Genomic DNA, 1,153,433 nt, shown 5'->3' with positions numbered 1-1,153,433 from the left:
ATAGCTGGGAAGGAAATTTGGCCCACTCTGTGGCCCTGAGGTTTGCAGAGTGGGTCTATAAACTACCAAGGAAGAGAATAGCAACGAGGGTGGGCTCCCCTCCCTCCTCCTCCACCTCCCCTCCTCCTCCACCCCCCTCCCCTTCTTCAACGGCTTGTGTTCCATGTGGTGGGGACACGAGAGGCAAGACTCGGGCCCCAGCCTGGAGTCCTCGCTCTGCAGAGGGCAGCGGTGATCGCGTGCCGTTGAGGGGGTGGGGCGGAGGATGGCTCGGCGGGCTCACCCGTTAGGGAGGGTGACAGGGAGCCCCTGGGACGGTCTCTGGATCCATGATGCTTTCAGGAGGTAAGGAGTTGATGGGAGAGAAATGACATTCTAGGAAGCACGCAGAGCAGGTGCTGGGCGTGGAGATTCAGAGGGAGAGCCGCGGGGGCCGGAGCCCCAGGGCACCCCACCAGCTGTGGAGGACTGTGAGCGGGGGACAATACGGTCAGCGTTGGGGAGCTCCGCACAGACGTCCGTGTGGCCGATGGGCTGGAGCAGCACAGGGGGCCGGAGACCAGCTGAGAGGTTCTCGTGTGGTCTGGGTGAGGAGTGACGGAAGCCGGACCCGGGAGACACGGACAGTGATGGCGGCCACGGGGTGGCAAGGGGCCACGTGGGGGCCTGGTGGCCTGCTTGATACGGGGGAGTGAGGGTTGAGTCTGGGACAACTGACCCCTGGCCCGAGCCACCAGGAGCACGGCGGTGCCATCCAGCAGCATGAGAAATGTCAGCACGGAGCAAGGCTGGAGGGGAAGACAGGAGTTTAGGGTTTTTTTTAATTGTGGCAAAATACGTATAATATAAAATTTACCAACTTACCCACTTCTTTTTTTTTTTTAAGATTTTATTTATTTATTCATGAGAGACAGAGAGAGAGAGAGAGAGAGAGAGAGAGAAAGAGGCAGAGGGAGAAGCAGACTCCCCACTGAGCAGGGAGCCCGATGTGGGACTCAATCCCAGGACTCTGGGATCATGACCTGAGCCGAAGGCAGACGCTTAACCCTCTGAGCCACCCAGGCGCCCTCAACTTAGCCACTTCTAAGTGCACAATTCAGCGGCAGCAAGGACGTTCACACCGTGTGCAGCCATCACCACCACCCTCTCCAGAACTTTCTTCATCTTCCCAAACTGAAACTCCCTAAGTTCCCCAGGAGACACTGACTTCCCTTCTCCCTCCCTCGGCCCCCGTTGCCCACCCTCTTCTCTCCGGCTCTGTGAACGGGACAGCTTCGTATAAGTGGGCTCACGGAGCATTTGCCTCTCGGTGCCTGGATTCTCTCACTTAGTATAACGCTCTCAAGGCTTTCATGTTGTAGGAGGAGGCGGGACGACATCCACTCATCCAGCGATGGGCGCTCAGCTTGCTTCCCCCTCTTGGCTGCCATCAGTGATGCCGTGTGAACACGGGTGACCGCGTGACCCCTCGCCGCCGCGCCTTCCATTCTCTTGGCCGTGCACCTGGAGGTGGGGCTGCTGGGTCAAATGGCAGTTCCATTTTTAATATTTTGAGGAACTGCCACACCGTTGAGTGAGCGTGGGGAGGGGGCCGCCGGGAGCCTGTCATCAGAGAGGCCGTTCTGACAAAGGTGGAGTCAGAGTTGCAATTCAGGGCTGGGGTCGTCTGAGGGGATGACACGCCTGGCGGGACCACGGCAGCCACCGCATGGTGGACACGGCCGTCAGCAGGCATCGCTGGAGACGGGGGAGAGAGAGATGCCAGAGATTGTCTGTCTCCTTCAAACAGGGGCGTCTCGTGTGCTCCAGGGTGGATGGGAGGCTGCCGAGCGTGCGGACCCCAGCGAGGCTGGACGAGTCGCGTCTCTGGTCTGTGTGTCCTTCCCCATCTGCACGTAATGGTGACTGCCCTGCACCCCTCACAAAGCCGTTAAGAAACGAGCGAGGTATATTTGGAAAAGCTTTGCAGTTGTCGAGTACTTCTGTATCTAGTTACCATTCTTGCATAAAAGACGCCAAATAATGATAAAGGATGGAAGCCTCTAACCGAAAGGAAATACATGAGGACATCCTAACGCAGGACACCCTCCCCTGATCTCCTCCCCTGACCACTATGATTTTCTGTCCTTTTCCCCAACATTGGCTGAGAGAGGAGGGGGGAGGCAAACTTTTAAGTCTGTTAGAATTAACTTCCCTAAGCTCTTTCCTGGCTTAATCCTTAATCATGTTCCTTCACTCCCCAAATCGTCCTGGTGTGCACGATGACCACCTGCCTCTGAGGCATCTGGGAGTCTCTGAAAAGGTACATTTCTGGGCTGCATCTCAGCGAGTCATCAGAACCTCTGTGCCGGGTCCGGGATGTTGCATTTTATTTGTTTACCTATTTTAAGATTTTATTTATTTCTTTGAGAGAGAGCACGCATGAACGGGGGCCGGGGGAGAGGCAGAAGGAGAGAGAGAACCTCAAGCAGACTCCAATCTGAGCGCAGAACCCGACGTGGGGCTTGATCCCACGACCCCGAGACCATGACCTGAGCCGAGACCAAGAGCCGGCCGCTTCATAGACTGAGCCATCCAGGCACCCCTGGGACGTCGCATTTTAAACAAACCGGCAATAACCTTTGAGAAGCAGTGTTCCACGGCCACGTCTCGAAGGGACAGACATAACTAGAGATCATACGAGTATTTTATGAAGAGAAGTGAAGTCCAGTGGTTAAGGGAGAGAACTGCTCTTTCCTGCCACTTACCCTAGTGTTTTCTCTGTACAGCGGCGTTGCCAGAAAGATCTAGGCTCGCGTCCAGGAGCATTGCCACCCGGACCTGAAGACGCCCCTTGGCGGAGCATTCTTGGCATGAGACGGGATGTGAACCGCAAAAGGACTCGCTAAGGTCAGGGTCATCCCAGGTGAGGGCTCACTCCCGTGATTCCCACTTTGGTGTGTGTGTGAGCGCCCGCCGTGTGTTCGCCGTGTGAAGTTCCCTTTCATGGGCGTCCTGGTGGGTGTGTCGGGCTCTGCTGTTTGGTTTCATGTGCATTTCTCTGGTGAGTAAGAGGTTGAGCACCTGGTGCAGGTGGGAGCCTATTACTCCAGGCGAAATAACAGGCCAAGAGGTCGGGGCAGCTGGGAAACCAGCCGGACGACACCCGCTTCTCCTGGCCTCGTGACTGGGTTGGACATTCCCTCTAATTATCCCGGCCTGACCCCACCCCGACTCTTCGCGGGAGCCCGTCTCGACGCCCAGGCCCACATCCCAGAGGCCCAGGCAGGGCTGTTGTTCTGTGAACTTGGCTTGCAGCCTGCCCGCTTGCCGGCCGCAGCGGAGTCCCTGCTAACCCCTCCTCGTTCCTTGGTCGCGGAGAGAGCGTAACTGTTACTAGCAACGCAGTCACCGAATGTGAATACCAGTGACATTCCTGATCCGGTTTTAACGGCAGAAGCCAAGGAACTTGGATCTGCCTGGCGTAAAGTTGAAAGCTACTTGGAGAAAGCTTTTTTGTTTTCCATTTGGTAAAATGTCAGGAAAACGTTTGGTTGACAAGCTAAAAAACTCTAGTAGTGAATAATGTGTCCAAGAGCAGCCAAGTCCTTCTTACCAGAATCTCCTAGACACGGCTTCTGGATTACCCATCTGGAAAGATTCTTACTCGGCCAATCTCGATGCTGGACTAATTTCAGAATTTGTGATAATTCAGACACCAGTCGATCTGAAGTTAACTTTATTACTTTTGAAGATGTCAAATTTGCCAGGCGACGACCTAAATTATCTGGCAGATGATGTGTTTTCCAGTTCTTTTTTTTTTTTAAAGATTTTATTTATTTATTTGACACACAGAGAGAGAGAGAGAGAGAGAGCACAAGCAGGGGGAGTGGCAGGCAGAGGCAGAGGGAGAAGCAGGCTCCCCACAGAGAAGGGGGAGCCCGATGTGGGACTCGATCCCAGGACTCCGGGATCGTGACCTGAGCCGAAGGCAGTCACTTAACCAACTGAGCCACCCAGGCACCCCTGTTTTCCAGTTCTTGAAAGGCGATTGCTAAGTGTCCGCAGTGAGGTGTTAATTGTTCAAGGTGACAAAGCCTGAGAGCCGTGGGCCTCTCGAGGCTGCCTGGGGCTGTTTACGCACCTGGGGGGGGGGCAGGGCGGCAGCCACTTCAAATGCTTTCAGGACTGAACTGCACAAAGGTGCCCCAATAAACCACAGATGCCACCTGGGTGCCAACTCCACCCCCCCAGAATTATTTGTCCACTCTGGGGGTGGGGGCGGTGCATGGAAGGACATTCCTAATTTCTGCCATCAGTGAGATTACTGTGTTTATTGTGCTCAGTTGATATAAACCTGGCAAGAAATGAGTAGTTTGCCAGGGATAGGAATAAAGAGGAAACACCCAATGTTCGGCATTACAGCACAGGAAACCCGCCGCGGGCAGCCCCCGCCCTTCACGGACACTTCTCTCTGCTCGGTCACTTGTCCTGAAGCCAGCGAGCCACGGCAGGGGGGCCGTCTGGGTTCTCCCACACATTTAATGCCCTGACCATGGATACACGGTCATGTCCTCTCCTCCCGCCACAGCGTGGACTGGGTATGAGGGGGGCGCCTCCCAGTTCCTGAGCCTTGGGCTGAAGCTCATGAGGAACCAGTCTGGGAAACAATGCTGTGTGGTAAACAATGGGCCCTCCGTGTGGTGTTTATACTGAGGGTTTGGGGTGGAATTAGATGTTCTTGGAGCGCTCAGGGGATTGACCACACTCAAGGAGTCCCTCCTCTCACCCCAATAGCCTTACAGAGTCCACATGTGTTCTTTTGTTTGTAGACGGGGTTTTTTCTAACCTTTCCACTGAAGGGAAAGTGACCTGGGCATTTCCCATGTCAATAAAAACCTGTCCTCGCCATAATTCATAACCCCGTGTGGTGTGCCATCATATAAACGTGCCATACTTGACTGGAACACCTCCCTCTGGTAGGGTCTTGGGGGAGAACGCCATATTCTTCTTGAGCAAGGCTGTTTGGTGGCCGCACGTGGACATGATGGTCTCGAGTAGGCTGTGTTGATTTATCTAACGTGTAGTACCTTCCACGTTGTCCATGAGGAAACATTCTAGGCTGACGCTGCTTACGATGCAGGTCAGGGGAGTATTGCCGGGATAACCAGAATTTAACTATTTTTATGAAGATCCACGATGCTGACCTTGACAAAGGATTCCTCCAAGAGTAAGTGATAAGACAGACACCATGTGGGTGGCTGGCGAGACACACGGCTTGGTTGTTGGACGACATTCCCGTGTCCAATCACCGCCAGACTTACTCAGGGGAGGAGGACAATGGATGGGGCGTCTGGACAGCCTGACTCCTGGGGAGGTGGCTCTGAGGACCGAGAGCCGTGGTTAGATGGTTTGGGGTGGGGGTGGGCTCTTTTGATTTCTTATCAGGACCGGATCAGAGCCTCGGGGCCGCCTGGGCCCTGGTGGTTCAGCCCAGCTTTGCTCCCCGGGGGAAGGGGGAGGTCAGTGGTCCACCGGGGTCGATTCTCACTGTTCTCCAGGAGTAGTAGTGCTTTATTTTTAAAGGTTTAAATGGAGATCTAATTGACACATAGCACTGTGTTAGTTTTAGAAGTACAACATAATGATGTGATCATGTATCTTTTGGAAAATGATCACCACAATGGGTTAATATCCATCACCACACATAGTCAGATCTCTCCTAGCCACTTTCAAGGATGCAATACAGTCTTGTTAACTAGAGTCCCCGTGCTGTACGTGGCATCCCCAGGACTTAGTTATCTTCTAGCCGGGAACTTTATCTTCTAACCTTTTGAGCCCCTGCACCACCCCCCCACCCCCGGGTGTCCGCTCTGGGCTCAGTGGCTGGCTGGGAACAGCGCGGGACACGTGGACTGGTCTGGGGGGTGTCGGACAGCTCCGGAGTGCGGCCCGGGGCCCTGTGATTAGATTCCTGTAGTTGGAGGTGTGTGAACCCCCATATTTGCTCTTCAGAACAAACCCCACGTCCTCCCGCAGAGTGCCCAGGCTTCCCCCAACACGGGAGTGCCCCAGTGACCCCCGCCCTGACTCCGTGTCACTGGTCAGTTTCCTCAGTTCTAATTTAGGGTTTAATCGAGGTGCCTTTGGTTAAAGAAGAACCGACACTCTCCCTGGGTGGAGTAAGCAGGCAGTCGGGCATAAGGCAGGGAATTCCTTAGGAACCTAGGGCATGAAGCTGTCTCTGTCTCTCTGTGTCTCTTTCTCTGTCTCCTCTTCCTGTGTCTCTCTGTCTCTGCTCTCCTCTGTGTCTCTGTCTGACTCCCCTCGAGCTCTGCAGACTTGCTCCCTCTGCTTGGCTGCGACCTGCTACATGGTGCTGCCCGGGATGGGGTCCTCGGAGCCTGAGCCCCCCACCCCCTCCCACGATCTTCCAGGCAGTACCCGGCACGCGGCAGGTGTCTACGCTGGGCCAGAGCGGCATCGAGCACCTACTCAGCAGATGTGGCCTTTCTTTGTCATTCTGGAGGACAGTCTGAGCTGCTCCCCACGATGTGGTCAGTGAGAGAGCACCCCTGCTTCTGAACCCCCAGCACCTTCTTCTCCTTCTGTCTTAGCTGTGGGCAGGGCCCTCAGCAGCCCGTGTGCTAAAAGGCATGGGGCTAGGGTTCTGGCCTAGGCCTCCCTCCCTGGCCACTGGCCATCGGGCCCAGCGACTTTCCTGGGCCCTGTGGCGATGCCCAAGGCCAGGATGCGCCCTTTCCCTCCTCCCCCCGAGGGGCCTGCTGAGGGAAGCAGTGGTCAACTCTGAAACCCTTTACCCGCCCCGCCGCAGATTACTTCAGACTGATTTGCTTTGCAGCCTGTGAATATTGGCTGGTCCTTCTGTTTCAGAAACTTAAATAAATAAGGAAACACATAACACTTTTTTATTTAAAAAAAGGCCACGACAAAATATGGGGGGGGGCCGGGGCCCTCTGCCTGCGCCTAGTTTCCGGAACATTCTTCCTGAGGTGGAATGAGGTCGTCCTAACATTTTCAGGTGATGTTTACTCATGGCCACGCTTGATTCCTTCTAGGCTCATTTCTGAAAACCCTGGAAGGGTTGTTAAAGAGTGTGTGAGAGGCGGCTGGCCCTGAGCTTTGATCTGACTGCTTAATTGCCTTTACTAATCACGCTGAGATCAAGCGGATAAAAATAGCCTCCAGGGTCGGAGGGTGAGCGAGTCCCCCCATGCCGGGTCGCAGGGCAGCAGGGCTGAGGTCTCCTGGACTCCGGCTGGCAGGCTGAAATCGTCGCTCTAATTAAATAAACCAACCTGAACCGCTGAAACTATGCAGACCTCACGACAGGAGGTTTTAGACCATTTACTTAGGGAGAAGTGGAAAGAAATTCGGAAGGCACACTTCCTGAAGAGATTCAAAATTGTTTTCCTGAGTGCTTGGTTCCCAAGCAAAATGAGAAGGCTCTCTCCGTCTCTGCTGTCTCTGTCTCCCTGTCTCCCTCCTTCCCTCTCCCTCTCCCTCTCCTCTCTCAGGGTTTTCTCTCAAAACTTCTGAATAAAAGGCTTCTGTTTCTGAGTATTGGCTAGAGCTTCTCCTCATTTTGGAATGTTCTGATCACCAGCCCATGGCCTGTGAAACCGGACTTGAGACTCCTCCTCTCCTACAGGAAGGCCTCCAGGATTACTCTCTTCACCTTCAGGTGAGCTCATCATTTCTGTCAGTGCTTATACAGTTAGCCTGGATGTCATTTTACACTTATAAGGATTTTTTTTTTTTTAATGGACAGAGAGAGACACAGCGAGAGAGGGAACACAAGCAGGGGGAGTGGGAGAGGGAGAAGCAGGCTTCCCGCGGAGCAGGGAGCCTGATGCAGAGCTTGATCCCAGGACCCCGGGATCATGACCTGAGGCGAAGGCAGACACCCAACAACTGAGCCACCCAGGCACCCCTTATTTTGCGCTTATAGGTAAATCCCTTTAGAACGCATTTTAGAGGCTTCATTTGGGTATATTTCAGCTTTGCAAGCAGATTGTGTTATATCAGGTCTGAAATGATTGTTTTTGTTTCTTTCCTATTTCTCCATGCTGAGCTCCTGTCACCTGTCACGCCTTCTCCAGTAACCTCGGGATCCAGGTAAATGGTATCATCATCTTCCAGACTCCCAGGCTTTGAACCCGGAAGCCCTGGAAAGCATCCTGGCCCTTGGGCATGCTGACATTTAATGCCACAGACGACTTCGGGCCAGCCGCGTAACAGGATTTCACACCCCCAAAGTCTGCACGGAAGCATCTGTGCTTAGCAGTTTCAGAGAAAGGACGGAGGCTGTAGAGTCTGACTCTGGGGCGGAGGACAGGGCTGGGGAGCGGCTGGTCTGAAAGTGGCCTTTGGTCTCCCAGGACTAGGTGTCGGGGACTCGAGCCCGCTCTGCCACCGGCCGCCTGTGAGCCCCTGGGCAAGGCACCTGACCCGGCCACCCTGGGCCCCCGGGGCTCCTCGGCTGTCAGAGGGGTTAAAGGCACCAGCTCCCCGACCTTAGGCGGGAGCAGGTCATGGCGGGGAGGGGCTTTCTTATAGACCCTCAGGGTATCTTCTGGGCTTAAGATTCATAGCTCTGAGTGAAATACAGGTACACTGGGAAAAGAAAGCCGATGTAATTCAGTTATTCTGGTTCAGCCCTCCAGGACCATCCTGAAGCCCAGCCCAGCCAACCACACCCTCACGTGGGACAGTGGGCCCTGGGCCCAGGCGTCTCCTGACAGGCGTCGGTCAGCCGCGGGTGGGTGGCCCCCGGTACCCCCGCCACCCCCCCCAGGCAAATAGCACCTGGCAAAGCTGGGTCACCAAGGAGCAGAGCTGGAGGGGCGAGGGTGGTGGGCATCCTCAGGGCCCTCGCGCGTTCTCCCCCAGAACCAGGGCTCTGAGAGTTTCAGCCACGCGGGCAGAGCTGGCCCGTCCCGCGGGATGAGCTCAACAAATAGAAGAAGCCACCGCGGGCTTCTGTGGTGGGCGCGCTGACTCCGTTCCACAGTGGTGTTCAGGGCCCGGCTCTTCGGTGCTCCTCAAGTTACCAGCAGGAGACCCACCGGGTGGCTCAAAGCATCAGAAATCTCCTCCTGCAGGCTGGGCAGGACTCGAGAAGTTCCGGCCTCGCTGCTGGCTCCCGGCTACGCTTCGGTCCGTGGCGCTCCGTGGCGCTCCGTGGCGCTCCGTGGCGTGGGGCTGCGCGGCCCCCTCTGTCTTCTTCACGGGGCCGGCTCCTCTCTGTGGCCCAAATCTCTCTCCTCTCTCTGGTGAGGACACCAGCTGTTGGGTGGGGGTGGTGGGGGCCCACCCTTCAACCACACCCTTCACTTGATCACGTCGGCAAAGAACCCATTTTCAAATAAGGTCACATTCATGGGTATTGGCGACTTGGACGTAGCTTCTGGGGGGGCACGATTCCATCCACCAGCCTGGTCCTTGGGCTCACAATCTTGAACATCAAGATTTGGTAGAGACAGGTGGGGCTGAATCCACTCTTTGATTCATGCTGTTTGGGACTCAGAGATGAAAAGACACAGTCCTGCCCTCAAAGGGGTCATGGTCTTTCTGCCCCATGACCTCAGGAACCCAAGTGTCAGGGGAGGGGATGTTCAGTGTGCACAGAGAGAGGAAGGAGCACGTCCAGGTGGGCTGCATCTCTGTTGATTCCTCAAAATTAGAAACAAATGTCAAGTTGGTTCCAGGTTGACTAACACTTATCATTAAGGACCTACTATGTGCAGGGAGTTAAGGCTTCACTGGTCTCAGTGACTATGTCTTGTTGAGGAACAGAATTCACACAGAGAAGGGCCACAAGATGCCTTGTGCTGTGCTCAGGGGGGCCCAGACTTGTAGAGTATGTTGTGCACTGAACAAGTAGACTAAAGATAACTCTGGAATGGAATAGCTAGACAAGGCTCTGATAGGTCAAAATTTTGCAAAGTAAAGTGCATTTTACTATTTCAACTACGGTAGAAATCCTCTTCACAGAGGTTTTTCGGCTGGTTGGTTAGTCCTGAAAGCAAGGAATGCTTTTTTTTTTTTTTTTTTTTAAGATTTTATTTATTTATTTGAGAGAGAGAGAATGAGAGAGAGCACATGAGAGGGGTTAGGGTCAGAGGGAGAAGCAGACTCCCTGCTGAGCAGGGAGCCCGATGTGGGACTCGATCCAGGGACTCCAGGATCACGACCTGAGCCGAAGGCAGTCGCTTAACCAACTGAGCCACCCAGGCGCCCAGGAATGCTTTTTTTAAAAGCTTTTTTTAAAAAGAAATATCTTGTTTGGATTTTGGACATACCAATGCACACTTGCACTTTTCTCTTTTTAGCGTGGGGCCATGGCCTTTTCCTGGAGTATGGGTCGCTGCCAGGAACTGTCGGTCCTTTCTAGTGCAAACCACACCTGTGGTGACAGTCTGGGATTTCCAGGTTGGGTGTCCCTAAAGCAGGATGCATAGGAATAATAACTCAATGGGACATACTCACTGGTAAAGGTACTGGGGAACTTGCTAGGGTTCTGGAATGTTCTCTACTGTAAATCACATGGTAGTTACACAAGCTGTACAAATAAGATTAGTTTTATGGATTTTTTACCTCGATAAGAAAATTTTAAAAATAAAATGGATTGAGAACTAAAGATAGAATGTAATCTTAGCATAGAGTTCTACATTTTTATGATTTCTACATTTTATGATTTTTTTAAAAGATTTTATTTATTTGGGAGAGAGAGAGCACAAGCAGGGGGAGCAGCAGAGGGAGAGGGAGAAGCAGGCTCCTCACTGAGCAGGGAGCCCGATGCGGGACTCGATCCCAGGACCCTGGGGTCATGACCTGAGCCGAAGACATGCTTAACTGACTGAGCCACCCAGGCGTCCCTTTTTTTTTTAAAAGGTTTTTTTTCTAAGATTTTACTTACGATTTTCCCTATTTTTTACAAGTGTCCTGTCCACAGCTAATACAATGGCAATTTTTTTTAAGGCAAACTCGTTATGGAATCTTTCTAAAGTCGTTCGACTCAGTTTTCATAGAAACAGAACTCCAATGGCCACAGTCGGTGTATTGTGTAATTAAATTGCACATTGTGATAAGTTTTAGGAACAAACATGACTGGGAGGCGTGTCAGAGCAGAGGAAGGGCATGCCGGCCCGGCCCCTGGCACTCAGCACCCCGCGGCGCCTTCCAGCTGAACACGAACCTCTCGGGGAGGCCTTCTGAGTAGCCGATAATCAACCCCTAGCCTCTCACTTCTGTAAATCTGCACGTTATTTTATCTTACTTTTACAAAACAGCTTTTGTGGAAGGCGCCAGGCTCCCCTGGTGACCCCGCTCTGTGTGGGCCAAGAACACAGAAGCTGTCTTCCCAGGAAACTGTGATATGGCCTCTGCTGAGTCACTGCATGGTGCCTCAGTTTACCCCCGTAAGTGGGATATGAGCACTGCCCTACCACAAAGAACTCTAGGGAGTACTTGGTCAGAGACAGACCTCTCCCAGCGGCGCCTGGCCTCTACGGGGTTGCCTGGAGAAACTGTGTTGGCGCCGGGGAGGTCACTGCCCCTGTGTCCAGGTGGGCAGGACGAGGGCTCACTGCAGAAACAGAGTCTTCACGTCCCCTCCCTGCCGCCAGCCGGGTTGGAGAAGAGTGAGAAGAGAGAGAAACACAGAGCAAACCCGGGACTAACTCAATCCGGCCCCTGCATGGGCTTATACCCCTTCCGAAGACTTGTCTGCAGGCCGGCCCTAGGGGGACACCTTCCCCACACCCTCAGTGGTATCAGGAGCACAACTGTGGTGTGCGATACTGTCAGGGACCAGATTATGCACCCCCTTCCCCATGCACATGTGGACGTCCTAGCCCCCAGTACCTCCGAATGTGACCTTATTTGGACACGGGATCTTTGCAGGCAAGTAGTTAAGATGAGGCACAGTGGGTTAGGGTGGCCCTAACGAAGGTCTGGTGTGCTGATGCGCAGGGGCGGTTTGGACACAGCCGTTGGCGAAGAGAGAGGTGTCAGGGGGAGCCTACCCTGCCCGCACCCCGATCTCGGACTTCTAGACTCCAGACCGGGAGGAAGTAAGATTCTGCTGTTCACCCCCCAGGCTGTGTATTTGTTAGGTTTCAGCCCCGGGAGGCCGTACCCCCTGTGACTGCGAACCACGGAGCCAGGACATCAAAGACTGGTATTAAAGCACAAATGTAGTTTGAGACGACGCGGACCAGTGAGCATCGGTAACTGATAATTTGGCGTGGAGACAGCACAGCCCAGCGACTAAGAGCCTGGAGCTTGGCTGCTTGTGGATCCTGGCTCTGCCCCTTCCCAGCTCTGTGACCAACGGCAAGTGCCTTAACCTCTCTGTGCTTCCCCTGTCAATGGGAGGTAATAAATAGTGCTCACCTCCTGGCATCACATGAGGATCAAGTGAGTTAATATTTGCAAAGGGCTTAGGACAGAGCCTGGGAAATGGAAAGCCCGATGTGTTTGCTGTTCTTTCCCTCACCTGGGAGGCCCACGTGACAGGTGCTGAGGAACAGAAGGTGGTGGTTTGTTGTGGGTGAGGGGCGCAGAGCCGCGATCTGGAGCATGCCTCTCAGGAGTTGGGGGGACCCAAAGAGCATTTTTTCCTGTTAATTATACCTATTGATATTTGCCACATTAGAAATTACCAATTAGAAATTTTCTGTATTAGGGGTGCCTGGGCAGCTCAGTTGTTAAGCGTCTGCCTTCGGCTCAGGTCATGATCCCAGGGTCCTGGGATCGAGCCCCGCATCAGGCTCCCTGCTCCGTGGGGAGTCTGCTTCTCCCTCTCCCACTCCCCCTGCTTGTGTTCTCTCTCTCGCTGTCTCTCTCTGTGTCAAATAAATAAAATAAAAATCTTAAAAAAAGAAAAAAGAAATTTTCTGTATTGGAAAATAAAAACCGAGAACATCTAATCATATTTATTAATTCGTTTATTAATTCGTTTAAAAATAACGTTGATAAATCCTTTATATTCTAACGTGCATATTTCATGGCAAACAGCTGTAGGACATAGAGACACACACACGCGTGCACATGAAGGGTGGGCTCCCATGACTTCGGAGGCCGGCAGGTCCCACGAACTGCCACGTGCAAGCTGGAGAGCCGGGAGGGCCAGTGGGTCACACCGTCGACTGCAGCCAAAGACCGATGTCCCGGTGGGAAAACTCCGCCAGCCCCTCTGTCCTATCCAGGCCTCCCACCCTGGGGAAAGCAATCTGCTTTTCTCAGCATGCACATTCAAATGCCAATCTCATCCAGAAATACCCTCACCGAGGACACCCAGAGTGCTGTCAGACCCAACGTCTGGGCACCCGGACCTCAGCCATGCTGACATGTGAACTTGACCGCCCTGCCTGGTGAAGGTTGTGCAGGTCTGTCCCTTGAGCGTGCAGAGCCTCGGCTGGCTGGTTAAGCACAGCACTGAGGAAGGGCTGTCGCCCTGGGAAGCGGGAGAGCCCGTCCCAGCTCTGTCCTCTGTAGGTGGAGAAGCTTAGCCCCGCTAACCTCCCAGCTCTGTCCTCTATACGTGGAGAAGCTTAGCCCAGCTGACCTCCCGGCTCTCCCCTCCCATGATGCGACCCTGGAACACCTCCCAGGGTCCGGTGGCAGCTGGGGGCGTTGGTGCTGGCCCCCCAGGGCGGGGTGTATGCCGGTTGGGGCTTGAGAGACCCACGGGCTCCTTCAGGCTGCGAGGCCCTGCAGGGGCCCTCCTGTTCCCTCCGCAGGGCCCCACCTGTGGAAACCAGAGCCCTCAACTCCTTGGTCCCAGTTTTAAGGCCATCTGATTGTTTTCATAACTCTCCCCAGAAATTTGCTTCTGAGCAGTGCCAGCCAAAATCAGTGCAAATATTTTTTGTCTGTCCAAATGGAGAAGCCATGTTTCGTCTTCCCGATGTTGCCATTCACCCACCTGAGGCAACAGACCTGCGCCGCCCTCCTATCCATGTGAAGACAGAGCCATCCCACTTCGGGGCGCAGGACCTGGAAACCATGCAGGGCACCATGGCCCAAGGAGGGGTCAGTGGACCCCGGAGTCCTTCCTGCCCACGAAACCCATTCTCTTCCCTAGACTGCTTGATTGCAGGCTGGAAGTGGAAGGAAGTCTAAGCAGATACCATGTCAGTGGAGATAGACATCAAGCTTTATTGACTTAAGAGGTAAATATTGATGGAACTTAAATACCAAATCAATATTTACCTCAAGGGACAATACAGCCTGAAATTGAAGTTGGGATACGTGTGCTCTTCTAGCCCTTTATCTGCAGATTCCCGATGTCTTCATCAGAAGTGGTGCATCAACCGCCAAGTCGTGGCGATAGATTTCTAGCGGCGCCAGGACTGATGCCGGCGACAAGTTGCAAATCTCCGAGGGAAACCACCAGCATAACGCCTGGGTCGGAGTTTGAGAACCGCATGACCAGCACAGAGCAAACAAGGACACTAACCACTTACGCTTTCAGCCGAGAGCTCCCCTGAGAGAAGATAGAATCGCAGCCAGAAATGCACCAAGGACGTAGCTGCCCGCCTGGTCTTGTCCGCCACAGCTGGTTGCATGTGTTGGGCACTGTGCGGCGTGCAAAGCGCTGCTCCCGACCTCTGCACGCGTACCTCTCACGGTGGCCCAGCGCACTGGGGGGCCCGAGAGTCTGCCGCATGTCACCCCGCCCTCCCCAGGCTGCTCGGCGGCAGGGAAGCGGTGTCAGCGGGGACCAAAGCGATGCTGATGTCTGCTCAGAAAGACAAGCTGCGGAAGGAGCAGGGCTTAAGAAAGGACGCTCAGGGAAAAGAAACGTAAAGTGAAAGTCGCAGTCCCACCCATGATCTCCCCCACCGCGACTGGGGAAGAGGTGGACGTCTGCGGGGCTGGGCCCCTCGCCCGTCTACCAGTGCCCCTGGGAGTGTATCTGCCAGCCCGCCCCACCCCCACCAGCTCGGGACAGCTAGGGAGCCTGAGCCCCGGCAAGCTGCTCTCAAGGTCACGGACGGTTTCCGGCTGTAAGTGCAGGACATTCACCACCAGAGTCGTGCATTACTCAGCTGGGGACGGCCAAAAAATACTGATGGCGCCACCCCCCCGGGACCGAGCTTCCACGAGCCTCCACGAGCCGTGACAGAGTCCCTGAGCTGACGTGTTCGACGCCCCGATACAGGCCTGTTCAGACAGGGCGCTCTGCGAACCGAGGCTCTCCTACCGTCCTGGAGGAAGTGGGCTTTCCCCGGGGGCTGTCCCGGGCTCATTTCTGGTTCCTCCGCCAGCTGCCAGATACAGCTCCAGGGCCCGAGACCTACTGAATCCGTGTCTCCAGCACGCAGCCTGGCTTCGGTCCCACTCAGCACCCTCGTGTGTCCGCGAGGCCTTCCAAAGCCCCGGGACGCCCGCCTCCTGGCCTTGGACTCCTGTCTGCTGTGTGGGGCCTCCGTCTCCCTGAGAGCCTCCCCCACCAATTAGCCCGGTCTCCTCCGGCTTTCACTTCCCCTCCATTCTTTAAAAAAAGCGTCTGGGGGCGCCTGGGTGGTTCCGTTGGTTGAGCGTCTGACTCTCGATCTCAGCTCAGGCCTTGATCTCAGGGTTGTGAGTTCAAGCCCCGAGCTGGGCTCTGTGCGGGCTGTGGAGCCTACGTAAATAAATAAAAATAAAAATAATAAAAGAGTCTGTGTAATAAAGGAATAAAGCCCATTGTACAAAAATGTACACAGTACAGGTACACATAGGAAGAAGTAAGTCCTTCCCCACCTTCTGTCCGCCCCCCTCCCGGAAGTACCCCCATAAACCATGGCCAATTTGCTGAGGACACCTGCACATGCAGAATTACAGCTAAACAAATGATTATCATAGTGTCTTTGACTTCACCTGGATTCTCATGTCTGCTTCTGCTGTCTCTGCAGCAGAACCCTAGAGCCCCTGGAAATGAGGCAGAAAAGGACAAATACCGTGCTCCTGTTATGAAAATAGCTTTCAGCTCACGGGGCCTCGAAGCCCCCCAGGGCCCTGGACCTCACTGTGATGGCTGCTTTCTACAGAAGGATGTGTGTTGAGTAAAAGTTTCTGTTTGTAGTATTTGCCTCTCTCGATGAGCGTTCCTGACTCCTATTTCTGAGCTCCCACTATGTCCCGGGCACCACGGCGCAGGGGGCATTGCGAGTGAGGTCAGGGCCTGTCCCCCGAGCTTCCCTCTGGTGGGGGCCACGCATGAAACAGGCCAATGAAGGGAACGGAGAGCTAATTTTAGGCGGTGATAAATCCTGTGGGGAGAAATACAAGCAGATAGGTAGAAATTGAGGGCTGTGTGCCCTTATTTTAAACTCAGTGTTCAAGGAAGCCCTGCCTGCTGATGTGGGGTCAGTGGGGAGGAGCCTGGGGCGGAAGGTAGAGCCCAGAGCGGGTGCCTGGGGCAGGAACAAGCCTGGCCCACATGGGGACTGGGGCTGCGTGGGGACCGGACCACACAGCCGGGAGGCGACCAGGACAAAGCCTCCGGGTGTGATTCCACGGGAGACAGAGCTGTTTTGGTCAGCTCAGACTTCACGACCAAATACCACAGACTGGGGGCCCCAACCACAGAAATTCTCACGTCTTAGGCTAGTTCTGGAGGCAGGCAGTCCCAGGTCAAGATGCCGGCTGGTTAGGGTCTATGGGGACTCCTGCTGGCCAGGTGGCTGCCTTCCCACCAGGTGCTCACATGGCCTGTCCTCGGTGTGTGTGCATGGAGGGAGAGAGAGTGGGCTCTCTGCTGTGTCTTCCACGAGAACATTAATCCCATCGGATCAGCCCCACCTGCGGGCCTCCTGTAACCTTAACTACTTCCTTGCTCCAAATACAGTCACACCGGGGATTAGGGCATCAACGTAGGAATGTTAGGGCGGGACACGTATGTTCGGTCCATAACAGAAGTCAAAGAAGGGTTTCAGGCTGGGACTGAGGTCATCTGATTCGCAGGAAGAAACACACCCATCTGTTTGTGGGAACCTTCAGGAAGCGGGAGGCCAGCGAGGAAGCTTTAGCTGTAGATTGTGCCAGAGGTGTTGGAGAGCGGCCTGGGAGGTGACAGCGGAGGGAGGGAAGTTGGTCGGTGAGAGGACTTAGGACGTGGAGCTCGGAAGAGAGGGGAGACCACAGGGCTCCTGGGTGTGGCGCTGGGCGCCGGTCCACGGTGGTGCTCTCACACGTGGGCTGCAGGGTACCTGCTCCTACAGTCTTGGACACGTAGCCCAGTGTGTTTGTAGGACACAGACCTATTTATAGGAAGGTTGTAGGACCAGAGCAGGCACATTTAAAATGGAAAGGTGTTGCCAGGTTGCTATACTGGGCTCACCAGCGTCCCCTCAAAATTCACATCCACCTACGGCCTCTGAACGTGACCTCATTTGGAAATGGGGTTTTTGCAGATGTAACCAAGTTAAAATGAAGTCACACTGGATTAGGGTGGGCCTGGATGAGGGTGGGCCCTAAATCCAATGACTAGCGTTCTTCTAAGGGGAGAGAGACACACAGCGACACAGAGACATGCAGGGAGAACACCAGTGCCAGCCACCAGAAGCTGGGACAGGGAGGGAGGACTCCTTTCCAGAACCTTCAGTAGAGCTTGGACTTCTGGCCTCCAGAATGTGAGACGTTGAGGCGCTCGGTCACAGCAGCCCTAGGAGGCTGACACGGCTGCCCTCCCCAAAGCCAGCGCACTGACCCCCCCGGGCTTCCCTCCCAGCGCTAACTGGCAGCACTGGGAAACCTCTCCTGAGATACTGGCACTCACCAGTCCTTTGCAGGGTTGAGCAGGGTTTTCCTGAATTTATTGGACAAAGATTTCATTACCTTCTTTTGGAAATTGCCTGTTCAGATCTTTTGTCCATTTTTCTTTCAGGTCATTTATTAATTTGTAAACACTTGTTACATATTTATCCTCACTCCAAGATTCTAGTATATTTTCCTCTATAGGATTTTAACCCTTGTAGTTTGTATTTGGGGTTTAGCTTAAATCAATCTGGAACTGACCTGGAGGCGTGGTGTGAAGTAGCTCACTATTTTACTTCCCAAATGGAGAGCCATTGTCTCCAATTCTGCTTACTGAATGGCCTATCATCATCTCGCCCGGTGACCGGCAACACAAGTCAAAGGGCATTCATGTATTTCATTTTTTGTAGACCACAGTTTCCTCTTCTCTATCTTGATCAACTACGTGAAAAACTACGTGATCAACCAAGACTAGGATATATCATGTCCTCCTTTCCAGCCTCCTTGTTGCAAGCCTGTTGTTGCCTGAGCTAGAAACAGGGCTGCGTCCTTGGCCTGGCGAAGGGGGAGGAGTCGTCTTCCACCGGGTGCTTGTGCACAGGTTCAGACCGAGGCGGGCCTGGTTCCAGGGAGCGGGAAATGCCGAGCTGACCTCACTAAGAGACAGGGCCAACCCCAGGTGGAAAGGGTCTGGGGGCTCCTCCAGACGATGCACCGTGCTCCCCGGGACGGGACAGAGCAGCCTCACTGCCTCTCGGCTTTGGGCTGTGCTCCGGGTCCACCTGTCGCGGGAGCAGGGAGACCCACAGGAGTCATAGGACCTCTTGGGGCTTCATTGTCTCACGTGTAAACTGGGAACAAAAATAATAACAACACTAGTCACAGCTACTCGTCTGGGAGTTCTGTAAGAGCCAATGTGTTGGTGCACGTGGGAAACACTTAGCCCAGGGCCTGGGGGGCATGTCACCTGCCATTCCTGGTTTTGTGTTTTACACTTTTCTCACTTTTTCTTTGATTAGAAATTAACCAGCCTTTTGATTTATTCATAAGTTCAGCTGTTATTCTACTTCAGAACATTTTTTCTATTATCTTTACTGAGTCTTCTTTTCTGCTTTGCTTGAGTGTATTATAGCATACTTTCCCCGATTTTTTGAGCAAGATGGTGAATTAATTTATTTTCTTTTTTTTTACTGATATAGATATTCACGTCTGTGAGTATGCTTTGTTTGTATTCCACAAATTATATCTAGTATTTGTTATTATGGTTTCCCCGAAATTCTGTAATTCTGCTTTAAATCTCCCTCTGACTCAAAAATTGATAAATAGGGAATTGTAAAATTTCTAGGCCCGTTTTTGGTTTTGCAATTGAGGCAGCCTCTAGTTTTGCCACACTATGGTTAGAAAATCTTTTCTACGTTATTCCTCCTTTTTGAAATGAATTGAAGTTATTTTGTGATTTATAACTTGGCCAATTTCCGTGAATGACGTTCGAGCAACAGAAACGGGAGATACCCAGGTAAATGTGATACACTCCTTTGCTTCTTGGTAATTCTGTGAAATACATACGACTGTTGAGAGCAAATATTCTAGCATTTTCGGGGTATATTGATTATGTGGATTTAGTAAACGTGACCACTATAACATGAGCAGTGGAGGTAAGGGGCCCGTGTCGGGGAAAGCCTTCTCCAGTGCTCTGGAAATGGTCAAGTATTCACTCTAAATAAACTGCAAGATGTTAGGTAAGTTTATCAGAATCCCCAGGAAACTGTAAACAGAATAACACAAAAAGATATAGCCAAAAAGCCGAGAGATCATTTAAAATGGAATACTAAAAATATATTCAAGGGGATCAGGGTAACACAACCAGATCGAACAAACAAAATCTCCTATAAATCATGTCTGTCTGCCTATTTTCCTGCATTTTCTGTAGTTTCTGCTTTTTGAAAATTTCTTTTATAATATTTAGTGTATTAATATTTATAACTATGACATCTTTATCATAAAGTATAATGCTAAAGAATTTAAAGTGTCTTTGTTTTATCTCATTTAATGTTTTTTGGTTGAAAAATATACCAGTCTCATGTTAAGACTGAGACCTCTGCCTTTTTTTTTTAATGCCTTTGCTTACACTTTGATTTTTAACTTTTTAAAATAACTGTCTTGGGTGAATCTCTTGAATACAACCGCGGAGTTGGGGTAGAATCCAGGCTCCAAGATGGCACCCGGAGATTCTCACCTCTCGGTCGTCTGCCCCTTGGGTGGGCTCCTGTCCCATCAGCCGGAGCTGGTCTGTGTGCCCCACAGAAGATTGCAGGGATGATGGTGTGGGACTCCCAAGTCTAGGCTAAAAAAGTCAGTGCAGCTTCTGCCCTGGGCTCTGGATCGCTCGTTCTGGGAAAAGTGAGATGCCATGTTGGTGAGGATACTCAGGTCAAGCTGTGGAGAGGCTCACGTGGAGAGAACCCACCTGGCTGGCCATGTGGAGGAGCCATCTTGGACGTGGATTCTCCTGGCCCAGCTGAGCCTTCAGATGAGCCCACGGCCCCAGCCGGTACCCTGAGCAGACCAGCGTCCATCATTCCTCCCCTGAACAGCTGACCCACCGAAACTTTGAGACACAATACATAGTTACTGTTGTTTTCAGCCACTAAATTTGGGGGGTGACTTGTTACATAGCAGTAGATATTTAATGCAATAATCCAATTTGAAAATCTTTTTTATTTTAATAGATGAGTTAACTTCTTTTACATTCATTGGTATGATGAATGCATTTGACCCTAATCTGTTATTTTGTGCTGTGATATCTAGATGTATCTATCCATATATATAGAAACAGATTATATGATTATGTCTATATCTACCTATCTCTCTCTCTCGAGGAGATTCCTAATACATATATATTGTATATGTGTGTTTATATATATATCTGTATACATATATGTGTGTGTATATATATCTGTGTGTGTATATATATATATATATATATATGAAGCAGTTTCCTCAGACATACACATGTACTTAAACCATCCTTTACTACGTGGTCTATTCCCATAAACTTCTTGAATGCTAATTATTTTGAGATTTAAGAAGGTTGTACTTGCATTCCAGCCGTGTCCTTTATAACCATGCCTTCATATAATGCTGTACTTCCTTAGGCAGGGTCCGTGGGTTCCCTACCATGAGTGACAACAAAGTGGCTTCTCTCCTCCCCCTCCTCCTCCTTCAGCTCTTTCTTTCCTTCCTTCCTCCACACCCCAGCATTAATCAAAAGTTACTTTTCTTAATGCCTACTACTTTTGAGTTATTAGCCGCTTACATGCTTCCTTAATTGATCTGTCAGCCCAAATGTTATCTCTTGTGTCCCAGCAATTCTGATGAAGAATCAAAGTTATTTTGTGTCCATATTCGTTGATTTTCCTTCCTCCCTTTGACGGTTGGTGGCATTGTTGAAGCAGGAGATATTTACATTCTATTCTTTCACTAACACCCCTTCTACTTCTGGTCAATTTGCTCAAACATACTTGTCGCTGATTCTTTGCCCAAATTTTCCTAGTTATCTCATGGTCAATTATAGCTCATCCTCTAGCAGATTCCCCAAGAAAGAGTCATGTGAAAAATATTCCCTGAAGCTCTTCATATTCAAACGATCTGTCTGTTTCCTTTATACATAAATGGGGTGTGCTGGGTGGAAAACCCTTCGCCCCACTGTACCCTGCTAGTGAGGTGATAAAGTCTGATTCCTTTTCTCTATCTTGTCCGGATGCCTAAGGGATCTTCCCCCATATCTGAGCTCCACGGGGCTTGTAGTCCACACCAGTGGGACTGGGGCCTGGGAGAGCTCCCTCGATTGTCCTACACTGACTCCCTGGGGCTCTGGCAGAGCGAGGAGAATGTGGGATTTGGAATGAAACACCTGGGTTCCAACCCAGCTCTTTGTAATCCTAAAAGTCATGTGGCTTCTCTGAGCCCCATCTATAAAATGGGTTTAATAATATCCCTGGCACCCCTATTCACAGGTCAGAGAAGCTACCACACGCGAAAACGTGCTACAAAGCACCGGGCCGGAGTCAGAAGGTTCTGCTGTGTGCGCTCGGCCACGTCTGCGATTCTCACCCGTCTTCCCACCAACTGGAGCGTTTTCTGAGTGAGAAGGAGGCAGGGAAGTCTGCCCTGCAAGCTTTTTTTTTAAGATTGTATTTATTTGACAGAGAGAGACACAGCGAGAGAGGGAACACAAGCAGGGGGAGTGGGAGAGGGAGAAGCAGGCTTCCCGCCGAGCAGGGAGCCCAATGTGGGGCTCGATCCCAGGACCCTGGGACCATGACCTGAGCTGAGGCAGACGCCCAACGACTGAGCCACCCAGGCGCCCCTGCCCTGTGAGCTTTGTCGAGGCAGGCCTCGGGTGCTCTGCCCCCAAAGGCAGAACTTCACAGTTGTCCCTCTAAATTCCCACCTTGTTGGTCTTAGTGTGATTTTAGGATCTCTTCAGGATTTGTTCAGCTTGAAGATTTCATTAGCTTTGCTACCAAGTCCCCGTCCAGGTTATTGATGGCTTCTGGCCCCTCCCGGGCCCAGGGCAGCGTTCCCTCTGGGCTGACTGCGGATTTTCCCCATTGGGTTGCGATTATTCGGCCCATGACAAGCCAGCCTTGTTGATTCCAGGGCCTTCCGCCCTCACCTGCCGGCCTGTCTGGCCAGGTCCCTCCCATAACTGTGACGCTAAGTGTGTGGCCGGAGGTTATCTAAGGTGTGATGACAGTGTCAGCTCCCACGGGGGTGTGTGAAGAAACGCGCCAGTAACAGGTAAGCTGCCACCGCCCGCTTTCTCAGCCTCAGCCCCCCAGACACTGGGGCCCGGCCCGTGCACTGGCACATTCACTGGCTCCCTGGTCCCTCCCTCAGCGCTGACAACCCAAAATGTCTCCTGACGTGGCCACGTGTCCCAGAGTGGCACAATCGCCCTGGTCTGGAACCGTGAACCCAACGACACTGGCTCAGCCCGCACGCCCCTCTTTCTGCTGGGAAACCGCCGCGTGGTGATGAACCGTCTCGGCCTCCACCCCGCGGATCGTTGATGTTATTACGAAGCCCTGTGTTTCCACGCTCCCCACCCTGGGGACCAGCCTTGGTGACTTGTCAAACATCTTGCTACGTTCAAGTTGCCGCCTCAGCAGGGCAGCCTGACCTCGCCAGGGCTGACCCGTTAGAGGAAAAATGAGGGCAGCGGGCTGCAAGGGAGACACTGGGCATGAACTTGGCCCAACGCGAGGGACGCGCCAGCGCTGTCCTCGGCCCCGGGACGGTGCAGAATGGACTCGGAAGCAAAGAAAATCGCCTGGCTCTTGCATCTCCACCTCTGAGCCATGTTTGTTTCTCCAGAAAGAGTGGAGACGGCCCTCCAAATCGTTTCCGGCTGAGAATAACCCAGGCAAACCAGTCAACCTCTCTGAAGCTGGGCTCCCGCGCCGCTCCGCCCCAGCCTCCTCCCAGGTGCTGGGGAGCAAACCAGGCCCGCGGCAGCTCACTGGACTTGCAACACGAGTTCACAGGCAGAGGGGGACGCTCAACTCTGGGGCTCTGGGGCCAGTCCTCCAAGAGGATCTGCAGGCGATCTGACCACGAATAGTGTTGCTCCAGGGAGAACTTCCTCCTCGGATGAGTGAGTTGGAGGAAGTGCATTAAAATGATGTCTGGTGGCTCTCTGGTCACACCCTACGATGTGTGGCATGCCCAAACTGGTTTTCCCATGACCAAATTCTTTACGAGCCGAGGATGGTGTGGTTAAGGCGGGGGGCCACGGTGAACTCTGTGTTCCGCTGTGGAGGGGCCAGGCCCTCAGGGCCACGCAGGTGGCAGGAGCCCGGGGAGTGAGCAGGGGTGAGGCGGCGGGCTCCCACAGCCCGTACCCCGCCACTCGGGCTCCCCGCAGGGCGTTGGGGCTCCAAACCTCACCTTAATTAGTCTGTTCTTGTTCAGCTGGGAGCTTTCCTATGGGCACAGTATCATCACAGCATCTTCTTCCATTTCCTTCTCCGGAAATTAATAAAATTTATATATTAAAAGAAAAGATTCCCCAAAAGCATGTGATTTTGTCTTTGTTAATCTGTCCTCTAGGCTTACAGCTTGTTCCTTGCACCCGTGTGCTTGAGGGTCCGGGACACTTAGAACACGGCCCACAGTCTAGAGTTGAGAGTGGGGTCTGTGGCCAGAGGACGTGGTGTCATTGCTCACTTCTGGAGCATTCTCTGCCCTCTTCCATGGAGAGCTAGGTTCCCTTCTTGCATGTGGGTGGCCCTGTAACCTGCTCCGGGGTGGAAGGACGCTGATCAACTTCATCCATCTGAGCACCTGCAAATGCCATGCTGGGAGGGAGCCCAAGTTAGCTGCAGGATGAGGGGGTGTCCAGCCGGCCCCGTGGTTCCCAGCCACCCGCTGAGTCCCTGGGCACGCGAGTGAGCATGTTAGTATCCTGTGGCCTCCTGAACAAACTGCCCCACACAAGGTTCCAGTGGATGCTGGAGGATGTGCCGTCCTTGTTTGCCTTACCACCAAGCCCAGCCCCTCAGTCTTGCTTAATTATCCGGGGGAATGCACCAGAATCTGACCTGCTATTTACTATTGATTAGGGCCTAGGCTTTGTGAAGTTATATGCTAATGTGTGGATTTTTTGTTGGGAGAGATGCAAATGATTCCTGTCTGGTGGAGGTGACCCCAAGGCTACGGATCTATTTCCCTACAGGGCAGTGATCATTTGCCCATCATTCAGAAAATGCTCGAATGTGCCTGCCTGGCCTCACGACGGAGCACTCTGCCCTCCACTGCTCCTGGAAGCTGCCTTGCCATTTTGCTGGTTCCCAGGCTAATCCGTTCAACAAATGTGTGATGTGTTCATTCCATATTTGTACAGGAGTCTTCCTTTTAAGATTGTGTGTGGCCCTATAGATGGGCTCGGGGAGTTCAGTGAATCCACAGAGAAAGCTGATCCCTGAGATGAGCTTGAAGTTAACCTCTGGGAAATTCTGACTCAGTATCACAGGGAAAGGGTAACCTGCTCGACAAGAACATGCTGATAAGGAAGGAGGAAAGCCAGCTCGTTTTCATCCAGAGAGATGACAGCTGTAAGGAGAGGCGGGTAACGTCCAGAGAAGCACACAAAGCATCAGAGAGAGGAACCTAAGCGTGTCCTCAAATTCGAGAAGTATAAACCTCTTGCGGGTGAGAAGAGTCTGCTGGAGGGGAGAAAAGGGAAGTCTTCAAACAGCAAGAGTCAGGAACATTGGGTGGATCCTCTTGAGGAGCGCTGTGTGCGGTGTGCTCAGCAGTCTCTATACACACCTGTGTGCATACGCATGAGTCTGTGTGCAGACACGTGTGTATACATGTGTGTATGTGTATGGACGTGTAAATGTGTGTACATGTGTATATGTGTATGTTTGCACACGTGTGTGTCGGGTATGTGCGTGCATACGTGTGTACACGTGTATATATGTATATGTTTGTATACGCGTGTGTCGGGTACATGTATGTGTACATACATGTTTGTATACGTGTGTCGGGTACATGTATGTGTGCACAGGTGTATATATCGTATATGTTTGTATACGTGTGTCAGGTACATGTATGTGTGCACAGGTGTATATGTATATGTATAAATGCGTGTCGGGTACATGTATGTGCGCATACATGTTTGTATACATGTGTCAGGTACATGTGTGTGTACATATGTGTGCACAGGTGTATATGTATATGTTTGTATACACGTGTCGGGTACATGTATGTGTGCACAGGTGTATGTGTCCATGTTTGTATACATGCGTGTCGGGTACATGTATGTATACATACACGTTTGTATACGTGTGTGTCGGGTACATGTATGTGTGCATGTGTGTGCACAGGTGTATATATGTATATGTTTGTGTACGTGTGTCAGGTACATGTATGTGTGCACAGGTGTATATGTACATGTTTGTATACATGCGTGTCGGGTACATGTATGTGTGCACACGTTTGTATACGTGTGTCGGGTACATGTATGTGTGCATACATGTTTGTATACATGTGTCGGGTACATGTATGTGTGCACAGGTGTATATGTCCATGTTTGTGTACGTGTGTCGGGTACATGTATGTGTACATACATGTTTGTATACGTGTGTGTCGGGTACATGTATGTGTACACACGTGTGTATATGTATACGTGTATATACACACACAGCCGGACAAGGCTCCCTCCCACAGCCATAGGACCAGACGCCTTCTGACTCTGTGGGCCTGCTTCCAGGTTCACCTGTCACCCCAAGTTTTAAATCCCTCCTGGGGATCAGGTCTCAGCTGCTGTCCGCAGCCTGCTCCCCCCCGCGCCCGCTCCCTCTCCTCGGGGTCTCCTGCCCCGGGCAGGGCCTTTCATCCCTGGCACTGGCTCCCACACAGGGCCCAGCACATTGCTGCTCAGTAAATGCTGTTTGAACTGAAGGACCCAACCTGTAGCAAGACGCCCAAGAAGAAGCTTTGGCAAGTGGAGTCTTACACGACTGGCAGGACCCTGACCCTGACCCGTGCCCTGAGCCCGCCCACACAGCCCCTCTGGACCTGTTTTCTCCTGCAGCACCCAGTGCAGCCCCGACTCCTGGTGCCCCCCCCACCGCCGCCGCAGCCTGGCCGCGCCCTCCCCGCGTCCACAGGAAGGAGGAAGGCAGTGCCCAGGGTCCCACAGAAATGCAGTTTGAGCTCATACGTAATTTAAATATGCTGGAGCCGAAATAGAGGAGTAACCGGAAACAGGGGAAATTGATACTATAATGTCTTATTTCATCCAATGTCACCAGATATCATTTCAATGTCTACTCGATATAAAAATGTATTAATGACCAGTTTACATTTTTGGGTACGAAGTCTTCAAAATTGGGTGTGTATTTTATAATTAACAGCACATCTCAATTGTAATGCTAAATTTTCAACCATTAACGGGAAATATAGTTGTATCAGAACAACGAAGCTGTGTACAAAGCAGAAATAACTTACACAGCCCCCCTCTTTCAAGCTGGATTGATTAAAATGAAGGACTGGGTGCAGCCTTGCTGGCCAGGGTCCCAGCGCCGGTCCCGCAAACCCAGGGCCTGAACCGCATGTGGGTATGCCACCCAGTGGCCGCGCCTGGTAGTGCAGGGTCTTGCCGGGATCTGGGGCCTTCCAGGAGCCAGGGTGTGATGCTGGCCTGACATTCCATGAACATTCCTGGGGGGGAAGGAGGAGAAGGGATGCATAGAGGAGAGTGGGGAAGAAGGGGTATCGCGTGTGTTCCCTTCAGCTCCGGGTCTGGGGATCACTGCTCTGGATCTCGGGATCACTGCGGGGGCGGGCAGTCTCTGCCAGGCTGTCCTGTGCCCTCAGCCACCTGCCCGTAGAAACCGGCCTCCCGAACCCCGAGGAGGCGAGGGGCCTTTCCACGCTGTTCCCGAGCCTGACAGCAGGACGGCCCGTCTCAGTCAGCTTGGGCGGCCACAGCGAGAGCCCACACCCTGGGCTTCCACAACAGGAGCGTCCTTCTCACAGTTCTGGGGGCCCGAAGTCCCAGATCAGGGCGCCGTCAGGGCTGGTCCCCGTGGGACCTCTCTTCCTGGCTTGTGGATGACCCTTCTGGCTGTGTGCTCCCAGGGCTCCTCTGAGCTTTCAGAAAGCCAGCCCTGGTGTCTCTTCCTCTTCCTATAAGGACACCAGTCTATGGGATTAGGCAACCCCCGCCCCCTGGGCCCTCATTTAACCTTGACCACCTCCTTAAAGACCCCAAATGCAGCCGCACTGGGGGTTAAGGCTTCAGTAGATGAGGTTTTGGAGATAACAGTTCCGTCCACAACAGTGGTAGTTACCCCATGTTGCAGCTAAGTGACAGAGGTTATGACTTGCTCAAGATCACACAGAGCCAGGAATTGGGCCAGGCTGAGTCCCGTTGTCAGGGTGGGGGTGGGGTCCTCAGCCTCTCTCCTCTAGACCCCACCCCCAACACCCTCAAGAGCCTCCACCTGCATTTCTGACCTTTGCAAACTGCACTCTGGAGATCAAACCCATTCCCCAGCCAAAGTGACTGCGAGGTCTTGACCTTTGGGGGCCTCTCTGGGTGGTGGCTAGACAAGCAGGTGAGGAATGCTCTGGGGCAGTCTGTGTGGCCTCCTGTCTCAGGCCGCAGTGCTGCCGGGTCTGGACAGCAGAGCCCACGTGGGGCCTCCTGGCGAGCCCTGGACTCCTTGGGAGACTGTCCAGTCAGGTCGGACCTGGGGCCTTGCGTGCCCAGAAACGTGGTTACGTCGGCGCCAGCGAGGTGCCATCTCTCCAGAAACAGATACAGGAGCCAAGCCCACCAGACGGATAGGCGAGACCAGGTGCCAGGGAACGCAGTACTCAAAACCTGGAACACGAAATACTCCAGCTCCTGCAAGCCCGAGTGGAGACAGGTGCAGCCTATCGTTTCAAAGCTGTTGAGGGCGGTTGGAGTCAGGGTGTAGTGGCGTCAGGTGTGTGGGCTCAGGGTCGGGGGAGCCAGAGGACAGGAGGGCTGGGGACTTGAGGACGAGGGTTGATTCTATGTTTGTTTGACCATTTTCTTCTTTTCAGAGACTTAAATTATAAGATGGAGTCACATTTCTCTTGGTTCTAGAAAATACTGTAACTGATTTTCCGTGAAGAAAGTAAATGAACACCTCAGTGGACTCTGTCATTTGTGGTACCCTGCTCCGTGGATGTCACTCCTGGACGGATGCCAGGACTCAGCATGGACCCTCCTTAAATAAATCCAGTCCTCTTGAGGCTTCGGAACGAGGTCAGGGGGCCAGGACGCCTGGCAGAGGAGGACCCCATGCTCCAATGGGTGAGAGAGAGACAGAAAGAGGTGAGCTCCTGGGGCTCCCCAGACGGACACCCAGTGTGGGAGGCACATCTGAACAAGGGTCCCCCAGACTCTCTGGATGCTGAATGAAGGCCACACTGTGTGGAGGCTGGTCTGGGAAGGTGCTAGGTGCCCCTCTTCCAGGCCCCACTCTGCATCAGCCCTGCATCGTGGAACGCCGAGAGAGAGAGAGAGGCAGAGGGCGCGGTGTGGCCGACCAGTGTGACACATTCCCCGTGCCACACCCAGACTCCCAGAGATGCTGGGGAGTCTGAGGCTCCCTCGGGTCTACAGTGCCTGGGCCAGCCCAGTGGGCCCTCCCCAGCCCACAACCCCATTAGGCAAGGTTGGCCCAATGGGTCTCAAATTCTTTGGGTCCAATTAGCCCAGGCCCCAGACCCCTTGGATGCGGCTTGCATGAGCACGTCTCTGCAGCCTCCCATTTTTCTGCTCCCAGACCGGACACCTTCCCCTTTCTTCCTGAGCGCTGCCCCCTGCCTGAGGTGCCACCGCGGCCGGATGAGGGGCCTGTGCTGGGGCAGTGGTGGGCAGGGTGGCCGGCGTGCACCTGCAGGCTCCTTCCCGGCAGCTGAGGGTGGGGAGCTGAGGTGCGCCCACGGAGGAGTGTGGGCATCTGTGGGGGTTCTCAGAGCATGGGGGAAGGGCCTCTCCTCAGGAGGACCCCACTTGCAGCTGGTAAAGGGGGCAGGGGCTTGGGCTGCTTTAATCAGCAGCCAGAGAAATGCAGTTGCATCTCCTCATTCCAGTTGGGCCTGTGGGCCACGCACCCAGGTGAGCAGTGGTGGGCACAGGGCCAGGCGTCCAGGTGTGGACACGGGAGGCTCCCGAGTCCCAGCTGTTAACTATCTTAACGAGAATTGCACAAATGAAAACAATCCCTATAGAAAATGTAGAAAAGCAGAAAGAAAATAAAAATCCTGTATCTTTATAATTCTCCAATGGGGAGATGGAGGCCGTGTGGCGTAGAATTCGCCTCACCTGAGGAGAGGTCTGCCCTGTGCCCTGGGCAGTTGGAAGGTGGCATCCGGATCCTGGAATGTTCTGACAGAAGCGTCCTTGCTGGCCTGAGGCTAAGCCTGTGCTCTGGGTCGCGGCTCTCAGCGGCTCTGTGGCAAACCTCTCTGTTTAATCCCATGCTCAGAGTTCTTCGGTGACCTCCCCTCCTCCCCAGGACAGGAAGTGCTCACCTCCCAGCGGGTGACATCCATGCCTCCCCGTGTCAGCCCCGAACCCCTCAGGAGCATCACGGCCACGATAGCTAACACGCGTTAGGCGTTAGCATAGGTGGGAGCAGAGCGAGGAGCTTCGCTCCGGTACCATCCCTTTGTCTTGCGCAGAACACAGGTCTGCTCCGTACCCACATCACAGACCGGCAAGCTGAGGCTCAGAGGGCTTGAGACAAGGCCTGACCCTGCTGTCTGACCCAGAACCTGAGGGTCAACCACCGTGCCACACCCTACCCGTTCCATGCCCTACGCTCCAGTCATACGGGACTGTTGGGGCACGCCTCTGTGTTTTCTTTTCTTTTTTTTTTTTAATTATCTTAGTCACCATACAGTACAGCGTTAGTTTTTGATGTAGTGGTCCATGCTTCATTGTTTGCATATAACACCCAGTGCTCTATGCAGAACGTGCCCTCTTTAATACCCATCACCAGGCTAACCCATCCCCCCACCCCCTCCCCTCTAGAACCCTCAGTTTGTTTCTCAGAGTCCATAGTCTCTCATGGTTTGTCTCCGCCTCTGATTTCTCCCCCTTCATTTTTCCCTTCCTTCTCCTAATGTCCTCCATGTTATGTTATTCCTTATGTTCCACAAATAAGTGAAACCATATAATTGTCTTTCTCTGCTTGACTTATTTCACTTAGCATAATCTCCTCCAGTCCCATCCATGTTGATATAAAAGTTGGGTATTCATCCTTTCTGATGGCTGAGTAATATTCCATTGTATATATGGACCACATCTTCCTTATCCATTCATCTATTGAAGGGCATCTCGGCTCCTTCCACAGTTTGGCTATTGTGGACATTGCTGCTATGAACATTGGGGTGCATATGGCCCTTCTTTTCATTACATCTGCGTCTTTGGGGTAAATACCCATGAGTGCAATTGCTGGGTCATAGGGTAGCTCTATTTTTAATTTTTTGAGGCACCTCCACCCTGTTTTCCAAAGTGGCTGTACCAACTTGCATTCCCACCAACAGTGTAAGAGGGTTCCCCTTTCTCCACAACCTCTCCAACATTTGTTGTTTCCTGCCTTGTCAGTTTTTTCCATTCTAACTGGTGTAAGGTAGTATCTCAATGTGGTTTTGATTTGAAGTTCCCTGATGGCTAATGATGACGAACATTTTTTCATGTGTCTGTTAGCCATTTGTATGTCTTCTTTGGAGAAGTGTCTGTTCATGTCTTCTGCCCAGTTTTTGACTTGATTATTTGTTTTTTGGGTGTTGAGTTTGAGAAGTTCTTTGTAGATCTTGGGTACCAGCCCTTTATCTGTAGTGTCATTTGCAAATATCTTCTCCCATTCTGTGGGTTGCCTCTTAGTTTTGTTGACTGTTTCCTTTGCTGTGCAGAAGCTTTTTATCTTGATGAAGTCCCAAAAGTTCATTTTCGCTTTTGTTTCCCTTGCCTTTGGAGACGTGTCTTGAAAGAAGTTGCTGTGGCCGATGTTGAAGAGGTTACTGCCTATGTTCTCCTCTAGGGTTTTGATGGATTCCTGTCTCACATTGAGGTCTTTCATCCGTCTAGAGTTTATCTTTGTGTGTGGTGTAAGAGAATGGTCGAGTTTCATTCTTCTGCATGTGGCTGTCCAATTTTGTCAGCACCATTTATTGAAGAGACTGTCTTTTTTCCACTGGATATTTTTTCCTGCTTTGTCGAAAATTAGTTGACCATAGAGTTGAGGGTCCATTTCTGGGCTCTCTATTCTGTTCCATTGATCTATGTGTCTGTTTCTGTGCCAGTACCATGCTGTCTTGGTGATCACAGCTTTGTAATATAGCTTGAAGTCCGGAATTGTGATGCCACCAGCTTTGGTTTTCTTTTTCAACATTCCTCTGGCTATTCGTGGTCTTTGCTGATTCCATACAAATTTTAGGATTGTTTGTTCCACCATCTATGAAAAGCCCACAGCGAATATCATTCTCAATGGGGAAAAGCTCAGAGCATTTCCCTTAAGATCGGGAATACGGCAAGGATGCCCACTCTTCCACTATTGTTCAACATAGTATTAGAAGTCCTAGCAATAGCGATCAGACAACAAAAAAATAAAATGTATTCAAATTAGCAAAGAAGAAGTCAAACTCTCTCTCTTTGCAGATGACATGATACTTTGTGGAAAACCCAAAATACTCCACCCCCAAATTACTAGAACTCATACAGCAATTCAGTAATGTGACAGGATACAAAATCAATGCACAGAAATCAGTTGCCTTCTTATACGCTAACAATGTAACTGTAGAAAGAGAAATTAGGGAATCGATTCCATTCCATTCCAAAACAATAAGATACCTAGGAATAAACCTAACCAAAGAGGTCAAGGATCTATACTCTAGAAACTACAGAACACTTACGAAAGAAATTCAAGAAGACACAAAAAGATGGAAAAACATTCCATGCTCATGGATCGGAAGAATACACATTGTTAAAATGTGTTTCCATTTTGCTCCCTGTATGTTTTTGCAAGTCCGCTTCCCTGTCCTGATGACCTGGAGAGCTCAGGTCCGCCCCCTGGTGACTCTTTCCCGCCTCCAAGCCCCCCCCCCCCCAGGTCCCCATAGAAACTGCGGCTGGGGTGGCAGCTCTTGTTCCCACGTCTCTCCCCAGAGCTCCCCGAAAGCAGGGGGGCCCTTCCGCACCCTGGTACAGCCCACGCCCTACCACGGGGCCCAGTGCCACGGAGGGAGGAGGGAAAAGTCATCCCAGACTCCGGAGAAATCAATTGCTTAATTGTTTCATTGTTTCATTCCCATCACCTGTGTGAATAAACCCAGGACCTTGCTGCTCCTCAGTGGGTGCTCATCCCACAGCCCTGGAGAGTGTAACTCTGTGACCGCAGTGTTAAGGTATACACCCACAGCAGTGCCCCGAGCTGACAGCCCCCCAGGGCCGGTTAGCTGGGAGAGCTGGGCAGCCCCGTAGAAAAGGCCTCAGACGAGGAGGGGCTTTGCCCTTCGCATCCCACTGCCCAGGCTTCGCGGGACGCCCGTGCTGGTGAATCTCTAGGCCTTAAATACCGCTTGCCTTTCTCTTTTTAAATCTTCCGGCGAGTCCTCTCTTCACAGAGTTAAACTTTTCTTTGACCCACGCTGTCAAGCGTATTTGAGAATTTTGAATTAATAGCAACTTTTAATTCGTATGTGTTAAATGTAGGACCACGACATGAATGGCTGGCTGTGTTATTTCTGGCTGGCTTGGTGATCATCAGCCTCCAGGGTTGAGGAAGTCCTAAAATAGTGACAAGACCTTCCGCATGTGGGACAAAGCCAGGATGAGTCAGCCTCAGTGTCAGTGTGGAGCTCTCTGCTGCTTCAGAAAACCATGCAGGGTGTTTCGGTTCCAGATCACCTGACAAGATGTGGCCGTAGACCACCCGCTTCCCGCCTCAGGTGGCCTTGCCCGGGGTCCCGACGCGACTGCTGGGACGCTCCCCAGAGCCCCCGGACACCCACCCCTCACTGATGCGCTTCGAGTGAGGGGTCGTCTGTGGGTATCACGGGACGGAGACCTGGGACCAGAAGAGAGCATGGCTGTGAGCTCACCTCCTCCAAGGAGCCCTCCTGGATCCCAGGCGCCCTCAGCTCTGGCCCTTCGCCATGTTGTGGGGGGCGGGGGTTGATCTACGTGACAGATGGTTGCTTGGAGCAGGCCTTCCCTCCCTGGGCTCAGGTACCGACTCATCCCATCTTCAGAGGGGCCCCTTTGCCAGATGTTTGGCGGTCAGGCTCTGCCTTCGCCGGGGAGGTTAGTCTTGCCTTAGGGCCCAGCATCTGTGATCCCCAATCCACTTCTGCACCCCAGCTCCACACTGATCTTTTTTTTTTAGTACTACAGCTTCCTGCCAGGCGCCCCCTCCTCTAGGCTCCTAGGGGGTCGTGGATTGAATGAACACACACCTCCCAAGTACTAGGAAGTTTCAGGGACAATGCACTATAAATATATATTTTTTTAACTGAACATTTTTCTGCAGGAAATGAGCATCTTTCCTAAAGGAAACAGTCCCGCAAACATGAGACTAGCCCACAGCACAAACTTGACTAACTATGCACAGCTATTTGCCAATTCCTCCATAGATCTTTGTTTCTGGAGGAAAAAAAAAAAGCCCACTAAAGTGATTTTCCCAAAGGAGAGGCCTGGCCTCAAAGACCAATGGGGCTGCACCTGTGGAGGGCAAACGCCCGTTGCAGCTGCAACACGCCCCCTCCGAGCCGGTCTCGCGCCCGCGCTCAGCTGTCAGGGGCTCCCACGCTGCCTGCGCCCCGCGGCCCCCGCCCCCCCCCCCCCCGCCCCGCGGCCCACGCCCTTCCGTGAACTTCCAAAGCCGCGGGCGTGTTCCCAGCTCCGTTCTCTGCTCCGGGCCCAGGATGGCGGGCTGTAAAAAGACACGGCCCCTTCCGTGACCGAGCGCGTACAGAACCCCGTAATTAAAGTAGGGGTGAGCCGGCCTCCCACGGGAGGGCCAGCCCGCGCGGAAGCTGGGTCCGCCCGGCAGTAGGTGAGGCCGGCACCCCGAGTCTGTGCGCACACTGCAGGTGCGGCTGCTCCGGGGTGGGGTGGGGGGCTGCGGGCTGCGGGCGGGGCTCCGCGCGGCCCCACACCACCCCTCCTGTCCCTCGGACCCACGTCCACCCGGGGCATGTTCTTCTGGCCGACGGCTGGTGCACGAGAGGAAAAGACAAACTGCTTTTCTTCCGTCCTTCACGCCGCACAGGCGGGGGCGAGTCCCGGAGGAGCCCCCCTGGATGGGGTGCGGAGGTGCGCCCCGCCCAGCCCACGGGGGACGAGCAGCAGGTGTGGACGTGCGAGTCCGGGTTAGCGGAGGGTCCACTGGGACGCTCCCGAGTGCCACAGCCAGGCCGCGGGGTCCCTGCAGACCCTGCCCGGCTCAGGGGTGCCCTCCAACGCCCCCCCCCAGGTACCCTGCCCCCGGCCCACCAGCGCCTGCAGATCCAACGAGTGTAAAGGGAAGTCACAGTGTTTCCATTCGTGTTTCCGGGATGCCTGTGGCTTGAACGTTGATTTATTTGCCTGATGCCTCTTTGGATCCGTTTACTGTAAACTGCCGGTTCCGCCTGGTCCTCTGTTGTGGTGTCACCTTCTTGTGGCGCAAAAATTCTCCTGAATTGCAAGCCCTGGACGTGCGACACCTTCCTCGGTCTCCCCTGTGCTGGTGTCCGTGGTGCCCAGTGCAGAGAAACCCGTATCCTCCAGGTCATCAAGCGCACACTGTGCGTGAGTGTGCCTTGTGGTTTTTGATTCAGACGTTTTGATTAAGAAATCCTTCCCTACGTTTGCGGTCACAGGGATGTTCTCCTGAGTTCTCTACCGGGAACTTTACAGCCCCACCCTCTGTTGGCCGAGGGACACCTGCGCACCCGGGGTAGACGGGGACCCGGTTTCAGTGTTTCCCTGGGAGAGCCCATTTTAATCCATAATGTGACTCACACCTTAATTTCTCAATTTCTTCCTAGGGACGGATTTTTTTCCTTCTAATGATGCAGTCGTTTTTCTCTGGAAGAAGACTGGTACTATTTGTACAGGAAACCGAGCTCTCAGCTCTGGTAGCTGCGATTTCTTGTGAAAATACGGTGTCTATTGGTGACCGAGCGGTGGCACGATAAATTAGGTAAGAAATGGATTTCTAGCTTAGTGGTGGGAGGAATCATTAAACTTGATATTTTGTGCTGTTTGAAGTTAGAGCCTCTATAAGAACTAGAAATAATTCCAATTTACTTCCTCTCTGATGTCTTGGAGGGGAGGTTCCATGTCCTATACATAAAACATAATGAGAACGAGACATCCCCAATTCTAAGGGCAAAAACTTAATTTTATCACCGTAACAATTGGGGATGTTGAATCGCCTTCTTTGTGTGTCTTCGGTCGCTTTACCATGCTCAGTAAAAACACTGATTTCTATTTTTTTCTCTTTCTCTTTTTTTTTCTGTTGGACTCACACACTAACCTCCCTACTTTTCTGTCTCCAAATTTGTAGTTAATTATGAAAAATGGAGAAATTTGAGTAAGCAAATATCTAAGTCGACTTTTCCCTTTTATTTTACTGCATTTAATTAAAGTATGACATGCAGACAGAAAAATATGCAAACCATGAGTGTACAGCTCAGTGAATTTCACAAAGTCAATGGATCATATAACCAGCTCCCAGGTCAAGAAAAAGATGCCCCTGACATCTCAGAAGCTGTCCAACCCCTTCCAGGAGTTACCCCTGCCCAAGGGGAGCACTGTCCTTCCTGTTGGCAGCAAAGATTAGTGTTGCCTGGGTTCTTGAACTTTTTCTCAGAAGAGTCACGGAATGTGTATGTGCTTCATACGTTTGTGGGACTCACCTGCATCGTGCTGTGGGCCATCTGCGTGGCTGGGTGGCAGTCCTTCGCGTGGGTGTACCGCGGTTTATCACCTGTTCCCTCGTTACCAGTGTGGGTTTGTTTCCTGTTCGGGGCAATCGGGCTTGGGGCTGCTGTGAAGTTGTTGTCTGTGTGTTTGGGGAACACACGGGTGTTCTCTGCTGGGCTCGGGCAGCAGAGAAGTTGCTGGAAGAGGGTGCATGCACGTCAGCCAGCCAGAGCTCCCGCGTGAACACACCATTCACCCCACCAGCAGCGTGTGCACTGAATTCTCCACATCTTTGCACACGTTTGTTGTATCTTCAGTTTGTCACTCCGCCGGGGATCTCATTGTGCTTGGATTTGCGTTTCACCAATGACTAATGAAGTTGAGCACTTTTTCATCTGTTTTTGGCCTTTTGGATAAACTTTATTTTGAAGTTCCTGTTTTTCCAGTTTTATTGGTTAGTCTGTCATTTTCTTATTGACTTTGGTCAGATCGTGTGTGTGTGTATATATATATTCAATATCACTCCTTTATGTATTGCAAATATGTCCCTTCAGTCTGTGGCTTTTTTTTTTTCTTAAAGGTATCTCTTTATGAGTAGACATAGCTAATTTCAACGTAGTTCACTTTACTGTCTTTTTTCTTTAAGGTTAGGACTTTTTGTGCATCCCGTTTAAGAAACATTTGCCTATTCCAGCAACATGAAGCTGTTCTCCTAGGTCTTCTTCCAAAAACCCATTATCTTACCTTTCATTTTTAGATCTACGATCCTCCTAGAATTGCCTTTCTGAGTGGGTATTGCAGGAAGTAGGCGTGGAGTTTCATCTCGGTGTTTCATTTGGTGGCTGTTTGACCCAGCAGCCTTTACTGAAGACCGTCCTTTCTTTGCCGTGGTGTCACCTTTGCAACAGACAGGTGACCGTGTGTGTGTTGGTGGCAGGTGGTCTTCCAAGATGGTCACCCCGCATGTCACTATCCTCCACCCATCGAGAGGGTGGGGGTAGCTCGCAGTCCCTCCGCCAGTCCGAGCAGGCCTCCTGACCCATCTCAGCAGCGGAGGATGGTGGGGCGTGGCCATGCCAGTTTGGGCCCCACCCTAAGACACCTGGCCGCCCTGCTCTCGTGTGGGGGCAATCGGGTGCTGTGTCAGAAGCTGGGACACAGAGGCCTGAAGCAGAACCGTCTCCATGGCCTGTCGCCGTGTGACGGCCTCTTGTTACAAGTGGAGTCCACTCCAAGGGTGGGATCCCCCGGGGCAGCACACCCACAGGGACCACGGTGCTTACTGTGTACTTGCTCACGTACCCTCCCCACCACCTTCTGGAGGAAGAACTGCTGTGGCTGATATTTTACACATGAAGAACCGGGTCTCAGAGGGGGTAAATAACATGCTCAAAGTCACCCAGAGAGTGAGGGGAAGTCCAGGGTTGGGACCAGGCTGTCTCTGACCCGCCAGTGAACAGTTTGAAGGCCCCAGGCCCCAGGAGGGTCACGCCATCCCTGGAGTCCCTGGAGTCTTGTTCTATTTTTCATTTTTCCATCTGTTGGCTCCAGCAGCTTTGGCCATATGGTGACGTCAACTCCCGTGCAGGTTCATTTTCTTCTCAGGAAGGGGTGCCCATACACCGGTTGTTGCAAATCACGGAGGCAAAGGAGAGGGGGACCCCTGGGGCAATGGGGGCTGGGGCACAGAAACTCTGAGGAATGGCATGCGGGGGGGCTCTAAAGATACACGGTGTGCTACCAAGAAGGGAGTGTCGTCCCTGTTGGCTCGGAGACTTCTAGGACCATGTGGTTGAGTAGGGTTGTGACAGTGTTAGGGTGGAGACCCCAGCTCACGAATCTTTAGTCTGGGGCTCTTTGCAGCACACACGGACACCCAGACACAGAGAATCCCAAATGCCAGTCTAGAAAGAGCTTGGCCTGGCCTGCAAAGGAAGCAGCACTGCCCACCGGCCCCCCAATAACACTCTCCATAAGGAAAGCAATCCGGGGATCCTTCTAGCTGCTCAGCACTGGCCGCCACCAGGGGCTGATGGATCATCCCACATGCACAAGTCATGCCTTTAAAATCTGTCTTCCAGGACTCTCAAGCTGGGAATCCAACGGTCTGGGATGTACTGACCTGGAAAATTGCCATGTTTGTATTCTTTTTGTGAAGCTTATGAAATCGCCACTTTGCAGGTCAAATGGTTGAATGTCAGAAATTGCATTTGGTCGAAATGAATAAGAAGGGCATTGCGGGCAGTTAGGATGGCTGTGAGACCGGAGATGGTGGGCAGAAAGTGGGCGGCCAGGCGGCGGGGGGAGAGGTGTTCCCGCTGGAACTGAAGGTCCGCTGGTGGGTGCTCAGGCAGGTGGGCAGGAAGGCAGGTGTGGGCAGTGGTCAGAGCCGGGAAGCTGGGGGCCGGACTTCAGGGAGGTGGGGGGACAGAGGACAGGAAGGCATCCATTCCCAAGCGTAGTTTCCCAGACCTGCTGTCCCTTCCTCGCCCCCGCCCCCCGGAGTTGCGGAATGCTGGGGGTCGGCCCCCGCGGGCCCTCACTGCCGCCACCAGGAGTCCTCGCCATGACTCCGCTCTGCTCCGCTCGGCCTCTCGGCAGACAGCTGCTGCTTCTCTCAAAACTTGGTTTTTTAATTTTTAATCTACTTTATAGAATAATGGATCTGGACCTCATTCTACCTTTTTATAATCTAAAGTATCATGTTTGCTATGCCATGAGGATAAATGTGATGTTTATTCAATAGTAACCGAGTTAGTTTGAAAAGATGTATACACATACGCCGCGTGGCCGTGAAAGAGGCCGCTCCGTTTTAAATATCAGGCTTTCGTTGCTCATCAACTACTCATTATGTTTTGTGAAGAGAACATTTTGAGAGTCATTAATAGTACTTTGTTACTTTTCTTTCTTAAAATATCCACACATTTCCCACAGTTTTGAAGCTAAAAATGTACCAGAACATAGGAGTCACTCTGATTGACTTATTTTCCTAGGTGGGATTTCCTCTCCACTCTCCCTGGTGGGGGCTCGTCCTCTGGTTTTTGTTAATAAAGTTTTATTGGAACTCAGGCGACTTCTTCACCCTTGTCCTGGCATCCCTGGAACACCGACCTGAGCCACCAGCCTGCTGGCTGACTTCCTGACTATACTACTTGCACTGATCTTTTAAAGTCTCTTTCTTTCATATTTGTTTTATTTTATTTTTTGAGACTTGGTGTTTTTCTCAAGGATTTTTTAAAATTTTTCCTTTTTTCTCTTTCTTTCTTCTGTGGTGGTTGGGGTTACTTGACCACTGACCTGTGTTCTACTATATTAGCATCTAGAGAAAAACTTATTTATCCTGCTCTTGGGCTAACTGACATGTGGAGTCACCGATGGAAGCTTCTCTGACCCGGTCCCTTTATGTGGCCCCCAGTGCTGATCTGTTTTTCTCTCCTGACTTGTAGTGTTTACCTTTTCCGGGAGTGACTCTCAGTTTCCCGTGTTTAGTCTTGGTTCGCCAGATGGAGACAAATAGATGCCTGTGCACTGTAAGCTGATGTGTCACAGAAGAAGCAAAGCACTCCCATCCATAAACATGCTCCGCTCGTGAAGACCAATACAGGCTTCTCACGCGCAGTGCAGAGCAGTGCCCGGTCCCCTCACTGGGCACCACTTTGAGGTGTGGTGCGTCTTTGAGTCGCTGCGAGTAACTGACGTTTCTATTTGTTTGTTGTCTTATTTATTCTCTTTGCCCTGGACCAGATGCAGCCCCGTGAGTGTAGCCAGAGGGCCAGAAAAGGTGACTGGCACAATATTGGGTTTGGCAAGTATTTCTTAAATAAGTACATGAAAAGGAAAGTCTGAGTCAGGACACAGAGGAGTCTAGATGTTCTAGGGTGCTTGTGGGTAGGGGTGGGCAATGACGTGGGGGTGCAGGGGGGTGAATGTGGGAGGCCAGGGGGCATGGGTCCACACGGGGGGCTCCTGTTGCCTGCTCAGCTTGGGGGCCTGTGTGCCTTGGGACCTCAGGGAGGCTCTTGCCCAAGCTAGACCCCAAACACAGAGCAAGTGGGGCTGCATAGGGAGGGTAGGCGGGACCAGGGAAGGCAAATGCTGGGGGGATTTAGCTTCAGGACGGGGAGGTGGCTGCCCTGCCCTTGTGGAAATTCTCCGGGCCTGAGAATCCAGGAAATATGCATGGGGTCACTCCCCACACCACCACCTCCAAGGGCATGCAGGTTAAGGTATGTAGCAGCTCTAGGAAGCCAGTCTGGCTCTTTCCTGACCCTTGCTCTCACTGCTTTTGGGTGGGAGCGGCCCAAGCCCCGATAGATTCCCAGGGCACGCCACTGTCCTCCCTCCATGCTGTCTGTTACGCCAGGCCCTGCCCGGAACTTTGGGGTTGGCGCCTAGGAACCAGACCTCTGCTGTCTCCTCCGTGACATGCCTCTGGGGGTTCAGCGGGCACCTCGGTTTATAATCATCTGCCTTAATTACCGAGGGCCTCTCCCCAAGCCAGTGGCTATGGCTTGCATCACGTACAGCGTTGAAAGGACGGGAAAGAAGAGGCTTTACAGGCGGGAGGGCTGGTCCAGACAGGGCTGGAAGCATCTGTCACCTGTTCCTCATTCACTCTTCACGGCCCCCTGGAAGTCGGTGCAATTATTGTGCATTAGATTATAACCTGCAGGGATGTGTGGGCAGTTCAGAGAGATGCACTCCGAATGACACCTGGTCTAATCAATTCTTTTAGTGTATGTTATTTCAAATTGGGCTCTGGTTCCAAATGTTGATATGACCCACGGGCAGGAATTACAAGTCCTCTCTCCATCACAGTTGCACAGCCCGGTGTCAGCACATAATTGTCTGCCTTTTGCCCATTATTTCCAACAATAAATTGTGGGCCTGTGGCTCTCCAGCCAGGACATTTCTGATGATGTCAGGGGTGCCCAGGAGCTGATGACTTAATTTTCTCGGAAACTGCAGCATCATCTGTCACTGCCCAGGACAATGGGAGCCACAGCCGCCGGGCCGTCACTTTTGATTTGGGGAAGGCGAGGCAAGGGTGGACGTGTCCGGGTTAGTCCAGATCAGTGTGAGGCAGGGAGAGACAAGACAGCCCCCAAGACCCAGGAGCTGCTTGACGTCCTGGGTGACGTTCTTCTTGTGGGAACACGTGCCAACCCCAGCGGGGCCACCTCAGGACAAAGAGCGCTGTTGGGCCCCTTTGTGCTTTCGGAAGGAGATGTTGATCGCTCCATGTCGATTTTCCTCACCGGAATAAATACTCCAAGAGGGCAGGGGCCACAGAAGCTTGGCCCCAGGAAGGCAGCAGAAGCGTCTGCGGCCCGAAAGAGAAATCCCAGCGGAGGGCGAGGCCCGGGAGGGCTGCGAGCCTGGACAGGGCGGCCAGACCCGGGGGGCCTGCGGCCTGGATGTTGGGGGCCGCCGCTGGTCAGCCCCCCCGGGTGCTGCCGGGAGTCACCTCACCTTGGACACTGCGGACCAGGGAGTAGAGCCGAGCATGCCCACGAGACATCGCGGGCACTTGTCACGTCCTGGTCCTGGTCCCTCTGCGTGTTCTCCTGGCTCCTGGGCCGACCCGCTCCACACGTGGGGAGGCTGATCCCTGGAAGTCTGTCTTCCAAAGGAGGAAAACACATTTGTGTGATAGTATCCTAGAATTTTAGAGCTGAAGGAACTTTATGGGGTTTTTATAAAATATACAATAAACAGGGGACTGTACTATTTCAATGAGAAGGACCAGCAGGCTAGTGGTTCTGCGTGAGAAGGGCTGGAAGGTAGGCCCGTCTGACCGCACAGTGCAAACCCTGGGTCGGGGGGCAGGGAGGCATCCGCAGATGGGCCCGGAGGTCATACTGCCCGCAGGACATGGGCAGGAATTCGGCCAGTGTCTGCGGTCTCCTGCAGAAGAAATAGTAGAAGGGAAACTGATATGGAATACTAGGTCCTCCCTTCGGAGATGTGCAATCAAGTTATGCAGTCAGTTCCGCAAAGGAAATCCTATCTGGGTATTCAGATCTGTGGTAAACACCACTGTAAGCTGTGTCAACTGTAATGAGCTCCTTCCTTCCATTACTTCTCCCTTAAACTCGTGAGGCTGGAGGGGATTGCTACCTTTGCAAACTCATCATCTCAGCCTCAGGCAAGCTGGTACTTCCTCCAGTCCTCAAAGTCTGAAAGCCAAAGTTATTTGCATAATCAGGAAGAAGAGGGTCAGATGGGAACGCCTTTAGCTGAGCGTTTAGTGTCCAGCCGGCAGAGAGGACCCGAATAGGTAGACTGTAGATCTCATTTACATCTGAGGCTGCTACCTTCAGCTACCCCAGAGCTTGTCCTCACGGGTTCTCTGCCTATTTCTGAGTCCTTCGACTTAGTCATTAGTACCATGAGCAAAGTAGAGAAACCTCAACTCTATCAAGTCTGACTTCTTGAGCAAAAGGGTGTGTGTGCGTAAAGTCCTAAGAAGTCAATATAGGTAAAGAGACTGAGTGCTTTTCTCATAGAAAATCTCTGGAATTCTTTCTGATCCTTCTGCTCTGAAGCTAGAAGCATCTCCATGGAACAGGTGCCTTTTAGGTATTCAAAGACGTTACAAGACCCTGTGCCGATCCAGACACCTTACATGCAGGATACTCCTCTGCTTGAGACAAGGTGCAAGCCTCCACCGAGATGTCTTCCTTCTTGGCTCTGCAACACAACTCCTTTCTCGTCGTGTGCTCGAGAGCAGGCCTCACCCTGTTTGTGCGAGGGGCGTCTTCAGCGCAGGATTCCCGGACAGCTGTTCTCAGCGGCCAGAAACATGAGACAAGGGGTGAGTCATGCAGGGCGTGTGGAAAATCTGCAGCCTGTGGGAGCTGTCCTGCCCAGGTCCGCTTCCCCTACATTCCTGGCACTGTCTGGACACCTGGGATGCATTCCGATCATGGCGAGAGAGCCCGTGTGTGCTCACCTCATTCAGCCCTGGTCTGTAGAGCCGTGACGTCCCACAGAATCCTCCATCTTGTGTTGTTTTCTAGAAGCGCGGGTGTCTGTTTCAGCACCTTATAGGATGGAAACTTTTTCCCCCATGTAAAAGAGGTTTTCTCAGAACTCTAGATCAATGGTGCCAGAATGCACAAATCAGCCTGAGGGGCCCCGACCAGGTCACTGTGTCCCAGAGCTGGGTCTCAGGAGTGTATGGATTGCTGCATTAGCCATTCATTCTTGTGGTGGAAACTTGTTTCTAGCCAACTGCTCATGCTATCATATTTTCTTTTATTCAGCTTTATTGAGGTATAATTGACAAATAGAATTATAATATACCTAACATGTATAACATGATGATTTGATATGCATATGCAGTATGCAGAGATGTTCACAATCAAGTTAATTAACACACCCATCACGTCACACATTTACCTTCCTCTTTTTTGGCATTAACACTTAAGTTGTACTCTCTTGGCAAATTTTAATCGTACAATATAATGTTATCAACTATAGTCTCTGTGTTATACATTAGCTCCTCAGACCTTATTCATCTGATAACTGAAAGTTTGTACCTTTTACCAACCTCTCTTCACATTCCCTATCCCCGGCCCCTGGCCTCCACTACTCTACTCTCTCTTTCTATGAGTTTGACTTTTTTAGATCCAAATATAAATGAGACCATGCAGTATCTGTGTCCGTACTACCCCAAGAAATCTAATTCAAAGCAATCCCTGTCAAAATTCCAATGGCATTTTTCACACAAATAGAAAAAACAATCTGAAAATGTGTATGAAACCACAAACGACCCCAAAGAGCCAAAACAATCTTGAAAAAGAACAAGGCTGGAGGCATCACGCTTCCTGATTTCAAGCTATAGTACAAAGCTTTAGTAACCAAAATAGTATGGTATTGACAGAAAAACAGACACAAAGATCGATGGAACAGAATAGGAGGCCCAGAAATAAACTCATGCATATATGGCCCATTAATTTATGAACATGCAAGAATACGCAACGGGAAAGGAACATTCTCTTCAATGAGTGGTACTGGGAAAACTGGACCATTATACCATACACAAAAATCAACTCAAAATGGATTCAATTGTCTTAATAATTACTAATCTAGAGGGTTAGGTTATGAAAGTTGTTTGAGGTTGTAACATCCTAGGAAAAATCACAGAAGTGTATCTGATGAGGGTGTTCTAAAGTCCACGGAAGGATGGGGTGCCTGGGTGGTTCAGTCGGTTAAGCATCTGACTCTTGATTTCTGCTCAGGTCATGATCTCAGGGTGGTGAGATCGAGCCCCACGATGGGCTCAGTGCAGCTGAGCCTGGAGCCTGCTTAAGATTTCCTCTGTCCCTACCCCCACTAAAAAAATAAAAATAAATAAACTATAGTCTGTGGAAGGAGGCAGGGAGGAGCGGGGAGCACATTTAGGAGATTGATGAGGCTTCTAGGAAAACTATGGGAGACTCCTTACCAGACAGTCATTGGATGGGAACAGACATGTCTCTGGTGTGCCCAGTCTTTGATTCCCGCTTCCTTCCAGGAGCCAGAGCCGGGAGGTGGACTAGACCCTATTGACTGTTGTTTGAATCCCCTACTGGCACTGGGACAAATAGCAGGGCTCCTTGGGGAGCAGCTGGCGAAACAGTAGGTGATCAATGAACACCTTGCCCTTGGGCGTGGCGCTGCGCTGGGCGCGGGGGACAGGGTCTCTAGCGTGGTGCCCCGGCTGCAGGGTGGACTGCACATGCCGCCCTCTGGCGGCGTGGCCCCGCACCCCTGCAGGAGCAGGGCGGGGGGCCTTCGTGGCCTCAAGCCTGGGGCTGCCGAAGGATGACTGCCAAGCTTGGCTTCCTGTTGGTAGTGCTTCGGACCCGGAGAGTCCAAGCTGGTCCTTCTCACTCGGGACAAGGAATGGATACACGATGATTCCCTGTGTTAGAGGACATTCCCCATGCTTGCTTGCCCGGCCTCTGCACCCCTTCCCCGCAGCTGGGGGCTCCTGCGTTCTTACCAGGCATCACCTGCCACCCTCCACATCTTCCGTTTTGCTTCACGCGGAATACGTGACCGGCCAACGTTGGCCTGTTGGTGGTGGGGCCGGGCCGGGAACCTCATCTTCAGACTCCCTGCAGCTCCTGTGTTGTGTTGTTCAAGGACAGTCCCTGGTGCAGGGAACCAGAATTGCCCCTGAATGTCATGCTTTTAAAATCTTTCATGGGCATCTTTGAGAAGGTTTAGGGTAAAGCTGGGAAAGCAACAAAGCGGAGGTCTGGATTCATTTTTTTTAAGCCATCAAGGACATTTCTTTAATGTGACAGAATGTGTCTAAACCCCCAAACCAGCACCATGCTTAATGGTAAAATGCCCCAAGGATTCTCATTAAGGAGGCACAAGAGAAAGAAACCCACTGTGGCTGCTATTGAATACTATTGTGCTGGTGGTGTTCGTTGACAGAATCATGAAAGAAAATTAGGAATACATAATTTATTATTGTTTGTAGGTTATATGATTGTATAACTAGATAATCCAAGACAAAACCCAAATCCACGACCAAGCAATTAAAAGAATTCAGCAAGGTGTCAGGGTACAAAATTATCATGCAGCAATCAATAGCTTTCACGTACCAAACACAAAAAATAACTAGTTGGAAGAAATCCATTGCCAACACGAAACTAAAAATAATCAGAAATAAACTTAACAAGACATTTATGATATCTGTACAAGGGATGCTTTCAAATACTCCGCAGGGATACAAAAGACACTTTGACAAATAAAAAGCCATCCTGTGTTCTTGGTTGGGAAGACAGCAGGGGGGTCACACCTGCCCGGATCTCCCTGACACCGATCTCCCGAGCAGCTGGTGGACGTCTCTGCGGCTCACCCGCCCCTCTGCTGGTCCCGCTGCGTTCCACAGATCTGATTCTTCAGTGGATGGTTTGTTCACGATGTTTCATGTGGGAGTTACTACTTGCCGTGTGAGAACTCACCCCAGAAGTTAGTGTCTTAAAACCACCACAAACATGTATGGTCTCACGGTTTCTGTGGGTCAGGAATTCAGCAGTGACTGTGCTGAGTGGTTCTGGGGCCTCCTGTGGAGGGTCTATCCAGCTCTGGGGACGGGGCTGAGGTCCTGCTGGTGCGGTGCCCCAGTGGGCAGAGTGGGCAGAAGCCTCCGTTCCCCAGTGGGGACACTGTGTCCTCGCAGCATGGCACTGGCCCCCGCTGGGGCACCCGCCCGCACGGGGCGGCTGGGCAGATGCTGCGGTGTCCTGTGACCATCACTTCTGTACCTCTCTGTTAGAGCAGAGTCACGGAGTCTGGCCCACAGTCGCGGGGAGAGGATCTAGCCGCCCCTTTCAAGGGAGGAGTGTCATTTCAAAATATGGAGATATTTTAAAGCAACCACAGTGAGAAAGTGGGCAGACATCCGTATAACAGTGAAGTTGGGTTTGCATCTCACACCTGACTCCAGGATAAATTCCAGAGGGATTAAAAACTTAAATGCAGAAATAAAACCTGCAAGTACAAGGGAAATCGGTGGCAGATGTCTTCCAGCCTGGAGCCGAAAAGGCCAAAATGCACAAAGCCCAGAAACCATAAAATCAAAGATTAATAAATCTGACTGCTTATGGTGCTTTTGCCATGCAGAAATTTCTTTCTTTCTATTTGGTCCAGAGAGACATAAAATGGGGGGGGGGGAATGCTTTCTGGTAACATCCCGGACAAAGGGTTAATTTTCCTAATAGGTAGAATGTCTACAGGTGGATACAAATAAAGACCCGTGACTCACAGGAGAAGGAGTAAAGCATAAGGAAAATTCACAGCAAAGGAAATAAAAAGGGCACTTAACTTACAACAAGAAGTGCAAATAGAAGTATTTGGAGATGACCATTTTTTTACCTTCCAAATTGGCCCCACTGGTGACAGCAGGGAAAGAGGCTCCCACCCCCCGTGCTCTGCAGAACGGTACCGTGGTGTGACTGTAGAGCTCAAGCCAGTGATACTGAAATTCTAAACATACTCTTTAGCCTAAGAATGCAGATTATTTATTGTAATGTAAATATCCACCAATAGAATAAATAGTATAGTCTAGAATACCATGCGCTGCACACGCAGGTGGAATTCTTCATATGCTCGTGGGGAGAGGGCACCACAATTTATTAAGAGAAAGAAAAAAGGTGTGCATCAGTATAAACTGACCGTTTTTTGCGGGGGGTAGGTAAGGGATATAGCTGGCTGTGACAGACGTGTGAGTGTGACCCTCAGGTGGGAGCTCATTTGCAAAATCAGCCTGATTTTATTAAGAATGAGAAGGGTCCCTGTCCACTTCAATGTCTACAAAACAGCACTCATGTTCTATGTCCCTTTTATTTCTAGACAAGTAGATTGTGATAAAAATTATTTCTCTTTACGAGGTATTCCATCCTCTGCCTTGAGGCCACCCATCTCACCCCAGAAGGAAGGGTTGGTTAAGGAATGTGTTTAGATCTGCGTCCCTGGTGTTCAGACGTTGCTGCTGTGCCAAACGTCATGGGCGCATCAGGAACCAGTTAGGTCATGTTTGTGTGCAGGCAGGAAGGGCAAGGCCAGAAAAGGAAGGAACCGTGACCCAGAGAAGCAGGTGGCTCCTGAATTGTGCTTGGGGAGGTTGCAAACCCCCCCCCCCCCCGAGCAAGCATGCTGGCTGCCCAGGCCTGGGCTCATGGGTCCCCGGCAGATGTGGGCACAGCGCGCAGATGCTGGACCGCGGGCTTTGGGGGCGGGAGCCACATTTCTGGGCCTGCTGACGCTCAGCCTCACACCGTCACTGGACCCCGATGAGACGGCTGCCCGCTGAGCCCCGCGAATGTGGGCTCAAGTTCTGAACTCTCATTCAGGACGGCAACGGGCACGTCTTCCTGGGGTCTGCGGTCCGAGTGCGGCGTTGGCTGCCATCTGAGAGGCTGGCGTGGGGATGCGCTTTCCTTCCTTGTGCGCTGTGCTGGGGCACAAGTCTGCGCCTAGACCCGTGACTCCTTAGAAAATGGGCGAAGGACAAGAAAAACCCAAGACAAGCAAATAAAAACAGGCCCGATACCGATACCTGTCTTCAGGTTGTGCCCGGAGCCTGCTGCCTGCCTCTCAGCCGGGCCTGCATCCTTCCCTACGAGCCCCACGGTAGAAGGTGGGGGCCTCTGAGCAGTTCCCTCTTAAAGCGAGCACGATGTAGTCTCTCTCAGTAGAAGGTGCTGGAGGCGCATTGTGTGCGGAAGAAGCTCTGGGGCGATCCTGGCATGGTGGGGGCAGCGTAATAGGTGTGAGCACCTCCAGGGAGTCACCCCTGCTGTGGCCTCGACCGTGGTTCTCCTGCCGTCTGGCAGCCTCAGCCTGGTGACAGCCTTCCTGCGGCCCTCTCCCCACGGACGCAGAGCCCCCGTGTGCCCCCCGCCTCCCTGCACCCCTGCACCTCAGTCCCTGCTGCCTGTTCCCCACCCGCACTCTGGCAGGTGGCCTTCTGCGAGCCAGCTCAGACCAGACTGGAGGCAGGGAGGCCTCGGGCCCCAGGACAGCTCCCAGGGGTGGTCTGGGGGGTGCACAGGGGGCTGGGCCCCGGGCACAGGGCTCACCGAAGAAGCCACAGCCCAGAGACATGCAGAAGCAGAGGGAGCCAGTCCGGGGACGGGAGACTCTTCGCGGGCAGATGTACGGACCGATGGCAGAGCGGCCTCCCTGCAGCTTTGGAACCGTGTAAGAAGCCGGGACTAACAAACACTTAGTAAGAATAATAGGAACACGAGCATCCTTGTTTTCATGTAGGGGTTTTAGCCACCCACATATAATAAATGTTAGTATTATATCATCTCTGCTTCAGATATGTTTAATCAATATGTATGTTCTGCTAACATAGGGTCTGGGTTTGTGCTTTAATGACTCATATAAATCGTACAATGACTTTCTGCCTCCCTCTCAACAGTACGTGTCAGGTTTACTCATCACCCAAACAGAACGAGCTCACGCGTCTAATTACTAGGAAGGGTTCTCGTCATGACTGTCCCGCAAGTTATTTACCCATTCCGCTACCGACAGTCAGATTTTTCGAGTTTTTCACTGCTACCAAGTGAAGTGGCATTCTTGTGGGCAAGGAAGAGTCTTGTCTGGTTTCTCACACACAAGGGGAGGACTTTCTCCATAAAGGCATGCGACGGGTGCCCTGTGGCGCTCTCTGGAAGGAGACTCTGGGATGGGGATGCGGGCGCGGGGTGTCGCTGGGCTTTCCCTCCGAATCACACCTTGTAGGGGAGCGAGGGAAGCAGGGCTTCCCCCCCGGGGGACAGGGGACTGCAAGGCAATGTGCACAAAAGTTCAGCTGAAGTGGCCAAGCCCCACAGCTGCTAGCGTCTTTACAAAGGAACCACACTTCCCGGGTAGAGAGTTTTCGACAGAGGCTACTGCACTGAGCCTGTGTGGGGCCTCTGGGCGGGATCCCGGGCTCATGCTCCCCCCTCACCCTCTCCCTGATGGAGGGCTGCGCCTTCTAAGAGAATGGGGGCCAGTCTGTTTTAGTTTTCTGGCACCAGGTAGATGCTGCTCCAGAATTTTAATTGCTCCCTCAGGATGGAGCAGCAGCTCCCAGAAATGTCACTGAGTCCTGAGCGGCCAACGGGGTAACTGATACTGCCAATTTACCTTCCAGCAGTGAGGGAAGCCCTTTATTCTTCCGCAAAAATAGACTGGTTTCCTAGGGTAAGTGACCCCACAGAGAAGGCAGACAGACGATGGGATCATTACAAACACAGCCCCTCCCTAAACATGGCACTGGGTTAAGAATTCGGGACATGAGCGTAGAACTCTCTAGTTACCGCGCAAGCACAATGCCGGGGCAGACTGGCCTGGGCACTGCTCAGGTTCAGTTGTCTGAGCAGCAGGTGACGTGTCATTAGAGAACAAGGTGGCCAGTGACGGAACCTCATAGCTGCTAAACAGGTGGAGCTTTTCAGACTAGAGTGTCTGTCTGCACGTGGGAGTAAAGTCACTGCTCTGTACACAGAGGTAACCAGAGATACCCAGTGCTGCTTTTGCAGGATGCAAAGCCTCCTCAGTGTACTTCCATCAGCAGGCAGGAGGAGCGCAAGGCTGGAGCCCAGATCTAACTAGCTGTCAGAATCCCACTTCTTTTCGGCAAAACAGATCCAACACCTGTTGTACCTATCTCACAAGTTCTGCTGAAATGAGAGCATGGAAAAGAACTATAAACACCATGTTAGCACCAAAAATGTTCTCGCAGATCAATTCCTTGCTGATCCAGAACACCAAAAATCTCCTTATAGAACAGTTCTTTGCTGATTGGAGCGTGGACCCCAAGGGGAACTCATTTGTAGGTAATCGGAGGGAGCCCATCTGGATGGTCAAGCCCACGTGCTGTGCCCGGAGAACATAGAAACTGATGCCACAAGGTGGCCCAGGTAAGGAGCCATGCTTCGGGTCCAGCAAAGAAGGTGTCCAGCAAATAATAGCCTCATAGTCAGCAGGATCTTGAGCCAAACCCACGCCTATTGCTTCAAGGGGAAAATGTGTTTAGGCTGGAAGTGGAGAGAGCCCCTAAGTCTTCCTAGTGAGTTTCCAAAAGCCTACATTCCAGAGAAATTGAGTTTGAACAGGTGGTCTTGAACAGAAGTTGAGCCCAGAACTTTCCCACCTGCAGACGAGAGAAAGTCTTCCATGATGGCGGGGAGAGACTGCAAGAAGTGGGCTCGGCATGGGTGGAGTGCACCTGTCACACCCCTGGAGCGGGCCGGGCATGGACTTGGCTTGTGGTTCGGCGGGCCCATGATGCTTTCATCTGACTGCATTGTAGGACCATCTGGGAGGAGCTATATAAAAACCAACATCCGAGCTGCTGGGGCAACGTGACGTCCACGTGCAAAAATAAGCTGGACCCCTACCTCACATCATGTGAATTAACTAGATGTAGGTCAGTAACCTAAATGTAAGACCTAAAACTGTGGAACCCTCAGAAGGAAACACAGGGTGACTCTTCATTACCTTGGGTGTGGTGATGGATTCTTAGATGTGATACCAAAAGCGCGAACGATGAAAGAAAAATAGATCAAATTTCATCAAAACTGAAAACTTTTGTGTATCAAAGGACGTTATCAAGAAAGTAAAAAGAACTTACAGAATGGGAGAAGCTATTTGCAAATATGCAGAACATATAACGGACTCCTACAACTCAACAACAAAAAAGACAAACAATCCAATTCAAAAACAGGCAAAGGACATACGAGAGGATGTAGAGATGGCCAATATGCACACAAAAGGATGCTGCACATCCTGAGTCAGTGGGGAAATGCAAATCAAACTGCAAGATGCCGCCTGTCACCCACTCGGGTCTATAGGAGGGCTGGAATAATAATAACTAAAAAGAAGGCAAAACAGAAAATAAATATTGGCAAAATGTGGAGAAATAGGAACCTCTGTCCAGTACTGGAGGGCAGGTAAAATGGTTCATCCTTGTGGAAACAGTGTGGCAGCTCCTCAGAAAGTTGAACATAAGATTACAGTCTGACCCAGCAATTCCACTCCTGGGAATATGCCTTCAAGCTTTGAAACTCACACAAATACTTGTAACCGACTGTCCACAGCAACACTCTTCATAGTGGCCCAAAGAGGGAGACAACCCAGACGCCCATCAACAGACAAATGGATGAACAACCAGTGGTGGACCCGTACATTGTAGTATTCAACCCTAAAAAGGAATGAAGTAGGGACATGCTACCCCATGGGTAAGCCTGGAAAACACTATGCTAAGTGAGAAAAACTAGGCACAAAGCTCCCACATTGCATAAGCCCATTTATATGAGATGTGCAGAATAGGCAAATCCGTACAAGCAGAAAGTAGAATGACAGCCAGGGGTGGGGGGAGGGAAAATGGGATTAACCACTTAATGGGAACAGAGTTTTATTCGGGGGACATAAGATGTTTTGGAGCCAGATGAGGGCGATGCTTGCAGTAGGTGTTGCTGGTTGTTCACCGTCAATGGTTATTTTATGTATCGTGAATTTTGCCTTGATAAAAGGAAATCACACCCGAGAGCAGTTGAACTCAGACAGAGGAAAGGCCAGGAATCAGTATTTTTTTTAAAAAAAATGAGATTCTAGAATCACAGGTTTAGCTGGGCAGGCTCATCCCCAGCCTATGGCGCTGGGTGAGATTCTAGAATCACGGATGTAGCGGGGCAGTTGAAAGAAGATTTGAAATGCAATTAAAGTGATATTTGAGTACATCTGAGTTTATGACTGGAGCCTAAAGGCTATGTGTTCTCATACATTTTAATTCTCCACATGCTGGGTCATACCATAAAATTCCTGCAGGGTGCTGCAGAGTGGAATAGGAGTCTGGCTCCCGTTTATTCATTCAACAAATATTGACTGAGTCTCTACCAGGTGCCTGGCACTGTTCCAAGCACTGGAGTCACCGCAGTGAACCAGCAGGCTTAGCCTTGTTCACACTGCGGGGGGAACACTGCTCTGGCCTTTGTCCTGAGAGCCCCCAGCCCAGGTGACCCCAGTATCTGTGTGTAGTGTCAGGAACCCCTGTTGCTGTCTTTGGTAGATGGTTGCTCGGGCAGATGAGACCACCTGAACCTTATGTTCTCTTTGCTCCTGAGGCCGGGAGCTGGTTTTTAGGGGTCCCGTGTTTGCATTCCTGTTGTCACGTGCAATCCCACTTCCTCAAACCCTTTCCGACCAGCTTCCTTGGCTCTCTGCGGGTCCACTCAATAAAGAGTCAAATAAAAATTTAACAGGTGCTTATTTAATGTGTTATTTATTGCAACATTTAAGGATTGTGCTTTTATAGTCTGGTCACCTTAAACTATGAAATCGTACCAATTAGCATCGGCGAGAAGCTTCTCTTCAGTATACGAGGCAGTCTTTCCTAATCTCAACCATTATTCTCAACACGAGATGGGGCCAAATTGTAACAATTCCATACAAAAGAGGTTTTAAAAATTAGTTCTCGGGGCACCTGGGTGGCTCAGTTGGTGAAGCGTCTGCCTTCAGCTCAGGTCATGATCCCAGGGTCCTGGGATCGAGTCCCGCATCGGGCTCCCTGCTCAGCGGGGAGCCTGCTTCTCCCTTTCCCTCTGCACCCCCTGCTTGTGCTCTCTCTCTCTCTCTGACAAACAAATAAATAAAATCTTTTAAAAAATAAAAAATAAAATAAAAATTAGTTCTTATTGCCAAAGGGACAGCCACTGTGACCCTCAGCTTCTGTCCTGTCTCCCAGAGCCTTTTCGTCCTGTTCAGTGACCATTCGAGTCACCTGAGGAATAAAGTAGCTTACTTCAGAGCAGGTACAGTCCACGGCCCAGCCCCGCCAGGCCTTGCTTCCTCTCTCCCAGCTGCTCCCGCTTGGTCATGACCCAGCTTCTGCCTCAGTTTCTACCTGGGGGCAGCAGATGAGTCTCAGGGCGGGCCTCCCCCAGGCTAGCGGCTGTCATGGATATTGCAGTGTTTAAACAAGTCTTCACCAAACATAATTTGTAACCAACTGAAGCTAAATAATTGTTATCCAATGTCCTTTCCCCTGGTTTACCCCCTAAGCCTCTTCCAGAAAGTGTACCATTCCCACCCAGGGGCTGGCTCGTGGGCGTCCGCCTCCAGATTCACCCCGAGTGTCCCTCCCCGTCCTCGCTCTGGGGATCTGGCGTCAATCCCACTTCATCCTCTCTAGCGTCTTCAGAGACAGAAATCCGTCCCTCCTCGATTGCTGTCACTCACCTCCAGGGTGGGTTTGGGGCTTTTCTGAGGGTGTGGGGCACTGATTTAGAAGCTCTGTGTTCCACAAGCAATAAAACTGCTTAAACGTTTATTAGGGTAAAGAGGAATTCAGTGCTAGGCCTTTTCTAAATCCTTCAAGACCTGTCCTCATTCAAATATTTGGAGATGAGCTATGACTGGATGTGAGATGCCGGGCGCTGAGGCCGCCTCTTTAGAAAGCTCTTGCCCCGGGCGATCAGTGTCCCGACAGAGGCTTGCCCACCTGTGGGAGCGTGGAGGCAGATCCAGGCAGGGGGTGCCATGCCCCAGGTGGTCTGCGGGGACACGGACCATTTTCGGGGCCTGACACGCAGCCTAGCGCGCTCCTGTCACCTTAGGGTAGGCGTGCCCGCACCCCTCCCTTGCGAGCGCGTCCAGCCAGCTGGCTGCTGCACGGAGAGCAGGGAGGGCGAGGGGAACGCAGGGCCGGGGAGGGGACGTCATGCGTCTAGCCCAGCACCACTGACCTGTTGGGCTTGATAATCCCTTGTTTCCGGGTTGGTCCTCTGCACACATGGGATGTTGGCAGCGTCCTGGACCCTCACCAGCGATCTTTACAGGAACGGTCTCCAGACATTCGGATGTCCTCTGGGGGACGTTCCCCTAGGGAGTCCTAGAGATTCTCCGTAAGCGCATAGGTTTCCATACTTCTCCTCAGAGACCTTGAAAGGCCGTTTTACTCTGTCTCCTAAACTGATTTGGACGCAGAAGAACGCTTATGTTCACGTAATATCTATTAACGTTCCTTGGGATTGAGGTTTTATGAAACACACCCTAAAAAAGTCTGGTTCAAGAAATACTGCATGCGTAAGGGTCCTGGTGGAGGGTCAGACGCTGACGACTGGTGCTGCCCAGCGTCCCAGGGAGAGGACTCGGCTGACGCGAAGGTGACCAGGAGCATGTCTGCCCCACTGCACTGCTGTTCCTTCTGACTACCCTGCTTCTGCAGGTGCCCCTTCAAGCAGACACGTGCCCATTATCTTTCTGGGGCGGAAAGTGGGGAAGAAGTACCTTGTCGAAGCCAGAGTGGGACCCCCGAGCCTCCCCCAACACCCGTGCCCAGACGTTCCCTAACGGCTCCCCCTTCCTTCCCTCTCTCCTCTTCAGAGGCTTCAACTGGTGACTTAAAGGCCACTTTCCGGCTGAATAGAAGTGTCTTGGGGAGATTCCCTCCCCACCCCAACCTGTGAACAGCCTCTGATCAACTAAGGGAGCCCCGTGGGAACTGTTCACTAACCTGGGCTTATCCACGCAGAACCGTGCACAGGTACTCACACACCCACGTGTCTCAGCTGGACTCTGTGTGAAGTGTCAGAAGATGCTTTTTTCCCCTTGTAGAGCCTGGGCCCGGGCAAGAAGAGATTTGGGGTTGACAAGGTGTTCTAGTCAGTAAAAACATACTTCTCCTGCCCTACATAAAGCATCAGGGAAACCAGATGTGTCCCCTTGAATATTTATGGTCTCGCAGCTTCTTCCATTAATAATTCATCCTCTACACATCAACAGGGCTGCGCAGGGAGGAGACGCAGCAGAAAACCCTCCTCCTCCCACCAACCCTGGAAGTTCCTGAACCCGAAGCAGACAGATGGGGAGCCACATGCTTTGTGCAGATCACCCCCCATGAAAGATAATAAGACACACTTTGTTGGAAGTTTCTACAGCAAGCCTTTATTACTGTGATAAATCATGGGGGGAAATCATCAGGAAAAAAGAGCATTGCTTTTCCAAACAAACTTCTAAGAGGAAAGTTTGGCTTCTTTTGTCATTATGGGACCAAATATGGCTGCTAAGTTGGTCTATTCTAAATACACAGGGAAGCTTTCTGCCCCAAGCAAGCTAGCTGTCTCCAGCTCAATGCCATCAAAATTACAAACACCTTTGTTTCTGGTTATAAATTATATTCATTGCAAGAGTGTCGGAAAGTATTTCAAAAGTTAAAAGGAAAGTCACCTGTAATCCCAACACATGGAGATAGGCACTATTTATGTCTTGCTTTGTAATCTTCGAAGGTATACAAACCTATATAAATAAATATGTGCTTAAAAATAATATCGTGCGATAAGTTCTTATAAATGTCATTCCATAGAAAGGTACTGTCTTCCTCATTTCCTATAATTTACACACACACACATGCAATATAATGTCTTCACGGCCTTTATTAGTACAGATTATTCTGTGACGTTTTATCAAATTCCCTGATTAATATTAATGTTGCTCCTGCTCTTTTCTATTATTACAATAATGCCGTAGGAGCGCCCTTGCATTGCCGCATCCCGAGACTGACTTTCCTCCCTCCCTCTGTCCGCCCTGGGAGGAGTGTGTGTCCGAGGTGACGAGGTCTGTGATCACCGACCTAAGGTTTATGGCTCTTCTCCACTGTTAGGGCACCGGGCAGAGGTGGTGCCAGTGGACCACAGGACGACCGTGCCCAGAGCAGCCCCCGCAGCTCCCCTGCTCAAAGGAACAAGGGATCAGCCCCAGGATTGCCCGGCAGGGAACGCAGAGCCTCTATGATGACATTTCTTTAGTGACGAGCTGAGAGCTTTGGAGCCTAGCCCGTGGACTCTGGGTTTTGATGTTCTGGTAGAACAAGCGCGGGCCTTTCCTAAAGTTGATGGACCTCCAGATTGCTCTCTTGAGGACTTACAATAAGGAGAGTCAGAGCATCCAGCAAGAGGGTCGCACGCGCCCAAGCAAAGCCTGAGAACGCAAGCAGTGCTGGCACCCCGGCCATCCTGCTCCCCTTCTCCCTGCAGGCGGCCTGTCTGTCCATCCGCAGACGGCCTGTCTGTCCATCCGCTGGCGGCCTGTCCATCCGCAGGTGGCCTGTCTGTCCATTGGCCGGCGACCTGTCTGTCCATCCGCAGGCAGCCTGTCTGTCCATCGGCCGGCGATCTGTCTGTCCATCCGTAGGCGGCCTGTCTGTCCATCAGCTGGTGACTTGTCTGTCCATCCGCAAACGGCCTGTCTGTCCACCTGCAGGTGACCTGTCTATCAGCTGGCGGCCTGTCTGTCCATCCGTGGGCAGCCTGTCTGTCCATCCACGGGTGGCCTGTCTGTCCATCGGCTGGCGACCTGTCTGTCCATCTGCGGGCGGCCTGTCTGCCCATCCGCGGGTGGCCTGTCTGTTCATCCATGGGCGGTCTGTCTGTCCATCCACGGGCGGCCTGTCTGTCCATCCGCAGGTGGCCTCTCCATCCGCAGGTGGCCTGTCCATCCGCGGGCGGCCTGTCTGTCCATCGGCTGGTGACCTGTCTGTCCATCCGCGGGCGACCTGTCTGTCCATCCGTAGGCGACCTGTCCATTGGCTGGCGGCCTGTCTGTCCATCTGTGGGCAGCCTATCTGTCCATCCACGGGCGGCCTGTCTGTCCATCCGTGGGCGGCCTGTCTGTCCATCTGCGGGTGGCCTGTCTGTCCATCCGCGGGCGGCCTGTCTGTCCATCCGCGGGCAGCCTCTCCATCCGCAGGCGGCCTGTCCATCCGCAGGCGGCCTGTCTGTCCATCGGCTGGCGACTTGTCTGTCCATCCGCAGGCGGCCTGTGACTCCTCCAGCCACACCAACTCCAGGCTGAGCTCACCAGTGTTTTCTTGAAGGTTCACTTTCCTCTAAAGTAATTCGCTTAAAAACTAGATCATATCACTGCTTCATAGTCTGCTGGCCTTGACCTTCAGACTCAGGACTCCAGATAGAGACAAATCTGGCAAATCCTGGCTTGTTTTAGTATTTCAGGGGTTTGATCTGATCTTCATAACACCAGAGCTGCCCACAGTGCGTCTCCTCCACCCCCTTCCTCCCTCTCCCCAGCCCTCAACCCGAGAAGCTAACGTAGCACAGTGAGAGTCTTAATCTCTGCATCTTCGAAATGATCCTCATTATGTTGTGGAGTAGTTTACACTCCTAGGCATTACCCTCACTTGAGGACAGCATTTTCATTGCACAGCCAAAGACTCTTTCCAAAGAAAAGATTCCCTTCCCCCCCGAGTGAAATCCATTCTCCACCCACAGCAATATTAAAAACAAACAAACAAGGATCCCAAAAAGTAACTTCAATAATTCCAGGCCAGCTAAGATCAAAGTATGTAATGATGTGAAAATGTTGGGGTTCAGGAATGAACAGCCAAGAAAGAATTCTTGAACCATCTTCAGTGCAAAAAAGGTGGTTTTATTAAAGCAGGGGGACAGGACCCATGGGCAGAAAGACCTGCCCTGGGGTTGTGAAGAGTGGCCCATTATATACTTTCAAGTCAGGAGGGAGTTAGGGACAGCGTAAGTCTCTATGGAATTTGGAAGCAAGGTTTCGAGGACCTCGAGGGGCTAGCTGCTGTTAAGAAAAGTCATTTACTACTGTCTAGTAAAACTGTAGTCATGAGACCCTTCAGATGTGTATGGGTGGGCCATATGCTTAGAGGATGATTGCTAACGTGTATCTTGGCGGGGGGCAGAGATAAAGGAGGTTTCCAAGAGGATTTTTACAGGATCCTGGAGGTTGGGCTAATGTCAAGCTAAGGTTGTCTTTTGCCTCTAGCAAAGTATCAACTTTGAGGCTAATGAGTTCCTGGAGGACAGTCACTCTGTATGTCCCAAGTACTCGTCAGTGGGCTGCAAGTTGAAAGGAGATATCATTTTTTCTTTTGCCTTTGTTCTCCACATCACATAACACAACTGTCACCTTCTCAAAAATGATTTTCTGAATGGAAAGCTTCTTTTCTGAGCTCCTGGGGACCCATCCCTAATGTGCGGCAGGAAGAGCAAGTGAAGCTTTTCTGTTATGCACATAGTCAGAGTTTCTGTTAAATAGAGCAAAATGAACTTCAAAAATATTGGGCAATTTTCAATCCCACCAGCTGGGAATGAGGGTGCTCATAATCATTCCAGCACTGGCCATTTTGGCCATTGTGTTATACACAATTTTGGCCATTGTGTTATAATTTCTTACACTTGCTGATTCTTTTCTTAATTAAAAGATTGACTGTTGTTTTAATAATATATTTATTATAATTATTAGTGATATGTAACTTTTTTTGAGCCGCCTTCTTGCATTCAGATTTCAGTTTTCTATTCAGATATTTCTCTCGTGTAAGACATTTAACAAAGGCAGATGAAAACTATGACCATCTAATGTAAATTATATATAATTAAACAAGAAAAGAAGATTGCCATGAATCAAAACTGAAATTCAGAAGAGAATCAGAGAACTGTGAAGGGCATGCAGTGGGGACTCCTCAAACTCAGGAAAGAACCAGAAGAAAAAGACAAAGTCAGCTCAGAAATGACAAGTAGATCATGAACATGAACAGTGGATGAGAGGTATAACCAGAAGCACAAGGAGGAACATAAAGGAGGCAAGAAGTGCCAAGGGGAAAGAGAAAAACGATCAGAGAGATTTGTGAAACTAACAAAGAAGGTTCAACATGCAAACAAATGGAGCCAGTAGAAAAATAAAACAATGGAACAAACTATTTAGAATTTAATTCGGGGACGTCTTCCTGAAATAAAAGACGGACCGAATCCACACATTGAAAGGTCCCACTCTGTACCTGGGAAAAAGGGGTGTGTCCACCCGGAGATGGAAGCCAGTAACCCCCACCGTTCTCCTGGTGGGAAGGTCGGGTCACTCACAGAGTGAAGGATGTGAGGTTTGCATCAGGCTTCAACAGCGATGCACATAGGAAGGAATAATTGAGTAACATTTCAAGAAAGTTAAAGGAAGAATGCAAGCCTTGATTAAAAGTTTGCCAGAAAGAACAGTTCAAGATGACGGTTCTTCCGGAAGCAAGCAGTTTAAAGATTTTAAAAATTAGATCAGGGCTCAGATAATTTGTCTCTGTGCCCAATCTGCCACTTATTTTTGTGTGACACACTAGTGAAGGGTGGTTTTTACATTTTTTAGAGAATGGGGGAAAAAATCAAAAGAATAATACTTCACAATACAATACTTTCATGCTCCATGTGTAAATGGTGTGAAATCCAAACTCAGTGTCACTAAATAAAGTTTTATCAGAACACAGCCGCATAGACTGACTTTTGTTGTCTGTGGCAGCTCCCATGTCACCGTGGCCGAGTTAATAGTTATGACAGCAACTGTATGATGCACAAAGCCTAAATAAAATACTTACTCTCTGACTTTTTACTGAAGAAATTTGCAAACACATGATTTTTGTTGAGACAGATCAGTCAAAACTCAGTTTTGTTCTGAGGCCATTCACTCAAGAGGTCCGGGGAAATGGAGGTTTGCTGGCAGGAAGCCCAGGGTCCGGGGTTAATCCCATTATTTGGAGCACTTGTTTAGAAAGCGAACCCGGGAGGAATGAGGTGTGGCGAGCCTTGGAGGAAGGTGACAAGTCCTCCAGCATCTTTTCTAGCACTTAGTCCACTAATGTCTGTCTCTACCACGGCTACATTCAGTCGTCTTTTCGATGAGGAGGGCTCCTTAGGTGAGTGCCCATGTCTCCCCCTTTTCCTCCTGGAGAAGGCATTCCCAGGGGATGCCAGGCTCCTGACCCAGGAGGTGTCCCCTGGGCCCACCACATCTGTGTGCCGTGGAATGACCAGTCTGGCTTTCTTCCTAAACCCCTGACTCTGAGTTGGGACTGGCCCCTCTTTCCTCTCCAGACCGTGTACTGGGGCCTGCCCCTGAGTCATTTATGTCTCAGTTTCTGGTCCCTACCTGTGGCCCTTTTCATTACCCGTGTGTCCCCTCGAAACAGCACAGCAGGAGGTCCCCTGGGCGCCCACCCAGGTCGTGCTCTGTCACTCTGAGCCAGTCCGTAAGGCTGCAGAGCAAAGACACCACACCACCACTGCTCAGTCTCCCCCACATTAGCCAAATACTTCTAGAGCATCCCACGGGGCTGGAAGACAGGGACCATGGTGCCTGACCTCATTGGTCCACCCCTGGGTCCATTCCCTCAATTCCCCAGGAGGAAAGCAGGGCTTAGCCTTCCTATTTTCATTCAGAAGATATATGAGCGCTTACTGTGTTCCATGCACTGCCTGCAGCGCTGAGGCCCTTGTGGAAAAGAAATCAGGAATATACACCTTCTCTGCTGGGGCCACCAAGTGTCCTAGCTTAGCTGCCAAGGCAGGAGAGTTCACCTCCACAGTAGGGAGTTTTATGTGTCAACTGGGCCATGATACCTAGATACTGAGTCAAATATTACTGTAGATGTGAAGGTATTTTAAAAATGCGGTTGAGGGGCGCCTGGGTGGCTCAGTCGTTAAGCGTCTGCCTTCGGCTCAGGTCATGATCCCAGGGTCCTGGGATCGAGCCCCGCATCGGGCTCCCTGCTCCGCGGGAAGCCTGCTTCTCCCTCTCACACTCCCCTTGCTTGTGTTCCCTCTCTCGCTGTCTCTCTCTCTGTCAAATAAATAAATAAAATCTTTAAAAAAAAAAATGCGGTTGATATGTGTATTAGTAGACTTTGAGCAAAGCAGACCAACCTCCATGATGCAGGTGGGCCTCATGCAATCAGTGGGTGACCTTCATAAAAGACTGACGTCCCCCAAGGAACCAGGACTCCCGCCAGCAGATGTCCTTGAGCTCCAGCTGCAACATCCACTCCTCCCTGGATTTCCAGCCTGCAGGCCTGCTCTACGGATTTTGAATTTGTCAGCCTCCATCATCACATGAACCAATTCCTTCAAATCTCTCTCTTCTTCCATATGCGCATGCGCGCATGCACACACACGCGTGCGCACGCGCGCGCACACACACACACACACACACACACCCTCCCTATCGGTTCTGTTTCTAATTCTAATACTCAAAAAGGGGAGTTAGAGGAATGTAGAAAATCCTTCCTTCTCATTGTCTTTTCAAAGCTGAGTGGATCAATCCATCCCCTCCCCTGACAGTCTTAACCTCCAATCTGGATAACTTTGATGACTAGGGAGCAGTCTGTTTGCCTGGAAATGCATGAGAATAAGGCACATGAGCATATTCTTCAAAAAAGTATATCAATTACACCAGCATTTTAATTTTGAGTAAGTAACACTGGGTGTATGAGTGGGCTCGGGCTGCAATAACAAATAGCACAGACTTGGAGCTTATACAACAGATACTACTTTTCTCACTGTCCTGGAGGCTGCAAGTCCAAGATCAAGGTTCTAGCTGCTTCGGCTGCGGGTGTAGATGGTTGCCCTCCCACTGAGTGCTCATATGGCCTCCCAGTGTGTGCATGGAGAGAGAGCGAACAAGTCCTCAGGTGTCTCTTCTCAGGGGGACATTAGCTGCACTATGGGGGCCCCACCCTCATCACCTCACCTAATACTAATCACCTCCCAGAGGCCCTGTCTCCAAATGCTTCCCATGGGGGACAGAGCTTCAACATATGAATTTGGGTGGTGGGTGGGTGGGACACAAAATTCACATCGACTAGAGGATATGGATACAGATAGGATGGACAAAGGGGCGCACTTGGGTGAAATTGGAGTTTGTCCTTCCTTGAAATCAGCTCCAAGGATCACTACAAAAAGTAGCTTTCAATTTGTTGTTGAACTATCGGAGATTAAGTGTTTTGTTTTGTTTTGTTTTTTTACTTTTTTTATAAGTCAGTTTATCTTGTTTTAAAAAATCCATGTACAGGTGTGACTAGTTCAAAAAGAATGAACCCATGATTGTTAAAACAAAGATTCCATGGTTTAGATCCCATTAGTTCTGCAACCTCTGCAAAGGACCACTGGTTCACACAACAGATCTGTAAGCCATGTCGTAATCTCTCATTGGGACCTCAGCCAGCAAGGATGCCTTCCATTTTTGGAGAAAATGATCTAAGGTCCAGTGCTCTGGGGATAAACATGACTTGTCATCGTACTGATTGTTGCCCTAGGATCTGCAAGAGGGCTGGAGAGAAACTAGAGAAGCTTGGCTCCAACAGCACCCAAGGAGCAGGAGATGAGCTCATTCCTCCCGACTGGGGAGCCCTGGGAATATGTTACAGGGCTCGTCCCTTGCAGCCAGTGTGAGTCCCTTGGAGCCCTTCACAGAGGTGCGGGCACGGTCTGAGAGCCAGGGCCTCTGTGCATCAACAACGGCAAAGCCGTGCTCTCCACGGCCGTGCGGTCCGACGGACTGGGGCTGCTCACGGGGTCCACTGTCATGCCTCCAGCTTGATCCCCTCCGTACTTTGCGGCACGGGGCTCAGTTACCATGCTCCCCAGAATTTGTAAAGGGAAAGCGCTGTGATGGTAAGCACCATTTACACTTGTAGAAAAGCGATCATTCCTCCTAGATGTTCTGACAAGGCTTCCCAAGCGTCTACAACTTTTATTACAATGACATTGTTGTCTGGTTTTCTTATAAGCTGCCTCAGAGTCTTCTGAGGACCAAGGAAGGAAATAATGATTTCATTGCAAGTTTAACACTGCAGCGAAAGCGCAGAGGCATCGCGAGGTTGGGAGGTGGGGAATGAAATCCGTTCATTATTTCCTGAAGTAGTCGGTTCACACCAGGGAGAAATACCAGCTCAGGCTAGCTGTTCCCTTCCAAAGCATTTATGTTGGAAAGCGACTTCATTTTGGGTGTGGAGAGAGGAGACACGCAACTTTCAGAATGTTACCGTCTCGACAAGTCCCTGTGGGGATTTTGGCCACAGGGAGCTGAGAACAAATCGGTGTCTGCGAGGTAATAACTAAACCAGCAGGTTTCCCAGTGTCATGCTCTTCGGGAAGGGGAGGAGGCGGAGGACCACCTGCCCCCAGCGGTCTCCAGTTTCTTCCAGGAAGAGTCCTCTGAGGAGTGTGCGCGCTTGAGCAAGGGTCCCGTTGCTCAGTCGGCAAGCCGCGTGCCTGGGCTGTCGGTCTTCTGTGCAGAAGGGCCACACCAAGCCCATCCCGGGGGTAAGCGCTGCCCAGAGGGGAGGGCACTTGCTTGAGCATCCTCCACGGTGCGCCTGCCTGGACTTCGAGAGAAAGCTGGCTGCAGACCGTGGGTCAGGTACAACTTTCACTTAAATATATTCTTCCCTTCAGCTCCCCTCGAAGGACGGACCGTTGACTTCGAGGTGACACAGCATGACCTCCGTCTTTCTGTTTGTATAAACAAGTCAAGCCCTGGCTCCCGTTCCCAGTCCAACCTCTCTGGAAGTTGTCCCTGAGCACCGAGGCTTCTTTCATCTTCCTCAAGAGGCCAGAGTCAAGATTCTCATGACCAGCCCCAAAGAGTGAAGTCCCTACATTCCTTGGCTCTGTGCTCCCTGATGGGAAACCGCGGGCCCAGCATCCCGGGCCCAATCGAGGCAGAGAGGTCATGACCCAGGGGAAGGCTGATTTGCGCAGTCGCTGACACAATGGCCCATTTGGGGTGATTTGGGCACTGAGCCCTTCCAGGCTGGGAGATGGGCAGCCAGCATCTTCTCGTCAGGAAGCACCCTGTTGACTTCCCAGTGAGTTCAGGCCGGCCCATCTGCACATGAAGCCCCGTGTTAGATCCCACATTCCAACTGCTTGGACAATTGACTGTGACGGCTTTGGAACTTTAAAGTGTTTCTTGGAAGTGGCCCCGGGAGTCAAACACCCATCCTGGGCAGGTTTGCTGGACCCGAGGCAGAACCACCCTTGGTAAATGTGTCCAAAATCTGAGCATGGTCAAAGGTCCGGAATTTGAGGGGGCTTGTGTCTTGTCCACGGCCGCACTGACCTGAGCCCCCCTCGAGCTACAGTGCATAAGCCACATGTGCACCCGCAGCCTCCCCGTGGACGTCTGAACCCCTCGGCTGCTTTGCTGAGAGGTTGCTAAACGGCAGATAGGAAGATCCTCCTGGATTATCTGTTTGGGCCCAATGTAATCAAGGGACCCTTAACAGTGGAGGAGGGAGGCAGAAGTGAGTCAGAGGGACGTGTGGGCAATGGAAGAAGGTCAGAGGGATGAACGTTGCTGGCTTTGCAGCCGAAGGAGAGGCGACAAGCCCAGAAAAGCAGGTGCCTCCAGGGGGAAACAGCCCCCTCACAGATGGTGTGAGGGCCCCGACTCTGCAGAGTGTAAGACAAGGCAGGCTGGTGAAGGAGTGGGAAGGAGTGAATGTGTGAACCTCGAATGAGGACGTCCCTTGCTCTCGGACAGGATGACTCAGCATCAGAAAGATGACAGTCTTCCGTAAGTCAGTTTAGGCACAGAGGCATTTATTTCATGCACCGTTAATAAAAAATACCAGCTACGTTTTATCAGGAGCTCGACATGTGGATAGTAGGGCTTCAACTGGAAAATAGTATTTAACAAAATTGGGAAAACCATGACCGTGAAGGTCAGCAAGAACAAGATGGGGAACCTACCTACCTACCAGATAGCTCAACGAACTCCAGGTCTCAGTGGGTAGAGTGTGGTGCTGGTGCCACGTGGGAGAATCCAAACCACCAGACAGAGAGAGAGGGCTGCGTATTAGTGGCCGGAGTCAGCGCCCTGGGCTGCGGGGCCGAGGCTCCCCTGCTGGACGTCGGGCTACCGGGCGAGCCCCCGCGGGCTGGTTGAAGCTGTGGAGTGTACGACCCCATAGCAGGCTGTTAGTTTTGCAGCCTTGTGCGTTCCTTGTAAATCACACGCGTGTGCGAGCATGCACACACACGCACGCACGCGCACAGAGGCACCCCAAACTCTTGTTTTCTACTGTGTTTTTGGTGACGCCAAGAACCATTGTCCCACTTGTGTCTCGTATTCACCTGTCGGCCTCACTTAAAGCCCCGGCTGAACGGACAGAAGAGCCGGGCAGCCGGTTCTGTTCCCGAGGCGGCTCTGAGCTCCCGTCAGCCCGCTCTCCGTGGCTGCACATGCGAAACAGCACACGGCACCGCGAGAGTCAGGACCCTGGATCCTTCCCCTCTTCGACCTCATTTGAACATTAGATGTGTTCTAAAGTGCAGAAAAAAATTAAGCTCATCAGACGAACCATATGTGGTCAGAAAGATTCTAAAACACTGTCGGGTGACCTGGAAAGGCAGCCCCTCTGTGGTGAAATAATGAAGAACGTACTGACTAGTGGTGTGGGTTCCTGCTGATGCTAGAGCAGCTGGGGTCAGCGGTCTGACTGCCGGCATCCTGCCTTCCCCGGAACCCCGCTGCACGTGCAGCTCGGTGCCCGCGGGGACCCCAAGCACCTCGAGGGGCAGGAAGATGCAGAAGGCCAATGAGAGGCGGCCCTCCTGCCCCCTCTGGACCCATGCTCTCCAGCCCACCTTTTCCAATCCAGGCCGGGGCTCTGTCCCCCTTAGGGTGCCTGGTCAGGGTAGCGGGGACGGGTAGCCTGTCTGATGCCAAACAGGAGGCTCTGGGTCATCTGCCTTTGTGAACCTTCTCCTTCAGCTGACATGGAAACCCTGACCTGTTGCAGGCTGGGAAGGTCACTTGTAAGGCTCTGCCTGAAATCCCGGCCCATCAGGATAACCCTGACCCTGACCCTATCCTGTGTTAGTGTGTCTGGGCTGCCTTAACAAAGTACCACAGACTGGGCAGTTTAAACAAACGACATTCATTTTCCCCGTTTTAGAGGCTGGGCGTCCAGGATCATGGTGCCGGCAGATTGGTCCCTCCTGAGGCCGCTCCCCGGCGTGTGGAAGGCCATCCTCCCCCCATGTCCTCACGTGGCTGTCCCTCCGTGTGCCTGTGTCCTCATCTCCTCTTCTTATAGGGACACCAGTCACACTGGATCGGGCCCCACCCTCCCGACCTCGCTTTACCTTAATCGCCTCCACGTCCAGTCACACCCTGTGGGCAGGGGGTTAGGACTTCACATACGAATCCTGGGGGGACACGACTCAGCCCGTGACACCCCCGGAGAAGTTGGACAGTGGAGCCTGGAGAGACTGTTGTGTGGAATGCCACCACCCGCGGAGTGTGCCTGTCTGGGTGGGGGGACTGGACCCTCTTCATTCCTGTTAACAGAGACACCGGGGTGGCCAGAGATGGTCTGAGTCAGGAAGGGCGTGCAGCCGTGCGTGCAAAGGGCGGGGGCAGAACAGAGCGCTGGGGTGTGGCTGGGCGACCCATGAAGGAGGTGGCCCTCCGGGGCTGTGGCACCCTCGGCAGAGAGCTGACCTGGCCCCCATCACTCAGGGGCTGCTCGGGAAGGCGAGCACCCCAGCCTGGCAAACAGACGGAACTGAGCGTGCGGACTGCTGGTCGGCACCGGACGGCCGACTGGGGGCCGGGGCAGGGTCGCAGGTGACGAAACGCACCCCAGATACCCTAGCTTGACCACCATGTGCATTTTGTAATATTTCCTACCTAGTCATAGGCAACTTTTAGTATTGAAATGGAAGCAAAATGATGCATTTGTTGCCACTTCGTCCTCCTTGTGGACAGTGTTTCTTGCTCTGGGTGGTATATGTAGAGTGTTTCATACCATGAATAGTTTAAGTGACGTCTGGGAGGTGTTAAATATGTATTGAATACTAATAGGAATGGGACTTGTGCATCTCACAAAAATATTAATAACCTCAGTAGGAGATTGAAATGAATATAACAACATATTTCTCCAACAAGGAGTATAGAATCCTGGGGGAGTCCAGGAGTTATTGAAGCCACCAGACAAATGTGGCACGTCTTCCTAAAGCCTCACTTTACTGAAAAGTTTGAAGGAAAAAAATTTTTTTTAAAAAACAGGAAGACAAACATTGAAATTATGGAGTATAATAAAGAATTTCACGTGGATTTTCAGAGAGAATAGACTTGAACAATTTTACCCTTGGTTCTGATGGCCCATCTCCAGGTTCTCCATGTCTGAGTGTAGCTTCCTCCACTATGGGATACTAATGAAATTTTGGAAACACTTCCTTTATTATAACACTAGAATCTAATAAGATTTGGTGGCCTCTCTGGTTCCAAGTAATCGCGGGAAAGGTAACTCAAGCAAGTGAACAATCTGTATTTTAAAATATTTGTGGGTTTGGCACCTCAAGTGATATATGCAGAAGGAAGAAAAAATCTAAGAATGTTTCCAAGTAAATTCTTCCATGAATTTGCTTCAATGCAGACATGAGGTCTGCATTTAGCATTGTCAGTCATGACCTCACAAAAGTTGTGCAACATTTTCTCATTCACTCACATTCTTGGAGTAAAGATTCTTCGCAGTAAATGCGAGACTAAGCTTCCAACCAAGACAACAAATTAACATAAATTTCCTATTTTTTAAATCTTAATTGATATAATTTATTATAAACAAAAGAATATATATATATTTATTATAATAATTCAAAGACTGTTATAATACATAATTTTAAAATTCATGCATTCAAAGAATCAGGGACGTAGCGGACCACAGCCAGTTTTATTGTCTGAGACCTTTTTAAAGTTTTGTCTAATGTCCTGGGTTTTCTATGATCATATAAATGCTGCACCACCACCTAATTGCCTTGACTCATTTATATAAAGATGTCACTTTGTGAGGGACTGAGGCCACATTTTACCGTATTTCTGCCTTTCTCACTAGTTGCTAGTGTTGGCCTCCTAGCAGGGATTCACACACCAATAAGAAGACAGCAAATTGGGCGCCTGGGTGGCTCAGTTGGTTAAGCGACTGCCTTCGGCTCAGGTCATGATCCTGGAGTCCCGGGATCGAGTCCCGCATCGGGCTCCCTGCTCAGCAGGGAGTCTGCTTCTCCCTCTGACCCTCCCCCCTCTCATGCTCTCTCTATCTCATTCTCTCTCTCAAATAAATAAATAAAAAATCTTAAAAAAAAAAAAAAAAAAGAAGACAGCAAATTAACCAACGGTCCCTTTAAAGTGTACGTGTTTGGGGAGTGCGCCTTCACAGTCCTCTGTTGTGAAACTATACTGAGGTAAGCCACCCATCATGACAACTGTTTTCCTTGAATCCTATGATCCAAGGTTAGAGGTCTTAGTCCTGCAACATCTGAATAAATTCCATACAAATAAAATCCATAGAAAATAAGCAAGTTTGAGAGATTCTACAAAACCAGTGGATTGTAACATTTTTTTGTGCACAGTTGCTTCAGAATGGATGGAGGTATTTGATTTTTAGTTCTTTTCCAAGTTGATGGGTTGAATTTTAGAATAAACTAGCCAAGTGGAACCTTCACCTCCTCCATAGTTGTGTGTGTGTGTGTGTGTGCACATGCTCAGAGCACACGTTCGTGGTTGCCACAAACAAAGCCTTAAAGCCAATATTCACTGGTCTTGCAGCTGTGGCTATGTACTTTAATAGGTTTAGAGACAATATTTTGTAGCCAAACACTGGGACATACACAACAAGTACTAGGGTATACTTACCAGGACTACAGAATGGAATTTCAAACTAGGCACTATTCCAGAAAACTGGGAATTATGATTTCCTACCCCTCAGATGTCCCCATTCCGACTTCTTCATTATTTTCTATCCATTCCCAACCTGCCCATGTTGCTTGATTCCCTCCCTCTCGTCTGCCTTGTTTGACCTCTCTGGGGCAAGGACGATGACCACGCTGGAGTGGATTTTGGGGGGGGAAGGGCACTTTGTGGGCAAACTCTGTGGCTGTTAGGTGCAGAGTGAGCAATAACAGGTAAGTTAGATCAAGAAGGTCACCCAAACTGCCTGTGAAGACCCACATTCCTACCTAGGAGTTTGGAAGTGAGGGCTAGTTCTGAAGACAACCCTGGAGAGCCTCGAGGGCTTGTGTCTTCAATGTGGTGCTGGGTAGGGATGGGGAAGTAGATGGCGTTGGAAATTTCACTGAGTTAGGTGATAGCTCCTTCTTATCCCCAGGCCTCATGCTCAGTGTTGCCTAGAAAAGAAATTCTTGAAGGCGCTATTGTAGTTCTTGTTGAAAGCTGTGTAGATGAGGGGGTTAAAGAAGGAGTTGGAGTAGCCCAGCCAAAGGAAGATGCTCTTCCAGATGGGGGGGATGTCGCAGGAGCAGAGGGGGCTGATGAGCTCTGTGGTGAAGAAGGGGATCCAGCAGAGTGCAAATACCCCAATGAGGATGCCCACCATCAGGGCAGCTTTCTGCTCTTTCTGTTCCCTCCACGTGTCCCCTTCTGTCTGGAAGGTGACGGTGGTGTGGCGGACAGTGAACACCATCTGGGGCTGCTGAGCAGAGGTCTTCGCCTGGAAAAGATCAGCAGAAGCTTCATGAAGAGCCAGCTTCTCATGCCTGTCAGGCAAGGGTAAGGTGAATCCAGACACGGATGCCTGGCTCCTGCACACCCACTTGAAGAGAAAGTCCTCGATTGTCGGGTGTGGGAAACTGGCAGCCTGTGGAGCCCACCCTCAGCTGTGAAAACATGGCGACAGAGCTGGGGGGCTTGCTTACATCTTAGAAATGGAAGGAACGGAGCATCCATAATAAATGTGATGAAGATGAATTCCCTGTTGCTGCCTATTCAACAAGGAAAACAGAAATAACCTGGTCATGCAGTACAAATCATTTACTGACAAAGGTACATGAGTAATCGAAAGGGTGCTAAATCCTTACCAAACCCTTGGACAACTAAAGCCTGATTTTCCGAAATTTTAATAACTTTCTGTGTTCGTGTGAATCCTCCCTAAAGGAATTTTCTAGAATTTCTTCTGGTGTCAGTTTCCTATGACTGTTTGGGACAGTTCACTCACCAGGACACTTATCTCCTCTGGGGCCTATTCTGTGTCCTTCCCCTCCCCCAACTTTCATGGAAAACAGACTCCAAACACTTAGATTCTCCCCAGTTGGGTGCTCCCAGGTCTCCTTTGGGCAGATTTCCACAGAATCAGGCCCTCGACATAGTCCCTTCTCCAGAGAAGTGGGATTTCTGGGAAAGGGGCTCTGCCTTCCATTCCAGTCCTTTTACTTCCATCTTTGGGGAATTGAAATAAGGACTATCTGACGAAAGGACAGCCTAAATATGGAGAAATTACAATGGGTAGGTTTACTAAACTAGCAAGTTAACTGGTTCAGTTAGAATTTGGGACAATTTCTGGGCTGATCAATCATTCACTGGTAGGTGAGACTACATGGACATTAGATATCATTCTTCCAAACCCCAGCATTCTGTAACCCCAGTACATTTGAAAAGGAGAATTACACAGCTCTCTCTCAGGCAGCAAACAACCTTTCAGACAAAGGACCAAATCAGAAGGTCATTCTCTTTAACCTAAACCACCTAACCGGTTCATGGCTACATCTATAAATTGGAGTCAAAAGACATCGACCTATCTGTCATATAGAATAATGAAGTGTAAATAGGAACACTATGGTTAAAATAATATTAGTTGATATATGAATTATTAAATTTGTATGATAGCCTTCCTGTCATTTACTTGAAGAACAATGAAACACCAAGTATTGTACAATCAAAAAGAAGATCATCAATATTGGAACAAATAGTCCACAATACTGCAACCCTTAAAAACATACATAAAATGAGAAGTGAAAATCTCCCTTTCTATACCCCAATCTCACCCCGAGATGGAACAATAGTAAACTTTCTTATATTATTAGTGCATATCTGGTAGTACTTTGCAGGGAATTCATTTACAGAAATACAAACACAATATTTAGTTTCATTTTTCAGCATAAAACAGGGAAACCCACCAATTTCTTAATAAAACTCAATCCTAAAATGGCATCAGAGAAGTCATTTCCCCCCATTTTCCAAAGATGGCAATTGAAGGAGAATTCTGGTCCTGACTGTTAAACCATCCCCCAACCCCCCCCCCCGAAATTCTCTCCCTCTCAGCACTTTTTTGGTGGTAACACTGGCCACTCAGGGTTGTGACTCCCTTGTGCCCACCCCTTAATTCTCTATAGCACAGCTGATATAAAGGTGGAACTCTTAAACTAGACTTTTGTCGAAGTGGAAATAAATACAGCAACACACAACCAGATATTCTGGCTTTTGAGATACGGCACACTCTTGGGAACCAGCCAGCCCCTCCCATCCTGACTGCATGTCTGCCTTCCCTGTGGTCATTAGCCTTTGCAGACTGACTCCAGAAGCCCATGTTTAGTCCTTTATATACTCAACTTTCAGTTGCAAGACACAGTGAGCCTCACAATGAAACTATCAATGTAAACCCAACCTTCTTTAAGGCTGAGATATAACCCCCAAAGTTGCACATTCTATTTGCAGGAGTTTTCTGTTGCATAATGGAAAAAGTTGCAAGATTTCCATTCTGGGGAGCCATCTTCTTTCCTAATGATCGGCATTCAGGGTATCTCCCTCTCTTGAGATTTTGCCCTTCCGTACACTCAGATCCAGTCCTATATCCGAAGGGGCTGCCATATCAGGATGTAGCTCATCATTCATCTGAGAGATGAGACCACAGTGGTTGTTTATCCAGGTGTATGATCTACATGCAAGTGTAGGACTTGAATATTTCTATAAAAATTAGTCTTAGGAAAGGGGGGGGTCTAAGGATTATAAGACAGTTTCATGGAAGCCCATCACTTCAGTCATGGTCCCTGTAATTGAATGTAAAGTGCCCTCCGTGCAGGCCTGCTTGTATGGGTACTTGGCAGCGCACTCTAAAACCTTGTGTTCTTCCAGTGCAGTCTACCTAGGTTCTTACAGAGGATGAGCTATTCCCAAATAAAACTTACACTCATTGGATCTGCAAGGATTTGCCACGGCGTCATGGTTCTAATGTTGAGTGAAGTGTGTTCTTAAAGATGTTCCAGGTATTTTATTTCTAAGTTTGTATTCAGGATGATTTCTCTCATGTCAGTAGGGTGTTTCAGCTAAATGTTTCCTCACAGGTGTTAGATTCATGCTCCTTTCTCACTGAGTTGTTAGTAGAACAGGGTGGGAGCCCACATCCACAGGCCCTTCCAACAAAGATTCAAGTGTCATGTTTTAACAATTCTTGTCATGTTCCATGAGAACCCCTTAGGGTTCTACTTTAAATTCAAGTTAAATATTTTTTCTAAATACTTTCTTTTTATGGTTTGCTTGGAGTTAGGAATTGTTTGTAGGTGAGTCCTAGAACTCCATATGTCTCAGAAAAGCACATTTTCTAGGACCTCAATGCGAAATGTTGATCAGCATTGACATTTCTCTTGGTGCAGCATTCAACACCAACTCACTTGACAGAAGAAAGAGGGTCACTGATTTAAAATGGTTCTTTTGGGACAGCAGAGGCTTCTCCGGGAGGAGGATCTTTGTTGTTTGGGAGGTTTTAGGTTTCTGGTTGTCTAATGTCTTTTGGTTGCTCACCCTGTGACTTTCTGACTCAGGGACTCCTTAGATCTTTGCTTTCTGCTAATCAATGATTGCAATAAAGCACCTGAGTCTGGAGAATTGAAATCTATTAATTACTCTATCAATTACTCAACATGCTCATTAGATTTATAGAAAAAGAAGTAGTAGGGTAAAAGAAAGTGAGCTTTCAAGCCAAATTAGACTTTTTGTAATTATCCTCATAACACTGTATCATTTATTTTTTAATTTATTTTTTTTTAGTGTTCAACAATTCATCAGTTGCGTATAGCACTCAGTGCTCATCACAGCACATGTCCCCCCTCAATGCCCATCACTTCACATATAAAATTTTTCTAAGTGAACAATTAGCCTCATCTCTCCAAATAAATGCATTCTTTGGGGGACATGTACTTATGTGTTAGACTTCTCATTTTTCCAAAATGCTTATGTGATAAATAACAATTCACTGGTTAATCATAAATCTAATATATTGCTTTAATTTCCTTTAATTTGGCTTCACTTTCCTATTAATATCACAGATAATCAATAGATGACCATCAATAGTGGGTACTGAAGCTTAGGGATGAAGACTCTTACCTCAGAAGTGTGATTTTGGGTGATTTGCAGGTTAGACCACACCACTGTCAGAATAGAAGATGGACAGATGAACCAGAATGCTCAAGCTAGAAATGGTCTTACACGTTAAGGGAGGGTTCCACAAGGGGGAAGAGTGAAAACATTCCTCAAACTTCCCAACTAACTTAGGAAAAGACTGATTGTTCTATAGCTATGGTAAGAAGGAAACTTGCTACGTGTTTAAATATCTTCAGTTGATCAGGGACAATACAGTTTTGTAAATACACATTTGCAAACCAACCAATCCTTGGCTGCCCTCACTTCTGAAAGTCAGCCAATTAGGGTAGGACTCACCCCAATAAACGTTCCTCTGAGTGCCAATCAATCGACAGCAGTCTCACTGAGTAACCCCACTTTAAGGTGATATCCATTCACTGCCCTCCAGTTCCTGAACTCCATGCTGTCCCAGTCCCCAGAGATTGTTGGCATTCTGCTCTGCTCTAGAGACAGTACCTGACAAATATAACTTTTTCTTATTGTAGTAAGCAGTAGGTTTGGCTTGTATTTCTATTTCAGATACTATGTGGTGCTTGTATCATCCTTAGACAGTTCTAGAGCGTCCACTGAGATCATTTTGAAGACCCTCTACAGGATGCTTGGACCACAGTATATTCACTGGGCCCCAAAGTCCAGTTGCATCAGGATCTGCCCCCAGGGGTGCCAGTCTCAGCATCTCCAACCAGCCCCACTGGGCTCTTCTTGCTCTGTGCATTTTGTTATCCTAGGACTTGTAACAAAAAGTGTCTTCATTTAAGGTCTTTAGGCTTAGGTCTTTGTATCAATTACCTAGATCTTTGATTGAGATATATACCATTTGGTAATTGACTTAGATCTTTGGGTAAGCCCATTAGATCTCTTGTCCTGGAGGTGTACCATTTAGCAAATATTTTTTTATGCCCTTAATGTACTTAATTTACTGCTACTTGCTTTGCTTTTGCTGTTATTTGTCTATATGTGCAAAGTCTTGGTTTCATTGGGTAATTAAAAAAAATTTTTTTTCCTGGAGAGCCTTTCTTTCAGTTGAATGTAAAAAGGATTGTTCTGTAAGGCATTGGCTTGATAAGCTACTAATCCATTCCAAGCCAGACCCAAGGGCTAATGTTTTGAGGACTGTTAGACCTAAGACCAATTTGTGGAAAAGCAATTAAAAAAAAAAAACAAAACATTGCTGTGTATTTATTTAATAAAAGGGCATATTTATGTTTACAAACAAGTTTGAAAAACAAAAGTAAAACATGTATGCTTCTACCTGTTAACCTTTTTCTTTTTTTTTTTTTTTTTTTTTAAGATTTTATTTATTTATTTGAGAGAGAGAATGAGACACAGAGAGCATGAGAGGGAAGAGGGTCAGAGGGAGAAGCAGACCCCCCGCTGAGCAGGGAGCCCGATGCGGGACTCGATCCCGGGACTCCAGGATCATGACCTGAGCCGAAGGCAGTCGCTTAACCAACTGAGCCACCCAGGCGCCCCTGTTAACCTTTTTCAAAATGTCAACAGCCCTCATGCTGTGTGAAGGTTTCTAAGGATTTATTAGAAAAATCAATACAGTTCACTCACAGTTCACCAAGACATCACTGAGCTAACATGTTGAGACAAAAACAAAAAGGACTAAGGTTCTCTTGTAGTTTGATAGTTTGATTTAATTTGATTTGCCTGAAATAACAAAAGCATCTCAAGCATCTTTCATTATGTAGTTGATGTCTGTGGAAAAGCAATTAATCAAACTTTGCTTTGGGTCCTTTACAAAATTTGAGGGCACTCCCTGTCTTCTTAATTTGTGAAAGAATGTCACTTTGTTTAGCTGGTATTCTAGTTCAGTGAGTGTTGGGTTGGTGATTGTACGGCCCCTTGCTAGCCTCTGGTTAGGGATCCTGAGACACTATTCATTGGCACAGACTGTTGGCCAACCATGGAGGCTCTTTCTTGTGTATCATGGTTTGTCTAAGCCAAGATCTTGAACTTCTCCTTTAGGGACTTTGACTTTCTATTTTAAATTGCCATATAATCCTAACTCTTGTGCTTTTCTTGACAAATGCCTTTTTATTAATCTTTTTTTAAATTTTATTTTGTTATGTCACCATACAATACATCATTAGTTTTTGATGTAGTGATCCACGCTTCATTGTTTTCATATAACACCCAGTGCTCCATGCAGTACATGCCCTCCTTAATACCCATCACCAGGCTAACCCATCCCCCCACACCCCTCCCCTCTAACACCCTCAGTTTGTTTCTCAGAGTCCATAGTCTCTCATGGTTCGTCTCTCCCTCCAATATCCCCCCTTCATTTTTCCCTTCCTTCTCCTAATATCCTCCATGTTATTCCTTATGTTCCACAAATAAGTGAAACCATATGATAATTGACTTTCTCTGCTTGACTTATTTCACTTAGCATAATCTCCTCCAGTCCCATCCACGTTGATGTAAAAGTTGTGTATTCATCCTTTCTGATGGCTGAGTAATATTCCATTGTATATATGGACCACATCTTCCTTATCCATTCATCTGTTGAAGGGCCTCTCAGCTCTTTCCACAGTTTGGCTATTGTGGACACTGCTGCTCTGAACATTGGGGTGCATATGGCCCTTCTTTTCACTACATCTGTGTCTTTGGGGTAAATACCCAGTAGTGTCATAGGGTAGCTCTATTTTTAATTTTCTGAGGCACCTCCACCCTGTTTTCCAAAGTGGCTGTACCAACTTGCATTTCCACCAACAGTGTAAGAGGATTCCCCTTTCTCCACAACCTCTCCAACATTTGTTGTTTCTTGCCTTGTTAATTTTTGCCATTCTAACTGGTATAAGGTGGTATCTCAATGTGGTTTTGATTTGAATTTCCCTGATGGCTAATGATGATGAACATTTTTTCATGTGTCTGTTAGCCATTTGTATGTCTTCTTTGGAGAAGTGTCTGTTCATGTCTTTTGCCCATTTTTTGACTTATTTGTTTTTTGGGTGTTGAGTATGAGAAGTTCTTTATAGATCTTGGGTACCAGCCCTTTATCTGTAGTGTCATTTGCAAATATCTTCTCCCATTTCGTGGGTTTCCTCTTTGTTTTGTTGACTGTTTCCTTTGCTGTGCAGAAGCTTTTTATCCTGATGAAGTCCCAAAAGTTCATTTTTGCTTAATTTCACTAGCCTTTGGAGATGAATCTTGAAAGAAGTTGCTGAATCAATGTCAGAGAGGTTACTGCCTATGTTCTCCTCTGGGATTTTGATGGATTCCTGTCTCACATTGAGGTTTTTCATCCATTTTGAGTTTATCCTTGTGTATGGTATTAGAGAATGGTTGAGTTTCATTCTTCTGCATGTGGCTGTCCAATTTTCCCAGCACCATTTATTGAAGAGACTGTCTTTTTTCCATTGCATATTTTTTCCTGCTTTGTCGAAGATTATTTGGCCATAGAGTTGAGGGTCCATATCTGGGCTCTCTATTCTCTTCCATTGGTCTATATGTTTGTTTTTGTGCCAGTGCCATGCTGTCTTAGTGATCACTGCTTTGTAATATAGCTTGAAATCGGGCAACGTGATGCCCCCAGCTTTGTTTTTCTTTTTCAACATTTCCTTGGCAATTTGGGGTGTTTTCTGATTCCATACAAATTTTAGGATTGTTTGTTCCAGCACTTTGAAAAATGTCATTGGAATTTTGATCGGGATGGCATTGAAGGTATAGATTGCTCTGGGTAGCATAGACATTTTAACAATGTTTATTCTTCTGATCCATGAGCATGGAATGTTTTTCCATCTTTTTGTGTCTTCTTCAATTTCTTTCATGAGTGTTCTGTAGTTCCTAGAGTATAGATCTTTTACCTCTTTGGTTAGGTTTATTCCAAGGTATCTTATGGTTTTTGATGCTATTGTAAATGGAATCATTTCTCTAATTTCTCTTTCTACAGTTGCACTGTTAGTGTATAAGAAAGCAACTGATTTCTGTGCATTGATTTTGTATCTTGCCACATTACTGAATTGCTGTATAAGTTCTAGTAATTTGGGGGTGGAGTCTTTTGGATTTTCCACATAAAGTATCATGTCATCTGTGAAGAGAGTTTGACTTCTTCTTTGCCAATTTGAATACTTTTTATTTCTTTTTGTTGTCTGATTGCTGTGCTAGGGCTTCTAGTACTATGTTGAACAATAGTGGCCAGAGTGGGCATCCTTGTCGTGTTCCTGATCTTAAGGGAAAGGCTCTCAACTTTTCCCCATTGAGGATGATATTGGCTGTGGGTTTTTCATAGATGGATTTTATGAACTTGAGGAATGTTCCCTCTATCCCTGTACTCTGAAGAGTTTTAATCAGGAAAGGATGCTGTATTTTGTCAAATCCTTTTCTGCCTCAATTGAGAGGACCATATGGTTCTTCTCTCTCTTATTAATGTGTTCTATCACATTGATTGATTTGCGAATGTTGAACCACCCTTGCATCCCGGGGATAAATCCCACTTGGTCGTGGGATGATCCTTTTAATGTATGGTTGGATCCTATTAGCTAGGATTTTGTTGAGTATTTTGGAATCCATATTTATCAGGGATATCGGTCTGAAATTCTCCTTTTTGATGGGGTCTTTGCCTGGTTTGGGGATTAAAGTAATGCTGGCCTCATAGAATGTGTCTGGAAGCTTTCCTTCTGTTTCTATTTTTTGAAACAGCTTCAGGAGAATAGGTATTATTTCTTCTTTGAATGTTTGGTAAAATTCCCCAAGGAATCCAACAGGCCCTGGACTCCTGTTTTTTGGGACGTTTTTGATCACTGCTTCTATTTCCTATTGGTTGTTGGCCTATTCAGGTTGTCAATTTCTTCCTGTTTCAGTCTTGGGAGTTTATAGGTTTCCAGGAAGGCATCCATTTCATCCAGGTTGCTCAATTTATTGGCATATAGTTGTTGATAATAATTTCTAATAATTGTTTCTATTTCCTTTCCTGATTAAAACTCATCAATTGTCATGATCTCTCCCTTTCATTCATAATTTCATTAATTTGGGTCCTTTCTCTTTTCTTTTGGATAAGTCTGGCCAGTGGTTTATCAAAAATTCATGGAAACCAATGAGAACAAAAACATATCGGTCCAAAACCTATAGGATACTGCAAAGGCAGTCCTAAGGGGGAAATACATAGCCATCCAAGCCTCACTAAGCCACACATTAGAAGAGAAATAATTAAGATTAGAGCAGAGATCAATGAATTAGAAACCAGAAACACAGTAGATGAGATCAATGAAACTAGAAGCTGGTTCTTTGAAAGGATTAATTAGATTGATAAGCCTTTTTATTAATCTTAATAAGGAATTTCTGACCAAGTCAAAAATCAATAAATTAAGCCATTTAAGAGCAGTAGAAAAATTAGGAGAAAAATACCAAACAGTTAACAGCTTCTCTAATTGGTATGTTAAGGTCTTAAACAAAATTCTAACTCTAAAATAGTCTCAGAGATTTTGTAACACTCCCAAACCCACCTGCCTTGCATAACTAGGTCTTGCGTATTTCTATTCAGCTTCACCCAACCTCCTAAATGCACTGTCCTTTCTTTAGGGTTTTCTCAGAAAAACCAAAGTCACACAGTAAGATTGCCAGATAAGAAGACAAACGTATATATTTTTAATTAAAACTCTGGCCTAGAGTTAACAGTGATAATTTAGAACTTTTCTAAACTTCATAGAGAAAGTAATAATAAAAATTGTTATAGAATTTAAAACTTCATGAGAGTATTGAAAAAATTTTTATTGTCCTGGACTATAAATCTGTACTAGTGAGTGAAGTTAATTGACATCTCCTCAGATGGGGATAAAGTAGAAGGGTAGAAAAGAGAGGAGCTATATAATCCAGCTGTGAAAATTTAAAATATAAAAATATAAAATACATTATATAAAGCAATTTCAGAAGCCCTTATTCTTTTAAATTTTATTTATTTATCTGAGAGAGAGCATGAGCACGGAGGGGCAGAAAGGGAGGGAGAAAGAATCTGAAGCAGACTCTGCACGAGCGCAGAACACAACATGGGGCTCAATCCCACAACCAGGAGATCATGACCTGAGCTGAACTGAAGAGTCTGATGCTTAACCGACTGAGACACCCAGCCCCCCTCAGAAGCCCTTTTTTTAACCCCTAGTCAGACTTATGTAAAAAGAAAAGAGAAAGGACCCAAATAAGTAAAATCATGAATTAAAGAGGAGAAATCACAACCAACATTGAAGGAATGCAAACAATTATAAGAGAATATTATGAGCAATTATATGCCAACAAATTAGGCAAGCTGGAAGAAATGGATAAATTCCCAGAAACATATAAACTACCAAAACTGAAACAGGAAGAAATAGAAAACCTGAACAGACCCATAACCAGCAAAGAAATTGAATTAGTAATCAAAAATCTCCCAACAAACAAGAGTCCAGGGCTAGATGGCTTCCCAGGGGCAATTCTACTAGACATTTAAAGAAGAATTAATACCGATTCTTCTGAAACTGTTCCAAAAAATAGAAGTGGAACAAAAACTTCCAAACTTATTCTGTGAGGCCAGCATTACCTTGATCCCCAAACCAAAGACCCCACCAAAAAGGAGAATTAAAGACCAATATCCCTCATGAACATAGATGCAAAAATTCTCACCAAGATACTAGCTAATAAGATCAAACAGTACATTAAAAGTATTATTCACCATGACCAAGTGGGATTTATTCCTGGAATGCAGGGGTGGTTCAACATCTGCAAATCAATAAACGTGATACACCACATTAATAAAAGAAAGGATAAGAACCATATGATCCTCTCAATAGATGCAGAAAAAGCATTTGACAAAATACAGCATCCTTTCTTGATTAAAACTCTCTGCAGTGTAGGGATAGAGGGAACATACCTCAATATCATAAAAGCCATATACAAAAAACCCACAGAGAATATCATTCTCAATGGTGAAAAACTGAGAGCTTTTCCCCTGAGGTCTGGAACACGAAGGGATGTCCACTCTCACCACTGCTGTTCAACACAGTATTGGAAGTCCTAGCCTCAGACAACAAAAAGAAATAAAAGGCATCCAAATCGGCAAAGAAGAACTCAAACTTTCACTCTTCACAGATGACATAATACTCCATGTGGAAAACCTAAAAGACTCCACCCCAAAATTGCTAGAACTCATATAGGAATTCAGCAAAGTGGCAGGATATAAAATCAATGCACAGAAACCAGTTGCATTTCTATACACTGAGATAGAAGAAAGAGAAATTAAGGAATTGATCCCATTTAAAATTGCACCAAAAACCATAAGATACCTAGGAATAAACCTAACCAAAGAGGCAAAGGATCTGTACTCTGAAAACTAGAAAACACTGATGAAAGAAATCAAAGATGACATGAAGAAATGGAAAAACATTCCATGCTCATGGATTAAAAAAACAAATATTGTTAAAATGTCTATGCTACCCAGAGCAATCTATACATTCATTGCAATCCCTATCAAAATTCACAAAGCTGGAACAAATAATCCTAAAATTTGTATGAAACCAGAAGACCCTGAATAGAAAAAGGAATGTTGTAAAAGAAAACCAAAACGGGAGGCATCACAATTCTGGACTTCAAGCTCTATTACAAAGCTGTCATCATCAAGACAGTATGGTACTGGCACAAAAACAGACACATAGATCAGTGGAACAGAATAGAGAACCCAGAAATGGATCCTCAGCTCTATGTTCAACAAATCTTCAACAAAGCAGGAAAGAATATCCAATGGAAAAAAGACAGTCTCTTCGACAAATGATGTTAGGAATTTTGGATGGACACATACAGAAGGATGAAAACTGGACCATTTTCTTACACCATACACGGAAATGAACTCAAAATGGATGAAGGACCCAAATGTGAGACAGGAATCCATCAAAATCCTAGAGGAGAACAGAGGCAGCAACCTCTTCGACCTCAGCCACAGCAACGTCTTGCTAGACACGTCTCCAAAGGCAAGAGAAACAAAAGCAAAAATGAACTATTGGGACTTCATCAAGATAAAAAGCTTTGCACAACAAAGGAAACAAGTTGACAAAACTAAAAGACAACCTATAGAATGGGAGAAAATATTTGCAAATGTCTTATCAGATAAAAGGCTAGTATCCAAAATCTATAAAGAACTCAACATCCCAAAAACAAAAAATCCAGCCAAGAAATGGGCAGAAGACATGAATAGACATCTCTCCGAAGAAGACATACAAATGACCAACAGACACATGAAAAAATGCTCAACATCATTCAGCATCAGGGAAATACAAATCAAAACTACCATGAGATACCACCTTATACCAGTCAGAATGCCTAAAATTAACAAGTCAGGAAATGACAGATGTTGGTGGGATGCGGAGAAAGGGGAACCCTCTTAACATTATTGGTGGAAATGCAAACTGGTACAGCCACTCTGGAAAACAGCATAGAGGTTCCTCAGAAAGTTAAAAATAGAGCTACCCTACAATGCAGCAATTGCACTATTAGGTATTTACCCAAAGGATACAAACGTAGTAATTCAAAGGGGCACCTGCACTCTGATGTTTATAGCAGCAATGTCCATAGTAGTCGAACTATGGAAAGAGCCCAGATGTCCATCAACAGATGAATGGATAAAGAAGAATGGTATATATAAACAATGCAATATTACTCAGCCATCAAAAAATGAAGTCTTAACATTTGCAATGATGTGGATGGAACTAGAGGGTATTATGCTAAGCAAAATAAGTCAATCAGAGAAAGACAATTATCATATGATTTCACTCATCTGTGGAATTTAAGAAATAAAACAGAGGATCATAGGGGAAGGGAGGGAAAGATAAAATAAGATGAAATCAGAGAGGGAGACAAACCATAAGAGACTCTTAACTCTAGGGAACAAACTGAGGGTTGCTGGAGGGGAGGTGGGTGGGACAGGATGGGGTAACTGGGGGATGGACATTAAGGAGGTCGCGTGATGTGATGAGCACTGGGTGATATATGTAACTGATGAATCACTAAATTCTATCTCTGAAACTAATAATACAGTGTATGTTAATTAATTGAATTTAAATAAAATAAAAAATAAAGACAAAAAAAGACTCATACATATATCAACCCACCTCCCCCTCTCAGAGTCCCTGGTGTCTGATCTCCATGCTTCCCAAAAATGCCATTTAAGATTAGCATTGTTCTCTGCTCGGAGCGATTGTGCCTGGCCAGCACAGCTCTGCTGCAGACTAGTAAGCAATAAATTCAGCATTATCTTTTTATGCCAGATCTTTAGTAGTGGTTTCATCATCCTTTGCCAAGGGCAAGGCCCATCTCTTGTGTTGCCAGCTCCCATCTCAGTGTCTGACAGAGGTTAAGCTCTCAGTATGTATTTGAAGAAAACGCAGCAGACAAAGAAGCAAGGAAGAAGTGTTGTGTTTCCCTAGGTAACACAGCTAGGTGGTGGGAGAACTGTATTTAGAAACTTCGGCACCTGCTACCAGGGAAAAATCAGGAGACCTGGTTTGTAATTCACCCTTCACAGTAACAGTGGAGCCCTGGATCATTTGGACATCTTGCAAAGCCAAGGGACCCATTTTCTTAAGTTATGTGGCAGAGAGAGAGAGAGAAAGAGAAAATTAAACAGTGCAAAAAAATGTATAAAAGCAGAACAATGTCAAAATGCTTGCTAATGCTGTCTCCAGAGCAGAGCAGTGAAAGGCTACATCACTTTGCAGTAAGTTCCACAAGACAAAACTGTGACTGCTTTTCCTTTTCAAGCTGTATCTGGTATTGATTGTAAACCATTTAACTGGATAAGCATCCTGGCAGAAGAGGGTCCACATAAGGAGGGCCATTGAAGGTGGCGGGTGCTCTTGTTCCTGGCCCAGAGTTGGGGTGGACTCTCACACATGTGGAAGCTCCAGGCAGTTTGGTGCTGCGAGTGCTCTTAGCCATCAGCACTCCTTGTTCAGTTCAGAAATCTAATAGATCAGGTTTTCCCAAATCTGGCACTATTGTCATTTTGCTCTGAATAATTTTTTTGTTGTGGGGGCTGTCCCGTGCACTACACAATGTTTAGCAGCATCCCTGGCCTCTACATGCTACATGTCATTAGTACTCTCCCCCAAATTTTACTAATAATGTCCCCAGACATTCCAAATGGTCCCTGGAGGGGACAAATCACCCCTGGTTGAGGCCACTGTTCTAGATAAAAGGACAGGTAGCCTCTGACCCCCTTTTCCTTCTTCTAGAATGATGCACTCTCTCCTCCCTTACCTACACCTCTGGTCCCTCTGAGCTTGATTGACTGGTTATTGTTGGAATTAGCTATTGATCTGGAAAACACAACCATATTACAGCACTCACAGTAAGTGTCTATCTCCCTCACTAGAGGGAGCTCTTCATGGGAAAGATGATGTCTTTATCATTCTTTACTCCTTGCACCAAGCCCATACATAGTGTGTGTTTAATATGCTTAATGGAATTTATGTTGTCCCAGAGCCAATAACAGAAAATGGGGCTGCGTAGATTTCTGACCTAACTTAAATGTATGAATTAGGCTCAAGGGATCACCTTGGCAATGAGAGTTGTTCAGGGGGGAGCAATCTCCATATCCATTGGATTCAGTTGTCATATATTTCCTGAATCTGCAGTCATAGGGTTGGATTATTAAGAGTTAACAAGACAGGAAAGCATGGTGGAGAGAGGGCAAGAAAAGAGCCCTACAGAAAATGCCACTTGTAAAGAGCTGGGGAATTGTCTGCCTTAGATTTTTAATTTCCTCCTGTAGCTTGTTTGGGAAGGCAAACAAATGATCCTCTCCTGCATACAAAAGGCCTGATGGGGCTGGGGATAGACCCAGAGAGCAGCACCACAGGCCGTGGAAGTGGATAACAAAAGCAGGCTCTGAAATAGGTAAACATCTTGATAATCTTGCATCAGGGGAGGAGGATGCTGCAGAACAGCAGGTAGTAATCCAGGAGATACTATGTTTTTGCAAAATTAGTTGCTTTAATTTGCAAAGAAAAAAATAGACTGGGCTAAAACATTACTCTGCTTTGCCTGATGTTGAGCAATCTTTCTGCCAAGTCACGTTACCATCTGTCCCTTCCCTCCTCCTTGATCACCCCACTCTAGGTGCAGCAAGCAGCAAGTTTATCCAGTAGCCCCAGACACTGACTTCTTCAGACCTTCTAAAGGGTGTTATAGAGTCACAGAATTTTAGAGCCAAATGGGACCCTGTGGAAGTATGTAGTCCAAACCCCTCATTTTATATATGGAAATAATCCATCAGAGATGGTAAGGGCCATTATTAGCTCTGTGAAGCTGAGCATGTTGACACAAAGTCAGTCTCTTGTGCTTTCCCCCAGTCTATCCCTTCTCCTTTCTCCCCTCCCCTCCCCCCAAAAGAAAACTAAATTCACTTTCTACAAACTTTGGAGTCAGCGTGCGGGAGATAAAGCCTGAAGGAATGCGAGTGAAGTATTTACAAGGATCTCCAGAACACCCACCTCCACGGCCTCCGATAAGGGTGAGACGCTGTTGGTCTTCCTGGAGCCCACACGGAACTTGGCGGCCTTGTAGATCTTCCAGTACACGAAGAGCACCACGCAGAGCGGCAGGTAGAAGGCGCCCACTGTGGAGAACACGGTGTAGGAGGGCTCGCGGCTCACCTGGCACTCCTCGCTGCCCTCAGAGTAGGTCTCCCCCCAGCCGAAGAGCAGCGGTGCCAGGGAGATCACCGCGGAGAGCGCCCAGGTGAGCACTATCATAACGTTGGAGACGCGCTTGCGGGCGCGGAGCGTGTATTCCAGATGGCGGGTGATGGACCAGTAGCGGTCCAGCGCGATGGCCGTCACGTTCCAGATGCTGGCCGTGCAGCAGAGCACGTCGCACGCGATCCACAGCTGGCAGAGCCGTCGGCCCAGCTGCCAACGGCGGCCGGACAGCTCATGCACCAGGCTCAGTGGCATGACCAGAGCGGCCACGAGCACATCCGAGATGGCCATGGACGCCACTAAGTTGTGCGGAACTCGATGGAAGGTGCGCACGCGGAGAATGGTCGCCAGCACCAGGAGGTTCCAGGAGAAGGTCGCAGCCACCAGAAAGCCCAGCAAGGTCAGAACAAGCACACCGAAGACAGAGAGGAGGGGCGGGCTGGGGCGCGGGTCGTCGGCGTCAAGGCTGCTGCGGTTGGTCTCCAAAGGGGCGGGGGTGGAGAGGGAAAAGTAGGTTAGGTTCAGAGACGAATCCATCGTTGGGTCAGGAGACCGGCCCAGAGTGAGTGCAGAAGGGGCGTTCAGGAAGATGGACGGTGGCCACTGCGCGCAGAGCCACTCTGGATGTTTGCAACCTCTGGCTGGCGGCGGGGTTTCTGGGGATTGTCTATGAAACTGGCCCCAACCTCCTGCCAGTGAGCATACGTGGGAGATGGTGTGGCAGAGAGGAGGGTGCTGGGCTGCGTCTCGCAGCCAGGGCCCTCCTAAGCTGTCACATGCCCAGGCTTTTCACCTCGGCAGAGACAGCTGTCTGGTCGCCCAGAGCTGAGCATCTCCCAAGTCGGGGGGCAGCTGGGCGACCCTGGAGCGTGTGGGTGCGGGAGGGGGTGCTGGTGCGTCAGAGCAGTACTCTCGCTGCACGCGTCGCCTCGCTACCCGCCCTTCTCTCCAAGCAGCAGGCTGCAGCCTTAACTCCGTGCCAGGGAAGCCCAGCGGGGACCTGTTTTCTGGGATCTGCCTTCTGCTATCCCCCCAGGCCCAGCCCCACCCCGTCTGGGGCCACGGCTTTGGAGCGCAAACGCCAGCGCGCCCATCCAGACCTGCCTTCTCAAAGTGGGGATCCAGCCTACGTAAGGCATCAGCTGATGAGGTCGCCTCTCCCCGCCTCTCCGCCCCGGGCGCTCGCGTTGGTGCTGTCCATGGTGCTGCTGCCTCTCCCCACCTGGGCGCGGGTCTTGGTGCTGTCCCTGGTACTGGCCCTGCTTCCTGAAATGCGCTTCCGGAGTGGATCAAGTTTACCAATGAACTCTCCTGGAAACATTCCTCGAGCCACCCCCTACCCACGTCCTTCCAGGGGGTGGTCTGGATACCTTGAGTGGGTTCTCAGCTTTCCGCAGGGGCTTAGTTTAGCACGCGTGTTCCGAGTTAAGTGTCTAAGATGGTATCGCTGGCTTTTCTTCTCCTGAAGATGTCAGTACATGATTGCGTCCTTCCTACACAACACCTGGTGCTTCCCCTAAGGGGTAGTTGTCCTTTAAGGAGAAAAGGCAAGAGAGCATTTACTGATGTTCCTAGAAATGGCTGAGGCATTGGAACCACCACGTTTCAACTATGTCCTCAGAATCACAGAGAGGCTGCAGTCTTTTCAGTGGTCCCCATTGGATTTGCTTCCTTTGAAGGGCAATACTGGATATAAATTGTTATAAAAACTCCATCTCACTAGAAAAAAAGAGGGAGCATTTAACTCTTTCCCTGCACATACACACATGACCATATACACATCCATCGTAATCGGGAAAAGATCAAAATTCCTACCCAGAAGTTATGATGAAAAGCACTTTGCAAAGGGAGACATGATATAGCAAGATAAAATAAACTAAAATAAGAAAAACGATATGACAGAAAGGAGTATAAGATGGCATTAAGCATTTTTAAAGTGCATACAATTGGTATTATGAAGTCCTTTACATACACGAGTGGTTCACCACAAGTCTGGTCAAAAGCTTTTCAGCTATTTGAAGATAAGAAATATATATATATATATATTTTACAAGATTCAGTTTCTAACAGAGTACAATAAGCATCAGGAGAATGCCCTGGAAAGAAAGAAACTCCTCCAATGGGACCCAGAGGAGAGAATGCTGTTAGGAAATATTGATGAGAATATTCTTCATTAAATACAAGCTTATTCACAGAGCCGCTTCACCAAACATCCCTTAAACACAGCTGATGGTGGCTGCCTGTGCGCGGCGCTACCATGTGCAGCTGTAGTCAAGGGGAGAACTTGAGCTCATTCAGAGCACATTACCTTCTTGAAGCCATAGATCCAAATGGCATGAGATGTAAACCATGGATCTTTGTCTTTGAAACAAATGTTCTGAACAATTCTGAATTCAGTTTCAGGGGCCCACGACCTGGAATAATGGATGAGCTGCATATCCAGGAGGCAGCAGGCCTTGGGGATGGGCTCTCCTGACACAGATCTTAAAAGGCATCATGGGTTGCAAGTATATGCCCCACTGGCACTGTGTGTGCAGCTAGCAGTCTGCATTGAGAGTTAGGTGAGAAGCTGTCAAATAAGGGGCCAAGCCAGGGATAACTGAGGACATTTTGTAAAAATTAGAGTGTCACCTAGGTAAGAATGCAGTCAAATGCTCTTGCAAACAAGAAATCCAAAGGAGTATTTCCAGGAGAACCAAAGTTTTTGAGAAATTCTGGTTTATCTCTTACAGAAACACAAAGAGGAATCAGAACATTTCAGTTTCTTTGTCTTAGAGCATGGCCATAATCTTAGCTTGAAAAAAATGTAAACAGGTATAGAACTCCCACCTGCCATAAAGCACCTCCGAAATCCCAGTTTTGAGGAGTAGAATTTCCTGGTTTACCACATGCAGGCTGAATTGTGTCCCCTTCTCCCTCAAAATTCTTGTGTTGAAGTGTTAACCCCCACTACCTCAAATGTGACTATGTTTGGAAATAGGATCTTCAAAAAGATGAACTTAAACTGAAGTTCTTAGGGTTAGTCAGACTGGTGTCCTCATAGCAAAAGGGAATTTGGACCCACAAAGGGACACCAGAAATGTGTGCACACAGAAGGAAAACATGTGGGAACACAGCAAAAAGGTGGCCATCTGTGAATCAAAGAGAGAAGCCTCAGGAGAAGCCAAACTTGATGACACCTTGATCTTGGACTTCTGGCCTTCAGAACTGTGAAAAAAAAAAAAAAAAGGAAAGGAAATTGCTGTTGCTTACACCACTCAGTGGGTGGTATTTTGTTATGGCAGCTCCCACAAATAAATACACCATCCAACAAAAGACATGTACAAATGCAACCAAGATGATATACTATGTAGGGGTTTTATAGACGTGATGACAAATTACAGGACATCTACTGAAACACATCTTTATAAAATGTAGTTTGTGCCCATTTAGCAATAACTAGATGCAAGTTCTGTTGTCTTTTGAAGTTACCTACAACTTGTGATTAAGCCGTATGATTGGCATATAGAAAAATGCTGATTATACATTTTTTTATAATGGGAGGACGTGCATTTATTTGATTCAAGTAGGAGCTTAACTACAACCGAAGATTCTTAATTGCAAGTTTAAAAGCAAGAAAAAATGGGGAAATGCTGAATATAACCTTATTCTGCCCCACTTGCAAAGATCGGAGGGAAAAGATTTTTCCTACCTACCTAAACCATCACAATTTTATGAGATCAATAAATCATTAAAGCATCATTGTTATTATATAAGGTCTATATTATAAGCCAGGTACCAAATAAGTATCCCTGTATGATCAAACCTCAAACAAATTTTAAGGAATTGTTATCCCTATTTTATTTTTATTTTTATTTTATGTTTTGAGAGAGAGAAAGAGCATGGGAAGGGGAGGAGGGGCAGAAGGAGAGAGAGAATCTTGGGCAGGTTCCACACCCAGCATGGAGCCTGACGTGAGGCTTGATCCCTTGACCCTGAGATCTTGACCTGAATGGAAATCAAGAGTCAGACGCCTAACTGACTGAGCCACCCAGGTGCCCCTATTATCCCTACTTTGTGATTGAGGAAATGGAGTCCTGGAGATGAAGGAACTTGCCCCAAATCACATGAGATTTGAACCTGAGTGTAGCCCAGTCTGTGCTCTTGATCATTCTGTTTTACTGCACTAATAATCAGGATTTCACAACAGTTAACTACAAAGGATAAGCCTTTGTCTTAATTAGCTTGGGCAAATATAACAAAATCCCACAGACTGTGGCTTACACAACAGAAATTGACCTGCTCACAGTTCTAGAGTCTGGAAGTCTGAGGTCAGAGTGTCAGCAGGGACAGGTTCTGATGAAGACTCTCTTCCTGGCTTTCAGACAGTCGAAGAGAGAGAGAGGGAGAGGGAGAGATCTTTCTCTTCTAAGGCCACAGTCCTGTTGGATAAGGGCCCTACCCTCATGACCTGATTTAACCTTCTAAAAACTATCTCCAGATACAGTCACATTGGGAATTAGGGTTTCAACATGAGTGGGGGGGGTACAATTCAGTCCATAGCAGCCCTAAGAGACCACTTAATGGTAAGGGAAAGACCAAAACAATTTCTAGAACTCAGTGTTATTCCCAACCAATTGTTCCAAAGGTGATAGAGGATAAAAATAACCAGAGGAGCCATTCTGCATGGCCTAAAGGCTTACCTCATCCACATGCTTAATAATGGCCACAAAGATCCAGGCTTGCTGTTTTGTCAAGAAGAAAATGGAAATGGATCATGGATGGAATGACTAGCATGCATCTAGGCTGGAGCTTAAGAGACAGTGGTCCCCACACTTTTAACACAATTGCTTACCCTTGTTTATACATAAAAAGTCTATTTTTTTTCTTTATCTAATCTACTTAAGAGTGGAAAACAACCACAAGTCACAATATACTGACAGCTGAAGAATGAGGTGGGGTGGAGATCCTATGTTTCATTCAGGGTGTCTCAAGGTCCATACATATCCTATGACCAGAAGAAGAAATGTGCTAGTCATAATCTAGATTATATATGATAGAGTGTGTTTTTTTCCTTTTTCAAAGGATAAAGAGGTAGAAGTTATTTTTAGCCTAAGCCCCCATTGACTGCCTTACACACCCCTGTGTGCATGTACCTCATTTGGAGACCACTAACTCTGGGTCATTCTCTGGGTCCATCAGCATAGGACAACACACATAGACTTGGTCAGGGAGAATGTGTAGCAAGGATGACAGGTTATCATTCAGAGCAGCCCCAGGGTAATAAACCACCTGCTACACCCTTTCAACTTGAGCACAAACTACTGGCCCCTAATTCCATGTCTTCCTGAATGAACTACATTAACTGGTTGACCATTCCAGTCATAGGCAATTCATTAGGCTGAATAATTAATTCCTCGAGTCAGACAACGTTTCTTTATTGTTGTTTTCCTATCACACCCAACAGAGCCTAGAATATATTAGGCTCCATAAATATTTGCTGAAAGAACAAAATCAGAAAAAAAAATGATCTCCCAAGTAAACTACTGTTTTTTGTGTTTAATGTAGGCACAATTAAGGCTCTCAGAGTGGAAACACTGTAACATAAAAATTAAGATAACTTTTTTTAAAAGCATAATTATTCCGAAGAAGGTGAAGTCAGGAATAAATAGATGCTAAATTGTTATTGAAATCTTATAAAATAAGATGGACATGGTTATGGAAGTTGCACCTCTCAGATAACATTGTGCTCCTCCCATAATTACTGCAACAAATGACAAGTTCAGAGTGGCTGACAGGAGGGGTCCATTCACAGTGAGCAATGGAGATTGTGAACACAACACAGTGACCATTGAGCCTAGATAGATGACTAGTTGGCAAGACTACTGGTTAAGGTATGCACTGAAAACAAACCAAGCATAGATGATGAGGAGGCTGATGGTAGATAGAGCTAAGACAAGAGCCACAATATCCTGCTCAGTGATCACACCTGAACCACTTCTCAGGCCCAGAACCCATGGGCTGAAGGAGAAGATAGGTGCCTATGATGAAATGACCCTACAACACAGAACTAGGTGTACTCAGGAGAAATAGCCTCAGTCCTTCCCCCAAAGAACTGGCAGCTATATTCACAGGTAACTTTTTCATGGAGGATAGGAAATAACTGGACCTTCTGAGGACTGTTGGACACAGTCTGAATTGACACTGATATTTAGGAATCTGAAGTGCTACTATGGTCTTGTCAGAGCAGGAGCGATTGGAGGCCAGCCAATAAATGGAGTCCTGGTCAAGGTCCAGATCAGGGTGGATGCCCTGGGTCAATGGAACCTTCCCCAGTGGTTATTTCTCCAGTTCCCAAATATAGGATTAGAATGTATTTATGGTAGTTGAACCCCACATTGTTTGGTGACCTGTGGGGTAAAAGCTGTTCTAATAGGGAAGGCCAAGAGGGAGTCTCCAGAACTCCTCCCCCAACCCGCAGCCAAGATAGCAAATAACAACACAGCTGAAGGGAAATGGCAGAGATGATCACATCCCTGTCTTATCCATATGCAATTCACTACTTAATCCCTACAACATCAGTTGGATCCTGGCCGATGACAGTGATCTACCAAACTTAATCAAGTATTATTAGCACAGTTACACAGCCTGTGCAGATCCAGCTAAACCAGCATATCTGCTGGAGTGGATTAACACGGCTTCCAGGACTGGTATGCAGACGCTGATCTGGCCACTGCGCTATTTTCCGTTCCCATCAGACAGGAGAATCAAAGCAGTTGGAACTCACTTGAAACAGCCAATGGCCTACATTGACGTTCTTGGTCCGAGGCTATCTTAACTCCCCCCCGCCCCCGGCATAAAACAGTCTGAAGGACCCTAGATCATCTAGATTAGTGGTTTTCTAAAGCGTGGTCCGTAAACCCCTGGGAGCCCCTCAGCCCCTTTCAGCAGGTCTTCAAGGTCAAAACTATTTTCGCAATAACATTAAGATACTGTTTGCTTTTTTTCACTGGGTTGACATTTTCACTGAGGGTGGGAGAGTGATGGTGAGTTAACCTGTGGGCAGCTGAGCACAGATCAGAACAATGGAGTGAGATTGTAGCGTCATCGATGGGGTTCTTCAGTCTGTACACTCGTAGGGAGAAAACAAAAGACAAAATGACCAGTTTCACTTAAGAATGTCCTGAGGAAGCATTAATTATATTAAATTACATTAATTATAGTAATATAACTCTATTATATCAATATATTAAATTATATATTAATTATATTAAACCTTGACCTTTGAATACATATCTTTTTAAAAGTCAGTGTATCAAATCGAAGGTATGCGTACAGCATTTCCCATATGCACTGAAAGAAGATGGTTGTCTTAAGGAAAAGCATGCATGTGATTGAGTTGAACGAATAGCTTTTTTTTTAATGAAACACCATTTTTACTTGAAAGAACTATTGACAGATAATAAACTATCATTATGGAGTCTTGGGTATTTGGCAGGTATTTTCTCAAAATGAATGAAGAGAGCCTTCACTTCAGGCAAAACAGCTGATAGTGTTTGTTACCCATAATAAAAGGTGAACTTTCAAGTGAAAATTAGAATTTTGGAAAACTCATATACATCACTGTGAACTTGACAGCTTCCCAATATTTAAAGACCTTTCTGATGAGATCGGTGGTGATATTGACAAATGTGAGTTTTTGACGTTACATAATGAAATGTGTCAACCTCTGGAAGATCTGCATAGTTCAGTGAGCCAGTGACCAGTGCATGATGTTACAAAAATCACAAAGGGATAAAAGATCCATTTCAAAAGGCAAAATGGGCCAATGGACTTTAATCTATCAGAGTACAAAAATTACATGATAAGCTTTCAGATTCCACATCACTACAAGAAACTAAGAAACTAAGAAACTAAGTTTAAGATTTCAGATTCCACATCACAACAAGAAACTAAGAAACTAAGTTTAAGAAACTACCACATATTGAGTTTTGATATACCATCACAGAAAAATACCCATAATTATCTAAAAATGCTATTAAAATACTCCTCCACTTTTTAGCTATATATGTTGGGGAGACTAGGTTTTCTTCATAAACTTAAACCAGAATAATGTATCACAACAGCCGGAATGCAGATACGAAATTCCAGCTGTCTTGAAAAGATTTGCAAAAATGTTAAACAATGCCACTCAAAAATTTTTTTGAAAAAATATAGTCATTTTTTCTTAAAGACATGTCATTTATGTAAACATGTAATGGGTTTATTGTTTTATTGCTAACAGGTTAATACGCAAATAGGTCTTAAATTTGTCCATTTAAATTTATATTCCAGTAGGTATACATAGATATAACTCATGTAAACAAAATCTCTTTGGGAGACTCAGTCATTCTGAAGAATTGAAACGGAGCCCTGAGACCAACATTGAGAAGTGCTGTTGTTGGCCTTCATCAGAACGTCACACAGGTCCACTGTGTTAACACAGAATATTGAAAGAGCTGGATGGCAGTTGCTAGTCCTCAGTAACATATGTGTGCTGCAAAGGGAAGGGAATAAACCCTCGAGGATCCAGGCAGCTGCTCTATCAGTGAAGATGTTAGGGGTCCAGTTGTCTGGGACATGGCAGGACATTCCTTCCAAAGTAAAAGAAAAAGTACTGCATCTGGGACTGGCCACCACTATAAGGGAAGCATAATGCGTGGTAGGCGTTTTGGATGCCATAGGCAGCATGTCCACACTTGAGAACACCGCTCTGATTCATATACCTGGTGGCATGAAAGGCTGCCAGTTCTGGTTGGGGCTAAGGGCAGGAGAGGGATCTACCAGAGGTCCTGGGAGCAGGGAAAGTCGCCCTCCTGCTTGGATCTTGAGACTTGGCAAACTTTATGGTCCTAGATGGACCTCGAATGGGAAAAGACTCCATGTAGACTCTGTAGTGAGCACCAATAAAAGAGTCACAGTATAAACTCCTAGGGTTCTGATACGAAGTCAGGCCATCTGCACAAAGCCTTACACCATTGGAAAAGCAGCTTCGTGGTGTGCCAGGGCTTCAGCGGATACAGAGCATCTGAGCATGAGACATTAAGTGGCGCTAGAACAAGATAGAACCACCATGACCTGATTCTTGCAGACCCACCCGCAAGATTGGGTGGGTCCAGCAGCAAAACAGCATAAAATGGAAATGCTCCGGAGCAGAGCTAGAGACACAAGTAAGCTCCACAAACAGGTACCCTAGACCACCCTGTCCTCTGTCATTGCTCTGTGAGCACCTGCCCCTCAGTTCAAAGCTGTGGCTACATGACTAGCTGATGGGCTGTGAGAACGGCTGAGAGCAGGTCACACAGATGGGTCAGCTTGGTGTTGGCCCACACCTGAGGAAAGACCACTGCTGCTCATGGCCTCACTCTGGGGTGGCCTTGGAAGACAGTACCTCCCACTAGACAGAGCTCTGGGTGGTGCACCCGACATCCATTTTGTGTGGAAAGAGAAATGGCCCGAAGTAAGAATATGTGAAGACTCTAGAGCAGGGTCTAAAGACCTAGAAGGTGGAAGATTGGGAAGAAGGTTGTCTGTGAAAGCAGCATGTGGAGGAACCAAAGGGAATACATGCAAAATTGGAACATCTCTCTCCCTTTTTCAGTTCCTTTCAGAGGGTAACCACACAGGATGAAATCCTGATGGCAGAATGGCCCAGCCAGCTGGGGACAGTCAGCCTGTCACCGGCCAACCTTGTGCAGGCCAACAGCTGCGTGGAGAAGCCATGGTAGAACAATACAGACTCCCTCCCATCAAGCCTCATTCAGTTACTGTCACTGCCAGTATCCAACCTGCCAATAGCAGAGACCAATGCGGAGCCCCCACATCGGTACCATCTATTGAGGGGATCAACCATTCACTGGCATAGTGTCCCAAACCGACCCACATTGGAACCGGCCACCTGTGGAGGGCAGCCGTTGCGCCTCCACGTATGTGGATGTGTCCTTCCTGCCCGCAGGGTCCCAGCCAGCACTACTCTCCGAGGACTCACGTAAGTTTTGAGGCTCTGGTGCAGAGTCCCTCATAACATCCTATTGAACCAATGTCCCCACTTCATCACTTTATCTGTGGGTCGTTCCATGAGTAAACTGGCCCCTTCACCATGGAATACTACACAACACCAAAGACGAGCCGACTGCATCACACATACCACAACTAGGATGGATCTCTCAGAATTTCGAGCAAAGGATGACAGATGCAGAATTCTGCTTACTATGGAATTCCATTTATACAATTCCACCCACAGGAAAAGGACTCCATGGCATCAGAAGTCAGGATAGTTAGCTATGGTTGGGGGGGCAGTGACGAGAAGGGGGTCGTGTTCCGGTTCTTGTTGGTTAGACGGTGCACCCACCTTGTGACATTCTTCCAGCTGTACATGGAGGACTTGTGCGTGTTACTGTACATTATGCTTCGTATAGGCATTATGCTTTAATAAAAAATTCAACAGTGAGAGCAGCTCAGTACCTTCCAGTTTAAAACGGTCTCTTGCAGATTAATTACCTCCTCCACAACAACTACCTTAAGCAGAACGGAGAACTCATGATTATTATGAAACCATTCATTTAAAAATATTGAAAATGTCACAGATTTCACTCTTCTTAGCAATATTAAATTTTGCCCTACTTTGGTAGATCATAATAAAATTTTAAAATCATAATGCCGTATGCCGATGTCAACCATCTGCTGCTCTAGGTTTTATTTTGTAGTCGTTTTAAAATGATTGTAGGGAACCAAGAATGTGGTTAGCTACAGGTAACTGAATGCCTCATGAGCGGCGGTTCCAACCGGGATGACCACATGGCAGCCTAGGGTTAGAGCAGTGACAGCAATATCACCGAGGACCAAGCTCTGTCTTTGCACCCCACTGTCCCCTGCAGGCTGGCTTACCACCTCCTGCTTTCACATTGCCTGCTACACATCCAAGCACCTCGTCCTTTTCCCAGAAGAAAGAGGTTAGCGAAGGAGTGCAACGTTCTGCTCAGCTCTGCCGGCGCCCTCCGCTCCTGAACGGTGAGCCAGGAATGTAGATTTTCCCCAGAACACCTCCACAGGAGACTTCTACTCATATTGGGTTGACAAGCATTGCATTACATGGCCAATGCTTGCTACAAAAGAAGCTAGGAAATTTCATATTTAGCCTTCTGGTCTGTATAGCAGAGAAAGCAGAGGACAAAGTAGGTTGGGGAATGACACTTAAGTTGGGAAACTTACAACGATTGCAGCTCTGTTACGTGATTTTCCCTGCTATTAAATAATTTAACGCTGTATCACAAATCTTGCTCTTTTACTCTGTAGCCCTCCTCAGTTCTAGAGCTCTCAGAATCTTGACCCCTAAGGTCCACAAAGTGGTGCTGGCAGAACGGGGTCTGCATTTCGGGGGTCGGTAGCGCAACCTCACTTCTCAGGGAGCATTACCGTTCGGTGTTCAGGGGCAGGGCATCCATCCTGCAGATCAGCCAAATGGCGCCTTCCCCGGGAGCTGAAGGCAGAATGTGCTTCTCACCGCCGTCTGTGCTCAGCTGATAATTAGGGTGTCGTGTTTAAGAACCAAGGACCCCTGTCATGTTGGAACTCTGAGTAGTGCAGTTGCTCAGTGTCATCATCGTCTTGGGGCCCCCAGGCTCTCTGTGCTGATTAAGCTTTATGTGGTGCAGGAGTTTTTAAGCCAATCAATAAATTAGACCAGAGCCTGCTGTGGTTCCCGGCATTCGTTCCTGCTACCCACAGCTGTTGGTCGGACTTTAAATCTACCCCAGCCAGTGTTCATCTCCAGGTAGCCGCTACAAGGACAGCTTCCAAAGAATAGCTACGGAGCCTTTCTGAGGTAAAAGAAAAGCAGATCTTTCTGTAAGCAGCATTTTTTGAGGCCGATAGTATCTGAGTCTTGGAAAACCCAGAGACACAAGGTATACCACACTCACAACTGGAGAGGCCGCCTTTCTCCCACAGTTGATTTTGAAAAATGTTCAAGCTTCCAGAAAAGTTGAAAGAATAAAATGAGAACGCATATATCGTAACCTAGGCTCACCAATGTAAACATCTTGCTACATGTCTTCCATACACATACATGTGTGTATATGTCTGTATTTGTATGAATTTGTATATGTATATGTATTTCATCCTCTTATACACACAAACACACGCTTGCCACCAATCACATCTTATGAGGGTTGAATTTGCAAAGCGTTCCTGATGTAGAACAGGAATTAAAAATGAGCATAACTGCTGTGCCAAAAGCAAATGAAGAATGAAAAGGTGCTCAATCTTACTTGCAGATAGGGAAATGCTGTCGTTTACTTTTAAAAACCTTTTTCATTTTTCTAATTTGATGGGAGAAAAATAGCATAACATCCAAAGTTGGTGAGAGTGTAGGGAAATGAGCTATCCTACACATTGCTGATAGTAATGAAAATTGCTGGTGGAAATACATTTTGGGAGGAAATAATCCCCAAAAGAAAAGGAGGATCTATTAAAATTAACAACGTGTATATTCTGTGATCCAGCAATGCTCCTTGAAGAATCGAAAGTCAATTTTATGGAAATGAAAGCACCAGTTCTTAATTGTAGTCCAAAGCTATTTATTGCTGTGTTCTTTGTGATGGCAAAAAAGTAGAGATATCTCTTTAAGTGGGCATTCAGGTTATGGTTCAGTTAATTACGGTAGAACCATGATATGAACTATATAACTTTTTTTAAGTTAGAAGCATGCATATTAACTTGGAGGCATGCCATGACATATTAAGTGGAAACTAGTTGTAAAATTATATTTTTTAAATAAAAGGGGACAGAAAGATTCACAAATATGTTTTGCTTATCTGTATAAGTAGAGAAAGTAGAAAAGATACACTAATCTGTTTGCTGTTATTGCTTCCACAGATCGTTTTCCTTTTCCTAAGACAAAACCTCAGTTACAGAGGGTAATTGCCATCCACCACCGTAGACAATTGTTAGAGGAACAAGAGGTCGAGACACCTGCCTACATTAGAGGTACTGAGAGACTCCAAACCTCCGTTGCCGCCAGGGTGTAAAGAGAGGAGAGGCGTCAACGCAGGTTTGACACACGTGTTGCTCCCTCCTTTGACTCTGAATCTTGAGAGAAGGGTACAAGGATGGAAGAAATGGTTGTCTTTTATTTATCCCGGTGCTTGGGGACTGCTTGTATGCTAGCAGGACCAGCCCCACTACTTTCCCTCGCCTGCTAAGAGCCGACTTCATGCCTGTCCATTTTCATGCTTGTACCTCTGGTCTTGCATTTTATGGCTAGATTCTCCTGCAGCAGCGTTTGAAATCTCCATGGCCTACAACATTTTCTAACTCACATGCCAATTCCACTATGAGCTGCTCCTGAGGTTGCTCAGGGATCCGGGGTAAGAGAGAGGTTGGATTTTATAAAGTGGTAATATTTAAAAGCACAAGATTATTTTTTTATTTTTTATTTTTTAGATTTTATTTATTTATTTGACAGAGAGAGAAAGAGCACAAGCAAGGGGAGTGGCAGGCAGAGGGAGAGAGAAAAGCTGAGCAGGGAACCCGATGTGGGGCTCGATCCCAGGACCCTGGGATCATACCTGAACCGAAGGCAGATGCTTAACTGACTGAGTCACCCAGGTGCCCCAGCACGAGCTTATTTAAAAGCTTTTTGGGGGCACCTGGGTGGCTCAGTTGGTTAAGCGGCTGACTCTTGATTTCAGCTCAGGTCATGATCTCAGGGTCATGGGATCAAGCCCCGCATTGGGCTCTGAGCTCAGCATGGAGTCTGCTTGAAGAGTATCTCCCTCTCCCTCTGCCCTTTCCCTGACTTTTCCACTCTCTCTCTCTCAAATAAATAAATAAATCTTTTTTTAAAAAATAAAAGCCTTTTGGAAGACTCAATAAAGAGAGGTTGAGAGGGAGAGAAAGAATAATTGTTAGACGACTCAGGATGTAAACAGGTGGGGTAAGATCTAAAGCTTTAGAGTCAGAAGGGCAGTTTCTCTGTTCGAACCCCAGAAGAGGGCAGGAAGTTGTCTATGCACATGAATTTCTATATCACATACCCTGAATCTAGGCTTACTCAGAGAAGTGAAGCAACCACGAGATATACAAGGAATTTATTATAGTGACTGGACCTTACACAGTGGTGGAGCTGATCGAACAGTCTGGGTGAGGCTGGTGTTTTGCACCTGGGTCATGTGGCCACAGCTGGAATTTACTGCTACCTTCTCCCGCTATCCATTCTGTGATTCCTTTGTCCTTCGCAAGCACCTGGGCTAGTTTTGGCTTCTCACAGCTCCCCACTGGCTCTAATCACAGGGCACAGGAGAACTAAGAGTCCCCTGCACTCCAGGTAGATGTGGAGTCATAAGGTGTAAGAACAGGGATAGACAAGTCAGCTGGAAGGCAGCAGTAGGTGGCCCTAAATTATTATGGGATGGAATAAGAGGAAAACAGGTCTAGGAACTTGATGCAAGGTACCAGAAGCCCATCAAGGACATGAAGAGGCAGTATGAATAAGCAAGCTTTTTCTTTTTTCTTTTTTGCCAATAAGAATGAACATCTGAACAAATATTTAATTACTATGAACAAAATTATTATTGCAAGATACAAGGTGAAAGCAGTCCTGTTTCTCCTGATTTGAACCTTCCTCTGGCATGTTTTATCTTACCAACCCCAACTTTTCCAAGCCTCCCATCTGAGCACTAAAGAAATGCAGAGGAGGCATGACACTGAGTCAAGCAAGACAGAAGAGAGGATCAGCGAGCACCAGGGAAGAAAACCAAGAAGAGAGTACAGAGGAGGAAGGAAAGGGAGACCTTGATGTGGCCCCTCTCAAGTCCCAGCAGAGCCTCTCATTTTTATTTGCGTTTTTTATCTTCATTCAGCATCAAAAAGACTGGAATTAATACTTTTATATCTGAAAATATCTGATTCACGGTATAAGCAACCATTCCTAGGATGGGTTCCAAGAAGGGACCGCCAGGAAGAATGCCCTGTGGTAAACATCAGTGGATTGAGTTTCAAGTGTGCTAATCTCTGATGAATCTTTCTGTAAATACCACTGCTAACGAAGGTATAAATGAAGGTTCTTTCTCTGATTCTAGTGAGCATGTAGATAAATAGAATGAAATACATAAATCGCAAAGCTTAAAATATAAAAATTCAGTGTTTATGATGTTATGATGCCTATCCTCCAATACACTGAAAATTCTCTATATCAATGGAACATGGAACTCATTTTTTATACTTCTGTGAACGTTCTCAGAGCTCCTACACAGAGGCAAATAGATTAAATAAATTCTCCCACTTAGAATTATCCAGAACTGTTAAATTATCCAGAACTCTGTTCAATCAATCAATCAGTGAGCTGGTTGCCTGGGCAAAGCGTTCATCAAGGTTGCTCTCTGCTTGTCATGGGTTTGCTTTCTTTTCTCTCAATGGGTATGGAGCAGACTCTTCTGAGTATGTGAGCAACACAGGAACAAGCTGAATACCGACACCCTCAGCACTGACCCCAGTGAGTTTTCTTATGTTGCAGAGGAAATAGCAGAAAGTCCGTGCCACCCAATCAAAGCACCCCAGCTGTTTCTTTCCTGTGACTTCCCTTCTGATTCGTTCTATAGCCTCCATACTCCCAGCTGGTAAGATAATTCCTGCGGTCTCTGCCTTTGAAGGAGTAGCGTGTGCTTAAGGGAAGGAGATGAACTGATTTTTTTTTTTTAGAGTTATTTATTTTAGATAGAGACACAGAGAGAGAGAGGGAGAGAGAGAGAGAGAATGAGTGGGGTGGGGCAGAGGGAGAGAGAGAAGCAGACTCCCCGCTGAGTGCAGAGCCCAATGCGGGGCTCGATCTCACAACACTGAGATCATGACCTGAGCTGAAATCAGGAGTTGGACGCTTAACCAACTGAGCCACCCAGGAGCCTCAGAAGATGAATTGGTTTAAACTGAGTTAAGAGTTACTTGTAGGGGCGCCTGGGTGGCTCAGTCGTTAAGCGTCTGCCTTCGACTCAGGTCATGATCCCAGGGTCCTGGGATCGAGCCCCGCATTGGGTTCCCTGCTCAGCGGGAAGCCTGCTTCTCCCTCTCCCACTCCCCCTGCTTGTGTTCCCTCTCTCGCTATGTCTCTCTCTGTCAAATAAATAAAATCTTTAAAAAAAAAAAAAGGGTTACTTGTAAATCCTACTCAGGAAACAGAGGACAGTAATAGAACAATAGAACTTTGATGTAATTGGGTTTTTAATTTCTTAGAAAATGTGTCTTTAGAATTGACTAGGAATAGAATGTCCGTAAACAAAGAGTGATACTTTTTTAGATTCACAGTCCCTAGATTGGCTCTAAGCTTAAGGTCCAAAATACTTGTTCCTGTTAGGAAATGAAAAAAAAAAAGGTACTTTAACTCATTTAGAGAGCCACATACCTAATTTTGCCACCATTTTCTCTTTGTGAACATGTTATTCATAAAAATAATTATCACATGTTGAAATGTCTGGCTTTTTTCTGGTAATAAAAATGGTTATTATTATCATCTTGTGAAAGGGTCCCTAAAATCCCTATGTTTATCTTGATAGACCCTGAATTATTTTAACTTCTTTTAGATTTTAGTGCTTTTCTTCTTTTCCATGAGCATCACTACACAATAGACATTTATATTCAATGTACTATGAACGAATTTCACTAAGACTACTCATTTTCACCTGTGCCGTGCTAATAAGTCTCAAACAGCTCGGTCAGGTCTCAGTAGCAGGCATTGTGCCCCACTGAGTATCACAAACTGAAAAACGATTATTTGGGGAGGCTTCATAATTACGCTAAGATGAAAATGTTGGCAGCCAGGAGATACATATTTTTCAAGATTTGAGAGAAAATTTAATGAAAGTGCCACAAATATATTACTTAGGATGATGATTTGCACTTCATATGAGGCCCTTTTCTCTCTGGATTTCAAAGTCTGGACTAATTAATTAGGCCTAATCCCCCTGTTTTCCTAATGGTCAAGCATTCAGACAGACCTCCCGAGAGCGCAGAGTTATCAGAGTGAAGCAGAAAGCATGCCAACCGGGGCCATGAGGCCGGTGGCTTAGTTCCTACCTGTTGGGTGTCTGTCTTTGTTTCTTCCACTTTCAAGTCTGTAACCCTGGACCCCCCCACCCCCCCACCCCAAGTCGGCAAACCTAGGCCCAAAGGCTAAATCTGGTCCACAGCCTGTTTTTGCAAATAAAGTTCTGTTGCAACATAGCCTTGCTCATGGGTAAGCACATCGCCTAGGGCTTCTTTCACTGCAACAGCTGAGGTAAGAAATCAAAACAGTCTATGGACCATGAGGCCTGAAATCTTTTCTACCTGGCCTTTCACACAAAAACTCTGCTGACCCAAGACCTAACCTCTCTGAACGTTTCCCTATCTGTAAAATAAAACCCAATAGCCAATAGCGTAGCAACTTCGTGAGGAGTTAAGTTTTTAAATTTGCACAATGATGACTGTCTTTCATGGTGCCTCAAAACCAGGGTGAAGAATCCTTAGCAATATATTAATTCATTCAAAATGCATCCATCTACTCTTTAAATATGTGTCCACTGTCCACTTGACATCAGGCACCACTTTAAACAGGGGGGGGAAACACATGTTAAGGGAAGTAAGACTTGTTTTAGTTAGTAGTGGAGGGATTATGTAGGGGTGGGTGGGGACGGGGTTGAGATGAAGAAGCATTTAAAGATAGTCTTTTTGGTATTTTAAATATTAAGTATTGGGATGAAGGCAAGCTCTCACATTTTAGGTTTCCTACCTTGTTCTATCACTTGCCCTGAAAATGGTTCACAGACGCATCACACCAGCCATTATGCTGGGTTGAAATAAACTCTCTCATATTTGATTGGCTTAGCCATCCTTGATCCATGCCAAAGAGCCTCCGCTTACATAATTTATTTGTAATCATAAATAGAAGGCACCAGAAAAATTCTATCTCCAGGCATGAGAGATGTTTTGAGAAATGGGCGTTTGATCTTGGCCATAGGAAGAAGAGGTAAGATCTGCATAGGTGTGTTCAGTGGAGAGGGTCATTCCAGATGGAGAGATCGACAGTTTGTAAAAAGCCATGGAGTTCTGGCTGTGCTTCAAGAAAGTCAAATAGTCCAGTTTGGTGGGAAGAGAGCATGGATGAAGGGGAGTGGCAGAGATAAGCCTGGGGTGCTCAGTTCTGGAGAAGGACGGGGTGTGTGTCAGAGTAACAGGAGGTCATGGAGCTCACTGGCGGCAGGCTAATGGGATTGAACTTTGCTCCACAGGCAGTGAGAAGCTCCGGGAAGTGTGGGGCCAGAGCAGGGAGCACTGTGCACCTAGCACTTCTCAAGTACTGTGGAACTCCTGGTAGTACCATGCCTGCTCTACACTGAACAGGACAGATATTTTCCAGATGGGATGCAATGAAAGACCAGCTTCTACTGTCTCAATTTGAGCCCTGATCTATGACAATTCTGATCTATGAGAACGGTGGGCTATCCTTGTTACTTCCCACACAGCTCTTCCCTGAAGGTCTGTGATCCACTTCTCGGTACGGGTCTTCCAGAGCCCCGCCCACAGCCTCGTCCCCAGGTCAGGAGTTGCCGGCTCGCAATGCTGGCTCTTGGTGCTCCCAACAGGAATGGGTGTCTTCCTCTTCTTCCTATTACCCTGCAGAGTCCCTAATCATCCCAGTCCCCATGGCATCTCCCAACTTTGAATCCCAGGACCCTATGCTACTCATGTTGGCATTTAACATGCTGCTTAGAGAACAGCTCAGTCAGGGGCACCTGGGTGGCTCAGTTGGTTGGGCATCCAACTCTTGATTTCAGCTCAGGTCGTGATCTCAGGGTCGTGAGATTGAGCCTGCGTCGGGCTCTGCGCTCAGCAATCTGCTTGTCCCTCTCCCTCTGTTCCCGCCCCCCTTTCAAATAAATAAAATCTTAAAAAAAAAACAAAAAAACGGCTCTCAGTCATTCTGAGGGTGCGTCTTGACGGCTAAGCAAGGCCTATTTGCTGTGCTCCTGCATGCTCAACAAATGCTTGTTTAACGGAAGTGCATTTCCTATAATCAGACACTTCATTTTACTAAATAGGTTTGCGTTTAAAACTGTACCACCACCCAAGCTTCCCTTACGTAACCTGTGGCGGACCTGGGCTTCTGCCAGGTTGTGTGGGGTCATGGACAGGTGGCGATGAAGAGGCCTGGGTAAGCGAGCAGCTGTGGGCTGTCTCTGTTAGTCTCTGCACAGCAGAGGACTGATCTCTCCAATCTACATTAGAATGTATTGGAAAGTGGGGAAAAGAAACATACAGCCTCATTTTTGCTCTTTAAGAAGTAACTATTGAAATCTTCTTTGTATATCACTTCTTTAAAACATAGTTATCCACAAATTGCTTGTATCTATACACACATAAACACAAAAGAACGGGCCTATTTGGTTTCCACAAGCTATATGGATATTAGGCCATGGTTTTACTGTGTCGTCCCAATTGCCATTGGTGTAGTCCATTAACAAGTCTGAGGAAAATCTGAATATTTTAGTATGTCATTTATACGGGTGATAATTTCAGTCTTTCCATTATAATTAGCATTATTCAAAGCTTCATGATTATTGTATTGTCTTTAACTAAGATCATGTGGTAGGGTTATTTCTTATAAAATCCTATGTCCTAGGATATCTTTTAACCTTAAAGGATATATCCACTGAGTTCTAATTTGATAGAAATTATGGCATCCCAACCTGTTTTTACATGTATCATGTTTCAAAAAAAGGGGGAAAGGGCCTTTGCATGTACCTGATATCTCACCAAAATTCCCCTTCAGCTTGTCCTGTTCCTGCCGCTGATCATCAAGCAGTAAGTGTAAAACTTGGCAATATTCCCTCTTGTCATAAGCTTTCCAATTATTGAAAATTAAGTAACTCCCAATAGAGGAGAAATCATTAAATATATAGTAAATAATGAGGTTAATTAATTTAACCCCTTCTAATTAGGAAACTAATTAAATCAGAAAATTAAAACTGACACAAGACATTAAAATCGGGAAGTTTTGAACTTAGATGTAACGATCATCTCTTCCGTCTTCAGCCAATTCCAAAGGAGGAAGAGACATTAGCTGCAAAAATATTTATCAGTGGACTATTTTTAACTGATACAAAGCTAAATTTTCCATACCATAAATATTATTTTTAGAGATTACCTTTTTTCTATTTATGTGATATTAAACTTGTTCCTTTTAATTCTTCTGAAGACTGAATTAGAGTAAGTCCAAAAAGATGGACCAAATTCTAGTGACTGTGATAAGTTGCTTAACATCTCTGGGCCTCAGGTTTCTCATCCTCAGAGTGTCCTATTAAAGAAGTGAGATTGATTCACAGTATCTTGGAGATGGAAATAGATCTAAAGAGAAGGGAAGGGAAGGGCTCAGGAAGTTAGAGTCGGGGTGTTAAAATCTTGGTCAGTGTGACAGAGAACAGAACCACTGTGAATTTTATGATGACTGCTTCATTGCTGCATTGTAATTGTTACATTGCAAACAAATGTGCAAGAGTTGATTAAATTCAGGTACATTAAAAAACTATGGTATATGCATTAAATAATGCACATCTATCTACTGACAAGGAAGGACAATTCTTTAAGTGGCAACAGAAGAGTATGTGTGGTATAATTTTTTTAAGGAGAAATTATATGGGACATCTAGGAGTTCAAGTGTTGCTTCTGGGGATGGGATTTGGGGTAATTTACTCTTTTTCTTGCGTTTTCTAATTTTTTGTTTTTGTTTTTTTCTTAAGATTTTATTTATTTATTGGAAAGAGAGAGCACGAGAGGAGGGAGGGTCAGAGGGAGAAGCAGACTCCCCGCTGAGCAGAGAGCCCGAAGTGGAACACCATCCTGGAACTCCAGGATCATGACCTGAGCCGAAGGCAGATGCTTACACGACTGAGCCACCCAGGCGCCCGTTTTCTAGTTTTTATACATTGAATAGCTAGATGATTATTGGCGGCAACTGTGCTGTCAGTTGAATGAACCTTTCCCATAAACATCCTTTGGGTTCCCAGGTTCTCCTGCGATAAAACTCTGGCTTGTTTGTTGCGTTTAACTTAAGTATCCCCTTTCATGAGAAAAGTTAAATGTCTATAAACCCAAATGAAAGGTTTACTAAACATTTCTGATATCTAACTTTAAGGGGTGTGTGACCAGCTGAATAGAACAAAATGAGAACAAGACTGAGAGTGTTGTATTCAATATACAGAGATGGATTTTAAAAAGACACTTGGAGATACTTTTCTAAATAATGCCTCAAGTTCCCACCAGTAGGTACAATTTAAGTATTCCCAGCTCTACTTTTGCTTTTTCAATTTCACACTTCACTTTTTTGAAGCCCCAGGTTATCTAACTTGCAAAACAGAAAATGTGAAATGTATGACCTTATTTACCAAATTAGCATCAAGCAGTCTGTTTATTCTCTGAAAGTTATCAACAAACTGACCATGCTTTGAGCTTAGTTGGGAGAAGTGAAAAATATTAATGCTCAGTGTCCTGAGGGTAGTACGTGCATCAGTTAAATACAAAGCTTCTGTTCAATGAGCAGATGCTGTTATTACCCCTAAACTGGGACATCTTCTAAGTGCTACAAAAATCAATGAGAAATATCTATTTATGAAAAAATACAGCGGTCTCAACGTGGTATTTTTCTTCCATAACTTTGCATATGGACATCTTATAGAAATGAACCTTTTCTGAAAATCATTTTTATGAGTCTTAGCGCTAGTTTTAAAAAACGGAACTGCCCACTCTAGTCCTTTGGCAGATGGGTATTCATGACTCCAGGATGTCAGTCTTGTGACTTCCTCAGAGCAGCCACCACCCACATGAAATCAGATCTCGTCTAAAGGTTTTTATTTTTCGTCCCTGGCAAGGCGGCCGTGTTCAGTGCACTCTCCGGCTTCCTCGCGTGCCGACACCCGCCTTCCGGGGGCTGGTGCCGCGCACGGGTGCGCCATCGCGGGCCCGCGCAGTTCCCGGGCATGAAGGCTGGTCCTTTACACAGCGCCGAGTTAAAGCACACACCCCAGTCCCCTAGTCCGCCTCACTGAGTCATGTAAGTCCCAGCAGGTAAGTCTGTCCTGCTAAACGCTACGAGTTCTTTTCTAACCTAGAACAGAATACCTATGCGGTATGCTTTTCGTCTTTTAAAGTTATGTGCTTAGTTTGTGTTTAATCAGAGAAGAAATGAGCTAAACAAGTTCTGTCACGCAATAAAGGGCGAGCTAATTTTGGTTCGGTCTTTACAAGGGATTTATTACACCGACACTTTCGTAACATCGAACATAAAATGTGGTAGTGATCAACATCAGATACATTGTCCGGTATTCAGAGGAGGAGAGCGATTCTTACTCAAACAAGCACTCGTGTTCTTATTTTTCATCTCAGGAATGTGCTGGCTGCCAAGCACACAGGGAAGCGACGAGCCCGCACGCACACTACGCCCGCGAGCCGGCCGCCGCTTCCCGCCTCCCCGTCCCGCCACCCGTCCTACCTCGTCCTCCTCCGTCCCCGCTCCTGCCCCATCCTCCCCGGCCACTCAGTCCCACCATCCCGTCCTGCACCATCCTTCCTGACCGCCCCTCCTGCCCCGTCTTCCCTGGCCGCCCAGGCCTCTCCGCCCCCCCGGCCCGAGCGCCTGTCACCGCAGACCGACCTGGGGACAGAGGCCAGCTCAGGCAGGCCTCCGAAGGGAACTCCGGAAGTTCCCGGGTCTTTAAAGGACCAACTGCACTAACACTGAATTGAGAACGCTTATCACTCAGCAGCTGACAGCAGCGGCGGGCGGCCACCTCGGTCTCGGCGTCCTCCGTCTCCAGTTCCCGGCCGCACTCCCCGGCCCACGGCGCCGGCGTCCACTGGCTCCCGGGGATCCGCGGCGCCGCCAGGTGACGTCAGGGCGAGGATACGTTAGGGCGGCGTCGCCAAGGTGACGTCAGGGAGCGCACGTCACGGCGGACCGCCGCCTGGGGCTATAGGGGGAGGGGAGCAAGGCCTCCCTCAGCAGGAGTGCGGTGCGGGTGCGACTGGGAGAAGCCCACCGGCGAGGCCTGGGGCCCTCGGCCAGCCCGTGGCGCTCTCGGTCTGGGACGCTGTCCAGCGCCCGCCCCTCAGCTGGGACCCGGCGCCCGTGACCCGGCCTCTATCGGCCGCGGGCGCTGAGGCGTTACCTCAGGTCCCTTCGGGCAGCCACCGGCGACGTGGGCTCCTTCGGAGCCCGAGGCCAGCTCGCGCCCCCCGCCTCGGCCGGCCGGCCGCAAACCCCGCCCCCTCCGCCGCGCGCCTGCGCCGCTCGAGCGGCCGCGCGTGTTGATGGGAGGGGCCTCCGCGTTCCCTTCTTTCCCGGGGCCGGCCCACTCGGGCCGCACCAAGGGGGGGGCGCGTTTCTCCGCGTCCCTGGGGCCCCCCTCGCGAGGAAGCGGCGGCCACGGGCTCCGGGTCTGCGGAGTGGGCTGCGCGGTGCCCTTGCCCTCGCGGCCGCGGGCCGCGGCGCAAGCGCGGGGCGGCGCCGGCTGGCAGCCAGCTCCTCGGCGCTCCCCCTCGGCGGCCGGCGGGATGGTGCGTCCCGCAGGGCGCGCGCGGCTCCCGCGCTTGGGCCACTCGGCGCGGGCGGGGGCGCAGAGGGAGGGGGAGCGGGCCCGACTCGCAGGACCGGGCCCCGGCCGCGCCGTTGGGGAGCGGGCCCCGCGGGGCGGGGCGGGAGCCGCCGCGGAGCTCTGGCCGCCGCGACCATGTCGGACCCGGTGCTCAAAGTTCCCGAGGAGATGTTCCGAGAGGTCAAGTACTACGCGGTGGGCGACATCGACCCGCAGGTACCGCGCCGCCCCCGCTCGCCGCCCTCCGCCCTCCGCCCTCCGCGTTCCCGGCCCGTCCCCGCTCCCGCCGCGGGCGCGCGCCTGGGCGCAAAACGTAGGGACCCCGCCGCCCGGGCCCCGCCGGCCCTGCCGGCCTGCCTGTGCGGAGGCTGGGCCACCCGGCGCAGAGCAGGCCTGGGGACGGGGGGGCGGGGGATGCGGGACCCGTGGCACCAGAGGCAGGGGACCTGGGAGAGGGGACCTGGAGCGGGGACCTGGGGGGTGGTCTGCGGGACCTTCTGGAGGGAGAGGCAGGGGACTTGGGGGCGGGGGTTCTGCGGGATCTGCTACCGGCGGGAAGCAGAGGAGAGGGAGGGGACGTGGGGGTGGTCTTTGAGACCCGCGGCCCGGAGGCTGGAGGGCAGGGGTCTTCGGGAACCACGATTAGGGGGAGCATGAGGGGAGGGACGGAGATCTGGGTCGTGCTCTACTGGGACCATCAGCGGGCAGCGCACCTGGAAGGTGAGCTCAGGGAGGGGATGACGTGGAGAGGAGGCTACTTTCTGACCAGAGAGGAGGGGAGGGCATGGGGGGGGCGTACCTCGGGCCTAGCACGGATTGTCACCGGCCTCCGCCTGGTGGGGGACCGGCGTCCTGTCGCATGTGGTAAGTCCCCCAAGCCTGCCACCTCAGCCAACTGCTACTTTGCCCCTTTCTGGGGCAAATTCGGACTGGGAGCATCCTTCTTGCTGCCCACCCCGTGTGCCGGGTTCCGAGAGCAGACAGGGTGAAGCGGATGGAGCTCAACGAGGAGCCCCAGGTCCAGGCTGCTGGGGGCTTAAGTGAACCGCCCCTGGTGTGGCCGGCCACCGGAGCTCACACGTCTGGGCTGTGCAGCCTCAGTCGTGTGCAAAGCGGTCAGTTTGCCACCCGCGAATTCCCATTCTTTGATTTTCCTAATTGGGGGGATTAAACAGTAAATGTGGAAAATACCCAGGTAGCACCATCACTGTAAACATTTAACAGGCTCACGCCAAAGGATATTGTGTTTTTTTGTAAGTTTAAATAATACTTCTGTTTAAACATCGGAGTGTTACTCTTTTGCCATGGAAGCAAATCTTAGTTGAATATCTTTTTCAGGTCAATCCTCATAGTATTCCCTTTATTAAAGTTTGTGCAGTTAAAGTTACCTGGGGTGTCTCCTTTGCTGTGAGTGCTAAGCGTGGAGGCGAGGGAAAGCAAAGCCAGGTGATCAGACCTTAGTCCTCAGGAGTGGAGACAGGTGTTTAACCAATAATCTTGGTTGGCATGGAAGGAATTATGGAAGGCTGATTGTCTTGGCCTTCTGAGGCTGGTCTGTTAGTATCTTAGTAAACTAAACTAACTCCCTTGCATGACCCCCAAGGTGGATCCTTTTTCTACCGTAACTATAGGGTAAAGAGATTGAGCCTTGAATCTAAAGATACACAGGTGTTGAACCCAGAGTGATCACGATGAGTGCCTGTAACAGTGGCAGCTTTTTCCAGTATTGATAATTTTCCTGTCTTTCACTATCCATCCTTCTCCCCCACCTCCTTCCTACACTCTTTATTTCGTTTTAGGACTTTGGCTCTTATGAGGGACTTGAACCAAATGTTACTTAAAACCTGGAACAAGTTGAATTGAAACCATATTTGCTCAACTATGAGTCAAATTTAAGTGCTTAAAAATGTCCTTGGCAAACCACTTTGATGTGAAACAGTATATTTTCTAAACGATTTAGAGCCAGAAAATTGATTCCCTGAATCTTGTAAAAATGGATTCAGAAAGTTCACGTATATTGAACATCTTGTACCTGTTAAGGCGTTGGCCTAGATGGCGGATGTAATCTGAAGATAAATGGAACCTGATACCTCTCCTTGAGGTTCCCTCCTTGCTGAGGGTTGGGGAGCACACCTGAAGACATTATGGTATAGGGTGGTAAGTGCGGCAAGGACAGACTTTTCTGCTGGGGTGCCTAAGAAGAGGCACCACTGAACTTTTTGAAAGTAGGTGTCTTCTCAGTGGGGTGTTGAGCTATACACAGAAGTTAAGAAGAGGGTGAGGTGATGTCCTTTTTGTGGAATGTATGTGCTGAGGAACGGAGGCGTTGATATATTTGGGATACACCAGGATGACCAGTACACCTGGTGCAGAGTGATGTGAGTTAAATCTAGTCAGATTCAGTAGTGTGGAGACTGGAAAGATGCCTGTGGTTTGGGGATCTTTCAGTCCATGAGAAATCAGTATTTCAGTAGAGTTGTAGAAAAGGCAGGCGACAGTGGGTGAAGAGTGAGCAGGAAGTGAGGAAGTGAAGACAGGTCGGTCTGTTGTTCCAAGCGATTTGTCAGCAAGAGGAAGCAGAGTAGGGGCCTGGATGTGTGTGAGTTCGTGTGAGGACCAGTGGGAACTTCATTCTTCGTGCGTGGAAGGGGAGAGATTGAAATCTCAAGACTCCTAAAAAAGGCAATATGGTTGGAAATGCAGACTGGAGGATAGATAAAAGGAGGGTGCCATATTCTGTGGGTCAAGTTGAGTGAATGTGGAAACTAAAGATGCTTGGAGGTGAAGGGAGGAAAGTGGAGGTGACCTGTGGCTACAAACCACTGTTTCTTTTTATTTAGAACAAATACTTAGCATTGGCTCCAGTTGCCATCTCTGGGTGGTCAGTAAAATACTCTGAAAAAATTTACCCAACTTGTGGGAAAATTGAGCTATGTAGGCATCAGGTCACCTTCATATGTGGTGCACACCTGGGCTCTTCAGGCTCTACCCTCACCTCCACCTGTCTCTGAAGTCTCTGGCAGGTGAGTAGCCTCCGGTTCACTTACCTCTCTGCACCTGGGGACCCCACTCTCAGAACTTTGGCCACCATTGACTCCCCATCTGGTGGGGGCCCACATCTTCCAGGTACCAGTGAAGTCTTTTCCTAGGCTTTCCACATGGCATCAGAAGGATGTGCCCTAAACTGAAGTACTTTTCTTGCTTCCCCACCGCTGCACTCATAACCTGTTTCTCCGTGAATGCTACTGTTGTGTCCCCAGCACTTTGTCTCTTGCACTCCTACCCCTTCCAGGCACCGAGCCTTGTGCATTCTCACTTCTTTCAAGTCCTTGGTTCAGTTACCTGCTGCTTTCCCCTGGACTACTGCCGTTGTCTCAAACTCAGTCCATTCTTTTTGCACTGACCATAATCTTTCGATAAAATCTGGTCATGCCATTTCCCTGCTTAAAACACTTGCGTCGTTCAGAAGACACTTCTGTATGAGAATAAATTGCAAACAGTTTTGCATAGCACGTGACAGTCTGACCCTGTCACCTGTCCAGTGTGTGAATGCTGCTCTCTCCCCCCGTATGTATTTTTGCCTCGCTAACTCCTTAAGTTCATCAAGATTCTGCTCATGTAGCTCCTCTTCTAGAAACTTTACCATTTGTGGTGAAACTACCTGTCCCTAAGCCTTGAAGTTTGAGCCTGGGCACCCAGTCTCAGCCCTGAAATGTTGTCTGTCAGACCTTCTGTTTTCAAGACAGAGACACTACCTAGTACCTGGCTCGCAGCCTCCATGCTTGCTGGGTCAGTGGGTCAGGATCTGCTGCTTTCTACTGTCCTCAAATGTTTGATGGCATATGATTCAGAGTGAAAGGTTATTAATTCTGTGTGGTGAACATGGTGTGTTTTTATTAGAATTTTCATTGTTTACAACAATTTGTGTAAAACGAGAATGAAATGCAGTGTTTTTCATTTTAATTTGTGTGGTTTTTTGAAGGTTATCCAGCTTCTCAAAGCTGGGAAAGCTAAGGAAGTGTCCTACAACGCACTAGCCTCACACATAATTTCGGAAGACGGGGACAATCCTGAGGTTGGAGAAGCTCGGGAAGTCTTTGATTTACCTGTAGTTAAGGTTAGTAGTAAGTCTCATTAATTTTATACACTTCATCATGTGTCTTGAGATCAATACAAAGTCTTACCGTAACTCAGAGTGTTTGCCGAAATACTGCTTTGTATAGGAAGTAGCGTGAAGCCCGTTGTGTTAAATCATGCTGTGGCCAGGTTTCTGTGCATTACAGGTAACTCTTGATGGGTCCGCTCATGCACCTGCGGTGGTGTGGCCCGGGTTCCTCTCTGCCCAGAGCTCTCTACGCCAGGGACGTGTCCTGCAAATGGGTGTGTCAGCCTACAGCGATGGGCACTGGGGATTCATGAGAAAGTGTGCTCTCTCCCAGGCCGGCAGAGTCCTGTCAGGATATGGCCCCTGGAGGGACCACTTTCTATCCCCACTGTGGCAAGTGGTCTTAATTTCCAGCTAGACACATTGGAGGGAGTCCTGCCTCCCATTTGCTGTGCTGTTTAACTGCTCTCCAACAGTGGTCACCGTGACTGTTTCTCCCACTGTCCACCCGGTGGCCATTATTGGTACTGTCTAGCTGACTCGGGGTGGTTGGTTCTAGAAAGCGGGGGGCCTCACCTCATGGGTGACTTGTTCAGAGTTTGTTGATCTACACACTGTGCTGTTCTCTTGCTGCTTGTAGTTGAGTTGACTGATGTTAAATGCATGTTTTGAAATGTAATTTTGTAGTTTTGGTCCTTCAGTTTTTTTTTTTAATCGTAGCTGTTATATGTTTGTTTTAAAATAGTTCAGTTCCACTACCACTCTTTTCTTTATGCTATCAAATACTTTGCCTAAAAATCAGTATGAAAATCATTATGGTTTAATAACAAGAGAGGCTAGGAGTTAGGAAAGATTGCCAGTCAGTTAGACTGGGGTGCCGAGAAGCTGGCTGGCCACTGGGAGGTCTGCACCTCAGTACCCAGGTCTGAAGCTGCCTTGCAGGCTTAGGAACCTGATTTTTGAAAATAAACCTGAAAGCAGATCTGTCTCATGAGAAGGTTCTCAGAAACCAGACTCTCCAGAGATGGCATGTCAGTCAGAGTGACTATTAATTTACAGCAGTGACATGCGGTGGTCACGATCCTGCCCTAGACTCCTTGTTTCGGCATGGCCGGCTCCCTCGTGAAGCCGGAACATCGGCAGGTTTCCTGCTCGATTAACCTGACCCCACGTGGTGAGAGAGACAGGCTTGTGACCGGCGCACTTGCCTCCCTGGGACCCTGCTTTTGTCTCTGGTTTGCTTCCATTCTTCCTTAGCTGTGGGGACGGTATCTCCGCTCCCTCAGCAGCCTGGAGCCCCTTGTCTCATGACAGTGACTTCCCCTAGATTGTGCGGGTTGCTGCGTGAACCTGAAAAGGGCAGCCTTAGTAACCAGTGTTGGGGACTAAGGTCATTGTTGCCAGACCATTTAGAGCAGTGGTGCTTAGATCTCATGACGCTCCAGTCCCTTTTCGCAGCAAGCGCTTTGTAATACCCCCTCTACTATCCCTTTGTTTATATGTAAGAGGATATTATGTAATTTAAAACCTATGTGTACGCATTATGTATAAATTGCCCAACCTGAAATGTAAAGGAGAAAAAAAGGAAAATAAATGTGTGTTTCAGTGTATAAATCCTTGGGCACAAGTCCGTGGAGGATGGGGTAAGGAGGTGAGCTGCTGGGACTGGTCCGATGGGAAGGGACTGCCACAGATGTGGGCTGGTCCCCCGAGCTCGAGGGTGAGGGAACCGGCTGGGAGGTAGCATTTCAGAGTGGTGACCCGTCCTTGCTAGAAGGCCAAGCTCAAAAGGCAGTCTTCTTCATTTTACGTGTTGTGTTTCTGGAAAAGTCAGGCTGTAGTAAGGCTGTGTAAAATACCTATTACCCAGCTTCTGTAATTACCACCATTTCGCCAGTCTGGCTTGATAGACCCCCATCCTGCTCTTCCCCTTTGGCTGTGCTAGCATGAAAGGAGGCCCCAGGCACCCTCATCTTTCGTCCGCTCCACAGCTCCAGGCTGCTTGTGGTTTGTGGCAGCGCCTGTTCTGTCCAGGGACTGCAGTGCCCCAGGACAGGATGATGGAACCTGTCAGAGCTGACCCAGCGGTTGGTGTGCACCCCACGATGGTGCTGCTAGACCCTCAAGTTCTTAGTCTGCGTTCAGCTGGTGGAGGCAGAGGCCCGGTTCCATAAGCACAGATCCTTGGCCTTTGACTTATTAAATTTGTCAAGTGGATTTTATTATTACTATTTTTTTAATTTTTTTTAAAGATTTTATTTATTTATTTGACAGAGAGAGACATAGCGAGAGGGGGACCATAAGCAGGGGGAGTGGGAGGGGGAGAAGCAGGGGCCCGGGGCGGGGCTTGATCCCTGGAGCCTGGGACCATGACCTTAGCCAAAGGCAGCCGCTCAACAACTGAGCCACCCAGGTGCCCCCAGAATAATTTTTTTAATGGAAATCTTTTTCTCAGTGGCCTTAGGGCATCATTGGAAATGCTAATTATGCTGACTTAGAGTGGGCTTATTTTTATATATTGTCATTGGCCTTTGGGATAAATAACTCCTTGTTACTATGCTTTTCTAGTTCTCCATTTCTGCTTTATTATTATTGGTGTGTCCTACTGACTTGGCATTATTTTATCTAGACTCCTGTAAGTGAGGGTCTGAGGATGGGTCTGCTCTGCATGGACATTATGACTAGCCCTAAATCCTTGAATGAAGATACCTATACTTGCCTCCTCCCCCAAGTTCTCAAAGGGATACTTCCCAGGGTGTGTGCTGCATGAGAGTTGGAAGGGGTACCTTTCCAGAGTGTCTGCTTCCGTGGTCACACTCCTCTGCTCAAAGGCACCTCTCCCAGTGTCCTCAAGAAAAGTTGCACCTTCACCTGCCCAAATCCTATCACAGTGCATCACCCCTAGGCTCTGAAAATCCTCCTGCACTCTAGACGAAGGGATTAGTAAAGCAGCCTGGTGCTAAGCCATGCAGCCAAGGATCTCCACGGGGCTCTGGGTGTTCCTGTGGAGAATAAAGCTCGCCCACGGGATGATGTTGACCGTAGACGAGTCAGAGCCAGTAATGGTTCCTCACGCTGGCCAGCCCCCTTGGATTAACTGAGGTTTGCCCAGGATTATCAAAAAACGTGAAGACACATTGCTGGAATGCATGAATAGAAACATGAAGTGCTGTCTGTCATTGTGGTGCGCTTAATCCAGTTAAGTTAGTGTGCTCGGCAGAATCACCAAATCATCGTGAAATAATGATCCCAAGTACGACCAGTCTTTATTTAATTTTTTTATATATCCAGTATTCTACACCCTGTTCACAGAAGACACTCTGTTATAAACTGAGGCTAAAACATTGTTGAAGTCACCTGAAAAACGAGGGGATTTGGTTTTCTAAAGTCCTTTTAAGGTCTGCATGACTAGACTGGAAGGTCAGTGAAGATCAGGGGCCTGGACTACGAGGTGCAGGAGAGCAGAGAGCACATTTCCCTCTTTGGTGGTTCCATTCGCAGTGCCTTGCGCCGTCTCTGGTACAAAATAAATTCTTGATAAATACTTGATGAATAAATTGATGCATAAACAGTAAGCACGTATGTACATTTCAGTGGGTTGAAGTTTCTGGACTTTTCAGCTGGCTAAATGGGATATTATGTAGTTGAATGTAACTTTAAAAATTAAATGTAGAAATGTAAGATAATTTTTTAAAAATATAAATTACCCCAAAAGGTGGTAATTAAGCTAAGGTTTTATAATTAATCTGAATTTCGGAATTTGAGGTACTTTTCATGGTTTGCAAATGTTCTGTCTATTGGGGTTTACTGAAAACACTCATGAATTTACACTTGGTTGGATTCAGGATTGAAGACAGGATGTTCCTGGGATGGGGAGGGGGTGGGGATGACTGTCGGGTCCCTGTCCTTACAGTTGTGAGGACAGTGTTTCCAGCTGGCCTAGACGCTCACGCTGTAGTAAGTGTGTACACCTAGAATTTAAATTTTTATAGGTAATAATTTTTAAAATATCTGGTGGTGCTTCATTCTATAATTGAGCTTTTCACCTTGGGCATTAATAACTAATCTGATATTTTTTACTATTTGAATACTCATGATCTGGGTGCTTTGTAATCTATTATAACAGAGCTTTTAATTTCTACAAGCAATGCTGATAAAAAAATGTCATTTTGATTATAAATTGAAAATATTTTTTGATTTGAGTTCATATTTTCTTTTTCAGCCATCTTGGGTGATTTTGTCCGTACAGTGTGGAGCTCTTCTGCCGTATCCTTTTTGGGGAAGGGAGGAGGGAATCTGGGTTTAAGACTGACACGGTAACCAAGTGGATTCATTAGTTAGGACAGTTTGTGTGTGTGCATTCTCTGTCCCTCCTGTTTTCCATTCTGTATCAGATTTGATATACTTGATCCTTGTCACCCCTGGAAGGAGGGGCACCAGCTGTGGGGGGCATCTCTGGGCTGGAGCTTGGGGCACGAGCCCTAGTTCTGGGACTGGGCTTTATGATCTCAGGCAGTTCGCTTCTCTGGACCTCAGTTTTCTTGTCTCTGGAATAGACCATTTTTTTGATGTCCAGTTAGATGGAATATTTCTAAAATTGTAAGTCTACCTGAACCAAATCATGAGTTACTTGAAGAATAGATAGGGGAAGAGAACAGCAGAACATTTTTAGTTTCATGTATTGTTACTTACGATTACGTTGGATTAAAGGTTTGTTTAACAGGTGTTGACACCTGCTGTGGGCTGAGTACTAAAACCAGAGGGGTCACAGAGATTTCATTGCTGCCCTCAAGGAGCGCCCTTGCTCCCTCCCATGCCCGTGTCCCTTGCCTCATTTCTTGAGTGTGGCTCTGGTGCACAGTCCTCCCCGCCTTGTGTGAGCTGTCAGGCTGCGGTTAGTGCCCTGAGCCTCACGACTTCTGTCTCCCTCTGCCAGCGTGGAGCTGCGCTGGAGAGTCCTCCACGCGTAACCTGCTTGTGGAAGTCACTTCTCGTAAGGGGACCTGGTGCCACACCATGGTGTTAAAATTGCAGCCTCCGGCAGAGATGATGTCCTTCCTCTGTTTTGTTTTGCCCCTGTGCCAGGCAGTTCCTGTGAATGCATTTTTACTTATTGAACTGATGGAGATGGAGGGAATCTTTTTATATTAAATATTTATAGGTGGCCTCAAATAAACAGAAAACATCCCTTTGTAAGCAGTTCTTGGAGGATGTGCAGAACTTAGCATCTCCAACTCAAAAGTTCTAAGATTCCTCATAATTTGAAGAGTTAAAGGAAATCCGTTCCTGTTTTGTTTTAGTTTTTGTTCTTTTGGTTTCTTGGGAGTTGTAGTCTTTATAAGCCCAGGGTGGAAAAAGCCTGGGAGAGAGAGGGGTAGTTTTGAAGATGAGAGGTTAGTTCTTCCTGCTCTGGATCATTTATTCTCCGTACAAGATGCCTTAAGAAGCTGTCACTCCCCTGGCGTTCATACTCGCCTGTTCCAGAGCAGCTTGAAGGGACATAAAGGGAAGCCTGCAGACTGTTGGACAACACTAGATTTGCCTTTGTTCATGTTTCCCCAAGTCTTTGGAAGTAGAAAGTCCTTGAGGTAAAGGTAGGAGGATGGAAACTGATCATGGATAGCGGGCCTGAGGGCATGATGATGGGTCTGCAGAGCGTATTGCAGTCAGACAGGCTCCGGTCTTTCTAAGGTTTCTCAGCAGGGCTGTGTAAGACACTTCCAGATGGCAGTGGAATTTTCAGTCTGATCTGTTTTTCTTAATTCACTTATCTCAGTGGGTATACTCTTCTCCTGTAGGGAGAACAAAGTCATACTTTAACCCATTTTGAATTGTAGACACTCCAAATTCTTCAAAAAGTCATTGTGTTTGAGTAGAGTGCAGGCACCTAGAGGTCATTTCTGCTTGCGTAGACACATGTGCCCGGTGTCTGGCCCACAGTAAGCTCTCTCGAGGGAATTTTATCTTGAATGAATTTTAAAAATCAGAAAACTGAAGCTCAGAGTTGGTCTTGCCCACATTCATAAAGTTAGTGGTAATAAGACTAGAACTCAGGTTCTTTTATGAAAGATTTTCTGCCAAACCACGTAAGTTCCATTAATGTTTCCTTCTAAAATAAACCCGAGACTTTTCATCTGCTTTTAAAATAATGGCTGTGCCGTATGTGTGTGTAAATATGTATCCGTGTGTGTGTGTGTGTGTGTGTGTGTGTAGTGAGCTAGCTCTCAGAGGTCAGAGGTTTTCCCCATGAGTGTGCTGTGCCCGGGTTATTGAAACGACGTCCTTGGAGATGCTGGATCAGAAAGTGTGCTTCACACACCTCCCCGTTCTTTCTGTGCTGCCCACTGCCCCTTCCTCCTCCAGTCTGCCCCGTCTCACTCTGGTCAGCCTGCCTCTTTCCTGTGTGGTTCCAGTGGGAGGGAGAGGGTGGGTCACGTCCACATGGGCAAAGAGGATGTCTTAGTGAAATGCAGGTTGCACTAATCTCATTTAATTGGAATCTTAATAACTTTCAAACAGAGTAAATGGTTTTTCTCCAGAGTCATGTCAGATTTTTTTTGGAATCACTGCCTGCCTCTCCCAGGTAAGCATGGTTATAAGCTGTCTGGTGGTGTTCACACGTAACAGTTCTGCACTTTTAGAACATTGGGTTTATGACCTGTTGGTAAACCAGTTTTAAAGAAGCTCTTTACTAAACTGCATATTTGGTGTGACCCTATGACACATTTATGATTATTTAAATATTCATGCTTAGTCTTAAGATACAAAGTTTTAACGGGTGAAAATGGTCTTTCTAATCTAAAGGGTTACAAAGATACAGAATTTGAATATGAAAAACTAGTAAAAATGAAATTAAGATGACAAGAAAAATTCAGTCATAAAGGCAAAGAATTATTTTAATAAAGGGCTCATTTAGATCAATAAGAAAAATAAAACCTCAGTAGATAAGGCAGAGAAATGAACTCACAACTTTCTATAAAGAGGAATTACAAAACAAGTGTGACAGAACATTTGACACACTTTATTATCCAAGATGTGAACGTTTTCACAGCGCTGAGATGAGCCTTTCCACTCGAGCTGGTGACCGAGCGTCCAGCACCGGCGCCCCACGCAGACGTGCTCCCCTCCCTGCCGGCGCGAGCGCAGGTCCGTGCGGCTGTTGTCTACAAAAGTTGCTGAATCAAGGGCCCTAAGATACTCCTTTTCTTTTCCGCTGCAGTTCTCTTATGTTTAGAAATTTATCCCGAACTGGTAGAAATAAGGGTAGATTGATGGATACCGGTGTTTAGCAGAGCATTATGTAGACTAGGGTAAAATTGGAAAAAAAAAATCAGATCCTCCTGTGTTTGGAAACGGTTCAGAAACCTCTTCTGTGCACTTACATGATAGCCTAACTACGGAGCCAGGTTTGAATTCTGCTCTTTGAAAATATGGAAAGAGATGGGAAAGGCTTTCAGTGGGGAAAGAGGCAGGTCATTAACAGCGTGTGCAGTGTTAGGAGTAACCAAGTAAAATATAGGAGAAAGAGCCGAAAGGGGGGACCAAAATGTCAGCAGTGGGGAATTCTAAGTAGTGGGAAAGTGAACAGTCAGTATTTTTAAATTGTATTTGTCCCCTGCACCGCCAGCTGGTAAACCCTCAGACTATAAAAAACCATTATAACAAATCCAGCGGGTGTTGCTGGAACTCAGGTGGAAGTTGCACAGGGCGGTGTGCTGAGCGTGAGGACGGGGAGGGGCGTTGCCGGTGCTGCTTGGCGGACCCGCTCCCACGGCGACCCTGGACCCTGGCGGGGAGCAGCGTGGCCCCTCCCTGTGGCAGCCTTGAGGAGAGGGCGTGGGGGGGCGTTGGGTGAGCTGGGAGTCCTGTCCCTGTGACGGGGGGTCATGGAGCCAGGTGACGCGCTCTCCCAGTGGCCGCCTCGTCTCCCCTCCACCCCTCCACCCTTCCCTGACCACACAGCAGGCAGGCTCAGAGAGGGCTACTTTGTTTGTATCTCTTGTGGATTCCTGAAGTTCTTTAAAATTATAAAATTCTTTTTGTTTTTGTTTCATTCATTTAATAGGGACCCTTGAAATCTTAGCTTTTTTTTGTCTTTTAAGAACAGGAATTCTGTTGATACTTGTATTTTTCACTGTTTTTCACATCTGTGCTGTAAATGTATATAATGATAATGATCTTTGAAGTGGGCCAAAATGGAAACCTTTTAATGACGGGTTCTGTGGCTCTGTATGACTTTTATTCCCTTATACTTCTCTGTATGTTCCAAACGTACAATAAATATCAGAAAAGTCTTAAAAATGAAGACATTATTATTATTCCTTAATGTATAAACACATGTTGGCTAAAATGTGAGTTTTGCATTTAATTATATTTTCATTTATTGGATTTGTGGGTTCAGAGATATGGAGCCCACTATCCAGAGGGTTCAGGTTGAATGAGAGAGGAAGAAGCTGGGGTAGGGAGTCCCGAGGTATTTTCAGGGACTGAGGTGACAGTGACACGGTATTTGCAGACCTGACTTAGGGAAATAAGAAAATCAAAAATATGTGAGTATAAGATGATTTCAGGGTTTTAAATTTGGTAATCAGACGTCCTTAAATATTAACTGAATTTAGCATTAGAGAACATTTTTAGTCTTAGAAAAAACCAATAGTTACATTTAACAAAGGTTGTAATGTACCAGATTATTATTTGTAAATGCTCGAGTCTCTGCCATCATTATTATAATGTCAGGCTTATGGTACACACACCACCTGCTGTGTGCTGTGCTAAATCCCGTGGCCCCGATGTCAGTGTGTGAGTTCACAAGAACAGGCCCGAGTGTGGACGGCAGAGTCAGGGAAGCCTGTGGGGAGGGGAGAGGTCAGACCTGAGGGGCCTGAAAGAGTGGGCAGAATTAGAGCAAAAATGGGGAAGGCGGGGTGTGTTTGTGGTAGAGCCACATGGAAGGAGAGAGGAGGAGGGCGCCGGGGAACAAAGCATGTTCTCGAGATGCAGGGGGGTGGATGGTGGGGAACACGGGACCTGAAACCAGGTGTTGGAGTTTGAGCTCCCTAAAGTAGCCGGTAGGATGCTTCTTTCCTTTTTTCTTATATATTTAATTTTGCATTACACAATTTACATTAGGACATTTAGAAAACACAGGAAAGCAAACAAATTTAAAATCCTTGCAGTCCCATAGGTGCAACCCGTCTGGGAGCAGTAGCAGGACACAGGGGCGGGGCAGGGATGGGAGTTAGGGCCGGAGGGAAAGGCGTGGTTTGGACTCGAGGCAGAGGTTTGGATTTGGGATGGCGCTGTGCACACAAGGCCCAGACAGGAAGCAGCAGGACTTGGTGACTTGGGCACACTTGGGACGAAGGAGGAGAAGGCAGCGCCCACGGTACTTCTCTGCACCAAGTCCTGCAGGAGCTGCCTCCACGGTAGTGAATCATGAGTCCTGGGCGATGTCCTCCATCAGACCAGGAGCCTGGGGGCAATGCTATCTAGCATCACTCCTGGAGATGGGAAACGGGAGCCTGGCTTCTCAGGGAAGATGGTGAAGTCGGTTTGAAACACGTTGAGTTTGGGGTGTTGATCAGCTACCCAGATGGGGGGCCGTGGAGATGCGGCATGAAGGGCAGAGAATTAGCTTCTTGCAGAAGAAGGTAGAAAGGCACATAACCAGGAAGAGAGTCTTGGGTTGCGTGCAGTGAAGATTTGGGAAGAAGAGAGACTTGAGCATAAATAGAGGTGGTGCTGGAGGAGTAGGGTATTGTTTTTAGAAACCAAGGATGAAATCAGATGCAACTAGTTTTTATTGCTGGAAAGGAGCAGCACCCCAGGTAAAGGTCTGGAGCACTACTTTGTGGCAGGTAGTTGTGCATAGCTTCGTGTGTCCCCTCAGTCCTGCCTGTGACCCGGGAGAGGAGGAGGGCAAGGGTGCTGGACAGGGACACAGGACTGCCGACTGGCCTGGGGGCCATCATGCCGCCTTAGGGGTCCATGTGGATCTCAGGTTCTGGGCTGAGCAGACGCAGATGTAGTCAGCAGAGGGGTGGGGAGGGGGAGAATGGAGAGCCTGTGGAAAAGGTACCAACTAGGTGGTAGAGAGCACAGGCAGAGGTGAGCAGGCGTCCCTTGGTCGTGTGGTCTGGGAAGTGGCCCAGCCTGTAGTTTTATCTGGGTGCGAAACTCACTGTGGGCAATGGCTGGGTCCATGGGGGACAGAAAAGTTAATTTAGAAGGACCTTTGACAGTGTCTTTATATCCTTTTAGCAAATTCATTAGGTAATAAAAACTGGAATCCAGAATCAGAATGGTCTTTATGGATCACTTAGTACACCGTTCATCACTGAGGATGATGAACTGGAATCCCGAATGTGTCATGGGATCACATAATAAAAAGCTGTGCTTTTGAGTTCATGAAGATTGATCAGATAAGGATGGACAAGATTTTACTTGATAGTTTTTCATGTGCCCAAACCCTGGTTAAGAAAAGTGCACTGGGGACACTAATATTTTGTGGTTGCTAAAAAGTATTAATGTCAGTTTTAAGATGTGTTAACAGACAACATGCACAGTGTGCGTGCAGCTAAGGGACTTTGGTGTGACAGATACCTAATGAGCACTTCTTTCGTGACAGGAGCAATGCCCAGGGGTACAAATCAATTTAGATAGGCTGTCTTCCCCTCAGTAAACGTACATTCTAGAAGGGGAGACAGACCCATGAATAAAGTGCACGTTGTAGTGCACACAGAGGTAAAGGAGGGTGTGAGCAGGGAGCCATCGGATGGTTGATCTGCACCAGGTGGAGGCTCTTTGGGTGTCTGCACCTCTTCCTGAACACTGGAGCACTTGCATGTGCACACATGCGCACGCCAGGCAGGACCCCGCCCTGACGAGAGGACTGTTTGCTCGGTGGCTCTCAGTGACCTTCTGTCTTTTCCCCGTCAGGGTGTTGATACAAGCTGGAGCTCTTTGTTGGAGTCTTCCAGAGCTCTCCCAGGGAGAGGTAGGGAAGGGAGCTTGTGCCGGCGGGAGCTGAGCAGCACAGACACCATCTGCCTTCCCCTGACCCGGTATCGATGCAGGCGGGGGCCCCGTGGTAACACGCTGGGTGGGTTTCTGGGGATAGGTCAGGAGTCTGATGGAGAGCCTGGTCAGGTCGTAATTTAAATCTTGAAGACTAAAAGGAAAAGCCCTTTCCATTCTGTATCTCAATCGACAAGTATTTCTTGACTGCCTACCCATGTGCCTTGCACTGTGCTAGGTACTGTGAGCGAGACCCCCATCTTTAATCAGGACGGCTGTAGTTTCTAATCAGGGTGGGACAAGGACATACTCGGGGGGGGGGGGCTAGAACCAAGGAGTGTCCTACTTGTGTGAGACCTCCCGAGAAGGGCGGCTGTTCCTGATCACTGTGAAGGAAGCTCTTAGTCAGTGCGGGCCGTGGCTGAGATGACCGTCCTCTGCTCCATGTTCTTTGAGGAGAGCGGAGTGGGGACAGTCAGCCTGCAGGTCACTGGAGCGTGACCGGCCCGTAGATGCCTGTGTAGCTTGCTGCGGGAGTCCAGGGGCAATGGTCGGGGAGTGGGAGTCGAGGGTGGGTAAGGCGTGGAGCCAGAGCGCCCCGCACACATGGTGTGGTTGAGACACAGACGTGGGCGCGGCACCGGGGGGTCGGCAGCCACACGGTCAGGATGGTCTGACCCGCCACTGAAGCAGTTGGGTTGGGTCTTCAGGTCTCGAGGTCACATCCAGGCTTTGTTAGCCAAGATGACGAGATGGGTAGTTTATGAAGATTTTCTTTAAAAGAAAAAAAAAAAGGAAGACACTTTTCCCCAGTTATAAAATTAACGCTCTTGAAAATTTGGAAAATACAGAAAAGTATAAAAATGAAAACAGAAATGTCCCCATAATTCCATCACCACTACGTAACTATTAACATTTTGGTGTGGAAAGAGCATTCTTAGTTATTAATTATGCTGACACAGATTCATTAAATGAGCTGGTGTGGATGTTTGAAGCCATTTAACCCAGACGCGCATCGAGGAAGAATCTGGTTCATGGAAGTTCTCTGAGTTGCCAGGAGCTGCTTCTGGAGACCGTGTATCCATTCTGGGTCTCCCTCTCTCCCAACCGATGTTCTTTCCGCAGCAATACACTTCTCCCTGTTGAGCCCCAGGCCTGTGACGCAGGCCGAGGAGGGCCGCGGACTAGGCTCGCTGCGGTCAGTTCACCTGGGGCTGCCCGTAACTGGCGAGTAGCCCCGGCGCTCCAAAGAAGGCACATCGCGGTTATGTTTCTTTAATTTCGTTTTTAATAAAGATGATGTAATGATTCATTGGAGTAGTCTGTATTATCATGTAATTAAATCTCACCTCTCCAAACGCTGCAGGAGATAAATGTTTTTGTGAAAGCCTCTAGTAAAAATAACAATTTTCTGATCCAGTCTCTGAAATGTGACAGTGACTAACTAAAAGAGATATAAAATAGTGATTTTTGAAGGTGATTTTATAAAATTAATGTGTTCTTACTAGTAGTCACAGTAGTGTGGAATGCAAAATAATTTCTAGAAACATTTGTAAACTGGATGAAAGTGGATGTAAAACGTTAAGAGTTCTGGTGAGCTGAATAATGGCAGGTTTTAAAACATGCTGTTTATAATACTTTACAGAATTAACATGAGACAGTGTTCAGAATTCTTAACAACCATAACCCTCAATTTATAATAAATTATCCAGGAAAAAAATTTACTTCGTTAAATGATTACCTTAGAATTAATTAACACACCTTTACCTTTCTTGTTTCTTTTGTCTTTTAGATCTAAAACTTTATTTTTTAGAAATTATTTTTGGTAGTAACTGCCCTTAGAGAAGGATAGAACAGTGGGAAAATGCAGGTAGGCCTGGGTTTAGACAGACCTGGGTTTTAAAAGCCAGCTTTTCTGATGATTAGCTGTAATTTTTGTAAGTTTGTTTCCTGGTCTATACAATGGGTCTAATGATTCCGACTTCACATGGTGGTCATCAGGATTAGGAATGTTTACAAAGCCCTTGGCACAGTTCCTGGCACATAGTAGACAGGCAGTAAATGGGAGCTGTTTCTGTTCCCGTGAAAGCCTCTTTTCCAACATGAGCCAGTTGATCTGGAGTCGACTTCATCACTTACGCAAGCATAACAATTATTCCTTTTATGCTTGCCTTATTTCTTTTTATGTGTTAAGTAATTACGTTTTTCCCTGAGCTTACAAAGAACTATTTTTATCTTTTTATTTTATTCATTTCGTAATTAGTATTTATCTATTAATGACTAAGGAGTTCCTTAATGATTTTGATACTGCTATTTAAACATTTTAAAACATGACAGTTGTAAGATGGAATGATGTACTAGTTCCTTCTTTTTTTCCCTATCCGTTGTTGAAATAATCCTCCATTTTTTTGGAGTGTGGATGTAAGTTTTTTTATTCATTTGGTGACGAAGCAAAAAAAAAAAAAGATGTCTATAAAACTATCATGATAGGAATGAAAGTTTTTGTTATGCTAAGCAAATAGCGAAAAGCTCATCTATTTTCCCCACTAATACCCTTAAGTTTATTTCATTTAAGTAGATCGAGCAGAATCGTTACGATGTTAGAGTGTATTTTAATGATAGCCCTGCGTGGATTGAAATGTGTGTGTACCCCTCTGTCAGGTGTCGTCTGACGACAGGAGTACCCTGTGGGCTCTGCTCACCTTCTATGGGGGCGCGTGTCGGCTACAGCTGGACGGGACGTGCACGCATCTGGTCGTTCCAGAGCCGAAGGGGGTAAGCGCTTCACGTTCTCTTCCTTGTCCGTATTTCCAGCAGTCACGTGTTGTTGCGTTTCTCTTAAATTAATGATTAGATTCCATGTACAAAAGCTGGTTCTCTCAGTTTGTATTCTTTAGACCCGGCTTCGTTCCACAGAGGATGTGCGAGGGTTATCAATCCAATGCTGAGCCAGATGTCACCTCTAAATACAGAGAAACGTGGGTTTATTTCATGGAGAAAATGGGAAAGTTTTTTGAATCCCTTGAGTTTCCTTTCAAATCCAGTCAACCTTCAGTTCATTTTTATTTGTGAAAATATGTAATTTTAGTCTTCGTGCTTCACAGTGTTTAAAAAGGCCTCGCACTGAGGATAACTTTGTAAATGTGTATTTGGTGACGTTTTCAAGTCTGTTTCCTTTTTAATAATCTAGAATATATAAAAACACATTTATCTTGATAATACAGGGTTCCTGTGTCTCACCCCTGGTGAGGTCACAGACTTTTGGTTCTCCAAGTGGGCCCCGGGTCAGCCTCATCAGCCCGTCCTGTGGATTTGTTAGAAATGCAGACTGCGCGCCTGCCCGAGGGCGCGTGGGGAGCCCAGTCACCTGTGTCAGGCTCTCCCGGTGATTCTGATGCACACGAGAGTTTGAGAACCACCGCTCTCTGGAAGCCAAACTCTGGTCCTCCCATGAACAGTTATTTATAACTTTGAGAGGCAAGCCCAGTGTATTTATGCCGAGTCAACCTTCCACATATTGGTATCCCCTCCATTTTTCCTTATTTCAATCTAAATCAGCGCTGTCCTCCTGTTTTCCACGCGGGTGAGCTGCCGTGGGAGGAGCGAGGTGTGTGCAGTACGAGGCCAGGGCGCCGCCACCCGGTGCACGGCTCGGGGCTGATACACTCCTGCCCTGCCGGGCAGACCCCTTTCACGGGCTTTGAGGCTGAGCAGGGCCGATCCACAGGCGTGTGCCATGCACCACCCTGGTTTCCTGACAGTAAATTTTGAGCCAGTGGGTGTGGTTAACGTAGTAAGCCACACAAACCAAGAAGACTTGTCTTCTGTGAAAATTTAAGATTTGAATCTTAAAATCTATTTGAGTAAAAAATTAGATTTTGCATAACAGTTTAAGAAATATAGTATGCTTTGGTTATACTATTTTATATTAAATTTTATAATTTATGGCTAAAAGTAAATCATTTGATTTTAGGTGGTAGTTTGAAAGGAAACAAAGTCTTTATAGCTTTTGTAGGCATGAGCAATACTTCTGAAGAGCCAGATGATAATTTAAGAGGCAGTATATGAGTGGGGTGGGTTTATCAAACAGACCAGCGGATCGCACACAAAAATCAATGGCATCTCTTCAAATCTTTTCTTTTTTTTAATGAACAAAGAAATGTTTAAATGTCATAGTGAAACTACCTTTCATACTCTTGAATTTTTAAAAATGCTCAGTTAAGTGGAGAAGAACGGAGGGATTTAGTAAAATCCACAGGACAAAGTATGCTCATTCGATCCTGGCCGCTGCAGGCTTCTGCGTGTAAGCGCACCCGCCGGGGTGGCACCGCGCCGGCCCCCGCCCCCACCGACCCCAGCAGCCTCACTGCTGGCGCCTGGGTCCGCGACATTGAATAACTTGTAACCTTGAGGATTCAAGAATTAGAATGACGTAGCTGGTAAATTGGCCCTGGCAAAGGCATTCGACATTGCTTTACTCTTGGGTCGCCTTGGTTTAAGCAGTAACTGTCCTTCGCTGACAAAAACTACTCATTGGTGAGAAGGGAGAGAAAAACCCAAGTGAAATATACCGTGTTTGACTTGAGTGTTGTGCGTGGGTTTGTATAGGAAGCAGGAAGGTCATTCCTGACGTGCTCAGGGCCCACACTCTGTGCAGACGAAGAACCCAGGGCTACCGACGTGGATCCCAGCGCTAAGCCAGACGTTTCTCGCTGATGTCCAGTATGCTCAGCAACTGCACTTCATGGCAGTGGTTTTATTTTTGCTACTTGTTAACAGAATTTAAAAAATTTATTTCCTATTACTTCAACAAACATCTTTCTACCTTGGAAAATGGAATATATAAACTGTTATTAGGTCATCTTGTATATTTGTATTACTTATGTAGTTTATAAATGCTTTGGTATATATCCGGACTTGATGTTCTCCTGAGACAGCTCTGGCTCTTTTGGGACAGGTAGTCAAGAAATTAAGTGTCTAGTCTGCTATAAAGACTTAGTCATCTCTATTTATTGTGGGAGGGTTGATTTAACATTTCATACTTAAATATTTCAGAATGATTTTTAGAATAAAGAATACCAAGTTTTTTTATTTTTGTTAATGTTTATGTTAATTCCCATTGGCACACAGTGCTGTGTTAGTTTCAGGTACACGGTACCCGTGATCACTTGCCCACGTTGCCCGGCGCAGGTGAGCACGTGGCCGTCTTCATGGGCATCTGCACACGAGTGTACAAACGCTTCTATCTTAATGCAAGATGTTACGGTTGATACATGCCGTAGTTTTATTGAGTTAAGCATTTAGCTGTCCCCACATGCTTCAACACATATGTTTAAAATAAGTTTAAGATACACTTGTATCTTTTTTTTTTAAAAGATTTTATTTGTCAGAGAGAGAGAGACAGAGAGCAAGCACAAGCAGGGGGAGCGGCAGGCAGAGGGAGAAGCAGGCTCCCCACTGAGCAAGGAGCCCGATGCGGGGCTCGATCCCAGGACCCTGGGATCATGACCTGAGCTGAAGGCAGACGCTTCACCGACTGAGCCACCCAGGTGTCCCAAGATACACTTGTATCTTAATAAGAAAACCTGTCACTTCAGTCATGGTGTAAACACAGTGCAGTTTCAAGGAGTTAAACGTGCGGGGTGGGGGGTGGGGGCGAATCGACACAGTCCTATGGAGTTGGTGGCCTGGCCCTTTTGGAGGGGGATGTAGTTACAGATAATGAAGCCTTAAAGTACTTTGCATCCTTTCATTCGAGAACCTGGGAATTCACCTTACACAAACAGTTGAGATTTAACTGCAGTTTTTCATAGCAGCAAAACACTATGAAGAGTAGAAACAGCTGGAGTAACTAGATGGCGCTGGAGGTGACCGAGCAGTAGCCCGCGACACCGGGGGCTGCCTGAGCACACAGCTGGGCAGCACAGCGGCGGGCTCGGGGTGACACGTGCAAGCCGTGGTGTGAGATGGCCTGATAGCGAGCGTGGAGGCCCTGAGGGTGGAGGTTTACCAGTTAGAGGTGCGTGAACAGTGTCATGGAGGAGCCAGGCCAAGCAGGAGTGCAGAAGGTTACTGGAGCTGAGCGACGGGTGCAGGGATTTATCATGGCTGTCTCCACTCTCAGCTTTGTTCGAAAACGTACATTAAGAAGTTAAAAACCAAGTGCCAATGTGGAAGTGCACATATGGACGTGGGAGGTTGTTCGTAAGACATTCAGTGAAAACACATCATAAAGTATCTGTGCGCTGCGACAGAAGGGTGCCTCTCTCAGTGTGTATATATACGTATATATTCATAACAAAAATAATCACAGTGGTGATCGCTCATCGTAGGGTCGTGATTATATGTTTTCTTTTTGCTTCACTTGTTATTTGTGTGCTCTCCCATGACCAAGTGTTCCTTGTGTTTTAAAAAGGTTTAAAGTAGAATATCCTCAGCAGTAACAGTGAAATCCCGTAGATGTGGGTGGTCTCCTTCCTTCCTGGGAGGCCGATCCCAGCCGCGCGGTGCTGCTGTCGGCCTCGCCACACTGAGAGCGGCCGTCTGTCTGGCACCTGCACCTCCGGGGCAGCCCTGTGACCGTCACCCTTGCCCCGACTGTAAGCAGCAAGTGCCACCTTCGGTCCCCTCGACAGGAAACGGATTTTAGTGTAGGGCCCTAATGACGTGTTTGCCAGAGAACTGCTGTTATCCTGGGCTGTGGAAGCAGGGCCGTGAGATTCTGTTAGTAAAGCGAGCCACGGTTACCAACTCATGGATTTTAGAGCTCCTGCATCCTATTACCCTTGCTTCCTATTTCCCATTTATTTCTTTCTTCCTTTGGGATTTGTTCCGTTCTACACCCTTACCTGCAGGAGAGAGAGCCCCTGCCTGTGACCCGCTTTTCCCGGGGCTGGACGCTTTGCTCAGCGACACCCCCACCAGGCCTCACTGTGCAGTGCGGCTTTCCCCGAGCCATGCGGCTCACCTAGTGGAGCCCTTCTCTAGTCTTATTCCCACATCACTCAGCCGTGGCTTCACATCATACTCTCGCTGGCCTTTGCTTTCTCTCCAAAGCTAAGTCGTAAACCTCATTAGGTCAGAGACGTGTTGTGTCCTTTGTGTCTGTGTGGAGTGAGCTCAATAAACTCTAGACGCCTCAGTAGGAAAGCCTCCCCATGAAAAGTCGTCCGCCCTCCCGTGACTGTGTCTGATGTCCTGAAGGAGCTCTGCCCTGCAGGTACAGCTTTGTAAAGTTGTCAAATAAAAACTAGACGAGGTGGCAACTATTTTCATTGTAAGAGAATTTTCCATGGGATTGCTAGCTCTACTTTTTCCTAAAATACCGTATTTTACAAAAGTTCATTTTAAACAAAATCTTCTACGACTACTGTTGCAGGGATGAGGCCGGCCTGAGATCATAGATCTGTGGTTCATTTTGGCTCTAGTCCTGCATCTGAAAGGAGTTTAAGCTTTTCTGTGAATGAAATGACAGTTATAGGTGCTGAACATTCCAGCCGTGTGCCTGTCCTAAAGTTCTGTTTTTAAATTCACACTTCTAGGGAATTTGATAAAACTTACAGCTTTGTTTGTGTGTGTTTGTGCTTTGCTTGTAGGAGAAATATGAATGTGCGTTAAAGAGAGCAAGCATTAAAATCGTGACCCCTGACTGGGTCCTGGATTGCGTATCTGAAAAAACCAAAAAGGATGAAGCATTTTATCATCCTCGACTTATTATTTATGAAGAGGAAGAGGAGGAAGAAGAAGAGGAGGAGGAGGAGGTAGAAAATGAGGAACAGGAGTCCCCAAATGAGGGTAGTTCAGATGGAAAATCAAGCCCTGGCAGTTCTCAAGAAGGATCTCCTTCAGGGGACCAGCAGTTCTCACCCAAATCCAACACTGAAAAATCTAAAGGGGAGTTGATGTTTGACGACTCTTCAGATTCATCACCCGAAAAACAAGAGAGAAATTTAAACTGGACCCCCGCTGAAGTCCCACAGTTAGCTTCGGCGAAACGCAGACTGCCCACGGGAAAGGAGCCTGGCTTAATTAACTTGTGCGCCAATGTGCCACCCGTCCCAGGCAACATCTTACCTCCTGAGGTCCGGGGCAACCTCATGGCTTCGGGACAGAATCTCCAAAGTTCTGACAGATCAGAAATGATCGCTACTTGGAGTCCAGCTGTGCGGACACTGAGAAACATTACTAATAATGCTGATATTCAGCAGATTAGCCGACCGTCAAATGTAGCACACGTAAGTCACTCTTTAAAGAACGGAAATTTAAATAACGGATTTTAGAGTTGGGTTTTATAGTCTGTTTCGGTATAGTTTAGTATTTTCTGCTTCTTCAGAACAGTTAACTTACAAGCAGTATTTGTGTGAGAACTTGTTTTACAGTTGTGTGTGTGTATAGATCAGTGTCTCTCAAATTCCAGCAGGATGCCGGTGACGAGAGTGCTTGCCCCTGAAGAAGGGTTTCCACTCTTCCTTAACTTAGAGTTAGCAGTGGCAGCAGAGAGAGGCATGATGTTGACCAGGTGGTCCTTATTTGCTTACAGTTAACTTCCGGGTAGGGAAATGACATAACATGAATTACTCGTTCATTACGGAAGCCTTAATCTTAGTTGATAGTTTTATGATTGGAGCTTGTTGATACGGAATGGATTTTAAAAGTTTTAGTAGATAATGTCTTTCAATTTAAAACTAAAAGAAAGTAGTTGAGGTGGTATATCGGCCACTGGGTACATTTCTATAGGTCAAGGAGACAAGGTGGCAAATAGGAAAGACAAGTTTCAGGTGGAGAAGACAGACAAATATGAACAAAAGGGCTTCTGTAGGTCTGGGTGTTTTGAAGACTGTAGTAGGGGGTCATATAATAGCCGTTGGGGGAAGGAGGCTATTTAGACGAGGTGGTCCGGGAGGGCCTTATGACGGGGGGGGGCGTGAATGACAAAGGGGCCATGGGAAGAGCTGGGGGCAGAGAGTTCCAGGCGAAAGGAACAGCAACTGTGAAGACCCAGAAGCAGGCGTGAATTTGCTGTGTTGTAAGGGAAGAAAGAAAAGTGAGACTTGTTGTAGTGGGAAGAGCTGGAGCGCTTGTGGGGGCCTGTGCCCCCAGCACTCGCACTGTTCTCCCAAAGGGGCGAGGCCGCCTTCTGAACAAGTTGTTGGGGCTCTAGGAAGGGTGACCAAACAGGTATTTCTTACCGTAGATGACAGTGTCACTGTTGAGTATGATTGTGGTGGTGGTTTTAAAAAGTCTTTTATTGGAGATGGCGTGTTAAAAATACTCTTTTCTTCCTGTCCTCCCTCCCTTGACTTGGCAGTGAGTAACTGATAGTATGTGGTTCTTGAGACTCTGGAAGGTGGTGTCATCCAGAATAAGGTCGAAGAAAAGAAAACACGTTCTTGAGATATCAGAAGGAAGAAAATTAAGATGGCATGAAGCAACGTGTGTAGGGGAAGAGGGGTAATCGGGTTTGAGGAGGATGGAAAATTCTGGAATAGTTGATACAGAGATCCTGGGAAAACAGTATTGTTGGACCTGGTTGGGACCCAGTTTCAGGTTGGCGACCTAGCTTGGGATATTAGGAAGAGTGAGTAAGATGGTAACCAAGTCAGGAGGGGGTGGAGGGGCAGGGATGATGACGAAGGAAGAGGCAGAGCAGCGGCGGTCAGAGCCTGGCGTAGTTGACTTAGCGATTTGGGATGTCTGCTGGCTTTGCAGAGGAAAGAGGGAGAGCAGGGTTGCACGCCAGGAACTGACGTCACCTTTTGCCTGACACCTTTGGTTTGGTCCAAATAATTTTTTGAATTTTTTTGCCAAAATCATGAGATTCTTCATAAAAGTGAGATTTTTGGCATTTCTCAAGAAGTGGATGAGCCCGTATTTTGCAGTCTGAATGGTGACAGTGCTTGGTGGCTGAACCGCATTTTCCCCTTTTGCAGTGAGGCGCCTTTGGCCTCCACGCCCAAACTTACTACCCCTGTCCCCTCGCACTCTCTCTGACTTCCCGGGGCCCAGGAGGTGACTGAGTTTGCATAGAGGACAGTCTGGAGGGTGACTGGGAGTGAGGGCTGAGGAGAAGGTCCCTGAGGTGAGGTGGTCAGAGCACGGCACGGCCAGGCTTGTCCAGGTGCTGCCCGTGCTCCCATGGGGTCCCCGGAGGGGAGGGGAGAAGACGGAACGCAGAGAGAGCGCGGTCGGGGGGTCTGTGGGCAGCAGCACCCCTGCTGAGGAGTGGGTGGCAAAGCCATGAGGGGTGGTCCCAGCACCAGGGGGCTGTCGGGGGAGCAGAGGTGCTGGTCAGAAAGCTCTGGAAGGCCAGGGGCTTGGGGCGGGTGGGAGAAGGCAGCAGGGAGACAGCCTGGAGGCAGTCCGAAACCAGGGAATGGTGGTGTCCCTGAGGTGGGAGAGGCTGGGGCGTGCAGGCAGACCTGTCCTGTGCAGATGGAAAGAGGAGACGTGAGGATTCAGTGAGCCGGCATGCTCAGCTCTCAGCCTGCAGCCCGCAGCCAGCCCGGGGAGTGCTCGCGTACCCCTCCTGGAGTTGAGGGATCAGGAACAGGGTCAGCCATTCAAACAGGACAGATGTGCTCCCTGCTCTTCATTTGCTGGCTCTGCAGAGAGTGGTGGGGATCGCTGCTGGGCCTTTGCTGCTGTATTTTGTAGTGTCGCCTTGAATCCCTCGCTCCCTAAATTAGTACTTGGATATGGAATAATCTCATGTGAGGTGGAGATGAGTGAGCACACCAGGGAGTTGGGGCGCACCCTGCAGGAGAGGTGTCAGAAGCCGGCTTGGCGCTCGCCATGTGCTGTGAGGCGGGAAGCGGGGAGGGCCCGGCCCAGCTCCAGGGAGAGCGGCTGTGAAGAGGTTTTCTGAGTTTTCAGCTGTGTAAGAACCTAGGACATTTTGCTGCCACCAGATGTGAAGAAAATGAATTTTTCAAATGTTACAAATGGAAGACAGATTTAGCTTAAAATTAGATCGGGGCTTGGAAGGATATAGCTGACCATCAAAATGTGTTTAAATTGCAGATTTTTAGTGGTTAGGAGCCATGTTGTTTGTATTGTAATTCTTTATGTATTGGGGCACTCAATAAGTAAGTAATTTAAAGACTATGAAGGAAAAATTCAGACTTGACATGCATTAAAAACTGTTTGCAGTATGGCAAATTATGTGATCACGCAGCTAAGAATCTTCTTTCTTTGATTCCTCGGGACTAACATACGTGTTCAGCCAGAGGCAGATCAGAGGGTTGAGATGCCGTCTGATGAGGACAGGAGGTGTCCTGAGAGTCCTCTCACTGGCTGGCCTGCCGGGTGCCCGGCTTTCCAGGCCAGTGTCCGTCTCACTGTGGCCGGTGCTCTTGTCCTGACCTCCATCTGCTCCCAGCTGCCCTGTGCTCACAACCTGGCTTCCCCCAGCTTCTCAGCTCATGGTCACCACACAGAAGGTGCCCCGGCCCTCCTGGCCTCCTGCAGAGTCCTCCTGGCTGCTCTGAAACATGAGAGCTGAGAGGGGCAGCCTCGGGCTCCTGGCTGTGGAGAGTACATGAAGGGTCTTTGGACCCTCCAGAGCTCCCCTTTCATCTGGGGGTGGGGGCACAGGGGCAGCAGCACGAGGCAAACGACCGGCTCGACCCTGCTCATTGTGGCAGACAGGCCTTTATTCCTTACTACCAATCAAATTTACATGGGTTGTTACTTCTGAGAGTAAAAAAAAAAATACATGTACAAAATTTTAAAAATTCAAATGGCATCCAAGGCTATAAAGTGAAAAACTCCCTCCCACCCCTTACTCCTGTTTCCCCTCCAGAAGCAGCCACTGTTCCTGACTCTGCTCTGTGCTTACAGACTCGTGGTTGATTCACGTAAATACAAGCAGGTGTTTGCCGTCCTGCCCCACGTGGTTTTCTCTGGAGGTGTGAGCCTCGCAGTTGCTGTTCTGCCGTCTGGGTGTGGTGCATGCTGAGGTCGATTTCCCTCCACAGGGTATTTTTTAATACTTTAAAGCATAGGAAGAAATTGTTACCCTGTTATTTTGAATTTGTTAAAAATTTTTTTTCTGTTTAGAGCTCCACTGAGGAGTTTTTAAAGTACGCAGAGAACTCCTTACAGAGCTAGAGGTCTTACCGGTGAGGTGGTTGCACGGACAGCTGTACTGAGTGCTCGTGTTTGACCTGCTTCAGTTTTAAGCCCCGATGTTTCATCACTAAATCCAGAGTCTCTGTTACTTTGCAAATTATATGACCTTTATGTTTTGGAGTCTATTTAAGTGGAAGGTAATATTTTAAGATCCTATTTGAGATTTCCTTATAGCTGTGGCTTACGTTAAGATTGAATGTCTAGAGTTTTATTTAAGTGGCAAGTGTGCTTTTGGTAGGGTTAAGTTGTATTTCTTGAGTTTTAGTGAAATCTATTTGATTGTTAGAGTTCTTTTTTTTTTAATACTTATTTATTTGACAGAGATAGTGAGAGCAGGAACACAAGCAGGGGGAGTGGGAGAGGGAGAAGCAGGCTTCCTGCTGAGCAGGGAGCCCGATGCGGGGCTCGATCCCAGGACCCTGGAATCATGACCTGAGCTGAAGGCAGACGCTTAACGGCTGAGCCACCCAGGCGCCCCTGTTATAGTTCTCTTGACCATCAGAAGATGGTTTCCAATTTTTGCTATTTGAGCATATTGGAGTAAAAGATTCATTGTAGAACATTTCTTTGGTTTTATTCAGCACTGTGCAGGATAATAAAGTAACCCGCCATCTGGTAGTCTGGCATCTCCTGACTCCCTGTCCTGCCCACTCCCACCCCTCAGCTTGTACAGAGCTCTCCGCTTACTCCTGTCATTGTGAAGCAGAATGAAGTAGAACAGAAACAGTCTGGCTAGTTGGGTTTTTCTCTAGCTCAGAACACTTTTGCTCCATCTAAAGAGCCCCAAGTCCTTTTTGAGGAAGGCTAATTTACCAGCTGTACTGATGATTTCTCAATTGGGGGAACGTTTACCATTTAAACAAACCTCCTGTTGGTGTTTTTTCTCTCCCCTGTTGACAGAGCGTGGCAGCGCACAGGGCAGGGTAACCACAGATGAGGAGGTGCTGGTGGCTTTGGTGGGGTTGTCTGCTGTCCGTGTCGGGTGCTGTCACTTGGGGTGGTCTTTATGTTGCCTCTCACTGGGCCGCTTTTGTTGTTGGAAAGGAGCTCGGGTCAGGCTGAGGGCTGCTGGGTCCGCTGACGTTCCCTGGAGCATCCCTGGGTTAGGAGAAGTCTGTGGAGCGTTGTGGAGGGAGAAGGGGTCCAGGTGGGGCGCTGTGCACCGCAGCACATTGCATGGTGGCACCCAGACGCACGCTCAGGCCCCGGGAGTAAGTAGGACACCTTTGTTTTATTTTCCTTTTTTTTTTGCAGCCCTGTCACTGTGGTCTATAGAACACATCAGCCTTGTGAGTTGGTATGTTTGTCAGCTCTAAGTCATTAGCTTATTCCATTTTACTTATTTTCGAGTTTTGGTGGTCTCAGAATAGGAATTCACTTACCTTATTGAAGTTGGTGATGCTTTCATAAATATAAAAGAAAAACGCCCTATTATTTTTGAAGTTGTTTGGTGCCTTCTGTTTCGTTCAACATTAAGGAAATGTAGGAGATGCTCGTATTCTCTCCATGAAGGGAACAGGAGTACATTTCAGTAACGATTGCTAATGACTCTGCCTAATTTTTGTTTTCTAGATCTTACAGTCCCTTTCCGCACCTACAAAAAACTTAGAGCAGCAGGTGAATCACAGCCAGCAGGGCCACGCAAATGCCAACGCAGTGCTGTTCGGCCAGGTGAAGGTGGCTCCCGAGCCACACGTGCCGCAGCAGCCGCCACAGCCCCCGCCGCCGCCCCCGCCGCCGCCCCCGGTGCTGCACCTCCCCGCCCAGCAGCTCCTGCAGCTCCAGCCGCAGCCACAGATCTCCCAGCAGCCTTATCCCCAGCCGCCACCGCACGCCTTCCCCCCGCAGCCGCTGCCCTTCCCCCAGCCGCCGCTGCACCGGCCCCAGCAGCCCCTGCAGCCCCTGCAGCAGCAGCACGCCCTGCAGCAGCTGCACCAGCTCCAGCAGCAGCAGCTCCAGCAGCACCAGCTGGCCCAGCTCCAGCAGCAGCAGCTCCAGCGCCTGCACCAGCAGCAGCACGCGCAGAGCCAGCCCCCGGCGCAGCCCCCGCACCAGCCCCCGCACCAGCCCCCGCAGCCGCACCAGCAGCCCCCGCACCAGCAGCCCCCGCACCAGCAGCCCCAGCACCAGCTCTTTGGACACGACCCAGCAGTGGAAAGTGAGTCCTGTGGGGTTTGTCTGTCTTTCCCCCAAATGCTGAGAGAGGGGGGCTGAGGGCAGGCCGAGGATTCATCTCAGAGCCTCGCACCCGGCGGAGGACCGGGTTCTAACAGTAGAGCAGGTGTACGGTCTGCCGCTGGGGACGGCGTCCCTCTCGAAGCGGACGCAGAGTAGTCTGCACCAGGCCTTGGCTCGTCGGTTCTGGTTTTTGGTTTTTTTTAAGATTGTATTTATTTATTTGACAGAGACAGACACAGCGAGAGAGGGAACACAAGCAGGGGGAGTGGGAGAGGGAGAAGCAGGCTTCCCGCTGAGCAGGGAGCCCGATGCGGGGCTCGATCCCAGGATGCTGGGATCATGACCTGAGCCGAAGGCAGACGCTTAACGACTGAGCCACCCAGGCGCCCCAGACTCGTCGGTTCTGTTTTCTAATCATGAATACAGGCATCTGGCTAGTGTATTCCTCGCAGTATTTCCAGTGTGGCACTCCCGCTCTGGCTGGACGTGTCCTGGTCGGGAGTGATTCACTTTGTAAATTCAGATTGAGCTCAGCAAAATGAACGCTTTATTAGTTTTTGTGCACACATGCTCATATTCATGGGGTTTTACTTTTCTTGTATAATTCTCTGCCAGTTCCGGAAGAAAGCTTCTTACTGGGCTGTGTGTTTGCAATTGCCGATTATCCGGAGCAGATGTCTGATAAGCAGCTGTTAGCCACCTGGAAAAGGGTAAGTTTTGCTTGAGGAAGAAAAACTTTGTCCTGAATGCTCCTCCAAATGTGGACTGGACTTGATTCATCTGGCTGCCCTCCCTGACGTACGCATATTATGTTGTGAATGTATATTACGGGCATTTTTATTCACGTTCTCTGTGACCTTGGGCAAACCACTTTTCTGGGCTCTGGTGTTTAGCTGTAAGGGGAAAATGTTGGACTGTGTCATTCTTCAGTTTCTTTCAGCTCTTAAATTCTACGGGGCACGAATTATTTGTATGTATGTGGGGCTGTGAGAGTAAGATGAGGGTTTTGGTGCCCTGCACCAGGGACCATCAACTTAGTCGTTTCTGTCTCCAGAGGCAAGTGCTGGGGAATCGGAGCCTCTCCAGCTGCGAAGGGACCTCACAGTCGCTAGTCTAGTGGTGGGGCTGTAGTCCCAGTGTTCATTATTCTGTACGGTGGCCTTTAAAGAAAAGGAGAAGTAAATATTTTCCCCTTCAGTGCCACAAATCCAAAGTGATTGAAATTGAAAAGAAAAAAAAAACAAGTCTAGTAAGTGTGCTTCAAGTACACCTTGAATGGGCTTCCCTCTGGACATTCCTGTTGTGTAAACCCTGTTCTGTGCCGAGCATGCTGGAAGATGTAGGGAATATTGATGAGTGTACAAGATGGAGAAAACTGTGTCTCGCCTGGAGAAATAGCCGTCTGTGCAGGGGATGATGAGGCAGGACGGCAGGTGCGGGGCGAGCCATGACACAGAACGTCCCCCTTTGGGTGGGAGGTCTGTGCCTTGGAGAGTGGTCTGTGGGAACAGGTGGTTCCTGAACTCGGTCTTAAAGGACAAGTAGGAGTGGGTGCTGGAGGGTGTCCCAGCTAGAGCGGCACAGGTAGACCGGTGGTGCGTTTGGGGGTGGGGCCACGGGAAGGCACATACTCCGAGCTGGGCCATCCCTTGTGGACGCTGGCTTTTCTCCCTGTAGCTATTAAAGCACAGAGAGAGAGGAGAGATGCACGTGTAAATCATGAAATGTTGAATTAAGGGAGAAGAGGGAAGCGATGCTGGGGCAGTGGTCAGAGGGAGGAGGGGGAGAGGCCTGTTTGAGAATTACAGCTGCAGAAAATTCTTCAAAAATCATGGAAGTGTTAGGAGGTCATGTGTAGAAACTGTCCTAAAAAGCAGTAGAATAACTCGAAGATAGAAAAGGTAGAGAAAAGTTTGCTTTCGTTTTGTTAGGTTAAAGCATTAGTCCGGGAGGGCTGGCGTTAAGTAACAGGAGTGGGAGAGCAGGGGTGAGGAGGGCGCCGCGGTCAGCGGGTCAGCGGCCTCACTGCGGCCTAGGACGGCGTGTGCGGTCCGTCCGTCCCGTGCCCCGGGGAGGACGGCCTCCTCACACCTCCACGGTCAGCTGTCCCTCCCGCGGTCCCCAGAGTGGCGCTGACGCAGAGATGGGAGAGGGCTTGTCGGGCTGAGGCCGCACAGATGGGACGGTGAGCGGAGCGGGGAGCCGGCCTCCGCTGGGGCAGCAAGAGCGGTCCCCGAGGGGTGGGGGTGGGGGGCCGCTGCTGCCAGGCCGCTCGGCGGGCTTTACCGGTGAGGGACACGCCGTGCCATCTGCTGCGGGGGGACAGGTGCCCCCACAGCGTAGTGACTCGCAGCAGCGACGCCTGGCAGCCCAGCGTCTCCTCACGGGTGGGACAGCCAGCCGCGGGGTCGTGGGCTCGGGCTCTCTGCCGCGGCGCGGTCGGCGGGATGACGGGGGCCACTGGCGTGCTGCGTGGCTGTCGGCGGGAGGCCTCCGGGCCTGGCCGCACGGGCCCCTCCATAGGGCTGGCGTGGCCCTGGCTCCCCCCAGGGCGCGTGAGCTGAGGCAGAGCAGGGGGGAAGCCTCCGCGTGTCTCCCGACTGTGTCTTAGAAGCCACACGCGGTCGCTCTGTATCCTGTGGGACCAGCCCATACCCAAGCGAGGGGATCAGGCTGACGTCCAAAGGGAGGCACATCCGGGGATGTGTGGGCAGCTTTAACCACCGTGGTGTTCTCTGAAGGGTTTGGGAGTGACCTAGGGAAGGGTACGCAGAAAAGGAAGAGAAAGGCGGGAGGGCGGGAGTCCGGCTCTGGACCAGCCTGCGGTGGTAGATGCGGTGGGAGCCCCGGCCGCAGCCCCGGAGGCCGAGCTCCGGTGGATTAAATTACACGCGAATGGTGATGTAGCCACCTGAGGAAGGCTGGGGGCAGGGGTGTAGATGCGGGCCAGGTCGGGTACGTTAGTCATCACCGGAAGACACGGCAAGAGCGCGGAGTTTGGCTGCTTCAGGGGACTGAGAACCAGTGGCGTGGGAAATGCCGTGTTCATCGTGCCTTGCTAAACTATGTGCGCGAGCTGCTAGGATAACGAAATTTCAAAAGTAAACGAAGCAGAATTGTTTTGCGGGGCACCTCTCTTTTAACAGCCAGTGGAAGTCTGTCTGGTGCACAGTTGTTTGGACTGTGACGCTCGCTGGCCTGCCGCGTTGAACGCCCGCAGTCCGACACAGAGCAGCTGCTCACCCCCAACTCGGAGTCTGCTGTTAACAGTTTCTGGTATTCACTAACGTCAGCCTTCTTTTTCTTTTTTCCCTTTAGAGAAATGGTTTTTAACCAGGGTGGCTCTGCCCCCCAGGGGCTAAGAATCTGGTCTTGTCTGAAGACAGTTGTCATTGTCACACCTGGGGGGTACTGTTGGCTTCCAAGGATGCGGGTCCGGGTGTGACCCGCGTCCCACCAAGCGCGGGGCTGCTCTCCACGGTGCGGCATGAGCTGACCTAAAACAGCCGCAGCGCCAGGTGGGGAAAACCCTGTTTCAGAAAGAGGACGTTCCATTTCTCTGTCTTTCCTTCTGGAAATTCAGATTCAGTGAGCTCTGGAGTTCATTTCCGTTTTATGGGGCTGGGTGGGAAATCCCGTAAATACAGCCGATACACATCGTACATCGTTTGGTGAAATAATGATGGATTTTTTTGATAGCAGTCTAGTTTGAAATTATAATTCTACTCTGTTTTCCTGAGTACTTGAAGCTGGTTACGACTTGGGGTCTTGTGTGTGTCTAGATAATCCAGACGCACGGCGGTGCCGTGGACCCTACGTTCTCCAGCCGGTGCACACATCTCCTGTGTGAGAGTCAGGTCAGCAGTATGTATGCACAGGTGAGTGGGGTCGCCTCAGCTGTGACCGCAACAGGTCTGTCCCTTTTCATGGACCGTCCGAGGCTTCTAGAGACTAGTGTGTTTGGAAAGGACTCTTTGTGCCTCTGAAAGTAGGGACGTACCTTCTTAGTAATTGTCATCGATCTTCAGTGGGTTAGGTAAGTTGGTGGAATCCTGGCCTGTCTTTGAGCACGGAGGAAGTGAAGGCGATCCCAGGTAGTGTTAAGGAAAGGACACAGTCCTGTTACTCGATTCAGAGCAGCACGACGGAGTGGGGGCGGAAGCAGGATTTCCTGCTGCTGCGGGGCTGTGTACGCAGGGCTGGATGGAGACGCTATAACACCCTGCAGGGCACCGGCGCTCTCGGGGCGTCACCTCCTCCGTCCCCTGCAGTCCCTTCTCTCCTAACGATGATGTTATTGGGAGACAGGCCGCTGTCAATAGCTATGTGATGAATTGCCTCCCAGAAACTCCTCTTAAACACTGGAACCATGTACTGGATCCACTTTCCAACTGAAAACATAGAAATGCTTGTGAGGGTTTTTTTTTTCTCCTCTGTGGTTAATTTTAGGTGGGCAATTACTCTTTTTCGAACTTGTTCTCTTTGGGACCCTCTGTGTTCTTAAGGGAAATTTTAATTTTGATCATAAACTTTAATCATTCCATGATCAAAGTTATTTTTAAGGTTGTTATAAAATTTGTTGCTTTCGTCCCCTGTTGCAGGCTGTTGGTGTGTAGGTAGTCCCATTCTTGTGTGAAGATCAGCCTGCTTCTGTTGTCATTTGTCACTTTGGTAAATCGAGTGCTTGGTGTCATGCAGTCCCTACGGGGCTTCTGACGACGGTGTCACTGTAGTTTCACGACCTGACCGTTTGGTATTGGATCCTGCAGCTACATGCACCCCAGCCCAGCAAACCTGTAATCTTATGTTTGGCAGGCGATCAGGGAAAGGAAGAGGTGTGTCACCGCGCACTGGCTGAACATGGTCCTGAAGAAGAAGAAACTAGTGCCGCCTCACCGTGCCCTCCACTTCCCGGTGGCGTTCCCCCCAGGAGGAAAGCCCTGTTCTCAGCACGTAAGGGACATCCCTTTGCTTCGCGATCCTGCAGCGGCTTCCTGTCTCCTGCGTGGGCCTCTGAGTCCCTGTCCCCGCATGCTCCCTCCGGCCTAGCTCGACAGGGCCCGGTGGTGCCAGTCCCTCATTTCCCTCATTTCCTGGGTCCCTTAAAACCGTCACGGTTCCCTGCGTGGAGCAGAACTTAACCGAGGCTCTCAAATCTCTGACACTACTTAAAATCCTAAAGTAAACCAGGCATCTTGCACTGGGAGTGGCCCCTGCTGGTGGGACTGTGACCGTAGTTGTAGGTTCTCTCGCTCCAGTAACCTCCAAATTGGGATCAGTGAGGAGAATGATGAACTGGCCGATTAATTTTTACATGCTTAATAAAAGAGCTTTGTTAAAATGATCTGAACAGTGTCCTGTTAACACAAGAAAGGTTTTCCCATATATGGCGTCATGGTTGTTGCTCCCCGTCTGATGGCGACACATGTAACCTGTCGACCATGAACAGGAGGCTGGTTTTGACTTTCGTAGGAGGGGCGTTACCGCCTCTATGCAGAACGCAGGTAAAGAGTGGAAACACGGGTGTGTAAAACAGCAAGGCACGGAGAAGCAAGCGTTCACGGGTTAAATGCTGCTGCGTCTGGGCCTTATTTGCTCTCTTTGTGCTTAGATTATTTCTGTGACTGGATTTGTCGACAGTGACAGAGACGACCTGAAGCTAATGGCTTACCTGGCGGGCGCCAAGTACACGGGCTACCTGTGCCGCAGCAACACGGTGCTCATCTGCAAAGAGTAAGCGCGGCTCCGTGGCGAACCGCGGGGACTGGCTCCGCAGGCTGCCTCGTTCCTGGGAGTGTGGGAACCTGGGTCTGTTAGAAGAATGGCAGTGCTGGGTTTGATACGAGCAGAAGTACCTGTAAAACACGGGGACGAAATTGGATGCGTTAATGAGATCAGAATTAAGTGAGGTACTGGGAATAAGATAAACTTACTGAACTAGTGGACAACCTGCTGACCCAGCATGAGGGGGGCGTGTCCTGGAATTACCAGCCAGGGGTTATTGTCAACTCTGCCGAGCTGTCCCTGCTAGTTCTGTGGTACCATACTGAAAAGAAATGTTACGTTCAACAGCGTCGACAAGCCTAACATTTAGTAAAATGTGTTTTTTCCCCCCAAAAAAGACCAACTGGTTTAAAGTATGAAAAAGCCAAGGAGTGGAGGATCCCCTGTGTGAACGCGCAGTGGCTCGGCGACATTCTCCTGGGGAACTTCGAGGCGCTGAGGCAGATCCACTATGGTCGCTACACGGCGTTCAATCTGCAGGAGCCATTTGCCCCGACTCAGCACTTGGTTTTCAGTCTTCTGGGTGAGTGGAGTTTCTTGTGCTGCCCGATTTATCGGTGTGAGGCTTCCACGTGCTCCCGCCACCTTTATTTACCCGAGGCGCAGCCGTGGCGTTAGCTGTCCCGTCGTTTTTAATTCCTGTCGTTTCCTGTCTCCTTCCCACACTCCCTTCCTTCTGCCCACCCTGCGCAGGAGGTCTGTTGGTTCCATGGTCTTGGTCGCCGTCTTAACAGACGCTCACAGATGGAAGGAGCACTCCAAGCGTTGGCGTCTTGTCTCTCCAGCCGATGACTGCTTCTCTAAAACGCCCCCACCCCGTGCCCCGTGCCCGGCTTTCTCTGCTTCAGTTGTAGGCGAGCTCCCCGTCTCCTGCCTTTGCCCTTGTCGGGCCCGGCTGCACAGACCCCAGCCCCGGGGTCCGTTACAATACTCAGCTGTGCTGTGTGTGCTCGAGGACGTCCGCTCAGGAAAACGGTCGTTCAGACTTTGCTTTAGTGTGCTCGCTTTTCAGAAGGCTCATTCAGTTTGATTTCCAGACGGTTTTAATCACGGGAAAGCTCTTCAGTTTAAGCCATAATCTCCGTCCCGGGAACAAATGTGCCCGTCTGCCTTCCATTCTGAAATGAAAGGGTTGTAACGACTCCTCGTCCTTCCTTGAAGAGTTCAGCCCAGCCGGCATGTGGGGGATGTGCTGCGGTCCTTCACGCTGGCCTCCCGTCGCCACGGGTGGTGGTGGTTCCCAGACGTGGCTGACGGCGGCCACAGTGGGCTGCACTGCTCTTTGTCCTAGAGCTCCTCACCTAGAGAAGGCTCGAGCACAGGCCCGGCAGCTGCTCGCTGCTCTCCCCTGCCCTTGTCCTGGAAGGGTTTTTTAGCACAAGCATAGTTCTTTGATGTATCCTTGATAAATGTCCACAAAGCCACCCGCGTGTCTAAGGTTACCAGCCCCAGAAAAGGGTTTCCCAAGCAGGCTTTTCCGCTTACGCAGTGTATTGTTGTAAAAATAACTTCTTTCTCTCTCTAGATGCTTGGAGAGTCCCGCTGAAAGTGTCGGCGGAGCTGCTGATGGTACGTCCGTGGCCTAGTCGCCTAGGCCGTCACTGTTCTGTAAAATCGCCGTAGGCATAGATCTGTATCTGTCAGTTACAAACTCTTCAAGTAACTTGTCCACACAGCAAATGAAGGTTGGATCTTCTCACCTGTCATAGATGTTCAGCATGCCCTGGGTCCTTTCCCCCCTTAATTGGCGGTATCGTCAGTCGTGGGCGCTTCTACGTGGAGGAGCCCCATTGGCTTCCGAGAGCTGTGTAGCTGCTAGGTGGGGTGGGGAAGGGAGTAGGACGCGCGCCTGTGAGCGGGGCGGGAGCCCTGAGCTGCCCCAGCAGCTCCGACTCGCCCTGAGCTGCAGAGGACACGGGGAGGGGGTAGGTTGGAATGCCAGTGACGGTCAGTTAGGAAACAAGGCTGGGCTGCCCTCTGGGTGGGGCCATCGGTCAGGTGTGACGGTAGGACACGAATGGCGTTTCGGGCTGTGTTTCCAGGACACATCTCAGTGACGTCACACTGTAGAACTCGCCTCCTGGTCACTGTCACCGCTGACGTGCCCGCCGCTGTGAGGACAGCCGCGGTTTCCGTGGTGGTGGCAGTTCAAGGCTGGGGGTGATGTGCGTGTTACCATATATACTCTCCTGGGGGTTTTAACTGCTGGACTTCATGTGCACGGACACTCAGCACGTCCCTGGGAGCTGCGGAGGTGAGGGAGGCTCTGTGTCCCCTGAACAGCTAACTGAGGAGCGTGCTCTTGTCAGGGTTATAAGGAACAGCTCAGCCTGTGTTCTGATTCGTGAGGATCCGCCGTGCTGTTTCCAGATCTAACCTGGAAGCCGAGGATGAGCGTCCAGAGTCTGTTCCCTTCATGCTGATGATAACGTGGTCACATGGGGTTTTTTCCCTTTACTTAAACTAGTAGTGATGATTTTAAGAAAACATGAGCAGCTCTGACATATCAGCAAAAGCAGATATTCTTCTAATTCATGTGGATGAAAGCAGCGTTATGGGGGCCTTCGGGATGAAGCTGGGAACGTGGTCCTCAGGGAGGAGCCCTCCCAGGTCCCCGGGGCCCAGACGGCTCCATGTCAGAGTCGCAGAGCAGCCCCGTTACCCTTGTTTGTGTCCCGCTGCGTGTTTCCTGCTGCTGCTGTGTGTGGTGCTGGGGACGCTTGAAGTGCTCGCGGCTGCGAGGGCCGAGGCCGTGTCCTTGTCCGGGTGCGCTGAGAGGAGGGGGCTGGCCCCGGGTCTGGCGGGGCGAGCGGGTCTCAGGCGTTTGCCGTGTACACGCGGACTTCTGGGGCTTGTCTGCATACGGCAGCAGTATTTAGAAGATGGAAAGGGGAGGCTTCGGACAGTGAAACAGACAGTGTGTCTTTGGAAACAGCTCTGGAAAAGCTGCCCCGCTCCCAGGAGAGCTGCTCATCTGTCCAGTGAGATCTGTGAACCGTCCTAGCCGGAATTCCTACTTGAGGAAGTGTCAGTTTTTAGGGGATGTAACTGCACTGAGAACGTTTTCCAAATTCCAAATTGGGACACAGGACAACACATTTGAAGTGAAAACTGCCATGCGGTGTTGAGGGTGGAGGACTGCATGTGCAGCGGGGGGACGGAGACGCCCTGAGGACCGGAAGGGTTTGGGGAACCTGGAAGGCAGGCCGAGGGTCACACACAGGTTCTCTGGAAAGCCTTCCTGCTCCTGGGTGGTGACCTCCTTGTCACTGTCCTGGGCAAATGCTAGTTCTGATGCGGTGGAGAGCACGAATGTTGTAGGAGAGGGTTTGGTTACTTGACGCATAAATCTCTTAGGAGCTCCTGTATTACTTGTGAGATTGATGAAAGCGAGTGATATTTTAATTACAGGGTGTGAGACTACCTCCCAAACTGAAACAGAATGAAGTGACCAACATCCAGCCTTCTTCCAAAAGAGCCAGGTATGAAGGATCCCCTACATCTGCTGTGGTTGGTTATCGTTTACAGGTCCGTTTTAGAAACTGGTCACAAGTGGGGAAATTTCTGAACATTTTCATAGTAAATAGGATTTGCTTATTACTTCACAACTTTGTTGTGATCTGTCTCATTACTGGACATAAAGGTGGATAGACAAGTATTTTTTTTTATTTAAAAAAAATTGAATCTTTTTTTTGTTTTTGGGTTTTTTGTTTTGTTTTGTTTTTTGTTTTTTTAAGCCAAACCTTATCAGAACCTCAGGAACGCGCAGCTGCTGTGGCGGACCAGGTGGGAGGCCTGGCGGGGCTGGCCGCGGCGCACCAGCGTGCGCAGGACGGTGCCCTCTGGCTGCGCCCCATGGCCCAGGTGGGCAGGGGCCGAGAGCCCTTTGGAAGCACGTGTGGGGTGGCACTGGTCTCACCTGCTGAAGACCTGGCTGGCCAGTGTGGGTCAGTAATGAAGTCCTGGCTTTCGTTTGATTAGTAAGGTACCCCAGATACAGGATGAACTAGGGAGCTTTCTTGAAAAGCCATTATTTCCAAGCTGCCTGTGGTGAACCACAGTTGATTTGCTTGGGCTGCCCTCTGCAGTCAGCCACCAGTTTCCCCTCGTCTCTCCCCTGCTCTGCATCCTACGTGTTCCACCCCCACATCACAGTCTGAGTTATGGAAGTATTCACTAACATCCTAATTATGTGATTATATATATATAAAATTTTTAGTATGGCAAGAGCATGAGCAGTGGGGGTGGGGGGCAGAGGGAGAGAGAATCCCAAGCAGACTCCGTGCCCGGTGCAGAGCTTGACGCTGGGCTTGGTCTCACGGCCCTGAGATCAGACCTGAGCTGAAATCAAGAATTGGACGCTTAACCGACTGAGGCACTCAGGTGCCCCTGTGATTACATAGTTTTAAGATGGTCATCAAAATCCACAAATAAACCCTAAAAAATTATTTTATCTAGACGGTCTCAAATGTAAGCTAAAAATGGAATTTGAAAATTCTAAGGATATGTAAAATACTGATTTAATTTAAAAGGTTTGCTTAAGTCCGATAGCTTGTTTTGAGCCTCTTGTGTAAGACAGGGCTGGGGGGACAGAGGGCCTGTGAGAGGCTGCAGCTGCCGGGACACCCCCTCAGTGACTGACGACCCAGAACAGGCCTGTTAGGAATGGTTATCCTGGCAGAACCAGCGAGACGGGGAGTCCACCCAAAGGGTGCCACCTTTTTTTCTTTTTTTTTTTAAGCTTCCATTTTTATTTATTTATTTACTTATTTTTATGATGTTAATCACCATACATTACATCATTAGTTTTTGATGTAGTGATCCATGATTCATTGTTTGCGTATAACACCCAGTGCTCCATGAGAACGTGCCCTCTTTAATACCCATCACCAGGCTAACCCATCCTCCCACCCCCCTCCCCTCTAGTTTCCCGGAGTCCATAGTCTCTCATGGTTCGTCTCCCCCTCCGATTTCGCCCCCTTTATTCTTGCCCTCCTGCTAGCTTCTTTTTTTTTTTTTTAACATATAATGTATTATTTGTTTCAGAGGTACAGGTCTGTGATTCAACAGTCTTACACAATTCACAGCGCTCACCATAGCACATACCCTCCCCAGTGTCTATCACTCAGCCACCCCATCCCTCCCACCCCCCACCACTCCAGCAACCCTCAGTTTCTCTCCTGAGATTAAGAATTCCTCATGTCAGTGAGGTGAGGTCATATGATACATGTCTTTCTCTGGTTGACTTATTTCGCTCAGCATAATACCCTCCAGTTCCATTCACGTCGTTATTCACGTCGTTGCAAATGGCAAGATTTCATTCTTTTGCCGCCTTTTTAAAGCCGTTGAAAACATTTGTAATTGGGAGGGGGAGGGGATCAATGGGTTACTTTCCTTGGAGGTGCCATGCACAGTCTTTTAGGGGAGACCGTGTAAGAGGAAAGAAAGGACAGGTGCCTCGCATTCTCCTTGATGGAAAAATCCCCACACACTTAAAGCTCCCGAACAGTTATTAAAACAATCCTTTGTTTGCTAAAGAACATTTTTATTTTAAGTAAACAGGGTGCCTGGGTGGCTCAGTTGGTTGGGCGTCTGCCTTCGGCTCAGGTCATGATCCCGGAGTCCTGGGATCGAGTCCCGCATCGGGCTCCTGGCTCAGCGGGGAGCCTGCTTCTCCCTCTGACCCTCTCCCCTCTCGTGCTGTTTCTCTGTCTCTTTCTCTCAAATAAATAAATAAAATCGTTAAAAAAAAAAAAGTTTATATTTTAAGTAAACGAAGTCACCTTTGTGTTTTGTGTATTTATTTTATAGAATTGAAGATATACCACCTCCCACTAAAAAGTTAACACCAGAATTGACCCCTTTTGTGCTTTTCACTGGGTTTGAGCCTGTCCAAGTTCAACAGTATATTAAGGTAAAATTATATTCTACTTTCTATAAGGATATTTAGCACTGTGCCTTTCTGTATATATTTGCTTTGGGTAGCAGTTAATTAAAATAACATTTAATCAGGAATATCCTAATAATCTTAACAGCATATACTTACAAAGGAGTTGTAGTAGTTTTTATGGCAATAAGTAGTCATTAAATTGTTAATTTTTCACCTTGTTCTGTGCTTTTTATATTTAGTTTTATACTTAGACACCTGCTTTCTTAGTAGGACTCTGGCGATTAGACCACGACCCATTCTTATAGCCATGTGAACATGAGCAAGCCTGCTCGAAGGCCATCGTCCTAGAAAGCCCCAGCTTAGGGGGTGCGCCGGCCACTCTGCATCCCCCAGTGAAACCGCAGGCCACCTGGGGGGGCCAGGGGGAGTTGGGCATGTGTGTACTTGGACAGGAAGTGGGACACGACCTTAGATCCACGTTCTGGAGTAGTAGCTTCCTGCTGTTGGGCGGCGGGGGTGGGGTGGGGTGAAAAGTTCACCTGTGTCGTGTTGGATTCCTACATTGTGCTTTTCACTGTTCTTAAGGAAGAGAAATCGTAACAAATGCCATTCTAAAATTAGTACAATTTAATTTTTTTACGTTTACAATTGAGTGTAGTCACTGAGGTCTTTTCCATGTGTTTGCGTCTTCTCAGTCACGTCCTCTGCTGGGATTCCTTGACACCGGGGACTGGGTTGCTGTGCTTCACTAACCCCCGTTTCAGCTGCAGGTCTGAGATGTGCCGCCTGGTTCTCAGGGACTTGATGTGGAGGGCTGTGGCGTCTGTGGCCCTGATGACAGCGTGCGCACCGGGCCCCCGTCAGTGCCGCGCTCATCTCTGCTCTGTGCTCCTCCCTTCAGAAGCTCTACATCCTTGGCGGTGAGGTCGCCGAGTCTGCGCAGAAGTGCACACACCTCATCGCCAGCAAAGTGACACGCACGGTGAAGTTCCTGACGGCCATCTCTGTGGTGAGGCACATCGTGACCCCGGAGTGGCTGGAGGAGTGTTTCAAGTGTCAGAAGTTCATTGGTAGGTGCTAGCGTCACTGCCTTAGTGTTTCGTGCTGAAAACACACCTTTTTTTCCCTTGAGTTTGTCCGTTTTCATCCCAACAAACATCTAGTTTGCTATTTCACTCCTGACAACTCACCATTAAATTTATAAATTTCTTCCATGTCCCAGCGAGTCAGTGGATAGTTTTGCACTGTACTATGAAAGAGAAAGGTTTCGGTCATTTGGGCAATGTTAGGGGAAAATAAGCTCTCTGCCACTGCTTTGTTTGCTGATATTTTGTTTGGACATTGGCTGTTTCCAGTCGAAAGGCGATTCTCCTGTGCAGTGGTGTCCGTGACGGTCCTGGCCCGGGTTTGATGGCAGGTTCCGTCGGAGGGATGGGTGTCTGCCTCCCCTTGCCCGCCTCCCGTCGTTCAGAGCCCCAGGAGTGGATTCCTTCTGGGCAGTGGGGAGAGGCTTTCTCTTAGTCAGTGCACCCTACTACACATAGAGTGAATATAAATTCCACACAGTTTCTCCACGAAGCTCTATGGCCAAAATTGATTTGAGCCTTCGTTAGCGTAAGGAGCTGTGGTGTTGTCTTCCCTGTGTGGGCCTTCCCAGCCCATCGTGACCCCTGCACGTGCATCCTCAGCCCTCACCTGGCCACTGGTCTGGGTGGAGCAGGAGAAAGGAGCTCGGCCCCGTGACAAGCGTCACCGCAGTCTGTTTGGTTTCTTGTTTTAGGTTTTTAAGCCCCAACCGCAGTGGTGCTAAGACTGAACTCCCTCCCTTGTGTCCCCCCCCCACCCGCCCTCACGTGGCAGTGATAGCGGTTACCGACCTCTGGTTAGGGCGCGCGCACAGACGCGCACACTTGTGCTTCTCTGCCCTGGATGCTGCCCCCCCCCCGTCCCCGCCCCTGGAGCTGTAGGATGATATGGGTCCACCAGACCCCCAGAGACCCTCCTGGTCCCCACTGGCCTCACACTGTTCTGACCCGTGAAACTAACCATATTTGTCCCTAACAGGGGCAAGTGGTTGTTAATGTTAAATTGAAGCATTTCAGATCCATGTTATTTTCTTGGACACTGGTGTTTAAACCTAATTCAGTCTTTAATGTAAAACAATTAATAAAAAGTATATATATTTTAAAGTTCATGTAGTCTAATATACAGATGAGAAATTACGATCCAGAAAAATAAGTTATCTTCTTACTTATAGCAAAGCTAGAACCAAACTTAAAATTCCATGATTGTATATTCACGTCAATCATAGGAAAGAATCCTTTATATGAAAATCAATAATAAATTCTCAATTACAATAATACAGCCGATTCTTGTTATTCATGGTAATTACATGCTCTACAGAGTAGCCACAGACCCCAGATTCGTGCACACTGAGCTGTTGCTCCCAGAGGAGACTCGGGGCTGGGTTCCCCAAGCCCTGGTCACATTTTCATCAGCTAATCGATAACTACCGTCGTAGGCTCCGTAAAGCCCTGTTGGCTATGTGCCTCTGTTTAAGGACACTATTTTTTTTTTTTTTAAGATTTTATTTATTTATTTGACACAGAAAGAGACACAGCGAGAGAGGGAACACAAGCAGGGGGAGTGGGAGAGGCAGAAGCAGGCTTCCCGCTGAGCAGGGAGCCTGATGTGGGGCTCGATCCCAGGACGCTGGGATCATGACCTGAGCCGGAGGCAGACGCTTAACGGCTGAGCCACCCAGGCCCCCCTAAGGACACTATTAATACCTCTCCTTGCTCCTTCCCACTGACGACCCGGCCGGCTGTAGCCGGCATAGCTGAGCCTGAGTGGAGCCGTCGTGACTCGTGCTTTGTCCCCACGGCACGGCATGGCCTCTTCCCTGGGGGGCACCGCGGCACCACGCTCCATGCTGGGGCATTTGAAACTAGAGTCACCAACAAAAAGCATGAAAATGTGAACAAATTAACACTAAGTAGACCACAAAAACGAAAACTTTATGGTATACAGCTTCGCCTTCTGGGAACAGGTGCATCTGGCAGCTCAGGTTTGGCCCCGTTATGAGCGTCTCTGCAAAAATGCCACCAATACTGATCTGTGGTTACAAATACATTGTACCAAGTAGGCCAATTCACAAATACAAAATCCACAAATAGGATAACTGTTAATACTTAGAAAATTTTTCAATTGAAATTAATTTTTTGTTCTTAAAAGATATTAATGAAATACAAAACCTAACGATGTAGGCAAAAAAAAAGTTGTAGAAACAATTCCCATAAATTTATGTATTAGCTCCCAATTTTGTAGACGAGCTATAAAATTTAGAATATGACAGTCTGTTCCTTCATTGAAATTTGAGTTGCTTTTATCAACTTTACCAATTTGTGAAACATGATTCTTTTATCTGTTTATGAAGTTTACAGCAATTCTTATTTCACGAAGTTTTGGTTGACTGACTTTCATTTGTATGGTGTAACTGTTGATCTCTGAGGGTTAGAAGGTGGTTTAGTCACACTGTAAACATTTCGTGTTTAATAGTAAATATTCAAACATTTCATATTTGATCCCCCAAATATCAGGATTTAAGAGAATTTTTCCAGGTTACAGTAATTGCCTTTTCTAGGTGCCATGTAGTTAGTACATACCCTTTTCAGAGTGGCTTCTTTCACTTAGACGCATCTCCGTTTCCTCCCTGTCTTTTCATGGCTTCGTAGCTCGTTTCTTTGTGGCGCTGAGCGATACTCCATTGTCTGCCTGGACCACAGTTTATCTGTTCACCGACTGAAGGGCATCTTGGCTGCTTCTAAGTTTTGACAGTTATGAATACAGCCGCCGTCATCGTTCTTGTATAGCTTTTGTGTGGATGTAAGTTTTCAACTCCTTTGAGTCCATACCAAGAGGTGTGATTGCTCGATCATGTGGTAAAAGTATGTGTTTAGTTTGGTAAGAAGCCACCATTCTTCCAAGTTAGCTGCACCATTTTGCATTCCTGCCAGCGGGGAGGGAGAGTTCCCATTGCTCCACATCCTTGCTTGCATTTGATGTTATCAGTGTTTTGAGTTTCTACCATTTTAATGGTTGTGTAGTGGTCATCTCATTTTTGTTTTAATTTGCAGTTCGATGATGACCTAGATCATGGAACATCTTCTCAGGTGCATATTTGCCATCTCTCTGTCTTCTCTGGTGACGTGCTCGCTTCAGCAGCGCATACACTGCATCTTCTCTGGTGACGTGTCTGTCCAGACTTTTTGCCCATTTTTTAAATTGGGTGGTTTTCTTATGTTGAATCTTACGAGTTCTTTGTATATTTTGGACAGCAGTCCTTAATCAGTTGTGTCTTTTCCAACTATTTTCTCCCAATCTATGGCTTGTCTTCTCATTCTGTTGACATTGTTTTCCTAGAACACAAATTTTTAATTTTAATGAAGTCCAGCTTATCAATGATTTCTTCCATAGGTCGTGCCTTTGGTGTGTATCTGAAGTCATTGCCATACTCAGGGTCATCTAGATTTTCTCCTGTGTTCTAGGAGTTTCATAGTTTTATACTTAGGTCTGTGATCCATTTTAATTTTTGTGAAGGATGTAGAGTCTGTCTAGGTTCCTTTTCTTGCATGTGGACATCCAGTGGTTGAAAATATGATCTTTGCTCAGTCGTGTTGCCTTTGTTCCTTTGTTAAAGGCCAATTTATGTTGTTTATGTGGGTCTGTTTCTGGGCTCTCCACCAATCAGTTCTTTTGCGGGTGCCACACAGTCTTGATTCCTCAAGCGTCGAGGTGGGCTTGGAAGTCGGACAGGGGCAGTCTTCCAGCTTTGTTCTTGTCCTTCAGTGTTGAGTCAGCTGCTCTGGGTCTTTTGCCCTCCATATCAGCTTTAGGATCAGTTTCTTGCTATATGTAAATCTTTTTTTTTTTCTTTTGATTTTTTTTTTTTTAACATTTTGAGAGAGAGTGCGCGCATGTGAGAGAGTGCACGTGAGCGCGCACACATAAGCAGGAGGAGGGGCAGAGGCAGAGGGAGGAGCAGACTCCCCGCTGAGCAGAGAGCCTGATGATGGATGATGCATGGCTTGATCCCAGGACCCTGAGATCGTGACCTGAGCTGAAGGCAGACGTTTAACCGACTGAGCCACCCAGGTGCCCCAGATCGTTTATTTTTAATACATATATAAAGATACTTTGTTTTGGGGGCACCTGGGTGGCTCAGTCGGTTAAACGTCTGCCTTCAGCTCAGGTCACGATCCTAGGGTCCTGGGATTGGGCCCCGCATCAGGCTCCCTGCTCAGCGGAAATTCTGCTTCTCCTTCTCCCATTCCCCCTGCTTGTGTTCCCTCTCTTGCTGTCTCTCTCTCTCTGTCAAATAAATAAAATCTTTAAAAAAAAATTTTTTTTTGTTTTTGCCAAAAGTTGACACTTTTGGATTATTTTCTAAATTTTTCAAAAAGAATATTGACCTTACTTGGGTGATTTGTAGTAATGTCTGAATTTTTGCTTTCACAGTCATTTCTTTTACCCATCTTTTAACATTTTAGTGATTTTTAAACATATTTGGCTTTTGAATTTAAAAAATCTCACTTTTTTATTTGAAACAATCACCAAGTTACCAAGCAGTTGCAAGTGTAGTACAAATTGCTGTTTTTTCCTGAACCATAAAAGGGTACGTTGCCAAAGTTACGCGCCATCATCCTCGAACACCTTGATGTGTGTTACCTACGGAAAAGGCCATTCTGCCCCATGGCCACAGTACAGCCCTCAGAGTCCGGTCCACGGCCACAGCCTCGTCCTCAGATGGCTCTGCGTCCCAGGGATGTCCCTCAAAGCCAGAGGGTCCGGGTCAGAACTGTGCACGGGGTCACCACGTCTCCTCAGTGTTCCCTTGTTGCTTCGGTTGATTATTTGCTAGAACGTCCCTCTGTCTGGGTGTACCTGCTGCTTCCCCCCGATTGAGTGCAGGACCGCCCCGCTCAGTGCCGGGTCCTCGCCGCGCTCCTGCCAGGGCTTGTGCTGTTCTGTTGTGTGGCTCATGGGTCCCTGGGAGCAGGTGACGTCTGCTGGCCTTCTCTGTGCAATATGTCATTTATGGGGAAGTAGTTGAAACTGTGCCAGTATTACTGTTCCTTTATTATTTCCTTGTATGGACTCCTTTTTGAATTTTATTCCATGGGTTGTTATCATGCTGTCCTTGATGTCCAGTGAGAGAGAGCCACTCAGGCTGGCTTCAGGGTCCCGCAGTCTGTCCCCTTGGTCTTCGAGCACTTCCTGGCTTTTGGCACAAGAAAGTTCTAGGCTCATGTTACGCTCTTCTGCCCTGCGTTTTGTTTTGAGATTGAGCGCGAGCGCGCGGAGCCTAGTGTGGTATCCCCTGGGCAGGGGGGCGTCGGCTGCGGCTGTCCCGAGTCGCTTCTCCGTCAGCAGCACTGGCCGCTGCTCGGTGACCCTCCGGGTCCTGAAAAGGCGCGTCTGCCTCCGCGGTTGCCCTGGAAGTTGCCATTTCAGATATTTCATGTGTGACTGTACTTCCTGTTCATTTTTTACTTCTCCAATTTTCGGACATTATCTTTTTCCACCTAAAACAGTATAGCAGCTTTATCTGATTGGCTAACGGATCTTGTATTTCTAGCACTTGTTCATAATTGCAGTGTCTCTTTACTGATTGGATTGCTCTTGCCCAGAGTCAGCAAACTGGCTCATGAGCTAAGAATGGTGTTTTACATATTTAAAGCCTCATTGCTTCATGAAAAGGATATTTGGCAGAAACAGTGTGTGGCCTCCAAGTCCTAATGTGTGTCCCACCTGGCCAGCCCCCACTCCACACTTCCCTGTGCCGCACTTTTGGGGACCGTGTCATCAGGTTAGACCTGTGTTACGCTACCTGGTTGTTATTATGAAATGAGGAAGAAATGCTTTTCTGAGCATGAGACGTTTATAAGAAGCTTAAAACATTTTGTGATCTTTGACTTTTGGTAAATTGGACGTTTCTTAAAATGTTAACCATGAAAACTCTGAAAAACAATTAAAATTCTCCTGTGTCCTCAAGATTTGGTGAAACTATTCTTCATAAGTTGCTACCCACTTTCCTATATTTAAAAGGAATCTGTTAGATCTATACAATGGATTATCAGTTCCTTGAGTCTAATGAGACTTGTGGTCATCACATATACGTTGGATGTGATGCTGGTTCTCAGCTGGTCGCTCTGGGACTGGGGTTCTCCACGCAGGATCTGTGAACTCCCTGAAACCATGTGGAATGGTGGCGGGGTGCAGAGGGGAGGTGCGGCAGTAGAAGAGGGTCCCCAGCTCTCAGTCCATTTGTTTTCGAAAGCATATGACCTCAGAAGTTTAAGCTACGCTGTGGAGAAGGGAGTCTGTCTTTCATCTTGTCTGGCTGTTTTCAGGGGAGAATAGCTGAGATTTCATATTCAGTGGTTTCCCAGGGAAGTTAAGTGTGAGCCGCGAGTGACATGCCCCTGACCTGCGGTGGGGAGACCTTCGGGGTGGATCCCGTGCCCGGTACTCCGCAAGTCTGCACTTTTCTGAGAGGGCGGCTCTGTTTTCCAGATGAGCAGAACTACCTCCTTCGAGACGCTGAGGCCGAGGTGCTGTTCTCTTTCAGTCTGGAAGAGTCCCTGAAAAGGGCGCACGCCTCCCCACTCTTCAAGGTAAAGGGTAGTCAGCAGTGTCCCCGCAGGTGCCCCACATGGCACAGTCGAAGGGACAGTAACTGAGTGGGTGGCGCACACTCCTGGCCTCTGGAGGCTGCTGGGACGTGTTCCTGGGGGCCTGTGCTGGGGAGGCCCGGTGGGCCTCCGGAGCACTGCTCTTCACGAGTCTGCTAGAGACACGCTCGACAAAGCACCTGGGTGTTTAGAGTGTATTTATGAATAATCCAATTGGCAAGAGACATTTAGGTTGATTTTTCTGCTTCTCACAAATCTTTGCTACTTCATGTTCTTCTCATTAAATGCATACTCAGCTGGAGAATGAAGATTCTTGGGAAAATATTAATTGAATGTGTGCCTAAATAATTTAAGACAGGATTTTTAAATATTTGTTTGATTACTTAGAACAACTTTTTTTTGTATTGATCTGTTTTTTACCCTTCTCAGGGAACCAGCTTAGGAATGAGAATGGGAATGTTAAGATGTATCTTACCTAAAATAGTCTGAATTTTCTAAATGTTCTTTTTCTGTGAGCGGTTTAAAAAAAAATAGTATCTTGTGGTGCACTTCAGAGAACAGGCGTTAGAAAGTTACATCTTAGCCATCAGGATCCTCTCCTGGTCCGAGCCCAGGGAACACACAGATCTGAACGAGGGGTCTCTTGCTTGACACAGCGAGGCGGACGGAGTAGTGTTCTCACTGACCCCACAGAATCCTTCATGTCTCTTAGGGACAGGAGTTCCAGTTACTTTGACTCATCCCGGGTCTTACCTGACGTGGGACAATGCTTCAGTTAGCTCAGATCGGCATCCTGGCTTCCTCCAGGCCCACTTCAGGCTGGGGACCTGCAAGGGCTGGGACTTCTGTAATTTCACAGAATTATACATTTGGTCAAAAATCATGGTAGAATTCATGAAAAATTACCCTAAAAATTCAGTTAAAAATGTGCACGTATTTTTATTTTTAGGCAAAATATTTTTACATCACACCTGGAATCTGCCCAAGTCTCTCAACCATGAAGGCGATTGTGGAGTGTGCGGGAGGACGAGTGTTGTCTAAACAGCCGTCTTTCCGGAAGCTCGTGGAGCACAAGCAAAATAAGGTGGATAGAAGGAAAACAGGCTGCTGATTCATCACTGTGCCAGATGAGATTCCTTGTTCAGTAACCGATAAACTCATTTTCTTTTCCTTAGAGTTTGTCAGAAATAATTTTAATATCCTGTGAAAATGACCTGCACTTATGTCGAGAATATTTTGCCAGAGGAATAGGTAAGTCAAGTCCCACTGCTCTTGCCCTTCATCGGAGCGCGTGCAGACACGGCACCCTTTGAGCTTGTTTCGTTCCTTTCAGATGTGCACAACGCGGAGTTTGTTCTAACTGGAGTGCTCACACAGACACTGGACTATGAATCATATCCTTTTGGAGAGCAGCCCCCACTGGTGTCAGAACCGTATGTATTCTGCATGTGTGCCCGAGTTAGTGATAAAGGCCTGGTGAGTAGTTGTGGACACCGTGCTGTAGCATTTTCTTTATATAATTTGTACTTTCTTTTCCAGATTAAAAAAAAAAAACCCGTAAACGCCTGTTATGTACTCCTTTTACCTTCAGAAAGAACTGCTTTAAAAGTTATGTGGGTGTCCTCTCAGGGGCCTTTTTTCCATCTAGAGACAGAAGGGAGACGGATTGATTTTTGCCCTGGGAGGATGGGTCGGAGCTGCAGGGCTTGGCAGGTTCAAGGAAGGAGGACTTACTTACCTGGGTGTGGGGGTCGGGGGGGTAGGGATGGGCTCCCAGGCTGTCAGCCTGTGCTTCATCAGCCACGACCGCGGCTCTGACCGCAGGGCACGCTCGCCAGGTCCTGCCAGTGCAGGGCGTCTGGTGCACTCGGGCTGTGTGAGTTGTGTGCATGGGCATTTTTAAAGCTCCCTGGGATTGAAATGTGCAGCAGGACTGACGGCTTTATGCCGGCAGGGTACTTCCGTAACTAGATTTGGGACCCTGTGTGCGGTGTTTGTTTGAAATGGTTTTTCCTCAACAAGCCTACATATAAATTTAACTGATGGCGTCGACACTGCGACTGGAGCCCTGGGACGACGTCCGGCCGTGCCCGCTGTCGGGCGGAGCAGGCCGCGCTCCCCTTCAGGTGCCCGTGTTTTCCAGCTGCTTCAGCAGGCAGGCATTTTAAAGCAGGAGAACACAGATAATAAATATACTGCATCTTATTAAGATGTGTAATTTTATTCTGAGGAAACATAAATTATGTTTTGTATTATATGAATTTACGAGCCCACATTAGGTTTTATGATTCATTTGCCAGGTTTTTAAATGTTTTCACAACACTGTTAACAACTTCGGCTACAAATAAAATGGTGTAAATAAAGACCTTGTTATCTCTAAATTATGAATGTTAAAGATTTGAAATGTTTTGTACTTATTTTTATTTCTTATACTCTTTTCTTTTATATTGATATCTTGCCCACATTTTAAATAAATGTACTTTTGAACTTTGATCCTTTGTTTTTTGCATAATTTATACGATTTACAATAAACTGGATCACATTTTAAGTAATTTCAAGGCAAAATAGAGTATCTGGAAGGCAGCCATCCTCTGCCGGCGTGATAAACTCTCAAGCAGAGGGACAGCCGCGTCCCTGCACCCACCAGTCACATCCTGCTCCGTTCCACGTCCGGTGCTTCAACACTTCCTGTGGGACCGCGTCAGAGGCCACCGTCCCAGACGTTCAGAGTTGCTCTCACTGCTCATCACTGTGCTCATCGGGTGTGTTCCTGAAACACTGAATTTGCTTCCATTACAATTTCTGCAATGTCTTCCCTAGGAACAGTTGTGACCCGTGTGACAATTCCTTAACTGCACATTCAGTTTAATTCCGGAATACAGTGTAGGTAGTGCAATGCACTAAAGACATGAACACGGAATAAACTGAATTCCGTGTCGGGAGAGTTCTCAGTGTCCCTACACTCAGGACAACCCTTCCTAAGGTGTTCCTCCCAGCTCCGCTGGCGTACAGCTCTTTCTCCACGTGGAAGGGAAATCACCACACACTTCACAGCTTTAAGTAACAGCCAGTGTCTTCAGGCGCTTCTGCCCTAACCCTCGACCTTCTGTGGGGTTTCCCGGGGAGCCCACCCCATTACCGGGGGGCACACCTTCAGGCTCGCTCAGCCTGAAGTGACTGACATTTTACTGGCTGCCGGAAGTATTTATCTTGACCTCTATAAAGTATGCCTTAAGAGCACTTCTTAGAGGTACTATATTCTGGCATTTACTTGTATTTTTAACAAATTGTACCTCAAGATGTGTCTGCTTTGAAGCTAATCGTTTTGTACCTAAGCAAACTTAGAAGTACTAACCTGTAGAACTGACCATTTCCTGTCACGTACAACAGATGGAATTAGTGTTGATATGAAATATCTTAGGTTCTGCAAAATCCTGGAAGGGAAGAAGAGTTTCATATTTGAGAACACAGTTTTGATTGCAAAGTATTCAGAATGCTGCCCTACGGCTCACACCCTTGAAGGAAAGTGAAGGCGCGGATGGAGAAAACGGGCCTTCTGTGCAGAGTCTCATGCATCTGTTCAGTCTTCAGTGGAGACAGGGTGTTTGTTTAACCAACATGCAAGTATGACTGATTCAACCTTTCAATTAGTGTTTTTTTTTTTTTTTTCAAAAGCTGCCAAGAAATAATTCTTAAACACTCCAGGAGCTGTCTGCAGCCAACTGGCTTGCCCAGCTGCTGAGCACGGATTTGGTGGCTCGGGAGTTTCATATGAACGTAGAAGAATAGAGATTTCAAGTAAATGCTTCTTAAAGAATTTGATTTAAGAAGTTATTTTCTCCTAAGAAAAGGAAGTCTTTCACTCAATCCTGTTGTTTTGTCTGGCTCAAGGTTGTTTAATGGAAATATGACCTACATAAGCAATGTAAAAATTCCTAATAGCCACAGTAAAAAACATGTAAAAATTTTTTAATTTTTATAATATAACACCATGTATCTAAAATATTGTTCCAGCTACAGGTCATCAGTATTTTACAAAATTATTGTGATAGTGGGTTTTTTGTTTTTTGTTTTTTTGGTGTGGTCTTTAAATCTACTGTATTTTATTTACACTTAGCGCACATCTCAATTCTGACACTGAATTTTCATTAGGAGTATTTTATCTGTATTTAGGTTTCAGACCACTTACAATTTAAAAAGATTTCTATGCCCAGGTTATTCAAAGCATGAGTGTTCTAGTAACAAAATTAGTGTCAGTTAAAATTAATGTTAAATAAGATTAAAAATCCAGCCCACCTGCACGAGGTGCATCTCTGTGCCTGGTGACCAGGTGTAGCCGTCATGTCAGTGGCCATCTGCACGGGCTCTCTGGAAACGCGAGTGCCAGTGAGGAGGTATACAGTCCGTCCAAGTAGCTCCAAGATCACTGCTCTGTGCAGAGTCACCGGAATTCCACTCCCCGCCACAGACAGGTCGCAGGAGGTCTGCTTCCATCTGGGTAGGTGCAAGGTGTCGAGAGGAAAGTGGAAGAAATACTGCGTGTCCTTGCTCTCGTTAGGAAAGGCTGGACATGTTTTAATCCTGCCGGTATCTGGTGACTGAAGAAAGAACGGCTGCGTGGTACCGGCCGCACACCACTGGCCTGCGAGCAAACAAGGCTGCTGGAGACGTCCTGCAGGCAGGAGGCAAAAGCCCCTTTAACCCAAGTGCTCGCACTCCCGGGAAGCCCTCCCACATCCCTGATGTTTGCTGAATCAAAAAGTAAACGTGAAATTAAGGTCTGCATTCGTGGGAAGCTGGGTACCTCCACATACCCACCAGTGACCGTCAGCATCCCGCACACACGTCTGTCCCGTCGGCCGCCGCGCATCCTACAGGGCCCCATCCCGGTTCTCGACGCGCCCCACAGCAAAGGGCTGCCCCCCAAGGTGCCCCTCTGCCTCACTGCCCATCTGCAGCTCACCTCGCTCGGCCGACTCAGCTGCACGAGTGGTCATGTCTGTGCATCCCCGTTACCATCGGGCTCATCTCCTTCCCTCACAAATCTCCGCGAGGTCTCCAAGATGCCTCCTTGCCTCCAGTCTCTTCCCCTCCCCGCTGCCCTCTGTACTGCTGTTGCATTCCTGCTAAGAGAAGAAAGTCCCCGAGTTGTCATGTTTGAAGTCTTTCTTAAAGCCGTGTGACATGCCCACCCAGCTCCTCATTCCCAGCAGGCACACAGAAGGACTTCCTGTTCCTCATGTCAGACTACCCTCCCACTCCTGTCCGGCAACCTTCCCCACTCACTAAGACCTGTAAAGCCTTTCCTGGTTCTTGCAGGTTTTTCTGTTGCCTTAGCTTCTGATCCAGTCTACACAAGCAACAAAGAGAAAAACAGGTAAACTGGATCACACCAAAATTAAAAACCGTTTGTGTATCAAAAGGTGCAACCAACGGTGAAAAGGCAGCCCACTGAATAAGAAAAAATATTTGTAAATCCTATACCTGATAAGGAGCTAATATCCAAAGTAGATAAAGAACTCCTACAACTCTTCACAACAAACAACCTGATTTTAAAATGAGCAAAGGACTTGAATAGATGTTTCTCCAAAGAAGATATGTGAATGGCCAGTAAGCACGTGAAAAGATGCTCCACATCACTCATCATCAGGGAAATGCAAATCAAAACCACAGTGAACTACCACCTCACACCCATCCGGATGGCTACTATCCCACAAAGAAAAACAAAAAGATGTGAAGAAATTGGAACCCTCGTGCACTGTTGGTGGGAATGCCGACTGGTGCAGCCACTCTGGAAAACAGTATGGAGGTTCCTCGAAGTTTAAAAACAGAACTACTTATGATCCAACAATTCCACTTCTAGGTATATCCCCAAAAGAATCAAAAGCAGGGTTTTCGTGAGACATTTATACACCCACGTTCACAGGCGGTATTATTCATAGTAACCAAAAGTTGGAGGCAACCCAAGTGCCCATCGACTGATGAGTAGATAAGCAAAACGGAGCATATGCACGCAAAATACTATTCAAAATCCTGACGCCCGCTATCACAGAGGATCCCGGGGACATCATGCTGAGTGAGAGAAGACAGTCAAAAAGGAACTTCATACTGTCTGATTCCACTTGTGTGAGGTGGTGGGCATGGGGGGCAGAAGAAGGGGAGTGGGAGTGAGTGTGTAATGGGGACAGTCTCAGTTGGGGGCGATGGAAAGTTCTGGTGGTGGTCACACAACACTGCACATGTGCTCAGTAACACTTCACTCTACACTGCAAAATACCTAACATGGCAAATTTTATGGGTTTTACCACGATTTTAGAAAATGAAGGCGGAAATGAAGAGCGCTAGTGAGGAGTGAAGGCAGAGGCCCTGTCGTGGGCTCACCCTCTGGTCTTCCACAGGCTTTCACTGAACACACAGCGCGTGGTCAGAACCCCTGACCCACACGCAGAGCTCATCCCAGGCGAACGGATCAGTGCGTGTGGGTATGTGTGGACGTATGTCTGCACAGTTTTCTGTGGCTCCCGTCACATCTGAAAAAGACTTTGGCTCAGGAAAGATTAAAGATTTACTGTGTTAAAAATAAGACAAAAACCAGTGGATGGCGAAGCACTTCCAGAATCACAGAATCAGGGTCTGTGCGGACTGCCTCTCCAGAAGAGCGATGAGGACAGACGTAAATGGCCCAAACAGCCTTTTCAGACCATGGAAGGCCGGACCCTTCTGCCCACTGAGCCATGGTGGGTTTTGGTGTGAGGCTTCAAAGCTCCAGGGCTTCTAAGTTAGGCCGTCCGCACCGTTTCGGCCAGGATGACCTCCGAGGTCTTCACTGCCGGGCAGGCCGGAGGACGAGCCTTCTCTGTCACTCATCCCAGTTTGCCAGACGATGAAAGGAAGCCCCACCTGGGATGGAACAGGTGCAGGGACCCGGGAGTGAAGAAGGTCAGGATGCCCAAGACTGGAAAAGCTGTCACCTAAGTACAGGGAGGTAGGAGTGTGGCCTGGGGACCGCCAAGCCCCCGGGGGTTGCTAGTCTGTTGGCGCGGTCACTGTCGCGGGTTTTGTTCTCCGGACCTCCGAGTGAGTGGCGGTGGTCTGCAGCTGCGCCCGCCCCCCCACCCGCACTGCAGGAAGGGAGGAAACGGGTTCTGAAGTCCAGGATGGTATTTTCTCCGCTGAGTGAGAAGCAAAAGAAATCCTCCCCCGTGGGAAGGTCACCTTGAAGCAAGCCGCCCGAGGCTGCAGCCTCAGTGGGAGAGGAGCGCAAGGGGACGCGCAGTCAGGAGCGCGGCCGCCGCGGCCCCTGCGAGGTCACTACCGCCCCCCAGCCGGGCGGGGAGCCGCGGGCAGCACGACACGCACACCGCACCCCGCGGCTCGGGTGAGGCCTTCTACGACCACCGGCTCCGTGTTGATGAGAACAGCGCTCCGTTAGTGCCAGCTGCGCAGAAGCCCGCCGACCGTGAGGCCGCTGAGGCAGAGCCCGCCGCTCGGCGCCCGGCTCTCTCGGGGGAGGGAGGCAGAGAAAGGCACCCCCTCGGCGGCCGCTCCTCTCGGGGACCCGGCGGCTGCTGCGCGCGGGCTGGGCTGCTGCCTTGAGCGTCAGCCCCGAGGGTGCCCGCGGCTCGGTCCCGCTCCCGGGCAGGCGGACACCGGCGGAGCGGAGACGAGGGCCGGCGCTGGCCAAGGCAGCAGGGAGAATTCCGGGGAGACGCGAGCCGCCGCCCAGCCGCGGGAGAGTTCTAGAGGGCCTGGATGGAAGTTCCTTGGACGGTTCAAAACCTCTTCAATGAAGACTCCCAGATCCGCCTTGAGAACAACCAACGGGTGCCTTGGCTGTGGCTAGACACGGTGCCCTCAGGAGACAGCAGGTGCACCACTGCGTGACATCTTGAGCATGACCTTCCTGATTTTGGACCTAAACTGCAGTCATGAGCTGCACCTCACCCCAACCCAAGGTGAAGGCGGCCACCTGCCCCGAGATGCAGCGCGCGCTGCCCGGCCTGGGTCCCCGGAGGGGCAGCATGGCAGCTTCCCGCCAGGTGTGCCAGGACACCGGGGTGCTGGAGTATTGAGGGGTGCCGTCTAGGTTGGTACGGATTAACAACTGTTAACATTTTATTCTAGAACTGTCTGTACCCTTCCTTCTGCACACTGGCCCAAGGAATAGTTTTTATTTTTTCAGATGGGAGTCCATTGCAGCACCTGACACGAGAGAGCCGAGGCCATAGAACGGAGCATGTGGTACCTGCCCAGAGCCGGTCTTTCTAACAATCCCAGTCGTCCTGATTCTTCTGCAGTCAGGATTTATCATTTGGAAACTTCATTTTGCAAGTGCACGTACAATACTCGGTTTGTATTTCTACTGATTCCTATTTTCAGATTTGCTCTAATATAGAAATTATGTATGATGGTTGCTCATCATCACTGTCATCCGGCATCGTTAGGCAACAGAAAGATGATGGTCCCAGTTTTGGATTATGTGTGATACTTTGATAAAATAAAGTAAATTTTCAACTTCTAACGTTTGTGGGCCCTGCTCCTGGACTCCTGCTCCTGGAAGATATACTTTAACATTTACCGGGATCAAAATGACTTGGCGAAACCTCAGATCACGGGTTCTATTTCTCTCCTGGGCTCACACTGTACATCTGCTTTGTTAAAAACACAATAAATAAAAAGAAGCATTCCAAACATAAAGAAAAAAACCCTCCCCGGTTCCCAGAAGATTAAGGTCATTCAGCCTTACACATATAGAAACATAAGTCTGACTTTCTGGCATGTCCTTCCTCAGGATGATTTGTAACTCTAGGTTTAAAAACAACAACAACAACATATAACCCTGCACCATGTTCCTTCCCCAGGGCACCCTTCTTTGTGAAGATTGTGTGTGTCCCCGGCAGTTGTCCTAACTTGGACTCGAATAAGACTCTTTCTCTTTAAAAATTTAAAAAAGGTTTGTTCTCTCCGCCTCAACATTTCTTAGTGCAGTTGGCAGGATACCTGAGCAACTCACCTGACAATGCCTGGGGGCCGTCTGGAACTCAGCTCAGTACCAGCACAGGCCCTTGGTGCCCCTCCGACTTCTCACGGGTGTATTGGTGAAGTCTCCTGATATCCAGCCTCCTCACTTTGAATCAACAGTCCTTTTATTCAAGCTGTTGAGGGTTACCAATAATGTTCTCTAGGTGAGAATCACCAATAGGATTTAGTTCTTCTAATAATAATTAAATTGATAATTATAACTGATGTTATAAGGCTGGAGTAAATTTTCTACCTAAAAATATGAGAGCCTGAATCATTCAGCTTCAAAGAGAAGGAACACTTGCTCCTTCCAGCCAAATGGTGCTTTCAGGTGACCGAAAGCCTAAAGGAAGTGTCTGATGATACTCCTCGGGATGTGTAGTGGTCCCATAGGAATTTCCCATCTTGTAAGGTAATTAGCGATTGGTTCGTCCCCGGGTGCACAAGTAAGGATTGATCATCCAGTGCTCCAAGTCCCCTCGATGGTCTTAGACCTCGCGGGGAGAAACCGACACACATAAGAGAGTGTATCACAGCCCTTTGGAAGTGACACAAGCAGCACCCTCTGGATCCACCACACTTAACATCCTTAGATCTTATTCAAGATAAGGCTGAAACTAGAAGGAATGGGGAACCACGCTTCCCAAGCTGAAGAGCTCCCAGAAAACCAGCAACCACCTACAGGAATTCCGGCAGGCTCTATGCACAGCCCCTACGGAGTCTCTGCTTGCAAGCGCTTACCGAAATGGGAAAACCTGCCTAAGGATGGATAACCTCAGTCTCAGATGGCCCGAATGGGGTTCTTTCAACATGTCGGAGTTATTTTTCTCGTGTACACAATTAGAAAGCCAGCTGTAAGACCACGTAACCAGAAACTACAAAGCCATTTTGGTCCAATGAAGCCCCCGGCTTTTGGGAAGGAACCAGCAGCGTTCAAAGAGGCACTCTGGGCTTCATTTGGTTTGTTGCTGCAGCTTTTGGTCTCTTTGGACAAAACCAGCTGTGTTCTGACCAGAAAATGGAAAATAATTAACGGATCCATAAATTATAATGCTATCCTGTGATTGGATTTGCTTTAATAAAAGGGAAATATTTGGAAATTGGGTCTTTAATGTCCTCTCCACAAATTTTAGTGAAACAATGGCTAAATTTTGTTTGCATCTTGTGTGCGTGTGTCCATGTGTAGTAACTGAAAGATATTTTCTCCACCTTGGGAATGACATTGCTCAAATTAATTTGTAAAGGAGCTCTATTTAATTGGTTTAAAGGCAGGCACTCGTAAAAACTCTCTAAGACTCAGAAAGATTAAAACTAACTCAAATGTTTTTCAAGTTTTTATGATCTGGGATGAAATTCCCTACATTCAGGCTTTTATGTTACTCTGTAATAAAGATGCCTCATGTGAAAGAACCCAACGATGGTCCAGAGAGATAGAGATGGGCAAAAATCTAAGACACCCAACCCCCTCCTCAGTAGTCAGAAAAATGAGGAAAACAGGCAGACATTGGAAATCCTAAATCCACCTCCCCACGCACAAGCACTAGAATTGACAGCCAATCTGTCTGCCCCTCTGCCTCCCCCTCCAGAGGGCTGAAAAGCACCCAGAGAGAAGGCCTGTTTTGCAGGAGGGAGACACGGGACACGGAAACGGAGAGATGTTAGTCCCCGCTTGAATCTGCCTCAGCCTCCCCTTCCCCCAGTTCCCGCACAGCCACCATCAGGGCCGCTCACACAGCTCGCCCCATACCATCCTCGGTGCCTCCAGCACCGTCTGCTGCTCTTCCGCCCTCACTGCCTAGGAGCAAAAGCACCCAGAGCCGCCAGGCAGGCCACCTCCTTATGAGGTTCAAACTGGAGCACCTCCCAGATCAGCCTGAAGGGGCCCGAGGACTCGCCTGGACTCAAACCACCCACTGAAGATTTCCCCACAGAAGCCCCAGGTAAAACTGACGGGCGGGGCGGGGGGGAGACACAAACTGAATGATGTCTCAACGGACGCAGGTGCAGCATATTCGGTATTAAAACTAATTCAAGGTTGTTGGTTTAATTAAGAGACACATGTTTTTGGCGCTATCGACATCAAATATAATACAGCGAATCAGCTTTTATCCTACCTGAGTTTATTAAATTCATCTGGTCACTGTTGTAATCTGTCAGCAAAAAATGACTTAAAACGGTGGTGGATTTTGTTTCATCAAGTTTTCATGGGTAATTGTTAAGAGCAAGTAAATTAAATTTTAAGGAAAAGGTTCAGAAACTTTTAAATAGCTTCCAAAATCTTTGGTAACCTAAAACTTTGAAATTTTGTTAGGTTAAATAACAAACTGGGTTGAATTCATTGAATAAGTTTTTTCCAAAAAAAGATAAAATACTGAAATATCAATTACTAAACATGGGTTTATCTGCTTTTGGCTTATTACAGAGAATCTAAAGATACTTGGGTCTCCTGGTAAACATGTTTTATGCTTTACTGGAAGTTGTACTATGAAAAAATATGTTTCTAGAACACATAAAGTATATTCATAAACTTCCCAATCTAAAGATTTCTGGTGTAGTAGTTCATAATTGGTTACTACATTTTCACAGGAGACTATGGTTTCCAAGAGTGAAAATTCTAAATGTAATTGAGACTGCTGGAAATAAGGAAACCAACTCTGTATGTAGCGAAAGTAGAAGATATGTAAGGAAGGTATAAAGAATGAGAATAAATTTTTGTTGAGAGCAAAGAAAGTAATTTTGTCCTAACACAAGACTGGTTATTTAGAGAGAAAAAACTTATGACGAAGTCTAAATGCAAAAGGAAGTTGTTGGTTTGTGAAGGGGACTCTTTGGAAAAGAATTTTATATGTGGTCAGGATGACTAAGATTGGAATAAATGAATTTTAAAAATACACTTGTATAGGATATGAGGGGGAAGATGGCAGAGTAGGTGATCCTAGGCTCACTTTGTCCCATGGATACAACTAGAAACACCCACATCACCTGGTTGTGTACACAACCCAGAATATGACCCGAAGACTGGCAGAACAGACTCTCTATGGCTAAATGTAGAAAAGAGATCACGTGGAAGAGAGTAGGAAGGGAAGCCCATAGGAGGGAGGGATGCTGCAGGCATGGAAGGGAGAAGAGCAGACCCCACCCCAGGCACCAGGAACCCATATCCCCGTAACATTTGGCTTTGAAAACCAGAGGGGCCTAACTTCAGGAGTTCTTAATCAATGGGCTTAACACCTGTGACTTTAAAAATCAGTGGATGGGGCCCTGGGAGAGCGAGGAGAGTTATGAGGAAACTGAGTTCCTGCCCTTAAAGAGACAGCACAACAAACAGCCCTACTGAGATAGAGCATACAAGTAGCAGTTTGAAAAAACACCTGGTGTATACGAGGAGATTTATTTACTAATCTCAGAGCATGTGCTGGAGGGGCAGCAGGGATCTTTGGGAGAATTCTCCAAGAACAAAAGAACTGGTGGGTGCCACCTCCCTCCCCTGCCCCAGCCTAGATACACAGACACCGGCGGGAACCAGCACAGCACAACCACTCTCCACCTAGCTGGCTAACAGTGTGCCCTGTCACCACGCACTTCTGTGGAGCTGCCCCTCCATCCCCGCCTCAGTGAGTTTTCCTGGGCTGATGCAGGTCTACCCCTAAGGACCAGCAACTCTGCTGGGACCACCAGTACCCCATCATCACATTCTCCTGTGGACCTGCCCCCTCCACTACCCCTTCGCCAGAACCCATCCAAAGCCAGTACCACAAGCCTGGCAGTGTGCAAGGAGCTCCAACAGGGGCCAGCACTGCTCCAAAGTGACTCCCACTCCAGAGAATGGGAAAGATAACATACACCCCAGTTCCACTGCTGGGGGCAGACAGCTGGTCTGACTACAGGCCCTGCTCACCAAGAAAAGCTTCTCAGGGAAAGTGCCCTGCAGTCTGGTGCTACTGCATCTCACAAATGCTTGGTCTGACTCCACTGAAGCCTAAGGTGGCCCCAGACTGGCCACCTAACAACCCAGGGACCAAATCTGCCCACAACAGGCAAAGAGAGCCACTACAGACAAATGGACTAAGGGAAAAAGCAGCAAAGCCACAATAGCAGGGCACATGCAACATACACAGGAGACACCCCTGAAGGGTTCTGTTGATCAGGGGACACAGCACTGTAGGGTACCATGGGATTCTTCCAAAGGCCACTATTTTCCAAAGCAAGAGACGTAGCTGACTTTCCTAACACACAGAAACAGACACAGGGAGTTAGATAAAATGAGGAGACAGAGGAGTTTGTCCGAAATGAAAGAACAAGACAAAATCACGGCAAGAGATCTAAGCAAAACAGAGAAAAATAATATGCCTGGCAGAGAGTTTAAAGTAATGGTTATAAAGACACTCACTGGACTTGAGAAAAGAATGGAGGACCTCAGCGATACCATCAACAAAGAGAAAACATAAAGAAACAATCAGAGATGAAGAACTCAATAACTGAAATTTAAAATACACCAGATGGAATAAATAGTGGACTAGAAGAAGCAGAAGAATACATCAGTGACCTGGAGGACAGAGCAATGGAAAGCAATCAAGTTGAACAGGAGAGAGAAAAAATAACAGAAAATGAAAATAGACTAAAGGAATACAGACACCATCAAGCATAATAACATTTGCATTATAGGGGTCCAAGGAGGAGAAGAGAGAAAAGGAGGCAGAAAATTTATTTGAAGAAACAATAGCTGAAAACTCCCCAAATCTGGGGAAGGAAACAGAAATATAGATCCAGGAGGCACAGAGAGCCCACAGAAAAAAATCAATCCAAGGAGGTCCACACCAAGACACATAGTAATTAAAATGGCAAAAAAAAGTAGTGATAAAGAGACTTTTAAAAGCAGCAAGAAAAAAACAATGACAACAACAACAGCACATGGAACATTCTCCAGAATGATTTACAAATTAGGCTGCAAAACAAGTCTCGACAAATTCAAAAGATCAAAGTCATACCATGCATCTTTTCTGATCACAACACTATGAAAACAGAAATCAACCACAAGAAAAAAAAATCTGGGAAAACCACAAATAAATGGAGGTTAAATAACTTTTTAGTAATCAATGAATGGGTCAACCAAGAAATCAAGAAATACAAGGGAAACCCCATAAGGCTCTCAGCTGATTTTTCAGCAGAAACTTTGTAGGCCAGAAGAGAGTGGCATGATATATTCAAAGTGCTGAAAGAAAGTCTGCAACCAAGAATATTCTATCAGCAAGACTATCATTCAGAATAGAAGGAGAGATAAAGAGTTTCCCACAAACAAAAGTTAAAGGATTTCATGACCACTAAACCAACCTTAAAAGAAATGTTAGAGAGGACTCTTTTAAGTGGAAAGACCATCGCAGGAGTAAGAAAAGTAGGAGGCACAAAAGCAGCAAAATTAAGTGTATCTACAAAAATTCAATGAAGGGACTCACAAAATAGAAGAATGTAAAGTATGACACCATATACCTAAAATGTGTGGCAGGAGAGAGGAGTAAAAATTTCGTGCTTCTAGAATGTGTTCAAACTTAAGCACCCATCAAATTAATATGGAATTCTATATGCATAAATGTTATATATAAATCTAATGGTAACCACAAATCAAAAACCAGTAAAAGATATGCAAAAATTAAGAGAAAGGAATCCAAGGATATCACTAAAGACCAACAAACTATGAAAGAAGAGAGCAAGAAAGAAACAGAGAAGAACTACAAAACAACCATAAAGCAAGTAACAAAATGGCAATAAGTATATACCTCTCAATGATTACTTTGAGTGTAAATGGACTAAACAATCAAAAGACACAAGGTGATGGAATGGATAAAAAAGCAAGACCCATCTATCATCTATATGCTACCCATCATTTAAGATCTAAAGACCCATGCAGACTGAAAGTGAAAGGATGGAAAAGTATCATGAAAATAGAAGTGAAAAGAAACCTGGGGTAGCAGTACTTTATATTGGACAAAACAGACTTTAAAAGAAGACTGCAACAAGAGACAGACAAGGACACTACATAATCATAAAGAGAACAATCCAACAAGATATAATTATAAATATTTATGCACCCAACATGGAAGCCCCCAAATACATAAAGTAGCTAATAACAAATATAAAGGAAATAATCAATAGTAATAATAGTAGGGGATTTTAACAACCCACTTACATCAATAGATGGATGATCCAAACAGAAAATCAACAAGGAAACATTGGCCTTGAATAAAATAATGGACCAGATGGATCTAACAGATATATTTAGAACATTCCATTCTAAAACATCAGAATACATATTCTTTTCAAGTGCACATGGAACATTCTCCAGAATGATTTACAAATTAGGCTGCAAAACAAGTCTCGACAAATTCAAAAGACCAAAGTCATACTATGCATCTTTTCTGATCACAACACTATGAAAACAGAAATCAACCACAAGAAAAAAAATCTGGAAAAACCACAAATAAATGGAGGTTAAATAACTTTTTAGTAATCAATGAATGGGTCAACCAAGAAATCAAAGAGGAAATAAAAAAATCTATGGAGACAAATGAAAACACAATGGTCCAAAATCTTTGGGATCCAGCAAAAGCTGTTCTAAGAGGGAACTTTATAGCAGTACGGGCCTACCCCAGAAAGCAAGAAAAATCTCAAATAAACAACCTAAGCATATGCCTAAAGAAACCAGAAGAAAAAAGAACAACCAAAATCCTAAACCAGTAGAAGGAAGGAAATAATAAAGATTAGAGCAGAAATGAATGTAATAGAACCTAAAAAAAACAATAGAACAGATCAATAAAACCAGGAGCTGTTACTTTGAAAAGATACAAATTTGATAAATTTTCAGCCAGACTCATCAAGAGAGAAAGAGAAAGAGACAACTCAAACAAAATCAGAAATGAAAGAGCAGTACAACCAACACCACAGAAATAAATACATCAAAAAACTCCCAACAAACGAAAGTCCAGGACCAGATGGCTTCACAGGTGAATTCTACCAAACATTTAAAGAAGAGTTAATATCTACTCTTCTCAAATTATTCCAAAAGATAGAAGAGGAAGGAAAGCTTCCAAATTCATTCTATGAGGCCAGCATTACCCTGATACCAAAACCAGATAAAGACACCACAAAAATAATAAATAAATAAAGAGAACTACAGGCCAATATCTCTGATGAACATAGACACAAAAATCATCAACAAAATACTAGCAAAACAAATCCAACAATACATTAAAAAAATCATTCACCACAAACAAGTGGGATTTAGTCCTAGGATGCAAGGGGTTCAATCAACGTGATACATCACATCAATAAGAGAAAGGATAAAAACCATATGATAATTTAAATAGATCCAGAAAAACCATTTGACAAAGGACAATATCCATTCATAATGGAAACCCTCAATAAAGTAGGTCTATAGAGGGACCATACCTCAACATAATAAAGGCCTTAAATGAAAACCCACAGCCAACATCATCCTCAATGGGAAAAACTGAGAGCCTTTCTCCTAAGGTCAGGAACAAGACAAGGATGTCCACTCTCACCACTTTTATTCAACATTAGTACTAGAAGTACTCGCTACAGCAATCAGACAAACAAAAGAAAGAGAAGGCATCCAAATTGGTAAGGAAGAAGTAAAACTTCCACTATTTGCAGATGACATGATACTATATATATAGAAAACCCTAAAGACTCCACCAAAAAACTACTAGAACTGATAAATGAATTCAGTAAGGTCACAGACACAAAATCAATACACAGGAATCTTGCATTTCTATACACTAATAATGAAGTAACAGAAAGGGAATTAAGAAAAACAGTCCCATTTACAATTGCACCAAAAAGAATTAAATACCTAGGAATAAACTTAACCAAGGAGATGAAAAACCTATACTCTAATACTATAAAACACTGATGAAAGAAATTGAAAATGACCCAAACAAATGGAAAGATATCCCATACTCATGGATTGGCAGGTGTGGGAACCTCAGGGCCACAACAGCTCATGTATAAACAGTCAGTGCCTATTGCTTTATGGGCCACTCAAAAGGATCACCAGAGGCGTTTGAACTATATAAACCAGAAAAATCCATCGATTGCTGCTCCCTGCCCCCACTCCATCTGAGGATACTTCGAGCCTGACATGTAGAAATCTCCCCACTGGCAGCACTCAGGACTCAGACACTGGGTTTATAATTTGCTCCAACCATCAACCTGTGTTTTTGTTTCCATAGAAATGCATCTCCTTAATTACCTGACTGCTTGCTGAACAAGGCAGAGTCTATACCATGGCTAACACCACTAGCTGCACCTATATTAACTCCTCCTAGGAAGTAAAAATTCATCTAAATAAAATCAGGAATTAAGTCTCACAGGCACAAGAGGCCCCTGACCACCACACACACACCTTTTTTAAGGTGGATAGGACTGGTTTACTGATCTATTCTCTTGGATACTCACTGGGATCAGATCAACTTTAGAGGCTATCTACACTGTTACTACTCCTTGGAATACTCGGGGATGAAATTAACGACGTCATGTAGTGCCAAACTATGTGGGAAAATGTCTAAGTTCTCAAATAGGGAACTACCTCTGATACCCCCTCAATTAACACAAGGGGCCAAAAGTTACATCCTGCAATGTCAAATCCTTCCCTTCCAAGGTCCTGACTGCACCCTAAGTCAGTTGAAGTAGTTACAGAAGAAAGACCTCTGTCCATGCTCCATAGAAAGGAATGAAGGATTGACAATGGGAATTTATAACAGGAAAAATCTCAGCACGTCTGACTCCATGTTGCTTCTTTTTCCCTTGCTGCTATGACCTGAAGGTTAGAAACTTCTGCTTAGCCCTGCACGTACGTATGTTACAGCTAAGGTTTACAAAACCTGCTCTTTACCCAAAACCCATCTCACCCAAGGAGATAAGAAAAGTAGCCCAAGTGGTCATCATCCCAATTCTTCAATTGAGGAATAGTTATAACTCAGGGAGGAACTGAAACCATGCTCCACAGGGTTAATGAGGTTGAAACTAGCAGAAGATTTAAAGCCTGTTTTAGTCAGCTATTGTGTCTTTCAGTCCCCGCTAACAAATCCACTAGCTGTCTCCGCAGCAGCCTGGGCTCAGGGTCAACTGATACGGTTCCTGCCTGGAACAGCTTTGCCCTGCATTCCTTACCAGAGACAACAAGCCCAAGACCCTGTCCAGGTCATACCAGCTCTCAGAGCGCACCTACAGCCGCTTCTCCCTGTCCTGAGATACCCTCCTGACATCAGGGCCTGAACTTGGTCTCCTCCTGATGTTACGTCTCTGCCCAGAGTAACCATGGAATGTACGTTAGGAGTCTGTCTACTCCGTGCGCATGCTCCATCTTCTCTCAGGAGTAATCGTACATTCCCCACCTTCTATCAAAATGCATGTAAAGGACTCTGGATTTTTCTCCTGCTTATGTCTATCGCAACATCACATTGGTTCCTTCACCTTGTACTTATTAGAATTCTTTTACTCTCCATGCATCATTGAAGCAAATGCTTTACCAAATGCAAAACCAGACAATCTAAGCCAAGAACATGTACTGATTGCTCGTCAGTTGGACTTCATATAGAACATGTATCACTCCTTAGCTTCCCACCATTTACATTACAATGAGTTTCCCCCACCAAGGAACTCTGGGTGAAAAAATATGTATGTTCATTCCTAGCACCAGAGCAGATAAGCCAGGCATGCTGGCACCAAGGGACATGAAAACATAAGATTGATTGTCCGTGATCAGACTGACTGTCCATGCTTTCTGAGGAAAGATTATTGATCAAACGGAGGAAGTGATAAAGGACAATTTAACTTTTAACATTTGTGGGCCCTGCTCCTGGGCTCCCAGGGAAGCTATACTTCAACATTTACCAGGGTCAAAATGACTCAGCAAAACCTCAGAGCATGGGCTCTATTTCTGTCCTGTGCACACACCATACATCTGCTTTGTTTAAAAAAAATTGACCAAAAAGGAGCATTCCAAACATAAAAAAAAAAAATCTCTCTGGGTCCCATAAGATTAAAGTCATTCAGCTTTGCACATACTAAAACATAAAATAAAGAGAAAAAAATAAAGTCTGTAACTTTCTGGGAAGTCCTTTGTCACAATGATTTGTAACTCTTTATGAAAAAAACCACAAACACAGGCTATCAGATTGGATAAATAAACAAGACCCATCAATATGCTGTCTGCAAGAGACTCATTTTAGAACCAAAGACACCCCCAGATTTAAAGTGAGGGGGTGGAAAACCATTTACCATGCTAATGGACACCAAAAGAAAGCTGGGGTGGCAATCCTTATATCAGACAAATTAGGTTTTAAACCAAAGACTGTAATAAGAGATGAGGAAAGACACTATATCCTACGAAAGGGTCTATCCAACAAGAAGATCTAACAATTGTAAATATCTATGTCCCTAACATGGGAGCAGCCAATTATATAAGCCAATTAATAACAAAAGCAAAGAAACACATTGACAACATTACAATAATAGTAGGGGACTTTAACACCCCCCTCACTGAAATGGACAGATCATCTAAGCAAAAGATCAACAAGGAATAAAGACTTTAAATGACACACTGGACCAAATGGACTTCATAGATATATTCAGAACATTCCATTCCAAAGGAACAGAATACACATTCTTCTCCAGTGCCCATGGAACATTCTCCAGAATAGATCACATCCTAGGTCACAAATCAGGTCTCAACCGCTACCAATGCGGGATTGGGATCATTCCCTGCGTATTTTCAGACCACAATGCTTTGAAACTAGAACTCAATCACAAGAGGAAAGTTGGAAAGAACTCAAATACATGGAGGCTAAAGAGCATCCTACTAAAGAATGAATGGGTCAACCAGGAAATTAAAGAAGAATTTTAAAAATTCATGGAAACAAATGAAAAATACAACTGTTCAAAATCTTTGGGATGAAGCAAAGGCAGTCCTAAGAGGAAAGTATATAGCAATACAAGCCTTTCTCAAGAAACAAGAAAGGTCTCAAATACACAACCTAACCCTACACCTAAAGGAGCTGGAGAAAGAACAGTAAATAAAGCCTAAACCCAGCAAGAGAAGAGAAATAATAAAGATCAGAGCAGAAATCAATGAAATAGAAACCAAAAGAACAGTAGAACAGATCAACGAAACTAGGAGCTGGTTCTTTGAAAGAATTAACAAGATTGATAAACCCCTGGCCAGACTTATCAAAAAGAAAAATGACCCAAATCAACAAACTCATGAATGAAAGAGGAGAGATCACAACCAACACCAAAGAAATACAAACAATTATAACAACATATTATGAGCAACTCTATGCCAGCAAATTAGATAATCTGGAAGAAATGGATGCATTCCTAGAGATGTATCAACTACCAAAACTGAACCAGGAAGACAGAAAACCTGAACAGACCTATAACCACTAAGGAAATTGAAGCAGTCATCAAAAATCTCCCAACAAGAGCCCAGGGCCAGATGGCTTCCCAGGGGAATTCTACCAAACATTTAAGGAAGAATTAACACCTATTCTTCTGAAATTGTTCCAAAAAAAAAAAAAAAAAAAAAGGAAGGAAAACTTCCAAACTCATTTTATGAGGCCACCATTACCTTGATCCCCAAACCAGACAAAGACCCCATCAAAAAGGAGAATTATAGACCAATATCCTTGATGAACATGGATGCAAAAATTCTCACCAAAATACTAAGCAATAGGATCCAACAGTACATTAAAAGGATTATTCACCATGACCAAGTGGGATTTATCCCTGGGCTGCAAGGTTGGTTCAACATCTGCAAATCAATGTGATACAATACATTGATAAAAGAAAGAACAAGAACCATATGATCCTCTTAATAGATGCAGAAAAAGCATTTGACAAAGTACAGTATCCTTTCTTGATCAAAACTCTTCGGAGTATAGGGATAGAGGATACATACCTCAATATCATAAAAGCCATCTATGAAAACCCCACAGCGAGTATCATTCTCAATGGGGAAAAACTGAGAGCTTTACCCCTAAGGTAATGCGGCAGGGATGTCCACTATCACCACGGCTATTCAACATAGTACTAGAAGTCCTAGCCACAGCAATCAGACAACAAAAAGAAATAAAAGGCATCCGAATCGGCAAAGAAGAAGTCAAACTCTCACTCTTTGCAGATGATATGATACTTTATGTGGAAAACCCAAAAGACTCCACCCCAAAACTGCTAGAACTCATACAGGAATTCAGTAAAGTGGCAGGATATAAAATCAATGCACAGAAATCAGTGGCATTCCTATACACCAACAACAAGACAGAAGAAAGAGAAATTAAGGAGTCGATCCCATTTACAATTGCACCCAAAACCATAAGATACCTAGGAATCAATCTAACCAAAGAGACAAAGAATCTGTACTCAGAAAACTATAAAATACTCATGAAAGAAATTGAGGAAGACAGAAAGAAATGGAAAAACGTTCCATGCTCATGGATTGGAAGAACAAATATTGTGAAGATGTCAATGCTACCTAGAGCAATCTACACATTCAATGCAATCTCCATCAAAATACCATCCACTTTTTTCAAAGAAATGGAACAAATCATCCTAAAATTTGTATGGAACCAGAAAAGACCCCGAATAGCCAGAGGAATGTTGAAAAAGAAAAGCAAAGCTGGTGGCATCACAATTCCGGACTTCCAGCTCTATTACAAAGCTGTCATCATCAAGACAGTATGGTACTGACACAAAAACAGACATATAGATCAATGGAACAGAATAGAGAGCCCAGAAATGGACCCTCAACTCTATGGTCAACTAATCTTCGACAAAGGAGGAAAGAATGTCCAATGGAAAAAAGACAACAAATGGTGATGGGAAAATTGGACAGCCACATGCAGAAGAATGAAACTGGACCATTTCGTTACACCACACACAAAAATAGACTCAAAATGGTTGAAAGACCTAAATGTGAGACAGGAATCCATCAAAATCCTAAAGGAGAACACAGGCAGCAACCTCTTTGACCTCAGCCGCAGCAACTTCTTCCTAGAAACATCGCCAAAGGCAAGGGAAGCAAGGGCAAAAATGAACTACTGGGACTTCATCAAGATAAAAAAGCTTTTGCACAGCAAAAGAAACAGTCAACAAAACCAAAAGACAACCGACAGAATGGGAGAAGATATTTGCAAATGACATATCAGATAAAGGGCTACTATCCAAAATCTATAAAGAACTTATCAAACTCTACACCCAAAGAACAAATGATCCAATCAAGAAATGGGCAGATGACATGAACAGACATTTTTCCAAAGAAGACATCCAAATGGCCAACAGACACATGAAAAAGTGCTCAACATCACTCAGCATCAGGGAAATCCAAATCAAAACCTCAATGAGACACCACCTCACACCAGTCAGAATGGCTAAAATTAACAAGTCAGGAAACGACAGATGTTGGCGGGGATGCGGAGAAAGGGGAACCCTCCTACACTGTTGGTGGGAATGCAAGCTGGTGCAGCCACTCTGGAAAACAGTATGGAGGTTCCTCAAAAAGTTGAAAATAGAGCTACCATACGATCCAGCAATTGCACTACTGGGTATTTACCCCAAAGATACAAATGTAAGGATCTGAAGGGGTACATGCACCCCGATGTTTATAGCAGCAATGTCCACAATAGCCAAACTAGGGAAAGAGCCAAGATCTCCACTGACAGATGAATGGATAAAGAAGATGTGGTATATATATATACAATGGAATATTATGCAGCCATCAAAAAAACATGAAATCTTGCCATTTGCAATGATGTGGATGGAACTGGAGGGTATTATGCTGAGCAAAATAAGTCAATCAGAGAAAGATAATGTATCATATGACCTCACTGATATGAGGAATTCTTTTTTTTTTTTTTTAAAGATTTTATTTATTTGACAGAGAGAAAGCAAGCCAGAGAGGGAACACAAGCAGGGGGAGTGGGAGAGGGAGAAGCAGGCTTCCTGCGGAGCAGGGTGCCTGATGCGGGGCTCGATCCCAGGACCCTGGGATCATGACCTGAGCTGAAGGCAGACGCTTAACGACTGAGCCACCCAGGCGCCCCGATATGAGGAATTCTTAATCTCAGGAAATAAACTGAGGGTTGCTGGAGTGGTGGGGGGTGGGAGGGATGGGGTGGCTGGGTGATGGGCATTGGGGAGGGTATGTGCTATGGTGAGCGCTGTGAATTGTGTAAGACTACTGAATCACAGACCTGTACCTCTGAAACATATAATACATTATATGTTAAAAAAAAAAAAAGAAGAAGAAGATAGCAGGAGGGGAAGAATGAAGGGGGGGATATTAGAGGGGGAGATGAACCATGAGAGACGATGGACTCTGAGAAACAAACTGAGGGTTCTAGAGGGGAGGGGGGTGGGGGGATGGGTTAGCCTGGTGATGGGTATTAAGGAGGGCATGTATTGGATGGAGCACTGGGTGTTATACGCAAACAATGAATCATGGAACACTACATCAAAAACTAACATCACCATAGTAATAAAAAAAGAAATACAAAATAAAAAAAATTTAAAAACCCATAAGCATATATAATCCTGCACCACATGGTCCTTCCCCAGAGCCCTCTCTTCTTTGCGAAGACTGTGTGTCCTGGGGCAGTGGTCTTAACTTGGGTTCCAGTAAGAGTCTTCCTTTCTCTTTAAAAATTTTAAAAAAGGTTTGTTCATTTTGCATTGATAACTTCTCTTCCTTAGAATGATGCCTTTTTGCATGGAAAGTTATCTAGAGAAGGAATGATGGCATGTTAATTATGCTGGTACCTTTACACACACACACACACACACACACCCCACAGGCACACAATCTATTTTCCCCAGAAAAACATTTGAACTTTTGAAAGTCTCTGCCTATATTAATAAGAAGCAAAGTTACTTTCTAGGTTTGGATATAACAGTATCAGAACTTAAGAACTGGTTACAAATCCCGCAGTTCATAACTAAACTGCAAATACCTCCTGCAGATGCAAACTACTCATTTTAACAGCTCCTGAAAACGAGCAACACTTGCTTTTGTGTTCAGTGAAGCCCAGGAAACAAAAACAGCCTCTTTAAAATAGTACCTTAACATGATGCACGGAAGAGATGGAGGACGGCACACATGCTAATCCCAAAGATAATTACATCACAGAGTTTCAGCACAGATGGACGAATTTACAGATGCTAGTTAAATGCTCAATTAGCCCGAAGAGAAGCACCTGTAAGAACACCGTTCTGGAATGCAGCACCCAAAGCATGGAATGATAGACTCAAACTCGCAGTGCTGCTCTGGAGCCGGAGGCCCGGCGTGAGGGCAGCCACGGTCCTTTCTGAATGTTCAAGCAGGGCATGGTTTCTACCCAGAGAAGCCGCTTCAAAGGAGGCAAGGCTGCCTGGAGTCCACATGACCTGGTGTTTCCCAAATCGCTGGCCGGTGGAGGCCGTGCGGTGGGCAGGTGTCCCGGGCTCTGCCTCTGGAAGCCCCGAGGGCTCTGGGCCCTCGGACGCTCGCCAGTTCACCAGCCGGGTCTAGGAGTGGATCAAGGCCGGTCTGAAAGCGAAGGACACACAGCCCTGGGTTAGAAGAGTGGATCTGCCCTTCCGTGATCTTGAGCATTTTCTTTAACGCTTCACGGCAGTTTCCTTACCCCACGCAGGCCCACGGCGAGGACGCGGCCGTGGTCACCGCGGTGCCGCCGCGGCCGCAGGGTCTCCGCCCACCGTCCCCGAGCAGGTCCTCGGCGAGGCGTCCCCCCGCCCGGCCTGGCACCTGCCGCGCCACCGTGCCTCCCAGGCCGCGCGGGCCCCCGCCCCGTCTCCGGCCGCCGCTCGCCCCCGCTTCGGCTCCCGACGCGCGACGAGGCTGCCGCGGGAGTGCCCGGCGCCGCCTTCAGGCCCTCGCGCCCCTGCGCTCCCCCGCCCGCAGCCCTGCGCGCAGCCCCGGGGTGTCCGACCTTGGGTCCCTCCTCCGCGCTGCGGCGCCCCTGCTCGCGAGAGCCCGCCCTTCCGCGCCCTGCCTGTGCCGCCGGGGCGGAGCTGGGCGCGGGCTGGGGCACCTCCCCTCCCCGGGCTCCCCGCCGCCCGCCAGGCCCCGGCACCCGCGTGCCCCCAGCGCTGCGCCTCTGCTGCCCTCTGCGGGCGGCGTCCACGCGCGGCCCCGGACGCGGGGAGGGGCCTTGCCGGGCACCTGGGGGTGGGGGCGGGGCGGGGGGGGCTGCCGCTGCGGGGCGGGGCGGGGCGGGGGGCGCTGTCCTCCGCGGCTGGGAGGGAGGCCTGGTCCTGCCCCGGGGGCACCTGCGGGGGACAGGCTCCCCAGGGCCTTCTCAGGCGTGTGGGCTGCACGGGGCCCAGCGCCTGCCTGCCTGGCGGGAGGCAGGACTAGCGCGATGAGGGGCTCGCACACGGTGACGGAGGGCGCGTTTCACGTGATCCGAGCCGCTTAGGGACCCTCGGTCGGCCAGCACATCGCCCATTGACTGGAGCCCCAAAGTTCCAGTGGCCCGTCCATGGCCACCGAGCTGTTTCCGGAACCTCCGACTGGGAAGAGAGGCCCCACTTCCAGCGCCTGGAAACCTGTTTCCCAAAGACTTTTCAGGATGTAGTTTAAGAAACTGTTGAAATGCAAATTGTCAGGCCTTTTTCAGCTCTTTTGGTTAAAGATTAAAAAAAACAAATCCTAGACGTCCTGAACAACATTAGTTCCACTTTATGGACTGGTTACTGCGGGCTAAGCATGACTTTAGGAATTTCCACCCGTTGCTCACATCGTTGTCCTTTGAGTGACTATGTTCCACCAAGGAGAGGCGTTAGGCTCTGAGAGCTTAGGACACTTGCCCCAGGATCGAGGGCAGCAGAGGCCTGGAGAGTAGGCGGCTCATGGGACTCCACGCTCTGCCCACCGGCCCCACCTCCCGGTCCTCTCCTCATTGGGGAGCAGGTGCCGGGCCCTCGGGTCCAGGCCCAGCGGCCACCCCAGCTCCCACGTGGAGCCGCTCCCAGCACGCCCGGCCCAAGCAGCAGTCCCGCTCCCTGACGTCAGAACTGCGCCTGTCCAGCGGTCCTGGGAGGTGGCAGAGGGCCTGTGGGTGAGTGTGGCCACGACCTCCTGGGGGGCATGGGCCCCTGATGGTGCGCCGCCAAGAGCCCGCAGCCCTCCGAGAATCTTACTGGGGATTTTACTTTCCATGAGCGGCAGGATATCTTGTTAAACCCCGTTGTTGGGGTTAAAGATGGCTTTCTTGTGACAAACCAGGACTTCTTCAGGTGTTGATGAAGAAAGTGACTTCACAGATGGAGAAGCCCGTTAGGAGACATTTGCTGTGTGTTCTTTCAGGGAACCCCGTGAGAAATACCCCTTCACTATGGCCAGCACGCTGTCCTCCCCGGAATACTGTGAAGACCCTGGGGTGGGCGCTGACCGTCCTCCTCACCACCAGAAGCTCACCCTCTGAGCCTCTGGGCAGAGCCGTGGCTGTGTCACCGAAACTGGCCCATCTTTGGGAGATTTGGGAGGTGGCTGTGCTGGGGGCAGGAGGGTGTCTGGGTAGGTTGGGGAGGAGTAAATCAAGCGAGTGCAGGTTGATTTAACCCTATGTTCCCACATCACTAGCAGTGACTCACCCCTCATGTGTGTCTCCGGCATCCAGGCCCCGAGCTAGCCAGATGGAGGTCCCCTGGAGAGGCACCCCAGTTCCCACTGGCCCTTGGCCGGGCCTCGTGCTGGCCTCCAGCCCCTGCTGGCTCCAGCTGTCTGGCACCAGTCGTCTTGGAGCTGACGACCACGTGGGACTTCACTTACAGAGATCTGAACCCCCCAGCGCAGAGGACGGATGCTGTCTTCCTCCATCTCCTCTCCTCCAAATAAAGCAGCCCCGTGCTTTGTGGGGGAAGAATCAGCTCACCGAAAGAAACAAGTTCAACAGAGGGGATCTGCACCACCAATGACAGAAGTCACGTTACAGGCACGTCCTGGGTCAGGAGGCCATCTGGCTGCTCCAGCATCGCCTTGGCCTCAGGTGACTGGAGTGAGGACCCGAGGTCATGCAGGCCATCCTGAGTGTTAGAAACGTTTTTCATTATTGGCTACCAGACAGGCCATGGACGCAGGTCTTTTAGAAACAGCTGCTTTGTCATGGGGCTCAGTGCTGTGGAAAGGTCTGGCCTGGGCAGCCAGAGTATGGCCTTCCAGAATTCCCCGTGAGCCGGCCTGCCCCGCCTGACCTGGAATCCCGGGGGGACCTAGGCCCTGGGTCCAGATGCCTACGAACATCCTGTCCTGTCTGGAAGCCAGGAACGGCAGCCCTGCAGGGGCGTCGGCCCAGCCCAGAGAGCTGGAGGGGAGTGGGACCGGTGAGACCTCGGGGCTCAGGCTCCTGTGTGTCCACCTCTGTGTCCTGTGTCTGCACGTGGGAATCCCCGGGGCCCACGGAGGGCTCGGGTGGGGAGGACAGGCAGCAGGTGCGGCCCAGAGCCTTGGCCTTTCCTGATTCCAAGGGCAGCGTCTCTGGAATTTCTCCTGCTCCCTGCGCTTTTCCACGGCCCCTTGTGCGTCATGTACATTTTGCTAAATTTTCACAGCTGCCTGGTGCAGCCACAAAGACCGTTGCTGTTACCCTATTTTACTGTGAAAAATGGGACCCAGAGACGTCGAGAGGCTTGGCAGGGGCGCAAGGACGGGGTTGGATGGGGCAGTGGTGCAGAAGGCCCGGCTTCCCCGCCTCCCCCCCGCCCCATGCCACGCTGCTGAGCCCTCGGAAGGCCGACCTTGCTGGCGTGAAGCACGGAGGGGGTGACCTGCGGGCCAGGAAGGAAGCGGCCGGAGAGATGAACGGTGCTTCCTGACTCACCCCAAACTTGCAGAGCGCTCCGTCCCCAGCTCGGTGCTCAGACACAGTGGCGACGGCTGTTGGAGTTTGTCCGGTTTTGGTTTTTGCTTTAGGGAAGGAAAGTGCCAAAAAAAGGGATTTGTACCAGGTGACAGATTTGCAAGCAGGTGCCTTCAATCGTCCTCAGTGCTAGAGAGCGTGCGGGACTCAGGCCCCCTGCCTGGCAGAACTGAGCAGGCGTTGGACGCATCTCTGGATTTGTTGTTGGCCCAGAACCTGGACATCGACACCCACTTCCACCAAGTCTGGCTCCGTGTTGGCCAGAGGCTTGGGACCCCTAAGCTGGGAGGCGGAGAGCCCCAGAGGCACCTGCGAGGCCTGGAGGCCTGGCCTACGGAGCTGATACCCCGAAAAAACCCAGCGAGGGCAAGAGGCCCACGGCGCTGCTGCTGACTTCCCCTGGGTTTGGGGGCAGCACCCATGACCCCCCGGGCTTTAGATCCCCTCTCTGATGAGAGGCAGATGGTGAGTGGCAGTTTGCAGCTTGTGGTTTGCAGAAGAGCCCATCCAGACCCTCTGGGAAGCCCTACTTGGAGGCAGTCCCCCTGGGGTGGGGACCCCTGCCTCAATCCTCCCACCTCCTCCCTCTGTCCTCCCTCTTCCCCGTCCCTCTCCCCTCCTGACCCCAGGGCCCCCACCCGCCCCTGGACAACTCTTCTCCAACACCTACTCTCTGACAGGGGGAAAATAAACACAGACCCCCTGCCAGGAACTGACCACGTCCTCCCCAAATTCATATATTGAAATCTTACCCCCGGTGTGGTGGTGTTAGGAGGTGGGGCGGTGGGGAGGTCATGAAGGTGGGACCCCCATGAAGCAGTTAGTGCCCTTAGAAGAAGAGAGAGTGCCCTCCCCGCCCCGTCCCCTTCTCTCTCTGCCCATGAGGTCTAGGAACCAGGAGGAGAGCTCTCACCAGGAACCGATCGGCCAGCACCTCCATCTTGGACTCCCAGCCTCCAGAACTGGGAGAAATACATTCCCGTTGGTTAAGCCGCCAGCCTGTTGTATATTGTTCTAGAAGCCTGAGCAGACACCACCCAGGGGAGAGAAGCAGAGGCTGCTGGCTCAGAGCCGACTGGAGCGCAGGCTCTGCGGCCGTCGTGCGTGCTCGGTGGGGACGCAGAGACAGGCACGGGGTGGGACAGCCTCACGGTGGAAAAGGGGGTCAGGGGCGCCCCGCCGGGGGCCGTGGGCGCGGGGACGCCGGGACAGCTAACTGGAAGCAGGATCCTACAGGACTGGCCGGGGGAGTGGATCTGGCTTTCCCATTGGCCCTCAGCTGGAGGTGGGGGGGGGGCGCAGCTGGCTCCTATCGATCAAGTCTGGCCATTTGGGGCTGATGGCTGCGTGTTGTGGGTCGGAGTTCTGCGTTTATGTATGATCTGGACATTCCTGTCTGCATATCCAGTCTCTCACCAGGCTTCCCGGGCTCTCCTGTGATTATCTTAAGAGCTCACACAGTGTGCTAATGGAGGGGGGGCCAAGGGAGTCTCTCAAATGCCCCTCTAGTCTCTCTCTGACACTGGGGTTTCAACAGGGGCTTCCAGAAGGCAATCAGCCCATCACGAAATCATTCTGGGACTGCTAGGTCAGGCAGGAGAGGGAGGGGTGTGTTTTCAGGCCAGTGGGGAGAGAGCCCCCCACATGCACACCTCTGAGAATGTGGGAGCCCATGTCCTAGGAGATGCCAAAGAGGAATCCCCAACACATGGAGGTTTTTCTAGAGTTTTCTAGCGGGCCATGTTACAGTCTCAACTGAAAACCAATTTTGTTCTTTGTGTTAGGGAGTATCTCTGTCTTCAGCCTAAAACCCGAAAGACACAACTCAAATTCATTTTCCCTGGTTGACTTGGGACTTGGATCTATTTGATCGGTCCTATCCTTCTTGCTATCGATACCCTGCCGCCACGGATCTGGTTCTCACTTGCTGCACACCAGGAGGCTCTTGGGGATGTGCGTCTGTCTTGGGTAGGGCTCAACAAGCACTTTAAAAGACGTCAAGCTTTGCACACTTTCTAAGGAGGGGTGGTGGAGGATAAGCAAGAAAAGAGCTATCCGAGTGGTAAAATAATGTTTTATTCCATGGATGAACAAACGCTACCATGCCACGTTCTCACGTCCCCCCTGCCAGATCTCGCGGCCAAAGCTGGCTTCCCGTCAGGCCTCGCTGGCTCTGCAGCGGGTCAAGCCCACCGACAGAGCGAAGACACGGTCACGTGGCATTCAGAGTGGGTCCCGCCGCTCACGTGCTGGTCCTTTTCACACGCAGTGACGTCTCGCCTGAACAAATCCGTGATGGAGACCTTCCAGCTGCGCTAACCGCAGCTGACATCCAGAACTCACGTGGATGAAACCCAAACCCCCAAATGCCAAAAAGCTACACGGACAAATCTTCTCTGCTGATGGGACGTCGAGGACCCCCCCCCCCCCCGCCCCGGCAGGACCGGAAGCCGGAGACGTCAGTACTGACATTCAGGTTGTCGACAAGCTCCAAAGGAAACAGCAGTGATGGACAGGTTTCTAACTCGCACTTGTGGGGAGTGCAGGTCAGCCACCGAGTGTCGGCATGCAGGCGACACGGTGAGAGCCGGTGCGGGGGCAGTGCCGATCCGGTCCCTATGCACAACAAGACGGAATATACACGGGGTCGCCGGCTGCACATCCGGTCAGGGGACCTCCCACACGTTGACAGGCTGTCTGCACGCGGTGCTGAGGGCACTGAGCCGTCCCCAGGGCGGGAGGCGGCCGCACACACCCACGCGTCCCCGCAGGACGCCTGTCCCCTGCACACGCGACAGACTCGGGGGCGGAGTCAACCCTTTGTCTTTTCTCGTTTTTTTTAACCAAATGCCATCTGAAAAGCCTCAACAACTCATCAAGGGGGAAAAGGATGGGCTTCAAGACATACGGAGATCGTGTGAATCTAAGCCAATCCTAATGCAGCTTTGGGGGAAAGAAGTTTTATTGATGACTTTTTTTTTAGTGAATGGTACTGGATGTCTTCTCCCCCCCAGTTTTTTGAAATTTCTCCACGAAGTCTCAAGACAATCTTGAGGAGAGAGCAGTTAGTTATTTCTGATCTGTTTCTTTATCCAAACGAGTGCAAAGCCTACACATTGACGGAAGAACACAAAGCAAAACAAAGCCAAAAAAAAAAAAAAAAAAAAAAAAAGAAAGAAAGAAAGGAGAGAGAAAGCAAGAAAGCAAGAAAGCAAGCAAGCACAGCAAAACAACCCCATGACCGGAGACAGCGTCAGGTAAAAACCATAGGAAAATACGAATTAATTCCATAAGGTGAACCATTAGCATCAGCTACAGTAATACTCCGCACAGCCCCTAAAATGCCGAGTCTCCTAGTTACAGGGGGAGCAAGCCAATCTACGGACGAGTCCTGTTACAACAATTGTGCTATAGTGGTCTCCAGGGCGCGGTCACGGCGGACGGACGGACGGACGGACGGACGCTGCTGCGGGCGCGGTGCGCTAGCCAGGGTGCGCCTGAGCGCCGCTGCGGGCGGCGGGGGACGAGGGCCGGGCTCTTCACTGCGGCCTCTGCGCTGTTCCTCGGGGAGGGGCCGGGAGGAGGCGAGGCCGCGGCGGCTCCAGGTGCCTGGGAGCCCCGGGGAGCGATGACGCGCCTCGGCCTGGGAAGGAGCCGGTTTCCGCAGCGAACCCGCCTTCGGGACGCAAGACACACATGCTATGGGAAGTCCCGCTTCGCGCCCCGCGCCCGCCTCTGCGGGAGGGAGGAGGGTCCCGGCTGCACACTGTTCTAGGAGGCCCCCCGGCGCTCAGGGCTGGCTCCGGCTCAGTCCTCCTCCTCCCCGGGCGCTCAGGGCTGGCTCCGGCTCAGTCCTCCTCCTCCTCCCTCGCGGTGGCCGTGGGCAGCTTGTCCTGAATGCGGAAGCAGTCCGCGAAGAAGCCGATGACGGATCGGTAGAGGTGCTGGCGGAGGGAGGCGCTGTGCAAGTAATGGCCTTCGTCCGGGTAGATCTGCAGGGAGGGCAGGGAGACGTTACTCGCCAGCAGCGGACCCTCGTGAGACTCGGACCCAGCACAGCCCGGACACCACGCACCCACGGCTCCATTTCAGCCTGCAAAACGGACTTCCGAATCCGCTCCAGGGCAGGCGTCAGCCCCGCCTTTGCTGGGAGGCCCTGCCGGGCACGGTGGGCTCGCGGGGCATCGGCTGGCTGAACGAGATCACGTTCTGTCCCACGGACTCTGTACAGAGGCTCCGGCCCAGGTCTCCCGGGACCAGGACCCAAAGACATGGGGAGAATTCTGTGCTGTCCCCACAACCCTCGCCGGCGTTTGCCTCACCCCGGGACCGTGGGCAGGTAACTCTCCCGAGCCTCAGTTTCCAGTTGTGCCATGTGGACATGATCATCGTAACAGAACCCAGCTCACAAAGCTCTGTGAGGACTCAGTGATAGACTCCCTGTGAAGTGGTTCGAGTTAGCCCAGGACACAGGGACTGAGTGCAGTGACGGCGCCCGTCCCCTAGGGGCGCTGCACCATTTTCACACAACAGTACCTGTTTGGGCAGGGACTCAAAGCCAAGGCTAAAGGACCTGGAAGCCCACGTTGTTTCCATGATGCCAGGCTGCCCCCAGCATCTGGAATCCTGTCTTCCTCTATGTCTTTGGAGGATGGTGTTCACCTTTATTTTAGAGTATTTATTAATGACGGAATGGAGCTGTCATATAGACATTAAAATGTCTATAGTCCAAAAGGACACGAGGTAGGATGCACGCCTCTCCCTCTCTAGGTCCCCAGTCCCTATGCCCTTCCCTGGAGTTGATCACTGTCACAAATTCACTGAGTATCTGTGCGGACATTTGCTGTGCCTGTAGGCATGGCACTGGGCTGGGGTCCCTTTATTGTCTCGAGTGTGGTCTACAATGCATCTTGCTCAAAATCTTGCTGGTTTAGCTTGGTCTACACCTTGGGGAGTGATCCACATTAGCACGTGGAGATTTACCTTTTAACCTGCCACGGCTGCATTATGGGTCTAGAATGTATTTAACAATACCATGGCAACTATCAGCTTTACTATGATCTGAACACTTTCAGAAGCAAGCTCAAAGGTAACATTAACCAAGTTCTTCCTTCCCCATTCATCAACACTCAGGCCAGATCCCCTCCCTGCAGGAAGCTCCCCCTGACTGGCCCAGCCCACATGTGACCCTCCAAGATGGCGACGCGGGAAGGCCAGGAGCTCAGGACAGAAGGCAGGCAGCAGTCCGTGCCAGGGCTGGCGCTGAGGGGCAGGTGCCTAGTGGAGGAAATCTCCCATTTATCTCTAGACCTGAAAAGACCATCGGGGTCATGCGTGTTTTGCCAAAGGAACCCATGGTCAGGAAGGAAACGGAAGATGTTTCTAGAAGCGAAATTGTGCATTGCCGGAAGGAGCCCAGACTTGAGCTGCTGGGTTAGTACTTGACGCCAGTGAAAACAAGGCTGTGAGTTTGTTTCGTGGGAAGGGTAGTCCTCTAACTGATGCTCAGCCACAGATGATTCTGGAACATTCTGCCAGAATTTAGTGAATGTGAGGTGCTGTCCAGAGGGAGGCTAGTGGAGAAGGCTCGGGACCTGCACACGTAAAGCCCCCCAACTCCCCCAGAATGCTGCTGTCATCAACACTGGGACAACGGCCCCATCCTCACCCGCAGGGATGCCACCAGCCTCACTGTGGAGGAGCGGTGCCTGTCTTGGCCTTGCTCGCCGCCCGGAGGCAGGGGGCGGGGAGAGCTACGGGGGTTTGCGCACGGCTCGAGTGCAGAACCGAGCGATCATCATCAATTACTAGAGAAAATAAGCATGTGCCGATTCGTCTGGCCCGATGCGCCCTGCCCGCCTCTGACAGCCATGACACAGGGGTGTCTGCAGAAACGGGACGAACTGAATACCAGCCAGTTCTTCTTCCACGGAAAGGACGTCTCTCTCCGTGTGGAGCAGAGATGCGCAAATACTGTACCTGTAAACTGTAATTAGCCTTCCCCTTAATTAGTTGTGTAATGAGTTCTGCCGTGTGCTGGAAATGGATTTTTTCTGTTAAAAAAAAAAGAGGAAAGGACCGGTTAAACCCCTAACACCATCAGGGCGATGCTGCGAAGTGACATCCTTGGTCCTTACCGTCCGCGGTTGCGTGAATGATCAGAAACTGCTGTTCTTCCAGCGCCGACACGCGGTGTGCCACCTTGGTCATCTGTGCATGCAGGGGCAAGGGGACAGAGTTAGTGGGCCTCTAGCCGCTAGCGAGGGGTTCGTACTGGACCCCTGACTGAGAAGGTAGTGGGGGTCCTGGCCAGTCTCGGGAGGATGGGGTGGTGGTGGGCTTTCCGTGTGAGGGAAACACACAGCGCATCTCTGCTGCCCTGCAGGGGTGCCCCCGAGGAGGAGGAAGATCTCAGCTGCCCTGCAGGGGTGCCCCCGAGGAGGAGGATCTCAGCTGCCCTGCAGGGGTGCCCCCGAGGAGGAGGAAGGGGTGGAAGAGAAGGGAGCACAGGAGCGCTTTGACCCGCGGCCAGTGGCCTCAGAGGGTTCTCATTCCAGCCGGTGCCACTGGGAAAGGACACCTGGCCCCACGGTCCCGCGGTCCGAGCACGGATTCCGGCTCCGAAGCCAGCCCCCCGCCCCCCGCAGCAGACGTGTGGCCTCGCTCTGCGGCCGGCCAAGAAACACCCCATGTGACACCCACACTGAGTCAGTTCAGTGGCTATGACGGAGCAGGTGACATCAGAGGACTTTCTGTCGCCCAATCAATGGCTTATTTTCCCAAAGTGGAACTAGCCTTGGGGAAGGGGACCGGCAGTCATCAGTGCCCAACGACTGTGGATTCTGGGACAGACCCTCCATCCATCCAAAGACTTCCCTAACTCCCCTCCACGCCCCTCGAGTGCCAGAGAGGGAAACCGGACGGGCCCGGGAGAGGCCCTGGTCCCCTCGGTTCACAGCCTGGAGGAGGGTCTTCTCAGAGTGAGTTTGGTGGGGGAGGCGGAGAGCACAGTGGGCCCAGGGAGGGAGTGTGGGTCCCAGAGTTGGGCCAAGGCCAGAGGGGCGGGACCCATCTCACCCAATTCCCCATTCCGCCAGGAGGCGGGGTGCCCACCCCTACCTCATATGCTCTGTTGTCAAGTCCGTGGAGGCCCAAGTACCTCTCGGAAAACGCGGACGCTGGACACAAGGAGAGGAAGGCAGGGTTACCTGAGGCGAGTGGGTGCAGAGCCCCCAGACGTGGGGGGCGCCCTTGGCATGGGGCTGGGGGTGGGGCTGTGCAGTCATCTGCAGGGCAAACGTTTGTTTCTAAAACACCCCTCAACCTGCAGGTCTTTGCCCAGGTAATCAGCACCGTAGTGACATTCAAATATGCTCGAGCAGGTGGCTGGGTTTTAAGCAATATAGCGAACCTTAATCAAGTGAAACAGTGCATCTCAATCCTCAGTAAACAGGATGACAACCCCCCCCCCCCCAACTCCGTTCCAACATATAGGAAGGGCAACAAATCCCAAAGAGCAGATTTTCATCAGGATTTGCTTTTTTTTTCTTTTTTAAAGGCTAGGCATGTCCCGTTCCAGCCGAAACCCTGGCTCCGGGTCCAGGTTCTGGGTGAGGAGCTGGTGTCTACCCTGTCAGGAAAGTCAGGATGGAAGGAGCTCCAAAGGCTTCTGCAAGTTGCAGGGACATCCTTAATTAAGGGGAAGAGACAGTGGAGGATTTCCCTGTCTGGGGCACTGTGACCAGCCAAGGTGTAGGATGGTACATTTATGTGCATTCAAATCAGGCAAATTTGAAATAGCATGATTAAAAAAATTAAAGAAGTCTCACTGAATTTAAAAAAGATGAAATATGCTACATGTCTTCCCATGGGAAAATTAATTTTAAATCATTAAAATGTTGAATGAGGAGCGTTCTTATAGGACTGTAAGGGGAAGTTTGCATTAGAGCACTTCGGAAGCCTCAGTGCATCTTTTGTGAGCACTCTGGCTGCAGGACCCAGGGGCTCAGGGCTGCTGGACCCTGTGAGGCCCGGGCTGCTGAGCTGGGGCACCGGGGCGGGTGCGGCCAGGTACTCGTAGGCTTGGCCGACCATGGACAAGAAGCCCTCTCCACTTCTGATCCCATTAGCCAGTGCTGCTTTGTGCAGCGTAGCTGGGGTTAATAGCCTGGCCTCCCAGGGCCTCCCAGCCTCGGCCCAAAAGCGAGTTCTCAAAGTCCACAAGGAATACCTCGCCACACATTAAAAAAAAAAAAAGCACGAATGTCACAAAACCATTCACGTTGAGAGAAAAGGGGCCAGCTGACCGGGACAATGTAGGGAGCTTGGAATCCCAAAACTGTGACCAAAGAGCCCGGGCGGTGCCTGACAAGGGTCCGGTTCCCACACCTGGGAGGCCTGCCCCCCGACTGGTGCCCACGGCCAGCCATCCTGATGCCCCGTCCCAGGCCTGAGTCCTGCCCGTTAGACGGGCAAGGTGCTGGCCAGGTGCTCCCCGCCCCACCAGGAGGAGGGCGGGTGGAGGCAGAGCGGAGCTCAGCTGCCCGGTCCGCACCTGAACGCCACCAAGCAGCAGCCCCCTCAGCCCCTAAGCCCTCATCACGGAATCCCCGCCCAAACACCCCCAGGCCCCGGATCCAGAGCCCGGGCAGCGCCCCTGCCCAGATCCTGGGGGCAGGGGGCACGCGGCCCCAGCGGGACCGCAGCCGGCCCCTTCCTGTCCGCATGCACGCGAGGCTCCTCTGTGGCCGCTACGGCAGGGGGCCCCGGGGCTTCTCTCCAGGTCCCTCGTGAGCCGCACGGCCCTGTGGCTTCCCCTCCACGGGGGGTGTGCGGAGCGGGGGCGGCAGGCGGGAGCGTGCTGAGAAGGGAGGCACGGGGCCGGGGCAGCGGCGTCAAGACCGTTACCGTAGAGCTTGAAGTCCGTGATTGGAGAGAGAGCAGAGCCACAGGTGAAAACCTGAGCCTGATTTTCCCCCTTCGCCGGGAGGATGTAAGTGCTCAGGTACCCGCCATAATCCTGGGAGAGAGAGAAAGGGGGTGAGTAGGCGGAGTGTCAGTGAGGCCCTCAGGAAAACAGCCTCAGGGGTAAGATCAGTGACTCCGCAACCATCTTCACAAAGTTTCTGTTAAAAAGTAAACAAGGTGAAAGGCAAATCACCGTCCCAACTACCTACATGGGACGCACGCCTCCTCTCTTGGGGCCTAGTGTCGGGCGATGCAGAGGATGCGTGAGGGCAGCCGTGGCCGTGGGCTGGGATGTGCTGGGTGCATGTCGGGGTGTCATCAAGCCCCTTCCAAGTCAGCCTTTCCCTGCAGCGCGTTTGCTGCCTTCCCGTCTCCAGCCAAGCCGAGCCACTTAAGGTGGTCTTAAGGGAGGGCCACCAAGGGACCCGTGTCAGAGGGCTCAGGTACCGGTCTGCCTGGATGCCTGACCCAGGGCCTGCGGAGACAGGTGTCCATGTGGGCGCTGGACGTGGGCAGTTCCTGCAAGTCCTATAGTGCCCTTACCTTGGGGCTGACACGCAAGACCCCTACTTCAAGCAGGGCCTTCCAGAGCACACGTGCACATTACCTACCACGGGCACCTTCGAAGCTGCTTGGCTCCGATGTGCTCGGTCTCCCGAAAGCACCGAAGGGGACAGGACACAGATGGGAAACTGCGATGAGCAAATGTGGGAAGGGGCAGGAGCGAAGCCTCAAAGGAACCAGGTATGTTCTCCTGGGGGCTTGGGGGCTGTTAAAGATGTTGTGTGTGTGCTGGGTGTGTGTGTGTGCATGTGTGTATGGGAGAGTGTGTGTGCATGTGTGTGTGAATGGGAGTGTGTGTGCGTGTGCTGGGGTGTGTGTGTGCATGTGTGTATGGGAGTGTGTGTGTGCATGTGTGTGTGAATGGGAGTGTGTGTGCGTGTGTGTATGGGAGTGTGTGTGTGCATATGTGTATGGGAGTGTGTGTGTGCATGTGCGTGTGTATGGGAGTGTGTGTGCGTGTGCTGGGGTGTGTGTGTGCATGTGTGTATGGGAGTGTGTGTGTGCATGTGTGTATGGGAGTGTGTGTGTGCATGTGTGTGTGAATGGGAGTGTGTGTGTGCGTGTGCTGGGGTGTGTGTGTGCATGTGTGTATGGGAGTGTGTGTGTGCATGTGTGTGTGAATGGGAGTGTGTGTGCGTGTGTGTATGGGAGTGTGTGTGCGTGTGCTGGGGTGTGTGTGTGCATGTGTGTATGGGAGTGTGTGTGTGCATGTGTGTATGGGAGTGTGTGTGTGCATGTGTGTGTGAATGGGAGTGTGTGTGTGCATATGTGTATGGGAGTGTGTGCATGTGCGTGTGAATGGGAGTGTGTGTGCATGTGCTGGGGTGTGTGTGTGCATGTGTGTATGGGAGTGTGTGTGTGCATGTGCGTGTGTATGGGAGTGTGTGTGTGCATGTGTGTGTGAATGGGAGTGTGTGTGCGTGTGCTGGGGTGTGTGTGTGCATGTGCGTGTGTATGGGAGTGTGCGTGTATGTACTGGGGTGTGTGTGCGTGCATGTGTGTATGGGAGTGTGTGTGTGCATGTGCGTGTGTATGGGAGTGTGTGTGTGCATATGTGTATGGGAGTGTGTGCATGTGCGTGTGTATGGGAGTGTGTGTGTGCATGTGTGTGAATGGGAGTGTGTGTGCGTGTGCTGGGGTGTGTGTGTGCATGTGCGTGTGTATGGGAGTGTGCGTGTATGTACTGGGGTGTGTGTGCGTGCATGTGTGTATGGGAGTGTGTGTGTGCATGTGTGTGTGAATGGGAGTGTGTGTGTGCATATGTGTATGGGAGTGTGTGTGTGCATGTGCGTGTGAATGGGAGTGTGTGTGTGCATGTGCGTGTGAATGGGAGTGTGTGTGCATGTGCTGGGGTGTGTGTGTGCATGTGTGTATGGGAGTGTGTGTGTGCATGTGCGTGTGTATGGGAGTGTGTGTGCGTGTGCTGGGGTGTGTGTGCATGTGTGTGTGAATGGAGGTGTGTGTGCTGGGGTGTGTGTATGGGAGTGTGTGTGCATGTGCGTGTGTATGGGAGTGTGTGTGTGCATGTGCGTGTGTATGGGAGTGTGCGTGTATGTACTGGGGTGTGTGTGCGTGCATGTGTGTGCTGGGGTGGGAGGGTCGAGTGTGGAAAGCCATACACCTGATGGAGCCTGTGTGTGCAGCCCAGGCCACACCCACCTCACTGTGGAATGAACCGTTTAGGACCTACATGTTAGTTACATGATCATTTAATACTGTTCCTTCCACAGAACATGGATAGCTTGTCTTAATGACAATAAAAGCGTCATTTTGGTTTCTAGTTGATAACTGTCATTGTCAACGGAATCGGTAAGTCCTCACACGTCATCCGCCACTTGTTTCCAAAAAAGCGTGGACTGACAACACCAAACGGTGGTGAGGATGGGGAGCAACAGGCCCCGTCACTCACTGCTGGTGGGGATGCCAAATGGGGCAGCCACTTTAGAAGACGGTGTGGCGATTTCTTACAAAATGAAACATACTCTTTACCATATGATCCAGCAATCACCCTCCTTGGTATTTACTCAAAGGAGGTGAAAACTTATATGCACACAAAAACCTGTACATGGAGGACCATATGAGCTGTATTTGTAAATGTCCAAACTTGGAAGCAGGTGAGTGTACACGTAAGCGGTGTCCTTGGCATATTATTCAGTGCTGAGCAGTAATGAGCTCTCGAGCCATGAAAAGAACCCTGAATGCATATTACTTGGTGAAAGCAGCCGGTCTGAAAAGGCTACGTGTGTGTTTGAGGAGGAGTGAGCCCTGACCAGAGACGGGCCCAGGCCAAGGGTCCCTGCCTTGGCCCGGCAGTCCACCCTTCCCATGTGGGTACAGATGGGTGATAAACACTGACACCCAAAGTTACACTTACGAATGATCACATTGGCTCTGAGCCCCTCACAGGCAGCGAGTGGGTTTCCACCACCATGGACTGGAGCCTCTAGGATTCTGCGCCCACTCTCTGGTCTGTCCCTCAGCCTCGGAAAGAAGCCCTCCCCTCCACCGCCTCAAGTCGGGAGGTGCCAAGGGGACTGTGGGAGGGCTCCAGGAGGCTTTCTGGGATCACTACGTCTCAAATGTACACTGCCCTCCGAGAACACTGCGCGTGGAGGTTCCAGAGGCGATGACGTAAGAGATAGTCTTAGGATTACCTGTTCAAGCCTCCACCTGCCGTGAGGTCCCTGCGAGGTGCCTCTGGACGGCCTGTGCTCTGACCGTTCTCTTGGGAGGGAGACGGATCTGTGTCCATCCATCTGTGCCTCACTCCCTTGAGATCAAGAGGCCATGGATCCAGGCTGTCTAAGAATGGGGGTGGGGGGTAGGTGGCCCCACGGACCTGACCCACAGCCCTGGGCCTCCACCACATGAGCTACAGCCCATGGACATGGGGACGCCTTTGGAGAGGGAACAGCCTCCTCCCCTCCTTCCATGTCGGCAAACCTGGTAAATTGACGTGGCCACTGCACGTGGAGATACACAGGAATCCAGACCCCTGCCCACCTTGTTTCCTGGGGTACCACGCCAGGCACTCTGACTTCCGTAAGAGAAGGAACTAGGGACCTAATAAAGTCTTCTCACAGGCTCTGGCTTCTCCGTCTTTCCTTCCACATAATGTAGGAAGAAACTTTGATACATGAGCTGGTCAAATGAGGGCCCCCCTCGCTGGAATCACTCGGCGTCCACCCTCTCGTTTTTAACAAAGTCATTGCTCTCACAGCGTCGGACCAGAGACATTCTGAACAAATCCGGTCGGGGCTGGGGGGTGGGCCGGGCAGTGCCCTCGGACAGGGGCACGGCTGCTCCGACAGAGCTCGGCGCAAGCTCACCTTCCCAAACACGGCCACACGCGCCTGGTCAATGTACTGCTCCTTCAGCATCATCCTGCGAGGCCAGAGAAGAGAGGGGCGAGTGAGTGAACAGCACAGCTGCACTGTGGCCCAGAGCCGAGCTTTGGCCATTCCAAGCACGAAAACCTCCACTTGAAGGAAATGCTGGAATTCGAATGTCATTGTTTATTGCTTTTCTTTATTTAGTGCATGGGCAGTATGTCCATGTTGAAAGCCTCAAAGTGCCCTTGCAAGAACTGTCCGGTCTGTCAAACTTGCCGACTGAAAGCCAGGAATGCAAAGTAGCCGAGGCCGTCTGGAGACCAGGCACCGCGGGGTCCCTGTCCTCTGCTACAATCTGCCCCTCACTTGGACCGTGTGACCCCCAACCACCGCAGACTCTGGGAGGGTCCTCCGGGACCAGCCCGGAGAATAGACCCTGCTCTGTGCTAAGGGGCTTGGAGTCAGGCGCTGGGCACTCACACCTGCCAGTGTCCTTTGTCCCCAGCTCCTGGCTGGGGGCCCCTGCCTTGTGCTTCCTGCCTTGGACGCGAGCAGCTTGATGCCCCTCCTGGCGCTGCCCGGGTCCCGCCTTGCCCTTGCCAGCCTCTTACCGCTTGCCCCTAGCATCCCGTTTACCCACAACATGACAGGAATCTTTCTGGTTTCTGGACCCTAATTCAGCAGCGGGAGTCCTGCCACCTGCTGGCAGATGACCGGCTGCTTCCTGGGTCTCAGTGAGTTGCTTCCTTCCACGTGTACGTACACGCCCCCCGCCGCCCCCACCAGAGCCCCTCCCTGCACAGCCCTGTTCCTCCTGTTTCTGTCTACTTCTTGGTGATTATTCCCTTGCTTCTGTTTTCTGGGTTGTGCTCGCTGGCTGGAGCCACCCCATCACTGATAACTGCCCTTCTCAGCCGGAACAGAGCGTAACACTCTGGGTACCAAGCCCTCAGAGCCAGCTCTTTGAGGACCAGCCCTCCTCCCCAGGCTGGAGCAACACTGTCCCCAACTTTCCCAATGGAGGAAAGTCATGAAGGAACATCCGAAGTTGGGCCTAGAGACCACCAGCCCCACAGAAGCAGGAAAGAGAAGGTTGGAATCGACAGATTACGAGAATGTTTCAGCATTTGAACAGGACTACTAATAGGAGTGTGAGCAGGACTCGGGAACAAGTGGGAGATACTATGAATAGGTCCAGAGAAAGATTCTCAAGTGAAAGACAAGGCAACACTTCCAGAACTAAAAGATGCAGATGAAGGTGGGGCACGAAGTGGGCGACGTGCCCCGTAGTGAGCAGTGTCTATCATGGTCCTGCACCCCCAAATACTGATCTAACGAGACATGATGGGGGGGTGCAGAACTGCTAAATCCTCACCTGCCACCACATCACGAGATGGGAGCTCCTGCAGTAATGATAACTGTGTTTAGGAACACGGACGGTCGGGAGTGCTTGCCTCTGCCAAACAGGCCTGGGGGAGGGGGCAGGTAGGGCAAGGGAATCTGTTGTTGATTTAGACAGTGGTTATGGGTTAGCCTCCGAAAATTACGGTCAGATCCTAACCCCTAAAACCTCAGAGTGTGACCGTATTTGGAAATAAGGTCATCAGATGTAGGTAGTTAAGACGAGGTTAGGCTTAATGCTGTTAATCCCGTATGACTGGTGTCCCTAGAAGAGGAGAGACACAGAGACCCAGGAGGAGCGCCATGTTAAGAAGGAAGATTGCAGTCCCGTGTCTGCAAAGCCAAGGGACACAAGGGCTGTCGGCACCACCAGTACCTAGAAGAGGCGGGGACGGTACATCCCCGACAGGTTTCGGAGGGAGCGAGGCCCTGCCCGCGCCTCGCCTTTGCTGTGCTAGCTCTAGGAAACTCACGGAGCACTTCCATACATTTGCTTTTTAAAAACGTTGTGCAGGTGTCGTAGGATAACCTGGCTGACTTGGGATCACGTCTGCCAGGCTTGGGATATGGAGGGGTACTCACATGTACACACACACACTGTCCTGGGCTACGAACAGAGCTTCGTGGGCATGTCCACGTATCTGGAAGGAGTGCAGACCTTTCTCCAAGTTCCTCCACTTTCTCCTCGTGACCCAAATCCCTGATACGCAGAAGCGCTTTTGGGAACATCTGTTGAAATGGTCCGGCTCAGCCAGCTATTTTCACAACTGGTCCACCTGGTCCTACGAGGATTCTGCCCCGGGGCCAGACATCTGGATTACATTTGCTGGGATCCACGTAGCAGTCTGTGGGGACCACGGAGCGTGGAGTGAGCCATGTGCAGCGTTAAGGGCTCCATTCAAACCTGTAAAATACCTTGAATTTCCATTCTCAGCCCTCCTTCCAAGTCCGCAGGCAGCCTTGGGTCTTTGGCAACCCCTTCATCTAATTACCTAGTGATTCACTTCCTTATCTAAATGCCAGAAATCTTGATAATGACCCTCATTTACAAAGTACTCTGAATCTTCCAAGGGTGGTTATTTTTTCTAACATCAAATATTTTTGTTATCTTGTACCTGTATTTTCACCAACAAACCCTGCAATTCCCATGTGATGATTTTTCTTCTGGTGAACAGTGGAATCCCAAGATCAAGGAGAGCCCAATTTCATATGCAGGGAGCACTTTTTATTACTGGGGTGGTCTGAGGCCTCGCAAGAGCAGAAGCAGAATCCATCAGGTGTCTTTCTTTACGGAGCATGTCCTGAGTTCGTTTCCACGCTGGTCTGCAGAGGCCCCGGAGGGACGGGGCTCCAGCCCTCTAGAAGCACGGTCTACTGAGGGAGGCGGGCTGACACGGTGACACGGGGCAGCACTGATGATGTGGCATGATGGGATGCGTGCCCGCTGACTGGTGCGGTCCCTGTTGAAGCAGCCTTGGAGAAGCTGGGAGCTGGTCAGAGTGGGTGAGACAGGAGGTCAAGAGAACACCTCGCAGGTGGCGGCCCAGGGTCCTGGGTGAGCAGGGCTGTTTGTGGGGCTGCGTGGAACTTCAGGCGGGGGGACACAGTGTGAGTCTGCACACTGTGTGCCCTCCCGTCTCCCTTCAGACAACCTGCCCTGAGGGGGCTGATGACCCCCAGTGGGCACATCCTCTGACCCTCCACAGTGTCCATGCCGTCCAAGCGGTGCTGCCAGCCACTGAGCACGGCAGGGCCCTACAGCGAGGCCTCGGCTGCCTGGCACGGGGTCCTCCAGTGGCTCTCTCAGCAGTGGGCTCCCCGTCAGCCTGGCTGCCGTTAGGAGACCCCCTTCCCACCCGGTCCTCCATTCATGCCCTGGGATCAGGCTCCACTGCAGCCTGGTGGCACTCCTGCCCTGGCACCCTTCACAGACAGCCCCTGCCGAAATCTCCCGCTAAGTCCACCCAGGCACCTTTCTCGGGGACCCTAGCTTCCACAGGTGCCACGGCACCCTCAGAACGGAGGAAGCCCACAGCCAGAGGCTTGATTTGGCAAGAAAGAGGAGCCAACGAGGGTGGGGGAAGAAATACGGCCAGTGCCTCTGTCCCACTCTGTGCCATGGGGCTACACACCGCCGTGAGGGCCTGAGCTTTGCCCAGCTTGCCCCTCGGCCAGCTCCGGCTCCACGTTCATCCCCTTACCCAGTCTGGGGGACTCTGCCCCCAAAATGCCTCCCAGGCGCCCTCCACCTCCCCGCATGCTCCCACTCCTGGAGGCCGTGCTCCTGCCCAGTTGGTCGGGACTGTGCCCCTCTTCTGGCAGGTCCAGCCTGGACCCTCTCTGGACTGCAGCTTCCCCACCTATGGCCTGAGGCAGTCGTCCCACCTGCTGGACGGTTTCTGGTAGTCATGAGGCCACAGCCACATAGCCCCCGGGGCCAGGACCATTTTCCTCCATGTCCCCATCCTCTTCCTTCTTGGTCCTCGTGTGGGCTGCCTCCTCCTGCTTCCCCTCCAGTCACTGTCCACGGGGCTCCCCTGTGCTCAGTGGCTCCGAGGATGAGCAGTATGAACAGTGACAGTGGCTCCCACGTCCTTGGCTTCTGGTGGGTTCGGCCAGTGGGGAGTCCCGGCGGGAGGGAGGAGCTGTCGGGGCACTGGCCCTGGCTCCCTCCCTGCACAGCCCGTCAGGTGCTCCCTCTCCCTGGCCCAGGTCCTCTCCTGGGTCCGTGGTGGCTCCTGCTTTTGTGTGGCCAGCCCTAGGGCACGGCACCGTTCCCTGGTCTCCCTTACCCTGCCCACGCCTCTGCAGACGTGCACTTCTATTCATCTCACCTCAAACCACTCAGTTTGAGGGCCAGGACGCTGACCCACAGAATTTGCTACATCGCTACCAGAATTACAGTTCTGAAAAATAAAGTTCGCCTTGCCACCTCCTTGCTTAAAAACCTCTTGCAGAACTCTGCTGTTTACAGGGCACGTAGCAACTCCTTAGGATGCGTGGGTGGGGTCTCACAATCTAGCCCTGTCCTACCTCCCCATGCATCCTGTCCCCTCCACTGCCCACCCTACCTCCCCATGCCCCTGCCCCTCCACTGCTCACCCTACCTCCCCATGCAGCTGCCCTCTCCATGGGCCACTCACACTGTGGTCCTCTGGTGCTCAGTGTGCCCTGAACAGTGGTGACTTTGCATGACCTCGAGCCTTTGCTCACGGTATGTTCTCTGCTTGGAATGTGCATCTCCTGTTTTCTGCCTGACAGATCCCTATTTATGCTCTGAGGTGTTGCCCAAAAGCCACCTCCTCCCAGAAGCACTTCAGGCAGGGTTGTTTGCTTCTGTAGCTTATGCTCCAAGTGAGTGTGGCTCCACCCTCTGCCCAAACCATCGGTTCACATGGCTGTCCTCTTCCCTTACACGGTCGCTGGGCCTGGGAGGGGATTTGCTCCCATCAGCTGCTGACCCAGTGGGCTCCAGGACAAATGCACGAAGTGGAAGAAGACGGAAAAATCACAAAAGGTGCCAGGGAGTTTTAGGGCATTAGCAGGGTGGGCTAGCCTCATGGTTTCTTAAACTTCTGATAAAACAGGGCTATTTCTTTCTGAAATGAAAATACAGACCCAGACCCTAAATAAAGCTTGGTAGAGTTCTCTGTGGCTTGAAACATTTGGGCCTCAGCTTCCTGCATGTCTTAAGATGGCTGTAAGGTTTTCGAGGGTTTATGCATTCTTGTGTTTATAAGCCTCAGTGGCCTAACAGTTGACACTATTTACTGTCTTTCCGGAACAGGTTCTGCCTTGTTTTTTGAACAGATGGCCGGATCAATTCCTTATTTTTAGAAAACACCATGAGTGTGGAAAAGCCTTTTGCTCTCTTGTTCCCATGCTCGCAGGGGAGCGGCTAGACGCAGCCAAGCGCCTGCAGGAGTGCGGGCTGCGGGTGTGCCTGAAGGACACTGTGTCCTTCTGCCCGGGGCCTCTGGGGCGAGACGCTCTGTGCCCCATGCTCCACAGGCACAGTCAGACCGGGACGGGCGAGGAAGGGCACCGAGGGAGGAAGGCTTTGCTGCCATCTCGCAGGGCAAGTTGACGAAGTCCCACCCCCACGTCCAAGTACAGGCGGGACCCTTCTTTAGCGAACACTGCTGGCTGCTGACCTGGCTCCCACCTGGTCCTCCCCCTTCCCCACAGAACCCCACCTTTGCTCCCCTGTTCCCTGGTACAGGGGGGACCTCCTGGATCTCAGGGTGACAGCCCACACCTCTCTGGCCAGTCATGGGTTCTGGGTTTTGGACTGGTCAGGGGTATGTAAGGCGAGGGTTGGTGGGTGCTTGTGGGGAGGTTCCTCCCTTCCTTTCTGGAAGTTTCTGGAAGTGGCTCCCTCCTCAACCTGCCGGAGGTGAATGAAGAAGCATGGACTGAGGTGCTCCTGGCAGCCTTCCTGTGAGCAGGAGGAGAATCAGCTCTGGATGAGTCCATTAAGGCTGGCTGAGCAGAGCGATGGAGAGAGCCTGGCTTTTGGGTGGCACTGCTGGGTCTCTGGATCAATGAACCCTGAGGCCTCCCATCGCTCTGGACTTCCAGAGCCAACATAGTTCCTTATTTTAAAACATGTGTGACTTTGTCTATGTGTTAACTTCCAGGCAAAAGCATCCTAACAGATGTAGCTTCTCAGACCGTCAGTCCGCAGAAGCTTCCCCTCCGCTGTATTTTCTGTCTAACACTTACAGGGCCCTGGGCACATCGCCTTGTCTCTCCTCAACCAGCTCACAACGCCCTTGAGCAGAGAGGGCCATTCAGTCACTCACTCACCATTTCATCCACTTCAAATTATTTAACTAAGCACATACAGGTGCCACCGATCTTTTCAAAAACAAGGGAGAAACGTCCCAAGTCAGGAAAGGGCACTGTTTCAAACCTGCAAAGCAGCGAGCCATGGTAAGAGGAGGGATGGGACACCACGCTTCCTCGCAGCCCTTCAGGCAACAGGTATTTGTCATCTGCACGCTGTGTTCCACCTTCTCGACCTGCCCAGGGGCCAGCGTCCCGCACCCCTCTTCCCAGTGAAGATAACTGTCGTTACTAGAGTCCCCGTTCCGCGTGTTTCCCCAGCCTTTCCCGTCATTCCCCGGACACGAGTCTGCTGCTTCGGTTGAGCTGTTCCGCAGCAGCTCTGAGCGGCTGAGGCATGTCTGCGCCGCAGTCCACCGCGCCGGCGGACCGTGAAGACTCGCCCTCCCCGCTGAGCGCGAAGGCCAGCTCAGCCTGGAACAGGCTCTTGATGTCTTTTTTTCCAGGGCGACAATAAAACTCCAATAATTTTGAGCACCTGTCCCTTGGTGCGCAGCTCTTTCTGTTGTCCGTGGGTCTCTGACTCCGCGACAAATATGTGAAACAATCCTGAGACAAAAATGGGCCACTCTTTGGGGCAGAGCAGGGTTTTCTGGCTGACCCCCTGGATGTCAGGGACCCTTTCCTCAGAAACGTGGTGTCCCGTCACATGGCTCTGTCCCACTCATATTGTCCCCCCGCCCCATGTCCTGTCTCCCCTCCCTCCCCGCTCTCCCTTGTGACGAGTGGGCAAGACGTGTGTGTGTGTGTGTGTGTGTGTGTGTGTGTGTGTGTGGACGCGGGCCCAGGTCTGTGACCACAGCCCTGGGGAGCCAAGCAGCCCATGAGTTGGCGCCTTGTTTTTATCAACTAAACAGACAAGTTACCTGGCTCTGCGAAAACTAGCCTAAGAGTCTTCGGGAGAATGTTACTAGAAGCTTCCCTCGAAGCCCGCGCGGAACTGGCCACGGACTTTTGTCAGCGTGAGCAGACGGCACGTGAAGCGCGCGCACCGACAGGAAAGCCGCCCGGCGGGTCCCCTCCCCGCCGCTCCCGCCGCTGCCCCGGGGCGGGGGTCCTCACCGCACAGCCTCCATCTGGTCCTTCTCCTCCAGGGAGCCCAGCCTCCGCCCCACTTCGTGCAGGAGCTTGGTTCCTTGGAAGCCACTGCCGCGGCCGTCGCACTTCACCACCACGGCTCCGTGGCTGCTCACCAGCACCGTCTCCCAGGTCACCTCGAACTTCTCGGCCACGCTCTGGCTCCCTGGGGTGCCATCCCTGCAAAAGAGCCCCTGGCCTCGGCACGCTGCGCTGCATGCGGCCGGTCTGACCGACGCCGGGTCCCGACGACGCCCAGGCTGCCGGCCGAGCCTCGCCCAGGCGCAGCACTCAGGCCGTGGAACCGGGCCGTCCGAGACGCAGACGGGCTGGGTGAGGCTCCCAAAGCCCCTCTCCCTCTGGCGGGGCCAGGGTGAGCAGGGGAGGCCAGCCTCTCTCCAGCAACAGCAACAGACGGCCAGGCCCCATTCCGAGAGCCAGCCAGCTGAAGATGCACGGGTCCTTCCTCCAAGGAGGTGACAGTTACCACTGCCACCGCCATCTTGGCTTTCTGCCAGGGACCGAGGGCATGTGGGCAAGGAGTGTGTGTGTACGTGAGATGTGTGTGAGGTGGGTGTGTGAGGAGTGTGTATGCAGGGGTGTGAGGGGTGTTTGTGTGAGGCGTGGGAGGCATGCGTGTGTAAGAGAAGTGTGTGAGAAGTGCGTATGCAGGGGTGTGTGTGAGGTATGTGTAAGCAGTGTGTGTGTGAGGGGTGTGTGTGAGGGGTATGTAAGGTGTGTGTGTGAGGGGTGTTGAGGGGTGTTGAGGGGTGTGTGAGAGAGGCATGTGAGTGATGGGTATGTGAAGTGTGTGTGGAGGGGGTGTGTGGAGGGGTGTCTGTGAGGGTGTGTGAGGGGTGTGTGTGAAGGATGTGTGTGTCGGGTGTGTGAGTGATGGGTATGTGAAGTGTGTGTCAGGAGTATGTGTGTGTAGGTGTATGTGAGGTGTGTGTGAGGAGTGTATGTGTGTGTGAGGTGTGGGTGAGGGATGTATTTGTGAGGGGTGTGTGTGAGGGGTATGTGAGGTATGTGTGCAAGGGGTGTGTGTGCAAGGGGTGTCTTGTGTGAGGGGTGTGTGAGGTATGTGAGGGAGTGTGTATGAGTGTGAGGGTGTGTGAGGGGTGTGTATGAGTGTGTGAGGGGTGTGTGTGAGGGTGTGTATGAGTGTGTGAGGATGTGTGTGAGGGGAGTGTGAGAGTGTGTGAGGGGGTGTGTATGAGTGTGTGAGGGTGTATGTGAGGGGGGTGTGTGTGAGGGAGTGTGTATGAGTGTGTGAGGAGAGTGTGAGGGGGTGTGTATGAGTGTGAGGGTGTATGTGAGGGGTGTGTGTGAGGGGGTGTGTATGAGTGAGGGTGTGTGTGACGGGTGTGTATGAGTGTGTGAGGGTGTGTGTGAGGGGTGTGTATGAGTGTGTGAGGGTGTGAGGGGTGTGTGAGAGGGGGTGTGTATGAGTGTGTGAGGGTGTGTGTGAGGGGTGTGTATGAGTGAGGGTGTATGTGAGGGGGTGTGTATGAGTGTGAGGGTGTGTGTGAGGGGTGTGTATGAGTGTGTGAGGGTGCGTGTGAGGGGTGTGTATGAGTGTGTGAGGGTGCGTGTGAGGGGTGTGTATGAGTGTGTGAGGGTGCGTGTGAGGGGTGTGTATGAGTGTGTGAGGGTGTGTGTGAGGGGTGTGTATGTGTGTGTGAGGCACGTGTATGGTTGTTGGCAAAGTGCTAAGCCTGTCCAGATAGCCAGGAAAGTGGGTTAATTGCCAACGGAATCCGCTGCTGGGACCTAAGCCGGGGCAGCTCTGTAAGGAAGCCCTTCCACGGCTGGGGACTCAGCGCCCAGGACGGGAGCCAGGCGACAGGAGCAGGGCTGATCAGGTCATCCGATACTGACTCAGGCGGGTGGTTTCACTGGCGTCCCTAAAACAACTCGGCACAGGCCGCTGCTCTCTCCGGACCTCTTCCAAGTAAACATGAGGGGTGGCTCCCTGAGAGGCAGTGAGAGCTCAGAATTTTCCTCATGTTCCACGGCCTTGAAAGAACACACGTGGAGGTGAAGGGAATATGTGTTAAATCTCTGGGCGGTGTCTACCTTTAAAAACACTTCCGTGTGCCCGGTGTGCCCGCGTTAACCCTCCACGCCGGCCTCCGCCTCTTGAGGGACCTGTGCTCTGGGGGGGCCGCCTGCCTTCCCAGATCAGCTCTCCTGTCCGCCGCCGAGCCTGTTCACCAGCCACGGCAGCGCCACCCACCCAGCGGGACCTGCCTCGGGTCTCGAGGCTCAAGTAGACCGGGGCGGCGAATGGCCATTCCTTCCCCGGCAGCCGCACCGACTGTTCGGAGCAGAGCCTGCCACCTGCTGGCAGCCTAACCTGTCTTCGGTTCTAGTTTGCAACCTCCTTTCTCACGCTTGTCTTTTTCTTGAGTTCAGTGCTTTCCACGGTGTCACCGAGTCCCCAGGCAAGCACCCGAGAAAGAAAGCGGCGACAATACTCACACCACCAGGAGCAGGGGGTAGTGGGCCGTGTCGGTGAAGGTTGCCGGCTTGAGGATCTGAACGGGCAAGTCTAGGCAGAAGCAGACACAGGGCGGCACGTTAGGGGGCAACCTGGACCAGGAAGGCCACGGAGTCCCAGCGGTCCGGAGCGCTCCTGGGGGCACGGGAGACGGACACTCCGGAGGGGGCTCCGTGGGTCCCCCCACACCCCCGGGGCTGGCCCTGATTTTTGTCTTAGTGACTCTGGCCAGCTGTGTGACCTTAGGGAAATCACCCAACCATCTCAAGGCTGAGTTTCTCCATCCGAAGCTTAAATTCAATCTTGCAAACAGTGTGTTGAAAACCAGAGAAGCCTGGAAGGCCATAAACACTTGTTAACAGCCGAATTCCAGGCTGGGAGAAACGAGACCCCAAGGGGGGCATGTGTCTCTGCCAACAGCGCTGCTGCAACACACAGTTAGGTGGGGACAGACCGCGGGGAGCCGCGGGGATGGGATGAGACCGGGCGCGGCGGCAGCCCAGAGGGAGAGGCTGAGAGCCGGGAGCCTCGGGCACAGCCGGGGGCTCTGCCGGCCTCGGGTGTGCAGGCTGGTGCCGGCCAATGGGACAGCGGGAGGGGCGGGGGCTGGGCACCAGCTCCTTCTGATCTCGTCCTGGGCAGCAGGGACCCGGTGTGGGAGGCAGGGGGCTCCCATACCAGCTTCTTCTGTCCCCCTCCCCCCAAACAAACCTTCCTGCCCAAGTTAGAAATTGTTTATTGACGGTAACTACAACCCAGATTAGCAATTAAATTGGGATTAGTAGCTTTTTCAGTACAATTACTACAGATACATCCCAGGCTGGGGTGGTTGGCTCAGTAGCCAGCTCTGACCAGGCTCTCATTACTGATTCTGGTTGAATGTTAATGGCTTGCAAATTGGATCAATGGCCCAGGGACTGGCAGAAAGGAAGGCGTCAGACTTTATCATTGCAATATCCATAAAACATGGTCTGGGCTGCTCTGTGCTGCTGCTAAGCCCACGGGCAGATCTCGGCCACGACTGGCTGCATACAGGGCCGGGAGCCCTTCCCGAAGACGGATTGCTTCCTGAAGGAAAGCCTGAGCCTCTGGGGACATTAAATGAAAAAAGCAAAACATAACAAGACAGGTGGGTAGGCACACATCTTGCAGATTTTTTGTGGCCCCAAAGGGGTGACATTCGGCTGCTAGTCCTCACACACACCTGCTTTCCTAGCACCTGCATTCCCACCCACCCACCAAGGAAACCTCACACGGGAGGAAACCTCATGCGGCAAGGGTGGGAGAGTTATTATTTGTTTCTAAAGGTCTTTGCACTTTTGGAGGAGGGGATGGTGTTAGGATTTGGGAAACTATTGTGACAGAGTGTGGACTGGCTTGAAGGAGGAGGGCACTGGGCCCAGGAGATGAGAAAGAATCTTGTAAAGAATATGATCTGGCCTCATTGGCTGTGGTGGGAAGCAACGGACGTGGGAAAATGTGAGGGAGCTTTCCGGAAAACATGCTGCCAGGAATGGGGGTGGGTAGGAAGTTGAAGTCTGACCACGGAGGGCCACCAGCCTGATGCACACCTGTGACCTGTGCAAGGGCCCTATGCTGGGCGGTCGTAATGAGCCATGAACGAAGAGCCCCAAGTGTTCATGTTGCACTGGGCCCTGCAAATTTCGGAACCTGTCTTGAGGTCTGTAGCTAGAGCTGGAAGGTAGAGGGGGTCGGGAAAATGTGTGGAAATTGCTTGCTTGTTTATTCAGCCGTCCTACCATCCTTCTATCCTTCCCTCCTTCCATCCATCATCTGTCCACTATCAATTTAAAATCATTTTGCTTTCTTGCCTTTTGGTTCTTCCTTAAAGAAGAAAATGGCACAAATATGCAGTTCCTTTAAGGGTTCTCATGAATTTGAGTCTGTTCTGAGTAACTGGACGCCAGGGTCTGTGTGGAGGACTGTACCTAGTCCATCAGGCTATCTGTGTGGGCCGGCCAGATTTTCCTCTGACCTAGTTCTCTGACCTGCTCTCTATATGGGGGTACCCCGAACTGCCCAGCGTGGCTCTCTTCATGGAGCAACAGGGATGGGGGTGGGATTTAAGACAAACAAGTGGTGACTCGGGTGAATCCATCAGGAGCTGTCGTCACCCTCCAGTAAGAGTTAGCTCAAGAGGGGAAACCTATTTGACAACCTCAGAGGTGACAGGGGGAAGGACCTGAAGGTTGGAGCCTGCATTATTTAAGAGAAGGGTGCCATCCCCCAAAGTACGGAAGTCTGGACGGGTAACAGAGCTCTGGGGGAAAGACAGTGAGACGTATTTGGGGCTTTTGCACATGGAGTTTCCAAGGGTAAACATCTGGCGGGCCGTGAGGACACCAGGTGGGCTGGGTTGACTGGGGAGCTATCTGCAGAGGGGGGGGCTGAGGCTAGGAGGACTCTGCTTCCCTCCTGGAGGTGGGAGTCCACTTGTAGCCCTGGGATCCAGCACAGCATCAGCGCTCATGAAAGCTCACTGGACGAGAGAATGGACAGCTCAAGACAAAGAGGGGCACAAGGACAGGCAGAGTGCTGGGTGCGTCTCAGGTCACGTCAGCACGCAATCCTTCACTGTATTCTCTCTCTAGTTTCAAGGATGCCTCCTCAGCCCATAATCAGCACCGAGAGCTTAGACGATGAAGGAGGAAAATATCAGATGGAACAGAACAGAAATTTCCAGAGGTGGGATGTTTCCTCTGGATGCTGTCATGACATGTTCCCCCCAAAGGAGAGAATTTTGGTCTGGGACCTTATTTAACTGCCAGCCTCTTGAGGAGAGGAATCCATGCTCCACCTTTTTTTTGGTCTATTGCCAGAAGAGTATCTTGGTTCTGAGCACAACAGGCTCAGTGCAGGATGCTTTCCGCCATGAGCCCCGCCCGAATCTCCCCCTCGCAGGCTGGATGCATTTCCAGCCATGAGGCTGGGGAGTGGGGTGCTGGTGGGGAGCCTCGGGGCACAGCAATCCCTGCTGGCGGCCGCGCTGTCTGTTCCAGGGGGACAATGCAGCACTTACCGTAATCGTCAACCTCGATCTTCCTGTATTCTACTTTAGGCATCTGTCGGTCATGTACGGCCTTCTGCACGTGCTCGTTTGTTTCTAGATCAAACATTTCTAAGAGAGAGAAAGAAAAATGACACATTCAGCCTCAGCGATCACTTACTGAAGCCGCTGGCTTTCATGTGGGTCAGACTGCTAATTCCTACGTCAGGCCCAGAGGTGATGATTGTTATTTCTTTTGCACAGACCAGGAAACTGAGACACGGTGGAATGCCCCGTCTCAAGTCAGGAGCTTGGGCAATGGAGGGTTCTTTCCATTGTATTAGGTAACTCCTCTACCCATAGGTTGTCCTTCCCCATGGCATTTCTCACCCACACGTATAGGCCTGGGTATTTTTTTTTTTTAAAGATTTTATTTATTTATTTGAGAGAGAGAGAGCACAAGCAGGGGGAGGGGCAGAGGGGGAGGGAGAAGGAAAAGCAGGCTCCCCGCTGAGAATGGAGCCTGACGTGGTGCTTGATCCTAGGAACCCAGGATCATGACCTGAGCCGAAGGCAGACAGTTAACTGACTGAGCCACCCAGGTGTCCCGGTCCGGGTTTGTTTTATCCACAAACTGCTGGTTTCAGAAAACCAACATGACCTATCTGTTAGGACAGATGATTTTCCAAATATAGTGGCCACAATAACCAAAGAAGAAAAGGAGAGTAGAGCCTAGAGTGCGCTCTTTATTAAAATTTTACAGGAAAAATGGATTCGGATCTTTTACCCTACTCATAATGTGATCTGGCTTAGGACACCTTAATTAGGATGATCATACTAGCTGGCCCTAAAGCCACGTGGGCCACAGGATACAGCGCAGTGGGACTGGCCCTTTTCCCTCCAAAAGGCGGGTCAATCTTGCACTGGCCCCTCACTTGCACATGCGCCCAGTGGGTGTTTCCCCAGGTGCACGGATGCCCCTCATCAGCCCACTTCACTGATTTCCTGTGGCAAAGGCTGTTCCTCCGCCTTCACCATCTGCTCTATAATAAAAACCACCCGACTTCCTTCTTCCTTTCTCACTTTGAGCCCACACGTGGGGACACCTTGTGGCCCATTACAAAAGGAAATTTTGTCTTCAAGGAGTTCCACTTTTCGCTCCTCAAATAGCTTTGAAACATTCATGAATATTTCACCCAGTAAACTCACACTGCAAGCAGAGCTACAAGGAACGGGGAACCATCCCCATAACAACTCCCTTTAAGAAAACAGACCCCAATTGACTCCACAACAGCACCTGGAGGCCAAATATGGCCCAGAACCAGGAGTCTCCGGCACTGAGTGGTTTTATCTGTGGAGGGCACGCGGCCACCAGTGGTGCTCAGGGATCCGAGGGACTGTCTACGAGCAGGGCTGGCAAACTCCCACGGCCGCCCATGGACAGGGACAGTTCCAGAACTGTGATGAGCAAACAGACAAAACCAAAAATGTTTTACAAGTTGCTGGACACATTTGAAAATTGAGCTTTGATGAAAAGGTCGGGGGGGGGGGGCATGGTAACGCTCATTTTCAATAGGGAGAGTTAAAAACAAAAAAACCTTAAGCTGGACCAACACCATGGAAGATTCTGACCACCATGTGGCAGGCAAGAAATGGTGTCCTTTGTAGACAGTGGGACAGGACACTGCATCTGCAAGGGATGCACACAGAGGTCCAGGTAGATGACCTCAACTCTGAGACCCGGAGATGTGGCCGAGAGATGGCACACTCTACCTCGTGGTCACGCACACAAGTTGGGGCAGGGGCACTGCCCCAGGGTGGCAGGTGTGCCCCATGGGCTGTCCCACACCCCCACCTGGACTCCTCAGAGAGCCCACACAGCACTCATTTTTGCTGAGTCTAAATATCCTCATCCCAGGCTGCCCAGGTGGCTGTCGGTTGAGCATCCAACTCTTGACTTTGGCTCAGGTCATGATCTCATGGTCATGAGATTGATCCCCACATCCAGCTCTGTGCTAGGTGTGGAGTCTGCTTAAGATTCTCTCTCTCCCTCTCCCTGAGCCTCCCACCCTGCTCTCTCTTTCTCTAAAATAATAAATAAATCTTAAAAAAAAAATAAGTGTACTCAGCCCTTTAACAGTGTTGTGGGCATGCGCGGTCAGGAGTTGGTTTGTGAGATAGGAATTATTTCTTATTTGTGTTCTTGTCACAATGGTATGGCAGGAAGTCTAGAAGGCAGCTCTGCAGAATAAGGAGGAAAATAGCATTTTTCTAATTCTTTACTGCCACAGGACCTTGACACTCACTGTTCCCCATGACTGGAACTTTCTTAGCTGGCGCCTTCTCCAACAGGCCAAACACCACATCTGCAAGTAGAAGCCCATCTGGGATACCCCTCTTAACACCTGTAAGAGTTGTGGTCATTTGCCTGCCTGCCTTTCCCTGCCCTCCAGCTCCAGGCATCAGCACTCGGTCCCATCCCAGAGACAAACCGTATGAGTTTCCAGTCACCTGAGTACAGTGGAAATCCCATCCATACTCCAGAAATGACGCATCTACACTGGAGCTGAGCCTGGGTTTCCACCCCAGTCTTTCTCCCAGTTCCCACATGGCCCCTTTTCCATAGCCCCAAGATGGTCTCCACTGCACAGGAAGCTGGGAGGGACTGGGGGTCCTCCCGGGTGCTTCAGAAGCCTGGGGGCTCTCAGGGGTTCCCAGTGTTTCAGGCCTCGAGTAGTAAGAGTGATGCAATCAAAGCCTCCCAATCACTGCTCCCCACATAAAACCATTCACAACAGGACCAAACCACACTTCCATTACACTGATTGGGAAGCTTACAGTACTTGAAGGACTCGTGACAAATGCAAGTTAATACTGAGTTAATGCCCAGATCAGGATGCAATTCACGGACTCTGCCCAGACGTGTGCTCACTGTGGGACCCAGAGCTCAGATCTTCTGGGGTCATCAGGGAGCCCGCCATCCTCCCCTCCCTGTGTGCCCACGCAGTGAGCCCAGGTGGAGACCGGTAAGGGACCAGGCAGTGTGCACATGTGGGTCATGCTGGATGAGGGGAATTAGCAGGCACTAAGGGGAACAAAGGTCTCCCATTGCTACCAAAACGCAGCACCACGCTCCTGGGGTGCAGGCGACAGTCTACCCTGGGGAAGTCTGCTGGTGGCAAGGCCAGCCTGGACCACCAGCTTTCAGAATGAAAGAGAGCCAACAGAGCCTCTCACAGGTTATTACCCTACGCTCCTCTCTCCGTGGGTATGCGTTTGGATCTGGTACTTCTGACATCACTCAGCAATCTCTAACGCTGATCCTGAAGGAGAAATTTCCCACGTAGGTTGCAGTGTTGCTTTGCTGCCCACCGAGTTCAGCTTGCCTGGAGTCACTGAGAACACACGCTCGCCCCCCCGGAACAGCCCTCCCACTCCCGGACCCCGGAGCGCCGGCTTCGAGAGGGAACACACAATATCCTAACAGACCCTGCAGACCGCGTTTGAATAGCTCGCCTCTGTACCAAAATCCCACCCTTCACAGAGGCACCAAAGCAACAGACTATTAAATTTAGTTAAATATTAGATTTCCCATTTAATGATTGCCCACACAACTGGTTTTATCAGCAGAGAGCTGGCTGGCCCACAGGGGAGTTGAGTTAAGCCATTTTATTTGTTCCCATAATTGCATTCAAAGGAGGCAGGAGCTCAGCAGAGGAAGTAAGAGAAGATTGGCACTTTCCCGAAGGACTCTTCTTTTGACTTCATGGCCACGGGGACCTCCAGTCTGGAGCATATAAATGGCCACTCCTTAATTAAATGTGAGCCCGCTCTAATGTTTGGTGGAATTAGCTATTATCAGATCTGGACACAGTGAGACTGCAGGAAGCATTTGCTCGGGGGGCTGCCCCCCTGGCTGTGCCCCAGCGGGCCCCACTTGGTTTGCTGGAAGCCCCACTTGGCTGCACTCGGGGAAATGAGACCGGAATCTAACAGAAGCCGACAGGCCACTGACCTAAAGAGGACAAGAGTCGCCGGCCGCCCTTCTTAGGTTTTTCCGCGGGAAGCAGAGTGCAGGAGTGCATGTGCACAGAGATCACGTCCTGTTGTGTGGTCTCCTCGCCCCGCCTGCGCGTCCGCGCCTCTCATGGTCCAGGCCCCTCCTGGCACACTGCCCATTGCTTCCTCCTGGGCACCTGTCCCCGAGGTGTGGGACCCCCACCCGCCGCCCCAGGGCTGTGTGGGATGCCCCACCGCACCTGCAGAGCTCCTTCCTCTGAACACCGAACGTCTGGTTGTTAGAATCAGTGTCACACAGTTGGGCAGTCATTGTCCTTGTTGCTAGATCTACTTTTGTCTTCGGCAGGATTTTAAGAAACTTGAAGGCAGAGTCCCTGTAAGTAAATGGCCCTTTGGCCCCTCACAGCCACGGGCTTCTTGCCAGGCAGGTGAAGGGGTTTGATCAGGAGGGGCCGTGTGTCGACTGGGCTGATGTGGCCCTCTCCCCACAACTAACTACACTGTCATTAGTCTGGGCTGCGCGGTGGCGGGGTGGCGGCGAGCTTCGAGTGAGAGAGGCGGGATGCCAAGGCAGGTACCCTGCCAGCTGGAAGGTGCACGGCGCTTTGCTCTCTCTGGGAGCCACATGCACGCGCACGGTCTACCAGGATCTGCAGACTGGATCACTCCATCCCTCCACAGAGGCCGCCTGTGTGTGGAGCCCTGGGGATCCAGAAGACTTTCCAGATACACAAACAACTGAGGGTTTGATGGAACGGGTCACTCCATGCTTGGGGACGTCTCCTGGACTCTCTGACTACCGTCTCCCCTCTGACCCGCATGCACGGCCGATGGAAGAGGCGGGGGTCCATGGGCGGGGGCGGCTCCAGGCAGCAGGACCCTGTGAGCAAAGGCCCGGGCGCCAAGCAGCTCACGTCTCAAGAAAGGATTGCCTTGATGTCAACTGCTGTGAGTTGGTTTTGCACCTTTATAAAAGCCCATGTGAGGACGACGGAACCCTGTCCTCGAGTGTTGGTAAGAGAGCGGGCCCGGGCAGCCGGGGAGCTTGGGGCTCCCGAGTACGCAGTCAGGATTATGCTGTGGGGTGCCGCCTGCCTCCACCAGCCCATGCGCGTCCTCCCGCCGGCCGTGGAGCTGATGGTCAGGACGCCGTGGCCCCTGATGGTGCGTCCGCAGAGCTGAGCTGCACTTCCTCTCTTCCTTACGTTAACACCAGCCACGTATTAATCGTGGTTTTGTTGGTTTTTCTATCCCAGCACCTAAGTTGTTTGAATACCCAGGCACCAAATAAATGAGTATACTTTGGTCCCAGCCATAATTACGTTCTTAAGGAAAGAGCTTTTAAATAATTCAGAGTCACATCTGTGAACACCCCGCGGGCTCTGCTTGTAGATAAGCTTTTCCAAAGGGAAAGAAGTCAAATATCCCCAGGGTGGCTCTGGGGTCAGCGGGGAGGAGGAGAAAGGACAAAGAATTCTCAAACAGTGATTTCACATTTCAGAGCAGGGCTGGGGTGGCTGTGACGACCGGCCCTGACCCTGCAGGGGCCTCTCTCCAGTGTTCCCGCAGCTTCTGTCCCCTGGGCCTGGAGCTGCCAAGAGCGCAGGCCGCACACCAGCTGGCAGTCCAGGCTTCCCACAGCTTGCCCAAAAGCCTCCTTCCCGAGAGCCGGTGGGCCCTCCGTCCCCGCCGCACGCAAGTGGCCCGCACGTCCCGTCTCTGTCCACACGGCTAGTCAGCACGGCTGTCCTGACGCACGAGGTAGCTCTGCTCGCCCTGTGCAAACCAGCACGAGGTTCAAACACCGCTAGGGACTCGGTGCTGAGTCAGACTAAACTGGGGTTGATTTTGGGAACTGTGACCAGAGAATCTGCGGTTGTCAGCACGTTACTTAGACGATGATGACATTACAGCGGTCTCCAGCTCCTGCATGCCGGGGTCTGGGAGAGAGGCCCCCTGGTCAGGACTATGTACCTGGGGCCAGTGAGCCAGGGCTCTGGTCCTGCACGAGGCAATGCCGTCTGGGACGCTGCCGTAATGAGACACGAGCCAGATTCTGGATGCGAAGCCGCTGGGCAGGCTGGCCGCGCTATTAAGTGGCTGCTCCCTCATGTCCAAAGTGATGGAGGCCCAGCAGTGACGTCACCAGCAGGTGAAATGGCAGGGCTCAGTCCTTCCAGACCACAGCAGAAGCATCTTCTCTTCCTCTGAGCGGGGAAGGGGCATGGCATTCGCCCCGCGCTGGCTCGGGTGGCCGGGTGTGCGGGGTGAGAGGGCGTCGGGGGCAAGCGGTGGGGGCACGGCCGTCCGCCTCCCGGCTGTCTCAGGGCAGGCACATGATGGGGAACCCTGGATCTGCAGAAGCCCCTCGGGCCGTGCTGACAGCAAGGCCAATGGATGGTGGCCAGAGACAAAGGCCAGGCTGGAAACAGGTCCCACTGCTTTCTAGCTGTGTGTGTGTGGCCTCAGTTTTCTTAACTGGAAAATGGGGGTGATAGCAGACCGTGTCAGGGGGCGCTGAAGTGGGCCCACAGCAAGTGATTCATAAATGCTGGCCTGGTCACTGTGGATGTTACGGTTACTCTCTGGGCCCCTGGCCAGCTCAGATTTCCCGAAGAGAATCAGGTGCAGCGTCAAGCAGGACGAGCACGCACGGTGCGGGGCTTGGCAGCATCGCGGGGGCAGGACCGTGGGCAGGGGCTGCACCGGCAGATGAGAGGGGCCTGCTCCCCTTCGCCTTTGTGCTGCTCCTGGAAAGAAAGAGCACAGCTCAGCTGGAACGCACTGAGCAGGAAGGCGGTCTGCAAGGCGCTTTGGTGCCTCGCACACGTGGGCCTGCCGCTTTGATAACCGCCACTCCGGTCCCCCCGCACGGACTCCTCAGTGGAGAGGGACCCACCCCGTGTGACAGACAGACAAAAAGCTGAGGGCACGCTGTTCTGTGCCGACGACGCAGCTGGGGACGAGATGGGGTGCGAAGCTCGGTCAGACATCATGTCAAAAATTAAATACGCAGAAAAGAGCCCCCACACGCCTCCCGCCAACAGAACCAGAGGCTGGGACTCCAGGCGCGGGGTCTGCCGTGCGCCCCAACCTGCAGCTTCCAGTTCTCACTTTCCAGGAGGACCCACGCTGTCCGCGCTGTCCCCCTCCGGGATGGAGCAGCAGCTGGGGGCTGCCAGGGTTTGGGTCTCCTGCTCTGGATTCATTTGCAAGTCCATCATCTGCGTGGGCTCCGCACCACCGGCTTCCATCCATGTTCACTGACCGGCTGTGTGACCTGAAAAACCCAAACATTTTACCCAATCTTTAAAAAATCTGAGCTCACTAGAGGATTCACGGTTTCTCTGCCTTCCTTTCTTCTGTCTTTTCTCTCTTTTGAGAGAATTCAGATGATTTGCTCTTGAAGCGTCAGAATTCCAGAAGAAACAACGTGGTAGCCGTCGATATTTCCGCAGCCCGCTCTCAGTGTGGTCTTCTGTGCGGTATGGCCAGGCCGCCCTGCTCACGGGTCATCGGCGAGGAGCGAGGAGCTTCATCGTGCGCTGTTCGGCCGTACCCACGACTGCCATAGCCCTTGGGAGTGACGTGTCACATCAGACCACTGGGGCTGAGGGTCTGGCGTCTGCTGAGGACACGGGGGATGGAGATGACCGCAGCCATCCGAGATAGAGGCCCTGAGGGACGGCAGGCACCGTGCACCATCTCTACAGACCACTGTACCCCGGGCGTGAGGAAGACTCCTCCAGCGAGCACAGTGCTTGGACCGAGACCCGCACCTTCCAGCCTTGAAAATGAAGACGTTCCATCCGTTGTTGTCTAATATCCTTTTTCATTCCTAAATCTCGGATTCCCAGAACAAAACGGGTTTCCTTTCTTTTCTGCGATGAGCCCCGTATGCACAGCAACCTGACACCCAGTGAGTTACATAAACCACCACTCGGCCCTCGTCCTTCTCAACCCTCTAACCCGAGGTCGCTTGTTATCTAGGAATTCCTACAGCAGAGTTGGGAAAATGAGGACAATTCCCCCCCAAAAAATTGACAAAAATAACCCAAATCTCAAATCCCTACCAAATTTGAAAGACGGCAACCAATTTTCTCGGAGTCTCAGATGAAGGCTCAGGACTCCCTTCAGGTCTTGCAGGCCTTGACTCTGGGTCTGAATAACACCTAGAACTCCCATCACCGTTCCCACCGGGCACTAAGTACGGGCCTCCATGGCTTCTCCCGTATGTCTAAGTCTGTTAGGACCTTTCTGGCTTGTGTGCCCTCTGCAGACCCCGCAGATTCTGGGCTCGCGAGCATAGGCAGGGATGGGTCCCCAGCCTTTGCCCCCACAACCACCCATCTCTCCCCTTGCTCCCCTCTGCTGGGTCTGCACCGTGACACCTCTCCTCCTACATTCCTGCACCCCTAGGCTGGGGGCCGGTGCTCCCTGCCACAGTCAGAGAACCCTCCCCGGCGCGGTGGGGTCCACCCCCTCGTAGGGACCCCTCTGGTGCTGAGCACATCTTTCTGCAGGCTGGGGCCTCTGGAGAGCACCTCCATGGGCCAGAACAGGGAAGTATCTGACGAGCGCGCTCAGGCCGAGTGATCTATACAGAAGCGGCCGATGATTATGTACTCGGTCACCTCTCTCAGGGACCGGCAAAGCTAGCCAGTGCGTCCTAGACCCACAGTCCTTCCTCCCGTGACACTGACCACTAGCACCCGTCGGCCTGTCTCCCTCCTTCCGGGGCCTCTCTTGCATCTAGGGGGGTCCCCGTGAGGGAATTCTGGCTGGTGGAAATAACGCCTACCACTGCTAGACTCCAACAAATCCCACAAAATCTTTTCTTTCTTCCCGCCCGCACGGCCAGAAGCCGGGGTGATGGTGATGGGCCACAGTCTAGAAGGAACTTGCAACCCCAGTTTCCTCCTAGGAGAGCAACAAGGATCACACGACCTGGATTTCGTGGGAATGAATTACAAACCCTTGTCTTGCTGTGTTGTGTGTTGAACTGTGTCCCCCAAAGATGCTGATGTCCTCACCCCCAGTGCCGGTGAAGGTGACCGTATTTGGAATTAGGGTCTTTGTGGAAGAAACAAGTTGGGTTGAGGCCATGAGGGGCCCTAATCCAATATGACCGGTGTTCTTATAAGAAGGGGAGATTTGGATACAGGGATGCACACGGAGAGGCCGTGTGAAGAGGAACGGTGATGCTCCTACCAGCCAAGGAATGCTAGAAGTGGCCAGCAGCCACCAGAAGCTGGGGGACAGCCTCCCCCTCAGAGCCTCCGAACAGTCACCCTGCCGACACCCCGATCCTGAGCTTGCAGCCTCCGGAGCTGCAACAGAATGCATTTCTGGGGAGTGCTGTTCTGGGGGACGTGCACTCAGATCCTGGTGGTGGCGTCCCCAGCGGCTGTCCCCACTTGGCAATGGACCCCTGATTCTACCCGAGGGGCACGGAGCCAGGATGAAAGCTGCTTCCTGGCATTCTGTGCAGCCAGTGGGATGCGGGGCGAAGCCGGGACCAGCAAGAGGAACGCGCGAGTCAGAGGATGCGTTGCGGGTGCTCACAGGAAGCCGGTCACCGGGACCCCCTCGTACTTCACCTGAGCCCTGCCTTCCGGGCCCAGAGCGGCTGGAGGCTGGCAGTGAGGACATGCATGCGGGCCGGCAGGAGGGCATGCTGCAGCAGGCGGGGACGCACGCCGAGAGCCGCGTGGGCCACCACACTGTTGGGCCCTTCCGTGACACAGCCGGGTCCTAGCGACACACGAGGCTCTCCCACGTGAAGAGCCGCGGTGCAGGCCCGACGCCCTGACCCACAGGGATTCCACCACCCCGGGCACCGTGTCGGGGGCAGTGGGCGGCCGGGAGCCTCCCCGCCTCGCCTCCGGCCGCCATGCCTGAGTGTGGATCAGACCCTGGCCCACGCCTCTTCTGCTCTGGGGCGGTGGAGCCCACCAGCAGCTCAACCACGGAATCGTTCTGTGTCCAGCCTGGGGGCTGGCGTCCATATTCTGGAAACCGCGGAGCCACAGTGACAGCTAGAGATGCAGCGACGGGCCAGGTCGGGAGGAAACCTCCCCAGAGTGTGAATCCGGCTGCGGGAAAGCCGGGGTCCGACATGGTACCCGGGCTCGTGACGGACGCCACACATCACCGCGCGGCACAGATGCTGTCTGGGTCCCCGTGAATCAGCGCTTTGCTGAGAGAAAGCACAGCGGTGTCACCTTCACAGGGAGAAGACCCAGACCCGAGCGCCCCCACGCAGAGCTGATGGCAGGCGGCGGACGGATGCTTCCATTTCCCGTTCCGTGCGCCACGCTCTTTCCTCTGGGAATCAGCTGCGACCGTGGCCCCTGAGCCCCAAACAGTGAAAGCTTCTCTAAACACCTCTTTCTAGGGGGCCCCCAACAGAACATGGACGACTACAACCTCCAGAGCCTGGGGCTGATTGGGCAGAGCGGTTCATGCAGCCAACCAGCCAACCGGGCGACAAGAAGGGGCTCGTCTGGTTTCCCAGAAGAATTAGGGAGCCATCCCAGACCGAGAGCTTCCCCCGCTGCCCGTGCTGGAGGGCACATGGCGAATTCCTACCCGGACGCTGAGTGCGGTGTGCCGCACATACATGGCCCCATTTTATGAACAGAATAGGCAACCTGTTTCATTACTGTTGTGAAGCATGTAAGATGTAGGCCGGCTTCATCCCCACATAAGCCCGACGGGGAAAAGCGGGGACTGGCACTCGGCACCCGGGCTCGCACTCCCGGCCCCCACAGCCCTGGAGCTGTGGTCACGGCCAAGCCTGAGTGCGGCTACCGGGCACGAGGCCTCCTCAGACGCAGGGGCCGCATCACCCCTGACCAGGACGGATTCCCAACAGCGTCCTCCAGAGACCAAGTCAGAGTGTGGAAGTGAATGGCTTTCTTAAGAAGAGCCACACCTAGTTTTCTTTAAAAAGGGGGAAAAAAAGCACCTAGAAATAGTTTTGTGTTTTTACTATAGATTAAAAAAAAAGGCGGGGGGGCGCCTGGGTGGCTCAGTCGTTAAGCATCTGCCTTCAGCTCAGGTCGTGATCCCGGGGTCCTGGGATCAAGCCCCGCATCGGGCTCCCTGCTCAGTGGGAAGCCTGCTTCTCCCTCTCCCACTCCCCCTGCTTGTGTTCCCTCTCTCGCTGTCTCTGTCAAATAAATAAAATCTTTAAAAAAAAACAAACAAACCTTTTTTATTTTGAAATAAATTCACAAGAAGTTTCAAAAATAGGGCCTAGTGTCCCATACACCCCACACCCAGCTTCCCCCCAGAGTGACACCCCCTGCGACATGGTGCAGCGTCCAGCGAGGACACTCACCGCACACCCTGTTCAGTGTGCATCATCCCACAGATTTTAAAGAAGGGAAAAACTTCATAAAATGTCAGGAAATTATCTCTGTACCTTTTTTTTTTTAGTTTCAGGGGTAGAATTCAATAATTCATCAGTTGCATGTAACACCGAGTGTTCATCACATCACGTGCCCTCCTTAATGCCCATCCCCCAGTTACCCCATCCCCCCACCTGCCCTCCAGCAACCCTCAGTTTGTTCCCTAGAGTTGAGAGTCTTTTATGGTTTGTCTCCCTCTCTGATTTCATCTTATTGTATTTTTCCCTCCCTTTCCCCTATGATCCTCTGTTTTGTTTCTTAAATTCCACATATAACTGAAATCATATGATAATTGTCTTTCTCTGACAGTTATTTTGTTTAGCATAGTACCCTCTAGCTTCATCCATGTTGCTGCAAATGGCAAGATTTCATCCTTTCTGATGGCTAATATTCTATTATACACACACCACTATCTATGTACTCTTACATTTAAACAAGTCCTCTAAGTGAAGAGTACAAGTTTTCTTCAGAAAAAAAGATATTCCAGTTGAGGCTTTTTGAAATATCTCCATGCTTCAAAGTGAGAATCATTGAAAGAGATTCTAGCATGAACACTTTTTAAAAGAGGGCTGTCATGCCAGGCTGTGTCTGTCAGCCCCACAGATGCCTGCCTCGGGGTGAGCGTCGGCCTGACCCCTCAGGCAGCCTCCCCTGGACTCTCCAAGCCCTTGTACCCACAAGAGTGGGCAGCCTGTGGCTGGGTGGGATGCAGCCTAGACCATCGCACATCATACCCCGTCCCTACTGGACACGTGGCCAGACCCCCAAACCTCATGGGCTCCTAGAAGGCTCCCCAGTTGTGTTGGAGATGAGGCCTGGGGCTGGGCACCCCTGTGCCCAGAACACCGTCACCCCCCAGGGGGACAACAGGAAGGTCAACGTAGCCTTCTCCCCGTATTCTCCCCCCATTGATGGCCACGCAAGTGTTTTGAGTGGGTTTCGTATCCATCTGACAGCCCTTTTTTGGATTTCTTTTGCATTTTAAGTGATTTTAAAAATCTATTCCTGATGTTATCTTTTACTTTGGAATCTCTAGTAATTATTGGATAAGTTTTGTGAAATACCATCATCATTGGGGATTATTCCCTAAATGATGTTTCTTAAAATCAATCTATTTTATCTACCTTTGAACGCTCTGGCCACTTTCTAACCAGTGTCTAAATAGAACGCTGGAGACCCCCTCTTCCACACTCCACCCGCCCTGTGCCAGCTGGGCTCCAAGTCCGACCACCAGGCCAGGAATCAGAGTCACTGACACCCGGATGCCTTGATATTCAAGGGAAATGCAGAGTGACGCCTGCCATCGGGGCCTGAGGTCTGACTTTCCTTTAGAAGGCGGGACACAGAGCAGGGTCCTGCCAGGGCAGGTGGTACCACAGTGGGAAAGAGTGGGGGGTCGGGAGGAGGGAAGCAGTGGGGTTCCTCGGGGACAGGGCAGAGGAAGGCCAAGGAAGGGAGGGGCTGAGGGCACGTTCTCTTCATTCTCAGCTTTACCGAGGGTCTGCCTGGGATGGGAAGCATCATTTCCGATCCTCTGCATAAATACACGAGTATGCATTCAACTTGCATGGGGTCCCTCCAAGCAAAAATGTGCTGGGAGGGCCTCAAGTGAAAGCCCCTCATGCCATGAAGGCGTCCCCTACCCACAAGGGCAGATGAGCCTCAAAGTGCCCATGGAGCCCCCAGTGGAGGGCCAGGCTGCAGAGCTCCGGGCCTTGGGCTCCGTTCAGGGCTGCGGACGGGCCCTGCAATGGCCGCAGTGGCCTCCGGGCCTCAGCTCCTCTTCCGGCTGCGTGGCCCTGAGCGTCCACCACATTGATCAATGCTGGCCATTGTGGGGGTCACTCTGAACCGCTAGGACAGCACCATCTCTGTGTCTCCAAATCAGAACACGTGGGCTGGATTCTCTCACAGAACTTCGGCTTCCTTTCTCCCATGGCAGGGGAAGATTCCAGAAAAGAGCAAAAGGCACTTACTTTTCTTATCTGTGGTGTTGTGCACTGTCACCGTGGGGACTCCAGGACCTGAGTGGGGAGAGAGGAGAAGCCAGAGAAGAAACAGAAAGAAGGCTGTTTAGTTTATCTGAACAAGAGAATCTAGCCCTCCTTACAGCTCGCACACAGCGGGCTGTTGCGGGCTACCTGTCGAACGTCGTGCCCTCGGTAATCACAAGGAACCCGGCTCCAACTCCCAATATGCACGTTGCCGGAAAACCACAAACAGCCTTTCACGGAGCCGCCCTTGGTGCACTCCCTCCTCGCTCCACGGTCCCTGTGCTGACGCAAATCACACACAGGGCATCAAGTTCCGGTGAATGGTTCCAGCGGCGGTCCTGGGCGGGCTCGTCCCGGAGACGTCGTCCCCTCTGCTGGCCTCTTGTGACCCTTCGCAAACACTTACTAACCTAGCAGGGCTATTGTGCGGATGTCCGCCTGTGTGTCTGTCTCCCCTCGCGTGACGTCAGCTTGCAGCTTTCCAGCTCCGAGGCTGTCAGGAAGCCCAGAGCCCGGAGGTATGAGGGAAGGTCCGGCTCCGGGCAGAGGGGCCCTCCTTGGCTTCAGTCTTGGTCAATGTCCTTGTTCTCTTGAGGGAGAAGAGAGTCCAGAAAGCAAAAGGGGCTTTCCACATTATTTTTGGTATCATTTTGAAAGTATACTATGAGGCAGGCGATCGTTCTGGCCTCTGCCCTGCCCCCTTTGTGAATTCACTCTGTTCCAGCCAGCTGGACTTCTGCAGGCTGGAAGGGCGCCCACCGTTCCCTCTGCCCCAGACACTGGCAAGCTTGCTAGTTTTCCTCATTCCAGTCTCTGCTGAAATGCCTTCTCCACCCACCCAGCGGGAGCCTCCTTGACTATGCCACCAGCCCCTACCCGTCCGCACTCCCTCCCCGTTTAGAGAGCTTCCCTGCCACGTTCTGTGAAGTTGGGACCTTAGGACGGGGATTTTCAGTATTTGCTCACTGTGTTTGTCTTCAACTGCACAAGAGTGTAAGCTCTAGAAGAGCTGTCTTACTCACTGCCATTATTTCTAGCATCTAGATGGTGTTCGGAATATAGCTGGTGCTTGATTTCATATTCATGGAGTAAGTGCTGAGTGGGGGTCACAGAGCATCCAAGAAGGAGCAGGGGAGGGCTGCCCCTTGGCCCTGGGGGACTGGGCACAACGAAGGCAGAGAGAGGAGGTGGGAGGCAGGCGGAAGGCAGGGGGGCAGAGGGAGAGAGGGCCATGGCGGGGACACCGTGGCCAGGGTGCCGCCTGCTCTCTGCTTCAGGCTGGGGATGCGGGGACGCTCTGAGCTCAGGGGTGGCCACATCTGAGCCAGAGGACAGGTACTGTTTGGGGAGAGGGATGGTGTTGAGCTTCCCTGGGATCATCATAACTTCTTGCATGTTTCTCTGGGACCACATGACTAGCGGCTCCACTGAGAGCCTGGAAACCTGCCATAGATCCCGCTATTCTGAGGACTTAGAGACCCCACTGTGGTGGCTATCGAGTGGAGGTCCTAGTCCAGGCCCAAAGAGGACGTGCCACTGAGGAGCAAGATGGGGCTGGTTCAGCCAGGCCCTGGCTAAGCTGAGAGACAGACTGTGGGTTGCACCAGCCATGGCCCTCAGAGCCTGTCCACGGCCCAGGGGCTGGACCCAGACACTGCCCAGTGCACATCCAAAGTCCGGGAGGCCCAGGGGTCTTATTGCCCCCCACCCCTTCCCTCCTCCACCATTCACCCATTAGATAGGATTGCCCAAAAAGAATGCAGGATATCTGGTTACATTTTAATTTCAGATAAACAATACAGTGCTTTGTTTTGGTTTGGTTTAGTATAAATATGTCCCATGCAGTATTTGGGACTTACCACTAAAAAAATTGTTTACCTGGAATTAAATATAATTGGGTGTCCTGCATTTTTATTTTATTTTATTTTATTTTAAAGATTTTTATTTATTTATTTGACAGAGAGAGACACAGCGAGAGAGGGAACACAAGCAGGGGGAGTGGGAGAGGGAGAAGCAGGCCCCCCGCAGAGCGGGGAGCCCGATATGGGGCTCGATCCCAGGACCCTGGGATCACGACCTGAGCCGAAGGCAGACGCTTAACAACTGAGCCACCCAGGCGCCCCTGTCCTGCATTTTTATTTGATAAATCTGACACCATCTCCCCAGCGGGGGTGGGCAGCAGTGATCTGAGAGTCTAGGTGTTTAAATCTAAAGAGACAGCATTTACTGAAAGGGATTTAAACATTGGCTGTGGGTTTAAATTATTGAATCAAACTAAGTTTCCTGGCTCCAAGATCCATTTTCCCCCGTGGGGAGCTCATGTGGAAGAACAGATCACTTATTGAGAAATAAAGAAATTACATCTATTTTCTCTGCACATTTCAGGGTGAGTAAATTTGCAAACAGAGCGTATCCTACATTTTTATTAATAATGTAAACAATTATTATTTATTTAGTGCCTACTATGTAAAGGTGCTCTGCAAGATCTATAATATGAATAATTCATAATCCTCACAGCAGCCCTACAAAGTAGATGCTTCTAACCCATATTTTACAGATGAGAAAACACAGGTTCTGAGAGTTTGAAGTCTTTCATCTCATCCATACAATCAGAAACTCACCCCTCCTCAATTTTTAATTCATGAACTTGATAATAGGTTTCTAAAAAAAATGCAAACACTAAAGAAAGGAGTAGAGTGACAAGTGCAACACCCTTCTGACCCCCGCTTCCCAGAAGGGACCTAAGCGCTTCTGAAAAGTCCTAAGATGCTTCTCTGTGGTCATATTTACACATAAGCAGATATTTTAAACAAACAGATTCAAATAACATAAAAACACTTGCATGTAAGTTGGCAGCTTTATCAAATCTTAAGGTTGCACCCTATTGCCTTAGTTGTTTTTTTTTTTTTTTAATAAAACATAGAACACAGACTTGAGGGCACCTGTCCACCCTTTCCTGATCTCCGCCTGCTCCCTTCCCAGAGGCAATTGCTACTTGGTACCTCCCTGCACACTCAGAAAGTCTCTCTGCCGCATGGTATGTACCCACAATCCTGGCTAGGGCACACGCCGGGTAATAGAGCGGCCGGGGGGCGAGGCCACACAAGCGGCGTTCGAGGAAGCTCGTGCGTGCAGCGCAAGTCAGCATGGACCTGGGGTCTGACAGCGCTGGTGGGGCACGGCCGGGCCGCTCCAGGGCTGCAACGTCCTGCAGATACCCTGCACACGCACACGCACACGCACACACACACGCACACGAGGAGGCTCGCGGCAGACCGTTCTGGGCGGCAACTGTGCCTGAGCAACAGTGGCCCGGCTAGCCGTGAGCAGAGGGGGCAGCCGAGATGCGGTGCATTCACACAGAGAAGATGAGCAGGCGCACGAGTGAGCAACTGCACACCCAAGGACATGGGCAAAATGGAAAATACACTGCTGCATGAAAACACAAACTTGCAGGACGGTAAATGCTGTAATACACAATTATACAAATATTTTTAAAGGCTGCGAAACTCTTTTAACAGATGTACAGTATTCCGTTATATGGCCAAATGATCGTTTATTCGGTGCCTTCCCCACTGACGGAAGTTTAGGCTGGTTCCTTCTGTTTCTTGTTACCATAAACGGTGTCGCAGAAAACCCTCGTGCGCATATCTTCGCACACAGGTAAGACTGTCTGCCAGGTAAGGGAGTTACCAGCAAGGCAGTTACCGGGTTAGAAGGTTTTATGGTCAGCTTTCACTAGATGAGCTCGAGGTTTCAAACACAATCCCCTACATTCAGTGCTTACAAACAATGGAAGTTTATCTCTTGCTAACGTTACATCCTGGTAGACACGTCAGCTAAGTCCCGCTGGGTTCTCTGCTGGGCGGCGTCTTCATTCTGGGGCCTGGGATGGAGCTCCAGCCCTCGTCTGGAACACGCTGGCTCACCCCAAAAGTGAGCCGGGGAGACACCCAGGGGCTCCTAATACGTCTGGGCCCAACCGTCATTCACACTGGCTCTCATGCCTTTGGCCAAGGGTGGGAGAGCTCTCCTGAGGGGGAGCTGGGGGTCCCGTGGGGGTGGGGAGGGTCTCCGGGGATGGGGGTCTGTGTGAGACCCTGGGGACAGTGGTCTACCACCCCCGGCAGAGGCAACACAGATTCTGTCTCAGTGCTTCCTAACTTACAGTGTATGGGGGGGTCTACGTTATAACTTTAAACAATGTTTGTTTTTTCCACTCTGATGGGAAGATAATGTATCTTGGTATTTCTCCAATTAAATTTTTCAAATTTTGAGTGACGTGGGGTATCTATTCATGCTTATTTGACATTTGTATTGTGTGCATGTGGGTGTGATTGTGTGGGTGTGGGTGTGACTGTGTGCATGTGTGTGTGTATGTGTGTGATTGTGTGGGTGTGGATGTGACTGTGTGTGTGTGCATGTGTGATTGTGCGTGTGTGGGTGTGACTGTGTGCATGTGTGTGATTGTGTGTGTGTGAGTGTGACTCTGCATGTGTGTGTGTGCATGTGGGACTGTGTGCGTGTGTGTGTGAGGGTGTGACTGTGTGTGTGTGCGCGCATGTGTGTGATTGTGTGTGAGTGTGACTGTGTGCATGTGTGTGTGCATGTGTGATTGTGTGGGTGTGGGTGTGACTGTGTGCATGTGTGATTGTGTGTGTGTGAGTGTGACTGCACGTGTGTGACTGAGTGTGACTGTGTGCATGTGTGTGTGCATGTGTGATTGTGTGTGTGTGTGACTGTGTGCACATGTGTGATTGTGTGAGTGTGACTGTGTGCATGTGTGTGCATCTGTGATTGTGTGGGTGTGAGTGTGTGTGCACATGTGTGATTGTGTGAGTGTGACTGTGTGCATGTGTGTGCATGTGTGATTGTGTGTGCGTGAGTGTGACTGTGTGCATGTGTGTGCATGTGTGTGATTGTGTGTGGATGTGACTGTGTACTGCGAACCACCCTTCATCTGCCGCAATTGCACTGTTGCTTGTCCCCACGCTATTTAAGAATTTAGCCCTTTACCGTGCCGCCGCAGATGCTTCTCCTTTGTTCTTTCTAATTATCACTCAAAAAAGTGCCCTTAGCACCAATGGTAGCAATTGTCACACTGAATTGCAATTTTAAAAAAATGCAACTGCTCTGGGGCGCCTGGGTGGCTCAGTCGTTAAGCGTCTGCCTTCGGCGCAGGTCCTGGTCCCAGGGTCCTGAGATCGAGCCCCGCATCGGGCTCCCTGCTCAGCGGGGGGTCTGCTTCTCCCTCTGCTGCTCCCCCTGCTCCTTCTCACTCTTTCTCAAATAAATAAGTAAAATAAAATTAAAATGCAACTGCTCCTACCAGGCTCCCACCACACCCCCGGCGAACAGCAGAGGGACAGACAGACACACACACTCTCTCTGACATCCTTGGGCTGGCAGGCTGTGTACCCCCAGTGCCGACTCAAAATCTGGGAGCCAGCGCTGCCTACAAAATGTTTGCGGAATGGATTAACGGCTAACGAACAAAGACCTTTCAAGCACATACTTGGCTGTGACATATCGAGGCAGCAAACTGGAACCAGGCTAAGGAAGGATCGTGTAAGACCATCCTGTGTCCCTGTGTCTTATGATTCAGGTTCTCGTCCCTCTGTGGATACTTAGCCATCGCCCACCCCACCTTTTCTCTAAGTGCCAACAGTAGCTGTCTCCATACTGGGTCTGAATTGTGTTCTTTTCCTTGAGAGCCTCATCACAACCATGCCATATTCCCACTATTCTAACACAGAATATTCTTTAGAATAGCCAAACAGACATAAAACAGACAAAAATTACATTTAAAGAGGACACAAAAGTTAAAAAGCAGCCCTTATGTATAATTTAAACCTATTGATTCTAACCTAATCCCATCCAACCTTCCAGATCCCGTCCGAAGGTCAGCCCCTCCCCTGGGAGCGGGTGCCCCTGGGCTGGCGGCCATCTGTGACCCAGGAACCGGGTTCTCTTCCTCCAACTGCCTGCCTGCTGGCTCCCTGGGCCCGGTGGTCTAGAAACACTGCTCTATGTGGGTTTTAAGATTACCCAGTTTTCAGTTTTCTATGATGGCGAGGCTCCTGAAAATTGGCAGATGACTTAGGAAAGCACCTAAATTACAAAAAATTTTCTCATAAGAAATAAAGAAAAAGTAGGAGAGCCTCAATCTGCAATAGATATTTAGACTTCATGATACTTTGATCAGGCCTGGGTTAGTGTTCACCTAAGAGTTCTCTAAGAAAAGAAAAGAAGGGACATGCCAAACACACGAACAGCATACACAGGCTTTTGGGAGAGCCTGTAAGTAAAAGGAAGATCCCTAAGCCCATTTTAAACAAGAATGCTTTTACTAATGAGCCTTAGGAGGGGTTTCACTGACATTTTAAACTGGTCTTCTTTCCTCTTCTTCCGAAAAATCTAATGCACAGCCAGCCAACAACTCACAGGTTACATGAGTTGCTTTGTACAGTATGAAGCTCTTGCTATTTTGTCCCTGCTGTCTGCAAGGCACTGCCTCTCTGTTATCCGTGCACAGATTACTGTGATGGAAATCTGGAAAATCTGGCTTTTTGCTTTATAGGCAGCCAGACCCTCACAGGACGCTGCTCATCTGCTATTCTTCTGACAACTCCTGCTCATGGTTTCTTTTTCCTTTGCCTATAACTCAATTCAACACACATATATAAAGATTCCCCCATGTGCAAGGCATACCGCCAAGTCCAGGGGAAACAGCCAGAAACAGATAAAGTATTTGCTGTCAGGGACTCAGAGTCTGGTAGGGAAGACAGACAGGCACAAACTAGGCCTTGATGCCAGACAGTAAGCACGATCGCCAGAAGCTGCGTGGTGGAGAGGTCAGCAAGGTGACTCCCACAAGCAGGGACATGGTAGGGAGGTCTGCTCTGGTTGCAGCTCTGCCCCCAGTTACTTTCTGGTTCCAGCTCTGCAACTTTCCCTCTCTGGGTCTCCCGTGCAGAACATGGGGCTGTCAAGGTCTGCTCTTAGCAAGAGTCACAGAGGCGGCTGCCTGCACTTTGGGGTTCCTCCTATATGTCCGGCACCGTGCTGGGTGTTGGAGAGACCCTGCCTCAGCTTCCCAGCCCGCCGTGAGACTGGCACACACCACTGGAGCCTCCCTCTAAAATGCAGATGTGGACAAGTAGCGGGGGGCAGCGAGACCTGTACTGAGAAGGAGAGTCTGTTTTCCGCCCTTCCGGTATCTGGTCTCGTCTTAGGACACAGGACATGCTTTTGAAACCATACTGTTATATTTCACCATAAGCTCCTCTCTGCATCGAGGTGCCATATTAAGTATCCAATTAATTCTGTGCGTGCACGTCTGTTGCCCTATCCTTACGCACGCACTCCCGCATTCACGTGGTGCATGCCTGTGTGTGAACACGTGTGTGCAGGCATAAAAACACTTAATAGGATTCTCTTACTCCTGTCCTGATGTGTCTGAAGCCCTTGGTAGGTAAGCCTGTCTCCTAGCTGGTGGACCCTGGGAAGACGCACTGAGAGCATGAATGCTCAAAGCCAGGTGCAGAACCGTGTGCTCACGGACAGAGAAAACTAGTTCTATCTGCTCAACCTTTGCTTCCAAAGACATAACTGCAGCAAAATCAACATTTGGCTTCTTAAAAACTTTCGTTAGTGACAGAGACCATTTTGACTCAAGTTAGATATCTGACTTCCACATGTATATTGTCGAATAAATAAATTGCTTCAAATAAATCGAAGCAAGGAATTCACGACCAACACGTATGGCAGTCTTGATCCATATAATCCCCGCAGTCAGGGGTGGAGCATTCAAACCACAAAAGGAAAGGATCTGAATTACACAACAGACTCACAAAACAGAAAACCTTCATTTTTGCATTTCTGGTTTTTGGTGCCCTTCATGTCAGAACATTGATTTACACCTGCTTGACCGGATGGGGAAAAAGGACACTTACAGATGGAAATGAAGTAATGCAGAAAGACACAAAACTGGAAAAGAAAAAAGTCATCAGAATAAATTAAAAAATAAAATTCACAGCAACCGTGCTCACCTTCATCCCTCTCCTCCTCCTCCTCGGGGAATGTTTATGTGACAGACAATTTGCAAGCAGGGCTAAGCCCACAGCGTGCAAGCAAGGGCGCCACCTCCCCGCACCTCTCATGAGCACTGAGCAAGGGTCTCTGCCGGCGGGGTGAGCTAGAGATGGGCTCCTCTGCCCGGAATCCAGATCTCTTTATCTGCCAGCTCATGCAGTATGCATCCCCATACACGAAGTTTATGCACCAAGGTGATAGGATCATACCAACAAACAGCGAGCCAGCCCAACTCCTGGCGCTTTCACAGAGGATAAAGGTATCTGTCCTAAAGAAGTATTTCCTAGTCCACGCTGCCAATGGATTTCGTTGCTGTTTGATTTTGAAACCTTGTGATCGCTCCCATGGAACCTGGCACATGAGGGTCTGCCTGCCATGCCCCACAGCACTGGGTTTTGCTTCAGCCGAATTCCGTGTGTTCGGGGACCTTGGATGAGGACACACTTCCATGTGGCAGCCTAAATGTGGTGCATAGAAATCAGTGGGCTGTTTTACACACTCACCAAGGATGGTGAGAAATGTCATGGTAACTTGGTATGGTCACGTGTAACCCCTTGCTCTAGAAACTGAGTGACGCTTAGGGCTGGTGACAAGGGCTTGAAATTCAGCTCGTGTCTTGGGGCTGTTGATTCGTAAAGCCTTAGGTTTCATGAATTATCTGCGCTGAAGACACAGCATTATTTTTATGCCCTTTGGGCATCCACCTGGGTGGAGGTTTGGCATAATTCAGAGTCCAACGTATGAAAGATGGAGCTCAGCTTTGCCCGTTTTGCCAGATTAGGCAAACTACAGGAAAAACGATGCAATGTACAGCGGCTGTCGCATTTGTGCTGAGCAGGGCTGAGCCTGGATCCCCACCGTGGCTCGGGTGCCGCCATGTCCCTCAGACTGATGACAATACTCATCATCTGTGATTCCAGAAGCCCTCTGATGAATTTCAGCTAAAGTTCAGATTACAATTTTTTTTTTAAGATTTTTATTTATTTATTTGAGCAAGAGAGTGCGTGTGTGCATGAGCGGGGAGGAGGGGCAGAGGGAGAGGGAGAAGCAGGCTCCCCGCTGAGTAGGGAGCCCGATGCGGGGCTCGATCCCAGGACCCTGGGGTCATGATCTCAGCCAAAGGCAGACGCTTAACCGACTGAGCCACCCAGGCGCCCTCAGATTGCGTTCTAATCTGAGCGCCGATGGTATCCTTATGTCTAATCTCTTCTTCTACACCTGGCATTTAGGAAACTCTTACAACTTTGTATCCCACACAGGGACATGTACAGTGTCTTATTCAGTCAGTGACCAGTTGGTATTTGCTGATTAAATGACGGATACAGAATTTCCTGATGGGATGCACCCCTTGGGAACCTGCGAGGTTGGGTGGAGTCAGTTCAGAGGCTGTAGCACGTTCTTCTGAATAACCTCACAGCTGTCAGTTACCTGTTTTAAAGACCAGCTTTGGGCAAGAGATAACCTAGAGCTAACTTCTGTAACGAAGGTATTGCGAGTTTGCTGAGTGCATCAACGGTCAGCAGCCACGCCTCCTAGCAAGGAAAGGGTTAAAGGGTCGTAGCTTTCTTAGGCGTCTGCTACAGAAAGACCGTATTCTAAGGGGCATTTGAGAGTCTTCCAAGCACTGTCCTCTCATCAGAATAAGTTTACGATTATTCAGTATCTGAGGCAGGCCAGCGTTGCAAGCGTCTTGCATAGAAATACCTCCAAAATATCCACTTAAGTAAGCCAAACACACTTCCCACGCTGTTACACATGGGCTCTCCCTACAGCTGATCTTCATTTCCGTCAAGCGGACTCTTCTTAGGACTTAACCTTTTTGCCCCCACATTTATTTAATCTGCAAAATGAGGCAACAGAACTAGATCAGAGGTTTTCAAGGGAAGCACTTGGGAGCCTCGTGAGGGCTGCTATTACAATGCTGAGCATCCCAGTGAGTTTCCTTTTGAAGAAAGGGCTCTGTGGCTTAAAACACATTATAAAATGCTGGGATTAGAGGATCTTTAAGCTTCCTTCTGCCCTACCATTCTATGCATCTAAAAATATTCCCGACACCCTCCAGCTAGAAGTCCTTAGTTCTCTGAATTATTTAATAATTGTTTTACTGCTTGTGTTACACTGCTTTCTCCCTGAATTACTGTCTTCATGAACATGTACCATCTCGGCAAACTAAAGCCCCAGCCCTGGAGAGCAGCGACTGCAGGAGCTCGGCACATTGGGCTCCCAGCAAACGGAGCACCCTAACTAAACATTTTTTAAAATAAATGAACAAATTTATAAAAAGTATAAGGTCTCTTGGGGGATCTTGTGGGAATGTGGATATAAAAGTCTTCCTTTGCTTTGGGATGGAAATGGTGGGAAAAGAAGTGAGAAAAATAAACCAACACAGATGTTGAAACTTGGGTAATCATTGTTCTACAAAACATCACCAACACTGGGGAGAAGGGAAAAGGCAGTGACACTTTTACAGAAAGAGAGTAAATTTTGTGCATGGGGCACGTGAGCATGTGTGCATGCATGTGTGAGAGTGTGCAGCTGTCTGTATGCAAGTGCATGTGTGTGAGCATGTGTGTGTGCCTGTGTGTGCACCTGCACGTACACACATGTATCTGTGCGTGTGAGGGTGTGCGCACCTGTATGTATGCACGTGTGAGCGTGTGTGCACCTGCATGTATGCACATGTGTGAGCATGTGTGTGTGCCTGTGTGTGCACCTGCATGTATGCACATGTATCTGTGTGTGAGCATGTATGCACCTGTACGTATGCACATGTGTGTGAGCATGTGTGTGTGCCTGTGTGTGCGCACCTGCATGTACGCACATGTATCTGTGCGTGTGAGCGTGTGTGTACCTGCATGTATGCACGAGTGTGAGCGTGTGCGTGCCTGTGTGTGCACCTGCATGTATGCACATGCATCTGTGAGTGTGAGCATGTGTACCTGTATGTATGCACATGTGTGTGAGCATGTGTGCCTGTGTGTGTGCACCTGCATGTACACACATGTATCTGTGCATGTGTGTGTACCTGTATGTATGCACATGTGTGAGCATGTGTGCCTGTGTGTGCACCTGCATGTATGCACATGTCTGTGCGTGTGAGCATGCGTGTGCACCTGTATGTATGCACATGTGTGTGTGCATGCCTGTGTGCGTGCACCTGCATGTATGCACATGTATCTCTGTGTGAGCATGTGTGCACCTGTATGTATGCACATGTGTGTGAGCCTGTGTGCACCTGCATGTATGCACATATGTCTGTGCATGTGAGCATGTGTGTACCTGTATGTACGCACATGTGTGTGAGCATGTGTGTGCCTGTGTGCACCTGCATGTATGCACATGTATCTGTGTGTGTGTACCTGTATGTATGCACGTGTGTGAGCGTGTGCGTGCCTGTGTGTGGCACCTGCATGTACGCACATGTATCTGTGCATGTGAGTACTTGTATGTATGCACATGTGTGTGAGCATGTGTGCACCTGTGTGCACCTGCATGTACGCACATGTATCTGTGTGTGAGCGTGTGTGCACCTGTATGTATGCACATGTGTGTGAGCATGTGTGTGTGCACCTGCATGTATGCACATGTCTGTGCGTGTGAGCGTGTGCGTACCTGTATGTATGCACATGTGTGTGTGCGTGCTTGTGTGCGTGCACCTGCATGTATGCAAGTGCATCTGTGTGTGTGTGAGCATGTGTGTGTGTGCACCTGTATGCATGCACATATATCTGTGTGTGAGCATGTGTGCACCTGCATGTATGCACATATATCTGTGTGTGTGAGCATGTGTGTGCATATGCGTGCACCTGTATGTATGCACCAGTATCTGTGCGTGAGAGCGTGTGCGCGTGCATGTATGCACACCTGCGTGTATGCACATGTATCTGTGCGTGTGAGCGTGTGCACGTGCATGTATGCACACATGCGTGTATGCACGTGTATCTGCGTGTGCGTGTGTGCGTGCATGTATGCACACCTGCGTGTGTGCACATGTATCTGTGCGTGTGAGCATGTGCGTGTGCATGTATGCACACTTGTGTGTATGCACATGTATCTGTGCATGTGTGCGTGCATGTTCTTACATGTGTGTATGAGTGTGTTGTCCACACCAACCTACAGCGTGTTACTAAAACTCATGCTTGAAAAACTCTATGAAAATAAAATCTCTTCCCCCCAATTTCCTCATTTTTGTTACGTCAGTGGACAATTTAGAGTAATTTAAACAGAATTAATGATGTAGAACACCACAGCAAAATACCTTATAACACATAAGTGAATGCTCTGTGGAGAAGAAGTAGAAATGTAATTTGAACAGCCACATGAGTGACACTTTTAATTAATTTTCTCCTGCTTTAGTAGCCGTGTTTTTAAAGTGTGACAGAACAGATGTTCTCTCTTAAATACCAGCCCCCTAACCGCACACTATTTTTATCTGAAGTCTCAGTTTCCCGAGTGGGCTGGGACTGGGGGCGATGGAGTCGGCATGCTTCATAGGGAAATACTTCCAGAAGAGAGAGAAGAAAACAAGTCAACCAATGCAGTCCTTCCCTCGGTCGGGGGGCCTGTCTCTAAGCGAGGGGTGCATCTTAGAAGCAAAGGCTCAAGAGCTCCCAAAAGGCCAGCAGAAGTGGCAGAAATGAAGCTCACAGTAATTAAATAGGAGCGGGACCCAGAGGGTGAGCCTCAGGCTGACTTTGGCGCATCAGAGATGAACGGGGGGCTTTAAACCCCTCCTGGGAAGCATTTCTGAAGGTCACGATGTGTCTCAAGGTGCTCATTACCCACCCCCGCTGCCCAGGACACAGACTTCTTTAAAATCCTGCCCAGGAATCACTTCTACCTCAACTGTTGCTTCTTAAACAAGACAGCACTAATAGGCGCAGTGGATGGATGTTGTGTTTACTATTTTTCGTGGATTCTGAGACGCCAGTGACTGCGAGATGAACCACTGGTTTAAATAAGATTTTACTGGGGCGCCTGGGTGGCTCAGTCATTAAGCATCTGCCTTCAGCTCAGGTCATGACCCCAGGGTCCTGAGATCCAGTCCCACATTGGGCTCCCTGCTCAGCAGGAAGCCTGCTTCTCCCTCTCCCACTCCCCCTGCTTGTGTTCCCTCTCTCGCTGTGTTTCTCTCTGTCAAATAAATAAATAAAATCTTTAAAAAAATAAATAAGATTTTACAGAGATGGCAAGATGCATGTTGATTTCAGAAAAACCAAGAATGTGAGAAGTCTATCTCGGAAGCAGGAGACGGTGTTTCGCACACCCTCCATCCAACTCCAGCTGGACCAAGATCACCGGGAGGGCCTTTAGAAAGGTGGAGGCTGGAGGGGGCCACTCCAGTCTCCAATTCCATAGTTTGTGATGGAGCCTGTGAATTTGCACGTCCAGCCGAGCCTGTGTGCTACTCTTTGAGAAGCACTGCTCTAAGGTAATAAGTCAGAGTGGGATTTTTGGTGGTTGAGGAAGGGTCTGGAGGAGCCCCTACTTGGGGACTGTATCAGTTTCCCAGGGCTGCCATAACGAAGTTCCAACATCTGGCGGGCTTAGGACAACAGAATTTACTGCCTCACGGTGTGGAGGCTGGGAGTCTGAGACACGCAGGTGTCAGCATGGCCAGGGGCCCCCTCTGTGAAACCTCCCTGGGAGGGTCCTTCCACTTCTGGTGGTGGCCAGCAGTCCCTGGTGCTCCTTGGTCTACCTGCCTCTGTTGTCACGCGGCTTTCTGTCCTGTGTGTCTGTCTCTTTCCCTCTTCTTATAAGACACCAGTCATTGGATTAAGGTCCCACCTTATTCCAAAATGATTTCTTCTCCATTAATTACGTATGCAGCAATCCTATTTCCAAATAAAGTCACATTCTGAAGTACTGGGGTTAGGACTTCAATATATTATTTGGAGGGGAGGGGTGGGGGGGGACGCAATTCAACCCACAAAGGGACCTAGAGGCAGGTCTTACTTTGTGGTCAGAAAAGCCACATATGGTACACACTGACCCTGTTTGCAAGACACTCCCTCCTTCCCCACCCCCAGAGAAACTTTCCATATACATGTTACTCAGCTAAACTGTGCGACTGCCCTAGGCCAATGACATACAGCACAGACGCAGGTCACCATCGGAGCAAAGTCCCCCTGGGCACTTGTGCCCTTGGCAATTATCCTGAGCATGCACCCATTAGAATCTTGCGGTGACTGTAGACAGTGGCTCCAAATCACAAAAAAGAAAAAAGGGGCTCTTTTATGCCCAGGCCTACAAATGATGATCATTCTGACAATAAATAAATTAAACTTTACTTCTTAGGTAAGAGCATAACGTTCATCTTGTCTGAGCTCGCCCACGTAAAACCATGTGACCCTGGTTTCTGAGCCGTGGTCTCCTCACATGTAAAATGTGGACAGCTATGCCGTTTGTAAGGACTAAATGAAGTCGACGTTCTTTGCAGTTCTTGGCATTGCAAGAGTGAGATAGATGGAAGCTGTTATTAATAATTATTAATAATGTAAACATCCCTCAGTAGCAGCTGGGAATTCAAAGGAGACGGAAGTTTGATGCTATGCTTAAGATCTGGAGGATGTGGGGGTCTGCCTGCCCAGGCAAAGTAAAATTCATCATCTGTGTGTTTCTTCATTTTGTTTCAATTTGGAAACAGTTGAGGTGATCTATCTGGTCTGAGTGCTCTGGGGACAGACTCTCTCTTGCCCTCTGCATGAAGATGTGCACACCTTCCACACTATCTAGAAAGGTCCAGATCCTGGCCTGGATCTTCAATATCCACTTCAGCTAACCATGAAGGCCACACCAACTACTTCTTATACCCAGAAAGTAAATAAAAATCCTTTGTCTACAGATACATTCCATCATAGTTTGGTCATTTTGGCCTAATTTTTGCACAAAATAGAAACATAACAGCTATTAATAACTGACCTCTATGTAAATTCACATCATCAAAACAAGAGGTGAAACTACTTCCCACTACAGGGAAAAGGTGACAATAGTTGAAGGCCCCACCTCTCAGGTATGAGTCAGAGCTAGGGCGACAACAGCAACAACAGTAACGTCACCATCGTCACCATCATCACCATCAACACCGTCATCATCATCATCATAATCATCATCATCAACACCATCATCATCACCATCATCATCATCAACACCATCATCAACACAATCATCATCAACACCATCATCATCATCATCACAATCATCAATAACATTGTCACATCAACAATAACATCATCAACAATGAATAACAGAACCATTGTCATCAACCCCATCATAATCACATCAGTATCATCGATGTCATCATAATCATCAATAACACTGTCATCATTATCAACAATAACATCATCAATGATGGACAACAGCAATAACATGGTCATCATGATCATCAACAATAACATCATTAGCAATGAATAACAGAACCATTCTCATCAATAGCACCATCATCAACAACGTCATCATCATAATCACATCACCACCATCGCCATCATCATAGTCATCAATAACACTGTTGTCATCATCATCAACAATAACATCATCAATGATGAAGAACAGCAACATCCTCACCACCACCGCTACTAGGTTCTGCTAGGAGTGCTTTATGAATAATAATAATTTAAAGCTTATGACAACCCTACCAGGCAGGTACTATAATTATCTCAATTTTATAGACGAGGCAGCCAAGACACAAGGAAGTCACTTCCGTTTCTTCCTCCTTGGTAAGGACCATTTGCTATTTTTCCTCCCCATTTTTACCAGTTACCAAATGCTTTCTTTCCTGGCTACCTATGGCTTTTATAGTTTTTCCCAAAGAATTTGCTATATTCTGCCCTTTATTGTTCTCCAGTGGGTGGTGTCTGTCTCCTCGACAGTAAGCTCCTGGAGCACAGGGAACAGTTCACACCCATGACGTGGGTGAGGTAGCCCATCCCAGCTGAAGCTCTTGCCAGCTCCCTTCCCATGCTAGTCCCCTTGATGGATTTCACAACATGTTTAAGGTCCCTAGACTCTGGGCTACTTGAGGGCAGGGCCTCTCTGTCTTGCTCATCCTTGCATGCCTAGCCTGCAGTCAATATCTGGCAGATAGTGAGCATCAGAGAGAGACTTCTCGGTTTGGACGGCTCTGTCTCTGTGGCCCCACTGGGTGGTGGACAGAGTCAGTGCAGGTGGTGTGATTTAGACACTGGAGCGGGCAGCAGACATTGGCAAATGCCCCGTATCGCACCGACCCCATACAGGCCTGGGAAGGCAGGAACTAACATGCAGGGCTGCAGTGCCCTCTTGTGTCTGGAACTTCACTAGGGCTCAGTATACATGTCTGTGGAAGAAGCATTGGAGGAAAACCATCAGCAAAAATGGCAGTTTGTCCCCGTGCACAGGAGATAGCGAGAGTGGTGTTCACGGGCACCTGGAGAATTCAGGTGTGGAAAAAATAATACTGATTCTAGCCCCGCCCGTGCCCCTGATTAACTGTGTGCTTTGGGCAAGATGTATAAAGTGTCTTAACATTCTCATCTGTAGAATGGGTGGTGGCTCTGTGGCTCGGCTAGTGGGAAAGGAAACAGTGAACTACTGGACTTTCAGAGCAGCCTCTAAGGCCTAAATCTATGGACTTCTGTTAGGTAGAGTCTTACCACGCGTCTGTGACTTCCCTAAGGTCAAGGACGATGCCTTATTCAAATGCATACAGTCGGCTCCAGCAAAGTTGCTAGCACATAGAGGATTCCTCGGTTCTCCCACCCCCGTGCACACATCTCAGTAAAAGCACCGATCACATGAGATGACATTTCTGGTAAGGGTGCTCCCCCCTCAACACGAGTCCCTCAAGGCAGGACCTCTGTCTAATTCTTTGACTCCTTAGCATCTAGAGGCATACAGCAGCTGCTCAATAATTTAACTGGATGAAAGAGCGAGGTGAAAGTCAGAACCTGTCTTAGGGAAATGAGGCAGGGGGCGAAGGGGCTTCTCCCTGACATTTTAATGATTCTGCTGAGATAGAAACCAGGCAGAAGGGACGTTACTGTGTTTAGGGATTCCCTATATTCATGTCCATGTATGGACTGACAGCCACAAAGCATAAAACAGGTGGCTTTTAAAAATATGTTTGGAGTGCTGTATTATCATCCAATAGCTGTCTAACATGATCTAATACCTTCTTCTGGGAAAAAAATTAATGGAAGTGAAAACAGATGTAACATTTAGCCAGATGTCTCTGCTCATTTTTCTTTGAATGTGACTATTTTAAGATCATGGATGACCCTACTTTATCTCCTTGGAGAGAAAAAATTTGCCGATTTGGCACCACATTTCCTGAAGAAAGCGCTTTGTAAGAAGTTTTGCTCCTTTTTCGAATTCATTTTTCAATCCTCTCTGCCCCTGCTGCACCTTCGGTTGCCATTTTGGCTTTTTTGTTGTTGGACAACACTGAAGAAGACAACCGCTGTTTCATGTTTGTGTATTAAGCTCTCCACTGTGCTGAGTGCGGAATGTACAGGATTGGGATCACCCACAATTTACATGATTATCTGTAGCTCCCATTCTTATAATGAGTGTGCATTTACATGTTGGATATGGGCTAAACTCCTAACTGTAGGTCTCTTGTTGACTCTTTTCCTTAACAGCGATTCATTATTAGCATGCAAATCTCCTCGTGGTAGTAGGACGAGGGGCTCACACCACATCTTCTGTATTCTCACTCAAATGTGAGCCACCCCGTTTTTGAAGCTACGTAACTGGTGTGCATGACACGGACAGAACTTACGAGAAAACGTGACTTCTGAGCTTTGTTTTTCGCCTTTTTCCTTAGTAAATCTTCCAGGTTTACCTCTTTTGTTCTTTCTCTGGGTACAATGTGCCAAGCACACAAAACCTTCGATGGCCAGCCATTATGTTAAGCAGGACACACGTGAGAAGAACAGTGTTCACAGAAACACCAGCATGGCGGCCGGAGGGCGTGGGGTCTGGTGCCGCTACTGACTGGCTGCGTGGTTTGCCTAAGTCACTAACAGCGCTGTGCCTCGGTTTCCTCAACAACGAAGCAAGGAAAGCGGAATTAACAATCACCGCAGTTTATTTTGTGAGAACTTTCTTCCTCATGTGGACCAGTGGTTCGAGTCAATGATGGCAGACACGGACAGTGCCAAAGAGCTCCCCGGAGCAGCAAAGATCGATTCACAGCTAGCAGGACAAGGGATAAATAGCCTTACGTCTCTGAAGACAATTTATGTACGGTATAATGGGAAGAATCTATTAATATGAAAACTGCCTTATTCAACCATGCTGGACAGTATGGATTAAGTACAAACACCTTCGAAAGATTCCTACAGATCAGTTTTAAAAGGTATCATGGATTCATGAGTGTCCAGCATTGGATCCTTGAGACTTAAATAGATCTACTTCTCTTATGGCTCCTTTTGGCTATTTAAGCTTTGGTTACTCAGTGATAACCAAGAGGGAAGCTCATAATTGGGACCAAAAACCAATAAGGAACTCCCCCTGGCAATCCATTGTGTTGCTTCGAGCAGACGTCACAGACCGGTCACCTGTGGTTCGGATGTAGCCTGCTAATGCTCTGCTTAGCCAAAAGGAACATGTTTCAAATTGTAGTTGGTTTCCAACATTTAGAAATACGGTTTTTATATAAAAATATGGGTTTTGAAGCTCTGTTGGAATAATGTAAGAGCCAGAAATCAGCACACCCCTTTTAATCCGCCAAGTGGGGTTCACTCACGGACTTTCCCTCCCTGCGCCACCAAGCATCTACATATGCAAGTGTTCTCTTCGACAGTGAGAAAGGGGAGGAGCAGAAACTCATGGCTAGACAAGCATCTGTTATCCATTATTCCTTTTCCTTTCCATTAGCATCAATAATTAAGTTTGTGATCGATTCTTTTTATGTCTTATCTAAAATATTTTATTTATTTGACAGAGAGAGAGACAGCGAGAGAGGGAACACAAGCAGGGGGAGTGGGAGAGGGAGAAGCAGGCTTCCCGCCGAGCAGGGAGCCCGATGCGGGGCTCCATCCCAGGACCCTGGGATCATGACCTGAGCCGAAGGCAGACACTTAACCAAATGAGCCACCCAGGTGCCCCTTTATGTCTTATCTAAAATGGAAACTTTTGTTGAGGGCCAGCTATACGTTTCCAATCGAATACTTCTAATTCATCTCTGCTAGGCAATTAATGTTCCCTGGTTTAAAACAAGAACATCACCTACTATAGGAACTTGGGTGGGAGAGATGGATGGATATTTTGCTGGTGGTCAAAATATGCCAGCAGTGTGGTTTAAGGTGAGGATTCCTTTCGTCCAGTGCCAATGCCTCCTTATCTCCATCTATAAAACAAACTTTTCACAAATAACCACTAAGTGGAAAAATAAGATTGACTTTCTCTGGGTATCTTCTTTAAAAAAAAAAAATCCAGATTATGAAGCGAGGCTCTGACATGATCAGAGAGCTGAAGTCACGTCCTGTCCAAGGCAGGTAGGTTAGGCAGAGACAGCAAAATACAGCCTGGACAGCTAAGGCACAACCTCCTGAGATTCTCTGGCAGCTGGTGAGCCTCGGTGATGCCATACCCCATGAGTGGACAATCATCACGTTTTCAAAAGACAACTCAATAAAGTTGGCTTAATACTAAACTTTGACTTCACAGATACAATGGGTTTTGGTGATGGGATTAGAATGCACTTCAGATCGCTCAAGTGTGCAGTTTTTTAGTGTTAAGTGCCACTGTATGTGGCCAGAGATACCCAATGTTTGGAGAAGGTGCCTAATGTGCCTGGATGCTGGCCTGTTCCCTACAGGTGATCTACTGCATCAGTAATGGAAAAGAACAACCCCGGACTCCTATGTTGGCGAGAATATGAGGTCACAGAGTCCCCAAGAGCCCAAAGGGATCTTCCTAAGACCTCTCCGTCACTGGCCACCTAGTTTCTGCCTGGAGAACTCCGGGTAGGAGCTTCCACCATCACAGTGCGGACCTACAGGGCACATCCAGCTAGAACCTTAGAACGATGCTTACAACACTTCACGGCTTTTCCTGTGTTACATGCAGACAAAACTCCCTGAAACTTCATCCACAGGCCCCAGGGCTTCTCTCTGAAGAAACATGTCAAGTCTGCCCAAAAGGTCTATATTCACTTGGAAAATTCATTCAGACCCATCTACTGCATGTTAATGATATGATTTAAAATTGCATGTTGCATTATTTTTCTTGCTTGGAGCCCTCTTTCCTTGTTTACATTTCTGCCTAAAAAAGTAAATCAGTGCTTATACTTTCATATCCTGTAAGTGTACTTTTATGAGTGATGGCAGGAAATAATGTCTTAAAGAATATTTAGGCTTTCCACATTATGAGAGGTAGCTTTCATAACACCTTAAAAAGGGCACAGGAGTTCTTTTCTGGGAAGTTCTAGAGTATAATTATGACTTTGAATTCGGTCTATGTCGGCCTCCAAGTGTAGCATTTTGGTGGAGCTTTTATTCATTCCCTCAAAAACTATTTCTTTATTGAGAACCCGCTATGCACCATGCATTGTTCTAGGTGCTGGACTCCAAGCAGGGGTGACACAAACCTCCTGCACTCACTGAGCTGACATTCTGCAGGCAAGACGGGCATTGGAACACATACACAAAAATATCCGTGGCAGCCGTGAGATGTGCTAAGGGGAAACTGAGGCAGGGTGCGGGGACAGAGAGCGCCTAGGGGGTTGCTACAGAGGAAGGAGACATGGCAGAGATGTGTTGGGAGGGAAGGAGGGAGGGAAGGAGGGAGGGGAGGAGGGGCGCGTCTATGGGCTCCGGCCCCTGACGGTTTGCACCCATCTCCAAGACTCCTATACACATGGCACCCATCACCACCCTGAAGCACTGCTGGGCTCATGAGCGCACCTGTATCACCCCACAAATACCCAGTCTATGGTAGAGTTGCTGTGTAGACGCCAACGAAACAGGTCCTGCTTTTGGGGAGCTTTGTGCCCAGGAGGGAGAGGTACAAGACACAACAGCATAAAAGAGGCAAAGAATACTCTCAGAGGAAGGAGAAAGAGAGGGTGGATCAGAGAAAGTTCACGGGCTTGGACACCGGAGGCTGGAAATCTGAGAAGGGGTGGGTAAATAGTTTGACAGGTTTTGAACGAACATTAGGAACATCTCAGCCATTTATTCCAGCAGGGGCTTGAAAACAGAAGGGCCGCGGTGGCTCTGTGAGAGTGTGACTGGAATTTCAGGACTCGGATGCCCGTGGGTGCAAGTCTATGACTTTGACCTGCATTCTCGAATTTATCATTTCCAAATTTACTAATTCACCAAAAACAGTCTCAGTGTCTTCCCTGATTGATCTGGAAAGCCCATGCTATACTTCTGAGCTAATAAAATATTATAATGCCAATGAGACATCATTTTGATCTGCTTTGTATATCGACGTCCCTTTAACGTTGCCCTTGACAACGGGCGGGCGGGGCTGCTACCCGGGTCCGAGGCGCTCTGGCCTGACCACCGGCCACCCCAGAGCTGGCGGAGCAGTGTGAGGTTTCTGTCTGCCGGTCAGTTGGCCAGCCGTCCCCCCCTCATAGATCACGTTTGTCTGCCCTGGGTCTGTGGCAAACAGGATTTAAGGCAGATAAGAAAGATACAAATGCAGAGATAAAATAAAACTGGCTTAAAATGGATAGGTGGGAAAAGCAGAACAATGTAAAAATAAGGATTACAAAAAAAAGAGAGAAATCCAGGAAACAGGACACAATGTCAAGTGTGTGCTCTGGAGAACCTACCCATGGGGGTCATCCGCCTCCCTCGGAACTCTCCAGCGGCCGTGCAAGGGGTGGGCGCGTGGCTCACAGCCCACACTCACTTTGGACATGAACGCCTGGTCAGATGTGTGGTCTGCAAGTATTTTCTCCCCCCGTGTGCGCTGCCTCGTCTCTCTGTGGATGGCGTCCTTGGCTGTGCACCAGCCTTTGTGTGTCATGCAGTCTCACTCGCTTCTTTTTGGTTTTGTTTCCTGAGCTTTTGGTGTCATGTCCATGAAATCACCGTCAAGACCCATGTCACGAGAATTTCCCCCGTGTGTTCTAGGGGTTTTACAGGGTCAGGTCTTATGCTTAAGTCTTTAATCCATCTTGAGTTGTGCGTGTGTGTGGTGTAAGATAAGGGTCCAGTTAATTCTTCAGTACGCAGGCACCTGGTTCTCCTGGCCCCCTCCCCACCCACAACGAACCTGCATGCACCTCACTCTTCTCCAGTGTGGGGGGCTCACTTTCCCCCCTGCCCCTCTCACTGCAACTCCTCCAGCACAGCTGTCTTTTCAGAGCTGGCTGGAATCATCTAGAAGTTTCTTCTAGTTTTAAAAGCACTTTTGTTTTAGGAATCTTTACTAACAACTGCATAAAATTTTATCCAATAATGATTTATAATTTTGTTAAAGTTTATTAGTTTCTTTGCTCATCATTTGCCTCTTATTTCTCTTTGAGCAGCCCCCTTCTTTTGTTCAAGTGCATCTGTGTATAGTTTTTTCCGGGGCAGATGCACGAATGGTAAATTTTACATATTTGAACATCCCCAAGTTCCTTTTCCTGCCCATTTTATGAACAAGAGCTTAGTGGGGACAGGACAAAATACTGCTTTCTATCAGCAGTATCTTATAGATCATGTTCCACTATTTCCTGAACTGTTGTTTTGAAGGTGAGAAGTCTGATACTACTCTGAGTATTTACAATAAAAAAAGAAAAGGAAAGAAAAATGAAAAGAAAAAACCCTCCATAGTGCCCCTCCCTGTAACCTTATGTAATTTCTAAACTCTGAATTGCCAAGTTTCATTTGGGGGAATTAAATTCAGCTCTTTCCCCAAATTCTTGTAAGACATTCCATACTTCTTTCCTCTCTAATAACTCAATGCTCAGTAGGATTTTCTTCTAGTATATCTTGGTTTATTTTCCCCCCTTTATTCTTCCCAGTCTCCCCTAGAACCTCCACATGACAGAATGCATTTCTTGGATCTATTATTCATATCTCTCAAGATTTCTTTGAGTTTTCATCTCTGTCCAATAGTGGTCTTCTGGGCAACCCTGCTGGATCTTCCAGATTACGATTTGGTGGGGTTCTGTTCATAATGTTGCCCAAACAAGGACACTTTTGAGAATGAAGAGAAAGGCAGCAAAAATAATTATGAGGCCTCCATTGATCTTTGTCAGGCATTATCTGGCTTTCTTGGAAAACCGGGGTGTGCAATGACCCCTCTCTTCAGTTTTTCTTTTGAACTAAAAAAAATTTAGGGGAGGGCATATATTTTGTTGAGTGAGTTTACTCTTTTTTTCTTTTCAATTAAGCTTTTAATTTTAATTCTAGTAGAGTTAACATGCAGTGCTGTATTAGCTTCAGGTGTACAACATGGTGATTCAGCAATTCTCTACATGATTCAGTGCTCATCAAGAGAAGTGCACTCTTGGGGCGCCTGGGTGGCTCAGTGGTTAAGCGTCTGCCTTCAGCTCAGGTCATGATCCCAGCGTCCTGGGATCGAGCCCCGCATCCGGCTCCCTGCTCGGCGGGAAGCCTGCTTCTCCCTCTCCCATTCCCCCTGCTTGTGTTCCCTCTTTCGCTGTGTCTCTGTCAAATAAATAAATAAAATCTTAAAAAAAAAAGAGAGAGAGAGAAGTGCACTCTTAATTCCCTTCACCTATTTCCCCCATCCCCCCACCACCTCCTCTCTGGTGACTCTCAGTGTGTTCTCTGTAGTTAGGAGTTTGTTTCTTGGTTTGTCTCTTATTTTCATTTTGTCTCTTTCATTTGTCTTGTTTCTTATATTCCACATATGAGTGAAATCATATGATATTTGTCTTTCTTTGACTGACTTATTTCACTTAGCATAGTACTCTCTAGATCCATCCATGTTGTGGCAAATGGCAAGATTTCATTCTTTTTCATTCTTTAATATTCCACTGTATATCCACCACATCTTCTTTATCCATTCATCTGTCCTTGGACACTCGGACTGCTTCTATAATTCAGTAAGTAATGCTGCAATAAACATAGGGGTGCATGTATCCTTTCAATTTAGTGTTTTCATATTCTTTGGGTAAATACCAAGAAGTGGAATTACTGGATCATATGGTAATTCTATTTTTAATTTTTGGAGGAACCTCCATACTGTTTTCCACAGTGGCTGCATCACTTTGCATTCCCACCAAGAGTGCATGAGCGTTCCTTTTTCTCCTCATCCTTGCCAACACTTGTTGTTTCTTATGTTTTTGATTTTAGCCATTCTGACAGGTGTGAGGTGATGCCTCATCGTAATTTTGATTTGCATTTCCCTGATGAAGAGTGATGTTGAGCATCTTTCCATGTGTCTGTTGGCCATCTGGATGTCTTCTTTGGAGAAATGTCTGCTCATGTCTTCTGCCTATTTTTTAACTGGGTTGTTTTTTGGGTGTTTAGTTGTATCAGTTCTTTACATATTTTGGATACTAGCCCTTTATTGGACAGGTCATTTGCAAACATCTTCCATTCCCGTAGGTTGTCTTTTAGTTTTGTTGATTGTTTTTACTTTTTTTTTTTTTTTTTGTAGTCACATTCTTCATCAATCACACTACATATCCCAGGCTTTGGCTTTCACTCTCAATGTGATCTATTTCTATTTACTTTCTAAAAATTCTTCATTGTTCTGTCTGCTGGTGGCCCCCTACTTGGTGATCCAGTGGTGCCACTGATTTTTTAATTTTGTGTTTCTTTTACCATTTAGTGTAGAAAAGAGAGAAACGTATGTGGTCCGGAAGCCATTCTGAAGAAAAATACACTTTAGGGAATGTGATGTGGTGATCCTAAGCAAAGTGGCTGGTTGGAGGGAGAGCCTGAAGGAAACCTGATGGGTACAGGCTCTTAACTCGCTGGAGTTGGGGCAGTGGGCATGAAAGGAGTGTGTGGATCATAGAGCTGTTATAATTGCACTGAATGGTATTGTTTATTGTCAATCGACATTTCAAAGAGCACATTTTCAGGAAAGACTTTTCATTTTGCAGAAAGTACCCTCTCACCTGGTACTCGCACAGGTCAGACACCTGCCTGGTGATGCAGAAGGGGTCAGGTGGGAAAGTGAGAAGTTTCTTTCCCAAGGGAGATACTTGTTTGGCTATTACTGAGGAGCAACAGGGCTCCACCTGAGTGATTTGCTTGGAGTCTGGCAGCATTTACTGATGAGTTTAACATCTTCCAAAGTATTCATGTATATTATACTAATGATATAACCGGCCCTGAGAATCTCTTCCCTTGTTCTTGGTACCACAGCCTCAAAGGGAGTAGCTCCAAATGTTTGAGAGATTGAACAGATGTTCTTCCTCACAAACACACTAGCAATGCTCCAAGGAGTCTGAAACTTGGTTCCAAACATTCACTTGGACAAACTCAAAATTAAAAAGGGCAGCCCAGGTTAATGCCTTGGAAACTTGGTCTAAGAGATGTCTAGAGGATTAGGTAGCTTGTAGAAGCAAACCATGTGCTTTTCCCTTTCAAAATCTTGTTGTAGGGGACTGATATCACCCTGTATGTTTGAACCTAATAATATAGTTTTGTCAATGAGGATGCAGATGATTATTTTTCTAGCTCTGGCCCCATTATATATAATTATTTGAAATAATTTCAGTGGAAGACAATATTTAATGCTTACATTGGGCCAGGCTGTAAGAGGGTGCACCTGCTTAGATATGCACTGGAGGACTGGGTGTGAACCAGCATTAGCTCTGGGCCACTTTGGAGGGGTCTGGAGCTATCGTCTCCTCATTCCAAAAGATGTATGACTGACAGCTGTCCTTCAGTCAGAAACCTTGGGCAACAACGTTCCCTCAGGAAAATTTCTCTAGTGGTGTCAAGATCAGTAACCATTTCTATTCCTTCCAGTAACAGATATGTGGTGCGTGGGCACCACCTCCTCCCTCACTGCTAAGTGTGGCAGACATGACCAACCAATCGCTCATGACGTTCTTCCTCACTGAGCCTGGACTTGGCCAAAGCATCCTTCTTATCTATAGCACTGTAGTCAGTGACTTTCAGTGAAGTGAGGCTGGTCTGCAAGGCCAACACCTCTTTCTCATCCCTGCCATTCATGGCTTCGTTCTGACTAAAACTCAGGGGGAACTAACATAACGTAACACCTCAGTGTGCATTTCTCCCTCAGTTACATCCCCCGAGGTCAGGATGTGGCCAGGGTGGCTGGGAATACTGGGCATCTGAGGGAGTAAAGGCAGAGAGAAGAAATGGCACACAGAGAGAAATTACCCAGTGCTGAAGAAAGAAAGAACGTCTGGTTCCTTCCTAAGTTCTGCCAAGAACCGGCCGTGGAGGGCCCCTTTGGCATATGTACTCTGGAAGCCACCAGGTTCTTCAGCTCCATGCTTACAGGGGTGACTTAAGGTTCTGTGGCTCTGGCAACCACAGTCACTTTTGGAAGCTTCTACCCTGCGGGCATAAGGGCAGAACCAGGGCTTCCAGCACCACCTGATGCGGTATCAGACGGCCACTCACATTTGGAAACACTGAATAAGGGACTTGCTTTGCTAATTTCACAGAAGTTAACCATCCGTAGCGTCAGCCCCACCTTCCAGATGCTGAGTCAGGAACTGGCGGACATCTAGGACACTCTTCACTGATTACTAGGGTGATGATGATGATGATGGTGATGGTGACCGTGATCACAACAGTATTAGCTGTCATTTACTACACGTTTACTGTGTATTAGACACCATGCTAAGTCCTCCATGTGCGCTGGTATCTCCATCAACCCTGACAACAACCTTGTGGGTACTGTTGTTGCCCCAGTTTTCAGGACGAGTAAATGGAGGGTCTAGCAAGGCTAGCCAACGTGCCCAAGTCACAAAGCTAGTGAGTGGAGGAGCCCAACTTCTAGCCAGCTCTCTCCAATTCCATCCTTCATTGCTCTCCATTTCTGTGATTTCTCTCTCTCCATGGCAGCGACAGAGATGATAGAGCCCCGAGCATTTAATTGTAAGAACAGTCATCTGGATAGAGTCACTCGCTTTATTTTAAGCTTACGTCATTGTATTTTGTTTCAATTTGACTTCAAGATGGAGAAGTTTGTCTTGATAAATTGAGTTGCTGAATCTATGACCAAACATCTCAACCACTGGCAAGTGGCTCCTAAATCACAACTTGACACGGAAGAGAGGTGAAGGCCAGGACCGCAGCAGGATTCACAACACAGGTTGTTCTGTTCTCCACTCGCAACAGGAAGAAAAGCTAGAGTTCCATCTTGGGTTCCATGAAAAAGAAATTTATTAATTTTTAAAAACATGAAACTGTTTTGGTATGAAATAGCAAACACTGTTTAATGCACAGGTCCCATTTTCCTGGTGGAATTCAGTCGTTTCTTAGAAATAGGACTGACTGAGTCCTTCTGACAAACTTGAAGGAAAATGAATCATGCTCTTGGGATTCAGTTTGAAGAGAAAAATCCAATTCTTTAAACAGAGCTATGATTGCAAAACTCAAATTATGTAAACGGGGTGCTCTGATTCAGTGGCTCATGGTTGACTTCAGCTGGGGAGGAGAAAACCCTAACTACTTTTCAAAGCACCGTGTGACGTGAGCATTCATTTTGCTTTCTGACATGGAAGAAGAATTTCTGGAAAAAATGTACGCTTCTGCTAACATGCCAGCATTATCTTCTGAATCTTCTAACATGGGTTAGATCCCATTGCTTTCCTCAGCGGCTCCTCTCATTCATTCTAGAAAGTGGCACAGCCATTAGGAACAGTCTCTATCACCAAGTCTAATGTGGCTGCCCTTAAATGTGTGTCCCCGAGAAAAACAGCAACAGGGTTTCTTTCCTCTCTTATACAAGAAGGTGATTTGAGTCACACAAGGGAGGTGTCGTGGGTTAACTGTGTCCCCCTAAAAGAGATGTTGTAGTCCTAACCCCAGTACCTGTGAATGTGACCTTATCTGGAAATAGGGCCTTTGTAAATGTAATCAGGTTTAAGATGAAGTTGACTGGAGTGGGGTGGGTCCTTACCCATGGTTGGTGTCCTTACAAGGAGAGGGAAATTGGGGTCCAGGGACACAGGAAGAAGACCACATGCCTCTGGAGGCAGAGATTCGGGTGGTGCATCTACAAGCCAGGATCACCAAGGATTTCTGGCAGCACGAGAAGCTAGGGAGAGGCACAGAACAGGTCCCTTCTTGGAGCCTGAAGCAGGGTTAACCACGCAAACAACTTGCTTTCAGACTTCTGGTCCCCAGAACTGTGAGAGAGTACATTTCTGTTGCTCTAAGCCCACCCAGCTGGTAGTAATGCTACGGCAGCTCCAGGAAACGAATACAGAAAGTGAGTACTTTTTCCCTCAAACATAACACTGGGGTCATCTAAGATGGGAAGGTCATATCCCAGCTCTGTGGGGGACGCAGCCAGGCTTCTGAGCTGCTGGCCCAGGACAGATGAGGAATCAGTGATAGTTCCGTCACACATACTGGTCTGAGCATGAATCCACAGCCATGTCCACACTGCTTGGGTTAGCTCATCCAAAGGGCTGATAAAAACCAACCCTTACCCAGAGGAAGCTCTGGGGAAGGGATAGGCATTCGCTGAGCCATCAAAGACAAAGCACAGAAGTGTGAGACAGTATGTTCAGTGCAGGGAGCTCTAAGATCTCTTTGTGTTAGAGTAGAAATTGCAAGGAATCAGAAATGGGAATAGAAACACCAAATATAAGGAATGTGCTTTTCAAATTGTGAAGAGCTGAGCAAATATTAGGTATTTCCATCATCACCCTTAGTGGGTCAGTGAGAAGACAAGTAAGTGTGCAAATCAAAAGCTTATTGATATTTCCTGGAAAATCATTATAAAGTGTTACATCATAACACAGTATTTTGGATGCATCTAGCTTCAATGCCAGACCCTAGAGATCTGGAAAGAAATCTAAACATCTATACATTAAATATATGGGTGAATTTCCACAAGGTTCTACAGCATCTGGTTTACAGGTGTTCCTCACACAAGCATTCAGTGACCATCTGAAACCCATGTCTTATAGACAGAAATACTGGCATATGTAGGGGGGGCCTCGCTCGGTAAGGAGTGGGTGTAAGCATTGCAAACATGAGTCTTTCCTCACCTACGCTATTTTAACCTATTGTGTGCAAAAGTATAAAAATAACGTATGCCTTTTAAAATTTTTACATCATAAAAATTAAGAATTTAAGAATTACAGGGGTGCCTGGGTGGCTCGGTTGGTTAAGCATCTGCCTTTGGCTCAGGTCATGATCTCGGGGTCCTGGGATGGAGCCAGAGTTCGGGGGGAGGGGTCCCTGCTCAGCGGGGAGCCTGCTTCTCCCTCCACCCCCTCCACTTGTGTGCATGCGTGCTCTCTCTCTAATAAATAAAATCTTAAAAAATTATACGGAAATACAGAAATGACAAGCCTTGAGAAAGCACAGACTATAAACGTTAAGAAGTGTTGGAGAAGACAGCACAGGATGATGAGACTAAGTTAGTGTGATGATGAGGGAGGAGATCACCGCATGCCAGGGGAAGGACCACACGCCAAAGGGCGAGTTACACAGCCGCACTCCCTGCAGACAGCTGACGGCGCCAGTCAGCTGGGATCCAGTTACCACGCCAAGCACCCTCCTGTAAGTTAAGGGGACAGGGCCACAGCAGATGAACTCACCAAAACCCCTCATAATGGAAGGTGCATAGACAGGCAGAGGCGTTTATATGGGGGTGTTGCAATTTTGCGACCCTGCAGCTGCTCGCATGATCCCCAACCCCACCGACCCCCCCGCGTGACGGCCCGAGGCTGCGCTGAGTGGGCATCTGTCTTGGCTGGTTGCTGTCCACCCTGTCCTGGTTCTAAGTAAGTCCTTGGGCTACCACTTCCTCCGCTGTCCATACTGAACTGTTCACAGCTCCCTGTGGACGGGCCGAGCAGCTGTGAACGTGAAGCATTCCCCGATCTCCCCTCCCCTAATTCACAGAGAATCCACTAATGTCATCATGTTTTTCTTCAGCCCAAATGGGGAGGATTCTTTGTTGGTGGTGCTGTTCTGGCTGTGTCTCAGAGGCCACGTTAATCTACCCAGTGCTGCAGGAGCAGAGAAGGAAAGCCTCTCGAGCCGGGGGTGGGGACATTATTTTGGTCAGAGGCTTATAGGAGTCTCCAGAGTAGCTTTCGGGTGTGAAAGAAATACACAGGGGATGAAGTTTAATGAATGCTACTGTGGGCTACACATATGGGCCTACTTTAATCTCTGCTGAGAAACATGGGGGTAAATAGAATTATTGAGACTTAATTTTGGTTGTTAAATGGGACTTCTTAAATGCAAGCCTCTGCTGGACAGGTGGGGGCTCCCAGGCTGAGTGGGGGGATCCTCCATACAAGTCAGCACTCTGCTGGATGGATGGGGGCTCCCAGGCTGTGGGGGACCTGCCGTGTGATCTCAGCACTTCTAGACGGATGGGGGCCCCCAGGCCTAGTGGGGACCCTCCACATGATCTCTAAGCCCTTATGGCTGGATCTAGGCTCACAGGCTGGGGGTGGGGTGGGCACCCTCCATGCGATCTCAGTGCTCAGCTGGACAGATGGGGCCTCCCAGGCTGTGAGGGGACCCTCCACGCGATCTCAGTGCACCCCCATGCCCCTCTCATGCTGCACCCTCCCCACTACAGTGCACTTCACGCTCTGAATCCCACCCTCGCCTTCATTTGAGGTGCCACCTCATCCGTGAGCCTACCCTTGCTTCTTCGTCCCCAACACAACCCCCAAGCAATCAGACTCTTGGACAGCGTAATCACTCTCTTCGGGAGCTTCACCCCGTGGCAATTACCAGCAATGCTGGTGGGGGACACCGGAGGCAGGACCCGGATTAGCTCTCACGGCCGCTAAGTCCCCCTCACCCTGCCTGAGGCCCAAGGGTTCGCTGCTGTAGGCTTTGTACACTTAAGTCTTTTTAGAAAATCCCTTTTTAAAAATGAGGTTTTGATTAGGTTTTGGGGGCAAGGTTAATTTGGGAATTCGAGTTACTTTAGCCAGAAAATAGGTTAATATAAAAAAAATATTTACAGAGAAATTTTGTAGACAAGGGGCTAGTTTATGCTGATGTTAACATAAGGCAACACGCTAAATATTTAAATGGATTTTAAATGACGGATCCTTGTCTGGGACGTTCTTTTTTAAGTTCACTTCGATCTCTCCCTTCTGCATTTTGTTAGGACGCTTCTCCTCCTGGAGACGAGACTAGGGATGTCTGATTTCGTGGCTCCAGTCAGGCTGCTGTCTCAGGTCCTGGCGGGCCGGCTTGCCACTTTCCCATCTCTGCCACATAAACCTCCACATTTCCCCAAGTTGTAAGCTCCTAAAGATCCTGCCATGGGGCGGCAGGAGTCGCTGGCCTGGCAACCAGGAGACCTTGATACACCCGACTTCCTGTGGAGTTTGGTAATAACCTTCGAGGGGCCAAGGCAGGGCTAAAGTTGTATTTCAGAGGCCCCCCCCCACACCGTTTGTCTCCCCATTATCTTGGGAGAATGTCTGGGGCTGAGCCTGTGGGGGTCAGGGGGCTGAGTCGTCCTGTTGTATGGCTTCTCAAGACTTTGGAAGACACTCATAAAAAGAGGGTGAGGTCGTGCCCTGGTGAGCACCTGGCAGAGGCTAACGAGACCGCGCTCCAGCAAAAATTCTCCATTCTCCACCACAACTCGCAGGACTGAATTGCTCCCGGCCTGGTCAGTCCCATCTGCGGCACGGTCTCATCCTCTGAGGCGATCTCAGTGGCTCTTCTTTGACATATACTTTGTAACAACCATGCTGATTAGCACTTACGTCTTCATGGGTTCATACCTTATCTTTCTAGCACAGGAGAACAAGATGCAAAGATACCGGTTTGTCCACTGTGGGACATGGCTACCATTCTGTGTATGCTGACCGGTGTGACTGGGAACTTTCTGGGATAAATCATCCGTGAATTAGGTCACAGGAGAATAATTTTTTTCCTGTCTGAGGCTGTTTTCTATCACCTCCATCCTTAAATATGCTTGAGAAGTTGATCTTTGAAATTCCTTTATTGCCTTTCTACGTGGCCTGCGTTCATCAAGGTGTGAGATACTCACTCACCCACTTCCCAGGACTGTGTGTGGAAAATGCTGATGAACTTTGGTTAACAGCGCGCAAACACTGGGATGGGCCGTGGACCATGAGGGAAGGCGTAAGACCCACCGAGAGGTGGTGCCGAGACCTGCTGGTGGGAGCCCGGCGCGGCGTCCGGGCAGAGCCCCCGTTCTGGGACACGCTTCCACCGCTGGCCAGCACTGCACCTGCTGGCGGCCCCCATGCCCGCGACCGGGCAGGACTCCCCCTGCCCGTTCTGGGACCCGCTCCCGCCGCCGCCGCCTCCCCTGCGCACCGTCGCTGTGCGGGCCTGCCGCGCCCCGCTTACCTTCACACTTGAGCAGGAAGAAGTCTGCGCTGTGGCTGAAGGACGCGCTGAAGTACGTGCAGTTCTCCACCAGGTCACAGGACAGGCACTGCCTGTTGAAGGTGCCCACCGTGCTGGCGCTGGAGGGGCAGAGACGGGGGGCCGTGAGCCCAGGCGGCGGGGACCAGGCGCCGCGGACAAGGTGCAGACCCCAGCCCGGCTGCAGGGCTCCCCACGCGCGGCGGAGTCCCTGACGCTGCGCCTGCGCCTGCGCCTGCGCGCTGGGCCTCTGCAGCGTCTCCCTGGGAACGCGCCGGAACGCTCGGCTCTGCGTCCAGCTTCCTGCCCGGCGGGCGCCCCAGCTCCGAGGAGCTCAGCTCGCAGCACTTCTGCTCCCCAGGGGCGCGCTCTCCGGTGCGCACTGGGTCACCCGCGCGTTCATCAGGCCCGGGCGCCCCCACTGGGGGGGGGCACAGTGCTCGGCCCCAGGCCCTTGGGAGAGGAGGAGATGGCTTTCCGGATCTCTGGATTGTCTCCGAGGGCCTAGCGCTGGCGCACGGCACGTCAGGAACCCCCGGGAACCCCCGAGACGCGGGCTGAATTGAACTCTGGCCGTTCCGAGCGGGACCTCCCGCAGAGTCGCACCGAGAGCTGGTGCTCCTCACTCGGTGGGGCCGGGGGAGCAGGAACCCCGGGACCACGCTCAGCAAGCACAATTTCACGTCAAGAAGGCCTGAAATGTGTTTCCAAAAATGAAGATACCGAGGAGTCTTTGCACACACCTGGAGGGAGTTCCTGCCTGAGCATCTTGCAGGGGAAGGGTCAACTCTGACCCCAGGCCCCACCGGCAACCTGTCTACAGGGGCTGATCCTTCGTGCCAGACAGAAGAGGGCCTTCTAGCCTATGTATAAGGTAGAGGAGAAGGTAGGCGGTCTGCCTTGATCGCCTTCCGTCCTGTGGGGGGCAGGACCGATCTAAGTTATCCTGGCAGACCCGCACGGCTACACGGAGAAGCCAGCCTGTGACCCATGGGTTTGCCAGTTTTCCTCCCTCCAAAAGGATTCCCCTGAGCCCGGCTTTTACACTCTCAGCATATGCACCGGCGGGTGGGAGGGGCTGCTGGTCCACCTGATGGGCTTCTCCAGTGTCCCCGCCACGGGGAGGGAAGCCAGGCTTTGGCTCCATCCAGACCGTGAGTCACCCTCTCTGGCCCTCAGGTCCACAAGGGGCGGCTGGTGTGCATGTAGGCCACCACCCGCTGCTACCTCCTTCTAGTCTGGAAAACATCGAGCAAGTAAAAGTTGCCCTATTTCCACCTCTGGTGACCCCGTCTCAGAGCCCGACACCTGCTCTGGGGAGAACAGTCACTGGGGCGACACTGAGGAGGGACCGACCCTGGGAGAAGTCTCCTTTCCAGGATTCGGATGTCACCCCCTCTGCCTTCTCTGAGGTTACGGAACTGACCGGGGTCACAGCGGGTCGGCCACGATGCGGGGTCGGTAGAGCTGGCCTCCGGCAAACACCCTACCAGACCTGCCTCCGACCAAACCCACTGAGAACGAGCGCCCCAAATCATTCTTGGACAACAGTGAGAAGGAAAGACCGTCGGTTATCAACACGAGAAAGTGAGTCGGGGGAGCTCGTTTGACAGAAGCAGAAAAAGAAAAGCTTCACATGCGGTGGTCTCCGCAATTCTTGCTCACGGTCTCTGGACGTTACAGGGTTGCCCTGTGGGGGGTTTGCCCGGCGCCTCCCCTGGTGCCCTGTGGCCAAGCCGAGGACCTCCTGGGTCGGTGCCCACGTACCTGTAGAGCTGTCTCCTCCTCGGCAGGTCTTCTGTGCTCAGGAAGTAGCTGCAAAGACCAGCAGGTGCACAGGGATCAGTGGGCTCCAGGGCAGGCTTGCCTTCCACCGCCAGGCTCTGCCTGCGCTTCCCGGGGACTTCTGTCGGTGCATGGGGACAGGCCCGACTCTCCTGCTCAGGCCCAGCCCCACGTGTGCGGGCGGGGAAAGCCACGAGCCACACACCCGGGGGCGGGGGCAGGGGGGCGGGCTGTGCCGGGGGTGAGGATGGTGACGCGTGTCCCTGGACTCAGATGCGGGAATTTCTCTACAAGATTGGTAGCCTCCTGGAGGGCCAGGACCCAGCCAGGTAATCTCATAAAGCCTGAGGCAACGATGCCGGAGGAGTGGTGTTCACCTGCCACGCGGAGTGCGGGCGGGAGCCTGGACTCTGGTCACAGGATCAGGGAGGAGGAGCGGCATCCCGGCCTGGCCTCCGCCATCTGAGCTGAGCCCTAGCTCCCCCGTTACCGTCTGAATCATCGGAATCACCTGGGGTCAGTGACTTAACTTCTCATTGTTTCTGCTTGCTGGTTTTTGGACAGGGGACCCTGTAACGGAGCCCGTGGGACTGCTGTGCGGAACGAGAGGATGCTCCCGGGGCACCTTGCACACCGCCTGGAACGCGCAAACCGCACACCGCAGGCCTGCTGCGACCACCACCCGTTTCTCCCCGCAGGTCTGGCCGCTCAGCTCCCCCTGCTCAGTGTCTTGCAACTTTGGAAGTGGGGCCCTCGAGACACTGGACCTAGGGAGTCCCGTGTGACTGAGAGGAAGGGCCCGTCTTGCAGCGCTGGCCCGGGCCCTGGGGCTGGAGGCCTGCCCACCGCCGCGGCCGGCCCTACTCACATCTTATTCCGCTTCTCGTCGTAGGCCAGGATCTTGGTCACGTCCCAGTCCCCGGAGGTGATGGACTGTATGTTGTCATTACTGCTGTTAGGCTGGAGCACCAGACGGTACATGGGGGAGCTGGCGAGCCCCACCCACGCCTCGTTCCTAACCCAGGAGCCCCGCACCATGGGGGGTGCCGTGGGGGTGCCGTCTGCCCCCCGCCTGGGGCCAGCCCGTCCACCGAGCCTCCGCTCACCACCCCGGGCCCCAGCCCTCTCCCCTTCTCTGAACGTCAGCAACACAGGGACTGGCAGAGTCCGTGTCCGTGGAACCCGCCACCCGCTCCCCCGACGGCCAGTGCCTCCAGCCGCAGCACACGTGTCTCCCGAGACACGAATGCTGCGTAGGCGGCCGATGCCGTTCTTTACAGTGTGCGATCCCGCTACTGGAGTCTCTGCCATAGGGAGACTGGGAGGGAGGAGAGAGAGAAATGTGGGGAAGGGAATGAAACGGGGCAAGGAAACGGAGGAGAAAGGAAGTGGGGAGGGAGGGAGGGAGGACACATGTCTGCCATTCTCTGCCATCGTGTACAAGGATGGCTTGAAGCCGTTTTACGGAGTGTTGCACTCTCTCGCCCTGAGTGCCTCACAGAGTAGAATAATTATGACAATAAACTGTAAGGGAGGGATGCATGACCCTCTCGGCAGGAACAGTGTGATCTGGAATGGGGTGTGGAGGGGCCGGTGTGAGGCACAGAGGATGGCAGGTGCTGGGGAGGCAGGTGGGAATCGGATGCTGAGTAAGTCAGGTGGGGCCCGTGGGGGTCTTGGGAGCAGGGAGAGCCTGCGGGGAGCAGGGGAGTCTGGATGGCAGTGGGGGCCCTGCGACAGAGGGTAAGGGGACAGCCCAGCGGGTGGGGAGGAAGGGTGGAGGGCACAGAATCGTCAATCAAAGCCGTAGACCTGAGTCCTCGGGTCCCATAGTCTCCTGTCACACTGTCAGAAGTGCCATCGTTGAGCGATCTTTGAGCCATAATAGGAAGGGCCAACGCGACCCACTGCTCTGAGCAGGACCCCTGGACTTTGCGAGCCCCATTCTGCCCCACCTTCGGGAACCTACCTTCCAGTTCCCGAACCTGGGGCTCGCTCCGGGGCCCTTGCAGATGACAAGAGCGCCCAGAGCGGTCACCACAAGTGGCTGTCACCAGCACAGCAAAGAGTTTTAGAAACGGTCAAGATTACCTGGGATGATGACACGGTGATGTGATAGAATTTTCCTTGTCCCCCCTGTGGGATGGCTCGGACAAAGAAGAACTTTCGGCCATCCTTGGAGAACACCGGTTCTTCATTCTGTGGATGAAAGCAAAGGATGCAGTCTATAAAAAGGCTTCATTTTGAAGAGGTTGACCATGACAAAATACATTTTGAGATCCATTTTCTATGTAATTTCTAATGAGAGATCCGGTGGGAAGAATAAACGGTGGGTGGGGCCTTTCCTCTCCTTGGGACTCACGAGTCAAACCTATCTTCTAGGAGAAGAGGAAGATTGAGGAATTAAGCAGAGACAGAGAAAGACATCCTTCGTTAGAGAAGCATCCATAGAGCGGACTTGTGTGCGCACAGGCTGACGGGACAGAATCGGCCGTGGGTGCGGGAAGCTCAGTGAAAGCCCAGCGCAGGGCAGGGCGGACTCCTGGGTGGGGGAGGGGATTTATCATCCATCGTGAAGAACGTGGTTCTGAACACTCACAAATCTGATTTTGCCTAAACATGAATTCTACACGTTCGGTCCTGTCTTTTGTTCTTTTATTTCGTAAAACCCATCTCACACCAAATAGCCCACCAGGGAGACAAGTAAAAAGAGAAAGAAACAGCAAACAAGGACAAATTTCGCACATTCTAAGATGCAGGTGCAGGGAACAGTCCTTTCAGGGACCTCTAACACACACAGGCATGTGCTGGGATCCGCACATTTCTTTCCCTGGAAAGAAATCAGCATTCCCAGCTCTCCCTGGGGGAAGGAAGTCCAGGCTGGATTCAAAGCCGAGACCTGCAGCGTGTTGCCCTCATCTCTGTGTGGCCCCCCAACACCAAGCAGTCACGGCTCAGCCCCGCTGGCCCCAGGGTCCGGCTAATGCCTCGTTGGGGAAAAGGCATTTGTTATGGCGGCACCTCGGCATCTCTGGAGCTCCAGCCTGGAAGTTTCCATCCATGAACTCCAATTAGTTGGCTACGATATATATTTTCTGATTCAAGGAGCTCCACGCTAATGCGGGCTGAGAACAAATGGTAAATAAGCCCCAGCTGGTGCCAGGAGCACACATTTCCCTGCAATGAGTGAATGCGTACCCGCAAATGCGATGCGCCCAGAGAAATAAACTAACATGTGATTAAAATGACATTTAATCTTCATGAATATTTGCAATAAAATGAAACCTTTAATCTGCAAATATTTATTTTTCTATTTAGAGCTGGCAGCGTGGTATTTAAAAGCAGAGGGAATGGGAAAGCGAGCGGTGACTTTGGCTTTTTAAATGTCCTTCTATTTGCCAACTGTGGGACGGATACTGCAATATTGCCTCGGTTTTCTGGGGGAAATGTTTGCACTTTTGGCAGAGAAAAATACTCTGAATGAAGGTAATAAATAATTAATTTTGGCCAGATGCTTTGCTGTTACACTGAGAAGGCCCTCATCATTTTGATGTCATCTTTACACTGATGAGGGAGGGCTCTGCACCAGCCCCGAGCCTCTCGGAGACCTGGTTTCTTGGGCAGTAAATGTATTCTCGGTGAGAAAGCGCAATGGTTTTTGAGGAGGGGATCCAGATGTTAATCCTGCTTCTGACTCTCCTGGGTTTTGGGGGAAGTGTTCTAGTCTCTCTGCGTTAACAGGGAGTCTCTCGTGCACCAGGCCTAAGTCTCTCCACGCCACTCGCAGCAGATCAGTGAAGAAGGAGATTCGTCGTGAGTTATCTGTATCGTGTTTGCCAATTCCTTCCAGAGAGTGGTTCAGATACACTCACCTTGCCCAATCTCCCAGCCTGGATTCTGAAATCACAAAACCAAAATTCTGGTAAAAGAAGAAAGACTGTCAGATGTTGGCCCATAGGCCAACCCTTCAACCAGAGGATGGGTTCTGGGACTCTACACTAAATCCCCATGGATCTGCATCAGGATGACACTGCAAGGTCATGGCTGGTGGTGATGGAATATGTGTGTGTGTGTGTGGGGGGGCTGCCTATTCTTCTGGAATATTCCTAGAAGAGAGAGAACTGGGTAGACCTCCACCTGTGGGACACACACACACTCGTCTCCTTTTGTTGGCTCATGGAGATCCCCGTGGGGTCCATGCAGCGGCCTCAGGAAGGACAGGGGAGGAAAAGAGAGGGGATGGAGGCTCAGGTCTGCTCCAGCCCACCCCTGTTTGCCTGGCAGCCAGGGATCAGAAGACCGTTGATCCAAGCAGACTGGGTCTCCCGATGTCGATGGGACATCCCACACTCTGTTCTCTCCAGGATACCGTGCCCTGCTTGGTGAGCAGACAGCCGTCAGCCTTGAACACATTCCTAACTCACCCTCCAGAACCTCACAGTATCTTGAGGGATTCGGAAAGGCTACAGATTGAAAGCCAGGGTCCATCAATTCCTTTAGGAAACATCTCTTTGAAAGGAATGTCATGAGAAACTGTTGAAACTGGATTTTCCTAATGCCCCCAGAGCTGTGTGTTAGTGATGCCTGAGGCGTGGTACCCACAGAAATCAGGGCCTCCCCACGCTCGCCGGACCAGACCCGGGGATGCACCAGCTTGGAGGAAGCAATTCCTTTATGGGATGTGCCATCTTCCACTCAAAACGGCATGACGTGGTTTCCAATGGCTGTTTTAAAAATGATAGCTGTTTCCTCAGTAAGTGCCTTAAAGTCTACATTTTAGAAGTGCAATTCTTCATGCTACTTTTTAAGTGCTGACTTGATTTTGCTTGGGAAGATCTGGTTTCCTAAGTCACATCCGGGCTGTCTGTCTGGAGCGTGGATGGTGTTCCCAGGTGGCCACAAGACGCCATGTTGATAAATACAGAAACATCCCAGTGCCGACGGTGTCCCTGCAGCGCTGATGAAGAGGACAGCAAAGCAGCCCAGCCCTGCAGCCTCGGGACCACGAGGACCAGCCAGGATGGCAGGAGGACAGGGAAGCCGCCGTGCACCGAGCAGCGCCCCCACTCCCGGAGAATAACGCATCGCTGGGCTGCAGCGAGGAGCCCCTCGCTCGCCCCCTCCTACTCAGATACAGAAGCTGCCCCCGACTCCGGGGGTCCCGGCGCTGCCCCCCAGGTTACACTCTGTTTCCCTGCTCCAGCCCCGCTGACCGCTAACACTTGAACACATTTCCTACATATCTTAGGATTACTTCCGTTCGCCACAGGTTGGACTCATGTGCGCCTCTCATCTCCCTTTCTACCCCATGACTCTTTGAGAACTGCTCTAGTGGATTCATTTTTAAAAAAAGGTATTGGGATGAAATTCACATAAAACAAAACATTTTAATAAAAGTGAATAATTTAGTGGCACCTAGTACATTCACAAGGTCGTGCAACCAGCACCTCTCTGGTTCCAGCACATTTCCATGCCCTGGGATAGAACCCCAGGCCCTTGAAACTGTTCATCCCTGTGCCCCTCCCCAGCCCTGGCAGCCAGCAACAGCTCTGTCTGTGAACTCATCTATTCCTGACATTTCATGTTCACGGGATCACACAAAGGTGGCCCTTTTGTCCAGCTCCTATCCCTCCACGAATATTCTTAGCTGCACTGCTCAAGATGGCCAAACAGCAGAGACAACCCAAGTGCCCATCAACAGATAAACCAACTGTGGTCTATCCGTACAACAGAGCGTCACTGAGCCGAGAAAAGGAAGGATGTTCTCGAACCTGCTAGCCAGGGGCTCAGGAGAAGAGCCTGATTCTAGTGCCGTGCCTGGTATGATCCGTAAGCACTGGTTGACCAGACGACCAGATAGATAATGCATTCTCTTCTGCTTCTTCCACGTCAACCTCCCTGATGTTCTGTCTGATGCATGTATATTTGATATCTGTGCTCATGTCACGAGTCCAGGGGGCCTTTGGGAACTTCCCAGCTCCCACCGCAGGGTTCTCAAGCCCTTGCCTGTTCTTGGTATCTTCTCGGCTTGGACTTGGCACCCAGACTTACACGCAGGGAACAAGAAGTGGGCACTTGGGCTAGTCCTCTTTCAGGTAAGACTGGCGAGGAGGAGTCTGAAAAGCAGCTGTGCCCACTTACAAGGCTGCCCCCCAGATTTAGTGAAGGGAGGTGGGGACCAACCGCCATTCCACATGGAGGAGGTGTCACCAGCGGTCCCTGACCCCGGTCGATCACGTCAGTAAAGATGGACGCCTGTGCCCGCTCCACCACGATTCCTGACCCTCCCCATCAATCCTCAGGCAGTTTTCATCCCAGGAGGCTGGACAGCAAGGAAGGAAACTTCTCAAACGTTCTCCCTTGTTCTTTGCTGGGATGTGCAGAGCAATGAGGACAGAAAACAGCAGTGCTGAGAGCTTTGCTGTATTGGGGCAGTTTGACCTGTTTTGTTGGGGCAGAGGGCGTCCCTGTCAGCCTCGCCCGACCTCCTCGAATCTCAAGCCCCCAGGGCCTGGCTAATGCGCATTTCTGACCTGCTTCGGGACGGGACACCCAGGGGTGGCTCTGAGGCCAGCTCCCCAGGAAGGCCCAGGCCACACAGCAGCGGGGCCGGCCTCACACGGGACACCCCAAGAGCACGCGGAGAGAAACGGACTACAAGCAGTCTCCTTCCCTCTGGCTGCGGTAGAGCAGACTGAGCAACTTCTCTGGACTCGTCACAATTCTCCAAAAGGCCGGCCCTCTAACTGAGCCCTGAGATCTCCCCACGGAAGATGTCACGACTATCTCCCCTGGCTCTGTGCTTCTCCGGTGGTGCTCGAGGCCACGGGGAGCAAGGGCAACATGGGCTGAGCCGCCCGCCACCCGCCACCCCCCGGCGCAGGAAGCTGTGCGGCTCCGTGGGGCTCTGAAAACCCGGGAAGCCAGTGCGCTGGGGCATCTGGTGGCTGGCGCGGGCGGAGAGCGTGGGGACTCAGGCGTGGGGGAGTTACCTGTCTGTGGAGCCAGGCTTCGCTTTCATCCTCATGTTTCTGAAATGAGATACGAGCATTAGAGAAAAGGATTGCATTTGCATGTTTCGTGTCTGTGAGCAGCAGTGCTTGAAGCCCCTCCACGGTGGCCGCGCAAGCAGACGGGGCTGTGGCCCGGGCAGGCGGCGTCCCGGCTCTCCACCGTGTCCCCGCTGCGGCTCGCAGCCCCGCACACGTGTCCCCGAACCAGGCAAACGCCCCTCGCCCCAGCAACGGGGATGTATCCATGGCGGGCAGGAGTCCCTTGAAGACGGTGCACGCCTACCCCTGGGGCCCTCCCTGTCCACGCAGGGGCCCACTTAAAGGCAAATCTCAGGTGCCACACTGTTGCAGGGATTTGCGTGTGTGTGTGTGTGCATGCGTGTGGACATTTCTCACATGTCCAGTTCGCAGCTCTGAAGAACAATCCTGGTAGCCCAAAACATTAAAAGGACTGAAAATGTATATGAAAAGTCAATCTCCTAGGACTGTGTGGAAAGATGCACAATGGAAGACAAAACGAAACAGAAAACACCAGCATGACGGCTATGCAAGAGGGGGGCCCTGCTCCCGGTGCTGGTCTGGCCTCCAGCTGCTGGGGGTGGGGGGTGGGGGTTCTTCTGTCCGTGGACCAGCGGCAGGAAGGGGCTGCTTTGCTGACATGCACAGGTCGGGGCACAGAAGAGACAAGGTGTGGATAACCAGCAATTCCCAGCTTCCTGGCCGCATGTCTACTCCTTCCCTTCTTCCCTTCCGTAAGCCCATCAGCATAACCCAGAATCTGCTCTTGATCCTATCGAGAAAGAGGCACATCCCTGACCCACGGGAAGACAGCAGATCCCTGAGCTCACCTCGATGCCGTGCTTGGTGTGGCCAGAGCGGCTTCAAGGCCCCCCAAGCCACAGCAAAGCTGCTCTGCAGGGGAATAAAAACGTGTGGTCCTAAAAGGAGTTTCTGAAACACCTGCCTGGATTGATTAATGGAGTTTGATTTTTTTTTTTTTAACCTAGCACTAGGAGGTCGGTCTCTTAGGGCTCGACCTGGAGTGCGGAGATCCTGAGCCCACAGGGAGGAGGGTGTGCTTGCTGCTAGCTGGGGGGCAACGGCGGGGCCGTTCCCTTGCTCTGCCCAGTGGCCAGGCCTTGTTTGGATTTCCATTCTTTCTCGCTTCCTGTGCGTATTTTTCATTTTGTCTTCCCCACGTTCATTTGCCTTCTCTAACTTCACATTGAGTCAGCCTGAGGCCTCTAGGAACACTGCTGGCCTCAGCAGATGCCGGCCCACCCAGGCGCTGACCCACCCAGGCGCGCATGGGCTCGGGTCGGCGGGGGGACAGCGCCAACCAAAGGGGGAGGCCAGGCAGCAGTGCTGGCCCCACCTGGGTCCCAGGGCCTCAGGCCACCCCTTCCCCTCCCTGATGTCCACTGGAAAATGAGGGGAATGCTCGTCGTGAGACAGCAGTGGGCATAGGTAAAGGGGAGGAACACATCCATAGACTGCCGAGTGCGCACAGGTCCCAGGACGGGACTCCTTGGGTCGCTGGGTGGCTCAGCCGTGAGCTTTGCAGCAGTACACAATTCATCCACAAGGTGGCAGCAAAGCAGAGGCCCGCGGGCAGGTTCCCACGCGGTCTGTGCTCAGTGACCGGAGCCCAAGCCCAACCTGCCCCTCCCCCGCTGCCGCCTCCGCGGCTTCGGGCCATCGGTCCTTGACCCCGCCCCGTACCTTTGTGCAGACCCCAGTGGTGGCGTCGCAGAGGGTGAGGATGGACACGTTCTGCGCCCGGCTCAGCCAGTTGACGGCCACCTTGGTGCTGGTGGCCCACTTCACCATGGTGATGTAGTACTCCCTGAAAACACGCAAACACGGAATTACTGCTCTTGCCCGCGGACGCCAGCAGCCGGGCACATGCCAGCCCTGGACGCTGGGGCCAGAGGTGGGGGCGGGCCAGGGATGGGCCAGCCGCGGGGCTCTGGAGTGGGGTTTCCCGACCATGTGCGTTCATGCTGAACTCTGCGGGGAAACTAAGTCACGAGGCGCGGAAGGGTGGCTCTGTCTGGGCTGCTCCCCGCGACACAGCGCGCTCGGCCCGACCGCCCGCTGCCCGTCCCGGAGGCGGCCGTGCCTCGGTGCTGCCCGGGGGTTCGTAAGTCAGCCTGCGCCCAGGCTGACCTGCTGGCTTGGTTTTCCCGCCCCAGCCCGGGGCAAACGCACACGTCCAGCTCCCTGGAGGCAGCGAGGAGGTCCCAGAGGGGCCGGCGGAGCGAGAACCGGGAGGGCCCTGGGGAGAGAGGCTCTCAGAGTGCGAGATGCCGGAAGAACACGCGGGCACGCCGAGGAAGGCTCTGTGTCGCCTTCCCTCCGCTGCGAAGCCAGAACCCCCAGGGACATTCGCCAGCTAATTAGGGAAATGGGTTCATGGCTCCGGGCTTCAGGCAGATTTCGTCTGATACTCGAGAGGTCACACACCTGCTTTCACCCAAACCTGCAAATACCACAGTGTTCTAGGCTACCCCGTACTTAGCATGGGGGGCACTGGGGCTTCCGGTAAGTAATTCACCACCCAGAGCCCTTCTAACACGGGATTTCTAGGGAAAAAAAAAAAAAAAAATATATATATATATATATATATATACACCTTTAAGAGGAAGAAGAAAATACCAAAAATACAACAGTACAGAAAGACTACCCCTGGGTGAATTCCAAGAATGTTCTAGAGGCCAGCTAACCCTGTTCCGTCACCTACCCCATCTATATCTATAATGAGATCTATTGTTCAGAAGGATTACTTTGTGGTCTTACAAGATCCTTTATCACTAAAGACAGCAGCACATTCTCTAGACAATGACTAGCAAGCTGGAAAGGCACGCGAGTTCGCCCAATGATTACTTTTCAACAGAAAGGCCTAAATCACCAGGTGCTTTCAACTAAGCTTGGGTTAAGTAGGAGAGATTAAATTGCTGTGTCCTCTGTTTCTCGAATCCACCTGTTAATCAAAACTCTAAATAACCTAAGTCAAGAGCTGACTCAGGCTGTCACCTCCCGCGTGGGGGGTGGGGGAGGCCCTGGCTGCCCATCCAAGTCTTGGCCCACCTACTCGGGACGTGGCTGGTGAGGATTTCATTCAGGCATGATCCAACTTTTATGATTTTCAACCTTCTCAATTGCTGTGATTTTTGAAATAGGGCTGGATCTGCTCATACCATCTGCTCAGCGAGCCCCCAGGCCTCGGGGACCTGGGTCCGTGTGTGTACAGGATCTGCCTCTCACACAACACCGTCAGGCTCCTGCTCTGAAAAGCAGCGTGGCCTCTCAGCAAGTCCTCTGCGGATGCTGCCCTGCCCGAGGGCTCGGAGCCCATTTCTTTGATCGGCTCCCTGAATATTTGTAGGCACAAAAACATTTAGCTTGGCCCTTCAGAATAACTCAGGGTCTGGGCCCAGCCCTTGCTTCATGTATAATACTTCTTATTTTTAAATTACAACATAAACGATCCTTGGGTCCCTGCTCGGTAGATGCTAGAGACTGCTAGCTGGAGGGGCCACGGGGACGGATGCGAGCAAACTCCTGTCTTCCTTGACCGTGGGGCCTGTCGGATGCAGACATTCATATTGAGGGTGTGGTGTGGGAATTCACAGTGATGAGCAAACATATTTCATCTGGATAAAACCAAGGAGGAAAAAGTCAGATCTCGTGGAAGGACTAGTTTTTTTTTTTTTTTTTCCCACGGCCTTCACACTGGTTAGGGAGGACCCCTTTCTTGGAAACATTCACGAGTCCTATGTGTCTTTCTAGGTTTTATGGTGTTGTTTTGCACAATCTTCATATCGACCAAATAGAAGTCTTTCTTTTACTTTCCTAATTTGTGATCTGAGGCATGCTGTAGAAAAGAAGAAATAATTACACGACAGATCAGGACAGTTAAACCTGGACCCACTTTGTTTAGTTGTGTGGACCTTGGTGGGGCCCCCGATGAAGGACAGGTGCAGTGCCCACCAGGGGTGGGTGCCCGCGGGCTTTGCTTCTACACCTTACTTCACATGCAACTTGAATCCTCAGGTCCTCATCTGCGTAATATGAATTTCAAACAAACTGATGGCACCCTTAGAGATTTTATGGTGATGAAATATAATGAACTCTTGAAACAATAAAAATTATTAAGGACTCCATAAAGATGACATAATATATCTCTGTATCAATAGGTGGCACCGCTTCACTGTTGGGCGGTTGCTGGGCCTCCAGCCACGCTGCCGATGGTCACAACACTGGTCTCTTTCAGGACCTCACACCGATCTCATTACTCGTACGGCAACATCTCATCTCGAACCAACATTTCCTCATCCCGTGAACTGCATCAGTGACTGGGCTTCATGCCAAGTAAGTTCTGGCTATTTAAAAAATCAAGTCAAATTGCAAAGATAAAGCACGGTCAGGGATGGGCGATTTAAAAGGAGCGATGATCTCCAGAGCCTCACAGAGAAGTGACACTCTGGAAAGAAGGACACTCTTCCACTACGTAAGATTTGTATTGACACCATATGTTCGTGGAAAGGAAAATACAAACTTTACCCATTTCTGAAACTTTCCTTAAGAAGAATCCAGGAGTAAATAAGAAAGTTCTCTTGGTTCCTTAAACATTTTCCATTTTCTCTAATTTCAAAGCTGTTGGTTACATGCAGGCTACGGGGCTGGGGGCAAGGACCGAGGCCAAGTCCGTCAGGCTACTCCTGGTGGTTTAGGGGGAAGGACTGATCGATTGTCCTGTTTCGGTGTTGACTGCACGGACACATGGGGATTTCTAGCACACAGTAGCATCCGGTTGGCAAATCTGAGGTAGCCTTTACCAACTTTGTGTCAGTTTGCCTCTAAACCACAAAAAAAGACACAAAATCACAATACCCCTAAAAGTGTTGAAAATCTCCAGCAACCATGACACAGCTGGAGAAGCGTGAAACCATAAAACGGGCGGCCCAGCCCATGCTTCACTCTATGAGACGAGCAGCAGCCAGGCAGGAGAATATGATTCTCCTCCCTGGGAACTCATCCTTCCTCAGAAACCCTGACCTTGCACCACCCAGAAATTTGGGAAGTCAAACCTTTGCTACCTCAATGTTACAGAGGATCATGATTTTTCATAGACGCCTATTGACTTAGAATGTCAAAAATAAAAAAATTCTAAAGAAGGCGGAAGAAGACGCTCAAGTCTGCCCAGGGAGCACACCAGATGGAGAGGTTAGATTCTGTCTTCCGATTCCATCTGAGAGGTTCAAGCAGCCCCCAAAGTTCATAGTCAAAAATAACCTTCCCGTGGCGTCTGCTACGAGGTGTCAGGCATGCGTGGATGTCTCCTTCCTGGTGTGGAGAATGACAAAGGTCGTCATACAACACGGAAGGAAGGGGGAATTACGCTGACAACGTAAAAGCAGAACATATTGGGGCGCCTGGGTGGCTCAGTCGTTAAGCGTCTGCCTTCAGCTCAGGTCATGATCCCAGGGTCCTGGGATCGAGCCCCACATCGGGCTCTCTGCTCAGTGGGAAGCCTGCTTCTCCCTCTCCCACTTCCCCTGCTTGTGTTCCTGCTCTCGCTATCTCTCTGTCTGTCAAATAAATAAATAAATAAAATCGTTGAAGAAAAAAAAAAAGCAGAACATAACCCTAAGAATGTAAGATGAGATGAAGAGGGGAGATGAAAGACTCTAGGGAAACCAAATCCAAAGGTGAGAGAAATTGGACTCAGAGAAACTGAGGAAAATTTGGGAAGCTCTCCCAGAAGGCAGAGGAAGGCGAAAGGAAGGAACAGGGACTGTCCTCCTGTCTGAGGCCGTCAGAGCTTCCTGCAGAGAAACCACAGTGATGGGGAGAGGAACCATCTCCCAAACTCAGAGACGAGACGGCGACGTGCGCACAACAGGATCTGAACGTGCAGGTGAGAAGGGTTTTCCATATTCCAGGGAAGTTAATAAAATGCCTAAATATGTTCTGATAGAATCTTTGAGTTCTAAGGAAAGAGAAATCTCACTATAACCTAGTAATAAGGAAATATGTTTTAACAAATGATCAAAATTTAGGCGGATATCAAATTTCTCTACTGTTCTAGGTTGAGGGGGTATTTAACATTTCGGTGTTTTTAATAAGCAGTATCTTCTACTTGAATATACCCTATACTGAAAAAAACTCAAAAGGCTCAAAATTAAAAGCTAGGCATGTAAGAAGATAATCCCTAAAATAAATCATCCATAGATAGTCCAAAACCACTATTAATTTGATTACAAATTTGAAGTAAATATCAGAAGTGATTATTAAGTGACAAAAACATTGTGAAATAAAAGAAATATTGGGTGATTATCTCACAGAATTATAAATATTTAGCAAGTTTTCAAAGCACATTAAAAACAAAAGATAGCATAATATTCCATTTTATATTTATACCACATTTTCTTTATCCATTCATCTGTCGATGGACATCTTGGCTTTTTCCACAGTTTGGCTATTGTGGACATTGCTGCTATAAACATCGGGGTGCTGGTGCCCCTTCGGATCCCTACATTTGTATTTTTGGGGTAAATACCCAGTAGTGCAATTGCTGGGTCGTATGGTAGCTCTATTTTCAACTTTTTGAGGAACCTCCATACTGTTTTCCAGAGTGGCTGCACCAGCTTGCATTCCCACCAACAGTGTAGGAGGGCTCCCCTTTCTCTGCATCTCCGCCAACATCTGTCGTTTCTTGACTTGTTAATTTTAGCCATTCTGACTGGTGTGAGGTGATATCTCATTGAGGCTTTGATTTGGATTTCCCTGATGCCGAGCAATGTTGCGCACTTTATACAATGGAATATTATGCAGCCATCAAAAGGAATGAGATCTTGCCATTTGCAATGACGTGGATAGAACTGGAGGGTGTTATGCTGAGCGAAATAAGTCAATCAGAGAAAGACATGTATCATATGACCTCACTGATATGAGGAATTCTTAATCTCAGGAAACAAACTGAGGGTTGCTGGAGTGGTGGGGGGTGGGAGGGATGGGGTGACTGGATGATAGACACTGGGGAGGGTATGTGCTATGGTGAGCGCTGTGAATTGTGCAAGACCGTTGAATCACAGATCTGTACCTCTGAAACAAATAATTCAATAAGTGTTTAAAAAAAAAAGAAGAAGAAGATAGCAGGAGGGGAAGAATGAAGGGGGGGAAATCGGAGGGGGAGACGAACCATGAGAGATGATGGACTCTGAGAAACAAACTGAGGGTTCTAGAGGGGAGGGGGTGGGGGGATGGGTTAGCCTGGTGATGGGTATTAAAGAGGGCACATTCTGCATGGAGCACTGGGTGTTATATGTAAACAATGAATCATGGAACACTACATCAAAAACTAATGATGTTATGTACAGTGATTAACAACAATAAAAAGGTAGCATACAGCACAATGATGAAACAGAAAGGACATTTAAGAGAAAGGAAGAAAAACATACCATGTTCCTGGAATGGGAAGCTAAATGTGGTCAAGTACTTTTCAAAATGACGATCCGTCCGGGAAGGCCTGAACTGATTCTACTGAAGCTTCCCGAGGGCAGAGACCACATTACCTTATTCATTTCTGCATCTTCGGCCCCTGCAAGGTGCTTCACCCATGGTGAATACTGAATGTTTTTTAAAGGAATAAATTTAATTCTAACAGAAAGACCAATGGATTTCTTTGCTGAGAGGAGATCATCTAATAAAATACGTCAAAAACTAATGATGTATTATATGTTGGCTAACTGAACATAATAAAAAATAATTCTAAAGTTCACATATAAGAAGAAATGGACAAAAATAGCCAAGATAACAGGTTTTGAAAAGGAAGACTTGCAAGAGGGATTTATACAAAGAGTTGCCCATGAGAGACCAGGCTATATGTCATTTACTGATGGAACTGTCTTAAATCACAATGTTTTACCCAAGACCAGAATAGTTTATATAATAATTTAATATCTAATGAGAATGTCATCAGAAAAGAAGGTGACATATGATCCAGGAAACAGTGGCTCCAACCCAGGACAGCAGTGGGGGGGGGGGGGGTGTCCCAGGACGGTCTTGTCGTGGACATGGTAGAGAATAATCACTCCACGCTGGGGTGTGCAGCGGAGGGTACTTGGGAAGATAGGTGTGGGGTAACGAGCAATGTAACAGAATACCTAATAGAGTTTGGGGGGCAAATAATGAGAGTAAGATAAAATGGAATATTCCAAGTCAAAAATAAAACAACTTAAAACTCCAGGAAAAACAAAACACTGGACAAAAACAAGATGCAGTCACAGTTCTAGCATGAAAGACAATTACTTACGATGAAGTCAATGCTATTTATTGGTTTTAACTTCTTAGAATCAACTTAAAGATAAGTAAGGAGATTTAGATATGGTTACAGGACAGAAAGCAAATGCCATCAATCTCAATGATATAAATGTAAAAAAAAAAGATGACAGAGTTTCTAGGGGACAGATAGGGACAGGAGAGGGACCTGGAGGAAAGGACAGGACCAATATCTTCATCTTTCAAACTGGGGAGTTATGAATTCTTAAGTTTATAAAGGTAAGTAACAGAGGAAATTAAAATGCACATATATGGAGAAGGTGGAAGGGCATAAGGGTGAGTGTGCCCATTTCTTGTCTATCATAAGAAAGAAACAAAGTAATAATGCACAAATTAGTAAAAACAAATAATAAAATTAATATAAATTAATAAGATAACAAATTAAAAATAAAATATATAAACATATTATTTAGCAATAGGAGGGTTACTATCGGGAAAAACCATACAAGGAGTTAAAAATCATCTCCATCTGGGGGTGGGATGGGTAAGTGGGGAGGGACTGTTGTTCTTCCATAACCCCTTCTGCATGGTTTTACTTTGAAGCATTAATATGCAACACTTTGATTAAAAGGAAACACAAAGTTACAACTAAATAAAAGTTAAGAAAAAAAGCATGGAGCTGTCGAGAAACATGTTAGTGACCTGGACAAGGCTGAGTCTGTGGGCTACCACATGCGGGGACTTAGGGAGAGGTGCCCGCCCTCGGTGGGCATGTGGTCGAGGCTGCTCTGGGTGCTTCTGGCCACACTGAGTTTGTAAAAATGAGATTTTTTTTAAGCTACTGAAGAATTGACATTACAAGAAAAGTGGGCAGGAGAGGGCAAATCAGCCACAGAACACTTCATTAATTAATTACCTTGACAAGTCAATGAAAATCTAAGCACACACAAAAGTGGTGAGATCAGATGGATGGGCAGCACACTGAGTGAGCGGACTGTGCCAGGGAGAAGGTGCTGTGAGGTCTGATGGTCTTTCAGCCTCTGCAGTAAACCACAGAGTGTTTCTCTTTTTGTCCAGCGAGGTGGTCAGGCGGTGAGTGTGGCTGGAGCAGGGAGGGTCCAGCTCGTGGCTGAAATGAGCACTGCCCAGGGCGGCTGGCCCGCACCCCGGGACACACGCGGGCTTCGCAGGTATTCTCAACGGTGGCCAAGATCTCAGCTGAATTTTTCACCAAACAGAACAGTTTATTTCTTTTCTTTTTCCTTTTTTTCTTTCTTTTTTTTTTAACCAAACAGAACGGTTTCAGTTGGAACCTACATAAACAAACTGAATACACATTTTGTCCTCTGTCCTTTTCAAGAAAGAAAAAATAAAAGGATCAAGTATCTTGGAGAAGGTTTCCTTCTTTTAAAACCATACTCAAGGGCTATTGCTCTGATGTGCTGAATTTTCTTGAGATGCTCCTGTGATTTCTGAGTTTTACAGCAGGGGGCCTCTGCGAGGCTGTCCTCGGGCAGGCGGCCCTACAGCTGCGGCTGGGGCCAGCCTGGGGGCCCTGCTGACTTGTGTCCTAGGTCGGTCCCTCTCAAGGCCCTCTTCCCCGGAGAATGGCTTTTGCTTCCAGTGTGTTTTCGCTGTGCTCCCTCGGCGGAGGCGCTGTGGGTGCTCGGGTGGGCACCGTTTACCCCCCTCCCTCTCCCCAGGCAGGGACTTCCACACCGGGAACGTGTAGCTCCCAGGCCGTGCAGCACCAGGAACCCCCGGGCCCACGTTCCCCAGACTGGAAGTCCCAGACAGCCTGCTTTTGCTCTTGGAGTCTGCGGGCGTCTCTGGCCCTACTACAGATGCTGAAAACACAGGCGGGAAGAGAGTCCCCGAACCCAGCATCCTCCACCAGGCCACATCCACCCCTCCTTCCTCGAACCTTTCCCGGCACCTGCAATTTGTGCCATCTTGTCTCAGATCATCATGCAGTACCAATTCTTTGTGACCCATTAGCCGGGCTGGGAGCTCCTTGAAGCAATGAGCAAAGTCATGATCCAGGACCCAGGCTTGGGTACCTACAGAGGAAACCCATATAATTCTTACAGCTTGAGTCACACTGTCTCTCGAGGGGAGAGTGGGGGGAAGTGCCTGAGGAGAACCTAGAGGGACTTGAGAGTGGGAAGGACCTCAGTGTCAATGAAGCGATCAGTAGTTAGAGTCGGCCACGCCCCTGGGAGCTGCCGATGCCCCCAGCAGTGAAGGCAAGTAGAGGAATGATGTGACCAGTGTATGATGGGACAGATGTGGCTACAGAGAGCCCTGAGTCCCCTTGACCATGGCCTCTCCACGGGGCCTGTCTGTGTGGGTGCAGGTGATGCATCCGTGGTCGTACATCGACCTCGCTGTGATCGCTGTACTCATCCCATTGCCGCTGGGAAGGAAGCGTGGACAGAGACGGGGGAGCCTGTGTCCACGGTCCTGTGCACACTGACTCGGGGTTGCAGAACACGCCCCCTGCGGCTACCGCACTCGGGGAGGTTGCCCCCTCCCCCAGGGACAGCAGCAGACAGTAATGATGGCAGGATCAGCCCAAGTCTCTGCCACAGGGGACAGAGGCCGTGGCAGAGACTATCTCTGTACCCATGCCTGATTATCAAAGTCAGCAGTCCTCCAAGTGTGGTCCCCGACCAGCAGCACCTGGGAAGGTTGGAAATACACATTCGCAGGCCCAGCCCAGACCCACTGAATCCAAAACTCTGTGGGTGGGGCCGCAAGGTATGGTTGGATGAGGCCCCAGGTGATTCCAGTGGTGTTCCAGTTTGAGGACCACAATCTCAGTGAGCCACGTGACACGCTGGTGAGAACAGCTCCGAGGGCCATTTAGTGACGGAGCTCCACGTCCGTCTCTGCCCTTACTAAGTGTTCTCTGGAGGAATAAATGTAATGGTGGGCAGATAAGGTGCTCTGGAATAAAGAGAAGTTGGTTGCAGTAAAAGGAGGGGAGAAAACAGGATTTAAAGCAGAATGATTTACGAAGGTGAGATGGAGCAGGGCTTTGGAAGACACAAGGATTGATCCAATGTTGAGATGAGAGATGCTACGATATTCTGATAATCACAGAAAATAGATGATCATATTTTGAGAACCTTAGAAATTGCATTTTAAAAAGAACACAATACCAAAATATTAATAGAAAACAAAAGATTCCTGGAAGAAATCCTACCGATTTCCTCTTTATTCTAAAGTACTTTGTCTGTCAACGAATAACACGTGTTCATCCAAAGAGCATTTAGGGAGGGTTGAGCACTGTGCAGACATGGTTCCAGATGCTGGCGACACGGAGAGCCAAACCCTTGTCGTAGGGGAGCTCCCAGTGTGTGGGGAGACAGACAACCCCTCATTTCAGGGCAGGGTAAGGACTGCCCTATGGTGAGGAGGATGTGCATGGAGTGAGTGTTGAAAAGCACAAGTTGGCTGAGAAAACATTACAAAGTTCCCACAAATCTCCAGCCAAAGGTGCCTTCAAATCAAAATAAAGAGACTCTTCCTGGTAAGCAGTATATGAATTTTTTATTAGTCCATTTGTTTGCCATAAAATATTAATAAGGCATTGTCTCCCTCACAGGGATTAATGTGCCGTGTCACTTCTTGGTATTCCAAATTCTGGCAAAGGTTCTGGCAGTTGTGTGGCAATAAAGGGCAAAGAAACAAAAGGTCTGTTTATCTGAAATAAAGAGCCTGCAATTAACTCTGGCATTTTCTCAGCAATGTTCATTCCATGAATAAAGCCAGAGCAAAAAAATACTTTGAGAGAGAAATTTTAAAAAAATAATGTTCTTTAATAGGCATTGTTGAGCAAACTGAAACAATACCGAATACCAAGTACTGCCTATGCCCCATATCTGAGCATGTCCTCAGAGCCGTCACATAATTATATAAAAATATCTGCAGGTTGATTGCATTTTGCAGAATATAAAAGTGATGTGACTGTAAGACAAATTACTATCTGATGTATATTTCCATCATTTCATTTTCGACAGAGTAACAGACCATGTTATCTTTCCCTTCAATCATAGGGGCTGGCTATATCGCTGGTCCAACTGTCAGGATGAGGGAGAAGGAAGTGAGAGAGGTGCTGTCTTAGGGATTGTGGAGTCCTTATTCAACAGTTTATATGCTTTGAACATGAAGGGATTCATTGAAGAGGAGACATAGAGGCAAGTGATGGAGGTGATAGGGGGTGAAGGTTATAGTGATGGTGGTAGTGGTGGTGATGGTAATGATGGGGTGGTGGCAGTGCTGGTGATGGTGGTGGAGGTGATGGTTGGTTATGGTGGTGGTGGTGGTGGTGATGGTGGTTGTGGTGGTGGTGATGGTGGTGGAGGTGATGGCAGTGATGGTCATGGTGGTTGGTGATGGGGGTGGTGGTGGTGGTGGAGGTGATGGTTGGTTATGGTGGTGGTGATGGTGGTGGTGATAGTGATGGTTATGGTGATGGTGGCAGTGATGGTTGTGATGGTGATGATGGTGGTGGTGGTGGTGGTGATGGTGGTGATGGTGGTAGAGGTGATGACGGTGATGGTGGTGATGGTGGTGGTGATGGTGGTGATGGTGATGGTGGTGATGGTGGTGGTGGTGATGGTGGTGGAGGTGATGATGGTGATGGTGGTGGAGGTGATGACGGTGATGGTGGCGATGGTGGTGGTGATGGTGGTGGTGATGGTGGTGATGGTGGTGGTGGTGGTGATGGTGGTGGTGGTAATGGTGGTGATGGTGATGGCGGTGGTGGTGGTGATGGTGGTGATGGTGGCGGTGATGGCGGTGGTGATGGCGGTGATGGCGGTGATGGTGGTGGTGATGGTGGTGGTGATGGCGGTGATGGCGGTGATGGTGGTGGTGATGGTGGTGGTGATGGCGGCGGTGATGGTGGTGGTGGTAGTTATGGTGATGGTGGTTGAGATAGGTGGTGGCAGTATAGTTACTGATGGTGCTGGGGCTGAGGTCACTAGTAACGAGGACCCTGTTTTTGTGTGATGCTTCCATTGCTCTGATGACCTCTGTCCTCCCCCTATTTCTTAGTGAAGACTCATATTGGATTCACTGTACCAATCTCCCAGCGAGTCCCTATTTGGTATGGATGGAGCAGGAAGAAGGCTATATTTCCTTATCATGGGTGGTGGATAAGGAAGAGGCAGCTGGTGGCAGAGGAGGCCATGAGAATGTAAGCCCCTAGGAACTGCAGAAGTCTAAACCATGTGCACAGTTAGAAGCACAGAGCTGCGTGTATGCAGAGCGATATGCTAGGTCTTTACATACTGCTGAGTGAAAAAGACAGGAAACAGGTCTACACACACACATCAATTTATACGTCTGTATCTATGTACATCACAATGCCACTTATGCAAAATGAGCATGCACACATACAAACAGCAATACAGACTTTACCAACATTAACAGGGAGAGAGGGGACTCAAATGGATTTAAATAGGTGCCTGTGGAGTAACTTCTCTGACATTGGCCACAGCAACATCTTTCTAGATATGTCCCTGAAGCAAGGGAAACAAAAGAAAAAACAAACTATTGGAAGTACATCAAAATAAAAAGCTTCTGCACAGCAAAAGAAATAAGCAACAAAACTAAAAGACAACCTAGGGAATGGGAGAAGATATTTGCAAATGATGTATCCGATAAAGGATGAGTATCCAAAATATATAAAGAACTGATACAACTCATCATCCAAAAAAACCAAATATCCAATTTAAAAATGGGCAGAAGACATGAATAGACATTTTTCCAAAGAAGACATCCAGATGGCCAACAGACACATGAAAGGATGCTCAACATCACTCATCATCAGGGAAATACAAATCAACACCTCAGTGAGATATCACCTCACCTGTCAGAATGGCTAAAGTCAACAACCTGGGAAAAAATTATTGGTGAGGATGCAGAGAAAAGGCAACCCTCGTGCACTGTTGATGGGCAAGCAAACTGGTGCAGCCACTGTGGAAAACAGTGTGGAGGGTCCTTGATAAATTAAAAATAGAACTACCTTATGATGCAGTAATTGCACTACTGGGTATTTACCCAGAAAATACAAAAACACTAATTCAAAGGGATGCATGCACCCCTGTGTTTATAGCAGCATTATTTACAATAGCCAAGATATGGAAGCAGCCCATGTGTCCGTGGACTGATGAATGGATAAAGAAGATGTGGTACATATACAATGGAATATTACTCAACCAAAAAAGGAACAAAATCTTGCCATTTACAACAACACGGCTGGAGCTAGGGTATAATGCTAAGCAAAATAAGTCAGAGAAAGACAAATACCATATGATTTCACTCATGTGTGGAATTTAAGAAAAAAAACAAATGAACAAAGAAAAGAGGAGACAAACAAACAAAAAAAAAAGACTCTTCACTCTAGAGAACACACTGATGGTCACCCGAGGGCAGGTGGTAGGGATGGAGGAAACGGGATGGAGATGAAGAGCACCCTTATGATGACTGGCACTGAGTACTGCAGAGAACTGCTGAATCACTGTATTGTAACCTGAAACCAGCACTGTATGTCAACTACGCTGGAATTAAATTTAAAACCATAAAGAAGAAAAACAATTTAAACAAAAAATGCATTTGAACAAAGTGGCTGATTTTAGTAAATAAAAAACCAAAAACTGACAAAAAAGTAATAAATAGGTGCCCATGTGGTTGGGGAGCATGGGAGTAGGGACTACGGCTGAAAAGAACAAATAAATAAAAAGAGCACAGCCTTGCAGTGACCAATAGTGGCCACTGGTGAATTAAGCAGATCGAAATCCTTGCTCCTGGAGATGCAAATGAATAAGCTGAAGTAGACGAAAATACAGTGAGAGCAAGATGCCTGGGACCCTTTTCCAGGCCAGGGAAGGGGCGGAGGGGGGATCAGGGACCCAGACTCCGGCTCCTCCCCAGGCTGGCGATCAGGCACGGCACTGGCCGGTGGCTATCCTGCGCGAGGATGGGATATTTGGAGAATAAAAATACGTATCGGCCCGGTACTGCACATCTTCAAAATGATCCTGCCCGGTATTTGCTACATCTTAATTCAACACCCAGCTCACCGGCTCTGCAGAGGCCCTAGAAAACCAGCAGAACACAAGTGCGCTGGTTATATCAGCACAGCTGGGTTTCTGGGGGAAATTGTACAACCCGCAGGATGGGCTGTGCATCATGATCCCACTGAGGGCTTCCCACCCCCAGGACACGCTGCGTTCACATTCCTGGAGAGGCTCAGGATCTCCCCTCAGCTCGCCCCTTCCCCGCGCCCCATCTCCGAGGGGTCACCGTTCCCAGTTACCGTTCGTATAAGCCTCAAATTTGGCTCAAGAAATCCTGCGCCCGAGGGCGGCTCCATGAGTCCGGCGCCCCAGCACCGGCCACTGTGGTCCCCACCACACTTCACTTCGGCCACGGACCACGAGCTGTCTGGAAGACGCCATCGGGGGCCTACACAGTGCGTGGCACAAAGCCATGGCCAGTGAGTGCTTGCCATGCGGAAAGATCTGGAAGCCCAGACTCAATCCTCCCTGTGCCTGAGAACCCTCGGAGGGGAGGTCAGGCTGGTTAGCAAGCCAACACATTAGACGGCTGACAGATGAGGGGTTTGATTTCTTCCTCCCGACAGCTCCTGACCGGCCTGCTGAAAGTGACCAGTGGCCTTCCAGAATTCTCTGCAGCTCTCTGGAGGCTGTCAGGGAGGCGAGGCTGTCCAGCCGGCCTGGTGTGAGGCCCAGCACCCCCTTTCACACCCGGTGTGGATTCAGACACCTTCCTTAGCCTCTGTATTCCTGTGTCTGCACCTGGGGGAGGCAGGTAGTAGGAACTACGACAGAGCTGGGGGCTATCCCTTAGGGGCCACCCCACACAGCTACTGTCCCGCAAGCCTGTAAGCCCTTGTCCTTGTGCCCGAGAAGACAAGCAGAGGGACACCAAGAGTGAAAACCCGCCAGTGAATCCAGAAGCCCAGTTTGGAAGGAGGGAAGAACGGAAATGGCCCTGGGGCCACAGATTTACAAATCAACCCGCGCCCTATACGGGGACCCCACCCCTGTGCTCCCCCACTCCTCTTTAAGACTGGATCCTAGAATATCCCAAATCTGGACTGTGTCTCCAAACCCCACCCCTGCCGACCCTCCTCCCTGGAAGGGCCTGCTCTAGGCAGGGGGCAAAACTCTTCAAAGAACAGATCCCTACTTTGTGGCACTTAATTTTTTAAATATGTATTTCTTTGTTGTCTCTCTCTGCCTAGATCGTTGGGGGCATGATGCAGATCTTCCTCTCTATAACCCTCTACACGGTGTCTGAGCCTTACTTTTCCTGGATTAGTTGAAAGAAACCAGAATACGTTGCCCCAAGATAGGCCTTTTTGACATAATAATTATTTTGAGCTGAAGGCAATTAAGCAGGAGCAAACCCAGAAAAAAGCTACCCCCAATTTCTGTCTAAAGGCAGGAAGTAAATTCTCCGTTTACTGGAGACAGACTCTTAGCCCAGAGACGCACCAGGGGAATCTGCAAACAAGCCTTCCTCTGTGAGTTCCCTCCCAGGTCTGCTGTCCTTAGGAACCTAAAACTGCTCTCCTTTGTCAGCTTAATTCTCTGCAAATTCATTGTTCCTGCTGGAAGATGCTATATAGCGGGAGTTCTGAACTGCTTCTTTGAGTTACTTTTCAGATTTTCACCATGGAATGTTCTCCATATGCATTACTTAACTATTTGATTTTCTTTTGTTAATCTATCCTTTTGTTAAAGAGTCCCAACTGAAAACCTAAGATGGGCAGAGATAAAGTTCTGCCTCCCCTACAGCATCCTATGTTCAAGATGGCAGGAGCCGTCAGCGGCTAAACATTGCTAAACGCTTGGTTCTTAGAAAGGTACCAAACAACCAGAGAAATCTCAATCTTCAAGAATCCTACCGGAGTGAGATTTTATTGGCTACGTGTTCAGTTCATTGGCCCATAGACAAAGGTTTCTTGAGCTTGTCCGGCATTCCAGGCCCCGCTCCAGACCCAAGTGCCTGCTCCCGGACTTTCCTTCTAGCTGGAAGGCAGGGAAAGGACGCGGTGAGCAAAGTATACAGAATATCCTGCTGGGATGAGTGCTCGGAAGGAAACTGAGGCTGGGAAAGGAGGGAGTGGGGCTGTGACTTGAGCAAGGTCATCGGGGCGTGCTCAGGAAGCAGCACGTTTGATCAGGACCCACATGGGCGCTGCCCTTCAGCCACAGGGGAGGGGTTTCCATGCAGATGGAGCGCAGGTGCAAGCCCCCTAAGAGCGAGTCCAGCATCCCTGAGGAGGGCTATGGAGAGGTGGGATAAGGGTGTGGGGTGGTGCTGGTGTGGGCAGATAGGGTGGGGTCCCCGGAAAAGGAAAGAAAGATGAGACATGGCTTTCTCAACATGAGAGGGGTCATTTTTGGCCGCCAGCCTGCCCGGCGCTACTCGCCAGAGCATATTTCTAGCGGAACTGCCCGTGATATGTTAAATCCCGGAAAAACAGACCTCAGCAGCTCATGATTTTAAGGGAACAAAAGAATGTAGGGACAGAGAGCCACTAGCAGGCCAGGAGAGGGAACAGCTTTCTGGGGGTGGCAGGAGGGGACAGGGAGAGTCCTGAAGCCAGTGGTCTAGGAGGGCCCGGGCAGGGGTCACTAGGAGATGGGAGGAAGGGGGCACTGTCGCGGAAGATCCTGCACGGGGCAGACAGGAAAGTCAGAGGCCCGAGCACCAGAGGATGGAGGTGCTCTGACCCGAGGCAGCAGGATTATGGAAGGAGATCGGGAAGTCTGTTCTGACCGTGTCCAATTTGCGAGGCCATTTAGAGATTATCAGATTTGTCTGAGACCTGTGAAGAGGCAACCACCAGCTCACTGGGCATTCTTCCTCCAGCGCAACCCTGGGCTCTGCGTTTGATTCACTGGGGACCTGTCCCGCGGGTGTATGCATGTGGATCAGCTACCCCAGAGGTCACAGTCGAGGGCCCTGCTGGATCTATCACCCCGCAGACCGACCCTGACTCTTCTCTGCTAAGCTGCTCACACACATTGCAAATGCCTCTGCTCTGGTTCCAACACCTCCCCGCTCTCCTAAGGAGCTAATGAGTTCCACCAAATCCTCGACACATGCTCATTTACTTCGCCTAGAGCATCGCGACCTGGAGATGCTGAGGGTGTGGCTGGACACGTGAGCCGCTGCGAGGACAGGTGAGGCTCAGTTCTGAAGCCGAGGGCCGCCAGCCAGCCTACAGGGAGTACCGACAGCCACGAGACGGGGTGACTGCGCCATGTCATCTGATCTTTACAACCGGTCCTCTTAGTAATGTTCAGCCCCATCCTACAGATGAGGGACCCGAAGCAGGGCTGGTGCAGTCACTCCCCCAAGGCCCCAGGACTGGGATCTGAATGCAGAACCTTCACTCTGAACCAGTGGTTCTGCAGGTGGGGACATCTGGCCAAGATGGGGACAGTCACAACTCGGTGGGGGGGTGCTCCTGGCATCTGATGGGTGGGGGTGGGGCTGCTGTGAGCACCCTGCAGTGCCCCCCGCCCCGCAGCAAAGAGTCACCAGGCCCCAAACGTCATAGTGCCCAGCTCAAGAGAGGGCTGTCACCCACCCACGAGCTCGGCGTCCCCCACACCGCACGCTTCTTGGTGGCCCTACTCAGGCCCGCGGTTATTCAGCTGCCCATAACGATGTGTTCGGTCTGACCCTGTCCCCACATTGGATGCTCCGTGCTTTGTTCCCCACTATGCACAGCTGGTAACGTCACTGCTTAATAAATGTCCGCTTCCATTTATTCTCTGGTGTCTGATCTACCTGGGCTCACTTCGGAAACAACCTCAAGGCCGTGTGACGGAGAAAGTACAAGAAAGCGTGACTTCCTCGCATGACAGATTTACATTGCACATGAGGAGCATTATTGCATTTCGCCTACGAAATCAGAGCAGAAAACCCGAAACCAGCATCTGAACTTCCAGCCCTGACTGAGGCTAATTTTTCATTGTCCTTGAAGCTAATCAAGCCTGCGGAAACAGCATCCCAAATTGACTAAATGAGATTTTCAATTAACTCAAACAGATGGCTTAAATTTTCCAGGTGACTTTCCATATTAATTCAGTGAGTTTGCTGGACCAGGCCCCGGGAGGCCTGGTAGGGATGGGGGCTGAGAGGAAAACAATGAAACACTGGATCTTTAGGAGAGAAGACAAAGCAATAACCTGAACTTTTCTTCTACCCCCGCAAAAGCATTATCAGCCAAATCGATTCAACGCCTCCCCCTTCCCCGCCGGCCAGCACACATGGAGGGCCCTGGGAACCCCGGGACTGGCTCTCGGGGGCCAGATTCATTACCCTCTGGGGACACTGGGACCCTCTGACACAGAGGAGACCCATCCCGGGCAGGAGACAGGCAGTGAGGAGCTATTTATATTTATAGAGCACAGAATTCTCTGCTTGGTCTGTCTGCCCGAGGACCTCCGCATTTTACTTTCCCCGAGCAGGAAGTTGGAAGAACCTCCGTGGGAGTCTGCATAGGCTCAGGCTTGTGAGGTGTGGGCAGACGGGTCTTACTAAGGAAGTCACCGCGGAAGAAGACCACATCATTCACAGAAGACCAGAAGTGCCAAGTGCCCGAGCACCTGGCCCCGGGGAGGGCCTGTGGAGACGCTGGAGTGGATGGGGCCACAGCTCCTGCCCTTCCAGAAGCTGCCGGAAGCCACTAATAAGATGGAGTTCTGAAACTCATAGTAAAGGCCTGGGCTAGAATTATGGCAAAATCTCGGGTGGGTGTCTGCTGAGTCTCGGAATGCATCGTTGTCGGCTTCACTGGGCCCTTTTCTAGACTTACAATCTGTCAATGAGAGGGTCTTGGTGCCCGCACACTGGGTTCCTCTTTTTTCAGTCTCCCATCAATACCCACCCCACAGAGGGCTTGAATGATGATGTAAGTGGGCTCTGGAAGTATCCTTGGTCCCCAGGCTGTTTGAACTTTGGGACAGGATGAAACGGGTATCAGAGACCACTTCACTTAGATAGATCCTACTCCATTGTTTTGATTAAACAAACAAACAAACAAACAAACTACCCAAACCAGACGTTAATATGACAGGACAGTTATCTTTGTCAAACTGTTCTACCACCTCCACGGGTTAGCTTACCAACCAGGAGATGTGGCTTATTGGGAAGAGCATTCACCGCCGGTTCCTGGAGCCGGCAAAGTGTAGAAATGTTCTAAAGTAATGATGCTCTTAAATGGGGCGCCATTTGCGGAGCATCTGATGACGTGGACTTTCTGGGTGAAGACTGCATGTGTTCATGCAGCGGACGTTCCGCGGCACCCGCCTGCGTGGGACAGTGTGCCCGGCTGGAGCCCTGCGGCTGGCCAGACACGCCCCTTCCCAAGGAGCCCGGCCTCCCGGGGAGCGCAGCCTGCTCCCGATTAAGGCGAGCAATAGCAGGGCTGGTTTGAATGATGTTCCTTCACAGAAAACTGAACCATGAAGCAGTCATGAAAGCTTTAGAAAGTGTTACCTTTTCCTTGGATGTTTAAATTAGCAGTAAAATAAATCTGGAAAGACCGTGTAAACGAACATTCATCTCATTTTTTTTTTTTAACATAACAGAGAAAAGGAAGCAGACCTCATCCGTGGATCATCGGGTGGCATCATCTCTAGATCGTGGGTGGGTCCATTTAAGCCAATGACGTGCAGGGAAATGCTGGGGTTTTCACATCCAGCCTGGGAAGTAAAGGGGAGGAGACGTGAGTAAGCTCTCCTGTGGGGCAGTGTCTTCTTGCTGCGAATTCCTCCCCATGAGATGCACAGGCAGGACTCTGGGGCTCAGGACTCCTGAGCAACCCTGGGGCTGAGAGCAGGTCACTCATGCACAGAACCTTACAAAGGGCAAGAGATAACTGGACCAGTGCCCTTCCTTCCCCAGGAAGCCTACCCCCTCCTCATTCCTCCTAGTGCCTCCTGAGTATCAACATGGGAGGGGGAAAAGGAGCTGGACGAGAAGCAGGAGAGGAATTCCTGGAGGCGATACCAAGAGGTGGCGCGCTGATGGTGAGGCACATGGTGGAGAAGGCTGATGAATGCTGGCTGTGGCCCAGCAGGGGTTGGGGGGGAGGGAAGTCCCTGGAAAAGGAGCTGGGTGGGTTCTGCTCTGCATCACTGCTCCCCCCACTGTGCTCCCTCTTCTAGGGGAAGAGCACCGCCAGGAAGGGGAAGGAGAAGCGGGGGCATTCTTTGTTAGCGGGACTGCTGGGTCTCCTGGACACCCTCGCTTCCTCTGCACCCTGCACGCAGACATGGCAGGTTCGCCATGACAGGACACGGGTCCGGTGGGGTCACCAACTCATGCCTCTGATTTGGGAGAGGGTACCATGGGGCAAGGGGCACCTCAATTCTGGGCATTCTCTTGGCTAGCATAAGATGCTTTTCCATTAAAATATGAACCACCTGGGGTCTCATAATTCCAATTCACCCATCCCAGACTTTACTGGAAAACCACTGGAAAATCAAGATGGCTTTTGGGCCATCACTCCTAAATTGGGGAACCTCCCGTAAAAGGGTTCACCAGGGAAACCACTACATCCCCGGGTGGTTAGAGCGGCCGGGCGGCCATTGCCACACTGTGTGTGTGGGGTGGGGAGTAGAGGGGTCCAAAGATTCGGCATTATTTAATGGTTTCCAACTAAAATTCTGGATCTTCCACATGATGTAGAGTTAAGTCCAGTCAAGACCAGCTGAAAAAGGAGTGAGAGAATTCTGTCCACAGGCAAACCCATGTGGTGTGTTGACATCTTAGACGCTCCCAGAACGGGAGAATGGCCAACAATGGCCATGTCCCCAGAGGAGGCCTGTTCCTCCACACGGGACCTCCCTGGATACTGGCCACATCAATCAAAGAGCTGTGGACTGAATGCCTATGTCCCCCACCTCCCAAATCCAAAATTCCTGTGTCGAAGCCCTAAGCCCCAATGTGAGGGTATCTGGAGGTGAGGCCTTGGGGAGGTGATCGGGGCTGGTGAGGTCATGAGGCTGGGCCCCATGATGGATTCGCGAGAGACAGAAACACCAGAGCTCACTCGCTCTCGGCTGTGTGAGGACACAGAGGGAAGGCAGGGTCTGCAAGCCAGAAACACGGTCCTCCCCAGAACCCCCCCTTCCTGGCACCCCGATCTCAGACTCTGAGCCTCCAGGACCGTGAGGAGTAAATGTCTGCTGTTACGGAGCCCGAGGCGACTGTACACCCGGTGTTTCCTTCTCTGGCCCGGGGCTCAGGCACTCCCTGGCCTCCCTGGCCTCCCTGGTCCCCCTGGTCCCCCACGCCCCTCCTGAATCAGACTGCAGGCTGGTGTGTCTTGTCTGCCCTGGTGCACAAGGCACCTGGCATCAGCTCTCAGAGCCCTCCGATGGCTCGGGAGCCAGGGCTCAGTGCTCGCTGGCAGAGGCTTGAGGGATCCTTCCGAGGCGGCCCAAGGCGGGAAGCGAGCGCCTGGCACCAGGCTGGTGCAGGCAGAGAATGGCTCGCCTCCATCCGGCCCCCGGGCCCTGGCGTGGTCTAGTGAAGCCAAGGGGCAGCGGGGCAGCTGCATCCACTCTGTCAGACATCAGCGTCTCTCCAGTTGAGTGGGCTGCAGAGAATTTGGCATCAGGTCCTCCCTTCGTGCCAGGATGCTGCGATTCGCTAACAAAGCAAGTTTTAGATGTTTGTACCCCCTCCACACTCCACTGCACTCCTTGCTGTTCTGTGGGCTCTCTGGGCCAACAACTTGGCCTGGGAAGCAATCAGAGACTCCGGGTCAGAATAGGACCAAGCACAAAACAGCCCAGCCCGGACCTAGGGGACCAGGGGCAGACAGAGATCCCTCTGACCTCCCAGAGCCAAATTCTAAACTACGGCTCTGAGGACAGGGTGCCCCAGGAGCAGGCAGGGTGGATTGTTGTTTCCATGGAATCATAAGTGGAGGTAATGTATTTATTTTGGTTCCAATGAAGCTCAAATGATTCACGGTCGTTCAGTTATTTAAAACAGAATAAACCTGCCAACAAATTCAGTTCCACAAAGATGGGCATTTATGCAACGTAATGGGAAATACTGACTCTTGCTGCGGTTGACTGCATTGCTCAGAACATGTCTGACTGGACAGCCCCATGTCTGGAGCCGCCCGGGGCGGGGCTGCGGATGGACAAGGCAAAGCATTCGCTCTACCGTTTCCTCCCCCTACCTTGGGGTAGTGGTAGGGCTTCACCGTGGGGTAGACGGAGCCAGTGTAGGTTGGGAGCTCCATGATGGGCACGCGGGAGTCGTTGATGGTGGCGTAGGCGAGCCTCGTGCCATCCGGAGACCACCAGTGGGCGATGTGAGTCTTCAAAATCTCCTCTACGGGGAAACAGAGTGGAGAAATGTAGACAGACGACACATAGGGGTGTGAACCAGGGCTGTGTGGGCACATCGGGCATCCCCTCGGGGACACGGATCTTCTGCCACTTTTGAGTGGTCTTCACTGTGCCTGGATATGCCTTCATTCCCTGGGGGCTCAAGAGATGCCCGGTGCTGACCACCGAGCCCCAGTGAAGCCCAACAATTCAAGGTCCACCTGAACAGAAGCTCATGGTCTGGAAAACTTTATTTTTATTTTGCACACATCTGAACACTCTGAGCCCAACACATGCTTTTTGAATCGAATTATTATTGCACCACTGCAGGTTATTATTTTAAGATGCTTTAAAAAAGCAGAACAACAGGAAGTCAATCCCCACAGTAGCAGGGCACATCCAGGTAGCACCAAGTGAGAAAGGACGCTGTACCGGAAGCTGTCTCCAGAAAATCCCAGGTCGGCTTGCAGGAGACGCCTGGGGACTCACGCCTACACACGCACACACGCTCCCTCGGGAACAGCTGTGCGGAAGGAGAACGTGTCCAACAGTCAGTACACCCCTCAGCCTTAAAGGAACGATGAATTTCCCCGGCTGTGGCAGAAAAGCAAAGTGGCCCCATCTTCAACGGGGCTGAAGTGCAAAGGACTATTCTCACAGGTTCCCCCCACTATTTTGTGTTATCGCAGTGTCTTAGCTAAGGAGAGTCTTAACTTCGGATGAGTTTTGTGGGATCTGCTATCTACTCCAGAAAGAACAGTTCTAGTCCGCTTTCACACTCCCCAAGTGTACCAAGTCAGGGTCCTGGGGACCAGAGACCCCAGCTCTTAGGTCAAGGGATTGTCTTTACATCATCTATATGCATTGTCAACCATTTCCCTCCAGACTTGTTTTTAAAGTAATGGCCAATATAATTATAGGATCACGTAATACAAGTCACACTGAACTGGTTGCCATCAGGTATGTCCCATACCCCGGCTCCATGGTGACAGAGAGGCAGTGGAGGGCCCCGAAATCATGCCGAGAAAATGAACTGAGCGCACGTGACACAAGGGACAGCACCGTACGTGGCGACAAGGCAAGGACAGCTGACCGCAGAGGAAGAGGATCACGAGGGGAGGACAAGGGCGGGGGTCAGAGGGCCACAGGGAGGACACCGGGGCTCATGGGCCTGTCCTGGGGACGCTGCTGCCACCAGCTGTGGAGACGCTCACTGCCAAGTCCAGGCCTGAGAGTGGGGCAGGCTGCAAACCCTTGGGCCTGGGTGTGGGGGCTGCCTGAAGGCGCAGATGTTCCTCCCCTGGGCTCACTGGCCTGGTCTCTCAGGTGAAGGAGGCCCCATGCCTGAGCCATTCTCCCTGAAAACAGCTCCTCCCTGCCTTGCAGGTGCTTCCTCCAGGCCGCCAGCCCCCTGGCGGAGACCCCCACTCAAGGCAACGCGGGCTTGCTACTCGGCTGCTCACCAGATGGCTGAGTCTCACCCAACACCCAGCACTCTTGTCCCCCGAATGCACCCCTGGTCTGAACGCAAGGCTTAGTGCACAATAGGTGAAGGGCCCCAGAGTCCTTGGTTTTAGCCTCTGTCCATGGAGGGCATGGCCGCCGCCCCGACCAGCCCCACCTCCCGTGTCCTGCCATCTCGGGGCAGCCCGCGAAAGGGCTCAGAAGCTTTTCCAGAGCAGCCCTGCAATAGCCAAACTGGAAAGAGCCAAGATGCCCTTCAACAGATGAATGGATAAAGAAGATGCGGTCCATATATACAATGGAATATTACTCAGCCATCAGAAAGGATGAATACCCAACTTCTACATCAACATGGATGGGACTGGAGGAGATTATGCTAAGTGAAATAAGTCAAGCAGAGAAAGTCAATTGTCATATGGTTTCACTTATTTGTGGAACATAAGGAATAGCATGGAGGACATTAGGAGAAGGAAGGGAAAAATGAAGGGGGGAACTCGGAGGGAGAGATGAACCATGAGAGACTATGGACTCTGAGAAACAAACTGAGGGTTCTGGAGGGGAGGGGGGAGGGGGGATGGGTTAGCCTGGTGATGAGTATTAAGGAGGGCATGTACTGCATGGAGCACTGGGTGTTATACGAAAACAATGGATTGTGGATCACCACATCAAAAACTAATGATGTAATGTATGGTGACTAACATAACATAATAAAATTAAAAAAAAAAAAAAAAAAGAAGCCCAAAGGTCTCCTGAGGTTAAAAACAAAAGAAAAGGAAGAAGGCCGCCTCTCCAGAGCCTGTAAGTTTCCAGCGTCTCCGGCAGCCGGCAAAGTGACTTTCAGGTGTGAGTTTGCAGTGAGGTGATTCAGAAGTGACTGCAGAGCCACCTGCCTCCTCTGCTTGGCGCCGCGGAATGGTGAGTAATAGACTCCAGCAGATGGTCTGCTGGAAAAAAATAGGCACCATTTGCAATGCAATTTGTGGGTGATTCTGCTCAATCACTTCCATGCTGCACGGCCGGGGGAGGGAGCCAATCAAGGCAAGTGGAATCACAGAGAGGGAGCGGGATTGAAGGGGCTCAGGGAAGGAGGCAGAGTCTGCCCGAAATCAGCGGTTTTCACAGCACGTGAACTCACGGCCAGCTCTGGATTCTCCCCGTAGGGAAATGGCTGGCTGCACAAAGGCTTCATAAATGAAGAAGGTTTTGACAAAAACAAACACCAGCACGACCCCTGCAGAGACGCTTCTTCTGTTCTTCTCTTTGGGCCCAGAGCAATCCCCTAAAACAGGAGGGATGGCACCATGCCTACGTCAGGCCCCCAGTGCTCGGTGTCCGGGGCGGGGGGCGGGAACCAGCATCTCACCGCCCACCCCCCTTCTGTGCATCCCACTTCCAGACTCACTCTCAGGAAGAGAATGAATATGCGGTGAAGGCCTGGCCTGACTCTGGGCAGAGAGTCATCCGTTTCTGTCCATTCCGTCAGCAAACGCCAGCGCCTTTCACTAAGTCAATGCGCCGCGCAGAGACTTTGGATGCAGAAAAGGGTCACTTCAGACTGTAGCATGTGCTGGGCAGAAGGGAACTCAGAGACCACATAGTACAGGGATGACAAATATCTGGCGTGTGTGTTGGCAAATGTTATTTCCCTTCGATTCCAGCTGATGGCGGGACGATGGACAACGCCGGGCTGGGCCACACACGACTGGGGGCAGGGGGCTGCAGCCTACTTTCCCCAAATGCCCTTTAACACACTGCTCCTTGGCATTTTTATTTTTCTGTGTGTTAGTTGCTCAATAAAGAGATAATGAAGTATAAGGAACTGAGGGGAGAAGGACCAGGCAGATGAAATGTTGGCATTTTTGTGTTAATTACGAACATCCCTATTCTGCAAACGTTTTCTTCAGGATCTCCAGCTTAGTGAGGCAGTTGGCTTAAATGCCATGAACCAAATGCAGCTTCGGGACAGAGTTCTGCAGAGGGAAAAAAACGATCTCACCAGCTGAATTAACCACATGAGTCCTTGCCTTGCAACAGGACAAGAAGCTTGCCCTTCTGAGCGAGTACGAATAACTTGCAAAACTGGACGCTCGACCTTGCTTTCACCTTGCCTGTCCTGTCCAGGGACCATTTTAGAATCAAACAAGAAAAATACATTTGGAGCCATTAACTAGTCATGACCGCCCCTCCTGTCAAGGGGTGGAAGTCTCTATCCATGCACTGAAGCTCATAGTAGGATCTGGGCCAGCCTTCCTCACTTCTTGTCACCGTATCTTAAAGAAGCCAACTCCACTAAGTGAATGTTATTTACTTATGACAAACAATGTTGAGGGCTTATCCAGAAGGACACAATCTCTTTGGGGTCAAGGTGATAAAGGCCAATCGGGCAAAGAAGAGGAATTGTCACGTATTCCCGAGTGTTTGGCAGGTGCAGCATGAGAGGGGACCCCACATGGTTCCATGGTGGGAGCCTGGTGTCACTAGGCTGTTCTCAGGAAAGCACATGGGAGTGGTGCACACTTTTCAGTGCAGATGCTGGGCTCCACTCCAGGCAGAACAATCTGTATTTGCTGGGGTCGGGGTCGGGGGTGGGGAGGGCACAGGTGTCTTTTCTGCAAAAGCTCCAGGAGTGGCTTTGGTGTACATTTTGGTTAAGAATGACCAATTTTAGGCGCCTGGGTGGTGCAGTCAGTTAAGTGTCTGACTCTTGGTTTCAGCTCAGGTCATGATCTCAGGGTCCTGGGATCGAGTGCCCCCACCCCCCCCCCAACCATTGGGCTCTGTCCTCAGCAGGGAGTCTGCTTAAAGACTCTCTCTTCCTCTCCCTCTGCCCTCCCCCCTGCTCCTTCTCTCTCTCTCAAATAAATAAATCTTTTAAAAAAATGAATGACCAATTTGACAAATATACTGTATCTGATCAAATAAGCATTGTATTTTGGAACTGTAGGTATTGGCTTTATCAGTATACATGACATGCTTCCAAATTATTTGTAGGGGTATCCCTTATCGAACAGGAGAATCACAGGTTCCCCTTAAAGGTGTGTGGTGGGTGGAACTGTGGGCCCCTCACATATGCTACAAAGGGATGTGCTGCGTCCTAATCCCTGGTACCTGGGAATGTGACCTTATTTGGAAACAAGGTCATTGCGGATGTCAATTAGATGAGGTCATCCTGGAGGAGGGTGGGCCCAATCCCATCTGACTGGTGTCCTTATAAGGAGAGGAAAAGAGCCACAGAGACAGATGGGGACGATGTCGTGGGAAGGCAAAGGCAGAGGCTGAGGGGTGTGTCTACAAGCCAAGGGCTGCCAAGGGCTGCCGGCCAGCAGGACCTGGGAGAGACAGGCAGGATTCTACACGGTCTCGGAGGGAGAACAGCCCCGTGACACCTTGATTTCAGACTTCCAGCCTATGGAACCGAAATAATACATTTCTGTGGTTTAAAGCCACCCAGGATGTGGCATTTTGTTTCGGCGGCTGCAGGAAGGTTGTGACTGGCTCTGTCTACGCCTCGCCGGACGGCCAGCCCCACGTCGGGAGGATGCGCACTCCTGAGTTAGGGGCTCCGAGGCAGCCAAATTCCTCCCTGAAACCCAGTGGGCGGCATTTCTGAGTCAGACCCGCCCAGCAGGGGAGCTGTCCCACTCACCCGGCCGACAGCGGGTGGGGCTGCCCCTGCCCCTGCTTCCCCGCGTGCACACGTGCGTGCAGGTCTGACACTGCCCATAGAGTGAAGACTGTGTGCCAGACGCTGTTGCAACTACTTCACACACAACTCAATCCTCCTACAGCTTCATGTTTAGGTGAATCGTTCTTCGACTTAGTCACCTGCAGTACAAAGTGCCAGTCTGGTCCCCCTCTCTGGACACGGTGTGCTTGCCACCACGCTCTCCCTGCACGAGCTCAGCCAGGACAGGCACTCAGCCCCAGTCGCCGGCCCCACTGGGACTGCCACTCATTCAACACTCCCTCGAGCCAGACGATGCTGTCAGTCTGACTTCAAGTTTATTTCTGAGGGAAGGGGTCCTCGAGTGGGCCCCAGACAAGTGGGAGGAAGACGGCAGACCCCCCCTAGGAGCTGGGTTTCATAAAGCTCAGGGTGGGGGAAGGCAGCAGAGACTTGAGTCTCTGGTCTCTGTACGGGTCCTGCGGCCTGGCCCTGGGGTGGGCGCCTCGTGCTGGTCCAGAGGGACAGGCTGCTCCTGGACAGAAGTCTCCATGCTCTTGAGCTGGGTGCCTCATTTCGTTAGCAGAGAGAGCCTCACCCAATCTGTCTCCTCATCCCCTCCCTTACACCACATTACCGTGCTGATGTGAAGGAGGCATTTAAAATACAAGAGGGTCCTCATCAGGGAGATAATCAAGTGATAATCAAACACATGCAAAGTTAGGTAAGCACTGAGCTGCAGTGTGTGCTTCTGCAGAGAAGAGCGCTGAGCCTGGGAGACCTGGCTGAGGCCAGCGTGGCCCACCCGGGGTTGCAGGAGCTCACGGCTCAGGCCCCACAAAATCGGCACTGTCCCAGTCGAGAAAAAAGGGGCTTTGGGAGAAAAATCCACAGAAAAATAGTGTCGCCCAGGAGAAGGCCTGGTTTCCATCTGCTACTTCTAGGGGCCCCGCGCTACCAGTGGGGAGCTGGACTCTGCCTCTGACCTGCCCTCCAGGCCCCTTTGCCTCGACCGTAAAGCGAGAGGATCAGCTCCCCTTTCTGAATGTGAGCGTCCCTTCTTACAGAAATAGAAGGCAGATATCACATTTTAATTCAATTTGAAATGCTCGATATATTTTAAAAAATAAATTGTATTCCATTCATCACCAGAGCATCTGACATACTGGACAAATATTTAAATGTCCCGTGACGTACAATGTATTTGGTTCCACGTATCACCAAGTGTGACCACGGATTCGTGGACTTGCTGACATAGTGCCACGGCCCGTTTCCCCACCCTGACTGCTTGGGGCCCTGACTTGGATGTTCACTAAGCTTCCTTTGAGCAGATTCTAGGAGGCAGGTCACCAGACTGAATGCCATGCTGTCTCCCGAGTCTTGAAAAAGTAACCACTAACTATAAGCAGGGCTTTGCCAAGGCTGCATTTACTAGAAAACGGTGAGTTTAGAACAGCCCGAAAGTGAGCCTGGCCACAGGGGCACTGCCTACAGGACCGGGGGTCAGAGAGGAGCATGGCGCGTGCTCAGGACGCACACTCAGGCGCCGTTCAGCCGCCTCTTGCTCGGCCGCTCCTGATCTGCACGCCATCCTCCCAGCAGAGTGGGGGCTAACTTCACATGACGTGTGGCCTCCGGCGAACTCTACAGCCCTAAACATCCTGGTGTTAACGAGTGGAATCATGAGCCCTTGTTTGGTGTCAACATTCCTATTTTGTGTGTCTAGGATTTCCCATCCCAGCGACTCTGTGCATGCTCTGGAGGACAGAAAGACAACTGGCTTCTGCCGGAAGGATCTGACCAACGGAAGAGGCAAGAATCTTACGGAGGATCTGGAAGAACAGGACTTGAACAATATGCCCTCCCACATCCTCTGTGGTGGCCACTGTAAGAAGGTGCTCTTATTCCAAAATGACCGTATACATTTAATAATCACTCAAGACCCTAAGAAGCAAAGGGAGGTGTTGCAGAGAGAAGGGGGAGCTTGCAGGTTTGGAGCAGGGGGCGGTAGGCAGGGGCTCTTGCAGATACTCTGCCAATCCCCGCACACCCAGTGCGCTGGAGAGAGGCTGCCTCTGTCCCCCGGAGGGATGAGAGGTCAACAGGGAAGGACGACGCTGACCGGGACAGACTTCATTCTCTTTTGTTCTCCCTGATCGTTTGCGAGTAGCACCTATGCCAAATCCAAGTGTCACAAAGTGGACGGAGACGGTGGACAAGGACCATCCTCGAAGGCTTCCTGGAGAGGGACTGAGGGGGAGACAGGGCTTTGGGGAACAGCATCCCGCCCTAGAGAGGCTGGGTGCGCAGTGCTCAGGAGGATGAACTCTGGAGCTGGGCTCGGGAGATCCAAATTCTGGGCCCGCCACTCGCCAGCTGTGTGACCTCAGTTTGTCTGTAAATGGGGATGGTAACAGTATCTACCTCATCGGGCTGTTGTTGTAAGAGTTACAGTAGTTACTATACGTAAATACCTGGCGTCTGTGCCCGCTGTCTATCATCATGGGACGGATAGCAGGGCCCACCGAGGGAGCAGAAGAAATGCGAGCAGGAGATGGGCCTAGAACCAGACCGACCAAGTGATCAAGCGGGAGACGCTGCCCAGCTATTTGGCCTGGTGCCTGGAGAGCCCGGGCATCTGGTCACGGAACAGCCTCGAGCTTGGGGGAACTCATTACGGGTCACCCTCGTGGGTCTTGGTGATTCGAGGGCCAAAGAGCAAATGGCCACATCTCCCTACAGGGTCCCAGCCTCGCTGGGACAAACTGCGGGGGACACGCTGGAAAACCAGGGCCAAGAAGGTCGTCGGGATTTTCAGTGCACACTTTGTAAAGCATCTGCACAAACGAAGTTTCTTCTGTAACAAAACGATCCCAACAAACTCCTCTCCCCCCAAGTCCTCCCAACTGTTATAATAAAAACAAGGTGGTGAGGATCAACTTTGGGAAGGCAGGGCTGATTTAAGGCAGAAGGCAAGCCGATGAAGGCTGCCGCGACCGGCCGTCCCTGGCACAGAAAACATGTGGCCGTGACCCCTGACTGCAGGTCTGGGCCACAACGGTTCTCTCCTTCCTGCCAAACCGCACAGGCAAATGTACACGCACCTGTTTCAGCAGGTGCTCCCCTAATCCTCGAGGCAGACACCTCGGGTACGTACCGTTACTAGCCTGGCTTTCTCCCTTGAGGACATTCAAGGGGAAAAGTTTAAATTCTTTGCTCCAAACACAGAGTTAGTAGGTGAGAGAGTGGATCCGTGGAGAATGCTGAAGGCGCCCACGTCTGTCCGCCCCCGCCGCACTGTCTTACCTCCGGCCGTCGCGCCCCCGGGCCCCTGGGGTCCTAGACCCCGTGCATCCACCAAAAATGACACGAAGACCAGCACGGCCAGGGGCGTGTCCAGCCGGTCTCCCATCACCGATCCGATGCTCTTACAGAATAGCACTGAGACAGCCTGCCGCTTGCTCCCTGGCACTGGCCAAACACTGTTTTAAATTCAGCTCCTGAAATCCGTTCAATTTTAAAAAAAGAGAGTGTTCTGCCATAATATGCTAACTGACTTTGATATTAATTTAATAATCTATACAGTGATTGGTTTAGTGTCTCAGGTAAAATATATTACCAACCCTGTAATGATTTTTAATTTCCTTGGACAGTTATAGCTTTCTTCCTGGTGTTTCGCCAAAGCTGATCATCCTGTTAATATTCACAAGAAAGTTAAAAATGACCGAGATTCTGAAATTGGAATTTTAATTGGATAGCGACTTAGCCACGAACCGAGATTTACCACAGTTTGTATTTATAAAGGTTTTTTTTTTTCAAAGTACTGACTTTATTTTGTCCTCTTCTGAAAGTTAGAATTTTTCACCACAAAGCAAAATTACAGCCTTAAAATGATATGTAACATTCCTATTATACATTGGCTTTCACTTTAAAGTTGTATCATGAGAATAATATTTCCTCTCACAATACACTGCAGAAAAGCTCATTATTAAACATATTTTCAAAGAAAATCCTAATGGAGCATAGTCCCCTTAATCAGTTTCAGATATTCTGCATAATTATTTCTTAATATCAGTGAAAACATATTTTAAAAATAATGGATATCAAAAACAACGTGTATGAGACAGGGAATTAGGTCTCAAGCTTCTGCTGTTCTAAAAGAGGAAGGTTAATTAACTGTAAATTATAAACAGCACTCAGAACAGTTTCCATTCCCGACAACATCAAGTTATTAATTAGTCTCGGTTCTATTGTTCAAAGAACAAGAGTCTGCCTTCTGACTTAGGCAGACACACACTGACCCCGGGGAAAGAGCTCAGGAGGAATCTGACAGAGAAGGGGCGCTGCCGTGCTGCTTCTAGGGTGCAGATGGAGGAGGAGAGGTGGAGGGTGGAGTACCAGGCACACCCCAGAGCCCGGGGCTGAGCTGTCCTCACAGCCCACCCGTGTCCCTGAATTGGCCAGATGGTCACCGCAGCTCTACCTGAAGCAGCTCTACGCTGTGCAGTCGGCCAAGGACGTGAGGTCACCCGGTCCAGATGGGCAGCTGACCACGGGCCTCAGCCGGACAGCCCTTTCCAGGGGGACAGAACGAACGAGAGGCAGGGACCATGCTCGGTGACAGTCCATCCCACCCCTTCCTTTAAAGCCGCTGCGGTGCTGGCTGCCGAATGCCTGAGGGGCATAACTCCATCGATTCGACCCGGGCGAGGTACCCGCCAAGTCAGAAACACCTGCTGGCTTCCCGGAAGTCGCTGGTGCAGCGGGGCCCCCACCTGGGCACACCTTTGCATGCCGGTGTATACTAGTACGTTTCAGAGCGCGGGGAAGGATTAGAAGGTGCCAGAAACACACCCCTGCCACTCGGCAGCCCTGCCCTGTGTATGGTCCTGCCCCCCACAGCCAGCCTCACCCTGAGAGCGGCGCATTCGCCTTCCCGCCCTCACCTGCCTTCTGTATGTCCTGCTCAGCAGAACCACAGCGCTGTTGGGTCTGGCTGTCACAGAGAAGCGAGGGGCTCAGGAGCAGGCAGCTCTGGGAGCCGACTGGGCCCGAGAGGGGCTCCCGGCTGAAAGAAACCTGACCCTGTGTCCACGCCTCTGGGGCTGTGGCTCCACCACCCATCCTTGGAGAAACACCCTGTGGCGGGAACACGGAACCCCGCGGAGCCCCTCCCCAAAGGCTATTCCCCTACCGACGGGCTTCCCTTTGCCACCCTACACGCGGGTGGTGTCATCCTCTGTAATGGTCCATGATGACGGCCACCACTGTGTTGGACCATCACCCACCATTACGCACACACACACCCAGCCCAGAAATATTCCCATTCTTACCATTTCTCTCCTACTTTCTATCCTATACCCTATCACCCCTTTTCATTAAAGCATCTGTCCTCTTCAACACCATCCTACTTCACTGAGCTGCATGACTGGGGCAAGGCCTATAGTTTGAAAACTATGGGCCATCTGGAATTAATGCATGCACTGCAAACCTGCTCTTATTAACCAGCCCCCCCCAACCAGGAGCGGCTGCAGCAAGTCACAGAAACCGGGACATTCCCATCAGGCACCAACCCACGGCCCTAAACAAGGCCTTCAAGCCCTCACATCCCTCACCCACGAAATGGAAAGAGCAAAGTTGTGAGAAGCCAGAAACACACCTCCCTTCCCAAAGAAGGGAGACCAAGTGCAGAAAGGTCCTTGCAAATCCTCAAGGCCGTAGTGCTGCCCCTTTCCCCCTCATGCATGGCCCACTGCACAATGTGCCACGGGGTCATGGCTCCAGTGAGAGCTTTTATGAAGACATTCCCATGACGCTGCAGTGTTGAGAATGTTGGGGACGTGAGCTCCGGGGTCCTCTTAATCTCGAGGAGCACGGTGTGGGCAGGGACAGGCGGGAACACTGTCAAGACGGGAAGAGCAGGTTCTGTTTAACCTGCCTCCCCCACCGGGCCGACCCGGATCCCCCACTGCCCCTTTCTGTGGCTCCACCCCCCCCCCAAGCAGCGGGTGGGCTGCTCCCTCCTTGAGAAAGCTCCCGCTCTTCCTCTTCATACAAGACCCAGTACCCAAGCAAACCAGACAGACACCACTGTCCGCTTAGGGCCCCTACCCTCCCTCCATCCATTCTTGTTACTGTAATAAATCAATAACCTAGAAAGACGACGGACGGACCCACGTTGGCGCCACGACACTCGGTAGGGCAGCGTCTATACTTCAGCCCCGATGGCACCTGCGGCGTGCGGTGCTTTGCTCTCCATGATACGTCCTCCCGTGCGTTACACAGACATGACCGGGGTGTCGACCGATCAGGACCCCCTGTCCCCAAACCCCCGTTCTGTAGGCTGGGATTAACAAGCAGAGATGAAGGCTGGCTCCTACGAGGACCGTGGCCACTCACTCGGTGTTGGAGAAGAGACATTGTTCCAGGTTTTACTAACACACGGTGATAACAGCACACTCACACCTGCAGTCTGCCGAGGGCAGGACCGATCCTGCGCGGCGCCGCACCTGTTACCACGATCGTCACCCACGGTGCCGATGGGGACGCCGCAGCTGGGCACGGGGACCGACGTGCTGGGGCTGACACGGCTCACACGTCTCCGTGGTGGGAGACGCAGTCGAGGCTGCCAGACTCCAAAGCCCTTGCTCTGACCAGGACACCAACTTCACGGGACGCTCAGCTTCCACTTCTGTGCAGTTGGGGCTTTGCCACATTCTGAGAGCCTGTGATTTCTGGTCCAATTCGTGGAACAAGACATCGACACCGCCAGGCAGACGGCGCTGGGAGGCAAATGCAGACGGAGTGGGACGGCGCAGAGTACGGTGGGACAGGCTTCTGCCCCCAGCACGGCGCAGGCCCAGGAGATGGTGCCGAGGGGCAAGGCCTCTGAGGGAGCTCGCGGCGTCTCCGTGTTAGGTCGGCACAGCCAGGACTCCTGTCCCCTTCCTGCGGTCCTGCTGCAGCATTCCCCTCCCGAGATCACCCTGTACGGTGATCACGGACTTACCGGCTGTGACCGCAGTGGCAAGTGCGAGCTCCCGCAGCCCCCAGGATGAGCGGGCAGAGCACGTCATTCCGGCCACCGGGAGCTCACACCGGAGTCAGAGAAGGGCTCTGATGATTTGTTTCTCATCCTCTTAGGGAGCTTGTTTCCAAGATAAAGAGTACATTTTAGTTTTGTTTTATGGATCAGCTGTATGAATCTTCTGTTCGATTTTGCGCAGTGGTCGGCAGAAAATTTTCTCTTCTTTTTATAGTGAAGAGCAGCGGTCCCAGTGAATTGTCCCTTTGCCAAAATCTAGCCAGCTTACAGAAGCCTACAATCTAGCAAACAGTCGCTATGCTCTGTTTTCTCCTTGTGCTTTGTGGCTGAGTGTGGTCCAAAGCCAAGACGCAGGAACCATCCTGGCTGTTAAAATCACTGTGTGAATAAAATAATTGCAGGTAGAAATTTCCAGATGTCTGGGAAACATTTACTAGTACTTGTGGTGGGGTTCTCCCAGCGGAAGAGCACAAGCTTGGGGGATCTCACAAGGAGGGGCTTCGTTAACAAGCCCCCAACAGGATCAGGCTGGTCACACGGGCCCCGTCCTCACTTCAAATGCAGGAGCTCCACTTTCTCCCTTTCGTGGGGAGGGCGGGTGTTATCGTCCCAGTCGAAGGACTGGGGGCTTTGGGCTTCCAGCAGGATTCTGGTCCGATAAAGCAGGATGCCTCCTGGTGAGTTTTCTAAGTTGGAGCTCGGGGGGAGGTGCCTTCCTCTGAAGAGACCAGCCGACCCCCTTCCTCCTGGATGTTCCCACGACGCTGATGTGTAGAACGTTCTCTGGTTTCTCTCACAGTCCCTCACTCACCTGTGCCCTGAGCTCATCCTCCTCCCACTTGGTTTCTTCTTCTCTCCTTGAGGATAACAATAACCACAGCCAGCCGACACCCCAACTTGGTGCTGAGGTGCCCTGTGTCCTCTGAGCTTCCCCAGGATCCAGCAGGATGGGCAGGGCAGGTGCCCTCAGCCGGGTACAAAGTCTGTCCTACTCTTGACTGGACACTCACAGCACACCAGAGGCTAGGATCCGTCCACTGGGACCACTGCGTCTGTCACCCCATTTCACAGAGGAGGAGGTTGAGGCCCGAGGATGTTGACAGCTTGCTGAGAGCTAGCTTTGAGGGCTGGCAGAGTGGAAACTGGGTCACTGACCCAGAATCCCAGGACAGGGGCAGAGCCCGGCTTAGTCCCTCTTCTGGGCCCACTGCTCTCTCCACCACACTGCTGGGCTGGCCAGCAGAGAGCGAGGCCACAGCCAGTCTCCTCTGCCAGGCTGCTCACAGGCTGGGAGCTTAGGCGTCAGCGTCCGGAGAATCCACCTGCCTGAGGAACATCAGTATTGCCGGCTGTCATCTTTGAATGAGGCAAGATGCAGACGAAAATGCAATGCAGTGAGATGGGGCTCTGGTCCTTCCTAAACAAAGTGGCTCATGGGTTCTGACTGTTAATAAGGGCCTGCTCCCTACACCCCCACTTCTATGTATATTGGAGAAATCCAAAGCGCCCCGAGGAATCTGGGTCCTGGAAAATTGCAAAAGACATAAATAACACGCCTGATAGATCTGTATTCAGAAATAAATGGCCTCATTCTAAATACAGAAAATCTTATTTATTCCTGCTTGCATCTGCTGCCTTTTTTCTGCCACTAAATATTTTATCCAAGGTGCCGGGAGCAGAATTAAATGGGGGGTTAAAAAAGAAATTGGTGAACGTCGAGCCAGGAGGCAGACGGAGCTTTTACCTTGCAAGGCTCACAGCCTCCCTGGCTAATCAGCACTGTGTGATTTGCATATTACACAGTGTGAGCATCTCATTATCATCGGAGAGATCCGCTGAGCCCGGCACATCCCCACCCAGAGCACCTGCACCTGGACCCCGCGCCCGGTATGCCCAGCCGCCACCAGAGGGCAGCGTCCCTCCCACGTCTCCAGTGAGGAAGGCATGAAGTCCGGGTTTGATGTTCTGTTCCGTGGCGGGATGGGTCGAACAGATTTTCATTACAACATCACTGGCTGCTCATCTGTGGCTTCTCCCGTTCTCTTTTTGTTCATACTGAGCGGAGGAAAGACACAAATGCTTCTCTCTGCAGCTGGAGTCTTCTAAGTAGGAAACTTTCAAGAAATTTTGTGGGTGGGCCACCCACGGCCTTGGATGGTGCCCTCAGCCCCACACGTGTGGATGAGCCAGATGAGCCGCTGCCAGCGTGGGTCACGCCGCATTCTGATGGGGAGGGGTCCCTTATTCTGTACAGGAAGGGCAGGGCCTTAAGGACCCAGCAACACCAGAAGGACACAGTGACATTCGGCGCAAGTACACTCAAGGTCCTCACACTTTTGTTAAAGTAGGTATTTAATTAAGCAGCTTACTTGGAATCCACCTTTCTGTCTCACACACGTACACACTCGCACACACAAGTACACACACGTAAGCACACACGTGCCCGTGCACACACGTACACACACTCCCGCCTCCTCTGTGGCTCATGTCCTCTGTGTGGGCGCCAGGCTGCTCTGGGAGATCGCAGGGCGGAAAGCATCCGTCCCTTTTCCGTTCCTGCATGGTGTGAGCCAGAGTCAAGGAAGGCCCATTACACTGCAAAGGTGATTTCCTTTCTTGTATGTGGTTTTCAATTCCCCTTTCAGCTTCACTTTCCCTTAATGATGATTTTACCAGACTCAGTTAAATGCTATAATGAAATGAAAATAATTCTGTAAAACCCTGGCCCACAGAGAGAGCCTGCACTGGCACGTGCTGAAGATGACACGCAGAGCCGAGCTAGGAAAGCCGCTGGCCTGAGTGCGGCCGTCAGGAAAACCACGGCCTCCGCCTCCGCGGATCTCAGCCATAACCACCTGTGATGCTTTCTCTCTCATGTCTGGCTTCACTTTGTTTTAATGCACATGGTCCTCAAAGTGTGGTACATTACGTTCCCTGAAGGGTCCACGGACACCTGAATTTGTCTTCGGGATAAAGGAGACTTTCTGGCATGTTGAGTATTTTGGGGAGGAGATGCCAAGCACTGAGGTCTGTCTCTCTATCCTTAAGTTCCAGAGTCCCTGGGATCCCTGACACCCTTGCCAGGGCCTCCTAGGTGCCAAGGCAGGTGGAGAAGCCACAGGCCAGGAGTGCGGAATGGCTGACCCCTGGGAGGAGCCACAGAGCCCGACTGGAGGGTCCTGCTCAGCTGGTGCCCACCCTCCATGCCCTGGCACATGAGAGGGAAGGCTTTGTCCATCAGAGCTGGATGGGGAAGCCCGGGACACCCCCTGCCTGTCTCTGTGTGTCCTCCTCAGGGAGGTGACCATGTAGGGAGACAGGCACAATCATTCTAATCATCAGCTTCTCCCCTAGCGACTTTGTAAGTCTCCCCAGCAGGACAAGCTTACCTGGATCACATCTTGCAGGATCTAGTGAAAGAAAGGAACTGAAAAAGAGACTGGAGACCATGTACTGGTAATATCTTGATGGAAGGACATTTGGGAAAAAGTTTAAAGCACTCTTGAATTAATACATTCAATAGCTGCTTGGTTTTCTGATTTTCATGTTTTGTAGTCTTAAATCAGAATATATCATTTTGCCCAAAGTGTCTAAATTGTGTTGAAGACTTGACCACACAATCAGGACTTGATTAAATACCATCTTGCATTATATAAACTTCTTGCAGGCAGGTCCAGATCATCGAGCATCCCTGTTTGCCTCGAGGACCCTGGGGGATTTGGTGCAGGATCAATGCACGAACGCGCACCTGGTGATGTGAGGAAGCGCTGTTTCACAGGAAGAGTCCGAACTTCCCAGGCAGCCGCCGTATGCCCATCCCATGAGGGGAGGTCTGAATCGCGTACCTCCCTCATCTCCTCCTTTCCTTCCACTCTATAAGGCCCACACTATGCTGGGCACTGTGTTCTCCTAGTGACTAACCAATGCCAGGCCCGCAGTAGAGGCTTGGCATGCAACTCCTGAGTAAATGAGGGGCACGTGGGCCGTTACTGAGTCTTGGAATATCTTCCTTAGGGAATGGACTTTGTTACATGCAAAATCCTCACAGTCCTCCCACCTGTCTGGAGACACAGGATCAGAGGGGCAACCACCTGGAGCTGGGGGAGAGCTGACCTTTAACGGAAACCCTGTGATGGGGAGAAAGGGAGACCAGAGTGTGATTGAGACAGTCTGAGCTGAACACATAAAAGAATTCAAAAAATGATGGCGTGGAGCAGAGAAAGAGTTGATCCCGAACCTTCAGTAGTCTGGCAGTCTTGTCCTGGGGGCCAGGCAGAGCCTGCTTCCTCCAAGAAGTGACGTGGCAGCCTCCTGGCTGGGTGCCTTCCCAGGAACATCTATTTAAAATCCCAACACTTCACACGCTTAGTGTCCACACAGGGCTTGGGTTTTCTTTTGATAAAGTAAGTGCCAGATGCCCTTATTCCTATAAAAAGAACAACATGCTGGATGGATTTTTTTCATCAGGAGCTGAAAGGTCACATCTTCTTTGGGTAGAGCCAGCACCCAGTAGTTGCCGGGCTCAGGTGTCCATCCTCCATTGAGTGGACAATTCTTGGCCCTGCATGGAATGTACTCTGGTTCATTAGCTTGAGCAGAGAGGGAGCAGACGCTCTGCCTCCCTGAAGACTTCTGGGTCCCCGGGCTCTGGGTGTGCTTGGGGCTCAGAGTCACAAGCTTGTGCCCTTAGAGACGCCAGGCCTGCACGTCTGACCTCTGCCCAATGCGAGAAGCACTTTAGGACAACGCAGCACATGGCAGCGACCTCCCTCTGCTTGACCTTTCCAGGACAGCCTCTTCCAGGGTTGGGGAGCTAAGCAAGAATGTGAATTGACCTGAAACCTGACTCCTCCAGTCTGCTGCTTCTGTTCACTGGTCATAGGATCAGTGACAAGACTGAGTCTTCTCTATGCATCCAAGTTCAGGTTGCTCCAACGTGGAGAATCTGAGCGGACATTTCACCCACCTGCACCTTCCCAAGGGCAGCTCTTAGCAAAGAGAAAAGTTATACTAATAATGCAAATTTTATATAAAGAAAGGAAAACAGTGGTAAAAGAAAGAAAATCAGGCTCATTCCTTTAGAGCAGATAGTTTCACCAGAGGGTAAAGAGAAGGGGTATCAGAATCACCTGAAAAGTTTTTCCTAATGCACAAGTGCCCTGTGTGTGGGAGAGGGGGAGAGAGAAGGAGATGGAGACACCCCCTGGGCTCTGTCCCCACTGCTTATGACTGGGGACCTTTGCTCCAGCACATCCACTAAATACATGTGAGGGCAGGTAAATATCTCATTGTGAAGTCATCTGGCTTGAATACAGGGTTCATGTCATCTTATGTGTTTAAAGCGCTGATATTTAAATATGGGAACGTTAGTGATGGGAGGAAGTTTGGAGTTATCTAGTTCATTCCAGCAGTGTTTTCAGAACAGGGAAAAGAAACTAAGGCCCAAATAGGTTAGGAAACAGATTTGATGACTAAATGCAAAGGCTTGGATGGGGTGTCTGAGTCTCAAATGAAACTGTTTCAGGTACACATGGCACGGAGACGGGTCTTCCTTCAAGCACTGGCAACTTGAGTTTTCATAGAACTGTGTTAACAAAACCCTCAGTATTAGGGTAAATGGTCTAATGTCCCAGTAATATAAGAACACAGAAAGACTAAAAGGAATGGAAGTTCCCGAGGGCATCAAGGATTTTAGCCACAAACACTCAAATTTCATTAAGCCTCTGTAACAAAAAGATGGAGATGGGTTTGTCTTAATCTCACAATTGATGCATAATTAAAAAGCTTAAAAAAATATAACCACTGGACATCATATATTATTTATCAAAATCTCTCAGGATTAGGTAATTAATTGTCAGTAAAACTTCTCAAGACCAGTGGGAATTCTTCCCATATTTTGAGAGAACGTTTTCCCCTTAGATTTCTCTTATTTCTGATTTCACAAATCCAAGCAGATCATTTCTTCATGTTGAATTAAAATCTCCAGTCATCTTTCTAAGATACTAACAAAGCCTTTGCTGGCTTTTCAAACGAAGACTTAGCTTCTGACTCTGAGAACCTGAGGTCTGCCGCCAAGAGCTGCTCATTGGGAAGCATGAGCACTAATTCACGGACTCCACTGAGACACCAGCAGGAACAGAGCTGACTGCAAGGTGGCATGTGACATTCATCAACCTTCCCATGGAAGCGATCACACAAGATGGTGATTCTGACCATTTCCCTCAGCTATTAGCCATTCAGTATGCAATATGGTGAGTTTACAATGATAACAAGTTACAGACCCTAGTTATTTCTTGGAATACCCTGCTTTAGTGGTATATGGGTGGTCCAATGTGAGGAACATGGCTTTTCTATTTTTTAGTAATTCACTGACACCATGTCCTGTCTTGTCCTCCTTCCACGTCCCCCACCTCCCAGCATCCATTCTAACTAGACTGGCCCTGTAGGATCCCCTTGGCTACTGTTGTTCTCTGGCTGTTTTTTGAATCTGATCCTCTAACCTTCTCATTGATTCTAAGAGATCTCAACATCCCTGCAGTTAATTCCTCTTCTGCTCTGGTCTCCAGATTTGAGGGCTGCTGTTTGCAAGAGCGCAGCCCAGAGGTGGAATCTTTAATGCTGTTTCTTCATCTTGTCTGGTTCACCCCACTCTGCACAGTGGCTGGCATGGTACTTCCTGGGCCCTGCTGGCAAGTTATGGACAATAAACTGTGAACAGAAGTGCCCAGGGTGTCATTTCCAGGCCTGGGAGGAGGGCAGCCCCAGCAGCGTGGGACCGTGGTGACGGTCCCCCACTTACACCCTGATCTAGGGGGCATGTGTGATCATGGTGAGAGAGTCTCTGTATTGCTTTGAGTTACGGAGGTGGTGTTTGGTTTGCTTTGTTTTTGTGTTCTGTTATTCACAGAGACCTAGCCTATCCTGGCTCCTTCCTGCCTCATCTGATGGGACTTGAGTTTGGGGGGGGGGGGGATGCCGGGCTGCCAAGCATAAGTCACGAGCTCTGCCTTAGCACTGACTGCAGGGCAGACTCTGGATCAGATTTTTCTTGTTTCCTCACACTGAAGCTGTGTTCACCTTGCAGGGTCCCTGGCTGCTATCCCAGATGCCACGGGCCTCCATCCAGAGATTCCAGAAGCAGAGTACTGGGTCTTCTTCAGCACATACTGCTGCCTCACCTTGACTCCGGCCAGAAAATCAGAAGAATACCCCAAGATCGACTCGGATAACTCCCCAGCCCAGCACCGAACTATCCACTGTGTAGTTTAGATGGCAACTCCTGGCTCGTGTGCTCCGGGGTACAGAGCAGGACCCTGCGTTGGACAGCCGGTCACCATGGTGATGAGGGAACGAGGGGACCAGAAGAGGGAGGTTATGGGTGAGGAAGTCCTCGTCTCTCGGGAGAAGTCCCGAATGCGGCTGCACGGCAGGGCGTTCACCTGGGCTCTGCTGTGGGCTCCGGGGGACGCCGTGCTTTGAGGTGTGCTTGTCCGACCTTCTGCTCTTTCCGTGGCAGACACCGTCTAATCTGGGCACACGGGCGTCTGAGACATCAACAGCCACGGGCAGTAGGCAGGCAGGCGGCAGGGGGTTTAGCTTCATGGGACGTTTCCCTTCGCGTGCGCTCGTGTGCGATAACACGTACTAGTGTTAGCTGTTTTGTGTGGTGCGACCACACTAGCCCGTGCTTTCATGCATATGCTCCTTCAACAGGCATTCACAGGAAGGTATCTGAGCTCTTAGTGTTCAGACGAGGGACAAAGATCCGTGTCTTACTCAAGGCGTCCGGTGGCTGAGGGGCAGAGCGGGGACTCAAACTCAGGCCTCTGGGGCTGGAAGTCCGTGCTCGAGAAACGCCTTGCAGGGAGCCAACTGCATTAGGGGCCGCTGCCAAGAGCAGCTACGCCAAGGTGACGGTCTGCTCAGAACCCGAGCAGCCATTCCAGCCGACGTGCATGTGCAAAAAATGAAATGTAGAAAGTGCCACGAGAGGCAGGGGGTCAGGGGGCTGGGTTTGGAACCCCTTACTGGCAGCGTGGCCACGGAGGAGTCACTGAACGTGGGTAAGGCGAAGTTTCCACAGCTGTGACACAGGCTAGGGTAGTGCTTTCTTCCTAGGGCTCCGTACAGAGGACTCGATGCGTTTCCTCGCGCAGCAAGGCGTGCAAGAATGACTGAGTGGCAGGCAGACGTTCCTGGTCCTACCCCTTCGGCGGGTAACCCCGACTTGCATTAACAAAGGGGTGGTCTGGGCCTGGGTGGCTGTAATCCCACAGCCTTCCGCTCCTGGTCAGAGGGTCGCCAGCATCCCCGGTGGCATGCCCACCTCCTTCATCTCCGGGGATAAACGGTGAAACGTAACTGAAATGAGGTTCGCAGTTACTGTTGCTTTTCAACAACCAGGTTGTTGCTGAGGGACATTCGTGGACGTGGAAACCCTGACAGTGAAGGGAGGGAGACCAGCTGACTTCTGTGGGATGTTGACATCCTCAGGGCAGTTTCTAGAATGCCTGGGTCTAAGTTTGGAGCTGAGGCAGCACCACAAGGACAGATAAGAATGGCGTGTGTGGGAGACAAGCTGGCAGGATGGTCCAACGGGATCTGAGGGGCACAGGAGGCCACAGTGGGCTCAGATGCACTTGGACCAGCCCAGTGGGCCCACAGGCCCTTGACAGCCAGTCACATCTAGACTGGCCATCTTAGTCTCCCCGGATGCCTGACACCTTCATCCCTTGCCATGGACCACTGTCCAGAGTCTGGAAACCTGAAGGCATCCCTCCGTGGATGAGGATGGCATAGACGGAATGAACCTCATCATATCGATGTCTGGGCTGAATGAATGGTGAGCAGTTGTAGCTTTTCTCTGTGTCTCTCTACAGGTAACATTTAGATGCTATCCAAGTCAGAATCATTAATACTTTATGGAGTTGGGCAGGAAAAATGCTCATTTTATACATTAAATACTGAGAGCATTCGGCTTATGGCTCAGAATGACTGCCGTTGGGTTTAGCCAATGCTCTGCCCCATGGTGCCTCATAGGTCTGTGGCTTTTCCAGATGCTGATTACATTTTAGGTATTTTCATCATAATTTCCATGTCATATCCTCCCTCAGAAGTCACAGATGAAGTGGAATATAATTTTTTGAAGTATTTAATTTCTACAAGCACTCATGAAACGTCATTTTTTTTTTAACCGAGTCACAAGACTTTGGTGCTCATAAAGAAAACAGCTATCTTTGTGGCAGGTGTCAGCACGGAGTGAGGGATGGCAATCCAGCCTGGGGAACCTCAAAGCAGAGGGAAGGTTGCCGAAGAGATGTTCATATCTGTACACATATCCCTTCCAGGTTGATCTGGAACTCAAAGCCCTTCCTCCATAAAGATATCACAGACAATAATTTATGAGTGGATAGAGTTTAATAGTTTTCAAAACTGATGCCAGGGAAGAATTAACTACACATTCATGCTCCTGACTCCTGACCATGCTAGATGAGAAAGTGGAGTTGATGTCTGCTGGGTTTCCAGGTTGGAGAAATTACAAGGTAAAGTGACAGTAGGTTTAAGAGCGGTGCTCCCCCATGCCAGGAGCTATGCTAAGACCTGCATTAGCTTATTTAATTTCCTTTATGACCTTAGGGAGCGCGGATTGCTGTTACCCTTGCTTTGCAGACAAGTAAGCAGAGACACAAAGAGTGAACACTCATCCAAGTTCACGGAGCTTCTAAGTGGTGAAGCTCGTGTTCAACCACAGCTACGCCATCCTCACGGGACAGCTCCGTCAAGCCAGTCACAAGCTTCTGGCCATGCACTGGTGAAGATTTCTCGGACTGGCCAAAGATTTCCCATCCTGTCAATCAGAGAAGTAACCAACACTAAGTCCAAAGAACTAGGAATCCGTGGTTTGAATAATAACATATAAGACTTGCACACAATTCCAAGTCCATCGAACAACTGGCTGCATAACTTATTTTAAAACCATCAGTCCAGTCAGAATGATGTACGATGGGTACATAAATTCACTTCAATCCACCACCAGGGCAGTTTTCGAGCAACTGAAATGCCCTAACCAGGTACTTCAGAGATGGTTAATATGAAAGAAGCCCATCAAGAGTCTACACGCCACAGTGTCTCCATACAAGGTGCAAAATATCATTATCTAAATGTATGTCAGGAAGTTTAAAAAATAGCTTCAGAGGCGCTGGAAGCACCTTCTCACCGGTACAATGATGTATGATATATCCCCCAGCTCCCTCACACAGTCCAAGGCTGGGGCTGTGCCCCACAAGACGGACTGTCACCATGATCCTAAAACCAAGGTCCCAGGTGGCTTGGTCTGCTTGCGACCTGCGCCGAGTGGGCGCCAGACACACCGAACATCAACGTGCAGTAAAGCAGACACAGCATCCAAGTACTTAATAAACCATGATTTTAAACTGACGTCAATATGCGTGTTCCACGGTAAATATGACTTGAGAGCTTTGTTTTGATCTCATGCAATGGAGAAAGTCTGGTGTGATGGGGATGAACAGGGAAGAGCCCTCCCTGTGGAAAGTGCACACTAAGTCATCCCACAGATCTCCACAAATGCCTTCGCCCATGATGACGTCTCTTCCCACGGAAGCCTTTCCCCATCAACGTCCTTTGAATAATCAGAACTGTAAGGCATGGAATCACAGCAAAACCACGAATCATGAGGTAACGGATTTATCCACCTGGGGCCCCGCCGGACCCTTTGTTGATGTTGCTCAGAGCACCTCACTGGGATAAAAAGCTGCCAGGTCATCAGTGCTGACCCCGGACAAGATGTTCTAGGAAACAGCGTCAAGAACTGCAACACAGGCCTGAGACTTGTCCTGTTGCGGCCTCTGGACGCAAGGTTGAACCGGGCACGTCAGGACCGCATGACCAGGCTTAGATGTAAGTGGGCAGCACAGGATGAGCCAGCCTAGCAAAACCCTACCTGATTTCACAGCAGGCCTGACCACAGTGAGAACAGTGTTTCTAGAGCATTCTGGGCTCGAACTCGGGACGTGCTAACATATCTCTGTCCACGGCAGCTGTGGGAAAGGGGCCTCGCTGGCCAGCCTGGCCACATCCGCTCCTGCCCCACACCAGCCCTCGGCGGGGCACAGTCAGCCCAGGGCACGGCAGACAGGGATCTGGGGGTCCCGGGTACGTGGACAGAGGGCAGGGTGCCATGAGGGCCGTGACCCTGGGGAGGAGGTGGGAGCACCGGGGCTACAGGAAACGGAAGGACAGGGGCAACAGTGGGCACCAGGCATGGGCACAGCAGAAGGCGTCGCGGTCTGCACGGACTTTCATGGACTTTTCCCGAAATCTGGGCACTGTAGCTCAGGCACCACCTGACCAGATGGATCCTCAAACCAAGCTAGAGGAATGCGCACAAGGGAAGCTAGCTGAGGGCTCTACTAAGCATTATTCCTGCTGACTTCCACGGGGCAAGGCTGCCTGGCCATGCAGGGTCCTCGGATCTGGCCACATCTTCCAAGCACCTTTAAGCTCTGGACTAGTTCAGGTTAAAATTCAACCCTGGGATTACATCCATTCCAAACCACAAATTAAATAAATATCCTTCAGGCCACTTTCTCAGCTCTGTCCATCATTCCAGCCCGATGATCCCAGGCTGTGCCCCAAGTTCACCGCCCTCTCGCACCCACCAGCGTCTCAGAGGAGTTGAGGGAATAAGGGCTTCTCTATGTGGGGGAAGACCTGGTTCTCAAGTGACCCCAACACCTCCCACTTTCCCTGGGGTACAAGCCACTTCATGACACGGGCACGTCCGTGAACAACGGTATTTATCTTGGAGCACGCAGATGACTGCTGAGATAGCAGAAGTGTGGATGTCTCACAGCTGGGCTGACACACTGGACGGCTTCGAGTCTCGTTAGAAAACCACAGGCCACCAATCCTGTGCTGTACCAGCATTCCCCGTGTGCATGCTGGTGATGCGGGAGATGGAAACACTACGAACAGGAATATAAACCTGCATCAGACTGGGAATTCTTAACAGGGCCCAGGATTGGAGTTCTCAAAAAAACCCCAAGAATATCTTCATTTTCACTTCTGGGTAGCCAACCTCAGTAAACCTTAACACAGTTGTAGGACAGTATGAAGGAGTTTTAAATCTTATACTAAAGTCAAAATTCTGTGTCACTGCATGACATTTGCCCAGAATAATAAAACAAAGATTGCATTTTGCTTATCAAAATCAGTCGGTGGCCACCATGAGCTGAGGACTCAGCAAATCGGAGAGGTACGCAGAGCTGTTTCCAGCCAACGGGTGGGTCACTTCGGTTAACTGGACAGATTTTCCCACAGGGTGGGTGCACACCTCTGCTCAAGGAGCTCAGGCTCCCAGCAGCCCCCATGTTTCCCACCTCGTCTCGCCCTCAGCCTGATGTCAGCATCCTGAAAGGTCCAATGCGTTAAGACCCCTTTTGGGAAACAAAGCAAATCGATATTGCATTCGATATTCTGAGTCCACGAACGGCAGAGTCTCTCCCCACTGACCCAGTCTCGTATCTTCTCAGAGCTCACAATTCCAAGCATGTCAGGCCCTCTGCAAACACTTCCAGGGTGTTCCCCACCCCAAAATTTTTTTCAATTTTTTTTTTTTTTTAGAAGTGGTGTCTGGAAGTGAAATAGTTAAGTCACAGATTAGAAAAAGACAATCTTCAAAGTTCACCCATTATTCACACAGGAACCAAGATTCCTGGGGCTCTCAGTCCCCCAACTTGAGAAATCCAAGCATCAGCGTCTATAACCTTCCAGGAAACACCACTAAGTGGATGAAGCTGCCGCATCAGCTATGATCGATTTAAAATATTTGGGGCTCTGTTATCACACCAACACAATTTCGTGTAAATGCCTTGAAGAAAAATTTCCTTTCAATGGATTTGCTAAAGCAAAAGCTTAACTTGAATTGCCAAGCGATGAGTTTTTTATTTTATTGGGAAGATATTAAAAAAGATATTTTAAATCTTCTGGTTATGAATTTTTTTTTTAAGGAGATTAGTCCTAGAGCTGTCTAGGCTTTAACTGCCAGGACCCCAGGATCTTTCCTTTTTTGGGGGGGCCTTCAGGTCACTACTGCACTGACCTCTCTGGGACTTGGGGCCAGCCGCTCATGGGCCTGGCTGTGCACATGACCAGAGTGGACACTGGCCAGTTTCCTTTTCATTCCAGTGACACCCTCAGGTGGGGCCAAGGACAATACAGCAAAAAAATCTTCAGGTTGATTCTCCTGGGGCCCAGAAAGCAACTTAAAATCTGGAATCCTAAGTGCTCTGAGCCTTGCCAGTCCCACGTTAGAATAAACCCCTCGGAGGGGTGACCGCGCTGGAGAGGACAGCCCTGATGGGCACCCCCATTCTGGCATGTCTGCTGGAAAACAGGCCCTACAGAAATCAGGTTGGCCGTGGTATCAGGAAGGGCGACTCGGGGGCGGGGATGGAACAGGAAGGGGCTCAGGACAACTTTCTGGGATGATGGGATACTCGATGTCTTGATTGGGGTGCACAGTACAGACATCTGTCAAACTCATACCAAACTGTGTCCTGATGATTGTGCATTTCGTTGTATACAACTTTTACAAGAGATCAAGTCATAGATTTTTATGCTTTGGAGACCTCAGTGAAATGATGATGGTAACTGATAATAAGCTTATGGATCTCTCTGCTGTAGGCCCGTTGGTGCATAAAGCCCCACAGTGCAGAGTCCTGGCTTGAGGAATGCACAGCACTGAGGAAAAATGGTGTTTTCTGGGCTTGATAATTCCTTGACCTCCCCTTGGCCTAGCATGGTGAACTGTCCCCACGGCCACGGGGTCTCAGGCAGGGAGGTGCAGAAGACATAATCTGTTTATTGGCCCAATGCTGACGCAGAAGCATCCTGATCCACACCTGGATTTGTAGAAAGGAATTTTCCTGGACTTGAACAATGATACTCCCCAGGACATGTTCCTTAGCTTTGTGTGAACTTTGGCAGATCACTTAAGCTTCTCTTGCCTCATGTGGGAAACGTCAATGATACTCCTGTCACCATGTTGTTGTGAGGGCACTATGGGCTGAATGCGCCCCTGAGAATTCAAGTTGAAGCCTGAGTCCCCAGTAGGATGGTGTTAGGAGGTGGGGTCTTTGGGAGGGGATGAGATCATGAGGGGGGAGCCCCCATGGTGGGATCAGTGCCCTGATAAGGAGATGAGGAGACCAGCTCTCTCTCTCCCCCTCTCTGCCGTGTGTGGGCGCAGTGAAGACACTGTCTATGAGGTGGGTCCTCGACAGACACCGGATTGGCCGGCGCCCTGATCTTGGACTTGCAGCCCCCAGAACTGTGAGGAGTAAATGCTTGTTGTTTAAGCCCCCGGTCTACAGTGCCCTTTAGAGCTGACTCAGACGGACAGTTAGATGAGGCTACAGATAAGAAAGTGCTCAGAACAGTGACCAGAACGCGATAGCGATCAATACATGATCGTTGCTGTTACAACAGAAGTCTCATCCGCGTGGAGACAGATTATAAATGTTCAAGAAGAGAGCCTCCCGCTCACATTTTTAGTTATTTAATAATGCATTCCAGTGGAGAACTCTGGCACAGAGGAAAGCCAGCAGGAGAAAACGTGCACCAGGGCGCATGTCCTCGAAACAGCAAATCACCCGGACCAGCTTCTTCGGAAAGCTCTGCCCGTTATTTCTTCTCCAGCTCTCCCTCCACCCCCAGGCAAAACAAGACACCCTACCTCTTGGGGAGGGGCTCGGGAAACCTCGGTATTCGCAGACCTCCCAGAACAGCGCCTCCTGCCCCTTCCGCCGGGAGTTTGGGTTCTGGAAAGCTCTGCGCACCTGGCCACCAGGTGAGGGCTCCCACTGACGGCCTGATGCTCCCTGACGCTCCAACAGCGTCTTTGTAACCTGGCGGAACCTCAAGAAACGGGAGGTAAACTTACAGCGGAGGTCAAAGGCGACAGCCACCATCACCGCCGGTCTTGCGGCAGCAGGGCCCCCAGAGCTGTCCAGCCCACCGTGCGGCTCACCTTCATACAGCCAGTCGCTGAGGCCGTTGTAGATCACGCCCTCCTTCCCAGTCGAGACCACACGGATGGCCTGCTTCCCGACGTGCGCACAGTAGTAGATATTGTTTTCGAAGATAAATATCTAATTGGGAGGAGAGAAAACACCGCGTTAACCCAGGACATGGTTCTAAATACGGTGCTCTTAAGAAATCTGAAGGCGGTGGTGTGGTTTGCTTTGGCCTGCCGCATTTCTCCGGTAGAACCGGTAGAACGAAGCCAGTGTCGGGATCACCTGGGGCTCACCCACGTACCCCTACGTCTCCCCCATCCCCACTTCACACAGTTTGCCCCAGGACGGGACAATGTGTGGTCTCATACTTCAGGCACTTCCACGCAAACCGCAATGACTATTTCCCATTATTGTCCCGTTCCTAGCAATTCCGATGGGGGGGGGGGGAAGGAAACACCAGGAACCTGGCATTTATTCATTCAACAGTCATTACGATTACTTAGTGGCACCTCCTCTAAGGGGCCATGATTAATGGGGTGGGACATATAATGTGCTTTCGTTCTCCTTACAGTCCGGGAAAGAAGACAAACTTTACCAGGAAAATGTTCTGATGGGGGCAGGGGGAGCTCCGGGAAGACGTAACAGGATTCCCCAATTTAGGTCTAAGGATTCCCTGAGAACATGACGGAAAATTTTTTTATTGTGGGAAAATATACACGACACAAAATTTGCCACCATAACCATGGTTAAGCGAATAATCTGGTGGCATTGCGCATATTCACACTACGTGCCACCATCGCTGTCACCGTCTCCAGAACCTTCCTGTCGTCCCCAGCTGACACTCTGTCCCCACGAAACACTGATGCTCACCCCTCCCCAGCCCCTGGAGCCCCCCGCATCTGCCATCAGTCTCCACGAATCTGGTGACTTGGAGCATCTCGGGTAAATGGAATCACACGGTATCTGTCCTCCTGCGACTTTATTTCACTCAGCATAAAGTCCTCAAGGGTCACCCGTGCTGTGACAAGTGACGGGGTTTCGAGAAAGTGCTGTTCACGCTGTGGCTCAGTGAACAGTAGGATGGAGATGGGCTGAGAACCTCGCTGCACAGAAGAAACAGAATGGGAGGAGAGCTGAGCCGAGGTGGGCACAGGGTGTCGGCGGAGGTGGACAGGGGCTCCGTGTGGGCTGTCCTGTCAGGGGCAAGGTGGCAGGGGGAGCCAGGGGCCGGCAGGACCGGCTCCTCTTGTGGAACCCCACCAGCAGCAGGGAGCAATACAGTTAGATGTGAGCCTGGGGATGAGAAGGCAGCGGGGCCTTGGGGGGGCACCGTGTGCCCGGCCCCGTCATCTGAGGGTGCTCACGAGGGGGTGGTGGGGACACCAGCCAGGGGACAGCTGTGAGGGTCTGCTGACCACGCTCAGTGAACCCAGGTCTGGGTGAAGGGCTGACGCGAGGTAAAGCTGTTCCTGAGCCGCTGGGTGGTGGTGACCCATTCGTGGAGGAAGAGGACGGTCTCGGTCAGTGGCTCTTGAATTCTGGTGCCCACTAGAATGATCCGGGGAGCTCTTAAAAATCCCACTCTCCGGTCCATCAGCTCAGCCCAATGATCAGTATCGAGGGGTGAGAGCCAGGAATCAGAATGTTAAAGAAAGATCCCACGTGATTCCAATGTGCAGCCAAATTTATAAACCCATGGCCCAGGAGAAACCTAATGTCCCCTGAAGCTCTGCAAGTAAAAACGAGCCGACAGAATGCCCGTGCTCTCTGAGGTACTGATCTGTTGTGCCCCGAGTTTCTGCACCTGCACTCGGCCTTCCGTGCCCACGGGGCCATGTCCACGGAAACTGAGCCGCGTGGGCCAGGCACAGGACTCAAACCAGGTGTTCTTCTTTTAAAGAGACTAAAAAACATACTGTCAGTGTCATTTAGGAGACCACAAAGAGAGGGTATTTTGCACAGCACAGGAAGGGGTGGAAATACTAACTTTTTTTTTTTTTTTTTTTTACTGAAAACGCACAAAAGGCGGTTTCCCCAGATGGCTCTCACCGACGGCAGATCTGAAAGCACCAAGTGTCAGTTTTCTGCTCAGGGCGCCTGGTGCTTCAAGGATTCCCTTCAACCAGGAGGGAGCTGGAAAACTTCCAGACACAAGTATACATCCTAATTTAACTTCAGTAGCTGTTCTCGTGAGTTTGCCTAAGGGAAAGATGTATCACTAAATTTTAACTTCTTTTATGTGTTCTAAGCCTATAGTAAATTTTTGAATCAAGTCAGACTGCAGCCAATTAATATTTGGAGTGAGTAAGATGTGCTGTGATAGATATTAAATCTTTTATCACCTTGGTTTTATTTTTAATGGAAGGAAAATGAAAAGAAACACGTTGTAGGAAGAGTGCGTTTTGCTTGGGAGACGTTTTCCGATCCCTCCAGATGTGCAGGTGGAGCTCCCGGGGTCGGAGACCAGGGCCACACGGCTCTGGGCCTGAAGACCTACGCAGGCAGGGGCAGGGCAGGCACTGGGGCGGGCGAGGGGCGGAGTCCTCCACTCTCCAGCCCTGCTCAGCGCGCAGCTCATCGCCGTGGTTCCTGGCGCCCTGGGATTGTCTCCATGGCTCCCCGTGTGCAGCACCCCAGTCCTCGTGCCCCCTCCCCCCAGGTGCAGAGACATTAGCTCCCCTCCTGCAGGGGGCTTCTCCCTTCGCCTGCTGGGGCTGATGCCCCCGGGGCCACCCACAGGGAGCAGGTGTCCCTGCTTCCCGTCATTCCCTCCCCTGGTTCATCTCACACACCATAGTCCTGGTCCTCTTCCCTAAAGCACCATCTTTATCATGTCATTCTGCTCCTTGAAACCCGAAGTGGCTTCTTCCTGGTACCTGTGGGACCGAGTTTAAACATCTGGTCCGGGGTTCAAGGTCCTCCGGGCCTCCAGGCCCCAGGCCTGCCTGTCTCCCTCGCTCCCCTCCCCTGCAGGAGTTAGGCGGCCGGTCCGATGACACATGGGGACGCGAGGGGGAGAGGCAGTCCTCAGAGGCTCACACTTGCAAACGGGGGTCCAGACTGTACCAGCTCAGTGTGCTCCAGGCCGCACGAGAGGGTCCACGCCACAGGCCGTGGGAGCACAGAGGGTGCGCTACGTGACCTGGGCTCAGATTCCTCACCTGTCATAGAGATAGCAGCAGGAGCTGACCCTGGGCGGATGTGACGAGCAAGCGGACAAATCGGAAGCACTTAGAGCGGCACCCAGCACAGAGTAGGGGCTCGACACAGTGTCTGCTTTCACTGTCACGGTCATCACTATAAAAACCCACTCCCTCGGGAGGGATCAGGAGAGGCTTCATGGGGGAGGTGACATCTGAGCTAGACCAGCTTCTAATTTTGATCAAGTCCAATTCACCGATTTTTTTTTTTCTCTTGTGCTTTTCGTGTCACATCTAAGAATGGCCAAGTCCAAGGTCATGAACATTTACCCCCATGATTTCTCCTAAGATTTGTATAGTTTTAGCTCTTACATTTGCGCCTTTGATCCATTTTGGGTTATTTTTTTGCATATGTTGGCCAGGCTTTCTTCAAATACTTTATAAACATTCATTCAATTTTTATGATAATGCTTTGGTTAGGGACTAGCCTTGTTTGGAGGATGAAGACACGAGCGTAGGGAGGCTAAGCAACTTGACCAACAGCTCATTGGTCAGTGCTGCAGCAGCGGTTCAAACCAGGTGGCCTGAGGACGCAAAACGCCGTGCCTGAGGTCGCCGGGGAGGCAGGAACTCGGGAACTCGGGCGGGTCTGTGCCACGGCGTGCCGCCCCTCTATAGCGATGTGTTAAATAAACAGACGGTGTGACTTCTAACCAGCAATGAACCAGAGACTGCGGACACCTGTCTGAGCCACACTGACGCCTCACCTTCCCTCTGGCCGCTTCTTTCTCACGCAGAACACGAACGCCCGGGGCAGATGTCACAGCGCCACTGTCATCAGGATCTTCCCAGCGGACACGGCAGCCATCACCTGCTGCCCCGTACCTGGTTCTATTCAGGTGAGCCTGGGTCTGCTGCTGCATGACCGCCGGACTACGCTGGGCCCGAGCCCCTGCTAGGTCCCAGATCCTATCAGCCGAGGTTCTAGAATCTGTTCCAGGCAGGGGGCTGCCCACCTCTATCTCAGGATGGCTGCATCTCTGCAGCTTCTGCACCTGCCAGTTGCCCCTGGGCCCGAGGCCACTCGAGGGTATTCAGTGGAAAGGCTGCTGAACCAACAAAACCCGCCATCACCACTACGGCCCTGCGATCCCAGGCACAGAGCTCGGCCCTTGATTCTTTCTTCCAGAAAGCTTTAAAAAATATACACTCTGGTTCCCCCAAAGTAATTAGATTGTTCTGCGCTCCTCCCGTGTGGTCTCCGAGCACAAGAACCCGCTGGGGCCAGAAGACAGTCCCCACGTCCTGCACCCCCGCGATCCTGACGCCCCTTCCGGAAGCTTTGCCCGGGGGCTTCCAGGTGTTCCCTCCTCCATACCTTCTCTCCCCTCCTCATTGAGACTGTTTCCCCTGCTGCCTGCCTGAGTCCCAGTCCTCCTGGGAGGCTGTGCTGGGCTCCATCCTCCCAGGAGGCCTCGCGTCCACCACCCTCCCTGTGCCTGCCCCTCCTCACTGACACGCACGTGGCTGCATGTGGAGAAAGAGGGAGCACGAAGATCCAGGCAGAGGAGACGAGGGAGTTTAGAAGTGGGAGCTTCTCCTCTACTTTCTGAGGGCCTGACGTGTGGATCCGGCGTGCACCGCTCGGGACTTTGCCGGCACTTTTGATGGTCTGATCATTTCACCTTTGCTGCCCCCCAGAGCTCCCTCCCCATCGGCACCTGCACGTCCTTCTCCATGGTCCCTGCAGATTCCAGCCAGGTGGGGCTGCGTCTCCGGCTCCTTGTTCCCCTCTCCCCATCCTTAACAGGACTATGTGTGGATGGTGGTGCTCTGTAAGGACATGTGTGAGTTTTCAAACAACTAGTTGGCAGACGGTCTCAGACGAATTTGCTTTCACTGTACCTTGACTCACCGAGTCCAATCCCTTCCCTCATTTCTGGGCATTTTAGTTCTTTCTGCTATCCTTGGAGTAGAAGGTGGGAGCCACACATACTTACAGCAATTTCAGCACAAGCCTCGCCCTGATCCGCCCCCTGGTTTTAAATAGAGATGACAGGAAGTACAAACCAAATGGGACTGGAAATACATATTTCCCTATTTCTTACAAAACACTTGACATTTTTACTAGTCTGATTTTTTAATAAGCACTTTTGACTAAATATGGTTCAGACACTCATGGTTACAGTAAATTCTGTGAAAGTTCAATTAATTGGAATTCTCTGGAGGAACGTGAACTTTCAGTTCAACAGATTTTCCGGATGAATTCTTGAATTAAAGAAAAGATCTTTTCAGTTTCAGTCTTTATTAGGGAAATATTTCCATGTTTTTCTGCTTTCCTGATCTACTAAATAGAATGAGGTATACGGCATGGAATTATTACTGAGTAAGAACCTTGTGTTGCCTAAGATCATCTACATAAATAGGTATTTTTCATTGCCTAGAACTGTTGGTGTTGTTGTAGATGAGCGGATTGGGTTGAATCTCTCTCCATCCTCAGAGTCGTTTTTCCTGATGCTGTGTGTTGGTAGATCTCTCTTCCATGTAAGTAGTATACCCCAATATTTAGTATATGAATTAGCTGGGTTTTGACTAATTGAGGCTTTGACTTCTTTTGGAATCTGAAAAACTAATGAAACTTCAGCTAACTCGGTAGAAATCAACATTTGTCCGTGTGAATGTGGGTATTAAGTGCTAATTGATAGCCTCAGTATTTCTAAAACGGATTCAGAGTAGGTGACAATAAAATGCATATCTGCACGTGCACAGGGTGGTTACAACAAAGCTCACAGTGACATACACAGCTAAAGAGGGAGCTAATTATCTCAGAAACCAAGGATGGGATAATTACTATAATCAGGTGCAACTTAGCTTTTCGTTCTGGAAAATCCAGGCCAACAGGGAAGCATATTGAACAGCTCAGTGCTTGGCAAAAAGACAGCAACACGGGTCAGGGTGGAATGATGAGGTGGAAGGAACACGGGACTCCATGTAGAAACCTCAATTCTAGTTGAGACCACTAGCTGGCCAGCTTCACGTGGGTCGCTCGCTGAACCTCACCTCCTTCACTATAAAATGTGAGGTCGTACTGGATCTCTAGGATTTCCTCTAGCTTCTACATCGTTCAACCCCAAAGTCTCATGAATATTCAGATCAGGAAAAGGTATTTCAGCATTCATAGTGAACCCAGTGTGTTAGCATTGAAGGGGAACAGGGATTCTCCATACGGCAGCTGAAAAACCTCAATGGTCATATTATCCCAGGTCCCTTTCATTGTCCCCCTAGACTGACTTTCCTAATCGTGAGAAGCCATCCTGAGAGCAGTGATTATGTACTAGTTGATTTTCCCCTTGCTTTCACTTCTTATCTTGAGTTATCCCATTTCCTGAGCAAGCGCAATTTTGCTAACGGTGCACGGGAGTGACCAGCACTTACCACGGGCTCGGCAGTAATCATAAGGAAGTTATGCATTCCTAAAGCAAACCCATCATCTTTGCCGCAGGCCGTCCTAATCCCACGGGACACACTACACATGGTTAACCCACATCACTGGAACTACATACAAATAAAACATGTCACCAGAACATGGAAATTGTGTCTCTAAGTCTTGAAGCCTGGTCAACGTATCTTTTAGGAGACTCTGGTGAAGAAGCAAAATGTGGACGGCAGTGGCCAGTATGTCCCTGGGAGGCTGGCTCTGGTCAGGTTCATGTTCCAAGATGGCTTTAATTTCTAGATGTACAATAAATGCCCCCTGTGGTCCCTCGAATGGCCTCCTCAACAGGTCCCATAACAGCAAGTTGAAATGACCAACTGTGGCTAATGGATTGAAAAATCCTGTTGTGGGGGCCATTTGGAACTTGATGGTTGGTCCGGTCGGCATGGACGTTGACTTGGGGCTAACTTCGTTTCTGTTGTCTTGGACACCTGGCATGGGAAGATAGGGTCTCCACAGGCAGGCGACACTATTTTTGATCCCTGCATCTGGACGAGGGGAGCTGTATATCCTGGGTGGAAGCCGGAGCTGTGACTTCTCCAGGTGCATGGCTTCCATCACCAGGCACGTCCCTGTGGGGTCTGGAAGCTATGCCCACAGCTCCAGAGGGCCACAGGGCTGGGCAGATCCCACACCTGCCTATGGGCTCCTGTCTACTGGGGGAGCTGGTGGCCACTTTATGGCTGTGGGGGCCCTGCTTCGTGCGATCCTGCAGGAGAGATACACCTACCACCCTGCAGGCCAACAGTTCCTGCCTATAGTCTTCCCAGCCAAGCTGATGGCAAGCATGTCTTTCGTGGACTTTCAAGTCAGAGTGCTTTCTTGATCAATACAAGACTGCCACAGGGGGCTTGGAGCAGCCCTCAGACTCCCAGGGCATCCCATCCTCCCTGGGTTCCTGTTGGGAGAAACCGATGATAGCGGGAACTCCGAGTCTTCCCTGGAGTGAAATGACTGGGGAGTAATTACAAGAGACATTCACCAACACCAAAGAAGGACACAGTGAAATAGTGCTGGGTTTCTTTGGAAAGCAAACTGGCTGGCTGAGATCACGCAATCAGCTTGTCTATGAGGGCAGCAAAACCCACCAACCTCGGGCCACGTGAATTCACCATTATTACAGCATATGTAGAACAAAGGAAAGATGTCATAATCCTACAGACCACGAGTATACACATATATAACTATTAAAAGAGACTTTCTTGTATTTTATTCCCTCCCAGATGTGTGTGTGTGTGTGTGTGTGTGTGTGTGTGTGTGTGTTGGTTGGTGGGTGGGTTAAAATCTAGTTTTTAATAAAACTAAGGATTTACAACATATATGATTCTGCATACAAATTTAAGATTTATATCAAAGATGCTTTTCCACGTCATGAAGCATCTCTGAGACATGCCTTTTAGGAGACGTTAATTACGATCCTATTTTTTTTTTTAAAGATTTTATTTATTTATTTATTTGACAGAGAGAGAGAGACACAGCGAGAGAGGGAACACAAGCAGGGGGAGTGGGAGAGGGAGAAGCAGGCTTCCTGCTGAGCAGAGAGCCCGATGTGGGGCTTGATCCCAGGACCCTGGGACCATGACCTGAGCCAAGGCAGACGCTTAACCGACTGAGCCACTCAGGCGCCCCAATTACGTTCCTATTTTTGATACAATTCTGTTTTTATTATAATAAAAATGCTATTGCTGCATCTTTGTACAAAAGTCTTTGCCTGTGTCTCCAATATCGCCCTAGAATAAGTTCCTACAAGTGGAAAGCATGAACCACATTCACTGTGCAATTAAAAGAATGGGTAAAGGACATGAGCAAGTACATCAAAGACCCACACGAAGTCCTAGAAGATACAGAAGCGTTAGTATTCACGAATGACAAAAAGGAATCTTATTACACAGGGCCTAGTTTGTTTATCAAATTATCAAAGACCAAACAAAAATGATACCCAACATTGCTAAGAATGCAGTGTGCGCTTCTGATGGGAGCAGAGACTGATATGATAGAACATTTACGAAAAGCAGCCAGCAAAGCTCATCAAAAGAGACTTTTTTGTGTGTAGATTATGTGAGGAGGGCTGCTGGAGACAAGGTGCAATTGGCCCTTCAAGACCACGTGTGCAAAGACTGTGGGAAGCCGCGACCTCTGAACTAAAGGGTAATAACACACAGGTGCACACAGGTGCACGCGCATGCTCATGTGTGGTCCCTGTGTCTCCGCCCAAGCCGGGAGAGCTGTTCTCCCACCACTCAGAGCTCAAGGTCAGGAACTGACCTGTAGACTGATCTGTAGATTAAATAAATTCTTTACTTGCTCTGTTTTGCTCTCCTATGACTTGTATTTTGGCCTTTCCTCTGCTCAGTCGGGCAAGGAAGTGACCCTCTATTATCCTAGTTTAGAACCCCATCTGGAGAACGGACGGGTGGAGGGGATGCCAAGGCTGTTGATCAACGAGAGGCTTTAAGATTCTTGATAATGCTTATCCAGTTTGGGGATGCCCTCATCCAGCTGACAAGCACCCATCGAGCTGCTCCGATTCACCAGGCTGGCGCTAAGCACGTGCTGTGCGGGACCCCATCGGATCTGGGCAGTGACTACAACTCTGTTCACCTGGGCGAACATTTGATATTTCCCAGCACCTCCATCAGCCTGAAATTCAGAGCACTTGGTTCTTACACTGGTTCTTGTCCAGACAGCTATAGGGCGTGACAAAAATCGCTTAACTGGCTCAAAATACAGAGAACCACACCAGCCACACCAGTAGGAGATAATTTGCAGGAGGAAACCCTAAAGGTCCTAAAGCACATGTAAAGGTAATGCACGATTAGGCGAACACACGTCATCAGCCCACCTGATTCTCACCACAGACGGCACCACCCCACTAACTGGGTCCTTGCAGCCGCTCACACACTGTCCTGCAAAACTCAGGGTCCCCCATCATAGCGCATGTGCACTTCAGCAAATTAACACAGGCTTTAATTCCACAGGGCAGAGCTCAGTGCCAGGAAAGGAAGAGTCTTATAGATAACCTAAAACTACCTTTCTTACCAGAAAGGACTTGCACTTTTTCATCCTTTCAAAATGCCAACCCAAACCAAGAGGAAACACCAGGAACTCTGCACTAATGACCCGCCCAGCAAACAGCCTTCAAACTCAAGGAAAAGCTTCCTTTTCAAAGTCACCCACCCTGAAAAATCTCTCCGCATCCTCTCACCCACTGGACACACGTTTTTAACCTGGAGAGTTCAGATGTGTTATTTTTTCGAAGCTGGGGAAGAGGTCTCAAAATAAAATTATGTTCCTATGCATTAATTTGACCCCTCAGGTTCAGCGTGCACCGTGACGCTACTGACCTCCACACCAGAGCTAAAGAGTTTCGCAGCCACTAAGTGCATGCGATGCTCCTTACAGATCTAGGAAGGCAGAGCGGCGGCCGGTTCGGGGGCAGCAACCAGCACTGTGCCTGCAGGAATAGGCGTGCGAGCGCCGAGTACACCCCCTCGTGGCCGTGGGTCTCTGAGGCCCCAGGGTCGCCCAGGACGGCCTGGTTGGGTTCCTGAAATTGCCCCCACTGGGAAGGGCTGGTGGGAAGGGGCACAGTGCCCGACGCGGCCTGGGCGGTGGGGTCCTCTGAGGATGGCGTGGGAGTGGGGATGGGGAGGGTGAGCGGAGGACGGCCAGGTGGAGACGGGACAGCCGTGGAGAAGGCAGAGGCACGTGGAGGCACCCGGTGCCGAATGCAGGACGCCGCAGGGGGCCGATCAAGGCAGCGAGTGTGGAGGGCGTGGGGGAGAAGAGGCAGGGAGAGCTGAGGCAGCTCCTGCCATCCACGATAATGCTTGTGCTTTCTTCTAAGGACGGGGACCTGGAGGGCTCCGGTGGTCACTGTGGTTGTCAGCTGCCCTAAATGAGGGCGTGTGCGCCCTGCGCGCTCCATGACCACTCCGCCGCCATGTGGGAGCAGGGGGCAACGAGTGGATAAGGGACCCCGGTGGGGCAGTCCCGCCGAGGGACGATGGTGGCGTGGGCCGGGTGCTGGCCATGGGGACGCTGCCATGCGGGCAAATTCCCAGGTGTGATGCTGCCCCGACACCGGTTAGAGGAGAGGCAGTGGGAGGGTCTCTCCACGTGCAAGTGGATGGACGCTGGTGCCCACTGGGGATCCCTGGAGTGGGTCAGGTAGGAAACCATGATCCCACCTGAGGTGCGGGGTGCAGACAGTCCAGGTGGACGTGACCACTCGCCCTTGGTCTAGAGCGCTTCATGTCTCAGGCTGCGGGTGAGATGAGTAGCACTTATCCTTACTGTGAAAACAGCTTGTCGGCCCTGAACGACCTTGGGATCCTGCTCCTTCCTTCCTCTTCCATCTTTAGGGGCACCACAGCCCACGGCAGTGAACCCTGTGTGGGCCACGGCAGCCCCTGGACTGGGCCATGCGGGTCCAGGCACTCCAGGTCTCTGCTCCAGGGGGTTGGTGTTCCCTTAGCCCCTCAACCCACTGGCTCCCGGGAACCATCACGCCCATGATGAGTTCATCATGGGTGTCAGCGCTAACTGCTGAGCAAGTTGTCTTTCCTTAAAGGATTCAGCGTGAGAGGGGCACTTAAAAGCCGCACAAAGGACCTCTAACAGGCTTTCAGGCCACATGGCAAACTGCTGGAGAGAGGGCCTCCGACCCTTCTCCGAGGGAGACTGCTTCTTGTTCCAGATGACCGCGATCATCGATGGGCTGTAACCTCTAGCATGGCCACACCGTCCCAGCAGCAGATGCTTACCCACCGACAGGAAGACAACTGTATTTACCGCACCACACTTGGCGGAGTCTCTGCTTCTGTTTCTCGGCTGGATGTTTTGGCTAAGCACTTGCCGGTGATCTCCACTTTCCCTCGGCCTCGTCTGAAGCTACCCCTCCCTATTCCAGTGGCCCTGGAGCTGTCTGTGAGGGCCACTTTCTGCCCTGCCGCCACCACGGGCATGTGGTCCAGGCTGGGGCGCTCCAAGGACCCGCCCCCAGCCACGTGATCCTTGTGGTAGGTGTGCGGCACACACTGACCAGCCAAAGCTCTCACTCAGCACTTTCCTGATGGAGTTTTAAGGCCGATGGCTTCTTACCTCTGGGTCCTGGGGTATAAGGGTACAGACCCAGAGGGCCCAGGGGGTTATTTGTATTCCCGACCCCACAGACAGTGTCAGGTCTGTTTTCAGTGGGAGAGAGTAAAATAAGCCCCCAAAAGAAGTAGACCTGAGGAGAGATGCGGGCGGAAAAAGGAAAGCAAGAAAGCAAGATAGGTTGAGGGAGAGACAGGTGCACACCTGAGGATTTGCTCCAGCACCTAGATACAACTATGCCTGATGCCAATCCTGCCTACCCTGGTACATAAGAGACTTTCTTTTTTGTTTATGGAATGCTGTCCTTTATAACTGAAAAATCCTGGGAACATATACACTTCTTTTGCTACAGATACTCTGTTTTCCACGGTCTACCCCTCTCCCTCCTCTGCAAAGCTCTTCCTTCTGTAGGTACTATGGATAATAACAAGTCTTTGTCCTCCAGGAGCTCCTCGTCTGGTCCAAGCACATTCTCATCCATGCTTAGAAAGCATTTTATATACACAAAATTATGGCAGACAATGAATACCAGCTCATTGCTGCATGCAACCATCAGCATTCTGGATTTGGGAGGACGTCTCATCCCTACATTTTCCAAGGAATAGGTTTGAGGGTTTGATTTTTTCTGGCTCACTGAAGGCGGCATCTGATGTAATGCAGAGATTTATAAACCTCAGAGGCTCACCATTGTAGAGATGAGGGTAAATCAACAGAAGCAATGATAAGACGGTGCATGATCTGGTCGGTAAAGCACTAATGTGGCCATCAAAGACCACTTCTGAAGAAGCCAGAAGCAGCCCAAGCAAATCATATGCCGCCTCAATGGACTCCTTGAGTAACCTTCTCTTGCTTCTTTCAGCCTCCAGAAATCTTGGCTTAGCTTGAGTCCAAATGCCCTGAAACAGTCTCCTTCCCCTCCTTCCACGGCATGGTGTGTCTGGGGCAGAGAGCCGATGGCTGTCCCACTGCTCTCTGAAGCGTGCATGCAGTGCCCACCCCTTCCTCCCCTGTACTAAACTCTCCTTCTACACTGAATCCCCACAAAACGTAATCTCCAAGAACGTGGAGACCTAACCTGTGTTTCTTTTCATGCCCACGTCAGAACCCTGCAGACAGTTTGGTGCTAAATATTTGTTGATTAGCGGAATCATGCCAATGATTCCAAAAGTAGTAACTACTATTTGTTGAGGGCTCACTGTGATGCCAAGCATTGACAGATGCTTTGTATATATTTATTTTTATTTCTTACTCATATAGTACTTACTGTTAGCCAGACATTGTTCTGCACTTTCAAATATTAATTTTCTTAATCCTCTGAGACAGGTATGATTATGGATTATTTTTCCATTTTTTTTTAGGGAGAGGGAAAGTAGGACTCAGAAAGATCACACCTGCCCAAGATGGTGCACCATGTGGGTTGAAGAGCCAGGACTCTTCCAGTCCATGATCTGTGGCCTCTCCTTATCCAGACACCTTGGAAAGGCCCAGAAAGTTTAAGCTTTGGCCAAGGTCGCACTGCTGGTAAATGGCAGAATTAGAAAACCTTATTTTTTGATTCATTATGCCCGTGATTCCCCGAGGATGGCCCAGGGCCAGCGGCATCCACAATGCCTGGGAACACATTTGAAATGCTAACTCTCAGGTCCTGCCCCAGACCTGGTGGTCTTAGCAGGCCCTCCAGTGAAAGCAACGTGCACAGAAATGTGGGAACCCCTGCATTAGGCCTCGCTGCCTTTCCCAGACCAACACAATCAACAATTCGGAGTAACTTTCCCGGTAAGAATGACTGGACCACTGGGTCTTTACAGAAGCGGGTCTGAAGGAAAACACAAATGTTGTGAACTGAAAACTCTCTACAAGCACTGAGTTCACTGACTGGTAGCACATAGTGTCTCTGGCCCTCTCTCCCCTCATCAACCTTTTTATACTGCACTTCACGGGAAGCCGCCTCGGTTGCCAATAGTACTCTTCTGCTCTGAAGAAGTGAATGTCCCAGTATCTTCCTAGGGTGATGGAAAAATTCACCTTTTTTTCCCTCCAAGTTTCTGGGCCTTTTTGCACGCAGTCCAAACACGAATGACCTCTGGCCACCAGCACGTGACCTCTGGAGCTGCTCCCCGCGAACCTTCTTCCAAGCTGGTGCTCGCTGGTTGGCAAACCTGAGCTTACCAGGGGAGTTTGTGGCTTCGACATAACCACACTCCACACACAAAGTTTTTCTCTCTTTTTTGTGAAATTTTTGCTATGTTCTGTGTTATTTTTACAATGGGAAAATCAATAAATGTTAACAATTAACTAACTAGCTAAAATGAGCCTGGCCCCGGGATTGAGAATTGGGGATAAGAGGACAAACGGGTCACCATCCTAATGCCCATGGGATGTCGTGTGTTACGGGAAAGGGTCTGGAAACGAGTATTAACCACACAAGGTGGGTGCAGCAGAGCCAAGGGGAGACTGTGAGTCACCGAGGCCTTCACAGAAGAGGTGGCATCTTTTACCTTCAAGGCTACCCTCGTTCCACCTTGACCTCATTTTCTTCCATTATTGCCTCTGTTTGAAAACGAGTCCCTGTATCAACCGAAAATTCATATTAAAAGCACTAAGTAACATTCTGGAGACACAGAGAGAAGACAAGAACTCTCAGGCTCTCATGACGTGTTGCTCCACAGGGATGAACAGACCTAACTGGGTGCCTCTGTTTCTGCCGCCAGGCGGACCTCAGCTTGTGGGAGGAACTCCCAGGGACCGCGGGGTGCTGGCCTCCAACGCCCAGGGCTAAGCGAGGCTGGAGGGATGGAGGAGCGGCACCACTAGTCACAGGCCGTACCTGGAAGCCCCAGGCTGAGGGAAGCAGTGTGAGGGCACAACTGGGCGTTTTGGGTCACGCGTCTCGGGGTATTTACATCTCCCGAGGGGAGGCAGCTCCGGGGCCGGGGAGCCTAGACTCAGTCCACAGCGACGTGTCCCTGTCCTGCTCTGCAGAGCCCAGGTCAGGCCCGTCTGGTGCAGGAAGCCTCCTCAATGACCTTCACCCCACCTTCTCCAAATACGTGGGACACCCGATCACTCCCATGCGGCCGAGTGCACTATGTCATCTCTCTGCCCTGTAGCCATCACTTAGCACATTCCCTTGTCTTAAAAACGCGGAGGTAAGACTCGTTTCTAAAGCTGTGTGATAACTTTCTTAGACTATGTCATGGATACGTGTCCCGTCCAAACAGGAATCTTCAGGCTGTGGTGATGTTCTCACTGTTCTTTATCTCGTGCCAGCGCCGGCCCCGTCCTGGGCGAACACGGGGCTGTGCTGTTAGGTAGACTTGTCTGAGCTCTTCCTTCCTGGCCTGGTGCCGCACGGCCCTCCCGCTGCACGTCCGCCCAGGCTCTCACGCAGCCCTCCCCTCGTCCTGCAGCCAGACACCAGCACCTCCCGACGGCGTTCCCACGCAGCGAGCCCACGGCAGCTCCCCACGCAGCCTCTCAGAGCAGACAGACCCAGAGCCTCTTTCAGTGATAAAACAAATCTTATTTTAGGCACCTTGGCAGCAGGTGGGGAAGAGCCGCACGTGAGGTCGGGCGGCTGTGCAGGGACCAGGTGTGGGTGCATGTGTTTGGGGGAAGGGGCGGAGGGGCTGTGGGCTCACCTGAGGCCCTGGGTGGGGCCTGGGGCCGGGCTCCCTGCCCTGGAGACTTGTCTGTGGGTGAGCGACCGTCCTGTTTGCCTGGGACACCCCCAGTGTTAGTACCGAGCATCTGAACGTCCTGGGAACCACCCCAGTCCCATAAAAACTGGGACAGCTGGTCACCCAGGTTTTAGGAGACTCCTCAGGAGTGGGGAGGGGGCAAGGGGCCTTGAGGGACCAGAAGCTGATCTTCGTATTTATGTCATGGATTGAAAACTCCTGGGACAGGTTGAAAATGCATATAAACCCCAAATTTCCGTCTTCTCATACAGATACACATCTGTACACAGGCCCTCACACAGGTTCAGGTGCAACTATTCCGGTGACGCTGGGGGGGGGGTGTTTCGGGAGAGGTTTTTTTGCTCAGGTTTAGCCACACGACTGCGATGGGTCACACGACAGGGAGCTCTGCGCCTGCAGCCGGGAGGAGGGGTGGCTGGGAGAGGCTCTAGTTACCCGATGTCACACGTCGGTGTGTGCACCTATGGACAGACTGCTCCTAAGGACAGATGTGGTGGGAACCTCTCGGGGAACAGGGTCTACTGGACCCCAGCGCTGGACCTGGTTCAGAAGAGACCCCCCCAACTCTGTGAGCCGCACCAGCCAGGGGGCCTCCCGCCGTCTGGGAAGCTGGCTCGGCTGAATGAGGACATCTTTGAGCTCAGCAGGGAGCGTGTGATGAAATATTTTAATACACAGCCGACCTTCGGCTGTGAGCTCGGTAATTAGCACTTCTGAAGAATCAGTGCACTCCAAAATTTTAGCAAAATGAAAATGTTAATTAAGAAAGCAAAATTTCAAACTCCTTATAATATCAGGAATCGTTCCGGCTGCATGATATGACTTGGTGTTCTGCAGACGGGACTTGGGGGAGGTTTAATGGGACCACATCAGAGGGGGGTCCCCGCTGCCTTCCTGGGAGCCAGCGCGCCGTGGCAGCTGCGAGGGACCAGCATTACCACGATGCGCATTAAATCTGGAGGCTGTTGCTTCTAAAACACCCTTTTAGGGGAGCCCAGTGACCCCCCCCTTCAATCCTTAAAGACCCCTGAAAGGTAGAACATAACTCAGGAGAAAAATAAAGAGTGGATACAACAATTCTCAAATCAAAGTATCGCAAGGAGAAAAGGATGGTGAGTAGCGGTGCTTTCACCCCCCGAACCTGTAATTAATTAATGAGGCGCGACTCGGCTGCCACTCCAGAATCACAAATTATGATTAGAAAACCCAAGTTTGCAAAGCCCTGGAGAATGACCCTACACATTGTGGTGACTCCTGACCCCCCACACTTATCAGATGATTTCTTCCCAAACAACAGAGTTTTATGCACCCGAGGAAGGGACCTGGGAGGACAGGGGGGTATCACACGGGGAAGGGACGCCACAGGGATCCCAAACACGGACCCCAACAGATCGCCGTCATTTGCTGACTGTGTACTTGATGGGATCACTGCTATGTGACTGAACTACATGTGGTTCCTCAGATTCTCCCAGTAATTATGCAAAATAGGTATCTTCATTGCTCTCATTTTGTGGGTGAGGAAATTGACTCAGAAGGTTCAAGGTCAAGAAAAGCTAATAGGGTCGTCTGGCTCCAAAGTCTACATTTTTTTCATCTTGTAATTTTCTCACCATTTGAGCAAAAATTTATTCCATCTTTGGCCCAGATTCAGGGCACTATTCGATTTCTCCTTCCATATCAGTGGCCAAGGAAGGGAATGAACATTTACTGCATCTAGTGAGGTTGCCCACGAGTTGTTTTCCTGACCTTACAGCACCCTTTTGAGGTCTTTCTACCCTGTTTACAAATGTGGAAACTGAGGCTCAGGGGGGTCACAGGCATCATAGGACCCAGTGAGGAGCTCGGGCTGGTCACCCTGGGTTCTTTCCACCGTGGGAATGCTTCCCTGAGGCTGGCCAACCACCAAGCACCTTGACGAGTTTGGACCATTCGGGGGTATCGCTGGTGTTCTAATTTATTTTTTCCAATCAATTTCCTCTTTACGTAAACAAGTTGCAATTATAAAGGAAATTCTGTATCACTAGTGTATACAGAACGCCTGTGTTCTTAGCAGTGAAGATGAGGTGAACATAAAATAAACACCAAAAAAGCCAGCATGATTGCTAATTCCATCCAGGACGACTGAAAGCCCTGGACCCGAGGCCTGCACACTCTGTTAGGAAGGGAGATTAGCAGGAGCTAGGAGCCGTTGAAGACGGGCCCTCGTCTGGAGGGCAGAGCTTGCGGAGAACTGAACACAGAAGGCTCTCCTTACTAGCTACCTCCACCTTCCTTAATGCACTCAGTAGCCCCGAAAACCACGTCCCAGACCGTCCGCCGAATACGCGTTGCCTTGAGCTGCCACCGAAGGGGTTCTGCCAGGGTAGCGTGGAGAGACACGGTCTCAGGAAAGTGTCAGGCTCGCACCAACCTCCTCCAAGACACTTGTCACGCGGGACCCTAAGAAAGCCAGCATTTCTTTTTTCTTTTTTTTTTTTTAAGATTTTATTTGAGAGAGCAAGAGAATGAGAGAGCACAAACAGGGAAGAGAGGGAGAAGCAGACTCCCCACCTGCTGAGCAGGGAGCCCGATGCGGGGCTCCATCCCAGAACCCTGGGATGATGACCCGAGCCGAAGGCAGATGCTTAACCGACTGGGCCACCCAGGTGCCCTGAAAGCCATCATTTCTGCCTCACATTTATTACATTTTGAAACAAAGACCTGAAAAATGCTGGGTTTTCGTGGCCTTGCTAATCCGTTCAGTGTCAACGCAGGATGGTGGAGCCACTGAAAATACTTCTAGGGGCAGGTGGGCCCCGGGCAGTGGGCTGCTGGGCAGACAGAAGGTGCTCAAATCCTGCTGGAAGAGTCTGGCTCATGACCATCACCAGGAGGGGGAAGAGATCAGAGCTAATGAAACCAGGGGTTTTCCGTCCGGGACTCTTTCGATTTTCTTGCGTGAGATTAAAATGAGCATGCAGTCAGCCGTAAGGGGGGGCAATGTGCACAGGACTTTCTGTAGGGTGTGCGCGGAGGGCGGCGGTGCGGGGGTCGGTCCTGCTCCTGTCCACCCGTGGTGGGGGGGGGCCGCGGTGGGGAGGACCAGGCCCAGCTGGTAGGGCCGCTTCCCCACTTCCCACAGGCTGAGATGGCTCCACATGGGCACCCGGAGCTCGAGATGGTGTCCTGAGGTCACTGTGGTGCCGCGGACATGGTTCGTGTAACCTTCAGGTCATAATGAAAACAGTCACCATGAGTCCACGGGAGGAGTGTGACGTCTACAAGCTGAGTCTTGGACGAACCCCCCAGGGCAGAAGCGACTTTTCCAGAACGCTTCTTAGTGTTCACTGTGCTTCTATTTATGGACTTGTCATCTGTAATGATAATTAGCTGTTCCTAATGGAAGGCTAACGTTTGTTAAAAGGAAGTTCGACAAATCTCACGGAGGTTTCCTTCTCGGAAGAAGGAAGAAAACTCTAGATGGCTGTTTCTCAAGCTGAGTGGCAATAAGCAAGGAGTCTGAGGACATATGCTCTTTTAAAGGACTTTTAAGTTTCATGTGTTCATTTTGATGCAAATCTTGATTAATATGAAATATTCTAGACCACCTGGATGCCTGTCTAATAAGCAAGTCCTGTCATCAGATTTAGTCCCTGGGTTTAGGTTCACGAGCACATTGCTGCCAAGCGGCACCACTTCGATTGTTGTGGGCCAGTGAGGAAAGAATACAAGTGAATTTGATAATGTAAATAAATAAGACATTCCTGCCAAGGAACGTGACAACTATCAGGCTGTATTGTTCCAAAGATGGTTTCTCAGTAGGTCAAATAAAGAAAAATCATGGGAAATTGAGTCATAAGATGGCAAGACAGGCATGAAAAATAAAAGGCCTTTCTCGGGAAGAGTCCATGCTATACCCCGGTTTCAACCGCCACACACACCAGCCCCAAAAACCAACGTTATTGCATGTGGTTGGTTGGTTGTGTAGGTTTGTTGGTGTTCATGATAAATTATATTTGGCTTTTAAGTTACAGACGTTCATACCTAGTTTTGTGTTTGCCCTTAGGTAAGTACCACTTTAATCAAGTAATATAAGTTAAATTCAACAATGTGATTTATCATATTAGTAGATCAATTTTATTCATGAACACAGGTGAAAAAATCCTAAAAAACACTAGTTTCAAAAGTGCAGCAATATATATATATATATATATATATATATATATATATATATATATATATATAGACAAGAAAATACATCATCACCGGTTGAACTAATCCTGGTAACCTAAGGCTGGTTTCCTACTGATCAGTACAATATTCCCGTTGACAGACTAAAGGACAAAACCACATGATCATCTCCATCGAAGCAGAAAACACACTGAGTTCAAAATCCTTTCCAGTCAAGAAAAACAGAACACAAACTGCAAGAACAAGAGCGAACACAAAACAAAGAAGCAAACAAAACCTCAGAGCAGTCCAGAAATAGAAGTGACCTTACTTAAGCCGACTGAGCGTGTCCACCAAATAGCCTGCAGCCACTTCACACTAAACAGGGAATCTCAGAAAGTGTTTTGTGTATGAATAGACACAAGATGCAGATTGGGTCCTCATGATTACCTCCTATCCCACTGAGCACTGGCTATCCCAGAGAGCACAGGACGTACGACGGAAAACAGGAGCCCAAGACGGGATGAAAGAGGAACATTGGAATCGGTGGTCATTTGGAGGGGATATGACTGTCTAAATCCATAATCCAAAAGAAACCATAGATAAATTATTGGAATTAAAGGAATTTAGCGAAGCTGTTGGATACAAAAATCAATATAAAAAGCAAATATAAATTAGAAAATTTACGTCTGAAAAAACAAAACATAAAACAGTTCCAAAAATATCCAATACCTAGCAATACATTTAAGCGAGACATCTGGAAACAACTTATGGAGAAAATTATAAAATTTTAGTGAGAGACAGTTTTTTGAAAAAGTAAAAAAATTGGCTACCATACCATGTTTGGAAAATTCAGTAGCTGGAGTTTATAAATTCTCCCTCAGTATAAACTTAATGTAATTCCAACTAATCTTCCAAAAGTGTTTTTTTTTTTAAAGATTTCTTTATTTTTATTTTGAGAGAGAGAGTGTGCTCAAGCAGAGGAGGGCCAGAGGGAGAGGGAGAGAGAGAATCTCAAGCAGACTCCCTGCTGAGCACAGAGCCCGATGCGGGGATCGATCTCAAGACCCTGAGATCATGACCTGAGCTGAAATCAAGAGTCGGATGCTTCACCGTCGGAGCCACCCAGGCGCCCCTCTCCAAAAGCGTTTTTAAAAGAACTGAATTATTATTTTAAATTCTGTGTATGTGGGTTGTGCACATGTACGCACACACACCCTTGCACACAAAGTGCCAAAGATAGCCAAGACATTTCCCGAGAACGTGGTCGGGGGACTGGCCGCACCAGTGCAATGTAGTATAGTAGACATACGGAGACCTATTGTGTGGCAGACTCAACGTGGTACCTGTTGTGAAGCTGTCATAATGGGGAGGCGGGGTTTCAGCCACACTGATAGGTGTGAGTCCCGCTGGAGCACACAGACGGCCTGAGAGCAAACCCACACGTACACAAAAAGTTCATGAATGGCAGAGGCATCCTGTATGATCAGTAAGGAAGGGAAGATTTTTTTCAATAAGTGGTTCTGGGACAGTTGGTTATTCCTTTGGAAAAATAATTGTGTTTCTTGACGTATCCCAAAATCAGTTTCAAGTGGACTAAAGATGTAATTGTGAAGATGAAATTATAAAAATGTTAGAAGATAAGGTAGGAGAATATCTTTGTGTCCTCAAGGTGGGAAAGAACTTCTTTAAAGATTTTTTTTTTTTTTAATTTATTTATTTGACAGAGAGACACAGCGAGAGCAGGAACACAAGCAGGGAGAGTGGGAGAGGGAGAAGCAGGCTTCCCGCAGAGCAGGGAGCCCGATGTGGGGCTCGATCCCAGGACCCTGGGATCATGACCTGAGCCGAAGGCAGACGCTTAACGACTGAGCCACCCAGGCACCCCTTGGAAAGAACTTCTTTAAAAAGACATAAGAAATGCAAGCCATAAATGAATGAATTTGCTTTCACTGAAATTGCCATCTTTTCCTGCCATAGCATGTCAAAGCGAGAGCGAAAGACAAGTTATAAAATGAGGGGAAATACTGGCAATAGTAAAATGGACAAATAATTAGAATTCAAAATATATAAAGAAATTGTACACATCGATAAGAAAGGGACAAACAACCGCAAAGAAAAACAGGTGAAAGACACAGACAGGCGTCTTACCAAAGAGGTAACATGAGTGGTAAACATACTTATGAAAGACATTAACCTCGTTAGGAATCAAACATGTGCAGGTAAAAGCCCACAGAAACTTGGCAAATGCACACAGAAGGCACAGAAATTCACACAACCACATTGCCAATAAATTTAAAAACCAACTAGAAATAAGCTGCACATCCACAGGCAGGAGACTGGATAAAGACGTTGGGATATACTTGTACAATGAGAGAGACTCAGTTAGAGCCCATGTATCAATATCTACACCTAACGCAAATAATGTTGGACGCAAAACTCAAGCAACAGGAGGATAAACAACATATGGCAACAGTTACATGGAGTTAAAACGTAAGTGATATGCTATTTAGAGATTCACAAATAAAGCAGCAGGGAAGCATAGAGAAAATTCAGTCCTGGTTCGTCTGGTGGGGGAGGGGGACACAAAGGGGGCCCCAGTGCCATGCGTCATGTTGAGTGGAAGGTATGAGTGTTCATTTTACTCTTCTTTGTACTTCGTGTGTGTGTGTGTTTCAAGATTTTATTTGACAGAGAGAGAGCACAGAGCACAAGCAGGGGTGGTGGAAGAGGCAGAGGGAGAAGCAGGCTCTCTGCTGAGCATGGAGCGCAATGCGGGGCTCGATCCCAGGACCCTGGGATCATGACCTGAGCCGAAGGCGGACTGAGCCACCCAGGTGCCCCTGTACTTCATGTGTATTCTCAATAAAGGATTTCATTAACCTATAAAAATGCATCTGAAGCAAAAATGTACATGGACAAAGCTAAAATCAAATGTCGTCACTCCCTGGGGAAGGGGACACATCCAGTTTCCTTTGTGGTCCCCTTCTAAAAGAGCTCCATGCACCACTCCAATGTGAATTATGTCCTACTGGACTAAGGATCTGCTCTCTCACGGGAGGAATATTTCATTCCAGTTGGGGTTTGGTGTCTGCTCTGGGGTTCTGACAGCTCATTTATGGAGCCTGCAGAGATTTCGGATGGAAATATCACAGGTGGGTCAATTTTTCATTTCCTTTCAGGATGCTCATAGGGACAAAGATAAGGGCGTTAGATTAATTACACCAGAGACTGTGTCAGGAGACCGTCGGTTTCTAGATATTGCAAAAAATGTTCTTCTGGGTGCCTGGAATACGAATCTCATCATTCACAGTAATAATAACACTTTGTATTTGCAGGGCACTTAAAAGATTTGCAAAGACTTTTCATAGACATGAACTCCTCTGGTCTTGAGATAAGTCATTCTGGCTTTTCAGCTGAGAACACTGAGCCCAGACAGTTCAGCACAAAACAGAGCAGGGGCACCAAGACTCGGGTTTCAGTTCTGATAACCTATGGTAACCCATGATCTTGGGCACAAAATAATGCACATTTTCTGAACTTCTATTTTCTCACTGCTGAATGGAGATATGGTGAACGAAAAAGGCCATATATGCAAAATGTCTTGCCTGGCGACTGGCGCGTTGGAAGCCCTAAGGAAAGGGTTGCCGTATCCTTCGGTCCTACATCCCCAACTGATGCTGCCCTGCGGGGACAACCTGCCCTCTGAAGCCCAGTGTGTCTGTTCCTTCAGGCTGTCGTTTCAGTATACTTTATTGCTTATAGGTTTGATTGGAGAACATCACACAAAAAATGGTTAATGTGTAAAACATCTATATCCGTGTGGGCAATGACTCCTCGCCCACAGTGAGAAGGAAAAGAAAACAAACCAGTTTTGAGATGTCTTGATGTTAACTTTGCACTGAGGGGCCAGGAGCAAACCGCAAGGCAGTTAGTGACCTCCTGGAAGTAAATGCTGTCAGTCTGATGGGGTCCAGCTGCCTTTTCGAAGGGACAGTGTCACTGGAAATGTTCTAATGGCTGGCAATTTCCATGTAACACACTCCTTTGTTACAGGCCTGGTGGTTAAAAACATAACCTCAATAACCTCACCGATTCTTGGTTTTGTCATGAAGTTGGAATGTGGCCGTGAGGCTTCACAGTTTATGTAAGAGTCCACCCAGTCCCTTCCTGCCTGCATCTGAGCCCCTGGTGCTCACATCTGGCTGCACATGACAAGCACCTGCGAGCTTTCACACAGCCTGATGCCCGAGCCCCACCTGGGTCTCTACACACCAGAACCTCCGGAGTGGAGCCCACGTTGGTCCTCAGAGAGTTAGTGCAGCGGAGCGGAGAAGGGTTCGTCTTAACCACCACCAACACTGTAACTCTTTCGTTTCACTAAATGTCTATCAGGCTGTTGAACCTCTGGCCAGTACAATTTCAGAGTTATTGGAAGAAAGTTTTACAGAATCCCACTTCATTGGGAAACGACAATTAGGCTGGTGCACGTCTTTTTGACCCAGGCGGAGAAAGGCCGCCCCAGCTGTTCGACAGGCTGGCTCTGTTCTGACACTGATTTCCAGCCCAGATCCGATTCAACAGGGATGCAGGGATGACCGGCGCTGCATAGGACCTAATGAGATGAGCTACAGCGAGGCTCCAGTATGCGTCCTCAGTCTGGAATAGATAGTTCACTTTTCCATGGGCTCCTTAATTTATTCTTTTATTAATCTGTACTTTTTGGGAGGAAGATTTTGGAGTCAGCTAATCTTATAAAGCAGAACAGGAAATTTTTAAAAGACAGAATTAACTAAGCGACCATGAACCTTGTCCTGGCGTGATTAGATTTACAGGAAATAGCAAGTAGTGACTTGAGGGACATTTCAGTCATCCAAATTCCATTAAATATCCACATTTCTCAGTTAATTTTTAAAATATATGAGCTCGTAGGGCTACGGAGAAAATAAGCTTAATTACATAAATACATGTATACGCAACTGTAATTTCTTTGAAAATCTGGAAGTTTACTGGAATTTGGCTGAGCCTGAGCTTGAAGGTGATGTCACGGGTAATTACGGAGGCCGGAAAGGTCCAGAGTGAAGGGAGGTATGCCACAGGTTACGGCCCAAGATGGCAGGTCAGCGAACTTCTACCAGAGGGTGAAAGCAGACAAAATATGATGAATGAGACTGGGGTTTATGTTTCTGCTGGGAAAGGTAATTGACTTGCTCCTTGGTAAATAATATGCCTGAATTGAGTTCCTCATTCAGCCTCTGACTAATTACTCAATGCTTACCATCAGGCAAGCCTGTACTAGGGACGAGGAGGAGGTCCTGAAGGGGCCTGTAGTCTGTTGGGGAAGAAAACAAGGCAACAGGACGTAACTGCACGGGGAGGGGGGGGGATACTTGATAACAGTGAGGACGGCACGGGTAGGAGATGAAGCAGACGGGTCTCTAGCCCAGTCTTGGCTGCAGGGGGAGGACGTGGGAAAACACAGGAGTGAGCTGCAGTCTAAAAGGCAATGTGGCTTTAGCCAGGCAAGGCAGGCTGGCTGAGCACTGGATTAGGAGCGTGCTCCGGCTGACAGGACAGCAGGTCAGGTTCCAGGAACTGGATGTAGTTCTCTGCGGCCGTTCTCAGCCTGCGGACATGGGGGCCAGTGGGGGTGACAGCAGGGAGCACACCCAGGAAGGGCTCAGGGGTGTGGGCTGTCTCCCTAAAGGCCACGCAACAGTGGAAAGGTTTTGCACGGGAAAGCTGACATGGTCACTCAGTTGCAGAATGGAGAACGTTCTGAAGCAGGAGTGGATTCGGGGAGGGACACAGGCAGGCAGAGCTGTTACAGGAACCCAGGTGTGAGGTGACGGTGGGAGCGGAGGGGCAAGGATGGCTTTCAGCCGCGCCCGCAGAACTCACAGGACTGTTGCTGGGTCAAGACGGGGAAGGGGAAGGCGGGGGAGTCGAGTGTGCGGTCGGATTTGGGCAACAGAAAAGACGGGGGTGCCTCTGGCTCTGTAGTGGTGCTGCCACGGGACGCACGGAAGGTCTGGCAGAATGTCGGCGAGGCCAGGTGGCAGAGCGCGGAGCGGGCGGGACGCACCCCAGGTCTGGCGCCCGAGGGAGCAGACCCAGGCGGGCCCTGCCCTGCAGCGCGAAGCCTCAGCAGCAAGGTCGTGTACGAGTGCTGACCTGGACCTGGCTCAGCCCCTGCACAATCTCCACTCATTAAATCAGGCCCCACTGAGGAAATGAAAACAGAATTTCCCTGCTAATGGCCATCGAAGCCGGCGTAGTAAAAACTAAAACCATTCAGATAAATGATTAGGTTTCCAAACTGAAGAACAAACAGAGAAATCAATTTGCTAATTTGCTATGTGTTCTTTATGAGTGGAAATAGCTGAACTAGCTAGGTTTTAGCCTTGCTGTATATAAAAATAAAAACAGTCCAAAATACATAAAACGGGATCTGGTTTTTTTGGGGGGGAGGGGCAAAAGGAGAGAGAGAATCTTAAGCAGGCTCCATGCCCAGCATGGAGCCCATCGGGGGGCTCGATCTCACCACCCTGAGATCATGACCTGAGCTGAAATCAAGAGTCAGATGCTTAACTGACTGAGCCACCCGGGTGCCTGGGATCTGTTGTTCTTGCTTTGTTTTGTTTTGTTTTGTTTTTAACTAACTGACTCATTGATTATCTATGCTCCCTTGTAGTATTGTTCTTTTTAGAATGCAATTTAAATTTACACTGAAATTATAGGTTTTTTTTTTTTTTAAGGCAAATTTAAAGTCAAACTATCATGAGTAGACCCGTGCTCCCCAGGAGTCAGACAGGTAACATAAAACCTCATGGGCTATGAACACAACTAGGTAAGAATGGAAAGACATCCATGTCAGGAAAGGTTCCTTAAACAAGTGAAGTATTACAACTTTCCAGTATTTGTAATTGATTTGTAATAATCAATAAAGGCTAACAAAATGCTCTAAAGAAGGAGTCCCCTGAAGTCTGTTTTGAAGAGAAGGCAGAAGGAATCATTTGCAAGTAATTGACTTAGATGTTGCTAAAATCTCAGCAAAGCTCTTGGAACCACCTTGTTTCAAGTGAGCTAAACATTGCCCGGGCTGGGCCGGAAGTATCTGGTGTTGTTTCCCAGTCCAGACACGATCACTGGAGGGTGAGTGGGGAATGCACGACAGTAAGTCTGACACTTCCCTCTGATGTCAAACAGGACGAAATTACCTTAGGTGTCTGGTGGGGTAAGCACAGAGGTGGTTTTAGCCTCTGAAATTCCTGTGGAAAGCCAAGGGTTCCAACTCTTTGGTCAGAAAGTTCAGTTCAGCCTGTTCTTGACAAGCGTTAATAGTGAAGACTCACATCTTTGTTTTGAGATTATCCATGGCAAAACAAACAGTTTAAGGGGAAAAAAAAAGTCTGACTAAAAAATCCCAAAGTCCTTCCTTAGTGTTGCTCATAATCTGTTGAGCTGATTAAACATCAAATTGTTAAATATTAAAAGTTTTAGGTTATGACACCAGCTTTTTCCAATTTCCATGAATTTGGGATCTTACACCTGTAAACCTGACATTTAATTTTACTTTCCCTTCTGGATAGCATTCATTTAACAAGTATTTGTTGAAAACCTATACTCTGCTAGATACGGAGCAATGGGCTGTGGGCGATCAAAACATTGGGGAGGGTATGTGCTATGGTGAGCGCTGCGAATTGCGCAAGACTGTTGAATCACAGACCTGTACCTCTGAAACAAATAACACATTATATGTTAAAAAAAAAAAGAAGAAGAAGAAGAAGAAGATAGCAGGAGGGGAAGAATGAAGAGGGGGGAAATCGGAGGGGGAGACGAACCATGAGAGACGATGGACTCTGACAAACAAACTGAGGGTTCTAGAGGGGAGGGGGGTGGGAGGATGGGTTAGCCTGGTGATGGGTATTAAGGAGGGCACGTTCTGCTTGGAGCACTGGGTGTTATGCACAAACAATGAATCATGGAACACTACATCAAAAACTAATGATGTAATGTATGGTGATTAACAATAAAAAAAAAGAATAAAAAAATGCAATGAAAACATCCTTTGTCCTTGAGCAGCTTACATTTGATCTGGGAGATAGTTCTTCAAAACCAAAATAGTTGAATAAGAAAACAAAGAGGCCCATGTTGATCTGCTAGGATCTGTGGCAGAGACGAAGTTATAGCAGTTTCGAGGAAGAAGAAGTCATGGTTATTCTATGAAGACAAGGATGTGGAACGATTCCTTTGACATTTTCCGCTTGTGATACATCTTAGGAATCATGATAAAGAGGTGTTCCCTCCACTCAAATGGGAGCAGTCCGAAAGATGGTCTAAAAAGGCCATTATGGGCTCAAAGAACACTTAGCAGCATAAATGGTTCAGAGCACCTCTTAGGTTACTGGAAAAATCCCCAAATGGCCAGAAGCCGCTCTCCATGTAACGGTGCATGTCTGCCTGGGGCCGCAGATAGAACTGTGGCCTCCCCCCCGCCCCGGTGTCCCCGTCATGGCTCAAAAAAGGTTATTTTCATTTGTAACTGCCTGGTTACATGATCTAAGGAAGCTATTGGTAAATGCACTCTTTCTTCATGTAGCGTTCTCGTCCTACTTTTAGATTCTCTTTGGTAGATTATCCTGAAATTCTCTGACCTCATATTCCCACGGTTGATGTGGGCACCCTTCTAAGTTAGAGCCTTCATAAGAGTAATACGCTGCTTCCAGCACAATTACATTAGGGAAACTCTGACGAGGAAGGAAACGCACGACGAGACCAGGCCTGGTTTTCAGCCCTAAATCCACCCTTTTCTTAATTGCCTTGGCTTATAAGTGAGTTCTGGAAAATACTGTCTTAAAGGTTTGCTGCAGAGCCAGGAGAAAGGACACATTTGCATAACACTTTGAAACCAATGGAATTACAGGCACTGTCGTCCCCGAGGCCTGGCTTATTCATGACTGTATCCCCCAAAACGTGCTGCGCTCCACTCTGCACAAGGCTGGTGCACACGCCGACCGAGTGGATTCCTACAGCTCAGATTTGACAATGAATTTTCTTTTTTTCCCCCATTTTTAATGAATATATATAACGTTGTTGTATCCAGGAAACTTAGAGAGGTGGGTAACACGTGCATAGTTTGGCAAGGCCAAAATAATTATCTTTCCCCATATGCAAAACACACACCAAACACCTTATTTTTAGTCCTAATACTAATTAATAGACGATATATTTCCCAGGGTCACATACAGTCTACCTACCATTTTTTAATGACAGTTCATCTTCTGTCAATGGCCATGCTTTGGCAAATCACTCTCTTATAAACACTTAGGATAGTTACAGCCTTTAAAAATTATTATTTATAGAAAACATTGTTATGAATGTGTTGTGTATACCATTTTTGGCTTCTCTCTTTTTTTTTTTTTTCAAAAGATTTTATTTATTTATTTGACAGAGAGACAGAGAGAGAGCACAAGTAGGCAGAGTGGCCGGCAGAGGGAGAGGGAGAAGCAGGTTCTCGCTGAGCAGGGAGCCCAATGCGGGGCTCGATCCCAGGACCCTGGGATCACGACCTGAGCAGAAGGCAGACGCTTAACCGACTGAGCCACCCAGGCGCCCCTTGGCTTCTCTTGAGATGGGACTCGTGTGCTAACCTGCGGGCATGTCTTTGTGACTCTTACTACATAGTTCTGTATTGTTTTAAGAATGAATTGTCTCGGGGCGCCTGGGCGGCTCAGTTGGTTAAGCGGCTGCCTTCGGCTCAGGTCATGATCCTGGGGTCCTGGGATCGAGCCCCGCATCGGGCTCCCTGCTCCGCAGGAAGCCTGCTTCTCCCTCTCCCTCTGCCTGCCTCTCTGCCTGCCTCTCTGCCTACTTGTTCTCTCTCTCTCTCTCTGTCAAATAAATAAATAAAATCTTTAAAAAAAAAAAAAAAAAAGAATGAATTTTCTCTTACACCCCCCACCCCCTGTATTCACACAGCAGGACAAAAATTTTTTTAAAACTCCACAGGTTGCTATTTACATTGTTTCCCTCACTTCCTCTAGAATCCCACAGTTATGAGTTGCTTATGTGTTTGGAAATGCCCGTGTCCTCAGAGAGCCTGTTGGTGGAAGGAAAAAGTCCCACCTGCCGCCTCCTAATTCCCCTCGTTCTTCAACTATGACTGTCAGGCAGCTCTGCTATGTTGCCCCATCCACTCAGGCTAAGTGACAAAAACTCAGCATATTTACTTGAGTGCACATTAAGTGGCTGAGTCCCACAGGGACATGAGGAGATAACATATTGTGTTAAACTTGAAGGGTACCCTCGGTGAGCTAGTAAATCACTCACTAAACTGCTCCATCCATTATTTGAGGATACATAAGGCAATTTCCATCCTGGTGATATTAATGTCTTGGCTACTGTCATGGACTTCAGTGCCCATGATGAATGTTTTTACAATGAATACCAAATTAACCCAAACTGATTAGAGGCTTTTATAAGTTATTAATGGGATGTCACTTCAGTCTGGTCCTCCCCATGTCTATGACATTTCATTAAATAATTTTCTCTTGCTGGAAAGATCAATCTTTCTCCCCTCGTTGGAGTTGTCAACGTCAATAAACGTTGCTTGCCCCCTAAGTGACTTAGAACTGGGTGAGCAATAATGCCCTTGGGGAGGCAGCTCATCCGATTCTGTTCAGGTGCCTGGTGGCTGCCTGATAAGGTGGGAGAACCCCTGTCCAGCTCGAGGTCCCAGGATGGGCCAGCTGGTGCACAGAGGGGCTGGGACAGGGAAGCAAGAGGACCGCAGGCTCTCCCCCAGCATCACTGAGAAATAATTGGCACATAACACTGTGTAAGTTTAAGGTGATTTGATACTCTCTTGAAATATTACCCCCTCCCTCCTGTCACATAATTACCATTTTGTAAGTCAGACAGAGAAAGACAAATCCTGTATGATCTCACTTCCTGTGGAATGGCCTTTTCTAAGGAAACAGGTGCAGACCCGCTAGGAGCTACCGGCTTAGAGGAACAGGGATGGGTGGGAGGTTTTCTGAACGGCATCCTAGGAGCTGGAGAACAGCCGAAGAAGAGCCTGAGCCCTCCGGACGCCCAACCCTCATGGGCTGCATCTCCCTGCTTTACCACGAGTAGCCTAACCCACCGTCAGACACACACCAAACATCCATTGGATGAAATCCTTATTTTTTTCTCACTCTCTACATTTTGGTTAAGCCAAGTAATAATTCTAGTAGCAACAACACAGCCATCGTTTACTGAGTGTTTTCTTCATCCTAGTTTCTATACCATGTACTTTAAATAAATTAACTTCATCCATACAGTGACCCCTAGAGGATACACATGATTATCCCCATCTTACAGACAAGGAAACGAAGGCTTGGAGAGATTAAGTGTGTTAAGACCACACCTTTGGTAAGTGCCAGAACCAAGATCTGAATGTGACCCTTCTGACGCTAAAGCTTTTGTTTTTAATGGCCCTTAAAAAATAGAACAAACTAAATAAACTTTCCTTTCCTTCTAAGGCTCCAGATCAGGACCTTCAGATTCTGAGATGGAACAGGCAGTTGAAATGCTACAGTGGGGTTTTCAGATAAGGGCTCGTGGGTTCAAAGCTGGGTTGTTCCTGGGCTCCTGCTGTCTCACTCCCAGCATGGCTGCACCTGCCCGTCCCTGGGGGCAGGTCGGGGCTGCGGGGTGAGTGCCCTCCCACTCATCCCTTCTGCACTTTGCTATCCCCCCGAGAGCAGGTGGTCCTCCCTGTGGCTGCCAGTGTTTCTGCTGATGCCCACTCCTGAGAGGTGCCCGAAGCAAATCCTCACGCCTATTACCTTTCTGCTCTTTATTCCATTTAACAGAACATTTTGGTGTTTCAAGAACAATCTCTTCATCTGGTATCTTATGTTGAATTACTGACACTTTGGTAGCATGAATTTTTACAATGCTAATGGGCTCTCTTTGAAGATTCTTTATCTTGGGCGCCTGGGTGGCTCAGTCAGTTAAGCGTCTGCCTTTGGCTTGGGTCATGATCCTGGGGTCCCGGGATTGAGTCCCACATTGGGCTCCCTGCCCGGTGGGGAGTCTGCTTCTCCCTCTGGCCCTCTCCCCTCTCATGCCCTCTTTCTCTTCATTCTCTCTTTCTCAAATAAATAAATAAAAATCTTAAAAAAAAAAAGCTGTCTCGGGATTGGGTCCTGTGTCATCAGGGAGCCTGCTTCTCCCTCTGCCTCTGCCCCTCCCCCCTGCTCATGATCTCTCTCTCTCTCAAATAAATAAATAAATAAATAAATAAATAAATAAATAAATAAATTCTTTTTCTTTAAAGCAGAAACCTGAATGCTATGAAGTGACCCAATGTGAGCATGAAAACCTTCAGCTCGAATTCTTCTGGATCCTGCACTGACTCCTAGAGGAATAACTCATTTGCTAGGAGTCACAAGCTAGTGCACTGGGGAAGTGAGATCCTCAGGTTCTTTTGCTGTCGATATGTTAGAAAGAACCTTCAGTAAAATGGTGCTAAGTAGGCAGAACACAACACTGAGGCCCAAGCACTCACGAGGAGTTGATTTTTAGAGCTTGGTGTCCTTAGAACAGACTCAGTCGTTTGAGAACCACAGCTGTGACGTGGCAGACCGGAGAACGAGTGCCCAACCACGCAGTAGAGGATGGCGCAGGGCTCCTTAAAGGTGCCCAGGGCAGGTAGCTCAGAGAACATGGGTCTGAGTGCGGGAGGGCTGCTGGGACTGTGGGGGGGGAAAGCCCGATGGCGGGTGGGGCTGGAGAGCATCCACAGTGAAAACGGGGACCCCGTTAGTCCCCTCAAGGAGGCCTTGGCTGAGACTTTTGCAGGAGCTGAACAGCTCAGATGGGAAGGACATCAAGCGAGAGGGGAATGAGTGAGGAGGGGACGAAGTCTCCTTGGGCCTTGCCGCAGGGGGCATCACTGCCTCCAGACTGGAAGGCCCACTAGTCTTGGCTGAAACAAGGCCAGCACCCACACAGGGCAGTGACCCATCTCCTGTAGCCCTACTGTGGGCAGGACCCGGAGCGTGCGCAGAGGGGACGGAGACCCAGTGGGGAGGGCGGGGTGGGAGGAAGCAGCTGTCGGTGCTGACAGCTAGTAAACGTGGGGACGGACAGCTTGTCCCCCAGGTGGAAAGAACCACGCCTTTCTTCTGCATCTCCAGGATCTAGTGGTGGGTCTAGAGCACGGGAAGGGTTCGGCAGGCAATTACTGAAACAGTAAACAAATGAGTGAATAATGACTATAGAAATTGTGCATACACAAAGGACTGGCCTTTCAGGTCCTTCGCAGGTAGCTGGCTGACCGGCCACAGCAACCGTTGGTCACATCTGTCACCCGGAGAACGCGTGGGGCCAGGCGAATGTTCGAGGGTCCAGGCTGCCCAGCCCTGAGACCTCATCAGGAGAGCTGCTATCTGAACCACTTATGAAGAAGCCACTCAAGTGAATTCCTCGACTCTCCTTGGTAAGTTATTCTGTTCATGACTCTCCCTGGAGAAGTATCCAAAGGTCTAACAAGCCATGTAAGCAAGGCAATTTTTCATACCGTGCAGCTGAAATCTCCCCATTTGGGTAAACATAGTCAATTTTATTCTCTTGTCTCCAGGGAGACACAGAGCAGTCTCTCACGGTCGTCCACACCACCGCCTTGGGTGCCCCCGGAGACCGTGAGAAAGTCAGCTTCCTCTCCTGCGCAGGAGAGCAGAACCTGTGAGCGTTCCTCGGTTTTCTTCAGCTGGATTGTCATCCCCACCCTGCCCCTGTGCATCAAGGACGGCCCCAGTCCCTGTTCTGGCAGGGTCCCCAGCCGACGATGCTACCTGCCCTTCATTTGTCACATGCCGAAGCCATCCCTACCCTGAAGAACTCCCAGTAGGCTTATTAAATATCCCTTTCAAAGCTGTTCATTTATCACCACTGTGGTAGCAGGCCAGCCAAAGAGAAACCCATTTTCCCCGTTTCTGATCATCCGAGTACGCAGGCAAGATGCCTGCCTCGAATCCTTCATGTCGGCTAATGCCGTGCAGTCATATTTGCAGAAGTCTCCAGAGGAGAACGGTGCCAGGCCACGGTGCTGCTAAGCTCCCTCGGCTTGCACGCTAGTGTGCTGAGACACGCTGCGCCGGCCTGACCTCCGGGGTGCGCCAGAGATGCCCAGGAGGCCCCCACTGCCCTCGGCGTCCGTGGTTATTAGATGTCCTTGCAGGGATGACGTATAAGACAAGGAAGGGTATCTCCAGACAGACAACTCAATCGTATTCGAGGTTAGCAGGGATAAGACTTCCCATAAATAGACAAACACTCGTGGGGCCGGGGCTTCACGGAAAGATCCAAAAAGGAAACTCAGAGGTGCTCTCAATGCAGGCAGAGATTCCTCTGCAGAGGACAGATGAAGAGAGACACCGTCTGGGGAAAAATTTTGAAATCACTTGTGTTTTCAATGCAAATGGCCACGGACACTGACAACATAAAGATGGGCGGGGGAATCAAGGGGAAGACACCTCCTCAACACTTTACATATGTTTTCTCATTTAATCCTGTTTAATCTAGCCAAATCCATTTTTCCTGTTTTCAGATCAAATTCTGGAAGCAACACGGTTATCTGTCATGAAAAACTGAGCTCACAGACCAATGCCATCCCAGACACAATTCTGGCAGAATGGAGGCCTCCCCACGTCCGCCTTCTCCTTTCCTCTAACAAGGGGCCAGCCAGGCGGGATTTATTACCTATGATGTCATCGAAGGTCCAACAAAAGTCACCCTAAAAGCCAACAGCCAGTAATTGGAGGCCACGGGGAGGCACGGGGGAAAATGCCGTCAGCCCACTCCTGGTGCTGGGTGCCGCCTCCCTGGGGCTAATGGGGTCCCCGAGCCAAGGGTGTTGCTGAAACCCCTCCCCACTAGGAGGGGATGATGCTCGGAAAGCTCGCTGGTGAACTTGAACTGCAGCTGTGCTCTCCGTACCCAAAGGAGGATTACTCATTTCAGTCTGACTCATTATAATTAGAGTAGATTTCCTTTGGGGAGCAATATTTACTTTTTAAAATAAAATGGCAATGAGGGATTTGTTAGTGTTTGCAAGGCCTGCTCACGGGTTGCAGATTTCCTTTGCCGAGGGAGTGAGCATCCGGAGTAGCTGTCACCAGGGTGCTAGTCCTGGGCTCAGGCTTTCCTCAGGGGAGAGCAGCCGAGAGCACACACGAGCCCCTGAACCACGGGTCAGCAACCTCAGCCATCGGGCCAAAATGTCTGTTTTCCCGAAGTTTTATCAGAACGAAACAATGTCCATCTCTTTCTATATTGCCTACAAATGCTTTCTCTCTACAATAGCAAAGTGGAGTAGTTGAGACCAAGATCCCATGGGCTTGCAAAGTGTCAAACACCTGCTACGGGCCCTCTACAGAAGTGTGCTGAGCCCTGCTCCGGTGGACGGGACGCTCTCGAGGGTGGGCCATGTAGCCTACTGTACTCAGTACAAGAACTGTCTCATAAAAACCCCAAAGTTCAAAAAAGCTTCAGAGCTCAAAACTTCCACGAGCCCATTAGTCCTTTTGGTACTACGGCCAAATATCAGCAATTACTACTTCACTGAACACTCATTTCCTTGGAGCAGAAAGGAAGTCGGACTTCCCTCACCGGAAGTAATATCCTGAACACCTACACAGGTCCTGGCTACTTGCCTCCACACACTTGCTTGGTGTTTAGGTGACTGAGGATCACAAGAATGTATTAAGTGATTAATCGATCCGTTCGTGCATTCATTTCTGACCTCAACAAATATTTACTGAGCGCCAGGTGTTGCGCTAGGCACCCAGCATACGAGATGACAGTGCTGGACGCCCAGGTGAAGGTGGCCAAACGGGGTCAGATGCATCGGTGGCAGCAAGACATCGTCATGACCGGAAGCTCGCGTGGGGACGTAGGAGGCTGGGGTGGAGCCCAGGGCGCGGGGAGGGGTCAGGGAAGCTTTCTCAGAGAAGCTGATGCGTATTTAGCTTTGCCGCCAGTTCCTCTTTAAGAGGTTAAGTGTGAGGACTCTGTAATCACTCAGGCCCACCCTCGCCCCTAGAAAGCATGACCTGAGTATAAAGTCAATTGTCCCAGAGGCAGTGGTGGCTTCTGGTGGGGAACGGGCTGGCCTAGCAAGTAAGGGGTCTGGAGAGGGAGCAGCGTGGAGCCCCGTGTGCCTCCAAATTCCGGATGTAGTTCTAACGTCATGCACGCACACACACACGCACACACACACACGCTTCCTCCTTTAGTAAACTGTGGGTTAGGTTTTCTGCAAACGGCAGGATCAGGCTGAAGGGCCTCTGTTCCAGGGTCTGGCCTCCCCTGCGTGCCGAGGGTGAGGCGGGGGTCCATAAGCTTCGTGGTAATCGCTGGGTGACAAGGAGCGAGGCGGCAGGTCTGCGGAAAGAGGCGCTGGCTGGCGTGAGTCACGATGTCCTTTTGCTGACGTCTGTGAGGAGGCTGCCCAGCCTGAGCTCTTCTGCGAGGCGGGGGTGAGGTCGGCGGGCGAGGCTGTGGGCAGCAGGCCACCCAAAGATCATGGAGAGCAGGGAGGGACTCTGTGGAGGCGACAGGTCACTTGTACGGAAGGACGGGACGGATAGGGGTATGATCTGCTTCCCAGAAACACCTTCAGTCAGGATTTCAGAGGGATTTAAAGTCGGCTGTTGGAGACTCGGTCTTGACCACTGGGCTCCCTCCTGGGAGCTGCAGGTCCTCCTTGTGGGAGGGTTAGCGCCTCTGAGGAAAGGCGAGCCTCGTCTCCTTGCCCTGACTGGTGGGTCGGTGTCCCCCTGCCATGGCCTCCGGCCTCCCCTCACTTGCCGACCCCCATTGGCTAGACGTGCTTTCCGGATCCTGATGACTGTGTGCCTGGCGCCGGGTCCCCGTGGTAATAGCCAGGACAGCGCTGTGGCCCACATCCTCCTGTTTCTTTAAACCATTTCAAGGCAATGGAACCAACATGCGACCAAGGGAATACAATCGCACCACTGGGAAAAATGAGACTATTTTAATTCCTAAGACAGAAGACAGACTGTCCAATATTCTCTCACCCCAAGCTTTTGAAAATAATCATTTTCTGTGTTATTTTAGGAAAAGAGTTTTTGAAATGCAGCTTTACGTAATCAGCACCAAGACGCAGGAGGACATGGTGAGCTGGACCCGGGCCGTGTCACCTGACCCCATACTGCAGGGGCTTCCTGCAGGGGGCGATGCGACCTCGGGGAAGAAGATTTGGGTAATGCTGGAGCGGGAACACATCTGAGAGATCATCTTACCCCGCTTTCACTCAACACGGGGCGGGCCGACTGCAGCCTGACAGCTGAGGGTTCCGGTAACACACAGGACTAGAACCCTCCCCTCCCAACTGCTGTTGGCTCAGAGCCCTTCGCGCTGGACCGGCCTGGCCATTCAGTTTCTGGAAACGTGTCAGTCTGCCAACCCGAGGGGGAGTCCATGTAGGTGTCTGATGTGGAGCCGTGAGGCTGCCCTGGCTGTATGCTGACCTCACACGCAGGGAGCCCGGCCCACAAAGGCCAGCAAATCCACCTCTCATAAAACCCTCGGAAGAACAGGGCCAGATTCCAAGAGCAACGCAAAAGAAACTTTCAATGACTACACGATTCTGCTAATTCCTACTGACAGTCCTTTTGACAAGGCTTATCCCCTTGACCTCCCAGTAAGCCTGTGATCTACACGCAGCTACAGCTGGGGCTATCAGGATATCAGGGCATTGGATCTGGGAACCACAGTACAGCCTGGTCCAGCTTCAAGATAATTCTCTGACAAAAAAGAAACGGCCATTTTACACATGCAAATATTCTGGTGTCCTTTTCCAAAATGTAGCTCACACAAACCCAGACATCGAGTGTCGTGAGACAGATTCAGCCTCTAATGTGTAAACTTCATCAAATTCAAACCTGGTCACTGAGCTTGATTGGCTTACCAGCTGCTGGCCTTTAGGACCCCAGCCTGCGTACTGAAGTTTTGCATTGCTCACTTCCGGTGGGTCCAGACTTTGAGGATCCCTGAAAGAAAATAAGTAAATAGATAAACAAATAATCAATCAATCAATCAATCAACATGGTGGGAAACAAGAATGCTGTATGTTTATCCTCCAGCTCTAACTTTTTCCCTTCTTCCGTTGTATGACTTTCAAGAGCTCCTGTTATTAAAGAATGTCTCAGCCTCCGTTAGATTTCTTCAGATGTACATAATTTACATGAAGCTGAACCAGTCCCATCACTGCTTAACCCAAATAGTAAATACTTATCAAGAGACAACATGCAGAGAGGTCTGTAGATCAATTATTAAAATATCCACACCCGTCAACATTAAAAATGGAAATGCATGGCTACGCAGTAACAAGTCCCCATGATTTCTGTTTCCATCTTGGGCTTTCCTGGTGGATCACTTTTTTTCTAAGCATAATGCCAGGTCATTCTGACCTTCCCAAACCAGCAGCCTGAGGACAAATTCCACCCTTTGGTTTGTGTTGGGAAGGAGGGAAGGAGGAGGGAGGGAGGGGAAGATTGAGAGAAAGATTTTTTTTCCTTTAAAACATCACTTAGATTTTTCATTCTTAATTTATTGATATGCAAAATACTATGCTAACAAAATCCTACTTATATACTTAAATAAACGTCATAATGAAAGAATGAAAAAACCTAACACTTTCATAAGTATAAAATATTTCAGTGTATTTTGTAGCTAACACTGTTTTCTACAGCATGTGGAAAAGATTCATTTTCATATTTCTTTCAGACGACGTATAACCTGTGTTCTGCTGGACAGGCAGACTCTGTCAGGTGCATACCCTATCACTTGGCTGTGATATGCAGAAGGCATACCTACGAACGCACTCATTCATCTACTGAGAGGCTGTGGCTGAATGGTCTTTGGAAAAGGAAGATGCTGAATTTTAGGAGTTGCTTGAACAAAAGAGACGAGGCAAGAAGGAAGGGAGGTAAAGTGTAGGTACTGATTCTGGGCTTGAATCAGCAGAAAATTCTAAAGCAGTTGCTTACTAATACTACCAGAACAAAACAGAATACACTTAGGTGTAAAAAGTGTTGGGGAAGGCGAGAGAGTCTGCGATACCCCAGAGTAGTTTTACATGGGGTCCCTGGATGTAAAGAGATCAGGGAAGCCTGAAGATGGGGTGATTAGGTGTTAAGTAAGGGAATGGCAATGATAATAGGATTCAGCTGGGAAGACTGATGACCGGGCAGTTAGAAGAGTAAGGGAGGGGTCTTAACATTCCCGGTTTTGAATGAATTTTAACAAACCCTACCATTTGTATGTTTTTAATGTTTCAAAGTATTTTCATAACATGGGCCATTTCCTCTTTAACTGTGGGTAGGGAAAGGCTTTCTAAGGACTCAAAATCCAGAAGTGATTAAAGAGTGACACATTTGACTACGTAAAAATTTTTAAACTTTTTGCATAACAAACACATCACAAACAAAAGACAACTGACAAACTGGGAGAAAATATTTGTAACATACACCATGGAAAAATAGCTAATATCCATAATATATAAAAAATACCCTAAAATATTGAGGTTACAAAAAACCAAAAAAAAAAATTAGAAACATGAGAAAAAGACACGAACAGACAATTCACAAAAAAGATATAAAAGGTCCTCAGACGTATTAAAAAGGACCAAACAATGCAAAATTATAGAAATCGAAACTGAAACTACATTGAGTTATCATTTTTCACCTATGAAATTGCTCCCCTCCCCAAAAGAAAGAAAAGTATGGCGCACTGTATTGGTGAGGCTGTGAGGAAAAAGCCATCCTCATACTTTGCTGGTGGGCGTGAAAACTAGTGCAAACCTTTCAGAGGGAAACTTGGTCATACCTAATAAAATACACACTTAACTCTTGAACTAGAACACTTCTGGGTAGATATACCTCCTACAATACAAAAATACATAGGCAGAAGGTTACATTCATTGCAGCTTTGTAATGACAAAACACTGGAAACAATATGTGTTTGAGGAAACCATGGTACATCCATACAAATGGAATATGGTACAGATGTCAGAAAGAATGAAGACCTCCATAAATTGATATGGGGCGCTTTTCATGATGGAGTATGCAAAACTCAACAGACCATCTAGAGTATGTGACCCATCATATAAGGGATAAAAGAAAATATACACGTATCCTCATTTGTGAAAAAAAGAAATACAAGAAACATAAACCAGAAACCAGAGGTTAGTTATGTGTAGGGGGTGGGTGGGAAGAAGCAGGGATTGGTCATGAGGAGGCTGGATAAGAAAGGAGAAGCACTTCTCTGGGTATATTTATTGGTATAATGCCCAGTCTTAGACCACAGTAGGGTTTCACATACTTTTTGCATACTCTACAAATAAAACTAAGAATTAAAAACAATCAGGATGTGGGAGAACCCAAAAAGGAAGAGCAACACCACAACAGAGCAAAACCCTATTGGAAATGAAGCACAAAACTACACAGAAGGGGTGGGGAAGGAAAGAACCAACATAAACAACTTTGGGAAACAGTGTCGTGACTGGATACCATAAAGTCAAAAAGATCAGAGGACAATGGGTTAGTAATTCTGAAACGACTTTATGTGTGTGCTAGAATTAAACTATTCTGCAAATATATAAATATAGTGGAGATAAAGAGAGCCAGTTTTCTTACTGCTGGAAAAACAAATTATAAAGAAAAGGGGAAGGCTAAAATGAACTGTGTGAAGTTGGCCTGGAATCAGAGGTATCAGTACAAACTCATGATTTCGAATATATACACACATACATCCAAAATGTAGATATATGTGTATCCAGGTGTTGGTGTGCATACATAGATGTTCTTGCTCTATTCACAGGGAGGCCTAGAACCAATGACCCCCGGTAACAATGAGCACACCCACTGCCCATATCTTGGTGTCTAAACACCATCATCCAAGGAAAGTAAATAGGGCTCCTAGGGGATGTAATCGTATCTGGACTGGAACAGAGAAAATACAGGATGAGTCTGGAACATCTTATGGGTCCAGAAAATGAGGAAATACTCAAAAAAGACAGAGGCTGGTTCAAAGAATGCAGAAGCCAACCTGAAGGAGTTTCTCATGGCCAAAGCTAGATAAATCTGAGCAACAAAATAATCAATAAGAGTATCAGACTAACTGATAGAATAAAATCAATATTCATAAGTCCATGCTAATATACATAAGTAATCAAATACATAAAGCAGCTCTTCCTCATGAGAGAATCCCAATTAATAAGTTAGAACGAAGGAAGAAAAAAGCATTATACATGTGGTATTTTTCACTCAAAATGCATAACCTCACTTCAATCATGAAAAAACACCAGACAGGGGCGCCTGGGTGGGTCCGCCGGTTAAGCATCTGCCTTCAGCTCGGGTCATGGTCCCAGGGTCCTGGGATCGAGCCCTTCATCGGGCTCCCTGCTTGGTGGGAAGCCTGCTTCTCCCTCTCCCACCCCTCTTGCTTGTGCTCCCTCTCTCGCTGTCTCTCTTTCTGTCAAATAAATAAATAAAATCTTAAAAAAAAAAAAAAAGAGAGAAAACACCAGACAAACCCAAACTGAGGCACACTTTACAGAACAGCTGACCAATAATCTTTGAAAGTGTCAAGGTCATGATCAACAAGGAATGACTGACGAAATGTTGCAGACTGGAGGGCATTAAGGAGAACTAATGCCTAAAGGAATGTGGGATCCCAAGAAAGGAAGGAGACATTGGTAGAAAAATAGGTAAAATTCAAATAAGTTGAATTAATAGCAAGGTGCCGATGTTAATTTCCTGTTCCTGATAATGACACTGTGGTTATAAAACACACTAACAATATTTCAGGAGTATAGGAGAAGTAGGGATAGGGATAGAAGAGAATCATTTGTACTGTTTTTGCCATCTTTCTTTGTCTAAAATTACTTTAAAAAGGAAGCTAAGAAAAAATCTCCAAAAAATTGAATAGCTTATATCTCATTGGTTATAAAAAATATTATAGAAAGAAATGAAAGTGAGAGAATTTCCCTCCAAACATACTGTAATCTTGATATTGAATTGGAAAAAAGTCTTTGATATTTAGCATGGCATAGGTGCTCATACACGCACGTGAATAAACAGATGAGTGAGGATGGATGGGTTATGGGGGTGGCTCTAAGTAAAAGACCTTTTGCAAATTTAAAGACAAACCTAATGAATTCATTAGGTCTGGGTTTATCTAGAATTTTCCAAGCATGGAGCACAGAATAAGAAAATTTTCAAATCCCATTGTCTTACTGAATATTGAAATTCACTTTGTTAGGTAATGATTTCTAGGAGGAGTCTTGGATAATGGGGAACAGCAGGAGATTAGTCTCTCTCTAATCTAACAAGTGTAAATCCTCATAAATGCTAACTGGAGATGGTATCTCCAAGTAGACAAAGTGCCCCAGAAGATTTCATGAGCACCTGCTAACAATACCATGACCACACATGCATCCGGCCTTTGTTATCTTCACCCCTTCTGGAGGACTCACATAAGCTCCCTTTTTCTCATTGCCAGCACATGAGACACGTTTCTACATCGAGAAGACAGCAACCGTTAACGGGAAAAGCCCGCGCTCCAGCCCCATGTCACACAGATTGGGTGCTGGGTGCAATTCTCTGACTAGCTTCAACGAGGAAGGGGGTAATAGTTACCATCTCCTCCACAGGATGGTCGTGAAAATCAAGAGAAACAATGAATGTTACTTTATAAACTCTAACATGCTCTAAAGAAGGAATTGTTTTTTATTTTCCTAGCTAGTGAATCTCTGAAAGTTCAACACCTCCATGACGACCAAAGTGAGTTGCCGAGTTGCCTCGGTCTGTGTTTAGGAAAACACCATCGTGCACGCACCTCACGCAGGGCAGGGAGCTTGGATGTGGTGGAAAGAGCTCTAAGAGGCTATAAAAGTAATTCTGAATTCTGCCACTAATTGGCAGGGGGATGTGGGGTAATAGAGAAACTTAATCTAAGTTGGTTTTCTCGTGTATAAAATGAGAATAAAAATGCCCACTTTACAGGGCTGGACTTAATGATCCACTGCACATGAAAAGAGGCAGTACAGAGCTTACCAAGTAAATATTCAATGAACGCCAGTTTATTCATTGGTAAACTGGTAAATAATTCAGTTGATTGTGCAAACCACTATATATATGTAACTTTAACAAAAGGTCCAACAATGTATCAGATCTGAGGACAAATTTACTATAGATCTCAGCAATAAAACAAACACCTTGATTCCTGTATTATGCGGGGGTGGGTTTAGGGACTTCAACCCTCAACCCTGTTCTCACTTGTTTCTATGAAATAAGTCTATATTTTGCATTGGAATATGACGGTATAAGATTCATTTGCTTTCAAGTTAATGTGGATTTCAGGGTGGTCTCTTCAACTTCCCCTGCCACATGGGGATCCCTTCTGCAGTGACTCACTTGATGGTCATCCAGGCTCTGCTCGAACCTCCCTCTGAATGGCTTGCCTTGCACAATTCTTTCTCTGTCCCAGCCTAGCAAATGGACAGCTTGGGTTTATGCTCAACCCACCCCCTCATATAAACACCTAGGCCCCTGGGAACTAGCAGAGAAAGCACGGAGCCAGGTGTAGTGAGAGCCAGTGGGGTACTAACCCTTCCCATCATTACTGCTCAGTCACCTTCTTCTCAACCATGATTCCATTCTGTCCTGCTTTCCTAACTCCAGTACCTGGAAATAGGACTTTATTTGCAAATAGGCTCTTTGCAGATGTAACCGAGTTAAAATAAGGCCATTCTCAATTTGCGTGGGCCCCAACGCCATCCTAATCCCTTATAAGAAGGGGAGAAAACACAGAACAGACAGACTGGGAGAAGCCCAGGCCGCAACAGAGGCTAGAGCCTGGAGTGACCACATCCACTAGAAGCCAGAGGAAGAGCGGAAGAATCCCTCTCTACAGGTTTCGAGGGAGCGTGGCCCTGTTGACACTTTAATTTGGATTTCTGGCTCCAGAAGTGTGAGGGAGTGAACTTCTATTTTGTTAAGTCACTTGGCTTGTGAGAATTGGTTACTGCAGCCCCAGGAAATCAACACACTCTTCATTTCTTAGATAAACTGAGGCCCAAAGTGGGTAAGTGATTTGTTCAAGGACACAGAGCTGATCAGTTCTTGTCTAAAGATGAATCTCCTGCTTTGGTCAAAGGAGAAAGAAAATCCCCAACTGACTTAAGGAACAAAGTAGAAAGACCCTCCGAGGGCAAAGCAAAACTAGCCTCGGATGAGGTTTTATCTGCAAAATGCTCGTTGTGCCCACATGATGGTGCTTCCTTGTGGAGCCCGCGCTCCCATCAAAGGAGTCCCGGATTCCTCCTTCCCGCACCGAGGACCACCGAGGGGTGTGTGTATGTGTGTGTGTGTGTGTGTGTGTGTGCGTGCATGCATGCATGTGTGGGAATGCATAAAGTCATGTTTCCATTTATTTTGTGGTTAGTGCCCTCCCCCCCAATTTTTCTGTCTTTTTAAAACTTTATTCATTTATTTTAAAGAACCCATGGCAGGCTCTGTGATAAATCATCTCCAGGAGGTGGACTGGTAGAAAAAATGATTAAGGAAGAATAAAATCATCTGGACTTACCATATCTCAAAATAATCATGCAATCCATTTTGATTTTGCTTATTTGAGCAATAAAAAAACAGGGCATCAATCATGTTGAATTATGAAGAGTAAATTAGTACAGCAAAGTTTATTCATTTATCTTTCTAAGCTAGTTATAGGGACTGAAAAACTCCCCAATAAAAATGGCACTTGGAATAGTAAAGCTAAAAATTGCTTTTCTGGATCCTAACCTTTTGTGGCTAAAGACACCTAAAACCAGCATTCCATTATCAAATAATATGTGTTTTGTGACTCTTCCTATGTGCTTGGCATGGTGGGTCATGTAAAAATATAAGATATAGTCCCAGTGTATCTTAATATTAGATGCTCTTAAATATTATTGAATAATGAATAAATGGATGGATAAATGGATACATAAATGGGACCTCGTTTAATCACCTACTGATGATTGGTTAGGGTCAGTGATACCTCTAAACTCATGCAGAATTTAAAGATTCATGATATCAGTTTCTACACATATCTTAAATTACACGGTTAAATTCTTGAGGGCAGGGATCCTCATAGGCATTAGTCCTTCTGGAGTGGCCAACATTCGAGGACACATCCTACCATTAATTTTAAGTGTCTATCTATGGTGTATCAGAAGTTCCTTCCTCAGGAGAGAGCTGATATAGAAGTTCTCCTGCAGAGCTGCTCCAATCACTGACAGATGATGGGGCGGCTCAGTCTGAAATGCTTGTGATGTCACCCCCATCCAATTCACGGGGACACTTTAACGCCTACGATCACAAGTACGAGTACTAAACAAAGTCACATGAAAAGTTTTTTTAGGTAAGAGGGGGGCTTCTCACTTATTTGTTACTGTATCCTCAGTGTCTAGACAGGTGCTCAGTAACCTCTGTTAACAAAGGAAATGAGAGAGGAGTGGGCAGCATTAGCTGAATGACAAAGCCTATTTGGGGGGTGATGGAATGTTGGAAAATTGAATTAGGTGATGGTTGCACCATTCTGGGAATACACTGAAAACCACGGACCTATACAGTTTAAATGGATGAACTGCATGGTTTGTGAATTACATCTCCATAAAGCCAGGGAAGGGGAAAGAAGGAGGGAAGAAGAGGAGAAGGAAGAAGGGGAAAACGGGGAAAGAGAAGGAGGTGGGAGGGGGACCTCTGGCTGCAGCTGCAGGCTGCCTTCAAGACATTAAGCCTCATCTGTAGACTCCAGATTCAAGGTTATTTTTGTTCTGCCACATCACCTCCTAGTGATTTAGTGCCAAGCCTTCATGCGCTTGATGCTTCCTCAGGATGTGCTCCCTGACGTGGAGTTCCTGCCCTGCCTACCTGCACAAGGGCGAATGATCCCACAGGAGACAGTAGCAGGGGGCAAGCCTGAGCAGGGCTAGGGAGGGGCCCCCATGCTGCCCTAGACGGCATTCACAAACAATATGAACAATATTTCTTCGAGTTTCTGACATTTAGCAATTAATCAGGCAATAGGGGGACTGACAGACTGCCAAATGTAGCACAAAAAAATGGAACGAGAAGATTAGAATGTTTCATTATAGACTCGTGACTCTGCAGGTCCCCAAACTCTGGCTGCCAGTAGCAGCCATCACGGGCGACATGGGGAAAAGACCCATATTTGGTTTCCTCTTCCTATACTTAAAACATTTGTTTCTACTGTTTCTTAAAGATATTCATAGACAATATATATTTTTCTATTCAATTATCCCTTCCAAGAGGAGGGGGAAGAGCCCAGCTGGGATATTTACTAGAACAGTGGACAGTTCGGAGGTTTGCCATTAAAGGTTTAGGCAGTAAAAGCTGCACCACTTACACAGAGGGTGTACAGGGTGGAGATCTGTGGGTCTCACGTATTAAGAAGGAACTCGGAATATTCCTTAAATTTAAGGTTGCAGACAGCTGAGATGAGGAAGATCGCCTTTTGCACAGTGAGAACTCAGACAATCCTCAGTGTATACGATCTTTAAGAAGGTCCACATCTGAATTTCAGGACCAAGTGTGTGTGGTGTAGTTAAAAAATGCATATTTAATATACCTATTAGATTCAAAGTATAAACTGCGGAGAGAAAACTGAGCAAAATCTTTTGGCCTGTGGTGCAAATGGGGTTTTCCAAACACGGCCATAGCAATATTCCTGGTCCCAAATGCTTTTTCAGAACTTTGGTGCTCCCCACCCAAAGAGGGAGTTTATTTTCTCCAAACGGACCGTGGCCATCTGACTGCACCAATGAGTAGAAGGCAGCCCAATTCCTCTGCGAGACCCCCGGGGATGAGTCACACAGGCAATAATGCACTCCCTGTTTCCCTTCTTTGGGAAATGCACCTGTGTCACCATGCTGCAAGGTAGCCCAGGCCACATGGAGGGACGACACAGAGGGGTTTCAGCCAGCAGACCCAGCTGGGGTCTCGGCTGACAGCCACCATCACCTGCCAGCCTCCTGATGATTCTTGCCCTGAGCCTCTACTCTGCAATTCACCTGGCGGACACCCAGTGAAGCCAGGATGGGCTGTTCCTGGTGAGCCCCAAGCAAATGGCCGATTCACGAGCAAAATAAATATTGTCAGTGTTAAACCACTCAGTTTGGGGGTAATGTGGTCTTCCGTCATAGTACCTGCAACATCCAGCATGAGTACTGTACATAGAAAGTAAGAAGAAAGTACAGTGTGGAGTGTGGTTTAAGACGGTGGAGACAAAGGGATCTTCGTGGTGTCATCTGAAAGGTGCAGACATTTCACTTTACATGAAGAGCAAAGCCACCCTCCCTGTGTCCCCAGCAAGTTCCCACCAGCCAGCCAACCCCTCCCAGTGGATACCTCTTGCTATCCTTTGTTCTTATCTCTGTCCCACTCTCCCTAAACACTTCTTGTTACTGGTTCTTACCTTTTCTATCTGCCCTTTAGTCATTGCTATCTGAGTGGTCCAGGATTTGGGAGAAGTCATTGGATTCATTTGTAGTGGGGACGGTAAGCCCTACCTCTTGGGTTGTTCTGAGGACAAACGAGATGATTTATGTAAGGTGCTAGCAGCACTTTGCTCAGCAGGCTACAAGCCTGGGGTGCGGGAATGCACCATGCGTGCGCCGAGGGACTGGTCAGCGCCTCTAGCCAGTCCACAGACTGCTCAGAGCGTCACTTAAGAAGGCAGATTCCTGGTCTCAGCCCCTGGTGCACAGTGCACAGAGAGGGACTTCTTGCTGCCCTGTCCCCTCTTTTGTCCTCAACAACATCTCTCCTGCGTACCCAAGAGCTGGTCCTAGCCCAGCCAGCACGTCACAGCCTCCCTGCAGCTGAGGGAGGCCTCGCAGTAAATTTGGTTGTGTGCAAATGGTAAGTGCAGCTTCTCGGAAGCATCCTAGAAAGAAGGGGGGCATACTCTTCTTCCCTTTGTTCTTTCCAGCTAGCTGAAAATTCGGTGTGATGGCTAGACCCGGAGCAATCACCAAGGAGCACAAAGTGGAGGCTATCAGGCTGGAAAGCAAGGCGGCCGGCCCGGGTCCCTAACTCTCCGGGCTCCAGCCTGGGTCCTCTGGACGTGAGTCAGAGAGCAAGTTCTACTTATAAAAGCCCTTGTTATTTTGTGTTTTCTGTAACCCCCCCCCCCAAATCTCACCAAGTCATACTTAATATACCTAGTTCTGGGTGGATCCTAGAAATACACATTTTTAGAAGCTCTCCAGATGTTTTAAAAATAAACCAAAGATGGAGAATTGGCCCGGCTAACTGCCCAGCGTCCGCACCTCAGGGAAGTGCACTCTGATGGTGCGGGCTGCCTGCGGCTCTCTGGGTGAGCACAGGGAATGCTGGGTAACCATGGCCCCCCCATGCAGCCGGAGGGCCTGGCCATGCGGGCGTTCCACACGCGGGTGGGGGTAGTGCTCCCAGGCTGTGCACTGCGGTCCCTGACCCATGCTCCTTCTGACCAAGAGCTGGGCTTGTTATCTGAAGACACGAATGAGGCCCCTTGAGGAATTATTTTAAACCAATTTAACTGTATATGTTGATAGTAAAAAAAATAAAAACAAAACAAAAAAGTGCACAAACTTCCCAAGGATAAATCTGACCAAAGAACAACCTGGAGAAGCCAGACAGCATTACATCTCTAACAGCTCCGGGAGGGAGTGCAAAGCGCAAGAGTACCGAATGGTATAGAGGTAAAGTATCTTTGGAGCGAAACCGATTTAGATTCTACAGCCAAGGAGCAAAGCAGGGCGAGGGTGAGTGAGGGCACTGATCTCCAGCCCCTCTGCCTGTCCCCACTCCCTCCCCAGCATCTCGGTGCTAGAGAACATTACCAGCTCATGTGCTCGAAGCCTGCAGAGAAAGTCCTGAAACCGTGGGACCCCATTCCCAATTCTGGGGGCCGCCCCCGAGTTGTTCTGTCTCCCCTTCTGCTGCTCTGCCCCTCGACCCCCTCTGTCATCCCTTTCCACTCGGAAGGCACAACTTAGAACTTCCATATTGATTTTATCCCATCCGGAACTTTATTTTCAGAATCAGGCCTGGAACAGTCTTCTTATTCAAAGTCGTGTTCCCGAGGTTCCGTCAGGCCAGCTGGGGCTGCGCGGGCGGGCGCAGAATGAAGCAGGAGGAAGGCTTCTGGGCTAATCCTAGTCGGAGAGGCCGTCTGCCGCCTCCCACTCGCTCACTCCAGCCTTCTCCCCACGGCTGCCCATCTGTGAGTCATGAAGGCTGAGCCCGAGTACTGTGCCCAGCAATTTGGAGGGAAGACTCAGTGCTCACTGAGAGGAGCCCAGCAGCCTGTCCACAGCCTCCCTGATGCGGTGACCCCCTCCCCGTTGGGACCATGCTGCGCAACCCTGATCCGTCCTGCCCCGCGACCGGCCTGTCGTGCGCGGGTGAGCCCCATCGGTGATGCAGTAGACACACCCCAACTGCGTGTCTACATGTCTGGGCTGCTCCTCTAAATCTTCCCTACCTTGTCCCTCTCTCAGCCTTTCTCTTCCTTCTTTCTGTTGCGTTTTCTGGAAAATGGCCTCACCTTTGTTTTTAAGCCTTGCTGCTGAGTTTTCATTTCTGTCATATTTTTTAATTTCTAGGAGCTTTTTGTCCTGAAACACAAAGAACACTCTTCTGGGTGGTCTCGTGAGAGTAAAAGACCATCTCTGTGAACATGCTGGTAAGAGGCTTTGTCCCCACATTTTCTTCTCCTTGCACGAAGAATTTCAGACGAATGGTGATTCCTCACTGGCATCTGCAGTTAGGGATCTGGGACTGAGGAGTGGAGGGCTGTTCTGAAGAGCGTGAGATGCACTTCCTGGCCCATTCTGTCCTTGACGGTGGGATCTTCTGTGGGTGGAGGAGGGGGGCCGGGGAGGGGAGTCTTCGAAGCAGTGCCGCTGGGATAGAGAAGGAAGGGGACAGAGGGGACCACGCCTCAGACTGAGATTGCTTCTCACTTTTCACATACGGTGGAGCGGACAAGGGCACCTGATGGTCGCCCCTCAGCCAGCTGTGCTTCCGGAACCACGGGTGCAGAGTGCATGAGGTGGCTTCCTGTCCCTTCAATCTTCCCACCTGCCCCCCAGGTGCACCAGAGCCTCCTATCCTCATGCCCGATGCTGTAGGCGACAGGAACCTCTGTCTCGGAGACCTTCTGTTTTTATATTTGCGTCTGCCTCACTATCAGCAGTTTATAACCTGTGACCTCATGTTCCTATTTTGTTTGCATTTATATGTGGTCAGAAGCTTCTTGCAGGCCAAGGCTTATTTGCTCTGTGCTCTGGAGTGCTAAGGACAGGTGATACTAAATATTAATGCATCTTCAGCACTGGGTGGCCAAAAGCACTGCTTCTTAAAGTCTGAACAGTCCCAGACTACAGGGCTGTACCTGTGTTGACTGGGCTCTTTGCTATTACTCTTACTTTAAATAGAACACATCTTCATTCACAGAATTCATAAAGCTTCTCCTATGATAAAACTGGTCTGCCCACATGTGTGGTCTCTCCAACCGCATAGGAAACGTGAGAACTGGAGAGATCTCCCTTCTTTCTGTAATCCATACATAGCGCCAGGGATGCTGTGAGTACACGTGCATTGCCTGATTAAGGACAAATAATTAACTCGTCACTGTTAATCTCCTAACCCCCTCCCTTGGGAAGTAGGAGGTATGAGTTCTGCATGTTTGTCTCCATGTGCACACAAGATCATCAGACCCCCAGAGACTAAGAGATTTGCTGCTTCCTTTGCTACATTGTGCAAAACCTCCTTTGAATCCACAAAAAAAAAGCCTGAAGAGTGATTACAGAGTGCTGTTGGAAACTGGCAGGAATTTAAAATGACAACAGAGTCACGTCTCTGCCAACAAAGCTGTTTATCATTTATCTGTGGGCCTCGTATGGGAAATATTTCTCCCACAAAGACCACATGGGAGTAAAGTGCACACAGCCTCACAAGGACAGAGAGAAACATGGCTCACCTGTGCTCAGCTACTGATCATTTCCTGTAATTAATATTGATGTCCGTTAATTAGAATGCATCCGAGTCTACCAACACTACAAATCTCGTTACTTTTGTCAGTCCATCTCCTGGAACACTGTTTTTATTCCTTTAGACTTTAGTCCTATTACTCCGGATCCTTTGAGACACTTGCTTTCTCTTCTTATAACTCTAACACTCTTCTTGTAACTTTCAGCTTACTTCTTTAGTATGGAAATCTTTCCCTTGGCGATCTTGGAGGCCACGTCGTCCCGGGAGTGCTGGGGATGGCGGCCACTCACCTGCAGACGGCAGCAGCGTGTCAACCCCATGACCACACTGCTAAGCTCTGATGACCAGCTGGACACCCTTCCTTCCCCACACCTGGGTTTTTCACATGTAAAGGGGGCTAGGACAGTCTTTACGTCATAGGCATATTGTCAGCTGTCCAGAAGGGATATATGCAAGTGCTCACAACAGTGTCTGACATAGAAATCTCTATATAAGGTGATAGGAATTTTTTGGTTATGACTGAATAAAATTTCTGAGGTCCAGAAATAACTTTTTGAAAACATAATTCAACCTGTTGGTAGACAAAAAGAAAAACACCTTGAAAATCTGGACAAATCTTCACATCAAGAATCCTCAGCATTGGGCGCCTGAGGGGCTCAGTTGGTAAAGCATCTGCCTTCGACTCAGGTCATGATCCTGGAGTCCCGAGATCGAGTCCCGCATCAGGCTCCCTGCTCAGCAGGAAGCCTGCTTCTCCCTCTGACCCTCCCCACCTCATGCTCTCTCTCTCTCATTCATTCTCTCAAATAAATAAATAAAATCTTAAAAAAAAAAAAAAGAATCCTCAGGATTTCCCTAATCTAAAATCCCTGTCTTTAATTTCAGGTCATTGTCATAGACCTGCAGGAATCGGTTAGAGTCTACGAACTTCCTGAGCAGACCCTGTTGACAAGGCGCCCTGGAGCATCTGTCCCAGCATCTCTATCTGATTTCATTTAGTGAGGAATCCCTTACCTTGGATGGAAAAGAACATCTTTTAAAAAGATTTATTTATTTTAGAGGGAAAGAGCACGTGTGAGCAGGGCGAGGGGTAGCGGGAGAGGGAGAATCCCAAGTAGATTTCACGCTGAGTGCGGAGCCCAACTCGGGCCTCAATCCCCCGGCACCTGAGATCATGACCTGAGCTGAAACCACGAGTCGGATGCTTAACCAACTAAGCCACCTAGGTGCCCCTGGAAAAGAACACTTTTTGCCACTTTTTTTCTTTATGAAAATATTTCACGTGTCATTTCACTCTTAGAGACTACTGTATGGGCAGCAATGGCCTTTCCACAGCTCTCGCTTCTCATGACAAATGTATGATTTGAAATTAGTTCAGGTTGGCTTTAACTGGGGACAGGGGTGGGGTTGAAAGCGCTAGATTTAAATTAGGAATTTTTCTTTTTAGAAGGATTTTCCTCCTCCCCCCACATAAACACACACGCATGCACACATACACACACTCATCACTCTACTCCGTGGACCGACGGGAAAACCATTTTTTACCTAAGAGTGAGTGTTCTGCTCTGTGGCAAACAGTATCTCTTCCATTCTAATGCTATTTAGTGGCCAGGATTATGTTGGTAGAAAATCAGTAAGAGACAATTTGATGTAACCACAGTCAATTATTGTTTTGTCCACATGAAGATGATAAGTGCATCCGGGAACTCAAAATAACAATGAGATTGCTTTCACAGAAGACCTTTCTCTCTCTGGGTCCAAAATCATGCCAAAGACAGCAGTGGGTGCCCAAGAGCCAAGTGACCTGGATTAGCGCTGTGTTGTTGATGAAATGGGCATCTTGTCGTAAACAAGGAGCTGGCGATGGCAGAAGGCACCTAAACTCTGGAAATAAACATTTCCTGTGACTAAAAGCCACACTGTCTGGCATCCATGGACCGCTGAGGATGAAGAGGTAGAAGCCGAGCGTCATACCTACCCATAGCACCAACACCATCATCATCAACCTGCACGCACTGCTTATCACTGGGGCTGAGAACCAGTGGTTCCCTTTTAAGGACATCTTGCTTTTATACTTTTTAGTTGACTTTGGTTACATACATTTTTATGGCCTTTCTGTAATGCACCGATATTACTGGATTAATAAGGAAATAATAGGATGTAACACCCTTTCGCATCTCTGCACCCAAACCGCTCCATGTGTTTTATGAAGACGGCTGAGATAAACCGAGCTAAGCCAACTGGTGAAGGGAATCAGACATGGCAAAGGTGGTGTTGTAATATCCTCCAGGGAGGCTGGCTGCCTTCTCTCTTCTTGAAGAAGCTGCTATGAGTGAGGCCCGGCCGTCAGCCTGCACCCTTAGACGCCTGATGTGTTTGGCGTGGGGATTCCTAGCGATCTCTTAGAACGAGTTGCACCTTATCCAAATTCATAACCATCGATGTAACTGAGAAAGGTAATTTGTTAATTTTTTAAAAAGATTGATTTATCTATTTCAGAGAGAAAGCACACAGGGGGTAGGGGCGGAGGAAGAGGGAGAGAGAAACTCAAGCAGACTCCATGCTGAGCACAGAGCCCAATGCAGGGCTCGATCCCACGACCCTGAGATCATGACCTGAGCTGAAATCAAGGGCCAGATGCTCAACTGACTGCACCACCCAGGCGCCCCTAATTTGTTAATTTTTTTAAAGATTTTATTTATTTATTTGACAGAGAAAGAGACAGTGAGAGAAGGAACACAAACAGGGGCAGAGGGAGAGGGAGAAGCAGGCTTCCTGCAGAGCAGGGAGCCCGATGTGGGGCTCGATCCCAGGACGCTGGGATCATGACCTGAGCCGAAGGCAGACACTTAACGACTGAGCCAGCCAGGCGCCCCTAATTCATTAATTTTTTATGAGAAATATAACGGGCCAGTTGGCCTCAGCGCTCATGTTAATGAATCGGTTGGGTGACATTGTAATCAGAAAGTACTTGCTGAGCCGGACAGAACAGGCAGACAGTGTGAAGTGGCCCCATATGGTGAGGACAGCTTTTTCCTCTGGCAAGCGTGGTGGACATTGGCTGTCTTTTTGCCTCTCTGGGCTTCTCTGTCTGTGTACTGACCTTTCTATTCACCCAGACTGTCTTCAGAAGGGTTCAGTACAACTGGTCAGATTCCTATTTCCTGCAAAATCATCATGACGAGTCGTGGGCACGGTCAGGGTCTCTGGCCACGTGATGGCAGATGAAAACCTGACCCGCGCCCACAGGGACAATGGCAGTCAGGGCCACTGGATTTCAGTAACTCTTAAAGGACAACCTTTCTCCCTTTTCCCTGGGGTTCTTGGGGGGCAATGGAAGACGGTTACTTTTAACCTTATGTTTGTTCAACACATGTAAATAAATTTTAATGCAAATGTTTTTGTGTAACCTCTCTTTCTGCAGTCCTAGGATGGTTCTGACAACCCTCTTGAGCAGTTGCCCCTAGCCGTATTTTAGGAACAAGGAGAAGGAGGTCAGTTACACAGGAGGCAGGTCGGCAGGGGAACCCAGCTCCACGACCTTCAGCCAAGGTTCAGCAAGATCACCTCCACCAAGGTGAACAGCTCTGCACTTTCTCACGGGACAGAGACCCTCAGGGGCAACTTTCTACCAAGAAATGGCACTTCACTTCTTCCAAACCACCAAGAGCCCCCCCGCCAGGCTGGCCCTGGCTATCTTACAGTTGACAGGCTTTTTGGTTTGACAAGCTGGGGCCGCACACGAGGACTGGAGCAGGGCTAGCCTGGAGCTGTGGGCTGAGACCACAGTGACACCAGGGTCCCTTACCTATTTTCCCGTCTGGCCTCTTAGAAGGCTTGTATGTAGTATGTAATGATGCATAATTTTATTTTGATAAGGGTCACTTATTTGCTTCAGATATCTTCCATTTGTCCTACCAAGCAGGAAAACAGCACCAATGTTAACTATGACTCTGTGACTGATGTCACACAGAACATAAACTGCAGCAGTGTTTCATCATATCGCTGTTCCCAGACAGGACGCGCAGACACACCTCTGGGCGGTGGCACTGGGCAAAGTCACCACCTTGGCTTTATCAAATAGTGCTGGTCACTGGGTCATCCCCAATCTTACAGGTCCTCAATGCAGTCCTCGCTACGAGCTTTACATCACACTCATCATGAGGAGGAAGAAAGAACCCAAATGAAACGAATGACGTGGCACTCTGTCCACAATCTGGCTGGAATCCCCTTAGGCTGAAACGCACAGGTGACGTCACAAGGACAGCGCCACGCTTGGAGCGGGAGAACCGAGTTGAAACCATGGCCGACCACGGCCGACCACTAGCGGTGAGCCCTTGAGCAAGTTGCTTCAACTGTGGGTCTCAGTCTTCTCATCTCTAGAGTGGGGACATGACCTCTGCCCCATTGTCGCTGTGAGTACAAAATACGTAATGATACCGTAGGTCTCAGTATCACATGTGATAAGGGCTCACTGATGTGTGTCGATGCATTTGTATGCACATTCATTCACTTGCTCCCTCATTCGTGTGTGAAAGGATAAGGGAGCAGAAAGAAATTTGGGCCTATGCTGGACTGTAAGTGACGGGCTTTGTAAAGACCTGCAGAGAGGAATAAAGAAAGAAGCAGGCAGATGACAAGAACTCAGGAAGTGTGATGAAGGACACGGCTCCTCCCTGGAGCCAAGGGCGTGTCCTGGGAAGAACATTCTGGAAGAAACAGGCCAGGGGCAGAGTGGATGGAGCCCAGGAAGCTGCTGGTGTCTGGATGTCGTGTGGTCAGCAGTGGGGACTTACTGTGGCTCTGGGACAGGAAGAGGCATGAAGAATGAGCACTGAGGGCTGCCCTCGCGCGTTGGCTGCATGGGAAGGAGGCGGGCGGGGGCTGGGGGTGATGCCACACACGCCCTGGGGGGGGGTGCCGAGCCCACGGGCCTCCCAGCCGGACGTTCACAGGCAGCTCCATCCTGGCTGAGAAACTAGTTCTGACATCACTGATCATTAAATGCAGGGCTCGCATCAGGCCTGGATTTGGACTTTTTTCTCTCCTTTGAGAAATGTTACCTTACGGTCCATGTCGGCTGTTTCTGTCAGGGACCTGGGGGGCGTGTTTGTGAGCAGTGCCCTGAAACCACTCCAAGCATCTCACAGAGTCAGTGGAGACTTACGTTAGGGCCATGACGTGATGAATCCAAGTCAAGAGGCTCAGAGATGTAGAAAACTTGCCCTTCACGTCAGCAACTGGGACCCGGCTGTGCCAACTTCTGTTTATGAAAAAGGTGAACGCTCTAAAGGTTCCAGCACTCCCACCCTCCCCCTGTGGTCTGGGCATCTTCATCCGTCTTGCTGGATGTAGAAAACAGAGAGCTACTGGCTAGGGTTAAATTGAATTTGCGTCCAGACAGGCAGAAGCATTTGCTTTGCAAGGCTTCTTCTCAGTCTGGGCACTTGGCCCAGGGCAGTACGTCCACCTTGCTCCTGAGTGTCTGCTGGCTGAGCGGAGTCCTGGGGGGCTCCTGGGTGTCTGCTGGCTGAGTGAAGTCCTGGGGAGCTCTGAGCGGAGTCCTGGGGAGCTCCTGAGTGTCTGCTGGCTGAGCGGAGTCCTGGGGGCTCCTGAGTGTCTGCTGGCTGAGCGGAGTCCTGGGGAGCTCTGAGCGGAGTCCTGGGGTGCTCCTGAGTGTCTGCTGGCTGAGCGGAGTCCTGGGGGCTCCTGAGTGTCTGCTGGCTGAGCGGAGTCCTGGGGAGCTCTGAGCGGAGTCCTGGGGTGCTCCTGAGTGTCTGCTGGCTGAGCGGAGTGAGTCCTGGGGGGCTCCTGAGTGTCTGCTGGCTGAACGGAGTCCTGGGGAGCTCTGAGCGGAGTCCTGGGGTGCTCCTGAGTGTCTGCTGGCTGAGCGGAGTCCTGGGGAGCTCTGAGCGGAGTCCTGGGGTGCTCCTGAGTGTCTGCTGGCTGAGCGGAGTCCTGGGGAGCTCTGAGCGGAGTCCTGGGGTGCTCCTGAGTGTCTGCTGGCTGAGCGGAGTGAGTCCTGGGGGGCTCCTGAGTGTCTGCTGGCTGAACGGAGTCCTGGGGAGCTCTGAGCGGAGTCCTGGGGTGCTCCTGAGTGTCTGCTGGCTGAGCGGAGTCCTGGGGAGCTCTGAGCGGAGTCCTGGGGTGCTCCTGAGTGTCTGCTGGCTGAGCGGAGTCCTGGGGTGCTCCTGAGTGTCTGCTGGCTGAGCTGAGTCCTGGGGAGCTGGAAAGCCTCAACGGACTGGATACTTGTGCCATCAGGCTCTGGCCCGTGCCCTGGAATCAGGCCTTCCCGGTGAGGAAGAACCCCAGCATACGGTCCTCTGTACCATGTGTTCTTAGTGGCTCCAGAAACACTTAGGAGTCATGTATACGCTCTGGGTTGGTGGTACTGCTCACCAGTCACTCCCAGGGAGGACCAGTGCTGCCCGCCTGTCTTCTTCACAGTGTTGCAGTCAAGATGTAGTAAAAGAATGGATAGGAGAGTCTGAAAAAGCCTACAGTGCCCTCCCAACAGAAGTTACTCTATGGCCTTTGCTAGCGCTGGATGGGAGCCCCGGTCTGCAGACCAGACACCAGGCTCTCCAGGTGTGGAGGGCCCTGCACCCTGCCTTTAAGCTGGGAGGCAACAGGTACACCCAGCATGGGACCAAGTCACCGGCATAATTTTGTATCTCAGCCTTCCATGGTCCCTCCTCTAAGAGAGGCAGGGCTCAGAACACAATCCCTTCCCAGAAATCTGCCCGAGAAGGGACGGATCTCAAGGGGCTGAAGCTGTCCTAATGGCTTGTGAGGTGTATGCCCAGAAGGTTATGCACACGAGCAGCCTCTTCAGGGGGTTGTGCTCTGCCTCCCCTCTCTGATTCCCTACCGCACCCACCACATACATCCCAATGGACCCGTCGTTCACTGAATGCTCCGAGGACAGCAAATGTGGGGACGAGCAACACACAGCCAGGCTGCACGGCTAACCCTCGGGTGCCTGCACCGGGGACGGGAAACGGGGCAGGCAAATCTGGCCAGTCACATGCAGGGATGGGGTGAGGACAGGCAATGAATTTAAAAAGGGGGAGGGGGCTAAACAGTACAGCCACTTTGGATAACAATTCGGCAATTTTTTATCAAGTTAAACATACATTTACTGTGCGAACCAGCAATTCTCCTTGTAGGTGTTTACTCATGAGAAATGAAAACACAGCTCCATGTGTTATTCTGTATGCAAACATTCACAGCAGTTTTATCAAAAAAAGCCCCAAGCTGGAAACAACTCACATGTCAAACAGCGAACACGTAAACAATCACCATGTATCCACGCAGCAGATCGGTTCTCGGCGACAGAACGTATGGTGCAGGCAGGTGACAACGTGGGGCACCGTGGAAAGCAATTATGCTAACACGGACCACATGAGTATGACTCCATCGAGAAGACATTCTAGGAGGGGCGAGACCACAGGGATGGCGACCCGTCACCGGTCGCCAGGGACAACAGCGGGGGGCGGAGGAGGGGCATGACGGATTGTTTTCTGTCTTGGTGTGGACTTGCTCCTGTGATACCATTAGTCAAAACTTACTGGAAACCTGGACTGTAAAACCATGAGTTATTACAGGCAAGTTAGGGTGCAACAAGCCGGTGATTATGTACATGGGACTGCCGTACGCCCGTCCGTCCAGGAGCCTGTCCACCCCGCCGTCCACCCCGTGCCCCTCTCGCTGTCCTCCAGGGCCGCCTTCCTGCTCCAGGATGCCGTGAAGTCAACCTAAGCCAGCGCCACCGGTGCATGGGGCTCCGTGTCCAACCCTCTGTAGGGACTGATGGAGCACAGACAAGAGAGGGAGGGGACACAGAAAGAGTACCAAATAAAGGAGACAGCAAGGGATACACGTGGCCTTTCCATCATCTGGCCTGTGGCTGGCGCAGTTTGGGCACATGCTGGGCGCGCAACTCTCCTGCAGCAGGGAAGGATGCCCAGCATGCGCCACACACGTCCGGCAGACTCAGCCGTCCAGGGCCACCTGCCCTGTGCACTGGGGTGCTTCTCTTCAGGGAAAGGTCTGTGAGCAGGAGGAGGGCTGACCTCAGGCGTGTGGCCAGCTCCTCAGGGGACGGACTCTCACGCCCGACCGAAAGGGGTCCACAGACATGCCTCTGACTCTGTGTGACTCAGACCTGGCAAAATGCAGGGATCCGAACCGGCAGCTTCCCCGCCGATCCCACTAGGTGGAGCCCACAGCAAGCTCCCGCGGGCAGGCCTGGACACCTAGCAGGGAGCAGCATCCCCCAGCCCCAGGCTGGGGAGGGAGCCAGGCGACAAACAGCAGGCTCTGTCCCGTTTCCACGCAGTGGAGCCTTTGCTGAATGTCACTAAATAAAAGGCCGCCACAACCGTTCATCTGAGACCGGCCACTCCCTCTCTGAGTCTGTCAAGAGGACAAGGAAATTAATGTTTCAGGGGAAGCTTTAGTCACTTGTTTCCAGAGAGAGAAGGGTTCAGTTTCCAGGACACTTGGTGACGACAGCAAGTGAAGGAGGGGCAGGTCCAGCGGACCCCAGGTCCCAACTGAAATCATACCTTCAGAGACTCTCATTTCCTTGATTTGGGGTACGGTCCTGGCATGCACCTTCTTCCTAGTCAACACTGCTAAATTAGTTTCCTCCAACTGTCAGCCAACATCCGAGGAATGCCTCCTAGGATGGGACCGATTCAAGGGACAGGCACGTGAAGTTTAACAACAAGCCGTACATGCATATTGTCACCTCTTTTTCAAATGGGTTTGTGGGGAGCATGATTTGGTGGGAAAGTACAGTTGAAACCAGTTCCTTTTGCATGTGGCTGATGGCTTTTCTGCCAGCTGACCCAGCCCTGGCACAGGAGACTTCCCCATGGGGGAGAGAGCAAGGTCTGTGGGCACCCCTTCTTCAAGGTCACGCTGTCCCTGGACACCAGTCCCCCCGGGGTGCAGACACGGTCAAGCCCCTGCCAGAGAAACCCTTCTCTCTGAGGCCTCGGGATGAGGGAGAGGAATGTGTCAGGCAATGAGTGCATACTGAACACATTTCCAAACTCCCATTCAGAAAAAAATACATCACTTCAACAAGGGGACTAGCCATTTGCCGTGAGAAATGGGAAGATGCTCACCCAGGAGGTCGGGTCATTGGAGGAGGACTCTTTGAGAAGGGGGTGTGGACGCTGGTCGCGAAGGGTCAGAGGATGGGGCTGCCAGGCACACAGAGAGCAGCCAGACTCTGGCACGCATGTGGGGGTGTGGGCGCCCAGGAGCACGCCCTGTCTGGGGGCCGCGCTTGCACACACCGTAGACGTGACCACGCACAGGAGTGGGGCTGGCACGCAGGGGCATCGCACGCATCTCCCCGCCCTCCCCCTGCTGCTGCACGGTTCTCCACATTCTTTCCCACAGAGCCCGGACAGAGCTCTAGACCACTTTTACACTCAGCTCCAGGAAGCCATTACACTTGATCAGAGGTGACATTGAGGGTGAAATTTACTGTGTCCAAATGCAGGGAAGGGGGGTTAAAGAGACTTGGCCCTATTATGGAAGATCTCGGTTCCTCCATGAATAGGGCCTGTAGTGCTTTCCACACACTGAAGCAGGCACTTAAATGTACCACCTCATTATTCTACAGTATTTCCTATAACCTTTTCATGAACCCTATGAGTCAGGCATTTTATTTCCATTATATACATGGAGCAATTGGGCCTGGAGAAGCAAAGTAACTCTTCCGTGATTACACGGGTAAAGGGGCTGCCTGGGAATTTATTTCCAGATCTATTTGACTTTAAAGTCATGTTCTCTTGCAAATGCTTGCTAAGGTTTGTATTCTGGAGGGAGGAAGGGAGAAAGGGAAGGAGGATTGGAGGGTAAGGGAGAAGGAAGGACAGAGAGAAGCAGCTAGAGCGAGTCCAGTGTAGACCTCTGAGCTGTCCACGGTTCTGAAAATGTGTGAAAGTCAGTAACACTGGGATTCTCCCCTCTCGATGCCGTGGTAGAGACATGCAAAGCGATATTTTAAGGACATCACTTTCTTCTACATTTTACATTTCTTCACATTAGAACATTATAATAACAATCCTATTCATGCATATTCTGGCAGCTATGAAGGTAGCTGGCTCGAGAGAGCCAGCGTGTGTCTGCCTGGAAGGGCCAGCTGCAGGGCCCCCCAGGGATCCATGAGAAAAAGGCCAGGGAGGAAATGTGGTGAGCCACAGAGGCACTGAGGCGTGCTGAGAATTCTCATTGTTGCCCTCGTGAACTCACTATTTTGAATCTTCTCATGCACCAGGCTCAGCTCACAACAGGACACAGGCTGCCCCAAAGATTTAATTAGAGGGACATGGAATTAACACTGAAAATCTGTCTTCATTTTCCAGGAGAACACCAGCTACCTGTCATCAGTCTGAGTGTGGTTTCTACACGGACTGGGCTCTGCCACATTCCAGCCTTCATTACTCTCCACCAGGCCTCCTAATTGAATCCATGCTCCAAACCTCCCTTCCCTCCTATATATGCGTGAAAACTCACTCAGGCCTGCCATTTTCAACACAACTGCTCTAAAGGATCCCTGTGTTCTTACTGTAAAGACTCACCACACAAGGCAGTGTTTAGGTTCCCTGCACTGCAGGCCTATCCTAAAACCCACCCAACCCCATCTCTACCCACGCAGAGCCCCATGGGAGCACCCGTGCTGTGGCCTGGCCTAGAACTCTACTAATTCCAGAAGATGCTGGCTCATTGCAAAGGTCAAGTCTGTTTAATGATCTTCCCGACCTGGAATATCTGCTCTATGTCTCCATCTATTAAAAATAACTTATTCAACTCTTGAGACTCAGCTGCAGCCAGACTTCCTTTATGAGACCTGATGCCCACAGCTTTCTCTTCTGCGTTCAGTGTTTAAAATAGTCACTCGGGGGCGCCTGGGTGGCTCAGTCGTTAAGCGGCTGCCTTGGGCTCAGGTCATGATCCCAGAGTCCTGGGATAGAGTCCCACATCGGGCTCCCTGCTCAGCGGGAAGTCTACTTCTCCCTCTCCCACTCCCCCTGCTTGAGTTCCTGCTCTCACTGTCTCTGTCAAATAAATAAATAAAATCTTTAAAAAAAATAAAAATAAAAATAAAATAAATAAAATAAAATAGTCACTTGGGCCACTTGATTTTATGATGTTACAGAGTCTGTGTCTTTTCTTTTCAACAGGATTTTGAACTTCTTAAGGATGGCAACCATGCTTTTGTTACTCAATGGAGCATTTCAATAAATACTCATTGACTTATATTGTCTTGTTTGCTTCCACTGGAGGCAAAACAAGAATGTCTTAAATATTAATTGTGGTAGGTCTAATTGAGATGATATAAAAAAGAATGCACTGAGCACTGAGAATTATAGATAGTTGAGGCTATAGACATTTCTTTTAAGACAGACATTGAAACATCCATCACATGGGCATTATAATTACCCAAGTGTCATGGAACAAGCCTTAGCTTTGAGAATTTTATTGTTATAGGGGTTGTATCATTCCCCTCCCTGTAACAGAAAGGATTTCAGCTGGCTAGGAAGTAAAGTCTAATAATATTTAATCTGTTATTACTTTGTTTGCTAAACCCCACATTGCCAATGCCTCCCAATTAAGAGATATGCCAGATTTTCCTTAAAATAGATTTATGTTATAAAAGGAATAATTTTCACCAGTCCATATGATCTTCAGGACGATCCTAATAAATATGAGAAATTGTAATCATACAGAAATATATATATTTTTTAAAAAGCACTCAAGCCAAAGAAAAAATTCATTCCAGAAAAAAATTATGTCAGGAAAATGTCAAGAAGCAGCTAAGTCTACAAAAATTCTTCATGAAAACACTCATATGATGCGTCCTTAATAGAAAATGTTTAGCTGGCTATAATCTCTATTAAAGAAGATGGTTTTATTTTGCTGATTTTCTGATATAAAAACTTAGTGAAACATTTTATGTTAAGAATGACTAGCTTTAAATCTGCCTTAGCAAACAGATTTGTGTAAAAGATACATGTCTTTTAAGAATACACTTTTTGAACATTTAGTACGTGGAAGTCAAACAAATTTTCCCTTCGGTTTCAGATCTTTGCATAGATGAAAACCCTGCTGCCTTGGGATTCTCATTACAACCCTAGCCAGTGTGTGCAGAAGGACGGGCCTCGGCTCCCACCTCAGACAGAGGTCCAAACTCTGAAGGAGGAAGTGAGAGCACGGGACAGGGAGGGCCTCTCCTGGCTTGTGAACCACACCGTAGAAAGGGTATACCCTTCCTTGAATTCTTCTGCCACTGGCAAAAAGGAAGGAAACCAGATTCAGATGGCATTGAAAAATTAATTCAACCCTTCTCCGTGATGGGTTGGAAAGCCTGAAGCCAAGACAACGTTCAAGTTATAAATGACAACTAATCCCATCCAGTAGCTCGAACAGCCTCAGGCTTACGGTGAAGTCTTTAGGGGAGAAGTGAGGAAAGAGAAGTGAGAAATTGGGAGAAATGTACAGATGTGTGTCTTCAGAAGCATCAAGGAAAGCTCTTCGTTTTTGGTATGATAAGTAATGTAAATCCTGATAACTTAACACAGACTTATTTTTGTTTTAAAAACACAGTTGTGCTTCCCTCTCTACCCCAAATCCACGTGGACACAAGCCATAGAATGCGGGCTGCGTCCTTCTCCTGCCACCCGGTGAAGCACCTGCTCAGGTGACTGCTGGAGCTGTCACTGAAGATGCAGAAACCTGAGGCCTGAAGCCTCAACCATGGTCTCATTAATACAGATTAGATGTTGACAATACATGAAATGAATTGATTCATTTTCCATAAACGATCGTAACAAAGAGGGAGAGGTGGGTGGTCAAGCACTGCCAGCTTTGGAGATGCTACGTCGGTGCACAGGGTGATGGGACGGCCACAGACCTTCTCGTCCACCCAGGGTTCTTTACCAGTAAACGTAACGAGTCATCTGCTACATCTTTCAATCGTATAATAGTCCTCAGAAAAGAAATATTTTAGCACCACTAAGTCTGATCTTTACAGCTCTAACGTAACTCAAGGGGTTGTCTTGAGAGCACGGGGTTCGGAGTCAGCCAGGCTGTACGTGAGCTAGGAGATGCGGGGCAGCTACGCCTTACAGCTCTCACTGTAAATGCAGGTAGGGATGCTTTTCTTGCAGGCTACCCTGCTGGAGTGTAGGTGCATAAAAGTCAATTTATAAATGATGGCAATTATTATTACTGTGATGATTTAAAAAAAACCGAAGGCAGCCCGTTATATGTTGACATTCTCTATGGGGGGATCATCATCATCATCATCAACACTGAAAACAAGTCGTCAACACAGACTATCTTGTCCTCTGGTTTGCAGCTGGTTTAGGTCAGGTTGTCCAAATCTACTTTTTCTAAACTCTGACTGATGCAGTGAAGTATTAACACAATGTATTGAGCATCAGATGCTTTTACAGTTCTGAGTTTTACAAATATATAGAAGATGGAACAAAAATATCTGTCACCTATAATACATTCTATTGTCCTACAATGGGCACATAAATCTCAAGGCTTAATCATACTCCTGCCTGCCGTGAGCTTTGAAGATGCAGATCGGCTTGAAAAAATAAGAGAATAATTCCTCCTTAGTGGAAAACATCTGAGTTTATATTTAAAATATGCTTTAAATGAAAAATTCCTATGGATACTTCATTTTTACCACAGTGGCTCATCTTAAGTTTCTTTGAACTTGATTTGTCTACTCATCTCACAGAAACTGTTAATCTCATGTTGCTGCATATCTACATACATCTCTCCTTTGTCTGAAGGCCAAATGAAATTATTTTCTCCGTGTTTGTTTTCCAAAGAGATGCCCATGTTCTACTTAAACTTAGTAGAAAGCAGATGGACACAGTTGTAAACATCCATGTTGCTGGTTCATGCTCTCCTATTAAACAATACTTTTCAGCAATTCCTGCTGCTTGTTTAAATTCAGGAAAATGAGGATGCCTCCCTCAAATATTCATAGACAATCCATACAACACCAGCCATAGCATTTCCAGAGCCCCTCCCCTTTCCAAAGGATTGTGAAAGAAGCCCCAGAGGGGTGGAGGAGGGGAGGAGGGGACGAGGAAGGAGGAATGGAACAAGAAGGCTGGGGGTGGGGGAGGGGAGAGGAGGAGGGGATGGGGGAGGATGGGAGAGAAACAGAAAGCCATCCCTGCCTCTCATTCCTAGTTCAGCAGCCCATCTCCATGCGTCTGACTCAACAAATGGCTTCAGCAAACTTTAACCAGTGTCTTTTGCTGCCTCTGGACTCCAGAGTTGAGCTCCTGATAATGCATCCCTGTGCTGTGTGTGAGTATAGCTACCCAGCACTGAAAGCCTTATAAAATCATGTATGCTCTCATGTCTGTCCTTCCTACACACAGGTTTGGGTCCCAAATCATGCATTTTTGAGAGACCGGATGAGCTTAGGGGTGCCACTCTATTATGTAGATAATCAGAACACTGTGGGAGTCCTGGGGCTATCCCCCCCACTCCCCACCCCTGTACCTGGGAGGGCCACAGCTGATTACAGGGCAGGGTGGGTGGGGAGATAGTCCTGCCCTGCAGGACCTCAAGGGGAAACCTCGGCAACCAGAACAGGAGATAGGTGGCTTTGTTCTAGGACGGGAGACTTCACAAATGGGCAAGTAACCAGATTCATGGGACCTCCTAGAAGCTGGATACAGTTAGACAGGGAGGAGCCAGGGAAGCCCTACAACATCAGGGGACTTCACTGTCAGAATCAAGCTGCCCCATTTCCTGCCCTTAATTCTATGAATTAAGCAACTACTCAGGGTTCTACCCTTTCTTTGTTCTGAGTATTTCTCATTAAAAGAAAATGAAAGAATAATCTTACCCATGAGGAATTTTGCTCAGGACATAATATCCAGTGTAGGAGTGTTGGTATATCTGAAACAGACAAGACAAAAAAAGAAAGAAAGAAAAAAAAAAGCAAGCATTGAGACAAAGGCTGTGACCATGATATTTTTCAAATCACTGTGCATCCTGAAAAACATCAGTGGAGGAAAAGTAGTTAATCAGGAGACCTGGAGGCAAAGTCTTTCACTTACTTAGAAAGTTAATTTGCATATCCTGTTTTTTTACTTTCTTCATTTGCACATTGTTTACTGGGCAGAGGCTTGATATCGACCCCATAGCTGGCTGATTTGTGATTAAATCGGGGGCACAGATTTCCAGCTCAAGGACATGTAGCACAGGACGAATGAAGAGGTCACCAGAGGCTGTCAGTCAGCTAGACCCAGCACACCAGAAGACCCATGTACTGTGGGAGTTCCCTGTAAATTATGGCAAATTCCATTGTGCATCCTCAGTGAATACTGAAACCAAGATAGGCTTAACTGGGCAAACTCCTGTCCTTCTGTACAAAGTGATGTGCATCTTTTAGCTTCAGAGAGTGGTCAATAAACTAAGAACTCATTACAAGAGGGAGTGTGGCTTTTAAAACTAAGGTAACAAAAAACAGTGTTTCCAAACTCCTATAACCCCCAACCTGAAGCTTCTCTTAAAATCTTGAGCTAGGAGATGATTCTCTAACCCATAAATGCAATGACTAGAATGCAAGGGATGACCACAAATGGGGAGAACATGCAGTTCAAGAATTCTTGGCATCCTTCACCTCCAGCTTTCTGGATAGAGACCCTCCCCAGAGCTGGAATGTGATGGATTATCTGCAGGGTTGAAGCAAGAACATACCGCACTTCTCTTTCTTCCACACGTGTACCTTCTGAGAGTCAAAAACCTGTGTGGGGACATGTTCAGTGACCAGCATTTAAAACCACCTTCCTAAAGGTAATGGGTGAGGCCAAGGGAGATAGTTCCAGTGTGAAGCATGTGGGATAGAGGAATGCACTGGGGTGTGGATGATGGAGTGAGCCTGAGAAAGAGAACAGGCAGGACCCTGCTAAGCTCACTGACTCCCCGCCTCATCGGGGCCCCTGGATTAACTTAGAGATAATCATAGTGGATCACAGTTACTGGAGAAAAAGAATCCAGATATAAAAGTAAACAGCAGCCCTCAAGTCCCAAAGTTCTTTTGCTTCCGAAGATCCTGAGACTTCTGCACCAGAAATATGGGGCCTGGGGGGGGCCTGCTGGAGGGAGGTGGGTAGGCATCTGATGAGGAAATTTGTCCAAATACTGCTTTCCTTATGAGTAAATAGCCAGTAAGCCAAAGAATCTGAAGGAGAACTTCCGGACCTGCCCCTGCAATCTGAGAAGGAGCACACAAACCCACTCTGCTGTTTCTGACATGATGCCTGGTACTGCTTCCCCAGGAGAAGGGAGGGCTGGTCCTGAGCAGATTTCTGGTCAGAGAGCACCCACCTGAGGACCCCGTTCTTTGACTAAACTGCTTCTGGGATGGACCAGCTCCCTCAGAAGCAAGAACAGAAGCTCAACAGACACACCACCTTTGTCCGAGGTCAGGGCACATGGTGCTGTTACACGGTGTGCTTAAACTCTCCTCCAAAGCCACCTGTTCATCCTGTTCATCTCACTCTAGTTTCATGATAACTCAAGCAGGCAAAAGGTGACCTTTGTTTGCTAAAATAGGAAAGTGAGGTACAGCAAGGGCAGAGGAGAGAGGAAAAGGAAGGAGAGCGGAGGAATGGAGGCAAAAAGGAGGAGGGGGAGGGGAAGAAGGGGTGGTGCCTAATTCCAAGGGACTTGATCGAATAGAATGTGGCATAAATCATGGTGTGAGACTTCTGAGATCAGGTTGTAAAAGGTGTTGTGGCTTCTTGCTGGCTTTCCTTTGGATCACTGCTCTGGGGAAAGACAGCCGCCATGCTGTGAGGACACCTAAGCAGCCCTAAGGAGAGGTCCATGTGGTGAGCCACCAAGGTTCCTCCCCAGCAGATCACCAACAGCCCACAAGGAGCTGAGGCGTCTTGCCCACAGCCACATGAGGGAGCTTGGATGCACAGAGTCTTCATCCCTAGTTGAACCTTCAGATGATGTAGCCCCGGCTGACACTGACAGACCACGAGCCAGAGACACTCAGATAAGATGGTCTTGAATCCCTGACCCACAGTAATTTTAAGATAAGAAGTGTTGGTTGTCTTAAGCGGTTAAGTTTTGGGTAGTTTCTTATACAGCAATAGGTAAATGGTATATCTAGTCTAAATCCAGAGGAAAAAAGGTACCTATTATATCAAATGTGGACAGACTCTTAAGTTACTGGACTCCCTCCCTATAAATCTCCAGCCACTTCTAAAACAAGCAGATAAACAAATTCCTTATATCAAAACAGTTTCAGTACAGAAGTGAGGTGCTGGGAGGACCACTCATAGACCAAAAACCCTGAGGGAAGTCTTTGAAATGGCTGTAGAGAACAGTCATGGTGATGCCAATGAAGCTGAGGGGTAAGCGGTGAGCTTTCATGGAGGTGAGGGGTGCCGGCTCCTCAGCATCCAGGAACTCACCCAACGCAAGTATTAGCATCCTATTCTGAAGATAGGAAAATTGAATCCGAAGGAATTCAAATTAAGTTCAAGCAAGATTTGATCTGAAGTCTCTCTCTCTCCAATCACGACACTGGAAATTGCCTGAACAAAGGGCATATCTCTTAACTCAAGTTACAAGTCCAAGTTGATTGCTGTCAACCGAAAAATCCAGGATACCAACAGATATAACAAATATGCAAAATTTTGCAGTTGAAAGAATATTTCTTTAATCCCTCTGGAAGCAGTGATTTCAATTCATCCTCTGGTTATGCCATTCCCAGACACCTAGAAGTTGATCTTAACACTCCTCTTTAAACATACCACTAAATAACTCTGAAATTCAGCCCTGGGAGTATCTTCTGACTGCAGCCAATGAGAAAAAGAAGACCGAATTAAAATAATCTTATATGGGCAAGGGTAAGAAGATGGGAGAACTACCCATTCTCCATTCTGTGTGTGTAATATGGGGCAAAAAGGAAAAAAAATATGGATGGAAAATGTGAAATATCTGGAAAACTGAATCACTAATTAGAAAGATTCCAACAAAAATGGGACAGAGTCAAAAAGAGACAGGGAGACCTGAGATGCTGGATCTGCCAAGGATGTATATGAAAGAAGCCTTCCAGAGTGAACAGTTGATGCAAATGGGACCCTTAGAAATGAAAGTGCACTTAGGATTTATATGTTACTCTTTAAAAATTAGCAAAGGGAGAAGGTGATGTAACAGTCTTCTCTTTGCTCCAAGATGGAACTATCAAACAGCATTCTCTTCCACAAAATATCCTCTCAACCCAGAGCCAAAAGAACCACAGGCATAAGAGACTACTCTTTAAAGAGCAAATGCCTTATCTTGAAAGGAATTTAAAAAAAAAAGCTACATCTCCTTGAAAGAATTTGTTCCTTAGAAAGATAAAGCCTTTCCCCCCCCCGCCCCCCGCCCGGTCTCCATCTGTTGTATTTGTGTTTCTTTCTTTAAAATAGTCTCTAAATACTTTTTTTTTTTAAAGATTTTATTTATTTATTTGACAGAGAAAGTGAGAGAGCACAGGCGGGGGGGGGGGGGAGTAGAGGGAGAGGAAGAAGCAGGCTCCCCAATGAGCAGGAAGCCCGACATGGGACTCAATCCCAGGACCCTGGGATCATGACCTGAGCCAACCATCTGAGCCACCCAGGTGCCCCTGAATACTTCTGATCATGGGGAAAAAAGTATAGAGTTGGAAGTTAGTAAGATTGCATTCAGTTATTTTTCTAAGAGTGTACTCTTAGAAGTTCACAGATTTGAGTTACTTTGGTTTCTTCTTCACTATCAAATTTCTCTTGGAAAATTAATATATAAAGACTTGTTACCCAAAACACCATTCACAAGATGGGAAAGCAATTTCAGCAAATTTTCTTTCTAATATATCATGAAAAATAGTTGCTATTGGCATTCAATAATTGGAATAAAAATAACCAGTCAAAAGTCTGTCATGGGGTGAGTTCACATTTGGTTTGCTTCTTCTATTTCTGAAACATCTGCCCACACTTCTTATCTTCTCTCCTCCTCTGCTCCCACGGAGCCATACTTTTTATTTGTCTATGGTCTTCACTACCTCAGCCTCATCATACACACTCATGCCCCGCCATGCACACTCATGCCCCGCTCTGCACACTCATGCAGACTCATTTTGTATCTTCTTCTTCTTCGATGAAATCATCCACTCCTGTAGTTTTAAACCAGATTTCCACCTAGACATCCCTACCTCATGCCTCATAAGCACCAAAAACTCAATAGTCTCCAAAATAAACTCTTCAACAACCCTAAAAACCCAGTTCTCCTTTGATATTTCCTATCTGAGTTGGTGGTTTCATCACTCAGTATACTGAGCTAAAATCAAAGTTCTCCTTGACTCCATTCTTTGCCTCCCTTGACTTCCTGCCCCAGGTCAATCTATCCTCCAATGGCACTGAATTAACTTCTTTAGTCCTCCTCTAATCCACCACCCAGTCTTCACGTCTATGGCCTCACTGCAGATCTCCCCTCCAACTTTTCTCTCCTGCAGAAAGAAGCTACCAAATCCCTTTCCAAGATCAACCCCTGAGGTCTCCACGCCACTCCCTTCTGCTCCCTGGTGAACCTCATGACTCTTGCCTTATAGGTTTTGTAAAAGACCCTGCCTTACATGTTTCCCCACTCCCTGTCCCTAACTACCTCTCCCAAATTTGTAAAATAGAACTCAAATCTCCCCTAAAGGATGGCGGAGGAGTAGGGGACCCTATTCCAACCAGTCCCTTGAACTGAGCTGGATATCTACCAGACCACTCTGAACACCCACGAAATCAGCCTGAGTTGTGAGAAGATATATCTGGATCTCTACGGTGGTTGGTTTCGAGGTATGAAGCAGGGAGCTGTGATTTTGGGGGCAGATATCAGAAGATAAATGGAAGTAGGAGGGAGACTTCGGGTTCCTGCACCGCTGGAGCACAGAAGTCTCTCGCGCTGGGGACCGGGCACAGACTCGCAGACCGGTAGTGGCAGGGAACGGACTTTAGGGCAGCCCACCGGACTGAAACCTGGAGTTGCGGGGGCACACGTGTGAACTGGGGGCGGTTGGTGGTTTTAGAAGCACAAAGGGCAGAGACATGCCTGGACCTGGAAGCGAGGGCTGGGAGTGCAGCTAAGGGGTGCACAACCGAGGACGTTGCAGTTTATAGCAGCACTGAAAGAAACAGAGACAGTGTGGCCTGCAGAGCTCACTGAAGAACAGACTGCGATATATCTGTTCTGAGGCAGAGGGTTGGAAACGGTCTCTTCTGCTTTGACTCTCAGAAGAAATGCAGAAAGCCACCAGGGAAAGCTGCCAGAGAACAAAAGCCCCAAAAAACCGGTTTTCACTGAGCTCATCCCCACCCCCAGGGGGCAGGACAACTCTGTCTAAACAGGGTTGCCTGAGTAACAGCGCAGCAGGCCCCTCCCCGAGAAGACAGGCTGGGAGAACAAGAGGCCGATAATTCTAAGGTCCCTAAAAAACAGGTGCATCTTGCTTGGGTTGTGGTCAATAATTCAGACTCTGTACATTCCCTCAACCACCCTTCAACAGAATGACTAAGAGGAGGAACCCCCAAAATAGGAAAGACTCAGAGACTGACTTCTGCCACAGATTTACAAATGGATACAGATATAAGCAAGATGTCGGAAATAGACTTCAGGGTAACAGTTATGAAGATGATTGCTAGAATGGAGAAATCAATTAATGGCAACATAGAGTCTCTAAGGGCAGAAATGAGAGCTGATCTGGCAGAATTTAAAAAAGCTATCAGTGAGATCCAATCTAATCTAGATAATCTAACAGCTAGGGTAAGCGAGGCAGAAGAACGAATTAGTATCTAGAAGAAAAACTGATAGAAAAGAAGGAAAAAGAGGAGGCCTGGGAGAAACAGCTTAAAATCCATGAAAACAGAATTAGAGAAATAAGTGACGCCATGAAATGTTCCAATGTCAGAATTATCCCTGAGGGGGTGGAGAGAGAGAGAGGCCTAGAAGATATATTTGAGCAAATCATAGCTGAGAACTTCCCTAATCTGGGGAATGACACAAACATTCATGTCCTAGAGGCAGAGAGGACCCCTCCCAAGATCAAGGAGAACAGACACAAGCCCCAGCATGTAATAGTAAAACTCACAAATCTTAGAACCAAAGAAACCATCTTAAGGGCAGTTAGGGGGAAGAGATTCCTTACGTACAGAGGGAGGAACATCAGAATAATGTCAGACCTATTGCAAGACCTGGCAAGCCAGAAAGGGCTGGCAAGACATATTCAGGGTACTAAATGAGAAGAACATGAAGCCAAGAATACTTTATCTAGCAAGGCTGTCATTTAGAAAGGATGGAGAGATAAAGAGCTTCCAAGACTGGCAGAAACTGAAAGAATATGTGACCACTAAGCCAGCCCTGCAAGAAATATTAAGGGGGGTTCTATAAAAGGAGAAAGACCTCAAGAGTGATATAGGACAGAAATTTACAGAGACAATCTATAGAAACAAGGACTTCACAGGCAACATGACAATAAATTTGTATTTTTTCAATAATCACTCTCAACATGAACAGCCTAAATGCTCCCATAAAATGGCACAGGGTTGCAGATTAGATAAAAAGACAGGACCCATCCATATGCTGTCTACAAGAGACTCATTTTGAACCTAAAGATACATCCAGACTGAAAGTGAAGGGATGTAGATCCACCTTCCATGCCAACGGACCTCAAAAGAAAGCGGGGGTAGCAGTTCTTATATCAAACAAATTAGATTTTAAGCTAAAGACTATAGTTAGAGACACAGAAGGACAGTATATCATTCTTAAAAGGTCTATCCAAGAAGAAGATCTAACAATTGTAAATATCTATGCCCCCAACATGGGAGCAGCCAACTACATAAGCCAACTGTTAACCAAAATAAAGAGTCATATTCATAATAATATGTTAATTGTAGGAAACCTCAATACTCCACTCTCAGCAATAAATAGATCATCTAAGCAGAAAATCAACAAAGAAACAAGAGCTTTGAATGACACACTGGACCAGATGGACCTCATAGATATATACAGAACATTCCACCCTAAAACAACAGAATACTCATTCTTCTCAAGTGCACATGGAACTTTCTCCAGAATAGACCACATACTGGGTCACAAATCAGGTCTCAACCAATACCAAAAGATTGAGATTATTCCCTGCATATTCTCAGACCATAATGCTTTAAAACTGGAACTCAATCACAAGAAAAAATTTGGAAGAAATTCAAACACCTGGAAACTAAAGACCACTCTGCTCAAGAATGTGTGGGTCAACCAGGAAATCAAAGAATGTAAACAATTCATGGAAACCAATGAGAATGAAAACACATCTTTCCAAAACCTATGGTATACTGCAAAGGTGGTCCCTAAGGGGAAAACACATAGCCATCTGAGCATCACTCAAAAAAACAGAAAAATTCCGAATTCACCAACTAACTTTACACCTTAAAGAACTGGAGAAAAAGCAACAAACGATGCCTAAGCCACGCATTAGAAGATAAATAATTAAGATTAGAGCAGAGATCAATGAATTAGAAACCAGAAACACAGTAGATCAGATCAATGAAACTAGAAGCTGGTTCTCTGAAAGAATTAATAAAATCGATAAGAGAAAGGATCCAAATTAATAAAATTATGAATGAAAGGGGAGAGATCACGACTAACACCAAGGAAATAGAAACACTTATTAGAAATTATTATCAACTATATGCCAATAAATTAAGCAACCTGGAAGAAATGGATGCCTTCCGGGAAACGTATAAACTCCCAAGACTGACACAGGAAGAAACTGACAACCTGAATAGGCCAATAACCAGTAACGAGATTGAAGCAGTGATCAAAAACCTCCCAAAAAACAAGAATCCAGGGCCTGATGGATGCCCTGGGGAATTCTACCAAACATTCAAAGAAGAAACAATACCTATTCTCCTGAAGCTGTTTCAAAAAATAGAAACAGAAGGAAAGCTTCCAGACTCATTCTATGAGGCCAGCATTACCTTGATCCCCAAACCAGGCAAAGACCCCATCAAAAAGGAGAATTTCAGACTGATATCCCTGATGAATATGGATTCCAAAATCCTCAACAAAATCCTAGCTAATAGGATCCAACAGTACATTAAAAGGATCATCCACCACGACCAAGTGGGATTTATTCCCGGGATGCAAGGGTGGTTCAACATTCGCAAATCAATCAGTGTGATAGAACACATTAATAAGAGGAGAGAGAAGAACCATATGGTCCTCTCAATTGATGCAGAAAAGCATTTGACAAAATACGGCTTCCTTTCCTGATTAAAAGTCTTCAGAGCATAGGGATAAAGGGAACATTCCTCAAGTTCATAAAATCCACCTATGAAAAACCCACAGTGAATGTCATCCTCAATGGGGAAAAGATAAGAGCCTTTCACTTAAGATCAGGAACATGTCAAGGATGCCCACTCTTACCACTATTGTTCAACATAGTACTAGAAGTTCTAGCAACAGCAATCAGACAACAAAAAGAAGGAAAATGTATTCAAACTGGCAAAGAAGAAGTCAAACTCTCTCTCTTCACAGATGACATGATACTTTATGTGGAAAATCCAAAAGACTCCACCCCCAAATTACTAGAACTCATCCAGCAATTCAGTAATGTGGCAGGATACAAAATCAATGCACAGAAATCAGTTGCTTTCTTATACACTAACAATGCAACTGTAGAAAGAGAAATTAGAGAATCGATTCCATTTACAATAGCACTAAAAACCATAAGATACCTCGGAACAAACCTAACCAAAGAGGTAAAGGATCTATACTCTAGGAACTACAGAACACTCATGAAAGAAATTGAAGAAGACACAAAAAGATGGAAAAAGATTCCATGCTCATGGATTGGAAGAATAAATATTGTTAAAATATCTATGCTACCCAGAGCAATCTATACCTTCAATGCCATCCCAATCAAAATTCCAATGACATTTTTCAAAGTGCTGGAACAAATAATCCTAAAATTTGTATGGAATCAGAAAAGACCCTGAGTTGCCAAGGAAATGTTGAAAAAGAAAAACAAAGTTGGGGGCATCACATTGCCTGATTTCAAGCTATATTACAAAGCTGTGATCACCAAGACAGCATGGTACTAGCACAAAAAAAGACATATAGACCAATGGAACAGAATAGAGAGCCCATATATGGACCCTCAACTCTATGGTCAAATAATCTTCGACAAAGCAGGAAAAAATATGCAATGGAAAAAAAGACAGTCTCTTCAATAAATGGTGCTGGGAAAATTGGGGAGCTATATACAGAAGAAGGAAACTTGACCATTCTCTAATACCATACACAAAGATAAACTCAAAATGTATGAAATACCTCAATGTGAGACAGGAATCCATCAAAATCCTAGAGGAGAACATAGGCAGTAACCTCTTCGACATTAGCCACAGCAACTTCTTTCAAGATACATCTCCAAAGGCAAGTGAAACAAAAGGGAAAATGAACTTTTGGGACTTCATCAGGATAAAAAACTTCTGCACAGCAAAGGAAACAGTCAACAAAACAAAGAGGCAACCCACAGAATGGGAGAGGATATTTGCAAATGACACTACAAAGGGCTGATATCAAAGATCTATAAGGCATTTCTCAAACTTAACACCCAAAAAACAATCAAGTCAAAAAATGGGCAGAAGCTCTCTGGAAAACAGTATGGAGGTTCCTCAAAAAGTTGAAAATAGAGCTACTGTATGACCCAGCAATTGCACTACTGGGTATTTACCCCAAAGATACAAATGTCCGTGCACCCCAATGTTTATAGCAGCAATGTCCACAATAGCCAAACTATGGAAAGAGCCAAGATGTCCATCAACAGAAGAATGGATAAAGAAGATGTGGTATATACATACAATGGAATATTATGCAGCCATCAAAAAAACATGAAATCTTGCCATTTGCAACGACATGGATGGAACTAGAGGGTATTATGCTGAGCGAAATAAGTCAATCAGAGAAAGACATGTATCATATGACCTCACTGATATGAGGAATTCTTAATCTCAGGAAAGAAACTGAGGGTTGCTGGAGTGGTGAGGGGTGGGAGGGATGGGGTGGCTGAGTGATAGACATTGGGGAGGGTATGTGCTATGGTGAGTGCTGTGAATTGTGTAAGACTGATGAATCACAGACCTGTACCTCTGAAACAAATAATACATTATATGTTAAAAAAAAAAAAAAAAGAAGAAGATAGTAGGAAGGGAAAAATGAAGGGGGGGAATCGAATGGGGAGACGAACCGTGAGAGACTATGGACTCAGAAACAAACTGAGGGTTCTAAGGGGCAGGGGGGTGGGGGATGGGTTAGCGTGGTGATGGGTATTAAAGAGGGCACATACTGAATGGAGTACGGGGTGTTATATGCAAACAATGAATCATGGGACACTACATCAAAAACTAATGATGTAATATATGGTGATTAACATAACATAATAAAATTTAAAAAAATGGGCAGAAGACATGAACAGACACTTTTCAAAAGAAAATATGCAAATGGCTAAGAGACACATGAAAAAATGTTCATCATCATTAGCCATCAGGGAAATTCAAATCAAAACCACATTGAGATATCACCTTACACCAGTTAGAATGGCAAGTAAAATTGACAAGGCAAGAAACAACAAATGTCGGAGAGGTTGTGGAGAAAGGGGAACCCTGTTACACTGTTGATGGGAATGCAAGCTGGTACGGCCACTTTGGAAAACAGTGTGGAGGTTCCTCAAAAAATTAAAAATAGAGCTACCCTATGACTCAGCAATTGCACTATTGGGTATTTATCCCAAAGACACAGATGTAGTGAAAGAAGGGCCATATGCACCCCAATGTTCATAGCAGCAATGTCCACAATAGCCAAACTGGAAAGAGCCGAGATGCCCTTCAACAGATGAAAGGATAAAGAAGATGTGGTCCACATATACAATGGAATATTACTCAGCCATCAGAACGGATGAATACCCAACTTTTACGTCAACATGGATGGGACTGGAGGAGACTACGCTAAGTGAAATAAGTCAAGCAGAGAAAGTCAATTATCATATGGTTTCAATCATCTGTGGAACAGAAGGAATAGCATGGAGGACATTAGGAGAAGGAAGGGAAAAATGAAAGGGGGGAAATCGGAGGGGGAGATGAACCATGAGAGACTATGGACTCTGAGAAACAAACTGAGGGTTCCAGAGGGGAGGGGCGTGGGGGGATGGGTTAGCCTGGTGATGGGTATTAAGGAGGGCACATACTGCATGGAGCACTGGGTGTTATACGAAAACAATGGATCGTGGATCACTACATCAAAAACTAATAATGTACTGTATGGTGACTAACATTTAATTTAATTTAATAAAATTAAATTAAAAAAAGAAAACAAAGTTACTCGGTGTGAGTCATCTGGAGCGAAGGCAGGTGGTCTGCCTGGAGGAGAGACTCAGGGCAGATGGAAGGGGAGATGGAAGACTATCTTAAAGGTTTTAAAGAGCTTCATGTTTAAGTGTGAGCAGGTCTGTTCTCATTTGCTCCAAGGGGAAAAATAACATTGACAAGTACACATTATCAGGACCAACAATGCTAACTTTTGGTAATTAAAGGTATCCGATACTGAAAAGGCTTACCAGCCTGTTAGCACAGGTATGAAAGTCGAGTTTGCTGGAGCATCAGGGAGAATGTGGGGTATGGTGAGACTGGTCTGGGGGACCAGTAAGATTCCTTCCCAATCACTGAATTCCTCAAGTACCCAGCCAGCTCTGCTGTCCCTCTGCCCTCACCTCTCTCTGCTCTGGCTGGGGACTAAATTCTGCTGCACCCTGGTGTGGGTCACAGCAGCCTAAGCCTGAATCAATGAGTTCAAGCCTTAGCACGTCAGCCTGACAAGTTCCTCACTGTGGTGGGAGTTATTCATGTCCCTCCCACACACAGAATCTACACTCCTTCTTTCCCAAGACACAGTAGACATCTTGTCTCCTGCCAGAATCAGCCTCTGCTTGATTTTTTTTTTTTGCTTTTTTTATTGATCTTTCTCTTTTTTTAATTCCAGTATAGTTAATATTCAGTGTTATGTTAGCTTCAGGTGTACAAAACAGTGACTCAGCAGTTTCATACATTACTCAGTGCTCATCGCGATAAGTGGGCTCTTCATCCCCTTCACCTTTTTCACCCATCCCTCCATTCCCCCCCCCCCATAAGCCTCTGCTTGATTTCCCGTCTCCTGTTTCTGTCATGTATTTTATCGGGCACTGCCCCAGAGACCCAACATCTTGCCAAAATCTCTCACTTCTTCCTGGTCTCTGCTCCTGCTCTTATGGCTAATGGTTTAGTGAATTACAAGCCTTGACGTTGGAGTGAGTGATGATAGAAAATTTCCTGAACGAACCAGTCTTTCCCAGAGAGGCTTCTTCTTGCCTCAAGCAGAAGGTCACATTCACCCCATGTTCTAATGACAACACGGGGCACATATTTCCATACCAACTTATACCATTTCCATGAAGTTAAACCTCTTGTTACGATTTTTTAAAATGTTTTCTAGAGGACTACAGATAACTAGGTACAACTGAAATATTTAGTAAAAAGTAAAGATATCTAGCTTCTACAATATAAGACAAATAGGAAATATGAACTACATGTTCCTTGTTTTTCCTCTGGCTGGATGCCTTTCCTTCCTTACAATTTAGTGTAACAATCTAGGCAAGACATAAAATGTAGGAGACATAGTTGTCAGTTTCAAAATATAAAATTAATGAAAAAGCCTTAGGATTCAGTACTTATATCTCCACTTCTTTCCTCCTGGAATAACTGGCCCTACACAAAACTTTTTAAATTTGAGAAGAGATGGTGCTGTCCTCTTGAACCCATTGTCTTCTCAAGTGTCTCCTTCTGCTCTTCACACACACCCACCCCCAGTTCACTTTAACTCATTCTTTTGTGACCGGTCCCCATCATCTAACTTATTAAGGGACGATGTTTCTATCACCCTGTGTCCTTCACATATGACGCTTTTCAGTGGAGAGTTACCGTGAGAACGTGAGTATAAGACAATCCGATTTAAAATGAGGATACATCTATACACAAATCTCCTACTTCAGAGACAAATAGTAAAAATCTCAGTTGTGATTCTAATTATGTTTCCAAAGATCCATCTCGAGAGCAACTCTGACATCCAGAAATAGCTGTGCAATTCTTCTTCTTTTTTTTTTTTTTTTATCATTTCCTTCTGTCTCCACTTGGACATTTCAATTCAAGTAGTGTGTTCATGCGTCTGAGGCTTGTATTCTGGAAACCAATGAAACCCGTCCCAGCGCTGCCAGGGAGAGATTCAGAAGAAGCAATGCATGAGAACTTCCTTCCAAATTAGTTTTCAAGGGCACACACCGGCGTGCATGGGTTCCTCCCCACCTCTGTCACACCGCATCTTCTCTGTGGCTGCTCACCAAGAAACAGGTGCTTGGTCTCCATCCCGGTCCTGGTAGCCCGTGTCCTCCTTCACCGCCTTTTCTGTTTGGTCATTCTGCCAGGACTTTCTGCTGACTCACTCCTGATTTTGCTTGAAAACACAACATTTCCTTTTATTCTTGCTCTATGTACTACCTCCTCTTTCTCACTGGATACATTACCTGCAAGACCGGTCTTGTGGCTCTCCAAGATAAAAATAAAGAAATCCTATTTACATTGTGTAAGTCTTTAGAAATTTACAAAAGGTTTTTCTAGACCCTTTAACTTGACCCTCCCAAAATCTGCTCCTGTGGCTGAAGCGGCTTCTCTTCACCTTTTAAATGAAGAACCCGAGGCTCCAAGATACAAACTGATTGGTCCCAGGTCACATGCTGTCAAAGGAAGAGAACTGGGAAGCTAGTGTCTTTCCACATTTAGCTTAAAATTGTTTCCACTATAACATGCTGGTTAGAAAACTTCTCTCACCCCACAGCCGTGTCTTTACCAGCCAGAAGGGCTCTCCTGAGGGATGGATCCTCAAGAGAACAATATCGAGACAGGAAGAACCGAGAAGATTAACCCCAGAGCCATACTTCGCCAACCTGCTGAGAGGGACCAGTGGTCAGCCAATTAAAGTCAAGGCCTCAGAGAACAGCAAAGAATCCTAAGTAGATCCTGGGGATGGGGAGAAAATGGGAAGAAAGGAGAACCAAAAGAGGTGACCGAGGGGGAAGCCAAGTAAGCTTGCATCCAGCAAACCTGGGCTGAGCTGTCCCTACTATGTGCTGGGTAGGCTTCTGCCCACAGCAGCTCGTGGGCTTTGGAGCCTCTTCTAGCCTATTTCATGACCCTGACCCCTGGTCTCTCACGACATTGAAGGTCAAGTACAGTGACTCCTTCCAACAACGGAAACGAGGAGTGTTTATTATTGCAAATTCCTTTTCTTCTCTTGCTTCTCTTAGCCATGTTCTGTACTGTTCTCATCTCCTTATCACATTTGTTACTACAATTATGTATGCACAAGTCTTACCACCATGTATCAGGCAGGAATTAGTGGACTGAGAGTCAATGGCTATTTATAACCTGCCCAGCTCAGCCCCTTGTCTGGGTCTCTGCCCCACTGGCCCTGACTCACGCCCTGCATTCCCGGCTGGTAAGATGTCAGGCAGAGGGGGACAATGCTCGTTTCTTAAGAAGTACATGGCAAGAGAAGGTCAACAGAGTCCACTGTCAGGATAAGATTTTGGTGCTCAGACAAGGTCCTCACCAGGACTCTCCAGCCTGCAGGGAGGCAGTGAAGAGCTCAGTCCCGTGGGCTCCTATGGTGGCAGAGCTGTGAGCTGGGGCCCAAGGGCCACCACGTGTGGGCACCATGGAGGCTGCTTTGTGCTGAGAGTGGCTCAGACGTTGCACTGGGGCACTAACCACAGTGGCAGGTCTGCAGCGGGTGGTGGAACCACATCACGCAGCTTTGGGAGAGCCGCCACACGGCCAGGAGGCAGGGCACTCTCGGAGTAGTTGCTCTCGGGCTCCAGGGCAGGACAGTGCTGGTTTTATAAACGGATGGACGGCACTGGTTTTGCAAAGATGTTCTTGTTGAAATACTCAGCAACACTGATTTTCCCCTCAAATTATTAAGTCTGTATTTATAACATCCCTTGGTAATATGGGCTAGTCCATAATATTAACTTATACTTTTGATAAATATTTAGTAGGGATCTACTCTATACGACATTGATGAAAAATGTTTGTCAATCTTTGGGTCATAGAGTCAATGCAATGGGTCATTTTAAAAAAAGGAAATAGAACAGGATAAAAAAACACATTGTATTAAAGTATATAACACACAGTAAGAATATTATTTTGTGATGTTTTTAGTTCTCTATGTGTATTTGAACACTAGTTCAAGATGCAAAATGTACGTCCTACTGTCTTACTATATGCCATGATCAAAAAACGTTGAACACCTCTTTGGTAGGGGTCCTCCAAGTGTTATGGGTTGAATGATGTCCCCCCCCCCCAACTCAATGTTGAAGTCCTAACCTTAGATTTTTACGTTATATGGAAACTGGGTCTTAACATAAGTAATCTAGTTAAAATAAGGTCATCAGGAGTGGAGAGCTCCTCCAATATGAATAGTATCAAAAGAGGAAATTTGGACCAAGAGACAGACACATACAGAAGGCAGACTGAAAATATAAAGGGAGAGCTCCTTGTGATCGGAGGACTGGGTGATGGGTCTGTAAGCCAAGGGATGCCGAGGATTGCTGGCCACCACCAGCATCTGGAAGAGGTGCGGAATGATTCCTCTCGCCAGGTGTCAGAGTCATGGCCCTGCACACACCCTGATTTCAGACTGCTGGCTGCCAGAGCTGTGAGAAATCTCTGTGGTTCAAAGACATCCAGTTTTTTTACACTTTGTTGCAGCAGTCCTAGGAACCTGCTCCAACAAATATGACCCCTGTCTGTATCAGTAGCACCTTGGACCTTGTTAGAAATACAGGTCATCCTACTGAACAGCAGAACCTGGAGCAGACCCCACAATCTATATGTTTCCACAAGTCCTCCTGGCGATTCTGCTGCATCTAACGCTGGAGAACCTCTCTTACAAGCCCAAGAGTTTATAATGGAGTTCGTCACTCCTAGAATATGGTTCCTTTGATGCATGAAAACACAGTGAGGACCATTGGAAATGTTGTGAATAGTGGTCAGAACTCAACTAATGAAAAATAACAGTGTCTAGCTACATCATTAAATACAAGGAGGTCATGCTAACACCACTCACCCACAAGTGCTACATAATCAATGCACTCAGATCATCATGTCCCAAATGTGATAAACCTACATTTTCACCGTCATTGGCCTTTCGTTAAAAAAATTCATTTTTTTTGTACTTGATGAAGTAAATACAAAGCGGGGTAGGTGTGCTCCATGTTCTCAGTTCTCTCTGGAAGAACAAGCTTGTGGATGGAGGAGGTGTAATGAGGGGTGGGTATTACAACCTTATCCAGGGATCTCATCAACCCCTAACAGAGACTTGCAATGTAGTCTCCCCTCCTGCTTCCTCATTTAGGTCAGAGGGTCTGTCAATAACCAAAACTCTCCAGAGAGGGACCCACTGACATCCATTCTAATGGCAATAAATCCAGACCTAGGTGATCACTTTCCTTCTGAAAATCACTGGTAAGAATATGAAGCCAAGCATCCAACTTCCTAAAAACTATAGAAATTAAACCTGATTCCCTCTAGGTCAGCCTCATGATACACATTTCCTGTTGTTTTCTAATTATCTGCCTGATGTCAATTCCCCTTAACCCCTTTTCCTCCCCTCCCCTGCCTGAAGATTTTCCAGGACCAAGGAAGAGTGCTCCAGGATGGGAGGGAATGTTCAGAGGTCCTCAGTACCTGCGCATCGTTGTGGCCCTTTTCCCTCTGTGCCTGTGATTCTGGATGACCTCCTTGTTCACCACTACTCATCTCATGGTTCAACCATCCATCTTGCCTTTCTCTATGGTCCACTGGCCGACACACCTGCCCATTTCCAGAACAGAATGTTCATTATGGTTTCTGCTGCATGGACACCTGCCTTCTTCTTGCTTCTCTTGCCCTGATCATGACTATTCACAGCTAATCTGAAGATGGCTTGCTCAGTTTCTGACCTACCATTTTCTCTTCACCTTTAAGCTACTGACCTGCCCCTTGGTCCTGGTATATATTTCTCCACTGGCCATTAGTCCACACAAGTCCCCCTGGTATCTGTGGATGATGATTTCACAGTTTACTGTGGTGTCCACATTTTTACATTCATTGAGGAGGACCCTGTCTCTAAAATGTCAAATATTGGTGATACATTCAGCCCTGGCCATGTGTGCCTGCTTTTGTCAGATTCTCCAGTGTCCCCCACACATCATTGATGAGGAGAGTCCCAGGGGGTGCTTGGGGTTTCTTCTTGGGGGTACCCTGATGTATGATGTCAGGGCTAGGGCCACGGAATCTGGGTTTCTATCGAGGGCTCCAGTCATTCTTCCCACCCACGTGCAGAGCAGCTGGGTAACAAAACACGTCTGAGCAGTGTCTGGGGTGACCCTGCCACCCTGGGTACACCTGGAAGCAGGTGCCCAGTTCTGACACCTCTTCTCTCCAAGTTATGAGCACATTCTGTCTGTCTTTTTGAAGTAAACCTTTTTTTTGGGAGCAGGGGGTTATTTCTAAATGAAGTTTAAAAAATGTAATTGCCATGGGTACGTTTTATGGTTTGTATATTTACCTCAATAAAGTGCTACACATAGTTTTAACTTAAATTGGTAGGCAAAATTTGCTATTTATATAATCAGGGCTCAAAATACTTCCCAAATTCCTTTATGTTGTTGTTTTTCCTGAATGATGTGTGCATGTGTGTGTGTGTGTGTGTGTGTGCGCGCGCGCAAAATACACCCCCCTTTATCTTCTGGACAATCCGAGGTGACAAAACATTTTTATTATTTAAAATATCACATTAAGGTCAAAGAGTATAAACCTCCAGTTATAAGATGAATAAATTCTGGGGGTTTAACGTACAGAATAGTGATTACAGTTAATACTGTATTATAGACTTAAAAGCTGCCGAAAGAGTAGATCTTAAATGTTCTCACCACAAAAAAGAAATGATAATTATATGACAGGATGAAGGTGTGAGCCAAAGCTGCAGTGGCATCATTTTGTAATACGTAAATGTATCAAATCAACACACTGTACACCTGAAAGTTACACAATGTTATATGTCAATTACCGTTCAATAAAGCTGGGGGAAAAAAAAACTAAAAAAATGAAAGAAAGCATCCCATTACAGGTCTTTCAGATTACCCTGATGGAGTCAGGAAGTGGCTGCCACAGCGTGGGCTGCAGTCCTTCCGGCTGCCACCGTGTGGACCCAGGACCGCTCAGGGACAGCGGGTTCCAGCACAGCCACCAGAAAGTTGCAGGGCTGCACAATGTAGAGAGAAATCCCCCCTTGGGGCACTGCAGCAACAGACCTTTGTGTGCAGTGCACTGACCAGGCCACTCTCCCTTGGGTGTTGGTATCAGTCAATTTGTGCCAAGCAAACAGGCAGGGGCTAGAGATTTTCTGCAAATGGTTACAAGGCTCCCGAACGTGGAAGCCCCATCTCAGCGAAGAGGGCACGAGAGCAGAGTGGCCCGCTCAGAAGCAGCCTCGGGCCCCCACAGCAGAGCATTAGGGGACCGACCTGACTGGTCCACAAGAGTGTGTTGTCTCGATCCCACCTGACCGAGGCTTCTCCACAGCAGCTGAAATCTGGCCCTCTACATCGGAAATCCAGGATTCTGGACCCAAAATTATTTTAGCTAAACATTTATGGTTCTTAATCCACAGAGTCCCTTGCAGCAAATCCCTTTGTGAATAAGACAGACAATTAATTAGAAGAGGTAAAAATGACCTGAGAAGACTCTGGAATTCAACGAGCAAACACCAGCTGAGCGTGACCTCTCAGGGGTGCTGCCCTAGTGGAAACCACCCTCGGCATGCACCACATTCCGATTGTGCTTCTTAATCCTGCACCATTACTCTCTCCAGCTCGCGTTCTCATTTGTGTTGCTGTTTCCCACACACGCCTTACGAGGTCACGTTTGTGCTTTCTCCCTATTGTCCACCTGGAGGATGGCTCGTGTCTCTTCAGGGATGCTGTTTCTCAAGAACTCCCCTTCCCAGTCTTTCCCCGTTGCTTGTATGTCAGAGGCCTTGAATATTGCAGTAGCAAAACCAGCCCTCCAAGCCTCTGGACCAGTGGCCCAGGCATTCATGGTGGGAAGAGAACAGTGTGTCTGGGAGAGTCTTTCTGCTCCGATTCCAGCTTTGTTTTCCAATCCCTCAGCTACCTCCATCTGGAAGAATCAAGCTGTGCGAGCAACAGGCTTGGACTTGTATCATCAGCACTGGGACTGATGCCAGGGAATTCAATGTGTCTTGTTCAACTAGACACCATACACACCCGGAGGTCTGGAATGTTCTATAACAATCCCATGCTGACATAGAACCTACAGGTAAATGGAAGCAATCAGGGACAACCAGGGGCCTCCCTACATTCCCAGAATGATTAAATCTGGCATATGTGATTACCATAATAAGCAGTCTCTGTAATGTCTTCTTGATCTGGAATTAGCAAATATAATGCCAGAGAAAGTGGAGTGATCAATAATTGGGAAAACAGGCATAAGCTTTGTCTGGAACAATGTGTTCCAGATACACCAGGATCTACAGTCTCCCCTGTTCTCATGCTTTGTGGCTGATCCCCCTGGCTGGCAGAATAATAAATTATTTTCTCAGTCTAACTAGGGGAAGGCCCTTATTGACGAAGAAATTCAACAAGGAACTGATAAATGAGTCTAAGACCAGACAAAACAATCAACGTGTTGAGCACATCTCTGAGAAGGAGTCAAAGCGCCTGGAATTGGTGAGGACACACACCTTCTCTGCACACGGCCCACACCTCCTTCCCAAGCCTCCAGGTGGACACCACACGCCAGAGCTTGTTGGCAGGTGCTACGTGTCTGCTCGAGGTGAGCGCAGAGGGGCCTGGAGCTGAGAGGGAACAGTGAGCATGGGCAGGAAGAGGAAATACGAGCATCAGGGGCTGGAGACACCATTTTTCATCAAGTCAGAAGAAGTAAATCAGGGTCTAGAAAGCACATACTGAAACAACACTGTGATCAACTGGTTATGGGTGATGACGTAACAGCCCAAGAGGCTTTTAATATTTTAATACATACTATACACATGCTACAGACACATGCTCAGCAATCTCCATGTCATGCCATAGTTGCTGGGAGAAGCTAAAAAGATCAAACATTCAACTTCCCCGACATGGGAGGAAAGCAGAGGGAAACCTATTTTATTTTTCCAAATTTAGGTCCAGAATTGACTATCCTTGGAAAAACAAACAAAAAAACCTCAAAACCTCTTGAAAACATGGGGGTTATAGATGAGGTGGGGTTTCATTCACTTGTCAGTTCTAAAAATAGATTTTATTTTCATCTATGAGTGTCTGATATTTCTCAGTCTTAGAAGATTTCAAAGTTTAGGACATTCTAAGGAAAATTATAGGTGATCTTAAAAGGTATTTATTTGATTTAATAAGAGTCATCTTAATGATAGAGAACACACTGAGGGTTGCTGGAGGGAGGTGGGTGGGGGATGGGCCAGAAGGGGGATGGGTATTAAGGAGGGCACTCGTTGTGATGAGCATTGGGTGTTGTATGTCAGTGATGAATCACTGAATTCTACTCCTGAAACGAATACTGCACTGGATGTTCACTAACTAAAATTTAAATAAAAAAAAAAAGTTATCTGTTATTATGGATCGGGAGGAATTCACCAAAATGATCTGGGACATTACTGTCTGGTGTGTGGCTCAATCCTGTGTGGGAAGACAGTTTATGCCTGTTTTCCCAGTATAATTATTGATCACTGCACCTTCTCTGTGCCTGCTTGGGTGGTAAATTATATAGTAACAATGGCATTATATTTGGTAATTCCAGATCAAGAAGACGTTACAAAGACTGATTATGATGATAATCATGTATGCCAGATTTAGTCATTCTAGAAGTGTAGGGAGTCCCCTGGTTGTCCCTGATTGCCCCTGTTTACCTGTAGGTTCTACGTCAGCATGGGATTGTTGCAAATATAGGTGTGAGTTAAGCATGAACAAGTGGACAGGAGTGTGCTCTCTAATTGCTGATAGACAATAGTTATTGCTTTTAGCACTGCAGAGAAGATTCTACATGCAGTGTCAAAAGAAGAAAACACTCATTCAGAGCGAAGGCATCCTTGAGATTATTCTTATAACACAGAGGGGAAAAGTGCAGCCTACTTGCGTCATTAAGTCGGTGGCTGCACCTCCCATCCTAACCGGCAATTCTGTGTGTCCTGAAATTTTGTGTTCTACACAAAAGGGCTCTAAATATATCTTCTGGTTTTGACAATTCCAAAAAACATTGGAGGAATCACAGTATGTTTTGCCTTTGATACACATTTTAAACCAGGGTTAGAGAAGAGGGAGGTGGCATTTTGATGCACCGCACTCAGATGCTCGGTGATTATGATGGGCTGACGTTGAAAAGTGATCAGTCACCACTACTATGCATTTGCCATATGCTTCAGGTCCTCTAATGAGCATTTAAGGAAGAATCCTTCCCTATTTGGACTGTGTTGCTGCATTCTGTACAGCTCTTCCCTGAGCTAAAAATACTGAAGCTGATTAGCTAGTACAACTCCTCAGGACTCGCCAGATGGCAACTCAAGGCTTTTAGAGAGCTGAGTTCTGTAACAGAGCTTTCCAAGGTGTGGTCATTAGACCACTCACTTGCCTTGGAATCATCCAGTGTGCTTGTTAAAAACGCAGATTCCTGGGTCCTCCCCAGATTTACTGCATCAGAACCCTTGGGGCTTTGAATCCTCATTTTGACAAAGCCGTACAGATACATTAACCAGCATCCCCGGGGAGCACACCGGCTGAGGGCCTCTGCCCAAGGTACCTGTTTTGCAAACCTGGCTCCACTTAGAATTATGTGGGACCTTTTAATAACTACGGATGCTCAGGCCCCACCATCAGAGAATCTAATTTATTAGATTGCTGCCGAGTGATTCTGATGTGCAGTGGGGACATGCAACCCATTCTGAGTATGACGTTCGACGCTGCTGCATATCCACACGTCTACACACACACACACACACACACACACACACACACACACACACACACAACAAAGGGCGGAATCTTGCTCGCTGTTGGCTCTCTGCTGTCAAGTTCATCACGGAAGGCTGTCAGGACCGGTCAAGAGATTCTACCCATAGCGCTAAGCTTCTCGGTTGGTCCCTCATCAACCACACATCCCCATCTTCCGCGGCCAGGCAGCGCAGCTACTGCGCACACATCCTTCTCATCAGCAGAGCTCTCTGTTTTCATGTATAATCAAAGGACAGAAGTAGCACCTCAAACCTGAATTTCACTGACATCACTGCCTGGGACAAGGCAGTGATAAGGGACAGAGGTAGGCTCAGGCCGACTTGAAGATACGGCCCGTGAGTATGAGGCGGTGCGTGACAGACTTTGGGGACGCGAGCCTGGAGTGCACCTGCCCGGGGGGGAGGAATACTGGGGTCAGGATGGACGCCACTGACAGGGATTAGACACCAGCTGTGTCAATCTTGGTGCGGCAACCCGGGGCAGAGTGCAAACGTGCTCGGGGCCTCAGTTTCCTCATCTGTGAAATGGGGAGGATGAGAGAACTCCGCTGATGGGACTGAAGTGCAGTTAGAATGCGATCATGTGTACAAAGCATTCACTAGGGAGCAGGCATGTGCTGGGTCCTCAGGCCCCGAAGAGCAGCTGTGGAAACCCCCGTCGGGGGTCTGGAGGCCCTGCCCTGACCGACAGCATGGTTGCTCTGAGGACGTCATAAACTCTTTGGGCTTCAGTTTCCACATCAGCAAAGTGTAGGGGGTCATACGAGAATATTCCAAGAGCGAAACTAGATGGTATCCAAGGCTCCTCTCCATGCTATGATTTTGAAATTCTAGAAGAATCAGTGGAACAGCCAAGAAAAGGGGAGGATGAGAAGGACAGAGTACACCAAAGTCACAGATCACTCCCTGCAAGGAGGCTGGGCTCCCTGAGACCTGGGTCCGAAGATCTCCATTCAGCCTCAGTGAAGCCTTTTCTCATCCCCAAGAATCCTGTCACATGTCCTCAGGGCAAAGAGCACAAGGCCCTGCAAGCCCACTGGGGGCTTTTTTGCTTGTGAGGAAAGTGAATGTGCCCCTTCCCATGGGATATAGTTCCACAATGACTCAGCTCTGGAGGCTTCCAGCAGCCATCCTATAGCTGTGCAAGGAAAAGAGCCCGAGAATGCAGGCAACTCCAAGCCCCAGAAAAGGGAGAGAGAAACCGAGTCCTGGGCCTGCAGCTCTGCTCACTCACGCTGATCCTCCCCTCCTTATGTAAGCCCCTGGGGGCCAAGTTTTCCCTCCCATGGATAAGCAAGCAAGGCATGTGTCAGTCACCTGACGAGCCTCTGTATTCCTCATTTTCAAGCACTCCTAACCTTCTTCTCCTTCCCCAAACTCTCTTCCATTAGCGTGGACCCTGGAGTGTTCTTTAGTCTCCTAACCAGAATGCTTCACGATTTCTACAGGTCTTCATTACTTTACATACTAATGATACTCAAGTAACCAATACGTGCCATATTGACTCACTTATTTATCACTGACACATATATCTGCCCATCCATCCAACAAATGTCCCCAACAGGCAAGTGTTGTGATGGGTGGTGAAGCCCACTGACACCTGTCTGAGACTATCAGGTAAAACAGAGCCTGACTGATTTCAGTGCTTGTCAGCAATTCTTCCCTCAGAGGGCCTGACGTTCTTGACCATCTGATACATCGTTATTTCCACAATCATACTCCACGACCCTAAAGTTTCATTGCCATTAATAAGTTGGAGATGGTACTATGATTAGAAAACTGAACACCACAATTCCAGGGTCCCTGACCACACAAGACAACAATTCCCAACAATGCATTTTGTATTCCCAAAGAAAACGCCTCTGCTTCCAGTGTGGACCACGGGGTGGAGCGAGATCCACATAGACATAATGGAGAGCCTGCCTCCTGCCCCTTCTGTCCTCACAGCTGGGTTGTTCTCTCCAAAACCACAGAGCCGGGTCCTCTGTACAAATCCCCAGGCTAGGGAAGTGTGTGCTTCGTGCCTTCTTAAAACCAAACCGAACACATGCTATCAGAGAGACATCAACATGCAGCCGACAAGTAACTGGTGTTGGGAGCCGGGGTGTGACATCAGCAGCCACATGGAGATACTTTTCAAAGACAGTCCCAAGGTCTCCAACTTGCAGCTGTGTTTTTTTACCTTGAAATACTATTTCTAGGAATATAAAATTAGGAAATTTATGTGTCTGCTTCTTTTGAATGTGATGGAATCTTTAATCTAGAGCCCATTCCAGGATGTTCTCTGCTTCATGGTTATCTCAAGGGGAACACTGCTGCTCCTCAGGTAGGTAGAGACTGAGTTTCTTCTGTTTAGGTGTATTTTCTTCCTGTTTGTATTTACTAGGTTTACTTAGACCTGGTTCTAGATAAAAGAACCAACTTACGATTGGAGGAAGTGATTCTCGGTGTCCCCTGGGGGATTTACTCCTGTGTAAGAATCACAGACAAGCAGATTCTCTCCACCCCATCTCCTTCCCTCCCAAACCCTCACCCCAGTGTGTTGGCATTTTCAGACTCTAAGGCTGTTTTGCCCCCTGCTTCTTTCAACTCAAAAATAAAGGGGAGTTTGGAACTTCATTAAACTCAGTTTCATGGACAACACCTAGGAATAAATTTAACCAAGGAGGTGAAAGACCTGTGCTCGGAAAACTATAAACCACTGAGGAAAGAAACTGAAGATGACACAAACAAATGGAAAGATAATCCATGCTCATGGATTGGAAAAACAAATACTGTTAAAATGTCTACATTACCCAAAGCAATTTACAAACATAATGCAATCCCTATCAAAATGCCAACAGCATTTACCACAGAACTAGAACAAACAATCCTCAAATGTATATGGAACCACAAAAGACCCCAAAGAGCCAAAGCAATCTTGAAAAAGAAGAACAAAGCTGGAGGTATCATAATCCCAGATTTCAAGATACACTACAAAGTTGTAGCAATCAAAACAGTATGGTACTGGCAGAAAAAGAGACACATAGATCAATGAAACAGAACAGAGAGTCCAGAAATAAACTTGTGTGTTTATGGTCAATTAATCTATGACAAAGGATGCAAGAATATGCAATGAGAAAAAGTCTCTTCAACAAATGGTGTTGAGAAAACTGGACAGCCAAATGCAGAAGAATGAAACTGGACCACTTTCTTACACCATACACAAAAATAAACTCAAAATGGATTAAAGACCTAAATATGAGACCTGAAGCCATAAAACTCCTAAAAGAAAACATAGGCCATCATTTCTTGGACATCAGCCTTAGCAACATATTTATGGGTATGTCTCCTGAGGCAAGAGAAACAAAAGCAAAATAAACTACTGGGACTACATCAAAATAAAAAGCTTCTACACAGCAAAGGAAACAATCAGCAAAAACAAAAAGGCAATCTATGGAATGGGAGAAGATATTTGCAAATGACATAGCTTATAAAGGGTTAGTCTCCAAAATATATAAAGAGCTGATACAACTCAACACCAAAAAAAAAAAAAAAAAATCTAAAAAATGGGCAGAGGACCTGAACATTTTTCCAAAGACAATATCCAGATGGCCAACAGACACATGAAAAGATGCTCAGCATCACTCATCATCAGGGAAATGTAAATCAAAGCCACAATGAAATATCACTTCACACCTGTCAGAATGGCTAATATCAAAAAGACAAGAAATGACAAGCGTTGGCAAGGATGTGGAGAAAAAGGAACCCTCATGCACTGTTGGTGGGGATGCAAACTGGTGCAGACACTGTAGAAAACAGTATGGAGGTTCCTCAAAAAATTAAAAATAGAAATACCATATGACCCAGTAATTCCACTCTTGGGTATTTATCTAAGGAAAACAAAACCCCTAATTTAAAAAGATATATGCACCCCTATGTTTATTGTAGCATTACTGACAATAGCCGAGATATGGAAGCAGTCCTAGTGTCCATCGATAGATGAATGGGTAAAGAAGGGGTGTGTGTGTGTGAGTGTGTGTGTGTGTGTGTGTGTGTGTGTGTGTACACAGTGGAATATTAGCCACAAAAAAGGTATCTTGCCATTTGCAACAACATGGATGGAACTAGAGAGTGCTTATGCTAAGTGAAATAAGTCAGACAGAGGAAGACAAATATCATATGATCTCACTTATATGTGGAATCTAAAAAACAAATGAACAAACAAACAAAAAACAGACTCTTAAGCACAGAGAGCAAACTGATGGTTGTCAGCAGGAAGGTGGGTGGGGGATGAGCAAAACAGAAAAAGAGGATTAAGAGGTACAGACTTCCAGTGATAAAATAATTAAGTCACAGAGAGGAAAAGTGCAGCAGAAGGAACACAGTCAATAATCCTGCAGTAACGTGGTGAGGTGCCAGATGGGGACTACACTTACCATGGTGAGCACCAAGTAATCTACAGAATTGTCAAATCGGTATGTCCTGCACATGAACTAATCTAACATTGTATGTCAACTACACGCCAATAATAAAAATAAATAATAAATAAAATAAATTTTAAACATTTAAAAATTAAAAAAAAATAAAGAGGGGTTTTGGAACTTTCTTAAGCTCACAATTTCATGGACAACCATGAGCTGCTTGTACCAGACAGCATTCAATTTTGTAAAGACACGGGAGCCTTTGATTCAGTTATTAGAAATGCAGATTCCTAAGTCTTACCCCAGACCTGCTGAATCAGTCTCTAAAGGGTGGGACTGAGAACTGGCTTCTTCGCCAACCACCCGGGGAGTAGTTCATGCTCACAAATATTTAAAGCCCTGGTTGAAAGGATACCAGGCCAGACTGAGTATCTGGGGGGGGTTGTTGAGAGACATTTGGTCAAATCCCGAGGCCTCCAGACAGAGCTACCTCTGGTGATGGAAACAGCTAGTGTCCCATGGAACAGGAGGCTCCTCAAGGCACAGGGACAGGCGGCCTTTCCAACGGGATGACTGGCACCGAGAAAGCCAGATCAAGGGCTGCCATGTGGGGCTGAACCTAAAGCATCCCAGGAACTGGGCGGCCTACTTCTCTTTTTAACGATCTCCTTGGGAAGAAGATTCTCCTAAATCTGGAGGGGAAAACATCGTACTAAGTGAAATCAGCCAGGTGCAGAAGGACAAGCAGTTGATGACCGTGTCTCTATGAAGCAGCTAGAAGAGGCAGAATCACACAGGCTGAAAGGAGAAGAGGTTACCAGGGACTGGGGAGGGGGACAGGCGGTTTTGTTTAGTGGGCACAGAATTTCTGTGGGGGACAATGAAACAGTTTTGGGTACAGATCATAGTGATGGGTAGACAGCACTGTGAATGCTCTTAATGCCACTAAATTGACCCAATGGGTTAAAATGATAAATACATATATTTACTCCAATAAGAAAAACTGGGAGGAGAGAATGGATTTTAATATTTTAAAATTCATTATGTAATCAATAATCATCATTTAGAAAGAAATTTGAACGCAATCCAGGATGAATAATAAGTCTAAGGAAAAAAGGTTTTTATTATTTGTAGGAGTAGGTATATGAGCTATGTTTCGGTGGGCTCTAGAGTGTTTTTGTTTTTTGCGTTTTTTTTTTACTCTTAGTGATGGCACATTTATTGTCATTCACAGAGTATGTATAATTGTTAAAATTGTAGAGCTAAGAGGGTCGCCTGTCCGTTGTTCTCATTTTACAAATGAGGAAGCTATTTGGTTTTGGCCTCTGGTCCCAGAAATCTATTAATGATAAAGATGGGCAAGAACCTAGTCTTCCAGATGTCCAGTCCCATAAGCCTCGCTGCAAATTCTCTTGTACAGAAAAGTCGAAATGTCCCATGGAAATGCACTCTAACTGCTGACCAGTGATCTCCCGTCCACGTGGGACCTCCAGCTACCTGCTGCGTGAAACCCTCTACTTGTAGCCTCTACCTGTATCTGCCCAGGTAAATCTCAGCCACAAGGGAAGTGAATTCTCATCTTCACGGCATGGATGAGGAAACTGGGTCTTCAGGAGTTTGACTTGTGCAAAGTTGGCATGTGGCTATGGGGGCTGGGAGACAATACCGGACATGCTTCACGCATTTTGCAATTTTGGGTCAAGGGCAAGTCCTCAATGAACGTCTAACAGAAATGACTTAGAGTTGTTAAGGTCTTCCCTCATCTCCTCTCTGCTTTGTTAGCTAATAAAAGTGGCCTAGATGATTAATGCTAACATCTCAGAATGCTTCAATTAAAGGAAACATCAACAGTTTACATTCACTCCCAGGGGAATGTCACTTGAAGTTTCTACAGACTGCTTCACTCCTGACTTCATTTTAAGTACATGCAATAAAGGAACCCCCAAATAGTCCAGAATAACATGTTTTTCCTGGAAAGGTAGGACATTTTTGTCAGAGAGAAGAGAACAGAGCCATAAAACCCGATAAAACATTTAAAACAAGGCAGAGTAATCTGTACTGAGTGTAAGTGTGTTTCCCTCACACGTGAGTTTGGCTTGGAAAAACCTACAGCAATGTTTGCTGGAGAAGAAACAACCCACACAGAATGGACACCACCTTCCTCCCTCTCTCCCTCCCCACGTACCAGGCCCACGCCATCACCATCTAGTTCAGACAGACTCCAACTCTTCCCATAACTAAACCGACTTGAAAAAAGGAGAATTATAAACAAAGAGAACAAAATCAGTTAAAGAAGCTAAGTGACCCAAGCTAACCCTGTGTCAGCCCTACCTCTTTTTTTTTTTTTAAGATTTTATTTATTTATTTGACAGAGAGAGAGCACGAGCAGGGGGAGCAGCAGAGGGAGAGGGAGAAGCAGACTCCCCCCTGAGCAGGGAGGCCAATGCGGGGCTCGATCCCAGGACCCTGGGATCATGACCTGAGCTAAGGGCAGACGCTTCACCAACTGAGCCACCAAGGCGCCCTGTCAGCCCTACATCTTTCAAGAGGGAAGGTGGGGGGGGGGCTCGAAGGGAGTAAAGTACACATGGGGATTGGGATGGGAGCAGCTGAAAGGAGAGGCCAATGAGAAAGGAAGCGGAGCCCAGAGGAGGGAGAGGTGGGGGGGGGGGGAATACAGCCAGGTGGGAGGAAGAGGGAGGCCGAGAGGATGTCCGCAGCTGGAGAGTGGCTCTGAAGAGCCCAGTTAATGGAAAGGACATGAAAAGAACAGAAGTGGTTTCCCCCAAGTGCACTGCACACAGAGCCAGGATGCAGATGCCTGGCGCCTGCCCTCTCCCTCTGCTGATGGACGTGCCGCAGTGCAGCCTCTGAGCGTGTGTGATGTTCTAGCATCAAGGTAGAAGGTGTGGGTCAGGGCTGCCCAGTCTTTACAATTTTAGGAATAAGAGTTTGCTATCCATTAGAAGCTTAGTTAATAGGAAGCACATAAAACAATGAGTCGGGAACACAGGGTTCTTGACAGACCTCTGGTTAGCCTTGTGACCTTAAATATGCCTCTGCTCATTTGAGCCCCTCACTTCTTCTATCAAATGAGGTTTACCACACCTGCAATCCTTAACTCCCTGGCTTATAGGCAGTGCAAAACAAAACCTTCAGGTACAATTTAAAAAGTATCACTACACACCTAGCAGAATGGCCAAAATACAAAATAATGATAACACCAAATGCTGGTAAGGATGTGGAGAAACTGAATCACTCTCAAACTGCTGGTGGGAATTTAAAATGGTACAGCCTCACCGGAAAATGGTGGCAGTTTCTTTAAAAGTGAAACATGCAATCACTATATGATCCACCCACTGAATTCTTGGATATCTATGCTAGAGGAATGACAACTTATGTTCACAGAGAAACCTGTACATGCATGTTTAGAGCAGTTTCATTTGTAATAGCTCAAAACTGGAAAGCCAGGTATCCATCAATGGATAAATGACTAAACTGTTAGACCCATACCATGGACAGCTACTCAGCAGCAGAAGGGACAAACCACTGATATTATCTCAGTATACAAAGTACTGATAACGGGGATGGATTTCTAGGAAATTAAGCTAAGTGGAAAACACCAGTCTTAAAAGATCATATACTTTGTGATTCTGTTTATAGAACATTCTTGAAATGACAGAATTATAGAGATGGACAAGAGACAACTGATGGAGGACAGGGAAGGCTAGAGGAAGGGAGGTGGGTCCTTGTGGTGGAAGTGTTTTGTTTCTTAACGGTGGCGACATCACACAAATCTACACGTATGGTAAGACTGCACAGAACCACACACACACACACACACACGGGAAATCTGCATGAGATCTGTGGATTATCTGAATGTCAGTGTCTTGGCTATAATATTGTACTGCACTTTTGCAAGATGTCACCATTCGGAAAAACTGGGCAAAACATGTAAGGGATTTCTCGGTCTTATTTCTTACAACTGCATGTTAATCTACAGTTATCTCAAAAAGTTTTATTTTATTTATTTTTAAATTTAATTTTATTATGTTATGTTAGTCACCATACAGTACATCATTAGTTTTTGTTGTAGTGTTCCATGTTTTCGTATACCACCCAGCTAGCCCAGTGATAGGTATTAAGGAGGGCACGTATTGCATGGAGCACTGGGTATTATATGAAAAAGTCTGATTTTAAAAAATTAAAAGCACATGCAAGATCAAGTGTTCGTGGTCTCAGCAGATGCTGCACTGTTAGAAACAAGGGCACCTTGTATTCATGAGGAATGGCTGGTTGAGTGGTAGTAAAGAAAAATAACTTCTCTGGGACATTTATGTGAGATAAGGAGGCAAGAAAGAATTTCTAGAACCCAGAGACAGAGCATCATTCATGGATACCCAGAGAAGTCCAGGAGGTAATTCTGGGGGGAAGGCAACTACAAAGATTTACGGAGCCTCTATTTTGTGTAAAGTGCTCCTCTCAACAATGGAAATAAGACTCTGTCTTTATCTAGCTCCCAAGGAAGGAGGGAAAGAGGTGTGTGTGTGTGTGTGTGTGTGTGTGTGTGTGTGTGTGTGTGTAAAAAGCAACATCATTTATCTGGGCTCCCATGTCTTTCATCAAAAAGATCCTACCTTATCTAGCAACGGTGGAGGAAGAACTATTAATTGTAACACCATTTACAAGACACATGTGAGTCAGAAGTCATTAGGTAACAAATAGTTTTGGCCACCACAGCATCATTAGGCCCTCTGCATAGTTAGCCACATGAAACCATCTATAATGTGTAATAATGGATACAAATTCATCTCAGGCAAGTGACCAGACAGGCTCTCAAGCAGTAAATGAATTCAATTGGCAGCCAGTGTGGGTTTAAAAGACCATTTAGATTCCAAGTTTGAAAGAACTGAAGAGAAGATGATTCAGCATTGATTTCTTACCGAGGTGAGAGGTTGGAAGTTGGAAATTACAATCCAGTGAGAAGGGCCCGACACCACCCAAGTTGCTGGGGTGTAAAAGGACATTCAGATGGTGGGTAAGAGTGATAAATGAGTGTGCACTCCGGGGACAAGAGGGCCTAGCAGAAATCCCGGAGAGATGTGAAGGGGCTGTGTGCACCTGCACACGCACGCACACCACAGATGCAGGTAATATAACAACATAAACTGGAATAGATTTTCCACGGGCTTCAACATAAAACTTGATATAACACTGATGCAAGATCTCGGTATCAAAGATCAAATGTGGGCCAGAGAAGCAATACGCACGGCAGGACTCCAAGAAGAGGTTTTCAGTTAAATAGGAAGCGTCTGCTGCAAGAAATGACAAACTCATTGTCCAAAGCCGGCACCTCCAAGTTACACAGGATTCGGTTTTCGGCCCAACTTCTGCACTCCCTTCTCCCTGCAAGCTGTTCTTTCCTTGTCCCCCCTGGAACACTAGGTAGACGATCACCTCATTTCCTTCTCCTCACCCGAAGTGCCTTCCCATCTATAGTTTTGGACTGGATACATTCCCTTTTGTCAAGACCTCATTTCAAGTCTGTCTGTTCGGGGAAGCCCCGTGGGATTACGGGGACCGTATGTCTTCTGTTGTCCCTACTGGCATCTCTCCTCTCACAGCCGTGAGTGAAAGGAAATCTCATCTCTTCAGCTGGACCACGTGGCAGCGAGAGCAGGGCAGGACTTTCTTTCTTTCTCTTCCAGGGGACCGAGATGGTAATGTTCACCAGTGTACATCCATCATCTAACACATCGCTGACAACCCGACAGTTGTTCAGTGAATATCTACTCCTAAGCAGGGGGATTAAATGAACATACAGGTTGACTTGAGTTTTGTATGGTAATCTATGATGTAGAAGACGAAGGTCAAGACAGACACTTCTGTGCTCCAAAGAGAATGTAAAGAGGAATAGTAATTTCTGAAAATAATGCCACGGTGAATAGGAATTGATGGATCTACTGAAAGTAAAGGCTGAGTCTGGAAAAGGAGTATGTGAGTTACAATATGTTGCTTGGAGATCATCTAACATGGACCCCACAGGTAACATAGGAGGGACCTGGGGAGACAAGCGCAGGAAAGTAAGACCGGCGGAGAGGCTGTGGGCACAGGTCAGTAAGACAAGGGCGTCTGGTGTGTGCTGACTGAGAACAGCCTGCCGTGCCACGTGCGGACCTGTGTGTGCGTGTGCGCACGTGTGCTGATGTGCATGTGTATACATGTGCGTGCTGCATGATCCAGGAGCACCAGAAGATGTACCAGAGGCACTTGGGAACGTAGAGTATATTACAGGACAAGTACAGGAGAGAAAGCAAAGACGCTTGTATAAACAAACAAGAACACCGAATTCAGATCAAAACAAACATGGCTACAAAGTAATTCCCTTAGTGAACAGACTTGTAAACTTGAATCCTGGATGCAACGCCCTTCTTGAGGAAAGCTCTGCAAAATGTGTAAGCCCACACCAGGGGTCAGGGAATCACATATGGGGGCTCAGTTACAGGGACAGTGCAGAGAATAAAAATGCCACTGGATTTTCCCAATATGATATATCAAGTGGACAGAGAACACCCTTGTAGTGAATACATATAGATACAACATCATGGAACTTTTTGAAAATACATGAAGTTTGAAATAAGGGAAATCTCTAGATGCCAGAAATGAAGATAAAATTCATCGTGAGAATATCAAGTTCCAGCTTAACACTGGGCAGCTAATGGGTGTGAGGCTCGAATACAGGCTTACAGCTGGGGTGTGAGGCTTTAATGCCCTCAAGGGGGCAGGGCAGGTGCTTTGGGCCTCAATGGGGCCGTGAATTGAAACCGCAGACCCCTTAAAAAACCCAGTACCCACAGGGGCGCCTGGGTGGTGCAGTCAGTTAAGTGTCTGACTCTCGGTTTTGGCTCAGATCATGATCTCACGGTCACGGGATCGAGCCGCATGTCGGGCTCCATGCTCAGCATGGCATTGGCTTAAGGTTTTCCCTCTGCCCCTCCCCCTCCCTGCTCTCTCTCTCTTTCTCTCTCTCTCAAATAAATAAGTCTTAAAAAAAAGCCAGTACCCACATATGAATTAACCTTCCTTTAATATGGAACTAGGGGCACATGGGTGGCTCAGTCAATGTCCGACTCTTGATTTCAGCTCAGGTCATGATCTCGGGGTTGTGGGGTTGAGCCCTGTGCTGGGCTCCGTGCTGGGCGTGGAGCCTGCTTGAGATTCTCTCTCTCTCCCTCTGCCCCTTCCCACTCTCCACGCCCCCCCCCCAGAAAAAAAGCAAAGCACAGCAAAGAAGATAAAATGGGACTAGAAAATTCTCCCAGCACTGAAAACAGGCAATGCAGTTTTCTGTCAAGCCAGGGTTCTGGGCGGGGTGCGTGGAATTGAGGATTTTCCTAGGAGATTTTGGAACCAAAAGCCATTGCCCTTTGCATATACGGAGTCTATATTTGCACCATCTGGTTGTCAGGGACCTTCCAGGGAGAAATTAACATAAACACAGTCAAGTTAAAATCCTGCAGCACCAGCGAAGTCACATGCAAACCACTTCACAGGGTCCCCTTGGTGAGGAAGACCACACAGTCAAACTACGTTCACCTAAGAAGAGCTTGTGATACAAAATAATCAAACATTAAAAAAAAAAAAAAACCACCCTGAAGGTGAGCAGAGGAAATGAAAGAATCTGTACCCTCTGCTCAAAAAGTTTTTAAAGAACCAAACAGTATTTCTAGATTTTACAAAACATATATCCATGGAAATAAAAACTTAATGGGACCATTATGCAACAGATTAAACATAACTGAAAGGAAATTAATGAACCGGAATGTAGATTAGAGCAGAGGGTGCACAATATAGCTCTGAAAGATAATTAGATAGAAATAAACATTAAAGGTTACATAAGATAAAATAAGAAAGTCCAATACACACAGAAGCCATTCTAGAAGGAAAGAACACAAGAAGGTATTTTCTTTGAATGAAGAGAATCTGGTACGGATTTGTTTAGACTTAGAACATAAAGTAGTGCAACCAGTCAGGGGCAGTATAAATAAAAATGAATTCCTACACATATAAATCACAGTGAAAATTCAAGACCTAAATAAAAGCGATTGGGGAAAAAAAAGGATTTTCTACAGAAGAACAAAAGTTAGATTGTATGCAGAATTATATACTCAGCAATGAGGCTAGAAGGAAAGGGATTATCATGGGCAAAAAGGGAAGGAAAAACAACCTAGAATTCTAGCTAAAGACTTATCTATATGATAGCCGAGCAAAAAATTGACCCAGTAAATCCATCACAGACGTTCTCGGAGATGTCGGCCAGAGGGGCTGGAACCCAGGAAAGAGTGAGAGGCAGCTGCCCACGGTGAGTAGAGACAGGGCTGAATGCAGGCGGTGTAAAGCGATAATGATTATTAGGCCTAACTGGAGGGGGTTAAAGAAGATGGAATGGAAATACCAGAAATTAACACAGGAAATGAGTGCAGGATGATCAGAGAGAGAGAGAATAGCCATAGAGCACACTGGATTAATCCTAAAAAATGTAACAAAGGGAACAAGAAAAGCAAAAAGCATGGTATGCAGGAAAAACAAAATATTATTTTAGAACAGTCAACACTCACTAGGAATCGTAAAAATCAAGCTAGTGAACAGAACTCTACTTCAATGCTTAGAAACTCATCATTGTTATGAAACTTGACCAAGCAGTGGGCCTACGGAGTCTCCAGTGCGTGATGTTGTATCTCAGAGTCCCTTCCCTGCATGGTGATGAATTAGGAACTGATGACAAAAAGCCACGGGTAGAAGCAAGCCTGAATTTGGAAATGAAACAATACATGAGTAACAAATTATAATGTAAAATATGAAATATTTATTTATTTTTTAAAGATTTTATTTATTTGACAGAGAGAGGAGAGCACAGGTGGGGGCGTGGCAGAGGGAGAGGGACAAGCAGACTCCCCGCTGAGCAGGGAGCCCAACATGGGGCTCGATCCTAGACCCTGGGATCACGACCTGAGCAGAAGGCAGTTGCCTAACCAAATGAGCCACCCAGGTGCCCCCCAAAATGAAATATTTAGAATTGAATGACAATCCAACACTCCATCTCAAGATTTGTGGATGCAGCTAAAATAACCAAGGGAGATTCATACCCATTCCCTCAGAAAAGACTAAAATTAGTTCTAAGACTGCATCTCAAAGATTTAAAAATAGAGTAGATGCAAAGATAGTGGAAAGGAAGCAATACAAAAGAGTAGAAATTAAGAAGAGAGAAACCAAAGATGAAAGAAAAAATAAAAACCAAAGTAAAGGTCTTTAAACACAATGCAAACATGAAAAGTTATATCAAAATCAATCAAATCAAAACAGAAAAGAGACAAACAATATTAGGAATGAAATACGAGACATAACTACTTTAGAAAAATATCAGATGAAAAGAGATGAATAACTTCATAATGATTCTGAAAATTCAGATGTAATTGATGATTTTCTAAACAAATATTGGAATTGACTAAGGAAAATTCTTAAATAGAACTGTAACCATCAAAGGAACTGAAGCCAACAGGTTAAAAGGAATTAATGAACCACAACAGTATCAAGACCCAAAGGAATCAAGCCCTGATGGAATAAACACCCTCTTGCTTACGTAACTACTGAAAAAGACAAAGAAAGCCTCTCAAAACATAACCAGCAAAGAGTATTTAAAAAATACTTCATATCTAAATAAGGTATCTTGGGAATGCAATGACGGTTCATTTAACGTTGGGAATTTTATTTAGTAACAGATTAAACAAAAAGAAAAAATATAACCTTTATATGTATAGAATCATAAATCCTTTGAAAATCCAACACTGATTTATAATTCAAAAATAAAGAAATTAAGACTAGGACTAGAAGTGGTCTTTATTAATCTTCTAGACAGCAGCTACCAAAGCACACAGAGAAACACACTGATGAAGAAAATAGAAATATTCCCCTTATGTAAGGAAGAGGACTAGAGATCATACTCTCACAGTTTCTAGACTACCACTGGGCTGGAAATACTAGTTGGTGCAGGAAGGCAAAAAGCAAAGGAACAACAAAGAAAATGGGTAAGTCAAAGAAGAAACAAAGTTGTCATTGTTTGCAGATGTGTATATAAGATATCCAAGATAATCCATCAAATTGAACTTAAAAATGACATTGGTAACATTCCTAATTACAAGATTCCCATTAAAGAGTTATTAGCATTTCTATTCACTGATAACAGTCTATGTAAAGTGTGAGTAAAAAGAAAGAAGTTACACTCTTTAAAAATCATATACAAATAATTATTCTAAAATATTTAAGACATTTAAGGTGAATATTATAGAATTGTATTAGAAGACCTAAGACCTACCTACTTATGTTTTATATGCTACTGCAGGACAGGGTAATTCAATTTTCTAAGTTATCAATTCTCTATAAATAATTCGATATGATTTTAATAAACATACCAATAGGGATTTTAATGGAATTTGAAAGCTGATTCTTGGTATGATAAAGAGAAGTGAAGACAAACACAAGCCATCATACACAGCATTGGTCAGTGACCATTACTGCAGTAAAACTACCAGGAAATGATGGAGCAATTTAATGAATCATGATAAAAAATGGACCCTTCATGTAGGAGAAACATAAAGTTAGAGCCTTTCTTCACAATATAAACAAGACACATTTGTAGAAGATTGCACACATAAACAAAATTTTACCTTTTAGAAGGAGGATACCTGGGGATGTTTAATTTTAAAATAAATTTTTAAATTGAAGAATAACACCTCCAGAAAAAGTGCACAAATCATGTATACAGTTCAGTGAATGTTTGCAGTGAACCCACTCGGTGTAATGAGCATGAAAATTGAGAAATAGACCTTTACCTAGACATGATGAAACCCTGGTGCACCTTTCACCCATTCCAATCCAACCCCAAGATGACCATTCCTCTCCTGACTTTTATCCCCACAGATCAGTTTGTGCGTTTTTTGTTTAACTTTGCAGAAATGAAATCATTACAGTATTCTTTTGTGTCTGACTTCTCTTCTTTAACATTATTTTTATGAGGAAAGATGAAAAAATTAAAAGCAGACCAGAGCATCCAGAGCTCCATTAGAATACATATGATCTAACATACATATAAGTGTCGTCCCAGAAAGACAGGAAGAATGGGATGGGAGAAATATGAGAAGAGGGGAAGGTGAATGAAACACAACTGACATCGATCCATAAAGCCCACAGAACCCCAAGCAGGCTAAATATGAAGATAATTACCTGTATGCCCTTCATGTGCAAGCTGCTGAAAACCAAAGATAGTGATACAGTCTTGAATGTGGCCAAAGCAAAAAGAAACATGTACACAGAGGAACAAGATAGGAATGGCAAGAGAGTTCTCAGAAACTGAGCAATCCAGAAAACTGTGAAGCGCTAGAAGTCCCAAAAGAAAAAAGGAATCTATCAACCCGGAATTCTTTATTCAGCAAAAAATATTTTTTTTTTTAAGAAAATGAAAGCAATATAAAGACTTTTTCAGATAAACTAAAGCTGAGGGAATTCACAGCATTACAATGTTAAAAGAAGTTTACTTGGGCAGAAAAAAAAATGATGCCAAAGGAAACTTGTATCTATAAAAAAGATTAAGAATTAATAAAAGAGGTGGGTAAATCTAAAGCAATTTTTTCTTGATCATTTTGGAAAATACTTGATCTTTAAGCTGAAAATACTAATGCATTGTAGAGTTTATAACATGTACAAATAAAATGTATGGCAAAATACTGGAAAGGTTGGTATAACAGAAACGAAAGGACACTGTTGTAAAGCAGAAACACTTCAGGTAAAGTGATGTCATGTCAACTGGAGATAAGCCTGATAAGGGGGAGATGTTCGTGGCAAACCTTAGAGCAACCATGAAAAAGTGGGACAAAGCGTTTTAGCTAAAAACCCAATAATGGAGGGGAAAAATGGGAAAATAAGTAACCCAAAGCGGACAGGAAAAATTGAGCCAAAAATCAGACAAGATGTGAAACAAATAAAAACACACCATGAAACCAAAAAACCAAATAGTAAGATGGTAGATTTCAACCAAGTCATGTGGATAATTACATCACACTAAATGGTCCACGTGAGGGGTCCACATATATTTTCTCTAAAGGGACAAGTAACAAATGCTTTAGGCTTTGTAGGCCATGCAGTCTCTGTCGAAACTACTTCCCGTCATGCAAAAAGGCCTTCGAGGATACATAAACAAATGTCCATGCCTGTTTTCCAATGAAGCTTTATTTACAACAACAGGCAGTGATCCTTTGTCTAAACATTCTGTTTAAAAGGCAGAGATTGTCAAATTGCAAGCAAAGAAACAAAAGAAAGCGAAAAGGTAAGACTTAACTATATGTTATCTATAAAAAATACACTTTACATATAAAGGTATGGAGAGATTAGACATGAAAGGACACAAATACTAATCAAAAGCAAGCGGCCCTGAGACTGTTTGGAAAGAAAACGGCTGACCCCGCAGAGAGGAGCAGGGCTGGAGCGGCTGCAGAGGAGGACAGCTCTGGCTGAGCGGGAGGGACTGAGGGGAGCACCATCCTGCTCGCGTGCGTGTGTGCGTGCACGTGTGCGTGTGTGTGCATGCTTGTGCACGTGCCCTGATGCGGAAGGTCCCAGCTGAGGAGGAGCTGGCTAGAGAGATGTTCACTTAACCACCTGAGCCACAGTTTATCTCTCTTTTTTTAAATAGCCTTACTCTATTTTCTCAAGCATTTTAAGATTCATAGCAGAACTGAGTGTGAGGGACGGAGTGTTCCTGGGTACCGCCTGCCCTGACACATGCTTAGCAGCCCCCACCAGCATGGTGCATTTGTGCAATCGATGAGCCAACACTGACGTGCATGATTATCCAGAGTCCTCAGCTGCCTTAGGGTCACTCTTGGTGGTGCACATTCTGTGGGCTTGGATAAATGTATGGTGTCATGGATCTATCACTATGGATCATACGGGGTGATTTCACTGCCCTAAAACCCTCTGTGTCCCACCCCATTCACCCCTCTCCCCCCAACCTCCGACAACCACTGATCCTTTCACTGTCCCCACAGTACTGCCCTTTCCAGAATGTCATAGAGCTGGGATCACATAAACTGTAGTCTTTTCACACTGGGTCCTTTGTCTGAGAGCTACACATCTAAGCCTCCTCCATGTCTCTTCATGGCTTGAAAGCTCGTGTCTTTTTAGGGCTCAATAATATTCCATTATCTAGACGAATTCACACTTTCTTCCCATATAAAATGAGAATAATATCTTCACCCTTGTCAACTTCATGGGTATTTTGTGAAATAAAAGAGGTTAACAATACGAGAGCACTTTGTAACTTCAGACAGAACGGCGTTCTTAGGCCCGTGGGACTGCCACGCGTATGCATCATGGGGCCTTCCCTTGCCCGGATTTCACACTACAGAGAGCAGAGTTCCCTACCAGGGCACCGCTATGTGCTTTGCTTGACTTCTGTCACTCGTGTTTGCAAGGACACACTGCTCTATAAAGACGCCGTCAGCAACATCAGCACTGTGCACGCCCACGGCGCTTGCACGCCCACGGCGCTTGCCGTCACCTCCCGCCGCAGAGGCCCAGACCTACGGCCGCAGCGCCCCTCCAGAGGTCAGCAGTGAACTGTTCCCACGGCACCTACACCCCCGAGCTCCTTTATTCCAGGGTCCACGGTAAGGCTAATCATTAGCACCAAGGTGGTGGTTTCATGCTGAGGCTCCTAAAGGTTGATAGGCCAAGCAGTGCTTTATAAAATTAAGATTAACAACGACATGATGCACTAGAAACAAGAAAGGCCCCACGGGGTTCTCTGAGCATCCCTGCTCACTTAGAGGTGTCTGCAGACTGGGCTGCGTGTTCTCAGATACAGTGTGGCAGTGTCGGACGCCGGAACATAAGAAAGCCAGCAGCGCATCTGACCTGCCAACAGGGTCCTTCCCTGAGTTACAAACAGGGACTTGGCAAGACTTCACCGGAACTGTGTTCGATTGCATCCAGGGTCTCTGTCTTCAGAGTCTCTCCAGTCTATTCACAATGCCGTTAATTTCGTGCACTAGTGCTGTGACGGATGTCCCTGCTATCAGGGACACTGACGTGACAGTCTGACTGGGGGTCCCGCGGAGACCAGGTGAGGATGTGGGCGCCCACGCTACCACGTGCAGGATCTGCACCATGGCTAAAGGAGGTGTGAACTTGTAACAGCCACTGAAAAAACATTTGCTCTGCATGGTTCACATCCAGAAGTTCCATGTCAGAGTGTTTCAACCAGGACATTTATTTTTTACCTTATAAGAAGGTTTTTGCTCTATGGAACGTTGACTGAGTTAGGTCTCTTGGTGTAAAATTCAGGACTTGAAACTTCAGTGTATTCAGGAAATGCAGGCGCGGTCTCACGTATTTACAGACAACATCGGCCTGGCATTTGGTCCTGATGTTGGTAAACAAACATCTCACTGTTTTAATAGAAGCCTAAATGAAAGATAATCACCAAATGTCCTATTTCTTCTTAACTATGGGTTATGAATTAAATTGTGTCCCCCACCGCCCCTCTAAATAAAGGTAGGCCGGAGGCCTAACCTAACCCCCAGTGCTTCACAATGTGACTTTATTTGGAGACAAGGACCTTACAGAAGTAATCAAGTTGAGGTCATCAGGGTGGCCCTAATACCATGTGACTGGTGTCCTTATAAAAGGGAGAAATTCGGACACAGAAATGTGGGATGCAGAGAGGTCTCCATGTGTAGATGAAGGCACAGATCAGGGTGATGTTTCTAGAAACCAAAAAATACCAGAGTGCCAGCAAAACTCAGAAACCAGGAAGAGGCCCGGAAAGATCCTTCCTCGCAGCCGCACAGGGAACCAGCCCTGCTGACCCCTCGACCTTGGCCCACCAGCCTCCTGAGCTGGGAGACAACACCCAGCCCGTGGGGCCTCGGGAGCAGTCCTGGCACACGCATACAGTGTGCGGGCCTACGTCACAGGGCGGGAGCCGTGAGGCCGGGCAGCCTGCTTCCGCTGTGTCCCACGGTGACCGCACAGCTCCACGCCACCCACGGGCCACGTTCCTGCCCCACAGCCCTTCCGCAGACTCTTCCCTCTGCCTCGAGGTCCTGAGGGGTGCAGGCTGCCTCTTCGCTACTTATAGAATTTAATGATAGTGACCAGTTCCCTCGATAACCAGCTTGTGGTGGCATCAGCCAGTGAGTAGCTAAAAACTTCACAGATACTTTATCCTTAGCCTTGTTTTCTTCTTCATGTTCTAAATTATCCTAAAATAAAACAAGTGCACCAATACCAATAATCTGTGTTTCCAAAGTCTGAAGAAATAAACTTCATCTTAAATCAAGCTGGATGCTGTTATTTTCCTGAAGTGGTTCAGATGAGCCTCGCGTGTTTGTGTGGACTCACTGGTTGGCCCTCTTGCGCTGTCTTTACAAAGCGGTCGGATCTCAGTGCCGATGCTGTTTCTTCAACATTCTCCACGAGGCACGGCTGGTCTGTCTCCTCCGCTCTCCCTTCAAGGCCCGCTCAGTATCTACTTTCCTTCCAGAACTTTCTCCCATATGAATCCACATCATGCCAGGCCTTGCTTTCCGTTTCCCTAATGCCTTCATACACAGCAGATACAGAGACACCGTGGACACGCTTCAGGGTTTTCTCAAAGCTGTGCTTTGCCATTAAAGTGGTGGCAGCCCCGCGGACGATGTCCACCCACCAGCCAGATGCGGGCTCCCGTATGCGGGAGTTAGCGCCGCTCCTCCTCCACTCCGGGGAGCGCCGGGCGCAGCACTTGGCACGTCCGAGATACTCAAGGCAGTTTTCACGGACAGCACGGAGAACAAATGGACCAGTTTCACTTCAGCGGTTTTTGTAATTTGGGTCAAACACCCTTTTCCTTTTCGCGACTAAAATGAATACCTGATCTTGAGAAAAGTAAGTCCGTATCATTCCAAATGTGAGATAATGGTTTTTATATACAAAGAAAGATGTTCCAAAGTGCAAACTCCACTCGGATGTCAGAACATACTAGGCATCATATGGAAGAGAACCCCGTGGGCCCTCCTTGCCTCTGTCACCTTGCTCCCCCTCCTCAAGCGGCTGGGGACAACACAGAGCGTTCTACGCTTCTAATGACTAGTGCTGTTCTCTGGCTCCTCGGCAATGTTATGGAAAGTGCCACCTGGTAGAGATTTTTTTTTAAGCTCACTATAATAGTGGAAAAGAATATCTTTAACCAGCGCCACAGCTATTATGGGGGGGGGGGTTCTTTAAGAAATGATCGAATTTGCTCCCTTTCCAGGAGAGTTACAGCGATGGCAGCGCAGGGGGACGCCTGGGTTTGGTCCGGAACCGTTTCCCTATACAGCACAGCTGGGTCTGGGGATGCCATGAAGGAAGCAACAGGACAAGAGGTGACAGGGTGGTGTCCAGGGGAAGGAAGCACAGAGAGAGCCAAGATGAGGTGGGTGGGCGTATCCAGGAGAGGGGAAAGCAAGGGAGGCGGAAGGGAACCCTTCCTTTGTTTCTGTTCTGGTAACGTTCCAAATTACATGGCTATTTTTAAATTCATTAACATCAGATAAAGACTTGACCTCAATACCACAAGAAATCAATTCTACAATTGGGGGATGAGAAACCACAAAGTCCATCAGACTATGAATACAATGCCCTTCCAAGCATGTCCTGCCCTCCACCTGGGTCTGGGAGCCTAGTCTCAGTCATCGATGGGGGTCTGAGTCTCTATTCATGCTGCCTAGCCAGAGACTGGGGAGAGACTGCTGTCCATACAGAGTCTTGACCTGGTCTAGGTCAGCTGTCGAAACCCACCTGGAATCCACAGAGCCATTTCATCCAATTTCAGTGGTCTGAAGCTTGCCGTGGAGCATTTCCTCTATGCTCAGTACTGTGGGAGGTGCTCCAGGCAGGGAGGAGGGGATAGCCAAGACGAGAAATTCTATTTCTCTAGGATATTTGAAATGGGGAATCGGATATGTCCATCAAGACAGTTAATTAAAAATAAAAGAGTGGCTATGAGTACACGCCAAAGAAATCAGAGGCAGCAAACACGATAGGAATTCAATGTCACAAACAGCTTCTCGCCACAGGCCATAAATGGCCCAGGGTGAGAAGGACAATTATTGCTACCTAAGGGGAAACTGACTGACTTTTCCTCATTCATTCATTCTTCACTCATTCTTTACTTAGCCTACACAGTGGGGCAAGACACCAAGGAACAACACGGAAGATGTATGCCTACCTTCAAGAAGCCTGAATCTAGCAAGGGATATAGGGAGGGACACACACACACACACACACACACACTGATCTGCCATGTGGTTCTGGAAACAGCATTAATAGCTGTGCATATTACAGAATGGCTGAGCTTGGGTGGAATGCTTTCACACGCATAATACACTCAGGTGTCCCTTCTGATGCGTGAGTCTCCCCATCCATAAGCATCACCTAGACTAGGAAACCCATAGCAATTGTGCACCTCCTGGAGTAAGTCTTTGGTCAAACAGAGAATCAGAACCCATCAGAACCCACTGCCTTGGAAGGTTGGGGGGGTAGGGCACCATTTCTGCATTCTCCCCCCAGGCACCTGAATAAATGGCACTTTTTCTCATCGAGACTTCCTCCTGGTTCTTCTGCCCACAGGGAGGCTGCTTTCAGAGTGCAGATCACCCATGTTGTATAATTAGGATGTTATTAACTACTGAATTGTTCTCAGTACAATTCCAGCACAGGGTATAGTTGTGAACAACGCTGCCTAACTCACTAGCTGAGTCATTTGTGTGTAGGACTCAGGTCCATGATTAAACAGCAGGAGGGCTTGCTTTTCCTCTGTCTGAGCTCCCCACGCCTGGCCCAGTGCCTGGAACGGGGTGAGCACCTGAGGGTGCTCAGGTTCCGGTTGGCCAAGTCCCTGGGTGCAGCCAGGAGCACCCCTTGGCTCCAGAGTTGGCATGAAGACTGGGGCCTAGAGGCAAAAGCCTGCCCTCCTGGACACAGGGTCCGTGTTTTGTTTTCTATTTACACATCAGTGGCACTCAGGGTCCCAGAGAGGATGCATAATTTTCTTTAAAGTACATGCCCCCTGATTCTAAACAAACAGCCTGCTAGAGCGGACAATCACTGGTCCAACATCTAAGTGAGATCAATTCACAATCTGAACAGCACTGCCAATGAGCACAATCGAATTTAATAGCAAGATCCCACATATTTGGCTTTTCAAAGATTCATAGAAAAGAAATTATGCCCTGTGATCATAGGAAGGTAGCATTCACGCACCAAGAATTATTCACAAAGCAAAAGGCATCATTATTCAGTCAAGATTTGTGCAGTTCTACTTTCTTCCTGCCAATTAAATCAGAATGTAGCTGGACCGGAGCTGTTAATACCTGATCCTCCCGGAGTGCGGTAAACTAGGCGTGTGCCCGACATGAGTGCAGCCGCTGCCACGGGAAGGACGCCCCACCCTGCATCACACCCCGCCGACGGCGCATCACACGGCTCACCAAGGGGACCAGAGCAGCTCATCGCATTAGCTGTCCCCTCCCAGTCGGGCTCAGTCCGCACTCGGTGGGCTTCTCCCAGGGCAGCTGTACGCTGGAGCCCGAGGAACATCTATGCGATGAGAGACGTGTGTTTCTTCCCCTACCTCGGTGCCCTCTGGTCAGCCTGCCAAAGGGGACACTGACCAGGAAACTAGGAACCCCCGAGCCCCCAGCGTGAGTGACTCCCCTCCTATCTGCCCACTTCGTGAAGCCATCCACATTCAGGGTGGTTTGGGGGCGTACAGATCAGCTGGGGGAGGCAGGCATGTGCCTCAGCATGTGTATGTTTAAAGGGGAAGTGCTCAAGCATCACCCAGGACGCACCATCTGGAACGTGTGCCCTGTAGCCACACACCTCCCAGTCCCTCCCAGGGCTGCGCACTGGCCACAGCTGTCCTGAACGCCCCTCCTCAGACCCCCACTGCCACATCCTCTGCTCTCTGCCTCTGCGTGGTTTCCTCAAGGGCCCACCGTGTCCTCCTCCCTTGGGGAGCCTACCTTCGTGCCCTGACCTACACACTGCATTTTCTTCTCCAGCTCTTATCCCCAACCTGGCGTGTTATAAATATACCCATTTATTTGTGGTCTCTTCCCAGTAGAATGTGAGACCCATGGAGCAGCAACTTGGGTCTGTTTTGTTCAGTGTTGTATTCTGAGTGTCTGATATGTATTCCAGGCTTAATGAAGACTCATTCAGTAAACAAGTGGGTACTGATAAGGATCCCAAGTGGATCAAAGGCGCTATTTTTTCACTGTGCTATTTTTGGCAACATGTGTTAAACCAATCTTTTTTCTCTTTCTCCTTCCACTCTCCTCCTGCTCCAAGCCATAACAAGCCATGGTTTTAAACGGAACAGACACGCTGGAGGTTCTTGGGGCACCATGCTACCATTGCTGTTTGGGGGGCACCACTGACTGTGGCCGTCCTCCGGTGGGACCGCTGATGGGGCCCCTCAGATCACCCCTCAGGTGAAGTAAAGAGCAGATTCTGTTCTCAGGCCAGTGAGTCTGTCTGCAGGGGGTACTCAGGGGCCCCAGAGCCTGGTATCTCCAGAACGAGAGCTGACATCTGTCCCTCCCTGCCAGAACATCAGTCTTTCTTTGCATAAAGTCACCACCATTTGTGACCTTAACCAGACTGTCCAGTGCCAGCAAAGAGCGCCCACGTGCTCATCCAACTCACTGCAGACCCACTCTGTGGCTCAGGACACCGAAGGCTGGCTAGCCCTCCTCAAACCAGAATTGAACCCCCAGACTCCCACCTTTTGGAATCTGTTCATTGCAGCACCCTGCCTTTTCCCCTAAAGAAGCCCAGCCTGGGCCTGCAGCTGGTGATGGACCTGGGCAGCTAGGGCCTCCTCTGCTGGCAGTGGAAACGCTGCTGAAACAGTGTGGCTCCCAGCCTGACTTCACAGCATGGCTCCCAGCAGGTAGCCGGGCAGGCAAGGTGACCAGCACACACCCTCCATGGCCCGTCCTTTGTCTGTCCCCTTCCAGAGGGTCCCTTGTTTCTGACTCTCTTCCCAAAGAGTGGCCACCAAGAAACAGTGATGGGAGTCCTCTGATGTGATCCTCATTGCCACCGCCATGATCTTGGCTGTTGGCATCAACACAATTAGCAGAGTCATTGCCCGCCATCGTCCTTGTTACTGCTTTCTTCACCACCACCACCACACAATCATCACCACCGCCACCACCACCATCCTCACCACCACCATCACCGCCATCACCACCACCATCCTCACCACCACCATCATCATCACCACCACCACACAATCATCACCACCATCACTGCCATCACCACCACCATCCTCACCACCATCACCATCCTCACCACCACCACCATCACCACCAGCACCATCATCTCCACCACCACCATCCTCACCACCACCATCATCATCATCACCACCACCACACAATCATCACCACCATCACTGCCATCACCACCACCATCCTCACCACCATCACCACCATCACCACCACCACCATCACTGTCATGACCAGCATGGTTGCTGTCACTACAGCTATACCTGAGATTCAACTCTTGGTCTTAATCCTAATCTCAAGCAGCAGCTCCTTCCCTAAACCAAACACCTTCCTGCAGTTTGAAAACTCCCCCGGGCATTTGTGACTGTGAATCAGCATCAGAGGGGAGACTGTGCCTGCCATGGCCTGGCTCCACTCCTGTGGTCTTTGCACCTCTGGACCATAAGCTCAACGCCAGCAGGTGCCGAGATGCCTCATGGAAGGTTCAACCAACCACATATTAATCTTGCTTCTGAGTCTCAGCCTGTCTCTTTCTGCTGCCCCCCAGCACCCAGCACACTCCACGTGCACATTTCCTGGGTCATCAGTCCCACGGTTGTGGCCTAATGGGCGACCCTGATCCTGGCTATCTTCCTCCATGTGGAGGCCGTCATTACGGCCTGGGACAGAGCAGGTAGTCAATAAACACTTATTAGCAGAATGGATGTTTTGGTTTGAGTAAAAAAATAGAGTTGGCCTCATTAGTAAATGAAGGTCTATTTGCCAAGCTTGGCTCTTCCATTTCAAGTGAAAACACACCATGGGGTATACAAATTTACAATAAATTTGAATGCCATGATACCGATAGGTTCTAAAAAGACACCAGAAAATGATGTTCAAGCTGGCATAAGATGCGAAAGCGCAGAAAAAGGAAGCTCTGGAAAGTGATGAGGATGTCATTTTTGATCCATAGAAACAGAACTGAACCTAGAATTCCCAGACTCCTGGTCTTTGGACTCTGTTCACTGCAGGACAGTTTTGCTTCAAGCTGGCTTTGCTACGTCTCCACTTTCTTGTGCGAGGAATGGTCGGGGCCACTCCACTGGACCACGGTGACTGGTCTGCCAAACAAGTGACCATCCCAGCCTTCATTGCAGGACCACCTGCTCTGCTTTGCATGTCTTATTTTTATAAGTCAATGATCCCTCAGAGCTAAAAAGGCTGTTTTTCCCAATCGCTGGTGGGGGGTAACAGGAGGGGCAGCTGAAGAAAACATGACCCTCTTGGTCCTGTCTTCCTCCTCTGCACCCCACCATTCCCACCCATGGTCATAAACCCCTAACCTCAGTTTATATAAGAAGAGGATTAGATAGAAGGAGATTTCCATGAAAAAGAAAATTCAATTATTAGTTTCCTAATTCTCTCAATTACTTCATTAATTCAGAAACTTGACAGGTGAACCAAGGGTGACCAAGATCTTACAAATCTGGACGCTTATCCTAAAACACTTGTTCAGCTGTAAAAGGAAACATTAAGGATACATGAGAGCTGTCTCCAAATATCCGAGGGTCCCTGAGTGACAGTGGAGAAAAATGTATATTGTCTGGACTGTCTAATGTGGTAGCCAATAGATACTTGTGGCCATTTAAAATTAGGTTAATTATAATTATGTAAAATTAATGTTCATAGCAGCAATGTCCACAATAGCCAAACTGTGGAAGGAGCTGAGATGCCCTTCAACAGATGAATGGTCCATATATATAATGGAATATTGGAAGATGTGGTCCATATACATAATGGAATATTACTCAGCCATCAGAAAGGATGAATACCCACCATTTACATCAATGTGGATGGAACTGGAGGGAATTATGCTGAGTGAAATAAGTCAAGCAGAGAAAGACAATTATCATATGGTTTCATTCATATGTGGAACATAAGGAATAGAGCAGAGGACCATAGGGGAAGGGAGGGAAAACTGAAGGGGGAGAAATCAGAGAGGGAGATGAACCTTGAGAGACTCTGGACTCTGGAAAACAGACTGAGGGTTACAGAGGGGAGGGGGCTGGGGGGAGGGGGTAACCGGGTGATGGGTATTAAGGAGGGCACGTGTGGTAATGAGCACTGGGTGTTATTCACAACTAATGAATTGTTGAACACTACATCAAAAACTAATGATGTACTCTATGTTGGCTAACTGAGCATAATAAAAAAAAATAAAATTAAAAATTGAATTCCTCAGTCACAGTTGCCACGTTTCAAGGGCTCCGTAGCCATGTGTGGGCAGTGGCTACCATCTTGGACAGTGTAGACACAGCGCATTTCCACCACTGCACAAAATTCAGCAGACACGAAGTCCTACGAGGCAAACTGAAATTGGTCTATCGGAGAACTTTGTAAAAATCACAACTGTCCAGCCTTGGGAGAGGGTGGTGTACAAGCAAAGAACTTTGTAATGAAAGAACTAAGAACAGCCCTAAGTAATAAGAGGCGCGAACGTTCTCTCCCAGAGAAGTTGTGCCGTAAAGACTCAGATGCCTGTCACTGTCCCTCTAGTCTCAAAATTCTATGACCCTACTCAGCATGGAGTATGTTCAGGGCAGCGCAGGAAGAAGTACACATTTGTGTCGAGGAAGGGAGAGGCAGAAGCACCTGCTTAACATGCACCACCCAATACTCATAACCCAAGAAGGAGGACTGCTGGGACTGATCGGAATTCTTGAACAACATTCCACAAACAACAAGAGCTGGTGTCTACACCCCTTTGAACCCCACCAGCCAAGGAAAATTCAACAGAAATTAAACAAAAGTAACCCATACGCCTAGGAACACACACACTCAGGTGACAGCTAAAGGAAAGATTTGGGTCAAGCGGTTCGCGGGCAGAGTCTTGCGCCTCTAGATTCCGTTTCCCGTTGGTAAAGGGCTTTGTGAGAACTGACCAGCCCATCGGGGTTTAACAAGCCTCCTGTTCATTCACGAGAATGTGTGTGTCTGCCGAGTTACCGGGTAACTGAGTGTGGGTAGGAGTCCACACGACAATAAACAGGGGCGATTACTAGCTGCAGACACAAAGATAAAGTCCTTATGATTATTTTAAAATTACAATGAAAATTTGACCTCACTTGTAAAAACAGTTTTTAGGAATGCACACATTATTAATATGGTGAGGCCCATGGATATTTGACCGCAAGAGGAAAGCTAGCTCTTTTATTTAGCTCAGCGTTAGTGAAACTTTCAGAGTCTGAGGTAGATAGTTAAGAATGACCTGCTGGACGGTGTCCTAGAACACACCACAAGCTAATAAGGACAGCAAGGGAAGTCTCAGGATTGAGACAGCTAGCATACAGATCACCTCTCCTGTCACAGTGAGTGAGGGTGCTGGAGACCTAAGGCGGGTATTGTAATCGGAACGGAGACCTCCTAAAACCGGTATCACATGCCCTGGGAGGAGCCAGGGGGGATCCAGGAGAACCAGTCTCCTCTCTGTGATTAGGAATTCAAGTTTCCATAGGAATTCCACTGCTGGCATCTTCTAGAGCAAGCCTCTTTGGCCAAGTGGGAGACCCCTCCCTCCTCCGTGGGACACTCCTGGGGCCAAGCAGTGATGGGGTGACTCACGGAGCCTGGTGAGAGCGCGTCGCGTCTCCACCATGTGCCAGCAGCGAAGGCTGTAGGCTCGCGCTCTGTGGTCCTGGACCTGGATCTCTCTGCAGCTGCTCTCCATTATCATTTGGGGGCGCAGATGTGGCTGGAAAATCTGACCAAAGCCTGGTCCCTGCTGCATTCACGTTCTGGCCGACGGACGAGAGCTGCCCGTGGCAGCAACTGCGTGTTTGCAAAGCTTGATGCCGTCTGCAATCCTGCCTCCTTGGCTTCTGCTTCAAGCCTCTGGCCAGCTCCTCACGCAGACGACGGGGACAGATCAGCCCCGCACACGTGCAAGCAGGCAGCCTCTGTCCTATGTGCTGGCCACCAAGACATGCCCACACAAAGCAGTGATGGGGCAGACACACAGGCGGATGGAAAAGATAATCCCCCAGGCTCACACAATGATGATTTGGGCCTTGACTTTACCGCCAGTGAGTCACAGGACTTTGGGCCGTCAACCTCCCCTCTCTGGAATCACCTTCCTCATCTTCGCGTCTTAGGAAGGTCCATTTCAGCCCTGTGGTTCTGTGATGCCGTCAGCTGCAGGGACAAGGTGCAGGGGACTGGGATATCTGGGTGGAGGAAGATCACCCTCAGAAGGGGGGTCGGCAGGCACAGGGGAGATCATCTGCAGAGGGTGCGCCAGGGTTGGACTGCGGGAGGCATCATCACCCCAACAGCCCGTGGGGGACGCCTCTGGGAAGGATTAGATGGGGAGCGGGGGCATCAGTCTTGGTAAGCGGTAACAGGAGTCCAGACGAAGGCAAGAGCAATGGAAGTGGGGACAGACAGGGCTGCCCATCACTCAATTCGGTTCAAGTCAGGAACCAGGCAGCCACGTAACACACGGGCCAGGCGAGATGCAGTGATCCACGGGAGAGGCCACCTGGGTGTGGTGGGACGGGCTTCGGCGCGTGACGTGTGCTCGCTGACCCTGAGGGCCGAACGCTGGTGTCTGCATGACGAGGACAAGAACCCACCAATCCTCACCCCCCTGCACTGCCTTCTGTGGCAGAATAAGGCCAGGATGTAGCAGAAACGTAGAGAACTCTTCCCCGTTTTCCCCTTCCTTGATCCTATGGCGTTCATTGGTTCTTTCATTTATTCAACCAGTATTTGCTGATCTGCCAGGTGTGGAGGGAAGCAGGTGGGCCGTTCCTGCCCATGGGGAGCTGGTAGCTCAGGGACGGGAAGGCCGGCACGTTAAGTGGTTTACTGAGTCCCATGTGATGCCCGGGGCATCCGGGGAAGCCTCTGTAAAGAAGTTACATTTCTCAACGGAAGGGACACCAGCTGCCCAAGGTCGAGGAGATCCAGACGGAGAGCAAAGCACGCACGGTGGCTCGGGGCTCATTTAACCAGGAGTAACAGAAAACCCTGGGCCAGTGGCTTTGACAGGGCTGAGTTCTCCAGCACGCTGAGCCCAGAGGACGTGGCCGGCCGCGTTAGCTTGATGGTGCCGTCCGGGGCCTGGGCTGCCTCTTGCTCTGCCACGGGTCTGGTCCACGCTTGTCCCACAGGCCTGGTGCCACGGCTTCACTGCAGGCAGGGCTGTGGGGGAAGGAGGGCCACTCTGGCTCTCTCTCGAGACAGCCAAGCTTTCTCAGGTGTCCCCACTGTGTCTCCAGCCCCGTTACACGGCGTCCCACCACCGTGTGAGCTAGGGAGGTGAGTGTCTCCTGGAGACATGGTGAAAGCGGATGCCAGCAAGCAGGGAAAGGAACCGCAGCCTTTCTGAGAAAAGGCCTGCACCCCAGGGGTGGGTTCAACCACGCTTCATGTGACTCCGCGCTGTCCTCCCCTCGGTCACTCCCCAGCCCCCTGAGTTACAGCACAAAGAATCAGCCCACCTTCCCCTGCTTCGTGCAAACCTCACCTCCATGTTTCTCCCTGGCCCTGGCTGCTCCCAGTGACACATGGCAAAGGTCCTTCCTCTGCCCAGTCCCTGGACTTTTCACCCCTCCCAGCCTTTGCTCAGGAGCGTTCTCCCGTCTGGAGTGCCTCTTCCTCTGTCTGCTCTCTCCTCCTGCCCACGGCCGAAACCTCCGGCCTCCCGCAGAAGCAGAGCCCCACCCCAAACACCCCTCCTTTGGGCTCCCAGCTCACAGGTCCGGCCAGGAGGCCCGCTCCACCCAGCCTGGCTGTTCGGTTCTTTGTGGGTCACTGTCTCAATGTCATCAGGGTTTCTGGACACAGAGGGGCACGGTCCACAAAGGCCTGTTGGCATTCCAGCGTCACCGTTACGAATTCAGCCCCATCTTCCACAGCCTAACCTGGAGCTCTGCATTTCCACGAAGCAACAAGTAAGTTCTTGCAGCAAAATGCTCTAAGTGCCCACACGGTGAAGGCAATAATATTCCAAAGAAGCCTAAGATTTTCTCCATATCAGGTCATAAAAATACTCTCCTCTTTAAAGCTACTTTCCAAAGGTCACATGCTGTTTGTTGCCATTTATTTGACATTCTAGAAAAGGCCAACCTGCAGGGACAGAAAACAGATCAGTGGCTGCCAGGGGCTGGGGGTGGAGGAGGACCTGACCTCAAAGAGGCAGCAGGAGGGGATTTTCTGGGGTGACGAATGGTTCAGCATCCTGATGGGTGCTGAGAGTTACACAAGCCTACACAGGCCTAAAACGCAGAGAACTGTACACCAAAAACAAAAACAAAACCAAACAAAAAGAGCCCTGTAAACATTTGAAAAAGAGAAAGAAAAATCCATTTTTTCATCATGTTATATATACTTCTACACTAAAATCAGAGAAGACATCTAAGATGGGCTGAGGACTATCATACCTATAAGTCACCAAAGGCAGCATTTCTGCCTGTATTCTGGGCTGAATCATTATAAAGATCAGCTGCAAAGCATTCTTAAATACTCAAGACATTACCAGTCTCCTCAGGATGAAGGGCTTTAAAAGATACGTCACAGAACACAGGGCTTATGTGCTCGGCTGAACAAAAGTGCATTTAGGAGACTTAACTCATGGAAGCTGAAATCGTTGGCTGCCACGCCAGGCTTTGCAGACAAGGCAGGCAAATGTTCCACCCGCAAGATGCTCATGGCCCGGACAAGGCTCGAGGGGTCAGGAGAGCCTCGTGCAGGTGGATGCACTGCTCTCCCGGCTATGAACCGAACCCATGCACAGGACCCGTGAGGGGGTGGCCAGGGTGCCAGGTTACATTCAAGGCCATCAGGGAGGGCTTCACCACGGGGTGGGGGCAGAAGGGCAGGGTTAAGAGCAGGTGCTCCCAGAGAGGAGGACCCTGAGGCAGCCATGGCCCCGGACTCAATGGGCAGCCTCCTCCAGCCCTGGTCTCCCAATCCGTAGAATGGGAGAATGGTGGGACCTGCTCCCAAGGTGGGGGATGACTGAGCACTCAGCACCGTGCAAGGCACACAGGAGGGGTGTGTGTGGAGGGACGAAGCAGAGAGGGTGACCCGGGAGCTTCTATCTTAGTCTTGCGACTACTGATGTAGATGGAGAGAGAGAATTCTAGCTTTGTCCTGTTTTGAGATGGGGAAGATCTGAGTAAACACAAACACCTAATGCGTGGGGGCTGTGGAGATGGGGATGGCAAAGATACAGGGGCCAGGAAACCCGGAGGTCAGAAACACAGCAGAGGGGGTGGAGGAAAGCACTGGGGGGGGCCGGGCCGGAGAGGCAGAGGTGGGGATGCCCCTCTTCCTCCACCCACCGCGGTGGGGAGAACCACAGTGGAACATTCTCTCCCCTTCTAGAAACCCAGTGGATCAGGTGAACGGAGCCTCCATGAGAATCTTGTACACCTGTCTCTGTTCCCGTCGGTCCTCCCTTCCCCCACAGAAATGCGTGTCCAGCTGTGGACTGCTAACCAGCACAGGTTCTCCACAAGTGCCCTTTGCCAGGCACCCTACACCTGCACCCACTCAACACCTCTGCTTCTCGAAGCAAGTACTTGATGAGACTGTTGCAACCGGGGACACGAGCAGGGGTGACAGCACCTCTGGGAGGTGGCAGAACACATTTGCAAATCTGCATTTGTTCACAGCAAGAAGACACAGAGCTGGCAGCTGTCCTTGAGGAGGGCAAGGTGGTCCTGTTATCCCAGGGGGCAGCCCGGGGGCAGGAGACCCGATCCTGCCTGTTGGCAGAAATGCACCGAACACCCAGGCAAGACCCAGAAGTGCTGGACAGAGCATGAAAAGGCAGGCAGGAGGAGCGCAGTGGTGGCTTCCTAAGTCACCTTGGGACATTCTGGGGAGATAGGTGATTGTAAAACGAGGTGACATGTATGGCCAGGACACCAAACAAGCCCAACCACACCGTCGGGCGGCGCTCACCCTGCTGGAAGCCCTTCGGCAGCCCTGTCCTCGCTCGCCTCTCGTCCACTGGAGCCTGACTTTCCCTCCACCTGTTCCTGAGGTTGCCGAGCACGCAGAGCACGCCGGGCACGCCAGGCACGCAGGGGGAGGGAGGAGGCGGGGAGGGAGGAGGCGGGCAGGGCTGGCAGTGGTGCGCAACCTCTCCACCGGTTCCTCCTCCTCCGGGGCTTGTCCGACCCCTCCCGGCTCCCCCGCACGAACCCTCTCTTCGTCTGATCTGCTCCCTGCCCCGCTCCTCCGCCACCTTCCCCCAAATGCCATGGCCGGCGCTGCACTAGCCCCCGCCTTCTTCAGCTCCTCTCCCTGACTGTATCCTCAGCTTTATTCTGGAGGACACCTTGCCCTTGACCCCGTGATGTCAGCGGATGCAGGTCTGGTTGCTGTTCCTTGTGGTGGTGGTTGTACCCCCAGGGTCATGTTGGTGGCTCGCCCCACCCTCTCCCTCCGTTGTGCATACTCAAGGTTTAGAAGCAGCTCCCCTGCTCTCGCGCTCCTAACCCTTCCTGGATTTTCACTCCATGACCCTCTTTCTTCAGGGGTTCGGAGAGCATGCACGCTGACATACGCGGGAATGGACCGGCACCAGGGACCTGTCTCCTCCTTTCCCATCTGCCCCTTTGCTGCTCATGGCGCGCTGGCCCCACCACCTCACGCATGTTGGGCTCCCTGGTGACCATCAGCAGAGGACGTGACTGATACTTAAGTCAGGACAACTCAAAGGGCAGTTTGCCAATAGCATCCCTTTACCTGGCTTTTAAGAACACCCTGTGGCCTCAGACAGTGTCCAAAGCTCTTGGTTCATTCGGGGCAGGGCAATCAACTAGAATTGATTATTGTGACATTTGTAGATTAAACTAAGGGATGATTTCACGAACTCTTTCTTATTTCCTCATCCAAGAAATCATGTAATCAAAGCAGTGTCCACCCAACCTCTTCATGAATTTCTGTCCTTTCCTTTTCTTTCTTTTGATAATTATCTCCGGTAGCTGTTGTGGCAGCCAAAAAAAAATTCAAAATTCTCAAAGCCCCAAATGAGTAGGTTAGGTGGAATGCTCAATTATGGAATGATGCCTGGCTTGGGCTCCGTCCACTTCAAAGGATGACTATCTTTCCAGTTTATAATTTCTTAATTATATAACAGATTGCAGAGCTGCTGGAGAAATAACACCGCACAATCCTCTCTGTTCCCCCCGCCTCTGGTGGAGACCTCGACTATCCTTTCACATGCACAACGCACACACACACACACACACACACACACACGGGAAAATCCTGCAGAAACAAGCCCTCTGATGTCTGTTACGTTGGTGCCACCGTCCAGGAGAGGCGAGACACTGAAAGGCCCAGGGCAGCACCCAATTTAAGGCTCATTCAAGCAACTGATCACTTCTGCTCATTAATTTCTACAGATTCAAAAATTGTGGTTATTGACTTGGCTGGAAGTCCCACCACAGCAGATGCATCAGTAAAACCTGCCAAGCCTTGATGTTCATGTGTGTTGTTATCACACGACCGAGCAACCCTGAACACTTCCTCTCCCATTTTCAGGCTTTTTCCTACAGTAGCACTCAGGAGCAAAACCACCCAGTAAGACATGAAAAGACTGCTAGAAAATTAAAACCTATTATTTAACAGAATACAAAATTACAAGGCACTTGCTATATCACGCACAGAGTGTATCATCGGGTTTTCAAATTATGTGGCTCCCTTATTGTGGAAATACTAGGAAAAAATTGGGAACATAATAAACTCCTAAAAACTACATTCTGAAAAGTCTGTTATCATAAACATATAACTTCAGTTGCCTTTGAGAAAAGCAGAAGCATGTCCTGACCTGTTTCCAGAAGCAGGTTGTCTAATTTTACCACTAAACTAACGCGGCCATATGTGTGGATATTGTTGGAAATACTCTAGATGGCATCTTCACGGAATATTCTGTTAAACCATTTTCCTTGACGGCAGTTGGAACCCAAGATCACAAATGGAACTGGTCCTAACTCACAATGATGAATTCCTTCCAGTTTGTAGTAAGAGAAAAAAATGCTCCAACCACCAAGTAGAGATAATGATCTTTGGTGAAAGTCTCTGAGCCCTAACTGTTGTTCAGAAGGCCCTAGTAGCTCCGTCCTCCTATTAATCAGCTTTGTGTCTCTGCATATAATTGCTGCTAACGAGCTCACCCACAATAATGGACTGCTAAATTGGAACTGAGGACCGAATCTTTCAGGAAGAATTTGAGTCATTTTTCCCCTCACTACATTACAATGATGGCTGTTCATAATCGAAGCAATTAAGTATTCTCTAATACCTCACCGTGTCACTCAGCAAACCTCATTTCCACGTACATTTCCTCATTTTTTTTTTTTTTTTACCAATGACACAAACTTCCCTCATGCATCTGGATTACTCAGAGACCCTGCACGGGCCGGTGGCCTCCAGGAATGACCGTGGTTCTGTTACCGCCGCTCACCTGGGGAAGCTGAGGCCGCCACCCGTCTCCTCGAAGCTGCTCACCGTCAGCCGTCTGAGCCTCTCCCTCGCTTCTCCGACCTTCCACGCCGCGGCGTCCCCTGAAACGCCTGCCCTGCGGTTCGTGGCGCGTGTGTCCTCCGTCTCTGCTGTGAGCACTGTCCCGTTTTCCCGCAGCTGCCCCTGTCCTTCTACCACCTGTGCTCACATCCCCTGACCACTGCAGACTTCTGACCCCCTTCCTCCTGCAGGCCCCGCCCGACCTCACTTCCCTCCACCACTCCGTGAGTCTCCACGGCTCCTCCGGAAAATCACGCCTTCCAAAACACTGTTGAACTCCCAATTTCACTCACCTGCCAGACTTCCAGCCTCAGCTGGTACCATACACCAGACCCCAACGAGCCTGCTGATCCACCAGCGGCCGGATGGGCGGCTGGCTGGCTTTCCTGCCACCTGAAACTACCAGCTCCCTTCAAACCACACTTCTTCAGAACCCCCCACGCCTCTGCCATCATCGTCAGCAAGTGACCTTGTCTCACAAGTTCCTGGGAAAACTAAGAGAATGCCTCCAAAGAAACTCAGTGATCCTCTCACCACTCTGCCGAAGATGTCTCCAGTCACCTCCTCCTTCCTTCCTCCACCTCGCGGGGGGGCCCTTTCCCAGAAGCCGGACATTCTGGAGAGGGCACAGTGAGTTCAAAGGCCCTGGGGTCGGCAGGGGTGTGGCATGTTAGAGCCACAGAGGGAAGGCCGCTACGCCAGACAGAGCAGGTGGAGAAGGACGCGCAGGCCCCAGGCCCCTGCAGACACAGCATCCCGCCGGCCTGTGCTGAAAGCCACGGGCCCAGGAGAAAACTGACCTGACCTTATTTCAGTCTGAAAGAGCATCTGCCACCTGTGGAGACCAGCCTGGACAGGGAGCTAGAGGAGAAGCAGAGAGACCAATGAGGAGGCTACTGCGGCAGCGGTCAGCTTGCCGTGCTGAGAGCGGAGAGGCTTCCTGGACTCACAACCACAGCACACAGGCCACCGGCCACAGCTGGCTACAGCCACTCGCGCTGCAGGCCCCGCCCTGCTTGCAGGGCTCCTGGCGGTCCTTCCACCCGTGGGGACGCCGAAGCAGCCTCCTTCGGCAGCACTCCACGATACAAACTAGTATGTCAAGCACCCTATGGAAACTGTACTCAGAAGTATTCATCTTCAAACTTTCTGATCCGTGGACTATTTCAGGTAAGTTAGATCCCCTATTTCTTCCCTCCTGCCAGAGCTACATGCACGCGCGCGCACCTCCCCCCACACAATTACCTTAACAATGTTTGCATTTGGTTGAGAAAACCACCACTGTTTGAGCCACATATTTCCTAGGCTGAGTTTTGTGCTTTTAAATTTAGCTCCAAAACCTGAATAGAAAGGCACATAAACAAAACACCAAAATTCTGTGCATGTATATGTTTTGAACCAGTTTTGTGTTAAAACAATACAACTACAAAAAACAATACACCAAAAGACGCTAAGAACCTATCATTGCAAACTACCAGACAAGGAAGAATTTATGCCCAGTCGGTGACACCAGACAGGACATTCGTGGGGGGGTGGGGCGGAAATCCACGTCCTCTGCCTTACGGTGGTGTGGCCCTTACGTAGTTTTGCAGGAACTTTGCTTTGTTGGACTTTCACAAGCTTCTGGAACCGCATGCTTAGTGCTCCGAGATGTGCTCTGTGAAAACAGGTGTTTCAAAACCCGAATTGATAAGGGAAATCTGTGTCCTAAGATGGCCCACTGAGCCAGCAAGGGAGTCCCAGCCCCTGTCCCGGGGCTCTTCTGGGTTCCTCTCCCTGCCCCCCTTCACGCACGTGCCGAGAGTGCCCAGTATGCGGAAGTAGAAGTGTATAAATTACCCCCTTTGTTTGTGCTCGGGGCTCAGACCTTTGGAGATCACTCTCCTCTGAACCCGCTGGCGTTAAATAAACCTCCTATCCTCCAAGATCTCCGAGTGCCGCCTGGTTCTTCCGTCGGGCGATCCGGTCCAGGTTCCGGAACAGAATGACAATGTCCAGCAGTCGAACAGAGTAAGCAGCTGGCAGATAACCAGGCCTTGGACGGTTAGCAGCCCACTGTCAGGGTGCTAACACAGCAGTGTGGGCAATTTCTTGCACAAATCTGGCTACAGGAAAGACAGTTGGAATGGCAACAGCAGATCTGATCACAGAATAAAGGGGGAAAGGTCTGGGCATGCTTCCGGGGGGACAGGGTGGCTTTGGGCCCTGGAGAGGAGGCGGGAGAATTCTCTGAAGGCCAGCCTCGCCTCCTGCCATCGGAGCGGCTGTGGGAAGGCGCCTGACCAAGCCTCACTCTTCCGTGTGCTGCGGGTGGCTGCGGACGGAGACAGAGGGCTCCCTGCAATGCTGACATCAGTCCCTACACCTGGAAATGCGTAAGAGATTGGTCCAGCAAGAACCATTGGCATCCGCAGGCTCCCAGAGGCGGGCCCAGAAAAGGCTCTCAGATAAAGCGGAAAGATCTAGTTCAACAGCCCGAGAATTAAGAAACACGTCTCCCTTAGATACCCCTGGGCGGAGATTTCATCGGTTCTTCCCGGCAAGAAGGGGTGTACTAAGAACCACGGGACCACACGACAACCACAGCTGTTATCAGCTGCAGGAAGTCATATCCCCAGAATTATGTAAATTCATTTCCAACAGAGTTAGCCCATGAATATGGGGCCGATAATTTCTCGCTAATCCCTTATGTTTATAAAGTCTCCTAGATGTGGGTGATGGGTAACTCCACCTGACAGGTGAACTGCCAATTCAGGGCAGGGTCACCCCACCAAACGTGCTTGATCGGTACTGTCCGTGTTTGAGTGCTTTCCAAGCTCTACCTGAATTAGAAGTTCATCATCCCTTAGGTGGCATGAATGGGCTGCAGGACCTCACTCCAAGGGCAGGAGAAGCACAGGAATCGATCAAATGTTAAACTGCTTCAGATTTCTGCAGTGAAAAGCCCAGTATCACATCCCCCTTTCTCAGGTTTGAGCAAGATAAACTTGGGTTCATGGAAGCAGGTTCTAGAAGCTGGATATGACGTCTCTCTCCGCCAAGGATCAGGGTCTGGGAAGCTCAGGGACCAGGGGCTTCCTGCTAGGACACCAGCTTTTACCATCCACCTTGAGGAAAAACAGAGATGGCAGAAGGTCTAGAAGTTTTCAGTGCTAGAGACTCGGGAAAAACCCCACTTTCTGCCTCTGTGTGATGGGAAATGCCCTAGGCTGTTCACCCCTCGCAGATCTATCCCCAAACTTCTCTGCCGTGGATGCGGGCGGGGGCTCTGGAGATGGCCAGAGACAGAAAACCAGGCTCTACGAACCACCATCTGCATTTAGAATAGCAAATTACTTGATTAACTTCCCCAACTAGTAAGTGGTGTCATCATTAACTACTAATATATAATCCGTAGAAGAACAAAGGAACATAATATTTCTTTGTATGCTTTCCTTTTCCAGCACAAAACTTTAAAAGCTCTTTAAGATATGTACCAGGAAACCACAAGAAATATGTCCACGTTTAATGACCTAATGATTTTTCCCTGCATTCTAATTTTATTGCTAAATTTGAGATTCTGGAGGTAGTATATATAAAAAAAAGAGTAAGTTTTCACTCGGGTTCCTAAGAGGATCATCGTAATACTGTGCTTCCCTGGATTTATGTAGCATCTTTGTGCCACCGAGCTTGAAAATACAATAAAAATAAAACAGTAAAAGGGATTACATAGGGAGAGAATCCACTCTATATCAGGATCTGGGCTAGGCGTCTTCTGACATGACTCATTTAATTGCAGCATGACCCAGACAGGTGGGTTATTATTCACAGTGGTTTCCATCATTGGTATCCATTATATCCCTGGGTCACTAATGAACAACACAGTATCCCCACTTCTCTGATGAAGATTAAGGTGGTTTGGCCCCCCTTGGTCATCAGCAAGTGGCTTGCAGAGGAGTGATGACCCGCCCGGTGTTCCTGCCCCCAGCCCAGCCCTCCCCAGCCTTCTCCAACTTCTCAGCACTCAGGGCAGGGGAAGAAAGCAAGTTATTATACTCTCCCGGCAGGTGTACTGTGTTCTTTAGCAGACTGCAGGATCTTCAAGTGCCCTATAGATGTGAGGAAGCATACTTCCTTACACACGGTACGCCAGGCAGCGTCTGAAGGGCTCCCGACGACCCCCCACTCCCCGCATGCACTCCTTGTGGAGTCCCCTCGCCTCACGGGTGGGCTGAGCCCAGTGACGTGTTTCTCGCCAACAGAACTCAACCGGGAAGGCATGGCTGCCGTGAGGTCATAAGTGCTGGGAATGCTGTCTTGCTGACGCCCCGGGCTCTGCCTGCTTGCTGCTCTGATGGGTCAGAACGCCCCCAAACCGCATGTGTCATCGACCGGTGCACCAAACAGATGAGGACGGTCTCGTGCGAGGGGTGGGGGTAGACAGGAGGTTAAAAAAAACCTTCTTTCTTTGAGTAGCTGACAAATAAATAGATGTCAAATGTTTATGTCAAACAACTGGGAAATGATGTCACATTGCAATTAGTCTGAAGACATGAGAGGAAGACACACACAATTACTATTATAAACTTAAAATATCCCTCCTTCAACTCTTATTGTCCTCAAGACACTGCCTTACTATCTGTATCCAAACTCCTGGACCATCTGTTCTTCTCATTCTCTCCCGGCCTCTCCGCGTGGACCACCTTCCCCAGCCCTTCTACTCGAGCCACCGCCAAGGTGGGTGATTACATGCAAGCTTCACCCAACCTCAGGTGGGTGCAGCCGGAGAGGGCCTCACCCCTGGCCCTGGACACAGCCACGGAGCCTCTCTGTGCTCAAAAGTATGCAAGCTGGAAGTGCGCTTGCTGGCACTCGTTGGCTTGGGCTACCCTTCAGGGATGGAGGACAGAGGCTGGGGGATAATGCTCCCTCTTTCAGCCCCACAGGTAGACTTCCAAAGCGCACAAGGCTCCACAGAAGGTCCAAAGGCATCCAGAGCCAGTTGGTCACAATGGTGACCAATCCTGGGGCTGAGAGGAAGGTGCAGGACAGAAACATGAGCTAGGACTTCAGCATCTTGTGGATGGCACCTCTCGCCACAAGGAGGAGGGAGATCACCTTGAGAGAAGGAAGACCTGCCTGGGGGCTGAGCCCAGGCGCTGGTAAAACCTTCAGAGGCCACAGAGCATTTCCTTTCTGTTACATACATAATAAGATGCTTTGTTGCCTTTTCTCCTATTGTTCAACCTCTCTTCTTACTCCTTGGAAGATTTACCCTTTATAAGCTTTACAATGTATCGAATTTCTGCAAGACCCAGTCTTATGCCTTCTTCACTTCCATGTGTTTCCTGTAATTGTCCCTGTGGGTCACGTCATTCACACCCATGGTTGTATTTTCCTCCTTTAAGTTAATTACTTTGCAGATTTTCTCCATTCCAGACACTGCTTAGGAGATTCACACCCATCTTTCCAGTTATTGACTTGTAAATTGTACTCTTATTAAATGTCCCAGAGTCACTTGAAACTCAATTGCAAAAGCAAATCCGTGAACAGCTCAAGATTCTGCCACCTTCCTTGTAGCCCGAAACCTGATGGGTAAACCCCGTCTTCTCTCTAGCCCCACTGGGTTTCTCTGTTCCTCTTATTCACCACACATCCTCAGGCCACAAGGACTCCATCAGAGTTCAGCTGAAGTTTCGATGCCTCCTGGAAGCCTTTCCGGGTCCACCTAAACGGGCCAAATCCTTTTGTTTGATGCTCATGAAACTCCTCTTGGCAGTCCCATGTGGCCTGGTTTGCATGCTTCCACAGCTATGGTGCAGGGTCCGTGATGTAAGTAGTGTATCTCTTCTGCCCACATTACTGCCCAGTTTTGTTTTGTTTTGTTTTTTAAATAAAAGAGTAACTGGAGACATCACCATGGAAGAAGCTCGAATCTTCCTGAGGAAACAGCCCCGTGTCCAAGCCCTGGAGAGGGACACTGTTGTCGGGGCACCTGTAGTTTGCCAGGTAAGTGCTTCCCATGTGCTGTCACAGTCGGTCCCCTAGGCAGCACAGCTGGATACCCACTGACCCTTTGTTTTTGTTTGTTTGTCAGAGAGAGAGAGCAAGAGAGAGCACACAAGCAGGGGGAGCGGCAGGCAGAGGGAGAAGCAGACTCCCTGCTGAGCAGGGAGCCCGATGCAGGACTCCATCCCAGGGCCTTGGGATCATGACCTGAGCTGAAGGCAGACGCTTAACTGACTCAGCCACCCAGGCGTCCCTGACCCCTTTTTAAGGTGAGAGGCTGGGCTCAAAAGAGGCAGCGGACTGAACTTGAGTCTGGGGCCATCTGACTTGCAGTCCACTGTGGGCAGGCAGCAGGGAAAAGTGGTGGTTGGAAGGGAATGTGCAATATTTGGATTTTTGGGGTGAAGCTGTAACCCAATATACTGACATTTTATTACAAATGAAATATTTATTCTATTACATGAGAGATGCCTTGTAATTGGACAGTTGGTTCATACAAAAATACTTTTTTATGATCGCCTTTTCAATGAAAAGTTGAGTTAGTTCCTAGAAAGGAGGTATCCTGGCTGCCTCTGAAGCACACAAATAGGAATGTGATAAACATGGATCCAAAGACAGAAGTCTAGTTGCCTTAACATTAGATAGGAATCACATATTGTAGTACCCATTTGGGAAATACTATATAACCCTCACGAGAATATAAAAAAGTTTCAAAACATCCTGCACTAAAGAAACTTTTTTAATTTTATTTAAAGTTCTTACATGTATTTGAATATGGAAACTTTTTTTTTTTTTTTTTAGAATATCCAGGGATAATTATATTGACACTAAAAACAAAGTAGGGAGTCCCAGTTTGTTGCACTTTCTCCAGTATTAGAGACCTAGACCCTTCCCTTGCAACCCACCCCCTTTTCTGAAAGTATCTGCAACTCAGTTTATCCAGTTAGGCAGTTATTCCTAATACCTCCTAACTCCAAGTGTCGTTGGTGGAGACCCCATTAGAGGACTAATGTTTCCCGCAGAGCAGAACCCTTGCGTAGTCCTACAATGGGGACGGCTCACTACTTGAAACCAGGGAGGGTTGCTCCTCTGAGTCAAGTTTAAAGTATCCATTTCCACAGATTTTTTTTACGTAGCACACACATTTTCAACACTCGAATTATTTTTGTTGTTCACTAAATCCACTCTAAATGTCTTACATTTTTCCTCAGTTGAGGAAACAACACAATCCTACTCCAAAGGCAAACGGATGCTGCGTGGTGAGAAAGGGTTCTTTCAAGGTGTCTGTTTATCACCCGTGTTCTACATGGTGAAGACTCACATTTAGCAAAACAGCCATCCCTTGGAATGGGGGCCCAGGGCACTCTTGCAGAAGGAGCATCGGGAAAGACCAAGGAAAAGTGGTGGGGAAGTCTACCATGCACAGAACCACAGAATCATTGATGAGCCCACATGCTCCCATTGAGCAGATGGGAGAATCTCTTCTGCAAGATTTGGGAGAACAAATACAAGACTTTGTTCTGAAGGCTTCCAGAAGCAGGAATCTCCCATTGTAGGGATGCTCCTATTGTTAAAAGATGCTCTAGAGCAAGATGACCTGAAATCTGTCTTTCTATGCTTTTCTCACTTGGGTGTTGGCTGTGTTTCCCAGAGAAACCCAGGACAAAGCCATTACCCCATCCCTATGAAAGTCCTTCAAGTATCTACTGAGTTTTTTTCTCTTATTCAAGTGTAGAGATTACATTTTTGGTAGTTTCCGTGAAAGGAACGAAGTACTCTGTGATCCATGTATATCATATATCCATACGCTTGAAGCTTAAAGAGGTGAGTGCAGGGGTGGGCGTAGGACATGTAGCATCCCAAGGCTAAAAGTTGCCTTTTACCATGCCCACTCCACTAGCCATCCCCAATCCAGTAGATAAAGATGACCAGCTGTTCCACAGAATGTGGGTGGGAAAAATGAAAACTTTTATGTAATGGACATTAAAAAAAATCAGAAAATGGAAAAGTGAAGATAGGGTTCTTTTTTTTAAAAGATCTACATTTCGAGGGAAAAAAATGGAAATCTCCAATAAATAATCCAGTCGTCAAATAACTCTTACAAGAAATGCTAAAAATCCTAGGATTGGACTTGGATCTCCATGTACACCAATCTCTCAGCTGCTCCCGTGGGATGAACGCCACAAGCCCGTCCTCCCCTTGCCGGGGCAAGGGCCTCTCAACCCACCAGGAAGCCATCCAGGCTGGAATGACAATGCAGGTACCCTTAGAGCTCACAGAAGCGTCACAAAACTCTGGACAGAATGGTCTCAGAAGAACTGGAAAGGCAGAGGAAATCTATCTTTTACTTGCCGGAGAATAAAGTTCCACAAATGCACATTTCTAAAGTTGCTAATCTCTTGTAAGTTGAACATCTGCTACACTTATACAAATAAATTTCACCTTCTAGCTCATTTAAAATTAAAGAGCCGAGATGAATTTTAAAATATGAGGCTGTTAAAAGACAAAAAGAAAAAAAAAAAAAAAAAGAGCTAGTTTTAGGCTGCTGCTAAAGCCCAGGGTGAGATTTTATGGAAAATCCTGGTGCAGTTTTATGGGAGACTCAGATGAAGTGCTAAAAACAGGGATTTATATAATGAAAGTGATATTTCAAGTCTTCTCTAGAATACTACAATGGCTAGGAGATAATTAACATTTTATTCTAGTTTAGGGAGAACCTGGCCGTTGCTTTTTGTTCTCAGGATAAAATTTATGGTATGATTGAGAAAATGGGAAGAAAAATGACGGCACAAAAGGGTAAGATAAATCTTTATAAAAAGACAACTTCTCACCCTCTCCCTCAGGAAAATCCTATGAATTTACCCCTAAAAGGACTGATTTTTTTTTTTCCCCTGCCAAAGGGATTTTTATACCTGTCTTCTCTCCTAGGTGGCAGTGTGGCATAAAAAGAGACTAATTCAGGACTCACCCACTGTTTTCAGGATTCCAAGATCACTAAGAATGAAGGATCAAGGGAAAATACTCAATAAGGTCTCAAAAGAGAGAAACTTTTTTTTTTTTTTTAAATAGAAAAGAGCGGTACTCACTGGCTCCACATTGTATGAGAACAGAGCGTACTCCTTATCTGGAGATATTTCATATCGGATGGCTCTTAATGATTCCTAAAAGAAAAAAAACAAAACAAAGGATTTTACAGCGTTAAATAACACAGCTCAGAATCTTGTAGGGAATCTGTGCTTGCTGGTGCCGTTTTCAAAACCTGCTAATAAAATTTGTATGCAGTGAACTTGCTAAACTGTATTAAAGATGGCAATATCCTTTCTTTGCCGAATAATATTCAGGTAGTTGATACTTTTTCACGTTTTATTCGTTTTTTTTTTTCTTCAAGTTGCAGCAAAGCAATACTTACGGTATCTATGGAAACAAATCAATGGAAGTAAAGATGAAAACCAGTAATCCCTTCCCCACAAGACTCCCATCCTCTCTGTATCTTTATTTTTTATTTTATTTTTTTTAAAGATTTTATTTATTTATTTGACAGAGAGAGACACAGCGAGAGAGGGAACACAAGCAGGGGGAGTGGGAGAGGGAGAAGCGGACTTCCCGCCGAGCAGGGAGCCCGATGTGGGGCTCGATCCCAGGACCCTGGGATCACGACCTGAGCCGAAGGCAGACGCCCAACGACTGAGCCACCCAGGCGCCCCCTCTCTGTATCTTTAAACACGGGTTCGCTTGCTCATTCGTACGCTTAGAAGCTTACATTAAGCAGACTGGTTCCTAAAAGAGAATCACAGTCTACACGTTATTTTCTACCTCGCTTTTAAGCCATCATAGACACCGACCCACGATTTGGTCAGTGTGCAGACAACTAACAGTGCGTCTTCCTTCAAATGTCTTCATGGGACATAGGCATTTTTACATAAACGACATCATCAAAAATCCTGTCTCCCTTTAATTTCCCCCACCTCCTTGGCTGCGCTCACCCTGATGGGCAGACCCCCACGCCCACTTGGAAGAGCCCTCTCCATCAGCCTGGTGCGGGCCACCCTACTGACAATCCTACAGCCACGTGCAAACATACGGATGTGTAACCACAGCGAAAAGTGACATTGCAGCTCACCCATCTCTCACTTGGGTTTTCCCTGCAACAATCGGTTTAGCTTGGATTGCTGATCTTTAGAGCTTGCATAGTATTCTGTGGTGTGGATATACCTTGATTTACACACTCAGTCCTTACTAAAGGGTAGTTCCAGAAGATTCTTGGTATTCATGGGAGTTATGTTCTGGGAAGTGTCCACAAACCCCGAGTTAGAGAATACTGAAGCATTTCCTAGGGGAAATGCAGGGCTAGGTTTCAGTGAGGCTCTGGTCACAATCCTCTTGTCAACCAGTCAACACATAACCCTGTCCTACGCGTGCTTCTGTTTAAAGGCATCTTATTGAATACGTGCTGCCGACGCATTCACACGGAACTCACAGGGACGGCAGTGTAACTCGTGCCTGGACGCAGCTCACCTAACGCGGGTTTCCTCCGTAAGACACATCACAGCCTTCTTGCATTTCGGATCATTACCCGGCACTTCGGCACTATCCTCGGGGACCATTCCAAACAACATGATCTCCAAGAAAAAACCACAAAAACGTGGAAAACATGGCACTCCTTAGGCCACACCCACTAAAAAACACTTGTTCACAGTGTGAGCTCGGGAACTCCAATGTTTTTGCCACTATACACACGCCTGGGAATGACTGCAAAAGCCCTGGGAACGTTCATCTGGATGCCACAAACACATTTTAGCACACTGGCAAGCCCGCAAACACAGAAGCTGTTGAGTGATGAGGATAGGATGTCCTGTGTGTCCAGGGTGGTCATGATATGCAACATTGTAATAAAATCCTTCTCCATGTTTCTTTACTGGTGGGTGTGAGCTTTTAACAATTTTTTATGGGACAGATATCTAAGGGTGGGATTGGTGATTTTCAAGTTTTTAAAAAAAATGCAAATAGATATTGTCAAATTGCTTTTCAAAAATGTTTTTGGATGGGCGCCTGGGTGGCTCACTAGTTAAGCATCTGCCTTCGGCTCAGGTCATGACCCCAGGGTCCTGGGCTCGAGCCCCGCATCGGGCTCCCTGCTCCGCGGGAAGCCTGCTTCTCCCTCTCCCACTCCCCCTGCTTGTGCTCTCTCTCTTGCTGTGTCTCTCTCTGTCAAATAAATAAATAAAATCTTTAAAAAAATGTTAAAAAATGTTTTTGGAATTAACACTCTCACTACTGAAGAATGAATGCATACTTTCTCCCTTCTCGGGCAGCAGGAAGCACTGATCTGTATTCTGGGCTTTGACCTTCTGATGCATGGACGCTGGTGCCTCACTGAGAGCTCAGTTAATACTTCCCCGCGACGGGCACATTCGATCCTCACTGGGTATGTTTTGGGCAATGTGGATTTTATCTTCAGAAAACTGCATCCATATCTCCTTGAAGGTACTTGCTATGCTCTGAGTTTTCTCCTATGTTTTTCTGAAGTTCACTCCTACCATGTTTTCATCCCCACTCAACCCAAACTCCTCTTCTCAACGTTACCAGACCCTAACGTGCTTCATGCTGTGATGATTTCTCAGCTCTCCTCTTGGCACACCGATCACCTTCTCCTCCTCAAAACCCTGTGTCCACTTGGCTTCCAGGATGCACACCTGGTTTTCTCCTCACTCTTCCCTGATGTTTCTCTTCCTGCACCTTTGCTGGCTCCCTTCTTTTCCCTGACCTCTGAATGCTGGACTAACCAACATTAATAATTGGGCTTCTTTGCTTTTCGATCAGAAATCACATCGTAGGTGATACCATCCAGCCTCATGGCTGTGAAAACCAGGTACCTGCTGAGGATTTCAACTGCCACGTGTCCCAGACCTCACCCCCCACCCCCCCGAATCTGGCTGGACCTGACCCTGAGCTTAGGCTCCACTGCCTCCCTGGCGTCTCCACCTGAATGTCAGGTGGGTGTCTCATTGTAACAGGGATAAAACAGAGCCTCTCACATCCTATCCCCTCTCCCTCCAGCCCCAGGGACAGTCCTCCTCATCTCCAACACGGCAACCCCACCCACTCAGCTGCTCTGGCCAAGCTCCTGGTTCTCCTTTCTCTTCTGTCTACACACCTGACATCTAGCCGAGCAGAAACTGCTGGGGGTCTTCCATCAAAGTCTATTCAGAACACTCCCCCCCCTGCCCCCCGCTCCTCCTGGTCTAAGCATGGGTCCTTCTTCTTGGGCCATTGCAGTGAGCTTCCAGCTGTCTCCCAGGCTCTGACTTTGCCCCCTGCAGTCTATTCTAGCCCCTTGGGTCAGAGCCCTCTCTGTACAGGAATCATCACCCCGCCCCCCCACTCACACCCCCTCAGTTTCCATCACACGTGGACTGAATGTCAAAGTTCCCACTGAGCAGTGGGCCTGCCGCCTAGTCCCCATCAACTCTCGGTCCCCATCTCCAAGTATGGCCCCTTGGCCCCCTCACCCCAGCCACACTGCTGTCCACATCTTCCCAGAGCAAGCTGGGTACATGTTGGCCTCGTGGTCCTTGTGATGGTCTTGTTCCTGCCTGAAATGCTCTAGATGGTCCCCTGTCAGCTTTCTTCTCAAAAGCCTCCTAAGTGAGGCCTTGCCTCTCTTCAGTGGCCATGACATCTAGAAATTTCAATAGTCTGCCTCTGACGTTTCCTTACCCTCTTCCCTTATTTTCCTAGGCTTAATCATATTACAATAACGTACATTTAACTTATTTATCTAGTGCTCGTCCCCTTCACTAGAATGTAAGCTCCTTGATAGGAGAGATTTTAAAAGAAATCTTTAATTTCTCTCAGCGATGCTTTGTAGTTTCCAGGGTATAGCTCTTGCCCATATTTTGTTAAATGTATCCCAAAGTATTTGGTATTACTGATGTTTTGTATATATAAAATATACATGTCTCAATATTCAATTGTTTATTGCTAACAGACAGAAATAGAATTAATCTTGGTACTCGGAACCTTATGCTCTGCAACTCTGCTAAATTTCATTAATTGTTCTAGCAATTTTTTTTTTTTGTAGATTCTTTAGAATTTTCTATGTAATCATATTTTCTCTGACTAAAGAGTTCTTTTTCTTCCTTTCCTAACTGGATGCGTTACTGCTTCTTTTTATGGCCTAATTACACTCTAGAGAACCGCCAGGACGATGCCCAGCAGAAGTCACGAGGGTGGGCACCTCACCTTTCCCCTGATCTGAGGGAGAAGGCGTTCACTCCTCACTGTTTGGTGGATTAGTGGAAGGTGCTTTTGCAGATGTCTGTTATCAAGTGAAGACGTTCCTGTCTATTTCCAGTTTGCTCAGAATTTTTATAATGGATGTTGAGTTTTATAATGAGTGTTGAATAATCTCAAATGCTTTTTCTGTATTTACTGAGATGATTATGTTGTTTTGCTCTTTTTAGTCTGTCGAAATGGTAAATTACATTGTTTGATGTTCAAATGTTGAAGCAAACTTGCATTCCTTGGATAAACTCTATTTGGCCATGATGTATTAGCCTTTTATATATTGCTGGACTGGATTTGCTATTTTGTGGAGGATTTTTGCACCTGTGTTCATGTGGGAAATTAGTCTGTGGTTTTCTTTTCTGCTAATAACCTCGTCTGGTTATTTGGGGGCAGTGCTAACCTAATAAATGACTTGGGAAGTGTTTGTTTTGTAAGTTTGCACAGAACTGATATAATGTTTTTCTTAAACACTGAATTCACCGGTGAAGTCATTTGCACCTCGAGTTTTCCAGATGTGGAGCTTTTTGCCTATTAATTCAATTTTTTAAATTGATGTAGGACTATTGAGGCTACCTATTTCATTTTCAGTGAACTGTGATAATTTGTATCTTTCAGGGACTTTTTCATTTCGTTTCATTTATTTTCATTTCATTGTCAAATTTATTGATATAAGGCTATTACTAATATTTTCCATTATTTTTTCCATACCTGTACTGATGGACCTTCCTCTGTTCCTATTATTGATTTTTTGTCCTTTATCTTTGTTCTTGATCAATTTTATTGATCTTTTCCAAAAACCAGCTTTGGTGTTGTCCTTTTTTTGTTTTTTCCACTATTTTTTCTTTCCCATACAATCGATTTCTTCTCTTTATTGCCTTTCTTCTGTGTAATTATGTTTAATTTCTCTTTTTTCTCCTAGTTTCTTAAGGTGAAAGCTTAAATCTAATAATATGAGCACTTAAAGCTATACATTTCCCTGTAAGTGCTGCCTACCTGCACAGCATAAATTTTGATATTATACAATCCTAATTTTCCTTCATTTCACAATATTATCTAATTTCCATCTGATTTCTTCTTTGGCCGATTTGTCACTTAAAAGCAGGTTGTTTAATCTTTAATCATCAGTCTACATTCCAGATATTTTTCTGTTGTTCATTTCTAGTTTAATTATGTATTTGTTAGAGCCTATCTTTTGTATAATTTTCAGCATTTGAGATATGTTGAGACTTGTTTAGTGGCCCAGACTTTATCAGTTTTGGTGAATACTCCATGTGCACGCATAATGCATGTGCTCCTTGCTATTAGTGAGTGGTGTGATCTACAGATGTCAGGCAGGTCGTGGGCTAACAGTGTTTTCAACACTTTGCTGTCTGCACTGGTCTTTTTTCCTACATGTTCTATCAAGTATTCAGAGAGGACTGTTGGAATCTCCAACTTTAATTGTAGATTCGTCCATTTTTGGTTTGGGTTCAACCAGTTATCGCTTTAAATCTTATAGCTCTGTCGCTGGTGGCATACACCTTCAGGATTTTTTTTTAATTTTTAAAGAAATTTTTTATTTAAGTTCAATTAGCTAACGTATCGTACATCATGAGTTTCAGATGTGGAGTTCAGTAATTCATCAGCTGCGCATAACACCCGGTGCTCATCACATCACGTGCCCCGCCTTCAGGATTCTTATGCCTTCTTGAAGAACTGACTCTTTTCTCATTATGAAATATTTATTTTTATTTCTGGTAATAAGGGCTCTTCTGTAGTCTACTTTGATATTAATATAACCATTCCAGCTTTCCTTTAGGTAGTGTTTGGAGAGAATATCTTTTTACATCCATTTAATTTTAACCTATGTCTTTATATTGAAAGTACATATCATAGAAGGCTTATAATTGGGTCTTCCTTTTTAAAACTAACCTTTGAATCCTCTAGGAGTAATAGGGGGAACTTACGGACATAATGATATAGAAAACCTTTTCTTTATATTGTAGTTACCTCCCACCCATATTGTATCAGATTGCTCCTCCTGTGTGTCCTGCTCAAGAGAATCCTAACACATTCCAAAGATTTTATGTGTATATGTTTGTGTGTTAGTCAACATGTAGCATTGGAAAAAAGAATTAGAAGTCTTATATAAGTTTACATTAAAAGGAGGAGGCTAGTTTCACCACATTATTTAATGGACCTTTTTATAAAAAGACAGATGTATTTTTTCAGGACTAGTTAATTCATTTTCTTTAAGTTTCCACCAAAAGCTTAGCTACATGTTGACCATATGTACCATTCCTGGCATTCCCCCTTCCATTATGTAGATCCAAATTTTCAGCTGGTATAATCTTTCTTACTCCAAAGAACTTCCTTTCAATTTCTCATAGTGCTAGTGTGTGGCCAATGAACATGCTCAGATTTTGTTTCCAGTTTCTTTATTTTATTTTTAGTGTTGAAAGATATTTTTGTTGCATGTAGAATTCTACATTGACACTTTTATTTTTTTCCCAGGGCTTTAAAGGTGCCATTCCACTGTCCTCTGACTTGCAAAATGTCTGGTAAGGAGTGTGCTGTCACTGTTCTTTGTTTTTCTGTACATAATATGTCTCTTTCCTTAGCTGCCATGAAAATGTTCTCCTTTTCACTAGTGTTCAGTAACCTGATTATCCTATGCTTTGGTGTGGTTTTATTTATGCCTATTATGCTTGAGATTTATTGAGTTCTGGTATCAAATTTAAAAAGTTCAGTCATTATTCTTCAACAGTTTCTCTTGTCTTCTCTTTCTAGGGCTTTAGTAACAGCTGTATTTGCCCATTTTGTGTTGTCTAACAAGTCACTGAGGCGCAGTACAAATTTTGTTTAAATACTTTTTCGCCTATCAGTTCCTCATTTTGGAGACTTTTTAAAAAAGATTTTATTTATTTGAGAGAGAAAGAGAGAGAGAGCGAGAGAGCACAAGCAAGGTGAGGGAAGAGGGAGAAGCAGGCTCTGCACTGAGTAGGGAGCCCGGTGCAGAACTCGATCCCAGGACCCTGGGATCATGACCTGAGCCAAAGGCAGATGCTTAACCAACTGAGCCACCCAGGTGCCGTTTTTGGAAACTGTCTATTGCTTTCAGTTAAAGTTCAGGGTTTCTCCCTTGGCTTCCCTGTAGTGTCCAGTCTGTTGTTAATCTAGAGATTTTTTTATTTTTATATTTCATTTTTAATCTCTAGAAACTTTATTAGGGTATTTTATAATCTTTAATTTTTATTATCATAATGCTCATGATTTTCTTTATATCTTTGAGCATCTGGAACACATTTGTCATGGCAGTTTTAATATGTTTTTCTGCTAACTCTATTATCTCTTTATTTGTGGGTCTGTTTCTATTGACTAATTTTTCTCCTTATTATAGGTCACATTTCCTGCTTCTTTGTTTATACAGTAATTTTTTTAAAAAAGGAACATGAGATATTTTGAATTTTCTCTTGGATTTTTCATGTTTCTCCAAAGAATGCTGGACTTTTTATGACAGGCAGTTAATTATGTGGGGATTAACTCCATTCTTTCAAAGTGTGTCTTTAGGATGTTTTAAAGGTTGTTCTATAATAGCCATCATTTTAGGGCTAACTGTCCTTTGCCCCTAAGGGGTTGCTCTTCCAGAGTGTTAATGTCTTGTTGCTTGGAGAAACTGAAATGATTCTTGGCAGTGCATGAACTCTGGGAATTTTTCACCTTATAGGTCTGATAATCGTTCTTCACTTGAAACTTTATTTTATCCTGACTTGTGGTGTTTCACTCCTTATGTATAAGGATCAATAATCAACCCAAGTCTCAAAGGGAACACTATGCAGATTTTTTGAACATTCTCTGGGTAGCTTCCCCTTCTTGGGCTCTGTCATATAAACTGTAGCCATTTTCTCCCCACCCCCCCCCAAACTCTGGTCTGTCTTCTTGACTCAGCAAGATGGAAGCCTTGAGTTTTTCCTCTTGGTGAAGTCCAGCAATAACCTTTATGCAGAATGCTCAGGTGACGGCTGAGCTCATTTAATTTGTTTTCCTTCTCTCAGGGATCACAGCTGTGAACTGCCTATTGTCCAAAGTATGAAAATTGTTGTTTCCCTCCTATGTTGTCCTGCTTTAAGGTTGTTTATTTTAGGAGGATAATTCTGATCATCTTAAATTCCCATGGCCAGGACCAAACGTCAAGAAGAGAAGTGTAGTCTGTTTTGTCATACCTGTATTCCTGGTGCCTAACAGGGACTGGCACGTAAGAGATGCTCCATAAATGTTTGCTGAATAAATGAATGGCTATACCCACATATAATCCTAGTTGTTATAATAGCGGCCATGATGTTACTGGTATAAAGATAAGACCAACAGAAACCAGCAAAGAATGTGACTTTCTACCATTAGAAATCAGTACGGGTCACATTCCTTGACAAAGGGTCAGCTGCTAGTGATGAGCTGAGACAGTGAGGATTTTGTTATGCTCTTTTGAGAAGCCCATCATTGTCATTCTTAGGAATGGTTTCATGCACTTCTGACCATCGTAGCCCCCAAGCCACTGATGACTGTAAATTGTAGGCATAGGTCCACCCTTTCACCAGGTGCAAATAATGGATGCAAAACCACATCCAATGCTAGCACATTCCTGAACATCTGCTCCAAGACTGTTTGAATCAGGATAAAAAAGCTGTGGTTTCAGGTTTGCCTGAGGTCAATTCTTGAAATATTTCTGCCCATTTTCGACCAGATTCTTTGTCCTTTCCTGATCAGTTTGGAAGAAGTCTTTGTAGTCTGTAGATACTAGTTTTGTTCCCTGGACTGCAAATATTGTCCGCTATTTGTCTATTGATTTTGCCTTTTAACTTTTAAAATTTAAGACATTTCTATGGAAGTTAAATAAGGCTCTTTTTTTTTACAGCTTCTGGAATTCATATTTTGGAAATTTTCTCTCTTTTGTGCTAAACCAAGCAATGAGTTTTCTTTCTAACATTAAATCTTTACTCCAAGTGGAATTTAATTTCGTATATTTGTGAAATCCAACATTATCTCCTTGTAGATAGCGTAGTTTTTCTTTTCTTTTTTTTTTTAGATTTTATTTATTTATTTGAGAGCGAGTGAAAGAGACAGAGCATGAGAGGGGGGAGTGGGAGAAGGAGAAGCAGGCTTCCCGCTGAGCGGGGAGCCCGATGCGGTACTCGATCCCAGGACCCTGGGATCATGACCTGAGCCGAAGGTGGACGCTTAAACGATTGAGCCACCCAGGTGCCCCTGGTGCTGTTTTCTAATTATGCCATCGATTCCCCCGATGTATCAAATACTCCCTGACACTGGAACGTCCTTCTGAATTCTGTAGTCTTGCACCCCTCTCCGCGCTATTCCCCGACAAACGTGGAGGGTTTTGAGCTTATAGCATGGATTCAAAAAGTCTGTGATGTGCAGGCTGCTTATACCACTTACTATGTGAAATTCAGAAAATTTCTTACCCTCTCTGTGCCTCTGTAAAATGGAGATAATATCTGTGCCTCAAGGTGGATGTGAAAATTCAATGAAGTCATTCCAATGCCTGGTGCATCACAAGTACTCAAAAGTGTTAGCTGTTACTGTTCCTGAGCTAGTGCAATTCTTTCTTGTGTGTTTTGTATCAGGCAAACGAGTACACGTTACCATACGTTTAAAAGTTTTTATGGCTTCATTCAGGTGTTTACTCTTGTGTATGGCAATTAAGATATTTTATCAAATGTTTAACATTAAATTTCTTCCATAGTTCTAATTAGGATTGTATTAAAGTCTGATATCAATTTTAAGAGATTTAGCATTTTTTTTTTTAAAGGTTTTATTTATTTGACAGAGAGAAAGACAGCCAGAGAGGGAACACAAGCAGGGGGAGTGGGAGAGGGAGAAGCAGGCTTCCCAAGGAGCAGGGAGCCTGATGCGGGGCTCGATCCCAGGACCCTGGGATCATGACCTGAGCCGAAGGCAGACGCTTAAGGACTGAGCTACCCAGGCGCCCCAGAGATTTAGCATATTTAATTTTATCTTCTTATCTAAGATTACATTATACCCTTAGATTTTTTCAAATATTCAAAAAAATCTTAGAGTTTGCTTTAAATCTTACACTGTTCTTAGATTTAATATAGGACTCTATAGTTTTTGTTCATACAGTGAATGGACTACTCACACTTCTAGGTACTTATATTCATGAAGAGAGAGCTATTGATTTATTTATGTATTTCTTGTATTCAGCCATATGGAAATTTTTTTCTTATTAATTGCAGCTTGTTTAAACTAACAACTTTTAGATTTTCTAGGGATAGAATCATGTTACCAGGAAAAGAGAGACCTTTTTCTTCCATTTTCTAGCTCCTCTCCCCATCTCTTAGTTTGCTTGTGTATTACATTTCCTGCTATCTCCAAGAACACATTAAATATGAATAGTGATGCTGAGTACTTTGGCCTGACTATAATTGAAATGGTTTCACTGTTCGCCATTGAGAATGGGTTTCACTTCTAGATGGCTTATGGTAAATGATTTTTATCATATTTAAGCAGGTTTCACTCTCATCTTACCCAGAAATTTTATTAGAAGTTGCTGATAAGCTTTACCAGGTACGTTTTCTGGGTCTTGTGATGTAATCATAAGGATTTTCTGTTATTTTGTAGTTGTAATGGGTTTTGTTGATTGATTTCTTGATATTTAAATGCTGTTGCCACAAGTACCTGATTCGGAGCACATTATGATTCTGATACATGAGTGAGCTCGACTCGCCAATATTCCATCTATAATGTTTGCACCTACCTTGCTGGTGAGGTTGGTGTGCAGTCTACATTTTGCATTATTTGGGGCTATTTAATCATAATCACTAACACAATTTTTAATAACATTATCCTGACTTTAAAAAATATCAGTCCACATATATGACAACCGCACATGTATAAAATTATAGGCATGTTTCTGGTGAGACACTTACCTAAACGGCTGGTGTACATTGTTTTCATGTAATAGATAAATATATATGTGATTAGAAATGCAGGGAAGGAAAGGTGGCCATTAGTGAAAGAAAGAGATATAGAATGATAGAATGCCCCAAATTATCACGTAATGGGAAGGAAATGAAGAGCAGGAAGCATAAATATATCCATGGGCTGTCTTGTGCAAATCTCCTCATAGAGGAAAATGAGAACGAAATAAACAAGATTAGTTATGATAAAACCAAAGCCAGACATTGAAAAGATTAAACGAGTTAGGAGGACACTGTGTGCAACCCCCCGGGGGCTCGGAGAGATGGGGGTCGGAAGCCGCCCTTCCCAGCCCACAAGGAAGGAGGGCCCGTGTGGGCCTGGCAGTCCTCGAGGGGATGGCAGCCACCCTCCGCATCCGGGCCCTTGATGCACCTGCATTTGGAGTTGGACAGAAGCAGGCAGCAGTCCCGCACCAGTTCTAAAAGCCAGAAGAAGCGTGAAGATGCAGCTACTACAGAGCAGAGGGGACCTGCCACCGAGCAAAGTCTCTCACCTTGAAAATAGGTGATTCCACCTGCAAACACCAGGAGGTCTTGCGTTAGGCTCTCCTGACTCAGTATTTTGCATGCGTAAGCTTTATTTCAGGGCAATGTGCAGTGGCCACCAGGACCTGCAGAAGTGGGCTCACGGACCTGGGGGGGAACCATATGCCCAAGGCTGAGGCACCCTCCTGGGTCCTGGGCCGCTGGCTGCAGCCGACCCCGGAAGTGACCTAGAAATGAGGTGGCTCGGCGGAATTCAACAAAGCCAAGTTCAGCCCTGGAGACTCTCAGCTACCAGCTACGTGACTCAGAAAAAGATATTTTAGCCTCTATAAACCTGTTTTATCATCTGTAAAGTAAGAAGACTATAAAGTAACTGCCGCTCACAGGATTTCAGTTAAATAAAGATGTGCGTAGTGTTTGCATTGTACGCACTCAAATATCCCTTCTTATTTCATTCACCCTACAGCACCTTGCAGCGCCCTCTTCCTCGAGGGAGCCCCGGTTTTCCGCTCCATGGCCCCTTACGCCTCCGGACTGGGGGCAGGTGAGATCCGCACCTGCGCCCCACACAGCACAGCGTGTTGCTGCAACCTCATCCGCCCGCACACGAAATGCAGCCAGACTCAATTTTGCTTCTGTCTCGGGACTTAGAGTCATCCCTCCTGGTTTCCCTAGTCACTGCCTTCACCAGGACCTCCGTCTGCTTCACCGGGGCCAGTAGCAGTCCCAGGCGCTCCTTGCCTGCAATCTTTCCCTGCTCCCAACCTCCTCACGTTGGTCCAGCTTTATTTTCCTATAGCACACAGGCCTGTCCTCAAAACTCCCATCGCTTTCCGTTTCCAGCAAAGACTGGAGCATTGAGTCAAGGGCTGGATGGCCTGCTCCTGTCTTTCTCCTGGGTCCCTACACCACCACCTGGCCGTCCAACTGCTCCCAGACCACCTGCGCCGGGGTGGCTGACTCGCCCCAGCTGCCCACCAGATTTTCACTGCTCAGCCTGCTTACTACTGAGCAAGGACCTACTTCCCACATGTCTTCTAATCGTGTTCGCCTTTCAGGGGCTGCCGGACGTCCCTCTCTGAGCCCTATCTGCTGCTGACATCCCTGCTTTTCTCTCCTTCCCACCTGGGGCTCCCTGCCCAAGGAGCCTCCACTGAACAGATGTCATGCGAATGCGTGCTTCCTTAGATCTGGGTGGAAAGGTCCCCAAGAGTCAACCTGTTTCTTAGTCCTTGCCTCCACACACCCACCCACCCGCCTGGTCTAGCCCAGGGCCTTGCTCCGAGGACACACTTGTTTAATGTCTAATGACAGAGCACAGATGTGACGGAAGCGCTGCGTCAGGCCACCCTTAGCCTGCATAGGACAGCAGGTGCGGGGCCAGAAAATGAAGCTGCTACTTTCTTTTCAGGTCTTTTAAAGACATAGGTATAAAATATTTTCCTCACGTACTTTAAAAATTAAGAACAGAGTAGCCTATGAAATAAATATTACAATAAGTGGAAAATGTTTTTGTTTTCTGTTCTTTTAATAAGAGAAATAGAAATAAAAGGAAGAGCAAAAAGAAAGAAAAGAGGAACAAAAAGAAAGCATCTGAGACACAAGGGGTAAAAAGAAAAAAAGATGCAGAAGGACGGGATGGACAGAACTCTGCAGACACAGAAAAAATACAGAATAGACAGAGTGTGAACCCCAGCTTTTGGCAACATTCTTGCAAAAGACAGTGACTTTGGAGGCCATCCCTTTGTTCCTGGACTCAGGGGGTTTGCAACTCAGAGGCCAATCTGGCTGGAAGTCAGTGAGTGTAGCCTCTGTGGGGGATGGGCAGCTGCTACCCCCTTCCACCAGCCAACATCTGCTGTCTGCGAGAACATGAAGCCCGCTGCGGCCAGATACTCCTATTTTTTCAAGAGAAGCCAGAGACCTGGATTTCCAGTTTGTAGAAACCACTCTGTGGGTCAAACAAAACAGTTCAGTGGGCTTTCGGGGCATCAGTTTTTGCTTTCTCAACTATACACAGAAACAAGGCCATTTCCCCTTCCTGGTTTGTGCTTAGGTGCTCAGTGCAGCCAGCCTCGGGTTGGGAATTCCTGCTCCATGAGAGCCTGCTCCGGTCCAGCCGCTGGTCTGCGGGGGCATGTGTCCCCCAGAGCAGGAGGATAAGAGCAGGTGAAGTGCGGGGTGGGTCCACCAGCCAGGGGCTGCGGCTCCCTCCCACCTGCGGGAGCCCACCTGCGGGAGCCCTGCGTCCTGAGCCCGCACCCAGGGCTCTACGGAGGACAGACAGGAACAGCTCAGGCAGGTGGGCTTCTTCCTCCTCCAAACATGAGACCACAGGCACATGAAGCCCTTGATGGAAATTAAATGAAACAGAATGAAGTGAAAACTAATAATTGTGAAAGTCAAGCCTAGCGAACGAAGGAAAAAAGGAAAAAAAAAAGTGGTCTCCAGTTCTGATCTCCAACAAATTCTGGAGTTCCTCCACAGCACGAGGAACCCATTATTCCTCTTGATTCTGGAATGGGTCTAATAATACTTGTAATTATGTCCCTCTCTGTGAGGAGTCAGAATTCATTAATTTTTAGAGACAGATAAAAATTCAAATTCTACAGTCTAGTGATTATATAAAATCAAAGGGGAGCATAAATTAAAGAAACAAGAAGACTTTTTATTTAAATGTTAATTTAGCAATTTAAATAAGTAATTAAAACAAGTAGATTAGTAATTAAACTAGTAAAGACATAAAAAGTAAGAAAACCTGACATAAGCAGAGCAACAGGATGCTTTCTGTGTGCACGTGTTTGCCCTTCCAAGCACTTGCAGACCTGTCTGCGGCTCCTCCATATTCATTGCTGGAGGAAGTCTAATCTCTTTGGAACGTAATGCTGAATTCTTAAAAATCTGATTAAAATTATTGAATAAGGGGCCTTGAAACAGCAATTATGGAAATCATTACCATGAAAAATAATATACAAAGTTTTCCCCACCCAACCAGATGAGCTATTTGCAAAGTGCAGTGAGCACTTCCTGGCCTTCTCAATACACAGAGATGATGCTGACAGTTGCTAATTGAAGTGTAATATTGTATTCTTCTGTGTCTGTTTAAGGTAACATCATACATATCTCCATATTACTATTGTCTTCATAACTGTTCATGGCTACATATGTCATCTATTTGTATTTAATTACTTCCCTAGCTTCAGATATTTTCAATTTTTAGATTCTTTACTTATAAAAAATTCCCTGGAATGAGCAGAAATGTATAAATATTTTTATTAATCTTGAATATATTGCCAAGGTGCTTTCCAAACACAATGAATGGATGGACAGATGGATAGAAGATGGATCTATCTACCGATAGATAGACAGATGGACAGACGGTTGGACAGTTGGATAGACGGGTGGATGGACAGATAGATAGATGATGGGATGTACAGATAGATGGATAGCAAAGGAAGAGAAGGAAGGGAAAAAAAAGTCAGTGTTCTCCTCAGTAGAGAAAAGATTCATAAGATTTCTCAGGAACCAGGCAGCCATTGTCCAAATATCCAAAGACCCAGTTTGGGCCCAAAGACATACTTATAGTGTTTCATTTCTCAGGGAAAAAATGGAATATATAACGTAACAAAGACCTTTTTATAATTTGTTGATTTGTTGACAAAAGTATCTTCTAGGAGCATAAAATAAAATAAGAGTAAATAAAATGTAATGTCATGGAATTCCTGGGATATCAACTATGTAATTCAAGTGAAAGTTAGTTTAGGTTTGATTTCTTATTTTGGAGAATCTGAGAGAGTGCCCTTGCTATAATTCCTACTACCAGTGGGTAGGTTCGAGGACCCTGCCTGGGAAGCAGCCTAGCCTGAACGCCTACAGAGAAGGAGTTAAAAAAATCAGGGGGTGCAGATTGCACCCCTGCTACCGCTGACTCAGTCATGCACTCACCTGCCTGAGCCCTGAGCCGCCTGGGCTCTCTGCTCCAGCCTAACGCTCTCATGCCCACATTCTGGCATGTGACATGTAACCTGTCACTCAGTCCTTACAACACCCCATGGAGGCGCACGGAGCTTATACAACTGGCCTGAGGTCCTGTCGCTACTGAACAAAGTGCAGTCCCAACAGAGGGGACGGGGGGTAGGTCCCGTGGTTACAGCCGAGTGCTGAACACAAGTCCGTAATCACCAATTCTCTTAAAAGCTTTTCTGTTGGATGCACATAGTGGTTGCCTTCCTTTGCGTCCCCTTCCACTGATCCATCCCGGGAAAGGGCCAGTCACGGGAAGCCAAGGACCAGGACGAAGAGGCGGGCAAACGGGGTGTGGACACCCTAACGTGACCCTGTGTGTGAGGGTCTGAGAGAGTGAGGTTAGAGGCCAAGGTTGCAGGGAATAGTTCAAAATCCTGCTGACCACTGCACGCACAACTCCGTGTCCACTTCTCCCACCAGTTTCAGACCTTTTACAGACCAACCTCAAAAACCAGTCGGTTTTATCATGTAAATAATCTCAATGCTTCTGGGTTTCAAATAAGAAGAGGCCCCCTGGTTAGTCATCAGAAAGGCAAGAGGACAGAACGCCCAAGAGCCTCGGCTCCATGTCCCCACTCAAAGCCGCCCACTCCGTTTCTCCGGGTGCAGACGATCCTGCAAACTCGCCCCTCACAACATCATGCTTCGCTTTCTCAATACTTGCTCAAGAAAACACAGAGGAGAAAGATGGTCCATGGTGCCTCTCACGGAAGACCCGTGTTCTAGGCCGCGCAACTGAGGCATGAGAATTTTAATGACTGGCTCAGCAGAATCTAAACACGGGACTTCTGCATCCTGGATGATGATGATGCGGCCCCGACCTGACTTCCCTCTTTCTCATTCTTTTGAGGTTTGCTTACAGAAGCACTTAAATGGAGCCTTTGAGACAAGAATAAACTAGGCATGATCCTGAATAATATCAGTCGGGCTCTGCACGTTTGGTGCTCCTTCAATGTTTGCGATATGAGTGAATAATGACATCTTAAAGAGAAAAAGATTGCACTGTATGGAATAAGCCCACCAATACTCAGAGGAGCTCTTCTCTTTTTCTTACCTAAAGTGATTTCTGAAGTCGGCTTATTATTTGGCTAAAATAACCTCAGTTAAAATACATGGTCTGTCACAAGCTATTGATCTGAGAAAGAGAAGACAGCTCCTGCTCTTGTATTTTGTTACTAAGTGCAGCTGCGTGCAGGGCGCCTGGCTTGTACCAACCTGGCGTCCTCACAGAGGTAGGGGTAACACGCTGACATTAAAGTGCACTTGCCCTCAGCAACCGTCTGATCATTTTCTCCACTCGATTAATATTACGAAACCATTTCTGCAATTTTAGTATTTTTAAGTGGGTTGAATGAGATTTTCTTAGGGGAGTAATTCTACCAAAGGTGATTTTCTTAATGCAAAAATGCATGCACATTCCTTCTTTTTGGGTCTCACTTTGCAGAATATGATTTAATTTGATTTAATTTCATATCATTTTGGGAATGACGCCATGATGTAACCTTGCTAGGCCTCCCTCATACCAGCAAACAGTCTAGGTAAAGGGAGGGTCCATTTAATACTAAACCCCAAGAAGTTTTTTTTTTTAAGAAAAAAGTATAATGAAGGGGGAATCAGAGGGAGAGATGAACCATGAGAGACTATGGACTCTGAGAAACAAACAGGGTTCTAGAGGGGAGGGGGGTGGGGGGATGGGCTAGCCCGGTGATGGGTATTAAAGAGGTCACGTACTGCATGGAGCACTGGGTGTTATACGAAAACAATGGATTGTGGATCACCACATCAAAACTAATGATGTATTGTATGGTGACTAAAATAACATAATAAAAATAAATAAATAAATAAAAAAGAAAAAAAAGAAAAAAGTATGTTGGGCCCCTGGGTGTCTCAGCTGGTTAAGCATCTGCCTTTGGCTCAAGTCATGATCCCGGGGTCTCAGGATCGAGTCCCGCATCGGGCTCCCTGCTCAGCGGGGAGTCTGCTTCTCCCTCTGACCCTACCCCCTCTTGTGCTCTCTCTCTCTCTCCCAAATAAATAAAATAAAATCTTAAAAAAAAAAAAAAGAAAAAAGTATGTTTACACCAAAAATAAATGAAATAAAAATATTTAGGGAGTTGAATGTTCTTGAAGAGGGGGAGGAGGTAGAGTAGCATTTCCATGGGCTGGGGGATGGGGACACCAACCGGCTGTGGGACCCTGAAAAGCTCACTCCCCAGTTCTGGGCTTCGGATCCTTATCTGTAAAACCAGGGAGCTGACTAATCTTTCCTGTGGTTTTCGTCTAATGCCTGGATTCTCGGATTTCAGGGCACCTGTCTCCTGATTCACATCAGAGGTGTGTAATGATCGTTCTGATTCCAAATCCTTGTGTATTGGACAAGAAAGCAATGCACTCCCTAAAGCTGGAGGTTTACTCTTTATAATGATGAGCATAAACATACTGTAAAAGAAAAAAGTGAATTCTCTTCAAATTGATTTTTGGTGCAGAACTTCAGTGAAGGTTTTTAATAAATACCTTCAGCTGTACATGAACTCTGAATCTTAATGTTACTTAAATCTTTGGGAAATCAGGTTTTTCCAGATTCCAAAGCAGTGGCATTCATATCGACTCAGTACTCGTTTTAAAGAATAAACATCCCTTAATGTCATCAGAGCAGGCGCAGTCAGTGCCTAAATTAATATTCCCTTTGCGTGTGGAGTTAAAAAAAAGAAAAAGGAGATTGAGCAAGGCCTCCTGAAGTATTCTCTGTGCATTATTGCAATTGTTCTGTAAATGTCTAAAGCCTTAGGACGTTATCTTCCAATTATATATGGTATGCAACGCTTGTTTCCAACACCTGCAGAGAAATGTCCCACACGCTGGAAGAAACTGCTTTCATCTTATTAAATTAGCGTGGCTTCAATTTCACATTATCTTTAGTAGCTCAGGCTGTAGTATTACAAGTTTATTGCTTCTGCTCGGCTCCTACTAAAAGTTGAAACCCAAAGTCATTTTCTGCTTTATTGACTTGCAGGAGGGAAAACTGAAATTATCCTGGTCATTAGAGAGAGTACTTACAATTTTTTTGCCTTCTATTAACACTGTAGAAATATTTGTTTCAACATTCCGCAGGATCACACTTCCTTTCTGTTCTCTGTAGATGAATTCTTTATCTACAAGAGAGGAAATAAAAAGGAAACACGAGACATTAAGGAACTCAGTAGGCTTCTGATGGACACTTTCACCAAAGGTATGAACTAGTTCTGACAAAAATAGATCCTGTGTTTCATCAAAGGGTCCTTTTAATCTGGAAAAGTATATTCAGCTGCTCTCCATATAACCTCACGTGAAGCTTCTCTCTGAATCTTTGCTCCTACTCTACACACTGAGACATAAAGCACTACGGCACACGCCCATAACGTCTCTAGGACAATCTCGAACTTTCTTGAGTAGAACACACAGAGTGGACACACAGAGCAGATTAATTAAGAAACTCGCTACCAGAAAGCAGAGGCAATACTTGGCACAAAGGGGACTGATGTCCTGTATCTAGGGCTTGGGTAAAATCTCCACACGCACACACACATCTGCTCACACCGACATCCGGATCCTGCAGGACTGCCTCCACTGAGTCCATAACCTTCCCTGCGGCCCCTGCGGGAGCTGACCTTGTCTTGGTCGTGCGCGTCCTTGTAACTGTACATTCCACCCTCAGCGACGGTGACGGTGGTCCTCGGTATGACCAGCCGAGATTTCAAACAGCCCCTTAGGAAGTCAGTAAAACACCTACGCTGATCAGTATGGTTGTCGGGGTACATGCGCAGACACGGAGGCGTGTGTGTACCTACTGTGAATGGAAGAGTACATTTTCTGAAGGACAGGATTGCTGGTGGGGAGGCGGGCACACAATGGGGAGAAGAAATACCGTCTTTCTGAGTGAAGGTGGTAATAGGGAGCCAGTGTGATGGTCTGGGCATCTCACACAATCATCAGTTGCTGAACGAACAACACCATGCAGACTGCGTGAATTCAAATGACATTACCATTTCTACTCTTTATTCTATTTCATAGAATTACATTCTTTTTTTTATCCTGTGCTGCCACTTGCTTTGGTTTTAATTCTCTCTTCTTTCTCCAGTTTAAGGAGGAAGCATAGATCTTTGGTTTGATTTTCCATCCTTTCTAATAAAACTATCAAAGCTAAAAATTTCCCTCTGTGGATGGTGTTAGCTATATCTCACGAATTTTGATACACTGAGCTACATTATTATTCAGTTCAAATTATTTCTAATCCCTCCCCTCCCCCCTCCCCCGCCCCACAATGTCTGCTTGGCCCAGTGATTATTTAGAAACATGGTGTTTAATTTGCAAGTATATAAAGCTATTCGGGCCCTCTTATTTTTATAGATTTTTAATTTAAATTCACGGGATCAAAGAATACTCTGTACATGATTTCAGTCCTTTGAAACTCATTAAGACATTTTTGTGGTCCATATATGGTCTATCCTCATAAATGTCCCGGAGGCACATTTAATGAAATTATTGATACGGCTGTGTTCCTGTGTGTGTGTGGCTTGTCTCCACTTCTTATTTCCCTCTTTCTTATTTCTGCCTTCCATTTTATTGTCAGATAGCCCTCAGAATTTTATTTTCCCTATTTTAGCTGTATTTCTTTGCATTTCTTCTAGGGCTTGTACTAGGGATTAGAATCTATACTCCACTTTTCAGTCTCCAATGAGTTAATAATGTACCACTTCTCAAGAAATCCAGAAATCTGTCAAGTTTTCAGTGCACATCCAGTCCCGTGCTGTTATCATTGTCATGTGGATTACATCTAGATACTTTACATCTTCCACAAGGTGTCACAATTATTGTTTGTAACAGTATATCGTTGATGAAGAGATTAAGAAGAAAAAGTCAAAAAGGAAAAAAATGTGTTTCGCATTTGCCCATTATCTGACATTTCTGATGTGTTTTATACTTCATTAGGATCTGAGTTTATACCAGGTATTATCATTTTCCTATCCTCTTGAGAACTTGCTTTAGGTGTTTGGTTGTATGGATCTGCTGGCAATCGAGTCCTTGAACTTGGTTTTATCTGAAAATATCTTCAGTTAACCTTCATTTTTGAAGGATATTTTCTCTCCTTTTAAATTTAATTTTTAAAAAAATTTTAAAGTTATTTAAAAAATATTATTATTATTTTATTATGTTCAGTTAGCCATTTAAGCAGGCTCCACACCCAGCGTGGAGCCCAACACGGGGCTTCAACTCATGACCCTGACATCAAAACCTGAGCTGAGATTAAGAGTCGGTCGCTTAATTGACTGAGCCACCCAGGGGGCCCCGAAGGATATTTTCTCTTAATATAGATTTCTAGGTTGATAGTTTTTATTTTTTTCCCTTAAAATTTTGTTTCACTTTCTTCTGGTCATCATGGTTTCTAATGAGAAGTCAGGTATTAATTGAATTGTTATTTCCCTGCATGCTATTCCTATGCATTTTTTCTTTTGCTGTTTTCGAGATTGATTTGTGGCCTTCGGTTTCCAACAGCCCAACTACAAACTACTTTTTTTAAAAAATATTTTTATTTATTTATTAGAGAGAGAGAGAGAGGGAGGGAGAATGAGTTGGGGGGGGGCAGAGGGAGAAGCAGACTCCCTGCCGAGCAGGGAGCCCGATGCGGGGCTCGATCACAGGACCCCGGGATCATGACCTGAGCTGAAGGTGGACACTTAACTGACTGAGCGACCCAGGAGTCCTACAATGCACTTTTGATTGGGCTTCTATGTGTTTACTGTGTGTGATGAGCATCTTGTATCTGCAAATCTATGTCTTCATCAAATCTTCAGCTGTTAATTTGCCAAATATTTTTTCTATTTATCCATCTCCTCTCCCGGTAACTCCAATTGCACATATATTGGGAATCTTGATATTATCTAAGAGTCTCTGATGCTCTGTTCATTAAAAATTTTTTTCCTCTGTTCACTTTGAATAATTTCTAATGATCTGTCATGAAAGCCGCTTTGTCTTTCCTTTGTCATGATATTTGACTATCAACGCCAACCAGTGCATTTTTACATTTCAGCATCTATGTTCTTATGTTTAGGATTTTCCATTTTGTTCTTTTTACTGCTTCTGTTTTTCTGTGGAGATTTCTCATTTCCCTGCTGAGATTTTCATTCACTGAAAACATGCTCATGTTAATTCATTAAGCATAATTATAATATATATTTTAAGATCTTTGTCTATCAGTTCCGAAATCTGTTTCCTTTTGGGGTCAGACTCAATTAATTTTCTTTTATGCTGAAAGTGTGTTCCTTTTTGGGTTCTTTGTAAGTAGGGTGATTTAGCACTATATCCTAGACATTATGGATATCAATTTCTGGACACTCTGGGTTTTGTTAATATTCTCTAATGAGTGTGGTTTTTCCTGTGGTACACCAGGTAATCTTCTTCGCTAGGCGTGGGCCGCCAACTTTGGGCAGCAGCTTTACTCTCGATTAGCTGAACTGCAGCTGAACTGCTTTGATTCTCTTCCCTGCATCTGTGGCTCACGGGTCAGAGACACCAGTGCACCTTTGTTTCTACCTTATTAATCTCTGTTCTACCCTGTCTCATTATCCTCTCTTCTTAACTTTTAAGTTTGACACTTAGCTTCTTAATTTCAGCATTTCTATTTTTCTAATATAATCACAACTGGTGCTATACATTTCCTTAATTATGTCTTTATTTGAGTCCACATGTTTTAATGGGCAGTATTCTCATTACTGCTTTGTTCTACACATTTTTAGTTTCTGTCGCGGTTTCTTCTTCAACCTGGGACGTATTTAGAATTTCTAATTTGCAAATGTATGCAAAACATTCTTTTTGTTATTGACTTGTAGTTTGCTACATTTGTTAGAAAAACTTGTATTACTAATTCTTTGAAATTTGTTGAATTTGGTTTATAGCCAAATTTGGTTTATAGCATGATTTATAGCCAAATTTGGTTTATAGCCAAATTTGGTTTATAGCATGATTCATTTTTGTAAAAGATTTCTTGAGAGAATGGATATTCTCTAATTTTAAGATACAGGGTGCTATAAGCGGTCTTTAAATTAACTATCTGGTTGTATCATTAAATTGCCTCATTCCTAGCCTATTTTTTGTGTGCTTCACCTTTTCTTAAGAAAAAAAACCACTATACTGAAATTTTCTAGTATGATGATGGATCTATTAATTCTCTCTTGCTAATCGTCCACATTTAGTTTTGTACATTTTGTAACTTACTAGATGAGTGCAAGTTTAGAATTTTCTTATCTTCTTGGTGATTTGCAAGGTTTATTTTTAACTGCATTTTCTATCCCTAATAATGCTTTTAAAAATCATTTCTCTTTTGAAGAATAGACAAAATAATGGTATATGCCTTAAATTGCACGTGTGAACATTCAGTGCCATAATGTACATAATACCTGAGATGAGCTCGATACAGTGCCTGACCCAGGACAGGCTCTCAGTAGGTATCAGCTGCTACTCTGGTCTCTGCAGAAGAGTTGGAGTCATCTCTGCCTCCTTCTCGTCTCTTGTCTTCAATACTCCATCCCTCGCCTGCACATACCCCCTTTGAAGGCTTCTCAAATCACCACGTCCTCTTGGCTTGCAGTGTTCCTGCCCTGGGTCTGACCGCCACCACCTTCACCGTGGATGCCTCCGGTGGCCTCCCCATGGGACCCGCTCCCTTGGCTCCTTGCTCCCAGCACACGAGGACATGCCTCCTTTTAATTTTTTTTTTTTTTTCCCCTGAGTCCTTTGGTAGAGACTGCTTTGGCCAAAGTCCTTAGCCTGACGTTCAAGGTCCTTCACATTCTGGCCTGGGTTTCTCTTCCCATTTTAATTTGCCGCCACCCCCCATTAAGCATCTTAAACTGTGTCCCGCCTTCCATGCCTCCGCCCGGCCCACGATGCCCTTCTCCCACTCCTGCCAGGGAAGATCTGTCTGGGCTTAGCACAAAGGCCTCTCCTTTGCGAAGATTTTCATGCCTCTGCCAGGCAGGATGAGTCCCTCTCTGCTCCGCTCCGCTCCCCATTCCTACTTTATGTTCATGCAGCCTTGCTGTTCTTTGTTGGCTGTTAGAACTCTGTCTCCTCCACGAGAGAGCCTGATGCAAGGGAAGAGGCCACACCTTTCTGATTTTCTACCCCTAAAACCTAGTATAATGACTGACAGGAAGCCAGGTGCTCAAAATGCATGATGCAGTCACCAAATTAACACCATCACGTGTCTGATTCACCAAATATGCAACCTGCATGTGACGCGGTCGGCAGACCCGCTGTGTGAGAGAGACTGCTCTGGGCAGACGAGGTCAAAGGAGGGAGGCACGGGGATGGTGGATTCAAAAATGATACCTTTTGTGCCTCCTGAGATCCTGGTATAGTTATTTTATCCCCTCGCTGCGGTGCAGTGAGGTGCCCCAGGGGGAGCGCAAAGTGCTTCTGGATGCTCTGAGGACAGGCAAGCGAAACCAAAAAGCCAGGCTCGATGGGGATTCTAACAAACACAGACAGTGAGGTCCTTAGGAAAAGATCTCCCAAAGAAAGTCTTGCGTCACATCACCCGTTGCTACTTATTTTTCATACGTTGAGTATTCAGCAGGCTGCATTTAAAATATATCATGAATTTAATTGTTCTGTGTACTTCATTTTTCAAAGCTAAATAATTAAAGAAGGAAAGAAACGGCCTTGGTAGCTAGCACAAGGAAGATGATTGCTTTTCATTTTCTTTTTTCCCCAAATTGTGGTAGAAAAATACGTAGCAATGTCACACATGATTTTTCTTGGTCTTCCAAAAATAAGATAAAATTCCAGTCATTTCCTCGGAGTATCATATATCAGCTGACTTCATTTGATGCTTATTTTTGCCTGATATTAATGTATTTTTTAGAAACCTTTCAAAGGTCTTTCCCATGATGAAAAAAATTTAAAATGCATGGCTTTATGGTACTATAGATTCCTTAGCAATCGAGATATGTAGTCCTCATTGCCAAGTAGGACTTGTACATGCTAGTTGGTCTTGAAGAGTATCCTCAATTCTATAAGTATCACAAAGAATTGCTTCAGAGGAATAGACTTAATCTCAGAAACATAGTGCACATAATAACTGGAGTAAATCTGACTTTTATCTTCTTTTAATTTTAAATAACTGCTAATAGAAACACTGTTCTATTTATTGCTTATTTTATTTTCTTCTCAGATACAAATCACTTGTATTCATGTATTCTGATAACACATAGTATACAACATGTTTCCTAAGAAAGTCACCATCCATATGATGGTCATAAAATATAAAAACTGATCTGTAATCCCTACACCCACACTGTTGTCCAGAAATACCATTTCCCACTGAACAAAATCAGTATGCACCACGAATTGGCCATGTTCCCTGACTTAAGGATGTGTACAATTAAAATTGCCAATCAGATGGTAATTAGTGTATGTTGGCTACAGTCAAGTTCCACATTAACCACAACATTGTGCTATAAGACATGATCCCAAGCACATAAGTAATTCTATTAATGTTACGAGAAATTGAGATTTTCATATATAAGAGAAAACAGATCCACATTTAAAGTCATTACGTTTGGTTAAAAGCTAAAACACTGTACAGTTAAATCTGTGTCAGAAATATCAATACAGATACACATTTGCTTATTTTTTTAGAGTATTTGTTTGCTAGGTTTGTCCACAGAAGGTGTCTAAATGTGTGATTATCTCAGATACTCAGATTTGGGTTTCTAGGCACCATTCTTAGGAAAAAGAACAGGAACACTAAAGAAATGGGCATTTCTAGATCCGAGGCACACAAAGTACAATATGAACCTGGAAGAGCTCATTGGCCAGGAAGCAAGGAAGTGTTCAGGGACCGATGGAGACACAGACCATAAGACAGAGTAGCCTGCGGAAATGGCCCTAATTCTTCAGCCCATCCTGCCCACAGCCTTTGTGTCCAGCTTTGCCAGGCTCCTTCTCTTGACTGTGGGCTCAGATGCATGCCTTGAATGGGTCACTGGAATAGGAACCAGCAGACACCTGAGGAGCACTTGCACAGTCTGACTTGTCTGCCACGGCTGTGGGAGCAACATGTCTGGCCCAGTCTTTGGGCCCCAGGAAGAGAAACAGATGTGGAGCACAGCTGAGTTACCCAGTCACTGCGAAGAGGCCATTCCAGATCAGCCAGGGGCCAGCTGGTCATCCAGCCCCGGAAGCAAATCAGCCAGCAGATAAGCAGAGTCGCCTAACCAACCACTGGCTGACACCCACTGTGTGAAAGATAAATGTTTATTCTGTGTCTCACTGAGGGTATGCAGTTTGTTATACAACACTCGGGTGGCCCTACAGACCAGACAGAACCAGTGGAAGGGCTCTCAGGTCCAAGATGGTAAAATTTGAACATCAGAAAAAGAATACCATAGTTCATTAAAACACATTGAATCTATAAAGAAGTTCAGGAATCCATAATGGAACTCCCAAAAGTTAAAAAAAAAAACGAAAAAAAGCAACTCAGTTGGAGGTAACTATGATATTGAGCCCTTACTCTGAAACGTAATTAAAAATGTCTGTATTACCCAAAGCAATCTACACATCCAAGGCAATCTCTATCAAAATACCAACAGCATTTTTCACAGAGCTAGAACAAACAATCCTAAAATTTGTCTGGAACCACAAAAGACCCTGAATAGCCCAAAGCAACCTTGAAAAAGAAAAGCAAAGCTGGAAGCATCATAATTCCGGACTTTAAGTTATATTACAGAGCTGTAGTGATCAAGAGAGCATGGTACTAGCACAAAAACAGACATGTATGTCAGTGGAACAGAATAGAGAGCCCAGAAGTGGACCCTCAACTCTATGGACAACTAATCTTCGACAAAGCAGGAAAGAATATGCAATGGAAAAAAAGACAGTCTCTTCAACAAATGGTGCTGGGAAAACTGGACAGCCACATGCAGAAGAATGAAACTCGACCATTCTCTAACACCATTCACAAAGATAAACTCAAAATGGATGAAAGACCTAAATGTGAGACAGGAAACCATCAAATTCCTAGAGAACACAGGCAGTAACCTCTTTGACATCAGCCGTATCAACTTCTTACTAGACACGTCTCCACAGGCAAGGGAAACAAAAGCAAAAATAAACTATTGGGACTACATCAAAACAAAAAGCTTCTGCAAAGCAAAGGAAACAACAAAACTAAAAGGCAGCCTATGGAATGGGAGAAGATATTCACAAATGACATAGCTGATAAAGGGCTAGTATCCAAAATATATGAAGAACTTATAAAACTCAACTCCCCCAAACCAAATAATCCAGTTAAAAAATGGGCAAATGATGTGAATAGACATTTTTCCAAAGAAGACATCCAGATGGCTAACAGAAACATGAAAAGATGTTCAATATCACTCATCATCAGGGAAATACAAATCAAAACTACAATGAGATGTCAATTCATACCTGTCAGAATGGCCAAGATCAACAAGACAGGAAACAACAGGTGTTGGCAAAGATGTGCACTGTTGGCGAGAATGGAAACCGATGCAGCTACTCTGGAAAATAGTGTGGAGGTTCCTCAAAACGTTAAAAATAGAACCATCCTATGATCCACCAATTGCACTACTAGGTATTTACCCAAAGGATACAAAAATACTGATTTGAAGGGACACATGCACCCAATGTTTATAGCAGCATCATGAACAATAGCCAAATTATGGAAAGAGCCCAAGTGTCCACCAACTGATGAATGGATAAAGAAGATGTGGTATATATATATGTATATATATATATATATATATATATATACAATGGAATATTACTCAGCCATAAAAAGAATGAAATCTTGCCATTTGCAATGACATGGATGGAGCTAGAGAGTATTATGCTAAGTGAAATAAGTCAGTCAGAGAGATAAATACCATATGATCTCGCTAAATAGGTGGAATTTAAGAAACAAAACAGATGAACATGGGGGGGGGGGAAGAGAGATAAACCAAGAAACAGACTCTTAACTACAGAGAACAAACTGATGGTCACCAGAGAGGAGTGGGTGGGGGTTGGGTGAGATAGGGGATGAGGATTAAGGAGTTCACCTCTGTAGTGAGCATGGGGTGAAGCATGGAAGCGATGAATCACTAAATTCTACACCTGAAACTAATATTGCTGTATGTTAACTAGCTGGAATTTAAATAAAAATTTGGAGAAAAAAAACCAAAAATGAATAATCAAGCATCATCCTGCTGTTTCAGTAATGCAAGGGGATGACACATAGCCCATTTAGGAGGGGGAGGTCCTCCTTTCAGAAGACTGCCAGCTCATAAATGTGGAAGGCATGATGAATCTATGAACTCACCATTCGCAGCCCCCACTGAAACACCTATTAGGTAAGGATCCTCAATGGATGCTAAACCCATTCCAAGAACGTTGATGGGATATTTTCCTGATGCCAAAATATTACTTCAGAGAAAACACACCAAGTCTTGATGGGAAAGCACATGTTTACAGTGGAGGAATTTGGGGGCCACAGTTTCACCCACAAATCCACCTTAGAGTCCTGTTTCACCAGTGGGTCAACCAGACGCTGTAGACAAATGTGTTACATCATTCCATGAGGAAACAGTCTAAGTTCAGGGTGTGGAGGAGTCCACACCACAACTGGCCTAATATAGAGAAATAACTCGGAGCTGTTCTACATTAGCAGAAACTCAAGAGACATAATCAAGTATAATTATGATCCTTAATTTGATCCGAGCAGGGAGAAAAAAAAAGTCATAGAAGATATTTCGAGAAGGAAGGAGGAAATCTGAATATGGCTTGGGAATTCAATGCTATTAGAAAATTACAGCCATGTTTGTTGGAGAGAATAAGTTGTTGTGGATATAAGAAGGGCATATTTTGGAGATGCATGTGTGGTATTCAGGGAGGAAAGAAAATCATACAATTTATGTGTAAATACTTTCAGCTAAAAAATTGATAGAAGGCACCAAAATGGCAAAAGTGTTAAGATGAATTAGTGCTTATTTGGGTATTCACCAAACTGTCCTTTCTACTTTTTTGTTAGTTTAAGATTTTTCATAAAAAAGGAAGCAGAAAATAAAACAACATAGCCCCTAATTCTGAGGAACCTACAATAAAGTGGGGTGGACTCCAACACAGAAGGCCCCATGCACAGCCCCTCACAACTCGTGTGTCGAGATGGGGAGGCTTTGGTGGTTTCCTGGGCAGATGCTCGCGGGCTTTGCAGCACTGCTGAAGTTAATACGTGTGTTTCAAGCCAAAGGAGCCAAAGCATTCTAAACAATTAAAATTTTAATGTTCTATACTATTTATTTTTCTGGCTTATATCACAAAGATTGTGAGCTGGGTTGTCTGGGGCTGAAATGGGTGGATAGATGGAAGAAGGCGGGTTATAAATTTTGTGGACTTCAAATCCTGATCATGAATGACACCACAGTATCCACTTTTACAACTTGGGTAATCACACAGGCAAGCACCTGCCAACATATACTGAACCCAGCCTGGACATGACTTGAAAAAGTAGCTATAATTCAAAGATGATGTTTAGGGGATTTAAATTTCACTAGTTTTCATCATAAGATCTGAGATTGCCCAATTTTGTCTTTGATTAATGGACTGCCCAGAAAGCTTTTAAAATCTTTTAAATTTCCATTCTTCCTACGGGGAACAATTTTTATGTGCCTCAACGGAGTCATATTTAGACTTTTAAACAGCTTATTATACTGAAACCCCACTCAAAAACAAAGCATTTCTTTCCATATCTAACATTGACAACCATATGCTTATGTGGCTAAGGAGAGAAACAATTTATTTGTAGAATTAGCCTTTTTTTTTTTTTTTTTGGAATTTTCTTTCACCTGAATCTATCATAAAAGAAAATATACAGGTAAGGAGGCTTTATAAGGAAAAGGTTTAGGTGGGTATAGAACAAGGAAAGATCAGCTAGGAAGTCCTGTGCTAATGACATATTTTTAAGGATATTTTTGATTGGTTTTATAAAAATACAAGACTCCTTGAAGGGCTTTAAAGTGATTATAGTCTAATGGTTTTTTTAATTTAGTAAACTTCTCTTAGAGCGAATCAATCAGAAGTATTATGAAAAGTGTCCAAAAAAAAAAAAAAAAAACTTAAGACTCCGAAATGGGCAAAAAGACCCCTGAGTTTCCTTTGGTAGAATATTATGCATTGTGTGGTGCGCCCCCTGGGCTGTTTGCCTCTTTAGATGTCCACTCCTATCACTGTTTTTGAGCTATTTTAGGACTGTAAGTTGGGGAGAAGTGATAGCCATGCAAAGGATTCTTGCCAGACAGGTGCAAATAATTCCTGCCTGTTGGAGATGCAGTTGGGTCCCCCTGCCCCACCCCACCTCCACAGAAAAAGCCAATTTTGCACCGAATTCACCCCAGCATTTCTGACTGCCTACATGTGTGTCTGTCTTTAATTTTCCTCTTTATATCTTCCTACTTCTTTCCTTAATTCCTGAAAAAATGAAATCTTTGACACATGTCTACTTTACATTAACTTAAAATCATGAGCCTCTTGATTTCTACCTTTAAAAAATTCTTCTTCAATTAAAGATCAGTATGTGCAAGATAGCGTGGACAAAAGTCCACAGATGGGCTATGAAAAAAATGACTAAACTGTGTAAAAAGTGATGTTGGCTACCAGTTTGTCTAGAAATGAAGCAACATGAGGTTAAACATGCTGTTTTTTAGGCCACCAAATTTTATCAAAATCAGTTATTCTTCAAAATTCCTGAACCATTAGGGGATTCTGAAATTCAGTGGTCAGTGACAGATGTTACTTATGTCATTCCAATACCAGAGCTTTTAGTAAATCAGTAACTCTCAAAAAAGCCGTATCACATGGTCGGTGGGCTATGATTTTAATGGAAATGCTAAGAGCTGAGTCAGTGCTGAACTATGGACACACTTCATCAACAGGGGGTCTACGACTTTGCTGTTTTCCAGTACAAATAGAAGACAGACTTTTTTGAATAACCTGATTGTCAGCAGGCATTATGCGAGGGCAGCAGAGTACTGGGGAAAGTAAACTCAGGTTTCACATCAATATTATTCCCTCTAATGATTATGATGGGACAAATTAGCAAATAAAATACCTAGAGGTCTAGCTGAAATGACCACCTTACTTTATCTATGCTTCCGTGAGAAAAATCACCTTCTGCTGACAAAGACTCATGAGTGGGCAGAGAGATAGAAACTTGACAGGAACGTTCCTTTCAAGAAAAACTCAGATGAAAAGTGCCCATGGTGGTCTATAGACCGTTGGGGAAAAGCACGGTCTGGGAGTCTGGGAGTCTGGGAACCTGGCTTCTCTTTCGGGCTCTGCCATGGAGTGGATATGCTGGAAGTGGGCAGTGAAATTTGTGAAGCCCTGTCCTTACAGGACCAGAGCATGCTGTCCTCCTCTCCTTTTTCACACCTGCTAGCAGGGATGCTTTATGATGGCTGGAGCTACAGCAGCCATCTTGGGCCCTTGGGTAAGCCTGCAGATGAAATATAAAAGCAAGTTAGAGCAGAGGTCCTACCTTCTGACTCACATGTGAAAGAGAAATAAATTTGACAAGTAAATTTCTACCTTGTTTAAGCCAATATTAGTTTCATTTTCCTCTTGCTCAGAGATGAATCTAATCTGAATAAAGAGGTAACAATCACACTCTGACTCTGGATTTGAAGTCAGGAGAATCAGGTTTAATCCTGTGGCAGTGCTCTGCTGAGTCACGTTACTTTATCTCTCAGTTGTTCATTTTCCATAATAAACCACCTCATTTTCCTAGAAGGGTAACCATGCTGGTCAGTTGAGACCAGCCACAAACGGGGAAAGAGAAGAACAGGGCTTCGGCCAGCAGCACTCAGGTCTCTGCCGAGGAGAGTGAGTGTGGCTTTCTACCAATCAGGCGCCTATTGTTTTATTTGTGAAGGAAAGAAATGTTATGAACCGTATTCTAGAATTTTGAGTGCGGTCTGTGAAAAGCTCAACTCTACACAGCTCTCACCTCTCTGACTTAACAGCAAAGAAAAAAAAACCCAAATGCAAACAGCATGCAGGCTGATATTATACGGAATGGAGAAAATCACGACAGGAAACAATTCTGTCTATTCGCTGGGGTGGTAGAACAGAGAAGCAAATGATCAGAAGCACCCTCCTCTCTCCCAGGAAAAGTAGGCAGCACTGGGAAGGAATCCTTCACTCCTTCAGACGGGCTCATTCACATCTGTCAGGCCTCCAGGCACCTGATCATACCGTGGACACCGGTGGGCCATCACTTTCAGAGAAGATCCGGTGTGAGTGACAACTGTGAGACGTCAAAAGTGGATCCCTCCTTGTGGAGCGAGGCTGCCTGGGTCCGTCTGCTTGGGCAGGACGGGTAGTCTGAGGTGATGGTGCGGGCGGCTGGCCCTGCAAGGAGAACAGCTCAGCATCCCGCGCCCGCTGGCCAGGCTGCTCCACCAGGTGAGGGGCCTCAGAAGGTTACCAGATGGCATCATGGTTATAAATCCGCCTCCGTCTTCTGACCCTGGCCCTGACCCCCGATGCTCTGCGGGGACTGGCAGAGAAGGTCTAGGCAATCAGACGGCCAGAACTGATCGAACTGCAAGCCGGGGGACAGCTGGGTGGTGACTGTGCCCGCAGGGGTGGAGCGCCGGCCACACGCCAGTCATACGCATCTCGCGGTGACAGGCACTGCAGTCCCGCTCTGGTTTCACCGCGAAGTGAGGACCCATCTCTCATGGTAGATCGTTAACCTGAAGTGTACTAAAAAATCCCCACCTTTCCTACTGTGTGAACTCAGGCTACTCGACTTTTCTCTCAATCTTCCCATCTGACAACAATGGGGATGTGAACGATACCTCGCCTGTAGGACATTAGAACCATGTCTGGTTCAGTTTTAAGTAATACTAAGTATTAAGCGCTACCGACACTATTTGAAGAAAACATCCAGCATCTGGGTAATGGATGTCTTCCTATGAGAAGTCACAGGAGTTCGAAGGAATGCTTTACACATGGAACCTGACAAAACTAACCTGCAGATCAAGGATTGCTACAGTCCTTCTATTTCATATATTCCTAATATAACTGTAATTTATCATCTAACTAAAACGCTTATAACTGCTTTAATAATCACCCCAGTGCAAATGACATAACCTGAATATATGAACCCTGGTTTATTCCCAAATTTGGCACACTCCAGGTGTTACTGCTAAAAAAAAAAAAAAAGGCTAGCATTGGCAGAAACAAATTTCTGTATTTACCCAAAGTTTTTAAAGTTAAAAATCTTGACTTAATCTCATGGATGTAAGTTTCTTTCTAAAGTCTTTGAGACAAGAGGATAACTAAACTTGAATTTTCAGTTCTGTAAATCTGACAATTATATTCCATGCATGCCACTGATAAAGATTGTAATTTAAGAAAGCAACAAATCAACTCTTTCAAAAAATGACAAATTGATGTGCACTGTAATTTTACAAACATACACAATAAGGCTCAGCTCATCTTTAGGTGATGTTATTGTAGTTATCCACAAAATCGATGAATGGTGTTTCAGGTCTCCCATGGTGAGCTATTGTCTTTATGAGTGAAGTAGCGTTCATTTTAATGGCACACATCTCCGTCAAAGGCAGCGTTGCGATCTTTGGCCAGTAATGAGTTCTGTCCTGTTAGCTGATGGGGATGTTCAGCTCAGTTTATAGCTACTGCAAGAGCTGATAAAGGTCATCACTGCATCTCGTTTATTAGAGCTGCCTTTCTGAATACTGGAGGTACAGGGTAAATGATGTTGAAAATTGTAACTTGCAGTGGAATATGTGTTTACTCTATTAGGGAATGGATTTTTTTTTAAGTGCCCAAGTTCTATCGCTTTCCTTTTCCCCTGGTCTTGTTTGTTTGCATTTGCTTTCAGTCCATTCGGTGGCTTGATTCACATGTGTACTCTGCTGTGTATTGAACAGGAATGGTACAACGATCGGCTGGGTTCGCCCAAGCAGGCTCTCTTACCTCCTTGCAACACCGTGGAACTACAAAGGAATATTTCCTCCCCAAACAATATCGTTATACTTCATTTATTCTATAGAATAGAATCACGTCAACTAGATCAACATCAGCAACTCTCACGTGAGCGTGAACACACACACACGTGCACACGACTCCCTAACTGGTGCAAAGTATCTGATTTTATGAAAAAACCTGCCCTGGGTTTGCTTATCCAATTCAGTCCACTAGCAAGCTGCTTTCCAGGCACTCTCTGGGCCAGACGCCGCAGGTGCTGCGGACCCCTTAGTGTGTGCTCACCCTGGCCCCAGTGGTGGGGCTGCTTACGCCTCCCTCCTGCCTCAAGGAAACCCTCTCCCGGGCCTGTCAGGGTGGGACACGACTTAGTGCCCTCTGCCTTTAATGGAAGCCCACTGTGATTCTAACGGAGATCGGCAAACAGCTCTTGGCTGGGGGTGTTCCTCCCACAGGCTCAGCACTGCTCGAGGAACTGAGGCAAACAGGCGATCGCCTGGGTCCACGCGCAACCTTTGTTCCGCTAGCCCTTGGCTCACGGTTTTCTTTCCATGATGCCTGCCTCCTGTGTCATCATCCCTTGAGGGGAAAGACCATGTTATTTCACGTTTTGATGTGTTTTCATTCAGCCAACACACCATAAATATTTCAAAAGAAAAAAAAAATAAAATCGTGATAGAGAAAAGTCTGGGGTGTGTGAGTGAAACTGGAAAATCAGGCATGACATTTTGGTGCCGTGGAACAGCCAAAGACAGACTGTCACACCCAAAATGCAAAAGTGCTAAAATAATCAACACCAAAGGGACATCAGAGCCCTGTGTCCTCTCAGCAATGTCACCCGTGACTGTCCAGAGAGAAGAGCAAATTTTGCAGGTCTGACAATGTGATTTCTGCTTATGTTTCTATTCTATTCTGTTGTCCACTTAAACCATGAGCAAATCAATGTTTCAGTTTTATTTTTATTTTTGCATTTCATGCATCTTCCATTTCTCATAATGTTCCCGGTCCTACTCATTGCTCCATGTGCTAAATCAAAGTGCAGGATCTTCACAAGTGCATAAATGACTGTTCCTCCCTAGGGAGACGTGCCAGGTTGTCTCTCCTTCTGCTGGGACTCAGCCCCAGTGTTCATGACTCAGGTGGTAGTGCCCAGAAGTCACGTTTTCCTGACCCCGTTTCTGTGGCACACTTCTCCTAGGAGACCATTAACGTCTCTCTGACTCGCAGCCCTAACTTGTTTTTCTCCTTTTAGCAGCATGCAATTCCCCGAGTGCCTTCCCAGGCTGAGGAGCACCGTCTCATCTCAGCTCTTCCACTTCCACGCATCCTGGAATGTGTGCATGTTTCTGTCTGACACGAGGACCAGCCAGAACTCCGTGTGGGTGTTGAAGAAGTAGGTTTGACTGTTGGGGAAAGCAGGAAAACCCCTTTTTAAGAAATCACATGATAGAGTAGTCTAATGGAGTCAAATTAAACAAAACTGGTACCACTATAGACATCAGGAAACAAAAAAACCCCAGACTTTGTCCCAAGTTCGCTGGAATCTCACCAGGCTGAATCAAGAGAAGAAAGAAAATGGAAGAGCTAGTAGGCCTGCTGGGCGGCAGGGACCACAGCCAGTAACCTGGCTGGGCTCCGGCCACGGCACTGGGAGGGCAGGGGGGAGATGGGCTCTGGGGACCGCGGAGCCCAAAGAAGCGGGTGCTTGTTGGCTTCACATGCTCAGCTTCTTTATTTTTCCAATAAAGAAACTCAAACACAGAAAGAGTAACTGCCTATTCATGGCAAAGGAAGAAAACCTGACCCTCTGGCTGCCATGCCTCACGGCCCTTCGCTTCCTGGTGGACTGTGACAGCAGGACAGAGAAATGAGGACAAGGCGGGGCTGCTCGGTGAGGAAGCAGAACAGACCTTCTGGTCGCCCAGCATTCCAGGCGGTGGCGGCCAGCCTTTACAAGGTGCCACCCAGAGTCCCCAGCCGTAAACCTTATGTTGGACCCTTCTAAAGAGGCCTGAAGCTAGATCATTTCTGCAGCCACTCCGGCACAATGTAGGAAAAGACTAACACACAGAAGCAACTGTATTTGAATTGGAGAGAGATTTATGTACCCTTTGTTCTTTAGGACACGAAGCAGTTTTTTCTTTAGGGTTAATTTCGTGGGTGGGGGTGTCACATGGCATGGAAACAACATTGTCTCTTTGGGTCATCCATTATTTGGAGTGATTTCTGGAAGTATTAAGAATTCCTGAGACACGTATGATGATTCCTCAAAATATGAAACACTGGATTACCACATGATCTTGGGTTCCCAGAAGAAGTGAGAACAGGGACTCAAACATATTTGCAAAATGTCACATGCACGCACACATACACTGAAATATTAGTCAGCTTCTAAAAGGAAGGGAATCCTGACACCTGCTACAACATGGATGAGCTTTGAGGACATTATGTAAGTGAAATAAACCAGAGGTAAAGGAAAAATATCACATGGTTCTGATTACTAGTCAAATAATGGTCAAACTCACAGAGAGAGAGAGTAGAAGCGTGAGCGCCAGGGGCTGGGGAAAGAGGACGGGGTTTGGGGTTTCGTGGGGACAGAATTTTAGTTTTGCAAGATGCCAAAGTGCTGGGGCGGATGGTGGTGATGGTCACACAGCAATGTGAATGTGTTTAATGCTACTGCACTGTACACTGAAAAATGGTGAAAATGGTAAATTTTGTATTTTACATATTTTACAACAATTGCAAAAAGAATTCCTGGAACAGAAACATAGGTTTAATGTAGAGCATGGGAAAAAAGAGAGAGGGTCTGAAAAAGTGTGCAACTATATAATTAACCTCTTCTTAACTTTGTTTGGACCCAAGCTCATGACTTTGGGGATCATGGAAAAAACAAAAAAAACCTCAGCATGAAAGAAATTATGCTCGTTTAAGAAAGATCTGTGGGTTCAGGTAACTATTTATTTCATTTATACACCACGTCTCTCCAGCACACTATTCTGAATCACCGCTGGGAGTCACGTGCCCCGACCAGTCACTTGCTCCTGCATGACTGTAAATATAGATCAGAAGGAAACCGTCCCTACACAGAGCTACGTGGGTGTGGTGCCAAGCTAGGCCCAGGTAGCATGGAGTTGGTGCTGGAATTAGGGCAGGGCTTTGTGTAGTAGGAAATCCTCCCCATGTCTTCTGGATCCCCATGGTCCGTGGGTGATCAGAGCTGGTGGGAAGTCACCCTCAAGTCCTTGTTCACTCCTAGAACTTCTGGCCCACGCCAGCTAGTACTTACGCTCCCCATGAAGGGAAACAGGGCAGGAAATCCATTCACCTGAAATCTTTTTCTGTTTCAACATTTGTCCCACATCACACCCATAAAACATTAATTGAGCTCATTAAAAAATAAAAACAAAACCAGGAAAAACCCCAAAGCTCAACTCTTTACTTCCAAGAGGGAAGTTTGGAGCAATTAACCTATTTTGATAGCGTTCTGGTAGAGCCCCCTCCTGCCCCACTGGACTGGCTAGATAGGGCAGTGTGGACTCTCATGGCTGGGGTTCTGGTGTGAATCATGAATCATTAACAAAGAGCAGGAGTGTGAAATAAACAAAAGTTCAACAGCATGAATAGAAGACAGAAAACCATCCTATTTACAGCACAAATGGCTCGAGAGGAAACAAAGAACTTCTAGAATGGAATGGATTAGGGTCTTCAGGCTGAGGAAAAGGAAGAAGAAAGTGGTGAATGAACTAGTTGGGGGTCAATACCGGTATAGTGCTGGAAGGATGCTCAAAAATATTTTTAAGAAAACACATTGTATTTCTGTGTTCACTGTTTGCATACACTCACCCCCAACCTGCAAAACATACGGTGCTTATTCCTGTTCCTACAGGTAATGAATTCATCCTATGGTCTCTGGTCTCACACAGCTGTCAGTGAAGTCTGTCTCCTTGTGTAGAATCTAAGGGCTGACATCTCGGAGTCTGTGGCTGTTTGTGTCCTCACGAAACGCATCAATCAACAGATGAGACTGTTCAGCCCACAGTCTGCAACCATGGTGTTCAGTACGAAGTCATTCCTTCTCAAGAAGAACATGTCACTGTAAAAGATGATCTCACTCTCTTCCCAGCTCACGCACTTTCTGTTTGGTAAGGTATAATGTGAGGTTTTATTTGTAGGGCAGTGACTGGGCTTTGAAGGTCCGATAGCGTCCTCTCTGTACAAAGAACTACACGCTGTCTCCACAAACATGTTCCTCTTTCGCAAATGGGAATAACTCATTGCAATGTAACGAGGACTAAGCTGTTATTTTTAGCTTATCATTGTCTTTTCTTTACCCGTGAGCGAGGAACTTTACATTCAAAGCTTTGGTAATGTGGCAGTCTGCCTGAAAGCCACCAAGTGTGAAGGAAAAATTACTATTAGAAATATCAGTGATTCTATCATGAAAAATAACATCCTTTAAAGTACTTTATGTAACATTATATGCAGAAGTACATGGAGACATTCTGGTTCACCAGGAAGGGAGAAAAAACAGTCATTCCTGTGATAGGATTAGCTGACAGCCAACACAGATTTCACAATGCTATTACAAAGAATCTGTCTTACAGACTTAAAGATTTTCCCATTAACTGGACAATCAAAGTTAAAACACAATTATGTTTAAAAGTATACACAGTTTAGAAGAAAAATGTATAATGTTCAGGAATTGGGTGTGATGATTTTAGAAGAAAACCCAGCTGTCTGTCACTATCTCAATGACTTTTAACTTTTCTCATCAGTCACTGGACCAATGGGGTAAGCAGATACCAGTTTCCTGAGGAGTCATGGAAATGATTGTGTGACAGTTCCTGGCAAATGTTTGTCTAGCACACATCTAGAGGATCATGTTGTATCAAAAATTTAAATGTTTTGACAAATTCTATTAGGATTATCTATAGCATGAGGAAAATTACATTACCAACTAATGTTTGAATAAATCAATTTCATTTGAAAATATAAAAGCTAAAATTAAAGTTAAAAATTCTCTCAAATCTGACCCTGTCTGACCATCAATATGGTGATTTCCCTTTTGCCCATTCTCTTAGCTCTTCCCTCATTCGCCCACATGTCCTTATAGGGCCATGTGCAGTGATTCTGTGATTTCCTTGACAAATCGGTTGATGTGGGTTAGGAAGGGCATACTTGACTCCTGCACAAAATAGCACTGATGCAGACCTGGGGCTCCTTCACCTGCTCTGAGGTCTCAAAACCAGAGAGCATGGCCTTTTTGTTCCACCGCCAGAGGCAGAAAGACACGTGTTCAAACTGGTTTTGGGCCTGACTAAATGTGTGACTTTGAATAAGTTACTAGATCAGTGACAATAATATTGCCTTCTTCACTAGGCTATCACAATTTAAAGAGATAACACATGCTAAGTATTTGGTGCAAGTGCCTTAAACATGATCATTTTTAGTTTCCTAGCATATGTTTACTTTAGACTGAGCTAAGGAAACCCACCTGAGAAGCTAGGTGCTCTTCCATTCTTCCCTTAGCCTTGCCCATTTTTAAAGGGGCTAATTGTCTTTTTGGTATTGAGTTGTAAGAACTCTTATATATTCTGGAAACAAGTTCCTTATCAGATACATGATTTGAGACTACTTTCTCCCATTCGATGGGGTGCCTTTTCACTTTCTTGGTGGCATCCTTTGAAGCACAAAAGCTTTTAAGTTTGATGAAATCCAATTTGTCTATTTTTTTTGTTGCTCATGAATATTTAAGAGTCCTTAGCCAAATCCAATATCATGAAAATCTACCCCACTGTTTTCTTCTGAGTTGAATGGCTTTAGCTCACATTTAGGTCTTTGATCCATTTTGAGATAATTTTTGTATATAGTGGGAGGTAAGTGTCCAACTTCATTCTTTAGCACATGACTGTCTAGTTGCCCAGAATCATTTGTTAAACGGACATTAACACTCATTTTTATGCTGCTTTACCATATTTTAAGCAATTTTACTTGTACAATTTTACGCTGTAACATAGACAAATGACAATATCACATACCTCTACGGTAGACAGGCTTGAAAAGTATAATTACTGACTTTTCCTTCAAGCCTTCAACCTGGCTCCATTCCTCAGAGTCTGCGGAGGCTGTGTGCCTGAACTCTAGCACAAATTGGGGCAGAAGGGATATACACTATCGTTAGGTTTGGCCCTTTTCCTCCTAGCCACACAACTAAATTTCTCCGCCTCTTTGGCAGTTAGATGGGGTCATGTGACTGACTCCAAACCAATGGCAAATGCAAGTAGAAGAGATGCACGCCTCTTTTAGGGCCAGCTCTAAAACCTCCTGTGAGAAACTCTCCATTCTTTTTCTGACTCTTATAAGTAAGATACAGCATATCGCAGAGGAACCTGAGTTCTTACAGATGCCACACCCAGTAGAGAACAGAATCTCAGTTCCTGGAGTACCACATGGAGCAACCCTTATGGTCAGCCCCATCCACGTTAACTGCGATGTGAGGAAGAAATAAGACTATCCAAACTGTCGAAGTGCCTGGGCACAGATCTCTGAGAATTGGGGTATAACTGTTGTGGCTGGGTTCCTAAAAGCCAGGAAATTCACAAAGGGGGTGATTGTGGAGAAATGTCCCAAACTGGAAAGCATGAGTTTGAGATGGTTTTCATAGATCTGAATCCCTGGCAGCCCTGGGCAGAGACAAATGAGCACTTACTATACATGAGCAGCAGCTCAGACAAGTTGGCTGTCCTTCGCTTACAAAGATAATAAATATCAGAATAGTGGCTAGAAACTCTTTTCTCCGATTTGTAACTTGAGGCTCTTTCAATTAAACTGAATAGAGAAGGGAGATAATTGCTACATTCTCTAAGATTTTAAGAATTGTCAAAAGAAAAAAAGAATTAGATTGATTCTAGGCTGCTTCAAAAGAAATAATTAGACCCAAGGATAGAAAATTCTAGGGATAAATTATAGATTAATATTATAAAGAACTACCTAACAACCACTGCTAGCTTCTTCAATGAGAGTACTGAGCTATACTGAGTAAATATGTTCTGACACAGATTTGTTGAGCATATCGACCAGGGGTTGCTGAGAGATTTCTTTATTGGATGGGTTGTTGATGACATGACATCAAACCCCCTCCCGGTCCTGCTTCTTCTTGCTGTCCCCACACACAGTTCACTAATGTCTTCATTCAGAATGCCTAAAAACCCCTGCTAATATATGCTCATAACTTCCTTTAAGATCTGACTTAAGTGCCTCCTGTACAAAGTCTTTGAAGACTAATACTTCTCTGTATGTGACATCTTCACTTTGAGTTTAAATATATTATTTTTTTTCGAAACTCTTAATTTGATTATAATTTCTAAATATTCTCCAGTTGTATCATGTATCACTTTTTAAAAACTTTTTTAAGCCATTGGACATATTCCCCATCATTTCATAAGTACCAAGGGCCTTTTCAATCACTCAACCTAAAGTGTTTTTTATTATGAGGGGCGTAGAGTTGGTACTTAATATACTGAATGGTCATCAAAGAGAAAAAGTGCCTTAGGAGATTAGATAATATATTTTGTTCACTTGAAAGCCAATTTCTGTATCTGCTGGAGACTTTGGCAAATCCAAAATGCCCAGACCTAGAAAAGTATGCTATAAAATTTCCAGGCTGTCAGAGGAACTTTCTAGAGAAATCCTCCCCATCTCTGTATCAATTACTATTAGAAAGGGAAAACATATGAGTACATGTTAATTATCCTAATTGAAAGTTTGGAAAGAAATGTTTAATAATGCTTCTCCATGGTCATCCTATGACCATAACAAGAAGCTTCTAGGAAGGGAGTGGGGGCAGCACCTTACTTCTATCCTAAATACAGATCTTAATTCCAAGAAATATTTCTCTCTTTCAGGTACTATGGGTCATCATCTGCTATATGCTTTTAACATTCTATACTGAAAATAATGAAAGAGAAATTGTTTCCAAATAGGTTATTTGGAGGAATTTAGCTAAATACTGATTATCATGTTACTCCAATATATTAAATAAGAAAACAAGACAGCATGCATTTTATTATTCAAAAGATATTCCCTCTCAAAATATTAGCCACTTCAGCACTGCAGAGTAATTGTGTTAATGTGATTCTTTTTCAGGTAATTTTATTGCTAAGCACTAAAAATGTCAGAAATATGGGTTTTAACCTTCTCAACCCTCACCCCCACAGAAACACTCTCCTAGGAGCACAGAAAATTGTGAACATTTTAAAGTCTTCCCTGAAAATTCCTGAAAGCATTAACGTGGAACAAGTATCCTTTTGAGTATCATCCAATATCACAGGTGTCAGAGTTGAAAAAAAGGTCATTGTGAACACAAAAAAGAAAAGAACTACATGTAAAATCCTATGGAAAAAAAAGCCACTTCCAGAATGGCAGAGAAAAGCCCTCTGAAAATCTGCTCCTTCATAAATGCAATGAGATTGCAAAAATTATGGAAACTTTCACAATTGACCAATAGCTCCCAACAATTTGAAGTGCATTTACTCAAGAAAAACACATCAATCTTGGTCAGAACTGTGGCCTTTTTAACTCACTTTATTCTCATCTTCCTCTCCCCAGTTCCCTGGTAGTCTTGAAAACCAACAACCTCACAATCACGACAGCCATTAAAATGATCAGCTTAGAAGATACTGGAGGAGGAACCTCCTCATGGCTCTCCAAAAGCCCCACTTCTAGAGGGCTGCCATTATTTCACCTGTCTGGCAGTTTACTGAAAACCTGCACTCACAGAGTTTGTCTTTATTTGTTCTGATTCAGAGCTTGCTCACTGCAAAAGCCTTTTCCCTGGGGCACTTGTCAAAAACAATCAGTGATAATTGTTTAAAATAGCAGCTGCCCAAGGTGATGATAACAGTTGGGGAAAATGAGAAGTTGACTAAAAAACTTAAAAGGAAAAGCTATGGAATGAGATCTCCATGAATACTTTGAAAAACCTGAACATACTCCTGGGAATCTAGTAGGCAATTTTCATGCGTGGGGCTGGATGCATGCTTAGGAAATACGTGAGAATGCCTTAATCTTTCAACTCTGGCTGACCTTGGGACTCTGAACAAGCAGGAAATGAAGACTATGGCAGGGTTGTAAACTGCTTGGCTGAGTATCGAAGTTGTGCCCTTACATATGCACCCAGAGCTTGTTGGGAAAAGCTGGGAGATTTACTGGTTCAATGTATTTAAGGAAATCTCTGTCCAATCATCTGACCACTAAGCTAACCTAGCACAGACGTCAGTGGCCATGCCGGAAAAAATACAGACTTTATTGAATTAGTTCAGGAAAGCCATTAAAAATATAAACAGAAATAACAAGAAACAGTAGCAAGACCTGGGGAGAAGGGCAATTTGGTTTTGAGTTGCCACATTTTATTATTTAAAATACCCAGTATTTAACAAAAATCTTGAGACATACAAAGAAACAGGACAGTACGTTCTATACACAGGAAAGAACAGTCAATAACTATTCCTAAGCCATTGGACATATTAGGGGGAAAAACCCTTTAAGTTAGCTATTATAGATCTCTTCAAAGAACAAAAGGAAATGATGTCTAAAGATCTACAAAGAATGAGCACTATGTCTCACCAAATAGAAAACATCATTAAAGAGAAATTATTTTAAATGAACCCAATAGAAATTCTGGAGTTGAAAAGTACAATAACTGAAATGAAAAATTCACTGAAGAGATGAAAAATAATTATTAGATTTGGCAGAAGTGAGAAGCAGTGAGCAAGAGGATAATTGAGAGTATCCAGTAGTAGGAACAGAAAGAGAAAGGAATGAAGAAAAATGAACAGTTTCGGAGGCCTGTGGGACATCATCAAGTGTATCAACATACGCATAATGGGAGTCTAAAAGGAGAGGCAAAAGAGAAAAGGCAGAAATCATATTTGAAGTGATAACGGCAAAAAATAGAAGATAAGGGAACTCTTCAGCTCATTCTATGAGGCCTGTATTACCTTGATCCTAAAAGCAAAGATATCACAAGAAAACTACAGACTAATACCTCTTATGAATATAGAGGCAAAAATCCTCAACAAAACATCAGCAAACCAAATCCAGCAATATAAAGAGAATTAAACATCAAACCAAAGTGGAATTTATCCCCAAAATACACGGTTGGTTCAACAGAAAATTAACCAATGCAATACACCATATTAATAGAACAAAAGACAAAAGTGCATGACCATTTCAATTGGTGCAGAAGTAGCATTTGACAAAATCCTTCATCTTTGCATGATAAAAACACTGAAGATACTAGGAACAAAAGGGAACTTCCTCAACTTCATAGAGGGGCTCTATGAAAAACCCACAGTTAACATCATAAGTAATGGTGAATGATTGGTAGCTTTCTCCATGAGATAAGGAACAGCCAGAGAGGCCCACTCTTGCTACTGCTATTCAGCATTATCCTGGAGGTACAAGTCAGGGCAATTAGCTAAGAAAAATAAAAAGCAGCCAGATGGGAAAGGAATTTCTAGTTGTAGAAGATATGAATACACTAAAAATCATTGATTTATCTATTTGAAAAACTAATAAGTCAAACATATTTGTACACCAGTGCTCCTATCAGCATTATTCACGACAGTCAAAGGTAGAAACAACCCAAATGTCCATCAGTAGGAAATGGATACACAAAATGTGGTTTACACTCACAATGGAATATTATTCAGCTCTTAAGAAGGAATGGAGTTCTGACGCATACTACAATGTGGATGCATCCTGAAGATTTTTTTTTTTAAAGATTTATTAATGTAATCTTTCATGAATTTTTTAGATTTTTAAAAAAGATTTTATTCATTTATTTATTAGAGAGCGAGCGAGAGAGAAACAGCATGAGAGGGGAGAGGGTCAGAGGGAGAAGCAGGCTCCCCGCTAAGCTGGGAGCCTGACGCGGGACTCGATCCCAGGACCCTGGGATCACGACCCGAGCTGAAGGCAGCTGCCCAACCAATGAGCCACCCAGGCGCCCCTGAAGATGTTTTGGTAAGTGAAATAAGCCAGACACAAAAGGACAAATATTGTTTCATTCTATTTACATGAGGCACCCTGATATTCAAAGCCACAGAGCAGAAACTAGAAAAGGGATTAGCAGAGGCTGGGGGAGGAGAACAGTGAGTCACGGAGTTTCTGTTTGAGATGGTAAAAACAAGTTTTCAACGTGGACGGTGGTGATGGCTGCACAACATTTTGAATATACTTAATGCTACAACACTGTTTACTAAAAAAGGCTAAAATGGTAAATTTTCTGTTACGCCTATCTTACCAAAATAAGAAAATATCTTGTAGGGGGAAAAAAAACTTCTAAAAGTGCAAAAATATTGAGGACAAATTGAAAAAAATATGAGTTTTTAAAAATAAAAAATGAAAGTTAGAGGGCAGGCTAATGAAAAAAAGAAGCGGTACCAAACACTATAATCGGGTCGGTAAATCTGTCGCTCAGAGGGTGCAGGCTAGCAGCCCTGCGTGCGCGTGCTCCAGCAGAGCAAGGAAGGTAACGGGTGGCAGATGGTGGGAGTCAGGTTTCTCACTGTTAATGAGGGGATTTCAGAGAAGCAACAAGCAACAGCTAGAGTGTCCCAGGTAGAGACATCAATAGGAACTCATGTTTAGCTTTATGAAGATATAGATGGAGCTAAATGATAGATAAGTAGGTAGTAGGTAGGTAGACAGAGAGAGAGACAGGCAGACAGATATGTGGTAGACACAGAGATATGTGTATGCACACAGGTTGTTACACACACACATTTCCTTGCTTGGTCAGCTGTGAAGGCTTAGAAGCCATGATATCCTAATGCTAATGAGATCTGGTTTCTAATACTATTATCTAATAGAAGGAACCAGGGCTCCTTGGAGAAATGGCTAATTCTAGGGCTGGGGAAGGGAAAATGTAAGATAAGCCTGTATCATCTTGTAGTATCAGAAAGTAAAACAGTGCTGAGAAAAGAGGGATAGAGGGAGGAAGGAAGGAGAGGGAAGGGAAGGCGAGAGAAAAGGAAAAAACCCCAGGAAAAACCCACAATGATGAGGGCGCATCAAACAGTACAGAAGTCAGCTGCAGGAGCACTCAATGGACGAAGCTGGAAGCATTTGAGAAAAAAAAAAAGCAGTATTGGATTGTAATACAAAGTATAAAATAAATATCTATGAGTTGATATTAATGTCAATATGTGATTCAGTAAAGAAATAAATGGTGGAGAATAGACAAATCTCCCATGCAGAGAATTCTGAATAATTTATACAGATTTTTTTGTTCTCAAGAGGTGGAATATAGTCTCCCACTCCTTAACTGTGGACTGTGCATAATAACTTCCTGCCGAAAGTATAGTATGGAAAGACGGGGGAAAAGAGGGACTCCACAGAGCAAGCCGGCAAACACCGCAACAGCCAGGTGATCCAGGGTGACATCGACCGTGATAAGGCACCTTGAGAGCATGTGCCCTTGACATGATGTGATGAGAAGGTCACTCCACTTCCTCCCCAAACCCTATGACCCCAAGCTCATGATGAAAAACATGAGAAAGATTGCAATTTAAGAACAGTCTACCAGAGACATGACCACATTCTTCAAAATACCTGCCTCTGACCCCTGTCATGGTCATCAAAACAAGAAATGTCTGAGAAATGATCATGGCCAGAGGAGCGGAAGGAGAAAGAAGGCCTGAAAGTCATCTGTAACCTGATGGGATTCGGAAGCAGGCAAGGACCATCAGGTAACCACTAAGGGCACCCGAATTAAGTACGGACTATAGTTAATAATGATGTATTGGTATGAGTTGATTAATTGTGACAAATGTACCATCCTTGGAAGATGATAACAGGGTAGATCTGAGTTAGAAGTCTCACATGACACGTCAATGTTTAGACTTTTCAGATGCTTGGATCCAGAACGGAGTGAAAAGAATATGTTCCTGATAGGCAAGAAACAGTCCTCTGGTTCTAATTCTTCTTCTTCTTTTTAAAGATCTATTTATTTATTTGGGGGGGCGGAGGGAAGGACCGAGGAAGAAGGAGAAAGTTAAGCAGACTCTGCACTTAGCGCAGAGCCCTAAGCAGGGCTCTATCTTACCACCCTGAGATCATGACCTGAGCTGAAACCAAGAGTCAAGACGCTTAACTGACCATGTCACCCAGGAGCCCTGCTCTGGTTCTAATTCTGCAACGACAGAATGGAATAGTTTGTCTCCATTCAATTCACCAAGTACTTATAGCCACTGGTTTCCCAAACTACAAATTCTCTTTCAGTTCGATAACTCTGTGTGGCCCCAGATACGCACGTCTAATGTCCCAGGTAACGCGTGGCTGAGGAGGTAAGACCATGAACCACAAGTTTCAAACACTCATCTAATTTTAATAGAGTTCCACAGCAAAAAAAAAAAAAAAAAATTTTTTTTGATAGTGTCTATTTTCCATTTACTATTTTATCTTTTTAGCCACAATCTGCATCCATTTTTAAAAGATAAACTTGGATATTTTCAATTAAAAAAGAATATTTTTGAGGTAGTATTTAATTTTCATTTTCAGAAAAATGGTATTGAGTTTGGGGTTGTATTGATCTGCTGGACAAAAGAAGAAGGATGAGACAAGAATCATATCTCCCACAAATTAGGTCTTGTACGTGGATCTTCTGACTCATCTACTCCTGTACTCGTCTCTCTTCCAAATGGCACCTAACTACATTTAAAAAAATAATTATTGAGGTTCCTGGCTTTGGCAGACAGCAGTGCTTCTGCTCAAGTGGTCCTATGTCACATCGCTAATGTTATAACAGGCAGCTAAATGTACACTCAAGGTCACGTGCCACATTAACAGAACGAATAGTTCAGTGATCAAGAAATCATAGGCCCGCTCAGCACGCCAGACCGGATCTGTCTTCGATCCTATTTGCTACAAGTATGCAACATACACATCTGCAGCAGGATCATCAGTTTCTTTGAATTCTGGCCTTAAAACCAAGTTAATAGACTAAAAACAGCCTGTCACCCATCCCTGGAACCACTGGAGGGCACTGTTTCATAAAATGCTCTAAGCACTACGGAGCTTTTAAAACTAAAAATAATAGTACTGTATGGGCTGATGGAAGACGTTTCTCTGAACCCATCAGTGTTGGTAAGCACGGGTAATTCAGAAAAATGAATGTTTTCTTCTTCATATTATTAATCCATAAATCAGGAGCGTTGGGTTTTAATTTCAGTCCTCGGGGACTGATGTACCAACTCAGCAAGTCTCAGAACATCTGCAAGCCGGTCTCCTTAACCAACAAATTAGACATTTGTGGAACCTCTTTATAACGTCTTTGGAATGTTTTCACAAACTATATGATTCTGATCTTCAGTGTTGTGGCTATTGGTCTCAGTTTGCTCAAAACGCTCCTTTATTGGGAAGTCATCGATTCTGGGTTTGACCAAATACTTTCAGCTGGGATCTAGCAGTCCAGTCAGATCCCAAAGCAAGAGTTGTATTCCCTAATCATGTTTATAATGGCCAAGGTTGTGTGTCTTCAGGCCAGGGGTCTCCTGCTGCCTCAGACAATTAGCTGAGAAAAGCAGGATTGTAGATACATTTTAGAAATGAAGAGACTGATGCCTGGAAGGCTCAGGACCAGAACCTCATCTGCTGACGTCAATGTGTGTGCTTGTTCTAGATCACTCTGGTGCTGCTTCCTCCTTCATCCCCTGGCCTCACCTGCAGAAGATGCTCAGTGACTACGTGTCGAATAAATAAACAAATACAAGGACAAACCCAAGAGGATGAGCTTGCAACTGTCTACTTGGTCAAGGGATGCCAATGCTACCATTAAAGACTGTACCACAGAGAGATGAACCTTCCGCCACCGATTCTCCATCTCCCGTCTGTTAGAGAAGAAACAGAGGAAGCAAGAATAAACAGAATTCTCCGAGGATCCAGAATTGAACATGAGCAGAATAATCCATGGCAACAGCAGTTCTGCTGCTGACCAGACAGAAACCTTGAAAGACGAGTTCATGGTGTTTTGTTTTGTTTTTATTACGAGCATTAAAGCCTGAAGAACTCCCAAACTTTAAGAGACTCTAAAGAAAATGTCGCACAAGTCTGGGCTTTAGTTTTGCATGCTGTAGTTTCTTCTCCCCCGCTGCAGAGTTGTAGTCCTCAAACCCAGTTTTGATCACTTGGCTCCCACGCTCAGATATCCTGAACACCCCCAAATGCTCACAGAATAAAATTCAAATTTCTGAGCGTACCACTCAAGGCTTCCTCAGTCAGGGCACAACCTATTCTGATGGGTAAAGCCTGCACCACCTGCCCTTTCTCCACTTGGTGCCACACGGAGTCACAGGGGACAGAACAAATACTGGGGCCATGGGTACAGAGCTTTCTTCCCCCACTCCAGCTCTTCTTGCGGTCTGGAACGTTCTCTCATCCGTCACGTAAGCTCCAGCCCCCAGTGTGAAAATGTCCCTCCATCTCCCTTAGCCTGATGTCCCCCATGCTCCGGAGAACCTTCCCCCCCCGCCCCGCGTCACCTCTCGCTGTCCCCGCATTGGGGGCCTGGAGGCTCTTCCAGCCCACGGAGCCAAGCACACGCGCCACAGAAAAGGTCCTCGATGAGTCTGTGTTACCTGTCAGGAAGATGGCTTTTTACAAGGTAGCCCGGCTCATTTAAATACATTTGAGTTTATTTTTAGTTTTCTGAAAACTAAAAATATGACTTTCAGAATGAATTTAACAGTTATCACTGGGGGAATGTGATTAAAGTTCTGTGGAATGTTCCCAGAGAACAGACCTGCAGCGATGTCATGTGGACAGACTGGCCTTGGCATTACAGTTCGCTTGCTTTTTTAAAAAATTTGTTTTTAAGATTCCATGCATTTCAAGCTGAGAGAGTCAAAAGTCGCAGGATGCTATAAGTGTGTTGTTTTCATCACTGGAAGAAAAATCCCCAAAGAGCACAGGCCGGGGTGGGGGGGGGATGGGGTAATGGCAGCATGTCTGACCCCCATCCGGCTTCCTTCCTCTGAGCATGCAAACCAGGGGAGGAGAGGGCACACGACTTTGTCCCTTTTCCTAAGCCTAATTTCACAGCACGGGGTGGGGGGCGTAGAGTGAGCGTTCCCAGGAGGCTTGTCAGCATCTCAGGAAAATACTGGAAAGGCAGAGGAGGCTCGGCTGCCCTCGTCTGGGATCCTGGGAGATGGAAGCGGGCATCACTTACACAATGGGTCCCCCAGCGAGGCTCTCACAGCTAGCGGTGCTGTTCTAAAAGCCCCTGACTAGTGTCTCTGCCCCCGGCTTCCCCCACTGCTAGCACCCCATTTCAGCGCACTCATCACTTAGTGCAGCTTCCCCTCAACAGAATCTTTTTCAGAGGGTCTTCCTGTGAGAACCACCAGCCTACGTCAGCCTCCCCTGACGTGCGATGTGCCGTCATCTGGCCCCCAAATCAAGCCATACATGTTATCTCCCACTACTCCTTTTACAGAAGTAGAACTAGCTGGGTTTTTTGTTGTTTTTTTTTTGAGACAAAATTCATATCACATACAAGTCACCGCTGTTACCATTTTAGAGAATACAATTCAGTGTTGTTGTGGGGTGTACTCACAAATCTGCGCAACATCACCACTGCCTGTGTCCAGAGCTCATCCTAAGTGCAAGGGAGGCTCCCTGTGCCTCAGCTTCGGGGAGGCGTGCGGGTCCTGCTGAACACCTGCTTTCTGGGCAGCCCAGAACTTTGGTCCATGCAGGGCACGCGCCTGCCTGCGTCGTGGGACAAGCCCCGGGAAGGCAGGGGCTCTGGGTCTCTCGTGAGGTTCCCGGTGGACAGTGGTTCAGCCGGGCTGTGACAGCCTGTCGTGCGGAATCAGGCGTGTGACCCCGCTGGGAGAGGGCTCCGGAGGCTGGCGCCCACTGTTCTCTGAATCTCACCCTGTGGGCTTTCCCTTGGGATGGTCTTGCTTTGCATCCTTTGGCTGGAAAAGTCACAGCTCTTTCACTCTGTGCTGAGGCCTGGGAGTCTTGGGGTCCCCAGGCACACATACCAAAACATTTGCAGCTGAAATGATATGGTGTGTGGGTTTCTTTCACAGTAGCTGGGGTGGGGGTAGGCTACATCTGAAACAAGGCCTGTCCGAGGCTCGTGAACTGTTGAAGCTGAGGGGACATGGGGATTCATTGTACTGTTCTCCGATCTTATACAGGACCGAAGTTTTATTAAAAGAGCAAAAATAAACAGAAGGTTGAGGTGTTCTAAAGGACTGATGGGACGTTTTAAAAATAGATGGTAACCTAGTAAGATGAGAAGTGAATGGAGAGGGTCTTAAGCGATGGCAGATCCTGCTGCTCCAGCCACACTGTGGACTCCAGCCAGGGTGTAGCTGGTGACGAGCGCCCGGACACGGCGGACCCCCCGCACTCCTCGTGTGTTCCGGCTGCCCCGGGTGCAAAGACGCAAACCAGCTCACAGACGCTCTGAGGGCCTGCAAGGCAGGGAGGGGGTGTTCCAGCAAGTGTGTAAACACCGCGAGGGGCCGCTCTGTCTTCAGGAGGGGAGACCACTGAGGCGCATCGTTTGCCCCCCTCCTCTAGCTGCCCGGGGAGGGCACCGCCAGATGCCGGCCCAGGGTCCATTCTGCCTCCTCTTTACTCTCAGAACCCCCATGTCGTCTACACATCCAGGTACATATCCTTCCCTTCCTCACTCTGCCTCGCTTTCCTCCACGCAAGACAAGGCAGTCCCACGGCCACCTCCGGGGAGGACGGCCACGGAGCCTCGGAGCCTCGGTAAAGCGGTTACTTTGCAACAAACAGAACCACCTGTTTTTCTTTTTTAAAGCAGCTGAAGATAAAAGGCACAGGTTACAGATGGCTGAGCAGGGAGCCAGAACAGTACTTCTCAACTGGGGGTGACTGCGCCCCAGGGGACAGCATGCGGTTCTGGTGTTCACAGTGCGGGTAGGGGAGCTGCCGGCATCTGGTGGGGGGAGGCGGGGATGCTGCTCGAGATCCTACAGTCATGGGGCGGCCCCACTACACAGAGTCGTCAGGTCTAGAAGCAGCCTGGATTCTTGATTAGTCTTTGGGCAGTAACACTAGCCCCGAATCGTCAGTCTCTGGTGTCCTGTGTGTGAGGAAAACTAACTTCTTTGTTGGTTAAGCCACCCATTTGGGTTTCTGTTACCTTCAGCTGAAATCCGTCCAAGTGATTCACCCTGTTTTCATTCATTTTTGGTTCCAACTCCTTCCGACCTTAGAGTTTCAGAGGGCTCTGTCTGGTCTGTACCAAGCGGGACAATCTCTGTGAGGTGGCACGTGATTCGGACATTTTCTGGACATGCTCAGAGCAGGCATTTGCCTCTGTCTCACATCTGTCCCTGAACATAGCTCCCTCCGAACATATCTTATCCCTTTTCTTATTAGCGTGAGAGGACACAGTATGTGCTCTCCATCACCCTGCTGAGCAGGAAGGCCTCTTCTGACCTTGTAGAGAAGGCTGCTGGTTTCCACCATAAATAAGACCGGGCAAGTCCAGGGGTCAGGGATAACAGAAGGAGAAAACAAGCATGCATAATCCTAATCTTTAACCCTGCTATCACTTTATTTTATTCTCTTCCAGATTTTCCTCCCGATGTATGTGTAGGAAATGAGATTGTTTCCAAGAAAAATGGGCGTATTGGGGCGCCTGGGTGGCTCAGTCGGTTGAGCATCTGACTTGGTTTTGGCTCAGGTCTTGATCTCAGGGTCGTGGGATTGAGCTCCGAGTTGGGCTCCGTGCTCAGTGGGGAGTCTGCTTGAGATTGTCTCTCTCTCTCTCTCTCTGCCCCTTCCCCTCTGCTCCTCCCCCCACTCATGCTCGCTCTCTCTCTCTCTCTCAAATAAATAAATAAATAAATAAATAAATAAATAAATAAATAAATAAAATCTTTTAAAAAAAGAAAAATGGGCATATTATGTTCAAAATTTTTCATTCAACTCCACAGTGGGAACATCTTTCTGTGGGCGATGATCTCATTTAGGCAGTCTATTTCCATTCTTCCCCTTTCTCTGTCTCAACTCCAGGCTTAAAAAGTCTCTCAGGGGCACTGGGGGGCTCAGTCGGTGAAGCGTCTGCCTTCGGCTCAGGACATGATCCCAGGGTCCTGGGATGGAGCCTCGTGTTGGGCTCCCTGCTTAGCCAAGAGTCTGCTTCTCCCTCTGCCTCTGTCCCCCACTCATGCTCTCTCTCTCTGAAATAAATAAAATCTTTAAAAAAAGCCTCTCAGATACAGTTCAGTTTAGAAGGCACTCCCACTAGACAGGCTATCCTTGTGTTTTTAGTTTTTATATCCATAATAGGAGAGGCTGTACTCCAAGCCTGCAGAGGCCCTCACCCTCCCAGGCTTTGTGCTCTGAAGAACACCATCACCCGAACTACAGTGTAAGCTTCTCGAGGGAGCAAGTTTGTCTTCACCTCTTCATCTCCAGCACCCAGAACAGGGCCCGGCACAGAGTCGCCCTCCACATAATCCTGAATGAGTGAAGGAGGAGTGAATGAGTGAGTGCACTAGAACACTACTTCCTTGAAGACATACATTTCCTTTTATATTCTTTAGACGTAATACAGGCTGAACAGTAGAAACATGGCCAAAGCTCTTTGGTGATAACCATGGAGGGTTGACTTACATTGGGCATTTGAAGAAGACTGGGTGTCAGGTGTACGTTTCTGAATTTTGAGGTGACACTGAGGAAGACTTCTGGCGTGTTCCCCGGTACACACTTCTGAGTTACCATAGAACAGAGGTCGGGCCCCCTGTTTGTTCAATAGCACTACTGGATGATAAGGACGGATGCGACCTTTTTGTCAAAGATCCTCCCTGACAGACTTGTAAGAGTCAAAGGCCATTACCGCCATGGGTTTAAGTGAGCTTGGCTCTCCTGCCGGGTCGCTCCATGTGTGCATATCATTCTCAGTGTTCAGGGGACACTGACTGCCGAGAATCGCCCTCCGGTAAAAATGCTGAAAATTAGGGGATAAATATCTGATACCTGGTAATGGGATCTTCTCATAGAGTAAAAACCTTAAATCTCCGGGCTCCCATATCCCCTTTTGGGTCAAGTTAATTGTATTAAGTGACTTCTCAAACTGTTAGTGTTCATAACATCTTCACTCTACTTTTTAAAAATTAATTCATTCCTTCTGGACAGGAGATTTGCAGGCTCAGATTCTAAGAAAAGGGATTATATTCAGTGCATTTGAGAGGTCCACTTACATTTGTATTTTTCCTGAAATAAATTAAGTTTGCCAGTGTTTGGTCCAGAGAGAAGAAATTCTTAAAACACATCATGGGTATATCATTAAAAATTAAGATATATATATTATCTGTGAAATCTCCAAATCTTAAGAGATTCTTCCTTATGAAAATTTAAGACTCTGTCCGGTAAATTGTCCGCTACAAATATGTGCGCTGGATTGGGTATTCCCTATTGCTGAATCACTGTAAAGGAGATATACTTTGTCCAGCAGGTATTTATTCGATGTTCATTAATGAGGTCCTGCAGAACGCAGCTCCACTGATGCCCTGCTCAACACAGGGCGGGCTCAGTGATTTTTTCTCCTCTTCTCCTTTCTCTTCTCCGGGTACCTGTACAGCTGTCTGTGCATAGGACTCACCATCCCGGCTAGATTCTGAGCTTGTTAGAGGGAGCAGCCTTGCTTGAACCTTCCTTCTGTCCCTCTCTGCCCTGCAAAGGACTGTGTATGAAGACAGTGGTTCATAAAAACGTATATACACATCCCCTTGCAGCTCATTCCGACACTTGGCTCTCATCACCCAAGAAACAGAACAGGGCAGGTCTCACCACTGGGAAAGCACAGGTCTCTCTGCTTGGAGGAGTAGCCTGCAGAAAGGCCCCTGGTCTGACCCCATCCACACCACAGCCTCATTTCCTACCAGTGTCTGAATGTTCCCGGCTTCCGCGGAACCAACTTTGGGATCCTCTTCTGGAGGTGCCACAACTCCCTCTTTATGCTTTTTTTTTTTTCCTGCAGTGTGAACAGAATTCCCTACTCCCGCCTTACACCACCCTACACTTGTGCTTGACAAAGTCCTCGTTACGGTCAAGTGTCCCTTTTGTTCAAAGGATACCCCCATGGACTCTCCCTGAGCTCCCAAGGCAGGAAACTGCGGGTTCCAGGCACGCTCACACAGCTCTGTGTCTCGGCAAAGTGCCCCAATTGCTCATGCCATTTACGTTCTCCCAATGTCCCACTAGTTGGCAAGCGCATGAGGGAAAGGACCTGGTCTTATTTTTCTTTACATCACTTTTTAAATTACTGACCAAATGAATGAGTAAATGAATGAATGAGTGAAATCAACTGTTTTAGAGGAGGCAGAATGGTAGGAAAAAACACTGAATTGGGAATCCTGAGGCTTGATGTACAAATTTGGATAAATCAGCCAGCTTCCATGGGCTGCACTCCTTCCACGTAAGTAACATAGGAACTCTATCAGATGGTGCTCACAGTTCTTGGCTTCTCTCATTCTACAATTCCTTGGAGAAGTCTAGCAGCTCCATAGTGGAAAGGGCCTACAAAACTGGGTGGGTTTTACTAACCCATGAACATATCTTGCTCATACATGAAACAGCCCTTTGCTTGTGTCTATATGCAGAGGCTTATCAATCACATATGGCCCATGTGCAGCTCCAGAAATGGGACTTCTTATCCTGAATTCTTTTAAAAATTAAAAATCATGACATAGTTCAAGAAAACCTAACAAGGGAAGTTAGTATAAATGGACTACTCCGGACATTTTCATTTCTTAAAACTAATAAGATTACAAATCACCGAATTGTGTTTTAATTACGTAAGATAGCTGTCATCACACTCTCTATTTTAATCTCTCTAGGCATTCAGAAGATAAAGGGCATCCATTTTAGAACAAAAGAAATCTGAATATTTTAGTTCTTTCTTCTACATCTTAAAACTATGGGCCATTAAACCGCAAACGTTTCGTATCAAGTTAAATACAACTTCCCCAGAGGCCTTCAATGGGTACCCTGCTCACAGAACCATGGAAAGTTCCAGGTCTATGCTTACACATGACACCACAAGTATGGACTGAGAATTCATGTCAACATTCTGTCCTCTTGTAAAATGACACTCGCTCAACCTACAATTCATTCACTAAAGTCACACTTGACCCAAAAGCACCCTGGGGTCTTGGAAACATCACTGAAGCTGAGCCTCGAGAACATCAGGATCTCTCTTGGGCCTGGCTCCGGCAACATCCCTGGGGTCACTGTCCGCCATCTGGGGACTTCTCCGAAAGGTCCCATACGGAACTCTATGCTGACTTCCAGGCTGCTTCCACTAACCCTGGTGACATAAAACGCACCATCTCCTAAAGGAATCTCAGGTTAACCGGCAGACCACGGACGCCGGGCCTTGATGAAGAAGACTGTTACGGAAGCTTCATGGATTTTTAACTGACTGGTGCAAGGCCGTTGCTGGGCGACTCTTGAATGAGTCTCAATCCCTAAGTGAGATTTTACGGCTTATCTTCAGAACAAAGCCTCAGATGCAGAAGGGCAAGGGAAAATGAGAACCAGATCCTCATCCTGCTTAAAGGACCACCCACAGGGAAGAGTTCACATCATAAGTTTTGGAGAGAGACAAACCTACAGCCACTTCTCTGCTGTGATACTAACAGTATGAAGCCTTATGCCTATTTCCTCACATGTAAAATGGAAACACCACCGGTCACAAGGCATTTCCATGACTGCTAATGTACAAATAACACCTGGTCTGGTGTCTAGCCATAAGAGGAAACAGGTGGGAGGGGAGGGTGACGAGCAGGCTGAGGGCCGGCAGAGAGCGGGTGGAGGCAAGGAGGGGCCTCCTTTGGACGTCCCAGTTCACAGAAGATTTTCATGCCCTTAAAATGCCCATGAAACCAACACGCACTGTGGGCACTTGTCTTTTCTTTGTTGTCGTTGGCGTCTTCTATTGTTACCTGATGTCTGCATTGACTTGCACCAAATCCTTTTCTGGAACAAAATGGTGTGAATTCATATATTTTGTTCTGTGCACTCATTTAGCGAACACTTCCTGGCACTGTGCTAGGTGTAGGAAACAGCCCTCAACACAATCAAGCAAATAAAAATACGCTGATGCTGTGTAAGTTAACCTTCACAATATGCTTTATGTTCTAGACAGAAGGTACAAACCATGTCTTGTATGTCTTTATGACCCCACATCATTATCCAACCAACCAGAGTCCAGGCGCATGTTTAACAATATTTATGAAGTAAATGAAAGATGCTCTAAGGATCCTGCTTTACCTTTACATTGTTTTATGCAGTGTGGTCCATGCAGAACTAACCTTGTTTCGTGCTGTGACAGAATCCTTGAGCTACTGAGGTTGGAAAGAAATAGCTTCAAGAGATAAGTTCCTACCCTGGAAGGAAAGTCCTGGAAAGACACATTAGCAGAAGATATGCTAAGGTCATGAGTAAGGAGGGAAAGGGAGCTTGCCACATTCTGCTCTGGAGACGCCAGTTACAACCCCCTGCTTCTGTCCAGGGCCTTCCCATGGAACTGTCCAGAAATGTGGAGCAGTCACAGTTGGTGGTGGTAGTTTGCACCTGAGCTCCCAAGGAAAACTAGAGAATGAGCTCCCTTCCAGGTACGACTCATTTTCTCCTGTTTCTCACGTACTCATGCAGGTGGATGGGAAGGAGGGAAGGCATAGGGGTTCTTGTGCTTTTAAACTCTGTCCACTGCTGGTTCAAAAAAGGGAGGAGGCGGAGATTCTGGACCAGTGTGAGGCTCTAAGGCAAACGAAGGCCATGGGGGGGAGGGGTAAAGGGTAAAGAAGACGCGGCCGCCTGGGAGTAAAGGTGGAGTGGAGACCTCTTTTTAGCTATCGCTATGCCACGTCTTTTCCTGAGCATAGAGCGACTTCTTCAGGGGCTGTGGGCGGGATCTGGGCCCCGGAGGAGAAAGGCTTTCGACACCTTCAAGCAGAACTACAGGGAAGTGCTAACATGGCCATTCTTTCTAATGCCCATCAGCTGGTAAATGAGCACACTAATTTTATTTGCGATCCATTTAACGTTACTTATTTGGAGGTTGTAACCCAAAATTAAGTTTTAAAAACCCAACAATTTAACTTAAGGATGAACAATCAACATTTTTAAACCTATTTAAATGTGAGGAGTCACTGGGAAGGGAGCCAGCACAGAAAACATGCCAGGAGAGACTGGTGTCGTTGTCGCTTTTACCCCTCGGATTTCAGCCAGAAAGGTGCCCTCTCAGCCCCGACCACAGACACCCCGTCTGTCCTCCGCGTACCATGTGCATAGTCACTCGCAGATGGTCTGGGGGTTGTAGACAGAGGTGGGTTTCACATCTGAGACAATTTAATGAGAGCAGATAGATAAAATGACTCCTGAGAAGCATTCCTGACCTCTGGCTACCACTACCCACTGTGTCTTGAGGCATGAGAACCAGATGGCAAACAGGCAGGATCTGCATGAATTTGCCCATTAAAACTCCTGACCTAGAGCTTACTGACCCCAAGTAGCTAGTGTGGGTTTAGTGCAAATCTACCAGCAAAGTGTTAGATTGGACACAAAACCCAAAACTTAAGTCCTTTTCAAAAAGGTATCCAACGGTATTATTCTTTTCCGGCTTACCTGCTTATTTCTTAGGCATTTGTCTTCTGCACCTCACAACTGTGTTAAGGACGGTATTTGGTGCCCAGAGGTGTCAGAGATGGGGCTGAGAAACCAACAGCAGAAACACGTGGGGGAAGCGGCAGACCTCACACTCCCCACGGCTGCCCCACGGGTCTGCTGACAGACCCGTCCATGAGGCCCTGGCATTCCTGCCGTGACCCCGAGGGTGGCAGGCCCACAGGACACAAACAGCAAGGGGCAGGGACGGCGTGCACCACATGGAGCTGGGGACCCGCCACAGAGCCAGGCTGGTCCTGAGAGCGTGTGTGAGGAGATGAGACTGCCCAGGGGACATGGCCTTGTCCTTCATTGACACTTCCAGACTCCCAGGGCCCATAAGGATTCAACCTCACAGTGACTACATTAAGGCCCTCACCTTTAGTAAATGTAAACCTTCCACTGAACTTTGGGCAAGTTCTCGAAATCCCTAGAAGGTAATTTTGAAGAAAGGCAGACAGAACTCTTAAAGAAACTAGTTCTGCCACCTGTTAGCTGTGTGGCCCAGGACAAATAACTTAACCTCTCTGATCCTACCCTTCTCTGTAAAACTGGTATTCATAGGAAGCATTCAGCTATTTAAAAATTTCTGAGGTTTGTTCTATTTCCCCTTCCTTTTGGTGGGGATGGAAGTCCTGTCTAAGCACTTGGCCTCAGAGAGGTTAAAAAATTAACTCACTTGTTGGTTCCTTGCTTGGCAAAGGGTAGAGGTCCCAAAGATGTGTCTTTACTTTGGAAACAGTTTTTAATTTGGCCTTTTTGTTGTTGTTGTGAAAGTCTAAATAGCCCCCAAAGCGGGAGCATAGAAGTGAGGACTGCCAGGCACAGGGAGACCACTCTGCTGAACAAAGCTGCATGCACAGTCCTCACCTGTCTTCTCTAGAGGGAGACTGTATGGGAGCCCAAAGTACTCAGAGAAGAGGGGGTGAGTAGGGATCTTCGTAGCAGAGAGACAGCCTGTGCCAGGCGACAAGCAGTAGAGGTGAGCTTGGCGCGTACATCAGGGACTTGGATCTGAAAGCCCAGAACCTGCTTGGTGTCAAAAAAACCCAGATGCCAACATGACTTTTTCCACAAACTTCCCCTGGTTCACTCCCCAAGACATGAGATGAGATTCAAACAAAGACGAACTCCATATCAACTATTTGTAAACCATCAGACATTAGAAAGGTCTACCCTGGGGCACCTGGGTGGCTCAGTCGTTAAGCGTCTGCCTTCGGCTCAGGTCATGATCCCAGGGTCCTGGGATCGAGCCCTGCATCAGGCTCCCTGCTCTGCAGGAAGCCTGCTTCTTCCTCTCCCACTCCCCCTGCTTGTGTTCCCTCTCTCGCTGTCTCTCTCTGTCGAAATAAATAAAATATTAAAAAAGAAAGAAAGAAAGAAAGAAAGAAAGATCTCCCCCAGTACCCAGAACAGCTTCCTTCCGGAAGATACTCAGCTTGCAAAGAGAGCACAGGACTCTGGTTATTCGGCGTGCTCAGGCCCGAAACATTTCAAACGTGAGCATGAGATGCATGTGAAGTTTGAAGGCAATGCTGATTTGTTTCCAATCCCTCTGCCCCAACTCCATGCCAGTTGGTGACAGGGGGGCTATGGACATGAACTCAAAGGTCCCATGACCGAAATAAGAGCAGCAAAGCAAGGCCATGTGGGCTTGGGAAGCCCTCCTCAGCGAGAAACAAAAGGAAGCTGATCAAAAATTCTCAGAGGCTCTTGCCTTACTCTTATGCCTTCAGAAGAGGTTGGTGTGCTGCTCATTTCTAGGTCCTTCTTCTTCTGGGGTGTGCCATGGCTCTCCTCCCTCACCCTCCTCATCCTTCATAAAAGCCTGTAATCAAGCAGCTTTGTGTTTGTGCATCTGGGAGAACAGAGCAGTGGCCGTGTCCACACAAGGAAGGGACAACCATGACCTGGGGTCATGATGGGTCACCCCGAGAGGAATGGGGGGTTAGCCTGGGAAGAGATCAGGAAGCCCAACACAAAACATAGAAAGGGCCATTGGGCTTTCCATAGCATGGATTCATGCTTATGCTTCTGTTGACCCCATGTGGCTGAAGATTTGCAGGTTGCTGGGCCACGTGGACACGATGACATCCATGTCCCTCCTCGGGTGGCTCTGAGTGATCGGCTGAAGTGGTACATGTAAAGAACTTGGGACAGTGTTGGGTACATTTTGCATATAATCAGTAAACGGCAAGTATAGCAACTATGGGCAAACAAGTCTAGTATCAGGAGCTATCGCCAGCCATCTATTAGATCCCCCCAACTAAGGCAGGAAAATAGAATCAGATATGTATTTATCAGTATAAATGTATGTATAATTCCTTAAAATGCCAGGAGTTATGAAAAATAAACCTGGTTAGTCTTCAGTCAACCAGAAAGCCAGCTACTCTAAGAGCTTTTCCCCAAATCAGTTTGCTCAATCACCAAGTCATTTGTTTGGTTGATTAATATTTCTGGAGACTTTATCACAAGCCAGACACTCTGGTCCATGAGAGAAATGGCACAGTGACTACAATGCACTGATGGCCCTAAGAAGCTCCCGTTAAGGGCAAGACAAGAGAAGAAAACAAACACCTGAACACACAGTTAGGTATGCTATTGAGTGCAGGATGGATGGGTCATAGGGGATTAGACTCAATTATGCAAGAGAGCAAGTGATTCATTTTTTATTAATTAAGAAGGTGATCAATGTTTGAAAAGATGTCAATGATAATTAATTAGCCTCCAGTAGGCTGATGTGGTTAAGGACTTTGTGGGGTAATTTAATTGAAACGGTAAATGATAATGTCAGTGCTTTCAAGGATGCAGAGTCTCTAATTAATGGGACTTCTGGATTTGCTTTAAAAAGACCATTCCAGAAAGAGTGGGCAGAGGACTCGAACCCTTGGGCTCAACAGAGGCAGTAGCTGAGACTGAGGCAGCTTTACAGGCTCTCTTAATTTGAACACGAGTAAAAGCAAACAAGACTCGTGGGTCCTGGTCTGTGGGCTGCTGCGCCTGGGCAGTGCTGTCACCCCGCACTTTGATCCGACCTTGCAAGAACACCTGCTCCAACATCACCGGTGCCTCAAGTCGTATCCTGTTCATCTGCACCACCGTGTAGAGAAAGAGGGACAGAGTGCTGTGGGTATCCTCAGGATAAGTCCTTAAAAGCCTAGGAGCCCTGAAACAACCATATCATATACTGGAAAATGTCTGTGAACCTCACTGCGGAGGAAAAATAACATGTAAATATCACTTGAGATCCCTTTCTCAGGAAAACAAAATATATGCCTATGTGTGTATACATACATACTTATTTCCTAGATCCCAAAGGGAAAAAAAAAAAAAAAAAAAGCTTGTCCTCTTGTAATGCAAACATATAAAGTTGAGATGGATTTCACTCCTGGCCAAGTGTTGGCATTGCATTCCACAAAGGTGAGGGTGTACTTAAATTTCCCAGGGAGGTGGCGTGCACTTGCCTGAGCTGGGAGGCTTAAAAGATTCAGAGGGCTCCTCTCTCTGCTGGAGCAGTGGTGGCCCAGCCGAGCCTGCAGGGATGTGACTCCCAGCCATGAACCGAGTGCAGGGGGCTGCAGAGCCCCGTGACACTTAGGGGCCTGAAGAGCCTGTTGCGATCTTTGCTTCTTCTGCCGCTGGCACTAAATGCTACCATCCTGGGAGGAGCAAGATGGCGGAGAAGGAGGAGACCTGGATTTCATCTGGTCCCAGGAATTCAGCTAGATAAGTATCAAACCATTCTGAACACCTATAAACTCAACAGGAGAGCGAAGAAAAGAATAGCAGCAACTCTCTGAACAGAAAAGCAACCACTTTCTGGAAGGTCTCTTCTGATTTGTTTACTGTATATTTTTCTGGGTTTGTTGCTATCCTGTTAGCATTTTGTTCTCTCATTCATCTATTCTCCTCTGGAAAAATGACAAGATGGAAAAACTAACCTCAAAAAAAAGAACAAAAGGCAGTACCAACTGCCAGGGACCTAATCAATATGGATATTTGTAAGATGTCGGAACTAGAGTTCAGAATGACGATTATAAAGTTACTACCTGGGCTTGAAAAAGGCATGGAAGATACTAGAAAATCCCTTTCGGGAGAAATGAACTAAAATCTAACCAAGTCGAAATAAAAAAAGGCTATTAATGAGGTGCAATCAAAAATGGAGGCTCTCACTGCTAGGATAATGAGGCAGAAGAGAGAATCAGTGAGATAGAAGACCAAATGATGGAGAATAAAGAAGCTGAGAAAAACAGATAAACAACTACTGGATCACGAGGGCAGAATTTGAGAGATAAGTGATACCATAAGATGAAACAGTATTAGAATAATTGGGATCCCAAAGGAAGAAGAAAGAAAGAGAGGGGCAGAAGGTATATTGGAGCAAATTATAGGAGAGAACTTCCCTAATTTGGGGAAGGAAACAGGCATCAAAATCCAGGAGGCACAGAGAACCCCCCTCAAAATCAATAAAAATAGGTCAACACCCTGACATCTAATAGTAAAACTTACAAGTCTCAGAGACAAAGAGAAAATCCTGAGAGCAGCTCGGGACAAGAGATCTGTAACCTACAATGGTAGAAACATTAGACTGGCAACAGACCTATCCACAGAAACCTGGCAGGCCAGAAAGGACTGGCATGATATATTCAGAGCACTAAATGAGAAAAATATGCAGCCAAGAATACTATATCCAGCTAGGCTATCATTGAAAATAGAAGGAGAGATAAAAAGGTTCCAGGACAAACAAAAACTAAAGGAATTTGCAAACACAAAGCCAGCCCTACAAGAAATATTGAAAGGGGTCCTCTAAGCAAAGAGAGAACCTAAAAGTAACATAGACCAGAAAGGAACAGAGACAATATACAGTAACAGTCACCTTCCAGGCAATACAATGGCACTAAATTCCTATCTTTCAATAGTTACCCTGAATGTAAATGGGCTAAATGCCCCAATCAAAAGACACAGGGTATCAGAGTGGATAAAAAAACAAGACCCATCGATATGCTATCTGCAAGAGACTCATTTTAGACACAGAGACACCTCCAGATTGAAAGTGAGGGGGTGGAAAACCATTTACCATGCTAATGGACACCAAAAGAAAGCTGGGGTGGCAATCCTTATATCAGACAAATTAGATTTTAAACCAAAGACTGTAATAAGAGATGAGGAAGGACACTATATCCTACTTAAAGGGTCTATCCAACAAGAAGATCTAACAATTGTAAATATCTATGCCCCTAATATGGGAGCAGCCAATTATATAAGCCAATTAATAACAAAAGCAAAGAAACACATTGACAACAATACAATAATAGTAGGGGACTTTAACACCCGCCTCACTGAAATGGACAGATCATCTAAGGAAAAGATCAACAAGGAAATAAAGGCTTTAAATGACACACTGGACCAAATGGACTTCACAGATATATTCAGAACATTCCATCCCAAAGCAACAGAATACACATTCTTCTCTAGGGCCCATGGAACATTCTCCAGAATAGATCACATCCTAGGTCACAAATCAGGTCTCAGCCAGTACCAAAAGACTGGGATCATTCCCTGCATATTTTTGGACCACAATGCTTTGAAACTAGAACTCAATCACAAGAGGAAAATCGGAAAGAACTCGAATACATAGAAGCTAAAGAGCATCCTACTAAGGAATGAATGGGTCAACCAGGAAATTAAAGAAGAATTAAAAAAATTCATGGAAACAAATGAAAATGAAAACACAACTGTTCAAAATCTTTGGGATTCATCAAAGGTGGTCCTAAGAGGAAAGTATATAGCAATACAAGCCTTTCTCAAGAAACAAGAAAGGTCTCAAATACACAACCTAACCCTACACCTAAAAGAGCTGGAGAAAGAACAGCAAATAAAGCCTAAACCCAGCAGGAGAAGAGAAATAATAAAGATCAGAGCAGAAATCAATGAAATAGAAACCAAAAGAACAGTAGAACAGATCAATGAAACTAGGAGCTGGTTCTTTGAAAGAATTAATAATATTAATAAACCCCTGGCCAGACTTATCAAAAAGAAAGGAGAAACAACCCAAATAAATAAAATCATGAATGAAAGAGGAGAGATCACAACCAACACCAAAGAAATACAAACAATTATAAGAACATATTATGAGCAACTATATGCCAGCAAATTAGATAATCTGGAAGAAATGGATGCATTCCTAGAGATGTATCAACTACCAAAACTGAACCAGGAAGAAATAGAAAACCTGAACAGACCCATAACCACTAAGGAAATTGAAGCAGTCATCAAAAATCTCCCAACAAACAAGAGCCCAGGGCCAGATGGCTTCCCAGGGGAATTCTACCAAACATTTAAAGAAGAATTAACATCTATTCTCCTGAAACTGTTCCAAAAAATAGAAATAGAAGGAAAAATTCCAAACTCATTTTATGAGGCCAGCATTACCTTGATCCCAAAACCAGACAAAGACCCCATCAAAAAGGAGAATTATAGACCGATATCCTTGATGAACATGGATGCAAAAATTCTCACCAAAATACTAGCCAATAGGATCCAACAGTACATTAAAAGGATTATTCACCACGACCAAGTGGGATTTATCCCTGCGCTGCAAGGTTGGTTCAACATCCACAAATCAATCAATGTGATACAATACATTAATAAAAGAAAGAACAAGAACCATATGATCCTCTCAATAGATGCAGAAAAAGCATTTGACAAAGTACAGCATTCTTTCTTAATTAAAGCTCTTCAGAGTATAGGGATAGAGGGTACATACCTCAATATCATAAAAGCCATCTATGAAAAACCCAAAGCGGATATCATTCTCAATGGAGAAAAACTGAGAGCTTTTCCTCTAAGGTCAGGAACATGGCAAGGATGTCCACTATCACCACTGCTATTCAACATAGTACTAGAAGTCCTAGCCACAGCAATCAGACAATAAAAACAATTAAAGGGAACCAAATCGGCAAAGAAGAAGTCAAACTCTCACTCTTTGCAGATGATATGATACTTTATGTGGAAAACCCAAAAGACTCCACCCCAAAACTGCTAGAACTCATACAGGAATTCAGTAAAGTGGCAGGATATAAAATCAATGCACAGAAATCAGTGACATTCCTATACACTGACAACAAGACAGAAGAAAGAGAAATTAAGGAGTCGATCCCATTTACAATTGCACCCAAAACCATAAGATACCTAGGAATCAATCTAACCAAAGAGGCAAAGAATCTGTACTCAGAAAACTATAAAATACTCATGAAAGAAATTGAGGGAGACACAAAGAAATGGAAAAACATCCCATGCTCATGGATTGGAAGAACAAATATTGTGAAGATGTCAATGCTACCTAGAGCAATCTACACATTCAATGCAATCCCTATCAAAATACCATCCACTTTTTTCAAAGAAATGGAACAAATCATCCTAAAATTTGTATGGAACCAGAAAAGACCCCGAATAGCCAGAGGAATGTTGAAAAAGAAAAGCAAAGCTGGTGGCATCACAATTCTGGACTTCAAGCTCTATTACAAAGCTGTAATCATCGAGACAGTATGGTACTGACACAAAAACAGACACATAGATCAATGGAACAGAATAGAGAGCCCAGAAATGGACCCTCAACTCTATGGTCAACTAATCTTCAACAAAGCAGGAAAGAATGTCCAATGGAAAAAAGACAGTCTCTTCAACAAATGGTGTTGGGAACATTGGACAGCCACATGCAGAAGAATGAAATGACCATTTCTTTACACCACACACAAAAATAGACTCAAAATGGATGAAAGACCTAAATGTTAGACAGGAGTCCGTCAAAATCCTAGAGGAGAACACAGGCAGCAACCTCTTTGACCTCAGCCGCAGCAACGTCTTCCTAGAAACATTGCCAAAGGCACGGAAAGCAAGGGCAAAAAACTATTGGGACTTCATCAAGATAAAAAGCTTTTGCACAGCAAAGGAAACAGTCAACAAAACCAAAAGACAACCAACAGAATGGGAGAAGATATTTGCAAATGACGTATCAGATAAAGGGTTAGTATCCAAAATCTATAAAGAACTTATCAAACTCAACACCCAAAGAAAAAATAATCCAATCAAGAAATAGGCAGAAGACATGAACAGACATTTTTCCAAAGAAGACATCCAAATGGCCAACAGACACATGAGAAAGTGCTCAACATCACTCGGCATCAGGGAAATCCAAATCAAAACCTCAATGAGATGCCACCTCACACCAGTCAGAATGGCTAAAATTAACAAGTCAGGAAAAGACAGATGTTGGCAAGGATGCAGAGAAAGGTGAACCCTCCTAGACTGTTGGTGGGAATGCAAGCTGGTTCAGCCACTCTGGAAAACAGTATGGAGGTTCCTCAAAAAGTTGAAAATAGAGCTACTGTATGACCCAGCAATTGCAGCACTGGGTATTTACCCCAAAGATACAAATGTAGTGATCCGAAGGGGTACGTGCACCCTAATGTTTATAGCAGCAATGTCCACAATAGCCAAACCATGGAAAGAGCCAAGATGTTCATCAACAGATGAATGGATAAAGAAGATGTGGTATATATATATATATACATATATATATATATATACACACATATATATACACACACACACACACAATGAAATATTATGCAGCCATCAAAAAACCCAAAATCTTGCCATTTATAATGACGTGGATGAAATTAGAGGGTATTATGCTAAGTGAAATAAGTCAATCAGAGAAAGACAAGTATCATATGATCTCACTGATATGAGAAATTGATATAAGGAATTCTTTTTTTTTTAAAGATTTTATTTATTTATTTGAGAGAGAGAATGAGATAGAGAGAGCATGAGAAGGGGGAGGGTTAGAGGGAGAAGCAGACTTCCTGCTGAGCAGGGAGCCCGATGCAGGACTCGATCCCAGGACTCCAGGATCACGACCTGAGCCGAAGGCATTCACTTAACCAACTGAGCCACCCAGGCACCCCATGAGGAATTGATATAAGGAATACTTAATCTCAGGAAACAAACTGAGATTTGCTGGAGTGGTGGGGGGTAGGAAGGATGGGGTGGCTGGGTGATGGACACTGGGGAGGGTATGTGCTATGGTGAGTGCTGTGAATTGTGCAAGACTGATGAATCACAGACCTGTACCTCTGAAACAAATAATACATTACATGTTAAAAGAAAAAAAAGAAAATAGTAGGAAGGGAAAAATAAAGGGGAAGAATCGGAGGGGGAGAAAAACCACGAGAGACTATGGACTCCGAGAAACAAACTGAGGGTTTTAGAGGGGAGGGGGTGGGGGGATGGGTTAGCCTGGTGATGGGTATTAACGAGGGCACGTACTGCATGGAGCACTGGGTGTTGCACGCAAACAATGAATCATGGAACACTACATCAAAAACTAATGATGTAATGTATGGTGATTAACATAACATAATAAAATAAAATTCAAAAAAAAACCTGAAAGGAGAAATGGCCATATAAAAAGAAATATAAATAAATAAATGCTACCGTCCTTCCACAGATAACTCCAACAGGAAATGTTCGAAGGACCTTAAGCAGATAATAGTTTCAGCTCAGATGCTAGGAATGTGGAAGATGCATTAAGCACAGGACAGAACAATGCAGACAGGGGGCTGCCCAAAGAGCCTCAGTCAGAGCCTAGGATAGCAACGGTGTGGGTGCACTTTATTGCCTTAAAATAGTCTGAGACATAATTGGCCTCCTAATACCAGACAACTGGGGTTCTCTTCTCCTGAGGAAAAGTGGAATCTTGAAAACCACTACAAAAGAGAGAGAGGAAATTGGTGGTTTACACAATTGTGTCCTAGAATTTCATCTCATCTATTTCTTACAGACTTGAATACGGTGTAATGATGTTCTTCGATATGTATTTTATGCAATGACTTCAAATGATGCCATTGCTATTTTTACCTCCTCACCGAGACGTTGAAGAACACCTTTGGTCTCTGAAACTTGTCCTTTCTGGGCATTTCCCTGACGTTACTTCTGGCCAATTAGTATATGCTGCGCAAATGGCCTCTTAGGGCCTTCCTCACTTTCCACAACTCTATGACTTTATGGTTTTGATTGAAAAAATGTGGCTTTCACAAAGCAGCAGAAATACCCAAACCATTTTATACTTGAATTCCCCCTCTACCCAACTCCACGAGCTTTATATATATATATATATAAAAAAAATCCATCTGTGTTTTCCGAATAACAAAAGAGAAGAGGAAAAAGCAAATATGGAAATCAAGTTGCTTTGAGCCCTGTGCTCTATCTCCAATTTTACCTTCTAAAACATATACTTTTCTGGTATCACCAGCCAGCTGATATTTTCCTACATTCAAAGGAAGCAATTTTCTCCAATTCTATGGTCTCTCTAGTATTCCATCCAAGAGACACAGAGGGCTCTCTGCTCACAAGGGGCTGGATTAATGGAAATGAGCATAAAAACAAACACAGATTCCGGAGCCAGCCACACTGGTCTTCCGCCACAGTCCACCTGAAGCTGAAGGCTACAGCGAGGAGGACAGAGCGTCTGAGAAGCTCCCCCTTGGAGCTGCAGACACATGAGCTGGGCCCTGCGAGCAGCTCCTGCCCGTCAGCCCCGGGCGTGCCTGTGTCCTGAAGATACTGGCCGGGAACAGCGCGTTCCCTGAAGGGTGCAGATGGCCCTGGCTTGCTCACTGCACAGGGCATGAGCTCACCAGACCATCTGCAAGCTTCAGTTCTTCCTAAGAGGCAAACCTGCAAAAGCAAACATGCTTATTGAGAGTACATCTGGCCTCGGACAATTTGTGCGGAGGGACTAGACTCCATGGATCCAGAGAAGATTGATGCTGTTGTTTACACATGCAGGGAGGGGAGAACAAAAGCTGTTTATAGCCAAATATTACACCCTCTTTCTGGCGTTAGTAAGAGTAAGAGGGTATCTCCTGGTAGAGGAAGTATGTGGCCACCGTGGGCAATTTCCCACTGACGCATTCTCCACCTGCCACCACACAACGGGTAGGCTGGCTCTCCTAACTCACTTTCTCTGTGCCTTCCCTGATGTTGCACCTCAGGGCTCTCCTCCTGCCTCCTCTGGCCTTTGGCCCCCCTCCCCCACCCACCAGGAGACTTTAGCAGCCCCTCAGCGATGCCTACTTCCCACGTTTCTCCAAGCGGCTCTGACTGTTCTCCTAGCTTCATGCCTGGTCCTCAATATGTAAAGAGCATTTCTACTTACTTATCTTCTGTCAACTTCTACTCTGAACTCATCATCTAACCATAGAAACCAACTCCCCATCAGTGCAATGGCCATTCCAGTTAACCAGGCTTCAAATCTCCGAGTCATACCTGGCTGTCCTTCCTCCCATCCCTCCATTTCTACTCAGCTGCACATCCTATCATCCATCATTCATGATGGCTTTTTATATCAGCCACTTCACTTCCACTCACACACTAACATTGCAGCTTCTGAAGATGGCCAAATTAAGGTACATTTATGTAATGAGATCCTATTCAGACATTAAGATGATAATGGAAATACATATTTATTACATGGAAATATGTTTATGATCTATGTTATAAACTTCCCCCCAAATGCACTTATTATTATCCCACATATTACATTACCTGAAAAGATAAGTATAAAAGAGAGGCACTCACACTGGCTCCCCACCGTTCTTAGGGTGAGGCATGCAGTCCTGGCCCCCGGGACCCTCCATTTCTTGGACTCTCTGTGATCAGCCTTCTGCTTACTTTCCACTTACACACTTCTGTTTTTCTTCAGCCTTTGTGTCTCTCCAGCTTCCCCTTACTCTGAGCTGACTTGAGCTTCTTTTGATGGATTCAAGAGTCCATGTTCTTTCTCCCATAGGGTGGTTCATGCACAGGATGCTCCTAATGCCTAGCACACCCCCTCCTCTCTGTGTGCCTCACCCTAAGAACGGTGGGGAGCCAGTGTGAGCGCTGTGACGGGAGACTGGGGGAGGCTGGCCACGCGCCTGTGAGGCATCCATCAGATACCCCAGCGGACGTGTAAATCAGTCAGGGGGACACATACACACACTGCCACACACGGCACACGCTGGTAGCTCACAAGAGCGTGTGAGCTGCTACAGAATTGAAACTCACTGACACGAATAGTAACCACAGTCCTGGGCATGAATGATTTCCCCTAGGGGTGCACACAGTGAGAAGAAATGAGAGGTGTGAGGAATCCAGATATCTAGAAGTTGGAAACATAAAAACTCCACCCCAGTCCCTTAGGTGACCCCTTCTCCTGGCACCAGAAAGAGCCTTTATCCGAGGAGCAGCTGGAGGGCCCTGCTCCTGGTCTTGCTTGCAGCATGCCTGTCTCTGGTCGGGATCCTTCCGGGGGGACCACTGCCAAATCTGCCTGTGGCATGGCATCATGAACCCAGATGTCTGGCTGAGTCTGGATGGGTGCTGAGTATGTTGGGTGGGGCTGGCACAGTTCCTGATGGATCGATATGAGGTACAAGAGACAGAGCAGAGCAAAGGATGACTCTGAGCTTTCTAGCCTGTTCTGCTGAAAGGATGGACTTCCCATGGACTGACTTGGGAGAAGCAGTGGATAGGGCAGGGGTTATTTTTTGGTTTTTGTTTTGTGTGTGTGTCGGTGGGGGGGAATGATCAAGAACTCAGATTTGGAGTTTGAAGCTGAAGGTTGTGATGATAGCTGAGAACTTCGGGAGAGATGCAGTGTGGAGACACACATTCAGGAGACATCAGTAGATGGAGGATACTTAACGTCATGAAACTCGATGAAAACCCTGAGGGAGGAAGTGCAGATACTCAGTGGGGAGGACCAGAGGCTGAGCCCTGGGACCCACCACCATGAAAGGTCAGGGAGAAGAGCAAGAAGCAGCACAGGAGCCTGAGAAGGAGTCACCCCTACCGTCGAAATAAAGCCAAGGGAATATGATGACCTATAGGTCAGGGGGAAGTCCACCCAGGTGGAGGGAGTAATCAGTTGACAGGTAAAGTAAGATGAGGTCTGAGAAGTGACCATGGGAGGCAGCTACCTGGAGGTTAGCGGGGACTGCATGGAGGAGTTTCGGTGGGTGCTGGGGTGAAAGCCTGACCCCCTCACATCACGGAATGCCAGCACAGCACATCAAGGAATCCAGTAGGCTGAGCAGTACAATGTGGTTACTACAAAAGAAGGGAGAATTCCCTCCACCAAGCGAGTGTGTGGAGAGACTGCACTGTGGCCAGTTTGAGGACGTGTGGACCTCCTTCTTTGTAGGGGGTGCTCAATGTATCCATTCTACTGATCCACAGACCTCATCTGGTTGCAACCAATATGTGAGGGTAGAGAGTATGAAGACTATTATACCAATCATTCTCAGAAAAGGTAGATTAGAGCAAGTCTCTAGTATAAAAATGGGTGAGGAGAAATTTAACTCTAACCCGATAAATTTCCTCTTGATAAAGTGTATGAGGTTCTAGACTATTAACTCCAATACTAAACCTAAGCTACACTTGTTATCTTTAGTGGTTGATGTGCACTAAAAAATAATAATAAAAATACAACAATCAAGTTACTTTCTCCATGGGGAATTACTCCACTTTCTTTATCACTTAGGTATTCTGTTAGCTTGACATCATGGGAATAAGGAGAGCTAGAATAGAGAATTTAAGGGAAGACAATAATTCTGAAATATTCGCAACTTATAGTTTTGGATAAAACGCACTATGTTGCTAGTGAGGTTGTGAAAGAAAATGGCTGGACACCAGAAACCTGGGTTCGATCCAATGTAGCACAATTTATAAAGACCAGAGAGACCCAGGTTCAAGTCCAAATTTTGCTACTTACTAACTGTGATATTGATCAAGTTATTTGAACACCATAAGCCTCAGTTTCCTCATCTGTAAAATGGGAATAATGGTTGTGAGAATTAAATGATTTAATATGTACAAAGCACTTAGCCTAGAGCATAAGATACAGGAAACCCCCAGGAGGTTATGATGATGGTGGTAATGTGATGATGATGGTAATGATGATGATGTGATGTGATGTGATGATGATGGTGGTGGTAAGGATGATGGTGGTATTGATGTCATATGATGTGATGATGTTATGTGATGATAATGGTGATGATGATGGTAATAGTAATGATGGTGGTGATGGTGATGGTGGTGATGGTGGTGATGGCAATGATGATGGTGGTGGTAAGGATGATGATGGTGGTATTGATGTCATATGATGTGATGATGTGATGTGATGGTAATGGTGATGATAATGGTGGTGATGGTGATGGTTGTGATGGTGATGGTGGTGGTGATGGTGATGATGGTGTAGTGGTGATAATGATGAAGAAGAGAGGAGGAACAGACAGAGGAGAAAGGAAAAGAGGAGGAGAGAAAGGAGGCTGTCATGGTGATGGTGGTGGTAGAAGGTACGGTAGATGACAGAGGTGACTCTCAAGGCTACCAGTAAGAAACAGCTCCCTGGGCCCAACACTGTTTTCCTTGCCTGCTGCACTGTGGGCACTCAGTAAATACTAACTGAATGAAGCAATGTTCTGATAATTTCTAAAGCACACACAGCTTCACATCATTCGATAATCCTATGAATGTGGTAATCCTTCCCTGGATCTTCACATTTAGACTTGTGATATTGAAGAAATGGATAAATTCTTTATGGTATTTGTGAAGAATCAATTATAAAGTCTCAGTTAACCACTGTAAAGCTACTTCATCCATTTAAGCTATTACATTTTAGGGATCAGGGAGAAAGGGAATGATCAGGAAGAGGAACGCATGAAAGAACAGCGGGAGGACAGATAAGAGGAGTGTAGGGAGAAAAACAGTCATGTTCGCTTACCCTCTGGTTGGTGCCTAGTCTTTGGAGAAACCTGACTACTGGTTACTTTGTAGCAAAATGTTACACTGGATGTGTACATTTACAAAGGGAGAGTACTTCTAAGAAAGGTCCTGGACACCAAAGGCACTTCATTTAGAATTGCAGGTGGTCTTCATGAATAGAATTAACCTGCCAAACAGGTAGGCTGGACATTTTCTGCTGGACAGACACGAGGCCATTTCTCAATTGCTTGTATCAACTCCCAACTTTGCCAATAAAGAAATTTTGGCTTGTTTCCTCTGGCCAGAGAGCCAGCACACCTCTGGCCCAGCTCCACTCCTCTGCAGTGTGAATTAGCTCATGAGATACAAACTCCTTATAACCAACATAGTTCCAGCAGAAACTTACCAGCACTTGTGACTCCAGATCTAGGCTTTTTTTAAAATTTTGTTTTTTGCTTATAGAATGCTGATTTAGGCCCAGTCTGCAACTATGGGCACCCTAATAAACAGACATAGGAATATTATTTTAGCACTTCATGGAGTCTTTGCAGGGCTTCTTCTGACTTGCTCTGAACCCCACAGCTATGGTTCAGTGTTCCTCGTCTCCAATTTGTTTTATCCCTAGATTTTGCCTCTCTACCAGTTTTCCTCTCCTCCCCCTCCCTTCTCTCCTCTTTTTCTCTCTCTACTTTCTTTTCTTCACTAAGGTTTAGCACAGACTAACATTCTAGCCTTACATTCCCCGGAGGTCTATTCTCTGCTTTCTCTAATTAGTAAACCCCTAGCCATTCTTTAAGACTGAAATGCCTGGCCACTCATTGTTAGCTCTGTTTCTAGAATATGACTTCACAATCTTTAAGAAGAGGGTAACCACCTTTCATTCCCAAGACTGAGCCCGGAGTATGCTATTAGTACTTTCCTCCTGCCTATGCAAAGGGTCAACACAAACTGAGAGCAAGTGCTAAGTCTCCCTCAACACAAAAGGTAAAATTACTTCCTCCATCAAACAAAAAGACCTTGGCTCTCTCTGCATTTTGGATTTCTGTGGGTCCCCCCCAACCGCTATTCCCAGCACACTGCTCCTATTTCTCCCTAATTCCTTTGTACAAAATATATTCCCTCTGAGCTCCATCTACTTCTCTCATTTTTAAATAAGCTAATCTAAGGATCAGAAATGAATACTGAGGCCACAGTTGAGGATAAAAGAGAAGCTACTGCCCTAGCTGGAGACAAATGGAGAAGAGCCATTGCTAGTTGATTTTTGAGAGTCTGTGAAGCATGAGCAGTGTTTCAGAAGCAGCCTGACAGCAAGAAAACACAGTAACACTGTGTCACTCAACAAGACAGTAGTGGGAAGAGCACTAAATGGGAAGTCAAGAGACAGGTTTCCAACTACATTTGCGCCACTGGCAAGCTGTGTGACCTCAAAAAAAAATCATTTAACCTCTCTGGGCCTCATTTATTATAAAAGCCAGGATTTGAACTAGACGCATTCCACCATAAAGGTTCTCTGACCTGAGGATTAAGTTTCAAGTGCATCCCACTGAAGATCCCTCAATGAAATCCACGTTCATGGAGACAGCAGGAGAGGTATGCTGGCTGGACTACTTAAGGGGGAGGCAGCAAAGCGTGCACAGGATGGTGCATGGTCATTCACACCTTCTCTCCCATGACTACACTCGGAAATTAGTTCAGCCACAAGTGGATGAAATGGATTATGTCCTGGACCAAAAAATGCATCATGAACATACATATTGCTTTTTGCCTCCAATTGTGTTTTGTTGTTTAATTCCCCCCCACAAAACAAGAAAAGTAGATTACATCCAGACTAAAGAGCAAGAGGAAAATAAATTTATTCTCAAATGAGTACCAGGCTCCGTACTCTCGTTCATTTACTGGCATTCGAGAAGAAGCCTTTGAGTTCCTTTCGACCCCTCTATCTAGCCGGGAGTGAAAGCAGGGCCGTATAAAAGGGAAGAAAGAACACGGAGAGCGAGGGAGCTCGCCTGTATCTCTGCCTGGTCCTGTTGCTTAGCAACAGCTCACATCTCCATCTGAGAAAGAATGATTCGGGGAGGTGACACAGAGAACCCACTTCTCACGAAGAAACAGCCCCATTTTACCAGATGCACATTTTTTAGAATGATAATAAGATGATTATCACAGCAAGAGCTCTGGGCATCCACTTCTACAGCCAAAGAGAGAACATGGTCTAACAGACCAAACCCAAACTGTGGAAAAGTAGCTTCCTGTGCGCACGCAGGACTCAGGACTTACCACTTATCCACTTAGCCTCAGGGTCGTGAATTTTGAAATCATCACTGAAGAGATCTTCTACTGTGACCTTCTTCTTTTGAGACAGACTATTATCTTCCGCTAGAAAAGAACATGGCAAATAGTTAAACCTTTTATTTTGGGGTAAAAAAAGAGAGGACCATAAAACATTGGGGTTGCCATTCAGAAATAGTAGGTATGGTAAAACATATACCTTCTCTACATAACATAAGGGCTGAACAAAAGCTAGTCATGCTTTTTGGTTTTAATTAAAATATCAAAAACTATGGTAAGGGGGGGCGCCTGGGTGGCTCAGTCGTTAAGCGTCTGCCTTCTGCCTTCGGCTCAGGTCATGATCCCAGGGTCCTGGGATTGAGCCCCGCATCGGGCTCCCTGCTCAGCGGGAAGCCTGCTTCTCCCTCTTCCACTCCCCCTGCTTGTGTTCCCTCTCTCGCTGTGTCTCTCTCTGTCAAATAAATAAATAAAAATCTAAAAAAAAAAAAAAAAACTATGGTAAGGGGATCATGGTGCAGTAAAATGGTATCATTTCTCCCCCTCCACTCGAACACACAAATGATCGTATTTCTTAGGAACAGAGGTAAACGTTTCAAGACTGATTTATGAACAACAAGGTGGGAATATCAGGAGAGGAAGCAACAGATGTCCAGAATGGATCTCAGTGGTGTGATGTAATCAATCACTCATGATGCATTTATTCAATGCCAACACTTGGCAGCATGTTGGGTGCTGGGGATGAAAAGGTGAGTGACATATCCTGTAAGTATTGATTCTCCATATGCCTCACTTGTCCCTGGCTGTCTCTGGGTTGGGAATCAGTTCTTGTTCAGATAGAATCACACCTCAAATGTCTGTGTGCAGACTACCAGATTTCACCTTGCTTCCTTCTCCATCACTCCACTTGGGAGTAAGCACCTGGGGTGAGCCTTGAAGGTACCAATCTCATATCCATCCCAACAGGAGATGTTTAGTTAATGGCACTGGAGGGTGAGCCTATAGAAACCTGGCACCGTTCATCCTCTTTCCCAAGATGGAAGCTTCTGGGGTTGTAGCTAACAGAGTGAACACACAAGGGTAGTACGTTAGACCACTCTCACTTCTGCTATACCAGCAACAGTATTAACCATTCCTGATGCACATCATCCTTCTAGAACAGAAGATGGCAGCTGTCAGGGCACTTCTCTTGAAGACTCGGGGTCCTCATTTAATCAGTTCTGTGCTGGGCTGCTGTGTGGGGCTCTCCTCAGTGCCAATCAAGGTGTGTAGGTCTGTGTGCAGCTTACGTGAGGGGGTTTCAGATCCATGTTGTTTTTACATTTTGATGTTTGGTTGAACTAGAACGCCAGCATTCCACCATAAAGGTTCTCTGACCTGAGGATTAAGTTTCAAGTGCATCCCTGTTTCTCTTTTCAGTTTCTGCCTGTGGAGCCAGCTTCTTGTTCTTGGGCTGTCTTAGAGCTTGCCCTCAACAGGACCCTTTGCCTTTTTTAATTTTCTGCTTCAAAATCTGTGGCAGGTGGGGAAAACAATGAGCACTTTTGCTAGATAGCATGATAACATAAATAAATACTCTCTGAATGAACCCCCCAAAGCTCCTTGTAGGATTCTAATGCATAGATTTTATTACATCTCCTATATGGTTTCTTTCTTTTGGCCTCTCTGGATGTTATCGATTACTGAAGTTGTCAGAAGAGTCACGTGTTACTGTGTGCATTGATTAATTTCTTGAATATCAAAAAGGACTAATGTGTGTAAAAGTCTTTTGAAAATTACAGAATGCTACCTTTCAAAGTGACCTTCGTTAGACCTGATTACATGGGGAGCTCTCCTAGGTGCTAAACAAAACCTGTTAAACCAAATCTAATTCTTCCCTGTAGGACCTTTCCATCTGCAACCGAAGCAGCCCCAGAAAAAGGTACACACAGCTTTAGACACGATGCATGTCAGTGTGGAAAACAAACAGTAAATGAATATTTTAAAGATAACTAGACATCAATGTAGTGAAGTAATACTGTGATCTACTAATTAAGAAATATATTTGCAACTAGTTGAAAAATCAGTCCTAGAGATCGAATGCACAGTATAGTGACTACAGACAACAATGCTGTATTATAAATAACAAATTTGCTAAGAGATTAGATCTTACTTATTCCCACTAAAAAAAGAAATGATAATTATGTGACCTGATAAAGGCATTAGCTAACCCCCCAAAGGCAATCATATTGAAATATATAAATGTATTAAATCAGCATGTTGCACACTTTAAACTTACACAATAGCATGTGTCGAGTATACTTCAATAAAAAATAAAATAAATAAAACAAGAACAAAGTATAAAAGTTTCTGAGATGACAGATGGTTGTACAATGGCCCAAAGCAGAGTGTAAAAAAAAAAGAAAAGAAATCTGAGACACTCTTAAGCATATGGTCAGAAAATAAATAGTTCTATTAAAACATAAATTTTATCTGAGTAAACTTCACTATTCAAGGAAGATTCTAGCTCACTTCTTCAGGTATCCATGCATGTAATGAGAAAAGAATGTAAGCCTACCATTTAAACAAACTTCAGGTAAAAGATGAAAAAGGTAATTTATTCACTTTCTGAAAATCTCTTTTTACAAACAACGGTTCTATTACTGTAAAAATGTCTTTTGTTTTTTTAAACTATTATTTTTAAAGATATTTTATTTTTAATTTAATTTTATTGTTATGTTAATCACCATACATTACATCATTACTTTTTGATGTAGTGTTTCATGATTCATTGTTTGTGTATAAACAGTGCTCCATTCAATATGTGCCCTCTTTAATACCCATCACCAGGCTAACTCATCCCCCCACCCCCCTCCCCTCTAGAACCCTCAGTTTGTTTCTCAGAGTCCATAGTCTCTCATGGTTCATATCCCCCTCCGATTTCCCCCCCTTCATTCTTCCCTTCCCACTATCTTCTTCTTTTTTTTTTTTAACATATAATGTATTATTTGTTTCAGAGGTACAGGTCTGTGATTCATCAGTCTTGCACAATTCACAGCACTCACCATAGCACATACCCTCCCCAATGTCCGTCACCCAGCCACCCCAACCCTCCCACCCCCCACCACTCCAGCAACCCTCAGTTTGTTTCCTGAGATTAAGAATTCCTCATATTAGTGAGATCATATGATACTTGTCTTTCTCTGATTGACTTATTTCGCTTAGCATAATATCTTCTAGTTCCATCCATGTTGTTGCAAATGCCAAGATTTCATCGTTTTTTGATGGCTGCATAATATTCCATTGTACATATATACCACATCCTCTTTATCCATTCATCTGTTGATGCACATCTTGGCTCTTTCCATAGTTTGGCTATTGTGGACATTGCTGCTATAAACATCGGGGTGCATGTACCCCTTCTGATCATTACATATGTATCTTTGTGGTAAATACCCAGTAGTGCAATTACTCTGTCGTATGGTAGCTCTATTTTCAACTTTTTGAGGAACCTCCATACAGTTTTCCAGAGTGGCTGTACCAGCTTGCATTCCTACAACAGTGTAGGAGGGTTCCCCTTTCTCCACATCCTCACCAACATGTCGTTTCCTGACTTGTTAATTTTAGCCATTCTGACTGATGTGAGGTGGCAGCTCATTGAGGTTTTGATTTGGATTTCCCTGATGCCGAGTGATGTTGAGCACTTTTTCATGTGTCTGTTGGCCATTTGGACGTCTTCTTTAGAAAAATGTCTGTTCATGTCTTCAGCCCATTTCTTGATTGGATTATTTGTTCTTTGGGTGTTGAGTTTGATAAATTCTTTATAGATTTTGGATATTAGCCCTTTATCTGATATGTCATTTGCAAATATCTTCTCCCATTCTCTCGGTTGTCTTTTGGTTTTGTTGACTGTTTCCTTTGCTGTGCAAAAGCTTTTTATCTTGATGAAGTCCCAGTAGTTCATTTTTGCCCTTGCTTCCCTTGCCTTTGGGGATGTTTCTAGGAAGAAGTTGCTGCGGCTGAGGTCGAAGAGGTTGCTGCCTGTGTTCTCCTTTAGGATTTTGATGGATTCCTGTCTCACATTTAGGTCTTTGAACCATTTTGAGTCTATTTTTGTGTGTGGTGTAAGGAAATGGTCCAGTTTCATTCTTCTGCATGTGGCTGTCCAATTTTCCCAACACCATTTGTTGAAGAGACTGTCTTTATTCCATTGGATATTCTTTCCTGCTTTGTTGAAGATTAGTTGACCATAGAGTTGAGGGTCCATTTCTGGGCTCTCTATTCTGTTCCATTGATCTATGTGTCTGTTTTTGTGCCAGTACCATACTGTCTCAATGATTACAGCTTTGTAATAGAGCTTGAAGTCCAGAATTGTGATGCCACCAGCTTTGCTTTTCTTTTTCAACATTCCTCTGGCTATTCGGGGTCTTTTCTGGTTCCATACAAATTTTAGGATGATTTGTTCCATTTCTTTGAAAAAAGTGGATGGTATTTTGATAGGGATTGCATTAAATGTGTAGATTGCTCTAGGTAGCATTGACATCTTCACAATATTTGTTCTTCCAATCCATGAGCATGGGATGTTTTTCCATTTCTTTGTGTCTCCCTCAATTTCTTTCATGAGTATTTTATAGTTTTCTGAGTACAGATTCTTTGCCTCTTTGGTTAGATTGATTCCTAGGTATCTTATGGTTTTGGGTGCAATTGTAAATGGGATCGACTCCTTAATTTCTCTTTCTTCTGTCTTGTTGTCAGTGTATAGGAATGTCACTGATTTCTGTGCATTGATTTTATAACCTGCCACTTTACTGAATTCCTGTATGAGTTCTAGCAGTTTTGGGGTGGAGTCTTTTGGGTTTTCCACATAAAGTATCATATCATCTGCAAAGAGTGAGAGTTTGACTTCTTCTTTGCCAATTCAGATGCCTTTTATTTCTTTTTGTAGTCTGATTGCTGTGGTTAGGACTTCCAATACTATGTTGAATAGCAGTGGTGATAGTGGACATCCCTGCCGCATTCCTGACCTTAGGGGGAAAGCTCTCAGTTTTTCTCCATTGAGAATGATATCCGCTTTGGGTTTTTCATAGATGGCTTTTATGATATTGAGGTATGTACCCTCTATCCCTATACTCTGAAGAGTTTTAATCAAGAAAGTTGCTGTACTTTGTCAAATGCTTTTTCTGCATCTATTGAGAGGATCATATGGTTCTTGTTCTTTCTTTTATTAATGTATTGTATCACAATGATTGCTTTGCGGATGTTGAACCAACCTTGCAGCCCAGGGATAAATCCCACTTTGTCGTGGTGAATAATCCTTTTAATGTATTGTTGGATCCTATTGGCTAGTATTTTGGTGAGAATTTTTGCATCCATGTTCATCAAGGATATTGATCTATAATTCTCCTTTTTGATGGGGTCTTGTTTGGTTTGGGGAACAAGGTAATGGTGGCCTCATAAAACGAGTTCGGAATTTTTCCTTCCATTTCTATTTTTTGGAACAGTTTCAGAAGAAGTGTTTCTATCTCTGGCTCACGACCCCGTGTAGAGTCTCCAAACCCAGCAGATCCCTGCGGTGCGCTCCCGCGCTACTCCTCCCGGGGGAGGAAGGGGAGTCTCCCCAGATCTGCCACTTGTTGGGTCCCTGCTGGAGGAGCAGGGGCCCGACTATGCCGCGGATCACGGTTTGTCTCAACCCCGAGCTGAAACCCGCTCCTTGGCTCCATCTCTGCAGCCGGCTTCCCCGCTCCGATACCTGGGAGCTCTGCCACACTCAGGCACCCCCGGTCTTTCTGTGACCCCGAGGGTCCTGAGACCGCACTGTCCCAGTGAGGGTTCCACCTCCCACTTAGCCACTGGGCAACGTCCCTCAGCTGAGCAGACTTCTAAAAGTTCCGATTTTGTGTTCCGCTGCTCTATCACTTGCCGGTAGCGGCTGATGGAGGCCCCTTCCCCCGCCGTCTATCCTCCCGAATATTGCCTTGGAATTCACTTCTTCACACGTCCTACCTTCCAGAAAGTGGTCACTTTTCTCTTCAGAGAGTTGCTGCTATTCTTTTCTTCAATCTCCTGTTGAGTTCATAGGTGTTCAGAATGGTTTGATCCCTATTTAGCTGACTTCCTGGGACCAGATGAAATTTAGGTCTCCTACTCCTCTGCCATCTTGCTCCTCCTAAGCTGGTGTTCTGATTTTTAGGGGATAGTTCCTGCAGGTTCTTGTAACTCAGTTGTAAGCTTCTTCCCTGCAAGTGTCCTGTGTCATGAGAGACTCCTGGTGGTGTGGTCGCCAGCAATGTCCTGGGCACTTGGAGGCTATCTGGGTCTCATGCTGCCATTTGGGCTGGAGACCTTTGCCAGTTATGGGTGATGTGATTCAAGACCTTCTGACCATGAGCCCAGTTTTAAAGCAGGGGGCACCTGTCCAGTCCCTAGCCCCCTCATGGACACCAATATCCTAGCCCCTCTTGTTGGGTCTGACTCCAGTCCCTGCTGCTTGAGGGTGGCAGGAGTTTGGTGTTACTTGCTGCTGTAAGTTTTCACCTGGTGGTCCTTCTTTCAAGGATACCATTCTGTTCTAGGTATATGAAAAACTCTTTCTTGTTTTTGAGTGCAGCTATGTTTTGACTATTTATTTTCTCTCATTTCTACCTGCTTGAAAACAGAAGGGAAAGATTTCTGTGCTCAATCAGCCATCTTAAACCAGAAGTCACCTTGAACCAGAAGTCGACTTAAAGTGGAAGTCAACATACTGGTGGAGATACAAGAAGTGCCCAGTGGCTTTTATAGTTTGGATTTCATCCTGAAGGTAATCGGGGGATGACTGAAAAGTAAAGTTATCTTCAGCCCGATAGCTGGATAACCACATGGCACTTGTAGTTACCGTGGCATCCTGGTCAGCTCACTGGCATTCAGAGGCACCTCCCAATCCCTAGCGAGGCAGCTATCTTTATGTAGGTCAGAATACAATGCAAATTGCTCATGATCCTCTCCGGATGCTTGTTAAACAGTTATGTTGTTAAGTAGCACAATTACTGGGGAACATTTTGGAATGTTCTCTAGAGATTTTTAAAATTAGAAATAAATTCCACCACCCTAAAATGGATTAATGTGAAGCAAAACCTCTTGAGGTTTTCAATCACTGCAAGTGGAGGTTAGCTACTGACAAACCCAATTTAGTAACAAAGAAAACCTACCAGATTAGTGAGAGGTCTCTTGTTAGTTCTGCTTGTGTTAGAAACTGGAATAAGTGACAACTCCAAAAATGCTCTGCTGTCTTGGTAGGACACTGACAATTTTAACTCTTGATCTTATAAGAAACAGGAGGAAGCAAAGCCATTTTATGGAAGGCAAACGTGAGCTACTGAGAGGTTGCAAGGCTTCTCTGAAGAAGTGGAAAGTGAGTCAAGCTAGATGAGCCACACTCGCAGGGAAATCGTTCACAGAATCTGGCTTGTGTGCAACCTATTCCAAAAGTGGGATGCTAATTAAATTCCAGAATACAGAAAATATCAGGCAGGTAATGCTTATGAGGAGCCTGATAAAACACTATGTTCTCCAGGTTAAAAAAAATTCTGTAAATAAAGAAAAAGGTTTAAAAACCATTTTTATTGACACATTTCTGTGATGAGAAAAATTTAGCCTCTGAATCAGATCAAGAAGGAACACACACAACAGTGGCACTCAGGAAGTGTTCACCCCGCTGTGTGTGATGTGGCAGGTGTCAAGTATAAGGGTTTTCAAACCAAGAAGACAAAGACTGTGGTGGGCGGGTGGGACACAGCTTCACAGCGGAGGCAGATCCCAACTGCAGACTCAGAGTAAAAGTACTCTGATATTTAGAATAAGTCACAGGGAACATATTTGCATGCTCTTTCTATAGAAGCTCGTAATATTTGTTTGCTTCTATACAAACACTCAAAGGAACATACGGAAATCAAACTGTTTTTTTAAAAGATTGACTGATTGATTGATTGATTGATTTGAGAGAGAGAGAGAGAGAGCACGAGCAGGAGAGATAGAGGAAGAGGGAGAGAGAATCTCAAGCAGACTCTCTGCTGAGCACAGAGCCTGACGTGGGGCTGGATCTCACAACCCTGAGATCATGACCTGAGCTAAAATCAAGAGCTGGACACTCAACCGACTGTGCCACCCAGGAGCACAGAAACTGTCCATTTTTCCAAGTCTGAACTGTTAATTCACGAGTTCCAATGATACAGATTTGCTTAACATCAGCTCACTGCTGCTTGTACCATAAGTGATGAACCTAACACGGACAGCCATTTAGTCCAAGGAAAAAGCTATGAAAACACAGGAGCAATTCCCTTCACTCTGCCAGCATGGTAATGGAGTGAGTGCTCTATGCAGATGCTGGAATCAATACTGCCAGTTAGAACTTTTTTTTTAAGAAGTACAATCAATGCTATCTGTTGTAAATGATACTCATATTTCCTTGGTAGATTCTTATCATAATGAAAGAATAAATTTAGTCATGCTTCACTATCAACAACTTAGGAACAATGAACTTTAAACTGGGTAACATGCCTACAGGTCGTGAAATGGAGCATACCCAGAGTCTTACCATAACTCGTTCTGGTGACTTAGATGATGATATTTGGGACTTTTGAGCTGATGAAATTTTGGACTCTGAGTTGATGCTGCAATAGCTTGGGACTTCTGGGGACCTTAGGATGGAGAGAATGTACTTTGTATGTGGGATGCATGTGAATCTTTAAGGGCTGGGGGTCAGACTGTGGGTAAAATAATGCCCCTCAAAGGTGTCCATGAGGACAGGTGTTTGGGATTGAGTTGCACCCCTCTCCCATTCATATGCTGAAGCCCTAACCCCCAGTGTGACTATATTTGGAGGTACAGCCCTAAAGGAGGTAATTAAAGTTAGATGGGACCATAAAGGTGGGGTTCTATTCCAACAGAACCAGTGTCCTTGTAAGGAAAGAGGAAGAGACACTCTCTCTCTAAGCACGGAGACAAAAAGCAATGTGAGATACAGCAAGAAGGGGCTGTTTGCAAGCCAGAGAGAGAGGTCTCACTAGAAACCAGTCCTGCTGGTGTTTGATCTTGGGCTTAAAGCCTCGAGAACTATGAGAAAATAAATTTCTGTTGTTTAAGCCACTCAGTGTGGGTATTTTATCATGCCAGCCTGAGCCCACTAATACAACTGGTATTTTTAAAATTTCAATTTCCAACTTTCTGTTGCTAGCCCATAAAACACAGCATTTGCATATAGATCTTGTATTCTGCAACCTTTCTAAACATACCCCTATGTTTGATTAGCACATTCTACATAGGCATTCATTTTGTCCTCAATAAGGACGGTTTTACTTGTTCATTTCAAGTAGAAATAATCCATTAGAATTGCTAAGAAAAGTGGTTTGTTTAAGAAAGTCAAGGTCCAAGTAGCAATAAGCTAAGTCATAGCTACTAATGGATTTGCAGAAATGAGAGTCCACTTGGCCTGAATGCCTCAAGACCAATGGTGGGTTTTTAAATCAACTTATTATTTGGTGGGAGATTTTATTAAAGTGAGAAAAGAGGCTGCAAATATTACCAAAGCTGCAAGGAAGAACGGGAGGTGCTGGGCCAGCTGGGGAGGAGGTTCCCCAGATTAGCCAGGGAGGGGTCAATACATACCACTTAAGGTCGGAGGACCAAGAAATGTATACATAAAGACATTTTCATTTAAAGTTATAAAAGAAATCTATAAAGGACTTAAAAATAACTTCAAAGGTTTCATAACAGAGTGAAGGAAGGAAGTGGGAGGAATTATAAGTGAGCAGCATTCTTCACTTTGATAGGAGTCGTCTGTGAATATTGGTAGATAAGCATAATACTAAGAATCTCAGAAATAAACACCAGAAAAACTAACATCAGAATTGGTGAAATGTAATGAATGATTTCTAGAGACTGGCTGTAGAATTGATAGTATTAAAAAAAAAAAAAGTACTATTATTTTGATTTTGGTTGTTCATTTAATAGCTTTTTCACTATTTTTTTTCTGTTTATACATACTCCATCATGAATAAAGTCATATTCTGATCCTAGCACATACTCACACCTGGATCTAGTATCTGAGCTGGAATGTGTCTTCAGGACGCACCAACACCACGGTCAGCTAGCTAATTTAATCTTCCCAGCTGATGGCACAGTTGTTATGTGGACAAAGGTGTGTGGTGCTCCCCACAGAGAAATCGTGGCTGCTAGGGGTGCCTCATTGATCCCCAAGTGCCCACCTCCCAGTGGCAAATACCATACACACATTTTAAGGGAGATTTAGTTTCAGGAATCGTCATCATTTGCCCCACAAAATGTACATTTTTTTACTTGAATTTTATTGGCCTTGTTGATTGATCTGTATTTAATTTGGTTATTTCTGTTAATTTCATATGAATTGTAAGTGGAACTTACTTCCGTTTCATGCATGTAAGTAAAATCATAAAAATAAATTAAGTCAAGGCAGGGGATGGGTCTTGTCCTTTCCTCTCAACATTTTATTTATTTTTTTTAATTTAATTTAATTTTATTATGTTAGTCACCATACAGTTCATCATTAGTTTTTGATGTAGTGATCCACGATCCATTGTTTTCATATAACACCCAGTGCTCCATGCAGTACGTGCCCTCCTTAATACCCATCACCGGGCTAACCCATCCCCCCACCCCCTCCCCTCTAGAACCCTCAGTTTGTTTCTCAGAGTCCATAGTCTCTCATGGTTCATCTCTCCCTCCGATTTTCCCCCTTCATTTTTCCCTTCCTTCTCCTAATGTCCTCCATGCTATTCCTTATGTTCCACATATAAGTGAAACCATATGATAATTGACTTTCTCACTTGACTTATTTCACTTAGCATAATCTCCTCCAGTCCCATCCTCTCAACATTTTAAAAACACCAATAGATATCTGGATGTGAATACATTGCAGTTCCTTCTCTGGCAGCAGAGATGATAACCAAATTCTGAAGCCAAGAGGAGTCCTCCAGAGAGGTGGGGAGGCCGGGATGGCCTCTCCTGTGAGCAGGTGGGTGGGGGGAGGGCTGCGTGTCCAGCGCACCCCTTTCTAGCCCTTACCCTCCACAGCGCCTGTAAGAGCTGTAGGGGAGCCTCTCTTCTTCGTCCCTGCTATGGCTGTGGGTGCACCCTGCCTCGTGGCTGCATCACTACGACCTCCGTCTCCCTGGCCACGTTGCCTTCTCCCCTCTGTCTGTGTCAGATCTCTCTCTGCCTCCTTCTTATAGAGATACACGTGGTTGCATTTAGGATCCATGGATAAAGCAGGAAAACCCCCCATGTCAGGTGCTTAACGTAACCACCTCTGCAACAACCCCTTTTTGCCATATAAAGTGACATTCCCAGGTTCCAGGGATTAGAACATGGAACCTTTGGGGAGTCATCCTCTCACCCAGCAGATCCCTCAAGACCTTTTCTCCATTTCCCACTAACCCACTACTTTATTTATTTATTTATTTTTAAAGATTTTATTTATTTTTTGAGAGAGAGAGACAGCAAGAGAGGGAACACAAGCAGGGGGAGTGGGAGAGGAAGAACAGGCTTCCCACTGAGCAGGGAGCCTGATGTGGGACTCGATCCCAGGACCCTGGGATCATGACCTGAGCTGAAGGCAGACGCTTAACGACTGAGCCACCCAGGCGCCCCTAACCCACTACTTTAGAAGGCATCCTCTGAAAACACAATAATCATACATTTACTGAATTAAAAAAAAAAAAGACAAAAAAGAACCTGAATAAGGATAAAGCAAGGGAGAAAAGACTGATAAATCCGAGGTTCTGTAAATTCTCTTAACCCAGTTCTGCTCATTTTCAGACCTCACATAAAAGCACAGAGTTAATTTAGAAATAATCTGGAATTTGAGGAATAGTCAACAGCCATCTGAGGAAGTGCATATATGTGCTGTTTTTGCTGAAGGAATAAATGGTTGTTCCCGCAGGGTTCAAGGTAAGACTTCTGCCTCGTAGGGAAGGTGGACCATTGCAGCCTGGAACTGAATCCTCCTTGGGGCTTTGACCTGCCTAGTTCATTGTGGGCGACTTCTCTCCACTTCTCTGATCTTACTGTATCATCTGTTTCTGTGTTCCTGACCCAGACCTGGTAACTCGCCTTAAGACTCCTCAATTGCTGCCTTTGGTTCCTGACTGGCTAGAGTCTTCCCTAAAATAGCAACTACTAGACTGGCTGCTCCTTGTAACAGATGGTCCTCAAGGCTCCCCAAATTCCCTTGAACTTTACCAAGAGGCTTTCATCCAAACCAGGCAAGAGACTAAAGAAAGCCAGAGTGCCAGGATAAGATTTATCCTTTTCAGGGTTTATATACAACTATGCCTTTAAAATAGGATGCAAAATGTAGCAATGCTTTGAAAAGTGCCCCTTTATGGATAAGTATGTAGGCACGTTTCCCTTAGCTTAGATTCTTAATGCAAGCATGAATAATAATCCACTGCCGTCCTTCAGATAAATGGCTCTTCAGTGTAAGAGTTCAATAAATAAGCAAGATGCACCTCACAACCCTAGAACTAATGATGAAAAGTCAAAATAGAGATTGTTAAGATTCTCCTAGGGACCCACTTCTCAGGACTTTAGAAGTTTGCAACTAACTATAAGGTTAGCAGCAGTGTAAATTCTTTCTTTTATGAGAATCTGTCAGAAGTCCCTCTTTTCAGATATGCTTCAATTTAAGGAATGGTGCAAACTCACTGTTCAAGTTCAAGGGATGAAGACTGCATTCATAAAATATTTCATAAGTAAAGGAGTCTTGTTGTGGCAGATAGGAAGCTACCTCCCTGAGAGCCACTGTACCCTTCCACGTCCGCAGAGGCTGACCCTTAGAAATACTGACTTTCTCAACCTCCCTTCCGGCTAAGGGAGGCCATACAATATAGTTGTGGTAAGTAAGCTGTCTCCCGGCTGGCTACAGGAAACGACAGAACTACAGGAGGCAAGTTCTATGGTTTTCCCGTCTTTCCTGTGAGGGTGGGAGATGTGACGTGTGGAGCCAGCGCAACCACTTTGCCAGCACGCCGACGGGAGCGGCGCAGATCTCGGGGCCCCCCGCACGCCGACGGGAGCGGCAGAGATCTCGGGGCCCCAAACCATCCTGGGCCTGACCAGGTCCGGACTTCTTTTCTTTCTTTCTTTTTTTTTAAAGTTTAGGGAGGGGCAGAGGGAGAAGGAAAGAGAGAACCTTTTTTTTTTCTTTTAAGATTTTTTTATTTATTTGAGAGAGAGAAAGAGTGGGGGGAGGAGCAAAGGGAGAGAGAGAGAATCCTGAAGCAGACTCCCCACTGAGCACGAAGCCCGACAAGGGCTCTCACAACCCTGAGATCATGACCTGAGCCGAAATCAAGAGTGGGCCACTTAACCAATTGAGCCACCCTGGTGCCCCTGGACTTCTCATTTTGTGAAACAATGTAACACTTGTGGTTTGAATTATTGTAGTGAGGTGTTCTGTTCGGGACAAAGGTACTCTGATATTGTAACATCTGGGCTTTGGATAAATGCTCAAGCTGATCCCGAACATGGCCCATGGACAGGCTGACCAGGTATGTGAGCTTCCTGAAGTAAATCCAAATGTTTACAAGGACATGTGTGCCCTTCTCCAATGATAGGATGACTTACAGTTTTATCAGATTCTAAAAATGGTTACAACTTATAAATTGTTACAAATGACAAGAACCCTTAGAGGACCATCTCAAACCCAGCGCCCGGCATTCCACACTCTCCCAGTCTGTCACCACCCCATCCCTCCATCCTTAACTCCTGACACTCATTACGTCCCTCCATGGCTTCCCGGCCAGGCACCTTCCGTCCAGCCAGTGCTTCAGGCTTATGGTGGCTTGTGGGGGACCTTCCCTCTTGGACTGCCTTCATCTGTCCTGCATCTGTCTTTCAAATTCCTCATCTTGCATAAAACCTTCCACCAATGCTTCCTGTCCTCCCCAGTCTCGCCCATATTCTGGACTGTAATCATAAATATTATCTGCACTATCCCTTTACATAAAGCACTTAGTTTCACTTGGCATTAACAAATTAACTTAATCAGAAACAACAATGACAAGAGTACCAGCAACGGCAGCAAAAGCAAGTATCTACTTCATGACTGGAGTAGACACTATTCACCCAACTGACCAGCTGGGAACAAAGGAATCTAGAAACACAACTAGAGATGCCCAAGTGCAAGTGAACAATACCAGAGACCGATCAAGTAACTTACGTGTCCTGTGAGAGGACACTTGGTCATAGTCATATACAGCGGATGAGCTCTGATGAGATCAGGATGAGTTTAATATAGGAAAGAGAACAGAGAAAATGCCTGGAAGACATGGCCAAATCACCTATTTCTACAAGAAACCATAATAAGCAGTAAGGTATGTTACTTGTTATGATATACACACGAGTTTTTATATTACTGTTAAGCTACTTTCCAACTGTCAGAGAGATTATGCATAGACTATACAGAGATTAAAAATTGGGCCTCAATACAACTTAAAATACTATAATAAATCTCACAAACATATTGAACAAAAGAAGCAGTTGTAAAAGAATACATACTACATGATTATATTAATACTATAAATGCAAGAAGTATAAAAGCATGCAAAACTATCTATGATGTTAGAAATTAGGGGACCTTTGGGGGGATTAGTGATGAGAAAGCATGGGAGGGGGCTTCTGGGATGCTGGTTGAATTCCGTGTTTTGATCTGGGTACTGGTTATAGGAGTCTGTTCAGTTTAAAAATTCATTAAACAATATAACATTACATGTGTATTTTAAATAAATGTTTAAAAATCAGTTGTTCCAGAATTTTTAAAAGATGAGCTTCAAACAATGAGATATCACTCCACACCTATGAGAATGGCCAAAACCCAGAATACTGCCGACACAGAATGCTGGCAAGGTTGTGGAGCCACCGGAACTCTCGTTCATTCCTGGTGGGGATGCAGAATGGGGCAGCCAGGTTGGAAGACAGCTGGGCAGTCTCTTACAAAACAAAACACACTTGTAGCATGTATTTCAGTAATCACACTCTTTAGTATTTACCCAAAGAAGTTGAAAATTATGACTACATAGAAACGTGCACGTGAATGTTTACAGCAGCTTTGTTCATAATTGCCAACTCTTGGAAGCAAGCAAAATGTCCTTCAGTGGCTGAATGGATAAACAAAGTGTGGTCCATCCAGACAATGGAATACCATTCAGCACTAAAAAGAAATGAGCTGTCAAGCCATGAAAAGGCATGGAAGAACCTTAAAAGCCTATAAGTGAAAGAAGGCTCCATACTGTGTGGTTCCAACTGTATGACATTCTGGAAAAGGCACGACTGCAGAGACAGTAAAAACTTCTCTGCCAGGGGTTATGGGGGAGGGAGGGATGAACAGACAGACCACAGAGGGTTCTTAGGGCAGTGAAGCTCTTCTGTAGGATACCGTAATGGCGGATGGTGCCATCACATATTTGTCCAAGCCCATGGCATGCACCACACCAAGAGTGCACTTTTTTTAAAAAAGATTTGTTTATTCTAGACAGAGTGAGAGTGCGGGGTGGGAGGGGCCAAGGGAGAGGGAGAGAGAAACTTAAGCAGACTCCACACTGAGCATGGAGCCTGACACGGGGATTTATCCCATGACCGTGAAATCAAGACTTGAACCAAAACCAAGAGTCAGACTCTTAACTGACAGCGACACCCAAGCATCCCACCAAGAGTGCACCTTAATGTAAACTATGAATTTTGAGTGATAATGATGGGTCAATGAAGGTTCATCCATTGTAAAAAATGTGCCACTCTGGTGGGGATTGATAACGGGGGAGGCTGTGCGTGCCTGGGGGCAGGGGGTGTCTGGGAAAACTCTGTGCCTGCCTCTCAGTTTTGCTGTGAATCCAAAACTGCCCTAAAAAAAACAGTCTACTTAAAAAAAAAAATCCATGGAAATTTTATTACAGAACTTCCTTTGTTAACTAGCAGTCACACCTCTGAAGTGGAGGGATTCTCTCAAATGTAATTTTAATACAGCTTTTTCCCACACAAACCCATTTCATCTTATTTTGACTCTGGTGTCTATTCAGAACACTTGATTAAGTATCTGACTTGCTCGTACTTACTCTCTCCTATAGGAGAATCCAATTTATGAGCCGTGATGGCCAATTTGCTAGATTTCACTCCCTCTCAGTAAAGCCTATTGGGTCCAATTGAAAATTAAAAAAAGGTAAGCTGAGAGTTAGCAAAGCAGTTACAGACATTGGACCTAAACCAGTGATGAAATTTCAACTCCATAAAAATATCTCTATGCTCTGCTCCCACCCAAAAGACTCACGAGTCTTATATTCTGATAACCTCTGCGTGGCCTTAGCCCAAAGTCTACTATCACTGTGACTTTCAAATGTCCAAGGCTTTTTGGTTACACACCACCTCTAAGTGTTCTAGTGTTTTCCATCAGAAATTGTTGTTCATCTTCCCTAATGTGAAAATCCATAAGGTCAACTGTCAGGGCTGTTTTAATGCAAATGGGATTCTGCTGGATTTTTCAGCTCCTACGACATTAACGGTGGCACTGGAGAATGTCAGAGTCCTTTCCATCAGAATGCAAGAACTGTAGCTGCCCAAAAAGGCATATGCTGTGTCTGACCTAGCATAGGCACATATTTAATATCTGAAAATAAAAAAGGTAACTTTGAGTCTATTACACCAAAGAGAAATTTAGAAAAGAGCATAGACTAGCAAGGGGGAAATGAATGACAAAATTGAAAAGGACACATTCTCATTTGGCTAGTCCCTTTGGAAATAAGATTGCCGTAAACACTTTTAATTTGATCTTTAAAACATAAATTGTGCATAACTGGTGGTAATTAGACGGCACTACAGAACAAGGTACTTGTCGTTCAGAATGATTACCATGAGCCCCTTAAAGATCTTGGGTACCAACAGGGCCTCCATGTGATTCTTCCTACCAAGCTGGAAAGGGGACTCACGTGAAGCAGAGTCCTGCTGTGGGAATGGTTCTACCAAAAGGCTGAACCCGGGTGAGTTCAGAATGGATTTTCTGGACAAATAATAAGCAGGTACTGTGATTTGAGTTTCAACAAACCAGAATATAAGTCTAGAAACAGGCAGTCCTTGAAAAAGGTTATTTTATTAAAAGTACCTACTACTTCTCAAAGTCAACACCCAAAGAACAAATAATCCAGTCAAGAAATGGGCAGAAGACATGAACAGACGTTTCTCCAAAGAAGACATCCAAATGGCCAACAGACACATGAAAAGATGCTCAACATCACTCATCATCAGGGAAATACAAATCAAAACCACAATGAGATACCACCTCACACCAGTCAGAATGGCTAAAATGAACAAGTCAGGAAATGACAGATGTTGGCGGGATGCGGAGAAAGGGGAACCCTCCTACACTGTTGGTGGGAATGCAAGCTGGTGCAGCCACTCTGGAAAACAGTAGGGAGGTTCCTCAAAAAGTTAAAAAATAGAACTACCCTACAACCCTGCAATTGTACTACTGGGTATTTACCCCAAAGATACAAATGTAGGGATCCAAAGAGGCACCTGCACCCCAATGTTTATAGCAGCAATGTCCACAACAGCCAAACTGTGGAAAAAGCCCAGATGTCCATCGACAGATGAATGGATAAAGAAGATAAAATACACACACACACACACACACACACACACACACACACACACAAAATGGAATACTACTCAGCCATCAAAAAAATGAAATCTTGCCATTTGCAATGATGTGGATGGAATTAGAGGGTATTATGCTAAGTGAAATATGTCAGTCAAAGAAAGACAAATACCACATGATCTCACTCATATGTGGAATTTAAGAAACAAAACAGAGGATCATAGGGGAAGAGAGAAAAAAATAAAACAAGACAAAACCAGAGAGGGAGACAAACCCTAAGAGACTCTAATCACAGAAACAAACTAAGGGTTGCTGGAGGGAGGGGGACAGGGGATGGGGTAACTGGGTGATGGGCATTAAGGAGGGCACATGATGGAATGAGCACTGGGTGTTATAGAAGACTGAAGAATCACTGAACTCTACCTCTGAAACCAATAATACATTATATGTCAATTAATTGAATTTAGATTTTAAGAAAAATACCTACTACAATTTCTAAGTAAGTCTATCAAAACGGAGGCAAGGCTGGGTGCGAAGGCAGGGTGTTGTCGTCCTAGGACTCTCCTCTCCTTAAGGCTGCTCTTCGTCCCTCACCCAGTGGAAGCCACTGTGGCCCTTAGTGGTGCTCACGGTCTTTAGGTCAGTGACTCAGTGACAGGCAGCACTCAACAGGGCTTACCCAAGCCCTGCCTAAGACTCCTCTTTTGTTTTTGCTTCCTGATCACACGTCTGCGAAATTCTCCTCATGCATGTTCCTTCCGTCTTTTTCAACCAACGCTAAGCTCTCAGGAAGAGCATTTGTGTCTCCTTTTCTCACATTGCACCCAACACGAGCTCAATGCTCTCAGCCCCCAACAGGGGAGCATTTATGTTTGACCAGTGAGTACGTCCTATTGGTTGAGGTGAGGATGCTCTGCAGGTTCGTAAATTTGCGAAAGCTCTGGAGCCAGGGGCAGGTTGAGCGATTTGACATTCTCTTCTGCCTGACCGAATTTTGATTGCCAAACAAAAGCCAGTGCTGCAGCCCAGGACGGCGGATGCAGAAAGCCCGCGGTGGGAGGGACGGCAGTCCCTTTGCTACTGAACAGGCATGGCTGATCGTCCTAACCTAGGACACACACTCCCTGAGCAGCACAACCTGCAAAACAAAATACTAGCCACAGAAGCCCAACAGGGCCCAAGGGTTAGGCAAGGCTCAGCCACATTTTTATTTTGACAGAAGAATAAAAGAAATTCTGCTCTTCAAAGCCTCTCCTGGAATTCAGGGAGGCACCCCAGCCCCACCACCAGCAGATGCCTCCTGCCCATTGTTGTTGCCCCTGACAACTGGCCGCCAGCATTCGAAGAGGTAATGGTTACAATGACGATATTCTCTATTGCAGGAGGCACACCGCGCATGAGAGCTGAATGTAAATGACTCGCAGGGTTAGCGGCTGCATTTGAGAGACTGGGACACGCTTCCCTACGCAGTGGAGAAGACCGAGGGACAGCTCTCTGTGGGTGTTGCATGGGCACAAGGAGGGAAGGCTTCCGGACTGGTTCAAAATTTATTCCGCGAGAACATTTACCACCCAGCCTTGCTGCTGGACCATTGGGGAGAAAGGAGCTGCGGGGGGGGGGGGGAGTGCCCTTTTATTTCACACTGAAGTGACGAATGCAGGCACCCTAGGACTTGGGGTGACATGGACACTCATGTGTGCCTTGGGAGGGCGGCAGCAACTGTGAAGTACTTAAAACACTCTTCTTTCTAAGCCCCCTCTCCAGTGCTGGACAACCACAGAATCAACTGTTCAATAATCACTTTCTCGTATAAAGCACAGTTCTGTTCAAAGAAAAGCAATGGTAGGGACACGTACTCCGTGAATCCTGAGGAAGACCTGATTTCCTCCATGTTAATTAAAAGTACGTGGTTGCTGACATCGCCAGCTAAGGTGAATCATCGTCAGCCAATCACAAAATAGAACAAGTATTTGTCTTTACTAACCCTCCCCCTACTCAGATTTCAATGGCTGAATCCATTTTTTCCGTGATCAATCAGATGCACCGTATTGAATCCTGAGTCCAGGTGCCCCAGGCAACTCAGGTAAGCTCATAAAGCATACTCGGGGAGAGAGAGCAACATTCTCTTTCATAATTGCTACTGAAACCTCTTCAACATTAGGCAAGTTTTTATGGTACTTTAGTATATAAGTATGGCCAGATTACCCCATGTTTTTTTATAATGTTTCCACTATCATGTAAACTAACAGCTCAAGTGAGATGAAATTGATTTACTATGAAGTTTCACTTTTTAATATGTACAATTCAGTAGCTCTTGATGTATTAACAGAGTTGTGAATCCATCACCACTCTCAAATTCCAAATATTTTCATCACTCCCAAAAGAAATCTTATTTTGATGCGTCCATGTAGGCTTATCAGTCGTATCAAATGTACCACTCAGTGGGGACGTTGATAACCAGGGAGCTTATACGTTGTGTGGGGACAGACGGTATATGGGACATCTCTGTGACTTCCTCTCAATTTTTCTGTGAATCTAAAGCTTCTCTAAAAATACATCATTTTTTAAAAAAGGAAATAAATCTCATACCTATTAGCAGTCACTTCTCACTGTCCCCACCTCTAGCCCCGAGCAACCACTAATGTACCTCTATCTCTGTGGATTTGCCCATTCTGGGATAATACACTATGTGGCCTTTTGGGTCTAACTTCCTTCACTTAGCATAATGTCTTCTATCTTTTTGGCTCTTATCAATAATGGTCCTATGGACATCCATATGGAAGCTTCTGTATGAACATATGTTTTCAATTTTGGGGGGTATATACCTGGGAGTGGAATGACTCGGTCATATGCTAACTCTATGTTTACTTTTTGAGGAACTACTGAACAGTTTTCCACAGAGTCTACACAATTTTACATTCCTACTAATAATGTTTGAAGTTCCCCATTTTTCCACATCCTTACCAATACCTGTTATTTTCCTTTTTTTTTTTTTCCTTTTCATAGCCATCCTAGTGGGTATGAAGTGGTATACTGTGAGTATGACTGGCATTTCCTTAATGACTAATGATGTTGAACATCTTTTTTTAATGCTTATTGGCCATTTATATTTCTTTGGATAAGTGTTTTTTAAATCCTTTGGTTGTTTTTAATTAAATTGTTTCTCTGTTTTGAGTGATAATAATTCTTTATACAATCTGGACACTTGACCTCTACTGAACATATATGTTGCAAATATTTTCTCACATTCTATGGGTTGTCTTTTCACTTTCTTGATAGTGCCCACTGATGCACAAACATTTTTAAGTTCGATGAAGTCCAATTTATCTATTTTTTCTTTGGTTGCTTATGCTTCTGGTGTCATATCTAAGAAACTGTTGCCTAATTCAAGGTCATAAATATATGCCCCTAAGTTTTCTTCAAGAATTTTGTAGTTTTAGCTCTTTTATTAGGTTGTTGATCAACATTGAGGTGATTTTTGTATACAGTGTGAGGTAGGGCTCCAACTTTGCTCTTTTGCATGTGGATATTCAGTTGGGCAAGCGCTATTTGTTGAAAAGACTATTCTTTCCCCATCGAAAGATCTTGGCACCTTTGTAAAAATCAATTGGCCATAGATGTATGGGTTTACTTCTGAACCCTCAGTTCTATTCCGTTAATCTATATGTCTATACTTATGCTAGTACCATCATTACTGTAGCTTTAGAGTAAGTTTTAAAATCAGGAAGTACTTTAACCCTTCTTTTTCAAGGTTGTTTTGGTTATTCTGAGTCCCTTGTATTTTCATATGAATTTTAGAATCAGCTTGCCTATTTCTCCAATAAAGGAAATTGGGATTTTTATAAAGATTGGATTGAGTCTATAAATGTATTTGGGAAGTATTGCTATATTACCAATATTAGATCTTCCAATCCATAAACACAGAGTATCTTTTCATTTACTTAGGTCTTCTTTAATTTCTTTCAATTATGTTTTATGATTTTTCAGCACACAAGTTTGTATATCTTCTGTTAAATTATTCCTAAGTACTTTATTATTTTCAAAACTATTGCAGGTAGAATCACTTTCTTAATTTAATTTTTAGATTGTTCATTGCTAATGTATGGGAATACAAATGATTTCTGTATATTGATCTTGTATTATCCAGCCTTGCTGCATTTGTGTGTGTGTGTGTGTGTATTCCTTAAGATTTTCTATATACAAGTTCATGTCATCTGAAAATAGAAATCATTTACTTTTTTCCTATCTGTATTTTTTTCCCTTGCATTGCCTTGGCTAGAATCTCTAATAGAATGTTAAATAGATATGGGGAGACTGAGCATCCTTGTCTGTTCCTGATCTTAGGGAAATGCTTTCAACCTTTCACCATTAAGTATGATATTAGTTGTGGGTTTTTCATACATGCTCTTTATCAGGTTGAGGAAATTTCTACTAGCTTGTTGAATATTTTGTTATGAAAAGATTTTGGACTTTGCAAATGTCAGCTCTGTGGGTTCCTTCCCTCCCTTTATTCTATTAATATGTATGTATTACATTGATTTTCATACATTAAATCAAATTTATTTTCCTGGGATAAATCACATTTGGTTAAGGTGTATAATCCTTTTTATATGTTGCTGGATTCAGTTTGCTAGCATTCTGTTGAGATTTTTACATCTATATTCATAAGGGATTTTTTTAAATAAAGATTTTATTTATTTATTTGACAGAGAGAGACACAGCGAGAGAGGGAACACAAGCAGGGGGACTTAGAGAGGGAAAAGCAGACTCCCCGCTGAGCAGGGAGCCCGATGTGGGGCTCGATCCCAGGACCCTGGGACCATGACCTGAGCCGAAGGCAGACGCTTAACGACTGAGCCCCCCAGGCGCCCCCATAAGGGATACTGATTATAGTTTTCATTTCTTGTGATACCTTTACCTAGTTTTGGTTTAAGGGTACAGGTTACTCTTTTTGTCACTGAAGTTTTGGAATCATTTAAAAGTACATCATCATTTACTGGCACTTTTTGTAAAAATGTAAACTTAATTAATTAATTAATTAATTTATACATTTCAATGTATCTACTTCTCTTTCCATCTTAAGGTCTAATACCTGTGCAGTCTATTTACTGAGGGTTAGAACTGTGTTTTTTTTTTTTTTTTTCAAACAATTAGGAGACAAACATGACAATGAGAATGTGGCCACAGTGGTCTCCTATAACTGCCATGTGGTTATCTTCCAGGAAGAGTCTTCCTTCTCTCCTTAAGCTCATACTCCACCACAACCTGCCTCGCATCTCACCTTCTTCCTGAACTTCCTCACGAAGGACCTCTCTCTCCTCCAAGCTCCCATAGCACTTATTTTTGAAACATTCAAGGTGCAGGTGTATACACATTTTTGCTGTAGGCTTTTGCTAAAGATTTTGTGTGTTTTTTCTTCCCTGTGAGATTTCTGACTCTTTCTTATACTTTTATTTCATCAAGTACCTCTGTTCTTAGTTCACGCTCAATGTATGTTGTTTTAATAATTTGTAAAATGCATCTTTGGCACGGTAGCTGCAGATCCCATGAGATCCACAGACGTGTCATATTTATAACGCCACTGTCTCAAAGCTCATCAAGCATGAAGAAGTAATTATGAATTTTAATATATGCCAAGTGTTTCTACCTAGTCAACAATAATATAAATGAATTCAGAGCATACAAAATGGATTTTTTTCATTGAAACATTAATCATTTAACAATATGGCACAATGAGAATTAGAACCTGGGAAAAATAAATTATGTAACAGGTAGTTACTTAGAAAAAAATTGCAAAGCACAGCTAGACACTTTCTCCCATACAGTGACTTGCTTTTCCAAGAATAAATGTAAGTACCTGGAGTCAGCAGTATGACCGAGGTGACAATCAAGGAGCAGATGACCAGGATCACAAGGAGTGCAATCGCTATTCCCTTCCAGTTTCTTTGGGGAGGGTTGCTCCCCACCAGCTCCTAAAAACAACAACAGGAAAGAGAAACCCAGTGAGTAAAGTAAGGAAATAAAATAAAAACCAAATAAATACATTCCATTTGAATCAAAAACCAAGACACGGAAGAGTGAATGAGGCATATTCTCATCCTTGAAACTACGAGTAGCTCTTTTTCCTGCCCTTCGGTCTCCTGCTCTCGTCCCTGTAACACAGCAAAACCTGATCTCAAGAACGAATGTGATAGTATATTATGTTTACAGCTTTGCTGAGAACTGACTGTCTCTTCACTCGGGACACTGGGTTCCACAGCACAGGGCAACTGTGGCGTTTCTCTTCGTGACAGCCAACCTCCTAACCCCACTGAGTCAAACCCAAGTATGATTAATATTGCCGGCTCCAAGTCCTCTCTCATCTTCCTTCTCATTCACATCCACACCATTAACTTCTATTTCAGGGTACCAGATTCAAACATTTATTTAGCACATCCTGCATGCCGAGTATAATTAACCTGGACCCACTGCTCATGATCTTGAGCCCTTTCTTCCTTCTGTAGAACTTCATACAAGACTTCAAGATTGCCCAGGTCTCTTCATTGGGTGATTCACTTATACCTATTCTAGATTTTCATCCCTCCTGGGAGCTGTGTTTGCACAGTCGCAGGGGTTAGGGATGGGAGGAAGAATCTGGAGACATTGCTAAAGTGCGCTAAAGGTTGGATAAATCTAGGAAATTATTCAGGCATATTGGCTGCTGAAACCAACTTTCAATTCCTTTCAAATCAGGGTGCTCATATAATTTACATTCTAAGCTGGGATCCTTAGAGAGACAAACTGGTTAATATTTATAATTAATAATTAATAAACATAATAGTTTATATTGATAAAAATTATCATCAGTAATACAAGAGCAACTGGCACTCCCCAAGGCAAATAAAGACATATGGTCACACTGCAAACGGCCTACTGCTCCTTCTGCCCATAAACAGAACACAAAACATTCTCTCTTATAGTGCCCATAATTACAACTCATATTAACTCCAACTCAAGATGAAGTAGAATAGAGGTGGCCTCAAAAAGTAGATAATGCAATACCCAAATACAGCTTCATCCCAAACTCAAAGTTCATTAGAATGTAGCAAATTTCTGCAAATCGAAATAAAGGTGACATTAAATGGAGGATGGCAAATGATTAATAATTGACATGCAAATATTCAATATTGGCTATCTAGATTATCAAATTAAGAGAAATTCTGAGGGCCACTATGGTCTTAGCAAGAAAGGATTTTATTGTTGTTTAAAAATTTCTACCAATCTTATTTGCTATCCAGAATTTATCTATTAAGAAGTGGCTTTTTAGCACTTAAAAATGACAAAAAGTTATACTGAGTTGATCTCATTTCTGAATGGATAGATTTTCCTATGCAAGAAAATCACAGGCCAATAACAAGAAGAAGTAATCAGATTTTGCTGATTCAGCAGCTTTTCACTTTGCCCAAGTTCATGAAGAAAATTTGAAAATTCACCAAATTTGTGAATAGCATAAACCTTGAAGCAGTATTATTCATATGAACAAGGTAGTACACATAATGTCTCGCAGACCCTAGTGGATCTTTCTTTCTTTTTCTTTCTTTCTTTCTTTCTTTCTTTGAGAGACAGAGAGAGTGCGAGTGTGTGAGGGAGGGGAGGGGCAGAGGGAGAGGGAGAGAGAGAATCTTAAGTAGCTCCACACCCAGTATGGAGCCCTATGTGACACGGGGCTCGATCTCACAACTCTGAGATCATGACCTAAGCTGAAATCAAGAGTTAGAGGCTTAACTGACTGAGGACCCAGGCACCCCCCTAGCGGACATTTCACAAACACTGTTCATATTAAATCCCAGGGTAACAATCAAACCAGAATATTTTAATCGTCAAGACCAAATCTTATTCAAGATACAGAATAATAACATTAATGTTATTGTCTTCATCAGCTCAAACAATTGGTATCTTTTGAATCTTGTTGTTAATAATAATCTAGGATTCTAAAATCTGTACTAAACATATCTATTAAATACACTGGTCAAAGTTTATATGCATGAAGAAGCCCAAGACTTTTTCTTTGTGTCAATTTCTTGATGAGCTAGTAGTGTAGCTGATTTACTTGTAGAAGTGTACTTGAACCCATGTTGCAGTGACAGAGGTCCTTCTGAGACTCAGTGAGCCTCTTACCAGCCCCAACACATCCACAGTGGGATGTCCAGGTCTAGGCTGGATGGTGTCAGAGTGTCTACCAAGATGACCAGAAGATGGAGATGTTTGCAAAACATGTCACGTTGAAGGAAGAGTTCAGCCTCAAAAGCCAAATACTTAAGAGTCTTCATCCACTTGAACTATCACATGGAAGAGGAGACTTATTCTGTACAGCTCCAGAAGGTAGAACTGTGTTTCAGTACAACTTCAAAATTCTATCACCTCACAGTAGAATGAGATGCTTCACCAGGAAGTGTGCAGGATGGTGAACACCTAACGGGGGTCCTGGAGGTCCAATCATCCAGAAAGGAGGTGGAAATAAAAGATCTTAAAAATGTCCAATAGAGTAAAAGTTCTATGAACACATATAGGATGGAAGAGAGAGATACAAAGCTGTGAAGTTGCTATGCAGGGGTGGAAAACGAATGGGAGGCAAGGACTTCTGGAAAGGGGACAAAGACTCTGCCTTCCTCCTGTTCACTGGACTAAGAAAATACTTTGCAGAGAAAACCAGTTTGGTATATATTATTGAATGGGAGAATGTACCCTAAATAACCAAACAGGCATTGACAGCATAGTGTACTCAAGGGAAGTGATCCTGGGTCAATGACACCATTGCTTGCTTTCTTTCTTTTTTAGAGAGAGAGAGAGGGAGGGGGAAGAGGGAGGAATAGAGGGAGAGGGAGAGAGAGAATCTTAAGTAGGCTCCATGCTCAGCAGGGAGCCCAAACGAGGGGCTCAATCTCAGGACCTGAGCCGAAACCAAGAGTCAGATGCTTAACTGACTGAGCCACCCAGGTGCCCCAACATCATTTCTTAAAGACAGATGCACCATATTGCCTTCCAGGCAGCATTCTTACACATTTAAAAAGGGCAATTTTGCCCACATGAAAGCAGACATTCTTTACTAAACTCCATTTTCATTTGCCAAATTTCACATTTCACAGTACAGGTAATTTCTTTTTTAACTGACACAAATACGATTGTTAACAATACTAACAGGAAACAAGTTAGGGAGGAAACAAATCATGAGTAATCTTGCTAATCCAAGAAAATAAAACTTTTCATTTTCCCCATTTTCCTTTCTAGTCATGGTCTATATACACATTTAATTTCTACATGGATGTAACCAGAGCATAGAGACTTTCTTTGAGTTAGAATGCAGATAAATATGTGCTTCTCTGAACATCTCATTTGGCTCCCAGATTCAAATGACTTCCTCATCTTAACTTGCAGGAGCTGAATTATTGAAAATTTGAGGAGAGCTGACGCTGCTTCCCATGAAGGACAAGACAAGTTAATAAATTATGCCCTGAAACGCTAAGCTTCAGTAGTGCATTTCTTGGCAGAATTATATATTTTTGCCTAGAATAGTGAAAGTGAGACTATAAGACATTCCCTGTTCTGTTCAGTACCACAAGCATACCTCAGAGATCCAGTAAAATGGAAGAGCGTGTCTACAATGAACAATTTGGTGTAACGAGGTGATCAAACCTTTCATCCATCCATCCATCCATCCATCCATCCATCCATCCATCCATCTATCTATTCATCCATCCACCCGTCTGTCTGTCCATCTATCCATCCACCTATGCACCCATCCATCCATCCATCCATCCATCTATTCATCCATCCACCCGTCTGTCCGTCCATCTATCCATCCACCTATGCACCCATCCATCCATCCAACACATGTCTATCCAGCACCTTCCCTGCCAACCCTACCCTGAGAACCTTGGGTAGGGCAGTGAACAAAACAGACTGCACTTCTATCAGCCCAGCAAGCTGAATGGCTTTCATTTTTCCATATTTCCTTTCTTGTATTCTAGTGCAGGGATGGGGCACAAACAATAAACAGATAAACCCACTAAGAGAATAAAAAAGCAGGACAAGGGAGTCAAGGGTGGGGGTTGCATCCTGTTTGTATATAAGGAGGTCAAAGAGATTTTCTAATAAAGTGACATTTGAACAGAAACTACAAGAAGTGTAGCTGAGAGGAAGGACGTCAGGCCGCTATGGCCTGAATTGTGTCCCTCCCAAACTCACACGTGGAAGCTCGAACCCAGAGTGTGGACAGAGGGCCTCTGGGAGGTAATGAGGGTTACATGAGGTCATGAGGGTGGGGCCCTCAGGACAGGATCAGTGTCCTCACAAGAAGAGACAACAGAGAGCTTGCCTCCTGTCTACACACATGCATCGGGGGAAGACCACGTGAGAAGACACAGCAAGAAGGCGCCATCGGCAACCTAAGGAGGAAGGGCCCACGGGACACTGCAGCCTGCATTTTGGCTGTGGGCTTCCGGTCTCCAGGACTGTGAGAAACAAAGCTCGTGGCTCAGAGGCACATCTCCCACGTTCTGGAAAGCCGTGCCTGGTTTCACAGGCAGAGTTCATTATTTCCCCATCTGGACACAACCGTAACACTTTGTAAATGCTTTTCTGTAACATTATTGCACTATTAAATTATGTATTTAATGTCTGTGTCATCATCCGTCTGCAAGCGACTTGGTGTGCTGGCGTTCCTGATGTCTTGTATAGAACAAGGGACACCACAGCGCTCCGGGACTGTGGTCCAATCCTCCAGAACGGAAGAATGGACATATGAATGCCTTTATAAGAAGTAACTCTGTTATTGACTGGCACCTCTGGCAGAAAAGCCATTGTGGATTGATGAGGAAAGCAAAGCATTAATACCAGCCCAACTCCACTGATGATGCCAGAAATCGCAGTCGGTCCTAACAGATGTCATGCAAAGTGACATCTATAGTTGGCAACTGCCTTGTCCCCGTGCAATTGCAGCTCACACTTATTCTCAACTCAGGCAAAAAGACAACAAATGAATGAGAAACAAACTCAACCTTTTCCTAGGTTGTTTGGTTGTTTGAAATATAAAATTCATGTTTTCAGAATGTTATCTTAGGAATCTGTAATGAGAGCTTGATATTTTATGTGCCAATTGTACAACTGAAATGGAAGAGATGCAGATTGAAATAATAATTGAAGACCCACAGTGTTCTGTGAATGGATTAACGGGGGGTCACTGTGCATGTCCACCAGGCCCTCCCCATCTGTGCTCAAACCCGACATGCCTTATCTTGGCCTGAGCTTCCTCTCTCCCACGAGATATCCCTTGCTGACTTTATCACACCTTGTGCCTTATGATAAGGAGTCGAGATTCTCAAGAAAAGTCTGAGGTGATTATTTAGAAATTAGAGAAACTGAAGGCTTCAGGGATGGGACAAAAAAGCAAAGAAGGGGTGGAAGACAAAAGGAATCCAGTGCTTGGGTGTTAGGACCAGATGCAAGTGTGTTTGGAAGCACACTATAATTTATAACATCTATAGAAATGTAAGATATTGCTTTACGATTGATTGCTATTGCTACCAAATAATGCTTCAGTACCATTTGATAGACACTATGGGAAGAACTCAAAAGCACATCAAATTTCTGATACGTTATAAAGAATGTAAATACAGAGAATCCCACTTCCGAGCTCTCAGGAGGGGAAACGGGCATCTTCACCTCTGTTGGGTCCCCACAGTAGGGTGATCCAGGCCACTGCCATGTCATTCCACAGTGAAGCACACATTCCCCACGCAGCAAATACCCACCTTGAGTGTTTCGGGTACACCTCATGGTGTGTTTGTTTTCCTCAAATGTACGTATAGTCATGCACAGCTAACGAGACAGAAGTGGTCTCACTTCCAGCAGAAGTGAGAGGAGAAGAGGCCTCACTAAGGGCTCTTCCTAAAGGAGCCCCCTACTGTGGAAGATCAGCATGGGAAGCTGCAGATGCAGGAGCAAGCGGGTGGCAGCGGGAGAGCAGGGACTGCAGGGACGGCGAAGGTCCAGCCCTGCCAGCCTTGGTGGGGACAGCTGGTAACTGTGCACTTTATTTCCCTTTGCTAAAGGCGGAAGGGTCGACCAGATGGCCCACTCACCAGGGAGGAAGGAAGTGAGTTCAATTATTTTCTTCACAATGGTCCATCTTTGAGCCAATCAATCTCTTCTTCACCCAGGCAGCTTTCAGAAGTACACTAAGACGAGAAGACTCTTTGCAGCTCCCAAAACTGAAAGAGGCCTTCTCTAGACTATCACCAGATCCAAATTTAGGTCATTGATAGTGTAAAAATTTTCCAGAGGATACACACGAAGCAGCAGCTAATATGGCCTCACAATTCCAGCTGGAATTGAAGACACAAGCCAGTGTGCCAGGGGGCGGGACGGAGCCCACCGTCCTGTGAAGCGCTGTGTATTCTGAGCAGGGAGAGTCTTCTGCTCCCTGAGATCCTCCCCTCCCCTGGGACTGCTAAATACTCGTGATGCTTTTGCTAATTGTGTGTATCCTAAATACTCGTGATGCTTTTGCTAATTGTGTGTATCCTAAATACTTGTGATGCTTTCGCTAATTGTGTGTATCCTAAATACTTGTGATGCTTTCGCTAGTTGTGACTGTAAGAAATGGATGGGGCCTGTGGTCACAAGATACTAACTGATGCCGACTCCCTGTCAATGACTCTGCGGTTGGCTGAGCAGCCATTTTGGAGAGACCAACCACCAACCAGTGTGGTGGGAGTTGGGGCGTGGCGCTGGTGGTGACAGACAAGAGTCTCACCCTTCAAAGACTTGTACTGATTTCATAATTAGAAATTAAATTTGGTCGACAGGCCTTCCTGCTGAGGACTGGCAGTTAATGAAGGGTCATCATTATCTTCGTGGAAAGGAGTCCCCAGGACAGTCAGACACCCTCCGACGCGCCTCTCCCTTGACACACCTGCTCCTCCCTGTCCCACGACTCAGGCTCTCCGCTGACCGTTCTCTATTTGCCTTACAGACTGATCTGGGATCGACTCTCCTTTTCTCCCATGAATTTGGAAACTTCTGAAGTTGACTATTTTACATAACACGACTTTAGGTGACTGCCTGAGGGCACAGCACTTTGAAACCCATGCACCGCCTTGACGAAGGCAGCTTTCAGCCCTGGACCCGCAGATCAGCAGGACTGTGCGTGCAGAGCGAGCTCCCGCTCTATCAGCCCTTCCGGGAAATCAAAACAAAACACAACAGGCAAATTACTGACGGTAATTATATGTCTTCTAAAATATCTTCATTATTTTTTACTTCAAACTCAACACCAGAGCTCAAATTATTGTAGGCTCTTGAGTTTAATTGACTGTGTCTAATAGATTCTTTATGAAATCAATTCAAACTGTAAGTGATTCTTACCTTCAGACCTCAGTCTCTCCTGCATCTATTTTGATAGAATGTTTTAAAGGCATCATGTTGCATAACTCACCAAAAGCAATAGTGCTGTCACTTGATCATAGAAGAAGTTTCACAACACATCAGGCTCAAGAGAAACCCCTTTCAGTGAGAATATGGCTACGGAACTGAGTCGCGGAATTTAAAATCGAGCATTTGCATCTTCCACGTTGCTGCGAGTGAGAACAAGGTCTTACAATCTTCTTCCAGTAACAGCTGTCTTTGCAGATACTCGCTGAACCCCACAGACAATTTTGAGACCCATTTTTCTATACTGGGCAGCATTTTGGCAAGCTCAGCTTCCCCATGTCAAAAATCCCTGCAGGCGCCCAATAAATATTAACTAACAAACAAGCCTCAAAGGCAAGAACTGCCGGCAATTTCATGGCTGCAACAAAAATGATTTGAGCTCAGTTTTTCAAAAGGGCTTCTTGCCACCCTGGTACCATCCTCCAGCTCAGCACAGAAGCCCTTTGAAAAACGCCAGAGTGGAAGCGGTCTCCACCACCATCCTCCCCCACCCACGGGTGCCAGAGCCCTGCCCTCCCCTCCGCAGCCCCAGGGACGGCCCCGCCTGGGTCAGAAGCCCGCTCCAGGCTTCCCGGTGTGGGATCAGAGTCTGCGGTTTCCTGGAGCTGACGGCCATGAAATAGGAGAGTGGAGAGAGGCAGGGGCTATTTCCGCATGGTGTGTGGGTTCAGGGGGAAATAGAGCAGCTTTACAGAACGAGGAGAAGGAACTGGAGAGACGGAGATGCAGAGACAAGAGGCAAAGAAAGAAGGCTTCCTCCTGGTTTTCCATTTCTTGATTTAATTTTCCTCCCAAGGCCTGAGGGAATTTTTCCCTTAGATTTAATAAGACATTCCTGTTTCTTTATGAGATATTTTATCTCCCGTTTTACTTAAGCTAGTTTGAGTGCGTCTCTGAAACTTCAGAACAAAGCAGCTGAGCGCACAGCCGTGAAGACACCCAGCCCAGGAGGGGCGCCTGGGTGGCTCAGTCGTTAAGCGTCTGCCTTCGGCTCAGGTCATGATCCCAGGGTCCTGGGATCGAGCCCCACATCGGGCTCCATGCTCAGCAGGAAGCCTGCTTCTCCCTCTCTCACTCCCACTGCTTGTGTTCCCTCTCTCACTGTGTCTGTCTCTGTCAAATAAATAAATAAAATCTTTAAAAAAAAAAAAAAAAAAAAAGACACCCAGCCCAGGAGCCCAGACCCCCACCAGCGTTCCATCTCGAAGGAGGCACTGGGTGCTCACCAATGAAGTCACACGCCCCAGTTTTTGTGGCATATTCTGGCCACACCTACGCTCAAATCCCAGGTGAAGACTGTAACTACTCATTTGGCTTATGATTTCACAATAATGAATTTGCTAATTTGACCTGTCATTTTATTTGAAAAGATCCGTTTTTCCACCAGTATGTATAGCTCTCTTTCCAAAACTCTGAGTGAATTACAGTAGTTACCTTAGGAGACCCTGAAGAGTCTGTAGCTGCCATTATATCAGCTCTGTGAGGGGGCTAATTCAAGCTAAAGCAAATGCCAACCAGACAGCTGGTACAACGTAACATTTATGAGAGTCTTGAAGCGGATGGGGTCTTCTTGAGGTATTCACTATTTTAGGTATCAAATCACTCAGAAAGAAAGAGCTCATATTTTTAAACTACAGATGGTCTAGAATGGGATTTATTTAGTAGATCCATATATGACAGCTATTTTTAGAATCAAAAAATGGCCTAATACTAACACTCATTTCCATACAGTTCAGTCTAACGGAAGGATATATAGCGTCAGGGAAATTATTAGCCACAGAAATACAACTGATTAGCAATCTTAATTCCATCTGCAACTTGAATCCCCCTTTGACATGTGACCTAACATATTCACAGGTTCTGGAGATCGGGATGCAGACCTTTTTGGGGAGGTCATTATTTTGCCTACCTCGGTGTTATACGCCACATAGCAGAATGTTACGCATCAATAAAAATATCAATCTCACACATGCACAGCACGAATGAATGTCACAGATATAATTTTAAGTGACATGGGTCAGACATAAAGAATATATGATCAATGATTTCATTTATATAAAACCGAACAATGGGCAAGATGACACTCTAAGGATGGGGTCCACGCTTAAGTCTAAGAAGACAAGCAAGAAAGGAATTTCCAGAAAATCCAGGGTGCTGCAGAGCTCAGAGGAGGGGGAGTGGCGACGGGAAAGGAGGGGAAATGTGCAGGAGCTTTGGAGGTCTGGTGATACGCTCTTTCTCCACGCCGAGAGAGCTCACAGGGCTGTTTCAGGTTCTAGGTTTACACGTCATCCAGTTTTTGTCCTGTACTGTCACAGTGGCAAAAGTTGACCATGGCCGTGAACAGCAACCGTGCGGCATACATGCTGGCCAGGAGCAGCGAAGGAGAGGGACACTCCAGTCGGAGAGAGAGACGGCAGGCCACTGCAATGCCACCAGGAGGTGAGCGCTGTGGACATAAGTCAGGGTGCTCCAGGAGGTATCGCGATGGGAGGGGCGCCAGGGCTCTCAGAGGAAGTGGGATTTACTTTGAGAGTCGGAGGCTGTGCAGGGGCTAGCCAGGTGAATAGCTGAGGTGGGGGACGTTGCATGTAGGGGGTGCACAGAGAGGCTGCATGAGACTGGGTGCAGTGTCACACGATGCGGTTGGAGGGGAGTCACCCCCAGAAACCTGCCTTTATGGACAGTGCCGTATCTTTCGTGCTTAGTCCACAATGCAATGGGACGTCACTGAAGGATGCCATAAGCCACCTTTAATAACCTCTAGAAGGAGGCAAGCATTAATGTTTTCATCTGTTTATTGACATCGGGGATAGTGCACTGAGAAAGACCGGGATCAGTTCCTTGGCCCGCTGTGCCTTAAAATGTATCAATGATCAGAACAAGGTGGAATCAAATACCCTAAAAAGTAAAATATTCACATGGCAACTATTAAAATTATCGGGAGAAAATGAACTACACAAACCCGAGCACAGAATCTCCCATTCCACTGCTCCAGTCTATTGTCTAAATGTATTTTCTTTCTAATATTTATTCACCATGAAAAGCTCTGACATAAATTTCTTTTATGTATCATGGACCATTTACTATAAGTAGAAGGTAGCAACAAATTACAAAATCAATGGTGCATATATCTCAGGGTGGTAAAACAGCTTTCTAATCATTGTATTTCCATATTCAGGAGGACAACACAGGACTTTAAGATGGCAAGAACAAGTTTTAAATAACATTTAGCAACTGACACACGGCCATCGATATTCATCACGTCAGCCCGTTGGACGCATGTCCCTATTTCTGTTTTACTGGCTCATTTACTTAATCTTCCTTATTGGTGGCTCTTATTTTTTCATAAAGGTGCTAAATGCACAACAAAGATGGTAATTGGCTGGAGGAATCTAAGAGTAGATCCAAGCAGAAAGTTCCACTCCCTGTGGTCCCTGCCTCATGTGGGTGGGGAGGAGCCCCCCACGAGGCCAGTCCCCGCTACAGAGATTAGTGGGGTCTCTCTCTCAATGCCCCCTACCACGCTTCCTCACAAGCCCTTAATAGCCCTGGAATCCAGGATCTATTTATTTATTTATTTATTTTAAGATTGTATTTATTTGACAGAGACCACGAGAGAGAGAGAGAGAGGGAGAGAGAGCATGAGCAGGGGGGAGAGGCAGAGGAAGAGGGAGAAGCAGGTTTCCCACCGAGCAGGGAGCCCGGTGCGGGGCTCGATTCCAGGACCCTGGGATCATAACCTGAGCCGAAGGCTCAATGTGTTCATTGTTGCAAGTGCTCGGTGACTTCCTTGAAACTCCTAAGAGACTCTATTTTCCTGCCTGGTTTTTTCCCCTCTGGCAGGTAGCAAAGCTTAATTGTTTTTTGGATGGTTACTGTTAATTGAAGAGGTCCTAAGGAAAGCTGATCTTCCTGCTCAGAAGATTAGAATGTTAAAAAGTACAAATGGTTTCTACCTATTAAAAGTATCAGTGGGATTGTCCACGGATGACTGATATCCAAACTCCAAATCTACATTCTCCACAACACTTAACAATTACATGAAAATAAGGGTTTGTGATGGCAGGTTTTCAAAAGCAAAATTCTACTGGTTGGCATATTATAGGATGGTCTGGAGACATGCCCGCACAAAATTCTGGCTTGCACTCTTAATCGCACCAATGCCAAAACCCTGCCCCTTGATGGGCTTCATTTATCCACAGTACCAGTGCACATTTCATAAGAAGCAGGTCCCACCACGCGCAGCTTCTGTCCCCCTCATCAGAAATACCACGTATGACCAGTAACATCATTACCAGAGAACTCACTACAGTTTGCGTCTTGCATGCTTTAGCAAACCAAAGTTTAAAACCAAGCTCAGCATGCATAAGAGTTAAATAGTCTAGCACCTATTGGTGAATGAATGAATGGATGAATGAATGAATGCATAAGACAAAACTCAAATGGATTATAAAACCCATTGCAGCAGCTAAAAGGTTGTTCATCCAAACAGGATGAAGCACATTAATAAGAGCCCTTTCTTTCCCAACTGAAAAGAGCATAAATATTTCCTTCTCAGAGCCCCTAGGTCGATGTTAAGAAAGGAGAGTATCCTTACGAAGGAGGACCTCACCGCCCCACATGAGTCCCTTTTCCCCTCAGAATGTTGGGGACACGTCAAGCTAGTGGCTCAGAGCCGTGATCTCCGCACCGATGAGCAGTGGCCGTGGTTTAGTGAAGGCATGAGCATTCGTGAACATGTTGCGTTCTTGCACGAGAGCAGCATCGTGAAAGCAGCTTTCAAGGGAATCATCCAATGACCCCCGCTACAGAAAACCAGCCAGCTCGGAACATGGAAGTCACCGGAACCCAACTACTTAAAAGTAACCTTGTCAAATATCGTTGCACATTAACCCGAGAAGATAAACTACTTTGACTATTATTTCAGTGATTCATTCTTTGAATTACTTTGCCAGCAGAAACCACTTTATGTAGACACTTGCCTATTGTTACCCCATTTTCCCTTCCCAGGGAAGTGGAGTGGGGGAGAGGCCAAGTGTCTGTACTGGACGAGATCTGGTTTCTAGCCCGGGACTGAGGTCAGGACACAGAGCTAAGGAGAACTCGAGCCTGTCCTGGATCATGGGGCAGACTCTGGGAGAGACGGAAGGTCCTAAATAACTGAAAGGAACCAAATTTAAAAAGTTAGGGGCGCCTGGGTGGCGCAGTCGGTTAAGCATCTGACTCTTGGTTTTGGCTCAGGTCCTAATCTCAGGGTCATGGGATTGAGCCCCGCGTCGGGCTCTGCGCTCAGTGTGGAGTCGGCTTGAGTTTATCCTTCTCCCTCTGCCCCTCCCACTCATGGCTTCTCTCTCTCTAAAATAAATAAATAAATCTTTAAAAAAAAGTTAGAAAAACAGGCTGATGTTATGTGTTGACTACAGGAACCATCGAGAACCCTGGAGCTAGAGGCCTTGAAGAGTTTCTGGAATGATCTCTGCAGGGCAGGGCTGTCTCCGGCAGGCCCCAGAAGAGGGCAGGAGGGGAGCTGGGGGGCCCAGGCTTGTTGCGACAGCCCCGAGTGGAACACAGGCTACTTCCCTCTCCCACGGGCTGTCTGTAGCCCTGCATCTGTAGGGCACGTCTGGGCATTTCCCACTGATGTCCCACGGCTCCCAGCAAGCATGCTTGGGCACTGTTCTCAGCACCATCCTTCCCTGGGAACAGGTCTCTGCTCCTGCCCTCCTACAAACCTTGGCCAACTTTGTCTCTCATCCCCACATGGTCAAACCCACCTACTCTTCACAGCCTGGTGCAAACGTCCTGCCCCTCCACACCCCATCCATCTTCATCCCTGGACTGACACACTCTTTCTTCCCTGTTATTTCTCATAGGAACTTACCAGCACTTCCCTCTTGAGATGCGTCTCCTCATCTCGAAATGTGGTGGCTTGTCTCCTCCTGAGTGCTACTGAGAGCACGCACTTTGGAGATAGGACCTCATTATGACCCAGCATTTTAGGACCAGAGCCCCTAGTGTTTTCACATGTTTGACACTCAATGTTTGTTTCCTGAGTGGAAAAGATTTAACTCCACCTTTTGCTACACAAAAGTGACTACTTTTGTCTGCTCCAGTATTATATAATACTATAATAAAGTATTATGGATCCAGGACTTACGCACCAGGACCCCACTTCTCATGGATCTTCCAGCCTGGGATCAGAGCGCCAGCATGGCTGGGGTCCAGGCTCAAGTCTGCTTCCGGGCTCACACACAGCTGTCTTCTTGCCATGTCCGCACAGCCAGAGCAAGCTAGCCCTCCGGCCTCCTCTTATAAGGGCACGAATTACCCACAAAGGGCCCACATCCAAATGCCATCACAGATCTGAACTCCCTCAAACATTCAGTCCCTAACAGTGACTGCCCACTGCCCTCGGGGGCCCGGCTTTCTGGGGGGTGCGTGGGGATAAGTCTCCTTGCCACACGGAAGGCCACGTGGGGACAGTGTCTGGACTGCCTGGCGCGGCGTCGGTCATCACGAGTGCTGCGTCTGTAGATGTCACCGTGTGAAATAATACCGCAGGGCACCCCAGTCGCGGGCCTTCAAGGGAGCGACACAGCCACCCCACAACCCGGGGCCTGGAGGTGAGCGGAGCGGCTCAGAGCCCTGACGTCTGACAGCAGCCCCAGGAGAAGAAACTTCCAGCACCCGCACCGCGAGGAAGGTGGATAGGAACTGCCTAAGACGGTGGGGCCGTTCTTCCTCGCCTGAGAGGAATCTAGAGGCTCCGCAGAGAGCAGGAGTTACTGCCCCCACGTCAGTGCCCCCTGCGTTTCCACGAGGGGCTCCAAGCACGCAGCGTCAACACCACCTCGTCTCCGACGTGAACGCAGCCTTGAGATATGGGACTTGCTTCTACACATCTGACTAGCACAATTCCACGGCTTCCCGATCAGAGGCAAATAAACAGTCCCCGTGTTACCACACAGTCGTGAACCTGCCATGTGCGCGTCCCTACTCCATGGGATGAAGTCTGCACGGTCACAGAAGGGAGTCATTACAAGGCTGTCCCTTAGAAAGGCTGCTGCAGAGCAGAACCGTGGACCGCGGGAAGCTGCCAACATCTGAGCCGCAGAGTCCCTGCGCTTTCTCAGGACGTGCGGTGTGGTGAGTACCTGGGCCCTGGAGAGCCAGGTGGCAGCGCTATAGTTGTTCAGCTAAATTTTCAGAAAAGGCTTTAATCTGCTCATGCTTGGATTCCACTGACAAGCTCAAATGGATTTCACAGAATTCGTTTCATTTGATGGAAACAAGGGTAAGACAAATTATCCTTGTCTTACCGATTGGGAACCTGAAGCTCAGAGAGGTTAAGTGACTTGCACAAGGTCACACAGGTGAAAGGCGGCACAATGGGAACTGAGGCCATCTTTGAGCTCTAAATCAGGTGGTTTTTGACTACGTCATCTGGGGATGGATATTCTTGAGAGTTATTTCTAGTTTTGGAATGCAGTGCTTCCCTGAATACTCAATCACTCGCTCTGTATTAGCAAAATGTCTGATTTGTTTGAGGAGCGCCAGGCTAAAAACGGGACTTCAGAATAAATACAAATGTAGACTGATTTTTCTATGTCTAGAGGCCAATGGTCGCAGCTGATTTCAGACTTCAAAGTTTCTCTGCAATAATATTGCAAGTATTTTGTGAAATTCTATGAAGAACTCATACTTTCCAATTTTCAACAAAAATCTCTCAACAGAAGTTACGCCAAATTCTCAACTGCCTCTTTCATTTGCCAAGTCACTCTTTTCAAACTTTGCAACACAGAGTTATACATTTATCTAGGTTTCTTTTAAGTGAATTTACTTGGCTGTAGTATTAACATGAAGTACAAAATGCTCATAATTTAGATTAAAAGATACAGTAACTGATTTAGAGCTTCCATACCACTCACAGCTAAGGTCTGCTTTATATTAGATGCTTCTAAATACTTTTGCCAAGACTAATGTGCAACATCAGGTTAGCATGTTAAACATGCTTCCACCAAGGTTAGCCCTTTCTGAAGGCTGAGGTTGCCTTCAATCACCGGACCTTTGCGAACAATCTCACTGAACTCCTAAAAGGAAATTTATTTCTAAGAAGGGAAGGAAGGGAGGGAGAGGGGGAGGGAGGAAGAAAGAAAGAACTCCACCAAATAAAGAGGATGCACATTCATCAATATCTCAACTATACACGAAACCTAAGACATAAAGCTTCAATTTATTACCCAAAAACTATTGTCAAAAGCATGTGAATTTCACTTAGTCTCAAGCCTTTTCAAAATTGTTTAAAATACAGAATGCACCTATCCCTCACTTGAGAACATGAATGTTAAAGACAATAATGCACATGTGCATCTCAACAACTATCCATTTAAGGAAGGGAGGCAGAGGGAAAAAGAAAAAACAAAGTGAAAATAAGATTATAAAATAAAATTGTTTATAATTATTAGTAATGATCTTGGTTGCTATTTTTATGTGCATAGAGGCCTTTACCAAAATAATTTCGGATGAAAATAAATCTTGTGTCGAACCACATATTAAGAGCATTACTAGAGGAAGTGGGAATTTTTTGGTCAATCTCACATATTACTCTCGTAACAAAATCACCTCCTAGTGCAGGAAACGATTCTCTTGGAATTTTATGTTCAATGATCTATTCACACAACTGGGTTTGGTTTTTTTTGAGTATTCATGGCTCCGTTTTTCAAATAACCCACATGGCTGATGTTTTTCCAAAGTTGTCTCTCAGTGGCTTCATATGTCACTCCAACCCTTCTTCTCATGACTGAGGAGCCAGGGCAATATGACCTTGACCCTATGACACTCTTCCTTTCTGTGCCTCTGGACCAAGACAGTGAAGGCTGTGCAGGGACCACGGGTCGCAGAAGCCTGCCAACTGTATGTCCTGACCGTAACCTTGCCAAAGGGCTGAGACGTGCCCCCATCGAAAGCGCCATGGCCAGCCTGAGGGAAGACTAATACAGGATTTTCCATATTTATCTGTCTCTACCACAGAACTGTGAACTCCTCTGACATCATGTCATGTCATCACCATAACTCACCAAATTCCCACAAAATTGTATTTAGTAGGCTCTCAACCAAATAAATAACAAAGTTTTTATTGTAAAAGTTCCTTTTTGAATGTAGACCCCAGGAGACCTATAACTGGTTGATCTTCTATCCTCTACTCCATACTATAATAAAAAATACAAAATGTTAAGCTTCTGGCTTAGATATTCTCCTACTGGTCGGCTTTATGCTGGATGAGGAGCTGAAGTAATAGGGTAACCCCAGCGACTGTCTTGGAAAGATGACATGAACTCTAGCCCAATACACTCAGCATCTTCCTGTCTCTGTAGTAACAAGGAGGCTCAGTGCAATCCTCAAGTAGCTAGCATCTAAGTTTTTGTAGTAAAACCTCATCCTCTGTTTTAGCTCTATAACACTCAAACTTATTGTCAATTGGTGCTTAAAAATATGCACAATTGTTTTCAAACAAACCTATAAATGAAGAGGAGGAAGAGGTCCCAGTCACCTGAGGTCACCGCACCCCCAGATGCATCCACTGCTAGCGAAACCACATCAGGACAGAGCTAATGTCGCCCCAACTTATGACAGATGGGCCACGGAGCCCAAACTCACCTAGTGGCTGAGCCCCTGAAGGGAACTGTGCTCAGGGCTGCACCAAGTACCTACGTCCGGAAGATACTAACCCTAAACTTGTTATGCCCCAGTATTTACATCTCTTTTTACCAGTTCACATCCACTGTAGGAGTTTCTAAGTTCTGTTCGCTGTTGTCCCCAAGGGGTTTAATGTGAAAAATAGGAACACTTTTTAATCCATTTCTGGAAGGTTCCCACAATGCATTACTGTAATCTGTTAAACTCCGTACCGGATCCTTTGGTAAGACCACGAGCCCACCCTAAGACAACACAATGACTGGTTTGAGGGAGGGAGCAGGAAGGAAGCAGGAAGTGGCTACTGAGTCAGTCTGTTCATCTGCTTAAGGAAAGAAGTTAACTATCTGATAATTTAAGTTGGGATTCATCTATATTTAATTACACAATACAGAAATAATTAACTTTAAATGTGCATAAAACTTTATGGGCAACCGAGATCATAATAAATCAACAAGAACACAACAACCATGACAGAGTAAATTACCCTCGTGACCTTGACATCACCCAAAGGGAGTTCCTGAACTTGGAGGACTCTCAAAGGAATGATGGAGAGGACCTCACCTTCATTTTACAAATGAGAAGACTGATAGTAAAAAAAAAAAAATTTCTTTTAGATGTCAGTAGATTTGTTGAACAAGATAGACCAAGAATCTATCCTAATTCCTAATCTAGTCCTCTGTGCGCTGATAAGCATTTTACCATCATATATTATGATTACAGAGCAGAACTCAGGGTGAGATGGGTCCTTACAGAGGCCATCACAGAACTGCCCTGGGTGAAAATTGCTTCATTGTAACAAATGTTTTCTCTGGTGGGAGGCAGACTACTGGTCCCCCAAAGATGTCTGCAACCTGATTCCCAGAACTTGTGAATATGCCTGGCAAAGGGGAAGTGGGGCAGCAGGTGGAATTCATGTTCCTCATCAAATGACCTACCCCAGGAGATAGTATAGTATAGACAGAGTATCCCAGGATATAATAGGACTGTGCTATCCCAGGGGGCCCAATGTAATCCTAGGGTTCTTAAATGTGGGAGGGGAGGTGGAGAGCTGCTGTCAGTGATGTGGCGTTAGACAGGCTGAGTGGCCGTTGCTGGCTTTGAAAATGGAAAGGCCACCAGCCAAGGAAGGGGGATGCCTCCAGAAGCCAGAAAAGGCAAGAAAACAGATTTTCCCCTGGAGCCTCCAGAAGGAGCACAGCCCTGCAGGCACTCATGATTTTGAGCCAAGTGAGACACAGACTTCTGAGCTCCAGAATGTAAGATACTAAATGTGTACCATTTTGAGCCACTAGTTTGTTACACTAGCAATAAGAATCACCTACTGGATCGTCTTGGGACAACTTTCCTCTTTTCATCACCCACAACCCTAACCTGGAAAACAGATCTGTGTGAGTTGAGATGAACATTGTATCTTTAATGCAGAGAGGTTTCTAGACTGACCACACACGTGTGCTGCATCTTTCGGGAGATCATAGGAGACAGTATCGTTATTTTTACAATTTGGTTGGAAGAGTCTAAAATTTCTATATATGTGTCCACATTGGTGGGAAACATGGTGATTATTTTATTTCCATATAAAAAACCCACTAAAAACAAAAGACCATACAGTAAACACTACAGTGAGTCCATGGCAATAAGAGACAAGAGAATTCTCTGCATTTCTTCGACCCTGTTATCGACTGGATATAAGTCTTATTCTTCCTACCATTGCACGTATTTGTGTGAAGTTTGGAAAATGTCATCAGCACCTTTCAATAACCTATTTGCTTCCTGGGTTTTTGAACAGGAAATAAACTCACATTCAATAGTTCTTTTCATACTTGGCTTTAAACAACATAGTCAAAAGCCTCCGCCATGCTGCAAAATGCAACTAATTTGTAAAAGTGATTAAGGGAGGCATCTCAGTTTCCCATTTCATTAACCACTACTGAGATGTACTTTACCAGTAAAATTGTTCTTTGACAACAGTTTTGTTGTACTTATTTTTTTCTATATTCTTTATTTAGGTATTCAAGTACTCAGTGCTTTCCTAATAAAGAATAACAGGTGACAAAGACCTCTTCTTGACCAAACTCCAGCCAGGCTCCCCTGAGCCTCTTCTCTGCTAGGTGTCAACCTTGGTCTATGAAGACTCAAACAAATGCTACCACACTTCCCAACACCTGTGGGTAGAGCCTCTGTCCCCCAGTGTCTGTGGGAGGGCAGGACCCTGACTTGGATAGCTTCCAGCTAGCAGACACAGCTAGCCTAATGACATTTGCACTGACCAGACTTCTGCGATTTTTCTCACTTCCCTGTCTCTACTAATGCCCAGCTCACCTCCCGCCCCACTTTCTCCTTCTCCTGTTAAAGTGCCCAGTCACCTCTGCACAGATCCAAGCTGAGTGCAGGTCACACGGGCCTCGTTTCCCTATCTCGGTAGTTATGACTGGTTAAGTCTGCCCTTACCACTTTAACTAGGGTCTGGCTTCGTATATCTTCGACATGGGTTAACAAGGAGGGCGCACATTTTCTATAGCCGTACTGATGACAACTACATAATCTCTGGGGCTGATCTCTCAACAGGCTGACCACCAGCAGCAGATTGGGCCTCACCTCGAGACGCTGGGCTTAGAGAAGCTAAATGTCTCCTCGTCATTGAAACCAAAGCACACTGAACGTCTTGGACCAAACTGTGAAGAAGCTGGTTTCTCCCTGCAAGCCCATCGGGGGGAACTCTGCTCTGGACCCGTCGTCCTCTTTGGCTGAGTGTTACCGCCTTGATAACACTCTAGTCTTGCTGTGTCCTGGAATCTAGCAACCCTAACTCAGCCCAAGCCCACCCCCGAGCCATTCCCCTGCCACCTCCCTCACCCCCTCCATCTGGGGCATCACTCCATTATCCAATTTACCCATCCATCTATCCAAAATGTGCTGATCATGATCAGACCTGTCACTGACAAGTGAAAATCTGTTTTGAAGATCATCATTACCTTTATTACCTAACCCCATTAAGTTCATTGGTGGAATAGATAAACCTCTTGGGTCAAAATGGGCACTTATTTCTTATGCCTGTAAAGAAGTGTCCCAAAGCAAACGAAATATTCTAGTATCCACCCACCCCCCCCGCCCATATCGACACGTGCAGCTGCTTCTTGACCTGCCACACATTCTCCCTTTGCCGCATAGCATCCCCGGTACCTTCCTCTGCCTTCCCGTTTGCCCCAGAAGGCTGACCTCAGTGGCCGGCCTCAACCTCATTTGCTTGTGCTCTGGGTTTTAGTTGGGTTCGGCCGGTGGGAGGCTCCAGCAGGAGACCAGGAAGTCAGGCAGAGAGGTCAGGGCGGGTACTCCCCGGCCGTGTGGTTAGCTCCCTCCCCGGCCGTGTGGTTCTAGCTCCCTCCCCGGCCGTGTGGTTCTAGCTCCCTCCCCGGCCGTGTGGTTCTAGCTCCCTCCCCGGCCGTGTGGTTCTAGCTCCCTCCCTCCAGTCCGGCCCCAGGATGCTTCGCCGTTTACTATGAGGGCTTTCTCCTAGCCCTGCCTGCTCCTAAACTGTCCCTCCATCACATCTCTCCAAACACCCGTTTAGAACGTGCCTTCTATTTCCTGGGGCTGTGACTAAAGCAGCAAGTTACTTCAAACATTAAACTAATATTTCCTGAGTGCCTGCGCCGTGCTGGGCATGGGGCCCCTGTCGTCAACGCGATGCACAGCCCTGTAAATGCAGAGCTGGATTCATGTCCCCTCTGATGATCTGTTTGGAGGAACTGGCTAGATGGGCCAAAACCTTGGGGCATCCTTTGAATTTCATGTATTTGTGTACAACCCGTACAGAACAAGGGCTTTAGACTCCCGATGAAGAGATGAGTTAGTCCAAATCGCTCTTTTCATAGGTCTAGAAACCGCCACTCGAGGATGTGAAGGGACTTGTGGAAAGCCATGCGGAGCCCATGTGGGGGCCAGCGTGAGAAGAGCAGACACGTGACGGTGGGGACGAGGTTCTGAGTTCTGCTGGCGCCAGACCCACGGGGGTCTGCCCTTCCCAAAGCTCTGCTGATGGTTAACCAGCACTGCATTCACAGACGTGGGAACAGAGGGTGCGGACCGCGGAGGGAGCACCTGACGTCACACCCCACGGACTCGTGGAGCCAGACGTCAAACCTGGGTGTGCACAGCTCTGGACCCGCAAATGTTTACACGCACCGTGCCCCAGAACATTCCACGGCTCTTCCCTCGACACAGGACAGCATCTGCCCAGGAGCCTCCTTTCAGACGCTCACCACTTCAAGAGAAGGAAGGAAAAAGCAGAACCGGAGGAGTGAGAGGTCATGGGGGCCCCCCAACAGCTCCCTGCTACCCCCAGCTGAGGCCCTAAGTACAAATGTGAACATGATGAGACATTCTTGGCCAGCACCTGTTCTTACCCAAGACCAACCCACCACCAAGCAGCCAAGAGTGGTGTGAGAAATGCACACACGTCCAGAAGCAAGCTCTGAGCTCTCACTAAAAAAAAACACAAAAAAACAAAACAAAAAAAACCAGTGAATCAGGTGAGAAAGTAGCTCCTGGAAAAACACCGTCCCTGTAAATAAAGTGCATGACCGTGTCTAAAAGACAGGCTCTTCATCCCAGACCAACGCGGGGTCGTTCTCCCACAAATCACGAGCGGGGATTTTACAAACGTTAACCTTCTGGGGGACTGCTGTGTGCAAGCCCAACGTCCCCTCAAGGCGACAGTGACAAGGCACCTCATCTCCACTGTTTTCCCTTAGCTATTATCCTGGCAAAAGCCTGTGCAGGTAGCTGTAAGCGTGTGTGAAGATTCTCAGGAAGCCCATGAACGTTAACGCTCACGTTGCATCCGACCATCACCACCGGGGCTACCCTAAGTCTCGCTGCTGCTGGTGGCTCTTTGCTGCCATCACATCCATGATCAACAGCCACGGGCCTGAGCCACGGCGGACGTTCTGACTCAGGAGGCCTCGTGTGGCTAAGGTCACGGGCTCCGCCTGGCTGTCCTTCGCGCTTGGAGGTGTTTGAACCTGGCCTCCAACAACAGACCCCCGCTTTTCTAGGAGGGCCTGAGGTGCTTGCTTGTTAATTAGAGCCGCTTGTCTTACCGATTCTCAATCTCATGTTCCGAGGGGAGTTGCGGCTCAGGTATAAAGGTAATTAAAAATTACAGAAAAATAACATTTAACGTAAAATTTTCCCAAGGAGGTAGAAGGGTAGAAGAGATATAACCAGGTGGCAAAGGAGAAGTAAGGAGCGTGGAGGGGTATGGCTTCTTATGAAGTCACAGTTACCCCTCGAGCGCCCTCTGGAACCTGGAGTACTCGGGAGAGAGCCGTGGCTCGGGCACACCTGACGCCGGCCCTCCTGCCCCCTCCCCCCATAGCCATCTGGTGACAATCTCACGATCCCAGCCTTCCACCTTTCACCCTCTTCTTTCACAAACTCTGCTCTTGAGCAAAGAATCCAAGAAACCCACTCATTCAACTGGCAAGTGTTGAACACGTATTAAGCACCTATTGTAAACAAGGTCCTATGCTGGCGACTTAGAAGAGACACAGAGAATAAAACATAGTCTTTGTCACCCCAAATTTACAATCCAGGAAGAAGGACTAAATGAAAATGCTCACGGGATAAGAGGACGCTATAGAAGCTAGAGCTTATGGCAGGCAAGGGGGGCAGGCCATCCCGACCTGCGTCCGCTCTGGGGGTGGAGTCGGGGAGACCTTCCCACAGCCAAGAGAAGTTTAGGCAGAGCCTGGGAAGGGAGCCAAACTCTGGCCTGCGCACCAGGGGCGGGCACTAGGGGCTCAAAACAATGTGGAGTCCACTGAAGAGCATGCGTCCCAGCGTCCTTGGATCACAGACTGTGGTGAGGACGGTAATGGGGAATCCAACTGCCCTCGTGAGCAAAGGTTCTGGATGGGAACCTCTGGGAGAGTGTCAGGGGGAGAAGGATCCTAATCCATCAGGGTATTAGCAAGAGCTCTTAGGCAGAGGGTGAAGAGTGCGTGAGAGAAGCAAAGGAGCTGTCTTCTGCCCTGGTTGGAAGAGCTTAGGCAAGAGGGGCTGAGGTTGGCCTTGTGCAGACATGACAGTGGGGAGGAGAGCATGCAGATGGGAACCACTGACTGGCATCATCCCCAGGACAGAGTCCACGTGCTGGGGAGGGTGGGCTGGAGAGGGGCGAAAATGAACGCTATGTCTGACTGGGGAGGGTCTAAGGGTTCTGGGGCCACTGCCCCAAACAAGGAATAAAGAAGGTGAAATCTGCTTTCTCCGTCTTTGTTTCTGGGAGTGGGGTGGGAGGTGGGGAGGCACGAACCAAAGGGAGAAGCCAGGATTCGGGTTAGAGCGCGTTACACCTCAGGTGCTCGGGGGTCGTTCGTGCTTGGAGCCTGGGGGAGTGATCTGTGCTGCAGACATGATTTTCAACCAGCAGATGTTCAGGACTTGTTTTGTAGGAGTTGATGCATTCTAGTTCCTCCCTGGATGGTGCGTGGACCACCAGCATACGAGGCCTTCAGACCAGATGGACTGAAACAGAATCTGTGCTTTAATAACATCCTCGGGTGAGTTATATGTAGACAGAAGTTGGAAAGGGATTATAACCACAAAGACAGAAGAAATTTTTAATTTCTAGGTGTCACTGAGCCAGTCTGGAAAATAATTGGTGGGAGATTATCCTGAAATCTGCTAGCTTGGGCAGCTTGGCCTTGTCCCATTCGCATCCTTCCAAGAGTCCGTGCATTCTGAAGACATATATAGAAATGATCGTTTGGATCAGCCTCCAGTGATGGGGACTGCAGCAGAACATGACCTGGGTCATAAATGACTTACTCTATAACCAGAAAGGCACTGGTAAGCGAGCTGACACCATACGCACGATTTTAAGGAGCCTGTTTAACCCATGTGAGAAATGAGTTGCTCAAGACATTCTGCATATGAACTGGTAGAACACAGAAAGACATGGGAGAACCACACTTCCCAGAAGCTCCATCTGGAAACGTTTCCTGGGGTCCATTCAAGTCCCCGTCTGCACTTGAAAGCAGGAAAACTGCATTTCTATCATCCAGTATGACTGTTCTTTCCTCAAATTAGTAACTATAAACAGGCTAACTATGTTGACAGGCTAGAATTTAGCCGCAAAATAACCATGGGGATGTTTCTCTCAAAAGAGTTATAAAACTCCCAAATGGAGGCGGGGAGGGCAGGAGAGATTGACGTGTTCCCAGGCCATCAATACATTCTTGGCCTCGCTTAATCCCAAATCACTGTGGTTTTGGATGCTGTAGAAGAGATGTCAAACTCAATCCAAAAGACAAAATCTCTAATGGGCAAAATGGCTTGGCATCTCCAATACTGAAAACATGCGTCTCCGGCCTCACCAGTGAAGGGGATGTTCTAGATGACAGAGGGCGCCTAGTACCACTGCTAATGGACTCATAATTCTAAAAGAGTTCAACTACTAGACTGAAAACTAACAGTAAGATCATACTGAGTTTAATTTAATCTTTTACTGATTCAGAAGGGAACAGAGATTGCTCAGGGACACGCTACACCTCATGAGCAGGACCTTGATGGGACATCAGCTTCCCAAGGACATGTGTGCCTGAGGTCTCACCACCTAGACAATTTGCAATATCAGACTAGATCCCCTGAAAACTTGGCCCAATTGCAATACAGTTACTACTAACACCAAATTTAAGGATGCATGAGGAATGCAAATTAACTTTAGCCAAAGATAAACAGTATTGAAGGTTTTGAATGTATTATACATAGCAGATTCACCTTCTTAATTCTGGGTAATGAAGATTAAGAAATCTTTATTAAAACCTACCACGTGAAGGGTATTCTAAGAGCTAGAACCTTGCCCTTGAGTGATTTACTTAGAGTGTAACTCATCTAGAGAGACAAATCTACATACAAAGACAGCACACCCTGCCTGGTTGGTATGGATAGCAGGTGCTAGGGGGTTTCATTTGATCCAGGGCAGGTCAGGAAGGTCTGCAGAGAAAGAGTGGAGAGGTGGCACGGGGTGAACATGGCTGGAGTGAGAAAGGCTCTGTGGCGGCCAGCATCCAAGATGGCCCTTGTGACCCACACCTCTTGTTATTCCCTCCTTCACGTGGTCTCCTTCCAAATCCCATTCTTAAATCAGCACTATGTGTGGCCTGCAGAACACAGTGGAAATGACAGACTGTGACTCCTGAGGCTGATTATAAAGGCCATGGTAGCTTGTGCTGTGGCCACTGGAATCATTCCCTACGGAAGAACTCTGGAACAGAGGCCTCCAGCCAAGAGCTGGCACCAACCCGCCCACCAAGTCCGGCAGCCCTCAGGGGAGACTGCAGCCCCAGCCAAGATCAAGGTCAAGTCGGAGCCAAGCTACTCCCAAGTTCCTGACCCACAGAAACGGAGAGATAACAAAGGGCTAATGTCATTGTGAGCCACCAAGTTTAGAAGTGATTGTTTGCAGCAATAGAGAACTAACCCAGGCTCTGAGGAAGGACTAAGACTTGGTAAATACCGTGCAGGGTACTTGGAAGAAAGCCTTTGTAAAGGGCATAGAGAGAGACAGAGGGGGGGGCAGCGCTAGGGAGTGGGGTTCAGCTTAAAGTGCTATAACATCAAGACAAGGAATTTTGATTTTATCTTAAAGGAAACCGAGAACCACTCAAGGGTTTATAAAGGTGATTAACTTAAATAAAGACAGACTTTGGGAAGATTGATACATATCTTGAAAGTAAGAGTTTCCTTTTTTTTTTTTTTTGAGAGGGAGGGAGGGGGAGGGGCAGAGAGAGAGCCTGTGAACAACAGGGGGTGGGGGGGGGCAAAGGGAGAAAGAGAATCCCAAGCAGACTCCCCCATCTCACAACCCTGAGATCATGACCTGAGCTGAAATCAGGAGTCCGACACCTCATCAACTGTGCCATCCAGGCACCCCTGATTTTTAATTTTAATTAAATTATACCACGTAACTGATATGGGAGAGGAAACTCAAGAGTTGAAAATTGTGTTTCTGAGAGGAAAGCCCTTCCTTCTACTTTCTCAGGCACCTCTGATTTCTGTTAGTCTGAGTTGTAGCATTTCTGAGCTGCATTTGCCCACTTAAAAAACTGGAAGCCGAGACTCCGCGACGGCAAGTCATGGAGCAAAGTTTTAAAATGGTTCTTTGGCCAGCCGCGGGATGCTACGGCGCATGCAGGCTAGCAACGTCAGGTAGAAAGAGCAGAACATTTCCCTCTCAATACAAATGAGGGACACAACGGCTTAAAAAATGAAGCAATTTACAAACTGAAAGCTTCATTTCTCACTGATCTCTTTTTTAAAGTTCTGTACTAAAGTCATGCTGAGAGAGTGTGTACTGCAGAGTATCTGTAGGTGCGAGGAAAAGCTTGCATTGATTTTCATGAGAAAGCAGGTTATGGTGTTTGGCTCACCAGCGTGCCTTATTGTTAGAAAAAAAAAAGAAAATCTGCTTTACATGCTTTTTGATTTTCAGTTAGTTTTCAATTATTTTAAATTATTGGTTACTGAATTTTTTTAAGCAACTGCAAAGAAAGCATTTGCCTCACATAACCTTATTCATACTAAAAGTCTAATGACGAACAATGAAAAAAATTAAACAGAAGAGGGATTTCTATTTGAAGCCCTTATTTATAAAACCCTGTGTGTACTGAATACAAGATAAATGTCCAACACTAAAGATACTTAAAATGTGACTTCAGGTAACTGGATGCAAATAATACCCCCTATTTTTTCCCCTAGAAAATCAAAATAGCATATAAATAAAAGGTGGGGTCACTGAAAATGACCACAAACCATGGACTATAAGCAACCTTACTCTATGTATTTCCATCTTACCATCCACCACAGGTGACCTACTATCATAAAGATTTCTGTAATATGCACTAGGCTCCATAGAAACAGACCTGTGATCTCCGAATAACTGCATAAAACCCTAGTAGACACAGAAATATCAGATACACTGTTCAGGGAAATAAGTCTCTTGAGGAAAAGCCAGTGTGACTCGGTTTATTTAAAATAATCAGCAGAGACTGAGAGGAAATTTCATGACACCACAAGTGACTGGCTGACACTTTTTAATTTATATCAAGGATGGATCTAGAGCAGTGTTTCAAACTTCCATATTCACATCTCATAGCTGAGCATCTTGTGAAAACATGGTTCTTTTTCAGGAAGCCCAGAATGGGGCCCGAGAGTCTGCACTTCTAATAAACTCCCAGGCGATGCTTCTCCGACTTTAATTTGAATATTCTAAAATGGCAACCTGCAGAATTCAGATGAGAAGGCGTTTATAATTTGGAGGATGCGTGAGACGCTGAACCGAGCTATGTAAGATTTGGGGGCAGAAAGCACGGCAGGAGCACCAGGCAGGCTACTTGTGAGCACACGTGATGCACTCACCTGCTCAGAGAAACCCCCTTGTGGTCAGGAGCCAGGACAGAATCAGGTCAAGCTGTCAAGTGGGGAAATGAAGGCACTCTGGGCTGCACTGCATCCGCTGAGTACAGAAATGCAAAACTTTCAAAGATTTCTTATGTTAAAAAAAAAAAAAAAGGTGTCATTCTCTTTCTCTGAAGCTGTGGGAAATTGGGAGATGAAGCTTTTACTGAGATGACTGAACACCCCTTGCTGTGGACTGACTTGGTCCCCCCCACATTCCTGTGTTGAACCCCTAACCCCCAGTGTGCTTGTACTCAGAGACAGGGAGGTCTACATGTAGGAGGTGATGCAGGTTAGATGAGGTCATGAGGGTGGGACCCTGATCCAGTCTGACTGCTGTCCTCACAAGAAGAGGAGAGGCATCAGGAGAGCAGGTGCACAAAGAGAAGGCCACGTGTGGACACGGCATGAAGGCACCATCAGCAAGCCAGGGAGGGAGGACACACCAGTACCCCCCCCCCGCCCCCCGCACTTGGATCTTGGAGTTCCAGACTCCACAACTCTGGGAAATAGAGTCTCTGGTTTAAGCCACCCCGTCTGTAGCATTCTGTAACGGCAGCCTGAGTGATGAATACACCTGCTTCCCGAATGTGAAAAGGACGAACCAGATGAGTTCTTGAGGCCAGCCTACCCAAGGACGCTCTTGCTCCCAGAGTCTAGCTAATGGGATTACTAACCCCAGAACTGGAGAGTTACAATTACTCAAATGCAGATGATTTATACTATTTTTTTTCTACACAAGCAAGAGAACCGGGTGCTTCAAAGTTAAGGATGGCCTATAAAACAAACATAAATAATAAGTTTTATTCAGCCTGGAGGAAAACAGAGTTCATAAATGCCCCCATATGCAGAGCTGACTTTGGCTTGTGTGACTGAATTTCTGAAGGACTAGTTATCATACAGGTCCAGGTTAGCAACTGATATCAGGATGAATCATCATAGATTTCCTAGAGACGTGAAAAAACCACTACAGTTTTTAAACTGAAGAGAAGGACAGATGCAATGAAAATTGTTAAAAATTGGACTATGCATTGAAGGATGTTACATGTTCATCTCTGGGACATTTCTGCTATACTTCAATGAGTGTTTCTTTATAAAGGTCATACAGGAGTGGCTTTAACTGAAGGTAGAGAGGAATGTCCTCTGTGACCACTCAGGAATAATATCCAGTCCTAGAGGTACTTGATTTTATGGGAATTTTTCACAGGGTTGGGGCAAAAGACATTCTCAGCTCAAAACCACTCCAGGCAAGTCTCACAGACACGAATGTCTTAATTCCTAAGAGTCAACTATAAAAGTTCATACTTTCTCAAGAAACCAAACGTGCACTTATTTCTTTATAAAAAGAAAGAATTACAATAATCGGCATGTTTTTCCATGTGTTAAACAATGATTTTAAATGCTTTTTAATCTAGCAAATGAATCAAGCTCTAAGGGAAAACACGAAACTTAATTTTCTAAAAGGAAAGAAACAAAATATATCGTGCTATGGGACTGGGATGCTTATCGGCCAGAAAATTAAAAATCCACTGCAATAAAAATGCAGAATCCATTTTGCTTTTTTTTTTTTAAGATTTTATTTATTTATTTGACAGAGAGAGACACAGCGAGAGAGGGAACACAAGCAGGGGGAGTGGGAGAGGGAGAAGCAGGCTTCCCGCTGAGCAGGGAGCCCGATGTAGGGCTCGATCCCTGGACCCTGGGATCCCTGAGCCGAAGGCAGACGCCTAATGACTGAGCCACCCAGGCGCCCCAGAATCCATTTTGCCCTTAACATCTGTTGATTAAAGGTCCTTAAGTGAAAGATAATGTTTGGTTATTTCACTATAACCAGCACTGCCTCCTACCCCATCATCAGAGATCAAAATAGTAGGAAGATACAGGAAAAAAATATAGTGTATCATAATAGTGTTTACCCAAAGATATGTACCATCAAGCATGTGTGCACAGAACCAGAAGAATCTTGATATTTTGTCTGTGTCAATGAAAAAGCATTTACAGCCAATGAAATATTGAATCTGAATTATTTTAACCCAAGCAGACATTTAAGCCAGCTTGTACTTGTTTATTAGCAGAGTTAGAAGGAAGTCCTGTAAACCTCATTACTGGCTTCCATAGCCTCCTCTAATCTTACCTGTCACGAAATGCGCATATCTAAACTAAACCCTTCAAGGCACAGCTTTAACACATTTCCTCTTGAACTGCCATCACTAAGACATGGTGTTAGGCAAATCTGAAATCCTGTGATCTTTGTTCACACATAACATTTTGGACAGTGCCTTATCATATTTTCTCTTTAAAGAGGCTCTGTTGTCCTCTTCAAGGGATGGATTTGCAAAGAGACAGGTACTAGTCATTAAATTCTAAGATTTCTGAATTTATTCACCCAAGTGCTCTTTCTTCCTTTATTAGCATCAAGAATGTGAACAGGGAATGACTGCAACTGTGCTGAAATGTGATAGTCTTAACGGTTTTTTCCTCTCTCTTCCCTAGCACAAGAAAGCCTTTCATGATTAGAACCTTGGAGAGCAACCATGGTTCCAACACGGAGAACCTGGTGTATCGGGCGTGGGCCGAGCCTCCTGGCTGGTATTGTTACAGAACCACAGTAAGTGGATGCTAGTGCCACAGGGAAAGGATTAAAACTGGGACTCCAGATCTTTGTTTCTAAATGCCATTTTCAAATAAAAGGAACCTGCGCTCTTTGGAGAAGTGCCTGATTCTAGGGCCAGGGTAAGGAAAATGCATAATGAGCCCAGAACAGCTTGTAGTCCCAGAAAAAAAGTGCTCAAATATCAAAGGCATGGGGACTTGCCAAAGGAGCACAGGAGCTTCATGAAAGCGCTCCGGTGACCAGAGCTGAGCAAGTTGGGACAATCTGAGCAAAAATATAAACAACATAGAATTGGATTTTAACAAAAAGTATAAAATCAACATATAGGAATTCATACTTGTATTAGTTTGCTAGGGCTGCCATAACCAATATCACGGGGTCGAGCAGCTTGAAGAACAGAAATGTATTTCCTCCAAGTTCCAGAGACTAGAAATTTGAGATCAGGATATGGGCAGGGCTCGTTCCTTCTGAAGCCTCTCCTCGGCATGTAGATGCCATCCTTCTCTCTGTGTTCATGGGGTCAGCCCTCTGTGGGTGTCTGCGCCCTGACCTCTTCTTCTAAAGACACCAGTCATATTGGACAAAGGCCTCCCTCCATATGACCTCATTTTAATTTAACTACTTCTCTACAGGCCCTATCTCCAAATACAGTCACATTCTGAGGCACAGGGGTTAGGACTCCAACAAATTCCTCCAAATTGGGAGGGGGGAATGAGTTAGCCTATAACAGTACTGATATAAACAAATGACTCCAGGTCAGGAAAAACAAGGAAAGATTGAGAAACAAGACACTGGGGAGGCATGACAACCAAACGCAATGGAGTCTTCAGGACTGGATCCTGGAGCAGAAAGTACTCATTATTGGGCAAGCTGGTGAAGCCCAAGTAAAGTCTGGAGTTTAGTCAATAGTAATTTACTAATCTCAGGGTCTTAGTTTTGGCTAATGCGCCATCAAAAAGTAAGCTGTTAACAGTGGGAGGACTGGGAACAGGGTACACAGGATTCTCTGTACTCTCTCTGCAACTTTTCTCAAAATCTGCAACTATCCCAATTATCTCTTTCTTTCTTTCTCTCTCTTTCTCTCTCGCTCCTCCCTCCTTCCCTCTTTCTTTTTTTTCTTTCTTTCTTATAAGTGGTTGATATTGGGAATGAGTTATGCATTACTTCAGTGTTCCAGTTTAATCTGCATCCTTTCAGTGCATACTCACCAGAATAGTGATTACCAGGAATATCTACTTGTTTAGAATCCTTGGGGTGTTGGCAGGTAAATATTATCAAACATAAATTAAGATTCCAACTGTGCTAGGAGCTGTAAGGCTCAAGCAGGTGAGAGAGCTCCGTCCTTCACCACCTTCCTTTACCTGGGGGGCATTTTGCCCTCACCTGAGCATATTTGTCTTGAGTGGATGGTAAATGCAGGGCTGACAGTCAATTCCCCTCTCTGAGCTTTGCTTCCTGATCTTAAAATTGGACAAGCACACCAGACGATTTCTAAAAGCCCTTCTAGCTCCTATAGCCTATGAGTCGATGAAACCTGCTTTCTGCAGATACTCGTAGTTAAGGTATTCCCATCCTTCCCTGAAGTTTGGCTATGGGAAGAAATCCTCTTAATGATGTGCTCTTTGACGACTCACAGACAAGTCAGCACCAAGTGAATTCTTTAGAAAAGCTTCTCTTTTCTACTTTTGATTTTTGTAAAACAGAGTCAACAGGAAGCAAAATGAATATTCATTTAGCCACTCAGATAAATCAATAAACACAAAGTATAAAACCCCATTTCTTCTACCACTTATCCAGCTCTGGACTTGCTTCCCTTGCACCACGCCTGCTGGGGCCCCCTGGGAGCACACTGCTCCTTGCCTTGCAGCACAGAGATGCTGCAGCCTCAGCTGGGACACCCTGACCCCAGTCCTTGTCCCCTCCCCCTATTCTCAAGCAGGAGGCCCTGGGGCTCATCCACTCTGGAAAGCATCTATTTCCCGCAGAGCTCTATCAATATGGAGAAGCAGTGAGTTCAGGGAGCTCTTTGCAAGGAAGAAATGTTCAGGAGTGTAGAGAAGGATATGAATCAAACTTGAGGAAATGAAGGAATCAAAATTGCCCCTAAAATCTGGAGCCTCACATCTCATTGAGAATGCATCTCAGTGAAACAGAAGCCCAAAGCTCCTCCCTGTGAAATGCAAGGAGGCTTTTCACTTCTTACTCTCCCGTGACCTCCTCTCACGGTTGACAGGGTCACCTACCCCGGGAACGAGCTGGCTTTCCCTTCTCCTCCCCCTTTGCTGGCACTGACCAAAATTCTTTTCCGATATGATCTCATTTGGGCTCATAATTTCAGGGATTACATAACAAAAATCTTCGGTTCAGACACACTCCACATTCATTCCAAGCACATTTCCAGAAGCTTGAATTTACTCTCCAGCGCCTATCTATGTGGCTGCCCTGTCTTTGCTTGAAACCCTGGAGTCATGCCCTCCTTCAAAGGGTCTCCACTTCACCTCCAGGGAGACTCCGAGCAATCAGAGCTGTGAGTCTGATACTTCTCTTCCTCAAACTGACCTCTCTCTGCCTGGGCCAGGGAGACCGGTGTTATTTACCCCAGTGAGGGCGCTTGGTTTGATTTTCCCAGGGCAATACCGTACGCCCTAGACTGCTCCCTGAACAATCACACCACTCCCTGGCCTCCTTTAAGTTTCAACAACATTCTCAGTCCTCTGCTAGCCCCTCCTGGTACGCTTTTTCTAGCAAGACCTGACGCTGCACCCACATCCATGCCCTGCACGCCCTCCAGGCTGAACCACTCAGCCCCCTCCAAATACGTCCACACTTCCCTGCATGATTGCCCTTGGCCTTCTCTCTTCCCTGAAGGGCTTTTTCAAGATAGGTATCATTATACATAATATATATCTTATATAACTTATTAAATTATATCTCTCATTCAAGGCTAAGTTAAAATTCAATCTTCTCCATGAAGGACCCCAATCTTACACGTGGAGAGAAGAGGTATCGCTCCTTCAGCCATTTAAAGCACACACCCCAAAGCCTGGCAGAACAGAAGGCAGTCGGCCCCCGAGGGCTTCCTGCCTGTGGTCCCCGGGGCCTCCCAGAGTGTCACCCCCCCTGCAGCACCCAACATCCTAGCGGGTGGCTTGCTTGTAAACAATTCTATGACAAGACGAACACATCTCTTTGCCCAGAGTAAGCCCTGAAGAGAAATGCTCAGACAATCAATCTGTATTTGTTGACTGCAGCAAAAATATAAACAAAATTAACACCTGGCACTTGAGTTTGGGTCTCTCCAAGTTCTAATATGCACACTGCTTCTTTTAATCTTTCTGACAATTCTGTGAAGTTAATAGAGAAGATAGGATTATCTCCACTTTGCAGAAATGATAACGGGAGTCCTTGCAAAATTACATGACTTATTCAGTATAACTAGAAAAAAATTAAGGAAAGTATTAGAGAAATAATCCAAATGTCCGGATTCTAGAACAGTTTGTCACACAGTTGCTCCTGCATGTGGCGGCTGCATTTCAACTAAATCGGTGAAACCAGTAAAGCTACAACGAGCATGGCTTCCTGGGAAGTAAACTTTCCTTGGAATTCCTCCTCCTCTTCTTCCAAAAAAAGAAAGGTTAATGACTCTGTAAGTAGATAAATAATGAATAGTGTAGTTTCTCTTGAATTTCCAGAATCCAAAGATTTGTTCTGATTGTTGCTTTGTTCTCACCTAAAAGATTTCTCAAAGGGCCTACAGTGGGTTGAAGTTTTAAATATTCCATTCCCTGTTAAATATTAAAGCAGATACTATTCAATTAACAAAACCCTGTTAAAGCAGCTCCTACCAAGGCGGATGGTTCAGAGACAAGAACTCTCAAGGATTTGGTTGAAATATTTCACCCTGGAGTAACAGCATCCTTCCTTCTAAAGAAAGTGCTTTTAAAATTTGTTTTCCTAAGCAATCAAGTGTGCCATATAAAAATGACCTGCCGTGTGCCTGAGTCTTGCTGGTTTAAGAAGGGAACTTACAAGACAGAAGAGATAAATGAACAGGGTCTGCAAAACACAATTTTCTCCCCAAGGGAGTTATGCCTCTGTGACATCAGGATTTGATACCCCAGGGGGTGAGGGACATGTGGAGGCACTGAGGCACCTAATTTTCTGCTTGTTGTGGGTATTTCATTGCAAAATGAAAACAGCATAACCAGAATAGGGAGAGAATGAAAGAAATGAAGGCTGCCCGTTCACTTGAAATGGAGAGAGAATTATAATCATAAAATAGAAAGGAAAAAGAAATACAATGATGACAGATAATAGTTTTCTTCCTGTGATCACTTTGATGCGGGAATACGAGGGTGTTTAGATGGGTCATGAAGTCTTTGAAGTGCAAATGAAAAAAGGGGATCATATCATTGCATCAACTTAGGAGTGCACCCACGAGATCAACTCCATGTGGGAGGGGGCAGCATGTCCGTTTGGGAGTTAGCTTCGCCTGGGACTGAATCTAGACTACGTTACTAACAAGTTGAAAGATCTTAGGCAAGCTGTTTAAATGATCCGCACCTCAGGTTCCTCTCCTTTTAAGATGAGGTTAATTATGAAAAAACACAAATTCAAAGGGATACTTGCACCTCTATGTTTATAGCAGTGTTATCAACAATAGCCAAGATATGGAAGCAGCCCAGGTGTCCACCGACTGATGAATGGAGAAAGATGTGGTATGTATATACAATGGAATAGTACTCCACCACAAAAAAGAATGAAATTTTACCATTTACAACAACACGGATGGAACTATAGAGCGTGATGCTAAGTGAAATAAGTCAGTCAGAAAAAGACAAATACCATATGATTTCACTCCTATGTGGAATTTAAGAAACAAAACAAAGGAACAAAGGACAAAAGAGAGAGAAAGACAAACCAAGAACAGGCTCTTAACTCTAGAGAACACACTGGTGGTGACCAGAGGGGAGGTGGGGGGGGGAAACAGGTGATGGGGATGAAGAGTACACTTTTTGTGATAAGCACTGAGTAATGTACGGAAGTGTTGAATCATTATATTGTGCACTTGAAACTAATATAACACTGTATGTGAACTACACTGGAATTAAAATAAAAAACTTTAAATAAGGATGAGGGTAATAATGACTCTGTCATGGCAGTGCTGGGAAGATTGACAACTCGCACAGGCAAAGTGCTTGGTGTTCAACACACTGTCTCAATACACTGTCATTACCACCCTCAGGGTCACACCCGACACACCACGTGAATCCAGGGTGAGTGCACTGATTTTTACTAACATTTTTGCCCAGAGTTATCATGTGTTTTATTGCATCACAATTGTCGGATATAAATCTAGAAATGTACATTCAGGGAAAGACTACGTTGAAATAAATGGTCCCCCTGAAACTGTTCTAGCTCAAAGACCGGCTACAATGCCCAAATGCATCAAGACCCAGAAATATTTGAGACCGGGCAGGAGAAGAAAGAGGGCTGTTTCCTGGAGAAGATGCCTCTGCCGTTCTCCTCCCCCACAGACAGCACAAAGCAGATAAATGTGTTGGGCACCTGCTGGCCAGATTTTTCATCTGCATCTCAGGAGTGCTTAAAAATAAACAAATATATTAGAATTCATTCAAAACCTGGGAACACCAACATTTCCATCAGAATTTGAGCAGCTTCCCCATCAGAAGAGAATTAATCTTGGTATTAGCAGCATGCGGTGGTGGCAGCATATGATTTATTATGGGTCATTCACTTATAATTTCTTCTACTGAAATCACATTGCACACAACAGGGGTAATATTTTATTCAAAAATGCAGGTGGTACTTCATAACAAAGACATTACCTTTTTGGGGGGAAACAGCATTTTCCATCAATGTGTGATTCTAGAATTCTCTCTCCTTTTCTAATGACACTTATGAATGAGGAATTAAAACTGAAATGTGATTCTTTTATTCCTTTCTCAGCAGATTGTCCCCTTCATTTTCATAAGATGCAGGCTAAAGTTTAACATCATGCAAATTTCCCATCATTCTGGTGGGCCCCTCTACTGCTACCGTTCAGTCGACATTCGCGGCTAGAGACTCGGGGGAAAAAACCATGAAGTGGCTTAATTTTGTTCTAAAATAAATAGATGATTCTAAAAGGGGGTCCTCTTTCATTCTTGCTTCCCGCACATTGACTGGTTTATTATCATGTCCTGCCTCTGCACAAATGGATATTTTTTTGTATGTGCTCTACCAGCAAATGGAAACGGTGGGTCACGGAACATCCAGGACAGCAAGATTATGCTCAGGTTCTTTGGTATACACTACGTCCTTTAGCTGCCACCACAAGTCATAACGGGCTGCATTTTTATCCCTGTTCGAATACGAGCATCAGACAGCGTTTGTCTGTGCACAGCAAGGTGCTGGCTAGTCAAGTTTTCTCCCTGAAGTCACAGGGAAAGGGGAACGTTCTCTTTCCTTCCCTCCCTCCCTCCCTCCCTCCCACAGAAGCAGAAATGCCCTGGATGGTCTGGAATAGGGGTGTTTTCCACACTGAGATGCTACGGTCACAAGTGCAGGCTTGGAGTTAGACCGATAGAGCCTGAATCCCGCTCTGCTGCTTGCTGGCTCGCTGCCGTGAGCGTGTCGCTAAAGCTCTGGGAGACTCACTCCCCTTCTGCAGATGGGGGAGGTACTCACAGCCCCTGCCCGGGAGGTGTTCTGAGGATTAAGAATACAATGCATACAGGGGCGCCTGGGTGGCTCAGATGGTTAAGCGTCTGCCTTCGGCTCGGGTCATGATCCCAGGGTCCTGGGATCGAGTCCCACATCGGGCTCCTGGCTCAGCGGGGGGTCTGCTTCTCCCTCTCCCTCTGCCTCTCCCACTGCTCATGCTCTCTCTCTATATATATCTCTGTGTCTCAAATGAATAAATAAAATCTTTAAAAAAAAAAAGAATACAATGCATACAATGCGGGTGAATCGTTTAGCAGAATGCCATGTGTATAGGAAGCACGCACCATCAAAACCATTATTAGTTTATCTATACTCTTATTTGATTAGGGAGTCAAATCAGGTCAACTCAAAAAAATCAGTTCAGCAAAGTATATTCTCACCCCAAAGTTATAAGAACCTTTTAAAAAGCAATCAATGTAAAATGTAATCGCATCCAGTCCACATACCGTGAGACCACAGAAAATGAGGGAAGAAAAATGTTTCAGTTTTAGATGTGAATTAAACGTATTAAAACGACTCGGACTGTAGGGTTTAACCTTTAGATTTACCTTCTTCGGAGGAAGAGTGGGAGAGGATACTTTCATCTCCTGAATTGTCGCACACGCTCCTGACCCACAGCCAGGGTCTCCTGAGCCCCACCGCGCTCCCGCCCAGCAGTGGCTTTGTGCCTCCTTCCTTTGATTCTCCAATTCTGCACAATGATGACCTGTGCCTCCTGGGTCTTCTCTAATCCAAATACAGTAAAACAGCAATTACCCAGAAAGCTCTGGGAACGAGGGTTGTGGTTAATTTAATTTTCTAATTAACTGAGGACTAACAAGAAGCACTGTTTAGTTTCAACCCTCCATTGAAAATCATCTTACGGTGCACGGGTCCAACTTTTACCTGAGAGTAAAGTCAATAAAACAAGACCCGTCCAGACGACCGAAGATCTCACCACCTTGAGGCCCAAGCCTGCCACCCACTGAACGCGAGGCCAGCTGCAGAGCACGTGAGAAAGGTCGAGACCCCCATCACGTGAAGTCACTCACGGGGGCTGCTTTATTGTCACTCGCTTCCTTCAGAAGTGTGGTTAATCAAAGAAGGAAAAGGTTGATCGATGGAGGTTTTTGCTCAGCTGGGTCCTGGTTAAGTTACTCACACGCGTCCACCCCTTAGTGGAATACCTATGAAAAAGTCTACTTTCTGAGATGGAATCTCAAGCGCTTTCGCCAACAGCCAGTCTGCTCTCTTCTGTTAGTACAATAGCAGCAGTAGGGTTGTTATCAGGAGGGGACAGTGATGGCCCTTCTGGAAGCCTGGTCACTGAGACCTCGGCACACCAGGGAGGCCTCTGTCGGGGGCGGGGGGAGGGCGCCAAGGTTAAATCTTGTGCTTCTGGTCACCACCCTGTCTTCAGCACCCCCCACACTTATCCCCACCGTTTTTAAGAACAAACATTTTTGCTTATAAATATGCTCTGGCTGAGAAGTGTGAGCTAGGCTGGTGAGTGCCTAGAGGCAGGAGCTTGGTCAGGGGGCTGGCGAATCTGTCTGGGCAGAACATACTGAAAGTCTGAGGGCCAGGGTGGAATTACAGACATTTCTTGCCTGACCGACAGATCCATGGGGCTGTGTTCCCTGAATTATGAATTTCAGGAAAAGTCGGCATTAAGAGGATGAGTCTAGGAGGACACACACCCAGAGAAGTGCCTGCAGATAGTGAGAAATGCCCAGTGTGGGCTTAGAAGAGTCTGGAACCGGGGCATACATTTGGCATGCATGAGCCTGAGGTGATGCCCAAAGCCATGCTGACTGGAGGGGCCACGGTGGAGATGACCAGTACACAATCAGTGGACCAGCCAGTGGGAAACTGAAGGCCCACAACGCCCAACACAGGGAATTCTAAGACATGGTTCCTTGTTTTGAGGATTCTGTGATGGAGTAGAACCGACAAACGTGATATTGTGTATGAAACAAAAGCACACCCATGAAGTAGGATCCAAAACAGGAGAGTAGTAGAAGCAGCCACCGCTCACACAGCACCCTTCCATTCATGGCTGGCACCTGCTAACTGTGGTCTGTAAAGCCATAAAGCATCTTCTCATTTAAGCTGATGAGGTGGTGGTGATGAGGGAGCCCATCTCCCCTACTTTACAGGCAAGGATAAGAGGGTCTGTTCACGTGCTAAAGGTCACATCATAAGGAAGTGTCGGGACCACATGTAATTCGGGGACAGATGGTGTGTTTCAGACTCTGGGTCCTGTGGGGGATGAGGTGCAAGGCAGGGCAAGCGGCACAGGAGGAGTCAGGGGGCCAGGTTTACTATGGGGGTAATGAACACACACGGTAAAACTCGGAGGTGTGTGTGCGTGGGGGGGGGAAGGTTTCTCCCGAAAAGGAAAACCACTGAGAAGGTGGGTGTTTCCAGAGAGGAGGGGTCCCTGGTTAGCACTTCTCCAAAGTTCCATACTCACCTGGTTTACTTATATGACTTCCTAGGCCTGGCCCTGCGCTGGACATGATTCCCTCTTGCATCGTCTAGAGCTTTACAATTTATCGAGACAGGTACTTAAAGTATAGGCAGATCTTGTTGCCTCTGCTTGAAACTCTCCACTGCCTTCCAGCTACCCTCAAAAGAAGCCCTCACCCCTGCTTTGGCCTCGGGTGCTCCCTGAGGTGACCACATGGCCAGCCGCCCCTCATGCAGGTGAGAGGCCTTCCCTGACCTCCTTGTGGACACTGCACCATGTCGTGCTTTGACCCCCCCACCCTATTTTCTTCAGAGTTCTACCTGATATATTATATATTCCCTTGTCTATTATCATCTTCCCATTTGGACCTAAGTACCTCTAGGGTAACTGGCATGGGTAGATGCTCAATAAATTACCTGCTGAACTAATAAACAGATGAATAAATGAACAAAAGAGTCTAGTTTCTTGCCATTGTCACATCATGTGACTACCAAGAAAAGCTCTCATGAAGGGGCACCTGGGTGGCTCAGTCGGTTGAGCGTCTGACTCTTGGTTTCAGCTCAGGTCATGATCTCAGGGTCATGCCCGTTTTGGGCTCCATGCTCAGCAGGGAGTCTGCTTGAGATTCTCTCCCTCTCCCTCTGCCCCTTCCCCCTCCAATCCCTGTCTGTCAAATAAATAAATCTTTTTTTTTAAAAAAAAAAGGTCTCATGAGGGACATGCAATTGAATGTATACCCTCTGGTATGTAGTAAAAAAAAAAGAAGACTACCTTAGAATCATGCATTGTCAACATATATATTTGCAATAATAGCTATTCTTACAGGGTTCTTATAATGTCAGTGTTTAGAAATTCAGTCAACTTCTATTAATCTGTCTTTTGTAATAATTACCCATCCACTTCAAAGCTTAGATATTTAATCCTTTCAGGAAACATTCAATTGCTACATGTGAAAGTTACCGTGAGAATTTTGATTAAATGGATTTTGTCTAAGAATAAACTTGTCAATTATATTTTGGGGAATGCCAGAATGCAAGGAAAATCAATGTACTATGTCATACATGGTCAAGGTATTACCTAGCTCATAAATTTGAAAACAAGAAAACCCCTCATTCTCTTAGTTTCCTAAATGTTTAGACACTGAAATAAATCATCATACAAATACTGTAAAATATATTATTGTTTGACAGAAGATACAAAGGGTTAATTTTCACATGCAAAGAGAATTAAATAACCAAAGCCTACTTTATAAAATTGCTAGAACCCTGATCTCTGCAGTGAACGAGAATTTTATTAATCTCTTTTTTTAAGATTTATTTATTTATTTTAGAGAGAGAGAGCACAAGCGAGTGCAGGGCAGGGAGGGGCAGAGGGAGAGGGAGAGAGAGAGAGAGAGAGAGAACATCAAGCAGACTCCCTGATGAGCGTGGAGCCCAATGTGGGGCTTGATCCCACTACCCTGAGATCATGACCTGAGCCGAAACCAAGAGTCCTCCACTTAACTGACTGAGCCACCCAGATGCCCCAATTTTACTGATTTCTAACTTACTGTTTTCACCCTGAAATGAGAAGATTTCAAGGCATGATCATCACCTGCAAGAAGGTAACACCACCCACCTAACTTCCCTGCCTCATGGTTGGGTGGGGTCTCTGGGTAACGACACAGAGCAGCCAACATTGCCCGTGACTTTCACACTCCTACCCGTTTCCTGTCGTTGCTCTAGAACTGCTGAAATCGGCAAGAATGCCCTTCTAAATAATCTATTGACATCTCTACATATATTAGATCCTTAAGGTGAGGGTGCTGTGAACCTTCTGGAGGCTGAGTGCTCACTATGGGGACGACCATCCATCAGGGTGAATGACAGTTTTCCAAACCAGCTTAAACGACACCGTGGGCTTCCTGCCCGGAAAGAATCCAAGCGCTCCGAGAACTGAAATGGGCTCTTGGAATGTCACTTGTAGTGTAGAATATGTTTGAGGGGGAAAGAAATCACCAAGAAATAGAACGTAAGCCTCTGACAAATGGAAAACTATATTAAATTATCTGGGTCCTATGATCTTAACTTTACTTAAATGGCAACAGATAATATGTTTTCTTCACCTGGAATCAACTTCCCATTACCATTCCCAGTCATAAGCCTACATTTGCCTTAAGAGCTTATAGAAAACTCCACCCCAAGTCACCCACTGAGGGGACCACTTGCTCCAGGCTCCTGTTAGACACAGGCGAGGAAGAAGAGTTCACGGTCTCCATTGTGAGGGAAGGTCTTCCCAGACAGTACCTGCAGGGATAACAAGACATGTTTTCTGTCTCTGGGGCTACTCTCTCCCTTGCAAAATGGGGAAGACAAGACTAATCTGTGGTTCCCAAGTCTGGATGATCATCTGAGTCAAAAATAAAACCCCTGGGTCCCACTTCTAGAAGCAATGGCTCCAAGCATCTTGGGGGGAACCCAGACACTTTTAAATGCTCCAAGTAATTTTGATGATCATCTAATTTGGAAACTACCAGATGTGAAGATTACTGTTGTCTTCAGCATCTCAAAAGAACTGTTCTGAGAATGTACGCATGGCAGGACAGGGTTTAGGAAATAATTTAGCATTACCATTCAATCATGCCACAGATATTTTTTGTGTGCCTGCTACAAGTCATTCACTCTTCCAGGTGCTGAGCATATAAGAGTTGGGGGGAAAAGTAGGCAACTCCTGCCCACACAGAGCTTACCTACCAGCTTCACGTGGCAATAAGGGTGATGGAAAAAAATGAGGATCAGAGAAAGACAGGAAATGTACAACGCATAAAATTGCTCTATGTGCTTATTCACATGCTCCTTGTGGCCACTGATGTGGTCCTAAATGTGCCAATACCAAAGGCAGTACCATGAGCAGTGGGTTCTGTAAGTGCTGGGCTGGGGACGAAGGGAAAAGACTAGAGGGAACACACTCTTCCCTTCTGCCATGATAATGTGGGGGCTGACAAGGGAACTGTCCTCACTCAAAGGACAAAATAAGTGATAGAACCCTATATGCTAAAGGAAGCTATTAAGAACTGTACATTGGGTTGGCCACCTAGCCTCCCAAGATGCTGCTTCCATGGGCTCTTGGAGCCAGCCAAAGAGAGTCACCTTGGGCCTCGACCCATCCACTTGACTAGCTAGTCCTCTTCTAAACTTTGGCTTAGATGTTTACACTTCTATGGAATGTTTGTTCTCTAGCTCTCTCAAGATTGGGTTTGAAAGCCTCCTCTAGAAGTATCCCACCCTCATCTTGTAGCAACAATCTTGTGGTATGTTAAAATGTCCCTTCCTTTTGTTTTCTCAGCATCTTCAGGACCAGGAGTGTGTGTTCCTGGGGTTGGCAGGAGACCCGGCACATTCTTAGCCTTCCTCTGCTCTTCCTCAAAGAGGCAGGTCACTTTCAGAATTTTTCTGGGCTTCAAAGACCAATAATAACCTAGGTCTAGAGCTATGACACTGGACTCCCAAGTCTCGTAGGTTCATTTTCTCTTTTCTCCCCCATTCTTTCATCCTCTTGACTGTGTTCTCTTCCAGGTCCACATCCCACCCTCTGTCTTGCTTGCTCTTTCTGCCCCTCACCTAACAAGGCTACTCCTCCCCATGATGGTTTCTCCATCCTGCATGCTTGCCCACCTTGCCCAAATGCCCATCCTGAAGTCTTCCTGTATTTGGTCACCTGCTCACATCCAGGGCTCACTCACAGAGAGGAGCTGCTGCTCTTCCAGAAGGGGTGGCTTTGATAGGTCCTACAGGAGCTCCATGGATGCTCCAACAAATGGCACATATTTTCAGCCAGTACTGCATGGATTCTCCAATGCTTTCTCTAATTTGGTGACGTTTTTACATCTTTTATCCTGACTTAACCTACCTTGTGCATGCAACAGAGTGATATCTGGTGAAAATCTGGAATTTTAGAAAAGTTGCCTGTTTGTATGGAAGTTTATGTAACTTCTACATTCATCGATGAAGGCTGAAGTAATGTCACCATTGCCATAATGTCCAATGAGATCAAGATCTGCTGGGGCCAAGAGGCAAGTGTTTCCACGGAGAAGACAGGCAGAGACAGGTGTGATGGGGAAGCACAGTAGAACATGAACTTATTGTGTGATGATATTCCTGGTCAATACGGGGCACTGGAAACACCAGGGGATCGTAAATTACTGCAATGAAGGAAAAGCTACATATATACAGATAAGCCCCCAGAATACCCATTTTAGAGTTAAGTAATGTGATCCTGGTTGTCACATCCGGGAGGGCAGAGCAGAGACGTCAATAGAATAACCAAGACTCTGTGAGCCAGCCCAGCCCATTACTTTAAAAATACCTTGGAGGGCCACAGAAACTGAACAAGCAACAGTTTTCATGAATATACTGTTACACTGCAATAAAGGATTACCTTTCTGGAAGAATCATACCATGAAGACCAGCCCATGATCGGGGGAAATAATAAAAAATGTGATTCTGTGGTCCTTCCTGCTTTCTACTTGAAAGCACCCATCCTTCTCATCCAAGCTGCTGGTGTTCAGAGGCTGAAGAGACCAGGCTTCTGCCTGCCTGCCTACCCCTCAGGACCCTGGTTACTGGGTAATCAAACCCACTTCTTTTTGCTTTCTCTAAAAATGCTCACCGATAGAAGTTTATATGTAGATTCTGTTACTGTTCCAGCAAGCTCATCTCTATACAGGTGCCATCAACAGGGAGCTAAACTCTACCGATGAATCCTGGCCGGGCAGGTGATAATGTTGGGTGTGTCGCGGCCTGTGCCAGCCGGGATCTCATCTAAACTTCACACATGGAGATGAGAGCTTGTGTCCCAGAGACTGACCAACGTTCTCAAATCCACAGCAACTGGTGGCACAATCCGACCTGGGACTTGGGTCCTCACCTGTCAGGTCCGCCTCCTGCCCTGCAGGACCTGACGAACGCTAATGAGCATTGAGAGTGACTCCAGAGCATGCATCTCCTGTGAAGGGAGTGGGGGCTTCGAAGTAGAAGGCGTGGAGTGAAGTGTGGGATGGACAGTACCTACTTAAAAAAGTTACAACTTGGGCATGAGCCATTATGATACCTCAGAACGTCACCACAGTTTTCCAATGCTCAGAAATAAAATTCAATTCACATGCTCATCTGATTCTCACTGGTTTTCCCTAGAAGTGGATGATACATTAGAGTAGGAGAGCGAGCTGCTGTGGTATGGTCTGAACAGACTTCTCATCTTGTTCTCATCGGCCCTGTGGGCTGGTCTTACTGCCTCCTCCAGACACTGTCCTTCCTTTCTCCATACCTCCGAAGCTGGTTCCTGCCCACTCTTCCAGATCCCTTCCAGCACCCAGGTGTCTGCCCAAGGCCAGTCTCCTCCAACAGGTATTCTCTGAATGCTTCTAGATCCCAGTGGCCTCCTCCTCCAAGAGACACAAATCTGCCATGTGTGCCATTTGATGTTATAAGGCTTTAAATTGTCCCCAGTTGTTCAGGTCTCTATGCCATGTCTCCCGACATAAAGTCTGTTCTTCCCAAAGGACAGGGGATGCCACAATCTCCGTCATTTGAGGGCACAGTCTTTGCCCTTACAAAGATCTGACCTTGAGTCCCAGCATCACATAGCAATGCTCTAATTCAGCTCTGTGGTCTCAACTGTACATGAAGACAATTATACAATACACATGAAGATTAAATGAGATACATGGATAAAGTCCCAAGCTGAGTGTCTGGCTGCTTAATGCTCGTTGATGGATTATGACTGGAGACCCCTCACCCAGTGATGGGGGTCGGGGGGAATGTCCAGACTCTCACCAGGGAGCTTGAAGAATCCTTTCATGGATGTAAGAAATGGGTACTATTTTAAATAATCCATTAACATTTTTTAAACTGCCGAGTCATAAATCATTTGGAGACAAGAAAGTGTCATTGTATCTTCTCATATAATTATTGGTAGTGCACATGAGTTTTATATATTAAAACTGACTAGAAGTCATTTTATCTGACACATAAGAATGATCGGCATGCTCTATAAGGCAATCCACAGGAAACACTTTAGTACCAAATGATGTTTTAAAAATAGACACAAACTACAATGTGAGCGATTCCATTAATTGGAGAATCCAAAGGAAGCATAGTGAGGGAAGGAGATTAGGGTATTTTATGACTCTAAGTATTCAGTTCAGAAAGGTAAGGCAAGAGTTCAAGGCAATAACATAAGAATTCCAAGTATTTGCTCATTACCTTTTAACTTCAGCCCGAGAATGGATTAATAGTTTTCTGATTGTTCATTCTGGGCCTTGCCAGAAATAGTCACATGTTACAACTAACAGTTGTAGTCTATGAATTATGTTCCACTTTGTCACCAAGTTCATTTGGATACACTGAACCTGATGAGCTAATAATTCTCCCTCCTTATGGTTTGGCAGGTTTGAGATTTTCAAGAAGAATACAGAAATAGATGCCACCAACCACATGTGGAAAGCAAGGGAGAATGTGAGGAAAGCAGGTACGTACTGGCTCTGCTCCCTACTCATGAATAAAGGGAAAACCTGCACCGAGCACCGAGTCGGCTCCCAGTGCGGGCATGCTCACTGTCCTCAGCATCAGCATCATCAGGACCATAATTACCACTGCCATCCTACTGACTGGAAAGAGATACAGGACGCATCTTTGAACCTAGAGAATGAAAATCCCCACAAAATAGGCGTATCCACTGGGCAGCCTCAACAGCTAGTTAAGTCCAAACTAGGTTGCTGGTTTGATAATGACAGGCTGAACTCAGCCCACCATCAGTCAGTGACCCCTCATTTCAAAAGTGAGAAACTCGACCATTCTCTAACACCATTCACAAAGATAAACTCAAAGTGGATGAAAGACCTCAATGTGAGACAGGAATCCATCAAAATCCTAGAAGAGAACATAGGCAGTAACCTCTTTGACATCACCCACAGGAACTTCTTTCAAGATACATCTCCAAAAGCTAGTGAAACAAAAGCAAAAATGAACTTTTGGGACTTCATCAAGATAAAAAGCTTCTGCACAGCAAAGGAAACAGTCAACAAAACAAAGAGGTAACCCACAGAATGGGAGAAGATATTTGCAAATGACACTACAGAGAAAGGGCTGGTATCCAAGATCTATAAAGAACTTCTCAAACTCAACACCCAAAAAACAAATAATCAAGTCAAAAAGTGGGCAGAAGATATGAAAAGACACTTCTCTGAAGAAGACATACAAATGGCTAACAGACACATGAAAAAACGTTCATCATCATTAGCCATCAGGGAAATTCAAATCAAAACCACACTGAGATACCATCTTACACCAGTTAGAATGGAAAAAACGGACAAGGCAGGAAACAAAAAATGTTGGAGAGGTTGTGGAGAAAGGGGAACCCTCTTACACTGTTGGTGGGAATGCAAGTTGGTACAGCCACTTTGGAAAACAGGGTGGAGGTGCCTCAGAAAATTAAAAATAGAGCTACCCTATGACCCAGCATTTGCACTACTGGGTATTTACCCCAAAGACACAGATGTAGTGAAAAGAAGGGCCATATGCACCCCAATGTTCATAGCAGCAATGTCCGCAATAGCCAAACTGTGGAAAGAGCTGAGATGCCCTTCAATAGATGAATGGATAAAGAAGATGTGGTCCATATATACAATGGAATATTACTCAGCCATCAGAAAAGATGAATACCCAACTTTTACATCAACATGGATGGGACTAGAGGAGATTATGCTAAGTGAAATAAGTCAAGCAGAGAAAGTCAATTATCATATGGTTTCACTTATTTGTGGAACATAAGGAATAACGTGGAGGACATTAGGAGAGGGAAGGGAAAAATGGGGGGGGGAATTGGAGGGAGAGATGAACCATGAGAGACTATGGACTCTGAGAAACAAACAGGGTTTTAGAGGGGAGGGGGGAGGGGGGATTGGTTAGCCCGGTGACGGGTATTAAGGAGGGCACGTACTGCATGGAGCACTGGGTGTTATACGAAAACAATGGATCGTGGATCACCACATCAAAAACCAATGATGTATTGTATGGTGACTAACATAACATAATAAAATTAAAAAAAAAAAAGTGAGAAACTTGAAACACAGGGAAGCCATCATTTGCCCCTGGATGCTGGTCAGCATCGTGCCCTGGTCCAGAGGGCACCTCATGACACCTGCGCTCTGGCCGCACGCAGACGGCCCCACACACTGCGCCTCTGCAAACAGCTTCAGGCAGAGGGAGTCACCTACGAGCTAGTCTGCAGTCTTGGCACACATTAAATGTGTACATTCCACTGCTGTTTTCAGCAAAGATCAGTGCATGAAAAAATGGGCTTCCCAAAGAAAAAAGCCCCTCACATTGACATAAAATCTGGCTTGCTTGTAATTTCCTCCAGATTCCCTTCCTGGCTCATCATAGAGCTACCCTGTCCAGAGAAAGAAAGCGGAAGCTAAGGCACCAATGACAAGCTTCATCCACAGTTTTTGCCGGGCCTACACACATACAGACCCATATCTGCCCATGTGTAAACTAACTGTTGTACAAACACATTTGTCACTGAGGGTCACTGTCAAAATTCTGAGACCCTAAAACACTGCCAGGCCCTTTCCTCCCTTCAGAACGTTCATGTACTCAAAGGCATGAAAGACACAGGTAGGAGGATTCTGAAGGACAGGACATTGCAAGGCCTCATTCAGGTTCTCAGGTTTGCTCGGTGGTGCTAAAGACCAAGAGTCTGGAAGCACTGAGTGTGAATGGAAGAGGCCATCCCACCAGAACCATTAATATTTGGGATTTGGTACTGTGAGGCTACCTTGAACACATCACCAGTGACATACCTCCAGGACCAGATCCCCCCTCCCATTGCCCCTCACGGGCACAGAAGCTCCACGATCCCCATCCGGGTATTCCCTGATGCATGGACACTGAGGTGAGTGGGTGCAGAGGACCCTGCCATAGACCGTGCACGGAGGTGTGATTTCCGGGGGTCTTTACACTCTGCCCACTTCCACCTCTGAAAGGTGATGGCCGCAATGCCCACCCAGACCAGAGAGGAAGCTAAGCTAAAACACACTTTCCTAGAAAACCCAGGGCCACATGTGCCCCGAAGTTGGAGATGTTGGCGCGAGGCAGGGACCAACCCAGGGAATGGCCCCAGGTAATGCATCCAGCACCAGACAAGGCTCACGAAGGAGCTACACAGAGAGCCCACCATTCCCCACCAACACCCTCCTCTCACAACTGGGGATTTACGGCACAGAGAAAGGAAAAATCATGAATGCGTGTTCCCTCTGCACTCCCCAAAAGCAATGAAATACATACATCACCAGGAGGAGATGTATGTTTTAGAGGAGACAGGTGATATTACCAGGACCCAGCCTGACATTTCCCACCATTGGCTTCACCTGGTGTGCACAGATAGGGTCTCCGCCCACCTGCTCCAACACTTCTTCTTTTGAAGAATTACAAAGCTCAGGAAAAGCAGAATAGACAACAGCAGATAACACCAAACACCTGCATATGCTTCATGTCGACATCAACTGCTGACAATTTCACTGCATTTATGCCCTCGTTTCCTCTCTCTAGATATGTACATATATTTGTACATATGTGTACGTACATACATGCACACACACTTGTTTTTGTTAAACCCTTTGAAAATCACTTGCAAACAATACTCCAAATACCTCAGCATACATTTCCTAGTAAGGACATTCTCCTAAACTGCTGCAACCCATACCGTCTTCCCTATATTACAACACCTACAGTATTTAACATTAATAAGAGAGCCCCGATGAAATTCTCTAATTTTCCCCAAATGTCTTTTATATCTATTTCTTTTTAGCAAGGAACCAATCAAAGTTAGTGTTTTGTATTTGCTGTTATTTCTATTTTATCTCTTTTAATTTAATATATCCTCCCCCTCTACCTTTCCGCCTTTCTGATTGTTTCATTTTTCATGCTGACATTGCTTTTTGTTTTCTTTTATTTCTATAAACTAGGCCAGTAGTCTTCTAGGAAACCCCATAATCTGGACTCATCTGATTATTTTCTCATGATTAGATTCACTTTAACATTTTTGGCAATAATATTACATAAAGAATGCTGAGCGTTGCTTATTACATCCCATGAAGGGACACGTAATTTGTTCCAACATTGTCAGTACTGAGTTTGGCCACTTGGTTAGGCAGTGTTCATTAGATCTCTCCATTAGAAAGGTAATTTTATTTTTATTTCTTTTGTTTTTAATTAATAAGAACCTGTGGGATGATACTTCAAGATTTTGTGAATATCTTACTCCCCACTAACCTGTCTCAGTGATTTTAGCATTCATTGGTGACATTCTGCCAGGGTCAAATATGATACTGGGAAACGAAAAACCATAATTTTCTACATCCATAAAGCTTTCTATATTTTTTAGGAAACATTATTCTGAAAAAGAGAACTTCCCATTCTCTTTGCACTTCACATATTTTTTAGGTAAATTCTTAAAGCAAAATTTAGGATCTAAAAATCCCACTGTTGCAACCCAGGCAGCTCTTTGTTCTGGGGTCTCCATGGCCTTTGATGGGGCACTTCTTGCAGCCAGGGTGTTGCATCAACACAGTTTTCAAGAGGGCCCTAAATCCGTCTATTACTTTTTGCTGGCAGTTTGATTATCTATTTTTACAAAACCACCTCCAATTTCTTTACTTCTCCTTCTAAAGTGATACAACAGTTTATTCCACTTGGCTGCTTTCACATGCTGAATAAAATCTATAGAGAGAAAATGTCTGGCAATAGGTAGAAAATGATGTATAAAATTTTGCAGCTTTGAAAAAATGGCTAGCATTCATTCAAAAATATTTGAGTGGCTTTGTCCTTTTGCTGGCTCCTGGGAAGACATAGCTTCAACCCTCAAAAAGACCTTGCCATTCCCTATTGCTATATATGAAGAAGTTATTTAAAATTAAAAGACACTTCTATTGTGTCCAGAAGATACTGTCCCTAATTTCCCATTCTAGAATTACAATGAAGTTCTCCTTTCTACAATAACCAACAATGAGGTGGATATGGGAGCAAAGCTGCTCTGACTCACCTGGAAATGCAATGCAGGTGCCCAGGTGGTTCAAGTGTTCTGGTCTACAAGTGAGTTCATTCAAATGTATGTTCTAGAAGTTGTATGGAATAGTCCAGATTTAGAGGCTGGACTCTAAATCAACCGGTTGGATTTTGGTCCCAGCTCAGTCACTAACTGAATGAAACTTAACCACTTTGGGACTCAGTTCTTCATATGCAAAATGTGGATAAGAATACCTACGTCACAGGATTGTTATGAGAATTGTCAGTTAATATAATAAAACGGCCTATAGTTCTTCTTAGTACACAATACATATTTGGTAACTATTACTTATTTTGTTTTCATGATGATTATGACTATTATTATTAATCTGACTCTTCTGTCCCCAAAAGTTTTCAACATAAGATAAAGTAAGACTCCCATAACAATTGAGGAGTCCATCCCAGGGTGAGGAATACAGAATTACTGACTTTCTCAAAAAGCAAAATGCTGGAAAACTACCCTATTCCAAATGGACCACACAATAAGAGGAGAAAATCCCCCAGTTAGGAGCCAAATTGCAACATACTAATACAGAGGATTAGAGCTTACTGTATGGGATAAGTTCTTAGAATTAATGAGGCCCATGCCGCAAGTTATTAACCAGAGAGATTAGCGTTATGGGCCGGTGGGCAGGCAGACCAGCTCCAGTGCAGGGCTACTGAGTGGGTATCTGAAACCACCAATTCCAAGTCAATTAACCACAAGAGGTCATTGTATGCACAGAGAGCTGAATCGAAGTTTCCTCTATAGGACAGAAATGTATTTCCTACATGCTCCATGTGTTCATGGGCATTACTACCTGCAATTTTAGCAGAGCTGCAAAATTTTAAGTTCCATAAGGTCTGGTGTTGATGCACCAAGAAAAAGAACCCATCTCACTTTTAACCATATGATGATTAATAAGAGATTATGTATTTCTAAATATTAAAAATACTTGTTAAAACCCGAGGGTGGTGCAACAGTGTTTACTGACAGTCTGATATTTTATATGCTAATGTCGCCTCATACATTTATTTCCCATTAAAAGAATTTTATAAGTAGGGCTAAAGTACAGAACCACCATCAACAGCCTCAGCCTTCCAGCATGGCTAGAGCTGGTCACATGTCGGCACCAGTCATGACCACCATCTGCTCAAGTCCGTGGCCTGCCAGCCCTTCACCGCACATCACAATCTCCACATGTCCAGCAAATAGCCTGATGCTGGCAGATTCCCCAAAACCCCATATGAACAAAAGGACTGTCCAACATGTACTCTACGGTTGAGTGTAAATGCACACGGCTTCTGAGAAAGTTGGTGGGGCTGATGCAGCTCTGGTCAGGGCAAGGGAATGGGCCACACACAGCTGGGCTGACCTGGCTGGACTGCTCAAGGTGAGCAGGCAGGCGAATGCACCTGTCCATGGGCGGGAGGGCCTCTGACCCACTCACTCCAGTGCAGTGTTCGTTTATCGAAAGGCAGGTATTTGTTGACGAAGTTGGTGGGAGTCACGGGAAAAGATGCATGCCTTGGGAAGGGATCCGCATCACCCGGAGACAAAAGACTTGTTTCAGTCAGCTCAGGCTTAGCCAATAGACAATTATTTCTCCCAGTCCAGGAGGGTGGGAGTCCAAGGTCAAGGCCGGGGCAGATTTGGTTCCTCTTGGCTTGCAGATGGCTCCTAGAGAGAGACAACTCTGGTCTCTCTTCCTCTCCTTGTGAGGACATGAATCCCATCATGGGGCCCCATCTTCAAGACCTCCTCTAACACGAATCACCTCCCAAAGGGTCCGTGTCCCAATGCTGTCACACAGGAGTTTAGAGCTTCAACATGAATTTTGGCGGGACACAAACATTCAGTCTACAACAAGGTTGGTACTACAAATGCAGTGAATAAAGGCCACTGATAGAGATCAGCGGCCCCTACAGCCTCCCTGCATCCTGCCTGACACTTTACTCCCTACACTCTACACAGAGATTTATCGCCTGCCCTGTGGTCCATTTCCTGCCCTTGGGCGGCACTCAGCTCGCTGGCTGGGCTTCTGGAGTTGCTCTGACCTCTGCTCAGAGTGCTTCCTTGCACTCTTCATGATTTGCTCCCCCATTTCATGCTAATCTGGCCTCAGATGTCACCTCCGGGCAGCAGAGAAGGCTGCACGCCCATGCAATCACTCCCTCCCTTCTTCCCAATCCTGTTTGTCCGCTTTAGTTTTCTTCAGAGCACCCTGTTGCTCCTCCCAGAGGATGGGTTTATTCTGTGCGAGCCTATCTGCCTCCTACCTTCACTTAGCTCCAGGTCCCTATTGCTCACTGCTGTGCCCACGGGGCCTTCAAAGTCTCTGACGTGTAATTAAGTACTTTGTTGAAAGAATTAATGAAAATTATAATGTGGCCCCTTCTCTCAAAATGTGCGGGAGGAAGACATAGGGCTAGCTAAGCCTAGTGAGAGCAGGGGATAGGAAGCTCCGGTGGGGTCGGTGTATGGCAACGCATTCATACGGCGACTGCCATCGGAAACATCAGAGAGAAGACACACCTGTTTCTCAAAATGACTCAGGAGCAACTCTGGCAAAGGCACCAGCACCCCACAAGGAGAGCCAGTCCTCAGTGAGCCAACGTCCATCGCCTGCCCGCTCAGCGCTCTGCAAACCTTAGCACACGTGGTCCACTTGGCAACAAGACCAGGTGTTTAGAATTACCCTAATTTATCAACATGAGACTAAAGGCGTAAAACAACTTCTTCAAGGTCACGTAGCTGGTAGTTGTGGGGCTGGGATGCCAACTAGCCAATTCCTTCCATCTGACTCCAAAACCTGTGGTCTCTTCACATGCCCCATTAGGACCATGACAGACCAAGTCATATTTCTAGAAGCATAGAGAATGTCCAGCATGAAAGGAGGCTAGTTTCCAGGAATTTTGTTTATAAATCATTCAGTTAAAAATCACACGCAGCCTTAAAAAGGAAAGAAATTCTGATGCATGTTACATGGATGAACCTGGCAGACTTTATACTGAGATAAGCCAGTTGACTGCATGATTCCACTCACGTGAGGCACCCAGAGACACAGAGATTAGAAGGGGGAGGGATGGGGATGTGTGTTTCACAGGGGCAGAGTTTCAGTTCGGGAAGATGGAAACGTTCTGGAGACGGATCATGGTGAGTTGCACAAGGAGGGTGTTCTTAATGCCACTGAACCGTACACTTAAATATGGTCAAATGGTAAACTTTATATTATCTATGTTTTATTACAATAATTTTAAAAAATCAGCACATACCAAAACATTGTTGGAAAATTTATGATCTACTTGCAAATTACGTAGAGCTCCAAATGTAGCACAAACTGTCTCCATTTATGATGAGGAGCCGTTGACGGGGTGCATGGGGCGCACATCGCATGCCAGGTCCTCAAAACAGCCTCACGGAATCGCCGTGATGGCCTCCTCTTTACATGAAGAAATGGGGATCTACACTAGCAATTATTGATAAAATAAACACAATAAAGTCAAAATAAAGAGTTATTTGTAAGTTACCTCCAAGGCTGGCCCTTGAAGAGAATGGTCACGGGGAGGAGCACTTTCGGTTCTGGGTCCTGGTTTCCTAAGTCCTCTGCCTGTAAGCGTGTGGCCAGTACTGTCCTTAACTTCATCAGTCACACGGAAGTCACTCTGTGGCCATCCTGGGAGGTGTAGAGGTGACAGAATGCAGGGACAGGGAAAGGAGACAGTGCCTGGCAGGCCGGGAGGCTGTCCTGGGGGTGAGCAGCGCGGAGGCGGGAAGGGTGCCCCAAGTGGAGTCCCGCCAAACCTGACCTCTGCGGGCAGGGTGGCCGTCACCGTGCAGGAAACAGGTCTCTGAACGGCGCGTCCCCTGGTGGTGGCCTGGCCTCACTTGTGCCTGACTTCCACTGTCACATGGTCATAGCGACACTTCCAAGTGAACAGACGCGGTTGGCAAACCATCTCCCATTGAGAGCCTCTCTGCTCCCATCCTAACCGCTCCCTTTCTAGATTTAGCCACTTCCTTCGGCTTTTCTTTGTAAATTAAAGTTTGATCACCTCATCTAGTGCATTAATGGCATCTCCTTTTCCTTCCTCGGGAAGTAGTTCATTAAAAGCACCTTTGGACAGCTGCGGCATCTTGGTTCAATGTCCCATGGGGTAAATCCACAGGGTCAATAGCATCTCCGCCCCCAGGCAGGGCAAGGAGAAATGACGGATAACCACCACCATACATTCGGTGAGCCCAGTAGCTTCTGTGCCACTCGGTGGGCACGGCTGAAGAGTGGCCGGTGCGGGGAGCCGCGAGTGCTGACCAAGGGACCACGTGCTTGCCTTTCTTTTCAGAGAGTCCCTGCTCTCCGATCCTTTCGCTGACAATACGGCAGCCCGAGTTCCTCTGAGGCCATCAGAGAAAGACATCTCACATTGATTGCTCTGCACAATGCTTTCGCACTCGGCCACGACTGGAGAGTGCAGGCCTTCAAAGCCCGGGACACCTGAAATGATTTCAGCCTGGTGAGGATGACCCGGCTACATAAAAGCCAACAGCTGCCTCACCCAGCACAGGTGAGCCCCAGAAAACGTGCACCTGTTTCCACGTTCCCACTCTTCAGAAGCTGAGCCTCTTCAGAATGCACCAGAATACTCTTCTGACGCTGGTACGAGGGGACCATTTTTCCTTTCAGCATTTCATGCGAAGTTGAAAGAGGATTTCTTTTGGCAGACAGTTGAAACCTCTCCTGAACCAGGAGGAGCACTTGGACTCACACAAGCAGAGAATTCTAGAAGCGCTTGAGGAGTGCGTTGGCGCGCTCAGGTGAACGCATGCAAGCTGTGTCTCAGCACTGGTGGGAAGAGAAACTAGTTGTGCTGAAGTAATCAGATTTCTGCACTCAATTTCTTGCTCTTTTTTTTTAATGTTTTATTTATTTATTCATGAAAGTCAGAGAGAGAGAGGCAGAGGGAGAAGCAGGCTCCCCACCTAGCAGGGAGCCCGATGTGGGACTCGATCCTAGGACCCTGGGATTGTGACCTGAGCCGAAGGCAGACGCTTAACCATCTGAGCCACCCAGGTGCCCCAGATTTCTGCACTCAATTTCTTAAAGAACAACTCCTAGTGGAGTGTGTTTACTGACATTACGCATAGATGAAACACTGGCAGGAAAATTTAGCAAGTATTTTAGGTGGTTCCAAAGTAAGAGGATTCGAAAGAATTTCTACCTAAAACTTCCAGAGAGAAACAGAAGAGCTCCAAGTGAGTCACATTAAAAAGGCCCAATGCTTTTTTGTGGGCCATCACCCAATTTTGATTAATCAGCTAAAGTTGTTGAATTAACATATTTCAAAAGAGTTGAGGGATATGGGAACAAGATAGAGGACACATTTAGATGGACAAAGAGTTTGAATTCAGCAAAGAACCAGAATGTCATATGTCGACTCGAGTCGACTGCAGGCTCTACCTTGTCACAAAATCTGACCCAGCCTGAGACGCGCCAGAGAAAGCAATTATCTCCCTGGGTTGGTGTGACAAGCATGAGACCGTTCTGCACTCCTATCCAGCTCCCCATCCAAAAAAAAAAAAATTCCCTCCTAGAGGCCTGTCCCTTCAAGATTCTTGGACGGCATGCATCTGCTACACCCTTAGGATCTGACCAGTGGTGTGTGCACTGGATTAGAACAGTCAGGCCCCCGGAAGAACACATGCTGGACATTTCCCAGAGCGGTGAGGGAAGCTAGGAAGGATGGACTGTGAAATCAGGCCACAAAAGTCGGGCCGAGTGTCTCCGAAAGGCAGGACTCGGGGCCTAGAGCTGGGCTGAGGGCAGCGAGGCTGCCTTGGACGTGGGAGGACAGGGCTGCTGCAGCAGCTCATAACCTCCAAACATTGTCAAGGGCTGATTCAAGTAACAGTTGACACAACACCCATGACGAATTTTAGCTACAGAAGTGAAAAGAAGGAAAACCCCAAACACTCCACCAACACATTAATCCGTAGGCTTAAACCACTGTGACGCTTAAGGACATTGTGTAGATATAGGTCTTCTGTACGGGGTTAAGGACCCTCTGCACGCCTGGCCGGCCAGATGTCCCCACTGCAGCCATGTATCAGGAAAGAACCACCTGGACAACTTGTTACAACAGTTTGCTGAGCCTCACACCTAGAGTTTCTAATCCGGTGGATTTGGGATAGGACCCCTGCGAATCTGCTTTTCCAACAGGTTCCTAAGTGGTGCTGCTGCTGGTCGTGGACCACACTTTGAGAACCACTGCTTAGCTGCTCAGCACTGAGTGAGACGAACGAGTCAGGTGGCTCTTCATTCCTCCCGATTCCTGTATTTATCAGAGAACAGGAGGGCGCGTACTGACTTGATGCTTAAGGTCTGGCAGTGAGATTATGTTAACTAACACCACCAGGCAATAGCTTTCAAATTTCTGTTCATGTTCTACAATATAAACTTCCCATGACAACCTAATTACATACCTGCACAATTAGAATCAGGGTCTCAGAATACAGTATCTACTTGTACTCCTGCTACGTACTGATATTTTCAATTTTTTCCCTCTTCTGCTCAATTTTACTCCTCTTTGACTTCCTTTTAAAAAAAAAAAGATTTTATTTATATGACAGAGAGGGACACAGCGAGAGAGGGAACACAAGCAGGGGGAGTGGGAGAGGGAGAAGAAGGCCTCCCGCTGAGCAGGGAGCCTGACGTGGGACTCGATCCCAGGACTCCAGATGGAATTCTAGCAGTAATTTTGGGGGAAAGTCAAGAAAATAAAATGATATTATAAAAAAAAACAAACCAGACTTGTGGCTTTTAGATTCAAAAGGAAATTAATATTTAAAAAGCATGCAACGACTGTTGATATTTTTACAAATTCATGCTTTTCAAATGGTTAGAGGCAATCAAATTAGAAATGCCAGAAATGTGAGCAGAAAGGATTTGTCAGAGTCATTTGAGAGAGCCTAACTAGTAGACTTAAACTAAAAAGGATTTCTCCAACCTCATAAATGATGCTGTCCAAAATTACACATACTATGGATATAACACATTTTTCTTTTTATCGTGATGTGGCTCAGTGTCAATAAAGACTGAACACCAGGGGGGCCCATGGCTGATGCTGGTGCCCCTTTCAGGGAGGAGCCTCCAGGCCCCCGTCCACATCTGTCACCACCTGTCACCTTGGCAGTAACCCTGGGCAACCACTGATGGGCTCCACTGTGTGAGACAGTTCTTGATTATGTCAATTCTTGGCTCTCAATTCCTTCCATGGACCTCGGGGAAACCTCATCCTTTGAGGTGCCATGTACTCATGGAGGAAAGAAGAATCCTCTGGTGAACACGACACAGAAGAGGGTCTATCACACAGAAGACGGGCTCGGGCAAAAAAACAAAATCAGAAAGATTTCCATGCACATTCAAACTCCCTGTAAATTAACCTGACAATCTCATCACACAAACTGTTCCTAAAGACAATTCAGAGACGTTTTTAAGCCTTCGCAGGGAGTGAATTATATTAAGACTTAGGCAAAACAGTTATCTTGATGATTGGGAAGTCACATCTGCCTTTAGTTATCCCAACTTTCTGACGTTTTCCCACCCTGTAACTATTTTAGTAGGTTCTACCCCACCCAATTCTTCAACCTCCCATTCAAGAAACCTACTGATCTAAAAAGTCCTGATGAGGCCATTCATCCTGAGGCATGGTCTCCACGTAGGCTGCACATCAGAATCCCCGAGGGGGGTGGGCTTTTAAATGACCAGTGCATGAATCCTGCCCCAGACCAATTAAATAGGAATCTGGGTGGGAACCCGCACCTGTGTTTTCAAAAGCTCTTTCCATAATTTTACTGTGCATCCGAAGTTGAGAACCACTGCCCTGTCCATGATGCAACCTGCCACTGGATGTAATACATTCCCGAACAAAGCTAAGGCACAGAATCAACGTGGAGCTGGGGAAGGATTCCTCCCACGAGGGAAGCCACGGGACAGGCACGTGGTGATAACAGTTGGGAATCTCTCCCGGCATCCCCCCATCCTAGAACGTTTGCTCCAGCTCCTATTTCCATGCCTTTTGTCCTCTTCCTAATTCCTGGCCAGGCAAACAGGGTCTGCATTTCCCTCAGCGAGGACACCCTCACAACCTGAGCTGCCTGACCATTTGGCTCAGAGCCAGGCTCCGGGGCAGCTTGGGAGCCGGGACAGGACAGCAGCCCCGGGTACTGAACGAGAGTCTCTGAATCCCGTCAGGAACACAGCAGCATGCACGCTTCCCGCAGGAGACAGAGGAACGCTGGCCCTCCCCACTTCCAAGAGGGGCAGTGAATGTGAACAGCGAGGCTGGCGTGGCAATTAGGGAACGTGAGCTGTGCATTCTGGGCAGTCAGGGAGCTCCAAGCATAACTGGGCCACGCTCTGTTCCGATTTGATTTGAATCCCATAGTAACGTGTTCTCATTTTATTAGATCGCGTTGCACATGAAAAATGATTTATCTCTCCCCAGAAAGTACGACACAATGGAGTGGTCTCTCCGGGGTTCTTTGTTTCTCAGCTTCAACCAAAGGTATGTGTCGATCACTGTTTGCCCCGCTAATTCTATAGGCTCTGCTAGATCTGTGTGCCATGGCTCTGTTCTCCTACCTCGGTGCAGGGGCTAGAGTTGATTTTTGTTCTGTTCCTTTTTTTCCTTCTGGGAGGAACCTGGCTGTGTGGCTTGGCTGGTGTCCTGGGCATGCCCTTTAATTCCATGTGGTTTGACAGGAATCTGTGGTGTAACTAACCCCCGAATTAATCTGTTTCCTGAAACAACAGTAAGTCAAGGTCCTTTCTCTCAGCCTGACACTGGGCCAAATAACAGGCCACGCGTTTAGTCCAGTTCAACCAGTTATTTGGTTGGGCAAAGCCAGCGTAATTCGCTGACAGAACATTCCTGTTTCTGTCCTTGGGTGGGGCTCGCACAGGCAGACCCAGCGAGTGGCCCTGGTGGTCAGGGCTGGGGGTCTGGGCTCTGATCTGCACTTCGAACCAGTTCCAACGGACGCTGGTGCTGCTGCTGGTCAGGAGGTTGCCCTTTGAGTATCCAACCGTGGCGCCTCTGACCAGCTGTCTCACCAGGATAGCCCCTGGTGCAAGGGAGAGTGAAGCTGGCTCAGGGCGTACCTGTCCTCCCCTTCCACCAGTAGGGAGACAGTGGTATCTTCTTTGCATCAAATACCAAATAACACCAAATTATTTGGAAATCACTCCCGCGGTCACCTGGCATGTGCCCTAGCCCAGGAAGCCCATCTTCAGGGTTCCTGAGAGATGTTGTCCGGCTTCTTCCTGAACCAAGCCTCAGACACTGCCCTGAGGTCTGTGCAGCCCACGGCTCTCAGACTGGTGCCCACCTGGCTGGGACTGACTATTGATGTCAGTTCCTCCCAAAGGACCAAGCAAGGATGACGTTGAGTTAGTTCGCACGCTTCTGGAAAACCATCACACCACATCTTGTGACCCTTCTCTTTATCCTTCAGCTGCTCCTCACCCATCACAGACCTAACGCTCCTCTCCCATGGACCAAGGGCTTCTAGACTGCCAATGGTCCCCACCAAACACAGCATTCCAGATGCGGGACAGTCACTGCAGAGTGCAGCAAGGCGGGAAACCACGGAGTAGAAGTTCGGAGCCCTAGAGAAGAACTGAGTGGGTTCAGAGCCCGACACCACGACCAGCAGCCTCTGTGATGGGGCAGGCTACCCGAGACACCCCTTTTACTCAGTTCCCTCACCTATTAATCAGGTTAATAATAGCACCTACTTTGTAGACCTGTGAGTGGATTAAATGAGTTAATGCGGGTGAGTGTACATCCAAGGACCTGCCACATAATGGTCAATAAATCAGCAGAGATTCAATAATAGCGAATTGTGCAAATATTACCTAATAGTAATTAATTTGAGGTAATTAAGCAAAAGCACCTATTTATTGCAGTTTCTGCAATTGTGTCTCAGGACTGGTGCGTTTGAAGCACGAGGTCAGCTACGACCCCAGGTCTTCCTGTCTGTTTTGTGAGCAAGGACTCTCAAGGTCTCTCTGCTCGGATGTTTTTCGAACTGTTTTCTTTTTAAATCTACATGAAAGATTAATTTATCCTTGGTGAGTTTTTACCTTGTTGATTTTGATATCTATCCCACATACATGTTATAATGCAAACAAAGCAACAGGACTTTATAGGCTTCACGATGTCCTCACAAAGACAGGCAGGAAGAAACCTGGATAGCACTTGCCTACATTCCATTCCAGAAACGAGGAACAAATACACTTCATTTGACATCTTAAAGCATACAGCACGGCAGCGCCCTGTTACTTGGCTGGTTATTATGATCATAAATAAGTATTAGATCCTGCAATGGCACCCGGCCATCCCATCAGATATCTTTGTACAAGAGGCCCAACCAAAGGTTCTCAATACCCCACTGGCCCACAGCATCCAGCATCTCATACAGGTGGAGTCTCCTATCACGCACAGGAAAATCTCCATGAACAGCAGAAGGCAGATCCAGCCCAGGCCATCAGTGATGAATTCCCGGCGGGGGAAGACAATAATTATACTGCTTCCTTACTTCCTTACTGTGAGTTTCAAGCCTCATACTAACTCTACTTGTTTATGTCATATAATTTTTCTGGAATACAGTCATAAATCACACATGCTGGTCACTTAGAAAACGATTCCCTGTTATGTCTCGCTCATTTTAAACAGGGCAGGAATTGTCCATGGGGCTTTCAGCTTCTGAACATAGAGCTGCAGCAACAGGCACGGCAGGTAAAGACCAGTTGGAAAACAGCAACCCCAGGTGTTTTCGGAGGTGTCAGCAGAGCATGTGACCTATTCTATTCAGGGCCATCCTAGGTTGGTTCTCAGTTCTTACGAATCTGTTTCTAAAAGATCATCTTGTCCTGGTTTGGAGCAAGTTGGACTCAGCAACAGAACTATACCTGGGCCTGAATTTGGTGCTGTAAAACGAAGAAACTAAGGGAAGTCATTTACGATTTTGGATCAAAGTGTAGAGATGTGAGAGATGAAGGGGGCTTGGAACTGGGGGTCTGGAGATGGCCCCGCTTCCCCACGAATCCCGTGGACGAGAGCCCCGGGAAGCTCCCCGTGCAGAGTGTCATCTGGGGCACCCAGATCGTATTTCAGTAACGAGTCAAGTGAACATACTACACTGTTCCAACCACTAAACGGCAGCTTGCAACAGATGCATGCCAGCTTCAGTTCTCAAAGACATAGGAAAGAGAGCATCATTGCTGGCACAGTACAATGAACCAGGAGGAGTCCGAGGTCTAATTCTTACATCTTGAAGCCAAGCCACATTCAGAAAATAGTTTCCCCTGCACACAGCCCTTCTGGAGCCAGCTCTAACATCATCTCCATCTGCCCAAGGAAGACATTCCTACCTTCCGCACCTTCCTGCAGCTTTGGGACGTTCTAGGTTTAAGGCCAGCATTTACGTTCTCCAAGAAGGCTTCCTTGATTAATCAACATATTTAGCTGCCACACTGTCTATTTATCTGAGCTTCACTGGGCGTATTCACTTGTCAGGGTTGGGAATGCAGGCTCTGGAGTTGGATTTCCTTGGGTCAGACCCAGGCTCTACCAGCTTACTAGTTACTGGTTAATGTCTCTGGGTTCACCCTTTTGTAAAAGTTTCTAAAAACAGGTGCTCAGTAAATGTTACCTGCCATTATTATGATCAATAACCCATGTAGTAGAGTCTATATGTGAAAAAAAAATGTTTGCTGATCTCAAGACCTATTCCAGGATGGTAAGAATGTGGGATGTAAATATGCAGGTAATTAATGTCCTTGGTAATTAATTCCATGCAAGAAAAGGTATAATTCATACTGTGTTTATGATTCCGAGTACATAACAATCATTTGGCACCACCATTCCTAGTGAACTTTCTTTGAATTTATCCAGCCTATATCTAACAACCCCTGTGTTTGGGGAAGTGCCTCTCAAACGATTCCACAGTTCTTTTCTTACCCATATATTAATAGTGCACAAATTTATTTATTCATGAATTCATTCATTCCCTCAACAAATGGTCTGGAAAGTTTCCTATGCAGGTGTTGCTCCAGGGGCTGGGAATGCCTCAATGGAACAAAGGAACAGAGAAAGACAAAACCAGTCCTCTAGGAGCTGGGGGGCTAGTGAGGGGAGACAGTGGACAACAGACTCCATTGGCAGCTGCAGCCAATGAGTGCTCTGGAGAATGAGGCAGGATAGAGGCTCCTAGAGTTGGGGGAGGAGGAGGAGGGCACGTACTGATCCTGGGTCAGGCAGGGCTCCTAGAGAAGCAATATGCAAGTGCATACGCACACGTGCACACACATGGCGTTACCAGCTTACAAACTGAGATGGGTAGAAAAATGGGCACATTATGGGATAAAAGTTACTGAAAATTTGATTAAGTCCTAAGAACTGTGCCAGGTCTGCTGAATTCATGAGGTCACTGCAAGATCCTGATCGCCCATGGGGTACCTTGCTCTTCATTACCCTGGCCCAGGACGCTGGACCCACCGAGTTAGCCAGCCTGCACACCTCACACTATCAATAGAGTTGAGCTGACCTGCAAATGTTTACTGTTTGTAGCAAAGAAAGTGAAGGGGCAAGGGCTGTGGTGGTCCGGAGTGATTACCATTAACTTCAAAGAAGTCAAAGCCCACAACCATTATTGCGTTGTTGAGTAGAAGCCTGTCTCTGAGAGACAGCACCACCATTACTAAAGAGTAACAAAGAGAACTTGTGATAAACGTATCTTTTCAAAAGCTGCTTTGGTAACTTCAATCCCTCCTACCATTCCTCAGAAATGGAACACTTTCAAATCAGGTAATGAAAATTGAATAGTCCACCTGCTATGAGCTGCCCCCAGCCTGAATGCATTACAGAGAAAAGAAGTTTATTTTCTGCCATTTTCAAGAGAGGATATAAAAAGGCAACATTTATTGACCTTACCAAAGCCTTTGATGCAATTAACAGCAATTTGGCTGGAATAAAACTGCATGCAATTGACCTTACTTCATTAGTTTGAAAATTATTTTACAAATGGAGAGCAAAGTACTGTAATTTAACAGATGAACTATGATAGCTGATTAAATGAATCTTACTTCAATTCCGACAAACCCGGGCTACTTTCTAAAGATAACGCATTAATGAAAGAGGCGCTGTTTGGTATAAGATCAAGGAAAGCTAATGTGGCTTTCAAATTTTAATTCTAGATGAATATTTTTTCTTTTACTTTAACCTCCTGCTTTACATGTTAAGGTCCGACATTCACTGTTCATTGTTCATTTAAAATATATGCGAGGATGACAAAACGCAGCATTAGGATGCTTTCATTTTAACAATGAGTTTTGCACTAAATAATAGGTTTGAGTGAAACTTTTGCTCAATAAAGTTTTATTTATTTTTTTAACTCTCAAAATACAAGGTGCTAATGTGTAGCATCAAATTTCAACAAAATGTGCTAAGCAACTTCCACTATTTTTATTCTTTCTGGTTTTTAATTATTTTTTCTTTATTTTATGCACACTGAATTTTACATTAATTCAACCAAAATGACCCTCAGTAAGATGTGCTGTGGTGCAAAAACACCTGCAGGAATATGCACATATCTTATCAAGAGAAGGCTATTTTTTTTGTTTTAAAAGTTATAATTTACAAAATGATTGAGAAGTCCCTGGGATTTAGTTACATTTAATGTCTTAGATTTAGCTGGAATGACCTGACCATGGAGAGAGGTGGCCTGATAAGTTCTCATTTTTAAAGTAACCAGAACAGACTGAAGTTCCTTACAAAAACCATCAGTCAACAAATCAACTAGTTAAGCATTTAGTTTGTCACTATATGGCTAAGTACTATAGAGATAAGGAAACAAGTCCAAAATATTCTCTTACCATAAGGAAAAATAAAATCACAAAACCATATAAAACATTAAGTTCTAAATTCAGACCCAAGAAAATGCAAAGTCAATACAAAATTAGTCTCAATTGTATTTCCATTTCACTAATATAAACAAATAGAAAGTGAACAGAAGGGAAATGAAATGGAAAAAAATAGAAAACCAAAAGAAAAGAATAAAAGCTTGTATATTAGCATCACAACCACTAAGTGCTTAGAAATCAACCTCATAAAAATGTGCAAATTCTCTACACAGAGAACTTTAAAATGTTATTCGAAGTAATTACAGATATAAATAAATGGAGAAGTACATCACATTCATGGATTGGAAAATTTTATATTGTAAATATGTAAATTCTCATCAGTTTCATCTCATATAGATAGAATGCAATCTCAACCCAAAGTCCCAATCACGGCATGGGTATGCGCACACATGCACACTGTGTGTAATTTGACACTTTGATTCTAAAATTTTTATGAAAATGTAAAGGGTAAAGAATAGTAAATACAATCTTGAAGAAGATTTCTGAAGCACTTAAACTATTAGTTAATAAGATTTATGTTAAAGGTGTAGGAATTTAAACTGTAACTTCAGCCTGAGGATAAATACGAACCAGTGGAACAGAAATCTCAGAAACAGAGCCTCGTGTCTCCTAACCTTTAAGAAAGGCATCACAGTGCTGCTGTGGGTGAAGTGATGGTGCTCTCACGTCATGGTGCTGGAGTAACTCAGCACCCATATGGAAATAACAGGAACCATGACCCCTACCTCACATCACACTCAAAAGTACATCCTGGATCCCTCACAGACCTCAGTGTCGAACATACTATAATAAAGATCCTAGGCAATAACCAAGGGAAGCATTTTCATGACCTTGAATAAGGCAAGTATTTCATTAAACAACAATAGAAAACACTCAACAAAAAGCAAAGCTTAAGAAATCAGACTTCATCAAAATTTTAAGATTCTGTTCTTCAAAAGACACTTGTGAAAAACACTGTGTGGGAAGGCAGGCTATGAAGACGAAGAGGATGTCTGCAATCACACGATTAATGATGGGAATGTACAAATGGCTTTTACAAATCAGTTAGTGGGAGGGAGAGTCAGACAACCCGATGCAACAAAAATGGGCAAAAATGGGCACCGGTACTCGAGGAAGGATGGTCTCGAAAGCAGACTACAAGTGCATGAAAAGGTGCTGGTGCATCTTAGCCACGAGAGAAACGGAAATTAAAATGACAATAACGTCCCATCAGGCACCTACCAGAATGTCAAAGACAAGCACAACCACAACAGGGCCTGAACCACTGCAAGCACTGGAGAGGAGAGGATGTGAGGAAAAGTGTTCCTGCCATTGGGAGTGTAAACTGGCACGAGGACTTTGGAAATCCCTGGCAACTTCAAACCCAGAACTTTCGAACCTCAACATAAACGCATGTGTTTGTGCACAGACATACTGTACAAGGACGTTGACAGCACGGTGCAGAAGAACCAAGTCTGCAAACAACAGGAAGGTCTGCCAACGGGATGTCCGTCGACAGAAGAAGGACTAAACAATGCTGTGTTCACACAATGAGATGCTCCGCAGAAATGCACGAGTGGACTCCTAGTGCCTGGGAAAGACGCTCTCCGACCTGATTTTGAGCAAATTCAATTTGACACAAAGAATATGTATTTCACAATGTCATTTCTGTAAAGTTCAAAAGCAAGCAAAAGCAAATACACGGTGAGAGATGTCAGAATGGTGACTGCTTTTGGGAGAAGGGACATCTCGTGAAGGCCCGGCTGGGGATATCCACGGGGCGGCGCCGCACAGGCTGTGGGGCTGGGAGGGGTAAGGGGAGCAGGCAGGAAAGCTCTAGTGCTGCTGCAGCGGGCGGGCTCAGACGGTGAGCAGCTGGACAGGCGTCCGGGGGTGAGGACCGCGCCCCGCTCACAGGGCTCTGCAGTAAATGGCGAAATGCACAGAAACCGCCTAGCAGGGCCTGTCAGGTGGCACAATCAAGAAACGCTGGCCATGACGACTACTGGACTGGGAACTGTGCAAACGACAAGGAAGGGAAGCGGGTAGACGTTTTGTTGGACGCGCCAGCGTTCTCAGGGCCCAGATACGGGAGATGGCGCAGGAGCAGGGTTCGGGCGGCTGCCAGCCACGGTCGCTGAGGGGAGGCTACTTCCACGGGTGTGAATGAACGCGGTGCGGTTTATTTCGGTCCTGCTCCGCTGATTGCACGGAGCCGGGACCGGTGTCCAGACACACAGACTGTGGCTTACTTATTGCCTCGAATTCCCCGTGCTTCGCACAGTGCGCCACACATGGCTGGGCTCCATAAATATACAGTAAGTGGAACAATCCTCCTCTCCCCCACGGACTTCACCAGAAATCCCCCTTGGACACCGAAGGGCAGAACAGAATGGGCAAGGAAACTTAACAAGGAAACTTCTTTTCTAGAAAGCTATTTTCTTTGCAAAGGCCTTGCGACAATAGCATATGACGTTTGTTCTGGGAACCAGAGATTTGCCTGTCATTTTCATATAAAGCGTGCGGTCCTCCAGCTTAATTCTAACTGCAGGCTTCCTGCCCCTAAATCAGTGTTAGCGTCCGAGCTGTCTGCCGCGTGCAGGAGGCCTGTCGTTGATGTGTGGCAAGAGGCATCTTTCATTTGGCTGGAGTTCAACTTGAGCAGGTTAGATGTCTCATGCGTTTTGCCTTTTACATTAAAGACCCTGTAATCAGACCTGGGGTTGATCAAAAGTTCTGCCCATTTGCCAGAAGAAACACACAGGAAAAAATGTAAAACTCCCCCTCCCATCACTCAGTTGTCACGGAGAAGTCCCTCCTCAGATTAGAATAACGGGCTGGCTCCTTGATGCCAGTCTCATCCTCTCCCATGCCCTTCCGCTTTCCACAGGGTCAGTATTCCAGCTCTTGATATACTGGGCACATCCACTGGAATGCAGGTGTAGCTCTCCTCCTATCTCACTCAAAAAATTCAGCATACGTCTAGCCCAACTCGTGTTACAAGGAAATGAACGCCCTTTCACCGGGAGGAAAAAAGAAACTATCCTAAAACGTTCGCTGAGTGTACTATGAGACAGATCCCAGCCTGTTTCCTTTAACACTATTCCTCTACCTCCTTGGGGACTCATGTTGCTGACGATTGTTCAGAGATTGTACTTCTAAGGAAGAAATTAGTGGAGGCAAGAAGGAGGCTGTCTAGCCCTCTGGTTCTTGAAACACAAACAAATAAACAAAAGCACCTCTTACTATTAACCCCCTAAATCAGCCCACAGATGTCCAAATTTTTAAGGATACACGGAGGCAGATGGTAGCCTTCCTCTCTGTTCGATTTCCCCCACTTAGTTCTGGGAGGGTCAGACTGGGGAGGCGGCTCTGTAGGACTGCAGGCCAGAGCTGTGGACAAGGGTGCCCAGAGAGCAGGTGGGGTAGGCGGGCTGCGTGGTGCCGTCACTCCCAACCCCACGTCCAGCAGGCACGGCCTGGAGCGCCCCACCCCAGGCCACCTTGCTGGAGCCCTGGCGAGACGCCACCCTTGTTCTTGAGGAAAATGGGGCTCGGCTACAGCAAATGGGGCTCAGCTACTGTGGCCCTGGTGGTTGAGCAAACACAGATACCACAGTCACACCTGGGTTCAGATCCCTAGACTACCACTTAAGATCTGTGCGGACAGGCACCCCTTCTTATTTCAATCCTGCCATTAGCAGGGATCTGTTAAGGAAAATTTACACCCAGGTGCTAATAAACAGGTCTCAGAGGGCCAGGCCCCTCTGAGAGAAGGGGGCTCCAATGAGCCCCATTTCTCCATGAAAAGACTTGCTAATAACTTTAATTCTCCATCCTAAAATGCAGGGGCAGAGCCTGGAGCAGACATCCTTAGTCCTGGGAGTAAGAGCCAGATGGTGGTAGAGGTGAGAAAGGGGAGGTGGGGGAAGAGGGGTGGGGGAAGGGAGGTGGGGGTGGGGAGGTGAGGGAAGTGGTGAGGGAAGGAGGTGAGGGAAGGAGGTGAGGGAAGGGAGGTATGGGAAGGGAGGTGAGGGAAGGGTTGAGGAAAGGGGCTGAGGAAAAGAGTGAGGGAAGGGCATGAGGGAAGGGGGTAGAAAAGGGGGGTGATGATAAGGAGGGGAGGGAAGGGAAGTGAGGGAAGGAGGGTAGGGGAGGAATTGAAGGAAGGGAGGTGAGGGAAGGAGGTGAGGAAAGGGGGTGAGGAAAGGAGTGAAGGAAGGGGTAAGGGGTGGGCATGAGGGAAGGGGTAGAAAAGAGGGGTGATGATAAGGAGGGGAGGAGGGAAGGGAAGTGAAGGAAGGAGGGGAGGAGAGGAATTGAAGGAAGGGAGGTGAGGGAAGGAGGTGAGGAAAGGAGGTGAGGAAAGGGGGTGAGGGAAGAGAGTGGGAGAAGGGAGGTGAGGGAAGGGGTGTGGGGAAGGAGGTGAGGGAAGGGAGGTGAGGGAAGGGGGTGAGGGAAGAGAGTAGGAGAAGGGAGGTGAGGGAAGGGGTGTGGGGAAGGAGGTGAGGGAAGGGGGTGAGGGAAGAGAGTGGGAGAAGGGAGGTGAGGGAAGGGGTGTGGGGAAGGAGGTGAGGGAAGGGGGTGAGGGTAGGGAGGTGAGGGAAGGGGTGAGAGAAGGGGTGGGGGAAAGGAGGTGAGGGAAGGGAGGTGAGGGAAGGGGGTGAGGGAAGAGAGTGGGAGAAGGGAGATGAGGGAAGGGGTGTGGGGGAGAAGGGAGGTGAGGGGGTGTGGGGAAGGAGGTGAGGGATGGGGGTGAGGGTAGGGAGGTGAGGGAAGGGGTGAGAGAAGGGGTGCGGGAAAGGAGGTGAGGGAAGGAGATGAGGGAATGGGTGAAGGCAGGGGGTTGGGGAGCAGGTTGGAGAGGGAAGGGTGGTGTGGCTAGGGAGTGTGAGATCCGGCCTCCTGCCAGGCCTCAGCTCCAAAGGGTTACCAGGGTGCACCTGCTCAGGCCTGGACCCCTGAACGGCAGAGCAGTGACCCCAGCCCCCTCTGATCACCTGGGGAAGCCCACTCATATGCTCTAGGGGAAGTCACCGGCGTGGTCTGCACCCTGGGCCTGTGGCTGTTGCTGGCCAGGTTCATCTACCCGACTCCTCCCCTGCCTCGTGTGCCTGTCCTCCCCGAGGGCACCCCGGCAGCCTCGGAACCACACTGTACTTAGAGCTCAGTGTTCCACACCCGCTTGCTAAGTGCACCTGCACGCAGCTCTCGCCAGTTTCCCGGCTCAAAGGGCCGTCCATGTAAGAGGTCCATAAAGAAGCCTTAAAACTTATTTTTTTTTACTCTACGCACAGAATAAATGGCCAGAACTCTAATTCTGACCTTTACCAATACACGTTTTCAGCTCTTGTGTTATGAGAGGTAGGAAGCTTTGCAGAGGGCTTTTGAAGAGTCAACACCATATAAGGTATCATCCAGAGGAGCGTGCGGACTCAGGGATACGGCTGTAAGTCACACATGCTGAACATATTATGAGAAATTTATTATTTCCTAAAAACCGTTATCTTTCACATCCATCTTCTGGAGACAGCCCATAAATACAATCCCACTTTTACTATGACAACTCACAGCTTAGCATTCCAAGCCCATATTAAGGCAATTGTGTCTGCGAATCAAGTGTTTGGGGGCTGAACTGGAAACTTCAACATCTCTCTACTTGACATCAGAGAAGGAGCCGACGCACAAACCCCACGTCGTCCTCCTCCTGGCTGGCCGCGGTCTCAGGACACGTTTCCCAAGACGTCTTCACTGCGGGCTCAGACACTGCGCGTTCCCATCCTCTGCCCGCTTAGAAGAGGTATCAATGGGGTGTGCTCTCTGTACCGGGCCGAATCCTTGACACAAAGAACACTCTGCACATCATAACCTAACTATCACTTACTAGACGATGGCGTTTGTCTACAACGCTAGGAAAATACGGCAGAGAGCACGTGGCCTGTATCATCAATGGTGTCTTAAGAATGGATCGCAGTAGTTAACTCATTAGAATCCCGTTACTTGCGGGACCTTAGCACCAGCCGGTCAAGGTGGGGGATAAACCAAGAAGTAGAATGCAGGCCAGGAGCGCCCCGACTGCTGGAGCACAGGAACGGCAGGTGAGTAGGCAGTGAGCAAAGGAATGTTCCAGAAGCTTGAACTCATCATTAAGAACATTGTCCCTGGGGCGCCTGGGTGGCTCAGTCGTTAAGCGTCTGCCTTCGGCTCAGGGCATGATCCCAGCATCCTGGGATCGAGCCCCGCATCGGGCTCTCTGCTCTGCACGAGGCCTGCTTCTCCCTCTCCCACTCCCCCTGCTTGTGTTCCTGCTCTCGCTATCTCTCTCTCTCTCTGTCAAATAAATAAATAAAATAAAAAAAAAAAAGAACATTGTCCCTTAATATCTCCGCTCTGCAATTTTTAGACATATTGTCAGAAGTAGTTATTTTGGAGAACTTCCAATTACGCCAGACAATTCTGCAAAGGAAAAGAGTGAGGATCACGAAGCGCGGCGATCTGGTATGCAAAGTCTTTGGGAGATGAACGTGCCCCGTGTGTCTCTTTCATCTGTCACATCCCGTGAGTCTGAGATGATCTTTTATTTGCTTTGGGTTTGTTTCAGTGATACTCTCCTTTAAATAATTGGCTATTTCATGGCGTACGTTCTATTTTAATCACACGGGATGTTCAGTGAGAATGAAAAATAATACTGAAACCTCAGGCCTAGGGAGTAGAGTTTCAGATTTAATTAAGACTTTCATGTCGTTACAGATTTTGATGAAAACCTGCAATGCTTTTTAAAAACAATATTTTAATCCAGTTTTGTATACCCATATTACTGAGCTATTGGTGGGTCTGCCGTTTTAGGGAAGGAAAACCTCTCTTTTTCAAGAATAGCATCCTCTGCCGTTCAGATCACTTACCATAAGGCGTCTTTTCCTTTTGGCATCCCGCGAAGGAAGACGACGTCGTTACAACACTTGAAGAGTGTCACCTGCGCCTCCTGTTCAAGCGGCATCTGCCAGAAGGCGTAGGCATCGGAACACGTGGGTGAGGATGGAGGGACAGCATGTGCCTTCTACTGCGCTTACTGCCAGCTCTCCAAACCCTGGAACGGCCCCCGAACCCAGGCCTCACCAACAGCTAACGAAGCTTTCAAAAGAGCCTCAGAGTCCACTCCAGCCCGTCTGCCTCCCCTCTGGCGGCTCAGTGATACGTGTGAATTTCCATGACGGCGCCGGGATTATTGGCGGGGGTGGTTCACTCTGCGAGTTGGCTCATCTTGCTGATGAGTGAACTATGCCCAGCCCCCCTACCCCCCCACCCCCGCGGGGAAAAGAAATCTACTTAGTCATGAACACCCCATCCTTGTGTTATCAGTCTCTCCCCTCTCTCGGGCTCATAGTCTGCGAACACCTGTTACCATTGTTTGTAAAATACCCATTCTTCGAATGTTGCTCTCAGTTTGGCAACATTTGAATGGGACAAAATAAAAATGGTAATTTATTTCTAGCAATGCTCATGAGGAAGAGATGGGCATATTTATGTGTATACAGAGTAAACACCAAAACACTAATTAAGTAAACTTAGTTTTCCCTTTAATCACACTTGCAGGTAATTAGCTGTCAGCTAAGATAAATTACAGTTTATTCCATTTTTATATCATGCTTTGGTCAAATAAAGATTATGCTTTAATGGCCAGATTTAGTTGCTAATTTTTCATGCATATGAAAGGATTTGTAAATACGAGCGCTGAAATCTTTTAATGTTCTGAAAACTAATTTCTGCCTAAAACATCGCTCTTTAAACAAGCAGTTTTATCCAAGGCTAGGGATAATCTGTCAGATCCTTTTCATTTAATACACAACCATTCAGATTTTTAAAACCCCTGATCCAAAGTTTACAGCCTGCGAATGCGTACTTGACCCCAGCCAAGCCTGGAAGGACAATACCAGCCTCAGAGCCCGTCCTCTGTACTCAGGCTTGAACAGGAGGAATGATTTAAATTCACTGGGTTTGGTCAAAGGCAACAATCTGACGTCGAGTAACATTCCCAGGATAGTTTGTGTGGTGGGGATAAATGATACCATGACAGTCCTGAGATCAGCAGGTTTTCGGTTACTTGAAATCCCAGAGTCAACATTTAAGGTGGATTGCTTCCGTGTATCCCCAAGAGACGTGTGTTGTTTTGCATTAAAATAAATGACCCACGAGGCACGGTGGTGCATTTAGAGCCTTCATAGTGACTTTCCAGCAGAGCTGGGCCTGAACTCGGTGCTCTGAGCGATAGGACCGATGACACAGCAGCTCGGCTGTAATACCTCTCGGGCACCCTCAGGACACAGGACGTTTCCACTTAGAGGCATGAGTGAGGGAACACCTACAAGTAGGTATGAAATGCTGGGAAGTCCTCTGTTCTGTCTCCATTCAGTGTGTGAAGACCCACGGGGTCTTTCCTTTATCCTGGGACTCTGAGCCACTTGCGGAGGGAGCATGAGACATACTTTATTTGCAACTAATTTCATCATTAGGAAGTGCAAAGGGTTGGTAAATAGGAAATGTATGTGGAACTCTGATTCTCATCTGCGGTGAATTGACCAGTGTGTCAGGAAGTGGGGAGGAAGGTTTTTGACCTCTCCGAGAAGATAACCTGGGGACAGGTGTAAGGGAGAGAAGCAGCCCTCCCCACTCCCAGATCAAAGTATTTCTGTTTCAATTAAAAAGTATGTCTCTTGGGGCGCCTGGGTGGCTCAGTCTGTTAAGCGTCTGACTTCGGCTCAGGTCATGATCCCGGGGTCCTGGGATCGAGCCCCATGTGGGGCTCCCTGCTCAGCGGGAAGCCTGCTTCACCCTCTCCCTCTGCCTTTCCCCCTGCTCATGCGCTCTCTCTCTGTCTCAAATAAATTTTTAAAAATCTTTAAAAAAAAAAAGAGTATGTCTCTTTTAACGCATGGGAATTTCCTATGACACTGAGAAGGTATTCTGCACGAAAAGAAATGATGAATAGAGACAGTGGACAGTCGGACTGGGGCTAGCAATCAGAACGTCTCTCCTCCCACAGCAGTTGGAAATGCAGGAAAAGCCGGGCAGGACACTCGGAGCCCCTGACTTAGGACCCCCTGGGAGGGGCTCCTGGCTGGGCAGCGGCTCCTGTGGGTGCATACTGTGGGGTCTGCACGGGAAGCCACGCCCAGCTGGGAGCAGTTCTCATTTTAAAACCTTCCGCTCATAGGAAATTAACTAGGGCATTCACAAACTCCATGGGTTATGGAGAGAAGGTAGCGCACAGGGGGAGGCGCAGCGAGGACGGCCGGCGGGCGGGAGAACTGGCAGTCAGGGCTGCGGGAAGTCACCTTAATCCAAGTGCCCGGGGTTCGGGGACACGGGACCAAGGACTGAGCAGCTCGTAGCGCCATAATGATCACACCAGGTGACGCCCGACATCTCGCCCTCAGGCAGTCAGAAGCTGTCATGTCCTTCCACTGGCCGTGGCCATTCAGACCTGTTTCATGTGAGCCATTTACGCTCCCTCGGCTCCGATGCAGACAGACCGTAGTCGTTCTCAGCAAAGCTGCACACTCCGGTCACGTCTCCGTTAATGGCGAGGTGAGTTTTGAAACACATCGGTGCTGGTCACCCGATGCCCTTTGTGCCACGTTAGTTTCTTTACGAGGTGAATTACCAGCTATCCTATGATAAGCACAGTGCTCACTCCAATGTCGGGCTTACCCTCAGACCCGACGGTGAGCTGCCTGCCATCTGGGCACCAGCATCGTCCCGGCCGCGGTGCTGCCCTCAAGTTAGGAGAAGCGGACGGCAATTATGCTGTCATCTGGCCCTTCACACTTGGAAGGAAAACGTGGTCCAATTCATTTACGGTTCCTTAAATCAAAATATTCACTGCGCGGTTCTTGAAGATTGAAAGGTACAGAAGCTGTTGAGTGTTCACATCAATTTCTGCAGAAGAAACATCGAGTGTCCTGCCAACTCCCAGATCTCTACTGGTTCGCCTTCAGGAAGTGAGTCCCTAAAGTAATGAATCTGTCCACTGCTTCCAAAGACCCTCCTCTGAGGGCCATCACTGGGGGTCGGAGCCCCCTTCCTCCCCCTAGAACGCGGCGTGAGTGCCACACCATGCACTGAAATGTTCCCCTTAACTGCTGAAATGACTTCCTCTCTAACTCAGCAACTGTTCTTGTGAATTTATGTTACAGAAGGCACCAGGAAGAGCCAGTCACTTTGGCAAGATCTACGATGCCTGGAATATGAAAATGAATGCAATTAAATGTCATTAAGGAGAAAAAAATGAAACACATGCCTCTCAAGACGAAACATAAGGAACGAGAAACTGAGTAAGAAACAGGGCATTCTGCTGCTTCAATGTGATGCAGTTGCTTCCAGGAAAAAAGAAAGGCGTCACATCTGCACTTTTTTTTGGTAGGAGGTGAGAAGACAAGAAGTCTGCCATGATCTGGGGTCAATGGTGTCTGCCCATACTACTTTCCCCCGGCTTTTTTCATCAGATCTCTGAAGAGAGAGTTTTAGAAAGGCATCTCCGATTGTGGGTTTCATTTCTAAAACCTGAATGAATGGAGTACTCACAGTGATTCATTTCCCTGAGTCTCCTCTGTCACCACCTCCTCCATCTGGCCCAGTCCCCAAACACCGAGAGGACAGAGCCAGAGAACCTCCCCCTGAGCGGATGTGGGCATCCTGACGCAAAGCGAAACACGTGTAAAGACTCATGTTGACCTTGTAACACCTTCCCACTGTCCAACCCCCTTATTTCAAAATGCTACTTAATGCTTTTTTGGTGTTTTCTAAATACAAAAAGGAAGATAGAGGCATTTATCAGCATTTAAATGGAATAATATTTAAGTGTGATTTATTACTAGTAATAAAAGAGCTTAAATAATAGTGTCTATGCTCACAGCCATGAATTCATTCATTAGAGAATGCAATCTATATGCTTCCATTACAAGAAATGGAAAGAAGTCCAAATATTGTAAGGAAAGTGCTGTTTGAAAAACTGTAAGCACGTACCCTCAGGCACCGGGAGCAGAAGTCCCCTTTCTGCAGTGGATGTGGCACTTCCTACCTATGAGACCACAAGCAAGACAGCTGACTGCCCGAGCTGCACCTCCCTCAGTGGCAAGGTGGGTATAATAACCCTAACAGAGACGACAGTTGCATTAATTTAGATACTGCACGTAAAATGCTTTGTGAATTAACTGGCGCCTCCTACGTGATAAATGCACGTCAGCAATGTCACCCATACCTCTACATTCAATACCTAGAAAATAAAGGGAAATATTATTTAAAAGAAGGTTTTATTTAATTTTTTATTTAATTTTTTATTTTTTTCAAAAGATGGTTTTAACCCAAGGGACCGCATGACAGCAGTGTGGGTCTCTAGTTATTAAAAAGACAAGAAAATATACCACATTAAAGCCAGAGGGATAAATTATTCACCGTCGCTGGTGAACAGGCAACCTGAAGGAAGGTCAAGGGAATTAAGGACATTTCCACAAGATGGCTGATGACGGCACATTGAAAGCTGGAAAAGGGACAGGACTGAACAGACCCAGATGGGCCTTTGGGAGCTGAGCTGACTGAAAAGGGTTTGGGGATTTCTGATTCATTTCATTGCTAAGTGGTTCAGACATCGCTAGAGTTCACAGAAGATACATCAGAACGATTACAGACTGTTAATTTCTGTCCCATTAAAGGCATTAGGACTTTGTTGCAGCTCTCTATCTAAAATAAATTAAAATCTACAGTAGGTCCTTTTATAACCGCCAAATCCAGCATGTGATCTTTGCATATCAATCTTGATCAACTAAGCTGGCTCCAAAGAGAATTTGATGTTGTGCTCAGAACGGTCAACCGAGTTAAATTGCTGACCACATCACAGTAGGACGATCGTAACAGGTGCATCCCAAGGAGGTTAAAACATACCTCTTACCAAACGTAATGTTCCTAATCTACTGTGATGAAAACAAATAGGAGCTCTTGGGTCAAAGCAACCACACACTGGATGAGGACCAGAGTTGAGATGATCTATTCCTACCACTTGTTCGGCAAATGATTGCTGAATTCCAATGGACTGTTATGCAGAACATGTCTGTTGACAATGGGAACTCAGGGGAAGTGAGGTTTTTCTATTCTGTGGGCTCTTTATGAACGGTCACTTGGTACCCACCAGTTTTGCTGAGAGAGCTGCAAAGTCCCCTCCCAACTGGGACAGGCTGCCAGCCATGCCCTCTTCCCCACTCCGCACCCCCACCAGCCCAACTACGGTATTAAAAATAAAGCAGGCTGCGCCCCTGCTCTGCTGTCCCGCCCACACCGTCTGTCCCCACGCCCTCCTTCCCTTCCCCCGGGGATTCTGAATTAGCAGCATTTTCAATGCATAACACGTGCCACTGAACAACATCTCAAAGGAGGAAAAGCAGCAGAATATTTTATTAAATCACATTTTTGTACAGTCTATCCATGTTTATTACCTTGGCACTGACCACCCAGGACCGACCCCGCACAGCCCAAGCATCAAGCACTTTATTTAAAAGGAAACAAATAATCTGGCCGGTTCACATCCAGTCTAGTGCAAGTTTAGAAAGCTGGAATTTAAATAGCAACTTCTGATGCTTGATCACCCCGGGGAGACAGGTTGGCACTGGTCCCCTTCTCGAACAGTGAGGCCAGGGCTCGGGAAGAAAGAGGGACGGATGAATGCTGGGATGGAGGAAGCTGGGCAGTGCTGCTGTGGTAAAAGAGTCCCCCAGTGTTTGCTTTCAGGTCATGTTCAGGAGGAAAAACAGGCCAGTGTGAGAGGGGGAGAGGCACCGTGGCCGAGGGAGTGTAAAAGGGGATATTGTACGTGCGGCATGGCTGTCCCGCTAGGTTCAATGGGTGGTCTGTTCCTCAGAGGGCCTAGACATTTGCAAGGAGGTTGATGGCGCAGGAATACCATGGTCCCACTCTCTGGTGGTAAAGGAAGAAATAACAGGATGGGTCCGAGCACCTTCACCCAAAAGGCTATCTGTGAAGACAGGCATGGACATTCTCGCTGGCCCTGCGTGAAATCTCCGGACTCAGACAAGTTCACGGCTGCTTCTTGCCCCTTTTCATTTCTTCTCTGGGCTTGAATCATTCGGATCCTGCGTCTGCCACTTTCACTTCCTTACGTATGCATGGATTTTAAATTTCTTCGAATCGTGGGTGACTTCTAAGTCCTGAGATCATTTCTTTCTTCCAGATGTTTTGCGAAGTTTCATTATTCTACAGATATCTGCCTTCATGATAGGGAGAAGCCCCTCAGACGAAAGCACTCCTCAGCTGTTGGAGAGAGGCCCCTTCAGACATATGTCAGAGGGGCTGAGGGACAGTGAGATGCCCAGAGGGAGGCTTGTCAGGCCGGGTGGAGAGTCAAATTTGGAGTGACAGTTTGTCAAAATAAAGCTGTGCTTCTACAGCCCTTTGAAAAACGTAAGCAACTTTGAATTTGTCATCCACTTTTGTCAGTAGCATCTCGGCGAGGAATGTCATCTTCTGAAGGAAACAACTTACATCCAGGATAAAAATAAGCACAATGCCATATGGAAAATATCTGCCAGAAGGCAAGACGAATATGCGCTTAGTAAGACACAGAGACCGTGGAGGAGCCGTCCGGATGCACCTGCCCCGGCCAGGCTGATGCTGCCAGTTGAGTGCAGGACAGGTGGACGGTTAGGACAGCACCATTGCAGGGGCACCGAGCAACGGTCCCCAAACAACAAATCCTTCAGGGCAACAAAAACATCCACGAGACAGCTGGTGCTTAAAATTCTACCCTATCTGCTTCCTCACTGGGCATCAGCCTTTGTCCCCACTGAAATGCAAACACTGCCGAAGCGGGGGACTTCCCCATCCTTTAAGCTTTGAGGGGAGGTTTCATGGGATCCTTCCCTGAGCACCAGGCTTGGTGAGACCTGCCTGGGTGAGGAGGTGCCTGGACTGTGCCCCTGAGAGCTATCGGGATTCAGAAATGATGGGCCGTTGCGGGGCCTACTGGACCTACTTCAGGACTAGCCACGGAGCCTGGCGGCATACGTCTGCCTCACGCACAGCGCCATGCCAACACGGCTAGCTTTTAGGAGATGTTTTCTAGAAGCTCAGATCCTGGGCATCTGAAAGAAAGAACTGGCTTGCTTTCTTTCTTCCTTCCTTCCTTCCTTCTTCCTCCCTTCCTCCTTTCTTCCTTCCTTCCTCCCTCCTTCCTTCCTACTTTCTTTTTCTTTCTTTCTTTCTTTCTTTCTTTCTTTCTTTCTTTCTTTCTTTTTCTTTCTTTCTTTCTTTCTTTCTTTTTCTTTCTTTCTTTCTTTCTTTCTTTCTTTCTTTCTTTCTTTCTTTCTTTCTTTCTTTCTTTCTTTCTTTCTTTCTTTCTTTCCTCTCTCTCTCTCTCTCTTCCTTTCTTTTTTTTGTTACAATACTGAAAACTACTTGGCGGCTTGCAATTCAAACTTCCACCAGGTTTATTTTACCTTTATGTTTGCAAAAAGAATAGGACTAGCTAGGGAGAGGACCAAGGAGGTGGTGTGCAGATGCGTGTGAATGCAGGCTCCCGGCTTGGGCCAGCTGTGCAAACCAGGGTCCGATTTCCAGAAGACAGAGGAACCAGGGACTCAGCTGCAGGGTTTGACACCGCTCACAGCCAATATTCCCTCCTCTGCCCCTTGCAGGAGTTAAGTTCAGGTTCACCTTTGAAATGAGGGGAACTGACGAATCAAATAGTAGGAGTGATTCACCTTTCTATGCCTGGGATATTCTGGAAGGAGATCTGAGGCGCTCTGACATTTGAACGCTGCTTTTCTAGCTGAGCCCCCTGGCCCCCACTCTGCACTTAACAGCTGGACACCCCCTGGGCCAAATGACTGTCCTCCCCATCTTCTGATGCCACTTGTGGCCGGTGGCTTCCCTGGTGGAGGGAGCCACAGAACCACCTTCTTAGCGCCCACTGGTTCGAGTGGGCAGAGTGTGGGCCCTCTGCAGGGTGGTCCTGTACCTGCCCTCCCCGCCCGCTGCCTTCCGCGTCTCTACTCACGGTCCCCACCCCTTCCATCTATGCCATCCTCCACACCTCCCGGACTCATCAGGCCCACAGGGTGCTGTTTCCCCTACAACTCTGGGGGATCCTGGCATTTGGTTTGAATCGCATACTCTCTGGAGTTAACTCTACACTCCACCTAGAATCATATTCCAAAGTGTAGAGGGGGGCATGATGGTCAACAGCTCTCGGGGACCCTGGTCACCCCCAGCCCATGTTAGAGCCGCTCCCTCCTGCCTCAGCATGGCCGCGACACCTGCTGTTTTCCCACTCACGTCACACTTGTCACTGAAGCAACACGTGTGACTCAGAGCCCCCCAGGCAGAACTGGAAAGGCGTCCAGCCCCAGCGCTGCCATTTTGTAATCTTAGACAAGGCACTTCCCATCGTCCGATGCAATTCCAACTTGCATCAAGCACAGCATTTTGAATTCCTTCAGATCCGTAAGCCTGGACTGCTGGAAAGGTTTATAATGCTGGCTCTCTGTTGTCCAACTACACCGGTCTGGACCAAAAAAAACTCAAAACCATGTTACGTTTTCTTATATCCCACAGAGTACCTCACTGAAAGCCGTCAACACTGAAAACTATATACACGTTATTAACATAATGATTGGTATTTTCCCACAAATACCTGCAGAATTCCAACTCAGAACACAAAACACGAAGGGTTTTGGGGAAGCCTGCATTCCGGGGGGACAGCCTGCAGTCTCTGGAATGCCACGCGGCAAGCAGCACTCTCCTTGTTGCAATGTTAGTACGCTGCACGCGGATTATGGTCTCTAATTCCATTTTATTAGCCTCCTGGATTGATTCTGTACTCTTGGTCCAGTGCAGTAACTGTTTATTAAGTCATGGAACAGTTTCCCACCACGGGTGCTGCTTGGACTGTGACTGTCACAGTTTACGGCCTGTATTTGCACGTTGTTTATAGGTTAATAATGTAGGTGTGTCCAACAAATCATCTTCATGGTCACTTATACAACCCGTAAGTGGCAAAGTATTGATATTTGTTTGGTAAAATGATAAGTACTCACAATTCAGGTGTGGGGCTTTGGGAATTTTTTTTTTTTTTTAAGAAATACTTTCACTTGTCTTGCTGAATCAGCAGGGTAGCCGGGAAGCATGCGCCCTGTATCCTGCATTGACTGGGAAAAGCCGTAACACAAGCGTTATAATGAATACTCATTGCTTCTTCCTGGTGCAATTAACACGGCGATTTTAAATAACCAGTGCATGAAAGCATCGGCTTATCTCCACCAGCTTCTCCTTCCTGGGGTTCTCTGCCTTCCTTTACGCATCACAGGTTCTTGCATACTTTCTACAATGAAGTATTAAAAACAATGAAATAATCATTTCCATCTCAAGAAAAGGATGTGCCGGCGTGTGAAACCTGAAGTAACAAATACAAGTTTAAAGAAACACTTTGAGGCAGAAATAAGCTTGGAGCGAGGGGAAGGGCTCTGGATAATGATGTCCGTGGTTCCACAGACGTGGCTGGCCGTGGGGGCTGTCGCTGCGGGCACTTCCTATGTACCCACCGCCCTCCCGACCAGACTCCGGCCGACATCTGAGCTGGGCCTCCAGGTGTGGTCAGAACCCGAAGCCCATAATCTTTCCATTGCACGCTTGGATGAGAGATCCATACCTCAGACAGCAGACACAAGATTTCCGTGTGGGACTCAGGGGCCCAAATTACCAATGGTGACTAAAACACGTCCCTTCCAAAAAGCTGCAAAAGAGGTGCCCCCAAAGTCCTCCAGACCTTCACATGAGCCCCTAAATCTCACCGCCCCAGCATTTTCTGGTGAAGAGGCAGAGAATGACCCATGCCTCCATCTCTGTGAGGCTCCTCCTCCCTCCCTCTCCCCATAATGCACACATGTTCTCCCAGGTTTTACCTAATAGTTTAACTTATGCAACTTCATTCATTCATCCTTCCTCCTACATGCCCTGACTGGCTTTCTTCTGAATGGCTCCCAGTGCTACTGAGCGAGATGGCAGGGTCCTCCCCTCACCTCACTCAGGGGCCAGCAGGGCAGTCAGCCTGTGAGCCAGCTGCCGACGGGAGGGTGCGGGGCTGGGTCCACAGGGGCGGCTCCGCAATCAGCCCCTGGGGATGGATCACAGGCATCGAGTTCAGACACAGCTTGAACAATGCTAGAGATGGATTCTGATGGACCGTGTCCTCCACCTACATACCTGGACGAGTAGCGAATTTTTTTTTTTTTCTTCAAGATGTCAACTTTCTTAGATTTCGGTCTGTAAAATGAGGAAAATATCTGCTCTGGTCTGGAGTTTGCAAAGTGGCCTTGGGGTTATTCTATTCGCCTCTAAATTGCAACAAGCAATTCTATCTTCATATGATAGCAGTTATAAAATGCTGTAGCATGCATCCCTGATCTCAGGCTCAGCGAGAACCCAGGAGGAGCATCTGAGGAGCGTGGGAAACAACCCCCACCTTTTTCTGTTTTCCATGGCTCCACGATTCCCACAGAATCGTGACAGAAGGCCAGTCTTGGTCTGAGCATGACGTGGGACAGAGTGTATGCTGTCAAGTATAAACGGAGGCTTTGTAAATTTGTAAAATCCTATCTGCAAATGCTCGATGCAAGTTTATAAACCCAGAAACAGTAGTAATCTTTGGGAAAAAGCGAAGCATCTAGTAAAAGGTCCCTGCAACTGTGTGAACTAATTTTGTGCATAATTGCCCCATCCCCCATTTCAAAAATAATAAGTGACCATAAAGCATTTGCAAAGGTGTGAAAAGCACAATGGGAGAAACTAAATACCATTTATATTAACACTTAGAGACAAAGACTAGTAAACACGGTCATATCTCTCCAGCCTTTTTTCTAGGTGCTGTGTGTCATGTGACTTCAGTTACCTAAACATTGATGAGGCCACCTTCCCATCTAAGATTTAAAATGAAGCTGCCCAGAAGATATGAACAGACACTTCTCCAAAGAAGACATACAAATGGCTAACAGACACATGAAAAAATGCTCAACATCACTCAGCATCAGGGAAATACAAATCAAAACCACAATGAGATACCACCTCACACCGGTCAGAATGGCTAAAATTAACAAGTCAGGAAACAACAGATGTTGGAGAGGTTGTGGAGAAAGGGGAACCCTCTTACACTGTTGGTGGGAATGCAAGTTGGTACAGCCACTCTAGAAAACAGTATGGAGGTTCCTCAAGATGTTAAAAATAGAGCTACCCTACGACCCAGCAATTGCACTACTAGGTAGTATTTACCCCAAAGATACAGATGGAGTGAAAAGAAGGGCTACATTCACCCCAATGTTCATAGCGGCAATGTCCACAATAGCCAAACTGTGGAAGGAGCCGAGATGTCCATTGACGGATGAATGGATAAAGAAGATGTGGTTCATATATACAATGGAATATTACTCAGCCATCAGAAAGGATGAATACCCAACTTTTACATCAACATGGATGGGACTGGAGGAGATTATGCTAAGTGAAATAAGTCAAGCAGAGAAAGACAATTATATGGTTTCACTCATCTGTGGAACATAAGGATTGGCATGGAGGACATTAGGGGAAGGAAGGGAAAACTGAAGGGGAAGAAATCAGAGCGGGAGAGGAACCATGAGAGACTCTGGACTATGGGAAACTAACTGAGGGTTTCAGAGGGGAAGGGGGTGGGGGGATGGGTTAGCCCGGTGATGGGTATTAAGGAGGGCATGTACTGCATGGAGCACTGGGTGTGATACACAACTAATGAATCACTGAACGCTGTATCAAAACTAATGATGTACTACACAGTGGCTAACTGAACATAATTAAAAAAATAAAGTGACCCTAAGAAAATATAAAATGAAGCTGCCCAACACCTGCGGGCGGCCGGATACGCCCCCTACTATTTCCAGTTTGTCACAGTCACTTCTGGCTGAGTTCCCCATGTCCCCCGGATCCCTCCCACCCCATGTGTCTGCTGCACTCAAACATACGGCTCGGCGCTGCCCCTTTCCCTACGTTCTTCATGCAGAGAAATGAGGCTGTGGTGAAACTTCTGGCACATGTGTGACTATTTCTTAAGTTTAAGTAACTAGAAATGGAATTCTGGTCAATGGCATCTCAGTGGTCACCTGGTCAATAAGAAGTCTATTTGTGCATAGTTAGCTTCCGATCGATGTTATTGGACTTCTTTTGAAGATACCAAGTCCCCCTCCACAAAGCTCACTGTTAATGTTACAGAGAATGTGCTGTGACAGAGATTCGAAGGATACGTCTCAGGTTAGGAATATTTCACTCCAGGCTCTAAGGAGTGAGGTGTAAATCATTTGTTAGTTTATTAGCAACTGGAGAAATGAAATGACAGAGGCCCTGAAAATAAAGCTCAGGACAAGAGACCAAAGACAATCATTCAACACTTCTGTGGCTTCCACGTTATGGGCAAAAAGACAAAGTGAAATAGCATGGACACGATCTTTGTTGCTGTGAAATAACACAGTATCTGGATTTGCATCTGGGCTTATTTTGACCGTACTCTGAATTATCTGTAAATGATTTTAATAGGTCTTTCTCCATTTTCCATTCACCTTAACCCAGACCTGCTTCTCAGTGCCTCGCTTAAATCCCACATCCACTTAAACTCCGTATGTCTCATTTTCCTCACATGATGCTGCTGTCTGGAGTCAGGTGTATCTGTCCAGCGTCACACGATAGGAAGAGGTGACAGCTACTAATATGCGCACTGACATCACCTATCCTTTTACCTCTGCCTCCCATTCCCCCCCTCTTGGAACTTCCTGTCCTAGAGAGTATGGCATGGGGGAAACATCCCTGGAAGACACAGGAGAGTATCTAGGGTTCAGGAAAAGTGAGTGCTCAATAGAGAATCTTTTTTTTTTTTTTTAAAGATTTTATTTATTTATTTGACAGAGAGAGACACAGTGAGAGAGGGAACACAAGTAGGGGGAGGGGGAGAGGGAGAAGCAGGCTTCCCGCGGAGCAGGGAGCCCGATGCGGGGCTCGATCCCAGGACCCTGGGATCATGACCTGAGCCGAAGGCAGACGCTTAATGACTGAGCCCCCCAGGCGCCCCAATAGAGAATCTTTGATAAGGGTTTCCTCTCTTTCCATCCCTCCCCTCCCTTTTTTAATAAGTGACAAAACACAAACTCTGCAAACTCAGTTGGTCCATATTTAAGATTCTCTCTCATGATGAGGTGTTGATAATATTCCCGTGACCAGAATATTTTAAGCCAACACAGCATGTAATAGAATGACAAAGCTGAAATTGCTCCTCCTTGCTAAAATTGCTTTGTATTTGTCCTGTTACATTACAAATACAATTTGGGAATAAATTATGGAAACAGTTTACAGAAATGGGATTTCTAACTACAACAGATGATACTCAAGAATTTCATTCCTTCCTCTTCTATTTTGCAACAGTTTGTCCACAAGAGTGAGCATGTAAAAAAGGCTTCATAGAAATCATTACAAAATATGATGTAGTTCCCGTGACAGACCTTAGCAGTTACAATGACATGAAGTCAGACGTTAGATAAATGGCCAAATATCAAACTGAGTGTTGTTTCGGATCCCAAATTCTTGAGTTTAATGAGGATGTTTTGTCTCACTGATTCCAATTTTCACAATGATTTAAAACACTCCTCATATCCATGGTGCATCTTATAATGAAGAAAAACTATCCGTTTCACCAATATTCTCTATAGCAAGCAACATGCTGGAGAGATGAACCGACTTTCTCCCATTTGGGGGCAACCAGTATCTTAAGAGTTGTCAGGGAGAGAAAAATCAATGCTTTAAACCATCTAAATGTAGCATGGGACTTCAGCTTTCAAACTGTATAAAGCATTAATCTATACTACCAGGTGCTCATGATTTAAGCACTCGAATTTTTAGAAGGAAAACTGTCACTACGTTGCTGTACTGACAAGACCAGTCTAGAGGTCTTTAAAGTCGAGAGCATTTTCCAGGAATTGATAGAAAATAAATGTGTTTGTCTCTCACATTAAAGACTGACTAGAAATCAAACATCAAAGTCTAACAACACTCAACTGAGGAAAAAAACAAACAAACCAACAACCGAGAAATACGTATATTTCTTCCCAGAGTCAGACATGTCATCTCTCTCCAAACTGGATTACACAGTAGAAGAGAGATTTCCCTCAAAGACACTAGAAAATAAGGAAAAACAAATATGCTTAAAGCAGAACTATTAGAAGGGCCAAAGGGGAACATGTACAATCATTACACGAAGGTGCGGCGCGCTCCCCTCTAACGAGACGGGGCTTGGCTGCAGCCGCATCCATCGTCAACCTTCTGAAGTCATCCATCTCCTCCTGCAGGGGTCGACCAGCTGTTCCTGGGACGGGCCGCCAGCCTCCTGCTGCAGCCGCCCAGCGCCCCGGACCAGAGAAGCTTCTCGCTGCCAAGGCCAGGGCGTCTACTCTTCCCAATAATTGGCGCTGCCAACGTGCTGCCCCAGACACCGGGAAGGCAACGTGAGTGGGAAAGGGCCAAACGCACCTTCCCAAAAACGCGCTGGAGAGAAACAAATTATTCAGAGGACCTGACAGTGGAAGACTTCATTTTGCTTCTCTCTGGAAAAACCAGAATCCTAAAATGTCTGCATGCTCTCTAAGCCCGCAGCCATAAGACACCGGTACCTCTTGATGTTTCAGATTTTGCTGGTCCTACAGCCTCTCAGAGGCTCCTCTGTGCATGCGGACAACTTACTCACAATGCACACAATGTGTGTGCACATACAACGTGTGCACACACACACAAAGCCTCCTCGCTGGGCCAGCACCGGGGACGGACTGTGTTAGCAATGCAGACTCTCAGGACCCACCAAATCAGACTCTGCATCTGACAAAAACCGCCAGATGATTTGTAGGCACTTTAAAAGTGGGAAGCCCTAAGTTAAGACATAACAAAGAACACATTTACTTTATTTTATTATTATTATTTTTTCTCTAAGATTTTATTTAAATTCAAATTAGTTAACATGTAGTGTACTATTAGTTTTAGGAGTAGAATCTAGTGATTCATCACTATGTATACATAATAACACCCAGTGCTCATCACAACATGTGCCCTCCTTAATAACCATCACCCTTTAAAGAACACATTTTTGATCCCTTCATCAGTTACTTTCCATGATCCTTGAAAACAGACCCCATCATATAAATGGGGAACTATGAAAGGTGGAATATGTTTAGCCTATTCCCAAATAAACATATATGCAAGCATGCGTATTTACATATATGCACCATAATAAAAAAAATCCTGGATATTGCTAGACACATGCCCAATAATCCTGTTTTGGAAAACTCAAAGAGTATGTTTTTATGGACCCTCAGAAAGTGGCTCTGTTCTTCAGTAGGCTATTAATTTCACCGTCGATCTCTAGATTTAACCACACCTGCTGAGTTAATGATCACATTGTGTGTGATACTCTGTCCACCTTGAGAGATGAGAGGTACAAAGCACTCTGAATGTGCTGTGATTGGTGGAGCCCACAAGAATGGCAGATTGATGACCATTCTCCCCCTGGGGTTATCTTCCAAAGCTGGATCCTTCTCATCCAACAGCAACTCCCTCCTGTTTCATTTCTTGTAAAATTAGCTTCCCTACAGATTAGTGTGACCATCCTGGATGAACAGAGAATTGAAGCCCCACAAAATCAAAGCCTGAGAGGCTCATTTACAAAAGTGAGTTCTTTCTCTCTTTCTACACACACACACACACGCGCACACACACACACACACACACACACGTGTGTGTGCATACCCTTCTTCTTCTGGTCTACCAGTTATCCATCTGCCTATTAGTAGAGCTCAAGTGGGATCCCTCAGGGCTTGGCAGAGACCTTTTGTAGCTTACCAGCAGGTAGGTCCTGGAAAAAAATAAATCTTGTATTCTTCTCACAAAAATCCACACAGCCCCTGTGTGCCGAGTGCTGCCAATTGAGGTAATGATAGATGAATGAATCTCCAAAATCATACCTCTACCTGCCAGTTCCTAATACCATTCAGTCTTTATATACGCTCCACAGAAAGCCATTTATCTTTGGGGCCTAAGATCCCTGAAAGGGAAGGGAATAATGCAGGCACTCGAGCATAAAATTGTTACGTGAGCTGGAGGAGATCAGCCACCATCAGAATTAAGGCAATCTGTTCAACTTCTTGGGGATCTCTTGAATCTTTCGTTAAAACTACCCAGTGCCAAAGACATCACCAAGAATGTTTCCATGGTCTTGAAGGAAGGCCATCACAGTGAATGCAGAAACTGCCAATTGGACTGAAGCTAATAATAACTAAAAGGCTACAAGATTGGGGGGGGGGGCTCATGAAGCTGTCCCATCCCTGCCTCACACTTCAAGTCATAATTCTCATTTCCAGGGAGGAGATTGACAGCCTAAATGGTAGATTGATTTGTCCAAGGTCACACAGCACATTAAGGCAGAACAACAGATAACAGGTGAATAGTGCAGGGTAGTTTTTTACCTGAGCCATCTGTTAGCTCACCTCCCCATGAGCGTAAAACATATACACATATGTGTGAATGTGTATCTACATTTATATTGATATCTCCATATATAGATAGATAGATAGGTAGATAGATAGATAAATAGATATCTCCATATATATGCGCCATGAGATATATATATCTATATATCTCCCAGAATTGCAGAGAATCCAGAGCCTTCCACTTTCTCACAGCACTATGAATTTGTACACATTCCACCATTGCTGAAAATTCCTTCCTATTTCTGTTCATTTTTTTCTTTTTCGTAAAGATTTTATTCATTTATTTCAAAGAGAGAGCAACAAACAGGGTGAGAGGCAGAGGAAGAAGCAGGCTCTCCACCAAGCAGGAAGCCAGATTCAGGGCTCCATCCCAGGACTCCGTGACTCTGGAATCATGACCTGAGCTGAAGGCAGACGCTTAACCGACTGAGCCACCCAGGTGCCCCTATTTTTGTTTATTTCTGATGTGTGGAATAGACTCAGCTCATTCATCAAGATTCAAATATCAGTTCTTTGTCAAAATTTCCCTGATGCTCCCCACCCACCCCAAGGGAAAGTCATGCTCTCTTTTCTGTGCTCCCATAGGCCCTTGTTCTGACATGTAACACGAATCCCTCTCCAATGTCCTGATGTGTTTACCCATCTCCTGCCCTTCCCTACCACCCTAGGCTGCAAGTGTCTGGATAGCCAGGGGTCGTAATTCATCTTTTCTTTCCCCCGCACTATATCACTGTCTAGAACCGTACCATATGATACCGTAGCCATGAGCCATATATGACTCTTTCAACTAATGCGAACTAAATAAAATTACAAATTCTATTAATTCTAAAATTACGAAGTCACATTAGCGACACTGAAGAACCCAAGAGCAACATGCACCTGTGTCTACCATACTCAGCACTGCAGGCACAGAAGAATTCTACCATCACGTTGAGTTCCACTGGACCATGTGGATCCAGAAAATATTGTATCTGATGCACGGTACAGATGTGCTGAAATCAGGAATAAAACAAATGTGTACGCCAAGGCCTTCATGGGGACCACTGACGTAAACCCAGAAACACAGCATCAGTGTCCTACCATCTACACTTCCCTAAGACATACCTAAAATTAAAACCAGTGGTTTAGACCTCTCACTCAAAATTATTATAGGAAAAAAGTTGTCGTACGTGTCAGAAAGAAGCAAGAGCTTACGAGCAGGACTGTCCCCACAGAAAAATATTTATGTTCAGTGTTTCTAAACAATGCTGGCCGTGCTACCACAGAAGATTAGATTAGATACACTTCTTGATTAGAATTAGGAAGAAATAATCCTAATGGATGATTCTAGGCCTTATCAATGTCCTTGAAGTGACAGTCTCCTTCCCAAGTTTTTGGATGTGGCCTGGTCCACACTGGGTCTCTGTCACACTATGACCACAGGGTCCTCTCCGGCCCTTTAGGAAATGGCGCTGGTGTCAGGGAGATGGTGGGTTTGTGAGAAACCCGGTTTCTGCCACTAATGAGCATATATACTTGTGAGTCAAGTAAACCTTTTATTTCTATGGGCTTGACTTTTTCCCATTTCACATGAACTTAATGGTTACTAAGGCTTCCTTTGACTTAATGCTTGGTACTAACTGGAAATCGATAGGATACCCAAGGCTTCCCCTGACCCACAAAGAGCACCTTCAAGGCCATACCCACGCCAAATTTGTTGTTTCCCTATCCCTGTTTCTCCTCTCATTCCACTTCACTTGACACTCACATCATCAGTTAGATTCATCTTCAAAACCCCCTGCAGAGAATGCTCCACTGATTGAGCAGAACTCTCTCCTGTGGCCGCCACTGCCATGAAAGTTTACTTCTCCTGCTTTGCGATATAACATGAGGATGATGCCAAGCCCCCGTTCTTCATGAACCTTATTGTGCTGTTCCTGCCTCTCAGGCCTTCATTTGGACTCGGTGGCCCTCAGGGACTATCTCACAGCCGCGGACCACCCTCCAGCCCCGACAGCACATCACACTCCGAGGGAGAGCAGAGGGGCGTGGACATCTGAGGAAACAATTTCCCCCCTTCCTTTTAATCTCTGACAACTGGCGCTCTATGGTTCTGAGACGGTGACCTCCCTGAGCTCATGGGCCTCACGAAGACAGTTCCAGAAAACATGAATAATAACCGCCTCCATCAGAGGGATCCCAGGAAACCAACCCAAACAGCACTCCTGTTTTCAAAGCATCAGAGTGTCGGGCATTATCCACAGTAATGCGTATTTCCACTGAAGGCAGGACAGAAATGGAATAGTCTGGGCAAATGAGATTTCTTTTGCAAATCGCCACTAGGCTTATAATATTTGCGTTCCTTCTTTGCTGTCCTGGCAAACCAAATCACGTATCCAGTGTAAATGGCCATCGTTAAGGGACACGCTCGTCAGAGAGAAAGAGATGCCTACAGTTCACGCCCTATTATTTCTTTGCCTTTTTCTGTCCCCCACCATACAGGCTGGGTGTTAGCACAGGCAATGATGTGTTTGAGTTCTGAATTCTAGATCTGCCTTGCAAATAAAACTTCACAGCACTCGAGCCAGGTTTTGTTATTTTTTCTCTAAGAAATAAGGTCAAACACCAGTCCTCCAATAAAACTAGAAATCGACATAGATATCAGATTGTGGTTTTTAGGAAAAGGGAATCTTGAGATGAATTTCACCAAAATCTTCACTCATAGTCTCTTGCTAGTTTAAGAGGCTAATTCATCATCAATACATGTGTTGACCATAGAGCTTAGTGCCCAAACCGGGACACTGGTGAGAGTAAAAAGAAATGCTATTCAAGCTGAAAGCAGGACAATCAGCAGGAAGCAGAACAGTCCATCCTGAGCAAACTGGGATATACAGTCATCCTACCTAGAAAGCACTTTTTAAAAAAACCTAGAAATTGCCTTTTATCCTCATAATTCTAATACTAATTGATTTTTCTATTTTCTCCTGATACTCATCCCAACTTTCTGCTCTTAGTTCTCTATGCTGCCTGGATGCCTGAAACTTTCTTCCCCAGAAGCATCTATCATCATACAGACCCGAACAATGGCCTGCAGTAAACAGACCCCATGCAACACATTAAGACTGAACCAAAGAAACCTAGATCCCTTTATTTCTTCTCTAAAAGTACCGTGAACATCTTGGGAGCAGGACCTCTGACACAGGTGTTTTTCTGCATCCTTAAGCTATGCCTACCCTCCTGGGACTCATTGGATACTGTGTGCAGACCAAAGAGCCAAATGCCTCTCTTTCTTCATGCCTTCATTATGGAAATCAAGGGAGTGTTTTTTGGCCATATAACTTGGGGAAAAATATATGAATCAGTGCTGAACAGCTAAGTCTGAAGAAAATCGTGATGGGAAAACAAAGTGGTATTATTTCCATGCAACAACTGCACACATCATACGACAATGATTACAGTAGCCCGCAGATGCTGTAAAGTGTTTCTACATTTACAGGTCAAAGTCAACAATAAAATATAATGTCAGATTATACATTCTTTATGAACATGTAACATGGGGCAAACGTGAGCCTTTCTGGATCTGGATGAAGTCTCTTATGATAAGAGATACCAATTAACCCACTGGTGTTAGGTAGAATTCTCAAATCTTTTAAATCGTGTTTTTGGCATCATAGGTTCAAGTTCATCATAATTATATCTCCATCCTTGCTTCGTCAAAATATAGATTTTGAGCTGTGACTTTTATCCTCCAGGGATGACTTAAGAACGTGAAAGACTGTCTCACATGAATTAGGAGCCACCAAAGATGTGACCACATCATGTTTCTGGATAGGGACTAATGCCACACAAAGGCAGCATCATTATGATCAGAGCCCAAGACTCGAATACCCAGACATCTCTGGCACAGGGTCATAGACATTTCAATGAGCTGAACGGGGCACCAGTTCAGTTTGTTTTATTCCCTGCAGTCACTTCATTATACGTCTTTGGAGAGTTAATTGATCAATTTTTGCCAAATCTCAAGGATATGAGATAATGAGGTTTTATTTTTTCCTTGAAGCATGGAGCTAAGGTCATCCATATCTGAGATAGCCTTCACCAATGAAGTATAGGCGTAGCAGCCTTTAGGTATGAAAAATAACTTGAAATCCATTTTTTTTCAATAAAAGTGTCAGGCTTAAGGTTCAATTAAAATGATGCATGCTGGTTATTTGGCAGTCCTGACAATAAAAGCTCCACACAGGTGAGATATTCAGGTAACAGAGAGAGACAATTTATATTTGTTATTTCAATCCATTAAAAGTGTGCCCTTGGCCCAAACATTTAGGGACTGGTGTATGACAGAAAATATAAGTGTCTTTCTTCTGATTATTAATAATATTTGTTGAGTAACGACAGTCTTGGTGCAGTTTTCAATGACTCATGAAAACATCATCCAAATCTTTAGTTTATAATGAAAATAAAGCAAACAGGACCAACTGACTCTCTGTCTGGGTCATTAGAGTAAATACCTAATTAAGAAATATTGCTCTCTCTCTTTGGAAATGAAACTTCCATCACAGAAGAGAGATTTCAGCTACACTCCTGTCGATTTTGAAAGTGATTCCTAGGGCAGTATATAAAAAGATCAGCTGTAACAATGAATAATGAGAACCATGTTTGTATCTGAAATAAAGCTATGAAGCAAGTCCTAGAGGCAATGTTGGGCAGTAGGGGCTCAAGACTATCAAGGCCAAGCATGAATGTTCTGGAAAGAAAAATATTTTTTTGTTGCAAAGAGGTTTACTGAAAAACATTATGCGCTATATAACCTCTAAGTCCCTCCTTAAGCAAAACGGCTGGTGAGACATGAGCAGGGGGTGAGGAGACCCGTCTGAGCCCCGACCCTGCTGATTACCAGCTCCGTGGTCCTAGCACATTCCATCACTGAGCTTCCATTTCCTTATTAGAAAATGGAGATGGGAAATCCCACCCCCAGAGTTTGGAGGAATAGATAAATGCCTGCCTATGAGAACTCAACTACCCGTAAAGTTTCATGCAATGTTAGTTAGCATGATGTCTCTACATCCTGTTAAAATTCAGAATATTCATAAAAGACACAACCTCCTGCCTGCATGAAAAAAGTACCCATTGGGCCAGAAAATACTCAAAAAACTGATACAGAGTATGGCGGCCTGGGGTACTAAGATGTGGGTATGATTGAGCCGTGTAGAAGGGAGACAAAGGGGTTATGTTTGGTAGGACCCACAAGGGAAGATCATACACTGGGCTACCCGAAGCTTAGTTCTGATACAGGCCAATGAGAAGTAAAGCAAAAAAGCAAACAGAAATACAGCCAGTATTAAGCTGTGCTTATACTGAAGGGGCAAAGAAGAAAAAAAAAAAATTCATTAGCAAACACAACTTCTAGAAGTTATTTGAAACATAGTTAAACTAAGCAACGAGGGTTTGGAACATTAAGGCTAGGAATAGATATATTCCCAAGAAACTCACTATACAAGTAGAAGGTAATTATGAACATGAAATATTAAGCAAGAGTTATTATAGTAAGCAGAATTTAATCAATCTGTAGGATACCTCCAAATAGAAAAGAGTATATTCCATTTCTTCCATGGAACTCCACCCACTTGAACCTCCTTCAAGGCTATGTCCCAACTGCAGAAATGGCACATTGTACTCAGCTCATGTCTTCAATCCTCCTAAGTAAATGGAACATACGAGCATGTATGTATATATGTGTGTGTGTGTGTGTGTGTGTACTTGTTATACTACAGCTTTTGTCAAGTTTTCACCTATAATGATCTCATTTGTACCCCTCAACTGTCACTCAGACCCCACCCTTTAGCTCTTCGGTATAATTAAATCAAATTTGCTTCATCTATTAAATACTTTAATCAGCTCCGATCAAACTATTACAAACCCATGGGTGTCACCTGAAAAGGAGACTTACAACGATTACGGAAATTCTACCGGAATTAAAGTCAGCATGCCCAACCAACCCTCCTCCCGATGGCCTACCACTCAGAGAAAAAGAACAGAGCTAGCACTACAATCTATAAACATGGCAAGCTCAAGCTGTTCAGAGACAAGTGTAATATTCATGGAGTTCTCCCGTCAAGAAAGATGATTCCATCCACTTATACGAGAGATGGCAAATGGGTCAATAAAACTTCACGGTTGGGGGACCAAAAGCAGCAAGTGCCTGATAGAAGTTAGTTGATGATGAAAATAGACATGTACCTTCTGTGTAGAGCTTGACAAAATAATCCGTCACCAAGATCAGAGCTTGCCCCGAACACGGGCCAAATGCCAAATGGCAGCTGGATGCCGTACACGTGCAATCAACCAAGCAAACGCTCTTTCTGCGCAGCCTCCATTTCCTACAGCCTTTTGTGCAAAATAGCTTCCTTCTTTTCTCTCCTTTTTAATACAAACTACAGAGTGTTCACTTTAGGCCAACTGTGCCCTTTAAAGAACTACACCTAAACTCTAAAAGAGGCTTTCTCATTAGGGCCATCTTGGAAAACAATGGTGGAAAGGAAACAATACTCGTACAGTTGATTGTCATACTTATAATGGTCCTTTATACTTCAACGACTCTATAAACTTTTTCAAGATGTGTACAGAATGGCATTTCATTTGGTTTTGAATTTCTTCGTTTTTCCATTTATTTTTCCCAAACAGGGCTAATGGGCCCATTCTTCTCTGCAAGTAGGCCAGCTTCCACAATTAAACCAGGAGGGATCACAGTACCACGATCTCAGTTGCTACCATACTGCAGTTTATAATGAACTTTCACACACATCGTTGGTTTTGATTTTTGGGCATGGCTTTTGAAACCAGGCGGATAACTTCACAGTCGTGTATCACAAGTAGAGGCATTTGAAGTAGGCACCGCTAGCTAATGCAAACGTGTTTTATGTCTCAAACATCTTAAAGACTAGAGCTATAATGTTTACTGCCTACAAAACCCCTCTCAGGAGTTGATGCTTTTCTCTTCATGATGAAATCCAAGAAATGCCACTATCTTCCCAAGTGTGCCTGGAATTAAGAAATTTGTTGGAGTCTAGGAAATTTTCTGATCTATTCTGGACTGTTCCAGCTTCATGAATCTGCTCTGATTCCCCTACTTAAGCCCTGAAGGCAGAAGGCTGCATGCTGCTTGGAATCTTCATGTTGCTTAACATAGCTGAAAAATGAATTATTAAGCATGGTTCTCTTCATGGCATGGAATAGCACCAGGAACAAAGTTTTGGATCAAATGAAAACTGTCTTGCTTCTGTTGTTGACCCTTCTGCTTATCTAATTTGCCTGCTAAAATGTCAAAGCATGATGAGCATGCAGTTTGGAAATGAAGGTTTAGTCAGATTGTGCTTATGGTGCCCAAAGAACTCACAGGAAACCAAGCTGTTCTGCTTCTCCTCATTCAAATGCTTTTCCTTCTAGAAACACAAATGTGCGTAGCATCACAACACAGGATGAGCATCTGAAGCCCTACTGGTTAGGCTTATAATTCAGAATGTGGGCTCATAGTACCGCTGTCTCCAAATCAGGTGACTGGTCTACAGATGGACTTGAGACTCAGGCAGGCCAGGCAGAGTCCCTCTGTGGGCTTTTCCTGGCTGCAGATGGCGGGGACTGAGCTAGGGGGTGTGGATGTGGAAGGTGCTGGCAGCTGGATTCTCCATAGGAAGGAAAAGAGGGTCTATGGAAGAAGGCTGCCACTCTCCCCAAAGCTGCATCTCTCAGCCCTCTGCAATTCCATACCACCCACCCCAGCATCTTGCAAACAAAAATCCACAGGCCAATGTCTGCAGGGAAAGGAAGAACAATTATTGAGGCTGCTACCTATTCAAGAGCTAGTATGCAGCTCAAGGAGAGTAGAAAGAGACACAAGGAAAATAGGTTTTGCAAAATCACCACATATTTCCTTTGGTAAAAGCTAATCCAGGCTGCCAGTGTAAATTCTATCAACGCAGAAAACAATGCCCAGCACATAATCAAAACTTGCTAAATTTAATATTTTTATATTTCCTCTGGATCCTTGCACTCAGAAGTGTGCTTAACACCCAGTAAGTGCTCAATAAATATTTATATTGAATGAATACCACCTTTTTCTCAGTTAGTTCTCAGTATTTATATGAAAGAAGACCACCTTTTCTGAAACTTTAGGAAATTACTGCATTTGCCAATGTAAGTTCAAATAGAGGCAAGAGTAGTAAATATTTCTCGTCATAACATGGACTCAGACACAAGTCCTCTCTCACCAGGAGATGACTCCTTCCTTTCACTGTAGAACTGAAGATATTAAAAAAAAAAAAAAAAAAAAAAAAGAACTGAAGATATTAGAGGACATAAGGCAATTTGTGTGAAAACCAAGTGCAGCACAGAGCTGCTACCCAAAATGCTGGACATGAGGCACCAATAGAGATCCAGCTCTTAAAAAAGAGTGAGTCTGAACTGAGATGTGCTGTGGGGGTAAGTAAGATACACATCCAATTGCAAAGACGTGGCATGGACAAGAAGAATGCACAAGATCCCATTAATACTTTTTTATGTTGGTTTCATGTTGGAATGATAAGATTTTGAATATACTGGGTTAAGTAAAATATATTATCAAGTTAATTCCATATATTTGTTTTCCATTTTAATGTGGCTACTGAAAAAAATTAAAATAGAATATGGAGATTATGTTACATTTTTATTGGCAGTGGTGTTGAGTGTTACACAAATATAAAATAGTATTATTACCCTATTCTAGATACCAAAATTATACAGAGAAATATTAGGAGTTTTAGCCTTGTCTTTGGAAGCAAAAATTTCACCTGCATTAGAACAAAATTGATTTGAGGATAAAACAAAACAAAACACGGTTGTTTTATTTCCATCCTTACATCAAAACATTCTTTGTATTTTTACATGAAATAGATAATCATCAGGTGTAATTTTTGCTTTTAAAAACATCAGTAAGACTGTTGAAGAACTTCATGACGACAAATGCTCTAGAGAGACTGCATTTAGGCAATCCTCGGGGGTTTATGCTTTATTCCTTTCCTCTGACACAATCGCCTCCTTCCCTAGGGGCTAGCCTGGGGACCCAAATGAAGAGCAGCATGCAGCACCAAAGCGACGTCCATCTGAATCAGAGGGGTGGGAAGGACAGGGCGGTGGGAAGGGTAGATGTGGGCACATGTATGCACACATCTTCCGCATCATTGACTCAATGGCCAACACAGAAGCTAAGAGATGACAGATCTCCGAAATGGTCAATTACACTCAAACTGTTTCTTTTTCCTTAAATATATATGCTCATGCATACAGCTGGGGACAAATAATATTGGATCGTTACTGCACTCCACCCACTGAGCCAAGGAAGAAAGGAAATAATACATCCTGATGAACAAAGGAGCAGAAATACATCTCTCCATCCCCACCTTGCTGGCGTAACTTGTGTCTGTCAGTGATTTCCAGATCTGCCGCAGTAGGGAGTCTTCAGGCTGCTCAACAAAACACAGTCAAGGGGTTTATCTTCCCACCAAGTTCTATCAGTGTACAAATCATTTTTAAAGAACTCTGTCTAGCTTTCTGGTCTGGTAGTTGGGGGGTTGGGAGAGATGTGGAGAGTACAGGAGAGAGTGTGGTTGACATGGGTGTGCCTACCTGTGGCTTGATTGTCAGTGTTTCCCACAAGATTGCTCTCATTGCGAGCATTACAGCTCTTTGCCAGGTAATGTAAAAAATAAAAAATAAAAATAATTGACATTCCTAAGCATGGGAAGAGTGAGCACAAGAGGGACAGATAATGAATCCTACAGCAGTAAAAACTCTCACACATTTCTAAACAAAACTGTGTAATACACAATCCTGGTGAGTAATTTCAATGCCAACGGATAGGTGATTCAAGTCTAGACATGAGGATTCTCCCACAGGGAAAGGTCATAAAATTTTACCATTTGAAAATTTAAAATCTGATGTTTTTCTAAATTCTCTGCACATTCCTAAAATTCAAGACATTGAATCAGCTCAGGTGCTACTACAGAATTAAAAGATACTTTGAATTTCTTTCATGGAATTGAGATCTGAGTAAAAACCACACATGGGCTTGGTACTTCTTTTCCTTGGTACTCATGCCACGGGAGCATTTTCTGCAAGCCACCATGAGCGTCACAAAAGGCACAAGCCACCCTCTCCAGGGCACAGATTCTTTTCTTCAGCGTTTTTCGTGGATTCAATTAGTGTCGGTTACTTTAAGTATCATTTCCTCATTCGAGCAATGAAAACACAATTACACAAACACGAAATTTTCAAAAGACATAGTACAGCACGGAAATAAACTAATAAAAAATTCTATTAATATAGCCATTCATTACAAGGATCAAATCCTTCAGAAACCAAACTCGGTAATCTTAAAAGTTGGCCCTGCTGTTAAGATTTTAACAAACTTAAAACACAGAGTCTGTTTCCCGTGAAAAGTCGCATGCATTAGGCGCTCGACGACTCTGGGTTCATGTCAGTGTCACCACCGAACTAAGTTAGATAACCATCTAGGTCACAAATACGAAACTTCTGACAACTCGTCAACCACAACCGAGTCTCAAGTACCTTAGTGTAACTTGTCAGCCACACACCTAAGTGAATTTAATAGAGTCAAAAGCTGCAGACTCACTGTTTCAAGTGTGCCTTATTATCTATGCAATTTCAAGTGCCGCAGCAGTTAAGGAAAAGTAAACCTCTTCAGTCAATGCAGCAAGCACGCTTCCCATGAAGTAAACCTTGCCATCCCTTTGGCAACGTCCCTCCTGCAGCCAGACTGTGGGGGCCAGAGAGTCGGTGAAGATGCTGACCTGGCTCAGAGCGCATCCTCACACCTCCTCCTCTGCCCCGGGATGAAACCAGAATCATCCATGGATGACATTCGGGGCTACCACTCCGCTCTTGCACAATATGGAACTGAGCTTACCCGACAGCCCAATGCTGCCTAACCAGTCAGTGCCTGAGCCGGGATTTAAATTCAGACCACCTAAACCCAGAGCTAGTCTCCTCCTCCCACACCACAGCCCCCAGGGCCTGGGCTCTAAGCCACCATTTCACGGTTGCTTTCTCCTTAGGAAAGCACTTCATCCTGTCACCCCAGAAGTTACCCTTGAACCTATCCTGCCTCTCAACAAACTTGGCCAATCCAGGCTCAGAAGAGGGCAAACACAGTCAACGTTCCAGACCTTTCCATTCTGTTCATCTTGATCCACTTTGTTTCTTCTTCTCTCAAAGTATGTCTCCCCTGAGTTTGAGAGGGTCCGCCCCGACTTTCTCCGCATCTGGGAGAGGGTGGTGCAAGGGACTGTCTTTTCATTTCAGCAAATCGCTTCCATGAAGGAAGAGGACGTGGTGCTTCTGCCTCGGCAAAAGGGAGAGGGCGTTGGGGATGCAGAATGCCCGGTTTTCTGACAGGTCTCCTTTTCTTATCAGTGGGCTTTCTCGTTCACCCACCCGCTTGGTGAACGAGAGGATATTTGCTGACTTTATGGATAGGAGTCCCCGCAGGACTGAATGCTGACACATGGACTGTGGCACGTGGCTGATGCTTCTGTGGTAGAGAAACGGCTTCAGGTAAAACAGGTGTGGGTGGGATTTGGGGAAAGGAAATGGGCAATGATGTCCCAGGTCTCAGGGAAGACAAGGTGAGTGGGTCACTCAAGGAGTTGGATCCTATTTTCCTCTAGGGCTCCAAAAACCTGGTTCATTTGCTGAATGAATGAAACCACAGACCCTTTAACTCTGTGGGTCATTCACCGGAGGAGGTTGACAGGGGAGGACGCGATTCACGCATTCACGGATTCATCGTGCAAACAGATTGATGGGGCTGGCATTGCGCTTGGCTTTGGAGCTACCTAGGCAGCAGGACGTGTGTTGTGTCTGTCAGAGGCTCAGAGCTGTGTGACAGGGAAGGTATTCAAGCCTTGACACCTTCCAGTAGAAGGGCCCTGAGTCAAACCTGCCCTTTCAGGGGCAGAGCCCAGGCTGATGGTCCCCGATGCTGGCTTGAAGAACGTGGAGTGGCATCAGCTAAAGCTGCCATCTAGGGACTGAAAGCCACACATCCCTAGTCTTTTGCCTTTTAGAATAATCCAGGAAATAAAAAAATCAAAATCCCTTCATTTCTTCTAATAATATTTAACAGTTCCTTAAACTTTAAAGACACGCTTTATTTCTCCAGACATATATCTGCATTCTTTAAACTTTCACCCGCCAACATGGTTCACAGCCCCCTCCTCCACCACTGTTGGGACATCATACCTTTCTCCCCGACCACTCGCCCCCAACCCCATCCCCACTCTTTCCTGGGGCACCTAGTCCAACACCCAGAGGTGATACCTACTTAGTTCATATCTTTATAAGGTTTGAGCGGTGAGCACGTTTCTACCGATGTGTCTTCAGACCATGCTAGCTTGCTGGAAGGCGGCACTGAGGGATTGATGGACGTAGGACCGTGTCTGTGAGCTTTAGGTAATCAAGAGGGTATGGGACTTCAGCGAGCAGGTCCTTGGCTTTCATCAGATCCTCCAAAGGGATCTGTAATCTATGGGTAATGATCAACGTACTTTTGGTTCAGTTTGAGCTTATGAGCTCATACGATTTCCAGATGTTTCAACATCTGAACTCCTGCGGGGCTGAATCCCCAGTCTACACAGGTGATATGCTGGGTCTCCTCTCTCTTTCATGCTGTCTTTCCACACCTGTTGTATAACTGCTACCTTTGAAGTTATTCAAGTGTTAAGATGAGATTGAAAATTACCTACTGCATACTTCCAAAGCACACAGAACTTATTAATTGCTGCTTACTTTTAAAAATCAGGAGAAAAACATTTGTTATATCCTCATTTTTTTCCTTGTTTCCAAAGCAACTCATTAAATAACTGATTAAATATGAAAAATTGCTACAAAAGCCATAATGCCTCCAGGGACGGTGCAATAAAAAGAAGAAATAGCTACATCTGTCCATAAGACATGCAGACAGACAACGGCCTTACGTATACACCTTTTCTCAACTGATCTCCAGACAAGGATTTCTTCATTTGCATTTAATTTGCTCACTTTATTACCTTTGCAGTTTTCTGTATCAGTTTTCGTGTTAACCTTCTTAGTATATCATTTTTACCATGACTCACCTGGGGTTCCTTGATTTGGAGCAAAAAAAAAAAAGGGGGAAGGCAGCGGTTGTGTTCTGCTTCTGCAACTTGTCAGCTGTGTGATTCTGGTTAATTTACTCAACCTCTCTGAGCCTTATTTCCTCCTATGTAAAATCAGACTGCTGAATTAGGTATCTGGTTCATAAGCTGTACTCTGCTGGACGGGGGTGCTCTGCTGACCTGTCTGGGGGTCTCTAATTGGAGGGTGTGCTCAGCTGACCTGTCTGGGGGCCACTAAGTGGGGGGTGCTCAGCTGACCTGTCTGGGGGCCTCTAATTGGAGGGTGTGCTCAGCTGACCTGTCTGGGGGCCACTAACTGGGGGGGTGCTCAGCTGACCTGTCTGGGGGCTACTAACTGGGAGGGTGCTCTGCTGACTTGTATGGGGGGCCATTAGAGAAGTGCTTTCACCTTGTTGAACTTGGCTTATTTCCTTTAGAGAAAAGGTTTCTGTTACCAAAACAAAAGTCCAAAAATCACTGGGCAAGATGGTCTGCAAAATGCCTTAAAAGTCGAACGTTCTTTGATCTTATAGACTAACCTCTCTTAGAATGGACACACAAGCCCTTACCAAATGCTGAAAATAGGCCCATTCAAATATCATTGTTATGTCAACACATGTAGTTAAGTACTTACTAAATAGTGGCTTGAAATCTCCATGCTAAGAGGAGTGCTCTGTGCTGAAAGGTTTTCGTCCAAGCACTAGTGTGATGGGCATTATTCCCAGATGGGGCCTCAGCCTAGATCTGCCCCGGTCCATCAGCTAGCAGGGGGAAGAGTTGGGATCAGAGCTGGTGTTCTCCCATCTTCCAGAAAAGAGGGCTCTTGGCAGGAGGAAGGGAAAGTGCCCACGCCATCCTTGTAAGGAGCAGATAAAGTCCATAAAATGCATAAGAGAGTTTGAGACGTTAAGGCTTTATGATTTTTAACGACAGATCAGTTTTTGCCTACCAAAATTCTCTTATTAATCTCCTTCTTTCCCTGTGTACCCCATGATGTGGAATTGGGGTGATGGAGTGTTTATTTTGCTTTCCAAAAATCAGCACCAGGGCGCCTGGGTGGCTCAGTTGGTTAAGCGACTGCCTTCGGCTCAGGTCATGATCCTGGAGTCTCGGGATCGAGTCCCGCATCGGGCTCCCTGCTCAGCAGGGAGTCTGCTTCTCCCTCTGACCCTCCCCCCCTCTCATGCTCTCTCTATCTCATTCTCTCTCTCAAATAAATAAATAAAATCTTTAAAAAAAAAAAAACAAAAAAAACAAAAATCAGCACCAGATGTTCTAATTGTCTCAAGTCTTCTTAAAAATTTCTCGGACTACTTCGAGGAATACTGCATACATATGTTAACAGGTATATGTGTGTATTTAACTTAATGCCATAAAGTACCTGTTGCTTCTAAGTAAACCTGAATTTTATCTGGGGCATCACAAACCCTTTTAAGCTCTTTGAAAACCAGAAGCTTCCAGTACCCTTTTTAGTCCATTGGGACATGCCAAGATTAAGTAATCACCCTCACAAAGTGTCATTTTTATGTCCGAGCCATTTTTCTTATATTCCCCCAAATCCTGTTCTTTTAAGCAGAAATCTGTCTTAAGTTCAGATTTCTTCTCTTTATTCCAGAATCCCACTAACCCTCTGCAGCTTTCCACTGTGGGACTTTCCAGGCTACCATGCTCTGAAACCCTCACAAGTAAGCATTTCCAGCTCTCCAGAATCATCTCCATGTCCCCAGCGGTCCTCTACCACCCATAGCAGACTGCTCAGCCAGCCCATGGGTTGCAATGGCGCAGCTGGAAATCCCTCTGCTCTCCCAACCTTGAGCTGCCCCAGCCAGCTTCCTTTTCTCCCAACTCGGCCTCTCTCCTCTCCTGTGTCTCCTATTCATCAAAATTAAAATCTTCCTCTGATCCAACATCTGTCTAATAAATGGATGGGGTATCAGGCGGGCTGTTAACATTTAAAAATATGTTTCCTTCCCTCTCCCATTTCGAGACCCGATTTAGGATAGGTAGTGAGTATCATAATTTTAGAGTTCCCTGAGTAAACTCTGTGACAACTTCAAATATTCTAACACGGAGGCTAAAACTCGCCTCTTCAAAATAGAGAAGTAAATTCTTTCATTAATTTTAAAACATACGTCCCCACCATTCAAGAGAAGCTCTGCTGCATATTAATTCTAAAGAGAAAATCAAGAGGATAGGTTTCAAATTCTTGGTTGTGATGTCCATCTTGCTGTGGGTAACCTATTTAAAGGGTTGGATCTATCTTTCCCAGAACATGAATTCCCATGATACTCAAGAGGAATCCTATGAGCAAGTCAGAACACAGTTTTTGACCTTTTAAAATGTTTTGAAAGAGCCCCCTCCTCCTCACCACCAGTTTCCCCATTTTATTCTGCAGATTATGCTGGTGCCTATTGGTCCTTCTCCCCCTCCACACTCACAGGTGCGCCTACGGACATTTTTTAGAAGCCTGTGTTCCAAATTAACAACTTAGCAGCTTGCAGTGATGCTCAGAGTCTCATGCACTGTCAGATGGGGGAAAGCAGTTTTCTTTGAGTTCTGGCAGAGGAAGTTAAATCTCCTAAAACACTGATCAGATACTAGTAAGGGGGTAATATATAAATTGTCATGAAAAATTCTATTATCAAGACTTGAGTATATCACTAATGGGTTTTGTAACACCACTGGTCGGGGGCGGGGGGACCCTGTGGCATCCAAGCCACCACTGTTAAAAATAGATGGACACCCCTATCAAAGTTGACCCGCAGCACTGACTTAATGTCTGTGCTCATGACAAATTTTCCTAAGAAGGGATTGCTGCAAATTTCTACTCCATTACCACAAAATCCTCCAGGAACTGGAATCGAAAAGCAGCAACAGTATCTGTTATTCAGGACTTGCCTGCTACGAGGCCAGATCTAACATAAATGCAGAAATAAGAGGTATTCACAGGACGGGCACAAACTATCAGTGATTCTGGGGGTGCAGAGACTGTCCTCACCATGACCTCTACTTAATTTGTCATTAATGATTGTGAGTAAACACTCTATTCTTTTTTCTTCCATTGGCTGTGCTATAACTTTGAACCTGAAATTCCAGCCATGAACAACTCTGCTGGGCTTCATCACCAACATCTGTTGATTAGGTTACGGATGCTTTCAAGGTGAGTAGCGCATTACACCGATGACCTTAAACGTTTTGTAGGGATTGGCTGGTCTCCGGCATTTAGCAAGGGTCCAGGTAGAACAGCACAGGGGAAAGTTTTGACAGAGTCAACTCTGAGCAAATAATGGACCGTTGCAGAGACTACTGGCGATCAGAGGTGCACCCGGGACAAGGCGTGAAGGAGTCATAAATAGTGAACAGCAGATGGAGGGAAAAGGAGGACGCAGAACAAACTTTCTAGATCAGATCACATTGCCTGGGCTACTTTTCCTGAACCGTCCCCATCTGCCCTTTCCTTTATGTCCCCACTTCAAGGGACACACACTACCCAAGGCAGGAAGGACGTGAGAATGTCAGCCTCCTGCAGAATTACAACAAACATCACTCCACCCAGGTGATGTGGTTCCCACTCCTACGCTTTGAGGCCACCAGGTAACCAAACCTGGAACCTGAAATAAAAACATTTTAGCTCATTTTGGCTTTCCAAACCATAACTGAAACAAGAATACACAATCTCCGTGCCACATCTTTTTAAAGCAAGGTCTTCAAACAACCATCAATCTCTGTACCCTTAGAGACCTGCTTCCTCCCCAGATTAGAATCTTTTCCTCAACTTTCAGAACTCTAGATGAGCAGACTCATTCTGCCCTTTCTCATGAGAGTAGGTGAAATATGTCCACTACAAACCTAAATCAATTAATGCCAAACACAGACATGGCTCATTTCCACAAAGGATAATAATGCTGCAATTCCCAATGAGGCAGAAACATGGTGACTGTCCGTTACTGTACATGATAAGCATCTTCGCATTGTCCACAGGCATGCTGGAGCTGATGATGTTTTGGTGAAAGTTAATGGAAAGCATCCTCCAACCCTCAAAGTCCCCCAGGTTTTCCCTGTGGAGCGTTTGAAGGTCTTGAGCAAGCTTTCCGTGGTAGCTCTGGTACTGAAAGTGAGGGGCAGGGTTACGTTCGATGTAATGTCAGTAGAACACAATAAAATGTGTTTAACGCCAGTGAAAGCATTTTTCAGAAAGAAAAGTCAGCTGTTTTCCATTTGTTTTGAATTTGGGCATTGCATACAGCCAATCTGGGATTGTTTGGGTTTTCACTTAGCCTCTTGAGTGACACTTGTTTACTGACTTCTTTTAGTCTATCACATGCATCCCAGAAAATGGGAACTGCTTGTAGACACCAGAGCTTGGTGGATTATGGCTCCAAGCTAGTTGCTCGCTTCATTGCATGTTATTCTCTCTGGTGATGAGACTAAGTGTCCCTCCTCTAAGAAGAGCACCCCACCAGCCACCGTCTTTCCTCTGCACAAAGACTCTGCTGCTCCCCACTCCTGTACCCCCATCCTCCCCCTGGCCACTCCCCTCCTTGCCAGGACCCATCTGGAGATCCCAGGCATGCACATCTTGTTCTGCTCATGTTCTCTCTAGGATGCCCAACTTCTGAGTTCTCCCTTTCACATATCGACCCATCTGGCAGCCAGAATGTTTCTCTTTCTTCAGAGTCCTAGATGTATTTCTACACAATCTTAAGAACCTATTGTTCTGACTCTTGTCCGGTTCCTTCAAGTCTTGTTTTTATCCAGAGAGTCTTAGTAACTTCGACCATGAGCATAATAGAATTTAACATACACTAGTATGATCATTGCATCCATTGCCACTCTTTGAGTTGTGGAAGGACCACCTCAGAAGTAAGTCATGTTTGCACTTCCTAATACTGAATCTTGTTTTACTGGGTTTCCTTTTACTACTTCTTTTTTTGTTTAATACCACATTTACCTTCACCACAGATGTTTCATGTTGGCTTTCCCTGTAACGTAGTTTCATAAAAAATTTAACTCTCTTGATGGTCAAAGCCAGCTCCTCTGTTTCAGGATCTAATTTTACTATGGGAGAAGCAACAGGATCTAACACAAAGAGCACTGGGCAGAAGATGTCTGAACTTCAGACATCTCCTGGGTCATCATCACCTGTGTGCTCCTGGCAAGGTCTGTCCTCTCCCAGAATCCCAAGCTCTGTGCTTTTTCATGTCCGCTTTACAGAATATGCTGTTTATAAAAATTTTCATTCACTTCAGAAAATTCTTTGCAATGGCATTATAATCACAAAGGTCTGGCTAAATAATTTAACCTCTCAATCAACACTGATCCTGGTGCTCCTAATTTAATAAGAGAATAGACACATCAGCGCTATATATATTTGGGCTTGTGCGGCTCAGGGAAGAGTGAAAAGCAAAAAAAGTAGGTCTCACACACGAAGCGCTATCAGACAGCCAGCTTCCAGGGAGGGCTCTAGAAGCTAGAAGTGCTGGACCTGAACACAGAGCAAAAGATCGCGTTCCCCAAGAGAACACAGAATATCGCCATACAAAAGGAGGTATTCTGGAGATCTTTGAAGGAAAAGCAGATTCTCAATTATTTGTGAGATTCCTGAGCCCAACAGGTAGACCTGATCACGGGGCGAACTTGTGACGTCTTTTCCAACTTGGAGTTTGTGACGCAAGAGGCCTGTTTGTGTGTGCGCATGCGCATGCACACACATCCACACACATTACAAATCCAGAATCTGCCACTAAAAACCTACGCCTGCTCAATATTTGAGCAAAAATATATCCTGGCTCACTGGAAGCATGGAGAATTAATCTTTCTGTCTCTTCTTACTCTTAACAGTATTACTGATCACTGCTTTTCAATTTTAAGTCATTTGAAATAGGACAGTAGATTTTAAAATAAATTTGTGCTTTTACTTAAGGGGAAAAAATCCTTAATTTGGTTCTCTAAGGAAGGATTTAGTTCATTTGAGAGAATACAATAAATTTTAACCAAACCAGCCTCAGCTTTTTCTACTTCACCTGCTAAGCTTCACTCTGGACACGTTGGTGTGGCGGAGGGCTGGCCAGTGTGGATCTGGTTTTTACTGAGGAGCCTCTACCAGCTGATTAGCTTCAGAGCCAAAGGATGAGTTCAGTTCATTCAGCTTAAATGATATTTTGTTTCCAAACATCTCTGGACTGTTAGTACTTCATTTAAAAATAAATTTTGGCATATCTAAAGAGAAAGGGAAAGGGTCTTCTAGAAGTCCATTCTCCATTTTATCCCAATGTATTTATACAACATCTTTAAAAACAAACAAAACAAAAAAACCTCCACATATTTCTCTATTTTTAGTACATATTTTAGCAAAAAACAAAACAAAACAAAAAACAGGGAAAATCAACAATCTCTAATTAATAGGTAAAATCATTTGGTTTTATAACTTTTCCTAGATTTGTTTTTCATTAATTTACAGTAATCCTCAGCATACAAAAGTTATTTCCAGTGGCTGCCCAGCTTCCAACTCCCGAGGTAGGTAAGAAACTATACCGTGTTAGTTTGCTAAGAACTGTTAGTCTATTGCAATAACCGAATAAATTTTAAAGAGTGTTGGACATAAATTCAAGTTACAGAAGATCAAATCCTCAGATTAATGCCTCCCAATATAAGATGTAAGGTGCCACTGTCACAAACTTCGTCAGTACAACTAAATGATCCCTAATCTAAAAACCAAACCAAACCACAAACCAGCATCTATTTCTTTCTTAAAAAAATGTTGGAGCATAGCCCTCTGTCCTGGCCTCCCTATAAACCCCCACCCAGCTGGGGATGGGACTACGTCCAAGCTCCACTAGCAACAAGGATGAAATGCAATCAAGAATGGGAGAACTCATTCAGAGCTCTGCAGTCTAAGCCCACAGAACGGAGTTTAAATGTCTTTAAAAACTGATAAATAGTGGAGGAAGAGGAAATAGTCTTCATGACTAAGTATTTTCTTTACCTCTTTGTGTTTTGAGCAGTTTGTCAAGATTTAAGCCAACGTCCCCTAAAGGTACATTAATTTTAGACGTGAGATCTCTGTGCTCCATCCCATTTTGCATCTCCTGCCCTGGTCCTGCTGTTGACCCTCACTTTGTTCTGCTTCACAGGATGGGCACCATGTGCTTCTCAGGGTCAAGACGATGCCTGAGAATGGGAAGAGGGCCTCCTGACTGCTCCCTGTGGCCACAGCCGCCTCTGTCCTCAGCGCTCTGCCCATTCACATCTGCCACAATGGCCCCAGGGGCAAGGATGGGGGGTTTCCAATGATCAGAAGGTACAAAATCAAACAAGACCCTACACATCCTCTGAAACCCACACCCAAATTATTTCCATGCTCCTGACGTGTAGAGGGAAACGAGAGTGAAGCTGTATAGGAGCCATGGGCCTTCTTCCACATAATATAGATTGGGCTTCTGAGTGCCCACCTTTGGGCTCAGACCTCTGAAGAGCAGTGTCTTTCTCCATAATTATGGCCACTGTCCCACGGTCAGAAATGCTCCCCGAGGCCTGCTGGAGCCTGCAGGCCCAGGGCACATTTGCTTTGTAACTAGTGAGGAGGAGAACTGTAATAAAAGGAAGGCCAGTTAGTCACAGGATGCTAATTTAGGGTGGACATGTTTCTTTCTTGAACAAATAATCTGTAGATTTTTTTTAAATGGAGGAGGGGTTGTTTGGCCTGTGTGAACCTCCCAGTGTTCACGCTACAGTGAGTCTTGACCTTCACATGAGCTCTCCCACCGAGTGTAGGATTCTTAGACTTGTGTTTATAAAATATTCTTCCCATAAGAAATTAAAATTATATTTAAGTTCCTTAGATGACGGTAATAATGATGATACTACTACTAAGGTGGTCTTTTTTTAATCAAAAAATGGGCTTTGAGGAAATGACCCAAAAAATGCATCTCCCATTAAATACAGATCCAAAGTTGTCTTCATACTGTCTCTGAATAGTTGGCGATGAGCCTCTAACACACTCTCCCCAAAGAGGCTCTTTGCTTTCCTGAACTCGAGTGGGCTCTCCTTTCTTGGCCCCAATCCTAGCAAGTGGGAGCTAACAGCACCCCTAAAATAAATCGGGGAAATCAGCTTCTGCTGTTGATTTACCAGGCTTGAGCAAACTGCTCTGGGAATCTACTGGTGTCTCCCAGGATCTATTTTAATGATCCGCCTGAGGAGAACCAAGCAGTGATTAAAAGATAAGAACCCTCACGATCTTCGAGAAGGGAATTACAATATCTACAGGAGCAGTAAAACACAGCTTGCTGGTTCCCCTTCACTCCTGAGACTCAGGCTCGGAGCCTCTGCAGATGGCAGGCCTGAGCGGCAGGGTGCGCGGACATCCTCTGCCATATGGGGATACCCGAGCCGACCTGGCCATCCTTGGCCAGCCCTGCAAGGCCTGCTACTTCTCAACTGGGGGCAAGGGGAGGGTCCCACTGGGTCCTAGCTGTGCAGTTTTCCTAGCAGGGAGAGTCTGCCCTCTCTAAATGCCCAGGACAAGCAGCAATCTGTCCACTCCTGCAGACATACTTGAGAAGAGGAAGAAAAGGGACACAGGTATCAAAAGAAAAGTCCTTTAAACATAGCTCCAGTGTCCTCTTTTGACTTGTGTTAGAACCAGATCAAAGTCCTGTTGGAGGGTCAGAATACAGGGAAATCTGAGGCAGGGCTCCCCACCTCTTTCATCCCTCCCCCCGCCAGCCCCCAAATTACAAAGTAGTTGGAAACCTTCACAACTGACAAATGCATAATCAGGCAGCTGTGCGGAGAGAGGCCTTTGTGGAAGGGTCCCCTCACACCAAGTTTACCTCGCCAGATGCGTGCTCCCCGTGCCCGTGCATTATCCACAGACCAGGGGATCTTCCAGAAATAGAAGTCAGGAGAGGAGAAGGCAGACCCCAGCGGCACTGGCTCAGTGCCTGTGTTCACCTCCAGCTTTGTGGCTCAGGTGAGGGCAGTCATTGCCAATATAAAATCATTCAAGAGACACACATCCCCCACTCCCGCACAGGCACACGCACGGGCACACGCCAGAAAGCAGCATTACCTGTTCCTGCTGCTGCACGGATTTCCCTGAAGCATTTGGCTCCTTGGCTGTAGTCATGATCCCCTGCCCAGGGCGCACGGCGCAGGGGCAGGTGCGGTCTGACGGTGAGTTCCGAGCCACCAGAGTCCAATAGGCGGCGGGGAGGGGTGTGATTTAGTCCATACTTCCGAAATCACACGGCTATTCTGGGGAGGGTGGGGGAGGGAGAGTGGGTAGACCAGCCTAGTTTTCTCTTTAAATGCAAGGAGCAGAGAGCGGATCCGAACAGGGGAGATGCTGCGGCTTAGCGGGGCTTCTCCAATTAGCAACAGCCTCCGCAATCGCCACAGAAACAATGGTAACTGCTTAGCAACCGGCAAGTGGCGGCGCGGTGCAGGAAGGGGACCCGAGTGATGCGCGCTGCTCCCGCCCGCTTCCCGCCTCCCGCGGCGCACGGCGCATGCTCGGGCCTCGGCTCGGCTGAGGAGGGGGCGCCGGGGGTGGGAAGGTGGGTGGGGACCCAGCGCGGGGGGGTAGGAAACTCTGGGGAGAGGAGGGACTGGGGAGGGGGCACCGAGGGAGGAGGGGGGAGACTGGAGAGGTGGCGCGGGGGGTATAGGGGCGCTGGGGTGGGCTGGGCAAGGGGACGGCGGAGGGGACCTGCCGGGGACCCAGGCGGGGGCGCTGCCCTCGCTGCCCAGCCTGGGTGGCCGAGCCGGCGCCCCCGGAGCAGCGCTTGCCCGCTGGTCACACCCGGACGCGGGAGGGGGGCATAAGGGGACGCGCGGGAGATGGTCTTTGTTTTTCCCTTCTGCCAAGTGAGTGCCCCGTGCCTATGAGAAGGCAGATGGTCAGTGGGCACCAAGGAATGGCATCCTTTCTGTTTGCCGGGTGGGTTTTGCAGGAATGCTAGATGTGGAAATCTTGGCCTTTATTTTCCTTAAAATTCCGAAAACTTACTATGTTTCCTCTTTTTACTCCAAGAATCTCCTGTTTCTCTTTGAAAAATCAACCAGAACCTCAAGGGTGTCTGTCGGTTAAAAGGAAAAAAAAAAAAAACAAAAGGGAAACAGCATCTGGGGTGACCTTAGAGGAGCAGGGCTCCCTGCTGAGTCCTGATCTCAAGGAGACAGCAGGACAGACAGGGCAGTCCTGCTGTCCCTGCCTGGTCTCCTGGCCACCTCGCACTGCCTGTGGGCCCTCCGGCACCTCCCCTGACCCCGACCCCCGGGGGGACACGAGCTGGCTGTTAGAGGAGAAATGCAATGTAGGCAGAGCTGATTAGCTCTGGATAAAGCTTGAGTAGCTGCTAGATGACAGGTGGGCATGTCTCACGGCCTCCCAGAAACGCAGACCCACCCAGCGCCCAGAGGCCTTCTGCTGCCCCTGTGCGTGTGAACAGTGCCCTCTGCGAATATTTCCCTAACTCCTCCTAGTCTAGATCTTCGACCTCCACCCAAAGGGTTTCAGGCCACGGGCATTCACTGGCCTGGGGGGAGCAGGGCCACCCCTGCACTCAGCACTAATAAATACTCTCAGTAAGAAAGTCCGGCCTGCACCTCTATAAAGTCCAGCATCAGAGATAAGACAAAGCAGATCCTTTTCCACGTAAAGCTGTTTGATAGTAGACTTCTTGTTCAACTCCTTCCCAACATCCCTGCCCCATAGTCATTTTACAGAAACAAACACACTTGCAAAATCCACTGTACTGTATCCTTCTTTGGAGTGGACAGATGAATCCAGATCATGGTAGAGTTGCCTTATCACCTCTGCCACAGCCTGAACTCAATTCTGGGCTAAAGACTTACTTGGCACAGATTCTAAGACACCAGGATAGGCAGTTGGGAGTTGGCGTGGTTTGCCTAAGAATCCAAACAAACAAGCAAAGAGTGCAAACCCCATGTAAACCCCTGTCACACAGTAAGGGTTTGGTTGGTGTTTTGTTGTCCCTACAGGACAGGGTGTTTCCAGGGTGACAGCAGCAATGGTGTGGATCCTTGTCTAACTTCTCTTTGTGGCCCCACTACCTAGTGTCTGCACACGAATTACTATCTGTTGGCTGCAAGGAGTGTGCCAAGCCAAGCAGACTCTCAGGGGAGTCTTCATAGAGCTACAGGCTCCTAAGTGGAGGGTTCCTGCCCCACTTGGTCACAGCTCTGGACTCGGAGATCTTAACCATCTGTTAACATCTCTGAAAGGATCCACTGCTAACCCAAGGAGGCCAGGACCGCCACCCAGTGTGGACATCCAAGGACAGGGGCCACAGCAGGAGAAGGAGAAGTGAAGGGAGCTAGGCCCTGCCTCCTCCTCTCTGTCTCTGGGGCCCTGGGTCTAACCAAGTGAGAGTGGGTCATAGCCTGGGGGTGCTCGGGTGTGTGGTGGAGAAGGACATGAACCCCCCGCTCTGGTGCTTCTGTTTTTTTACTTCTCAGTAAAGACCTTACATATTGTTTCACATCTACAATGAATATGGGTATAAGTAAAGTTCACCCACATCTACAAGATTATACCTGATACTTCAAAGGAGGCTCCTGCTGGCATCAGATCATGAGATCACCTGAGTCCTTGCCTGACCAGCCCCCTCCCAGCCCCACGCCCCCATTCACTGCCTCTGTTCTTGGGAGCTCCTGGGTGGAAATGTCTGAGACTCACTGGTCCGGGGACAGGCCAGACTGTGCCACTCAGAACCTTTCGGTGGGATCTTCCGGCACCATGTCCCTGGGCGGCTGACTTTTCTGCATACTTGACTTTACTGCTTTTCAAAGAGAAAAGGCAGGCTCTCCTGCCAAATGCAACAACACAGATGAACCCGGAGGGCAGGAGAAATACCACGTGGTTCCGCTCAGACGAGGAACCTAAGACAGTCCAACTGCTGCAAGCAGAGAACAGGACGGTGGTTGCTAGCCCTGCGGGGAGGTGGAAACAGGGGATTGCTGCATATAAAATGTCTGTTACGGAAGGTGACTAAGTTCTGGAGAGTTCTCTACACTGTGCTTTTAGAGAACAACACCGGACCGCTCACTCCATCTGTTAAGGGAGTCGATCTCATGTTAAATGTTTTGACCACAAGGAAAAATTTAAAAACACAAAGAAAAAGGGCTGCATTTTATCAATATTTAAAAATTAATCATCATCCCTCCAGAGGACAAACACTGTGCTGACGGTAATCCTTCGGCTGAAAACGGGTGAGTATCAGTCCAAATCCAGAGACCCATCTCCAGGGAGAGGGGGAATCAGTTCTCCTGTGCATCATCAGCACTCTCATCTTGAACTCCTCGGTCAGAGGAAAGGCTAACAACCAGCCAATACAGGGTGTAGGCCCCCTCCCACCCACGGCAGTGCAGAACCCCCCCCCAAAAAAAGAAGAAAAAGAATTTATAGATAAATTTCTGGAAAGCATCATCTATAAATACTATGGTTTCCAAATTCTAGAGACTGTGGGAAATACAACCCAAAAGAGTCAAGGGTGACTTCAGCAGGAACAGGAGTGCCCCCAAAGGCACATCCCCTGCATTTCTTCCCGATGTTATACATACTTATTAGCAAAGGGACATGCTTACTGCCCCCGATAACAATGACAATCAGAGCAGCTCCCTGATACTGTGCTAAGTGCTGTATGCCCGACCCCCAGCGACTCTGTGAGGCACGCACCGCTATTCCCCCCTAGGACAAAAGGAAATTGATATTTGGAGAGTTGAAATCTGAACCCCATGGTTACCCAGAGACTAGGCAGCCAAACCAGCATGTAAACCTGGGCAGTTCGGGCCGGGTCCGCCGTACTGCCCGACCTTGAAGGCCTGGAGAGTAGAATACTGAAAATACCCAGTCCACGTGCCAGGAACGACACTGAGAATTCTATACATATTATCTTCTGAAAATCTCTTCGATGCATGTGGCACTCGTTGGCTCTGGCTGCAGCAGGCTTCCAAAGATGGGGGGCCTCCACAGCCGAGATTTATTCTCTTGCAGCTCCGGAAGCCAGAAGTCCAAGGGTTCCTCCTGAGGCCTCTCTCCTCGGCTTGTGGACGGCCCTTCGGCCTGTGTCTGCACGGGTCATCCCTCCGTGGGTGTCTGTGTCCAAAGCTCCTCTTCTTATGAGGACACCAGTCAGACTGGCTTAAGGCCCACCCCAGTGCCCCCAGTTTACCTTACCTCTTTAAAGACCCCATCTCCAAATATAGTCACGTTCTGAGGTCCTGCGTATTAGGTAGGGTTCAACAGACGGATGGGGGGAGCACGGTTATAACATGTACTATTTAGCCCCCTTTTACTTACGAGGAAAACAGGCTTAAAAGGATTAATAAGTTCTTCCAAAATCATAGAGTCAGTAGTAAGTGGCAGAGTGGGCATTTAGATCCAGTGGTGTGATCAAAACCCTGCTGTGAGCGCATGCACACACACACACACACACACGCACACGCACACACACACACACACACACACACACACACTCTCCCTGCACCTCTTCAAACACCTGCCGAGGGCCTGGGCAGGAGCATATTCCCTAAACTGTCCAAAGGAGAGTAAGGCTTCTGAGGACCTCAGCAGAACCCAGCCCTTGCTAAGCTAAGAGGCCCTTGCTAAGGTCTTTACTACAGGTGATTTCCTCCCTTTTATATCTAGGGAGGATCCCACTTGATGGAGCACAAGTACGTACGAGCATCTCAGCTTTTCGGAGGTGAGTGCTCATGGGCCAAGGGGGCAGGAGGAGAAGAAGCTGACGCACCTTCATTCTGCAGCTGAGTACTTTCGGGGAGCCGAAATGCTCTGAGCAAGGGCTAGGCTGGGGCCTGATTCTCGGCGAAGCCAGCTCTTCACTGGCATGCTAGGACACGGGCAGCTGGAGCCTAGCAGAGCACAAGGCAGGTCTGCCTGCCAGTGGGGACGCCACCAGCTGCTTGTCCTGCCATGTTACTCCCTCCCATTCCCACCCGCACTTTGGCCTGGTGCTCTTAGAAATCTCTCAGGTCTGCAACCAGCCCCACTGAACGGACCTGAGGCGGACCAGGCCTTTGCAGGTGCATCTGGAGAGAGGCTTCTGCGTGCAGGCATGCTGACTGAGCCTCGCTCCTCCCCCCGCCCCAGGTGTGTCCGATGAGGGCGCTGGTGCAGGTGCAGCTAATCAGGCTTGTTTGCAGACACGCAGGCCTGGATCCTCTGTAGCCTGACGCCATCCCCCCTCCCCCGACGTCGGCTCGCCTTGCCCCAGAAGCCCATCAGCCAAAACAGCTTTGCATCAAGAGCCGCTCGATCTGCAAGGCTTCACCAAGTCCCTACCATGTGCAGACAGCAAAACCACCCTCAGAAACAGGCACACGGGCCGACAAGGTGCGGCAAGGTCGAGATCAGAATGTCTTTATGGTGGAATCTGTGACGAGTTTGAATTTCTCAGCATCAACCATCTGCCAGAGAAGCTACTTGTAATTTACAATTCCCTGAAAATAAGAAATGTGGGCAGAAAGGTATGATTCCCTGGAAAGCCAAGCAGAGATCCAAAAAAGCAATTTAAAGATAAATAAATAAAAAGTAAACACTGAGCATTACCAAGGAGGAGGAGAATGTGGATAAGTTTCCTGAAGACTGGGTTTCTCTAGAGAAACAGACCGATAGGATAATATATACTATTTTATATTATTTATATATTTATATATTAATGACTTGGCCCACTCAGTTGTAGGGGCTTGCAAATCTAGTTTGCAGGGCAGGCCGGAGGCTGGAAACCCAGGGACGAGCTGAGGCTGAGCTTGAGTCAAAGGCCATCTGGAGGTAGAATGCCGTCTTTCTCGGGGAAGATCTTTTTGTTAATGACTTCAACTGATTGGAAGAGGCCCACCCACATCAAGAAGGGTAACCTGTTTTACTCAAAATCTACTGCTTTAAATGTTAATCACATTCAGGAAAACAAAACAACGACAATAAAAAAAAATCTCCACAGCACTATCTAGTTTGACCAAAAACTGGGTCCCATGGCCCAGCCAAGTTGGCATATAAAATTAACTATGACAGGCTATAAGTAGAAGTGACTGGTAGCAGTATCTTAATGTTCTTAATTTCCTCTCCTTCGCCTCCTTCCCTTTCCAATCTTTCTACCTGGAATGCTGGCCACAGTCTTGAGCCATGAGACCAAGACCATTCGTGGGACAAATCCTTGGGAAGGCACCTATAGGCCCGAGAATCTTGTGAGAAGGAGTTTGCCATAGCGTCCCTGGCTACTTGCCTCCAAAATTTATATATGGGAAAGAAAAATAAACTTCTCTCTTGTATAAGTCACTGTGATTTTAGGTGTTCTGAACTCAAATTAACACAGTACGAGAACCTCTTCTGTCTTCTCTTTGTATTACTCCTAACAGTTCCGCTAAGAGTGTCCCCCCACAGTTACAGTGGATTAAAGGACGAAGGAACAGTAGCTGATCCGTGTCATTACACCCGCTAGATTTATGTTGATCTCTAGATGTAGTAAATGGGTGAGCATCTAAATCAGGGCCCACAAACCGTGGCTCATGGGCCAAACCCAATCCACTTCTTAGATTTTAAATAAAGTTTTATTGGAATGCGGCGGTGCCCACTTGCTTACATACCATCTAACAGCTGCTTCTGCGTGACAGTGGCCGTGTGGCCTGTAGGTATAATATTTATTATCTGGTTCTCTGCAGAAACAGTTTGTTGATGCCCGGCCTGGATTGAGTCTGTTACATGCCAACTAAAGGTATGTCGATTCATTCGGAATCCCCAATTCAATAGGAAAAAAAAAACCTTCCAGCATCAAAGTAGACCAGCTCCCCAATCCCCGAAAAGGAAAGACAATGGAGAAACCTACCCTGTTTCCCTGTCGGCCTACAGGTCACCTCCCACCATGCCAGTCAGAGTCCCTCTCCCATCCTGCGGAGCACACTGCGCCCCCACACCCATGTGCACATCCTACAGCGTCCTCTCCAAATCCACAACAGTTCCACGGGACGGGGCTCAGTGTCCTGGAAGCAGGAATCTTCTGTGGATTTGGGGGATACTGAAAGCATTCAAGTGGTCTGCCAAGTCCATACCTCCATCACTTAGAGTAAGTGCTCAAAAATATCTGTTTGAATAAATTAATAGTGATATATTCAAAGGAATTCATATATACATCATATTTGAGTGATTTTCAACTTATTTTTTTCTCTAAAAGATGCTTCCCTTGCTGATCACAAACCTTTATGAGATAAGGTAATGCTAGTCACTCTTCCTGGGGACTGAGGCCACAAGAGCCTTGGCCTGAGCCACCTCTCCCGCCGCTGGGGAAGTCAACAGCTCTGTGTTTACTGAGAAATTACTGTGTGCTAGGTGCTTTGTACGTAAAGTCAGGAAATCTGCTCTCACGGCCTCATGGTCACACAGGAGAGGAAAACTTGTAACAGATAAATGCCTTTTGGTCCTGCCTTAGGAAGTACAAGGAGACAGGTGTAGGGGGGAGTGGAGGTGTTCATCTTTGTGCAAGGCTGAGCAGAACACACTGGGTGCACGCCAGGCGATGCTGAGCAGTGATCAGAAGCAAGATGATGTGCACACAGAGTAGCATGGGTGAACGGCAGATACAGTGCTTAAGGCAAAAAAATAAGAAATATCCATATTTATACATGTATACAGATATATGTAGGAATATATTTACATAAATATGTTACAAAACAGATATATGCATATATAAAGAGACTAAAACCCTTTACCAAGTAAAAAATGCATTCCTACAAAATACGTGTTTTGCAAAAATACATACAAACTAAAAGCTACCCATCAAACAAAATATAATGCTTGCTGATGGCAGGGAGGGAGAAGAGAGTAGATGACAAGTCCAGTTAGGAAAAAGGAAGGGAAGAAGGGAGGGAGAAAGGCGGGGAGGAAGCACAGGGAAAAGGAAAAGAAGGAAGAAGGAAGAAAGAGGGTGAGTTTTGCTTGACCCGTGGATGAAACTGTGCTGTGAGCTCTACCTCTGTCCCCCTCAGTTCCATCACTTGTGAGTCAGATGGAGAAGGCCCAAACAATGTGCATCGGAGTACATTATCACTTGTACCATCCTCTGGAACCCTCACAACGATGCTGGAGAACCACTGCCTTAATTCTTTATTGGCAGAGAAGGAAACTGGCTTTGAGAGAAAGACCGTTTGTCCAAGGTCTCGCAGACTGTGGTCTGATGAATGCGCCCAGACTGAACCCACCCCGAAGTCAACACTCCGCTCTGGGCAGGGGCACCACACTCTCTAAACTAGGTATTCCCGAAGTTACATGCCAGCTGGAAGGTTCCACGCTATGGGTCCAGGTAGATGTTCCCAGGCTGGTAATCAAATTTCTGAAAACTGCTATAACACAAAGGGGCTTTTAAACCAACTCCCATTTATATCCACATCCCAGCTTTTGTTTATTTACTTTTTTATATTTAAATGCATATAATTTATTTATTATGTATCATGTTGTTCTCTAAATCCTTTCAACATGTAGGCTCTGTTTTTCTCTAATATGTCAAGTTTCTCTTTTCTTTTCTCACCCTGGCTTTTAGGTGGCAGCCCCAATTCAACGATGAACTCATGGTGTGACATTTTGGAAACTTTGCTTTAAATTTTTCATGTTTCATCCCAGATTAGCTTAATTTAATTCAAGTTGCCTTGCCTGTCCTGTCTCCCCCTGGACCATCTCACACCTTTGAACACGGCCCCAGAGCAAGGGCACTCTGACACCCCACAGACCAGCCCCGTGCACTGGCGGGTCACAGTTCGGCACTGCCTGCCCCTCCTCGGGCACCTCATGCACCAGGAAGACCTTGTCAACCAAGGCTCGACAGGTGCCTTGTTTATGGTTTCTAGTGACTCCTGTTGAAATGCAGCCCTAGTGTGGAGCCAGACTTTGGCAAAGTGGGGTCAGCTGTGAAATATAGGAAAACTGCTGCCCTAAGTCCTATGAAAAGTCAAAACAGAAACGGTGCCTGTACGCACAATGGTTCCCTTCCATTCCGACGTGCTTCTCTCCTCCCCGAGGACGCTCCGCACCCTCACGTCTCCAGAAAGCCTCTGCAGGCCGACGCCAAAGCAGGCCCTAGCAGCCTCGGGATGAACACTCAGTAACTTCCCATTTGCAACATGTCCATTTACAAAATATGCCACGACGCCAAATTAACCAAATAGACCTCACGTGATAGAAAACAACAACAACAAACAAACCACCCCCGGAATGAATTGGCTTTCATGATTAACTAGGTGTCTTACAAAGATGCTCAGAGGAATACGGGAAAGAAAGACCGTCCTCAGACAGAACACAGTCCACCAGGACGTGAGTCCATGGTTTGGGCCACATCTCAGGAGGATGCAAGACTGACCCGACAACAGGACCGGCGATTTCTCAAAGCCCATCCTGAGTAGGATGACAGGCAGAAAAGAACACAACTGATACAGTAACATCTGGACGGGGGGAGCCACCAAGGATCTAATTTTGATATATTTTCTTCATCAAGGCTTCAAAATCACAATTATGTTTTTATCCTTTGTGGTTGGTATCATTCATGAAACTAGAACAGCTGCAGTTCACGTAAGACAACCCCAGTCTCTACATTAACTCCATACAGATAATCGGTCAGTGGATCGCATTAACAAACCTACCCTACCAGAAGGACTCACTTGAAGAAATTCAGGACAATAACTTTTAGATTCAGGGCTACCTTCTTCCTTTACCCTCCTCACCCTTCAGATGGAATATGGTCTTCCGACGTGTATGGAATTTTACTGACCCCATTCCAGAGAAGAATGGGGTCAACACACTCACCAGTACTGGAGGAGTAAGGATGGAATAGGTTTCCTTTCTTGGAGAGTTTATGCTCTAGTGGAGAACACCTAAGTGTCCATCACTAGGTTTATTCTGCATGGGAGGCCCCGTTTGGGTGTCCCTCTTGGGGTAAGGCAGGAGTGCCATGTCATGGGTGATCGGGCCAGGGTCTACAGCCTCATCAACAGGCAGCCAATCTCTGGCCATCAATTCCACAGGAACAGGGGAGTCTGGCCAATCTGATTCCCCTTTCAGCAACCTGAACTCAGAAGAATCAAGAGTGGGAGAGGTCAGATGGAAGCGAAGGAAGCTGGAGGACAGAGGTGGGGGTAGAGTCCAGCCGTAACAAGGCAGATGCAGTGAAGCAGCTAGGACGGCTGGCTCCTGCAGAGAGCATGGGGAGCGAATGGGTGCAGAGCATGCTCAGAGCAGGAAGGAAGGAAGCTGGCCCACTGCTGGGAGCAGCAGGACCCTGGGGGGCCTTGGTTCATGGCGACTTCCCAGCCCCATTTCTGGTTCTGAAGGAGGTGTATCCTTATAGTAATGAATTTCATCCAGAGATGAATTTTTTGCAGTCAGAAGGACCAAATCAAAGCAGCTCTGGCCTGTATTTTGGAATTTTTGTAAATTAGCTGGTCTGCAACCCAGTGCTTGGTGGCAGTGAGGGGCAGGTCAGAGGTCTCAATACAGACGAAGGCCTGAGGGTCCCAAGGTCAGTCTCCACTTCAGTGACCCTGTCATTCTGGGGGTATGGTGGAATTCATACAGGAGGCTTTTGGGGAGATGACTGCAATTGGCTCAGGTTCTCAAGTGCAGCACTGTTTTCCAGTTGCGGAGTTCTGACTCCTCTTAAAAGCAGGAGATTATGACTAGATCCCTGGTTGGTGACTTTTTTTTTTTCCTCTCATTTAATTCCCAGGCATTTATTGAGCATCTACCACAGGTATATGGTTTAGACACTAGGGGAACAAAAATCACAACCCATGTTTGAAGGGCCCTGAGGCTCATGGAAGGTAGACAGAGAAACAGAATATCCAGATGGACGTGGAGGCAAGGGTGTTCAGCGGGAGCAGGGGATCTGTGGTCTAGAAAGGATTTTGTAAGAATTCCCACTGGGACAGTGGCTCAGGGGGACCAGTGACAAAGCCCTGGCAAGTGGGGCGTCACGCACAAAGGGAGGGTAGTAACACACAGGAGCTCCTCCAGATGGGCGTAAGGAGTTGAGCATGCTGGTGAGGAGTGTGTGTGAGCGGCATGGGGCGGGAAGACTCTTTTCATTAAGGATGCAAACTGTCCTGCCGACAGCCGAAACTAAATCTGGCAGTAAGATGTCATGAACACATTTGCAGTTAGAAAGGTTTCTTTTCAGAGTGCGGGACCTGAAGGAGGATAGAGATGCCAGGTTAGGAAGTTTTTGGAGTAGTCAAGCAAAAAATACCAAGTGCCTGAAGTAAAATGATAGGGAGGAATAAAAAAGAAAAAAAAATTAAAATAGCTTCTCAGGGTAGACTTGAAAGAACACGTTGACCAAGTAAGATGTGGTCCATTTTCCCTGACTAAATTTGGTGACAGCAACACCAGAGAATTCTCTGGACAGCCTGGAACAAGGTATTGTCCACACTGCACGCATTTGTCACTCAGCTTCCCCTTGCCCTTGTACTTTTCCCTGGCACTGCACCGTGCCCATGTGGAACTTCCTAACGAGCGGCTCTGTAACGATGGGGATAAATTGCAATGATCACAGCTCATTTATTTTCAACATCCCCTCCATCTGGTCATTCTGCCGAGCGTGATATTTTCTCCAACTATTATCTTTCAACCTGAGGGCTCTCCTTGATTCCTTGTTTGGATGAACCTCATCAGTGTGGCTCATGGGGTAAGACTAGATCAGGGTTCAGGACATCGAGATTCTGTACCCACTGCAGACTGAATGTCGTGCCCCCCCCGCCAACTCCTATGTTAAAATCTAACTCCAACGTGATGGTGTTAGGAGGTAGAGCCTTTGGGAGGTGATGAGGGCACGCGGATGGAACCCCCATGGTTGGGATCGGTGTCCTTACAAGAGAGACCGTGAGTGTGAGTGCTCCCTCTCCCCTCCTGCCACGTGAGGACACAGCAGGAAGACCGCCGTCTGTGAGCCAGACACTGAACGTGCTGCTGCCTTGATCTTGGACTTCCAGCCTTCGGAACTGAGAGAGAGAAATTCCAGCTGTTTCCAAGCCACCGTTATCTGTTGTATTTTGTTATAGCAGCTCCAAAGGACCAAGTACTCTGTGCACCGCACAACTCCCGGGTCCCGATGCACAGTGTATTCTAGGGACCCTGGAACAGGGCTGTTGTGGGGCAAACATAAGTACCTAAAACTTCAATGGCAGTTGTGCTCGCTGGAGTTGAACAGAGAAGGTGGTGCTCGTCGGGCGCTGGTGCGGATCTGCACAGGGTGTGTGAGCTGGAGCAAGTCAGCTCCACCTCGCGGGCTCTAGATTGTTACCCCCTGTTCACTGCCACACTTGTGCCCCCTTACCTAGTGCTCGGCATACAGCAGGCAATCCCTAAATGTCTGTGGCCAGTGAAGAAACGACAGGACTGAACTACCTCAATGCTTCTGGCTGTCACCCTGAATTCGGTTGTTGGCTGCAAGCCCCAGGGCTGGAGGCGTCACTCAGATGGGAAGGACTCTGTGACTGGCTTGGTCACCTTCGTTTGCAGTGCGCCCCACACCGAGCCTCTTCACGCTACGGCCAGGTGCTGGGAGCCAGAGTGCGGGGGTCTCTTGAGCCCCCGGGATGTTTTCCTGCCTTACTGACTGCGGCAGCTTATCCATCACCCATCCTGGCTGCAAGCCCTCTCTGCAGTAAGCTTCTTTCACCGGGGCTCACGTCCTCTCTTTCATCTGCTTCTGGTTTTTTTTTTTTTTTTTAATTTTATTTATTTATTTATTTATTTATTTAGCGGGGGGGGCGGGGTAGAGGGAGAGAGAGAGAGAGAATCCCAAGCAGGCTCCACACCCAGCACGGAGCCCGACGCAGGGCTCAACCCCTCGAGCCTGAGATCACGACCTGAGCCGAAGTCACGAGTCGGACGCTCAATGGACTGCGCCACCCAGGCACCCCTCCCCCGCTTCTGGTCAGCATCATCTTCTTACCTAAGTGCCTTTTTCTGTGACTGCAATCCCTTCTCAAACAGGTCGGCACTCCTGATACATTTTATTCATTGAACTTAAGAACAGCGAAGAGCGGCCAACAATCCTTGTCAGCCTCGGAGGCAGGGAGCCCAGAGACACCAAAGCAACCTGTAGAATCATCCTTTCCTACGCTTGCGTTTGTGTCTCTGTTGCTCATGGTTTTCCTCGCCCAGTCACTTCACCCCATCTGTGTGGGACTCGATTTCCTCAAGTGTCCATGAGAATGCCAACGGCATGTTCAAACAGTGCCTGACCTAGTAGGTGCCCAGTAAATATCTGCTGAAACGTAGCTGTTACAGAGACTCTCCTTTCTGCCACCTGCAGGGAGCGAAACGTGGAGGGCTTCATCCTAGGGATGAAACCGCTTTTCTGAATCATGACTTCCTCGGAGAACACAGCTACACCACGCCCTTACATGCGATGTCACTGTTACTCCGACCTGAGTGGTGGGCGAGGCGCCGATCATCTCCCCTACCGTGAGGAATACCTGAAGACGGCAGGTGCCCAGGGAGGCTGCATTCCTGGTCTGAGCGTACTCGGCGAGCCAGCAGCAGAGCATGGGCAGACCCCAGTTCTCCCACTGAGTCCTCTGGAGCCTGCTGTCCTCCCCACCGTGAGAAGGCGGTGGCTGGGGCTCTGATGGGCGCTGTGCGGTTCCCACACATCTTCCTCACTAGCGGCTTCCTCTGCCAGGTGGGCCGGCGGCATCCCTGGATCTCACATCCAGCTCCAAGTCCTTCGCCTTGCCCTGCATTGACTTCCAAGGCCTTTGCTTGCCCACCAGCTCTCCTTGCCCCTTCCTCGTCTCCAGGCAGAAGGTTCACACAGAACTCATGGGGCTCAGCTGCTAGATTGCACTGAGGGAAAAACACGGCATGACCCCTCACCACCACCACACCATGCCCTCCCTTGCTAAGTCTAAGCAAAGCAAACTCTCCAAGTCAGAGGAATGTTCTCACGGCTCCCCAGGCCCTGGGTGCAGGGAGCCGCGTGGCCCAGAGGAGGGCCTGATCTTCCTGGATCGGCACAGTGACTGTGGCACCACTCAGCAGGTGCACTGGTGACGCCCCGTAACGTCCCTCTGGGAGGGGTGTCTTCACGCCATTTTTATCAGGCTTACTTTCTGTAGAAGAAGATCCCCCTTGGTGGTGGCCAAATCTTCTAAAATACTCAGACACCTTCAAGATGGATCCTGCCTGGTCATCTTTAATACTCTCAGTCATTTGAGGACACAAATAGCAGGAACGTCTCTGGACAACCTGGCCTATAGAAGGCCGCGCTCGACCCTCCTCCCCACGTCACAGTTGATTCTCTTTTCCGACTCTGTCAGACACGCTGTTTCATGAGGGAAGGTGGGAGGTGACAAGAGCCCCTTCTGCAGGCACATCGGGGAGTCTGGTTCTCACAAGTGTGGCCGAGCTGCCAGTCTCAGCCTGCCAAGCAGATGGGCCCTGTGGGAAGCAGCGTGCCCTGCTCCCAGCTCCCTGTGACTCCTCAGCTCCCGGCTTCCCTCTTCTGTCTTCGCCTTGGGACAGAATTCTTGGAAAACAGATGACAGTTGCAGAGGACATGCCCACGTGAGACTCGTCCAGCTGCCTAACCACATGACATTTGCCTACAGCAATTGACACCAGCTATTAACTGGAGGGACTTTTTGCACCGAGTAGGATCCGTGCGAGTTGGTAGACAATCTACCCAGCCATGAGGAACGAACTTCCCTCTGCACTTACAAACACAAGATCATCCACTCTGAAACTTCACACACCTGATGTCAGCAAAGTTTGATGGTTTGTTCTCCTCCCTCTGTGGCCGTTTTAAACATTTTCGCAAACTGACCCACTGGGGAGACCCAGCACTCACCAAACACACATCTCTCCTACGTAAGACTTAGGGCCGCCTGCATTTGCAAGATCTGTCTTGCTGTTGGCGATCACGAGCTTTTTCAGAAGACAAACACCTAATGTGTTTTACTTCTCCAAACCCAGAAACCCCAGGAGTGATGCTGGCAGGAGTGTGGTCAGTGGGATACTGGCCTTGGATGAGACCACGGAGGGCAGGATAGAAGAGCTGCTTCCTGGACACTGGCTGGACAGTTCCCAAGGCCACAGTGAAGTCTGGGCTCCAAAGCCAACTTACCACTAACCCTCAGCCACTGGGGAGCCTTGTCTTCTCAATCTTCTAAGGTCTTCTCAGTAACCCCCTTGCCTGGTGGGGAATGAGCTTCCAAAAAGTCACTCAGCAGACAAAGGCCACCTCCATGCAGGGCCATCACATGGATAAATGATGCTGCTGCCTTGGCTAAGTGAGCATTCTGTTGTACCGTCTGGTCTGAATGTTCCATGATGGCCCGAGGCACCTGTGACCTGCCCGGCTCCAAGCACCCCAAGGCTCAGTGTCTGTCCTGAACATGCAGCCTGGGGATTCAATATCACAAATCATTTTACTCATGACTGCGTCAAGGTGCACAAAGATGGAGACGTTGCCCGAGGCTGCTGACGAAGTTGGAGGCTGACAAAGCCGGAAGCTGACGAAGCCGGAGGCTGACCTGGGACCAGGAGCTCCAGCTCACTTCCTCTTCCTCATCGCTAGACACAACCGTCTGCCTTCTCCCCATTTCCTGCCCATTATGCAGAACATAAATGCTCTTCTTGGGTCCACAGTTTTGGAAAACTGAATCTGTTCTTTTCCAAGGTACAGCATAGAAACTATAAATATATTTAGCGCACTGATCAAGAGCATATGTATTTTAAAGACAATATTGAGGAATTAGCTATGTTTTCTTAGAGGTAGATTTCAGTAGGATGAGGTAAACAGATGATATGTGGTCCTTGAGGACGTAAGGATGAATGAGTTGAAGGAGCTCCTCATCTTTCTGATCACCAAATTTGTCAGAATGAAAAACATACCAGAGTTTTCTTGCAAAAAGTTAAAACGTTATCACTCCACAGACTCAGTCTTTTCTGTATTCTAAGCATGCCAGTAGTCCACATATATATCCTAACAGGACAGCAGGAACAAATAGTCTTAAAATTAAACTAAGATCACCTCTGCATTGTGATATCCATACTTCTCATGAAGAATATAAGAACTTATCATCTTTCTCATAATTTATAATATTCTTATGTTGCCATCTTCCCACTTTTTTGAAAGCATTTTCTCACTGAGAGTTACTAGAGCTGTGTTTTTCAATTGTGGTTTTGTAAGTTTCATATATCATAAAATCGGCCAGTTTAGCCAGTGTTGGGTACACGGTTGAGTGGCGGTGAGCACATTCATGGCGTGCTTCCATCACCACGGTCTGTGCCCGCCATGTTGTCGCCCCCAGACAGAAACCCCGTAACCATCAAGCGGTAGGTCCCACTTCCCCTCCCCCAGCCCTGGTGACCCCTCCCAACTTTCTCTCTCTACGAATCTGCCCCTCCTAGATGTCTCGTATGAGTGGAATCATGCAGTATTTGTCCTTTCTGTCTGGCTTATTTCACTTGGTACAGTTTTTTCAAGGTTTATCCATGTTGTAGAATGTATCAGAACTTCATCCCTTTTTATGGCTCAGTAATATTCCATTGTAAGTAGGTAGCACGTTTTATTTATCCATTCATCCACTGATAGACAGTTGGGTTGTTTCCACCTTTTGGCTACTGTGAATAGTGCGACAACAAACACTAGCCATAAGTATCTGAGTCCCTGTTTTCAATTCTTTTGAGTAGTTTAGCTTTTTTAATTTCAGAAATATAATTAATTGGCTGAAATTTGCATGACTATTAATTTATGTTTTGCAAATAGTCTCAATGTCCTGGTAGAATTGAGTAACAACTCCTCCATTGGTCTATAAATCAGCAAAGATCCACCTATAACAGGTACCTTACGGTCCCATGGAGTGCGAGTTGGCCCAAAAGGCAGAAGGCCCTTCTCCAATGACCATGATCATACATCTTCTTGAGACTGACTCAGCTTCCCCAATTGTCAAGCACAGAAAGAATTCTTGCTTGCTTATCTAACATCAATGTCATGAAGGTTAAATGATGCAATGTTTGGAAAACACTTTGAAACAAACAAAAAAAAGCTCTACATAGCATAATCTGTTAATTTTGAATCCTAAAATAGCTGTTTTCGTGTCATGCATCTGCAAGAGGACTGCAATGATTTGGGTCCAGAGGCAGCGGTTCCCTTGTCCTCATGGTGTCAGAATAATTAGCAAGCAACACACGTCCCCTGGACAGTGCAATATTCAGTTCCCTGCATGTACCTTGAGAGCTTGTTTGGAGGTTCTAGCAGGGGAGCGCAGCCACTCGTATACCCTTGACCGAAGAACGGTCCTCCTCTATCTGGGAAGTTCGTCCTCTTCGACCGAGCACGCAGCTTCGGGAGGGACGCACATGGAGTGGGAGGGAGGACGGGGACACCTGCCTAGCCAGCCAGATCAGCCGAATCAACCCTGGCGATCAATGGGGTGACAGATGTCACAGCCAGATCGCCCTCACATCCAATTCCCTGCATGTAGATGGTGGGCGGATGTCTGCTCATCATGCTCTCATATACTTGGGGTTGCATGGAGCTCAGTTTAAGTCTTATTTGAACTTCTATCTGGCAAGATACCAGGATCACAGAGGACGCTCAAGTTCTGTCTCAATAGGATTGCTTCCCAGGAATTTCTATGGTATCCTGTGCTAGATGAGCTCTATAATAATGGCTATTTATGCTTCTATTAATATTATTGTTTGCCTTGAATGGAGAGTGAGTTCCCTGAAGAAAGGAGCCATGCCTTGCTTATCATTGTGAATCCCAAGGAGCTGCGTGTATTGCTTTGCCCTTATAGGTACTCATTAAGTTCCTGCTGGTGATGTGATGATGATGAGGATGATGATGAGGATGATGATGATGGCTAGCTCTTACTAACAAATACCAAGTACCAGGCATTCTTATAGTTCCTATGTATTAACTCAATTATTCCTAAAGTAAACCTACAAAGTAGATTATCATCCTCATTTTACAAATGAGTGAACCAACGCAGCAATTGCTGAATTCACTTGCCCAAGATTACACAACTGTGTCAAGTTCAGGATTTAAAGTGGCATGTGGTCGCACAGTTCATGCTTGGAATGTCCACTCCAGTCTGCCTCTCAAATGAGTGATCTAGGGCAATGTGAGCCAGGTTCTAGCATTCAGAAGGTGAGCACATTACGTTAGTAGGACCAACAGGGCACTGGGAAAGAGCCTGGTCCCAGTTCAGAAGCCTACTCTGAATATCACTGTGTGCTTCATCATAGGGTGGGAACTGAAGACAGGATGTAGGTATCCTGACCCTACAAATATGTCCAGGTGTTGCCCCTGGGCCGGAGCGAGACGTCAGGTGTGTTCTGATGCTGGCCTGAGCAGGATGTGGCTCCAGAGAGTCAATATCTCTCATTTAACCTCCTGGTATAAGTTGACCACTTAAGATTGCTTCTAACCCCTTAAAAGTCACCCTGTACTTACATTAGAGCCGTTTATTTTGTTTTATTGTGAAAGGAGAATGGCCTTCATTTCAATGCCTAACTACCATAAATGAGCCATTATGTGTGAATTCTTTCAAATAAGCACACGACTTGATAGCAACTCCAAGGAAAGCACCTGAGAAGGCACCACGGGCAAGAGCCTTCCTCACCAAGGCCCCCGGGCTGCACATCCCACTCCCAAGGCCCCCGGGCTGCACATCCCACTCCCAGTTTTGAGTCTAAAGGGAGAGCCGAGCCCAGGGTGAGGTGCATACTCTTCTGATTCCACAGCCTCTCTCCTGCAGGATGTGGAGCACAGAGGGAAGGAAAGGCCCAGAAGGAGGAAGTAAGAGTCATAAAAAATTGCACACAAGAGATGGAAACCCACCCCTGAGGGGCAGCTACTTTGTCAGCCACATGCAGTTTAGGAAAACCTCTTACATGGATGGCTGGGGTATATGGTACACGTGCTGGGGGGCCAACCCTGAGAACAACTCCAACGACCGCCCAGTTGCTGGGCTGGACAACGGACTGAAGATCCGCTGGCAAGGGTACCACATCAAATGCAAACCGCAGCTCCATGCCTACATGATGGACCCACAGGCACACTGAACGCAGAGGGAATGAAGGAGCATTATGCATGTTTAGAATGTGCCAGGCCCTGTACCAGGCTTCCCCAGCGACACTTACATAGATCCCTCATGAGAACTCTCTTAGGTGAGGTGACTCTTCATCTGACAGGGGGGAAACAGAAGTGTAGAAGGATACAGTCACAGAGACCCACGAGGGACTCCAAACCCCAGACAATACGTTTTTTTTTGCTGAAGAACTTGGGAGAAGCTCTTTTCAGGCAAGGAAGGTGGTTTGCCTCTTTCTCAGGTAGCAGGATGCAGTCTCATGCACCAGAGAACTTCAAACTCCTAAGTACGCGGTATGACTATAAAAAAGGGGTCACTGACCCAGATCAGTTCTGGGGCTAAAAGCCATCTGTCTGGCCCAATGTAAGGCAGATCCTCACCAAAATGCATACTTATTCCATAGATCTTATGCTGAGATGCAAAATGCATTTCCACTTAGCATGATCTCCTAAGACCTTCCAGCACATTCTCGTAGATAGTCAATGGGGATAACTCTTTGGACTTTGTGGCCATTTTGGTTTTTAACAAAGTAGTCACAAGTCATGTACATTTACAATGAAAAATGGTTGTGTCCATCAACCAGTTGTGACAATGAAAATAAGAGACCCAAGAGTGACTCCTGAATGGTTCTGAACACATTTCACAGTGGGGAAGCAGCCCCAACAGAGAGAAAGCCCACCATGTGCTGGGCCTATTTACAAGTATAAATCCTGGCATTTAAGACTACATTCTTGTCACTTAACGATCACATGTCTATCACTTCCTAGCCGCATGCCTTCAGTCAAGTGTCCCTACCTCAGTTTCTTTATCTGTAAAAACGGGACAGTAATTGTGCTTACTTCATGGGGTGGCTGGGAGAATCACATGTGTTCATACGTAAGTGGCTCAGGACAGGCTTGACACAGAGTGACCATCAGTTCACGTTGACCCTCACGCTGCATTATTAGGACCAGGCGATATAAGGAAATAGAAAAAGGCCAGTACTGGGATTTTCCTAGAAATGATTTTCAGCTGGCAAATATGTTGCTAATAGAGTAATGAACCCACTCATTACCAGTATTAATTAAATCCAAATGTAAATTGAGTTAGTAACTAATTAATAGGCATAATTGTGGCCACCATTTACGGAGCAACTACCTGAGCCCGTGCTCCGTACTGACCACATCATGCCCAGTCCCCAGAGTCACTGTTCCCGGAAGAAGGGAGCTCAGACTCAGCAGGGACATGACCTATCCAAGGCCATAGAGTAAGTGGAGAGAAGAGCACCAGCCCAGGCACCATCTGCCAAACCATGGGCTGCCTGCACTCACGCTCCCCTCAGGCCTCTATTTCAGCCTAGGAGGTAGACTGGGTTTTTAGGAAAAGCTTCTCCAGAAAGATTCACTTCTTGAGTCCTTAGCTTAAGTCTTTGTGAAGCCCAAAGGAGTAAGTTTACAATTTACATTTGCATTTAGTCTAATGCTCAAGAGCTTTGTGATAAGAAGTTTAAAAAAACCCACAAATGCTAAAATAACAGGAAGAGGGATAATGGCAGGCCTGCTCTACTTTCCTGGGTTTCTGAGTGATTCTCTTGCTGCTGGCCCATTCAAATGCAATTACAGGGGATGAACAATTATTTTACTTTTATCTGTGCTAAATGTAACTCTTCCTTCAAAATATCATACTGACTCTTCTTAACATTTATTTAGAATTATAAAAGGTTTTAAGCTTTGAACAGAATACAAGCATTATTCAAAACAATGGCCTAATACGATTATTATCTCAATAGGAAAAAACATGATCTACTCCAGAGGTTCTTAGAACTGTTTTTTCACAGTTGATTCACAGATCACCCCCTATGTGTGTGGAGTTCTTTATTTAAAGCTAAATCCACTTGAGGACAAATGATCTAAGTGTTAGACCAAGTTGCAGGAACTATCAGCAAGTTAGCCAACAAGCAATCCTTTAAATAGGCAAGGTGTTCCACTCCCAGTGAAATTAAGTTATGTGTCCACTCATTACATTCTCAAAGCTCAGTGGATATACCAATATCCTGTTCTAAAAGTTTATCTTGGATTTCAAAAATCAAACTAATGAGACTCTGCAGTCTAAACACAATTGTCACCAGTAAGAAAGGCTCACGCTAACATGACACTTTTTTTTTCATCTACACACATGGCACGCTACTCTAAATACTGCTATATTCATATACATCTGACCCATTAAGTGATGCCCTTCAAAACCATCACTTCAGAAAGCCAGATTCTCATCTCCACGGCAGTGCCCCTGAAGCAACTCAAGAACATCCCGACGGTTTGGGGAGCACAAATGAAAATCAATGGCAAAATTTTATCATCACATATGTCATTTTTTTTGACCCTACACAAAACAATAGATTTGATCAACAATGGTATTCTCCATACACGCCTCTAAATGATTAGATCTTCACACATGTACACATGCATCACACATCACACATGCGTACACACAAATCAAACAGAAACAAAACATACACGTGATATATATACCACACACACACACACACTGTACCACACACACACACACTCATACACACATACACACACACACAGACACATATACTCATACACACATACACACACTCATACACACACACACACTCATACACACAGACACACACACTCATACAGACACACACACTCATACACACAGACACACACACACTCATACAGACACACACACTCATACACACACACACTCATACAGACACACACACTCATACACACACACACACTCATACAGACACACACACTCATACACACAGACACACATACTCATACACACATACACACACACTGTACCACACACACACACACTCATACACACAGACACACACACTCATACACACACACACTCATACACACAGACACACACACTCATACACACACACACACTCATACACACACACACACTCATACAGACACACACACTCATACACACAGACACACATACTCATACACACATACACACACACTGTACCACACACACACACACTCATTCACACAGACACACACTCATACACACACACACACTCATACACACAGACACACACACTCATACACACACACACTCATACACACAGACACACACACTCATACACACACACACACACTCATACACACAGACACACATACTCATACACACAGACACACAGACACACACACACACACTGTACCACACACACACAGACACACATACTCATACACACAGACACACACACTCATACACACAGACACACACACTCATACACACATACACACACACACACACACCGTACCACACACACACAGACACACATACTCATACACACAGACACACAGACACACACACAGAGGCACACACATGTTTTTCTTAAGGGACTATCATTTAATGTCATTAAACATTTTCAAAAAATGTGAAGATGTTCAAATATTTCCAAATATGTTTGGAACAACAGTACCCTTAATAGAGTAAGTATATTACTTCATAGGCAACTCCTTTGAAGGTGAAAACACATATTTGGATGAATAATCTCTATAATAACTGCTAAAAAGTCACATCACCTTAGAGCCCCGTGTTTGTGCTTGTCCCTAATTTGTCATGTGAGGAAACAGATCCAAGTGCTATATTCATGACAAATAGGACTGGATATGACTATACTTTTGTATCAGTAAGATGCAGCATTATAAGAGCAGACGGAGACCATTGTTCCTGTCTGAGTTTTCTTCAAGCTGCTTATGAAAACAAGGCAGTAAGCAAATTCTTCAAAGAGGGCATCTGATCCACACATGAAAGTCATTTAGAGTTTTCTGGAGTGTGAAAACTGTTTCTCAACGTGTTCTGAGCCCATTTTTTTTTTTAGTCAGCAAGTTGGTAAGCGGCCGTGACGTTTCAGTGCTTGAGCTTTACGTCCATGGCGTCCTGGACGCCCTCCTAATCTGGCAATTTCTGCTGAGGGTCAAAACTGCTCACAGTTCCCCCCACCCCACAACACTCTTTATCTAGAGAACTGATTGTCTATGGATCTCCCATTTAATGAAACCAAGTGGTCACTCCTTCAGTCACACGGAGAGCCAGCTGAAGCACGCCTGTCACCTGCACAACAGGGATAGGCACCTGACCTTCCTCACCGGTTATTCCGCAGAGCTGCAGGAAATTCTCGCTCATTAAACAGCAGCTTGCGTCTGCTAGCACGTCACATGGCAGCGAGGCGGCTTCCTATTTGCACGGGAAAAGCAAACAGAGCTACAGGCTACGCCAGGACGTTCGGAACTGCTGCACAGGGACAGAGAGGACTCCTTTCCCCCTTTCCACCTTTTTTATTTCACTCGTTCAACTAAAGGAACAATGGCTCTTACAAGGTAAGTGCTCCATGTATCTGTCTGTGAATGGTTATTACGTATAGTCTGGTTTTTTTAACAGTTCAGATGAATTCTGAGAATTTGCAGGATGGACACATTTAGTGCCACATTTTTCATGTTTTTTTCTTTTTTGGTGATGATTTCACTGTTTCAAATGGCCCCAAAACATAGTGCAGAGTGCTGTCCGGTGTTCCTCAGCACAAGAAGGCAGTGATGCACCCTCGGGAGAAAATACGTGTGCGAGAAAAGCTTTGTTCACGTTGAGTTATAGTGCTGTTGACCTCGAGTGAGGTCAACGTGAATGAATGAACAACAGATATTCAATAACGCGTCTGTCAACAGAAACACAAAAGAAGGCTATGTATCCATCAGCTGATGAAAGTGTTGTGACCAGAGGCTGGTAGGCACCTATCCCTACATTTCTGCTGGGAACAATGGTCATTATTTACTAATTCTTTATAGAAAAAATGTACCATAAGTAGTGAAAATGACTGTATCTCTAGGGCTCTGCCCTGTTCTGTGTCCCTCCTCACCTGAGGCCGTGTATAGGCTGCACTGCACCCACCTTCCTTTACCCCTGAGGTCAGAATAATACTCTCATGTCCAGTTTAATTCTTGACCTCATCAATATGATTTCCTCACTGATACTATGCTAACCATTAAAAGGGAAATTTCCTTCTTTCTTCAAACTTACCTACTCCATCCCCACTGGGACTCTAGATGACACTGGTTATGGAGAGGCAGAAGGCCCATTAGCAGCGGGTAGACCCAAATTTGGATTCGGGATTTGCCATGTTTATCTGTGTGATCCTGAGAAAAATCAGTTAGCAACTGAGTCAAAGTTGCCTTATTTCTAAAATGGGAATAATAACTACTGATGAGATGTTAGTATGTATTTCTAAGATAACACTCATAAGTTTGAAACAAAATAGGTATACCACCAATAAAAGTGGTTTACTGTTTTAGCAAGATCACCACCACCACAAGCATCATCACTCCCAGGTTAGCCTGGATGTGCTCATCACATACTTCCATCCTGACCCCATTCTAGGATAAACAGATACCTCCTAGGCACTAGCAAGGTCTTATGAATCTCAAACACAAGAGCCACAGGACAAGAGCCTGGATTCCTGAGTTTCTAAACTGCATTCTGAATTCTAATCTGTTAAATGTGGAGAAGCTGGACTAGGTCAGGGAGATGGGGGAGAAAGGATGGCCATGATCACAGACCAAATCATGTGCAAGGAACATGGGAGATGCCTTACCAGCTTGATCATTTTTAGAAATTTTGACACTTAGTATGAATGAGCAATTAACTTAGTTATAGTTGTAACAATTCCCAAAACAGATGGCTCAGGGCAGAATGATCCAAATCAAATGCCTTCTAGAAAAAAAGCAGGAAACTTATTTGTGTGAGGACCACAGTAGAGTCTGTCCTCTAAGATCTCCATTTCTGGAGACACAGCTGCTGGCCTTGTGCAGAAAGTGTGCCAGGGGCAGGTGCATGGGGGCAGTCAAGTGATCCTGAGGCATATGGGCAGAGCAAGTTTGGCATCTGTAGCTGTCTCTGACCCTGGCTCTAGGATGATCGTGTTTGCTATGAATGCAGTTCAAGGATCTGCGATTGTGCTAGAACACAGCAGGACTGATGGAGGTGAAGGGTTGTGGATTTTTTAAAAAGGTTCAGTTTTAATTAAAAAGAAAATATTCCTGAATTTTGTAATGAAATACAAGAAAAGCAGTGACTTCAGAACTCATATTTAAAATTATCCCCATGACTTCCCAGAGCCACATTTGGGGCCTAATGTACATGTAGGCACTAAAATGCTTATAAGAGAAGGTAAGGTAAAAATCAAGACAGATTTGCAGATTTTGATAACTAGTTCCTGAGGACATGAAAAAAAATCTTAGTTTGCATGTTTGAAAAAGAATTAAATCTTTTTCTTATGTGTATGAAAGAACCCTAATTTAGTTAAGTGCTAAAATTTAGGGTGTAACACTTCTGGATGCCAGGAGTCCAAGGACCCTACCCCGTCTGGAGGTCAGAGTTGTCAGTGGCCATGCAGAGGGTTAGGGGGTGAGTGGATGGGCCTAAACCCTTAGAAGCATCTGACTTGTACTCAAGACCAGTACAAGAAATGGCTCCTACACCATTGTGGGGAAACTGGCTGCCATATTTACAGGTGTAAAGAGCGTGGTATGCTATGACTTGAGAACAGTGTCATTATTTTTTTTAAGATTTTATTTATGAGAGAGAGAGAAGGGGGGGGGGACGAGCAGAGGGAGAGGGGACAAGAAGACTCTGCACTGAGCATGCAGCCCGACACGAGGCTCGATCTCACCACCCTGAGATCATGACCTGAGCTAAAACCAAGAGTCAGATGCTTAACTGACTGAGCCACCCAGGCGCCCCGAGAACAGTGTTATGACAGGAACCATGGAATCCCATCAAAATGCTCATTGGAACTTACAAACTTGGAATAATGCTTCCAATTTACACTGACAAGTTTTGGCCAGAGGAAAGGACTGTAGAATTCTACAGTTGAAAAGGTCCCTAGAGATGAGTCAATACCAAGCTGTGTGTTTTCTGTTGAGGATCCTGAGTACCTAGGACCTCTTTAAACCGGGGAGAGAGCAAGTGCAGAGACCACCCCACCTCCTGAGGTCATGCTTTCCATGACCACGTGGCACAGCAAACTCTTAACCAGACACTCTTGCTGTCTGGCTTCCTGGCTCTCTGGAGAGGAGCAGGAACGGCAGGGACAAACAGCAGACCCCGAGAACAATTTCACATGGGGCAGTTTTTCTCCTCAGTGTTAGTGCTGCTAGAACTAGGTCTTTCCACTTGTGCCAGGCTGACGTCCTGGCTACATTTCAAGAAAAATCATTCCAAGGACCAAACCATTTCCCCCTCAAGCTCTCATTCATTAAAAGCAAAAACAAAGACCCCAAACACCGAAGTGTCTATTTTACTTTGGAATTGGAGTTTGAAATATGCTGCTTATTCATAAAAGTGGACATAATCAAATAAGCCACAGAATGTCAAGACAACTGTTCTCTTTTCATCTTGTGATCTTACATAACAAGGTGTATTGTTACAGAGATAATTATCCATGGATAAGACTGTATTTTGCTTGTTATAAAAGCACTGTCTCGAAATATGGGTAATTGCCACTTGACAATTTTAAAGCACATAGTCATCATAATGAGGAGAGAAATGCCTCTGAATGGACAGCTTGCTGGCATCCATCATTGACCTCTACTGTCTTTGGGGGGACGGCTCCGAGGGCCCTGATCCTCCACTGGAAGCTCTGTCCCGCACATCTGGAGCTCCCCTTGCTCTGCTCGGCTTCCACCACTCTGTTGCTGGACATCGCACAGCTAGTGGCAGGGAGCAGGGCCGAGCAAAGAGGCCGGACCCTCCAGTATTGAGAATCTCCAATTGGTCAGACTCAAATCAATACAGATCCAAAGATCCCGTGGACAAAGAGAGCGTGAGATGAGCAGCATCTAAGACTTATTGTGTCCACAGATCAATGAAGCTCTTCTATGTTCTCCATAAGTTAGGTTAAACATATCTAAAGTCCTGAGGAAAATGGTAGAAGAGCCTCTGCTGGGAACAAAACAAATCGGTGCATTTGCTTAAGAGAACATGAATCTCACTGCGCTCCTGGTTTGGAGAGAGTTGTCCTGCAAAGTAGGATTTCTGGGAGCTCCATGCACCTGAAACCCCGGAAGGCCTGCGGGCGGGATGGGTTTCGGGGCTGAATGCATGCAGTATGGGGATAATGGGGACACCAGAGGAGCACCTATGGGCTCTTTACCGCCAGTGGTGGGGGGGTCACCACGACGACCATCTCTCATCTCTCTGAGGTTCTTTCTCTAAGCCCCTTTCAAAGGACTTTAAGCACCTGTGTGTATTTCTCCTCAATAACACTCCTGACCAGCTCCCCTGCACTGCTTACCCACAATGAGATTCTGGAAATGAACGTCAATGAAATTCTGGGGATCCCAGAACCTCTAAAATCAAATTCCAAGGAAGAAAAGAAAAAGCGGGCTGTGAGCTTAGCAGTGAATCTTTAGGTGAAATTTAAGTAGCCGGCGTACTACTGAGAAAACCACATTCGTATAATTTTTAGCCAGGCAGTGTATAAAATGCCTCCCTTTAGATTAATGTCCTTTTCAATTACACTAATAAAGTATAAGAAACTAAATTCACAGCTGTCCCCAAAGGGCCATAAGAAGTAGCAGAGGTGCATTCTCTGTAGTCTGAGGTAATGTACTAAGCAAAGCATGTTTTTTACTCTGATGAACATTCCATTTAATTAAAAGTAAATATCAGGAGAAAGGCCTGTCAAAGACGGATGGAGCACGCAGGCCTATCTTAGCAGAGGACAGGGGACACTTATGGAGATATTCCCTTCTGTTCAAACACTGTGCGAAGCAGCCGGGGATTCGTGGGTGAATAAATCTGGGTACCTGCTCTCAAGAAGCTAATCATCTATCCTGGGAGATGTAGATTATATCAAGATACTGGAGGTAGAAGGAATTTTGAGAACTTTTAACTTCCAACCAGGAAACCCACTCTGGCAGTCCTTTGATATAACCTGAGGGCTTCGGGACAGACTTCGTCCAAAGCATCTCGTTAATAGGTTAATCTCAAGAGCAAATATATGGCAGGGAATCCTGGAGACAGAAATACCTCCAGGTCTTGTTAAATCATATTGTCCAACTTCACTGGACTTTTTCTCCTTCAAGGTATGTTGACTTGGCTTCCAGATCCAATGTCTGAGACATTTTGTGTCGTTTTATGGGAGAGGCAGCCTGATGTCTTTTGCCTAGCCCTGACTCTGACTTTCTCTGTGACCCTCTTATTATTGCCAAGGAAGGTACATTCTCTGAGTGATGGGCCGTGGCGCTTGCTGGCCCCACTGAGCAGGTGCACTCCTTGTAAATTGGAAAGCCTGTCTGACTTACCTCCAGCACCTGAGAGTGTGCTGTTGAAATCCTAAGGTCTAGCCACTCCGGGGCCTTCTCTGGAGCCTTCCTGATCACTGCTGTCCCTTGCATCCCCCTTCTTGCTCTCCTCTCTTGTTCTGTATGCTGAGTAATACGGGATCACACTAGAATTCTACACCTACCTGTTCTAATTTCAACACATTTTTTTCTGCTTGCCCCCCGCAGTGGTACAACCACCTCCTCGCCCCCTTCCAGACTGCTACCCCAGAAAGAGGCAGCCCTAGCACCTGTCTGGATTGACAAGTAAGTGGAGTGCTGTTGAATACTTAAACTTGATAGAAACAAAATACATAGGCGATTTACATGGCCTATTTCTGGAGCTTCAGCTTCTGAATGTCTTCCCTCTGACTGGTGAAGACACAAAGTCTGCTGAGCTGCAATGACAGAAGCAGATATCCTTGGGACCCTGGAATCTTCCCATGAAAGAGCTTACAGTGTTGAACATGAATCCAGTCCTTAATCAGAACTCATTAGGATTGCAGTAGATCTTTTCCACCTGATTTCCTAAGTCCCCTTTCCTTTGGAAAGGGAGGTTTTCAATAAAAGGAGAGTTGATCCACATGGGCCAGGGGTCTTGTGGGCAGAAGGACACACATGGGCTGAAGGACCGAAAGGCCCCAGGTTGTGTACCTCAGGGTGGGGCTGAGCGCTGGGGCCGGGGTGGGATTCCTCATCAGGCTCGCCTAGAGTGGGGACCCCTGTACCCTTGTTTCCAGAGGGAAAACCACCTCCTCTCCCGCATGGGCACACCTTCATCTGACTCCCCCTTCTGGTTAGTACAGACTTCACCACATGGAACCGGGTCTTAGCTCCTTCCTCTTTCAGGAAAAAACCTCATGTGCCTCGGGCCCTGAACGTACTAGACTTTTCAGACTAAAACCTGCACAGCCTCTGGGGGACTGGGCAGGTGGACAAGCCATTCCCCTGCAGGTACTTGGAAGGACAGCCGTGCACGGTGTTCTGGCCCCCACCAGCTTCTAGATGCTGTGGTTCTGAGCTGTTACTCCATAGCCTACATAGACTGTGCTTTGCTTTCCTTAAGGGAAGTGACTTGTTTCCTTCTCTCTATTCAGATTGGTTTTTCCTATATTATCGGTTCGTAAACAGCAATGATCAGATTTTCTATGTTGACGTAAGACAGGATTCCAGCATAGCACCCGGGCACCGTCAGAGGGACAAAAGTAGCTCAGGCTGCAGAACTGGGTGATGAGCTACAGCCTTCAATGCATTCACAGCGGGACCAGACGCACCTAATAGGGTTACGTAACACGGCTGAGGAGGGAAGCTAACAACGTGAGCACAGAACCACGTCCCTCTTCCAACATGCCGAATTTAGTCTGCAGGGAAGAGGAGAATTACTTCACCGTGAAAAGCAGCACAAAATGCAAGTCTTTGTGGTCAGCCCACAGTTTCAAACAATGGCAGTCAGGACAGTCCTTCTCTCTACTCACTGGAGGACAGATATTTCCTTTGTATTATTTCTCATTATTTAGGGTTTAACACTGGAAGAAGAAAGTCCTTTTTATAGCATCTATTTTATACCAGATGCCGAGGAATTGTGATGAAGAACAGATATATTTTGCTGTTTTTCTTAAACATCACATTTCCTTAATTGTGATGCAGATTTCCAATTGGTACTTCTAGGATTTGGGATAAACATTCAAATCCTAAAACTCCATTATTTCTAAATCAATAACCTACACAAAGTGTCTTATAGAGCACAAGGCCCACGATAGGGGATTTAAAAGTGACAGGTAACATTTCAATATTACAGATTTTTTTTTAAAGAGTTACATAATAGGGGGTTTGCTCAGGGTCCCGAGGCCTTCTCTTTTTTTTTTTTTTTTAATTTATTTATTTGAGAGAGAGAATGAGAGCACATGAGAGGGTGGAGGGTCAGAGGGAGAAGCAGACTCCCCGCCGAGCAGGGAGCCCAATGCAGGACTCGATCCAGGGACTCCAGGATCATGACCTGAGCCGAAGGCAGTCGCTTAACCAACTGAGCCACCCAGGCACCCTCCCGAGGCCTTTTCATCTTCCAGTTGGCCTTGTCTAGCCACACAACCAATCTTGTGTCAAAACAATCAACAAACAGGGCAATTTTAAAAGCTCTCATGTAGCTCATTCGCATTACTAGGTCCAGCGTTGTGAGTTTAAAATTTGGTTATTGAGATAATACTTGGTTTCAATAAAAAGTTTCTTAATAAAGCCCAGAAGCATTCTGTGGAACGTGCCCTATTGAGAGCACAGTGTGTCATCACAGAGAAAGTAACCAAGGTCAAAGGAGAAGCCGCCTTCTCCAAACCCTACTTCCCACAGTCCCCTTGTCTGAGCCCCACAACTGAGTCCTTGGTGCTGGGCTGTCTAATTGACCCCTTCATGGAGATAGCTGTCTCTCCACAAGGTCCAGGCGACGCTGAGGGCAAGGACACTCACTGCTGGTCCTCACAGAACATAGCGAGGGCTGGGCATGTTTTAGAACCAAAAGTTTCGGGCCTGAAGAGGATTTTTGACTGGATAATCGAATCCAGTGACTTTCAAATATTTTCTGCTCAGGACCTCCACACTTTTAGAAGTTACTGAGAACTTCAAAGAGCTTTTGTTTATGTGGGATATATATGTGTGTGTGTGTGTGTGTGTATATATATATATATAATATTATAATGTAATATATAAAAATAAAACATTAAATAAGACATTTTAAGTACACCTATACATTAGTTTATTTAAAAGAACCCATTATGTGTTAATATAATTAACATATGAAAAATAACTATATCTTCCAAAAGAATAAGTTAGTAGATTGGCATTGTTTTAAATTTTTGCAAACCTCAATAATATGTGCCTTTATAAAAGAACACTGGATCCTGACCTCTGCCTTCAATTCTTTACAACATGTTCCTTCAGTTTAAGTATATGAAGGAAATAAGACCTCACACACATGTAGTTGGAAAAGGGGGATATTTTAATTGCCTTTTTAGATAATTGCAGACACTCTTCTTTGAAACGGCATCAAAACTTACCAAGGTTAGTTGCAATGCAGACTCTAAAATTAATGACCTTTTCATATTCATGAAAGAATAGAAGTGAAGAAGGCAAATAAAATATTAGATTTATTATGATGACAGTTTTCACTTTCTAGACCTCCTTAAAATGTCCCAGGTAGCCCCAGAGAACTTTGAGAACTTGTGAGTGAAATCAGGCTCCACTCTGCTGAGTGATTTGCCCAGCCTCCCAGGGTGAGTGGTCCTGAGCAGAAAACCTAGCAAGTGCGGTTGGTTAACCAATGGTCTCACTGGCAAACACATCTGTGACCAGGTTTGTTCAGAGGGGACAAATAACCTTCCTTGTTTCTTCTTCCAGAACCTGAGCCTTGGTGAATAAGACCTTGATTCTTCCAAGATCCTCAAAAGGATGGATTGATTTCAAGGACTTCCCTGTATTGAGGGCATTCCTAAGATTGCTTCATTTGTTTTTCTTTTTTACACATTCATTCACTCAACCCACAAGCACTGTTGAGGGGATCCAAGTCAGGGCCTGTTTAGTGAATCAGCCCAGAATCTCCGGGAGGAACGAGAGCGTCCTCTCTCCTGAGACCTCATCCTAGCCAGCTACCCACACGCATGGCATGGGGTACAGAGCACAAGTCTGTCACTTCTCTTCATGGTTTGGCAGTTACAGGCACTAACCTCTCGACCATGCCATCGGATAATGTTGCACTTTTAGAGAACTCTGTTTTTCCCCATTATCTTGTCTTATCTCTTGTTAAGCATAAGACCAAAATAAAATACAATAAAGCCTAAGAAATATACTGTAAGAGAATGAGATATTTTTGTTTTCCTTATCTCCCTTTTCTGGTCCAAGAAAGATCCCTGGCCACAACAATAATCTTAAGCTTATTGTTTATAAGTTGGTTACATTCTCATTTACAGGTTTATTTGTTTTGCTTTGTTTTTGTTTTTTGAGAGAGGGAGAGAGAGAGCGTGCACAAGTGGGGGAAGGGACAGTGGGAGAGGGAGAGAGAGAATCTTAAGCTGGCTCCAGCCTGACACGGGGCTTGATCCCAGGACCCTGAGATCATGACCTGAGCTGAAACCAAGAGTCAGATGCTCAACCAGCTGAGCCACCCAGGTGTCTCTCATTTACAGTGTTTTTAATATGTGCTAATACAATCTATGATACAGTAATATTGAATATTATGATCGAACAAATTTACTAAAAGTTATAATACAATTGTCTACATCTGTATTTTTTGAGCTTAGAATATGTGAGGGAATATTAAATGGTGCATTTCAGTAAAACCAATTCATGTAAGTTCCCTTTCTTATTAGGAAGCATACCAAGGTCTTGAGTGGCACAAGCCAAAGCTGGGACATGTCCTAAGGGGCCTTCTTTGCCTGATGATCTGAAAAGGCAACAGTGTATTTCATTTCAGAGAAAATGTGTTCAGTTAAATATCATGATCATCATCATCAACACCATCATCATCATCACCATCATCACCATTGTCATTGTGACAACCATCATCACCAGCACCACCAGCACCATGATCATCACCATCACCATCATCTTCATCCTGTTCACATCAGCAGCAGCCCCATCACAGCAACCACTCTGGGCCCTCCTCATTCTATGCCCGGCAGCATGCTAAGCTTTGGGTAATACAATTTTCATCTTCATTAAAACCCTACTAGAGAGATTTTGTTATTTCCCATTTTTCAAATGGAAACAGGCTTAGGAAGAGAGATAACTTGTCCCAAGTAACAGCTAGTTAGAGGTCGAACAAGGATTAAGCCCAGATCTTTGTGACTTTGAAGCCAATGTTCTTAACGACCATGTGACACGCATGAACTCTGCGTTCTGACCTAAAGGGAGCTTCTCTGTACCACCAGAGTTTGAAAACTGTGCTACGAATTTTATGCATGTCATGTTTTGATTTCTTCATTAGTAAATGCATTATACATAATGAGACTGTGGAATAGTTGAACTCAGTGTAAATATAGTTAAATAAAATGCACATCTCACACTCCTTGAGAAGGCCACTTTTCAGCACAACATAACCTTAATGAGGCTTAATTGTGTCAAAGAGCAGGGCCTCTTGGGAGCTCTACCTGGCCATGTGAGTTATTTTCTTTGTATTTATAGCATTCCCCTTCATACCAATCCCCGCAGACCTTCAAAAAAAGAATATAATGGGGGGGATGTTTGGAAAGCCGTAAGTACTGGGTCTGAGGCTAGCATGGGGAAAGTGCTGTAGGAGGAAGTGCAGAAACAGATGTGTAGACAGGAATTAATGAAGCATCCAGTTCAAGTGGAAGACCATTCATCAAAATGTCATGCGAGCTCACATCGCTGTGTATTTCCTTCCATCCAATCTTCTCAAGGTGCAAACTTGTGGGAGGTTGATCTAGCTTCCATCATTGAGGTGATGATTACTCAGATTTTTTTTCCCCAAACAGCTGTGGGATTAAAAATTGCTCATATATAAAAAGAATGGAACCTGTTCTGACCAGCTTCCTAATCTTGACCTTGAAGGTGATGACTTTATCCTGGTAAGAGAAACGTATACTGATCTGCTCATGAGCTGATCTCCCCTCCCTCGACTAGACCCAGTGTGTGTCACACTGAAGTTTCTGTGACCTCTTTTCCCTTTTGTTCTTCCATTTTCATTCTTCCAGGTGACTTTCCCCCATAACAGACAAGAACCGCTAGAAAGGCAGAGGGATAGGTTTCTTATTCTAGACTTGCTGTTGTGTTGGTTATTGACATGGTGATTATTTTCCTTAAGTAAGTCTCTGTGTTTGCTCGACTCCTTCCCAATGGGAACAGAGGCCTTATAGAACTGAAGTACTGTGCAGTCAACAATGCTGTAGGGCCTGGCTATGTGTCCTCAGTGGTGAACGGATTCTCAGACCAGACTGTGTCCTCAGGGTCTTGCCTCTGTTGGAGTGCAGACATGTTGGCTCGTTGTGTGTCCAAATTTCTCCTCATAAGCACACCATTCTGATCAGGTCAGGGCCCCTTAATGGTCTTGCCTAACTACATCATCTCTTGAAAGACTCCATCCCCAAATCCAGTCACTTCCTGAAGTCCTGGGGCTAGGGCTTCAATTCTGAGGGGATGACCGAGCCCCTAATGCTCCCCTTCTCACGGCGGTCCCCATCGCAGGACTCTGCACCTTCATCTACCCCGGGGGCTGGACAGGGAGGGGGCTTCAGTTATCCTCACTTTATATTTTCATAGTTCACACCCAATCTTGGGCTTCGGTCTGAAGATTCTAGTATCAAACATATCTGGGATCCAACTGTCTCTTTTCCTTCCTTCCATCCTTCCTGCCTGCCTTCCTCTCGCCCTCCCTCCTGCCCCCCGTTTTTTGACCATGCTTGTATCTACTACCCTGGCCCAACCTACCATCCCCTTGCCCTTACCTGGTCTTTGTGATTCCACTTTTATCCATGAAAGACTATGCTCCACACACAAACAAAATGAACTTTTAAAAAAAGGTGAATCAGATCATGACACACTCTGCTCAAAATTAGAGCACAACCAGAACTCCTAAGCATGGACTGAGGCCCCTATAGGGTCGCTGCTATAGTCCCACATCCTCTCCCCCTGCTGCTCCCCCCGCCCTGCTCCTCCACTCCAGCCTGCTAGCCCAGCCCGCTAGGCGGCCTCCCGAAGACTCAGCATCTCTATGCTTGCCATCTCCTCTGCCTGGACCAACTTTTCCAGACCTGCTCCCCACCCTACACAGGCCACATCAGTATTCGCGTGCTGATTCCCTACAGAGGAGATCTCTGGCCACCCTCTCGGGAAGAGCCACCTTCCCACACAAACCCATCGTTCCCTATCCCTGTATCCACTTCGTTGACTCCAAGCCCTATTTCTACTTGGACCCCTGTCATTTCCTTACTCCGCTGCTGCTTCCTCTACTAGGACACACACTCCTTAGGGCAGATATTTTGCCTCCTGTGTTCACAGGTGCAACCTCAGCTGCTGACAGTGGCCCTTACGGGAACTCAGGGAACGCTGCTGAGTGAGAAAGAAGACGGGGGACTGGAAGGGACAGAACGGTGGCCTGAGATCTGTAAACATTCATTCCCAGTCTGTGTCGCAGACTCCTGGTCTACCCAAACTTCCAAAAACCTCTCTTATTGAGATGCCCATCACTGTTCCCCGTGGCCACTCTGGCTTCTGCGCAAAACCACTTACTTGACCTTATTTCCCATTTGGTCCTGAGCCCATCTCCCCCTGTCCCTCCCACGTGTTTCCCTCTACTCCTGTGACTCTGCTTAGAGTGTTTCTTCAACACCTCCTGCAAGAACACTTCCCTGACTGCCTCACTAACCCCTCCCTTTCCTTTTATTTAAAAGATTTTTTAAAATTTATTTGAGAGAGAGAGACAGAGAGACAGAGAGCCAACATGAGCTGGGGGGCGGGGCAGGGAGAAGCAGATGTCCCACTGAGCACAGAGCCTGGACCTCAGGACCCTGAGATCGTGACCCAAGCTGAAGTCGGACGCTTAACTGACTGAGCCACCCAGGCGCCCCCCTCCCTTTCCAAGACACACATGCATTCAGTTTGGCATTTAGTAATTTCTTATTTATCCACATTTTATTCTGAACAGGATCGTAAACTCCTCAGAGGGAGGACCTAGGTGCCATCAGTTCTGTTAAAATGCTTGTTTTGAAAACGTGACTTTGTTTGAATGCCGTTGATATATTAAGGAACAATATAAGCATACCACTAATTCTGTGTTTGCTTATGCGTGCCTTGGTTTGCTAGGGACCCTAGGTGAATGTGTGCAGCTGAGTTGAGCTTTAGGAACACGCATGCACACACTCATCCTCACACACAGCAGTTACCGCCATCCAAACTCCAGGTCTAGTTCAAGGCAAAGTGCCATAAGTATCGTAGTTCATATGTGGTTCTTAACCCCTGAACACAAATAAAACTGTGCTAACATCTCCACGAGGCACCTGACTTTTCTTTATGTGTTTTGTCCATAGCCCCATTTTCCCCATAAACCCTGCAGTTTTTATGGTGTGATTCTGCATTATGTGGTGATTTTTTAAGGAATACACATGTTTTGCTATAGCAGAATATCTGTCCACTTCTGAACTATGGGCCCCATTTTATGTACTTTGAGGGAATGGGCATCATCAAACACTTTTTTTGAGTATTTACTAAGTGAGGTTCAAAATGCACAAAACTATGAGTCTATTCATTTTGCATTGTCCTTATACGACATATTTGTAGCCTTCGCTCTTTCTTGTAAAGCATGATAAAAAAAATTTAAAATAAGAGGTAAAGCGCACACAATCCTATAACGAAGTCCACTTCCCCAACATGTTCTCTTTCTACTGGATCTCAAGCACGAGTCCAGTTCTGCGATGAATTAGCTCTGCAATTTGGGGTGGGTGGCATCAATCTTGCTGAGCCTCCATTTTCCCATCTCTCAAACAGGCAGATAAAGACAGAAACTGCACTCTTATGAGAATAAGACAAGATCTGTGTTAAAGCCACTGCACATTGAATTTGCTGTTTCACTGTATTTCCCTAAAACACGAGCTGCCTTTCTGTAGAAGCTGGAGGGGCCATCCAGACAAGGGCCCAAAGTGGGACACCTCTTTCCTGCAAATCATCCCACCTGTCAACACCTTTCCAACCCATTCTTGGTCTTAGTGCCCTTTCTGCCCAATAATACATCCAATTGTCAATAATACCTTTGGCTCCTCAGCCTTTAAGACCACCACACTAGGAAATGACACCTAGAAAATATGTCAAGGGATTCGCCCTTTCATATTTGTTCTTGGGAACAAAGGAGAGGAAAAGCTAAAATTCATGAAAACAAATGAACTGGGTGGACATCAAGGACCTCTTCTAACCAGTGGCAGCCACGGGAGATCATTACCGCTTTGCCATTACTCTACTCACACATGCAAGCTACTCCTCCATGTGTGACTTTCTTACCTAGATGCCTGAAATTACCACCTGTCCCTTATTTGACTTCTCCACCTGCACAGTGTGTTGGATTTGAGTATTCTAAATGGGAGATGTGCCTTCAGAGGACAGACAGAGCCCACGTCACAGTAGTCACGTAAGCCCGAGGGCAGGTGACAGTGCTGTCGGGACAGGGGCGGCTGGGAGGGGGCTGGCCAGGTGCCAATACAGAGGGGTCATCCGAAAGGGCAAGGTCATCCGAAAGGGCCATAACCACCACCCTACTGACACATGCGGGAAGGTGGGCAGAGGTGACCGTTTCCAGGTAGAAGACACATGAGTACTAGGGATGAGTACATGATGACTGCAGCTAACACTCCTGGATGGCATACGGGACAGTGGTTAAGAGAGTAGATTCTAAGTGTTCTCTTCACGGGAGAATTTTGTTTTCTTCTTTCTTTTCTGTATATTTTATCTATGTAACATGATGGATGTTGGCTGAACCCAAGGTGATAGCCACTTCACAATATAGTAAATCAAACCATCATGCTCTATGCCTTAAACATACACAGTGATATGTGTCAATTATTTCTCAATAAAACTGGAAAAAAATACCCTCCCCTCGAATGTCGAAAAAATATGTGCCGAGGGTGCTTATTTGCCCTTGCAGTAAAGAAAATATAAAATAAAGTCACAATTAAATACCCCCAGCCAAAAAAGAGGGGCAAGAATGTCTTCAGGTCTATTCTGTTCAAGAGCAGAGGGATATTCCATTCCCTCAGTCTGAAGCTCAGCATTGGCTAAATACACTTGGCCTCCCTGACATGAGCTGAGAAGGGATATAGTGGCAGCTCCAGATGGAACTTTTCTGAACACCTGCCCCCTAACCTGAGGCTGACAGCCAAGTGACTGCACCCAGTGACTGATCGGAGGTTGGTGGGTGTTAATCAAGAGCAACCCACTGAGAATCCAGATTCTAATTTTCTCTTCTTTCCACAGAGATGCCTCTAACAGGGGGTTACCACGATATGACAGTCTCACAGTGTCATGCTGCTTATTTGCTTACAGCCTGAGCAGAAAGGAAAACTGAACACAGGAGCGTGGGAAGGCAAAGCCACTGGGGGCCAAACCCCAAATCAGTGATGATTTGCTTTATAATTTGGGGAATAGAGATGTGTGGGTGAGCTCTGGTTCGGAGATCTTTCAAGATCTTTGGAGGAAATGTGTTTTCAAATGTCATGCTCATTTCTCTGCACCAGTCATGCAGACTGATCATTTTCCATTATAACATTCAGCTCTCGTTCTGTCCCACGACTGTGATGGAACACGCTGAGCTGCCGAGCTGCCCTCCGCAGAGCAAGGGATATCTGGCTTGTGCAGAGCGCCCCACACGGCTCGTTCACTGAGCGGATCAATGTGCTGCGTGCTACATTTTATGAAACCTTTCTACTAATCAAGATAAATTATAACCACTATTGGACTTTTAAAAAACTAGTCCAATAATTTATTCCATAAATTGGGCCTCATAATTCATCAGGAAGTGATTTCTCTCCTTTTAGTCAGACTTTAATTATATTATGTCAGAGTCTACAGCAGAATATATCTTTCCTTTATCAACTCTTAACATTTCAGACACAATGACGGTTTTTCTTGATCCTTACCAAAATAACACTGGAGGTTACAAAGCATTGTGTGTTTCTCTCAGTATGTTTTCATATATTTATCTTGGGTGGTCCTTGGGAAGACTGGTAAAGAGATCGGGTAATACTGTTCCGATTTTCAGGTGGTGAAACAAACATGGCGGAGTGAGGATGGCAAAGCTTTCATGGGGTGTAGAAACCAAGGGTTGTAATTTACCTGAAAGTCATTTTTTCCTACTACTGTAAGCATCGACTGTATCATGTTGTATCTTAAGTGTAAAGGCATCATGAAACCAAAGAATTTTCAAGTACTGGGACATAAAAATTCTGGAAACACCTAGTTTCTGTTCTATGAAGGGACAGGACAGCCATGCACGAGTAGGAGGGAAGCTGAAGACAAGAAGGGGAAAGGGTGAGCGGGACACTTCCCCGGGGCCAGAGGCAGTGAGGTGAGTCTCCCCTGCTCAGCCTGCACCTCCGCGCTCAGGGCTGTTCCTCCTCTGCCCCCCCCAGTCCTGGGCGGGTGTCTCCACCTTTCCAAATCTCACATTTCATTGGCTCTTTCTCTCCCCACTTTTGGGATAGAATTCATCTAAGCCTACTGCCTTGTCAACCTCCAAATAGTTCTAATTGTCGAACTATCTGCTCTGGGCTCTGGCATGACCATAAAACCCTTTAGTGTTTCACACTGCCCCTAAGAAAATGGATTTCAATTTCCAGAATACGGCCGTCAGCTCTTTTTTCTAATGTGGGGGGTGGGGAAGGAGCTCACTTGGGCTTCAGCTGCACCCCCTCATCTGTCTTCCTCTGGTCTTCCCCCCCGTCCCGTACCCTGACAAGCCTCCCTCCCACCTCAACAGACCAGCTGCCTTCAGCAAACTTCGAGCACAGAATTTACTCACGTGTTGGTAGCATCAGGAATCTTCATACACCTTGCATTTTTTGGTCCATATGGTTCTCTTAGTCACTCTCCTTTTCTTTAGATTGGCAATGACCTGTTTCCTTTTCCTTAATAATGAATTCCTCCTACACTTACTCCTCTCTTCCTCTCTCATTAGCTTTCAACACCCTCCTGTTCCCATCCTGAATCTTCCTATAGAACCTTGCCTCAGACACACTTGCACCCTTGCACTCAATAAAATGTGATTTATGTTCTTTCCCTCACTGCAGCTCTTATTTTTGTTTAATTCCTAACCCAGTAAAGATATGATTAGTTTCCCCTATTCTCTGTGCTCCTGGGTCCTCTAATTGTGCCCTTCTGCCAACACACACCAAGACAAGCACGGTGTCCATCCTTGGAACCCCCCCCAAAATGACCAAGGGAAGCATCTTGGGTAATTAAGACTGTGCGGTCACATCCTTGGACCTCGGGCTTCCTGCTTAGATTTTTCTTAGAAGCTCAGCACAAGCCACCAAAATTCATGATGGGCAATGACATCTGCCATCACATCCCAGATTTTAAATTATAAACTCAGCCAGTAGATTAATAAACCTACCTCTAATTACACCCACAATACCCAGAGTTGAAATGAGATTCTTCAGCTGTGGCAGCTTTGTGACAGCACAAAGCAAACAACCATTTAAAAGGAGTCTTGCACATCCAGAGAGGTCGGGGCACAGATACAGCTCGACGGGCACCATGGTTAGACCAGGTGCAGGTGAAGGCAAACACCATCATCCCGGGTCATCTGGTCAACCTCTCCAAGCACCTGATTCTTCGACTACAGCAAGCTGACAGGGGACAGCTGCTGGGAATGACTGTCGTACTGAATAAATTAGATAATCTATTCATCGAGCTGGAACACTATTCTTTAGAAACAGCAAGTCATCATCGCCATCATCATCTTCACCGTCACGATCTTCATCTTTATTAATGGCTTATGGCATGTAATTCCACTCATATATACGTATATATATATTTACTTGGCACGCACGGGTTTATTTGCACAGGGTGTTGGAGATTATTTTACTAATTACCCCAAACAGCCCCTTCACCCTGTGCTCCCCCCAGTTACTCCTCCATCACCTTTCAACCTGGCTTCTTACCACAGACATTCAAAATTTTTATTTTATTTCCATTTTATTTTGAATCGGGCAGACTAAAATCCTCTTAAACAAAAGGGGGTGCTTCTAAGTGAGCTACCAGGCAGCCTTTTGCCAGGAATTAAGGTTTTTATAATTATGTCTGGGGGCAGGTGGGGCTCCGGGACACTTGAGACGGTAGTTCCCACTGAGTCTGCGTGAGAGACGGTGAAATGGGCCACACCACTCCCCCTGGCTTTGGATGGTTTGTCTTACCACCCACCCTACTGGATGTTCTTGGGCATAAAGCTAGTAAGTCTTTCTTTCACGTGATTTTTGTTTTTTTGATCTGGCATAACCCTTCAACACTAAAAATTCTCCTGCTTTGAGGAGATAGCAATGATTGATCAGGGGTGATTTCCATGAAATTTGTTCATATGCCATTGATAGGAACAGCGGCCTGCATGCTGGGTGGGAAGGTAGATGGGGTTCACAGGGGAGAAGTCCGTCCAGGTGTGCGAAATAAGAAGGTACACTGCATATGGAGAATTTAAAGCAGGACAGATCCGTCTAAGGGTCAGCAGGCAGGCTTTGTATGGAACACACACCCGCAGTCCTCAGGAAGATGGGGGACTGGTGCCCCTCCCTTCCTGGGTAGACGTCCGTCCCCAGCCCCACTCGGCCACTGAAGGGAAGAGATTTTTACCAAGGATTAGCTTTACCTCAAACATTCTTCCACCATCTCCACCACACTCACACACACCCAAGCACATGTGACCATGAACCACAAAGGTCTTGATTTTCCATTTAGCTGAAGTAGATAAATGTGCTTGCCCTGCAATGGCCCATAGCCAATAAACCCACGAACTGAGCATCCCCATTTTTACCAGAGACAGTGCACTGCCCGCGTCGACTTCTGTGAATTTTACTCCACCAGCATTCTCATTCTTATTCTAACCCCAACACCGCTGCCTCATGTCCCACCCCTGTGAAACCCGCAGAGGCTTCTTGTCTCCTCAGCCTGGAAGCTGGTCAGCTCTGTCATGGCCTCACGCCTCTGCTCCTTCCCTGAGTACCCTCTCTCCCACCATTTCCAGAGCACCTTCTGCCCCAAAGCACCCGGAGCTTTCCCTATGAAGTAAACAGTTGGGGCACGTGCCTTCCACCTCTCTCGGGGTCCTCCTCTTTTGGCTGCTTTGCCGGTGAATGCTTTCTGCTTTCTGCAGCTTGACTCTGTTGTGGAGAAACTGAGGCCCAGGCTGGTCACGTGGTGTCCACGGGTCTTCCCAGTTCGTGAGCCTTGTCTTTCTGGATCCTGGCATGTTCCACGCTGCCCCTCAGCGCCCCCAGGCCTGGTGCTGTAAACACCCCAGTTTGACCCTTACAACTGAGATGCTGCCTGGCACCTGCCCGCAGTGCCCGCCCCGCCCCCGCCATCCTGCGTCTTCCTGTCTTCACCTCTGTTCACTCATCTCCCTTCCTTCATCTGCACACACCCTTCTTTCAGCCAAGAGACCAATTTTTCTTTCTGCCAGGTAGGAGCCACCAGGGAAGAGGCATTTAGAGACAGACAAGACCTGTTTTCCATTCAATAAAGCTGACTGAATTCATCTTTGGGAAAGGCATTTCTTTCTAACTCAGGAGAAACACCCGTTTCTCCGCAGTTCCCACACAGGATCAGAAAGAGGGAAGAAATCCGTTTGTCTCCTACTTGAATTCACAGGCTGAGAATGAAGCCAACGATGCCTTTTTCAAAGACTCGTGAGATGAGGCTGCCTGGCGCCCCGCACACCCTCGCCCAGCAGCCCCGCCCTCCACACATCCACGCGGGTAGGCTGCTGGGTTTCTCCAGAGGACACTGCGTGAGAAATGAGAACCAGTTCTCAGTCTAGATGACAGGGACCCCCTAGAGGATACGAGACAAAATTCCAGGGGTCCACAAACCTTCTGAAACCGTACATAAAATTCCGCGTGTACACGTAGGGTCATACGTGGACGCACCTGTGGACGGCCCCATGCCGTGACCCCCCAAAGGCTCTAAAGCAGGAGACCAATGCCTGGAATCATGGAGAAGCCCCCTCCTCCCTGCTGCGAAGACACCACAAAACAAAATCCTTAAAACACAGTCAAATAACTCTTCATACAAGCTGAAGAAAATATTCAAGAAAGAATCAAGAATCTTTGATATTTAAATGTTTTCCAGTATCTCAGAGAGAGAGGAAGAACACAGGATACTTGCAGGGGCAATTACTTGTGTGGATTCTCTGTTGTCAGGTAATCTTTCAGAAAGCAATCTGATGATCTCCCCAGCTAATAGTTTCTCTGGGTTAATTAATAGGTTAATTGATATTTTTCATTCTCTATCAAACTAAAACTGCTTCCCTAAAGGAAGTTGATTTAGTTTCCAGAAAAGAATGGTATGCTTGTCTTTGACACACAAAACCAGAAAATGGTCTCTTGCTAACATGTTCCAAGAGAGAAAGTTTCATTTCTCATCTAGCTACCCACCCTTTACTCGAATGCTTTCCTGGATGAACACCAACACTGCATGTATGTCAGAATCTGAGAGAGTAACGAAAACAGATAATGATCATTGTCAGCCTCACCATGAATCTACAGCCCCCTGAGGACTCCAGATTCTTATGTGTGAATCACACGGCGACCCTGTTCCTAACTATGCTCTGGGATTGGAGTAGGCCACTTTACCACTGGTACACCTGAAGAATGGAGGCACAGATCGACACATGCCCACTCTTTCCCCCGTGGAGGTGAAATTTAGATATAGTAGATGCACAGATCTTAAGTATATAATTGAGTTTTGACAAATGTATACACTTATTTGGGTGTATGCATATAATCCAATACCTATAATCCAATTAAGATACAGGACATTTTCATCATCCCCAGAATTTCATGGGGTTCCCCTTCCAAGTCAACTGCACCCCCGCTCAACCCCGGCAGCCACTGTTCTGATCGCTTTCACTGGACTTGAGCTTCTTATACACTGAATTATGATAATGGATTTTTTTGTCTGGCTTTATCCATCTAGATGTGAGATTCATGTTTGAGATTCACTCTCACTGCATGCGATGTGCATTAAAGTGCAATCTTCCTTACTTCTCACGAGTTCTCTGTATGAATGTACCACAATTTATTTTTCCATTATTCTGTTGAAAGTTATTTGGTTTCTTTCCAGTTTGGGGGTATTATGGATTGGACTGCCATAAACATTCCTGTACAAGTCTTTCTGTGAATTTATGTTTTCACTGCTCTTGGGTAAGAACCTAAGAGTACAAAAAAAAAAAAAAAAAAAAAAAAAACCTAAGAGTACAGAGTACAATCAATTGCAGTTGGGAACTACAGAGTTAGCTTTGTAAGAAACTTTCGAGCAGTTATCCAAAGTAGTTGTACCCACTGCACACTCCCACCGACAATGTATGAGAGTCTGTGTCCTTCCACAATCTTTAAAATTTTGTTTTGCATTCGAGGAGATTACAGAAGTAAACTTTTATAAACAAATGAAGGCATTAATCATCTATAATTGCAAGAACTAGTAAAAACTATAGATAGTGATCTATGTTAAGATATATAGAATAGTTTTATTAGTTGTTAACACTGAAAAGGTATTTTATAAATTACCCAGAGAAAAACTAGACCTCTAAAGAAAACAATATATATACACAAGGAATACGAACTTCAGGTTCCATCTTAGATTCAGAGGACACAGAAAAAAAGTATCTCCCTATTCTACTCTTTTAATTGAATGAAGTATAACTAACCATACCAGTGCTATATTAGTTTCAGGTGTACCAACATAATGATTCAATAATTTTATGCATTACTCAGCACTCATCATGATAAGTGTACTCTTAATCCCCTTCACCTATTTCCCCCACCCCCACCCGCATGGTATTATCAATCTTTTTAATTATAGCCATTCTAGCAAGTTATGAGATGGTATCTCAACATGGTTTTAACTGGCATTTCCTAATGACTAATGATGTTGAGCATCATTTCATGTGTGTATCAGCCATTTACATATCTCCTTTGGGAAAGGGCCTATTCAAATCTCTTACCCATTTTTAGATGATTGATTTGTAGGCATTTTTAAATAATGGGTACAAATCCCATGTCAGATACATGGAACTGAGTATAAGTTTTTCAGTCTGTTACTGAACTATTCATTTTCAAACAATGTCTTTTGATGAGCAGCAATTTTTATTTTGATGAAGTCCAACTGATCAATTTTTATGGTAAGTGTGTTTTGATTCCTGCCTATGAAGTCTTTATCAAAAACAAAGCTATGGTATTTCCCATTGTTCTCTTCTGAATGTTTCATCATTTCAGCTTTTATGGTTAAGAATATCATCTATCTAAAATGCATTATTGTTTAGGTAAAAGGGTGGGGTTAAAGTTCAAGTTTCCCAATGATTTTATTCAGCCCTTCCCACCTTACCCAAAATCAACTTGTTAAGTGTGTGTGTCTAGTTCCGGACAAATAGGTTCCACTGATCATTTGTCTTCACTTATGCTAACACCACACTCAATTTCTGCACTTTATAGTAAATGTTAAAAACAGGTGGTGGAAGTCCTTAAAATATATACTTCCTCTTCAAGTTTGTTTTAGTTATGCTAGGTCCCTGCAATTCCTATGTAAGTTTTAGAATCAGCTTGTCAATTTCTACTTCCTGGTTGGAACTTTCACTGAGCTTGTATTAAACCCATAAATCGATCTGGAGAGAACTGACATTTTGGCATTATCAATCTTCCTCATTTATATGTTGTCTCTATTATTTGCCCATTTTATATTTTATATTTTTTTCTGTATATTTCCCTCTTTCTACTTAGGGTTCATTTTGCATTTCTTTTTCTGATTTCTTGAAGGAGATTTAGATCATTGACTTTATCTTCCTTTTTCCTAATACAAACCTTTAAAGGTATAAATTTCTCACGAAGCACTACGTTAGCTAAGTACCAAAAGCTTTGATATGTGTTTTTATTGTTAAAATATTTATTAACTTATCTCTGTACTTTCTTTGACCCATGGGTTCAGAGAGTATTATTTATTTTTTAAACATTTTGTACTTTTTCCAAATATCTTATTGTTTTTGATTTCTAACTTAATTGTCTTGTGGACAAAGAATATACTCTGTAAGATTTAATCTTTTGATTTTCATTTTAGGCATATAATGGCTCCATACAATGTGAGTTCTACTTACACTTTAAAAGACTGTATATGTGGTTGTTGGGCTATAGTCTATAAATGTCAATTAGATTAAGATGACCTACATATTTACTGAAATTATGCTTAATTTTTTTATTGATTATTGAGAGGGGATGATGTATCTCCAATAATTTGTGGGCTTATCCACTGGTCCTGGTTCTGTCAGTTTTTTGCTTCATGCATTTCAAAGCTTTGCTGCTAGATACATACCTATTTATTATGTTTGTGCCTTTCTGACAAGTTACCAATTTTGTTACTATCAAATATCTGTCTTTGTCTTCAACAGAAGTCCTTGTCTTGAAGTCTACCTTGTCTGATAGCGGTATAGACAGAGCCACATTTTATGTTTACTGTTTTCATGCTGTATTTTTTTACCATTCTTTCATGTTCAAGTATTTGTATCTCTGTATTTAAAGTGAATCCCTTGTAGATATTTAGGTCTTGATGCTTTAAAATCCAATATGATAATATTTATCTTTTAATTGGGGTGTTTAATCCATTTGCATTTAATGCAATTATTGGTGTTTACTTTACTGGTATTTCCATGTGTCCTGTTTACTCTCTGCTTCTCTATTTCTTCTTTTCTACTTTCTTTAGAGGTGATCAAATATTTTTAGTATTCCATTTTTAATGTCTTTATTGGCTTTTTGGCATACCTCTTTATATTATTTTTTGTTGTTCCTTTAGGGATCATGTATGCATCCTTACCTCACCATCATGTACATAAAGTCAATATTCTACCAATTCACATAAGAAATTAAGAAATTTATAACAATTTCACTCCATTTAACTCCATATCCTTTATGCTGTTATTTCCATACATTTGGCAATCAGTTATCTTTCAAAGAAATCAATAGACAAAGCACACACAGTACTTTATATTTACTCACATATTTATTATTTCTGGTGTTCCTCATTTCATCCTTCAAGTATAATTTTCTGGTCTCGTTTTCCTCGAACCTGAAAAGTTCCTGAGATATATCCTGTAGTGTAGACCTGTTGTCTTGTAAGTCTCTCTGTTTTCACTTATCTGACAATGTCTCTGTTTTACCCTCATTGTAGAAGGATATTTTTGCTTGATACAGAATTCAAAGTTAAGGATTCTTTTTCTTTCAACACTCTAAGATATTATTCTATCATCTTCTGGAAAGAAATCAACCGTTACTTGAATCACTGTTTCTCTGTATAGAATGTGTCTTTCCCTCAAATTGCTTTGAAGATTTCTCTATCTTAGATGTTCAGTAATTTGATCATCAGGAGTATAGGAATGGCTCTCTTTGTTTTTATCCCATTTGGGATTTCTTAAACTTCTTAAATCATTATTTTAATTTTTTTGCACCAAATATTGAAATTTCAAGTCATTTTAAAAATTGTTTTTTCTCTCTTATGTCCTTTTGAGGCTCAAATTACATGTATTTTTGACTACTTGAATACTGTCCTGCTGGTCATGAAGACACAGTTTATTATATTTTCCCCTCTTTATATCTGTTCCTCAGGTTGGATAATACTATTGAACTGTCTTTAAATCAACTTGCTTTTCTTCTATCATTCTTGATCTATTTTAAGTCCACCCACTGAATTTTTATTTTACATATTATATTTTCAATTCTAAATTTTTTATGCTTTTAATTTCTCTGTTCAATTGTTGCTTTGTTCACTCATTATGACCATGTTTTCCCTTAATTCACATGCTCTACTGACTGAGCCAGAGAGGCGCCCCACCTTGAATCTATTCATAATAACTTCTTTAAAGTCCTTGTCTGAAAATTCCAACATCAAAGTCATCTCAAGGCTTGTTTCTATTAACTGCTATTTTCCTTGATCATGGGTCACATATTTGTATTTTTTTTTCAACTCTAGAAATTGTTTTCAAATTTTTATGCTGGATGCTGTGGATAGGGTGTTCTTAACTTATAAGTGAGTTTTGTTCTGGCAGCAAGAAAATTACCAATGTATCTTTTTGATCGTATCAGGTTTGTATTTCCTTTGTCAGACATGAACTTAGTCCATGGCAAGGCCTCATTCTAGTGGTCTACACATTTTTGGCTTCTTAGGCAAGAATTCAAATCTCTTCTTCCTCCATCTCAGGTCATTGAGGCCACAGCTGGGAGGAGATCTACCTTCCTGTCCCTCTGGAAAGTGCTATAGGCAGAGAGCCAGGTGGTCATGAGCCACACCCCCTATGCTTCCTTTCCCTCAAGGATTATGCCTTTGTGAGGCCTGTTGTTCCATACCTTTCAACAGCTGCCTCACTTTTGACCAGTCTTAGAGCTGTTTATGCCAGGAGGGAAAGTTTGTGTTAGTTACTCTATCATGGCTGGAAGAAAAGTTCACTGGCTGCTTTTATGCAATGGCCCAGGTGGATGGATGGATGGATACACACACACGTACACACACACACACACACACACACACTTGCCTCTTAAAGCTAGTGTTATCAGAGATTAACAACTACAAAGTCAGTAGTCAATTTGGTCTCTGCTTCTCTCTGTTAGTGGTGGATCACTATGGATGTATCTGGAACTTCACAAAGTCTGTGTGATGAGCACTGAGTGTTATATGCAACTGATGAAGTACTGCACCCTACATCTGAAACTAATGATGTACTATACGTTGGCTAATTTAATTTAAATTTAAAAAAATCTAAGGATTAAAAAAAAAAAAGTAGAAAGAAAGAAAGAAAAGGAAAGGAAAGGAAGAAGGGAGGGTGGGAGGGTGGGAGGGAGGTAGGGAGGGAGGAAGGAAGGAAGGAAAGAAAGGAAAGAGAGAGAGAGAGAAAGAGAGAGAGAGAAAGAAAGAAAAAGAAAGAAAGGAAGAAAGAAAGAAAGAAAGAAAGAAAGAAAGAAAGAAAGAAAGAAAGAAAGAAAGAAAGGAAGGAAGAAAGAAAGAAAATCAGTCATTGAAAACATTCTTCCAGAGCTTGTTAGCAAAGACCTGGCTAAAACTTCTGCACATACTCTTTTCATCAGCCCAACTATCCAGTGAAACAGACAGCTTATCTTACCTTTTAAATGTAACCATAGTAGCTTTCAATAATGACAATAATGGTAATAATTTTGTGTCACTCAAATCAAAGAGATAAATGAATTTGAGTGAGACGATCTATATTCGAGTCTGAGTCTGCTGTTAACTAAATATGGTGTTGGGGAAATCCTTTAGTATCTCTGGGCCTCAGGTTTTTAACTTGGAAGATGTGGATAATAATCTTTGTCCCATGTACTTTAAAGGATTTTTGTAAAGATCAAGAGAAGAAAAAAAAATCAGCATGTGAAATAAAATATTGAAGATACTGAAAGCATAATAAAAACAGAGTCTATACACATAAAGGTGTAACTATAAATCGAGCAGTGTGGCTCATAGTATGGGTTCTGGAGCCAGGTTTCCTGGGTTCAAATCCCAGCTCTGCCTCTCAGTAGCCAAGGGGCAGTGAGCACCCTCCTCCACTTTGGTTTGCTGACCTGGGTCATGGTAATAATGGGGGGTTTTCCTTATTAGGCTGTGGCAAAGCTTAAATCAGATACTCTAACCTGACTCAAAGTTAGGGCTTAATAAACGTTAGCCAGTTATTGCTATTGTCAACTCACATTGTCCTCTATTTAACTAAAACAGAGAAAAATTTTACACCTCCTTTGAATCGTTAAGGTTTCCGAGTAAATCATACATGTCAATATTATTTCACATTCCGGATTCAAGCCTCAGGAAAAGTACACATCTTCATATTTGATAAGAAATGATATTCTTGGGCTCAGATGTCAAGCACAGCCTGAACATGATCACAGGGCAAATGAAAATGTTATTTATAATCCTAAATATCAAACTGTTCCCCAAAGTGACAAGATCAATATTGCAACTCAGAGCTTTTCCCTCACTGACAGATGGTGCTATTAAAAATACCAAATAACACGTTCTTTGGTGAGGAAAAGGATCCTTCAGACATCTGCAATGTCCCCACGAATTTCTGCCTCCCACTCGGAAGAGAAAGGCCACCAGGAATGTCCCTGGGATTTTCTCAGACATGAGCTTCCAAAGGGTGGTGGCTGCTTATTACGACCACCTACCCCCTGGCAAGACCTCTCAGCAAGCCCTCATTCTGTCCCCTGCCCACCACATTCTGCTGTGTGGCTCCATGTCTGGTCAGCCTCCCTGCCCTTGCTGAAACTCTGGGCTCCCAGGGCATCCTAAACTTGGATATGACATTTCTCTTGTACAAAGTATTATTTCAGCTCAGAGTGAGGGATCTTCTACTGTGCACCCAATGCTTTTATTTCTCTTCCAGTTCCTTTAATGGGAACGTGAGTCCCTGAGCATTCAGGGGCAGGAGCACAGAGCCCTGTGACAGCTTCTGGCCAGGAATACACTGACCCCCATTTTATGGTGAGAGATTGGTCCACAGGCATGAAGCTGCAAGAAGAGAGAGAACAGAAAAAAAGAACAAAGAGGAGGGTTTCAAGATACAAATGACCTGACTCCCTGGTAATGACTGAGCAGATGCTGAGCCCAGACAGGGTGGTAAATTGGGTCCACGGGACAGGTCCATGGCTGCAGATCTGCCCATCCCTCACATGGCCCTTTTCAAAGCCGAGGAACTGCCCACAGCATAATGTAAATCCCACGTGAGTGAGACAGACCACACACAGTGACAATGCAGATCCCACATTTGGAATGTGGTTTTTAGGACTTTTTCTATCAAGAGCTGAACTGAGTGCTAGGAACAGTTAACAGTGCCCACCTTACCATGGTGTGCTTAATTTCCCCCTTTATTCATACTTTCTGACGCGCTTGTTCCAGTCAGACCTGGAAACTAAGATACTAAGGAAGCATTCGAGATATTCTAGAAATCTCTCAGATGTGGACTCGGGGAGCCAGCCATGTACAGGGCAGGTTTAAAGGGTTGTCCTCCCAGCTCCTGGCTGCCTTCTGAAATTCTGCCAACCAGCTTCAGACGTAGCTTTGTGTCAGGGTTCACAACCCTGTCGCCCCCCCCTTCCTTCCCACCGGTAATATTTTAAGTCATGACCGAGCATTTGAACCTCAGCAGAAATGAATCGGAGGATTTACAGACACACGTTGGAAGGAGAGGAAAGTGGATGGGACCAGGCAGGTGTCGGGAGCACTGAGAGATGAGCCTGGGGAACCCACAGTGGGCGAAGAGCGCCAGGGATTCTCCGGGGAAGGGGGTTCCCTGTCTCCGTCCTTTCTTACTGGCCTGAGGTCTCTTCTTCTCTGCCACTGGGCCTCTGTGGAAGCGCAAGAAAATGCCACCAGAACAGAAAGCAAGGCATCAGTGCCGTCCACCCGTGTAGATGTCAGGGACACATACAGCCACCTGTTTCTCTCTTTCTGGGCAACGCTGAGGCCGTCCGTGAATCTATATAAAGGATGGACCAGCCGAACACGAGGGTAACTCTTTGCCACCTGTTTATCACCTTGGTATTGGCTTAATGAGAAAGAGAAAGGCTGTATCTCCCCCAAAATTCTGCTGACTGTTTCAAAGAAGAAAGTCAATCTTTCATTAGGGACTAAGACATGACTCTAGGAATTTAAACTCCTTTAAGATCCTTGGTACAAATATAAATTTGTGCTGAATGAAATTATAAGGAAAACTGTTGACTTCAGCCGTCTGGCCACTTGGATTCATAACAAATTGAAGTATTAAATAATGTTAAGGATGAAGTGCCCATATCTGCATGCTGATATAATGTGTAATGCAATATATTTATATTAAAAAACAGAATATGATATATAATATTTAATTTGAAGGGTGTTTATAACGTACCCAACACCATCTCATGTGATTTAATGATTTGTTAAATCACTCAGTTTAACAACACCGCTGTGAATCTGGGATTTCTACTGCACCTGTCTTCAAGCTAAGAACACAGAGCAGAAGAGCCTGAGTCACACCTTCCTGACGTCATGGGGTGGTTCGGACCAGGCCCACACTTCGTCTCGGTCACTACAGGAAGAAAAGAGAAAGCAGGGAAAGAACTCTCTGGCTTTTGGCACAACGGATGGGGGCAAGCAGGCTAGTGGAACGGACCCACGGAGTCAGGGAATTTTTAAAACATTTAAAATGGGGTTATTTGGCCATAAAATGGGATGGCGTCCTGGCACAGGCTCCCACGTGGATGGACCCTGAAAGCACTGTGCCACGTGAAAGAGGCCACACACAAAAGGCCACAGACTGCATGATTCCCCTCATAGGAAGCATCCAGAACAGGCAAATCCATAGGAACAGAAAGCAGAGGCGTGGCTGCCGGGGGCCGGGGGAGGGAGAGGGCCAGCGACCAGGACAGGATGGCCTTGGGGGGGGGGCGGGTGGTGAGGAAATGCTCTCGCACTATCAGGGTGCTGGCCACACGACTCTGAACACACCGAACAACACTCAACTGCGCATGTCACTGATGTGTGTTTGTGAGTCCACGAGAACCTGTTCAGAAAATTCCGTAGCCAGAGTCTTCTCTCACTTACAGCGAAGACCTTGACAGGCACGACGGCTAATGCTTATCTTTGCAAATACTCTAACTAGTTTCCACGGACAAACTCACTTCATCCTCAAAAGCACCCATGAGCTGGGTGTTAGGATCATGTCCGTCCTACTGGTGAGGAATCAGACACGGTGAAGAAGGTAATTCCAGGTGGGGGTGCAGACGCCGGGCTGGCTCCTCAATGTACTGTCTCAGCTGAACCTCAAAGCAGCTCTACAAGGCTCATTTCATAAATCAGGAAACCGAGGTTTAGAAACGTTAGATGACGTATTTAAGTTCCATCAGTGAGTTTGGGAAACAGAATTCCAACCCAGGCTTTTCTGAATTTATAAAGTTATGATTTGTCCACTTTGCTCTATGGCCTCTCCACATCCCTCCCCTACCCAGGGCAGGTCAGCTGTCCCGAAGGACCCCTCCTGACCCAGGGCAGGTCAGCTGTCCTGTGGGCACCCCCCCGACCCCCAAGCTGGCTGGTGGGGACCTCAGACTACTCATCTATAAAACAAAGGGATGGACTGGATATTCTCCAAAATGCTCTATGGTTCCAAATTACTGGTTCCTTTGGGCTTTTTATGTGTCATTTTATTCAATTCTATCTGCTTCTGAAATGATTCTGAATTTCTTTTTTTTTTTTTTAAGATTTTTATGTATTTATTTTTGCTAGGGAGAGAGAGAGAGAGAGAGAAAGAGAGCATGAGCGGGGGAAGGGGCAGAGGGAGAGGAAGAAGCAGACCACCCACTGAGCAGAGAGCCCAATGTGGGACTGGATCCCAGGACCCTGGGATCATGACCTGAGCCGAAGGCAGACGCTTAACCGACTGAGCCACCCAGGCGCCCAATCCTGAATTTCAATAAATTGTTTATAATTCCATCATCTAGGAAATAAGGAAATGAAAGTGATACTTTTCTAACTGCCCACCTGGGAAGGAAAATTCTCAGAGAACAGGCTTTCGTGTACGTGTGTGTGTGTGTGTGTGTGTGTGTGTGTGTGTGTGTTTGTGCGTGAGGAGGGGAGACGAACTGATGGTTTGTCCATTCAAGTAATAATATTGGAGCCACTCAAGGGCAAGCCCAGACACAGGGAACGGGACCCAGAAATGGAGGCTTGGAGTGAAATATCCTGAGGAAAGACCTGGCTGCTGGGGTCTTGAAGGAACGTCGTCCTGGCTGTCCTGGGGTAAGTGCTGAGCAAGTTAGAAACAGACAAAGATATTATTACAGGTGGCCAGTTTTCCACGGGTTTCCATGAAGTGCCCAGCTCAGAGCTGGGTTTATTGGTTTACATGACAGCAGAGTTTGGCCGTTACTGAAACCTGATCACCCCCGCACGGGAGCCCGCCAACACTGCCCGAGGGCCCCAGCTGACCAGTGTTGGAAGCACCAACGTAACCCCTTCCCCAAGCAGGCTTCAGAGGGCTCCTTTCTAAATCCTCACCCTCATTTCTGCTGCTTCCTGTCCTAAAGCTCCTCCCTGCCGAAAGGCCACATCCCTGCGTTGTCCAACCGCAGCTCATCGCTCCCCCACGGCGCCCCAGCCGCCGCAACGGGCTCTGACACGGTAAGTACTAAAAAATCCATTCCCTTTCCTTCCCGTTCTCTTCCCAGGCCAACCCCACACTCGCCTCACAGTGCAGCTCAGTATTTCCCTAGGGCTCTTCCACAGTCAACCCAACCCACAATCTTGCTGCTCTCTCTATTTCGGATGATCCTAACAGTTGTTCTCTCCCCAGGTTCTGCTTTGCGTTGCTTCTGAGTTTTTCTCAAGTATCGTACGAGTTTGCTAGATCTGCTCTAACGAAGTGCCACCCAGGGATGCCTTGCACAACAGAAAGCTGTCTTCTTAGTTCCGGAGCCTGGAAGTCTGAAACGAGGCATGGACAAGGTGGGCTCCCTCCGAGGCTGTGAGGGAGAATCTGTCCCAGGCCTTTCTGCCAGCGTCCGGTGGTTGCCGGCCATCTTTGGGGTCCCTTGGTCCAGACCCATCATCCCGTCGCTGCCATCATCTTCACACGGCCTTCTCCCTCCATGTGTCTTTGTCCAAATTTCCTCTTCGTACGAGGACATCAGTCATATTGGACTAGGGCCCACTCCACTCCAGGGCAACCTCATTTAACTAATTCTGGCTGCAATGCCCCTGTTTCCAAGTGAGGCCACCTCCTGAGGTTCTGGGGGTTAGGACCTCAACATACACGGTTTCGGTGGATACAATTCAACCGATACCAAGCATGCGTAAGTCTTCATTAGCGTAGACGTTCCTTAGTCACAGGTGCAAAGTTATCTAAATATTTTGTATCCCTGCAGTGATGAATTATTATTGAATCAACAAACAGATAAACGCTTGCAGAAGTCTCCTCCCACGACTCCACAGAATTTGCAACCGCATCCTACTGCTGCATTTGCTGGCCGTTAAGTGCTCTGTTCTGCTCAAAACATTTCTTCTGACTTCGATTCTCCCAGACTCTTACCCTAGTTCACAACTGGTAGGACCTCCTCTCTGCACAGATCCCTCCCCGTACTCAACAGTTTTATCCTTGAGTTCCTAAGTGACATGATTTTAAGCATGTTTCTGTGTTCGGAGCACAGACACTGGCAATTACTTGTTTTTGACGCCAGCAGGAAGCTCGGTAATCTGTAATATAAACAGTGGGACGAGCCCGAGCGCCTCCTCACTGCGCCCAGCGCTCCGCAGGACCTTGCTTCCTCAAGCTCTCCTGCCATCCGTTTCCATCTGCAGGCCCTCCGTGGGAGAGGTGGTTTGTCTCGGCCAGTTTCTGCTGACTCTGGCTTCCAGTGCCTTCCTCCCACTTGGCAGCACTAAGGTACGGATACAGACAGGGCCCAAGAAACACACGGAGCCCCAAGCTGGGCTGCGCAAGGGCGCTGTGGGGAGACGGCTGGATGACGCACAGAAGGATTTATGACCGAGAAGAGAACAAAAGCAACCATAGTGGTTATCAAATCACCCTAAATACTGGTCCAGTGTGGGCACAATGCTCTAGTTCTGAGGGTGCTTATCTTCATTCCTGGGATTGAGGCCCTGACCCCAAACCCCTGCTCGGTGACTGGGGTTTGCCCTCCGTGGATAATCATTCCACGTCAGACTACCGTCTGGACTTCCACGCGTGCCCCCCCTCAGAGTCTGCCGCCAGGCCCCTGCCTGAAAGCCCACACTATGTAAGCCTAGGTGATTCTGATTACACAAGAAACCCGTAGCTTCATCAATCTCTGTACGAAAAGATGTGCCATGTTACCCCCTGGTGGGTGGATTAGGAAGATGGCCTCAGAGTCCAAGCATATGCTCAAAGGTCTGGAACTCATAAATAAGCTCCTGACCACCTCTCAGGAGTAGACACATGGGCAGCCCTCAGCGAAGGTGAATTCCTCGTACCTTCCAGGCTGTGATGGGTCACTGACACATTATCTCACGTCAGGGGTTGGGAAATGGCCCAGAAGGCCGGGGCACCCCGGGGGAAGGGGCCTGCAGGATGCTGGGAGGTGCTGCTTGAGGCTAAAGGGAGGGAGTGGGAGAGGCCGTGTGAGGGGACAAGGGAGTCGAAGCCGACCCTGGAGGGCTCTGGATCCTTCACGTCTTGGCTCGAGGACCTCAGGTGGCTTTACGGGGCCTTAGTTTCCTCCCCTGTAAAATGGGTATCGTCCCAGCATCATGGTGAAGGCTGCACAGGAACAAAGCTCCGAAAGTGCTCTGTGTGGGGAAGGTGCTCAGGGAATGCTTGTCAGAGACAAGTGTCACTTCGCTGGGACACTGTGCGGGCAGCAGCTGGGAGCCTGCTGGCAGCCAGCCTGTTACCAGGGTGGCCAGAGTGACCGAGAAAATCTGAGCATCCAGATAGATGTGGAAGCACCCCCTCCCTCCTCTGTGTCCTGTGAACAATGCAGACCTGCTATGGGGAGAAGCGAAGGTCCTGTCACAGGCGGGCTAATACATACACACAAACCCCTGCATGAGTTCCATTAAAATCCCTTTTAATGGAACTCACTAATAAACTCAATAATAAAACCTGCCTTTCATGCTCTTCCAGGTGCTGGGAGCAAACCAATCAGGGACACACCAAAGTAATACACTAAAAGTGTCACCGAACAATAGTTTAAGCCAGCGAAGAATTTTATGGAGTGTTTTCACATGCAAACTCTTGTCTCAAGATCACAACACGCCGGTGACAGCATTGGGGTCCAGCCCCATGGGTATCCAGCCTCTGCAGCCTCCTCTCCCACCCCTCAGGTCCCTGGCCTCCCAGGGCTGCCCTGTCTATAGGTGCCATCCTACCTGCTGTGGTCAGAAAGGAGCGGGGGTGCTAGACTGGCCCTGCCTCCCATCTGCACCCTCCAGACACCGAGTGCCGCGTTGATAATACGACCGGATCCCAACCTTCTGAGACTGAGGACCTGCTCTGAGTGGTCCAGGCCCCCTCTCCCCAGGGCTGTGGCCGGAGCGCCCAGGCTGCCTGTTTGCAGCAGCTCTGGCTTCTAGCTCCAGGGTTAGGGAGTTAGTGTCTTCCTTCAGCTAGGATGACGATTTCATGTTGATTTCCCCCAGGGCTTCTGCTCCCCTGTTCCCCGAGACCACTTCCTCTTTTGTGCCAACAGATCCAGCCAGGGTATTTTCTCTGACTCTGGGCCTGACTTTAACCTGACACTTGGCATCTCAGCTTTAATCATCCAGCTTGATGCACCCAAGTAAGGACCTGTGGTCTTCAAGATGCCCCTGCTGTCCTCCAGCCACAACCTTGACCGAGTGCTCAGAACAATGGAGCTGGACAGGCCCGAGGCCCGAGCCTGGAACGGTCCCGACTCCGGCTCATGGCTGCCAGTTTTTCAGCAATCTCTGACGCCAGGACGGGGGTGGGGGGAGTGGGGGGGGGGTGGGCAGAGGCAGCAGACAAGGCCATGTGGGCTGTCCCTCTTCGCATCAGAGACCTGTCTCCAAGATATGGTTCAGGGTGATCTGTATGAAACCACAGACTTAAGACCCGGAGCATAGAAGACCCTGTCAAGAACTCAAGAGGTTCAGGTCTATATTCAAGTTTGAAGCAGAGTAGAAAATTCTGAAATGACCCAGTATGCAAGAAAAATCTATCACTGGATGTGGTATTCAAATTCTCTCTCAAGATGTCTTCCAAATGTCAAAAATCAGCAACTGCCAATTATCATGCTCTGAATAGGTGAGATCAAGTATTTTTCTTTACGGTAATGCAAAAATACGCATTCTCATTTTAAGCCCTCACAGGTAGAATGATGTAGATTGATTTTTATGTTATAATCTGCTTTGTTTTACTTTGATTCTGCACTTTTTATAATATCCTATAGATGAGCAATGTGCCTGGCACTTTTTTTGGTGGGCAGGGGAAGCAGAAAAAGGAAATATTTTATTTAGATAAATTCAAATAGCTGTTATTGATATGAAATAAGCAAAGTTTAAGTCCTGGAGACCTTGAATTTACTCCCTAAACAGAAGGAAACTGCTTATACATTACCAAAATAGCTCCACTAAAGCAGAGTAGATTTCCATTTCTTAATGAGAAAACAACCGGTAGGTTAGGTTCCTGTAACAAACAATACACACTCTGAAGCCTCAGGGATGTTACTGAGTAGCAAAAACCATACGAACCAGGAAATCGATAGGACCTCTTACCCCATCTTTGGGAAACCACAACCCCTGGTTCTGTCTCAGGAAGAGGCACAAAAGGACAGAGAGTCAGGTGGCCTCTGCCATCTCCCGGTCCCTACACTAACTCAGGGAGGGATGCTGGTGGTCAGTGTGCGTCTCCAGCCCCTCCGAGGTAAAATGAGGCAGCTGGACCAGAAGAAGAAGTCAGGTCTGACAGGCAGTGGCCCGAATTCACAGCTTGGGAAGAACTTTCAGCTAGGATCTGAAGGACCAGGACCCAGATGAGAACCACCTGCAGGGATCTCTTCCCATGAGGAAGGCACAGTGGGCGGGGAGGAGGGAGGCAGAGAAAACCACTTGTAGCATCAGTTCTCCTCATCTGATCGTGCCCTATTTTACCTGTTCTATCTTTGTAAGTGGTGAGAAGTAGTTCACTGATTTGCATTCTTTGTAGAGCAAAATTTCATCAGTAACTCAGGATGGGACCATGTCTTGTTCCTCTTGCTTTCCCACAGAGCTTTTCATGTGCTTAGTGCATGATATGAGCTTAATATTCCTGTGTGTGTGTGCAGTCCAGAGCTGGAGAGGAAGGGAGGCGAACAGGAAGAGGAGGGGGAGGGGAAGAGGAGGGGGAGGGGGAGAGGTGGGGAGGGAAGAGGAAGGAGAGGGGGAGGGGAGGTGGAAAGGAAGGGGGGGGAGAGGAAGAGGTAGAGAGGGGAAGAAGAAGGACAGGGGGAGGGGAGAGGAAGGGGAGGGGAAAAGGAGGGGGAGGAGGGAGAAGGAGAGGGGGGAGGGAGAAGGCAGACCTTATGACTTTCAATTCCCAAAACGGAAAAATCTTTTCTCTAATCTCTTTAAAATGCTAAAATTATTTTTAAAAACATAAAGCACTCTTTTAAAGTAATATATATTGTTTTTAAAAAAATCATTTTTAATAGTTAACTCAAATTGTCCTTCTGTCCCTAGTGAACCTGACATCTTGAGGGTCTTACTGAAAATGGAGAGAAATAGATCCTTTTCCAGTTTCCATTTCTCTCCTCTTTTCAGCTGGCCAGACCACCTGTCTTCTGCCACAATGTAACCCAGGAAGGCAGCTCTGCTATTTAACTATGAAAAACAAATAATGACTTATTTGAAACCAAAGTCTGTCAACTTATTTTACTCCTGACTTAAAGTGAAGGACACAGTTGCTTTTCACATGTCTACTTTGTAGTGGAAATTAAACAAATAGGCACTGCGAGGTGGTTTTAAGAGTCAAGAACCGCTGTGAATCGCAGAAAGTGAACAGACTGGCTGTTTATACACTGCCTCTTCAGTGTTGGATTTCAACTGTTGATTTTTTAAACTATCAGTTTGGCATCTTTTATAGGCACAGAAGTCACTCTGAATAGTCTCTAAAATAGAGTGTCAGATTCAGCCTGACGTATTCACTGGGAATTACTGGGCTACACAGAACAATTTGAGAATTATTGATCAGAAGATCCCATTTGATTATGAATTCTATTGAGCTCGGGCTAGTGAGTTTGTAACAATACCATCTTTTGAATTTGCCATTGCGAGTGGGATAAGGAAAAATAATCCCTGATGATATTTCCAGATGGGAGATTGTACATTATTATTGATTTCTCATCCCCTTATTTTCCTTCTGAAATTTCTAAGCAGGTGAAATACATTGGAACTAGAGTGATTGAGACCCAACAGGAAACATGGGATAAAAGGCAGACGGAGAATAATTCCAAGTACTTGCTAGTGCATTTAAGTAAGTGACAGGGTTTTCCCACGTCTGATGACAATGACAGTGCCTGGCACTTAGGACTCAGCAGTTCCAAGGGCAGCCCACCAGCCCCGCTGCCCTGACACCTCTCCTCTCCTTGTCTGGCTGGGGAGGATGCTGTAGGACAGGGGAGAGGGGTGCGATGAAGGGCGGTGGGCCAGGAAGACCACCTCCCAGGTGCGTCTGGAATGGCGCTTTCTACTCGTGTGTGTGCGTGTTGGGGGTAAGTTTAGATAATACGAGATCTACCCTCCTAACAAATTTTTAAGTGAAGAGCCCAGTAGTTAGCTGTAGGTGCCATGTCATACAGATCTCCAGAACATACTTATCTTGCATTGTTGAGACTTTATACCCTCTGAACAGCAACTGCCCATTTTCCCTCCCCCACCCCACTCCCTGGCAACCACATTTCAATCTCCTGATCCTATGAACTTGACGATTTTAGATAGCTCATATCAGTGGGATCATGCAGCATTTGTCCTGTGACTGGCTTATTTCACTCAGCATAATGTCTTCCAGATTCCTCTGTTCTAGCCTGGCAGATTTTCCTTCTCTCGTACAGCAGTAATATCCTGCCGTAGGTACGCGCCACATTGTTCCTTATCCATTCATCTGTGGAGGGACACTTGGAGCCTCCACCCCTTGGTTAATTTGAATATTGCTGCTAGGACCACGGGTGTGCAAATATGTCTTTGAAGAGAATTCAGATAACATACAATCCAAGTACCCCATTATGAAAGAAGGGGAGGCCAAGAGAGGTAATGTGATTTGCTCAAAATCATGCACCTAATACCCATACATATATATGACACCATTATTCTATGTGTGTGTAATACACATTATACATATATTCTCTGAAATTAAACTCTTATTTTCTCAATTTTTTACAGACTACTTTCAGAAAATTGCACATAAAAACACATTTTTCTAAAAATCAAAAAGGGATGATAGGTTTAAGTAATTTCTTGTTCATGGTATGCTTATTATGAAATCAAAATCTTTTCAAAAACACTAAAAAATAAGGAAATGATCATACATTGCAAAAGACCTCTTTTGCCATCAAATCGTGTTGCTGATATTGATTTCCTGTGGACGTTACTAGGAATCTTTTTTGTAGTTGATTACTTTTGGTAAATTGTGAAATCTTACTCTATTGTGACTTCCACTTTGAGAATAAAAACTATTCAAGGTGTCACAGCTAAACAAGGAATCTGGAAATGTTCATTTTCAGATTATTCATTATTTTGTTCAATGTACATGGCAAATGTAAAAAGCTTTGTCTTAATTTAATGTCATGTCTTAGGAAAGATAAGCTTTGCGGCTGATTGAAGCAGCCTGGGGACCAATTCAGAAACATTTAAAGTAAACAGTGTCATTGAGGTTTGGTTATATTTTGTCACCTTGGGCACAGAAGTTAGCAGTAATCCTGGATGCCCCTCTGCGAATCCCCACCACCTTGTCACATGAACGTCACATCATAGTGTCTCTCTCCATCTCAACCACCACCATCAGGGCCCAGCAGTCTGCGTGGCTGGCCTGGTACAACTGTGACCTCTGAGCCATTCTGTCACCTCCGTGCTCATTCCCCTCCCATCTGCTTTCAAGAGCAGATGTGACAGCGTCCCCACCCTACCCAACCTCTGAGCCCTTGTCATGGGGTCCCACCACTCCGAGGATGACATTAAACTCTAGAGCGTGGCCCATGGGGCACCTCGCAGCCCCTCCTTCGTTCTCTCTACCCCGGCAACACTCAGCCTGATCCTCCCCCACTTCCTTCTGCCTAGAATATTCTTCCCACTCTCTCCACTATACTCACCCCCCCAATCTCTGTCGTCGCATGCTCCCCAGCAAAGTCTGGCTTACATTCACCATCACAGGCCCTTACCAGTGTTCACACCTGTTTCAGGTTCAGGTCACTGGGGGCGGCCGCTTCTCTACATTTGCTTGTGCAGTTATGTTTGATCCTTATCTGTCTCTCTGGCCATGTATTATTATTTCTACTGATGCTCACCATTGAACCCCTGGTACTTAGCACATAGTGGATGTTCAAGAAATACCTGTAAAATGTATGAATGGGGGAATGACAGGCAGATGGATGGAGAGGAAGCACGTTCGCTCATCCACAGTCAGTGACTCGCGCCCTCGTGGTCTGTCCCTCTGTTAGCCCAGTCTGTGCCTCTGCATTTCCTCCACTTGCCCTTCACGTGCAGTTGTCCTTTGACCAACGGAAGCATCTCTTGGGGGCTAGGGATTTGTAATAGGATGTGGGGCAGACTTCGTTTATGCAAATATGTCTTTTGCCCACAGGAGCAAAAACCAAGCCTCTCTTCTCATTAACACTCTACCTTATTGAAGTTTCAAACATGATCTCCACAGCCTCACTGGGTTGCTTCCAATTTTCTCAAGGATTACCCCTTGAAAAATTATTGTATAGTATAGCATTTATGGAGGAGGTGGTAAGGTCCTAGCTGACCAACAACAACAAACAAAACCCTTCCTATGACCTGCAAGATTAGGGTGTTGCAGCTCTTGCCAATCAGGCTATTAAAATATTCCCAGCTGAGCTCTGGTGCCTTCAGCCTCAGCCTGAAGCACTGATCAGCAAAGATCCGAAGGTAAGTGAGGCAGGTGCTCATAAGGCAGATGAAAAACACAGAAGAGGATCTCCCTGTTCTGCTGAAATTCAAGAAGATGTTCCTCTATGGCATGATACATTGTTTTAGTTTGTTTCAAACTGCCCAGTTCTTTTATCCCCAGCTCAATGGTTAAGATCTGGAGAAGCACAGGGGAACACGGGGCTGGAGAACATGAAGGCACAGGAATTTGAGTTGTGCTTTGCAAATGTAAAAAACTTCATTTGTGGCAGGAAGGGGAGAGTCAAGGGTGATCCGTTCAGGAGTAAAGGCTTAAAGATGAAAATGTGTCTAAACGTATGCAGGTCTGAGAAAAGACGGAGTGCTGTGGATGCTATGGCAGATTCATGGGGAAGGGTCGGTGGGAAAATGGAACTGGGCATTTAGGGCACAATGCACAGAATCATATGCCATGCTCCAGAGGCTCTCCTCAAAAGATTTTCTGTCCCCATGGTCACCAAATTAAGCATAGCAAAGATCCTTCATCTTTTTCTAACTAATTTAGGGAAAATTAAATTCTCAGTTTACCATGAATTATGGTAATAATTTTTTTTAATAATGCAAAAGAGTTATATTTAAACAGGGGATATTATATGATGATCATTATCTCTGAAAAGGGCTTGGCCTGCCTCCAACATTGTTCCTCCACTCCTATTTTAAATTCCGTGGAGGTTAACAGCAATTCTCAGATGCCTCCGTGTGGCCACTTCCCTGGAATTAAGAGAAAATCTGGAAATCTCAGAGAGTGATGAAGTCATTATCATAACCATTTTAATACAATTTTCAATAGTTAAGGCACCTTGTGATTTACTGTTAAAGAAAACTAAGCCACTGGTCATGGGTCACTGAAAAGGTAATCAGATAGTCTGTTTAACAAAAGTAATGAAGGCAGAAAGTGACTGGATGGGGAAGTGGGGAGCCTGAGTGAAAAGCAGGGACCCCTGTTTCCATGCCGGGCGCCCTGCCAATGCTCTTCCAAGTCCAGTTTCAACTGAGACCTGCATGTGCTCTCCACACACATAATAAGACCCTGTTGACCAGATCACTAACTCAGGACCAATGATGAAATAAGAAAGAAGATGCCCCCCACCCTGACAAAAAGCCCCTGGGGTCTCCAAAAGTGTTAAGGTAGGACTTGTTCACGAAAGCCTTCATGCTTGACTCTGCAGGAAGGGAAGCATTTCTTCCCAGGCATTTCTTCAGGACTTATCAACTCCTAATTTATAATGCAATCCTAGCAAACTGGTTCTTGGAATGTGCCCAGCAGAAGGCTCACACAGAAGACTGGGTGAGCTCTGAGGCAGGTGCCAGACAGTCTATAGTTGAGACCCATGTACTCCTAACAATTCCCAACAGAATCAAAGACTGAAACAAAACTGTGTTTCGTGTCCTTTGCTCAAGAAAGGAGGCAAGCAGGGGTGCCTGGCTGGCTCAGTCGGTAAAGCATGCGACTCTTGATCTCAGGGTCATGAGTTCAAGCGTCATGTTGTGTGTAGAGCCTACAGGAAGGAAGGAAGGAAGGAAGGAAGGGAGGGAAGGAGAGAAGGGAGGAAAGCAAATAATACAATTTCAGAAGTTTCCAATAAACCAGTTGCAATATTAAACAAAAACCTCTTAAGTGAGTTGGCTTCTGTTACCTGGGAAGCTCTCCTTCCTCAAGGAGGTCAGATAAATGGGAGTGTTCATGTGCGTGTGTGTATATGTGAGCAGGTGTGTGTTTCCCCCCAATCTCAGATTAGATGGTACTACAGATTCAGGGGCTAGAGTCCCATGGTTGTGTTTGTTTGCTGGGCAAGAACCAGTTACTGGTGCAAACCTTTCTGGAATGTCTAAATCACACACCTGCTTCCGGAAGTGGGTTTGGTGAACAGGTTTTCTCTTTGTTTGGAGACGAAGAGCATTAGCGACCCTAGGGGCTATTATGCTGATCTGCTGGCTTCCTTATCCTGGCCTGGGCATGAAGGTCAAGGAGGTGGCAGATAGTTGGCTTCACTTTTTTTTTCTCCTGCCATTCAACTGTCTTATAACACTGCCTGAGAAAAACATCTTAGGAAGTAAAATTTCAGAATAATCAAGATTTAGAGTACCACGATTTCTGCAAAATACACACTCTCCAAATATAGACCCATCTGGGAAATCTATATATGCACATCTCTTCCATATGAGTATAGAGATGCAAATTTCTGATGCCCTAAAGTCAACAAATTCATTCATTAAATTCCAGTACTGGCTTTTTTTTTTTTTTTTTTTTTTTTGACAATCCTTTAATTTTGGCTCATCTGCCGGGAATTAGAGATGGCTACATATATTTAAAGTACGTATGTTTGCATTTTTAGCCCTGCTGTTTAATAGAAAAGTGATTTATAATGCCAGATTGGCAGGGACAGATTCTGTGGTGGTACACTGGAGTGCTTCCAGATGAATTGAAAGATGGTTTCTGAGCATGAATTATACGTCCGCATGTAAACAGGAAGACAAGGAAAATGATGAATCACCTCCTACCATCTCTTAGTGCAAAACTGCAGACTATATAATTTAAAATTTACTGCCAGCTATACTCATATAATGTGATCATACACAAAGAGCCTATCAAATACATTAGGAAACAAAGGCTATATTAGGGTTTCCTGCAACCCAAAGAAAGCCCATGAATAATTCACATTTCCACGCATTAGGCCACCTAAAGGTGAATACATATTTTAATTCTAAAGAAGCTGATCAATTAGCCGAATGATTTGATTTAATATCAATACGCTATTCAGTTACCTTGGACGATAAAGTTGCTGTCTCAAGCCCTTTGAAGGTAATCTGCAAGTCTGGGCAATTTTGGGTAGCAGTAATGGTGGTAAGGCTGTTGGGCTTGGTGAGGTGTGTGGCGAGGAGGCCGAGTGTGTGAATGAGGGGACCTGGACCTTGTGATAATGGCAATTTCTGCTCCTCATCTGCTCCCTCTGATAAGCAAGTGGCTGGTTTCCCCCGGATCCCAACCAAACCTCTACCCAAAAAGCAAAATCTCAGCACACCAACTTGGGTAATTCATTTTTCTGTTGATAAAACAGGAAAACCCATGTTGGATGGATTTTAAATATGATGTTCCTCATCATTCCTTGATTTCTTTTGCTTCTTTCTTTATATTAATTACATCCTGAGTGTCCAGAGAAATAAATTTTACTACCCAGTAAACTACAGCAGAGTGAGAATGTATAATGAATCACAACACATTCCCTTCTACCAGGCTTCTCCAGATTCCCTTTGAGTCAACCTGTAATTCTGTTCATCAGCCCTAAACTCTGAAATTGATGATCCAGCAGGCAGTGTGGAGACCATCTATGCCCCTCTCCTCGCTTCTTCCTTTGTGGTCACAACAGTGCTTTTTAGCTTCCCTATCCCCGGTTGCGCAGATGAAAATGGAAAGATCAGGTCTTCCTTGGCACCCCTATCTCAGTAAAGAAGGGACGAAGGGAGGAACTCAGGCCTCTGGAAGGTTCGAGCATTCATTACCTTTATGTTTCCTTAATAGACCTCTTGTTGCTTGTACAAATCTAGGTGAGTGAAAGCTGGCTATAGATGAACTCATCTCTAAGAACAAGGTCTGTTTACAGCTTATAGGCTTTTATTTTATTTTAGAAAAATGTAATTTTGGGGGCACCTGGCTGGCTCAGTTGGTAGAACATGTGATTCTGGATCGTGGGGTTGTGAGTTCAAGCCCCATGTTGGGTATAGAGATTACTTAAAAATAAAATCTTAAAAAAAAAAGAAAAATGTATCTTTCTACATGTAATTTCCTTAAAAAGCTGGGTATAATTCTAGTGCTCATGAACTAAATCTTACTGTCCCACGTAAACAATAATATTTCAGAGGTACATGATTTTCAGTTGGCAGAATCTCTTAATGCTTTAAATTTGAGTTTCTGTTCCATCCTATTCCATCTTTTCTGTATGTGTGTGTTGGGGGTGGGAGGAGGTGAGGAGCATCATCAAATAATTAGCAATTCCTTGTAAACCAACATTTGAAAGTTCCAAGGACCAGTCTCGCTTCAAACGTGCTGCTCATAGCTTCAGAGCCCAAAGTGTTCGTTGGATGAGATCAGTGTAGTCAAGGAGCTCAGGAAAACAGGTGCGAACCCTCAGACCATGGGCTGGTACTGTGGACAACCACACCCTCCTCTTCCTTTTTGGTCTGGGCTTTGCCCAAAGGTATCTAAGTGAAGGAGTTACCAAATGGTAATTTCAGAGTTGTTGTTGTTGGTTGTTTTTAATTCTATTTCCTTAAACTGGAGGCTTGTGTTTAAAAGTTGATGAGGGCCAACAACAGAGCCTGATACTGACTTCCCCCATCCCAGAAGAGCTTTGACTAGGTAAGCGCTTTTGTTCCCATTTTGTGGGAAGAGAAACTGCAGAAATATGGGCCATCTGGTAAGAATTAGTAGAGATCTCATGTATGTTCCACTGTTTCCTTGGACCTTTTTCCTTTTTCTCTTTCAGGGTGTATTTTCACTTCCCTGGTTAAATCTCTGAGTCAGATTGGATTTAGCTCAAGTGTGAAGCCTTAACACATACGTGAAGTTCGTAATTTGGCAGAAACAGCAGCAACACAAACCCGTGAGCTGTGCTAAAACAGCAAAGGCGCCATGAGTCCACGTGGCCCGGGACATGGCAGCAGCTAGAACAGAATGAGGGCACGCCATCTTTGCCCTGGGGCTGGCGCCTTGTGGAGGTCTGGCGTTGGCTCGCTGGGGGGCCAGGAGGAACCGCTACAGGCGTTCTGTAACTTGAAAGCAAAGGATCACCTTAAGACCCTTCCTTCCTCTTTTGGGTGAATATGGATCTCTGAGAGTCTCTGTGCCTCTCTACATTTTTTAATAGGAGTAATTGTCCATGGCTCTTCCAGAAAGAGCTCTTGTAGGGACTCTACAGCCAGATCTGTTGGCAGATGGGATCTAGTGGTTGATGAGGATGAATTCCAAGAGACTCACCCTTTCCCTTATGTCTGGGAGCTTTTGTCTTGTGTTCTCCTCCCTACAGAGTTAGCCCTGATGGGGTCCCTGATGGTTCCTGGGGGGCCCCTAACCCTGCCATTGAGACACTCAGAAATAGTCTGGCTGCTAACTGGGTAGGTCCTCACAGGACCTCAAAACACTTGTCATTTCTGGCAGTGGGGAGGAAAGAAGAGGACCCGGGAAATGCATTTGTTTACTGGCGCCATGACTAGTTCCCCTGCTGGCCTTTCCAAAAGCAGTAGGAATGTAGTATTAGATAGATGTACTCTGTTGTCTGGTGACTGGCTGAGGAACCCAATCTAATATTGGAAAAATCTCTGCAAGTGCCTCCCCCCGCCGCTCGGCTCAGCTGTGGGGACTTCATCAATCAATGAACCCAGTAAACCAGGGATGGTCCAGGGGCTGCAGGCCGGCGCTGCCCTTCAAAGTGCAAGTGAATCATCGGGGATCTTGTTAAAATGTAGCTTCTGATTCAGCCTGCCGGGGGTGGGAGCTGCAATGCTGTGTTGGGAGGAGGCTCTCGGATGACACAAGGGTGCTGGTCGCAGACATACTTCAGGAAGGGCCATTTCTCTCCTGCTGTTAGCAGCCTAGCGGGCAGACAAGACCCTGACACAAAGCACAGACCCCAGCTGGCTTCGGAGAAGGGAACTCTGTGTGAGTGTTCTGTGTTTGGTCTAGCCCCTAACCCCATTCCTACTCTTCTCTAGTTTCTCCACGTCCGCTCGATACTGCCCCCCTCAGGCAGAAAGGCCACTAAGGGGCCCAGCATTTATTTAGCTGCTTCTGTATACCATGAAATAGCTCATTTGAGTCTCACAGCAACACTCTGAGATACGTATTTCACCCCCAGTTCACAGATAGGGAAAGGGAGACTCAGAGAGTCTAGGTAATCGGCCTAATGATTCCGACCTGTGGCACTGGAACCTGGGCGTGTCTGGCTCAAAGCCTCTACTCCCGGCTACAAATCAAAGGGGCCATCTGTTCATTCAGTTATTCAGCTTCTCTCAGTGAACGCCACCGGGCTCGGGCTGGGTACTGCTCTGCAGAAAAGTCCTCGGAGGTCACGGGAACCCCCGCGCGAGCGCAGGAAGTCTTTTTCTGGAGGCCCTACATCAAGAGCACATTTCTCAAATCTCCATTTCAAACAGCCTGATGTTAAATAGATGCTGGCTTCATGCTTTTGTGGATAAATTGGGCTGCTGGAATTTTCAGCAGGCCTTTGGTCTTGAAATCCTGTCATTTAGAACCTAAACACATACTTGAGATGTGTTAAGTGTGCTGATAGCTTCTGGCGCTGTGTCAGCCATTTCAGATAAATAGTGACTTTGTTCCTCATTAGTGGTGGTGCCTGCGAAGCTTCCAGCGTTTCCAGCCCCCTGTCCCTGGGGGCTTCGCATGCGCTAAGAACTGCCGCTTAGAGACACAATTTAGTTTTGGGGAAAAGGAGGAAGTCACCATCCCTCAAAGACCGCCTTCCAATTTGCTCATCCTGGTGTTGTGTGTGAGGAAGGAAGAGGGCTGCTTCCCTCTGGAAGTGCAGTCGATGCCTCCCTCTGCCTCCCTCTGCCTCTCTCTGGTTTTCCAGCCGGTGTGCACGTCATGCTGCGTTATCGGCTGCTGATTGCGCCGTTCCTGCAGAGTCCCTGAAGGGCCCCGCCGGCCCGCTGCACCGTGGCACCAGGCTACTCAGACCAGAGGCAAGGGTGTGGCCGTCAGCCAGTGGGCGGCGGTCAAGTCTTAATGTCTGCAAGTGCACCTGCTGGACACTGCGGAACAGCCAGCGCGGGGGGCAGGCGGGGAGTCAGCTTATCCCTTCCCGTGAGCCCAACAGAAGTTCATAAATGGGGGGCTGCTCCAGGATAAAGGCCTCACTGCACTCGGCGTGAGCCCTGAGGAAGGTGGGGTGGGCGGTTTCAGGGTTCGGGCATCTCCAAACACCAAGGGGCACGGGAGGCTGCAGCTACTGAAGGCCGGGTGACCGTGGTCATGGAGGGAGCCCCTGGCTACAGCGGACCAAAGCCTCCGGCTTGTGGGGGTGGGGACGGGGACAAAAGCCCGCCCCGCAGCTACCCATCTGAGAGCCTAAAAGAAAACCAGAGATAAACTTCTTCGCCCAGGGCGCCTGGGTGGCTCAGTCGTTAAGCGTCTGCCTTCGGCTCAGGTCATGATCTCAGGGTCCTGGGATCGAGCCCCGCATCGGGCTCCCTGCTCCGCGGGAAGCCTGCTTCTCCCTCTCCCCCCTGCTTGTGTTCCCTCTCTCGCTGTCTCTCTCTCTCTCTCTCTCAAATAAATAAATAAAATCTTTTAAAAAAAAAAAACTTCTTCGCCCAGATTCTGGAGAAGTCAGCAAAAGCCCCACAAGCCAACGACCAGTTCTTGAAGAGCAGGGTTTTCACACTGACCACAGCACTCCTGCAACAGGTGCAACTTCCCCTCCACTCACTTCCCAAGCAGGTGGGCCCAAAAGAACCACAGAGGCGGCGTGAGGCCCCCCAGCCGGAAAGTATGATGGTCCCAACCCCACGTGAAATGCCGGTGGCCCTGTTCCTCCTCTAGGAGGGTCTGGCTGTGGTGGCCCTTTCCTCCCGCCCCCGCCCCCCGGGGCCACACCCGGGAACGGCTGGGCAGTGACAGCCCCTCCCTGGAAGGAAGCTGGGCCTGGGGCTGCCGAGAGGGAGAAACTGGCTTCTCAGGGACCCGGCTTCCCCGGTCGGGGCTCCCCTGAGAAGAGGCGCTCGCGGTGGCCCTGGGACAGCTGGGAGGACTCGGCTGAGGTGCAGGTGCAGGCAGGGCTGAGTTTGGGCGATCACCTGCATGAGATCCCTGCTCCAGTTTACTAGCTGGGAGATACCAGGCCTGCTGGTCTGGAAGGAGAGCTACGAATACGGACACGTGTCTCCTAAGAGTGCTCTGGGGGAAGCCCCCCAGCGCCTGGGCCTGCAGCCCCCACTGTGCGTTGGTGATCCTCTCCCCGGACGATCTTGCTCTTTCCAGGCACTCGGGGCGGCCCTTCCGTCGCCACCCTGGACGGAGCCCCCGTCTTCAGGCCTCTTACCCTGCCGCACCCACAGCCACAGGGCTAGTCCGGGGTCTGGAGGGAATGGAATTAACTAACTCTTGCGAGCTGCTTCTTGTTCCCAGCTCCCAGGCAGCACACAGAGATTACACAGAAAAATAACTAACCTTCCAGCACACTTAGAACATGTCAGACCCTACTGTAAGTTCGTTGGAAGCATTAACTCACACCATCCTCCCAATGCCGTTTTGAGGTGGGGGCTGCCATTGTCACCAGAATACATTTTGCTCTAAGTCATCCAGTTATTAAAAAGTAAAGCCAGAACCCAACTGTGCACCCTGGCCCCAGGGTTCAAGGTCTCCCCTAGCAGAGGGACGGCTGAGAGACTTTTAGGCACCATGGCAGGCTGCTGGCAAAGGTAGGTTTGCCCCAGGAAGACCCCTGGAGCTGCTCAGCACTGCAGTGACCCGCAGGACCTGCGCTGGATGGCGGGGCCCGTGGGGCATCCCTTAGTGTCCCTGCTTCTTGAGGTCTCTCCCGTTTGGGACCTTTCCTCCACCAGCTGGGGAGACGGAAGGTTATGGGAAAGAGGGTCTCTGAGACATAGCTATCCATCTCTTCAACTCCTGTTCACCAACATTTGGCTCAAAATTGGGAATAAAGTTTCTTTCTACAAGGTTTTCTCAACTAAACCAGAGAGTCCAGTCTGAAGCTGGAGGTTGCTGTGGACGGCCTCCTACAGCGTCCTCAGGCCCCGATGCACTGAGGTCTAAGTGCACCTCTGCTAACGTTTTCCGTCAACGGCCAAAGGTCAATGCCATCTGACTGTCTCGTCCCTCCCTCCGGCAAGAGAGAAATGAGAACTGCAATTTTAATATTTCCATTCCAGAACCAACTGCAACCATTAGCATCATAATGATGACTGATATGCGCTGCGGCCTCCTGAGCTGGCTTTTACAGCAGGCAAGAAGCAAAAAGCTCCTTCTGAATTCACAGTAAGAAATGATGATCATAATTCATGAGAGCTTGCAGTTGGGCTTCTCTACACTTATGAGATTGTTTTATGAGGATGGAAAATTAAGTACACTTTATTTCACTCGATCCTCTTCAACCAGACCTGAAGAAGGGTTTTCTGGTTTCAACTTCGGCTTGCTTGCAATACCTGGAGTTACTAGGGAATTTTAATTTCCCACTAGAAACACCGCCACCCATTTTATAAACCCTCAGATGATAATCAGAGGCACCAAGGAAAGCCACAGAAAAATACCAACCAACATTAAAGCTTGCAGATCAGAAGTACTTGGACAGGACCCAGGGGCAGCCTTTTGTAAATGTAGGCAGCTCAGTGGAAAGACGAGGAGGGTACGTGTTCTCGTGGGCAGTACCCGGAGAGATGAACAGGTGCACTAGTGGGACAACTTCTGCATGAAATGGAGCAAGCCTGTGAAACCTTACAGTTCTCTTTGGGGACGAGATTATCCACAACCTCTTCTCCTTGCCAGAAGCGAGATGATCAACTCCCTAACCCAGTCTTCATTTGAGCCCAAGGTGGGTGCTTCCTTCACTTTCCAAGGGAAGGGATGTGACAACCTGCAGTGTAATTTCCTGCCAGGCATTCTCTTAAATAGTTTTGGGAAATCACTGTTGTAAAATGCTCTTACTCAGTCCAAATGAACTTCACAAGACTTCCCCAGATTTCTATTTACTTTCATTTAAGTGGTAAATACCCAACATACCCAAGATGGTGTGTGTGTGTTCGTGTGTATGTGTGTATTTCCCTAAAGTGTAACAGTTTGGGAGATTTGGATACATTTTTTAGGCAAGGCAAGAATCCTTACCATCTGCATAGCTAACATGTTCTAAACTCTGAGTTAGGAGGTGGGGTGTAGGAAGAAGAACATTACCTTCTGGTGAGAGAGGCATGTAGTCTGATGCTGCCCCATTTTTTTCACTTCAATTCTAGGACCTGACTTTTTTAATGGCCAAAACCAAAACTTATTTCCTGACTGTGCTATCTGAAGCATCCCCTCAAATTGTGATCATTGTGCAATAGGTTTCTCATGCACAATTGCCAATTAAACTGTGCATTTAACCTTTGCACAAAGCACTCTGTTTTCTGTTGTTAGGGAATCAAGCTTTTAATTCAGCTGATCAACTCTGCAAATTATGTAAGTACATAGCACTTGCTTAATATTTATTATGCTGGGCAGCACAGAAGAGGAGTAGAGTAGTGATCAACAGCACACTGCATGTTCCAGATGGGGGAATCAGCCAGGGCTATCTGGATCTGGCAAAGCCCTGGGTATCTTTCCTTAGCTGGAGCTTTTCAAATAATGGACAGGGAAAAAAAAAAAAAAAAGACACTGAGGTTGGCAACTGTAATGAGCAGAGTTCAGCTCTATTTTTGTCCAGGAAAATGATTCACTTTCTCTAGCCAACTCTTACCTAATAATAAACTTTTTGCCCCCATTTCTCCTGTAAATACCATGAGGAGCTCCAGCGGTAAAAGTTTTTGAGATTCTGAGGCCGCAAGTACTGAGAGCCTCTCTTTTCTCCAAGTAGCTGCCAAACACTGTGGCTGGCTTTGATGTGTTAGTAAACAATTTAAGGGTGTTGATGATTTATCTTTCTCTGTTTTAAATAATGAGGAACTATTACCCAATGCTTATTTTCTGTGTCATGCCACTGGAATAAAGAATAAAAATAATTTGTAATTAGAAGAATTCAAACCAGGACACAAATGTTCTTAAAAACAGATGCTAATTTTACAAAAGTATATTTTCTTCACAATTCCTGTTCAAAGATAGATTCTCTGGGTTCAGTTTCTTCAATTACAATGAGCATTGGTCCCAGAAGTTCTATTCTGGGTCTTAGTCTGTATGTGCCTCTAGGTCTGTTTAAAAAAAAAACTTGTAGTTAGAGGGAAAATCACCTTTGTTCCTCTTGCACCTGATCAGCTGCAAATTCCAAGTGACTGTGACCCAGAGTTTTGGGGTCCTGCTCTCTGGAGAATAAATGCAGCAATGCAGCCCTAGAAGACCTTGTCTTTTTATCCTCAGGTGTGTCTGGATTTAACTGCAAAAAGGCCTTAGAGAACCAAGAAGGGAAACTGGTCTGATTGAGTAGTACTGACAGTGAATAAGACATCTATATGTATTTGGTGTGAATGTTCTATATTGTTTTTTGCTAAATCATGCAAATTGATAAATATACTATATACAATCTAAAAGTAAAATGTACATCCTCCAAATGCTGCACACTCTTACTACATAGAAACAAATGACATTACACTTGCAAATTCAAAATGTCAGGAAATGTGTATGATTAGGTTTTCACAGTTAAAATGATGAACCAGGGTTGTTTGATTGCACCCGGGATTTTAAAGCACAAGACAGTCACTGGAAGTTCCTATATGTGCGCCATGTGGGTGTGTTCATGTTGCTTTGCCAACAACATACTTCACATTTTCATCTGGATATTTCCCCCATAAAATTCCTCCCATCTGAATATACAAAACTCCTTTCTTTGAGTCTCTAATTACATGCCATTTTATGGAGCTGATGAGAAGAGCATCTCCAGGCCCCTTTCCCTCCTCACTCTAAGGTTCCTCTGAGACTTTGCTTGGATACCTTCAAGAATGCTCTATCCACGCCCCACGTCTGCGAGGAGACTGGGAGCTTCACCTCTGATGCAACATCATATTCATTTACAAGAATCATCTATTCAGGTGAAATTCACATAACACAAAATTACCCACTTTAATGTGAACGATTCAGTCTCATTTAGTATATTCACAATGTTGTGCAACCACCACCTCAATCGATTTCCAAAACCTTTCCATCACTCCAAAATAAGCCCTATCACATACATTACACCAGGGCATTTCCAAGGCTTCTGATGCACGCTGGAAACAAGAATGAATGGAGATCGGGGCGACTTTATGAAACCTCCCTGTTACTGTCTGGATGGACCAGTGGGGCCGTGGGGCACGTGAGGAGCAGAGCTAAGGTCCAAGAGCTCATCAACTTGGTCACATTAGTTCAAACATACTGGGCCGGTTTCTAACGTGTGAGGTCACTTTGTGAGCGGTAAGACCCCAAATTAGCGATGGATCTGGAACAAGAATACGTTCAGCATTAGGCATGAAAGGCTCCTCCCTTCCCCAGTCTCTGACAGACCTCCTCCACGCAGCTCTGCACTGCCGGGCAGGGGGCAGGGGTGACAAGGGAGGGGAGGGGGACGCGCCACGGGGGCTGCGGGTTTGCGTGACAAGGAGCATGGCGGTAACCCCGAGAGCGCGGGAGAGATGCAGGATGGTGGGAGGCCTGACCTTCCGGCTTTCCGAGGCTCAGCGGGGAGCGATGCAGGAGTCCCAGGACGTGCGGGTGAGGTCAGCCCAGGCTCCTGCACACTGTGCACAGGGGCCACAGCCGTTCTGGGGCCCACGAAGGTTGGAGTGGCCGAGTCCCCGGCAGGGGGAGCAACTAATAGGGCATCCTGACGCCTCCTCCTATAGTTCTAGTTTTGGCAAAATTAAAGAGGCTGGTACTCAGCTATAAGGAATCTCCCCACGATGAAAGACCTCTGCGCCTCTGTCACCCAGTGAGGGGTGTCCTACGGCCCTGATGTCCCTGGATCCTGACTCCAGTTTTCAGAGACTCAGGAGTCTTCCAACACGGAACCACGTGAATACATATAAACAATCTCAGAGAAAGGTGCTGGGTGGAGAAGGCCCCAAAAGTTGCATACAGTATAGTTCCTTTTATAGGGCATTCTTGAAATCAAGGACGGATAGGAACGGAGAGCCGGTTGGCGGGGGCGGGGCTCAGGAGTGTTGCGGGCCGGTGGGCGTGGCTACAAAGGGGCGACAGGAGCCTTCCCTTCACGGATGGAAATGTCCTGTGTCATGACTGCAGGGATGTCAACGTCCTGCTTGTGGTATCACGCTACGGTTTTGCAAGATGGTCCCACTGGGGGAAATGGGCTGAGGAGCACAGGAGATCTTTCCGCATTATTTTGTACAAGTGCACGCACGTCCACAGTCATCTCAAAATACAAAGCTCAGTTGCCTGAAAAAGGACAAAACCACACTGAACTTGTTCTTTACCAAGGAGGGAATAAACACTTGGAGAAAAGAGTACCAGTGATGATTACTCAAGGCCCCAGTGCTGTCTCAAGGTGGCGCTGCGAAATATTACCTTTATTTAAATGTAAATATTACAACAGGCACTTGATGGAAGCCGTAACCCAGTACGCGTCTGGTGCCAGACAGAATGTGGTTCAGCACAGGAGAGAGTTACTCTGACATACTCAGCCTCTGTGTGTGTGTGTGTGTGTGTGTGTGTGTGTGTGTGTGTAAAGAACTCCGGGGAATGACTACATACATATAAATGGTATAAGCAGATAAGCACACACCACATGCACACATACACACGCATGTGCACACATGCACGCACACACAGGTACACACAGGCACAAGGTCACGGACCAGCTAGTAGCAGAAGGAAAAGTACCATCCCAGGTCACTGCTGCTTCCAGACAAAGCTCTCCTACAAAATAAATCATGTCACAGAAAAGAAATGCGCTTTCCCCCACTTAACCTTGACGATGACCTGCCAAAGGGTGTCGATAGCCATGTGGTTTCCATCTGTCCACGGAAATCAGTGCCCCCACATCTGAGGAGCATCCCTTCAAATAAGACTCATCAGGGTTTGTCATATGTTCACATCAAGGAAGGGAGGCTAATGAGGATAATTAACTCCCCTTATATTAAAAGCACCCGTAGGTCACTGAGTCATCAATCCTTCTCAGTGTCACTCTGGGCAAGGTTGAAGTGCCCCCCATTCTGTCACAGGTAGGCAAATAAGCAAGGATCTCGGGTGAGAAACAGGATGAGAACCCCACGCCTCCCTCTCTCCAGCCCCATCAAGGACACACGTGCACTGTGGAAGCGGTTTCTTCCTGGATAATGCCGATTTGCCCATTTAAAGCATCTCCCTTTCACTTTCCAGGGGCTTTTTATTCACACATTGGGCTGCGGAGGGTGATGACGCCCAAGGCTCTCCATGGTGATACTGATGACCCATCACCGTTCCCGGAGGCCACACACACCCCTGCGGGCTGGTCAGACGGCGAAATGCACACACGGGGAACCCCAGCTCTAGGGTTACACAACAGAGAGGGTCATTCCATGAAATGAACATCCTTCCAGGACTCATTCTGGGGGAGGCAGGCTCACTGGGCGAGCGGTTTCCGCCACAGACCATGGGCAGGACCACCATTGGAGGCTGGGGCCGTGTTAAGGTGGTGTGGTGTGGCCTGGCCCTCCGAGGTCATTCTCTGGGAACACGTCCCCTGAATATCTACAGCTCCTGCAACACCAGCTAACTCATGATGACATCAGCGGCTTCCCGAGCCTTCTATCACTTGGGCCCTTGCCATGCACCACGCCACTCCTGAGACTCCCCCAATTGGCGACCACGCCTCGGTTCCCCTAAATACAGGGAAGCCCGGCACAGCGGATGTAGAACGGAGCCACGGGGCCACGGGGCCACGGGCGTGGAGCCACGGCCTGAGCAAATGCTGGTCCACCTGTCCAGGAAGCAGCCGCTGCCTCCACAGCACCTGAGCCTCACAGACCAGAGCCGAGGGGCTCATGTCCACGGCCTCGTGGTTTCCTAGCACTCAATGCCGGCTATTTCCTGCTGGCCCTGCTCCTCCCCCGCGCCCACACCCGCGCACGGTGCTCGGACGTACCTAGAGCGATCAGCTCCGGGCTCCTCGCCCATGGCGTCTGCCCCTGTAACGCCTCGTCCTAGCCGTGGTCTTTGCAGGTGCTGGGGACAGGGACAGTTCTGTGACTGCCGCACAGAGCCCGGTCCACACGTCCTGACCCGCTTCCAACCAGCAGTCAGGAAGCCAGAGAAAGACCTCTGAGGGCCAGGCCACACCACACCACCTTAACACAGCCCGCCTCCGATGGTGGTCCTGCCCACGGTCTGTGGCGGAAACTGCTCGCCCAGTGGCGGGATGTGGGGCCTGATTTATCCCAGTAATTACCTCCACACTCCACTATCCACTTTAATATCAGAACAGCAACAAAATCACACTCCCTAAATGCTAACTGCAAATGTGACATGCTACAGATGAGCTAACCTTACGTCATTTCCATAACTAATACTCTCAGTAGCCCTCTTGTGAATGTGTTATTAGCATTATAAATATTATTACCGCTATTTTCAAGAAGAAAAAAATCTTAATGAAGTAATTTAGTCAAGGCCATCAGCTAGTGAAAGGTAAAATCAGAACTCGAGCCCAGGCTTGTCTGACTTTAATATCCTTATCCCTAGTCTGCACGATCTACTGCCGAAGTAAAAACCCGATCTGTGTCCACAGCAGTTAAGTAACTGTGCTCCGTGTGCATGTGCACATGTGTGTAGTTGATAATCTGTGAATAAATCGAAAGACTAATAGAGTCCAGGTTTGAGCTAAGCTCTGGGACACAGGGATAAAATTAGACCTATTACCTGTTTCTTTCAAGAAACATGTTAAAAAAACCCCAAAAAACCTGCCCTTCTGCGGGAGGGGTCCATAACGGGGGGAGAGTCCAGTGGGGGGAGGAGCGGCAGGCGTGGGGGCATCACAAGGGTCCTTGGGAAATGGACCAAGCCCCAGGGGTCAGCCCCAGAGGTGCTGGGAGTGGCCCACCCAAAGTACAGCTCCGGGGAGACGCAGGGCTCGGGCCTGTAGGGGCCGGGAGGGGGCAGCCAGCACAGACTGACCGGAACAAGTGAAAATGCTTGCATTTCCTCGGAAATAGGTGAATGTGCGCACGGAAAGACTTAGCCGTGGTTTTCTTTCCCCACGTCCCCACAGCACTACTTTATTTAAAACACTTTCCCCAGCGTCCCTGAGCTGTAACGGACACAGGTGTCAGCCTCGTGTACGCGTGATGGCGCGATGCGCACAGACGCCACCGGCCAGGAGCTCTCACCTACGTGTGCGCGCCCAGAACGCTGACGGCCTACTCTCAGCAACAAGCGCCCGACTTCAGCTGTGCTCGTGCTCTGGTTCTCTCCGCTCCCACAGATCTGTCCAAGGTCAGGCCGCCCGCGAGGACTGCAAACCCTCGAGAGCGGGAGCACCGCCCAGCAGCCTCTCACGGGCGCGCGGGGCAGGTGTCCGCACAGTGTGTGGACCTGGTACCTCGTGCTCTATGATCGCCAAACCACATCAAACCCTGAGCGTATTCAATCCTCCCAAACCCGCGCCAAGAGAATTAGTCCTAGCCTCCCCTTTCAGGCGATACTGACTACACTGAAAGACAAGGTGCCAATTAAAAAAAAAAAAAAGGGATCTAGCAGGTATTTGAGCCAGGTTGCCTTTAGTCCGCACAGCAACTCTGTGATGTAACAACCAAGATAACTATTGAAACAAAAACAGACACAGGAAATTTAAGTCATTAGTTTTAGCCTCAAAGCTAAGAGATGATCCTGGGAAGTGAATTTAGATTTTTTTCTTGTTTTAAAAGCTCTTTTCAAGGGCATGCAGTCCCAGTTACGTAGTTTATGCTTTTCTGGTTCAATAGAATCATGACACATGGATTTACTAATTACTCTTCGGAAGTCATCCTCCACTGTTGATCCATCTCTAGTCCTATCTTACACATAGTCTAGAGAGGACAGGGATGATTAATACTCATTGCATGGAGCCAGCCACGACGTTCCCCATTTCAATCTGCCGTCCCAGTGCCTTCCTACTTATGAGCGTCCCAGAAAAGAGCCTGAAGGGTTTTCAGAATCTAACTGTGGATGAGGCCCTAACCGCAATTCGACTAACTCCAAGTACCTAGAAAAATCCATTTAAAAAATGAAAATCCTTTCCCCTATCACCTGCAGCTATAATTGAAGTTTTTCTTTCTCCTGTTGATTATGAAAGTTCAGTAATATCAGAGCATCCAGCTAGAGCTGCTGAGCCACACCCCGCGTTTCTTTCAATAACGTAATGGGCTGCCCTTTGTTGGGGGAAGGGAAAGTCATACATTTTTTAAAAAAACGGAAGCCAATTCTAAGAAGATTGCTGCAAATATTTCATACCGAGGACCATCTAAAGGAGATTAGGAAGTTTTGCTTCCTTGGACAGTATTTTTAATGCAGAACTTCACAGCTGCTGTCAAGACAGGACTAACATTCTACATGGGAAACACTTTGCAACCCAGCATTTCCCAGGTGCTAAAATAATAACAGCACCATTTTGGTGGACTTTTAATCTCTCACCATTCCTCCAAAGAAAACTCAGGAGAAAAAATGTACAATATTTGCAACCTAATTCATGAGAGCAAATGGCTTTCTCTTAAGAGTTCTCCCTGGACAGAAATCACTAGGGTTGTACCTGTTTTTGAAATCTCCTGAGACGACAACGCCCCAGAATGGCCTCACTAGTCTTGGCTACTGACCTTTAGCGTCTGTATTAGCAAAGGGTGCTCAGACATTTCTCTCTGTGGCTCAAGTGGTCCTTGGAGACCCAGATGTCCTCCAACCTCCTCTCCAGGCGCGTTCACTCTCGCTGCCCATCAGAACCACTGGGGACTTTCAAAACTCCCAAAGCCCAGGCCACACCCTGGAATGATTACACCAGACTCTCTAGTGTGTGGGCAGTAAGGGTAAGTGAAAAGCCCCTGCCTGGTGCCCCGGGTGCAGCGTCAGAGGGGACTGCGCCCAGCCCCCCAGCCTGCGGAGCGCCCTGTGTTACAGAAGGGGCTCTGCACTCAGACGAGTTTCTCAAAAGAAGCCACTGAGGGCAGAGAGGCCATCAGATCCGTTTTTCTATCATTAACACAGTGCTAGACTCACACCCAAATTGTTCATAAGTAACGAATGGATGGGTAAGTAAGTGGAGTAAACGTGTGAAGTCTAACTCAGCTACCAGTTAGCTTTGTCTAAAATCAATTGTTCGTTCAGAAAAATGAGTCCTACCTAGTTAACAGAGGATAATGGGAACCAAGTAAATTAATGTATTGGGGGGGGGGAACTAACAAAATGACATAAATATTCATCTCTATTTTCCTGGTAGCACCTACTGACAAAGGACAAGAATAACACAGCAGTGACACAGATACCGAGAGAATAAATCCATACCTGTCCCAGTACAGTCTTTTGGCTAAAAAAGGCTACAATAACCAGCAAGCCCTCTCTAAATGCTCCTGCAGGAGATTCCAAATTTGGTGGGGGAGGGAGGGATTAAGGGGGAGGGGAGTTGAGGTCCTGACTCAGGAGGTGGCAGCACCAAAAACTTCAGATGATCACCAGCTGGCGTTTCCAGACAGGCCTCCTCACATTTGGGCAAATCCCACAAAAAATTTCATCCGTAAATCAATGGTGCAGGTGAGCAGCAGAGCACGACAAGGATTTGGGGAGGGATCATAATGATGACCAATAGAAAATGAGGCCACGTTCCTCAGGGGATTTATCGGGGAAACTCAGGGAAGGGCGCTGTGGATGCAAGACAAGGAAAATAAAATAAATTCCAGGCCTTACCAGCTCCTTGCATGCTCATCAGGCCCTCGTCTAATGCCGAGACTCATTCCTGAGCTTGGAGGGTGATGGTCAAGTCACAAAACAAAGCAAAGGAAAACGGACTTGGGACTCCTCTGCTGCCCATATGTACTGTGATGATCAATTATATGTGTTAACTATGTTAGGGGGTGCCCAGATATTTGGCCAAACACTATTCTGGGTGTTTCTGGGATGGTGTCTTTGGATGGGATAAATATTTGAATCAATAAACTGAGTAAATCATATTGCTCTAATGTGGGTGGGCCTCATCCAATCAGTTGAAAGTCTGAATAGAACAGAAAGGATGATCCTCCCACAAATACGAGGGAACTTCCCCTGCCTGACTGCTTTGAGCTGGGACATTGTTCTCTTCCTGCCTTTGGACTTGAATGGAAACATCAGTTCTTCCTGGATCTCCAGCCTGCAAACCTTTGGACTGGAACTTATACTGTGCTGCTGGTTCTCAGGTTTCTGGCCTCAGACTGGAATGACACAGCCCTCCAATTCACCTGCTGATCAGATCTTGGGACTCTGACATGACAATCTAATTCCTTATAGTAAGTAAGTCTCTGTATGGATCTACCTCATATTAGTGCTATTCCCCTGGAGCTCCCTGACTAATACACGAATGCACCTGACATTTGCATACCTACAGATGATCTAGGTAAGATCTGTGATGATCTGGATGGATGCTTATCTTTGTCAGACCATCCGCTGCATAATGTTTAGACTGCTGGAGGAATTTTAAAATATAAGAAGTGAAAATTACACTAAGGACTCATTTACCCACTCTCCCATCCTCTTCACAAGTGAGAGAGAACAGGCAAAAGATGACATTAAGCCACAAAACAACCATGTCTGTATATAAGGAAAGGAAAGAGCTCAAAAGAATATCACTGCATTATAGACACACAGGCGTGACATGTGTCACATCGGGGCTCCATGCTCTCGGATGGCTCAAAGTTCGATCACCTCCCGATGTCCTGTCTGGTGCATATGCCAAGCCCTCAGTAGTGAGCCCTGAGTCCATCTATAATACCCAAAATGGCTTTGCTTCCTGCCCAGGGTGCCAACGATGTCATCCGAAAGAGTGATTCATCTCTGTTATGCTTCTGGGGAGGGGGCCATATGTTGGACGTGCTGCTTCTGTTGGAAGGAAATTCTAGGTCTGAGAGGTGGAGAGACCAGCTTCTCTTCCCTTCTCCATCCTGGTGGTATGGCCACCTAGGTGAATGTTACTAGGCTCAGGTCAGGATATGAACTCAAAGCAATGACATTCTAAATTAACTGCTTGGTGGCATAATCTATATTAATTGAACATTATTGATTCTTATTTAGAACAAATGGGCATCTTGGCATGGAAATATTGATATGTCAAAAGGGCTTCATTATAGTGCTTCACTGTCAATAGATAAAGCTGACTGAATGGGGTCAGCGGGTACCGCCTCCAACCGTCCTTTGTCATGACATCACAGAGCCGGAAGTAGAGAGTAAGAGGCAGATTTCAGGGAATGCTTCATTTCCCCCCAGCTGGGCTACCTCTTGCTTTCACCAGCGCAGTAAGGACCGTCCTCCACTGCTGAGGAATTCTGAGAGGGGGGCTCCACCTGAGTACCAGTCAGGAGGAGGAGGCCTTTTCTTTCATTGTTCCCAATGCACCTGTCTCTGCTGTTCCAGACTGAGCTGGGGCTGGGGTGGGGGTCTACGGTGGGGAGAGGCGGCACACAAAGGTACATGTGTGCTTCTGGTCCAAAAGGGAGCTACGGTCTGGTTATTCCTTGTGGATTTTCTTATTTCTCCCAAGATGGAAGAGGAAAAAGCAGATTTTACTTGAATCCTAGGGAATTCCCAGGCAAAAAGTCATGGAGGTAGAAACTGGTAGGACTATTTGAGGAGAGAGCTGAAATTTAATGGAGAGAAATAGTGCACGACGAGGAAGAGTAGATTAAGTGGGAGGGGGTTGGGGGGCCCACTGTCAGAGGAGTCCGGCTTTATCAGGAAAGAGTGAAGGCATCCAGAAGCTTCCTGATGGCTGGGCCATGAGGAAAGCCATGCTTTCAGATTAATCTAAGTCAAGGCTCTGGGGGGACTTGGTTCTTGGCCATGGAGCCCAGGTGCTCCTGGAAAGCAAGCAGGGTGATACTCTCCCCAGTTGAAAGGTAATCATCTTCTAAAACCAACACTCTGCAGAGAGATAAAGGCACTCCAAGAAATTCTGATGTGTATGAATAACACAACAATTCACTCACTTCCTTTAGTCCTTCAGTCAGTGATCGTCTGTGAGTTCCCATTCTGAGTGAGACTGTCCACCAGCTCTGGCAGATCTCAGAGTGAACAGGCCCCTGTCACAGCCTTGCAGGGAAGGCCAGCTGGCTGGGTCTGGTGTGACAACCAGGGAAACAGAGCTGGGGGCACAACGTCAGGAGGGAGGGACGGACAGTGCTGGGAAGGGCCCTGAAATGAGAGGAGCTGCTGCCCAACAGACAAGGGAACATTCCACCCAGAGAACATGGCCCTTAGAAGCAGCGAGGAGAAGCCAGGTTGCGGCACAGTGTCCTAGTGAATCCCGGAGATGTGCTGGCGGCCTCTAGAATTCCAAAGAACTGGCACCACTTGGAGGTTTCTAATAAGTAGAAAAGGGGTGACATAACAGGATTTATCTTTTGGAGATACCACCTAGCAGCGAGGTGGACAATGAGTTGCAGAGATTAGGGACAGGGAGGTCACGGCAGCCCTAAGTACCCAGCACGTGGGTGAACGTCGTGTGGTCATGTCTCTGAGTGCTGTCTTCATCTACATTTACTCGTATGCTTTCATGGCCTTCCCAAAGCAGTGCAGTTGGGCATCATGCTCACAATGTGAAGAGTAAAACTCAGGGAGACTGACAGTGTCTGGCTGTGCTCTGACGTTGTTCCCAGCAGTCTGGTGGTGGACGGCGGGTTCCCATTCTCCTCCAGTTAGGTTCATAGCGCTATTGAACTTGTAACTGAACACTCCTCATGTACGTCGGAAGTGTGACTCTGAACACTGGGGTGCAGGCATCCCTTCGAATCACTATTTTTGTATCCTTTGTATTAAATACCTAGTAGTGCAACTGCTGGGTCGTAGGGTAGCTCTATTTTTAATTTTTTGAGGCACCTCCATACTGTTTTTCAAAGTGGCTATACCAACTTGCATTCCTACCAACAGTATAAGAGGGCTCCCCTTTCTCCACATCCTCGCCAACATTTATTGTTTGCTGCCTTGTCAATTTTTGCCATTCTAAGTAGTGTAAGGTGGTATCTCATTGTAGTTTTGTCTTTCCCTGATGGCTAATGATGTTGAACATTTTTTCATGTGTCTGTTAGCCATTCGTATGTCTTCTTTGAAGAAGTGTCTGTTCATGTCTTCTGCCCATTTTTTGACTTGATTATTGTTTTTGGGGTGTTGAGTTTGAGAATTTCTTTACAGATATTGGATACCAGCACTTTATCTGTAGTATCATTTGCAAATATCTTCTCCCATTCCGTGGGGTTGCCTCTTTGTTTTGTTTATTGTTCATAGCAGCAATGTCCACAATAGCCAAACTGTAGAAGGAGCTGAGATGCCCTTCAACAGATGAATGGATAAAGAAGATGTGGTCCATATATACAATGGAATATTACGCAGCCATCAGAAAGGATGAATACCCAACTTTTACATCAACATGGATGGGACTGGAGAAGATTATGCTAATGAAATAAGTCAAGCAGAGAAAGTCAATTATCATATGGTTTCACTTATTTGTGGAACATAAGGAATAGCATGGAGGACATTAGGAGAAGGAAGGGAAAAATGAAGGGGGGAAATCGGAGGAGAAGACGAACCATGAGAGACTGTGGACTCTGAGAAACAAACTGAGGGTTCTAGAAGGGAGGGGGGTGGGGGAGGTGGGTTAGCCCGGTGATGGGTATTAAGGAGGGCACGTATTGCATGGAGCACTGGGTGTTATACGAAAACAATGGATCGTGGATCACCACATCAAAAACTAATGATGTATTGTATGGTGACTAACATAACGTAATAAAATTTAAACAAAAAAAGGAATAGCATGGAGGACATTAGGAGAAGGAAGGGAAAAATGAAGGGGGTGGAAATCGGAGGGGGAGATGAACCATGAAAGACTATGGACTTAGAGAAGTAAACTGAGGGTTTCAGAGGGGAGGGGGGAGGGGGATGGGTTAGCCCAGTGATGGGTATTAAGGAGGGCACGTACTGCATGGAGCACTGGGTGTTATACGCAAACAATGAATCATGGGACACTACATCAAGAACTAATGATGTACTGTATGGTGACTAACATAACTTAATAAAAGTAAAAAAAAAAAGAGATTCTCACTCCCCCCTTTCTCTGCCCCTCCCCCCATGCTCTTGGAAGGAAGGAAGGAAGGAAGGAAGAGAAGTGTGACTCTGGAAGTTTTTATACCAAATATGCTATTGTTACCATATTTTGTGGAGAAAGGTAGTCGTTTTAAGAAATGGTGTTGGAACACTGGGTATCCATATGCAAAAAAAAAAAAAAAAAAGAACTTTAATCCATACTTCATATGACATACAAAAGCTATCTCAAAATGACTGTAAGGTCTAAACATAAAACCTAAACTTATAAGACTTCTAGAAGAAAGACAGGAGAAAATCTTTGTGACCTTATATTAGACAAAGACTTCTTAAATATGTCCCCAAAAGCAGGATCCCTTGGAGAACCAACTGGTAAACTGGATGGCATCAAGATAAAAACCTTCTATCAGAAGGGAATGAAAAGAAAAGCTACAATTTGGGAGAAAATATGTGCCAATCACCTATCAGCCAAAGGATCTGTATCCAGAATATATAAAGAACTCTTGAAATTCAATAATAAGAAAACAAAACAAAACCTCAATTATAGAATGGACTATAGATCTGAACAGACACTTCTCCAAAGCAGATACACAGATGACAAGTAAGTCCATGAAAAGGTTTTCAACAACATTCCTCATTAGGGACATGGAAACAAAACCATAATATAGTATCTCTACACCTCCATTAGGAGGACAAACGAAAGATACTTGATTATAAAAGAATGCACACTCCTTGATCCCATGTGTATACAGTTCTAGGAAAGGCATGCTAACCCATGGTGGCTGAGGGGTGATTGCTGGCTTCCTGGGGCGGGGCCCAGAGTGAGGGGCACAAGGAAACTGTTAGGGACCATGATGCATTCATTATCTCAATCATGGGGCTGGTTTCTGGATATATACATATGCCAAAGCTTATCAAATTGTATACTTTAAATATGGGTAGTTTGTTGTAAGTCATTTATCTGCCCCAGACATCATTTAGCTGTTCAAAAAGATAATTAGAATTCTATACATATGATCCATATCTTTTAATCTTGATTTTTCTGATAATCTCCCCTTTTATTTCACCCTCTGGTTGTATTGTACTGACACCCTGATTTCCATGTGTCTTTAACTTGTACCTACAAATATATACAAGTTGCCTTTATCAGGAGGAAATGACATACTGGTTTTTCTTTTTTTTTTAATTTTATTTAAATTCAAGTTAGTTAACATATAATGTACTAGTTTCAAGGGTAGAGTTTAGTGATTCATCAGTTGCATATAACAACTCAGTGCTCATTCCTTCAAGTGCCCTCCTTAATGTCCATCACCCAGATGCCCCATCCCCCCACTCACGTCCCCTCCAGCAACCCTCAGTTTGTTCTCTAGAGTTACGTCTCTTATGGTTTGTCTCTCTCTGTTTTTATCTTTTTTTAAATTTTTCCTTCCCTTCCCCTATGTTCATCTGTTTTGTTTCTTAAATTCTACATATAAGTGAAATCATATGGTATTTGTCATTCTCTGACTGACTTATTTTGCTTGGCATAATACCCTCTAGTTCCATCATGGCAAATGGCAAGATTTCATTCTTTCTTTAAAAAAAGATTTTATTTATTCATTCGAGAGAGAGTGAAAGCGAGAGAGATCACAGAGGGAGAGGGAGAAGCAGACTTGTCTCTGAGTGGAGAGCCCTATGCGGGGCTTGATCCCAGGACCCTCAGATCATGACCCAAGTCGAAGGCAGACGCTTAATGACTGAGCCACCCAGGCGCCCCTCATTCTTTTTTGATGGCTGAGTAATATTCTGACACACACACACACATGCACGCATGCGCATGCATACACACACACACACACACACACACACGTAAATCTTATGTCTTTATCCATTCATCCATCCATGGACATTTGGGCTCTTTCCATATTTGGGCTATTGTGGACATTGCTGCTATAAACATTGGGGTGCATGTACCTCCTTGAATCACTATGTTTATATCCTCTGAATAAATACCCAGTAGTGCAATTGCTGGGTCATAGGGCAGTTCTATTTTTAACTTTTTGAGGAACCTCCATACTGTTCTCCAGAGTGGCTGCACCAGTTTGCATTCCCACCAAAAGTGTAGGAGGATTCCCCTTTCTCTGTATCCTCACCAATGTCTGTCATTTCCTGACTTGCTAATTTTAGCCATTCTGACTGGTGTGAGGGGTCATTTCATTGTGGTTTTGATCTGTATTTCCCTGATGATGAGTGATGTTGAGCCTTTTTAAATCTGTCTAGTAGCCATTTGTATGTCCTCTTTGGAGAAATGTCTGTTCATGTCTTCTGCCCATTTCTTGACTGGATTTTTTGGGTTTGGGGTATTAAGTTTGTTAAGTTCTTTAAAGATTTTGGATACTAACCCTTTATCAGATATGTTGTTTGCAAATATCTTCTCCCATTCCATAGGTTGCCTTTTAGTTTTGTTGACTGTTTCCTTAAGATATAATATCAACACACAGAAGTCTATTGAATTTTTATACACCAATAATGAAGCAGCAGGGAGGAATCGATCTCATTTACAATTGAACTGAAAACCATAAGATACCTAGGAATAAACCTAACCAAAGAGGTAAAAGATCTGTACCCTAAAAACAATAGAACACTTATGAAAGAAATTGAGAAAGGAAAAAAATAAAGAAAGAAACTGACAAAAGAAATGGAAAAACATTCCATGCTCATGGATTGGAAGAACAAATATGTTAAAATGTGTGTAATACCCAAAACAATCTACACATCCAAACCAATCCCTCTCAAAATAACACCAGCATTTTTCACAGAACTGGAACAAACAATCCTAAAATTTGTATGGAACCAGAAAAGACCCCAAATAGCTAAAGGAACGTTGAAAAAGAAAACCAAAGTTGGTGGCATCACAATTCTGGACTTCAGGCTCTATTACAAAGCTGTGATCATCAAGACAGCATGCTACTGGCACAAAAACAGACACATTGATCAATGGAACAGAACAGAGAACCCAGAAATGGACCCTTAATTCTATGGTCAACTAATAACCTTCCACAAAACAGGAAAGAATATCCGAAAAAAGACAGTCTCTTCAACAAGTGGTTTGGGAAAATTGGACAGCCAAATGCAGAAGAATGAAACTGGACCATTTCCTTACACCATACACAAAAATAGACTCAAAATGGATGAAGGACCTAAATGTGAGACCGGAAGCCATCAACATCCTAGAGGAGAACACAGGCAGCAATCTCTTTGACCTTGGCTGCTGCAAATTCTTGCTAGACACGTTTCCAAAGGAAAGAGAAACAAAAGCAAGAATGAACTATTGGGACTTCATCAAGATAAAAAGCTTCTGCACAACATACTGGTTTTTCAAACACCAGCACCATAGCACCTGGAAATGGGATGGATTTCTATGTTCCACAGTGATAAACATTTAAGAAAAAAACATAAAATCTTATCAAAGTGAGCAGTATCTTAGGAATACAGACAGTTTTTCTCCGGGGTTAAGCAGCTTCTCTGATGAGTAATCCTTTTTCCCAGATGCCATCAGAGCTAACTCAAACTGGCCACAAGGTCTTCCTTCAGAAAAAAAAAAAAAAAAAAAAAAAGCTATTTTATATATTTACACCATTGTGCTTCAGAGGCAGGAAGACTGAGGCTTTAAGCTTCTCTGGCTCTCGAGGCCCATCCAAAGCTCTGAGGTGCCCGCACACTGAGCAGGGGCACACGGGAATGCCTGAATTGTCCTACCCTGCCTAGGAGGCAGAGATGGATCATTTATTTCCCTTTGACTTTGGTATTTCTGCTTGAACTTGAGCGTATTAACTCTGGTAACGTCTCTCTTCCCGTCCTTCGCAGATCCTGGTTTCTCCATTCATGGAGGACTCCTCCTCCGTGGGGACTGTCTCCCATGGGAGACATCAAATGTGTGAGACCAGCAGTGAGAACACAGGGTTTAAGACCTCCCAAACTCATGTCGTAACCCCACACTTCAAACTTGTTCACCGTTCCTGCCGACACATAACACGCAGCCTCTGCTTCAGCCAGCCCATTTCGAGACATACGCTCTCTGGGCTGTGTCCCTCCGTTTGACCTGATTCCTCATATCCCCTCAACCAAGTTTCTGTTTATCAAAATTTTACCCACCATTTAAGGCTTTAATCAAAACTTAGCCACTCTATATCAGTTTTGCTCCAACAAATATCCAACCCTTGCTTCTCCAGGAAGAATACAAGAGTATAAAATGTCAAACAACAAATATATACTAACTGGTATGTAAAATGGGCATCTATTTATTGCACATACGAATGCTGTTTCTTCCTGGTTCTATCATTGCCCCCAAGATTCCTCGCACATGTCTGCACACACAGGTAATGCTCAATAACAGACCCTGAAGAGAATCTGAAAGTATAATGTATGTTTTATTTATAGCAAAATCATTCCATCATTTTCAATCTGGTATTGAAATTTGCATGTAAATAGCCATGCACAAGGACTCCCTGCAACCCATATGCATCCTCGGTTAGCTCCTCCACGGCAACAGAAGGTAAAAATGCCTAAGAACCTTCAGTTTGTTCACCTAAGTATATGTATATATAGGAATAATTATCTGCAAGTGTTATGATTTACTGAACCGTCAAGGGAACATGCAGGAACTTACAAGTTTACAACTGGAAATGGTTCATGCGCTCAACAGCTCTCAAATTCCTCGTGCTCACTGACATGGATGTGCCTACCACCTGGCCTCAGGCCGTTCCAGGCACCCCCAAACCCCAACTCCAACTCTCCACCTTAAACACCTACCTCACTAGCTGGAGTGCAATATGCTTGTTTGCATAAGACTCTATAAAATTTCATGTTTTGATGCCTTGAATCACACCGTTTTCTCTACTTGGACTCCATTTGGTCCATGCAGGGATTTTTTTTTTTTAACTTATTTTTAAGCATCTAATTGAAGTATCTCCTCTTGGTGATCTTCCTCCAAGCTCCCTGCCTTCCACACAACATGAATTGTCCTGTTTGGGTATTTCGAGAGCACTTTATCCCTCTCTCTACCTGGCACCTTACACACGGTACCCCACTTTTTTGTGCTAAATTCCTGTGCCAAATGCAAGTCCAGCCAGGGTCTTCTTCATGCCTCTGTCTGAATGTTCTGGATGCCTGGTACCGAGAAACAGTTGGGGAATGAAACATCGGTTAAGTAGTAGGAAAGTATGAGCTAGCTTTTGAGGGATCAAATTTGGGGCACTTTAGAGATGGGAGAAGCTTGTTATTCACTGGTGAGCTCATCAAGTAGGAAATCAGAGTTTTAGTAAGGAATAACTGATGCTATCAACAAGCTCTATAACTGCAAAAAAACCCCAGAAGTTCAATGTTAAAAAGAAATTCAATGATAACTTCCCACTCAGCTGGAGACTTTGTTTTTAAAATCTTTGCAGACAAGGCATCATGATCTACAGGGCTCCTCAAAATCCTCTTTACCTCACTCTCAGCATTCCTGCAGCTAAAGACAGGAGGGAGACACTCAAACATTAAGGGACAGAAATCTACCAGCATCTGTCCCCTAAAAGGCTAAGGTTAAGTCCTTGCTTTCTTTTTTTTTCCTGCCTTCTTTTCCTAACTGATAAATTGTAGAGCAGACATACTCAGCTTCCTAAATCAAAGAGCTATCTTAAATTCAAAGGTGAATAACAAACACTGCATATATAATGTCTACATATAATGGCTAATAGCCAAACTACCTAATGATGTTAATATTCCTAAAGAGGAAAAATACATATATTCCTAAAGAGGGCCAGGCAAGAACAAAAACAGAGGAAAGGAAATCTTTTCTGATATTTTTAGATAATATGGTAATGTTAATATCAGCAATGAGGCTGAAGTACATGCAACTGATTAAAAATAAACTTGATGAATTCTTAAGTGATTCATATGCAATCATAAATTTTAATGTATACAATAAACTGGATTTAAGCTAGCTTCATCCATCTACCCGCCCATCTACCTGTCCATCCACCCATCCACCAACCTGCCCATCCACCAAACCACCCATCCACCCACCCACCCACCCATCTACTCATCCATCCACCCATTCAGCCACCCACACACCCACCCATCTACCTATCCATTCACCCACCCATCTACCCATCCATCCACCACCCACCCATCCATCCACCCACCCATTCATCCACCTATCCATCCATCCACTCGCTCATCCAAATACCTATCCACCCACCTACCCATCCACCCACCTACCCATCCACCCACCTATCTATCTATCTATCTATCTATCTATCTATCTATCTATCTATTCCACCATTCGATGGTTATTTACTTAGCACAAACACCCATAGTCTCCATGCTGTAGCTAATGATTAATTATGGGCTAGGGTCCACAGAAAAAGGAAAGAGTAGAGTGAAAGGCCTGTGCTTGCACATTACATTTGTGATCTCACTTATTTCTCACAAAATCTCACAGGATAAGTAATCTTATCACTATTTTACAGATAGGGCAGCTGACCACTCAAGTTACCCTAAAAAGTCCATCTACCTGCATTCTCTACATACGCACTGTCAAGGATAATCATCCACCTTTTCTTCATTAAGATGTCAATACCATGTTTAAATTGTAATGTTTTATAAATCTTACAAGTATCTTTCTATTTCACGTACTCGTTTTTCCAGTCAATGACTTGGTCCAGGCAACATTTGCAGAAAATGACATCCACAATCAAAGCACAGAATCTCCAATCACTCTGCTGATGTTAAAATATCAACAGACTCCCCAGTTTGCAAGTTTGTTCACTGGGCTTCTCTACAACCCTATCAGTTGCTCTTTGGTTGTCATCTGAGAATTTATAGCTCATATATGAATGTTTCCCCTTATAAAATATTCAGCACATTTTCTTTTAAAGTGCCTGATTATAGAAACTTTCTTGGTTCCAACATGAGGACAAGGAAATGTAGTCTTCTTAAAGATTTTGTTGGTGAGGAACAGTTCTTTGAAGATCACCCCATGAAAAATCTCCTCGGTGTTCTTTTTTCTTTAAGAAGTAACAGTTCTTGCCAGCACACAAGTGAATTCATGTGCTTTTTAGACCTTTGGAAAAAAACGGCCCTATTTATCCTAGTTCTGTTCTTTTAGCCCATCAGAAAGGTCCATCCATCTGTTTAATTGATAGCAAACCCAAATAATCTGTTCTGGTTCACTAGGGGAAGGGAAAAAAAAATCTTTAAAGAAAACCAACACTGCAGTTAAGTTCCTGAACATATTTGCAGAAAAAATTACACAGTGTGAAGTGTGTACTTAAGCCCTGTCTTTGCTGGCAGTGAAGAGAAGACAGAAGGACTCGCCTGCTTATTCCAAGCCTGACATCAGATTTTCAAAAACCCATTCCAGCCCAGGAACCCCTCACCTTCCGAGAAGGAAGAGCTGCTGTGTTTCTTTGAAGGCTTGGCATTCCTGGATGAACTGATGGTGCTACTATCAGCTCCGGCTTCCTCCCCTGGCCCGCAGGCATGCTCACCTGGGAAGGGAGCGAGAGGTACGATCCTCTAGCTGACCTGGAGACCTCCCAGGGCAAGGCCAGCATTCCAGGAAGCTCCACTCCACCATCCTGCTCTAGCCAATGGTAGTCACACCCTCAGTAGGTGAGTGAAAGCCCACTTTACATCGATTTTGCAAATTCTGCAAAGAGGAGGCCTTTTCCCTGCCCTCAACTCTTCATCCCTCAACATCAATCCGATATGCGTTTGAGCTTTAGGATCATAAAATATTTATTAAATTCCAGCTTTTAATGTTCATGAATAAAGAGCCAAATTAATAATTTTTGAGTGTTGGTTAAAAAGAAACTAAAAACTTTCTCCAAAGGGACAGCATTCGAGGCCAAATAAAGAGCCGTGGCTGGTTCTCCCTAACATCAAAATGTCTCCCTGCAAAATATCACTGGTTATTTGAACCGTAGAGACACAGAAAATGCACAATTGTTCGAATGTATTATATTTTGTTCCTTTGTTTCCCTCCAAGAGCTGAAAAGCAGTTGACCTGGTTTGTGTGAAAGGACGCACACCAAGATAAAAAGACCACAGACAGAGATTCAAATACAAGGACAGCTCACTGGGAGGAGGAGGGGAGGGGCCTAGCTGGCTGATGTCAACCTATGTTATGATGTCATTTGCTCCACTATCTTGGGAGGCTAATCTGTAGTATTTTCCTTCCTCAGAAAGCCCCACAGCAACCCTGGGGCCCCTCCCATCACAGAGCCACTAAGCAGAGACCCCAGCTTGGAGAAGGAAACATCTTGCCGATAGCTGCTCTCAGCCTCCCTCAACAGTGAGCAGTAATCCTACTGTGTGCTCGTATGTGCACAGATGCGTAGTATGCATATTATCAAGTTGAATCATCACCCCCAAACACCACCATAAGGCAATATTACCTGCTTCACCTCACGGAGGAGGAAATTTGGGTCCGGATAGGATGAGATCTGCCTAACATGATACAGATAGGTTGTGGGAGAATCCAAATTCAAGGAGGAAATTTGGGTCCGGATAGGTTGAGACCTGCCTAACACGATACAGACAGATTGTGCGAGAATCCTAATTCAAATTCCCACTTGTCTGCAATGCCAAGGCCTTTTCTACTAAACTACACTGGTAGGCTGGTCCCTTGATTTTCCAGTGAGGAGAAGGAATTGCTATCCTGTCTGCCTCTTGGGATCAAGAGCTTTACAAAGGTCTTTCCTACTGCCTGACAAGCTGGAGAAGATGGTCAGGAGCAATCACAGGGCATTAAGAGGAGACCTACGGAAATCCAGTCTAACCTCATCGCATCACGGGTAAGAGACAAAGGTTCGCAGAAAGGAAATGGCTTGCCTATTTCATGCAACTCCGGAGAGGCAAAGCTGCAACAGGAACCCAACCACCCAGACCATTTGCCCTCCGAGACCTGCAGAAACCTCAACTGAGGCTTAGGTTTTGAGGCAAACCTGGGACAGAGAGAGGTAGTAGCACGAAATGAAGGCTGCCTTGGACGCTCAGAAAAAGAATCAAAGGTTAGTTAGTGAGTGTTTTATTTTGGTTTTGAACTTGCATCATTACTTATGAAATACCCCACTGTATTTTGTTCTTTTCTGAAATGTGTAAATGTAGCTTTGTGTATTTAGATACTGATGTGTGTGTGTCAAACACCAGCATAAACACTTCGTGCCATCAGAGCATCTGTGGGCGTAGGTCCGGAAGGGCGTGTGCTTCTCAGACATCTTGGTGTCCCAAAGAAACATGGATGGCATAATGAAACGTTCACCTTTAAGTGGGAAAATGAATGGGGAGGGGTAAGTCCTCCTTCTAGTTTTGTGTGCATTAGCAAAGTTTCTCAGACTAGAAAATTGCCTGGCCAAGCAACATCCGATTTAGATAGCCCCAAACCATACAACCACTCTTTTTCTCTCACCTCCCCTAGACTGTAAATGAATGAAAGCAAGGATTGGGTCTCACTCATCTCTGTATCCCTAACACCTGCTCAGAGCTCAGCAGCAACAGGGACGAGCTTATATTTGGAAGAAAGTACTATTTTCACTGGGTTTATACCCTTGAAACTAGAGTTCACTGTTCTTAGGACCAAAAATATCCCATCAGGGAATTAAAAATTCAGATGGCCACTGGATGCTGGGTCCACACCAAGGATATTCAAAGTCTTTATCTTGAAAAGCCACTTTGGGGGGTTAAGTCCTTGGTATCCTTTGTTTTACCACTTTCGACTACTCATCTCTTAAAATGACCAGAATAGGAAGAAGAACCACCACAACCACAATATAAACTATGTAGTGCTTTTACCGTGAGAAGTAATCATTAGAATCTTTGTATATAGAATGTTAGAGCCGGAAAGGACCTTCAGATGGTATAATTGTTCTTGATTTTGGCAGCCCACTAGAATAACCTGGGGAGCCTTTTAAAGATGTATTGATATTGTGAGCCCACCCTCTGTGACACTGACTTAACTGGAGTCGGGGGGGGGGGGTTGCCTGGACACTGACATTTAAAACAAAGCTTTCTGAGAGATGAAATTATACAACCCAGATAGAAAATCAAGCTGATGTGACTTACACATGTCTCCCCAGTGTTATAGGGGAGAAAACTGGCACAAAGGAAAGGAAAGTGACCTCTGGGCAAAACCATGCATCCTGCTCCTGGCTCTATTACATCACAGTGACTTTCTTGAGTTCGGTTATTCTTAAATAATCAGGTTGGGGTTGTTTCAAGTCACTGTAATCAACAAAAGAAAGTCCAGAGGGCAGGAAAAAAACAAAAAACCATTTTGCTTCCTCCAGTAAACTTGGGACCAGCTTTTCTAGTCCATAAATTTCTGTTGTCAAACATCTGTTAAATCAAACGGCATCATTCAGCATCCAGGAGCTGGACTGAAGTCAGTCATTTGGCTACTGCAGGCACGCAGTGTGAACAGCAAAGCCATCTAAAGCACAGATTCCAGAACTCTGCTGACTACTGCAGGTGGGCCAGTCCTGGGTTTGTGTAAAAAAAAAGAAAGAGAAAGAAAGAAAAGAAAAAAAAAACCTCTCTTATTTCTACTTGCTACCAGGAAAACAATATAAATACATGGAAGCTACCAAAATCATGGGAAGACTCCATTGTTTTAAATGAGCACGAATTAGTGGTATGATCAAGTTTTATCTCACACCGGGCTCCAAAGTCCAGATTTTGAAGTTCTATGCCCATTATCTCAAGCTGGCTACAGAACACCATAGCCAGGCCCCGGCAGGGAATGGACTTGGAGTGAGCAAGCCCCACAGTCGGCTTTGGCTACCTTGATGAGACGCTCCAAAGCCACTCCTCAATTAAGAGGCTTTTAAATCCTTTCTTTGAAACCATTTTTGTATCTGTCTCTGATTTTTAAAAGTTTTATTAACAGTGGTCTGGGGTGATTCGCATAAAACCATAAAAAAACCGAATGAATAATTCAAAGTCGAAACTACAGAGTAACTACATCACCCATTTAAATTCCTCACCCCTAAATAATTAAGGAATCCCTTGGATTATTTAGAATGTGCTTCCTTATCTGGACCGTGCTGTTGGCCAGTGAAATCTCGGGGGCCTTGGGTGCTGTGACTTTGGGGTCTGTGTGCCCCAACACATCCGAACAAACCTCCTCTCTCAGAGGATGCCCTTCCAGACACAGCTTACTGATGGGTTCATCTGAAGCTTTGGGGTGTTGTATGTAACAAATGTTTAGATCAGTGGCGAGGTTAAGGGCTAAAATGAAGCTTAGTCTGTGAAAGAGAAAATACAAAGTATCCTCCGTTCATGATCTATCTACACATGACTCTGATCCATTACATCTGACGTCACTCAGAAAGAACTTGTCAGAGGCCGGAAGCCAGGTCTGAGGATGATTTCATTAAGACATTCTGAGAGCCCTCCAACAACTAAAAACGATGACGGTCAACAAATTTAATCAGACTTTTTCAGATACAATCTAGACAGATTATTTGGTGAATTTGGAGCACAGAGTGATCTGTTTTCCAGGGGCTCAGATGAAATCTCGGAGCTGGGAGGAACTATTCACTCTACAGATGGGAAGTGAAGGGCAGTAAGCAATTCTGCCCAGGATCAAGACACTAATCCCAGGACCCACACAGACCTGGGATTAGTCTGTCAGACCTCCGGCCCAGGGCTGTGCAAGCTGCATATGGTGCTCCTTAGAGTTTCATCACTTCAGTGTCTTTAATATGCTCTTGTTTACTCAGATGAAATACCCATTTATATACTACGCATATGCTTTCATTTGGGAAGAAAGTGTTTTGGTTCGACTCAGTTGAATGTAAATCTTGGCTTACAAAGTAATTTCAAAATTACTCCCATTATTTTCAAACTCACATTATCTGATCATTACAAGTTCAAATAAAGAGATCTCATGACTCACTAAGTAACTGACAAAGCACATCTATAACCCCGGGCCCTTCTTAAATTACTCAGAGCATCATAGAGAAAGAAAAGCAGTTTACCTAGAGTCAGAAATGCCTCAAGTGCCTGCTATTTATTCATCTAATGAAGCGATTTCTAATGAGCAGGGTGCTAATTCTAGCACACCAAAAAAAAAAAAAAAAAAAAAAAGAATCAAATCATGTTAGCATAAGATGGAAACTTACCCACGGTTTTATTCCAGCTCGGCATGATATTTTAAGGAGTCACTGAAAATCAGTTGCTGGGTCATTTGTTCCTTTCTAGGTCCTAAACACACACGGGGGTTTGACTTTAATACTAACATGCAGCATAAACACACATCTCCCTGAATCCCATGTAATTCTTCAGAAAAGAATTCTTTACTTGTTGCTCTGAATCCAGACTCTGAGAACTGGAAACAAGCAATGATTTCCAAAGATGTTTTATCATTCTGTGAAGAGAGCCAAAAGTTGAAAATCCAGAAGCCACCTGCTGTTAGGCTGGCTTGGGGCTGATCTTCTCATTACCAAGGATTATGGGAATAGTCTACAATGCGGATCACACGTCTGAGTGGGTTGTGATTACAGCCACCTCAGTGCCTTCTAATGCTGTCATAGTGCAGTACATAAAGCAGGAGATTCTCCTATCTTTTCTGCTTCTGGCACCTAGAGCTTCTGATAGATCACACAGTCTGCAAGAAAACACACACAGGCCTGATTTTTCGGGATTCCATCTATTAGCTGCCACATTCAACCCTGTTCCCACAGGCTATGATCAGGAGATACTGGTTGATATCTGAGTGACAGTAGGTATAATTAACCATCATACTGTGGCTCAAATGCTAAATTGCCTTTTCTATAAAGCTTGTATTCTGAGTCAACACTCAATGCTGCTCATCGCATCTCCTGCAGATCAGTTAAAATGAAATTCTAAACCTATGTCAAGACATTGAAAATGCACAGTCAAATCTCCCACCAGGAGTTTTGTAAAATAATGCAACTATCTCATGGCACACACATCCCACGGCAAGTTAGGTTTTTTGTTGTTTTTTTTTTTTTAAGAAATTAAACTTTTTTTTTTCCAGTAAGTTGATTTGTGTCCTTTTACTCACCCTCCAAAACTGTTTTAATCTGTTGACTCCGGGCAGCCTGGAAGTGTTCATCCCTGCCCGCAGCGGGTCAGAAGGATACCCTGGGCAGCGTTGAGGACGTCGGTGGGTCTCCCACGGGCGGATCGGAGGCGGTGAGCTGCCCGCCACTGCCCAGGGTTGTTTGCAATCTGAGACACTCCCTAGCTCTTACTGCTGCTTTCCAACAACCACAGAGTTCGCCACTCAGCACAAAGCAACCAATTGCTTCACAGGACATCCTCAGCCTCTGAGCATCACAGGGGGCAGGGGTGATCCCTGCAGACCGACGTAGGGCAGAAGGAAGACTGGGGAATGCCTCCCAAGCAGCCTCGCTGGTGAAAAATGGGGTGTTTTCCAAGCAACCCTGTACGCCTCTTATTCACGCGGGCTAGATCAAAGGTCATATTCTGCTCCGAGAAAGACAGATGCTAACATTTGTCTCAGCTCAAAATGATTATCCTACCTAACACGGAGTGTCCCCATTGACCTGAGCTGGTCCTTCCTTGCTTCTTGTTTGGGGTTCTGACCACGGGCAGGTGTGTGTCTGGAATATTGCAGGGCAGGGCAGTCTATACATGATTTCTGATAAAAGGTAAATGCTGATTGCTAGGTTTGGTGGCATCTACTCAGAGGAAGAAAGATTTGGCCATTATGCACTTAATCTTATGCTAGGAGAGTAGACAGGGATTTCAGAGCAGTATGAAGCAGTGTTCAGCATACTGAGGAGTAATTTTACAGCTGCCTCCTGAAATATCTCAACAGCCCTCCCAGAGAAAAGTAATGCGCAGAGGGACAGACCTGGAGTTTATCACATTCACTCCTGTTACAGTCCTGGTGTTCACTGATTCTTTCTAAACCTATTTTTTGAGCCCCAACTCTATGCCAGGCACTGTGGTAGATTCTGGGTATAAAAGTGAGAGCCAGACAGGCAGCAATCTGCTTGGGACATTACAGCCCATGGTCATAGTGATTTCATTATCTCTTGTTCTCCCCATGAACAGACCAACTCACCACTGAGACCAAGAGCTTTTGAAGGGCGGAGACGGGCCACCACCATCTCAGAGCTTGACTCAGGGCCCAGTTCAGTGTGGGGAGCCCCGCGAGTCCTCACAGAGGAGGCTGATGGGCGGCACTCCCGTGTTCCCACCATTAGCCTAGAAGAGCGATTCCTCTGAGATTATTCTACCTTGACAGAGGTGGACCAGGGGGGATGGGGCACTTTTAGATAATTCACAGACACCATTTACAAGAGGAGCCTTATGTAAATAATTACCTCCACTCACGGGCACACCTTCTGCTTGTCCCTGTAGTGTGTTAGCACCGGGAGATCTACTGACGGCCAAACAGAAGCAGTGAATGGATATTGACCTTTTAGGGATTTTCTTGTCAGGATATTTTAGTATCATGAAAGTAATGAAAGGTGGTTTACAGGCAGAAGTAAAATGAATGAACCAAAGAGCGTGAGAAAACCAGCTTATCTCAACCGAAAGGGGCGAGGAAGGAAGAAGGAATGGAAGAGAAGAGCAGTAAGGACCAGGAGAGCTTCGAGGTTAGGGATTCAAGCGGGCAGATGGCAAAAAGCTGACACAAGCATTAAAGGTCTGTGCTTGGAAAGTGAATTCAGTAACTGGCCCATCAGCCTCTTAGCCAGCGACATCCCCACGTTCCTGCTCCCAAAGAGCCACCACCAGGAAGACAGTATCTTTGTGTGAAAGGAAAGCACTCTAGGGCCCATGGGGAAGAGACGTGATGAAGGAAGAGCTGGGGAGAGAGGGAGGAGCACAGAGAGCCGGCGTGTGACAGTCACTGAGGGGCCAGGCTGCGAGCGCATGTGAGGCTACACATCCCTCACTCTGGGCTTTGTCCCTAGGCAGCTGGCTGTGTGTCCTCTCTTCACGGGCCAGCACAACTGTGGTGATCGTCAGGGGAATCTGCTGACTCAGAGCACACTGAGAGACATGGTGTGGAGCCTCTCTGCAATCACAGAACATCAGGGATGCCTCATTTCTACAAGTCGGCTAATGACTTGTCTTTCCAACGAAAATCATATGGTTATCCACTGTTTGGAAGTAGTGCTGGTTGCCAAATATTGTTGGTTCACTACCTCTGGACCCACGTTAGAGGGTCATTGCTGGTCCCTCGTGGCTGGAAGGAGCCATAGGACAGTTCTGGGTCAATGAGTTCTGGAAGGAAGCAACTTCCACTTCCTCATCAGCACCTACCATTGCAAATGCTCCAAGATCTCTCCCTCTGACATGGTGACCGGGTGAGGGAGTCCAGACCAAAGCCCCCTGGAGCCCAGTGATGGACAGATGGCATTAGTGAGAAATAACCCTTTCTTCTCTGAGCCTCAGAGGTCTTGGAGTTGTTACTGGAGTATAATCTAGGCCATCCTGGCTGTTACAACTTGTCAATTTATTTCCTTAGTTTGTCTTCTCCTGAAGCAATCAATACTTAGTCCAAAATGCATTTCGAAAGGTTTTGATGTGTGATGGCACTTTGCAATTTTTGCAGTGAGAAGTTCCGCTTGTTCATGCTCCTGAACCTAGCCAAGACCACACTTCAACAGCCCAGATGGACAGCTATGTGGCTGAGCACAGAGGTCCTTAAGAGACATGTGTTCAGTACATCCAAATAAAAAGTTTCTGCACAGTGAAGGAAATAATCAACAAAACTAAAAAGGCTGCCTACTGAATGGGAGAAGATATTTGCAAGTGACATATCCAATGAAGAATTAGTATCCAAAAAATACAAAGAACTGATACAACTCAACACCCACAAACCAAATAATCCAAATAAAAATGGCAGAAGACATGAACAGACATTTTTCTAAAGAAGACATCCAGAGGGCCAACAGATACATGAAACGATGTGCTCAACATCACTCATCATCAGGGAAATGCTAATCAAAACTACAATGAGATACCACCTCGCACCCATCAGAATGGCTACAATCAACAACAAAACAACAAGTGGGAATGCAAACTGGTGCAGCCCCTGTGGAGGACAGTATGAAGGTTCCTGAAAAAAATAAAAATAGAACTACCCTAGGATCCAGTAATTGCACTACTGGGTATTTACCAGAAAAACACAAAAACACTAACTCAAAAGGATACATGCACCCCTATATTTATAGTAGCATTATTGACAATAGCCAAATTATGGAAGCAGCCCAAGTGTCCATCAATAGATGAATGGATGAAGAAGTGGTGGTATATATACAATGGGTTATTACTCAGGCATAAAGAATGAAATCTTGCCACTTGCAACAACATGGATGGAGCTAGAGAGTATAATGCTAAGTGAAATAAGTCAGAGAAAGACAAATACCATATGTTTTCACTCGTGTGTGGAATTTTAGAGACAAACCAAACCAACAAACAGAAGAGACAAACCAAGAAACAGACCCTTAACTCTAGAGAACACAATGCTGGTCACCAGAGGGGAGATGGGGTGGGGGATGAGTGACATAGGTGATGGGGATTAAGGAGTGCACATGTCATAATAAGAAAAATAATAAAAAGAGACACGTGTTCATGAACTCCTAACACCACAAATGTCTTTAGAATGGCAAAACGCACAATTTAAGTCCATACAGAAATGCAAGGGATCCACATGAGTGTTTATAAACCAATACTATAGCACCTGATATGCTAAATATATTCACAAAATAAACTATACCTTTTCTGCCATCGGTGTAAAGGAAAAGTCTAGATTGGGTGAGCTTGGCTCTTCCTCAACTGCTAAATGGACAGGGCAGAGGACTCCCAGTCTTTATTTCAGGCTATCGCTGAGAGGCTGGTGCTACCTCGGCCATTCCTACTGCAGACGGTGATGCCTCACTTGAAACCAGCGCAGGCCACGCAGAGAGCCACCAGAGGGCCTCTCCCATTGTGCCACATCACCGACCATCTGGACAGTGGCATTCCCTTCCCATCTGAAAGATAGTACACTATTTTATCTGCATGGAAAGCCAAGACAAAGACATGGTCATAATCTTATGAGCTGAAAGGTTTACTGGAATTCGGTCTTTCAGAAGCAGTTTTCAAGGGGGGTATTCCCGTATTTGGGATTCGAAATGCATCAGATCTCTGTGTAGCCTACTGATCACGTCAAGATGGCGACGAGCAAGCTGATACTCTTATGTCTCTTCAACTTGCCACTTAAGAGAAGTTGCAAGTTAGGCGACACACAGCACAGGAATTGGAATTTTGAACACATATTCCAAGCCAAGGGGTCCAAACTGGCAGGGCTCCTAGTGTTTCCTCTTTAGAGTCTTATAAGTAAGACCTGTGGGCTGAGGACCAAGAAAACCTGATTAATATTTAATTGATGGCAGATAAAACTAATGTGGACTTGAATTTATATAATTTTGGAAAGGTGGACATGATGAATTTGTCACCCTAGATACAGACCCTGAGAACCTTGCATCAGAAAAACTTTTAATCACTGAAAAAATGGGTAAGAAAATGTAGGTTTCTGACACTTCATTATACAATGCTTTTTAAAAAATTAGATTCTGCCATGCTTATCATATCTCTTCCAGGTCATTTGTAGTTTTGTCATCCATGCTACTTCTAAAACATTAGGATATTCAGGGACCTCATTATTTGGGGTGAGAGGGACAGCTGTTAGAGTTTTTGAAAAACTGACATTAAATCCAGTATTTTGTTAATAAGCCATATTTGTAAACATACGTTTTACTTCCTTATGTATCTACATAAAAAGGTTTTCTCAATGTTTTAAATCAGAATCCTCTTGTGAGATCCCAAATCTTTATGACATTATTGGCAAACCAAGACTTGGAATGTCATTTTCAGCTTAAATTTTTATCAAAAATAACATATTGACATACTGATTTTAAATAAACAAAAGAAACTAATTTCACTTAATTTTTGCCTTATTAAAATCGTTTTAGGTGAATACACTCAAAGTGATCACAAAGTTGTATAAAATACCATGGGAGATACACAGAAAATTAACAACTATGCTTGTAGATTTTATACTTCAAAAAGATGAAAGTGATCTCAAATCAAACCACCTTCCCAGAGCACGTTAGTGATTCCTAGCATGACTAAAACTTAAAATAAGCCTTGTTAGCAAAACTAAAGTTTTGATTTAGGGGAAAGGAAGTGGCACCATGAAGGGTGCCGTCCCGGTGGCGGGGAGTAGGGAAGTCAGGATTAACAAAAGCTTTATAGTTTCCTCTGGGTTATAGAACATTATACATAATCTATCATTTGATTTTCAGGGACAACATTCGTGAATCACAATCACTTATATGTATAAGGGCTGAAATTTAGGTAGTCAAGAGTTTACCTCCAGAATATCAATGTTCATAGGATGGCTTCCAATGTAAATAACCATCTCAAGACTCACACTTCCTAGTCTGACTCCAGGGGCCACTTACATACTCTCTCCTCCTCACTCACTCAAGGTTTACATAAGCACACTGCACTACCATCTTGCACCCTCATTTTGTCCACTCTTTGTTCTGTATGTAGCCTACAAATTCAGGTGTGCAAAAATATCCCATTTCCTTATTTTCTTTAGAGCACCTAGAATTTGCATCTGATGATCTGTCTGACAGGATGGCAGGCAGCTCCATCTCAGCCACCACTGGGGAGCCCCCAGGACTGTTCCAAGGTCCTGTGGGTTTATGAGGTGCCAAAGCCCAGGGGAGGGGCCTTCTAATCATCTGTCATGGGTTACGGAATGTTATTTCCTTCTGCCTCGTTCCTTTAGGTGTGGTTAGTCCAGAAGCTTCTGTGCCAGCTGAACACACAGAACTATCTGGTGAGGCTGGGGCAGGGGGGCGGAGGTCAAGAAGACCGGGACACAGCCTCCACCAGGGCACCGTCCAGCCTTCCCCTTGGGGTCTTGCTTCTCGCCTCGGGTTTTATTTTGAAGCAGCACAGGGACCCCTGCTCCCAAGGGCCATGTCAACTTCTGTTCTCTTCCTGGTCTGGGGTGATTTCTTCTTTTGTTGCTTCCAAAGGTTCTCCAACCTCTTCCTCCCAATCCGGAAGCCCTGACAAACTGAAAGGGGCAGTCACAGAGTGGAAAGGGATCATCTATGAGCAGGGATCTTTTTAAATTGTAAAATTCTAGATAAATATTAACTGTGCATTTCAGGGTAAAGCCGTAGTTGGTGACTTCTTCAAATATACAGATATCTGTAGCTGAAGCTCTGTGATCAATAGAATACCTTTTACTACTCACTCTTTTGCAGAGCACGAAAGCAGAGACTTCACTTAAAGTGTTTTCCAGAGTGCTCCTTTTTGCAAATGTCTATGACTTATTAAAACTAGGATACGTCTGCCAGCGATGGGTAGAGAAAGCCCATTTGTTGTACTCTTCTGCCTTCCTGTGGCTTTTGGCTTTGTGGTCAGGGACTGAAGATAATAAGCCAAAGGAAAATAATAATAATAGTGATGGTCAGCATGAAAGCACTTTAAAAGAGGCATGGTGATCTGTGAGGTCTGGGGTCTTTCAGAGTTTGCTCGACAGACTTCTCAGCTTCCTGATCAAATGGGAGATGCTAACCTCCCTAAGTAATTGCAGGATGTTGTCTATATAAAGGTTTTATCTTCAAATTAGCAATGACCTTTTGTTCTTCAAAGCTCATGGAACAGAAATGTGCAAATTCCACCTTCTGCAAGGATTAAGTATTGTCAAGACTTAAAATTTACTCTCAGGCCCCGGGCCCGCATTGAGTTTACCCCTCAGTGCTCTTCGAAGGCCTGTGGTTTGCAGAAGAGGTGGGACTGCGGGGTGACAGGCACCTTGGTTTCCTGGAGAGGCCCCAGGCCCAGAGGCAGGGCCTCCGTGCTTCTGTCTCAATTCTGACAGTTAATGTGAGGTGTGTCCACTGTGCTCTCTGAGCCTCACTTTCTCACGGCCAAATGGCCAAGACGGTATTTTCTGTATCGCCTACCAGTAACACCAAGCACTATGTGTACTGTACCCCGGTTATTACCACCATTGCCCGGCACCTCAGGCAAAGTTGGGTACAGGGAGGGCTTTTCACCTCAAAACCAACCAGAAGAATTGGTATCAGAGATGATTCTGGCAAAAATGTTCTTTTTCTGGGGAAAATCACAGCCTAACGTGTTCTAATGAATCCGAACCACGCTTGCTTGAGTGCAGGTGCCTTGGTAAGGGGCCGCGGGCCTATCTGCCCACAGTCCGCAGCTCTCATCCACTGAACCTTTCCTTAGCTGCGTCTCATCCTTCCTACTGCACTTTCCTGCTACTTCCTTTTCTGTAAGCCTGCATAGACACTGCTGCTTATTTACTGTCTTCCGCTGAAACCTACACTCAAGGTAGCATCTCACGTTAACCTTTCATCATATACACTTCCTTGATCATATCTCACCGTTAAAGCTAATTTGGAAAGGGTTCTTTACGTAGGTAGCATTATTGTTCTGCATTAATTGAGAGCTTAATGCCATATGGAAGACAACCGTTTCTCTCCATCTACAGCAAACAACCTCCTGTAGTTAGTGTGTGTGTGTGTCTGGAAAATTCGCGAAGAAATTTTCTTCTCCACTGAACACAGGAAGTGTTTTCCACAGACATGTTTAGCAGGTCCCCAAATGAAAGGACCCCGAGAGCCTCTACTGCACGTGTCAAAGCCCCATCCCCACACACGTCCAGCAACATTCCTCCCAAGGCAGCCCTCTTAACAGGCAGGCAGGGGGAGTAGACATTACGTATTTGTAGACAGGACCCAGGTAACTGGAGGGTCCAAGACTGGATTGGGAATCACAGGATCAGATGACAGCAGTGTTTCTCAAATACGTAACTGTTTTACAGGGTGACTCTGTGCTTGCGCACGCACACACACACACAGAAACAAAGCCTTACCAAGCATGCTCAACCTTACCACTTTGCAAGGCATTCTAGCATGATCTTTTCTTTTCCATTCATTTCTGTATTTTTTAAAGATGGTCTCACTACACTGACTTCCCGATCCACTGGGTCTCAACCAGCTGTTCAGAAGCCACTGGAGTACAGCATTAGTTTTCAAATGTTGGTAGCAGAGAATTGTCTGAGCCCTCATCAAAACTGCATATTCTCTACCCTCGTCCACTGAGATTCGGACTCAGTGCGGAACGCTCCACAGAATTCTGCACTTTTAGCTTACTCCCCAGGGAGTGCAACTGGTTTCCAGATGGGCCTTGGGGAGCAGCACTGAATCAGAACATGCATTTTCACTCAATTCACTTGGTTAGGAAATTTTTCTAAGGAGGCATCATGTCACGTATTTCTAAAATGTCAGTTAACTTCAACCAACTCCACAGGCACAGAATATATATTTATCTTGGCTAAGGACCCAGTCTGTGGACAGGAAGCAGCTGAGGCAAAAATCTGCAGTGAGATCAGCATAAACCTAACCTGCTACGAGAGAGAATGGCCTCAACCATAAGCAAATGAACCTGCCAGTGAATGCTGAACGTATTAGTTCTCCGCTGCTGCTATAACAGACTGCCACAGGCCTGGAACTGAAAGCATACTCATTTATCGTTACATAGTTTCACGGGTCAGAAGGCGGAGGCAGCGCAGCTAGAGTCTCTGCTCAGGTCTGACAAGGTGGAATCAGTGTTGGCCGACCGTGGGTCTTCCTGGAGCTTCTGAACTCATTCGGTTGGCAGGATCCTCTTTTGCTTTTAAGGGTTCATGCGATTACATGGAGCCCATCCAGATAATCCAAGATAACCTCCCTCTCTTAAGGTCCACTGGTTAGTAACCTTAACTGCATCTGCAAAATGCCCTTTCCATGTACCGTAACATATCCATGAGGGATCAGAGGTCATAGGAGCCCAAATTCTGCCTGCTATGGTGGGTCAGTAATATCCTGTTCTGTGTACAAGACAGTATTAAATATTAAGAATAATTCAAGCATGAGGCATTTTAACTGGGAAATAATTCCGTATTACGTGATATTAAAAATAAATAAAAATTAAATTAATGTGGTTTTGCCCTATTGAACATCAATTCATCCAGAAGTCTTTCCACAGGCAAATGAATGACTCAAACATAATGTTTGGTTATACTTTCAGAGGTTGGAAGCCAGCAAGAATCCTCTGAAACTTTCTTGAATAATTTATTCCCATAGTTGGTTCTGCCAAAAGGAAGCTCAGAGATGTAGTTACGTGGACAAAAGCACTCTTGAACCACGAAGACCAGCTCCCTTTTCTCCTCAACTACCACGCTGTGCACTTGGCTCTGCCCAGGCTCAACACTGGTTTTATCTGAAAATCAAGCTCTAAGCAATTGGCGAAATCACCATCAATTTCAACTTCATTGAATTAAAGATGAAGCAGTGGGATGAAGAAGGGACTCTAGGGGAGATGAGAGGAAAGCGGACAAGGGAGAAGAAAAAAATGCACATGAGAAATTGGGTAGAAGTTATAATGAGTTAACAGCAATGGTAGGAAGGGGAGGAGAGGAGACAGGGAGGGGAGGGGAAAGGAAGGGAGGGGATGGGAGGGGAGGGGAGGGGAGGGGAGGGGAGGGGAGGGGAGGGGAAGGGAAAGCATATGAGACAGGAAGGGACCAACAGAACTTGAGAAGTGGGAAATTAACAACTTGCTTTTATTACAGGGACCCAAAATTCCCAATGAAATGTACTAAAATATGTCATTTAACCTCGGGGATATTGATTTATCTGCAAAGAGCCAGGTTTACAGTAATGAAGAAATGGTGATAAAAGAAAATTTTAAACAAAACATTTCCAGCCAGATCTGTGAACATGGGCAGACTCACTCTTAGATGCCAACGTGTATTAGTCTTGGTTGCCTAACTAGAGATGACAGACTCTTTCTTAACACGTATCAACCCCAAAGACTAATCTCCATCATAGGTCCTTCCACCGTAAGCATGCACCACTCACTAGAAATGTTTCACAACCCTGAGAGTGTACCCAACACTACTGAACTGTGCACTGAAAATGGTAAAGACGGTGATTTTATGTTGTGTGTTTTTTACCCCAACAGGAACCGTGACACGTACTGCAGATGAGTCAGCTCATCTAACTCTCCCCAGCCATGTATGGTTGGTACGCTTGCAATTTCCATTCTCCAGTGGGGAGACTAAAACTTGGGGAAAGTCAGAGATTTGTCCAAGGTCATGGAGCAAATGGGTGGTGAGGCTGGCTTTCAAAACAAAACAGTGGGATTCAAGTCCGTTGGTCGTGAGTCTTTCTCACCCAAGGAAAATTGGAACTAGAAAAAAGAAAATAAATATATTTTAAAAATAATCTACAACCAGAAGGATGATGGAGAGGCATGTGTGGGAAATTGGGCATCTTAAGCAAGAGCCCACATCTCTAGGGAATCGAGCAGTAGGTCATCCCATAAAAGGATTTACTCTGGGAGTTTCGGCGTTTAGATCTGCACTGGGCACGCAGAATATCAGTTTAGGGCTCCCACGGGTGGCAGAGCCCTACTGCTCCGAAGCTCACCCCGGGCCATTCCCGGTGAGCCCCAAGGCCAGGGGAAGCCGGCTTCACTCAAATGTAGATCCTGTCTCTGCCCCCGTCAGTGGGACAGACAGACAAACTGAAGCTTAGAGAAGCCAACTGTTAGCTCCAAGTCGCATAGCTGGTCAGTAGCAAAAACAACAGAAGGGGGGTGGGAAGGGGGGTGGGGGGGAGACTGAGGAGAAGGTGAGAGAGGCTAAGGATGGCAGAGGAAGAGAGAGTGAGCACAGAGAGGCCAGCAAAGGGCCGGGCATCAGGAAGCGGAGAACGGAGGGAAAGGGGCTAGGGATGCGAGCAGGGGGAAGGTCCTTCCATGAAGCAGCAAATATCCACTTCATCCCTGGAGTCACCCTCGTGGCCCAAATGTCCCGGTTGGAGGAACTGCCTTCCACTGCTCTCCTTCCTCTGTGTGGCTTCTTAGAGACCCAGGAAGAACAAAAGTCCTGTGCCTGTATTTCACTTAGAACTGCCTTACTTGTTCTTCTGAATCTTCATTCCTTAAAACAAGTTATGAGCACTTTCATTTGACCCATGCTTGCACAGTCAGAAACAATCTTTGTTCTACAAACACAAACCCTGGTGATGTTATTGTTATTGTGATAAATTAACCAGGACTCCAATAAGGTCAAGAAACAAACTCCATTTGCCGAAATTCCTCTAGAAAGAAATTAAAGTGGTTAGGATCTGAGATTCATTCTCACACAATCCACCAGGAAATCCATTTACCCCTAGCGAGTGTTGTTCAATGCAAAAATAGCCTGCTCTTTGCTACAGTTCCTTTCCCGTTATGGATTTTTAACAAACAAAATAGATTTCTTGATGAAGACACACTTGTAAATAATGTCCTCTGTGAAAGCCTCCAACCACAAGAGTCTCCAGGCTGAGGGAGATCCAATCACACTGCCCATCCTAACTTCCAAACTTCCGACACTGCGGCCCAAGAGTTAGAGATGCACTCTCCCCAAGGCCAGGAGGTCAGGCACCGGAGGGATGGCCAAGTATTCCAATGTGCAGATCTGTGCTGCCCATGGCCGCCCTGAGACCCTGCCAGAGCCATGCTGTCCAGCTGGACTGTTCTGGACCAGCTCTTCACAGAGCAGTCTGCTCAAACCACACTGGCTCACCCAGTCCTTCTCTCTCGACATCATTTCCAATCTCGCTGTACAAAATTTCATCAGGGCTCTCATCACTCCTTGATATTTTCTTGTTGAAATATTCATTTATTTACTCTTTCCTTGCATTTTTTCCAAAATACTGCAGAGCCCACGCACACAGTTAGTGCTTGTTAAATACCTGAAGGAATGGACGAAGGAAGGAACAGGCGGTGTTTTTCTACAAACATTGGGATGTGGCTCAGTGAGAGGCAGGCAGATCCTTTTTAATGGGAAACAGAAGCCAAGAGAGACTGGACCTTGGGCTCTCTTTGGGTCACATAACTCTCTGTGCCCCACTGCGGGCATCAGTAAAATGAGAATAATGGTGCTTGCCCTGTTTCACTCATGATATTAACAAGGAAAATAGGAAATAGTTCACCAGTGTCAGATATGCTCAAGACAGAAATTATCATCCTCGAGGCTCTGCATTTTAAGGGATCAGGGCGCATAGTTAGTTTCAATTTCACACACACACACACACACACACACACACACACACACACATACACCCTTGGAGTAGGATGGGAATAATAAGAAAATTTCAGGGTTTTTCAGATGGCACAGGTTTTGGTGAGGACTCTTGGACTCTTTGGGGGATTATAAAGGTAGACAGTGAGGCTGGCAATGTTCCAGAACCCTCCCTACTTGGACCTCAACTGTCACAGAGCTCCTAGCTAAGGACAGGCTTTGTTCTGCTGGCTCATTATGGCCCTCTTAGGTCTAGGGATTAAGAGGTACAAACTTGCAGGTATAAAATAAATAAATCACAGGAACGAAAAGTACAGCATAGGGAATACAGCCAATAATATTGTAATAATGCTGTAGAGTGACAGACGGTGACTACATTTACTGTGGTGAGCACTGAGTAATGTATAGAATTACTGTGTGTACACCTGAAACTAATATAATGCTATATGCCAACTATGCTTAAATTTTAAAAAATCTTATTTTTTTATATTTTTTAAACATTTTATTAATTTGAGAGAGAGAGTGAGTGCATGAGCGGGGCCAGGGCGGGTGGGGCGGGAGCAGCAGAGGGAGAAGGAAAAGCCGACTCCGGACAAGCAGGGAGTCCGACGCGGGGCTCGATTCCAGGACCCTGAGATCATGACCTGAGCCGAAGTCAAACGCTTCATTGACCGAGCCACCCAGGAGCCCCTAAAAAAAATCTTTTTAAGGAGGCTTTTGACTTTAAAGACCTGCACAAAGGCCACATCAAACACCTTTGTCGGAAGAGCTGAGCCTCAACGCTTAGCCTGGAGACGGGCTGTTTGCTGGTGACACGTCAGCCTCGGTTTCAATCGCTGTCTCTGCCCAGGGTCTTGAAGGGCGGATTACAGTGCAGACTGCCCTTCCTCAGGCTGAAGGAGGACAAGTGCGGCCCAGAACCACGACGGTGCCTCTTCTTTACCTCCTTCCCCATTTTCTGTGGAGGGTCGACCAGCAGGCTGCACGGGTGATCGATGTGTTTATGTGTCTGTCTCTGTGTCCCTGCGTCTGATGGCTGGCCTAGATAAAACAGCTCGTTTAGTTTATTGATCCGAGTATCTGCCCAGAGCAGAAATAATAAGGCCTTCTGGGCTGCTCTTCTCTCCTTCTATCTGGGTTGCCATGGTCTCAGAGTCTCAGGACGCTGAGCTGGGAAGGCGTCCACTGCAGGGGCTCCGTCCCTTCCTCGGAGGATGTTCTCCCTGGGGTTAACCTGCAGCCTCCCATCTGTCTGCAGCATCTGCCTCTGCCCCAACTGAGTCTAACAGAAAGAAACAGACTGACTCACTGATAAAGGCTCCAAACGAGGTTGGACAGGAGCCCGGGCAGCAGCGTCAGGAGAGTGGCCCGACAGGTGTGAGCCCAGCAGCTGTCCCTGGTGAGGCATGGCAGGCTTTGCTGGAGGGGACGGTGCTCGCGGCCCTGGGAGACCAGCTGGCAGGCTTCACAGACAAAGTGGGTGATGCGGGCGGAGTCTGCGCCCTCGTAGCTGCAGGCTCTCGGATTTTGAGCCACACATTTCATCGCACCGGAGCCTCAGTGTGTGCTGAGCAGTTTATGAACGGGGAGTGCTGCTCAGCAAAAGGACAGTCACTACAGTACCTGAAAAATCTGGATTTTTCCTCCTGTATCAACGCAGAGCGCACGTCGGAGGGCCTGGGTAAAGCCCCGTGAAAACAGCTACCCTGTGCTCTGCGGGTCACAGCCCAGAAAGGGTCTGCCTTTCCTGGGGACGTAGCGGACCCCACCCCACCAGGAGAGCCGCCCTGCACGCACAGGTGTGGGCGGCCACTGAGACCCCTCAGCACAACAGCTGCTCTTGGAAGCTGCAAAATGCTTATGCAGGGTTTAGCTCCTGAAATCTCAAGATCTGGTTTAAAATATGAACTCATTTCCAAGTGATCACTCGCCTTGGGCAAAATGCATTACCTCAGCAAGTAAGCTCACGTTAAGAAATGGAAACGTCAGCTTAAACCAGTCTGAACAAAGCTTTGCTCTGAACTCACCTGGCACCTGGGCTCTGTGCACGCACAAGTCTGGCGCTAATTTGAGCCGCGTCCCAGAAAATGCCACTCGCTAAGCAATAGTTTTCCCATGCGGCTAGGCTCTGAAATGTAGGGTGGTTTCTCTTTTCTTTTTTAAGATCTATGTATTTATTTGACAGAGAGACACAGCGAGAGAGCGAGCACAAGCAGGGGGAGTGGGAGAGGGAGAAGCAGGCTTCCCGCTGAATAGGGAACCTGATGCGGGGCTCGATCCCAGGACCCTGGGACACGACCTGAGCTGAGAGCAGACGCTTAACGACTGAGCCACCCAGGCGCCCCTTTTCTTTTTTTAAGATTTATTTATTTATTTGACAGAGAGAGAGAGTAGGGTGGTTCCTTTGATGAGATTTGCTTTTTATTTATCTGCCCCCCCCCCCATTCCCGGTCCCCCTGAACACTGACGAGTGGTTGCTCATGATCCGACATGAAGGCGGGGCTGACACCGAGATAAACCTGGGACACTGGCGTTTATGAGCGCGTCTCGGGGGAAGCCGGTGGGTGACGCATCCCCCCACGCACACGCAGCTCCGTGCTGTGTCGCCCTAGGACAGCCAGGTACACGAGGCAGATGATGATGCACGCACGCCTGCCCCCATCAGACTGCGGCAGCGCCGGGACCTAACACAGTGCCGGGCGATAGCACCCCCTCAGAATACGTCCACTTGCTGAGTAAGCAAATTAACGCAGTGGCCGTGGAGGAGGAAGACAGCAGAACAGGTGGCTCACGGGGTCTTCATTGGAGAGGACACTCCTGTAAGCACCAGCTCGTAGCCTGCCTCGCACACCAAGACCTCTCCACCCCTGGGTCTCCGGACTTCCTTTCCCTCCCGAATCAGCTAAAGAATGGGATGTCCATGCCGTCCTGACGTGCCCCATGGGCAGCCCTGTGTCTCTAACGGGTCTGTGCCCTTCTCCCCAGCGAGACTGTGTGCTGGGGGAGGGCAGGTACTCACTGCCAAAATTCAGTCTCCTTTTCACGTAACCCTGACCTTTGGCTTCCGGCTGTGGGTAGGGGGGAAGCCAAGGCTTGCATGAAGTGGTAGATGCTGAGCCTTCCCAGTCACAAGCCTGAACAATCCCCCTTCTCTAGAACGGAAGCTCCTGCGCACCCCGGCAAGCTGTGGGACTTTCTCTTGTTGCCCACGTCTCACACGCCTTCCTGACCGTGGGGTCTCCAGACTGCGCCTTACACTCTCCATGGTCGTGTTCTCTAGTGACCCGTACAGACCTGTTCACAGCAGCCTTTCTCAGAGCGACAAAACATCCATCAGATATCCATCAAATGATGAATGGATGAACAACAGGATATTACTCAGCCATAAATAGAAATGAAGTTCTGGTCCACGCTACAACAGGGACGAACCTTGGAAACATGATTCCCAGTGAAAGAAGCCATCTACACAAGACGCTGTGTTATATGATTCCATTTAAGTGACATGACCAGGACAGGCAAATAGAGACAAAGATAATCAGAAGTTCTGCGAAGCCTAAAGGCCTCGAATTAGAAGATGCCACAAAAAGTAAGGTACCTACAACCAACGCTGGGAAAGGAACGCCACGGATGGTCCAGGCCCCGGCAGGTGGCTTGTCAGGCTGGACCGTGACCAGGGCCAGCCCACAGGTGCTGGCTAGAGGCTCGGCTTGGCCACTCGGAATGTGATGCCTCGGGGAGGCAGCCAAGCCAGGCGGGGGGTGAGGAAGCTGATGGGACACCTTGGGGCCATTCCCACTTGGAAGTCCAAGCGGAAGGGTCAGTGACGTCACAAAAAGCTACTGGCAGATAGGAGGGCATGGAGCCCAGAGAAGAAGACTCCTCCTGTCTCTGAGGACAGCGAGCAAGAAGGTGAGGCCTAGCCAAGAGGGAGAAGGTGCAGGCTGAGGCTGGACAGGGCCCACCTTCCTCACGGCACCTCCGACCACAGTCCAACTACCCCCAATCCCAACAGAAGAATTCACAGAAATAAGAAAGCTTTTCTGTACTAGCACACTGCAGATCTCACGCGTACCTCCGCCCTACTAATCAGGACATTAGGACGGGCACGTGAACTACAACGCACACAGATCTTACAACAAAATAGTTTTAGGAAGATCTGAGTGAAAAGAATTTTTGGAACAGATGTGTACCTCCAACACATTCTTGTGGATTCTTTGGTTAAGGCAGGGAACAAAACCGAAAATGGCAAAATAATTAAAAGGCAATTCAAAACTGAAAAGAAAACAAAGATAAAAACAGAACAAGTGCAACAGAAGACCACGACCAGCTCCAAGCCCAGGGACACAGGATTCCCAGCTGCCTGTTTCAGATTCGCGGCTTTGCCTGGTGCTCAGTGGGAGCCAGGTCCAGGGAAAAATAATGGACCCTTGGTAAACGGCAGCAGCTTGCTAATCTTAGCCTATGTATCCAAGAGTTCAACTGCCTACAATAACTCACTTAGCAACCCGTAAGTGTATATGAAAATAAGTATCTATGGGATCACAGGTCATTCATCCCAAAAGAACCAAGGAGTTCAAGTTCATCTTTGGATTGGTTTGTTGCCCACCCACAGACACTCCTTCTCCACAAGCAGACTGAGGATCATATTTGGGGAACCTCAGATCTAAACCAAACCCCCACTTCACAGCAGCGAGACTCTACCCCCAACCCAGGGCTCTTACCTCCCAGACAGGCCCTTTGCCCTTCACCACATCATCCTTGAGCTTCCAGCAGAGTTAATAACCCCTGTGTATTTTTAGAAAAGGCGGAGAACAAAAAAAAATATGTATTTATAATTAAATGAAACCTTCTGAAGAATCTATTTATAACCAGAATATATCTGCATATACCCAGAATAAATGTTGAGATAAAATTATATACCTTAAATTTTCAGATTATTTTGTCCCTTGAGTAGATTAACTCATCTGAAATGTAGACAGATCTGTTGGGTTCTCTCTTTCGCCTCATGGACCAGCCAATACTCTCTAACACCCTATTGTTCATTTTTCAGAGGTGACCAAGGGAACAGAAAACTGTCCTATCACATGACTTCTTTGGGAAGGTTTATATCAACTTGGGCTCTGACCTTTGGTCTAGAAAATTGAGTAAAATGTCCCTCTCTTAGACAACAAGGAAGTCTACCTCTCCCTCTCCCCGTAGCAAAATGTGTGACTTGGAGCTTCTGAGCCTCCATCCCCTGAAGGTCACGCATGAGAGGACAGACGTTCCCTTTCCAAACTCACAGAGCCGGGCCTCTGCACTCTCAACAGGTGCACGCACCCTGCAAGTACGCTGCACTCTTACATTACCCCAAGCATTCATAACCAAAGCCAAAGCCAAAGAATGAACTCAAGGGTCTGGCTTTACCTCCTGCTTTTGTTTACTTCCTCTCAAATTCTAGGACATGTCCATTATAATAAAAACATTTCTCTCAGAGGGAAACTAAAGAATGCGAGAATTTCAGTTAGCGGTAGACCTAGGTGTCACCTGCGTCGTCTGAGGCTCACAAAACCCACGTTCCCATCATCACAGACCTGCTGGCGTGGATTTCGACGGCACACCGGGTTCCCGCTCAGGGAAGACGGTCCTGTGTTTGCTGTGCAGTGTGCTTTCCAGAGGGTTTATCAGAGGTGCCCTGTCCTCTGGTTAATACAAACATGCTCTTTGGTGTTCATAGGAAACCTCCTGTGGGCAGTTACATCATTTTATCTGTTTTTAAAGAGATCATGGAAATGGGGCCGTGGAGCCCGCTGGCTGATTCTAGGCTTCCCGAGCCTGAGACTGGCCGTGAGCAAGCACCACTCTCAGAGCCTCCGCTCCTCCCCGGGGAGGCCCTGCTGTAATGGGACCTCCCCCTGTGCTGGGGGCGTGGCCCCCTCAGTTTCCCCTCTCAGGCCCCCATCCCCTGAGAACTTGCCCTCTGTGACCCATCCCTGCCTCCTCACTGACAGAACTGGGAGTGGAGATTCGGTAAATCCCAGGATGGCCTCCTCCTCCAGGAAGGACTCACGGATTACCAGGCATCCAGGACAGCCTGGGAAAGGGAAGGTGAGGTACATGGGTTCGAGAGTCTAGGAAAACCTAGGCCATGTACTAGGTGAGGAGCAAAGAACACCGAGGCCTGGACAGAAAGGAAAACTAGAGCCAAAGGGTCATCAAGGTGGCTCTGGTCTCAAAAAAAGCAAAGCAGAAGAAACAAAAGGGAGACTCTGGAAGGTCGGTGCAGTGCTGGGCTGCAGTGTTTTTAGGCAGCTCCGTCCAGACTGTTCTCGACAGATATGCCTCCACTAGTTTTAAATCAATGAGTACTTTAACTCTGAGAATCGTAGGCACTATGTATGATCATTGTCAAAAGGAGAGCAACTTCTTGAGGTCAGAGGACTCCATGTTTTTGGCATTTCTCCTCCTGGGACCAAGCGGTATGTTAGCAAGTTCTCTACAGAACGGTATTAGGATAGTAATTTCATTGCCAAGATGACAGAGAGAGGTAGGTTTAGGATTAATTACTTATCTGCCTGTAAGCTGTTCTCCAAGTCCTCTCTCTCTCTTCCTTCTGGAAACGAGTCTAACATCTGTGTTAGAAATGCCAAAGCCTCAATCCAAGCCAAAGCATGGTGTAGACACAGTTTGGTGTACGCTGCATTTGGGAAATGAGCTCATAAATCTCCCCACGGTCTCCGTCACCACCCACCAGTGACTGCCCGCCAGATGACAGAGGCAGCGTCTACAGGACAAATAGGCCCCAAACACCCCTTATGTTGGCCTTTCCATGACAGGGCACGTGGCCTGGACTAGGAGGCACTCCTCGCTCCTTTAAAGATGGTTTGTCAGAGAAAAACCCATGGCTCATCGTTATGAGTTCAGAAAGCCTGGGCTAGGGAAGCATGCCGGAAATAAGTCACCTTTTCTCGCACAATAAGGTAATACATTAAATAACACATAATGGCCATCTGGGGTCTTTTGTTGTTCCACAGAAATATTAGTATTATTTGTTACAGTTCTGTAACGTCATGTGTCAACTATATTCAAATTAAAAAATTGAAAAATATATATAAAGTAAATATTTAAAACAGGGTTTGATACCAATATAAAAGTAAACTGATAATTTACTCTCTGAAATGCTGGTATTTTGTAATGTTCACTAGGAAAGTCATGAATAAATTCAATAAAACTGAAACACACACAGATAATGGCCTAAAAGGAGTTACTACATGTCCTTGCGGACTGTGGCTTCAGTTCCAGACGATCATTTGGCTACTGACTCAGGACAGAGGAGCTCAGACATCGAACCTGGAGTCAGAAGTCCTGAGTTCCGGTCCCATTTTTGCTAGAGAGCTCTGGACTGGGTACCGCGAAACCTGTCCACGTGCGACTTACCACTGGGTAGGAGCACTGATGCCGTGTTTGTGACGATCGGTATACGTAATCTGTACAGAGTACCCAGTGTTTGCAGGATTTCACCTATTCTCTGTAGCGTGTAGACTTGTTGGAGTTGTATTCATGCGCACAATGTCTCCCGACTTCTTTGTGACCAAGTTCATGGTCGTCAGGTAGACTAGGTAAGATGAGTAGAGATTTTATTTTTGTTGCAGGAAGATTTATTTTGTTGGAGGTCTTTGTATCATAAACCTTACCTTTTGATTTAATTCATCTTATTCATTTGATCTGAAAAAGCAGGGGAGATCAAGGATGGCCACATAAACATTCTGGATTTTACTTCTGACACAGGAGAAAGGCAAAGAGACATGCAGGCTGGTGGTGAAGATGATGCCCTGGCTGGAAGCTATGCAGCTGCTTACAGAGTGCCCGTCCATTCGTGCTCGGAGGATGGAAGGTTCCTGGGGGCTGGTCTGCAGGTGGAATGTGGAGCCATGTGAACACTACCAATCCAGGGGGAAACAGTATACAGAAAGGGAATGTCACAATATTACACCTCTCGTTCAGCAACAATGCGACCACCATATAATGCTTTAACCAACAATAAAATGACTACACGGGGTGGAAGGTGAAATTGGGTGAAAGTAATACAGAAGAGTTCATCTCCACCTATTATGATAGGAAAGTAATAGATAACATCTCAGTAAATGCATATACCTATTTAAGTACATTATTGAGAAATATTAAAGTAGATGCCAAAAAAAAAAAGCAGAAAGAATTAAAAATATTAGCCTCTGCAGAGCAAGACCCGAGAGGGGGTGGAGGGGCACAGGGCTGCTCTTTGTTTAATAGGAGCTTTGTCCTACCACATAATTTACTGATTGTGTGTTTATTACCACGGAAAAGATGAAAACAGAGGATGGTGTTCAAAGAAAAGCAAACACAAAGCAGGAAACAATCCGAGGCTCAGTCCCCGTTCACAGACAGCTCGTCTGGTCTGTTTTCAGGGTCTCAGGCTTTCTAGAAACAGAAAGTGGGTGGGGAGCTGGCGTTCCAGGAAGGACTCCAGCTTCAAGACCTCCCCGGGTTCCTCACACATGCTGGGCAGACAGAGCGGGTGGCCACTTAATTCACTGAATCGGCACTACCTGATTTCTTCTTTTCCTGGCTCAGAAAATGCAGATGAGGATGTTCCACGCAGACGAGAAAATATATATGCCCTGAAGTACTGCGACTCTGTTGTACTGAGTAAAAATGTCCAGAAGAGTCAAACTTTTGAATCTAACGTCAGTCTCGCTCTGCCCAACAGATACAGAGAATCACACAGATCAAGACGATTATCCAGTGAGGGCATGCCTCTTAAATTCTTCTCCAAAACGACAGAGATAGCTTGCTCTTTGCCACCAGCAAAATGATGCCCAGCTACACGTAACCCAGCACTAATATACCCCCGCCACCCACACGCGGAACATGTCTTTAAAAAGCGCTTCCGCCATAGAAACAAATTGATTAGATCGCTCTGGTCTCTTTTGGCTAAATTTGATACAGATGGAATTCTCTGATATCATGGGTCATGTGTGTATCTAAGCCCTATTGAATTCAAGGTCTAAATTTGATCAAGAAACCAAACAATGCCTGTTGTCTGTCAGCTTCCTAAGAAGCACTGATCAGGAAGGAGATTTTATTAAGCAAAGGAGAAACGGTATGTGAGCTTCCTGTGAATTGTATGTGCGTTTGCATAGGTGACCTTCACTTTCAATAAGGATTATGGAGTCTGCTGCCTCTGTTTCCCTTCTTACCGTGTGCCACCAAAGATGGCCAGCTGCACCCACAAAGGTCAACTCCATGAGCTCCATGCTCTCCTACTCTGCACCACCCATATGGATGACTCCTCATGACAGCTGAGAGCCGCCTCAAGGGAGTGAAAGTTTTAGGGAGAAGGTTTATTAATACTTCTCTGATTGTAGTCACCCCTGTGCTCTTCTGAGCCTGGCCAAGTACTTTTTGTGGGGCCCGTGCTTATATAAGCAATTTGAATCATCCAAAATTTAGCCTGTCCGCGTTTTTCTGGCAGCCTGATCTTTTGGATCTTGCAAAAGAAACATCATGCCGGCCTGCAGAAACGATAAGCTCACTGGCCTGCCCTCTTGGAATTGGGGCCTGCGTGACCACGGGGCCTCAGGCTGACCCCACAGGTAGAAGTCCCAGAGCTCCTGGGGGCATCTGGCTGAGCCAAGCACAGGGCAGGTGCGCAGAGGGCTGGAGAGCACCCCGCATGGGAGAACAGGCAGCGGGTGCTGGCTGGGCCTGCGGGATGGGCCCAGTGGAGATGCACAACTTTGGAGGAAGGCAGAGCAGAGCTTGGGGCCACTTGGGGTTAAAGGGTGACTGGCAGTGTCCCTGTCTTTCTAAGACAAACACTGAAAATACTCAATGAACACATTACTTTGCTAGCACTTAAGTGAACATCTAAGGCCACAGCCTCTGTTCCTTGGGCCGAGCCTGCGATCCACGGTTCATTGGACGTCCCCAGCCATGTTGGGGCAGCAGCATAGGATCATACACAATTTGAAATGTAGGGGTTCTGACCACACACAGTGAAGCTTCCAGTCCATGCAGCGAGTATTATGTCTTCAGAAGAAAATACTGACCGGTGTCTGCACAGGGCGTAAGACCATCTTCATAGCTTCCCAACGATCCTCTACCCAGGAGCGCTTGCTGTTTACCTCTCTGGATACACAGCACCTACTCCCAGGATGGGATGGAACACTGGAAGGTTAACAGCTTAGAGTTCTAGGAAGCATCTCTGCGGCCGGGACCCCAGCTGAACGGACTCAGCCTCTGAGCTGCTGGGTCTGCAGGGGGGAGAGCTCCTTGGGCTGGCGAAGCGTTAGCCGCCGGCTGAGGCCACCTTGAAAGGTCACCCGTGTTTACCAATGGATGTGAGATGCCTGATGTGACCAAGGGCTTTTCCTCTACAAGTAATAACTCTCCTCTTGTGGATGCAACAGGGAGTTGAGATCATTTACTTTTCTCTATATGATTCCACAGAGCAAAATTTCATCCGACCCAGACGGAAGAGGAAGATCTGAACCACAAAATGTGTGCCTGCACCCATGGGACGAGAGCCCCAGGCCGACTGTTAGGCAGCCCACTGCATCGCGTTCCGCACTTTTGATGCATGCTCAGAACGGACTCTTAGTTCACGCCGCATCAATGGGAACGCAATCAGGTCTGGGAAAGTACGGGAGAGACAGTCAGGGAAGGTGCTGCCGGGGGCGGAGGCAGTCAGCGCTTGGGAATGCGGGTTTGGGTTATTCTGGGCCGGATCCCGGCAGAGGGGCAGTCACCTGGAGAGAACCTGCAGAGGCAGAAGAGGGGCACCTTGCCTCATTCCTTTCCTTGGCTCTCAAGGAGAGGGCGAGGAGGAAGGTGACCCAGAGGGAAAGCCTGTTGCTGGATCCCCCCAGTTTGAATTACCAGGTTCCTGAATGTGTCCTCAAATTCTGTTCTTTGCATGAACAGATGTATGTAGATACTAAAGTGAGCCGCTTGGGGTACCTGACCCAGGCCAGCATACCAGGAGGAGGCCTGCGGCGTGACCACAGGGAGGACCCCTGGCATTGTAGGGGCTCATGAAGGAAGAAATTCTTAGCTCATTCCTGACACCAGAGAGAAACTTCCATTTCTAGGGACTTTGGACTTTGTGGTGTCCAGGAGCAGCCTGGGGCGGGTGGATACAGTGAAGAGAGGGAAAAGCTCGCAATGCCGGAGAAGGCTGGGCGTTCTGACTACTCCGGGTGTCTGCAAGGCCCAAAGGCACGTATGTATAATGCCAGAAAAACGTCAGAAGACTGGCTCTGAATCCTCAGGTGTGGAGTTGGACTGGACCGTCCCTGTCCTGTTCCTAGTGCCAAGATGGCAGGATGCGCTGGTCAGAGAACACCGCCGTTCCCCAGGCTCTGACTGACCCTCCCGACTTCTGCACCCACTGCCTTCCTCCCCCAGGACTGACTGCACCCCACACGGCCCACACGGCCCATTTCCTGTCTTTTCCGGCGCCCCCAGCCCTTTCCGAGAAAGCCCTGTCTCACCCATCCCTCGGCATCCGGGTCCCGAGGCTGGCCGACCAGCAGACAGGCCCTTTGCACCCCAGGACAGTTTTCACGCGTCCTTCCTCACCTCCACGTTTCCACGTCACCTGAGCTGAGCGGTGCCACCACACCTGGGGCAGGACGAGTGGGTCTTGTTAAGGGAGAACAACAGCGGTCCAAAGTTCTGTCGACACTCTGTCGAGGAACTGAGGATTTCCAAAAGGTTCCGCACTGAAGACGGTATGTCCAAATGTCTGGGTGGCAAATTTTCTCTCAGGACAGCAAACGAAAGCAAACATCAACATGAGCTTTGGGTCATAATAACGAATCAGAAGTCCTTTATCAAAACCCTTCTGGTGATTTTGTTTTAGACTCAGGAGATACAAGAAAAAGACCCTTACTTTTTTTTTTTTTTCCAAATGTTTATTGATTTTGCTTTGTTAATAATTACAACACAAATCAAAGGTGTTGTTCTTTGTTGTCATCAGGAAAGCCTGCATGTCTGCTGCTGGAAGTTCCGGGGCCAGAGCTGACATGGCAGGGGCGGGGGTGGGGGTGAGGGTGGGGTGGCCGCTCCCCCCCTACAGCCGGCTGCTTCCCACACATCCCTGGCCCACTGGTAGCCTCTGCCCTCTCCTCTCTATCCTACCACTTCCCCGTAACACTCAGTTCAAAAATAAACCCTTATCCATTTCTCTACCACTTGTCTGTTGCTCCATCCACCATTTCCTTCCACATGCATGCAGCACGCTCAAGACCTAAAGAGGCCTTTTTCTATAATCCTGCTCTGCATGGCGCCTGAACGCTGTAGGTGGGGGCCCTCCAAGAAGAGCAGTTTGGAGTCACCGGAGCTATTTAAGATTTGCAATCGTGTCTGTAAACAGGTCAGCCCTCCCCGATAGGACGGTTCTGAGGCGTCACTAATCACTCCACGCACGTTCCCCTCCCCGGGGGCTGGAGGAGCAGCTCCAGATGCTGCACCAGATGAGCTCGGAGGGAGGCATCTTCCTGCACTTCCACACCCAGCAGCCAGACGGCAGGGGTGGGCTTGGAAGAGCAGTTGGAGTGCCCAGCTGCCGGCAGGCACCTGCCCAGGGTCCTCCAGTAGCCCCGGGGGCCGTGGTGGGACGAGCAGGCTGTGCTGGGAGGTGCGGGGTTTTATGGAAAGGACAGACAGCAGGGTTATTTCCAAAGGCCCAGCAAATGTTCTGCTGATATAGCGAGGCTGCTGCCCTGGGGGGCTGTAGGCTACAGGCCATGGCCAGCGGGAGGGCCTGGAGGCCAGAGGGGGCCGCGGGGGGCCGCCACGCCATTAACCTGCCTTTGGGGGTTCTGCTAGAGAAAACGCCACTTTCCTGTTACTGCCTTTCCAAACTCATGTTGCAATACCCCCTGCTTTCTAGCTATACCACCCCCCATCTTGTGCTCGGTTTCTCTTTCGTCGTAGCACTGGGATACTCACGGACGCGTGCGCAGAACCTGGGAGGCCTGTGCAAATCCCAGGCGTCACAGACACAACCACGACAGACTTCCTGCCACTGTCCCCCTGGTGGCTGCACGCCCGTCCGCAGCCCACCGCCCCGGGGAAGCAGGGGAGGCTGTGGGGGGCTTCCAAAAGCCATGAGAACAGCTGGCACACGCTCTAAAGGAGGAAGAAGGCGAGGTATTTTGGCAGCATTTTCAATTCACACCCAAAAAATTGCATGTCTCCTTTAATGACATTTGAAATTTCCAAATAAATATCATCGCTTCAAAAACTTAGAGCGGTTGTAGTAATGAGCAAGCATTTACCATCACCGTGATGGGTACAGTGAAGCCCCAAACGCTAGCTGTTACCGTCTTCCCTCGCTGAATTCTCCTGCTAACATCCGTATTTGCTACTATTATTACTCCATTTTCAAGATGAGGCAAGGCTGACTTAGGACGAACCCTGCTGGCGAAAAGCCTGGCCCGAATCCCAAGCTCCACCCCCTCTCTCGCTCCCCCCCTAGACACGGCTGCCTTCCCACCCGCCTCACTCCCCCCCAGCCCAGGTCAGCAGATGTGGACAGTGAGCTGGAAGTGGCCTTCTTGGTCTAGTCCTGGCCCAGGTCACTGCTGGTGGCCATGATGGGACAGGACTGATGGGCAGGATGTTATGACTGAATGGGTATGTCCCCCCAAAATACATATGTTGAAGCCCTAACTACCCCCCCAAGTGTCAGTGTTTGGAGGTGGGGCCTTTGGGAGGTGATCAGGTGTAGATGAGGTCACGCGGGTGGGGCCCAGAGATGGCATTAGTGTCCTTATAAGGACAGAGGAAGACACAAGGCCCCTCTCTCTGGGAAGTGAGGGCACGGGGAGAAGGTGACCTTCTGCACACCAGAAAGAGCCCTCCCCACATACCAGAGCCTCCTGAACTGCCAGCCCCCGGGACTGTGGGAAGTGCTGCCGCTCGTGCCGCCGCTGGGGCAGCCCCAGGAGGCAAAGGGGTGGCGTCACGTAGGAGGACAGAGCTCAACAAACGAGGAATAAATAACTTGCAGAGCAATAGGAAAAATCATGCCAAATGGCAGGGATAGGGGACAGGAAGAGGCAAGGGAAAACCATGGGCGGTCAACATACGAAAGAAATTCAACCTTACTGATTAATCAGCGCAGGGCAGCCAACGGTTTACCCCCTGCTGGCTAGGCAACGATGGCGCAGGATGACAAGAACTTGAACCGAGGTGGGTCTCGTGAGATAAGGCTCTTTCCCTTTTATATCTGCTGCTGGTGAGAACATCAACTGACAGGAGGCTGTGGGGGGCTTCCAACACATATCAAATAGATTTAAAAACCTCTAACTCTGATCCAGCAATTCTATTTCTGCAAATTATATCCTAAAAAACTCCATTGAACAAATGTGCAGAAAGTGCACACAGGAAGGCTGGTGCACCTGTTTATAACCGCTGATGATACCATCGAGGTGTGGCCCGAGAAGGGGATGCCGAGCGGCCACTAAGAATGATGATGAACGTGTGGTTGGTGACACGAAAACACGTTCATGATTTATTTCTATGCGAAAAGACAGGCGACAGAACAGAGGGATGCCATTTTGTAGAGAAAAGATATTTATACGCACAGTAGATATAGTGTGAGTAGCTGTACATCTAGAAAATCACGGGAGGGGTATCTGCCAAACTGTTAACGGTGAGGATCTTTGAGTGACGAGATTACGGGTCACTTCTGCATTTCTTTTCCTGCTTGTTTTTAATTTCCTTGATTATCTGCCTTTTCTGTTCTTCCTTAAACATCTACCCCTTCCTCAAAAATAAAACGTTAAGCTGTTCTGAAGCTCACCGAGAGCTAAACCTACATTCCCGAGGTACACGGGCGCTGAGACTTTGAAATCTGACAGCATCACAATTTGGATGAAATCAGTGTGTTCTGTCATGCTCAAAGACGTACGCCAAGGAGTCTCGATTTAGAACTCCCAAGAACTGGGATCAGTCAGTCGAGGCAGATGTAGCCGGCACCCCACAACACAATCTGCACTGACTGCCCGTTTCCTCCTGGACCAGTAGCCTTTGCTTCTGCAGCTTCCACGCTGCGCGACCGGGAAGTCTACCCGGGAAGCCGGCGTGAGACCACCCTGCGATCACTAACGACCTGCGGACCTCACCCCACAGTGACCGCTAAGTCCCAGGCAATATTCCACAGCTTCCTCATGCCCTTCAGGATCCTACTACCACTTAGCATAAGGATGCTTTTGAGGGTTTGTTTTTTTTTAAGATTTTATTTACTTATTTGACAGAGCGAGAGACAGTGAGAGAGGGAACACAAGCAGGGGGAGTGGGAGAGGGAGAAGCAGACTCCCCGCCGAGCAGGGAGCCCAATGCAGGGCTCGATCCCAGGACCCTGGGACCGTGACCTGAGCCGAAGGCAGACGCTTAACGACTGAGCAACTGTGACGTTGCAACAATCCACATCGTGAGCCTTCTGCACCCACAGAGGGAAGGCTGAGCAGGTGCGTCCGGATCGACGCTGCGTTCACAGCTGCCAAAGGCACTGTGATGCTCTTTGCCCCACAACGGGTCAGTTTTACCAACGTCTTTGGTTTTTCCCCCACATAGTGTTGATATGACTTTTATTTATGACTTTTATTTTCATGTTTTGCTTAATTTTTTTTGTAAAAATGTAATTTCCACAGTTTCTCGGGTACGTGCAGGGACCCTGGCGAAGGGGTGAAGCACACTGTGAGCCCAAGTGAAGTTACTCCGCTGTGCACCCATCCAAGTAGGAAAAGCACCAAACTAAGTGGCATGTCAATGCTACCAATATACTGATGGAATATCTTATCTTCTACATGAAACATAATGAGAGATTTTTGAATACTTCGTGGGTCTCAGAACCACCTTCCCCCATCTCAGAACACAGGAAGTGACTGATCATTCTTTTCACGTTTCACGTTCCACTTTTTGTGGGACATTTAGTGGAATACATATTTTGGGGAACATGTTTTCAACAATAAACCTGGGCCTGTCTTTACTTATATGTGTGTTCACTGCGAATCTACCCCCTGATTTATATATTCAGTTGAGAAACCCAAATCTCAAACCAAGGAAATCACTGAAGGCCAACCAAACAACAGTATCTTATCTATTATTCATCATATTGTGTTAATCTCACTTAAATTCAAATATTCTTCTACTGATATAAACAACAACCTCTACCACTTATTTAAACCTCTTAACTGAGCATGTGTGGAATGAATTAAGGATGAGGTCATTATCAATTTATCTTGTGGTAATCTCTGTACCTTTCTTGGGAGTATGGTATCTTTCAATTCTAAGCCACAAGTAAGAAGAATACCCTGAATAGGTGATGCCTAATTAATTGCATAAACTTCAGCTAGAGCCTTTCGACATCCCTGTCTGGCTTTAGGCTTAGCTCTTTTAGCTCTGCTGCAAGCAAGCAATTGGTACTAACTACAGGGCAGTAAATGATAGCGAAATCCCTTTGTAATACAAGCCTACTGATAAGTTAAACAGTTACTAATACTTTGGTCCCTGGCTGATCTCCAGCTACTGTCCTTTGGGATTGCCATGAATGTGGGTCTTCTTGCTGGGACCCCCGAGAATATTTTATTGAAGGTTTCTTTTCAGGACATGAAGATAAGCCACCTACTTTAAATGGGTCTGGACAGAAACACTGCTTTGGTGCCAATATGATTACTTCTCAGCAGCATGGACAACATGGGCTGTGTGGGTGACCCCAGCCAGCAAGTTTACCAAGGTTCCCTCTGGCAGAAGCAGAAGAATGGCAGTGTTGGGAAACACACACAGGGCCCTGAGGAGCTTAGGACCATGCACAGCAGACATGCATCCATTCATCCATTTGTTGAAATAATATCCATGGAGCAGCCGGAGCACAGTGTGAGGTCATGAAACAAGACAGAATTAAAAGTCTGATGTTTCCAGAAATTCAGAGTAAGCAAGGCAGATATGCCCCACCCCCCCACACACACCCAATGTCTCTCTCTGCAAAATGAGGGACTCTCATGCTGGAGGACAAAAGAAAGAAGTGTCATGGGGCACATTTGCTGCTTTTACACCAAGCGGCACTTTCTCACCAGGATGGGTTAGTGGAGTTGTCACTTGCTGGAAGGTCGAATTATGGCTTTCTAGAATTGCATATCACTGTCTCAGGATGGAGGGCCCACACATCCACACTCCCGGATGTGAGCGATTGTCTACGGATGACCCCACATCCCTCCAGTACCCGGATGTGAGCTCAGCAGGAAAGTGGACTCTACTTTTACCAAAGACTATCAACAAAGTCAACAGCCAAATGGCCTCCAACCGAGCTCAGGGTCCACAGAAAAGTCATAGAATTGTCTTTCAAAGGGACCTTAGAGAAAACTTAGTGGGGGCAATCTCTAACTTGATATATAAAAACCTGAGAAACAGAAGGTTGCAAAGCTTCAAGCATCTTATTTATGTATCAGCTGATTTATTTATACTCTGACTACTTCCAAAAAGGTTTTGAGGCAATCCTCCAATCACTGTGGTTAATCACTGTGTTATTATTAGAAGTGAGCCTTTGAAAAACATTGTTTCTAAAATTCCATGGATTTAGTTTGTGCTAGGTAAACAATTCAGGTTATTGGGTATATGCTGGCATTCTGGAAGAAATAATAACTAGCTGTATCCTCTTCATACTTCAGAGTATTCCTAAAATCAGCTCCTTGCATTTGTACAGGGCAAGTGGTAAGAACTATACCGTAGTGACAGGTTACCCATGTTTATGTGATTATCTTATATAATCCTCCAGAGCAAACGGTGTGAATAAGTTTAATTACTTTGAGATATCTGGGCTCTCTTATTATATGTGGGCTGATGTGTGCTAACAGAATCATGGCTGTTTAATCAGAAATGGCCCTTTTCTGAAAAATACATATAAGTGAAGAGATCTTTGATTGGGTTAGATAAAGCATCAATGTGGGCTTCAAATTTTGAGCAGGCTCCTAAGGTGAACATTTAAGATCAAAGAAAAGCAATGTGGAGGGCAAGGTATGATGCACGAATGATTCGTACAATATCACAGAGCCCCAGGGCTGCCCCCAATAGATCTAATTCACAGGTTGCAGGAATCTGGTGGATATCTGCCCCTGGACTCCTTCTTGACACTTCCAACTTTGCAGGGTGCTCTGTCAGTGCTTGATCTCAGAACTCAGGAGCATCGTCAAGGAATCTGTAGGTGAGAACAACCGGAACCAGAAGCAGGACCTGGAAACCAGTGTAGATATTTTGTGTGCATTTGGCTTGCACACTGAGACAAGACAATGGCTCAAAGGTCATGCAGATATGAGGACAAAGAAGCATCTTTATTTGTCTCTCCTTTGCCCAAGGGCAATGCCAGTGTTCTTTTTGTCTCAGGCCAACTGGCTGTGGGAGCCGTATGGAAGGTCATGTACGTGGAAGGGAAGAAGAAGATGCAAAGAGGACTTCTTGATGGTTGTGGTCCAGAATAAACAATACTTGGAATGGTGGGCATAAAGTGGAGAAAGAGCAGGCCAATGGGTTGTTGATGGATCAGATGCATTCCACCAAACTCCTTAGTGTGTGAGGGGGCCGTGAAATCTCTACCTGGGATAGTGTCCCCTCCCACCTTGTCCCCCTGCCTGAAAATCTCGGAGTCTGGCCATGCCCACTCCCTCTGATCTTACCAGGGAGGAGGGGCTGTCTCTGGGACACAGGGAGGGCACCAGGTAAATGGAATCCAAGGTCGTTCAGGCTGCCACTGCTGTGACAGGAGGGGTTTCGGGCTCAGGTGTTTCTCAGATAACTGACGTTTCCTCATCAGGCCTGAGTGGTTGATAAGGCATATGCTAAGTGATGCTGTCCGTTCACTTCAGTCACTTGACGGGCGGACCTGAATGTTCTTTGTGTTGAACAAGCAATTTAGAAAACTAATTGCTCCAACTCATCGTTTGTCCCCTACCGAAACTCGCAGTGACATTTTTTCCTTTCCAGTCTTTGTTATTTATTTTTTTTTAACCTGTGCAGCCATGCATCTAGGCTGTGATGTACTGGTATCCTGGCTGATCCAATACGCTTGTGCCCACAGAGGATCGGTACTGATCCTCACAAACAACGAGCGCCAGTGACAATCGTGTACGAGCTGTTGACAAGTTAAAGGGGTCAGCGTGGCCTCCCTCCTGTGGATCTGAGCCTTCTAGGTGAGACGTGCTGGCGCAGAATTAGAGTCTCCATCCAAGTCGATTATAAGGGGCTACCTGCCTGATCCAGACTGTCCTCAAGCTTTGAGCATCTGGAGGCTTTCCAGATAATATCTTCATTCCAAAAAGCATCTTCAGTGCCATAATCAAGCATTCCCTAATTTGCTATTTCCATTCACTTGAATTAAGTGTCTTCTTTACATAAATAGTATCAGTTCCTTCTGGAGAAGTGTGTTTATTGGCACCAGACACATGAAACATCTTGGCAATGTCTCATAAAAGCCTTGATTGGTGTGTATGCAAGCTTTTAATGAACTTCTGAGAGAGTAAGTGAAGCAGTAAAGTCCACAGATTTTCTGTTCATAAAAAAACCTCGTTTGCAAAGAAGAGGTATGGATTCAGAGGAAACAGGGGAGCAGAAGCTAGGTTGATGGTTTCTGAGTACTGATCTATTTCTTTTCTCTGTGAGAGACCCAGGGCTTGGGTAGACTAATCCTTGATCAGCTAAGAGACTGCACCATCTAAGACCTCGGGCACAATACCAGAACGACAGTGCATTCTAAACTGGGGCAAGGAAGCCAAAACAGCCCACTGATTTCAGAGGAAGAAGCCACATCGATCACACCTCTGCAGACCACAGTCGTTTTCAATGTAAATCACTAGTGACATTCCATGTGATGTATATTGGCTCAGTGCCCCGTGAGAGGAGAAATGGAGGTCATGGCAGCCGATGGCAGGATCATTCCCAGGGCACTTTCTTCAACAGGGAAGGTATGTGTTAATCCAAGGGGCTTGGGCTCTTTCCAATACAGATAATTGCATTCCACCCACTTACCTCCCCCAGCTGCTTCACCTCCCCCTGCCCCAGCATTGTCTTCCCTGTGTCATAAGCACCACAGACCCTTGGCAGAGAGTCTGACACCTGCCATCTGGCTCTCTCCTGTTCTGTGATGTATGTATTTCTCACTGTAACTCCGTCCTTCTGAGAGTTCAATCCTGTATGGAAATACTGTATTTTATCACTGGGTTGGGGTTTGGGGAGGAGGCACTGATTGGAGTCAGGCATCACTAAGACCCCTCTATATTCCAAGATTATCCCCTTCTAGGACTCTGCTTTTGTATGACAACTCTAGATCAGGAGCCTCAAATGGTCCAAATGCATTTTAAAGAGGAAGGCATGAGTGGGCTGTGGAAAGAGATGGCTGATGACTGGGAAGAGGGCTGATTTCCAGCAGGGACTTCACTCAAGGAAGGGCTATTTGGGGGATGTGAAGAGGTAGCCCCCATACTGGACGAGCCAGAGGTGGATGCAGGGGAGTTCAGAGGTTCACCACGAAGATGGCAGGAGATGCAATCCTCAAGGGAGCGGAAACAAGTTTTCTGGGCATTTCTCTACCCTAACGGACAACTTAGAGGGCTGTAAGGCACTATCAGAAAGGTATAAGGAGGCACTTGGGGTTCAAAGACATGTTCCCCAAGGGTTCTCTCCCAGGTCCCTTCAGTGTGTGGAGTGGGTTTGCACTGTGATAAGATAGGGCAGTTCTAACACCTCTGTCCACAGGTAAATTGCATTTTCACTGGGCACACAGCTCTGCGATTGGACTGAGCTCCAATTTTTAGGGAGTGGATTTTTAGGGGCCACACTCAACCAGTTGGAATAATATTATGTTTGAACCATTTTTGTAAATCTTCTATTATTAGGCATATAGTAGTAGATTAATGTGTTCTGGATCTCTGCCTAAATTACCTGTCTGACTTGGATCTTCTTTCACTAGTTCCCAAGGTTCTAGTAGTAACATTTTACTGATCTTCACCTTTCTCAAGAAAACTGTTTTTGAGGAATTATGAATCAAGGTTTCCAAAAGCAGTCCTCAAGGTCTGAAGTGTCGGAGTAATAAGGGAAAAGCAATGTGTTTAAGGGCTTGTGAGAGCATTTTGAAAGGATTTTAGCAGTTTCACAAGTGATGTGCGTCTGAAAAAGTATTGACAAAGGGATACAAAACACTGCTACCAGTGCTAAAGGAAATTAAATGAAACCTCTTCTCCAAAAGCTGGAGTAAAGTTTCTGTAATATGCTCAGAAGTAAGTCAGCTTTCAGAGAAATCGATACATTGTACACATTTACACAAATTTCACTTGTAAAAAATGCATCCTAAAAATACCCCAAGCCCACATTTAAATTTAATGATGTCCCCTAAGGAGAGAACCCCCAGCTGTAATATATCCACTCAGTTAAGAAACATTTGATGAGCACCAGAATGGCTGACAAAGAATAATGTTGACTTGGTTCTGCCCTCCTAGACCTGTCATTTAGCTGGGGGAGATGGAACCGTCATAAATTAATGATCCTTCTCAGTAAGTACCACAAAGGAAAACACACAGGCCTCAATGAAAGCACACCACAAGGAGACCAACAATATTTAAGGAGATCTGAAGGATGAATTGGTATCCAGGGAATAAGATGGGTGAACGTCTGAGAAAGCAGCATGGTCAAAGGCTCCCAGGGGTAAGGAATCCAGTACGTCCCAGGAACAAAAGGACCAGTGTCACTGGAGTGAGCATGCAGGTAAGAGTTGTGAAAATTAATACAAGAAAATCTCCTTTAGAAGGGAGTCAGGAGGCCGCAGGGGGAGCTCTCCTGCCCAGCACTCCCTGTCGACTGCAGACCCAACAGGAAAAGAGGCACCTTGTAGGGATAGTATTTCACATATCCCAGCAAGAGGAAGGAAAGTTTCCTCCTCCCCTGGCCCAGCCAATGAGGTTCTGTGACTACAGCCCAGCCAATGAGGGACAGTCACAGCTCAGCCAATGAGGAACTGTAACTACAGCCCAGCCAATGAGGGACAGTCACAGCTCAGCCAAAGAGAGACTGACTACAGCCCAGCCAATGAGGGACAGTCACTGCTCAGCCAATGAGAGACTGACTACAGCCCAGCCAATGAGGGACAGTCACAGCTCAGCCAATAAAAAGCCACTACACTTGGAACTCTAGTTGACTCCAGTGGACCTTTAGTTTACAACGGCCTTCCCAACTCCTTTCTTTCCTCCGTAAAAGAGCCTCCTGTCCTTTATTCTCCTGATTTGCCTATGGTTTTGCCTTAACTTGCTTCTGTGAGACTGTAATTCTCTGCTATTCCCAAATAAACCCATTTTTGCTGGTAAAATAACTGGTGGTTTTATTTTTTAAGGTGAACAGACTGCACACAGGAAGGGTGCACCACAAAAAGTACACACAGCAAGTGTGCAGTTTACTGCAAGTGTGAACAAAGGAAGTGCACATAGCCATTCACAGGAAGTGTATGTACACGGGAAGTGGCCACAGAGGAAGTGTGAGCTCACGGGCAGTGGATGCCCACAGAGGAGGCGTGCGCTCACGGGCAGTGGATGCCCACAGAGGAGGTGTGCGCTCACGGGCAGTGCATGCCCACAGAGGAGGTGTGCGCTCACGGGCAGTGCATGCCCACAGAGGAGGTGTGCGCTCACGGGAAGTGGATGCCCACAGAGGAGGTGTGCGCTCACGGGCAGTGGATGCCCACAGAGGAGGTGTGCGCTCACGGGAAATAGATGCCCACAGAGGAGGCGTGCGCTCACGGGCAGTGGATGCCCACAGAGGAAGTGTGCGCTCACGGGAAATAGATGCCCACAGAGGAGGTGTGCGCTCACGGGCAGTGAATGCCCGCACGGGAGGCGTGCGCTCACGGGAAGTGGATGCCCACAGAGGAGGCGTGCGCTCACGGGCAGTGGATGCCCACAGAGGAGGCGTGCGCTCACGGGCAGTGGATGCCCACAGAGGAGGTGTGCGCTCACGGGCAGTGGATGCCCACAGAGGAAGTGTGCGCTCATGGGCAGTGGATGCCCACAGAGGAGGTGTGCGCTCACGGGCAGTGGATGCCCGCACGGGAGGTGTGCGCTCACGGGAAGTGGATGCCCACAGAGGAGGTGTGCGCTCACGGGCAGTGGATGCCCACAGAGGAGGTGTGCGCTCACGGGCAGTGGATGCCCGCACGGGAGGTGTGCGCTCACGGGCAGTGGATGCCCACAGAGGAAGTGTGCGCTCACGGGCAGTGGATGCCCGCACGGGAGGTGTGCGCTCACGGGCAGTGGATGCCCACAGAGGAAGTGTGCACTCACGGGCAGTGGATGCCCGCACGGGAGGTGTGCGCTCACGGGCAGTGGATGCCCGCACGGGAGGTGTGCGCTCACGGGAAGTGGATGCCCGCACGGGAGGTGTGCGCTCACGGGAAGTGGATGCCCGCACGGGAGGTGTGCGCTCACGGGCAGTGGATGCCCACAGAGGAGGTGTGCGCTCACGGGCAGTGGATGCCCACAGAGGAGGTGTGCGCTCACGGGCAGTGGAGGTTGGAGATACCAGCAGGGGCCAGACCATCCAAGACTAGTTGAGGAAGAGGAATGGCACCAGATTCACCCACCAGGGGGGTTCTGTGCCTATCTGACCATGTGCCTTTGTTAGCACAGAGGGGCCGGGATGTGACCTGGAATTGAATGGAATCAAACCATGAGGAAGGAAGCCAGCAGGAACACGCAAATCTGGAGATTTTCTCACAGCATCTGCTTCCTTCTCCCTGAGCAACTCTGCACCACATGCTGATGTTCTCCCCACTCCACCTCTCTGTGCATGAATTTAATAACATACTGTAAAGGGGTCAAGAGAATGAGCACCAGATCATAGTTCCAGAGGATTCTAGTGTTAAAATTCGGATTCCTCCCTGGGTTTCTACGCTAGAAAGACTAGTCCCGGCCCCAAAGGGAAGACTGTCCAGCAAACAGCAAAGGGACAATTAGCCTTGTTTTGTTGCATCCTTGGCATTCCTACGGGGGATATCTGGAAACTACACATCTCACAGATTCACCACTAAACTGCCTACTGAGGGAGGAAATATTTCTAAATACAAAGACTCTACTGAATTGCAATGCTGCCCAGTGTGAAACTGAATTAGGCTTTTCAAACTTTCAGGCATGAGTTTCCATAAACTCTAGGTCTGGAAGCTCTTCCAGCATGAGGTGTGTCTCATCACATTAGCAGGCTGCTGAGCAGAGGTGTGGACCTAATTAGCAGAGGCAATGGGAGGTCAGTGGAGCCTGTGGGGGACTTGCATGGTTCTGTGGGTACCACTGAGCTGGTTCTCTGCCTCCCTGGGATAATGCCAAGTCTATGCTGGGAGAATGAGTCACCGAGCTTATGGAAGTGAACGATCAAGTATGCCCCATAGATTCAAAGCCACTACTGAAAATAAGGTATTCTGTCCCAGATACAGTGGGGAGCCTGCTGCTTCTGATTTAGAAGCACCCCACCCTGTCATCTTTCCGGTTGAAGACCTGCATTTTCCTTGCTTTATCGAAGTTTTGATTGACTTCAAATCATATAAAAACAATGAAGTTAGGAGTTGAAGGAGAATAACGTTTCTGTTTTCCCAGCAGTATTAGGCTTTGCGCTTGACTGGTGTTCGTTTTTAAAGAACTTTCTCACCTACCTCCTGTCTTTGGCTCGTGAGCCCCCTGGAGGATGGGCAGCCCATCTCCTGTTTCCTTGGACCATCCTTACACCACCTCAAAAAGACTCTGCCCCTGACAGAAAGCTCTTCAGTCCTACTCAAAAGCATCTCTGTAGTCACTAAGTACATTGACCCGTCTCTGGGAAGACACACATGATTAGACAGGGTAGCACAGCAGAAGAAGTAGAAAGGGATCAATCCCACATCTATAGCTGTGTGATTGGGCATTGTATTTAATTTCCCTGAGCCTGTTTTTTTTATCTGTGAGGTATGATAAAATAACATATTTTAAAGATGAAACAAGATGCCCTTTTGAAGGCCTACTATAGTCCTAGCCCAGAGCTGCCCTTTTTTTGGTATATTTATATCAGTGATAATGAGGATAATTACGACTATGATTATGTTCTCTGTCACTCTCTGCTTCTCTGTGTCTCTGTGCAGGGCTCATAAACCGGGGTAAGGCAGACAGGCGTGCGTCCAACGCCAAGTGCTGTACACAGTACGGGTGGGCAGACAGGAGGAGGCAATAGTTTCCCACAGAGTAGGAGAGTGTTACAGAGCAGCTAACATGAGCTGGGACTTGAATGATGAGCAGTGCTTCTGCTCGAAGAGAAGTATGGGAAAGGCATCCTGGGAAAAGAGAATACCACTGAACACAGGGCAAATACCTGTGAATGCACAGTCTCTACCGGAGTGCTGAGCTGTGTCAGATGGTTTATGTGTGTAGTATACTGGTGGCACGGCGAGGGATGAGGCCAGATGGCCGGGGCCATGGGGCCCATGGGGCCACGTGACGGAAGGCTCTTTGCTGCTGACTGACAATGTAGACTTTGTCGTTAAGGCGATGGAAATCCACTGAGACATGAAACATCCTTTTTGGCTGCAGAGTATGAAATGCACTGAGAAAAAAAGGAGTAGGAGGGCCCCTTACGAGACTGCTGAAATGGAATGAGTAGCCATGGGAATGGAGGAGAAAGTGAGAGGAAGACAGATACGACAGAGGTGGGAAGCTGGGGACCGCGGCCCAGAGATGAGGAGTGGACGATGACACCATTAACAGAGCCGCTGCAACTCCCCAGGGCGTTAGGCCAAGCTGAGAACTGGATCCCAGGCAGTAACTACAGTCTTGTGTCCCTTGAGGACACCAGAAACCTTGCCTGATGAACACAGAATATATTTAGCAAGCCAGGGGGAGTACTTAGTCAGATCAATGATGAGCCAGCAGTAAGACCAGCAAATCAATCAGCTCTCTGACCCAAGATTCCCTGATGATGCGGGTTGGTGGACGTTCGGGTCCAGTGATTTCTGTCTCAGTAAATACTGTGACCAGGTAGAACGTCAAGCCCTAGAATTCAACACATAGGAAATGAGAATATTTCTCCCACCTAGCTTAAATTTAGGAAGAAGTAAAGAAGGCCTGACCCTAATTTGCAAAACACTTCACTTGCCATATTTTTCCCTCAAGGATATTATGTTTTATTTATTGGGAAAAAAGAAGTACATCTGTATAAAAATGAAAGATCCGATTTATTTTTATATTTTCAGGCTAACATTTATTTTTTTTCAGAACAGTACACAATGTATGAATTGAACTCATTTCTATTAGAATTTCTATAAAGTTTCATGAGACTCTCTATCCTTTTCTCCTTGAGTATCTCTCCATTAAACATATCTAAGCCAGAATCCAAAAGGCACCGTTTCAAAATATTTTTTCCTTATATTATCTTCATTTACATAATGAACAAAGCTTCACATTCTATCCCCACAGACAACATTAGTTCTCCTAGTTGTAATTAGTACGAGAAAAGTCCCTTACCATTCCAATTATTGATTTAATCAAACATTCTGCTAATCCAATATTCTCCAAATAGGATTTTGATAACTTTCCTGATGCACATTATAATTACAGAACAAAAGATACGAAGCAGCTGAAGGAGATGACTATTTCCAAATGGGCCTTACTAATCATACTGAGCTTCTACTTGATTTAGCAGTGAGGACCTCTGACCCGAAACTCTAATTTTCTATGCAGTCATAGCCAGGGAATGTCAGAAGAGGAAAGGCCTTTGAGATCATTTATTCAGTTTCCCCCACATTGGTCTGGTACCATCAGTCACAACATACACTCTGAAAAAAAGATGTTATGGCCATGTAAGTCTGGGCTATGTGGCATGCCGCATTCCCTTCTGGAAGCTTCGTATTTCATACTGGATTAAAATGGGCTCTAAGTCTTAGGATAAATAAGTAAATTTAATTGCACAGAATCCAGAAATCCTCAAGCTTGTTCAGTCATCCTTTCTCCCATGTAACACCTTTGACCAACCTGCAGAAGTGATGGAAATCAATACCTGATCCAACCCCCAACCCCGCATCGTAAACATAAGACCCAGGAAGTTGAGTTGTTTTCCCTGGGTTAGGACCTCCAGATCCTGATTCTGAATCTGCTATTTACTGACGCCTAGCTCACTCATTTATTTATTAAAGCATGCTGCCTTGCTTATGTTCATGTTGACTCTTGCTACACTTGACAAAAAGAGTCATTTCTCTACAGGCAGCGTGTTCCAGAAAGACCTGAAAACATCTGTTCCAGGCATTTTCCAGGGTGATTTGTTCAGAGCTGTCTTTGCCACCTCTTATATAGTCTATTCATGCTTTATCTCATTTGTACTGGGAAGTCATATGTACACTTACATTTATAATTATATTTAGGATGGAAGTCTAAGTGGTGGCTTCTCCGAATAGCCTATGTCTTCAGGTCAAAGTACAAGGAGAAGGAGTGAGGGCTGGAGGTTTGACATTTGGCCACCTGTCACTTTGGGCTTGGCAGCTTTGTCTTCAAAAAAGAACTCTACATCCCAGTTTCAGCATCAAAACAAAGAAACAAAACCCACCAAAACTCCAGTCTACAATCTTGATACTAACCAGCCCCGGTTCTAAGGGAGTCACTATCTAGACCAGCTCAGTAGTACGGCAGAAATAGCTCTCAAGCTGAGGTGCAGCATGGCTCAGGCTAGCTTGAGGCGCCCTCTTGGGAGGTCGCCTTCCCCAATGGCCCTCCATTTACTTCAATTCCAATGCATGGAGTGGAGAAAATGTGCATTAAGACCCCTTCCTGCTTCCATGATCTCTCTCTCAGACGTGTTCAGGGTTAGAGGACCACTACTCGCCAAGTTGGAAAAATTCTAAAGACAGCACATTGGAAGGCAGAAGCCTCCAGGTGTTTTAGAGGATGAGGGGATTGGGATGACAGATCTTAAGGATTCATGATGAAGATATGATGTCCTCAATGAGGCAGAGAAGAAGCAAAGCTCAACCGCCACTACTTACTCCTGTTTTCCTGTCCAGAAAGGAATATGTTGCCCCTTGGGTTATTCAAGTAAAGCCTGGAAAATCATCACCTGGCAAATTGCTTAACACTGCATGATGGATTCTGCCACTGAACCTCCCAGGCTCAGGGAGACCAAGCAAGAAATATCTGATGTGGGTCCCCGCTAAGGTTGCCTTTGGCTAAATATCAGGACACATGGCGGCAGTCAGATGTGCCAACTCACTTTTAATTGTCAAGTCCAAGAGCCATAGTCTACAGGACACACAGGGGACAGATCACTCAGGACATGGCTCCAGAGCCTCTTCCTGGAGGAAAAGTTCATGTACTTAAGGAAATGGCAGGGATGGAAAGAATCATGCATGGGGCATCAACACCAGCTGAGCCAGTGGGAAACCAGAGCGCACAGCTGGCCCTGTCCATGTACCACCATGTGTCACTCTGAGGAGGAACTCTCTGGTGCCCTTACTCCGCCATCTAGACCCGCCCCTGCTCCCTGAAGCGCGCTCTGAGCCCCTTATCTTTGCGTCAGTAGGATGAGAACTTCAGTTTCTTCCTACAAAGAGGTGACCTGGTGGCCTTCCTTAGGACCGGTGGGGCTCAGCCCACTGCTCAGAAAGCACAGATGTCAGAGCTGGAAAGCATCTCGCGAAGTGATGGTCCAACAAAGAACAGCTTCAGAAAGGGAGTATCTACCTTTGTCCTTGGACAGAAATAGACCCCCAGTTGGCCCACGTTAGGGGACAATGCCCATGGAAGGAAGGATTTCTTCCCGACCTCAGGAAGAGCTTTACTGTGTGATGCTGCCCTGTCCCACTCCTCTCTCACCCCACCCCACCCCCCAGCACAATCAGAAGGGCAGGACGTAGTGGCCAACAGCAGTCCCTGAAAACAGAGCTTGGCTGCAAATGGGTCACCTGCATCCACTCTTCACGCCCAGCAAGCGGCTCAAAGAGCAACATGCTGGCTCTTCTCCTCCATCGTGAGTAAAGCCCTTTTTATGATTCACCTTCCTCATCAAAGATCGTAATTCTATTTTATATCTGTACCTGAAATAAATGTGTTTCTGTCACAGGAAAAAATGTGTTATATTTAATATCCCTTTACTCTTGGCAAGTGTTTTCTTAAAGGGTCCACCCGCAATCATTGGGGTTATGTTTTATTTTTGTTTTTGGCTTTGAGATATTAATTTAATTGCTTTAAACAATGTAACTCAGTACCTATCAAATGCCCAAATCATATCACTTATAGTTGATATGATTGTGAAATTAAGCATTACCTGTGATTTTTCAGCAATTTTTCAGAAATCATTACCAAAAATAGTAGTGAAATCCCAAAGGAAAATAAGAACAGGAGCTACAACCGACTAAAGGTAATTATTTTAAATCTAACTTCACGACTCCAGGCTTGGAATCTTCCAAGGAGGTGGAAGAAAGATGAGAAGAGCAGAATACTTCAGGAAACATTTAAGGCAGCTTGGGGGTTACAAGTGAAGAAAATCAGTACGACTAGAGAATCAAAATAGAGATTTTTAAGAATGCAAACGATGAGGTCTTCGAGGGTGGCAAAGTCGGGGTGTTCAGAAGGCAAGCTGGAGCTACCCTCAGGAGCGAGGGGCTTTCTTCCTGGCATACAAATCCTTTCTTTGTATCTTCACATTTTGTAGCCAGGTTTGAAAGAGTTCTGCAACAAATACATTTCAACCAAATCTCCAGGTGTAAATTCAAGCAGAGATTGGAGCATGTAGCAACAGGAGAGGCAAAAACATAACAGAACTTCTCAAATTTGTGTATACGATTGCAAAGCAAGCTCCTGAAAACTACACTCATGTTGACCTTGGAAACAAACCTGTGAGGACACGATTAACTGATCTACCAAGAGAGTAGTCTCCTGGTCCCTCCTCTTTCCTGTCGGGGAAGACCACAACCAAAATGCTCCTACAAATGAGAAATCTCTGCAAGGTGACATACATCCTGGCTTCTCCCGGGGCAACCACGTTCTTGCCTGTTGTCTCGACATGAATATTAATAGCTTCCCTTTCTCTTCTCGATGTACCCTGTTTGGATGATAATTTATATGGTCACCTTACTTATAGGTCAGTATCCCCTTACATCAGTTCTACTGAGCTCTATTTTCCTGTGGCACACTGAACCAAGTAAATGTAAATTCTGTTTACATTTATGACAATTTCTAGATAGTTTTGCTACCTCTCCTTGAACCAAAATGCATTTCAAAGAAGCTGCACATCTCTGGCTGATAGACTTAATGCTCATCTTCAAGTTCAATGACCCCTCTCAAGGATTTATCTGTATTAAAAGTAACCCTTTGTCTAATACATTCTTGGTTTTGTTTTCCAGGGAGGTACTACAGGGAACACTTAATCAACAGATTAAAAATTGGAAAGCCCGAGTTCTAGCCGTATAAAAATCGCAATTAGGTCCTTGCAGACAGAAAGTTACATTGAATTCCTGGGGCAACCACATGATAATAGGACTCTACTAACCAGGCCCCACAAAGCCAGGGAGCACTTAGGTCAAAGTGAAGATGAACTATGTAGGGAGACCATTTACAGCTGTGCTGTGTCTAGAAGATGGTCTCTTTGTGACCTGTTAGTTCTAGGTTCTCCCCAACAAAGGAAGATATTTTCTGTTTTAACCTCTGTGATGTGAACCCCTTGTCTCCACTCTTGTCTCTAGCCAGGGTGCCATTCCTCAACCCAAGGAGCCATCACACCGAACCCCACCAAAGAAAGTGAGTAATAGCGCAGCTCCACTTTTGTCCATGGCTAAAATAACCAACGTGTGAACTGGTTGGAATGATAACTTTTCTTTTTTTAGAGAGAGAGTAGGGGGAGGGGCAGAGGGGCAGGGAGAAAGAATCTCAAGCAGACTCCCCGCTGTGCGCAGAGCCCATGGTGGGGCTCGATCTCATGACTAAGAGTCGAGTCGGAAGCTTAATGGACTGCGCCACCCGGGCACCCCATGAATGCTAACTTCCTTGGAAGAAGTCATGCTACGTGGACCGATTGTCCATCTGGTGTTTACTGTCTCCTCGCATGGTCTGTAAGCGTAAGCATTTAATACATTTACACAAAGGCACACAACTCTTTAACGGTTGTCCTGGGCGTCTAACGCATCATCTCATTATGTCTTACAATTAGGTTTTTCCCTGACATGACCATATCTTATTTAATAGAAGGAAAGCTGAGATAAAACTCAAGGCATACTTTTGGCTTCACAGAATTTTCAGAAGTAGGCAGTCTAGAAGAAGCAAGTAGAATTTTGAAAGGACTTCAGAAAGTTCGATTTGTGTCTCCAGCTGGTCGTGTTAAGGCTCCGCCTCATGCCTGGCTTCTCTCCACAACACTGTCTCTTAGAGTCTTCGCAATATTATCCCTACTTCCTCACCCCCCATTCACCCTTCAGTGAATGCTAATCCGGCTTTGAGTCCCACTACTCCTAGTGAACTGGCAGGGAACTCTTCCTCTCAATGTCTCCAAAGCCCTCCATGCTTTGGAGCCTCCAAAGCCCATAACCAATGGGCACATTTCTGTCCTCACGTTGGCCTCTGTCTGTCCTCCAACCCCAGCAGAGACACCTCCAAAGTCTCCTATGGGGGAACCATAAGGGCCTTCTTTTTATCAGCCTTTCCTTCCTAGGTGTGATCAGTCATTACTTGCCTTCAAATATTGCCTGGATGCCAACTACTCCCACATCTTCCTTCAGCCTGGACCTCTTCTCTCGCTGCTCTCATATGCATAGCATGGACGTTGCTACCTGGACCTCTCCTGGGTCCCCAGCTCTGCAGGGAGGGCACTCACCCCTGGGAACCTGCCCTTCCCTCAGTCTTCTCAACTACAGATGGTGGTGTCAGTATTAAACTGACTGCTCAGACAGCCAAGAGCACAGATACCATCATGAATTCTCTGATCTCCCACCCCGCCTGCAAATCAAATCCCTCAGCACATTCTATATGTATCTTCTTATGAATACTATGCAACCGTTTCTCCTTCCTATCTGCACTGCCCCCACCAGCATAAAATACTTCAGGGGCTCGTCACGGCACTGAGAATAAAGTGCTAACTCCTTATCCTGGTTTTGCTATGTCGCTGTTTGCTGTCACCCCTTCTCCTGCATCCATCCCGGCCTCACGTGTCCCACAATGAGCCACGTACCTTCCCTCCCAGGCCCTTCGGAGATGCCTCCCCAACATGCAATCCCCCTCATTCTCACTCTCCTCCTCTCCTCCTGTTTGCAGCTCATCAGGAGACCAGCTCCTTCTCATCCTTTAAACCTTACCGAAGCATCGGCCCACAAGGAGACTTCCCTAACTCCCTCTCCCAGCTCATCACTCCCCATCGCAACACTGTGTATGTGTCCTCATACGGATACCAAAACTGGAAAAGAGTCAAAGAGACAAGCAACAGGTAAGCAAGCAAAGGAGGGAGAGGGTGAGCCCCATGAGGCCAGGCGCCACGTCTGCCTCCTGGGTCCCTGGTAGCTCGCTCAGCGATCAGCACACAGCGTGGGTTCGGCAGTGTTTGCTCAGGGAATGCGCACTTCCTCATGTTGCATCAACGTAGCCCCAGGGCATCCAGCGCTCACCAGTGCCATGGGCCATAAAGAAAGAACAGAGTTAGTGGGGGAGAAGAAAACTCTCAGAAAATAAAGACACTGATCATACTGCCTAGTTTGTAAAATGTCACTCATTCTTGCTGGAAACAAAAATGTGCTATATCCCTGACAATTTTAAGACCAAATGCTTCCATGTAAGTGTTGAGCAAATGATTAAGGACGAGTTGTAAGATTGAGCTTCCACAGCGGCGGCTGGGTGGCGCAGTCGGTTAAGCGTCCGGCTCTTGGTTTCTGCTCAGGTCATGATCTCAGGGTCGTGGGATTGAGTCCCATATTAATCTTTCTCCCTCTTCTCTCTCTCTCTCAAATAAATAAATAAAATAATAAAAGACTGAGCTCCCACTGAATTTAGACTGACGATGACAAGTTCACAGGACTGCCTCTAGGCAAGCCCTGCACTTCACTTTGAAGGAAGAAGTCTTTCCTGCCCAGGGAGAGAAGTACAGGAGACAGGCAGTTATTCACCAACGTAAGTGCTTGACATGAGTCAAACACAGAAGGTTTTGGGGATCATTGAAGGCAATTCAGTCGCTTGGGGTTCATATTCTTTATATGTTTGTTATTCCGTTATAGTTTATATTCTGTTGTAGTTTGCTCCCCTTGAAACACCTTTGTTCCTTGTAATAAATAACCCTGGTGTGTGTCGTCGGTTCAGGCTTCAGGCACAGATGGTTTGGACAGAAAAACAGCACCCAAGGATCTGTCCCTGACTGCCCGTGGCTGCTTGCTTAAGACCCACTCAATGGCTGATGGTCAGAGAGAGGAGGGTCTGATGGTCAGAGGGAGGAGGGTCTGATGGTCAGGGAAGGGTCTGATGGTCAGAGAGAGGAGGGTCTGATGGTCACAGGAAGGAGGGTCTGATGGTCAGAGGGAGGAGGACCTGATGGTCAGAGAGAGGAGGGTCTGATGGTCAGAGGGAGGAGGGTCTGATGGTCAGGGAAGGGTCTGATGGTCAGAGAGAGGAGGGTCTGATGGTCACAGGAAGGAGGGTCTGATGGTCAGAGGGAGGAGGACCTGATGGTCAGAGAGAGGAGGGTCTGATGGTCAGAGGGAGGAGGGTCTGATGGTCAGGGAAGGGTCTGATGGTCAGAGAGAGGAGGGTCTGATGGTCACAGGAAGGAGGGTCTGATGGTCAGAGGGAGGAGGACCTGATGGTCAGAGAGAGGAGGGTCTGATGGTCAGAGGGAGGAGGACCTGATGGTCAGAGAGAGGAGGGTCTGATGGTCAGAGGGAGGAGGGTCTGATGGTCAGAGAGAGGAGGGTCTGATGGTCAGAGGGAGGAGGGTCTGATGGTCAGGGAAGGGTCTGATGGTCAGAGAGAGGAGGGTCTGATGGTCACAGGAAGGAGGGTCTGATGGTCAGAGGGAGGAGGACCTGATAGTCAGAGAGAGGAGGGTCTGATGGTCAGAGGGAGGAGGGTCTGATGGTCAGAGAGAGGAGGGTCTGATGGTCAGAGAGAGGAGGGTCTGATGGTTAGAGGGAGGAGGGTCTGATGGTCAGAGAGAGGAGGGTCTGATGGTCAGAGAGAGGAGGGTCTGATGGTCAGAGGGAGGAGGGTCTGATGGTCAGGGAAGGGTCTGATGGTCAGAGAGAGGAGGGTCTGATGGTCACAGGAAGGAGGGTCTGATGGTCAGAGGGAGGAGGACCTGATGGTCAGAGAGAGGAGGGTCTGATGGTCAGAGGGAGGAGGACCTGATGGTCAGAGAGAGGAGGGTCTGATGGTCAGAGGGAGGAGGGTCTGATGGTCAGAGAGAGGAGGGTCTGATGGTCAGAGGGAGGAGGGTCTGATGGTCAGGGAAGGGTCTGATGGTCAGAGAGAGGAGGGTCTGATGGTCACAGGAAGGAGGGTCTGATGGTCAGAGGGAGGAGGACCTGATGGTCAGAGAGAGGAGGGTCTGATGGTCAGAGGGAGGAGGGTCTGATGGTCAGGGAAGGGTCTGATGGTCAGAGAGAGGAGGGTCTGATGGTCACAGGAAGGAGGGTCTGATGGTCAGAGGGAGGAGGACCTGATGGTCAGAGAGAGGAGGGTCTGATGGTCAGAGGGAGGAGGGTCTGATGGTCAGGGAAGGGTCTGATGGTCAGAGAGAGGAGGGTCTGATGGTCACAGGAAGGAGGGTCTGATGGTCAGAGGGAGGAGGACCTGATAGTCAGAGAGAGGAGGGTCTGATGGTCAGAGGGAGGAGGGTCTGATGGTCAGAGAGAGGAGGGTCTGATGGTCAGAGAGAGGAGGGTCTGATGGTTAGAGGGAGGAGGGTCTGATGATCAGAACCTAAAGGCCATGAGTCAGTCTCATAACCTAAAAGAAAAACTTTCAACAGTGATAAAAATACAACTCTGTGCTAAAGGCGCATTATACATACCAGGCGCTCTAACTGTACTTTGAAGTATTGTTGCTAATGATTACGGCAAATTGCTGAAGTCTTATCATCACTCCCACTGTACACGTGAAGACACAGAGGCTCACAGAGTCTAGAAACATGCCCAGAGTCATTCCGCCAGTGAGGGGTAGATAATCTACATCTCTTTCCAATAACCTACATTTATTTTATATAATAGATGGGAAGGCATATATGTTAAGAGAATTATTTCAAGATCACATTGTCTATGCATTGGTCACCACCTGACTTACTTTCCTTGAGTTTCCATTCCAATTTGCACTTTAATGGCTCTGGATCCTAAGGACAGGGGATACCTTAGGCTGCCCTGTCACACCCACTCCTCCGTGCCACCCCACCTCTGATCAGGACGCAAACATGAGAATGTACGAGCCACTCTCAGCACTTCAGGGGTGGGGTGGTGAAGTGTTCTGTGATGCGAGTAATCATTTCTAATCATGATTTTATACCTTTGGGCTCCCAGAAGGTAATTACTTCAAGCCAACATACACAGACACCTGAGAGAAGTGAGCCCAGTAGTTTCTGAAGCTGTGTCCTTCCTTAGCTGTATGTGCAGATTTTCAAGGTGCATTAAATGGGAAATCAGATAAAATGATATCTCAGTCGAAAAGAATGATCACAAGTGGTGATTTTCAGTAATTACTAGAATTGTGAGAAATGCCGTCGGTTGAATGGTCCCTGGGATGATGGGTCATTTTAAATAGCAAGCAGCCCAGATAATATATGTTCATATTTCATTTGACATCTGCAGATAGAAAAAGAAGAATTTGGTTTTTCGTGCTGCCGTTGAGCTGACACAGCACTGACACGTTCGGCTGGATGTCCATGTGCGAAACCCAAGTCTAGTATGCGTTATCACAAAATTCCATGAGCACTCCACCCAATTCTTAATAAATTTAAAAGATTAAAATCATACAAAAGTCATTTTTGATCACAATGGAATGAATCTAAAAATCAGTAACACACAGAAAACTGAAAATTTACACCAATATATGGAAACTAAACAACACACTAATAAATAACAAATGGATTAAAGAAGAAACCACATAAATTGAAAAAAATCCTTTGAGCTGAATGAAAATGAAAACACAATATACCAAAACTTAGGTGATACAGCAAAAGTGGTTCTAATCAACTTAGAAAGTTACCTAATAAGGAGCTATTTCTGTTGTTCTGATAAAGCACAGGGCTTTCTACTCACGGCGACTTTCCACCATTACATTCAACTCTTCAATCTTTAGTTCAAGGCTATGTTTTAGGGAAACCCCTTTAAAAATGAGTACATAAAACGTAGGAAGGATAGTTAAGAAAGGAGAAATCTTAACTCAACAGAATGCAGTGATATATGGTAAAAAGCAAACATTTATGTAGCATAAAAACCTGGAGCGCCATGGGAGTGCATCAGCCAGAGTTCAGGTTGGAGAGTAAAGGCGTGACTGTTATAGAGTAATAATCTGTTACAGGAATTAGACCTGCCCCAGTTGTGGGGAGGGATGGGGAAATAAAGTTCTGTACAAGAGAACTGCAGCCTCTAGTGGTGGCCCTCAGGTCCTTTCTGTAAAGAAGAGCCAAGCATTTGGTGCCCTGGGGTCACCGTTTGTCGGCGGGGCTGGCAGCCACAAAGAGAACTGGACACGGGTCAGGGAAGGGCAAAGGCAAAGTGGAGCCTTCTGGTAGCTCCCCTTCTCTCTCACCACCTCCAGCCACTGCCTCACTTCACCTCCTAAATCTCTCTCTGCTTTCCTTTTGGCCAACTCTACCTCAGAACCATATATAAAGGGAAGAAGATTGTGGAAAATTCCAACATCACAAGTCAATGTGCGGACAATCCATCACAGGTAAATTACCTAATATTTCTACTCTGTTTCTGTTGAAAGGGTATGATACTATGTCCCCTGAGATAATATATAACTAAGTTTTTACAGTCGGTTTTTATTTTAGAGAAATCAGAAATAATAGAGAATCAGTGTGCTCATGTTTTGATGGATGTGTTACAAGGTCGGAGGAGGGACTGAAGCAGAGACCCAGGTCTGCTTGGAGGGCTGACATCATAGCTTTCTAGCCTAACGTGCGATTTCTCTGAGAAGCACGTATTGGACATGGAAGAGTTTTGCCTTCTTTACGAGTCTACGAAAGCCCCTCTAGTGGTGTTGGCCCCCGCCCCACCAACGACTCACCCATGTTTGGTTTGGTTGTATAAACACTGCTGGAGGGAGCCAGGTCTTCACCCGGGGAGCCATTCATGGTTGACTCACTGTAGGCAACATTGTGTGTCCACATGACTACTAAAATGCCAAAAGGCACGTGACACGCCCCCCCAAAAAAGGTTCATGACCTCCACGGGCCTATTGCCCCTTCCTATTATCTGAGGATTGCTGACCTTCATTCATACTTTATAAAAATGCCAGTGACCATCTGGAAACAACCGCACCCAGATTTCAAAGCATATCTCAAGACTTTCCATTCTCTGCCAGAAGTCAATGCATTGTCACCTTCCTGTCATCTCAGCTAGGAAGGTGAAGACATTTCACATAATATGCCATCTCAGATGGGAAGAAAGAAGACATTTATATCTGTCCGAGAAAACTACTCGTATCTCCTTGTTACTTAGTCTAAACTTGCCGAATCTCCAAGGAGCGCGGTCCATCTGTGAGGCAGGTGTCACGAGCTCTTTGCCTTACAATCACTCACAGGTTTCCTTGTTTTTTTCTTTCTCCCAGCTTCCATACAACACCCCTGCAATTCAGACGCAAGCATCTCCTCTTTGGTCCCATTATCTGCAGCACGCTCAATCTCATGCAGATTGCGGTCCTTCTCAGCAGACATGATCCCGGCAGGCTCAGCCCCTGAAGCAGACTATCAGAGACATTGGTGTCGCCCACACGCTGGGTCCCAGAACCCAGGACCGGGCATTCTCGGCCATGCTGCGTTCCTCCCCTGGAAACACTGCATCCCACTCCTACATCACTACAACACTCCTACATCCCACCCAGCCTTGTCCCATCCAGCCCAGTGCACAGAGCAGATGGAGCAAATGTCAGTTAACATAAGTTCATTAAAAGCAGCAGTCTCTGATACACACCTCTCCGAAGCTCAAGGCATTTGACGTTCATTTTGCAAAAATCATTACGTTTCAGAGGAGTGAGCTGGCAGGTTCCAAGTCATGTTGGACAGTGAAAAAAGGAAGGTTTGCAAGAAAAGCTAGAGAAGAGAGTGTGAAGAAACTTGACTTCGTTTTCAGGAATGACCATTCTTTAAACAAACTAGCATTGAGGTTAAGTCCAAAACCTAGATTCCCCTTACCCCAAAGAAGAGACAAAGACACTGGAGTACTGAGTATATCATTATTAAATATGAGAACACAAGGATAAGGGGTGTAGTACTCACTCCTTAATATAAATCTCTGATTAAGAAGACGTAGAAAGGTATTTCCTGAAAGGTAAACACATATGCCTCAAAGATCAAAGCAGGGAGTCTTGTATATGCACCTCTCCAATAAATCATTTTGAGTGACTAATTCATGACCATTATGTGAAATTGTAACGTTTGCCAATTTGTTACATTTTATGCAATAACTGGATGTCTTAATATAACTAGTACGTGAAATGCTTGGGAAATGAGTGGCCTAGATTAAGTTTCTGCTAGTCTAACCAAGCAATACTTTCAATGTATGTTTTTGAGTGAGCATGTATTAATTCCTGTGGGCTCGCCTCGCTGCCATAGAGAGCAAAGGCCAGTGAAGAGAGGTCGTTTTGATGCCTGAGGATCTTGGGGAGCCTTACTTGAGGTCATCACTCTGAAGATGCACTACACCAACTTGGGTTGAAGATGAAGACGGATCAAGAATGAATGCTGTTATCTGCCCCGGAGCCAGTCAGAGCTTAGAATCTGTTTTTTCAATTCATATTATCTTCTTAGAATTGTTCTCTAAGTTCTCCTTCTAGGAAAAGAGATAGGACTTGAATAATTGTGGTATCCGATTAAACAAAAATTTGGCTGGGTTAATAATTAAAGTCAAGAGAGGCAGATCAGAACTAATCCAAGCAGAAACTACTGGTTTACAAAGGTGGAACAGTGGCAGAGGGCAAGAAATGTGTGGATCTTAGACACTGAAAGCCTAATGCTCAGACATCTATGAAAGAACAAGTGCTCAGTTTTGTTTTACTGGGGAAAGGACATATTAACTGCTTGCTTACTTGCTCGGAGACGTTCTGAAAGAATTCACAAATCCGACCATAAACGAATTGCTTGAGGACAAACTTATTGAGAGGCCTCCGGGGAGCAGGGAAGGCCAGGGCAAAAATGCTTCCTGTCTCCTCAAGAAGGGGAATACTGGGGGGCCCTGGTTTCTAAGGGCCAATCAGAATCAAGCATTTTATTCTCTTGCAAAACAAAGTCAGATACAAAGGCTTTTTTTAAAGAAAGTAAAGGTCCATCCGTCCATCCATCCATCCATCCATCCAACCATTTTTCATTCAGTCTTCTTTGAAGGAGAAAACGTACATGAAGCAGAAGACAGTCCCAGACTGAAGAAGTTTATGATCTGTTTGCATAACTAACCGAAGGATACACGTCTTATTTAGCCTAGATACTATATGCCCACACGAGAGCAGTCACGTGAAGGACATGGAACGTTTTAGAAAAGGTAAGGATTTGACCATCTGTCACAGAAATGCACACTTGGTTTTATATTTGATTTCACATCTAAGCTGTTCACAACTGGAGAGAAACCCTTCTTCTGCTCGGAATTTGAACTCAGGTAGGGTCACCTCATGCACTGATGATCAATCTGTGGTGACAAGTTTCACCGTACAGCCCTTGGGAAAGTGAACTGCATTCAGCTACACAGAGATAACTGTTTGAACGGCTGCGTACCCACAATAACTCTCATAGGTTTGCACTGTCCTCGTTTTACAAGGGAAAAGCCGAGGCTTGGTCAAAGTCAACCAACCCAACCTGAAGAACCCAAAACCATAGGTCTTCCCACCGGGACTGACACACCCCAGCAGGTGCCTTCAGGAGCAAATGGCCGAACGCACAGTCCCGTGAACTTTCCCGGGCCCAGGCCCCACCCACTGAGAACGAGACACATCGGCAGGTGCTCTGTGCCGCGTTACTGTCCGGAGTGACGGCCACAAACATCCTGGGCCACCCGACTGATGGGGTACCTTAGAATAAAGCGCTTAAAACCCGTGAGGGTCACAAATATACCCTCATGGTTTGTGATTCAATGTATCCTTTCAACTAAAGGCAGGGGAGTACTTCGTCAAAGCTCATCCCCTACTGGCCAGGGGGTTTTACTGGCTGTCCGCGGGCCCCTGTAACGAGGACTGAGAAAGGCAGGTGCCTTGAGTTTCGTGGGCCGTGTCGCACAAAGGGCAGAAGCTGTCTCCGCACGCTGGCAGGGCCGAGGGGTGGACGACCCCTCCTGCGTGTGGCGGCCGTTAGGGACGCCGGCTGCACCTGTCTTTAGTAACACCTGACAACGGCAGATGTGCTCCAAGCCAAGAACCTCCCGACCCAGGGAGCCAGGCCTTGCTTTCCCGCTGTGCTCCATTAGGCCCCGGGGAAAAGACAAGACCGAAACCTCCTACCTCACGTCGTCAGCCTGCCAGTGAGCTGGGGGGGGGGGGGGGCGCCAGCAGGCAGGACCACGGCTCCTTCCAGCAGCCAGGCCCGCTCAGGCCCGCCGCTCCGTGCTGGAACCCGCCCCACGGCCACGGGCCGGCAGCCAGCACACACACCCGGGTGCCGCAGGAAGGCCGCGTACATCAGGGCAGACATTCCGGCAGCAAACGGGCCCAGGGGGAAGCGCTGAGAAAAGAGCGGTTCTACGGGGTGGGTTCCCGGAGCTGAAAGGCTGGCTGTATGGCTAAGACGGGCTGCCCTGTCCCCCACTCTCCGTGCCGCCGCAGGGCGCCTGGCGGCTTGGCAGCCCACTCACGGGGCGAGGGCAGGAGACGGTGCGGGCCCTCCTACAGGGAAGATGAAACTCATGGGGAATCTTCCTGGGGAACTCACCTCTGTGCCGTGGTCCTACTACTACCTTCTCCTCCCTCCACCTCAATAACTGAATGAACGCTGGCTTTTTTTTATTGTGTCAGGCTCAAGATGGATGGCTTGGCTCCATGGCTCTCCATGATCTCATGGGAACTCTAACATCCCTGGGACAGAGGTACTGTCGTCCCCACTTCACAGGTAACAAAACCGGGACTTTTCTGAGTTTGATAACTAGCTCAAGGTAATCCAGCTAGTGAGTGACAGGGCCAAGATAACCCCAAAGGGTTGATTCTGCCGTGGATAAGAGAGTCTGCCCTTGACCGGGGCATCGTCTGGCATTTGCTCAGTGCCTGGTGGAGTGACTGGGCCTGTGCTCGACGAGGCTCTGGGTAAGAGTGGCTTGTTACCGGCCAGAGAAAGAAATGATCTGAGCTCCTCCTTCAGGAGCTCAACTCGGCAAAATATTCTTGCAAAGTATTCCGTGAAGATAATAACATTTGCGGCAATGTTTTCCAATATCTAAGAGATCCCTTTTATCTCCTGTGAATCCCTTTCTTGCTAAAAGAAGTCCTACATTTCTTCATCCACCCCCTGCTGATGATGTAACCCTTGGTTTAAATTCACCAGGCATTTAATCTCTCTGAGAGAAAGTTGCCTGGATGTCGAACAGGAACGGTGATGGTTCTGTCACCACACTCGATATGAAACCTACTGTCCACCGAAGTTATTTGCCTCAGAGATGATGGGCAGTGTCCATCTCCCCAGGCTTCATGATGCAGCTCCGTCAGCACGCGAGGAGAATTTTTGGAGTAGAGGAAGATGATGAACTGGCAAACATGGGTTCTGCTAGCCAGCCCTCACCCATGCTGGCCTAAATGAAATTTAAAGATTTTTATTTATTTGTCAGAGAGAGAGAGAGAGCACGCAGGAGGCAGAGGGAGAAGCAGGCTCTCTGCTGAGCAGGGAGCCCGATGCGGGGCTCGATCCCAGGACCCCGGGATCATGACCTGAGCCAAAGGCAGATGCTTAACCCACTGAGCCACCCAGGCACCCAGCTAAATGAATTTTAAACAAAGCATTTTTTAAAAGTTTAAAATGTCTGTTTCACCATTTTTCTGTCAAGGGAAAGGATCCTCCCCGATGCCTAAAAATATTTTAAGGCTGTGGAGAAATTATCCTTAATTATACAACCCGCCTACACATCAACACAATATCAATCTGGGGGTTACTCCTATGCCCCCATCAGGACACTGCAAGTAGATTTTCCTTGGTTATATTTAGATGGGATTTTATGGCCCACTCTGAGGATAAAGAAAAAACAAATCAGAAAAGACATCTAATTTCATCAACTAAATCATGCTTCCAAACAAAGAAAAAAAAAATACGTGCTTGTTTTTATTGTTGCTATCCCCTCTGGCACTATCCAGACTAGAAAAATAACTGAAATAAATATTCTGCATTAGGCTGTGGCGTTAATCATGCTTCCTTCTGACAGGTGCTTCAGCACTTTTACAAACCCCGGTGATAATCACAACGGCTAATGTTTGCCGAATGCTCCTTGTGGGCCAGGCACTTTCAGGAGAGCTCGAGGTAGGTTTTCTTATTTGAGCCTCTGACGTTCTTCGGAGATGCACAGTTACTGCCCCTGTGTTACCATGAGGATGTGGAGACAGGCAGGGGGAAGTGGCCGAGCCGACGGGCTGACTCTCAGTCCACCTCGGCTAAGCCTGGGCTACTGAAGGCTGTTCTGCTCGCAGAATCCCCGGCAGTCTGAATATGGCGCCCAGCTAAAAACGTTATGCTCAGCTCCCCCGGTTACTCTGACCCGTGTGATTACCCACACTTCTCTCTAGAGCCATGGGAACCCCTCCGGTCAGTGAATAACAAAAGAGCAATCAGTACTAAAACTGGTAAGAACTGACTTCTGTATTTTGCAGGCTCTTTTCTCCCCATCGGGGTTCCAGAAGCTCACCGTCTGTCACCTGCCCCCGTGTGGGTCCTCCGGGCATCCAAGGCCGATGTGCCGCTGATCTCCCTCCCCCATGAAGATGCTGACTTCTGAAGAGTCTCCTCTCCCTGCTCCTTGTTCTGCCATCAAAACATGCCCTTTCGGGGCGCCTGGGTGGTTCAGTCAGTTGAGCGTCTGTCTTTGGGTCCTGGGATGGAGCCCCAGGTCAGACTCCCTGCTTGGTAGGGAACTTGCTTCTCCCTCTCCCTCTGCAGCTCCCCCTGATCCTGCTCTCTCTCTCTTTCTCTCTCTCTCTGTCAAATGCCTTTCCAAGGGCCTTATTCCTTCAGGGGTTCAGTGTCCTCTGACAGGTGACCATGGATGGTCAATGGATTGTTAATCAGACCAACCCTAATTCTTACCATCTCTCCCGTCTGAAAAAGAATAATGTCCTACCAGGGATAAAATGCACATATCACCCATAAAATCTTTGTGGTCAACTTAAAAAAAAAAAACCACACCAAAACTATGTTATTTTAAAATGTTGAGAAGAGTCGATAGCATGGTAGATCATAATTAATTTTCATACACCCAGCATCCAGACTTTGACAATTGTTACTTGTTTTCCACATTAAATTTGATCTTTTTAAACATTTCTTCAAGTAAATACAAACATTAAGACATTTTATCTGTAAACAATTTAGGATGCATCTTTTTTTAAAAATCTGAGTCTCAGGCAACTCTTTTAAGAATGGAGAACTCGGAGGGGGGGAGTTCCGCTCCTGGGGTGGAACAGTTGGTTGATTTCAGCTCAGGTCATGATCTCAGGGTCCTGGGATCGAGCCCTACATTGGGCTCCATGCTCAGCATGGAGTCTGCTTGAGATTCTTTCTCTCTCTGCGCCCCTCCCCCCATGTGCATGCTCTGTCTCCCAAATAAATAAATCTTAAAAAAAAAAAAAAAAGAAAGAATGGAGAATTCAAGCCCTGGATATTTTCCTATATAACTAATTAAAAACATTTCATACTTTTTAGAAAATGAATATAATTTCCTAATATCACCTCACTGTCATCTGATAACTTCCCTCATTATTCAGAAATGGCTCCTGGAGCTGGTCTGTGTTCGCAAGGATGTACCCAGGCTCACGTGTCGCCCGTGTTATGTGTGCTTCAACTTAGGACGCACACCCCCCCACCAACAGCCCCCTGGTCCCACTGCACATCACGGCCTGTTGCAAAGAATAGGAAAGCTGCCTCCTGCAATGTCCCACCTCCAGACTTTTGGGGTGGTCTCCTTCTGGCACCCATGAACTAGATCCTCTGTTCCGTGTTTCCTATCAGCTGAAAGCTGGACCTAAGAGTTGGATTAGGTTCAGATTAAACGCTTCGGCATGTCTTCACAGGCGATGCTAGGCACTTGAGCAAGCACCCCAGAGCCCTGTGCGTCCCGTCCTCGGGGGTGCGGAGACAGATGGCTGGGTCAGGTAGGAACGGTCAGCTCTCTCCGGGACAGTCTGTCTAATTGTCACCCTGATCTAATTGTTCTATGTCCATTCATCACATTTCCCTAAATCAATTCTCTTAGTAAAGGCGCCCACACTGTACGTGCAAGGGAACAGGGGTTCGGAGAGGATCGATGGCCAAGAGGCGGATGAGCACCAGGCAGACCCGCTTGCAGGTGGGCACATGCCCATCTCTTGCTCAATCCCTGGCCCACAGAAGCCAGGTGGCAGGAAGACCCCAAGTGTCCCGAAGGAGGGAACACTCCTTCTTTGGTGTCATGAATCTGCTCAGAAGCAGGCTGACCTGCTGGGCACAGAGAGAGAGCTATATCAAGGTGCCCCTGTCTGCCCTGGGGTGAATGCATTTCTTTATTTTCATTTTCCTTTCCTTCCCCAGCTCTCATGAATTATTTATTTGTTATTAAATTCAACTGAATGAGATTTCAAAGGCAATGAAAACGGCTAAGGTTCAAATGAAATCAAATCCCCACCATGAACTCCGGGGGGGGCTCGGATACTCAGCCCGCTTTAGTGAGGGGCCCAACGGTGGTCTTCTGGGCCTGCGTCTGAGATGTCGGCCGCCGCCGAAGGTCCCAGGCCCCGGCCAGCACTGGAGATCCCAGCAGCTCCCCTCCAGTGCCCAGGACTGCCAGGCCAAAAGCCCCAGACACAGCACCCCGCCTTCCTCAGGCACCACCAGTGGTGCCCCAACCCCCGCATCCCAGGGCTCCCCGGCCTCTGTGCACGGCACAATCTGAAGAGTTCTGTCCGTGGCTACTGACATCATTCAGGGCTTGAGCCCGGAGGTGGCCAGAGGAAGTAGTCATGATTCTGGGTTTTCTGTTTTGCCCTTTTGTGACCATTACTGCAATTTTAAATATATGTTTACTTGTGTTTGTTTGACCCTGTCACAAGGACATAAAACCTACCTGTTCTGCTCAGCCCTGCAAAGTCACTGTCTAGCAGCATGCTCACCAAGGAAATAATGCCTCTCGGGCCAGAACGAATGGCCAGAGATTTAGGGAAAACAGACATGGCCTCTCCGTTCCCATTCGGAAGGAACTGAGCCCCTAACAGGGAAGACAGGCAGGCAAAACACATGAGTTTTACAGTAGAAGCAGCCCTTCTGGAATTGTCCTCCTGGAGCAAAGAAGAAAGGACCTAATGGAGCCTGGGGAACTCAGGATGTTTTCTGAAAGAAATTATCTTGAGTAGGTCTCCACGATGGGTAGGCACAGCCCCTTGTCTTTTCTTTATGGGGTGGTGGAAACCAGAATCTCTGGGAGCTGGGTATGTTTGGGGGGGCATTGGGCAAGTTGATGGGTTATAGCTGGGTCTTCAGGCACACGTGGGGAAGGGGTGAGGGGCAGAACCAGAAAGGGAGTCACAGCTAGATATTGAAGAGCCTGCTGAGGTGTGACTCACAATGCGGACTCGCCCTGAAGATTTAGCTGCTGAATACGATGGGTTCAACAGACCCGAAACTGGGATAGGGTGAGGGGTCTGCTAGGGAGGCACAGAGGGTCCGAGTGCTGCTCCTGGCCTGGCCCCCGGTTCTGCCACAATGAACGGCCTGGCCGGGACTGGGAACCCCACAGTTAGATGCTCCTTTGATCAGATCACCTTTCATGATTTTGTGGCCCACCCCTCCGCATCCACAATGCCATCCAACAAGGGAGGGGCGATGAGCAGCAGCGGCCCCTGCCTCTCCCACTCACCTTCTTTCATGTACGTGCTCCTGACATCTTAGATCATGGGTCAGGGAGGAGAGTAGAAGAGCATTCAGTCTTACTGTGAATGTTCATCCCTATTCTTGCTCTTCTGTTTTGAAGGAATTATCACAGATTAAGAGCTACAAGAACAGAGAAGCAGTCACATGGACTGCCCAGATCCGGAGAGGTGTGTGAGAGCCGCAGGGTCCCATGTCCAGCCCCTGGATACACTCATGGCGGCAGGCTGTTCTGAGAAGCCACGGGAACTCTAAAATATGAATATTGTGCCTTCTTAATCATCGGAACACATTCGCAGTGTTACTGAATCAAGTTCCACTCTGGGCATCGCACCTGACTTTGACAGAGTGTGTGGAAGGAAGGGCTCATTAGCCCTCCCCAGCCATACATCATGCGCGTCCAATTTTCTAGCCACTGACAAATGATCTTCATAAAATATGACTAAATTGTCCAGGAAGCAAAATTTCTCAAGGTTTAGCCAAAAACATATCAAGAAAGCAACCCCCCCACCTCCAGCCAGGTGCATTTCCTGGCAGTCATCCATCAGCTGTGAGCATCATTCCTCCATGCTCAGTGGTGGGCCCAGGACGGCAAGGCGACATTGGACCCTACAGCCACATGGACATGTAGGTGCCAACGCAGGGCCAAAGGCCCAATGTGCTGGGCAGTCCACACAGGGAAAGCCAGAGAGGGAGGGGCTTGGGCCACAGGAGCTGCGCACACCCAGCCGAGGCTCGGGTTGTTCCAACCCCTGACGTGATAAAACATTTCCCCCATAGGGTCAGTTAGGTCCTCATGCAAATGTTTCCTGAGTGAATGAGGGAAGGAATGAATGAGCAGGCAACTAGAAAGGTGAGAACACACATGTTCTAATTCTTCATAAGCAGTTCCCGAGCAAAGTCCTACTTACAAATGCGATGAGATTTTCTGACTGCACATTTCTCGTCCTTGCTGTGGATCGAAAACCCTCACCGTTTCTGGCCACTCTCTTCTCTGATACACTTTCCTTCTCCTGCTCCTACAACCTCCCTTCCAAAAGCCTCCTTTGCTTCACACTTCTCCTTGCACTGTCTGGGATTATACACATGTGTGTGGAAAGAAAGAAGGAGTGGGGGAGGGGAGAGAATAAAATCACAGATGGTCACTGAGAGCTAGTGAGGTGCTGACACTGTCCTAAGCAGCCCATTCTCGTTGGGAGCTTCCGGGGCTGCACAGAAATCTGCAAGGACACGCCAGACGCCGTGTCACGTGTTACGGTAGAAGCAAGCACCACAGAAGAGGTAAACACACAGGGAGCCACAGCAAAACAATGCAAGCTACGGGAGGGATGGCTCTGGGGCCACAGATGCACTAGAGGGACCCCTCACGGGTCCATGGAGGGCAGGGTGCAAGGCGGACAGGTCATGAGAGCCGTGTCATGGGTGGTGTGCAGTGAAGACTGGGCAGGCATGTGGTCAAACAGTGAGTGGAGACAGGAGGGAGGGTCCATTCCAGAGGCAGCGGATGATCACCAGCAAAGAAACAAAGACACTGGCTTTTCTTCTTGTGACTCTGGAGTTAACTGCTGGTTGCGGGGAGTGACAAGGCTGTCAGGGGACACTGCGACCACTTTAGGGAAGGTGACACTGATTCTGCCACCGATCAGGAGGGACCCCTGGAAATCTCGTCTAACTTAAAACTCCCTGAAGTCTAGACTCCCCCACGCACTGGAATATGCAATGTATCTCAAGCTTTCCAATTCCAAACCTAACCCCAAACCTGGTCCTCCCACAGGGTACCCCACCCCATCTCAAAAAATGACAATTCCATTCATCCTGGGGCTCAGCCAAAAACCTGACTCTTGTCTTCCCTCGCAGCCCACATCTTTTCTGTCAGCAAATCTTGACAAGCCTGCGTCCTCCTCAGTATGTCCACTGTCAAAACCCTGGTGAAGTCACCATCAAATCTTGCCGAGATTCTTGTAATAGCTTCCTAACTAAATGCCCTTCTCACAGAGCACCAGAGGATCCTAGTACAAAGATTTGTCAGATTATCTGCCTTTTCCCTCACACCCACCAGCAGCTGCCCATTTCACTCTGGCTAAAGCCAAATTCCCTAAATAATGGCCAAAAAAGGCATGACCGGATCAGGTTCCACCTGTGTCCCTGACCTCCCTCAAACCACAGCGGCTTCCCTGATGCACTTGTACCAGACCTCACCTGCCTCAGGACATTTGCATTTGTTCTTCTTTATTCACAGAAAGCTCTTCTCTCAGCTACCCCACTGGTTCACTCCTTTGCCTCAGTTAGTTATTTGGGCAAATGTCTACTTCTTAGTGTGACTTCACTGACCACAGTTTTTATAATTTTAAACTACTCCCCCCCCACAAAAAGAATCCTCTATATTTTTCCCCCCTTGGAATTCACCATCAGATAACGTAAAATACTGTTTAATGATTTTTTTTATTTCTACCCATTAGAATGCAAGCCCAATGAAGGCAAGGATTTTGGTTGTTCACTGCCGTACCTAAATTGGTGAACACAGTGTCAGAAGCCTGGCACATATTTGGATGAATGAATGGCTTATGAAGTTTAATTTTTCAGTTTTATTTCCAACATAAGTTGATAATGCTGTAATTCATAGAAAGAAGAAAGTTATCTCTCATTCACCTCTGAGTCAAACGAGCCCCTCCCTTAAGTGAAGCAAACTTCCATTTTATTTCATTGAGTTCACATTTGTACTCTGCAAAATACGTGCTTATGTTTTGCCATTACCCCAAACATCACAAATCTTTCAACACTATCAGCATATTAGAACAAGGGCTGATGGGACTGTTTGCAGAGCAAATCTAAAGGCGGTTTACAGTTACCGTCTGCACGATCAGCCTGGCATGATTTACTTTTGGAGTACAGGTATTTGATGGGGCACGAATGGGTCTGGAGGTGTGTTTTATTTACACAAGTGTTGAGAAGTGGATGTTTACAAGTGCAAGTGGCATTACAGTCCCTCCGAGGGGAGGTGGGAGAACTCCGTATCACTGCTGAAGGAAGCAGCTAGGTGGCTCCCACGACAGGCGCGTCCCTCTCCTTCTCGAGCTGGACCATGAAATACAGCAGAGCTACGACAGCCGCTGTCCTTGTCGCTTTCACAAAGAGGGAAGACAACTCACGCTGTGGCAAGCTGAGCCATGCCCCTCTGGAGCTGAGGCCCTAGCAAGAGGCAGGAGGAGGGCCCAAGAAGTCTGTCTCCAGGACACAGTGCATTAGCCAGGCCGCTCATGTGCCCACCACAGGCCAGAGCCTCCCATTACCTGCCTCAACTTCAGGCCCACTTAGGCGAACCCCTGGAAACTTTGTGGTGATTTTTAAAGCATGGCCGCCAATTCTCTGATACGTCTCCTTCGAGAGGTGGAGCCTTGTGTGCGGGCTGGATTTTGTGACTTGCCTTTAATGGATAAAGAGAAGAGACCAAATGCACCTTTGGAAATGAGATCATTTCCCTCACAACACAACACTTCCGACCTGGTTGGCCTCCGTGCCCCCCCACCCGCCCTTTGGGATCTCTTATTATGGGAGAAGCCAGATGCCCCATCAAGAGGAAGGGCCCAAGTGGCCCCAAGTGAGGCCTCCCACCAATGGCCATGAGGGTGAGCCCGAAAGGGGACCCTGCTGCCCCGGTTGGGCCTTCGGATGATGCTGCCCAGCCAGCATCAGGGCTCCATGCTCCTGAGAGAGCTGGACCAGAACCCCCAAGCTAAGCCACCTCCAAATTCCTATTCCCCAGCACTGTGAGATAAGAATGTTTGGTGTTTGAAACCACTAAGTTTTGGGGTAATTTGGTACTCAGCAACAGACATCTGTTTCACACCTCAAATAGGGTTAATGGTGCATTTTAAATGCATAATGATTCTGTTAACAATCATCCAGGCTACAGAGGAATTGACTGACACATTAACCCAAGTTCACTGACCATGCCCCGTGTCTGAAGCATCACACAGGGCACCCTGGAGCTACCAAGTTGAATTAGACGGGGCCCTGCCTTCAGCATGCTTCCAATGCAGTAAGAGAGCAGAGGTGTGCCCTGCACGCAGAGATTCTGAATAAGGAATTGTAGTTCTTGCTGCTGCTTTTGTTGTTGTCAGCTACACCCCTTCTCTCGGGTGGGGCTGCGCAGGTGGGGGGCAGGGAGGGGGCTGACAGGAGACCGAGCAGCTGGTGGCGGTGGGCCATGACTGGCTGGATCCAGGTGGACCCAGACTGAAGTGAAGTGGACAAGTGTGGGTCAGCAGACCTAGAGCCAACCCAGGGAAGTGAGGAGAGTGGGCCACATCACCCGGAAAACTGACAAGACCCTAAGGAGCCAGCAGGGGCAGGCCTGGTGTTACCTTCAGTGAGCCATACGATATGGAGGCCGGAAGCCTCGACAGGACATAAACTCTGGGCCCATCCCATTACCTCAACCTAGGGAGGGCAGCTTCCTGTAAAAACCTAACACAGCCAACGCTCTCTGCCCTCAGACTGGACCTCTTTCCCACGCCACTCTTGCTACATAACCATAACGACTAATTCCTGTGTGTTTTCTTAAACTAAAGCATATTGGGTTTTTGGTGGTGTTGTTATAAATATAAGTGATGCTGTAATCAGAGACCCTCAGGGACTGCCGATATAATATAGTCACTGTATTAATTTTTCCTAATATTCCTTATTCATTATTTATAATATTTGGACTTTATATCTAGTTTTAGATTTTATTTTCCCACTATTTCTACTCAAGGTTGTAATATAGAAATTTTCTTATATAATAAAAAATTCTTCCAAAATACGATTTTAATGATGACATAGTATTTCATTATATGGACATAGCACCAGTGCCACAAGCTACAGTATTTTACTTTATAATCCAAGAAGCCAAAGAGGATTGCCGCATAGCATCTCACCCACGTTAATAATTTCATTTTTCCAACTTGTTTAATTGATACACAATTATTCTTATATATATAACCATGTTAGTATTCCATTCTTCTCATTTTCTAGAACTGAAATTAGTGGGCTGGCAAACTGGAGAACTTTATCAACTCACTCATGCCTCTGAGGAATGTTCTTTATCTCTAAAAGAGGATATGAAATTATTTACAACTTTTCACTAAAATACATACACTGAATTGATTTCGTGGTGTGTAAATCTTCATGCACATAAAATGGCACAGTGAAGACTGACCCAAATCCTAAGCTCTTTCCACACCTCCCCTGCCTTCTTGTCTCATTAATATATGTCACGAAAGGTCTCTCAAGAGGTTTTCCCATCACCCCTGACGTCAGTCCACCCGCGGCCACAGCCACTGAGCACAGCTACAAGCAATCTCCCAGTCAGCTCCCTCCTCACTGACTCCCTGGGTCCTCATCCATGTGCGCTCACGGGGGGTCGGGGTGAATTCTGGGCTTCTGGGTTGACAGCCCTAATGTCGCTTGGAGATCTGCTTCTCAGCTCCTCTCCCAGCCATCCATCCCCCTCCTCTGCTGCACACAGGCCTGCTGCTGCGGCTGGCCCTTCAGATGGCACCAGACATGTCCCAAGGAAAATGGCGGTACCAGAGCCGCGCCTCACCAGAGGGGTCTTGGGGACATGTGAAGGCCACCCACTAGGAAAAGTCAGAAAACCAGAAAAGTCTTTGTGAAGAACTCTTATTTCCCTTCAAAGCAGCGTCTCTTATGGAGTTGGGGGCTTCTTGGGAGAGCAGGTGAACATGTGGGGGCAGAGGGCTCCCCTTCTGCTGTTTTTCTCCTCTATTACTTAATTAGGATTGACTATGAATTGGGGGAAAAGTACTATTTAAGGACCAAGAGGTTGCACTTTCATTTGATTCTACGCAGGCACAGATATTTCCAAGTGTAGAAAATCCAAAATCAAAGAGAGGGCTTGTGAGTCCCCTCACTCGGGACCCATTCTTTCAATCTATACTTGGCCATCCCTCCTGCCAAGTTGTTATTGGAAAGCCTTCTTAGTGGATAATACATCTTCACGTTCCTGCCACGTGCCCAGGTATCCGAGGCCCGTCCCATACCCCTGAGAAGCTTGCAGGCGTGCACCTGGGATGCAGACAGCACCCCACCATTCCTAACTCTGGTCTCGGACGTGTGATTTAAGCCCCTGGGCCTTGGTTTCCTCACCCGTGGACTTGCAGAGACTGAGCACGCCTGACACACGAAGCACCAATCCTCCCGCTCACGCGGGGTGAGACTGTCTGGGAGACCAATCCCAGCGTGGAGGGCGTGCACCAGCTCACTCTCACCAGCACTGAGCCTCCCACAGAACGGATTCGGACAGAAGCTGCCCTTGAAGTCCAGGAAGATGCAGACAGGGCAGGAGTGAAGGCAAAAAAGGACGGTGAGGGCAAGTGAGCCCTCTTTCAGGGAGAAATGGCCCCCCACAGAAGCGGGGGGGCCGTCTTGAGCATGTGTGAGGGGTGTCCTGCCACCAACGTACTCACAACAAGAAGGCCACGGGCTCCCTGGCCTGCACGAAAGCCCACATGGCACCTCCCTGCCCGGTGGCACAGTGGGTGTGTGCACGGGAACACTACCCACCCCAGAAGAAGACCTTGAGACGAGACTCTCAAACAGCCACTTCCCAGGGAAGGAAAGACAGAATCTTGCACCCTCTCCAGCTCCACCAACTCCTCTCGGCCTCGCCCCTTCTCCACGTCATTATAAAATGAGATCATTATAAAAATCACTCATAGAGCCCGAATCCTCACTCTCAGACAACTGAGCAGAAACACGCAGCTTTTCTAAGAACTGAACTGAGCCTCGCTGACTGTCCATTAAGGCCGACCAGGAGGACTCCTACGTGAGCAGGATGCTCCAGGAGAGCTGACATGTCTTCTGTCACAGCGTAACCTGCCCTGCTGCAGGGAGCAGTCTGGCCTAGCTGCACCTGCAGGGAACTTCCCTAGCCCTTAAGTCAGCCTTTATGGATTTGCATCCCAAAGCATCCCAGAGAATGAGCCTGCGTCTGTTATGATGCAAATGGACTGTTCCTCAAAGAGGAATCCTCAAAGGGGATTTTAAACACACACACACACACACACACACATACACAAAGGATATTACAAATACACATAGATATATTTTTTGCAATCATTCTGTTTCTTCAATATTCTCATCCCTGCGATCTCCCTTTCCAGACTGAGAAATTGCCTAGGGAAAACTCACTCTTTCCTGCCAACAGGGGTAAAAGCAATGGCCTTCACCAACAGAGGGGCTGCTTTCCTCTGAACACCGCACAAGGGGCACTAGCCAGCCGTGTGAACTCTGGGAAGTGACCTGGGCTACGATTTCATCACTAAAATAAGGAGACTAAACTTTAGTCTGTGCCTCAGTTTCTCTGTCTCACTTGTACATTTACTGACTTTGGAAGAGAACATTACAGGGTGCAGACTGAAGGAATTAGTTGGGATAGGGAAGCATAGTGGGTGGCAGTGATGTGCCCCAGTCCCAGCAGAGAGTGCGTGTGTGTGCACACGTGTGTGCATGCGTGCGTGCGTGTACCCGTGTGTGCATGTGTCTGTGTGTGTGCATGTGTGCGCACGTGTGTGCATGCATGCGTGCGTGTACCCGTGTGTGTGCGCGTGTGTGCACGTGTGTGCATGCGTGCGTACGTGTACCCGTGTGTGCATGTGTCTCTGTGTGTGCATGCGTGCGCACGTGTGTGCATGCGTGCATGCATGTACCTGTGTGTGCATGTCTGTGTGTGCATGTGTGCGTGCGTGTACCCGTGTGTGCATGTGTCTGTGTGTGTGCGTGTGTGCGCACGTGTGTGCATGTGTCTGTGCGTGTGCGTGTGTGCACGCGTGCGTGCGTGTACCCGTGTGTGCATGTGTCTGTGCGTGTGCGTTGTGCGCACGTGTGTGCATGTGTGCATGCGTGTACCCGTGTGTGCATGTGTCTGTGTGTGCATGTGTGTGCACGCGTGCGTGCATGTACCCGTGTGTGCATGTGTCTGTGTGTGCATGTGTGCGCACGTGTGTGCATGCATGCGTGCATGTACCCGTGTTTGCATGTGTCTGTGTGTGTGCATGTGTGCGCATATATGCATGTGTGTGCGCGTGTGTGTGTGCGTGTGTGCACGTAGGCTTGTGTGCACCAAGCATGTGTGTGTGTGGTGCGTGTGATCCACAGGCGAGAGTGGTACTTGCCACAACAGCACATTTACTAAAACTGGAAAGACATGGAGACAATGAGCACAGCTAATTAGCTCCTGTACCAGGACGACATGCAAATTCATACGTGCTCCATCGTTTTCTGGAATGCCAACTGATAGATGCAAAGGGAAACAAAGTCAGAAAATGGCTGTGCGGCAACCACTACGATATTCAACTCAGGCAAGAATCATCAACAGATGCTAAAACCATAGGGGAAAATGTAATGAAGCAGAAGATGTGAATGTAGTCTCCAAAAATCTCCACACAAATGGAAATTTCTTAATTTCAAGGAACAAACAGCACCCTCAGGACAGAGAAACCTCACAGGTGCGACCTTGAACAGCACCCCGCGCAGGACAAACCGACGTCATGTGCCTCTTGATACGATGCGCGGACAGGACACAGTATCATTTCTGCCGGATTCTGGCCAAAATTCTAACTGTGAGGAGACATCGGACAAATCACACTGATGGGCACAGTACAGAAAAACCGTTCCGTACTCCTCAAAACTATAAAGGTCACAAAGGACGCAGAAAGATGGAGGAGATGCTCCAGTGACAGGAGATGACAGAGAGCATGTAAGAACCAAGCACAGCGTTAACCCTGGTCCGGACCCCAGGACGGGGCTCACCGCTTGCCCATGAAAGGACACGACCGCGACAGCTGAGATCAGGATGCTGAGTCTGCATCCCGTGACAATACCCCGACTTGGAGAACCAGACTGTGCCTTCCTAACAAAATGCCCTCTTCCCGGAAAATACACACTGACATACTTACAGTAAAAGGGCGTGCTTTCTACACCTAATCCTCAAGTCATTCGGTAAAAAGGCTTCAGCCACACGTCCACACCATAAAGTCAATGGAGCCAAGCGCGAACGATTGGTAATTTAGGTAAAGGATGTAATAAGAAAGCTCTTTGTACTATTTTTGCAATTGTTCTATAAATTTAAAATGCTCTCAAAATAAAAAGCTACCGCACGAAGGTGGGTGTGTGGGTGGTCGGGTGGCTGTATTTGTGGGGATACCCTTCCCCGCAAGCGTAACCCCCACCTTTATATTGTTCTGGAGAAAGCAGCCCAGTGCCCTGACAGTCACTGAGAACCAGGAAGGGTGGCCCCTCCATCCATGCACCACGGTGCCTACACATGTAGTTCCTGGCTGGAACTTGACCTGAGGTTTCTGTAAACTCACTGCTTCAGACCACCCCTAAAGCTGCACAAAGGGCAGGGAGCCATCGACATCCCGTTGTGATGACCGCACTTGAGCAGGGCTGGAACAGAGGCCACGCGGCGAGGAGGGAGAAGGGTGGCGAGGGATGTGGCAGGTGCACTCTGGTGGCACTCTCCCTTTCTCTCAGGGCCCCCCCCCCCGCCCTCTGCAGGTCCCCCTCCTCCCGCTGGGGCCTCCCCCAGGGGTACTCTTCACCATCCCTTTAGGTAAAACACCAGTCATGAGGCTGGGAGGGGCTTTCAGAATGTTACTGAGAGACAATTCACACACTGGGCTCTCTGCCGCCTACAAATCGGGGAACACTCTCTTCCTGCAGGGAGGACAGACAGAAATTTTCCTCCACCAGAGTGACACTTAGTACATTTAGCTAAACCGTGGAGCATCAGTTACAAGGAATATGCCCCAAAGCGAGCATCAGACTGGAGTCAAAATAGGTAAGGCTTGGACTGAGGCTTACCCACGAGGCCATGAGGCATTTCTGGAGGTTTCCCAGCAGGACAGCGAGGGGCTCCCCGCCCTCTCTGAGCTCTCACTAATCACTCGCTGTGTTTTGCTTGTATTCCCCTCCCCCCCCCCCCCCCCCCCGACCAGCTGGCTCAGCTCCTCAGGACTCCAGGGACTGCCCAATAAATACTATTGAATTGCACAACCTGGAGCAGACACGCTCCTCCCCCCCAACAATGAGGGTGCTGGCAGTGAAAACCAGGGTAGGTGGGGGCTACCCGGCTGTTTGCCACCAGGGGCTTTCTCCGTCGGCAACCACCCACAGAGCACCCACTTTTCCCCACGTTCATGGCCCCAGGCCTAGAAGAATCTGGGGAAGGAACCACTTTAAAAGCTTTCTTGACTCATCAGCATGGGCGTAGAGGGGGGGAAACAGAGGAAGCTGCCTTTCTTGTAAGATCTATAACCAAACAGTCTGGCCTCAGTTACAGTCCCCAGCATTAAAAGGCACGGCCTTGACCCTTCAAGGAAGCACTGTGGTTCCTCTGAGCTGGACAGGACCCGGGGCCCGCCTGGCCGGGTGGCTCCCACTTCTGGGTCATGGCATTGGGTGACGGTGCAGGACCCTGTAGGGCGTCTGCCACCAGTCATGACTCAAGTCTACTCTGTCAATAATTTACCTAGAAAATAAATCAGAGAGGATCAAGGGTCATCCCTGCAATAGCGTGGCTCTCATTGCCTTGCCTTCCAATGTGACTTCCTGCGTGCGGTGGCATTTGCGTGAGCGCGTGCGCACAGCCTGGGGATGCGTGAGGGTGGTGGCGTCTGCCCCATACGGTGGGCCGAGCTGTTAGCGCCCGCTCTGGGACACTTTATGTGTGTTCTCTGCTTTAGTACTCAAAACCGTGTGATGACCCAATCATGGTTATCATGGAGAGTCTTGAGGGGCTTAGTGAGTTGCACAGATAGCTGGAAAGTGACTGGCCCGGATTTGGGCCAAACTGACCTGGTTCTGAAATTCATGCTCTTTCCATGACAGCTCACCACCTCCATCACAGGCAGGCGCCCCTTCTCAGTATCTCCCATAATTACACATCGGTCTCTACTGGAGCATCTTATGAAAGAAAATCACAGTTCCTGGAGACACCACGTTCCACTTTTCAACGTGTCTGACAGAAATGTCAGACTTACATTGAGCTAAAGCCCACTCTTCACATTCCTCCTGTTGGTCCGAGTTAAGCTTTCTTGTGACATTCTTGAGAAGTCTGATCTCTGTCCCCATAGCACAGACCCTGGATTGTTGGGGGATGATTTTCCAGGATAAACAGCTTAAAACAGTTAAAACCTGGAAGACTTGTATACATTTCCTGCAACAAAGTCACCTCCCTCCCATTCTTACTTGATTTCTCCAGACAGCATCCTCGGGGCTCCCAAACAGGGGTTAGGTGAAGGAAGTGTGCAGATGGGGGGCTTGCCTGAATTAGGCTGGCATTGCTTTCTTACCACAGGGGGCAGCGAGCAGGGTTCCACACGTCACACTCCTGTTAAGCCAATAACCCTGAAGGGATGGAGTTTGCCAAGCAGCAGAATGAGAACCGTCTCAGGAGAGAAGATTCCGTTTCCCCCTCTGTAAATCTGGAAGTAGTGAGACTATCAAAACCATCCCAGCAGGGAAACTGCAGTGAAGATGAATACAGAAGAGGTATAAAGAACTTTCTGCAATGTTCTGCAATCCAAGCAGGTGCTAAGTGTACACTTAATAAGGTTTGTTTGTTTGTTCATTCATTCTCATTCATTCATTCACTCATTCAGTGATAGCTGAGGCCCAAAGGCTACACAGCTCTTTAGGGGGACCTGGTTCCAGCTCTGACTAGGACCATCGTCCCAGGACAATTAAATCCGTGCTTTTCTGTGCTACTCAGAGTTAGTTTGTGCTCCGTGGACGGGTGCTCTGAGGGCCGGGGTTGCCCTAGCAGACTGTAGAGTCCAGGAGAGACTCCAGTGGGTTTCAGGGAAAGGTCAGGCCTCAAGCTGATTTCTAATATGGAGCAATAAGGAGACCTGTCCAGGGAAGGGGTGACCCCAGGAGGCCTTCGGTAATGACCTTAAAAGTTAACATCGATTGTCCATTATACACACCAAATTACTTCAGGATACATAACATGCAACCTCATTTGCGAGCATCAAGAGCTGTCACTTTCTACAACAAGCTGGAACTACAGAAAGACATGTTCCCTCTTATAATTAGCATTTGGCATTGAAAGGCACTTTCTGATGGTTTTGGTGTGTCTCTAAATAGCGTATCGAGCAGATCTGTTTATTTCTCTTCAGAGCGTTAGAACCGATTATTTGTTCCTGACATAATTTGATTTTCACTCTTGCCTGACTGAATCCCACCACTGATCACGCCCAAGGCTCAGCTTTTCTAGAAGACCTCGCTGGCCAGCCCATCCCAAGCCACAGGGACCACGCCATCCTCTAGCCTCTTCCAGCGTATGTGGCAGAGACACCGTGGTTGCGGGGAAGGCGAGCAGAAATAAGGTGGCCATATGCCCCCATTTTGCTAGGACCAGTTGAGCTTATGCCTACTGTCCTGGCATAATGATTACTAGCACATCCAGCCTCAGAAGTGTCCCGACAGGACAGTAAGTTACTTGGTCTTCCTGGCCGGGTGGGATCCTTCCCACGGGTGCCGGTCTGGGGGTGCTGCAAAGGCTCCCACCTTCCCAGATTCTCGTGCACTGGCTGCAGGAGTTTGGGAAAGAGAGAAAGTCACGAGGACTTTCAAGAAGGGCTCCCAGGCACCATGCGTCCTCACCACGTGGGCCTCCCTGGATGCGGGTCCCTGCTCCGTCCCGCTCCCTGCCTGGCAGGCTGGTCTGTTTGCACTACATCCACAGCTGACCTTGCCCCCCAGCCACACAGTGGGCTGGCAGGAGGTCACAGAGAAGCTGCTCCCTTGTCCCGGGGTCACCCCCCACTGCCTGTCCCTTCTCCACACAACTTTCTCCTCTGGCTTCCGACGGCAGGTCCTTCCCTGTCCCATCTGTCTGCCCTGACAACAGGGTCCCACATCTTTCCTTGTGACTTCTCTGCACCTTGCTCCCCACCTGGCATTTGGTGCCTGTTTTCCTGGAATCATCCTAATTTGGGTGCCCCCTCTGCTTCCCGGGGACCCCGACTGATGAACCACATCACAGACTATTCCCCTCACCTGGCACCTCCTCCAAGTCTTATTTCGGCAACACAACTGTTAAGCCCCAGGGACAAAGCCTCAGGGAGCGATGGGCGTGTGGCCGTGTGTGAGCACAAAGACTAGACCGGAGAGCAGTAGAAGGGACAGTGGGGGTGTGGTGGCAGCACCCAAGGATCCACCAGGGCAGCTGGGCCCGTTCAGAGGGCTGGGGGACGCCTGACCCTGCTGTCAGGCCGCTCCGGTCACTGACCTCTGTCTCCGACCCCAGACCCTGAAGCCACCAACCACGTTCCCACAGCCACACCCTACCTGCCAGTCTTGCCCATTGTCCCAGCACATTCCTGACCCCACCTCACCCAGGCCAGCTAGTGCCTTGCCCTGGGCACCGCCCTTGCCCACCCCAGAACCACCCTCCCACCCTCTCCATCATCCCTCCGGCGGAAACTTCAGGCCCCACCTGGCCCTCACTCTGACTTTCCTTCCCAAGCCACGCTCCCTTCCCGCCTCAGCAGCCCCCCCATCTTCGCTGGCTGAGGAGTTGCGTCTTCTCCATGGGTTCCTACGTGGGCTTTTTGTTTAGCCAACTGGACAGCAACCACTTGAGAGCCAGGCCATGGGATGCAGACCCTTTCAAAGGGACCGTGAACAGGAAACAGGTGCTCAATGAAAATCTGTGAGTCGGCATTTAAGGACAGCCACTCCCAAAATGGCATCTGTGACCAGCAACCCGGGGCCCGCGCAGGTGTGTGGAGGCGGTGGAACACTTCCAGATGCACAGACCCTGTTTTCGCTCCCTTTGGAATTCCCATCAGTCTTTTTAATTAAAAAAAAAAAAAAGAAAGAAAAACTTTTTTTCCTTCCTATAATAATTTTGGAGGAAAATAAAATAGGGTTTGTTTCATAAATCATTTGGGGTGAATTTCTTTCTCCAAAATTAAAGTCTAAAACCAGGTGGCTTTCTTTGATTCCAATCCTTTTCATGTTCTCCGTGTGTCTTCTGGAAGCACGGTTGCTATGGCAACCACTCATTATTTTTCAGGAGTTGGCTGGATATTTTAACAACAACAACAACAACAAAAATCCCCTAATCTTTCTAGCCTCCAGATAGTCTTAATTTATATCCTACACTGGTTTCTAATTTTTACATCCCCTTAACTAAGCACTATGCTGCAGCTTGAACGAGCCCAACCAACCCACAGATTTGTCACTAAATAGATCTGGGGAATAATTCATCAGCTTAACTTTTCCCCCATATTCCCCATCATCTAAGAGAATTTTTAAATTTTCTGACATTGTAGAGTCTTGCTCTTCTTGAGGGTGTCAGATGTACGTAAGTTTAATGAAGCCTAAATTGTGGTGTGTGTGTCACACTCACACGTGCATGCACGCTGAACTTGGAGAGAGCCGCAACATAAAGTAAGGAAGGATGAATTTATTCTATGATCTTTCTTCCTACGTACTTTTTTCCAGCGCATCTATCACATTCTCACCGTGGTGCTAGAATTTCTAAAGGATTCAAGAGAAGCGACACCGTCCACCTTCAGCACACTTAATACCTGGTGGGAAAGGTAAATTAAAATCTACAGTCCCAATTCAGAGATGAGCTGTGCAATAATGTGGGGAATGCATTCAGGGGTAAATTATGGAGAGAGTGAGGTTATGAGGGGAGGAAGTGGTCAGCATCAGGGTTTTTATAAAAGAATAACAGGGTTTAGATCTGTGGTCTGCTTAGGGCTGTCTATGTGGGCAAACTACCGTCTATGCAAATCCATTCAGGAGCTACTTTTAAGAAAGATACATCATGTGGCCTTTGTTCCCAGAGTTGATCAAATAAAAACAACTCTTGGGGGAAAACGAAATACCCAACAAAGGAAGTGGCAATTTTGAGCTGAGTATTTTTCGGCCACCACAAGGAGTGGGGGTCTCCACGGGCTTTCGGGGTGGAGGCCCGCAATGCGGACTTCCCTGCACCGTGAGAGGACTGCATGGCACCCCTCAGCTTCCAACAGGCTCCCTGGACTAAACCCGCAGCATTACAGGTCGGTGGCCCTCCAGTAAGGAAGGACCCTGACAGTTCACACAAGATGATACGTAAAGGGCCTGGGGACCGAACAAGCTGGTTGTGGAGACACGAGCTGGTGTCCTTTTTCTAGACGTTCTGTCTAGTTGGCATATCATGGCACATCCAACTTCAAACTGGGCGGTTTCAGCACAGGGGCCCAGTTACTCCACCAACAGTAAGACACTCCAAAGGGATCTTAGATCACCTCAGCTACAGGTTCACATCCTTAACACCAAACATTATTTTCAATGGAAAAACATGAAAGGCAGAGGTCTCAATAAATTTCATTTAAAAGGCTGTTCAGAAAGATTCTACAGTGTTTCCTCTGTATTTAAAAATTATGATAAATCTGCCAGGTAAAAATTAGATACCAAAATTATTTCTTGCGGGGGGAGCAAGTTGTCTGTTGTTTTCTAGACTTTCTCTGACAGGGTGCCCTTGTGTCTCATCACACAATTTCTCTCTGTTTCTTTTCCAGTCCATGGTGTCTTCCCTGCTGAGCAACAAGGTACCTGGTCCCCACCGCTGTCTCAGTACCGAAGCTGGAGTGGGCACCTTGGCGGGTGGAGGGACCCCAGGGGCCTGCCTCCCCACCCATCCATGTTGTCACAACCACAGAAGCCCCTGGTGTGACACCACACGGAAGAATAAGACCGGACTCACCGCTGAGATTCTCACACCTGCCACTTTCCCTGCCCTGACAACCCATGATCCGCGTCGGGACGAATCCCTTACCCCCTGACCTCCACGGACTACGTCCCTTCACATGCAAACAAAACAGTCTGTCGTCACTCATCCCAACACTTCTGTGTGTTCTGCTCTCTTCCTGTCCTGTATTTCTTGATCTCTGCTCTTCTTTCTTTTCCAGCCAGCCTTACTCTTCACATGTGGGAGCGACTCTGGCCAGCTAACCGCAGCAGACCACGCTACGGCAGGGCCCAGCTGGCCTTGAGGCCTGAACACTCACAGGCTGAAGCCTGTGGGACTTTGCTATAAATTATTTTATTTTATTTCACCTACATACTGAATTATTTTTCAAGGTGGCGTATACACATCAGTTAGGGAAGGAGCATTGACATCAGCTGTCATAGCGAGGGGAATGTAGGCTCGGGGAGGGTTGTCTGTTCCAACGCACACATCTCTTGGTTTGCTTTTCTTTTTGAGGCAATAGAGGGACTTGCTCAGGGCCCCACTCTTAATTCTAGGATGAGCTAGACCTAGTCGCAGGTCCCTGGTTCCTGGGTCTTGACGCCCACCGTACGAGGCCCTGCGACATACAGCGAGCCTGTACCCACGAACCTGAAGAAGGGAAGGGACGCACGAGACTTGGTGGCAGCTGACAGGCACTCATCAACGTCTCAAGTACCAACGCTGCTTTAGAACGGCCCCTGGATGGTCAAGAGCATCCCCCTCGGGTCACGTCCCGTCCTCCGAACACGCGCGCCTTGCCGCACGCTGGGCATTGCCCTCTTCCCATTGAAACCAACAGTACTTGGTGTGAACTATATTTCCAAATTTACTAGATTTCTTTCAGAACTCCTCTTCACTTTTTTTAAATTATGAAAGAGAGAATTATATTTTATATGCAGCATATAAAACATACTCACGGTTTAACGTGTTAGTACTTGGTTGTATTTATAATAATATATATTTTCAATCAAAACTTTATAAAACCATTGAAGCCAAATATCCACCCACGACCCAAATCCCTCCTCCCTCCCCTAATAACCTGCAGCCTGGGACTTGTGTGCTTCTTTTTATGCCGGGTTTTTACTCTTTACCTTCACGTGTCGGCATCAATAAACAATAAATGTACAACTCAAATTTGAGCTAGATGTTTCATACCATTTACATAAGTTTATGGTAATGCAAAGGGATGCCTTGAGATTTATTAACCAAAATACCTAGATTCAACGGCTGTACAATATTCCATTTTGTAAATTCGTTACTATGACATAGCATTCCTCAATTTACAAACATTAAATTGCTTTGTTTCCTATTATTACAGATAATATTTCCATGCATTAATTCTTACTTGGGCATGACAGCTTACTCTAGGGAATGGATCTACAGGAAGAACTGCTGGGTGTTGTATACAAATAAATTCCACTTAGCTACTTGCAAATTGCTTTCAAGAGTAATTATACAAACTTCTCCCACAATTAACAGTATGTGTGAATTCCTCTTTGTCCACGTTATCAAAATTTTAGATGCTTCAAACTTTTTTCATTCATTTAAAGTGTACAGCTTAATGGTTTTTAGTATATTCACAGTTGCACATCCATCAGACAACCAATATTAGGACATTTCCATTAGCCCAAAAAGAAACACAGTACCCCTTACCTGACTCCCCCCACCATCCCTTCCAGCTCTAGGCAACTATTAGTCTATTTTCTTTCCTTAAATTTGCCTCTTCTGGATATTTCATGTAAATGGGACAACATGACGTGGTGGGCCCTTGTGACTAGTTTCTTTCAAAGATAAGGTTTGCAAGATCCATCCGCACTGTAGCATGCACATGGTACTTCTTCATTTTTTTGCTTTTTAATTTTAATTCCAGTATAACTAACATACAGTGTTATATTAGTTTCAGGTGTACAATATAGTGAATCAGCAATTCCATATATTACTCAGTGCTCATCATGATAACTGCTCTTCATCCCTTCACCTGTTTCCCCCATCCCCCACCAACCTCCCCCCTGGTGACCACCAATGTGTTCTCCAGAGTTAAAAAAAAAGAGTCTGTTTCTGGGTTTGCCTCTCTCTCTTTTTCATTTTTTCCCCCTTTACTCGTTTGCTTTGTTTCTTAAATAACACATATGAGTGAAATCATATGATATTTATCTTTCTCTGACTTATTTCACTTCGAATAATATTCTCTAGCTCCATCTATGTTGTTGCAAACGGCAAAATTTCATTCTTTTTTATGGCCAAGTAATATTCCATTGAGAGAATATTGTGTGTGTGTGTGTGTGTGCACACCACATCTTCCTTATCCATTCATCTATGGATGGACACTTGGGCTGCTTCCATAATTTGGCTACTGTAAATAATGCTGCAATAAACATAAGGGTGGGTGTATCCTTTCAAATTCGTGTTTTCTTTTCTTTCTTTCTTTTTTTTTTTTTTTTTTTTTGCTAAATACCCAATAGTGGGATTACTGGATCATAGGGTAGTTCTATTTTTAACTTCTTAAGGAACCTCCATACTGTTTTCCAGAGTGGCTGCACCAGTTTGCATTCCCACCAACAGTGCACAAGGGTTCCCCTTTCTCCGCATCCTTGCCAACACCCATTGTTTCTTGTTTTTGTTTTTGTGTTTTTTAGCCATCTGACAGATGTGAGGTGATATCTCATTGTAGTTTTGATTTGCATTTCCCTGATGAGGAGTGATGTTGAGCATCTTCTCATGTGTCTGTTGGCCATCTGGATGTCTTCTTTGGAGAAATGTCTGTTCATTTCTTCTGCCCATTTTTAATGGGATTTTTTTTTTTTTTTTTTTTGGTGTTCTTTATATATTTTGGATACTCACCCTTTATCAGACATGTCATTTGCAAATATCTTCTCCCATTCCCTAGGTTGTCTTTTACTTTTGTTGAATGTTTCCTTCACTGTGCAGAAGCTTTTCATTTTGATGTAGTCCCAGTAGTTTATTTTTACTTTTGTTTCCCTTGTCTCAAGACACAGATCTAGAAAAATGTTTCAATGGCCAATGTCCAAGAAATTACTGCCTGTGCTCTCTTCTAGGATTTTTATGGTTTCAGGTTTCACATTTAGGCCTTTCATCTGTTTCGAATTTATTTTTGTGTGTGGTGTAAGAAAGTGGTCCAGTTTCATTCTTTTGCATGTGGCTGTCCAGTTGTCCCAACACCATCTGTTGAAGAGACTGTCTTTGTCCCATTGCATATTCTTGCCCCCTTTGTCTAAGAGTAATTGGCCATATAATTGTGGGTTTGTTTCTGTGTTTCTATCCTGTTCCAATGATGTACGTGTCTGTTTTTGTGCCCGTACCATACTATTTGATCATTATAGTTCTGTAATATAATCTGAAATCTGAAATTGTGATGTCTCCAGCTTTTTCTTTTAGATACTTCAAAATTTTTAAATATAATCTCTGCCTTGTTATTTTTATTTCCATTTTTCTGAGTACCAGTGAGATTGGGGCTCTTTTGTTAAGTTAACTGGCATTCTGGTTTCCAAATCTGAAACCTTTCCTATTTTCCTATTAGGTTGTTCATTATTTACTGATTTCTAGAGATTTTATATATTCTGGATACTAATTCTAAATCAATTCTATGTACCATTATATTTTCATCTGGTCTGTGGTTTGCTTTTTCACTCTCTTGTCTTCTATCATGTGGAAAAATATTCATTTTTTTCCTTTATGATTTGTATTTTTTGTGTATTATTTAAAAAAACCTTTCCATGGCCCAATCCTGTAAATGTTCTGTATTTTCTCCTAAAGTTTAAGAAATTTTATTCTTTAATCCCTCTACATTGTTTTTTAGTACAGCATGAGGAAGGAAACCAATTTTATTTTCTTCTATATTGATTAACACTTTATATTTATGGAATAATATTTTTCCCATCAATTTTTGACAACACTTCTCTTTTATACCAATAACTCATTCACAGTTGGCCTTTTACCTCTCTTTTCCCAGTTTTCCTAGAACATTAAATGGGAGCTATAAATTCTGTTTCATGGGTGGTTAGAAGGATTAAGTGAATTTATGTTTGAAAATTGTTTAAAATAGAACCTGGCACATAGTAGGAACTGTGAGCTGTTGTGGCCACTTCTGTCCTGTCCCCTGGTGGATCTATCCCCACACCACTCTGCGTACCATGATCAAAATTACTGAGGACTTAGAATAAGTCTTGACATCTAGGTAGACAGAAATGTTCTTGATTGTCTTGGTTAGTCTTGAACTCTTATGCTTCCACAGTATTGGTCCTCACCTTACTTCATTCATTAACTAATATGTGCAAAAATTCACAATTCACACAGTACAGATCATAAAAAATATTATCTTCATTCTCCTGGCCCTATTTCCCCAAAGGTTACCTCTGGTGGCTCTCGGGTATATGCATCCTCTACCCATGCATTTTTATCCAATTATAGGCACACATACCTCTCTTCCCCTAGGGAATCCCATTTTTCTGAGGCCTACTTTTAAAAAAATCAACAGACATTTTTATTAAGACAACTCGACTTATCAAATAATTGGTAGAGAGCTGACATCTTTTAAAAATAATAACATATTTTTTTAGTTCGTTAAATAAGAGCAGGTCTCCCATCCATGAACACCAGTTTCTCCTTAGGATCCTTATCTAATGCCAGGAACTTAGATCTAATGAATGCTGGGCAATTTGCAGCCAAAAACTAAAGATCTTATTCCTGATACTGGCCTTTACATATTAGAACCTTCACTGAAATCCACCCAGCTATGCATGGCAATAGGCATCGAGCACCTATTTTGTGCAAAGATAAATATGAAACAGTCCTCACCCTTGAGATTTTCAAGGGCTGGTAGGCGTGGCCGATGCTGAAGCAAATAACTGATCACAGAAAAAGAAAAGTGTTATTACCAGAGATCATGGACAGTTAGAGGAAGTGGAAGCTCTGAAAATACTTCCTTCCAGGTCCAGTTTTAGGGGAGAAGGAGGCAGGCCAGTAGGGGTTCACCAAAGAAAAGCCATTCCGGTCAGAGGGAAGAGGGCAAACAACAGGCAGGGGGCAGGAGACCGTGGAAGGTATCAGAATGGGGCCGAGAGCCAGACGGCTGACAAGCGGTGCCGTGCGGTCCTGTAAGCTGAGCAGGGCCCTGGCTGGGAGAACGTGCTCGCCACACTTAGAAATGCCACATTTGAACTCTTCCTCTGAGGGACCCGAGGGATGGCAGCAGGTGTGAAGCCAAGGGCAGCCACACCGAGGTGTCTACGCTGAAGATGCAACGGCAACAAGTGGAGGCAGGAGGATCATCCAGAGGCCAGTGGACACTCCCCCAGCTGCCATCAGGCCTCTCTGCTGCTGGCAGGGCCCATTCGCAAGGGGATCCCCCAACTCTCCTTCCTGGCCTTGAGTTCCCATGAGAACAGCACTCAGTCATCGTGCAGACCAGAGTCAGAGGTGCTCTGCCTTCTGACAGATGCGTTTCTCCACCTGCACTGATTGGCCCACCAAGAAGGAAGTCCACCCCTGAGCACTGCGTGCAGCCCCGGGACGAGTCCCCCAGGTAAGGAAATGCAGCTTACAGGCCATCCGTACCTACATCAGACTCAGGACAGCCCAGCAGCCCTTGGTACCCGATGAAAAACCACAACACCATACTTGCATGCAACAGCCGTGGATAACCAACACCATCATGGCAGGCAACTCCCCGCCCTCTTCCCACGCTTCCTGTCGTGCTGGAAAGGTGACCCTGTAGACAAAGACCCGGCGGGCCCTACAACGTGGGCCTGAAGCAGGGCAGACCCAGTGCGCTACAAATGCAGTCAGGGAGCTTTCCTGGACTTAATGGAATCAAATCCTGCCCGTCACTCAGAATTCTTCCTTTAGGTGTGAGCGAACCCAGGAGGTTTCTGTTGAGCGCCCCTCGGCCTGCTGTCAGCATGATCTGAAGGGCCAGGCCTCCCAACAGCGTTCTGTTTATCCTGAAATAGACAAACATCATCGAGAAGCCTCTGCTTCTTCACAGATGAGCCCTCTCAAGATGAGATGAGCCCTCTCAAGAAAATCCTGAAATGATGTACAGAATTTAAGGGCAACAAGGAGATGCCTGATCCAGGTCCTTCTGTCTGGCCAGTTCTCCCTGAGTACTAATCCCCATCTACTGGCATAGGAATACTCCTTCATAGGCTGTGCTTTTCCTCTTCGAACCTCACTGCACCGGCCCTAAACCCTGGAAGCAGACTCTAATCAGTACACTCTGCCCTCTGCTGTGCACACTTACAAAGTACAGAACCCTCTTCCCCTCCTATGGCAGTCCGCATGTGCATCATCAGGCCTGTGGAGGGAACCTCAGCTACCACCGGGGTTACATTCGCTGGCTTCCAACTGCTGATTGTTCTGTTTTCAAGAGATTGAGATTTTTAGACTAATTTCACTAGCTGCATTTTTCCTTGCAATGCCTAGGGAAGTTGAAGAAAGAAGGAAAGCCCTCTCCTCTCCCCAGTAATCTTGTTTTTTGTTAACGAGAGAGGTACAGGCTCATCTGAAAGACACGGTAGAACAGAGTTCGTGTGAAGGCTTGGCATAAAACGGGGACACACACGGGACCGGGGCCATTCATGTGATACAGTATTTTTCGTGGAAAAAACTATATGATACCTGGGCTTTGCTTCAAGATAACAGTGGCAGTAAAATGGATGAGGCAGGATTGACCAAGTGTTGATAATTACGAAGCTGGGTAATGAATATAACGAGTTCGTTATATAATTCCCTCCTCTTTTATGTATGTTTAGAAGTTTCCATAAACTTGTTGCCCCATTTTAGTTTGATGAACACTGAGCAGATGGAGCTAAGGGTAAATGTGCGATATTCTAAGGTGGGGAGCCAGGGGAGTGGAGGATGCATGGGTTCTGTATCCTCATCATGCTTCTGCTTCTTGCAACCAGGAGGCCTTAGGCAGGTCACTGAATCTCTCTGAGGCTCAATATTTTCCATATCTGAAAAATGAGAATAATAAAACCTACCCCACTGGGCTATTACAGGGATAAAATCAGACTGGATTAAAATGCCTGGCATACAGCAGGCAAATGGCAAATCTTTTCTTTTCTTTTTAAAGATTTTATTTATTTGACAGAGAGAGCACAAGCAGAAGGAGAGAGAGGGAGAAGCAGGCTTCCTGCTGAGCAGGGAGCCCGATGCGGGGCTCGATCCCAGTTCCCTGGGATCATGACCCAGGCCGAAGGCAGCCGCTTAACCGACTGAGCCACCCAGGCGCCCCGGTAAATCTTTTCTTCTTCCTTTTTCCAGCAAGCCCCAGATAAATGTCAATGGTCAGTGAATACAACCAGTACAAATAACTCCCTTGTTAGGGATCGATCACCCTTGTAAACCCCAAGTGATACAATCAGTTCGCTCTGTTTGAGCCTCTCAAATTGAAATTTGTCGTAAGATCACTGAGTCAGTATCAGCAAAATACACATGCATGCACATATAAAATAACCTACTATTTCATACTATGTTATTCTTGACTGCTTTTGTATCAAAGCATTCCTATTCCATATCATGTATCTTTCTCAAACCCGCATTTTATCACAAAGGGTGGTTTAAAAGCATTAAGAAAGAATATCTACCTCTAATACCAAGATATTATCTTTATATACTACAGTTCATTAGCCAGTTTTCAAGAGATTCATCCGTGGATAACCCACTTAATTAGACGTGGTGTGAATGAACACTACAAATATGGTTTCCCACACCCTCAATTAACCAAAATATTTGAATAGTGCTTTATTTGCTAATTTTAATTTTCTGGCAATAGAGGGCCATTCTGGTTTAAAATGGATTTTAATAAAGAGAACTGACTTGGTTATTTTCTGTAAGAATTCTACATGACCGTAATGTGTCATTCAGGAAAACTAAACTGAGGAGAAGCAAATGCAGAAGTTGAAGGGAAATTTGGAAGCAAGCACATAAGATCTCTTTTTTTAAGATTTTATTTATTTATTTGAGAGAGAGAGAGCACGAGCTGGGGAGAGGGAGAGGGGCAGAGGGAGAGGGAAAAGCAGGCTCCCCGCTGAGCAGGGAGCCCGATGTGGGACTTGATCCCAGGACCCTGAGATCATGACCTGAGCTGAAGGCAGACACTTCACCGACTGAGCCACCCAGGCGCCCCAAAAGCATTAGATCTAAGACATCCACTTACTAGCAAGTCATGTAAGTGATCACATAAAACACCTGAAATTTTTCCAGGGCCTTTTTGTAAATTAATAGACACATCACCACAGTCCTGTGAGGGATAAATATATTCATGTGCCTCATTTCATAAAGGAGAAAGGTGGGCTGAGGTTTCAAGACTTCCCTCCCTGTCATTAATGCGTGGCAGAGCCGGGATCTGAGCTGCCTAGGAGGCTCTGCCCCACCTCACCACAGCCCGTCAGTCTGTGCGGAGTGTGACGCACCATGACAGTGACCACCTGTCCCCAGCATGCGGTTCGGGGGAGGGAGGGACTTTTCCTTCTTTTTTGCTGCTTCCTCTGAATTCCTGGTGTCTGCTTAGTTGAAGTACTATCAGAATCTACAGATGCACTGCATTCGAGAAAGGCAGGTTTCTTTTTAAGTCCTCCATATAGCTGGGCATTTTGCAAAGCTACATTTCTACAAAAAGGAAAACACCTCTTTAAGGAGGAACAGAGTAAACCCTGACTTACTGTTCCATCTAACCCTGTCAAACATGGGAACATTTCTTCATCATGAAATGCAGTATTATTAAAAGAGAACAATGACCAGTGGTCTCTGACAGCCTTGAATTCCAAAGAAGTATCAAAAATATGAATGAATAATGGGCCAAATGCTTTCATAAATATCATTTGCACATTTTCAAAATGTGCTTTCTTCTCAGACTTGGGTCCAGATATTAACCCTTACAAAGTGTCATAACACCGGAGACCCCAAGCAAGTTGGTCCTCTTCACCGAGTTTTCTGTTTTTAGTTTCATTGCTAATTCAAGATATATCCAAGAAAACAACGATCCATCCTATTTTTAGTGCAGGATATAAAGATAATCTAGAATTGGATCTTAGGGAAACATCTCTTGGACACAGCCCTTGCCCTTCCCGATCTTGCGGTCTGATCTCTGACTCTAACATGAGGACCACACGGCGCAGAGTCTTGCCTCAGATGGGCCCTGAGATCTTAGGGTTGGCATGTTTGTCGTGGCTGATAGTTTCTTCCCTCTCACACAAGGGGTGTGTGTGTGTGTGTGTGTGTGTGTGTGCGCACACACCGAGTGCGCCCGTCCGTTTTCGAGAGACCAAAAATCTTTGCAATTTGACAATTCTCATTGGTTAATTCCCAATTCAGAGGCCGTAAAAATGTGAATGAGGTCCCTAGTGGCCTAACTTGCTCAGGATCCGATAATCAACAGACCAGGCTCGCCGTGCCCCCCGGGCTCCTCCATGCCCCAGGCTCAAGTGTCAATTCTTTCCTCCACGTCAGGGCAAGCCCCATCTACCTCTACGACTTCCCAATGGCCCATCTCCAAACAGCCCGCCTATCGCTGAGACTCCCCTCTGCCCACTGGGCCCCACAGACACCATCCCTCAGGCCACCCAAGGACCTGAGTGCGCTGAGCTCCTTTACACCACCGTCCCTTCGAGGGCACCGTTACCTCAGCCTGAACTATCCTTCTTCTCCTTCTTCCCATGGTTGTCTGCTATTAATCCGTCAAGAGTCATCAAAGGCACTCGTATCTCCCAGGAAACGCTCCCTCGAGACAGGATTAAGTGTCTCTCTTCCTGCTCCCGTAAGGCCCTCTGTGTACTCCACCAGCTAATAAGAAGATAAGGTGATGTGTTAAAACTCGAAGGCAAGGACTGTTTTATTCATGGAGTGCCACATGCTGAATCCCTGCCCTCATAAAGAGACTCACATAGGGGTTTTCAAACAAATGAGTAATCAACCCATCTTCCTATTCTTGCTTGAATACAAATTTCTCATCCTGATCCTGTCGCCTTGTGCGGCCCAACATGGTAGCCACCAGGCACCAGCGGCTATTTAAATTTAAATGTATATAGATTAACCACGATTTCAAATTCAGTGGCCTGTTCCAAGTGCTCAACAGCCACACGTAGCTGCTGGCTGCTGGAAAGGGCAACGCAGACGTACGATATCTCCATCGGCACAGAAAGTTCTCCTGGATGGAGATGCTCTAGACGCTTCCGACGACATGCCCAACTCACTTGCTCATTTGCATGTCTGTCTCTCCCACCAGACCGAGACTCGTGAGCACTTCTGTGTCCCATGACATCAGCCCTGAATTGGGCCGTAGGTGACCTGCAGTCAAAGTCTGTTACATGAATACAGGAATCTCTCCCACACAACGTCTGCTGTGTCCCATGGGACACATGCTGCTCCTTCTCTCTGAGGCTACTCCACTTTACGGAGCCAAACCCCACAGCCTCCCAGGACCCCCTTCTCGTGAGCTCTCCTTGCATCTGAAAGCCGGCGGGTCTGAGCCCAGCAGCTCCCTCCGTGTGCTCTGTGCGCCGCAGCTTGGAGCAGGCCAGCAGAGGGCTCTGCTCTGCAGGGACGAGTCCGGCTCCTTGCACCCCGGCGTGATGGGAAGCAAGCTGGAACCTCGTCAGGGCTGACATTTATCCCGGTGATTACAGACATATTAAGAAGAGCCTGAGCAGAAGATGGGGGTTTCCAACATTTAAAGTATGGATACTCTGGGGATGCCCAGGGCAGGTGGGATACAGGAGGACGGCCTGTGTGGGAGGATGAAAGCCGGTCCCATTCGGAAGCCCTCAGGCAGGAGGGTCAGAAGAATCCCCAGCCCCTGGGCTCTTGCCAGCGGAGCAGAACCGGGTCGGGGGCAGGCTCCGCCCCGTCTGATGTGCCCCTGAGGGGATCTGGGGCCCAGCTGACAGGCAGGCTAATCTCTGTCCCCGCCTGGTCCTACTCGCTGCCCTTTCCCGTCATGCCACCAGCGCTGCCTCGCTCCCAACTACGGGCCTCGAGAGGGTGACGGTCCCACAGTGTAACCGCCTAGCTCGCGCCCACAGCCCGGCTTCCGAGGGCCCAACGGAGGAGGGGCTCGTGTCTCCGTTCTGGGAACACCTGAGTCCGGGTACGGCAGAGGTCGTGACTTCAGTAGACACAGTGCCTTTGTCGCGGCAGAGCCAGCGGCTTGGTGGTTTGTGACTGTTCTGTGTAAATCACTTGGGCGGGTGTCCATCACTCACGACTGGAAGAGAATGGGCCAGCCCCGGAGCGGCGGTAACGAGAGGAACAGCAGTGAATGTCCACACGCAGGACGACATGAGCGCGTCCCGGGAGCCTCATGCCGTCCGACGTGCTAAGGGGCGAGGCCAACTTGGGGAGCTGGTGTGGCGAGCACACTGCGGCAGCGGGCAAGGGCGGTGGCCGTGCACAGACACCACGCGGCAGCCGTCCTGTGAGGCCGCCTGGGACGGTGGCAGCAGCAGTCTCGGAAGCCCCCCAGCCCGTGCTGTCAGCTCTGCAGTGACCCAATCCATGAGGGTGCCCTTGAGCGTTGGTAATGGGCCCCACTTGGGCTGGTGCCGAGCCAACAGGTGCCAGGCGCTTGAGCCACAGGTGCTAATGTGCAGAATGGGGGAAGGTAGGGCCGACCCACGGGAAACCAGGGCCCCGGCGCATGTCAGCCCCGCAAAAGCCCGTCACTACAGAGTGCCAGGTGAAGCTCATGGGCACATGAAGGCAGCGCCATTTTGGGAAGGGGGAAGGGCACAGCCTGGCCCTTGAAAGGCTGGTGGGATTTTACAGCAGAGGGTGGAAAAGGCATGTGGCTGTCAAGATGGGGGAATGGCCATTGGTGCAAAGCTGGAGACACACAGGGAGGCTTGATTATTTGTCTTCACGGAGCTTTTCAGTGAAGCCCAATGTGGGCATTTTGGGGGCATTAATTCAAGAGGCTTAAAAATTGCCTTATTAGCATTGTATCGATATGTCCTCGTAAAAATATTCCCTAAATGACAAACGTTCCCCCATCCCTTCAAGGTGATGCCTAATGTTAGTGACAGAAATGAAACAGAAATCGGATTTGCCCCAAACGGAGCTCAGGTGGACGGCTGATTATACCCGCCCCTCCCACCCCCTCCCTCTCGCCCGTCAGCCCAGCGCTTGCCATAGCTGGGCCAGAGCTGCTCGTGGACTTCCCTCCCGAAAGTCCCCTTTGCCTGTGCTCTCGGGTTCCACTCCTGTCTCGAGGACCCTGTGGCTCTAGATCCTGGCATCTTCCCTGGACCGGCCACTTCTCACTGCCTGACACGACTGCCTGCGGTGTCCCCTCTGTTAGCATTTCACGCTGACCTCCTCTGAGGCCCAAACCCGCGCTCTCCGCGGCTGCCCGGGCAAGCAGCCTCCCGGGCGGGGCGGCCTCTGGCCACGACACCTCCGCTGGGAGGTTCTTTACTGTCAGGGTCACCAGCTTTGATCCAAAGGTCACTCCAAGCCCTCGGGTTTCTTTTCCTACTACATGGGTGATTTAGCTCACCTCGGGTCTGCGGAGAAGTGACATCCACGTCTATGCCCATGCTCTGCTTCCCCACGTCTGCCCCCTCTGAGTCAGGAGTCTGCAGACTTCGTCCCACGTGCTAGCCCTGAGCCCTGACCTCATGACGAAAGCTGTGCTGGAACGCAGCCGCACCTGTTCACCTGTTTAGGGTTAGGGTTAGGGTTAGGCGCCGTGGACGGGACAGATCATATCACCTGCAAAGCCAGAACCATTCACAATCCGCTCTTCCAGACCAGTCTGCCAGTCCTTGGACCAGACCATGATCCGGAAGTCAGTTTTATCTACATGTCTACCAGTTTTGATGATTTTCTATTTCAAAAAGCAGAGAGGGGCAGGCATTTTATAAATGATCCAGAGAAGTGTGTACTTTCCAGCAAGTCACGATGTTCTGCCCACACCCAAACACGTATGTGTGCTCTACGTCAGACATGAGAGCTCCGAGGTGAGTATGACATGCCCTTGCATTTGAAGATCTCTGACCTAGCGACCAGACCGGATGTGCAGAGAAGCCATCTCGGTGAGGACACTTCATGTACGATACCTACTGCCCGGAGCAAAGAGGACGGAACCGCTGAGCTGTCCTATCCTCAGTCTCCAAAACTCACCTCACAGGGAACTCGGCACCTGCACTGCCCATCCATCAACAAGGAAGGGTACGCACTGTCTAGCCGTGGAAAGGAACACGGGGACAGCCGATAACCGTGCACATCAAGGCATGGAGGCCAGACCGAGCATGGGATGTTGAAGGAAAAGCCAGGGGTCAGGCGGCTGAGATGCAGGGCCCACAGAACGAGGCTCCGGATGGAGGGGCTGCCCCGCCAGCCAGGCCATGACGACCGAGCTCGAGTCCCAACCGACAGCCGAAATGGGTCATCTTGGGAGAGCCAACCTGTAGCAGGAAATGTCCCCCGAGGTGCACACGTACTCGTCTGACAGACTGGGCGAAACGCATAGCGAGGCGACGCTGCCTTCCATGGTATGTGACATTTTACATTTCTTTCTTTCCCCAATAAACTCTTCCCTCTTAGTTCTCATCCCCCAACACAGATTTCATCCACTGCCTGGGAAGGAACCGGAAACCTCAAGGGAGATGTGGCTGTAGCTTTTTGAAAGGACGCATCTTAACAATAACCTCGTTTCTTTTAAATTGGTCACAGCATGAAATGGTGTGTCTGGGAAAGAGACAATGAATAATGCAGAAATGCTAGGGACTTTGGGGGTGCCCTTTGAGGAGGCTGCTCCAGAGTCTCCTCCTTCTGCAGGCTTGGCCTTGGGAATGTATCATTTATGTCCTCATTTCCATCCTGGACCGTTTGTTAGGGGAAATAATGAATGAACAGAATGGCAGGAAGAGGCAGACAACGCAAATTCTGAGTCATGATCCCGTAAGAGGCTTGGCGCTGGACCCTGGAGGCTCCTGGAGTGGTCAGGACAAGGAGTTCTCCTGCCCTCCTCTGGCCCCGGAGAGCCCATGCCCCATGCCCAGAGGAAAAGAAAGAAAAAATAGGCAATTTCCTCTGAGGTGCGGTAAATGGTCCCACAGCTGTGCCCACAGGGTGTTCTAGGAGACTGCTGCAGTGACATTAAATCCAGATTAAGGGACCAGGATGGCTTTCAGGAAGAGGGGACATAAAGTGAGGCTCCCTCCCCTAAAAGCTTCCAGCAGAACAGCAGAAAATAAACTGTAGCCCAGTTTGCAAGGGGGGGAAGGCAAAGCATCGTCCGACAAAGAAATTCCTATACCCACATATGTGCAGCGAGTGTCCGACAGGGACTAGCGATCACAAGCATATGGACAGAAGTGACACGTGGCCAGGCCCACGGACAGAGGTGCAGGCGGTGCTGGGGGGGTGGAGGGGACTGGAACGTCCCCTGCAGCCCCAGGACCCCCTCCCCATGGTGCTTGCTAGGGGTTCTCCCGGGCTTCAACACCCTACCACTTCAAGTGAGGGGCGGTTCCTGGCATCACCCAGCCACGCCTCTGGGAACAGGTTTGGGGCAGGGAGGTTAGGGCTGGCTTCCCAGGAACCTCCGCCCCTCCTGCGAGTGGTGAGTCCTCGCCCTGTCCTGCCCTCTGGCTCCCACATGCCCCACACCTTAGGGGCCGGGGAGAAATAACGAGACCAGCACCTTCGCACACTAGGAGAACCAACCCTGGTTCTAGGCCTGGATGTGCTGTTGTCTCAATATCTTCAAGCATGAGATTCTGGACACTTAAGACACACAGGTTTTCTGCTTGCAGTCTGAAAACTCTCTACTCTTAACTTTATTTTCAAATGGCCCCACTATTCATGTTTGCAATCTATCTGGAATAGGAAGAAAGAAGTCAGAAATATAAATGAAGCCATGCGTCCTCCTGCCACAGGGACCCTGCCAGCAGCCAGCACCAGTGTCCTGACCAGCAGGGCGAGAGAAGCAGGCGTGTGTGCCCCGGGGTTTCACTGTCACACAGTTAGCTGTCTGGGTTCCCACACCAACACAGCATGCAGCATCTTAGAACAGCGCCTGTCAGAATGAAGTGAGACGTCCAGAGAAATGAGAATGATGTAGACACCTCAGGGTTTGGCACGTCTCACTGCCGTTCCCTAAGCCTGATGGGCACTAACTAACCTAAGACAACCCCTTTCCTGTTCACTGCATCCAGCTGAGATGTGTCCCTGCCGGGCGGCACATCCCCCAAAGCACCATGCGTCATAATCTCACCATGGTGGCTGTCCTAATTATTTATACCCAAATCACTCCCCTCTCTTCCTCCCCCCATTGCTTTTCCCCAAGGAAAAGTCACCAAAAGAAACAAAAAAAAAAAACAGAAAGCACCAAGAAAACAGCAGTAATGATCCCATAATTGATCCACTGAACAGAGCAGAGTCGTCAAATTTAGTGACAAAGATATTGTTCCTTAAAATTCCAACAAGATGGGCAGTAATCCTCCAAAAATTTTAAAGGACCTAGAAGCTATATGCTTTGAGACAAATGTCAGTAAGTCAGTGTTACGAGTTGAATTGTGCAATATCCCCCTTCCACAAAAAAAATAAAGAAGATATGCCGTCCTAGCCTCCGGCATCTCAAAATATGACCATATTTGGTAATAAAAACACTGTAGATGTAATTAGTAAGGTGAGGTCACGCTGGGGTAGGCTGGGCCCTAAATCCAGCGTGCCCGCTGTCTTTCCAAGGAGAAGGGAAGAGACACACAGGGAGAGCCGTCGTGTGAAGACAGAGGGAGAAGGCTGGAGGGACGGGGCCACAGCCCACGGCACGAGACACCTTGATTTCAGACTTGGGACCTCCAGAACCGTGAGGGCGTGCATGTCTGTTGTTCTGAGACACCCAGAACAGTATTTTGTCAGCAGCCACAGAAAACTAATACCGTCAGAGACAGGCTGCCTTCCTCACCGGGGGATGAGGTCAAGTCACCAGGGAGAGCGGTCTGCGGGACCCAGAGATGGGGAGATCTCCTCCTCCTGACACATAATCTGCCCCCAAAATCCAGCTACTGCCGCAGACTGACACAAATACGTGAGAAATCCTGCCATAAACACAGCTAGTTCAGGTGCTAACATTTGGTGTGACATTCTTATTTAAAGCAAATAAGGTGAGCTTTAAGAATTCAGCGTTTCCCAAACTTTTTCAGCCATGAATGCTTTTCTGCACAAGCAGAGATTTTTAAAAGAACAGCCTGGAAAATCCTCATGCATGGTTTCCCCTAAGCTCTGTGTTAACAAAGACCCAATCTTATTTCAAAGGAGCTGTAAAGCTGACAGTTAAATACATACACATATTACTGATGTTAAAAGAATTAGATTAAATTAGGTTCTTCATAATTGTATTTTTAAGTGAAATTTTATATTCTACCAGTCACCAGATTTTTGTTTGAATGTGAGCAGAGGCCAGTCCTGGAGCCATAAAGCCTCGGAGACATGCCAGGAGCTGATGATTCTGAACAATCGGATGTGCTCAGATGTTGAGCAAGAATCGTGTCATAAAAGGAAACATGGGCTACGCTCATCCCTAAGAGCAAGGCTGTCAGAACTCCTGGGAGCTTTTCCAAAGACGGACACAGACTTTTCCTTCTCATTCCAGCCTGGCTTCCCTGCAGCTGGCACCTTGCCTTGTCGGTGAGCTGGGTCAACCAGAGAGTTTTCTGCAGTCTTTCCCTAGATGCATTTCCATTCTCTACAGCATTGCAATGCATGTCTCCTTGCGAAGGCCCTTCTCGGAACGGCAGAGCTTGGAAGGCAACAAGCCCTGAGCAACACGGACCCAGACAGTGAGACAGTGCCAGGGACGCTGCCAGGTCTCCCCAGAACGCTCATGCGCACAAGCCGACACCTCCCTGTTCCAGGCAGCAGGGTTACCATCGGGCATTTCACAGAAATACACCTTTCCACAGCGTTCCCTGACCCCATGAGCCAGTTCCAGGCTACTTTGATTCTGAAGATCTCCAAGTCTGTAGAAAACTCTCCAAAGACTCCCTGAATGTCAAGTTGGCTCCATCTGTGTCATTTTGGGAAGAGAAGAGTGTGCCGGTTGAGGGCAGAGACTTCCCAAACTCAGAGAGCTTCAGAAACCACTCCAAGTGAGGACGCAGCTGATACACCGGGCAGGGGCGGGGGGGGGGGGGGAGGCAAGGGCCTGGTTTTGGGAACCTGAGTGAGGAGACTTCTGGAATGTTTTAAATGAAACCATTCATTTCCTTATGTTGTCGACATAACTGCTAATAGAGGACAGGTCTTTGAAAGTGAGGCATTACGGTGAAGCGTTTGAGAAACGCCATGAGAAGGGGTTTAAGACCACTGTTCACAGAATGTTCTTTGTTTTTAAGGTCACTGCAGTCAGATCCGTATCTGGTCATGTTCCACTCTGTTTTCCACTCTGGTTCCCAAGGCCACGCCTGCCAGGGATTCGTGCTACAAATTCTCAGGCTGAGCCACCTGCTAATGTCCTTGCTTCGCCTGTCAGCTGCCTCGGTGGCGATTCTTACACGTCTTCTAGTTGGGCCCGTTCTGACCACTGTCCTAGGCACTTACCACGTAGCATATTTCAGATTCTCGATCACAAAAGGGGCTCCAAGAGAAGCAGTGTTTCTCAACAACCGTTTCCTACTTGAATTTTAAGGCAGCGCCTGGCCCTGGAGGGTCTCCATGAGTGACCCTGGTGAGCGAGTCTGTCGAGATGACAGCCCTCGTTGCTGATCTAGGGACTGGACTGTACTCTCATCTACTGTCCTCTTGGGCGGGGAGCCTGACTTAGGACCTCTTGTTCCAAACTCCTGTGTTTCCTCCAGGAATGCCACACAGGGCTGACGGAGCACAGAGCCACGCTGAGGGAAAGGGTGTTAACTCTGGCCCCATTGGCCCATCAGTCCAGCTGTCATAACCAGACCACTCAATTAAGCCACCTATCGGGATTACAGGTAAGTTTCAAGTACACGGGATCAGTTAATATGCAGTGCACATGTGATCATGGGGGGCTACTGCCTTCCCTCTCTCTCCACACCTCCAGCTCCCCTCTGCTTTGCCCTGAAGGCACACCAGCATCCACCCTTCCTTTCCAGAATGACAACATCTTACAATAAGGACCCCATACCATTGCAATTATTTGTGGCATGCCAGGTGGTATGCCAAGTGTTTCTCCCATATGAACTCAAACTTCAAAACAAACTGGTGAGAAAGATACTGTAACTGTTTTGCCTAATTTTATAAATAAACAGAAGTTCAAAAGCAGGGAAGTAACTTTCTGGGGTTCAACAATGGGTAAATGGTGGCTGAAGTCAGAACGGAGGCTCAGGCAGTGTGAGTCCCGGGCAGAGTCCCCACCCGCCCTGCTACCCTGCCTGCCAGGAAGATGCCAGGGAGGCGGGCACACCAGCCACCAAACAAGGACACACAGCCCCCCTGGCGGTGACGGGATGTGAGGTGTGTGCTGGACTGAATTCTACGCGCAACGCTTTTGTAAACACTCAAAGCATCTCCGTGTGCAGCCCTGCTGCTATCTGGGCATGAACGGGATAATTGGGCTGTTACTCAGGAAGAGCTCATGTCATACCAACACACTATTTCATGTGAACTTGTACAAACAAGTACATATTTCAGAAGTCAGTTACCGTAAGGGAGGGGCCGAGGTCCACGAGCTCTCGTTCCTCCTCCCCCTGGTGGCTCTCATCAGGAACCCTAGGGCTCGGGGAAGGCACGGCTGGAAGATCAGATCTCCAAACCAAAGCCTGGGGCCTGCCTTCTACGATCCGGTCACAGCGGGCATTCACCGCTGACATGGCACTAAAAGCACACGCTTGGCCTTCCCGGTTGAACTCCGTCTGCCCCCCACACTGCTCTGTACTCTGCTTCTGTTTGCCGAGTGAGCTCTGAGTCTTATCCGACAGGTTTCCCTCTCTCGACTCTTGTCAAAGACCCAGCGGCCTCACTCCTCATCCTGGGCCATTCGTGTGTCTCCCACGATCGGCAGGCGGGTGACTGCGCTCCTGCGTGAGAAGCTGAGTGTGGTGGCACCGGGACCATCCCAGTGCCCCCGAAATCACAAACCCGACTCCTCAGAGAGGCAGAGGGAGGGATGGCGGAGGACCTGCTGGGTGGAGCCCCGGCCTGGGTTGCTTCTCCAATGGCCGGCAGCTCTGCGGGCGTCTGGAGCTCACTCGGTCCTCTCGGGTGTGGAGAGCCGGGTGGGGGTATGCACAGACCCTTCTCTCTCCCTGGACTTGAACTGGATGAAAACTTTGAAACTTTGGTGCATTAACTCACATTCCTAAAGTGCTCATAGCAGAAAGCGGGCTTTTGTGAGGCTTTTGGCCGTAAGTGTTCGGAGGCGCTTTGATGACTTCAACGCAGTGGTCAGAGAGCTGACCCTGCATGGCTATGCATCTCCTTATTATCTGTTGCATTATCTTTCTCTAACTCCATGCACTTTGGCACCATCTGACGCCTCCAGAATGACACATGCTTATCAGCGTGTCTTTGGATGAAGGATGCAGCCTTCCTGCAGGTCTCTGATGACCCCTTTAAAGTGTGCCCGGGACACAGGCCATATCCCAAGGGGACGGCCGGTGTGCCTTCCTCGCTGTTGTTAAACAGCTCAGCCCAGTTTGCTGTGGATTCAAGAGCACTCATAACACATACTTACACGCCAACCCCGTCTGGTGACAGGAACGAAAATCGCCAATCTTCATTTTGCACAATTTGGTTACAGAGACTTGAATCCAAGTGTCTCAGCGCAGCCTTGAGCCAGGGCTGGAGGGGAGGGCCACCAGCCAGGCCACTCAGCCGGGCGGAGCAGAGCTAAGTCAGGATCAAACAGGGGGTTCGGTCTCCTGTCTTCACCATCTCCTAACTGCCAGACAAGTCCTGACCGTATTATCATAAAAATGGGCGCTGTAGGTAGCTAGGAGCCCCAGGCAGTTTCCAATAGATTACAGAATCCAGGAATCATTTTTCTGGCAAAAACTGAGCATTTTGGTCTGGGAACTTTAGTATTTTTCTAAGGACACACAGTTCAAAAACACTCTCATGTGACTTTCCAGCTCCCAGATTAGAGAGACGGTCACAGTGTCATGGAAAAGGGAGCTGTGGTCTTTCTCTTTCACTTAAATTGAGAATTAGGTAATACAATTCTAATCAAAAACAGCTTACCATATTCTTCTATGTAGAGGTCTCTCTTCTCAAAGATCTGCATTTTCCCAGATGGGACCTTCTTTTCTACTACTTTTGTGGATAACCACAAAAAAAGTCAGCAAGAACAGTCATACATAGAAAATTTATATTTAACTCATACTTATTTTTAAATTCAGACAAAATAGTACAAATGCTAAATACTGACATTTTAAGCAGGTCTTCCCAAAGTAAATCCTACTGTTTCCCTAATAACTGTTTTATCTTCTCAACTGTAGACTTAAGTTGGACCATCAGGAAGAGGCTGTTCAGAAGCAAACAATAAACGAAATCCTGAAAAGGAGAGAATCTATTTGCAGACCATTGTAAACAGCCACGTACAAGGTTCAGAGCATGAATTTTAGAACCTCTCAATTCCAAAAGAAGTTTTGAGAACAGGATTCAAGGAACCTGATTATTCAGACAGAAGCAAAGAGAGACTTTTCAGGTAGGATGCCACTCATTCACTCATTGTTCGACAGTCACTGAGAACCTTGGACGTAGTAGGCACTGCACTGGGTGCCTGGATGCATCGGAGAACAAATCAGCCAAAAGTCCTCATACGAGTTCAGCCAACATTCTGATGGGGGCAGGGGTGGGGGGGCAAAAATAAAACAGGCATAAAAAAGAAAATTATATAATATGCTGGAAGGTGATAAATACCTTCCATTTGAGGGGGGGGATTATCAGGGGTGATGGGTGGGGTGAATTGCAATTTTAAATAGGGTGGGCAGTGTAGACGTCACTGAGACTAACACCGCAGCAAAGCCTTGAAGGACACCTGGGAGCAACGTTCCAGCAGACAGAGCGGCCAGTGTGGAGGCTGCAGGGTGAGAGTGGAGAGGCACAGTGCCGTGGGCCCCTCAGTCATTGTAGGAACCTTGGCTTTTACCCCAAGAGAAGTGAGAAGCCCTTGCAGGCTTCCCAGCACAGAGTGGCCGGTGGCTGTCACATGGGGCAGGGGATGCTGAGAGCAGCCGTCCTAGCGAGGTCAGCGCACACGGTAACGGGCTTGGCTTGCTGACCATGAACTGGGTGGGCAAGAGGAAGCAGATCTCGGATGATGATGGGGAAACCTTCTCTGGGAGTCCATTAAAGTAGGAAAATGGTGCCTGTAAGAGGAAGTGGTTGACCCTGAGGGGAGGGCCAGAAATGACGGCTCAAGGTCCCCTCCTGCTTCAGAGACACTGCGATCAACCCCAGGTGCAGTAAAAGGCTTTAAGAGTAAGACTGCTTTCTCCTCAGCTGTGGTGAAATAAAGGAACAGAGGTGACATGGCCAGAAAGAGCATGGGGAGGCAGGCACGGGAACACTGGGATTCTGCTCAGGTGCTCTCCTTGTACCTGCAGAAACAAAGGCTCCGCTGATTCATATGATCCCGCGGAGCCACAGGACAGCAAGGAGGAAGCACAGGGTGACTGAGTGTCCAGTAAGGCCAGCCGCACAACAAGGAAGCCAGACGGCCCTGCTCATCACCGCCAGCTCCCGTTTCCATAGAAACGGCACCCCTGTCTCCCAGGGCAGCCCCCTCTCCCCTTAATAGATAACCAGTCATTTGGGGGCTGAATTTGAGAAGAACTAAAAACCTAGAAAAAAGGAAGAGAAATCCATGACACGTTTCCACACACAAAACGGAGATTAACTGGTCATCAGCAGGATGCTGATTGGGGAGAAAGCGTATGAGGCGAAAGCTAGACGTTTTTGCTGACATTTCCTATTATTCAGACGACGAGACCCTTCAGTTCCCTCAGTGCAAATAACCTCATCCTGAATCCACGAAGATGGAAGAGCACAGCATACACGGAGGACAGACTCGGACTGAGACTGCTCTCCACACTGGGAACCTGCAAAGCCTCCCTGTGTGAGCTGCTACTTCTCTGACTTGAAGGGTTTCCCACCAAAGGCCCAGAGCCTCGACTCGGAGGCTCACCCTTAGCAACATCCTGCAAGCCAACGTTGGCTTCCGCCACGGCTATCTAGAGACCTACCTAAGCACCCCTCCTACTGCCCTGTCCCTCCACCCCCGACCCCCACACACCACCAGCACGGGCCCCTGTCTTTCAGGGAACTGGTCCCACTTGCCCCCCAAATAAAGTAAGTGACAGAACGGGTAAGACTCATGCCCTCCAACATCTGTTGTCCTCCAATTCAGTGTCTTTGAGGACTAAACATTGTAGTGAGAAACGCGAAGGCAGAGTGAAACTTCCTGACAAGTTTAGCGAGTGTCGGACCTGCCCGAGCTGACGGTGGAATCGAGGCCCAGACATGACGATGGGTAAGCCATCCGCGCTAACGTTCATCCGCTGTACTCGTCAGCCCCAGCTAGGTCATGCTGTAGTGACATCATCTCTGTGGTTTACACACCGAAGTTTGTATCGTTCCCACTGAACAGCTGCTACTGAAATACTGCTTGTTTCCACGGCAGAAGGAAGGCGAGGGCACAGCGACTCCGGTGCTGGCTCTTAAGGGTTCCACTTGCAAGTGCCGCATGCACTGCCACCCCCGTTTCCTCAGCCCAAGTAAAGCACAGCCACACCGCACTCAGGGCGCAGAGGAGCACAATCCCCCCGGGGGGGCCACAAGACCCGGAAATATTGCAGAGCTGCCCCGATGACCCCGACGCTCACCCACGGGAGAAGCCAGGCCTCTTCCAACACCCAGCTTGAGTGCCAGTTTGAGGAAATCTAACCCAACCTGACTTCTCTGCTCCATTCCTCCACTCCCACCCAGTGGCGTCTCCTAGCCATCCTTCCACCAAACCGTTATCCTCATGTAAGCTTTAGGTGAGCCCCTGCTCCTGACGGGCTGTCATTGTTGGAGGCATGCACTGGAGTGGGTGGGAAGGCAAGTGTAGAGCTGCTAACAGGGGCGCTCACTTGGGATTCAGCAGTTCACACTCCCTCATGCTTGGCCATGGACAGCAGCCATTTGCAAATGGGAAAAGATAGGATGAGCATGATAAAGAGGATGTAAGAGCTCACCTGGGGAAGTAGCTAGGTATTCTATACTGTAGCCTAAGTGTCCTAGAAAGCTACAGCAATCCCCCCCATGAAGATTCCTGAGAGGACCTGTAAAGGTGGGCAGAGAGGAAAGTCATCTTTGAGGCACGAGCAGAAGGAGAAGGAAGACGGGACCACATGGCTCTGTCTACTGCAGAAATGTGAGAGCAGCTCTATCTTCTCTCAGAAGCTATGGCGATGAGGATCAGTGAGCAGAAGCTCCAGGTAAGCACAGATCAGGAAATGCCTCTCCAGAAGAAACAAGAGTGAGGCATGAACACAGGAAAGCAAGAAAGTATGCAACCATGAAGAGAATGCTTAGTCTCCGAGATCAGACGCTTAGAGAGAAGGTTAGATTAAAACCCAAAATAGAAAGATAACAATCAAGGAAAGAAAAATCCCTCAACATCCTTCCCGCTTATTCTTGCAATATAACATACCACTGGGCCCACCTCACCATATCCTGGCTGATACCAACTTTATCAACTTTTCCATTAAAGCCAAACCTCACTTAGTACAGTCAATGACAGACCGTCTGACTGCCAACTGCATCCCTTGTATCACTGACGGTGTAATGGCTGAAATTGAGAAATTGGGGCAAATGGATCGGGTGGCTCTAAGGATTGCCAAGGATCCAAGATTTGAGCAATTACTGTGCACACACAGAAGAACCTATACAGATGACTGCTTAGGACAGAGAGTAACTCAGCACAAGTGTTACCTTGTGGTCAGGTTACCTTGACCAGGACCTTAAATGAAGATCTGGAAGATCCCTGGAGTTCCCGTCATGTACCTTTCTAAACATAGATACAACATTGAGCTGATGTCAGATGATTATGTGGCCCCTTGGTTCTAATTCTTAAAAGTTAAGAGTTCCTCTGCTTTTACCAACTTTTTCTGTTGCCAGTTCATATAGCCATCTGCTTCAGCATGAATTATTCCATCCACTTGCTCTGTTATGAGATGAGTATGGCTAAGTACACTCACTCACTCTTTTTAAGATGCTATTTATTTATTTGTCAAAGGGGGAGTCGGGCACAAGCAGGGGGAGCTGCAGGCAGAGGGAGAAGCAAGCTCCCTGCTGAGCAAGGAGCCCGATGCAGAACTCGATCCCAGGACTCTGGGATCATGACCTGAGCTGAAGGCAGACACCTAACCGAGAGCCACCCAGGCGTCCCTAAATACACTCACTCTTTGATGTTGTTTTGAAATTGATATTTTGTAACATTTTGTTGCATCTTTTTATAAATCAGATGATTGCTCACATAAAAAAATTGGAAAAGAAATGTATTTCTAGTAATTGGAGCCATTCACACTGGGGTGGGCTCTGTTGTGGGGCCGTGAACAACCTGCAACTCTAAAAGGTCTTACAAAAAGATAACTTCACCTCTCAAAACTTTTATAAAGGTTTCTCATTTTTCTTGTTTTTATTTTTTTAATGGGATTTTGCATGAGGCATATGAAAGGTCTGAATAAAGTTTAGAAAATTGAATGTACTGGGGAAAATGATTAGGGAGACTGGACGCTGGTGTTTTCCCTCCTTTAATTTCTGCTGTGCCCCCTCCTCTCCTTATAGGATGCCCCTTATTTGTGGTTCTTCCCACCCACTGCTCACTTACTCGGTTCCCACCCCCTCCCCCACTGACTGATGCCATCTTAAATACATCAGGGATACAATGTATAAAGTATGATGGATACACACAATTATATAAACATGTCACGGCCCACACCACAAAGATCCCATTGCTCCATGAAAGCTGCTGGATGAATTCCAGTAGTTCTGTCTTTAAAATAAATCTTCCCAAACAGTAAACAACAGGAGATAGAAAAAATTAATTGGTCTTCTCAGCTCCAAATTGGGGAAGATGCCTATATGCCCTATTCCACTTTTTTTTTTTTAACATAAGCACGTTAAGATTGACCCAAAATTATCCAAGGTACGAGTTGATATCAAATGAAATCGGAGTGCTATAGGATGTTTACACATTGAAGTTTACACATAGGAAGTTTACACATTTTTACAACAACTGTGATGCCCCAGGAAATCCTTAAGTTCCTCCCGAATTAAAAAAAAAAAAAAAGTGTGTGAGAGTGTGTGTTTCCCTACCATGAGGCATATTGCTGGGATGATCTTAATGCCTTCAAGTCGTTTATCTACATATGCAGGGTGAGTGAAAGGAAGTTTGTCATTTTTCAAGTTCAGCCCTGTGTTGGGCCCTGAGAATGTTGCATTTGTAGCTACAGGAGCCTCCCTTCTCCCAGGCAACCTTACGAGTTCTGATCGCTGCCATCCGTCCCCAGCACCTGCTGCTTGCTCCACCGCCACCCAAGAGGCTCCGACTCCGGGAAGCAGGGTTTTCACCCCATCTGCACCTCACAGGCCTTACTGGCTTCCAGGCTTCCTGTAAAGTTACATCTGTATCTATTTCTTTCTCACTCGTGGGGCAAAATTGAACATGTCCAGTGCTCCAAACAGATCTGGTTGCTGCTGGAAAAGCAGCAAGAAAGACACAGAGGGAAAAAATAAAACTATTGGGGAAACCAAGTCAGGGCAAAATCTTACACTACGGTGGCCAAATGGTTTTTCCCTGTGGCAATTAGCACATCCATTTGGAACCAAATTAATTTAGACTGTTAGATTTCATAATGTTCATACTTTTTAAACTCAGTGATATAATTAAGTTAATTCCTCCACTCAATTATGGCACCGCAGCGTATACTGAGAAGAACACAGGGGAGAATGGGAGGCTGAGTTTCTCTGAGGTCCAGAGAACACAAATGATTTGCCAAATACTATTCACATAATTACTTGTAGTCTTCTCATTTGTAAAATTAGAGGTTATCAAATTTTAAAATGTTCTATTTCAGATAATTTCACAATGCTAGATCATTCTAAAGATAAATGTCCCAAAAGTCATTAACCAGAAAGGCTGAGTGGTTTTCGCTCCCCCCTACCTTTTTTTTTTTTTTTTTTTTGACTTGTACATAAAATCAAACCCACATGCTTAAAATGAAAGCAAATCATACCATGGCACATGGGCAGTCAGTGCCCTTAACACTAAATTTATTAAGCAGAATTTAATTTTGAGAGGATTACTGTACATATTATTTTTATAGGCAATGCTCTATGAAAGGGATCAATATTGTATATTGCAGAGAGGCATTCCGCATTCAGTTGATAAATGCATTGTTATCATCAGAGTAATTAAAAGGAACGGGGTTATATACAATCAGCATGTACATCTTACTCAGCAACTCCTGCCAGTTGCTTGCAAAAATTAAACTCATTAATCATTCTGACTCTACAGAAGAAAAAGCTTTAGGTAAAAAATTAAAAAGCTCTATTTTATGGAGAAAAAATGTCCAAAGCCGACATCTAGAGAAATTCCTGTCTACACAGTGACATTAGAATATTAATCTCATGTAGGAAAATGAGTTGATTCCATTGTCAAAAATATAAATTGATATTATGTTATTCTAATGCTTCAGAATTCCTTCAATCTACAGGTAACTTATACAAGTAAATTATTTAAAAGTGTGTGCTGGGGTGCCTGGGTGGCTCAGTCGTTAAGCGTCTGCCTTTGGCTCAGGTCATGATCTAAGGGTCCTGGGATCGAGCCCCGCATCGGGCTCCCTGCTCGGCGGGAAGCCTGCTTCTCCCTCTCCCACTCCCCCTGCTTGTGTTCCCTCTCTCGCTGTGTCTCTCTCTGTCAAATAAATAAATAAAATCTTTAAAAAATAAAATAAAAGTGTGTGCTGGCAGCACTAAAAAAAAAAATTAAAAAAGAAGAAAGCATGCCATATAAAGTAGGCTTCCGTGCCCACCTCAAAATGTCTTACTGCTACACAGGACTCAAATCCATGGTAAAGGGATAAAGCTCACTTTCCACAAACAACTTGGGCTTTAAGCAAACACATATTTTGTGACTGGCTCTAGAGACCAAAGGCTTGTTAACACACTGATATTTGTTTGCTTCATTCACAGTTGACAACTGACTCATCCAATTGAAAAGTAATTAGGTTTACCCTTATTAGTTTTTCAAGCCAACAGATTAGCTCTTTGTCAGTTAGGGTTTTCCTCCTTAGACAAGGTAACTCTGAAGACAGAATGAGGTGTATCTAGTGGTGCCTTAAAAAATACAAGGTGTGATGCGGAGGTAAGGTACTTTCGATGCTATGTTCGGCTTCACCCATCATTCAGCTAGCACTGACTTTGCTTATGTCACTAGTTTTACTTCCTTCAATCTAGACAATTTCCTACTTATGACTACATTCTCTGTGTTGAGACAGTAAGCAAAATCTTATATAATCTTCTTATAGATGTATTATCAGTTCAGCAAATTCTTTATAGACACAGAATTATATTTTCAAAACTTCAGGGATTATTCACTTTACCAAAACACCTACAGAGAGACTATTTTATGTGGTAAACCATTCCTATGCATTTAAAATATGCTCTGAAGTGCAAAAACTAAACTTTTCAGGAGAACAAGTACTGTCTCCAGCAGGGTGCTAGGATATAGTTTTATATGGCATTAAACTCAAAAGGGGACCTCAAAGCTTATCTAGTGAAATACTTAATGTAACAAAAAAGAAATAAAAATACTGAGCAAATGCCATTTGTATATGATTACATACATTGTATGTCATGCTAGGGGATGGAAGGATGGCGATCCTACCACTACAAATAAAGAGGTTAGGAGGAAAGGTTTCTAGAATATGCAGACATAAATAGAGGGGGAATGTTGGGGGTATATTCCATGTATCTATCTTGTCACCATCACAAAAACAATCTAGTATCTAGTTGCTTGACATGTGGAACAAAAGCTTGGAAGAGAGATCAAGATGGTGCTAAGGTCCTTTCAATTCTACAATTCTGTAAAACAGAAAAGCACAATATCTTCAAAAGAAATGCTAGGGAATGTATATTAGAAAAGAAAGCTACTTAGTCATCTTCTAATACAGACACTGTAGAGTATACTTGGCTCCCTTTACCTTCATTCTAATTTATCTGAGATCTAATTTATCTTTAGAAAGTATGAAAGGTAAAAAATAGAATAATGGAAACCAAACTATGGGAATGTAGGTTCTCCCACGATCTCACATTAAGGGTATGAGAAAATGAAAGAGATAGAATATGTAGGATTCTATAATGTAGAATATAATGAAAGACAACTTCAGAAAGAAAGAGGTAGGGCATGAATTCCAGCAGCACTGTGAAAAACATGTGACGCAAATGTTGGAAGTGCAGGGTGGTGGTTCCCAAGAGCAGAAGCTGTAACAACAAGGACTAAAGAGGCACCACACAGGGCATTACATCAAGTTACTTAGAGAATGCCGACGACATTTTGTGGGCAGTTTCTGCAGTGAGAACAGTAAGAACCTAAGTCTGCCACCGAGCTAGACAAGGAAAAGAGGATTGTCGATGACTTGTTAGTGGAATCCGTTGTAGACAACTTGATTGAGAAGTTGAATTGTAATAGAAGAAAGAAAAACAGGACTGTAGCCAGAGTTGGCAAAACAGACCAGTGAAGATGGTCTTCGTTTCCCTTTGTAGGCAGAGAAGAAGGGAGAACTGGTGGAGAAAGATTAAGGGATAATATTATTAGTACTGGCAACAACATATTCACTGAAACTGAATGAATTTCAGTGCTCAGCATGTAATAGCACTCACTTCGTAGGCACTATCATTATGAGGAGTGAAATGGGAATTCTACCTGTCTCCTCAAGTTAAAGCTCCAAACGACCCTGTGATATCTGTAGGTGAGGACACTAAGCATTGTCAAATCATTCATGAGAATAATGGGATCAAGTAGACAGTTGAAAGTTTTAGCATTTTTCTCATATGTTAGGGAAATAATGTGAAATTCAATATTTAAAAAATGAAAATTGGAGAAGAAAGTAATAAGGTAAACAAACCTATCTGTGGAGCCAAGCTACTTAAAACATTAAAGTTGATAAATACCAAGAAGAAATTCACAGGACATTGACATTATACCAATGAAAAACCAAAGTGGAGGGAAAGATGGTCTGGTTGCTGAAGAACAACCATCACGCCAAAGATGCAGGGTGATGAAACTGGCCCTGTCAGGCTGACAGACATCATAAGCAGGGGCTCGTTGCTCAGGGCCTGATTCAGCCAATTTGCTGATTTAAAATCCTGTTGTCATCGGATTTGTATTGTTAGGAAATCATGTGTCACCAAAAATGAGGAATACAGGAACATACTAATGTAACCTCAACAAGACTACCGCCCAAGGCCTCTAAAGTCCTTTAAAAAATAAAACAGAACCACTCAAGCAGAGGAGGCACAAAGTCCAGTATTTTAAAATCAGTCACAGCTAATTCCTATTGGAAATTACTAAATTCCATTAAAAGTCACTTCTAGCAACATTTCCTTTAAGAGTCAACTTATTTTTAAACCTACAAAATGAATTTTAATCAAAATAGCTATTGATTCCTCAGAGGGGTTGTCCAAGTAATTGACTTTATATTTAAATAAATTTAAGATTGATGAGGAAACTTCAATAGAAAAGATATTCTAGCTTTATTTCTATTTCAGAGCTAAACTTCACGTCTTAGAACTGACCCAACCAAAGCAGGCTTTTCTGGGGCTCTGGGAAGGGGGAACAGGAGTTCCCTTACATGTGTAGTTTGTGCAGATGGGCAATGCAATACTAGTTAATTACTCACTGTACAATCTCAGCATTTGATTTCTCTCTGCTAGATCTTGTGACTACCTTAAATTTTATTTTGGTGGGAATCACTTCTTTTCAATCATATTCAGGCATGTATGCATACACACATAAAGAGATCAAGGACTACATTTTATTTCCCCCTTTTTGGATGGAAGGAGGCACAAAGCCCGCTGGATTTTAAAGGCATGCTGTTTATCACTGTCTCGGTGACCAAGGCGTGAAAGCTGTTTCTGTACCATGGAACAGCTTTTCCTTACTGACAAGCCATAGAAGGGCAGTGAAGCCGCCAGCCCCAGGGTGTTTCAGAACCTCCGACAGCTCTCATCCTAGCAATGCGGCGCTCCCAAAAGACAGAGGGGCTCCGCTGCAGAGAATGCTTCAGCACGTCGGACAGTTCCCCGCCCCAGCAATGGGGCCTTCCCAAACTGCTGATAGCAGTGTTTTAAAAGGTCGTGCCAACAGGCAAAGAATAATGTGCAATGCATTCCTAATTAGCTGCACATCTTCTGGTTTACATTTGGGTAGCAAAATGATGGCTCTAAATTCTCTAATCTTGACAAGAGCTGGTATAAGAAAAGCAGTTTTTACATCTACTATCTTTTTAAACGGGTATCCCTTAAACAAAATGCAGTTATTGTTCCTGAAGGAAAAGTGATTTAATATGTACATCTATCCTTTGTAAATTTTTAGACATAACTTTTCCAGTTCTGAAAAGCCATTTCTGAGAAAAGCACACGAAGTTTTCAAGAAGTTGATGCCACATTAAGCTCTGTCATTGATTTGATCAGACATTTTAAATACATATATATGTATGTATTTCATAAAGACAATATATGCATGTACACTATGTTTATACCCACACCTACATAATAACACACACACACACACACACACACACACACTCTTCTGTATTTTTCAGGAAAAAACACTGATGTCAGGGCTTCCTGAATTTAAGTCAGATACCCTTAAGTCAGAGCCACATCAGCAGAAATCATTTGCAAATGTCAGATCCCTGATTTGTTCCTCAGTTCAACCCTTTGCTTATCTGAGAAACAGTTCTAGGCATATATCAAACTGAAAAGAAGGAACTGGAACTATATGCTCCAAACTAAGATGGAAGGGGGAAAAAGGAGAGAGATGGGTGGAGATCATCCGAAAGGAAATTCAGAAACTGTTGCCTTTCCTTTCTCCTAGCGACACCTAGAGCCTGTGATAGGGAAACTGCATTGTTCTCCAAGCATAACACAATTCCACAGTTTAAAGTCAGACTTAAGGCAAAAAGTGCATAATTTCTGTCTGCATTGCAGTTCAATTGTCTTCCCCAAGGTTCTCAATAGTTTAATCCCCCAGAATTTTTCACCAACCCCAATAAAACCCCTCCCCAAAGACTTCTAGTTCCTTGAACCAGATGTCTGAAGAATCCATGCATTTCCCTTAGGACCTGACCCACTGAAGTGAGGGACAGCTCTCCGCTCGCTATCTCTGTAACCAGGGGAGCCTGGAAAGGATCCAAAAGAAAATAAGAAAATGTCATGCAAGATCTGATACAAGCTGTGGGGTGTGTGTGTGTGTGTGTGTGTGTGTGTGTGTGTGTGTACACACAAACTGCACTTCCCACAAACTTTCATCATCCCTGTCTTCACATCTTCCATTCATAAAACAAAAACGACCAGCAACAACAACAAAACCTCAGGAGATTATTCAGAATTGTCCCTGTGAAAGCTCTCAACACCCGCCCCCCAACCTTGCACTATTAAAGAAAACCCAAATGGTGAAGCAGTGTGACCCAAGGCAATGAGCACAACTGTCTGCTCAGTGCAGGGACATGTACTGCCCTGGGTATGTCAGGGTAGGCTATCTGAGGCTTGTATGAGGACCTGTGCCCAGGTGCCCCCAGATAGGAAACTGCTCAAAGGTACACGCAGGGGGTTCCACAAGTCAACACACCCTGCATTTATCTCTACGGGCTCTACAGCAGCCAGGCCAGCTCTGCCTGCCAATCCAAGAGCTTGTCTGGGATTTTTCTCTTTTCCCCAGGAAGAGAACATCTCAGCAGGCAGTTGCCTCTCTCTGTGGTCCTCCCTGGCCCTTGGAATAGCTGGAAGGGATCAACAGAGGTGGCTGGATTCATCCATCTAAGCTGCCCGCTAGTGTCCTGACTGAGTCATCAGTTACTAAGGTGATATGCAAATCCAACCTTTGAACCAGGCTTCCAGCCCGAAGAAGAGTAGAAAACATGCTCCCTAAGAAGTTTTCTCCTAAAGCAGGTCTAAGGTAGAGCTGCTAGTCCAAGGCTAAGCATGGGAGACAGGCAGGACCTGACTCCCATCAGCAAAAATTGTGCTGGGCCCTGGGACAGGACGGTGGGCCTCAGATGCTAGTGTTTCGTGTCCCCCCCCCCCCCGCAAAAGGAAATCACCACCAACGCTATCAGCACTGGAGGGGAAAGTGTCCTGGAGAGGTGAGAAGTAGAGGCCATTTGAGCAAAGGGACAGCGTGGGGGAGGTTGAGAAGGGCACAATGCATAGATTCCATTGACAGGTGGGAAGCCTGGGATTTTTCTTCCCCAGTCTCAAAGCAGGGGGAAAAAAAAAGGATGAAGGAATGAAGGAAGGGAGGGAAGGAAGGGCGGGAAGGGACGGAAGGAAGGAAGGAAGGAAGGAAGGAAGGAAGGAAGGAAGGAAGGAAGGAAAATCAAGTTGTAAGCACAGACTGAATTCTCGCCTTAGGAAGCATAACAACCTACAGTAACCACAGACATTCACACACCCAGTGACGCCCCCCAGCCATCCCACATCCCAGCAGCACAACCCCACAGACGCTGCTCTCCCAAGCACCAACTCCTGGCCGCCGCCGCTGCAGACCGAGACCCGCTCTGGGACGGCGGTGACCGAGATCGGCGCTGAGGAGCGAATCTGCTCCGGGGAGGCAGGAGAGGAGGGGAGGGGAGGAGAGGCAGGAGGGCGACCCCGACCCTCGGAGATGCGGAGCTGCGGAGCGGACGCGCCTCCCCCCACCCACCAAGATGCTCTTACGTCCTCGTCGTCACCATCGCTCCGCGCCTGGTACTGGAACCGGGGCCGGCCACCCGCGCCGCCGCCGCCTCCGCCGCGCTCCCGGGGCGCCGCCGCGGCCGCCGGGGCTCCGAGGGGCTTGGGCCCCGCGCCGTCCTCCTCCGGCCCCTGGCCGCCCAGGAGGTGGCTGGCCTCGGGGGGCGCCGGGAAGGAGCGCGAGGTGTTGATCTTGCCCGTGAACCTCTGGTACAGCGAAGCCATCGGTGCCCGCGCCCTCGCCGGCTGCCTCGGGGGCGTTCTGTGCTGTGCCTGCCCCTCTCGGGCTCCCGCTCCCCACCCCCTCCGCGGGGAGAGGGAAGCAGCAGCAGAAGAAAGGGAAGCCGGCGGCTGCCGCTCCTCCCGCGCGCCACTCTCAAGTCGCCGCCGGGCGACTGCCTGGCTCGGCTCCTCCGCCCCCTCCCCCGGCGGCTCGGCGGGGCCGGGGGTCTGGGGCTGTGAGCTCTCCCTCGCTTCTTTCCGCTTTTCTCAACTCCTCGCCACGGCCACGGACGGCCTAATCAAAGGCACTGGAGAAAGGAAAAACCCCCCCAAAAAAATAAAGGGAGGGAAAATGCCTAGGCCCCAGAATTGGCACCACCTAGAGACCGGCGAACAGCCAGCGCGGATCTCAGCGCTCCCCCCACCCCGGCCCCTCGCGCGGCTCCTCCTCCCCCTCCCCAGCGGCCCCTCGGCGCGGCCCGGTAATGGCGCCGGGGTGGCAGGGGGCTGGCGGCGCGGGGGGGGCCGCGGGGGGCGGGGGCGAGCGGGGGGGCCGCGGGGCGGGCCGGGGGCTGGGCGGGGGCGTGCGCGCCGCGGGGCTCGGGGCGCTCGGAGCCCGGAGGGAGGTCGCACCCCTCGCTGCGCGGGAAGAGAGCGCGGAAGAGGCGGAAACCGCGGAGGGTTTGGGGGTACTCAGGCGTGGCAGAGCCCCGAGGGCGCCCATCCTCGGCGCGGGGCTGCGCTCTGCGTCCTCACGCTCGCACCCCGCGCAGCTGCAGCCTCGCCTCCTTCCCAGCGCTCCCCCTCGGGTTTCCCTTCCAGCTTTTCTTGCCTAACTTGCAACAACAGCCAAGACCCCTCGGGCCTGGGGGTGCTAAGTGGGGCGAGGGAGAGCGAACAGCAGGGCTGAAAAGGGAGATGGCTCGGACACACCGCTTTCTAAGGAGCCCTCCTTGCTTCCCAAACCAAGCTCGTCTCCGAAAATAGATTCATTTTCCTTCCCCCGGGCGCAAAACGAAGGGAAAAGCAAAGGTCGTGGAAGGCAAGCCAGGGAAGGCCTGGCGGAAGCCTTCCCAGCAACTCCGTGGAACGCTCCTCCCTACACTTCCCAACCCATTTGTGCACATCGCGAACTCCGTGTTCATTTTCAGTAAACAGAACAAGAGGCTGAAGCTTTTGGGATGCCGGCAACTTCTCCAAAGCTTGCTCCGCCCCCTCAACCCCCGACTGAGAGGAACGGACCAGGGAGAAACCACACCAAATAGGGCGCTGGGCTCCGGGTGCGCATTCGCGCATCTTGCTGCAGTAAGACGTGCTCCAGCGCCGCTGTGTGGAAAGACACCAACATGCCTGGGCGCCCGGCTCCGGCTCCAGGCGCAGGCGGCTTTCTCTCCTCCCTTTCCTGGGGTGGACTGCTCCCTCGGGGCCTCTGGGAACCTCTCCCTCGTTCTCAAATCCGCTCCTCCAACTTTCTTGAGGCTCTTGGGGGCTCTTCCTTCTCGTCTCGTCCCCATGTCCCTTTCCTCTTGTTTATAGACCCTCCAGCTGGGACAGATCTGTCCCAACTTGATCTTCAGCGGAAACTAGGACCTGAAACTCGGGAGGGAGGGGACAGGTGGAGGGCTCGCATCTGCCCACATTGCGGTTCCTTCCACACCAGGTCAAAGTGGACATCTTCATCTTCACATTCTTCCCGGACACAGTGATGCTCCCTGCTCCGTCTAGGTTTCCAGGACTATTTGACTTAGGTTTAAAAAAATAAAAAGCCAAGGCCATGGCCACTCAGCAGGCCATACTGCGGGCTCACCAGCCTTTGGTGGTCTGAATCCAACGCGATCTCCTGGCATCACTGCCCAAGCTGGGATATCCCCGAGAAAGATCCTACCTGGTCCTGAAATTGCCTCTTCCCACCAGTGTCCTTAACTTGGAGAAACTGGATGCTGGAATAAGCCTCCTGGGAGGACATACGTTCCAGTCCCTTTCACACTCTCCCCAAGTCTCAACCCAGTGGGTAGTCTTGTTTTAATTAAAATGTATTATCACACCCATCCTCTGTTTAATCCACTGTGGTTTCCTTCCACTATGAAGAAAAGTGTGATTGTTAAACTAGTTTAAAGACACGTTTCCTTTAGGCAACCGTGAAAACAAGTAAAACCAATATCCCAATAGCTAAGAGGCTCCCTGAACCAACAAAAGGCCTCCAGCATAGGCAGATGTCCCTCCCACAAGTCTGAGGGTGCAGTGAGCTTCACCAGCCCCTCTGTACTTTGAAGACAGAGGCAGCAATTACAAGAGCCATAAAATGAAACTTTAAAAGTCATCACATTTAGATAAATAGGAAACCTTGCTGTCATCCCCCCTCCCCCGCCCCAGCTGTGCTTTTGATGGGAGGAAGCTGCCTTTCCCAGCCGGACTTGAAAGGAAAGCTCAAGCTGCTCCCTGCAGCATCTAGGTCCTGACACTTCACTAAATATAGATGCTGTTAGGGTCTTACTTATGTAATACACATATGAAATTTGCATGTCTATATTCACACAAACCATAAGAAGTAGCATTACATATTGCTTGTACTAACATTTTATACAAAATACAGTATTTATACAGAAATAGCTTACTTATCATACCCAATGCTTTAGAGAAGTATGCATATCCACAATAATGGGTTGAAACTGAGCTATGGAAGGCACGTGTGGCCCTCACTTTTAAAAATCATTCTCAAAGGAGCTTGTGGGTATTCAAATAACATTTGGTCAGTGTCAGAAATCCTAACTAAATGATTCAGACAACATAAGCAATTTTTATTTAAAATTATTTATAAAGTGAAGAAACGATAAGACTCATAAACAACTGAAGGGAGAGTTGAGTATACATTTGTGTTGAGAGAGAACAAATCCGAAAATTAAACAGGAGAAACGGGGGTGGGGGTGGGGGGTGCTCAGGCCCAGCTAGAGCCCCGAGGCAGGTGGAGCCCCCGAGGCAGGTGGGAGGACTGGAAGAACAGCAGCGGGAGATCAGCGTGCACCAAGCCTTTTCAGGTGCCTTTTCAGATGCCCTCTAGACTGAGGGCCCACTGCCTCCCTCCCCCCAAAGATTTGCTACTGTCCTCCACCTTGCACTCAGAGCACCACTCATCCTCAAGACTGTTCTAGACTCTGAGTGTGAATACACACACAAGTATTTGCCCACACTTCACGTGTGTCTTAAGTATTTCTTTACAAAGAGCAGTGTTATTTTTAATATACTGTCAGGACTTGGAAGTCTCAAATGCAACAGAGTCAGCCAGTTAGTGCGTTGAACCGCGTGAGGAAATGCAATTGCAGAAAATTGCAGCTACGGCATTTTGTGTTTATGATACGTAATTAACTCACTTATTGCCTTCAATAGCTTTTTCAGACCCCCATTCCTTAAATAGGGGGAGAGGTTCTGAAGAGTAGCAGAACTTCCCAATGAGCATTTAAATATAGGTGCATTTCAGAAGGGCACAGGTCAAGAACCACCTCTGCTCACGTCACCAAACATCTTGAATATGCTCTATCAAAATAGATTCCCACTTCTGCTTATTGGGTAAATATGGGAAACTAGTTTTTGGAAAATATTTCATGGATTATTTCATATCAAGATATTAATTCCTCAATACTGCTTAAAACTGAGTCCACTGACCCATTTTTTCCATCGAGTTGCAGATGATTATTTTTCCCCTATTTATTAAATAAAGGTGTGGGTGTGTGTTTATTTTCCTTGGAACCAATTTACAAAACAAATATGGTAAGTCATTGGAATTAGGCAAATGCTGCAAAATATGGTGGATAGTCATTTTTTAAATGACAATAAAGGGAACTTTGTGGTCCACATGCAAGCTAAGCATTGTAAAAATACCAAAAGTATATTGCGTTCAGCAGCCTAAGCCTGGTTTTTATTAGCTAAGAGGTTTTCTTATTTCTAGGAGAGAATTATATCCTAGAGTTTACATCCTCTTTCTCTGTGAGGGAAAAGAGGAGAGCAGAGCCCTATTTGGGATTTTGATTCCTTCCAAAAGCTGAGACATGAGGGATGAAATGACCAGCAGCATGCGCTGTCCTAACAGAATGATTTCCCTAAGATATTGGACACCAGTATCCTCTAGGTATGATCACCTTGTACTCATACCAAAGGGGAGAAATAAAACAAATATTTGGGTAGTTTGAGAAAATACAGTGCTAAATACATAAATACAGAGCCTATTCCCAATTAAACTCTCTCTATATGTCTATCTTTAAAAAAAGATTTTTTTTTTTTTGCAAGATGCTTATCCACAAGGGGGTCTGGCTAGCATGACTTCTTTACAAACTTTACAAATAGGAAATGTCCAGCACAAGAAAAACACAAAATTAAAGTAGGTGCTGAGTTAATTTTGAGCTTTTCAAATTGGTACTTAACAACTGTTTTAAAGAGAAACATTTATTTTAACCCAACAAAAAGTCTTACTCTAAAATTAATAAAGTTCGCTGTTAATCTCCCCATGGCACTTTTATTTGCATTTTAAATCTCCCCAATGGCACTTTTATTTGCCATTGTGTACCTGTGTGTTTGGTACTCAGCACTAACACCTACTATGGACAACCAACCTCCCTCGCCCTGTGCCCCCAAAACCCACGAGGTTAATCGACACAAGAGGCCAAGCTGATTGCCAAGTCAGTACAACAGCCACTGATTTAACTAAAAGGCTGGAGTCAACCTACAGAAAATATTTGTTCCAGCCCGGTGGGTGGGGGGCTGTCCCTCCCCTCCCGTAGGGGTGCTCCCTCTGGCCTCTGACACCCGAGCACTGCCCACCTCCTCTCCTCCCAGTCTTCATCCTTTCTTTCCTTCTCCTTCTTGTCCTTCATTCCTGTCCTTGCTCTGGGTCAATATCAATAGACTGTATATCTTTTTCTTCTCTACAAATTCCTTGCTGCTCTCTGAGTACTTATAAAATCTCACTTTTAATGTCAGCATCTCCTCCGAAATTATCCAAATAATCTCTTTCCTTCCTGGAGGAGGCACCAACCTCTGTCTTTTCACATGTCCTGATTACACAACAAGAACTTCCACAGTGTTTTCCAAGGCTCTTACGATTTTTAGAGCATGAGATTTGGAAGAGAATCTGTTGTTTCTGTTTGTCCCTAGTGATCATTTGAACAGAACAGTGTCGTTATCCGAAATGTCTTAATTCATACATTAGGTAATATTAGATTAAAAGGGACGTGACTTCGGCTCTGAAATGTCCCCAGAGCTCCTCGCCCTTTCCAACGATGCAGCACTCCAGTCTCCTGAATTAAGTTAAGTCTGCTTCCCTTTAATGTTAAAGTGACATTAGTGAGCCTCTGCAATTCAGTGCTTCGTGCTTTAACCAACAGAGGTGATGACTGTGTTCTCGAAGAGAAAGCTTTTATCTGCGCTCTCTTGTGACCAATGGCAAGCATTTTGACATTCCAAGGTGGGGTGTGCTTGGAATGACTCATGACACAGGCTAGCAAGTCCAGGGCTCCAACACTCACGTGGGGCTTTTGAATTTATTTTATTATTGCTATTATTTTATTATTATTATTTTGCATGATGTCACCCACAAAGGTTTTTAGGCTTTTATTTGAAAACAACAATTGGACTAGAAAAGGATAGAAAGAAACAGGGTCTTTCAAATGCAGGGTCTTCTTTGGAGAGTGGAAACAGAGCTGATGCTGAGTTATTTAATCCTGCCATGTAAATTATACTCACATGCAGGCCAATGGAAATAGTTACAGAAAATAAAAAAATCTGACTCCACTAAAAACGATTCCAGTTATAAAACGGGAGGGGATAAGGTGTATTCCTAGAATGTACAACAGGACTAAAATTTAGGGAGGCTGAGTGTGAGGCTGATGTAATCCACCCTAGAAAGACAGGGCTGGCCAGCCAGCAGGAGCAAAGGGAAGTAAGACCAGCCCACTGAACGGGCCTCCAGGTCCACGTGCCGCATTGGGCTGCAAGACACAAAGAGGGAAGAGAGGAGAGACGTGGAGCCACAATGACGTGCCTTGGAGCGTCCAGGCCAACAGCACCTGCGAGGTGGCCAGGGCGGGAAAAGTACCGCCCGCTGCCTGGACCCCTGCTGGCAGGAATCTGGAAACCTCTCTCACAGAATCACTTCTCTCACCATCTTACCCCGTGTCAGAAATTTCCAGAATTAAGACCATTCCTTTGAGTCAAGGCACTGTCCAGAAAAGCATCAATCAAAAGTCACTGGCAAACAACAAGGGCCTAACTGAAAAGGAAAACAAGGGTCAGCTGTGGCCGGGAAGTGCAGCACCAGCCCCAAGAAGACCAGCCACTCCCTCACGCGTGTAATGGGGCAGTCGGAGTACGAGCTGCCTCTCCCAAGAGCATGACTACATTTCCAAGCTACAAGTTTCTCGGTCCGGATGATTCATCTCTGAGATAAGAAGTCATTATTTCCAGGGGCGCCTGGGTGGCTCAGTCAGTTAAGCATCCAACTCTTGGTCTCAGCTCAGGTCATGATCTTGGGGTCGTGGGATCCAGCCCCGTGTCAGGCTCTACTCTCAGCCCAGGATCTGCTTGAGATTCTCTCCCTCTCCCTCTGCCTCTCCCCCAACTCACATGCGCACTCGTGCTCTTTCTCTCAATAAAAAAATCTTTTAAAAAAAGTCATTATTTCCATATTTGAAACTGTAAGATTGGAATGTTGCTCAGCAAATATTTTTTCATCCCATAGCCTTTCCAAGGAGGTATCCTAAACTGCCACACTGACTTCCTGAGTGACTTGCTTTGGCCATTGGAATGTGAATGGATATGACGCAGGTAGAAGCTTCAAGGCACCTGCCCAGCCTGCCCAATCTCCTGCACTCAGGTGATCCACCACGTAAGAACACGTCCTGGGTGGCTGCTCCCACGTTGCCTTGGCCTCCAGAACAAGCACCCCTGGAGAGACCTGAACCCAGCCCACAATATCAAGTCAAATCCAGTAATCAGGGAGCACAAAGCAGAGCCACCTCGCCGAGCCCAGTGCAGATTAGCTAAATCACAGCTGACCAGCAGAAATGTGGATCTTGGAATAAGTATTTGTTGAATTAGCTATCAAACTGGAACCACTTGTTATATAGGATGCTTGTCTCATCTGCTCACTAAAACAAAAACCAAATCCATGCATGAACAATGGTAAAGCTAATGTCAGTGTTTACTGTAAGCATTTCACCTGCTTATGCAGTAAATATCTGAACGCCTAGTAGGTGCCAGTCACCGTGCTGGGTTCAAGGGATGAAATGATGGACTACGATGAACACAGTCTTTGCTTTCCTACATATGACAGTCAATACTACTTACGGTGAATCAGGACTAATGTTATAAATTACACAAGATTGAAAACGACTTCCTTTTGTGAATAAATGCATTTTTCTCAATTTCTTGCTCATTCTGGTACATTTACAGCCCTGCTAGTTTTATTAGAAAAAGACTCTTAGAAATCACTAGATCACTAACATGTTCATAATAATGCCCTACTTATTTATTGTATGAGCACTAAGTGGCATTTTCAATCCACTCAAAGAACTATCTCTAGACCAGCAGCGTAAGGATCATCTAGGAATTTGTTAAAAATAAAAAATTTGGACCCCGTCCTAAACCTACTAAATCAAAAACCTGGGGCTAGGGCCCACAACCTGTATTTTAATTAGTCCGCCAGGTCATTCTGAGACTGATGCATGCTCAAGTTTGAGAAACACCAGACTAGAATAATATACTCGAACATCTTTCTAAATGGCACCAAGGTGGCCTCAAAAATTCCCCTGAATGTTTGCTTTCTCCTGGGAAATGGCTTACCAATTCAAAATACTCAACAAGGATTTTCCAGAGGGTAAGAAGTTTTTGAGAATGCACAAGGCCTGTCTTCCTCATTTAAATAGAGGTTATCTGAGCATTTTGAAGTTAAAATAGAATGGAGTGCAGTTGGCCTTTTCAGGTTATATTCAGAATGCTGTTTCTCCCCTGAATTGAGATGTTGAGGGCTCATCTCAGGAAGAAGGTAGCGTCCAGAAGGGGATTAATGAGGCAGATACTGAAGACAGTATCTAAGCTAAGACACCACTTCCTGGGGCTTATCTCAGAGATACTGATTTTGCACATTAGGAGAAAGCCTCTCCCCCACCTTACCAGACTATATGCAATTTGGCAGACAAGCTCTGCAGCATTGCAAGGGGGAAAAAAAAGCATTACTTTCAAAAATTGATTTCATTAAAAAACCCTCAGTGCCTCTGGTTTAGACTCATTGCTTTTTTAATGCAATAAGAAAAAAATTTTGTCATGAATTAAAAATCAATGAAGTTAATAAACACATTTAAGTTGAAAACTGACTTTTATGAACTTAATTTTCCTGAATCTACTCCTTTAAGGCACATTAAAATGTCCATGATAAACTCCATTTTTCTTCCACCATCACTTCAGATTTTCTCCAGAATTCCATGGAACATCATCCCTATTTTTATGAACACAGACCTATATTTGAAAATGGGCTAATGCTACTTCAGGTGGCTCAAAGGTTTCTCTTAAATTTTAACATTTCTTTGGACCACATGTACAAGTTTAATATTTGTGGATAACTCTCAGCATGAACATAGAGTCTACATATGAAGTATGACAGCTGACCGTGGAAAAGAAAGTAAACCTCAAGCCTGTGCTCTGTCTCTTCACATTGTCTTAAGCAAATGCAAGAGATCTCAATGCAAAACCCTGACTCACCCACGCACAGGTGGCTACGTCAGATACGAGAAGCAGTGCATTCTCATTAATGAAAACATATTCTATTAGGAGCAATAAAACCAAAATGAAGCCACTCATTTGCTTCATGTGGGTAATTCACTCCATTGTGCACTGTAACTCTATCAACTGCACTCTACCCATTTCTGAACAATTTCCTTCTCATAAAGGGGGAAAATAGGTTTGTCTATACTACTAATTGCATTTCAAATCATCGTAATTTGGAACTCAAAAAAGTAATTCTCCCAACAATTACTTATATTTATATTTTGCTTGACAGGTAAACAGAAATTGCCCGTTGGCTAAATAAATCCATTAGTCATATAAGCCTGCAATTTGAACAGGTGGGTTTTTTTTTTTTCCCTCACTCACAGCAAAAATAAAATCGACTCTCCGCTACAATAGCATGAGGTGGATCCCATTTGTCCCTTAGACTGCACTGAGTCTCTGATGGGTCCCCTTACCTCAATCCTCTGCACTGTACCCATAATCACCACCATTTCATTCTCTTATAACCCAACAATACCCAAATTGCATCATTTATACAGACCCTTTTCTATCTTTGTGAGGAAGGATGGATAAATAAATGCTTTCAAAGGACTCTGAAGGATTTCTGAGCCATCTTATGGTAAAAGCAGGAGCAATAAAGGCTCTATTTCCATCCGTGTTTCGGGATTCCTTTATTTCTCTCTCTCTCAGAGCTCTGATACCGTGCACAATGTCAAGTTTTAACTCGGAACAAGATGTAAATGGCTGGTTATGATCTAAATGAATTCTGAGTCTCCAAATACCTTTCTTCAGCACTTAATTTGCTCCAAGAGAAATGATATAAAGTCATTAAATCCAAATATGGGATAGAATGCAAAATTCATGAGTATGCTAAGATAAAATACAAGGCTTCAAACAAGTTACCCACTTACATCACAGACCCTCAAGTGGTATACTTGTACCATGATGGGCACTTTAATGGAAAACTTGGAATAAGTACTAGCCTAGCATTTTATCCATTGATTACATCTGCATTTTATTAAGTCTTCCCATCTAAAACTGTAAATGTCAGGCCCTGAAGTAACAGACAGCTACTGAATCCCCAGGAAGGCAGCCCACAGAGATTGATCCACAGGATGAAAAACAGCCACTTGATATGATGGCATCTCTCAAGTGCAGAGCATCTCAAGAGTTAAGCCACACCCAGCGCTTGGTTTCTATTCCTGATTAAAGTGCAATGATGGTAATCTCCTAAAATCAGCTGACATAGCTGCAGGAAGAGAATCAAAGCAAGTGACCCCCAGACACTGCCATCTACCACTAATCCTGGAGTCATTGCTAAGATTAATGCATTCTGTTTTGTTTTGTTTTGTTTTGTTTTCAAAAGTCTTAACTAGGGAAGGATGTTGGAGAAGCTCACATGTTCACTAGCCCTAAGTATTCCCAGCTTCTGTGACTTCTACCTTCTTGGCATTTCGCTGAGCCTTATTGAGTCAGATCTAACTCCTCAAGGCATGATGAAAGAGTTCTACAAAGGTATCTCCTTATTGTTCAGTGACCTAAAAAATAACCCTAGAGAACTGCTAAAATCAAAAACGCAAGAAAGAATGGGTGTTGGCAAGGATGCGGAGAAAGGGGAAATGCTCATGCACTGTTGGTGGGAATGCAAGCTGGTGCAGCCACTCTAGAAAACGGTATGGAGGTTCCTCAGAAAGTTAAAAATAGAACTATTCTATGATCCAGCAATCACACTACTGGGTATTCACCCAGAGAAAATGAAAACACTAATCTGAAAAGATATGTGCACTCCCATGTTTACCGCGGCATTATTTACAATAGCCAAGATATGGAAGCAACCCAAGGGTCCACTGGTAGATGAATGGGTAAAGAAGTGATGAGTGTGTGTGTGTGTGTGTGTGTGATGCAATATTATTCAGTGGTGTGTGTGTGTGTGTGTATTCCATCATATGGAATTTGATCTATAATCCATATGATGGAATATTATTCAGCCATAAAAAAGAATGAGATCTTGTCATCTGTGACAATATGGAAGATCCCAGAGGGTATTATGCTCAGTGAAATAAGTCAGACAGAGAAAGACAAATACCATATGATTTCACTCATATGTGGACTCTAAAACACAAAAACAAATAAAAAGAAGAAACAGACCCATAAATACAGAGAACAAACTGATGGCTGTCCGATGGAAGGAGGGTGGGGAGATGGGCAAAGTGGGTGAAGGGCTGTGGGAGAGACAGGCTTCCAGTTACGGACGAACGAGTCCCGGGGGCGAAAGTCACAGCAGAGGGAATCTGGTCACTGGTGAGGTAACAGTGTCGTGTGGTGACGGATGGGAGCACGCTTGTGGAGTATACACTTGCCCAGTGACTATGTTGCACACCCAAAACTAATGTAACATTGTGTGTCAACTACACTTCAATTTAAAAAAAAAATAATAACCCAGATTTGTACTGCACTGTATGCTGTGAAAGAGCCGGATATTATTCATTGAATTGGTGCTTTGAAGAAAGCCAAAGCATTTTTCTTTTCCAGAGGGAATTACATGGACTTTTCCTGTAAGCATATTCTTACATGCATTCTTCACTCGCTGAGAACCACCCGTGTGACCGAGCCTCCTTGGTCCCCATAAGCTCTGCCACTGTCCCTTCTTACTTTTTGCCCAACAATACAGAAACCCTGAGTTGGGGTCAGAGGAGTGAGTCTGGACTCCATCCCCCCAGAGCTGCCGTGAGCCGTGAGGTGCCAGGCGGAGGACCGCGAGGGCACACGAGGAGCGCGCGGGGCTGCGTCAGGCAGGTGTGTGTCCAGGGCACTAGCCGTCAGAGTAAGGAGGGAAAACAGGTAAACACACTCCGCCTCTGAGGGACACATAGAACTTTGCACTCAGAGTACCTGGGAAGAAACTAATTTTCGGTACATGTATATGTTTTTATTGGACCATGCTTTTGAGTCTTAACCAGCCTGCATGGGGTGGGGGGTGCTCCCTAAAACGGGGATGAACGGGAATTCGACTCCATGTTTATCAGCCCTGTTTATCAAGGCAAGGGCCAGCAACATTTCCAATGATATTATCCAGAACTTGGCATTGAGAAAAGAACACAAGAAAAACAGGCTCATAAAATATGTCCCCTGTCTCTTGCAGCCTGGGTTGATTATTTGGACCCTGTGTGTGGTTTGCTCTTTGATCCAGGGGGAGGAAACAGCATGAGGAAAATAGACTAATATATTTCTCATAATCTCACGGATTTCTTTAATTCTCGTCTCTTCGTGTTGCTTCTCATGCCCCGTCTACACCATGGCACCCTTGTGACAGCGTCCCTATCATTTCGACACAACTTGGCAAATCCTATTCGCTTACAGCTTTTATTTTTTTATAACTCTTTGATGAATGCAACCACCTGCAAAAATCAAAGCAGCAAAACAAACAACAGAAAAGACCAATCAAAACAAAACAAAGAGTCTTCTGAAGGCACTGATTTTGAGCACAAGGAGAGCTTGACATTGCCACTTGAGGGTGCTATGGGAACTCCGAACTGCACGTCTGCTCAGCCCTTCCTTCGGATCACACCATTTCTGCGTTCAACGATGGCACGGGAAATGAGCCGCCCTTCCTATGAAAAGGAAGACCGCTGCTCTATAAATGTTTTAAATGCTCTCAGAAATATTAAAAGTCAAGTCAGTAAATGAACCATAACTCTGCCTTCTCATTTATTGAAGAGTCAGATATTCCTGGGGGCCAAATGTCCATTCATCATGGAGGTCAGACACATCCCATGGACGGCTTTGTTTGCCATGAACTTTGTGGTTCAGAAGGGATCCTCAATCAGCTTTAGCCTTGTTTATTCACTGCGCCCCTGTGAATGGAAAACTGACCTGGCCTCGATGAAAAGGGGGACCAGCAAGGGAGCCGCTGAAAGGGAGAGGGGGACGTGAGTATAAGCGAGCTTTATTTGGCCTAGATTGGCTTATTCTACCTATCTCTCCCCCTCCCTCGACCCGTCCTCCTTCCAGGATAGAAAGGAACCCAGAGAGCAGCGGCCCGGCTCTGACAGCAGACACCCTTTCTGGGGAAACGGAATGAACTGGGGACACGGGGTGGTAGCCTCACGACGGTCATGTCAGCATGAGCCTTCTTGGGGAGCAAGCGCTTCATGTTCTGTGCACAGTTATTCACTAATTTGGAAAAAGCAGCTTTACAATTTATTTTCAGTCATATTTTAAAACATGCACGTGTTTATATAAATGGGCAGCGCATCTGGGAAGCGAGGACATCCACGGGTCCATTAGACACCTCCATGTGAGCTCTGAATTTAATTAATCAACTTTTTTTTTTTAAGATTTTATTTATTTATTTGAGAGAGAGAGAATGAGAGAGAGCAAGTACATGAGAGGGGGGAGGGTCAGAGGGAGAGGCAGACTCCCTGCTGAGCAGGGAGCCCGATGCGGGACTCGATCCAGGGACTCCAGGATCATGACCTGAGCCGAAGGCAGTCGCCTAACCAACTGAGCCACCCAGGCGCCCTAATTAATCAACTTTTGATCCATGAAGGGTTTTGTTGATGAGTAAGAACAGATTCAATGGCGGGGAGGGGGGGACTTTATTATCTCACTCTAATTTGAGAAGGTCTGTGGTGTGGGTATCGCAGAGCTGGGATTCCACCCCGGTGCTGAGTGCTTCGTTGTATGAGAACATGCACACTGGTCCTCTGTACATTCGCTGCTGGCAATTTGATGAGTCGCATACTTCCAGCGTGTCCTGGGAAGTTGTGAAGTTGAATTTCCAGATGGCACAATCATAGCCTTACTTCAAAGCCTCACTCAGAAGCCACTTCCTCCACAAGGCCTTCCACGATTTTCTATGAATCTGTGGAATCCTCGTAACATCTCTAAGTACCTGCTTCACAAAACACACAACCCTCCTCCTTGTGCCATTCATTCATTTATTCACGCAGCACATCTTACTGAGCATTTACTACGGCGGCTCAGGTCTCATCTCTCCCATTAAAAGCTCCTTAGCAACAAGATTTGTGTCTTACTAAGGTTCAGGCAAGGAACCCCGTGGCAGACAGAGTAGGTGCTCAAATTACAGGGCAGTTCATTTATGCCACGCTTATCTCCAACAGTCTTCACAGAGGTGATGGACTGGAAGATACGGTGCAGGAGTCCGCTGGGAGGAGCTCCGAAGGGGGATCCACTGGGACACCAGCGATATGAAGATGCTCTTCCGCGCTTTAAAGAGACTGTGGGCCACAATCCAGCAGTGGGTCATGCTATTTCTGAAACTGGTATATGATTTTAGAGAAAATTTTGAAAACCCGGCCACACTGTGTTTTCCTTCTGCATGTGCACTGGGCTCTTCCCAGACAGGCTCACTGCTGGATGCCTTCCTGGATGTCCTCCCCACGGCACAAGCTCCTTGAAAGGAGGGACTGCTTCCAACAGTCTGCCTCTCTGCTCATAAACAGTGTCCATCCCAGTTTGTGGGATCCGGGAGGCAAACAGTAATACCAGTGGTGTTCAACCAGCTATTTACTCATTTATTCACCTAGTAAGCCATTTTTAAAACGAAGCCCTGTTTTTAATTACAGCATCAGTGATTCTTTAAAAACAACTCCGTAAATATTTGCTTGAAGGGCCACCTGTGAAGCTCAGAAAAATCCACATGGCTCCGGGCCAGAGCCTCTGGATGAGCCTGCCATGTGGTCCCGGGAGATTTTCACTGTTGGCTTCAACAATGATTCCGTCCCAGTGAACACTTGAGAATGCTAACAGGGAAAATGAATTTATGGAATGTAAACAGGCTGAAGTCTTTCCTCCGAGGTACCTGCCGGGGTCAAAGTTGGTCCTGGTCAATTATCTCTCTCCCCTCTGGTTCCTGGGAAGGCTGCCTTCTTACGAGCTCGAAGCTGGTCCTATACAGATTACTCCCCGCATTTGTAACTGACATGATTTTGCACCGAGCCTGGGGATTTCCAAATGTCTCCATCGAGATTCAGCGGTCTAACTCAACCTTGAGCTGGAAAAGGCTAAGATGGTGCAACGTAACAATATTATGCAGTTTGGAATATTCTCAAATAAATTAGGTCTTGATTTCCTTTTGTCTTGGGATCTAATTTGTACTGACATGGCTGATGACCAGGCACACACACCGAAGATGTGCCTGCTGGGTCTCTAGATGCCAAGGAACGTCACTGATGCACTGGGGCACACAGCACGGGTACGTGGAGAGACATCAGGGTGGGCACATTCCTGTCACCATGCCATCTCACTACATACAACAGATCTTCCAGAGACACTCAAGTACAGCAAGTGACTACGAAGGTGGCAATTCTGTTCAGAAATCCTATTTCCTAGTGGAAAATCTCTCTTGCTTGAATGAGCAGAATACTTGCAACACAGATGAGCCATCTGCTCTCCATTTCTTGCCCTACTTCCCACAGAAGGCATAAACGGTGCCCAGAGCATGTCTGCATGTGTGCAGTCCAAGCTAGGGCTCTTCCTACATCTCACACGCCCATTATTCATGGATAACTTCACAAATGGCAGAACGAAAACCCTAACTCAGGCCCTCAACATGGCTGTAGGCAAGACATTTGAAGCTCAGGTCCAAATAGTTTCTCATTGGAGATTGCGATTAACACTCACTCCAGAGGATTGTTAAAAGCATTTTTAAAATTTGTATGATGTTTGTTTTAACACACACACACGCACACACACTCACAAACAAGGATCTGTAGGCTTTTCATCAGTCTCCCTGGTGCCACACCGTTACTGTCCTTTTGGCCAATGGGTTCACGTGTATATGACCGTCTATCCATGTCTCAAACACTTCATGATTGCCAAGGAGTCGAACAAGGAGAGTTGTTCTGCTATTTGTATCAGTATAGATAATGAATACATTGCACGGAAGGTGTGAAAAGGGCAAGTGGTACCATTATGATCAATGGAAATCATCTTTGTGGGTATCAATGGATGAGACAAGATTAAAAAACATTCATTCTGTGCCTTTATTATAATTCTGAGCTTCTTGGTGCTTTTATGTCTTCCATATGGCCTTTCTAGGTGTGTTTAAATTGATAAATGCTTCCTGGATAAAAGCATCATGCCAGATGATCAGTACCTATAGACAGAATTTGTCCACCAGAAGCTGGATACCTCAGTCCCTGATTTTAGTACAATCACCACAAGTGATTCCTGCAAGGAAAAAGGAAAGATTTTTTTTTGCTCTCATGGGGGGCAGAAGTAAATGAGTGGTGTCAGGGAGACATCACTCAGGCTTGCGTTACTGGTTCATTATCTGTAATGAATGAAGTGATTCACATAATTTCACATGGAAAGCTGCAGTAATTATTGTATCATTGCTATATATGAGAGGTGATGAATTCTAGAGTGCAACTTACTCACTGTACTTATTTATTTTCAAGTCTCAGAGCAAATCCACTACTTTACCACACCACAATTCTTTCCTAATAAAACCTTTTCACTCTCTCATTCCAAGATGGCACAGAAGAATACATCATGCACCACAGCTAATGATTATCCAGTGAGTGATTTCTCCACAAAAACCGGTAAAGACTTGACCCCCAAAACGCAGACCCCAGGAAAAACTCTTAGGGTTGAAAATCTTAAGAGACACAGGGGTTGCTGCATCCAGAGGGCTCAGGATTGGGTGGAAAACCAAGATCTGGGAGCAGGTCAGGTTGAAACTGTGGGCATTGGCCACTGGTATCTGTCTTAGCTTCAGAAAAGGTCAGTTCTCCCAATTTGGATTGGATGGGGATAGGACTCTGAATTCAATGATTAGGACTGACCAAACAAACCGAGAGAATGATCTTCTCAAGCTTCTATCAGTTGAGTCTTTACGACACAAAAGCAACCTTCCAGTAAGTGGAGGATAGAAGGGCAAGGAGAATGGAAACAAAGGGGAAGCCAAATGACCATCCAGCAGCAGGAGGAGGGGTGACGGGAGGCTCACAGACGCCCAGACATGTGCGAGGACCACTTGCTTGTCCTGCGCCTGTTGCATGATCTGGGACATTCGAAGATGGCGTCTCGTGTATTGATGACTGTTCCAAGAATGGAGTAAGACCGCATGCTAATAAAAAGGTAAGTGTGGTGTGGCACCGCTGAGTTATGCATGTTCAGGCTCTAAAACAAATTCTATCTTAAGTCAAAAGCAGGTTAAAGACGAACTGCTGAGCTCAACGGCCGCGCACACACATACACACACACACGCACAGAAAGGAGGGAGGGAGGAAGGCAGTCCCCTGACCTGAGTTTGCTTCAGGGGACCTTGGCTCTAGCAATGTTGGACAGAGGTGTCCCAAAGACCCAGTGAGGGTGTGGAGCGCGTCCCACGTCCTCATTCGTATCACCTTAGACAAGTCTCACGTCTTCCCTGGATGTCCGTTTCCTCAGCTACAAACCTGAAGGGTTGGAACAGCGAGACACTCGAGGTTGCTTCCTGCTGTGAGCTCTATGAAAAGCACTAGCAGCGGCGGAAACCCCTTTCTCGCTCTGAAAGGAACTGAGCAGGTACAGCTCTGTCTCCAGCTAAAAATAGTGTTCAGTTTCTGGGAAGGAACAAACTTAGCTTGACAACAGTTATATAGAAAAATGTGGCCTAGATAGCTGGCCCCACACTTAATAAGACGTCATTTGATACAGCTGTAAATGCGACTACTCAAACTGGGGGGCTCACGTCATTCATAGTGATCATCTCTGAGCTCTCTACCACCCTCATCACAGCAGAAATAGGCCACCGTGTCTCCAGAAAGATGTACTATTTGATGTCTATAAACGAACTCAAATTCATCAATTTTATTCAAATGTCAAAAGGCTCTAGAAACCATGTCATAGTAAAATAAACCGAAGAAACTGTTTGTAATACATATTGCTTGTTCTTACTTGCATAGGAATGAAAACCAGTAAAAAGAGGCACTTGGAGCCTGTATGTAAGATATATGTTAAGATCCTGCTGGTTTCCAAAGAGAACCTTGATCATGAACAGCACATGCTCTTTGTTTTCTAGAAAATTCATCAACCAAGAAATATGGGCAACCACAGTTTAACTCACAAAATCATTCAAGGTGACAAATACCTCTGCACGGAAGACACATACAGATGAAGAGACTGTAGATACAAGGTCACCTCTTCATGGGGAAGGTTTCGAGCCTCCAGGGCACGTGCGGCGCTGTGGTCAATACAAGGAACGATCTCTCCACACCCAGGTAGTGAGGCGGGAGACCTATCGCATGTCAAAGTTAAACAGGAACGTTGACACTGGAAGAGGCCTTGGAGATGATTCTGTCTGACCTTGTTCATGGGAAGACAAGGGAACAGGCTGGGAATGTGAGAGGCTTCTCTGCCGAGTCAAATCCCCGTGCAGAGGGACAAAAAGAGAGAATGACAGAAGAAGAGAGAGAGGGAAAGCAACAGAGAGAGACAAAGACAGAGAACACACATTTTCTTTTTTCTTAACTGCAGACGTGTTCACACTCTAGGGATAAAGCAGAAGGAGGGCAGGTAGATATGTGTTTATTTCAAAGGATAATTTAGTGAGTCTACAGCCTATAATCCAGCAGTTCAAAATCACACACCCTCGAGTCCTAGAGCCAGAGCCCGTGGATGCAGATTCTATCTCCCTCCCTCGCAGAGTTCTGGGCAAATGCCTTAATGCCTTCGTGAGATGCGCAGGTAAGTCCCTCCCTACACAGGTTCCCTGTGGGGTCAGCTGTGATTGGCGGTATTACTGCCTGGGATGGCCTCAGACTAGCAGCGGAGCCCATTAGGCAAAAAGAGCTAACTGTCCCGCATAACAAAGCCGCTGGCTGAGGAGAGGGTGGAGATAAAGATCTCTTTAGAAACAAATGAGAAAAAAAACTGAACACCTAGAACAATCTGGTAAAGCCCGTGTTTCTTTTCTCAGAATCTTGTATTTAAATATATAAAACAAAATCCATTGGATTACAAAGAAAACCCATTATTTCAAAATACAGTTGTAACTATACCAAAAATAAACTTATACTGATGAATTAATGATCCACACTAGAATACATCAAAAGCATAGACAGGTTAAAGTGCTGTTTTTAAAGTTATATTAGTGTAATGTTTCTTCTGGCTGAGCTAAATTAATAATATTTAATGGTGGGGTGGTCCTTGACAAGGAAACATGCCCATCAAGCTGGATACCCAATTTCCACTTTTTCATTTTGACCACTGGAAGAATGCAACCCCTATTTTGAGAAGATACATAATTATAAGCAGAATGAACGTTTTCATAACTCACTTCATAAGGAAAAGACATCGTGGTCTCCAGAAACACTAGATTCTCCAAAGGTTTTGACTTAACCTCGAATGGAGAACACATGACTTGCAGTCTTGTGGCTGAAAGACTAACGAGCATTGGATTGCCCGTGATTCACTGATCTAATACTATTCATTGGGATTAATCCTCCTGATGATAAAATAGAATATGCTAGAACGGGAAAAAAAAAAAAAAAAAAAAAGACCAGGATTGCCTGAGACTGACCAGCTGTGGCCACACACTTGAGCACACGCAGACGGGGCCAGGCCTCTGCACCAGGGCCGGCGCTCAAGACAACCACGGTTCCGAGTGAGCGGCGAGAGTAACTATCTTGAGACATCTTCAAATTGTCATTGCGATATGAAAATATATGTGATTTCCACTTGTCACAAGCGCTAGACTGTTCTTCCTACAGACAGACTGAAGGGAAGATACGTTTCAGTTAGACACCAGTAAAAATGTTTTCTTTCATTCAAGATCCCCTGAAATCCCACGTTAAGAAGTCTTGCCACAGGGTCTGAGATGAGAAGGAGAGGTCTGGGTCTAAGGTCTAAGAGAAGGGTTCCCCGCAATGAGGAAGACCCAGGAACTTTAGGAACAAAGAACTCGACACAAAGGCTTTCCTGTATTTCTCCAAAACTTTAGTTGGGGGGGAACAGATGAAGGGGGACAGCAGGAACAAATGTCCAGTTACAGGACAGATGAGGACTAGGGACGTGGTGACCGTAGTGAACGCTGCTGTCTGCTACGTAGGCAAGGGGTGAAGAGAAGGGTCCTCAGAATTCTCTTCACAAGGGAAAAAACCCTTCTCTCTTTTCCTTACTGTATCTGTGTGAGGATGGATGTTAACTAAACTAGCTATGATAATCATTTCATAACATTTCTAAGTCAAATCATTAAGCTGTATGTCTTACAGAGTGCCATATGTCAACTAAATCTCAGTAAAACTAGATTTTTACAGAAACACCTTAGTTGGTGAGACCCGGTCCCCACCTTGTCCTTGTGTTGGTGGCACCCTGGGATGTGAGCAGGAAGGGGGTCGTATTCCCTCTGGGGGTGGAAAGAACAGGAAGGGGAGGTCACAGCCAGCAGGAGCATGCTAGGCGCCTGAGGTGGTGGGGGGCTTGGTGGGGAGGGACGAGTAGACGGCCTCAGACCACTAGGGAGCTGGGGAGTGGGCTTGAGTCGAGCTGCTTGCGTATAAACGGCCCAGAGACATTCAGATACTCAGCAGTAATTCAGAGCTAGCAAGGTGGAAACGAAGGGGGCCGCACCAGAAGGAAAGCCATGGCTAACAGGGCTAACAGATCAGGCTGTGCGTGGCCAGCCACCAGGGTCGTCCAGAGGGGCGTTTCCAGAGAGCGCAGCCGTGGCTGGGAGGGGAGATCCTGACAATCAGGCAGAGAGAGACTCTCCCAGGTGTGCAGGCAGGGAGGTGTCCTGAGAGGGATGGCTCAGGCTCAGACCCAGACAGGAGTCCGAGAAAAGAGCCTGAACACCTCGCAAGAACTGAGGTCTGCCAGACAGCACAGGGGCCTCGACCCAAGCCGGTGTGCGTTCAGAGCGTCACATCTGATAACCTCTGAGCAGCAGAAGCATCGTCCGAATTGTCGGCACCAACCTAGGCCTTGCTCAGGTGTGTCCCTGCGGTGTGTGCACCTGCAGCCTGAGAGGGAGGCTCAGCTTCCGCACCATGACCTACAGAGCCAGGACCAGGCTCAGGGCCCAGCTTCCAGGTACACGCTCCCGCCATCCCAAGGAGCTGCGTCTCCTGGGGCGCTGTGTGGATGAAGGAAAGGAAGCAAGCGATTTCTGATGTCTGGGTTGTTCCATCTGGAAGGTGTCAATAACATTTCAGAAAAACATGGCTCAGGAGCAGAGAGACAGCCAGGGAACAAAACTTACTTTTTGATGTAGACCATTTCCAATCTTCCACTGCACTGCCCCAAGGAAGAAATGGGCCTGGAGTCGCATAAAAACAGTCATGTCTCTCACTTAAATTTGAGTTAGGAAGCTTTTCAGAGAGAAATCCCCTAGGTAAGTATGGATGCAATGGTGCACCCCCATGAATTCTCCCCAGATCCGGGCCTCAGGACTGGGAACAGAGGTGGTGTGTGTGTGTGTGTGTGTGTGTGTGATGAGGTATATGCGTGTGCGTGTGTACATGTGTGTGGTTTATGTGCACACACGTGCGTGCGTGTGTGTGCATGTGATGAGGTATATGCGTGTGTGTGTACGTGTGTGGTTTATGTGCACAGGCGTGCGTGCATGCGGTGTGTGCGTGCGCATGATGTGGTATATGCGTGTGCACGTGTGTGGTTTATGTGCACACGCGTGCATGCATGCGTGTGTGCGTGTGATGAGGTGTGTGCGTGTGTACATGTGTATGGTTTATGTGCACAGGTGTGCGTGCATGCGTCTGTGCGTGGGCGTGATGTGGTATATGCGTGTGTGTGTACATGTGTGTGGTTTATGTGCACACGCATGCTTGCATGCGTGTGTGCGTACGTGTGATGTGGTATATGCGTGTGCGTGTGTACATGTGTGTGGTTTATGTGCACAGGCGTGTGTGCATGCGTGTGTGTGCGTGTGATGAGTTATATGCGTGTGCATGTGTACATGTGTGTGGTTTATGTGCACACATGTGCGTGCATACGTGTGTATGCACATGCGTGGGTGTGTGCACGCATACACAGATGTGTATGTGGGGTGTGTGCATGCATGCTTGTGTGCACGAGTGTGGTGCGGGTGGAGCCGCCTTCAGAGCCTGCAGAAGGAAACATGCCCCGCGCATGGCCAGGGCTGTGGGCCGTGGGGGTGAGCTGACCTCAGCAGTTAAGCTGGTGGCACGAGAGTTGAGGGGGTAGAGACAGTAAGCGACAGTGGGGACAGAAGTGATGGATGCATCAGGAGGAGATCCTCACAAGCAGCTGAATCTACTTCATCACCTTCTTCCTCAAGAGAGAATCCAAAATGCACAATGAAGAAAGAAGCAGCATGGCTTCTGTGAGGAGGGGAAGGTCTGTCCTGAGGATCAGTCACAGAAGCCACGTGGACACGCGTGTGTGCGTACGCGTGCTCTCATCCCGGGACGGTGTAAGGTGCCTCGTCCAGAGCAGGAGCACGGGCACACATGGGTGCTACTCTGCAGAGGGAGCACTTCCTGCCCGAGAGTGGGGAGCTGCGCTGGGGCCCGGCTGGGAGCCCACGGGGAGGCCCGCAGCTGACATGCCCACCTGCTCAGGAGGGAGCCGGCTGACAGGTGTCACCTTGCCGAGGCAGCAGAGGTGTGGGGGTACTCTGGTTAACAACAGACCGCGAGGTTCTCACTCCACACATGAAGCCCCCACAAGGGCCACAGCCGAGCCGGGCGGCCGTGCACATGGGAGGCAGGTCTGGGACTCACCTGGGCCCCAGGCCCCACCCAAGAACCCCAGAGTCAGGTACCCGCCCCCCCTCTGCAGGCTGCATGGCCCTGTCCCATCCGACACACTCAAGGCTGAGAGAAGGGAAAAGTGAGGCAGGCAGACAGCTGCCCTCATCTCTAGGGTCTGGGGATGAACCATGGAAAGAAACCTTGGGGCCGCGTGGGAGTGCGAGGGATGCCAACCAAGTACTAGAGTTTTGTGTGAGGAAGAGGCTGGGAGGAGAGGCAATGAAGAGGAATTTACCACTTGGAGGAGACACAGAAGGGAAAAGCCATCTGCCCAGGTGAGCAAGAACCAGGGGGAGAGAGAGCCGGAGAGAGAGCAGGGACCCCAGAGACTCTGGGATCTCTCCACTGGCAGCCAGGCTGGGGGGAAAGGGGAGCGAGCCCTGGGGAGGAAGGGAGCCGGCAGCCCAGGAGAGGAAGGCAGAGCCACAGAGGACAGCAGACAACCTCTCCAGCAGCCCTCAAAGGACCAAATAATGCTGTGCAAACGGGAGAGCACAACTCCACCCGAGACCCAGAGGTGACCCCCCAACACGCAGGGGCTAAGGAGCATCGCACGTGGAGTCCAGCGGACGCAGAGACCCAGCTCCACCTGGAAACAAGAAGAAGCAAGGGGGACAGGACAAAGGAAGCGTGCTGAGTGTCCAGGTCAGGGGGCTGGGGAGATTCCGACACTTAGTGGGGGAAATACTGTCAACGTGGAGGGATTTGCGCTTAATAAATGAACAGACGTTATCTGTCCTCTGATCAAAAGGCACATGGCTGGGAGGGTGACAGATTATATGGATAAAATCATTTGTACTCCGAAAAAAGTGAGAAAGGCACAAAATCATGCATAAGTAGAACCTTTCTGATAAGGGTGGTGTGGGGAAAGAGATTTAGACCCATAAAAGGTCTAAAATAGATAAAAAGAGACCTGTGGGACCAAATATTCAGATTCAGGTCTATAAAAATGCAGGACTGAGAGATGCTTACTGAGACTCAAAAGTAAAATGTATTGAATGCAGATTTAAAAGAGGAAATCTCAGAGTTGACAAGTTTTATGGTCAAGAAAGAAGAGAGCAGGTGAACAATCGCAGGGAGGTGGATGCCCACATTGTTCCTACAGAAAATCTGTGCTACTCTGGTCCACGCAGTGGGGAGGGAGCAGGTCATGGCCATTCGGGGTCTCTTCCTTCACCTCCCCTCAGCCCCACAAAAACCCCAGGCTCCCAGGATGCACCGTGTTTATGTGTGTGTGTGGGGGGGGGGGGTTGTCCAGTAATCCTCAAACCAGGTATCACTGGAAACTGATGGTGCTGACACGTAAAACCTGGAAGAATCAAGGAAGTTCATGATACATGAAAACCTTTAGAAAAAGCAGAAGTATCATAAAAATTCAGGCACTATTATTAGCTAATCGGTCTCAAAAATCCTTTCCTACCTCCTGATGGGAAATGAGCTAGCGGGAAGGGAAGGATTATTTGCGAAGACGCTGTATTACATTCTTATTTTTTAAAAGTAATCATGCCATGTTTAATTTCCTTTAGAACTCCCCCACCATAATTATATTTCAAAGCTGTTACTACTAATCTCTTGGTATTACTTTCCCAAACAAAACAAGGAAAGACAAGAGCAAGCCCCACGACAACATGGAGAATGGAGGGAGGCAGCTGTTAAACTTCCTTTTTATGCTTCAGATACAAATTTTATATTGGTTTGAATTTATGTGGACTCAGGGCCATTTCTTCCCACCACACCTCCCCAAAAAAGGAGTCCTTTGGCGTGGACCCTCCCTGCAGCCTGAAGCCCCATGGTCTAGTCATATTCCAGGCTCAGACTTGGTGTATGTGTTTCAGCAAGTTCCATAATTTTGCCAGGTCTCCATTCCCATCTCTGCATCTAGGTGGGGAGTCCCTGAGATAACCCTAAGGCCTGGTGATTCATTAGGTTTCACAGGACTCAAAAAAGCCCATATACTCTCAATTACAACTTACTGCAGCAAAAGGATACGATTAAAGTCAGAAAAAAATACAAGGTACGTGAGGCAGAGTCCAGGAGTAACCAGGGGTAAGCTTCCAGGCATGCTTTGCTAGTGAAGTCTCCTGGACACACTTTGCTAGTGAATTCTCCCAGAAACCAGACTGCCACCCAAGGAAGCTCACCCAAGCCTTGGTGTCCAGGGATTTATTGGGGGTTAGTTATGTAGGCATAACTGACCTCAGCCACCGACTCCCCCAGGGCAAACTCAGGCTGTCACCATGAATCACACTGGGAGCATCACCTATCTGATCAAACTGGTACCATGTGGCCCAAGAAACGCTCTTATGGGGCAGAATGTTTCAAGGGCTGGGAGTCCAGTTCAGGGTTCGAGCAGCTCAGGCCTTGAGGTTTGGCATTCTTCTTCCATTCCACCGTCAAAAAAAGGTTCAGAAGTTTTCCAACTTTTGGTAGTGAAATCTATTACAAGAAATCTATTTATTTAGCAACATAGGAAACATATATATTTTATTGTTTCGAGCTCATCTTGACCCATTATGTTTCATGGCCTTCTAATGTGTCACAATGTACATATGAAAAAAGTGAATGTGCACGAGAACTGAAGAGTTTCAAGTGTCAATCAAGGGGTGGCCACGCTGGGAACCGTGGGGGACGTCGGGTCACTAACTGTGACAGTGGATGGGGGAGGTGTTGCAAGGATAGACAAAATGGCACTACAGGATGGGAGGAGACTCTGCCTCAGTCACACTGGCTGAGCTTGTGAAGGACTACATGCTCCAGCACCCTCCCGACCCCTCCTCCTGAGGCTCCCCTTTACCCCTCAACTCCCCGTCTTCTGCTCTGTGCTCCTCTCCCCAGTCCACCAGACCACACACTCAGCATGACCGTTTCTTGGCTTCTGAGTTGCATTCATTCTTCACCTCAAGACTTTCACTTGCTAATATCCCTTCTCAGATGGAAACCACAAAGGAAGAAAATAATCAGGTGGCCTGGTTAGCAGAAAATGTCACTGAAAACTCCATGGTCACTGTTCATGGTATCCACATTTTCAAAGAGGCTTCCTAGAACCAATGCTCTTTTACTGTTCACCCCCTCCCCAAAATCATGACTTTGGGAGTCTGGCAAGCTTGTGGGCGATGGAGTTTTCAACCATACAGGAAGGCGAGGATCCCCAAGTCCTGCCATGTGGCTTACTCTACATAGAGCTCTTGAGGGATGTCTGTAGCCTGGAGGACTCCAGTTCATGCCGCAGAACTACAAATTCCGAACCTTGATAGTACAAAATATCAGGGTGGAGCATCTCATACAGACCTCGGTGTCCGGCCAGGCAAGTAAAAGGGGGTGAAAAGGGGGCATCCAGAAGATCACAAACAGACAGGTGCAGAAGCCCACGTGTCGGGACTCAGTGTGTAAGACGGCGCAATTATATAGGTAGGAGTCAGCCAAACCTCTAAACAAGAACTGCATCGTGAAACCATAAAATGTATGAGCCAAGAGGGATTTTAGAAATTACCTAAACCTGAGAGTGCTGACCGTGGAATCTCTACCAGGAGCCTGATTTCCAGTTCGGTGTTTTCCCTAATACTCCATCACCTCTCAGAGCCATCCCTGGAAACCTCAGCCTGTTCCTTCTAGTTTCCTATGCTGGGGAAGAAGTATTGCGATGCGCACTGGCAGAAAAGAAAAAATGAAATTGATCATCTAATAAATCTGCTCCCTCTCCAACCAGCCCAGCCTTTAAGTACGCACGGCAATTTATTCAATTAATATCCATCTTTTTGCAACGTGATTTGTGGGTGACAAGAAAAGAATGCACAGTAAAGTGGTTTTGGTGCTTGGGATGCTCACATATAAATATATCAACTCATCAAATTCTCTGAATTGGGCGCCCAACCATAGGTCTTATTCGTGGATTGACAGCTGGACTCTTTGCCAGGTTTGGTCTTTTAATTCAAATGATAAATACCATGTTTTCTCCCTATTCCTTCTCCTCCACGCTTTTTTTTTTTTTTTTTAAATATACAGCTGAGAAGAAAACTGTGCAGCCTGGTGGTATAAATTCCTCATTTGGCATATTGATTCAATGTAAGCAGAAGCTCCCAGAACAATCAGAATGCCAAAGGTCACAGGCAAACATTTAAAAGAACTCAACTTAAAATCAGTACAGGTGAAATGTTCAGACAGCCCTAACTTCTAATAACCGTTTGGATTTATTATCATTATTATTATTTTGAGAGAGAGAGAGAGAATGTGGGGGAGGGAGGGGCAGAGGGAGAGGCAGAGAGAGAATCTGGAGCAGACTCCCCGCTGAGCGCAGAGCCTGATGTGGGGCTCGATCTCATGACCCTGAGATCATGACCTGAGCCAACACCAAAAGTCAGACGCTTAACTGACTGAGCCACCCAGGTGCCCCTGTTTGGATGTATTTTTAACAGAGAGAGATAAATCTTTTATAATCATTTTCTCCATTTTTAAGTAATGAAAAACAATATAAAATACTGTTGGAGGAGTGTAAGTCGTCGAAATATCACAACTTCTTTATTTAAAAATACAAAGGCGGGGTACCTGGGTGGCTCAGTCGGGTAAGTATCCGACTCTTGATCTCAGGGTCATGAATTCAAGCCCTGCGCTGGGCTCCACTCTGGGTGTGGAGACTACTTAATAATAAAATAAAAAAAAAATACAGAGGCAATGCTTCCAATGTACCAGTCCATTAAGCCACACAGGGCAGTCCTGTAAGCTTCTGTGATGCAAATTATGAGACAACATGCTCTTTTATTGCGATTTGTGAAATGCAGACTTGAGCAGCGTGTATCTGCGTGTAGCAGCATGTGAGTGCATGTATGTGTGTGCAAGCATGTGCACTTGTGTACACGTGTCTGCAGGTGTGCATACATCCATGTGTGTGCATGAGCATTTGTGTACACGTGTGTCTGCAGGTGTGCATATGTGTGTGTGCGTGCATGAGCATGTGTGTCTGCAGGTGTGCATACATGTGTGTGTGCGTGCATCAGCATCTGTGTGCATGTGTCTGCAGGTGTGCATACATGTGTGTGTGCGTGCATGAGCATGTGTACACGTGTGTCTGCAGGTGTGCATGTATGCATGTGTGTGCATGCATGAGCATGTGTACATGTGTCTGCAGGTGTGCATACATGTGTGTGCGTGCATGTGCACCTGTGTACACGTGTCTGCAGGTGTGCATACATGTGTGTGTTCATGCATGTGCACCTGTGTATATGTGTGTAGGTGTGCATACATGCGTGTGTGCATGCATGAGCATCTGTGTACACGTGTGTCTGCACGTGTGCATACATGCGTGTATGCGTGCATGAGCATCTGTGTATACGTGTGTCTGTAGGTGTGCATACATGCGTGTGTGTGCATGTGCACCTGTGTACACGTGTCTGCACGTGTGCATACATGTGTGTGTGCGTGCATGTGCACCTGTGTACATGTGTGTCTGCAGGTGTGCATACATGCGTGCGTGTGCATGCATGAGCATCTGTGTACACGTGTCTGCAGGTGTGCATACGTGCATGTGTGTGCATGCATGAGCATTTGTGTACATGTGTGTCTGCACATGTTCATACATGTGTGGTGTGTGTGTATGTGCAGAGCCATCTCCAGACCTGCTCCAGGAGGTATCACTCCTCCTTGTGTTGGGTCACATAACTAGCTAGTGCCAGAGCTGGGGCCACAACGCCACATGAGCTCTGTGAATGAAGGTTCAAAAGATGCCAAGGGTAAGGGTGTGTCTTTGCTGCCCCAGAGAAAGGACGGTAAAATCCACACCAGACATCCTGGAATCCCTAAAGGTCCACTCCTGGAGTCCTGAGCTGTAAGTGAAACAGAGATGAGCACACCCTGTGGTGGAGTCAAAGGGAATCCTGGGCCCTAATCAGGGCCATCATCGAGCGCCTTGGCTTTAAGGGGCTCCTCCCCCCGCGAGGGTCAGGGAGCTGGTGCTGGGCTGACTCCTGGCCCGGAGCTGAGAAGCAGACAGTTGCCAACACCACAAACCACACGCAAACTTGACAGTGGTTGGGATCTCCCGGCCCTGTGAGGTCTGACGAAGACAAGCTCCGCCCTCTCTGTCTTTCCTGGTGAAAGTCCAAAACCCTCACGGGAATGTCTCTGAATCCGGGAGGGTGTGTCCAACACCTGTGCGGGTGGGCTCCTCTTTCTACTCCTGTCTCCTGGCCCGTGGTCCGGTGAGACGTTCAGCTTCTTCCTCACCTTACGCGCCCACACACGCACAGACAATACTCGTACGAAACAGCTGTTCGCCTACAAGACTTCGCTTAACATTTGAGGAGGGAGGGCTCGGGGCAGGAAACATGATACACGTGGTCCTATCACGTGCTAGGCAATGCTTGAGGGTCTTCCCTCCCCCCTTGCCCCTGGGATTTTGTTCCTCGCCATCTCCCTGCTCTGCCCTCGCACTCCCCTCTGTCCTCCATTTAGTTCTCTCTCCTTCCCTCTCAGAGGTGACATAAATGCTCCCCCCCACCTCCCACCCAGTGTAGCATCACCATCCCTGTGTTGCTTGGGTCCTCAGCATCTTACTTTCCATGTTCAAGTAACTTTTCCAACTAATTTTCTAAAGAAAGTACCGTCTATTACTAAGAAAAGGTCTGATGGCAAATGTTATAATAATTTATTATTTTTGTTTCCATACAAAAAAAATACAAGTGGAAGCATCATCATCACGGGGTCCCCTGCTCCACATCTCCCTGCCTCTCACAACTGTGCTCCAAGGTCATTCTCATCTTACGCACGTGGTAAGAATACGGGCGGGAAACATCAGTGGCCCCACGATTCCTCCCCTTGAGAGGTGAGGTCTATTTCCCCTCCCCTGAAATCTGAGCTGGCCTCCACTATTTGCTAGACCAGCAGAATACAGCCGGTGCCACTCTGGACCTCCAAGGCTGGACCAGAAGTCTTGCAGCTCCTGCCTGAGACCGTGGGCAGATGGCTTCGGGGGGGCCCTGAGCCACCATGCACGAGGCCCCAGGGCTCTGGCGCTGCGGGGACCACGTGGGCCTGGCTTCCAGCCATCCCCATGGAAGCGCTGGAGAGTGAGGGAAGGCACGAGGGGGTCCTACAGGCCAGCACGTGCAGCAGAACTGCCCACAGAAGCCCTGCCTGAAATACTCAGCCCTTCAATGATTTTTTAAAAAGTAAAACAATTATTTAAAACCACTAATGTATGAGGCTTGTTTTTTTATGCAGCCAGAGATAAATGGAATAGAGAGGTTTAGGGTCCATAACTTGGGTCAGCAGGGAAAACTGAATCTAAGTGTGCACAGCACTTCAGATATAAAAAGGACTGAGTGAGCCGATGGGGCTGGCGCACCCCCACCTCTTTCCAGCCTATCGGAGGGGAAGAGTAGCCCCTCAGGACATCCTATGTCCCCAGCCCCGCCATCACTCACAGGGGACAGCTGTGGCTTTCAGGACTCCTGGCTCTCCCCCATGGCCTCCGGGGCTTATGTGAAGATGTATGGAGGTTGGAGGGGCATCTGGAAGCACTTTGTGCTCTCCCTGGAGGCCTCCCTGGGCCTCTCCTGATGCATCCAGCTCAGCAGGAATGAAGTAGAGAGATGCTGCTCCAAACAGCGTGGACAGGCTTCTGCCCCGGGTCACCCCTCCAGGGAGCGCCGGGCTCTGAGGACACACAGCAAACGGGGCCACTCCTGGCAACCAGCATTCACCCCTCTGTGGAGACTCATGCGGACCGAGGCAAAGGACATTACTTACTGGGGCTGCACAACTCCTCGAATTCTGGGATCTTAGGCCCACTTTGTGCCTCCCTGCCCCCGTGCATCAAATGGAGAGAAGAGCGGCAGGCCAGGCTACCTCACAGGGCTGCTGGGAGGCACCTTCGTGAGCAGTAAATGGTAGTAGAAGCCAGTATGCACTGAAGGCTGAGCCCTTGCCAAGAGTGAGAAGGCCCTGGGAAGCTGAGTGCGACCACTGATGGGGACAAGGCAGGGGTGCCGCTGTGCTTTGGGACCAAGCTGTGTGGGGGCTCTTCCCCAAATCCCCACGCTCCTCCCTTCCGGAGAGGATGCCATCCTCCAGCGGCCGCCCCTCTTCCTCTCAACTCCATCATCCTCCTCGGTGGGGGGGCTCCTGCTCTCCAGGCGGCACACCCACAGCGGGGAGCGTGGGCCACGTGTCTGCTCCTTCAGTTGGCCACGGAGTCCTGCTGGCCATGTTTGCTCCTCCCTTCGGCCCACCCTGTCTCAGTGCCTTGTCTTCTGCTTCTCCCCAGACATCCCTGGGTCCTCACACGCGCCTCTCTCTTTTTTAGATCTCGCCCCGTGAGCCGGCTGGCAGCTCTCTGACCCATTTGTGGGCTGAAAGTTATCTCCACAGTGAGAATTTGGGCTCACTGATGTCAGAGATGATCGAAACCTCCTTGCAGTTTGCAGAGGCTTGAGCACCGTGCCAGGGAAAAGGCAGCCCTCAATGAATACTCACTGAAATGCTCGAAACGCAAAATGAAGGGCATGGAAGCACTGGCCAGGTGGAAGAAAGGTTCTCGATCAGAATGGAGAAGACTGGTCCCAACTCGGACTCTCTAACTACCTCGGCAATTCCAGGTTAATCTTGTGTTGTTCTTGAAAACTACATGCAACAGGGAGGTTTAGATTTTGAGACCCATAAGGGCTCAAGGTCACCGACCAGCTTCTCTATTTCTTCTCTCTCTTCCCTCTGCCTCTCTATCCCCTTCTCTCCCTCCCGTCTCCTCCCTGGCACCCTGACCCCGTGCCACATCATCAGTGGGGGTTCTTCATCAACTCTCCATGCAGAAGCTCTAGGAAGAATGGAAAACACCTAGACATAGAATTCAGAATGTAAACAAAACGAAGTGGGGGTTTGAAAGAGCAAGATGTGTGCATATATGCCCGTGCAAACATCACACGGTTTCACCTGAAACCCGGGCATGCCCGGGGCGTGATCGGCAAGGGAGACACAGATGGACAATCCATGCGTCTATGAACAACCTGTGGTGGGATTCCAGACTTCCACGGTGGAAGTCGCTCCTGCAGAAACAAGAGCAAAGCAAGGCCACCTGGACCCTTGTAGAAGCTCGCTGAGGGAGGCTTTCTGTGACCTCAAGGAAGACCGATTATTCTTAGGAAGACTGAAAGTACCAGAATGTCATCTAGCATTATTGGCAACGTAAAGGTTTTATGAAGAGGGGAAGAACCATAAGCTCAGAAGAACTGATTTTGAGTCATTATTTGTAAGCTATTACTAAATCAATAAGAACACCATCCTCAGAATTTGGAGACAACCCCATGAAAAAAAGTGTTTCCTCTTGACGCAATTCTTTAATGAGGATGTTCACTGAAGAGGGGATTTGGAAAACAATACGACTGCTTGATATGTCCTCCTTGCTTGTAATAAAACCTCTCTGGAGGAAAAATGATTTGCTACTGAAGCCCGTAACACTGTGTGTATTCAGTATGAAGCTCAGTGTTGAAAAGTAAGTTAAAAGAAGGAGGAGGAGGAGGAGGAGGAGGAGGGGAAGAGGAAGAAAGAGGAAAGAGCACAAAATGGCGGAGGCAGGGAAATACTGGATAGAGAAGGAGAGAATGGGGAGAACGACTTCACACAGGATGTTCACTTCCCTCTTCTAAACATTACCCAATTCACAAAATTAAATTTTAAAAAGATGAACTCTTAATAAATGGGGTGAGTGAGGAACGGCAGCTCGCCAAAGGTTCGAAACCAGAATACACGAGGTGCTAACAGCTGGTGACAGCCACTTCTCTTTGCCAATTATTCATATTAAACATTTGTATCCTCCATAACAAACATGATGGAGGTCTGCATTATTCATCTGTGTTAGAATTTTTTGAAATTGTTTTCTCTGTGCATCATATTTGTTTTGCATTTTGCCAGGTTTCCGCCTTCAAACTTGCTTCGAGGGCCATATGTGACACTCTGAAGGTATGGGGAAGTTGGCATGGAAGAATTGGTAAGATGGTGGTGGGATGCCACTATGAACCCTTTCTTATCCCCAAAGGATCCCTCTTAATTAAGAACAAATAGGCACAGGAGGGGCTCTCGGGCTCTCCTGCAGGAGAGAAGCTCATCTGCAGGGAACCACCTGGACCCACATTCTCCTCATGCAAATGTGCTCAGCCTGCTTTAATGAGTTTAAGTTCACCTTGATTTCCTCAGAGGATAAAGAGCAAGAAACACTTCTTTTAATATCACAATCACCCTGTGCCCTTAGCATGGGAACTGCCTGGAAAGTTCTCCTCCAGCACAAGAGATGCAATGTCATGGCAACCACTCTATGGAGAAGCCCAGACAGGCCAGGCTGCGAGCTCAGAACGCTGGTGAACAGTGCTTTCTTTTGCAGCCACTGGGGCAGGTGCCTGTTCCCAGTTCCACAAAGAGTTGGTTTCCACTCATTCATGAAAAAAATAACCTGGGATTCTGAGACTAGCTGCAGAGCAGATGAAATACCACTCAATGGGCAACTTGGGGCTCTGGTGTTCACTCTTAACCCCTTTCAGGGCCTGCGTGTCATTTCTTACACCACACCCACGCTCCCTCCCCCTTACTGAACCTACAATCACCGAGCATCTAGCAGGTGCCAGGCACCATGCTGGGCTCTGTGGGTACCACTGGACAACACAGATGTTCATGATCAATGCCTAAAGGAAGCTATCTCTAGTGGGACAGGGGACAGCTGGGCAGGGAACATGCCAGTGGTAGCAGCACCTTGATGGGTACGGGCGCGGGGGTTGCAAATCGCCCTGCTCCGGCCACCACCTGCAGCAGTGGGTGCCCGGCTGGCCCTGTGGGTGTGCACGGCAATGCCATGGCCATAGACATCGGCGTCTCCTGAACAGTCTCATTCACATGCACTTCACCCTGTTCTTTCTATACACTGCCAAAGAAAATGTCTCAAGTGGCTCTTTCCATGTAAAATAAACAAAAATCTAACATTTAGGTGGTGCTTTATGATTCTCTGTGTATTTGCCAACGCCTTCTTTCATCTGCTCTTCTCACTAACCCTATGAAGAAGACAAAGAAGATAACATGAGTATCTAACAGAGGAGCCAACAGAAGCTCAGAGTCACCTGAGGTAACGTCGAAGCTTTGGCCAGCTTTCAAGCCTTGTGATTCTTAATTCAGATGTTTTATTACTAGGCACACCAGTTTCTTGGCATCACTGAGACAAACACACACACTTTTAAAACTGAACATTTACATTTTTATAACTTATATAATATTGACTTCAAAAATATCTATTGAACGCATTGGAGACAGAGCAAAAACACAATAGACAATGCCCTGTCCTACTCTACCAGAGAAACTGAAATGTGAATCTATAACTATTTCTTTGTTTAATGTCTTAAGAGTGACACACGTGTTGAAAGGAAATAAGACAGAATGAGGAAACGGTGTGGGGGTGGGGAAAGATGCTACACAGAGTGGTGTGTGAGTCCCTCTGAGGAGGTGACATTGGGTTGGTCTGAATGATGGAAAGGAGGCAGCCACGTGAAGACCTTTACTGAGCATTCCAGGCAGAGGAAACAGCACAGATAAAGAGTCTAATGCAGAAATGAACTTGGGATGTTTGAGGGGGACTAGAATGTGGGCCAATATGCCTGGAGCATGGACAGTGCCAGGAAGAGGGATCTTATGAGGCTGGAGAAATGGGGGTGCGGGGGGCACATCTCCAGATCTTGGTGAGGAACCTTACTTTATGTTGTGCAGAGGGAAACCAAATAAAGCAGGGGACTCATCTGATTGGATTTACACTGTAACAAGACCACTCTGTGTCCTTACGAAGAATGGATTCTGGGAGAGAAGAAGGGAAGCAGAGGGACCTTCTGGGAATGACTCCAGTGACCCAAGGGAGAGACGATGGTGGCTAGGACTAGCCTGGTGGCAGTGGAGCGGGGTATACTGAGTGACTGAGGATACACGTGGAAGACAGGGTTGACAGGACTTAGCCAATGGATTAGATGGAGCATGAGGGAAAAGAGGAATGAGTTACAGCTCCAAGGTGTTTGATTTGAGCAACTGGTGGCTGGTGGTCACTGAGGTGGGACACTGCGGGAGAGGGACAGTTTGGGTAAGCGGTGTGGATGAGGAGTTTCACTTTGACCGAGTGAGGATGGCAAGTGGAGTGGTCAGATGGGCATTTTCAAAACTGAGTTTGGAGCTCAATGTGAGGACAAGGCTGGAGACACACGACTAGGAATCATCACCACACAGATAGTCTATATGACCATGGACTTGGATGAGCTCATCCAGGAATGAGATACATCAGAAAAGAGAAGGCAGAGCTTGAACTCCAAGGTATTCCAACACTAAGAGGTCAAGCAAAGGAGATGGACCCAATCAAGGAAAGAGAAAAGGAGGTGCCAGAGCAGCAAGAAAAATCACAAGAGAATGTTTCAAGATGGAGGTCAGCTATGTCAAACACTGCCAAAAAGTAAAATAAGATGAAGACAGGAAAGATGTTGAGGGCACGGGAGATTATGATGTCCACAACTGTTGGATTGCATCGGGTTTGAGTAGAATAACCAATATTCAGGTATTTCTTGCTTTCTCACTCCACTAAGGCAAGTATGTCAATGAGAAACAGTTTCTCCAGAATTTTGTTTATTGAAGTTCAAGTGTCTGAACAAAAAATTGGATCATTCCAAAAGCGTATTCTGAGCCACGTAAGGAATGAGTATTACAAATATCCATTGTTAGCACGCAGGTGTTAGAAGATTATGAACTGAGTGGTTTGACCTTTGATGGATCATTAATGACCATTTCATCCTGGTTCTTTCAAGACCAGAACTATTGCTTCATTATCCTTTGGGACACAGGAGAAATTTGAAGGGGGGCTTCAGCTTTAGGACATGGAGGGATGTAGAGTAAGAGAATGTGAGGAACTGGGAAATGGAACCAGAATAGCGAGCTCATGTATTATTATGTCCAGAACGATGAGGTAGTGAAGTAGCACATAGAGAGAGCCAATGACAAGACTGTCCTTAAGCTAGCACAAAACTGAAACATAATAAATGGCAAGGGAGACACACTGGAAAAAGATGAGCTCCTCCCTCTCAGCCCTTTTATGCTAGCTCAGAAATCCCCACAGCTCTCTTGGATTTGAGGACTCTAGAGTGACCAAGGCCCCCAATGGATTAGGTTCTCCTTACTTTAGCAATACTTTCCAAAACACACTAAACCACCTTCAGTCATGAACACCTCACCAGAATGAGCTTTAGCTCTAGAACCTGAGGGTGAGGTGCACAGACCAGAGTGAGCCCGAGAAAAATAATGGAGCAAGTAGAGAGGTGAGGGCATCCTGAAGAAGGGGCTCAGAAGAAGCAGCAGGTAGATGGCCCTAAACCTCTCCTCCCTCACTCTTTGACTCAGACCAGACTGAAACTCAGACTTCCCTCTTTAAAACCAAACACAGGGGCACCTGGGTGGTTTAGTCAGTTGGGTGTCCAACTCGTAGATCAGGTCATGATCTCCAGGTCCTGGGATGGAGCGTCGCATTGGGCTCCACGCTCAGCAGGGAGTCTACTTGAGATTCTCTCTCTCCCTCTTCCTCTACCCTTCCCCCGTGCTCTCTCTCTCTCAAATAAATAAATAAATCTTCAAAAAAAAAAAAAAAGCCAAAGACAGTGGAGCTATTCGAAAGGGCCTTGAAAGAACTTATAATCCACCCCTTGTATAGTCTGAGTGAATTTTCTAAAAGAAAGGAAGCACAATGGAGCAGAGTAGATTCCATGCCCATCAAGGAAGGAAACAGAGATGAGAATCTGGAATAGTAGTCCCAAAACGAGATAATGAAGACAATGGCATGTGCTCTAAGTCATTTCCCTGTGCAACCCATGACCTCTAACTTTTTGCACCTATAAAATATGAATTGTACGTTTTCTTGAATATTACCATCTGATCTAGTAGCATGGTGTGAGGTTAACTCAAACAGATATCCCTAGTTTAACTATCTTTGGTTTTACCTGATTTTAAATCTCTAAAAAAATATAAAGACATAAATTTGTTTAAGTAAACCTGAGGCTTCTCTGAAGAATATTCTACGCTAAAACTTTTATTAATTTTATTATTTATCTTGAACTTCTTCCCATAAAAGAATACAAACATTGCAAAGCACTTAAATATTATTTATCTCAAATAGAATGACTAAAAATAAGGTAGGAGAGACCAAAGGCTCTGGTCATCATACACAAAGGAGTCATCAGACTTAGCCTCCCACGAGGAAGTCATCATAAAACTGGACAAAACACATAAAACGAAAGCTCCCGGGTATTGGATTACAGACTGGGCCCCTTGAGGGAAGGGGCAGCACCAGGCAGGCTCTGCAGAGGGTCACTGTCCCACCCGCAGCACAGAGACATGGAGACCATGGAAGGAACAGCTGGTGAGTGGGCTCCAGTGGCTGGAATGCATTGGGGTGGTGACCACACCTTTGATCTTGACCCCCGCGACCAAGCCAGAAAGCAAACCTCCATAGGACAAAACTGAGCAACCCAGAACAAAACTCAAAACTCAAAACTCAAAACCCAGATTCTCAACCTCATAAAATCTACCACGTGCTACATTCAATTAAAAGTTATTAAACATCCAGAGGACCAGGAACCAGACCCATAACCAGGAGAACATGATTCCATCTAAACAGACGGAGAGACAACAGGCAGGATGGGGAGTCAAGTGGCGGACGGAAGAGCAAGGCAAGAACGTGACAGCAGTGACGATAAACTGTTCGATGATTTAAATAAAGAGGTGTGCAAAACACACGTCCCTTTCTAACTGGGTTATTTACCTTTTATTATTGAATTCTAGTCTTCTTTATATATTCTAGATACAAACCTCTTGTCAGATAGACAATGTGCCAAACTTTTCTCCCATTCTGTGAGGTCTTTCTACTTCCTTGATGGGTGTTCACTGGTGTTCGTTGATGCACTAGCTCTTAACTGTTTATCCATTTTCCCCTTTGTCATTTGTGTTTTGGGGGCCACATCTAAGAGATCATTGCCTACACCAATGCCGCACTTAATGATCCGTTCTTCTTTTCAGGTGTTATACATTTCAACTCTAGAATTTCCATGTGGTTCTATTTCACAGGAGATGCCTGTTTTCTTCTAAGAGTTGGACAGTTTTAGCTCTTACATGTAAGTTTTTGACCATTAGGTTATGTGGAAGAAAGGTTTCTGTTTTGTGTTGTTTTAAAGACAGTGGAAAGGACTCTCATATAATGGGAAGGAAGTAAACAAAGACACTGGGTCTCCGGCAGTATGAGCCCAGTACGACGGCTGGCAACCACGCTCTCTTCTCAATGATGTCTCTGTGACTCAGCGTTTCCAAGCCTGAGTTTTACCACCTGTAAAATGGGCACAGTACCACCCACCTTGTCCGGGTCTGTTCCACCATTACTGTAATTCCTCCCATCGTTCGATCAGGTCAATCCCGAGAATGCTAGCAGGAACCACTGCCCATGGGTGTGAAGACCAGCTCTCCAGCTCTCCAGCGTGACAGCCCCTCTGAAGTCCATTTCCTCGTCCGTGACACGTGGGGTCAGTGACATCACCACGCCATGCCATCTGTTACAATCTCAGAACGCATTTGGGCAAACTGTTCAGAACTGCTTCCAAACAAATATTCACCTTAAGTGAGAGTGAATACCTTGGGTAGAAATAATAATACATAAAATCATCATCTTTTACCTCAACCAGAATTTTCTTAGTGAAAAAAAAAAAACACAATTCTTATCATTTCTGAGTTTTAAAGTTCATGAATTGAGGTTTCTTTTTTTTTTTAGGTCTCACAGCTGACTTGAAAACGATTCATGTTATCACTCCCTATTGAGATCAGCTTAGAGTTCCACCACCTACCGCGCTATGGAATGATCCAGAGACAGCGCTCAGAGTGTTAGTCCAAAACACCACAAATCAAGCAGTGGGGTCTCCTGACGAAAACACCAGCTCAAGAGCGGAGCTCTCTTAGCATCAGAGGGGAGGCTCCATGCGTTCATTTCTCATTCCTGGGAAGTAGGACAGCCATCAGCCCTGCCATTACCCGGCCTGCCAAGCAGAACTTGTGATGCAGTCTGGAAGGCCTGGGGAAGTGAGCTGGATCAAGGGGGTTGTCAGGCCCTCCTCCTCCGGGGGGTGGAGGAGCTACCGGGGCCCAAAGGAAGACGACTGTCCCAACCAGAAGGCAATGAGAGACCAGGCAGAGGCACTGCACGCATGCTCGTTGGCTTGCCGGGCACCGGGTGCAGGTGCCACTGAGATCCAGTGACTCCACTCTGCTGTTTCTTCCTGTTACCTCCAGCTCCGACTATTTCTGGCTGGCATAGAAGCCAGATGTACCAGCATTTGAAATGCCAAGTAAACAAAACCAAATACCATTCTTCAAGGGTCTTGTGCCAAAAACCAAATGGGCTTGGGCACAAATCTGGCACAGAAGCTTGTTCTCGGCACAATTTCAATCCAATCACCCAGTGGGTTTTATAAAAATTTCCAAACTCTGGGCCACTTCAGTGACCTCAATCTAAATCTCCCCGAGCCACGCTCCCTTCATTCACCAGCGATAAAATTCAAAGCCCATTTTTAAAAAAGGATTTAAGAGAGCATCCCTTCCATGGTGCAATCTTCAGGTGCTACCTGGATCGATAAGACAGAAAAACAGATGTTGAGAAGAACACCTAATCCTGCATCTTTTCTTCTATTTAAGATAAAATGAGATATTGATATTCAGGTACATCAGCTCATTAATTCACGAGAAATCACTGGACGCAGCAGGCAGGAGGTATTATGATAAATCAATGATGCTGGTTTAATTGATGAGTTCAGCTCTAACTTCCATTCTTTCGTGATCCGGGGAGAGTGGGTGTGGGGCAGAGTTTTCTGGACCCTGAAGCTGTAAAGCGCCAGGGCCCCCTGACCCGCAGCTGGACGTGTCTCTATGCCCTCCTGGTGGCTCAGATGAACGCAGCACGCGATTGGTCGCCGGGCCAGCTCTGCTGCATTGTTTCGGAAAGGGGTTTGAAGTGAAACCAGACCTTGGAAAAGTTAAGCTGATTTGTAGTCTTTATTTGGAGGCGCAGGACTAAAGGCAAAACAAAACAAAAAACAAAATCCAGCGTTGTTCAAGCTAAGCTGGACTGGCCTTCTTAGAGGCAAACAGTCTCGGGGCAGGAAAAACCAAATACCAAACCAGCCCAGAAGGAGAAGGAGGTGACTCTTCTCCAACACTGACAGCACAGACGATGTGCCCAGGCTCAGGTGAGTCGGCCTCTACCTCCCCACGTGACCTCAGGCCCGGGAGAAGCCCCCTTCCTTATGTGAGACAGGTGAGCTGCATAAAATGGCCTGACGATGATGTTCTAGTTTTCCACGGTGTCTGAGAACACAGTGTCATACACTTGATGTGTTTCCACGCTCACATTACACCACTGACCGGCCCCCTCCGATCTTTCCATGGTTGAGAGGCCACGCGGGGTGAGAACGTGGCACCCCCCTCCCCTCCGTGGCGAGGCGGCACAGCTGCTCCACGCTGTGAGGGCTCGGGGCCCAGCAGAGCAGGAGAGACGCGGTGTCTTTTTCCATCTGAAAGGGCAGAAGAAATTAACGAGCTGGCATGTCATTACGGAAAGTGAACAGCGGCCAGGAGTAAGGAAGAACACCCGACTTTCCTGGAGTGCTCAGGGTCTCAGCTTTCCATCTGAGTGGCAGGACGAGCCAGCCAGGCAGGGGAGCCAGACCTAAGGGTCGGGATGACTCACGTGGCACCTGGAAGCCCGTGGCATTCTCCTGGAGCCTCCGTGTTCAAAGGTCACCAGGCCAAGGTGAATGCTGGCTAAACCCCACTTGTCTTCCGAGGAGGAGGAGCTCACAGTTGGGAGCCCTGCCCGCACCGGCTGGTGAGGCTGGGGCAGCTGAGATGCTCTAGGACCATATGTTCCTGGCAGGTGGTAGCTGCTGCGTGTGTGGGCGCTCTGGGCTCCCGGGGGAGGTGGCTTCAGCTGAACTCGACCTGAACAAACACAGCCATCAGGGAGAGGCTGTGGTTTCCAGAAAAGCCCTCATTCACGGATGGTGGGGGCAAACCTTGTTTGGAAATTCACCTGCTACATGTTGCAGAGAGAACAAAGGTGGAAGCTATTTTCTCTGGGAGGGAGCTGACACGCAGAAGTCCTTTTGTGCGTATCTTATATTTATTACTGTAAATCATATTCCTAATTATTGCGCTCCCCGCAGCTGCTAATCTGGGAAAGTCAGAATCTTCTGTGAGGCTTTTAGACACAAGGCCCTCAGGAGAGGTACCAGCAGATTTAAAGGAAGTAGAAAAATTCCGCATGTGTACTTGGCAACGGCAAAACCTCCGGGCAATTCTCACGAAGTTGCTTTTTCTCCCTCCAGTCGGTGAAGACTTGCTTAATCCTAAACCCATTGCCCACATGGCAACACAGCACACTCCAGCCGTGCAGTGGGGTACGGTGCACTAGAAAGGCAGGCCAGCAGCCTGAGCTTCGGCCCCAGCTCTGCCCACCCCCAGTTCCACGGGCGGCAGGGCAGGTGCCGTCCAGCCCCCTCGGCCAGCACTGCGTGCTGGGAGGCGAGTGTGGGCGTCCGGCTCCCTCCTTTCCTGGGGCTCTGGCCTTTTGCAAGTCACCTGAGTTTTCCGAATGTCAGTTTTGCACCCTTAAAAAATGTAGAGATGAACGACCGCCTGCTTGGACTAGGCAACGATAAAATAAACCATTGGTGAGGGCATAGGCTCCACATAAAGAAGGTTCACACTGCGTAGATTCCATTGCCTGAAGGTCATTCGTAGTGGTAGAAACTACTCCCCGTGGTCCCCAGGCTGGGGTGTTCCCTCTGAACACACAGGAAGAACCCCCCTGCACGAGGGGCCGGGGGAAGCGGCTGCAGAATGGCCGTCATGCTGGGCTGCCGAAGCATGACCCTGCCTACCTTCTGTCCACACTCCTGGGAGTGAAGGACCCTCCGGAGATGTGCAACCACAAAGGGGAGGAGAGGGGCACAAACAGAAGATGGAAAGACTACGAGCCTCCTGGGAGAGAGTCCAGGTGACTGGGTTGTCAGAAATACCCGTTGGGTTAAGCCCTTGAGATAAGGAAGGGTTGGCTCCAGAATGGAGCCTCACTGGCCCTGAGCAGCTCACTAACTAATTATGTGACCTCAGACAGCTCTTCACCTCTAAGTGCTGGTTCCCTCATCCTTAAAATGGGGACAACGGCATTGTCCACTTCTCTCTCACAAGATTGTTGTGAGAGCAAAGAGCTTATTATCCTTGGCCGTTCATCTAAGGCCTGGATTTTCTTGGAAGATGCATGAGAGCACTTCTCAAGGTTGGGACCTCAGGATGCACATTTTTAATGCTCTGTGGGTGACTTGGAAACACAGCAAGTGGCGAAAGTCACTACTGTAAATATGAAATCACTCTAAAAAGTGAAAGGAGCAAAGGAGCAAAATATCTTGTACTCAGATGTGAATAAGGGATTATTCTGCAAGCAGACCAACTATCCATCAGTCTGAGTGAAAACATGCAAGGCGGGGGCAGTGAACAGACAAGTGTCCAGTGGAACTCCTCTGGGGTCTTCAGCTCCCCTCACCACCCCCAGGCGCCACGCACATTCCTCGGTGGTGGCCCCAAGTCCCTGACGCACGGGACAACAGGACCCTGCCCAGAGTCATCCCCTAACCTGCAGCACTTTAGGAAGAGCCGAGTGTCTTCTCAGGTGGACAGCAGCAGGGAGACTGAAAACCCAGGCTTCTCTTGGGGGCCCTCACCTGTCCAAAAAAGCCAAGTCACTCCACACTTCTGTTCCCTGCACCAAATATCCAGCAAAACCAACCAGGGCAACCGAAGACTACCTCCCTGGTCATGTGTGGGGCGACCCTGAACACAGCACAACAAATAACTGTGGAGGACTTCCCAGGTGCCAGGTGCTCTCTTAGGCACCCCATGGGTTTCCTTTTCACAGTAACCCCATAATGGGCGAGGTCCGAGGCGCACTATGGCCTCTGTTCCCAGTGAGGGACCGAAGCGCAGAGAGGTTAATTAACTTGGACAACGTCCCACTGCTGTTCGCGGTGGAACCACATTTTAACTCCAGCCACACGGCTGCAGAGCCTGCCCCCGAGACGGAATTATGTAATCCTCGGCTTTGATGGTCGGAGAGACCAGCCCTGGTTGAGCCCTTTCTGTGATTTCAAAGGGAGCTGAATTTAGCCCTTGAGCACACCTGTGGACATTCAGAAAAGACCTGGAAGGAAACAGAAAACAGAACCTGGAATGAAACCTATTTCTGCCTCCAGCCACTTAATTTCATCTTTCCAAACAACAAAGACCATCCTGAGGCCCACGGGTGGGATCGATTCTGACTGACTAGGTGTAATAACACCTCGAACTCCCACGTCCTGGGGTCTGCCCCAGCATCGAGGGAAAACACCTGTTGTTCTTATCCTTTATTTATGTCAGGACCATGGATAGTGCAGACGCTCCCACTTCCTGCAAGCCACGTTCCCGGTCACCCTGCCTCACCCACCGCCGGGGCCCCTTGGTACCAACTCCTCAGATGGGACTTTGTCGGGTGCTCCCCGAGGCCTGGCTTCCTTCAGTCCCGCAGCTCCTCATGCCCCACCCCTGGGACCCCGAGCCTCCCATCCTGCCCACTCCACCAACATCAGGCGGGCAGGAGCCACGGTCTTCGGGGAGCACGGTGCCTACAGAGCACAAGCTGAATGCAGGCAGTAAACCGCAGGAGCCTGCCCTGGTTCCAGGCACGACAGCTCTGGAGCGCGGGGTGCCCTCCAACCTGCAGGTGCAGTGGGAGCCCAAGGGAAACCTCCCACTGTCCCCTTGTCTCTTCCCAGGTCCGGGAACCCACCCTTGCCTGACAGGACAGCAAGCCACCAGGTCCGGCCCCCTGGGTGTCAGCGGCTCCATCTGGACTCCGCAGCCGCTGCCCCTCGAGCTTCCTCTCCTCACTTCCATTCTTCCTGCCTCTCTGTAGGGTCTCTCAGCCCCAAACTGAATCCTCGGTGAGCTATTAACTATTGTGAACGACTTCACATACTTCCTTTCATTTGAAGAGAATCAGAAGTCGGATCTTAGGGGGGCGCCTGGGTGGTGCAGTTGGTTAAATGGACGACTCTTGGTTTCAGCTCAGGTCCTGATCTCAGGGTCATGAGATCAAGCCCCACGTGGGGCTCCACACCCAGCACAGAGTCTGATTGGGATTCTCTCTCCCTCTGTCCCTCCCCTCCATTCTCCTCTCTCTCGTTCTCTCTCTCAAATAAACAGGTTTTTTTTTTTTTTTTCAAAAGAAGTCATCAGATCTTAGGGTCTGACCACATGATGGGATGCACACTTTTACGTGCCCTCCTTAATGCCCATCGCCAGGCTAACCCATCCCCCCCCAAAACCCTCAGTTTGTTTCTCAGAGTTCATAGTCTCTCATGGTTCATCTCTCCCTCCGAAGGTCCCAAATACTTGGCCTTCATCCACTGTGCTCCCAGTAGAACAGTAACACTGGCTAGACTGGGGCCCCCATGCATACCCGTGCCGGGCGCTGAGGCTGAGGCCCCTGGACAGAGCCGGCTCCTCTCAGATGGCACAGGTGGCCATCACAGACTATCCCACAAAGCTAGAGTAGAGCTACGCCAGAGTCAAATCCAGTTAGTTATGTTCTTGGGGTAAGAATTATGACAAAAGACCTCCAAGATGGAATCATGAAAAACGGCCCCTTTCAGATCATCTCCACTTCCTTCAAGTGTTTGCCAACATACATACTGGAGAGTAGAATTTGTATCATGCCAACACTGCTTTTTGTAGGTCAGGAAATAAAATTCTATTTTTTTTTTTTTAGGTCTGATTGTACCCTCGTTTTGAAAACCACAGGCACAAGGAAAAAGGCAGACAGAAATGACATCTTTTGGGGCGCCTGGGTGGCTCAGTCGTTAAGCGTCTGCCTTCGGCTCAGGTCATGATCCCAGGGTCCTGAGATCGAGCCCTGCATTGGGCTCCCTGCTAGGCAGGAAGCCTGCTTCTCCCTCTCCCACTTCCCATGCTTGTGTTCCTTCTCTCGCTGTGTCTCTCTCTGTCAAATAAATTAATAAAATCTTAAAAAAAAAAAGAAATGACATCTTTTGACACAACAGACCATTATGACCCTCTTTAAAACCATTAACAGGTGTCACAGGGGACAAATGTGCAGAGAGCATAGCTCCAGAGAACACAGATTACTCACACTTTACTTCAGTGTGGGTGCCCAGTAAGAAGCAGAACTGTAACATTTTGAACCAATAGAAAGTCATAGAAAATTCTCCCTATAAACCAGTCTTAAGCCCTCTAAAGCTGATGGGAAAATTCCAGATAATCTCAGATACAGGAGGAGGAAATGGCTTCTCTTGCTTCCTAAAGGCAATCTTTGTGGCTTCAAACTCCACACACAAACATTCTTTAAAATCAATTCAGATAAAAACCTTCTGTACAGCAAAGGAAACAGTCAACAAAACTAAGAGGCAGCCCACAGAATGGGAGAAGATATTTGCAAATGACACTACAGAGAAAGGGCTGGTATCCAAGATCTATAAAGAACTTCTCAAACTCAACACCCAAAAAACAAATAATCAAGTCAAAAAATGGGCAGAAGACATGAACAGACACTTCTCTGAAGAAGACATACAAATGGCTAACAGACACATGAAAAAATGTTCATCATCTTTAGCCATCAGGGAAATTCAAACCAAAACCACACTGAGATACCACCTTACACCAGTTAGAATGGCAAAAATTGACAAGGCAAGAAACAACAAATGTTGAAGAGGTTGTGGAGAAAGGGGAACCCTCTAACACTGTTGGTGGAAATGCAAGTTGGTACAGCCACTTTGGAAAACGGTGTGGAGGTGCCTCAGAAAATTAAAAATAGAGCTACCCTATGACCCAGCAATTGCACCACTGGGTATTTACCCCAAAGACACAGATGTAGTGAAAAGAAGGGCCATATGCACCCCAATGTTCATAGCAGCAATGTCTGCAATAGCCAAACTGTGGAAAGAGCTGAGATGCCCTTCAACAGATGAATGGATAAAGAAGATGTGGTCCATATATACAATGGAATATTACTCAGCCATCAGAAAGGATGAATACCCAACTTTTACATCAACATGGATGGGACTGGAGGAGATTATGCTAAGTGAAATAAGTCAAGAGAGAAAGACAATTATCATATGGTTTCACTTATTTGTGGAACATAAGGAATAGCATGGAGGACATTAGGAGAAGGAAGGGAAAAATGAAGGGGGAAAATCAGAGGGAGAGATGAACCATGAGAGACTATGAACTCTGAGAAACAAACTGAGGGTTTTGGGGTGGGGGATGGGTTAGCCTGGCGATAGGCATTAAGGAGGGCACGTACTGCATGGAGCACTGGGTGTTATATGCAAACAATGAATCATGGATCACTACATCAAACACTAATGATGTATGGTGACTAACATAATAAAATAAAATTTTAAAAAAATCCATTCAGAGTTTAGAGGACTACCATTCAGCATTATTTTCTGCATCTCAAAATTGTAGCCACCACCAATGCCACAGGAAACCCCCATGTACACATTTTTATTTTCTGCATTCAAGCCTGCACCCCAGAAACCAAGTCCTCTTTTTTTCAGCATCAATGGCCCCAAGAAATCTTCACACTTTGGACATATGCCTGAACTGACCATAAAGGAATGCATGTACAGATCTCCCTCAACTTAAATCCCAATAATCCCATCCAAGGTTGAAAATACCATTAAGTCCAAAATGCATTTCATACACCCAACCTACCAAACATCACAGCGTAGCCCAGCTCACCTTGAGCGTGCTCAGAACACTCACGATAGCCTACGGTTGGGCAAAATCATCCAACACAAAGCTCATTTTACAATAAAGTATTGGATATCTCCCGTAATGCATGGCTGTGTGGGTACAGACAGTTGCTGGTGTATCAGCTGTTGACCCTCGTGATTATGTGCCTACTGGGAGCTGCGGCCACTGCCCAGAATCACGGGGAGGACTGTACCTCCTATCACTAGCCTGGGAGAGATCCAAATTCAAAATTCCACATAGGGTTTCTATTGAATGGTATCACTTTTGCACCACTGTAAAGTCCAAAAATTGTAAGTCAGACCATTGTTAAGTCAGGGGCTGTCAGTGGTATCTATCCATTAAAATGCCTCTCGCATTGAATTTGGAGACTACAAAGCTCCTACCGCAGCTCCCGACCTGAGGTGGTCTCGCAGTCAATGTTAGTTTTCCTCCTGCTTTACTCCGTGAGCTAAGATGTAACAGATGCTTTTCATCTAATAGCGACCTGGTAAATGTTGGTTGATGTATTAACAGCTAATAGAAAAAAAGTTCCAAGAACGATATTTTTATACCAGTTCAGGAATCTAAACCTCAACAAGTCTATGAAAAACAACACTCAAAGTGAGGATACAAGTCAGTCATGACAATCTCCCCATGTCTTTACTACAACCATCATCCTAATGGCTTCCTGGGCATATTCTGGGTCTGGACAGGTTTTTAATAGCATCAGTGAGACCTCAAGACCAATCCAAGTGTGGTAAATTGCACTGCTCATCTCAATTCTTCATGCTTCCCTTCTACTCTGTAGTCCATGACATTGCACTTCCTTCCACAAAGGGGGTGGAACCCATTTCCCCATCCCTTAGCCATGTAATAGCTCATGCTTGTCCTGAGCCTCTACTCAAGACAGCTTGCAAGTACCCCTTGCTTTCCGGCATCTCTGCCTCAACCATGCAAAGACCATGCGTCCCAGTCCCAGGAGGGAGAGAAGGAGAGGTGCGTGGCACAGAGCTGCCTCAGCTAAGGCACCCCTGTTAGGCATGGTCTAGAGTAGAGGCCACAGCACCAGCAGGAACAAGCCAGCCAAGTAGCTGACATATGACAAACCACAGCCAAGATCAGCCAAGACTGGACACGTGATTTTCATATCTCCATGGCTGGTGTGTTAAGCCAGCCAATTTTGGAGGGGGGAATGCTTAAAACAGCAATATCTAACTGAGACACCCAGTAAATGCATCCCCAAAATTGAAAGCATTTTGTGTCAGGAGAGTGTCAGACCAGCCTAGCTTTTGTAAAATGACTATTGATTTTCAGCATGGCTAAACTAATATAATACTGATTTCCCTCTTAAAGCCTTCATTGTTTAAAACTTCTATCCCCAGAGTATCCACATGGATTTAATTTTTTTTCTTTCAATCTTGTTATCTGGAACACACATATTAGCAAAGCCCTTGAAGATCCAAGTAGTGCATTCTGGATGCTACTCCACGGACGTCAGACTGCTTAGTAAGGGTTTCTGTGGTTCGCCCACATCCATGAAGACGTCCACCCTCAGAGCAGAACTGAGCAAAACAGTCCATGTAAAGTCAGCATCAACCTCACCTTTCCCTTTGCTTATAACCTAACTTTTCGGAGGTCTCAAAAATTAACAAAAGCCCTTTTCTCCTTTCTTGAAAACCTGTCTGAAAAAAAATCATATTTCATTCTTTTTTCCCTTTAAATGACCCGTTTTAATCTGAACTCAAGGCTCTGAAATGCCACCAGGGAAGCTATCCTGACCTCTGCAGAACAGAAAGACAGTGACAGACGTCGGCAGAACTGGGACAGGAGCAGACGTGGAGGTTTCGAGTCACCCGGACTTCTCCCTTTGAAGGTCTGTGGCCAAATCTCTCAGTCAAACCCAACCTCTTATACTCTTTGCTCTGGGCTTAGGTCTGCTTTCTTCTGCCTGTGGTGCTTCCAACTGTAAAGCAGAGATGGCAATTGGACACACACATGCTATCACTCCCCCCCCATCCACCCAGGACAGCATTCCTTCCTCTAACTCCAGACGACACATCCTCAGCATCCTTCTCAACACTGCTCCCACCAAGTGACCATTCTCATTACATGAGCAACTCTATTCATCGAGATCCATCCATACCCCACCTCCCATTTCAGCTCACTAAAAAATACTGCACCAAACTCTCCGAGGCTATCCACGCTCCAGGATACCCACTACATCCCAGCACTGTGCCAGAGACAGGCATGCAATCGTGAATGAGATGTAGCCAAAACCTCCAGGAATTCTTGTGTTTTAGAAAACGTTTGGCTTTGAGGCAGAGAGCTGAGCGATGCAGACCTTTCTGGCACTGCTGTGGGTCTATAAAGAGATACTTGGGAGCAAGTCTTGCTTTCAGGGATCCACAAATTCTATTACAGAGGCAGCCACTTACTACACTTAGGAGCAAAGCTAGTCAGAGGCAGACACAACTGAGGCCTTTTCTTCCCAGAATTCATAAATGCCCATGACATTTGAAGGCTGAACACCTGCAGTGTGCCAAGCATGATAATTTACTCAAGCTCCATGAGATCCACCTACCAGGCTCCACTTTGTAGGACACCTACATTTAATATCTAAACTGCATTTTTTTCTTCAAGGGTTTTATCAACTTAGAAAGATATTTTAAAAGTTGGTACAACAGCCACTTGAAAACCTATACCTGGGAAACAATCTAGAACACGGATCTGGAAATGGTGAGTGCCCAACTGTGGTGCAGACCATAAAGCCTGCAGCTCAAATCGCCTGGGTGCCCCGCGGGCAATGCCGCAGGGTGGGGACAGCACAAGCCACCACCGGTGGCCCCGTGGAGAGTGGGCATTTACTACCCTAGGGGAGTTAAAAGAAATCATATGGATTCCCTTCCCCTATTGCATCTTAAAATTTCAAATACAGGATTTTGCCTATGAATGCTCTATAACCATATTCCAAGTGGGGGCCAATCTGTAGGAACTTTTTTTTTTTTTTTTTTTGACAGAGAGAGAGACAGTGAAAGCAGGAACACAAGCAGGGGGAGTTGGGAGAGGGAGAAGCAGGCTTCCTGCCGAGCAGGGAGCCCAATGCAGGGCTCGATCCCAGGACCCTGGGATCATGACCTGAGCCGAAGGCAGACGCCCAACGACTGAGCCACCCAGGCGCCCCTCTGTAGGAACTTCTAACTCTATCTTGATTATCAGAACAAGGCAGCACCCGATTCGAAGTTGCAGAGGCCTTGGCGGTCATCTAGCTCAAGGACCTGACAGATACTCCTTATCTGTTGCCTTCTGCAGAGCCCTCGGTGCACCGGGGATGCTCTGGGCTAGGCGGCGAGTGAGGACGGGGCTCCAGACCTCTGTCTATACCTCCACGGGCCACAGAAGAGTCTCAGGAGCAGTTTTATCTATGGACCTTCCTTAATGGTTTTGTCTGAAGAAACAGCTTAATAGTTGAGCACGACTGTGTCCTACTCTCTCCACAGGAATTTAGCAAGCTATTGTTCTGACCATCAGTGATGGCTTATTGGTTGATGCCTATGAAGACCTGAGATCCATACATTCCTCACAGCGTGCTGAGTGACATCTATAAGCAGGACCACCGAGCACTCCAAATCTTGACAGACAGGAGCCTCTAGGTAAAGAAGGCATGGTTTTGGAGCCTGCACACTGATGTGCAGGTTATCTGATGGTGGGTTGCATCCAGAGCTGGCTGATCTGCAGGGGACACGGGAGGGGGAAGGAGGGCAGAGCTGAGAGGTGGAGGGCAGGGCTCTCGGGCATCCTGGGAGGACCGTGGTGGCCGCCAAAGGAACCCTTCATGAAAGCTGTGATCTGCCTGCCCTCATCCTTCTCATCCTCTCCTCGGTCAGCTCTCTGGGTCTGGCCCGAGCTCGCGAGAGCGCCAGTGGAGCGTGGTGTGTGGTTCAGCGCCCAGGCTCCCGGCCCGACAGCCTGGCCCACCCACGGGCCATGTGACCGTGACAGGTCGCTGAGGCTTCCGTCTACGGGGAGGGGAGGTCATAGTACCTGGTCATGGAGCTGTTTGTTTGCAGTGGGTGAGTTAAAACATGCAGAAGAGTGCCTGAAGTAGATTGTTAATACCAAGGAAATGTAAGCTACTGTGAATATTTCCTCTTACTGCAAACCCTTCTTAATAAAGAAGACACTAAAGCCAAAATTGCTTCCCACGGTCAGGAAACTCCGCTTCTCTGATGTCAAGACTGGAACCTTGGCATTAAGCCTGCCTGGTGCTGTGAGGGGCCAAGGACCAGGCCCCTGGGCACGCAGGAAGAGCGTTCTGCCCCACTTGAGTGCACACAGGGCCTGGGCACGGGCTGCCATCCAGAACATCTATGCCTCAGCAGCTGCGTCTCAGGAACAGAAGAGATTTGGTCAGTCATTGATTCTTCCAATCAGGAGACAAGGAACTCAAGCTTCTCTAGATGCCCGTGACTTACATTAGCATGAAACTATCGAAGAAGCATCTAGGTGCTGTTGTCTGCTTTCAGTTTTACAGCTCTTTGGGGGAACCGAATTTCAACATTTTGATTCGAAATGAAAATGTCAAAGTATTTTGGTGAAACAATGTTTAGGTTCTTCAGTAATTTTCCCCACTGGTCCTGACAATCACAAACTATATTTGTGCTCAAAGGAAACATCATCGCGCCCAGAACCTACTCACTTCCCCATCCACCGAAGTTGTAAGTGCTAAATGCATAATGCATTTGTAAACATTACACAGCAAAATCACTTAGACTGATTTTCCCTACTATTTGAAGTCTTTGCCAAGTTTTTTTTAAAAATGCATTTTCATCTTGTTTCTCTAACCAAGCTGAAATTGAAGAGTGATATTAAGTAGGATCGAGGGTGACTATAAAAAAGGCCCATGTAAGGAGCTGATTGCCCCTAACTGTGACTCTATTTCATGACATGGAACGTGGCGGGCACCCAGAAATACCTAATGCACTGAGAGGTTGAAACATGGTTTTAGAGAAGCCGGAAGCCAGTGAGCTTCTCCGGAGGGCCAGAAGGCTGTCTGTGGTGAGAAGAGGCTGTGTGAGCGAAGAAGACACCAGAAACAAGTTTCCTGGGACGTGAGCACCGTCCTGTGTGGCAGCTTCTGCACTGACCGTAGGCTGAACCACTTGTGCACACAGGGCAGGTGGCCTCAGGTGACTACACCTCAAAGCTGTGCAAATGTTTGAGGCCCAGTTGTGCGCTCGGTGAGCTGACGTCCGGGGACACGACCACATGCTCTCCCCCATGATTGTAAAGCAAGGATGCTGCTTGAGAAAGTCACTGAACAGGTACAAAACCACCCAGCTCAGGCCCTGGGCTGAGGGCAAGGGCAGGCTGAGCTCTTCACACGGCCTCGACTACGCTGGGAAACCGAGGCCTATTACCCACTCATTCACCAGATAAACAGAGATAATGGGACACGGATATTTACAAATAAATCCGAATAACGAGGCTCCCAGCGTGGTCTCAGCTCTGTTTGGGTGAGCACATCCAAAGTCGCCACTGGGGCAGGAAAGCCAGAGAGGACATGGCGATCCCAAATCCAGGCTGGTGGGTACAGGTGATCAGTAAGCATCCCAAGGTGAAGGTGACTCTCGGGAGTGGCAGTTTCGATATTCCGTGCAGTGGCTTCATTCCATGGCCACATTTTGCTTCAGTTCAACCTTGAAAGATGGAGACAGAGACGCTAGACTTCACTGCTGTGTGGGTTTCCACTTCATGTAGTAACAAGTGCAACATTTGGGCATCCTGAAGGAGTCACCAATGCGCTGAGTGGATGAGCTGGTGTGATTATAGGCATGAGCACGAGAGGGGTTATACATCTTTAATTCAGAGAATACTGCCTTCCCAAAAGTTACACTGCCACGTTTTTCAGTGAACCTGCCACGATGAGGACACTTTCACGTTGCAGCCAAGTCCAAAAGCGATGGGGCATTTATGAAGCACACACAGATACCACCAGCTTCCTTCCCTGTAGGACGACTATGTTTTGGAAACCAAACCTCATATCGTTATATCATCCACTTTCAATATGTTTTATTTATTATTTGTGGCATCAAATTACTTTTTGTCATTTGCCAGATTGTTTGCAAAAATTATCCACTGGGAGTGATTGAAAACTTGAAAACGTAAATGCTATCCAAAAGGCTCTTAAGGAAATCACCCAAACGACTACCAAGGTACCAAGTGTAAAGGCAAAAATACACATTCTGGCTTGTATTGTTGCTAGTCTGGTTTTTTTCTCCCCACAAACCATTTATAACACATGGTAGCTATAAAACATTTATGTACACACCAAAAAATGGCTTGTTCCAATTAATCCTAGGTGGTTGAGTCCAAAAGAGAGGCACGGGTGTTGTCTGGGGGAGGGAGACGGCCCGGTCTGTCTCTACTGGGATGGCCAGGGAAGGCTTTCCTGAGAAAAACACTGGGCCTTGAAGAATGAAGAGGAATTCTCACGCTTTCTGTACCTCTAATGTATTTCTGAGACAAGAGGAATTGGTTAGCTAATGAAAACATTTAAGAAATAATTTTTAAAAATTAGCCAAACACTGAACATTATTATTTTCACCATAAGTAATGCATCTCTTCAAACCAATGCCTTATGAGATGAAAGCAGGCATGGGGCTCTGGCAGCTTCGGGGGATGCAGGCACATGGTAAGTCTTGAGCCTGGCGGCTGTGGTCTCCAACACCACCCTCGGCCCAGCCACAGGGGAGCTCATTGACAGCAACAAAACCCAGAGCCCACCACATGCCAGGAAACGAACTAGACCCTGACTTCCCCACAACACACAACAGAACCCCAGCCCTGGAAGAGACTGCTACGTAGGCACACAGACCTCCCGCTGTGAACTGATGAAGTAGTGAACAGGTGCCACAGAGGTTTGCAGGGACAAAGATCCCTGTGGCCCAAGTCCCCCCAAGAAGACTTCCTGGAGGAAATAACACTTCATCTGGGTCTTGAAGGGAGGTGGGACCAAGGTGGGAGTGAAGGACCTACACCTTCCATCTGGTGCTTTTATTTCCTCTTTCTGCTTTTCTGAATTACATTCAATGGCTTTATGTCGATATGCTGAAGGCACGTTGTAAGCAAAGCGGCATGAAATCTTTCTGTTAGGGAGATGTTATCAAGCACAACATCCCCGATATCACTGCATCCCATTGCCTCTGTCTTCAATCCTTCATGAAAGTGCCCCACAGAGGAGACATCATCCTCAGGTCTCACCAACAGGAAATGCCTAGGGAGCGGAGGACTTGCTCCCATCCAGGACTCCCCTGCCACACCCGCCCCAGCCTTGGCTGTTAGGAAGCCAAGAGCTCTATCAGAGGCTTTTATGGAGCAACTTATGAAACATCGCATTCCTTGTGCTGACCCTGAGACTGCAGTCTTCTGAGTCCCAGACTCCCTTCGGGCTGATGCCACCGTTATTTCCGTACTCATTTAAAGGACCATGCATTTTCAAAGCTTCTGGAAATCTCAGATGGAAAAGGCAGGATCGAAGTAACCAGCTCTGATGCTGGATGGAATTTCACCTGAGGAATGCCAACAGACTGCTTAGGGCAAATTCAAAGCCTCTAAGCATCTCCTAAAAACAAGTAAGTAGAAGGGAAGAGAAGTGTGAGCAGGGAAATTTTATTTTTTCATAAGCACCGCGAAAGTAAAACTTAATTCATACCTGAAGTCAATATTACTTTTGACTTGATTTCATTTAGAAAAATAAAAATAAAAATAACTCCACAATGAATCAGAATTCCCATTAAATTCGATTTTTAGGAAGAAGTTTTTAATATAAACAAGCACAAGAAAAATCAGTTTAAATCACTGACTTATGGGCAACTTCTAGCAGCTGTTTGGGACCATTAGAGATACAGCCAAATCGCTGCAGCCCTGCATCTCCCCAACGTCTAAACCCACTGTCTGTCTTCATCACACGGACGGCTCTCCTAGACTCCACTAACCAGGGCCCAACAGTTATCTCAGACATACCTAAAAGAACTAACAATAAAGTTAATGCTGATACATAAACGATTTAAAAATCAGCCCCTAGGGAACTTCAATCCAGGGCCCCATCACACACCCCATTATTCCTTGAACATTACGGCTGAAGTTTTATTGAAAATGGATGGAGCGGGCTCCGTGGGCAGGCAGAGAAGTTGCTATTGCGTGGTATGATTTGAGAGAAGGACTGCCTTCCTAAACATATCCATCACACTTTTTTATGCCCTCATTAGAATTTTGTTCCTTCGAGTCTCTTTGGGGAAGAGGCAGCATGCTGTAGGAAACACAGCAAGCTGCAGTTAGTGAGGGTCGGCATTCGAATTCACATCACACAACCCAAAGAACTCTTTAGCTCTACCTGTAAGAGGGAAGAGCTGAAATACGTGTCTCCAGGGCCCCTTTCAGATCTAGCATCGTATAGCATGATTCTGTAACGTCAGCTCACTGACCCATCAGCTCCGCAAGAACCCCTGCTGGAAGATCAACTGACAGGACGTCGCACCTACCCCAAAGCTCCTAGAACATTTACAGTGAATGCCTTAGCAGAGATCGCCTGGAATTGGGGCATGAGGTGCTGCCCCGGTGCAGGGAGGGGATGCGCTGGGTGGCTGAGAAAGATGGGCAATTAACTGTGATCTATTTTCAGTGTGGTTTAGAACCAGCCCCAGAGGGATCTTGGGGAGACAAAGACTGATGAGCCCTACTCCAGCAAAGGTGGAAGAATGAACGGATGAGGTCACTGAGCTGGTCTGACTCTGGCAACAAGTCACACCACGTTTTTTTAGCCTCTGTTGCCCTATTACCTTCGCACACATGAGGATGAAGTAAGCCGTGCGCAGGGGTGGGGGTGTAGTGAAGAAGAGGAACGCGTGCACACAGGTCTTCGAGGTACAACTTCGGTGCTACCGTCACCAGCTATGGGTCGCTGTGATTTGCTGCTCCAGCTGGTGCCCCACAAAGAACACACTGGTCAGGAAGAGAACCTGAACCTCCAAGGCGGACCTTCCTAAGGAGTGCTGGGCTCTGAGCAGATCACCCACGCACAGTACTTTTTATTCAAGTGAAATAAAGTTTGAATAAGTGTCCATGTCAACCTTGAGGAAGTCACAGGAGGACAGCCTAAAGGGGTGTCTGGAAGAGGACAGGTTCGATCTTGGTGCTGGATTCATTGTTTCAGCTGACACGCACTCATCTACTCACCGAATCTACACTCTTGAAACCCCTATGTGTGTGTGCATATTTTCATGTATATATATTCATTTGTATCATGAAAATATGTGCACACACATATATGAATGAATGTATTCACTCATGATATTCATTCATGAATATCATAAATGTGAAATGAATACATTCATTCATATATGTATATATACACATATGTGAAATGAGAGAGAGAGAGAGGGATAGGACAAGCCAGCAGAAGGACCGAGGATGCGATGCTGGAGAAGCAGCTCTAGGGTTGGCAAGTTAAGAGAACTTTTGGGCATGAGTTGGTCCTGGAGTCAGTGCGTCCATCACAGACGGCTGTCTGATGGGCAGTGAATGACTCATGGGGGCTATGTCTTCAAAACGGGTCCCTCAGGCACTGAATGAGCACCTATGGAGTTGGATAAAATAAATACGCTCAGACAAGCACAGCCAGAGGCCAGAGGCTCCTAGTAAATGCACCTGGGTTTAACTCAGGCCAGAAGACTAAATATCCTCATGGCAGAAAACCAAATCTTTTAAAAAAATTGTTTAGCGTTCATTTTTTTTAACTACAAATAAATTATTTTTATTACAATAGTTACTAAAAACTTACAGGGAAATTTTTATAGCTTTGCTTGAATGTTTACTTTCTTGTAAGAATGTAAACTATTGAATTCAGGAAAAACAGTAAACAGGAACTTGAGGGTTTTTTCGTTATTATTTTTAATAAAACACCACCAAAAAGATCACTCTAAAATAAATATATTTTTAAGTCCTTGATTCCCTGATGGAAGAGGCAGATACAGGGTCATCACAATGCCCTCCTCAAAACGCAGTGAGCTCTATCGCCTTTCCAACCACTGCGTGGGCTTCCTCCTTCCCCCGATCTGTTCCAGGGGCGGACCCTGACCACAGTCCCCTGCCCTCAAGTCAGCCGCGGGCTTTCCTTCTGCACCTCTGCTCTGCAAACGTTGACTTCTTTCTCCAGCGTTTAGGGAACCATTTTTCCTACCGCTATAGGGATTGTTGCATATTCTCTGTGGGCTCTGTGTCCTGACATTTTGTGCCCACAAACATCCTCAGGAGTTTAATAACCCAGAGCGGACATAAAATTTGATCAGCTTTTGGCAAATAATGGAACATCCTAAAACGGGACTCCGACACTCTCTTCCCAAGGCTTAATAAACTTGGAAGTCATTCCTTCCTCCCGGGTTCTTCAGTGAGTTTTAAAATCATGTGTTAAGAAACAAATGGTGATTCTGTGAGGTGACAGAGGGCTTGATGACCCCCACTGTGGTAATCCCCTCACAATATACACAAGGACATCAGATCACCGCTGCACACCTTACATTTACACGGTATCATATGGCAATGACATCTCAAAAAAGCCAAAAAAAATTCAGCCTTCCAAAAATCAATAAAGAAAATAAAATTGTGTGTTAAATGCACACAGACTGACTACTTTGCTCTGAGGCTCTCGGCTCTGTCATTCTATAGGTAACACACTGGAGACGGTCCCTGGTGGGAGGGCCCCATTCCCAATCCCCCGCCACAATTACCACAATTCAAGACAAGGGGAATTCTCCTGTCCCTGAGCGTCCACCTGCCTACCTGCTCACACTTACTCCCATCTACACCCACACTCCAGTGCTCTGCACACGTGCGCCCACGCGTTCCTACGGACAAACTCGCAAGCTCTCCCGCACTCACTCACACGGCGCTGGGCGGCACCTCACCCCGCACTCGGCCACTTGCAGCCCCACCTCACCGGGCTCCTTCCCTCCAGCTGCTGACCTCTGTGAAAGGGAAGGGGAGGCTCCTCTCAGAACACACACACCAACTCTCCCACCAGGTGAGAATGCTGCTTTAGTTTTTCCGGGCAAAGAAATCCCCATTTAATGAGTTGAGCAGCTGTCCGTCCCCCAGCCCTGCCACCCACGCTGGCCACTTGCTTCGGTGCATCATACCCGCCACGCCTTCTGCCGACCCCTCCTCTGTGCCTGGGAAAGCAATGCCATCTCCATAGTAATTCGGAGTTCGTGCAGACCGCATTTCTGGGATTCATTTATTCCCCTGTCTGCTGGAGTCCTCAAAACTCCTCATTTCCCGATATCCCGCCCGTGTTAGGAAGCATGTCCCCCCCTCTGCACCTGCCCATCTGGACAGCAAGAGAGCAGGACAGAGGTCCCAGCTCGCCCTCCTCCCAGGTCCCCGGGCTTCCTCACCGAGAGCATCCCCAGGCCCCTCCCTGCCTGAGGCACCGGCAAAGACGTCCTCCCTGACCCCTCTCCCTCTTGGCTCCCCCGGCAATCATGGCGACAGTCTAGTTTGGAAAAGTCTGGCTGACGTCAGAACTTGGAATACTCAAAACGAAGGGCAAACCTCCATCCTCATCCCAGATGAATAAAGGTAATTCTGTCCATCTCCTGCCTTCACACACACACCCACACTCACAGCCACACACCCTCCCTTACCGGCAGGCCGGGGAAGCTGCACGACACAGTGGTAGCCACGTTCGGATGGGCTGCAATCAGGAGGGACATAATGGCCATGCCCGTCGGCACAGCTCACCAGCATGACTGCTGGGGAGCTCCGGCGTCGCCCGCCCTCCGGGCCGCCAGCTTCTGGCCACCCTCAGTTTGATGCATCGCCCTCTCGAGCCCTCCCCTTCCCCCGCCAAGGGAAAGAACGCACGGGGAAAAGCAACCCACCGAAGATGAAGTTCACTGAGAAAAATCCCACCCTCGCTCTCTGGGATTCTCCAGGGACAAAGGGTAATTAGGGGATGGATGCTGAGCAGCTCCTGATGTGCTTTGGGATTGGCTTCCAAGGGTCATGTCCCCGGGCCCCAATTTGGGCCCATCGCGCCTCCTGTCTTCCCTCCCCCCGCCACTGCCCCCGAGCTCATCTCTGACCTGCTCCACACTGGCCAGGGACAAAGCACCCCACATGCTGCCTCCCTCCCCATAAATTACAGCCGCTCCCCAGACAGAGGTTACTGGCTCTGAAGGAGGACACCATTTTATTTATGCTGCACTTACACACGTACATATTGAACTCTGTATTTAAATCAGACAACAAATCAATGGTACAAGGGGAGGCAGATGCAGAAAGCCCTGCCCATCCTCCCGAGGCCCAGAGTGTCAGGACTCACTGCCAGGCCCTGGGACAACCCACCCTGGGAAGGAAGGTCAGAGCTCAGACCCAACCACCACTCCACCTGCTGCTGCTCCCAGACCAATGTCAAGGTTCTGAGCTTAGGAGATGAAGCAATGAAGCCCAACAGAAATGGAATATAGTTGATATTTGGTTTAGTTCCCCAAGGGCAGGAAAAAAAAAAAAAAAAGATGGTCTGACTTCATCCCTTCCCCTGTTTAATTCTGTGTGGCAATTACCAAGAAGACACTTCTCTGCAGACGGGATTGGGAGTCTTTCCTCACCTCCTCCCCGATGAAGAGGAATAAGCTTCCAGGAGCAGATGTGCTCTAAGACTATGTGAAACATACTTGCTTAGGGATGATTTTTTTAAACGTGCTCAGCCCACAAAGGGAGACTGATAGCTAGCAATTCAACGTAATGAAAAGGCATTTAAGCTGCAGTAACTACACCAGGAGCCTTCTTGAGTTGAGCAGTGCATTAACGGGAAGATGTTTAAAAACAATTTTTATTACAATCTACCCCTTGTTGTTGAGAGTTGTTTTTTTTTTTTTTTCCTAATCATGAACAAGTCAGCAGGGGAGATGTCGTGAAACTCAAAGGTATGAAATCTTACAGCTTGGTGCCTTATAACTTTTACCAAAAATAAATGACATCTGAATAAAAAATTTATTATGTTTATTTTCTAAATGACCTGCACCTGCCAAAAATTAAACCAATCAATCCAAACCAAACAAACCTTACTCTGGGATAAGGTGACTTTACTAGAAACACACTTATTACTTACAGTAAGTCTTTTTTTTCCTTTTTCTAAAGTTTCATTCAAATTAAATGATTTGGCAAAGCTTGTGAACACTTCTGTGAGCCCATCTCTGTGCAAGGATAAAGAGAAATACAAGGCATTAATGCCATTCACCACAAGAACTTACAAACCGCCTGATCGGTTTTCCTCATAAGAACTATTTCTTGCTGAAATTTAAATCCTCTATGGAAGTTTCAGTATAAATTCACCTATGCATGCAAAATTAAGAACTTGCAGGATTTTAAAGAGTAAAGTTCACCCATGACTCTTGCTAAAAGCTGAATTTAATGTCGCAGCATCTCATCAACCTTGACCAAGATGGCACTCAATCCTGGGGTGATGGTTGTGGTTCTCTGCTCCTGGCTTTGGGTGATCGTCTGATTCCTTTCAAGTCTGGACTGAGACAAGGAGGTCAAAGCTCTCTATTTGCCCAATCTTTTCTTCAGAGCACATTTTCAGATCTGCAAGATCGAAGCAAATGCCTGGCTGGATCCCATCCTAATTGAAAAGACCACGTTCAGTTTGGGACCTGCAGAAATAAGATGAATGGATCCTGGTAGGAGTTTGGAGGAAGCTGTAAAAAAATCTATAACTTGTCTCTCCAGTTAGACAAACCGACCAGAGGCACTGAGAATTGCTGAGGAAAACATGATTGTGTGGGATGAGTTTAAAAGCAATTTGTACATGAAGATGTCTTAAAGAATGACAAGTGGGTTTATTTTCTGTTTCCATTGGGGACTGGGATGGAAAGTGGTCAAAAAAGACATACAAATGGCTAACAGACACATGAAAAAATGTTCAACATCGCTAGCTATCAGGGAAATTCAAACCAAAACCACATTGAGATACCACCTCACACCAGTTAGAATGGCAAAAACTGACAAGGCAGGAAACAACAAGTGTTGGCAAGGATGTGGAGAAAGGGGAACCCTCTTATACTGTTGGTGGGAATGCAAGCTGGTGCAGCCACTCTGGAAAACAGTATGGAGGTTCCTCAAGATGTTAAGAATAGAGCTACCCTATGACCCAGCAATTGCACCACTGGGCATTTACCCCAAAGACACAGATGTAGTGAAAAGAAGGGGCACATGCACCCCAATGTTCATAGCAGTGATGTCCACAATAGCCAAACTGTGGAAAGAGCTGAGATGCCCTTCAACAGATGAATGGATAAAGAAGATGTGGTCCATATATACAACGGAATATTACTCAGCCATCAGAAAGGATGAATACCCAACTTTTGCATCAACATGGATGGGACTGGAGGAGATTATGCTAAGTGAAATAAGTCAAGCAGAGAAAGACAATTATCATATGGTTTCAGTTATTTGTGGAACATAAGGAATAGCATGGAGGACATTAGGAGAAGGAAGGGAAAAATGAAGGGGGGAAATCGGAGGGGGAGACAAACCATGAGAGACTCTTGACTCCAGGAACCACACTGAGGGTTTCAGAGGGGAGGGGGGTAGGGCCATGGGGTAACAGAGTGATGTGAAGAGCACTGGGTGTTATACACAACTAGGGAATCGTTGAATACTACATCAGAAACTAATAATGTATACTATGCAGTGGCTAAATGAACCTAATAAAAAATAAATAAATAAATAAATAAATAAGAAGGGAGGTGGCTCAGATACCACCATGCAGCCAGGGGAGCCGGGGGACTTCTCCCCTTTCCCTCTTTGGAGAGTTTCTGAACAATGTACTAAGTATTTTGCTTTGAAAGAGAAGTGAGTATTTACCTCTGTGATTCCTCAGAGGCCTGAAAGTGGGAGACAGCTACAGATGGCCTATTCACATCTTTCATTTTTTTCTCCCAAAGATTCTCCCTCGAAGGACAGTTATGGACTTGAAAAAAAAAAGGATTTTCCTTCAGGTACTTGCAGTAATAGATATTGTGCCAGAATCACAATGTCACCAACTTCAGAGTGACATGAATTCATTTTTCCATCCACCCCAAATCGTCAAATGCCATGTCTAAGGCATTTAGTTTATTCCTCAAAAGGTTATGTCGTCTCTTTTCTCCCTTCTCTGCTAATCCGCTCAAACCTCTACTAGAAGAGGGAATGTTTGGTTTCCCACTGGATGTGGCAAGTGCCTGTCAAAACCATCTCTTGAGCGCAAAAGTAAACTAAAGAAATGATAGGACAAAACCACAGCCCCTCCTGTTGGTAAAAGGTGAGATCACTGCCCACTGGCCTGGAGTGTGGGCGGAGGGCTGTGAAGCTGGGAATGAGGACACCGATGTCCCCACAGCCACTGGCCAGTGGCCCCACTGGCCACTCCCCGGGGAGTGGTGGCTTTGGTTTCCGTGGGACAGAAGCAGCCCTCCGTGTGTAGAGCTGGAGACGGAGAGGGCGATGTGTGGACGCCATCGGCTACCACGTTCCCTGTAAGGCGACTCACAAGTCAGGGAAGGGAGGCAGAGCACGAAGGAAGCCACCCTCCAGCAGAGAGACAACCTGGCCCGGCTCCACAGTTCCCCCGCCTCCTCGGGGTCACTCTGTTCCCTTTCAAGGCCCCCCGCCCCGTCGTGAGATCCGCGTGGCCAAGGGAAGGCACAGTGCACTTTGAACGTGGATTTCCACTCCCATCAGAAGAGGTGAGGACACTGCGTGTGCACAGGGCCAGTGTTCACTCCTGCCAAGACCCCAGGGCTAAGCACTCAAACTTCTTTGCCACGGATCACAGCTTTGCTCTTAAGGGTAGGGTGTCCCAGAAGCCAAAAATGAGATCAGAACTCATAGCTACATCTAAAAAGTTTATAGTAAGAGAGCTTGAATTTTCAAACAATAAAGCCCTCATGGGAGAATTCATGGAAGAAAGAACAAAACGGATCCAGCAAACGGTATCTGCCTATCAGTCCCTTTCCTAATCCGGGTATGCACATGCGAAAATCAGTGCAACAGTAGTCTATATTTCCATAATGTTCATTTTGCTGCAACAGAACCATGAGAATAATCCCCCAAGAGCTGCACCTGCCCGGAGGCAGTATTATGCTCAAGGACTCTGACTGCTTCTTGGGATCTCGGGATCTGAAGGGCAATGACAACAGAACTCAGGTCCACCTCGCCTTCCTGTGTTCCCACCTGTCCTGACGTTTGCTTTGATTTCTGCTGGTGTTACCTGGATATCTGGTCCTAGGGAGAGTTTTTCCTTAGCACTTTACAATAAAGACTTCTTGAATTCTTAAGTTACTGTACAGATGAGATTGTAACTACAGACATAAGGAGAAAAGGCTCTGACCTAAGAATTAAGAGACCCAGTTTCCCATCCTGGTTGAGCCACAAACTCGCTGTGTGAATAATACTCAGAGATCTAATGCCTTGCCCAAAATTTCATCTGTAAACCGCGTGCATGTGTGTATGTGTGTGCGTGTGTGTGTGTAAAATGCCACTTGTAAGAAACGATGCTGGCTCTGGGAAAGCAAAGATAAACAAGTCACAACTCTTATCTCAAAGAGCCGATAAACGAGAGATGGATGCTCCTGGGAGCCAGTACAATATTTGTGATCTAAGAGCAGGGCAGTCCGATGGTGACGCAGACGGCTGGCTGTCACCCGCAGGTGCGTGCCTCCTCTTCCCTAGCATGACTCGCGCCTTCCCAGCCCGTCCCTACGTCTCCCCGTGCCCCTCCCATGAAGGTGTGGCCGTGGTCCTGCTCTGTCATACAGCATGATGGCACCGCTTGAGCCCATGCTGCCACACGAGGCTTTGGGCTTTGGGCAGTAAGGAGAACGGGAGCAGAGAGGGAAAAGGAGAGGAAACTCGAAGATTTCTCTACTTAAGGCACATTGGTGACGTGAGAAAGAACCAGAAGCCACACAGCTGTGCAGGGACTAAGAGGCTTGGGAGGCAGGGGTGACGGGTCTGCCTGGGGAGACCAAGCTCGCAGCCCTGACGTCCCTCCCTTCCCCTTACGACTCTTACAGCACACCCGGCAGACAGCCGCAGGTCCCCACAACCCGCCTCCCTTTCAGACGGTGGTCCTTAAGGCCCTATCATGACTTCAAACAGCTCGGCTTTTGAAAATGCTAGCAATTCTTCCTCATTTGCCATGAAAACGGTTTCTCCTGCTCCTGGCCTGGTGAAACATCAGATCTTCCAGTTTTACTATCAAATTAGTTCTAAGGTATTTTTCTACTGAAGTTGAAGTTCTTGCTGTTTTTCACAAAATACTTTGGTTGTTATGATTAGTGTTAAATGCACTCTTACCAAAGCACCTGGGTGACTACCTTTGCATCCCAGGAGGGAGAGCTCATCTGAGGCTGTGGTGAGCTGTTGAGAAAGTGGAATGCACCGGTTTTCGACGCTGTTGGTCAGGTCAGGTTTCCTCATTGTTGTCTTTCAGAGAAACGTCCCCACAGTTAGGATCTGAGACCCTGCAGGCTCCAAAGGTCCTTCATATTCTACTTTGTCCTCCCTGCCACAGGGGCCTCGACTTGTCTTTCTTCCAGAAACACTGACTTCCAGTCATGGCTTACGCATGTTTGCGGCAAGCCTACCTGCAGGGTCCCCACTCCCATGTCCAAGCACCCCCCCAACACCTTGCACGTTGTAGGTCATAACCATAACAAAAAAAAAGAATAGTAAATGAAATTCACTGAAAATCCTCTATATGCTGAGCCCTTGTTCAAGAGCTTTCCAGGCACTAACCTGTTAATTCTCATAACATCTCTGTGAAGTAGATTCTATTATTGTCCCCATTTTACAGATGAGGGACCTGAGCCTGGGAAGCTGTGTAAATTTCCCCAGCTCACACATCTGGTGAGTGGGAGACCCATTATTTGATTTCAGGTATTCTGACTCCAAAGCCTCCACTTCTCTATTACTTTTCTCTGCTTTTAAAGGATATTCAATGAAGACTTAAAGAAAATTATCTTAACTTCTATTTATGCTTTTATGATCTTGATGTTGAGCCAGAGGTATAAGAAAACTCCTATTTTGACCAAGGCCTTACAGGAAAATATTGGGTATGGCTTACTTTGCCAAGTAAAGAAATAGAACTGTCAGTGCAATATTTTTTAGAAAGTGTACCATATTTTCTCTTTTAATTCAAGCTGCCTGAAATCCCTGCAGACCCACAACCATGAGACTTTGCTCTGAAACGTGCAAGGCCTCTGGGTAAGATGATCCCCATTTTCCTGAAAGATAACTTTCTGGTAAAATTTCTCTAAGAGAGAGTCTGAAAAGTCTCTATAGGCTGAAGTTCCCAGACACTGTGTGGGGCTTTTTTTTGGTCCTATTTTCAATGATCTGTTCTCTAGATCTGTGCCCTAAGGGTGGTCTCCTAGATGACTCCTTTCATAAGTGAAATAATTCTTCTGTATAGCTAAGAATCCTTGCTTTTTTACACCTGGTATTTCTTTTACTTGGATATGCACCTGAATTGTTCCAGTCTCGCAAGCTTGCTCCTCTCACTGTAGACCAGAATCTTGAGGCCTGCGGTCACCCCCGGGCCTCCTCTTTGTCTGACATACAGTAGGTATTAAGTATTTGCTAAATAAAGAGGAACGTTGATTAACTGAATTGAATTCCCTGAAAGACGATTCAAAAGTATTAATCCAAAAGTGACCCCTCCTGTGGACACGGTCGAAGGGTCAGTGCGTTAGGAAGGATTAGCTTCATCTCCAGCAGTAACAATCCCCCGGAGTGACAAGTTAGCGAGCCCCACGAGGGCTCTGTTCTGGTCTGCTGCGCTAAGCACTCCTGTCTCTTGCTGGATGCGAGCAGAGCGAGCGTCCAGTAAACAGGGGCAGCTTCAGACCAGAGTCTCTGGTCACGGGGTCCTGGATCTCAGGGTCAACAAAATGCTCCCGGAGTGAGACAGGATGTGAGACGAAGAACGTGATGTTCAGGCTTTTCGCAACTGACCCTCAGGCAGAGAGCTGGAGTAAGGAGCCCTGGGTACCAATGGAACAGTTAAGAGAAAGGAGGAATGGAGGACTATTTTCTGGCTCCGGTGTATTTGAATACTCCGTGTACGTGTGTGCAGGCACGCATGTGTGTGTGTGTTCTGGTCGCCTCTTCCTCTTACACACGCAGACATTCCCACACACTCATGATTCTGAAGCAGCAAATGTGTCTGAAAGCTGATGGGGATCTTAGAAGCATCCAACCAATCCCTCTCCTTCATTTTGGGGTTAGGAGGGATCACCAAGGAACAAGCCAGAAAACCAAATGACTTCCTCCTCTAGGACCTGAATGTTTGAAAATACTCAGCCCTAAGGTCATGCTTCCACGTGAGCCAACGCAGGGGCCAGCACCAGAGTGTGGTATGCAGACACCCGTCCCCGCCCCCCAGCATCAGCTACACCCTTGAATCAACCCGCTGTCAGGACCAGGCCTCCTGTGACAGGTACCTGTGGCTTACCTGTCCTAAGTCCAAGCTGTGGCCTTTCACTCTGGTCCACTGAGGGCTCCTGCCTGGGCCGAGACAGAAGAAGCCCACGGCACTGCGAGGGGAGCTGACTTGTCACCCAGCGGTCTGAAGCTTTCTCAGGCCGATCAGGCTCCAGTGAGCCAATCCTTTCCAGATCCTTTCCAGCAAAGGTAATCCACTTTCCAACTCTCGGTCAGTGGCACACTCGCTTGACGGTCGCATGCAGGCCTAACTGGGCTAGACGAGGCCTAATCGGGCAAAACAGTTCAAAGCTCCCGAAATGAAGATACATCAGCCTTTGCCTACGAAGTCCTGTCCTCTAGAACCAAATGTAGACCATGACCAGCATTAAAGCTCATAAGTAAAAAATGAACACTGCCCAAAACTAAACTAACTTTTTCATGGAGACAATAAATGCTCTGCAGCCTTCACTCGGTCCATGGGCCACCAGGAAGAATCCTCAGAGCACATGAACAACCCCTCCATCTGCCCAACGACACAGGAGGCCAGACCGCCCTACAGCTACACACCCGTGTGCACACGCATGTGCGCACACACATACTTCATGCGTGCACACATAAACACACGGGCACACATGTACCACAGCGTATCAGCCATCCCTGAGACCCGTCCAGGTGACCCCTGTCACTTGCCAAGGCCCATCTGGTACCCGACCCTGGAGCTACCATAATTACACTGGGACAAGTGCCAGATGGCCCACCAGACCTCCATCCTTACTGCCAAGCCCGTGACTAAGGATGGATTCACAGGACTTGCTTAACCTCTATGTTGACTTCAGTTCTCTGTAATAGAATGAGAAGCAGAGGGCGTCTGGGTGGCTCAGTTGGTTAAGCGTCTGCCTTCAGCTCAGGTCATGATCCTGGAGTCCCGGGATCAAGTCCCACATCGGGCTCCCTGCTCAGCAGGGAGTCTGCTTCTCCCTCTGACCCTCTTCCCTCTTGTGCTCTCTATCTCTCATTCTCTCTCTCTCAAATAAATAAATAAAATCTTTAAAAAAAAAAAAAAAAGAATGAGAAGCAGAAAATGCATCAAGGCTGGATGGGATTTCTTCCCAATCATGCCCATGGGACTTCCACATAGTTTACTGTAGATATGCTTACTTGGCTAAATTTTACTGAATGTTTAAAAAGGATTGCAGGTCAGAGCAATGGCTTAATCTTTCTAAGATCTCCATGAGCTATAAATATCTCATGCCATACCACAAAATCCCACAGCACAGCTTGATTTTGCACGTGACTAATATTGCCGTGGATTGGCGTGAGGGAGGAAAGCCAAGGAGACTCAACCATATAGAAAGATTACACTAATAAAATGCAAAGGAGAAAACATATCCATTTCACTTTCAATTTTTTTCTCTACAGTTTTTTCATTAAGAAAACTGAAACCGGTGCACACCCTAATTTCTGAAGATATCTATCCTAATTTGGGAATAAATTATAGTTGAACCCTTGACGTGGGGCACCGACCCCACCTCACAATGAAAATACATGTATAATTTTGATTCCCCAAAAATTTAGCTGTGAATAGCCTACTGCAATGCCATACCAATAACATGAACAGTCCAATTAACACATATTTTATATGTATTATATTCTGTATTCTTACAAGAAAGCAGGCTAGAGAAAAGAAAATGATATTAAGAAAATCCTAAGGAAGGGACGCCTGAGTGGCTCAGTAGGTTGGGCGTCTGACTCTTGATCTCAGCTCAGGTCTTGATCTCAGGGTCGTGGGTTCAAGCCTCGTGTTGGGCTCCATGCTAGGCATGAAGCCTACTTTAAAAAAAAAAAAAAAAAAAAAAAGGAAAGGAAAGAAAGAAAGAAAGAAACTCCTAAGGAAGAAGAAATATATTTGCAGTACCACAACGTATTTATCGGAAAAAATCCACACACAAGTGCACCCACACAGTTCAAACCTGTGTTGTTCAGGGATCAACTGTACGTTATTTTATTTAAAAACATACAATATACTCAACAGATTTATGGTTTCCCTCCTTTTTGTGAGTTCATAAATGCTTTTACATGGTTTATTTTATTTGAGCTTCGCTAAACCTTGGAAGATAACAGAAGTAGATCATTTCCCACATGGGACTACTACAACAATACTGCTGATCAGAGATGACACATGTCCCGATAAAATTCATACAACGAGCCAGTTTACAAAGGAGCAACCGCGTTCCTTCATCTACCAGTGTCAGACCCCAGGGCACCGGTCCACAGTCCTAAACACATTCAGCACACATTCACGGACACTTCCCAATTATTACAGCTTGAATTCAATCCCAACCATGCCCCAGCTCCTCAGATCAATTACAACAATCTGAAGGTTTTAGGAGTCCCACAGTCCTATGTCATGCTGCCTGTCTGCATACACTTCCATGTGGGTAGTCCACACTCCAGGAACACTGCCCATGGGGGCTATTTCTGGTGGGAGAAGTCAGGATCATCAGGGCTAGCAAAGCGGCACTCGTCGGAGTTGTACGCGGTATTCACTGCAGTCGCCTTTATGACATACTAATGTCTGGGCCCCATGCCCAGGCATCCTGGCTTAGTTTGTCTGAGGTGGGACAGACCATCCATATTTTTCCAGATCTTTCCTCAGTCAGTTGAATACATTACTGAGAACCATGGAGAGCAAAGCAGTCATCCCTGCCCTCATGTTCTCCACTTGACTTGCCATTTCTGACCTTTACTTCTTTTAGAGTAAGTCTATTTCTGAAAGTTTCAGTCTCATTCATACTTCCTACTTGAAATCACAGACTCAGGATCACCTGGCTTTATTTGTAGATGATGTGATCATCTGTATAGAAATCTAGGGAAAAGCTACTAAAATTAATGAGTCAGTTTAGCAAGGTAGTATGATAAAAAGTCAATGTACAAAAATAAATCATATTCCTATAGACTAACAGGAAGTAACTGGAATTGGAATTGAATTTTAAAATTCAAAAAACATTTATAATGTTATTAAAAACATGAATGAAAGAATAAGCATATAAAATGTGTAACACTTTTAAGCTGAAAGCCATAAAACACTGTATGAAGAGTTTCAAAAGACCTAAGTAAATGGAAATCTGTGCATGCAAATATATTAATGACTTGACGTTAGTAACATGTCAATTTTCCCCAAAATTATCTATGGAGTCAGTGCAATCCCAATCAATATCCCAGATGGATTTTCTCTACAACTTGACAAGCTCATTCTAAAATTTATATTGAAATGCAAAGAACCCAAACTAGCCAAGACAATTTTAAAGAAAAAATCTGAACCTGATTTCAAGACCTTCTATAAAGCTACAGTAATAAAGACAGCACATTAATGGTGTAAAAGTACTCAAATAGACCAACAGATCAACAGAGCAGAACAGAGTCCAAGATAGACTCACACATAAATAGCCAACGGGTTTTCAACAAAGACACAAGTAAAGACAACTCAATGGAGAAATGATCATCATCTCAATATATTGTGCAGATATAACTGGATAACCATATAAAAAAAGTGATTCCAGAACTTCACACAATGTATAAAATTTAACATGAAATGCAGTACAGAACTAAATGCAAGAAAACCATCAGATTTCCAGAAATAAGCACAGGGAAAACACTTGATGACCTTGGGTGAGACAAAATGTCTTCAACAGGGCATGAAAAGCAAAATCATAAATGGCAAAAATGGACAAAGTAGGTTCATCAAAATTAAAAGACTTTAGTCTTCAAAAGACACTCTTAAGGCCATTAAGAAAATTAAACCAGCCATGTGCTGGAAAAAAATTATTTGCAAAAAACATTTGACAATACATATTTAGACATCTTGTAATTCAATAACAGGAAGGCAAGCAGCCTAATAATAAAGCAGTGCAGGATCTGCGAGGTCCCTCTGCCAGAGAAGTTACAGATGCAAATAAATTCACAAAATCTATGCAACATCATAGCCAATACGTGCCAGCTTCTTATAAAGCCAAACATGCTCTGACCATATGACCATCCATTCTTCTAATTTACTTCCCAAAAGAAATGAAAGTTCTGTCCACAAAATTACCTATACATGAATGTTCACGGCTTTATTCACAAATAGCCAAAAATGGGAAATAACCCAAATGCCCTTCTACTGTTGAGGGGATAAACAGACCATTCTACGGACCACAGTGGAATTCCACAGAGTAATCTAAGGCAATGAACTACTGATACACACAACAATACTGATGGAACTCAAGGGCATTTTACTAAAACAAAGGGGCTATCTACAAAAGGATACAGACTTCATGATTCCATTTATATGAAATTCTGTTTAAGACCAAATGAATGACTGTGATAGAAAGTAGAACAGTGACTCCCCAGGGCTGGGCTGTGAGGGAAGGAATTGACTGTAAAGGGGCAGGAGGAAACTGGTTTTGGTGATAAAATATTTTATATTATGATTGTGATGATGCTTACAGGACTATGTTCTACATTATTCAAAACCCGTCAAATTGTCTTCTTAAATTGGAAAATTTTAATGGATGCAAATTTTACCTTATTAAAGATAGCTCCCAACAAATGGATAAAGGAAAATGAAGAAAAGCTGAGTGTGAGCTTATCGGGGAAGGAAAAATATTTCAGTGGAAACTCCCTCAGATCACGACAAGGGCCCCAATTAGGGGGTCTTTCTGTCAAGTTGGGGAGTATGATATAATTGAACAAGCTGGTCTCTGGAATAGTAGGCACCAGTCAGAAGCAAAGTTCTGGAAGTAACATTAATTGGGCTTAAAAGCAAAGAAATGAACACAAAATAAGGAACAGCCCGGAAGCTGTCATTGTGCCCCATATACAAGCATCTTGATGGAACGGAGCCAGCGGAGGGAGGGAGGGAGACTCCACGGATGCCAGGAGAGCACCAACAGAAATTGTCAAAATCTACTCTTTCAGAACTCTGGAAACTAACCAAAGGCTTGCAATAATCCACGCAGTGTTTATTCAAGACAAATGCTGGATGTTGGCAAGGACAGAGAGTTTTGGGTCGCTGGAACTCACCCGGTTATCATACCTCCCCCGGCGGCTCTGCAGGCCAACGACAGGTCCCTGCACACCCACTGCGGGGTGGACATCGAAGAGCCACGAAAGTGTATGTCCACATGAAACCTGGTACACAATGTCCGCAGAAGCCTTTTCCATAACACTCACAAAGTGGAAGAACTCCAATGTCCACGACGGATGAAATTTACCATAATAAACAAAATGTGGCATTTCTATACACTGGGACATTTGTATTCGATCATACGAGGGAATGACGCTCCAAGTCCTGCCACAACACGGATGAACCCAAGAAGACACCAGTCACAGAAGATCACCTATCGTTGATTCCATGTATATGCAAATCAATAGAAATGAAAAGAAAAACTAACGGTTGCCAGGGGCCAGGTGTGGGGAATAGGTGAAGGGCCACTAATGGGGACAAGGTTTCTTCCCTGAGACGACAATATTTTAAACTTAGATCACACTGCAGGTTGCTTAACTGAATATACGAAAAACCTGTGAAATTGAACACTTTAAAAATAACAATTTATGGTTTGGGAATTAAATGTCAGTAAAAAAAAAATGTACACCTGTAATGTTCTACATTTTCTAACAACCGACTTAAAATAAAAGGACACACATCAAAAACATAAGAATGATCGCTTTGGGGAAGGTGAGAGGGGGGCGTGTGACGTGGAGACAAAGGGAGCCTTGCCCCACATCAGTCAGAGTTAAGTCAGAACTCTGCATGTGGTGTTTAAGAATCAAACAGAAAAGAAGACGTGCCCCCAAGTGAGGCTCCCTGGAAGGCGGCTGCCCTCTGTCCGCGGCTGCCCTCTGTCCGCGGCTGCCCTCTGTCCGCGGCTGCCCTCTGTCCAGAGCTGAGGATGGGCGCGGTGCTGTGTGGCTTGTCTGTCTGTCAGTCATGTCGTGGCCGTTCTGTTGGTGAGTGGAGCTGTGGACCACTGGGGCGGATCGCACTTGCAGGCTCATTCCACCTGCTGGAATTACAAGACTCCTGCAGATCCTTGATAAATCTAGGCATGCCAACAAAACTCACCACCGTTCTGCCGCCTGACGCTCAGGGTTTGGTTTCAAGGTGCTCACTCAGTAGAGAGCCCCGACCATAAACTCCGTAATTCCGCTGTTCTCACCAGGCCCTCTGTTTCTGGCACTGAATTAATTATTCCTTCTCTGATTCCCATTCCTAAGCTTTAACAACCCTGACTCGTGTCCACTGACAGTTTGTTAAGGACAGAATTACAACTCTCTCACCGGTCCACATTGACAGTTCCACAGAGCTCCAACAACAGCGCATCACGGCGCTCATGGCCCACAGCGGGAAACTGAGGCACCTAGCGAGGGTCTGCCCTGGAGCACGGCCGCAGCTGACGGACAGTGACGCACTCAGCGAGCCAGGGAATCACTACGTGGCACAGCTGATGGCCTTGCCACAGGAAAGACGGGGCACCAATCCCTCACCCCATCACTGGGAGGAGCTCTGGGTGATTTCGGGGGGCATACCCGGTGGGCGGCCGGACTGTCCAGCTGAGGTCACGTGCTCCTCATCAGAGCCCTAGCCCCGTGTCCTCGATGGCTCCTAGCAACCACTGGGGTTCCAAATGCCAGACACCTCCTTAAGGGAAACTGAGCACCAAGTGGCCCAACACGTCATGCTTACTGGGGATGGAAAGGCGTCTCAGGTCTGGGACGCTACATACAAACCCTAAGCCACCAGCATCCCCAGTGAACACAGGGTGAGCAGCATTCTGCAGGTAGAAGGAACCCCGAGGACGCGCTCTTCTTGCTCACCTTTGAGGGCTACCTCTCCTTAGGGTCTACTTCTGACCCAGAGACTGCTTACTTTGGGACAAAGGAGACCCTTGTCACGTGGTATGGTGCCTCCTCAAAGAGCAGTTGTACTTTACAAAAGTCCCACATCCTTAAAAAGTCAATGAGGGAATATTCTATTTAATCTGTTTTCTGCACTGGGACGGGAAGGCAGTGGGACGTCAGGGCCAGTGTGGCGTGTGGGGAGATGCCGGGCTGAAGGAGACGGGAGAGAACAGGAGAGGCAGGCCAAGCAAGCCGTGTCCCCTCTCCTGTCCTGTGCAGGGGTGATGGATGGTCCCTCTAAAAACTACTGGAGGAACACGTGCTGCGTCCACACCCCAGCCCCACTGTCTCCCAGGCACAGTCACGCACACATGCACGTATGACTCGAACACTGACACAGCTGAGTAGAGTTACGTCAGAAACCTGCATGTATGTGTACTTTTCCAACCTGATCACCTCACGTCACAGAGACTTCTCCAACAGCTGAGAGGCTTTTTGCCACGACCAGAGAAGATGCTTTCGTGATCCTTCTTCAGTTCCTCTCTCTCACGCATCTTCCACGTTTGATCTGTCACTGAATCGGGGGCTCCTCTTACATCTACCCCTTACTGTAAGTCCTTTCCAACCCCAACAGGCTGGCCGCAAACTTATAAATCCTTCTGGTATGATTTTCCTCCATGGGGAAGTGAGCCCTCACCAAGTGTCTATCACCGGAAAATCAAATTAGTGCCAGCTCAGTGTGAAAGAAAGTAATCCTTCCAGACGGTTCCTTTTAGGGGTATGGGAGGACCATTAACCAAGACAGAAAACATAGGAAAATGAGAAAGTTTGGAGGGGCAGATGCTGGCTTCCTTTCTAACAGGCTGGGCGTGAGGTCTCTGCCTGGGGCTTCCACTTGGAAATGTTCGTTAGCAGGTGCCAAACAAAGCTCAAGCTCACACGAGGGGCCGGACTGGACATGCAGCCTGTTGGGCATGTTACGTGAAACCAACGGAGGAGGCAAAACCACAGAGACGAAAGGAGGTTAGGTAATGAACAGTGTGGGGCACGGGCAGGGAGCAACCCTAGCATTTGAAGTTCAGGCAGAGGAAGAGAAACACCCAGAAGCACAAGAGACTCAAACAGTTTGCCGAAAAGGCAAGAGAGCGGGAGAGGGAGAGCCAAACTCCAAAGAGGAGCAAGTGATCATTAGCATAAAATTCTGCAGGAAAGACCAAATAGAACAAGGATTTAAAATAAACCTTTGGATTAAAAAAACAAAACCAAAAACAAAAACAAAAAACCACTGCACGGGGCTAGTCTTCAAGACTCATCATGCAGAAGATGTTCATCCTCAGTGCGCCCACTGCCCCTTATGGCTCTTTCCTTTCTGAGACCTGGAGTCATCCATTCGGGCTCCTTTAAATGAAGTTTTATGAAGACCCATCTGAGCTGCCTTTAAACTGCCTCCAGAAAGCCAGGACACAGCCTTCCCCAGAGATACAGTACTAACACCTATTTCTTTTCTCCCCAGCCACGTGCATCTCCTCTGTTCGGTTTGGGCCAGTACAGAGAGCAAATCAGCCACGGGATGTGACACATGGTGGCTGTCCACGGGCCCTGGCAGGTATGGATACACTCAGATGATAGTGAGGGGACGTCCCCAAAAGGGAGCATTCTCCGTAATGCTCGAATGTTCTGTATGCCGTCCCCTCTGCCCACACACAAAACCAGCACCAACCGGTAGACAAATGGCAAAGAAAAGCGAAAAGTCTAGCTCCTCCAGCCCCGCTTGCGGATGAGCAGCTGCGACAACAAGGTCTCCACTCGGCCTCGGGATTCCTGATGCAGATTCAGTCGGGCTAACTGGGTTTGTACCTGAACCATGAGGACAAAGGGCCTGCGTAAGTGCCAAACAGCACTGTTCTCGGCAGCCCGAGGGCTTCTGCTCCTGTCCTTCCTGAAGAATCTCTTTTTAGTCTGAGACTTTTTAAAAAGAGCTCTGAGCAATGTTCAAAGACTCTGACATAAAAGGGATGTTAGGGATCATCTCATCTATGGAAATTCAAGGTGCAGCACAATTTTCCAGCTACCTCATTAATATGCCGCCATGCCCAACAAGGAGGCTTTAGCGATCACCCCTTGGAAAGCATTCAGGAGAACACAGGTCTTTCTGCTGAAGGCACACCAAAGGGAGAAGTACGTATGTCCTCAGGCAATCATGCACTCTCAGATCACCCCAGGACTCGCTGGAAGTAGGTCATAAACCCAGTGACCCCCTACTTGGCAACGAGGTACCCAGACAGATGATGCACCCTGTACCCTGAGATGGAAACGGGCTCCTGGGGGTGAGCCAGGCTGGGGTATTCTGCCGAAAGTACCAACAAACCATTATGAAGCTCAGTGAAGAAGATACTGCATTTTTTTCTCCCTGTGACAAAATCAAGTTCGGTATGGCTCACACTTTCCAATTTCCGCTTTCCCTCACACACCAACCATCACTGATCTTTTACAGTGACGTGAAGAGCAAATGCCTACAGCTTTTTCCCACAGAACTGTGCCTGACTCAGACGGCGTGTGTCTCTAAAGAATATGACCAACTTGACTCGACCAACTAAAACCGACATGCCCAGAGGCCGGCCTCATCACTGCAGGACACCAGACCCTCGGTGGTTAGACTTCCGTCACACAACTCATTCGGTGGATTTGGCTCCAAATGACTTCGAAGGTTTTCATAAACCCACCACCTACCTTCCAGGAATCAACCACCGCCCCCAGTTTCTGAAGAAATTCAGAAGAATCTGTCATAGAATTCCAAAGAAGATGTACAAAACTGTTCATCCAATGACTGCCATAGGCCAAAGAGATAGCTCTCATGAGAATCACTATTTACAGCAAATGTGACAGGAAGAAAGTCAGCTTCATTACAATACCCTCTCACTTCTGTGCACTTGAGAGAGGGGTGCACGTGGGTTCAAAAAAAATGCTGGAAAAAATCACAAATGCTGATCTGTGTTCCCAGATTCTACCTTAACATAGCAGGTGCTTCAAAAAATATATCCTACAGAAAAGGTGAGGGGAAATGTGCATCTGAACTCAAACTCTGCTGGTGGGACTCTCAACTGGTACCACCACTTTGGAATATGACATCAATTTCCATTTAAATGTCAAGTATATGTAGCTTATCTTCCAGCGGCCACATTTCTCAGTGTCTCTACGGGAGGAACACGACGCATATCTACAGGAAGAATAAACAAAGATGATCAGTGTGGCGTCGTTGATCAAAGCAAAAATCCAGAAACCACCTGCATGCCTATCGATAAGGGGACAGTTTTATTGGCTCTTGTATCCCCACATTATAGAATTCTGCACAGCAGTTTGCGAGAATAAGGGAGGTGTGTGTGTGTGTGTGTGAGAGTACCTGCAAATCTAAGTCAATAAATGCATGTTGCCACAACATATTGTTGGGTGATACTTAAGTTGAGGAAAAAATACTTCATAATACTATTTATGTAAAAATATCATACATATATACTAAGTTACATCTGTATATCTTCTATGTATCCAAACGTGCATATACAAGTATACGTCCATGTGTATGTGCACATATGTATATGCATATAAATTATATTTTTATTATATACTTACCTAAACATTAATATCACTTAATTTATTAGTATGTACTTAAATATATTAATATTCTCTCTCTCTCTCTATATATATATATATACATATATATACATATATAGGCTAGAAATTTGCATACCAAAATAGTGGCTGCAATTTCTTCTAGCAATTCCTGAGACAAAGGCTGCGGAGATGATGAAAATCACTTTACACCTTATGTTTTATTTGTTAATATATTATTAGGATAATGCACTAGTATATTTCTTATATACTTAAACTAAAATTATAGGTACCTATGAGGAGCTTGGAATTACATTACACAAATAATTGCCTTGTTTCACCCGTTTAATGTTTACTCCTAGGAAAAGGTACTCAGAGAAACCAAAGAATAAATAGAGTCAAAAGATAAAAGAATAATTATAATTTTTAAATTTGGGGACATGACTTGTCATCTTCAATTTAAAGTATATGGAACTTACATCTGTCCACGTATCTTATATCTGCCCACTGTCCATATTTACCCCTCAAAACACACACACACACACAGAGTCAAGTGCACACACATACACACAGTCAAGCACACAGGATTTAGGGACAGAAGGTCACCCTAAAGGCAGTCCAATCTAATCCCTCCACAGAGTAACTTGTGGAACAAGCCAAGCACCTGTGTAATTCATTCAACACCAACAGTGCCAGGTTGTTTATGGAGCACAATTTCAGGCCTTAAACGTACATGTAAAGAGAGAGAGAGAAAGAAGTAGAACAGGGGATTGTAAAAATTAACAAAAAAGAAAGGGAAGGAATAAAGTTGCATAGTAATTATTCCCAGAAGTATGATTTGTCATGGACACTGGCATAAATCTCATTGCAATCAGCTCTCCTGACACGGAAGCAGAGCTGAAAATGAGCTCTATAGAATGCTTTCATCGTGGGAATTAATTAGGAGAAAAAGTTAACAATTGGGCTTTCCACCTGAAGCGTCCGAGGTAATATGTTTCTTTCACTGTCTCGACAAATCTCATCTATCTCCTCGGGATACTGCTGTAAAAAAAGGCAACAATTTCCGTCCCCCCCAAACTATGACACCAGCAGGGGCGCTCCCACGGTAGCTGAGTGTTTGTGGGTCCAGCCACCACTGAGCACTGGGACACGTGGATTCATTTAGGACCCGTAACAACAAGCACGCTGTGTGCCAGGGGAACAAAGACATTGCAATGAAATGCTGTTGAGCTGAGGTCAGGAGCCTGCTATTTATACTACAGCAAAAAAAAAAAAAAAAGAAAGCCATAACTTACTGTTCTTGTCACTCTCTTACCCTCAGTGACCACCAGCATCAGAGTGGCCCCCAGGCAGAACAGAAAGGAGGCCAAGTTCTTGGCTTGCCTTTGAAATATGCCATAATTAATTTTTGCCACCAAATGCCTTTCATTAGAGAATCTCTGAACTCACTGCAGCAGGTGAGCACATAGATTCCCTCCACGGCTCTCTGCCAAGCAGGTAAATATTATTATTACAAGCAGACGGAGCACGAGTCTGCGTACAGAGCAGACTGTGTTCCAAGTGCTTGGCAAACAGTTTCTGTTTTTTGTTTTTATTTGTCCATGTTCACAGGTGCTGAGCTGAGGCCCTGAAGGGGCAGAGAGCCTCTCTCTACACACCCCAGGAAAGAATCCAGATGTGCGGGGAGAGCTGGCTTTCTGGGGACAGGGCCAAGGGAGCTGACTTTGGTCGTTGTATCTGCTCCTGCTGACCTCCCTCCACCCCCCAGCCCAGAGATGGGGTTGGGCTGGAGGCACAGAGAAGAGCTGTGTGTGCATAGGAAGGAGGCAGGTGATTGTGCCAAGCCGCATCCAATGATCCTAGGGTTTAGAAAGAAACCAGGAATTACACTCAGAGAAAAAAGATGTTCCCAGTGCTATGCAAAGCCCTCAGCCTGTGGTTGGTCCTGAGGTGTAGCTGGTCACAGGCGAGCTCTCCGTCTTTCCTCGGCGCCCCACGCCACAACAGTTCCCAGCCTGCCTTGCAGCGGGACTGATCTGCCCAACAGAAGGGCATGCCTGCCTGGATCATCACACCCTCCCACGTGGAGTCGTCTGAGCGCGTGGCCTCCGGGTGCTGGGATGAACCCACCCTTCAGGACAACATCAGAAGAAACGCGATGAACAAGGCAAGGCAATGTAGAGACAGCAGCCCCCCGCCCCATTGGCCTATCACACGGGCATGAAGGAGACGCTTACTGTGTTCGAACCATTATTTATTTGGGGCCCTCTATGCTATGGCAGCTCCCTGCCCTGACTACAGGGAGGCATAGAGCCTGTCCACAATTATTAACCGAAGAGCGTGTGAACATGTTGACAAAGTAAATTAACACATTGCTCCCGATGAAAGAGGAATGTGAAATAAAATTAGGTGGTTTGAATTTTTTATTTCTAAACACCAAACATAAAGAGTGGATAGTAGGAAGAATAACCCTACCCTGCTCAGAGCCGGGGATCATCCGTGCTGGCTGGTAGTTCCCTGCACGAGCTGCATGTGATAAACCACGTCTCCTCTCTTACTCAGCCCCATTCTCTCCCCTGCAAACTGAGGGGTCTGTTGGTGGGGTTGGGGAAGTCTCACGCCCCACCTCTTTAACTTCCATGTGGTCAACTGGGAATTGGGCGAACTTGAACTCTTCACCAGCTCAGAAGGGCAGGGCCTGGCTCTGAAGGGCCCTTGGAATGGCGGCGGAAGGCTGTCCTCCCCTCCCCAGGCCCGAGCTCGCTCACCTACACAAGGGTACCGTGGTGTTGGCTCTCTCTCCACTGGACAGTCTGTTGCTTTTGCAGTGATCCAGGAGGATTTACAGGTGCAAGGAGCATGCAAGGCCCTCAAATCCGATCCTCATTCTCTGACCTATCAGAACCATGACCGCCGTGCCATTTACTGTTTTCCTCCTCTTACCCTTGGACTAGTTCAGTTCAACTGTCTCTCTGATTGACCGTCACTAGCGTGGGGAGCTCATTGCCTCCTCTGTTACCCTGTTCCACTCAGGAACAGTACGAGCACGAACAGTATGAGTAGCCTTATGCCAAGTCTGCTCTCTCATAACTTCTCTATTAGAACGTGGAACTACGATCCCATCTATTTTACATTTATTTTATATTTTAACACAATAAAAATCCAACGAGCTCTCACACTGAAGGCAGCTTTAAGGCACTGGTCGGGCCTGACGCGGGTAAAGGGCAGAGCAGACAGCCGTGGCGCTGCAGGACACAGATGCTTCTAGACGCCAAGGGAACCGACAAGCTCCCACGCTGAGCTGGGGCTGGAACAGAGGTGCTTGTGAGAAATGGGCTCCCCACAGGCTGCAAGTGCACAAATCTTCCCGGCGGCTAAGGCAGCCCGTCCTGCTGACGAACATGCCAGGCTGGGCCCAGCCGGCGCACCGGGGAGAGCCGACGAAGAAGACGACCACCGCCCGGGCCGTCTGTGCCCCAGCAGCTGAGACAGCCATTTACATGCTCACCTGACCCTGAGGATTGTTCTCTCTCATCCGGGACAAGCAGCTCCGGGTGGTTCAGGCCTTCCTCCAAGAGCCCCGTTGCTGCCGTCTGTCCTCCCATCCTCCCGTGACCCCTCCTCGGGCGTCTCTCCCGGGCAGCCCAGTCTCCCCCAATGGTGGTTGTGCACAAGCAGCTGGGGCTGAGCAGCGGAGGACATCAGGGAACCCCTGCCTGAGGCCACCCCTGCTCCCCAGGGACGCAGCCCCAGCCTCCACCGGGGCCACGGCTCCTACACCAGGTCACATCTGAGCTACTCTTGGTCACCGTCCACCCCACGTGCAGAAATACTTCTGCATTTATGATGGAGGGCCCAAAGGCAGGACTGTGGATCGACCGCTTTACCTGCCACCTTGTAGGATCGTGATCCAAAGGGATCCCGACAGGACAGAATGAAGGGCTGAATCTGTCATTCTATGCCATCACCACTCCTTCCCTGTTATCCTCAGACTTAACAGCCATATCTGGGAGTGAGCACCGGTTAAGGGTGTAGGCTCTGAAATCACACTTCTGGGTGCAGATCCCTGCTCCACCAGTTACTCTTTGTGTGGCCTTTGCCAAGTCACTTGACATCGTCTGCACCTCATTTTCTCTGCTCTAAAAACACAACGGTAATGGCACCAACTCTAATGACTGTCATGACATTAAATAAGATAATGCATGCAAAGTGCTAAGCGGGCCTTCAGTAAGCACCCACGTGTATCAGTGAGGATGGTGGTGGGGATGACTTTTTCTCGCAAGATGTTATTTGCCCACCAAAGCCATTTATATCACTGTTCACTAGAGCAGGATGAAGAATAGAGGTCTGGGATGGGTTTCTGATGCTAATCCACACCCCACTGCCTCATTTCCCAGCACACTGTTCTCCACTTCATCCATAATGATACCAGGAACAACGTGATCATGCCCTGCTGAACCCCAGAGATGTCACCTCTAGTGTCCTTCAGGCTAGAGAAGGCATGTGGGTCAAATAAAGCTTAATTTTTTTTTAAATCAACTGCCAAGACTTCCAATTTTTAAATGTCACACAATAATCCATATAACAGCTTATCTTAAAATATTAGGAGCTCTGGTCACTTGGGGGCCCCCACCCCCACTCTGTGACATTTGGTTAGAATTTTCTCTGAAGGCTGGTGATCTCCAGGTTGCCAGGGCCCCAGGCTGCCCCTACTGCCTGTCACTCTCCACTCCTTGTTCTTGTGTTTCTTACCTGCCTGACCCTGGTAGGCAGCGAGTTTCAGCCTTGAGTGATATCATTTCTATCACGTATCCACCTGCTCAGCCTTCTTGAAAACTGAGGAATAGCTGTGTTATAAGCAGGGGCTTAGACCCCCTCAAGTTCAAAACATGAGCATTAACAGACAGACATAGGAAGACACACACTAAATTTGTCAGAAATGGAAATTTTGTTAGTTTTGCAATTTGATGGTCAAGAAAGGAAATTCTTCAGGATTGAACATCTTGGGTGACAGTTTGCTATGCAAGTTATGTATCTTTTGTCCAAGGAGACACATACCATAGTTGTGACGGATAAATGTTACAGACACATATCTCAGCCATGCTGGTTAATGGGATATGCCCACCTGTCCAGGCCATGGTAGACAGCAGTCTGATGTCCCCAACACTAGCCTAGATGTTACTGGGAAGGGAGTCTGCAGACGTGACTAACTTTTAAGTAAAGGAGATTACCTTCAACAGCGTGGGTGGGCCTCATCCAATAAACTGAAGGCCTGAACAGCAAAACCTCATGTTTCCTAAAGAAGGAATTCTGCCTCAAGTCCATCACAGAGAAGTCAGTGCTGAGTTCCCAGCCTGCTGGCTTGCCCTGTAGACTGCAGACTGGCCAGACCCACCACTGTGTGAGCCAGCTCCTTAAAAGAAATCTTTCTTTTCAAGAACTTCCTTTCTTGAAAATCAAATTGCAAAACTAACACAATTTAAATTTCTAATCTACGTATGTACACACACAAGCATGCGTGCATGCACAGCATGTGCACACATACACACACACACACACACACACACACACACACACACCCTGTTGGCTCTGTGTGTCTGGAGAACCATGACTGGTAACAGAAAAACAACAACAAAGCTCAAATCCCAGAGTTCGGTCCAGGTGATCAGGTAACCACTCCGGTCCCAGGTTTATCGTCTTATACGGAAGGTACCTGGAACTCTGAAAAATCCAAGACTTGCCCAGATGGTGTAGTAAATTAGCAGAGGAGGCGGGGCAAGGACCCTTCTCATGACCCATCTCCTAGACACCATCTATTTTCTGAACCACAATTCCTGAACTAGCTTCAGTGAAAACACACAGTATTTTGAGGATAAATAGGGGAGAGAAGACATCTTTTATTTAGGGGAAAAAAATGCAGGGAGATCTGTGTCATTGCCCTGGTTCTATCTCTAAGCAGCTGTGTGACCTAAGACAAATTACCCCAAATTTCTTGTCTTCAGTCTCCTTATCTGTAAAGTGGCAGCGATAATACCAACCCTTATTTAATTCTTGTGGTTTCGAGGATAAAATGAAATATAGATCTGAGGGCATTCTGGAAATTTAAAGGAAGATGAACAAATGTTTTGAGAAGTAGGTGAGACCACCAAATAAAAAAAGATGATGGCAATATTCGTATTTATTTTTAGTGTTTTTTTTTTTCAAAGAATGTCTTCTGAACGACCACATTTCAGGGCTGCAGGCTGCAGATAAACATGGGCTTTTATCTCTCCCCCACCTCACCTCATTATAAGATTATAAAAGAACATGAACATTCTTCTAGGAAAAGATTCACAAAAATAATTTTCTCCTGTATTAAGATATACTTGACTATGCAAAGATTTAGAGCTTTCTACGGTAAGCCTTCTAAAATTATATATGACTTCTGTATTTGACAAGACCTTGAAAGATTGTGGGGTATACAAATTTTAAGCATTCGCCATAAATTGTTATAACCGAATGCTTATTTTCATTTCAAGTTCTCATGGTGAAGGATGTGATTTATCATGCCCTAGAGATTTAGCTGGGACTTATAAACTATTAATAAAATAAGTATGGAGTGTAGTAAGGGGATAAATATGCCTTTCAAGATGTCCTTCCTACACCGGAAGGAGTCAATATGCCCATGAGAGGCACACAGACTCTCGGTTCTCCACATCCCAGTCCTTCCAGGGGTGGGTAGCTATAATAAATTCCGGGCACATCCCAGCCAGGATTTGGCAAAAACAAATTGTCCTTCTTGATGGAATCCTCTCAAGGAAAAAAAAAATTAAACATTCGATTTGATTTCCATATACTATGGAGAATTAAAATCTGGATTTGAATCCTAGGAAGATTCACCCAATGATACAGCAACTGCCCGTATGACTTTGAATCAGTTGCTTAATCTTTCTGGGCCTTACTTTAATCCTCTGTAAAGCAGGGACGATCATATCCGTTTCACAATATGAATGCCAGTTACTTGTGAATAGTAGCTCCATAGAAATAACGCAAAGGGCAGAAAATTGAATTTAATTTGGCATTATTGGAGCACTATGTGTTCAAACATTACTCCCCATACAAAGAATGACAGTCAATAGGTCTTGCATTTAGGAGAAAAAGATGCCACCACAATCCCAAAGACAGACATCCCTCAAGTGCAGAGCTGTTCAGTGGGGTCACGGGATAAATTCGGTAAGGTGTCCTCGATTATGTTGCTCCTGGGGGAAATCTACAAGTGGACATTTCCCAGGCTTGGTGCCTGAAGAGGTAGGACGATGTCAGCCGACATCAGTCTCTCACCAGCCCGACCGCAAACTCCTCCACGGCGAGGCTGCCAGGTGACAGGCGCATTCAGTAACAAGAGCACATCTTCGGGTGATGGGCACCAAGGGAAGGGACGCGGGCAGAGCATGGCAGTCCGCTGCAGCCTGGGCCGGTCCAAATTAGGAGTGGTGGCCCTCTCGGTACACCTAAGAGACAGCAAATCCTACAGAGGAGAAAGCCGCTCTCCTGAGATCAGGGCGCTTCCTCCCACCATGTCCTCTATGTCCTCCCTCTGCCCGACCGCTCGCTAAGCTCTTCCTGTCCAACAGCATCTCGCCTTGGAACACGAGTATTTACAGCCCCTTCCCGATCGTTCTTCCCGTGCTTCTGTGGCCAGCGCGTTCCTGCTGAGTCGCTGGCCGAGTGTCCACACCCGCCGACTCAGCCCCGCCGTGTCCTCAGACGCTCTCACCACACATCTTCATCAGCCTGCCTTGCCCTCGGGCATTTTGGATCTTTCCTTCCTCCTGAATTTTCCCCTTGCCCACATTCACGCTGATCACGTCCCATTGCCCCCTCTCTCCCTGCTGCTTCACTTGCCAGACGCTGGCTGTGCCCTGGGTCCCTGGCTCGCTCCCCGCTGCTCTCCACAAAGACACATGCGTGCCCACACCGGGGCCCCAACTGCGTCTTCAGGGTAATCTCTCTCCAGGTTCCACTCCCATCCATCCCACCAGCTGCCTCCTGTCTCACCACTGATGCGTTCCTTCTCAGCCTCCTATGCGCCGGTCCCTGCGATCCCTGCTCCGACTCCATTCACTTTCCCAGGGAATGAGGCCGGCACCCAGCCAACTGTCAAAGTAGGAATAAGAAACGTACCCGCCCAAGATTCCTCTGCCCGCAGGCAATTAGTCTTCAGTCTATCACTAAAGAGTGCCCCCGCCCCTCCTGTCCACCGGCCCCCCGGACACGCCTTCCTGAGGGCTGCACAAGCTCCCAAACCTTTGATCTCTCCCCCGTCTCTCCCCCACCTCGCTGGCTCTGTGTCCCATGTGTCGGTCCTGCACCCACAATAACATCCTGACAACCAGACGACACCTGGTACTGCCTCACTCAGAGGCACTCCATGGCTCCCTACAGCCTACAAAATCCCTCTGCAGGACGTAGGGCGGTCTGCACACCCAGCCTCCGGCATCTGGTCCGACTCTGACCTGCCACTCACCCCACACATTTGCCTGCAGCCGGTTCCACCAGCGGCTCTCGGGCCTTCTGCCTCTGTGCCCCTGCCACCCCAGCCCGGAAGCCCCGGCCGCCCCATGATCGCCGCAAACTCCCGGCAACGTATAAGCCTCGGCTTTTCTTTTTGATTTCTTAAATTCTCCCGCACCCATGAAAGCTTAACTGCCTCGCTTCCAGGTAAACTTGGGTGTACTTTCCAGCTCCTCTCCCACCTCGAGCCGAGACTAATCACCACTCTTCGTAGTAAGCTCCGTACTCATGACTGTTTCCCCAACCGTGCCCCTGCTGGACCACAAGCCTGCTTTCGTGCTCAGCAACCAGGGTTCCTTGGTACAGGCCCAAGGGAGCAGAAGGCTAAGGACTGTTCCGGATGGCCGACTGGATGATTCCAGTTTAGCATCAAAGCAGCACCAAATTCCCCCCCATCAGAGCTGGTTATGCAGCCCCCAGAGCCTGGGGAGGCCATTCAATGGCGCTCAGTTTCCTCTCACCTGCTGTCCCAACCGTGAGATAGTCTCAGCTCAACACAAGAGGAACTGTCCACCTTCTCCACACGGGTGTTTATTTGCACCCCTCTCCCCCTGTCAGCCGGATTAAATTGAATTCTTCTTCCAAATGATTAAAGGAAAGTAAGGCTTATAAGGAACATAGTTTGGGGAGTTAAAGTCCAGAGCTAGAGTAACAAAGAGAGTCTCTAACCTTCCATTGAGTGAAGAACCAGCTTACTCCTTTTCGAAGAAACACCAAGCCAATCTCCTGATTTCCCTTAACAGATTCCACCCTCCTCCCTGCTCTGTATCTGCAGACATCTATATGAGGATGTAGTCTATACATGAGGCATGAAAAACCGGCGCAGGATCTAGGAAACATCTTTCTCAAGCAGGCTCTCAAAGCAGGGCAGAGACCACGGACCGTACAAGCCCTTCCCTGCGTCATAAGAACAGCTTTCCCTGAGCCTAGACAATAAGGGACTGAGCAGCAAGAAATGGAGGGCTGGGTCCACCTAGGTCTGAGACAGCAAGAGCATTGGGAAAATGGACCACAGAGCCTAGGCCTTGTGGCATCATCATCGCCGCCCTCCCAGAGTAAAGGACTCTGTGCTGTTATACTGAATCTCTGTTGCTGTGCTCAACAGCTTCATTTCCAAAAATCCATCAGTGTGTGCTAGAAAGGCGAGGAGTCTGAGCACATCCCACTCTTTGTGCCAGTGTGCTGGGCACGGGCCACTCCAGGGGCCTGGGGAGCAAGCATCAGAGGGCATGTCACCTCCAACAATCAGAACAGCATCAGGTCATAAATGAGTTTTGGCTAATGCTTTTAGAATTCATTTATTCATATATTATTCTCTTTTAGGCGTGCGTATTTTGAGTTTATCTTTAAAAACACAGAAAATTAGCTGTGAGCTTTTTAAGAGTAGAGACCACATGCTTTCTCTTTCGAATCCTCTCCCAACTCTGCTTGATGGAATGACATGCCCTCAGTAGGAATCGAAATACCTCCTTCCGTTGTCTTTAACGGCACCTACTTCTTTAAACCCCATTCATGTCTTACTGGACAATCTTGAGTCCTGCTTGAGTACAATGAAGGCCCTGCTCTCTCTAGGTGACACCAGTTCCCATCCCCAGGGGGGACGGGTCTGCATTGCTGATGACTGTCCAAGGGAGGCTTCCTTTACCTTGAATTACATTTTCTGTATTCTTTAGTAAATGTGCATACTTTACCCTTAAGAAGCCCAGTGAGGAAGACGGAGTAGAACATCTCTCTAGGCCACATTTATCCACCCTAACATCAATCTTCATAGTTCAAAGTGGTTTTCTCAAAGTCATGAAGCTAGCTATTGATAGGGCCCAGCCCGGCCCCCAGAGTGATTCCTGACTCACCTCGGACCACTGCTGTAGGCTTGCTGGTCTTCTTGTAAGATGTCCAGAATTCATGCAACAGTCCTTGTGCATCATCAACCCAGTCACGCACACGCACACACACGCACAGTACACACACAGACATAGCGATACTTGAGTTTCCAAATAAAACAAGAGGAAAGCATGAGGCTACCCTCAGTCCTCTTCCTTGGTCATCCCTGGACCACAGAAGTGCTACCTTACGGTGACAGAAGACAGTATGGCCACAGTATTGGAACTAGGCTGTTCTTTCAGTAAAGAGCACCTTATCTGAGAAACACCATGGTGAGTGCTATGGGTTAAATTGTGTCCCTAACCATGCACATGCTGCCGCCTTGGCTCCCGGGACCTCACAATGTGGCCTGATGGGGAGACAGAGTCTACACAGGGCTGACTAAGTTACCAACGTGACAGGCTCCTCAGACAGCAGGGAAACCAACACAGCCAGACGTGGAGGGAGGACGCCGTGGAAACATGGAGACGGCCACTGTCCACAAGCCACGGAGGTGGCCGGGCAGCGATTCTCGCTGTGGGCCCAGCAGCACCCTGCCGACGCTTTCACTCCCCTCTTCCTGCCTCTGAAACTGCGAGGCATGGCGCTCCTGTCACTGAAGACGCCTGGTTGATGGTACTTTCTCCAACAGCCTAGACGGGAGCCCGCTCACACGGTAGGCCATCTCCGTCTGAAGGGCATCACCTGCCAAAGGGTCCGCGGCTACTTCTAGTGGATCGTGTGGATGGCTTTTGACGGACCCCTCTGGCTGACAGGAAGCGAACAGAGGTTGGGTCGGGAAGTGGCTTCTGTGGAAGAGACTCCCCGCACACCGTGTGGACTAGACCCTGTATGGAGGGTCACACCTTCAGCAGAGACAGGGCGGAGCCTGGACTGGGCTGGAATCTGCCGGCCTCGCAGTCTGCTCATCATCTGTCTGGGAATTAGAATTCTCCTCAGGAGAAATTCAACTCCTCTGCCATCCGACCTCCAGGCTTGCCCAAAATACTCCCCTTCTCTGCCCCAAATTCTCCACGGCTCCTTGGCATTGCCCAATCCTACCAGCCTTGAATTCCTACCCCTTCTAGAAAGTCAGCTGGCTGACACAGCCTTAGGGACTGCTCCCCGCCTGTGCTAACTCCTCTGGTGCTTAACCCTGACCTGCAGCCTGGGAATGTTCTAGCAACAGCCCTGAGCGACTTCACCCCATCTGGAATCTCTTATGGCAGGATGTGGGCTTGCTGGGGGCAGAAATCTGTCCTTGGACTCTGATATCTCTCTCACGGGCCCTGGGAAGGAGACAGACCACAAAATCCGAATGCGCCCCATTTAGGAAGGTGCTGAACTTATAGAAAATCAATACTTTTACATGTTGATAAAAACAAGGATTTGAGAAAAATCCAATGCTTGGTCAATGGGGCATGCAGGTTGGCAGAGCACCGGACAACACAGGTCACAGGTCGTTCGAACTCCCTGCCCCCACGTCACCAGCTGCCCCGTCAACATGTGGGCTGTGAGCTTCTTCACCCTCACCAGCTGGTAAGACCGCCCTCAGAGACCAGCTTTGCTCTGGCAATTTGATCAGCAGCAGTGAGACCCTCAAACCCCTCCTCAGGGCACAGTTACCCCAAGTCAGGAAAACTCGGGAAGGCTCCCGGGTCGTGCCTCCGAGGGCCTCTGCCCCCGCCCGCACCTCCTGCTCTCACACAGGACTTCCAGACCCTTCTGTCTATCACTGTGCTTCTCGAAGTCCCAAATTTCCCAAGCCATCTGCCTAGCGCAGGCCACCGACAGCGGCTTATGAACAACGGACACTTATTTCTCATGGTCCTGGAGGCCAAGGTCGAGGTCACGGCGAGGGTGGTTCCCCCAGAGGCTCAGACCCGGGGCGTGGACGCTGTCCCCCGGCTGTGTCCACACCCGCGCAGGGCCGGGGAGCCCTCTGGGGTGTCCCGCAGGAGGGCACCACCCCACCCCTGAGGCTCTACCCTCGTGACCTACCCGCCTCCCAAAGGCCCGGCTCCAGAGCATCACGCTGCGGTGGGGGAGGACAACACATGAACCCGGCGGGGACATGAACAGTCCATCTGTAGCGTCCTCCATCCCCCCCCCAACATGTCCTCCTCTTCACTCCATCCCCACCGCCCTGTCCGAGCCCACGCCGCCGCTGTCTCCTGCCGTCTCAGGCGCTCATGGGCATCTATCACTGGCACGGTCTGTGAGGCATGGCTAGTTTCAGGGGGAGAGGGAAACCGAGGGAGAGCTCTGTCCTCTCACAGAACCTGCAAAAAAGAGAAGGAAAGAAAGGGACCCACGACACACAAGCTGAGAAACGAGGCAATGGCAGCTGAGCGGTCTTCTGAGGGAGCCCACGGTGACGTCGCGGTCACTGGCGCAGGACAGACCGCAGTGTGAGTGAGGTCCTGATGCTCCTTCAGAGCCTGTGATCAGGGCAGAATCTCCAGCCTGGTGAGAAAGAACCCTTCACGGGCAGAGCAGGCCCAGGCTGTGGCCCAGGCAGCAGGCTCAGCAAGTGCAAAGGGCCTGAGGCAGCACACACCTGGTTTCCTCCAGGCCACAGAGGTTCCTGTGTCTGCGGCCTCACAGTGCGTGATCGCTCAAAAACAAGAGACAGATAGTCATCCCCACGCAGTCAAGACCGCTGCCGTTGGAAGCCTCCCTGTCCCTCTGCCCCGTCCTGTGTCTACTGCTGGCCCCCCCTGCCTAACAAGACCAACCTTCAGTCTGCTCCTCCAAGATGCCCACCTTCTCACCACGTGCTCTCCTCTCTCTGCCTGGAATGTCCCCTCTGCCTCCCTTCACAGAGCTGCTTGTCCCTCAGGACCCCACCTCCTCATCACATGACCTGGGCGGAGGCCAAGTCCTGGTCTTCACTGCTCTACCGATGGACCCATGCGCACACACACACATGCACGCACACGGCCGTGGGCAGGGGCACATGCCGGCTGCCAGACGAACGGCCGGACATCTGAGCCCGGGGTGGACTGGAATCAATGCAATAACAAGGCTCATTATAGCAGGGCTTTATTATGCAATCTTATTTCAATTGATAATTCGGGGGACTATTCCACATGCTAGGAGCAGCGTCCTCTATTACTTCACTTGGCCCACGTTCCGTGTACACAGCAGATGCTCATTTGCCTAAATGGGGAACCCACGGGCCGGCGTCTACAGGGAGGAGGAGGAGGGGGCAGGCGCGAGCTGCTGCAGTCTCAACGGGAACGGCCTTCTTGTCGGGCCCCGTGCCGGAGCTCATCGTTCTTTTAAATTCTCTTTCTTAAAAAATGCAGCCCAGCATCACTCAGACGGGGGGCGTAGGGGTGTTCAGGTATTAAATACACACTCTCTATTACATGTTCAATAAACACTGCTGGCTTACAGGGAAGCAAAATTGTTTTTTATAAACACTGGGGCTGGCAGACACATTTTTCTGGCAATAATCTGCGGAAAAACACCTCTGGGTTCCTTGCTCATTCGCGCCACGGCAGGAGCTGAATGGAGCCGAGTGTGCAGCTTCCCGGGGGTGTCTGCAATTGAGATCGACACCAGAAAGGAATGAAAACAGAGGCAAGTCATTGGAAAGTAAATGAATATCTGAAACCAGAGGCGTAGGAGGCCATCCCCACGAGGCTCCGCAGCCCTGCCCTCCCCGCTCGGGGCCTCAGCGTCAGGTGCTGTGATCCAGGCTCACAGTTCCCGAGGGCTCCCTGACATGGGTCCACAGTACTGAACCAACCTAACGTCTGAATTCTCCATGATCAGTCATCCTTTTGGACAGGTTGTACTTTCGACATCCACCGACATCTGTTTATAGAATTTGAGAGACAAAGGAAGGTCTCTTTGCCTGAAAACATCTCCCTCGCTGCCAGACAGAGGGCCACAAATTAGACATTAGAGATTCATTTCTTTGGAGGGTTAGGTTTTTGTATCTCGTTCCACAACTAATAAAATAATTATCTTTGGGCCTTTTTAAGTACAATTTTGTAAGGGAGATGTTGATGTTGAGCGAAGAACCAGGCTCTTGCAAAACCAGAATAGTCTCAAAGGGAACCAGAAGGCCAATATGAGGAAGGAGGGGAAGGGCTGCGTAATCACGCCAAGGTCTCGCCGGGTTAGCTCACAATTCAGCATGAGGCCAGCCCTGCCTCTGAATGAAGTCCTGCCGGCAGTTTATAAAGGTCAGCTCTGAGGAAGTCCGGTGGCTGCTCGGCAGCCAGCAGAGGGCCTGTCGGTCACAGTCTCTGTGATTAGTGGCCAGGGCGGCAGGCAAAAGAGAAGGTCTGTGAGGGTGGGAGGGCAGAGGCAGAATCCCAGGCAACCAGAGCCGGCACCCCTGAGCCGGGCAGGGGGCAGATACCTGGACAGGTCACGGACACCAAGAGAGGTCACGGACACCAGCCAGGATGTGCGCCTGAGGACAGGGATGCCTCCCGACACACACAGGACTCCGGAGGCCGCACTTGCATCCCGCACCTCACCCTGTGCCCCGCCATCGCCCTCGCCCTCCCCGGGGCCTCGGGCAGCCGTGCCCCTGCACTCACTCTTCTGCCCACTCCTCACAGGCAGCTCCCAGCAGAGAATCCATGAGGGCACGAGCCTCTGGGGGCCAGGGGCCACGCTCACTGGCTCTCCGGGAGCTGGCATTTTCTGTCTCATCACACAGCATCAAGGAAAAGCTTATGACCTCTTAGGGTTTCAGCATCGCCCAACAGGTGAGGTGTACGGTTTAAGGGAGGATCCTCGTAAGTCAGAGAGAGAGAAGACGCAGAGGCTGACCTGGGAAGGATGGAAGTTTGGGGAGGCCAGGACCCGGGGCAGCACCTGGCACGAAGATATTTAATAAAGGGGGCCTGGAAGATGGAAGGAATGGGTCTCTGGCCTCTCTTTCCTTTTACAGAAACATGCACCGTGGCGGCATCCATGTCTTCCCACCAGAGGATTTTAAGTCCCCAGGGAAATATTCTTTACAGGTTCTCGGCTTTGCCACACGCCCCTTCTTTCGCTGCCATATACGAGATACTAGGTGTCAAGGCCTCTGGAAATTGAACTCTCCTCAGAATGTGAGCGGGGGCTGGTTAGGGAGAAGTAGAAAAGAGAGCAATACAGACAGAGAGGAAGAGACTGGTTCTTATTTAACATATTCTGGAAACTCCTCTGATTATTCATTCAGAAGCTTCAGTGGCAAAAATGTATCTTTTTTGAATAGGATTTTATTTCTTATCTTGTTCTGTGTACCTAAAACGTCTTCATTTGTACAGTCAACAGAGTTTGCAAACCTTATCCTTGGAAGGCACATTTCTGGAAAAGACCCAGAGCTGTGTGCACGGGCGGCAGAGTCTAGAGGATGCGCTCAGGTTGCTGCAGTTGAAGGTGGTAAGTTCCTATTCCCTCTTCCCTCTTTCTTGTAGGCAAAAAGTCCATCAAGTGATGGAGCTCCCCAGGACTCTCTCTGCCCAGCGGTGTCCAGCCTGGGGTTCCTTCTGGCCTGGGTGACCCAACGTCCAATCTCTGCTTCGTTACAGAACCAACCACCCCTTGCGACCACCCTTGGCAGGGAAAGTCAGGGAGCTGAGGAGCTTACGTGCTTGCTTTAGAGAAAACACCACTCTGTCTAGGTGTGTCCGCCTGGCCTCCGTGGACCACAGGTATTTCAGCAACAGGACCAGACCCAGTAGCAACAGCAGCTGGTTAATGAGAACACCACGCCCTAACACTTCAAGGACTCGTTCCTGTGCTCAGCACCACTGTGTGTGACACGCCTAATACACACTAGCTCCCTTCCTTCTCCTAAGAAATCCATTTCACGGGGCACACTTCTAAGTGTGCATAAAACCTTACTGCATGAAATCCGTGTAGAACGTCTATTTCGCCCGTGGCTAATTCCCTGGTCTGCAATAGGAAAGTTCTTGAGGCCATGTGGCCACTCAAGAGAGAGAAACCATACCTGTCCTCAGCACCCCGGATCTCCCTCCCACATGCAGAAATCCTGACCCACAATGACCGTGGAAGTTCTAGAACTTCTCTCTGGGGGAGGTTTAGGAGCAGCGACCCGGTTGAAAGAAGACACCAGATAACTTGTCTTGAAGCAGCATACGCTCAGCGAATACATGGCTTTTATTTAGATCTGACACGCGTTGGGGGTGCAGAAAAGTGGACGTGAAGCTTGCTTCCAGTGGCAGCTGGGGAGGTGACCCCCAGGCACGCTCCCTTCTCTGGCGGTCGAGTGCTGGGGATCACCCACAGCATGTCTCCACGCTAGTGGCATTCTGCGGGGCGTAAGAGCAAATGCATACACAGACCCTGCCGGTGGGGAGTGGACCATGGTCCCATTCTTCTTTTGATTAACAGGTAATCAAATATGGAGTAAACCACTTCACGTCTCTTGGGTCATCTAATGCAATCCCATACATGCTATTTCAGTGCACAACCACACACCACTCATTCTTAGTCTCCTGCTGAGTCCACATCACTGCAGAGCAAGGGTCTACTTGGCCCAGACACGGGAGTTACTGCTCATGTAGTTTGCATCAATCCCACTGAAGCCAAAACTGAGGGTTCACATATGTCCCCTATCCTCTGTCAATACGCAGGCTGACCCTCCAGTGTGGAAGATGAGTCCGGGTCAGCTTTTCAGTGGCACAACTGGGTGGTTTTCCCCCATTTCCTCTGTGTGTGTTCTGCATTCCACCAGCAGTGACTAGCTAAGCCTTTTCCTTGTAAGCAGAATCGAAAGAAGTAGGAAGAACCCAGGGGGCCACTACTCATAGTTAGCATGACCTTATTTCTGGGAAGAAGCCATTCCATTTCTCCTCCTGGCTACCTCACCAGCCCGTCAAAATATGAACCAGGCTTCTCTACTTTCCGTCAAGTAAGTTCTCTACATTGATGATGCTCCTTGTTAGATGATCACGGTAATGTTTCTTTCCTCTAGTTTGGTAAGAGAAACCTTCACGCTGTCATCGACTCATGCTCGGAGACCCCGGCGGCACATCTGTCCTTCACAAGGAGCGCCAGCACATGACCTCTCACCGTGGGCTGGTAAGTGATGTCATGGGCATCTATGGGTATATGAGCTTTCATAGCTGTCTTTCTCACTGGGCGTGGAGCTCCCTGAGAATAAGCCTGTGGTCTTGTTCATCTCCTTATCTCCCTGAATCTAGCACAGGGATTCGTACTTTCAAATAAACGCCAAGTCAATGAATGAAGACACTCAGAGACCCAGTGCTTCGGGAGATTTCCCCCAACCACAGCCTGAGCTACCTCCCTTGTTGCCGTCCTCCCAACACCCCACACGCACCTCTGAGTCCCCATCACAACAATAATTTAAGACTAATTTCCGTGATTGTCTGTTGAACGCCTGCCTTCGTTGCTAGGCTGTGAACTTGTGTATTCTACGAGCCCTGGGGCCATGTCTGTTTTGCTCGCAGCTCTGGCACAGAGCAGCACTTAATAAATATTTGCTGAATAAATAAGACAATAATTCTTGGCTGTCAGAAGAGAATTACACACAGCGAAAACTTAATACTTGTACTTTATAGACTCTGTGTAGTACCTAGAACATTTTAAGCAGAGTCAATATTAACTGATAATAATGAGTTTGTACTATATATAAAGTGTGTGAGTAATGGCACCATTTCTAATTTAATGGATGATGATCTTAGTGCACCTTCTCCTAGGCAATGAAAAATAAAAATATCATTTTATCCAAAATGACATCACTGGTCCCTCTTACTATTTTTATCCTGATTGTAGAGAATTATAGTGATGGCCCAGAAAAATGCATTTCATTTAGGAAAAGGGGGGGTGGGGAACAGCCTTTGAATTACAAGAGCACACAAATGAATTAAAACCTTCTTTTGTGTTGGCATTGATGTATACAGAAAAAGTGCTTTTGTGTGTATGGCCTGCAAATTTTTAATTAAAGGATTTGGTTGGGCAAACTGGGTATGTCTACCCACCATGACAGTGATGAGTTTCAACGAGGCATTCTGTGCCCTCTGCAACATGACAACTTGGATGACCCAGCAGAGCTCCCTGTCCTCGGGAACAGTCATCTGGGGGTGTGTGTGTGTGTGGATTTTCCCACCATTCTGTGCTTTCCTTCTTCAAGGGATAGGACTTGAAAACAGGACACTAAAAGGTGAATTTGCAGAAGAGAGATGGATGTGGGAGAAGTCATGCTAACCAGTCACAGTGTTGGTCTCATGGGGTCACACATTGATACTTTTTTAAAGCAAAGCACATGCACGCACGTGATGAACTTATTACCCATTCTGATTGATGCCGCCTTTTCTCAACTCATCTATTAGGCTTTTTCTAGCATCCCATCACCTACAGGCAAAGATTCCTATGGTTTTCTGAGAGATCAAATGTCATTTTCCTTGCTTTTGCTCTGTTGAGACTGAGGCTTGGTTCTCTGCCCTGGAAACTTTCATTTATCCTGAAGGATTTGAATGCCTGCTCTCCACTTCCAGGGGTAAATCCAACAATTCCTTATGCACGCTGTTAGCCAACCCAATGACAAAGTTCAGTACGGAACGGAAGGTCCCTGCTCCCCAGATCTGAAAAGCTTAGCTGCTCATCTGAGCCAAATGCATGAACAGGATGAAGGTAAGAGAGAAGGGGAGACAGGGAGGTCGATCAGATACCAGGACCAGGGCACAAGCCACCATCTTCAGGGTCCACTCACCACTCTAGCCAGGGAGATCAGAGAGAAAGAGAGCCTGTTGGAAATGTCCTCCCTGTCACCCCCTCGTCCCACCCACCACAAGAACCAGGACAGCCTGCACATAACCTTTTGAACAGAGTCACCCTTCCTCTTAGCTGAATTGGGCTTCGCTTGTATCATTTCATGGGTCCTAACCAGGGGGGGTACACTCTTGCCCCACCTGATGCAAAGTCTCTGGGGGGCAGCTCAGAAACCCCTCCTCGGGCCACTCCAGGGGCACATCTCCTGGTGAACTCTCCTGCCAGATCGAATAAAATTAAAATGCATATCAAGAGCAGCAGTGAAGGGGGGGGGGAACATGGAAGAGTAAACTGAAGAAAGGAGGTATCCCAAAAGAACTGGATAGCACAACTCCTTCATTGTAGTGATAATTCAAGAGGGAACCGGGCTGCTCTTATATAATAAATTCATCTTTTGCGGCATCCATCAGCTAGGAGAACCCTACATCCCCATCTCCTCACTATTTGGTAGTCAGTAGCATGGGGGCTCATGGGACGTTCTAGACACCCTGTCTATCCTAAGATAGCGGCTCCAGAATTCAAGGCAAGATACTTTGACACTGTGGGTTACTCACCCACCAAAATAGCTCCCAACAGCTGGTTTCACTGATCGAGCCTCCCCAGGGCCTCCCCCATGTGACTCCTGGTCCACCACCAACCACACTGTGCCTGAAAGCCAGCCTCAGGTCAACCGCAGTCTCAACCCAGGTTTCTGGGTATCCCCCTCTTCCTGAGGAATCACACTGTCTTTTGGATGGTGCATTAGTTTGCTCGGGCTGCCACAGCCATGCACCACAGGCGGGCGGCCTGAAAGACAGAAATATGTTCTCTCCTGATTCTGGAGGCAGGAAGAGCCACACGTCACTTCCTCTCCCATCCCAGAGACACTCCGTTTCAGGGCTACACCTGGCTGCAGGACATGGGCGTCCAGCTGTGCTCCCGGGAGCAGCTAGAGACAATCAGGTGACGAGCCTGTCCCCACCACAATGTCGGGTCTGAGTTTTCCATCCCGAGCCTGCCAACCGCCACTCCTGCCCATGCTCCTTACTGATGCTCCATTCATAACACGAGTCATCTGACCTCATTCCAAGTATTTCCTATATAGCTAGGTGATTCCTTCTGCACTGCTTACAATATCTCATCTGGCTATTTAGGCACCGTCTTCACTCCATAGTTTATAAGCTTCTGAAGAAAACTTGCATCCTATTGCACTTAGTTGTGATACCTACATATTTTCTGGGAAAACCTGGAAGGAAGCCAGTATGGACAGACCAGCTTTACCTTCCCCTCAACTGTACCGAGCCCTGTCCTCTCCTGAGGGCTTCCCATGGTGCCAGAGTCCTTGGCAATAAAAGCAAACAAAGTAACATTTCAGCCCACTAATGAGTCGTTCGTCACATGTGGGTTGGTGACTATGAATATAGCTCAGCGCCACGTCCTCGGGGCGCAGCATGGGGAGATGCAGCGAGCAGACTTTCCCAGCAGAGGCTGCTGTGTAACCGCTCTCCAGACCGACTACGGATAGCCAGCCTGAGCACAGCGCAGGAGGGGCTGGTGGCCTGGGTCCACCACACGCTCTGTAGGGTCAGCCTTGGAGCGGAAGCCAGAGGTCAGGGAACCGAGGTCAGGGAACCAGATAGCAGCACAGAGTGTGCTGGGAGCACGGACCAGAGCAGAGCCAGGCTGCGGGCCCGGGATGGTATGGGCCTTGCCACGTGGGCTTCGGTGTTTCTTCATTTGCACAGCGGGGTTACTATCGCATATTTCCCAGGGTCGTCATGGAGACTCCACAAGCCGTATGATGCTTTACCATTGCTGTGTGTGCCTGGGGAACGAACAGGGTCTTTGTGAGTCGGGAGAGCAGGCTGGGTGGGGTTAGGCTGGTGTGGGAAGGGCAGTGATGCCAGAATGTTCAACCCTGACATTAGAAGCAGTGGTCTCTTCTAGCCTGATGAATCACACAATTACAGCTATGATTCATGGCCTGGCCTGGCAACAGGGCTGCCCCCTTGGGACCTCTGATTCACTCCTCCTCCTCCTACCAGGCAAACCCAGTCTTCCCCATGGGACCATTTCCCAGGTAGAGGATTCCTGGCCCAGTGTCCCCCGCTGGCTCTCCCCTCCTGAATGTCAGCTTCTCTCCATCATCTGCTCTGTCACTTGTCCCCGGAGCCCAGCAAGTGAGGAGTTTATTCAGCCGTCGCTGTCCCCAGAGTCAGCCCCTCCTTGGAGTTTCCATACCTCCCACCAGGACAGGCTTGGCCATTGGTGAGATGTCCATCCACCATCTCTGGCGCTCCACTGACGGCCCAGGATGCTTCCTCTCAGCCTCCTGCACCTTTGCCAGGACGAACACACTTTCATTTTCATCCAGATATGCTGGTGCCGCCATCTCGCATACCATCCCCAGGGCTGCCGGGGTTTGGCTCGGCTGCTCTGCTGACCAGCGTCCGTTGGAGGGCTCCTGCCCACCCTGGCTCCATAAAGCCACCTGAGATGTGTTCTGCTTCCTCATTAACATGTAGGGTCTGTGCCACCATCTGCGGTCCCAGAAATTCTCTCCTTCAAGACCCCACTGTGAGTGTGTACATGTGTGCAAGGGTGTGTGTGTGTTCTAGACAGAGAATGGGAATGTGGGACGTGAAAAATATTTTAACCAAAAGTAGGCATGGTGGAGAGAAAGGCTTCCAGCATTATCTGCAAGCATCACATTCTCATTTCCCCTCTGCTGACCAATGTGCCACAGAGAGGCTGGTTCAATGCCCGATACTCAGAAGCATCTGAAGAAACAAACTTACTAAAGATGGGAGAAGTGTTCCCGGTGTGGATAAAGACACTGAGGATATTCTTGTATTGCTTTTCCTTCCAGTTATTAGAAACTTAATTAGATTTTCAACATGGACAAAGGTGCATTTGAATTGGCCAGGGCAAGAAGTCAACATATTCACCTTTTCGGGGGTTCCCACACAGTGTTCCTCTGTTCCAGGCAGAAACAGAGAAAGGCACTGAACATGCCACAAAGCAAACTCAGTAGCAATTCTCTTAGAATCAGAGAACGATAAAGCTAAATGGGATTTTGCAGAACACCAGGTCCCCCCCCCCCAAAAAAAAAAATCTCATTCACAGCTGAGGAAGCTGAGAGCTTACACAGGTAAAGATAATCATCCTGAGGACAAAGACAGTGATGGCAAATCTTGGATTAGAAACCAGGCTCCTGAGATCCTGTCCAATGTTCCTTAAACCCTGACAGTCTCCTGCCTGCTGTATATTTAGGGAAGCAGGCCTCTCTCCCCCAGCTCTGGAGCAAGTCTAACAAACAGTGCTTCGTTATGGACACCAGATCCTCAATCTGGGCTGTTTTCAGTCCAGAGGAGAGAAGACAAAGCAGCCCGTGGTCCTTCAGCTACCTCCATTCTCTCAACGTTCTCGTGAAAAGAAAAGAAAACCACATCAATCAGGAGACATTTCCCCTTTGTGGATGTTGGTGGCCTATACTTCATATAAACGAGATGACCAATCCAAAGCAAGCAGCAAAAAAGGAAAGAAAAGAGAAGATTTCCTCTGGTCTCTCCAGCTCCCATTTGTGTTCCTCTGTAAATGATCCACAGAGTTCCTTGTGCAGTTCTGATCAGAAGCCACACAAGGAGGAAGAGTGTCTTGTGAGCCGTTGTGAGATCGACCACCCCACGGTGCCACAGCCAGTGGCCCAGGAAGACGTGGTGGCCGATGACGCTGGCTGGGCACCACAGAGCAAGGGCCCACGGGACGCGTGGTGCCCTCACTGCCCACGCCCACTACGGGCTACTACTGTGGAAATACAGCACACGTTCAAGAGACACTTATTAAAATTCAACTGACGTCTGGCGCAAAATCATTTGCAAAAGGAATCTGGGTGCTCAGGTGCAGGAGAAACGACGGGCTCAGAGGGCCTCGGCCATAGCTGAGGGCACAAGGAACTGAATCAGGGTTTGTTTTTTTCCCCCGTGAGATACTTTAACTAGTTTGTTCTGTAAAGAACAATATTTTCCTTCCAGGACATTGGCCTGAATAAAGGAAAGTTACATTTCTAGCCATGAGCCCAAAATGCCCCAACACTGTGTCGGTCACTGTGGTGGAGATGGTCACGGCTCCTGGGAGGCGCTGGGTGTCTGCTTTGAAGAATGGGAGACTTTTTTCCTCCTCAAAATGACAAATCTTTTAAGCACCTCCATTCTGATTTAAGTGCTGAATTCAACTTTCTTTCAGAAAGTGGGTAATATGATCTTGTTGTTTAATGTGACTCTTACCCGTGGTCATTTTAAACACAGTGTCTGGTAAGTAGCCGGTGTTTTTAATTCAGTAGGGGAAGCCCGAAGTACACAGCTGTGATTCTGGCCTTGCTGCGTTTTAAGGCTCACATCCGGCTGAGTGTCCTTCCTTGCGTAAGAGTCACCTTGGGATGGAACACAGCTAATCCTCATTATGCCACCATCGTTCAAAATATCTTTGGAATCCTGTTTTGAAAACTGCTTTCTGAACCATATGGGAAAATCAGTCACATTGTTCTAGAACACGCTGTGTGTGTAGAACACGGAGGCTTTCACTGGCTTTTTTTTTTTTAAGATTTTATTTATTTATTTGACAGAAAGAGAGAGAGACAGTGAGAGCAGGAACACAAGCAGGGGGAGTGGGAGAGGGAGAATCAGGCTTCCCGCGGAGCAGGGAGTCCGATGCCGGGCTCAATCCCAGGACCCTGGGATCACGACGTGAGCTGAAGGCAGACGCTTAACGACTGAGCCACCCAGGCACCCCTCGCTGGCTTATTTAAAGCCAACTTTAGTAAATAGTTCCCCAAGTCAAGCTCACCCCAATTGCTAGCAGTGAATGACTTTCAGAGTTTTTTTATTTGCAGATTTAAGACAGTCAAAAGAATATAAGCCGAGAATATAGCCCAGGCTCTAAAGGTAATTCAAAAAGCTGAAGTGTACCTCCCTGGGCCTTCTATGGAAAGGGTTTTGAGCTGATCGTGTTAGAGGATTTAGTGAGAGCCAGCAGGTGAATCATAATGTTTCATGCTTTTAAAAAGTCTTTTGGGGGGGCGCCTGGGTGGCTCAGTCGTTAGGCGTCTACCTTCGGCTCAGGTCGTGATCTCAGGGTCCTGGGATCGAGCCCCTCATCGGGCTCCCGGAAGCCTGCTTCTCCCTCTCCCACTCCCCCTGCTTGTGTTCCCTCTTTCGCTGTCTCTCTCTCTGTCAAAAAATAAATAAAATCTTTAAAAAAAAGTCTTTGGGGACCACATCCTACTGAGGCCCTTGCTAAGCACGTCATCCTCCCAGAAGATGATGACCCACAACTGACTACGGTCACAATGTACTGCATAAACTGGACATAAAGGATGCATTCCCTTTGTTGTATGACTGACGGAGAGGCCGGGTAGGGGATGGAGATGGTGGTTGGCCTTAAGGGAAAGGCCAAGAAGGAACTGGAACTCTGTCTCCTACACTCAGAGTCCTGACTTCAAGGCTGGCCGATGACCCCAATTGGTTGCTCCATACTGGGGCGAACAAGAGCTGTGGTGCGCCCCTTCCATTAACACTCAGCTCACTCGCAGTTGACTAACAGTTATCAACACCAGTTTCCTCAACCTTTTCAGAAACTGAAGCTCTGGAGTCTGAATCACTCGTTGAGGAGTTAAAAGAGATGATGCAAGGATGGGAACTCTCTATCAATATTCCCAAATAGCCACCCCCAACATGCCGTGCTCTTTACAAACGTCCAGTGGTTTCCACTGTGTTAGAATAAAACACCTTCTCTTAGACACAGAACTACAGAAAACAAACAGATAATTCACTTTAGTATAAGTAATGCCAATGACTAGTACATTTATGAAAATTCATCCTAATAATGGATTGTCTGACCATCAAGTTAATTACAGTTCAAACAGTAATTCAGCAAAAAAAAAAAGAAAAAAAATTCACGTTGATCAGATGAGGGTGCAATGTGGCCATCATCATTCCCACTTGCTGCCATGGAGAAAAGCACCATGGCTCCTTTCCCCACAGCCCTCTGCAAAAATCGTAACAGCCTTCCTATGTCCTATTCTCCCCGATGTTCTCCATCCATATCCACCCCCTTCACCAACTTATTTATTGCAAGGCTGACCGGAGATCCTGTTTCCAAAGCTGAGCATCACCTCCCTGCTCTGAGCCCCCATCAATCCTGTTTTGGCCAAATTACAGAAAGAGCCTCCTGAAAGTTCTCCCAGCTCCCACCCTTGCCCACCTATGGTCTCTTCCCAACACAACAGACAGCGTGATCCTGTAAGACCTAGGTCAGGTCACCACACTCCCTGCTCAACCCATCACCCACCTCGCCTGAGGAAAAGCCAGTCTTTATAAGACAATGGGACCCTCCTGATGGGCCCTCTGTTTTTTCCTGCAGCCCCATCTGTGTGGACTCACCCACCAGGCTGGCCTGTCTCTCAACCATGACCTTCTAAGTAGGGTTTTTCTATATTAGAGAAAAAGCCCGGGAAAAAGTATAATACGGTATTAATGTAAGTCTTCCCTGGGTGGTAGGATTACAGTGTCATGACTTTTTCTCTCTGCACTCTCCATTTCTCCATACTTTCCATTTCATCCACAACACAAATGTGTAAGGACATAATCATTTTTAAGTTAACATGATGTACTTCTTGCTCACATATTCAGTAACCTAGTTGCCAATCTCTGGGGCACCCATCATTCCCAGTAGATGTCATAATGAATAAAACTGAAGTAGAATTTATGATTTCATTCATGATATGCGAAATTCTATACCATCTAAGTATATTGCACTGGAGATGAACCAGAAGGTGCCTACTGGGATATTGAAGGTGGTACATATCCTCAGGACAGAAGTTCACACATTCACTTTGGAATTTCTTACAATGAGCACATGTATGCATTCATTTTTTGCAGTAAGAGCTTTAAGTAAAACACACGATTTTTTTCCTATAAAAATATGTTTTGAAAACATTTTTGTTTCCAAATGTTTTGGAAACATTTTTGTAACAAATACTATTTTTTGAAATCTGTATTTTTCCAGTGGACCTGGGAACAGGTATGTGTTGACTGAGTTAAATGCTATATAAGGAGAAATTCTAAACAGCAAATTATTTCTCCAGTCCCTGTCCGTATAACAATCAATTTCTATAATTAAGACATATTGTCAGAGTGGTTGTGTTTTTTTGTTTTGTTTTGTTTTTGTTTTTTTGCATCAAAGATAAGGATAAGATACAGGAGGAAATATGTGTAGCTAACTGTTTTACGCTTCACTCGTCCTTTGATTAAGTAACAATTACCTATCAACTTCCATCAACTCCCCACTCCAGAGATCTGAACCACCTAAATAAAACACACCATCATCCAAAAACACTCAGCACGAACACAGCGGAGAAAATCCCAGCCCACTAGGTGATGTGGGACTGACACCGCCCTCCCCCTGCTGAAGGCACCTCTCTTGTGCATCCAATTTCTTACACAGAAGTTGGGTTTCAGATGGTTTTATTCTCTTTTAGTCTCCTATTAGGATATAAATGTGATTTCAAGCAATTTGTAATAGAATCTCACAAATCAATTAAGCAGTTTCTATTGTGATGTGATTTACTCATACAAATGAACACAAGAGGCTCACAGATAGAAACATGGCCGTGATCAGTGACAGGTAACAGATTAGGTGGGGATCCAGTAGCAGTGAATGCATACTGTGAATATCAAAACCCAGAAGAATGGCCACTGCCCCACAGGGGCTTGTAACGTTTTTGTTGAATGCAACGATGCCCGAGTTCCCCTGGAGAGGCTGGAGCAGGCAGATGCAGTAATGAATGGCTGTCCGATGGGTGTCAGGGGCTTGGCGCTGGGAAATCAGGGACCACACCTGCTGTGGTCAGCATGGACCAAGGTCGCCATGGCCACCACCCTCACCCTCACATCACACAAGGAATGACTGTGAGTAGGTGGACACATACCAGGCACTTACATGATGCAGCAAATGTAAACATTCAGTAGTACTCTGTTACCCCCAAGGAGAACACATTTTGGGGTCTGTAGGGACAGAGACCCAGAAGCATTAAGACACCTGCCAGGGGAGATCTTCCGAATGCCGGACTGCCACCCTAAACCAGAACCAGGACTTGTCAGCAGGGTCTCGGACCGGTCTTCTCAGGGCCCCAGGGCTCTCTCAGAATCCCAGTGAATGGGCGCCCCCCCCCCCGCCCCCCAGCACAGCCCCACAAGCTCCACCACCAGCCATGGCCAGTCAGCGGGTTTCTTCTGAGCCCTGGACACACACTGTCTGTGACCGACCAAGTGCAGCTCAGCAGGCAGAAATGATGGCACCGTCCTGCAGCCCAGACTTTTCCTGGAGTGCCACAGCACAGGCTCGTGGCAACCGTCCCACCAAACCCTGACAGCCGGGATGCTGACTTCCCAACACATCTCCTGGGTGTTCCCTCGGCCAATGGCGTGCCCTTTCTGCTGCTCTGCGTTGGCCGTGCCACCAGCCTGTGGGCACCTGCAGTAACCTGGGACGCCTGGCCCCAGCAGCCCTCTGCTCTTTGGATGGGGCCCTCGATGACTCAGCCAACCCCCACGCAGATGGTCCATCATTCATCGGCGTCAGAGACAAACCAGCCATGGCTCACGCCATTCTCCTTCTTCTCAAAGCACGGATTCAAAATCAGAGCCACACGCCCAATGTAGTGATCCATAAAGAGGAAAGAGAACCTGGAAAGAGCCCAGAGACTTGAGCATTTGAATAAGATCCCCAAGGAGGAGTAAAAGTGTGTGGGTGTGTATGTATGGGAGACACACACACATACACACACATAGAGGAGAGATACATATGGGAAGTTACGTTCACCCTGCTCTTTATCTCAGGAAGCTGGTCTTTCTAAAAGGCTCTGTTTTTCAACACAGACACTAGATTCCAAGTACTGGCCCCCTAGGTACTCTGTGCCTGGAATCTTCAATTCCTGTTATGTCCCTTTGCCACTTGGGCTGCCCTGACTTCCCTGGCTGGTTGGTAGCATCTGGCTTGGTCACTCTGTCCTGGCTTGCTGAGGATTCAAAGACCATCTGCAGCACCTGCTTCTATAAGCGAGTGGCTTGGGCCATTCTGAGCAGCAGTACCTTTCCAGTTTAGTCAAAATGATAAAAGAGTCCCAAACCATTTAGAATCACTGATGTCAGGGACTGGAGATTTCTGGCTCGCCTCCCTCCCGGTGCACCAGCTGTGGACTTTCCATTGCTAGCTGTACTCCAAAGGCTGGAGGCCAGGCACAGTGAGGCATGCCGGGGTCTTGCTGAAGCCCCTCCAAAACCCCTGCAGAATCCTTTCTTCTCTAACACAGGGTGATATTTCTGCTATGACAAATGTCCTTTTATCATATTTCGTCACATCTAAGGGATCATTGATTGTAATATGTAACATTATGGCATGGGCCACTTAAAAAGAAAAATTACTTCCAATTAAAATATGACATGCCATTATTTACAAGATACACCATGATATGAAAGATATAAACACCTATAAATAATTTGCATCTGAGACCTGAAGAAATACAGTGTTAAATCGGAGGCAGGCGGCTGGGAGTGTTGCTTTTATGGTCGACAATGAGAAGGAAAGCCATGTGGGTCTGCAGTTTGCGTGGGGCTGGGGGTGCTCCCCCTCATCGCCATCATCCATGGCTCTAGATTCCCACTGGAGACCAAGCTATTAATTGAACCAGATTAACAGTTCAGCAGCGCATGGGGCTGCAGCGCCTGCAAGGCAAGGCTGTCGGCAGCTCCCTCCTTCTGGGCTTCCTGCTCCCTGCCGTACATAGGCAGAGAGGATGCGAGGTCCTACCGTGACTTTGCTTTTTCACGTGTACTCTCCAAGGACACAGCTGGGTGTGTAAGCCTGGCCAGAGCCTGCTCCTCAGACCCGGCTCTCCTTCTCCCCTTGCAAGCAGGTGGGAGCCTGCTGGAACCAAGATTTAGACGTGGGGGCTCAGAAGCAACAGGGGGAGGGAGGAGGCTCTCCTGAGCCTGCAGACCTAAGTGATGTGCCCGAATCCAGTCCTTGATTCCAGGGGCTGTCCTGACCCTGCTCAGCTACTAATAAAGTATACAGAATACTTCTCCCTATTTTTGTTCATTGTGTGAGGCGCTCACTGGAGCTGAAAACAATTAGTTTAATAAGCCTGAACAATGTGTTCCCGCTTTGCAATGGCTTCCAGAAAGCCGAGCCCACATGCTGCTCACCTTGGGGAGACAACTCACAGCACGCGTTCGATGAAATGATATTGGGCTCGCCCTCGATTTATTTTTCTGCCCTCATTTCTTTCACTCAAGTGTGTTTGTGTGTGTTATAATTTATACATTTTAATTCCATTGAGTTGCATTCTGTTTTGTAAGTTGCATTTAATCATTGTTTGGAACAATGTGACAATATAAATTCTTAAATAAACGTAAGTCTAGGGTCCCGGAATGGTGGTACCTGAGGTGCCTGTTATCAGTCAGGATCGGCTGAGTTATGCTGTGGTAACAATCAACTCCAGGATCCCACAGGCTGGCAAGAACAAAGGTCGGCGTCTTGCTCGTGCTGAACGTCCGCGGCGGGTCAGCAGCTGCTCTGGCTGGGACCCCGGGGCCCAGGCTGACAGCCCGGCCTCTGTCTAGAGCTTACGCTGAGCTCCCGACAGAAGAAAAACAGACATGGAGAAGCACGAACGGGCTCTTGACACTTCTGTTTGCATGGGAAGCCCATCAGTTTCTCCTACATTTCCTTGGTCAGTACAAGACACATTGGCCAAATCTACCACCTCCAGAGCAAGGAACTGAGTCATTGTGAAAGACAAACACGACCGACCATAGGACCCCAGGGCCCTGGGGGCGAACATCACTACCACAGCCTCCTAAGCCTTGGGCTTTCGATCTGTGAAGGGATTCCTTCAGTACACACCGCTAGTCAGCGACACTGGTTATACCATCTGTAATAATGTTAATAACGACTCAGAAAGACCGACTACCTAGATACGAACCGAGGTAAGGACCACAGCTCTGTGCTGTCCCACCCATTCTGGAGCACAGATCCTCACTCCCCTTCCTCTCCCTTCTTTTCTTCTCTCTCTCCTTCCCTCCTTCTTTGATTCTTCCTTTTAAATCAGTTCTACCAGCAACTGAAATACGACAGGGTTATTCCCAAATGGTGTCGGAATATTTGCTGGCACTCAGAAGAGCGAGCTGGCTGCCTCCCGGTTCTCTCGGCCAATCGTGTGAAGACCCCACATATGAAAGAGATTTGCTTCAAAGGAAACTTAAAAAAACACAAACACCATGAACCCACTGATATGTCCACAGTTTCTCACCCTTCTAAACCTCTTTCCGAGAAGCTAATTACCAGTGATAATAGGAAGGCCTGGCGGCCAGAAGGATTCCACCAGTGGCAGGAAAATGTGCACATCTCCTCCTCTTTGTGTGACCCCACTTGACTTCTGTAAGAAACATGTGAGTCATTATCCCTGTAGGCGATTTTACAGGAATTTCGGCCTCAGGCAGGAGGTAAACATGCATTAATCAGATCAGGTTACTTCCAGAGACTGCGACTATTAACGAGAGTCTCCTCTGTCGGCTGGAGGTGTTACTTCCTGCACAGGTGTATCTATGGCTTAAAAAGCCTTCCCACCCTGTGGCCAGTTTTAAAGGGACCTGTGCAAACAAGCAACCCACAAATAGAGGCAATTACATCATCAACAGCTCCGTCTGCTTTCTCTGACATAAAATATATGGAACAACAGCTCCTAAATTCACACACACAGTTATACATCTGTTTATACATCCTATCGGTTCTGTGTCTCTGGAGAACCCTGACTGATAGACCGGGAATGAAAGTTCCCTTTGTAAATAAAAGGGTTTGGACTGATGGCCTCTACCAGCCATTACCTGAGAGTGTATTTCTCTGACTGAAGTGCATTTCATTGTTCTAACCCTCTGAAAATGGTCATTTACCATTTGCTATCAGGAAACCTTATATTAAACACATTTTTTTGATCGAAGTAGACAACTCTACAGCTCAGGCAGAGGTAAGAGTCCACCCTGGAATTAAATGTGTACGGTGTGGTGGGTAAGCACTCGTGCAAACGAGGCCAAGAAGGAGGCCGGGGTTCCCACGGGAGCCTGCCTGTGCTAATGATCTTTGGTCTTTTCATCCCAGCCAGGCATCCTGCAAATGACAGTCAGGGGTCCCCCCAGGAGACTGCACGAGGAGCATGCAAGAGAAACACATCCCCCAGCTCTCCGCTGATGGCGAAGGGCCGTGAGACCAGACCACCCAGCGTCTGCATGACCGTGTGGTAGCAGCACCTTCTCCCCGGCCAGACCTCTGGCTTCCTTGCCAATCCCGCACAGTCTGTGGGTAAAACACAGGAAACCCACCTGTGGTTTAGATATTATTTTTAACCCATGAATTCGGCAGCTGTCCCACGTGGGGACCAGCATGAGACCTTCCCTGTGACACACACCGGTTCCGAGTTCAATCACTCAAACCCTGGCGGAGAAGACAATGATCTGTAGTGGTCTGCCTGGCTTCACAGAGACATCACTTACTAACATTTTTTTTCTTAAATTACCTCTTCTTGTTGCCTTAGTGGAAATGGCCAAAGTGATTATGATCAATCATTTTAAGACAGCAAAAGGTATTCGGCTGAAAGCAGTCTTTACCGATACATTATTTTCACAGCTTATAACAGGGAATAATGAAGAAACCTTCAAACGGGCAATTAGAAATATTTCCCTCTATTTTACCTGTCAGTCTCCACAGCAATCGACGCACCTAGGATCACATTGTAGAGACGGATAAGGCAGAGCAGTTTAGGATTCTGTTATTTCCAGACAACGGTGTCTGCGACAAAGCTCTGGGATAGAGCACAGTGCGCGGGGCAGCTCTGGTCATGAGGCCCAAGTGCACCACATGTAGTTTGTTCTCGTGTTTAAAACTAGCAACCGACGTGTCAAATACACATCCCAGGCTTAAATAGCTCTTCCAGGATGACAGAAAACATCATAAATGATCAAATGAGCTGTTTGTAAAGAAATCTGCAATTTTCAGAAATTCTCCAATTTTCGTGTGACGAAGAATTGAGGCAATCCAATCATTTTGGAAAGATCTTTGAGATTTTTCTCGTATTTTCCCATCAATGGAATGATGAAAGTAAGTTAGACTTCTGCTGGGACGGAAGCCTGATGCAATCTGAGATGACAGTAACATTCAAGGTGGAAACAAGAGTACGGACTTTGAACAGGAGGCCCAGCCCTCATGGCCAGGACAGTCCCACATAATCCATGGAAGGAATTTCAATCTGTGCTAGGCTTCATAAGCTTTTTTTTTTTCTTTTTTTGAATGGAAGTGCTTTATTTCTGTCTTCCTGGAACCTTTAGATAATGGAAGGGGAGCCACGCGTCCGGAAGGGAGACGGCATCCACACCTGCCGGAGCCCATGCGCTCCATGGCCCCGGGACAGCAGTGGGGAGGCGCTCTGTGGCCACCAACGTGGCTTGACTTAGCGTTCTGTTAGTAAAACATCCCGGGGTTTAAGATTTCCTGATCGCTTACTATACGTACAATCACATGCTCAATCAATGTAAAAACTGGGTAAAATACATGAAAGACAACATCCTTTCTCCAACCAGGCCTTGCCTCCCAGAATATAATTCCCCCCATCCAACTCTATGGCCAAGTGCGCGAATCCCCAGGAACAGAAGGGAAGGAAAGCAGTCTTGGGGAAACCTGCATTAATCAGTCCTGTCTCAACTTTGGCTCACCGTCCACCTTCCCCCAGGTGCCACGAGACCTTGCTACTCAAAGTACAGCACGAAGATGCAGCCTCCCCACATCACCCTGGGTTTTTGCAGAATTCCAGGCTGCACCCAGACCGACTGAACAGAACCTACATTTTCACAAGATTTCCAGATGATCCACATGTGCATTCCAGTTTGAAAAGCAATGCTATTGTAGCTATCGCTCCATGGGGACAGCAGCAGTGAGTGATGTCCGATCCACAGGTTACTTTAGGGACCAGAACCACGTCAAAACAAGTCGCTGCAGTCAGCAAAAGATGTCTCAAGAAGAAGAGAAATTTCACTGGAAATTTTTCTTTAACACAGATGGTAATAATATTTATAAAGTAAAAGGTAAATTTGTTCATGACGTTTTAGAGCTTTGAAAGTAAGAGCCGGTGTGGGCCAAAGGCTGCCTCCTAACCCTGATGGATATTCAAAAAGTGCAGGAGAAGAGATATAAGACTATCCAGGCCCCTCTTGATCCAAGAACATGTTTTTTGGAACTATCCGTAGAGAGGTCATTTATCTGAGAGTTCCAGCTGCTGGCCCCAAGTAAGGGACTTATTCGTGTTCACTAATTTTGCTTTCCCAAATTTTAAAGGATTAATCCTTTAAACACATGCCTAAGTGTATCATTGTCTTGTAGTCTGAAATACTACCATTTACTGTGTCCTTACCACAAGACATGAAGCAGCACCAGAACACTGCATTCCCCGCAGAGCAGAAATCAGCAGGTGCGGGGCCAGAGAGAACAAGGCCGGTCCTTCTTCTGCTTGCCCTCACCCCACACCTGAGTCTCATCCCTGGGGAGTGACCCTCCGCAGAGCACTCCACATGATCTCATCCCAAGCTTCACTCTCCATGCTTCTCCCTCAGTTTCCACCAGTCTAACTTGGGTGTTATAAAGAAGTAAACTGCTCTGACAAGAAATCTTGTGGAAACAATCAGTCATTCAAAGACAAGGACCCCCCACAATCAAACAGCTCCCAGGACAGGCAAGCTTCCCTGACCTCTCACAGGTAGACAGGTGAGAGGTGCATTCAGCATCAGGCATGGGGGTTGGGGGTCATTCCTGAGCACGTGAGACACCCCCCTAAGGATGCCAGAAAATGGGTCAAAAACCTGATCATCTCCAACCCTTCTACAAGGGAGTCACTCTGGACATGCTTCTAGTATGCACTGAAGGTTCTTATTACAGGGGTGGGGCGGGGAGGTCCTGCACAGTATGAACTGAAATTCTGGGGCACAACTTGAGCTTTGAACCTCATTTTTTGTGCTTTCCTCTGGACACATTTACTGGCTAGCTTTATAAGGACCAATGCAGCTCCTCCAAATCACATTGCCAATTCAGTAATTTAATTGATTTAATAAATGAATTGGTTAAATTAAAATAATTTTATTTATTAATTAAAGCTAAACTAAAAGGAAGCATTAGCCATTTTAGCTAGACAATATCCAACACGATTTAACCCTTTCACTCATAAACAAAAGCAAGTCCAGACCCAACTGTTGGTGAGCCACTGCACAGAAAACAAAACCTGAGACCGATTTAACATTTGTAGGATGGGTGATAACTCACAAGGCACAGTCCCTAGCTTCCTCAACCAATATACCCACAGACCCCGTGAAAAGAAGGGACAGAGGGGGTCTCTGAAGCTTGATGTCTTCTCCCAAATCCACATGCAAAAGGAGCCAGTGAAATGGGATGAGGCCTCCTTTCAGGGTAAGGAAAATGTTCTAAATGAGACTGTGCTGATGGATGCATAGCTCTGTACCGACGCTAAATTCACGGGGCCATGTGCGTTAAGTCCGCTCAGCAAGTTATAACTCCACAGAGCTGTTAGAAAAAATCCTGTGGTGGGGAGAAGGCCCTTCTGACACTGGAAAGGGCCCCTTCCTGATGGAGCCATTATAATGCACCTGCAGCCAGCCGGTGAGGACCCCTGGGGAGTCCCGGGGCTCAGCCAAGGAAGTCCGTGTTCAGTGAATAGCAAATCCAGGCCTTCTCTCTGGCTACTCAGACAATAAGAGACACAACTAGTTCACGGCATTTGAAACTCCCTATTCCAGGGACCTAACTGTCACATGGGAAAATGTGGGTAATGCCCTGCATCTAAGAATGTACCGAAGGAACTAACTGAGCCCTTTGCCACCATGACTCAGAGACCTCCACAGAATATTCACTGTGTTCTGCAGTTCAGAGCACTCTGAATCATGCAGTAATAAAGGGCTCCCCTGAGAAGCTGCAAAATGTTTCTGAGGCTGTAACAGTAGCCCCCAAGATTGGATTTCTGGTCTTTTCCCTGGGGAAAGAATGCTCAAGGGAGAGGAGATGAATTTTCCCAGATACAGATTTGCAGTGACGGAAGGTAAGATGTGCTTTGTGCTCGTCCATACCCCAGGTCTACGGCCAATGAGGAGAGATACAGGACATAGAAATTAAGGTCAATAAAAGTATCTTTACAATCGAGGGGAAGCAATCTCAAATAACCTCTAACCAGCATGCATCCCAACTTTGAGGGTCTGTGGCTCTGAAACGTAGCTTGTAAGAACACGAGAAAACAATGGATCTCAAAATGTTTTAAGTTATTTTGATATACTCTGGATCACATCAAAGAACTGATATGTTACGAATCAGAGAGAACCATGGGTTTTAACTGAAACCTGTTATCCGAAGATTACAAAGATGGATCGTGACTCCCACACACCGCTATACACACACAAAAAAAACCTTCATAAACAGTCACCGGCCGGAACAGAGGCCTCAGTCTCTGGCTACCAGCTAACACAACAGCGGTTTCGATAGACCCCACGATGCTCAAAAGCTGGACTACAGATGTTTACCCTCATCAGTTCTCAAGTTATTCCACAGGTTGGCTAATTTTTCCTTCAGTTAGAATAGGAGCAAAGGGGCTGCTTAACAGCCTCAAAGGGGAGGCCACAGAGAGCACGTGGGGAAGAGAGCCCTCCCAGCTCAGCTACTCCTCCCTGCAAAATAAAAGGCACACCTATACGTGTACACATAGATACACACATGCATACACATGTGTACACACATTAACTGGTAAAGTTTTCTACCCCTTAAGAAAAATGACAGTCAAACCCTTTGGAGAATTAGGAGTTTGAGGAATTTCGATACGAGTAAGACTGCCCTGATTTTAATCCTCGTTTTTCTCCCCTTTTCAAGTTCACCCTATTATTTTCAACAACCCACTTCTCTACCCCCACCGCTCTCCTCTTACAAATAGCTCTGTGGGAAATGCTGCAATTTTTAGTATCTCTAAATCCTTCTAAGCACCAAATTCAAAGAGCTATTTTGGCAGCCGAAATGTAATGGGAAAGAGCATTGGGATCCAGGCTGGGGAGACTTCGGCTTTTTGCAGAGGGGTCCTCCAGGGAGGAGCAACCCCAAGTGCATCTCTTTCCGGAAGGGCCGGCTCCATGGGCTCCCACAGACCCCCCTCCTGGCTGAGGCCATGCCGCCTCCCCCCTGCTTCCCACATGGGGGGATCTATTCATTTCGGTCCAGTGTGTATGGGTCTTGACTTTGCAGTGATTACAGGATATATAGGCCACAATTTCAAAATCCATAAAGCTCTTTGAAACTCATTTGAGAACAAAATGTTATGTGACTTGAACTCATTTGGGGGCAAAACTTATGGGAACTGATGTGAAGCAACTGATAACTGTATTTATTCTACTTAGTGTAGATCTTTTGTGTGTGTGGCAGGAATTATAGTGGTCTGTTCCCAGGGGGGTACCACGGACACCACCCAGGCTGTTCGCTCATAGAAAACAAAAGCACTGAGTCAGCTTCTTACACCCCAAAAAGCTCTGAGCTCCTAATTGAACCCAACGTTCTCAGATAAGTGGTTCTGGACCTGCCCCAGCATATGCCACAGTGCAGCAAGCTTGGCATTATCGCCTTAATAATAAGTGCTTAATGGATCTGATTGCACCCAGTACACTCGCGGGTGCCTGATCCAAACAGAGACATGACAGCAAAATTAGTTAAAAATAGGCGTCAAAACATACCACCACTGAAAGTGAATTAGTGATAGTCACCTAGCAGGACAGTGTTTCTCTTTCTGAAATCTGTGCATGCAGAGAGAACGACCTCTGACCTCAGCTTATGAATCTGCATGTTACAATGTTGCCACCGCACAGGGGGACTTCTGTTTATACCCTGATGAGTAGCACAGGACGTTTTCAGTAATACCGCTGCGATGCTCTCCCCTACCTCAAGTTCAAATCCATTGCCAATTTTTACTTTCTTTGCCCTGGAATTGCAAGCTTATGAGAAATAAAGAAACACCCAAAAGACTTTTTTAAAATGTCATATTCTGAACAATCCCCAGCCCAATGTATTCTTCCCATCTAGATTCGGTGGAGCACCTACAGACTTCATCCTCATATGGTGAGAGGCTCCTAAGTGAAGTCATCTGACCTATGTCTAAAAAGAGCACTCTGGAGACTATAAAGACCGCAATCTGTATCTGACCCAAGTGGAGACAGGGAGACCAAGGTGGAGGCTGGTTTTGGCCCAGGTGAGAGAGGATGGTGGCATCGCCTGAAGCAGAAGTCCCAAAGGAGGAGAGGCGTGGACAGATGCAGGATGTACCTGAAGGCTGGGCTGCCGGGCTGGGGGGTGCCTGGCTAGGGGGGGTGCCTGGCTGGGGGGGGTGCCTGGCTAGGGGGGGTGCCTGGCTGGGGGGGTGCCTGTCTGGGGGAGTGCCTGGCTGGGGGGGTGCCTGGCTAGGGGGGGTGCCTGGCTAGGGGGGGTGCCTGTCTGGGGGAGTGCCTGGCTGGGGGGGGGTGCTTGGCTGGGGGGGTGCTTGGCTTGGGGTGTCTGGCTGCGAGGTGTTACGGGCAGTAAGGAACCAAGGATCACTCCAACTTTTCAACCAGGAATACCAGATTTATGATGGTTCCATCATTCCCTATCATTCCACTGAGATCAGGAAGCCTAGGGAAAAAAGGTTTGAAGTTGGTGAGGAGTTCTGTTTCAGCTGTGGCGTCATTAATAAGCCCAGCAGACACGCAAGAGGGAGTGTGGTAGAAGAGTCTAGAGCTCAGAGGCTAGAGTAGAAACTTGAGAGTCCTCAGCACACAGATTCTGCTTAAAGCCGTGTGGACTGCGTGAGACCACCTACAAAAAGGCAGAAGCAGGGTTACTGAGCCCTGGGCAGGAAGGAGGAAAAGCCAAGCAGGATAAGAAAATGAGCAGCCTGAGATGCAGAGATCCATGGCTCGGAGCCAAGGAAAGAAAGTGACCAAAAGAGGAGAGGCCATCGCCAGTGTTTGGTGAGAACTGACCTTTGGATCTGGCTGTGACATTGACAGGTGAGACCTCTCTGGAAGGACCAGGAGAACAGCCTGACCGGAGAAGATGTGAAGCGGGAATGAGAGCGGAAATAGCTACATTTTGCTATTAAGTTGTACAAGGGAAGGGCTGGTGGCTGGAGGGGTATATAGCATCAGGTTGTTTATGAAATTTTAGGTTTGTTTGGTTTTGTAGGATAGAAAAATAGACAAGCACACCTATCTGTCCCTCCGAGAGAACAATCCAGCAGAGAGAACATGGATGCCCCCGAAGGGATGCAGAGTGGCACTCGGCCCACGACAGCACTGAGCCCCTGCTGGTTATGGAGGGGGCGCTAGCACTAACTCGGGCCTGATTGTTTTTTAAAGATTTTATTTATTTGAGAGAGAGAGAGAGAGAGCACACAAGCACGAGCGGGGGGGGGGGGGAGGAGCAGAGGGAGAGGGAGAAGCAGACCCCCGCTGAGCAGGCAGCCTGACGCAGGGACAGATCCCAGGACCCTGAGATCATGACCTGGGCCAAAGTTGGATGCTTAACCAACTGAGCCACCCAGGCGCCCCTATGCAGGAGCCATGAGAGGCTACTGAGAACATATCCCCTCACCCAGAGATGGGACTCCCCATGTCCATTCGAGACCCACGATCATCTAATATCTCTAGGCAGACCATTGGGGAAAAAAATAAAGCACTATCCATACCAAATACCAGTCCCAAATGAATTAAAACAACAACAAAATACAATGTGTTTCTTCATGCTTTTTACCAACACACACACAATCTTTTTCAAGTATATTCATCCATCCACATTTTCATTCACACACAAAAATGGGCAACTTAACCGTTCATTTCCTAACTGTATTCATAAGGAGTCCTGTACTGAAATCCTTGAAGATCGGCGGGTTTCGAGTGCATCTGAAATATGTTGAATTTATTTTAAAAAATACAACGTTCTTAGAAAAAGAGCTGCATAAAATGATTTGTCTGTAAGAAGCTCTGTCCCTTTACTGTGCAACCGTAGTCACACAAAAATTGTGTCTGTTACCTCCCCCTTTGTGCTTCAAGTAGATCCTTGGTGATGCTCTGCTATCTACATTTTTCTATCCATGTCCACAAGTAAGTAGGATTGGGGCAACCAGACACTGAATCTGTCACTATTCTCAGAGTTTGGCTCTTCTCTAGCTGTGCTTAATGATTTCACACAATATAGGTGGTCTGAATTTGTCCATTTAAAACCCGTAACTATACCTTCAGCTCTTTAGTAAGTCTGCTTTTCATGCTCTATGAAAGAAACAGATGTTTCTGTGCCATTCACAATGTGTGCTATAGGAAATACAGACTACTAGACTAGAAACTCCCAAAATTCTTTATAATTCTAACTCCCAGTGGACACACTGAGTCTACTCTAGAGCAGCTTGTGCAAGTGATCATCCACTAACTGTATAAACAGCAAAATGTTCTAAATTTTGCTGTCTTGCATGTCCATTCACGCTTTTAAAAATTTTTATATTCACGTCTCCATATTTGTTGTCTTCTATTAGACTAAATGCTGCCAGCCTATAATTTCAATCTAGGGATATGAATCTCTTAAAAATCACACAAAAATAGGGGCGCCTGGGTGGCTCAGTCAGTTAAGCGGCTGCCTTTGGCTCAGGCTGTAATCCCAGGGTCCTGGGATCGAGCCCCACATCGGGCTCCTTGCTCAGAGGGGAGCCTGCTTCTCCCCTGCCTGACACTCCCCCTGTTTGTGCTCTCTCCCCCTCTCCCTCTCTGTCTCTGTCAAATAAATAAAATCTTTAAAAAAATAAAAATAAAAAAATCACACAAAAATAAATCTGAATCTATTTCCATGAAAGCCTTCCAGATATTTATGAACACCTGCCTTACCCTCCACTCCATATCTATTTTCCTAGTGCATTAGTCAGGGGTTTCTGGAGAAACAGAACAAATACTATATATATATATATATATATATATCTTTAGATATACATCTATATAGATATATATCTTTGTGTCTATAAATATCTTTACATATATACCTCTATACCTATAGATACAGATGTATATATAAAGACCCAGGAATGAGCCAATGTTGCAATTCAAGTCTGAAAGTCATCTGCAGCAAAGTTCCTCTTGCTCAAGGGTGATGACTCTTCTGTTCTAGCCAGGTCTTCAACTGATTAGACAAGGCCCACCCACATTATAAATTGTAATCTGCTTTACTGAAAGCCCACTAATTTAAATCTGGATTTAATGACATTAGTCATTCAAAACAACCCTCACAGAAACAACCAGAATAACATTTGACCAAATATCTGGGTATCATAGCCCAGTCAAGCAGAAACACAGAATTAACCACCACACCTAGGTTAAACATCATTTATTTTCAAATTTTCTTTGCCAACACAATTTCTTGTGTTTCATGACTGGGATGCCTCTCTTCTGGATGTGTGCCTGTTTGTCTGTCCCTCTTTACATGAGAACCCAGAACTAAAGTTCTGGCTGTGATCTGATCAACACAGAAGGCATCAGAATGCTGGGTTCTTAAATATTAGCTTTTCTCATAGCTAATGAGATTTGATACTAATCAAAGAAAAGCCTACAATATTTTTCTTCTACCTTGATACAGATTTCTTAATACAGGTTAGGTTTGAGTGCCCTTTAGTGCTCCTAAAATACATCCCACTTATACACAAAAATGCATGTATTACCCTTCTTTTCATCTTCTTAGTTTGTTACCAATTTTATGAATGAAGTTCTGCCACCCAAGCTTCGCTATTGCTTTTCTTTCTATTCTTTCACTATTCTTAGCTTTTCTAAGCTCTTCAGTATCTGGTCCCAGGACCAAATCACCAGTCAGTCTCCACTTTCCGGAGCTGATCCTGCTCCCCCGTTGCCCCTCTCGGCCGTTCCTGTTCTCCTTGATTCCTGAGCCCTCGTGGGCACAGCTGTACATGGGAGTCCAGCGAGTCCTGGTGCCTCTCTCCAGGGAAGGGTCTTACACCGCTCTCCCAAGACTCACAGACAACACATACCCAAGCTCCACTTAAATCTCATTTAAATGTCTCGCTCTGTAAACTCCTTCCTGTCAAAGCAAACTGCCAATACACAGTGATTTAATCCCCTTTAAGAAGTATTCTTAATTGTGACATTTTCATTTTGCCTCAGATCAACAATTTAGGAGAATCATCTTTTTCATGTATCATAACTAGTATCGTAGATATTAGCTTCAAAACCTCTTATTTGTGTCATCATCCAATGTTGGATGTCTATGCTGTAATACTGACAATCTCAATCTACTTTTTTTTTGCAGAATGTATCAGACTCGTAATTAAATAATTCATTACATAATCAGTTGTACACCCTTTTTGCCACTGGAACGGAAACCCCAAGAGGGAAAGGCAGGATTGTATTTTGTTCACCAAGGGATCCCCCTGTGGGCCACAGCGCCTGCAGAGGAGACACTGGATGGATTGTGAGCATATGCCCCTTATTCCCTCGGTCATTGAAGCAATGATGAGGGTGAGTGAGAGTCAAAACCTCACCATCACTCTCATCGCCCCCCCGCCGCCCACCCAGTCTGACTGCTACACCCACCAAGCCTTGTAATGAAATCACTGCCCCTGGAGTTGAGGTCCATGCCCCCCCCCCCCCGGTCCAGGTCTCCACTCAGGAAGACACCAGGAACACACAAACTACCCCAAGAGTAAGGAACTGAAAAAAGCTGGAGAAGAACCAGGGTCCAAGAATAACCTCGATGTGGTTCTCTGCTTAGCAAAATATTTGCCCCTCTGCTTCTTCACACAGGCAGTCCGGAACACAGGGAATCCAGATACAGCCCTGGACAACTTCTGAAAAGGGCAGAAAGCCCTGCTAACCAAAGTTCTCTCCCACGGAAGTCGCGGGGGCACAGCTGGGGAGACTTTAAAGTACTGGACGCCACAACAGTAACACAAACCCTTAACTATGGAACCTACCTGAACGAATAAATAACCAAACGATGCGGTGAGAGGCTGAGACAATCAAGTGAAAAGTAAAGGTCGGATTACAGCCAACAGAACTGAATTATTAGGTAAGCTTCCAAATGCCTTTCATGTGGCCTCAGACCGGCATTAATATTTCATTGAATGATTCCTTTTTTATATATATTTTTATATATATTGAGAAGTGTCCCCTTTACCTGGGAAGCCTGAAGCTCAACCCTTTCTCTTCAGATGACAGGTAGCTGCACACATCTGAGCTGGATGCTAACTGGCTTTCCCCCTCCTACCCCGGTGACCGGGCAGCCTTCCGCTTGAACTTCTTTGAGCCTCATTTGATCAGTGGAAGTAATATCGCCTCCATCCCGGGCTGGGATGGGAATTCAGTGAGATGCAGCATGCAGAGTGCCTACCTGATTGCTTGCCGCGTGCTAAGCTCTTGGAAGTAATGCTGGCGGAATGACAGGGTGCTGGGCCCAATCACTTCCTTGCCCCCAGCCCCCAGCCAGCCTGTGCCTCTCCCTCCCACTCGGTGCGGGACCCCAGTGCCTCCAGACCTCGGGCGGGTTATTCCGCTGAGTGCGCCTCTTGCTCTTAAATTCTTGGAAGAAACAATGGTTCCGTCCAGCACTGGTGTCCTTGGCAGTCTCCTGATCCTCAGTTTTGCCTAAATCGTGTTGACGTCTCAAGCGCTCAGCCTCCGTGAGCCTGGGACAGGTTCCAGTCCCTCTCGGCGAGTTTCTGCCGCTTTGCAGGCTGCTGTACGAGTTACTCATTTCAAGGTTCTGGCTTTAAGGGACAAATACAAATTAAAAATAAGAGGCTCGTTTCTCCCAGTTGAAAAGACAGTTGACCCTTGAACAACAGGGGTGAGGGGCCCTGGCCTGATGCCCCGTGCAGCCGGAACTCCGTGTAGAAGTTTTGACTCTCCGAAGACCTAACTCCTAACAGCCTACTGCTGACCAGGAGCCTTACTGAGAACAGGAACAGTTAGATCAACACGTACTTTGTTCGTTATGTGTATTGTATATTGTATTCTTACGATAAAGAAAGCGAGAGAAAGGTTATAAAGAAAGTCATAAGGAAGAGAAAATCCATCTACAGTACTGCACTATATTTAGAGAAAAAACTCTGCCCGTAAGTGGGCCGTGCAGCTCAAACCCACGGTGTTGGAGGGTCAACTCTAAGGGAAAGCCTTGCCTCCTCTCCTTTTTCTTTCAGGATTCACCTGAGAAAATGTGTCCTTGAAAGCGCTTTTTCATCTCTCTGAAATGTATCCTTTTGAGGACTAGACAGGCCTTTTGTTGCTTAATGACCCAGGACCCTCTTCCCAAAGAACCTGGGTGCCAACCTTTAGAAACGCAAACATCAAGGGAGAGCACTCCCCACCTCCCAGTTCCTGCGGGAGGGCAGGCGCCTAACGCTAATTGCTGGAAGGCTCCCTCCCTTGTGCGAGCTACCTCCTGCTCAGACAGGAGGCTATTTTCCTCGAGATACGGCCAGCAAGCTGACAAACGGTCACCCCGGTGACCAGGGGAGGTCAGCATGAACCGCGTGTGACACGTGGTGCCGTGAAGGCCTCTGACTTGAGGACTGGTTACCTTTTATCAGGAAACCCGTGACACGGGGAGTCTCCGCTGGGCTGTGAGGGCGGCGAGGTTTCTCCTTTGCATTTTCTTAGATGGCCTGTGATATGCATCACACTCTGGTCTAATGCTTCGTTCAAGTAATAAAAGTGGTTTCTTTCTCTACTACTTTTGTGGGTTGGGAGAATCTGTTTTTGATTATATTTCCCCAACACATCCCACGTGGGAACTTCCAGAAGTCACCAGAATGGCATCCTTGCTAGGACTACCCTGTAGAAGTTCCACATGCCTCTCCTTGTTTGTGTGTATTGTTGAGGCACTCAAGGCAGACAGGAGGGAAGACCTAGAGGTTGACGTCGTCAGAAAAGCTTCTACAGTAAGAGGCACTTGGGCCAAGACCCTGTGGCGACCTGAACAAACCTCAGGAAAGCTATCTGCAAACAGTCTGAATCTTTGCTCTTCAAAGCACTGCAGGAGAATTCCTAGGTCAGGACCAAAACACAGGGGTGTGTCTTCTGTTGACTGGTCTAAGAGCATAACCTAGCTGAACAATGCCATTCCTGGGGTCATTCCAGCTGGTCCTGGCACAAGTGTAGCATGATCTCATCAAGAGGATGGTTCTTCATTATCATCCCCTGACCCATCCTTGTGATAGCCCTTCCTCACATCCTGTGATAGCCCTTTCCTTACCTTCCTGTGGTAGCCTTTTCCTCACACCCCATGATAGCCCTTTCCTCACCTTCCTGAGATAGCCCTTTCCTCACACCCCATGATAGCCCTTTCCTCATATCCCATGATAACCCTTTCTTCACACCCCGTGATGGCCCTTTGCTCACATCCCGTGATAGCCCTTTCCTCATACCCCATGATAACCCTTTCTTCACACCCCGTGATAGCCCTTTCCTCATATCCCATGATAACCCTTTCTTCACACCCTGTGATAGCTCTTTCCTCATATCCCATGATAACCCTTTCTTCACACCCCGTGATAGCCCTTTCCTCATATCCCATGATGGCCCTTTGCTCACATCCCATGATAGCCCTTTCCTCGCCTTTCCTTTATGAAGGACAATTTCCCATCCTAACTCTACTGCAGTGACCATTCATCTCCAATTCTGTAGCTCCCCCATGACTGTGATGGGGGAAAGAGGGTTTTCAGCCTTTGTCTGCAGAGACCCCTAGAATACACTACACTGGCTCTGCAGTTCTTCTTCATCCCTTATATTCAAACTGAATCCATTGTCAAGGAACTAATCTCCATGAAAAATTCCACATCTCATATATTTGCAGGGTGGTCCTGAAACATTTCTAAGCACTTTAATATTTTGGATCACACAGAAGCTTTGGGAATGCATTAACTGTCATTAGCATTGTTAATGTAACAGGAAAATTTTTTAAATTTGCATAAGAGCATTTTAGCATTATCTCCTTTATATGTACTAAAGAAGAAGGGGGAAAAAAGCCTTTGTAGTAGGCTTTATAATAGTCTTATCTGCAGTAATTAACATTTCCTAGATGTCTAAAAAAATGAATCTTTTAAAGTAATCATAGCTAAAAATAAACTTTAGAACAAAGTGGGAAAATACCCAATTTTTCTTTAATAACAGAAGTCAAAAACGAAAGCCATCTCTTAAACCCTGATTCCTCCCATGTGGGCATTCAGTCATGAGTCAAAATTTAGAATGAGACTAGAAAGGAAAATTATCTATGGTCATAACTCACAGACCTGCTTGCTCCCAAAAAGGAAGCCATAGATGAGGCCGAGAAGAAAAGATAAGACGTGATCAGTGGTGTGAAGACAAACACAAATTAAGTCTCCCCATGGGACACAAGGGAAGAGACACTCTTCTCCTTTTCCTTCAGAATTTCATTCTGTCCTTTTCAAATCTTGTTTGCATGTAAATCTCTTTAATGGCTCAATAAGCCTCTGGCCAGTCTCTCAACTCAGAAATGCTTCCTCAAAGACCCAGGAGCCACATCCCTGAAAAGTAATCATTGAGAAAGAGAAGCCGCACCTCCCAGTTTCCTGAGGAGAGATGGGCCTGACTCGTGCCCAGCCTCCACGCTGCAAACCCGACCTGACAGGGGAGGCGAGATTTCTGTCTTCACAGTACAGTCGAATGTTTATTCAATAATGAAACTAATTTCTTTCTCTTCTGACTCTGCGGTGCGCTTTTCTGGGTCGGGAGGAGAGTTTGTTTTTAATCGTATTTCCCCACCAGGGGCTTTGACAGACAACAGGCCGCGCTCGCAGTGAGGAAGGTCTTCCAAGGCCTGCTTACGTCGCTGCTCTGAGCGCGGTCTGCGGGCCAGAGCCCGTGGGCAAACAGCTGGCCACCGGTTCTCTCAGCGATAAGTACAGAAATTGAGAGGATGCCATTTAGAAAGGTTTACAGCAATTTTAACAGAGTAATTTTACATGCTTTGATCCAGTAGTACAAGATTTGGATTTGGATTTTGTCTCCTATTTTTTTAATTTTTTTCATTCTTCCTGCATTTTATAAAGGTACTGATCCATGATGGAGTGGAAATTTAAAAACAGAAACAAAACAAATGTCCCTTCCCCAGACAGCCTGAGAACTGGCAGGTTTCGAATGAAAGGTAAGCACGGGCCAGAATCCCCGGCTCCAGTCGGATGCAGGGCCCCGGCCTCCAAGCTCCCAGTTTGGGAGGTGCGGGTGGACCCAGGACTGTGCTCAGCCCCCACGGGATGTGCTGTTGCCGACCCCGCCGGCCCGGGCACTACACTGAGACCCACGCTCCAGAAAGTATGTCAGAGGGGTCACCCCCCACCACCACAGTGACGGTACCATGATTTGTATGGTCAGAGTTCCCTTAGTTTTCCTAAACATGTCATCCCATCCAGCAGGGACCCTACATCGGTTTCCCTCAGCATGACATCCTAGCTTTACCTGTGCTGGACCTGGTGTAAACCACGGTCATGTGAATGTCTTCAGGCCTGGTTTCTCGTATTCGCTTCGGCGGTGTGTTTGAGAAAGTCCCTGTGTTTTTGCGCATGGTGTCCCTCCTCTCTGCCACTGTCTGGTACCTCACTGTATAAACACACTGACGTCGTCATGCGTCCTACTGTTGATGGGGACTTGACCGCCCTTCAGTCAGAAGCCCTAGACATTCTAGTACATATCTCTCGGTGCACATCTGCAAGATTTCTTGTGGGCATACACCCAGCGGTGCGACCCCAGGGCCACAGGGCAGGTACATCATCAGTGTTAGCAGCTACACTTTAACCCGCCCCCCCACCCCCCGACCTGTGCATAGGGTTCTCACTGTTTCACATCTTTGCCAAAATCTAGTGTTACAAATCTCTAAAAAATGTTAGACTTTTCATGGAGTGTTTTCTCATTGTGATTTTAATTTGCCTGCCCCTGGTTATGCTAATACAGCTGAGGAGCTCGGTGGATTTTTATAAAATTTCCCTGGCCCGGAGAAGTGCCACTCCACGGGTGGAGATTCCTACTGGGCTGAGGCTGCAGCAACGACCCGGCCGCTCTCCTCTCCTCTCGAGCTCTTAGGAAAGCCGCTGTTTCTGCAGGTGGCTGGAGGCCGGCTGCCCTGTGGCTTAGGTGGCGATCAGAAGAGTAGGTGGCTTTCATTTCCTGATGTTGCTGGGAACGGACAGGTTCCATTTCCCTCCTGCACAAGAAGGTCCTAGGACACGTAACCTTTTGTCAGGCTGTCCTATTTTTCTCAAGGGATCAAGAAGGTTAATTATAAGTAGTTGGAGTTTCTTGCTTCTAGGTTGAACTACTCCAGAAAGAGAGAGACCGTAGAAGATGACATCTTCTAGCAGCTAGACAGACGCAATACTTGCTTCACGAAAGGCTCACTGTTGTCGTAAAGTTTTGCAAGAAATGCTCCCATCTTTTCTGTCAGCAAATCTGAGCCAGTCATGAGCGTGCTGGCTTTCCATCAGTACGCCTCAGCCTTCCCTCTCTGGAGACTTTCATAAAAGATCACACTTCACTCTGAAAAGTCTGCATGTGTTGACTATACCCCGGATTTACTCATAGCTCTGCAAGTTAATCTCTAACCTCTGCTTACGGCATCCTTACTTACACAGGAGAAGACAAATAACAATAAAATAGGAAAAAACGTGTGGAAGCTGAGAAATTGAAAAAAACAGCAACGGCTGGATAAAAAGAAGGTCTCTGATCAAGCTTTTAAGAGAATTGAAGGAAACAGAGATATTTTTCCTGGAAAAGACACCACGAGGGACCACAAGACAGCTGCATGAACTTCTCAGAAAGCTTGGGCTGTCGTGTGAGGCAGAGCTTGACTTACTTTATGTAGTTCGAAGGCTTAGTGCTAGGACCACAGGAAGTCACATGAAGGCAGGTTTCTTGGGACCATAAGAAACACCGTTCAAACACTTAGGACCTGTCAACAAAGGCAGAAGATGTTTCCAGTCCCTGGCTGTGTCGCAGAAAGGGCTGGAAATCCTACAAAGCAGAGACTGAGAGGAGACGGTATTCTCGAAGATCTCCAGACCCTCTTCAATCTTTCGGGCTCTGTGTTTCTTTCCATTTATGGTGGGGAAGAAGGTTTCTGAAGGAAAATGTACTGAAGAAGTGAAGAACCTGGCCCAGAGCGGTCAGCAGCTGAGCCCTCCTGCTGAGTAATCTTGCCATGTCTTGGGTCTTTCAACCACGAAACAGAAATATTTGTTCTGCTAGCACAATGGGTTGTTCTAACATAATAAAATAGAGTACGTGAAATTACTTTATAATCTCTAAGGGTGCTTTACAAACTGTTATCAGTTAGTTTTGAAATCGAAGGGTAGGATTTTAAAAACATGTACAATTTAGAGTCCTAGAAAGAAGAAAAGCAAAAAAAAAAAAAAATCCTTTTATAAAAAGTTTGCTCAGGATGTGATTTGGTCTAATAAACAGAAATTTCTGGGAAACTAGTATTTAACCAGAGAAATCTTTGGTTTTCTGTTATAAATAATTACAGTTTTTATAAAATGTGTTCTTTGTGTGTGTGCATGCCTGAGCATGGAGAATCTAGTCTATAACTGAATCCTTTTTGTAAAAATGAGAGATTTTGGGCTTGAAGTTCACTAATTCTCATTTCCCAAAAATACTGAATAAGAAGGTACAGAAAATTGAGCTGAATGTGCCCAGAGTCAAGGATGGACCCTAAAAAATCCATGTTAGCTTCAAGTCATAATCATAAGCAATTGTTGGTCTCATTGATCCAAGTTCATAGTTGGGTTCCCATTAGTAGAGGTTTTACTACATGTTGTTACATAACCAAAATCATAAAATGAGGGGCATCAGTCTAGTAGACTGGACAAAAAGGGACAGAAAGGAAAATCTTACTTTTCTTTTATTTTAAACTTTTTATTTAAATTCAATTTAGCTAACATATAGTGTATTCTTAGTTTCAGGGGTAGAATTTAGCGATTCATGCACGTAACACCCAGTGCTCATCACATCACGTGCCCTCCTTAATGCCCATCCCCCAGTTACCCCATCCCCCCTCCAGCAACTCTCAGTTTGTTCCCTAGAGTTAAGAATCTATTCTGGCTTGCCTCCCCCTCTGTGAAAATATTACTTTTCAAATGCCATGATCATGAAGAAAATGTGATCAGTTTTTCTTCCGCGGCAAGACCCGATCCCAACCCACCCCCGCTGGTGCCCTGCCAACCAGGTCTGGTGGCCGGCCTGGCTCATCAGCAATTCTGTTTCTATTTTCACGGATGAATAACACCAAACTGGAAACCAGAACATCCCTGGCACCACTGTTCTATTACGGGGTGGTTATGCTCTCTCAATAGCTGAGGAAGTCCAGCAGTCAAAGTGACTGTGCCCACGGTGGACTTCACCCAACCCATCCGCAGCTCTGCCTTAGGGTGCTGCGAGCACTTTACATCAGAGAGGCGTGCGGGGCACGCGCATGCACACACACACGCAGTTCTGCCTGAGTGAGCAAGGCTTGCGGATTACTGCTCTGGGTTTTGTGACTTATCGGTATAAATCTATGCCATCTATTTTCTTTGTTTATAAACAGCGACACACTGCAAGAGTGACGGGGTGAGCTGAGCTGGAAGACGCCAGAAAAGTCAGGGCTGAAGAGATTACAATGCCAACAAAGTATCTGTTCTGGCGTGGACGGTTAGTTCTCAAGCACGTCCTCAGGTCAGTGTGGCGGACACAAGGCTACCCTGGCTGGGGAGAGAGAGTAGAAAGGGACTTGAGGAATAATCAATCTCTTCAAATTCCCTGATCTTACACTGGAAGACAGAGAGGTCCAGGGAGCTGCCTGCAGATGCCACTTAGAGAGCTCATGGAAAATTCTAGAATTCCACCTGCTAGTCCAGGAGCTATTTTCTCTCTTTTACTCTTCTTGTTCTACTTGCTCTATTTGGTTTGAAATCCATCTCCCAAGTGGATCACAGACAAATCATAGAGTATCTCGCAGTGAAAAGGACTGTTATCTCTGTGTGTGAAAGAAAAGGGAGTTTCTTCCAGCATTCTTGTTTTCCCCCTGTCCCCAGATGAGAGATGCAAAACAAAGACAAAGTGTGTTCCCTCAGCTTTTCCCCTGGTGACTGACTACTCTTTTCTTCTCCCTCCCCGTCTTCGCATTCTAGGGTCTGCACCTATCTTCCCATTCATTTGGCTTCCTCCACGACCCAAGAAACCAGACTTGATTGTGCCTTTCCATGAACCAAAATGGCTTCTTATAAATGGTAGCATTTATTCCTTAGGTGTTGATGACATTCTTTATTTTCAAACTTCTTATCTAGTCCAGTGGCTCTCCCTTTTGGCCACACCAAACCATTAAACGTATGAACACTCAAGTTGCAACGCACATCAGATGATCCTGTGAGCATGTGTGTACGTGTGCATGGGGGTGTGGAAAGCCCAAAATACCCTTCAGTAGTTACTAGAGTTCCTCTGGTGATGTAAATGTGCAGCAAGGTTGAGAACCCCTGTCTTCAAACAACCATCCTCAACTCCACCTGCCCAAGGGACTGCCTGATGCCCTTGGATTTGTCGAAACCTCCCCAAGGATTGTAGCATCCAACCAATGCTAAGAGCTATGGACCCAGATGGATTTTCAGACCTTCCACCTCTTGAATGGACCCCCTTTCCCATCCTTAGGGGAAGCCACAAAGTAAAGGGAATTCTGACCGGTTTTGTCCACCTCTGTACTCTCAGCTCAGGATGTACGTGTCCTACAAAGTCTGGGACATGCTCTCTTCTGAGTTCTAAAATGTAGTCCTATTAATCAAAGAAAATTGGCTTCTATAACCAAAAGATGTCACAAAATTTTCCTCATCACTGAATTTAAAGTAATGAAAGGAAAAGAAAAAAACAGGTCTGGAGTAAATTTATTTCCCTCCCCGCAAAGAGGATATTGAGTAGTTATTTAACTATGATGTTGTGATTTATAACAAATATATGCAGTTAACCCTTGAACAACATAGGGTTTAGGGGCTTCGGCCCCCTGCACTGTCAACAATCTACATATGACCTTTGGTTCCCCAAAAACTTAACTACTAAGAGCCTACTTTTGACCAGGAGCCTCACCGATAACATGATTAATTAACACGTGTTTTGCATGTTATATGTATTATTTACTGTATGCTTACAATGAAGTAAGCTAAAGAATATGTTATTAAGAAAATCATAAGGAAGAGAAAATACATTTACAACATTCTGCTTTATTTATCAGAAAAAATCCATGTATAAGTGGACCCGTGCAGCTCAAAGTCAAGTTGTTCAAGGGTCAGTTGCAGTTGGTCTGCATCCAGGGTTCACAGTTCCCAAAACCCTTGGAATTTCCTGTGTAATAAGAGCAATGGGGAGCACCTTTTGTCATAATATTTGATCTTTTGTCCTTAGGTCCTGAAATCTCCTTAGAGCCACCAAGGGGAAACAGGTGTCTTGTTATTCATAACCATCCCCTTTCAACTACAATTGAGCTTCTGTTCCCAGTTTACCGCAAAGGATGCTAAAGGATACCAATGTCCAGCCAGGCGAAGAGATACAGAGGGCAAAGCCTGGCAGGGTCCCACACAGGAGCTTTGGTCTTTAGGAAGTCCTGTAAGGATAGGGCTGGTTGCCAGGGAAGCCAGCCTTGTGATAAGAGGGTTGGAACTTTCAGTCCCACCCCAACCTCTGGGCAGGGGAGAGGAGCTAGAGATGGAATCCATCGCCAATGACCAATGACTTAATGAGTCATCCCTATGTAACGGGGCCTTCCTAAAAACCCAAAGGCCAGGGTTTAGAGAACTTCCGGGATGGGGAACCAGAATGCAGCCAAGGTGGTGGCACCCCATACCCCATGGGGGGACAGAAGCTCCTGTGTTTGAGACCCTTCCAAACCTCAGCCTCTGTATCTCTTCACCTGGCTAGTGATTCATTGCCTTTCACACCCTCTGTAATAAACCAGTGATCTAGTAAATAAGCTGGTGTCCTGAATTCCATGAACCACCCTACCAAATTAATGGACCCTGAGGAGAGGGTCCTGGGAACCTCTGATTTCTACCCAATCTGTCAGAAACACAGAAGTACCTGAAGTACCTGAACTAATTAAGACTGGTGTCTGAAATGGGGGCCGTCTTCTGGGACTGAGTCCTCAACCTGTGGGAGGTGACGCTCCCTCCAGCTAGCAGCCTTGGAACGGAGCTGGATGACAGGACATCCAGGGGGTGTGAGAGAATTGGTTGGTGGTGTTGTAAAAACCATATATGGTAACCCCTAAAGTGAACATACACTTCCATTTTATTGTAGCTGTACGTGGAACATACTGCATGCATGGAATTCTCTCTCGTGTTATCTGATGCACTAGAACTTGCAGGAGTTCTTAAAACAAAAGAAAAAAAAAGTACGACGAAAATCAGAGACCTTTCTCACAAAAGCAGTCTGTGCCAGGTATAGAAATGAGCACCTGTCTGTGCATTTAGTACAAGCATCCTCTCGGGTCTCACGGTGCCCAGCAAGTGACCACAGACGAGCAAGAGATGCTAACACTTGGAAATGCACCACCTCTTGGCAATAGCAACACAGGGAGTTCAAAGTGCAAAAGATGAACAAGTTTTGAGTCATGTCATTAGCATGAGGACAGGGCACAGGAAAGAGAAATTACTGAGGTAGAGGAAAGGCCTCCTTAGCATAACTGCACGTCCCCACACCAAGTCCCAGGGCGCCGTAAGGCAAGGACCTGCAAGGGGAGAGGAGGCCAGCCCTGTGCACCCAAGTTTTACTCAAGGTATTTCCTAAGACACCCTGAGCTGACCACCCCTCTCTGGGTTTAGAAACTTCATCAACTCTGGGTATCTTTGATTGGCCGTTAACATGTGTGAGGTCTTCCCAATCCTGTAAATCCTCCAAGAGGGGCGCGTGAAATGGACTCTCGCTCTGCTCCTTCTGCCTGCACAGGGGATTCATCAAGATTTCGAGAGGAGTGCAGTTACAGGGCTGACAATTTTATGAAGGGATGCCAAACGAACAGGAAGTAGAGAAATGTCAGCAGATGTGCCACCACACTGGGATACAGGGGCAAATTCTCAAAAACTTGTGACCTTGGCAGGAATTTTCAGAACCCATTTCAGGAAGGCAAATTCCCCCCAAAACACACACTACAATGCTCACAATTAGAACCAACACCACAGCCTTTATGTCACCAGGGTGCCAGTCTATAGAAGGAAGCAGGTGTGGTGTTTCCAATCGCCCTCAGACGGAGGGCAACCTGTGCGTCACTCAAGGCTGTACCCTGGAAAATCATCTCACAAACGTGCATCGCTGTTCCCAACAAGCACTCAGCAATGGGGGTTGTGTTCCACACGAATCCCTGCAATTTATCTAAAAACCTCAAAGAGTTTCCTCCGCTCACCTGGGCTTATCACAAGTAGGGCACCAATGTTGGAAAGTCATTCTGTTTAATCTAATCAATCAGTGAACTACTCAAATGGCCTGAAAGAAAGCTCTTACTTTAGATGGTTCTGATCCAGGGTTTTATTCAACATAGGAAGGGGAAGGCAAGATCGGAAAAGATACTTGGCTCATAATTCCACAGATCTCTCCAATTAGTGACCAAAGCCCTAAATTCAGTTCCAGAGGCCACAGGAAAAACACCCACTTTCCCTATACAGGGAGTTAATTCCTAGGCTGCAACTTGCATTTAAAACCAAAACCAACCAACTGTGAGATTCTCAAGTGTCCCTGTGGTTTGCAGACCCCTGATCCTCTGCATCCAGTTTCTGAACCTCCTCTGACACAAGTCTGGTCACCAAGGACCCGCCTAACCCACCATCTACTTAAAGAGCCACCAACATACCAAGGACAGGGGAGACTGTCCCACAGGGCACAGGGCAGTCCCCAAGGCTTTTATTTTTAACCAACCTTTACTCAGTCCCTGCTGAGCAACTCAGTGTCTGGGGAGAGCTCATGTGGATGAAGTAGAGGGATTTAGCGTGAAGTAATATCCTTCTGATAATAAAATTTTCTATTGATCTTAGAACCTATCGCAAGAGGATATGCTTCTCCAAAAGAACTGGTTTGATTTAAACAGTGATTAAGTAAAAATCTGAAATGCTGAAAAAACACGCAAATCACCCTTCCCCACAGATTTTCAAATGTAGATTTTGTGAAAATACAGTTATTTTTAAACCTAAGTTTTGTTCTGGGAGAATGGGAAAATCTCAATCTCTTTCTCAGAGTATTAAATTGCAGATAGAAAGTGCCATGCTTAGTCTGGGATTTTTTTCTTTTTCTGCAATGTTAGAAATAAAATTTATGAAACAGACTCTTCTCAAAAATCAAAACAGAAGTTACGAACTCATTCCACCTTTGTTACTCCTTTTACTCATGTATGAAGCCCAAATGGGATTATGTAGTATGCCGATAAGCATGCCTTCTCTCGATCACCTGTCCGCAGGAATCAACTTCTAAAACAATGTGCGAGGAATGAAGCCTTCAGGAAGATTTTAGACAAGTCCCAGGTCGCCACTGGCCACACCACGGTCATGGGAATGACCAGAGGCTGGAGCCAACACCCCTTGACGTGCCCCGCTGCCGGGCTGTGGCTGGATGTGGCTCGTCTCCGACCATGTTGGCGATACCAAGTGTCTCCCTTTCAAACCCTGAACCTCACGTGTGCATCCAGAGCACCCGGGGAGCTGGGAACGGAGCTGCAGCTTGTGTCTGGGCGTCCGTGTGCACGTCCAGGCGCTGACCCCGCATACCCTAGAACGCTCTCTCCATCACAGTCAGATGCATAGCAACTCAGCTGCCAGCACGGAGCATGAATCACTCTGTCCTCATCCGGGACGTAAAATAGCACCTGAATGTCAATCAAGTTGCCGGGGAAAAGATTTTGCCCGTCGCCCAATCCAAGACAGGCTGTGCTGAGCGAGCCTTCCAAAGACGACTGATGAGGAACTAAGGATCACGAAGCCCCCAAACAACAATTTAAGTGAAAAACGAGCACTCAATTAAAGCTGTGTGGATTTAGTCGGAGCATGAAATTTCAAAAAAAGGGAACAAGCCCCACCGCAGAGTAAGAATGACCAATGCAAGAATTGACAGAACACCGAAACCTTGACGAAGTCTGGACCTCATTTTCTCTGAGGCCAATGATGAGCCTAAAACTATGACAGGTTCCTGCAGAATTCGCTAGGCTCAGTGCAACTTGTTCTAATTCTACTTACAAACAGTAGACACTGAGGAGGCTCCAGGGTGAGCACGTGGAACATCTTTATTCAGACTACGAGTGAAAAATTCCTTCCATCCTTCATTTTCTGAAGTAAACCCAGAGAGGGCGTAGTGGGAGGGAGCACTTCACAAGTTTTTAGATGTAATATAAAGATGTTACCACGTCCCAACTTACCAGCTAAGTCATGAGAAGAAACACCTGTTTGACAACAGATTTAGGTAATGAATCAATAATGTGTCATTATATTACCAATAAAATTAATCCAAATTCTTTCTTCTGCCTCAGTCCTAAATGTGTAGGTTTTACTAGCACATTATGGCATAATATAAAAGGGGAATTATGGGTGCAGGTGGGAATTTAATTGGAAAACATTACTCCATACACGTTTCTGCCCTGTTTTACAAAAAATTATGCTGAACAGCACAATGACTAAAAAGAGAGTGGGAAAATGAGGGAAACAGATGTATTTCCACAAACAAGCAATTAGGTCAGTCAACCGCAGAACCCACAAACAGATGAAGTTCCTTGAATGAGGAGCTTATCTTTGGGGGATGGGGGGAGGGGGTCCTGCAAAATAATCCCCTCGATGCAGTTACTGAGCTCCCAGAGCTATCCTGAATGGAGTGGTACACACCTCGGGCCAGAAGTCAAGTTCAAGTTCGGAGCAGTCTGATCTTCCTCAGCCAGGCAACAGGTGTCTTGCTGTGGGTGTGGTTAAGCCAGCTGGATATTTGTTCAATTCGAATAAATTTTTCATTTCTTGTCTCTTTTTGTTTAAAGCAAGACCTCAAAATGGATCACCGACTGGATTATCCCAAACACACCTCCCGCCACTGGACCCCTCCTCCCATGACCTGGACCCAACCCACCTCACAAACAACTCTAGACCCCACGCCCGGAAGAATTCCTGCTTTTCCTGCTGTACCCTCAAAAGTAACATGCCATTCCCCATCTCGTGGTCCCTCTCTCACAAAAAACTACCCGGGAGTAATATAAAAATAGAGACCCTCCTCCTAATCATCCTACACCAACAGCGAAAGGGTTAAAACATCACCCAAATAAATACGCACAGGCACACACACAATTTCCACAGAACAAGATGGCAACCTCCTCGTCCTCGCCAGGAGGTTCCAGCACCCTGACCCCCTCGGCCCCATGCCCGGGGCGCGGGGGACCGGGCAGCCAGAGCGCCGCAGGCGGGTCGCAGGGCGCAGGCGAGGGGGTGGCTCGCTGGGAGGCGGAACGCCGGGGTCCCTGAGTTAGCAAAGTTGTGCGTGCTAAGACAGCCCCTGGCCCTGCATCCCTGAGCCTCCCACCGCCCAGAGGGGGTTTCGGGGCGCAGGGTAATTCTTGGGGACGCCTGGCCGTTATCACGCTCGCTGGCTCGCTGGCAGCCAGCCCTTGGGGGAGCAGGGCCCGCCGGAGAGGCGGCCGCGGAGGCAGCAGCCAGAGCAGAGCGAGCGGCGCCGCCCCGAGTGTGCCAGAGGCTCGCTAACCCCAACAGGTCTCGGGCTCCGGGGACTAGCAGCCCCGAGGCCGCGCGAGCGTCAGGGCCCTGGGCCCTCCCCTGGCCGCCGCGACCTCCTCTGTCCACCTCCCCCCAGGACCGCCCCCGGGGGTCCGCCTGGAACTCGGACCGCCGCGCGGCCGCCGCCCCTTCCTCGCCTCGCACACCCACCCCGGCCCCAAGCCCCACGCCCGAAGGAGAGGGACGGCGACACCGCAAAGTTGCGATATGCAAACAGGCGCCTGCCCCTCGGTACCCTGGCGGCCGCCGGTGGGCTCCGGTGGGAAGTGGGGGAGGCGCCGCCGCGCGCGGCCACGGGTCGCGATCAGCCCGGCGGCTCGGGACTCGGGGGGACAGGACCCCCACCACCACCACCGCTCCTCCCCGCGGGCGCTCCCGACCCCGCGCCTCGCCCCCCAGACTCACCATCACGTTGCCCTGCATTTTAGCAGTCTTAATCATCGCCTTTTCCTTCATCTCTCCCTAAGTCTGCAGCGACTTCTGGCCCCGGGAAGAGTAACTTAATCCATTGTCCCGGCGGTGATGAGAGACTGCGCTGGCGATCGCTGGGTGGAGTTGGCTGGGAAGAACCCCGATCCTTCCAGGTCTTCGGTGTCCCCACCCCTGCCCGCCGCTCGCCGCTCGCCTCTCCCAGGCGGATCACAATAGCGAACAACTCTTTTTGGCCACCGCTTGAGAGGCAGAAAAAGCCGGAGGGGAGGGCGTGAGGGTTGCCGCGCTTTCAACAAAAGCCCGGGGCCGGGGGCCGGGGGCCAGGGCCAGGGCCCGGGAGGAGGGCCGGCTGCGAGCGGAGCGGGAGCGGGAGCGGGCGGGAGGGTTGGCTCCGACAGCGTGCGTGTCCGGCGGTCGCCGTCAGCGCTCCGCCAGGCACAGCGGCGCGGACCCGAGGGGCGCACGCGGGGACACCGGCGGTGCGGCCGACCCGGGGCTCCTCCCGCAGGCAGCGCGGGGCGCGCCGGTGGCCGCACTTGTCCCTAAGGGCGGGGGCCCCTGCGGGGCGGCGGCGACGCCAGGGCGGGCGGGCGCGTGTGAGCGTGTGTGTATGTGTGTGTGCGTGTGTGTGTGTGTGCGCGCGCGCGCGCGCGTTCGTACCGGGTGCTCTGCCAGGACTGGGCTGGACCCGGAAGCCTCGGGCGGCAGCAAGGTGACGCGAACCCACACTGTTTGGGTAGAGCCGGGAGCCCCTCCACCAACATTCCTCCTGGGGAGACGCCCCCTCCCCGCGGGGCCGTGTGTGCGCGCGCGTCGCCGGCACGCTCGGTTCTACAAACAGGCACTAAGGTGATTTCCGCGGGTAAGCTGCCGCCTTCTGCCCGGCGTGAGCGGCGACCGGCTGCGACCACCTCCGGCTGCGCCCGCGGGAGGGAGGCAGCGGCAGCGCAGAGCCAGGCGCGCCGTGCCCGTCGGCCGCCAGTGTGGCGAAGCAGAGGGGGAAGCGGAGGGCAGGCCATGGCTGGCAGCTTATAAATAATGCTGTTGCGAGTTACTAGGGGGGACACGTTGCGTCGCCATGGTTGCGCCCCGGGTCTGCATCCGAATCTGCCGCCGCGGCAGCTCCCTGGCACCGGACGCCTTGCTGGGCAAAGGCAGCTCCCCGCGCCGGCTGGCACGGAAGCCCTCCGGCTGCACACCTGGCCTCCCGGGATCCGCTTCCCTGCGGGCCTCCGCCCAGCCGCGGCCCCTCGGGCGTCTTTGCGTCTTGGCGTCTGATCCCATCGGCTTCCTACAGCCCAGCCTGGCGCCAACGGGTCTGCCTGGCCCGGGAGCCACTGGGGCGTTCGCCCGGGCCCAAACCCAGCTCCCACTCCTCCACCCCAAGCGGCAGGTTGCCCGGGGACCGCGCCCTGGGTTCCGCGATCCCCACCCCTGGGCGCTTCTCGGATTAATCAAGTCACCTCCTCGGGTTCGCCCCCTGGACCACACACGGACGCGCGCTCCCGAGAGCGCGCACGCAGAGGGTGGTCAAATTCAAGTGCTGACCAAGCCAGGCCGCTGCCAAGAGCAGACACAGGATGTCTCCCCATGCCTCGGCATTCCTCTACGAGGAACCAGGGCGCTCCAAAACCGGATTTGCCTCAAGGGATATGGGAGCATCAGGCTTGAACTCACGTGTGTGCGTGTGTGTGTGTGTGTGTGTGTGTCCGCGCGTGAGCGCCCGCGCGCCCTCGGCTGGGGGGCCGTGGCAACCGTGAGAGGCTGGGAGGGGTCTGAGAAGCTTTTCCTTTTTTTTTTTTTGTTTTTTTGTTTTTTTGCATTCACAAAAAAATCGCATATAAGAAAGAGTAAGATGCCAGTTTTGAACCCACAGTGAAGCAGAAAATTCTGAGCAATTCCAACAGTAATTGTATGTAAATTACCCACAATGCCTTCAAGCATGCACTTATTAGACATATATAATGTATAAATAAGCACACACAAGCGTTGGTTTACACGTGAAAACTACCTGTTACTAATGATTTGGCTTAAGAATTAGGTGAAAGAAATAGGTGAACCAAAGTTGAATGCTTGCAGGTAGCTTTTAAAGAATGTGGACTGGTATTTGCCAGGAAAGTAGAGGGCAGAAGAACATTCCTGCCTTTAGGTTTAAGAAGTGCTCACCTTCTGTGTTAGGATTCTTAATGACAACTTTTCTCCAGAAATGAACACCCACGCAGACCTTCTTTGTACTACTGAACTTTACACTAAACCCAGCCCACTGTGGACAAAAAATACCACCAACCCAAACTGGTTTGAAGCAACATTAAGTTGGTCTTTCTCTTCATGTGAGGCGGCATTCATTCATTTGGAACCTTCTTTCCTCTTTCCCAACAAGAACGGGCCGGTTGGAACTGTCCCGTGCAACCTGCCTTTCCCTATCCCCTCACCACATGATGGAGGAGGGAGAGAAAATCAAGAGAATAGGACAAAAATATTTTTAACCTGCCATTGTTATAACTTCCTTTAAATTATCTCTGGAAATGGGAAGTGAAATAACATGGATTAAACTTTAAGTCAATAATAAATTTGTTAGACTGAACGTCTTCCCTGAACTCACCAAACTGTCAGCCAAAACCACTTGTGTGGGGCACCTGGGTCCTACCCGTGCGGGGCCTCGGCAGAGAGGCCCACAGAGATGACAGGCATAAAGGGGGAACGCTGTTCAGAATTAAAGAGCAAAGCCACTCTGAGTAACCGGTAGTGACTATTCACTCTTCGCAACTCATCTGCCTTTAGCCGTTGACTTGTGGAAAGCTGGACAGATAAAGAAGGATCCCAAAGAAGGAAAGAAGGCAAGAGTATCAGGGGAAAATGCTTAAAATAGGAAGATTCTCCATTGTCCTACTAGTTTCAGATAATAATTTTATGAGAAAATTAGATGAAGGCGTATTTGAAGATGGCCTTGCCATCAGAACCTCTCCCAACATCGGCTCGTGGCTTCAGTTTATCTCCTGTTTCCTTTCCAGTCTACAAGAAGAGCATGTTTATCCCATTTTCGTCATCATACTTCTGTTAGGTTACAGTACATAGACCTGCCGTGTTTCGTAGTGCCCACATCCCATTCACCTTTGCTTACTGTTGATTCGTGGATATCTATTTAACTCTGGCAGGCTCTCTCCAAACTTGCTTAGTGCAGCCACTGGGTTTGTCCATCTTTCTGCTTCGTTCTTAATCTATGTATTCTTTGCATTAGCAACTGCTTTGATTAAAGTAGCTTTAAGTTGAGACTTTGGCAAAATACTCAGTTTCACAATTGACATCAGGTAAGATTTACAACAGAAGAATAGATTCGCCATGTCATTTGATCAGTGTTCTTTTCTTGTTACTTCTTACAAGAGGTTTGACTTTACCCAGGTGAATTCTACCGTCAGAAATCCCAACATGTGAAATCCCCAGTGTCTGAAAGTGGTGGCTTTATTAGTCTGGGCTCTCCAGAGAAACAGAACCAATAGGATGTGTACATGTATATATGTAAATTTATATTAAGGAACTGGCTCACATGAATTGACCCTTCCCAAGATCTGCAGTCAGCAAGCTGGAGGTCCAGGAGAATTAATGGTTTAAGTTCCAGTCCACAGGTCAACAGACTCAAGACTCAAGAAGAGCTGATGTTTCCATTTGAGTCCAAAGACAGGAAAAAACTGATATCCCAGCTCAAAGCAGTCAGGAAAAAGGACTGCCCACTTAATAGGCTTTTTTGTTCTATTCAGGTCTTCAGCTGATTGGGCGAGGCCCACCCACATCAAGGAAAACAATCTGCTTTACTCAGTCTACTGATTCCATTGATAATCTTATCCAGAAATACCCAGAATCATGTTTGACCAAATAACTGGGCACCTTGTGGCCCAGTCAATTTGACTTATAAAATTAACCAGCACAGTACATGGGAAAAGAGAGTGATTACTGTAATCACAAACTAGTCTTTTACTCAAAGATTAAGTCATTGCTGATGTTCATTAAAATCTGAGCTTTCTTGGGGTGCCTGGGTGGTTCAGTCATTAAGCGTCTGCCTTCAGCTCAGGTCATGATTCCAGGGTCCTGGGATTGAGCCCCACATTGGGCTCCCTGCTCAGTGGGAAGCCTGCTTCTCCCTCTCCCACTGCCCCTGCTTGTGTTCCCTCTCTCACTGTTTCTCTCTCTGTCAAATAAATAAATAAAATCTTTAAAAAAAAATTTTTAAAAATAAAAAAATATGAGCTTTCTTACTGCATCAAAAATATCATTCGTTCTATGTAAATTGATTTACCCTTAAATTTTCAGGAAGGTATATTCTGGAAAAAAATGAGAGTTGTATTAATTTTACAAAATATATAGGTGTAACAGGGGATTCGAGAAAGCATTTAGGAATTAAGCACATTAACTGAAGATATGTAGCAACTCTAAGGGTATACCAAGCACAGTGATTTTATTACAGGAAATAGTCCTCGTCCTCAAAACCTTCACAGTATCTGGCCAGAGACACCAAAATTAACAATATTGACAAAAACAATAGTAAGAATACAAATATGATGCAAGAATATAACACACAGGGCTTGCGGGATGTTTCGGCAAATACCAGAGAAAACTAATACCAGAGGGGACGGCTGAAATACATCTCAAAGGAGCCATATAAAGGTAGACAGGACGGACCTGGAGCCAAGGAAGGGAGAGCCGGCAAAGGAAGCGCATGAGTAGTTGAGAAGACTAACACATGGAAGCAAGGGTGGATGATGGGGGTGGTGGTGGAAAGACACTTTGAGACTAGCCGTGAAAGCCATGTGAGCCGCTGCTTACGGGAGAGGCAGCACCGGGGTCCAGGCACTCAGGTGGAGAATAACTGCCAGATCCACGATGAACCTCCTCTAATGTGCCCTACAAAGTGGCAAGGCAATGCAGAACCCCTGCACACACTTTGGGCCGGAACAGTAAGGATGTGAACATTGTGGCAAGTCGTTTGGATGAGAGAAGTGTCATGTGTGGATCATCCATAGAAAACTGGCAAGTCCAATGTCACCTCACCTCGCACCTGACACATTTCCCGCCTGTTCCTTCACAACTGCGCATTGGCACGTTACCAAGACATGAAAACTACATTTAGTATCAACTCCGTGATAATGTAACGTTAAAATTGCTATGTTGGCCACTTGAACACTTACCTGGCTTACAGCTAGAATAGCACCTACAACTTACCACACATATTCACTTCTATGTCCGCCTCCCTGTCCCACATTCAGGGTATCTTATGTCATGCTTTTCTTTGCCCCCTCATGCTCTCAAACTGTGACTGATAAAGAGTAGTTGTCCACGGGGCGCCTGGGTGGCTCAGTCGTTTGAGCGTCTGACTCTTGATCTCGGCTCAGGTCATGATCTCAGGGTCATGAGATGGAGCCCCGCATTGAGCCCCACGCAACAGGCTCTACACTCAGAGGGGAGTCGGCTTCCCCTCTCCCTCTCCCTCTGCCCCTCCCCGCCATCTGTGCACTCTCTCTCTAAAACAAATAAATCTTGTAAGAAAAAAAAAGAGTAGGTGTTCAATGCATGTTTCTGGAACAAATGGAACAAGGAATGAGGGGCATCTGTACCCGTCTCTCTTCCACTGCACTCTCAACGAAGAACTGACATCACACAATTTTTAAATAAATCTCTTTTTTTAAACCTAGTCACATTGCTCCATTGATGGAAAAGATAACCGAGAAATCCCAAGTGTATACATAAACAACCCTCCAGATTTAATTAGAAGACCTTTATCTCTGGCAATGTTTCACTTTACCAAAATAGACCAAAAGTCAAGGAAATTATTTAAGTTAATCTCTATCTCTGGCCTTGCTTAAATCCACTGAAATCACAAACTTCTCAGGAAAAAAATAATTCTGACCCAATCCTTTTATATAAGATAGGCCATGGTGGTCCACTATGTCAGGTCATTCATAGATTTATATGGAGCAAAATACAGAGTTCAGAGTCTCTTTTTTTTTCCTCACACTTGTCTCTGAACAATAATGCTTGTGTTCTACTGCATACCCCCACTGAAGACTGGAGAAACAGAGGATGGAGAACCTGCATTTAATATCCATGGTCATGCCACACTTCCTCAACATTCTAGGTTACCCCCTCACCCTGCATTTCAACCACTCACCTAATACTGACTCCTTACTCCATTATAGTTAAGACCTCTTGACCCGTGCAGTATTTTGTTGCTATTAAATACCTTATGGAGGAAGGGTGAGAAGTTTTAAACTACTGATAGCTCTTTTATACATTAAGAATATCTGTATAGGGGCGGAGCAAGATGGCGCAGGAGTAGGAGACCTGGATTTCGTCTGGTCCCAGGAATTCAGCTGGATAGGGATCAAACCATTCTGAACACCTACAAACTCAACAGGAGATCGAAGAAAAGAATAGCAACAACTCTCTGAACAGAAAAGCGACCACTTTCTGGAAAGTAGGACATGGGGAGAAGTGAATCCCAGGCGATATTGGGTAGGATAGAGGGCAGGGGAGGGGGCCTCCGTCGGCCGCTTCTGGCAAGTGATAGAGCCGCGGAGCACAAAATCGGAACTTTTAGAAGTCTGCTCCACTGAGGGACATCACTCTGGTGGCTAAGCGGGGGGTGGAACCCTCAGGACAGTGTGGTCTCAGGACCCTCGGGGTCACAGAAAGACCGGGGGTGCCTGAGTGCGGCAGAGCGCCCAGGTATCGGAGGGGGGAAGCCAGCTGCAGAGACGGAGCCCAGGCGCGGGCTCTCAGCTCGGGGTTGCCATAAACCGTGATCCGCGGCACAGTCGGGCCACTGCTCCTCCAGCAGGGACCCAACAAGCGGCAGATCCGGGGAGACTCCCCTTCCTCCCCCGGGAGGAGCAGCACAGGAACGCACCGCGGGGATCTGCTGGGTTTGGAGACTCCACCCGGGGTCGGGTGCCAGATAGAAAGGCGCGGTCACCGGCCGGGTGAGCGCGGAGTGCGGCCGGAGACCGGGGAGACGGGAGTGACTGACTGCTTTTCTCTGGGGGCGCACTGAGGAGCGGGACCCCGAGTTCTCGGCTCCTCCGGGGCGGAGACTGGGAGGCCGCCATTTTCACTCTTGGCCTCCAAAGCTGCACCGAAAGCTTGCAGGGAACAAAAGCTCCGGAGAGCAAACCCGAGCAGATTACTTAGCCCGGACCGGCAAGGGCGGGGCAATTCCGCCTCCGGCAAAGACATTTGGGAACCACGGCAACAGGCCCCTCCCCCAGAAGATCAGCGAGAACAGCCAGCCAAGACCAAGTTTACCGATCAGTGAGAACCACAGAACTCCAGCGCTAGGGGAATACTGCACAGAGAATTCATGGATTATTACCATGATTCTTTAGTCTTTCAAAGTTAATTTCTTTTTTAACTTTTTTTTATAATTTTTTTTCCCTTTTTCAACCAACATCTTATCAATCCCTTTTTTAAAAAACATTTTTATTTTTCATTTTTAGTCATATTCTATCCCTTCATAGTAGTTACCTGTATTTTTGGCATATATATATAAGTTGTTCTCTCTTTAAAATTTTGAGATAGTTCCTTCTAACAGATCAAAATATACCCTAAATCTCTAGTGTATGGTTTTGTTCTACTCTCCTGCCTGATCACATTCTCTCCCTTTTTTTTTCTTTTTTCTTTAAATCCTTTTCTTTTTTCAAACAACTTCTTATCAATTCCTTTTATAAAATTTTTTATAATTTTCATCTTTACAGTCATATTCCATCCCTTCATCATATCAACCCTTATTTTTGTACGTGTATAAGTTTTTCTTTCTTTAAAATTTTGGGAGGCACTTTCTTCTAACAGACCAAAATACACCCAAAATCTACTGTGTGGCACTGATCTATGCATGAGCCTGATCATATTTGATCATATTCTGTTTTTTTTTGTTTTGTTCTGTTTTTGTTTGTTTTTATCTTTTTCTTTTTCTTTCTTTTCTCTTTTTCTTTTTCCTTTCATTCCCTTTCTTTTCCCCCAACTTCAGGTCTTTTCTGATTTGTTTAGAGTGTATTTTCTGGGAACATTGTTACCCTGTTAGCATCTTGTTCTCTCATTAACCTATTATCCTCTGGACAAAATGACAAGACGGAAAAAATCACCTCAACAAAAAGAACAAGAGGTAGTACCGACTGCCAGGGACCTACTCAATACAGACATCAGTACGATGTCGGATCTAGAGTTCAGAATCATCACTTTAAAGATACTAGCTGGGCTTGAAAAAGCCATGGAAGTTATTAGAGAAACCCTTTCTGGAGAAATAAAAGAACTAAAATCTAACCAAGTCGAAATAAAAAAGGCTATTAATGAGGTGCAATCAAAAATGGGGGGGCTAACTGCTAGGATAAATGAGGCAAAAGAGAGAATCAGTGATATACAAGACCAAATGATGGAAAATAAAGAAGCAGAGAAAAAGAGAGATAAACAACTACTGGATCATGAGGGCAGAATTTGAGAGATAAGCGATACCATAAGACGAAACAACATTAGAATAATTGGGATCCCAGAAGAAAAAGAAAGAGAGAGAGGGGCAGAAGGTATATTGGAGCAAATTATAGCAGAGAACTTCCCTAATTTGGGGAGGAAACAGGCCTCAAAATCCAGGAAGCACAGAGAACCCCTCTCAAAATCAATAAAAATAGGTCAACACCCCGACATCTAATAGTAAAACTTATGAGTCTCAGAGACAAAGAGAAAATCCTGAAAGCAGCTTGGGAGAAGAGATATGTAACCTACAATGGTAGAAACATTAGACTGGCAACAGACTTATCCACAGAGACCTGGCAGGCCAGAAAGGACTGGCAGGATATATTCAGAGCACTAAATGAGAAAAATATGCAGCCAAGAATACTATATCCAGCTAGGCTGTCATTGAAAATAGAAGGAGAGATAAAAAGCTTCCAGGACAAACAAAATCTAAAGGAATTTGCAAACACAAAACCAGCCCTACAAGAAATATTGAAAGGGGTCCTCTAAGCAAAGAGAGAGCCTAAAGGCAACATAGACCAGAAAGGAACACAGACAATATACAGTAACAGTCACCTTACAGGCAATACAATGGCACTAAATTCCTATCTTTCAATAGTTACCCTGAATGTAAATGGGCTAAATGCCCCAATCAAAAGACACAGGCTATCAGATTGGATTAAAAAACAAGACCCATCGATATGCTGTCTGCAAGAGACTCATTTTAGACCCAAAGACACCCCCAGATTGAAAGTGAGGGGGTGGAAAACCATTTACCATGCTAATGGACACCAAAAGAAAGCTGGGTGGCAATCCTTATATCAGACAAATTAGATTTTAAACCAAAGACTGTAATAAGAGATGAGGAAGGACACTATATCATACTTAAAGGGTCTATCCAACAAGAAGATCTAACAATTGTAAATATCTATGCCCCTAACATGGGAGCAGCCAATTATATAAGGCCATTAATAACAAAAGCAAAGAAACACATTGACAACAATACAATAATAGTGGGGGACTTTAACACCCACCTCACTGAAATGGACAGATCATCTAAGCAAAAGATCAACAAGGAAATAAAGACTTTAAATGACACACTGGACCAAATGGACTTCACAGACATATTCAGAACATTCCATCCCAAAGCAATGGAATACACATTCTTCTCTAGTGCCCATGGAACATTCTCCAGAATCAATCACATCCTAGGTCATAAATCAGGTCTCAGCTGGTACCAAAAGATTGGGATCATTCCCTGCCTATTTTCAGACCACAATGCTTTGAAACGAACTCAATCACAAGAGGAAAGTTGGAAAGAACTCAAATACATGGAGGCTAAAGAGCATCCTACTAAAGAATGAATGGGTCGACCAGGAAATTAAAGAAGAATTAAAAAAATTCATGGAAACAAATGAAAATGAAAACACAACTGTTCAAAATCTTTGGGATGCAGCAAAGGCAGTCCTAAGAGGAAAGTATATAGCAATACAAGCCTTTCTCAAGAAACAAGAAAGGTCTCAAATACACAACCTAACCCCACACCTAAAAGAGCTGGAGAAAGAACAGCAAATAAAGCCTAAACCCAGCAGGGGAAGAGAAATAATAAAGATCAGAGCAGAAATCAATGAAATAGAAACCAAAAGAACAGTAGAACAAATCAACGGAACTAGGAGCTGGTTCTTTGAATTAACAGGATTGATAACCCCCTGGCCAGACTTATCAAAAAGAAAAGAGAAATGACCCAAATCAACAAAATCATGAATGAAAGAGGAGAGATTACAACCAACACCAAAGAAATACAAACAATTATAAGAACATATTATGAACAACTCTATGCCAGCAAATTAGATAACCTGGAAGAAATGGATGCATTCCTAGAGATGTATCAACTACCAAAACTGAACCAGGAAGAAATAGAAAACCTGAACAGACCTATAACCACTAAGGAAATTGAAGCAGTCATCAAAAATCTCCCAACAAACAAGAGCCCAGGGCCAGATGGCTTCCCAGGGGAATTCTACCAAACATTTAAACAAGAATTAATACCTATTCTTCTGAAACTGTTCCAAAAAATAGAAATGGAAGGAAAACTTCCAAACTCGTTTTATGAGGCCACCATTACCTTGATCCCAAAACCAGACAAAGACCCCATCAAAAAGGAGAATTACAGACCAATATCCCTGATGAACGTGGATGCAAAAATTCTCACCAAAATACTAGCCAATAGGATCCAACAGTACATTAAAAGGATTATTCCCCACAACAAAGTGGGATTTATCCCTGGGCTGCAAGGTTGGTTTAACATCCGCAGATCAATCAACGTGATACAATACATTAAGAAAAGAAAGAACAAGAATTATATGATCCTCTCAGTAGATGCAGAAAAACCATTTGACAAAGTACAGCATCCTTTCTTGATCAAAACTCTTCAGAGTATAGGCATAGAGGGTACATACCTCAATATCATAAAAGCCATCTATGAAAAACCTACAGCAAATATCATTCTCAATGGGGAAAAACTGAGAGCCTTCCCCCTAAGGTCAGGAACACGGCAGGGATGTCCACTATCACCACGGCTATTCAACATAGTATTAGAAGTCCTAGCCACAGCAATCAGACAACAAAAAGAAATAAAAGGCATCCGAATCGGCAAAGAAGAAGTCAAACTCTCACTCTTTGCAGATGATATGATACTTTATGTGGAAAACCCAAAAGACTCCACCTAAAAACTGCTAGAACTCATACAGGAATTCAGTCAAGTGGCAGGATATAAAATCAATGCACAGAAATCAGTGGCATTCCTATACACCAACAACAAGACAGAAGAAAGAGAAATTAAGGCATCAATCCCATTTACAATTGCACCCAAAACCATAAGATACCTAGGAATAAATCTAACCAAAGAGGCAAAGGATCTGTACTCAGAAAACTATAAAATACTCATGAAAGAAATTGAGGAAGACACAAAGAAATGGAAAAACGTTCCATGCTCATGGATTGGAAGAACAAATATTGTGAAGATGTCAATGCTACCTAGAGCAATCTACACATTCAATGCAATCCCCATCAAAATACCATCCACTTTTTTCAAAGAAATGGAACAAATCATCCTAAAATTTGTATGGAACCAGAAAAGACCCCGAATAGCCAGAGGAATGTTGAAAAAGAAAAGCAAAGCTGGCGGCATCACAATTCCGGACTTCCAGCTCTATTACAAAGCTGTCATCATCAAGACAGTATGGTACTGGCACAAAAACAGACACATAGATCAGTGGAACAGAATAGAGAGCCCAGAAATGGACCCTCAACTCTACGGTCAACTAATCTTTGACAAAGCAGGAAAGAATGTCCAATGGAAAAAAGACAGTCTCTTCAACAAATGGTGTTGGGAAAATTGGACAGCCACATGCAGAAGAATGAAACTGGACCATTTCCTTACACCACACACAAAAATTGACTCCAAATGGTTGAAAGACCTCAATGTGAGACAGGAGTCCATCAAAATCCTAAAGGAGAACACAGGCAGCAACCTCTTCGACCTCAGCTGCAGCAACTTCTTCCTAGAAACATCGCCAAAGGCAAGGGAAGCAAGGGCAAAAATGAACTATTGGGACTTCATCAAGATAAAAAGCTTTTGCACAGCAAAGAAACAGTCAACAAAACCAAAAGACAACTGACTGAATGGGAGAAGATATTTGCAAATGACACATCAGATAAAGGGCTAGTATCCAAAATGTATAAAGAACTTATCAAACTCAACACCCAAAGAACAAATGATCCAATCAAGAAATGGGCAGAAGACATGAACAGACATTTTTCCAAAGAAGACATCCAAATGGCCAACAGACACATGAGAAAGTGCTCAGCATCGCTTGGCATCAGGGAAATCCAAATCAAAACCTCAATGAGATACCACCTTACACCCGTCAGAATGGCTAAAATTAACAAGTCAGGAAACAACAGATGTTGGCGGGGATGCGGAGAAAGGGGAACCCTCCTACACTGTTGGTGGGAGTGCAAGCTGGTGCAACCACTCTGGAAAACAGTATGGAGGTTCCTCAAAAAGTTGAAAATAGAGCTACCATACAATCCAGCAATTGCACTACTGGGTATTTACCCCAAAGATACAAATGTAAGGATCCGAAGGGGTACATGCACCCCGATGTTTATAGCAGCAATGTCCACAATAGCCAAACTGTGGAAAGAGCCAAGATGTCCATCGACAGATGAATGGATAAAGAAGAGGTGGTATATATATATACAATGGAATCTTATGCAGCCATCAAAAGGAATGAGATCTTGCCATTTGCAACGACGTGGATGCAACTGGAGGGTGTTATGCTGAGCAAAATAAGTCAATCAGAGAAAGATATGTATCATATGACCTCACTGATATGAGCAATTCTTAATCTCAGGAAACAAACTGAGGGTTGCTGGAGTGGGGGGTGGGGTGGGAGGGATAAGGGTGGCTGGGTGATAGACACTGGGGAGGGTATGTGCTATGGTGAGCGCTGTGAATTGTGCAAGACTGTTGAATCACAGATCTGTACCTCTGAAACAAATAATGCAATATATGTTAAGAAAAAAAAAAAAAAGAAGATAGCAGGAGGGGAAGAATGAAGGGGGCGGAAATCGGAGGGGGAGACAAACCATGAGAGACGATGGACTCTGAAAAACAAACTGAGGGTTCTAGAGGGGAGGGGGGTGGGAGGATGGGTTAGCCTGGTGATGGGTATTAAAGAGGGCACGTTCTGCATGGAGCACTGGGTGTTATGCACAAACAATGAATCATGGAACACTACATCAAAAACTAATGATGTAATGTATGGTGATTAACATAACAATAAAACATTTTTTTAAAGAAAGCTTTGTAGATGAGCAAATTATTGGAAAATAAAAGCAGTTAAATATATGAGAATCCTATTATCCTTAGGCAATGTGAAATTCCCTTATACAACATCTATTTTATGGAGCCAGTAGAGCAGAATATATATTTTAGAATTTCTGTGGAATCTCTTATAGGAAAGAAATGGCCCAACACTTATGAACTAAAAGTAATGGACACAGAAAGTGTATTTAGGCAGTGAGGGATTTTAATTTACTTATAAGATTTTGCAGCCATTTATAGAGCTGGAAACACACAGATCTCTTGACTTCTGCCAGGATTCTTTTCACTGAACCTGAGATTATACATGCCCAAAAAGAAATGAAAACCTAGTAAACTGACATCTGTCTCAGTAATCAAGGAAAGTCAATCCTACATGTTTTGGGAGTTTCAAGTCCCATTGAGAATCTATGGCTGAAACATATAAACAACACACATTATTTCTTCCCTGCTAAAACTGCCACAGGCATATATACTTAAAAATAAGTTTGTTTCATTTTTCAACAAAAATATTAACTCAAAGCCACAATAAACTGCCATTTCATACCCAATAAAACTGCTATAATAAAAATGTCAGATAATAAGTGTTGGTAAGGATGTGGAGAAATTGGAACATTTTTATGTTACTGGTGGAAATGTAAAATGGTACCACTGCTATGGAAAACAATCTGGCAGTTCCTCAAAATGTCAGACATAAAGTCACCATGTGACCCAGCAGTTCCAACCTGGGTATATACTCAAGAGAAGTGAAAACATATGCCCACCAAAACTTGTATGGAGACTTGTATGGAGCAAAATACAAATGTTCAGAGCAGCATTATTTACAATAGGCAAAAAGGGGGAAAAACCCAAAAGTCCATCAACTAATGAATGGATAAATTAAATGGCATGTCTCTATACAGTGTAATATTGTTCAGACATAAAAGGAATTAAGTACTGATTCACATTACAGCATAGAGGAATCTTATAAACATGTTATGCTAAGTGAAAGAAGCCAGTCACAAAAGACTACATATTGTATGATTCTATTCACATTAATGTCCAGAATAGGAAAATCTACAGACAGAGAGAGGTAGTTACTGGACTGGACATGAAGGGGTGGGGGAGGGTTGTGGTGATCATGGATCCGAAGTGACTGCAAATGGATACAAAGACACTCTTTCTGGAGTGATGAAATACTCTAAGATTAAGCTGATGGTTGCACAATTCTGTAAACATGCTAAAAATTATTGAGTTGTACATTTTAAAAGGGTGGACTTCCTTGTACAAAAACTGTCTCATTAAAACTGTCTTTAAAAAGACTACGAGTGAAAAAAAGGAAAAGCCTAGGAGGATTTTGCTCTTAGAAGGTTTTTAAATTTTAACTTAGAAACTAAAATTGGAAATAAAAGGCAATTGCATATGGGAACCGCTATATAATAAAATATGAAATGCTAATTGTGTCAAAAGATTGACTCACAAAACCTTATTTTAAGTAGAAATAAAACATTTAAGGTAAAATATCTTACTTAACTATCATTATTTAAGATAAACCCATCTTCTTATATATGTATTTTTCTATAAATTATTTACTCATAATATTTGCTCATTTTCCCCCATTGGTTTATTTTTTCTCATATTAATTTGTATTTTTTAGCATTAAGAAAATTGACCCGAGCATAGGTATTTTAAGTAGCATGTTACTCATTTGTTGATTAGTTTTAAACTTCTTTAATTGTCTAAGTATTATGAATACATTTCAAATAGTTTTAATGCGTTAAGATTGACTTTTGACTTGCTAAGATATTTGAAGAAGCCTAAAAGATAAAAAACAATATTGAGGCCACCAAAGCTAGCTTGTTTTCCTTTGCAAATGCAAACACAGTCTGAGTTTGTATCTATAATTTCACTTAGGAAAACAAAAAGTCTAGGAGAAAACAATTTAGGCATTATTTAAGCATAACTTCTAAAAACAAAACAAAAAACAAAACCCCAGACTTTAACTTGAGAATTAGCTATGTCTATTTTGTGAGGTCAGCCCACTCTGAGTGAAGTGAAGGTGACAATTAAAATGGCATTAGCTGTTGTTAAAGATGACAGACAATCAGAAATGTAGAATTGAGATGTCAGAGTAGAACCTATATCAGATCTGACTTTGATGCTGATGGACCAACAGCTGTGGGCAAATGATCACAGCCCTTTTGTATTCTCCCAGCTTTGGTAGGTCGGCAAGAGTTATTTAAAGGTATAAGCCCTCGCTCCCTTCCTTCCTTCCATCTCCTTCCTTCCATCCTTCCTTCCTCCCTCCCTCCCTCTGTTCTTTGTTTTGTATTTTAAAATCTTATTTCATCTTTCCCAACTGCATCTATTATAACTCTATCCTACTTTTTTAATAAATTTTCTGCCTCTTCTTTTCATCTTTCTCTTTCCCTTTATTTCCCAAGTCCAAAATGAAGACTCTCAACAAAGTAGGAATGGAGATAATGTACCTCAACATAATAAAGGCCACATATGACAACCCATAGCTAACATCATACTCAATGGTGAAAAGCAGAGAGCTTTTCCTATAAGATCAGAAATGAGACAAAGATGCCCACTCTTGCCACTTTTACTCAACATAGTATTGGATGTCCTAGCCACAGCAATTAGGCAAGAAAAAGAAATAAAAGGCATCCAAATTGAAAAGTTCCGAAGAAGTAAAACTGTCACTATCTGCAGATGACATCATACTATATATAGAAAACCCTAAAGATTCCACCAAAAAACTGTTAGAACTAAAAAATTAAATCAGTAAATTTGCAAAATATAAAGTTAATATACAGAAATCTGTTGCATTTCTATACACCAATGAGCTAGCAGAAAGAGAAATTAAAAAATACAATCCCATTTACAATTGCATCAAAAAGAATAAAATAAGAATAAATTTAACCAAGGAGGTAAAACTTATACACTGAAAACTATGACAATGATAAAAGAAACAGAAGAAGACACAAAGAAATGAAAGATATTCCACACTCATAGATCCCATTGGAAGAATTCATATTGTTAAAATGTCCACACTCCCCAAAGCAACATGCAGATTCACTGCAATCCCTATCAAAGTCCCAATGGCATTTTTCCACAGAATGACAACAAATAATTTTTAAATTTCTGTGGAACCACAAAAGACCCAAATAGCCAAGAAAATCTTTTTTTTAAAGATTTTATGTATTTATGAGAGATTGAGAGAGAGAGAGAGCATGAGCAGGCAGAGGGGCAGAGGGAGAAGCAGACTCCCTGCTGAGCAGGGAGCCCAATGCGGGACTCGATCCCAAGGTCCTGGGATCATGACCTGAGATGAAGGCAGACACTAAACCCACTGATCCACCAGGAGCCCCTAGCCAAAACAATCTTGAGAAAGAACAAAGGTGGAGGTACCACGCACTCCGATTTCAAACTTTACTACAAAACTATAGTAATTAAAACAGTTTGGTACTGGCATAAAAACAGACACACAGACCAATGGAAAAGAATAGAAAACCAAGAAATAAACCCACAATTATATGGTCAATTAATTATGGCCAAGGAACCAAGAATATACAATAGAGAAAAGATAGTCTGTTCAATAAATGGTTCTGGGAAAACTGGGCAGCAACATGCAAAAAATGAAACATTTTTCCCAAGAAGACATATAGATGACCCACAGCTACATGAAAAGATGTTCAACATCTCTAATCACCAGGGAAGTGCAAATCAAAATCACAGTGAGCTATTACCTTACACCTGTTACAAAGGCATTATTGAAAAGATAAGAAATAACAAGTGTTGCAAGGATGTGGAGGAAAGGAGACCCTCATGCACTGTTGGTGGGAATGTAAACTAGTGCAGCTGCTATGGAAAATAGTATGAAGGTTCCTCAAAACATTAAAGACAGAACTACCATATAATCCAGTGATTCCACTTCTGGGTATTTACCCAAAGAAAACAGAAACACTAACTTGAAAAGATATCTGCGCCCGCATGTTCACTGAGGCATTATTCACAATTAGCCAAGGTAGAGAAACAACCTAAATGTCCACTGATGGATAAATGGATAAAGAATGAAATTTTAGGTGGACCATACTAAAAGAAATAAATCAGAGAAAGACAAACACTGTATGATCTTATATGTGGAATCTTAAAAAAATAAAAATAAAAAGCTCAATGATACAGAGAACAGACTGGAGCGTTGCCAAAGACAAGGGGTCAGAGAGGGGCAAAGTGGGTGAAGGGAGTCAAAAGGTACAAACTTCCAGGTACAAGATAAACAAGTCATGGGGATGTAATGTAAAGCATGGCAGCTATAATTAATAATACTGGATTGCCTATTTGAAAGTTGCTAAAAGAATAAATCTTAAAAGTTCTCAACATAAGAAAAAAATTCTGTAACTGTATGTGGTGACAAATGTTAACTGAATTTACTGTGGTGATCATTTTGCAGTATATATAAATATTTGTCATTATGTTGTACACCTGAAACATAATGCTCTATGTCAATTATATCACAATTAAAAAACAATAATCATTATTATTATTAGACTCCATAAAAAACTCTAACCAAATGGGCCTGGAGAGCCTCCAGGCTGATGACTACGCGGAGGCCCAGGGAGAGTAGCATGCCTGGGGGTGGGGGGGTGGGCAGAGAAGCTGGGTGTCCTTTCCCCATACCCTGCCCTACATACCTCTTCATCTGGCTGTCCGCCTGTATCCTTTATAGGGAATGAGTAAATGTAAGTAAAGTATTTCACTGAGTTCTTTGAGGCATTATATTAAATCACTGAACCTGAGAAGGGGGTCGTGGACCCTCAATTTGTAGTCAAATTGGAGAGAAATGCCGCTAACCTGGGGATTGCAACTGGTGTCTGCAGGGGAGCAAGGTCTTATGGGACCACGCCCTTCATTCGTGGGGTCTGCACTAACTCTGGCTACTTAGTTTCAGGGCTGAATAGAGGTGTAGGACGCCTTGCTGGTATCCAGACATTTGAAGAATTGATTGCTGTGGAAAGTACCCCCTCCCCTACATTTGGTGCTAGAACTAATCTGTGTGTAGGAAAAAAAAGAAAAATTGTTTCCTTTTAGGGCCTTTTCTCTACAAGAATTGCTACCACCAAATTGTCCTTTGGGTTATGCCATCTGTCTACATTAAAGAATTCAATAAAAAAAAAAAAAAATGTAGTACTATCACACAGCATTACATTAATCCGACTGCCTTTAATTTATATAAAGTCTTTTCTTCTAATAAAGAAAATTAATTAACCTAAAAGTTTCTAATTGTCTACATATGATTTAAAAAGAAGCATTCATCTGTGATAACCGACGAGGAACATTTAGCAAGTGGTGAAATTGCGGGAGAGACCATAATTTCCATGTATGATACGGGGAAGGATAATAAAAATGCAATTTTGTAACACCTGCTACTTTACTAAGCATCTCAGTTATGCTTTTAAAAATTAACATATTCTCCATAATTAAACAGGGGTACATAGGCACAGAGCATTAATTTCTCTCCCCCTGCTTTGTCTATTAAGGGTGTGTCTGAGTATCCAAATGCCAAAGGTTAAACTGTCAGCTGTCTCAGGTGGTGAGGAAAGAAGAGAATGAGGCAGAATATTCCCCTAATGGCTTAGAAGCCAGTGAAACAACGACAGGATGTGGTTCAAAGGACCACAGAAGCACCTACGGCAGGAAGTAGAAGGCTCGCTCACACCAGGAAATGGAGGAAAGGCTAATAAAGAGAGTTTTTAAAGGTGTAGGCGAGATTGGGAATACCACCCCAGCACAGTGCAGTACGAGGGGCTCGCAACTGGGGAGAAGAGGCCGGATCCCGGGAAGGGAGGCTGCGTGCCAGCGCTGCCCAACAGAAGCCATGGTCTTCAGGGAACTTGGGGGGCGGGAACGGTATGGGGAAAAATGTTCTGCCCTGGCTCCCCTGCCCTCCCCCTCCGGCCAGCGCCTCCCCTCAGCCCAACTCTGGGAGAAGCCACAGGGCAAGGATGCCATCCATGCAAGTCAGCTTCCCGGGGCACTGAGGGTGGAGGAGAGCGAAGAAGCACCAGGAGGGGGAGAGGGGTTCTTTCCCCCAGTGTGGTGGAGATTCTCCCAAATGCCAAAGTACTTGAAATTTAATTTTTTGCAAGTCATTCCCTTATACTGAGATAGTGGTCCACTTCTAAAAACCTAAATATACTGGAATAGATGGCACAATCTTCAGTTGTCCTAGAACAACAATACTGATTTGTATGATGAAATGACAGTAACAACAGCAACCCCACGTAGTGGTAACTGTAACAGACATGCCCCGCGTGCTTTCATACCTAGCCAGCTTAACCCTAGCAACAGCCTATCGGCAGGTGTCCATGTGTCTCCCTGGTGGGGATGGGAAACAGCATGACTCCAATAGCATGTCCTGCGATTTCTATCCCGTGCAGCGCAGAACGCTGATTTCCGCTCTCGTGTCTCACACTCTCCTGCATGCCGTGGTCGAGAAGCTCATCTTTCGTGGAACCCCTGGTTCTTCACCCCTGTCACTGACATCTGATCATCGGCCTCACTGGGCTCCTTTGGATGCTAGCCGCCCTGACTTCTTGTCTCATTCCAGCTTTGAGTCAAGGCTGGAATATGTTTCCTGAGTCTGAATTGGGTGAACAGTCAGGTCAAGTCTTCGTCTGTTCGGGCGGCTCTAACAAAATGCCACAGGCTGGGTGGCTTAGAAAGAGTAGACATTTATTTCTCATCGTTCTGGAGGCTGGAAGTCCAAGAATAGGAGCCAGCAGATTCAGCATCTGGGGAGGGCCGCTTCCCAGAAGCAGACTTGGGATTTCTCCACCTTGTTGTTTCATCCCACGGCAGGGAGCAAGCTCTTGGGACTCTTATTAGAACTAGGGCACCAAAGTACCCACACGGGCTCCACGTTGGGGACCTCATCTGACCCTACTCACCTCCCAAAGGCTGTACCCTTGGGGGTGGGTTTCCACACAGGAATTCTGAGGGGACACAAACATTCAGCCCATCCCAGAGCCCCCTTCCCTAATGTGCCAGCTCACCCTTGGCCTCCCAGCTTAGCCTCTGTGTCTGGTCCCTCAGTCACGCTGGCCTCAGGTCCTACACCTACCAGATTCTCACACCCCAACGGCACTGGGAGATTTCATTCATCACCGTGCAGCTTTTCATCTTCTGATCTATTCTATGGATTTATTCTCATTTTGTGGGCCACATTCCCAGTTTAAAGATGCAGCCTACTAGGGAAATGCTGAAGACATATGCTCTATCCACAGAATGCATTTATAGAGTTATGAAATTCTGAATGGCAGCACAGTCACGGGGGTATAAATATCACTTTACTGCATCACCACACACCACAATAAACTGTCACAACACAGCCTGGTGCTGCCTTAATTGTCGCAGATAATGATAATTACATACTGCCTCCGTTAACTCCACCATATCAAGCCATGTTCTTTCCCACTCGAGTTCAGCGACTCCTGTCTACGGAAAGGGAAATAAAAATCTCATCTGCATTAAACATTTCTGCTTAAAGCTGAAGGAAAAAAAAACAAGGTCTCCAAAGCAGCATGTGGAGAATTATTGTGAATGGGAGCAGAGGACTGGCATCCCCACACAGCAAGCTGCAAATGTCCTCACGGACAGGGCTTTCAGAGGATGCCAACGGTTCTTGGAAATACCCACGCATGACTCACACACTCATCTGGAGCCTTTTGTGCAAGCTGAGGGAGGCAGGGGTGGGAGGTGTGATCATAGAAGAAAGGCGGGAAGGAGGAGGTTGAAAGCACGCGTCCAGTCCCCTCTTGGGCCACCCTCTAGACTTGCCCTGCAGAAATCCTTGCCGCAACCTGCACCTCTGTGCTCCCCTACCCGCAGACTGTCCCCCACACCTGGCTGCAGCAGGACCACCTCCCGCGCGTGGCGTCCCCGGAGGGCGTCCCCGGACAAACGCCCTGACCACACATTTACGGTTAATCACTTCACTCCAATGAGTCTCTCTCTCTCAACTGATCACATAGAAAAAGATGTCGTTATTTTCAAGCAGGAAGGGGGAGGGGAAGAAGAAGCAGCACCAAAAAGGGGAAAACCCGCAGCTCTAGCCAGGCTGGCAGGGCGTCTCCCACGCTGTCCTTAGCAGACATATGTAAATGACTGATTAGAATGAGGCGGAACACACATCCCTATGTAAATGGCACTTGAAAAAAATTCACACCACCACAGTTTTAGAGCTAGAGAGAGCCCTGGAGTCAACTGGAAACCAATTTAGAGTATTTTCATACAATTAATTTACTTCATGAACCGGTTCGTCATTTATACAAAGGACACTCTACCTTGACCACATCCAAATGTTCACAGATTTCAAATACGTGGTATTGTCCTCAGTGAGGTTTTAGTATCGTGTGGATCTGAAGAGAAATAGACCAGGCAGACCCAACATTGCTAAAATCTTCACAGCCACATCTCTACAAGAAAGTATTCTAGAGATGGGCTTATGTGCTAAGCATCGGCTTTAGTCTAGCTATAACATCTATTTTGCATTTGCTTTAGTTTAACTGATGTCTTAATACAGCACAAAGAGTGCATGCTAGCATCGAGTGAAAAAAAACATCATCCCAAATGACTTAACATTCAAAGTCTATCCCCAAACATTTTCCGGTAGGAGAATCATGGCTTTGTTCCAAAGTCACAGCTAGAAAGCTGTGAGCAGGGGCTGGGCAGATAGGACATTTTTCAAGTGGTAGAAATAGCTCCTTTCTGATAGAATTTTATATTTTGTGTTGAGCTTAGCACTTTAAATACTGACTATAGCAACTGGTACTAGCAATTTTATACACACACACACAAGCAAAGAGAGAGGGAGTTCGTGAGTTCTAAGGACACACATACTAATAAGCATAAATTGGAATTATGTACATTTTCCAAAAGACTACACACTAAGGATTTTGCTTAACCTGTTTGAAAAGAGAAACAATTAAAATTTTTAATGAAAGCTTTAGTCTAGTCTAACCTAAAAATGTGGTCTTGTAAGGAAATAAATCATTTCCATTTTTAAAATCTTCCTTGCAACAGAAAAGGAATTAATCTGGAGCATGTATTATAATTTTCATCGTGATTTTCTATACTTGCAAAGTAAATGGAGAGAGGCAATGAGTTAGGTGATACAAAGAGTCCAAAATAGGTTAGATGTTTTGAAGACAATTGTGTTTTGGCATTTTCAATTAAAGAAGTTCCAACTCTATATATCATGACTTATCTGGGGCCAATTACCTTGCTTAGAATGCATCCTATGTGTCGGGCAGATTGATCCTCTTAAGGACTCAATAATCCCCACGTTGCTCACTCTCTCGGCCTAAGGCACAGAGGCCTCAGTTATTTTGAAAATGTGGTTTAGATGATTACACAGAATGCCATTTTTACTCATTAATACTTGAACTTAAATTAATTATTCCAGTAGTCAGCAAACAGAGGTCCTTGGAGAAGGGGACACAGAGCAGGTGGATTTATATATGGATTCAGAAGGAAGTGATAAAATACACAGTGTGCCGCTCCAAGGTAGGATCAGATAGGAGTCCACAGTGAATAATTCTTCTTCAATCAGAATTACGTTAAGGCTGGCGCGTCTCTTGATCACATCCAATACCCCAGATCGGCACTAATTTTTTTTTCATATATAATATTATGATTAAATAACCTTGACTTCTTTGGGAAAAGACTATATAATCTGATCAACTCTAGACACTGTTAGGGAAGTACGGGTGTCAGGAGGAACGCAAAATATAAATAATCCAAAATATTAAAAAAAAAAAAGTGACAAAGAAAATGATCTCAATCCAGAAAAGGGCATGGGGAACATGGTGGACAGATGTTAAGGTGGTTGCCATGATGGCCAGCTCCCAGTATTCACGCACTTGTGTGATTCCTTCTCCTTGAGTGCAGAGGACGTGGGGTTTTCTTCTAACACCCGAATATGGCACAGGCAATGGGATGTATGTGATTACATGTTTGTGACTACGTTATGTGAGGTTGCGCCGCTAGGCCTCCTAGTAGAGCTGCTCCCTGTGGGCTTTGAAGAAGCAAGCTGCCGTGTTGTGAGCTGTCACACGGAGAGGCCCGCACAGCAAGGAAGGTGGTTTCCGGCTGACCACCAGCAAGAAACAGAACCCATCAGTCCAACAACCCACCAGGAACTGAGTGCTGCCAGCAACCACGTGAGCTTGGGGGTGCGTCCTTCTCCTGTGAAGCCTCAGATGAGACCCATGGCCACAGCAGACATCTGGATTGCAGGCTTGTAAGAGCCTGAGCCCAGGAGCCAGTAAGCTGTGAGGACCCCTGACCCACGAAAACTGGGAAAATAAATGTGTGTTGTTTAAGTCACCAAATATGGTGATATGGTTATACAGCGATAGATAATAATACAAGAAGGGAAAAAATAAGCAACTGGGAAGTATTAAAAGGAGGAAGCTCAGAAAAATAGAGGAGGCATGTATCTAAAATATTAATACTCCCAGTAATTATTAACGGGTCCAAATTTATCCATCAAGGAACAGAGTTCCTGTAAATGGAAAACAAATTAATTTTGATTTTCCACTCAATATAATAGACAGTTTAAGAGGTATAGGAGAGATGAAAATAAAGGTCTGTAAAGAAGACCCAGGCAGATGCAAACAAGGAGAAGAGTGTGGCAGTGTTGCACGAGACGAAGTGGGAGACAAAGTGAGCAGCAGTGTAAGGCACGAGGAAGGGTGTTTCACACTGGTGATGAGAACAGTTCTCCAAGCACATAGAAAAAGAACTCAGAGCCTTTACGTACCCAAAACCACAATCTGAAGTGCCTGAAATAAAAGCTGTTAGGAAGGCTTCCACAGCCAGCAAAATTGGTAAACAGACCTCTGGAAGAAATTTCACTCTCATGGCATTCCAAAAAAGAAAAAAAAGTGTATCTCTACCAATTACTCCTAAACATCTCTGGGTTTAGAGCTTCCATTCACGTTAACTGTGTGTCCCATAAACATCAAGCCAGACATAAATTTAAGGCAATCCAATTTTGGATATACCCCCCATATTTTGATAGAATACAACAAATTCTTCACTTCAGGAATACACTTTAACGTCCATGCTCAAAGCATCACCATAGATAAAAGTCCTATAGATAAAAGGGAGGAAAAACTTACAATAAAAAACTCCAATAAACATAAAGAAATAAGCCACCATAAATTAAAATCAAAAGAAACAACCCTCCCCTCATATATCAGATCCCAAGTTACGGAAGAGAATGGAATTATCAAATGAAATGACTAGGCTTAATGTGTTTTAAAACATAATTGAAAGCATGACAAGAGAATAAGATGACTGTCAAAACTGAAAAGCCAAATCAGAAAAATATCCAAAGAGAAGGTATAGAAATAAAAATATAAGAAGCAGAAAGAGAATTTTAAAGGATAGATATAACAACACTATGAAACAGCTCGAGAGAGAGTTCATGAACCAAAATACTGAATTGGGTAATTCTGATTCTAATCATGGTAAGGTAACATATCAGACTAACCTGATTAACTCTGCGAAAAATTTAAAAGGAACACAATTTCATGGTTCTCAAGATTTCTTAAAAGTAGGGTAAAGCTGATAAGCCTTGAAGGAAAGAACTTCACTAAGTTAGATTCAGGTTCACACAGCTTCCCTACTGATGCTCTCCAGTATGTGGGATGCAGCAAGTTAGGAAAACAGACAGACAAACCGACAAAAAAACAGGCTTACTGGCTTTAGGTGCCAGAGTGCAGAGTTTGAGGTTGCCAGAGTAGCTGAAAATTGAGGTGGAAAATGAAAGAGCCACAGTGGGAAAGGGCCAGGGTCTACATACAAATCCCCACAAATACTAACTGAATTGTGAATTACAGACGTCTACAAAAGACACTACATAGCCCTGTAGAAAGCAGCACTAGGAATGCTGAAAAATCTGAATTTAGATTTCCATTATTGCCCACCAGAAGGAAAACAGAATTTAGACTTACACTCCTACCCAATTAGAGGCTTGGTAAACATTTCACGGTGTCTACTGCAATCCCCAAAGGTCCACATCTAGAGGCCTGCCCTAATAAAGTGCAATATCAAACCGCTCTAAGTTCAAGGTAATCGGCCCTGAGTGCAACTTCCTGCTACACCAAAATTCAATAATCATCAGAATCAACCACAGTATCAGAATGCATCATGTCCCATGTCTAGTATACAATATAGAACTACTAGACATGCCACAAAATAGTAAAATATCATGCATATTCAGGAGAATAGGAGCCAACAGAAACACACCTTAAAATCAGTGACATCTTAGAATTAGCAATGAATCAAACACAACTGTCATAAACATGGTCAAGGGCTTAAAGGGAAAAACAGCTCTAAGGAGTGAAGAGACGAGTAATCTCAGGAGAGAAATATACAGTATAAAAAATAAAATAAATGGAAATTCTAAAACTGAAAAATATCTGAAATTTTAAAAAATCGCTGGATTTCTTAACACCAGAGGTGGCTGGAGAAATAGTCTATGGACTTGAAGATAGATCAGTAGTAACTGTCCAATCTGAAGAACGGAGAAAATTATTTAAAAAGGAGACCAAAGCCTTGTTGAACTCTGGGACAACATCAAATGGTAAAATGCATATATAACTGGAGTTCCAGAAGGAGAGAAGAGACAGAATGAGGCACATGAAATTCTGCTGAAGTAGAATATATGCTGCACCAAAGAACAGATCTAAATACACTTCTCAGAAAAGACACATAAAGAAGCAAGCACAAAAATATGAATATATCGAAATTCATCAATGCTAACAACTTTGGCTCATCAAAATATACCATAAGGAGAATGAAAGGCAGACTGGGAGAATACATTTGCATATATCTGACAAAGGACTAGTATCCAGAATATATAAAGAATCCCTATAAATCAACAGCAAAAAAAAATAAATAAACCACCCAAGTAAAATGGTAAAAGGACTTGAACAAACACTTTAGAGAAGAACTACTTTGAGACACCAACAAGCACAGGACAAAAAGAAGGTGCCCCACATCAAAAGTTATCATGGAAAAAAAAATTAAAACCCATCAGAATGGCAAAAGTCAAAACTGACAACGCCAAGCACTGACAAAGATGTGAAGCGTGTGAAACTCTTCTACATCCCTGAGCTGGAGGGGGTAAGACCTAAGGACAGGTCATTTGGGAAGCTTTTAAGTAGAAGCTTATAAAGTGCATGTTATAAAGTTAAACATGCATCTGTCCTGTGAGCAAGGATTCTACTCTTATTTATCCAAGAGAAAGAAAAGAGTAGATAATTAGATAATAATAATTTAAAGAATTGAAACAATTAAAGATTATTAAAATGACCAAGGTATAATTAAAACCCGGGCAATAGGGGACCTGAGTGGCTCAGTTAGTTACGCGACTGCCTTTGGCTCAGGTCATGATCCCAGGGTCCTGGGATCGAGCCCCGCATCGGGCTCCCTGCTCAGTGAGGAGTCTGCCTTTCCCTCTCCCACTCCCCCTGCTTGTTCTCTCTCTCACTCTCTGTCAAATAAATAAATAAAATCTTTAAAAAATAAAATAAAATAAAATAAAATAAACCCTGGGCAGTAACAGCAGCACAGTCAGCAAAGGCAGGGTGCTGGTGATTAGAGTTAAAATAATCTAAAGTCCTTGTTTGTCTGGAATAAGAATCAAGAAATGGATCAAATTTTGACTTATTATGTTAAATGTACTTGTTACAATGTTGATAACCACCAACAAACAGAAATAAGAGTATTTTACTTTCAAACCAGTAGAGGAAAGAAAATAAATTGGTTTATCTAATTCAAAAGAAAGCAAGCCAAAAGAAGGAAAGCGTAGTCAAGTATGACAAATAGATGGAAAGCAGAAAAACACAGAGAATTCCAATGTACTAGTAATTATAGCCATGGTTGAATCCAAAATTAAAAGATAACAATTGTTAGAGTAAACACAAAACTAAAATCTTGATTTATTCTGTTTAGGAGAGGCATATTTAAAATATAACCACATGGAAAAATTAAAGGTATAGAATAAAAATTATATAATACATTGGTCAAAAGAAATCTGTAGCCATATGTAGTATCTGAGAAAACAGGTATTAAGGCAATAAGCTTTATTAACAATACAGGGTTACACATGGTAAAAGGAATTCACTTTCACTTCTAATAACATAACTTAAAATGTGTTCATCAAAAGAAGAATGGAGGAAATACTGTAATTATTTAAGTATGGATTTCAGCTAAAAAGACGACTTATCTAAAAGATCTCCTAATATAAGATCTCCAATATAGCATATTTTAAGGAAAAAAACAAGTTGTACAATAAACAAATTCCTAATACACTGTCTATCACATTGATAAGCATCGTCCCCCAAAAGAATCCATGTGTCAAAACTACATTCTTAAAATTTTCGTGGTACTAAAGTTTCTTCTGATGAATTGCCTACTTTAATAAAAAAAATAAGAGTTAAACACCTCATTCTATTGCTCTTCATACCTTGACTGCAGAACACTTCAGGCCACAATGGAATGATGTGTTACACATAAATACTTAAACATTTTTGTTGAGTTCTACCATACTCATGAACTTTTATTTTTATTTATAGTTCAGTTGCTTATGTAACTGTGTAGTAAGTCACCTCAACTAACTGATACCCGTGCTAACTCAAATCATTATATTTAAAAAGGATACTGATGGCCAACTAGAAATTGCAGAAAGTCTATTACGACTGTTCCCAAACACGTGAAACACTATCATACAGAACAAAGGTTGGGAGACAAGGCCCCATGGACTCAAATTGGTCCACCACTTGTTTTTGTAGGACTCATGAGCTAAGAATGTTTTTTACATTTTTAAATTGTTGAAAAAAAAAAAGAAGAACATGTTCTTCTTTGTGAAAATTATTCACAATTCAAATTGTAGTGTCCCTAAATGAAGGTTGCTGGAGAGAACTGCGTTCCTTCATTCAGGCACGGTCCACAGCTGACTGAGCAACAGCACGTACGAAGCACTTGCCACTGAGACCATGTGGCCACAAAGCCTAAACTACTCACAGAAGAAGTTTGTTGACCCCTGATTTAGAGAAGTGAGAATTCGTGGGGGTTGGGGCGTCAATTTTGATTCAATAAAAGGCACTCTCTATCAAAGTCTTGGAAATAGTTGAACTAATGGTATCTGTAAAGAATTTTCAGGAGAGGTTGGAATATGAGCAGAATACCTTCTGTGTCCTAAAATTTCTTCCAATATCTGGAACTAAATTTCTATTTATGAACTAAAATTTGTCTCTGAATCATAGTCCTATAAACATAAATAATAATTTACTGTATGATTAAAATGGATTTCCAACCAAAGAAGAAAGCATTACTCCAAAAGTTTTTGTGACAACTGGTAATCATTTGGTACCCTCACTCTGTACCGACAGGTAAAATCCAGATGGTTTAAAGATTTAAATGTGAGATACGAAGTCATAAAAGGACTACAAGAAAATTAAGATTAAAAATTTATATAATTTTAGAATAGGGAGGCAGTTCTTAACATGAATAAACAGATATAAGCCACAAAGGAAAAGACTGAATGGAAATACAAATTTTTTTCAAAATACCTCTGTATTTAAAAAAAAAAAAAGACTAGAGGCAAACAATAAGGTTAGCCACAAGAATACCAAATTATAAGAGCTGATATAGGGGCGCCTGGGTGGCTCAGTCATTGGGCGTCTGCCTTCGGCTCAGGTCATGATTCCAGGGTCCTGGGATTGAGCCCCTCATCGGACTCCCTGCTCCGCGGGGAGCCTGCTTCTCCCTCTCCCACTCCCCCCTGCTTGTGTTCCCTCTCTCGCTGTCTCTCTCTGTCAAATAAATAAAAATTAAAAAAAGAGCTGATATATTAATTATTGATCAAATATCTCAAAATGATTGGCAAAGAATAGGAATGATAAATTAGAAAGAAGAAACACACCAGACACCTCACAATGAAAATAATGCAAATTAAACCACTAATAAATTATTCCTTGAAGCCATACTAACTTGTTTTGGTATGGGTCAAGTTTAGTAGCATTACTATATACTGTTTCTTGGACTAATATTTCTGGAGGGCAAATCTGCAGTAGTGACTAAAAGACTTAGATGTGTGTATGACATTCACTTGCAGGCACCCCCTACTTATGCACTAAGCTCTTGTCTTCATCTGTCTGCATCTCATGGTTAATTCCCTCCACCAAGCATCCTTTGCTGTGCATCTCCAATGGGCCATCAATGGGAAACCAAGAAGAACATGGATACATATGAAATTAGTGAATCATACAGGAGCAGATACAGTTAAAAACATACAGTGACAGTTACTTTGTATTTGGAAGTTTCTTTAGCAAGGTAAGTATTTTCCGTAGAAAGGAAAAAACATATGCCAAGTGATTGCTAGTCCACTCCTCTCTTGAAGTGTGTTAAATCAGCTCATCATTTACTGCGACTCCTTTCAGTTTCTTCCCCATCTTCCTCAACCTACTTTCTTGAGTATCTTTTATTCACAGGAAATGCTTAGAACATTTCTTTTTTCAGCTGAGTCTAGTTGCTTTAAGATTTATGCATTTGTGTGGAATATATAAGCAAAATGTGGAAAGATTTTAAAATATGGGCAAAACCAATTTGGTTTGAGTAGCTCTTGTAGACTCATTGGACTCAAACCATTATATTGTTTAACAAGACACAAATCTTCCTGGTAATACAGAGATACTCTTTAATTTGTATTTACAAAATTTAATTCGATGCTTCTTTCAGCACAAGAAAAATGAGTTTGAGCAGCGTGAACTTAGCATTTGAATGGGGATGAGAAAGCGAGTGGGCAGTCAACAAGACAAGGAGCTTTAAAGCTGGAAGAAGAGCACCTCAATTATCAGATCCTCTGTCACGTGCGAATTGAGACTTTCACGGTGAAACTTTCCAGTTACTCGTGTAATTAAGTGATAAATTAAGTGATATCCTGACTTTCAAAATCATAATGCATCTCCGTGTATATGCAATATAATAGAAAGTGTTTCAGGACTGGGGAATCAACTCTCCAAAATATTTCCCACCTTGCTTCAATCATCTCCATCACTAAGCCATATTTATTATGACAAAGTTGGGTTTTATCAGTGATCTGATGATTGGTGTGGCTGGTATTTTATTTCATGATACTGCAGGGGTCTTCCACCTTCTTTGTGGCTCTGTAGCCCACCAAGGAGGTGCTGGGGTTGGGGGTCCTTCACTTTCTAGCCCTCTCCCGTTTGTCTTACAGGAAAAGAGTTTTTAACTTCACAAGGCATCATTTCCCTAACGGCTGGGCACCACAAAGCGAGCTGCCCCTCAGGCACACGTTCTGCCTCTGGTTTCACAGGCTGGGCTCAAAGGAGAAAAGTTCTCTCAAACATCTTGTTCCAGCATCTGGCTGCTGTGATTTCAGGCTCTGATCTTGGACACTCGACTCAGCAGTCAGTCTGTCTCTTGGGCTGCAGTGCCAGGAAGAACCCAAGTGAGATGCCTGGTCCTCATTCATCTGGGATTATGATACCTCCAGTTTCGTTCTTCTTTTCCAAGATTGCTTTGGCTATTCTGGGTCTTTTGTGGGTCCACACACTGGCCCTATTTATCTCAACCTCCAGGATTACCCTTGCCTTTCTTCTCCCAAGTAGCTCCCTTCCAAAGCTAGCCTCGTTAATACCCACCTGGAGTGCAGCTAGTAGAATCTGATGAGAATTACAAAGAGCTATAAAAGTGCATGTTATTTGGAAAGATTATCATTGGCTTTTTATACATTGAATAAGACAGCAGAAAACTGGTTCTGTACTGGTGCTGAAATTTATTTATTCTGGGTAGAAAAGGTCTTTTTTTTTTTTTTTATTTTTTTTAAAGATTCATTTATTTGACAGAGAGAGAGATAGTAAGAGCAGGAACACAAGCAGGGGGAGCGGGAGAGGGAGAAGCAGGCTCCCCGCCAAGCAGGGAGCCCAATGTGGGGCTCGATCCCAGGACCCTGGGATCATGACCGGAGCCGAAGGCAGACGCTTAATGACTGAGCCACCCAGGCGCCCCTAGAAAAGGTCTTTTAAATTAATAAATTTCCTGGAGGGGTAGCAGGGCACAAATGTGAGCTTGGGTATTTGAAAAACCTGGGTCCAAATGTTGCATCTTCTATTTTTTTGGCCAAGTAAATGTGGCCAAGCTGCTTAAGTAGTCTGAGCCTCCTTTCTCAAAAAGTAAACCTTGAGGTAATAATCTACTTTGCGGGTTTGTAGCAATACTAAATTCATCTTTGTAACACGCAGGGCACAGAGCTGACAGTCAACAATTGATAGTTACTGTGAATTCCTGGATGAAAAAAAACCTTTTTTGTAGATATAAAATTATGCACCATCTATTTGTAACTGACAGCTTCCATATTTGGGGAAAGAAAACACCTGAAACATTCTCATTTTCCTTGAGGTAGAATCCTGTTTAATCTCCCAATGTTTAAAAGTGATTCTGCTCACAATGTCCACAATAGCCAAACTGTGGAAAGAGCCAAGATGTCCATTGACAGATGAATGGATATATATATATATATATATACACACACACACACACACACACACACACACACACACACACACAATGGAATATTATGCAGCCATCAAAAGGAATGAGATCTTGCCATTTGCAACGACGTGGATGCAACTGGAGGGTGTTATGCTGAGCAAAATAAGTCAATCAGAGAAAGACATGTATCATATGACCTCACTGATATGACCAATTCTTAATCTCAGGAAACAAAATGAGGGTTGCTAGAGTGGGGGGTGGGGTGGGAGGGATGGGGTGGCTGGGTGATAGACATTGGGGGGGTATGTGCTATGGTGAGCGCTGTGAATTGTGTAAGACTAATGAATCACAGACCTGTACCTTTTAAACAAATAATACATTACATGTTAAGGGAAAAAAAAAAAGAAGAAGATAGCAGGAGGGGAAGAATGAAGGGGGGGAATTGGAGGGGGAGACGAACCATGAGAGATGATGAACTCTGAAAAACAAACTGAGGGTTCTAGAGGGGAGGGGGAGTGGGAGGATGGGTTAGCCTGGTGATGGGTATTAAAGAGGGCACGTTCTGCATGGAGCACTGGGTGTTTTGCACAAACAATGAATCATGGAACACTACATCAAAAACTAATGATGTAACGTATGATTAACATAACAATAAAAAATTAAAAAATAAAAAAAAAATAAAGTAAAATCCTTTCTTGGTGGAAAAAAAAAAGTGATTCTGCTCTAAAAAGAAACCCTACCCGCTCCTGTCTTCTGACCTCACTGTGTATCAGCAGATTCTTGGTGGTCTGGAATAATAACTACGATGGCCATACTCTGTCTCTCTGGCTGGCGGCACTGGTGTGTCCATGGCCATGACTGAGGCAGGGCAGTGCCGGACCTCCAGGTGGATCAGAGGCTGCCCAGCAGCACAAGACAGAGGAAAAGCCAAATGCTATTTCTTTTCACATCCTATTTGACCCTTGAGGATAACTGAAACTAGGATTCAGAGTGACTCTAATAATGTGTTCACCAGGCAGGGCTCTGGAATTCATGACCTGTGTAAAAAACACTGGTAAGCTTAAAACATCTAAATCTAGACTTGCACTCTGCCTCACTGAAGTTGTGATACGCTACATTCTGGAAGGGATGAGTCCTGGCACACACCAGAGTAGTGGTAGCACTGAAGTTTTATGAAAAGTATGAAGAGAAAAACTAAAAAAATTATCGCATTTAATTCACTGTTTTGCTAGAAACTGGGAAAGATGCCATTATTCTATTTTTGCAATAAAACACCTTGATGTAAAGAATAGGAGTCAGCTTCTACTATGAAAGAAAACCAGAAAAGGTTCAGTTATATAACATCCTTTATGGAGGCACATGTAACTTCCAAACCCACTTTGCTCTGGTTGCTTTAACATCAGAGCAAACTGCTATTTGAGATCCTGAAGTCTAAACAGCAGGGTGATGTACAGGTCTGGGATGTGTTCATCCTTCCTTGTCCCCCCCCCCCAAAAAAAAGCTCACTCTAGCCTTGATAGATAACCCTGCATGTATCTTCTCTCTAAAAGTTTGGCCAAATGCAATAAATATGAAATAGCCTTGATCCAGGAGCATACATGCAAATATTTGATTCATTAACTTGTATTGGTCTCCAGCATGGCAAACCTCTGTTTTCCAGTTTCCAACGTCTGTGCACTATTGAGGGACAGACATAAATTTTCATAGGGCAACAGAATGTGGGCGTCAGCCAGTGGCTGCTGGAGACTGGGGAGAAAGAGGATAGGACGGTGCTGAGCTGAAGGGAGAGGACAAATAAGAGGCATGCTTGCACCCAAAGTCAGCTGCCAGCACCTTGCTTTAAGCCCATCCGCATTTCTGACCTCAACCTCCCCTGGCCCGGCCACAGGGGCCGGGGTAACACCACCTCCTCAATGGCTGTAACAGTGATGCTCAGAGCCAATGAACTGGGAGAGCAGCTTCTCCCAAAGGCGAGTGACCGCCATCTTGGCCCCTAACCACTCCTCGCCCTTTCGACTGTCAGCGCTACCCTCCCAGCAACTGGTTGCGGCCGTTTGGGTTTTCTGGCATGATTGCATTCCTGCGGCTATATTAAGCACCTCACACCAATCCGAAACCACTAGGACTCCTAATTGTGCGTTTGCTGATTACTCCTACTTTGCAAAATGAGTACGGGAGCAGAAGTTGCTGCGGTGATGACTTTGCAGGCCACCTGATCGTGTGCTATCCAGAGCTGCTTCCGTGGGAATTGAAATTCTACCTTAAAAGCATTTGGCTCATATAGTTGGATCTATGTATAGAATACCCATTAAAGTGAATTAACCAAGTTGGTAAAAGGAGGCTTGAATTTAAAATGTGCGAAGCAAAAACATAAAGATCCTTTCCCCCTATGCTCAAAAGACTGCCAGTGGTGTAATTCTGAATTCCAGCAGAGGGCAAGCTTAGTCTTTCAGTTTTCCAGGTATTTGCATTACACCAGGAAGACAGCTGTTATATTTAAAACAATGTTTCCTATACTGTCCACCACTCCTTAAAAGCCACATCAGCATTAATCACACTCGGCCTAAATTACTTGTCAGGCATTTTGTTAAAAATTATATTACAAAGGAAGGAAATTGACAAGGAACAATATGTTAGAAATAAATTCAGTTTCCTTCCATTATTTCACCTCTGGATTCATTAACATCGTAACTATTTACAGTCTGTTTTCTGCAGACATAACAAGAATGGGGGGCACCTTCACCTCGTTTAGCCAAAGGAAGGAAGTTCCCGCCCTCACCAAGCTCTCTTGATCTCAAAGTCGTTACCCAACGGGGACACTGCACTGTACTGGGTTGCTAGGGAATTTTGTAGAGCACTTTCTAGCGGTTTTTGTAGGATAAACACACAAATGTGCCACCTTTACTACCTGAATAATCAAAACTGAAATTTAGCACTAAAATGTAGCTACTTCATTTACTGGATTTGTTTATTTGCCACATTGTCTCTCTGTATGAAAAGATGCACTTTTTTTTCTTGCTTTGAGTTGTTTATTTATTCAACAATTATTCAAGGCTAAGGGACCAACGTGTGGTTAAAATTCTGAAGTTCTATTAAACACCAGTAGCTCACAGGTCACTCTAAAGATAGCCCTTAATATTGCTGAACTTCAGTTTACTCAACTGACGGAGGCAGGCAAAATACACCTCTTCCGGCCATTTCATAATACTGTCTTCAGAATCCCACGTGATAATATCTGTGAAACGCTATGTTAACCAAAAGGTGATGAGAAATCTCAGTAATTCCTTATAAGAGACACGCTGCCACGCTCTTTATTTTATTTAATCATTTAATCTTTAGAATAACCGAGTAGAGCGGATGTTCTCACCACCAGTTAACGTATCAAGAGACAGTGACTCAGGAAATGTGGGCTCAGGAATGTGAACGTCAAGCGGGCTAAGCATGTCGCTCAATTTCTGCAGCACTGTTGACATCATCACAGAAAGAAATCAACCGACCGTCACTTTCTTCAATATCCTTTTCATATTTCTGAGGAGATGGGAAATATATTATTAACCAATAAACTGAGAGCTTAAGCTACAAGGTGAAGGTACAATGGGTATCTTAAGACAACGCGTGACTTGGAAATCTCTGTGGTCTGACGAGGTCCACTGGGTCTTGAAGGACGCGGTCCAGCTGGTGGGAGACACGAGTCCAGACGTGAGACGGAATGCTGCAGGCATACTCTGGTGAGCAGGAATTTCAGTGAGTATTCTGGTCTTACAGTAGACTTACTTATACGACAGATGTATAACAGACAAAACCCCAAGTGTGTCGCACGGATTCCAAAGCCAGACTGGAGAGTGGGAGTCCTCTCTTCCTCTTGGGTATATTCCAGGTTAAATCTGAGACACACATAAATATTGTGCTCACGCCTCTATAAAAGGAATGTTAATTTTTAAGTAGTGTAGGACATGCGTAGGGTTGGGGATGAAGGACTGGAGACAGGGATCCGATTGTGAGATCATTTCCATCAACAGCTCTGGTGAATTCTGGTGAACCCCATTTTGCAATATGGATGCACTTCCACTAAAGTATTTGTGAGAGAGGAATACTTCAGGAAATCATTAAATCAATTTTTTAATATTGCCTTGAGAGACGCCAAGCCTCAGCCAGAAAAGCCATATAACTCAAATCTCTAGCCAAGTGTGGAAGAGGAGTTCTAAGCTTTCGATACAAGGCAACAAGGAGCAATCAAATGCTCCTTAGCTGTGCCACGCTGATAATTAAGCGAACACATCCCTCTAATACCATCCCATATCTGCCATGAGCCCTGCAAGGCATACGGAGGAAGGGCTTTGGGCTTATGACAGTTCTACGGTGAACTGCCTCCTTTGCCCCAATATATGTGTCTCCTGGAAACAGAAGAATAAAAATTATTCAGAAAGACTGGAGAATGGAATAAAGTCATTTATGCTTATAAGTGTATATTATCTTTGGAATAACAGTGATGCACTTATTAGAAAAAAAATCAATCATTGCTAAATACAGGATACTCCATCTGTCCCACATACCCCATATTTCTACAAGTAGAATCCTATTGGTCAAATTTAATCCTTCACTCTGGGTGATTCATTCACAACTTATTTCTGTACCCCTGGCCCCCGCTCAATGTTAATGTTTCTGTGTTCAGATCATTTGTAGGTTAAGTTAATTCATTCCATAAAAATTTTCCTTTGCTCGATTCGAATGTGGTTTGCAAAAATGCAGAAAGAATGTTAACTTTGGAATGAGATAAAATGTTACCTATGATGGACATGTTTAACACGATGTATTCTGGATCTCTGATCTCCGAAACCACTGTGCCCACGCGTACCCAGAAGAACAACCTAATGACGCCCAACTTGGAAATCAACATGAGGACAGCAGGTGCTCCTGCCAACCCTCTGCGCCGCACTTCTGTCCTTATTCTGCACCTTAGCTGCCTTCTCGCTCAATTCGGTGGAAGACTTGCAGGGCAGATAGTCTACCAAAGGTTGACTTTTATGAGTCAAACTGCTCTTGGAAATTCAAGAAAACTTGTAAAGTTCTCAAGAACATTAATCAAAGTCCAGGATTAGCTCATGCCACTCACTGTTTCATTACAAACAAAATGTGCACACACATTAGTTTCCTAAGACAGAAGAATGATGCAGCATGAGATACACTTGTAGCAGGTTTTGCTGTGGTAAAAAACAAAAATCCAACGATAAACCTTTGAAATCCTTCCAAGCCCACCTCAGAGAAGAGTTTGATATTTCTTTCTACGTTGTTTACTTCACCGAGGGCTCTTGGCTAACAGCTAAAACTGAAAAAGTTCCTAACATCAATCCACTGCCATCGATGGTGAGTTAATATAATTGAAATGAATTTATACAATTTAATAGATGATTAAAGCTGTAACCAGGAGACAAGCACACTATCATTGAGCCCCAACCTCTTTCCCTTATTCTATTTCAGCTCCCCATAAACACAAAATGAAATGGAGCACAAGTTCCAAAATACGAGTCTGTGCTGAAATTACCCTCCTAGATGAAACCGCTGCCTCCCTTCTTGGGGACTCCCGATGGAGAGCACGTGGGAATGGGGCAGCATTTGCTTACGCTCTTGGAATTCGAATCATGTGCTCTTGGAAGCTGTAGGAAGTGGTTCCCAAGAGATATTTAGGGCTGCCTGGAAGGATTGTCCCAAGCGAATGGTCAGCACGTCTGATCTGCCCGATTCCTGCTCCCCCTCCACCCGGGGCCGCTGTGGGTGAGAAGGAGGCATGGCGACATGGGAGTGGTGGCCCTCAGAGCCCAGTTCATACGCTAGCATGTACGCCTCCTTCCAACAGAGACCTTCTTCTCCCATGGCTGTGCTCTCAACGCCCAGAACACTGCTGTCCCAAAGGAGATACTCAAATGCTTTGTAGAATGAATGTGTTGTAGCATGAATGGGGCCAGAAACCTGGAGATAGCAAACATCAAAGAAAGGAAGTGGGAAATCCGGGAGAGAGCGCAAAACAGGAGAAGCAACTGCATAGACCAAAACACCAGAATAGAGCCCTGGGAAAGGCTGAGGTTCTTACAATGCTTTCCTTGAGGTTCTTCTACCTCCCAGTTGTAAAATATTGTTTATAATAATGCAATGCTCACAGTCCCGCATTTTTGTCGAACTAATCACTCAGTCATGGAAATAACAAAGATAAAGGTAAATGCACAACCATAATGTAGCTATTTAAGTGCACCACACGCTGGGGATGACTTGTAAAAAAAAAAAAATCCAAGGAGCTGTAAATTTCGGAATAAATATATTTAAGTGTTCCATACACCTGGTGTTAGAATTATCCCCAAATGTAGATTTCTATGGTTTGAATTCAATTTAGTTTTAGTATTATTTCCAACCCGGTCTTTTAAATATTACACATTTTTAAGATCATTTCTTCTTTTATAGCCTTTAGGTAATACATATCAATTATGAAAGTAATCAATTCACATGGGAAAATTTGCAAATCGTACACAAAGGCAGAAATAAAGAGCAGATTCCTAGCCTCTCTCCAATTATCAGCTCCAATACCCAGAGTTTCTGTGTATCCTTCCGAAAATTTCCAATGCGTGCACATATGTTCATATATATTCCCATTTTTGTACATGAATATATTCTCAAATTGGATATCTTTTCCTAATTGGAAATTTTTATCCTAATCACATTTAGCGATATAATAATAATAATATGCCATCCCTGTTTTTTTATTTTCTATTTACATATATTTAGCATGTACTTTTTAAAAGCTTTTGTTTTAAAATAACTATAGATTCACAGGAAGTTGCAATGGTCAACCAGTTGCAATGGTCACTATAGCACAAGATTAAAAGCAGTAATTGGACATTGGTACAAGATGTGTGGACAGCTCTGTGTCACTTTAACCCACGTGTAGATCCCTGTAACCACCACTGGGGTCAAGATGTGGACGACTCCATCTCTCTCTATACCTACACAGTCATACCCTCTCCTCCACCATCCCAAACCCCACGACTCTGGATCTTATTTAAAGTTGTGCTTCAGGAGGCAGAGGATGTGGGGCTCTCCCTTGTCACTGTGGCTGCAGGGAGAGCGCAGGTCCTGTGCATGGCCTCCGTGGCACATGGTTACCACTGCTGGACGAAGTGGGAATCAGGCTCTCCACCACACCTGCACTGAAACACCCCGCCGGGACAGGGGCACCTCTCTGCCGCTCCTCATGTGGTCGTCCCGACACTTTGGGTGGGGTCCTCCTGTCCCTGCGTCAACGAGAGTCCTGACTCCCCGCGAGGCCTTCTCCCTCCCGGTGGGGAGCGTGAGGGGCACCTTGCCTCACCAGGTGGAGTGGTCCCCACGGTAGAGGTGAAGGTCCTAGCTCCCCAGCAGGCCTTCTCTGACACCCCTGCAGTGGCGTTTGGGGCGCCTCACCAAAGTCTGACCAAGCACTCCACCTGGCCTTCACTCATGGAGTTGGGAGTGGGATGCAGGTTTACGTGATGTTTGTTGGAGCAGAGCAGTCCTTATACACCAAGCGTCTTCGGCCCGGCTAGGCTGCCCCTTTCCTGGTCCCACAAGAGACAGCAGGCTTTGCTGGGGGCATTCTGGGTAGAACCATTGCTGTTTCCAGGTCACCAGTCTCTCCACGACTCGTCAAGGAGGTGTGGGGGAAGTGAACACCCGAGGAACTCATGCTAGTCCTTCCTCTTGGCTCCAGGTCCTTGGCTGGTCACCTTCTTCTCTGCTCCTTTCAGTCTCTCCATGTTCGTTTACCTAAATGTCCAGGATTCCCAGCTGTACCTCGTGGCAGAATCCAGAGAAGTACACCCACTCCTTTCCAGAAGCAGAAATCAAAAGGGAGACGCGCAATTTTAGATTCTTTTTGGGGTGTGTGTGTGTGTTTCTTTCTGGTACTTTGGATATTTTCATACTGTTACATGTTCTTCTGAATTGTTAAAATTATAAATCTACATGACCTAAACGTCTGTGTGTTTTTCTGCCAGACGGGAAAGCTGCCTCACTTACATTCTGTCCCTCAGCTTGGGGACTTCCCCTGGTGTTGTATCATCTGACAATGTTTTCATTTGTCTCCCGATTGCTTCTGCTCAACACGTGGCCTTCAGTACTAGCTGGTCACAAACTGCCCAGTAAACATCATAAGAGTCATTCATTTTAACTCTTTTTTAGTAGTCTATTTTTTTCCAAATACCTCTAATTTATACACTTGAACAACTGATGAGCTACCTTCTCACTTTAACATACAAATATATGTCAAAATTCATACTTTGGGTTAGTATATGCGTACATATACTATAGGAATGTGCTGAATCTAACTTTTTAAACAAAGATCACCAGAAACCAAAAATTATATGTCTATAGTTAACATATTGACTTTGTTAATCTATTTTTCTCTCTTATTTTATGTGGCATATGGAAACCGTTTTTCTATGCAGAACAGATACATAGGAGCTTTTAGATGAACTTGTAAGGAAAGTGATAATACTTAGACCCTTCCTAGACAAATGCGAAAAACAAATTAATTCCATAGCGGGTGAAGTATATTCCAGAAAGCTTTCATATCTAATCTTTAACAGCAATGCAGTTTTTCAGAATCCGTACACAAGCAACAAGAAATTGCAATTTTTTTTTAAAAGTCTGAGACCAAACTGAGCAAGTAAAAGAAGGCCAAGGTCACAGGGAGACCATGTTTCAACATAGTTTCAACTGGAGTTAGGGGGTCATGCGGAATCATAGAAAGGACAACCTCATGTTCCATACCTAGAAAAATGTAGAGCCATTCAGGGAAGCTAAATTCCGTCCCCAAATGCACGTCCACTTTGGGTGGGCAGTCTGCTTTACTATCCCCCAGACTGCTGGGCTCATTTGCAAATCTGATTTTTCTGGGTTTTTTTTTTTTTTCCCTTTAGCTTGAAATGCTCTCTATCCAATTCCCCATGCACTCAAATCCTGTAAACGTTCTGAGGCTTTGTTCTTCATTGAAGATGCCCCTGCAATTCGATTTCCCAGTAATATTACCATTTTCAGCTGGGTAGTCTGATGTACCCACCACGGCACTTGATGTACAACTGTCTTCTGCTTGCTGCCTTTGGATGCACACATCTTCCTGGGAATACTCTGGAAGGTATTTGTATACTATTTTGTATTTCTTTGCAGTACCAAGCATTCATGCTTAACAACTTACAAATATTGGCAAAGTTGTTTTTCTTTAAAAAAATGAAGACAATTTCATTCAACAAACATTGACTATGCGCCTACTACAGTCCTGGCAGCAAATGAGTCACAGGGGATAAAAAAAATGAGCAGGATAATGTATGAGTTCTTAAGGGCATTGTCTGGTAGAATCGTGGGAGCATACTTATAATCAAATGTGGTCTATCTGTACGCAGATTCTATACTAATTATTTTATCAGCTGCGCTTGCTGAGCATCTCTGCGGAAGTCAGAGGAGACTCCAGAGGATGAGGAGTCAGAATGGAGAGGGAAGCAGTATTTAATCTAGGGAAGAGCCTTCAGACATAGCTCATGAACAGGACCCTTGAAAGGGGTCCCTCTAATACAAGAAAGCGGGATCTTTTTTCTACTGCAAAATAGTATAAATTAATACAAGATGTAGATGAGTGCAGAAAAGAGTTTGCAAACAAAATTAAGAGAAGATAAGAGTATCAAGAAACTTGGGACCTTGAGGTTTGGAAAAGCCACCTGTGTTTTGAACCCAATGGGGAGAGATGAGGTTCTAAAAGGCATCACACAACAAAGTCCTGATTAAGCTTTTCAGTGGAATAACATGATTTAGGCCAAAGGTCTGGTTCCAGATATTGGCTTCCTACTATTCTGCACTGTCTCCAGCCAAATGCCACAGACTGAGGGAAAGCTGGGGGTGGGGGGGGGGAGGGCAAAGTAAGGAAATAAGGTGGGCTGCAGAAGATAAAGACAGAACATTGAGTATGAAGACGAGTATACAAGATTGATGGGAAACAAAGACATCAGGCATCTATTAAATTTTTAAGGAACTGTACTGCCAAAGAAATCACAAGCTTCTGGCTAGTTGAGCCTTAAGACAAAAACTTCATGGGTAAGAATTTGGTCATGGGAGCTCTGCAAATGGCATACATCCCAACACCTACTATAGATGTGAGCAAGGAGGACACTCGGGAAGAAAGCCACGCAGAGATTGGACAATTTCACGGAAAACATGGGCGTGTGAGTTTCTCCTTGAATACATTCCGTTCAATATCTCCTTGCATAATCAAAACAAAGAGGGATTAAGTTATTTGGCCTATAAATATTAATGACTGTCACAAAACTGCACAATGCACAAAAGAGCAGGGATATTGAAGCGTCTCCTGAAAGTCATTCTATTTGTAGTAGGGATCTTACTGCAGTGACAACACATGTAATTATGATTTAAGTCATTTCTCACTTTTCAAAGTTGGCTTTATTGAAGTATCATTTACGTACAGTAAGATCGGCCCTTACAAGGGAAAGTTTAAGGAGTGTTAACAATTGTGCAGAATCATCTAACTGCTACCCCAGTCAAGATACCACTCCCAAAGCTTCCCGCCTTTGCAGCCAACCCTCTTCCCCACCCCTCAATGAGTATATTCTCAAGATCCCATTTGTATGACATTCTAGGAAAGACAAGCTATAATAACAAAGTAAATCAGTGGTTGCCAGGGACGGGGGGATTCTGTTGTATGCATATCATCCAGCAGCTGCAGCAGAGGGCTGCCTACCTCCCTACCTGCGGGATCCTACCTGTCCCATTCCTTACCTGCGGGACCCCACCTCTCTGTCCATCTCCCACTGGCTGAACTCAACCAGGAACCTGGCAGGAAAGCCCCGCGTGGAGCATCAGGGGACGCAGAATCTCAGAAAGTTGCAGGACGAGAAATAAATCGGTCTTCGGGCAAGACTTCTTATGGCCACTACTCTGGCTTCTTACCTTCGTCAAGAATTCCACAGAGCAAAGCAAAGACCACAGAGTCTCCAAATTAAATCTATGCATGTTCACTGAAATCTGAGTTGTTGTGTCTGCAAAAGCGCTAAGTAGGCTTTGAGGGAGAGGGCAGTTCTAGGACAGACGCGGGAGAGGAGTCTGGCGGCAGAGTGGATGGATTTCAGTGTTATTGCTGAGAATGATTCAATTCAACAGCAATGCAGGAAGCCCTCTCAGAAGATTTCATTTTCAAAAGCTTTTGAAAAAGCACTTGAATGAAGCTTTCCTAAAGACTAGAAAAAATACCGTGTTGGACATATATTTTAACTCAGTCCTGCTAAGATTGTGGTAAGCTCCTCAGAAAGCCTAATATTAAAGACACACATAAAAGGTAATTTTTTCAGAATGTTAAGAGGGCAAAAAAGTATGTGATCCATAAAGGAACATTATAATTTATATTTTATTACTAGGCAATATTTCTGACTGGGATCTTACAAACCTATTTTTGTTACACTGGATAAAGAGATACAAACAAGTAAATAATATTACTTTCTCTCCACCACGGTAGATGGTTGAATCACCCTCATCACACTGTGGGTATTCATATACTGATTTTATTTCTGGAATGCGTTCTAAGTGTTAACTATTTAATAATCATCCCAGCTCTACGGCGTATAGGCCATGTGCCTCCCACTTCTCGGCAATGCTGGAGAGAACTGGACGTAGTTCTACAGTTTGGGGAAAGTTTTGGGCAGTCTGTTCAGGCTGTGAGGACAGAACACTGAACACAGAGTGGCTTGTAAACAACACAGGTTTAGGGACACCTGGGTGGCTCAGTCAGTTAAGCATCTGCTTTGGCTCATGATCTCTGGGTCCTGGGATGGAGTCCCGCATTGGGCTCCTTGCTCAGCGGGGAGTCTGCTTCTCCCTCTGCCTGCAGCTAAATAAAATCTTTAAAAACAAAAACAAAAAAACAACACAGGATTATTTCCCAGCTCTGGAGACTGGGAGTCTGAGATCAGGGTCCCAGCACGGGCGGGTCCCAGTGAGTGAGGACTCTCATGTAGACTTTTCACTATTTCCCGACATGATGGAGAAAGGCTGAACAAGCTCTCTGGGGTCCCTTTTATATGGGCAAAAATCCATTCATGGGGGCTCCAGCCTCATGACTTAAGCCCTTCCCAAAGGCCGTCACCTTGGGGGCTAGGATTTTAACACATGAATTCTAGGGAGACACATTCAGTCCATCAGGGGGTACTATATTATAGCTGAGATTTCTTCACAACAAAAATGATCTTTCCCCTCACTTTTCCCTGTGAACAGCTCCCTACACAAATCACTGAGTAGAAGAACGGGGTCTGGGGACAAATGATATGCAATAGACTATGTTCATGGGGCCACAAACCAACCTGATGGGGAAGTGATGAGAATGTGGGTGACATCTGACAATGAGCTGGGGTCTTTAGTTGGAGACTACAAGGACAGCAAAGTGCCCCCCTACAGAGGTGAGTTTCACAGGGCCCTCCAGCTATAGACATGCAGCTGAGGGATCAAAGTCACAGGAAGCCCACTGCCTCTGAGTTAGAGCAAGACCTTTCTCCTCCTGCAGGCACCTTGTCGCAGCACGTGGAAAAACCTGCGTCCTTCCCACCCCAGGGCTTCCTGGTCTTCGGGCTACTTGACATCAACCAGCAGCACCCGTATCACAGTCACACGGAAGTGCTCAGGTCGTGGGCACTGCGAATACAAACATCATTTGCCAAATGAGGAGCTGAGGTCCCGTTAACGTGGCTCACGTGGGATCACACACTCAGTTAGCAACGCATCGGGGGTTCCTCGTTCTAATGATTATTCTGTCCCAGCTAGAGTTCCAAACATGCTGCAGACAGCCCCACTTTTAAGTTAGTGTATCTTCTTTCAAGGCTCATCTATTTTGTGAGAATAAAATATACTCCATTTTAATTTTCTAGACACACAAGCATATGCGATATACAGACAAAATACAGATAAAGGTCAATACTCTAATTCATCATAAATAAAAATACGTAAACAACAGCAGTTTCTTTCTAGTTTTTCCTATGCATATGATTTATGTAAAGGAGATTATATCTATCAATAATTTTGTATCCCGTATGTCCTCACCTTAATATGATGAAGATTTCTTTAGGTACTAATAAAAGTTATGAAAAAAATTCTTTCTTAATCCTCGTCTATAGTTGCTTATAATTCAAGTGGATCTCTGCCCTTGGCTTTAAGTTTTTAGATTATATTTTTACCACTGTTGCTATGATTAATTATATAATTACAAAAGTGATCTGTGTACATGCAAATAAAAATTCAAAGTAGTACTGAAAATTAACAATAAAGGGTAAGTTATCTCTCATGACCAGAATCACCCACCAAAACCAGCATCAACACCATCCTCAGTCCAAGCTCTCAAAGAGAATCGTTGCTGATGGCATCATTGCTGGTGCCCCCAGCATCCCCTTCCTGAGCCTGGGGGACAAGCGTGTGCCTGCTGATGCCCCAGCATCCCTTCCTGAGCTGGGGGACAAGGGTGTGCCTGCTGGTGCCCCAGCATCCCTTCTGAGCCTGGGGGACAAGCGTGTGCCTGCTGGTGCCCCAGCATCCCTTCTGAGCCTGGGGGACAAGCGTGTGCCTGCTGGTGCCCCAGCATCCCTTCTGAGCCTGGGGGACAAGCGTGTGCCTGCTGGTGCCCCAGCATCCCTTCTGAGCCTGGGGGACAAGCGTGTGCCTGCTGGTGCCCCAGCATCCCTTCTGAGCCTGGGGGACAAGCGTGTGCCTGCTGGTGCCCCAGCATCCCTTCTGAGCCTGGGGGACAAGCGTGTGCCTGCTGGTGCCCCAGCATCCCTTCTGAGCCTGGGGGACAAGCGTGTGCCTGCTGGTGCCCCAGCATCCCTTCTGAGCCTGGGGGACAAGCGTGTGCCTGCTGGTGCCCCAGCATCCCTTCTGAGCCTGGGGGACAAGCATGTGCATCCGTTTCTAGATTTATCCACTTCATACAGAATCGCTCAACCACCAGCTGTAGATGGTGGAGAATTCCATTTACTTTTCCTCAGTGGTTCTCTTCCCCTCTTCTTACCAACTTTTCTTATATTTTCTGATTTATTTTTATTACCATTATCATTTTAATAATAAATTTGAATCATGGTTTCTTTATCCATTTTGGAGGAAACTCGCGTATGATTCACCAAACTGATCTTCCTTTTCCTGCTCGTCACAAGTCCACACGGCCTTTCTCAGTCTCCTTTTCTGCAAGGCTCTGTTCGAGCTGGAATAGGGCAGAAATGTAAGCCACTCTCAGGCCTGGCCCAGGCGAGCAGCCTGGGACACATTCTCAGAACTCTCCAGTCCTTTCCCGTTCTAAAGTAAGGACTAAAATATTCTAAAATATTAGGAGATGGCCAATCCACAAGGCGGGAGGACCCGGGTCCTTGATTTGCCATCCCGAAGGCCTCGTGCTAAATAAATAATTTAATTTTTAGTGACTGGAAAAGGAACCATACTTCGTTAAAAGATCAGGATCTCAGGGTTTATTTGCTATAGGAGCTGGAATCACCTTATGTTGTGTGCCTGTCAGTTGTAGACGGCATCTCTTGACTACCCACCTGTGATATGAGGAGCACAGCACTCTTCCATTTACTGAAGGAAACCTGCCGCCCCGCTCGGCATCTCCTCGCACTAATGACATCCGGCTCTGAAATTACAAATAGACCTTTCCTGGCATACTTGGGAATTTTGAAATCAATTAAAAACATTTAAGATATTAGGATTATGGGAATTACTTCCTGGTAACAAGCAGTACGATTAAAACCACAGAGAAGATGGAATTTTAAATCATCAAACTTGTATCACTCGAAGAACAACGTTCCCAGCTTTAAGATCAAATGGATTCTATATAAACTATGGGGTGGGGGAGGAATATAAAGAACCAAAGTACCAAAAATAATAAGCAAAAGCAACCAAAAAGCTGAATGAATATTCCTGAAGCCAAAAGGAATCAAAGTACATTCATTTTGGCAATTTTTAAGACGCATTTTCTTTTTTTTAACATTTTGACATCCCTGATACAAGGCAGCGTGGGGGGATCGGTGTTGCCTGGCCAGCAGCCACGCCCCGCACCAGTAGGGGGATCAGCCCTGCAACCCCAGCGCCCCAAAATTCAACCAGGTCATAAGACGGCTGGTTCAGGAAGGAACAGGCTACCTGTTGTTATCGGGAATTTTTCTACAGACACCTTCTAGATGATAAAGACAGAACCTGGAAAATACTCCAACATGCAGTCATGTAGCATCTTTCCCTAACACCACGCCGTGTCTGCTACTCACAGCGCAGAGGATGATGGGCAGAAAGCATGAATACGAACGCCTCTACGATGGCAAGTTACCTGACTGTGACAGGTTTTGCAATACTTAACCAGTGCACTTCATTTTCCTTGTTAATGGCGCTTCTTCATCTTGAGCTACGATTTTTTTAATGCTAATAATTCTAAATCAGCTCATTCAATAAATATAAAATTAAAATTAATTTAATTGTATACATAATTTGCAGCACTTTTTTTTCTGCAGACGCAGAATGCAAGGTCTGCCTTACAACCAACCATGTGTCAGAGTCCAGGAAAGAGTAAAATGCAGCACGTTGAATGACTGATGAAGTGAACTCATCTTCTCATCTTTTTAAACAGAAGGAATAGGTCTTTGCATCAGTGCCCAAGATCATACATGTGATTTCTTAATGTTAAGATTTGTTAAAAGCTGTGATTTATTTTCTAGGCTGCCCACCTGTCACTCTGGGTTATCATCCTGGGCGAATTTTTTTTTTTTTTTTTTACTGTATTCCTTGTTTACTCTCTTTCCAAATATCTTGCTCTCTCTTCTCAGGCTCCTGTGTTGTTTTAGTCATCTTTTCTTGAATTAGTTCATGTGAGATCAATGCTTCCTGGGTCACAAGGCTGAAAATGTGTGCATTTCACCTTCACACAAATGAGAAGTTGGGTTAGGTTTTAAACTCTGAACTCATGAATTCCGGATCTTCCCTCACAACCTTGAAGACATTTATCCACCATCTTCCAGTTGAAGTCTTTTAATAAGCAAAACACCAAATTTTAATTTCTGTATCAGTAACCTGCTTTGTCATGGAACATTTCTCTCTCTCTCTCTCTCTCTCTCCCTCTCCCCTCCTACCCTCCCCAACCTGGCCCTCCTCCCTCCCTCCTTGGGCTTTTAAGATCATGTCCTCATATTTTTTCCATAATTTCACATTAAATATGAATATTATGGGCAGTATGAATCTTATTAATTTGTTGTATTTTGTTGACCATTCCAATTTGAAAACAGGTGTCATTTCCAGCTCTGGGAAATACTCTGATTTCTCTGACTATTCTTCTTTCCTCGGCTCTATTTTTCTTTTTGAAGTATGAACTATTACAGAGAAGCAGAAAAGATCACACGACCCTTGTGCCCATCACCCACATTAAGAAATAAGGCATTACAAGTGCACTGAGTATTGTGCCTCCCCAAGGAGAGCCCACCACAATTCCAAACTCACCCACACACTGGAAAAGAAAAATGATTTAGCTGCCTTCATCTATATCTAGCTGGGTCAGTGCATACCACTGTTCCACATTTTACTCTATGAATGGCCCCATGCAGTGTGGGCCTTGCAACGTGATTTTCACTCATTATTGTGCTTGTGAGCCCCCCCCCCCATATTGATCTTGAAGCTTTCCCTCTCACTCGAGTATTCCCCTGGATTCACCACAATTCAAGTATCCATTCCTCTACTAATGCGTTTAGAAATTGTTCCCAAATTTTTGCTTTCACAAAACAACACTGCCATAGACATTCTTCCACAGATCTCCGTTTTAGCATCCGTAGGTCCTGAACTGGTTCCTCCCGGGATGACACCTGCTCTGGAGCTGCCCCGCCACTGGCCTGGCCAGAAGTCGGCCCTCTGCATCTGTCGCGTATGACGGCTGCCCCTCCCGCTCCCTCCAGCACATCACATGCCAGAGCAGAACCTACCACCTTGGCCATTTAACTTCTATTCTCCTGACGATGAATAAAATTTGAGGTCATTTATTGGCCACTTAGTTTTTCTCTCTTTGAACTGCCATCTGTCCATTTTTATATTCAGTTGTTTATCTTTTACTTATTGATCTGTAGAAGTATTTTAGACATCCTGGATGGGCAAACCTTGGCCATAGGGGTTACGAATACCTTCTCCAGTGTGGGGCTTCCTCCACCCACACTTTTAAAGAAATGATTTCTTATGACACACTGATGTCTTTAAGTGCGATGCAGTGACGTTTACCTTCTGTGACGTGTGCGGTTTGCAATGTTGTGTCTTGTTTGTGAAGCCCTCTCCTCCCTTGTGGTTCTTAAGAACATTGTCTATGTATTTTTAGAACGTTTTAGTTTTGTCTTGCATGTTTGCATCTTTAATTCACCTAGACTCCACCGAGGCAGGAACACGGAGGGAAGCTGCGGGTCTACCTTGCCTCACGAGGAAGCCGCTGGTCCACATCACTTCTGATCGCTTGTCCAGTGGCTTGCTCCCTCCCTGCCCCTCCCTTCTCGGAGGGACAACATCCTCAGCTCTCCAGGTGGGAGACAGGGGGTGGCTTGCTGAGCACTGCCTTGTACAAGTCAGTCACTTAGTGCACACGGTGTTTCTCTCTGCAGCTGCTGCGCCGTTGGGGTATTAGGGGAAAAAAGCGCATTCCTCCACGAGTGGGTCTCGCCTGCTGAAAGCCTCCCTTACGCCTGCCCTGGCCAGGACTTCCTTCACTGAAGTACACGTGCTAATATGACACCACCTTCTTTCTGTCTCACAGAAGTTTGCCAAGATCTGTGTCTGCTGGTCCCCTCTTGGCTTCCCAGTGTCTTATGAACGTCTTTCCTTTTGTACTTCTTTACTCTCGTTTCAAGCTTTGGGGGGAAGACAAGGGATTTCATTATGTAAGCTTTGACCACCATCTTGTAGCAGGACCATAAATATTATGTGAATGCACTGTAATTTCCATACTGCTGTCAATATTAACTCCTTGGGGAAATAGTTATTTCCAATTTTTCGGTATTACAAATAACACAACAGTAACTAATAATGATTTCAAACTTGTTTCTATTTTTTGAACATCTTGACTATTTTGCTAATGTATGTATCCCATCTCTTTGTATATTAAGTATATTAGCATATAGAATTTGTTGCATTTCACCAGATTTTTGTTTTCCTTTTATTTCTGCTAGGTATTTTAAATGTATGTTTATTAGATAAAAATCTAAGAATATTTTTCCTTGTGATCATTTTATTGCTTTTATTCTGAGGATGTCCTTCTTTATTGAGATAACAGGACATTACCCATCCCCATTTTTCTTAATTTTATGGTGTAATATTATTTTCTAATTTTATACTGAGCTACTGAAATCTATCTAGAATTAAGTTTGGGGTATGATATGTAATGAGTATTAATTTATATAATAAGTAACGTTGAAGAAATTAGGTAGGTCCGTGAAAAAATGGGCCATTCCTTATTCCAAGAATTTGTGATGTTCTCTTAATATATATATTAATTTCCCTCCACAAATACTTTTTGATAAAATACATACAATAACAAGTAATAATTTGGAATGCCCATCAGTGATGATGAGCTCCAGGACAAGTGGACCACAGAGCATGTGCGATACACAGATGATTTATCTGCAAGTTGAAACGGAAGCTATGACCCACCTCTGGCCTGCTCTGCCTTGGAGAAGCCCTGCAAGTAACATGTTTACCTTGTTCTGACTGGGGATTCACTTCTTACGTAGCTCTGCTGCAGTGTCACTGGGGTGCTTTGGGATTTTTATGTCAGAAAGGCTAACTTTGGTAGCAGTAGCAATGATGGTTTTGATTCAAAATAGATCTTCATTAGGCTCTGGTCCAGGATCCTGGCATTTTATAGCCTCCAATGATTCATCTTCATTACCATTAGTGATTCACATGAGGATTTTTTTCCCCCGTTTTTAAAAAATCTTTGTTTTATTTGCAATATCCTATATATTCCCGTGTATGTGAGGCTTCCTTGAAAGGCACTGCAGGCTGATGATATGGGGTGAACGGCTGGTCTAGGAGGCGACACAAGCTGCATGCCCTCTTTGAGTGAGGTGGAGCTGATGCCAAGAACCCCAATCCCATACCAGCCACTCTCTTGGTGGAGTCAGGCTTTTGGGTTTGGCATCCAGCAAAGAATAACAGAGCCACGACTCAGTCATTCCAAAAAACTAATTTTCGAGGGGCTCTTCTGGTTCTTTCCAGAGCTTAGCACTAGAAATCTTAGTTTCCCAAATCCCCGCTGGGAAGCCTCTCCTGTGGGGACCTCTCCTGTGAGTAACACAGCCCCACCTAGTGTCAGCTTAGGATCCTCTTCCGATCCCACACACACCACGACCTCGCTGAATGTCCAGTTCATCATGAGTTGGCTGGGCCAGACACTGGACAGAAATAAGACTAACCAAATCTACAAAAACCCCTGTGAACTTCTTCAGACATAGAGTATTTTAAAGATCCTCTCCCCTCCCTGGCCCAATTTTTAAAAGGTGAACACAGCCCTAGGAAGAATCGACCTGGTTGGGAAGCCAAATCGAATTAGGAGAGGAGATGGCAGAAACCAAACAGTTTCCTTCTGGAAGACAAATAGAATCAATACCATGGTTGCTCTTTTATGAGCCTTTTGCTGAGTCTGAGAAAAGATGGGCAGAGAGAAGAGAAAACAGTGTCCGCGGAGAGCCCCGGGGAAGACGAGGAGAGAGGCACGGAGTCCCGGCCTCGGGATGGGGCTGCGCCTCGGGGGCAGGAAAGAGCCCGCACAGCAGCCCCCGGGCGCCCCCGGCCTGGGGGGATGTCTGCGCGCCCCCGCTGTCTGCCGGCACGTGCACGGTCAGCGCGCGCCCCCACCACCGGCCGCAAGGGGCGCAGGCCCCACGGACGCTGCCAAGCGCCCGGCCGGCAGTGTGGACCTGGGGACCCGGGGCAGGAGCTGGAGGGGCTGGAGGACAAGCCAGCGGCACGAGCACCGCGTGGCCGCCACACATCTCAACAGAAAGCCTGAAATGCACACGCTTTCGGGACTTGGAGTCTCTACGTCTGGGAAACGAGGGATTGGAACGAATCATCTCGATGTCTCTGTGCTCACTTCCAACACCCCAGGCTTCCGTGGTCCATTTCCCAGGAGGATGAACACTCAGCCTCCCACCAGCCAGCCCAGGGCCTGGAGAGACTCTGCCTCGTCTCCACACCCCCCCCCCACCCCGGGCCCAGGGCTGGCTTTCCTCTGGTGGGGAAGAACGCCTCCCCCCAGTCATCCATCCGGGGTGTCCTACCAAAGTTATGTTTGTATATTTTATTTATTTTGTTTTGTTTTGTTTTGTTTGTCACCCTATAATACATCATGAGTTTTTGATGTAGTGATCCATGATTCATTGTTTGCATATAATACCCAGTGCTCCATGCAGTACGTGCCTCCCTTAATACCTGTCACGGGGCTAACCCATCCCCCCACCCCCCCCAAAAACCCTGTTTGTTTCTCCGAGTCCATAGTCTCTCATGGTTCATCTCTCCCTCCAATTTCCCCCCTTCATTTTTCCCTTCCTTCTCCTAATGTCCTCCATGCTATTCCTTATGTTCCACAGATAAGTGAAACCATATGATAATTGTCTTTCTCTGCTTGACTTATTTCACTTAGCTTAATCTCCTCCAGTCCCATCCGTGTTGGTGTAAAAGTTGGGTATTCATCCTTTCTGATGGCTGAGTAATATTCCATTGTGTATATGGACCACATCTTCTTTATCCATTCGAATGGCTATGTTTGTATTTTAATCAAGGTGTCTGGAAGGGCAGAGCATCATGGTTCACAAGGAAATCTCACATGTTGAGAGGAAAACCGTGGAGCCTCCTCTCCCTCAGCCTTGCACGTGGTCACTGGGTCAGCTCAGGTACCAGCAATCTGTCTCCTTCTTGGGGTACCTGCATACCATTCTAGAGGAGTCACTGCCCAGCACCCCAACTCCCCAGGAGGAGCCATTTGCCCTGGGTGCCTTTTTATTCGGGCGACTTACCCTTGCTAGAGGACAGAGAGTAGCCCTGAGTCACAGCTGAGAGCAAGTCAAACAAGCCTCCCACCTGGAGCTGTGCTGGGTAAGGCACAGGCTGCCCTGTTCCCACCATGGTCTAGCGGAGCAGGTCATCCAAAGAAGAGCATCTTGGGTATGATAGGCACATTTATATCGTGTGATCTGTTCTCAGACGATCAGCCCACCTTCCCACCATTCTATTATTATCATTAATGACATTACAAATTAAATTTTAAACTCTCAGTAGAATAAAAACAAGGGTTGGTTGGGACTTAGTACTTCTGTATCCTATCAGAGATATCAAGAATGTGCCCAGGATAGATGTCCTACTGCTTCACAGCGAGAGCCAGACATTGGGATTATTCTGGAGAGAAGACGGGAGAAAAGGCTACTGAGTGAGAAAAAGTCAGACTGTTCCACTTACATTTCAGCTGCTTCTGCGAGAAGTGCTGGTCCACTGGGTCTTCCTCCCCCAGAGCCCACACAGTAACTACATATACTTTCTACTCTTTCCTCCCTGTCACCCACACACCAACGGTATCATGTTCCTTTTGGCCCGGCTAGTCACCTCTTGCTCTATTGTGTATCGGCATCACTATTAGGGGCTGAAATAAAAATAAGTGTAGGAAAACGGATTTACCCATGGCTAGAATTTTATGTGATTTATTAAAACTTGTGTGGCTCACGGAGGGGTTGGTTAATCGCACCTGCTGCAGTCCCCCCATCTCTGAGCTGTCTTGCAACGCTAGAACCCTAGGAGTCACCTGGCGTGAGCTGCTAATTGCAGCAATGACGTGCAAAATGCCGGGCCTCGCAGCCTGGAGAGGACAAGCATCGCACCTGCCTAGCTCCTGTCGTGCATCGAGTCAGCCACGAGGTGGCTGAACAGGTGACCCCGGGCCCCAGGAGGACACCAGTCCCATCTCCTCGTACTCTGCCTGGGATGCCTTCCAAGGCCACTCCTTTAAGGCACCGGAGATTTCTCCTGAGATGCAAACACGTTCCCTGGGAGAGAGGAGCCTGCCCACTAATAATCCCCAGCACGGGAAGAAGGCCGGTATTTGAAATGCTCTATTTGAAAGCTCTCACATCTCTGAACTCATGTGATCCATACAAGAGCCCCGAGAAGAAGGTGGAGAGGAGCAAGCACATACCTGCAGGAGATGAGAAAGTGTGGCTCCGAGAGGTGACCCTGCTCGGCACAGCTCACCGCCGTGGGAGGAGACGGCTCCCAGCCTGGAACACAGGTCCGTGGTGCAGCCCCGCACCCCCCACCGCCCCAGCAATCACTGCCTCACAGCACTTCATTACACGTAGGTTTATCACACTGTCTTCAGGAGCCATGACTCCCCGAGCGAGAAGGCTAACCACCATCCATACATCCTCAGCAGGACTCAACAGCAGACGAGCAGAGAGTGGACGGAGCAGAAGGAGCAGCACATGGAGCGTTCACAAAGTTACAGACTGCTCAAGGGCTGGCGCTCCTCATCAGCTGGCGAGCCTCTGCCCCACACCAGGCATTCACGAGGCTGGAGGGTATCCGGACCTCAGGGAGAGCTACGTAAAGGCCAAAATGTGGTGGCAGTGGGTGGGGTAGGCTAGGGAGACTCTGAGCCTCTAGAGAGCAGAGAATTGATATTCAGAGGGGAGAAGAAGGTGGATGGGTGTTTAGAAAGATGTCTGCTCTTCCGAAGGTGGCAGCTGGTCTTCCCCCCACTTCAGGCCACCTCACTGCTGCTGGGGTTAACAGGTTTCCCTTGCACTCCCCCTCCCCCCACAGCTTCCAGGCAGAGGCTTCCTTCAAGCCACAGGATCCGTCTGAGTCGGGGAAGGAATCAAGAAGGGTATTCGGAAATGAAAAGCGGCCAGGGGCTGAGGGTGGTGAGCTTGGGCACACAGCAGTGGGACTGAACTCCCCTCTGCAGCTGCTGCCCAGCTGGACGCATCCAGACGAGAACGCACGCTCTAGCCCGGAGCCTTTCCAGAATAATCATCGCAGACGGCCCCCGGAAACAGCTAAAACCTCAAACAAGGAACGTTTCCCCTACTTTACACTTTCAGGAAAACGTGGCAAGTCTCCAGAAAGCAAGCTGAGTTAGGATTTAAGTTGGGCACTTTATTTTTCATGCGATTGACTTGCATCCGTGCATATTCCGCCAGCTCGTCTAGACCTTTAAGCTGTCCTTCTATTGTCTGTGAAGGTAAGAAATATTGGTACATTCCGATTTCTAACAGAACGTTCAATTTCCTGAATGTTACATGTGACATCAATTCTTACTAAATGAGACACGAGCAAGAGGATTCCACAATCGGAAAAAGGTTTCTGGTAAAAAAAAAAAAAGAAAAAAAATGATAGAAATAAAAAGCCCATAGGAATTCTCAGCTAAATCACATTTAATCAGGCCAAGTCTAATTCCCAGCACATCGGGGTGAATCGTATTTCCATGGTGGTATTTATTCATGGTCAAAGGAAACTTGCTCCCATTTCTGTTTTTATCCATCTTTTAGTCCTGCTTCCCCCATATCTAAGGTGCCCGTCACCCACACTACACCACCATAATAAAGAAAAACAGTCAATTTCATTCCTAGAGGGCCATGAGAGAAAACTCATGGCAGTTCAAAAAAGAAGTAGAAAGCAGATTTTTCTGAGGAAAAGAGGATTTAAACAGGAAAAAAAAGAAAAAAGCTCATAAATGCAGAGAACAGACTGGTGGTTCCCAGAGGCAGGCCGTGGGGGGCAGGGAATGGGTGCAGGGGGCCTGAAGGTACAGGCTCCCAGTTACAAGATAAATGAGGCACAGGGACTGTAGTGAATAATGCTGTGGTGCATATTACAAGCCGCTAAGAGAGTAGATCTTAAAAGTCCTCATCGCAAGAAAAAAAAATGTGTATCTAGGTGTAGTTGTGAGAGTTAACTAGATTTATGGTAATCATTTTGTAATATGTATAAATATTGAATCATTATGTTGTACACCTGAAACTAATACGATGTGATTTGTCGATTATACCTCAATAATAAAAAATGTGTGATAGTACAAGGGATTCTAAAAATAATGAATAAAACAAAAACCTAAAAAAAAGAAAAAGAATTTAGAGGCACCTTGATTTTCATGTTTGCTGCAGTTGTGCAGAAATGATGAAAGAGGTAACGAACAAAGACAGGCCATCAGCCTTTATAAGCCATCACTTGTATGGAAGGCATTAATGCAAGGAATTAAAAAACATATGTAAGGCTGCATCCCTTGGAGAAACCCAGAACCCAGCTGGAACGTGAGTCACACAAACACTCTGCCTCGTTCGCCCTGCCCTCCCAGTGCCTGGAACAATACCTGACCCAAACAGGGCACCCGACAAGTACTTGCCAAAGAAGTAAACCACCAATGAGTAAATGCACAATTTACACTTTGTTACAGGCGGTAAAGTGCTTGGAAGGTACGTTTCACCAGGACACTTCCAAGAGAGTCTGATGGTGAAGGCGGCACTGGAGATGGGGGGCACAGAATCCACAGGCATTCAAAGGACAAACGAGCTAGGCATGGCATCAGGGCCAGGGCAGGAATCTAGTGGTAGGGACTGGAATCAGGAAAGGCCAGGAGGGACCATCTCCCCCATACAGGAACTTTATTGTTCCCGTCATAAAAACTGTCTGCAAGGAACCAAACCCTTCATTCTTCCCACACCTCAAACACGTGCTCTTGCCTCAGCTAGACGAAAGGGGAAAAAAACATGCCAAACAAACCCTACAACTCTCACAAAACCCCACGCAGGAATCCCCTTCCTCTGGGAGTCCGATGTGGATGTACGTCTGTGTTCCAACAGCAACAGTACCCATCTGCTATTCTTTCCTGAGGCTTACTAATATGCGAGGCTCTTCACTAATGATGATCAGGTTGATAGATTATAATCAAGAAAGTAAGTGTATATTTTATGAAGTCTAAAACATCACTGAGGTGGACCATGACTTTATAAGCCACTGAGAAAGAAACAACATTGTGACATGTTAAATCTGAAACACTAATTTTCACCTACGTCTTTATTTTTTTTAAATAATAGTTTAGATTTATTTATACATTATTATCATCTATCCTTCTTGCCAGTCATTAAAAAGGAAAATACCAGTGAAATGAATTGGTTAAGGCATTCCTGAAACGTCTTCACATTCAAGAGTGATGCTTCTAAATCACTTTTTAATGCAGACCACACTGATATCATCTTAATCCCTACATAGTTATCACCCTCTGTGCCAGGAGGAATGTTTTGTTATTGTGCATGGGATTTTCTCAAAAGCCTCTGACATCCTTGCTGTCAGTTTTAGTTTTAGTTGAGGTATAGTTGGCGCACAATGTTGACGTGAGTTTCAAGTACACGACGTAGTGATTGGAGAAGTCTCTGCCTTGCACAATGCTCGCCGCACGTGTAACTTCCATCTGCCACCATACGACGCTATCATAATACTACACCAGACTATATCCCTTCTGCTGTGCCCTCCATCCCTGTGACCCACTCGTCCCGTAACTGCAAGCTTGTACCTCCCACTCCCCTCCCCCATTGTGCCCATGCTCCCTCCCCCCGCTCCCCGCCTTGCTGTAAATTTTGTTGTCAATGGATAAGCGAAGACAGCAACCTCCCCAGCTTCCCCAGCTTTCCCTGGGAGCAGGAATGATTCAGATGCACTCCAATTTCAGAGATATTAAATCTGGAACAGAATCTCTGCATTAGAATTGAAAAAAATATATTATGTATTATGAAAAATAATACAAGCAGAGCTAGGCAAGAGGGAACAGGAATGCCACGGAACAGTGCGGTTTCCAATCAAGTGGACAGAGAGAGAAGGCCTCCCTGAGAAGTCAGCATCCGAGCAAAGATTGGAAATCGCGGGGGAGTGAGGCACACAGACATCTGGATCAAGAGTCTGCTTCCGGTGAGAACGAGTGGACAAATATCCCCGGCTGGGGCATGCGGGCTTCGTAGAGGGAACGTCACGGAGCCTATGTGTCTGGAATGAACAAGCCAGTGGGGCGAGGGGAGAGGTGAAGGCCAAGTGGCCCGGAGGGCCTCAGGAGCTGCTGCTAGAACTCGGTTACTCTGAGAGAGAGCCCTGGTCCTCTGTCCTCGCAGGATCTGGAGCAGACAAGGGATCGGACCCAAACTCTGCTCTGCCAGGACCAGTCTGCCTTCCATGCTGAGCATGACCAAGGGACAGGGGAGAGAGGAAGATGACCCGTCATGGGGCCATCACAGTGATCCGGGTGACAGGTGTTGGTGGCTCTGAACCGGACAAAAGCAATTGTTGTGATGAGAGAGGTCAGATTCTGCCCGCATCTTGAACACAGAGCCAGTGGGATTTCCTGCCGCATAGAAATACTTCTTTCCAGATTATTTAGGATAAAAGGGGGGGTTGTTATTCAATGATTAGCATAATTTTTAGACTTCAAAACCTGGTTTCATCTTCAGAAATAGGAGTTAAAATTTCCTCTCCCCGTGCGCTTCCTGAACAAGCAAGGAAAACTGTAGGCAGCACCAGCACGAACATGTGAGCGCATTTCCCGGCATCAATAATTGAGTGAAGGGCTGTAATAACGAGCTGAGAGAGGGATAATCAGATGTCATGCTCTAGGCTAGGATACGAGCCGATTTCAGAGATCAGCCGGAAGCCAATGCTTCTGTTTGCTTGTCTTTTCTTTCTTCTTTTCTGTCAGATTTCTGGAATACAGATAGAATTCTTACTTGGAAACATGACCTGTATTAGAGCCTCAATATCATTTTGATATTCCAACAATGAAACCCATTAGGTAAGCCCAAGATGACTCATTACACGAAGAACTCCCCGCCAGGAGGCACCGGGAGCCCCGAACTTGGCCCCAGGGCTTCCCATTGTTCTTTTTTGCCTCACTAACCCATCACTGTGACCTCTGTGTGCGGGTTCCTACCCCTCGTCACAGGCGAGGAAGGAGAGGTGCTGGTGGGTGACCTGGCGCGCAGAGGTAGCATTTGGATTTGGTGTGCCCCATTCCAAAACCTGGCCTCCGGTGGCCCCACCCAGCTGCCTGCCACAGATCAAAGCTTTCTGAACCCCAGCTGGATGAGAGCCAGCCTGTCAGCATTGCCGCCACGAACTATGTGACCTCAGGCAGGTGGCTTAAATTTTCCATGCATTTCCCCCGTTTTAGAGACGAGGAGATCAATACCTGCCCTTCCTCCCTAATAGAATTTTTTTTTGAAAATAAAGTGACATGCTAGATGTGTGAGAGCTTCAGAAAGTAAGAAAAAAGTACTGGAGAAAAGGAGTCAGGAGAACCTTCCATAAACCATGGGCAGCCTGAGGCCAGAAGCTGACTCAAGAGTTCTCTGGATTTCAATGCACACTTTTGTGTTAATGTACCACTTTTTTTTTTTTTTTTTAATATTTTATTTATTTGACAGAGAGAGACACAGCGAGAGAAGGAACACAAGCAGGGGGAGTGGGAGAGGGAGAAGCAGGCTTCCCGCGGAGCAGGGAGCCCGATGTGGGGCTCGATCCCAGGACTCTGGGATCATGACCTGAGCCGAAGGCAGACGCTTAACGACTGAGCCACCCAGGCGCCCCAATGTACCACCTTTTATAAAAATTTATATAACAGGTAACACTTTCAATCTTCTTTCATTCACTTAGTCTACATCCTTCGGAGCAACCCCTTGCTGTTGCGCCTACAGCCCATCTCCCCAAGCTGCAGAGCTCCGGGAAGACTTCGTGAACGTGTCCTGCTGACACATGTCAGCACGGACTCAGCAAGCAGCTGGCATTAAGCATTTGTTGGCCTAAGGCATTCTTCTTTTTTTTTTTAAGATTTATTTATGTATTTGAGAGAGAGAGTGTGTGTGCGCATGAGTTGGAGGAGGGGCAGAGCAGGAGAGAGAATCTCAAGCAGACTCCCCACTGAGTGGGGAACCCAATGTGGAGCTCGATCCCACAACCCTGAGATCATGACCTGAGCCAAAAGCAAGAGTTTGATGCTTAATCGACTGAGCCACCCAGGTGCCCCTCGTTGGCCTAAGGTTTACTGAGGTTCTCAAGAGCGTTTATGAAGAAACACCCACCTAACATCATTCACTCTTCACCTTCTTGTTACCGTGAGACTATGCATTTAGATTACAGCCCTCAAATTTGGAAGACTATATTTATCATAGCGTGACGGAATCCCACACAGTCCAAAAGTAAGAGAGTGTCTCCCAACATCACAATGACGAAGGTCATCTCCCAAAAGTTATGATAAATGAATACATCATAATTTGATGGTCCTCATGACTCTTCACTTTGAGGAGAGTTACAATGATAAAAAACACAAAAAGCTACTTCAAAACATTAAGCTAATAAAAAATCTCAAAATCAGATCTAGGCACAAATATTGCAAAGTACATCAAATAAAGTTCAGAAATACATAAATAATGACAAATGTTTCTGAGCTTTTATTATGTTCCAATCACTAGGAAGACCGATCTGTATCTATATGTAGATATCTATACACACACACACACAGAAAAGTGTCCTCAGAAATGCAGCAATTCCCAATGTCTCTGCAAAAGGTCTTCCATGTATCTTGCTAATTCTGCTCCAGCATTCTATGAAGGACATGGTCCCCCACAGGCTGAGTGCTGATGTTACTATGTGTCTTTGACACCTCAAGAAGAATGAAAAGAGCACTGGAGAAAAAGCTATTTACAATTGTTGTCATATATATAGAAATGGTACATGTGTATTATATAGATCTCACAAAAAATACTATTTCAATCTTTTGTTCACCTCATACACATTTACAAAACTGTAAATTTTGTCACATGTATGTATATAGCTATATACACATATAGATATATATATATATATATGCAGGTACTCAATGCCACCAGCATTGATTGTTCTCATTTCAATAATTCTTGTTAAACTGGCATCAATTAAAACTTCCATTTCTTTAGTCATTAGTTTGATGAAATTTCTGCTGCATTTGCTCTAAATATTTTTTATGCTTTGTTTTCTGTTGTTGTGGATTTAAAAAAAATTATGAATTCAAAGCTCTCAGTGTTCTTTGAGACATTTTTCTTTACTTTCAAGCCTAGGATATATTTTTCATTCACTATTTTTATTATAATTCTGTATGACTTTTTTCCTAATATATCTGGAACTTAATATTATGTGTGCATGTTATACAACTTGTAAATTGATTTTCTTCCAGAGAGCTAACTGTTCCAGCCTGTTGCTGAATAATGCTTGCCTTCTCTGCTTAAAGCAAATGAAGCATTCCTAAATATAACAAAGCTAAAGTAGATCATTTAAACGTGTACATTGTTTTTTCGTGTTTTTGTCCTAATGATTCTAGTTTTTCAAATTTATCTGTTTTTTAAAAAAAGGAGCTTTAACAGTGCTTTTGGCTTGACTTTAGTAATAAATCGTTTTTGTGTTAGACTTGATAAGACCAATAAAAACTGACTTAAAAGCAAGGCTTCTAGAATTTTTCCTACATGTCTGTCTACCACATATTTCTAATTTGATTTATATTCTTTCTAGGCAGATTAAAGCAGATCTTATGGCACCATGTGGGGTGTGTGTGTGTGTTTCCACAATTCTTTCCCGTTAAATTATCTAAGGAGACACTGGCTATCCCTGGGGTCATTCTCCTAATGATTTTCCATTAGAATTAGCAGATACTTGACTGTGTTGCCATCCAAAACAAATAATAAAAATTTTCCTGGGCAGTCCAGGTCAGATTAAAATGTTGAAGAAAATAATGAGAATAATGAGATGTCACTTTCATCTGGTGATCCCTAGGGACATTCCTCAGGGTATAGGGAGAAGGTTGTGGGATGGGTCCCTTAATATTGTTGCCCAGACTTTTCAAGAACAGCAGCTTGCCATTTTGGATTGACTTGAGTCTCTGTCTAAGCTAAGGGTCCTAATTTATGGTGAGGGATATTCCTAGGTTAAAGTTTTGTTTTGTTTTCCAGACTACTAAGCTTCATTACTTAATTGAAAGGTACAACCTGGGTCACAATCCCCTCACCCACTGAAATATGCTGAGGTCACCACCAGGAAAACCACACTGCTCCAGCCAGTGCCCTGTGTGGATGGGGAGTGGGGTCTCAGGTAGTCTCCTTCCTACTCACCTTCTACTCTGTGCTCGCCAGGATTAGTAACCACAGTGGCTCTCTGATCAGAGTGTTCTGAAAACCTGTGAGAGTACTTCTGATTAGGGATGCTACTAGCTTTCAATACACTGGTGAGAATTATGTTAGCCATTCTACAATTGGTGGGCTAATCCTACAAAATGAAATTGTCCCACATCCCCTGTGAATTTCAAATGCCTCAGCAGGTAAGATCTACTGTAGATAATATATTGTCAATACTTCAGTATTGCTATGGACTGAATTGATCATGTCTCCCCAAATTCACATATTGAAACCTAATCCCCAAGGTGATGGTGTTGGGATGTGGAGGCTTTGGGAGGCGATGAGGTCATGAGGGTGGAGCCCCTGTGAATGGGATCAGTGCCACTATAAAAGAGACCCTACAAGGTTCCCTCTCCCTTCCTGCCATGGGACACAGCGACAACCTTCTGTGAACAAAGAAGCTGTCCCTCATCAGACACCAAATCCACTGGTACCTTGACCTTTGACTTCCCAGCTTCCAGAATTGTGAGAAATAAATTTCTGTTGTTTACAAGTCACTCGGTCTACGGTACTTTTTGTTACAGCAGCCCAAATAGACTGAGATGACTACACAATTATCTTGGAAATGTTTTACAAGAAGTTGCATCAACGTACAAATATTTGAGAGAACATTACTGTGGACAGAGGTGATTAAACAGAAAAGATACTGGCTTGAGCAGTGGAATAATTTATTCACTCCATCTAACTCAGCATATTGCAAAATTTGCAGTGTCATAATTAGTAGGAAAGTGCAAAAAGGAAATGCTGGGCAAAAGCTTACGGACCCAATTGCAATGATGTAATCAAGATATGAGACTCCCTTTGGGGGACTTCGAACCAAATATGATTACACTGATGAAGTCACATGAAAGGCAAAGATCTTACTAAATTTCATGAATAATGTGGTTTTTTTATATTTCATATTATTGCCAACTTTACACATCTTAAAAATGATAGAGCACACTGATAGAAATTATTTTTTGAAAATTAGCTACTGAAATTATTTATCTGTTTTGTGGTTAGCCGTTATTTTTCCCATCCCACTCAGATAATAGCTGCAGGGGTCTGCACACAAATTCTCTCTAGGCTCCTATATTATCACTTTTTTCCAGTTAATCTTTGAAGACTATTGTATACTGTCTCTAAGATCTTTTTAAGTTCTAGAGAACTGGATGCACACCTGTACTTTTAGAATTTCCTAATAGTAAATATATTTTCAATGATAATCGTCACTAGCCCCCCCATGTCATAACAAAGGCAATTATGTTGACATTACAATCGTAAATAAGCCCCAGCTCCTCTGTGAAAACACTTCCTCATTACTTCCACTTCAACAGTTTATAATTTTCCAAAGTGGGCTATCTCCACCTCAATTAAGGTAATTTTCTTCTTTGTCTTATCAATACAAATAATCCCCACTTGTTATTATGTATCATAGCATTACTGTTTACTCTAGCATCCACCTGAACCTGTGCCTTTTATTTTCACGTGCTTCTTGTGAAGAATAGTTTCTGATTATCTCGTTTCTCCTAAATCCAATGTTATTCACCACAGGTAGATAATAAACATCTGACTACTTTATTATGTATTCAGGAAAGGTTGTGCCAAATCATTTCCATTGAGAATACATATTAATATCCTTTTATTTGTCTGTCACATTGGGGACAGGTGGTTATACTGATTTTTTTTTTAAAGATTTTATTTATTTATTTGAGAGGAACAGACAGAGATAACGAGAGAAAGCATGAGCAGGGAGGAGAGGGAGAAGCAGGGAGCCCGACATGGTGCTTGATCCCAGGACCCTGGGATCAAGAGCCAAAAGCAGACACTTAACCAACTGAGCCACCAGGTGTCCCTATATTGATTTTTTTAAATTATGTACGTAGGTAGCTTTATTATCTATGAATTTTATTTCAGGATAGTAAAAGGGTTGGTACAAAGTATGTTCCTTATTGGGCTGAATCTAAGACAGCACACATAACATCATTTTATGTTGACATTTACAAAAACACTAAACACAAAACCATGGCAACTCAGCTATGACACAATGCCTTACCAGCACTTGTGATTTTTTTTTTAAGATTTTATTTATTTATTTATTTGAGAGAGAGAGAGAGAAACAGCATGAGAAGGAAGAGGGTCAGAGGAAGAAGCAGGCTCCCCACCAAGCCGGGACCCTGACATGGGACTCGATCCCAGGACTCCGGGATCACCACCCAAGCGGAAGGCAGTTGCCCAACCAACTGAGCCACCCAGGCGCCCCCCAGGACTTGTGATTTTTGACAAAGCATCATCTTCTGCACCATCAGAGCACTGGTGATGCAGTATTTTGTACTTAAAATAATAAATAATATTATAATAATAAAATAATAAAAAAAGTCTGTATGTGATGTGAACATTTTTATATAAAGTGTTTTTGTCATCAGAAATGTTATTTTGTGAATTAGTTCACACTGTTTACATCCTTTCACTGTTCATATTTATACTGATATGTAATTGCTCATATACTTAGGTTAATATTTTTAACTAGTATTTCTAGCCATATACCATTAATACTACTAAAGAAAGGGTTAATGTAAAAAGACTGAAGTATAAATTTTGCAGAAGAGAAGTAAAAATGATAAATGTATAGCAAGAACACTAAAGTGAACCAACTGAAAACCGATTAGTCATGGTCTAAGTCAGTTCAGTATATGGCCAATTACAAAATAAATGTACAAAAGTCAATGTTGTCTTAGCAAATACATTCAGTTAGAATATGACAAAGATATGAGTTTGTACTGGAAATAGTAACAAAGACTTAAATACCAATCCTACATATTGTTTACTCCTATATGAAGAAAACGATCACGTTCCCCTAAAGATAGAAGAAACACTTAAAAATGAAGAGATACAGCCCCATTTCGCATTGAGAGAACTCAAAACTGGAATCGCATTAGAGTTACAGATTGGTTTGCTGGGCACTACCATTATGACACTAACTTTTCCAAAATTTAAAAATATAGAGCACAGTAATTTTTTTAAAAAAATGAAAAAACTGAGAAGACACCTGCTAAATGTTTGAAAGAGATTAATGAATGGGAAAAGTACTAAACCTGTGTATGATTAATTCAATCAACAAATATATATTGAATCCAGACCCTGTTCTAGGCAATGAGGATGGACCCATGAGGAAAGAGCCCTGCTCTCATGGGTCTTAGAGTCCAGGAATGGAAGGACAGAGTGCTAATTACATTAGGACGGGCTCATGGAGGGAGGAGAAGGTGCAGAGACAGACCCATGTGTAGAGAGATTTGCGTCTGTGATGATCCATGATAACCAGCTCTTTTCCTCTTTACCAAGGTTCCCTCCTATCCTGCTGAGCATCTAAGCTCACTCCAGTTTCCAGCTGTGCATTCTCCACAGATTAAAGAGCAAAAAACAAGAGCAACCATGGTGAAAGGTCTACTTCGATGATTGTGGATTTGTTATTTGGATTTCTAGATCACCTGTGAATTAGAGGGAGCTAGAACTTCATTTTCATCCCAGCACCGTCATAACTGAGAATTAGTTATATGCTACAAAACATTTTATCTTTCAAAAATTAAAGATGCTTATTCAGTCTGCCTTTTTGATCTGATATTTTAAGGGTTGACATAAAACTATTTTATTAAAATCTAGAAAATATAAATAAAATTTATTTCTACTTCCCACCATTCTCCACCTGCCTGTTCCTTATGAAATTCAGCATTTCAGAAAAATAAAAACAAAACCAACCCACAGACCTTTTTTGGGTGGCCTATTAATAATGGACCACTAGATCTTTTCAGACTCCTAAAGCATATCATTAGAACTCCAGTGTCCTATCAATTATAGACAGTGATTTTTATGAGCTTCACTGCAATTTAACTCTGTTGGTGTTTAAGATTTAAAATGGAAGTCATAAGGCCTATCTTCACCTGAAATTAAGTCATTTTTATCACAATATATCATCCAAAACTAATTCTGTTCAAAAACAAGAACTAAAACATTCAGGATTGTTAAATATCTACCTTTCAAACAATTTGATTCTTCTCAATGATATAAAAGATTATAGGCTGAATGCTAGCTAAATATTAATGAACAAGGTAGAATCAACCCTGGGAATTAAAAAATAATATCCTTTGTCATTTTTGCTATCACGTAATTTTACATTCAGAATCCCCAACTTCTACAATTAAATTTATGCTAAATATAGGGAATGCATATTTTTGTTTCCAGATTGAGACTGATGAATTAGGATTTGCAAAAAGGCTAGATTACATGATGCACAATTTTCTTTGCAAAATACTGTTTATACATGTTAAGTCTGTTGGTGCACTTTAATTACATACGCCATGCCGGATACACAGACAGAACTAGGACAACCTGGTTAATTTACTCACTGAGCATTAATTCCATCTTCTCATATTCTTTTAAATTTCAAGAGAAATAACAAAATAACGTTTATAGAATAACTACTGTCTTCCAGGCCCTGTACTACCTATGTACACTTTCATTATGGATTCTTTTCCTTAGAAACATATGATCATATGATCAGTGAGATGCATGTATGTTGCTACATGTAGCTGTGGTTCATTCTTTTACATTGTTTTGTACTATTCTATTGCATGACAAAAACCACAATGTAGGGCCAACTGAGTGGCTCAGTCGCTTAAGTGTCTCCCTTCGGCTCAGGTCATGATCTCAGGGTCCCGGGATCGAGCCCCGCATCGGGCTCCCTGCTCAGCAGGGAGCCTGCTTCTCCCTCTGCCTCTGTCCCTGGTTCATGCTCTCTCTCTCTCTCTTTCTCTCTCTCTCTCTCAAATGAATAAATAAAATCTTTAAAATAAAACCACAATGTATTTATCCAGTCTATTCTGATGAGCATAAAAATTGTTTCCAATGTGGTGCTCTTTTAACCACTTTGTTAAGAATATTCTTGTACATGTCTTTCGGTGCATATGTGTGAAATTATGCGGTGGGAGGGAATGGTCATGCTCAGCTTTCAAATATCATCATTTCCCACAACAGTTGTTCTAGTTTACACTCCTGTCGTCAGAGTGTGTAAGTTTCTATTACCGGTTTAACTCTTTGATAGGCTTTGAGGAGCTAAAGGTGATAAACATATATTGTCAAATTCCGTATCTTTACATCCAATGTAGACTGGATGTGGTTTAAAAAAATAAGCGTATCAGTCAGAAGCACCGAATGTGCTTGATTGGTGCCCCATGAGTCTGTAATATTCTGCATGCCGCACTTTACATGTCCTGCAGGAAAGGTTTTTTTTGGTTTCCCAGCTTCTTCTCCACTGACGTTTAGTTCAGGAAGGTAAAGATAAGCAAACGCTTCCTGAAACTGACAGCATGTCACGTGTGGGGCACAGTCCACATTTCAGGGAGCTCCGCAGAGCAGGGCGATGGGGTTGGGGGGGGCTGTCTATACGGCTATCTACATGGTGAGCAGGAAGCCAGGCTACGGTCAGACTCACTTTTCTGGTCCCGTTGTTTTGCTCTCTGATGTCTCAGAACCTCGACCCGACCACCAGGGCCTATAGACACGGAGGTCCGTTACAAGACTGGGTGGAGAAATGTGGACGGCCAGAGATGACCCCTCCCCATCACTAATGGCACCGGCAGACAGCTCCACCCTCTGAAAGGAGGACAGTGTGCTCGGCAGGTGTACCAGCCCTTTAGTTTCTGCAGCCAGGCGTCCTTCCCTGCCCACCCTACCCCCCAGGGAATACCCTCGCTAGCAATCCTATACATGAGGCAGCAGCACTGGATGATGGTCTCATTTGGAACTCATTTTGTTGCAAATAAGAGTAAACACAACTTACAAGGACCTCAACGCTAAAGGTAGTTTGAGGAAACATAAGGAATCGCTTAAATCCCAACCTACAGGTGAAATTTCTTCATGTTTTGTTCAAGGCTGTAGTTTCATTTCCCTGTGGTGCCCTTAGTTCTGCCCTTCTCTACCTCTGGTGGACAACGTTATTATCATGGGGCCATGGCTAGCTTCCCTGTGGTCACAAAGTGAACCCCTTACTCTAGGTTATTCTCAAGTCCCACCCACCCTCCACAGTGAACAAAAGGAGGGAGCATCTGTGCCTTAGATTCCTGCCATTCAGGATCTTTGGGCCATGCCCACCATTTCACAGACTAATGGTTGGGCATGAACTGGTCACTTTGGGGTGATTAAGGGGTAATATTATTCTAATTGGGTTAGATGAATCATGGAACACCCCCAAAATGGGGTTGGGACTAAACTCTCCCAAACATCACAGTGCCCGTAAAGGAGAGAAGGTGGTACAGATTTTAGGGAGAAAACTAGTGTCCACAATAATCCTGATTGTTCCTTGTAGATTGAAGAGTCAATATCAGATGTAAAATGTGTGTGATTCAGTACATGGATATACTTCTCTGGGAAGAGGGCAGCCCATGTCTTTTCTCAGATTATTATAGGGAGCTTGTGACTTTCAAATAGTTAATAATTACTGCTTTATCACCTGATTAAGTATCTCAACATTTGAAATAGAACATTAATAACACCTGATAAATTAGGCTAAAATTCAAATATCCTCAAGATGGCCGAGTTTAAGGTATTTTCCACAAGTGTCATCCATTTCTTTGCAGAGGAATGATGCAGTGTGACCCTGAGGCAGATCACAGGGAACGTCAACTTGATCCTCCCATAAGCCTTTCCTGTCCCCTCCAGTCACATCCCGCCTCCACACATCTCACTGACCCAGGGTGACTTTTCCATGAGGACCACAGAATGTGGGGAGAAATTTACTGTCTCTGGTCCCTAAGAGACCCTCTGGGAAGAACAGAAAAGTCTTCAAAGAGGCAAACAAGCCTCCGATGTCTGGTTTTTCTCAAATGGACTGACTGAATTAAAGGGCACAGAGTGTTTGTGAGCAGGGTGCCATGACCTATGCCCGGCCCTAGGGCAGTTTGCCATGTGTCATTCCTCACCTATTCAGCCCAGCCAAACAGCAGTTGAGTCTCGCCCTCACAAGAACACTTTCCCTGGCCAACTGCTTACTGCCCACACCTGCCTCTGCACTGCAGGAACTACATCCCGAGGCCCAGGGAATTTTGATCCAGGGTTAATGAAGGATCCAGGTAAGTCACTGGGCTATTTCTTATCTTGGACGGAAACTTTAGGAATCTAATGCAACGGGTGGCCAATCCAGAGCCCCTGGAAGACTTCAATCTGCACAGGCGGGATGAGAAATGGACCCAGAAGTAATCATAATGCTTCATTATCCTGACTTGCACAGATAATTCATTAATCTGCACTAAAAACTCTCTCTTCTAAAACAATTCAGAGAATATGCCTAAGTATATAAAATGGTCCAGGCTTCATCAATGTCTCCCTCACAAATGTTTCAAGAAAGAATTGTAATAAATATGTCAGGGAAATTTATCACAGCAATCATTTTTCATTTTTTTTTCTTTTTTATTCCTACTGTAGCAGTTAGAAAGTATATTTATTTCTTTTCCTCCAAATCCAAGGTTATGAGGAGACATCAGGTTATGATACATCCCGTGGGGGAAACACCTTTTTTGAAAGTCTCCGTCTTTCCATCAAAATCCAAATGGAAACCCAGAGGACCAGTATGAAGAATTAATCAACCTAAAAAATCATATTCTGGACACCACCATATATCTTTCTGGACTCACTCCCAATCTAGATTCTCTCTTCATCCATCCTATTAGGCTAAAGAGAGAACTACTCCTTCTTTTTCTACCCCCATACTCTCAGGGTTATTCACTCTCACTGGCCCCAAAGTCACTACCCTCTTGTCATTGTTGTGTCCGTTCAAGCTTTGCTCAAGTGTCGTCCTCAGAACCCAAGATCTATGTGGGGGTAACAGGTGTGTAATAAGGACTTAGGAGTACATGGTATTATGTGCTGTGAATCTGTAAAACTGGCACCAAGTAGACCTCCCTCCTGATTTTACAAAGTTATGTCATGGAAGTACTCTGGAGGAATGCATTTTCAGAATGCTGTTTTTTTGGTTTGCAAGACATGATTTTCTTTGGATTCACTGCTTTACTTCACTAAACACTCATTCCCAGTTTCCATGAATGTTCCTTCCTGCTTGCACTTTTTTGAAATGATAACCAGTATCACCCTTTCCTTTGTATACTCTTCTCTATTAATTCTTAAGCTCCTGTTTTTTTAAATTTTTATTTGTTTTAATTTATTTATTTTCCCATGAGAGAGTGAACAGGAGCAGGGGAGGGGCAGAAGGAGAAGCAGACTCCCCGCTGAGCAGGGAGCCCGATGCGGGACTCGATCCCAGGACCCCGGGATCATGACCTAAGCCAAAGGCAGCCACTTAACCGACTGAGCCACCCAGGTGCCCAAGCTCCTGTTTTTAAAAGGCTTTATTTTGAAATAGTTTCAGACTTAAAAAATAGCTGCAAACAGAGGAGAGAATTCCTGCATACCTTTCAGGCATCTTCCCTCATGTTAACATCTTGTGCAAGGACAGGACAAGTAGCAAAGTCAAGAAATTAATGTTGCTCCAGTACTCTTCACTAAACTAAAGAATGTGTTTGGATTTCCCCAGCTTTCTGTTTCAGGATCCAAGCTCGAATCCCATACTGCACTGGGTTATTCATGATACAAGTTAGTCTCACTCATCAGAATGTGAACCTTTCCCCTCCCCCATATAAGCAGCCTCCAGGGGCTTCATGCCCCCCCACCAGCACTTGACCTGCACCAACTCACGGCCTCTTCCCGCTGAATTCTTCCTACTGTTGTCTGACAGTGCCTGACTCAAGCAAGCGAGTTTTCACACTCCATCCTGCCTGCGGTCCCCAGTATCTCCCTAGAGTTGGGTTGAGTTGGTGGTTCTGAAACCTCATCTCTCTCATGGAGCAAAGAGTCATGAACCTGTATGTTGACTGACTTTTCTTATAAGGGTTGGAATGACACTCTTTCCTACCCTTAACATTCCTGAGCAGAAACTGGAGGCTTGTCTCACAATTCAAATTAACAGCCATAAGCTGATAATTCCCACATCCAAATCTCCAAATTACCTCCTCCCAGAGCATGAGATGTTTACATGGATGGGCATGTCACAGGGATGACGATGTGTGCCCTCAAACTGCTCCTCCCTCATGCCTCTCTACCTTAGTAGTGACACCATTATGTACCCCCAATCATGCTGGAATACTGAGCAGGTCCCAGTGGGAATCCTACTCTTAACAGTATAGGGGACCTGACCAAGAACATAGGAGTAGATAAATAAATAGGAATAATCAGGTATGGAAAGTAAGAGATACAGCTGTCATTCTTCATGCATGGTATGATCAAATACACGGAATCAGCAAAACCAATTATTAGAACTAATGAGAGTTGTAAGATCAATGGACACAAGGTCAGTTTCTGAAAATAAATGATCTTTCAGCAAATAAACCAGAGCCACAATTTCTAGAAGGTTACTGCTACTGCATGATAGATACTCTTCCTGTAATGTAGAAGAACTTTGTTTGCTCAAAGGCCAATTCAACTAATGACCAAATTGCTAAATGACCATTTTGATTAATTTACCTCTCTTCCACCATTTACTATCCATTATGGTGTTGGAATGGAGCAGTGAGCTCCTAGATCTGAAGCCCAGATCTGCCTCTCAAAGGACATTTGACCTTAGGCAAGTTACTTAATATCTCTGGGTCCTCTTTACAAAAGCACCTCCTAGGGCTACAGCAAGGGTTAAGGAAAGCGAAACACTTTCCTGGCAGACACAGCACTCTACCCCTTGATCCACAGATACACCTTCTCCCTGAATCACTTTCTTCCCCAATTCCTTCGAAGGAATACGTTTTCCTTTGGCAGGTCACAGCACTTTCCCCAATCAAGTTCAGAATTCCTGTTCCACAACGAGTGTGCAGTATTTATTTCTAACTCCTTGCCACTGTTGTCTAGATACTGCTTTATCGAGCCTGTATTAACTTTCTAGTTTATTCCCCATAACACCACACCCAGACCCTCATAATTTCTTTCCTCCTGCAGCCCTAATCCCATGACCAAGTCTCCTAATTTTAAGTCTTCTGCTTCAGATGCTGAAATACGTTTAGGTGATGATGAAGGAGCTCACGCTGGCCTCAATTCTGACTCATCCCCACGTTTTCTGCCATCCAGGGGCTGCCTTCACAAACCTCAGTGACCCATCTGTTCCAGGTATCTATTTTACAAGAAACACAACAGAAATGGGTGCCTGTCGGGCCATCGAGCCAACAGTGCTACAAAGGGAACATCCGCGTGGAGTGATGGAAACCCAAAGTCGAGTAGTAGCTGATAGATTCATCCAGAATAAGCCTTCAAAGTTTCCCATAATATCTAATACATAGATGGAGAGCCTTCACGCCGTTTTCAAAGTTAAGTAAGATGTAAGGTTTATACTTGAAAGTTCTGTCTGCAAAGATACATTTAGTGCAGCAATTTACTCAATCTGTCCCTTAAAACAAGAGCTATAATTTCCCAGGTAGAGGAAAATGAGTATCTATCTGCCCTCCTTAACAAATGGGAACACTTGGCTGACTGCATTGCTCCAAAATATCAAGTAGGAATTTCTGGACTTCAGAAAGTATTTAGAGCACTCTCCCCCAAGCCCTACCCTATCTTCTTTCTAGCTAGTAAATGTCACAGTGACATTTCCTTGTTTGTAATAACACATCGTTTGAAAACTACAACTGGGTCATTTTGCCTTTTCCGTCAATTTTTTTCTTGACTCTCCTCAACTATGGCTCCACAACCCAGTGGGGTCTACAATGTGAGAACTCCTAGCTTGATCAAGGATTTTTCAAATTATTAAGTGGATTCTGCTGTGGGCAGAATCCAAATAGATACTTCATGAAGTGAGAATATAGCACCTATTTAGAAAGATTAAGTGGTAAGATACCATCTTAGTGAACTGTAACAAAGAGAACAGGAGGTTTTATTGATATACAATCACTAAAGTGTATGAGCAGAGAAATAGAGGTTTTCTTTGCCCGTTTCTTCAAAAACCTTTCTTGTATTTATAACAAGACAGTTTTATACTCTTTTACTCTACTGATCCCGTTGGACCTTGCAAGGGTTGCTTCTACTAGCCCTAGTCGAAGTCAGGGTTGAGAAACTCAATATGCACGACTACCATGGAATTGCTTATTTCCACTTTAGGAAGTCAACACAATTCAGCGTCAAAGATTTGCTAAAGAGACTTTTAAAAACCTCATGGGTTCCTCCCTCTGTGGATCTACTCTCATATCTCCACTGCCAGAATCCTGTACCATCATGGCTCATAATTACTGAGCATGCGCTAGAAGCAAGGTTCTGTCTTCTGTTCCATGAATAAAAATATATGTAAAAATATAGACTTAGATCTCAGGGTGTTTTTAAATAATATAGCTAAGTAGATAAGCTAAGCATAAAACATAAAACATGATTAGAAATATAATAATAGTATTTGCTTGGAGACCACCTAACAACCAAGTTGAAGAGGAATGGCTAACTCTGGAGATGTGGATTGCTTGGTAATGGCCCGAAGCCAGGGGAGGGCGTAGCTGGCAATGGGAGCCCCATTCCCTTTTTCTCCTATTTCATCCTCCTTCTCAAGTAAATGGCACTGAAATGTCCAATCACAATTCAAAGACATGCGAGACCATTATGTGCAAACTACAACTAAGACCATTTTTCCAAAATGAAAGACTTGTAGTGATCTGTCACAATCACATAACAACATGGCTTATGTGGTAAGGTGTTACTCAGCCAAAGCAACAGAGCCCTGCTCTCTGAAGTGTGGTCTGAGGAGAAGCAACATTAGCGGCACGTGGGAGTTTTTCAAGATTTGCAGAATCTCGGGCTCCACCCCACAACTACTCAATCACAGCCTGCGTGTTAAGAGAACTCCCAGGCGACTCGTGTGCCTGGGAACATTGGAGAAGCACCCCAACAGGGGAATCTTAGTGAGGAGGGGGACACATCATCCAGGAGTCCCCTCTTTGCTGGATGCACATGGGCACTAAAGCAATCGCAGCATTTAACGTGTAAAGAAAATGAAAACGTTCCACTCTGGTGAGACTGCACGTGTTCTTTAGGTAAAACACGGTCTTGTGTAAAATGCTGTGCCCCCCACAGCCTCACTGAAACCCTAACTCTTCCATGAGTCCTTTTCAAATCCCATAAGCCAATGGAAGATTACTCAGCCATCAGAAAGGATGAATACCTACCATTTACGTCAACGTGGATGGAACTGGAGGGTAGTATGCTGAGCGAAATAAGTCAATAAGAGAAAGACATGATCATATGGTTTCACTCATATGTGGAATATAAGAGACAGCACAGAGGGAAGGGAGAGAAAACTGAATGGGAAGAAATCAGAGAGGGAGACAAACCATGAGAGACTCCTAACTCTAGGAAACAAACTGAGGGTTACTGGAGGGGAGTTGGGTGAGGGGATGGGGTAGCGGGGTGATGGGCATTAAGGAGGGCATGTGATGTGATGAGCACTGGGTGTTATATGCAACTGATGAGTCACTGACCTCTACATCTGAAACTAATGATGTACTGTATGTTGGCTAATTGAATTTAACTAAAAAAAAAAAAAAATCACATAAGCCAAAATACATTCTTCCAGCACATGCACTGACCTTAGATAGCGCTTACTCTTTACACGCCTCATCAACTGCCCAGTACTCTCAGAGATACGGATAACCCCAAGTAGACAGAACCAAGTTGAACAGTCTCTTCCTTCCATCAGTTCCAACCCAGGCACCAAACTTAGATGTGCCAAAATGGCTGCCAAGCGTCCCTACAGCTGAAAGCGGTCTTTAAACTATGAGTAAGGGAAGTGATGGAAGGGTGTGAAATCACTCACACTCAGCGGCCACGACCCACCAGAGAGGAAGCCTCCAGTACAGAAGCTGGTGGGATTCTCCAGCATCTCCATCTTTTGGGTGGGAGAGGAAGGAATGTGCGAGCTGCTGCAGGTTGTCCCTCAGCACATGCCAAGTGAGAGGGGGTCACAGAACTCTTCGGGGGGCTTGAAGTGGGTGCCCTGGAAGCATAAGCAGTATCTACCCAGACCCCACCGGGAAAAGCTTTCCATGGAGAAGCTGAAACCAGAGCGGCCAACTATGAAGAGCGGTGCGGTGCTAGAAGCACCCTGCGTCTGTGATGGTGTGCATGGAAAACGTGCGGGTTTCTCGTGACAAAAATGGACCACGGGAATGAAAAAGCCAAGAGCCAATTAGAAAGGAACCTACCCAACAAAGCAAAGTAAGAGCAGAGGGTGACACAGGAAGCCTGAGGACAAGGGACAGTATCACAACTAGAGAAAAAGCCACAGTCATCTCTCAATATCCTGGGCACTGGTGTCCAAAGAAACTCCCTCAAAGCTCCTTGTGAGCAAAGGGTCAGCCTTGTGTAAATGTCACACCCAGAGAGACCTATTATCACCAGATCCCTAGAGCACCACCACGTTATACTCTGCCTTTACCCTCATTTCTCCTCCTCCTGAACCCAATCTTGGAGCAGAGATAAATGGGGAACTGGGTGCAGAGGAGGACTGAGGAGAACACTAGGAAAGAGACAAGGAGAAGACCCCCGCCTCCCAAGGCAGGGGCCAGACCTGAAGCGGGCGGGGAAGCTTGTCTTAGAGTCAGTTTTGGAGTCGATAATATATTAGGCCGCACTGGGCATTTTAACTTCTGAAATCACACTATTTGTAATGCAAAGAACTGGAATAGGCTATAATATCCTCAGAATCTGGGTACAGACCGAACCAGCTGAGTATTTGCTTCCAGGCACAGTTGGAGGACGAGAACAAGGGTGTTTCCCGACGGTCCCGTGAGTCTATTACGTTCGGTCTAACACTGAGAAACTCGTTCAGGGGAAGGAGCGGGGTCACGTCTAATGCTTACCGAAGCCCCCAGGTGCTTCACACATTATACAGCATTTTTTTTAGAGCTCATTTGGTTGCAGGGAAAAAGTGGAAACCCGTAAAAAGTAGCTCAAACTAACAAAACAACCACAAACAAATGCATTATGGATGTAATGGACATATTCGGAGCTCCCCTTGGGCAGGTGACTTTTGCCCCACCCCTCTCTTTAACCTATAGTCAATGTTCCATCGAGCTATCCAATTCCAGTTGCCACAAAACCCCAGGTCTAGCTAGATAACACATTAGTGAACCCAAAAGGTTTTTACTGACACTTCTCTGAAAAGCCAGATACAACACAGCAACATTTCTATTCTGTTCCCCAAAGTGTATCTCCTGGCCGCCAGCAACATCACCTTTTTTGTCTTATTCCCTTTTATCTCTTGCCACAAAGCCTCACAGAAACCCTCTATTTTTCTGATAAATTCAGCTCCGGCGAGCTCTGTCCAATAATAACCTGGAAATGAGCCATCACTTCCACTCCAGCTTAGAAAGCAATTCAGTGACCTTTTTTTTTTTTTTTAATTCTCACGTATTCCTCTTGGGATATAAAGTTCAAATGCAAAGAAGTTTACCAGAAAGTTTGTTCAAAAAAAAAAAAAAGGCTTTATTTGGTGGTAATGGGGAATGAGAGCAAACATAGGAAATCTTGTTAGTCATTAAAGAGGCTTCTTTATTTTCTACCAATTTTACATAATGGTGCATCTCAAAACACAGAAGGAGCTGAAGGGAAGTAAAAGAAGTAGAGATGTAGAGACGAGCCTCGGGTGAAGTGTAACCAGAGAGTCTGGAAGGGAGTCAACGTGCATGCTTCAAGGCCCATCATTCCCACCCCCGGCTCACTCCCCACCCTCCCTTTCTCTCAACAGCCATCCTTAGCTTCCCATGACCATCCCGGGCTGCCAGAGTCTACCTGATCTTCCACATTGTGCCCTCTGTCCTCTGACGACTATCTCTGGGTCTCTCGGTTCAAATTTCCAAAGACACTGTTTGATTGGCTCAGCTCAGCCTGTGGATTTCTTCCCCCGGAGCACGTGTTCAGCCCTTGTCTGATCAGCTAGATCTAGGAGAAGGCAGAGTCCCATGTTCAAGCAGGAGAGGCAAGGCTGTGGGCAGGGCCTTTCTTTTAGAAGATAAATGGCCCATGAAGCAATGAATAGCATCTCCATTACCCAGGTGTCCAACTGGCAGCTGAGGAATGAATTAAGAAAGAAACATTGCGCACTACAAAAGCCAATATGGTGGGAAGAAGATGTGCATTGCTTTATTTTTGCTGTTTTCAGATCATGTCCCTCTTTATGATTTCTCAGGCTTCTGACTATTATACAGACGAAGTTAAGCTGCAGGGGCCATACACTGGAAGACACCAGAATCTACTCTCAGTATCACAAATAAAAATCATGGGAAGCAAATACAGCGTATGCTACGTGGTAGCTCTATGGGCCCACCTTGGTTGCCAAGGATCATGGTTATCATTTGGGGGAGCAGTAAAAGTTTGCTGCACGAAGCCTTTAGTTTGCATGCTATTTCTAGACCGTTAGGGACAAAGTGAGAACAGGAGGCAATGAGTCTATGGGAAGCCTTCCCCAACGAACGTGAACTGACCTCTCTTTTCTCTGACCACAATCCCAAATTTGGCTTTATTCAAGTTTTAACACCGTGGGTATTTTATTCTGTGTTTCCTGTCTCATCTGTGATGACCCTGCCTATCAAAGTGGCAGTTCCTTTTTTTTTCTTAAACAGTAAGCAAGAAGTCCAATGTTTATAAAATAGATAAATAATAGTTAGCATTGAGGAAATTAATAGATAGGTTGAAAGAAGCATGGGTTGCAGCTTAATGAATAAAAGATTCAATATTATTCATTATTTACACATTTTCAGTTTGAAAACACTTTTAGTTTTACTAGCCCTATGACTGGAAGTGACTTGCATATAATCATGTAGCTCAGTTTCCTCAGTTAAAAAATAAAAGGAGGACTAAAAACATACCCATCTACTCTGGCAGCTGTCCTGAGATGAGGTAAGATAGCATTCATGAAAAAGTTACGACAAGTGGGGAAGAACAGCATACAAATTGTTGATCATCTCATTTCATACAGTACCTCCACCTTCAGCCTATAAGTTTATGTCAGATAAGCATAGTATGTGTCTGTTTCATACTAAAGTGTGAAGGACTCCCCCGGGCTTAGGGTTTACATTAGGCACACTTGATTATAGAATTGGTTGTGATATCTATGCCCTGGAATGCGTTCATAATGGCAATCACTCTGCCTAAGGCTTTTTCTCAGGTTGGAACATCAGCAAGGAAGAGCCTGACGGAGCTTTGAAGCCTTAGTTTTCAGAGTGATGGACGGTGTTGGGGGGGGAAGGCCCAGGGAGCAGTAACCACTTACCTAAGACTCAACCCAAATAGGAGGCACAGCTCAACGAATTCTCAGATCCAGTCTGCTGGACCCTCTACCTCAGTAAATCCTCCTCCACTGGATGGGCCTCAGATCCAGTCTGCTGGACCCTCCACCTCAGTAAATCCTCCTCCACTGGATGGGCCTCAGATCCAGTCTGCTGGACCCTCCACCTCAGTAAATAATCCTCCACTGGATGGGCCTCAGATCCAGTCTGCTGGACCCTCTACCTCAGTAAATAATCCTCCACTGGATGGGCCTCAGATCCAGTCCGCTGGACCCTCCACCTCAGTAAATAATCCTCCACTGGATGGGCCTCAGATCCAGTCTGCTGGACCCTCTACCTCAATAAATAATCCTCCACTGGATGGGTCTCAGATCCAGTCTGCTGGACCCTCTACCTCAGTAAATCCTCCTCCACTGGATGGGCCTCAGATCCAGTCTGCTGGACCCTCCACCTCAGTAAATAATCCTCCACTGGATGAGCCTCAGATCCAGTCTGCTGGACCCTCTACCTCAGTAAATAATCCTCCACTGGATGGGCCTCAGATCCAGTCTGCTGGATCCTCTACCTCAGTAAATAATCCTCCACTGGATGGGCTTCTCCACATTCTAACTCATACATTTAAAGCTATCTTAACAAAGGCCCAGCACATCTTCATCTCGCTTACTTTATGAAAAATGTGAACTTGTTCCATTGTGTCCACATTATGGCAGATACAATTTTTAATTATATAGCAATGTCTAGATGTGTTATGATCTCTTAATACTGCATTTGAAATGTTCATAAAACAGACAGAGACACTGAAAGAACATGCACATTATATATGGAATGAAACCCATGCAGACTCTCAGGCCCTGTGGATGTAGGGACAGGACCAGCAAGGAGCTGGGGAGCTTTCGTCCATCTCTGCTAACTACACACAGATCTCTGGGCACTTAAAAATAAGATCAGAGTGGGGGTCTGTTAAATTCCAATTGATCTATTTCCTTCACAAGGCCCAAGATGTGAGATAATTAAAATACAGCATTTGAGGAACAGCTTTTGACTTAAAACGAAGTAATCCAGCAAGTTTAACCAGAAAGGCAATTATTACTCATTTACTGCCCTCTATTCCTGGAAATTTAACTTATGCATGAGCTTATATTTGTTTTATGTATTTTACCGAGAAAACGAGGACAATTAAATTTTTTTTAAATCAATAGAATGTAAAACCAAAATAACATAAATAGGTTTTCACTAATATCCTGGAAGTCATTAAAGCAATTTATGTTTTACGCATTACATTAAACATTCTCAAATTCTTTGGAATGATCTAGGCTCTGGGTAGTAAAAAGAATTTACATTTTTTATTTATATGGGTCCCCTTTCCTATTTCTTTCAGAAATGACTGAGCTTACAATTAAGCCCCCTGCTTAGTATGAAGAGCTAAGGTGAGTGACACAAACCATGACCTGGACACGCTCTTACTGACATTAAATATTAGTGAAGTGTCCTCTTGGCTGAGTCACTAACCTGCATGATGTACAAGCATATAGCAGATGTGGCCCCGAATCTGAGCTCCAACAGAGTCAGAGCATGCCAGAGCCCAGTATGACGGGAGGCACCAAGGACGGGGAGCCAGGGAGTGAGTCAGTGTCTCGGCTGTCTCATTCACTAGTGCATTTTGTTGGAGCTCAGTTTTCATGAAATGAAAGCATAGAACAAAACTACCTCTGAAGCTAGATCCTGTTTTAAAATACTACATATGAGGACCGGAGGACTGTGTGTCATAGGACCCAGGTGCCGCCATAGGAGAGGACAGGTATCAGTGGTCAGGATGAGGTTAGCTGGGGGTCCAGTCAGAGCCAGAGGCTCAGGGACAGGTTAGGTACAGGGATGAGAGCAGGTGGAAAGGTCTGACGTTCAAGCCAAAAAAGCAGACTGGAGAGTGAGACGGGCAACAAAGAGTCAGGAGGGAAACCTCCTCAGCTGAATCTCAAGTTGTGATGTCCTCGCTGGTGGCGCGGGGCTGGTGGGTCTGCGCTGATGGGTGAGGACAGAGACATGGCAGGACACGCCTTGCATGAGCTCCTCACGTCCTCAGCAGCTTGCGGGTCTGTGGCTGAACTAATCGTTTAGGGATGGCTTCCCACAGAAGGGGACGTGGTGACTAAGCTGTGCCCCAAAATCCAGGGGGAAAATCCCTTAACCCATGAAAAGGAGGAGGCGGCTGCTTAATTCCAGAGACATGCAGATGGAGGAAAAGTGTGTGTGGGGCAGGGGGGAACCGCCTCGGCAGGCAGAAGCTCTGCTGTCCAAGTAAGAAGGGCAGGGAGGCGTGGGAAGGACATGGGAGGGAGCTTGGAGCAAGGACAAAAGGCAGAGGAAGAAAGAGCCTTCACATCTCACAGGGTATGCTTTAACAGAATGTGAAGTTTGGAGAATGTGACACCCAGGGGAGGAGAGAACAGCTCACCGGGAAGAAAGGGAGGAGACTGGGAATCGCGGGAAAGAGACGAGCACACGGATGTCAACAAAGTCCTGGTGAGAAGGAGGTCGAAGGTCGAAGCAAGGTTGGGAGGTCCCACCTGGGCTGATCATTCCTTCCTGGATGTAGTCTCAAAGCACAGAGGGATGTTACGTTTTGAACTAAGGATTCAGGAAAATAAAGTGAGGAGTAAGTCTAATGACCGTTGCGTTATCCTAGAAACTTGATGTCACCAGTTCTAGGGCCACAGGAAGTAAAATCCCCAACTACTGATTCGAAAGCCTGCACACTGAACTAAGGAAAAAGATGGAGTCCCACTCCCAATAACGACTGGGTCAAAGTCACAACAAAGCAGGTATCAACGTATCTCTGCAAAATACAAAACAATCTGACAACTGGTGAACAACCCACATTAGCAGATTCTGGAGAGGACAGAGTTTGAGGCAATTACCTACCACAGCTGGAAAATGAGAGGAGAACTCTAGAATTAAGAATGAAGAACATCAGTAAGAGAGCCTGAAATTCTGTGTACAAGTGGTGCCCACATCTCTGGGCCTCCCCTGAGCCATGCAAGTACCGGGGAGATTCCAGGTGGCCTAGATGAGGATAAAAGAACAAAACTTACATGTAAATTGCCACTCTACTTACCAGCTCACAAAAAATTAATAAACAAACAATCTTCAGAGAAACGTAACAGAATCCCTCCATTCAATATGCACAATGCCAACAATAAAATTCAAGATCAGTTGACACACAAAGAAATATAAAAATGTGACCCATTCTCAAGAAAGAGGCATGTTCGGGCGCCTGGGTGGTTCAGATGGTTAAGCGTCTGCCTTCGGCTCAGGTCATGATCCCAGGGTCCTGGGATCGAGTCCCGCATCGGGCTCCCTGCTCAGCGGGGAGCTGCTTCTCCCTCTGCCTCTCTCTCTCTCTGTCTCCTATGAATAAATAAAATCTTTTAAAAAAAAAAAAAAAAAGAAAGAGGCATGATCAACCTAGACCAGTCCCGAGATGACCCAGATGCCAGAATGAGAAGACACAGATTTTAAAGTGGCTGTCTTCAGGGCACCTGGGTGGCTCAGTTGGTGAAGTGTCTGCCTTTGGCTCAGGTCATGATCCCAGGGTCCTGGGATCGAGTTCCAGGTTGGGCTCCCTGCCCAGCGGGGAGTCTGCTTCTCCCTCTCCCACTGTGATTGCATTCATTCTCTCTCAAATAAATAAATAAATAAATAAATAAATAAATAAATAAATAAATAAAATCTTTAAAAAAAAAAAGTGGTTATTGTCATGAGATCCGTTACTTACAGGGAAAAGGTATTTACAATAAAGGAAAAGACCGTAATCCAAGCAGGAAAAACGGAAACTATGAAGATAGGACAAAGTAAAATTTCTAGAATTAAAAACACAACATTGGAAATAAACCGCCGGATGTGCCAAAAGCAGGATGGAGAAAGCCAGGGGAAGGGTTGCTGAATGTGAGAAGACAGCAACGGAAATGAGCACATGTAAAGAAGACAGTGGAAAAGAAGTCTGAAAGCACAAGCATCTCCAAGACCCGCAGGACCAGACGAAGTGTCTGACTGTGAATAACTGTCATCCCAACAGCTTACGAACAGGACAGAAGAGACATGTGATTTCACCAAACGCAGTGAATCTGAAGATTCAAGATGATCTATGAAGCCCTAACACAATAAATATGAAGAACACCACGTCAAGGCACCTAACCCTCAGACACCAAACACCAAAGATAAAGAGAAAATCTTCTGGCCCATTTCATTCAAGGAATGATGACTCAAATGACTGTTCACTTCTCTGGAGGAAAAAAAAAATCAATACCAGAATTCAGTGAGACACCATCTTGAAAGTACTGAGAGAGAAACCAAAATCTTATCAACTTGGGATTCTAGAACCAGAAAAAAATACCTTTAAGAATGAAGGCAAAGTAAAAATGCAGGAGGGTCTAGCCAGGATTACTTCACAAAATGCATTCCTATTGAACTAAAGTGGTTCAGCTAATAGTCTTTTTTTTAACATCCTAAAGGAAAAATGACAGAGACCCAAGCCAAATCGAGCCCATAGGCCAAATGTTTGCTAACCCTGTCCTTGTGGTGAATTAAGCACTAGAAATAGAAAGAAGTAAGTAGAGAGTAGAAAATTAAATTCATCAAAAAGAACTTAAAATACTTGGGTTTTGTTAGTTGGAAACCTTAGGAGTTTCCTGGGTATGATCTGAAACCGCCCCCAAGCCCCACACTTGAGGGCAGGGAACAGACGGAAGAAAAGCAGGCCAGTCCAGATGGTGGTGGCCGTCGAGGTGAGCAGGGGAGGTGAGCAAGGAGCTGACAGACCAGGCTCGCGTGGGGCCGCCAGACCACAGATCACACCCTCCTGCCAGAATCCTACAGGTTTACAGAGGACTTAACAAGGCAGAGTTACCTACAGCATCCGGAGTGTCTCAAGGATACCTTCCTCTCTCAGGGCTGAGACCTAGGAACCAGAGCACACATTCCAAGCACAGAGGAGGGGGCCTTCAGGGTCAACCTGTGGTCTTGTCCTCTCGCTGACCTCCTGCAACAATTATACCCATGCCTCACATAAAACAATAAAAATGAGAATTTGAAACGCAACACGGGGTCTAGTTTATCAGTAAATAAATGTTTTAAATAGGAAAGTTTATTTTCCTCGAAATATGCATGACCTTAAAACTGTAATTTACCCTGTATCAGTAGCAATGGCTTTTACGCACCCTTACTTTTACATTTCAAAAAGCAATGAAGAAAAGTATACATACTGGTGAAGTAGTAAGTTAACAACTCCGGAAGAGATTTAATGAAAACATTTTCAAAAAACAACAGATTAGAGAATAATTCTGGAATACGTGAACTACTGCATATTGAAGTTTAAACGGTCTGTTCTGCAATACTGAGTAACCAACATCTTTTACCATAGAAGACTTTAGTATCTTTTAGAATATGAAAAAAGAAATGCAAACATTTTGTGTAAATAATAAAACTGCAGCTCTTCTTTTTATAAAGGTTATACTGGTTTTTTTTCGTTTATTTATTTTATTTATTTTTTATTTTTTATGTTAATCACCATACATCAGTTTTTGATGTAGTGTTCCATGATTCATTGTTTGTGCATAACACCCAGTGCTCCATGCAGAACGTGCCCTCTTTAATACCCATCACCAGGCTAACCCATCCTCCCACCCCTCTCCCCTCTAGAACCCTCAGTTTGTTTTTCAGAGTCCATCATCTCTCATGGTTCGTCTCCCCCTCCGATTTCCCCCCCTTCATTCTTCCCCTCCTGCTATACTGGATTTTGATAAATCCTTGTACAATGGTACATAACTTTTCAAAACCAAAATTTTAAACATTCATATTGTTTAGTAATATCATCACAAAATATATCCATTAAGCACTCAAAAAAAAAGCCCACAATACATCATGACTATAGAAAACTTAAGTGGAAAATATAGTAAATATAAGAGTCATTCTTTCTCCTAATTCCAAGTTAATCACACTTAATAGTTTGGTGTAATTCCTTACCATCTTTTCTCTTCAGGTATGTATTTCTATATAATTAGTATCATAAAATGCATACCAGTTTGTATACATCTTAGGAAGGAAGGAAGGCAGGTAGGCAGACGCTTATAAATTTCTAGAAAGCATCATACTCCAGTACACTGGCAGAAGCCAGCAAGCCCCTCTGGACACAGAGCCTGCCACTGTGGAAATACCCTACGTGGGCTGCTCGACTGGTCAGTGGGCGAATCCCAACTGTTCGTCAGGCCTCAAGTATTTACAGAACAGCCTGACTTGTTGACCAGTGCTTGACAAGTACTTGGTGAATACCAGTCACTGTGCCCAACCCCAGACCAACATGGTAGATACGACTTCATCATCCCACAGGGACATTTTAATTTCCCAGCCCCATGTGACCATAACTCCCGGAACCACCTTCTCAGGAGCACCAGCTCCTGCCCATCCTGGGGCACACAGTGGGGTGGTTACCGATGTGATCCTTAGCAGCCGGGAGCAGTGGGCCCTTCCACACCCCCTCCACCGTCAGGAGCATGGAAGCTACAGCACACCTGGCAGGAAACAGCAGTGATGGCTAAACCCAACCACCGAGTAGCCACCCTAAATCACAAAGACGGTCAATGCTTCCCAAGAACAAATCATCATAATGTGCCAAATACCAACTGCTGTCCCTGTGATCGGTAAGTGAAAGAGACAAAACATAGGTGGGTCCAGTGACCCTTCTCCTGAGACGGTGAGGCCCTTCTTCCCTGAAAGTCCCCCACAGAGAACCCTCATGTAAAATGGAAACAGGCTTATTTCAAACTTCTGATAAAATAAACTGGTATTATTGAGTTCTATATTCCATTAGAACTACCGAACCTAAGCCTCACGTGGTGTGTCGTACTTTCTGGTGTTGCGTGCCAACTCCCTGGTGTGTGCGTGTGCCTTGTTCATTCCACGCTCGCTCACTCCCCTCCCGGGGATTCCCTCTCCAGCACCGCCACATCACCACACCAACTTCGACACACCACGCACCACAAATCTATAAACTCCCAAGGCATCCTACAACATCGCTGGACTCTTCTTCAAGGAAGGGGTTTGGAATGCTTTTCTTCCAGCAGATAGACCATAATTACCTCACTGTAGGGCAAGGGGACTATCAAAAATGTTAAAGCATGAGGGGTGGGTATGACCAGAGCTTCATTGTAGAGAATGAAGGCAATCTCTAAGTTTATATTTGGGTTCTCAGCTCTTGGAACTTAATCAGAGTATATAATGTTTGTTAAAGGAATAACTTCACTGAATCGGTATAATTCAGTGGACTAAGCTTTTGTTGCACACCTTCTAGGTGCATCCTCAGCACTAACAGGTTCCCTAGTACCTTCTGAATTGTTGCCCACTTCCCAGGGTTGAACACCTCCCAGAAAGTTTTATTGGTGTCAATACCCTGCAGGCCAATTCTGCCAAGAAGCCACTTTAACACCGGAACCAAAGGCACTTTCTAGAAGAAATTATTGAATGATCTTCTGAACTCCACAGATGTCTCTACCACATACTCACTGATGTGTGAAACTTTATTATTTTTAATTTAAAATCTTATAATATCAGCTACTACATATTAAAATGACATTTCCTATGGATATTAAGTAAAGTAAATGTGAAAAGTGTAAATGCTCGAATCATAGTTAATGAGCACGGAGATCAGAGATATGGCCTGCTGATTGAAATATTTCACCCGGGTCTGACTGGAGTGGAAAATGCTGAATATCACTCAATTGATATAAAGGCATTCAGTCTAAATCCTCATCTTACATAACTCAACAAACCAAGAGTTCCTTCATCCACCAAATGAATCCAGTATCATCCCTAAATCCAACTCCACATTATGTGCAACTTTCAACAAATACAACCATCTTCTACTAACATGCTGATAAACACATGTGTGTGTCTACAAAAGACCAGAGCACAGATTCAGGTTATACATCATATCTAAGATCCAAAGTACTTCTTCATTTTTTTTTTTAATTAGAAATACTCTAAAGTATTTTATAAGTATTGTACATTGATACATAAGCTGCTGCACGGCTTCCCTATGGAACCCAGCTAAGGAATTTCCTTGCAAACTAACTGCAACCTGAGGTGAGCCTCAGGGGAGAAAAAGAAGAGTCATATTGGCCAAGGCCAAGCGGGCTGTGCCGCACACAGACTCCGTGTGGAACAGGGGGCCTCTGGGGCCGTCTGTTTCTCTGCGCGTGCAAACACACGTTCCCCACGTCTTATCCCTACACACTCCGGGCTACCGTGGAGGTTCTGCAGCAATCCCGCACCGCTGCCTGGTCTCCTTTCTCCGAACGGCAGTAATTTCCTGGAGATCATTCCAGGCACGCGTGGACCATTAAAGTTAATTAAGCACGTGCCCGTGACACCTAGGAGAGCGCGCGCCCCGCAGAGCCCAAAGCGCTGCCGGGGAAGCGCTCTTCGGCAACCCCTAGCCCAAGGGTCACACTGATTCCCGCGGCCCTGCCTCCCACCGCTGACCTTTCCTGCCACCTCCCCCCGAAAACTCGGCAATCTGGGGGGAATCTTGCATGTGCCAGCGAGCCGACGGAGCGCCGCGCCGGCGCCCAAGGCTCTCCCGGTCCCGGGTAGCCCAGGCAGGTGCACTGGCCCGCCGGACTGTGGGCTCCGGTCTAGGACGCACCACCTGTTCTCACAGCCCCCGCGCCCGTCGGCCGCCTTGACTCAAGGACCATCTCCCCCACCCCACCTCCACCCCCCCAGCCCTCAGTGGCCGGGATGCGAAGGGAACTGAGGCTCGGAATCCGCAAACCAGAGAGGGTCCGCTCGCCTGCGCGCTGCGGCCTCAACCCGCGCTCCACGTCCCGCCCAAGCGCCTCCGTCGCGGTCCCTTACCTTGTGGCCTTTCCCCGGGGGACACCTGACGTTATTGGAGACTCCCGCTGTTTGATTCATGTCCGGAGGAAGTTGGGGGCCCGCAGCTCCACCTTCAAAACTTCCTTGGCGCGGAGGGCGGCAGGGAGCGCGTCCCCGGGAGGCGAGGGTGGTCCTGCCCTGCGGCCACGTCGGGCGCCGCCGGCGAGTCCTCGGGCGCAGGTGTCCGCGGGGCTGCGCGCGCTGGACGCCGACGCCCGCGGCCCCGAGCCGCACAGGAGGAGCAGCTGCTGGGACCCCGGAGGGAGCCGGGGCCGGCGCCAGCGGCTGCGGGGCGCTCTGCCTGGCGCAGCTTTCCCGGGCAGCAGTCCCGGACTCCGGACCAGGACGCCGAGCGGACCCACAGGCGCTCCGCGGAGGGGTGCGGAGGTACGTGTCCGGCGGGTGGGACCGCGGGAGCGTGGCCGCCGCGCGCCCTGACGCCCCCCGGGCGGAGCCTCGGCGGCGGGCAACTCGGCTTGGCGCCCGCGCGGCCCTCGCGCGCCGTCTGCGCGCCCGCGGGCTCGCTCCGGAAGCGGCCGGCCTCGGAGCGCACCCGGCACCTCGGAGGGCCGGCGCCCGCTCCCGCCCGCGCTCGTGCGCCCGCTCCCGCCGCCAAGTCTTCCCGGGATGGTCGGGAGGTGGCACGCGAGGCTCTGCCGGGCGTCAGCGCTCGGGCGGAGGCCGGGAGCAGAGGGGCCGGCACCAGGCTGCCTGGCTCGGTCCCCACCGACTCCAGCGGCTCCCTGGGCCGGAGCTGCGTGCGCCGCCGGGTCCGCTGGGCCTGGGCCGGGCCGGGTCGGGGGAGGGCGGCCCTGGGCGTCCACGCCTTTTCTGCGCCCGAAGTCGTTGCAGCGCGCCAAGGCTGCTGCTTGGTCCCCTCTCTGTCTCTGTCTCCTGTCTCTCGCTCTTGCTCTCTTTTCCGTTGGCGCCTGTGAAGTCATGATCTAATCAGGCAGCATTGGGATAGAGGTGGAAAACTGATCCTTGGGAACTAAGAAAAACAAATCAAGAAAGAGCAGCTGCTCCATGAAGACCGCATTGCAACATTTTAGAATCTCAAGTCTGAATAGTGGACCAGGAGCACATTAGAACACAGATGTATTATTTAGCAAAATCTTGGTTTGTTTGTTTTTCTGGATTTATCCAGATAGAACTATTTCAGTTTGAATATTCTGGATGGAAAATCCAGCCACATAATTCAGTTTGTTTGTCCGGCCCACAACCTCAGTTTCATCATCAACTAAGTGACGGTAGGAGTTGGCGGCCCCTGTGAGAACCTTACTCCTTCCATCATGTTGGGTTCCTAACAGAAGCACCTCCCTTGTGGTGCCCCCTTTAAAAGGAAAAAGATTTCACTCTTGGGCGTTTGCTGATGTGGCCTGCTTCTTCAGCACCCCAAAATCCAAATAGGAATAATGTCCATTGTGTAAAGTGTGTTATCCTCTTTCATGATTTTTGCCCCCCAAAGAAGTTCAAGAGTAATTCAGGACATTTCTGTTCTAGGAATGTGAAGGCACGTTCTGGGGGTTCGTGTGTGTGGCAGTGAACAGAGCCTCGTGGTAAAGGCAGATGTTGCCTAAATCTTGGCTTTGCACTCCCTAGCATACGTCTTTGGGATGATTCTTTATTTGTTTTAAAGTTCTGAGGTAGGCATTATAGTGCCAAATTCCAGGTAAAAACACTGAGACCCAAAGTACCGATGTGTAGAAGGTGCTTAGCCCTGGAACAGGCATTCACCAGGTGGCAGGTGTCATCGACAGCCTGGAACATTGGGAACACGAATTATTAACTCACAGACACTGTGGTCAACTCCATCTTTTCTGGAGGTAGAATCCACAAGTGTGGGCATCCTGAGAGTATGGCCCAAGGAGCTTCTAGTCCTCATGCTACTCTACTCTCAGCCTCTAGCTGTTCATCAGTTACCACTGACGTGTTCCTCCCTGTTTGTGTCTCCAGGGCTTCTGCTCCAGGTAAGCAGATCCACCCTTCTCAGCAGATTCCCGGGGAGCTGTGTGCTGGGACCTCAGCTCTCTTCTGGTTCCAAGAAACATCACTGATTTTCAGTGTGTTCAGGTGTTTCTGGCTGTGAGGCTGGGAATGATGGCTTCTAAGCTCTTTCCGGGTTGAGGTTGAAACCAGAAGTCTGTTTCTCTTTCGTCTTGGTTTTCCGGTTTCCTTCCTGTTTAATAATCACTCCCTCAATTTATCTCTCTTCTCTCCTATTATACTGTAAGTAGCAAGAAAACCCTGGTGGCAGCTTCCACACGGCTCAGAAATCCCGTTAACTAAATGACCGAGCTTGTTAGGTAACGTTAGAAAAGCTCTTCTGTTTGAGCATAACTGCAGCCTGCTCTGTCGCAGAGCATCCTGCCATTTTGTCATAAACATCGCACTTCCAATGGGATCATTGGGAGCCATTCCAGAAGCAGTCTGCTGTCACCCACATCGCTGTTTTTCAATGATTGATATCAAGGATTGGTCATGCAATGTGGTCATGCTTTACCAATATGCCATACTTTTTTGATACCAGAATTTGGAGCTTACAGATTTGTCAGTGTTTATCAGCACTCCATCTTTCAGTCCTGGACGAGCAATACCATGCTATAGATCCCCCTCTGTCAGGCTCCAAGAAGCAAGTAAGAGGGAGATGAGCAGAAGCTTCCTGATTCTTCCCTTCCCCCACCTTCCCCCACCTCTTTTCTCTCTGGACACCAGCAGGCTATGTACTTGCTACTCTAACTGGTCGTTGCTGCCTTCCCGGTCCCCTGAGCGTCTTCCCGTCCTCTAATGGCCCTCAAGTCAGAGCAAAAACTGACCACCCAGATTAGTGTGATAAAGGAGTTCTCAAAAGTAAAAGCTGAACAATCTGGCCATAATTCCTGACCCCCTTCCTACCAGGAATGAGGAAATCAGCAAGTCAAATACGATGTAGGTTTTGCAAAGCTAAACTCAGAGGCACCTTATGGGCTCCATTCAGCTACTGTTTCTTTGCTTAACAATTGTATATTTTGCTCTAACTTTAATTACGAATGTAAAAACACACAAGTGCTGATACTTGGTATCTAAGGGAGGAAGGGATATCTGGGAATAAAACTCGGGTTTCTGCTAACTTGCTCCAAGGAATAAACTGTAATGTCACTGTTGGGCCGCCAATGCTGTGAGTTGGTCCCTCAGACGAGAATGGCGATTCCTCTTTCTGACAGTAAGATTGAAAGTTTCCTGGTCTCGCACTGTCTTTCAGCTGCCCTCTCTTCACACCCTACTAAGAAGGCTGCAGAAGAACAACAACAAAAAATTTATATTTTGTGCCTTGTATTTCTATTGACTAAAATTCATATCTATAATAATCTCTTTCAGAAAAATGGGGTACTTTTAGTTTAACCACATGTGATGCAGATTCAGACTTTACAGCAGAGGGAAGAAGGAGCAAAAGCCAGGGACATTTTTAACGTGTGACTAAAATGCTGACCCTCTCACCTTCTGCCCTGGATCTAAGGGAAGAGTAAAGTGAACTTATCGTAGATCATTCTTTCTCATCAGTCTGGAAGCAGGACTGAGAGAAATGCATTCAGGGTAATTAAGCTTTTCCTATGGTGAACAGCCACCGTTTCCATGATTAATTCAGTTTTAACATTCATTAATATTTATTGGACACCTACCGAACTATCAGAGGGCATTCTGTGGAGCTGATGTTTCTACAGAACACTCATACCAAGCACATATTTGTCACTCTGGCATCTAGAACAGTTCTGGAGTACTCCTAAATTCAATAATATCATGAGAAAATTTCCAGCCATTATAGGCACATAGTTTGAAAGCTCTGTGCTCCTAGGAACTGTGTCTGATATTCATACATTTGCAGGTACATCATGTACTCCTTGCAGGTCCATCCAGCCAAACTTGTCATTTGATTGCTTTGGGGCCATCAGCCATTTATTAAAAACCAGTTGATTATATAACCCTAGGCAAACTGTGAAGCAGTCCAAGATTGCTTTTGGCAAATAATGCCTACCAATTAGAAGCTGTTGTAAACACCCTGCTGTCCAGAATCCATTCTTCAGTGGGAGACTCCTGTCAAGGTATCCGTGACCTGTGCCTAGAGTGTGTCCCACGCTGGCTCTTGGGGCTCCCTAGGCTTCCTGTGATGCTGGCTCTGCTCCTGTTTGAGCCTTAACTGTCCTGTTCCTTGTTTTCTCACTCCAGGTGTATGGGGTCTTCCCAATTGATAGCCCTGTTATTTTAACTTTTAAATAGTCTTCTCAATGCATTTCATAAAGAAAGGGGAAGAGGGGCTATTAAAATCTTGTGGTGGGCACTGATCGAAATAAATGCAACTCCTGGGCTACAAAGAGAAGGGATTATCCTAATGTGTCTGTATCTTGTTGAAAAAGTCAGCAGCTAAGGATATGTGAAGTGCACAGTATTTTCACTTTGTTAAAACTGCCACGCAGGGCAAATCCCAACTATGCTCTGTCTTTAGAAGGTCCTTCCAAGTGGCCTCGATGCTTCAGGGAGGGATCCAGAGTGAGGCCAGGCAGATCTCCATCGCCACGTCTATGTAGTAAGGGCGGCAGGCTCTGTTGGTGCCCCGCCCATATCCTGTTGGCCATTTCTGGGCCTAACATCCACCTGCAAGCACCTGTGTGGACTGCACTCTGGGTGTGTGGCAGTCTGGATATGCCTTGGAATTCATGCCCTTGCTGGCAATCTTAAATAGCTGACCAATGGGACTTGCAGGTAAATATTCTGGCCTTCAGCCTAGGATAAGAGAACTTCGAGGTGCATGTTCTACCCTGTCTCAGAGTTCCCCATGCCCACGCTGGCAACTAGACTGAGTGCATCCTTCTCTTCCATGTCTCATGCCATAGCCATGAGAAAGTCCTGGCTGACCTCCAGCTACAGGGAGCAATACTGACAGGCCCCTGAGCCAGGCTTTGGAATCCAACTCGGCACTTGGGTGGTGGTTCACACCTCCACCTCCCAGCTGGTAAGGACTGCCCTGGGAATGTTGATGAAGGCCTGTTCTTGGAGACTCAGGGCCTCACTGATGGCCAGCCTTCGGTCATAGACTCCCTGAAAGATGTCCTTAGACCCCAAAGACTCCCAAGCTTCTCTCCCTCACTCCTTCACCGGGATCAGACTTGCATGGTGGTCTGGTAGCTTCCAGAGCATCTTCTGCATCTTTCCCTCACGCGGGTATTTTCCTCTCATGTTTATCAACAACATGGGGTCTGTTTCTGGAGGAATGGGGCTGGCATGTCCTCATGATGTTTCCAGCATCATCTTCCAGCATGACTAGTTGTACACAATAAGCCTGGATTTAGAGTCTATTTCTATGGGGAACCTCAAGCCAAGACTCATCAAGAGGTACAACCTAACAACCACAGCCTTAGTTTATTTAGCTTTATCATATTATAAAGTCACATGACAGTTGTAAGTAGAAGAGGCCTCCAAGGGGATGCAGCCCAGTGCACTCATGTTGCACATGGAATAAGAGCAACCAGTTCACCTCTCAGTCGATGCACAGCCAGGAGGAGAAGATGGTTTCAGATAACTATTGGTAGCTTAAGTATGATAGATTGATGCTCTGTGTATGAGAGGGATCATTCCAAATCAGTCCAAATAACTGATTTAAAAAAAAAAAAAAAAAAAATTTGAATTGGCAGCTTCTTGCATCAGCACTGACAAATCCTGGCAAAGCCAGAAGCCAATCCCAAGCACACAGGGCTGCAGGGTATAGTCCCCGCTGTGCGTGTGCTAGGGTCTGGAGTCTGCATGGGGAAGAGAGTGTGCTCACCTATGCACAGCTGTGTTCAGAATGTGTTTAGAAGCTGCTGTGAACGTTCGTGAAAGTAATCAGTTATGTGTTTGCCTCAGCAATGGGATAGAACTACTTCATCTACTCTACAGTAAGGCCGTGTGAATTGTCTTGACATTGGCACAGGGGCTATGATAGGAAATTTTGGAAAATGATGCTCTGTTCCATTTCCCTGCCTTGAATAAACCATGCAGCTGTGATTAAGTGAGTACCTCCCTACTGCCCTTTTCCTTGACTAATAAAATCCCCAGTCATAAGTCAGTTGCATTGGTCTGATTATGTGGCACTTCTGAAAATATATGGGTGCCTTTTTAATTGATTGCATATAGTTAATTCAGTGTACCAAATTATTATTTGTAAAATTCTATAAAATATTCATACGACAAAGTCCATTCTCTAGGTTTTACTATTTTAATGAGATGTTGAAACCATGCTGGTTGAGGGGTGCCTGGGTGGCTCCGTCGTTAGGTGTCTGCCTTTGGCTCAGGTCATGATCCCGGGGTCCTGGGATCGAGCCCCGCATCGGGCTCCCTGCTCAGCGGGAAGCCTGCTTCTCCCTCTCCCACTCCCCCTGCTTGTGTTCCCTCTCTCGCTGTGTCTCTCTCTTCAAATAAATAAAATCTTTAAAAAAAAAATGCTTAAAGAAAAAGAAACCATGCTGGTTGAATTCAGCAAAATGATATTGAGTAGTGCCGATTTGTTTTTGTACTGATTTTTCTTCATTTGCCATCTTTCTCTGCCCCTTACGTATGCCAGCTCAGATCTTCTTCCCGACTGCCCCTCACGCCTTCCCTTCCCCGACCCTGTGTTTCAGGCATCATGCTGTTTCTCACATTTGGCACAGCTTCCTTCATCCATTCTGGCAACCTCCCTCTGCCCCCTCTTTTTGAAAACCCAGATGCATACTCAGTTCCTCAGCACGACCTGCATACTCAGGACAGACGGTTCTTTTCACTCCAATATGTTAATTCCCCAGAAACATATGTCAAAATATGACATTGAGGGTCAATATATGTAGGTTAAATATGACTTCAGGTTTAAAGAATCTACTTATCTTAAAGTAATTGCCACTCTACTCCTTGGAAGAACTGAAATAGTTCAGTGTGGAGGCATAGAAACTTGCTCTACATCACATATACTTTTCAGGAAAATAAATGAATTATTTCATTTTTAAAAAATCAGTGATGTCCTTTCTTTTGATATTGGTGGAATCTGGCTGATGACTTTCGAATTACTTTCTAAAGCTTCATCAGATGGAACCTTACTAATTTGGCAAAATCTGGGCTGGTTTACTTTTGGGTCCTTTGCAAGGAAGGAGTTGACTAAGCAAATCAATAGTACGAACAAAACTGAACTCCTTAAGAGAAAAAAATTGTCGAGCAACTTAGCGTATCAATCACCTCACAACACAAAATTTACCATTTTAAAACCTAAAAGTGTACCATTCAGTGGCATGACGTGCATTCATGACATGGAGGAAACATTCCAGAAGGGATCCCGCCAGTGGGAAATCCCGTCCTGCTTGCCGTAAAGACCCTTATTTCCAAGCCCACAAGGGTGCTCATGACCTCGTTGTTTGTCATGCTGGGGAGCTGAGAGCAATCTGTGTGCTCTTTCCTGGGAGAGGAGGAAGGAAAATCTGTGGGTGCACATGAAGTGCTGTGCAAGGGGGAAATGATGCTTCCCTCCCGTAGGGATACAGGACTTCTCCATCACAGGCTACTTCCCTCCTGTAGGGATACGGGACTTCTCCATCACAGGCTACTTCCCTCCCATAGGGATACAGGACTTCTGCATCACAGACTGCTCCAAGGTATCTAGTTAATGGCTGAGTCAGGACTAGAGCCTGAGGCATTACCATGGTTGCGAATTATTGCTACGAAAGTAGTTTAGCTTAACAGAGGTTTTTAGTTCCTTCAAAGTCTTCTGTGAGCCACACGATGACTCAGAGACTCAGCCACATTGTCCTCTCAACATGTGGCTTCCAGGTGGCCACTGCTGGGGGGACAGGAAGCTGGAGGGCTACGTATGCATGGGGCTGTTGCCTCCTCATGGAGGGGCATTTTCACCTCCGCTCAGAGTTCACTGGCCCGAATTAATCCGGTGGCTCTAACTGATCGTAGAGGGTTGGGGATTGTAATTTCTATGTGCCCAGGAAGGAAAAAACCACATATTGGTGATAATGAGCAAGAGCTTCTAGAACAGGAATCTTAAATCTTCCTGCTTAATTGTGCCCCTTTTTGGTACATATCAGGATGTATGTTTGTGGTCATATTGCGGTGCAGACCTGCCAAGCTGTCCATGCGAGGGACCAGGAGATGCACGTGCTGTGGGAGTCAGGGAAGGTCGCTTGGAGGAGCAGCAAGCAGCTTGGGCTTTACCTTGAGCATTGAGGAGGATTTTGAAAGTAACAAGAGTGATTCTGGTTATTACAAGTCATGGGCATCACTTAAATAAAGGTGGGGTGCAGGTGGAGACATCTCTCAGCCTGTCTTGGTAAGCCAGGCAGGTCGGTCTCATTCTAGGAAAATGATTACGTGGAGAAAAGGCAGGTTGGATCATTGAATGCTTGACTACAGAGCTGGGACGGTTAATAGGCAGGAATGGTTCAATAGCCACTAGTTCTTAGCAGGAAGGAAGAGTGTGCTATTTGGATTCTGGAGAACCAATTTCACTCTCCATTTGTATTTGCAGATTCAGCTTCAATACCATTTTCTCATGTTCTAAAAGTTCAAAAGCAAGCACTCAGGAGACAGTTGGCTGTACATTTGTTCCTTGGGTTTTGAGACTAACCACCCGGTGAATTCCCTGTGTAATGGTGCTCCTCGCCGTGGAGGACACGGGAAAGCCAGCGGCATGATGACTGTCTCTGTTAGTGATGTCAGGGCTGCAGACCCTGGTCGGGACAGAGAGCATAATGGATGGAACAGGGCTTGGTGGTGCCTGTCCTCTCAGCTACCGGGGCTCTTTTTGTGTGGCATGATGGACTCGGAGCCTTTGAGGGGCAGTGGTGGGCCATGGTCTCCAGCAGCACTGTCCCTGACAATATACAAAATAAAGTTGCAACTTTACCAAATACAGTGTATTTAAGGGAACTTCATCTTTAGGGACAATATGCATGTATTTCAAAGGCAAGTAAATGAATAAGATGTCAGTAATCATTGTTAAATTATCCCGTGCTTACTTTGGATGGAAATAAAGCTCCTAGAAATTATAAGGGGTTAGGGACACCTGAGTGGCTCAGTCGGTTAAGCGTCTGCCTCTGGCTCAGGTCATGATCCCAGAGTCCTGGGATCGAGTCCCGCATCAGGCTCCTGGCTATGCCGGGAGCCTGCTTCTCCCTCTGCCTGCCGCCCCCCCTTCTGTGCTTACTCTCTGTCTCTCTCTCCCTCCCTCTCTGACAAATTAATAAATTTTAAAAAATCTTAAAAAAAAGAAATTATAAGGGGTTAAATGAGAGCACACTAGTTGGATGATGTCATCATATGTTTTTTGCTGTTCTGTGGTGGCATTGTTAATAACCTAATGTCATCATTAAGTCTTACAAGAGCAAGCAATTTTTTTTATTGCCACCCTGGCCAGTCCTAAAAAAAAACAGTAAAATAATTATCATTTTGGTGACCTCAATATCCCTTAGTCCCACCCCTTATCCCTGTCTGCATGAGGTGGCATGGGTGGGAGCCACGAGATATGGCAAACGTGTTCACCAGGTGCGTGAAACAGAGTCATCCCTTCTAGGAACATGTGTATTCCCGCCTATGCGTCCTGTCCGCAGCGTGGTCCAAGATGCAGCACCAGCCCCCCAGCTCGCCTGGGAGAAGTTCTCTTACTGTCCTTGTCACTATCAAATGTAAACAACTGAGAGAGCTTTAGAATGGATTTTTTTTTTTTTTTTTTTAGTAGAAGGAAAAGGGAGAGAAAGAGAACATTGGTGGCATTGAGAACCTGGAAAACAGACATAAAACAGGAAAGGAATAGAAACATTATATAGAGTTTCGTGTCTTCACAATCTAAAGTATTCAGGTTTGGGGCATTAATTGTTAGCATTTCTGTCTTTACTTTGCACATGAACAAATTTAAAAATAACATTGTATGTGAAGCACACTTCAATCAAAATTACAAGTAATGGTGATTAAAGACAAATTATTGTGATGGATTTGTAATGGCCCAGTGTAACCACTCAACATTTGTGCAGCAAATCTATATGGAGTGCATATTATGTGCGAGGCCCATGTGAGACTCTAAGGAAATAGTTAGAGAGGCTCGTCCCCTGCCGTGAAGCTCCTATCATAGTGGATGAGACCTTTAAACAGCAACAAGTGAACAGATAAAATAATACAAGTCATCACAGGGGATGTGAAAGAAGCAAGGACCTGACATTGAATGTAATATGTAGGTCCTTAATTTAGACTGGTATTCAAAGAAGATCTCTGACTTAATGTTTCGGTTGAGGCCAGGGAACCGTATGTATGAGGACCACAGGGTATGAAAGTTTGGCGCAGCCAGGAACTGACCAGTAGGCAGAGTTGTAAGCACTCCGTGAGCAAAGGGGACACTCTCGCACAACAGGGATAGGGAAGGGATTTGGGGGGAGGAGATCTCTGTAATTCATACTTCGAGTCTCCTCTCCCAAACCCATCCTCTGCTTCTAACACAGCAACAATAGATAAAACATAAATGGAGAAACTATAAAAGACATAGCTAGTTTTAGGCAAAATACACATCTCTGTGGACCATAATAAGCAAACAAGAGAGGTACAAGCTTTAATTAAGGCCAAAAGTACCATCTTGCTGGTCTCTAAGCAAAGGCAGCTGGGAGTTCAGTTTGTATAAAGTGTGGTCGTGGGTGGGGACTTTGCAGGCTCAGAGCTTTACCCCAAGGGCTCGGGTGGTAGTGGTCCCTTCCAGTGACTGAGTGAGCTTTTTTTTTTTTTTTAGATTTTTTATTTATTTTCTGACAGAGAGAGACACAGCGAGAGAGGGAACACAAGCAGGGGGAGTGGCAGAGGGAGAAGCAGGCTCCCCGCGGAGCCAGGAGCCTGATGCAGGGCCCAATCCCAGAACCCTGAGATCATGACCCGAGCCGAAGGCAGACGCTTAACGACTGAGCCCCCCAGGTACCCCCCTGAGTGAGCTTTAAAAAGTTGTCATGGCTTCCTTATGTGTGCAGGGAGCCGGAGAGATTTGACATTTCCTGCAAGTCAGAATCGGGGCTAAGCTTCCCCCGGCTCAGTGGCCGGGTACATAAGCTCCCTGACACCCCCCAGAACAGGAATTAGGGCATTGCTATAAAACTTCCTCTGATTCGGGGCCGCAGGGACTGAGTAGAGGCAGTCACAAAACCACCAAGTAAAGAGATGGACAGAGAAAAAGGGGAAATTACAGATCAGTAACTCTACTCCCTGGGTCACTCCCAAGAAGGTCTTGGCGTGCATTTAGGACACCCGTTACTAGCATGTGCGTTCTATCATGGTTCATGAAAGGAAATAATTGGGGGGAGGGGAAGCAAACGTCCCTGAATAGGAAAAAGACCAAAAAACAAACAAACAAACAAACCCTGTGTCCATAGAACAGACTGCCACTGGTTATTAAACTGAAAGAACTAAGTGTGCATATATGATAGTGTGCACCAATCTCGGGAAACGTCGATGCCGGTTCCGTCGGGATGGAGCAGCCCCATAGCTCCCAGGCTCCCCCCTTACAGCTAACACACAGCAAACAAGCACGGGAGACTGAAAGGCAGGACGAAGAAAGTGGACTGTCCTGGGACCTCCAGAGCCAAGGAACAAAGGACAGGGCCGTGCGATCCCAGCGTTTTCTTCCCCCTCCCCATAGACCCCACACGGGGCACTGTGGCTCCTCCAGCCTGGAATCGCCGAACGGCACAGACAAATACAGCACCAAGGGAAGCCTGGCCAGTTGGCCAAATGCACTGGAAGAGGGTGTCCTAACGATAAAGCTTGTTTAGCAATGCCTGTGCTGTTCCAGTCAAAGGAAGAACACAGCCAGCCCCTGCCACGGTTTCAGCAGGGCGACACGGGAAGCTGCTCTCCCACCCGACGCCCCACCCAGGAAAGTGGGCACCAGACTCTGAGACCCTGTCGGAGCGGCTCAGCCAGGTGTGTCAGCCTGACTCTGCACCTGCACCTGCTTCAGGGAGAGGTAGGAGGTGTGGGCAGGGTCGTCAACACCCTGCTTCAGGGAGAGGTAGGAGGTGTGGGCAGGGTCGTCAACACCCTGCTTCAGGGAGAGGTAGGAGGTGTGGGCAGGGTCGTCAACACCCTGCTTCAGGGAGAGGTAGGAGGTGTGGGCAGGGTCGTCAACACCCTGCTTCAGGGAGAGGTAGGAGGTGTGGGGCAGGGTCGTCAACACCCTGCTTCAGGGAGAGGTAGGAGGTGTGGGCAGGGTCGTCAACACCCTGCTTCAGGGAGAGGTAGGAGGTGTGGGCAGGGTCGTCAACACCCTGCTTCAGGGAGAGGTAGGAGGTGTGGGGCAGGGTCGTCAACACCCTGCTTCAGGGAGAGGTAGGAGGTGTGGGCAGGGTCGTCAACACCCTGCTTCAGGGAGAGGTAGGAGGTGTGGGCAGGGTCGTCAACACCCTGCTTCAGGGAGAGGTAGGAGGTGTGGGCAGGGTCGTCAACACCCTGCTTTCCCCCCATCACTCCCGCTTGTGTCCCCCTCTCAGCCCGCCTAGTGTCCCTCCATCACCTCCCGCTCGTGTCAGGGGACCCAGTGGGAAAGTGAACATACCCACCCACCCACTCGACCTTTGTGCCGCATGCACCTCAACAGGGGAACTGCTTGCTCACAAAACAAAACATGAAATAGGATTCAGTCTCAATATAATACCCAAAATGCTGATCCAAAGTCTCAGCAAAGAGACAGACATTAGAATGAAAAAAAATGGAGCATATGTAACTGAAAAATATAATTACCAACACCCCCCCAAAAAAATCCAGCACCCTCCCTGGATGGGCTCAATAATAGAGCAGAGATGACAGAGGCTAGAATCAGAAAACTCGAGGAAACACCAGTAGAATTTACCCCATCTGGACAACAGACAGAAATAGAAACAAAAGGAACAGAGCTGAGGCCCTGTGGGAAAACAACAAAAGAGCTAAATTTACATCCTTGGAGCCCAAGACAAAAGAACACCTTGGAAGTGAGCAGAGAGAAATGACACATTACTCACAGGTGGACACCACTTCCCATGTGAGCAGATCTCTCCTCTCAAGCCACGGAAGCCAGAAGGAATTGGCAAATTTCCAAGCGCTGAAAGACAACCACGCACTGCGAATTCTCTGCCCAGAGAAAGCATACTCCGAGAAAGCAGGGGAGTAAAGGTTGAGCAGCCTCACCCAAGCTCGCCTGACACGTGTTTTCTCCATAAGGCACATCACAGCCTTCTCACACCTAAGCACAAGAACATTTGACAGCAGCTCAGCGGGACAGTTGGAGTCTGTTTTCAGCAGCAAAATCACCAACAAAAGGCACAAAAATTTGAAACACATGGCACTACATGGAGTGTGAAAAGGTACAGTCAGACAAAGGAAAGCCAAATCCATCCTTAAATAATGGCTGGAGGAAGTTTTCTAAGCATAAAGGAATTGATAACAGGGGATGGGCTTATAATTCAAAAAGGAACAAAGTACATAGGTGTGGGCAGACACAAGGGGAGGGAATGGACCAGGTTACTCCTCAGTGGTTTTTTAAAAATCCTTTTTGATGGTGAAAGCAAAAACCGTGTTAGCATATGATGTGGAGCTCAGGGCACATAGAGGAAATACTTACAACAAGTCGATTTAAAAGATGGGGAGAGTGAGGAGCTTGAAGGGAAGTGAGACCCCCTACACTCCACTCCCAGTGGGAAGACGTGGGCACTCTGACTGTGATGAGTGTTGTGCGTATGTTGTAAAACCCAGAACCACCTCCATGGAAACTATGGGAAGTAATATACTGAAGTATCCTGTGAATAATCGAGATGAAATCTTAAAAAGTGTCACTGAACTCACAGGAAGGTAGGAAAAGAGAAATAGAAAAATGAGAAATAGGGGAAACAAACAAATAAAATGGCAAATCGATCGCTAACTTATCAATAATTACCTAAAATGTAAATGGTCTCTATATGCTAATTAAAAGGCAGAGATTAGCAGAGGGGATTAAAAACATTGTTTATTAAAAAAAAATGTACAGAAAGAAATGTAGAGAATGGTACCATGTATGTAAGGACTTCAATGCCAAAACCATGCTGCAAGTTCTTCATGATCTCGTGTAGAAGTAGTACAGGTCTCAAACCAGGTTGGGGGGATGCACGCCAGCATGAGGCTCCTGCACCTGGGAGGGGGAGCAGGGCAAGGGGAGAGAATGGGCTCAGGTTTAACTGTATGATATTATCTCCTGAGAAGAATCTGAAGCAAATATGACAAAATGTGATTAACACTGGATAAATATCTGGTAGGATGCCTATTATCATCTGAACTCTTTCATTTGTTTGAAATAATTTATGATTAAGTTAAAGAGTTGTAAAGCAGTGATTAAATCACAGTTCTCATAGACCATTATTAGGAGGTTTGATTTATGTAAATATAGTTGAATGGGCAAGGTAATAATATGGCTTCAGGTATATAGTAGGTCCTAGTCCTAACTTAGAAATTATATTTTTAAGCAACTGCACAGAAAACTGTAAGCTTAAGGAACATTATATTCAAAGTGGTATTTCTCAAATCCTTCACATCAGTCCCATGGAGAGTCAGTCATTCCTAAGTCTAGGGGCAGTTCCTATTTCACTTTCTGTTCTTTAATGAGCTTAGTTGCTGCAGATGATCATATTCCAGCTTAAGATGTAGCAGCAGGATAGGACACATGTACAGAGAACTTTGATGGTGCATCAACTCACTGAAAAGACATTGACTCTAACTTGGCCTTATCTATCTAGGGCTTATTTCAAATGATTGGAAAATATGGAAAAATGGTACAGAAATGTCAACATCAATGCCCTTAACTGTGTGCCCTTTCCTGCCTGCCTGGCTTTGTTCCTCACTACCTGCTACTCATACTCCTCTTCTCAGGTACATACAACGAAGCAAAGTCTTCTACAGTTGGTTCTTATAACCCACAGTAGGATGGTCCATAAAGTCTCTAGACCCTGAGCTAAGTGAGCACAGGACCACTGCTCCTGCGACAACTACAGGGTTAGGTTCCTATGAGCTTTTGGTCACAAAATTTTCATTAACCAATCAAGAACCATCTTTTATGTGCGTTTCTGTTTAAAGACACCATATCGAATACGCATATTATTGATTCACTACTATGAATTCATGGCCAACAGCCCCATAACTCAGCCTCAACCGAGCTCACCTGACACGTGTTTTCTCCATAAGGCACATCACAGCCTTCTCACACCTAAGCACAAGAACATTTGACAGCAGCTCAGCGGGACATTTGGAGTCTGTTTTCAGCAGCAAAATCACCAACAGAGGCACAAAAATTTGAAACACATGGCACTACATGGAGTGTGAAAAGGACTCTGGTGTACAGCATGAGCTGAAACGAGGCAAAGCGTGGTCTTGCTTGACCTCACCTGCAAACACGCATGATGGCAACTTAAATTTTTCACCACTTTGAGCATGTTTGTGAATGACTGCAAAAGTGCCCTGAGATAGATTTGGGGGTTACAGATAGATTTTAGCAAGTAGGAGAATTTGCAGATACGGAATCCATGGATAATGGGGATCGACTGTACTTAGAAAATGGCTCCAGCCTGGTACCCTGTGACCCAGCCCGGGCGTGCCTGCATGCATGTGTAGATGTAGATGTGCCACACTGAAAAGACATCTGGGGACGCCTGGGAGGCTCAGTCCTGGAATCAATCCCTGCGACAGGCTCCCTGCTTGGGGCGGGGAGGTGGGAGAGTCTGCTTGTCCCTCTGCTCCTCCCCCAGCTCATGTGCTCATGTGCTCATGCTCTCTCTCAAATAAAAAAATAAAAAATCTTCAAAAAGAAAAGACATCTGAGACATAGCAGGATAATGAGTTTTGCAATCTTTGCCAACATAATAGTGAGGGTCCCCCCCCGCCGAGTGTAAAGTCAAAGACTAAGTGATCTCCAAGCCCAGGGCCTGTCTTTCAGTTCCTTGTGTGCACCAGACACTCCCTGCCATGAGGACTCCATGTCCGAGGTCCCCTCCATCTAGAAGGCAAAGCTCTCTTCAACCTCCCCCCGGCTGGCTCCTTCCTCACCTTGAGACCAAGAATCAAGGGTGCTTCCTCAAGAAGGCCTTCTCTGACCAGCCATATAAACTGGGATAATCCCCAGCCATCATGCTCTGCTGCAGCAGCCCATTTGTTTCCTTGAGGAGTTAACCCGATTAGCTTTCATGGGGGGTGGTATTTTATACCCCAAAAACCTGCCAAAATGCCTGGCACCCAGCAGGTCTGGGCATATTTGTTGACTGAATGGCTGAATGAACACTTAAGATGGCCAAGTCAGGCCCAAGGTCATTCAGACAGGTTATCGCTTGGTTCCCAGCACAGGGGGGTCCTACAGGCATAGTCTGCTGTTACTCTGTCATAGTAATGCCATTTCCAGATGACATCAGACATATGCAAATTAGGAGTGAAGTGAAAACCTCAGCTATCTATAACAGTGATTTTCAAGGGCAATCCGAAGGGCCCCTGGTTTCCATGAGGCCCTTCAAAACCCCGGCAGTGGGTGAGGGGAAGCTGCAGGAGAGAGCCCTGGGCTCCCACTTGCACTCAAACTGCCAATCTGTACTGTTTTATACATTTAGGCCTCGTGACATGTCTTGTTTGACAAGAGGATTTCATGACTAAAAAGCTAAGATGATATTAAATTGGCCAGTAGTTCTCAAATACCTTCCACAGTGTGGCCCAAATAACATAACCAGGTGTCTCCTCTATTGCTTCAAATACTCTCCTTTCAGGACAGGTGGGTTGACTCAATGTCCAGACAATGTGTGAGACGTGGTTAATAGACGGCGATTTTGCCCCTGCTGGTCCCCCACCCAACAGGCCTTTGCGCACACCCATGAGCATTATTATACTTACTTCCAGGGAAAGGTAGATTCTCACCTCCATGGAGCCATGGGAGGAACACTCAGCCACACCCACCCCAGTCGCCCAGGAACAAGATTATGCCGTGCTACAGATATGTTAAATCATCTCTTCTCTTTGATTGTTAACCATTTCTATCATCAAAGTAACTAAAATTTTCTAGTACAAATCAAGTTTTCAAAATTCATGTTGACTGTGTACTGACTGGAATTATGTGCAAATCTAAGCCTTCCTGTGTCTCTCTTTTTCTCTCTGTTTCTGTCTCTCTTTGTCACACACACACACATTATGTGAAGATAATACACAACTATACCAGTTGTTTTTTCAATGCGTTTATTATCCCCTAATTCAATAAATAATTGATGTGCCAGGCATTGGAGATGCAGCAGTAAAAAATACAGACCAAAATCTCTGTCCTCATATGGTTCACATGTTAGTAGGGAGAGACAGAGCATAAAAATACATGCCGTGTTGTGTATGTCAGATCGTGGTAAATGCTATGAAGCAAACAGTGCAAGGAAAGGGCACAGGACGTGGAGGGAGTTGGGTAGGACACCCCACTGAGAAAATGCTAGTTGAGCATAGACCCAAAACGTGAGAGGAAGTGAACCCATGGCAGTGGCAGCAGGTGCAAAGGCCCTGAGGCAACACCACATGGCCTCTCCAAGAGGGGTGGGGGGCCCATGGACCTGGCATGGAGTGAGTGAAGAGTCATCAGGTAGGGAGGTGATGGGCTGGGGTATGGAGGGCCACTAAGGCCACTGGAAAGTTACTGGGTTTTCTTTGGGTGAGATGCTAAGTTATTGGACTTAATGAGCAGTGAGTGACAAGATCTGATATTTTTAAAAAGTCACTTTGGCTGCCTTGTTAAGATTTAGGTGTAGGGGTTTAAAGTAATTGCATTATAACCTATCAGGAGGCTGTTGCAGAAATCCGGGCAAAGCCTTGGGGTCACAGTGGTGGAGGTGGGGAGAAATCAGTGGATTCTGAGGGCATAGTATCTTTTTACAATTGATTGATTTTTTAAATTTATTTATTTTAGAGAGAAAGAGCGCACACGTGTGGAGTGAGGGGCAGAGAGAGAGAGTGAGATTCTCAAGCAGATTCCCCGCAGAGCATAGAGCCCCACACAGGGCTCTATCTCACAACCCTGAGATCATGAGCCAAAATCAAGAGTCAGAGGCTTAACCGACTGAGCCACCCAGGCACCTCAAGGGCCCAGTATGTTTAACACAGAGCTGAAGGATGTTCTGTCAGAAACCCTGGAGCCAGGCTCCCAGGTGTTTGTGGGAGGAACAGGTTAGGGATAAAAGATCAGGGGTCTGGTTTGGTTTGAGATGCCTATCAACCACCCAAGCAGTAGGATATATAAATCCAGATTTCAGGGGAGGGCACCCGGAGATAAGAAATGGGAAGTAGTTTGTGTGGATAGTGCATAGAAGTGTGAGATTGGACATTACCAAGGGAGTGCGTGTAAGCTGTACCCTATAGTCTAGAACCAGAGACATGGGGATCTGGGACAAGGAGCTCTAATGCAAGCACAGCAAGTTGTGGTGTTCCATCACTGTTTCTCATGGATGTACCCTAACTCTACATAGAGCAGGTGCTCAGTAGTATTTATGAATGAGCAGTGGTCTGTAAGACTTTCTACCATGATCTGGTCAATGTTAAATCAAGGGCAAGAATTGAAATATCTAATTTCTAGTCCAATAGTCTTCTATGGGCCCTAACCCCCCCTCCACCAAATTCAATTCTCATTATTTTACTCACAATAAACACTAATGCCCTTGATACTTCTTTTCTAATTCCCTTATTAAATTACAGTTTGACAAAGTTATTTTTCATAATTTTTTCTTAAGTTTACATTGCCTTTGAAACTAAAATTACTTGCATTTTTTTTCCATTTTAAGAGAAAATGAAGACATGGAATAATTTTTTCGGTGAATCAGATTTAAAAAATAAGACTAAATTTTTTTAATTTAATAAAAATGCTTTTTACCTAATTCATTAAATTACAACGATAGTCAACCCTTTTTAATCTGGTTATTATAGATTCTCTCTACATTATAAGAAATTACATGCTATATTAGATGTTTAAAAACCTAGAAAACATAAAGATCTGTCATGATTTGTGTCAGATAAATTTTATAATGAAAAGGAATAATAGGTATAGGGAATGCATTGATAATATAATATGTGTTCTCCTAAATATAGGTTAAATTAAATTTAGGATTAGATTCATTCCAAATGAATGTTTTTATCAGCATTGACTTACAGGAATACTTTTCTCCCTTTCAGGTGAGTGACTGTGTATAGTCAATATTGCTAACACATAAAAGCCATAAGTTTTGGCTTATTGTCCTCATTCTGGCTTTCCTCCAGGGGAGTGAGATCCGACTGCCTCACCTGCCTATTCCTCATCCTTCTCCCAGTGATCCTGGAATCTTCACTACTTTCTCTCTTTTTTGAGAGGGGGGCTAGCCTACAAAGATGGGAGCTTCTTCCTCAAAACAACCCTGCTGTTCTATCAACTTGTCTTGGTGAATGTAGACACGTGCTGAGCACTGCAGGTGCATGAATCTGCTTCCTGTCTGACCTAAGATATCAGCGCAGTGAGTTTTAGTGTCATGGGTCCAGTGAGCACCAGAATTGGGCATCAGTGGGAAGAAGGAAGTGCCCCATGGCCTCAGTGAAGCAGAGGACAGGACCATGAGTAGACAGTGCTGGAAACTTCCAAGAAGAGAAGATGTGAGGGGGGGTGCTCAGCCTGTGAGCCTCTCTCTTTATGCCTGCTATTTCCCCATTAGAGAGATTTTCCTTTGCAATCTAAAAGATGACAAAATCTAAAGCAACATTTTTCCATTTTTCCAGGAAGGATATCACATTATAACGATGTGTGCGCATCCTATGACTTCACCAATTTCTTTTCTCAAATAGAAAATATCTAAACAAATTAACAGGAAAAAATGGTGGCACCCACTTTCCTGACAGTGGGTAGAAAAGGGGGCTCACAAGGAGACATGAAGTTGCTTACAGGAAAAGAAATGAGTGCTAGAGATTTCATCTATCATACAGTTTTTATGAGAGATGACCCCAAATTGAAAAGCACACATATCAAGTATTCACATGACACCCTAAGTGAGAGCACCTGGTAGAAAGTCTGGCGCATCCCTCAGATTCAGCGAATAATTGGTTGCCCAATTCGTTACCTACCTCAGAACGAACTGGGTAGGACTGAGGGACGTCCTTAGTCCAGCAAAGGACATGTGGAGGGACCACCTGGCAGCGACCTCGAGAATCCCACATTTCTGACCACACAGAGCCTGATGGCCTGGACCAAAGCCACCTACCTGTAAGGGGGTCAGGAATCTACAAGGGTACAAAACGCCCACAACTGTTTGCTCTCATCAGCACTGTGAGCACCTTCCAATTCTGCAGCACAAAACTTTGTCAAAGCATTGCTCATTTAATTTTCACACCCCAGTACTTGGGTTTTCTGACCACATGTGATGTTCCCATCATGACTGGAAAGGCCAAGGAATGTCAGCAAGTCACTGGTTTCCTCCTCGTCATTATGACATTGCTGGTCTTAACTAACATCAGATGATTAGTGATGCTTTTTCTGGGCCACATAATAGGCAACCGTTTGAGTATAACGTGTTTGAAGGTGGAAAGGAGATTCACACCGTGTGAGGGATCACATGAATCAACAAACTGGTTTTATGGAGAAACCACACTCTCTTAAGCCCAAATTAATGCTCATCAGAAGCGCGTGTCTCATTTAACACAAACGAAAATGAAAAAAGGTGTTCTCACTCTGTCCAAGTGTATTTTATAAGCAAAGACACTGAGATTCACAGTAAACAGTTTATAATTGGTAGAGCTTGGGCGGGAACGGAACCCTCATGATGCGGGGCCCCCTGCCTTTCCCTTTAACAGGTGTGGATGGGTTTTTAGGGAAACATTGCAAAAGGAAAACCCCCTCAGGCCCCCGCATGCCGTCTCCAACCAGGAGATACATACAGCGCTGACCTTTGTCATTTTCGGATTCCATATTTGCGAAATCACCTACTTGCTAAAATGGATCTGTAACCCCCAGTCAGTGTGCGCCTTTGTGGACATTTGCAGCCATGCACAGAGCCACAAACATGGAGCGGCCGGTGGTGTGATTCCCCACTGAGGGCAACTTCAGCTCTCAGGCTGCAAACAAGTGTTTTTTTCATGATCTGTTTAGTGACATGTTTTCTGCATTTTTTGTGCTTTTTGTTGCTGCTTTTGTCGTTTAAAATGGCCCCTAATTGTTGTGCTAAAGTGCTTTCTTGTGTTCCTAAATGCGAGAAGGCTGTAATGTGCCTTATGGGGAAAATACACGCGTTAGATGGGCTTCGTTCAGGCTGAGTTACAGTGTTGTTGGCCGTGAGTTCAATGTTAATGAAGCCATGATAGATATTAACTAAGGTTTCTTTAAACAGAAACACACATAACACCAGGTTATATATTGATTTATTGGTGAAAAATGATGTGACCAGAGGCTCAAGGAATCTAAGCTTGATTTTCCTTTGGAAAAACGGTCCAGTGTTCCCTAATTCAGTGTTTATGGAGACTCTATAGAATGACAAGAACTGACCGTGCCTCTCCTTGAGTGCATTGAAGTGTGCATTTGGGGTTTGACTTAAATACGTCATTCCCTCTGTGTGTGTGTGTGCGCGCGTGCGCACGCAATTTAAAAAACCTGCTCATCCGTCCAAATCGCTGTGCATTATTTAATCAACCCATGTTTCTGAAGCTCTTGGAGAACCTGGATATATCAAGGATTCATTACCCTAGCTCCAAAAAGTGCATTCTAACACAGCGTACATTACACACAAACATCTCAGGGATGTAATATGGTGAGAGCTACAAACACCCCCAGGAGGTGGTTGCCGATCCCTGCCTGGCAGACCAGCAGTGTCAAAGGGACTGCTTGCAGGATGTGGGAGCTGGCGATGGCCGGCCACACAGAAGGGGTTCTGTTTGGAAGTTGTGCTCACCATCATTACCCTGAAATTGATTTTTAAATTGTGCATTAGTGTATTCATAAGGCAGCATCTGCTTTTTTTGCCAAGAGCAAAATTGTGACGTTGGGAAACTTTATCAACAGAATCTCTGCTTTGTCCTTTTTCTTTGACCTCAAAGGCAGGGTTCTTATCGTTTTTTGAGATATGGACCTGCTGGCCATCTGGTGAAGTCTGTAAATCCTCCTAAGAATGAAGTTTCTAAGTGCAAAAAGATGAAGAATAAGAAAGAAAACCATAGGGTTACAAAGGCAATGAATTTTATTGAAATTTATTACCAAAACTTAAAGAGAATAAATTTCACATAGTACCATATGTGATTTTTTATTAAAATGTTGTAGGTAATAATTTAAAAGTCACACTGAGAGTGAACAACATCTGAAGATATTTGCAACTGCAATATGATATGAGAAATCAGCAAGGGGTAAAGAAGCCAGAGATGTTGCTAATGAGACATTGCCCATTGCCTACATCCACAATAGAAGGAGCAGCTAAATTTCAGTTAGTGCTTATAGGCAATAAAGGTGTAATTTTCCGTCCTTATTGTTTTATGGACTCCCCCCCCCTTTTAAATTTCAAGCATGAAATTTCCTTGTCCACCCTCCAGTCTGTTCCTTCTTTCTGAAAGTAGACGTCACCTTTCGTCACCTTAACCTTAGAGGGAATTAAGTCCGTGCATTTTATCAAAGAGAGAGAGGGACCCTTTACTGTACTGCTCAATCACAGGAGAGATCTTCTCTTCCTTTTAAAGAGATTTCCAGTGATAGCCCCTGACGTCTTAGTACTGTTGTACTAGGAATTGTACTTATACCTGTAATTAGCCTGCGCTTGCAATACTCAATTTGGTCATAGCAAGTGCACATTCCGAAAGCCAGTGAGATTGATGTGGAATTGCAAAATTTGCAATGAATCTGTTAGGCAGCAGGAGGCTGCAGTTGTCCCTATGCAAAATAACTCATGTAGCATTATGGAAATTTGTCTTTTGCATTGCTTCACTATCTTGATTTTAGGTGCATTTATTACTAAGAGGTTGTTCTAATGCAGTACTGTATTATTATTGTTGATAAAATAATAATGATATTTTGCAGTCACCGTGCATCTTTCTTTGTTCCCTGACTTTGTTTGCACAGGAAAATTAAAGGAACAAATTGCCATTTAATGCTTTTCCACCTCTGCAGTAAAAACCAGCAGGAACAGACAGGCTTAGAATTATCAATGAGCAGGCCCCAACAGGTTATGAAACTATGTAAATCACAGTGCACTTGAGTAAGTGAGCTAAAGTTGCTGCTCTATCAGCTTAGACAGAGCTCATGGAACTCAACAATGGCAGCTATGGAAAACACACAGAAAGAAAGAAATGCCTGTCCAATTTTCCTTCTCCTTACTGAGCCATTTCTGGGAGAGCAAAATGACAAACCTGGGTTTCACTTACCTAATTGCTGCTTCCCTCCCCTTTCTTTCTTGCTGGCAGATAACCTTATCTTTCCTTCCTCCCAACAGATGAGATTTTAGGCATTTAACCATGTCCTGCTCCATGATATGATGGGGACATGGGGCTAGAGTATTCTAGTTGGTATGAGTCCTTAAAGCCAAAACAAAATGAACTCTAAACATAACAAATTGATATAATGCAAAATAGATATTCTTCTACATCTAACACTTTATGGCCCTTCCACAGTCTTACAAAAGAATAATAAAGAACAGACAATGGGAGAGCAAGGACCATTGGAAGAGGGCGGTGGAGACACTCAGAGCCACTACAGGCCAGGCTCTGGGGCGGGTAGGAAGAGTGCAAAGATGGAGAAGATACCTCCAGCCCTCAGCAAGTCTACACTGCAGTGTGGCAGACAGACAGCAGTCCGTTTATTGGAAAACTGTGTGATGAGTGCCCTGGGAGACATTAGTACAGGTGCTAAAGCCGCAAAGAAGTCCGCACCAGGCTTCCTCAGCATGTGGTCCCTGACGGGTGTTCAAATGAACTAGAAGACACCACCCAAATGAGGAGAGGCAGATGGGTTTCCTACTGAGAAACAGCAGTGAGGAGAGTGAGGTGGGGCACATTAAAGAAACAGCACGTAGTTCAATATGACCAATATGCTGGTGAACACCTGTCTCATCCTACTGGGCTCTGCAGAGCTGGGGCCAAGATGCTCTGTGAGTGATAAACACTCTCTTCTCTGACCAGAGACCTCATATTTCCTCTCAGAATCAATCCCACCCCCATCTATCTACAAACTTAACAACAAGTGTTATGCTGAATGATGCTGATGGAGAATTACTGACGTGGAAGCAGGATCTACAGTAAGGGCCCTGTTGCTACACGGAAGGCTGCATCACAACGTGGTGCAGGTGAGCGAAGCAAGTCTAACATCCATGCCATCAAAGTGTCAGACACAACAAAGAATATGGAAAACATATTATTTGAAGAGACAATGGAAGGGAACTCCCTATCATGGTTGAAGGCCACTCTTCAGATGCAGGAAGCCCAATAAACTCTGAGCAGGACAAGTAAGAAGGAATCTATGCTGGAATACATCCGCGTGACATGCAGAGCTGGGGAGGCTGCAGGTGCGCCTCTCAGAGAGAAAAGGCAGATCATCCACAGAGGATGATTCTAGCCTGAGAGCGAGTCTCTCAACAGCATGAGCAGCAAATAGAGAAAATCTCCCAGTTGACAACTCTTTCTACAACAAAACTATTTTTCCAGAATGAGGACAAAACAAAAACTCTTAGTAACAGACAACAAACAAACAAAAAACTGAAGGAATTTAACACTTAACAGACACTTCCTTTTTTTTTATTTGTTCAGTTAACCACTATATAGTACATAATTTGTCCTTGATACAGTGTTCAACGATTCATTAGTTAAGTATAACATGCAGTGCTCATCACAGCATGCACCCTCCTCAATACCCGTCACCCTATTACCCCCTACCCCCACCCCCCTCCCCTCTGAAACCTCCAGATTTTTCCCCAGGGTCCATAGCCTCTCATGGTTCATCTCCCTCTCTGATATCTCCCCCTTTGGATTTCCATCCCTTCCCCTATGACCCTCTGTGCTATCGCTTATGTTCCACAGATGAGTGAAACCATATGATAATTGTCTTTCTCTGTTTGACTTACTTCACTTAGCATAATCTCCTCCAGTTCCATCCATGTCGATGCAAATGGTGGGTATTCGTCCTTTCTGATGGCTGAGTAATATTCCATTTTATATATGGACCACGTCTTCTTTATCCATTCATCTGTTGAAGGGCATCTCAGCTCTTTCCACAGTTTGGCTATTGTGGACATTGCTGCTATGAACATTGGGGTGCACGTGCCCCTTCTTTTCACTACATCTGTATCTTTGGGGTAAATACCCAGTAGTGCAATTGCTGGGTCGTAGGGTAGCTCTATTCTTAACATCTTGAGGAACCTCCATACTGTTTTCCAAAGTGGCTGTACCAACTTGCATTCCCACCAACAGTGTAAGAGGGTTCCCCTTTCTCCACATCCTCGCCAACATTTGTTGTTTCCTGTTTTGTTAATTTTTGCCATTCTAACTGGTGTAAGGTGGTATCTCATTGTGGTTTTGATTTGTATTTCCCTGATGCCTAGTGATGTTGAATATTTTTTCATGTGTCTGTTAGCCATTTGTGTGTCTTTTTTGGAGAAGTGTCTGTTCATGTCTTCTGCCCATTTTTTGACTGGGTTATTAGTTTTTTGAGTGTTGAGTTTGAGAAGTTCTTTATAGATCTTGGATATCAGCCCTTTGTCTGTAGTGTCATTTGCAAATATCTTCTCCCATTCCGTGGGCTGCCTCTAAGTTTTGTTGACTGTTTCCTTTGCTGTGCAGAAGCTTTTTATCCTGATGAAGTCCCAATAGTTCATTTTTGCTTTTGTTTCACTTGCCTTTGGAGATGTGTCTTGAAAGAAATTACTGTGGCTGATGTTGAAGAGGTAACTGCCTGTGTTCTCCTCTAGGATTTTGATGGATTCCTGTCTTAGATTGAGGTCTTTCATCCATTTTGAGTTTATCTTTGTGTATGGTGTAAGGGAATGGTCCAGTTTCATTCTTCTATATGTAGCTAATTTTCCCAGCACCACTTATTGAAGAGACTGTCTTTTTTCCATTGGATATTCTTTCCATTGGATATTTTTTCCTGATTTGTCAAAGATTAGTTGACCATAGAGTTGAGGGTCCATTTCTGGATTCTCTGTTCTGTTCCATTGGTCTGTGTGTCTGTTTCTGTGCCAATACCATGCTGTCTTGGTGATCACAGTTTTGTAATATAGTTTGAAGTCAGGCAACGTGATGCCCCCAGCTTTGTTTTTCCTTTTCATCCTTCCCTTGGCAATTCGGGTCTTTTCTGGTTCCGTACAAATTTTAGGATTTTTTTGTTCCAGCTCTTTGAAAAATGCCAATGGTATTTTAATAGGGATGACACTGAAAGTGTAAATAGCTCTAGAGAGGACAGACACTTTCTGACAGAACTCCCTGAACAGTGCTACCCAAAGCACAGGTGGGTCCAGGACCAGGTAAGGAGGCTGCATCAGGGTGTCAATCAACAGCCTGCGTCTTTCGTCGAGAGTCTTGCCAGGAAGAAAACATGTTAGCTGCTGTAACCAGGGTTCTTAATGATGCAGTCAGTTTGCATTCTGGATCAAGCTCCTTCTCAGGCTATGACTAGTAACTGACAGTTTGCAGACCAGGGCTAACATGCAGACTACACGTTGAATGGCATGTTCAAAAGGATGTGCTTCAGGAAAGGTTTGGCAAGTAAAACTAATTGAGGAAATAAAATGGCAGGCAAATACATAAATCTAAAAAGAGCAATAAGTAGATTTTGAAACTGATCCTTGAAGTTAGAAACTTGGTCAAGAATGGACAATCAGAGTTAAGGCATTATAATTGGATTCATTTGCAAATATATTGGTTGCCCTTTAAAGTTTTTCAAGGTAAATATGCATGTTAAAATTTTTTGGGCTTCCAAAAGATCTAGAAAGAAAAACATCCAAACCGGTAGAGAAGAAATTGAATAAAGAAATACAAACAACAAAAACAGACCTCAATCATTCCCAGGAGGAAAAACAGGAGAGAAAAGGAAAGACACAGAAAAAGTAGCACAAATGAAAAGAAAAAACAATGTGGAGGAAATGAATTCACACATATCAGTGATCACAGTATTGACCCAAACTCTCTAAAGAGACAAAACATAAGAACTCAGAAAACCTGAAACCAAAGGATAGGAAGAGAGATGTCAGACAAACACTAATTTATTTTTATTTAGGAAAAGCTAATACAACAATAATACATAGAATTGGAGAAGCTCTACTAACATCAGAAAAATATATACTCTAAGAGGGAAAGGGCATTTTAAAAGTAAAGATATTAATTATATGTTGATGAACCTCTTCACTAAAAAGATACAGCAATTTAAAATGTGTATCCACCTAATTCTATAACTTTAAAATACAGAAAATGTAACTATATACAGACACAAAATTTCAGCACAAGAGGTTGATGGCAGTCCACAATTAGACCAAGCTCTCCTAGCAGTCGGTGATGGATAGACCAAGGATGCCAGCCTCCATGCTTGTAGGTTAGGCATGCACATGCACCAAATGCATACAAAGTCTTCACAAGGAAAGGAGCACAGGGAAGAGGACAGCCACCATGAAGAAAGCGGGAAGAGCTGCTCTTTCCTATTCAGAAAAGGATGCAGAAATTGAGGTGTGGAAAGAGCAGCCTCGTTCTGTCTTCCTCGGGTGTCGTCTCTGAGAATGGTCATCACATACGTATGCACAGTGGGCCCCGGGGAAGTAGCTTCCTTGCCTCCCTATTTCCTGACCTGCACCACTGTGCTCATATGTGAATTTCTAGGATGCCAATCCATCTTTAATTTCAGCTACTACTGGGAATGGTTGAAGATCAATAAGTTATCAGATATCAACAGATTGGCATGGATGAGTAAAATCGGTGAGGGAGGCGCACACAGAGTAGGATAAAAGGAAAGAGCAGGAAAAAACTCAAGCACATGCAGCTCCTTGAAATCAGGGAGCCATTCATGGCCACAGGGTTGTCCCTCATATTTCATTAGTAGTTTATTTATACAGGGTTTTTCTTCTTCCCTTAGATTCTATCTTAAAGTAGTCAATACTCTTGCCAATACCTGACTATTTAGATTAAAGTTTATTATGACCATGTGCCAGATGGCTGGAGAGTGAGCTCCCTCCCATATGGGGCCACCAGATATGTCTCCTGGCCATTGACTCTGCTTGTTCCTACCTTGGTGACTCATTCTGGCAGGCCCCAACGCCTCAAATCCTCACCAGTTTCTTTCTGCCTTTCCAAATGTTGTGCAATTTCCAAAGCCCATGTCAAATTCCACCTCTTCTATGCAGCCTCCAGGTCCAACAGCTTCTCCCTTCACTGAATCTACATACCATTCATAGTCCTCAACATGTACACGTGCTGTGTTATGTCTTCCCTCCTGGCTTCCTAAGTTTTAGTCCTGGGGCCACATTTCAGGGCAGGATTCATGTTTAATACTTTCACTATGGCATCCACAGGGGAACATGCTCGTTGATTGATTCACTGTTGGATTGATGAGACACCAAAATGAGTTAGAGCATATCACTTGGATTCTTAACAGCTTGGAAACTCAATTATTTTATGATGAAGGATCTGAATTTCAAAAAGGTGAATTTTGAAATTTATTTTGAAACAACTTAATTCTATAGCTATTTCTTAAACTCCAGTATACCTTCTGAGTTATGTATGCAGTGTTTCAGTCTTTGTGAAAAGAGTCTATTTATTCACTTTCACCAGATAAGATCCACTATTAACTTCATGAGAATAGATTTGTTCCCAATTCTCCAAGCTTCTTACTTGGTTTTCTAGATCATCATCACAATCAACTTTGAGGTCTCTTCTGTCCAGTGATCCAGGCATGTTGACATGAGCACAGATTTGGAAAGACTTGGAGAACTGCTCCTCCTCTCAAAAAAAGGGTCATTATCTTTGCCTTTGCTCACAAGAAACACCTTGGGGTAACTGGATGAGAAATGTGGAAATTTTGGCATCAAGCACCAAAACACAATACGGAACAAACGCATTGTGTCAGTTAGATGAACAGAAGGAACAAACAGCATAAAAAATGTCTTTGAGCTGCAGCCTAAGAGAGTGTCCCAGATATCATAGTAGGGAAATGTAAATGAACTCATCAGGAGCTCTCCACAAGTGGAACAACAATAACATCCCAGCTATCTCAAAATCTTGTTTAAAATGAAGACTCCTGGGGACGCCTGCGTGGCTCAGTCAGGGAAGCATCTGCCTTCGGCTCAGGTCATGATCTCAGGGTCCTGGGATGGAGTCCCACATCAGGCTCCCTGCTCAGCAGGGAGCTCTATCTAAATATGATAAAATCACATCAATACCCACTTACCTTCTCTTAGCTGCTCCTGGGTGCTGATGGCTGATGTAGCCCTTGTCCTCCCAGATGCCCGACCACTTGTTATCAGTTTATCCATACCTCTACCTGTGACCTCTGGGTTAGCCACATGCAGCTGGTCCAGGACCCAGCCCACCACAGAACCAGCTAAATCATCATCAACATCTGTCTGTCTATCTATCTATCTGGCTAGCTAGCTAGCTAGCTAATCATTTATCTAATAATAGCATCCTGTCATGTATGTTTATGTACATGGGCTACTCTGTTATTATGCCACTTGTTTGGGGAAAGAATAAAGATTAAAAAAAAGCCTTTGATGGGTTCTGTCTTCTCCATTCTCAAATCTGGAAAGGGACAACCAGCTAATGAGACACAAGGAGATAGGCTTGACCACTATACCCAGTGGTCTTCTCTTGACTTGATATGATGTTTCTTAATTGATGGAGGTGTTACTGGGTGGGTGATGGAGTCCTTCTTATATCTCTGTCAAATTATACCATATACATGACCATTGGGTCTCTCTATGCTTAAGCCTCATGCACGTGTATGGAAGAGAGTACTGTAGGGGAAATTGGAATAAGCCCCAGGCAAGATGCTCAAATCTCTGGGCTCTAGTCTTCACTGTGAACTTTGTCAAATAAATAAGTCACTTTTATCTTTCCTAGTTCTAAATTTTTTCATCGGTGAAATGAGCTGACAACCAGTACCGTCTTTAACTGACAGGACTATTGTGTCAAATTAAATTCTCCATGAGACAAGGCCTTGCACCTGTGAAGTATGGGACACATGCACACCGGGGGAAAGCCTTCCGAGGGAATACCACAGAGCCAGGCAGGGTGGGTTATAGGACAGGAGCACATGCTTCTTGGAACTGACCCTCTCCTCTCTCTCTCTCTTCAGTGCATGTGTGTGCGCACACACACACACACACACACACACACACACACACACACACGCACATACTCCTGTATCCTGTTACCCGACTCCATGACCCCAGACTCCATATTCCCCTAACTTGTCGCATAGTGTATACCTCTCCTGATCCCAAGTATTTGCCCCAGCCTCCACTAGGGCCCCCCTCACATCCCAGGTGGTTTGCTGTGTGACCCCTGCTCTTTCCACACTGAACACTAGCTACGCCTCCGGAGAGGTTCAGCATCGCCCCTACTGTGGGCGAGGATCAGTCACCATCACGATGGTGATACTGTGCATTTCACTCACCAGAAAGAATCCTAGTTGCCTATTGACCATGCATGAAGGAAAAATGTAGCATTCTCAAAGCTGTTTGCTGCCCATTGTGATGTAATTTGGTGATTAGAATGCAGTCTGTATTGTTGGTGTTTCTTTAGTAATGCGGGCATACCAAACAGAAAAATTGCCACCACTGAGCTCATTTGATGAAAAAAAAAAAAGAATTTTTTAATTTGTTTTTATTCTAGAAGATCTCCCAACTATGTGATTACTCATTAATTTCTTAGGATTAAAAAGAATAACATTTGCTTACTGTAGCCACCCTTGTAATAAAAAAAAAAAGGATACTGTTCAAACACTAATGAAATAGATAGTCGTGTGTTAGGAAAACAGCTTTTAATGGAAGAGTTAAATACCAATTTGGTGCAGCTATTATTAGAGGGCTTTATTCCTGGATTTTTGAGGGTCTCTTCATTTACAGATAATCCAGAAATAATGAATTTAGAGCTTAGATACACTTTAAGAACATTCCCAGGACCACTCTACAAAGCTCTTTAATGCTAATTACACATAATTTATTTGTGAGTTTACTTACTAGAGGATTTGTAGTTCAGTATTATGTTGGTTTTTAGTATAATGAGGATTTACTATACCAGTATGTGCCCCAGATTATTAAATACCTTCTTTTTCTTTCCTACCTTCTCCCCATCCTCCGTTCTTTTCTTGCTGTGATTTGTTCATTTACTCAGTTAAACGTTATCAAGCACTATTGGACACCTGCCATACTCTGTAGGCATGTAGGATGGTGGTGTTAGAGATGTCATAAGGATTAGAAAGCTCTGTGAGGACCTGGGGGTGGGAGAGGAGGCACATGACCAGCCCCGGAAGATCGGGGACAGCCTCCCCAAGTACGAACAGGAATCAGTCAAAGAAAACGAAAGCAGAAGGAAGGTGGCCACTGGGCACACCAGCCTCAGGAACAGCCAAGGTCTGTCCGGGGAAGAGAATCCTGTGGCCCAGGTGTACTTGGAGATTACAAGACCTCTGCAGAGGGATGGAATCAGAGCCATACAGAGAGACCTGATCAGTGGGTGGGATTTTATCCTCAGGGTGAAGGACTGGGGTTGATGGGACCTGTCTGCATAGTGGGGAACAACGGGAGGGAGTGGGGGAGAAGACCACGAGCCAGGGGTCCCCAAGGAGGAAGCTGAAATAAACACAGCAAATGGCCATGGTTCCTGAGGCAGGATTCTGAGAGGGCAGGATGTAGAAATATCGATAAGAGAAATATTAAGACGGCAGAATTGTCAGGACTTTGTGATTAGAAGCAGAAAGCGAAGAAGGAAAGGAGGGCCAGTCACTGAGCAAGAAGGGCAAGGAGGGCAAGGAGTGTGTGTGTGGCGAGGGGAAGTGCCTGCCGGTGATGGAAAGTGCGGGGCCACGCTCAGGACTCTTCCTGTAGCAGCTGCTGTGGGAGTGGGTCTGGTTGCCAAGGGAGACAGTGAGAGCAAAGGAGCAGTGCATCTGGACCACGAGGAAGACCCCCACAGAAAGTGGCCAGAGAGGAGGCAGAGAGACCAAGACTGGATGGAGCCTTTGAATCTCTTTGAAGAGAAGAGAGCATTTCAAGAGAAACAGGTCAACAGAATCAGAAAACTGCCAAGAAGTCCAGGAATGTGAGGACCCGAGATGATGCCGGCTGGGACCATGGCTGCTCAGGGACACGTGCACGTCTGCTCTTCCTCCTGGGCTCACCAAACTGCATATCCCAGCTCATTGCATGTAGATGGGAGCCGTGTGACCATCTGGCTGATGTCCTGTGCGTGGGGGTGATGCTTCCCCCTTAGACACCTGACCCCATGTCATTGTCCCAGGTGTCACCAATCTGCAGTGACCTTGGAGGGCGAGCTTGGTGGCTTCACGAGATAGAAGGTGCCTGACCCCCGCATTGGGCTGACATAAGAGAGCCTTCAAAAAGACCAGCTGCCTGAAGCCACGGAAGGGTGAGGGTTTTCTGTACGGAAGTGGGTACATTCCAACTCCTGTAGTGTTTGCTGGCCTTAGCAACAAGCAATCTGCTGATGACATGTGGCGGTAGCAATTTCAGAGTAATGGCGAGGACATAACTGGGTGCCAATAAATCAGAAAAACTAACTCAAGAAGCTCAACTGTGGATGGTAGGAAGGATCATGCCCCAGCTGTGTGGCAGGAATAATATTTCTTGAAATATTTCACATGCTTTCTCTTTGGTGTTTCCTTATTTGTGACCTCCTCTGCTGGGCCAGAGGAACCCATTTGCCTCATGGAGATTTAGGATTGTTATAGCCAAAATGCAAAGAGAAAGAAAAATATAGTGTTTGGCTTTTGACATCCAGGATGGGACTTCAGAGTCTCAAAGCCGATTTGTTTTGTCCAGAGTGAGAAAATTGTTTTGAAAGCCAGATATTGTGGAGAGAGAAAATAATTCACAGTCACAAAACTCCGTGTCTTCATGTCAAGGGGCCTCAGCCTGACATTCTGACCACTGAGGTCACTATAAACCAAAGCCAGTCTCAGCCACTGGGAAGAACACAGTCCCAGGTAGGTGATTCCTAATGAACACATTTCAGGTACCCAGTAACCTCTTCAGGGTGTAGATTGGAGCTAACTTGTACCCTTGCATATTCATGCTTCTATGGAAGGATCTTAAAAAAAGGTACAACCCAGAAATGTAAAACCTCACCTGATTTTCCTGGGATAGTATCACACACACAGCCATACACTACCATACAGGAGAAAAGGGTGCTGGGTCAGAGACCCGGCCTCCTCTCCTGGGAGGAGGGGCACGGCCAGAGAAGGGGGGTAGTTCAACGCCAGTGCTCAATCCCTTATTTCTCCCCTTCTGCTTGGCATCCCTTATGGTGATTGTCCTTAGCTGTTCAAACAACTTGTGCTTTACTCATCGAGGTTCTTGATGTGGCGGTGTCCTTCTGGGACTCTGATGTGGACAGTTTCCGAATCCATTGCTCTTTTTTGGAGACGAGCATGCAATATTGCTGCTGTGCAGACCAGCCTCGCGTGAGCTAACTGGTCATAAGATTAGAGAACGTGATGCTCTCTGCACAGGTCACAGAGGATCTGAAATGTTCTGATTCTTTATTTCGAGTTAAATATTGCCCTCCTCAGGCGTTCTTCATGGTTCTGGAGTGGGCGTGCATGGAGGGGGGGTTCACAGCAGTCAGTGGCCCGGGCAGTGTGGGAATGCTGGGGGCGCGCGGTGAGGGCCACCATCCTGAGGGTGGGCGTCTCCTTGGATGATAGGCTGCTCCCGCTTTCTCTGTCCTCTGGAGAGGTCTTTCTTGTCCTTTCCCTGCAGAGTTGCAGGGGGCAGCTGTGTTGGATCCAAAATGGAAATAGAGAATGCTACACAGGTCCTGTGTATTTCTTCCCCTCAGTGTCTCCCAGATGAGTTTAGTATCTTTCAATAATAAGTGTCTTCTAATAAAACAATAATAAGCTCAGTCTTTGTTGATTGATATTCTTTTGGAATGCAGGTGGTTACTGGGAGAGGTAGCCTATAAGTTACTAGTTAGCCTATAAGTTAACTAGCATTTTTAATCATTAAGGGGAAAGATGGGGCCGATGGATGCTGGGAGCCTCAGGAGGGTGTTGGAGAGGACGAAAAAGAATTTAAGTGGTTCAAAAAAAAGAATGGACTTTGAAGTCAAGACAAATGTGACTCGTTTCAATTTTTTGGGCAGAGTGGTAATGGCTGTGCAAGTATGAAGAAATATGGAAAGGAGTTGACATGAACAGTACTGGAAAAACAAATTCTTTGAGAATTCACTGTTAGCATTAAATTGCTCCTAACTTCGGTATTAATGAAAAATTATAGGTGCATGTATGGAAATACAGTGTAAATACAGACATGCTTAATATGCGGCATAAATGGATATAACTATATATTTAATATAGGAATTTTACAACGTCAGCTGAACTCATTAAAAATCAGTTCAGATTTTCTCCAATAACTAAACTGAGAATAGTACATCTATTCAATAAAACACTGTGCTGTCATTGCAATAGACTGCATCATAAGCATTTCCCAATGATACTGGCTATAATTACAGAGTGCATACAATTTAATATCCTCCCTGTTTTTCTATTTTATGTGAAAATCACGTTTTCACCTAGATGAGGGAGAAGTGCATCTAAATATAATGAGGAGATGTGAGGCTCCCTTGACTGTAGGCTCATAATTAGCTGCTTGGAAAATGTTCCCAATGGAAACAGCAAAACTAAGTAGGTGAAAAGTGGGATTCACTCCTTGAGTTCATTCATTTCTTGCAGGACGTAGAGAGAACATTTCCCCCCTTTGTTGCTGTTGTTGTTTTACAGCTTGAGTGTGGTTCACACTTCGTGGTGACCATGCAGTTGTGAAGTGTTCACATTAGTATTGTCTGGCACGTCTTGTGCACTGATGCTTTATTGGGTTCAAGCGCCTAAAGATTGGAAAGTTGAGCTCAGGAATCATACTTCTCTCAGACGTGACATGATCTCAAGGGCACATCTCAAAGATCTAGCTGGTTGATGGATCTCTTCTAAAGAACTGGCTTCAGAGTCACTCTAGAGCGTCCCCGGTTGGGATGTATCAATATAATTGGGACTTTAGTTAAGATTGAGAGCATATCCACTGTCTCCCCGAAAGAACGAGGGAAGTGTTGATGAAGACCACATTGGAACTAATGCCCAGCTCTGTGCCTTGTCTATCCTTACAGCCCTCCTCCATCTGTCTCTCGTCCCCACCATGACACCTGCACGTGCACACGCACACACATTCACAGTATTGATACACAGCATCATATGGCAGTTTGGCCTTCAGTAGTCCCTGAGGGTGAGTATCTCTCCAGAATGGTCAGGAGATAAAAGTAGAATTGACTCCAGAAGACATATTGCTCTTACCTTTTGGTAGGATTGGCAGAATCTGAGTATTTGAATGTTTTCTCCAGGTTTTATGTTTTAGTTTCCAACGATCATCAGAAGTCTTATCAAAATAATATTTTAGATCATTTTACAGCCTTTATAAATGTTCCAGAGAGTATAAACAAATAAATTAATGCAGCATAGAATCCGTTGTATGATTGCTTACCAAACTGAAGTCTCTTGTGTTCTAAGTGAATATTTACTTATTTCTTACATAAACCCAATATACTTTCTGACAAATTCATTTCTTTTCATTACCCTAGCTGCACAATTTCTTTATATTGGTCCAATAATTACAAGGAAAAATCACAGCCAAGAGTTATATCAAAACACATTCTTCCACCCCTTCAGTGATAATAAGATCCATCTCATTTCATCTGTACATTTAGACAACACCCACGCCCATACATGAATAAGAACATGTTCATCTCCTTTTCATATTTCAGGAACGTAAATCTAACCAGCAAGAAAACACAGAATAAAACCCAGCAGTACAAAATCTCTTTTTTGATTTGCCCTTTGATCTCCTTTCACAGCTAGGAATTCCATATATATATATATAGCTACATATAGCTACATATATATATATATGTAGCTATATATATTTGTAGCCATATATATATGGCTACAAACATCAATTTGAAACTTATTTTTTCTTCTTTTAACATTTAAAAAAGTATCTCCCCAACTAAAACAGTCTTTCTGGAGCCCCATCATGGTCACTCTTTTCTAGTCCTACTGAAGCTTCCCTATTTCTATATAGGGAATTCCTCTAAATGCACATATCCTGGGGGTGCTTGGCTGGCTCAAGTTGGTAGAGTGTGTGACTCTTGGTCTTGGAGTTGTAAGTTCAAGCCCCACATTGGGTGTAGAGATTACTTTTAAAACGTAAAATCTAGGGTCACCTGGGTGTTTCAGTCGGTTAAGTGTCTGACTCTTCGTTTCAACTCAGGTCATGATCTCAGGGTCATGGGATTGAGCCCCACATCGGGCTCCGTGCTCAGCTGGGAATCTGTTTGAGATTCTCTCTCCCTCTCCCTCTGCCCCTACCCCTTCTCTAAAATAAATAAATAAATCTTAAAAAATAAAAATAAAAAGTAAAACCTTAAAAAAATAATTTAGAGTAAAAGAAGCCCAATGCTGACGGATGGCATTGGGACCTTTGTGAAATAAATACATAAATGCCCATATTAGGAAGGTGTGTATTTTTAGAAGGTGCGTGGATATAACTGTATCCTCGTGGAGTTAACTATATTAATGGGGGAGGTGAGACAGTCCTGAAAATACATCATTTCCTGCTGTGGGGGCACAGTGGACTGATGGCACAAAGTGTCCCCTCCCAGCAGCCCCCCAAATTCTGACGCCACGCTTCCCACAGGCCACTCACAGACAATTACTGGGCAACATAGGTAAAAAGGGTAAAAAGGCCAATTTCGACAAAAGATGGGATTTATCCACCAAATGACTTTGGCTTGAGGAGGCCTCCTCAGCCTCGCCAGACTTTCCTCCAAGCTACACTGCATCAGAGACCCAGAGCTCAAACGTCTTCTCTCCCTGTCCCTTTACCCAGGTATCAGACCTGCTCTCGCCTCCTCCTGCACCCTTCCCCCCATAAGCCTCTTGCGGGTCTAACATCACCTTCGTATCTGCTCCTCAGCTCACTTGAACTAATGCAGGAGGTGACAGCCTCCTTTTAAAGTGATTAAATAAATATGCCAGCGTGATAGTTAACAGTATATGTCAACTTGGCTGGATTGTGGTGCCCCGTTGTTTAGTCAAACATGGGTCTAGATGTTGCTGTGAAGGCATTTTTTAGATGTGATTAACATTTTATAAGTAAACTTTGAGTAAAGATTAACATTTAAATCAGCAGACTGTGAATAAAGGCAATTACCACCATATGGGAGGTGGGCTTCATCCAATCAGATGACTTTAAGAGCAAGGATTGAGGTGTCCTGCAGAAGGAATTATTTTCAGGACTTCATCAGAGAAGCTTGAGTTTCCAGCCTGCTGCCCTGGGGAGTTCAGACTCAAGAGTGCAACACCAACTCTTGCCTGGATCTCCAGCCTGCCCCACTGATTCGGAATGTGCCACTCCCATAATTGTGTAAGAAAATACCTTGACACAAAGAGGGTGAGATTGGTTGGACCTCCGGGAGAGTGAAGAATGGAGCAAAGAAAACTGAGCCACCCTGCCAAGACAGGAGTGGGAAGGATCATTCCTGTCTCTTTAGCCCTGAGAGGAAAAGGAAGGCAAGGTCTGAAAGTAAGCAAGATTTCATGGGCCAGGCCAAACACTTGGAAGTTTATGCTGGGCTCAAGTGGCTGAAAAATATTTGAAAGCACAACTTGCTCCATGCCCCACTTGAGAACCTGAGAGAAGACAGACTTGTGGGATTTGGGTGTAGAGAGATGAAAAAGCAAAACAAAATGTGACTCTGCATGATGTGGGGGGACCTCGAGGATTTTTTGATCGCACAGGCTGCGTTGATGGCTGTGACTCCACTTGGGGTTGAATGGAAAACAGTCTCACTCAGAGGGAGGGCCAGGCTGTGTGAGCGGTGGGAGAGACCACCATGTGCTGGGCTCGTTAAGACAGCTAGAGACCGTGAGTTACAGCAAGCCCAGCATCCACTGAGGTATCAGCGCCACAGTAAGCCTGTCCCGGGGCTCCCCAGACAGTGCTTATGCTCCGAGACCACACGAGGCTGGGGACACACCTTGCCCTTTGTGCCATGAGGACAGACAGGCTCCCTGTGTGTCCAGGAGGGAGTCCAGGAGGAGAAAGAAGCTATAGGAAGCTCGGGATTTGAAGAGAATTTAAAGATGTGACAGGTTTAAGGGATCCAACAAAAGATGTTGAATCACTGTCCGGGCAGCAAGAGCAGGAAATGGTTACCAAGCCTAGACCGGAAGAGATGAGGGGAGGAAACTGCTATTGGAACCTGGTGGGGTTGGAGCCATGGAAGAGGGGCTGCCCAACAAGAGAAGAGGTAGGGCTACTACTGTCAGAAGAACCATGTTGGCCAAGCAAGGAAGAGATGGGAGAAAAATATTCAGACACATCATCCTCCTGTTTCTTATCTCCTACCAGTCTCCTTCCATTGGTCAGACCCAACCAGAAGCCAGAGTGCAAGGGGGCCCAAGTCTGCGGTTGATAGAGTCCACCTCCCTGGAGCACAGACCTGACGGAGAGGATGGAGACTGGATGGGTGGGGAACTCAACAGAATAACCCACACCCCCCCATCCATGTAAATGCCATTTCAAGGAAGAACAGGGGCGGTGGGGGAGAAGTCAAAAAGACTGACTCATTTATTTATTTATTTATTTATTTTTGCATTTAATTTTTATTGTTATGTTAATCACCATACATTACATCATTAGTTTTTGACATAGTCTTCCATGATTCATTGTTTGTGCATAACACCCAGTGCTCCATGCAGAACGTGCCCTCTTTAATACCCATCACCAGGCTAACCCATCCTCCCACCCCCCTCCCCTCTAGAACCCTCAGTTTGTTTTTCACATTCCATCGTGTCTCATGGTTTGTCTCCCCCTCCAGTTCCCCCCTTCATTCTTCCCCTCCTGCTATCTTCTTTTTTTTTTTCTTAACATATATTGCATTATTTGTTTCAGAGGTACAGATCTATGATTCAACAAAGACTGACTCATTTAGAGAGATAGTATTTTCCATGAGGAATTGCTTAAAGTAATGGGTCCAACTGAGTACTAGATTAGACTAAAATCTTGGGTCTTCCTCCCTGTTCCACCTGCAATATTCTTGAAGGACACTAAATCATTTTAAAAATCAACACTCAATGAAATATTTATTGAGGATTTTTCGTGTGGGCCAGACACTTCCCAGGTGCTGGGATTACTGATGGGGATTAGCAAACAAAGAATCTGGCCGCTCCTTCTAGTGGAGGAGCCAGAGAACAAGAATTAAATACATGATGGGAGATCGGGGGCTATGAAAGCAAGGGGCGAACAGTGCTTTGAGGAATATGGTAAGGCATGGATTAAGGAGTGGTGGGGGATTCCCATTTTTGAAAGGATTGTCACCAAAATCCCCACAGGAGTAAGTTCCTGGGATTCTTCAGGAACTCTTCATGGTGTAAATACTTAGTGCAATAGAAGCTCATGTTTAATTTTTCCGTTTGTCCCCAGTTTGGGCAAATTCAAAATGAATCACTTCATTGGTAATTTTCCTGGGCTAAGTGATATTTAAAAAGAAGCAGCTGTTTAGTACATTTGTGCATATTTTTGCTTATTTAGGCAGTAATAAATTGAGAGCACAGGCTTTTCTAGAAAGTCATTGAGTGTCTGATACTGTGTTTCTTTTTTTTTTTTTTAAGATTTTATTTCTTTATTTGACAGAGAGAGAGAGAGAGAGCACAAGCAGGGGGAGTGGCAGGTAGAGGGAGAGGGAGAAGCAGGCTCCCCACAGAGCAAGGGAAGCCCGATGCGGGACTCAATCCCAGGAACCCAGGATCATGACCTGAGCTGAAGGCAGTTGCCCAATCAACTGAGCCACCCAGGCGCCCCTGATACTGTGTTTCTATGTAAGAAGTCATGATGTTACTGAGCTGGAAAGGCCTCCCACTTCAGAACTAAGGAAACATACCTTCTTTTTCTCTGAACAAATCATGACACTTGCAATATGTTAAATGTACACTTTCATACCCTGCTTTCTTTGGGCAATGTGATCTCACCTTTGCATAGGATAAGAACCAGAAGGAAATAAATGTATTATTAATCATAATCGTCTTTTAAATATATTATTAATAATAATTGCCTTTCACTGAGGGAATCAGTATCTGCTTTTATTCTTCACTCGGTCTTTCTGTACTTCCTAGGTTGTCTACAGTGAGCATATATTGATTTTACAATGGAAAATAAACTTTACCGAAGGTACTGAAGTGTGTGTGATCTCCTTGCAGGATCCCAGGCTCCCCTAGCTCTCAGTCCTCCCACTCTTTCCATGTGCTCATTAGCCCCATTTTCTGAAGCATCTCTGCAAGTTGGAAGTTCCCGGCTCAAAGCTGGGCTCTGAAAGCCTGGCAGTTTGCAGAGGGGCCTTCCAGCCTGGTGCAGAGGAGGCCCCACGTGAAGGCCCAGGCACAGGCTTAGCCTCCTTCCCGGGAGCCAGACTGTGGCCGCGTCCCCTCCGTCCCCTCCAGCTGCCTCCCACCCCTGCTGGCCGGGCGTCCCGTCAGTGACCCTCCCCGCTCACTTCCTTCCCCTCCGCTCCACGCTCTCTTCCCACTGGGCACCACAACTTCCTCTGTGGCTCGTGTCAGTCTGGGCAGTGGGGCAGTACTCCCCGCCGTGCTTTAACATGAAGGTCCCAGTGGGGAGGGACTGTCGCTCCTGTCAAACCTGTGAGACAACCAGCCAGGAGCCCCTCTTGGCCCATCGCGCTCTCCCTCCCTCAGCGTGAGTCTGACCCACGGGCCTTGCCCCGGTGGCCTGGGAGCCGGGGGACAGGCTGGCGCCCTGTCTACAGTGCCGGGCACTGCTGGGGGACAGCCTTCTCTTCTGACGTTTCCCCAAGACGGCTGGCTTCACTTTACCTGAGCCGCCATGTCAGTGGGAGAACAGGGGACAACTTGGACCAGAGACCCCTGAAATCCCCACACCAGGGGTGGCCGCGTCTCGGGAGAGCTGGGTGCCCACGAGGAAGCTCTCAGGTGTGGTCCCAGGCCCATCTGGGGCTCACAGCCGCATGTGACTGCCCGGGGGACAGCAGGCCATGGGTGCTGTGTCCAAAAAGGCAGCAGTGGTGGGTGGGGGTGTGGGGGGGGCAGGGTAAGCGGTGTCACTGGAGAAGTCAGAGGCCATCTCTTCATGTTGTGCACACACAACAGAGAGAGAGGCAGTCAGGCCAAGGCTGTTGAAAGGCGGACGCTCACACGGACACCCAGGGAAAACCAGAAACACCAGGAAGGTCCTAAGTCCTGAAAACCATCCCCCCCCACAGAAGTTGGTTTTTTGTTCTCTAGAGTCAGAGATTTATTAATTAATTCCTAACAGCTTTATCATCGGGAAACCACAAGTTGTCTAGTGTGTGGGGAAGGTGGTGATTCCCGTTTTCAGCTAATATTCATGATCGACGTCGGTGTTAGTGTTGGCTCTGGAGTCCAGATAGACCACAGCTTCTTCCCTGTGGGGGATGATGTGCGTTCATCGCTGCTCAACAAAGGACGAGAGCTGGGCCTGGCTCCACACCTGGGGAGTCAAGTACTGACTCGGAGCTCCTCCGCCCGCACCCCTGGAGCCCCGTCCCACCTGAGTCCCATCTTGTGCAGAGCCTAGTTCTCCCTCCCCTGCTTACCAGCCTCTGTCCTTCCCGCCCCATCACATTAGCAACTTTGAGCTTGGTTTTCACTCTTCTTTTATTGAAAGAAGAGTGGAATATTCTAGAGAGTTTTTCTTGTCACAACATCAACCATGCAACCTTTGTCTGATAAAATAGTACCCAGGAGTTTCCAATAGTACTTAAAAATCAGTGGCACCGTGAATTTGATGACAAACAGTGTAAACCATTTAAAATATAGATCTAGCAGGTTTGCAATTAATGATAGACCTACATGTTATAATAAGCATCTTGGGCACAAAGTACCCTTTATATAAACACCAGGGCTTGTCGTTCTTGGACCCATGAGGAAAAAGCATGGGGAAGGAGTCATGAGGTGGATGATCATGGGACTGGGTTCTGGCTGGAACACACATGAGCTTTGGATGAAGTTGCCTCTTTCTGAAATGACAATGAGGAACCCTTGCCAATGTTGGTAAATGCCACTTGCTTTCAAGGTTTCAGAAATTGTCATGATCATTTGTTTTCCAGAAAAAAAAAAAATCTTACTTTTGGAAATGGCTTGGGTTGGGCATTATATCACTTTCTGTTGAAATTCCTCAGTCATGACTGGTTCGGACCCAAGAGCCGTGCAGAGAGGAGGACTGAGCGTTTGGACTTTCATTAGCCTCCCCCTGCATTCTGTAGAGAGCAGGGTGGGGTGCGGGACAAGTCTGCCCACGACAGGGTTGCCAAGGGAAACCCCTGCATTCTTCCTCCTCCATTCCATCAGGTTTCCACTGCCTCCCAAGCCGAGAAGGAAGGCAGTTTTCAGGTTTCTGCTTCTGGTTCGTTCTTTCTTCCAGGAATGGCTATGGGCTCCATCTTGATCCTCACATTTGAAGAAAACTGGTAGGATCATATCATTAGGTTTGCCAGAAGCATACATTTTATATCAAGCATGAATTTTCTTCCAAAGAAATCCCGTTCTGTCTCACATGATGAAGAATCGGGATTTCAGCAAATCTCCGGAGCCGTTAGCCTTGCAATATGGTGCTGAGGAAGTGTTTGACATTCGTGTGTCTCTTTCTGCGTGTACATGCCCCCCCACACAAGCTGGTGCTGGATCTCTGTAAGCCATTGGGGATTCATTCTCATCCCCATTTCTCTCCAGATAGAGATGAGGAAGCAGTTGGGATGGAGAGAGGGTATCTTGGTTCATCCCACGGCATAAGTACCTAATTGCCAGTAAAGATGATGGCTGGAGGGGAGGAAAACAAGGCAGTACCCCTCGCTACAGGGGTAGTGGTGAGATTTTCTTTTGATTCTCGGGCAGCTGATGTGGGGAACAGGTACTTGACTTTGGGCGGAATCCTTGATTTCTCTTTGCCTGAAATCCCATTAATCATTCTTGCTCTCTTCGGATGTGTTTTCTGTGTCTACCTGGCCGTAGCTCAAAATAAACCTTCCACAGGAATGCATTTTAACCGCAGACATATAGTATCATGTAAGTACCTAAGAGGGGAGGAGGGCTGATCCTTTGTCCCAGACGCACACGTGGCCAGCAGCAAATGTGCCTGCCCGTGAACAGGCGTGAGCACACACATTCACACATGCACGCACACACAGCATTGCACATTGGATATCCAAGGATGGCTGCTGAACTAACACGGCTTACACAAGGCCAAACGCCTCCTAATAAAAACAACTGTGTCATTGTGTAAGTGCCTCAGGTCAGGTGCTTTGAAGCAGACAGGTGGTGGGGTTTGGCATACCAGAGGGTGCCTGGGGAATAATGCTGCGAAAAATAAAAATGAAGCAGAACTGGACAATGGGGCCCTCGGACCGTAATAAAGGTCTGAAAAGTCTCAGACAACCCAGATGGAGAGACTTGGAGCATAGATTATGAATCAAGGAGAGGGCAGAAACAGCCCAGCCCTGCGGCCCTTGCCCGGCCCAGGGAATGTGTGCTGCTGGTTTACCTGCTGTGGGAGGCGCTCCCGCTGGACGCTGCCCACATCCTGGGGGCCGAAAGGCAGGTTCTCCTGGGAGGAGGTCTGATCCGTGCACCCCCTGCCTCACTGGCACACTATTCAGTGCTAGAAGGCAGAAAAGACCAGGGAGCTTAGAATTTGTAGCTTGACTAGATTCTCGGGGTTGGGTTGTGATACATGTTGAGGACACATTTCCTCCTTTCTTCCCTTGTAGAGACGTGTGAAGTGCCTTGTAAAAGTCGAGCTGAGACTAATAAACAATTCGTTTTATTTAATTAACTGCATAACCAAGCCAGTGTCGTTACTTTCTAAAATCAGACTTACTGAGTTAAAATAGATATCAAATACAATTCAGCAATTTTAAGGGTACAGTTTGATGAGTTTTGATAAATGCACGGAGTCATGTAGCCATCTCCACAATCCTGATAAAGAACATTTCCATCACCCCAGAAAAGTCTTCCCTTAACTTTTGGTAATCAGTAATCAGCCATCTTCCTAGAGTTTTGCCTTTTCTGTTACTTCATATAAATGGAATCATGCAGTACATATATATGTATGTTTCTGGCTTCTTCATATCATGCTTTAGGTATTCATTCATGTTGTTGCATGTATCAATAGTTGGCTTAATTTTATTGACAAGGAGTATTCTACCTTAGGATTATACCAGTTTATCTACTTATTGGTTAATGGCTTTGGGGTTGCATTCAATCTGGGGCTAAGATGAATAAAAGTGTTAAGAACATTTGAGTATGAGTATTTGTGTGGGCATATTTTCATTTCTTTGGGGAAAGTGCCTAAGATTGGAATTGCTGAATTGTAGTATGTTTAACTTTGTGAGAAACCATCAGACGGTTTGTACCATTTCATATTCCCACCAGTGTTTCTCAGAAACAGAAACAGCTGTGTTCCTGAGAGTTCTCATTACTCCACATCTTCACCAAAACTTATTTCTCTAAATTTTAGCCTTTCTAGTAATTATATGATAGTATGTCATTGGAGTTAAAAAATTTCCTTCACAACTAAAGATATTGAGCACCTTGTGGTCTTTGACAATCATATGGTTTTTGATAAAGTGTCTATTCAAAGTTATTTTGCCTATTTAAAAAATCAAATTGTTTATTTTCTTGTTATTGAGTTGCAAGTGTGTGTATATGTATTGTGGATGCAAGTCCTTTATCGGTTACATGTTTTGCAAATATTTTCCAAGTCTATGGCTTGCCCCTCCATCTTCATTACACCGTCTCTTGAAAAACAAAAGTGTGAAATTCTGAGGAAATCTGATTTGTCTTCTTCATTAAGTCTACCATCTTTTGTTAATGTTTTCTAAATTTCTTGTGATGCTGTCCTAAAATCATTTCAAAATAGAAATTAGAGATTGTCATTGTTGCAGAGTTTTATGAAAGTAATATAAATGGCGAGGTAACTTTCTATACCCTCAGTTAACCAAATCGAAGGATATCTAGAACAGATTTTAGTTTATGCACTGTGTCGCCAGTTGAAGCCTTTTAATTTGTATGTTATATCTAATAGGAAGTCACCAGACTTCAGATGGTGAGGGAAACTTGAAAACTCAAACACGGTATTAAGTATCCTCTCCTAATAAGGCATTTTAAATTATTGTTATTATTTTAAATCTCTGGGCTTCCTTTTTTGGTATTCAAGTTATTTTCATATTTTTAACAAATAAAGGCATATCTTTCATCACAATTGTTTTTTGAAAATCTCTAGAGGAGATCTGACTTGCCCCTTTCTCCCCAGATGCTTAATTTAGACAGAACAGTATCATGTGTCCTGAATCAGCTTTTGTCCACTGCTCAGAATTGATTCCGGTTTATTTCATGACCAGGAAATTGCATATTATCCAAAAGCATCACTTCACATTATGTCCTAATAAAGTACCCTACTCTCCTTGGTGATAAATTAAATTAAAATTATCTATGACAACTTCCGTGGTCTAATTTTAGAGGATCCCCAATCTCTTCTCCACCCTAGTCTCCTCCTGTCATATCGTTTTATTATCCCATTTCAATTACTAAACAATGAAGTTTCCAAACAGATCTCCCACAGAACAACCATTTGTTCAATAAAAATGTTACACTACATTCAACTTTCTCATAAGTCAACTGTAAGTTGAAATTCTGTTTTTAAGGCCTCTGCCAGGATACTGGGAATACATTAGAAAAGAGATATTGCATTTGGTTGATAATAGTTATCTTTGAACCTTTTCTATATAATTAATAACCATTCAAAAAGAAAGTTCAAATGAGAGGCAACAAAAGCAGTTTCTAAATGTGTGATGCCTAATATGGGAAATAAATCCGTACAACTAAAATATTGCTGACCACATCCTTCTGGGCTTCATAGCGACACCACCAATTTTGCTTTATACGTATTCCTTCTTCTCAAGTATTCAAAGAATGGAATAGACATTTTATTCTTAATTTTCAAATTTTTCATGACTATATTAGGATATTACCTTTTTTTTTCTCACAAATCAGAAAACAAGGGGCTACCATTATCTTTGCACATTTTCAGTAAGAGAGCCAAAATAAGAACAATTCTGGCTAATCTCATCTGGGATCTTAATTAGCACTACAAGTTTAATTTTGTGAGTTAAAAATAATATCACTCCTGAGAAACAATGCCAAAATTATTATGCTGATGCAATGCATTGCAGGCATAATGAAGAAATACTTCAGCAACCATGAGCTAACACACTAGTTGGAGGCATGAGGAACACCCGTAGGGGCTCTTTGGGGTGTAGACATAACTCACTGCTGCTGACGTTGTGGGAACCTCTGTGGCAAGAGGGACGGGATACTCTTGAGAGCTGGGCTTGTCGTCGGGACGCAGGACCCAGAGCCCGACCGTGGTGGTCAGGGTGTGAAGAGGTGAAGGCCAAAGGGAAGGCTGCTGTTGGACCAACAGCTCCTCATCAGCCAGGTCTGCAACGGCTCTATGAGTGACACCAATGGGATCAAAACCCAAGCTGGTTGTTCAGAAGAACCAAAGCCACACGCTGTTTGCCGGCATCGAGGACAGCACTGGGATTGCTTCTGTGGGCTGGTCACCAGGGCGGTGGGGAGCTGTGGATAGGAGGGAACCTGCTTGGGAAGGGCTGGGACAGCAGAAGTCACCAGAATGACGACTGTGACCCGGTCAGGGCCCTTGCAGAAAGAGACCGTGCCCTGGATGAGCCAGTGGGGATGTCTACACTGGATTTGGACAAACCAGACGGAGGGAAATGTGCATGACTGCAGACATCTGCTGGAAATTCCCAGCTTTCCCAACCCTGGGAGAATCTGAGCCTCGCTGGTGGGGGATCGTACCTCTGCAGTGGCGTCACTCGTTCTTATTCTTATCCACTGAACCCATGTGTCGCCGAAGATGATTGGGGTTTGATTTATGTAATTCTTCAAGGAGCTTCTGTTCATATCCTTGGTGCTCACCCACCTGCATTTCCTCTTTTGTGAAGCTGGCCTCCTCATCCCCAATTCACGTAGATACTTGGGGTCAGGCTTTGGAGGCTGCGAATTCTCTCGGGAGTAACTGCAGTGTTTACTGGTACCTGAGATGCTGTGGGGGTCCCGCCAGCCACCGTCGCCTTGTTGACAAGCTGTGTGGTTGAGCGCCTTCTGACCGGATGCGGGTTTCATGAGCTTGGACCTTGCGAACCCGCACCTGAGGGGCTGGGACTGATGACATCTTCATGTATTTTACCCAACTTCCCAAAATACTCTGGTCATTTTCAAACCTCTGAAGCTGCTAGGTGCTGAGCCAGACCTACAAAAGACCGGGGGCAGGGGGGCAGGGGTTCTTGTATAACACGTACACTAGCCAAATGTTTCAATTTTCTGGTGTTTTCTGTTTTCTCTCATTGCGTTTCTGGTTTTTCTTATTCTTTATGCTTTGCAGTTCTTCCTGGGACAGCGGCTTATAAACTGCTGGGTTTTCCAGATATTCCACGTGAGGGACAAAGCCCATTCTCGTCAGCGTGAAGTCGATGACAAAAGTCCGTAAACCTGATAGCACAGGAAGGACTTGATACCACCTGTCCCCAAGGCTCCGAGCAAAGAGGACATTCCACAGGGTGTCCTTTGTGTCAGGACTGGGAGACGTCTTCCTGCTTATTAAACAGCAGCAAAGATTTGCAATGGTTCCAGGGCCAAGGAAGTCCAGCACCGAGAACTAAATTGTGGGACTTCACAGACCCGCTGCCTGGCCCCGCTTTGCCCTCACCCTGCTCCCGAGCTGCCTGTCTTCTCCGGAGGCCAACAGACGAGTGTTCGGGAAGCTTCAGAGTGGCTCCCCGGCTTCAGGCAGTCCGACCCTCGTGGCTGCGATGGGCGCTGGGCTCTCAGCGGGCTCTGCGGCCGGACGGGCCAACATCCTGCATTCAGGTAAGACCTAGTTTCTCTTTCCTGGTTGTTGTATGGCTATGATTTTTTCGATCCTATTTGGAAAGTCGCTGCCTCATCCAAGTTCACTAAGACATCTCTTATGTCTTTTCTCTTTGAAGTTTCATGTTTTAGTTCCTCCATTTAGATCTATGATCTATTTCAAGGTAATTCTTGTGCGTGGTGTCAAGTAAATATTGAGGGTCATTTTCATTCATATGTACATCCATCCTTTGCTGCAGAATCTATTGGAAAGACAATCCTTTCCCCCTTTGAATTACTCTGGGGATTTCTGCCAAAAAAATCCATTGATTATATGGGTATAAGACATTTTTGGACTGTTTATTCTGTTCCGTGACATATATGGCTGCCGTTATGGAAATATCACCTCGTCTTGTTTACTGTGGATACACAGTAAATCTTAAAATCAACAAATATAAGTCCTCCTACCCTCTTCCTCTTTTTCAGAATTGTTTAGACCATTCTGGTTCCTTTGTATTTTCATTTCCACTCTGTAATTAGTTTGACTATTTCTGTTTTTCAACAAAGCCCTAGGAGGTTTTGATTGGGATTATTTATATATCAACTTGGGGAGAAATAACATCTTAAACAATATTGAGTTTTTCATTTCATGAATGTGGTAAATCTAATTTATTTAGGTTGTCTATGATTTCAGCAACATTTTGTAATTTTTAGTGTACAAGAAATGCACATGTGTTGGTAATTTTATCAAAATAATTTTTGAGCGGTATTATTTTTAAATTTCAGTTTCCAATTGCTCGTTGGTAATGCAGAGAAGTGCCCTGTGTCCTAAAGCTTTGTTGAACTCACCTATTATCAATAGTTGATAATTTGTGGATTCCTTGGGATTTTCTGAGCAGATTGTCTCTCTCTCTCTCTCTCCCTCTGTGTCTCTCCCTCTCTTCTTCTCTCTCCCTTCCTCTCTCTCCCACCGGGGAAGGTGGACATCTTGTCTGTTTCCAATCTTGGAAAGCATTCGGTCTTTCACATTAGGAATGATGCTATCTCTGTCTTTTTGTGGGAGAAGATCCTTACTCTCATAAACATCACAGCAGAGGTTTCCAGAGTGAGCCTTGTGGTATTAACAGCACATTGAAACTTGTTGTCAATCCCAATTCTTGAAGCCCTTTCAGGCTGAATTGGAAACTCTGGGGATAGGACCCGGCAGTCTTTATTTTAACAAGCCTCCAGGAAATTTTAATATATTCTGAAGTTTAAAAGCATTACTTCAAATTTTTTTTATTTCACTCTCTTTTTCTTCTTCCTTCTTTCTTTTGCTCACAACTTGTAGAGTATTTGGTAGTCATTTGGTCACGTGTCTGAAGATGGATCTATCTGTATATTAAACACAATGTTCTGATGTTTGTTTAGACATCATGGTATTCCCAGAATGCCTGATAAAAGTCCAACGTGACCTCCCTCCTCTTCATGACAGAAAGGGGCCCTGCCTGACACACCTTCCCAAAATGATGCTCTGCCAATGTGAATTTTTGCCCCAGGTCCTTTCATTAACTTTTAAATAAAGCCCCTTCCTTCCAAGGTGGCTACTTGATCTCACACTTCTAGGAAACAACATTGTCATAATGAATTTGCTAATTGTTTCATATTTGACCCACAAAACTTCACCATCTCAGAAAAACAGGGTAACTTGAGGAAAGTTACAAAGAGAAACTTTTTCAGTTGCTTGAGATGTGTGATGCCAAACAGATTCCCTTACACAGCCCTCTGGGGGGGTGGGGAGGGGAGTGTTGAGAAACAGTAACACATAATGACGCATCTAGATACAACTTGATTGCTATGCGTTTCAATATTTCTTTCTTTCTACCTTGAATTAACCTGACTCTGCACTAAAGACAAGCAGATCAGATGAAAGAAAACTTATTCTGCTGTGACATATAAAAAAACAAAAATACAACATGTACCCACACATCGAACTCTTCAAAGGAAAATACAGAGGGAAGATGTTAAAAGATAAATCATTTATCCAAGTTTATTCTCAGAGCCAGAGTTCAGAAACGTCCACTGTTTCTGAACTCCAGCCATGCTTTTTGGAAGGGAAATCATTCTTAAAGGGGTGATGTTTTCATTCTTTTTGTGGTAGCACGATGTGGGTGTAGCCCACAGATGTGTCAGATTTAGGGCTCTCATCTCACGTGTAGGAACCATTTCTGCTTCCATAAAAGTGTGGCTCAGACACATCTGTACAATGCAGCATACCTTGTAAAATGGATCAAATGTTGCCCCAACCCTCCTCCCTGGTTTCATCTCCCTGTAATACGTATATGGAAGTATTTTATCATGCTGTTACCTGCCATATGTCACAGGTGGGAGACCCAAAGATCTACAGGAGGCTGCTCTCCTAGGGCAATGGTATTTGGGGTCATCGACTGTTGAGGACCACAGAGGCAGTCACCTAATTGGTGCACTCGTAAGACTGGCCCCAGGAAAAACCCATCCCTGTACATAAATTGGGGCCAAATCAGAGCTAATGGTATTCTCCAAACTAACTATTCAAAGCACACACACAACAGAATAATTTTTAGAAGCTGGACAAGTATGGATGAACATAGGAGTTGCATGAATAAAATAAATATCAAAGCTTTTTCATGTTATTCTAATATACAAGCCCACAGATTTATCCACATAGAGAAAGGAGAGTAGTCTGGGTTATTGTGAATTCTTTTGCCTCTGTTAAAAATAAGAAACTGCATAAATATTTAAGCAGGTTTCTTAATGATGTTGCTAATGTTCTGAGGCAGGGACTTCGCCTGGCAGTACACTTGGCGTACCTGCCAGCAACTTTTGTCCCTATTAGCATCGAAATCCTTTCCAAGTAATTGTAAGAGAATAGAGCTCTCTTTTTTTGATACAAGGCCAACTTTACCTGCATGTTGTAAAGGTTTGGCGAAAAATAATACAAACCGCAGCACAAAAGTAGCATGTTGTATCATTATCCACAGTTTTCCAGAAAACAGGAGCCACCTGCTTTCTCCCAGTTTTCAGCAATCCAGTTTCCACGTTTATGCAAAACCACACGGTTCAATTTGGATTCAGTAGATACGGCCGGCTGCCCCAGGATGCAGTACAACAATCATCTAAAAAATGAGGTCTCTTATCTGTGGGTCTCCCAAGAGCAAGAATTTTAACATTTATTTATTCAACACGTCTTTCTCGAATACCTAACATGTGGAAGGGGCTGAAGGTAGAACAGACAGCACCCTAGTAGAGTTCCTACAACCAGAGACCGGGCGCGTGGGGGAGAGAGACAATGGGCAAAGTCGGAGGGACGGAACAAGGTGATTCCAGACCCAACACAGTCCGTGAAGGTGGTGAGCGGGTGGTGAGGGGGGGCAGGGGGCAGGGTGGCAGGACCATGAGAGGACGCGCCCCCAGGAAGAGGCGACACTCAAGCTGGACGTAAAGGCTGAGAAGGAGACACCCTTGCAGACCTGGAGAGGAAGAGATTAGTGACATTCCCTCAATGTAAACCTGTTACTCAGAACATTGGGCGACCAGGAAATTTACAGTATGTGCTTCTTACTCAGAAAAAAGGAAGCCTTAACACATAATGGACGATCATCTGGCATGGCTTCGGTTTGCAGAGTCAGAAATGCCGAGTGAATGGTGACACAGACCACAGCCTTTCTTGCCCCTCCTCCCGGGTCCCTGACTGCCAGCCTTCCAAAGCCATGCTTTCTGCCGCGCGTTGTCCTGACCTTGTGCCACTGAGCCCTGGGGGATCCTGTGCTCCACACACATCCACATCATGGTTGCAGAAGGACCGAGTCTCTCCTTACTCCTTACCTCTTACCCCTTGTTCTCTGGCTTCAAATATGCTCACGTCTGTATGTTTGCTGGTGAGGTTCTGTCTGTGATAAATCCCTTAGTGACAAACGTCTCCTCATTGAAGTCCAGCTGAAGCATGTTTCCCCTGTACTTCTCTTCCTCCCTCCTCCCTGCCCTCCCCACTGCCCTGGCATCTCTCCTGCAGCCCTCACCCCGTTCAGATGGGCTTAAGGAAAAGCAATGGAGAAGGTGCTGCTTGATGCAAAGGAATAAATCTATAAGAGTAAAATTCCAGTGAGGCAGGGCATGCCCCCAGCCTGCTATCTCCCAAATGACATTGTCCCAATAGTCTCCTACTTTAGCATCTCTGAAAAGAGGCTTGTCATCTGCAGGACAGGTCCTTTCACGACATGTCTTCGGTCATTTGTGCTGGATGTCTTCAGTTCTTTCTCACATAGTTTCCCCAGGAATATTGAGACCCCAGAGACTATTCTTGGAAGGAGAGGACAGAATCGACTAGTTCTCTCCTGAGCAGTGAGGTTCTTAGTTACGGCCCCTAGAAAGACTCTCCCATTGCCCGGGAGATAAGCAACACAGGTCGTCATGGCAAAATCAGCACAACAGGAAAACCCCACAACTGGAAAAATCTAAGTGTCCATCAATCCCATCAATCATAAAATGAATAAATACACTATGGTGTATTAATATTCATATAGGAGGATAATATGAAACAGTGAAAATTAATAAATTTGAGCAATATGTATCCGCATGAGTGATTCCTTTACATACAAATTCTTTTTTGGAAAAAAAAAAAACGCATATCTGTTACCTCTTTGGTTAGGTTTATTCCCAGGTATCTTATGGTTCTCGGTGCAATTGTAAATGGGATTGATTCCTTGATTTCTCTTTCTGCTGCTTCATCATTAATGTATAAAAATGCAACTGACTTCTGTGCGTTGATTTTATATATTCCTGTATCAGTTCTAGCAATTTTTTGGCAGAGTCTTTTGAGTATCATGTCATCTGCAAAGAGTGACAGTTTGACTTCTTCTTTGCCATTTATTTCTTTTTGTTGTCTGATTGCTGAGGCGAGGACTTCCAGTACTATGTTGAACCACAGTGGTGAGAGCGGACATCCCCCTCGTGTTCTGGGAGAACCTTAGGGGAAAAGCTCTCGGTTTTTCCCCCATTGAGGATGATATGCTGTGGGTCTTCCGTATATGGCTTTTATGATGTTGAGGTATATTCCCTCTATCCCTACATGGTGGAAAGTTTTTATCAAGAAAGGATATTGTATTTTGTCAAATGCTTTTTCTGCATATATGGAGAGGATCATATGCTTCTTATCCTTTCTTTTATTAATGTGGTGTATCATGTTGATTGATTTGTGGATGTTGAACCACGCTTGCAGCTCAGTAATAAATCCCACTTGGTCGTGGTGAATAATCCAGGGAGGTGGGTGAGGGGATGGGGTAACTGGGTGATGGGCATTAAGGAGGGCATGTGATGTGATGAGCACTGGGTGTTATATGCAACTAATGAATCTCTCAATTCTACCCCTGAAACTAAGAATACACTATATGTTAACTAAATTGAATTGAAATAAAAATTAAAAAAAAAAAACAAAAAGTGGGGCTCCTGCCTGGCTCAGTAAGTAGAGTATGTTACTCTTGATCTCAGGGTTCAGGGTTCCAGCCTCATGTTGGGCATGGAGCCTACTTAAAAAAATAAAAAATAAGAGACATTTTTAAAAAGCAAGTGATATGATTTCATTATATAACATGAAATCATTTTAAAAGCTCCAAAACAAACAAAGCTGATGTGTTTTGGGAACGCATATATTTAGTAAAATTGCAAAGAAAAACAAGGAAATAGTAAACACAAAATTTACAGTAATGCTTAATTTTGAAGGAGAAAGAGAGGCAACTGGGGAGAGACTCGAGTTTTGTTAATCAAACTCTTTTTCTTGGGTTCAGTGGTTTATGCATGGGCTTTTTATCTTTCATATCTTAGATTCTTTTGTATTTTAAAAACTTTCAAAATTAATTCAATTCAAAACCATATGGCTCTAAGGCTTATTAACAGTTTGTTCATTCCAATTAATTAAACATGTTGCAACCAAATCCACAGTGGAATTTGGAGTCCACAGGGAAAAGTAATCTCCAGAATATGATTCCAGTGAAAAATGGAAAAGCCAGCAGTTTCCTCGGGAGAGAGCTCTTTTCTGATGGGGTCCAGCACCAGAAGGGGGAACTGACTCCCCGAGCTCAGACCCCTCCCCAGGAGCCCTGCTGAATTTCTGCTGAGTTCAGAGATGAGCTGCAATGTGCCTGCTCACTTCACCGGGAATCACTTTCTTCCCAAATGAGCCAATCGTTGATGAAGATGCTGAGTGTCCCCCTGGCCAAAGGCTATAATGGGTCCAGGCGGGAAGCAGGAATTGTACAAAGTAGTGATTGACGGAGCAGCTCTGGCTGCTACCCCAGCTTTTCTAGACTGTTCCTTCCAGCTTTCAGAACTCCACTGCATGGCCCTGCCCTCCCGACCTGATCTTATCTCCACGCCCTCCCTCATCCACATCTCTTCCCCTGGGCCCCTGCTCTCACCACTCTGCAGACACCTCACCTTCCAGCCAAAGCCTTTCCTCAACCCACTGCCTTGGCTGAAAGTCTCCTCTCCCCTCTGGCAGGGTCTCCTCCCAGCCAGTCACTCACTCAGTCAGTCAGCAATCAGCCTGTTTGTAAATGCAGAGCACTCAGGATTTACTGCCTCGGTGAAACCCAGATGAATCTCATCTGTATTGATCTCATCACCAGATGTACATTTAGTCTGACATTTAGTATGTGTAAATGCACTGTCGTATATTCTAATGCAGTAGTTACCAAATATTTTTTACCCATGGCCCAATGTCAGTTAAGTGGGGACAGTTGACTAGCTAGTCGAGATCCAGCTTTGTGTGGGAATAAAAACATAAAGATAATGATAAGCCACCATACCTGAATATTTCCACTGGTTATTCATCGTTGACAATATGGGGATGGTGATTAATATTTGAGTTACAATAGGGATGCACTTAAGGTCTATTTATTCTAAAATCCAGGCACAAATATTGCTGATGCGGATATTCATCTCTACTCATTTTATGTGAATCAAACACTACTAAAAAAATGGAACTGATAAAAATGTAAACCAATAGGAATTTGTAACCCCAAAGCAAAAATAACAGCAATTGAACATCATAATTAACTCAACACTGATGTTGCAATGATTATAGAATCCTTCCTGAAAGTAGAGAAACGTAACTATCCGTCGGTGTACCTGCTTTCTAGAAGCTTTACAAACAGTGCCAGCCATTTCATGGCAACCACGCTTCTTCGTAGAATACTGAATAAGGGTATCAGGGGACTCTGCTATTGGGCTCATTTTCATTTATGAATGTTAATTTTAATAACCCTTAATAATTCACTTTTTAGGTAATGTGTAAAAGCTTTTAGTCATATGTAAAAATAAAAGTGTCTAGAATTGCGTATGTTTTACTGATAATTCTAGATAGTACTTACATAGTTTTGAAAAATGTCTAGGCCCATGACAGCCGCCACAGATCCATCTAAAAATCACTGCTCTGACTCTGTGTTTTATATCATCCATATATCACACCTGCTTACGTGATGTTGGGTTTGTTCTGTTACCGGTTCTTGAGTCTCTAAGCTCGGCAGAGCACACCTGAGGTGGAGTATCAGAAGGACCAAGGCTGGATTCATCCTCATTTACAAGTTAGGTGATCTTGGACAAGCCCCTTAATCTTTTTGGGCCTCAGTTTACCAACATATAAAAGTAGAACAGTATCTCGCAGAACTGTTCTAAGAACCATCGGCACGCAGGACATAGAATCAGGCTCTGGTTTTAAGAACTATGGAAACACAGCTTCCAACCTCAGTGAACTTGAAGATTAGTAAGAAAGACAATAGGAAGTGAAGCGAGGCGATCTGGCTTAGATGCCCCTCTGCTCTGACCCCACCACAAAAAGCTGACCCGGCTCCGACTCTAGGTGGCATCTCCTTTCTCATGAGCTGTTCTTTCTTGAAGGTATTTTCCTGCCCCCAAAGCAACTCTCCATGCTCCAGAATCAAGCAGTGCCTGGTTTGCCAAGCTCTGACAAAGTTGTGCATAGAAAGACTTTGGAGTATTACTCATTGCAGGGGTTACATTTTATTTGTTTATTGTTTTGTTGGTTTTGGCTATTCATTTTGTTTCTTTATTAAGTTTTTTATTTTAATTCCAGTGTAGTTAACATACAGTGTTATATTAGTTTCAGGTGTACAGTATAGTGATTCAACAATTCTGCACATTACTCAGTGTTCATCATGGTACGTGTGCTCTCAATCCCCATCACCTCTTTCCCCCATCCCCCACCCACCTCCCCTGTGGTAACCATCAGTGTGTGCTCTGTCGTTAAGAGTCTGTTTATTGGTTTTCCCCTTTTTTTGCTTTGCTCATTAGTTTTGTTTCTTAAACTCAAATACCATATGAGTGAAACCATATGGTATTTGTCTTTCTCTGACTGACTTATTTCACTTAGCATAGTACTCTCTAGCTCCATTCATGGCATTGCAAATGGCAAGATTTCATTCTTTTTGATGGCTAAGTAATACTCCATTGTATATCTATATACCACATCTTCTTTATCCATTCATCAGCCAATGGACACTTGGGCTGCTTCCATATCTTGACTATTGTAAATAATGCTACAATGAACATAGGGGTACGTATATCCCTTTGAATTAGTGTTCTTGTATTCTTTGGGTAAATACCTAGTAGTGCAACTGCTGGATCATGGGGTAGTTCAAGTTTTAATTTTTTGAGGAACCTCCATACTATTCTCCACAGTGGCTGCACCAGTTTGTATTCCTACCAACAGTGCACAAGGGTTCCCCTTTCGCCACATCCTCACTAACACCTGCTATTTCGTGTTTTTTTATTTTAGCTATCTGACAGGTGTGAGGTTTTGATTTGCATTTCACAGGGGTTACATTTTAAAAGCCTGTTTCTAGAAAGAGTAAAATTTTAATCCAAGGGGAGATCTTTCCATCACAAGGTTCTCAGCTTGGGGCTGAAGCCCCTGGATTTGAATACAGAGCCCTGTGTGCACGCGTGTTTAGGTACATGCACACAAGAATTTTAGAGGGAGACAGTATATAACTTTCACCAGATTCCCAAGAGGATCCTTCATCCTAAAAAGCTTAAAACCAAGTCTAAATGAGAACATTGTGGACAATGCAGCAGGACCAATGTGCGTGGTACTTTTATATGGTACCGACATTATCCCCAGTTGTCAATTGTATACTGACCCTACTGTGTGAATAGTGGAGCTGCCCTGGAGAGAAATTAGGCCTAAGATCTTTTTCCAGTTACTTTTCAGCCTGCAAAAATAAGCATTACCCCTTGCACAGTTCTCTACCAGGGAAGCTCCCAAGCTTCTCAAGACAGTAGTCTGGAGTCTTACAAAATCATCCTCAAAGAAGCACAAACTTTTATTTCCCTGAAAATTGGTCATCCTTCTGCGAGGCATTCTTGTGGGCTTGACCCTCTCTCCTGGGGCCTGTGGGAGGCCAGCTTTCTTAGTCCAGCTATGCCTCAGACCCTTTGTAAAACGTTCCTGGGATTTCATGCCAGGCAGAGGAAATCTAGGAGTGATGAAATCCTCATTTGTTAAGTAGAAAAAGACCAGAAGTGAACTGGAAAAGCGGGGAAGGACCAAAAGCTAGTCTGCTATATAATAACATCAGAGGCAATTTAAGATTAATCCCTTTTAATATGGAAACCGCATGCAGGGTCTGGGAATATATGGTGGCAACTGTAAATTCCTTCTGTGCAGCTGGGAACCACTCCTGGGAACTAATCTAGAAAATCAATTTACAATCAATTATGAAAATGCAGTGTGACCTTAAAAGGCTTCCAGGCTGAGATCAGAACTGGAGTCTGCTTGATACGTGGTGAGCGTGGGCTCGGGCTCCGGCCATGCACTGTGTGGGTGTCAGTCCCAGCTCCCGTGCAGACTGGGGGAACTGGGTTTCTCTGTGCCTCAGTCTCCCCGTGAGGTTGTTTTGAGAATTACATTGTTAGGAGAATTACAAGTTAATGTATATAAAGCACTTAGAACAGTATCTGATGTGATAAATGTTCGATAAATACAGTCTCTCATTTGTCACAGTTACTGTTTTAACTGACACGTTTTTCTTACGTTAGTAACTGGATTCGTGTGGGAATCATTCATGCAAGTCGGAAAATGTCGTGTCCCAAGACAGTCCCTCAGGGGTTGTCAGAGAGGGCTGAGCAGCAGCTTCATCCTCCTCTATAACCTTCAGGGAGATGATATCAGCCAGTGACATTCCTCTTGGCTCGCCCAGAATGTGGTACCTGTTGGTCCTGCATGGAGATTTACTGACCAAGCACAAACCTTGATTTGTGCAGGTGGAAATCTGTTTGACACGCTCTAACCTCCTAAGTTTATTCTTATTTTTCTCCATCCATCTTTTTTGAGTTCATTTAATGTTGGTCAGTCACCTGCAATTCTACAATCTCTTGGTATTTCATCAAATTTAATGTGGGGTCATAAAGTCCTAAGAATCATGATCTCACCGTTGTGTCCCCTTTACTCCTCTTATACCCCACCCCGGCCATGGGACCTGTTCCCGTCCATTGCTGGTCTGTGTGTGTCTGCCCCTCTTCATGAAGCCTGACAATAAGTCACTGGAGAATTATTATGTCTTGTTTCAGTTCTCTTGCTGTGTCTCTCCAATGTGCACAAACTTGTGGGAACTGAGCAATCAGTAGGTGTCCACAGGCTAGTTGACAGGGGGACAGGAGGACAGACAGGCCCCTTCACAGCACACAGTGGTGACTTGGGGGTTCTCAGAGGTGGCCTCCTTCTGCACCATGTCCCCTTCTTCATGCTCTGGCCACCATCTGTGGTGCCAAGACCTGTGTTGTTCTCTGGGAAGTATCTGTGGAATGATCCCAGGTCTCTGTGGTGTGGAAAGACAAAGGCCCTTCAAGCTACAAAGGCCATATAATAGAAAGGGAACGGAGTGGGGACAGAGGACACATTTCCAAACAGTTGCCAGGAGATAAATGCTTAATGTTGTCTCCTTCTACAGTCCACAACATGCAAGAGGGTAATGTGACGATAGCAATTTCATTTTGCATTTTTAATGTTGGGCCAGGAAGTACCAAGCAAACAAGGGCAAACATTTGTGTTCTTTTCCTGTTTTCTCTACGAGACAAGTCTGTAATGGAAGATTGAACAGCGCAGTGTCTAAACCCAACGAAGCCCATGCGGTGATGGCAGGAAGTCCACTCTCTGAGGGTATGTTAGAATTCTAACACCCTAGAATGATCAGATGTGGAATTAAGCAGGTAAAGCCTTGACCCTTATAGGAATTATTAAGGTTGTTTACAAAAATGCCTTCATTGAAAATTATAAAATGATAATCTGTGATTCCCTTTTTATAATCTGGGAAGTTCAAACTAATCTAGAATGGCAGAAAGCCATTCAGTGATTGCCTGTGGATGGGGAGGGGCAGCAGGGAGTGGGAATGACAAAGGAACCCTAGGGAATTTTGAGGGGATGGATGTGTTCATTGTTTTCATTGTGGTGGCGATGGTTTTCTTTGCCAAAATAATCTAATTACACACCTTAAATTCTGCATTTTTTATACCAATTATTTCTAGGTGAAGCTGTTAAAAACATGTCCTCAAATACTGCTTGTATAAAAATGCCCAGAGTAGTTTTTGTCAAAAGAGCACCAAATAGGAAACAATTCAATTGCCCATTAACTGGAAAATTGAAATTTTTTAACGTTGAATCTTTATGCAATAAAATATATCATGGCAAATAAAAGGAACTGTCTATTGACATAGGCAACACTGGGGTGAATCTCAGAAACGTTCTACTGAGCCAAGGAAGCCAGACACGAAATCACATGATTCTAGTTACAGTGAATCCTAAGAACCAGCTGAAACTATTTATGATGATGGCAATCAGAAGGTGGTTGTTTCTAGGAGCTGAGGGAGATTGACCAGAAACGGTGACGAAGAAAGTCCCTGGGGTGATGGAAGTGTTTTAAATGCTTTTTGTGCTGTTTTGATGAAGATTACGTAGCTAGATACAAAGCACATGGAACTCTTGAATTTAATTAGTACCTGTTGTATTTTAATTATACCGCAAGAAAACTGATAAAAAAATGACTAATCTTAGAGATGATGAAGGATACACATACACACACACACACACACACATAGAAAGAGGGACAGAGACAGAGACAGAGAGAGACTCAGAGAAACCAAGAAGCGGAGGAAGCCGACTTCCCTCTCATAGCAGCCGGGTGGGGAGAATCCTTTATCTGTCATGTTCAAACGTGCTCCAGATGCCACTGAAGTATTGTTAAAAGCAAAAGCAAATGTATTTGTCCCTGTCTGTCGGGTACAATTAAAGTCGAAGAAAATTTATTTGTGTAGCTGCACAAGCCAAGAGTGTGCAGCAAGGACCATCTGGCCTTCCCGGGCTCTGTCGCTACAGCACACACAGCCTCTGCTCCCGTCTTTCTGGAAATATCCAGGTCCTGCCCAACTGTTGAGAAAATGCCCAGGATAAAACCTGCAAGCCTCTGGTTGTCCACGGCTTGGGGGAGGCGTGCGGGCATCGCGATGGTGGTGACGCTTCTCTCCACTCATTTGCTTTCCTGCCGCCCCGTAGAGGCTTCGTGCCGACGTTCAGACGGTGCACAAGCTGAGACGCCCAAATATCCAGTGCATTTCAGCCACCCACTTGGTCCTTGGCCTTGGTAAGTTAGTTAACATTTTGGCAACTGTAACGTCTAAATAATAATTTTAAAATATACCTAGGATTTGAATGGTTAGGATAATTACTAAAATAACAGATTAAAGCAACTAGTTAGAGGGCTGTGCACCTGATATACACTATAAATGACACATTTTGTTTTTATTGTCCCAGAAAACATTCTGTCCTTTAACTGAAAGGACAAGAATCACTAGAGCATAGCTAAGAATACATATTACACATCAGATTATCTTTTCTGAGATGGGGAAAGTAGGGGCTAATGGAGAAATCATAAACTGTATGGCTAACTAATTGAACAAGGGGAAAGAGACTTCCCAAAACAAATTCAGGATTTTCAAAAGTAGGTGAGTATGTATGTTGTAAGTGGGTAGCTGAAAAAGTCATGTGCACTGAATTTTCACATAGTCTCCAACGTGTGAATAGAATTCTGACTGTGGTCTGGAGAACCCCTATTCTGGGACATTAAAAAGGAATTGGAGAGAGAGGCGCCTGGGTGTCTCAGTCAGTTAAGCAGCCAACTCTTGATCTCGGTTCAGGTCATGATCTCAGGGTCATGAGATAGAGCCCCACATCAGGCTCTGTGATGGGCGTGAATCCTGCTTAAGATTCTCCCTCTCCCTCTGCCCCTGCCCTCCCTCTCTCTTAAAAAAAAAAAAAAAAAGGAATTGGAGAGTTGAAAAGAAACCAAGTAATAGACTCCATTCCATGAAAACAAAACACTATCAACTACAAATTCACATATGCTGAAATGATGTGCATGGGGGGCATGTGTGTGTGCACGTTGGTGGGGGGAGTGTAGGTTTTTGTATCCTCACTGAGCTGTAGCCCACCCTGTCCTCTAGGAGACCCTTAGACCCACCAGCCATATATCCCCATCTCAGGGCTTTAAACCTACTTCCCTCTCCTGGGAGCACCATTTCCTTAAATATTCCTCTTGGTGCTTTCAGATCTCCGCTCAAAGTTGCCTTTTTAGAGGTACCATGTACGAACATTTTAAATAGAGCCCAGTGTCTTTCTCTGTCTCCTTAACCAGTTTTAGTTTTCTTCACAGTATTTATCACTACCTCATGATTAGTGATACTTATTCATTCATTCATTTGTGACACCCCACACACATACACAGGAATGTAAGTCCCATAAAGTCAAGGACATACTTGTCCTGCTCATCTCTGTAACCCTAGTACCTAGGACAATGCCCACACACAGCGAAGACTCAATAAACATTTGTTAAAGGAAACATGACATCATCAAAGGATGCATCTTCTTCCACTGCCTTCAATTTTTTACACAAATCTCTAGTATTCTTGGAGGTAAGTTGTTAAAGAAATGAATTAATCAATGGATAGTGAAGATTTTGACTCTGTGAAGATTTAGGTTTACACATGTGAATACGTACTAGGTATGGCAATCCAATTCCTATAAAAAATTTAACTTTCTTTATGTTTGATGTATATGTTTCATCTTTAGAGTTTACAACTTTTGGGGTCAACTTGGCTGAGTGGGGAGTGGGGAGAGAGAGACAGCCCTGGGGACCCTAAATGGAGCAAGGACCCTAAAGGTAGCAGAGGGCCCTCTGAGGACACTGGGGGACGGGGTGCTCCACAGACTTGCCTCAACCTCGGCCCAGCCTATGTGGTCGAAAAGTGGAGCAGGCTTCATCATCCATCACCTGTCTCATCTCGCTGAAGTCAGGGCACCATGGTTTAGGGGCGATAAATACACACAGTCCCCCTTTTAGTAGAAGACACTACAGGCTCATTCATGCAATGGAAGGAGAGGCATACACGTTGGACAGGTTTGCTTTCTTTGTTTCTTTTTCTATATTTCAAGTCAAATGGCATGTTCCTGGAAATACAGGATCTGGGCGGCAGGCAGAAGCCTCTTCATTCTCCCAGCAGCCTGTAACTTGGATACAGTTGTTTGTTTCAGCCTAAGAATGGAGAGGGAGACTCCACTAGGATGGAAAATAAGCATGATTTTTGAGGGCTTCCCCTAAGCCAATAAATTCTCCCCCCAAAGATGCTTTTTTAGACATTTATTTCCCTGATTGCCCTTTCCAGCCTTCTGACATCACTAAGGAATAAGATTTCGTCAGGTGGGCTAACTTTCAGAGGCACACACGCCGTTGTACCATCTGAGATTTTCTGTCCTTCCAAGAATCACTTTTCACTCCCTGGGGGGCCATATCACCTCCTTCGGGAACATATGCCATAAATACGAACTTTCACTCAATGCACACAGCAGCTTCGTGAAGGAGGTCTTATAGTGATTTAAATCTCATGATGAGGGAAAGACGAAAAGTAAAAAAAATTTGCCAGAGTTCTGAGTTAGTAGCCCCTGAGCTGGGATCTGAACTTTAGCCTGCCCGACTTCAAACAAAACACAAAACAGCAACAGCAACAACAAAACATACGCTCTTGAACTCTCTGCAGTGTGGCCTCCCCTTGAGCAGGAGAAGCAAGTCACAACTGTCAAGTCCCAGCGCACGTGAGCAAAGCAAATGCTTAGGGAGCATTTCCGGTTATTCCGAGAGACTCTGTCTGGGGGACTCAAAATTTAATCTGGTTGGCAAGTCCTCGCAAAGATTTCATATATTTTCATAACATCTTTATTGAGATAAATTAACATACGATAAACCTCACTCTTTTAATGGGTACTAGTCAGTGTCGTTTAGTACATTTGCTGAGTTATGCAAACGTCACCACTGTCTAATCTCAGAACATTTTCATCAACCCTAAAAGAAACCCCGTACCCATTGGCTCTCACTCCCCAGTGCTACCTTTCCCCCAAAGCCTGGCAATCACTACTACACTTTCTTCTCCAGAGGACTTGTCAATTCTGAACAATTCGTATAAGTATGTGGCCTTTTGTGACTGGCTCCTTTAATTAGGTAATATTCTCAAGTTATGTCCATACCGTAGCACCTATAAGTACTTCATTCCTTTCTGTGAATAAAAGTCCACATTTTGTTTATCCATTTATTAGTTGATGGGCATTTGGGTTGTTTCCAATTTTTTGGCCATAATGAATAATTCTGCTATGAACATTGTTGTACAGATTTTTGTACGAATATATGTTTTCAATTATCTTGGGGGTTGTGGTAGGCAGAGCCATGCCCCCCACTAAAACCATGCATGGCTAATCCCTGGAACCTATGACTATGTTTTGCTACATGGCAATGGGGAACGGAAGTTGCCAATCAGCTGATTATAAAATGGTGCAATTGCCCTGGATTATCCATGCAGGTGCAAAGGTCCTTAACACTGGAAGAGGGAGGGAGAACAGGCGGTCAGAGTGAGATGGAGTGAGAAAGACACCACCTGCTATGTCTGGCTCTGAAGGTGAAGGAAAGGCACCCAGAGTCAGGGAACGTGTGGGGACAACTCGATGGGAGCCCACTGAGACCTGTGTTGGGCTTACAGCCTACAGTCCTGATAGATAACAGATCTGTATTGGTTTAGGTGACTAAGCGCGTGCCAATTCATTACAGCAGCGAAAGCAGGTGCATCTCTGGTAGTGGAATTGGGGGTCGTATAGTGACTCTGGGTTTGACGTTTTGAGGAGCTGCCAGACGGTTTTCTAAAGCAGCTGCATGGCCACCAACAGTGCAAACTGTTGATCCCCTGCCGTGACTCCTTTGTAAGCATTGTGCTTTATCACTCAAGAATTCCTACTTAGAGATACATCTCTATATATCTGTTTGTAATTACTTGGGGAGGTATTCTCATACTTTTCTTTAGTTCTTTAGATATGACATCTTTTAGATCTTTGAACACATTTCAAAGAAGAGATGTGAGTTTTTTGTCCAAGAAGTCCAACATCCGGGCTTCCTCGAGGGCAGGGTCCACGACTGCTTCTTGTCCTGTGTATGCGCCATAACTTCTCATGTCTCCCCCACTGCCTTTCTCTTAATTTCTTATTCAATGCTGAAAAATTTAAATATATAATGTACTAGCTCTGGAAATCGTATGTCCCTCATCCTAGGGTTTGTCATCATTGGGGACTTTTTGGACCAATTCAGTGACATCAGCATTCTTTGTCATGTGCAGTCTTGGAAGTCTCTGCTGCTGAGTTGGTGGTCAGCTAATGACTGGACAGAGATTGCCTTAGATGCCAGTATGTCTTTGAGCACTCTGAACCAACATGTCTCTCCACCCTTGCCTTCAACGCTTTCCGCTCTCAGGCGCCTACAGCCCTGCCTTAGCCTTCGCCTCCTGCTGGCTCAGACCCTGGAAGTCAGAGTCTCTCAGACCTTTCTGGGGCATTGGTGTGGCCTTCTCGATCCCCAGGGGTGTGCTGGACCTTTTCAAACGCTGCCCATCCCACTCCCCAGCTTTTCCTTTAGTTTTTCAGCCAGCTGCATGTTTGTTCTAACCATTATCACTGCCTCAAGCAGCTGTAATGTCAAACATTGCCGGAATGTTTTCAACAGAGGTCTCCACCGTTTGCAGTGAGTGAGCCCTGCATCAGGCCAGATACGACCAGTCCTCCTGGGGGCATATTCAGGGTGCTGCCAGTCAGGTCAAGTGACGGCACTTCTCTGAGAAGGGGTTCTTGTGGAGCTCCTGGTTTCCACATTTAGTGCTATTTTGGGCTGTTGGTTGGGGGGATGGGACAGTGCAAGTAAAACACCACAGGCTCGCTGTTCTTACTGAGTGACAGCCCATCATTGTTCTCGGATGAACACTCCTTGGATTGTCCAGAGCTTTAAAAATGTTTTTTTTGACGATTTTTGCCAGTGTTCTTGTTTCTTCTATGGGGCCATGGTGGGTTCTCAGAGATCCTTATTCCAGCATTCTGATGTGTTTCCTCTTCCAGGGCCTCAGTTTGGGGAGGTTGTTCCTTCTCTTTAAGGTAGTGGCTTTCTTTCCTGGCACCCTCAGTTGGGTGCTGATGAAGGATTCTAGTCCAGTGTCCAGAGGCACTTGCAGAAGCTGTTTAATCTCTGTTTCTTCGCTGAGTCACAACATGCTCACAGACATTTAACCTAGGCTTTGCACGCTGCCATACCCCGAGTGTTCCCTCCATCTCATCTCCTCAGCTAGATCCTCCATGTTGCAAAATGCAAAGAACATATGTACAATGTAAAGAGCATGGCTGGTGTGGCTCTGGGCTGTAGCCACTGAACACAGCCTGCCACGTGCCCTTGCCACAGCTGCAGGGGCCCACCACTCCCCAGATCCAAATATTCCCACAGTGTGGGCATGTATCTCATATGTATGGCCAAATCGCGCTCCCTCTTTGATGTTTAGGGATTATCCATTTCACGAATCTTGATGGAGGAAAAAGACTGCCTATTTTAGGAAGATAGAAATGTTTTATTCTTGCCTTCCCATCCTGTCTTGGAGCTAAAGCGCAGGCTTATTCCCTGGGCTCCACCAATCATTGTAACAATGAGGCAGCAAACATCAGGATAAAAGACAACCAGTTAATAACAGCAGAGAAGAAAGGTACAAAGACCCTGGGACCCTAATAGCATTATTGAACCACTTCACTCAAAACCCTCCACTATTGAATAGTAGATGGTTTTAATGTGAAAGAAAATACTAAACCTGATTATTTTTAGCTGTGGTATAGCTGGTTTTCTGTTAGTTGATACATTCTTCTCTCATCCAGTGCCCAAATGCCACTCAGCCTGTTTCATATTCAGCTTTGTTGTCGGAAAGCAAGATTTTCTTTAATGTTTTTTTCTTTTTTCCTTAGGTCACAATCAAATCATGGTCTCCGAGAGGCAAAAATATTTTAATTTGCCATCTGATTATTAGAGAGATTCAGGGAACATACGGGGGAGGGTTTATCATCTGAATCAAAAACCAAAGCACATAGTCATCCAGATGAGAGGTAAAGATAAAATATTAAATGCAAGACTCATGTGCCAGGCACACTAGTACCTCCAGTATGTACATACGGCATCCAGTGCATACAGTACAACACCCAGTGTGCGCAACATCCAGGGCATACGGC

General features: G+C 46.8%; 3 protein-coding genes, 5 long non-coding RNA genes and 1 pseudogene across 28 annotated transcripts; 6 read left to right on the top strand and 3 right to left on the bottom strand.

The window, feature by feature from the left end:
* The first annotated feature begins 4,374 nt into the window (after window positions 1–4,374).
* Window positions 4,375–8,797, top strand: LOC144379690 (uncharacterized). Of its 2 annotated transcripts, XR_013443028.1 has the most exons (4): window positions 4,375–4,659; window positions 6,417–6,536; window positions 7,607–7,951; window positions 8,075–8,797. It is a non-coding gene; the product is annotated as an uncharacterized LOC144379690 (long non-coding RNA). The 2 variants fall into 2 exon arrangements; XR_013443027.1 differs by having other exon boundaries at window positions 7,607–8,797.
* Window positions 8,798–33,201: 24,404 nt separating this feature from the next.
* Window positions 33,202–36,599, top strand: LOC144379689 (uncharacterized). Its single transcript, XR_013443026.1, has 3 exons — window positions 33,202–33,538; window positions 35,341–35,495; window positions 35,944–36,599. It is a non-coding gene; the product is annotated as an uncharacterized LOC144379689 (long non-coding RNA).
* A 31,540-nt stretch (window positions 36,600–68,139) lies between these two features.
* On the bottom strand, window positions 68,140–86,851 carry HTR5A (5-hydroxytryptamine receptor 5A). The gene is made up of 2 exons (XM_036087563.2): window positions 85,195–86,851; window positions 68,140–70,034 (listed from the first exon to the last, which is right to left on the bottom strand). The coding sequence occupies exons 1-2, from the start codon at window positions 85,936–85,938 to the stop codon at window positions 69,702–69,704; spliced, it is 1,077 nt and encodes a 358-aa protein (XP_035943456.2). The 5' UTR covers window positions 85,939–86,851; the 3' UTR covers window positions 68,140–69,701.
* A 22,204-nt stretch (window positions 86,852–109,055) lies between these two features.
* PAXIP1 (PAX interacting protein 1) lies at window positions 109,056–160,326 on the top strand. Of its 6 annotated transcripts, XM_036087565.2 has the most exons (21): window positions 109,056–109,253; window positions 113,020–113,154; window positions 117,365–117,408; window positions 119,662–119,725; window positions 126,820–126,933; window positions 131,754–132,392; window positions 137,860–138,445; window positions 139,081–139,175; window positions 142,248–142,343; window positions 143,281–143,418; window positions 144,077–144,198; window positions 144,588–144,772; window positions 145,775–145,818; window positions 147,661–147,731; window positions 150,061–150,163; window positions 151,041–151,209; window positions 157,715–157,815; window positions 158,783–158,917; window positions 159,009–159,084; window positions 159,167–159,231; window positions 159,865–160,326. In XM_036087565.2, the coding sequence occupies exons 1-21, from the start codon at window positions 109,173–109,175 to the stop codon at window positions 159,874–159,876; spliced, it is 3,075 nt and encodes a 1,024-aa protein (XP_035943458.2). In that variant the 5' UTR covers window positions 109,056–109,172; the 3' UTR covers window positions 159,877–160,326. The 6 variants fall into 6 exon arrangements, 5 of the variants coding, with proteins under 5 accessions (XP_035943458.2, XP_077915907.1, XP_077915908.1 ...); XM_078059781.1 differs by lacking the exon at window positions 142,248–142,343; XR_013442949.1 differs by lacking the exons at window positions 157,715–157,815; window positions 159,865–160,326 and having other exon boundaries at window positions 159,167–159,225.
* Window positions 144,178–183,001, bottom strand: LOC118529080 (uncharacterized). Of its 11 annotated transcripts, XR_013442959.1 has the most exons (8): window positions 182,547–182,837; window positions 181,983–182,449; window positions 164,215–166,988; window positions 162,797–162,956; window positions 162,130–162,475; window positions 160,478–161,267; window positions 158,587–158,678; window positions 144,178–144,320 (listed from the first exon to the last, which is right to left on the bottom strand). It is a non-coding gene; the product is annotated as an uncharacterized LOC118529080 (long non-coding RNA). The 11 variants fall into 11 exon arrangements; XR_013442958.1 differs by lacking the exon at window positions 144,178–144,320 and having other exon boundaries at window positions 157,747–158,678; XR_013442955.1 differs by lacking the exons at window positions 144,178–144,320; window positions 158,587–158,678 and having other exon boundaries at window positions 160,320–160,649; window positions 161,189–161,267.
* Window positions 183,002–187,840: 4,839 nt separating this feature from the next.
* On the bottom strand, window positions 187,841–1,086,686 carry DPP6 (dipeptidyl peptidase like 6). 5 transcript variants are annotated; one of them, XM_078059778.1, is made up of 26 exons: window positions 1,086,562–1,086,686; window positions 548,577–548,691; window positions 525,073–525,171; window positions 468,259–468,353; window positions 449,497–449,571; window positions 382,784–382,836; window positions 354,735–354,816; window positions 317,174–317,294; window positions 289,801–289,955; window positions 287,208–287,305; window positions 267,978–268,101; window positions 266,235–266,273; window positions 261,334–261,441; window positions 260,111–260,202; window positions 259,225–259,272; window positions 257,440–257,558; window positions 224,894–224,941; window positions 211,516–211,614; window positions 208,457–208,526; window positions 205,958–206,152; window positions 198,644–198,698; window positions 194,691–194,802; window positions 192,903–192,961; window positions 191,921–191,993; window positions 191,763–191,836; window positions 187,841–189,775 (listed from the first exon to the last, which is right to left on the bottom strand). In XM_078059778.1, exons 1-26 carry the CDS (start codon window positions 1,086,619–1,086,621, stop codon window positions 189,632–189,634), a joined length of 2,412 nt encoding a protein of 803 aa, XP_077915904.1. In that variant the 5' UTR covers window positions 1,086,622–1,086,686; the 3' UTR covers window positions 187,841–189,631. The 5 variants fall into 5 exon arrangements, with proteins under 5 accessions (XP_077915904.1, XP_077915906.1, XP_077915903.1 ...); XM_078059780.1 differs by lacking the exon at window positions 1,086,562–1,086,686 and adding an exon at window positions 999,044–999,256; XM_078059777.1 differs by lacking the exon at window positions 1,086,562–1,086,686 and adding an exon at window positions 864,905–865,556 and having other exon boundaries at window positions 260,111–260,175.
* LOC118529082 (uncharacterized) lies at window positions 366,060–371,268 on the top strand. Its single transcript, XR_004913954.2, has 3 exons — window positions 366,060–366,281; window positions 366,483–366,562; window positions 368,078–371,268. It is a non-coding gene; the product is annotated as an uncharacterized LOC118529082 (long non-coding RNA).
* Window positions 682,102–691,225, top strand: LOC144379688 (uncharacterized). The gene is made up of 3 exons (XR_013443025.1): window positions 682,102–682,441; window positions 687,626–687,703; window positions 690,824–691,225. It is a non-coding gene; the product is annotated as an uncharacterized LOC144379688 (long non-coding RNA).
* On the top strand, window positions 855,459–856,027 carry LOC118520835 (rRNA-processing protein FCF1 homolog pseudogene; annotated as a pseudogene).
* Window positions 1,086,687–1,153,433: the final 66,747 nt, after the last annotated feature.

The sequence above is a fragment of the Halichoerus grypus genome, chromosome 12 (genome assembly GCF_964656455.1).
Source record: "Halichoerus grypus chromosome 12, mHalGry1.hap1.1, whole genome shotgun sequence".
Taxonomy (NCBI): Eukaryota; Metazoa; Chordata; class Mammalia; order Carnivora; family Phocidae; genus Halichoerus; species Halichoerus grypus.
The sequence above is the reverse complement of the archived record's forward strand: the minus strand, read 5'-3'. Positions and strand labels throughout refer to the sequence as shown.

Excerpts from the sequence above, each read along its gene's own strand:
- DPP6 (XM_078059776.1), bottom strand. The coding sequence starts at position 865,144 with ATGGCTTCGCTGTACCAGAGGTTCACGGGCAAGATCAACACCTCGCGC. Across the intron at positions 525,172-548,576 it reads GGTCATACTGCTGACTCCAG|CGGAAGATAATAGTCTGTCT; the intron begins GTACTTACATTT and ends GTTCTTTTCTAG. Across the intron at positions 468,354-525,072 it reads TGAGGCTAAGTGGATAAGTG|ATAAAGAATTCATCTACAGA; the intron begins GTAAGTCCTGAG and ends CCTCTCTTGTAG.
- HTR5A (XM_036087563.2), bottom strand. The coding sequence starts at position 85,938 with ATGGATTCGTCTCTGAACCTAACCTACTTTTCCCTCTCCACCCCCGCC. Across the intron at positions 70,035-85,194 it reads CCTTATCGGAGGCCGTGGAG|GCGAAGACCTCTGCTCAGCA; the intron begins GTGGGTGTTCTG and ends GATCTTTTCCAG.
- PAXIP1 (XM_036087565.2), top strand. The coding sequence starts at position 109,173 with ATGTCGGACCCGGTGCTCAAAGTTCCCGAGGAGATGTTCCGAGAGGTC. Across the intron at positions 109,254-113,019 it reads TGGGCGACATCGACCCGCAG|GTTATCCAGCTTCTCAAAGC; the intron begins GTACCGCGCCGC and ends GGTTTTTTGAAG. Across the intron at positions 144,773-145,774 it reads CTTGGTTTTCAGTCTTCTGG|ATGCTTGGAGAGTCCCGCTG; the intron begins GTGAGTGGAGTT and ends TTCTCTCTCTAG.